This window comes from Falco rusticolus, chromosome 2 (genome assembly GCF_015220075.1).
Source record: "Falco rusticolus isolate bFalRus1 chromosome 2, bFalRus1.pri, whole genome shotgun sequence".
Taxonomy (NCBI): Eukaryota; Metazoa; Chordata; class Aves; order Falconiformes; family Falconidae; genus Falco; species Falco rusticolus.
Genome location: NC_051188.1, coordinates 54263895 through 55282194, shown reverse-complemented (window position 1 = coordinate 55282194; position 1018300 = coordinate 54263895). Strand labels below are relative to the sequence as shown.

Below are 1018300 nucleotides of genomic sequence, written 5' to 3'. Positions count from 1 at the left end.
TTTCCCCACTCCATCCCCCAACCCCCACCCCACCCCCCAAAAAAATAGCCAACTACAGCTAAACCTCTGAGTTGCTGAAGCGTTGGTAAGACACACAGCCTGGCACGCAGCCCCCCCGCCCCGCCCCCCAGCAGCCCCGGGGAGGGCACCGGGGGGCAGGCGCAGAGCAGCCCCTCTCCAGCTCCCTCCTCCCGCCGGGCGCCGGCCGGAGCCGGGGAGGCCCGTCGGGTGGCGAGGCCGGGCCCAGGCCGTCGGGGGCCCCCGCTGTTCCCCGGGGAGGGCGGGTGGCCGTGCGGCGGGGGCAGCCGGCCCGGGAGGGGGCCGCTTCCCCGCCGGGAGCAGCGGTTCCCACCTGCTCGCAGGAGCGTGGGGCGCCCGCGATAACGAGATGAAAGGGAGGGAGCCCGGTGGCTGCCGCTGGTGGGGCAGAACGGCAGCAGCCTGCTAGGGACCCTCAAACGGCTCGGGGAGGGTGACACAACAACCCCCCCACCCGCACACTCCTGTCGATGGTATCCATGCGGAGGCAGCAGCGGAGGGGGGGGGGGGGGAAGACTATTAACGCAGGAAAATGACCCCTGGAAGAGAAGAATATGTGCTGGGATTGTTCAACTTTTAATAAGTTTTAGGACTAATTCCAAAACCAGCAATGATTCCTGATCAAATTATTCCCCTGGAAATGCTTCTACACGTTCTTTTTATTAAGTTTTCTTTGGCTGCCAGAAATGAAATATGAGACGTACCAGATAGAAAGTAAAGGAAGGCCAGAGCAAATTCTTATAAGCTTTTTTTTTTTTTTTTTTTTTTTTTTTTTTTGAGGGGAAGGAGGCGGGAGCGGAGGCTGGAGCCAGGGAAATGACAAGTTACCTAACCCAGCTCTCATTCAGGTTCCCTAACATGAATTCATCCTACTGGCCTTAACAGCGAGGCAGCTTTCTAGCACATCCCAGACTTTGACTCGAGGAATTTGACTCGCCCTCTTTCGCTCAGGGGCTGAAGCCGGGCTCGGTGCACTTGTTGGGAGCTATTTTCTCGTCGGCGGAGCCAGAGCCCAAATTAGTCACCGCTCCTTTGTTTAGATGCTACAGTCCTTCTTTCTTCCGTGCGACGCTGAAGGGGGACATCCCTGGGCTCTGTGGGACAAGCCACCACCACTTCCCTATTTGTAGGGGATTTCTGACACGCGTGGGCAGTAACTGCTGATCCCTACTGCGGGAGAGCTTCGTAAAGGCTGCTTATTTATTTCGGACTGAAGAAGAGCTTACCTCTCCGGGAAGGAAGGGTGTCTATTAACTGTTTATTAATGCGTCTTAATAACCCAAATTATCTCTATAGCATAGAGCTCGGGAGTAAGAACCATTAAATCTGTTCATGTTTTAAGACGGATCAGCCTGAACAGAAATCAATTAGCACCGCAGACAAAACCAAGCCCTTCTTAAGACAAGTGACACTGCATTTTCAACATACTTCGGGAGTTAATCGTTAGCGCCGATCCTGTTTCTTCTTACGTTCATACATTTCAGCATGACAAGGCGCAGGCACCCGCCAGCCGGCTCGCGTTAGCTAAACCCCCACCACCGGGAAGGAGTCATCACTCCTTGGCCTCCCGTTTCACACCTGCCGGGGAAATGCCACGCAATCCCACGCCACAGGTTGGGGCGGGCGGCAGAGCTGGGCTGGGGTAGGTACCCCCCTCCCCCCCCAACCCCTGCTGCCTGGGGCGGGCGGCCCGGGGGAGGCGGGCCCAGGCGCGGCTGCCGGCTGCCCCCCCCGTCGGGGCTGGGCTCGGGGACCGACCCGTCGCTCCTCGCCGCGGTTCCCGGCACCGTCTGCTCGGCAGCAGGTGAAACAGCCCCGCAGCACGGCGGGGCCGGGCGCATCCCCCCTGCCCTCCCCCGGGCCGGCCCGGCGGGGCGGCTGCGGGCCGGTCGCCCGCCGGGACAGGGCTGGCAGCAGGACCCCCTCCCCCCCCCCCGCCCCCAGCCTTCCCCGGCTCTGGCAGAGCGGCTGCCCGGGCGGGGGCAGTCCGAGCGCGTATCCCCCGCTGCTGCTGCCCTCGCACGACCCCCCGGCCTCCTGCAGCGGCTGCGGGCGCACAGACGGCAGTGCCGCCGGCCGTGCATCCCCCCGGTGCTGTGCCGGCGCCTCTCTGCCCCCCGCCAGCCCCGGGCCGCGGAGGCCACCCCGGGGACAGACCGTGCGGACCCGGGAATTCGGGGGACTGCTGGGGGAAGCCGAGGACAGAGCTTCGTGGGTCTTTGCCTCGCTCCACCCGCTGTGGGGACTGCTGGGGTCTCGGCGGCGCATTCAGCATCGCGGGGTCTCGCCTTCGCGGCTCCATGCCGGGGTGCTGAGCCCCCCCCTCCCCCCGGGGGTGCCGCGCTGCTTCTAGCTGCAGCCGACGAGCCCGCTTTCCTTCGGGGGCCGCCACCGGGATGGGCTTAATTTATTTTCTCAGACAAAAAAACCCTCCAAACCAGCCCTGGCAGGAGGACACACACCTGTGTGTTCGCTCCCCCTCGGGACCTGTTGACGGTTTGCACAGGTAGAGTCAAGGCGGCCGCCTGAAACCGGGGGGGCGGGTCAGGAGAACCCCGCTAGGGCAGCCTGGCTCCTCGGACCTGCTGGGTTCCCCCCAGACCTGCTCCCCACACCGCCAGCCCCTAGCCTGCCTATAGGGACCCCAAGTCAGGCAGCCCTGAGGTTGCCCGTAGCCCGTGCGCCCCCCGTTCTTGCTGTCGCCTGGCAGGGTCCCTTGCTGGAGACCCAGCTCCTGGCCGTGCCTCGACTAGGGAGGATTTCCACCTCCTGCTGACCGACCCGGCCATGGAGCATGGAGGTGAGGGCTCTGCTCTCGCCGGGGCACTTTGTGGGCTGGAGGGGGAGATCATTAGAGACAGAAGGTGGAAGAGCTTAGGGATAATCAGGCATTCCTGCTGCAGGGGTTGGAAGGGTGTCCTGGGATTCTGCTCCGTGGGTGCTCGACTTACACATCTCACACTAAGATACTTACGGGGCAAAATGTATCTTTTGGCCGTTGTTCAGCCTGCAGAACTCCAGCGCAAACCTCAGATCTGGGAGGAAGAGGTGAGTTCGGGCTCTGATGCTCAGCTTCAAAAAGATGCCTAGCTACGACTTAGGGACAACTACAGGAGATGGACATTAGATACACCTCTTGGGAGCCTCCTTTGCAAATCCCACAGTGGTTTCTGCAGGTGCACGGACAGCCCCGTGGGGCTCCATCGCCAGCTTTGGCCCCTGGGTTTCGTTTACTGCTCAGCCAGTTTCTCGAATGCGTCTTCCCGGGTGTCACTGGGCAATGACATTTCGTTAAAACCTGCTGTAATTGCCCAAGTCCGGCAGGTGGCTGAGCTGTGGGCATTTCTTGACCAGCCTTTCTTGACCTCGTTACTGTAATTACTGAAGAATAAAGGTATGTTTGAAATTTGTTTTTATGGCCTGAATATTCTGCATACAGGATAAATAATACTTGCCTTTGCATCTCATCAGCTAAATTAGCAATTAACAAGCCAGCATTCAAATAATCCATGGCATCGCTGGCCACCATTTACCAAAACATTTTGTATAAACAACATCCATTCATACATATCTGCACACATCAAATCATATTGTCACATCCAGATTATTTTATTACAAATAAGCAATATTAATATTTATATTCTACTGGTTTTTTTACATAATCTCAGCAATTCAAATAGAAAAAGTCCCAAATGTGAAAGTGATTGGAAAGCAACTGCATCAGGTTTATATTGGTCACAGATAAAAGACACTGGGGAAAATCCAGACTGCACTAAGGAGAATGACATCTCTACTACGGATTTCACTGGGACCAGGCTTTTATCCAACCTTTTTTTTTTTTTTTTTTTTTTTTTCTTAATGCTTTGCAATAAATTAATTAGTTTCTGCGCTCCAAACTCTTCAGAGGGTCATAAATCCTGATGAAAACATGCTCCTTCTTGAAGTTGCACCTGGATTACTTGTAGAAACATTTTTTTAAATGCATGTAAAAGTTCCTTTCTGCTTAATAAAGTGAAAAGTTGAAGAGGATAGCGGATTACATGAAAATTTAGTCTTTCATTTACATCTCATAAGTATTCTTGAAAATGCTCTTTTCTGACATGGACTAATGATAAACTTAGCTCCTGGATGACTGACCAGGGCACGTTATTTGAAGATTACTAATCAAAACAATTGCTGACAACATATTTACAGGTTTTTTTCTGATTTATTTGCTCTGGAATCCTCAATAGCAATTTTTACTGTATCAAATCAGATGTACCCAAGGCAAGTTCCCTCTAAACAAGCAAAGTATTTTACCTGTAGCTTGTAAGGAAGAAAAAGATCTCTCGCCTTTGAAGGATCTGGGGATAAGTTTGCAAGGTTTTAGGGACAGGGTACTCTTCATGAGGCACTAGTTTTGTGGGTATTGCTTCCATATGACTGACAAAGTTTTTGTCAGGCTCCAAAACCCACACTTAAAAGAAAATATTAATTCTCTCTTGTGCTGCCTTTCTGTAAATTGAAAGGAGGGGAATTAAGTCACCTACTAAAATATTTATTTATGATCAGCTGTGGAGAAGTAATGATAACCTCAGAGCAAGACTGCCTTTGCCAGGTATTATAATACTTCTGACAAATACACCCGCCACCTGGGAGCACATCACAAAGCTCCAATAGAGCTAAACATCTAGTAGCAAACTAATACTAGTTGCAGCTGTGAGATGAGCCAATATCCCACCTCGCTAAACAGCTCCTATTGATGGCAGAAGATATTCCAATCAACCTCCTCTCTTGGACATGCCACCTGTGCTTGCTCTCTCAAGGCTTTCCATCCAGCTCTTTGAAGTTCTAGCCCATGGTTTGCCCTCATCCTCTTCAAACTCTCAGCTGCCTCTGACACCTGCAGCCATGCTCTTCAATGTTGATTTCTGTTGGGCTTTTTTTGAGGCCATCTTTTCCAGATCTATTTCTTCTAGCTCAGGGATGCCACAACTCCCTCATGCTGCTCACACTGTCTTTTAACTACATCCCAGCCTCGTTCACCCTCACTTTCCCATATCTCTCCCTTCCCTGGTGACTCTAGAGAATAAGATGGCTTCATTTATCACCTTCACTGTGACAGCACAGAATATCCCTCTTTGCGCAGGTTCTGTCTTTGTAGTTGTTTCCAAAATGTCTTATCTTCATGGTTTTTAACATAGCAGGATTAATTCACCACAGCTCAGAGTGAGACACTAGTTTCTTAGGCTTCAACTATTTTCTTCCGTTCTCTTCCCTTGCTTAATATTCCTACCAACAGCTCTGAGCCTTGACCTTCCCTTACTGTCCTTCAAACCAAGCCCCGGTCAAGTCTTACATAATTTAGATTAATGTAAATTCCTTTGACAAATATAATTTGTCCATCTTCCCTCTACCCTTTTACAAGTGTGCGTGGGTCTCCCTCACCCACAGAACTGCCTCCTGCTGTGCTTTCCTCCCCCTGTGTCTCTTCTCTCCCACAGCTTTCAATGGTTTCAACACAACTGTTGTGGTAGAATTGACAACTGCCTGCCTTACCCCGTCTTATTCCTTGATGACAGTGTTGCTACATGTGCTTCTGCCTTTCTTGTGCTTTTGATATCATCTTCGTGGTCCATTGGTTCAGTTTACCCCTCAAGCACCTCCAGCTTTGCCCAGTTCTGTGTGTAAGGAGCTTCCCGAGAGGTTAGTCGTACAGTGTACTCCTAATTTCTCCTTAAAGCTGACCTTTCCAATTGCACAAGCAAAACACTCAATAAAATCAAAGCAGTTGGTGGGCTGGGTGGCTGCTTATTCTGATATGAGTGATGATTCTACCCTTTCCTCATGCAAACAGCATGTTGGATTATCTGTTGTCTTGTATCACACCCTGGGCTTGCTCACTCCCCCGTCGCAGGAATGTATCTCAGGCTGCGTACCCAGCAGAGTTGACTGAAGAGCATAGCTTCCATTTGTCAAGACTTAAACATACACTCACACATGCACACAATTTATTTTATATAAATTTATATATAGCTTTCATTTCAGTAAAAAATGCTTTTCCACAGCCTGGACATTTTTAGAGAAATACATTCCTATTAGAACATCAAAATGTAACATTTCCAAATAAAATACACACCTTGCATCTTGCAATTGATGAGGTAACCACTGTTCTTTCCGGGTCTTCTTCAAGGCACTGTCACCAACCATCTGTGGAAGCTCCCAGAACATGTGGCTGTAAGACATTTCCAGCACCCAAACTGGTCCAGGACTATGGACCTCAAAACATCACCCTGAAGCTCGGGCTCTGAATCCCAGCCCTGTCAGCAGGCTGTGGGGAAGCTCATGAATTCATATTTATATACAAATAAACTCATTTATAGGGAGCTTGGGTTCAGGTAAGTGTTTTCAGGGATGAATTCCTGGGAAGGTCTACCAGAGATATCTTCCAGGATTTCACACTGGGGAAAAGTCTTCTCCAAGACACCACATAAGCCCTGTGGGGCAAACATTTGTCTTCTATATGAAGATACAGTATGAAACATGCTTGTAGCATATTTGGAGAATTGGACCACAAATGAGATTCTGAGATGGAGTGTTGGCCACAGATCATGAAAGGTCCATTCCTATTTCCAAAGGTAACAGGTCCTTCCCAATTTAAGATTATTTTGAGTGGTTTCAAGAAATTCTGACTATGGACCTGAAGCTCCAGCTCAAGTCCAAGATTATTTTGCATCCAGCTGCTTGGATATAAATGCTGGGATCAAGCACGGGCTTTAGGCAAACTCAAGAAAGCAGTGGGACAGAAGGCTGTGGATGTGTGACGTTCTTCTGATTGACAAATACACAAGAGAAGCAGAGCCAGCTCTGATCTGAATGGGAGGCCACGTAGCCACACAGCTGTGCTCCTGTCACGTAGTTTGGGAGTATGTACGGTGTTGATGGATGCTGTAGGGGCAGGGAAGATAAAGCTCCCTCCAGGCCTTTAAGAAATCCACACTTACATAAGCAAATATTCCATCACTTTGACACTGTCATTTTACTTGCTCCCTCTGGTCTATCACAACGTACAACTTGATGGTTCTGGAGGATATACCCATTTTCTACCTGTAGATTTTTAACAAATCCAAACAAAGACTCTCTTGATAGTAAAGGTCACAGCAGTGAGCTCTCATCATTAGGTTGTTACGCGAAGGAGCAACATTCCTACAGAAGGAAGAGACCTCCGAGTAAACACACACGCACCATATATGAAAACTGGACATATATATGTACATAGTTACATATCTAAATTATTTTCATTAATATGTTGGTGTAAATAGCAATATCCAACTAATCTCATGGATTATTTCTAGGGTATTTTGTTTGCATGTAACAGCAATGCAAAACAAAATACAAAAGCACTGACATTACCAACGTATCATTCCTGGAGACTGAGCAAATTGTGTTACTTTACTTTGTGTTCTTTACTCCTACACATTTATTTGGCATTACTTCTATCCCCTTTATTTGCACTGCTGTAATTTGTAGCAATCACAATCATCATTGACGTCAACAGGAGTGAGAAAAGGTATAAGCACTTGAAACGGGCAGTGCTCCTCTTGGGACCCCATATAGGTGGCAATTCCCATGTGCTAGTAGCTCCCCAAGCAGCTCCAAGCGAAGCAAGCCTACTTTTGCATGGAGTTGTGGATTACAGCTGGAAATAGGCCTGATTTTTGGAATTATGTTCAATATCTGTCAGAAACTTTTCCTTGGGTTGGGATGCTTATCACCTCTGTGTCTGATTTATAGGATCGAACTTGTGTTGGAGTCTTTCCCTCTGGAACCACCAGACTGGGTTTTCCTCCTATGCCCAGCTGCCCATTTCCATAATAAAAGGCTGCCAGACCATCTTCCCTCGGCCAGATTTGCCTGAATTTGGCCAAGGAGATAAGCACTTTTCAGGAGGGGACCACCAGAGCGCCCTACATCAGCACACTGCCTGGTGGTGCAACCTTTTCCCCATTAGGAAACCAGCCCGAAAATCACCGTGCGTGTCCACAGGGGGGAAAATCTGCCAGGGATGGAAGAAGAATCACTCCGGCTATCAGCAGTGATTTGGTTGAGCGTGAACTTTTTTTTTTTTTTTTTTTTTTACCGGATGGTTTTAAATCTGGATCATTTTGACAGGACTAGGCTGGGGATGGGGGCTTCCCACGAGGAAATGCGTGGGGTGGTGTCCCTGCGGGCTGTCTGGCAGCAGCTGGGCAGAGAGGGGCCAGGCCCTGCAGCAGCCCCGCGGCTGGGGGACCCGGTCTCACCGCTCAGCCCCGGGCTCGGGGACCCCCTCCAGCCCCGCGGCCGGGGAGCCCGGCGGAGCAGGGCCCGGCCAGGAGCGCCCCCGACGGCCGCTGCCCGTGGGCGGCGAGTCCCGCTCGGGCTGACCCCGTCCGCGCGTGTCCGTGACGGGCAGGAGGGGACGGCGGGGGCTCTCGGCCGCCGGGTGGGAGGCAGCCCGGCCCGGGTGTACCCCTGAAGGTTGCAGCGGCCCCGCTGCCGGGCAAAACACCGAGAGGTGCGTTTCGGTGCGGCTGGGGACGCGGTCTGAAAAGATGACCCGCGTGTGCGGACACGTGTGGCTGGGACGAGGTCGTTCTTTTTGTGTCCCCCCGGAGAACTGGAGCAGATCCGCCGAAGGGCTCGCTGATACAGCGCCCCCCCCGCCCCCCCGCCTTCGGCTCCCCCCCTCCCCCCCGCCTTCGTGCGCGGCTGCTGCGCTGACACGTCTGCGCCTGGGCCGGGGCTGCTGCAACCAGCCCTGCCAGGGAGGGACTCCACGGGCAGAGAGGTTTGCAGCGTAATGAAGAGCCTTATCGTCGCTGGTATCTTTACAACTGCTTAGATGGCTTTTTAATTGTGGCTTAATGCATTTAATTATGACAACTCTTCCCCATTTTCAAGTATGATGTATTAATATTACAGATCATTAACATTGCTAAATTACTGTAATGACACAGAGTCCTCAGTGTCCCAGTTAGACGGAAAAAAGACCCGCTCTTCTCATTTGGCTCTTTTGTTATTTGCCTTATAGGAAATTCATGCACGATTCTCGAGTCTTTAAAGCATGCAGGAGAGGCTGCGGCTGCTGCCGCTGCACCCTCCTTATTAAATTATTGATAGAGAAAATCCCCCATGTAAAAACTTCCAGAGCCCGAGCCGGCACAGGAGCTAATATTGTCTTTCTAATATCCACTTCATCAATGTAAAAGTTAGAAAGCCTCGGCTCTTGAGCGGGTGCCCCCCTCCCCTCGTTCATAATTAGAGCAGACCGTATTTAACATCTGCAAAATAGTCATGCTTATAAGGAATGAGAAATGCGAGATGTTCCATTCTGTTTGCAATGGTTAGACCGTTTTAATCTCTTAACTTCAATATATGTCCTCTAGCAGGCTATACTTCTTGGATTTCATTTTTAGATCCTTAAGGCTGCATATATCTGTCAAACAGACATAATGAATTTAAAGTGCTAATGCCTAGAAGACCAGAAAAAACATTGAAATATATCCTCGGTTGATTAAATTACCACCTCTAGCTACTTTACCTCCTTATGTCCAAACAGATTTCCCTTTTTACTTACCAAGTACCGGATCTGGGAGATGTGGAAGATGTAATTTCATGGTAAAAAAAAGCAACCACCAAACAACAAACCAAACAAAAAACAACCAACCCCCCCAACCACATGCACGGGTCTTTGGACAAGTACATTTTTTTTTCTTTAAACGTCTTTTCAGATATGTGCCTATACGACGGGACTTGCCACTGACTGGAGGTATTTTTCAGTTACACCCAACCTCCAGGGTAACCCCCGGGGTGGGGTGGGAGCCGGTGACTTTGCTGCGCTCCCCTCGACACCTAATGACCGGGGGAACCGGAGGGGGGGACAAGGATGCGGGACGGGATGAGGGCGCGTCCGACGGCGGGATGGAGGGTAGCCCCGACCGGCACCCCCCGCCCCGGGGGATCCCCCTGCTCCCCGCCGCCGCAGCGGAGCGGGGCGGCCCCGGCGGGGGGGCCCGGGGGGTGACCCCGTCCCCGAGGGTGCCGCGCATCTGCGAGGGACCGGCGAGCCCGGGGAGAGCGGGGACGGAGGGAAGGCGAGCAGATTTGTCGCGCTTTGAAATGAAACGTTATAATCCCTCCAACAATCCTGTTGACTGTGAGCTCCAGCGACGGGAGTACAACACGGGGGGAAGGAGAAAAAAAAAAGAAAAAAGATACATTGTTGGATAAACAGCTCCTTATAGGTAAAAACTGAATGGGCCAAATAGATGAATAAGGCGACACAATGGGAGGGGTGGTGGTGAAAGGAAACGAGTCGGTGGCAGTGGAAGAAAAAGGTAAAAGTGAACAGAGGAGAGAAAAGGAGAGAAAAGAAAAAAATGTAGATGAGTGAGACAAAAAAGCAAAGAGAAAAAGAAAAGAGAACAAGAGGGGGAAAGAAGTAATATTTTCCTTGATAAAAATGCACAAAAGGGAAGATGAACTTTGTTCTTTTTCTCTTTCTACTCTCCTCTCTCTTTCTGCTTTTCGCCTCGCAGCACGCCAGCCTAAGCTGAGAGCTGTAATGTCATTAAATTGCAAATGCTTTTTCATTTCCGACACACACTGTTTACTTATCTGGCAAAAACATATGTTGGAAGGAATCCGTTAAATTCTGCCCATTGCCTTGGGTAAAAGTGCAATGGAAACGGACCCACTGAGCTTCTTCTTTCTTCTTCTTTTAGCACTTCCCTTATCTACAAGACTGCTTCGCAGAAAACTGGCTAGTTCAATGAAAAATGAAGATACAGCAGGAGATTAGAGAAGAACACTGAGCAAAAAATTCCTGGAGAGAGGGTCACTCCATTGCAAATGATTTCACTCCTCTAGATCTGCATAAATTACTATTTTTAAGGCATCTCCAAAGTCTGTATATTTTTCTCACTCTGTCAAACATTTAATTTCACGCCCCGTGTTCTGAATATGCTAAAATGCATATCTCTGATGCACCTTTAAGCCAGAAAAACGAATGCAAAATTGAAGATAAAATGATGTGATTTGCACTACAAGCCTATTACTTGAGGTATTTACATATAGTTTACCTCTGCAGTTCTGAGAATGATTTATTAAAAAAAAATCTGGATTAAGCTCGTATAAATATGTATAAATCTTTGTTTAGAAAATAGATTTTGCAGCTGTTGTGTCAAAAAGTTCTTTAAGATTCTGTGAAGAATTTTCCTTTTAGCCTGCTTTTAAAAAGAGAGGAAAAGGACAGTATTTGACATCCTGCTTTGGCAGGAAGGAAAACACATACATGCACACGTTCAGACATTCACGATTTTTCTAAAGACTCGTGTTTTGTTGGGCTTTTTTTTATTTTTTACACTTTTCTTCCTAAACTTCTTCGGCTCCCTTCCTCTCCCTCGCCTCACTCGCTGCGACTCGGTATCAGCCGCGCTCTGGGTTTTCCCGAGCGTGTGAAATAGCGGGTCAGGTGTATTAAAACAATTGTAGCATGGGAAAAAAAAAACCAAAACCAACCAAAAAAAAATCAATCCAAAACCCCAAAGCAAAGGAAAAGGAGCCCGAGGCGGCTTGCTCGCCCAGCCCGGCGGTGCCCGGGTCCCGCCGCACGCCGCCGGCGATGCTGAGCCCGGCCGGGCAGCGGAGCCGCGGCCCTTCGGGCGGTGTCTCCCCGCCGGGAGCTCGGCCACGCCGCGGCTTCGGCCCCTCTGCGCTCCGGCCGGCGGAGGGAGCCGCCCCCCGCCGCCCCCGCCGCCGGCAGGTTGGTAAGGGGGGCCGGGAGTCAGCGGGACGCGGGCTCTGCCGAGGGGCCGGGATCGCTACCCGCTTGCCCTGCCTGGCCGCGCCGGGACCGACCGCTTGGGCAGGCGGGGGCCGGGCAGAGGCGCGACTTCTGAGGTGACTTCGTGGCTCCGCGGGCCGTGCCGTGCCGCGCCGTGCCGGCACCTCGCTGGCCGGGCTGCGGGCCCACCGGAGCGCGGCCCCTCCGGAGCGCGGCCCCTCGCCGGGCGGCCGCCGGGGCTGGGGCGGCCGGAGCCCTTCTCCCGGGGCGGTGCGGCGCGGCCCGCGGGCCCCCCCTGGCGGCGCCGGCCCGGCCCGCCCCGCCCGCGCTCAGCAGCCCCACCGCGCCCCGGTCCCGCGCGGCCTCCCCGCCCCGGGCAGCTGCAGCAGCCGCGGCCCCGGGTGTCCCGGCGGGGCTGCTCCCCCCGAGCCGCCGGCCCCAGCGGGGACAGTTCCGCCGCGGGAGGGGCAGCGCTGCCGCGGCGCGGTGCGGTGCGGTGCCTGCGGCCTGCGGCCCCCGGGCTGCGGCTGTCGGCCCGAGCGCTGAGGGGCGGCGCGGGGCCCCACCAGCCCCGCTTGGTGGCTTTAGGCTGAACGAACTTGTGCAGCCCCTCCTGGGCCGCTGCTCCCGTCCCCTGCCCCAGCCCCGCCAACAGCCGTGCGGGGAGAGCTGCGTGAGGGCGCTTGCTTGGGATAACCACGGAGGCGACAGGGAAGAAGAGACTTTTCAGATAACTTCAAGGTTCATTTAAGACTTTGATGCAAAATCTAGACTTTGAATAATACACGAATTGCAACGGTTCTGCCGGGACCGGTGCCCAGGAAGTGATTTCTCCCCACCACGGTCCTATCGGCCCGTTTTCATCTCCAGAGCAGAAGCCCGGGATCTGCTGCTTCCCCCGACAAGGACACGTGCTGTCGCGTGACACGGCAAAGTCACTGACAACGCGCCACCTGTACGCACACGCCACTGCACGGTTTGGTCTCTGGTAACAGACCTCAGAGATAAGAAATTGAAACTCAGTCTGCACATCACAAACTCAGTGGTAGAAAACACTGTCTCGTTTTCTCTCTTTTTTTTTTTCTTCCTTTGAAGGTGGTCAACTCTTCTGGTAAGCGCACGGCAGTTGCCCCCTTGCAGAAATACGTCGGGCTGATGGCAGCTCTCAGCTCCTCTCCTGCTGTTGCGAAAGGGCTTTGTGCTTTGTCCATCCATCAGTCCTGGGGTGGCTCAGGCCACTGACAGGGTGCCAACGCAAGTTGCTGCCTCAGAGGGATGGAGGCCGGGGTCTGAGCTCATCCCGTGTCCCCACAAAGGTAGGAAGGAGGGGAAAATCAAACCTATTGATTTCCTCTTGAGGAGATACAGCAACGATCCTCATACACTGATGTCATCAGTGACATCAGCATGACAGTGGAGACGGAAGGCCATCACTTTGCATTTACACAGGCAAGAAGTGAAGATATGAGGGAAATTAAGAAGCTGTTGAGAAGAGCTTTATTTTGGACAGCAAAGCTTTATCTCACAGGCTTGTCAGAAACAGGGCTGCCAAATATTGGGTACGTAGCAGGCAAACCCGGTTACTTCTAAGTAGAGGCAGAAAGATGAAACCAAGATGTATAGAGGGTAACCAAGTCTCATGTGCCACATAACTCTTCAGTTTGAGGTGGATAGAAGTAGGGTCTCGCTGCTGTAACAGCAGAACGCTTGGCCCTCTGCAACAGGCATTGTGTGAGGAACATCTAAGCAGTGAGCCCTCCTCAGACAGGGTGGGTTTGCTGAAGCTCCGCAGGCTCAACAGTCAAGTGAAATCCTGTAGTCAATCACCTCCATTCCATGCCACTATTTCAAAAGGCATTTATTAATTTCTAACAACTCCCTGGCATATTCTGCTCTTCATGCGTCAGGACTTTGGGTCTACACCATCATTACTACACCAAAATTAGTTTTCCGAGAGTCTTAATCCCCACTAAAACCAACTGGAAGAGCTACAGCTTGTCAGGGCAGGGACGGCACTAAGTAAAGTTTCTGTTTTGAACTTTGAACTTGCTGTTGTTTTGGTCAAAATCACCACCAATCAAGCTGGTTTTACACCGGAGGAACAGGTGCAGATCGTGGCACTTTGCACTGAAGGGACAGCCGCACACACACATGTGGAAGGACTTTCAAGAAGCAAAGCAGCTCTATAGAGAAGGACAGATGATTGACCAGATCACAGCACCGAATGTACACTTGCAAAACTGTTGCATTTATCAGAGACCTGAAAGGCACAAATACAGCCCCAGGCACTCCAAGGGGACGCATCAATGACGGAAGGACAGATGCCCCCTCTCCTCCTCCTACTTTGCTTATGGAAAGAGCATGATGGAAATAACAGATGACCCCAATGATTCTCAGTTTAAGGCATAGTACTACTCCATCCCTGACCACGGGAAAGATCAATGCTAAGCTACTCCAGGGAGTTTGTCACCACTTGCTTGGTCTTCCAGAAGTCAACAAAGGCTTCCTCCCCTTGGCATAAAGGCTAGAGATGAGCAGCTACCAGGGAAGTGCCAGAGACATGACTACACGGGAATCAAAGGTAATGAGGAAGGCACAGAGAAGGTCAAATATCCATAGCTCTAAATGATGAAATATTTTTAAAGTATCTGTTGATACTGCTTCCCTTCCTATCTCACGCAATATAGATCTCATATCAATTACATCCCTTCCCCAAACTCCTCCTAACTTCCTGGCCCAGCACTAGCTCCAAGCAATTGTAGTTCCTTTCTATGAAAAAGGAGCAATGCAGCCCTGTCACTGTGAACTTCCCATGTTCTACACACCAAACTCATCGCCCTGCATTGTTTTGATACATTATTATCTGAATGTATACATTAAAGTCCCTGACCTGACTGGATTCTGTGTAGTCTCTCGCAGGACTACGTATCTGAGCTCTCTGGGTAGCATTGCCATATGCAGTGTAGGGAACCTTCCATATGGTTTCTGAAAAGTGGTTACAGCACACGTGCACCAGGCACTTTTCAAAGTAAAACAGATCTGTTCATTTTTATTTTCAAAATACCAAAGCAGTAAAATCATGTAATTGAGTAATCACTTGCCAAATTTCCTTTTTTAATCTAATCTATTTTGAGTTACATCAGAGCCAAAATGCAAATTAAACTGGTAAGGTTCCAAGATTTTTTTTTTCCCTTTTAGAAAACACAATTTAAGGTACTCATAAGTAAGGAAATTTTAAAAACCATTTGTTTTGTATGCTGTAAACTTTGGAAAACAAGTTTCAGCCTGAAGTAAATTTTCATAGGTAATAGGTTAAATAGAAGTCTTATGTAAATTTTGATCCCTTCTTAACAACTCCAATGTTCGTTTTATAAAATCTGATTTGAAAATAATGCTGTTGTTTTAAGAGAGGCTCGAAGGGTCAGAAACTCGACAAAAAAAGTAGCCACTCTAACAAGGCATACTTATGCTCTTTCAGCTCTAATTACTCTATCAAGAGAGGAGAGATTCCTGGGATTGCTCATTTGCAGTCTCCATGAATCAATTTTTTTAGGGGTTGTTGTTGCAGCACCTTTAAAAGCCAAACTCACTCGCCAGCCTGGGCAAACTCATCAGCACTTGACCACAAGGCGAGACAGATCCTCACCATCCTACCACAGCCCTCACAAAGTCGCACTTCCAAGCAGATTAACAATCCGATAGGTGTAAGTAGCCTTCCAGAGTACTGGCTGCTGGAAACCTTTGCTCCTTGGGTGCAGTTGTTCAGGTTAAGTCTCTCCCTACCCGCAGGCAGCCTTTGTGAAGAGCCGTGTGACCTCCTCGGTTGCCTCCTACCACAGTGCTGCCGTCTGTTGAAAAACCTGGCACCTGCTCAAGTCACGGCTGTTTTCATGGCACTTGTCTTTTCTCCCCTCAAAACTCCTTCCTCCAGCTGGGGGCTGCTCGTGATGCTTCCCAGTCCCTTTTGTAAGGCTGCAAAGGTGCAACTGGCCCTGTTCATTTTAAAATACTTTACAGCAGCCAGTTTCCCATTTACTGGAAAATAAACCCTGATGCTGCTATTGGAAAAGAGCTGTTAAGGGAAAAGACATGCCAATCCTTAGCATGCAAAATGCAGCAGAAGACATACAGAAGCGAGAGATGGAGGAGTGACAAGGCTGACAGCTTGCAGAAGACTGACTGACCTTGCAGCTGCCCTTCTAAAGGGGATCTTGCCTCTCTTCAATGTGTCTTTTCTACCCCATCCCCAGCAGTGCCATCGGTACTCATCGCATCCTGGTGACCTGGTTCGGTAAGCTAAATCCACTGAGAACTAATTTGTTTTTTCTTCTGCTGCTGCTACTAAAGGCCGAGTTTTCTACCAGTTTAACTCCGCAACTCCACTTCACTTAAACTGCTAGGTGACAGCCAGTCCAAGGGAAGCGAGGGCAGTGGGTGCCCAGGGGAACAGGGACATTTTTTTGGGCAGCTAACAGCCCAAATTAGCTGCGTTGTCAAACCACACCCTCAGGTCTCTCATGGCTATGGAGACTAAAGACATGGTAAAGAGGGCAAAGGAGAGACAGGAAAAGTGTGAAATCAAAACAGACCAAGGATAAAGAGAATACGCATACTAGATGCAAAGTAGGGGCTGGACTGTGAGTGTTGATCGTGGGAACAGATGGAGAGATAGAGAAATGACACCCATTACACTCAAAATCTCATGTATGAGGGAGGGGGAGAGAAGGCAGAGACACAGCGTAGTGGGAGTGAGGGGATTCACAAGATGGGGAAAAGATTTGCAGAAAATAATGGTTTATGAAAAACTGGAATCGGAACCTACTGTTCACTGGAAAATCACAGTCTAGTTGTATCAGTGCGGTTAGAGAAGAACGATCCTTTGAAAAACAGCTTAATACTGTCTCTTTTTCGTGTTTGACAATTGCAAGGAGCACCTGCTCTTTGTGCACTGCATAGTCACACACAAGGAATTAAAAGGTACAGTGTAACATCAGCTTTGGCCAGCCCAATAAACATTTATTGTACCAACTAGAGGCATAACATTGCACAGAATAAACCAGAGCCAAATCAAATAAAATATTCTTCCAGTTTTGTAGAGGACCAAGATGCAAACAAAAAGATTTTGATACTCCATGGCTCTCCATTGGCACAGGAAATAGAAAGGAATATTCATTAGATCCGACTATAAATGTTCATCTTGTGTGGGAGGCCTTAGCACAGTAATATGTATTAAAAACTTGATATTTTTCCAATCAAGCCTTTCCACTTCCATTTACATATATTTAATTGTAAATATTCATTTTCCTACCTGAAGCACTTTAAATGCATGTACAATAAACACATTCTACACAGAAGGGGAGCAAATAGTTTTGGAGACTCGTGATGAGCCCTAGAACTGCTCCAGCCCCCGCATCGCTGGTTGGGAGCAATGCAAGATGATCCCTCCTCGCAGCTTGCGGGGGTCTCATAGACTGAGCTGGTGATCTCACCTTCATTTCTCCTGAACCAGGATCCTCCCCCCAAAACCAGTAAATTATGATTGATGCAAACTGGCATCTGTGCCAGTGGAAAAGGTGACAGTTGGCAAGGAGATGCTGTCTTGCACGTTAGATGTGGATTTCTTCAGAGCAGAACCAGCTTCAGTTTGCTACAACTTGTCAATACACACTTACCTTTTCCAAGCACCAAAATGAAGGCAGGCGACAGAATTAGTATAGGCTGTAACTGCAACTGGATTTAAACCAGAACTGCGTAATACACAGAAACTCGCAAGTGAGATGTCATCACTTGACTTCGACTATGCGGTGCTGTTCACCAGGGGCAGCAGCGGCAGCGCTGCCTTCAGGGGGAACGTGCTTCAGCCCCTCGCAGTGCTGAGGCGGCAGGGAGCCTGCAGCTGCGACAGCTCTCCCAGAGAATTCTCCCAGAGAATTCCCGGGGTATGCAGCAGCTTTCAGCAGGCACAAACGTGCACCACGTACACACCGGGGCTGCAGGCATCACTGAAGGAGTGCTCTTCTCTGCTGCTGTCACCTAATGCATAGCTGGCATAGGGTACATTGTGAGTTCCTCAGATGTATGCAAGACCCTCTGTTTGTGACAGAATTTTTTTTCATTCTGTGTGTGAGACAGAAAGCATATTTTAGAGAACGAGAAGGAAAAAGTTTTCCAGTCAGGATGCGCTGATTGAAGACAAGTGAAAGAAGGCTGGAAGCTATTCTTTCAACATGAGGTTATGAAACCAAATTGATAAAATGGGTAACTGTGTGAATAAGCATGAAAAAAGCAAGATCTTATCAGCGGGTCTCACAGAAAATGTACGTTAGGAAGAAGAGAGAGAGGCTTTCACATACTTAAACCACTATTCAGGCATGATCCTGAGGCAGCAAGCTTCAGGCTAGTGTGCAGGTGAAGCTTTGTAAATTAGTCATACTTGAGGACTCCCCCCAAAGATAACCTGTACCGAATCAGCCGACATCTTGAATATTATTGCAGTCATACTGACCTACTGCTACAGTACGCATTTATGATTTAATAACATAAAATTGGTGAGTGTTGGTTAGGAAAGAATGCTAACAGACCTGGGCAGAAACGCGTGTCCTCTGTACCGCTTACCATGAGACAGTGATACTTAATTGCTACAGTTACGTTAATAGCAAAATTAAAATTTTATTTTCAAATCGCTGGATTCTATGCCAAACTAAGAGGATAATGATACCTGTTGACTTATGGGGCAATCTGGAAAAGATCAAGAGACAACATCTTATGCTTCATATTTACGCTCTGATTAACTATGAATTCATTTTATGAATTGTTGCAGGGTGTATTTATAAGGTGAAATTAAGATACCATTTACCTTAATACTGACCGATTGAAGTCAGAAGGACTACAGGAAGTAAGAAAATACTTCTGGAGAATAGAACAAATTGTGCTTCTTCTGAAAGTCACATACAGATTTTTCTGCATAGATTAAAACTTTTATCATCATGGATCATAAACTGTAAAGCAGCTCTTGTGTCTATCGCAAAATTCTATTTTATGTGTGAATTTCATGTCTTATACATGAGGACAGATAGAAGTCTTCTACTGCATTATTGGAGACTTATCAAAAACAGGATGCTTTTTTCTTGAGAAGATGAAAAGTACAGAGATAAGCAGGGAAATAAAGACTGAAGTTTTAACCAATAATATTTTTGTGTGGTTATCAGAGGAATGTAATAATTAATCTTTTAATCATTCTGAAGATTGTGTGAAATCATAGTATCTCATCTTTTCTAGCCTCAACCTGCCATTCTTGATCTGAATTACAGACAATAAGAAAGGAGATGATTTAATGAGCAACTTTGTCATGTTGCCATTTTGCCTTAGTCAAAGGCAAATGTCTAGTTTTGCCTCTAAACTAAAATGGAATAGACTTATGTTTCAACTATGCTCACAACTGAGGCAAGCACGAATACTAAAGTTAGGGCTATTTTAAAGCTAGAACCTTGGTGTCTTCATGTTTTCATAGAGACATAATTAAATACACACTTTTAAGAAGAAACAAACATTCATTTACTAGAAAATAAAATCCATTTTGTGAAGAAACATACATGAATGAAAAGAAGTCTAAAATTTGACAAATACTAAACTAAATTCAAAAAGAAAGATTTCAGTCACAATGGCAATATGTACATTCTTATGAAGGGAAAAAAAAGTCAGCATGATTTAATCATACTCAATAAATAGGCACTTCAATAAAGTATATATTTACACTGGCTTTCTGAATGCTAGGGCATCACAAAGTAGTATGGCTTTATTACAATGGATGGAAGATGGCAACTACTTAGAACCCAGTGCCAACATGGATTATAACAAATCCAGTGAGTATTTTGTTTTTCAATTATTCATAGAAAATTTAATCCTGATTAAGTATCCTTGGGCAGGAATTCATGGGTAGTTGATGACTGAAACCAACATTTATTTGAAATGCTTCTGTTAATTTAATCTGTGTATATGGCTTAATTATGATTGAATCCTCAATGTAACAGAAATGAATTATATCAGGATTAAAATTCTAGTACCACATCACCCATTCCATTTTCTCTGCCTTTTTTTTCTTTAGAAGATGCAAGCCTGCTGTTTTAATTACCTTTATGTTGCTATGTCTTCTAAGCCTCAAATACTGTTTAGACCTTCATTACTAGATGAAATTTTTAGTTACATTTTTTTTTAAAGGCAAATATAAACCCTACCTTCGTTTTCATTACAATTGTAACCAGTATGAACATTAGTTGCAAAAAAGGCTTTGCTTTTACACCAATAATAAAGGAAAGTTTCTCACAGCCAGTTGTGATCATTTTTCATGTGTTTTCTGGAGGACTCTACCTCTTTTGTTTCCCCTTCTTTTATACTTAGACATAAAATGCATTTTCTCTAAAGCATGAAAATAAAAGAACTTGTACTCATCATTATGCATCACACCAATTTCACAACTGGCCTATTTTGGACTTGTTTGAGCTTGTAGATGTTTTAAGAACTGCATTTTATAAGACCTTCAAACCTAGTATTGATATAAAGTAAGGATGTGTTTTTGTGTCTGTGAATGGGACAGAAAAGATTCATTGCACTTTTCTGTGATACAGCTCAGCACCACATGGTACACAAACAATATTTATAAAATTATTCAAATTATAAATTTTTCCACTGCACAATAATTTTAACAGATTAATCTAGGGACCTTGTCAGACCAAAGGTCTGTGAAGTGCTCTGATATTATCACTCAATTTTCCAGTGAAACCAATGTATCACACACCTGCGACAAAAATACCTGTATATTTAAGTCATTATTGCACATGTATTACATAATGTATTCTTCCTAAACATCTCAGAAGTGATGTCGATTTTTATGTCCAGAGGATACTGTTAGTGGCAATGTCACTGATGACAGTGAAGATACTTCCCAATATAGACTATGAGACAGGAAAAGTCTGTAGAGGATTACCATGGAGATGCACTGACAGAGGATAACACCTATGGTAATAATCTAGAGGGGGGGGGGGGGGGGGGGGGGGGGGGAAAAAAGAGAGAAAAAGTAAGTGGAAAAAAACCAACCCCACCAAACAACCCACAAGAAATTTCTATCAGCATGCTGTGTAAGTGCTTGAGGTTTAACTTTAAACCCTTTAATACTGCTGCAGTTAGAAAAGATTTGAACATGAATCTCAAGTCCAGGATTCAGACTCTCACACCTGTGTGTTTTTAAATCAGTAGATAGCCCTGGGCAAGTCACATAACCCTTCTGGCAGTCTCTGTTCTGGGGAATTTCAGACTTGCAATTCACCACCCATGCAGTTTCACAAGCAGAGGTGATGTTTAGATATTCTATTCTTACAACAAACAGAGTGGAAAAAAAATACATATCTGGAAACACTTTGCACTAGCACAACCATGGAGCTGTAAGGATAGTGATTTATCAGGCTCACTTAGCCAGACCTCTTTTCAGTGCAAGTCTCAATCTGTAAAAGATGTGTAAGGCAGTATTTATCAAAGGCATGAAGGTAACCACTGGTTCTGAGAGAGCAAGAGTCTAAGTTTATGTACAGAGAGTATTTTAAAATACATGTTTTTCTTAAATATTGTATTTATTGATCATGTATTTCTTTATTGTAATGAAGTGCATTTAAAGAAGGAAACACAGATAAATTATCGTAATGTAAGAACCGCAGCCACACACCATGGTTCAAACTTGCTTGAAAGCAAGAACAGAGCAACTGTAGTTGCTTACCTTACCCTTCAGTGAGCTCAGAATCTTGAAATATTGCAAGAATTTCCTTTACTGATACTACATCTAGAGATTGTCCTCCTGCTCTGATATTTCATAAAGCAACAACAAAAAGTCTCTTCATGAGTAGCTCTAGAGTTGTCTGTTTTTCTCCCCAGATTTTTCTTCGTTTTTTTATTAAATCAAACGTAGTATTTAATTTACTATACATTTTTAGTGGAACCTTTTTCTTTCCTTTACATATCCCCTATACCTCTAAAAGCTCGATTTCCAAATATATTTGCATACAAATGCACAGATGGTTATAACCATAAAGAAAAGAAGCAAACTCTACCCTGGAATGAGGTAGTCAGTCATCTGGAATAGTAGTGCACTTTATCTGAACATGGCAGGCTCCACACACTAGTTCTCCAGTTCCCAGTATGTTTAAGCAACTGAGAAACCCAGTGAGTCCACCTTTGTTTTTAACTGTTTGGAGTTTACAAACCAAACTATGTATTTGGACAGATTTCTTAACCTAAAGAATACAGTTCAGCTACAGGTTCTCTGACCTATTTAGCCACATAAAGCTTTTAAAGGATGAAGACTGAAAAGCAAACAACAAAAAAAATCCACTGATTTATCTTTCTGCTAGCTTTGTTAAAAGAATCCCCAAGGTGTTTTTAATTAAAAAACAAACAAGCAAACAATAAAACAAAACACCCCCTCCACATTTTCCTTTGACTTAACAATCTCCCCCTCTCCCTCCCTTAACCTAGAAATGATTACCCTTAGATGATTCAAACCCTGTATGCCTTTGTAAAATATGACTCACATTAGCATCAATGAAAGCTGTGTGACTAAGACTTTTCAAGTTGCTTTGGGGTCATAAGATTAACAGCCTAAGAGCATGAGTTTGCTAACAAACACTGAACATGAAGAACTACTATTCAAATTCCATTTCTTTTATCTTGCCTGTACATACCTTTTCTCTTTGATATTCTCTGAATATTACAGCAATGGTTGCAAGACATGGGTGGCACAAAAACCAGAGAATGCAGGCCTGAAAGAGAAGATGAGTTTAAGTTATAAAATAACTACATGCCAGCTTACAAGAAAGAGATGACAGTTAAGAGGAAACTGCATTTACATTTCTGTCTATTTTATGAACTCATTGTTTAATTTTCAATCAACAGAATGAAAACCACACAATGAAAGGTGGGATTTCTGTTTAAAAACACTCTATACTCCTTGTCAAATTAAAATGACTACCCTGAGTATGATGACAGGGTGCAATTTAATCAAATCAGACACTTAAACATTAACTTTCTTATGCAGGAAAAGAGTTTAGTGCTTCAGTCAATTGCATGCCACAATTTTATTTACAACAGAAGGGATCAGTTTCCTTGATGTAACCCATACTTTGGCAAAGGTGATATAGAACTCCCGTTTCAGTGTGCTTCTCTCCACTGTGATGATCTGGTAAAGACCAGTAGCCAGCGACAAAGCCAGGCAAACTCTGAGGCCAATGAGCAGTCCGCTTGCTAAGCCATGGTGTGAATGGTAGCTGTGATGATTTGTATCTTCAAACTGCTCCCAAATTAATAAAAAGCTCTGGAAAAGAACAGCAGCAAAGTACATTTAGAGCAAACAAGGTTACACTAAACCTCAGTTAATCTTCCCATCACTGATTTAAGTTATCTGGTTGGTCATGCTCCACTCTGCTTGGTGGAGACTGCCATGTTACACCTCCCCCCCGCCCCCCCCCCCCCTCCCCCCCCCAGCTTGAACTGCTTTTTGACACTACCTACTACTCCAAGTGCAACTGGCAGGAACAAAGCCTCACTTCTTGCCTTCTGTAACTTTCAGAAAGTTTGACAAGTTAAAAGTTTCCTCTAATTTGGATAGAAGGAATGTAGCACCTTAGCATAAGATCCAAAATACTCATCTAGTTAAACAGTTGGCCTGCTCAGCAGGAAGCCCACCACTGAAATGATTCCATAGAGCTACAGGGAGGTGTCTCCTTCCACTTGGGATTTGCAACCTGTAAAGCTTGTTTCAAAGGCAGGCGACTACACCTTTTCTTTCAAAATCCTAACAGGATTCACCTTTCTTTTCAAAGATGGGGAAGTAAGAGGGTGGTGCTGCTGCCCCTTTTATACAATAGCCTAAAGGCTCGAGCATTCACCCAGGTTGAACTTGGATCTCCCACAATTCCCTTCTTTGCCTAAAGGATATCCAGCTCACATCTCCCACCTCCTTGGAGAGTGCCGCAACTGCCAGGCTATAGGCTGTTCTTGGGTGGGCCACTCTCCACCCCTTCTATTGAAGCTGTGCCATTGTGGAGAAAAGAATTCAACATCAGCTAGGTCAGAAACTGTGAGCGAGCCTGACTCTGCAAGCAACCAGCTCAGAAACCTCCTAGGGTCTAGGAAAGGGAGGGTCACATGTTCCAAATGCCATTCCAACATCTGGACAAACATGCTAGCCAACAGATAACTAACACAAAAGATAGCAATCCTCCTTAATTCTCAGCACTGTATCCATTTGCTGCAGAATCCAAGTTTGTAGGAGCACTAGAGAATCTATCAATATTCTTTCTCACAAAGAAAAACAGGCTAAGAAGTGCCTGGTTTCTGCATCTTAGTTGGGTAGAAGGCAGGCACCTACTTGTTGCATGAAAAATGGGTCTTGCTGAAGAATACCTTTTTAAGGCTTTGGGAATGTTAACGTTATAAATTAGAATACCCATAAAATTTAGACTCTCCCAGCATCATGTAGCAGCTGAACGGCATTTTAAGACTTGAATATACGCTGGAATCCAGTCCACCTACTGCACACATCTAACTTGCACTTAGGTTTCAGGTGCCTAATGAAGCAGGCTTTCTGAAGAAAGGTAGGCAAATTTGATTTATGAGTGAGGTAGCTCTGAAGACCTTCAGAAGTAGACACTGTATGTCTCAACTTAGAGATCTAAATTAGTCAGATTCCTTTCTGAACGCATTCAAAGGCTCTCTCATTAAATTAACTACATAAAGACAAAAAGGTTACTGATATTATCTCTTTTTTTTCCTAAACATGTAATCCACCTGTGCCTTCCAAAGGTGGGTGTCCTTGAGTGTCATCAGTCAAGATCAGATCATTTCTGCTTAGAACATCCTCAGAGAGTACTCTCATGCTTCTCCCCTCTTACCTAGGCTGTGACACAGCAAGCATGACTGCTGTCGTTTCACTCACTCCTCAGCTGCCTGGATGGAAAACGGAAGGATGGCAGAGGGACAGATGTTCCCACGGTAACACTCTATTTCTGAGTGACTCCAAGCAAACATCTTCAAATAATCAAATTACCTGACTGTCAAGGAGTAACTTAAACCTGAAACCCTGATACAGCACAGTGTTTGGTAAAGTTGAGTCTACAGCACTAGTTCTGGCATGAAATTGATGAATTCTTATCACAGAAGTTATTTCAGTCCAGGTAGAACATGCTCAGGCAACAAACAAGGGTTCTACCAGTTACAGAATCACTGCAGTCTTGTACAGAGCATTTTCCATTTTTATATTTACACTTGGGAATAGCCAAACTATTTAACTTCCCTGGACTGGACATACACTGCCTGAGAAAAAAACCCAAAACCAAACGACCTCCTACGTATAGAACCTTCCTGACTAAAGCATGCTTCAGGGGGGAAGAAATACAGGCCGATGGAGATGGAGTTGTGATACTGCTTTAAGAAGGAACTTTAGATAGACCCCAGGGATAGCTTAACCTTAAAGAACAGAGCTTACAAGGGTTTCAATTTTCCTTAACCTACACCAACAGTATCAGCAATGAAGGAAGCCACTTTCATGAGAAGATGACAAAGAGCTGGGGTAAAAGAATCATGAGAACAAAGTCCAAATCCTCATGGGAAAATAAGTGTCTGACAGCAGGGTATGCTCTGGACTAGCCCTTTAAAGGGTGTAAACAACACAGGAATCAGTTGATCAAAGCCTGTGTATAGTCACAGCAATGTAAGATCACAGAAGTCCAGCTTCTTTCAGTTTCATTAGAATATTCCAAAATAAGCAGAAGGCAGAGGCATTAGAGGCAGAGACGGAACTGCCAGTGCAACACACTGGAAACTTGGACAAGGTGAACATGTACTATTGCTCTTATTATGAGCTGGGACTGTTCTCACTCACCAGAGAAAAGCAGGATCTTATAAAAAAAGATCTTTTCTATTCTGTGCTATGGAGTGTTTCTAAGTTAAAATGGATTAGGCAATCTGTTCTCAGTGAAGGAAGAGCTTGCATAGACAAGCATCATCTTGAAGTCAAAAATCTCTTTGGCTGGCTATGCCTGAGAAATTAAGGTCAATAAGCCCTGAATTCCCTTACCTTGACCACAGAGAGGCATGTATCAGCTCACTTAGCTGCAAGTATCAGGAACAAGCTGACAAAACACCCAGACACCAACCTGCTAAAGTGGATACCAGAGACATTTTTTTGTTGGTAGTGAGCAGAACTATGTTTGAACTCTGAGAAGAAATTGGGGGCAGGGGGTGGGGATTCTAATTGTATTCCAGAAGAACAACTCTCCTTAGGCTGCAGACAAAAGAACTGGATGAACTAGGCAGCTGAAGAGCTGACTAGTACTAGCTATGTCCTACACTAGAGTCATAACTGCTTTTCATCAAGTAAAGGAGAATGACCACCTTCTTGTTTACATAACACACTGTTCAAAATGCCTGACTTCACCTGTACACGCTCCAGACCTGCCTTGGTTCACAGTGGACACCAACCACTGTCCAGTGCTGGCCTTCCTCTTAAAATGCTAGAAGAATGTTTGCCGTGGACATCATCCTGATGTTCCAGATTCACAAGCCGAACCTCCACATCCATACAATGAAGAACCAGACACTCTTCCTTTTTTTCATGAGGAAACAATTATGGTAGAAGTCCTCCTCCCCTTTGCTATGCCTACACTGACTTTAAGGTAAACCAAGATAACATATCAATCTCCAGTAAAGGCAAGTTCTCATGGTACAGATCACCTCTGAGAGGCAAGGGGAAGGGGGAAACATAAGGGAAGTTAAAAGCAGCAGCAAGGCAAAGTGGATTAACTAGCTGCTTCTAACCATATGTAGCACTTGGGGATCTGATGATGTGCAATGCCAGTACAGTAAAAATCGGTTTAGATCTAAGGCCAGAGGTGGAGCTCATTCTAAGCACAACTTTGGGTTGTACCTAAGAACCCCTGTGAAGCGTGACATCTAATGCAGTAAGATTCTGTGTAATTTTGGTCTGGTTCAAAGTGATCAGCTATCTTTTTAGAATCACTGCCTCCACTCCGATCAGCCCTGAAAGCTGAAACTGCTCAGGTCTATGTGATGGGAAAGGCCTGTCAATAAAGTTTTGAACATGGTTTGTGTCTCAGCAGCAGGGTGGAATCTTTAATGAACAGAGAGTGGCCTGGGAATCTTTTGTTCCGAGGCTGAAATAAAGAACAAGTTAAGGCAAAGGGAGGTACTGAATGGCTGACGTGTCCTTCCTTTGAGATGCTACCTCTCTGCAGCCGCAAAGACCACAAGAGATTTGCTGACTAGGAGGCTGTGTCCACCCTGTGCTGATGGTAACGTGTAAATACAGCTTGGTGTTTCTGAAAGAACAAGAAATATCCATAGCATCAGTACAAAGAAGAGAAAAAACTCTGAAAAAACACTGAGTAACTTGAACTAGTAGCAGACAGAGTCCGACAGTTTGCCAGTAAAAACTTCAGTTAAGTTGAAGAATAACATGTTTTCCTAGACTGCCCAATTGTTTGACTTCCCTGGAGAGAAGATGACAACACATACTGTAGAATGTTAATAAACGTAACATGCTTCAATCTCTATCTGCTGTGTTAGGGTAATACACGTGGTTTCCAGCACCATCCACAGCAAGTCCTCAGAACGTCTCTGATAATCCATGCAAGTCTGTCCAACCTCTGGCATGGGAGGAAGCTGGCTCTCCCATTAAGAACCTCTGGGAAAGGGGAGGACAGAAAAGAGGTTACTCTAGATTTTTAGTTATTAAAAGCGCTCATTGATTGCCCTGTTACAGCAGGTCCAACGCCCACATCAATCTAGACAGACGAGTGAACAACAGACTAATCCAATGAATGAAGTCTTGGGCTCACCACCTTTGATGGAGCCAATGCGGGCTGGATCCTGCTCCCCTGAGCTCAACAGCCGCATTCTGTATTAAGGAGAAGAAATATGGCAGAAGGTATATTCCCTATGTACTGAATTATGAGCTGGAAAACATTTTCTCTAGAAGGGACAATGATACTCTTGTGTCAGGGAACTTTTGATAGAGACAGCAGACACTGAGATGGGGGTGCAAAACCATCCAAGCAATGACATACTCTGATATCCATACTCTATTCCCATGAGATTCCTGCCAAACTTGACATTCCCAATGGTACCAGAAGGAGAGATGTGGTAGAGCTGTGCCTTCATGGTGAAAAATAACACAGCCAACTTTGTGCCAAAGCTTCAGTGGTGCTCAAAGAGCCAACACAAATGTGCAACGGACCAGTACTGGGGGAAGCAGGCTACACATGATAACTGCCCCAGTTTTTACCACAAGCAAAAAAAGGTCAAGCTGATGATACCGAGTGTCGTTTCTATGTATACTGAAAAGGAAAGAACAACAAAAAAGCTTTCCAGTCTCAAGTGACAGAGTACTAACACACCCATATGTTTGTACAAGTGGAGAGGCATGAATAGAATTAAATACTTCAGAAGTCTTCTTTACTACCAGCATGTAAAATTCCTTGTGCTAGATGGGTGTCAAAGTAAGGCAGAATGAACCCATCTTTAAATTTCAACAAACCCATTGACCTTAATAACCTTTGGTTTATATTCTTAATTAGCAAGAAATGTCAGCTCCCAGCTACTTTTAATGTCTTAGCAGTCCACTTATTTTGTTTGGAAGCAACGCTAATTACAGATACTACTCAAATAGCACAAAATCTTCAGTATAATGTCTTCCTCATTACTGTCTCCAGTTTCTCCCTGCTTTTCTCAATGGCTTTCAGATTCTCTTGTCTTTATGCTGTGATTTAAAAAAATTTGTTTACAAAAGGCACCACCAGGGTTGGATGATCTCCATCACAATTTACTTTTAAGTTACTGGTTTACTTGACTTTCTAATTTATACTAATGGCAAACATTTGAATGAAATTATGTGTCAGAGCATTTGTGTATTTGCAAGACCAATCCTGCACATGAACCTTTCAAGAATTGCCTTATATTGATTGAAAAGACTATTAGACACCTTATTTGAGTGGTTCTAAGAGGAGGACGCTGTGGATTTTGATTTTTTTTGTGTGACATAATTTCTTGTCTCAAGCTTTTCTTGTCTTTCCTCTCATTCTGCCTGTTGTCACACACCCCCCCCCCCCAATGTACTTCACAAACCCTCAGTTGTACTGATTACAACTATTTACAGGACCACATTATAACTTAGGATCAGTAAAATGACTGTGCTAATTTTTTTTTTTTTCAATCTAGATCATTCTACTGATCTGGCTTGCAGTATAATGCTATGAACAATTGGCACAGCCAGGAGTTTGGAAAACTGTGGGAACTTCTTAAGTGGTTTTATGCTGAACAAAAACATTCTGTGGAGCTACACCTTAAATTGTTAAAGCAAAGAGAAGGTGTTGTTACCTATTAGACATACTGGGTGCACATTATGCTGTGGGTTTTTTTCCAGTCTTGATACTCCCTCCCTCATAAATTATTGAAATTAGTTGGTTCATGGCTCTGTCATACTTAATAGCAGCTGTATATTTCAGTATAAGAATGAATATAAAATACAAACCTGTGTAACAACAACTACTACAGCAATGCCAGTAGATGTTGGTGTGGAATCCCACTGAAGCGGTCTGCCATGAGATTTCTTCATTCTGCCTATTGTCCAACCCATACACAGGCTCAACAATAAATACAGCATTTGTATCTGTGAGACGATATCACACACTGTTGAAAACAAAAAAAATAGTCACAACGTGGATAACTGGCTAGCTGAAAAGGGTCACATAGACATAGTCCAGCTGGCTGAACAAAAATGCACATCGCTCTCAGCCTATCTGAAGTAAAGCAAAATACACTGTCTTTGGCTGTCCTTGTTACACAATAACAGGAAGATTTTGGTGGGAAAAGAATGTTGCAGGTGGGAACAGAAAACTACAGAAGAGAAACAAGGGGCGGGCTTGGTATTTAGGCAACTAACCAATAATGAGCTTAACTTTTGTAATATGTATGAGCTAATTATAACAAGGCATAAAAGGTGACTGTAAGGTACAATAAACGAAGTCTGCTGATCACTCATATTGAGTGACTGTGTCTTCCCTCCGTCGCGACATCACAACAAAAAAAAAGTTTTTTCTAAAGCAAAGAGAAATGTTCTATATACCCCCAAATGAAGGACGAACATTTATGCCTCTGTCATCTTCAGTCATAATTTTGATCACAGTTTGACTAGCTGAGGTTGCTTTGCCACAAAACATGGAGATTTTGAGTAGTTTCCAGTGACCAAAGAGATCACTATCAGTTTTCCTCTAATTATGCTGCAGTTCTGCAACAACACGGGCACAGCACCACATCCTTCCAAATCCCACTCTTGTGTCAAAAACATCTGGGATCAGGAGTCCATCTGCATAAATAGACTTACAAATGCTAAAGAACTAAAATCATATGTATGTTAATCACACTGCAAATATGAAATCTTATGAAATGAACTCCTTTCTTTGCTCTGAAAAACTTCCCTTCAAGAATCAGATAGTTGCATTGTACTTTAAATTAACTGCACTTTGTCTCGCAACAGAAAGGGCAAATATTTAGGACAAATTCCACTCTGAGATACTTAAAGAGGAAAATATAATGAATAACCCTAACACAAACTTAATTTGGAACAACAACTTGCCTGTATTTAATTTTATTAAATGCAAACTACCTTTGCCTTATTTTGCTATGTCCGTTTTTATTTCTGTGTGGGAACAATTAACACATACTCCATAAAGTTACATTCTTAATCAGTGTCCCAAACCTGCGTCTGAAGCTGTATCTGAATAAAGAAAACTTCAAGCTAGAATATATTAAAGTCTTTCCTTGTTAGCCTCACTGAAGCACTACTGACAGTAGAAAGAACTGAAGATTTCTTTTTGGGCGATTGTTAGCTTTAGACATGGTAAGTTTTGAATGAAACTTATCAAACCATTTTTAAGTTGGTGTTCAGATTTGAGAGTAAACTGGCTCATTGTACTGGCATTGCAGAGACGTACAAGAAAAACTGATTCTTATATATGTAAATTGCAAATTTGGTTCAGAAACTAGAGACTGGGTGCTACACACAACAATGCTTTCTTTTTCACTTGATTAGTATTTTGGTTCAATTAAATTTGTCCCTTATTTGTAATTTTCACTTATGCCATCAGGTACAAGAAAAATATTTTTGTATCACAAAAGCAAATTTCTGTTTTTATGTAAATGGACTTTATTATAAAAGTTAAATGTACTTCCACATCTACTAAAAATATTGGCACAGAAAATGTTGCCATTGTAGAGATTAATATGCACAGAAGGGAAGTGTGCCAAACGAAGGTCAGCTATAGTATTTCCCTAAAACTCATCAGTACTAGCAAAATATGGATATAAACCAGACTTCAACATGTTATTGCTGGGATATATATGGTATTCTCACAGTTTATATACTTAAATGCCAACATGTTATTTCTGGGATATATTTGGTATTCTCACAGTTTGTATGCTTAAATGCTTCTTAATTTATTCAGACACCTTTGCTGTTCAAGAAATGTCAAGTGCTTTAGTAAATACACACTTGCTTATTTTTTAACAAAATGAACTGGCACTGATTTTGGGCAAAATGATCTTGAAATTATTTTACAATGCTCTGCTTCACTGTGGGAACAATTCAAGGGGATTCTCAGACTGGTATAAACCAAAAATTCAGTACCAGCTTCAATCTTTGACATCTCTTACATCTTGCCAGCAAATAAGGACTTTGAGAGAAATTTCTAAAATTACAATAATCCCATGATACCCAGGGTCAACGTAATATTATTTGACTTTTCAGATTTTGATCTTACCAAAAGTTAAAAGATCACTATTTGTGATGCTTTTGAGTGCCAGCATTATCTGTGTTATTTATGTGATTAACTTAAGCGACAAATTAGATTGAGGGCATTTAACACATGGTAAAGAGTAAATGATGGTAGGAAAAGAATAATTGCTTGGGATAGTATCTGAACAGATTTCTAGAAAGAAATTCTGGTCCCACTGCAGTCAACAGAAATTTTGCAATTTACTTTTAACTCAGATTTCTGTTCTGATACAGGAAAAATGGCAGCACCTTCCATCTTCAAACTATACTAGTTGCTCTCAGCCATTCTTCAGAACTGTAATTCACCCTGAAGCTTTCCACATTTCTATTACTTCTGCTCTTTTACTGTTTTGGGAACCACGAATCTTAAAAACTGTAGGAAAGGAAAACTTAGCTGATTCAAAAATACTACTTATTCTTAATAACCTTTGCTTTAATCACATAAAAGTGGGCTCTTCAATACATACACAGAAAATCTAACATGCAGCTACTCTCTCCGAAGTTCCAGCTGAGAAGTTAATACTGGGTTTCTCAGTGGGGAGGAGTTATGATGAGAGGGAAAGTTTAATAATAAGTTGCTGGAGAGGCTGCAAGGAGCTGCTAACTCAAATGGTTAAAACAAGAAAGAGCCAATTACTGTGGTGCCAAGTGCCATCAAGAGGCTGTTAATTCCAACTGCAAGCTTCTAAATGAATTCTAGGAAGGGAAATATTTTTCTGTATAGGCTCTCTCAAAACTATCTCACTACCACAGTACTACTTTTTGGGGTACATCAAGCCAATCAAAAGCCAGTATCTTTGCTTAGAGAGAACCCCACAATGCTTGAAACACAAACTACAGTAAGAAAACCCCAACAACAATGTTTAACCCTGAAGAATCCAGCATGAGTAAATGAGTGCATTTTGGGAAGGGGTATTATAGGATTTTATTTCTCATGAGAACTCGGAATATCTATACAGAGTGGATAAAAATGCTTTTTTAACATCGATGCTTTACGTAAGTGTTTTTTGCATCACTGTAACCATATCACTTGTGCTGTGAACTACTTACTTTTTCTTTATAATCAATGTTAAATTTGCTGGTGAAATGAGACACGCCATAAAATGCAATTAATTTTCCTAAAAAGTTTTGTTACTCTAGATCATGCACTCTGTAAAACCCTTCAATGTACTGAAAAATTTACTCATGTGTTAGGCACATATTTAAGCATCTGTAGGAAGAAAACTTCAGACAAGAAAATCCTTAAAAAAATCATAAACAAGATTAAAATCTGTAACTTTAAATAGTAGTTACAAAGATCCAGAAAAAAACCTGTTTTTCAGAAAAGCAACTTCAAGTATTTGATATTAAAAATCTGGTGATATGGTCCAAGATCATAATACAGTCCAACAACAGCATTTGCTAATCTATTATACAGATTAACACATAGGAACATGTAGTAAACAGACAAGGATACTCACATTCTGCCACACTTCCCATAAAAGGTGCTCCTATTCCATCTTTAGAGTAACTGATAAAAGAATAAAAAGGTGGTATTTTTTAAGCGAGTGAGTTTTAGATGCGTGTTTTCTCTTAAAAGTATATTTAGGCAATGATGTAGTTCTAAAAAGTTATTAGTCACAATCACCACAGGAAAGATCACGTACTGATCTTTACAACGCAATGGTCTTCAAGTTTTAAGACTGAGAGAAAAAATAAGCAAAGATACCTTGAGAAATGCAGGTAGTTGGCAAAAGCTGAACCAGCCTGCAACAATAATGCAACTGTCAACACCTTTAGTACAGTATGCATAGGTCCGCGCTTCTTAATTGTTTGCCATAGGGACTGGGCATATATGCAAGCAGTTATGAAGTATGCTAGGACAAGCAGGAAAAAGAATTCATGTAATCCTGTGGAAAAAAAACCACAACTTAGTTTTTATAAAGAAATGTTGCTATTAGCAGTAAATAACTAAAACAAAATATGTTTTTTATATAATCACTGGGAAATACTTAGTAACTGTCACCCCAAAGTGGTAGTACAGATAAAATGAGTAAATCCTAGACTTTTTTATCCAAGAAAGTCAGTGAAATTTTTCAGAGCACTGATTATTATTCGATCTGACAAAGTATTCTTTATTCAACACCTGTTCTGAGTGTAGGAGAAATTCTGTTCAAACACAAACAGGTTTGTAGCAATTACTGAAATAGTATAAAGTGGCATACAGTTTCTTGATAAACAGAAAATGATTGTAGCCTATTTGATCAGTCAGAAACATATTTATCAAAGGACTCATTTTTAGCTTGCTTCAATTTTTAAAGGGACAATCTGAGATGAGAGAAACCCAGAACAAGCTTCTGTTGAACCTCTTTAACCACTGGGTGTCACCCTTCCTCCACATAAAGTACCTCGTCGAAGAAGCACCGCTGACCAAGACCCAAAACTTCCAGACAAAGAAAAAGGGAAAAGAAAACCAGCACAGAGAACAATAGTAAGTTCATGGCATGGGCTTTTTTGCACCAATCTGAAAAAACGCCCAAAGTTTTTGATACTATTTACAAAACAGAAGTCATCTAACTTTCAGTCTGGCAGTAGTCTGGTAAAATGCTTCCCTGAAGACCTGAATTCTGGAAATCTTTTCTACTGTGTGTAAGCTTTGGAACCCATCACATGAGCTCCAAAAGGATCAAAGCCAGCGAACTGTAAGCAAAAACGGGTAAACAAATTTCCCACAGAAAACTTAAGTTTTCCTTCTCCAACCCTCCTTGAAACCAAGTGACGCATACAGAACCAGATTCTGAACAATGTTCTTCCTCCAGCAGCAAAGTAACTCTGCTAAAAACCTCCAACCAGCTTCACCCAGAGATTAGAAACAGAGCAACTGTACATATTTCAGTACCTAGAGTTGAAAAACATTGGAACTGGAGGGGTTGAGTCCTGAATAGTTGCTAGTACTACAAATCCCATGGCTGAAATTAATGATTTTGGATATGCATACAGTGAAAAGGGAGAGACAGAGCATAAAGTAATAAAGATGCTTAAAACAAAAAATTCAGGGCCACTCTGCTTCTCTTGTATACCTACACAAAAGCATGATTTATGAACGACAAATACATGCATTTTAGATGAAATCTCTTATTCTTTCACACTTTTATCTTTCTGCTTCAAAGACCCCTGAAGTTGGCAAGGATTCTGTAGAGAAGTTATTTCTCACCATAATGAGTGAGTAGACATGGAAAACTCTTGAGGAAAACCAACTAGCTTTTACTAAATACTAAACATTTAGGGCAGAAAGCTCTTTCCAATCGATGACAGATTATGGATGATTGCTTTGAGACCAAAAGTTGCCCTGAAATACAACTATATATATATAAAAAAAAATAATCAGAAGGGTAATTTTCAACCTGTCTTGTAAGTTTCCTGAATTTCAAGTAACCTAGAGTCGACAGAGAAAATAAAACATATGCAACTTAATCTGAAATACCTAACTTCAAAGAACTTCAAAATGCTGTCTACTTGATCAGCTGCCCTTAGAAATCCTAGATTCCACTGGTAACATGTCTTACGTAAGAAAGCCCTACCATATAAAATGATAAAAGATTACTTGCCAGTGATCAGAAAGCTGGCCTCCTCTCTCAGGGCAAACATCTTAATCACAGAGTTACAGTCCCAAGTTCTTTCCTATACTTTCCTTATAGTCCATTAAATTTTGAGATCTCCTGTGTCAGGCTTTAGTAACTAAAGTGAAGGATGACCTAACTAGAACCATCTGTTAACTATGCAGTTTTTAGTCACATGAATGAAAGAACCAAGAAATGAAGCTCTGATACCCTAATGTTCTAAGCTACACACGTCTATGGGAAAATGACAAACATTATTCCCCAAAGATGCCTTAAAAAACAAGGGAGAGAGATATTTAATCCTCCTCAGTTTTGTTAAAGTAGACACAGGCATGTAACTTCAGGATCTGTGGCAGCAACGCAGGTTTTAATTCTGAATATACAGAGGTGTTCTTCTGCAACCGTGGAAGACATAGCATGTACAGCTCACCAGGTTTCCTACTTGTTTGGTCAAAATATGTGCACCCAACACATTTACATGCCTCCCTACTCAGCGTGCAAGCTGTTCAGAGTTCTGCTTCCAAGTGCTTAAAGTCTTCCTACAAAATTAATACAGAGCTGAGATCCCACTCTAGGAAGTCTGTACTGCACTTCTAAGGGCTATACAATGTCTATTTAGCAAAAGAATGCTACTACTCGTTTTTGAGAGTAAGTAACCTAGAATTCACTTCTAGATACAAATTTCACCAAATAAAAACTGCCAACTAAGTTTGTAGATTAAGAAGCATCATTAAGAAGTTGACAGGTAAGTCAATTTATAAGCCTTGAAAAACAGATGATTAACGGTGCTACTTGCTTATAGACTCTGCTTAATGTTTCAGTGGGCATTTTCTTCCCTTCAAAAAGGCAGCTGCCCTCTATTTACCCTTGAGACCAAGTAGAGCATATGATTCTGAGCACAGTGCTGGGTACGTAGGTCTAATGAATATGAAGCCAGACTAAGCCTATGGGGCTCACCCCTTACAACAGACCTAAGTTGGAGACATGGTGATGAAGCCTCCCAGAGCAGTGAAGCTAAGCACTGCAATGAAGCATAAATTAGGTTGGTTTCAATTTCCAAAGCATACAATTTTATGTAGGCATTTCTTTAGGCATACTGTCTTGAATCACTTCTAGAAGTTTTTCTTTGCACGACTAAAGACTTCAAATTGCATTTCTTAAATCAAATCAAATCAGGACTACCACAAATACCTATCTGCGGCCTGTGACTAAGATGCTTAGAAAGGCCTAAGCATCACACTAAAATTGTACTGGCAAAATATTTTAGTGTGCAGGTACTCATGCCGCACAGAATAAAATTTTACACAGCTAAGGAATTTAATCAATTAATTCAAATCAGTAAGTAAATTCACATTCCAGTGGAGGCTTACCATTTCAACATAGGAAAAATGCCTATTAGCAAAGATGTTAACATTAACTTCCCTTGTGCACCTAAACTTCCAGTCAGGCAAGTTTTGGAAAGTCAGTCTAGAGAAAGGGAAGGATTTATCTGTAACGCCAGAAAATGAATTAAAGCTTACTCTCCATGAGAAAGCAGAATACGAAATGTTAAGAGACTCTGCTAGCCATTTCCCATACTTTCCCAAGCATATTAAGTACTGATTTGTTTGGGTGATCAGATCCTTAACTTACAAATCTAATTTTAAGAAAAAAAATCTTACCAGATTCCCCTGCGCTAAAGTGATCTAATGGATTCCCTTCTGCATCTGGGTTTAGTAAGACCATTTCAAACTGAATATCCTCGGATTCAGAATAATTCTCCTCGCAGGTAAACTTGTCTACATAAAACACATACCATGTTTCCGGATAAGGAATCTGGGACACTGTCAGATTTTGCTCTGTGTGGTTCACATTCACTTTGGAAGAAAACAAACAAACAAAAACAGAAGTAAATATTCAATGAGTTTGTTTTTAGAAAACGTATCTTTGAATGAAGATGAAATTTAAATCCACAACATCATACACAGGTTATAAACTACACAGAGGACAAAACAGTCTGTGTTTTCAAAACCAGCCCTAGCACCGGAGACCAGATTTCCAACTTCATCTTTTGTTTCAAATAGGTGCAGGCAAGGGTTGGTGAGGTTATGTACCATATTCCACCTCTTGGCTTTTGGGTTCACTTGGACGGCTCCTTTCTGCCAGAAACCAGTAACTGCAAACTGTCTCCTATGCTTAGCACATTTCTGTCCTCTAGTACAGTACTGATAGAACTAGCTATTCTGTATTAGCTAGCAGATACTTCTGCAGTATGAAAAATACCTTTGTGAAATTTATTCTACTTTGTTTTCAAAGATATTTAGAGCACCAAACAGGAACAGCCACATGTGAACTCGTTAAGCAAGTGTGCACGCTTTAAAGGTGCGACTTAGCCGATTTTACAGCATCTTCCCCAAACTGTAACAGGCTGAATTTCAATTGACAGCTAAGGGTTGAAACCATCATCTAATAAAATTACATATTTCAAATCAGATTACATTTAAAACCAACTATGAAAAAGACTAACATTTTACCTGCTCATTGATCTTACTACTATTTTTCCTAAAAGCAACTCTTAACCAAGCACAATCTCTCAAAAATAAACATATGTTGCAAATGAAATCTGTGGCTCTGTATGTTTGGGTGAAACTGCAAGAATCTTAAGTACTGTTACATTGATTACTGAACTCGAGTGCTAACCAGCTCAAGCATAAATGAAAGCCATCTCTGCAGAAGAAATAACAATATAATTACTGGACTGTATATTAATTCACCTTAATAGTTTAAGATGACAATGGCTGAGGATGAGGAAAGAAAACTTTCATTAAAAAAATCTACAAAAGAAGCTATTTCTGGTTTTTATGCAAAGCCCTTTCTAAATGAAAAACTGCAAGCAAACGTACATACCAACCCTTAATATACTCATTATCCCTAAAGATTTTGTACACAAAATTTAGAACTAATTTCTGATTTGAATCCTACATGTGAAAAACATGTATGTAATTTAAATAAACTTGTTTCAACTTTAGGAAGCTATTTTCTGTTCTCTGAAGGCATGAACTGATCAGCATTAGGATCCAGGAAGAAACGTACAGGGTTTCTTTGCAGCAACTGTCATGAAGTACAAATGTGTACAACAAATGAACCACAAAACCCCCCCAGTGTTCCAACACTGGCAGTTTGTCTTGTGTAGGTAATAGCAAGTATGCATTCCACTCTGGAGCTATGAACCTTATCAATCAAATATACAAAGTAAAACAGCTCCCTTAACCACAGATTTAGGATTTCATATGATGCCTAATCCAAATAAAAGGCAAACTGTAGCCTGACTCTCAGCTGAGTTCTGACACAGTGTTATTTGTATGAAGACTAAGGATCACACAGAGCCTATTTAATCAGTTTTCCATCAAATCTGCAAGCTAACTCACAGGAAATGATGTAAGATAGAATAAAAATGTAATTGATTATGCCAAAGATCAGCAAACAGATCCAACTCACCCTGTGGCCATGTGATTCCTAAACACAGTAGCAAACAGCGAGTACACTGCTGGGACAGACAGGAGTGACGGACCAACTGCTAGTCATTTCAGCAGCACTTCATGTTCGCCTCAGATCAAGTGTTAAGGGAACTACATCCTTAGAAGTGACATCTGGGTAAGGTTTCATTGTGACAATATTCCAGGAGACCTATTTGTTACTCTAGGGATTCTGGCCGCACAAGGGCAATGTATTTAAAAAAAGAAGCTATATTCACTTAAGATATATTTGAAAGAAGTTTCTAATAATGTAATTTCTTAAAGGAAAGTTTATGCTTTAAGTAGGTTTTGTAGTATTACGATCAATAAATGGTGCAAAAATCATTATTTCAGTCTGTCTGTTTTCCAGTTATACAACTGAATGCTTCAGTGTTTTACTATTCTTTTACATTTAAATGGATACTCAAGCTTTATCCTGATCAGCTCATCTCTGATACTGTATTAAATATTTTCTAACATGTTTTGTACATCGAAGTGTGACAGGGCTGTGCTATCATAAAAATATAATTTTATTTTTGTTTTCTCATCTTCGAAAAATGCCATTTCCATGGAATTGGAAAACACGAGCCTCCTGACAAATTAAAAATGTTCCTTCATAACCTACATATTCTGTACTAGTATCATTCTCAACTTAAATATTAAAAACATCTGAATGTGAGACTCAGTGATGAATACCAAATTATTAAATCACTAAATTAAAGGGTGAAAGCACATTTAATGATAACACAAGCAAGTTATGAAGTAAAGCAGCAAAATGCAGATTAATTTTTGCAGATTGCCTTACAGACAGAAAAAAAAAAAAAGAAAAACTAGTAATCATAAGGTTGTGACAGAAAAGCTTTGCAGGTACAAATTTACTCTTTTGCTGTGTATTTTGGGCTACACACTCCCAACCTTACAAGCACTCACTTCAGAAATGTAGAGGTAACTGCAGCAGGCTCCATCAATTTGCCTCTAATTTTTTTCATTCCACTGCAATAAGAGTCACAATTCAAAGGTACATTTGACTGTCCCAAAGATTTATATTCTCAAGGTTTTCAGTTTCATATGACAATGGTATTCTTTGTAAATTCTTTCAAATACTCAATCTTTTGTATGGAAAAGTCTGAGATTAAAAAACCAGAGACTTTTACTCCAAAACAGAATTAAAGAAAATCTCTGTACTGAATGGGTAGCCAAAGTGTACCCTTTCCGAGTTGTGTACCAGTGAGAGCATGAGACTAGAACTGGTCATAAAGTTTGGCTGCTTGCATTGAAGTAATTATCTGTCAAGCATTGTTAATTTTCCAGCAGCATACTAAATCGTAATTTGCAAGCAAAGTCTTCTGAAGTGATGCAAACAAAGCAATTGTATCTCCTTGTAATAATTTTTAATTACAGAAGGCCAAAGTCCTGCTTTTACTTAAGTTGGTGCAAAGTCCAAACTGACTGAAACAAATAATCTAAACACACAAATAACTTAATTTGTAAGGGGAAAAAGTAGCAACTCACTTGTCAGCTGAGCTTTAGAGAACTTCTCTGTACAGCTGTGATCTTGGACACTGTTCTGCAGCTTCTGCCATTCCTGTGCCTGAAACAGGTGAAGTCTAGCTGCTTTTGTCACAGCTACTGCTACATTCTTGACTCTGACACACAGAACAGCATGGTCACCTTGATATTCAAAAGATAAAATCAACTATTCTGCCTTGATGTCAGTTACAAACAATCAGCTAGCATGGCATAGATTTTTTTGTAAGTAGCAGCACTAAAGCTTCACTTTATTCCTTCAACTTTTACCACTTCTTCCCGTAAGTCTTTACACTCTTTCGGAAACAATTTCTATACATCTCATTAACACAACACCACATGCATGATTCTCTCTGATGACACTTACCATAACCCAAATGTCATTAACATTTTTTTATTTTTAAACAGACTTCCAGATAACATTTTTTTTCCTCCTTCCTCCCACCCCAAATTTTATTTTCTCAAGTTCAAGGAAAGACAGTACCTCAATCAGTCTCAATAACTAGTTCAAAGTCTAGTATTTTATGACCTTCGTAACATGATTCTGAGCATCACAGGGTAGCTCTCAAGTCTAGTATCAGAACAACTTATGTAAATGGATCTCCATGTTATGGACTGATTTGAGCTAAAATACTTAATTATAGATGACAGATGTCACCTTGGTACAAAGAAAATCAAACTTCAAAGGTGTTCTACAATGTGTTAGTCTACCTTTAGGCTGCATCTTGACATACAGAAACATTTTAGCCATTTTAGAACTAGCTCATTTGACACAATCTATCTTGTCTGGGTAATTCTACAATCCTCCAATTTACTTTGACAAATTCTTTCATTATATATTGTCATACACTTCTTTAATGTAACAGTATCCTAAATTAATAGATTGATTTTTCTTCTCCATTAAAACCTATCAGTACTGCAAGAGAACGAACTCATTCAAATTTAAGCAAGCTTTGTATGTTTTTTAAACTGTCAGAGCAAACTTGTTTCCGACCTAACCTAGGCATCAGCTGGATGTTGGTCTATAGACTACTACCAGCTTCAAATAAGGCTTTGTCAGTAAGGTTTGCCTGTTCAGAGCCAGCGGCAAGACAGCAGTCCTGAAATAAAACCTCAAAAAAGGTGATCTCCTGGGATCTGTAAAATGTTACATGGACTACAGTTTACCTAAGCTGCTAATCCAAGATTTTTAAAAATTAACAGCTAGTTCTGAAAAAAGCCCATATGGCTTCACTAAGACCCAAGTATGTATAGCTGTGGATATTCATGTAGAAAAAGGAATATTTCTAAGGAAATATGCAACACCAACTTGTAGAATAAATTATATCTGAACACCTAAACCACTCATCTTGGATCTTAACATTCTTTTCAAAGACTTAAACTGCATTTTTTTTCTTTAGGTCTATTTTAGAGTGCTACTACAATTATCTTTTAGGACAGCAATAATTAACTGCTTTCAAGTCCCTCCACAAGCTATCCCCACCCTATCTACCATCTCTCATTCAGTGCTGGAAGGTCACATTCCAAGGCTTCTTGGCTCATGTCACATTTTTCCTTCAACCCATTAGATTTTTTTTTCCCTTGTGAACATTTTTGTTTTCCTCTCACACTACTCCTCCAGTCTGAGAGGAAGCCTGTGTAAGCATTATCTTCATGGTTGCCTTTTGAAGCATTCTGCAAAACTCTTCTACCATGAAGCTGTGGAAGACAATAGTCTAAGCTACCAAAACGCTGAGCACACAGGAAAAGCATGCTGACCACCACAGCCTCGCTGTATATGGCACTCACCATGCTTGCACAGGTGTCTTTCTGCAACTAAAAAGTTACGTAGCAAGCAGAGTAATTTCCAGCCTGTATTTCTGCAGTGGCCACTCTAGCCCACTGCTAGGCCTCTTAACTAACCGTCAGGAACTATTACAAACAAGGAGTTAATATCACAGGAAAGAAAAGCCATTGGGAATAATAAAGTGAGAATTTACACTGTGATGCACAGTGACACTTAAAAACACCCAGCGATTGTGAAAGAGACACGTGCAATGTCAAGCATTGCTCTCACTTGGTGCAGTTCCAGGAGGGAAGGAGAAATGCGTGTGAAAGTTAAAACGTCCCTGCCCTCCCGCCACGTCAGGCTGCGGGACACGGCGGGAGGCGCCACGCCGGGCACGCACGGCGGGGCTTCTTCGTTCCCTGACCAACAGGGACGCTGTCCAGGCAGCACGACGGGCTGCCACCAACTCCTCTCCCCATTGCCCGGGCGAGCCCTGCCTCGGCCCGGCGGGGTCCCGCTTCTGGCCGAGAGCCCCATCACCATCACCCCTCCGGCGCTGCCCCGGCTCCTCGCCGCCCGCAGAGCGGGCCAGGGCTGCGGCAGGGCCCGGTGGAGGGAGCGCTGCCGCGCTGCCCCGCTGCCCCCTGCGCCGCTCCCGCCCCCCGCCCCCTCAGGCCGCCGCCCTAACGGCGCCCCCCGACCCCTGACCCCCCTCCGGCCCCGCTTCAGGAGGGCGGCCGGGCCGCGGGGGGCCCAGCCTCTCGCTGCCCCCTACCGTTTTCCCCTCCCTCGGGCACTCACCGTAGAACTGGAACCGCGCCACGGGCCGCCACGGCTCCAGCCGGGCGGCGGCGCTGGCGAAGCCGCCCCGCAGCGTCTTGCCCCCGGCGCCCCACCAGCCGGCGGCGCACAGGAGCCACAAGAGCCGCCACCTCATCCTCGGGCCCCGCCGCCGGCGGTCGCCGCCCCGCCCCCCCCGGCCAGCTCGCGCCGCCGTGTCACGTGACCACCTCCCCCCCCGCCTCCGGGCGTCGAGCGGGAGCGGGACAGGCGAGCGGGCGGGCAGAAGCGGGAAGAGACCCAATGGGAGCCGCCCGCGAAAGAGCGCGCCCACGCTGCTGGGCGGGGACAGGGCAGCCGGCCCCTTCCCCGCCACAACGTGTCCGTTGCTGGGTTCGGTCGTAGGTTGCGACGCAGCGTCGTAAAAAGCGAGGTCGCGGTCAGAGGCGGTCGGATAAAGTCTTGGTCTCTTGCCCGCTCCGCCGCTTTCGGAGGCGATGAGCCGCGGTGTTCGGGCACACGGCGCGACGGGAAAGTGTCTTTCCGCGCGGGCTGTCGCCGTCGCAGCTCTGCCCGTGAAGCCCCCGGGAGCGCTGCGGCTTCGGCCCCATGTTGCGGGTGGCGCGAGGCGGCAGGCCCGTGCGGGCAGCCGCCGTAAAGCGCGGGCCATGTCGGGGCAGCTGGTAACCGCGGAGCCGCCGGTCTTCGAGAAGCGGCTGCTCGTGACGGGCGGCGCGGGGTTCATGTGAGTGGCGGCTGCGGTGCCCTGAGTGCGGCCTCGCCTCCCCGCTGGGCCGGGTGGGTGCCGCCGGCCTCCTCTCCGGGGGCGCGGGCGGGGGGAGCAGGCCGCGGCGGCGGGGTCCCGTAGTGCCGCTTCCCCCGGGCCGTTCCGTGGAGCCGCTGGCTCGGACCGCGTTCACTCAGGCGCAGGTTGCGGTGGGTGCAGCCGTTTCTGCAGAGCCGGGCTCGTCTGGCAGGCGGCCCGCGGCTCTCCCAGGACTGCAGGCTCTGAGGTGGTGGTGGGCGCCGGGGGCGAGCGGCGCCGCTGCCCACCTGTCTTGCGCCGCGGCCGGCCAGAAGGTGCTCGGCGGCGGGGGGGGGGGTCCCAGCGCTGGTGGTGGGAGTCGGCGCCCAGCCTCAAGCGGGGTGTGCCTAGGGGGGGGTGGCAGCGCTTTGAGCCAGCTGCTGCTTCTCGTATCCACTCCCTAGCGCTGTGGGCTCTGCTCGAGGCAGAGGAGGTTCAGGTCCGTCCCAGGCTGGAGCCCGGCAGCGTGCTCGGTGTCTGAAGCTGCGGGAGGACAGAGATTTTTATGTCACCCCTCATCTTGGGGGGCTGGAGATGTGAATAAGCCCTGATAAACCTGTATCCTCAGGCTGAGCTGCCTCTCACCCAGTGGGACTGTCAAGGTTGAGCGTTGAGAGTAAGTTATTGTGTGTTAGAAGAGTTGGCTGTTTAGTTCTCCTTAATATCTAATGTATAAAATTAAAAGAGTGTAAAAATATTTTAGAATGGCAATTGAATGTAGCATATAACAATTTGGTTCTGGGTTTATTTTTGTTAGGTGGCTGTGAGAAGTGCTGCTTTCTTTTGTTATAGCATGAGGTTTTAACAGACTTCGAGTTCTAACTGTACAGTTATGGGTGTTATCAACAGAATAATGTTGTATCTTAAAATAATCTGTGAATTCCTCTTTTGTCTGGAGTACAGTCCCCTCTTCTCCCAAAGCCTTTTGATATTCCTAAACTTACTTGTATTTTGTCATCTATTTGTTACCTTAATACTACATAATTGTAAAATATGGTTTTTTTTTCTATCCTGCAGTGCTTCACATGTAGTTGTCTCTCTTGTGAAAAAGTATCCGAACTATCTGATCATAAATCTAGATAAGGTAATAGCTTGTTTTCTTTCTTGATATGGAATACTGTCTTAAATAATTTTTAATGCAATCTATACCTTGTTGAAATTTATATGGGTTATTGTTAAGGTGCTGTTCATGTGCCCAACACAAAAAAAAAAAGAAGCCTTCAGATTATAAACTTGTTGAATTTTTACAGTTAGGATATCTTTCAGAGTTTTGCGTTTTTAAAGCTTTAACGTGTCTGCTTGCAAAATAGCTTTTCTTTTGAAATAAGTCTGCTATGTTCAAACTTTCTAGTAATTAGGTCAGATCAGAGTTAGCTTATTTACTTTCATGAAGGCCACATAATGATATCGTGTGGGTATCTCTCTTCAGCTCGACTACTGTGCAAGCCTGAAGAATCTTGAAACTGTCTCTGAGAAGGAAAACTACAAGTTTATCCAGGTGATAAAGCCTTCTTTTCTAGGAAACTTGACTTTTAACTTGAATTTTATGCCTTCATATCAAGGTAATGTAGTCTGCAGAGCTCCCCAAACTAGAAGTCACTGCTTTAATTTATGGTGAAGTTGTAATTACTTCTGCTAAATTATTGTCAAAAATGAGTCAGGGTATGTAATATGCCAATGTACGTGACAATCAGATGGACATAACAGCGTTTACTTAATCTGTTTACCTTTATTAATAACTTCATAATTCACCCACAGAAATCTGTGACAATATGTGGTATGTTCTGTTTCTTACATGAAGTAGTCTTTTGAAAGCTGATGTATTCTGCTGTATAATAAAGATACAGAATTAGTAAAAGCCTGATTATGGAGATGAATGGTTTTAGGGATGGTTCTTTCGCTTTTGATAGGTGGCATGGACTCAGTTTCAGCTCTTCTGTGCTTCTCTGATGCTGTCATAGATTTTGCACCACTTTCTTCTTCTGTTGATCCTAGACACAGGCTACATTTTTGGTTTTACTGCTGTTGATCCTGTGTAGTTCATAGTTGTTTTGGAACAGGATCTCATGGGAATATTCAAGGTATACCTTTTTTTTTTTAATTTTGCCAATTAAATTAGTTTACCGTTTCTACAGTTTTACTTTCAGACAGGAGATGGATTTTGATTTATTGTTCAGATAAACATTCTGACTGCTGGGTTTGTATGCTGAGGTCCTTCCCCTCTATGAAGTTCAGTACTGATGCTGATCTCTCTGTCTAGCTGAGCTGCCTGAGCTTGCAGGACATCAGAGAAATGCATATAGTTTAATTTGCTGAAATAGCAACTTTGTCAGAGATAGTAGATGTAAGTCAAACATATCTCTTAGATTCAAGTGGGGTTGGGAGTTTAACTTGTCCTCACCCGTTTGGTGACCCCCATGGCTATTTATATTTTTGTGAACCTACCTCTTTATTTCAGTAAGTAATTATCTCTGAGCTATTGGGATAAAAGTTGTGTGAGGGGAAAGGGAATGTGTACTAAGCGAGTGTACACAGTTCAGCGTGCCCAAACTGGGGTTTGGGTTATTTTCCTAATGTTTTTGATGGTTTCCAGTATGTGATATGAAATGTATGAATACTGTAGAAAAGCTTTGTTACCTGGATATATATTAATATTTAATTGCTGGGGATGGCATGGAGAAGTCATCCTGTAAAAAGTCAGACACCCATATGAAGTAGGGGAATAGTAAAAAGGAATGATGTAGCTATACTGCTTCTGAACTAGAGTAGGAATGTGTTCTGGCAAAACGTACACCAGTGTAATTCAAACTTTTTGGGGTTTATTTGATTTTTTTTTTTTTAAGGAAGATTGATCATAGCTTAACATGCAGCTGATATGCAGGCAGACAGTTTACACTGATAGGAAGAAATGCAGTGGAAGAATATTCTGTGATGGACAAGCCCTGTGATTGGAACTGTAACACTATTATGGGGCTTAGGAGAGAGCAGGAAAGGTAAATGATCTAGTGGTGTTGTAGAAGAGGGGCCTGTTTTGGAAAACAGAGAAGTGAAAGTTTAGAAAACTTGTGTAAGAAGCTGTATGAAAGATATTTTTATCAGAGTTTCTGTTGTTGCTAAGCACACATGTATTGAGTTTGAATTTAGTTTTTTAAAGTAAAAATTGTAACCACTTAGTTCAAAATAATCTACAAGCCCTAAGTGTATTTACAGTAGCGTTTCACTTCTGCTTAAGGATGAGAAATAGAGAAATGGGATCATCTTCCCATTTCTGACATACAGTACTTCTTTGAGGCTGTTGTTCAGAATTGTTGCTTGAGAACTTCTTAAAACACAGATGCATTTGAACTATTTGTACTTAAGTGCCTTGTTATTGAAAATACAGAAGTCTTTCTTCCCAAGACACCTGTTCTTGGGTACTATCTTGTTTAAGTTGAGCCAACAGCTAAATATCAAAAGCTGTTTCTCAGCTTGCATTTGCCTTTAAAAGCTATGTTGCTTCTGTGTCAAACTAAAGAATGGCTTATATGTTGGTGCCTTGCTCTTTTCTAAATATATCAGTTAAAAAAAATAATTATGAGAACAAACAACAAAACCCCAAATCATCACAAGATAGATACCCACCCATCTATTTTAACAAAGGTGGAAATTCACTTCACCTTTGGTAATGCCGCTGGGTGTCACTGTTAGCCAGACTCCAGTAACTCTTGCTGTGGGAACTTGGCATTTCAACCTCAGCATTCAGGCTACACACTGTACTTCTGTTGTGTATGTTTCGGGAGTGATGCTGTTTCTAATGTTAAATAGTAATATAAATCCTGAAATAAGTTTCATTGAGCCTGTTGCTCAAAATGCGTGAAATGTATATCTGGTCTTACTTTACACATGGCATTGATAAATTGCCCAAAACTGAGTGAGTAGTGCTATTTGTATCCTGTGCTTCCTTTGTAATGATATATGATGCTTGGTACAAATGAAATCTTACTGTCTTCTATTAAATATAATTTGTTCATGATTTTTTTCCTGTTCAGGGAGATATTTGTGAACCTGATTTTATAAAACAGCTCTTTGAAACTGAGAAAATAGATATAGTCCTTCATTTTGCAGCCCAAACCCATGTAGGTGAGCATTGTTGCATGTTTTGTTATTATTTTCCATGAGTATATTTATTTGAAATACATACTGATATTTTATTGTTTCTTCCCTTCGTGTAAAACAAGGATACAGTTTGTCTCTACAAATTACACGATTCAGTGTCTGGTGGCCTTTTTAACTTACAGGGGTTAAAGGCCTGAATTATAAAGTACTTCATCTGATTCTTGTCTATTTTTATTGCACATAAATGGTGATGCTCCCTTTTTTCATTACATTCTTGAATTCCATCTAGACACACAAATAGCTGACAGTGTACTGGTGGAGTCATGAAGACAGTGGAAAAAGTGTACATGGTCTTAAGTTTCTGCTCGATTGGCTCCAGCCTTTCAGGAGATAACACACTGTGGAAGCTGAAGGCTTTATCTCCCTTCAGAATCTTGCCTGGATTCTAAAAAGAGAGAATGAATTACACCTAAAAGTACCTGTTTCATATTACCACAGTTACTCTTACTGTACTCCTTAAGTCATGAGAAGGAATCCTTGAAGAATTCTCAAGGAAAATGCTTCTCAAAATTGACAGATTTGATTATGCACAAAGTCATATCAAATTGTCAGCGGGACAGTTCTAAGAATTAAAACAGGTGTTAGTTAACTAACAGTCATGGGTATATATTCTGCATCTTACAGCTGTCTTTAAATGGTGTTTTTTTTTTACTGAGTTTGGCCCTTCCTAGAGGAGAGGGAAAGTAGTTATGCTGCCCCTTAAAGTTAAATAATGCTATTTCAAATGGAACCATCCATGGCGAACTAGCTTTTGCTCTTGATTCCAATTTCCTGTTGACAGCAAGGATTTTGTCTTCAAGTTAAGTGTAGAAAATGTCTTCATTTAATAATGACCTTGCTATCTGACAATCAAAGAACTAGTGATAAAGTCCCAGCCTATATTGCCGCATCTAATATTATGGTTCAATAGGAAGCCATGTCTTGCCTAAATTTAATCAGAATTTTCTGAATTTTTTAACGTAGATCTTTCATTTTGGCATGCCCTGGAATTCACGTATGTAAATGTTTATGGCACTAATGTGCTGGTTGCAGCTGCGCATGAAGCCAATGTGGAGAAGTTTGTCTATGTTAGTACAGATGAAGTGTATGGAGGTAGCACTGATAAGGTGAGTTTAAAAGTGCAGGAGGGTTTTTATTGCTTTATTTGCTTTTTGTAGTGAAGGCAAAATTAACTTTCCTTGGCCTCTGTAAATGTATGACTTTTGAGCTATTACTGACGCTACTGGAGCTTGTAAACAAGCACTGGTTGTTTCTAGAAAGCTAAGTATCAAAATTGTCCAGAATTTTTATGTGGCGTGCTTTATATTGAATGTGTATTACCTAAAACAGTGAGGCTCAGATCACTAATGACACATGAATACTCCTTAGGGATAGTACCAAAGGAATGTAGTATACAAATTTTGCCTTGAGGCATTCATGAGAATTCAGTAATATGCACAGTATGTAGTTCTTTATTATTAATTTATTGTAAAACTTTTTTCCCCTGCTCTGCCTTGACTCTGAACTTGGCAGGAAGGGAACTGGTTTTATACTCTAGCTAAAGTACGAACAGAACTGTAGGTAGTGAGAATTTGAACAGGAAACAGTTCCTGTACTGGAAAAAATATGTGGATGTTTCTTGCTGTTCTGTGGAAATCTTTTTGATTTTTGCCAATTTATACCTGACATTAATTCAGGAAATGTAATTTAGCTCAGTAAAAAGACAAATTGTGTGTGCTTGTCTTTCAAGAGGCATAAACAATGGCAAAGGAGTCTTGTGCCGTAGTCCATGAAAATACTAGTGTATTTCAGAAAAGTCCTGTGCACTTCTGTACTGTTACAATGTCTTTATCGGTTCCTTCAACACAGCTTCAATACCTAGACTTTTATGATACCCAAGGATGTTGTTTTCCTGCATGTAGACCAGTGGCTGGCTGAGATAACTTCAAGTGAACTTTTTCTGCCTCTTGCCCTTGAAAAGAGCACTTTCATTTAGTCTGGTTTTTGCTTTTTGTGAATCACATTAGAGGTTATTGTAGAGTTTTTTTGGGAAGAAGGAAGGTCAAAAAGTAAATTTGAGCCAATTTCAGAGCCAAAAGTCAGACAAGAAAATGAGGGGGTTTTTTATTGTAAGTTAAGGTGATTGTTACAAATTGCACCTCTGGCAGTGTAGAATCCCTCCTTTTGGTTTGCTGTATCTGTGGTGTTTTTTGTTTTGTGTTTTTTTTTATTATTTTATTTTTCCCTCTCCCCAAGTGAGACATTCATAGAAGTGGAAGGATAGCCATGAAGCTACCTGTTCTGGAATAGGTCAGAGTTGTTGAAGTCTTGCTTTGGAGGGCTTTGGGTTGCAATTCTATTTTTCTTATAGTAATAAAGTTTATGGAAAAGGGAGAATGGACCTCTTTTATATTTAGGACTGAAAGGTCCATTTGCTAGCAGTGGTGCAATGGGACTCTGAGGCAACATGAGCCTGAAAAGGTTGAACCTCCCTGTGGCAATAGTGATGATTTTACAAGATAAAAATCTAAGGAGCTGCCACTGTGAGGTACTCTCCTAGAAGTATAAAAATATTACTGCTGGTATTCTGGTTACTTCCTGTGTTTGATAAATCGACTGTTTTTTTGTTATTGGTCTTCTGCGGTAAGTGGGAGGGTGACTTTCTCAGACCGGTGTGCTTGGATATTGAGGGGTTATTTCAGTTGCAGCTGCAGCTTTTTGTAACTTCACTTGGGCAAAAGAATTTGAGTAATACAAATTTTTCTTTACATTTTAGGAGTTTGATGAATCTTCACCAAAACGTCCAACAAATCCCTATGCCTCCTCTAAAGCAGCTGCAGAGTGTTTTGTTCAGTCTTACTGGGAAAGGTACCAAGTAAGTTGATGCAAACTTCAAAAACTGAAGCCCATACTGGAGTGTCTGTGTATACAGGAATATAAAAGAAAAATCACTTACCAGTCTGCACAGTGCCACCTCTTTCCTGATTGCTAGTCTTGCAGTTTGGATGTGTTGGAGTATGTCCACCACTTGCTGGTGGAGATGCACTGCAAGACAATGGGAAGAGGCCAAATGTTTTAAAATTATTTTGAAAGTGTTAACTGTAATGTCTGAAAATGTTATTTGATAAAATGGTCAAAGAGGACATGACAAATCTTGAATGTTAAGCTTGAAGGAAGTATGTTTATACAGAAGTAGAATATGCAAAATTCAAATTGTATTAAGACTACATAGTGAAAGTGGAAAAAATGAAGAAACGCCTCCTATTATTCAGATTTGTTTAAACAAAAATATTTAAAATTTTGAATACTTTATAGACTTTTGTTCTTGGTATGTCCTTCTATGAAGTTGTTGGCACCAAGTTGACTTGAGTAAGATGTTAATGACTAAAACATTTTCTTGGGATAAGTAGTAGTAAGCCAGTCTTCAGTCAACCAGATACATGTATGTAATGTCCTATGATGGTTTCACAGCAAGACTTGAGAGGTTACAGACATTTGTCACTTGTGGTGCTCCTAACAGACTGAGAAGGCTGGAGGCCTTTGCCTGTTTGACAGAAGTGTGGATAGCTTAATTTATTAATGTTTGTAAGGGCTTGCAGATTTTTTCAATAAGCATTGTGGGAGTGTCGGGTTTTTTATTGATCAGCGAGAAGCCTACAGACTTTTACTGATATATATTTTCTTCCATAACACATGCATGTTTCATGTTCTTAAGTTCCCAGTTGTTATCACACGGAGCAGTAATGTTTATGGACCACACCAATATCCAGAAAAAGTAAGTTAAACCTGTGCTTTACTCTGAGCTTCAGTATGTCATAATTTGTGGTTGAAATGATATTTCTTTTTTCTTGTAAGATTGGACTGGCTTTTGAAAAAAAGCACTGTCTTACAAGTATATTTATTCATGCTTACCTGTGATTATATGTTTTGATTTCACACCAGTGTGACATGCCATCAACACAATGAACACGTGTTTTTTTTGGTTGTCAGTAAACCATCAAGTAGACTTAACATGAATTTTCTTGAAATGACTTTGTTTTGCAATTGTCCTATTTTTCAAAGGATATTTAACTGGCCTGTGTCTGACAGGTTTCCCCTACAAATTATGTTAACTCAATGTCATGTGCTGTAATTAGGAATGTTTAATAACTAAGGTAAACATTTTAAAAAGTAAATTGTGAGAGAGCAATATATCTGGTGTAGAAAGACATGTTCCAACCTGTACAGAAAATGGATAAGATAAAGCTATAGCAATCAGATACAAGGACAAGAGTAGTGCAAATCGACTTGCTCTTTGCGTGTCCAAAAATACGTTGTGGGGTAACTATTTAAAATGGTTATTAGTGAGAGGGCGCTGCCTTTGTAGGCAATGCCAAGATGTGCTATGCTAGTGAATGGAAATACGCTGGTGGAATGATGGGGGGAATCATACGTACTCTTCGGAGCTTGTGTGAAATGTAGCTATATTTTGGAGTTCCAGTGAGGTATTTTTTAATTTGGATTGCTTTTTATGTGTTGGGTTTGGTTTTCTTTGCAAATTTGTTCATCCACCTGCAGTAATATAGGGAAAAATAATAGCTTTTACAATATGTTTTTTGCTGATCTGTGGCTTGGGAGATGCCTGGCTACAGGTTGCGTGATGTTGGGACTACATTCCGGGGATGTATCGCTATTTACTTGCTTTCAGCTTATATATATTCTTCCTCAAGTAATCCACTTTTAGTTACCACCAGGAACCCAGTATTAGGCTAGATGGTTCTTCAGTTTTACTCGGTATGTCTTTTTTTATGTTTGGAGTATAAGTTATTCAAGCTCTTTTAATTTTATTAGCTTTCTAATGGCTTCAGTTTAAAAACTTTAATAGCAGGGCTAACTATGCTGAAGTTTCTGGGACATTATGAATGGATCTAAGCTTTTAGCTGAGCATAATACTATAAATCTTTATGCTGCAAGCTAGTGGCTGTCACCTTGCTCTGTGTTTACTTATCTTGAAATTCTGTATTGTTTCTCTTGAAACAATTATTTTAATGACTCTTTTGGCTATAGATTTACTGCAACTTGCTGAGTGTTTAAACTGTGTTCTAAACTGTTTGCAGTAGTCTATCCCTAGTTAGACTCTGGCACGCTTCTGGGTGTGAAAGGTAATAGAGCTATTTTCTTTTGTAAAAATGTTATGTTTGTAACTACTGGCTTGTAATGGTTGACCAGAAAGATAAGATTTACAATACAATAGAGGCATCTAATCTTAAAACAAATCAACCCAACAGCTTCTAGGCTAATCTAGTCTAATCAAAAAGCATTCTTTCATTAGACTTAAGAAAATGTAAAGTTATTTAAAGGGTCTTATTAAAATATTTAATGATACTTACTGGTGAAGCCCCATACACTATTTTAGAAGCTGTTACTCCATAAAGAGAAGTAATGTGTGGGTTTTTTTTTGTTCAATTCCTCAGGTTATTCCAAAGTTTATATCTTTGTTGCAGCAGAACAGAAAATGGTATGTAATTTGCTTTTTTGTTTGGTGGATTTGTGCTGTAAAACTGTAATTACAGCTATAAACGCATGGTGTAGCCAGTTATGAAATTACCATTTTACAAAGTTATGAATTGCTTATTTTAATAATAAGATTTCCTTAAAGGTTTGTTTGCATGTCAGCTGCTTAAGGTACCATCAGGTAGTGACTCACAGCAAAACTGCTTAAAACAGTCTTGAATGCTTGTACTTATGGATTAACAAAAATTTCCTGCTTTTTCCTTCTTTTAAGCTGTATTCATGGTTCTGGACTTCAAAGAAGGAATTTCCTGTATGCAACTGATGTGGTAGAAGCATTCCTTACTGTCCTGAAGGAGGGGAAGCCAGGTGAAATTTACAACATTGGAACTAACTTTGAGATGTCCATTGCCCAGCTTGCTAAGGAGTTAATCCATTTAGTGAGTAAACATTTTCGATGCTTTTCTTTACCAGTCATTGCACATATGAACAGTTCTACTATAAACCTTTAGGTGCTCTTGGAAGATCTTATAGGCTTGCGGTGGGTCTTAGAAGATAATTTTAGCAGAATGATGTGCTACCCTTTCTGTAGCAGCTGTACACGGTACAGGCTATCAACTGCTGCATCAGCTATGCTGACTGGAACATAACTAGCATAATGGTTAAATACCATTTGGTAGGGTTTTGTCATACTCGCTGCTTTACTTTTGATCTGAAAATGTGGCACTGTTAAAATCTTAACAATTTGATTATGAATGGTTAGGCAGTACTTGGGTGAAGGAGAAGTGTTGGAATTGTTCTAGGTAGTTTTGATAACTTCAGTAGTTTGAAAAGTCAGTTTAGTCAAAAAGACCACTTCTGTTTCTGGCTTGTTTTTTTAACAGACTTAAATCTTGTTTAAAAAATCATTTTTTTAAATGTATGTTAAGACAGTGCCACATGTGCGGGGGTGATTTTTTTGTTTCTCTTTTTGACAGATAAAAAAGACCAGTTCGGAATCTGAAATGGAGCACTGGATGGATTATGTCAAAGACAGGTAAGAAAATAGCAAAGCACTTTCAGTATAGATTTATCCTGAAGGTGTCTGGGGCTCTTGGCAAATAATTTTTTTGAGAAATTGTTTTTGCTGTACAGGAGGAAAAACTTTTGAGGGAGTAAGAGCTGTTTTGCTTTTGTAATTTTTTTTTTGCTAGTGGATTTGACATGTATGGTCTGTACAGAACACTGTATAGAAAAACAGGATTTCTGTTTATTATTTGGATCTTTAGTTCGGAGAATATGTATTGAAGGGGAATGTGTAATGCTAATCTGTCTGTCTTTACACTTCTCACTACTGAAGTCTGCTCTGGAAGCACATAGTGGCTAATTTTTTTTCTTAAGGTAGTTTAGACTGTTTATTCAGTACTTTGTATTTGCTATTACTTGAGTGAGATGAATCCCATCATCTCATTTAGCTTTAGTATTTTGACATTAATGTGATTAGTTCAGACTTAAATGTGATTTATAGGTAAGACCCACTCTCCACAGGCAGAAATATGCACCTGCAGAGTGTAGTTAACTTTAGATTCCTATCTTAACCTGAAACCGGTATCTCAAAACTAGATGTAAAACTCTGAGATGTCAAAGTTAGGGTGGCAGCGAAAATGGATAGCTTCTATAAATATGCTTTTGCTCTGTGTTCTGTCCTTAATTTCAGGCTTGGTTTGGCTCTGTTCTTTTTATCTCCATTTCTTTTCTGCAGCAACAGTGAGTCTCTGCTCTACTTTAGATATTACTCTTTCCAGAGTGATTAGAAATGGCGTATCTGCCAATAGCAGTTAGGTATTATTAGAATTCTCACTTTCTGTTCATATTTGGATTGTTATCATGGCAGCTGAAGTGTCTTCAAATGTACTAGTTCTTGGTTTTAAAAGGCTTTTTCTTCAGAATCCTGTCTGAGTGTATTGCAGGCCTTTGAAAAAATTGCCTTTGGCTTGCATGATGTGAATGTTCAGTAGGTCTCAGTGTAATTCAGATTGAGGTATTTCTTCTTGTGTATTGGGCCCTGTCCACTAATGCTTAAGCATAAATGGGCTTGGGAAAACTAATCACATAGGAATACATGTTTCAAAGAATGTTGAGGTCTTATAAAAGATTCTTAAGATACCTAGCTAATGATTACTTAATTCTTTAATGGGTGACTTAAAGGTCATGGGGGTTACTTGTCATGGAAAAATTAGTTCTGCTTCAGCTTGATATTAGCATGTTTTAATAATGGTGATAAGTAGTTGGTTTCTTCTGCGCATGCAGCTTAACTATTCAGTATGCTAGTGCCAGTAATGCAGGAATGCTAGATTAGACTAACTGCCACATAGTGGATGTGAAAATTTGTGCCATGCTTAAATGTAGGGAATTTATTTCTGTGTTGAATCTTGCAGCCTGGGTTTCTATGTATTGGGTATTACTAAGTTTGTGTAGCTAATGAGGCACTGTAATGACAGTGCTTTGGAAGCCTATGTATTTCAGATAAGGAGTGTGTGAAAATTTGTGGGCTTTCAGAATGAAAAAAGTGAATGCTGATACTAGAAGACACTGGTTTGCATGGTGACTGTCTTAAGAGTTGCAAATACACGAATTTGCACAACTGCATTGGCAGTGACTTGAATTCTGCATTCATTTTTGTGCCAATAAGATAACTAATTCTTATTTATTCTGGTCATTTCTGAGTAGTTGACTGTACAAACTGAATTGCATTGTTGTAGCTGCACTCAGCTGCCACGTGTTTTTTGAAAGGGCTATAATCTGTTCACGTTGGTGGGAATTTTCAAAATTGAAGCATACCCAATGTTGGTTTGAAGACAATGGAAGTTACTGCATCTCTTAAGTAATGAAAAAGTCTAATCAAATTGTTTTCCTTGTGCATCTTATACTTCATCAGACCTACCAATGACCTGAGATATCCAATGAATTCGGAAAAAATGCACAGCTTAGGATGGACACCTAAAGTGCCTTGGAAAGAAGGAATAAGGAAAACAAGTAGGACTGATAGCTTTTACACTAATTGATTTAGAAGTGATGGGAGCATGGAAAGGGAGGAGAATGGGTATATGGCTTAGTTAATGAGAAGCTGAAGAGAATGAATTTAAAACATTAATTTTAAATAAATTAGCTGTCTTAAGTAGTGAATTTACCTGATTTAAAAAAACCGTTAATCACAGTAGCTTCAGCTACTAGAATTAATTACTTTTTAATGCTAGAATAAGTCTTGCATAAAGAATTTATAAAATCTAAACTAGATTTCTTAATATTATAGGTTAAAATTTTGCATAATGAACTATTAGCATGTTGTTAATCTTGTATCTGTGGAATATTTTAATTTCCCTGTTATCTCTGGTCAGCTTGACTCATCAGCATTTTCTTCCTACTAGTTGAATGGTACAAAGAAAACTTTCACAACTGGAAAAACTCAGAGAAAGCTTTGGAGCCCTTTCCTGTGACTGAGCCATTTGCACAGCTCAGTGGTCCATAGGATGGCAGAGAACCTGAAGGAATTTGTTCTACCTCAATTGCCTTTTCTTCGAAGCCTGCAATCAAGTAGCCACAGTGAACTCTTAATGTAATAAAGATATGTGAAACATGATGAATACAGTATGAAATGCAGATGAAAACTGCAGTATGGCAGAACTTTAGAAGGGTTTCAGCACTTTATAAGTTGAACATGTTAATTTCAGCTTCTGGTGCAATACTAAATTCTCACCAGGTATTGATTTTAAAGAACTGTACAGGGTGAAGAATATTTATAATGCTATAAATTAGTGTAACAAGTAAAATCCGCCTTATTAAGAATAATTATGATTACAGTTTTGGGGACTTTAAATAAAATTTGTTTTAGTTCTGGAATCATTCATCTGTATTTGTTTTTTACAGTGCAATGTATTATTTTGTCACTTTAAAGAGTTGCATTTTATTTTTAATGAAGGGGAAAAATGTGCCATTTTCTGGACAATGTAAATGAGTTGATAGAAGCTAGATATGGCACCCATGTGGCTCAGTGCTTTTCCTGTCGGTTTAGTATTACCTTCTGTAAATAACAGTTTAATCAGTTATCTGTTCTCTAACTTGACATGACCTTTTTTTAAGGGGGGCTGGGGTGTAATGTGTCAAACAGTAGCAGGTGGTCTCACTGAAATTTCCAGAAGCATTTTCTTAAACTTTTGCTCTGTTTTAGTCATCTTTGTACTGTATTAGTCTTTTATGTGTTAATTTCCTTTTTTAACTGCATTTGTTACAAACTTGAAATTCTGTAATAGTTAACATTCCAGTGATGTTATTTCGTGTGATATGAAGGCTGTTTATGGAGAAAAATTTTAAATGCTTTTCCTGTGAATTGTGGCCTGGCAGACAATGCAGTATTTCACTTTTTTTTTGACAAACATTTTAAAGATGAAATTATACTTGGGTTTTAATATAAAGTTTGGAAGGAAACTTCATTTCTAGGAATATGTCCATCTTTTTCAGAGTTGATTTAGTAATAAGTTATATTGTAACTCATTTCTCTTAAGTAAACACATGGAAAAAGTAGATGATGGGGTTTTGTTAATTTTATTTTGTCCTGTATCCTGAAAAAATTATCATTGCTTTTTTTTGGATTTGAGGTGGCAGAGAGAAGGGATGGCTGTTTTTTAGCTTCTGTACTTGGCCATTCCACACCCTTTTTTTGCTTCTGGCTTTGCAGGAGCATAGGACTAGGATGCTACAGTGCACTCAGAAATTGCTGTGGCTTCTGAAGTCTCCCAGAAACTGGGAGTTAACTCTGAAAGTGGAAGTATGTGCAGAAGTCTTTTCCTTACCACCTGAAGTGCAGGAGAAGAATGGAGCGTAGGGTTTTTGCCCTAGCTGTGCCCCTGCTAGATAAAACTTTAATAGTATTGACCTAGATAACTTACAGGTAATACTGCCTTTGGACCTACAGTGCTCCCAACTTCATTACACCTCTTGTGTGTTGTATGGTGCTGTTGATAAAATTCCACTTTTGACTGATAAGAGTAATTTTAAAAGAAGGCTAAACAGTAAGCTTATAGGCTTACCTTGGCACCAAGCGTGTGTTCTAAAGTCTAGGAGTGTGTTACTGAATATGAGTTTTCTGTGAGAAAGTGGGATAATATTACACTAGAATTGTGTTGCACTTGTTTTTTGGGTTTCTAATACTTGGTTTGATAGTAAAAACCTCCATTTGGGAAGGGCAGAGGTTACAGGACTTGGTGTGTACTGGTCTTAGAATACCTGGTTTACCAGCTACTTAAAAACCATAAGCTTCTACTCATGATTCACTTCAATTTCACTGTCACATACACTTAAGTTCTTTAAATAACCATAAAATGCTAATATGTTTCAACTGTCAGTAAGAGGAACCTTCATACAAAAAGTACAAATTTTGTTAGAGAAAAAAGTGGCTGTTTTATTAAATGTACTATACATGAGACTGTCCTTCTCTCTTGTTTTTGCATCATTTGGTTTTGTGTTACTGTTAATTTTTATTCCCATTTCACCTGGCAAAACAAAGGTTTCTGAAAATAATAAAAAGTTAGGATAGCCTGTTGACCCATAGTAGCTCTGATTTTTGTGGTAATGTATGAAAACTCTAAAGTTGGTAGTGTATTGACTTCTATGCATGCCATCACACATTTGGAGTTTATCTGTACCAAACATCACAAGATTGTTAGCTGCATCGGTAGGAGACATGCTCATTAGGTGATTACATTAATCATTTCTCAGTAAAACAATTGTTGCCAGTGGCAATGGAAAATCATGAGAATATAAGATTTTGTATCAGTATGTTATTACACCTTTTTGGTACAATGGTATGTTTGTTGTTTTTTTTTTTTAACTTCCCTCTAACTAGGATTTACTCCCTCGTTCTTTAACAAAAGAGCTTTTGTTTTCAGTCACTAAACTGCTGGCCCAGTCCTCAGCATTTTGACTTCTAAAAATATGTATTTGATTTCTGAAAATACATCAGCTCCTGAAGAACAGTGGTTGCTCACTTTCCAAAAGTGGGACAACTTGAGGAATAGTATACTGTGAAGGTAAAAGGAAATATGGGGGTGGGTCACCAAATATTCACCAGGCTAGTTTCAGAAAAGTTTATGCTTCTTCCACACTCAGAAGAGGCGGGATCTGTTAAACTTCATTGCTGTGGAAGGGAGGGTTTGGTTTGGTGCTTTTTTTTTTTTTTTTTTTTTTTTTTGACTGACAGGAAGGGGAAGCAGTGGACAATCTTGCAAAGCAGCGTTTCTCTCCGCACAGCATGTAGGGAGCGTGAACAGGGGATGCTCTCACAGGCAGCTTTTTCTAGAGCCATGAGCTGTGCAAATAAAGTACAAACTTGTGACGTGAGTGTCCAACACCAGTGCTGCATGTGCTAAAGTGTGCACCCAGGTGTATGCTCTGCTTTTGACCTGTAGCCACAGGGGTGTGGTAACAGTTGCCCGTTGAAATGAATGCCTAACCCACAATGTAAGAATAAACTGTTTTGTTCTTGTAACTGCTTAGTCAGGATTTGCGGTTTATGGAGACACACAGGGCTTCTCTTGTGGAATGTGCATCACTGAGCAAGACCATGGGAAAATGAGGATGGAGGTGCCCTTTTCTATTCATGTCTGTTTGTGGTACATTAGCTTTGTGTAGAATTTGTCAGACTTCAAAATGAAGTCCCTGAAAACTGAAGCAAAAATACCGCCAATTTAGTGCTCTTGAATCCCACAGAATATTCTAGTTCCCATTACTCCCCCAAATAATCCAGGGAGTCACAGTGCAAACACCTATATCCTGATACTAAATGCATGTAGGTTATGTATTGTGCATAGACGTATACATAGAGTTTTGTTTTATTGCAACTTTGCCTTTGCCTTTAGGCATAGTTTTATTTGCAAAGACCCGTCATCAATGCGCTTGTGGTATTGACGGTACCCGGCAGCGCCGGACGGGCCACAGCTGTATTCAATTTAATGACGACCGAGAGGGGAGGAGGAGAACAGCTTAGGGGTACCCCTTGGTGGGGCGTACACCAGCGGCCGAAATAGCTCAGTTGGGAGAGCGTTAGACTGAAGATCTAAAGGTCCCTGGTTCGATCCCGGGTTTCGGCAGAAGTTTTCTTCCCTTTTTCTCTCACTGCCCGGCAGGCGGTGGGCGGCTGCGGCCCGCGGGCTCTGAGCGCCGCTGCTCGGCACGGCCGGGCCCCGCGGTGTGCGTGGCCCCTGGCTGCCCCCGGGCGCCGCGGTCTCGAGCTGATAGCGACCGTGTGGCCGACGACACATCGCATGGGAACATGCATGTCACCACATATGTCACCCCTGCGGTGCTAGTGGCAGTGCGCAGTGCCGGTGGCGCCGCCAGGGCTTTCGGCTGCTGGGCTCAAGCTGCCTGTTGCGTTCCGCAGTTGGGTCGTTTTTTGTTTTTTTTTTTCCCTTAAAAAAAAATCAAGCGGTGAGAGCATTTCCCGTAGCGAGATTGCGGGAAGCGACGCCTTTTTACCTCAGTTACAAGTGTGTGCGTGGGTGCTTGCCGGGCGATGGCCTGACTGCTGCGGTACTGCCCAGCACAGCCCCCCCGGCAAACAGCCCCGCGTAGCCTCTGCCCAGCCCACATGGCCAGGGCATGGAAGAACTGCGCCGCGGCGATTTGCGAAGGACCCGGTGCGGGGAGGCGGCAGCGAGCCCCCCAGCCCCTCTCCCCGTGCCGCTGCGGCAGAATGGCGGAGCCGGAGCCGTGAGGTGGGTGAAGGCCGGGCAGCTCGCTCCCTGGCCAGCCTGCCGCCTCGTGTGCTGGCCGGCCCCCCGGGAACTGGAAGCGCAAGCTTGCCATCCGGTCTCTCATTTTAGCTCTTTTAAAGTTAAGCTTTTTATTTAGGATGGAAGGGCTGAAAGCAAAAAAGCTTCACTCCCAGTCCCTTCCCTGCCTCCCACCACAGGTGAAGGGAGGGACACCAGGCCAGGCAGGAGGCCGCGCCAAGGAGTGCCGGGCAGCGTGAGGGGGTCTCACGGGCTTTCGGGAGGGATGGGGACAGAGGCAGAAGGATTAGAGATTGCTTCTCACCAAGATCTGGGGTGGAGGTCAAAATTCCTAGACCTCGCTAGTAGCTGAAACTACTTCTGGTTCACAGAAAGCCTAAGGAATAGCTTTAAGGCCAGAAACCCTGGTAACGTCATCTGACCTTCACCAGTCATGTATCTCCCCCTAAACCTTTCCTTACTTTTAAATTGGGAAAAATCACTTGGATTTTTCCAAAAGCATAGTTTTAAGGAGGGCATGTGTTTCTGGTTTAAAGTGACGAGGCAGAAAATTCATTAGTTGTCTTGGTAATTTGTTGCAACTGTTTCAAATATAGTCCTTTAATTTGGATCTGCCCATTGTTAAATTCTAGCTATTATTTCTGTTAAGCTTTTCTCTGTTAGATCAAAGATCTTCTCAATACCTGGCATTTGGGCATCATGCAGCAGTGAAGTCACCATCCAGCTTTGTTTTGATAAACCAAAGAAACCAAACTCTTTGACGCTCTAATTTTAAGATATCTTCTCCTGCTTCCAGGTTGTTTTTGGTAACCTTTTTAATATACTGTCAACCAGAACAATCCACAAGAAAAGGTTTTTCAGTATTGGCGTCACCAATGCGAAACAGCAGTAAATCAGCTCCTTACCTCTATTCAGCATCTTTCAGCTATTCATGAAAAGATATCACTGGTCCTTTTTTAATCACAGCACCACATCAGGCATTGCTGCTACTGCTTGTCTGATACAAGAAGCACTCACTGCTGATGAATATCCTATTAGTACAAACAGAAGTGTTACTTAAACCCCTACTAATAAGACAGGTAAGGGAGAGTATAACTGCTTACATTACTATTTTTCCTAAAGATTTTTTTAAGCTTTCAAAAGAATATTAAGCCTGCACACTTGAGTACTCGGGGACAAAAGGAAATGTTAAAATGAAGATTACTTGTGACTTCTCAGCTGTACTTTTGTGCATGTGATATCAGAAATAAATACTTTTTTTTTAAAAAAAAACTTTTAATTATTCATCAAAGACTTTAACAGTGCTTTGGGAATGAATTAGGAGGTTATTAATTTCCTGCAGATGTGTAACTGAAGAGGTGAAAGAGAGAACGACTGCTTGCTTTTTGGCCTTTTCCATACTGCTGAATAAAAGAGGGCCACCGAGCAAGCTTTGACGTTGGAGCTCTGTCTGCTTGGCTTGTGTGCTAGCACCCTGATAGCCAGCTTTTCACAGGGCACATTTGCTATGGAGGGACGAGCTTCATGCAAGGCAGACACCAGCCAACCAGTGCCACTCAGGATGTGGCCCCGAGACTGCTTTTGAGCAGTGGTCTGGTTGTATCCCCCCAGTGCTGCATTGCAGGTTGGGTCCCCTCTGCCAACAAGTTCCCCGAGGGCCAGGAAAGGTGTGAGTCATTCTTGCCCTCTCAAAGTGTCTTGATTTTCAGTAGGAGTACCCAGGCACATGGATGTATAACAGTTAGGTGCTGTGGCGGTGTCTGAAATAGCTGTTTTTAAGCTAAGGATAATATTACCTGTAATAGCAATTCCCTTCTCACACATTTTGTGACATTAAACAGAAGTTCTGGAGCACTGAAATGCCAAGGGTGATAGCCATAGGACATGGAAAAGAAAATCTCATTTTTGTTTGGTATGGGATTTAGATAGTATGCACTGAATAAGGCCTCGGGCCTTATGTGGAAGAAGAGGATAAAATAAAAAGATAACCTTAATTCTGGTATTTTTAAAACTTTGTCTGCCTGATTTTTCAGGCTTGATGCAGGTTTCTAATGTGATTTGGCAGGTTCTGGGTGAATAACCCTGAGTGTTGGTGCTTTATTGCTTTCATGTCACAGAATATTCAGGCATTTTTCATTTAGCGTTATTTCTACACTATCCTTTTGTTAGCATTGCTGCTTTCTAGGTTTCTTCTTGGCAGCAAACATCTCTATTTTAATTTATTTTTCATTTAGCTTGTTCTCTCAAGGTGATCCTCCTGTAGGAAGCAAATCCAAGCTACTTTCATGTCTGTCTAAGCCTTTATGTTTTAGTCAACAAGGTTCCTTCTCTGCAACTGGGAAACTTTCTGCCACTACAGGGTTACTTAGGTTTTTTTTGAATGACCATCAAATACTGAAGTTGATACCTCACAGGGATTCAGAGGAAAAATCACAGTTTACAATGTTGTTCCAGCCTTACTCAAATAATCAAAATCTGGTGGATTTGGTTCATGTGCTTTTTCCAGGACCATCCTTGGCTACTTTTTTTAAGTGAATGAAAACAAGGAGAAGGAGCAGCTCAGCAAGTGGTGTACCCCACATGCTAGCTCTGCTGCAAGTTGCAACAACTTGCAACCACACAACATAACAAATAATGGAGAAGCTTAAAGCTTTGCTTTGAAATACCTCTATTCGGTATTTCTTACTCACTTGGGACTACCTTACTATGCCTGGGATTTTCCATAGGCTCTCTGAGGGTTTTAACAAGTTTAGGTGTTCCTTGGACAAGATGCCTCTCCTCTTCCTTCATGTTCTCGGACTTGCATATCTACCCGATTTAAACATTCCCCTCCTTGTCCCTGCAGGCAATTTCCATACCTGATAATTGTGACTGTCTAGTTTGCCTGTCAGTAGTGAATAAATGCTACTCACTCTTACATGTAATAAAATTTCCTTCTCCTTGGATTGAAAATTGAGTTTGTTTGATAGAAAAGGTTTGTTTCTGTCTCTTGACTAAGAGATTTCTGACTTTGTCTCCTGCACTGGTTACAGACATCTGGTAAATCTCATTTAGTTATGCAGTATGATCAATGGAAGGGATTTAGAAAACATGAGTTGGGGCTCAGATTTATTTTTTATGATTTTTGTATATTTTTGATAAAAAAACTTAGTTATTGCCTATTTGGTTTCTGGTCCTGTAGAAGAACTAGAACTGTGGTTCTCAGCTTTCTGGGAAATAAATGCATTTAAAAAGAAAACCAAAGTTTTTAGTTGATGATGCATTTCTAGAATCTAGCACCCTACATTCAAGCATTGGTTTTTTTTCCCCTGTGAGTGAGCAGTTTAGGAGAGCTTTATCCTGTTTGAATTTAGCTCAGGAACCCCATGTAAGGAGGCTTTTTCTCATCCACTTACTTGGGAGTTTTAGGGTTTTTGGTGTTTATTTGTGTCGTGTCCCTCCCTCCACCTGCAGGATATTCCAGGGTTCCAGCTTTGTGCTTTTGTAGAAATATAGAGCTCAAATTCCATAGTAATGTAGAAATATAGAATTTATGGTATAGTTAACAAGACAGATTTCAGGCAGTTAAGTGAAAACTTAACCTTTTGTCCTGCTATGGTTATCAATGCTGTCTTTCCCTCAGGGGAAACAATGTATTTTTCTTTGGATGTACACACATTTACTTGCTTAAAGCAAGGGAGCATTCATTACTTTGCGCAACAACGTTCTTGGGATTTAGCCCACATGACATTAAGAATGAATATCTTTTGTTCCATCTTCTATTTTCTGTTGGGATAAGTAGTCACATTAGTGTTTTGAATAAAAATTATGAGAGAAGAGTATCTTCTGGAACTGGCTTTAGAAAGATAAGTCAAGGCTTTAGAGATTTCTTGATATTATTTCAAATACTGTGTTTGTACTATCATTCAGATTTTTTTTTATATGGTACAGAGTCAGATCTAGATTTCCTTCTTTGTATTTCTTTCCCTGTCATCAGGACAATTTGTTGCATTGCTGAATTGTCAAGATGAGAGCCTCTGTCCTATCCTTCCATGCTGCACATGAGGTCTTAGGCTCATGCCTTTCTGACTGTCCCCTGAATGACAAGCCACAAAGGCAGCCTGTGTGCTAGCCAGGCTGTAGGCTCCTTACAGGCTTTGCCCATCATCTGTAAAGCTCCACGTGCACCAAACCTAGGATATTAAACCAGCTTACGCTGTACTTCACTTTTTCGTCAACCAGCATAAATCTACTCTATGTAAATCGGGTCCTCTCCTATCACAGCCATTTAGAGTGACATTTATCTCACTTCACTTTAGACATTTAAAAGTTCAGGGTCTGTCTAAGTTCAAACTAGTCACCGTTGCCTCCTTTGAAGGACAAGGCAGAGAAATTAGGACAGAGAGGGGTCATCTGACCTTGCCAAGATACCTGTCTGAGAATGGGATGAGTTGTCCCTTGGAGGTGCTGCTTTCCCTTCATAGGCTATGGAGGAACCACAGGGTAACTGAGATTTAGCCTCTTACCCTCCAGATGCCCATGTTCCTTAAGTGAATCATACTTTATATTCTATGACTGCATTCATAGTTAGCCCAGGCTAGAAGCTGATGAAAAAACTCTGGAGATGGAGTTGGCTTTGGACAGCTTTTGGGCAGGTGGTCATCACAGCAGCAGTGCAGGTGCAGATACAAGGTCTCAAGTGGTAGATCTCTTTGACATTATTTACACATCCTTTGCCAGCTGAAGATGCTGAGAAAAGTGGTGTTGCTTACTCAGGATGGTTTAATCCGCCAGTCAGCATTGTGTTTATCTAAACTATAAATAGCTTAAACTTTCATCCATGTTCTTGCATATTATGGACAATGGAAAAACTATGCATGTTTGCGTGGAAAGTGACATGGTGCTGAGTCTCCTTAGCCAAATGATGACACTGCTTCATGATCTCTGAAGAGGTTTCTCAGACATGTTAAATGAGGAAACAGGATGGAAGATCTTAAAAAGGAAAGGGAAGTGTTCATTCATTATCTCTGACAGAAATAAGTAAAACTACAGTAAGGCAATAGCTGACTTAAAAGTGTAAAACTGTGTTAGCAATTTTTAAATAATGGGTATTTAAAGCTGTAAAAAGATCTAGCAGAACTGACACAGGCATCCTCTGTACTAAAGCAACCTATAATTTTAGGACCTTTCTAAGCAAGTTGTATGTAGTATATGCTTCAGCTAGCACACGTTCTTGGAGAGGAGCCAAGTGCCATCAAATTTGCAGGTTTGGAAGCGGGTATCTCTAAGTAATGAGGATTTCCCATTGCAGTCAGCTCCAGACTTGTGAGAGGTAAGCTCAACCAGACTGCAAGGCCCAGTGAGGGATCAGTGAGGAATCCAGGTCAAATTCACCTGTCTTAAATGTAGACCTGTCACGCATACTGAGTATCTACCACTGAACCCCAGTCTCCCCTGACATTAAATGCAGAAGGCCTTTGTGTGATGCAGTCAATCCTGTCCCAACATGGGTACAGACAACAAGCCAAGTGAATTGCATCCTAAACCCATCTATTTCTTTCCATTAAGAGAGGATCCTATAAAGGAAACCCTGCATGACCAGTTAAGTGTAGATATCTGTAATCAATAGGTGTTTAACATCAGATGAGATGAATTCATCCTGTCACAAGGAAGCCCACAAGTAAAGCCATGAAAAGATTGACAAGTGGATGTCTTGGTTTCAGCTGGGATAGAGTTGGTTTTTCTTCTTAGCAGCAGGTGCAGTGCTGTGTTTTTGATTTTGTATGAGAGCAAGGGTGATAGGGCACTGATGGTTTTAGCTGTGGCTAGGTGATGTTTATACTAAATCAAGGACTTTTTAGTTTCTTGGGCCCTGCCAGCGAGAGAGCTGGAAGGGTACAGGGAACTGGGAGGGGACACAGCCAGGACAGCTGACCCAAACTAGTCAAGAGGTATTCCATACCATGGGACATCATGCTGAGTATATAAATTAGGGGAAGAAGAAGGAAGGTGGGGGACATCCAGCATTATAGCATTTGTCTTCCCAAGTAAACATTATATGTGGGGGAGCCCAGCTTACCTGGGGATGGCTGAACACCTGCCTGTCCATGGGAAGTAGGGAATGAGTTTCTTGTTTTGCTTTGCTTGCATGCATGGCTTTTGCTTTACCTATTAAATTGTTCTTATCTCAACCCTCAAGTTTTACATTCCTTTCCAATTCTCCTCCCCATCCCTCTGGGCGAGGGGGAGTGAGGGAGCAGCTGTGTGGTGCTTGGTAGCTGGCCGAGTTAAACCATGATAGTGGAATTTGCAACACAAGGAAAGGTGAGTAATCCAGCATCCAAATTGATGGGGTAAGAGCACAGCAGCCTTGCTGTTGTTGAGGAAAGGAAACTTGCATAATGTTGCAGCCATCTCAAAACTAGCCAGCCTCAACAAGGTTTTTTACCATCACATACCAAGTTAACTTCAATAAGTAGTTGGCAAGCCTTACCCTGGCACAGCCACCAATCCCTCACAAGGTCTCAAAGGTCCATCTACTGTTTGCACCATTTCTTCATACTCTTCTAGGCACTCCCTCTGCTTCTCCATACTTTTCTGGCAAGCCCCTCTGTTGCCTTCTCCTTGCCTCTACTCATCCAGAGCACTTCCTCCTCCCTTTCCAAAACCCCCCTTCATTAGTTGCTCTCCTTAGAGCTATTTAACCACTTAGCAGAAACCAGCCACAGCTGCACCTTATCTACATTGGCCAACCTGCCGCCCCTGCAGCCAGCCCACAGCTGTATATTATCAATGTTAGTTAACCTGCCTTCATTCCTCTACAACTTAATACTGTGAAACTGTCTTTAACTCAGGTTGAATTCCTGGCTGGAGTCTTGTTTGTTTTCTGTGAGGCCTGACCAGATCACTCTTCTCTGGGTTGCCCTTCTGTTCTAACAATATGTGAATATGTTGTAGCATACAAATTGGTTTCCAGGAAAAAAGTCTACAAATTAGAAAGGGACTGGATGAATAATGTAAATATAAGAAGGCAGTAGCTAATGAGGCTGTTCATATCAAGATGGGTTTTGTGCAGGGGCAGGATCATGAAATCTCCAGAGCTGCTCTGCATGCCCAGCTTTGTCCTTATTCACCTGGCTATGTATGGGACATGGAGGCAAAGTGTAAGGGGGTGAAAGGGCAGTGGTCTGTGCTGGAGGAAGGAAGAGAGAAGACATGAATGAATAAGAGTCTGTGTAAGAAGGAAAAAGCAGAATGGGGTGGGACGAGAAAAAAATCAGGGAGAAAAGACTCGAGGGCATCTAATTTTCAGGAGGGTGGGAGAGAACAGAGATGAGCAGTTAAATAGCAAAATAAAAAGGAAAAACATTTCCAGTGCAGAGATAGGAATCTAAAGGCCTAGGTACAAGGGTAGGAAAGGCTGAAGAATTATCATCAAACTTGCTAGAAATGAAAGATAATCTTGCAAGCATAAGGAAACCTACATGGGTAGTGGCAGAGCATAGGAGGGGGTGGCAGTTACTCCTCTTCCTAGGTCATCCCTTATTGCAGTTTTGAGGGATTTGAAAATTTTGAAATATTGGAGAAGCTGTTTTTCTGAGTTGTACTGCTTTGAGATGTAAGGCTAAGAGAACAAAGTTTGTTTCTGCAAGTGTTGAGTTGTTTCTGTTAAGATCTAATGGCTTGTGAGATTTTGTGTAAATCTGGTTGCACTTGGGTAACTCAGAGAATCTAAAACAAAGATCAGGAGATGTAGGGAAGCTTTTCTTCCTATGGATTTCTGTTTGGTGTCTGTTTTTAGTTGTTAGGAGGAGCTTTTTTCCAGGTGTAAGCTTTTTCTTTTGTCAGGTCACTTAGAATGGCTGGCTGACTTGTGGAGTCTCTGGTGTCTGATGCTGCACTCTCACAGTGAAGTCTTTACCTCTGCTGGGGCACTTAACAGCTCTTTCTTCTACTTGCCCTCTAGTGTTCTAGGTTTCTTGAACCTCCTAGGAAATTTATGTTTTTGAGATCTCTCTGTTCTGGGTGAATTACTCTTTAGGCTCCATTGACTATAATGATTAAAATGTCTATTGGCTATAATGGGAACATAGACATGTAGCTCCTAGATAAATGCATACATGGTAGATGCATAATGAAGGCATCTTAGTCTTGAATTGATTTTCATCTTGTACGTTAGCTTTTCTGCACACATTTTCCAGTGAGAAACCTTTGTAAGTATTCAAGTAATGCATTCCTGGTGGCACTGCTGGAAAAACCTGCCTTAGATCACACTTCTTACTCTATGAACTCTGGAAGGCATAAATTCACAACAGTTAAAATCAGCAGCCAACATATTTGTCTGTCACTTAAGATACAAACAAAAAGGTGGACTTGATGTAAGCTTTGCGTAAAGATTAGCATGGTTCCATTTTCATTCAAAACATTCTGATTGTGGCAAGTTTCATGTCACGTGTAAGTTATAGTATGTTACATGATCTTTGGAACAATGAAAAATGTACTAAGGTATTAAAATTTGTGTTTCTTGCCAAGTCCTTTTTCTCCAGACTTGAAATATTGCTCCACAGAATTAGAATCTGTTCTTTCTCAGGTGAAGTTTATGACAGTGTAAATACCCCTAAACTAATGGAAAGGTGGTTTGGCAGAACAAAGAATCAAAAGTGTAATACTTTCTTCAAAGAAAAAAAATAATATTCACAATGGTGAATATTTCCAGAAATGCTAATCACTTTTGGGTGCTGAGCTTGCGATACTATGGATTCACGTGACTTGGTGAATTTGCTTCTTATCATACAGTATCTTTCCTTTTTTTTTTCTTCCCATTTGAAAATCCTTTTGTCTGTGGAGCACTTACTTGGGTGCTGCTTCTCATGTGTCTTTTCTTTCCACTTGGATCTTGATCCTTTGCTTGTCTGCAATTTTCCTTATAGAGTTGTCTTTCTTGTTATCTCCAGAGTCGTCACCTGTCATTATGAAATATCACATGGTTTATTCTTTTTGTTGATATATTGATTTCCACATAAATTTAGATCTAGAGTGTTTTATTTTGGCCAAAATTCTTTCCAAAATTCCAAAGGCTAAATACTTTTCTGGCTTGATGCTAATCTGTGCTTGAGTACAGTAGAAGGAATCTAAGAAACAATACTGTCATTGAGAAAAAAAATGTGAACCCACTGCCTACTTACTGCTCAGGAATTCTGTATTACTTCAGTGAGTTGTGCTTAGTGATTTCTTTGCCTGTACCTTTGAGTATTCTTTTTCTATATTCCCTCTCTTGCCAAAAAGCTATGTATTAATCCCCAAAATGCATTGGCATCTGTATGGATATATTTCTTCGCCACCCTTTGATGACAGGCTGAGAAGTTTGCTATTGGAGGTGAACCTGGGCATGAATTCAAACTACAAGGTAGCTGAAATACTCTTTTCCTGGACTTTTAGCATAAAGCTAGAATATTTTAACTGATAAATTTAACACAGTTTCAGGTGTGGTAGGCTGACCTGGTAGCTCAGAAGTGTGGACAAAGCAGCGCGGTCACACTTTGGATCACCGGGGCTTTGGCCACTGCTCATGGGCTTGGACTCACCTCCTGAAAAGTCCTTTGATAGCTGCAGGCAAGCAGTTCTAGGCAGTAGTGCCAACACACAGCACTACTCATTTTTCAAGAGATAGTAAAACCCTGTAGTAAATAAAAAGTCATTCGGCGTGCTGTTTTGTAAAGTGGTATAGTGCTGATATTGTGCAGCCCTCATAATGGTGCCTTTATTTAAGCGCAATAGCCGCTGGGAGGCTGTGGGAACTTCTCAACAGCAAGGCACTAAGCAATGGACAGTGCCTGCTGTTTTCCCAATGGCTAATTGAAAGACAACTGTCTTCTTGTAGTTACACTCTGGGTCTTCCTCATGGCGTGTCATGCAGCGGTGTGCGGCTGCCGGTGGCGGCAGGCCTGCAAGGGGCAGCGACACGGTGACACCAGGATGTGAGAGCTGTCTGTCCTTTTTCTGTCCATCCAGGTGCCCCCCCCCCCCCCTCCCCCCAGCCAGGGAGGGCACTCTAAAAGTGTTGATGCATTACTGAGGACCAGAGGCTGGCACTTCCTCTATACTAGTACTGCATCCTATAGTGTGATCCCAGTTTTGTAAAATTAGTTGTGATGGAGGGAAGTAATCGTAATAAAAGGTAGGTACGTGCCGCTCTTCTACTTAGTTTTCTTTCCCTTCTTAAGTAATCTCCCTGTTATTATCAATCTGCTATTCCTTTTCTCCACACTCTAACTTCTCTAAAAACTTTATTAGTACTTTATTAGAATTTATTAGAAACATGTACTTTATTAGAAGCACTCTTCCTTGCCTTACCTTGCCTTGCCTGCCTCAGTACCTTGCTGTGCTTACTCTTGCTGTCTCATACAGGATCTCAAATGACAGTAGGCACCTTCCCATGGGTGTGTGAACGAATCCAGCTTTGATTGTAATGGCTGCTTGGACACATATTTTACATACAGACACTTCAGTTCAGGGCTTTAATCAGCTAGCTGAATCCTATCCATATTTTTGATGTTTTTTTGGTGATGCTGATGATTGTGTGTTCACTTTATTTGCTTTCAGATGGTATGTTGGTCACTTTGGTTCAAGATGTGGTCTAACCTAGGTTCAAAGACTGATCTTTCCCACACCAGAGAGTGTACATAAGTGCTGAGTAGTATGGGGAGGTGTATTGTTCAGAGTGTTTTTGAGTCAGTGTGTCCTTTTATAACTCCTAAGCTTCTTCAACATATTTTTCCAGCAACTAGTTGTACTTTCTTTTTGTTGTGTGGAGAGCAGCAGGCAAAAGCCAGTTCCAGGTACATTGAATCCTAAGAGACATGAGTTGAAACCCATTTCAGACTATGTGGTATTGCTAATTGGCTTTGTGCTTCTATAAATGAAGTAGAATAATAATTTAGTTTGTCTGGCAAATGATAAATCTTTGATATAAAGATCTGAGAACCTGAATTTGCTGATGACGGTGTCTGCAGTGTGGACGAACTCTTTAGCTGCATGATGGCAATAGGTTTGCTGCATAGATAATAGACTTTTGCCATAATGGTGTGGTTGAACATCCATGGAAATACTGAGTAGAACAGACACAACCACAGCTGTTTTCATTATACGTTCTTACAGAAATGGCTTAACCACAGAGGTGTGGAGTTGGGAGGTAGAGAAAGCTTTCAGTGAAGCAGAGGGAGTTGTCAGTTTTTATGGTGGAGCTGAACTAATAGCTATTGCTTCAGACTCCTCTCACGACTTATCACTACTTTATTTTGATTTATTAATTTTATTCTTCTAGAACATAGGAGTTGCATTGTGGGCAAGAACTGCTGCATACTAGGAGCTTTTTAAAGTAATTTTTGTTGATGTCTTCGACAAAACCACTTGTCTGCATGTCTGGTGTGTGTATTGATCTTATGGTCTGTCTCCTGCCAGGTAGGTAATAAATGCTCAGCTGTGACGGCTCTGAAAGTCTAGCAGTCAGACCAGCCCCAAAACAACCTCTGGTGTAATGATGGGGAAAGGGTTAGAGAGCAAACAAGGACCGCTCACCCTTTTAAAAAAAAAACACCAAAACTCTTTTGCATGCAAAAAGCCTATTAAGAAGGGAATCCTTCTCCACTTTCCTCTCAAATGTTTACAGTACAAGCACTGGAGTTCTGCAGTCAGCAGAACAAGTCTCCATCCCAAACTGTTACTACCAGGTTTATGAATTTTTGTTAATGATGCACCTATATCCTCTGTGCTTCCAGTTAATTTTCTACTGCTACTGCTTTAGTGGAAAGTATTATCTTGCAGTGAATGAACTGAAAAGAGAAGGGATTTCCTCTTCTATTTATCATCTGTTTACAGGGTTTTGATTAAAAGAATAAACCTGCTTTTCCAGCCACCTCAGCTAAAACAAGACCATCAATTTCTGAAAGCTCATGAAAGACTTGGAGAAAAAATCTGAGGTATTCACTCTCCTGACAAGCTGCCAAAGCCTGCAGAACTTGCTCTCACGCTGGCACTTTTTTCTGCCCTTGATGTCATGTGCAAAACACGAGGATTTGTGCCCTGCTAATCCCTCTAATGAGGGCTTCTCCCAACCTCTATATAAACGCTGCTCAAAGCCGTGGCTGCTGGGCAGGCACCGCAGAGCCAAAGTGCCTGTCTTTTGAACCGCATTCAAGGCAATTAGAGACTGTGATTAAACAAACACCCAACACTGGCACCCTCAGCAGCGAGAGGGATTATCCCAGCTGGCTGGGGCATGGAGCTACGGCGAGGCCAGGTTGTCCCACAGCAGAGATCTCCCTGCTCCGCTCACTCAGGTCCAGCTGAGAGGCAGAGACTGCACCCAGCTGTAATGGGCGCCCTGAGGTGGCTTTTCTGGGCTGGTCTGGTCTATCTGAGCTGCTGCTGTCCCCCCCGGGCACAGGCACAGTTCCCCCGTGCCTGCATGACGGTGGATGCCCTTCGCTTGAAACGCTGCTGCCCGGCCTTGGGGACAGAGCCAGGCAATGTCTGCGGGTCCCTGCAGGGCAGGGGACGGTGTCAGGGTGTGCGAGCAGACACTCAGCCCTGGAGTGGCCCCTACACCCTTCGAAATGTGGATGACCGGGAACGGTGGCCCCTCAAGTTCTTCAACCAGAGCTGTTGGTGCACAGGTGAGAGGGGTGCTGGGGTGAGGAGACTGGGATAGATGGGTCTGTTAACCTTGCTCTGAAGGCCAGGAACATCCCTGGTGGCATAAGGCATCAAGATGGCTTCAAGTATTACCAGTTTCCAAAAAAATACTGTCCTGTTCATGATACTATCAGCACATCTTCAGAGCAACAGGGTTGAAAATGTGTTTTCTCTCATGCACGTTTGGGTTTTGCTCTTTGCCCCTGGAATTGTCCCTGTAGCCACTCATCACCCTTCTCCTCAGGGTTTTGGATGTTTCAGTACTGCATTCATCATCATGGTGCAGTGAACCTGGATCGGTGTCTTAGTCAGAGATTTATTGCTCTTGGAGCAGTACTTTGCAGCATGATATACCCCTGCGCACGGCGTGGATGTCTGACCAGGGTGTTCCCTACCCTAAGGTTGTTAACTAAATCTGTAACTTGCATTGATCCAAAATGAGTCTGTACAACCACCAAAGAGGCTATCCTGTCCTTTTCCTCCCCATCTCCAGCTGCTCCTTTCCACCTGTCACTTTACATGGGCTTCAGCCTTCATGTGCTGGAGACGAAGCAGATCAGGGATGAAATGTGCTTGAAGGCTAACCTGGCTAAAAGGATCAGGTTTTAGTAAGACCAGTTCACCAGTGCTGGCAGGAGAGAGGGGGTAGAAAGGTGAGGTCAGGGCAGGATGAGGTGACAGGACCCTTTCTCAGCAGCAGCCCTGGCTGAAGAAGGGTTAAAATGAGTAGGAACTGCAGCCTCAGCCCCAACTGCTTTGCAGGGCTGGCAGGAGATGGTACCAGGAGACAGGCAAAAAGGCACATCTCAAGCACTGAAAGCCACTTGCTAGGCAGATGTCAAATGCAGCCTGGGATTTCTTGTTGGAAACAAAAAGTTGTTTGAATTTTCTAATACGAGAAAAATAGCCTGCTTTCCTTCAACCTGGTTCTTAGAACTAGCTGAACTGTTTTGTTAAGATACACCTTGGCTCTCACTATCAAAAAAGTCTAGTGAGAAGGAAGCACTGCAGAAAATTTCAACCAACAAGGTTAAGTTTTGCCATGTTCTATCAACTGAAAGCACAGAGGTAGTGGCATGTGGCTTAAATGGATACATGGTGTTACTGAAGCTCCTCAAAATAATAACAGGCTTTAGCATGTAATTTGGTTTTTATCTTTGCCTTTTATTAGATTTCAAATGCTTGTGTGGAAGTACTTTTCCATACTTCTTACCAGAAAAATTGGATGTAGGTTTTCTTTCATTTTAAAGGTTCTTTTATACCTCCAAAACTGAAGTCAGGTATGACAGACCATCACAGACCCCGAGTCAGAAAAGCACCAAAGCACATAAGCATACACCAATATTTATGCAGGCTAAGTAATTAGGGCATCAAAACTTAGGAGTAAATTGAAGAGCAGTGCAGACAGACATGATCTGCATAGGCAGACATTAATTTGCTTCCAAGTAGAGGTGAGCACCAGCATTTGATATTTGCAGGGCTAGGTCCCAAGTTTTGTGAGGAGAACGTAGTGTCCTTTCATTCAGCCTTTGGCTGAGCTGTCTGCTCTCCTTGACTCTTCAAATCTGGTTTCTCCTGCTGTGTTTTTATTTCACTTACATTCCTCTTTCTCACTGAAGTCTTTATTATCTAAATGTACCAGCGATAAACTGCTGAGGTGGAAGACATCCTTAAGGATTATTTTCAGAAAGTTTTCCTGTGCTCTACTCTGCTTGATGTTGCATGCAAAGGCATTTCTGGGAGAACGCTAAGTTCACAGCTATGTGGGATTTCAGTTAGATTTGATGCTTTCACAATGCTGGTGATCGTGTATCTGTGTCTATTACTATTTTGTTGCCTTTTTTTTACTCTCTTTTGTACACTTGTTGGCTGTCTATGCACCAGAGGTTCAAGCGCTATGACAGGTCATCTTTATTGGGCATCTAGGGCTACAGTACCTATGGTAGGTAATATAAGTTAAATATGCTCATTCAAAGGGACCTAGAAGAGTGCACATCTCTACTATTAAGGTATCTTATTTTCCAAATAAATGTGATATGTAAACCACCTGTTTGAAATGGTTCCTGGCTTGTGCAAACTCCAACCCATGCCGAGGCTCTTTCTAGCATTTTAGCAGCAATATAAACAGTTGTGTTCCAGTGCCATCTTGGTACTGTGTAATTTATAGTTTAGAGATGGTGTATATGTTAAGTTGTGGGAACACATATTTGGTTAGATAGTGCCATTTAAATGTGTCATGTAGCTGATGGCTGTGTGGCAGGAAACCTGGAGAAGCTGTGAGGAACAGGGGCCAGGATTTTTCATTGGGAGGGATTCTGGAGTTCTTGCAATAAATTAATCCATTCGAGCTTTCTGCTAAAAAATTAGTAGGTAAGGATAAAAGAAACTCTGAAAATTTTGCCATTTGTTTTAGCTGTTCACTGAGGAAAAAATGTCTTAAAATCATATCCATCTAAAGAAAAAAAAAGGGAAAAAAAAGGGAAAAAAAAAGGAAAAAAAAGGAAGAAAATCCTAAACACAAACAAATATCGATGAGTAGTTATTGTGCGGTCAGATTATTTTATTTTTTTTTTCTCAAATTAATGTAAATTTTCTAAGGAATTTTTTTTTTAAAAACACATTTTTTTCCCCCATTTCTAGGCTTTAGCAGATAATATGCATTAGTCTTTCTTTAACTGGGGACAAATATAACAGAATAAGATTAGTACCACAGAAAGATCCAGCTTTACTTCCCACTTTTTGTAAAAAGAGCCATGGTCAAAAAGTCAATTGTAAGTCTGTTGTCAGGCTGCTGCTTGCTGCACATTTCACTGTGTGTTGGTGGCAGCAAAAATATCATCTCTAGGAAAAGGACATGGTTATGGCATGAATGTAGCTGGGAGGTAGCAGAGTTTTTATTTAATTCCTGTCTGATTTCAGTTTTGAATACATGGTATGTGTTCTACAGTTGGTTTTGGTGCACCTAATATTAATTCAATTTATATAATTTTTTAAACTAAAATGACCTGATGACAGTTCCTGACAGTGTGCAGTACTATGTGAGGGGGAATACGGTGATTTGTTTTTCAGTAGGGTGTATGTGTTGAATGAGACACAAGGTTGGATACACCAGTCTAACCCTGAGAATTACACAACAAAGCAGTACTTCAGTGGGATAGCTAAATTTAGAAGAATACGAAGACTTACAAACTAAATGTTATTTTGAGTTCTAAAGGATAAAATTGTACTAATGGGATACAGATCTGGTATAGCATTATAAAAACTCAGCACAGAAGATTACTGTGAAAAAAAACCACTGCAGTCATGTGGTTGCTAGTACAAGATTGTGACAGTGATTAAACAATGACGTAGTTTGAGTTCACTGAGGAGTAATTATCATTCCCATAATGAGGGAATAATTATCATTCATCTTTTTTCCTGCCACTTTCTAAGGCTGACATGTGGACATGTGCTGAACTTCTTTTTTTTCATATAAGTTTTCTGAGAGAAAAAAAAAATTAAATCTTTTCACATTCCTGTGCAGGAATCAATCTGGGGCAGGAAGGTTTAAATTCTATTGTTTAGCTGTAAGCAAATTGCCAGTTAAACCATATAGCTGATATGATGGCCCTCCCATTAGGTAAAAATGAGCTTTTGAAGTAGTTATAAAATATATTTCATTTACTTATTGTAGGGCAATGTGGCTGTGGGATAATGCTAAATTATAATCATACCTTGATGACCCTGTTAAAGCCCGTGCTAGGTACAGATCTTCCACACCATACAGCCTAACCTTATGCCAAATGAAGAGTTAGAAAAGACAGAAGAGCTAACCATTTATCTCACATGGTAGCAATCCTAATCCTACCCTTGGGATACTGCAGTATGAGGGTGTTTCAAATCTAATATAACTCCTGTTTTAATGCAATGGCTAAAGAGGTCTGAAAAGCAGTCCTTTCTCCCCATCCAATAAATGATACGTATTAAGCTAGTCTCTGTGGAAGGAGGAGGCACGGCAGCTGCTCAGACTTCATCTTGGTGCAATAAAACAAGGAAGAAGATGGTGAGTTTTGGATGGGTTTCTTTTTCCTGAAGAAAAGACAGTTGATGGAGTTATTGATTTGTGTTATGCTCGCTGTCTGAAGACCAACCACAGGCTATGACTGCCTAGAGGTAGAAAAATCCCTGTCTGTGAGTTCAGGCAATCACTGGGCTTAAGAAGCAGCTACAGCGGTGTGATAACTGGTGTTAGCATGCACCGGTGATGTATGAACATATATGAAGTGTTGAGTCATAAGAAGTGTCTTTTTCTCAGTGTTTAGGGACATCTGCCCATCCAAGAACACTTCATAAGCCACTTCCCCATCTCCATGTTAGCCCGAAGCCTGTCCTGGGTCTAGGGGCATGTGGGGAGCAGTGAGATTTTGTGGCATATTGGAAAACGATTGGCATGGGTTGTTGTGGAGTGACTGTATACAGGAGGCTGGAGGGAGGGTGGGTTTAGGGAGTCTCAGTGCAGATTCTGGAGAACAGAGTGGAGATCCTGGAGGACCCCTGGTTGCCCCTGTGCTCCCTCCTTCCTCTGGCAGCAAAGCCCACCGTCCTACACCACTATGCCTGTGTGCAGGCAGGAGGCATATGTCCACTGCAGGAACGGTAGGCTGCCCCCATCTCCCCTGGCAAAGGCAAAGCAAGCTGCAGCAGGGCCTTTCTGCTGCTGCTGGCGGTCTGCCACAGTGGGCAAGAGGCCATGCTTAAAGCAAGCGCTGCTTTCCTGGGCTCTTCCACCACGTTACAGGGTCTGAGCTAATGCCCAGAGTGGACCCGATTACTTGACTTGGGAATGATGCCAGCGGGGGATGCTGGTATTGCAGTGTTTCTCAGGCTCTTATCACAGCACCATTTAAAAGTGCTTAAAGCGTGACCTTCGGCACCCCTGATGCTTGTCCTGGATTGTGCTGGGTACCAGATACACCATTAACAGGTGTTAGTTTTCCCAAGTTTTGTCCTTAAGAGAACTGTTTTGTTTGGGGATTTTTTTTCTGTGCTTAAGGATCCATGTGAACTCACCATTTCTTGGGTTTGATCCTGGAAGTCTGGCAGTACTTGAGAGCCAGTTGAGCACAGCACTTCATCATGTGCTTAACCTGCTCAGGCCCCTGTTTGGTGACACTCCTCATGTGTCTGTGGGCTTTGCAGAGCTCCAGGCACGTTGGGGCGTCAAGCCCATCACCCAGAGCTTCACCTCTGCAGCTGGCTGAGTATGATTCTTGGTCCTGCCGTGGCTCTGGGAAGCGAGCTATCCTTCTGCTTAGGCAATTAGCAAAGCTGCTAGCCTGCTCAGCTGCTGTCCCTTCCAGGAACTGGCAACGCTGGGGGAAAAAGAGCACTAATTCTTAATTCTTCTGCATTTCACTGTTAGTTTTCCTTGATTCATAATGTCACAGCTGCTCTTTCCCTCTTGATTCAGGAAACTTTGCTGGCTATAACTGTGGTGACTGCAAGTTTGGCTGGACTGGCCCTGAATGCAACGTGAGGAAGCCAGCGGTGGTCAGGAAGGATGTCCACTCCCTGACAGCAGAGGAGAGAGAGCAGTTCTTTGATGCTCTAGACCGTGCAAAGACAACTGTTCACCCAGACTATGTAATTGCAACTCAGCACTGGATAAGTCTGCTTGGTCCCACCGGAGAGGAACCACAAATTGCCAACTGTAGTATTTATAACTACTTTGTTTGGCTTCATTACTACTCAGTCAGAGACACGCTATTAGGTTAGTGCTTTTCTTATCCAACGGGCTCTGCGCGTAAAGGGTGGAAAGTATTGCTGAACAAAGGTAAGTATGCTTAAACTCAGCTGTGCTACTTCATCAAGCAGTGAGTCCTGGTGGGAGCAGATCTATAGAGTGAAACAGTTGGTGGTGAGAAACTGGTGACCATCCGCAGTTGAGGGAGGTGTGCTCAGACCTGCTGCAGCCCGGTCCCTGTACCCTGTGGCGACTGGAGCACACCAGGCACACCCCTGGTGCATCTTCCATCTGACAGGGAAGCAGTTCACAATCTCCACTACTGGGTGAACTGAAGTGTGGTCAGGCAGTGACTGACTTCAAAACAGATGTTTCTAGTCCACAGGACAAGGTATATTTGGTAGCAGCGGGAAAGGGGATCTGCACTGGTGAAGGCAGAGATGTTGGGGACCAGAGCGCTGCTGCTTTCTGTGGCCTCCAGCCAGTCACTGAGGGTGGGGTTTGCCTGACCATCCACAGCCAGCTCTGAAACCAAACCAGGTTAGAGGTTTAGGTATCTAACCCCATGCTTTCTCCCAAATCCAGATTCCTAGTCCTCATTGCTCTTCTGGATAGACGCACCTACGCCATCCCCATTTCACAAAGCTCATCTCTTGCAGGAGGACGCACCAGTATGGCTTTTCTACCTGGCAAACTGAACCCAAATCTACCTCCTTGCTAGGGGGTATTTGCTACCCTGGAGTGGATTTCCTTCAGTGTGCCCTTCTGATGATGTTCCATTTTGCAGGGCTGAAGGAAGCAGTCTCTGGCCTAGCAAGAGCGGAGGTCCTTCAGGGGACAGGACAGTCACATGGAAAGGGAAAGGGGCAACTTCTAGTGCTGCTGCAGTGATAAATAAATTCGTGCATGGGCTGCATGAAGCTTGCTGCAGTAATAAACAAATCCATATGCGGTTTGAAGCCTCTAGCTTTTGAGTGTCTTAGTTCTCATGTGTAATAACAAGAGCACAATACAAGAAATAACAAGCACAATTTGAAGAAAATTGGCAAAGGTTGTTGAATTACTGTTGCCAGGTTATGGAAAATGCCAAGGTTCTCATGACAGATACACACTGTAAGTCCTGCGGCTGAGCAAGAAAATGAGCTAATGTGGTACATGTTAGCAAGGATCTAAGGTTTTAGACAATAAGACTGTGTCTTAAAACCAAAATCCACTAAAGTGATAAGAAATCTTCACAATATTCTACTGGGGGAATGTGAAGTTTTGAGAAGCACTGAAGTCAATATCCACAGAGGAGTTTGTTTCACTTGTCCCATGTAAATGTTGTAGCTTCTGATGTGTGTGCTCTTTCCAAAGGCGCAGAGCTGTAGGCTTTTGTTTAACTCCACTCCAGGCAACAGAAGAAAGTGCTGCCTTTCTCTTGAGCCTCCTTTGGTGCTAAGTGCTTATTTTATCTTCCTTTTGTAGGACCTGGCCTCCCCTTCACAGGTATTGATTTCTCCCATCAAGGACCCGCCTTTGTTACTTGGCATAGGTACCATTTGCTGTTGCTGGAGAGAGACCTGCAGGTTAGCTGAACAGCCTTTCCCTTTCTTCATGCAGCTTCTCTCTTTTGCTATGTGACTCTCGAGCCAGCGAAGGGTAAGCTGTTTCCTAGGATAGATTCTTACCAAAATTCCCAGGAGTGTTTGTTCACTGATCCTTTTTTGTTTAAATTGAAATTAGTCCTCAGTATCTTGAAAGATACTGAGGATTGAACAGTTTCTTACTGTGAACAGTGATGTGAGGGTTATAATGCAGATTTTTTTTCTTCATCTCCACAACGGAGGACAGATTATGTGAATTAACACTATCTATTAATAAAATCAGAGCAACATCTACACGTAAAACTTGGTAACATATAGTGTCTGCTGATACTGAAGATACCACAAAAGCAACTCTAAATATTACCCCTTTTAAATGTGCTTATGTTATACATTTAATACATACATACATTTAGTAATACATCTTTTACAGAAATATATGTTAACGTGCCCAACAGTCAGTTGCCAAAGCATTGACTCATTTCCATTTGCATTATTTCTACATTGGAAATGTTACTGTATTTCAGCCTTGCAGATCTCTAATGAAAATGGTTGGTATCAAAATAGCTGCAGGATCTTGCTTGCATGAAATCGTGTCTAACAAGCAAGGACAAGCAAATGCACTGTATTCCTCTCTTAATGGAAGTTCAGATTCTTCCCCAGGGCTAGCCTTTCTGGAGCGAAAGCAAACCACATGCTCAATTTTACCCATTACCCACTTACATAACTCAGAAAGCCTCTTAGTTGCTTAAGGCTCAATTCACCTCTGCTGCTGCCCTCCTGCCCAATCTCTTGAGTTGGCAGAAAGCCTAACATGGACAAAAGCAGCGCAGTCCAACATTAAAGGAACCAGTGACAATGTCTTTGCTTGGACTGACTTAACGCCCCAATCTTTTGAAAGGAGTTGGAGCAGTGCTGTGAAATTTGTGTAGCTGAAATGCAGAATGAAAAGCAGAATGTCCAGTGAAAAATCTAGTGAACACCCAGTGAAACAACTTTCAGGAGTCCCTTTCTTTCTCTTTCCTTTGAAGGTGATTCCCTGGTAATGCATTTTTGTCCATTGCAGCGGCTGATAGGCAACGACTCCTTTGCGCTGCCCTACTGGAACTTTGCCACAGGTAGAAATGAATGCGACATCTGCACGGACCAGCTCTTTGGAGCATCACGGCCGGATGACCCGGGGCTGATCAGCCTGAGCTCCAGGTTCTCCCAGTGGCAAGTAGTTTGTAACAGGTACGAGAATATCTTGGGCAAGATTGCATACCGACCAAACCTTGTTGCTGTTCAGTATTTACAGCGTGGGCTGCTCTCTGTGTGAGTGAATGGTGGGAAAAGAGCCAAGGCATCTTTTTTAAAGCTGGAAATTATGGTTGGTTTGTGTGTAGATGGTGCTGTGTAAACTTTTCCCCCTGGTATTACGGAAGTCTATTTTTTAAAAATGATTCTTTTGGTACAGGATTTTAGTCAATTCAGCCAATTTGAGGCTGCCAAAAGTCTGAAGAGTGTGCACATTGGCAAATACCTTTTAAAAGAAGAAATGCCTGCATGTCAGTTCTCTGTAACAAATACCCAACTGATTTTGGCAGTGGAAACAGAAAACTGTTTTGGCATATAGGAAGCCAGAGACAGGCTGAAAGATCTGTTCCCTTGTATTGGGTGAGACCTTAACCTTGATCTATTTAGTGCAGTTTAGGGATTGACTTCGAAGTGGCTGAGATTTCACATGGAAAACAACACAGACACAGCCAGGAGCTTGCTGCCAGCTCTCTTTAGGCATATACCATTTGGGTGAGAGCAGGGCTTTGACGGGTGATTCACATGCAGGATCAGGGTGCCACGACATAATATGCTGCCAGTTACAATACCCATATAACATTCTTCTGTCAGCTCAGGGGCAGCATGCAGTCAGTCAGACGGAGGTACCGAGAGCTCAGGGCTTTTCAAAAGAGTCTGTCTCTGGGTACCTAAAGAGCTATTTGAAATTCTAGCTTTAGGCACCAGTTGGCTTTAAATCTTGCCCCTACTTTTTCTCCAAGATAAATAGGGCTTTGTTTTTTCTTGAAAACTGAAGTGACTAAACTTTTGCCTTGCCAAGGTTAAACAGAGAATGGCTGTTGTTTACTTCAGGAGTTTCTGAAAATGCCATTTCATTTCGTAATGAATAGCATAGAATTTTTTCAGAAATGTTACACTGTTTTTCTCCTCCTCCTTCCCTCTTTACCTCTCTGATATAAAGGACTTGCTTTCCATTAGCTGCTGGGCAACTCCTGCAACCGCAGTTTGTCCTCCAGGCCCCGAGAAAGAGGATGTAATGCATTGCAGTTGCTTTTCTTTGAAAGGGTATGAGGGATGGAAAGGAAAATCCTGTTTTCTGTCATTCCTTGCATTTTCTCAGCCCATCCCACAGTGGGACTTTGCTGGGTTTTTTATCCTCTTTGTTAAGAGTAAAAAACTCAGTCCTTACTCAGGACTGAAAGTTCATCAATTCAGAATTCAAAAGGCTGTTTTAGATTGTCTGGCAAAACCTGTTCTTCCAAAGCCCTTGGGAGGGGAGAATGTGTTCTAAAGCATCCTCTCTCTGTGGACAACGAAGCTGGTAACTCTTGGTCCAAATGACTGACGATCCACAGAGGACGGTGAGCCACAGCAAGACACGGCACAGTGGCAGTCTTGAAATAAATTCAGCTTCCAGGCCACAGGAGGTGAACTGAGATTCCCCAAGTGGTGTCAGTGCCTAACCCCTGCTCGCTCACACATATAGCCGAGGCCTCTTCTGTACTACAGGAGTAAAAGGCAACAACAAATCATCACCTGCTGACTTGTGCCTCTTTCTGTTTCATGCTCAGCTTGGATGACTACAACCGCCTGGTCACGCTGTGCAACGGCAGTGATGAAGGGCCGCTGCAGCGGAGGCTGCCCGGGGGGTCCAGCGAGCAGCTGCCCACTGTGGAGGATGTCAGGAGGTGCCTTTCCCTGCAGGAGTTTGACAGTCCCCCCTTTTTCCGCAATTCCAGTTTCAGTTTCAGGTTTGTCCTTCAGCTGCTCCAGAGCCAGCTGGGTCATGGGTTTTCTTTATGTGCGGAGCTGTCAGCAAAATATGGTTACTTGATGCTGCCTTTATCCACCCCCAGGAATGCGCTGGAGGGCTTCGATAAACCAGGTGAAGCCCTTAACTCGCCGATGCTGAGCCTTCATAATTTGGCTCACTCTTTCTTGAACGGGACCAGTGTTCTCCCTCATGCAGCTGCCAACGATCCCATCTTCGTGGTATGTCTTTTTCCCCCAGCGTGAGCGGCAGTGGTTGTAGTTCAAAGGCACCTATTTCACCAGGGTTTTGCTGAACAGAAGTGAATTCCCTAAAAATAACTTCTTTAAATAGAAAAGGAGACATCTTTTCTCTTTTCTTGAACACTGTCACACCTGCATAATGGTCAAATAAAGAGGGAAGAAATCTCAGGATGATTTGTAAAATATGAATAAATTTCTGGGGAGAAGAGCTGCTATTCCAACTCATGTTACCCTGAATCCTTTCATTAGGCGGTATCTAAATTTAATGGCTTATACCAGACAATTTTACAGCAACAAGATAAACTGAACGTGGGGCTAGTTATTTTTGAGCAGTAGAGAATGAGTAGTTTGTTTCTTCATTTCACAATTCACAGGCTAAAAGGAAGTGCATCTCATTTCAGGGTCTCTTGGGAAGTAGAAATAATGTGATTTCACTGGTGCATTGATACAGTGCTGCACTGCAATGAGCAGCACAAATAGCAATGGGCAAATAAAAAACCAACAGTTGACTGCTTACACTTCTTTCTCTCCTAATAAATTCATGCCATTTTCTTTTCCTCTTTGTTAGATTAAACCACACTGATTATACAGATAAATTCTAATACAATTAATTTCTTTCCTACCTTTATTTTAAGTTTGCAACTTTGTGTTGGAGAAATTAATTCAAGTACTTGTGTAGTGGTTCTCCAGCTCATTTTCTTAATAATTCTTGTATTCATGCATGATTTTTTTTCTTGTACAATAAAGTCTTCATTTCACTGTGCTGTAATTTTATATGCAAGATTATTTTCTGTAGGATATTTTCTAATTTTTTTCCAGCTTTGTAATTAAGAAACATATGTACAGCAGAAATTAATTTGAATTAGCCCAGACATTTGTAATAGCCATCTGAAACAACTTTCCTGTGTTAGTGCTTTATAGACCTATAAACTGACTGGGCAAGACCTGGTAGAATTCATGGGTACCTGGAGCTTTGGAGCTGGTGGCACCCTCTAAAATGAGCATGAAGTGATCAAATTTCCTGCAGTATTTTATACCTGTTCGGAGATGAGAGGTATTAAAATAGATTTGAGAGGTGCATTCACCTGGATGAGCTCAGTGGGCCCTCATTTGAGAGGCAGAGGACCTGCCCATTCAATGACAGCTGATATTAAACTGTCTGGAGAAAGCTTATTATGAACAAGCAGCAACAAAGACATATACAGTAAAATGTCCCATGCAGAAGATTAATTTACTCCCATCTCGTGAGCTTTCCTTGTTTCCTGTAGAGGAATGGAGGCAGTGGGTTGATCAGCATTGCTGACACGCAGCTGTGGCCTTGCCTCAGAGGGGTGGGTTGATTGACATGGACGATGTGCAGCTGTAGCTCATCCCGCTAAGTGGTTAAATAGCCCTGAGGATGGTGGGAGAGGGGTTGGACTTGGATGGAGGAGCAGTGGTGTGGTCTGACCTTGGGAGGAAGGGGATACAGCCCAGACAGCAGAATCTGACCGATGGTAAAAGCCTTGTTGTAGCCTACTGGTTTGTTTGTGCTGCAACAATTGGTGCCCCGTGTGAGGCTGACTGAGTTGGACTCTGACTACAACAGTTTCCCATTCTGTAAATCCCATGTAAATTAAATTAACCTCTTCTCTTTCAAAAGCTGCTGCCACCTTAGGTGAGAGTGTCTTAAAAGCCTTTGAGTTCTGAAAGAGATTAATGAATGTGTGTGCCCATGCCTGGATTTGCAGGTTCTTCACTCCTTTACTGATGCCATCTTTGATGAGTGGATGAAGCGGTTTAACCCCCCTGACAATGCCTGGCCTGAGGAGCTGGCCCCCATCGGTCACAACAGACTATATAACATGGTCCCTTTTTTCCCTCCTGTGACCAACAATGAGCTTTTCCAAACCGCCGAGCAGCTTGGCTACACCTATGCCATTGACCTGCCAGGTATGTCTCAGAGATGCGGAGGCTGTTCCAGGCTAGGCAGTGAGACAGCTCACATTTTCAATGACACAGGCATATGGAGAATAAGGCACCTTTCACAAAACACATGGGTCTGTTCACTTACTCGCTAGCAAACTCATGGTGGCACACAGAGGTAGTTACAACTCGCTATGTAAGTCGTGGTAACTGCTAGTCTGCACATACTTCATTTGCTCTGCTGCAAAATGCATCAACTTGTACTAGTCCAGTGTTGATGACAGTGCTCCTTTGGGGATGAGGAGTCTTTGATTTTGGCTGCTGCTTCCAGCACTGTTTATGTCTGTTACAGGATCCTTTAACCTGTCAGAGGTCAGGCACCCTGCCAGGGAGCTCATCTGGCTAATGCTGGTCATTAGAAAATACTTGTTTTGCACAGGGCCCTGGATAAAAGAGGTGTGAGTCTCATTAGAGATGAACTCCATTAATCTTTGGATGCCCTGGAGAGATGTACCTGGGTGTTATGTGTTATAAAACCCCAATTTTAAAGATTTTCCATGCCCATCGGTGTGATGTACCTTAAGGTTTGTCTATTTGTTTGAAATTATTTTTGACACAAATCAGATAAAGACAAAAAGCAAGAAAGCAAAGTATATATATGCACAAAATCAAAAATTTGCAACACGAGTTACAAATATTTGTAAAAGGCATAAGGGTAAGAAATGTATGAAAACCATGCTTCAGCAGCTTTACTGAAGATTAAATGTGAGCATTTTCTTTCTGCACCTTGGTATTCCTTTGAGAGGCAGTAGGTGCTTATCTAAACAGTGTGGCCAGGAATTTCTCCTAAATGCTTATCATATATCTGTGGTTTTAATCTGTGGAGACTGTTTAAAGGTCTGTAGGTCTATAGACTGCAAAAGATTGAAACCCTTGTCCTCAGGCTGCATTCATGCAGGGGAGCCCTGACTTGTGGTGACATGCTACCTGCTTCTGCAGTGCTTTTCTTGGGGGTATCCCCAGAATTTCCCCATAAAACTTAAACTTCCCCTTTTATAGAGTAAGTTTTCCTCCGCTGGGACTAGTGTCCCCCCTCCTGCTTTGGAAATGCTACTGCCCCTTGGGCATGAGGTACCCAGAAAGGAACAAAGGCAGCTTGTGATTCTGCCACTTCAGCTCTCTGTGAAGCAGTGTTATCTATCCCTGTCTGCATGGTCTGTGTTCAGACAATAAAACTTTTACATCCAAACCCTTCTCTTTTATCTAAGTATATAACTTGCTAATTCTACTTCATGTAACCACATTAGAAATCAACACACGTTAATACATTGCTGGCTCTTACTTGAAAGATGGTAAAGTGCCAAACAATTCTTTTTGGGACCTTACTGAATTTAGGTGTGCTTGCCCTCAGCTCTTTTGTTGACAGAGACTGCAGATTGGGGAACCGAACCTTTAGGTGCTTTCATAGTCTTTGTGACATCTCCCTGGGCCATCTGTCTCCTTAATCCTGTATGTCTAACTAACTTCTAAATATCTTAAGTCCTTTTGAGAGCTTTTGTGAAAATTTAGTCAAATGTAATGATTGCCATCTCAGTATATGTGGCATTTTTCAGAACAGCAGAGCAGCCAATTTTTTCTTCTGAAAGCATAAATGAAACCAAATTCATCCAAGTGGAGCAGTGTTATTAGAAGAATGGGCAATATTATCTTAGAAGACAGTGGTTCCCCAGAAGTGGTTCAAAATCAGAGGATGCAATCTGGAGCTGGCTGGCAGAACCACACTAAACTAGTGTTCTCAGTTAAAAGGTTAACAATGGGCTGCTTTGTGGTCTACAGAAAAATTTGAGGGTTTTCTGTTGACCAAAATAGCTTAGAAACCGCTATGCTGAAATGTCATTATAGAAAGAATTGCTAAGTCATTCATAATTTTGGCCAAATTAGATAAGAGAATGATCTTTTTGTCTTGTCACTGTTAACCTTTCCCATTCTCAACACTTTAATTTGTATGAAAGGTTGAAGTTTAAATTCAGCTGTAGCATTCTCTGGCAGGAAACATCTTTGGCTCTGGTATATATGTTGGTTACATGGTGCATTACCAGCTTCCCCTGTGGCCAGTGGATTGCTAAGCTACACAAGTAATGATAATTACCAGGCTGTGGGACATATTCTTTCTTCTGTGTAATTTGAAAAATGAAATTATGGGCTGTTCTCACTTCAGATGTTTCATATTTCTAGGTTCCCTTGAAGAAACCCAAGCCTGGGCTGTCATGGTTGGATCCACAATTGGAGGAGCACTTACAGCTCTGGCTGTGCTTGTTTTGCTGCTTGTACTTTTCCAGCACCGAAGGCAGAGAAGAGGTTTTGAGCCACTGATGAACGTGAGCTTTAGCCCCAAAAAGTACATGGAAGAGGCTTAGTGCCCTTGCTTTGTTTCTTTGCGTATTCCTGTAGGAAGTGACCTTGATAGCCTTATTGAGATCTTAGCTGAGAGTTTATCACACACTCCTTTGGCAGCTGACTACATTGTTCTCATTCAGGTTTTCCTGTTACCTGTGAATTGTAATATATGCAGTATCTGGGTACATATGTGCAAGGCCCAAGACAGGTCAGATTTTTCTCATTACCAAATATTATCCGGAGTGTGTGACCCTTGTAGGTCATCCTCTATAGATTTAGATCAAGACACCTAAGAATCTAAACAGAAGAAATCCAACTTGAATAACCAAGATAATGTTTCACCTCAATGTGTTTTTGATTTCATATAGCAGCTCTAAGATGTGCTGAAAGTTATTAACTCTACATATACATTTGAATAACATATTATCTTACAGTTATCAATAAATATTCTTAATAACATAGTCTTTTTTTAAGGTTCAAAGTGTTTCATACTGTTTGATAAAATACTATAGGAACTCCCTGGTTACAGTTTATTTCAGAAGCACGATCAATTCCATATGTTATTTCCAGTCAAGCTGATGTTTAGCATTAGGTAAACTTCCAAACTCAAATTCTCCTAAAATTTAAGACCAGGAGTTCCCTGACAGCTGGATGCACACTTGTGCTTTATCTCTGTGTTAGGAACCTGTGACACAAGTTTAAAATGGTGTTTTGCTTTCTCCATTTTGGCCCTGCTGCACTGTTTCATGAATCTAGACTTATATTTCCAAAGTTGGGGACCTGGGACCCATGACCCAAGGTAACAAGACTTAGATACCTTGCATTACCCAGGTCTGTAGGTGGGGGATCAGGTTTGGATGTGGCACTCCCTAGACCCTGTCTTAAACATTCCTTTCATAGAAGCATAGAATCATAGAATGTTTTGGTTTGGAAGTGACCTTCAAGATCATCTAGGTCCAACCCCCCTGCCATGGGCAGGGACACCTTCCATTAGATCAGGTTGCTCAAAGCTCCATATAACCTGGCCTTGAATGCTTCCAGGGATGGGGCATCCACAGCTTCTCTGGGCAATTTAAGCCAGTGCCTCACCACCCTCACACTGAGAAATTTCTTCCTTAGGTCTAATCTAAATCTACCCTCTTTCAGTTTGAAGCAATTAACCCTTGTCCTGTCACTACATGCCCGTGTAAAAAGTCCCTCTCCTGCTTTCCTGTAGGCCCCCTTTAGGTACTGGAAGGTGCTATAAGGTCTCCCTGGAGTCTTCTCTTCTCCAGGCTGAACAATCTCAACTGTCTCAGCCTGTCTTCATAGGAGAGGTGCTCCAGTCCTCTGATCATCTTTGTGGACTTCCTCTGGACTTGCTCCAATAGGTCCATGCCCTTCTTATGTTTGAAGCCGCAGAGCTGAACTGAATCAGTACTCCAGGTGGAGTCTTACAAGAATGGAGTAGAGGTGGAGAATCACCTCCTTTGACCTGCTGGCCATGCTTCTTTTGATGCAGCCCAGGGTTTGGTTGGCTTTCTGGGCTGCAAGTGCACAATGCTGTGCCATGTCGAGCTTCTTGTCCACCAACACCCCCAAGACTTTCTCCTCAGAGCTGCTCTCAATCCATTCTCTGCTCTCCCTGCATTTGTGCTTGGAATTGCCCCAACCCATCTGCAGGACCTTGTACTTGGCCTTGTTGAACTTCATGAGGTTTGCACAGGTTCAGCTTTCAAGCCTGTCAAGGCCCTCTGATGGCATCCCTTCCCTCCAGTGTGTTGACCGCACCACACAGCTTGGTGTCATTGGCAAGCTTGCTGAGGGTGTGCTCAATCCCACTGTCTGTGTCATCAGCAAAGATGTTAAGCAGCGCTGGTACCAATACTGATTCCTGAGGAATGCCACTCGTCACTCGTCTTCGCTTGGACATTGAGCTGTTGACCACAACTCTCTGAGTGCGATGATCCAGCCAACTCCTTATCCACTGAGTGGTCTGTCCATCAAACCTGTGTCTGTCCAGTTTAGAGTCAAGGATGTTGTGTGGGACGGTGTCAAACGCTTTGCACAAGTCCAGATAGATGATGTCAGTTGCTTTTCCTTGGGCCATCAAAACTGTAACCCCATCATAGAAGGCCACCAAATTTGTCAGGCATGATTTGCCCTTAGTGAAGCCATGTTGGCTGTCACCAGTCACCTCCTTATTTTCCATGTGCCTTACCATATTTTCCAGGAGGATCTGCTCCATGATCTTGCCAGGTACAGAGGTGAGACTGACTGGCTTGTGGTTTCCTGGGTCTTCCTTATTTCCCTTTACAAGTTCCCTATGTAGACATAGATTTGGACCACCTTTGGGTGGTTCTTCTATGTTATCTTGAGACAGGGTTTTTACACAGGAAACGAAGTCCTGAATAGATTGTGTCAGCTTTGGTTCTGAATACATTACATTAATGGACTGCTCAGATTTTGCATTTTTTGAGGTTCTGAGTCTTAGAAAAACTATGCTTTTGTAGCCTTGATTAAAAAATTCCAGTTAATAATGATTTATTATATTTGATTTAGGCCTGCTCAATACTAGCTGTGTGGACTAGAAAGAAGATCTTAGTAGGTCTTCACATACACTTAGCTTTGAACTGGGATAACTCACAAAACTTACCTCTGAAATGGGGACATTTTTGGGCAAAGAAAAGTTACGATTTGTTCACCATATGCTCAGATAGCCCTTGCTGCATCAGGTGGACAATGATCTGCTGCCATTTCTGCTGTTTTGTGGTGCCTTTGGGGCATCCCAGCACACTTGTTCCTGGTTCATGCCCAAGATGCCAATGGTTGGAGCACTTTTTGTACAGTCACTCGGCCCAGTACCACAGCTCCCAATTCAGGTTGCCTTTTGGGGGGGTTTACCATGTAGGGACCAGTGTGACTTGGTGCTGGGGACATCAGATGAGGTCTCCAGAGACCTGGCTTGGGCCGCGTATCACATCAGTTGGACCCTGATCAGTGTCAGTTTGCAGCCAGGTCTGAGGTTTCCATGTGCCCTTCTCAAGGAGGAGATGTCAGCTACTTTCCAGCAGGACGAGACTATGAGTGTTCACACAGAATCATAGAATAGTTTGGGTTGGAAGGGACCTTTAAAGGTCCTCTAGTCCAACCCTGCACTGCAGTGAGCAGGGAGATCTTCAACTAGATCAGGTTGCTCAGAGCCCTGTCCGGCCTGGCCTTGACTGTTTCCAGGGATGGGGTGTCTGCTACCTCTCCGGGCAACCTGTTCCAGCGTTTCACCACCTGCAGTGTAAGAAATTTCTTCCTTATATCTAAATATATATCCTGACAGTCTAAATCTACCCTCTTTTAGTTTACAACCATTATCCCTTGTCCTGTCGCAATAGGCCCTGCTAAAAAGTTTGTCCCCATCTTTCTTATAAGCTCCCTTTCAAGTATTAAAAGGCCATGGTAAGGTGTCCCCTGAGCCTTTACTTTTCCAGGCTGAACAACCCACAACAGGCACCAGTTCATGTTAAATACTGATTTAGAGATGCTGTTGGATGGAGATCGACACCTTTTTGTCCTTCATGTGATGTGGATGCCAAAGTTTAGGAGCCGGGTTAGGCTGCTGTTTTCAAGGGTGAATGGGATTCTTCCTTGGGGTGACAGGGCATGGTGTGTGCCTGACTAGCTTCACCACCTTGGAGGTTTGGATACTGCTGTCCCAAGTGGTGGCTTTGCCAGCTGCCCTGGTTATGGGCAAGTGACAGTGGTAGCGGCATAGAGGAAGGAGAGAGAGAAGGGAGAAATGTAGAAAGTGTGGCTTAGCAGCTAACTTGTTAGAACTCCTTTTTCCCTAAGAGCTCTTGGGTAAAACAAGGGAGAGTTGCTCTGTTCTTACTTGTAAATTGAATGGAAAGGTATTTTCTGCTCCAGAAGAAAAGCAATGAAGGCATTAGATGGATACTATGCACATTAGAAATACCAGGGTCAAAGATCCGTGCGTTACTCTTTCCACTCGCAGGCCCTTAGTTTAATAATTAGGGCTTTAAAACTGTTAACAGTTTTAAACACAGTTAAAATTCTTTTAACACTCGCTTGTGAAAACCTCGTTGCAGCAAGCTGTATCGAGAGCACAACCTGCCCTCTCGCGGCTTACTGAAAAATTACCTGGGGACACCAGAAAGCTGGTTTTCTCCCTTTTTACGTTGTACAGCCCTGGTCTAGCAACCAGGGAGGGTTGTGTCCTTGGTGACAGGAAAAAGTGCGGATAAATTTTATATGAAACGCTTAAAGCGAAAGGAAGTGAGCATAGGCACATTAAAAAACAGAGGGAGGAAATCCTGTAGCAAGTCTGATTGTAAAGGTTAGTTTCACATGTTTTATTGTTCCATTCATCCCAAACTACAGAAAAGGCATTTTTTGTTGCTGGTTTATGCAGGTGCAACAGCCTCTTGTTGCATAAGTTGTACTGAAGCTATTACTGCTGGGGCGGGATGAAGAGGGGCTCTCAAAGGCTCCCCTAGACTGCTGAGCTGAGGGAAACAGGGCTGAAAACACACCATCCCCAGTCTCCACCGTGCCCAGAACACCCTGGGATTTTGGTTCTACAAATCAGTGCAAAGCATGACCTCAGCTGGTGCCCATGGACCACTGCCTCTCACTTTTTTCTCTCACATTCACAACGGAGCAGTCACCCAGCCCAGCCCAGGCAGGAAGGATGAGGGACCAACGCATCCATCTTTGTGGCTGCTTTTTACTCAAGACACTTTGCTGGCAGATGGGAGGTATGCTCTTGAATGACTCCAAACTGAGATGGGTGTAATCATCACCATCCCCCCACTTTTCAAATAAATCCTGCTGAATTGTTCCTTTCTTCTGACAAAAGGCTCTAATTCAAACAGGAGCATGTAACATGCAGCTGCAAATGGGATGTTTAAGCCCCGGGGAGGGACAAGTGCTCAAAAACATCCCTTTCTCAGCCTTTGTGTTAGCTAGACCCATGCAGCTTCCAGCTTTGTGTGTAAGACTTTTGTGTGGATTAGCTTTCTGAGGAGTTTAATTCTCTCTAGTTACCAGTTAATTGCTCTCTCAATTGGCTGTACTGGATCCACGGGCAGCTAATGCCTCTTTCTGAGTCACCCAGCGGGTCAGATGCCTAATTTTTTGACTCTGTAGTAAGCTGGTGGCAGCCACATCATCTCTGTCAGTCATGGCCTGTGTCTTTGTGCAAACGATTATCATGAAAATTCTCTGAAGGAATTAGTGAGAACCTGTTTTCTGAGTTAAATTAAATCTCCTTGCTGGCCGTTTAGCTAAATGTTTGAAAAGGAATCTGTTCCAATTCTGCCTGTGACTGAGGAAAGCAGCAATGTAAAGCAACCCCATCTCATGGCTGCTATTGTAAAATTGGAAGTTGCAATGCCACTACTGACTTTCTTTTGGGAGAGGCGTGTGTCTGTGCTTGTGGTGGGAGAAAAGAGGGACAAGCAGATTTAAAGACCATCAGCTAAACGTGGTAGTGAAGGTACACACTTACAGAACGAGGCACGTAGGCTGATGGCAACCGCGAAGAAAACGAAAAGGGCCAGCTTTGTCCCTTCATGCTATATATGCAGCCAGTTAAGTGCCCTGCACACAGCTGCCTGGAGAAAGTCAGGTTACCAACAAGACTGCATCTATCTCCTGCTGTGCTTCAGTGCTCCCGAAGCTGAGGCACAGCAGATACTCACTCTCCAGTGCTGTTTGCTGAAACTAGGCTTTCCAAGACCTGGGCGGCCAGAAGAAATGGTACCAGTGCTGGCTATATTTTTCTCATACCAGCTCTCTCCTTGTGAGAGGGCATCCAACTCCTCTCCTAAAGGCTGGAAGACCATGGGCATAAAAAATTACCTCTACACTGGGTTTCACATTAAGCCAATGTATAAGCCATTGCATTGTATAGATCTAAAATCATGCTCCAATGTTGGCAGGGCACCCTCCAAGGATAAAATATGAGAACTCTCCAGGTATCCATCTGACTGCAGAATCTGTAGGTCTGGTTCATTTTGCCTGTCCTGATCTTCACCAATCCTATCTGCACTCTTGATGATGTTACCATTGTCATGTGTTCCCCCTTCAGAAGGTCCTGAGGCCACTCTCGTGCCAGGACAGATGGGATCTGCAGACAGCAACCAAGCTGGTAAATGTGACTATGAGAGTGAGAAACCTGAACACACCAAGCTATTCAGTAGAGAGGGAATAAGCAGTCAGGTCTCTTCCACAGCAGAAGATCCCTCCCCATTCCTCTCTCCTCCCTTCACTGCCTTGTTGTCTCTGGCCTGTCAACAAACCCGTGAACCTTGGAGTAACTTCAACAGGCAGGATGGAAAGAAAGTATGGGCTGATTCCAGCCATTGCTCTTGGCAGCACTTCCAAGTGCCTGAATAAAGAAGGCAGTCACTTGATCTTAGCTCAGATGAGGTCCTTTCAGCCCTTATCTCTGCCCTCAGGCTTTCTTACAGACTAGATTCAACAGCTGCTTTTTTCAGCACTGTGGTTCTGCCTGTGGTGGGTCTGTCTCCTGCGGTTCCTGATTCTCTGCAGTCATGTAGCAGAAGAGGTCAGCTGTCTGTTTTGGCTATCGTGAATTCTATTATGTGGATCGATGCCTGGGAGACAGGTGCTTAACTGTTCAGTGGTGGGGCCACACAGACCCCTCCTGCAGCTTCCTTCACCTGGTGATTTCATTGCTGCATCCCAGGCTGCTTCCAGGCCTGTTTCGCTGCCATCCATCTCTGAGGGTTGAGTCAATTCTGCCTCTTGGCAGATTCTTTTCATTTCTGACTTACAGGAAGGTCTCCTGAATTTCAATGTCTTTTTTTTTTTTTTTTTTTTTTTTTTGGGTGCCTTTTGCTTGAAAATACCTTTCATCAACTTCATTTTTATGTGGAGGTATTATTGCTCAAATATCTGTAACGGTTTCACAGCTGACTCCTCTACTTGGGTTAACTGAAAAGCTACTAAACACATTAAATACTCAGAAGCTGTTATTTTCAGGAATAAGGCTGGCGTTTTTTGGGATAGAGCCTGAAGTGCTTATTAAACCTTCTTCCTTGGGTTTCTTTTTCACTTTTACCAGGGACTTTCAGACTCCAGCCTGGCTTTTATCAACAAATTCTTCCACTTTCTTTCATGCTGCTGTGTCCTGCCAGCCCATGGTCAGCGGCTGCTCAGGGTGGGGAGACCTTGCCAAAGAGCTGCTGCTTTTTGTGTTGCTCCAATTGGCTGTGCACGGTGAGAGCATGGCTAGGAGAGCCGCTGTGCTCAGCTTTTCCAGATGCACATCAAATTTACTTAAGTCCTTAGGACCTATGTTAACAACTGGCTTCGTGATTAGCAGGTGCACTCTTGCTTGGCATGCTATGCTCTCGCTGGTCCCCTTGGCCTAGCTGTCTGGCAGAGTGTGAACAAATGGTTTCATTTAGAGCAGCTCTAAGATTCGTGTCACATCCCAAGGGGGCTGCATCTCCTCCCCAAGCCTGGAGATGGAAGCTTTGATGAGATGTAGAAATCCCGTCTTCTGCGGAAGTGTACACCTGGTGTGCCAGACCTTACGGATTTAGAATTCAGCTCAGAGCTTTGAAAAATACTGCTTGTGAAGGCAAAGTACAATCCTTTCCAAGAAAAGAAAAAGCTGGATTTTTAACGGAAGGAAGAACCACCCTTTTATGGAGGCCAAGCACTTTTTCCTACCTCCTTTTCTTTCCCTCCAACACTTTCCATGTGTAATCTTAGGATCATGATTTTGCAAAAAACAATGCAAACATTTGTTTTTAATATCAAATTTGTTGTTGTTTTAAAATGCAGCCTCCCAACTGAAAATACTTGATCAGGGATGTGACACAGGGAGAGACATGACAGAGCTCAGTGCTCGTTTACACTATGTCTGTCTGCTGGTAAGAAAGAAGTGTACACTGGTGGCTGCGCTAGGACAGACAAAGATAAAAGGTATATTTCTACGTAAAACTGAAAAGGGAGAAAAAAAGCGATACTTCTCATTTCAGTCTTGGCTGTATCTAAATATTTTAGCTTGGGCTGGGGATCACTAGTCACGTTTTCCTGATGTACACTTAATTGTGTTATTCAGACAGATGAATTTATGTCAGCTCATCACAACAGCCTGTCTCATGCTCATTTTTGCCTTAGTTGCTGTCAGTCATTCAATAACAGTATGGTTTTTACCTGGAAAGCACACCTCTAGTAGCATTGCACAAAATTGCTCTCTACTTTTCTCTAATGTTCCACCATTTATTTTGTTCAGAAGCAAGGTAAGGGCAGGTTTTACACAGAAAAGTGAATGGGAATTTATTGAACGACAAAATGATTACTTGCAATATTGCCTTTGCCTGACAACTTCCAGTAAATTCATTTTGCAGCCAGGGAATATCAGACTTTTTTCCTTCCACATTTCATGGAGTATGTAGTGGAGTAACTTGCTCTAAAATAGCAAATCCTTTGTTTTCAGTTGTGGCTGTGGCATGGTTAAGTACCTTTGAAATTGTTTTAGAGAGGGGTCCCCCCAGATATTTCAATATTTCAGGGCGCTGTAACTACATGTACAGTGAGAATTACTGAACTGGGAAACAAAGTTTTGCAAGCTTCACAGCAGCTGGGAAAAGAAAAAAACCCAAACCTATCTGAATTTCTAGTGTGTTTGCATTACAGCGCAGGATTGTCCCAGCTGTATGGTTTCTGCTGGGAGGTTCCCAGAGATTTCACCTCAGATGGTTCCTTTGGAGACTTCTCCGGTCTCCCTCCTCTCTTCTACATTGCTTGCCCTGTCCTTTTCGCTCTTTCTGCCTTGCTTTACAAATATATCTATTTCACTCTGTAACTAATCTATTAATATTCGTAGCAGTGGGAGAAGGTAGAATGAAGCTTAAACCTAGCCGTATTATGAAAAAGCTTTATAAAATGTGTAGCACAAATAGTTCTCCCATGTATAATAATTTGTATTGTATGTACTCTAAGCTGTTTTAAGTATAGTCAAGGTTACAATTAAGAGATGGAAACTTTTAACATGTGATTAAGAGGTTGTGAAGAATTCTGTATTTATAATAGTTTTATTGATTGTGTTGTATTAATTAATGTCTGTGCCAAAACTGACTAAATGCATAATTGAAGAAAATCATTAATCAGAAAAAAAACCAAGAAAGAGAAACTTCATCCCAAAAAATAAAATCAGGAGCCAAAATTGGCATTCGTATCTATTTCACTTTAAAGATACTTTTACTGATACTCAGCTCAATTTTTTCCTTTTAATTCTATTATTCTGTGGCTCTTGGATTACTTCTGTTTTCCTCCCCTCTCTCCCATACTCACCATCTCATCAAATAATCTATTTGCAGTAATTACAAGAATCAAAGCTGGCTTGTTGCAGTAGGTGAGTCCCTTCTCCAAGCCCGTCCTATTTTTAATGCTCTCTCATTGCCCAGTCCCCAGAGCCCCAGCTGTGTGGGCTGCCCAGCCCTGCACTCCCTCCCGTGGGTTGGCCTTAGTCAGGTGAAGCTGATCTCAGTAGTGAGTGCCATCCATCATGTCGAGATGCACAAAAGTGGGCCATCGACTCTCTGCTCATAAGACAATATCATTCCTCATGCAGATCTGAATTCCAGGGGAGTTTTTTCTTGCATTTGCATCATACTGCAAATACTTGACACCTGCACATTCTGTCTATTAGCTTTGCATCTGTATTTGATGGCTCTCTGGTATGTCTGAGCTTAGCAATGCATCAGAAAACATTTCCTTAGGCCACAGTTTTTCCTGGATTAGTGACAACAGTTGAATCGATTTGTTAATGTTTACCATCTATACTACCGAAACATTCAAGTGAATGGATATGCATTTCACAGATGCAAATATGAGATTACGTTCAATAGTGTATTAAAACAAGAGTGTACTAATAAATTTAGCAAAGTCTCAGAATTTAATATATCAATATCATTTAATTGCTAAAGCTGATTTTCAAATATCATCTTTAGAATGGGAAAGAACAGACCAGAACCTTTACTTGCCATTCAAATAAAAGCAACTGTTATTTTCAAACAGTTAGCTAGTTATATTTTCACTTCTTTTAATACTTTCTCACATTGCATTCTTCTTGAATTTTATTTGCATTCTGATGGGACAAAAAACCATAATAGACTTGCAGTGCTTCATACAGTAATGAAACAAATATCAGAAAACTGACAGAGAAAATGGTCATCATAGTATTTCTAGACTAAAAGGATTCAATAGTGTTTGAATAGGCAGCCAGATTTCGGACACTTATCTGAATCAAATCTCTAGCAATTCACATTTTCTTTCTGTTCCAGCAGGATTTAAAGCAAGGCACCATTAATTAATAGAACCTTGTGGTAGGTGCCTGAGAAAAGAATAATAATTAAAGGAGTTACTAATTGACAGATTTTCCATGATTCACAGAAGACTCTATGCATTGTTGCAGATAATATCTCTTCAGGCAGGTAGCAGAATTTTAAACTGATGCTTCCACTAAGCTCTTCTATGATTAGCAATTGTTTTTTCTTCCTTGTAGAGCACAAAACATGCACAGCAAGGTTTGCCTTGTATTAAGAAAGTAAAGAATACTGCAAAATTATTAGAACCTGGAAATAATTTTCAGAGGCTGAAAACTGCAAAATACTACTTTTTGTTTGAAAATTCAGTGTTTTGGTCTGGGATGGGGAGCACAGCAGCCTGCTCTGAACAAGTGAGTACATTCCCAGCCTTGCACAAACAATTTGTTCACAAATACTGAGAGCTGCTGGTCTCTCTGTTCAATGACAGACACCCTCCAGAAGGTAGCAGGCTCCATCTATCTTAGACACCTAATGTGGGTACCCAGAGGCAGGTAGTATAGTGCCATTGGAGATGCCCAGCGGTGCCGTGCAGTGGCTCCAGCATGGGTTTCTTGCTGCTCTGCACATTTGCCAGCTACACACAGATACCTTGGATGCAATAGAAGCCATGACTCAATGAGCCCCACCGAAGTGTCCAGTGCCATTTTAGATGTCCTAGAAAATCCAAGGCATGATGACTGGGACTACAAGATGTAGACAGAGGTTATTCAACAGATCCAGCGGGCAGCTGAACCGAACCCTGCAGTACCCAGAATGGCAGTAGTGCTCCTATTTAGGCAACAACCCACTTCCTCGGGTGAGATTCACTTCACCCAGATCCAGGTTTGTACCAGGTTAAGGTGGGATTCATCTCATCCAGATTCATGAAATTGATTCTTTTGTCTAAACTTAGACCTTTAGTTTAATTTAAGGTTCTTGAGACTACCCTAGCTGGGCTTCCAGCTGCCAATCCGGAAGGGTGAAAGGCCTCTGCAGGTCCTGTGTCATGTCTCTGGCTCTGGGCAGATGTCTTGGCTAGCTTAAGTTGTTTCAAGTGACACCAGACAGCAATATGTAGGCAGCTGAACAAAACTCTTAAACTTAGAACCAAATCAACAGAAGAATTTTAAGGAGGCTGTATTAACAGTTTAAATGCCTAGTAGACTCCACTGCAGGAATTAGAAGTCGTCAAATTAAAATGGAGAAACAGACCCCTCTAATTTGCCAGATCCCACATTTCTTAAAGAACAAGACTGATTTACATTTTAAGATTCCTGTGTCATGGGCAGTCTTATTTTTTTTTTTTAAAAAAAAGCTGTTCAACAATTGCAATAAAATGCTACCCTTAAATTAGCTCCCAATTTGATTGACTTGTCACTGAAATTGGGAATAAGAAAACTCCTTAACACCAGTGTACCATTAGGAAGCAGGCATTCCTTTATTGCAGTGCTGAATGCATGTGGGATCATTCCACCTAACGTGCATACCATATGTTACATTCAGGCAAGATTATATAGACCATACATAAGCTTATGCACATATGAGTCATACACATTCATTCATTTCCCAATAATAGGTGGTACTATGTTAATTAAGCATCATGCATGCTCCTTACAGGTATTTAAGAAAACTTCTGGGGGGTCTCAAACAATAGTTGACCCTCTAGTTACAGTTACAGTTACAGTTGACTTTGCAAGAAGATCTTTTGTTTTAGTTCCTTCTTGGAATTATTGATTAACCTTCCCTTAATGATATAATGTTGCACAACTACTGTTTGATGGTAATAATCCATAATAGTTACACTGAAACAGTCCATAGTAATTATACTGAAATGAACAGTACATGGTGGCAGACTCAGAACTAAAAAGTCAAATTAACAGTTAAGTATCATTTTAAAAACTATCTTACTGTCCTGGTTTTGGCTGGGATAGAGTTAATTTTCTTCCTAGTAGCTGGTACAGAGCTGTGTTTTGGGTGTAGTATCAGACTAATGTTGATAGCACACTGATGTTTTCAGTTTTGCTAAGTAGTGCTTACCCAAAGTCAAGGATTTTTCAGCTTCCCATGCCCTGCTAGTGGTGAGGGGCACAAGAAGCCAGGAGGGAGCAGAGCCAGGACAGCTGGCCTGAACTAGTCAAGGGGATATTCCAAACCATAGAATGGCATGGTCAGTATATACATGGGGCAGGGAGTTGGCTGAGGACCACTGATCGCTGCTGGGGGACTGGCTGGGCATCGGTCAGCGGGTGGTGAGCAGTTGTGGTGTGCATCATGTGTTTTCCTTGGGTGTTATTCCTCTTTTTGTTATCTCCCTTTTCATTAGCATTCTACTATAACAACAATAATAATGATAATAATTATAATAATAATGTTTTACTTTATTTAAATTAGTAAACTGTTCTTATCTCAACCCATGGGTTTTACCTTCTTCCAGTTCTCCTCCCCATCCCACTGGGGGTTGCGGGGTAGGGGGCAAGCAAGTGAGCAGCTGTGTGGTACTTGGTTGCCGGTTGGGGTTAAACCACAGCACTTAAATATAGTCACAGAAAGCTCTCACCTTTTGCAAGAGAATAAATATATAACTTCTGCCTGAAATGTCATCCCTAGATGTCATGACTTTTGACACTTCCACAATGTTCTTCATTTCTCTGACAGATTTTTAGGGGAACATGCCTGGCACATAAATATAACTGGAAAAAGAATACTGTAGAATGAACTCCTCATAAATTATTTTAAAGATTCATTTTACTTCATGATTCTCCCGTAGCTGACAGTCATGCGATTAACATTGCTGGCCTGTAGAGAGCACTTTTTGTTTTGCAGCCAAGAAACCACAAGACACGAGGCAGGTACTTACTTCAGATATTTATTGTAGTCCATCAGAGAATGTCAAATCCCTGTTTTCAAACCACCAATATACATTGCCTTCATGGTGTGAGTGAGGGGTGATGAGAACGAGAAGAACTGATGAACGTGATTTAGATTTGTTTAACACATCTTGGATAAAAATGAATTGGACAATTTCAAGTCAGAGCAGTTATAGTTTTATTCTTTATATGGTAAAGCAATCTAACAAAAACAATACCATAGAAATAACTAGAATGAATAAGGCATGTCAAAGTCTTCACTGAGGTGTCAAGTATATATATACATACAGTACTGAATATTAAGCAACAGTGTAAAAGATCGCCCCACACTTTATTACTGTTGTAATTATGAACTAATAAAGTAAATGTCATCAGTGTTGTTTGAGAGAGAGACACCGAGAATATAAGCGCAGATTTAAATGTTTAGCATCAAACTTGTTAGATATGTCTCTCCTGGTACTGGAGCCGACGGCAAACTCTCACTAGCTTCAGTGAAAGGAGGACCAGAGAAGCTGGGGAAGGCGTTTCTGATCCTCCATTGCATAGTCCTCACACAGCATAAATTGCATTGTCCAGATTGCTGTAACACTAGAACTTTGGACTGAAAGAAGTTACACTGGGGAGTCCCTATCCGTGCACGTTGGGAATAGTTACCTCACCAAAAATGACAATTTCTGATCACCTGTCTTTAATACTTGGGTTAATGGGTTGTGCGCAAACCACCTACCATGGCCTTGTGCATGTCTATAATGGTTTCTAAACCAAAGATGGTCATGAATCATTCACACGGCTTATTAGCATGATGCCAGACCAAGGATCCTCTGTACTGTCAAGGGAGAGAAGTAGGAACAACATGTAATATATGCACCTACAGCTGGTGGAAAGAATGTGTTTCCCTATTTCTGTCTGTTGATAGTATAGACATTCGAGATCTCACGGCACCGGCTGGCAGATAGTTTGACTCCCTCATTGCTTTCTTGACGTTGCATGCCACAGTGGTTGCTGCAACTGGATAGCTATAGTCACTGGTCTGCATGTGACTTTGTGTGTTGTAGTTGAAAGTAAGACTTTCCTGACAAGCAATCTGATCTTTTTAGAGTGAGATATGGTGCTCTCTGCACAGTTACTTAATTGTGAATTCTGTATTCTAATGCTTTACCAGTCCAATTATGGCAAGATTAATATAAAAGTCAATATATCTTCTTGTTTAATTGAGAAAAGTCTCTTTATTTCTCATTATAATGACTGGATAAACTGTGTTTTCTAACATTTTTAACACAGTGTTTTTGTGGAGACGCACTGATCAAGAGTTTGCTGTGATTTTGAAAAGAATATCCTTAAGATCTAATAATCAGAATTAAAACTTTTATGTAATGATCAGAATTTTATGTAATGGTGTCTTAACAATAGCAAAACTTCGTCTTTAATCAGTGACAATCAATTAGACTTTCCAACAAGCCACTGCAAATTTAAAATATGCACATGAATAAACAGTAGAATAACAGTATGAGAGAAATAACTTGCCTTACACTGTTGTCAATGAAAATACGTATTCATTAATATATGCATACTATGAAGCAGGGAAACTAACAAGGTACAATTTGTCTGAAAAACATTATGTGGGTAATGTTTGCAGAGCAAAAGGCAGAGCAAATAAAATCAATCTTTAAGAATGCTAGTTATTGTCTCAGTCTGTTACTGAATATTACAATCCTATCCTAACTCTCAAATGTGTTGTAAGCACTAAAAAAGGATTTTTCAGTAGACAGCAAAATAAAGTATTGATTTAGAAAATAAAATATGTGGCCTTTTTCAAATGCCTTTGTCTAGTAGCATAATATTACACCAGGAAAAGTTGCCTTGGCTGAGCAGCAAGGTCTTCTAATACCTATGTTTCAGGAAGATGCATTTAATAGGAGGTCATTCATTATCTGGTAGTAATTTTAAGGTATGTGAAAGAAGCAGGTGCAGCACTACAAATATATATATATATGTGTGTGTGTATATATATATATGTATGTAAATGACTGTAAGTACAACCCTTCCAACAAAATATCCCTGCAGTCAAACTTTTCTTACTAATGGACAGGAACACAGCAGTTTATGCTTTAATTGTTCTGTGATTTCCAAATACCATCTTTAACATCCTTGACATGACAAACTGTGAAAGAAACAAGCTTAAGAAACACATAATTCATTCTAAGTCTTGAGGGAAGAAATGGTATTTACATTATTGATCACTGCTTTGTGAAAACCACATTAACTATTGTGCACTGGACTTGAATAAAAACTCAAGGGAACTGGAAAAGCAATGGGCCGAACAGTACCATCTAAGATTGTCTTGAAAATGTCAAACACTTCCCTTCTTTTTAGCCACAGGGAAACCTGAATGCATATCTACTAAACAAAACTTTCTGGAGGAAAGTGTGTAGAAAGGAAAGATGTGATGAAAAAGAGCCAGTGGCTGTGGGGGTAATCCATGGGGTATAGTTGTGTCTTGTCATTCTTGGGTGATGGGCAGTGGCAGTATGATTATAAAGCTGCAATTCAATTAAGGGTGATCAGATGGTACTGTTAGAAGTAAAAGCCACTTTTCATGGATTATGAATTTATTTTTTTTAAAAACCAGCAAATAGGATGACAGTTTTGATCATCAGTATCTTACCCAATTGATTTTTGAAGAACATATTCTCATAAATATAGAAAAGTCATAACTTAACAATTATTGTAGCCTGAAAGGAAGGAGGTAGAGGTTCTGAAAAGCTTGGTGAGGTTTTACAAGTGGTTTTTGAGTTCAAATAGAAACCAAGAAATAATGAAATTCATATTAGTAAAGCCCCAAAATACTGTGAATGAGATACTATTTAGGTTGCAGTTCTAATTTGGATAGTTGACTTTTTTTTTAACATTTTCCTTACTACTGCCAGCAGATGTTGCCAAATAATTTCTGCAGACTCACTCTTTTCCACAATTATTTCAAAAAATTGCAACAACACTTACAGAGACACAAGCTATAATCATCTCTGAAGCACAAGTCCCTGCCTGGGACTCTCCTCATTAGGTCTGTGTCAAGTATTGTTGTAAATACTTGACAATACTTCCAATACTCTCATAGCCTATGCACTCAAAATTTAATGGCTTGTGGCTATATTTATGGATATATATGTGTGTATATGTGTAAATAAATGTCTGTACAGGGAGAGAAATGCACACTCACATGTACTATGTGAGCGTGCTGTTCTCAGAAATGCAAAAAGCAAAACAAAGTGGAAGAGCAGGAGACCTCGGAAATCGGACACTGAATGGGTGCTCTACAGCTAGGGCTTTTGGTTTCTGCCGCATTTCAAGTACCAACCCCCAGAAAGTAGGCTGTAGAAAGAAAAAGGATTTTCTCATTATGGAGATGGTGGGGGATACAGAGGAAACTGCACTTAATTATTTTCAGCTTTAAAAAGTTATTTTCTGTCATAACAATAAGCTATTTTGCAAGAGGTATGTTAGTGGCTTGTCAGCATTAACCTGTGTATATTAACCTTGCTTTCTCTACAGACCTCTTAGAAGATGTGTGTTTTCCTTTCATTGACGTAGTATGGGCCTGAGACTGACAAACGACTAAGTGCATTAATGATTAAACCCGAAGGGTATCCTTTATTGCAGTTCTTACTCTTGAGGCACTGTATTAATCTGCCTTCTGCCCTTCGGTGAGGTGCACCTTACCCCTTGCTAACTCTTGGAGCTGGCTTGAGCCCTGTGCTCCGCTCTCACCAGCCTTGGAAAGGCACCTGCGATTTCAGGAGAGACCTGCTTAAGCTCCATCCCTTGTGCATATGCTCACTGAAGGCAGTTGCCTTTGTTTTGCAGCTTGGGTAGTTGACAGGTTCAAATGTGTTACAAGGAAGAATATAAACGTAACAGCATTGGGCAGCGTTCAGAGCAACGAATGCATGTTAGTTGTATGACTCGTTACATCAGGGTTTGTTTGGCCCAGAAACAAAATAATATGACTTCCCCGGGTGGCATCCCTCTCCAGGCTGCTCACTCCAGCACTGGCATGAAGAAGAGGCACCGTTATGCTGAGAAGGAGGACAGGAAAGAGTCTGGGTGAAGCCTGGATCCCCCATCTCACCAGTGGCATCTACCTCCAGGCACTTAAGTGAGGTGCCTACATGACAAGCCTTGTCATTCCAGGCTGCCTGTGCAGGGAAGAGAGGTAAGCCTCTTCCCAGATATGGAGGTGCCTGTCTTTCCTGACTGACTGTAAGGTTCTAGAAAAACAATCGAGCAACGTGGTCCCTGAAGCGCCTAATGCTAGGTGGCATGACCTGAGGCCCTAAGACACAGCTGGCTTTCATGAAGACAGATGGGGTGAGAGGAAAAGGGGAAAAGGAGTTGGTGGGAAAGGATTTTGAGCCTGAGAAAAAGTAGAGGTTGCCCATCAGGAATGTCTTGGTGCTCTTGGCACTGTCGCCTCTTCTTGCTTCCAAGGCCTAAGTCTACAAGTGGACCAAAAGTGCATGTACAGCTAATAAAGTTGAGCTTTCATTGTCTCTCTATTGTAGTTAGTGATCATAAGGCTGTATATGATTGTAGTGGAAAGAAAAGTCTAGTGTTGCATCCGAAGTCATTGTTATAAAAGGCTATATACAGAAACAAATTCAATTGCATTAGCCCTACAGAAAGTGATTTAAGGCATTTTGCACAAAAAATATTGGGCTCTGTGAAACCTATTTTACAAATGTATCAAAACATTTGTATATATTTTTCTATTTCTTTCCATGGTACATTACTCCTTTAAAGTTACAAAGCCATAAAGGATCTTTTCCTTGAAAGTTCAAACTCTGCCTTGCTACACTGCTATATATATACACACACACTGCCATGTGCTGCTAAATACTCGATCTTTGTAAGTAGTGCTTGGAGATGGGAGAACTTGAGATTTTTCTTTAGCTTTCATTTTGATTGAAACTTTCCCAAAACTGAAACTGTACCATTTAGTTTCAGGTATGATCTATAAACAGGATCAGTAGTTTTGGGTTTTTTTCCCCCTTCTGTGTCAAGTTAGGCTGAAATGCTAAAATCAGACCAGTAGAAAAGCAGGTTTAATGTTTAATGGGATTTTTTCAACACAACCCTATTTCTGTCTAAAAAAAATATTATTCTAGACTTGACTTGCATTCAAATATCACCTCTATCAATTCAAATTTAACTATTTTAAATACTAATGTAGAAATACAGCATCAAAATTGGAGCTTACAATTTGCATGCTTTCAAGCAATATTCGTATGCCTGGAGTCATAAAAATTGAACAAGCAAGTATAAATGTCTATTGATATCACAATCAGGACATCAGACGTACTTAAACAACACCCTTTCTTTGAATTTTATAAATGTAACAAAATTGCTAGTGGAAATTAAATGATATTGCTCGCCAACAAACAAAGTAACCTGGGAGGAGTCCATCAATTTATGTAGTTTGACATCCCTGAACATCTGAATGCAAATTCTTCATTTGTAAATTTGTGTTCAGATTAAGTAAAAGTTGAAAAGAACCTTCAGAATATTTTGGAGATGCAAATGCTTTTTTTCTCCTCACTTAAGTACACACACGTATTCATAGATTACTTACAAAGTATTCTTGCAGCCTCAAACTCAACTAATAGCACAGAGCTGAAATGCGAACTCCTCCGACTTGTCTTTGGGTAGATTTTTAAGAATGATCATCACTCTGTAGCTCTTACAAGCAGGCTAAGATTGACCGGCTACTTAAAATTAGTCTGTTTTATCTAACGATTTAAACAGTTAATCTGCAGTTATGTTACATAATATACACAGAGCCAATGTGAAAGTAAATCAAATGAAGCCCAGAATGTTACAATAAAATAAAAGGGGGAAAAAAATCCAACCCCAAACCTCAAAACAATCAGTTATAGAACCGATATGAATTGTTTCCTGATGTTGTTACCTGTTCAGTTAATCTTGCTACAGAAAACCCACAAATTCTTTGTGATTGGCCTTGCTGGCTCATCAGCATGGCAGACAATAGTAAAAGAGAAACTGTGTGCTATAGTTACGAGGAAGAAACAGAACGTTGCCACAACAGAACGAATGAGCCAAAATGTAGTCTATAAGCTCTAATTATACACTAGATTGAAAAAAGAGTCATCAGGATTTATGTCAGATGATTAAGAATATACACTCAGCAGAACATGATTACAATAAAGAATAAAAGCTAAAAGTGGGGTCTGATAAAGCCTGAAAAAATCCCAAAATAAGTCGACCAAATCTCTTTGTTGCTACAGCCTTTGTCTGAAAAGAGAAGCATTAAGTGCTGCAAAAGACAAGAGAGATCTATGGAAGGGAGACAGAAAATCCAGTGAGCTACAAATGATGGAAAAGACAGTTCAGCCTGGAGAAGAAAATGGTCATAGGGACACTGGTGACTCAAAGACAGATGGGACATGTGGCATACAGGAGGAGAGCCAGACAGAGAGCTTTAGTTAGAAATGTTTATCAGCAGGAAACATGGATTTGCCAAAAAGGTTTTTTTTTTTTTTTCCTGGAACACACTAGCTTTGATGAAACTTTCATTCTGAAAGATTTTTGAGGCCTAGGATGATACTGTGAGGTGAGGAGTGAGAAAAGAAGGGAGGAGAAAGAGCACAGCCCGCTTGTAACTGGGTATTTTGGGTATTTAGTGGGATGTGGGAGACCTCTAAGAAACCTTGGCTGAATGACGAGTTTGGGCTTTCTCCAAAGCCCCTGTGAGTTACTTCTTCAGACTTGAGAAGAAAATTCACAGATGCATAAGTGGAATTAAGTCATTTTTGTGAGAGATGTGAAGGACCTTTCTGCCTAAATAATGTGTATTTTTAGGAAAAAAGGACTACTGACACAGAAACCTGTTTTGGGTAGTAAGCTCTTTCTCACACACTGAAAGACACAGAATTAGCCAGTGTACCTGGAAACTAACAAGGGAGAGAGAAACCTTGCAGCAGACTGCAGAAACGCCACTGACCTATGAAGCAATATTTGGGCCTTTGCTATGTCCACCAGTGGGCGATTATAATGAGATTACGAAGAAAATTCACTGACAGTAGGTTGAGAGGAAAAGCTGGGCAGCTGTGAGGAGCACCAGCTGGCCCTCGTGATTTTGTAGTTAATCCCCCCCAGTCATGTATCTGCTGGGTCTCACTATGAAGTCACTGCTCCCCTACTCATTTCTCAATTGTCTCTCCAACCACCTTGGAAGAACAAATTTCACCATCAGCAGGGATGACTTGCATGCCCAGGAGGCTCCTTGCTTCAGGTGATCTGTGTGGGAGCTCAGCAGAGCCCTGGAGAGGTATAAAAGCAGCTCCAGGAGATGAGAGCAGCAGAACTGACTAAGTGCTGGCTTTTTACTCTGAAGAAGGTGAATTTCTTTCCAACTTCCCCTACATTTGGAACTGAAAGCCATGTGCTTTGTATTTTTCTCAAAGAAGAAAAATCATACTGATTTCTGGTTTAGAGGAAGTAGATTTGTCTTCCCTGGAAATATGGCTTTAGAGATACTGACAGACTTGTAGACTATGTAGTCAGTTTAGCAGAAAAAGTAGAAAGTACTGTAGATCAACACATCGTGTTATGTTGGCAAATTATCCTTAAGTGATTGTTTGGTTATACTGGTTAGCAGAAGCAGATTTGGATCGGATAGACTGTTGGAAAATGTTCTGACTGAACTAATTTGAGACACCTCTGTTGTCTGTTACTAGAATTTTACTTTAAAAATCAGTTTCAAAGTTCTTGGTTCTCTATTAAGTCTCCTATGCTGTTTACCAGATAAGAAAATGGTTACTATCATATTGTTTATCTTTCATGTACCCTATTACTGCAGTACTCTGATCTTTATTTTATCAAAAAAGGGTCACAATTACACATGTTAATATGATCCTCACAGTCCATGTGAGTAGCTGTAATGGAAACATTGCCCCATTCAGTGCATCACCTGCCCTAATTTTCTTGGAAGTAGGCATTGTTGTGTCTTTGACAACGTATTCGCGGCCCCACAGGTAAGACTTAGCCTTTGACTGTTCAATTTCCCTTTGAAATGATGGGTTTTGCAATTCCATGTAGTATTCCATTGTCATTAACTCTACTCATTCTCATCCAGCAGGTTTGAACATTCACAGGTTAATACAGTAAATATAGTTTTGATGTCTTTGAAATGCGGATTTGTTATTAATATCTAAAACCTGTCCAGACATTTGTTTCCATAATGAAATCTGTAGAAACCTAATTTTCCCAACAGAATAACGCTAAAATTTTCTGTATTCAGTTTTAATGGATTATCTTCGGTAGTAAATTAAAAACAAAAAACCACAACTTGCATCAGTGCTGTAATTTATTTTTCATGTTGAAGTAATAAAAGTCTCTGTGAATAAGTATAGTTACATTTGATAATGATTCAGTTGGTTAGTAAACTGAAGGCAACTGCTGTATGCTGAGATGCTGCACATGCAGTCCACCTCCCAAGAACAGCTCTAGCTCACAGCCATTTTGCATGAAAGCAGCTCAAACTGGTTCACACATCTGTGGGAATTGTCCTTCTTAAAAATCCTGCAAAAGTGGGATGATTTGTATGGTTGAGGCTCAGATTTTTGGAGCTTTCCATGGACAGAGCTCTGCAATGCCTCTTAGGGAATCGGGATAGATCAGCCCTTACCAGAACCCCAAGGCACAGGTTCTTCTGCTCTTCCTCTTTAGCAGGAAATATCTACCCTCTTTTTTCAATTCTTTCTGATTGTCTTTTTTGAAATGCTTAAGTGTAGCCAGAGCTCTGGTAGTTTGCACTGCAGTTACAGTAGTGTGTAATGAATCATCAGCTGGAAAATCTGCAGTACACTAAAAATTTGGACAATGCAAAAGCAATTTAATTAATACTTAAATGGAAAACCTCGCAGGGGTCTATAGCACTTTTATGTTATTAATTCCATCTGATTTTTTTTTTTAATAGCCTCCACTTTAAAAGAACATAAAATGTCAAAAACTTCTGGATCACACATCATAAAGAGTTTACACAATTAAAGGACTTTTCCTGAGGACTTGTGTCCTCTTTCTTGAACAGGTAGTTGTCATCTTTATAATTTCTTACTTTACCAGCTGCTAACAGAAGAGAAATATTTAAATTATGGAGTACCAAAAAATTACCTCGGAAGGAGAGTTATTTGATGTAAAGCATGTGCAAATAGAAACATTGGAAATTATGTAGATTCTCACATTTATGAATACGAATACTCCTTTTCTTTCCTTCATTCCCAATTTCATTTGCTTTGTAGATTTAATAACTCTCTTAATCTCAGGGAAAAAAAGCATTGTATGAAGAAAGTATTCAATCTTTAGGGACTATTAAAGAAATATATGCCTAATACCTCACACAAAGGCATCTCCATCTCCTGACAAGACATCACCATGCATAGTAGGAAAATAAGAGGAGAAATAATATGGAAGACATAAATTTCTGGCACAACTCCCACAAGATGATCACATTTCAGCATAGATTAATCTGGTTTGTTGTTGCACTGGCAGCTTTTAAGATCCAGTCCAAGCACAGCAGGGCGCCTCCTGTGACCTCCCTGAGTGAGAACAGCCTTCAGCAAACCCCCTTGTTCTTAGGGATCCCTCTTACTCCTTGCCCATGAGTTTATGGAGGTCTACAAATAGCTAAGAGCACCCTGGACACCCAGTTTGTCTGCATCAGCTGAAAACAGTCATCAGATCACCTAAATGTGGGCTGAGGCTAAGCTCCCTAACCAGCAGTGTGGAGCAGATACAACAGAAGACTTGCCTCAGACAGCTTGGACTTTGTTACCTGTCAGTAAGCTTCCAGGCCCAGAATAATCAGATGGAAATAGTATTAGTTACCACTGAATAAACACACAATGGGTTAAATCAAAATGATGCTCAAATGGTCCTGAAACAAAGTTGCTGAGGAGGAGCAGTGTGGAAAAATTGCACATACGGATAGAAAGAGATGGACTGTGAGGGAGCTTTAAAGGGGACTCCTTGTAGAAAGCTGCATGTGCAAGTTCAGGAAAAAAATTAAAAGACAAGATCCTCTGCTTGGTACCTGCTGTACCAGGGCCAACATAAAAGCCTGTGAGAATTGGTTTAAACTCTGCTGTTTAACTTCCTGAAGATGTGAATACTGAATCAAAAGACCTGTTCTAGAGGAAACCACCAGAGCAGCAGGAAGCACTGGTATGGCTGGTGTAAGACGTGTGATCTGAACACCTAGCCAGCGACTCCTGCATACTAGGCTGTGCCCAGAACAGCTCGTTATACTTTGAAGTAAACAAACAAATGGGAGAAAAAAGAATGGAATACAAATGGCTCAAAACAATGCTTTTTGATATCAGACATACTATATAGATAGCTTCTAAATACTTTTTGGTAAGAGTGCTTAAGTATACTTTATCCTAACGTGCTGTGTGTTTTCTGTTTTAATTTCATGCCTAGATCAATAACTAATTATAATTTGACAAGAAAAAGAGATTGCAATGGATATGATCTACCTGCTCTGCTGTTAAATTGTAATGTGGTTGGCTAGCTTTACAGTGTTACCACAATTTGTCTATACCATTTCCAGAGTCACCGTAAGAATCAGGAAATAAGTTTCTGGTGGATCATTTCAACACCACACAGAACTGTCCCAGAAGCCCTTTGTCTGTTGCTGATGGAAAAGGGAAGGTTTTGATGTCTAATTGCTGACACTCATTTGTCCAGGATTCAAAGAGCTTCCATCTTGGGTCTTACCACCAGATGCAAATTAGGGAAACTCTATCCAGGACCATAGTCATTTAGGCAATGATTATTGAAGCAATGTATCCTTGGAGAATCTGAGAGTACAATTGCCATCACAAATAACATCCGTGTCCTTCTTTAGGCCTATCACACAAACTCACTTGCTCCCCGCAAATACACACAGGTGAGAGAGGTTTTCTCCCCTGCCCTGCAAACTTGTTAAGAAATGGACAACTGGATATGTAAAAAATTCTCTTCTTTGATGTTCGTGCTCACCAGTCATTAAAGGGTTACTTTTCAGAGCAGCACAAAGAAAGAAGAGCTGGTTGACCAAACATTTTTTTCTTACAAAGAAGTGTCAACCCTGAGCTTGTAATTAAGAAGTTAAAATCTGTGATTTATATATATATTTATATATATAAAAATAGATGATCGTACTAAGACTAAAAAAGTGAAAGAAATCTCCATGTCAGTACTATATATTTGTTTGTTCTGAAATTTTGTAGAAGAAATCCTTGTGACATTGAAATTAACTGATATGAAAGATGTAGTTAGGTGTGAAACACACTATTGATCTGGTCGCTGTTAGTCCATTAGAGAATTGCTGTCTTGGTAGGATAATGAACATAGTAGCAGGAAGTCCTAATCGATGTCAGAACAGTGACAAAAGGAAAGAGATTATATCACAAGAGATTATTTTCTGTCCAAACCCTTGAGGGGAGATTTGTCAGGAGTGTTGTTTAGCATTACCACCACGGCTGATGGTGAGCTAAGTGGAAAACTGTGCCAATTGTATAACATGGATAAATCCTAAAAGAAGCTAGGTGAAATCATGCTACTACTCAATTTTTTACTGGGCATTAAGATTTAAATCCTAAGCAACTGTAACATGATACTCTGAAGCTAGTGGAGTTACTATCATACTAAAAGATAAACTTATTTTTCAGCTTCTCTACCTTCATACCAATCTGATGTGGTTGGCAGATGGAGTGCAAGACATTCACCATTGAGACATATTTTTGTGTTGGAAAAAATAATCCAGACTTCCTCTCTATAGCAATGATCATTCTGATGACCTGAATCATCCTACAGAAGTTCCTAAAGGAAACCTGGCTGTCAGTGAAGAACGGTTGCATTTTTTTTGTTCCTTTCTTGTCTTTTTTTTTGTTTCGTTGATATTCTGTTGAAATGCAGCAGCCTTGAGTCAGGCCTGATTCAGAAAGAAAACCGTTTTCTTGGTTTCTTCCCCCCTCCTTTTTCTTGTTAGGGAAAAACACACACTGTAAGATCCTTTTTTACTTTTGCAGCATAAAAGGAAATGAAGCTCAGAAAGTCTCCTGTAATAAAAGTTTGAGAAAGAATTCTCTTAAGAGTGGATATCATCTTCAGAGTTATCTGAAAAAAGCAGGAAGCAGTTCAGTCTGGCACCCGGTACTCTTTGGGAAAACAAAAAAGGGAAGCAGGTTGCAGTACTGCTCTCTTCTTGTAGAAAACTGCAAGTGTTTGTGGCATGGTCCATTGTCCAAGAGTATAAGAAAAGAATAAAGTTGGCTGTTTCTGCAGCTAAAACACAGTTTCTCCAACCAGATCCAGGATTATCTCCACTGTCTCTGTAGTATGAGACTGACAAAGACGATGAGCAATGTCTGCAGTGACGAGCCAAGCTCTGTGGCTGAAGCCTCCACCTCCCTCCTGTCGGAGTCAACCGGTGGTGCTTCGGTGGTGACAAAATCAAACTCAGTGGGACAGATGTCATCTGTACAGCCGCTTCCACTGCCCGAGCCACTGGTTTCATCACCTGGCACAAAGAAGTGAGGGAAACAACATGAAGGCCATGGGTTACAGCGTTTGTTCCTTTTCTTCATCCCCATTCCACCCAGCACCCCAATGCAGATGAACACCTTAGGAATGGCAAAATGTTGGTGGTGCTTTCATTCAGTAAAGCATCCAAATGAAAGCCACTGTAACTTAATTAGGTGATTAAATGCTCTTTTGAAAAAGGAGTGGACTTCTGGTATTATGGAAACCCCTCAGTGTCTTTATGCATTTGACATGAAGATAATCAAGAGAAGGAAAAGAAACAAATATATAACCGGAATTTCATGGGACGGAAAAAGATTTTGTTGTTGTCAGTAGCACAGAGCACAAAGACCAAAGAAAGCCATTGCAATGGAACTGATTATAAATGTGTTCCAAAAATGCACTTATTTAATGGTTCTTACTTGTATCCTGGAAGTTGACATCATTTCCATTATATGCATTCTTCAATTTGTTAGTCATGACACGTAAGGCCATGATTTGTTGTCGAATGAAGGTGTCTGGCCTTGTGATGTCCACATCTACTTCTGGATTGTTGATCTGGTTGGTTAAGCCATCGTTCATAACCTCAGGCAAGTATCTATGTAGCAGGATGAATGATTAGTTTAAAATGCAATAAGGTTCAGAAATAAGCCAGTGTACAGTAAATGTTGTGCTAAGCAATTTGACACTGATAATGATTACACATTCTTAAACAGCTCCAGTGAAACCATTTTAAAAATGTGGTTTTTAATTTTACAGACTTTAAAGGATCTTTTTTAGTTGCTCAGCTGTATGGAGAACAGAAAGGATTAAAGCTCTCTGCATAGTCCCCATCAGGTGCACTGGCTCTGTGAACTATGGAAGAGGCTCAGCAGACAGCAGTAAGTCACTGCGTCTTCAGATTCTCTACTGATCTGAATGATTGCACACTAAGTTAAGCATCTAACAATGCATTCTTCTGGTCTTATATGAACTCCTTTGTTATGTATAGCATATTTGCTGTTCTGAGATAGTTTAGAAGGCTATCTTGAGGCATTAGGGCTCTCTTTGTTTAAAGGAAGCACCTAATTAATTTTCTTCTCCAGTTCTTCCTTGCATCCCTTTTTTGACTACAATGAACAACATCTCCAGCTTATCTGATATCCAGGCCCATAAAGAGCGTTGTGAGTTTACCAAACTCCAGTATTCTCTTTGATTTGGTCCTTATTCCTTACAAACAGTCTGTATTTGCATCTCCCATGTGCTTTGTGCACAACATATTTAAGGTATGGTTTTTCCTATCTATCCACACATCTGAATTTTTTATTCAGGCTCTTAGCTTATCGTTTCCTGACTACTGCAGCATTCCCTTCTCTGACCTTGGCAAATCCAGTCTTAGGCTGCTCACAGGCAGCAAGTGTGCTTTTGCAGGTCTCTCTCCCCTGCAAAAATCATCCCATGCCTCCAATCATCCTACAGTAAAAGTCTTCATCATCTTTTGTTAAATACGCACACTTTGTCTCCTGCTGCTCTTTGTCCTCAGGAAACTCTCCTTATAGGCACCTGCAAACCTACCTTTTTCCTGCTTTGAATCTCTGTTAAAAATTAGCTGTGCATTTCACAGCTGCTAGGCTGATAAAGGGCTGACATTATTTCGCTGTGCTGGCATGGTATCCTGAGAAAATAGCCTGCTTCCCTGTTCTTTCTCGTCTGTTTTTACTTACTATCTTTGTCTTACTTTTAGACTGCAAAGGATTTGGATTTACCCTTTGTTCATGTCCTTTATCAGAATATGATCTATTTTGTAATAGTTTGCATACCAGGCTATCCTACTGATGTTTGTGGGACTCCTCATGTGGGTATGTGCTCAGCCAGTAATGTTAGCACAGTCTAGCCTACCAACAGCAGACTTTCATGATGCCTGGTACTGACTATTTCACTTCACTCTCACTTGTGCCAGACCAATTCTAAATCAGTGTTCAAATCTGGCATTGGTGTCGGTGTTATGTTTGTATTGGTCTGGAAAATAAACATATCCCTTAAAAATAAATGTGAAAGTATGGGACAAGAAAGGATTTTCTCCGCTGAAGTCATGGTTGAGGGAAAATAAGTTCTGTATTGCTTCTGGACGTTCACAAAACGATGACTGCTTTGCTGCACCAGTGAAGGGCTTAGTCTCATCGTAATAGGTCTTTGCTCTGCAAGATGAGACTAATTTGTCATCAGTGGCCTTTGAAAGCTTACATGAGGATAATCCCGGGAGAGTGTGAACATATGAGAACAAAACATGACTGCCACTAATACCCAGCCTCAAACTGCATGTCCTGTTGTACCACTAGTACCATAACAAGAAATAACAATGCTGTAGGGATCCCATCCAGACTCTTGTGGTACGGGCTTTACGGTAAGAAGAAAGAGTCACCTCCCCTAGTACAGAGGACTGCAGACCACAGTGTTATGAATCACCAAAGATAAAAATTGGAAGTAATTCTGCAGAGCTGCTTGGATGCAGCAGGACAGAGACCTTGGCATGCAGGGAAGTTCTGGGCTGCAAAGGAACTGCACCTCCATCTGCCACGCACCTCTAAAATGAAATGGCTGCTGTAGACAAATTACTCAGCCCAGAAGTTAATCAGTGGTTTCAAGGTGCAGTTGATTAAAAGAAGTAAGAATGTAAAAATTGTCCTACTGGCTCAGAGAGGATGTCCATCTTGCCCAGTACCTTGTCCATGACAATGCCCATAGCTGTTAGCAGCTAGAATTGAAGTTGTTGAGCGTTCATGCAGATTACTTTAGGAAGGGTTAGTTGCTCTTTATTGCATGCCATCCATGAGAAGCTATGGCTTTCTCTGAATGGCAGTTCACAGGCTGTCTTTGACTGATTTATGTTTGATTTCATCTTCTTCTCATCATCATCAATAATAAAAGAAGAATTTACTGACTTCTTAGTAAGCTTTTTATATGAAGACAATATGAATTAGTCTGGAGCTTTAAAGCAGTTAGAGAGTGCTCTGGTGTGTGCTTTTTATTGAAGTTCATATTCTGCACTGTGATCAATGTCGATCTGATGTCCTTCTAAAGACCATCTAACTTTAAATGGGCCACCCCATTCATCAGTAGGAAGTGATTCAGTCAGACTGTCACACACCCTGCAGTATCTGCCTCAGGATCTGTTGATCTCCAAAGCATCCTTGGCATGGAAGGGCTTAACCTCTCAGGAGAACCACCCAGTGCACCTCACTTAGATGTGTAAGGGAGCCATATTGGATGTGGATCACAAGAAATCCATTACCTTATGATTGCCTAAAGGTTAGGTGGATACTTAAATTCCCAGGTGAACAAGCCTCTTGGCATTTTAGGGCATAAGCACAAAAGAATTAGGGAGGCTGAAGATTAATCTTTAGGTTTATACAGACACTAAAACTTGTATGTCTAAATGCAGGTGTTTGCATATGAGCAGAGTCCCACTCTTGCCAGATCTAGTCAGCACAAGATCTAGTCAAAACTAGTCAGGAGTTTATTAACCAGTGGAGCACAGACAGCTGCTGGAGTCCCACGTGCCTTTGGCAAATGACTAGTTCATTAGATTTCATCTGCTGGGATTAGTTGCACATAGACATCTGGCACCACTTGAACGCTCTTGGTGACTCCCCCACTTCTCTGAAACATGTGGCTCTGCATCATATCTACAGGCTTGAGGGGGAGGTCTTGGACGTCTGGGGCATATAAGATTGTATTAGGTGTCTTTCTTTAGGCAGCTGAATTGAGTCTTGAGTGCCACTGTAGCCACCAAGGTGTATGCTGCTTGGTGTCCTGTTGCTGCTCCTGTAGGTTCTGGGTATTCTGTAGGTCCGGTGTCTTACTTGCCAGCTCTGTGATGGTGTCCTGACTGTTTAGGCCATCTCACATAACAGTAGGTAAGTGTGTTTAGGCAGTGGAAAAATCCCTCGTTGAATACACTGACAGGATATTGGGACTCTCTTCAGGCACCTTAACACCATTGATTTTTAAAACGCTCAAGCAGTTCTAGCCGAGCCTCTGGTCCAGATGGCAGGTAGTGTCCTGTGTCATACTCAATCTCAGACATACCAGAGAGTCTCAAATGGCACTACTCTTGCTTGGGCAGCACAAATGACTCCTTGTTGTCTCACCCATATTTAAGTGCATGAATTTACATGTCTGAATGTGAAGCAGAATTCTGCCCTCATTACTGAACGAGTTCACCTGTTTCCCCTGGAGGAGAAAATAAAATGCAGAAAAGCTTATATTGAATGTAAATATCTCTGAATTGTTTTCCTTTCTTTAAAGGACTGGTACAAGGATGGGAACACACAGCTCAAGGTGTTTTGCAAGTGACAGCCTCTGAGAGGCAGCCCGGCACATTTTCTGACAAGAGCGTTTTGATGTGTGTGGGGTAGGGTTAAGCGACACCAAATTGGAAGCCATGTCTTGGGACCACTTTTTGACAGAAGATTTGTTGCTGGCTAGGCAAAGTTGTTGAACACAGCTGCTTTTGCTGCAGCTCTGTAAGTAGAGACACCCCTGTGAATTTTAAGCTTCGCTGCTGTTTCTGCTCTCATTAATGATCTCTTTGTAGGCCTGGCCATTACAAGAACTGTATGCCCATTATAAACAAAAAGAAGAGAAATGCCAACCTGAATCAGTGTCTGCTCTTTGCATCCTCCTAGCAAAAAAAGATATCAGCTTTCTTAGCCCTCTGAGTATAGAGAAGCTGAACAATATTGTTTGTTTTCTGCTGTTTGCTCCTTGCTCAGCTGTGTCAGGATTTTAGTGTAATTTACATTGTTTTCTAAAATATTAATGCTTTCTGTTCCTCTTAGCCTTTCCACAGTTCTAGCTTGTCTCAGCAGACACAACAAAGATGTCTTTTGGCACATCATAGAGAAGTACCACAAAGCCTATTTAAAACTACATTTTTCTTTTCTTTAAATATCCAGTTAACGTTCCAGGGTGTCTGCTTCCTTTTCAAGTCTAAAAATGATGAATCTCTCAGGTCATTTATACAAAGGCTGTAGCTATGAACCACCCTTCCCCCCAAATAAAGGAGAAACCTGTTTTTTTGAAGACATCTACCTTAAAGGGCAGCATTTTACATATTTTGCTGCCATAGCAGCTGCTTACAGTACAACTGGAGCATCACGCCTAGGCAGTACTGGAGTTTTTCCAGATGGACAGAATTGTAGGCAATAGAGCACAGGCTTACTGAGGTTGGGCTGGGGGTAGGCAGTCACATCTGGTCCAGAAAGATAAGTGCAGTAGAAAATTGGCTTTTTTGGCTAGCTGGATCACCTCATCTGATTCTGTTTGCTCAGGAGGTAATCCCTACAGGATATTTTCCATTGTTTCCGCCCCCCCCCCCCCTCCATCCTGGAGAAAAGCTTGAGGAGACAGAAGGAGAGGCAGAAAATGCTTATCTGCCATTTTGTTGAAAGGTGCAAAAATAAACTAAAGCCATCACTTAAGAACAGCCAGTTTTCACACTTGCCAAGAAGTGTTTTATTACCACTTTCACTAGTGGTGCTAAATGGTTATCTTTGCCTACCTCCAGGTAAAGGACATCCAACGCATTCTCATTGCAAGCCTTGCTGGTCAGCAATGAGCAACTTTCCTAGGGCAGGCACTGATGTGGTGAGTCTTTCTTCCCACCTGAATTCCACCAGCAATTAAAGGCTTTCTGCTGGGGAAGTAGGCACTCCATACATGTGGCAGGAGAAGAAGAAAATTTCAGGCTAGCTCAGACTTTATCTTGTGTTTGCTTTGGTGAAATACCTTGTAGTTTTGAGCTAGATGTTGAAAACAAGGTTAATTTTTCCTTTTGTTCCTTACCTTTCTCTATTCCCCCCGACCCCCCCCCCCCCCCCCCCCCCCCGTTTATAATTACTGTCTGTCTCAATTTTATTCCTTCTATTCCTTCTTCACTGTGCTCAGAGGAGTGATAGCTTCTTCAAGGAAAGGAATGCAGGTTTCATCTCTTCCACAGATTGCAGTCTTCCAGAGCTAAGGCATATTAAGAAGTCTATAGTCCTGTTGAGCATGAGCACCAGGATGATAGTGCATGAGCACAATCTCTCACGTGGTTTCGTTGAAATGAGTTGGCTGTAGCAATTCAACGTTTATCTCCTGACCACCAGAGTGGTTGCAGATTTGGTTACTACTCTCACTTCAGTAAAAGTCACTTAATCAAGGGCTAATACCTTGGATTTGGTTTAAGTCCTAAAGCCTGAATTCCATCATTCTTGGGAAAATTCCTTAATTTCTGGAGAACGTCTATTAGTGAAGAGGTTGCCAGCTGTTGTTAAGAATTTATCTGCATGTAGGGGAGGAGCTAAACTTATAAAGTTTGGTCTTAATGATGTTTTTTAGATCCTAAATATCTTTAAAAAAATCTGTCTCTGTACATCTGGAAGAATAGCTTAATTCTTTAAACACAGAATTATGTTCAAGTTCTTTTGTGAATACTGATATGATGGGGAAGTCCTATTGGGCATCTCTCTAAAAGGCACTTTGTCTGAAGTAGCTATTATTTTTTTTTTTAATACAGATTTTTCAAAAAAAGAGATTAATCCACCTAATAAATGTTTCCCCATTTTCACAGCACTTGGTTTCTACCTGATATGACTGGATTAAAACCATTCTTCATACAGGATCAGTAATGAGCCAAGTGCACCCTTCCAGAACACCAAATAGATGACTGTTACCCCATGATTATTCACAAATTGGCAACCTTCATTTGGCGACCTGGTGTCACTGTAAATTAATCATGGTAGCAAAGTAGTATCTGGGGAGTGTAATAACCACAAGTGACCTTGGTATAATGCCTCTCTCAGGAGAAAGCCTAGCTTTCATTTTCTGTGATCTCAGGTTTGTAACTTTTCCCCTGTAAAAGCATCATCAAAAGGTGATGTGTAAAATGAAACATGGGGCATAATGTCTATCTGGCAATTCAAAGTTTCTAACTCTATACCACCACAGGATCTGATCAAAAAACAGCAGCAATTTCCTTTCTCAACAGTAGCTAACACCATGCTGTCGTCTTACTTGTAGTATTGATGTCTAGGAAAACAGGAGGTGGCTAAATTTCCTTTTTTTCTATCATGGGCTTTTGTCATATTCTCTGGAGTTCAAAATGTAGCTCCTCATATAGCACAGGCAGGCTTATGACGTGACACAGTGAACACTAAAAGTTGCATGCATATTGGCTAGATTTTGCCACCCTTGTTCCTGTGAACTAGCATTTCATATCAGATATTAATCAGTATGATCAAGAAAACTTTTATGTTTTTTCTTTATGCTGCAGTAAATGTCCTTGTTCACCAGCCAAGAGGTGATTTTGCATCTAAAGCTAGTTATCTTCAATAATATTTTCATTATGATTTTGTATACAGGCCAAGGCATTCTGTGGTAGCTCTCTGATTTATTATTATTCTCTCCACCTGAAGCATTTATTGACTACTGTTAATAGACTATGACTATACATTTTCTCTGTGAATGGGTATGAAATAGAAACTGGACAGGGGAGCAGTGGCTGGCCCTGCTAAAACTGTATTTTCAGGTGATGCTTTGTAGCTGTGATTCCACATCCAGTGAAATATCTGTGTTAAATTAATCAAGGAGATTATCAGCAGAGAATAGTTTTTCTCAGCGGCTCCAGAACATTAATCTCAGAAGGGGTCATGAAAATAACCAGACTTCTCGTACAATAAATACTGCAAAAGGAAGGTGAAAAACTACATGCATAAAATGCACCTCCGTAACTCCCAACAAATGTGGAAGTTGTGCCAGATCCTTCAGTGCAGGAGCATAAGATGGCTGCAAAGTGTTGGCCAGACATGCTACAAACATTAGTGTTGGTCATGGAAACCAGGAGGGATATTAGCAGGTTTGACTGCTCTTTTGTAGAAGGAGTAGCGTGTATCTCTTATTAATGCATGTATCCTGATGTGACTCATGGCATCCAGCTGGAAGGCCTAGAAACTCCGCCTAGAAACTCCATTTAACTTCTGCAGCACACTGGCCTGGGGTCATATTTTACAAAGCCCACTGACAAGAAGATATATAATAGAGGAAGATAAAAAAAAGTTTTTATTCTCTCTTCATGCTGTTCCTTTGTGATGAGTCCTGTAATAGCCAGATGCTCCTCCTAGCTGTCTTTCTTAGAGTCCCCATTTCTCTGGATCTGGGACTTAGGAACTAGGGGATTTCTCTGGATCTGGGACTTAGGAACGGAGCAGTGACTTGTGCTTTTGGACAGATTTGTTCACATGTGTCTCGAAGTGGGTTCAATGGGCTAGCAGCATCCCAAACAGCCCTCTGCTCTTGTCTGCAGAACAAATTCTTTTGGGCATTATGTAGTAAGGCTAGGAAGAAGGGCATGTGTTCAGTGCAAAACCTCCCCCTGTAAAGCGTACTCTTTATAAAAATGATTAGATTATGGGGTTGGTGCAATCTATGTATCTGCCCCATCCACCCATCCACGCAAAATGGCATTTAACAGGTTTGTGAGTTTTTTCCTATGTTGTCTTATTTTTCCTGAGTTTTTATACTTTATGTTCTTGTCTTACTTTTTTTTTCTTTTGGTTGTTGCTATTGGCTCATTTTTGTATTCTGGCTTCATATGTGTCATCAGGTAAAAGGAAAATAAAGATTCCAGTCCCCGAGTATCACTGCTCTCCAGATTGAGCAGTCATCAGACACTCAAACCTCTCTACTCCTCCTGTATTCCCAAGAACACAGGCTACTGCTGCAGACCTGAAACCTGACTGCCCGTGACGTGGTCCTTGAGCCAATTTCTCTCTCTCTCAGCAGGGATAATCAGATCCTCTTCTCTGTCAGCTGATGAATCCACACTGGGACCTTTGGAGACACCTGCTCATCTGCCAGCTCCAGCCTTGCCACAGCCAGAGCCAAGCAAACTTCAAAATTAAAACTCACAAAAAATTAATCACAAACAATGGCAGATGACCACAGTATCTCTGATGAAGTAACATAAGGTCAAGCCTTCTACACAAGATAAGTAGGAGTTACATTTTTCTCTGCTAGCTATTTTTCAAGTTGTTTCTTTTTTCCCCCCTCAGCAAATAGCCCTAAGCTTTGCCAGCCAATAGCAAATAGAGCTGAAATTCCAATTTCTGTTTCATCCCAGTATGATATCCCGAGAGTGCAATTGCTTCACAAGCTGTCAGTCCCAACACAGGGATGCTAAATGGAGCTAAAGAGCTCTTTGAAATCTCAGTATAAATTATCCTTCTGGAGCTGAACCAATGAACATTTTCTGTGTTCACATGCTGACATGCTGTGCACATTTACCCTGACTCACACTCTGGCTTTAATGGCATCTTGACAATAAGTAATCTCGGCTACAAGCTGTGTGTGGACAATTACTTGTTCTCCCCATTTCCATTGCACTCTTATAAGGAGTTTTGTGAAATACCCTCAGTTTCACGATTGCTTCAGGCCAAATAGGGATTTGGACCGGTGTGGTGGAGAGGGGTCCACCTCACCTTGCCTTGGTGTGGCCGTTCCAGCAGTCTTCCTCGATTGATGGACCCGCTGTCACTCGCTCATCCTTGCAGATTGTGTAGGGTAATGTTGACCAGAACTTTTTAGAGAGCTTTAGCTTTTCTTTAATGTCTGTTACCTGATTAAGAGACAATGAGAGGGAAAACAGGTTAACAACATCAGCCATGCTAACTGTCACATTAAATAATAGGTTGTTTAATTCCATGATGGTGATGATGGTGAAGGTTAAAAGGGCTGAAGGTGCTAAAATTTAAATCCTTGTATTTACAAGCAAGGCACTCAGCATTTAGGTCCAGAGAGTACAAATAATCAAAGTCACCTTTTTCCACAGGCAAGACATTAATAAAAGCGTGTTACATCGTGCTCTTTCTAGTCTCCATTTGTCTAAGGTTTTCTAAATATACATCTTTCTAAGAATTAATATGCCTCACAGTCTGCTGAATGTAAATTCAGTTAAACAGTGTACATCAGATAAAATATCTCGCCCACCAACTTGGTCATGTCTTAGATAAATATTATATTTAGAGCTACATGCAAAGGTTCTGAAAAAAAGGTGCAGTGCTGAGCTGATGTTGAACTGATTTAAGATATGCAGGCTGAATACACTGCAGTACATTTGGATCTCAGCAACAGGAAGAAGTATGTGTATATACATGCCTGCAGAGACTATATCCATCTTTGCTTAGGTGTAAATATCTATAGCTGGATACAGACTTCAGGTTCAAGAAATGTTGGGGCAGTATCAAAACAGTTTCTTTACGTTATAAAGTCCTTGAACAATAATTTAATCTGGCATGATTCAGGCAGCAAGTAGGAACAAACCGAATTTCCAGCATCAACTTAATAAATAAATGCTGTGGCTAAAATGTTATCAGTTCTTGTTTTGCGTCTGGTGTACTAGAGTGGAAAAATATACAAGAATAGATAGAAAACACAACAAAGAACTGACTACAAAGGATGAATGGTGCCACTGTTGTTCTTATGGAAACAGATGCATTTCACATTAAGTTGTAATAGGATTTAGGGGAGCTTGTTGAATAGCCTTTAAAGGAAATCACCGAGCTTTATTCTTTAAAAAAACAAGAAATAAAAGCTCTCCATTCTTCCATTCAGTTTTGAGATTGGCTTTTAGGTTGTTGAGGTACAATACTGTACTCGGCTATTTATCTCTTTTATCTTTTGTTCTGAAGGCATGATAGCTCTCTGAGCAAATGGCCCACGCTGCTTTGCCATGCTTAAACTCTGTGGAATGTCACTCTATAAACCAGGAGACAGAAACAGCCAAGGATGTTATTTCAGAAGCACTGTCTGCATTTTCATCTGCAAGAAATAAGTAGGACAGTATTTGGCTGCATGGGTTGTTGACAGCGTTTCTTGCCATGATAGACACCTTATAAATCTCCTCCGCACCCCTTGCCAAGCCCCCTAGTTGCTTTGTTTTCATATGAGATACTAGCAACATTTGCAAGCCTTTAAAGTCTCAACAGGGCCCTGTCAAGCCAAAAATTCAATTCCAGTTTGCAAACTGTGGGCAAGCCTTCAGCAGAAGTGGAGACGGTCTTGGCATACCTGCCCTTTCTGATGTCTTTGGTCCGTAGGGCCAGGGTCTTTGGGCAGTCAACAGCCCTCTTCTTCCCCACAGAGGATAAAACACCCAAGGTCCCTACTGGTGCAACTAACCAGCATGAGCAACTCAGTTAAACGGCCCAGTATTCATGGAGAGGTATGTAAACTCCCGTTAGGCCACAATGCAGTAAATCAGATAAAGAAATCCTATAGAAAATATAGGGAGAAACATTTATAGGAAGGAGGATCCGTCCAGATGAGCTTGGGGAGCACAAGAGTCAAAGGGACAGATTTTCTTATTTATTGCTTGTGCCAGGGTAACTATTTACACAAGCAATCTTACTGCTATCAGTGCTGAGTAATTAGTTTTCAGAGCTTTGTTGCTAGCTGGAAGTTATTTTAAGCTATTTAAAACTCAGATGTTTAGAGTTATATTCAGATTTCTACCATAATCAAATTAAAGCTGGTGCTCTAGGACTTGGAGACTTCTGTTTTGAACCACAAGTGAGTCAACACCCATTGGAAAGTTAGTTCCTCCTGTGGCCCTTGAGAGGGCTGTAATTTGGAGTAGAAACTTTGTATTTTCATAGAAGTCAGCAAAAGAACAGAGAGAGGTTCTCACAGGTCACATGTTGCACACACTCTCCAGATACCTCCTGAAAATCCAATGAGGGCTCCTGTTCCCCAGTCACTTCTGAAGATATTAAATGATGTTTACATACTTTGTATCTGTAGTGCATATAGACAACAAGTCATTAAATTTCCTAATGATATTTTTTTTATTGGTGTTACAGAAGTACACCTGGTGAAGTAAGATGGTATTACTTTACCCAGGGTTGTTGGTAAATGACAGCTAATTAAATCCCACAGACATCCTCCTGAGGCGTCATTCCCATTTTAGAGCCGGGGGGGTGGGGGGAAAGAGACATTTACATGACTCACAAAAAGCAGCAACAGCAAATACCACTACAGTTTAGGGAAAGGTTACCATTTGCAGCCCTCTCTAGATGCCTCCAATTCAGGTGCATTTTGACCCTTTTTATCCCCCTCAGATATTTCCCTTCATAGCTATCCCTGCCTCCCCACTGCATTATTTCACCATCCAGTTTTAAACAAGCTGTGGACTCAGCCTACAAAGTCTTGCTCTTTCCCACTGTGTGACTGGACCTCTGTTAACCCTCTCAGCTTTTGGCAACGTAGTTTACACATCTACCTCAACAGCTCCTTGAACCTCACCCTGAAACTGGTTTTCTGGAAGTGCAGTGTGGTTTCTGATGGCCTTGAAGAGGAATTATGAGCACTGGTTGATTCACCTCCTCTTTCAGGGAGTAGCCTGATGGCTGCGTTCACTTCTGCATGATGAACGTTCAGGCAGGCAAGGACTTTGGAGTACTTTTATTGTAACTGTAAATGCAGGATAGAATTAGGTGATGTAATGCCCGCCATGACATGTAAAACTTTTGCCTGTGGGTTTCAGTGACTTCACTTCTGGGATCTCCTCAAGCATGACCACAGAAAGCCTCTTATCAGTCCCCACGGTTACGCATGTTCCTCCATACATCGTTTTGATCACCACCAGCATTTAAAAAACATGTAACAGATACACAGTCCCTTGAAAACAAGATCAAAGCCACTAAGGATTCAGTTAACATTGCTTGCTTGTGATTTAGGAAGTTAGACTACTATATGCCCCTAGTGACCTGTGGCCTTGTAAATGATTCCTTGGTATTTCCTATTCTTTGAATTAAAGATTAACTTTCAAGCTCAGTTAGTCTTCTGTGGAAACATTTGAACATGAGGCATACGCAATTTTGATATTTTACGTATTTCCTTTCTCTTTCTCTAGCAGAGATTTATTCGGATGAAGACAGTTGGATCTCTTTCACTGTAGTTAGCCTGACTTTCCCTAGCTATCTTCCTGATGTTGCCCTGATATTATATTGAGCTGCTTTTTTTTAGCTGCTTTGAAGCTACTAAATTTGTTTTGAATTGCAATACTTTCTCATAAGAAAAAAGAAATAGCACAAGCCATACAAAGAAGTTACATTTTTGATTTATTGGGGGATATATAGAAATGGATATTAAAATAGCCTGGCCTTGATCTATAATTGCTAACAGAAGAAAGGCATTACTGTGTAGGTGAGAAAAAGTTAAACATTTGCATCATTGCCAAAGAGAAATTCATACCCGTATAGTTATGTACCCTATATTGAGAAATACAGTTAATTTCTTATTACTGCCACTGACTTCTTATGTGACTGAGTCAGTCATGTATGTTATTTAAATCCTCAGCAGAACTTGGAACAGCACCCATGAGCTCAGTTCCAGTCCTGCCAGCATGAGCTCGGTTATAAGCAGGTAAATAAAGCTAACCAATGTTTCTGTCTTCTTTTCTTACCTTCCTCTTCAAAGTAATGATGCAAGCTAAAAAGCAAGCCCATTGTTTTAACAGGGATCAGACTTTAGCATTCCTTATATTAATTCAGGACATCTGGATAAATTGAAAGACTCACCAGAATAATTTAAAAAAAACATTGAAAATTCCATGCAAAACTAAAACTGAGATGCCTACATTCTATAATGCATGGAAGATCCCAGAAAGACACTTGCTTGTGAAGTTGGTAGCCACCTGTCCATGGAATCCACTTTGGTTTAATTTCTGATGGAAATGTGCTTCTTTGGAAGTGGTATAATGTGCACTCAGAAGCAGTGGGGGCCAAAAAGCAAATTTTAAAGGTAAGTGCCCTAAAATAATTTTAAAAAAGTAAATTCTCTTTTTTTCATCCTCCTTCTCTGCCAAGTCTACCTCATAGTCCTTCCAGATTGATCCCCACAAATATAATCCCTACTCTCACAAATAGAGGAATATTGGAAGATGCTAAAATAGTGTCAAGAGTTGGCGGAATGCATACAAAACTGACCCAGGTTCCATGCAATAAATGAAATAAAATAATATGGAGTCTTGATTGTGTTAAGAAGAAACGGCTATCATTAACCTCCTTCCTGATGTTTTCAAATTGCATTTTTTCTTGTTTATTCTGCAGTTTGGGAGGATTTTCCTTTTGAAATGCAAGCAGAATATTCAGCTTTCCTTTCCATTAATACCTTCTCCCTGGGGATGCTCAGAAACGCCTCAGTGCAAAGTCCCATTGCCATTTAAGCCTTTATGCCCTGGAAAAACGTGCAAATGTTTCTGGCTGCTGACCGGACATTGCTTCTCTGGTATACCAGGGTGCCGTGCTGGATGGCGTACTGTAGATCTGTATGTGGCAGTGCAGCCCCTTGGAAGATGTTTCAAGTGGATGTTTGCGATGAGGTGTAATTTCAGGGACTTCAGGCCAGGTATGTAAAGTGTATCAGTGTGTTGCACCTACAGAACAGCTACAGACAGTGAGTAGGAAGAGGCCTGGGATTTTGCCTTAGAGAACAGATGTGAAAGTAGCTATCACAAGCCATGTTTGTGTCTGTGTAGTTTCTTTAGACACATACTCCTTTACCCTTTTATTCACAAGCAATATTTAACTGATGTCATTCCTTCATGCTATGTTACTTCCATGTGAAAAAAACAAGTTTTCTACTGTCTGCTGCTTGCTTTCCCCTAGATGTGCCTAACATACCCAGCCACACATTTGGCACCTCTGCAGTTTTTGTTAAGAATGATGTAGACCTTGTATAGCAAGCAGCTTGATAACAGATCTATGGATATGGTGCTTGACTACCTGAGCCCCGTGTGGGATTGTGAAAAGCATGCCCTTCATCACGGGCACGGCCAGGCGGGAAGAAAAAACAGACCATCATGGTCTGATTTCTGTTATGGCATACCAGCAGAAAACCGCGCCAGACTTTCATACATCCATCAGTATTTATGCCCATTAGGAATTCAATCTGAAAGCATTCTAAGACAAATGGCCAACGATTTGTTTAAAAGGACTAGGTCAGCAAACACATATTATATAGTGTTTCTAACTGGTTGTTATGTTAATGTCTCTGCTACATGTGGGTGTCACAGTCAAGGCATGAATCGTGTCACAAGCAGGTTAGTATAGGACAGCTGGGTATTTGACACACAGTTTTCCTTGTAAACTGAGCTTAATGAAAAGCAATTAACTTGGACCCCTAAGTTTTAGGGGCTGCCTCTTGAGAAAGACGTGTCTCCTGTATGTCCTTTGCTACACCTGCCATCTTCATATAGATGTCTCAGAGGCACTAGGCACATACGTGTAAGGATCTGGACTGGGCTTCCTCTACCTAGCCAGGTGTTTGAGTTTAGCTAAAGAGGATCTCTCTCTCAGAGGCTTTTTAAAGGCATTTTCATTTCTCCACTGACATAGGGAGTTTAGGCGCATACTTTTGTTTAGAACAGCTCATTAGGTGCCCAAATTTTCAATGCACATTAGGTACCCCAGAGAGGGCGACCTGCTTTGATTCGGAACAAGTGAAGCAGAACTTTATTTGCTCTACATGGAGATTATTTTTTCATACATTATACATTTCCACACTTTCTCACAAAATAAATTTAAATGCCAAGCTGCTTCCAAACCACCACGTGCTTGATCGTGGGTTATTTTTCAGCCTTTTAAAAAGCGAAGGGCACAGATTCAGCAGGATTTGAGCATCGCATCACATTGGCTCAGCTGCGGGGAGCACCCTGGATCTGGGGGTTCCTCGAGATGGCAGTGTTGCTCAGCCTTTGCGCTGCTGCCAGCCCCGCGTTGCACACCCGCAGTTTCCCAGAGAATAAGACCGTAGATTGTTCCGCTGAATATAAAACTGACAACCCTGTTATTTTAAACTCGAAAGTGACAGGCTGTTATTTTAATGAGGTCTGCCAGTGCCAAGGTTAACCAAAGCTTTATTTTTCCTACAAAACGTTAAGGCTGCGGTTTTAAAAAGGGGGCTGTGAAATTTTACGGTTATTGATACTTTCTCAGCACAGATAAGTTCTGAGAATTTCACCCAGGCCTTCTTGCACAACAAATGCTTTTTGGTTTTCTGCCCTTCTCTCTCTCTCTCTTTTTTTTTAAATTTGACTTTGTGACTTTAAATGGTCCGGAGCTCTACCAATAACTGCCTGCTCATGATTCATGTTTCTCCACAGAAAAGCAGATGACAGCTCTTCTAATCAAGAACTAACGCTGAATCCCAGTTATAAAGCACAAATGGGCGCTTGGGTAATTTGTGAAATAAAACAAATGAGCTAGGCGACTTTCCAAAGCAAGACTCTTCTCACCAGAGTATTTTAAAGCGAAATGAAAGGATTTTTTGCTGTCATTGTCTCTAAGGCCTATGCACATCTTTGACAAGAAAAAAGTTAAGGCCTTTAATAACAGTAAAGCATGACTATTAGCCCTACTGAATTCTCAGACTAACTGATATAGAACTTTAGAGAGTTAGGTTAGATTCAGCTCCCATATAATACTCCTACACTTATGTATCTACATTCACAGTACAGACCATAGTAACCCAGCACTGACTCACTTAAGTTTCTAGTGCCACTGGAGATGCCTGCAAGCGTCCTGGGCAAGTCTCCTATAGGTTGTGAGTTTTATGTGTGACGGCCCAGTGTGCTGTCCTGGATGACCTAGTTGCATTTTGTTTCATTCAGCTCTGATCTGAAATAGGCATTTTAAAGCAATCCAGGTTGTCTACTGCATGTTTTTTTAAGGAAAATGATTTACAGGTCTGTATGAATGCTGACATGTACTTGCAGAAGTCTCCTTGCCATCCATGGCCTGGCAATGCTTGTGCCATATCGCATGTTAGCTGGCTCCAGGGGCAATCAAATGCCAATCAAATGAAGACTTTTTTTTTTTTTAAATAAAACCACTGACATTATTGCTTACAGGCAGGTAGAACCCGACACCAAACTCTTCCCACATTCAACATTCATTTTGGCTGGGGAGAGAGGAAAGGGAGGAGTCTGTCAAATGGTGGAGCAACCTGGGCTAAACTTCTTTCCGTAAATGTGCCCATTTACCCTCACAGTTGCTCTTGGCTTGATTTGCACAACCAGTCTGCCTCCTTAAGTAGGTGTGTCAGGCCAAGTTCATTGCACTTGGCTCCTCAGTAAATAAAAATATTGCTTTTGGAAAGTGGAAGCTACTGGAAATATCAGCACCCTGAAATGGAAATCTGAAGGAACTTGAAGCAGCTTTCCCCTTTCCTGTAATACCTGGAAGCAGTGCTAAAAAGCTGGTCTATAAATCTGATTCAAGTAAATTCAAAGCACTTGGAGGAATCAGCTTTTTATTGCAGATAAGTATAAAAGTAGCACCAGAAATATGCTGGAATCTAAAAGATAAAATGCCAGAGGCTTTTCTGTGGCAAGACTTAGCTATTAAGTGGTGATTCTTTGTGAACAGTCCTTCATCCTTCTAAGCAAAAATGCTAATCGTTAATGTAAACAGTTACTGATAGAGTATTTCAAGCTTATACAGACTTTCTTTTGTCCTGGAAATGTTCATCTGGTACCAGTAGTGAAGTGGCTGTTTCTTCTCTTAAAACTCAAGGGTTTACAGGGAACTGCATGTGTTATAACTGAGAAGTAGTTCGAGCCTCCCAACAGCTGTGAGAAGTGTATGATTTCTAAGGGCAGCAAGAGGTGGGATACGTCCTTTCATAACAGAGCAAGAAGGATAATTGTACTTCATATGCGAAGCAGCCTTATATTTAAGATCATTTCTTCTAGTGGTTACTCCTTGACATAGCTCCATTGCCTTCCAAACTGAAGAAGCTCTCAGTGGACTCTCGACACCTTGAAATAACTCAAGATTCAGCAATAAGCTGATGGCTACCTTGGCAGCAACTGCTGGGCTTCAGGCCTTCTTCTCCATCAACCATGTGTGGCACATCCAGCTGCTTCCCCAGAGCAGGCAGGGCCATGGAGAAAAGGCCACGCCAAGGTGGCCAAAACCACACAAAGCCAAGAAATACCTGAAGCCAGAGCATGCAAAGGAGAGTTTTGATGAAGGATCCACCTTATGATTTTGAAATTCCTGTACACTGTCATAAAATACTTGAGATGTCTTCCACACAACATCAAAAACCAGCACAGTTGTCCCTATGGACTTCAGGGATCTTTTGTCCATTTTTCAGAGCCCAACAGCCTCTTGAGGGAATTTGTGTGTAAAGGCACCTGCTTCCATGACTGGCGTTCTAGGCTGCAGGGTGATTAATTAGGTAGTTAGTCAGACTACAGTGCCTTTCTCGGGCCGTTAAACCCTAATTTTGAGATTACTGGAAACCCGTCCCCTCCTTTTCCGTGCGCGCCGCCCCACGCGCGGAAGGCGGGCAGGGCCCTTCCCGCCGCAGCCCCGGGCCGCCGCCGGCCCCTCGGCGGGCTGGCTGGGCTGGGCCCACGGAGGCGCTCCTCGGGGGCCGGGCAGGCACCGAGCCGTCCCGCCCCGCTCCCCGAGCGGTTCTGAGGGCTCGTCGGCAGGTGTCGGCCTCCGCTCCGCCTTCACAAGGGAAGGGAAAGGGGCGAAAGGCGGCCATGAGCTAAGGCCGGGCGGGAGGCAGGGTGGCGGGGCAGCTGGCAGCGGGCGCCATGGCGGCGCTCAGGCCCCCCCATCCCAGGGGCACGTCGGGCCCCGCAGCCTCAGCCCCAGGGAGGGCGGCAGCGAAGAGGAAGAAGTGCGTCTCATGGCATTATAACCCCAAACTTGCAGCCACACGGGCGGGCTCCTGTGCCCTCCAGAGTTAATGCTTGGTGGGTTTTCGCCTCCTCTGGTGCTTCTGGTTGCCAGTCATTCACTTAACTGAAACTAGAGCTTGATTTCAATGGCCTGGATATTTGCATTCTGGATTATTTTAATCCAAATATACAAATCTCCACTATTACAAGATATCTACATCGGGAAAGAATGAAAAGTCAGTGTAGAGGCTTTGTGGAATTGCATGTGCTGACTGTGGTGATGTGGGTTTCTGTATTTATTTTTTGCCAAATGTGCTTTCCAGACCCCCCAAGGAAGATGTACAATTCCAGAGTTGCTTCAGAGGTGAGAGAGGATTCAACGCACTGATATTATTATGCACAAATATAATTTGTTAAAACATTTAAGTCCAAACTGAAAGTCACAAACGATTTAGAATGAAAACAATAATATTTTCACAGTCAGAAAGGTTTATCAAAGGACATTTCTGGCAAGGCAAGCAGGCTTGGCAGGAAAAGCGCTGATCAGGAAAACAGTCAGAGCCAGAGAGAGCCTTGTACTGTAAATCTACTGTGTCAATATAGTAATGACTTTCATTGCCTTCCTGCTGAGGAGAGGGTGGGTTATCCTTTGCTGATGTGGAGTGCACTCTCATGTCCTTCCATGATAGGGTTAAATACTCCATTTATTGAATCCTAACAGAACAACTGCACAAAGCTTCCTCAGGGACTCTGGCAGACTTAGGCAGGAGACACAGAAATTGGGTATGGGTCCAGCTACTGCTAGTGCTTAAGGATCACTCCAAAAGAGGGAGACAATTTAAATCCAGTTTGAGGTACAGCAAAGTAAAGAGGTTTTCTTGTAAGTTTTTTCTCCTAAAGCAGCAAAAGTCTAATGACTGGGTGGAAATTAATGAACTTAGATATTCTTGCAAGATTGGTGTTCGGTCTAATCCTTGGTCAGGAAATGGACACCTAGTTTTCAGTTCACTTTGAAGCTAAAAGTGCTAGCATATGCATGCATCTGGACTCTGGAGTCTGAGCCTCATGTCTCATTGAGCAGCATGATTTCAAGGTGCACTGCTCACCTCTGCCATAAATTCAATACACTCTGCAAGACCATTTGTGGAATCTAATCTGGACAATTTAAAGAGCAAACACTGATGGAGAAATTTTGTATAGATAACAATGTGCACAGCAGCAAGTACTTGAGGCATACTGTGTGAATTCGAATGAGAAAGTACCTGTCCCAAAGAGTTTTCATTCCAGATAGAAAAGGGGAGAGCAGAAAGGGATACCCCTGTATTATATATATCTCTGAGGTAAGTAATTATATGTAAAGAAGAATACTTGAAATCAAATAGGGAGTCAGTGGGTAAGCCAAACATTACTCCTAAATCTCTACCACCTTCTTTATAATGAAAAGTCTGTTTTCCCTCCTTGGCTGTTGCTTTAGGTAATAAGCTTCCCCACTCCTCCAAGAATGTCTGCCTAATAGTCATGACAATATAGCACAGTTAAGCTATATTTAAGTCAAGCAGGTAAACACAACATACAACTAGACTTGGTGTTGCTGCTTGAGTGTTTATTGTGGCTGTTGGGCAGGCTTTGTAGGTTGCTATCCATCTCCCTTCCACTGCAAGCATGCTTCTAGCATGTGGGCACTCTGTGTCATCACACTGCTGAGGGGGGACCCACTGCTTTCTGGATGCTGCCAAGTGTAGAGGCCCGAGTTAGGCAGCTCTGTGTGTAAAGTTGATTTTGTCTCTCAAGAATGATGGCAAGCACCAGCCAAGGGTCAGATGGGAGGACAAGCAAGACAAATCTGGTATTAGCTGGAGGAGAAGCTGTGGCTGCTCCTCCTGATGGTCTGGGAAAGGGAAGGCAGCTCTGGCTGCTGCCCCGCATGTACTGGGCAGTGACAGCAGCGACTTCAAGCTTGCCTTCTGCAACAGGCACAGGTGACAACAGGCACGGAACATCTAGCTGTGCTTGCCCCTTCCCCTTACCTTTAGTGCTAATGCAAGAGGCCCCTGAATCACAAGGGCTATAGAGGGAGCGTAAGCTGCATAGCTCTGCGGTGACGAGGATGCTGTCACCGGGATATGTGTGGCCCAGATGGGGTGTGGGAAGAAGGTGCTCTGCATCTTCTGCTGCAGGCCGTGAGGGCAGGGTTGGGTGGTGAAAGCAGAGCTACAGGACTTGAGGCAGTCAAGCTGCAATAGATAGCTAGGGAGTCACTTCACATAGAACAGTAAGATATTCTCATCTCATTCTTTTCTCAAAGCCCAGGCAATCCCCTGCCTGCTCTTCACAGCTGTCTGTGAGCACAAACAGGTATAACTGAGTGTTACCTGCTGCAGAGCTGCCTATAGCTGGCAGGCAGCATCCTGCCAGTTACCCCTCTTGATGGAAGCGAGTAGCTGGACAGAAGGTTGATGCTTGCTTCTTGTGCATAGGTGGCTTAAAAGCAACCTAGCCTCTGTGCCAGCACCCTCAGGATTGAGGCGGCCACACTATTTGTCTCTTTTTCGAAGTGCCTTCCCCACCTTAGCCTGCTGCTGCATTTCAGCAAGGATTCATGCAAGGCCACGCCAGGCGTTCAGTGAGAACAAGCTGTGGTCCTGTGGTCGTGTCTGTCATAAAGATAATGACATTGTAAAAGTAACAAGTGCTGCAGTTTATTTGCCTCCAAAATCTAGAAGCATTAGAATTCATGTTTTGGGGGATTTAGTAATAGCCACAAAAGGCTGGAAAAATTTTATTTGTTTTACCATAATAGTGAAGACTGTAGATTTTAAGAAAAGCAGTTTCACAAGACATGGGGTGAAAAATCTAGAAAATTTACATTGTTGTCTATAAAAACTAAACCCAGACTTCTTTACAGTGTAGAAAAATCTCAAAATAGAAAAAATACAGCCTCACGAAGGGTAGTGTCACAAATAAGCTAAAGATAATAATAGAAGAATTCACATTTTCTGTCTATTTTTGCTATAAAAACAGTGATATTTTCCAGTCAGGAGCTCTTCACGAGACAGAAGAGATTACCCTCACAGAGTCAAAGCTACCATTGATGCTGAATGCATAAAATATAGGCCACTGCCTGAAGTATATTTTCAGCAGCATCCCATAAGGATCTTGAACTTCACAGATCTTTCATTTTTCATCCTTTTAATTGGAGTGTTTCAAGAATGTAATTTGAAAAGCCTGGGATTTGGTGACATGGCATATAAAAGAACCAGGAATGTAACAGCACAGAGTGGAAGGGTCCTACACTCCTCACCCCCACCTCCCCCCTCCAGGAGTCGATATGGGTATGTGAAGAAATACCAAAACCTGCCATCTCTGAATTACCTGTGAGAGGAAAGGCACAATGCTGACAGAAAAGAAATACCATTTTTGGCAAGGGAGTGGGAAAATATCCCTCCTAAAGTCTTTTCCTCCGAAGGGCTCAGCGCAATTTGAGAAGTTAAACTAAAAAGGAAAATTATGAGGACTCACCTGAAGTATAAACTCACTTAATTGTTCTAGCCATCAAATTCTTCAGCAGCAGTAATTATGCTATAATTTATAACATATTTTTTAGTCACTGCAAATTTACTTCAGTACTTCCCTGAAAATTCCCTGACAGTAATTTATGCAGGCCAAAGTCATACTCTGCCAAATGTGTCTCAGGCTATCTTACTTCATCTGTCCATCAAAGCCAATAACAGTAGACACAGGGAATTTTTTGGAAAAAAAAAAGTTAAAAAAAAAAGAGTTGAACACGAGTCTTTTACAATGAGTGGGATAATGCTTGGGATAGAAAAAAAAAAGATGAGAATGGGTTTCAGACAGACTGTTCTGCTGCTGTTCACTGCTCTTACATCTTTGCGCTCAAGAACAGCAGGTTCCTAGAGGCGACCTGGTGTTTGTGGAGGAAAGACAGCCAATATACAGTTGCTCTTAAATGTACAAGTGCTCAGAGAGGGGTGGCTTGAAAAAAATTAAAAGTCCTGTGGAAACAGCCCAGCACTATTTTTTGTTTATTTAATTCCTACATGAAATGGAAGAAGGAACATGAAACAAATACAGTGTGGAAGGGGAAAAAAAAAAAAGGATAATTATAGTGATTAGCTTGCCTTTTATTCTGCACTGTTAACTTCTTGGTGTTGTGTAAAAAGATTGCTACAAGGAGGAGCAAGAAGCTGGAGCAGTATAGAATCCTAAGCAAAACACTGTGATGATTGCTCATTCATTTGGCATTCCTCTTCTCCCTTAGTCAGCATTCTGAATGGCAACAGTGTCCTGTGATGATATTTGTGAGTAACAGCCTGACCTACTGATCATTTGCCAGTAGAACCAACAGTTGTTATCTGCTCTGCCCTAAATGCCAAGCAAGTAGTTACATTCACCCTAGTTCACATCTTCAGCCACAAATGGGCACAAAAGAGGAGCGGTCATGCACATTGATCATATGAATTCAGCAGCTATGGGGAGGGGTGATGAAGTTCCGTTTTTTTTTTTTTGTTGCAGCAGTAATAACTTGCCATGAAATACAATGCAAAATTAATTACTTCTCATTTCATTGGGTTCTTTTCTTCTTTTCTTTTTTTTTTTTTTTTTTTTTTTTTTTTTAAGAAAAATAAAATCTCTCTTCCCTTTTCTTCTTCCTTTGTGCAGAACAGAATCTCCCTCTTCAGCTGTCTCAGAATTGGCTCTGTCTATCCTGCATGGTTAGGGTATGTTGAGGTTGTGGTCCAGCATGCTAACCATTTCCCCTGGTAATGGTAGCTCTAGCTTTGGTCTGCAAACAGTTGCAGGGGAGCTCACGCTGCTGGGTGAGACAGAATAGCCTCCCATGCTCTGTGAGTCTGGAGGACAGTCTCCTGCACCATGGCCAAGCACAAGAGATGGGGAACAAGTACAGATTCCACCACTGCTCTTCAGCCAGTGGGTGCTGTCTGTTACTTGTACCCAGCCAGCTGTGTGTGCTCCCCCTGTCCCCGTGAGATGTTAAAGGTTAGCTCAATACCTGACTCTCAGTGAGCTCATTAAGCCACACAAGTTGGGAGGCGATTTAAGAGACTCTTCCTTAGCACCTCCAAGCTATGAGCGGGCCAATGTAACCACAGCTGTGGGGCAGGAGATTAGTTGGGTCAAAACTCAGAGTGCATATAGGGCTAAGCCAAGCATGCAATGTAGATGTGGGCTTAGGTCATTCTATATATGTACATAGATATATATCCCCCTACACTTAACTGCTGCTGTGTGCCATGGTGTATCCTGCAACCCCATGTCATCTAAATCAGGTACTACTGGAGTCTTTATAACCAGATTTCCTTTCCCAGAAACCAGGGCTTACACACGTTTTGGATGGTGTAAACTTGAGTCTTGACAGTTCTGGAGCTGTGATGCCAGCCAGAGGAGTTATTCCAGCCTGAGCATCCAGAGCAGCTAGAAGTTGTCATCTAGTCTTTGCCGGTGAAGACTAAGTCGAGCAACTAACTCACTTTTAGATATATCAAGTCAGCATGTAAGAGGTTAAACATACTAAAAGAAGTTTCAAGCAACTTTCCCTAGAAACTAATGTTGCCTGTAGTCATAGAGCAGATGCACTTCTTTGGAGCAGCTATAAATCCTAGGAGTACCCTAATAAATACACTACACATTCATTGGAACAATGTGCCCCATGGATTTTAACTGCATCTTATCACTTTTCCCTGAAAATAATTATCACACCTATTAGAGGCTATATTTGGGATTTTTAGTCTTATGCATACATCTGCTTTCCTCTCTCTAGACAGATATTCTGCCATGAAGGACATGTGCATTGGCAGCCTGATTTTCTCCCCAAAGAACAGAAATAAGCCTGTGACTATGCACTGGGGCACTGGTTACAGCCTAAATCAAGGTGCCCTTGAATACAGCTTGCAGATACAGGCACTGAAATTCCTACTTTTAAACAGTTTGAGAGGTAGCACAATCCTTTGTGCACAAAATAATTTTTTTAAGTGTCTCTTCTCATATCAGTCCATTGGATGATCATGCTGTATTAATAAAAAAGCAGTGGAACAAGAATTTCAGAGCAGTGTAATCTTGGTGGTATTTCTGTTAACTGGTTTTCCAAAACACCACAGTTGTCACAGTTGCTGCTTTGGAATAACTTTCTGAAAAATACCTTCACTACAAAACAAAGCCAAATGAAACCTCTATAATTGAATGTTTTTTAAAGGCCCGACAGGTTAGATTCAGTGATGCTGCCTAAGCTGGATTCAGATTCTAGTGACAGTTTGTAGGTGATTTAATTTTTCCTTCAAAATCAGACAACAGGCAGGTATCCGTGCTAGGATCTTGTTCTCTGAAATTCAAAAGGAATTCAGTAGGTAAAAAGCACCAAAAAAATCCCAGAAAACCAGGCTGAATAACCCCCCCTAAGGAAGCACAGATTTATGAAAAATCTACAGAGTATTCTTACCAGAAAGTGAAACAAGAGTTTATAATAATGGGGAGGTGGCAAAAAATGCACAGGGACAGGTCAAGTGAGCCCAACTGGCAAACTGAAAATAAATTCAGTTACAGAAAGACATGCCTGATAGGAATAGAATTAAAGTTTCCTTATAACAAATGTACAATGGATACATGCAGTCCTATACAATGAATAACAAAATTCTTTTGTGCAGACTAAGTTCACAGCATGCTGAAGTGACTCCTCACATTCCAAACACCAAGAGCTGGTCTTGCTCAAACATGGTGAGAGGTAACCTGCATTACAGCTCTGACCAACCTTTTTTTCAAATTCAAACAGAATTTTGCCAATACTTGGAGCAGATAGCTCTGGTTATCATCCTTAGGGACAGCAAGCTGACCTACTTTCTCTTAGCAGATGAATGATTTCTAGGTGTTTACCTCAGCAAAGAAAAAGTACTACTGAAAAAAATAATCATCCATACTTGGGGACTAAAGCATCTAGAAAATCCAGGAGATATTACCTCATAGCTTGTGTAAAAACTCACAATGCAGACTGAAGTCCTGCAGACATCTGTGGATGAGCTGCTTCACATGCAAAAGTAATGATATTGTGAAAGCCACAAATACTCAGGTTTGCCGACGGGAGCTTGCAGTACAGTACTCACAAAATGATCTGTGTATCCACTTGCAAAAAGAAAACGTGTTTATGAATAGCAAAGCCATATGAAAGCACGGCTCCTCTACCAACAGCAATATTCATGAAGTGTATTTGAGCTGATATGGAAATACATCATATATAAATTAACTATGATTTTCAATGTTTTAAATTTTAAAAATAACAGCAAATGTAAGGCATATTCCCTCCTCCTGCCCGAAGAGGTCAAAACAAAAGTGCTAATGTCTTTCTAAGGAGCTTTGTTTTGTTTATCTAGAATCTAGATAAACAGCAGACACAGCTGAGAGTCAGCATAACTTTGGTGCAAGAAACTTAAATCAGAACTGATATTAAATCAATGTCCTGATAATTTCCTTCCCCAGAGCCCCTTCACTCCCTACAACCGGAAAGCCACTGAAACTTGAAGTAGTAGTGCATTGCAGTACTGACGTGGATTAGCTTTATTGTAACCAGGACCAGATTTTAGCCAGTATTAAGTGCTTAATTCTTACTGAGTCTCGTTTTTGGGGGCATGCATTATCCAGAGACCATCTGCTCTGTGTGGGATGTAGGTTATGTCGATGAATATACTGATCTTGTATGTCTTAGGCACATTGAACATGATGCTTTGTATGGTGTGCTAAGGGAGCTGCATGTGAAGTTCCAGGAAGACTGAGCAGAATGTCTCATCCAAGTCCTTTTGTCTAAGCTGGACACAGTCATTTCATTCTAGCACAAAATAATATCAAATTTTCAAGCGCACTCACATTTATATTTCTCCTATATTTGAAAAGTTATAAATATATTTGTAAATGCATAAATTTTTAACCCTAGCATCAATAATACTAGCTACTAGACACTGAAGGTAGATCTGCATTGCTAAATAAAAGCAGGAGAAGGCTCACAGCAGGCAATGCACACGAGACCACATGTTTGTGATACCCTCTGCCCTTTGCAGGTCTCTAATGCTGCCCTGGCAGGCTTTGCCTTCTCTTGCAGAACCATATACCTGCTTGACATGTTCCAGGGCACATGATGTATATGCTCAGTTTCATGCTACCGCATTGATGGACTGCGGCACAGCTCTCATATTATTTCAGATTGAACTGGAAATGCACACACACAAAGTATTTTCTAAGACTGCAGCAACTCAATGTGAGACCCATAGGAGATCCAAGACGAAGTGGTGTGGTCTGTGGATGGAGGCAGTTTGCTTCTGTGGCAACTAGTCCTCAGCAATGCGAACAAGGCACAGTTTACATCATATAGCCTTAAGATGCCAGGATCATATCCTAGCCATCTTCCTGTTTAGTGGTATCAATGTACCTGTATAGGCCAGTTGGCATTTCCAATACATACAGACTCCTTTGCCTAACTTGATGGATATGGTCCACTTGCCCAGATGTAGGCTGCCATTGATGTTGGAGATGCCCTGGAGAACCCTACCTGGCTCTCAGATGTTTCAGAAGGATGCATGCCTGCTATCATGCTGAAGCACTGCTGTGACATGTGTCTTGTGTTGCATGTGATAATTCTGTGCAGATGCCTCACATAATCTACATAATTTCAAATGGCAGTAGGTACCATATCTAGGCAAACGCATTGAGCTCTGACAGGTAAAAAATTAGGTGCATATAAAATGCTAGAACAACCCCTTGTAATTCAAAGAAGAATTGAACCTATGTATCTCATGCTTATCTTACATTGATGAACAGCATCTGGGAGGTGCTTCTCTTCCAGTAACTTAGACAAGATGGTTGGCTGGGTACAGACCACAGATGGGCATACTTAGGAGAGCTGTATCAGTGGGCAGCCATGAAGTTCAGAGAGTTAGAAATTGTAAATGGTGCAAAAATCATGCTTACTTAAGGCAAAATTGGATGAAAATTTAATTGCTGGTATATTTTAAATTGAAAGGGCTAGTGGTAGGAAAAAAAATATCTGTGAACTGAATGTATTTATTATTTTTCTTTGTGCTTTGGGGGTTCACACTTAGACCAGAACTAGTTCAAAGCTGTGACTTCATCTTCTGAGTGCCTACTGAATCTTCCTTGTGACTCTCACCCAAGACTTAACAAAATGAATAGAAATTTTCCTATTGACTTCACTGGACTTTAATATTAGGCTTTAGATTTTCTTTTCTATATACAGTTTGATTTGTGAACATTATACCCAGGTTTGTTTTAAGAGGGTATCTGAGTTAGTCTGTTATGTCCACACTTACACTCTTTGAAGGAATGAGCAGATGCTTCCTGCAAAATCACTGGAACAGTCTGGGTGCTCAGACCTGCTGAAAAACAAGGCCACTTGCTGGAAAAGATCAGTATGGTGTTATTAGCCTAATTGTGGGCTCTAGTAAAGGAACATTGTGTACTTATTCTGTACTTTGTGTTTACCTGGGACAAGAGGTTTTTAGTTTGTGCACTGTGATTCCAAACTCAGCTAACATCACTCAGAAAAGACAGTCCAATCTAGCTGAAAAGGTTTCAAGTATACAGACAAAAAAAAGATGCTTGCTATATCTTATCATGGCTGTAGTTTCATCGTCTTCAGTGAAACTACTGTTCCAAGCAACATAGCAATCGGAGAAGTTACTGCGTCATTAGAGGCAGCCATGAAAGAGACCACACATCTGGTGTCACTGCTATGAAACAGCAGGCTGTCCTTATTACAGAAAGCCATTTATAGTTCAAAGCTCCTCACGGAGGGTTAAATGCTTTAAATACTTATGAGTGATACATAATAGCAGAATCAATAATAATCTAAATGACCTCGTCTTAGTGTTCCTCAAAACTGAAGGCATTCCAAAATAACACGTACCATAAAATTACAGTTTGTCAAAAATGGATGATATAATTTTTATGCTACACGTCTGTATCTTTTCTACCTATCATTAGTTCTAATGGAATAAGCAACACTGATGATGCATTCACAATTTAGTAACATACTTCAGCTTCCCTCCAAGCCCAAACAAATAAGAAACTTTATAGGCAAGATTTAGTATCCTTTAATTACAACACTGAAACAATCGGTGTTCTACTGATAAAAAGTAAGACTGCTGTTGACAGTCAAAGGAGGACTTGCCATGTGAGACTGAAAGTTTGTTTACCCAGGGATGTGAAAGAAAAAGACCTTCAGTGGAGAAGAAAAATTGCCTGAATCCCCTGAGGTGAGACTCACCAGGAAAGAGGCACTGGTTCAAAGACAGGAACAATCTCTGTTTCAGGGTTCATGTTGCCTCTGAAAGTCTCCATTGAAACTCAGCATTCAGATTTGTCTCTCTTGCTGTACTGTATTTTTCCATACTCCATCTGAAAGGGGAGGTATTAATGTATGTGTAATCTACTTCCAAGGATTGCCTATGTGCTCAAACCATCAGTTCTTACATCAAATGCAAACAAAGCTGTTGGCACAGAGACCAACAATCAATGTACAGTGGTAAACTGAAATGAGGGGAAGTCACCTCAGTGACCCACTAACTACCTGGGAGGGTTATGAGATTTCTGATCACTGCACTTCACAGCCAGAGTCGGTCATGCTCCCACACTTTGCCCTAAGACATTTTGATGTTTTTCCTGCATGGTACCGTATTCAGCCAGGAGGATGTTCTTGTGCTGGGATGGACAGCAGGTGATGGATAAGGCCCTTTCTAGGAAGGTGGGAGGTTGGAGTCTCTTCAGCCAGAGAAAGTAGCTAAACCCAGACTTTCCATGTGCTGATGAATGCTGTGACAATGAGCTGTGTCACACTTGATGTTCATTTTGGAAGGCAACCTCTGCGCAGAGGCTCAAGGTGTTAGCTGTGCTGAACATACATACATATATAATTCAGTCTATATGTGGACATGCTTCCTGGTACTGATGAGAAAAGTACTGAACATGTCAAGAAAGTAAAGTTCTAAAATGCTAGCCTGACCTAAGCAGTGACTGGTGATCTCTAGGTTAGTGGCTCCTAAACCCTTTTGGCCAACAAAGCACTGCTAACTTTTGAATTTTCCCTGGAGTAGCTTTGCTTCCTTAGAAACACTTTACTGAAAACACTATAAATAGCACTGTTTTATATGTTTCCAAGACCAAGTCAGCAGACTGTTGGTTAAGTTCTGGCATTTGTTTTGCATCTTACAATGAGGCACAAAACTGTCCCCAGATATGATAGAAGTAGCACTAATGCCTGACTCAAAGATTTGGGTTCAGCTCTGGGCTCATTCAATGCATCCATTCTCTTTGCATCTAGCCTTAAAAGACCCGATCCAAAATTCATGGACTGCAGTGGGATGATTGCTGTTAACACTGAGCCATGTCCTGATGAAGAGAGACACATAGCCCAAAATGTCATGCAAATTTGTATCACTTGTGTTTCCACTGAACAGTATAAATGAGTCAAAATACAAAAAGGATAAACATTTACTTTTCATAATAAAAGATGTCAATACCTTATTGTTTGAGAGGACATAACTTCAGTAAAGGAGGAGTTTCAGCCAAGGAACAAATAAGTGATTTGTTTTTAAAATCTCTACAAGCCATTGGAGCAAAGCTTAATCCTTGGACACTCTGCATATATTAACCTCTACAAAGACTTTGATCAAATCCCTAAATGTCGCCAGCCTCTTTGCTGTTTCTTCTAGGTCATATAACATCACACACAACACGAGAATTGACCTTTACTGTTTGCAGGCATGCCTGAGGATATTTACATCATCTAGACACAGCCCAGAGATGCCAGTCTCTGTTCCGTAAAAAGATCCAAATAACTCACAGCAGATGGAAAGCAGAACTGCATACTCATAGACTAATTAAGATTAGAAGGAACTTCTGAAGGTCACCTTGTCCACCCTTCACCTCCCCTTCATATCCCCATTTGGTTCAAAGCAGGGACAACTTCAAAGACGGGTCTATCTTCAAGTTAGACCAGGGATGCTCAGGGCCAAGGCCTCAGTCAAGTTTTGAGTATCTCTCAAGATGGAGAGACCAAAACTGTCTCAACAGTCTGTTCTGACATTCAGCCACATGCATCGTGCCAAAAAGCTTTCCTAACATCCAACTGGATATTTTGCATATTGCTGATTGTGTCCACTGTCTCTCATTCTTAGGCTGTGGGCCTTCAAGAAGAGTCTGGCTCCATCTTCTTGGTAACCTCCCACTAGGTAGTTGCAGGCAGCAAGAAGTTCCCCTTTGTTTCCTCTTCTTCAACCTGAACAACACAGCTCTCCTTTTGTCCTACGTCGTGTCCTCCAACCCCCTGACTATCTTGCAGTTAGAATTAGTTAGAGCTTTGCATAGGAACTCCCTTCTTAGTTCCCATGCCAGTGAAAACAGCAGCCAGTGAGTGGGTTGCTGCTACAAGGACATAGAACCCATTTGGTTGGGCATGTGCGAGAATTGCTGTTTGTATTTGCCCTCTTTTCAGTGAAAAGGAAAGGCGTCACTGTGAAGGCTTTTTTTTGGGGTGTGTGTGAAGGAAGACTTGGGTAACAACATACACTGAGGAATGGCTTAATTTTAAACAAAACCATCTTCAAATTGTGTTCTCTGTCTTTCCATAAAAGTAGCCATCAGATTATGCTGGATACAAGTTGGTTTGAGAAACAGCACTTTTTTTGATAACAGCAGAGGAGGAAAACCTATGCCAATCACAACCTTGCTGGAAACTGTATAGTAAACCCCAAATACTGAAAAGATGCAATACATATATTTAAAAACCTGGGTTTAAGTCTTTTTATTGCGTCAGCAAAATCTGTATGGGTCCCACACATTAAAAATCAGTGCAATCATCCATATGTAGACACATCTTTTTCATATACAGACTATTCTTTGAAAGCCTTAAAAATAGTTTTTGGCTGTTCAGACAGTACCTCCCCCCCACCAAACCCAACCCTAAAGTTAGAAGCTGATGAAGATGTGATGGTGACAAAGACAGTAATAGTTTTTTGAGTATTTTGTGCCTGATGTTTGTCTCCTTTTGTGAGAAAGCAAGAGGCTGAGAAAATAGCTCCTCTGCCACCTTTTGTGTCAGTATGAAAAGTGATATAACTGAAATGATAGCTAATGGTCAGAATCCGTTAAATGGCTCTGTCAGGCGTGCTTGAGCTATCTGGCTGATTTTTATTTTGGCTTTTTGACTCATTTGTCCTTAATGGTTTGCTTTTGCATCCAGGAGGAATGTGACGCTCAATTAGGACTCAATCATGCGGTGTGCTAAGAGGAAAGTTACTTACCTGTTCAGTAATTGGAGGTCTTTGACATGCGTTACCTCTGTATGTATTTTGCTCTGCAAGTTGGAGTGTGCAAGTACTTACTCACTGGAGACTTCTTACCGGTGCCTGCTTCTCAGGGAAGAGCAACAGCAGTAGTGGTGTATGAACAGCAGTGAGTGAAATGGGTTTCACGGTCCTCGTGTTTTGAGCAGAAAACAATTGGTTTGAAGGGGAGTTGGCTTCCCTACATATCCATTCAGAAGTAGAGAAGGCATATTTTGGGACCCCACAGGACCCACTGAGGGGTCAGGCACTTCGTGGGCAAGGTGGTTTTGAGTTCCACACTGGAGGAACGAGTTGTTCTGTCCCATTTGGTTTTCCTCAGAGCTCTCAGCAATGCGGAAACCACTGGGGATGCAGACATTAATTGACCTGACAGTGCATTAGAAAGGCCGCCTGGCTCTGATGCCCTTTAAGCAAGATTTGACACATCTTGCTTGTGCTGCCTGCTGAAGGATTCCTGGCTAGACACTCCCACTTCTGAAAAATTAACAGAATAATCAAACTTCGGAGCTCCCATTCATGACCTGTGGAGAAAATGCTTGTGGAGATTTCCAGCTGGTATTCTGTGTGGGCAGCACGTGCACCACTGACAGTGCTCTTACAGTGCATACACTGTTATCAAAGCATTAGCTTTGGTGTGAAACTAAGGGGACTGTCTTTTGCTTTTGCTTTTGACTATGAATAGGCTATTTCCATGCTGTCCAGTGTTAAGATAAGGGCTGATTTTGATGGATGAGGTGGGTAAGCTGCTTGTACTAGGTACTGAAATGCTGCTGTGGGACAGTGACTCTTGGGGAATTCTTACTGTCTTTGCATGTCAAACCAAATGGGTTCTCTATTGTCATGGTTTATCCCCAGCTGGCAACTGCTCAACACAGAGCTGCTCACTCACTCCCTGCCTGGTGGGATGGGGGAGAGAACTGAAAGAGTAAAAGTGAGAAAACTCACAGCTTGAGATAAAGACAGTTTAATAGGTAAAGGAAAAGCCATGCAAGCAAGCAAAGCAAAACAAAAGAATTGTACACCACTTCCCATGGGCAGGCAGGTGTTCAGCCATCTCCAGACAAGCAGGGCTCCATCACACATAGCTGTTACTCAGGAGGACAAACACCATAACTTTGGACGTCCCCCCTTTCCTTCTTCTTCCTTCAGCTTTATATGCTGAGCATGATGCCATATGGTATGGGATGTCCCTTTGGTCAGTTGGGGTCAGCTGTCCCGGCTGTGCCCTGTCCCAGCTTCTTGTGCCCCCCCCGCCTGCTCGCTGGTGGGGTGTGGTCAGGAGCAGAAAGAGGCTTGATGCTGTGTAAGCACTGCTCAGCAGTTCTGTGTTATCAACACTTTTTCTAGCACAATCCCAAAGCATAGCCCCATACTAGCTACTGTGAGGAAAATTAACTACCCCAAATTAACTACTATCCAAAACTGGCACATCTGTCCTCATAGCAACCCACTCACTGGCTGCTGTTTTCACTGGCATGGGAACTAAGAAGGGAGTTCCTATGCAAAGCTCTAACTAATTCTAACTGCAAGATAGTCAGGGGGTTGGAGGACATGACGTAGGACAAAAGGAGAGCTGTGTTGTTCAGGTTGAAGAAGAGGAAACAAAGGGGAACTTCTTGCTGCCTGCAACTACCTAGTGGGAGGTTACCAAGAAGATGGAGCCAGACTCTTCTTGAAGGCCCACAGCCTAAGAATGAGAGACAGTGGACACAATCAGCAATATGCAAAATATCCAGTTGGATGTTAGGAAAGCTTTTTGGCACGATGCATGTGGCTGAATGTCAGAACAGACTGTTGAGACAGTTTTGGTCTCTCCATCTTGAGAGATACTCAAAACTTGACTGAGGCCTTGGCCCTGAGCATCCCTGGTCTAACTTGAAGATAGACCCGTCTTTGAAGTTGTCCCTGCTTTGAACCAAATGGGGATATGAAGGGGAGGTGCAGGGTGGACGAGGTGACCTTCAGAAGTTCCTTCTAATCTTAATTAGTCTATGAGTATGCAGTTCTGCTTTCCATCTGCTGTGAGTTATTTGGATCTTTTTACGGAACAGAGACTGGCATCTCTGGGCTGTGTCTAGATGATGTAAATATCCTCAGGCATGCCTGCAAACAGTAAAGGTCAATTCTCGTGTTGTGTGTGATGTTATATGACCTAGAAGAAACAGCAAAGAGGCTGGCGACATTTAGGGATTTGATCAAAGTCTTTGTAGAGGTTAATATATGCAGAGTGTCCAAGGATTAAGCTTTGCTCCAATGGCTTGTAGAGTTTTCCGCACTCTTCATTTACCATAAGGGAGGGTTTGAAAGAGTCTATTTATTGATTGCTAGTGCTCCTTATATGGACCCTTGTATATGCTAAAAGAATTCCAAGTCTTGTGAAATACAGGTGGGCCACAAGTACCAACAGATAGAAGTGCAGACATATATACAAATCATACCAAAAGCATTTATACCGCTCTGAAAAGGTGCATCTTTGCGGACAAGAGCTCCAGTCTAAACTCCCTGACCTAGCAAAAGAATTACTTATGGATCAATCTGAATTCTCAAACAGTGAACAAAAGTACTTAGTGTCTGAAATTTAAAGTGGCCTCCACTCTTCTTTCTTCTGAGGAGAAGGAAATTGGACAGGATGGGTAATGGGGACAGATAAGAAGGCTATAGTTCATTTATATCCTTTTAGAGAAAGGACCACACTCCCCATGTGAGAAACCTAAATAGAATTTAGGAAAATTAAAGGAATAGATATTACTTGATATTTCTTGCTAAAATTTGATGCAAGCATACTTACAAGGGAGTGAAAATGCAGGGAATGAAAGCTGTATCTCAGAATTTTTTTGACAAATTTTTCTGACAAAATTCTGGAGGGATTCTGTCAAAAAAGAGGTCCAGTACATGAGTTTGCAATGCCAGAAGAGCTGGATAACCATTAAAGACCTCGGTCCCTTGCATTTCCTGACATTGTCATGCTTCTTAATGCATGAGAACCAAAGGGAAATCACAAGGTAAAGAGTTTTCTGTCACTAGCATGATCATATGCTACATGAATTAATTTTTCTTACAGACATAGACACAGAATCCTAAAAATGAAGCGCAGTTTTCAACATACAGTAAGACCTATCTGACTTCTCTCTGAAAAGATTTGCTGTTGGCAGGGGTGTCTCTTCGTTGTCGTGTACACATCTGATGATGTCTGAATACTGTAGTCAGGAAGATATTGTCACTGGTATGTAGTCTACGTAGGTGACAAATTAGTGATGAAGACATTCAAAGCTGTTTGGCATGAAGATCTCACCAACAGCTTTCTATGTGATTGTGATGATTTTTTTCACTGATCTAAGGCTGCTTATCACTGAACTCTGTTTATTTGTCATACTTAGTGAATTTACAATTGGCCATGAGCAATTGGTAATTTGAAGTAGAAACCTGAAAATGCACTAACAAGTCATACTTGTTTTGAAAACAGTCCAGTTACTTGATTTCCTTCTAGAAGATTGTTTGAGTGGTACTTATACATCCTATATCTCTATGTAGCCATTGTGATGATAAAACATATGGTATGGAAGGAGAGCATACAGGCTTTATGTGCTTGCATGGAATTATACCATGTCTTAGTTTTCTCTGATGTGGGAATAATGGGACTATAATAATCATCATATTGTCTTTTGTCACTCTAGAAATTAAATCTGGAAAGGAAAAAAAGTCTAACTTATTCTATTTTAGCTAGATCCATGAAATAAATTAATTTAATGTGTATGGGTAATGCCTTCTGGAGAATTATACCACCCAGGTGCTTTATAAACTTGAAAAGTTGCCAATTTTCTATTCCCTGTGTGATCTATTTTTTGGAAGTCTTGGAAGAGTGAAGAGGCTGGGTGGCAGCACTTCTTGCAGGGATGGGAGAGAGCTCCCTGAGAGCTGTTCGTGGGTCCGTAGGCTTCTGACTAGGCTAGACAAGGTGTGTTAATACATTAGTGGAAATTGAGGTACTTAGGGGCAGAAACAGAGCTGCAGCCCATGCATTTACAAACATATTGGCAGTCAAATGCACCTTAGTATCTGCCATATCCTGCATTAATCAGTTGGATGAGACTGTCAATGTTAGAAGGGTTCAGAGTTTGTAGCTATTTTATTTTTGTTAAGAAGGGCAAAGGAAACGTCTGTTTTGTTGTGAAGCTTATATGAGAGTCCTGTTGCTAGTAATGCTGTTCCAAAAGAACTGAAGCCCAGTGGAGGAGTTGCTGGGTAGAGAGCTCAGCAGGGCGGTGGTTGTGGCCAGCGGATTGTACAGCAAACACAGCTGGTGGCAGCAACTATAAAAAATAAATCCAGCCCAAATCTGCAATATTTATTCTTCTGTGATGTATCTGAGATTGTCTGGATGTGTAAGAAGAGTGTTGGGACAAGGTAGGAGCTAAAGAACTGGAAAAAAGTCTTGCCTGGTAGAAGTCGTCCGTGCCCACACAGAAGCCTTGATGCCATGGGTCCTGAGGAGCAGCTGAGGCAGAGGCTTCCAGAAACCCTCCACTCTCTCTGCATGGGGGCAGTTGGACCATAGCTGGATAGGAGTTTTCCCGCCTCTTGTAAAACATGCTGCCGTCTGGACCGTGAAGGAGTAGCTTTGCCCTAGTTACCCTCGCATGTTACCAACATGATGGATCTTCATATGTTGCTTGGTGTTTTTCACAATATAGTCATTAAGCATTGTGTTTGGTTCTGATGATAAATCCTCGAAAAGAGGAGCAGAGAGTTTCTCTCAGGTTTACAAAGATAAAGACCCCTAAGCCATTCCCTTTCTCTTAAAGCACTAATAGTGCACCTTTTTTGTCAGCTGGTGACAAATTTATTTTTAAAAAGCAGTGGGGCTCATTACTGCTGGGACCAGCCCAAATACCTGTCAGCAGCAAACATGGCGTAAGTGTCAGTGGTTGCCATCACTACCTTAAATGTTCAGGTATAGACCTTACTAAATGTTGTCCTACTACTTGCAGAAAAAAAATCTTAATTACACTCCTTTAGCCCTCATTTTCTTTTCAGAGGGTAGAGTTATGACGACCTTCTCTTCTTGGATGGCTGCTATATAAACCCCAAGTCTTCATTCATATTTAGCTGAAAGGATTTTCATCTAGTACTGTGCAACAAATCAAAAACCTGCAGCAACCTGCGGATATTTTATAGTCAATCTAGCAAGACTCTGCAGTTTTCATACTGAGTAGTAATATATGACCTAGACAAGACCCAGACAAGGGCTTGTGAGAAAGACTGTGCAGCTTTGAAATGATTGCTTTGAATGTAGGAAAGAAATATAGGTAATCACTGGCATTCTCTGACCCAGGGTAGTCTTCTGAGAGATAAGTATACAGCAGGAGACAAAGAACATCTGGGAGTTGGCAGGTTTTGCAGCTAGGTCATACCACTTGAAGCTGAGATTTAAGCTGATGTATTATAAATAAAACTTTTGAACATTGCCCTGAGTGGAGATGAGGGGGATGACTCATTCTCCCTCCTGGGACAAGGGATTTTAAGTGTTGCCAGAAGAGAAGTATCTGGAGACAGTGGCTACCTTTCAGGATCCAAATAACCAGAACAGCTTTTAAAGTAAAGCTCTTAAAAGAAAGCTTTGCATGGTTCTGAGCATGCTGTCCCTGGGAGAAATTTACCTAATTTCCCAGAGGTTCTCTGCTCTCTGTTTTAGACCTTACACAGAGGGAAGTTGACTCTGTGTGGGGTATGTGTGACAGGAGGCTACTGATAGCCAACGTAAGCTGTGAGATATGGTACAACTGCCCTGCAGAGCTGTATGTCCTGCACTTAAAACTCTTCTGCTGCTAATGGATGAATGGAAAGTGGGTCCTGGGCCTGGAGTTGGGGTGTGAGGGAGAATAATCTTCAGCAAGATATTAATCTCTCTTCTGTTGTTTAGTACCGCTATTCAGAAATAGTTCAAGGCCTGCTTAAAAAGAGGCATAGTCACCATAGAAGAAACTTTTACAGGCACCTGGATGAGAACCAGTGTGGCTGCACTGCTGTTTCCAGTGTAGCATTACCAACTTTGCCTGGCCCCAAAAGATGAGTGGGAGAGCTGGGCTGAGGTGCCGTGATTGTAGTACACAAATCAGCAAAGTCAGGTGTGGCTCAAGGACTACCCTGAAGTCCTGCCCGTGGAAGGTGGAGCAACCTGAACCTGGCCAGCTAGAAATGTGGGCATGGTGGGGATGTCCCCCACTCTGCAAGGCAGTGCTTGAACCATTGTTAGTGTATTTGGTATATTATATACTGAGGTGTGTGATTGCTATGGCATGGCGGCAGTTGTACTTGGAGCAGAAACAGTGAGCCCTAACGTATATTTCTGCCCTCAGAAGGCAATTTGGCTACAAAAACAAGGCAGGCTTGGATGTACTCCAGTGCTTAAATTTTCTGTTACCTGTCAATGCACTTTCACCACCTACTCAGCACACATATTTTAAGTCATACTTCCGAGCTTCTTTGGCTTCCTATGCCACTCCATTTGCCTCAGTTTTTTGGACTCAACACTGGGATCCAGCTGCTTGAAAGTTTGGTGTTGTGCAACATAACTTGCAAGTACCTGAGTCCTCTATTGGAACCAGCCCATGGTGATCACACAGCAAATGAGTTTTTTCAGATGGCATCTGATTTCCCTGCACTTAGTTGGTATTGCTGTATGCCCACAACACTGCAGGTGGTTTGTATAAAATTAGGTCATAAATAAAGCCTGAAAAATATCTCTTAAACAGTGACATCATAAAGTTCTGTGATTATTGCTTCTCAGTGGTTTCAAAATCAAATTTGCTTTCTATATAAATAAAATGGTGTGAGATTTTTACCTAATTAGCAGCCCTCCCTTGAAATATGAAAATCAAGCACTTTATTTCTATCTTGGGGATTATTTCCAGCTCTGAATGAATTGCATTACAGGCACAATAAAGAAACAACTGAGCTAGCTCAAAATGGAACTGGGGGAGTCAGTGAATGGCATGGGGAGGCCCACACACAGCACGTTGGTGAAACTTCATATATCTGTCCCATTGGTTCCAGCTGGTGCAATGAGCCAACTAATGGAGTAGCCCCATGAGCGAGACAGCTGGAAGATGATTAGCTGTCTGTAGATGTATTACAGATCACCTGAGACAGCTTGGGTGAACTGGGAAGAGCAGGTGTGAATGCTATCAAATATTATAAGAGCATCAAAACTGAAAGAGTGTGGCTGCACTGTGGGAGGTGGCAGGTGGCCATTCAGATGTGCTACAAGGTCTTAGGAGTCTCCTGTATGCCTAGCTTGCAATTATAGCCCCAATTAATATTTCCATCTATGCCTGAAAAGGCAAATGCAACCGCTTCAATAAAACCTTGCCACATACTTTTGTCAACTCAAGACTGGATTACTGTGATGCACTCTTATCTGGAGTGACCTATTGAATTCACTTGGAAAAATGGAAAAGCACCAAATATAGTCACTGCTTCACTGCTCACTAAGCTGTATACTGTGCCAAGAACACATTACACATTGCTTTGGGATCTGCTGTACTAATATATAAGCAGTGAACCTTTTATCAAGATCTATTTCAAGTTTCATCCATTCTGCTGGAAAGAATATTCTCAGTTAACTCTTTATTTTCTGAATTAACAGCCCTGGATTTGTTGATGTTATAGACAGACAGAACACAGTATTAACCTCTTGCAAAAGGACTTTCACCCATTGCCCCTGAATTTTACTAAAGATGGAAAATGACCAGAAAATGGCAGATGGAGAACTCACTATTCCCTGCTAGAGTCTGCTCATGTGTTTAGACATCCTCACTGTTAAACCAAATGCCTTATTTCAAAGGTATGTTTTTCTAACTTCACCATCCAGCTATAGGCATTTAGTATTCTTGGTTAGATGAAATTTTTTAGTGCTTGGATTTTTTTCCATTTGTAGGCACATACACACAGCCAGGAAGTCACTTCCTGATCTTTTCTGATAACCTAAGAGGAGAAGTTTGAAGTCTTTCACTGTAAGGCATTTTCCTAGCCCTTTACATATGGCTCACATTGTTCTGAGTTTTCACCATCCTTGTTAAAAGTCTGCATTTAAAAAATGCATACTCTCAAGAGTTTGGCCCCGATGCCAAGTGGCACATGCCCTGCATCTGTTCTACACAGCACTTGGCCTAGGGTTTCCCATGACCCATGTGTTACATATGCTGAGGTGTGCCAGGTACCTGGGCAAAATATTCTGAGGGTGATATTAGGACAGCAGACGCTAAGGTAGTGTTGGATGAATGTGCTAGATTAAGAGGTCAAAAGTGGGTTGACTTTGTGCCCTGACTACTGGCTTTTAGGAATGGTTCCTGATATCCTTCAAACTGTGTCCATGTCTTGGAGGGTATTTATTGGTGCAGGCCAAAACTGTGATGGGGAATGAATTAACATGTAAGTGGTGTGAGTGGTAAATGCTCCAGCCCTTGATCACATCCCAGTCCTTTTTGTTTAGTGATATAGGTAGACGCATCGGTTTGTGTTCAAAGACATAAATCCTTAGCTACTCCTCACCATTGCATGTGTGATGGCTAACTTTTTTTGCTGCAGCAGCTGGAAGTTTCTACCTTGCCTTTTACTGCTGTCTCCTCAGTTCTCTTAAGAATTTCCTTTGCAAGATAGTCTCACATTTTTTAGGTCTGGCAGGTCGTCATTGTTTCCAGATACATGACCTTGTATCTGGCTCTATCAACACATGTTTTATCTAAATGGACTAAAATCATAAGTGGCTTAGATCACTCTCTTGGGCTGTTCTATTCTATAAAATATTTATGTGACCAGTCTGTGCTACCTGCAAAACTCATACTGAGTTCTACCAATAAAAACACTGAATGCTGCAAGACATCACTGGTGTGTGCACAGACTCCCACAGGAAGATAAGGTTATATAGAGGACCACAGTTGTGTGGAAACATGCTGTTTTGATGGTGAATCCCTCTATGACCTCTATGAGGTCAGTCAGCCAGCTAGGAAGGCCAGATACTTATTTTTGAAATTAAAGAACAAGAAGTGCCTACATAGCTTTAAAAATCTGTCTCCATTCTTAAAGTTTTTAATATAGGTTTTCTCAGTGTTGTATAGAAAAAGATTTTAAAGCAGGATGCTGAGTGTTGTCACTTCAAATAACAGGGATGTGTTGCTAAGCTGTATTACAAAACTGACTGATTATCTCTTTGAAAACTACCAGGCAGAGGTGTTCTGTATTGTCATCTGTGAACTGTTGCCTTCACAGTATCATTCTTGTGGGTTTTTTTGTAGTGACCTGTACACCGTTTTTACATTTTCTACAAGATTGTCCTTGAACCGTAAGTTCTGTATGGGGATTCTGGCTATTTAAGTAATTGTGTTGCTTAAATGGCATCACACTGCAATTTTTTTAAAGTGAATTCTAGTGGTGAAGTAATTTCTAGTATGTATTTTAATGTCAAATCAGACTCTGTTAATAACCACTTTGGGTTGCTTAATTTCATATGCTTAATATTGTAATTTTAGTTTCTTGTTCATGTCAGTGCTCTTTTGATTTACATAATTGAGCCATATATTCAGAAATAATTGCATTTTATTTTTTATTTTAGCAGTCAAAACTCTTAGTTGTCTACCTTAGCTTGGGAGAATATTCTGTAGTGTTTTCACAAGCTCCCAGTACATTTACTTTCCTCACTCTTTATCTGATGACCTATTAAATGCTCTCCAGTACTTTGATATAACTGGGCTAAATCTGTTTTTTCAAAATCACCAGATATCTGTCCCTCTGCAGTTTTATTTTTCTAGTGAATCCTACACTATTCACACTAGGGAGATCATTGCTGCTCTCTCCCCATTTCTCTGCATCTGTGGACTAAGATCCCTGCATACAGTTTTCATCTACGGATGGTTGTTTTGCTGGGGTTTTTTGCTGACTTGTTTGGTTCTTTTGTTAAAGAAGAAACACAGGACAGAAAAAGCATCACTGAAGCATGTGGGATCTAACAGCACACTTCACTGCACCTATGTTCTGTGGCCTAGCCTATTAGGTTTTTCTTCAATAAGTTATGAGTACCAGGAACACTCCTGGACCCACTGGAGATTGATTATCCATACAGCTAAACTGGGAGATCGGTCCCAGGAACAGTTTTGGCATGGGCCAGTGCCCCAGACCAATTTTCTGGCATGGTTCAGGAATTATTATAGGCAAGGCACCATGCCCCAAAACAGTTTTCATGAGGCCACCAAGCTTGGGAAGGTAAGAGATTTAGCACCACAGTTTCTCCACGTTCTCAGCTCATTACATTTCAACAGGGCTCTTCCAAGCCTGGAGCTCTGTAATCGTATCTCAGACTATGGAAAGAGCCAGCCTGTTGGTGATACCCATGCTGTAGCAAGTGGAGGCATCTGGCCACAGCACCAGCGAAAAGTCCCCACCATGATTAAGACAGCAACATAGCCGCAGCCATACTACCTCTAAAGGCACTGTTGAGAGCTAAGGCATTTAAAGAACTGATACTTGTTGTTGTATGTTATTGCTATTCAGTACAAGCAGCATTCATTTCACCTAAGTCTAGTCACTGGAAAAGTAAAACATTCAGGCTAGCTTGCCTGGATTGCCACTGTAGTCATTTCTAGAGGCCAGTTCCACCTATCCTGAGAAAGTACATGGACTGGATGGCCATGGGATTGCCTTTGCTGACATTACAGGGAGCCTAGATGCCCAGCTTGGGCTCATCTTTATGCTTTAGTCTGCTGAAGTTGTGTGAGTTCATTTGTAGTTTACACATCAAACTGGACACATCAAAACCAGGCCCGGGACAATACAGATTTGGGTGCAGAACTGCCTGCTAACAGGCAACCTCAACAGCATGAAATATGTCCCTCTAGGAGACATAAAAGCTATAAATGAGAAAGAATTGACACAGAAACCCCTATGCTATTTTGAGAGAAATGAATGGGGAAGAGGATGAACAAGGGGCACAGCTACGTCATGGCACTCAGAGGTCCTTGAGATAACCCCAGCCAAGCTTGTTGCTGAACTGGGGGCTGAATGGCAGTGCCATGCCAATTGAACCGGTAAGTCCTGTGGAGAGGCAGGTCAAGAGGTGCAGAATGGTGCTAAAATATCTTTATTGCCTCTAGGACCCAAGCTGGCAGCTTCCTGTGGTGCAGCACAGTGCTGGTTGGCAGAGGTACACTAGCTCAGAGCTGGCTGCTGACTTTTTATTCTGTTACTGCAGAGCACAGAGCTGACCCATGACACATTTTTAATTGTAAAGTTCAAAACTGGAGGGAAAAGAGCAGTGATATCTCCTTGAGCGATCAGAAACCATTAAAGACTTTGCATAAGGAGAGGGGGGAAAAAACCAGAGACCTGAAAGAGATGGCAACTTGCCACTAGGTTACTCATGGGCAGTAATAACAAGTAGACCCACAGGGATAAAACAGCGGCTGCAGGATGAAGTCTTGTCCTAGAAAGACTCGGCTTTCCTCAGATGAAAGCCTCAGGGGTCTGCCTCTCTTCTACACTGTGCAGCTTTTAGGCATATTTTCATTTCAATAAGGTATCATGGAAATGAACTGGAAATTAGCCAGACTCACTCTTTCTCAGCTCTCCCTGTTCTACAGTACAATGCACTGTGCAAATTCCTGAGGCAGACAACTCTTCTGCTTGTTGGTTTTTTTTTTGTTTTTTGTTTCCCGCCCCCCCCCCCAGCAGTTATAAACCTCTTGATTAGCCAATGGCCACAGGTGCACCATGGTTCCTGGAGGGCAGCTCCCCCAGCCACCATTTGGGAACATGCACCCTGAAGGATGATGCCTGCCTTGCCTTCAGAAATCAGGGTCATCCTGGTGTGTCAAGACAAAAGCTTCTGATGCAATTTTTATGAGTGACTATGAATCCTGGGATTCAGGCTCAGAGCCTGCAAGTACAGGGTGGTATGGCTGAATACTGACAATGAGATGATGCACAGCTTTGGCCTTAAGTGAGATTTATGGCTAGGGCTGTTCATGATGCAAAGAGTTTATCACTGTCAAAACAAAGAGAGAAAACATTCTCTGTCCATTTTAAACAGTTAATTGTAGAGGTTGTTCTCTGTTGAATGGAGGTACAGACATGGGATGTTCAAAGTTTTCTTTCCGGGGTGCTCAAAACATCTCTGTTTAGACTGCGAAATTTTCAGTCTGCAAATCCAAAAACCTCAGATATATGTATATGTGATATACCTATATGTTATAAATTTACAAATAAATCTACACTTTCATCACATGAAAACATTCAGATAAAGGCATCCCAGATGCTCCAAATGCTTTTGGTTTAGCATAACGTCTTGCATAAAAATAATGCTCCAGCATAGTTGTGTTGCATGACAAATGAAGAGCTTCTGTTAATCCCTCAACAGTGATCTCCCAGACAAGATATTTCAGTTTTTATTAATATAGGTCAACATCAACTTAATTTTGCAAGAGGAGACACATTAAATATGTTTTTTCTTTGGCAAAAAGTCCAAGAGATAAGAGACTGCGATGAGTGTTATTTACCCACACCAGTTCACTTTTTTCTCATTTCAAGTATAATTTAATGGGAAAATTCCTCAATTTTTAGATAATGGTTTTGAATGAAAATGCATTTGAGGCAGTTTGAATGTCAATATTTTTTGTGTGAGAAAATGTACATGTAGGGTAAAATGAAGTACTCGCAGCTTTCCTTTCTGTAGAGGAATGAGTACAGATGGATTTAATCTTAGTAATAGTCCTTGCACTTTGACACATCACTTATGCCATCTTTATAACAACAGCCCTAACCCTAACAACAGCCAGGAAATCTAGGTAAGGTCCTACTAACAAGGAAACACTGGCTTTACCTTTTATACATCCCATGGCAAGTGGCACAGAAAAGAAATGGTTTTGTTTTAAGTATGGTTTTTACCAGTTTGCTTTCACACAAATCAGCTAAGGTCTGTAAGCGAGCAACAACCTGGATTTTATTTTAACCAGAATGATAATCCACGAATAAAACACTGCCTTGTAACAGCGTAAGAAATCAATCTAATTCTGTGTCAACCTGCTGCTCGTACACAGAGAGCTCCCTGTGCAAACACACCCCAGTGAAGCTGAAGGCTACTCACAGTGTGAAAACTGAAATGACTGGCAGCTGAGCACCCTTGTGCTTCAGAGAAACAATAACAAGAAAATGTTGTTGAATTTCTTGGGGTGTGTGGTGAATAACAGCATACAGTGCTTCATTTCTTGGGGGAATATGACAGGATTCAGAGTTGCCTTGCCCCAGCAGAGAGATAATTGCTATAATTCATTGGAGAGGCTAATTTCCATTTTTCATTACTGGAGCAAAACTTTGTAAACTGTATTGAAGGGAATGGGAGCTTTTATTTCCTGAGGCTGCATATGTAATCATATTAATTTAAACAACTAGTTGAACCAGCGTATACTGGTCATCACATTTCCTGTCTTCTTTCTGTCATTTTGTAGTTTAATTTCTTCATCCATTTGTATTTGGTTTTACATGCTTTTTCAATTTCTGTGTTTTAAGACATACAGCAAGTAAACTCATTGATGGTGATCAGTTAGCGCAATTTCTACAGGCTCCTTTGTAGAACAGCATAGCCAACATCTAACGTTGATCCTACACTGCTTATGTTTCAGCTGTGCAAAGAGAACACTTTTAAACTATGTCATATTTTAAGATAAGCCTATTCATTTTCCGCTTGCCCTTGCCACATATGCTGATCAAAGGCACTTACATCTAAACAAGTTTTGTTTCTTACAGATGCTTTGCCCGTCTTTTTTTATTCTACAGTACAACTGCTTGTGAAGCTGAATTTATAACTCGGCTACCGTACGCATAGCTACAGCCTGTGATGGAAAAAGCAAAGGATTAGAACTCCACTGCAGGTTCAAGAGGAAAGCAAAGCTGTGTCAAAAGACTTACAAAAACAAAAAAAAACCAACCAAACCAAACCAAGAAAAGTTACAAGTTATGCCATTAAAATGCAGGAGAACTTTACCATTGTGACTACAACTTCTTTAAGATTTGGCTTACGATATGTAAGCAGACAAGCCAAAAGCTGTTATTCAAACAGCAGAAAAAGAAGAAAGAAAAAGAACTGGAAAGATGCAAAGCATCACAGCAATCAGTAGACTGCTCTCATAGCAACCCTTCTGCAAGTTTTTCTGTAACTGGGAGTGACATTCTCCAGGACTCTTGCCTGGACTATATGGGCCTACAGTTGTGTTCCAGCTTCTGCAGTGTTACACATCAAAGCAAGGAGATACTGAGCTTTGATTTTTTTTTTTTTAAGGCTGCACTTCTGAATGCAGTTCAGAACCACCCCAAAACTGTAGTACTTAATTTTTCTGAACCTTTGAAATCTGTAAAATACAGCTGCAGTTCTGCTTCAACCTGAGATAGCAGACTGGGTCAGAAGCTTACTGTATTTCATTTATTTGCTTATTTCTGTTTCTAGTTCTGACAAAACCAGATAAAGAAGAAACATACAAGAATGATCTGCATTATTGATATCTCCTGCCTGCTTTTCAAAGGCAATATGGTTTGATGGCAAAGGGCTTGGGTGATCAGGATCTGAATTAATTTTTGACTCAAGTGTTTGGTGCAAAAGCTATGTGTTTGCACAGTTCTTAGATTAATAGATCCTTTCTCTTGTCAGGAACCCTAAAAAGGATTGTATCCATAAAAATAAAGAAGAAAAAAGTCCCATGATTTTTTCAATGCACAAAATATTTGAATGTAATCAGGTGTGGGAGAAGAGGTAGACTGACTTTATATTATCTGAACTGGCTTACCCTTCCTCCTTTTATGTTAACGTGCTTCTTGGGTTCAATTATTTTCAGAAGATGTAACTTGCCTCATATTATCCCACAGATGGCTTCCAATGCTTTGAGAAATGTACTATGCAAGCCAAATCTCTGTGATGTTTACACTTCCTTTCAAGGTGGTTTTAGCAATTTTATCTCATTTTATTTTCCTACTTAGGAAAACCTGGCAAAATACCAAAAGAAAAATGTGCAGATGAGTGCTCTTCATGGCAACTAGATGGATGCTTAGTACCTTCCCAAGCCAGGCTAACCTTGGGCTTTCTGATTAGCTTGTTGACATTCAAATTCATCTGATGCCCGTGGATCTTCTCAGGATTAGTATCTCTTCTAGTGAAGAGCAAAGTTAGCTCGAGCTGTCTTGTATGATGCACCCCAAAGGCTAAAAGCTGGTGACTGTGTTGGTGAAAAGCACCTCTTGGCTTTCCTTATATATTCATAAGTGAGCTACCCGAGGCTGGTGATTCTGGCCTCCCTGCCCTGAGTTTGCAGTGCAGAGTGGCAGCTTGCTGCCATGGTGGCAGCCAGCGTGGTGTGCTCCATGCTCTGAGCTGTAGGATATCTTTACCGGGCTGTAGTGCTGTGCTGCTGTCCCTTACCATGTAGGCCAGTAGGTGTAGGGTGCTATGCACCTTCTTGCACTGGCTGTGTCGTCATGGCCTTACACACCCAAAGCCTGTACAGGTAAATTCAAAACTGTACATACAGGAAAAAGAAAAACTTTACTGCTTGCCCTCTTTGGCTACTGGAGATAGAAGGAGGCAAGAACACACTTTGTGCTCCCAAGCAAAGGCCTCAAGAGTTTTGACATTCCCTGAACCTGCATATAAGCATACAGCCAATTCCCACAACTGAAATTTCTGGCCACCTTGAACCTTCCTGCCTGTATATTCACATTATGGGGAAACCTGTTCAGGCCTCTCCGTACTGTTCCACTCTTCCCTGTGCTCCAGGGTGCCCTCAATGGAAAATCCAGCACCTTGCTCTGCATCTCTTTCGTGGAAGCTGTCATACTCCACGTAACAAGTTTTTTTTGCTAGCCTAGCATGGATCCTCACATTAGCCCATGAAAGTCATGTTGCCTTTCTCCTTCCCAAATCACCATGCAGCCATAGTTAGGAGCTGTAAAAGAAAGTGAGCATAGGTTCCTGCAGGTTGTAAAAAATGGTGTATGAAAGAGAATTGTGACAATTTGATTTTCCTATGCTGGGCTGACCCCCATAAGGCTGAGCAAAGAAGAAAAATTGCTTTGACTAATCAAATATGATATGGTAGCCACATAAGGAATGGAGCAAACCATATGGACTATCAGAATTTTATTTATATAAACATACTTTCTAAACCAGGAAAACATCTAAATATTAGTAATAAACATTTAAAACACTCCTTGCTCTGCCTCATCCCCCCATTTTCCTCTGTAATTCCTTTATACCAACGTATTATGCCTATGATTTCTGTCTCACAGACCCTTTCCCTATTTACCTCTAGCACAACTTCAATCTGACTTTTAACAGCTGCCTAAAGATCTGTAGTTGGGATTCTTTGCTCCGTCTGGTTTCTGATAACAGGCAAAGCTCTATTAACTTATCCTGATAAGTTACTATGGCAACTTCCACCAGTGCAGCAAGAATGAAGCATTCACAGCTATGTCCTTATCAGTGCACATTTCCCCTGACTATGCAATTTAATCCATTAAAATTAAATGGTGAATTGTGCAAATGAAGGCTGAGCCTTGGACTTCTTGCTGGAAGTTTGTCATTAGCCTAGATTATAGCATGGGTATTGCTTTCTTTGTTAGAAAACACTTCAGTAAGCCAACAGCTAGTGGAGTAAGGTCTCAAAACCAGATAAAATTGCATTCAGAAATGCAATAAATCTTAAAGAGAACCTTAGTGTTGTTAATCCTGTTATTTGTCACTATTGATAGTGAAAAAATACCAAAACATTCCTGGCTGGTTTAGCACATGGCTACCTGAACAAATGCAAAACAAATTTGGACTTCCTAAGCACTAGACACTCTAGTGCTTCAGATGGGGAAAAAATAAGTAGGTGTGGGTCTAAACTCAGCCATGTGGTCAACATGCAGCAGCTGAGCCCTTCCTGAAAGTCCCAATAAGTTCACTTGCGTTTGCGGGAGAGCTTCCAGAGTGTGTGCAGGCACCTCTTGGGGTGCAAAGTTCAGCAGCTTGCTGGTGTCCTTAGCATCCACTGAGTACTAGCAGAGTATGGCTCATATCCCAGGGTGAGCGCACAGTCTTGGTTGTTTGGTCCAGGAGGCCTTAACTGGTTGTAAGACAGAAATATCTTGATCATATCTCTTCCTTACAATGATGCCCTTCTAATCTCGGTTTTCTCTCTGACAAAGCAAATTGCTAAGAAAGGCAAGAGAGTGTTCTAGCGTTGGGGATGAGTGGCCTTGAAGTGATTGTGGTGCCTTTGCCATGGGGAGACATTAAGGAACAAATGACATTGAAGAATATGTCCCTATATATCATTAACTGTTGTCCAGATTTCTGAAGGAGTATTTGCCAGCCGTGTTATTTCACATTTTAGCACAGAAATAAATCAGCATTACAACCTGTGGGAAATAAGATTTTGTAGAAGTACTTGCACAACTAGTTTGAGAATTCCAGGGATTTGTCCCAGGACATTGCTATGTCAATTTGCAGCTGGTCACATTCCTGAATGAGCTGCCGCATATTTCACAGGCAGTGTTTTTTCTCTAGTCAATCCCTCTCCTATCTGTCTGTATCCAGCTGATTTAATGATAAAAGAGATTTTTAAGGGACTCAGTTTTGCCACACTGATTTTTATCAAGGAAATGGTGATTTGATAAAAAGTGTGATGAAGCTAGGCCATCTCTGCAGGCAGAGTGGAGCTGAATTTACTGTTTTCCATCTAACAACAAAGGTTTGTACCTGGATGAACTCCACTTGGCCTGGGAGCAAGTGGGGTTGATACAGGAGCTGTTCTGTTTTCTTTCCCAACAGTTCGGGCTTTATAATCTGGGAGAGATGGGTTGCAGTTAAAAACAGCCATGGTTTTCCAATCCCATCACTACTTGTGAAAGTCTTCTGCAGCTCACAAAGAGGAAGGTATTCACAGTCTCCAGGAGTCCTGTACCCTGGACAGCATTGCTTCTCCACTACTCTGCACTTGGAGGTGTAATCTGAACTGAATTGCCCAGGCATAAGTGATAAGGGGAAGGATATGTAAACTTTCTCCTCTTTCCCTTGTGAGGCAAACAGGTTGCCAATTCAGACTTTGTTAACTTGGATGTTATGAAGATCATGCTTTACAGAAACAGCTGATTATTTTTTCCGGATAACTCCATTCCCATAGTGCAAGTGGACATACAGAGACAATCAGTAATGACTGGGAGCCCTGCCTCTTCTACTTCAGAAGAAAAGAACACCTGAAAGAAACATCTCATTAAGATGTTCAAGACAGGAACATGTTTTTAATACATGTTCAATGCCTGGTGCAGGGTGACCCCTTGTTGCCAAAACAAATGGAGTAGAAATACCGTCAAGGTATGTGATAGTAATTTCACAGTCTATCCACATTTGTAGACCATGAGCTTCATGGGACAGAGTCTAAGAATGAAATTAATCTCACAGGATGTCATCATCCATGTCTGAGCTATGAACTCTTCTTCTGCAGTCAATGGTGAGAAACAGGAACTGAAGGGTGCAAGTGTATCTTAATCCAATAGAGATTTTTAAAGTAGCTCAGATCAACTGTGCCCTGAAAGCACCTATTTTTCTCAGCTGACAGCAAAGGATACATTATTTGGCTAGCTGTAGGGTTAGATACCTCCATGTGGTCAACTGGATTTCATCTAAACAAATGAGTAGCAGTTGAAAGGAATTGTATGTAGATATTATTTCTAAGATTATAAATGTTCTATGATTTTTAAGCCCATTAACATTCATTATGTTATTGTGGAAGTTTCTTTCAGGTTCATTTATTATGCAGTGAATTTTTTATAGGTGATTGCTGCTTTTTTTTTCAGCAGAAAAATGCATTTCTCAAATTCCTGTTATTTCTGCACATATATCACACTGCTAACATATGAGCACATAGGTACGTTATATTAAAAAAGGCAATGCACTTCAGGCAATCAGCTTTTGACTTTAGTCACTGTAGCGGTTACTTAGGTAACACAGTTATTATGTACTGGAAATTTTTATGGGCTTAAATGTTTAAGGAGAAAACCAACTTTTATTCCAGTCTGTTTTCATTTGAGTTCCTAGATAGAATTTGTGCTGTCCAAATATATAATAGGAAAGCAAAGTTCCCAGCACTTTAAAGCAAAGGCAATTGTCCTAGGGAAGGTTAAGAGCTGGTTGTGTATCAGCAATGTGGCTTGCTCCCATACAAATGAATAGTAATGTCAGTTGTCCATCAGGCTCTGGCAGCGAGTTAGTCTTGCCTGAATTTATAAGCTTTCAGTGTGGCTGTTGGCCTGTGAGCTGTGTGTCAAAGAACCCCACCACAGATGGTGGAGACCTGGAGTGGGATTCAGTTGCCTGCACACAGACATCCACTGCCTTTGGAGGCATTCTCTTTCTTCCACATGCCAGTACAGGTCTCCAGTAGGTCTTCCACCATCCCCGAGACCCTCACGTGAAGGCCCTAGATGACTCTCTGGAAACTCTGTGTCCTCTTAGTCAGTGGAGTCTAGGGAGTTATTCAGGTGGCAGCTGCCTCACTTTGGTCTAATTTAGGATCTTATGAGTAGCTCCTAGATCCCTCATTCAGTACAGACATAAATGAATCTAATGCTGTTTTGGAGTCCTCTGGAGCATCCAGGAGACTGAAGAACTTCTGCAAGGCCCTTATCGCATCTGTTAGATATTTGCAGATGCATAGATAATTCAGGGCATCTCACTTAGCATGAGGCACTTTTGTCTCAGCAAGCGAATTCTGCCTGTTATTGACCACCTTGACTAGCACTTCATTGCTACCATGGGAGAGTAACAAACCGAACTCCACAGAGCACCCGTATTATAGACATGGAATAAGACACATTTCGTATGTACCAGAAATGACACATACACAACATACATTCAGTGCAGAAGCAGGAAAACCCAAGAAAACCAACAAAGACATGTACACAATGGTCATTTATGATTGCTGCCACCAGATCGCAAAGCCATCAGAACATGGTGAACTTGTGAGCATGGACTCGGTCTCCAGTGAGTACACCTAAGTCCTAAATTCCAATAGCCTCAGTCATGTTCACTTCAATAGGGCTATTCATGGAGAAGTCATGTATTGGTTGCTCAGCAAGGGTTAATCTAACTCAGCTTTAGCCCTCTGTAAGCTAAGTATCTTGCCAAGCCTAAGTTCTTTATAGTTGACATCGAAAAATTGGCACTTCCAGGGAGCTATTCATGCGGTCTCTGACAGATGTCTACATTAGACTGGGAATTATGCTCCAAAAATGCCTGTTTTCTTAACCAGATGTGGAGGGAGTCCATACTACTAAGTCCTAATCCTGTAGCTGGAGTTTGCTGTTACCGTGTACTTCAGTACACACCAGTGCCCAGAGTAGGATCTGCCGAAGCATCTTGCAGGTATTGTCCTATTTTCCATGGTGACTAAGTATCTGGAGTGATAATATGGGAGCAATGCATCTTGCCCTGATGTGGAGTTGTGATGATGCTGGGTTTACACCCAGACTTAGGATCCAAAAAGTGCTGCTGGGTCAGCTAACAGATGCACAACCTTTAATTGATGATGGATAAAATTAGATATGATGAATCCTTTCCTTCCTCCTTCCCCAGTATTATCAAACATCTTGGCCTTCCCATCAATGGCTGTCTGTAACTAGCCACTCAAGCTTTGCTGTTTACAGGCAGCTGTTATATTTTTTTTAATATTATAGAAGTATTATTTATTATATTATTTATTATTATATTATATTTTAAGATATTATTTCATATTATATCTATATAAATAATATATATATAATTTTATATTATAGAAGTATTGCTATCCCAACAACCTCAGCTGGTACTTAGGTATGATTGGGGTATGGGAGATAAAACCAGGAGGAAAATACAGGAAATCTTTCCTAATGTAAAATATTTGTTTTTGACTAAAGAAAGTTCACAAAAGGGTCACTATTTGTATGAAGGTAAACCTTTTTAGTCCCTGTATTTTACCTCCCCTCTCACCATTAGTAATACACATGAAAGTCGATAAAGTGTCAATTTCTGTCTATTACAACCAAAGCAAAATGTAGGAGATGTTTGGCTTGGGAAATGAGCTTTCAGTCTGCTGTAACCTACTGTTTGTTATAAGTGGAGTCCGACATTGCACACTCCTGCTCTGGCAGTGTCCTGTGCTGCAGTCTAGCAAAAAAAAAAACAAAACAAAAAAACGCTGCAAAAGGGTGGAGAAAACTAATTGCCAGTAAAGTATGACACATATTTCTCTTTGGAGAGTGAGAATCACTATGTGCAATTAATTCAGAAATTACCAAAGCTTTAATCTTTCTGTTGGTATCCACACTTGTGCACAGCTCACTTTGATTCTGAAAAGGCATTTTAAGGTCTGTAGTAATTTTCACAAAAGGTCCCTCTAATTCTCTAGTGGTAAATGAACTGGTGGTATATTACACATCATTTTTTAATGGAAACTTAGAACTTGTTGATTGTACTCACATTAACAATGCAAGAATTCATCACAGTTTACCACCTTCCAGGCAGGTAGTCAGTCATCATTACTGTCATGTTACTTGGAATCATCTAAATGAGCATAGTTTATGCACAGCAAGTGGGCACACAAGCCCTGCTACCAATTTTTAAACCATATTTTTTCTTTTAATTTCATGTCAAGATGCTAAAGTGCAAGGGCTGCTTATACAGTCACTATCTTTCTTTAGCATTAACAAGAACATTAAGAATTCACTTTTCCTTCTGCGCAGATTTGTGCACAGACATATGAAATGAAATGTGATCTATCTTTCAGCTGAAAGAGCAGTGTTGATGTATTTCCTGCTTGGATTCATCTTCCAGAAGCTGATAATACAAACTTTCTGTATATTGGAAAAAAAACCCCTAGTCTTTATTGAGCAGAGGCTAAAACATCAAATGAAAGAAAGTGGATTTTAATCCAGATGTACAAGGGGGAATTGCCATCAAATAAAACTTGTGCAGCTTCTGAATGAACTATTTTTGTTGGAGATTAGCCACCCTTCTAAGTACCTGATGATACCTCAATGATGAGTATGATTAGAAGTATGATTGGAACTATCTGTCAATATATTTTATAGACCAAAATCACCTTTGTGCGGATTTGATTCCTAGAGCCTAACTCCAAAGGCTAGCATTACGGTTACATTTAGACATCTACAATTTGGATGTTTGAGGTAATCATCCAGATTCTCTTCATACTCAGTGGAGAGAAATGGGTAATTCAGAGGGTAATTCAGATTTGTGTAATCTCCAAATGGGTATCTTAAGCAAGGTCAGGAGGTGCCTAATTCTCTCCATAAATTAGCAGAGAAATGAGGTGATAGCTCAGACCCTAATACCCAAGCTCATATCACACATGTGATCACATATGTGGAATCACATAATTTCTCAACGTACAGCAACTGAAGACCCATGACTATGCCATTTCTTTGCCTTAATGTGTGCAGACAAGCCTAGTAATCAGGAGTGCATTCTGCCTACAGCTTTTGTAATCCCCAGCTCTGTAACAGGGATACATAATACCAGCCATACCCCTAAGACTTTCCTGGAAATGGGATGATGACTCTCAGTGGGTCTTCACACACATCAGGTAAAGGAAGTTCAACTAGTACTAACAGGTACATTTTTAGAAGATGTTCAAGCAGTCACCGTGTTCATTAAGACAGGCAACACCTCACTCTTCAGGTAAGGCAGACACTGCATGGTAATCAAGATTGTGCATTTTTTTGCATACCTAATTAAGGTAGAGATCTGCCCTTCCTGTTACTCTTGGAAAATGGTCTTTCCTTGCTTATACTAAGCAGGATCTGAACAGCAGGCAGACCCATTCCACCTGAAGACAGAGGTAACCGCTGTAATAAAACTCTTTCTAAATAACCACCTCACACACATTAGGAATGCAATGCATCAGATACAGCAGCACGCAGAACCATTCACTTGGTGGATGGAATAATATTGCTGTTTTTAAAAACTGGACTCTGGCAGGTCTCCCAGGAGGGTTCTGACAGCCACCATCATTCATCCACTTTTGCCATCTGAAACTGATATTGACCACAAGGGAAAAAGCGATCACACAGACTTAAACTTACTTAGATATTGCTGTGACACAGGAACAGAGAATAAAACTTGACACTAAGCAAACACCTATTTTTCGAGTACCAAGCAAATCCTAAATCTGACACCAAATGACCACGACAAATGTTGTAAAACATATTTATTCATTGTGTGTATTGTATCCAGGCAGCTAATAAGAAACAGGACTGTTTAAACACACAAAACCTAAAATGGGAGGAGCTGTACACCTTACATTTTACAGGAGTTACCTGCTGATGAACATCACACAGGGTGAAATGGCATGTCCAAGAGCACAGCATCTAAGTGTTGCAGGGGGGAGTAGCCTGGGGGAAGTCAGTGGGCTTCTAAAACACCTGCATGAGCCTGTCATCTTCACTCCTAAGAGTGTGACCAAAACCTCCTGAGCCATGAAGTCTTTTACAGCTCATTGTTTATATCTTTCCCTATGACCTCCGTATGTAGAAAGTGTTTGAAAAATTAATCTCGGTATTTAAAACCCTGTAGGATTTATACCTACTGGATTTTATTCTAGGACCTCTTGAGAAATAATATGTTGAGAATAAGCAACCTATCTCAGGAAAATTGTGCTACCACTGCATATATTTAACATTTCTAGACTCCGGACTAAATGGATTCTAACAAAACTGAAACATAACTCCACTTTCGGGAGTGTCCCAGAGGATTGCCTGGGCAATTCAGATCTTTGTCCATAGTATACTGTCCTGTTAATTTTAGTCTTTTATAGCTAAAATGCAAAGCAGATTAAATTTTTATTTTAATCATATTTTCTACTTTATGTAGTTTTGGAGCACTGGGAAGGAAGTGTTCACAACAGATTTCTTAGGTCACTATTGCATTTTTTTATTGTAACAAAAATCATTACACAATGTAATAAAAAAATTATTAAAAGTATGACTGAATGGACACTTAAAATACATCCCGCTTTATTCCTAAAAAAATGTTTCAGGGTCTTTTCCTCATGGAAATTGAGACTTTATTTACTTTTATTTTAAGGAGAGCAGGAGGGAAGGTAAAAGAACATTTTCCTACAAAATGTGACACAATATATTCCCCTCCACACGGTAAAGAGCACGAGAGGTTTTCTTTTTCAGACTGGGTGCACGCTCATCCACTTATCTATGCAGCTGCTATACTGTACTGGAATGTAAATCATTTGCAAAACGCCATGGCCAATTTCTCAGTCGCCTATCTCCATAGTAGGCATGTGCATTATGTATTATATGGTTAATAGTGCATCAGCTCCCTTGTGGAAAATCATGAAAGCTTCCGTGTCCTTCTGAAAGAAAATGTGGAATTATTTTATACACGTCCAGCCAGGTCAGGCTGCAGTATGTTCTTGGGAGACATTCCAGCTGATTTAAGGCAGCACTGTGCCGTACAGTGATGTGGTGGATACAGAGGTACTTGAGGCAGCTCAAACGCAGGAGGTAGTATGGCTTTATCAGCATGGTGCTCCCTGTAGACTAATTAGTTCTGTTAAGAAGCAGTCCCAGCTAAATGCTTTGAGGTACTTCACAAGTGAGATGATACATATCTGTGTGGTGCTGCGTTCCTGCCTTCCCCATGGGCTGTGCTGAGCCCTGCCGAGGAGGCCTTCTGTCTGAAACCAGGGACCTCTAACATCCGCAAAAACTTACGAAGCTGGAAAGCGTAAGGGAATGTACTTCATCAAGCTCCCACAGAGAAGCTCAGTGGTTTCCCTAAGATCAGACAGCAAGACAGGGACAATTCTAGGCAGTGAGCCCAGGAAGGCCTGGGAGCTTGTTTCCATCACTCCAGTGCTGTCTCAGGGCACAAGACCCAGAGCTAAATGCCACCACCGTGTCTGCACTGCTGCACATGCATATGCTGGGTCTGAGACCACGAGGATTCTTAATGCCAGCTCTTAGTTCTCTGAGGGAATTCATATGCTCCTTTCTGGGGGTGAGGCATTGTCCTTCAGGTGGGAGAAAAATATTGGAAGGAACAGCAGCAAGGGCTGGGCAGAATTAAATCAGCCAGAATGCAAAATTACAGGAAGAACTGCTAGCATTTTAGCCTACAAGACACACACAAAGTAAAGATGGTGAAGATGAAACTTAAGTGTTTTGCCCAGCATTGTACAAAGACAAATGGGAATGAAGGTGAAGAATAAGAATACCAAAGCTTACACCATGTTGCATTGTCCTCCAGATAGTCCTCTGGGAAGCAAGAGGGAAACAGATTCAGAGAACAGAAAAACAAACAAAACAAAACAAAATAAACCACAGGTTATACCAAACAGGCAACCACAGAGAAGATAACGAGTCTTTATAAGCAGTTGATTTTAAATGAGAAATTTTAGATCATGCTCCACAAAAGCAGCTGAGCTCAGTTCGTTAAAATTATTTAATTTCTGACAATATTTATCTTACTGAACTTTAGATGTAATTGCTAGATGCCTAGACTAAGGTTGTCACTTTTTGGCACTTTGTAGTACAGGGACATGGAATGATTTCTCTGAGCTGTTTAAACATACTTTAGGATGAGATGAGTCATGCTTTAGAAATATTTGATCTCAATTCAATTGCCTAAACCTATGTTTAGACAACTGAATGAAGACCTTTACTTCTCTCTGTTAACAATAAAAACTACAGTCATCTAGATTTCAAATCTAGACAACTGGTTATAGGTATCTATATGGATCAGAAAAGTCCTCATTTTTTGCTTCTGTTACAGTCAGTAGAGAAATAGGGTGGAATCCAGTCACCTAAATATAGGCATAGCAAGTGAATTTAATTGCTCTGAGGTATTCCATCTTACTTCCAGCTAGGTCTCCTGTAACTTCTTTTTCACATTTGGGCATCTTGAAGACCCTAGGCATCTCAAATAGGTGACTATGTTTACGTAGCTGAATTCCACTTAGAGAGACCTGCAGAGGATAGCTGGGGCTCAGTTCTGTTCTCCCACTTGGATGCCACATAGTAGGCATCCTCTAAGGTCTTCTACCCTGCCTTCAACTGCTAGTCCAGGAGGGCATGAGCATCCCAAATTACTGTCCTATCTGCCAGCTCAATTAGCTGTTTTAGATACTCTGAGGCATCTCAGTGTTGCATATCTACATGTAGTTATCTCAGTGAGCCTTTCATTTCGTAATCTGTGACAGATGGGGTGAATCACTCTCCAAAGATGTATGTCTCTGTCCATTGACTTCAGAAAGAGCCTGACTTAGGCCCTGTACTGTGAAGATGTGATTGAATTCTATCTTTAATTGCTTAAGCTGCTGCAGCATGTTCTACTCAGCTCCCCACAACTGCTCCAGAAGTATATTGGTCTCCTCTAGTCCTGTACCATTATCTGCTGCTCCCATGTGTCAGATATTCTGTGATGTCTTAGATGGTGCTTTACACCCACACTTGGACAACTCTCTCAAGCTCTGTGTAACTTCTTAAATACATCTGATGCATTTTAAACCAGTTATACCATTGCTTTCAGGGGATATTTTTTCACATTTATCACAATCTATTTTGATCTATCTCTTATTTATTGAGTGTTACTGGTTACAGCTATAACAATAACACAGGGAAACCATTTCCTCTCCTCTTGGAATGGAATAGCTAGATTAATCACATAAATTCAGGCAAGGATGAAGGAACACTTTCTTAGATGGGTTCAGTACCTGGTGATTTCAGTGTAGGCTTCTTATGAGGGCTGCTTTGTGCAACACATCTGCTAAAATATGCTCAACTGATTTAAGCTTATAAATAGGGGTATAAGCAGGAGTAAAGAAAAACTGGTACAGATATACTACATGTTTGTGAAAGACTGAAATGCAGAAGAAATATTTTCTAAACTTTGTCTCTTCTGAGGACATGCTGTCAAAGACAGATGGAAGCAGAACTGTTTGTCACTTCTTTGGAGGTTTACATAACTGCATGTTTGTACTGTGTGATGACAGTTTAAAGTTAAGTGGTCTGACAGTGTTTTATGAATACAGACTCCAGAATAGACTTCTAAAAGCATTAATGTAACACTGAACAGTCAGCTGACTCATAAGGAAAGATTTGTTATATCTATAATAATCAAAAGGGGCTTTAACAGTTTGACACTACTATCAAAATGCTAATATTACTGTACGTTTGTATTAAGCAAGCAATAGAAAATGGTCGGTGTGCAGACTGGAAAACTGCTGTGAGTGGGATCTCCTTACGTCCTGTTAACAATGCAATGGTTAGGAGGATCTGAATGAAGCTGGTCCTCCAGGCTCTGTCTATAGTTAATGAAGAGAGATGTGTGATTCAGGGAATGATTCAGCACATTAAATGCCAAGGATCTAATGCAGGCAGGTTGAAAGGTGTTCCTGTGAGGCAGGAGTGCAGCATTTATATCCTTCTGGAGAAAATTACCCAAGCTAGTGTGAGATGCAGGCAGTGACCTTTCCCAAGTGCTGCTAAGGGATTACAGCTCTGAAACAAGGCCTTCTGCTCTAATCCACATAAACAGCCTTTCCTCACTCCAGCTGAGGTCAGTGGCCATCTCTCACTTGAGGGACTGCTGGTCTTAGCCCAAAAGGAGATAACGCATGCATCACTGACATTTGGAGATAGATTTGATACCAATGCTCATCGCTAACAAATCATAAATAGTTATTATTTTAAATATCACCAGCAAGAAAAACAAACAGGTATTTGGCTTGAATACTTTGTAAAGTAACAGCAGCAATGCTGAGTTCCCTATTTTTTCTGAAATAATGCACAAACATACCTAGTTAAAGTCAAAGACAAGTTCCACTTTGAAAGTCTACAAGTAATAGGGGTTATGAAGGATTATCTGCATTGGCAATTTTCATTAGTTACAGCCTTTAAAGTCTGGAAGCATATGACACATCTCTGCTTTATTCAGGATGCTTCTCAGTATTTTGGAAGCTTGTAGTTTAAAAAGGATATTGATGTGTTTAGAAGTATTGTCCTTATGTCAATACGGAACGTCTCTTAAATCTGTCTTTTTCATTGCAAAAATCCTTCAGCTGTTCTTATAACAGGAGAGTAATCCAAGCTGAACTGTACTACCAGCCTTCCTTTTGATGTTCTTCCTTCCACTTCCTCTGTTTGCAACTTTTAGCTTTGACAGAACGTGTTTGAAACCTGCAGGCTTTGGTGACCTTCCATTTCACTTGGCTAATTCTAGATTAAGATCCAGGCCTCTGCACTGAGCAATACACAAGGGCTGGTTCTCTGCATCTAAAATGAAAGGGTAAAATTAAGATCCCGTCAAATAGGGATTGAATATTGCCAGCCAGATTTTTAGCCTGTGATGCTACACTGGGTTATGAACCTGCTGTGGTAGAAAGACCTAAGTATACAATGGAGGTAAACATCTTCTTTTCTGCTTCTCCTTGTAGGATAATGAGGCTATACAATTTCTAGATGAGCAGAAAATTAACAAACGTTAGTTTGCTACAGGGTAATCCCATTTCTTGACTAGAAATGCCATGTTATTTTCCAGTTGAATTGCCGTGAAGATTGACAGAATACAATAGATGGATAGAGTACAGCACAGATAGAGGCAATTGGGAAGACTGGCACTGTGCAAGACTGCTGTGATCGTCAAATGAATTTGCTGAACGATGGTGCCAAGAAGATACCCAGGTTCTTATCTGAATTAGTACATTTAGGTTCTCGCTCAGTGATTTAAGCTGTGTGTCGGAGAAACCTCTAGGTATTTTAGGCTTGTGATCAGAACCATAGCAAAACATTTTGGTGCCCCAGCACGGCCAGCAGCTGCCTGGCACCCAGCGGGAGTGCAGCTCATGAAAACATCATTCCCCCAACTAACGGTGGCTGTTTCCAGCTGTGACTCCTCTCCCCTTGCTCTTGCTACAGCCCTGAGCACGACTTTCTTTAGTAAGACAGAGCGATGGACTGATGCTGTGCAAGTGTTCGGCAATAAGCTCGGCAAGTGGCAGGTGTGTGATCCAATCTGTTTTGATTTAGATGCTTTACAGCTCTTTAATTTTGCTCATTGGCTTTACCTCAAGATGATTGCTGAGACAGTATTAACAGCTATAATAATTAGCCCACTATAAGTCTATAGAGGTATAAATAGCAGGAACATCGAAGTCTGAAATGTGAATCCAATGAGTGGTAGTAAAGAAAATAATCTTATGTTGAAGTCTTGTTTTCAAAATGATTGACTAAATAAAGCAAGATTAATGATCACTGTAAGTTTTAACTGATAAAAGTCAATTTTTTGAGATGGATGGAAGTAAAGCAGTGGTAATTTTATAATTAAGTAAAGTGGAATGAATCAATATGCTTTTACAAGCTTATGTGTTAAAGAACTAGCTTCTAAAAATTGCTTTAATACATTAAAAACATTTTAAATAAAAGAAAAAATTAAGAAATATTGCTGTAAAACACTTTTCAAAGAGAATGTATACTGCAAAGTACCTGCCATGCCTCAAATGTTTTTTGGCCTCTAGGGAAGAGCTTATTCTCTTCTAAAATTTCTAATACATAAAACCTGAGTCATATTGTTCTCCTACAATGCAATTCTGTACCATTTCCAATGGAGAAAACAAAGAATTGAATGCTGGAACAGCTGGCATAGAAACTATATAGAGTGATTATGAAATTACTAAAAAAACTGTCAGATTACTACTCCTCTACTATATTACCAAGTAATTTCTACTGATTAAAAAATGGAATATATTTTGCCTTACCAGCCTATCCAAACTTGTGCCAGCAGCAGTTGTAGGTCGCTCCTCTGGGTTATATGGTCTAAACCTGGTATTGAAGTTTTCAGGGACAGAACGGGAAGATCTCAGGGCAGGTGCTGGTTTAGGCTGGCCACATCCTTGAAAAACCTGAAAAAGACATTGTAGGTTATATGAAAATTATTAAAAAAGGGAAGCAGGTATTTTGTAGCCTCTTTATTCTCTCTTTCATATATGTGAAGACAGCTTTGATTGACATTTCGGTACTAGTGAATTCAGCACTTGCCCTGCATTAAAACTCAGGTTAATAATTAATCATTATTAATTAATTGGTGATGGTATAAAAACATATAGGGACCTTAAAACCTCCTTAATTTAGGAAGGTGATTATTGTAAGAAGTTCACATCTGAAAGCATTTTAATTGCTGTCTTTCCAGGAAGAGAATGAGCAAAAGGAAGTCCTTTGTGGCAGGACTTAGTTGATAATTGTTTTAGTTTTTGTTAAAATGTGGTATTTACCCCGAATCACAGCTCATTCATAATCCCTACCCACAACTCTTCCTACCTTGTAATTTTGTTTGTAGTCTCAGAGAAAATGTCAACGATAGAATAGTTTTATACTGGATAACTTTCTTATTCCCTACCAGTCTCTCCCTAGAAGAGGAGTGAGGCATATTGAGTGGGCAGTAGTGAGAATTATTTTCTGCTAGTGTGTTTGTTTTCTACATGTAAAAAATAATGTTCAGGGTTATGAAATTTTTCATATACTTCTATTTAGAAAAAAGTTTTAGTAGCATGTATCTGGTGGATACTAAAGGACACAGAGGGCACTTGACTACTGGATATCAAGTATATATCCCAGAGGAACTGTCATAGAAGTTACTCGGCTGAAAAGAGGTAGAACATTCAAGAGTTGAAGTTTTAAGTGCTGTCATGACATAGGGTCCTAGTTTGTCTTCATACCAACTTTTTCAGTTCTGGAATATTTTTTATTTTTTGTGACCATTGTATTTCGGCTGTTTCAACATTTTGCCTCCATTCAAAAGAAAAAAAATTAAATATCAGAATTTCTTGTAAGATATATTTTACAAAACCCTTATGCCAGACAAAAACTAGCTGTCTGAATGAGCTTTGTGGAGCTGAAAAATCCTGTGCAGGTGCTGTGTCTTGTTTATAGGGCCAGATTACTTTTGTTGTGGCCAATAAGACAACAAGCTCACAAGCTATGTTGTGAGCCAGTGACCAAAAAGACTCATGTTTCACTTTTAGACCTTTAGATTTTCTGCTTTGAGTGGTTCTGTCTTGAAGTAGCCATGGATGGCGTGACCTTTATTGCTTTCAGGCTATATTACAATTGGCTCTTAGTTAGGTTTCCCAATGCTAATTTAGAGGTCCCAAACAATCCAGAATTTGCTGAAAGAAACTGATTCATACTAAATTTATGTCCAATCATCATGTCTGTTTTGGCTCAAAGTCTAGCTGTTGTATGACCATTGGGATTTTTAATTTATGAGTGGGATAGTGCTTGGTCTGGTTTGAGAATATCTGAAAGATTTTTTTAAGAGTTTCTACCCTCCCTAGTCATGAGGAGTACTGAACAATATATTCATTTAATCAACCCAGAGAGATGATTTTAGATTGTAAAGTTCCAAATTTTTCAGTAGGAATGGATCTTATTTTTCCTCTGTGAAGAAAATTCAGCTAAGATTAATATTCAGGATTTATACATGATTGTGTATGATACTATACATTTTAAAGGACCAAATATATATGTTGGAGTCATCAGTTATATTTACAAAAGTTTACTCATATTTCTGACTGAAGTTATGTGCAGAAATATAGCCGTTTGCTTAGATATGTATGACATCCCATTTAGTCAATTAAGCAATTGGGTATTTGCTTACAAAGACAAGTGACAATTATCTGAAACATGCAACTTGACTCTCAGGGGAAAGGGAAGTGAGGGTGCTGCATCTTCTCCTTAAATTTCACAGTGTGTGACTGTTAGGCTACTTGCATGGCCATGTGAAGTAACTGGGAACCTACACAACTTATATTTCATCCTTCTTATGACATACTGGAAAAAAATAGACTTTGTGGCATTTATCTTCATACAAATAGTTGTAGCAAGTAGTTTTATATGAACAAATTTACATACAGCCAGACAATAATAGAGATGGAAATTAGATTGCAATTTTTACATCACAGAAGAAATAATTTACTTAAGTGACCTGGCAGAAATGCAGTAAGGGTACAATATCCAGTAACTGAATTCTGAGTACAAAAGAGATGTTTTCTAATTTGCATCCAGGTATTAACTGACAGAACAGAAAATGTAAGGCTGATACCTAACATTAACAAATGCTTCTTAAGAAGCAGCACATGAAATACTTTCTTCACAATGCTACTCAAAGATACTGAGCAATTTCTGGAAAAATATTCAGGTATTTCATGATGTATGCTGTGAATTGGCAGCATAAATCCACTCTCTTTAAAAAATTGCATTTTATGTATAATTGGTGCAGTCAATTTAATCTGAAATTAGAGAAGGGATTCCATTTGAAATTAGGAAACCTAAATTTAGGTGTGTACATGTAAGTGTCTATATTTAAGCTAAACATCTAACCTTTATTTTTAGACAGCAGAGATCAAAAGTTCCCTTCAGTTGCTCACACATCAGCATCTATAATAGTTGTGATGTCCTGGAATATCTGAGACATCTGTTAAGACTGTCTTACAGAAGACGATTCCCCACTGAACTGCAGCTAAAGCTCAAATGGGATATCCTAGGGTGTCACAAAGAGCACCAGACCTTTATGGTCAGGGACATAAACCAAGACATAAGATCAAGTCAACAGAGCCTGTGAAGAATTACATCTATCAAGCTGACTAAATGGAGGTATCTACTTCCGGACTAGGACATAGATACTGTAAAAAAAAAAAAAAAAAGAAAAAAAAGAATCCTTTTCCCAGGAGAACTCAAAGTTTTGAATCCCAGCAGAAAGAGTTTGTTTTCTGTGAAGCCTTGAGTCATACTGTTATTTAGACATGTGCTAGTGCTCAGTGTTTCCTATTGAGTGTCTCTGTATGACTCTGCTCCATTGACTCTCTCTCATCTTCAGATAGAATAACATTGATTTTTTCCTAAAATGCCATTATATTTTTCCTGCACAGAGCTCTGGAAAGAACACAGATAAATGAAGAGGTTTTGTTAATATGAAACTCAGCGGCTATTTTAAGAAGAACCTTGGATGTAGTTTTATGAAGATTTCCTCCTTATAAATAATGCATAGGTAGTCTGCTATGTCATGGAGCTCATTCATCCTTTTAGCTGAAGTAATTGCCAAAAAGGAACATATATCTATAGGTTAAAATGGCACATCCATCAGCTCAGATAAAAGTAGATTTAAAACTTACTAATGGGACACTTAAGTTATGGGATAGCCTTTATGAAAGTGGAAAAATCTTGGCATGACAGCCAAATGACACTTACAGCAGCCAAACATATCTGTATAGAACCAGACTCTTTAAAATGCAGAAAATAGTCCAGTATGTTGTGTTTTGAGTGTCAATGAAGACACAATTATGCAGATGCCACCAGATTAGGAGTTTTCTCCATTTTGAAGAAAAATGGATGTTATAACATCTTTTCTGCTGTTTTTTGTTTTCCTCCATGTCTTGTGAATGAGCAATCTATGCAGATGTCAACTAGTAAACATTCAGATTGTTAAAATGGAACTGATGTAGGATTTACTCTCTGACTTGAAGCAGGAATCAAAGGTAATGGTACTGACAGCCTTATGGGAAGATTGTGAGGGCCCCCAAAATGTGTTTGCTTTGGCAAAGACTGAAACGAGCATTTATATGTTACGACTCTCTGAATATGACTCCCTGAATTAGCTCACGGAGGATGAAAATAAGAATAAGGTAAACATATGCTATGACTAAGTCTTAGATATGAACTAAGCCATGGGAAACAATATACAGAATATGAAACTTTTACCTGAGAAATTATCAAGCTGTTGGTGAGCACTGAGTTTGGCACTATAATGTTCAAATACCAAAGAAGTGTCACTGGCAAACAGCAAAGAGATTTCAGTAGCGAAGATAATGTGTCTCAGACATTATCAGGAGAAACCCAAGGTAAATCTATTGAAACCTTTCTACCAGAGGCAATCTTCAGGGAACACCACTGAAGTCTGGGTAGACCTGGATTGTAAAGCCTACTCTTACAAAGTGCCGATGTCTTGGGAGGCACCTCAGGCAGCCCAGACCGATTGTGTTTGCACTCTGTGTGATCTGGTTTGCAGAAGGTATTCTGTCAGAACGGCTGCAGGTGTTAGATGATGAAGCTATGGAAACTGGTTTTGTTGATCTTCAGTCCTTGCCATTTCTGGAGAAGGGAAACTTGGGTCTGATTCAGAACACATAGATACCTCTGGCAGAAAGGCCTGGAGGTCTGTCTTTCTAGACCACTGGTCCTTTTTGAAAAGCATCCCCAGATATTGCAGCTGTCAGGAACAGGACTTTCCCTGAGGCACGATAAGGACCTCGTGTGGCTGTCATTCAGGGACATGACAGCCACACGAGGTAAGCAGCTTGTGAAGCCTAGAGATTTGTGGTCAGACTTTCTAGACAGCCAGTGCTGAATATAAACTGCAGAGAAATATTAAGAAAACAGAGAAAGATTCCAGCCTCAGGATGGAGTATCTTAACGTTATACTAGTACCTGGTTAATGTGAACTCTACTAAAAGAATCAACCGCAATCAGTACACAAAGAAGAAAAGTTAATGGCCTAGGAACAGAGATGTTGCATTTTGTGCAGTGACAGGTACTGGGATGTGGCTGAGTCTGTATGTCCTTGGTCAGAAATACAAAGATAGAGGAGGCACAGGTGGCACCTCTATAATTCTCTGTCTCAGTATTGATGTACAGCCATCAAGAGTGGTAGACGGAGGGTTTGTGTCTTCTAAGGAAAGGAAAGAGAAGGCGTGAACTCGAGCAATAAGCCCTGACTCCCTGCACTGATTAATTGTTAACTCATTGGCTTTTTTATGGACTGCTTCAACTTGCTTTTGGCAGAATGAAAGCTCCAGAGAAGGTAGCTCTCAGCAGTGTAGAAATGAATCAGGCTGTGACACTTTGGCCTCAAGATCAGACAGTGGTCCTTGTCCCCCTTTTATTTATTAGTGTAACTGTAACCATGAAGACTATTTCTCAGAAGAATAGTGCTGAATAGGGGTGCATATTTATAGGAAAAAGATGTTGGGCAAAAGCTTCAGTACTACATCAAGTGAAGAATGGAGGGACATACCATAAAACCAGAGACCTAGGAAAGTCCATGATATATCTTTCGTCTGATGTCTAAAATGGAAAACTTCATTATTCAGATAAAAGCATGCATTCTTACTTATTTTTATACACTTACTATGTTGGAAGGTGTATATTGTTGCTCACTTAATTTTGCCTCCATATGCACAGTAATGTACAGTCAATGTGTTATATCAAATATACTTTGTTTTTTTTCAGATAAACTTCAATATATAATTGCAGCTGGTATAATACAAAACATCGTTTTGTGATACAAAGATAAATTGATAGTGCAATTTAATGTGAATGACTTTTGGAATAAGGCAATTTTATATAAATATTTGAAAGAGGAAAGGGATGGATTTTGGATTAAATGAACTCTGGGTCTTCTGCCTGCGAAGAGGGTGAGATAGTGAGGGGTCCTTGAGGAAGAATCTGTTTTCATTTGTTCCATTCCGTTTAAAAGCGAAAAAAAAATATACAAAATGGCCCCAAATTGTACTGAATACAGCATATAGCTTCCTCTCAGACATCAACCCATTTTTTAGGTAGAAAAAGCTGCATGTCAGTGGTGAAAAATAATCTGTGTATGTGAGTATTGCAGGCATAACATTATTAGTGTATCGTCATTTTCCCATTGTAAAAATGCACAGACTGACTAGTGGGAAAATAGATGTGATTCCTAGTCACCACATTTTCAGTGGGTACAGTCAAATGCAAGATACAAAATTGTTTGAAGAAAGTAGCGTGATTTCGACACCTTGCCTGAAGCTTTCTGAGCAGCATCTCAGAATAATTGACAAGCATGGCTTTTCTCCTACATTAGGTCTGCAATTGCATTCCATGCACCCCATTACATCTGGCAAAGTATCTGTCATTTTCACTGAAGCTCTAAGTGGTCAGTATGTATAAGGGGGGAAAAAATTAGACAACAGATGACTAGTTTGAAGTCTGCTCATATATCATCTCTACAGATCTGACATGACATAGGAGAATACAGCACTAAACCTACACTCTTTGCCTTCTTATACTTTTCTTTAAGAAAAAAACATTTCAATGTTTTAGGATCTGAAAAGAAGTTAGATATAACCTGGGAAAACAAAGAAATCACATTTCAGGAGAATAATGGTCTACACAGAAGTATACAAAGGCCCCTCAAGTATAGACATCTCTGTTATCTATGAAAAAATAGTAAATTAAATTCCACTGATATAATTTGATTTTTGTTTCTCAAGATTTTAAAAAATATTGGCTAAAGTTTCTCTTAGAGGAAAACCTTTACATTGCAAATGGAATTGCTGTGATTTATTAATCTTTACAGCAAATAAAATACTTCTGAGGGACAGGAGAAACAGTCTGCTCTGCTACAAACGAGTAGTGAGATGAGCTTGTGCCAAGATGTCATTGGACTCTGGCAGAGGATGCAGCCTCTCAACTAATGGAAAAACTGAGAGTCGAGCAAGTAAAAAGGAAAATGAAATACACCTGTGCCTTGGGTGAGTTTTCAGTGCAAATATTTTTTTGTTTCTTTTTTTGAGGTAAGAGCTGAGTTTGCTGAAGTTAGCTTTTAATTCCCAAAACATTTGACAGAATTTGCCTGTCAAATGCCTTGATCATTGCTGCCAGAACAAAGTCTCTTTGTGTAGAATGGACTGCTTTTAAAATCCTAGTAACTTCAAGTAGGTTGAAAGTAAAAAGCATCTTGAAGGAAATCATGAGCCACCTGCAGCACTGGGGCCATAAAAAGCATCTAATTTTGGGTTGGCAGGAAGAATATTAACCTCAGCCTCCTGCCTTTTGTCCCCACATTTTTTCCCAGCGACAGCAGCTTCCTTTCAAGCAGTGGAAATCCACTGGCTCAGATGGCCGTCTAGCCAGCACCTCACTACTGAGAGATCAATGCGAAGAAGAAACTACTAATGCAGAGAACCTGGCAAACTGCTGACTTTAGATTTTGAGCCTCAGTGCACTGATGACTATTAAGGAAGAGCCATTAATTGTTGGCTATTAGCTCAGGAACACCTGCTGCTGAATTCGAAGGATCTTATTAACATGAGGTTCAGAGGTGGTGGTGATCTGTGTATACAGACACACACTAAAAATGGAAAGGAGGAAGCTGGTATCATTACCTCTGTTTATCTTCATGTCAGAATCCAGACGAAACTCTATCAAACTGAGGTCTTGTAATCACAGACTGTCCAATGTAATGATATTTCCCTTGAGTGGCTATTGAAGGAGGTTAAATGGAACATTTTGTGTATTCACCTCAAACACATTGTACTTCTCCCTGACCTAGACAGATCAAAGTGTGTTTGGAAGTTAATATGGAGAATCACAGATGAGACATGAGCAGAAGTTACCAAGCATACTCTGCAGGATATTGCTTACAGAGTTACCGCTAATTTTCAGCACTCGGTTTTTCTTAAATATCTTACATCTATTAATTTGGAGTTTACTACATGGTACCTTTCTCCCTGCCACTCCCTTTTGAAAACTTTGTGCTTGTTTAACTAGATGAAGGATTCAAAGGCAGTCTGGTAAGCTGTCAAATGAGCAAAAGCAATTTCCTGTAGTCTGGACAAGCTTTCTTAAAGTCTAGACTGAAAAATGATGGAGGTGTTTTTCCCCCTGCTTGTGACATTCAGCAACAGAGAAGGTGCAACTCACACAGTACCTTTGCCGACACCTGCATGCTGTTTTCTTGCATGTTCATGATGGCTTCAGAAATCTTGACATCAATAGGATCCATGACTGATTCAATGTTGAATGGTCCCTCTAATCTCTCCGCTACCAGAAGCATAGCATCTGTTAAAACACAAAGTAGCCATTCCCTTAAAGAAGGGATACCTTTGGGTGCCTTGGGCAGACCAGTGTTGCCAGCCGGAGGTGTGGGTACCGAGCACTCCTGAGCAGGAGCCCATGGGGATGTGTGGTTGCAGGACCATCAAGCCTGCAGGGCAGCTTACCAGCTGTCAAAAATGTCTTCCCCTACTGCTGCCACCACAGAAGGAGGAACAAAGGGTGTAAAAGTTAGATTAATAATAGTTGCCTTAGTATTATTGAGCTTAGGCTAAAATTATTTTACACAGCATCACACACCACTCGAAGCAGCCAGTGCTCGGGAGTGTACTTGTGTAGTCTCCTTCCCGAGAAAAAGCAGGATGATAGAAATGAATCCCTGGGGTATGTTCTTAAGAGTTTGTGCGAGATGATGAAAACTTTGATATGATATCTCAGGGTGTTATAATTAAAGCAGCTGTTCTTTCTGACCTTAATGATCTCATTTTCTTGCAATGTGAACAGCAGATGACTATTGGATTTCTGCCATAGTATATAGGTATAAACCACATTTGCTTTGCTACATTTTCAAAACATGGTGGGAAGTTGTATGCAGAAACATATATACTTTGTATGTTTTGGATTTTAAAAACAATTGTTTGCTTAATTTACATTAGAGCTCCTCTCCAAAATAATTTTATATTTTTGTGTTCATTAACAAGTAAAAAACAAGCAACTGAACAGAAATTAATAACAGTAAAAAAAGTTTTGCCATGCATCACATGTTTGTCTATGCACAGATACAGATTCATCACAATTTCTGTGACAGTAGCCATGCTGTAAACTGGTTTTATACTATACCTTTGAACATCATATTTGATTTATTGTCTCATATGTTAGCATTTAAAGTTTTCAGTATCTAAATATCTTTAAACAGATGCCACTTGCAATTTTTACATGATAAACAAAATTCTTTGCATGTTCTCTTCTTTATCTCTCAGACTTAGGGTCCAAGAGGTACTAATCATACTTCTTCCCAAAACAGATCCCACATGTGCTTTGCTGTTGTTAAGCACCGGTCCCATGGCAGCTATGTGGAGAAGGCATGGAACACCATGTAGCCCTGATGGCAGTGTTTGTTAGCTCTGCACTTGGCTGCAGAGCCCCAGGGCTTCTTTTCAGCCTGCATGACCATCTCCTCCCTCCCCAAAGAAGCACATGTGCGTGCATGTATGGCAAGAAGAGGCTGGCATCTCACCCTAGCAGCTGAGACACAGACTTCCATGCACATCCTGACCTGAGGGCTACAGTATGTTGTTTATATGCAGTCACTGCATGCCTAAAAATCCCACTGAAACTGAAGTTACTTGGCATGTAGCACCTAAGCACTTTTGCAAATTTGAGTCAAATATTTCGCAATACTTTTAGACTGGAAAGAGTGTAATGCCAGTTGTTTGGGGTGGGGTGTATAGCAGTTGGTGTTGACAGAAATTATGAGATGATAGGATTTTGGTTTCAAAACCAGAGGTATTATTTTGGCTGTACATTAGTTTAACATTCTTTAGTTTAAACCCTTCACAGTGGGAAACTTGGTAAAAACAGCACCTAGCTCTGACAGAGGAAACAAAACAATTTTCATACACTCAAATATACGTGCACACATATACACATGCACTTGCATATACTTAGAGATTCCTGCAATAAGTTAGCAGTTTTTCCACATGCAAAGAGAATTTGTAAGTGTGGACTAGTGTAAAGGATTTTCTTGTTCATGTTTGGAATAACTTGTACGAAATGTTTACACCTTAGCACCTTGTGAGCAATGTGATCAACCTAAATCCTAGCTGCCATAACCAGTACTAGGCATTGTTAGGGCACAGGTCTTGGTGGTTTAGTTCAGGATTAGGGTTAAGATTAGGGTTAATGCATAAAACTGTCACAATTTTTTTTTTTTTTTGAGGAGTAGCCCACAGCTTAAGTTAAGGCCAGGTGCCTCTTTGTATGAGCACTCTTTAGTTTGGGAACAGACAGGTTGGACAAGTCTAGTGCTAAACAGGTAATTGCTGGAGACCCTTCATGAGTATAGGTGGTGACTTGAGTCTACTTGCTGTTTCTTCTGATGGCATGGGACACTAGTTCTGAATAAAATCTTGAAGTGGAATCTCAGCTATGTGGCAGAAAAGTGCATCATCCTTAACTGAACAAGAACCACAGCTTTATTTGTAAGAATAACTTTTTCTCAAGCAAGGTGCCTTCAAAATTAATAGTTCTGGGAGATGCAAACTAAAGATCTGTTCCTGGTTTAGATGATTTACATCTTTAGAAAAAACAACCTTTAGTTCATTAACTTCTATTTTCTGAACCTTAACCCTATCCATAGACTGAGTCTTTGTATTGGAAGTGGGCAGAGGCTGAAAAATATGGGTAATTCCTGCCTGCCAAATGTCTTTGTTTTGACTATGTTGAACTTCCTTGTTTGGTATAGTATGGAATAAGTCTGGTGGTGGGTTTAAGAACTTTGATTCATGTTAAGGTTAGTCAAGTTTATGTTTCAATCACATGGGTTATAGCTTTATGTTAAAAAAAAAAAAAGGGAAAAAAGAGAAAAGGAAAAAAAAAAGAAAAAAGAAAGAAAAAGAAAAAAGAAAAAAGAAAAAAGAAAAGGAAAATAAAAGAAAGGAAAAGAAAGGAAAAGAAAAAAAAGAGAAGAAAAAAGAAAAATAGAAAGCAAAATCAAGCAGTAGATCTCAGTTTGTCCATATTCTTTATGTGTTATCTCCTTCTCTGTCTTGAAATGACTGGACCACTCCAGGCAGCTATTCACAGCACAAATCTGTGGAGGAGCTAGCGTGAAGCCGTGAGGCTGTGAGCCAACAGTATCACTTGACATTGGAGCCCTGCAATCTTTTATTTAGTTAGCACTGTAGGGATATGGCCAGGGACCTGTGAGTTAAGGGAAAAGTTTAATCAGAAATAGTCACACCTTCACTGATGACAAGTACATCTTTATATCAGCAGTCTATATATTTTTTGGAGCTAGAAGGTGGGACAGTACTAGTGTTAAACTAGAGGCCTGTACACAGACATATTTGAAGAGGCAGAGTGTGAGAAAGGGATTAAATGCTGGGATAAGAGATGCTTGAAAGGGCTAAGGTAAAACAAGTTCCTCCTGCAACATCATTTCTGAGGCTGACAAAAGTTGTGTTTCTAGTTAAGGCCCATTCTAGGGCTCAAGTCAGACTAGAAATCTTAGGCATTTGCACAGTTCAGATACGCTCTTGCACAAATGGAAAACCAGTTGCTTGAGAAATCATTTTATCGTCTTCAGTATCAGCAGGTGTGTGGGGCCATGGCTGATTTAGCAGTGACTGGACTGCTGCATTACTCCTGGCTGCTTGTAGGAGTGCTACAAGCTCAGCTGAGCAAAAAAGGATGAGCAAGAACCACTTCTATAAACTCCAAAGTTATTTTCTTAGCCTCTCTCTGACTAAGCTCTTCTTTCTACTTTTTCTTTAACCATCCTTGTTGTTCCTAATATTAAATCCAACCTACCCATACAGAATCATAGAATCCTTTAGGTTGGAAATGACCTTCAAGATCATCAAGATCAAGATCACCCTGGCACTGCCAAGTTCACCACTTAACCATGTCCTTAAGTGCCATGTCTACATGTCTTTTAAATACCCACAGGGGTGGTGACTCAGCCACATATCTGACAGCCCTATATTGAGAGAAGCCTTAAAGAGCAAGGCAGTCATATTATTGCAGGTGTGCAGGCCACATAATCACTACTGTAGTTAACTAGCTTCCATCTACTCATTTTTTGAGTTAGCGCTCAGATTAAAATTCAGACTGAATTTCCTACCATTAACATTGATCTAGAGAAAAAAGAAATCCTAGTGTGTTGTCTTAAAGTGAATTCCTCCCTTGGAAAAGATTTTCTGGTATCATTGGGTTCCATCCTCTTGTTTGCCAACCCATACCCTCACTCCAGTGTTAAACCTTATTTAACGTTTGCACAATTCTATATGAACACACACAACATGTAGACACAAGGTGTCCTGTGCAATTGAATGAAATAGAAGCTGTTAGGTTGGATATAGTGAAAATCAGATGAAACTTCATGATCTGAGATTTATGACAGACAGGACAGTCAAAATGATGCAATGGTCCTTTCCAGACTGTAGCTCCTCAAATCTATAATCATGCAATAACAAACACAACACTGTTGTCCCAAGTCTCTGTTTTTCTCCTAAAAATGTTATGAATATTATTACAGGAGAAGGCGGAAAGTTTTCAAAATGAAGTTAAGAAAATCTGTATGCTTCAGTGTTGAAAACTTGATTCTCAGGAACAGAACCCACAACTCAAAGAAATACTAATTCTGGTCAGTGGGAACTTGGTGGATTTAATGATTTCGCAGTATCAGCTGAAGTAGTAGATATTAGGAGCTTAATTATTGTTTGTGATATTAAAATCTGAAACCTGATTGATTAATTGACTACCTCTTTTTTATGTTAATACTCTTACCCATATTGTTCAATTACATATGATTTTATTTTTACCTCTTTTACATTTTTCAAAATCTGCTTTGCTTAGGCTAAGTACCTGTCTTCCCTTTCCGTAGACTACAGCACCTGGCAAAAAGCTGGCACCTAGCTGCTGCGTGAGCGGATCAGGAACTCATTCTAGGTAAGTCATTCTTGCATCGTGGGTTTGTTAGTGACTCAGAAACAACAAACATGACTAATTGCTCACTTGGGGACATGGGCTTGCAAAACAGTCCCGAGAAAGTGCAGAGCATATGGCACACTAGATTCCCTGTCAGTGCCACTGCTCTCGATCTCCTGCTAGATGTGTGTTGCTCAAAACAGGAGTGGGGACCTTCCTGATGGAGAAAAAAACCTAATTCTATTGGAGTCCCAGGGTGTAGCCCCAAAATGTCTCTGCTGGCTAAGCACAGCAGCTCTGTTTAACCGCTTTGTATTCACTTGTCCACACCAAGAAATGCCACAGGTATTTGACAGTGGTTCTTAGAAAGACATTGTTTCATTTTAAGCAATATATAAGAAAGACATCCTGCAGACATTTTTGGTTTACCTCACAGGTTTTTTTCTTTTTTTTTTTTTTTCTTTTAAGTTTTACAGGTACCATTTTAATGAGAAGCTCAGGACAAAACTGATCACCATGCTAAGTGATTCATTCTGCAATTTAAAAATTCAGAACACCATGTGTGAATCTCAAGGTGTCATGATGTTTTCTGAACCCTGAGCATCCCCAGCCAAAATAATGGATAGACTAATAATATGAATAGACAAGAATCTGTGTCTATTTCCTAGGAACTGCATCAAGACTCTGTTGTTTTGACTTGTCTTGATACTAAAAGTGATGTCTTCCTGTTTATGTTACATTTCCTTCAGGGCAGGTTTCCAGAAAACTTCCTAGTAAATCCCAGATTGAAACAAAAGGAGCAGGGACAAGGACACTGATTTATGAGACATCTGACGTGAAATCGAAAACTACACTGAAATATGAAGATCCCATAAAAACAATCAGTGCCTCCTTTTTCTTGCAAACTTTCTGTCATCAAGAAAGTGAGGAGAGTCTGAGAGGGAAGACTCAGAGCTGATAGGGAAGGCTCAGGGAGCTGATAATGGAGGACATTTTTTGGGCCTGTGTTAGTCTGGCTGTGACATCAGTTGTGATATCACTTTTTTCTTTCATACACACCTGTTTCTTCTTCTACTTTGAAATTATCAGTGAGATTCCAAAAGTGGCTGAGTTTCCCCAGGGAAATCCAGAAAAGCAACTATGAATGAAGTCTCTAAAACTGTTGTTTTTTTCAGGGAGAAAAAGAATGGTAAAATACTAAGTTGCATGTCCTTCATAAAATCTTAAGGTATATTTTGTTTGGGGAAAAAAGGGAGGAACATCTTAAATTTTCTATAAGGAGGTTTCTCTTTATTTGTAGTCCCATATATGTGCTTGTTCACATAGTTGTGTGTGAAAGAATGTAAGGATAAATTTTTATTTGGGAAACTTCAAAGGATATGTCTATGGACAAGTCTATGGATTGCAGAAGAAGAGATGAATCATTTGCAAACAGACTAAGCAGTTGCCTACTGCAGTTGACTATGACCTTGAGAGTGAAGAGATGAATCATTTGCAAACAGACTAAGCAGTTGCCTACTGCAGTTGACTATGACCTTGAGAGTGGCAATGACTGTTTTGGAAAAGGATATAACTGTTAATTTGCTGGGCTGCAAAGCAGTGCTCATTTGGTAGATTCCCAACCTTCCGACCAAGGGCAAGGGGAGGCAGGAGTCTGGGCTGTATTTACTACGTCATGTAGGCAAAACTGAGTGAGTTTTCCATCATGACACTAAATATAAATAGTGGTCATAAAATCTTTAGAGCGTTAGATGGTAAATTAATGAAACAAAATAAAAAATAAAAATTGGAAAGTGAAATATGGGTACATATTGACTTTTTAGAAATATAATAACAGTGGAAATACATCCCTGTAATACTCTGCCAAAACTTTTACTGCTAGATTGTGATTTACTAAAAAAATTCAAGAAGAAGAAAGTGAAACTCCACCTCACATTTAATGAGGTGCTAAGGTTTCTTTTCTCAGGAAATCAGAGTAAGGCATAGCAGTGATGTGAAAACTGCTGTTTTTCTTAGGGCTCACAGCTCCCTTTTTTCACATTATTATTCCATATAAGAACCCTGTACAGTTCTGTTCTGATGAGGCTAAATTGACAGATTTCCTCTCTGACTATCATCAAGCTCCACATATGTATTGGCATAACAACATTATAATTCTCTACAACCTGCTCTTTTTTTGTGAGCAAGGTACTTTTTTTAAAACTCATGTTTGCACCTGTGTAAAGGGGATCTCAGTACTCCTATTTGTATATTCACTTATCACTATCCAGTTAGGCTTATCTATTAAGGTATGCAGGCAAATGGCTAGCCCTTGCCTGAGGTTTAGGTGAGACATGAGAAACATGAGAAACCCCTGGACATGGCCTGAGATTTTTCTGTAACAAGTAACAGAGTAGGCAGCTGAACAAAAGTCACAGTTAGTGCCATGAAGAATGGCAGGATTTCACAGATGGTTGGCAAAATGGGGAGCAATGGGGAAAAAGTGCCGGGGGTGGGTTGTTGACATGGAAGAAAACAAGGGCAAAAAAAGAGCTGGATTAAGGTGAGCTGGGGAACAAACACGGGGAAATGGGGAGAACAGAGCGTGTGAAAAAGGCCATCCATGTGGAAACACTGCTAGTCAGCAAACTTGCTGGCTGCCTGATCACTGCAGTCTGCTCTATGTTCTTACTAAACTCTATTCCTAACCATTTTCTGGTGGAGAATAGTAGTGTGGGTGTGCATGTGTTCTCTGTGTGTGAGTATAATGTCCTGCTGGCAAGCTTCAAGCTGGACTACCTGGCAAGTAGGAGGAGACCAGCAGCTGGAAAAACCCAAGCTGAACACTTGTAAAGGTGTCTATGTCTGCATGCAGAGTCTGGAGGGTCTTGTGGTCCAGGCTATGGTTCAAGTGAGCTGGTTCAAGGGGTGTGTGTGTGTGAATAAAGGAGTTTGCATGCATTCCCCTAGTGAACTGCCACAGCAGCCCGAATCCCATCCTGAGCTGCAGGGCAGAGCTGTTTTTTGAGAAAACATTGGCAGTGTGCAAGGAAAAGTCGGACCCTATACAAACTTCAGGTCAGTCTTAAATGCTTTTGAAAGCATAGTAACACTTCAGGGCAGTCTCTCACCCTCTCAGCTGTTCTGAGCCTGTCAGTTCTGTAGCTCTTCCTACAGCATGGAGTTTTTCAAAAGAATAGCAAAAGAGAATGCAGTCCTGAAGGTGCCTACATTTACACAGTACAACCAAGATGTAGAAGACTCAATTTAAATTTTTTTGCCTGTTGCGAGGAGGATCAAAATTTTACCTGCTGGAAAAACACCCAGAGCACCTCTGCTGTTCTTATGTGCCTGATAGCTCTGCTTTCAAAGCTGTTTCTGTGGAATACTTAGCTATTCACCTGGATGGAAAGATTGGTCTCTGTCTTAGCATTTAAGGCACTTAGTTGTGAAGGTGTGAAACCAGTTTTCTGGCTTATGCTTGTAAGGCTGATGTCCAAAGGCTGATGTAATGACAAGTATCTCATAAGCTCTTGTAGGAGGGACTAGAACCCAGAATTCTCCCTGCCAGGTTAATTACCAATTAGTTAAAAAGGCAAACTTCAAAAATGTGTGATGATAATCAGATCTAGTTACTTATTATCTATGTTTAATTTTAGTCATAAGAATTTGGAGATTTTAAAAATTTTTTTTTGATATTTCTGACCAGCTACGTAACCTTGTTTATTGATGACAATATCACTTACTCTTCCCTCAAAAAAGGTAAAAAAGAATTGTCAACAATATAAGTGAAAGTTTTCCAGATTGAATTCTGTAATAATGGAAATTTTTGTATCGCTTCTGCTATGTTTGTCTGTAACTGTCTCTTTTATGTAGAGAAGCTCAATAAATGAGTTTAGTATGATGTAAAATATATGTATGAAGAAGTTATTGACATGCAGTTGTCATTGCCATTGATAGCAACAAAATGAGTTTTGTAGAGTAAACTGCAGGTTCACTTGATTTTTTTGAGCATTTCATGTATCGTAAATTTTTCTTCCATGTGTTGAAAAAAATGACCAAATTAAAATAATTTTCCTTCTTTGTCTTTCTGTAACTTTGAGCAATTCTAAATAATTTAGTGTACTGTTACTAGATAATACCTTATTTTTGCTCATGTATGCAAAACGAAAGTAGCAAAGACTAGGCAAGATGTCTACTATTATTATCTACTATTATTATTCTTCTACTCCCCTATGGGAGCTGAATGCAAGATGTTCTTCTGAACTGGACTTTTAGCAAATTTTATTGCCAAATGTTGTTTAGGATCCTGTCTGAATGTTTGGCACCAATCAATTAATAATATGCAATATATTTATAAAATCTTTGTCTCGTTGCTTTTTCCATATGCCAAAAGATGTTTAAGTAGTTTCATCATCAGTCACATAATATGTTGTTAGTAAATAAAATAACCCGCATTGATGCATGCCTATGTATGATCTGCTATATAGTCTCTCTTTGAAATTTGTATTAACATAGACTAGTATGCATAATTCTTTCAAGATATGTGGGGTTTGGAACAGTAAAAAAAATCCATCTTTCTGATTCTTCTTTGGTGCGATATACCCAAATGACTGAAGAAAGCAAATCATAGCCCTGAAATTCTGTGTTTAATGTACTTTTCCTTCAGTAAAAATCTCTTAGGTGTATAGCTCACATTACATTGGTACAGTCACAAATGTTAGACTCCTAAGGGTATTTTCAGCCATTCTACTGCCCATGCAGAGTTACCACTCACAGTATCCATTCCCTAGAAATCTGTCCAGCCCAGTTTTAAAATAGCTTAGTTATGTTCTTCCCACTTCTTTTAAGAAAGCTATTTCATTATCTACTGTACATCACTATTAGAATATTCATCCAGTTATGTGTTGTATTTTTTCTGCTGCTTAATTTCACTCAACTGTTTCTAATAAGCTACCTCATATCATCATAAACAGTCCTTTTCTTGGGATTTACATCCCTCAGATATTTGCAGGCATCTATCATACCCTCCTTTGGTTTGTGCTTAGTCATGCTTTCCATGCTAATTTTTTAACTCTGTTTTCATAAGTGATTTTCTCAGATCTTTTGCTGTTTCCTTCATTTCCTGTAAAAGAGTTCTCTGGTATTGTGGTGTCTAGAACTAATTTTAAAGTTGAACTAAACTAATGTTTAAAGTTGAACCTCATTAGTGTTTAGTAGAAACCCTTTTTGGCCCATATGCCTGACTCAGGAAACTGTCCCCATTCACTTGATGCATCTGATTTCCTTATCCTTTTCATCACAACTGATTTATAATTCATATTTCCCATGTCAGTCCTGACATATTTTTTCAAGTGTTGCCTCATATTCAGAATTTACAGTGATTTTATTTTCTGCACTGGTTTTTATTTCTATTCCTTACTTATATTTCTGAATTTTGTGCAGTAGAGCTTTTTCTAATCTTGACAGATTTTATGGTACACTTTTGAAAATATAATTAATGAGCTGTCCATTATCTCTTCTTGAGAAGTGATACATCCTTTACTTCTATAAGCAGTTTGTTTCAAGAAACTGCTTGGCTATTTCAAGAATAGCTTCACCCTTCAGCAGCATCTAATCTACACATAATCTTTCTACTAATAACTGTAGTGGCATCTATGACTTCAGTGTATTCTTCTGTAAAATCCCAGTTTAAACCTAACAGACCTGCCATTCTTATTGGCAGTTTAATGAGAATTACATATGGAAGGATACTGGTCCTTGTTTCATTGTTTCTTTTCCTTGAATATGTTTTTCTGTTCCGTAACTGCTGGATGTAGTGCATCTTCAGTGTTGCACTAAGATTACCAATGAATTTTTAGACATTCTTTGTGTCAGAAAGGTCCAGTGGATGGCCACCTAGATGATGAGAGGGTTGGAGAACTTGACAAATAGAGAAAGGCTGAATAAGCTGGATTTGTTCAGTTTACAAAGAACAGACTCAGGGGAGATCTCATTAGTCTTCAGTGCCTAAAGGGTAGGTACAGAGAAGATGGGGAAACTGTCCTCACATTGATGTGGAGCAGCAGGACAAGACACAAAAGTCACAAGTTTCTGTTTGGCTATAAGAAAAAAAACCCATCACCATGTGAACAATTAAACACTGGAATAGGTCAGCCACAGATGTGGTAGAATCTCTGTGGCTGAAAATACTCAGACTTGGCTTGGCAGTCCTGAAAAACCTAATCTAAGGCCCTGCCTTCAGCTGAGGGTTGGACCCTAGAGGCTCTCCACAGGTCCATCCCTAACCCAGACATTTCCTGTGATTCTGTGGCTGGGCTTTGACTCATTTCACCTATTTAAAAGTTAGGCTTATACTCTGAGTTAGTTGTAGAAAGTTTAGTTTGGGATAACTTTTGCTCCAAAGACACTTTTAACAGACTCAACAGGACTCTATGCTTAAGACTTTGCTGTTGTGATCTTTTCATAAATGGTCTGGGAATGGGGGTAAACAGTGAGGTGGAAAAGCACATTGGTGTTACTGTTCAGGATACTGTCCTGAGGAGGACTGTCCCAGAAAATCTGAGAATGAGCAGCAAAATGGACTCAAGTGATAAGTATAAGAAAAAAGAAATAAATTCTAACATTTTTTAGGCAATGAAGGGTTCTGAGATGACTATTGCCATTCAAACCCAGGCTTTTTAATTCATACATCAGTTTAGCAATCATCAACACCCCCCACACCCCCCACCCCCACCCCCCACCCCACCCCCAATTAATAATTAATATTGGGAATAACTAGGGAAGGAACAGAGCACCAAAGAAGGCATGCTTATATTTATGAATGAATCTGCAGTGAAACATCTTGGATACTGCGTTGCAGAAGTTGTAACTGTAAGCTTTCAAATAACACAAGTCATAATTTAACATTCTACAGTCTTGAATTAGAAGAATTACGGGAGGATAAATAGAGGCCAGTCAAACTGCAGGTGACATGGGGCTGTGTTAAGGTTTATTGTCTATTCCAGTACAGGAAGGGGGATGCAGGATTTGAAACTAGAGTACCACATTTTATTAATTTCTTAATGTTGCGATAATGAAACCTTGCTAATCCCAAGACTATGTGGCAAATTCCTTAGTGTTGCCATGACTATCAGAGAGCATCTGGATGCTCCTCAGTTTCTTTGGTAAATTCAGCCTTTTTTCTTCTGAATCAAAGAAAATTTTTGCCTCTCTTTTATGTGGGAAACCACAATTGCTATTAAGATCTGAAGTGCATATTTCCCAGGTACCAATGCCAGATTTTTTAATAGACATCCTATGAGTAACATCTTTCCTGCTATTTTGTCACTGAGCTGACTTTATGCCTTTCCTTGCCATAAATAAACAATCAACCTATGGCCAGCTTAGCTGGCATGAATCCATCCCAATGGTACTGCTCTTAGGGAGGTGTCACACACAGTTGCACAGACAAAATTGATTTTTGCCTTTCATCTTATTGATTAATATGGAAATTAACTGCAGATATCTCATTGCATTTAAAAGCCTGCCACTGTGTAGAGAATTTTGAGATGCCTAACAGCATTTTCTCCCAGTGAGCCCCAGTGCAGCAAATAAAAATGTTTTTTTTTTCCCCAGATAAATGTTTGAATCCCAAATGATTGTGTACATCAAGGTTGTCACAAATCAATACAGCTGGTATGACTCATTTATTTATTGTTTTGACATTCCTTTTGAAAGGAAAGAGCAATTTCTGTATGTTTGCCTAGCTGCAATAACTATATTATGGAGATGAAACAGAACTAATCAATAGGATAGGGGCAAAGGTGTAAAATCCTAAACTTGAGCTCCTTAATTCTTCTAAATTATCTGTGTCCTGATCTTTTAAATGATTGGGAGATCAACAGTAAAAAAGTTCGTCCAGTCTAGAGAAGGTCAAAGTAATATAAAAAGCTAATGTTCATCACACAAGGCCACTTCTAATGTTGTAATCTTCATAAATATTAATAACAACACACAGATGCTGTTGGCCAGAAAATAAAAGATCTGTTCCCACTAGAACTTTGCAGCAGGAAAAATACAGTTTTAAGTGGGGGTGAAAAACTTAGAAACGGAACATTTTTCACAGGATTGCTGCCTGGCTGCACACTGGTGAGGCTTCCAGTCCAGTGTCCAGACAACCATTGTATTAACGCTCCCTCAGAAAGTTTTGATTTTCTAAAATGAACATTTTTCCAAGAGAAAAAAAATCATCCAATCAGCTCCAGTTTCATCCAAGAGATGTTTATAAATATGAATTAGCGATATTTCCCCATAAGACTGTCATAATGTCATATATGTCATAAAAACAGACCAGGGTATCTAGGGAGGTGTGGGGATGTTTTGGGCTCAGTTCTCCGTAACTTTGAGCTTTAACCTGTTTCTACAGTTATAAGCACTTCATGGGACAGTCCTTGATTCCCTGTGCACTAAATGAGGAGAGGCAGGCAGCTCTGGAGACCTCCAGGGGGAGATCCCATTCACCCGGTTTATTTAGGGATTAAGTTCATTGTGAGTTTATTCACATTGGATCCCTCTGTATCGGCTGCCCCAAGCGCATCAAGTTCATGCCTCTGCACTCAAGCCCCTGCACAGCTCTGTCCCGCCGTCCTTACCCACCCGAGCTCCTCCTCTGCCACCGACCAGTGCTGGAGGTCAGTTTTCATGCAGTTCCTAAACTTTATGCACATGTTCTGCTATCACTAACCTGGCTGTAGCTCTGGGATACTAACACTGGTTTCATTGCAGACCTTCCAGTTCCATACAGGCACAAGCAAGAACAGGGTGCAGACCCATCAGCACAGCAAGGAAGAAGAAACATTAGGCTCTGTCCTATGCTGCTGGACCCACAGCTTATTGCTATCAAAAATAACACCGATTTCAGATTTTCTGAGTGCAAAAGTGTAAAAACAAAGATATAATTTTAAAACATTATACCTTTTAATGAAGACATTAAGGTTATTATTAATACTTATATCTGCCAAGCAAATAAGATGTGATCCAAGGCCTACTGGAGTCACAAAGCATCTGTTCAACAGTTCAGTTTGGAGGAGGCTGTTCATTCCGATTCTCAGCTTTTGCAGAAAAGATCCAATTTTGTTTCCCCTTGGCTGTGCATGGCAGCAAATAAATAACTATCATTCTCAATGCTGTACTGATAAACTGAGGACAGTGCTATACAGAAACAAACATATTTTGGCATGACAGGACTAGGTGGTAATTAAGTTTATATTTTTGTTCCTATTAAACAAAATATGCCATGTCAATTTTGGCTCCACTCACAGCATGGGGGAGAAAAATCAATGTTTTGTCAAATGGAATAGGACAGGATCTATGGAGCAAATTTGTTTTCACATCTTCAAAAGAGAGCAAAAGTGAGGAGGCAGAAAAAGAAAAGTAAACACTATTCTAAAAATTGATACAGCAAGGCCAGCTTTCTTAAAATGCTGCTTACAATTGTCATATATTTTTTCAAGGAATAAAATAGGAGAAGTGACATCACCTGACACTGATGTGCTGCACTGGGTACTGGATCCTATCTGCTAGGAGGGCAAAACTTTTCACAGGCACTTAATGTTACTGACATTCAATAACTAAAAAAGGCCTCCAAAGACATGTCAACTGGGTTCCATTTCAGTAAAAGGAAAATCTAAAACAGACATGTTTTTAGTCCTCACTGTTTCCCACAGGCTCTATACAGAAAGGTAACAGTTAATAACACAAAGAGTGATGATTAACTCGGTAACATTATGTTCCTCTCCCAACCAGAAAAGAAAACCAAAAGGCTTTTATAACCCTTATATCAGCCTAGCAACATACTTTCCCCTAAAGCATTTAGATACCATCTATATTTTCTTTTAGAAAAGGAAGTTAGACAACCTGCTCTTTCAAAGGTGAGTTACACAAATGGAACTGAAACAAGCCTGTCCTTTTGGTGATGTTCACTCAAACCATGGAATAGAAATATTTATTTTGAGTATTTAAAACATTTTTTTTCTCTTTCTTTATATGGAAACATAACAGCCATTAAATCTGTTTCACCCCTTGCACTGACTGTATTGCTTAACTTGGTTTATTTTTCTGCAAATATTTGTGTGCTTGTTGTTAGTTTACACAAATGTCTGTGAAGGAGTTTTTATTCACAAGCAAATTATTGTATCTGAGTTTGTTCAGCCTTGTCACACATCCCAGCCCACATACAAGACAGAAAATTTTCACTAAAGCTTCAGTTACTTAGATGTAAAAGACAACATGTGAAAAGACAGTTCTTATTTTTCTCTTTCCGTTGATAAGAAGAAATCTTACTAATTTAAAATGAAAGCTGCTTTGGCAAGGGGAGAATATGAAATATTTCCATACCTTGATTATGCCTCTTACTACAAAGCATACTTTTCCTTCCTTCTTTCCTATGGGAAGGCTAGAATACCTAATCAAGGACTGGAAATTCATTTGCTGTGAACTGAGTGGCCAGTTACAAAAAAATGCATGCCAGACTGGCTGTAATTCATACTTGTGGCTCCCTTTAGTACCAATGGTTCAGTAGAACTGAAAATCCACTTATGTTTATAAAATCTGTTCTTTGAAAAGTAGTGAATAATGATTGCAGTCATGGCATGATTGCATGCCTCTGGAGAGCTGCCTGAAGGAACAATGAGGGACACAGCAGTGTTCATGTGTCTCTTCAGGCAATTTTTCCTGTCCTTCAGTCCTGGATGCATGATACAGCCTAGAAATCTACGTGGAGTAGTAAAAAAGAGGATTTTGATGCTATGCATGGGGGAAATAACTTCCAAGAGACAGTCTAGAAATGAGAAAGCAGTGGCAGAAGACTGGCCAGCTGTGCCTGCCCAGCTTGAGGTGAAGTCATACAACCTGTTTAAGCCAACTGAAAAAGAGACTTCTTCTCCCCATGCCACTGAGGACAAAATTTCATCCTGCTGCCAGCATGGGCGCTCAGGGATTACAGACAGCTGCAGGGAGGGATGGAGCTGGCTGGAAACATAATCTCTTTTTCAAGTGGGTTCATTTTCAGCAGGGTGTGATCTACTGCAGAACAGCTGAAAAAGTGATGGGGATGGGAAGGAGGTTGCCTTCCAAAAGGCAGCTTGCCTTGGGGTGGCTTTTACAGGTACTCAAGCAGTTGCTGCCATCTGCTTCATGATCTCAAGCAGTGCCCACCATCCAAGGTGTTTTCAGGAAGAGGTGACTGCAGGGCTAGATGATGGGTGTACCCGAGGTGTGCTATGTGACTGGGAAGGTTGTGACCATGGAGAGGAGGTACCAGACCTGGGCAGCTCCAGAAGAGGTTGTGCACACTGCAGGGAAAAATATTTCCAGAAGAATGAAGTGGGAACAACATATCAGAGAGAGGCTGCTTGCTGAAGTTTAAATAGGGAGCTGCGGTGGTGCTGGAAACTGTAGCCAAAGCCAAAACAGTTGCAGTGATGGGAATCAGCAGCAAAAGATGGGCCACAGCAAAGGGTTGGCTGAACAGCACCAGGGCACTGTGAAAACAGTGCCAAGCACAAAGTTCTGCCCAACTTCTGCTTCTCAGCTGGGCTTATTTCCTGCATCTGCTGTTCTTAGACCTTTGTTATTCTACAGTAACCACCATGTGCTTGGAAACTGCTTAGGAAGTTTTGAATGCCTCCACAGAATAAATTAAAAAGAAAACATCATCAGTAAAATGACATCTTGATATGCCAAGACACATATGCCTTTCAGTGAATGCCTGATACAAAAATTAACTATTCCTAAAACAAAAAGGTGTCCATAAATCAATCTTATTTTAAACAGTAAATGGTTTTTAGTCCTTTGTATTTTGTAGAGAAACAGGCAGGTGTAACAACAAATGCTGATCAGGAAGGATGTAACAAGTTATATACCAGCTTGCATTCATTCCATCTCCTTGACTTTGTGTGCCTGAGAAAACGATGAGCAGGTTGATAGCAGACTAATAGGTTCTTCTGGCTGATTAGGAAAAAAAAGTCTGCAGTGCAGGGGAAGAATGAGGTAATCTCAATCCTTTCCACACCGAAGAACAAAACAATTATTCATGGGGACAGAGGCCACTAAAGACATACTTATCCTGAACTGATTTTTGTTCGGATGAAGGTGGATTTTAATTTTTGTTGTCATTTACAATACATCTAAGGGTTTCTGAAATGTGGTTGCTTTGTAGAGCCTCTTGTTGTTTGAAAGAAGCTAATTTCTCAGATAAATACTGTCATTATGTAGTTATTTCTCCTTTTACCATTAAGGCATTGTCTTTGATTAGTAGTTTTACGGATTTGCTTACAAGAGATTGCCCCGTGTTGTGCACGTTCTTGACAATCAGATAAAATACCCTTGTTCACATTTGGCTTAGTTGTTTCACACTTAATTAGCCTGTTTATATAAATCACTTGCTCACATTCTCTCTGAACTCTTAGATGAATCATTAGTAAAAAAACCATGGGTTTCTGCTTGATCTGCATTTATTTCCTTTATCTCAAAAGTGGACAGTATTGTGTATGGATATCTCCAATCCCATGTGACCCAAACCCACTGCTTGATGGGATGGGAAATAAGGGAATGACAGCCTAATCTGAAATGTACAGCACCTTTTTGGTTCCTACTGAATTTCTGCAGTAAGCAGCAGGTCATGCAGGCATAGTTTAGGGGAAAGGAAAAAGTCTCTGATGGTAATTGCATTTTTTCCTCTTGGATCACACATTGAAAAAATTCCCAGATATCACTGGAAGGTTTACAATGCATTCAATTTTCTTAGAAAATTAACAGTAATTTCCTTCATGTCCCATTTTCCCACAAATATCATGCACAAATTGGATGCAGTCACTAGAAAGACATTGTATTTACTAAGAGTTTAACTGAGTTTGAAGAGAAAGAGTAGACACTTCTTTAATTCCAGATACTGGAGAAGTATAAGAGATGACATATCCAAAGCTACTGAATTTCTGGGTTAATGTGTTCATACCAAATTGTCAGAAGAGACAGGGGTCTTCCATCCCTTAAGCTTTCTATAAAAGGCCTCTCTGCGGTGCACTCCATGGCATGTGGATGACAGATCTTTCTCTGTTGCAGCTAAATCAGGAGAAAAGTACATCCAAGAGAGGGAAGAGCACCTGAAGTGCCTCACATCGGCTTCATCTCCCAGAAGAGAGTCATTCCACTGTTGATAGTATTGCCAGCAGAGGAGTCAGGACTCTGCTGGAAAATGGAGCAGACCGCATATATCAGACTAGGAATGAGAACACAGAGTAGGGCTATGTTGTGGGGATAAATGTCTTGCAGCTGTTAAGGCAGGCATCTCTCTAGCCAGAGCTGATGAATCCTGCAGCACAGAGCTGCAGAGTAGAGGGTTTCACCCAAGTAATGATCCATCTGTCTTCTTGTAACAGTTTTGAAAAACTTAACACCTTTGTTTGAATGCTTTTCTTATTTTGTGTTTCATGCTGTCCCTAACGCACTATTAATGGCACATCATGAGATCCTTCCTCCAGCTGTCATCACTTGTTTTAAAGAAAAAGAGAAAAAAAATTGTAATTGCAATGTCTGCTTTGATCATCTATTACTTAATGTTAAAATGTGCAGTGAAGAGTGATAAAATAGTTCCTTCTTTATATTGTCTTTGGTGAGACCTATTTTTACTATTTAGATTATTGAGGATTTGGCTATTTGTACTAACTGCTTCTATAGAGAAGATTGGAGTTTTACCCATTTGGATGAAGGTGCACCTGTATTTTGTAGGGCTGTGCTTTACGTGTGCATGACTGTATACATACACGTGTGCACATGCACACTTATATCTGCCAGCGTGCATGCGAATTTCATAATTGACAGTGCAAGTAAATAAACTGTTTAAACTCACAGATGCATTTTGGCTGCGACCACCAGCATCTGTTCGCTAGTTGCTACTACTCAGTTATGGCAAATAAACTCAAAAGATGCAGTACTTTTATGATTCTTAGCAGAAACTTCCAACCCTGTAAAAGGTCCCAAAAGTCACTTGGTGATTTTCTGTTGCTCACAGTTTGGCTTAGATCTATTTAACAAAGGAAATCTGATGAAATTTATTCTTCCATTCTTTTGATAAGTATGTCATAGATACTGGATGGCTTCAGGGATGAAGGACAGGACAAGACAGTTTTATCCACATGAAATGTGATTGGCATTTTCTGTGCATTTGCAGGGCCTGATTATTTATGCTGCTTAAAACTGACCAGCACATGAGTCCAGCAAAGAAGCTGGGCAGAGAGCTGGGCAAAAGACAGTGTTTCTATCCCTGGAAAAATCAAGCATTTTGCAATACATTTTTGGCTTGTACATTATTATGATTTACAACTACTACCCACAGAAAAGGGAAAACACTACAGAAAATAATGACATAAATTATTTAATGGTTTCAGCTTCATAATTTGTAAAATAGAGCAATTATTTGCTCCAGTTCCTGGGGACTCCATGCTATAGGATGGGGCAGAGGGAAATCTCTCCAGCTAGGTGGCAGAATATCCCCTGCCTCGAGATGGAGGAATCTTAATATCTCATCAACCACCTGCATAGAGCTGGGAGATCCTGAGGTGGCTGGTCCTGAGTACAGAGCAGGAGCTGCAGGAATGTGGGGATCTTCATGTGGGCAGTCTGCATGGCAGGGCTGAGCCAGATAAGCTTTATGAGATTTATGTGCAGGCTGGCAAATGTGCGTGCGTATATGTGTGCCTCTATGTATGTGTGTATCAACACAGTCCTGCACACGTAAGGAAGAGCCCACACAATGGAATACATGTGCATCTACATCCAAGTGGGTATGATTTGAAAATGGAGATTAAATGATGTGAAACATCTGATCAAATGTTGGTTTTGGTTGGGTTTTTTTTTTTTTTTTTGACAAACTAGTGTTTTCCTTAGAAGACCTTTTTGTCAGCACTTTTGTGACTCAGTCTAGTTGGGAGCTGATCAGCGCTGTGCTGCCCAGTGCATAGCTCTCTAAAAACCATGTCCAAGTGTGCATAAAAATTAAGCCACCCGTTTAGTCCTTGTGGATGTTACTCAGTGGGCACACTGGCAGGGAAGTGAGAAGTCCTCACCTAACTTCTGCTCACACAGGTTTTCACAGTGCAGGGTTCTGCATTTTTTTCTGCTTCAGTAGGTTTTCAATGAAAAGAATACTGTAATGTGGATGGTGAGCTGAGCAATGATAGTGCTTGCAGCTGAGCTGTGATGCATGCCAGTGTGTGCAGAACCTTGGATGGATGGGTACGTGTTTGTCTCCAACTGAGGCTGCAGAGGGAATGCAGTGGTTTTATGGGATTGCAAAATATCGGAACTCTAGGTCTACGATACGGCCTTGATTCAAAACTAGTTACGTCTGGTATATTGGAATAATTCCAGAAATGACTCCATAATTTTTTAGAAAAGCTGGGGAAAAAATGTCAATGTGTCAATTCTGCCTATGATAAACAATTTAGGGCCCTGAAAAGGGCTCATACAGAATAGCTTTGAGCACTGATGGATTGCTTATGCATGATCCCTACTGATTACTGAACACTGTATCTGGATAAGTACTGTTAATCTGATTGAAGGTGCAAGGTGCAGACTTTGATCAAAATGAATTAAATGACCACTCTGCAACACTTCTCCAACTGCAGGCAGAAGGCAATGTGAGCAGGAGCTGAAACTGTGACTCACACACAGTAGGAAGAAAGAACTGGACTTGATGATCTCAAGGATCTTTTCCAACATAAATGATTCTATGATTCTGTGATTCTATGGAGTAAAAAGGAGATCAGTATCACCAACACAAATGTCAAACTAACTCATCAGTAATATGGGTTTTCTTCTATTTGCATTTTAAAGTCACTAATATTAAATAAATATGTATTTTCTTCCAATGTTGTGATGATGTAGGCACAGAATAAGTAGATTTGTTCAGTAGTGAAATGAGAATTAGTATCACGGGCCAGTACAAGCTGCTGCTGGATGTTTCTCTTTGATGCACCACCAGTTCTAGAGGGCCATCCAAAAGCCAGGAGCCCTGGCCATTAGCTATGTCTGACTAATGCTTCCCACTGACCTGAAAAGCAAGTGACTTCCTGCTGCCAGTGGGAAATGTGCATAATGTTGGGCATTTCTTCATGCCCTCCTCTCCCTCACTGGCCTTCCCACATGCATTGGGGCTGTGAGTGGTGCCTGGCTGCTGCAGCTTTCCGGGAAGGCTTGGGCACAGGGGGACCCCGGCCCTTCCCTGGTAGATGCACAGGAACCACTAGGCATTCCTCACACTCAGGTCATGACCCTCCTGGCTCCAGCAGCTCAAGCTCACCTCCGCATGCCACTGGAGCTGCTCTTCCCCATGCGAGGCTATGGCTCGGAGCTCGGCAGCGCTAAGGCTTTGCAGTGGCAATTGCCATGGAGGGGTCCTCTACTGAAAGCCGACATGTGGTGCCTCCCCACAAGCCCCTGCTGAGCCCAAACCCCTCACACATCTTCCTTCTCCTCCCTGTCTCATCTCTGGCTTTCTGTTCTGCTTTGATTTATCCTGCTTAAACTCAGGCACTGAACTGAAGCACCCGGGTTTGAAGCTGGAATGAATCAGCGTGTGCATTAGAAAATCACTGACACCAATGACTGCATGGAGCAATTTGCCTTTTATTTTAGTGGTCATCGTTGAACACTCATGCCTGACTGTACAAATAAACCAAGCACTATTTGAGCTAAGTTAGCTAGAGAGAAGTGCAGCAAGAGTGCTGTGAGAACGGGCTGCTCAGCAAAGGCAGTGGCAAGCAGAAAGTCAGCTGCCTTCTTGATTTTTCCTGTTAAATCACTTCTTTACTGATAGCCTAATCTGTTCTGCAAATGGTCAAATGAGACACCAGTTTGAAAAAAGTATGTGCCCTCCTCCTTTCAACATGTTAGTTCCCTCTTAAAAAAAAATATCTTTTTCAGAAATAGCTTTTTCTGTCATAAAGCTGTACGTCTGGGTTTCTGAAAATTTCAGATCTAACTCTCTCTTTCATTTTTCTCTCCTTCTATGACCTGTGAATTAAACAGAGGCTAGGTAGAAAATAAATAAAGAAAAAGTGTTGCAAATAAATTTGTCACGTACCACCTCACCTTTCTGCTGTAGCTTTAGCTGCCTCCTGAAACTCCTTGAAAGAGATAAAGCTTATGGGTTTTTTGGTGTTGTCCCCAGCAAGAGGACAAACATCATATATGATTATCTTTAAAACAGTGAAACTGGCCCTTCTTGGACATGTTATTAGAATGATTGTTTCTGAAGGAGGATGTAAGGAGCAGAGGCTTTGCCTAGAAGAAATGGAGGGAATGTAAGGACAATATACCACAAAGATGTTTCCTTTCAAAATGGGCATACAGAAAAATGTAGGAGATACAGATAATTTGTAAAAAAACCCATAAAACCACTCACTAGACCTCTGAAGAGATTTTGTTAAATGTACGCCACATCGAAATATAGAGGAGAGCGATAGTTGGGGCTGTAAGGGCTTTATCCAAGGTACCCAAGAACAAAGCTCTAGAATGTGCATCTGCACAACAGCAAGCTTTGTTACTCATTTGAGTTGCTGTGAAATGGGCATGGAAATTGCTCTGTTGCTGACTGAAGGTAATTTTGTTTGATCAGACACTACAGGCAATTTTGATATTCCTTTCCTTAGACAATGAAATAAAGGCATCTGAAAAATGATATAAACCCACAGACAATTAAATTCTAGGAAAAAACCCCACAATTAAAGAGGATAAGGCCAACCTCTGTGGATCTTTTGAAGATTTGAAATTTCAACCTCAGCAAGTTTTGTTTTGAACACAGAAATGAAATGCTGTCCTAAGTTTGGTATCTGGCTCACACGGAAAGTTTAGCTGTCCAGCGAAACAGTTCAGCTACAGTGGGTGCATTTGTATTAGCATTTTAGTTCAGATCAAGATTACTCTTTTAAAGTGCATTCCTTGCCTGTCCTCGCTTAGTGTTTCATTTTGCATCATGGGCCCGGGGCACACTGAGTAGATCTCTTTAAGTGGAAGCTTCATGGGAAGATGCACTTCAGGATCACACCCATCGCATTCCCAGCATCACCAAGCAGGGTATTGGTGCTCAGGACCAGGGGAGAGCTCTCAAATGCATATGCTGTGGATGTCGGGTCCTCAGCACCAGCTGGTTTGCCTTGCAAGTCTTTCCCTATAGGTCCACACTTGTGGCTAACGTACACATAATTCCTTCTTTAGTCAATGGGGAGAAGTGGCAGTGGAGGCCTCCAGAAGGAGTTCTCTGTCTACCTAAGTAGAGGCAGTGTAACCAGGCTGGCAAGTTGTCTCCTGGGAGGTTTTCAGAGCCACTTTCTTCACCGTCTAGATCAGGAATACAATTGTTTACACCAAGAGTGAAATCAATACCTAAAGTTTGGGTGCAAGTTGTAATGAAGTAGAGTTCAGCTTCCTTACTGCCTGAGTACTGGCAGCCCTGTTTTTGAACTCTTTTATCAGTTATTTTGAGATTACATGTAGATTGATCATTTTCTTTAAAATATTAGTATCTTGATTTTCCCCCTAACTTGTATGTGTACAACAGATCAATGTTGCTACCGAGATTCTTCTCCTTTCTAAAGGAAAAAGCCATAAACTAGAAGTTCCTTTAGCATGTATTGATGCTCACAAAACCCTTTTCAAAGGGTTTCAGATCTGACTTTTGATTTATACTTATGTTTTATCCGAAAAGTTTTAAATATGTTGCATTTTCAAAGTTGTCCTCAAATACTCTCTTTCTATTTCTGTAGTGTCCTACTTCTCTCTCTAGGTCTTTCTCTTTTTTATATGTACATATAAATATTTTATAGAAAACAGATGGTCTGGTAAAGTCACTATCCACTAAAAAGGCAGAAGATAAAACAGAATGGATCATATTATTCCCTAACTTATGCTCATAAAACAGTTCTGTTAACATCAAAGTGGGCATTCAAAGCTGTAGGACTTACCTCTGTGTACTGAAGTGAGTTACCTACATGCAGCCCAAAACATAATTATTGTTCTAGGATGATAACTGTATTTAACCAGGGAAGCCTTGCAAGAAGAAAACAGTGTGCAGCCAAATGGTGTTTATACATGATTAAAGAGAATAAATATCCATTGCAAGGGACGTTATCTTTCTCTTCCTCAGCCTGTTTATCAAGAGATGGTGACCTTTCATTCTGCATATTAATAAGTCTTTCATGCTGGTGAGTCTTAGGAGTGCAGTTCTGTGTTGCTCCTGCTTCTATCAGGGAATGATGGGGGCTTGCAAGCCAACTTCTAAGCTCCTGGCATTTCAATAAAAAATGGTTTAAGGTAATAAATGATCAAACACCTGTTTCTTTTCTTTATAAACAGCAAGTGTATTTCTTCATTGGTTGTAATCTGAGGAGCTACCCTGAGGGTAATTCAGTCTCTCTTTTCCCTGTGCAATACCAGCTGGTTCCCCTAAAGACCTGGAGAAGTTTGAGAATTCACTGTCAGAGAGGTGCCTCTGAAAGTAGGGCACATAAGAAGAAAACATCACTGTAATATCTTAAGTCAGTATTTATTCCATGGTCAACTCAAATGTCACTTAAATTTGAATTTTCTATCAACTGGCTCTGCAGAAGTCCATCAGAAACATGAGCTGATTCAGGGAAAGGATGAACATAGTTCTTTTAAACAAAAAAGCTTCTCACCATGTCCTTACTTCAGCACAGAGACAAATAGAAACAGCCTTTTCAAATGGAGTATTTTAAGTATTTTAGTAAACATTAGAACCTGAACAAAGTCCTTTTTAAACCTTTTAAACTTTTGGGTGAAACAAGTTTTTTAACTCGTATGGGCTTTTTATACTGAAAGGTGGTTTTCTTTTTTAATGGGGAAATATATATAGGATGCCACTATTGTAACTCCTCCTAAAATCAGGGAACTAACGTTATGTATATGTTTTCTGACCTCTCTATTGATATAAAGAGTATTGCCAATAGTCTTTGATTGTTTATTCAGTATGTATCAAGACCCAGTTCAGATTTTGAAATATATCTGTAGTATGTAAGATAGCTATTTCAGATTTTGATTCAGAAATGCTGTTGACAATTTACAACACTACTGACCATACACATGTTAAAAAGCTGAGAGCACAGTTAAATCTGGCTGCAAGTCATCTTTTACAGTCTCAGACAGAAGCATTTTTCTAACTTAAGACTCTAACCTTTAAAATAGGTGGTTAAATGTTATGTTCATATATTATTTCATAATTAAAACAAAGTCTTTCTGGTAAAAAGTAACCTGCAAACACTTTAAATTTGCTTTTTAAATGAAAAAAAAATTAATGTGTAGTGCTTGCAATGTTTTGAATCTGTGATTCATTTCATGCTGATTATTTGAATGCATTACACTAGTATTCCTCAGACTTTTACAAGCTAGGAGTGCATAAAACTTTTAAAGACAGGGCAATTTCTCTGCAAAATATGGATTTTTGTGTCATTAAAAATGCTTTACAAGCTCTCTTAGGCCACTACTGCTGGAAAAAAGTCCTGTTGTTAATCTTAGTGTCAATGCCAACATATTTAGAGACTCACAACATTGACTTCTGGGAGGGAGACTGTAAATGCTGATATATATTGGATGATGTGATGGGAATTGGTGACATGTGTGTGCATGTACAACACCAAGGTTGGAAATTTAGTTAGAATGCAAGAAAATAAATATGGAGAAATTCTGCTGTTTCCTGTTATAATTTAAATTAAGGTCTAAACTAAACATTGTCTTATGAAAGAGATTTTTGAAGGGTGAACGGGGTAGTCAGTCCTCTATAAAAAAGAGGTTAATTTGAAAAAAGCTGGTCTACCCAACCAAAGGAATCTGCCTGCACTAGAGATATTTTTCTGTCTTTAAAATGATGCTGTTTGACGCTTTTCTGCACGTGCTCATTTGAACTGCTTGGCTCTACTTCCTCTCTGTGTACTCACTCATAAGCAAAAACAGTAATTTGTATAAGCATGCAATCATGTTTTTTTTACTGAAATATTTGCATCCAAATGGTTTTAACTGTTTCATTTTGAAAAACACTTTAAAAATTCCTTTTTAATGAAAAGGAGCTATTTAAGGACTTCTTATTAGAACCAGCATTTTATGAATAGGAGAGGCCAGCTTTACTTGAAGAAGTCATGGTTAATGATAATAAATAGAGTCACTTTGGCACAGAGGATTTCTTATAAAGTGTCAAAATGACAAGCAGCATAATGGGAGAACACCAAGAACACAGGACAAGAGACAAGTTCTGAACTACTATCAGAAACAAGCTCTAAAGGAGGTGAAGCAAAGGGCTGTTCTGCTTGGCTGGAGAGGAAAAGGAGAAAGTCCTTGTAACAGTTCTGGGAAGATTGTATGAAAAGAGGTTATTAATGTTGGGTACGCAGTTAAGGTAGCTTGGATGGGATTTGCTAAAGTCTGCAAACAAGGAAAACAATTCTGAGGAGAGATTTGGTGGGAGTTACTTTTGACTGTAAGAAGCAGTAAAGCAAGAAAAGAAAAGCAGTTTTCAGGGGTGAGTGCTCTAACCTGCTGTACATTTACATCACAAAACAGCAGCTGCAACCACAGATATACTCCCAGAATGAAATCTGCCTCTGCTGAAACAAATAGCTAAACTCCTGTTGGTTTCAAGACAGCCAAGGTTTCAATTCTGGGTAACATACTTGTGGAAAAAGAGTAAGAGATTGTTGTCTGTATTAACCACACAGAATTATTTTTATTTATTTTGTGATCCTGGCTTGTATGCCAGATGATCTAAGATAACTTATTAAAAAAAGAAAAAAAATACACACACATATATATTAAAAAAGAGTAAACCAGAATGTTCTTTATCCTGTAGCCCCTGCTTGTTTTATGAGATTAAAAAATAGTAATTAAAATAATGAAATATGTTGTTTATCTTGCGGTTTAGTTATCTCAAGCCATTTAAAAATCCTTTCACTACAAATGTTAAGTAACATAACAGTATGCATTTTATAGAGGTAAGATAAGCAAAACTGAAAGATAAATAATGACACTGAGTACAGCTTTTTAATTACCAAATGTCTTTTGAGCTGTCCTTTGTTCCTTTTAATGGCAAGTTCATAATAAAAACAAATCAAAAAGATTAAAAAATATATTACACCTAATACATTTAAAATGTATTGCTACTATTGTTGCCTTCCACAGTATTTTTTCTGTGATCTACAAAAAACTCCAACAAACATTTTAGGAGAAAGTATGAATTCTATAGACTCATATATATAAAAATAATAATACTTTCATATATTGCTTTCCAGAAGTGGGTTTAAAAGATTTTTGAAAATATTCTTTTTAATGGCAAAAAATGAAACAAAGAATTTCTACTTTACTACTTTCAAAAATTGTTTTTTGAAAATCTTAAATTATCAAGTAAAACACACATTTTGAAAGTCTTAATCTATCTACTCAATTAATGTTGAATCTACCTGCCTAAATGATTAGCTACTTTATATATGACTGGAAGGTAACTGTTACATTCAGAGGAGACCGATGCTAATTATAGGAGAAGACAAGACAACAAATATGATTTTAATAGTATCGAGGTTATTGAAAGTTAGATGTTCAATAAATGTCATAGATATACAGGCTAAACCAAACTTTTATGTAAGGTAAAGGCATATTTTCCTTAAGGAAATAACTCACATTCTCATGTTAGGGTGCTTGGCTATCTCAGATGCCTCCTCCCCCAATTTTTCCTTGCAGATGTCATGTTAAATGACAGATGAAATATGAGCATCTTAAAAAATATTCTCAGATTCTTTCCATGTTACACATCTTGCTTTCCTACAGGAACACTTGAGGTAATTTGGACCCACAAACTCCTCATGAAGTTTTCTTTCTATGTAAGTGTTTTAACTTTATTGTAAAGCTATCTTTTCGACCTTGGCAAGTCTTTAAAAACAATACATTGACTTCACTTGGGGAAAAGACAAAAGCACTACTCCTTTTCAATTGACTGTAAATCAGATGTTTTTTGTTAGAGCATTTTACTTCTGTAAAAAAAATAAAAATAAAATAAAAAATGTTGTCAGTATTAGAAAGAAAACCAAGCTCTTTAGATATATAGTAAAAATGATGAACTAAAATAACAATATCTGCAAAAGGAACTGACATATGAATTTCATAATGTGAGATTTATAACTCTCTATTTAGTGTCTTTTCTCACTTCTCACCCCAGATCTTGTCTAATGTGTTTAAGTTTATACTGATAGTCATGGCGTGGTCTTTACATGTGTATAAAGACATTGCCAAATAAGCAAAAATCCCCCCAAAACAACCACCACCCCTTGTTTAACTTACATAGGAATATGAAAAAATAAAGTCTTTCATTCTTGGTGCCTATGAAAGTGAAAGCTTAGAGGGACATCTAGGGCACCCTCACAGGTCTGCTCAGCTAAAACATTTCACAAGTTGTTGTCTAGTGAGTGCTCCCTCATTTGAGGTGTGTGCTTGAGCCTCCTGGCTCTTTCCTAGACATACCTACCATTTGAAAAATACCTCTAATTTTTATGATTGAAAAGTAAGCCTGGCCTGAAATCAAAATGTTTCTTAGGTTTTGTGTCTTGCTTCTGTAATTTTGGGACTGTATCCAATGGCTGTACACCACGACAAACCTCGGACTTGCATTTGGCCCTCCTCTATTCCCTGGTTTACACAGAAAAAGTATAAAAGATGTGGTCAAATGAGAGCCATGGTGCATTCCCACAGGTCCCCAGTCTGGCTGACAAAAGATCCAAGACATCTGCTTGCACTGGTGTGGTATGGATTTGTTCAAGGGCTGATCCATGACATGAAGCTCTTGTGCAGCTGCACAGTGTGTCTGTGTGCCACTGAAGCTGCCAAGGATGTCCTTAAGAGAGAACAGCTATTTTACAAAGGTATTTCAGCCAAATACCTGTATCACAGGATGTGGGGGTCTAATTTATTTCAGTAGTTGCTAACAGAACTACTATGTTGTAATATTAACGTGGCTGTCCATTTCATGGCACAAAGTCCAGCAAGAAATAAGAAACAAAGGTATACGACGTTCTGTATTGCGTACTTCTTTTGGTAATTCTCTAATATACTAACAGGGGATGCTGATGAAGTTGGCTGTGTTTCATCTCCTTTTTGTCACTTTGAGAAGCTCTCAGTTTTCAAACCTATTTGAGAACAACTGTTAGAATAGAGAGTTTAAAATCTCTCCTGGGTGCACTGCACTCTTGACATGCAGGACTTCGCTCTTGCCTTCACGCTCTTCACTTCTACACTTGTGTAGTAGTTTTATGATCCACACTAACATTCACTAGGGCACAGGTTGACACAGCTAAGTCACGTCTGCACAGAACAATTGGAATTTGAACCCATGTTTCTAGAAGTGAAGAATTAAAGCACATTCCACAGCTCCATTTGTGACTTCCCCTACCCTCTCCTTCTGCCATAATTTTGAAAAACTAGATAACACTAAGTGAAACCATTAATGCTGAATTCCAGCCAGACTAAATCAATCTGTAATTAATATTTTATAGGTTTACTTCACAGTTTAGTAATGCCATATTGTTCTTCACAATAATAGGCTGTGGGTCCTGTCCTGTACGGGTACATAAGGATTTACATCGTTGTTTCCCATTATTATTAATGGAAGCAGCTACATCTATTCAAAGAAAACAGGATGGGATGTAATGGAAGAGAGGTACCAAGTTTCACAGAGGTGAAAGCTGATACAGAAGTGTTGTTTATTACTATCTACAACACATACAATTGATATGCTCATTTATGTAGCATTAAATAACTAAGTAGGTGGTGTAAGTTTTGTGGATACCTAAGGTAGTTTTAGGAGCTGTAAATGGCTGCATCAGGTCAGACCAAGGTTTACATAATTCACTAATCTCTTACCGTAGCTAGTAGCAGATGCCTAGGAAACATGGAAAAGCAGGTCAGGCACATACTGAAACACCCCCGAAGCACTGTACTGCCAGAGAAGCATCTTTGTATTTGAAAGCCTTTACCTGATTTTTCTTTAATGTGTTTGCTTAACTGCTTTTATAAACCCATGTAAACTTCTCTAGCAATGACACCACTACCTGGCACTAAGATCTGAGGCTCAAACATGCCATGTGTGGAAAAGCACTTCCTTCTACTGGTTTGCAATCTGCTACCTGTTGATTTAACCAGCTATTTCTCACCTCTTATACGAGAGACAGAAAATAGACAGAAAATAAATTCTCTGTGCATGTTCCACTTGTTTCTCCTGGTTTTATAGGTCAGTGCAATGTCTCCCTGGAGACGTCTCTATTCTAAGCTGAAGAGCATTGGTCCACAGGGTCCTTCCTAGTGTGGAAGAATTTCTATGTCTTTCTTCATCCTCTTTGCTCTGTTCTGTATCATATTTAGTTTTACTCCAGCTTTTTCAAGATGGAGAAGCCAAACCTTTACAGAGTATTTAACATCAGCCAATATTACAGTTTAGACATAGAGCTGAGTGACGGCACACAGGCTTCTGGCCAAGGACCTGCTTTAGCACAGAGTGCGTAGAAACACAGTGTTACTTTTTTTTGTATTTTAGTAGCATTATAGACCTTAGGGCCAATTTATGCAAGTAGCTGCAGTTTGCATCTAAAGCTTTTTGCTGCCTGTGTGGCAAATTATAGGTTTCATAAAACACATCGCAGTTTAAGTGTGGTTCCATATTTTATACTGTTGATGACATATTATCCAAAAGATTGTCTCCTGTGCATAAGAACTCTTAACACTGGCTGTTTATACTCTGAAAAGATGTTCTATTATCCAGGTTCATGAGAGGGAGATGATAGATTATTTCAGGAAACGTATGGCCATTACTCAGATATTTTCAGATCTCTCATGTGACACTGGAAAACACAAATCTCATTTTGTTGGGTCATCCTTGAACATGAAAGGGTAATAAGCGTGATAAAAACACAACTGTATTTGATTCTGTGTGATGTTTAAATCTAGGGACAGTTAGCCTGAATGCTCTAAAGGATCTCAGTGATTGTACTACTACAGAGACAGCAAAAATACAGACAATTTGAATTAATAACTTCTCATGGCATATGACAGCCCTATTTTCTCCAATGGGATGCTGAGGGATTGTTTTTGCAAGGGTGTGCTACTTTGTGTTTCACCTTAAGCTTTCTTTTATCCAGAGAGCTTGTCTCATCTCACCTGCAACACCTCAACTTGAGACTGCATGGAGAGGAACAGACCACAAAATTATCTGGGTCTCATAACAGCATATGCAGGTTCCCTTTTTCCACGTAAATTTAAATAATCCTCTGTTCTACAGGGGTGATATTCACCAGGTGTGAATTACACCACTTGCAGCAGTTACAGGAGCTTTTTTGACTTATCTATGTTTCGGTACTGTCAACACCTTGTATGCCCTCTGCCTCCTTGGGAGTAGTGTGGCCATGAGAACAGCGAGACCATTTAGGCTGAAGGACGATCGATTTAAGCACCAGGGAGTGGTATCAGTGACGAGGATGTGTCCCTAGTTCTTTCAGCTGATCTGAGGGTACCAGAGAGTGCAGAAATGATTAAAGCACGGAAGAGGGTCAGCTTGTTTGCACGGGGAGAAGGAACCGGGAGGGTGCATGCCACAGCTGTGGTGACTGATGTCCCAGGCCTCAAAAATACTGACTGAAGAAGCAAGTAGCAACTATTTTTATTAACATTCCTATAACTAGTGCTAGACTAACTGCAGCAATGATGAATAGGTTTGATATTCATACCTGTTAAAAAAAAGACAAAAGTGGGGTTCTGGTTTAGAGGTTCTACTCCAAAATTGTCATATATATTAAAAAAAAAGCATTGAATTTTTAAAGTAAAATTGTTTCAATAGGCATATGCATCTTACTATCATATTTATTATTCATATAAAATGAACCTAAAAGTACCATTAAATGATGCTCAGTGGTATCAGACACAATTATGATTAACTGAGACTGATTTACCACCCATGTTCCTCAGATTCAAATGCTTCACATTACCATATTTATTTACTGAAATTGAGCATTTATCTACTTGTTCTTAACACAGAGCTACAGAAAAGTCAGAATAGAAATTCATGTTCCTGTAGTTCATCTACCAGTATAATTTAACTGTCATAATAGTTGTTTCTCACTCTTTTAAAGAACTAGTCATTACTTTTATATATGATGTTCCACCCTCCAAGCAGAGGCCATTGTGAAGTGCAATATTCAGATGCCGGTCTCAGTTGGACTGTGTTCAGAGTACTTGAAACCTAGGGATTGATTCAAGTTTATCTGCAAATTATCAGGTTACTCTCCTGAAACCGAGATTTCTGCCACCATGACAGGATGCTTTGTCATTCTGATGATATTTACGAGGTTAATTTTACCAATACATTTCTTTGCATGGATGCACTTATTTCTGAGCAGTATCTGAATTTCTCCCGCTTGGTGAGTTATGCTCATCCTACAATGGCAGTATAATTAGGCTTCTACATTTCACCATAGAAGCAAATGCTAAGCTTCATTACCAGTCTGCAATAAGTAAGTGATGTTGTTTTTTCCATGAATTTCTAAGAGGCAGTGAGACACATCTGTATTTATTTAAGAAAAAAGAAAGAACAGTAAAACTTTTCAGGCTTGGCTCTTTCATGTAATATAGCCCTGTACTGTAGTAGAAGATAATGTTATTATCCCTGTCCCTCCAAAGGCCCTATGTTAAATGGAAAGTCCTTATCAAGTCAGTGAGAAAGAATTTTTCTCTGTTCTATGCCTGCAGAAGTCACACAGAACTTGTGAAATATTTAGGAGTCTTAAATAGCTCTGAATTGAGCTTGGGCTAGAAGTGCAACTAAGAAGGTTCAAGGGTGGTCCTAGCACAGGTCCCACGTCTGCTCTGGCTCCTTGAAAAAGAAGGAATGGTAAATCTGGCTGACCATACATTATGTTTTGCAGTTTTTCAGGATTTTGCATAGATGAAAGTAACACTTAGGACCTAAATGCTACCAAAGTAATTTCAGCAGATCCCTACTGGGATGTCTGAATTCGAATTCAGCATTCAACATCTCCGTGTGATGAACAGTCTAACTAAGGAGACTGAAGGATACCTGATAACCTTACTGTCAGTGAAGCTCTGCAGATTGATTGAGGACTGGCACACTCACACCTGGTAAGGTGCATGGACTCATGCTGGGATGCAATTAGTACGTATATTCTCATTTATTATTGTCTTTAATCCCCTTATATTTTTTTAATGAAGTATTAGGTGACTTTCTCAAAGATGAACATTTTATGTTTATTTCCCTACAGATGAAAATAAACCCCCAGCAGTAACCTGTGTTTAAATCCAGGAGAAATACAGCATTTCTAAAACACAAATAAGCTCTCCATGGTATTCTGTATCCTGGAAACAGTGTCAGTACATAAGCAAAAGAAGTGAAAACATTCATATTATTCAAGAAGTGTCTACCTTCTCCACCAGCTGAGCCTTTACAGATTTGAAGAGGCATGAAAGCACCGCATGTTCAGCACGACTTAGGTATTGTTTGTTTATCCCTTCTGCCATTTGAGGGGATTCCCATGCTTATTATAAATGTTCACTCTAGAGCACCCTGGCAAAAATCTTACTTTGATTTCTTCTGATATCTATGCATATATATATAAGCACACACATATATAAAATCAACAGATTTTTTTCATTACATATATTTGATGTTTTTTATGTTTCTTTGAATGAGATCCAAACACATTCACAGAAGATGGTGAAGAAAGATTATATTTACTCAAGGGACAGCTTTTTCATGATTCTTACTGAAGCATATCTAATGGTTAGTATTTTGGGACAATATCTGTATTTGAAAAGTCTAATCTAAATGCTTCTATAACAAAAATTGAACCAACATATCACAATTCTGATGGTTCCATTTTCTGAAAGAACATGTCTGGGACACTGGTGTCACTGTAGAATTTATTGCCTGTATTGGAACTGTGCTCACGAATCTTATCATAAATGTTTTAGGGTTTTTTATTTGGCTGGTTTTGTCTGATTGTGGTTTTTTTTTTTTTTTAAGAGACTTGAGAATTTTTATTGTAAAGATAATCTTGAAATATGAACTGAATTTATATTAGGGGTTATAGGCTCAGAGGAAGCTTTCTTAATCATCTCATCAGATATTTCTGTATTTGTGTAGTTGTAGAAAATTTCTGAAATAATTCAGAATCTATAAGGTCCATGCAAGCAACTAACCAAAATTCCTCTTGTCTTGCTTGCCTTACACTCACCTACACATGTATTTTTATCTTTGCTTTCTCCTGTAGACCCATTTTTAAATATGGGAGCCAAATCTCAGGCTATGAGAATTTAAACTCTCCTGAATTCTCACTTAGACATACAGTACACAAAGGAAAGTTTTACCACCCACCCAGCCCTCGCTGATTTCACTTGTAGTGCTGAGCTGTTTGAAGCATGCTGTGAAAACAGGGCTGATAGGGACAAACACTGACAATAATTTCTTGCATTGTATAATTTATCTTAGAATACCAGTCTTGAGCAGAATCAGCACAGAGCAAGGATACAACAGCCTGGCTTTACCAAAAAAAGCACAAGAAAAATGTAAAATTAAAATTTTTATGAGAATTCATATTGTTATTTCTGTAACAACACATGTTTTAACTCCAAACAGAATATACTTTGGTCACAAGGAAATGGATCTCCCTTTAACTGAAGTTATATAGAATCATAGAATCATTCGGTTGGAGAAGACCTTTAAGATCATTGAGTCCAACCATTAACCCAGCACTGCCAAGTCCACCACTAAACCATGTCCCCAAGTGCCACATTACACATCTTTTAAATACCTCCAGGGATGGTGATTCAACCACTTCCCTGGGCAGCCTGTTCCAATGCTTGGTAACCCTTTTGGTGAAGAATTTTTTCCTAATATCCAATCTAAACTTCCCCTGGTTCAACTTGAGGCTGTTTCCTCTCATCTTGCTACTTGGGAAAAGACACAGCAACCCACCTCAGTACAGCGTCCTGTCAGGTAGCTGTAGAGAGCAACAAAGTCTCCCCTGAGCCTCCTTTTGTCCAACCCCAGTTCCCTCAGCAGCCCCTCAAAGGACTTGTTCTCTCGACCCTTCACCAGCTCCGTTGCCCGTCTCTGGACACGCTCCAGCACCTCAGTGTCCCTCTTGCAGTGAGGGGCCCAAACCTGAACACAGGATTCGAGGTGCGGCCCCACCAGTGCTGAGTGCAGGGGGACAATCACTGCCCTGGCCCTGCTGGCCACACTGTTTCTAACACAAGCCAGGATGCTGCTGGCCTTCTTGGCCACCTGGGCACACTGCTGGCTCATGTTCAGCTGGCCATCAGCCAGCACCACCAGGTCTTCCCACCACGCAGCTTTCCAGCCGCTCTGCCCCCAGCCTGTAGTGCTGTGTGGGGTTGGTGTGACTCAAGTGCAGGACCCAGCACTCAATCTTTTTGGACCTTGTATACTTGGCCTCAGCCCATTGATCCAGCCTGTCCAGATCCCTCTGCAGAGCCATTCTGCCCTCAAGCAGATCAACACTCCCCCACAGCTTGGTGTCATTTGCAGAGTTACTGAGGGTGCACTCAATCCCCTTGTCCAGATCATCAATAAAGATACTAAACAGAACTGGCCCCAATACTGAGCCCTGGGGAACACCACTTGTGACCGTCCACCAGCTGGATGTAAGTCCACTCACCACCACCCTTTGGGCTTGGGCATCCAGCCAGGTTTTAACCCCACAGAGTATGCCCATCCAAGCCATGAGTAGCCAGTTTCTCCAGGGGAATGCTGTGGGAGATGGTGTCAAAGGCTTTACTAAAGCCTAGGTAGACAACATCCACAGGCTTTCTCTTATCCACTAGGCTGGTCATCTTGTTCTAGAAGGAGACCAGGCTTATCAAGTAGGACCTGCCTTTCATAACCCCATGCTGGCTGGGTCTGATCACCTGGTTGTCCTGTATGTGCCACGTGATGGCACTGAGCATGATCTGCTCCATGACCTTCCCCAGCACTGGTTATGTTATGGTTATAATTTGCTATGGTTAAATTATAAAGAATGGGTGCTAAATAGGCAGAATTATTTCTATTAGCAAAGTAATAATCCTGAACGGAATATAGCAAGCCATGCTTTTTTCCTATGAGCTGTTAGCAATTTTCCTTGCTTATTCACATTTGTTCACACAGAACATATAGCAACTACCTTACTGAAGCTAAATCAAAATCGGCACAAGATCAAAACACATCTGACTTTTATTTAGCAGCCTGGTAGAACATGAGGAAATCACCTTTTCTGATTTTTTTGATGCCCACCCTCCACAGAACACACGTACCCTTTGTTAAATGTAAAGCAATATAGAATGAATGCAGCAGTCATGCTGTTCATCTTTCAACTTTCCAAAAGTGATGCCTTATCGCCTAAATGATATCATTGCCCAAGTGTTTCAAGAAGTTTAATTAAATGTATCACTTCCAATAAATTCCTTGGGCAAACAGACTACCATAGGGGCACATAAAGAATGTGAACATTAATTGCATTTGAGATTAGCCTCGTTGAATTGAATTCTCACACACTGATACCCTTTGTACTTAAGCCATAAATATCAGGCATTTATACATCCAGCTATTGGCAGGTTTACTGTAAAGTAATATTCCCACTAGACCGCAAGCCTACACAGGAAAAAGTTCCTACTAACAGAAGTACCTGCTTACAAATGACCAGTGAGACAGACAGAACCTCTCTTTTGATATTCCTTATAAATGAGGTATTTCTGTTCAATATCATTCCATTAACAACCTCTGCATTAGAGAATTGTAGATGAAAAAACCCTATAGTTATATAAACCATCAAAAAATATGGAAAAAAGAAACCAAACCACACCAAACCCAAAGCAAGGACACCTAATGAAAAATCCAATTTGCTGATAAATTAATTAAATTCCCTACTGACCCAACCCTGACTGAACATACCCCATGTGAGAGAGACTGAAAGACGAATTTGCTAATTAATGTTAATGCAGAGATTGGAACAATTAGAAGAATAGGCTTACAGCAGAGCATCCCTCTTACTCTGAATACAAGCATGGTAACTAAATCTTTACATGTGCAAGAGCTATTGTGAATTAAACAGTTCTATTACACACAACACAAGTAATAATATTGCAGTCCCCTTGTGAAATGTAAACCAAATGAGGAATAGCTCTTCTTTCTGGGTTTACATTTAGTCACGTCCCAATATCTTGAGTACCATGTGAAAATCGTGAGGGATTAGTACTACTGTGGCACTTTGAATAGTCTAAAAGATTATCATGCCTGAACATCTTTTTTAGGCGTATTCTAATAGAGACTTTTAACTATTTGTAATTAATGGATTATTATAATTGTATTTCAGTGAATACAGTTGTAAAATAGAAAAGTGGATAAACTCACCTGAATGGTATAGACTAATGAGAGATGGGAAAGCTCCAGATGGCTCAAATTAGAAGTGGCTGAATTCCCTCTACCTTGCTTACTTTCACCACTGATAAAGTTATTTTTTATATTGAGTAAATGAAGACTGCATACATGGCCATGACTTGCCTGACTCCTTCCTAGTTTTAATAGCTCTGCTTTAAAAATTAATTCTGGATGAAGTAAGCTTCCCAGCCTACACAAGGGAATCTCATAATATCAGTTATAATTTTATTGAGCTTATTGGTTTCTACATGAAAGCAAAAATAGTGCAAAACACATTTGACAGTTCCTGATGTTTTTACCATTTCTATAAATTACTTTAAGGTTGTTTATGATGTATTTCCATTTTGCCACCATGCTAAGTCTTAATTACTGATCAATATGACTCTAAATATAGATCTACTCAAATGGTAGACTATAAGGAGCCATAATGGACTATTGGGTAACTAATGTCTGTTTTAACAAGTCCATAACCATGTATTTGCTATAGGAGATACTTTACTATGGCTCCAAAGGAGCTATTACAAGCTATTGACTCTGAGCACATTCCTACCCATCTAATTATGTATTAATGTTACTGCTGTTACTGTCACAACAGAGAGAAAATTGAAGTGAGACAAAAAGTTAAGTGAAGTAAATGCAAATTTATTTAAGCATTGAAAACCATAAATGAAATGTTTCTTTTCTGCTGTTTACATGTTTCTTGGTAAGAACGTAGACCTGGTGAGCAGTTGAAAGGAAGAGGGGTGACTATCAGAGCTTTCTAACACTCAGTGGATTCAGTTTCCAGTAAGTTAGACAGTTGTTTTGTTTCATTCTTCATTCCTGAACAGAGGCATCCCACAAATTTCTCTTTTGCTACTGAGCTGAGTGAAAGGAACCAGTTTGGTTTCCTTACACACCTGTACCATTGCTCTTCACATGATTTTCAAACTAAATCCTAACTGAGAAGGGATATTAATTCCTTTTCAATTTTCAGTTACATAAGGAAATGTGAAGCATGGAAAACTTCATTTATTTCTTCATTTTACAATGGAGAATTTGCACAGCTTCAGTTCTGGCAGCATGGAAAGAGCAAAGAAATAGAAGAGGGACATAATGACATCTTCTAAAAGGGAAGCAAAGATAAAATGAACAAACAATTCTCTGCAGATGCACTAAGTATTTTTCCCACCTCCCCAAAAGACAGCAAGATCTTCAGCCACACTCTCAGCTTTCTTGCATTCAGGGGTTTGACTGTATTCACATTTACAGAAATAACTATCTAAGGCTGAGAGTGGAGAAGACAGTGGATGTTTATTGATCGTACCATCAAAGACAAGCCAGGGGCAGTATAATTCTGGAATACAGCAAGTTTCTAAGCCTTTCTCTGCCACATTAAGATTGTCTAAGGACTCTCACAACTATGTGCATGATGCCCAGGCAATCCATATCTGGACATCTTGGTTTTCCAACAGATAGTAGACATAAGCAATAAAGTGGGTCAAATGCAGAGTCCTTTCCTACATTCCTGCTGAAAAGCTTCACCAGAAGCCTGGAACACAGAGTGCAGAATATTTTTCTTTAAAAAAAAATTAAAAATATTCTATATTCTTCAGTAGTGTGTTCAGTCTTCAGCATATCAAAATCAAGACCTTTTCCTAAAAGATGCAACAGCCCTTATGCCCCAGAGAAGAGAATGGAAAATAGAGTTTTTCAGCAAAACTGCTCCTGGACATGATTTTCTATGGCCTGAACTGAGAATGAATCACCCTGGCAGTTACAGAAAACTAAGCAACAGAGGCTTAGAAACTTTCACAGAATGCATATAATCCCAAGCCACGTGATGCTAAACATTATTCAATTAGATGGAATCCACCTCACCTAACTTGAGGTCGTATAGATGTTTAGAGCCAAGACAACCAAATAATACAACTTCTGTTGCCACTTGACAGAAACAGGCACTTTGAAAGCATAATTATATGACTTATCTTACCATCTCTAGCAGAGTAAGGTGATCAATATTGTAATACAAATATTAAAAATAAGCTTAACACGCCCAACTTAGGTAGAAATCCATATTTAGTTTGATTAATGTCCTTCCTTAAAACAAAGTTTAAGAAGTACGAACCCCCACAAGTTACATACCCAAAGGAACTACACAAAGGAACAGGTAATATCAAGATCTTGTCAAGCCTCTTTCAACAGCATCTCAACATTAATTGTGCTAAAAGTTACAGTCCACAACTAAAAACAAAAACCCAGAACAGACCCAGCCACAGTATGTCTAACAATCAGCCTGAACAGCCTGATTTTTCCTCAAACTGAAGAGTTCTAGTAAACCAACACTCCAAAGGAAATAGTTTAAAGCACAAGCTACATATATAGGTTTAAGACTATCACCTGTTAGTGCTAACAATAATTAGATTTGAAGGGAAATCTGGAGGCCTTAGGGCTAACCTTGAGGTTGGATTCAACTTCAAAGGTAGCTTAGGTTGCTTAGGGCCAAGCCCAACTGAGGAATGAATATCTCCACGAACAGAGAATCCACAGCCTCTTTGGGCCACCTGTACCAGTGTGACCATCTTCTTTGTGATTTTTTTCCCCCCAAAATGTAAAAAATCCCTTGCAGCTGCAGACATTACATAATATGATGAAAAATCAATAATATTGTTGATAGTAACAATATTCTGCAGTCCCTTTAGTATATAGCGTTCAACACAGGAAAGGAGAGGAAGCAGGTATGTACGCTACCTAGAGAGAAACCCAACAATCTGTTAATTATTTCCGTGGCACAGTTCAGTAAACTACTTCGTTTCATTCAAGGTGATAATATATGTAGTTTCTGCAGTTCTACTCTTTAAAGAAGAAGGAGACAAAAAGAGAATTCTTTAATCTGAGGACAAGAGAGGCTACAGTCCTTTTTTGATGATTTTGCTAAAATAGTCTACTGAGCAATGGGTGTTATGGGTGCTTAGTTATGCCTAATTGATAATCAGTAGATAGAGATAGCTAAATGCTCAGGTTATAGACAGATACAGAATCATAAAATGGTTTGGGTTGGAAGGGTCCTTAAAGATCATCTTGTTTCAACCCCACTGCCAGAGGCAGGAACACCTTCCACTAAAGCAGGTTGCTCCAATCCCCATCCAACCTGGCCTTCAACACTTCCAGGGATGGGGCATCCACAGCTTCTCTGGGCAACCTGTTCCAGTGCCTCACCACCCTCACAGCGAAGAATTTTTTCTTTTTTAGATCTAATCTAAACCTGCACTTTTTCAGTCCTATCACTACATTCCCTTGTAAAAAGTCCCTCTCCATATGTTCTCTGTTCCTGATGTCCCCAGCTCAGTTTTAAACCACCCTGACTACTATAGCTATATTTGATCTCTATTTCAGAGAAGATGGCTGCATTGCAAGTGAAAGAACAGGAAAGAATAAGGAACCGTGGCTTAGTTGCATATCTAGAACAGCTTCAAAGAAATTACAGATGTTGTAAGCACAAAATCACTGACTGAATTAATTAACTAATGAAATGTCACTTCTCAGTTCCCCTCTTCTGCACTGTAATACTGTGTCACCTTGAACTGCTGCCTGTACACAGTCACAAGTCTTTATTGTTGGGAAAAAATGAATGAGACACACGAACATGTACTTTCTATTATATATGTTATGGACAATTCCAAATTATGCCAAATAGTCAGAGTAGGGTTGCAAAAATGCTGCAAAAGCAACATTGAAATATATATAATTCAGGAGCAGGAAACATTTTTGCAGTATCATCAAAACTATAGCCAAGCTAGTGGGCATAGATATAGTCATATCATTATTCTGTACGGTAGAATGGTTCATTGCAGCTCTTGCTTTAAACTATATATTCTGAAGTAAAAATTAGGGCAGTTAGGCATGGGTTTACTAGGGCAGGTAATATCACCAGCAAACAAATCAAACCAAAAGGATTTGGCCTTCATTAAGACAACTGAACCTTCTAACTGCCCCTTTCAGAAGAGTAAAATAAAGACACCAAGTAGTGGCAAATGTCTGTGTGCATCATTTCCCCTCTCCTTTTAACTCCTAAGGAGCAGTTTGAACAGTCACAGCTTCAAGGTAATTAGATGTAGGCAGAGCAGATGAGTCCTGTGCTAGAGCCAGTGACCCCCATTAGATAGCAATGTGCACGTTGTGAAGATTACTAAAAATGTCCTGGTTGCACAGGACTGCTAGTTCATCTATTTTAGATACCAGTTGTAGGAGGCTATGATGCATCACCCCCCTGAAGTGTATATGACTCTTCCATGAATATGAAGGCAGCACATGGAAATTGTGCTGCTGTCTGCGGAGGAGATATAGGAGATGGAACAAACCTTGGCTAGCGAATGAAGGAACCTGCTTGAGAACCAGTGTTTCTGGGGCTGGAAAGTGTGTATTTCCAGTGACAGGGTCATGAACAGAGCCTGCAGGTGGCAGTTACCAGCGACTGTCGAGGAGCTGGCAGCTCTTGGATTGGGGAGCAACCTTGCCTCACTTGGTGGCAAGTCTACAGTGCAGTGCTGGGGAGCGTGGGAGCTGGGTTTGGAGTACAGGGAGGGAACAGGGATAGAAGCAGAGGGGAAAAAAGAAGGTTGGTTTCTTGTCTGGGGAAGGTGAGGAAAAATGAAGGAAGTGTGTGAATGTGGGGTTCTGGGTTGAGGTTCTGAGAAGCACAAAGACCGTGGAGCTGTCAGGTTGAAGATGGATTTTGAGCAAACTGTCATGATGGTGGGGATGTGCTTAAAAAAGGTGGGACCCCTCTAAACTTTCCTCTCATCTCCACATTATTTTAGACCATATGTAAGAATATTTTGTTTTTTCTATAGGATGTGGGACCGGGCCTCCATCCTGCTGTGAGCTGGAGTAATCAACTGATCCTGAGATGACAACACTGTAGAAAGGCTGAGAGATATATTCCTGAATAATGGTTGTGAAGTACAGGCAGAAAAGAAAAAGAAAAAGAAAAAGAAAAAGAAAAAGAAAAAGAAAAAGAAAAAGAAAAAGAAAAAGAAAAAGAAAAAGAAGAAAAAGAAAAAGAAAAAGAAAAAGAAAAAGAAAAAGAAAAAGAAAAAGAAAAAGAAAAAGAAAAAGAAAAAGAAAAAGAAAAAGAAAAAAGAGAGATTAAAATTAAACTGAAACAAGCTAACTTATAGAGAATGAGAGGATGGTTTAGAATCAAGGAAGAAAGTACATCCCCTGTGTGTGTCCTGTCCCCTGTTCCCCACACACTGTTTCTACTGCCTTCTATTATAGTTTCTGTCCAATTTATGCCAGTATCAGGAATTCACAGAAGATTAAATTAAATCACTTCCTTTAGAAAATAAATTACAAAGAATGACCTATTAAAAGCAGTGTCTTTAGAAATGGATAGTAAATGGCAAAAGTAATACCTAGTCTGAACGAAGAATAATTCAGGTTTCTGTTTGAAGCAGTAGGAATTCAAGAGCCCAAAGGAATTTGGAAAAAATAACAGCAACTGAACTGAATAAGGGTTTAGGAAAACTATTCAAGAAGTAGGTAGAAGTTTTTACAAATCAAATATTAAGGCTGCAACTACACCTTTCTTTTTCAAATCTTTTTTCCTAAGGGTAAACCAAAGAGCTCTTTAAGACACTTGCCTTACTTCATATGCCTCCTTTCAAGCCCTGACATTTGTTCTGATCAAGTGAAAATCCACACTGGCAAGGAAGTGTCATAAGTTAGTAAAGCAACTCATCAGAACTGAATTTATAGCAATTCAGGGTTGCATGGTGTTACGTTCTTCCAGATCACCAGGTTATCAGTAACAGTATTGCCAGTGAGTGAAAAAGTACTGACAGCTATACATAAACTATACATTTCCCAGAGCTCATATGAAAGTCGTGACACCTTTGCTAGAGGAACTGCTAGGTTAAAAAACCGTCCTTTCCTGGTTGTCATATTCAAATGAAAAAATAATTATCCAATGAGCTAAAATGGCTTTTTACTATTATCTCTTCATCTAATGTTTTTTTGTGTTTACAGAATTGTTCCCAGCCAGTAGCAGCATTGCCTAAAAACAAAGCTGCATCATGCTGCTGTCTTGTACACAGGTTTTGCTTTTAGTGTCAGCATGCATGAGAAAGGATTTTCACAGTTGCTTTGAGCTGTATTTCTAAGAGATCTGGCTTTGCTTGTTCACTGTAGCTTTAAAATAACTACATATTTTGTACATTATTACTGAATATGAAAGTGTACCTTAGGCTAGGGTTTCACTCATTTTTTTTTACCCCTTCCTGCACTGAAATGCTGAACAGTGCTTCATATGCCAAAAAACAGATGCTTCTTCCTGCTCCTCCTGTAGCCAAATGTTTGATGCGGATGGGGTTTTGCATCTGTTATACCTGTTATGGGAATTGCAGGAACTCATTAGCACTCAAACCCTATGTCAGCAGACTTCCTTCGGGAAAGAGAGGAAAATGAGTGCCCCACAAATAATCCACAGCAGGAGGTTTCATCCCTTCAAACGTATCTCTAATTCTGTAGCTGTTTCTACAGGCATTTCTAAAATACCTACTTTTTCTCTATAAATATGCTTACATTATCTGCTGCCATTGAACAAGTCTGACCATTGACTTCACTGGGAATAGAAATACTGGAACAAAAATCAGTAATTTATTTTTAGGTGACCTCTTATAGATTGGATTTACTTTTCAGTAATTTATTTTTAGGTGACCTCTTATGGATTGGATTTACTTCAGCATAAAGCAAACTGTGTCCTGCAGATACCTCAAAATTAAATTTTGGAGGTTGCCTTTCAAAGTTATACCATATCTACTAGCAAAGCTCTACCTAGATTTTTTTTTTTCCTTTTTTTTTTGGTGCCTGCACAGGGCACCACCTTGCTGGCATAAGAATACACCCAACTCCTCTCTCCCCTGATAAAAGTGGCTTGTTAAAATGGATACTGTCCAGGAATTCAATGCAATTGAATGCTTGTTGCAACTTTATCACTTCTTTTCAGGACAGACATTTTTAAGTAGCATAGCAAAATGATAAAAGGAATGTATTTGTTTTCTTTAGCTTTCTCCAGATTTTCTTTAGGGCACAAAGGTGCTGCCATTTGGATGCTTTAAAGTATAAATAACATATTTGCTCTCTTTTATGCTGAATAAACAGACCAAGCCCCTATGAAATGTCAGATATATTCTTAGCAACTGAGCTATTTCTCATATAGGATCAGCAAACCTAAGCATTTTTTTCTTATTTATAATTAGCAGCTTTGTCTTTCCAGTCAATCCTGTTCTACATCTCAACATCCCAGAAGTTCTCTTCTGTTCCCTTTGAGGTTTGTTGCCTGACACATATAAGATAATGTTTTTATTTCAGTGCCATATCCCCATGGAAACAGGAATTACACTGGCATTTATTGAGTGTTTTTAAGAACAGTTGCCCAACCACCACCTCTTAAAAATCGGTTGGCTAGTTGTGCCACACCATGTAGGGCTTGCCAGTGGGTACTAATGAAAGGTATGTATGTTCCCTTTTCTAAGATGAAAGACATTGAAAGCGCTTCTATACACTGTTGAGAATGAATAATAAGACCACTGAAGGCTGAATGGTTATTTTCATATACATGACATAACTGAGTAATTGTGTAAAGCAGCTCTGTTAAGCACAGAAGGTTGTTCAACAATAAATTCGAGAACTATTTTGGGAACTTCTGTTGTTAAATGAGTGGCAACATTTGGCCAGATTATTTTTGGTTTGACAGTTGTGATAAGGAACCTACTTTGTCCTAGTCCTTGTAGTAAGTTTCTTCCACTTATCCCGACCAAAGAAGCCACACAGAAAATGACCGGATATAATTCATACCACAGCCCGAGAACAGAGGCTTTTTTAATTTCCAAAACCATCCTGCTTCATGTATTATTCCTGCAATTTAATGTAATGACTTTCTTAATGTTTCACTTGGATTCACTTCAGTAAAATGTCCTTTACTTTCCCTCCCTCCCCCGAGTTTCCTGCTTAGAAATTGCAGATTAATGAGAATTTACATGGATGAAATGAATTCTACCCCATCAGCTCTCAATTATTTGTGGGCGGTTTACAAGTTGTGGGTTAGTTGAACTGCAGATGCCAGGACACTGAGCTGGCTCTTTGCAGAGCCAGGTCTGGTCTGGCAAGGCTTGTATGCTAATGTACAGTGCTGTGGGAAGGTGACTTTATAGTTTCCAGGGTTAAGTTTGCCCAGAAGTGGTTCAGACACTTTACAGAGCCTAAACTAATACCACTTGGTCTCTCTGCACCATGTAGAGTCAACCAAATGCCTCTGTATGGAGCTAGTCCAAGTCTAGCACTTGCTTGCAGAGGAAGTAAAGAGTTTGATGTGATAGCTCATAGAGCTTGCTCTCTCCATGTCTCTGCGCTGTTTTCCAGAAGCACTCCTGGTCCAAGGGATTATTGCTAAGAGACAGAAAGGAACTAATGTATGGAGCCAGCGTGGGTCTGGTGCTGTGCCTGAGCTGATAAACAGCCAGAGCAGGAGTCTAGGACAGAGACAACTGAATGGCTCTGCTAAAATCAGATGGGACCTACCTGCCTTCTTGGCTCTTCTAACCACGCTGGTCATCGACTGTCTTTGTCTCATGCCAGTTCAATTCTTTCAGATATCTCAGATATCCCAGTCCTCCTTACCTGTGGCCAGATGACGTTAAATTCCTTCCTGAAACAAGGCTGGGTTTTGGGGATACTTATTGACTTATGTTTGGGAAAAAAATGTTTTTTTTCTCAGTGAAAAACCTAATTTCTGGTTAAAATATGTATATTTTCTCAATGGAAGTATTTTTTCTGCTATAAGAATAACAAGAACATTTAGTTTTTCTTAAAATTAATCACGTTGCAAATTTCCGTTCTCTCTGATGTAGACTACACTACACTAGACTAGACTAGTTCAGTTGGAAGGGACCTACAATGACCATCTAGTCCAACTGCCTGACTGCTTCAGGGCTGACAAAAAGTTTAAGCATATTATTAAGTGCATTGTCCAAATGCCACTGACAGGCATGTCACACAGGAATGTTTTAGTCCTTCTTCTGATTTCAGTTGGGAAATTTCCTAAAGAAACATTTTGAAAAAGAAATTTTTGTGGAGACACTTTGACTTCCTTCTAAGTGAATTAGAGTCTTGCTGGCAGGCACTGCTCAGACGTATGCGTGTCCATCTGAAGCTGGGTACTGCAGCAGTCATATCCACGGGAGATGCTTGCCTTGAGGATTAAGGAGGCTGGTACCTCCAGCTAGCACTTCTGAATGTGTAGCAGGTATTTGCCTGGAAGCATCTAAGTGTCTGATTTTCCCCAAACTCACGGACTCCTGACTTAATATGTGGGAGACGGGAGGTACTGAGTATGCCAGATCCCTGCTAAGGGTTGAGCTGTCAGGATGCTGAAACAGGATCTACATGTAACTGGGCAGTGGGACCAGCCAGCACGGTACGGGCTGCACCACAGCTTTCTTTTGTGGTTGCATCTGAATTGGGAAAAGTTTCTGGAGCTTATCAGTGAAGTCATGCCAGGGAATTCAGTGGGAGAGTGCTGGTTGGCACAGACCAAAGGGATCCAGGCTTACTGCTATAGACTGTGATGTTTCTTGCCTGGGAATATTTGCCTAGCATCAGGGTAACCTGAGGAGAGTTACATAAAATATCTGGCTTCCAGTGGAGCTAGTCTGGAGTCTCTGCAAAGGCGGCCTCCTGATCCCCAGCTCCATAGCAGGCTGTCTGCATTCCTCCATCCCAAATATGCTGTACAGCAAGGCTGCTCAAGGAGATGTTAAAACATCTCTAAATTATACTGTTCTTTTTTGACGATGAGCTTAAAATAGTTTTGAAGAGGAGCATATGACAGGAGGTCTTTACTTTGTACTGTTTCTGAAGATGAAAGGGTTGTAGCAGAGCAGACCAAGAGAAAGCAGAACATAACCTGGTGCTCTCTGACTACCAATGAGCATTACTGCCTGTTTAGGAATACAGGAACCAAAGACAAACTAAATCATTTACTGCACATACTTGAAAAGAATCTTAAAGTTTATATCTTATTGTACAAACCCCTTTTATAAAACTCCACATCAACAGCCATGAGTATGATAATTCTGAATTTGATGCAGTATTGAATTGGGCCAGGGATCTGGCTTAGCTCCTGAGTGGACCTTTTGAGCTTTTGTGTTGGGAAACTTGTTCTTGTGCCTCATTTCTTCTAACGTTGTCTGTTTTCTGATGAATTCTTCTGGGTACTGAAATGTTGAGAGAGCATTAAAAACCCACACTGTATTCAAAACTAAGTTTCCAAATGTGCAATCAGTGAATGACAGGTCCTATGTAAGTTGTTGAGAAAGCTAAATGACATGCTTGAAGTGAAAAGTTTACAGGAAACAAAGCCTACTCTGAATTTAAATGTTTTTTTACTGTAATAGAAGCTGGAGTATCTATCACATGCATATCCAGGGGAACACAAAGTGCTGGGAGTCTGATCTTATAATGATGATTTTTAGGTATTTCTGTATGCAACACTGATCTCCCCACAGATTTCTTGAGAGATCTGACATCTAAAATGTGCTGTATGATATTGTTTCTCTTTGTACCACATATATGTGACCTTAGAATATATCTTTCTTTAAGAGGCTGTCATATTTTCCATTTTTTTGGAGGAGTTTCTAGTGCATTCATTCTTGATATGTATATGATATGTATAGCAGGCTTTTTCCTTTGTTGTGGGTATATCAGCTCTTTGGAGTAAAACTTATACTCCTTGAAACTGATCCATTGTAGTGCAAAAAAAAAAAAAAAAAAAGACTTCTAGAAGCATTATCCACTCCTGATGATTTCAGGTTTTTGGAATTATGTTTTTGAGAAAAGGAGATGCAGGGGAAAAAATTAAGAAATGCCTTTGTAACTGATTTTTCAGGCTTGTTCTTCCAGCTGCCAACAAAGGAAAGAGTGATCCTCTCTTAACATGCAATCCTCATGCTGATTTTGAAGAAGTAACAAAATCAAAGGGAACATCTGCTCAAGGTACTCTGAATGAAGAGAAGTATTGATTGATTCTTTTGCCTGATGCTTCAAACAGTCTTTGTGCTCTGCAATGGGGGGCATCAACATCTCTGCAAGTGTGCCAGCATGCAAATTTCAGAATCTCTTATTCCTTCCAGCACAGGTTTTCCAAAGCTGTGAAGATATGTAGCACCTCAGAACAGAAACAAGTGTTAATCCAGGGAAAGCTACACTAGGATAATCTAACTCAGAGGGATTTTATGCAGCTTTTTTAAACAAATATTTCTTGAGAGTGCTTACCAGGCAGAAGAGAATCCAAGAGCAAAGACTATTGCATTCAGTTTCAATCAGAGTGGTGACCTTACTGTCCTGTTTTTGAATATGGTAGGAACATATTTTCTCTTGGTATTAGAATGTCCTTTTCTAAAGAAGCAGGAGTAAGCTTTATCTGAGGCATGTTCACGAAGCCCAGTGACAGAAGCCAGAATTCATAGAAATTGCCCACCTCACTTGAATTCAGCTCTCAAAAACAAGGGGAATGAAGATCTATACAGCCTTTTTTAACTTTGCAAAGTATTTTTTAAAATTTTGATTTCTAAAAATATAGAAAAAATGAAAAATATGGAAAACCTCCTCCCATCTATAGAGTTCAGTTTGGCTGCCAGGTTTTGCTCACAAAACAGCTCTAACATTTCTCTTTTTCCAAATGTCCCCTTAACAAGTGTGATACTCCATTCGAACAGCTTATAAATGATATATTTCACCATTTCCCTTTGAAAAGATGGAGAGGAGTCACTGACGAGTGAGAACACTGTCAGAGAGCTTAAGGAGTCATTTAGAGGTGTCTGTGTCTGCAGTGAGGAGTAGGTATTTCCATCTTCTACAGAAGAGACTCTAAATAGGCTTCAGCCTATTGCGATGACTGTAACTAGACAGAGTGCTTAGAATGAAGTTGTCTAGAACTACTGGAGACAAATTGCACACTTCAGAAGATAAAAAAAGCTGGTTTCCATCCCTGCTTTAGCTGGGAATCAATGAGGAGGTGTGACTGGGCAGGCTATCTCAAGGAGCATCTTTGCTCCACGGTATTTATCCTCCAGCTGCCTGGGAGCGGACTTTGCTCGCACACTAGCTGAGAAGTTCCTTTGCTCTTTTGCCTTTAGATGATATCTGACTGGCAGTCATTGCAGATACACCTAAACGTATTTTAAATTACCGGCAGACTGCAATAGCAGGGAGCCCAGCACATGCTAACTGATGGAATATTTCACTTTTCTTGAGGGGTGGTTTTTCCTACCGGTCTGAGCTGTGCTACCTCAGCTAAATGGCTACCAGTATCTGAGAGAACATATATAAAGTATCTTAGTTAATTCCAACTTACCTGCAGTCACTGTGCTTCAGATTTACTGTTTGTTTGTCATTCTTGAAAAGGGAGTAAATGCAATTTTTTTATGTTAATGTATTTCTTCTTAAACTTCTCCAAATAAAAAACAACTGGAAGAGATGTGGGTCACTGAGATTTGGTATTTCAAGACTCTTAGGATATAATGCTTTTCGTAAAACTATCAGGCTGCACCCTAAAAGCAATTAATTTTGTCAGATCTACTTGAATGAAAAGGAATTCCAGAATCTCACTGCTCTAATTTTGCAAAGCCTTTCTTTAACTCCCAGAAAAAAATACTGTGCTATCATCCTTCACCTTGAATTTCTCTTTTCTTTCCTTATTGCTTGTTTCTCAGAGACTTAAACGATGTTGGTAACACAGCAGTGTTTTGGCTGTTGCTGATCAGTGCTCTCGCAGCAGCCAGGCTTGCTGTTTTTCTTGCAGCCTCCCCAGCAAGCAGGCTGGGAGTGGGCAAGAGGCTGGGAGGGGACACAGCCAGGACAGCTGACCCCAACTGACCACGGGGATATTCCAGACCATGTAATGTAATGCTCAGCCATGAAAGCTCAAGGAAAGGAGGAGCAAGAGAGTGATGTTCATGGTTGTGGCGTTTGTCTTCACAAGTAACCACTGCATGTACTGAGGCACTGCTTTCATGGAAACAGCAAACCATCTGCCTACTGATGGGAAGCAGTGATTGAATACCTTATTTTGCTTTGCTCCGCACACAGCTTTGCTTCGCCTATTAAACTGTTTTTATCTCCACCCCCAGGTTTCCAGCTTTTCTTCCAATTACCTCCCCGACCCTGCTGGGAGAGAGTGAGTGAGTGACTGGGTGGGCGCTTTGCTGCTGGCCAGGGTCAGCCCACCACCGGTACAGACAATCATGTTTTCTTACACATTTTTTTAAAACACCATACAGCAAGGTCAGGATTCAAATCTCTGAAGCATCAGTGGTACTTTAGGGAAAGTATGAAGTCTTAAACTGTGGGCTTTAGATTTTCAGCTATGTCAAATTTTGTGAAAAATATCAAGGTTAGAGTGTTAGAGTTAGGAATACAAATCTTACAATAAAGGGAAAAGCGCCATGTGGCTATTATGGATAACAAGATGAAACATTGCCTAGTCAGTGGATCTGAATACTTGCCTTGTCCAGAATAAATTGGCTTGGGTACTTTGTCTCACAAAAATTTACAGTTCAGATACCTCTGACAAAATCCAGATTTATTTTGTCATAATTTTCCCGTTTAGTCCATAGAGACAGGTACTGCTAAGGCAGAGTTCATCTCACCCTAATGTAAACATATCAAATAGCAAGGTAAAGCTATTTCTGGGCAGATTAAAGTTATCTCCTTTTTTGTATTGTTAGGGATACAGGGGTGGTTACTTCAGATCCAAGATACAACTGTGATTCAGCTAAAAATTTGTAGATGTTTACACCACAGTTATCTAAATCATGTTGTCTGATTGTGGAGCTGAATTCTGCTATTAATGTTAGGTGATATGAGTACTTCTTTTGGATTATTTTGCTATTTGGGAAGGGTTTCCTAAATACTTTCAATTTCCACCTTATTTTTACTAAGTTTTGTTAGATAATTTTATAAGCTTAATTCAGTTTATTTTGAGTGCTGAAAAGTGATTTTTTGGACATATTTACATGAAATGGCAAAAAAATGGGCAAAAAGGATCAGATTCAAAATGAAAACAAAAATTCATTCCCTCTCCTTCTTCCTCCAGCTAAAGAGATTTCTGAATGCTTGCTTCCTGGCACATGAAGTTTTCTTGCCCTGTATTTTAGCTTTTTAATTACATTTTATCAAGGATGAACAGAGTTTCTGTCAAGCCAAGATATATTCTTACTTTGTTTAAAAAAAAAAAGACGATGGTCATATACTTGGAAGAATTACAGAAAGACAGTTTATAGGCTGTAGCAAGTAAGAACTACTGGTGTAAAATGATTATCAATTACTCATTTTCAACCAGCTATCTCACTGGATCCATTCTCCCTTCTATATTGTAGTTCATTTATCAACTTAATTCAGGCAGTTAGTCATTTGATTTTCTCTTTTCATTATTATGTATAGAGAGCAATTGTTTTTGTAATTATGGTAATAAACTATATTTAGACCTGATTTACCCTCCCACAACTTTAGGCATCACACATTACACATTACACATTAGATAGCTGTGTAAGTTGTAATCCTTTTCAGTAGTCCCGGTACAGATGCTCCCCTTAAATTTGGTGGAAGAAGAAATGGGGCTGTTCAGAAAATTTAGATCTTAAGTGGCCTCAGTAAAAAACTTGAAGCAGGCAGGCTGTGTTTTGGCCATGGTCATTACCACATAGAGAGGTAATTGATTCACAGTTTCGAACTCCAGTACGGTTCTGGCAAATCTGGCACTATTTTCCTTTAACACACTTGCTTGAAATTTAGTTTAAATTTTTCTAAACTCTTTCTCCATCTGCTAGCTTGAAATTTTGGAAGACTTTGAGGTTTCACAACTTCTCCTGTTAGTTAGAGTTAAGTACAGAGCATATTTGAGTGTAATTTTCCATAGTTATTTTTCTAAAGAGGTGTTGGATCCAAAGCCAGGATAGAAATCAGTGATAACAGCAGGTCAATCTCCTAATAAATGTACCTGCTACCTATAAAAGTGCTCATAAATTGGCTGTTTAAATGGCTGAATTTAAAACAGGCAGTTAGAACTAATTTTAGGATTTTCATATAGTCCTTTGCAGTATGCTAACAAAGTGTTGTAAAAAGGAAATACTAGAACTGCAGTCCTCCAGCACAACAGTTTCTGCTCTGAATCCAAAATACTTTTGACAGTATTTGTTACTTCTTTCAGCACCTTACAGTAAATATCCCACTCCCTATAATCACTTCGGTCTCTGTCTTCTTCTGATTCCTTCTAAATCCAAGAGATATTTTATTTTCTGCCTTAAGAATATTTTTTCATGGAAAATGGATTCTTGCTATTTGTTAAGTGTACTACTAACTTCATCTTTGACCTTTTGTTTTTCAGCTGTATTCATTTTACATAGTCCCTTGGATATAGCTAGAGTGCATATTTTCAGGTTTGTGCTTCTTTGTTCATCAACATTAGCTGTCTTTATTTCTGGTGTATTTTTAGCTAGATTACATGCATAACCCTTGGGCATACATTAATTTATCTTTGAATGTTTTCCATTTCCCTCTGTGTCCTTTATCTCTATTGATTTATCCTACTTGATTTCATCCTGTGCTTTTACATTCTTCTAAAACTCACTCTTTGAAATTTAACATCCTTTTTTTTTTTTCCTTTTGTGGTTTTACCTGTGTCCTAATTACCACCCTAATTAGGTTATGAACACAATTGCAAAAAGCCCTACTCACTTCTGCAATCCCGGTGTATTTACCACACACAGACATAGCCAAAGATTGATTCTTTTCCTATAAATTCTGCCTTTTTCCCTACTGGATATACAGTTTAATGCTGTGCCTTAACCACAGAACTAGTATATCTCTTGATTTATTTATCTTATGCAATGAGCCTACATTTACTAATTCAGAACAGTTGGGTTTAGATTTCTCTTCTCATACAATTTTCTGTTTACAACTGCTATATGTTGCTGTATGTTTTTTTCAGCTGGAGGCTATCAATTTGTTTATTTTTCCTTTTTTCCTTTGCTCTATTCTCATTTCAAAACATGATAAATGACCTCTACAGTCACATTTTCAAATATAATCTTTGTTTACAGTTTTCTTAAGAAAAAGGTTACAATCCAATTTCCTTTTAAAGTGTTTGTTTTGGTTTGTTTGGGTTTTTTTGTGTCTGAAATTGTTATTGAAAATTTGCACTTTGTTTCCAATGGCACCTGTGAGAAATGTTTTCTCCTGTCCTCCTCTGATTTTCTAATTTATCTCTGATTTTTGCATCAATCCTTTGCAGACTTTCACAGAATTCATCTGATCAGTCTTGAAGTAATTGTACCATAAACCATTTTTATTTGTATGTTCCCAACAGTCTTTGCCATAGTGACAATGTCATTGTAACTGCCATGTACAGGACAAATCAGGATTATTCAGGAATGTACTAGGGTATTGTACAGCTTTAGAGTAATGAATATTTAGGTTGCAGTCAATTGTATACTAGGAGTACGTAGATCCAAATACTTGATGCTTCTATGAGAATGTATGCGTGGCTACAGCAAAAAAACCCAACCCTACATGGTTTCATCTTCATATTTGCTTCTGCCTCCTCATTTAAGCAACTTTCTCTTGCTTACATTAGATGGTTTCCACAAGTGTACTGTCCTTCTTACTGTTCAGCTCCTTCCTACTGTTATTTCTGGCTAATATATTTAACCTACTCAGCTGTCAGTTCTTCCATCAGTAATATTTTTGAGGACTGGAAAACATTTAAAGAGACTCAAGATTTTATGATGTCATATCTCCGCCATATTTATGACTGTATGTGCAGAAAATTACTGTTTCTTAGAAAATTATCTTATTGCATTTTTCCACAAATTGCTTTCTAGCCACCAGGACCCCTAGATCCCGAGATAAATGGCCAGATTGCCTTCATCCCACGGACATCCGCTTTAACCTTACAGGTAATGATGTAGTAACTTCAAAACCGTTCACCTGAAACTTCATTGCAAATTTGCTTTTCAACAACATCGTACTAAGTTCAGAAAATGCTGGGAATAATTTGAAATCTTGTAGTTTCTTGATTTGAAAACCCAATCCAGTCCTGCAGTGTAAAATATTAATATTTTTTATGTTCAGTGACAGCCCTGTTGTCTTTATTTCCCTTTAGTAACTGCTGTAATATCACCGGAGTGTCTGAGTGTGTGACTATGGCTACTTGTGCAGTGACCTCTTACAGGCAGGTGGGGTAACTCTGGGAGGTGAAGGGGGAAGAAGGCAGTATGATGCATGTGTGACTTCCTCCTTGAAATCCTGCTCCCCAAATTGGGATATATCATCTGCCCACACCACATCATGTGGCAGCTCCCCCCATTCACGTTCCCAGTGCCTCAGTGCAGCTGTTTCTGCACCATGTTCTAAAACGTTTAAGTCTGTTACGATTGCATGTGAGTTAGACTAAAAACCACCCACCTCGCATGCATTTTTTGCATGACTTCATGATCCACATAATGTTTCTTCTGATATTCACTTGTGGTTGTTTCTAGAAGGCTTTAATTCTTTACCTCTTCGGGTTTCTCTCCCCAAGGAGCTCCTCTTCCACCACCAAATTGACAGGTGGTTGAAGGTTTCTGTGTGTGGCTTGGCATTTATTATGCTCTCTCCTCAGCATCTTCCCTGTTATTCTCTTGCTCTGTCCTCTCTTACTAGCTCTAAACCCAGGTGTTCTTGATCTAATTCTTGTGCACATCTTTTCCAGATATCCCTGCAATGAAATACTTGTTCTAAATACCAGGCAATGTGGTAACTCAGTTCATGAGCTCAAAAAAATAAACTGCTGTCAGATACTTCGGCTGATGTTGTAGATATCATATGTATCCGCATTTCCCCTTAACTGTCTTCCTTCAGAAATCGTCATACCCTGCCCTAGTTGCAAACTTTATGTTTTACTAAGTCTTAAGATACACAGTCTGTCACACTGTACAACCCACCAGATTGAAGTAAAAGAGGATGAACACAATATGAAGCAATCAAGGACCTGTGAAGAGGGCCCTCGTCACACCCAGTCAGACCCCCGGTGTAATCTAATTAAATTGAACAGTTCTCAGGAAAACCCAGAGGATTAAACACACTTACCCAAGCAAACCCACTTCCTACCACTTGAGGGGTATAGCTCTGAAAACATGCATCTCATTAAGTCGTGCTAGACTTCCTGAAATGGCAATTAAGGCTAAAATGTTAGGGAAAGATAATAAAATATTACAGGGAATCGGCAAACTCAGTCTCCCTACACCTCCCTCTTCCCCCCAGTCAGTGCCAGCTATTTTCTAATTAACCCAATAGTAGGAAGGTGTTCACAAGAGGATATCTTCTGATCAGCTAGAGAACTCTCATTTGCTCAATGCTATTAGGTCTGTGCCTCTGTTTCACGAAAGTCTTCAGATATTGTTAAAGTTATGTCTGTGCAATATGCAACTACTGCAGCTGTATAGAAGCAAAGCCACAGAAACGCAGCTAAAGCGATCAGCTCACTCTGTTAGTAGTTAGGCACCTGAGACCAAGGCGATGCAGAGAAATTATCATTATTCTCATTTCCACCTTTTTCTCAGCTTGTATTCTCTCTTCTTACCTCCAAAAAGTCTTTTTTAGTTCCTTTTCCAACACTGGAGTGTCAGTCAGATTCTGTCCTTAGGGAACAGCGTGCCACTGCAGCCCCAGGGTGTCTGGGCACAGCTAGAAGCACCTCAGCAGGCTGCCATCACCTGATCTCCATCCTGGCCAGGATGTGTTACTGGGAAATCACTTGTAGATAAAAAATTTCAAAGATGCAAGCATTTGTCTGTGTTTCCATCGATTTTGGTAGGCTGGGGTTTAGACCTGGATTCATTTAGCAGGGTAGTCAATGGAGGTAACATGAGTTCTTAGTGCAGAGAAACAGGTACTCCAGAAGACAAGCCAAGGTCTGGACTGCCCATTGGAAGCACCTGCAGTACACCTTGAGTCGTTAGGCTCTCCATTTAGGGGTCTAAACTCAGGTGGGAGAAATAGTTTTCAGAATATAGGCATTAGAGCTGATGTCTTTTAATTAGCATGCCTTTAAAGACGTAGGTAAATTACAATAATCTTTTATGTGAAAGGAAGAGAAACTGAATTGCCTAGCCTTGGTATGTTAAGAAACATACTGGTAAGTCTAGCAATAAGATTAATTCTTCCTCTCTTAATACTCTTTTTCTTCCTGTATGTTTCAGGTCCTAAAAGATAATTTGCTTATGCTTTAGTAGAAGAGAACATAATCTACAAAAAATTCTTCTATCTAAGCATATGTTGAGACTTTTGTCAAGCTGACATTGAGAAATGATCTTTCCTCTACAGTTTAAATAGCTGATTTGAAAGAGCTTTTCTGCACCCTGTCTGTAGTCCTATCTTCTGAGATACCTTCTGAAAGCCTACCCTACTTTCTCACACCTTTCAGCCACAGAATCACAGGCTATCATTTTACAAATAGTAATAGAGCTACTTTTCTATTATAAGTAGATTTGATTTTGTGCATTCCATTGTAACATGCCCTGAAATTTCATATGCCAATTCTCAAGCAACACTTTTTTCTTCCTCAGAAGTGCTACCTGATGTTTTTTTCAAAACATGTAATGTCAAGGTTGATGCATGTCAGTTATCTGGGGATGACAGTGATAGAGAAGTCATTTTATGAAATGCTGAATCTTACTCCTGTTATGAAACTTTCATTCACTTGATGGTGTTTAGGTGGCTGGATAGTACTGTATCTTCTGTTATTTCAGTATACCCACAGGCAGCTCTAAAGCTGAAAGGTTTATGTTGCTGTACACCAGATGTTTTAAGTCTGGATTTTGTAACGTTAAAATTGAATACCAAAACAGCAGAGCAATCACTATACTGGTTTAAGTGTAAAATTAACTTGGATGTAAGAGATAAAGGTTTTCTTTTTTCCTTCTTAATGATATTAATTATCTACTATGCTAGGATAATTTGTTATTTACACACCAGTCAGAACTGAAAGCAGTGGTTTGTTCTATTTTCAGTACGAGAATCAAGCTCGTAGTACTACTAATGATAACTGTAAATTAAAGATAGATGGGAGTACATATCGCTATTTATTTTTCTTTTTAAATCTTCATGCAGTGTATTAATCTCCAGATTTAAAATGCAGGTATTCCAAGACAAAAGTTCAGTTATGATCTCTGTCCAAGAAGGGAAAGGACAGCACATCATAAATTAGATTACAAAGTTGGAGATAATTTACTTGAAAAGTTGCAGCTTTTTAGAGATAAAAGACTTGATGCCAAAGGTAAGTCCAGATCTTTCTTTCAAAACTGTGCTTTGCTCATAATGCATAGGTTTTGTTGCACTAGTAAGAGCCCACATAATTCAGCTTCCTCAGGTGCAAAAAAATTATTCAGGGCACACCTAATATAATTTTTCAAGTATTTTCTGTCTGGTATAGTTTTTCAGAGCAGTTACTATTTTAAAAAGAGAAATTGCTTGTGTACATTTATTTAAAGATCACAATCAATCTGAATAGTTGTAAAATTTTGCTTTTCCAACTTCTAATTAGAAGTCTTCACAATTAACATTTAATAATCATAATGTTATAATTTTTTGCCTAATTTTATAGATTTTTAAATGAAAATTTTATTAAGAAATTAAAAACATTTAAACTAGGAATGTAAAATAAATAAAGCTATAAAAGAGGATAATAAAAGAAGAGGGAAAGAACTACGGAAGCAATTCAGTAATTGACACTATTAAATTTAAGCAGTTTTTAAGTAAGAAAAAATATATGAAGAAAGGTAGTTTGAGAAGTATTTCAGGCAAAACAATGGTTTGGGTGCTACAGACCTTGTAAGAAAAAAGATGGAACTGTAGTTGTTCAGTTAGTGCAAGTTTACGGAGATCAAATTTACATAGTTTCTTTATGAGTCATAAGATCAGTGAAGATGGTGAAAGTGTTGAATTAAACTTAGAGGAGGCATTTTACTTGATGTTACATAACACTTTAATTAACAAATTAAACCTATTTTAAAGCTCTGCAAGGGATATTTTAAAACGATTAAAGATGGCTAACTGATAGGTCTCAAAAAGTCATTGTAAATTGAAATCGTTCTTGCTCATCATCAAATCCTTCCAGTGAACTCCCTCAGGAACTGGTTCTTGGCACTTGGATACATCATGTATTTATTCAAGATCTGTAAGAAGCAGTTAAATTATCACTGGTATTGTGTGAAGAAGACCCAGGGACAGGATAAGCAATAAAAAGGGAAGAGGCTAACTTCCAGATGCAGCAATCTGGGACTTGTCACACACACAAGAGGAGCTGCAGGGCAGGATGTGCTTTGGCACTCCTCGCAGTCTTGACCTCCCAACTTGCTCTGTTGCCTGAAGAACCTTTTCTTTCACTCCTCGCAGTCTTGACCTCCCAACCTGCTCTGTTGCCTGAAGAACCTTTTCTTTCACTGAAAGCCAAGCAGCAAAAAGGAAAATTGATTTTTCCTCCTTACCTGCATGACTAGGGTGTAAACCTACAGCTAGAAACAGGGAAAAATTCCCCAAAGCCCTGGTTACAATGAAATGTATTTGGGTTTCACAAGTCTCACTTAGAAAATCCTATACACGATCAGGACTGGAGGTATCAGCGACACTGGACCCAAAGCCAAAAAAGTTGGCATCTGCAAAACGGATCCGCTCTCCAGCCCATGGGACACTTATATGAAGAGAATACTGAAGTGTATAGAAGTCATTCACCTCCACATTTGTTATTGGCATGTATGGTATTGACGTCAATTTTTTTTGGTCTGCAATTTAGTAAGAAGGATAAAATGGAAATGTTTGAATGTGGAAAAAATTTGAATTACAGTGAAAATCTCAAGCACTGTTCATTGAAGAGCAATTTGTTTTAGCTCAAAGACAGTACTCTGAGCTTTCATTTAGGTTCTGAATCACATCAGCTCTGTCTCCATCTGTTGTACATCCTCCAGGTCACCTGCTTGTCTTCCTTGTTTGTTAGAAACACGAGGCTGTATACATCTTAATCTGTCCATTTTGCCTGTGAATTTTGCTTGTGACAAAAACGTTGTTGTCACCACTTTGCAGAGAAGAAACAGACTCTGAGAAGTTTGATTCCTGGAAAGATACTGGTGTACTTCTCTACATTTCTTTGGAGGCTGGAATGTTTTTTTTTCCCTTTCATGACTTCTGTCCCCTAAAGAAGAGTAGCGTGTGCACCTTGTTCATGCAGTGCTGACCTAAAAAAGAAGGGCTAGGATGTATAGCTTTTCTCTATGGGAGCAGCCTACTCAGTTTTCAATGTAGATATTTTCTAAAGAGTGTAATGGAAAAATAAAGGTTTATGGCAGAAGGCAGAACATTACCTCTGTGTTTCTTGATTTTCTGATATTTGCAATTGTGCGATTAACATACAAATAAGGACTATGACTTTAAATCACAAAGCTCAATTTATGTGAATATCAGCACTTAAGACTAGTGTTAAGCATGTAGTAGTTTGTTTTCTCAGTTTTATGCGTAGCTCCTCAGAAAACCCCCACAACATCCTCAATAAGAAAGCATTATGGAATGCCATTTTTTTTCAGATTCCTGTGTTTGCCAATTTTTCTTTAATTTCAACACAACCAATAATGTTCTATATCTCATAATATTTTAACTACTATTTTAAACTAAGTCAATATATTATGGGAAGCTAGAGACCAAAAGGAGGCTTGATAGAAATTGCAGTTGGAAGTATTTTTGAGTGTTCAAAGCCAAAGAGATATCAATTAATCTGTATGTTGTTCTTTTCTTTTCAAATTGCTACTGTCATTATTTCCTTTTCAGTGTTTAGGAACTTGTCAGGAAACATGCTCACCAATAAAAAATATTTTGTCAGGGATGCCGTAAGAAAGACAGTTGTGGCTGAAAACACAGCAGAGAACCACTATCGGAAACATGACACTTATTGTAAACACTTTGGTTCAACTTTCCAAGATAATAAAAGATGTGTTGAACATCATAGTCTATGGGGGCAAAGAAAGATTTTGACCTCTGGAAAGCCAGACTGGGTGGCCCGGCTCAGACATGTGCCTCCATGGCAGGAAGCTCCACAGGGATCAGATGCCCTGGGAGCAGCGATGCTCGCTTTGACACCACTGTGATTTTGGGCACTGTCGCTGCTGCTGGGACACTTGTCCTCTCAGAGCCAGGCTGGGGAGCACATGCTGCCAGCTCGTGTGTGTGGTACATCTGCCTTGTGGAACAGGCACGTTTTCAGTTTCAGCAAAAACAGACCACAAAGCTCATGCTACTAACAAACTGATATAATCTGCCTGTGTGTCAGGCCAGAGGCTTGCATGAAATCAGTGTAACTGAGAGAAAGGTATTAACTAATTAATATATGGCCCACATCTTTCTTCTCTTATTACCAGAGCCTCATGGAACATTTCAGGTCAACTCTGAAAAGAGCTGGTTTCTTTTTCTTTCATCACTTGGAGACTGATCTTTCCCTTTTTCTGCAGAAAACAGCTCTTGGGTGATATTTCAGATGTTCTCAGGACTTAGCACAGCACTGCTGCAGTGAAAACTTTACAATTGCCAACAACGAGAGCATGGTCAGGTTAAAGCCTGAAAATTATGCCTGCAGTAAAGCTGTACTGTTTGCAAGGAGTTAGCAATTTTATTCTCAGGATTTAAAAAACAAACAAAAAAAATCAAAAAGCCAACTATCAATTTTCTCTTTAAGACAGACATACGCATGCTTTGCTAGAGTGACAGATATAAGTGTGAAATTAATCAAGCAAAATCCTGCAGTCACATACATATGAAACATTAGCTCTGGTTTAAGCTCAATATTTATTTAGAAGCCTGCTTAACATCTTTAACTTTGGTGTTTTAATTTATAACTGTGTTACAGCAGCCTTCCAAACATTACTTAAAATATATTGATGCATTTGTGTCAGATATAGCTAGATTATAAATAGCTTTCAAAAATATTTAAAATCTTCCCTTTGGATGCTAGACCCTTTTGGTCTAAGAAATTTAATGTGTCATGTCTTTGAGGGGCTTAGGATATGTATTGCACTAACATGAATTATGACTGAAGTCACCATGTACCTTATTCTTCTTTATAAAAAATTATTACACAATAGATTGCTGCAAAGGCTCTGCAAAGCTTATTAGCTCCCTTTAAATTTGTTTTCTTAGATTAAAAATGAATTTTTAAAAATCTGGTCTACAAAACAATATCAGAATTAGTTTCTTTCAGTAGGCAAAATGAAAATCTATACTATATTAAAGGTATTTTGCAATTTAGACACTTTGATCTTGTAAGTGCTTGATCAAGTGAAAAAGCTTGCTTCTGACTTCTATGAGTAGCATTACTGAGTGCTGCTGACAGTTTTAATATGAACAGAATTACTTGTATGCTAAAAAAATCTTAGGATTAGGTCTATCTTCTGTGAAATGGAGACGAAACAGAGACTGCTATGTGAAGACATGTTTCAGCTACAGTTTTGTTTTTTACTTTTTTTTTTTTTCTAAATTGCTGCTTTTCTTTATAGGAAGGAACTCCCAAAGCTCTAAGAAACACCATTAAGGATCGATGCTTTAAGGCCTATTTAGATGGTAAATGAACACAGGTTCTTTCTACTCTGAAATCAGAGATTATTTGAGATGCATTAACCAAGGGATTATTTTCTATCTTTAGCAGCTGGATATATTTTAAAGTTAGATTTATCTGTTATTAAGTGTATATTCACATAGTTCAGGATCAGGATACAGAAGATAATAACAAAGTACTGCTTTAACAGACAAGCCATAGAAATACTAGTATCAACAGACAGGTGTCACATCTGCATGCATTTCTCATACCCTGCTTGGATATCAAATGGGTAGCTGCCAAGTAGAAGAAATTTGCTTTCTTTTTTATCTAAGACCTCCTTCTTGTTGGTACATAATATATTTTCATCAGGAAAGCATGAATATGTAAAACCCCTGAACAATATAAAACGCATAGTTGTATAATCACTCACAGCCAGGTCATATGACTGCAATAAATTATACTGTTTGGTGTAATCGTGAGAATAAAATGAAGATAATAATAAGCACAGAGAATATCATTATTTCTGTTCTCACTGTTCTGGCACCATGACCATATTATTCTCATTTCAGTCATATTTTTGTCAAGGCAGATGTTGTAAAAATCATAAACCTGATGATGCATCTTGCATTTTAGAATGAACTCCAGAGAAAAACAAGACCCATGCATGGGTTACTAAAAACAACAGATGACCACTCTCTTTCCACTTTGAGTGGACCATTGCTAACAACCTGACTCGGTCTCAAGTACCTTAGTGTTTAAGTGTTACTGTAGTGACTAGAGCGGTACCTCCCAATGCCACGGAAGGACCGAGGACACTCCATATTCATAGATGTCTGCATCAATCCTGAAACCTTATATGCTTCCTTCTTTTGGATCTTTGATTGGGGTACTTCAACATTTTTCCAGGTTGTGTTAAAGACAACTTTGTGTTTACTCTAATTTTTATTACTTGTTACTCTAACTATTTATAAAAAATCCCACCAAACTGCTAACCAAAAAGAGTGGTAGCATGATGGTTAGTAATTAACAGACATGAGAAACACAGAAAAGCCTAGGTTCATCCCACACTGACATTATACACCTGAACTGGTGTTTGAGTGAGAGGAAGACAGAGACATTCAAGAGCAGAGTCATGACTCCTAGACTTCGCCAAAGACCCATTCGTACAGCTATTCTTGCTGGGTTTGCTTTAGCGAGAACCAAAGGCAATTATGGTCTTGACTCAGGACCCTCTAATTAGGTAAAACACTTCTGGCCTTCAGTGTGTTTGGGAAAAATACACTCTGAGCCTCTAACTTTTCAGCCATCTAATTTGGTGAAAATATTTTATATGGTAATTTCGAAGACTGAAGAAATCGCTGTAATTTTTAAGATACTGTGTTTCTGAAAACTTCATAATTTTAACCTTAGTGATTCTAATCCAGCTATGGATTAGCATAAATTTAGTAAAATATAATCTTATAAGAATGTTCCAGTTTGCAGATTGCCTGATTTCCTAACCGGGGGAGAGGCAAGTATCTCCAGAGATACTGGTCCAAAGTCTGGTCCAACCAAGCATATGGTGAAGAACATGAATGCAGCCAATTGTGAGAAATAAATGTCAAAGCCAGAAGTGTGGATCAACCTCTGAAAATTTAAGTGAACAGTACATATTTGACTATCTGCATAAATTATTCCTGATGTTACAGTTGTAGATACTGGTTCAACTTGAGACTGGAACATCGCTTTGCTAAGTGACTTATGGTGGTACAAAACCTTTGTCATAAGAACCTAAAAATCTAAATAAAATCTATATATCTCTGCAGTGTTTACAATAGAAACATCCAAACTTCCTACACCGAGAACCCACACATCCTACTGAACTAGTTTTAGATGGGAGGAGCTGTGAGTATGTACCTATGAAAAATCATTTCAGAAATTTGTTATGCAGATAATAATGTGCCCAAAAGGCAATTTCAAGGTATTTACCAAGCACACAAAAGCTCATACCCTTCTACTTGCTACATGACTGGAATATAAATCTTATAGTTATTGAGGCAGGGATTGTGTCTTTATCCTCTCAATCTGCATATCAAATTGCATCAGTAGATGTTATATGGTCTGACTGCAAATATGGTTGCTTTAACACCTCACAGGCAGGGGAACCAAAAAGGGGGGAAATACAATAATCGCTAAACATCCAAAATTTATCCTAAATCTTATCTTGTAAACTGATAGCATCATGAGATAACTTCTGACTGCTGTTGGTATCTATCCTCAGGCATAATTCCATCACTAATTATTTTTCTTATTATCAATACTTGCAATTAAAATTTTTGTAATTAGGTGACCATGTTTTTAGAAAATAATTTGCATTTAGTTAATTTCTCATTATTTTATTTATTATCTTTTCTTTCACTCCCTTCCATGAATCATAGTGTGATGGTCTCAGAATATGTTTTCTGAAAAGATCAACCGGTCTTCATTTGAAACCAGTTAAGAACCATTAGCCTACAAACCATTCAGAACATCTTGGGCATGCCTCTATGTGAATATAAGATCAGTGAAAACATACCAAACTCAATCTCCAACACTGTGAACCCCCATCGCTTTTCTTTTTGACAGGATATGACAAAAATTAGCTTTCACAAATGAAAAAGCAACTATTACATTTAGAGTTAAGGATAACTGTAGATAAACCAGAACAAATTAAGATCTTGCCAAGAAGTGAAGAGGAATTGCATGGAAAAAAAAAATACAGCTAGGAATACTGACATACTATTTGCAGGAAGCTGCAAAAAGACAAGGGAACAGCTTGTGGAGGTCATCTTAAGCTGTAGACCTGGCTCTGGATCCAAATTTCTGAAAGGACAGGGACATTTGCCCTTAAAGGTTTAGATCAAATAAAGAAGGAATGTATACAGAACTCATTTCTGAAGGTTATTCAGCTGCTGCTGAATTGCCATGACATGTGCTGGCTATTAATATGGTGGCACGACCCCCAGTACCTATCTCTAGAAACCTTCCTGTGATGCTCTGGAGTACACAAGGACACTGCGAATTTTCTTGCATCCTGTTGATGCCATCTGTTGAGTCCAGAGGTCCACTGCATTGTAGCTGCCTGAGCCATCTGCTTTGCACTCCTAACCTGCTTCATGTGACGTGTTGGGCGGGTGGATAGCAGGCTGGCACGCTGCACTGCACTGCACGAGTATTTCTTTGCTTTCTCATTCAATATGTGTTCTGGTTTCAGCTGGGAAAGAGTTAATTTTCTTCTTAGTAGCTGGTGCAGTGCTGTGGCTTGGATTTGGTGTGAGAACAATGTGGGTAACACACTGATGATTTTGGTTGTTGCTGCGTAATGTTTATACCAAGTCAAAGACTTTTTCAGTTTCTCAGGCCCTGCCAGCGAGAGGGCTGGAGGGGCACGGGGAATTGGGAGGGGACACAGCCAGGACAGCTGACCCAAACTAGCCAAAGGGATATTCCATACCATGGGATGTCATGTTCAGTATATAAACTGGGGGGAGCTGGCTGGGGCTGCCGATCGCTGCTTGGGGACTGGCTGGGCATTGGTCAGCGGGTGGTGAGCGGTTGTGGCGTGCATCACTTGGTTTCTTTCCTCCCTTCCCTTTGGATTTCATTCCTCTCCTCTTCTCCCTGCTTTTCATTATAACTTATTATTATTGTTTTTTTGTTTTATTTCAATTATTATTTTTTTCTTATCTCATCCCTTGAGTTTCACATTCCTTTCTGATTCTCCTCCCCATCCCTCTGGGCTGGGGAGGCAGTGAGCAAGTGTCTGGGTGGCACTTGTTACCAGCCGAGTTTAAACCACAGCAATATGCTTTCCCATCTCAGTGATATGAATTGCCTCAGATGGCTGCAGTCAGCTGGTGAATGCCGGCAGTGACTACCAAGCAATTTAGAGCAACTGTTTTAGGACAAGCCATCACTCCTGGGACTTACTATGTATTGAATTGGTGTTAACTATTGAAATTGGTGTATTTGAGAGAGGACACCACATACTGACTTAGATATTGTGCATTTCATGAGGTGTTAGGGAGTGACCTTACTTTGGTTTTGATATGCTGGGCTTGCAGTGGCTTAACGGGAAGCAATTCTTTGCAAAATGTCAGAATACATGTAGATTTTATCTTCTGTGCCCAGTTGGCATCTAAACTCCACTCAGATTTTGCTAAAACTTTTTTATGCCTCCTGGCTCATGTTGTGTATTTATTCCACTTGGGTTCATAGAAGCCCATCAAGTGTCCCTGTTTTTCATGCATCTCAGCTGGATGCCACTCCTTGAAGTCCCACTCCTTCACAGACTGTATACACTTTCAGTACCAGCTGAACTTTTTTCCAGTACCCTGTTACAGCAAAGTAGTTGCTCTTCACAGTTTTTTTTATTCCAGCAGTTCTCTCATTTGATGATAACAATTTATCCTCCACATATATTGTCAGTTTTATTACATTTAGCAATAATGTACCATCTGATGACTTTAAGCAACAACCTACCAGATTTCTGACAGTGAAATGCACTGGGTTTTTGGTCATCCAGAAACTTAAAACAAGTAGTGTCTATCTGCACCAAAAGTAACTCCATGTTCTGTGTGCAGCAAATCAAATACAACCTGGACACGTTGAATTCTGTGCAGGTACGACACCAACCCACATGAAGATTAACCGCGTTTGGAACTTAGGCAAGATCTGATCCACCCACGTACAGAATAGACCAGACTGGCAGCACACGTACATATGGTTTTATGGACACTTTGGATTCCTACCATTTTCTTCATTAGAATATTGGCCGGTATGTGCTTCTTATTACAGGGAAATACAGAACATACTGTCACATAAACCTCCCCTGGCTTGAACTGCAAAGGATATTGGGAAAGATATTTTAGGGCAATTGCTTATACTGCAATACTAAAAAAGAATCTTGGTTATAACAACTGCCTGTTTGGTGCTGTGCATATTAACTGCTTACTCTTTCTGTATTAACTTTTTGTATTAATAATATTAAAGATTAACTTTAATTTTCTAAAATTTGTGTCTACTATAAAAACATCATTTAAACTTTCTCTCTGCAGACAATGAAGAAGCAGAGGAGCAAGCACTTCCAGAGGATAATTCATCTCACCGGTTGTATGCACCGATCTATTTCCATTTATTATGAAGGCATCCCAGGTGGCCACCTTAGGCTAGATATTCAGGTTTTACTTGGTTGAAGAAGTTTAAGGAGGTGAATTCCACTCTAGGTCGTGCTAGCCTTTGTTCAGGTCTGAGGCAAAGGATGAAGAACTAGAATCTGCCATTCAAACAGTGGGTGAGATAAAGGGCAGGGCTCCTCCTCTTGGGGTATGTATTGTCTCAATGCCTGGTCTGGAGCAGAAGTCAGGCAACTGGGTGGCTATGCAGTCGCTGTTAAAAGGTGCTGTGCACCACCTCAGGGTTAAGGTTCTCTTTCATAAACACCGCACGCAGTGCTCGTGCCTGTGTGCTTTTCCACAGAATTAGTCTGAGCCCCTTCTCATGAGATATCTGGGAAATATACTGTGACTGACCTGTGACATTAATCAACTTTGCCTGTGATACCTGAAAACTACCATTTTAGGTATTAAATTTGTTCTGCAGAGGGAACTACATTAGACATTTTCCTCACTCGTTTGTTTGATTAAAAAACATCCTGCTATGAATTGTAAACTAATACTTGCTGACCATAATGAAATAACTTTCACTTCAGGTTTTGCAGTCATTCTCCACTACAATAGCAAGTATACCTTTTTATCAGCTAATAATTAAGTAGACAACTTTGTGCATTTATTTCTGAAACTTCTACAAAAGCCTTATGCCATATTTTCTTGAAGAAAAACCCCATGGGAAAGTTTAAACGTTCTGTGTGGAGTAAACAAACAGAAGAGACGTGGATAAGTGTTATTTTTCTCCTTCAGACATTTCAGTGGCAGTAGAAATGCCTTAATTTTGATCAAACTTTTACTTGTCATCCAAGGGCTTTTGACTGAACAAGTCAAGAACCTGTTGAGAAAAAATTAATTTCAGGCTTATTATAGAATCCCCCAACTTCAAATGAAAAGGCTTTCCTTAGCACATGACAGAAGCACCACACACCCCTCACCCAAACAACCAGCCCTCTAAACTAGTGGAAAAAATATGCCATTTCCACAGCTAACCCAAGAAGACTGATGGCTGACAGTGTTTCAGAGGTCATATGCCAGGTTATATTAGAGATTTTTTTAGGTGGGGGCTAAGAGATGCTACCTTTCAAAGGATTCATTCTTTTTGCATTAACTTATTGTTCTGGTTTTGCTGAACTGGGGAATCTGAAGAGACTCACTGCACTTCTTTCCCAGGGTCTTATTTAGGAGGCTGTAACTCCAAACTCCACCATCCAGAACCTGCCTGTGCCACCTCCTTGGTGTTAGGTACAAGTCACTGATCTCTGCAGTAGGCAGTGGCAGTATGAAATGGGAGAAAATGTCAGTCTTTCCATTTAGAGTTGCTCTTTTTGAATCCAATTCATTGGGATGCATCACTCACTCAGATGTGAATAGATGAGCACATTTACAGCCAGATGCCAGACATCTGTGCCTGTGCAATCCACCTGCCTCTGCTGCAGAAACAAGGATAAACGGGAAAAACTACCAGGCTAGAAGCTTTTGCATTGGAAATATGACCTCTGACAAAAAGTACTAATTGAGCTGACTTTTTCTCTGGCTTCAGCAGGTCTACTGGTGCACTAAAAGATCTTACATAGTTCAGTCATGAGAAAGTAAGGTTGCAAGAGCTTGCAAGGAAGAGAAGCACTCACTATTGCTCTCTGCGGTGCTTGCAGGAGAGAACCTGCAAGTTTTGCTAAAGCAGGTTGAGGAAATGAAAGGTTTAGAGAGCAAAGATCCAGTTCTAGTCTCCTGCTATTGTAAACTGGGAAAGGGCATAATCAGATTTGTAAATCTATTTGCAAATAATGACCCAAAGGGTAGCAACTGGTTGAATATGAATCTTGTAAATCATGCTATTAACTTGCAAAGATGTAGTGGTGTCTTACTTAGTAGGAAGGGAATTATGCAGGCATCAGTGCAGGCTGTCTGCAGCTCAGACAGTAGCACGAGGGAATCAGGTTGAAAAGATGCTAGTTCCTGCCAGAAACTAGGTTATCCTTATTTCACAGAAGTAACTCACCTTTTTGTCCCTTTTTTTTTTCCTTTCCCTGGTCAAGAAGGGCAACTCAGGGATGTGGTTTGGGCCAAATGAATAATGAGAGCTGGGCAGGGAGAGAAGTGAAGTCAGAAGCACCTTCTGTGATAATCCCCTCAGGGAACAAAATGACACTGAAGGGATGGTAAACAGCTTATAGTAGTGGAGTTATCCTGTGATGGGATACAAATTGAGTGATTTCTCACAGCAGAGAGCTGGTGAGGTGGAACTGCACCCTGGGCCAAATGCCCTACCATTACACTGCAGGAACAGTGCAGTGATATGCTGTGCTTCTCCCCTCGGCTGAACAAATGTCCCTTTACTGTCAGACCTGAGTGAGAAAATGCTCGCAAATCAGGAAGCACAGAGGCGAATGAGCTGAGATATGAGATAGTTTCTATGTTCAATTCCTATCAATAAGAAAGGAGAGAGGAAAAAAAAAAAAAGAGAAATGCTGCCTGGACATCTCCTGAGGGAGAGCGCAGCAGCTCTGTCTGTCGTGGAGGGAGACGAGCTGGAGCAGAAACAGGAAAGATGGTACAAGCTGGAAATTTTTTACCATTTTGTGAAACTCAGAGTGAGGCAAAAGTAATCAAAACAGTTATTCTGCCAGATCCACAGCCACTGGGAGGGTGCATCTCTTTGCAACCACCTGTAATGAAAGAGCAAATGAAACCAGCAGTATCTCTGTGTGTTGCTGTTAATAGGCGATACTCAAAAACTAAGTCCACCTGCAATTATGGGCCTCCCAGAACTGGCACTAATCTTAGTATTTTAGCTCCATTCAACCCCAAGACACAAGCACTCATTGCTTTTCTATTTCTCAAGTACCTAAAAAACCACAGACAAGCCAAAGCAATCATTTAGTTTATTATATGGCAAAGGTACACTAGTCACTTGGGCTCTCTCTAAGCACCAGCCTTGGCAGTATTTATCTCATTTTTGAGAAAGAAAAGATTGGATGCAAGCTATCAAAAAATGTAGCACCATTCCCCAAAGATCTTTGGGGAAAACAGATGTAGGAAGCCTTAATCTTCCTAAGTGCTCAGCTAAACAACCACAGATAATAGAGAAGGTGCAGCCGGTAAACATTTTCCTTGGTCAGGGGTGACAGTCTTACCTTTCACACTGACCTTAGCAACTGTTCCTGCCTTTTTACATCCTTTCACCCGCCATAGTTCATCAAATGTGTACCCACTCCTCTGTACAGACTCTTTTCCTTCAGGCAGTACTCTCAGCCATCCTTCATCCTCAGTGGGAAAACTTGATGTGCAAGGCCAGGCTCCAGGATAAGGGAATTTGACTACTGATCAAAATCAAAACCACAAACTGCTGCTGTACTGGCTTAGCGTATATGTATATATCTATCCATCTAGTACATGTATGCTAATTGTATAAAAATGCACACCTTCTTATATTTCTTCCTTAATCCATAACATATTTCTAACACCTATTTCATTTTAAAAAAGCAAATTCTCAGCTGAAGTGTATTTGAGAGACAGAAATACAGTTGATCTATTATACACTTATACGGGAGCCCTATAAAGCCCTCATCAATCTGGTATAACCTCACAGCTGGCCACGCTTTGGGCAGGAGGCTGAACTAGACCTTCTGAGTTCCCTCCCAGTCTGGGTGGTCCTGTGAACCCAGATAGAAGGCAGTAGAGTCATTCATATCCTTCAATACCTCATTTATTTGGCAAGGCTATTTTATAATTTCTGGTTTTCCAGTTTAGCATGTATTGTCATTACCTCTCTTTGAATCTTCACAAAGCTGGCATAACAGCATCTCTAGAGAAAATTAATCAAACCTCAATCAGCCAGTCAAGTATGTCAGCATTCTTGTCCCAAACAGCTAGGATTAACCTGGGTGAATAGTTTTGTAAGTAATTTCAATTTTCATCCAGAATAAGTTTACTTAAGGAGCCTTTTGTTACAATTACAAGTATCTCAGCCTGTTCATTGCTACGAGGAAGGTGATCAGCTCCCCATGAACACAGTTCTCGGATGGAGGTGTCTGAAGCTTTCAGAGCTTGGCTGTGGACCCACCTAACGCAGAGGGCAAAACTGACTGGGGCTGCCTGCACATCAAAGGGAGCGGGAAGCAGCTCAGACCCTGAGGTAGTAATAGGGCTGTATTTCTATCCTGACAAATGGAGAGTGCTGTCAGAATCACCAGTGTATATGCTTACCATAAATCTGACCTGTAGGTGGGTATTTTTTAATGTAACACAAGTAAGAGTAAGTAAATTTTCTCCTGAGCCACTCAAGTAAATTTAGAAACAAATTGCAAGTACATCATAAAATAACACTGAATTAGTATGTTCATTTCACGGACAGTTAACCTTTATGTCTCTTTGATAATTGATTGCTTTAATACTTTGTTAATATTATTAGTTTCATTAGTTTATGATCTTTTCTCTTACCTTTGGCCTTTTATTACATTTAGACTATAAATTTTCATAGAGTTGATTAGTTACAAGAAAGAAGTTGTTATGGTCTAATACCGTTTTGCCTTTCATGGAAGGGAAACACTTCTAATTTTGTGACATATCTCTCTTCAAAAGGATAATTGAAATACAGTGATTACTAATTAAATTAGTATAGCTATGTTAGCTCTGCCAAAATGCTATGATCTATAGTTCTGGTCCAAAAAAGTGAATAAAAGGAAGCTATTTTTATAGTTATGTTATTCATTTATAAAGCTGTATTTTAATCTTTCGAGTAATGTGTCATGACCTCTAGGAATCTCAAATTATGTTACATAGTCATGCAGGAATAAAGACAACTTGCTGCCATATAACATATAATATTCTGGACAAGAAATGAGCAAAATAGAATCAGAATCATTTAGGTTGGAAAAGACCTTTAAGATTATTGAGTTCAACCATTAATGCAGCACTGCCGAGTCCACCACTAAACCGTGTCCTCAAGTGTCACATTTACACATCCTTTAAATACCTCCAGGGATGGTGACTCACTTTCCTGGGCAGCTGTTCCAGTGCTTGACAACCCTTTTGAAGAAATTTTTCCCCATACTGAATCTAGACCTCCCCTAGTTCAACTTGAGGCTGTTTCCTCTCATCCTGTCACTTGTTACTTGGGAGAAGAGACCGACCCTGCAGAGAGCGATAAGGTTCCTCCTGAGCCTCCTTTTCTCCAGGGTAAACAACCCCTATTCCCTCAGCTGCTCCTCATAGGACTTGAGTCAGGTCATAAAAAAAGAGTCAGGTCAAGCATTTCATACTATACATTGCATCAGTACTGAATAGTGAATGAAGCCCTGAAATGTCCCTGTAGGAGGCATTAGCTAGTCCATTTAGTTTCCCAAATAAAGTGTAAATTTACAAGTATTTTGAAATATGAATGAAATAAAAATTTCACATGAAAATAGAGGCACACTGAGATCAGTAATCAGATCTATGCTTGAATGGCTTTTTTACTTGTTTATTGTTGAATTTTTTCCTATCATCCCAGAGGCCTGACTGGCTTAGTTAAAATTTGTTAACTGCCTTGACTGATTTAACATTGTTACTGTCTAACATTGCTCCCAAATTGCAAATGAGCTTGATCCAACACCCACTAAATTGAATGGAAATGTTCCCAGTGGCTCTGACTGATACTGGAACAGTTCCACTGTTTGTATCATTTATTAGGGCATTTTGTTTGGCATGATTTGAGAAGGCCTTTGGTAAGACTCACACCTTTTTATCTGCATTAAATTTGCTTTCCAAAATTCTGTCATTACTAGAAAGCTTTATTGAAGACCTATAGAAACTTAGTGTTACTTGAAAACTAATAATGCAGCAGTCTTTAGAAGATACTTGCACTGCAGATATAAATCTAGAACAATCTGGTAAAAAATCAGATTTCAGAGCACACCCTTTCTTACTGACCTCTTCAGCTTCAGTGGAAAATTTTCAAATTATCTTACATTTACAGAGTAATCACTCAACATGCTGCAACAATTGGGTTCAGACTGGAATTGTGATTCATCTGCACATTACTAGTCTATTGTTTTATTGGTCATCACAGTTATATTAACTAAATCTCATTTCTTTTATATGAAGTAACATTTTGATGCTGATTTTCATACCCTAAATAACCTAGTAAACAAGATGTTTCTTGTAATGGGTTTTCCTGGCAAAAAATGTATTATGTAAATGTACCCTGTCCAAGGTAATTTGTGCTAATGGCCAGTAACCATATTTGAAATATGACTGGTTTAATTGCCAAAATTAAGCCAATTTCTTCCATATGTCAGTAAAATCAGCTACTCCAAGAAAGTCAGATTCTATGTATATACAGTTTAGACCCTGGTCCATAGAAGTTAATGTAGAGTAAATTCTATACTATTACAAGGTAAAAATCCTTAAATGTAAATATTAAGATGTTTGCACGGTGGCCAATATAGCACACGGTAGCTGTCAATATATGCCATGGTTAAGGAAAACACTTTCAAGTTCGTGCTTGTAGAATAATATGTTTCACTCGGGAAACTTAAGCAGCAAGTCAACACAGATGAGCTAAACTGCTTTATATAAAGTTTTACTTCTTCATTCAGATTCAAGAAGCCATTAAATATTTCTGGATGTTATTCATGGGAAGCTTCCTTTTCTTAAATTTCAAGTTTTATCTCATGGAGATTACTGATGCAGTTTAGCATGAACTGATTCTAAAGTGAACCTGGAGAACTGGCGAGCAAAACTAAACTGATTTCATCTGCACTATCTTTCCTTTTGTGACATTTCACTGACTTCAGTACACTCACTTCTTGCTCCTAAAAATGGGATCAAAATCAGACCCACAAATATATTATATATTTCATTTGTTAATATTCAGGGGATAGGTTCACAAACTATTGAACTCATTTACATAATAGGAAAACTATAAATATCCAGTCTTAGATGTCTGGATTTCCTTTTTTTCTGATCTCTATAAACATATGGAATAGGGATGTATTGTTTTTAACAAATGTCATAAATGTTCCGGTTTATCCATGCTATACCTTCTAGGATGAATGCTTATACTTAGTGTTTGCTGAAAGAACAGGTAAGAAAATGAAAACAATGTCATTCTTTCTTGAAGAAACAATGTAAAGTTTTTGCTGTTAACTGAGAAAAATCTGTATTTATTTCCATCTGGTTAAAAATGGTTCACTTTTAGGAGCAATTAGGAGATGCTAAACCTAAACTGTCTACAGTGACTTGGGAACAAGGCAATTGCTGTCACTGGGAGCTGATTGGCAAGGATAGACAAAATGAGAAGATGCTGGAGGAAGCTGGGTTCTCTGCATTAGTGATACATCTATTGCGGTTGCTGATGGGGGAAAGGACACTGTTATGTGTATGCAAAAATTCCCTTTCAAACTCACGTACTGCTTTGTTTGAAGATGTGGTTTTCAGTCACTGTTTTAATTAGCTGTTGATCCCTAGGGGAAAGGGCTTATAAGTGTCTGCACAGTTGGGCCATTTAACACAGATGGTGACTGGGATGGAAGCCTAGCCAAAAGTGTTGGGACTGCCCAGTCAAATACGCAGGCTTGTAGGGAATCAAACTTCCCCATAACTTTTGGTTCAAAAACCATTAACTCTATTAGGTGCTGCCATGAACACAAAGAGATTGCAAACAGAGCCCTAATATGAGCAAAGTCTTTAACAATACAGTTATGTTCATGTTCTTAGCTTTTTCTGAAAAAAACCCAAATACATCCCCCCCCCCCCCAAAAAAAAAAAAAAAAATCAAACTGGAAAAAAAACCAGAATAAAAATAGATTTAACTCATGACTATTTTAGATTTAACTCATGACTATTTCTAAACTTTTCTTGTCATTGCTTACAACTTAAATTACCTCAGCATTTTAAAATAGCATGCACTACATTCCCTGTCCACAAGCATACATCAGCATGCTCTGTAACTTCATCTTTAGATCAGGATGTATGGCTCATGTTACTGATTAAATTTTCCTGGAAGATCATGCACACACGTGGAAGATCACAATACAGGCTCTTAATGAGATGGATGCAGTTCCCATTTTGAACTCGTGTTTTTTAAGGCATTTTCTGTTTCTCTTAATGTTACAGATATCTCAGTATAGAAGTCAGTTTTAGTTACTAAGTGAAAGGTCAGCTGAATATTTCTTACCTTTTACAGATCAAAATGCTGGATTATATGTACTAGCTACAGCACCTGTTGCTTAGTATTGTATAAAATACTGGTAGACTGACCTTCCATCATGTTGCAAAGCATTGCTGGTGTCCCAGTTATTTGTAACTGGGGAAGAACCAAAACAGCGATAGATGTATTTTTGCTGGTTTGGTGTTCTACTCAATGCTACCGCTGCTTTTGGCATTTTAGTGTATCATGATATGATGAGATGTAAATGAAGTGTGCCTAAAAAGTACAGACAGCTGTCCTTTTAGGAGTGTCTGTGATGATTTCCTAGTGTGCCTAAATGTCGTGAGGCTAATGAGTCTTAAAGTTTTTAGTAGAAATTATAAATCTAAAAAAATGGGCTTTTTGGTAAATATTAAGGTACATGCATAAAACCAAAATAAAACATTGAAACTTTGTATCAAAGGCTTTCTAAAGAAGACACTTAATTTAATGTTTGAGCTAGTTTTGGCTGGGATAGAGTTAATTTTCTTCACAGTAGCTATTGCAGAGCTATGTTTTGGATTTGTGATGAGAACAGTGTTGGTAACACAGGGATGTTTTCGTTACTGCTGAGCGGTGCTGACACAGCGTCAAGGCCTTTTCTGCTCCTCACCGCACCCCACCAGTGAGCAGGCTGGGGGGCACAAGAAGCTGGGAGGGGGCACAGGCGGGACAGCTGGCCCCAACTGACCAAAGGGACATCCCATACCATATGGCATCATGCTCAGCGTATACAGCTGGGGGAAGAAGAAGGAAAGGGGGGACGTGTGTGGGTGCTGGAGCCCTGCTTTCCTGGGGATGGCTGAACACCTGCCTGCCGGTGGGAAGTGGTGAATGAATTCCTTGTTTTGCTTTGCTTGCTTGCATGGCTTTTCCTTTACCTATTAAACTGTCTTTATCTCAAGCTGTGAGTTTTCTCACTTTTACTCTTTCGATTCTCTCCCTCATCCCATCAGGCAGGGAGTGAGTGAGCGGCTCTGTGTTGCTGGCTGGGGTTAAACCATGAAATCAGAAAGGTCAAAGGATATTCTGTAATGACATTTTAAGTCTTCACTGGTAATTTGTGGCATATTGTACAAATCTTCTCTGCTGTGCTGTGCATATACACATATGTTCTGTAACATCTGGAATGAAGCAGCTTTTGCTAGGAATGTATCAGCCTGGGAATTTCTGAGAGATCATAGTTCTGTATCTGACTAAGTGAATAATTTCTGCTTTCCAAAGGCAAAAACTAGGAATGGTATTTAGTGTTCACCAATCATTGAGTCAGGTGGTCCATTACTGGAACAACTGAGATAATTATCAAAGCTGGTAGAATACAGTTTTTTTATTGGAAATGCTATTTGTACCAATTTATGTAAGGATATTATTTCATGATTCTGTGTTCTTGTGATTCCATCCGTAGAAGGTCAGAAGCTCTGTGCTGATACAGAGACATTTGACTGATTTAAGACATCTTTCTACCTTGAGTGATAGGACCTTCCCTAAGAAAACCTCTTTGAGAGTGGCATCACGATGTTAAAGCGGAAGAAAAACTCTAACAAGTCTTACGTTATTCTGTACACTGAAATATTTATTATCCTAAGGGACATTACTGGTCACAGTAATGTTTTCTTTGTCACAGCAGGTTTTCCTGATAATAAAGAATAGATTTTTCCATTATATCACTCTATAACAAGCACTGAAGAGCAGCTAAACTGTGGTTACTTAAATCGAGATCCCTGTTGTCCTGGCTGTTTTAGTGCTCATGATAGGCAGTTATCTGATAAGAGGTGTGTTGGGCTGGAAAGGCATTTCTCAGGCCACTGAATCCTTTCCTGTCATCCTGTGCCCCCCAGCCCTGATTAAGACAACACTGTAATATAACATCAACTCCATTTACCTTCCAAACCACAACTTCACAACCCTTCCAAACACCCTATTATAAATCTGTAAATCTATACAGCAGGAGAGAGCAGAAGCCACAAGCTATAATGAGCCATAGGGGAACTCAAGGTCATCACCCATGTCTGAGAGGCCTTCAGTATGAGAGACTTTGTTAGCTGACAGAAGTGGGTTTGGGGGAATTGAATCCCCTAGAGAAAGTAAGAAAGGAGGTGAGCTCTTATTGTCTGATATAATCTTCTTTCCTCAGTCTGTTAACCTCAAAATTGGAAATAAGGTAAGGTGGCTTCAGAACTGGCCAGCTGTGAAAGGACACAGGGCAGTGGGCTGTGAGCAAGCAGCTGAGCTCCACCAGCTGGAAGCCAGTCAGAAAGGAACGTCACTGGAAAATTTATTGCTTGATGGACTGCAAATTAATTAAATAGTCATGTTGTGATTCAATTAAACCTTGCATTCTGTGTAGGCACCCACATGCCTGGGACAACAAATTCAAGAAAACCAGAAGAGCTGATTGTCTTAGAAGAAATAAAAAAAAAAAGTATAAATAGAAAAGATGTCAGCACTACATTTCAACTGAAAAAGGAGTAGAAAAAGAGTATGAAGCCAGTTTTACATAATGGCTTCTCAAAGGAGCAGTACTAGGAGCCATAAAAGCAGCTGCTGCAGCAGACTCTACCTGGTGTGACTGTCCAAACACTTCAGCCTGTTTTTGAAAGCAGATGGACAGCTCCAGTTTGCAAAATTCCTTTTTCATATTTTTATGCTAATGCATTCATATTTTCCTTCAGGATTTTTTTTTTTTGTTCATTATAATGCCAGCCTAAAGTTTTAAGAACTTTCTTTTGCTTGAAAAAAAGATGCTTGTGTGTTGTGATTTAACCCAGTAGGCAGCTAAACACCACACAGCTGCTTGCTTACTACCCCCTGCTGTGGAATGGGGAAGAGAATTGGGAAAAAGAGTAAAACACATGGGTTGAGATTAAGACAGTTTAATAGGACGGAAACAGAAGGGAAAATAATAATAACCATAATAATAATGATAAAAGAGTTAGCATATACAAAACAAGTGATGCACAGTAAGATTGCTCATCACCTGCTGACCAATGCCAAGCCGGTTCCTGCCCCCAGCCAGCTTTCCCTTAGTTTATATGCTGAGCATGACACCATATGGTGTGGGATGTCCCTTTGGTCAGTTGGGGTCAGCTGTCCCGGCTGTGCCCCCTCCCAGCTTCTTGTGCCCCGCCCCCCCCCCCCCCCCCAGCCTGCTCGCCGGTGGGGTGCGGTGAGTCAGAAAAGGCCTTGGCGCTGTGCAAGCACTGCTCAGCAACAACTAAAACATCAGTGTGTTATCAACATTATCCTCATCCTAAAGCCACCACACAGCACTATACCAGATACTGTGAAGAAAATTAACCCTATCCCAGCTGAAACCAGGATGTTGTGTTGGCTCAGGCAAGGGGGGATGTGACTTTCAGGAATATACACTTCAGGCTAGCTTTCAGCTGCTTTCTGCTGCTTTATCTTTACACCATCTACTCTGGAATGTTAACACACACAAAAAAGCCTCTTGGAGGAGATATTCTGACTTTGTAATGAAATGCCACTAAAACAGCAGGCAATCAACACTGGTGGAAAAAGGGATCCTCAGTGCAGAAAACGAGAGTGATGTTTCAAAGACTGACAGCACACCTAAATCTGGATGCCAAAAAGCAAAGGCCAAGTCCCACTGAAGCCAACAGCAAACCTTCTCTTAATTGCAGTGGGGAAGGAATGTGGAAGTTTATCTGAGCTTTCATTTTATCTCTGGGGAAGAAGAGTGCAGAGGGGTGGAATAGGTAGCCAACAAGTAAAGTCTACGATTTAGATCCTGGAAAACAATAGCAGAAACTTTACAGAGCATGTTAAATTAGGGTTCCTGGGAGCTCCTTCGAATTTTACCACTTATTTTGGGGAATGAGTCACTTCGGACCTGATTTTGGAAGTATCATCTCCAGCTGAAGACCTTGATTAACGCAGGAGTTATATAAATGAATAGAAATACAAGTCTGCGAATATCTGCCTTAATGGACATCTTAATCCACTGAAGTGACAGCGATTTAACATGACTTAAGATCAAGACTCTGTTTTCACAACAGTTAAACAGTTATACCTACTCTGATTCACAAAGGATTGAGAATGAAGATTACTTCTACTTTTTTCAACACTCTGTGATTTTCTTTATATAAAATAGTACTTGTTCATCAAAAAACTAACATATGTCTCTGTACTTTGCATTTATTGTAGAGGCTGGGAGGCACAAGCACTCTAAAAAAATCATTTCATTGAAGTCATCCAGTCTTTTAGGTGCTAGCAGAATTTCTTATGTGTGACAGAATAAAGTAAGGGGGAAAATAAAATAATAATAAAAAAAAAGACCAAGGCAAATGTTGGAACTCAAGTACAATTAAAAAGTTTTGCAAATCCAGAGCATCACAATTGTGTAGTTAGTGGTTCCAACAAAATCAGCAAAAAAACATTGCTCACAAGAAGGAATTAGATAGTTGAGTTGAAGAAGGGACAAAACAGCTATAGTCAAAGATGCATTAAGTGAGTGTTTTACCCTAAGGGCATAAAGATTTCTAGTCTCCTAAATATCCCACTACATATTCTGATTTTGATGGGGTACTATTAAACACTATGGCAGGTGAAGACTTCCATCAATACATGTGTTAATCTGGCCCTTGGGATGTCTGAGGAATTCCTGTGGCAAGAACTACAGAAATGCTCAAAGAGAAAAATGATGAAGTATTAAACTGGATGTTAAAGATTTCTGAGGTTGTCTGATAGCACATAATAAAGTTGAAACAGAGAATTTAAATAACACTTTGGCAGAATACTGTCTTTCCTAATCATAGGCTCTGGGGGAAAGTTCCCAGCTGGATGCTGAACTGAATTTCAAAGATGCTAAAAAGTGGAGGAGACAGCCTGTTCCATGGGTGGACAGTGATGTGTTTTTATCTTATTCATTAGTAATGACAAAATAATTCACTCTTAGATTATAAAGTTATTTAACTTACAGAAGAAAGAACCCCTTGCTGTCTGCACAACAATTAAAGTATTTTTTTCCCAAATATTAAGGCGTGTCCATAAATACATATCTAATCTGCATGTGTCTGTGTTCACTAACTGTACATGCATGATATAGCATATAGTATAGGCATAATACTTTCAATTATCATGAGCTGATTCATGGTGCACAGTTCCTAAGGGGGAATTCAGGAACACATTGTAAACTCAGCTCAAACAAGTAAGTATAAAAGTGTCTTGCCATATCAATTCATCACATATTCTTTGTCAAGGCAATACTCTACAGAAGAAACCTCAATATTTTAGAGACACTTCATGTTATATCAGAAATATCTTTTCTTTCTTTTCAATCAGAAGCAAGAGTGCTGTTTTCAGTCTAGCAGCATACGGATCAAAGGCAGAAAAAATACATTATTTAAAAATCTGTCTCTTATCAATACAAATGAAAGCGGTACTTTTCTGTAAGTGAAAATATAGCAAATCTAGAATCTAATAAGTTTATAATTCCCAAATACTGCATATTCTTATTTTGCAATGATCAGAATATTTCTTGAATTGTTACAAACTGAACAGGTAAGAGCAAGGCAGTATGGAATCCAGGCTGGTAACCACAGTAGATATCTCAAAATACTTAATTTCACTGAAACAATTCTAGCATTGAAGAAATCTTTCCTTACATTATTAGTCTGTACAGTTGAGGCACACTCTTGGATGCCTTAGGCAGAATTTATATATACATACAGGTCTACAATCTAGATGTGTAGATGTAAATGACTGTGACTAAACTGCTGCCTTCAGCAGAGATCTCAGGTGGGATTCAGCTCTTCTTCCGTCTAGATCCATAAGCTGTGTATTAGGTGTGAGTTACACAACTTGGATTTCTTTCATGATTGATGACAGAAAGAAATAAATGCTTCCTAAAAGGGACTCACCTGACCTATCTCAGGCCTCTATCTCAAGAAGATTTTAACAGCCCTCTGAAGCTATCTGTTTGTTTCCATTGACAGGAAACAAAAACTACTACTTTGAACACAATGATCTGCCTTCGAGACCAATAGGTTATAAAGGTTGATTCCTTTCTGTTATAACAATCAGTTGGTACTGAAGATCTCTAGCAGTGCCTGCAGGGCTTCCTTCCATTCTTTGGGACTGGTTTCCAAAATATCCACAAATACAAACCGCAGTGAAGTAGCTAATTAACAATACAGGCATCTGACAACAACACTACACTTCAATATCCAGTATTTTGTACAGGATACCCAGAGAAAGAGCATTGCTCTGACTGACACTCACAATAATTCCCCCCCCGGCTCCCCCTGCCCCCCCCCCCCCCCCCATCTGTTAAAGTAATGGTGTACCTACATTTTGAATACCAAGCGGTGTTGGGTTTGCACAGTATAGTTTACTTTTCTGAGTCCCATTCTTTTACAGAGAGGCTTCTATAACTTCATGGCTGAGGGAGCATGTTACACTGAACAGTCAAGTAAGCATGGCAAATGCTGATGGAACCTGGTCAAGGACACTCTTTGGGATGCAGCTGCCTGCCTGCCCGTAAGCGTTATGAGATGGACAGCTTGCAGACTGTGTTGGGGACTCTCTCCCTGCATTGATGGAAATTCTCCATACAGTCACGGTCTTCCTAAATCTACATAGATAAATGACTTTTCTCTCTGGCAGTAGCTGTCTTTCTCTGGAGTACAAATGCCTGCAGGTAATGTAATTCCTGTGGAAATGTTTATTGACCTCCTACTTCTGCACGGAATTACCAGAAGAAAGAGAATCACAGCAGATTCTCACACAAAGGCCCAGGTGGTTAGCAGAACACACTTTTAGAAATTGCAGATTGCCAGTGCCTTGTATTATTTCTCTGTTGATTTCAGACAAGAATATAAAGTCCCATACTGTACATGAGTAAACACCTTACCATAAGTTCCCTTCCTTAAAATAACATCAATGATCATCCTAGAACAGGATTCACTACTTGGAATTTGGCATTGCACTGAAGCGCAAATGCAGCTTATTAAACTTGTCAGCAATAGCTAGTTTTGGATTCTCTGTAGCGAACGCTTTAATGTAAAGTTAAATTACAACTCACAGCCATAGAAGGAAACTCTTTAGTATTTGAATTTTTAAAGCCTTACTATAAATTGCTAGAGGTGAATTGTACACTAACACTATAAAAATAAAAAGGAAAACCTCTAAAGTGCTGCAATCCAGAAAATATATGCACTTTTATCACAGATCAGAATGCAACTACAGATAATTTTAAACATATGGTAAGCTTCTCCTTAAGTACTTATATTTTAGGGAGCATAACTGTGCTCTAAATCTTACTGTAGTCACAGAATTATTTTGCTTTGAACATTTGTGTACGTAAACCTAGTGCTGCTTATAATGATATTTATTGAAGCTGGATTGGTTTACAATTTGCAACTCATTAATTTAGTATATAATTCCAAATAAACAAGGAGTTTCATGTGTAGCTATTTAACTCAACAGCAATACATTACTGTAAAATATTAGCTATCAACTGTTGTTTCATGAGTAGCAGAACTAATGAGGTCCAGTGTGTCCATCAGTTTCTGGAATTTCTCTGTGCACCAGTGCATCTTGCTGCTGTGTTCCACATCCTCAGTCTCTGTCTCTCTTTTCCCATCACCACCTGTCTGCTGAATTTAGTTGAAATTGGTCAGTGGATTTTCCATCCAAGTACTGCTGAGGTCTGACTCTGATCTGATAATACCACAGTAAGGACCCTCAAGGGAATAAAGCATCATTAAGCCAAGCCAATGTTTGTGCTTTTTTAGTTTTAATTATACAAGGAAAAAATAATGCAGAAAGTAAGAATCAAATCGTAGAATGACAGAACCATAGAACAGCCCAGGTTGAAAGGGACCTTGAAAGATCATCTGGTCCAACCTTTCATGGGAAAGGGAGCCTAGATGAAGTTATCTAACACCATCTCCAAATGCATCTTTAAAACCTGCAGTGATGGGGACTCTACCACATCCCTGGTGAGGTTGTTCCAGTGATTGATTGTTCTCAGTGTAAAAAAAATCTTTCTTATATCAAGATAAAACCTCTCCCAGTGCAACTTGTACCCACTGCTCTTTGTCTTCCCCATGTGGCTGCTTGTGAGGAGAGAGCCTCCATCCTCACTGAGGTGAAGATTTTGGTTTAGTTTTCTTTTTTTTAATGTTTTAAGTTATTATTAATTACTGTTAATTTATTGCATAGCTTTTAATTTCTTTGCAACTTGAAGGAAAGGCTCCCCTTGGATCAAATTTCTGACAAACACTTATCCAAAGGAGTGAGTGAGCTACAGATGCTATATCACAATTTTCTGTTGTTTCTTTGAGACCTGAGTAAAATGCATGTGCTCACTGAAACACAAGAGCCCTATAATTCCTTATGGGATGAATCTGTTTTTTCCATGCCTGTTACCTCTTGTCTTACACAGATGTTGATGACATATTAGTTCCTCATTTTAATATATCTTTTATTTTGAAGATTGATTTTCTTAGGCCACCTCATAATTTTCAAGATATCATAGGATCACAGAATCATAGAATGGTTTGGGTTTGAAGGCACCTTAAAGTTCATCTAGTTCCAACCCCCTGCCATGGGCAGGGACACCTTCCACTAGACCAGGTTGCTCAAAGCTCCATCCAACCTGGCCTTGAACACTTCCAGGGATGGGGCATACATGATTTAACCAGGCAACCTGCTCCAGTGCCTCACCACCCTCACAGTAAGGAATTTCTTCCTAATATCTAATCTAAATTTACCTTATTTCAGGTTAAAGGCTTTAACACCTGTCCTATCATTATATGCCCTTGTAAAAAGTCCCTTGTAAAAGTAACCCCAAATATTTCTTAATTTAACCTTTTTATGAAGTCAGTAGGCCTCTTCTATTTATGTTAAGTGACACAGGGGTATGAATGGGTCCTGCCAGCTTTGAACCTGTTGAAGTATGAGTCTTCCGTCCTTACACAAACATAATTTGATTTGCAAACTGAATCAGAGAAACCAAAACCACAGCTGAATGGAAAGGGAAGGAAAAATTTGGGAACTATGAGTAATAAGACGAAAGGAAAAATAATTAAACTCTAATGAAAAACTTAAAATGTTTTTTATTGTTAATATTAATATTATCATGGCAGTCATTTGAACACCAGTTGGCTTCAATACTATGCTATGCAAAGAAAACATCGAAAAAAGGTAGTCCAGGCTTCTTGGCTTCTAGTCTCTAAAGAGGTTTGATAACAAAAGTGTTGGTGAAGGCAGAAAGGGATAAAACATACAGTCCAACAGAAGAATGTAGTATTTTAAAAGGAAAAATGATATTATTTTTTTTAAAAAATAGTATTGAGTAAGGAGAGTATAGACAAGTGGATTTCAGATGCAGAGAGCGTGTGAATAATAAAATAAAAGGTAAGAGTTCAATGAGCAGAGTCGGAGGGAGAGTTGAAGAGAAATTGAGATAAACACATAGTGTAGGAGGCTGATTAGAAAATGCCTCTCAGCAGAAAACACCCAAGGACACATTCATATATCCTGAGTGCCACTTTTCTATGTCTAGTACATGAAATAGGTCTCCTTTACTGTCACTGGTGATGGGTGCAGCAACACAGCTCTGAGACCAGGCTTCCCTGGTGCAGATTTGCAACATAGCCAGGGCAGATGTACAAGAGGCAAACGAGAAAACATTGCCTGAATATGCTTCCCTGGGTTCAGTGCTCAATCCATGGATAGTCTCATCTTTGCTCCAGTAAGTCTTCACTGGAGAGGCAACCAGTTACCTACCACTGGGGAGTCAACCCATTGCTTACTGACACAGTTGAACTAATAAGACATGTCAAGGTTGGTGGCAGCCTGGGCTGCAGTGATCGTGCCCTGATGGAATTCATAATCTTGAGGGATATAGACCAGGTGAAAAGTAGAGTCAGGACCCCGATTTTTAAACTTTCAGTTGTTTAAGGCATTAGTGGATGGCCTCCCCCAGGAATCTGCTCTCAGGAACAACAGAGCTGAACGTGGGTGCCAGCTCCTTAAGGACATATTTCTTAGAGCAGAAGAGCTTTTGATTCTCTCATGTGGGAAATCAGAAAAGGCAGGAGACCCGCATGGCTGTGCAAGGACCTTCTGACCAAACTAAAGTGCAAGAAGGAAATGCATAGGCAGTGGAATGAGGAACATGTCTCCTAGGAAGAATATAGGATATGTAGGGATGAGATCAGGAAAGGTAAGGCACAGAAAGACCTGAATTTGGCAAGGGATGTGAATAATAATAAGGTACATTGGGCTTCTACAGGTACATTGGGCAAAAAAGGAAGATCAAACAAAATGTAACCCCTCCAATAAATAAGAACTAGTGACAGCTGATGTGAAGGCTGAGACAACGAATATTTTTTGTGTCTCATTTTTCAGTGGTAATCTCTCCTCCCACATCTCTCAGGTCCCTGAACCTCAAGGCAGGAACTGGGGAAATGAAGATCAGGTTTGAAGATATCTGAAGCACCTGAAGATACAAAAGTCTATGGGACCCGATGAGACACACCCCAGGATCTTGAGGGAACTGGTTCATGTAGTTGCCAGGCCACTCCCCATCATATCTGAAAAGTCATGCCAATCAGGTGAAGTCCCCAGTGACTGGAAAAAGGGAGACATCATGGTCATTTTTAAAGAAAGGGTAAAAAGGAGGACCTTGGGAACTGGAGACCAGTCAGCCTCATCTCTGTGCCAAGTAAGAGCATACAGCAGATCCTCCTGGAAGGTACATCAAAACACAGAAGACAGAGAAGTGAGTAGAGACAGCAAACATGGCTTTACCAAGGACAAATTGTGCCTGTCTAATCTAGTGACCTTCTATAATGGAGTGGCTGCATCAGCGGACAAAGAAAAAGCCACGGATGTCATCTATCTAGAATTCTGTAGAGCCTTTGATACAGTTCCCCACTACATTCCTTCCTTTAAATTGGAGACAGATGTGTTTGATGGATGGACTGTTAAATGGCTAAGGAATTGACTGGATGATCGTGTCCAGAGAGTTACAGTCAATGGCTCAGTGTCCAAGTGGAAACCAGAAATGAGTGTGATGTCCCTCAAAGGTCTGTACTGGGTCATTGATGACATAGCCAGCAGGACTGAGTGCCCCTTCAGCAAGTTTGCAGATGGCACCAAGCTGAGTGGTGCAGCTGATATGCTAGATGGAAGAGATGCCATCCAGAGTGACCTTGGCAGGTTTGAGGAGTGGGATCATATACCTCATGAAGCTCAACAAGGGCAAGTACAAGGTCCTGCACCTGGGTTGGGGCAATTTCAAATATTAATACAGACTGGAATATGAATGTATTGAGAACAGGTCTGCAGAGAAGGACTTGGGGATACTGGTGGATGAAAAATAGGTCAGGTGAATCCCTGTTAGCTGTTTTTTTTTTTCTTTCATCAATCGTGAAAGAAACCCAAGTTGTGTAACTCACACCTGATACACAATGCTTACAGATCTAGAAGGAAGAAGAGCTGAATGCCACTTGAGATCTCTGCTGAAGGCAGCAAGAGTTCAGTCACAGTCACTAATTCACATTAACACATCTACTGACATGAACCAGCCATGTGTACTTGCAGCTGGGCTGCATGCAGTGTGGCTAGCAGGTTGAGGAAAGTGATTCTCCTCCTCTGCTCTGGTCTTGTGAGACTCCATGTGGACTACTGCATCCAGTTCTGGGGTCTTTAGTATAAGAAAGACATGTATGTGTTAGAGCAGGTCCAGAGGAGGGCCATGAAAATGATCAGAGTTTGAGAACACCTCACCTATTAAGAAAGGCTGAAAGAACGGGGTTTGTTTGGCCTGGAGAAGAGAAGGCTCCAGGGAGAACTTTCAATATATAAAGGAAGCTTATAAGGAGGATGGAGAAAGACTTTTTACCAAGGCCTGCAGGGCCAGGGCAAGCAGCAATCATTTTCAACTGAAAAAGGGTAGGTTTAGATTGGACATAAGAAAGAAATTTTTTACAACCAGGCTGGTGAGACACTGGCACAGGTTGCCCAGAGAAGCGGCAGATGCCCCATCCCTGGAAGTGTTCAAGGTCAGGTTGGATGTGGCTTTGAGCAACCTGGTCTAGTGGAAGGTGCCCCTGCCCATGGCAGGAGGGTTGGAACTAGATGGTCTTTGAAGGTCCCCTCCAAATCCCAAAACATTCTATGGTTCTGTGATTCCATTATTATTCAGCCAAGACAAATTGGTACAATGTATGTGATCTGGAGATGGCAAACGTGATGTGGGGGTCACAACAGTGTATTTTTCCTGCACTATTGTCAGTCACCCACTCTCTTCACACTGTCATGCTCTTTAGTCCTCTTCTACTGTTGGGAAGCCTCCTAACTGTTCTTCCAGCTTTTGTGATAATGATCACTGCAGTGGATAAACTAAACTGACATGGCCACGTTTAGCAAAACTACTGTGTATCTATGAAATAACAGTAATTTTTGATCCTTATTAATCTGAACTGAATATTGTTTGATGACTAGTTAGTCTACAGCAAATCTTCAGTCATTTAAAATGACATCACAAATCAAATTTTTTTTTTTTTTTTTTTTTTTTTTACTGTTCTACCTCATCAGAAAATGTGGCTCTGCCAAAAAACGATTTCTGGGAAGAATCAGTTTGAGCAAATTCATCCAAGTGATTTCTTAGGTCAAATTCATCTAAGTGATTTCTTAGGTCAAGGGCAACTTTTTTTGTTTTTGTCCTCCAATGCCAGAGGAAAAGACAGCTTATGTGCTCGTCATTATAGTGCTCTGTCAGGCCCCAGTAGGTGCAGGTTTAACTCCCTGACCTACCTGGTTATTTTGGGTTCTGCCCTCCTCTCTGTGTCACAGCTGCTTATATTCCTTAATACATCACCTGTGGTGTAAAAAATGCTGAAATTTATTTCAGTGTAAAATGGGAAGCAATTTAGAACATTTTAGAGTGGTTTTTAGGACTTTTGAGACTATTTAATTGCATATGAGAAACATTGTCCACCTAATTCTAATATTGAATGTAAAGGAATGAATCATAAAAAGTCTGAATAGACATGACTTTTTGTGTTACAAAATACTAATCTCTTTAGTTGTACTGACATATCTGGCATTAAAAAAAAGTATAAATATAGATTCAATGGGTTTCTATTCGAGGTTAGAAAGGTAACTATGAACCATAACATTAAACTACAATGCTTAATGCCATGCTGTGAAGCAATGAAAAGTCAATAGAGCTTTTGGATGTGTTGTTTTCCAAGCAAATAAAATAGCAGTGCTGTTGCTTTGTGCCTTTTTTATTTCAAATGCCTTTTCCTAAACTGTATCTCATGGATATCACAGCAAAGGCTAGTGGTAGAAAACTATGCAAAAAAGTTTTATACAAAGAAAGTGCAATAGCTCACATGCCAAGAAAGGAAACTGTGGGGCATGGGAAATAAAGGCATAAAATTATACAATTAACATAAGGAATAAGTTGTAGGTCCTCATTAACAAAGACTTTGGAATGTTCTTGAGTGAAGGTCATTATTTACTGTCAAATATTCAATCCAATTTCACATGGTGCTAACAAAACCTGAGGTCACAGCTGCCTGACAAGAGAATCATTATTGTCTTTGTAGTTTAATTAAAGGAACGAATTATAAGGTTGTTAAATCATAAGTGAGCAATCTGAATTTTCTTTTGGAATCTAATGCAACTGGTAGAATGGAAATCTAGTTTGAGAAGGGGTAATATGCAAATTAAAAAACATAAATCATGAGTCATATTTGAGTAACTGGCTATAAATAAATTAGTTATTTCATGAACATTTTAATGGCAGAGATAAATAAAAAAGACAATATAATTTGAATTAATAAATTAAATGCAGGATAAAACAAAGTATGCATTTGAAGTTCAGAGAAGGCTAGGATTAAGTTAAAACAAAAATGACATGCTTTTGTAAGTTTCTGTCTGACAAGTCACTTTTTTTAGATGAATTTTTACATTGTAATGGAACTTTCCCCGAAATATGTTGCTTCAGTTTACATAATGTCCAAGTAAAAACAACGGTGCAGAACAGAAGTGCCAGTTCTGCCAGTTTCAGATATATGAGTCTGATTTAAGAAAACTACCCTGAATTATAATAAAGGTATCTCTACAGATATGGAGGAGAAGAAATGGAGTATAAATCACAACAGGAGTCAGTCTCCAGTTTTTTAAATTTTGAAGTGACTTTCTGAAGCTCAGACACTAGCTAGGATTTGTAAATGTAATTCAAGACAAGGTCCCAAATACATTGCAACTAAATTTATGGATTTATGGAGTGATTTGTAGCCGTTCTGTAGGAATCTACTGACTTTAGGAACAGGGTTGCCTTCTGTATTTAGCCTAGAAACACTTCTACCTCTAAAGGTGACTCACGTTTCAAAAAGACTCCTGGCTCCCAATTCAAGAGCCTCAACAAATGCTGAATTCTGCATAAATAAATTGGGATCTTTGAGATTTTGTCCCATTGCTGCTGGACAGCTTTAGAAATGCAGATATGTGGGGCACAACAAGGGTTTGTGGTGCATTTGTTAATCAAAAGTACAAAACTGCAAGGTAAGGTAGAACGTTTTAAGATTGATTATCCTCTATTTTTGGCTTACTGAGGACGCCTCTGATTAATTGCTATATTTGTTATTCAGCATAATTTGTCCAAATTCAAATGCCAGATCACTGCAACGGTCTACTTATAGTGAGTAAAAATGAAATGTATGAAACATAATTTCTGAGTATAGAGATGGTTAAGCTTCTCCAACTGGATATACGAGCTGGTAGGAAAACAGCCCTTGAAAACCAAAAGGCAATTGAGCACAGTATATTGGGGCAGGGGATAGGGAGCTCTTTAAAGGAAGATTGAGAACAGTGATTAATTTTATATGTAGCTTCACTATTATTTATACTAAAATAAGATTATAGTACTCTTTTAAAAGTATGTATCCCCTGATGCTGGGGTGTATGGGGAGAAGCCATTGCCTGTTAACTTTGAGTTATTTCTAGGCAGAATTGTTTTTGCTTTGATTAGTCAACATTAATCACAACCCCCCAGGTTTTCTGTATTCAGTAATGATATTCAGAATCCACAGACCAAACTGAGATATGATGAATTATATGAAAATTAAACTGATTTGACATACTGTATAAAAATAGTGTATCTTTTAACTTTCCTTTTACAAAAATGCATCTTTTATATGAAAGTATCCTAGGCAAAAGAGGTACTGTTTTTGTTTTATGGTACCTTGAGACCTATTGTCAAACAGCATTCTGTATTTAGACCTGCATAATCAAATACATACAGAAATCAGAGTACTAGAAGCCAGGTTTTTTTAACACTGTCCCTCCAAACCTACGAAAGAAAACCCCAAACAAAACAAGAAAATAGCCTAAAAAACACTGTTGTGAACTTAAAGTCTAGTATTCCATTGACACTTTCTATGATGTCATTGCTATTTATTTCATATTCTTCCTTGGAAAAATATTCAATGCCTCATTTTTTAAGGATTTAAATAGTTGTGGCTCTCTGTGAGTAAAAAGTCTACCCAATGGGAGCACCTGGGCTGCAGTCTTGGCTGAGCTGAAGTCAATAGGAAAAAATTCTTTGATTCAGTGGTGCTAGGATTTTATTCATTATTTGTAGGCAAAATGATGTTCAGATTATTTCATGACACTACCAAATATTCATGAATACTGCTTTTTTATGTTCTGTTATATGTGATTCTGCTGTGGTGTACAAAGAGCAGCAGGGCAGCATTTTCTGTGCAGCAAGAAGCAAGGGATAAATCATGAAGAAGGTAGGTGTGGGAAAGGCGAATAAAGAAGGCTCACGTTGTTGGCAAACGAATGAGAGGACCCAACAGCAAAGGTCAAAAAAATGGCCTGGAAAGTCAGGAAGAGGTTGCAAAGAGGGTGGATTAAATGCTTCTCCTTTCTCGGTTTGTTTATTATATAAATGATTTGCCACAAGCCAACTATTTGTAAATAATAATCAGTTCTCAGAACTAACATTGGATCCTTTGTCTTACTACACGTATCTTTGTAAACAATGGCATGAACTGGAAAAGAGGGTCATACTCCAACCCTCACACATACCTGGAACAGCACTGAAATGTTTATTGCTAAAGCAATTTCCATGTTTGTGTTGGGCTTGCATGGCCAGATTTGGGTAGTGGAGGGGCTACAGGGGTGACTTCTGTGAGAAGCTGCTAGAAGCTTCCCCTGTGTCTGATAGAGCCAATGCCAGCTGGCTCCAAGATGGATCTGCCACTCACTGAGGTCAGATAGCCACCTGCGGCTCATGGAGGACCTCATGCTGAAGCAGGTGGATACCCAAAGGATTCCTGAAGGAAACCCATGCTGGAGCAGACTCCTGGCAGGAGCTGTGGACCCATGGAGGGAGGAGCCCGTGCTGAAACAGGTTTTCTGGCAGAACTTGTGACCCCGAAGGGGACCCGTGCTGGAGCAGTTTGTAAGAACTGTAGCTCCTGGGAAGGATTCATGTTGGAGAAGTTTGCAGAGGACTGTCTCCTGTGGGATGGACCCCACACTGGAGCAGGGGAAGAGGTGAGGACCCTCCCCCTGAGGATGAAGGAGCAGCAGAGACAATGTGTGATGAATTGACCACGATCCGCATTCCCCATCCCTGTTGAGAAGTTTTCAGTACGTAATTCTGGAAGGATTGCTTTTCATGGGTCTCAAGAGGCCCTGTTCTACAAACTCATACCCCAGCGCAATGCCTCTGACTCACAGATAGCTCTGCTGGTAGTGGCATGACAGCTTGCATGAGCAAAGGTTTCAGTGTCCCATTACTGAGATGTCTATCAGGGAATGGGTAAATCTATAAGCAATATTCAAAAAACTCTCAAGCACTTCCCACACATATAGCTGAGACACAGGAAAAATTATTTAACAGACTTGAGAATCTGAAAGTTTTGTGGGTTTTTTTTTTTTTGTTAGAAAAAGTTGTGATAGCAATTTAAATTTAAACAACTGTCATATTAGTATTTTGCTGTATCCCGCTGTGCCATTTATCTCTCTAAGAAGCAGTCTCTTAAAGATTTCATCATTACCTGCTTGCTGTACCAAAAATGTGTTTGCTTTTTACAACTTGAAAAATGTATGTGTAGAACATCTACACAAGTAGTGCTTCTCTTCTGGGGCAGAGATTTGGAGTAGAGAGAAGGAAACAGAGTATCTCATCTTGCTCCTTTCTTCCTAGAATGAAATATTTACAGATCGGTTCTGTGAAGAGCAACAGCCTTTCTCTGGGAAACAGCAGGTCGGTGCTTCCTTGGACCTGGTCTGCAGGTCTTGCTCTTTAGTTCAAACCACTCCACTTGCAGCACCTGCGACATGTGTCTGTGTACCCACCACTTTGCTTTCCTTGTTGCTACATGCTTATTTTCTTCATTGATCAAAGCCTGTCTATAACACAGTAGAGCATGGAGCCTGGCTGCCCTCCTGCAGAGGACCTGTGTTTGAAGTGGTCCATGCTCCCCAGTACACCAAATCGGAGGATCGCTCCGGTGGGCAGGCACCCCTGGAGATCCCCTTGTCCAGCACCCTGCTCAGAGCAGGGTCAGCTGCAGCCAGCTGACCAGCATCTTGCCCAGTTAGGTTTTGAATATAAACTCCAAGGATGGAGACTGCCTCTTTGGGCAACCTGTACCAGCGTTTGACCATCGGCACAGTAAATCAGTTTTTTTTTTTTTTTTAATTCTTAAATGACCTTCCTCTATTTGGGTTTGTGCCTATTTCCTCTCACTGTCTCAGTGTGCACCAGTGAGAAGAGCCTGGCTCTGTCTTCTTTAATGCCCCCATACCAGGTATTTACATGCATTGATGAGTTCTCTCCGGAGACTTCCTTTCTCCAAGCTGAACAATCCCAGCTCTCTCAGCCTCTCCTTGCATGAGATGCTCCAGTCCCTTAGCCATCTTAGTGGCCCCGTGCTGGAGTCACTCCAGTATGTCCACATCTCTCCCGTACTCTGCATTGCATTGCCAGCGCACAGACCCACCATGAGCTGCCTTACTCACCGCCCCCTGGGGAGAGGTGTTAGACTGATCCCTCCTACCGACTGACTTCCCCAGAGCAGCAGCTGGGGCAAGGATCCCCCACACTATGCCTCTGATGAGTGTAGGCAATCGATGTGACTGTCTTGCAGTGCCTGCAGTTATCTCTCATGAGATTTTTTTTAAGTACAAATGGCAGCTCTTTTATTCCAAAGAGCAAAGGATCTGAACTTTCGAAGCTGCCAAATTCCAAGCAGAATCCTAACTACTTATCTTCAGACATAGCTCGCCAAGGACTATTTTTTATTTGTTTGACCTGGATCACTGGCACATAATCTTATTTTCAAGTCAAAGACAGTAAAATCTTTTTCATACGTTGAAGGCTCATCCTGACCTAAGTAACTCAAATCATGACAATTAATCCATGACAAATTTAGATTGAGTTTTACTGGACATTTCTTAAGACTATACATCTTTGGCTAGTCTGAGATACATTTACACTCTCAGAAGATATAGTAATTTGCCCTTCTGCTTAGGCATTCTTGCTGCAGATGTTGTGAGACTGACAAGTGCTTCTCAGTATATTCCCTTAAGACCCTGTAAGTTTAAACTGAATCTCAAAAATAATTTTCATTCACCTACTTCATATATGCTGAGTTCAAGTTCACTGTACATAATTATATTCAGTGCCCTGTCACAAAAGGGAATCAGTCTAGCCATACTCTGTCAACTCCACCATTTCATGCTCGGCACCCAAAAAACATTTCATGGAATTTTACAGACACGACATCTGGAAATGGCATCAGGAAACCCTGGAAATGGCTAGTGACCCAAAATCTCCCGGAGAACTGAAGTGCAGAAAGCACCGGCATCCTTTTATCTCAGAGAAATACTTTCAGATTTCTTTGCTTTGATGATCTGGGATTCTGCCAATGTACAATTTATGAGATTTAGTCGATTGTGTAAAACTGTTTTGTAAAGTCTGTGTTTTTTTATTTCAATCTATGCATGGGGAATTTTGTCATTTTCTGAAAAGCTCTGTACCGCTCACCAGATTAAGCACAATGAAGAGTCATTAACCTTAATGACCACCCTGTCTACACAGGAGGTGTGCTCAGGAGGCCAGTTAAAAGCAGAAGAGCAATTTTTCCCCTCTTCTATCTCTATAAAAGGGAGCAGAAGGTAAAAATGCAAACTTTCCATTTGGAGCAGCAAGATAAAGCGACCAAGCAGGGAACTAAAAATGATTCACAGAAGAAATAAAAAGTGCCATAAGGAGGCTTCTGGCAAAAAGGGAGCATGTGTGGCTCGTCTACCAGCCACAGCCATGGAAATCTTCTGGCATGGGGAGGCTCTAGGAGAGATGCTCTGAGGCAGCACTGGGGGTAACAGACCTGAGCCCAGCCAGCAAACACAAGTGTGGTTCCTTACTTGATCCAAGCTCTTTTATCGTGCTGTCATGTGAAGAACAGGTCTGAATGTCCACTGATCTATGCGTGGGCAGCTGTATAAAGCCGGTGTGAAAGATGGTAAAGTGATGCACATTGGCTTTCAGCCTGCTTTGGCTGTGTGCCTAGTGTCAGCCCGAGAAGCGAGGCAGAAAACTGGGCTCTACATGCTCTTAAAAGTGCAGTCATAAGGACAGTTACTGCCCCTTTTCAGTTCAGCCTCCAAGTCAAGTAAGACAGCTTCATCCATGGGTGAAAAGCTGAATATCCCACCCAGTTAAGCAATCATTACCCCAGACAACATGCAATCTGAAAGGCCGGAAACAAAAGGCAGCATCAGACTTTGACAGTGCAAACATATTTGAAGAACTCCTTAGTGCTCCCCACTGCTTCACATAGTCTCCTGCTGTTTTCGTACAGACTTTATTAAAATGGACACAATTTCATATGGCAGACACTAGAATAATTTCCAAAGATTATATTTCCTTACTATTTCAGCCTTTTTATTTTATGAGGGAACATTATACTTGATACCATTTAAACTAATACCTTTTCTATTTAATTTCCAGCTCTTGTGGAATTATTCATGTTAAAACAGTTATTAATTAAAAACATGTGTGAAACTGAAGAAAATGTGAAACTTTACCTTAAATTTGTTTTTTCAAATGTAGAACTGACAATTTTTTGTAAATATTAAGCCCTCAGGATTAAGGTGGAGAATATGTGGAAAAAGGAAAAAGTAAAACAACCTAAGAGAGTGTGATTTAATATGATATGACAGGAAAACAAAACCAAACCAAACCACCAGAACAAATGGGGGCTCCAAAACCAAATGTTAGTTTGATACTAAGATCAAAGACAAACCACAGAGGCAAATACTTTTCCTACTGCCATCACTTTAAATCTAGAAAAACATGCAGTATGAAACTCTTGCACTTAGGCCTAAATCCAAAAATGATACCGAGGTGCCTGTATCCAATTGAAATGAATGGTCTGTTTAAATCAAAGGGAGGAGGAATGTCAAATCTGATGCAGTGTTGGGGCTTGAAGCACTATCCATAAAGAGAGGAATCTTTCTCGAGTAATTCAGACACCTAGCTAATGACATGCTGGCTGATGAGCAGTACATTTCACTGTGTCTTTTTCTATATACTCTGTATATGTAGTGGCACCCTGGGAGCCAGACACCTAAAAATCAGATATAATGACACTCCCTGCATTTAAGTTTTGTGTGCATCTTAAATTCCCTATGCTCAAGAGTATCTTAACTTATTGTTGCCTGTGTGCTTTGGTGGGACTCACTGTTAGGTTCACAAAATATGGTGAATATGGTCTTCTATTATGCAACTTCTGTGAATGGGAAGACCGTTACCAAGAACTGCAGGAATATGGCAATCTTGATGATGAAAACTAATAAAAAATGAATTAGAAAAGAAATTATCTCAAATGTGCTACTTTCCTGACTGAACACCAAGTTTGTGTCAACCCTTCCAGGCACAGACATAAGGAGCTCTGGAAAAAGAGAAAAAAAAAAAAAAAAAAAAAGGAAAAAGACAAGAAGCATAATAGACTGTTAAAATTGGAGCATTTCTTCCATACCCATGAGATTGCTTTTTCTTTAAAGTATTTCAATTATCCTGACAATAAAAGAAAGAACAGCTACATTAGTATCATATTATTTCTGTAACACTTATCTTCAGTCACTTCTGACAAAATTTCTACATATATTGCACCTAATAAGCTTGTTTTGTTTTTTCCCAACCCCCTTGATGAAGTGTAAATCACACCACAATTGTTTCACTGGAGGCTTGCTGTGTGCCCCATTCTACAGAGCCTGTGGCTATGACAGAGCACGTGGTAAGGCTTCACCGTGGCAACAACTACCAGCCCATGGTATGTTCAAATCCTCAACTCCTCAGTGTTAGAGATTGTTGTGTCCTAAATAGGGATTCTATAATCTGAACAGACAGACATTCCCTGCTCTTTCTGGTAGTCGTGCAATATCAGCAAATAGCTCCTAAGTCCCAGAATGTATCCCAGAAGGTGAGAAGAACAGCTGCTTTGGCTTATTAATGGCCACTGGCTTTGTATCATTATGTTTGCAAATTGTTCTAATTCCCCTCCAAGAGACAGAAGAATATATGAAGTTCATCAAGAAAGTTTAGTCATCTTCATGAGTGCTCCTGAGGAGGTTTTTTTTAAGCTCATCAAACCTTACCAGGAGTTTTCTGCAAGGAGTCTTCCCAAAGCCATGGGTTGCGCTCACAGAAAGCTGGTTTTATGAATATTCATCCAGTCAGCATTGTATATGTCACACTGTAAGGACTCCTGTGTGCATCTCCTAAAACAGATGATTCCCGAAAGAATGACAACCAGTGTTTGTATGGAGGCAATGTGTCAGAAGACTCTATTATTAATGAGGTAAAACTGATGTTGTGTAACAATAAATACACACAGTTAGTCTGCGCAGGCTTGTAACTGTTACAAATTCAATTATTTCAGCAAATGTAAATACAAGAGATATTTATATGCTAAACAGTTCAAAATTCTTTGATGAAAGCTAAAACTAATTTGTGTGCTATAATATGCAGTCCTGTTGAATGTGATCTCATGAACTGTAGCAATCTTGACCAGAGTTTAAAGGTATCCAGTCACTGAAATGTTCATTAAGCATTATCTCAAGAGGCAGTTCTGTTTGCTAGAATGATCTTTTTTAATTAGTGAATTACAGAACCACATAAAAAACCTTCAGCTGTCATCGCCTTCTGCTTATACAACATCTTTCTACTGCCTAAGAACAAAATTGCTCTGTAATTGTATCTTCCGCTGCAAATAAGCAAAAAATGTACTCCAGGAAAGGTCTAGCAGTTCCTAAGATGGGTCAGAATAAAGGTGAAGAATCAAACACCTTACAGGTTAGCATGACCAAGTTTTCTTTTGTGTCTTTCAGAATCGTTTAATGGTAACTATTTTGTTAAGTAAAATGACATGATTGCTGAAAACCATACAATCTGCATGAAATTGAGGTGGCCTTTGCCAAACAAAAATATCACCCACATACAGCTATGGTTAAAAATAACGCAAAAATCCCAGCTGATGGAAGATGGAGAAACAGTCATTCTGCCAGAAACTGTGCAATTCCACCTGATCAAGCACTGAACATAGACCTGCCCTAATACTCTCACAACAAAAGCAACATATTCCAGCCAGGTTTTTACATGTCTTGCCTGTGGTTAACTCTTCTTTTGACTTGATTAATCATAGCTCAGTGTCAGAATGATTGTTTCTTGTATTCCTGTTGTTGGATTAGGGAGACAAACTGGGGATATTATACAGATAATTGTCCATTCATCCAATTACTTCTGTCCATTTAGAAAATGGTACAAAATTGACTAATAGCAGATCCTAGAAGAATATTATTCCCATCTGTTGGCCATGAAAGAGACTGATCTAAACCTGTGTGTATTTGAAAATTCTAGCTGTAACAAGGGATTGCAAATAGGCATCATGTGTAAGGATCATGAAAGGTTGCGTGACATTTATAGGATGAGGTTAGGAATACCAGTTAAATATGTGAAATAGTTATTCTGTCAGTCAGTGAGTGTGCAGTAAACAAGGGAGCACAAAAATTCCAATATAGCCTTTAGGGTAAACAAGTCAGCACTTCTGAAGTACTGTTAGCCTGCAGATAAGTAATAGGTGCTTAGCTCAATAGGTTATCTGAAGGCAAAAATCCAGCCTGTAATCTTGCCTGCACTACTGACTGTACAAGGCTTGAGCAGAGCTGTGAATAGATCAGTACACAGATGCCTGTTGCATCAGAAAAGAACCAACCAACCAACCACCACCACAACTCAGATAACAGTCATTTTCCCCCATTATTATCAGTATACACATGCCTTAACTGAGAAGAGAGTGAAGGAAAATTGGTCACACCAAATAGTTTTCTGCATTATTTCAGAATAAATGCACACTGACTCCAGAAAAAAAGCAACACCAAACCCCACCACAAAACAATAGCACTGGTGAAGTCAAATAAGAAGCTGTTAAAAATGTACACGATCCATAAAACATCCTGAGAAAAAGGTTGAGGGAAGAGGGAAGCAGAGCTCTAGCAGTGTAAAGGAGCATGAAGCTGGGGACCACACACAATTTTATTGTCAAAGTTTTTACTTCCTGAGGCTGAGTGACAACTTGCAGTGAGAAGTAAGCCTGAGTATGCCCCACAAGGAGAGCAGTGCAGAGGTAATACTGCCCTGAGCAAGTGGCATTTTTCGTTGCAATTTTGAGCATTCTTCTTGCCAAAGGCAGTTTTAAAAGGAATTGTGTTTTGTTTCTCCTCTTAGATATTCAGTGACTCCTTGCAGAAGCAGTCAGCATTGGGATTGGGAGGAAAGGGCCTCAGTTCACTTCAGCTGGTCAATACCTAGATCAGAAACACATGCACACAGGCAGCTTTTCCTTCTGATCATCATCTTTGCTTTCATATTTTAATGAGTAATGACCACATGAAATTTTGAGGATGAAATGTAAATGCTATTCTAATAAAAACCATGTCAAAGGTCAATAGCTTCATGGATGTGGGAAAAAAAAAAACACATCAATTGCTTGACTACTAATGTTTGGTTTGAACTAAATGAGGGTACTTTTGAGGTCAGTTGAAATGCTGCTGCATCTTCACCTTACACATTCTTCTAATTCAAGCTAGCTACAGCACAAGTATTTTACAAGCAGATTTTTTTGCCAGTCTCAAATACTGTACTGTTATGCAGGGTTATGTAAAGGAAAGTAATCTTCCATACAAGACAAAATTTTCAACTTTTTTGGCCTTCTTATCTGTTACCAGCTGCTGAAGATAATTTAGTGCAAAACATAGCTTTGTGGTGCAAGTTCTTATCCACTAGTGCCCATTCCTCTAATTTTAAGGCCTTTGGAAAAAAAGAAGAATGGAAAAATCAGTATCTTTTCTGAATTAAAGGTTAAATGTGAAGATATTTTGGATAAACACAGTCTTAACAAAGTTAATGTGTGTTTACTGTAACAACAGAATTTCTAATATTTTCCCCATTTGCCCCAAGCACAGTCATGGTATTGCAAAGGATTTTTTTAAAGCTGCTTGAATGCTGTGAAGACTGTAATAAATTAAAAAAAAATATAAATCAGAGGAAAGGATTGCACTAGTGACTGGATTTCAAAAAACATTCTCTTCCTCTCCTCCTGTACTGCAGCAGCCATAGTATTTCTGGCATAGCTACATACAGCTCTTCATTTACTAAGAGTTTAATAACTCTTTTGTGAAGAACAACATGCACAGCAATGACATCTGAACCTTTTGATCACCTATACTGCTTAACTGATAGTTTACTTTCTTGTCTATGATCTGGATTATTCCAGCAAGCTGTCCCCTAAGACACTTCTGGAGCACTGCTGGAAGGACGTTTTGTTATGCTATCCTTTCTGAAAGCCAATACTTTTTGAGACAAAACTGCATCAGGTTTGATTTCCTCCATTCAGCACTCCTCCAGCAAGCTTTATGCCCTAAATATCCCCACATGCCAGCTGATAGGCAAAGCAATAATTTTTCATGCTAGAAATATTACAATGTTTGTATAGAGTCCTCAAATCATAGCAGACACTTTGAACTGAGACACACACACACAAATAACAAATTCTTAAGGTCAGAGGAGCATCAAATGGAGTCTAGAGCCTAATAGTATGTTCTGCAGGCAAGCAGGCAAGGCATGTCTTCTGTGAATACAGCTGCCCTTGAGCAGGGGAAATGCAAGCCAATCCATGCTGCTTGGCCTTCTTTCCTTTGGCATTGATGCTAGGGCCTGAGAAAACTCTGCCCCTGTTTTAATAGTTTAAGGTTGCTTAATGAGCAGCAGGACAGCCCCAGTCAAAACCGCAAGTTAAAGCTGATCAACACAACCTCTCCCGTTTTCATTTTTAAAGGAGTACTTTGTGGGTGCTTCTCTTTGAAGCAGCAGACCTATCACCTACAGCCAGGAGAGGTCTAGTATCAGTTGTTTACTCATGCAGCTGTCCTCTTCTGGGGGTTTCCTGATGTGGAGGTCAGATACAGATTTACCTGATTCAGAGGAGGGGGAAAAAAGGAAGGGACTTGCTGTTATTCCTGCTTTTTCCATCATTCTCAGGATTGGATCTTATCAGTGAACCAATTAGATCAAGAAAACAGTTACCTGGTGAATCAAGCAACATGATACCTAGTAAAGGATGTTTAAACACAGATATCTGTACAGAAAGACTGTCATATTCCCTGGGTATTTTTCAGATTCTTTCTGCAAATACCCTTATAGTAACTTTCTAACATGGACTTAGTTGCCATTTCCTCAAATAACCTAAATTTTACTAATTACATTATATGTGATTGGAAAAAAATAGACTCCTGGGATAAAACTTGAATTTTCTTGAGTGCAACGGAAGGTCCTTCTAAAAGAATCAAGGAGATTTAAACAGCAGGCACAGAGGCAATAGCCTCAGTCCCTACCAATTTAGCAGTATATCCCATCCAATAAATTGCATTTAAACTCAACCCAGACCTAATAAAAAAGGTAAATAGTAGTTTAGTTCAGATATTTTAATGGAGCTCTACAGTGATTAAACTTTAAAGGAGTGATTATTTTTGTTTTTATAGTAACAGGAATTGCATTTCTTATTTTGTTACAGTAAGTAAAAAAATTAGGAGACAAAGACATTACTTCCAACAGCTAGAATCCTGTGTCTGGAGAGAATCAGCATCCCATTAAGGTAATTACTGTTCTCATTTGGGATCCTGTTTAGCTCTTAAATAGTCTGTCATTAAGATATATACAGCACATCTCTTTAATAAGATCTCTTGATTTGATGAAACCCTTATTAATACCATCAAAGGCCCCAGAAGAACACCTCCATTTTTTGTGAGTGTTCTATTCAAAATTACTCTGGTGTAATCGACAATGATTTTTGTATCACTAGGCTTGCATGTGGAGTCTTCTTGAATTTTCAAGACAGTTTAACAACAGTGTGTATGTACCAATATGATGCATCTCCCTCAACAGAAGCAGCTGTTAGTATTAAAATAATGTATTTGTTTTTGATGCTATTTTTAAGAACAAATTAGTACAGATTCATCTATGATTATCCAAAGACAATTTGTATCAAGTGATTTTAGAGTAAAACCATGCCACACTTTAAAAAGCTCTGTTCAGAAATAACTTCTTTCCAACAGGCATGTCCTTTTGTTCCTCCTGTTATACTGTGTATCCACTGTTACACAGTGATTGTGTTGCACTGATACTTTGTAATGGGAAGAACAAAACACACTAATACTCATTACCAGACTGGGGTCTGGATTAAGAGCAGGTGGATACCTCCTTTGCTGTCTAGAGAAAAAGAATCTGTTACATTAAGTACCAAATCCCAGACACAGCCCTATTAGCCCAAATTAAAAATGATTGCTTGATTTGGAGGGGGGAGGAAAAAGTAAAAGCTTGAATAGATAAACATATGCCACTTACAGATGTTAAAAGAGAAGGATGTCTCTGACTTACTGCCACAGCTGCGATGCACAGAAGTGGAAAGCTCTCTGAAAGCTGTCAGATGGACCTGACAGAGGCCATGAACCTTGGTCTTTCTTGAGAATCAGGCTGCTGATGCAGGTATTGGAAGCATGTCTTGGTAGCTCAGTGGGCACCAAAATCTGCCCACCCCTCCCATCCACATGAACTTGTCAACTTTAGAATTGCTATAATTTCAATTCACATGTCCAGCACTCAGCAAATCCTGAGGAGAGTATTAGAAATTGCGTGCAGGGTATTGTTGAAGATCTGGTCACTTATTTGTATACTTCAACAACAGGACTGTTCTAAACACCTCTTTGTATTCACTTTGTGACTCAAACTGTTGTGTTATATAAACCTTAAAATGTCATTGGAAACAGGGAGAACGTGAGAATTTACAATACCCACAGGTTGCTTGATGATGAAATCTCTCTGGGGAAATACCAGGGAAAAAGTGTTCATTTTAGGATAGTTTGCATGGTCCAAGAAGTTTTTGTAGTGACTATGATTTGAAAATGAATTAAAAGTTACAATGTATTCAATACAATTTTAGACACCATTAGCCCTGACAATATTTGTGGAGTTCTGCATGGAAAGGTCTTATTCCCTCATTGCCTGTCATTCAGAGGTACTTTTGTGTGCACTGAAAAATTTCCTTATCCTTTCCTATCACTTTTTTTTTTTTTTTTTTACCTACAAAGAAGTTTGCCACCAAGAAGAAAAATGTGGATGTGTCCAATGTTCTATCAATATACTTAAGATTTTTCTTTGTTTCTCATTAGAAAAAAAATTAGAAAAAATTAGAACACTTCTAATTTGAGGTGTTCCCGGTGTTTATTCTGTTCATATGCATAAATTCCGAAGGTTTAAGACTCCTGCAGAAATGGGTAGATAATTCCAAATGTGGAGGCAAAAAAGCATCTGCCAATCTGACACAAGTAAAACCTGGGAGAACTGTGTAGCAAGGTCACAGTAAACACGTCTGTCCATCATTTTTGTAGCCAAGCAAACACATTTCATGGGCTGAGCAGGAATATCCCCATTCCCATCAAGAGATCTTCCAGGGTTCGTTGCAAATGGATGTAGTGGAGGTTTGCTTTAACTGCAAAGCAGGACCAATGGCAAACACCACAGTATTGTTGAAACCATTATGAAGGATGGATTTAGATGATGAGTGCCTTAGCGTGTTTTCTCAGCACTCTAGGGCCCTTTCAAACAAAGAAAAAATCTGTTCAAAGGCTTTGGCTGGCAAATAATCAGGGTAGCTTATTTCCGTGAACTAGTTCAACTTTTCTACTATTCAGTGCTATTTGTCCTCTTGATTTCTTTACTATTGCTAAGAATATTGACACGATTTAGAAGAAAAAATGAAAAAGAGGCAAATGATCACAACTAGTAATAGAAACAATCTTCATGATGGAACTCTGTCTCCAGTGATTCATCTGCAGTACCGTATGCTAAATCATGATGGGATTACTCAGTTGTTTCAAAAAACCTCATGTGCTTTCATGTTGCTGGGCTTAGTCTGAGCATTCGCTCTTTTCTTATTGTACTTCTGGGTTCTCTTTTTACTGCCACCAGCCTAACCAAAACACCACCAGGCATTAAAAAGTTGCATTTTTAAACGAGTGCTCCAGTGTACCTTTTCATCCTCAATTAATGGAAACCATATGAAAGTGTAAATAGTGCATGTGACAGAAAAAAGCCACTTCCAAATATTTTGCTGTCTCATTTCTTTAAAACATTGTATGATTTTACAAATTTGTTTAAGATCTGTCTTTTACATCTGTGACTAATGCATGGACCTGAAATAGTATCCAATCACTGCATGGATATAACATTTACATTGTGGCATACAGATTTCTTCTCCTTTGCTGAGGCTGTAGATTGAACTGCAGGTATACTGTTCTGACTGCTTAAGCAAATTAGTAAATTAATCTGGTACCAATTTGTCTCAGAACAGGATAGCTTTCAACAGGAAAAAAAAAAGTAAATCCAGGAGTGAAAGTGCCCAAAGACCATCAGGAAACGGTAATAAATATAGAATCATTGAATCATTTAGTTTGGAAAAGAACCTTAAGATCATCAAGTCACACTGTTAAACTAGCACAGCAAGTCCACCACTAAACCATGTCCCTAAGCACCACATCCACACATTTTTTAAACACCTCCAAGGGTGGTGATTCCACCGCCTCCTTGGGCAGCCTGTCCCGATGCTTGACCACCCTTTCTGTGAAGACATTTTTCCTAATATCCAACCTAAACTTCCCCTGGTGCAACTTGAGGCTGTTTCCTCTCATCCTGTCACTTGTTACTTGGGAGAAGAGATCGACCCCCACCTGCCTACAGCCCCTGTCGGGCAGCTGCAGAGAGCGATAAGGTCCCCTCAGACTCCTTTTCTCCAGGCTAAACAACCCCAGTTCCCTCAGCTGCTCCTCACAGGACTTGTGCCACAGACCCTTCACCAGCTCTGTTGCCCGTCTCTGGACACGCTCCAGCACCTCAGTGTCCCTCTTGCAGTGAGGGGCCCAAACCTGAACACAGGATTCGAGGTGCGGCCCCACCAGTGCTGAGTGCAGGGGGACAATCACTGCCCTGGCCCTGCTGGCCACACTGTTTCTGACACAAGCCAGGATGCTGCTGGCCTTCTTGGCCACCTGGGCACACTGTGGGCTCATGTTCAGCCGGCTGTCGACCAGCACCCCAAGGTCCTTTTGTGCTGGGCAGCTTTCCAGCCGCTCTGCCCCCAGCCTGTAGTGCTGCATGGGGTTGGTGTGACCCAAGTGCAGGACCCAGCACTGCTCCTTGTTGAACTTCATACACTTGGCCTCAGCCCATCAATCCAGCCTGTCCAGATCCCTCTGTAGAGCCTTTCTACCCCCAAGCAGATCAACACTCCCCCCCCAACTTAGTGTCATCTGCAGAGTTACTGAGGGTGCACTTGATCCCCTCGTCCAGATCACTGATGAAGATACTAAACAGAACTGGCCCCAATACTGAGCCCTGGGGAACACCACTTGTGACCGTCCACCAGCTGGATGTAAGTCCACTCACCACCACTCTGTGGACTTGGCCATCCAGCCAGGTTTTTACCCAGCATAAATTACACCTGTCCAAGATACGAGCAGCCAGTTTCTCCAGGGGAATGCTGTGGGAGATGGTGTCAAAGGCTTTACTAAAGCCTAGGTAGACAACATCCACAGGCTTTCTCTTATCCACTAGGCTGGTCATCTTGTTCTAGAAGGAGACCAGGCTTGTCAAGTAGGACCTGCCTTTCACAACCCATGCTGGCTGGGTCTGATCGCCTGGTTGTCCTGTATGTGCCACGTGATGGCACTGAGTATGATCCATGATCTGCTCCATAACCTTCACCAGCACCGAGGTCAGACAGACAGGTGGCTTCCCAGACCCTCCTTCCTGCCCTTCTTGTAGATGGGTGTCACATTGGCTAACCTCCAGCTGCCTTATTTATTTAAACAGGTAATTGTACTGGGTCTGGCTGGGATGGAGCTAACTTTCTTTGTAGCAGCCTGCACGATGCTGCATTTTGGATTTGAGACTAAACCCGTGCTGATAAGACACCAGTGTTCTGGCTATTGCTAAACTGTGCCTGCACAATGTCGAGGCTTTCCCCACTGCTCAGTCAGCCTCTCAGCAACACAGGCTGGGGGTGTGCTAGAAGTTAGGAGGGGACACAGCCAGGACAGCCGATCTGAACTGACCAAAGTGATATCCTGTAGTGTGTGATGCTGTGCTCATCAATAAAACTGAGGGTTTTGTCTTCCTAGGTGCCCATTGCCAGGAGGCTGGCTAGCCCCAGTCTGCCTGTGGGAGGTGGTGAGTGATTGCCGTTGCAACAGTTGTGGCTTTTCCCCACTCTTTCCTCCACTGTTCTAATGTGATGTCAACATTTTCTTGCTTTTGCTGTTCTGATTCTTTCCCTGTCCCACTGCGGGGGCAGTGAATGAGCTGCTGTATGGGTGCTTAGCTGCTGGCTGAGGTCAACCCATAACAAGAATTACACTAGGGATCCAATAAGTGAAAATCACATTTTTTAATGGAATCACAGAATTTCTTAAGGGATAGCTCTTTTTGCAAACACACTTGACCTATACATTTTAGGACTCTAGAAGTAAAATAACTACAGTTGAAACTCCTGCACCTTGAGAATAGTAAAGGAAATTAAAAGTACAGTTTCAGTTTGACAAACCATTCACAATTTCCAATACTGGGTCTGTGAACCCACTTCTTTTTAATTAAAACGGGCATTTCAACATTAAATAAAAGCTCTACTGGGAAGAGTTCATGGAGTGCTGACAGTGTACCTTTTAAAAGGATTAATTTACAGGCCAGAGGATAAATATGTATTAGAAATAAGGAAAGTGAGTCAGGGATGGAAAGAGGAGTGTTGCCAAAGTTATACTGTGCTGCAATTACAGTAACCTAACAGCTCAATTCCCTTCAGTCCAACTCTCTGTGCTAGAGTTAGTTTATTCCTATTGGAAAAATAAGTATTACAGTTTCTACTGTAATAATGTGGTGTCACGTTACTAGGAACTTTATAAACATTGCAGCACTTTATTTCATTTTGGACTGTGCTTTTAAATAAACTTCTCCATGTTGACTGGAGGTTTCTAGCAAGTATGAGTTGACAGTCATGACGTACCAGATGTTACCAGAGCTTTGATTTTCATTTCAGCAGTTTTTCAATATACACTTTTGATGTTGCCAGTACTCCTGCTTTTTCCAGCAATTCAAAAACCTTTATGACTACTGGCCTTGAAAATAATGTGCATAGTCACAGTGACAATTTGGTTTGAGGAAAGTACTTGTTGGCATATGGCCACTTTTCTAAGTTAAGAAACGCTGTTTGCTGTTAGAACACCTAGAAGCGTTAGGCCTCCCTACCCAAAGACTAAAACCTTGTTTCCAATTTGTAGTGAAGTTGATTAATGCATGTTAAATGGCTCTGAAGCCATTATACAGATGGTTGCATCTGAAAGAAGTCTTCTTTGGACCCTCCTTGATTAAGATACAGAGTCTATCCCAAAGATTGTCTTGAAGCAATTCTACATTAAAATCCTATCCCAAGTTTGTCACCTAGAGTCTGTGAATGTTTTACAGCCAGAGAAAGGATAGGAGGAATTTTCCACCAAAAAGCTTTTCTTTCTTCAGTTTTTCCATGCCAAGACAGTCCAAGAACTTTAGCTTGGACAGTACTCTTAATTTCTGTGACTATGAAAGGAAATACGAACTATGTTTGCCAGTGATGGTAGGAGAGTGGTTCCATAACTCAGCAGTCCCTTCCAGAAATGCATCCAAAATTAATTTTATTTGTTTTACAGAGGTGAAAGGGGCAAGTGGAGACACTTGTAGAACATCTTCAAGGAAAGTGAAAAATAAAAAAAAAAGAAAAGAGAGAAAGTGACCATTCTGAAAAAGATAGCAAATAGAGAACTAGTTGTGATACAAAGGAGGTATGCAGCACCAGCAGTACTAGAGAGTGGAGTTTATAACTTCCCAAAGGAACGAAGACAAATGAGCTGGAGAGGCTTCATTCCAAGAAAAGAGCAGGCTGATCTAACAAACCATTTGCTTAGTTTTAAAACATACGGGCCGCTTGTGACCTTGCTGGAAGGATACTTAACGTTTACTGCTCGGGTCTCTGCTGGACCTAAGAAAGTGGTAGCATGTGAAGGATCCAGCCCCTCTCAAGCTGCATCAAAGAGCAGCACAGCCCCAAGTAACAAAATTATTTTGCTTCTCTCTTTCTGAGCCCTTCCACCCACATTTGTGTCTCTCTCACTTCTCAGTCCCTTTATGATTAGCACTCCTCCTTCCCACTTTACTGTCATTTATTGGTAGCACCAGAGAAAACAGCCAGGTGTTAGTTCTGCTTATTATACCATCATTTAATTTTACTTTTTGTTACTTATTCTAGAGGTAGTATCAAGCATCTGCAGGATATAAGATATATTTGTAACTTTCACACAAATGGCTTAAAAGGATAAATGAAAATATTCCATTAACTCAAGTTGCGATGTACTGACCTGCACTACCATGCCTGAAAAAAAAGTTTCTCCTCCCTGTAGAATATTCACATTTATGTGTGTTGATTTTAAAATCTCTCTGTGGCTCTCCAAAGGCATGGTTCTGTGTGTTTATTTTCTGCTTAAGCAGAACTTTATTATAAAGTATTAAAGCTGCAAAGGTAAGAACTTAAAAATCTAGACATTTCATAATTTAGGTTACACGTAAAAATTTAAATCTACTGCTGCCCCCCATGCACACGTGGTATGACCACTTCTAATACCATGCCCACACATTATTTTTCCCAAAGGAGGCCTGTTTCGTCTAATGTGCACAACGGATAATGCTCAAGATTTTCCCTCAGGAAGTGGTTTAATATTTTTTTTGTGAAATTATAATTCAGTGTTTTACAAGCTTTTCAGTCCATAACTCAAGAACCTGGAAGCCTATGACCAATCGTTTAATATCGAATTTTATTATGTATTTTACAGCTGGAGAACCAGAGGTAAAGTGTTTCGAGGGCAACATATAGGCTCAGTAGTAAACGAAAGCTTATAATTTAGGATCACTTGACTGCCAGGCATGTATCCTTACATTATACATTTCTTTCAAATAAAATGAACATAAGGATATTCAAGCCAGGTCAGACTATAAGCTAGCATCTTGTCTCTGACCTTGGAGAGACAACAGGGAAGTCCGTGAGGATAGGACAAACCTGTTGTGATATAAATTAAACATATTTTTAAGTATTGTAATATTTTCTGGATAATCTTTCAGCCTCAAGTGACATGTGACTCTGGGACTTGCTGATCTATAAGTGGTGGGTATTTTTACTTAATAGCCATCAATTTTCTTCTATGAATTGATCTTGATGTTTTTTGATAATGTACAATATCTTAGGTTCTAGTAAGGTGAGCTGAATTTGTCCATGCTCTTTATTTCTGTTGTAAAATCTTGGAAGATATCAAAATAAGTACCTGGGATCTGAGGACACAATGTGGCAACCTGTAAAGATGCTGGTTTAGATTATTTCTGGACAGGATGATAGGGAAATTGTCACCTGCAGATAAATGACAATTTCCAGTGGGTGTCCAGAGCTGACTGGAAAAACAAACCGTGGTGAACCTGAGATCAAAATCTGTGTTAACCATAGAAACATGTGTGCTAAATGTTTTTTAAATTATGAACTTGATCCAATGATCTGGCACCTTGCAGAGGGAACATCCAGCTGAAGTTACTGGGATAGAAGCAAAAACTTAAAGAGGGACCAACTTAGAACCTAGACTTATTTTTTTTTCCCTTTTTTTTTTTCCCTTTTTTTTTTTCCCCTCCCCCCTGTTACTGCTTTCTGTCGTTTGGTGCCTCTTTATCTAGGACCATGAAATCAGTTTGGGTCTGGACATTAGATATCAACATTAATGCAGCATCAAGCCATGCTTTTGGTTGGGGATTATTAGCCCAGACTTAGCTTTATGGTATGCAAATTACTGCCACCACATGAATGCACAGTTAATGCATTTGAACTTAGCTTAAATCCTCTCAGAACAATGATGTATCAAAACATTTGAATTAGTGCAACTATTGCAACACTAATACATTTAGCACACCTACTCAAAGAGTTTCTTTCCTCTAAATTACTCACAAAGTTTTGTATTGAACCTTTTTCAACTGCTAAAGCAAATGAAGCAGGGCTGCTACAGACCATCCGTGGTCATATTGGCTCCCAGAATCTAATTTTTTCCCGGAGCACAACCTGTTCTCTGAATGGCAAAAGTTGCTCCTTTGGAAAAAATATGTGATGAGAAAAGGTGGGAAAATTCAGGTGGTATGAACAACTTGCATTCTGAGAACTGTTGCCTGACACTTCTCATTTTGCAACTTGCAAGGTGTCTTTTGTGTTTTCTGTATTTAGTTGCTTCTTTTTCAAATAAGAAGAACAAATGTGAATGCGGACTCTTTTACATTCAACCACAACAGCATTCATCATGTACCATGGACTGTAAACCATGGACCTGTCAGTACTGTACTTTCAGTACTGCAATGACCCCCTCATCTTGTTTACCAATTTCCTTTTGTGGGAAACTGAAAAATGCAACAAAATGTTTTTGTTTTCATGCAATGCTTATTTTGCACTGCTGAAAAAATAAGCAATGGAATAGGAGATGATGTGCCAAGCACTTATAATGCTTCCTGCCACGGGTTTTCAAACAAATGTGTTAATCCATACTAATCTGAAACTGGTTCAGCGCTTTGAGAACTATTATATGTTTTTTACAGCCCACTTGCCATCCCTGCTAGTATTACAAATGTCCTCCATTGCATACATGCTTTTATTTTATTGCACCTGTAGGCAAATTTAAAACAAATAAAAAGATATAATTATGTTTGATTAAGGTAGCTCAGTGGTATAATTGTGTCATCCAGTTCAGTGGCTATAATTTTTTTTTTCCAGTTTCATTGAAGTATGTACAGGGGACAAATAGATCTCAGAAGGTGCTGTGTGCTCTACTTTGGAGATCTACTTTGTTCAGTTTAATAGAAACGACTGCAGTGTTACAGAAAAGTGGGAAAGGCGTGGACACCTCCAGTGGGTGATTCCCTAAGACTTGAATTACCACTCAGAGATGCCCACCTGTCTCCATCGATTATACAGACCATTTAGGAAGACTACAAGCTAAAATAGACTCATCAGCTTTGTACCTATATTGAGTGCAGGTGTTCAAGGTGGTGGTGGTGGTGGGATGGCAGGGGTGGCCTCTGTGGGAAGTGACCAGGGGCTGCCCCGTGCCAAACACAGCTGTCTCCAACTGATCCACTGCTGGACACAGCTGAACCACCTCAGCCACTATGGTGGCACCCTGGGGAAAGTGTATTTAAGAAGGTAAAAGTGCCAGACAGGCAGAGTAGGAGGGAAAAACAGAGTAAGAATCAGCCCTGCAGACCCTGAGGCCAGAGAATGAGGATGGGGAGGAGGTGCTCCAAGCACTGGAGCAGGGAGTCCCCTGCAGCCTATGTGGGACCCACGCTGGAGCAGGCTTTTTCTTGAAGGACTGCAGCCCATGGGGAGCCCACACCAGAGCGGGGAAAACACGTGAGAGGGAAGCAGGGACAGAGAGAAATTATTTTACATGGACTATACCCACTCCTCAGCCCCTTGTGTTGCTCAGGGTGTGAATAAAGAAGTCTGGAGTCTGGAGTGAAGCTGAACATAGTCAACAGGGAAAGAAATGTATTGTTTCAATGTTTGTCTGTTTCTCCCTATTCAAATCTATCTTGATTGTCAATCAACTAAATTATTTTTCCACAGGTTGAGTTTGTTTTGGCCATGATGGTAACTGGTAATTGATTTCCCTGTCTTTATCTCGACTCATAAGCTTTCTTATCCTGTTTCCTCCCCTGTCCTGCTGAGGAGTGAGGGAGTGGCTGTGTGGGGGTCTGGCTGCTGGCCAAGGTTAACCCACCACAGTACCTAAACTTAAAAGGAATGATATCAAGTTGGAAATGGGGAAGAGGAGGCATGCCAGCATCCAATTTATGAAAAGTATTTGTGTTATTCGTCTGAAAAGAAAAACTCTGTGCCTAAGACTAAGGCATGCACTGCATCGTTTTACTATTATTTCTGATTCAGCTACAATTAAGAAATAAGGAAATCTTAACTGCTAATAAGACATCTATATTTTTGATTAAATCCCTTCTTGTGACATCCTACTGAACATCAGATATACCATAGACCAAAGCTGCAATACAGGTTTGCATGAAATCATAAAGCTAGAAGATTGACTTTGTCAGTTCCTTAATGTTTGAATTTTCTTGAAAAACATGATTCTGACTACTAGTACATAAACATTAGTTATACTGTATTAGCAGAAGAAGCAAAAAATGAGTTTGTGGTATGGTTGGGCACATTCTACTTAGAATACATGCTGGCCTTGAAATTTTGCAGTCTAAATAACTAATCCTGAACCAGCAGGACAGCAAAGATCACTAATGTAACCACAGACTTAAATCAAGAAGGCTGGAAAACCAAACCAAGACCCTAGCTGTAGTCTAGGTCACTGTTGCTCTCCAGATTTCCAAATTAGCTGTTTTCCTGTTAGTAATGATATATGCTCTTCTACCAATATTTGTACAGGAGAAAAGGCATTGGGTCTTTGGAACTGTGATTAACACATGCACAATTAACCTAGTCATGTTTCCTTTCCCTAACTTTTCTTAATAACCTATACAAAACATATTGTTGCTGCTACATTCCTCCAGTTGTCTGTCTCACTAAGTACATCGTGAATAACAAGTGACAGCACAGTGCTACCTAAGACATGCCTTGTGATGTAAACATGAGCATTGAAACAGGCCATTTTAAGTGTTCCAGAAACAGTTATTTCCTTCATGTATTTACTTTTAATTAAAGATGCATTTGCTTATAAGGACATTTATCAACATGATCATCATGCTACTGGCAAGGAAATCCCTCACTGTACCCTCACTAATCGGTTCCTCTTGGGAAAACTCGAAGACAGATTACTAGAAATAGATCAAACATTAATTCCCTATCATATATGAATTTTAATAATTTTAAAAATTTTGTCACTCCATATTGGGATCATCCTGAAACTTCAGGTCACTTTTCACCAACAAAGAACAAAACAGCTGTGTTATTAAGTGCCTCCTACAAATGATGGACTTCAGTCCCCCACATCTAAAATGAGTGCCTTTATCAGAACAAATGCTGGTACAGTTTCATGGAAGTTTGCATCTTCCCACAAAAGATTTCAGTTGTGGTGAACTAACTCACCTTGATTATAGAAAAAAAAGCAACAAAACCCCCAAAACAACTGCTGTTTGAATTTTACACCTAATTGCCAACTCTGTATAGTGATAAATGAGGCTGTGGGGTGCCATGATGGATGAGACAGGCTTGCATGTGTTCTGCCCCACTACAGATTCATTTCTGAGGAAGGCGAGTTTTCTTCCCATAGTCCCTTCTGTGGTAAGGATGGAGAATTAAAGAACCTTGCTCCTCAGTATTTCCACAAGCCTAACTTTAGGTCAGCACTTCTAATGCCTGATCTTCCTGGTATCAGTTTTGCCATGAGAATAGAAACAGGATTGCTAATGTTTGAAATCTTTTATTTTAAAATAATTAATATATTTGCAATGGCATAAGGCTTTGTAAGAAAAGTGAGCGCAAATAAAATGTTTCTCAAGACAGTCTGCCTAAATCTTTTGTTCCGTGCAAGGGCCAGACTGATCTTAGGTATTTGTTCTCAGCCAGTTTTCCAGCTGGCTTTATACTGTTAAACTAAAGTTTACAGATTTTATGTTGGTGAAGTTTGTTGCTATTGTTAAGTTAAATTGACATTTGTCTTATTAAGCAGTAGGTACAGCTTGTGCTTTATGATATACATAAGTGTATGTATCAACATACGGTTAGAATCAGTAATTGTGTAGAGTGCTATAAAGGTTTTATTGCCAGTACACCACTTGTGAGTTATGCAGGTCATCCCAAACAAGTGGCAAAACAACTTTTACAGCAACATGAGCTATTATATTTCAGTCATGCCACAGAGTATATCACAGCAACAGCATTAAAGAAAAAAGAATTAGCAAGTGTTTACAATAAAATGTTGTTATTGAAACTACTTTTATGTGACCCTCCACCTGCAAAGTGAGTTGCCTCGGTTGCCCATAAATCCCAAAGAGTTAAGGAACTCTTTGCCTTGGTTACACTATACACATATTAGCGCACATATTTAGTGAAACTATAATGCTGTTGACTTCTTTTTATGTTCACTACCTTATCTTTGTTGCACAGTTTAGCTTTTAAGGTGTGTAATTATTTATCCATATTCTTAATGAGCGAAAATTCCACTTTGATTCCTCACAAATCAAAACTACTTTTTCTGCCACACTGTTATTTGTAGTTAGGCTTTAAATTTCACTTGCTGCCTTGAGCTAAAATATGTGAGAGGAGGTGCAAGGTCATCTACACAGGATATTAACATTTATACAAACCAGGAACCAAGTCTATCCATATCATACGATGCTTCTAGTCCTATGGTATTAATAAAACCTGCATACACACTATAGTTATTTCAAAACCTATTAAAATGCCAGGGATCACTTATTCAAACAGGAATTTTATGGTTAATCAGGAAATTTAACATTGATTATACTGCATCTGCTTTTAAATAAAGTAAATGAAATTTGCCCACTTAAGAGTCATGATCAATCCCTTTGGGACATTGAGGGGAATTAACATATTTAATTAACATGTGATGAATTCTTTTTTCACTTGCTTAATATTTAAGACAAATCATATTACTGCAAAAGGTGACCACCTGCTTTACAATCTGCACAAGAATCTTGGTGTTCCTGTGAGGAGGGGATTATTATTTTGCACTGCTATGGGATGATGAATATTTTCTTCTGTCTGTACAAAAATATTCAATACCTAGATTATGCACTTCAAGTGGGAGCATTGTCACTAGTAGGCAATGAGGTGCAGAGCTGATTAAGAAATAGATGCACTCCTAAGAACCCAGTTCCAGGCTTCCAATTTTATCCCCTCTCCCCAAATCCAACCCCCATTTGGATTTTTGGTAAAGCTGCACTGTTGCAGCAATGCCCCTCTGTCTGTACCTATGGAGGTGTACAGAAGAAAACCCAAGACCAGGACAAATTTCAAATTCGCCTCCTCTCCACATTATGTGCTGTGGGAGTGTCTTCAGGGCTGTCTTTGGGACAACTGGGATAGTTTTGGTGAAAGAGTTTACATATCGCCTAAAAATCACACTCAGTAAATATGGGGGTGATCCCAGAGCACTGAGCAGTGTCTGTCTATTGGATTTTGCAGTGATCTTATGTGACCGATGCTGGGCAGAACAGATGGTCAACAGCCCTTCCTGTAAAGGCAGATGTATCATTTTAGGAAGATAATCTCTGAGAATCTCCAACAGTCTGCACATTGGGAGTAGGGTTTCATCCATCCCAGGAATCAGCAGCTCAGCTGCACCATAGATATGGAGGTAATTCATGGCGCCACAGCCCTGAGATGTGTGAGTATGCCAGTTCAGCCCATGGCCCTGCTCCCTCTGGATCTCACGGCAGACCCTGCTTGTCCAGAGAGCTTTCTGTGTTGAGCCCTTGGTCACAGCTTCTGGTCCTGCTGTTCGTTTTTTTCCCCCCATGCCGATTCAAAACGAGGGAAACTACCTTTTCGCTTTTATGAACTTTTCTGTTACGTGAATACCTGATCTATGCTCTGTATAGAACTTCTTAAAGAAGGAAAAGGAATTGGAATTTTTTGTTCGTGATTATTTCTGGATTATTAATTACCTTTAATTACTATATAACACCACGATTAAAATGCATTCTAAAACTTGACACTTCAACCTTATTAGCTTACAACAAGAGTACGGTAGTTTCTAACAATACTATTTATCAAAGGTAAACCACTTATTAAGACCTAATTATTAAGGTAGTGTAATCAATCTTCAGTAAAATTCCATTAGAGAGATATAAGCCCTTGAGAAAACTGCTTGTGACTCTTATGAACTTGACCAATTCTGTAATGGATAAGAAATCTCTTTTCTCCCACTGTGGGTTAGTTACCTGTATTGAAATTTGCTACCTTGACTCTTCGGAAAGAAAGGCATGTGTTTGGTTGTTGATAGTCCACTGGAGTGTTTTAATCACCTTGTAAATGCTGATGTAATTATTCATTTTTTGTAACAATTTTATTCCACAAGCAGATAATTCGATGACAGGGAAGATAATTCATAAATCCATTAGAGGGCACAATCTTTTCCCCAATATATATAAATAGTTTAGAAATACTATTCTCCCTCTAATTTGCCTCTTTACTGCATCACCTGGGTGTCATCCTCCTCATACTACTTATTCTGCTCCTGTTTTCGGTACTTAGATGGACTTTGTATTTCTTAGGTCACCCACACTTTCTGTATAAGCCTTGATTTCACCTGCATTTTGACATTTTCTTGTCTTACCCTGTATGCTCAGTTTGGCTATGTCTATATTGTTGAGCTGGAAATGCTTTCCATCTTCAGGTGTGTGACTTAGTTGCTAATACCGTGGTGGGACACAACCTGGGCTCACAGCACTGTCCCCTCCTCACCCTCAGCCATGTGCTCTGACCTGCCCCCAGGCTGCTTGGAGACCCCTGGCTGTGGGACATGGGTGTATCCACCCTCCCGCAGCATAGACATAAACCTGGATCACTTAGCTCACCTTCTCTCTTCTTTACCCACGTACCAAAGGGACATGAGCATTGCTCATCTAAGATGCACAAAGATTACGCAAAGATTATCACTGTCACCAAATGGTGATCCCACCTTTGAAGGTGTTTCAAGCTGAAGGCAAGGCTGCTCTTTATGAACTTGCTCTGCTTTGCCTAGTTGAGTCTCTCAGGGCTATATGGCAGCCCAAGACAATAGAGATACACAAAGGTAGAAAGACACCCCACCAGGCTTCGTGGTTGATGTATTATTGCTTGTCTGTGTCACAGAGAGAAGGGAAGCTCATTTGGTAGTCTTTTCTATGTGAAAAGAAAGTAGCAGACTTTTTGCTCTTAAAAAATTCTGTCTGGGAGAAAAAGAAGTAACCTGTCCTGCCTACAAAAGATGGAAATAAGCAGAGTTAATTCCAAACAAAGCAGTGAGTTCCTTTATCCCAGACGAACTGTGACCTTCAGAATCACAGCTACTCTTTTAAAGATTTGTTCAGCATGGTGACAGGCTATTCAACACTAAGCTAAAATGCTTGCTTTCAGCTTCTGTTGTTTTTCTCCCATGATACAAACCAGACCGTATTCCTCTCACTTTACACCAGCATTCAGTGTCCTCATCTATACCCACTAGTATTTACCACAGCATTCTGAATTTCTCCATCTCATCAACTTCATAACTTTCTAAACTTCATCAGAATTTTTCCCCTTCATATATGCCTCCTAATATCCTGACGACTACCATTCCTTACAATTTATCCTACGAATCAATGCTTGTTTACTCACCCCAAACTAACTCTGCAACAACTTTCTGCAATTTTTGGTACTTTTCTGCACTGTTAAGAAAAAAAAATGTTTTTGATAACGTTGAATTTAAAATGATGCAAAGGCATATTACTCGCTCTTTGCAGTTTTTACAACAAATTAAACATGAAAATTATTTTTCATTTAATAGTTCTTTTTATAAGGTTTTACAGAATGAGTTTCCTGCTCAGAGAAGAAATAGAAAATTGAAATAGTACATTTTCTAATTCTCCACTGCAAGAACCTGTGTCTTATCTTTCAGTTGACTTAAAATAATCAGGATTTTATGCAAGAACATAGTTTTCAAAAGCAACACATAGCAATCCTTTTTATTTGCTTTCATCACATAAATCTGCTAGTAAAATCCATGGTCAACATTAGGCTTCCAAAAACAAGATTGTTTTTAAGGTTCCTCAAATGGAGGTTTCCTCAAATTTTAACGTTCCTCAAATTCCTCACATTCAAGCTCTATTTTATTATGGATACCTTTGTTCTGTTGAGCCCTAGACGTGGAAAAAGTTCAGTGGTTTTTTCATAGTACTTGGGGAGCGTATTCTGAAAAGAATAATAAAATCTTGGGATATGAAAGGAGATTTGTTTAGGCTTTCGTGTTTTTTTGAAAGCATAAGATCATTTCTAATATAGAGTTGTGCTTATCTTTCTGGTGCATATTTTTATTTGGGTTACATTTTGTTTAATTAGAAGACTGCTATTGTAAGAGAGTAGTTTTTATTTAAATGAAGTTACTTTAAAGCAAATGATCTAAAGAAGGCAAATATACATTAAAGTCAATGCAAGAATTTCTATTCTGGAACAATCATAAATGATTTGAGCCATCTTATATATTTTAAACCCTCATTTATACCTTCCCCAATATAAAATTTAATTTAGATACTTAAAGCCAGCAACATTATATTGCATGTTTCATTAAGTAGGATCTTGCAGTACTGTACACAAGTATCTGCTAGATTTCTGCAGAGCCCTGGTGCTTCCACATCAACTCAGTTCTTCTGACTACAGAAAGATGCAATTAAGAAATCAGATGTTTTTTTATCAGATGAATTGTTAGTAAGGTATAAATAGGTATACTTTTTACTTTTTTCCCTTTTGCTCAGCTTCACTGATTTTAAAAGCATGCATTATAAACAAGATTGAAAAATTCTGGACAAGCTACAAAATAAAAGACCAAGGGTTATGTTTTTTCAGCCCTTTGCATACTGTTTCTTCATTTTATGAGCCCCCACTGGTACCTGTGTTCTTTCCCACTGACAAAGTAATGTATTTCCCTAGCATCCAGACCTCTTCAGCTTTGTCATTCATGTAAGTAAGATTTTCTTATAAGCCATTTGCTGTGGAGTTAACGCAACAAAGCCTTAAAGGTGGAATACAAGAGCTTTTTAAAATGTTTCAGGGTACCTTCCTTCATACAGTCAAGAGTAACTGCAGCCCATTTATGTCAAATGCTTCATATAAAAAGAAGCATTTACAGCAGCAGGGTTGTTTTTAAAGTAGTTTATTTTCTATAATGGTTTTGGCCCGGCCCTTTAGTTTTCAATAGCATTTAAGTCATAGGCAGAAATCTTAATTTTCTTCCTGCAAAGCCCAAGTGACAGTTTCTTATGTAACAGCCCTCAAAGCTTGAATGACTGTAAGTAGTTATTCAGGCCTTGTTATTTCCTTCTAACTTGCTTGCAATGGCTTGGTATTGTGATAACGCAATTAAATGCTGTGACTTACTACAAAGCAGTGGAACATACAGTTGCCATGTGGTTTACTTTGACTGCGGAATATGGCCAGTATGTGTAATGGATGCTATTAGTCAGAGACAAATGTGAATGCAAAATTGCAATGTGCAGGTAATAGGCAACTAATAATCAGACCATTCATTTTGAGACATCAGATCGAAGAAAGATTATTATCATTATCCAATCAATTACATTAGATTTTGAGCTGCTGTGGCTTGACAGGTAAGCAAGATTTAAATGCTGCCATTCTCACTGCAAGTAAACCATTTGAACTTTGTTTAAACATGAAATACTGGCTTGTCCCTCAGCCCCTCGGGGTGCATCCAGACTATGTCCCATCTGCATCTGGGATGAAATTGAGGTATAAAGCTCTCCTCCCTAAATTTTGCCTTTCATAGGAAGGACAGAGGCAGAGATATACAGTGCCCTTTGGTCAGGAGGGCAGGATGCTGGCGTGTGCTGCAGAGCACAGCTACCCGCAGCATGGACCTAGCTTTTGCCACTGCAAAAATGGGCCTGATTTGATAAAAATCTTAGCTAGAACATTGTTTTCATTCTGCTATTTATATGTTCTTTAAAATTTGTGTGCTGCATGTGGCGAAGATGCAAACCTCTTTAGAATTTTCATACGGGATACATGGACTTGCTTTCTTTAATCCCTTTTCGTGGAGTCTTCAGAAGCAGCTAACAAAGCCCAGCTGTTCTATTGACCAAGCTTTGAAAACTTAAGGTTGAACATTCTTGGGTGAGAACATAACTATTTACATGTAGTTTTGGCTTCTGAGCCATGGAAATGTAGTGTAAGGCTGCATCTGCATTTTGGGAGAAGCATTTGGATCAAATTCCTGTCTCGATAACTGTTTTTTATTGTATGCTTTGGCATTAACCTATTAATTTCCTTTTAAATAAATGATTGTTTTACCTATTTCAAAATGTAAAGGCTTAGTTTTTCCTCCTTTTCCACAAAGACATGTAAATTCAGCTGTATTTATTTGTTTCTTTAGTAAGCCCTGGGTATATACCAGATGGAAATGACGGATCTGCATATCTCTCTATAATTCTGACATCTTTAAGTCTTTTTATAAAAACACAAACTTACATTTATAAGGGCTTCCAAAATGAAAATACATGTGCTTTAAGCAAAACATTTATAGTTTGCTTATCCATATAACAACCATTTCACAGATCCCAAAATATTTATTTTCAATATTGAACTTCTTTTTATGGTTGATCCACTCTCTTTCAAAGCTGTTCAGTTTATACAACCAGTAAATTACTTTTCCATAATTGCTGTAATTACAGTCCTCCTCATGTGCTCACTCTTATCTCAGAACTGTGCTACTGTTGAACATTCTGGTAACAGAAAACCTCATGTTTATTTAGAAGATAACACAGAACACTCTTAACTAAAATATCTATTTGGGAAGCTTTCTGTAATTAACATAATACGATATTACTGTGATTTAAAAGGCTGTAGCAACATATCAGCAATACAAAAATATTTTAAAGACAATGTATAGCTCAATGAAAACTTGAAATGTTAAAAAAATTCCTATTAAAAATCAGGCTGAAACCATGGCTTTATTATGTAAATAAAAATATGCTAATACAGAAAAAAAGTATGATAGCAATGTAGTCTCCGTCATTCCTACAGAACATGGGAAATCCCCATTTTCTGCTTAATGATCTCTGAAGAAAGAGTTATTTTAATGACTCAGGAGTGTGCACTGTGTACTTTGTCAAGAAATTGTATTTTACCCTTCTTGGATAAATTTCATCAAAAGTGATATTTCCTCATGTGCACAAACTCTTCTCATTGGGTTCTAGCTCTCCCTGGTATCTATACAAACAGCAACCCAGTTATTTAAAGCACACCTATGAGGAAATAACATTTCATTACCTGAAATAGTCATAATCCAGAAGACGGAGAAGACTTCTTTGTCTTAAATTATAACTTTTTGTGTGAATTTAATCATAGTTTTCATCTTCAGCTTCTTTAGCAATGCCTTCCCTCAGTTTTACTCTTGGTGCTGATTACCCAAACCTGCTATTGCAGTTTGAATTTCCTCACTAAAACACCTCAAAAACACAAGGAAAGAAGAGGATTGCCAACACAATTGGCTGGAGAAGTATTTCCCAGGGGTTTCTGTACTGTTGGCCTGTATTCACAATTACTTTGCTATTTTCTTATGGATACAATGAAACACAAATATATTAAATATGACATTAATTTCAGAATCCATATTAAAGCTGACCTCTCGTAATACTCTGACACATTTACTGCAAGGTACCACCCAGACTTTGCCAGTGCTTCATATTTCATAACTCCTGTCTAATACCATTATCTTTGTTGTTCTTCCATTTTGCTACTATTATTTATGCAGGACCCTTCTTAAACAGAGATTTTTCCATTTCTGTCAGCTTTTCTATGTATTGCTGCTTAGCAGGAGTGTGCTGTTATGTGATTATAAATCACATAATAATTTTTTTTAATCATTTCCCACTATTTTAATTGCTCTTTTTCTCACCTATTTCTTTATTATTTCCAGTTCATAAACAGATTCAAGACTCTAAAACATTTTGGCCCATTGCATATAGGAGAATACAGTATACATCACAATTGCATCCATCACTATGGTACTGTGAGATTTCTTTTATAAGATTACTTGAAAATTAAAATATTAAAAATAAAAACCATTAAAATAATTTCTTCATATTAGAGCATGAAACAGTACAAATGGCACAAACACAAAAGTAGAAAGTTATACATAACTATTTTCTCCTTTTTAAAAGGAACTTGTGAACTAGGAGTTATGTAACAAAACCCTAGAATAATAAACTGGCGTATATGGCAGGCATATAAAATAATTGACAGTTTATTTTCTTTAAGGAGATGCATGTTTTTTCAGCACTGTGTGGCATATAACTCAAACAAAGAACTGAAAGCAGATCCTTAAGGCAGAGCGACAGCTAAGAGCTTTTAACAGCCTTAAAAGAATGGAGGGAGATCCCACTCATCCCACACCTCATCTGTGCACCTGGCTATAAGCACCTACAGCTTATTTTGCAGTGGCTGTTGCACGCATTGGATGATGATCCAATGGGACAACAAGTCATGACAATTTAGTATTCACCCAGAGAACTAAACCAGTTTAAAAAAAAAAAAAAAAAAAGGAAAAGATTGGCTGGAGAGATTATTTCTTGCCTGGGCTATGGTCCTGTTCACAAAAAATATCTTGTCAGCGTCAAAGTGAGTGCAAGGGAATTAGTGTAAATATATGAGGTCACAGGGATGGAGAAGAAATAAGTGACGAGACACCTTTTCAACAATGGTGACCTCAGCCATCTCATGTAAAGTTTTGATTTGCATTTCTACCTGAGATGGCTACTCCTTGAGTTGATGCTGCTCACTGATCTGGCTGAGAATTTCAGGCAATTTTCCCCCTCACGGCTCTTTTTTCTACCAGGTTAGTCTGGTGAAAGCTTGAAAAGATGGTCAGGAGAAGGGAAGGAGAACGAGCACGTGGCTGGGAATGGGTTCTCTGCTTTGGGTAGCTTCCAGCTCTTAGAATGGCTCAGCCTTGTCAGAATGCTTCACTTGAGGGATGTTATTATCAAGCGCACCTAAACATCTACTGATGAAGATGAAATCAGCATTCCACCTCTTGTCCTGAACTAATTCCTTCTGCCATAAGGTGACATTGTGGTGTATGAGTTAATAAAGGTAAGCTGAGACAGCAGAGAGCCTATCTCAGTTTTGTGGCTGGGTTATCTTCCTGCTGATTCTGGTTGCAGTCAGCTCTCCACAGGCTGAGCACTCCACTGCTGCTGGAAAAATACACAGTAGAAACACATGGTGAGGACAGAAATGTGACTGACCTGTTCATGGCAGTCGCCCATAGCTTCATCTCTCTGTAACATCAAACTAATCTCTTAAATCACCACCTGGCTGGTATTTCTACTGACATCACTGGCCTAGGGAGCTCTTTTTCTCTCCCCACTCCTCTCCCACTGGCTCATTGGCACCGTGCTGCCCATTCCTGCTCTGTGTCAGCAGTACTGTTTGTCTGTGTGGAGGATCACAAGACCAGGGGACCGCTGATGATGCAGTGGTACAAACGCACAGCTGGCCACCGTGTGAGGACTGCCTTAACTGGTTAAGCAGGACAGATGCCAGATGTGAAATCAGGGCCAGACAGCGATTCCCAAATGTAGCTTGCCCAGATGCTGCCTTCATAGGACTACAAGTGTTTTCTGTCACAGCTTCCCATTCTGTGCCAGACCAGGCCTTGCAGAAAACATGGCACTGGCCCCAATCCCCCCTCCCATAGGACAGAGTAGTAACGGCAGTGGCAGATCCTTGTTCCTTCACACAGGAGGACCCACAGGAGGAGGCTTCCAGGCTGTCCTTGTCTCCTCTGAGGAAGAGGAGGGAGATCAGTTGTTAGTTTTCATGTGTTGTGTTAACTCTGAATGCCAAAAGGTGACTGGGCTATGAGCACATCTCATCCTCATGAATCCCTGAGGAGGATCTGGCTGTACCCTTTGCTGTTTGAGGAAAAAGGGTTTAAAAGTTTTAAACTAAAAATCTAGGGTGTTTTTTTTTTTGGTTATAAACTAGGATAACTAATGCAAAGAAATTAGAACACAGAGCATTTTAGGATGCTGCTTCATTGTTTATTAAGGTCTCCTAGCTCACCACATGTCTCCTCCCTTGTCACAGTGCCAGAACTCACTGGGTCACAGGGACCGCCAAATCAGAGAACAAACTTAGCTAAACACACTCATTGGAAAAAAAGGAAAAGAAAAGAAAGAAAAAGTGGTTTTCATAGAGGTCAGCTCTCTGCTCCCCAGTGCTGCAACTGGAACACAGGAAAGCACAAGGATGTGTTACTTTGGCATTGCTCTTTTCTGAAGCAGCATCAGCTTAGATCCACTTAGGTCAGCTAATAATGAAGCTGCACCTTTAGGCAACATTCAGAATTCTGCATAAAAAGCACGTAAAATGCACATCTACTCTGATGCCTGGATGCAGTCTACATTGGTCAGCAGCTGCTCAGAGCCCATGAGATCTGTATTGTTTGCTTCCTGTGCTCTTACGGATCATTGCTACATATATTATATACACAGTGAGTCTCTGCAGAGAAACAAATAATTTCAGCTGTCTTAGGTTAGAGCTTCCTAAAGGCACAATTCTGCACGTTTATGTGAAATTTCAGATAGTCATGATAACTTATCTGAATGTACATTGAAATCTAAAAATTATGGCCTTAAAAACTGGGAATTGAATAAGCCTTTTCAGATTGAAAGTCAGTGATGTAAAGACAGAATCTGAATCATTCTGGGAATTTTGAGATGCCTTAGTAGTAGTTTATGAGTACATAAGCCCTAAACTGTGATAATTAATCTCTTTTCAGGTTTATACCTGCAGGAATTGTACATATTGGAAATCAAAGAGATTAAGACTGTTATTCAACATCTCTTCTTGCCTGTGCATTTCTTTCCTTAAAAAAGGCAATTAACCCATTCCTTCAGTTTCTGTAGCAAGAGGAAGGATGGTATTCTATTTGAGAATATCCACTGTAGCTTCACAGGTACCAGTAGGTGTGGCTGAGCCATCACCAAGCTCAACAGAGGTTACAAGACTCAGTTGGGAGCGCAGGGAAAGAGACAGCAAGCCTAGGCCCAATTCTGTGCTTCCATTTTATATTGTAATTGGTATGTAAACCAGATATTAGTACCTAAACTAAACAAAGCTCAGGTTGCACCTTAACTGCAGCAAAAGCACATGGCACAGCATCATATTCATATCTATGTTTTACTGCTCATTTAGTTAACAATGTTGTTTTGATGTGATCTGAATTTACAACCCATACAATCCCCCCTACCCCAGCAATCTCTTGTGGGAATAGACATGAGTTGATAAAAAAAGGTCCTGCTCCCACTAGGCAAACAAACTTTCATTTAATGATGATACTTAAGGTTAATTGTTCAAACAGTGGGATGTGTCGGTCATCACGGTGCTCCTAGGTGCCCAAATGACAGCAATTCACCCTACAATTTACTGCAATAATTAAAAAATAGTTTGTGTTAATCCAGGTGCTCCATCTGGGTTACTGATTATCCACATGACCCTATGAAAGCCTCTTCATATTAGGAAAACGGGATGAAACCTGTTGTTCTGCTGGCCTATGGTCAAGTAAAGAAAAAGCTGTGATTCCCAAAGGCCTGCTTTTTATATCTCTGTGTTTCTTTAATTCACAGAAAGGTGACACATACATTTGAAGAGTGTTGAATCATTATTTATTTCAAATAGTAGTATTGTAAAAAGATGTTTTGGTTGGGATGGTGCCTATTCATATTCTTGGCACTTCTCTGAAGCCTATGAAGGCATTTGCTCCATTTCCCCAAAATAAATGAAGAACAGCTGCTATTCTTCAAGTAGCAGCTTGTTGCCTCTGTTTAAATACAGCTTTTTTAATGTAAGATTATTTTAAATTCTTAAATGTTGTTTATTAAAAAGTCTTGTAACATACTCCTGGGAACTGACTCAGCTCCAATAGCCTTTCATTTGCTAAATAAGAACAATATATAAAATGCATCTGTGTATATAATGTGGAATAGTAAAACTGTACACTTTTTGTCTTGCCTTTCACATACATTACCTAGCTTCTCCAATTTTGCTCTCTAATGAGGTCATCTACAATAGTTTGGATTTGGTGAGCTTGTTCTATATGCTTCACAAAAATATCCACTAATCAAATAGAAATCAATCAAAAGGAATTTTCTATCTTATCTGTATCTGTTTAAATTAAAGGAATCTGATAGATAACCAAAGCTCTTTACAGATGAATAGCTATGGAATTCAGAAATGAAGGAAATTCAATAGCTACTCAGTTTCCATTGAAAATGATGCTATTTCATAACTAACCCATCTGCCTTGAATTCTAACTCTTCTGCAAGGAATTCTATGGCAATATAATAGCTATTTATTCGATTAATTTCAATAGAATTTCAGTAAAATGTAATGAAAAGCAGAGAGTGCAAATCCAGTAACTACTAATTCAATACCATTTTTATTTCTTATTTTAAAGAATATATTTTTACAAGTACTGAAAAGCAATTTGGTCTACAGGAAAAGTGAATTACTTTTTTCATGTTCACATTAGGGATTTTCAATGCTTGGAATAATACTTTTATGCCTGAAGGTCTTGCAGTCTACTCTGAGTCTTCAGTCTCCTCTGAACTGGAAAGAAAAAATTCGGAAAATCTACCTTCCTCCCCTCAAAACTGAAACACAGTAAATCAGTGATCTGAGTGCCTTTCAACTCTTTTACAAGAGCTTAGCACATACGTGTAGGATATATTGAAAGGCAGATTTTCCAAGAAAAAGATATTACGGCAACATCTGCAAATAAACTGAGCTGGAGCACTATAACATCACATGAGACAAATGAGGACTGATTTTAGGCAGAACTATTTACTTTGTATGGTATTCCCGGATCTCTCAAACTTTGTGTAGGTTTATGGACAAGCATTCAAAAATTTCAACAAAGAAGACTTCTGATAACACATAGATTTTGTGTCCAAGTTAAAAATAAAATAAGATTATCTTTCCTTGTAACTGCTTATTATTTCCATCCATAGCAAATGCAATATTCTTCAGTTTAAACATTTGCTTCAGAAGTGCACAGAGGTGAAAGCTGCAACAAAATAGAAAGCTTTTAGAAAAATAAGTGAAGAATTATGGTGAGTAGAAACACATTTCCTACAGCACTGATTAAGCAGTAGTACAAGACTCCTGTGCCCAACATACTTTGCATATTTATATGGAACATCAAAAATTAAGAGGTGAGAAGAACTGGGAAACCCCCTACAAACAACAACAATGAAACTAAGTATACTGGCATCAGCTGAGAAGGACTGCATTCTTGTCATTTAAAGAGTACTATAAAGTCACAAAGCTACACAATTTGGACCTATATCACCATCTGCGCATAAAATGAATAGAAAATGATGAGTATAAAATGAAGATTAAGTGAAAATACAGTGTCGTACTTTGGAAAAAGCTATTTTTAGCCTGTTGTTTCCCTCTGAGACCATTTATTCTTCAAAAAGTGCAAGTAAAGTTTACTTGATTGTTTCTTTCCCTGTAAAGAGTAGCTGTCTAGAGGTTGTGTTTTGTAACCTGTTCTGCTCGGATGATAGCAACAAGGCATGTTGAAACAGAAGTATCCTAATGCAAACTCTATCGGATTACATTTGGGTTTAATATTGCCAGATTTCAAGCAAACCTGAATCCAACTTGAAACATTATACAAGGCTACCCGTACTCTACCCATCAGACTTACGCAGCAGCTCTGCTTTTGACTTCATGGCCTAAATAACTAGACACTCAAACTATCAAATTCCTTTTTGTAAGGGGAGACAAATTTTAGAATCAAGCAGCTGTTCTCTTCCTGAACTGAATGGGGGCCAGGGACCTTGAGGTGCTTCCACAGAAAGAAAAAGAAAGACTTGCTTCTTTCATCTATCAGTAACAAATCATTTAACAAAGTAATTTCCTTTTGAAATTATTTTTTTAGAGAGACATTCAATATCAGTGGAATTAGATCTTCATGTATTGATCACTGCCATATTTCCATCAGTAAACTATTTGTATCAGCTAAAGTTCTGCCATGCTGTCCCTTCTGATTTCAGTCTGAGTAATTTATTATACTTTTATGAAACGTTTATAAAGAAGTTTGATCACAAATGAAATGTCAGAGGCTTCTTAAAAAGGTGCTAACATTATTACCATAGTTCTGCTTCTGTGTATTTTTTTATATATTAATTTATGTATAAACTCTTCAAAACACACATCAGTCAAACAAGTAGGTTCTATATGTATTTTTCTGGCACCTGCATTTGAACATATGAATATAATATGCACTTATATCAATAAAAGATTCAGAGATATTGTAAGAATGTATTAATCATATATGGAGTAGTCAGTCAAACTAAATATTATGAAAGGACTCAAAGCTGTCTAATAATTTAGAAGTGATTTATCTGAGTGCAGTCAATGTGCTAAAATGAGAATGTCAGTCATTAATATCTGGAATAGAAGATTTCTGTATCACTAAAAGGTGTTTTTACCCATCAGCATAGCTTGGAGCATCTACCTCTCATGCCTCCCACAGAAAGGTGCTCCTGACAGAAAATCTCCCAGGATAAACTAGAAAGGAAACACAACCATTTCATTTTCTAATTGGTATGAAAAGCTAATCAAAGAACAATTGCAGTACAAAAAGGAGAACCTGATTTAGAGTATGTTTCCAGCACTGTGGATGTCAGCAGTTTCAACTAACAAAATATTACTGGATTCATTTTTAGTTTGTCATAAGAAGTACATAAACCCCTTATTTTGAGTGTATAAATGAGACACGAATCACAAACTGTAGCTATGCATGCCAGAACTGTCACTCTTATGTTCCTATTGTAGACACAGTCTACATCCTATCAGCTTCCTTTAACCAATGTATTAAAATAAGGATGCTGAAGTGTAACTAAATGCCAGTGGGTATGATCCTACATGTTTTATTAGAAGAGTGAAATCTACTGGAAGAGTTTCTGTATCATTTCATCTTTGAAATTCAAGTTAGCAACTTGTGAGTGCTCTATGTTTTATTGGCTCATGCTCAGAACGACTTCTTGCCTTTTTGGCACTGCCCATTTACTACAGTACATCATTCAGTTTAGTGATGTTTTTCATCTCATCCTACATTTGGGCTAAGTGAAAGATGCTGTTGTAACCTGCACACTGAAAGTGAAGACTGACCTTCATCTCATTTCACAACATTACACTGGAACGCAAAGCTTGGTTGAAAAATTTGATTCTCTTTCAAGGTCAGCAACAAATATCCAGTGGAACCAAAAATTTCATTCTTTATTTTTAAAGCTGCTATTTTCTCCTACATAGTTACCTGTATTTTAAGAGTTAACAAGACAGATAGAAAGGCTTTTTACTGGTCCTGCAAATTGAAGTGTGATATTATGCCTGTGAGTTCCTACTGACATGGAAAGTTCAGCATATGATTCTGGTGGCTAAGTGAAAAATACATGTTATGGGAGTTTAAACTCCCATAGGTTAACTTGCAATATAAATGACATTAAAGGATGTTGAATGTTATATTACAGGGCATGTGACACTGAGTAACATAGAGAAATAAGAAACAGCAGACCTGAGCTTTTCATATTACTTCACATTACCTTCTAAACACATCAGAATCTCCCAAATGCATCAGAACATGTTCAGATTACACTGTTACAAAAATGCTCAATGAATTTTGGCCTTACCAGCTCTGTCATAGCACTCTGGGGCAAACTAGTTCTCATGAGTATAGAAATGGTATGACTTTCTGTTAGTAAGGCAGAGAGAAAGGAGAAAAAAATATCTATGATTTTCCCAATAGTTCTTGCATCTGAAAAAAATTCTTTAGAATAAGAAATGGAAAGTTGACATATTGCAAGAAGGGAGTCCCTAGGAACCTTACCAGAAAGAAATAATTATTTCCTGAATCTTTTGTTTCACTAAAATTCTGATCTCTCTAATGATTTTAAGTTTTTTCTCCAATAAATCTAGCACTGATACAGAGTGTTGTGTAGGGATCTTTATCATAGCCTCTTTCCCAAATCATGAGGAATTTATAGCTCAGTCAACCACACTTACCCTTTTCTATCAGCTTATCCTTAAAAAGTGTCTCTTAAATGAGAACCCTGACTGAGTGTAATGTGTGCCCTTGTATTTCTATGTGGCTTCATTAGGAAAAAAAAAAAGAACATTTTTTTTTACATTAAGGAACATATGTACTTAATCAATATATATATACAAAATTATACATTTGAATAGATTTTGCCATATTACTAATAAGGTTTGGAGATTTTGTTGATATGTATGGCTCAAAAAAGACCTGCATAAGCAGTTAAAAAGTAAAGAAAATTTAGCAATTTATACTGAGTTTGTCTACACATTTGATTTCTTTTACTGAGTTTTTATTCTTCAGGAAACATCAAATTGAAACTTGCTCTGAAATACAAGGACTAAAAAAGCATAAGGAAATGATACTATGAAATCCCCAAATGTCTCATTAACGGAATCTGGCAGATTATTTACAACCCAAAAATCTCTTTTTTTGGTGTATTATTCATGTAGAGCATTAGAATTTATTTGTGAAGAGAAATTAAGGCTGTTTTCCAACACTGCTTTGTTTCTGTATTTCAAAAAGAAATATGTGGGGTTTTGCAGAATCACAGAATCACAGAATTGTCAGGGTCAGAAGGGCCCTCGAGAGATCATCTAGTCCAACCCCTGCTAAAGCAGGGTCACCTAGAGCAGGTTGCACAGAGTTGTGTCCAGGTGGGTTTTGAATGTCTCCAGAGAAGGAGACTCCACAGCCTCCCTGGGCAGCCGGTTCCAGTGCTCTGCCACCCTCAGGATAAAGTTCTTCCTTGTGTTCAGGTGGAATTTCCTGCAGTTTGTGCCCATTTCCCCTTGCCCTGGTGCTGGGCGCCACTGAAAAGAGCCTGGCACCATCCTCCTGACACTTGCCCTTAAGGTATTTGTAGACATTGGTAAGATCCCCTCTCAGTCTTCTCCAGGCTAAACAGGCCCAGCTCTCTCAGCCTTTCCTCATAAGGGAGATGCTCCAGTCCCCTCATCATCTTTGTAGCCTTCCACTGGACCCTCTCCATTAGGTCCCCATCTCTCTTGAACAGGGGTCCAGAAAGGGACACAGCACTCCAGATGCCACCAGGGCACACTGCTGGCTCATGGGCAACGTGCTGTCCACCTGAACTCCCAGGTCCTTCTCCATAGAGCTGCCATCCAGCAGGTCAGCCCCAACCTGTATGGTGCATGGGGTTGCTCCTCCCCAGGTGCAGGACCTTACACTTTTGCCCATGTTGAACATTAGGTTCCCCTTTGCCCAGCTCTCTGGCCTGTCCAGGTCTCACTGAATGGCAGCGCAGCCTTCTGGTGTGTCAGCCACTGCTCCCAGCTTTGTATCATCAGCAGACTTTCTTTTATGGTCATAGGACATGATTAAGTTAATATACTACCAAAGACATTATCATAAGCACATTAGCCTTCATCAGGCAATGGCTCAAAATTATAATACAAAGCAAATCAATGTCAATTTTGCTTTGACAGAATTGCAGTAAGGGATTTGCACCTATCACCTTTTATTGATATTGTATAATAACTTCAGCAAAGTATTTCCAGGTATAACCAAGTGTTTTGATGGTTGTAAGGTATGGAAGTGTCTTGTTCTAGAGCAAATTTGCTCTGTTACATGCATCTCTCCACTACATTTACCTGAATAATGGAGAAAATAATTTAACATTTGTTTCTAATATGAAGTTTAGAGAATCTGAGATAGTAAATCAACCTACCAGAAAAAAACAGATAATTTAAAATATTGCATAGTTTCAAGCTCTATTTTTAGTGTATGAAAACAAATTCTTATTTATGCAGCTTTCTAAAATAGATATGGATTCTAAGACAAAATATTTTAAAAGTATGAAATGATGCCACAGCGCAACAAAACACTTCTCTCAGATATATTTTCTTAAGTACATCTGGATAAAAGCAGAAATAAAATGCAGAAAAATGAACAAAGAGACAAAAGTTGAAATATAAACTTCAGTATTCCTCTGGGCAAGATTCAAATTATTGTATCATTATGTTTTCCCTTAAAAATAAAAATGTCTGCAAAACATAACATTCAGATCATCTGAAGTTTATCAATACTGACCAAGCCAAATGATGATGTAACTGAAGATATGTTTATAGATGTGACACAATTTTCACGCTTCCTAGTGTAATACAGCAATTAAGTACAGCCAAAGTAGCAAGCTCAAACCAATTACACTGATATTTAACCCATCCTGCTCACAACATTTGAAAGAAGTCTCTTTGCATTGTTCAAAATAATGCACATTAGGGGTTTACCAAGCTTAAAGCAGACTTATTTTTATTTCTGCTTGAGAAAAATGAAAAAAGTCACACGTTCTTCATTTGGATTTGTACTCCTTGGAAAAACAACTGCATCGAAGTAGCTCTTTCAGATAACTGAACTGTAAGAGCATGGCCGAGTTCTGGATTCTGGGCGTGTGCTCCATTCACAGCCTTATTTCATATGCCAGAGAGACTGGGTGCCCCAAGCACCCCAAACCAGAAGCGAAACCAGACCAGGTAGGAGGCACAATGTTTTCCAGCTGGTGCTTTGCCTGTGAAACAGGGAGGTCAGCACAGTGAAATGCTTGAGGGATGCCCCTACAGGTAAACAGATGCAGCCCTACATAAGCATAAATAATTGAGAGATCAACTCCTCCGCTGAAAACTATTTTGAGGTGTTAATATACCTGGTAACCTAGGACAGAAAGAGCAGTATTGTTTACTGCACTCCTGGAAGTGAGAAGTCCCTTGAGAGAGCATAGCTATGGACTTGGAGAAGTACGAAATAACTCTTGATTCACACAGTATTCAAACAATAAATAACATATTCTCCTGTTTCTAGAGATGTTTCATGTAACATCCCTATGATCATTCATGGCATTTTGAAGGGCAGTGTAAAATGGCTTCCCCAGCTCTTCTCCTGGACGTACACACAGAGGAATTTGCTGTTCTATGCAACTTCCAAACTGCACTCACGTGTGCTAGCCAGTCATTTCGCTTTGATGGAAAATGATGTGAAGGACTTGGTGGTGAGGAATGGAAATGGAACTAAAAAGTCATCATGTGGGTCCAGTGGTTTCATTACAAAATCTTTTAAGCTTTTTTTGACAATGCTGATCAGCCTTGTTATTTTCAAAAGATGCTTTAGCATCTAAATACTGCAGTCAGCTTAGGGCTCTGTTGTGCCTGGTGAAAATGCTAAGTGTGTGGCTCTCATACCAGTTCAAATTTTTAGAAGCTTTTTCCTGCAAATGCAGAAATCATACAATTGAAGAGTATTCTGTACAGAGCACAAAGGCAGAAAATTCTAGAATTGCTGAATTCGACCCTGTATTTGTAACTGTCATGTGACATGATGGTGGGGGGTGTGTTTCACATGCACTAATATCTTTCTATCCTTAACAAAAATGGCATAGTTAATCACCGTACTTCATTTCCACAAGTCGTGTCAAAGCTTAGAAGCCCAAGAAGTTTGCTGCCATCACTCCGCTAAGCATCTGAATCTTCAAAACCCCACAGCTCCTCTTTAGGAGCTGCAGTTTTCAAGAATCACTCTGAGTGAAGCCATTAGCATCCTTCCAGGGTGCATCCTTCTAGTAATGAGCTGCCCACGGTGTCAGGAACACAGCAAGATCAGGCCAGGTGAGTCCCAGGTCTTTCGAGCCAGTAACTGGAGCAGAAGATCCCCATAGTCCCACAGAAGGGAACCTCCTTCTTCATGACACATTCTAAAGCAAATTTACAGGGCAATGGATGCTGTGAACTGCCTGCAAGAAACTGTATCGCCCCAAGGGGAGGCACAGAGGTTTAGCAGTGTAAGTAGAGTTTAAGCAGCAGGCAGGTGCTGGTGTTATTTGCATGCTGCTGGTAGTCCCACAACTTCAGAGAGCTTCTCTCGGGCTGAATTCATTACCATCTGAAGAATTACATGCCCAGGTAGTGTATCCTTTATACTTCTGAGGGAAGAGAATCAGTAGGGAAAGAACAAATACAGTTCCCCTCTTCTACACGTTATTCACCTCACCGAATGGTGATGTTCCCTTTATTTCAGGGGTGCTCCTAATACTCTATCATATTTAAATTGTAGGGAGTGATTCTATAATTTCTGGAAAACAAGGGGAAAACATGGGATAATGGAAGCAACAGCTTATCAGAGAAGTTTAAAATTATAATACTGTAATCTTTTATTTCACTATTATCAAGTTGAGATCACTTTTCATTTGTGCAACTACATATTTTTATCCTGAACTGACTTAATAGTTTTATGATGTTAAGTCTGTTTTTTTTACTAGCACTGCAGATTCCTTTGCGTAGACTACCTGTGCATTGTGGAGACTAGTGGGCCTGAGGCATGCTAAAGGTTTTTTTCATAAACAACATTAGATTGACACCTGTAAATCTTGTTGCCAACTTTTGAGCAACTGAATTTGCAGTTGTATCACACAACAGAATGCTCTACTGATTTTCCCTTGCTTTTGGGAAACAGTGAAAGTGGGAAAAAAACAATTCTAAACTACAGATTCCATTTTTTCATATATAATCAGGATGGGGCTCCACAACCCTTAGAGCCATCCACCAAACCCTGGCATTTCAACCAAGGGAATAGACATTGGTGTGTAATAATGGCTACTATAGTCTGTACAGACAAGAGACTTAAAGAAAATATTACTTCTCCAAAGTCTGGAGGCACTAAGTTTTCTTTAAGAAATGGGTAGAAAAGATGAAAGGAATTAAGTTAAGATGTTTCCTATTCTCATTCTGGTGGGTGGCAAAGATGGTTTCACTAGAAGTGTCATAATGCATTTCATTCAGGAATAAAGTAAGAAATGATGATTTTAGCCTAAACAATCAAATGTTTGCTAACACACTAACTGAAAATAAGGCTTTATATACAGGTTTTGATTTTTAGGTTGCATTAACTATGAATGCTATCATTTTTCATATCAGCACAAGATGCACATTATGAAATTTGTGTTTGCATTCAAGTACCTATTTTATACTCAACAAACCAAAATTCATGAATTTCTACCAGAAACTCTGAGTTTGGAGTAGTGGCACCCCAGGACGGCAGGAACCTTCTGCAGTGCCTCTCCATGGAGGAATAGTATATTTTTTTTTTCTCCCAGAGTCCTAATGAGAGGCTAACGTAAATATCACAGCATACTTTCATATAATGATAAAGGAGTGTGGCAGAGGGAAGAAATTGAAGTGCCACGTAATTGAAGCTGCTAAAATCTCTGGTTTTAGTGCTCACTTACCATGATCAAGCAGGACCAAGTTTTTGCCAACTGAGAATTAAAACAGATTGTCAGTCTTCAGTCTGTACCGTGTAAGAATAAATAGAAGTGACAGATGCTGTATGCTTCAGAGAAAGAAGGGGCAAACCCCCCAATGTATGTTGAATGCCATCTCGATACACTTCAGAGGTTCCCTATTTTCATGAACCTAATACGTAGTGGCCTACACAGCTATGGATGTATTTATTTACAGTAGCTGTACGTACAGGAACAAGAAAATTGTAAAGGATTACTGTTACAGTTATAGACTGATTTTTCCATGAACCAAAGTGAGTCTTGAAGAACACAGTTGTTATTGTAATAAGCCATTAAAAAAAGAAAAATCTAGATGGTGTCTTGAAGCATTAAAAGGAAAATGTTTATCCTTATGCTTGCACACGGAACAGAGAAAACACACAGTCCTGAAAGCTTTTGTAAGCAGTAAATAAAAGTGATTGCAGATTTTCATTACTCTAAAGCTTTCATTAGGAGTAAGCAGTTAAGGTTTTGATGGGAGTTTTGCTTAAAATGATTGAGTTGCTATAAGACTGCGTGGTATGCTCTGCATCAAGAGGTCTCCTAAGGTAAGTGTCTGAGTCATACTGATGGGATGAAAAAAGGGATTCTTAAAGCACAGTAACGGGAAAGTTTATTAGTAGTGCAGAGCTGCTGTGATGACAGTGAGTAAAATAACTTCAAGACTGGAAGGGAAAACTTTTGCTGAAACCTTGCATATATGATTTTCTCCTGTGGCTGAAGTCTAGCGGGGCGGTGGCAGTAAGAGGTGTCTCAGCCTGGATGCCAGCTTTGCTGGCCTTGAATACCATTGTATAAACACACCGCATGCTGCTCTGCCTTGCCACACTACAGAGCTTGTCAAGTACTGAATGCACTGCTAGGAAAGTGACTTGCTTTCCAGCCTGAGCAGGAGGATGGCTGTGGACGTGAGCTAGTGCAGGAGCCCTTTGGCTCCTTTTCACAGCCAGGTATGTGGCCCTGAGCCCCCAGAATCAGTGCCATTTGCACGTCTCAGTTACTCCACAACTTCTGAAGTGTTTTCTGCAATCTCCCACCTATTAAAACATGGGAGTAAGGTCAAGGTGTGTCTGATTTACTGCTGAATAATTCCTAGGGAAAAAACCCAACTACATTACTTGTAATTTCTGCTAGTATAAATAGCCATGCAGTGGCACATCCCCATGGATTGCTTTGCTGCAATCCATGGACTACACTACTACGCAATTACTACACTAGTGTACACTTTGTCGCTAAACACAGTAACAAAGCATTTAGGATTTATTGTAGATGTCCACAATAAAAGCCCAGGTACAGTCATTGCTGTCATTAAAGCAACTACCTGGATTTTTACTCCTCTGTTGTTCTGAATTATTGAAGAACTATTATATTTGGTTCACAATCTTGCTTGATGTTCAGATTTAGCATCATCTATGTTTTTGCTATCTTAACCTCACTGCTAATTTTGAAAGAAATCCTGCAAAACCCATATTGGTTATGGCCACTCTGCCATCCTGAACTTGTGGATAAGGCTGTGGTCAGAATGAGGTGCACTTGCTTTCAGGAAATCATCTTTTTGCAGGTGTTGATTCTGAAGCTGAATGAGGGTGCCAAGAGAAAGTGTGGTGCCCACTAAGGGGAGCTCATTGCTCAACTGACATCCCTGCTTGAGAGAAAGAGCGGTTAAAAGGAAATAAATGATCAATTTTAGGGAAAGCTAATGTTAGAGAAAGTCAAAGGATCTCAGGACAGAAACAGGTATTGAAATACAGGGTAGCTAGAGAAAGAGGAGTAACAGTATTGCTAAAAAATTGAATGTAATTCCCTAAGATAGATGGAGTTTGAATCTTTGTAAGTGGGAATCACTGTCTCTGTCTCTTCTGTGTTTCTGTGACAGAATGAACAGTGAGATCCCTGATCCTTATTGCTGTTAATTGGTAGAGCTCCATGGAGAGAAGCATAATTTTGGCTGTATCTGTTGGGCCATGAGTCAGAGAAAATCCCATTTTCCCCATTCCACAGAATCAGTCAGCTCCTTCCCTGAGGCAATCTCCTTCCTCAGCAGTACAATTCCTCTACTCATTCTTTTTATCCTGCGTTTGCTTACTTTACTTGATATTGGTGCAAAGGAGATTATGAGAGGTAACAGGCAAAGCATCAGAAGCAAGCTTTGTCAAAATACACATTTTCAGAGTCAGTGTGGCTGGTTTACTTTTAAACACCTATTCAATATTTTATATAGATACCTGGGAAAAGCATTTATTCATTATAGTTTCATAAATATAATATAGTTATTAAAGACTGTCTTCCTTTCTCAGGCAAAATTCTGGGTTTCAGAGGAATTCTGCTGGAATGAGACATGCTACATTTGCCTTCTATTGTGCAATAATGAAGGCAACAAAATTCAAAAACCCTATAATAAAACATTACACAGAGAGGACACAGACCTTAAGGTGACACAAACAGGAAAAATATAATAAACCATGTGTCATGTTGCTGCAGCTGTTTCACCTCTTACCAATTTTCACAGTCTATAAAATCTTGGAAAGCACCAGATGTTTAGGGGAAGCTGTCCCACTCTCCCTAGCTTTGAAAGTAGATGCAAGATTTATTAGTGCTATATAAATGTGATTTCAGTCCTGACTTTTATATTTATAAACTAGGTGGAACATGCAACACATCCTGTTGTCAGAATGCCCGTTTACATTCCTCTGCTCCTCCTCACTTGTAGATACTGGGTGTCACTGGACAATTACAGTAACTCCAGAACAATACAGAACATGCAGTCCAGACTACAGTATTTGCTTAGTTACTGACAAACACATCTGAGAGTTTTCTCCTAGTACCAACTTTTGCCAAAATGACCTTGCAATACACAGATTATGAGCTAAGCAAAACTATCTTGTTCTGCATGAATATGCACTAACATTTGGGATTCCTGCCTATGCAGAGACTGTTAGTGCACAAAATTATTATTTTTTTTTCCTAGTGCATGGTTCCTAGTATCGGAGGAGGGATGAAAACTGCTCATGCATAATTTCCAATCTTTCATAGCTCAGCGGTGCTGTAAAGTACTGTTGTTCGTTTTAATTCACTAAGTAGAAGTTTTGTTGTGTTTAGTACTAAGGGAATTGCATGTGTTATTAGAAAGCCTCTGACACCTGTCAGAGACTGAGACAACTTGCCACATTTCAATCTTTCATAAAGGAAGGACTGAGGACCCTCATCTTCAGCAAACCTGTCAGAGGCCTCAAAAATGGGATAAAACAGAATACCTTTTCTAAACACAGGAAAATCTCCGTCTCTCCTTCTCTATTCCCTTCCCCATCAAGCTGTAGAGGGGAAGTTGTACAGGTAGAAGAAAGGAAATATGTCCTGATGTATTTGTACTTTATATTGCCTTGTCATCACTGACCTGAAGGGGTAATTGCATAGCAGACTGCTTTCCTTTAGAGAGGCACAAGTGTATTAAATAGTCTTTAATAACTTAGCACTATGTTTTAACATAATGTACAAGCTTTCATCTAGTTTTTCTTTTCTGAGAGCAGGAACAATCAAAATCCGAAAGATATTGATGAAGACAAGGGCTTTGCATCAAAGACTCTGAAAGTCTGAATCTGTAAGCATTTCCACACTTTCCAACACACACCTCACCCTGCCCAGCACTCTTACTGAATCTTAAGCACCAGAAAATGAGATCTTAAGACCTGAAATCTTACCTTTCAGCTTTCAATTTGAACAGGTGCTTGCCTTAATAAAAATCATGTTATTTTATTTAAAATACTTTTCTTTTTTTCTAAAAGCCTACATTATTTCCCTTGACCAGAATTAGTGACAGTTCAGGTTTTGTTTACTCTTTGATGACAAAGGGAAAGCAGCTTATGCAATGCCTTTAACAGGTCAGCATTGTTTTCCCATCAGCTCCTACTTAGCTTTCTGATGATGAACTGACTCTTCACACCACTAATCCCAGCGGTATCCATCCATCCAGCGCTGCTTCCGATGTCAGCTCCTCTAACCAGTACAAGGGGCTGAGAAGGCATGTTAATTTGCATCATTTGTCTATTATTATTGTTTAGATTTTTGTCTTACGCTATTTTTATAGCACACTCAATGCTGTTTTTCACTTCTCATACTCTGATTCATTTTTCATCCTGTTTTCTTTTCCCTATCCATCTTGCACCACCTCTGTGCTGAGTAAAGTGGAAGTCCATGAATGCGTCAGAGTCAAATTTTCAGTCACATTGGTTAGTGGGGTTTGAAATTAAACAAAATGAGTTTGTTCCTACTCTGTCTTTCCAAAAGTAGAAAATAAAATTTCCTTTCTTTCATTGCAATAAAGAGCTTTATCCTGTATTTTCCAGCTGCTTTCATTTTCTTGAAATCCAGTTTAAGCTAGGATGCTCATTAGTGACTGGTGTAACTAGCTTTTTTTCTGTTCTTTCTGTATTATCATTATCCTGGTCTAATTCCTTATCCTATCCTGTGTATCATCAAAAGCAACTTGAAGCTCATCTCTTGTTAAATGCTACTCTTCTGGGAAGTGGTTTTTTGTCTGTTTGGGTTTTTTTTTCCCTTCAGTTATCCCTTACAGGATAACTGGATGGCTCTTTAAAGGAGATATTGTTCCTGTTTCTTCTTAGTTTACTTGAGTGAAGAATTATGTGAATAAAACTGTCCATTCTAACATTTGATTGCAGGTTTGGTACTTTCCATTCAGCACACTGAAAGGGAGACATTAAGCTATTTTAATCAATACTTCTCATGTACGTAACTTTTTAAGTTTTTTTGCCTATATACCACCAGAATTAAGAACAGCAGCTGTTGTGATTTATGTTGACTGGATGTTATACAATGTTATCTTCTCAGCGTGCAAGAGCCTAGTTTTCAGTTGTAATACATACTATTTCTGCCATGTTAAGCTTGTTATTAAATTTTCAACCAAAGGTTTCTCAGCATTCACGTACCATGTAATAATTCAGCTCAGAAGCCATAATACCACACCACTCCTTTGGAAATATGAAATACAAAATGTGACTGGCTTGGGGCAGGGCAGAGTCATTTCTTTCTGCAAGCCAGGAAGGTCAATTAGAAAGTGAGGTGCATCTGCACTTGCTTCATTGCAAATATTGACCAACAACATCTTCTAACCTCACAAAACTCTGCAGATGTTACCACCATTTCCTTCCACTAATATTTAAACTCTTCTTACCTATGAACAGATTCCACTCAGTATCCAAATCAGCCTGATTTGCTAGGCAGCCCTTCATTACATTGAGGCAATAGTTGTTGCAAGGTTTCACAGTGGGAAGTCCTCTGCAGTAAGGGCAGTACAACATCTTCATTAAGGCCCGGATGCACCCTGGGGTGGGACTGACCTGCAGAGTTTAAGGGGGGGAAAGAAAAAGAAAAAGGAGGAAATCAATCTCCTGGTCTGTGAATTTCGGGATTGCTGAGATTATGCCTCTCAAGCAGTAGAGTGCAGAAGGGGCAATTTGTGAAAAGAGCTCAACCCTTAATAACATGCTCCTACGAGACTAATCGATTCCTACCAGTTATCTTCAATTACCACAGCCAGCAGCCATTTTCAGGAATGTAAAAATCAACACTCCCCTACTGATGGCAGTGCTTGCCTGCCCAGCCTGCCCCCCCTCCCAAAAAAAAAAAAAAAAAAAAAAAAAAGTCTACTGGAAAGCAAAGCAAAGAGATGATCCTAACACGGAGGCTCCTAAGGAGACCCCACACTCTTCCTACTGAAGCTAGAACTGTCCGTCACTCTGTCTCTGGATCAGATTCTCCTCTTTATTAAAGCACAGTAAATCCAGGATAATCTTGACGTTTTCTATAAAATTACTCAGGACTGCACCATGACAAAGGGTTATAATTCCACTTCCAGATAAAAACACCCTTCTGTCTTCAGGCAATTTCAAAAAGAGATCAGACAGGGGTTTTTTTGTATGCTTTCAACATCTTGAGTGACAAAATGCATTATAGACAACAGTCTAACACATTTAAATGTACATAACAGCATGGCACAACAGGGCTGCACATGTTGAACTTAAAACTGCCACCAGAGTCAATGGTAAGATACCCAATTAGTTTTGGATTTCCAGTCAAAGTCATTAACACTGGGCATGGCTGACAGAAGGAAGTAGTGCGTAGATAAAACTTTTTAGTGATATGTCTTACAGTTTGCATTAGAAGGGTATGGGTTTCCTGGAGAGGGAGCATGGAGGTTAGGGAAAGGTTTTTGCATTTGCATATTTCTAATGATCCCTTACCTCATCTTTTTTAGTCATCAAAATGCTGGGTATCTACCTAGCAATGTGCCTTCCATGTTAAATGGAGAGAAATATGCCCTTTTTGGGTCATTTCTTTATCCAGCCTTTTGAAGGGCAGGATATATCATCTTCTGGAGGACATCTACTAAATTCTCCATGTCTAAACATATAACTGCACAAATTGGTCACATTTGACAACCATGTGAAACTCCTTGGGCAAATACTATTTCCCTCACCCTCTCATTTAAAATTTACTTGTTTCATCTCAGACTTTTAAAATCATGTGCACTACTAACGTGCATTTTCAGGCCAGAAATTCTGTCTTGGATTAAAAGTGTGTGTTAGCTACTGCTTGCAATAGCACCTTGTCATGGCACAGTGGAGCACAAGTCTCTCATGCTGGAATGACAATCCAGAGCAACGACAAAGGGCTACAGGTTCCTCAGTGATTTCAAAATTCTTGGACAAGACAATGCAAAGCAATGGCATTCCTTTCACTCATTCTGCCAGTGTATGAATAAATGTAACACTTCTAATATGAATTTGAAGGGATTAAACTGGTTTTTTATATTCATGGTAGCTTGTGCTGAAAGCATGAATCTGACTTTGCACTGTAATAGTACATGTTAAACTGACATGGTTGGTATTACTAGGATTGTACTAAAATGGCACTTCTCAGGCATTTCTTTCTCCTTTTTGATGTTAAATCACTGATTTTTAGAGAACTATGCAGAACATACTCTTTAAACTGGACATTTTTACATGACAATGGCTCTGATAAGAGTTATAGCAGATGCCTCTGAGTATGCTCAGAAGTGATTTTTGCCTTGGTTTCATAGGGAAATGCACTTCACTAGCACAACACTCAGATGGTGTGTGTGAAGGTATATTTATCCATCCTTTTCCAATAGCTTTTGAACTGTCAGCCAATTTCAATCAGATCTGACTGAGAGCTTCGGGTCTCAGTACATTAAGATCCTACAAGTTTTTTGAAAAGAGGCAGCTGGGAGAAGAAAAAGAGAGGCTCTGTTACTGCCTTTATTGAGGAAAAGGCTGAAGCATGAGGTCAGTTCCTCACAGATAAAGAATCCATGTGGAGGAATGATGCTATGAATGACCCATGGGTTAAAAAAGCACCAGGGGCAACTTTCACCTTATTAAAAGCAGAAAATCCAAATACAAGGAAAGCTGGACTTCATTATTTCCACTGCTCAGAATTACTTTATTTAGAGTCACGTATCCATCTGTTTGGTCTTTACACCTCCAAACCTCGAACAGGTCCATTTTTACAAAATGATCAGCGGCAAAAGCAGGGCGTAAGCAGAGTGCATATACTTCTAGTCAACAATGAAATCTTCAAAATTACTTTGCAATTGCTGCTTAAATCTGGAGATACTTTTATCTGTGGGCACTAAGATTTTTACCAGCAAAGTTCCTTTCATGCTTAAAATTATGTTTCTTGCCAGGCCCAGAAGTCTTGTCAATACCAAGGTTTTAGCACCTGTTTGACCCCTGGGTTCAGCTAGAATCCACATGTTCTCCCATCGACACCTTCCAAAGCCCACTTTGGTACTTTGCTGACAGCACATGTAGCTATAGGATCTTGACCTTGCACAAAAACTTCCTGCAATTTCATTCTTGAAAAGCATAGCTAGAGAAGACAGTCCCTGTCTTTATATTATATTTATATAAATCAAATATCATAAATATTTATGTGAGCCTTATTTTAGCAGAAGTGTAGCCTGAGAGGTAACTAGTTACCATGTCTTTTCTGCCAGAGGTCCAGGTCATATCCCTGAATTGCTAGGACAGGACCCTAAAGGCCAGTTAGGATATCTATTTACGCTGGCCGAATGAATCTTGAATTCTCGTTGCATTACAGAGCAGCTGTAACCAGAGTACTCCCAGACATAGCCCACTGCGAAGTCATCAGGATAAAATCTTACCACTTAAAAAGAATGAGCGGGACCCAGGTGTCTCATATCTTCTCCGAATGCTTTAATATCTCCCATACAAAATGGTGGCATCATTAACAGCATTTTACAAGAAAGGAAGGTGCCCTGCTTTTGTTTAGGGAGAAGTAACACACTTGTTAAGGTAAGAGGCCAAGCTGTGACTCCAAGCAGAAAGCAGATGGAGAAAGTTTCTATGGAAGCCTCTGACATATCTGTATCAGCCTCTGACAGAGACCAACACAAGCAGCTCCTTGCTGATCTAGCTGGATACTGCAGACCTCTGTTTCAGAAGATGTTATGCTGGTGAAACAAAACATAGGCACAGATCAACTGCTGTCTCTGAGGCCAAGTGGTGGGGACTGGCTTACATTCACATTGCTTACTGCTAGCACCTTCTGCTCCAAGCTGGCCACATCCCATATTGGTACATAGTATTTGGCACTATACTGGGTCCCACCTGGTGCTTGAGTGACTAAAATATGTAATAATTATTTTCTGTGGCTATTTTTCAGCTCTGAGTGTTTGGAATAATAGGAAGCAGTACTACAGGCAATGGGACTAAAAGAAAGCTAAGTATAACACTGCATGTTTATAATAGGCAGTTATAATGTCTAAACTGCATGTTTATAAAGACAGGAGGTTATGTTGGATAGTGCTTAGACTGCATGTGGGTTAGGCTTGGAGAGAAGGGAGGGGACCAAAACAAGACAGGTATCTTCCTGTGGCTTTCTGGAGGCAGTCTGTGTCCTCCAAACAGCCCATGGAGAGAGCCAGTTGGAGAGGTCCAAAACACATCCAGGAGGTTAAATTGTGACCTAAGCACACCATGAGTTCCATTCTCAAGCTTGCTCCATATTCCCCTGTCACTTAGCAGTACAGATGAACCTTTAGGTGACCAACTCTTCTCATTTCTGGCACAGGGAAGCATTAAAGTAACTCAGCTCCTTCGGAAGTCTGAAGGCTAAAAGTAACTGCTGTGTTACAGCAGTTAAGTGCCTTTGTGCACCTAGCCTTCACTAAGCAGCCACGTTTCAGTTCTCAGCTACAGCTGCTTTTTCTTTAGCTTTATTTTCAGAGAATACAGTCATGTCTTGCTCCTCCCTCAACAACAGCTGACCTGTCTTTCATGCAAAAGATGATTGAACTTTGCTCTAACAGTCTGCAATATTGGTAAAAAAACAAACATGAAAAATATTCAGCTTAGACTGTGAGTATTTCAGAAAGCTATGAACACATGAAATCTGGAGATTATCATGGAAAGTTGATTTTCAACCACGTATAATTGGCTTGCTACTTCTTGCTGCTGGCAAATTCTATGAAATGTACTTTCAAAGCCCATTTCTCATTCCCATCTTAAAAAAAATAAATCAGTGTCTCTCACGTGATAACACTTTTCTGCAGACCAGTCAAAAGGCAGATATTTATTTCATTCAGAAGTATTCAAAACCTTGCTGAGGAGAGCTGTTCCTCAGCTCAGGAGTTTCAGTAGTTTTTCCTGTAACCAATTTTTGTGGATGGAAACAGCTTGGTATTTTTTTCTTGGTTTTTTTTTTTTTTTTCTCTTTGAAAATACGTGGCAATTGGCTTTGTGTTAATAGCAGCAGAGAAATTTGCATAGACTTCAAAGTTTAGAAATTACTAGTCCTTATCTAAATCATATATTATAAATCAATCAGATCACACTGAATGACATAACTAGGGAAACTGCTATAGAGGAGTCATTAATTATATCATGCTGTCTCCCTGATTGACTAGGACATCTTCATTTTAGTGTAAGCATATGTGGAATGCAGCACATGAGAAAAGTGCCTTTATGAGCCTTGATTGAGCCCAGTAGCGCTATGTTATATTACTACTGCATTTTGTAACATTTTCTGACAGGTTCAGTTTTATCTAAATGTATCTTTTTGCATACATGCAAGCCCCCCCCCCCCCAAAAAAAAAAAAAAAAAAGCTAGATGCTTAAGGGCTTCATTACGGAATGCTTGGTTTTTCCCTTTCAGAAATCTAGGAGGAATATTATTTCATCTAGAACACAGATTTTGCAATGGTGAGCTTGCAAATATAAATAATTGAGGAGCGAACTTCTTTGGGCAAAAGCCATGAAATTGTACTCTCTTGTAACACCACATTTGCAAAGACTGCTTTGTTACGTATTTGACCTGTTTTTATAATCATAAACCCTGGCTTTGTCAGGTATACAAGCATAAATCTTATTTCTGATATAAAAAATCAGACAAACTGGTTAAACAACTGGTCACCTTTAGAAGGATTAAACATACTGACATACGCTTTCTCTACGTATATTTATAGGAGATTTCTTACCAAAGTAGCTGGTATATGTTGTCTGGTAATAAAGTAGGGGTGTTTTTCCAAAGTCATACTGAATGTACCCAAACTCACAGCATAAAGCCATACTTAGGTCCAGATCCTGTCATTTCTTTGCATTTGATAACATCTGTCAAATACGAGCAAAACAAATCAAAACTGAGTGCCACCCCAGAGACTGTAATGGGGGAAAAACCTCCTTCTTCCATTTCCTGTGCACCTAAAGGAACTGATCCCAATTGGAATCACATAGTTACTCCTTAGCATGAAGACTTTGGGGGGAAACTGCTGGAAGGAACCAGCTGATTTCTAGCCAACGGGCCCAGGAAGTAGATACTCTTTTAAAATGCCTCTACACTAGAACAACCCATAGTCTGGGAAGGATAACAGGATTCCATTTTTTTTTTTCTCACAAGCTTTACAAATGCATTAACAATGAGACTGCTGGATAAAAAGTGGAAACTTCTTCCTCCCCATTTGGTGTTCAAGATGAGGTACCAATTGCTTTTCTTTATACAAGAGGGTGAAGTTTATTCCCACAATTCTATGTAAATGGTCTATAATAGGAGGGAGTTTTGAAATTAATCTCTGCCTTTAGCACTTGTGTGTTGCTTAAATCATCCACCTCTTCATTCAGCAAGCTGATGTTACGTGTCCTGCACAGGCATGATGCACTGTCTGAGAATCTGAGGCACTGACGTCCTTAAGTCATTTTTTGGACATCTGTGTGGTGCTTCTACAACTTAATGATGGAAAAATGATCTAAGTTTCCCAAGCATAATTTTCTTTGTTTCAAATAGGACTAGGGCAATAATAATAAAATGCTCAAGTATGTGACCAGGTCAGAGTTTGACCCTGAATACATTGGCATGTTTCAACCAACTCCAAGACGTATGCAAACTCCACTAAGAGTAGCAGTCCCCCCACATTCTTCCACCAAAAAGTTAATGTATCTGTGGACAGCTCCATAGTCCAGTTCTAGCCCTTCCTGTCCAAAACCTCCTTTACAGTATAATTCTAGTATTTCTATCCAAGATTATATTTAAAATCAAATGGGAAGTAAGGATTAGAAGCTTGTGATTTCAGAAGAGAAGGAAGAAGAAAAACCTTTAATTAAGAATTGTTGATCATTGCATTCAACTTGCTAGACTTGAGGAAACTTTTCCTAAGCACAAAACCAACGTTTCTGATCACTCATTGTCACAGTGATGTAACTGGGATCAGACTGAGTTGTATCATGAAGTACAATTTATAGGGTACATAGGATTGCTGCAAACCTTTGGATCAGCCATCCTAAGAGCTACAAGTCCTTTTCTCTTTCCTGTCATCTTTAATTAACTACAATGCAATCACTCACTACTTTTTGTCACGCATCTTTGACACAAACTTCTCAATGTTGCAACTAATTCCCATTGATTGTTGTTTGTTTTTAATACTGGAGAAAGAGGGGAAAGCTTAGCTGGCAATGATGCTTTTCTTCCTTTTGCACTTTCTCTTCCTCAAACAAGATTTGCTCACTGTTGGACCCAAGTGATAAATTTTTCTCCCTGTCCATATTTTGTCTATTTTAATGAGCGCTGTGTTACTGCTGATTTCATTTAATAATCTAGATATCAAGAAAGTTCTTTTCAGCAGATTTCAGCTGAAAATATGTCTGTGTGTACCTAATTAAAACTACACAGAAATCTTCATAAGATATTTGAATGCTTTACTGAAGTACTTCTTATTGTTGCAGTCTGGCTTTTAGATGCTAAGATCTCAGTTCACTGCTTTTATAGCACAATCTGATATAAAAATGGAAATACTACATCAGCCATACTCAATTGAAAATTTATGTTGTAGAAGGTCAATTTGAAAACACTCGCTTATATCAACCAAAAGTCTAGTCTAATACTAACGTCCTAATGACAGAAATAGCTATCTTTCTAACAATTCATAGCATCCCAGATGACTGAAAGGCAGAAGACCTGGTTTGAGGGCTACAACTTTGTCCTAGTGTCTTTGACTTTGTGCTTGAATTATACCAAACTAAAATGAAACACTACAGCCACTTAAAAAGCTGCAAGATTCCCACAGTTCTGGGATAGTCTATCTCAAGAATATGATGACATAAAACATGGCAAATATAAATCTAATATTTTCATATCCAATAAAATATTTCTATAGAAAACATAGAATTTCTAGTTCAATATACTTATGAAACTATTAGAAAAAAAATTAGGGCAATATAGTTGAACCTAGAAATATTTTACAATGCAGAAAAGAATTTACACATTTACTATCTGATACAAACTGTACAGCGTTAAGCACTTACTCCACTGCAGCTCAGGAATGACCTTATTTTTTTTCTAAAAGAGGAGGAATATTTAGGCATTGTTCTTGCCCAACTGAGATGTCCTTTTCCATTATCTGTGATTTTGAAATCACAAGAAATATAGCAACTGGACTTCTTTCCAACACCTATTAAAATTTGAGGCATTTTTCATACTTATTTGGTCATCTGAGTATGTCTATAGTTGTGTTCTGATATGTGTATAGCTCTGGAAGGTGGAAAAATATTGTTAATCCATTTTGGAGATATAAAAATGAAACATCACAAGCAATTTTTAAAGGTATTTAGATAGGTAAAAGTCTAGAAGTTAGCGCCAGAATTTTTCAACACTGCTCATTAGCACCGCTCTCATCATTTTTAAAGGTATTTAGATAGGTAAAAGTCTAGAAGTTAGCGCCAGAATTTTTCAACACTGCTCATTAGCACCGCTCTCATCTGTGATTTGCCTAAGTTATCACGACATGTAATACTGAAACCAGCTATAGGAAAATAAGGACTGCAAGTCTCTAAATGATTACATCAGGAGGTTGTACATCAAATAATAAATCATTGTTGGTGAGATAAATTGTGGAATGTCACAATTTCCCTACAGAGGTCAAGGGCAAAAAGCCACAAGGACAAAGTGTTCACATGTTTACTTGGACTGAACCTCTTCTTACAGAGGGAAAGAAAAGCTTCTCCTATTTTTAGGAAACTAAGAAAATTACTTATCAGATTATCTGAATACAGAAAATCCAAATTTAGAAAACCACTTGAAAAGCTGCAGTCACGAGGATATTTTGTGTGAAGCTATTTTTTAATCTCTTGAATCACTTCTGAATGATGCTTTAAAGCATTTTTTTTTTTTTTTTTACAATTTAAGTATGAAATAAAATGTTTGAATGCTTGGATGTAAATATTAAAATGTTCTTCTTAAATCCCACTTTACCTGTCAGAGGCATAAGCAATTTCAAGCAAACTGGGTGGAAAAATGTTGTTTCATTATAAATATGATTAAACCAAGAACTTCTTAGACTAAAAATAGTGCAAGCTGAGAAAATACTCCAGGATATGGGGGTTTACATCCCATGAGATAATAATGAGTTGAAAAATCTGCCCTGCAAATTTTCTAGAAAAATATTTATGTTTCTCATCTGTTGTTAGAGTAAGCCCACATTAAACAGAATTTGAGGTATGGATTCCATTTTTTCCTTCCAGGAGGTGAGATGTTTTCTTTTACACAGAAATAAGGAAGGAATCTCACAGCTGTTAGGCTTTTCAAGTCCCACCATCTCTTCTGGAACATAAACTTTAAGTCACTTTCTTAATAAAACATAGTTCCTCAGCTTTCTTCCCAGAGAGAAAAACCCACTGCATCTCACTTGAAAGGGAGTGTGCTCATTTCCTCCAGCCTTGTCTAGAAATGTCTATGGCCTCTACCAGATAAGAGGGCCTTGGTTTAAGAGGAAAGCATGTGCTAAATTTTTCGGGGCTGAAAACAGGACATGACTGCAAGCAACAGAATCAGACCCCCCCCCGCCCCGAAACTGGCTACTTCAAATAATCTGGGGAGCAAAAAGAAAATCCATGAAGTCCAGCATTATAGAAGAGGTCCTTAGTATGATATGCTCATCTAGACACAGATATCAAAATCTGACCTGTGCTGCCTCACAAAACAGATTCACTTCAACCTAAAACCAGGCATCTAAAATAGGTGCATATTATTCTCTCTTGTGGTGCTATAATGACTAATCCATGTGCAAATATCTTCATGTGTATGTTTAAAGTTAAAAAAGAAGAATCCACTTTTTTTTTTTTTTTTCCAACTAGAAAAGTAGGAGGATGTTACTGAGTTGAAAGAGGCCTTAAGAAAGAATGGTGAGGAAAGAAATGCCAGATTAGGCTCAGTATAATCAAGGAAAAGTGGCTTTGTGCTCACTGGGAGGAAAAAAAAGTGTTGCAGAGACGTGGGGTTAAGTATCGTCCAGGTACAAATCAGAAATAGAATGGAAGGTCCTTGATAATCTGGAAATCAAACCCCCAGATAAGCAGAAGGAAAACTCTGAGAAAGGGTTGAGATAGAAAAAGAGAAGTGCCGCAGCAGGAGATAATAATCAAATCAAGCAGTCAGACATGTTGTGCAGCACTATCTGGATAAGAAAATGATGTGAAGAATGGTCAAAGTCAGTCCTACTTACAACACCCAAGAAGTCTGAAATGCAAATACCTGAGAGCAGTCTTGCTGACTGCCTATCCGTGTTCCACAGCGCAAAACATAAAAGCACCTGAGAAGAAAATCAGTTGTCTCAAACAGAGAGACAGAGCAGCAAAACTGTTCTGATCACTTGTAAGCGCTCACAAGTCCTCACAAGTGAGTCTTGTTCACTGTTCGCTGACCTGTGATTTGTTTTACTAACTTAAAAAGGGCATGAAGCTCAGAGTGGTGCACAGGGCTGTGGGTCTTAGTTGCGTGGTGTCAGCAAGAACACGCTAGCCCTGATGAGAAGGAAATAAATGCATACATAATATTGGCAGTCTTAGCGAATGATAAGTTATGCAATAATTTGAGGTGACAAGTGACAACAGATTGACCTAACATGTTCCAGCTTTTTCCTGCTCTAGGAAACATGGATGGAGTCATGATGCAAAAGTCACTTTAAAGTTTATAGTAAGGTGATCACTACCTGAATTTGTTGACAATGGCAATCTCCTAGACACAGCAAGTCAGGATATGCAGATTCCTTACAGGTGCCTGCCCACATGACTGATGAATTGTCTGGGCTGCATATTGGCAGTGACTAAAGGGTAGGGACTGGGTGGACCAGTCCTAAAAGGAGGGTATTCTACTAGAGAGAGAAATAAAATTGTAGGGATAGCAAAGCAGGCAACTCCAAGGTTGATATCTTTGTCTTCATTGTATTCCTACAATGAACATTTTTCAAATTAGTTCAAAGGGTAAAATTGTGTAAACAGCCCCGAGCTATTTGGAAAAAAAGCAAAGGAATCTCCATAGAAACAAACCATGATTTTTTAAGTTGCTCATATTCTTGGTCATTCCCCATGAAATTCAAAAGGCCAGATAACAAAGAGTGCTGGGTTTTTAAATGAAACGTTAAATCCAACTATTAGCAATAGGCTGATAACACCTTGTCAGAGACAAGATGGGTACGAAAATACAGTCATCGCTTCAGCAGGGAATGCAAAGCCTGCTTTAAATACTATTTTCTGAAGACCCTCTAGCCTAGTAGAAAGCAAGATGATGGTTATCTGGGACAAAATAGAATATAATGCTTCGCTTATGCTCCTGTTTTATTTCATGATGTGAATGAAGCACAAGATGGAGCACAATAGACAGGACATTAAACCAAGTCTATGTGGCTCATTTATAAGTACAGAGATTGAAAGGGAACATTTTAAACCGTTTTCCTGACTTCTAAAGTGAAGAAGGGTGTCAAATCTTTAAGGTAACCCAGCAAGTATCTAGTCAGATACATTGCTGGGTTATAATGATCAACCACAGGCTCCTCAATACAATACACAATCTCTTGGTAATATATTCAGGGTAGCATGGAAGAAGAAGGATGCTTTATAAATAGCTCGTCATCTATTTATAGGATCCATAAATTCCCACTGCATTATGTGGGCCCAAATCACGTGAGATCACCTTATAACTCCATGTTAACATTTCCTCTTTTATGGTCTTTCAAGTGCTCTTGTTAGATTTTTGCAAAGCTACTTGTAAATATAAATACCATATATAAAATATTTAACAGATGCTCAAGTGCACCTTGGGATGATGACTATGGTCTGGAATGACCTGTTTATGAGATGTGTGCCCACGTTTCTGCTGAGTATTGCACTTGCAGCTTTTGGAACTGCACAGTAGAAAGTAAATGTGCATTGTCGTACCATCATTTAAATGTTATTTTCTTTTCTTTATTTTCTTTTAAATCGCTTCCTGATAACTCCTTCCCTATAGACACAAAATGTGACAACAGAGGGGTCCTCACTAGTGTCTGCATGTCCCACTTCTAAGTCATTGTAAAAGAAACATAAAAAGGTGATTAAATCAAGGCTAGTTAGGGAAATTAATGTCTCTACAGTAAGACCAGGGAGTCTTCTTGGTGTTTTGTGTCTGAGTTGTGTGCTAAAGAAAAACATGGTCGAAAGAACTAGCACTGGGACTACATGATATGAAGTCAATTTCCCTGAGAACACTTTATTTGATCATACTAAAACAACCTAGTCCTGTGTAAAAGATCCAACTTTCTTCCTCCTTCACATTCATGCCCACATAAGCATACAAAACCTAAAATCATGTACATATATAGTAAAATTAGATACTTTGTCTTGTTCCCTGATAGCTAAAAGAAGGGTGATCTGCAGGAGCAAAATGCCTTTATTATATCTAGTATTATCAAATTATAGCGTAGGTACTATAATTTTCAGAAAATATTCTAATGGAAAATAAGAACATTGTCACATTGGTTTGAAAAAAGCAAGAACCCAATGAAAGAAAATTTGTGAGTTTAAACTGGTTATTTGTTCACACTTGCAGGAAGCAGATCAAAACTTACACTGTAAAAATATACCTGACAATTTGATTTGCTTTTTTCCTTTTATGTAGAGATAGACAAAATGTGACATTTACTATTAAATCTTCATTTAATCTACTGTGAATTTCAGGTTGATGTGCAAAACAGAAGTAAAGTCCACAAGCATATGAAAACGTTCCTTTTAATATTTTGTTCCTCATAAATTCTCAGTAGGTAAGATGTGGTTTAAATTTTTTTTCTTTATCTGAGACTGAGGAAGAAAATGCATTCTGTGTTGGAGTGACAAGGACCTAAAAGGCAGCAGATCTATAAATGTGAAAATTAGAAGCAGATATTAAACTGGGAAAAAATATAGCCTAAGATTATTTTCTTTTGCTCAGACATTTTGCCATAGTAATTTAAAAGCCGACAGTCTCAATTATCACTAAAACCTGCTGTAATTGGTTTGATTTACAGTTACCACTTTTTAAAATGCAGAAATCACTCATTTACACATTATGGTTTAACTCTGTCAACAGCCCTTGAAAAGGGTTATGTCATGATATCCCATACCATCCAGAGTGGGATGGAATTGCTCTGCAGTGCACGCTGAAGCCCGTGTCCCATATGCACGCTTCCCAGCCACTGACTAAGATCAAGCTCATCATCTTTTCTTATCACTTTAATATCAGATACCTCCTCAGCTTGAAGACTTTCTATTAAATGGATTTGGAGGGCATGGGAAGAGTAACCACTTCATCCATTCCCTGCACCAACCTGAAACTGCAGTGCTTCCAGGCACTGTGGCTGCGTTGTGAGTGCGTGTCAGGATGTGATATCTGTGCATGAAGCCACCTTGTGTGGTTTGGCCTTTTTTTATCAGGTGGAATCTGGATTTGTGGTGCATCTTCTGGTGATGCCATCAATAGCCACCACACTACCCACACTGCTGAGCCACTGCAGTTAGGCTCTGCACAGAGGACTCCTGAAATCCTGGGTCAGAGACACAGTGTATATGGGAAAGGCTTGTAACTGTGACCACCCTTGTCCCTGCTTGTGTCACTCTTCCCAACAGACTTTCACAGACTTTCCAAAATAAGTTAGAACAGACTTAACTGTGCTGTGGACTGAACTGGTCCTGAAGACACCTGCAGCCAGAACAGGGCAAGGATTTTTGCATTTCTCCCCTAATATGCCAAGTTCTCCTTTAACAAAGCAAAAAATGTTCTATAGCTGCTTAAATAAGACGTCAGTCCTTGCTAGATGGCAAAACCCCCATTCAGGTTGAACCTGAAATGACCACACAGATTGGACTGAATGCCAATTTGACCCGTGTCTCTAAGTGACAAATGAATGAATTTGCTGCCAGCTACGTCAGAAAATCCAGTAAAAGTAAAATACAGCACTGTATAATGGCTACCTGGCAGTGAATTTGTATTTAAGCTATTTCACTGCCATTTGTCTTTATCTGATTAAGCCACCTGATTTATAAAACATGCTGGAATACAATTTATATACAGCAATACAATCCACCTAGTGGTCTGGTTTCCAGAACCACAAGGATAAACACACTCAAACCATAAAGGCACTCTGAATGCCAGATATCCATTTATAATGCCTGCTGAAAGATGTCTCATCATTACCATCTCCGGTATGGATGAACTGTCAGCTACACTACCACAACCCCTTTCCAAACCTTTTAAAAGTATGGAAGTCTCAGTCATGTCCAAAACACAAAGGTATTTCACAAGATGGGAGAGATTTCCTCATCACTGCAGTGATATCATCTCCTTCAGTGAAGAAGATGACAGGGATATCACTGTGAAGTTAGCACTGCTGTAAACCTTTGACAGAGAGGCCAAATTTTCCAGTGGATATGAGAAGTGACACAAACTTGACAGCATCCTGTGTATCTAAAGGTGGATATTGGAACAGTTTCTGAACCTGACAACTTTGGTCCAGGTACCACAAACCATTGCAAAAAAGTACAACTTCACCGTGCCTGCCCATTCAGCAAAGAACACATTGTTTCTGACAGTGCCTCTAGAAATACATGTTCTAAGTAGAATAGTAGTTCTTAAAGATCTATCTCTCATAGGCTGCTGAAACATTTTGAATGAAAAATTAGATGGCAGAGGATAGCTGGTTTTCTTTCTTAAACAGCAGCGGAGTGAATGGAATAGATGCTGCACCAACAACTACCAAGGTTCGAATTTTATTTAAATTGGCAAGTTCAGTGAGGTTCAAAGCTGTGCAAGGTCTCCTGGAAATCCCATCCACTGCCTGGATTTAAGGGATTGCTTCCAGAGCAAGAGAAAGAGTGAATTTGTTTATGCTTACTTGAATTTTAGAATTCTTAAATAAGAAACTTTAAACATAACAGCTAATTAAAGGCAACAGTAGCTGGATTCTGCAGCATGAATATCTCTGGCCCAAGAAGCAAACTGGGAGCAACGGCTGATTCCCCATGTCAGTAAAATGCCATTTGGTGGATGGCTTCAAAATTAATTATTGGGGTCAGTTTCAACTGGGTACACGCAGTTTGTTTCTCTCTCATCAAAAGACAGTTTTCCAATTCACAGAGAAAAACTGTGATATAAATGTAGTCCTTTTTTGCTGTCATTGCTTATTTTACGTCTAATTTTGCCGTCATTGCTTATTTTACGTCTAATTTTGCCACCATCGCTCTGCACCGCAATACACAGTCCCACAGACCTATACCATGAACAGCTGAAAGACAAATAATCTGATAAAATAAACTGAGATTTGTCAAAAGATTTGTTTGGTGGACACTGTTCTATCATCTCAATGGACCTTAAATAAGTGAGATTAAAAAAAGAAAAAAACCGAAACAGGCTAAAGGAGAAAAGATGTGAACTTCAACAGTTTTTAGATCTTATAAACCAATACTTCTAATGTGATTTTTTCCATGCTAGTAAACCTTCCAGAATAAAAAGCATAGGTAAGGAAAGGTTGCTATCTGTTGAAAAGCTAAACTTTCTTTCTGACTTGGTCTAGAAAGAGTAAAATTGGTTTCTAGTTGCAACTAGTCACAGAATCATAGAATCATTTAGGTTGGAAAAGACCCTTGAGATCATTGAGACCAGCTCCTAACCTAACACTGCCAAGACCACCAATAAACCATGTCCCTAAGCACCATGTCTACATATTTTTTAAATACCTCCAGGGATGATGAATTAACTACTTCCCTGGGCAGCCTGTTCCAATGCTTGAGAACCCTTCTAGTGAAGAATTTTTTCCTAATATCCAATCTAAACCTCCCCTGGTGCAACTTGAGACCATTTCCTCTCATTCTTCTACTTGTTACTTGGAAGAAGAGAAGGATGGGGCTTTGAGCAACCTGGTCTAGTGGAAGGTGTCCCTACACAAGTCAGGGGGAGTGGAACTAGATGATTGTTAATGTCCCTTCCAGCCCAAACCACTCTATGATTCTACGACTCCATGACACCTTACTACAACCCCCTTTCAGGTAGTTGTAGGGAGTCATACAGTCTCCCCTTAGTCCATAGGAAATTTTTCCCTCATTCCAACGATTGATTTATTGCAGCATCCCTCCCTGTCTTGCTGAGTGTCTCTCATCTCTCTGTTCCCCCAGTGCCAGAAGTCTTTTGCCCTGAGCATTCTTAGATGCTTTTGTGCAACCAAAACAGCCAGAATGGAGGAAAACAACATACAATGCCAAGGAAAAAGTCAAAAGAAAAAGACACTGTGTCATTGGCCACAGAACTTTACATGTGCTTATCATGTGGCCTGGTCCTTAGATCACAAAAATAACCTAAAAACATTCAGCACTTGAAGTACTCTTCATAAGTGGGATGGTCTGAACAGTGGTTATATTGGGCGATGCCCCAGAATGCTTTGTTCACTGTAGACATGGTCCTCTGGTTCACAGCAGGTGAATGGACTGTTCCTACCATCCATTTTGAACTAGACAGGTGTGGAGTTAATCTCACCTGAGTGTATAAACTTACAGTTTAGGCCTCAACACCTGATGTAGTTATTTGGATCCCTTTTAGACATAACGAAAAGAAACAAACTCAGGGCTTAGTCAATCTCAGATTTAAGTAGGTATATGTCTCAGATTTTAGTTAGAACAATCATGAATTTATTATAAAACACACAAATGAAAAAAACTGGAGTTGTTTTAATGTTGACACCAAACACTATATATATTTGCCTTCACTTTTTCTGTATTATTCTTTGCTGTCTTGGTCAGTGGTTTTGTTGACTATCCTCCAACCTCAGAAACACATTTCATCCGGACTTTGTTCCTTTTGTCCTGGTGTAGGAGAACATCTGGGCTATCAAGAGGAATATAAAATGGAGCTGTGAGGGTGGTCAATTTTTTTCTTTATACAGAAAGGTCCATTTTTAGTAACAAGATCAGGGTATGTCAGGTGGCCCTGACCTGCCCTTTGCTCTGTGCCAAAACACCAGGGTTGACCCTGCTGACCATCTGTCCATTGGCTACAAGTCCATGGATAAAACTCAAAGAAAGCATTGGCAAATAACTTTGTTTTTTACCAATAAGTACAAATAAGTACAATAAGTACAAATAAGCCAAAGTACAGAATAATGCTGCAAAAATACTTCCTTGTAGAAAATGAGTCCTAGAAGTGGGTTCCTACTTATAATCAGCCCTTCACAGCCTTCTGACTGGCTGAATGAACACACAAAATGGTGAGATCAGTGAGACTGCTGTTGCTAGAGACTGGATAAAAAGAACTTCTGGCCACCTATTATAATGAGGAAAAGTTAAATAAATAAATAAATAAAAAAGACTTGACAATAAGAAACATGTTGTGCCAAGACTGAAATCCTGAAGCACAGAAAGCAGCTTCTCTTTCTTTCTTCCCCCTCTGCCTCCAATTGCCGAGGGCACTGAAAGACAACTTGCCTGAAGCAGAAGTTATTTCGCTATAGCTGGATTTCTTCATTCAGAAGAAAAGTATTAACGAAATATTTTATATATTATATCTCCGATTTAGATGTATATATTCCCTCTGTAGTAGTTGAAAATAGGTTTGAAAATTTTAACACTATTACATATGAGCATAGGTGCACAAGAGAGAAAAGAAATTTCATTAATCTTCTGGTTTTTAACATAATGATCTTGTTATATTATCTTTTAATGGCTTATCATGATACTGAACTAGTAAGAACACCTCTTACGTTCTGCATTTGATTTGTTTATTTTTTGAATACCTGATTAGTAAGTGGCAACTAGAGGTGGTTATTACAGGAAACTATTGTGTTACTTATCTAATAAGCTGACTCTTTATGTCTCTCTCTCTCTTAAGAAAAGTATTAAAATGAGAATAACATTTGCAGGAGAAAAGTCCACACCATGGACTAATTAACATTTGTCTATCCCACTAATAGTACAGTACACCATCTTGCAGAAGGCTGTGTTTGTTTCATGCATTACATTCATTATCTTTTATGTTATGTGAATTATATGGTTTTATTTTTCTTTTATTTTAAAATAATGTAAAAGTACAGTATACAAGACAAAAAAGAGGCCATGGAGAGGAAGCTTTCATAAATATGGTGGGATATACTGAGGACCAGATTCCATTCTGCAGATTGGTTTTACTTACTACTCTGATCCCAAACCAAAGGTTTAATTGTACTCCCCCTTTATTTGATTAATTGGAATCTAAATATCTCATCAAATTTTTATGAAACTTGAATTCCACTGAGTTGTGATTTTTCCCTCAATACAATTACTATTCAAGATTTTTGTCCTGAGCAAGGCTGTGATTGCACTGTAATATGTATTATACAAGCACAGAATTAGATGCTGCCATGTTTTAAAATGACAAACATAATCCTGCATTTAAAATTGAATTCTGTCCATTTTTACATATTATTTTTCAGACAATAACATTATAATGGCAACCAGTCACATTTTCTTAATTGTTGAGTCTTCAAATTTATGTAATTTGACAAAATGCAGTGCTTGGTCCACATGACAAATTAAAACTGTGTTAATAACTTTTTATGTTACAAATTTGCCAAATAGAGCTGATTCAGAATCAAAAGAATCAAGGATACAATATGGAAATGATGTAATTTTGATTGTTTGGTGAATGTTGGTGTCATTTCATAGATGCTTGAGCTTTTGCAATAGATTTCTATAGCAAAGACCTTGCTGTTGTACCTTAAGTCTCAATAAAGTACTTACTAACTTCTAGTAGGTCCCAATTAAGTTACTTGCTTTAGTATGAGCAGTAACTTTAGAATCTGCTTCTAGAGATAGTGAAACTAAGTTTTTTAAACCACTCCAGAACAGCAGGACAACCATTCGAGCACTAATTTGTTTGAATGAAATTCAGAGAAATTTTGATCTGAAAATCTTCAGAGGTTTCAAGACATGTTTCCTACACTCAGATTTATTTGATATCACAGACTATCACAGGATAGTGATATCATTCCTAACACAGGAAGAATGAAAACATTTGCTTGTTTTCTTTTTATGGGAAAATGACAGCACATGAAGTATATTAAATTAAAATTTTCTTGAGTGCTTATTCCCATTCCCTACTCACTTACGAACACAAAAGAAAAGTGAAGATGGAGCTGCAGACATCAAAATCGAGTGCAGTCTATTCTGGGAACCATTTACAGTGTAAGTAGAAGTGTAATTAAATAATGACTTCATTTCAGCAAGATCCCATGATAAGAATCAATAGTCAGGCCACTGATCTTGCATTAATTTGCCCTCACATCATCAGTAAATCTTGTCACAGTCACACTTTCATGACACCCTGAATTAACCTTGACTATAACCTTGGCTTTAAAATAGAAGCATCTTTTCTTTCCCTTCCCCTCTCCAAGGCTTCAATGGATGCTTTTGGGGATTAATCATATTCAGCAGAATTCACATATACAAAACATGATCTTCAATTCTAAAAGGTGTAACAGGTGTAACAATCCTTTCCCCCCAAAGTCTTCCACAACATAATTAAACCTGCTACATGTTTAACTTATCTGAGCCTTGCTGAAAAAAAAATTCCTTTTACTTTAAGCCTTGCATATTCCTTGGAAGTAAATACTGCATTTTAATCTTAGTCATAAATAAAAAAATGTGTTAGAAAAAACAACATACAAAGATACAAAGAAAACCAACTGACCATGACTAAAATGTTGCAATATTATTTTTAACTTTTTGGGCCTACTGTTGATGTGTGTCTTTTTTTTTTTTTTTCTCATGTGCAAAGAACCTTCTGATCTTCTGCAAGTTGGAGATCAGCACCTGCAATACATTTTCATTTTGCCTGGATTGTATTTGCTGGCTGAGACTTTGTGCTCCTGCAAATACAGAAGGCTTCCTGCTCCTTACATCTCTTTACAGATTTACTAAAAAAAGAATTGCTTCAGAAAATTTTGTGGATACTATTTTACAGCTTTAAGACCGTATGAATGCAGACATAAAGCAGCACTCTGCCCAGACTGATAGACTGGGATTTATAGTGAAACAGCATTTTCACTTCAGGGTTTGTTAAGAAATGAGAAGCTGCAATGAATTTACTGTGCTGGAAATATAAAACGTGCTCTTTCAATCCTGTCTAAAGATTTCATATTATGTAATTTCTTCCCTGGTGATACTTCATTAAGTTACAAAGAAAACTCATTACCCTCCCTCTCTGAAAAAAAGTTAATACAATAACTGGATCTTTTTATTAAAAGAATCAGTTTCAGATTCTTTGCTTTCCAGGAGGCTTATAAGCACCCTGGCTTTTGGACCTCAGTGTGCCCTTACTGTCTTCTTGGTCTGACGTCCATGGAGGACCCTCTCCTACATATTACAGTCCACCTTCATCCTGGTGCCAGACCTGGCCAGGTTGCTTTCAGCAGCATACTGGATTGTTTTCTGCCTTTGACTAGGAAATGGGATAGCCAGCTGTTTACCTGAAAGGTGCCTTAGTTTTCAGCATTGTAGTCAGCATTGTTCCCTGAGCCTCAGTGTTCAGACTGTAAAGACGGCACCCACAGAGAAGAGAGAAAGGGGGATTGAAGAGAATGGTATCGTTTGCTGGTTTATATTCCTGTATCTATGTGTTGTGAAACATGGAAGCACAAAATGTGTTGACATAATTTTTCACATCACAATCTCCACAGCAAGGGACTCAGTTATGAGGAGTGAAAGTTTACTATCCTGTGCATTTAGGCTTCCTATGAGTTTTTTTCATAGCAGTTTTATCTTGCAATATATTGTGCTACTGTTTCAGGCAGTTTTGAAATATAAATACTAGTATAAATAAATGAAGGAACAGCACTTATTAAGATACTCTGGAACTATATGGCACTCAGGTGTTGGTAGCCATGACCACTCCAGGGTGCACTGCCTGGTCAACATCCAGCACCCACAGTATCACACACAAGCTAACGTCATACTAACTACAATACTCCAGAACGTTTTATTTTGCAGAGTTTCCCAATACTCATCATTCATTTAATTTTCTAAATACAAGCTTACAAAACTAATCAAATACGAACTCAGCTGGCCAGGATCTACTGAATGCTCCAAATGACACAGAGTCCTAAGGTCATATGGGCAAGTTTTTGAAAGGCTATGTTTCATCCAGCATAATTTACACTTTTAATACAATCTTCTAATTAGTAGTACTATATTCCTTGTTAATAATTTGTTTTGCTTTCCTGTACTCAAGGACACTCAGACACAAGAGGAGGCAACAGCTCCACAAGAAACTGGTACAACATACACAACGTTCTTCTAAATGTGTTTTTAAAAAAATCGCTGCCATACAGATCTGCACTTATTTCTGTCTTAATCTTCATGCATATGGATTAATGCCTGGTCTTGTATGATCAAAGAAAAGGTTTATCCTTGTTACTTAACCAGACAATGCTTCTATAAAATTAAGTTTTAGAGTTTTAATAAAAACATGATAGTGAATAGTAAAGCTTAATCTACCCTACAGTACTATTTAACATCCATATACAAAACTGAGAGCTATTGAGTTTGAGCTGAAAAGTCAGCATTACACGTGCTTTGTCCATTTTCTTATTGCCAAACATCCAAACATAAAAGGACCATTTTCCAGCACTCTCAGTACTTAGCTGACATGAGCTTCTTGTATTAGCCCAGAGAGGGCAACTAAACAGAGCAAAAGCAAGTAATGTTGACATGATGTTGATAAGCTAGTGCCTGCCACTTCATCTTCACAGAAGTCGGGGTATCAAAAATAATCATGCAAGGACAAAAATAGATTTAGTGCTGCAAATGATTGACTGCAAGAATGTTCCAAAAGATGCATTGAACTCCATTTTCTTTTTGGTTTTGACATTATTATATGGTAGAGAAAATACAGACAGGGGGGCCTACTTGTACACAGGATGAGCTGAGAGTTAAAGAGAAAAACATTCCATGTTCCATACTGGCAAACTAACTACATTTTTTTCCCCTGGAAGCTAATGAGACAAAGCTAATATCTGCTTGTCCTTCATCCCATAATACATTTATTACAAAACTGCTATCCAAATTACAGTCACATCTTATTAGACAACAGATGGTCTTATCTAAATTGGTTGGTTAATTCAGGTTCACTATTTCTTATTAATAAAGTCACAACAATGAGTCAAGCCCTCCTAGAACTCTTCATGAAGCCAGCCATGTCTTGCAGTTAATGACTGCTATTCAGCAAGAAGCAACAAACTTAAGGAAAGGCCATTTGTATAAAATGTGTTACTGCAGTTCCTCATGAATTTTCATTATTTTCTCCTGTAAGTGCATTTCTTCTACCACTGATAGGTGCCAGAACCTATTTTCCCATTATGATGTATTCACTAGCTCCACGAAAAGTAAATGAAAATAATCATAATGAAAAATCTATGAAACTGACATGACATTCAACTTTAATTTTATAGAAAAAAAATATTCTTGCAAATGAGATTTCATGTCAAACAAGCTTTTCTAAACATATAATAATTCTTCTGCTATAAACTTTCAGCTAGTAAAATATTTTTAAAAAGATGAACAGCAGAAACATGACTACAAAATCTTTCTGATTATCATATATGGAAATATAAATCCTATATTTGCTACATGCTTTTATTTTTCATCTAAGCATCTCTGTGGAACTGAGCACTATAGCTTCTGCCTCAGAAACTCTAGAATAAAATTCACGTTGTTATCTCTATTATCCTAATTCTGCAGATACAAAACTGAACTGCTTAGTGAAGACAATAGAGTGCAAGTTCATCCTTTCTTAGGTAACGTTAAGGGAGGGCTTAATTTCCAGTCACAGAAAGAAGAAAAGCTCTTCTTTCTGCAATGCCTTTTTATGTGCATCCTGAAAATCAAGTTCACTGAAAGAAATGTACCACTTTCTACACAGGGCTTACGTACTGCTGGGTTCCCTCACAAGAGTTGGAGCTCTCCCGCAAGCTAACATGCAGTTACAATGCCTGGAAGCTATTTGATGTGAGGTTTCCCTCTGAGGAAGTGGTGGCTGTGTAAGCAGGCACACCCCATGACAACAGCAGATTTTAAAGAGCTGCAAGTCTGTGACAGAAAACCCAGGGCAAACTGTGCCAGACATTGACATGCCTCAAACACACAGCTGGATCACTTTGCACACAGCTGCCAGTGTCTGATCTGCTCTACATTTATCACATGAATTTGATGCCCATGCTTAAACAAGAAGATTAGCAATAAAACTGGACTTTTCATGTCTGTCCTTAGAAATGAAGCTAGTTCTTGATATAAGTCAATACTTTATTTGTGCTTAGGGAGATCACTGAGACTGAACCAGCTGTGCTCAGAGCAATCTGCCCTAGGTCAATCATTCAAGGTCTACCTGTGACACAGTCACCAGTCTGCTTGGGAGGCAATGGACCACTGTTCTGAGTGAGCCCTTTTTCTAGGATTGGCACTAACTATTCCCGAAAGCTTGAGGTTCAGCATAGATAGAAGTCAACGCCAAGAATGACCATGCAACAGTAGTCTTCATTGGGTCTGGAAGCTAAAAGAAATGTGACTGAAATCACAGCTTCAACATCCAGTAATATTTCTTGATTCACAGATAATTAACCTGGAAGCAACCGCAAAAATAATTGAGAAATCCTCAGAGAAGAATTAAAAAAACACCCAACAATTGATCCACCTAGCCCTTTTATGGGTTAGAAGTATTAGATTCCCAAGTGACAATACCTTCCAAGCCATTAAACTAACAGCTATACCATACACATCAATGCTCACATCTCAGAAGCATCCCATGTAGAAAGAAAACAGTTGTAACAAGAGGACACAGGTTTTGAAAGATAACCACAACCTTGCTAGTAGTATTTGCATGATACAGGCGCAACATGAAGTCCTCATACTCACAGAAGATGAAAACCACCAGAAGCAACAGACAGCTTCTAGGAATGAAATCCTGACCCATGTGAAATTGATGGGAAGACATCACCTGGCCTCAACGGCCAGACTGCCACTTCCATTTGGAAATTCACCTAAGCTGTTGAAAAAGAACTCTGGAAGTAAATAATAAAAGCAGAAGTCCCTCCTGAGTCAAAGGGGAACAGGTTCTCAGTATTAGACACAGAAGTCCTGTTATTTCTTAAAGTCATGAAGATGCCTTTTCTCATACACATTCTAACCGCGTACCCCACTCCCCCTCTTTTTTTTTTTTTTTTTTTGTGGTTCTGAATGATGTTTTTTGTTGATATAATGATTTATTTGCATTAGATTTCAGAAGCGAAGACATCATATGCAGGAAAGGAAAAGGAATTTTGAACCCATGATAAAATCTTTCATTTACATTAGACAATGCATGACACCTCATAAAGATAAAAAGGCACATCTCTGATGAAGTGAAATACACTTATATTTCAAAGAAGAGAAAAAGGATTTGCAAATTTTGAGCTTTGTCTGGAGACTGCTACTATAAATATTTAGTACATCTCACGTAACAGAACCAATTTCTTTGAATTCTCTGGCATGATAACAGATTCCCTCTAGTGTTATTTAATTGAAATTTTATTTTCTTTATATTTGATGCCAAGTTTTGTGCTTTTTTGATTATAATTTATAAATTATGAGCACAAGGTGGGCGTTAAGAGAAATAGATGATAAATTACAAGATATCCATAACATTACAGCTCTTAATTTATGTGAAAAATTCAGCTAGGTATGTAGTCCAAGGTTTCAAAAAAAACCCAACTAAGAACCTGTAACAAAGTTGAGGTTTTGGGTAATTTTAAAATAATGAAGCATCTAACAAATCCTATTAGCTTGCATGGAACAGACTGTCTGCTCAGCTCTGCTGAAAACTAGGTGATTAAACCTAAGAATTTAAATATGAGGTTAAGACTTTATCATCAGGCTCCTATAACAAAAGAAAGAAAGAGAGAAAAAACCAACCACATTTTCCAGCAAGTAATTTGTATCCATTGAAAAAGAAACCTAATGCTTTATAGATTTTCAAAATAGGACTGTTATTTAAAGGAGCAAGAAAATCACAAGGAACAACACATAGCAACTCCTCTAGAAAACTGAGAAAACATTCAATAGGAGTATCACGTAAAGTTAGAGAAAGACTATTTCAGTCTAAACACTTATCTGCTTCCTTATCCTGTAAGTATGCAATGTCCGGTGCAATAGGCAAATGCAACCTTAACAGAGTCAACTGCCTTGAAAGCTTTTATGCTTTTAGAGTGCAATGAACTATAATATAATAGAGGCTACTATAATGCACAGAGGCAAAGAGGTTTTGAGAGTGATATAACCATTTGTGATACCACAGATTTCATAAAAATTCTCTGAAAAAGGAGAGAAATAAAGCAGTAGAAGTGATTGCATATATAGGAGGTAAATGATCAATTACAATAGTATGGGAATGCAACAAGAAGTAAAAAAATAGCTTGCAGAGAAGTGAAACTGTTATGTAGTTGTAGGGGTGAATAGCTTGGCTGCAATGTGTGCAGACTTACACAGTTGGATGTTTTTGTCTAGAACCACTTTCATCTGTCTTTGTCCAAATTAAGGAACTGCAGCCTTCTTGCCTGTGCCAGTCTCTGAAGCCTAGAGGATCTCTTTTGAAAATGGGTCTTCCCAAGCCTGGTAGCAGAACCGAAACTTCTGAATGCACTTTTGACAACTCTTTCCTTGCTGTTTTCATGCATCTTCTACATACATAAGGAGGTTTTGGGGTGTGGGATGGGGAAGTTAGTGCTTATCACGTTTTAAGGTAGCATTAGGCCTGTTAAGCACCAGGAACTGGGCTAGGGAGCAATTAAACTTATGGAATTTGCTTTGAACTACAAGCATTTGTAGACATATTTTCAAACAGCTCAAACAACTGTACAAAAATGTTTTCCTGAGCACAAAGAAATTAGACCCAAATGACGAAATTACTGCAAACAGCAGTCCATCTTCTGGTGCCACAATATCTTCTACTCTTACCTGTGTTCACCTTGTACCTTCACTTTTGTTACATGTTTGTTCCTACCCTTTGTAGGATTTCCTCATTCCTGCCAACGTAAACTCATGCAAAAAATCCCACTTAATCAGCTTTCTTAACTTCAAGGGATTCAATTTTTTAACAGGTAATTCTGTTATGTTAATGTAGTTTTCATAAACCTGAAACTTCATTTCATAATTCAATACTGGGAGGATCTATGATAACTCATTCAGCACACACTCTGATGTTATTAATAGTTTGAGAATGGAATCAGGATGACTGATCCATAACATCAATTTTTTCCTCTCAAAAATTTGGCAGTTTAGTGTCTTTACAAGGCTACTGGCTGAAAGACAGTTACTCTTCAAATACATGTTTTGTTACTTTGTATATGTCATGCAGTAATCAAAATAATATTGCAACATAAAACAAAAAGCCTCTGCAACCATTTCTTTTCTTCTGTCTTGAAGTTCTATAACAGTATGGCCCGGCCCCTAAAAGGGGAGATTTTTAAATAAAAGATGAAGTAATTCCATGAAATGGGGGTTATTGAATAAATTAAAAATAAGACAGCAATGTGAAAATATTGTGGAATGAACTGTCTCTTTACCTTTTTTAAGAGTTACAAAAGACAGGTACTTCTTAGTCAACAAAAAAATAGGAATATCACCTTGACAAAATTCCCCAAACATTGACCATTTAAAAAACTAATCAAGTGATCAACTTCTTTTTTCCTCAGTCTTGTATGATTCACAAGAAAAAACCAAAATCTTCCCACATATAGCCCTGACATCTGAGGCTTGGATAAAAAAATAAATACTACTTCATTTTCAGTCTCCAATCTGAAGGCAGACTGATGACTATATTATGGCCCTGCAATATTGCAATATTGTGGCCCTGCAATAGTGAGTCCTGCAAAGTATTCTTTCCATGTAGAGATCACTGCAGGATCCTGGCTTCTTTTTATACCATCTGATGGCTTTGGTGGCCAGCATGAGATGAGGGGATAAGCTGGTGATCTCCGTCCATTACACCACCACCACCATGTTTTGCATTAAGTGGTGTTCTTGCTGGCAAACTGAAAAGCTATATTGTGGGTGCTGAATCAGTCCGTTACCCATGCCAAACCCCAGAAAAGGATAAAAACTTTCACTGTTGCCTTCATTCTTTGGCTAAACAGATCATTTAATTCTCTGTGATATTAATATGACACTATTTGTATGTACGTAGTTCTCTAAAAACTCATTAAAGCTTTGTTAAAATTATACTGGTTGTTCTCGGCCATAAATGGAAACAAACACAAGGTATATTCCATTCCCAGGAAAGAGTTATGTTGCACTGCGAAGAAAATATAACTGACACTAAGTAATTCTGAAGGGTTTTGCCTTTCTGTCCAGAAGACAGACTGATGAGCTCTCTTTCACAGTGGGAATGTAAGTCTGAATTGCACTGCATGAAATTACACTTGCCTAAGCTTATCAGAGAAACCACCTGAAAATGACTTACAACTCAATTTGTTGAGAAAAAAAATAGCAAGGGATTCTGGGATGGTGAAATGAATCTTTCCTGCTTTGAAGTTTCTGGATAGGTTTTTACAATAACTGTAAAGTAAAATAAAAGAAACTGCAGATTAACCTTCTCTGTAAAGTAGAAATTTATTGATAGATGGTTGCTTTCTACTATTTCCAAATTATAACTTACTGAATATATATTTAGGGCATTTTATTGAAAATATATTTGTGCATGAAAACTGCTAAAGCTAAAGACAAAAGAACTTTGGCCATCCAGTGAATATTCTTGAGACTAGACTTTTCTTCTCAGTGCAAATCCCCTCTGCCCCTGTCCTGCAGGAAGAAATTATTTCCCCATGATATTTGGAAGGCTAGTGCAAAACTAGATATGGAATTTTAGTTAATGTGTGAAGCAAGGTTTCCTTTTCTGAATCGTATTTTTCTACCTAGCTTTTATACCTTTTTGACAATTACTAAATGTCTCCTCTTTCTGCTTGAAATTTAGCTCGGCATATTAAACATTTCTGTCTAACATTGAGAGCAAACTCATGCTCGTTTAGCGGCTTATTTTTTCTTTAATAAATATTACTTTATATCTTTCTCTTGTTCATTAAATAACTCTAATCTCAACATTTCTGCCTGGTAATTTGATTTCTTTGGGTCTGTGATTGTTCATTTTCCTTATGAACCCCTAAAAAAAGGACTTTTTGCCCATGCTTTCCACCTCTTTCTATTCCTGCTAATTATTTCTGTTTCTCCCAGGCTATGACACCTACAGATTTCACTAACACAGTGTTAAATCTGTCTCTGAGATAGTTTAGAAAAATACTTTTGTAATAGAACTGACTTTGTTATCATAATGGTGCCTTCTGGTCCATTCCTTCTTCACCTCCAGTCTATGAACGAATCACAAATAAGATATCTATGAGCTAATATATAAAATCTTTTAATCTTCAATAATATATTAGACTTGGATGTTTTTAGTGTAATTTAGTAGCTATAACCCATATTCAAAACAGAGCCAGTCTTCTGTGCTTCTCTCTACCTATTTACAATATAAGATACTGATCTGAAGCATTATTGATTGTTCATGGATTTGCTGCTCCCTTTCCCTGTGCTCGTTCAGGAGAATACTACTTTATACTGGTGGTTTTCAGGTCCCTTGAACTCTTAGCCACTGATTATTTATATTTCCCCCTAACAAAATTTCTTGGTAGTATCATTTTAGGTGCTCAGACATGAGGAAGTTTCCAGAATAATCCCTATAGGCAAATTCTTCCTTTCCTGCTACAGTGAAAGAGGTGAAGCAAATTTGACTGTTTTACCAAGTAGACTTGGGCATTTTGGGACATTGTTTTTTTGCTGTTATGGTTAGGGCAAGTTGTGTGTGTTTTGTCTGTAGAGAAAAGCACCTTCCTGAGTGTTACTCACTGTGCAGGAAAAAAAGACAAAGTGAATCCCCAAAAGGCATTGGATATTTCCAAGGCAAAGGCTGTTGGACTGTGCTCCAGTGGATCACATCACTTTGATTAGGTGAAAAGAGTAGAATAAATCCAAATTGTTAGTTTCAGGTGAATTGTTCACTTTCACCAAGTCTAGCGAAGTTGATGAAAATGTGGAACACTGCATCCACCAGGGTGTCTGCAACATGGCTGAGGTGGCAACTCTGGTTTATTGGGAAAGGTCTGTTTGGTGTTCATGACTGCCCAGCTGAGCCACAGCCACCAGCGCATACAGGGAAACAGTTCTGTGATGTCTCAATGGCATATCATGTCAAATAACTAGATAATAACAATCTCCATCTTTTCCACAAAAAAGAAATCAGTGTTTTCCTGGAAATCTTATTCAAACATATTGCATCAGAATAGGGCACTTGCTATACAATTAAGGTAACTTGTTTTATCTGTCAAAGTCTTTGTCACGTTTACTCAAACTGACACATCTTGAAAAGTTTAAATAAGAGAGAGAGGAAAAAATAATGAGCTGGTGCCCCCTGCACAATCAAATATATACACTTGGATTAAAAAATGTTTCTTCTCTACAGTGCAAAGATAGAAATGAGAAAGTCAAATTGAATTGCAGAAAGTAAAAGCTTCCTTACAAAAAGCACTAACTAAAATAAGCTTAAATAACAAATACTTAAGACTGGGGGGGGGGGGGGAAGGAAGCTTTATTTTTACCACGTTATAGCATGTGTTGCACCAGCTTGGGCTTTCTTTTTCTGACACCAGAGCCAAGACCTTTTGTCTGTGCATGCAATGCTTTTGCAGGCTGGTAAATCATCACTGCCCCATATGAATGCTTCCCTGATACAAACATGACCTTGTGCCCCAAAGCTGCCATCTCCTGAAAGCAAAGCATTCACTGCTTCCTTAAGGATCATCATGAACTGTGCAAATCAAATGAGATGTAAAAAAGATGTGCATATTTCATTTCTTTAAACCAGCATGTGTTGTGCCACCTGAAAATGTGAGTTGCTATGCTTGTATCACAAGGCCAAGGGAACCTACACATTATTGTTTGATAAAGCAAATGAGACTGAGAAAAAAAAAAGCAAAGCAGCTATGCATAACAACATAATCTGCTTTTTTTCCTAATCACAGTAGAATTGCCAATTAAAACAATGCAAGTAACGTGTAGATGTTAATCCTAATTAGTGGCAGAACAATTGAAAAGTAACCTCTTGTTATAAAGGTCGGTGGTGTCCATGTTTTGTTCTCTTCTTTGAAGTGTCAGAAGCTCCTTGAAGTATTGCAGCATGGGGAATATTATACACTGTTTTTAAGAAAACAATTTCTCATCCTGTTTTTGCTGTTTTAACCAGAGAACCAGTGAAATTCACTACTGTGCTACTTCTGGAAGACTGAAGTTCTGTTCATTTAATAACAGGAGCCTCGATGCTGTAGAACATCAATGTTGGTCATGCTTTATGACCTTGAGATTTACTTTTTAAAAATTTGTTTACTTACACTAATCAGGGTCATCCTTCCAAAACACAAGCAGATTATTAGAAATTTGAAGAAGTATTAAACTGCAGGCACTTAAGGGCAAATTTATAGAAATATGAACACTTTGAAAGGGGTGGGGAGAGAGATAATAGTTTCTAATTTATGTACCTATATAAAGAACAAATATTTCTATGGTTATTCTGACTTTGAGAGATCTGACTCATCTTCCAGACCATTCCAAATTAGAATGCAATCCGATTGTACTTCTGTTGATCAAACAAAATGAATTACCTGCTTACACAACTCAGCTGCAAGTCTTCCGTGGAAAGGAGTAAAAAGAATGATTTTCTGTACTTAATGAAGTTTAAATGGCTATGAAGAAAAAGCTGAATAGGTTTCAATCAGGAGCAGTAATCCTAAGAGGGCTACCTGACAATTACATTTAATATGCTAATGCTATTACAATACACGAAATTTTCTATTCTGCCCATAAAGGTCTTGTTAACAGTAATTAAATGTTAAGACATTCAACCCTGTGAAGAAAAGAGATATAGTGAAATTATTATCACTAGAATCAGTGGAAGACTTTTTTTAATTAGTATTTGAATAGCAACAGATTGAATTTTCACTACCCAGGGACAACAAGCCTGATCAGGTCTCTGTTAAATTATATGCAATCATATCTTCTTCATTAGAATTGCAAACTTTTGTGTAAACCACTGGTTTTGCTGCTCAACAGATGACAGGAGTTGATATTAATCCTCACCCCTTCCTACTCTCAGTGTGTTTTACACTCAAGAGCAGTGACCTGTGCTGTTATTTTGGAGATCTGTGCTTCAGCCCCTAGTGCTGGCCACCAGGCAGTCTCCTGAGTGGGAGATCACCCGGAGATCTCAAGTGCTGAGAAAACACTGCTTGAGCAGCCAAAGAGACATCCCACTGGAGAGTGTGCGCTGCTACCGTGGGTTGGTTTGCATTGGATTCAAGGCATGACTGTCCTCAGTGTTATGACTCTGGCTCTTCTTTTCAAACCGTAACAGTTTATGGTTTTCAGTCCTGAAGGTCCCTGGCATTTTGTCAAAATGACAGGCATCATGTTCATGCAGACAGTTCTCCAGTTCTGTAAAGATTATTTTGATAACCTCTTAAATATATTTTCTTTTTTGCAGTTGTGAAGCAGATTCTTTACCAAAAGCAAGCACTGGAATTACACAGCATGGCTTCCAATAAAGAATAATTGGATTCAGTCTCTAAAACTAATTAAGATTGCCACAGCCTCTTTGGGATCCTAATGCTGCTTTTAATACTTGCTCATAGGATTTCACAAAACATCCATTTGCAATGGAATTTATTTGCATAGATAAATGTATATCAGCTAATTTAAACACATAAAGAAAAATGAGGTCCACTTATTACTTAAACTAGGTAGAAACTTAAAAGCAAATTCATTCAGATTAATATTTAATGAGGTCCTAAATCAAAACTGATGTGATGAGAATATAACGAGGCATAATCACCCACGTAGCATGTCAGTGATCGTTGTTCCATAACATCTTGGCCCCAGTTCTGTAGCATCTACCATTGTACAGAAATACTTGCCAAATACTTGAAGCAAAACAGCAAGAACTTAAGAGCACAAAGTGCTAAATAAATACTGTAAATCTTTAAGTCTGCAGCATATCAGCTCAAAAGCCCAGTATTTCCAATTCTGGAGGTGCCAGATAATTTCATTAAGCAATGGATAGCGATGTGGTTTCAAATGTAAAAAAAGGAAGGATATACCATGGGAAAACTGCTGAACATTAACTATAGTTTATTTTTTTTAATGTATATATTTTACTGTTCTAATGCTTGGGCATAGTAACATGGAGTTTCTTTGTATTCTGTGTACGTAGATGGACAACAGGAAGATTTGGTCCACTGTTAAAAATGGGTCTGTTGCTTGCTTGCCCACCTTCCAACATGGTGATAGAGTGGTTTACTTGGGAGCAGAGAAAAATGAACATACAGTGGTAAAGCGTTTGTGGATCAGTAGGTAATAGCATTTGTGCAATAATGGGAGAAACACCCTTTCCCCTCTTCCTTCCCACCCCATTTTATCTTGGACAAAAAACTATGGTTGCTGTAACTACTGCATGGCTTGCAACCAGAAAAGAAAATGAGACAAAATGCTTGCCAAGTTTCTAGAACATATGTTCCTTCCAGTCAACATTCCTTTAATAATTCCTATACTCAGTTTGCTCAGCTGTTTGCCAAGAAGACTCTAATGTCCCCCATCTGCAGTTATGCCAGGTATCAGAGCCACCTCATGTAGATAAGCAGGAATTTGGCTAAATCTTGAATGAGAGAAGGTGCATTATGTCCTATGCTAATGTCTTCAAATTTAGTTTGCACAGCAGCTGAACATAAGTCTCCTATAATTCATTTCAATCAATAATTTTTTTTATTTTAAGTTGGTAGAGATTTTATGAGAAAAGATTAAGGACTAAAACAGGCCTTTCAGGTTACTTGACCAAGAATTACAGAGCAAACTGTGAAAGCTGTCTCTTTTTACAGTTGGAGTTAGAATATGACCATTTATAGCAAAAATTAATAATGATTAATAATGAAAAGCCCACAGAAACTGATATAACATTAAGTACCTTCTTTTCTGCCCTTACCGAGTATTTTGTGGTACTAGTCCCACCTATGGAAAACTGAAAGGATTTTAATCACCTTCATTCTTAGCATTTCTACCACTGCAGAACTTGCTTCTGGAAAAAAAAAAACCCTATGAAAATAGGAAATGAGATTCTGTACAAATTCTGGACAGTACTTTTCCAAGAGTTACTTTAAGAATCCCTAAGCAGAATCCATGGAAACAAAAGGATTCACCAGGACTGCAAAAGAAAACCTTGTCTTGTGCTCTACATCTTCCCATTTGCCTTGGGCAATCAGGACTGCTCACTCTTCTATCCACGAAAAACCCAAGAAAAACAATTATTTTCTAAAAGCAAGGAGCCTGAAAAAGGAAAGAGTACAAATTACAGTGTTGATTTATGAAAACTTTATGGTCTCCATATATGACATAACAAATTTTGCTCTACGCAGATTTAGCAATTGGTAAAGCTTGCGCCATTTGACATGACTAGTCTCTCTCTGACTGTTGTCATAATGCTACTGACGAGGTGGATGGGGGGAAAACCTGCAAGTGATGGATTATTTCTCAGCCTCCAAGTCCGGGTGGAAATGTAAAAATGTACATTTTATACAAAACACAATAATTGAGAGGCTGTTAAACTTGTTTTAAAAGAAATATTTTCCTCTGGCTCAAGTCACATACTTGCCAACACAGAGATCTAGCATTCCTGTTTGCTTCTGGATCCGGTATTTTGACTATGCTCCAGTTCCAATACTAACACAACTTTCTTTTAAGTGAAGATGAATGGGGCTAGAAGAGAAGGGGAACTGCAATTTCCCTTTTTAAGCATATCCAGGCTGCCATACATCTTGGAACAACACTGACTTAGTTCTCTCTTGCCCCTGTGATCTTCCATTCTGTCTGAGCATTTGCTTTAGACCGAACTGATCTACAACATGAGAAATACTGTCTATATAGTGATACACTCAGTGGCAGCAAAAAAATTATGCTTTTTTTGTTTCATCATTTGTCTCACAATCTCCAAGCAAATGAATGAGACTAATTCCTGTCTCCTCCTCATTTTTAATATTATGTTTAAATAACAAACTTCTGACCCACATCTGACCCACAAAAAACTGACCTGTGATTATAACCCATCAGCTACCCAGAAGTGCTATGGTGGTCTCCACAAATAATGGTACTTCTGTAATTTAAAAATTCTAGTCTTGTTTCCTTTTTTTTTTTTTTTTTTTTTTTTTTTTTCCCAAAACCCAGGGGAACAGGAAATGCAGAGGAAGTGTTCAGTCAGAATGATCAACATTTTGATGTCCTTAGAAAACCCAGCTGATGTTTGAAAATGAATTTTAAAACCCCTGAAGCTACTGTAGTCAATAACTTAAAATTTATACAGAAGTACTTCAAACATCTGAGAGATTTCTTAAACAGGTTTTGTTAAAAATAAATGAGTAGTTTAAAATAAACACCAAGAAATGTGAAAAATCCTCAAACTCAGAAATTTGACTAGTGTAAATAGTGTGTGCTCAGAGAAAGATCTACCTTTCACATTTGTCGTAAGACAGAATTTATCACAAACTACACAGTATAACATGCTTGAAGATTTTCATTGTTTGAAGAGCTAACATAACTTCTGTTCAGTTAAATCACTGTCATGGTTTAACCACAGCTGGCTACTAAGTACCACGCAGCCACTCGCTAACACCATTCCCCACCAGCGGGATGGAGAGGAGAATTGGGAAAAGGTACAACCCATGGGTTGAGATAAGAACAGTTTCATAACTGAAATAAAGTGCAACAACAACAGTAATAACAATAATGCTAGGAGGAGGAACAGCAGTAATAATGGAGGGAAATAACAAAAAGAGAGAGAGGAATAAACCCCAAGCTAAACAAGTGCTGTACACCACAGTTGCTCACCACCCACTGACCAATGCCCAGCCAGTCCCCCAGCAATGACTGGCCTCTTCCCAGTGAACTTCCCCCAGTTCTATACTAAGCATGTTCTATGGAATGAATATCCTTTTAGCTAGTTCGGGTCAGCTGTCCTGGCCATGGTCTTATACACCTGCTCACTGACATAGGAAACTTGAAAGGTCCTTGACTTAAGGTAAATGCTACTTAGCAACCAAAACATCAGTGTATTGTCAAATTATTCTCATACTAAATATAAAACACAGCATTGTACCAGCTACTAGGAGGAAAATTAACTCTATCTCAGCTGAAACCAGGACAATCATTCAAACCCCAAGCCTCCTTCAGGCTAAATTACACTTAAGTTTTATGTCCAGTTTTTTCTTGAAAGGTGGGCCTAGAGACAGCAGATAATGAACAACCATGAGGTCTTGTCTACAACTGAGTTATTTGATATCAGAGATAAAGAATTTGGGTGTGCAGTTTCTGTTGCTAACAATAACATACATGGCTGAAGTTTTTATATTTAAATATTTCACTTTATATTGGTAAGAAATTACTAATTTTTCATATAACGGTCATCAATCTAAGGTTATGTGGAGAAGTCATTTACAGTGCTGGGGAGTCTCTGTTTTACCATTGCACTTGGTTTTATTTTAAAAAATAGCCTTAAGATTTATATCACCTTTCCCCTTTTGTTTTAATGTACATGGGTGCATTTAGTTACTGATACATGAAATTGATCTCAATTTATTGTACTGTACATTGATCTGAACAACATCTAGAAGAAATTTTTCTTTGATGCAATCTTTGACCACTAATATCATAAATGTCTGCTGTTATTTGACACCTCTATCACTGATTCCTGGAGCACTTCCAGTTTCTAAAGAAATCCAGGCATGGTGGTAGAAAGGGGATCTGGATGCCTGGGAGATGAGGTCTCCTGAGCACATTACCCTGGCACATTCCAAGGAGGTCTCCAGTGGTGTCACAGCCTGTACACTGAGCCTGGCACAAGTGTCAATTTGCCCAACTGTTAACACAGTTGCTGTGTGGCAAATGTAACTATGGCTTGTATTGCCTGGGGCTTTATCAGGCATTACCTATTCTGCATAAAATATTTATACCTATACAAAAGGCACGTTTACAAAGGCAAGCCCACTTTGGGGTGGAAAAGAGTTTAGCCCTTATGGAATGAGCTATACAATTCCACCGCCCTCCATGGGCTACAGAATAATTGCTAAACCTGTTCCCTGGTATATGTGTAGTCTATCCTGCATCTGTTGACCATCTCAGGAGACCTGACAATAAATTAATATGAAAAGCAAGTGATTTAACTATTGAGTGAAAAAGAAAAAAAAAAATATCATCATATATGGTCTGATAGGGAAATGGCATTGGTTTTACAGATGAATCTTTATAACAGACAGTCAAATGACCTCCTGTTGAGGTTACCCAACCCTTGACATCGTAAACATATTTCTGGCTTTTAAAAATCCTCAAAGCACTCTTTAGCAGACTTCCATCATTTGTGGATAGTATCTCAAATTTGGAAGGAATTAGAAAAACATCTATGGCTATGCTTGGGAGAATCTGTTTGGATTTGACTAACTATGAACAGGGCAATATTATCATTTGTAATATCCTCAGCAGAGCTTGCTAAACTGGCTGGGGATAGAAATTGTGAAAATGCTGTCTGAATGAGATGTGTTCAGCGCTATTGGGACTTCTGTTGCCATACATACATAGGATACATATAACATATAAACTTTATTACAGCAAGAGCCTGCATGTCTTAACTGAAATTCTCTACTGTATCTTAATAAAGATTAATGTGTACCATCATTTCGTTGCATATCGAAACCCTAAGAAAATGCAACAGATGTATTTGAAAATTACTTGAAAATTTAGTCACAAATCACATTCTGTTACTTTGGGAAAAATAGTTGGATATGTGGTAATCCTTACAGATATCAGAGTCTATCAGTTTATCTTTGTTTTCAAGGAAAAGGGAGAACTTACTTCTAATATGTAGGTAATGAAATTCCCTTATATTAACATTGAATAAGTGATTTCTTGACTTGCTGATGTGTATTGGTGCTCGCCCAATAGTGTATGTTTTAGATCATACTGCATTCCTTCCAAACGAACAATATCACTTACACATGTCATTACTGGAGAGTGATGAAGCCATCATACACATATTTTTCAGGACTTTGAAAAGCTCCAGATTTTTTTGGTATTCAGGTGAGTTTGAGACAAAAAGTACAATCAATCATTTTTGACAGTATCAGTTCTGAGCCAGATTCTGTTAGCCTGCATTCACATGGAAAGATGCCTTTTTTAGCAAGGGGTGCAATTGATTTCAATGGTGTTAGTTGCCAAATAAGAAACTGTTCAGACTGAATAGGATATCAGAAGTCGCCTTCCAGATATGAAAAGAAAAAAAATATGATTACTAGGCATTTCATATATGCTGAAATACAAAATGGAGTGGTTTTCTTAAAAAAGGTAAATGCTCTTGTGTAAAGACAAATTGATTTTTTTTAAAAGGAGCATTTTAGTCATTTATTGCTTTTTTCTTCTGAGTACTTCAACAAACATGTATGAAATAACTTCAAAAAGCTACAACAGGGGAAAAGAAAAAAAAATCCCACAATTTACAAGTCAGGCTGCACTCAAAATGTACTTCATATGAATTAGTATGTTTTTAAAAAAAGACCATTGTTATTGCCTGGGAAAGTCCTAATTTTTTGCTTTAATTCCTTACAAAGGAATTGCTATCAATGTTCTTATTACCAAAAATAACATCACTTTAAGCTGGCATCAGAGTGTGAACCAATTAGCACTATGAGATGCTGTGGAAGTTAAAAAACAAATGTGGCAATAACCATCTGGGTAGACAAAATATTCTTTTTACCTGCGGGCCCTTGAACACAGCAATAAACATATGGCAGAGAGAGCTGGGCTTGTTCAGTGCCTTTCTAATAAAAATCTAGGTGACACAAATATGCCATGATAGGTGTCATAGAAACTAGTGTAATGACCTTTCACATCTGGATGCCTCATTTCTAATTAGGAATGAATAAGACATAACAAGGTCAGGTGACACTGTCTAACAGAGCATATTACTTGTGTATGGATGAGACATTTTGATGAAAAACTTCCAAAGCATTTTTACCAATTATCTTACCTAACTCAGTGTGACACCAGACTGTGCCCCTTAAAAGAGCTTCCAGATGTGAAAGGTCAGAATTTTTATCTTGGAGTATGCAGTTTATTCTTTTTCCAGCTCTTTCTTATCCTTATATTAATGTCAAGTGAAAACCAGGTTTGTTCCCTCCACGTCATACCCCTTTTGAATTGTCATTTTCAAAATACACGATTTACACAAGCTGCTTACACCCTTCCAACAGCATGCACACATTTCATCAGTCATAAAAACAGATGGCCAGATCCTGGCTCCCGTGCTCTACCTCTACTTGTGCAGTCAGTCTCAATGAAATCATATTTTCCCATCATCAACTAGTCTGCTTCCTCAGTTTATAATCTCCCCAAAATACGATGAGGAAAAGAGGGCATTTCTAGACCTTTGCAAATCACTTGAACAGTGTAACCCCCAGTAAGAGAAACAAAATCTGCAGCACTGCACACTTAAATGGTGGAGTTTGGCTCTACCTCCTGGACCAGCTCAATCATGAGAAGGGAAACAGCTGCTTCTTTGCACAACTTGGCACCCAGGAGTCCAGCACTGGCCATAGAGAACTGGCCCGTAGCAGCTCCTGGTAGCCAGTGAGCATCCCCTGAAGTGACCCTCATGCAGTTAGAAGGGGAAGAGGGATGGATGTGACAGCTCTTGACTCCAGGTGCCAGCAGGTGATTGCCAGTGGTGTTTGGTTTTACATGTCACATACTGTTTCCATGATTTTGGGGGCATATCATGTTCTGCTTGGTGTCTGTCCTTAAGTGGAACTGTAGGTGCTAGCCAGGGAGTGCTATGTGAGCTATTTCTTCTGGTTTGGTGTCATCTGAAGGTGTCCTGATTTTATAGATCTGTTGCACTGGGAGGTCTGCGAACACCTTTTAGTCACTTTTTTTTTTTTAATTGACATTTCACCGGAAAAAAAAATGGGGGGGGGGGGGGGGGGAAGAGAAGAGACAGAGATGGAAATGGTGATCTGAATAACCCATCGGTTTGTCTTACAGGTTACTCAAACAAGGTCATTATTGACTGAAAAGGATCATTCTTGCTCTTTCCAGGCACACATAGAATCAAAGAAATCATAATATTGGCATGGTTAACTCTACCTTATTTCCCAGTATTTTCTTATTTTCTACCTTATTTCTCACATGCTTTTAAATTACTGCTTCCTTCTTTGTATGCAAGATAAATGATTAAGAATTTTTTTAATCACATTTTAAGATCAAACACAAGCCACCTTAAAACAGAGCTGAAAAGTAAACGAAAATTGGTGGCGAAAATAGTAGAAGAGGAGAGAGGCGATGTAATATATGATGAAGTTCATAGCATGTTCAGGACAACATGCAGACCGTTGTAAAAGTTCATGATGTTTAGTGAAATCAGTCTAGGGAGATATATCAGGAATTGTTCACTTGATCTTTACTGGACCTAAAACTTGTAACTGGCTATAACCAAGCTAAGCTTTCTCATGGAGAGTAGAATTTAGTGTTTGGTTTTAAAGCAATTTAATTTTAGTACTTTCTGGTTAGATCTTTATGAATAGTGTACTCCAAAGGGCTGTATTTTCTCTTATGATTTGGCAATCTACTGAAGTTGCAATTCTACTTTTGCTAACATATGCTGATTGCTTATGTATATGCTTGAAGTAAATAGAAGAGCATAGCATAGCATAGAGACTCTTGAGCTGGAAGATAATTGAACTTTGGAACGGGTAGCAGTGTAGTGCCATCGTTTAAGCTAAATAGCCTTCTGAAAGATATTGTGCACTCATAACATGGTCAAGGATATCCCTGCATCTCAGTTACACACGTTTACAATATAAGCAGTAGAGAACTGGGATACTTCTGTTTTTAGATCTTTATTTTTCTGAGTGGGCTTACACAGGAGTCACTAAAAGGCAGCTATTCTTAAATCAGTCCTGTTTTTTTTTAGGACTTTTACTATGAAATTAAGGCTTTGGAAATAATACAGACTGATGCATCCTTTCTTTTACATTCCTTACTGTTCTGCTGCAGCCTACCCATCTCTGCTCCATTCCTTCCATCTTTTCATTGAATATTAGCTGACTTTTTAAAAAAAGTTTTGCAGGACCAGGTATTATGAATTATCATGAGGAGAGTAAGGTGCCTAGCATATCATGTGCACTGTAAAAATAACTGCAATAACTAGCATTCTGTGTTGAAATCCTGCTTCATTTCAAGCTCTTAGTGAGTCCAAAGCTCCATTTAATATATTTGCTTTTAACATATCTCAGTCTGTATTTCCTTAAAATTTTCTGATTTGAGATGGAAGGTTACTAATCACACAGTGCTGCTGGCACAGTTTTCCTGCAAAGGAGCCTGTGTGCCTCAAAAGATTTGCCTGCACCGACTACATAAATACAGATTAGTAAAGAACTAGAGAAGGCAGGTTCGTTCACTGCCCCTGGCTTTGGCAAATATGTCCCTTTAGTATGTCTATTAAGGCAAATGTTATCTTTGCAGACCAACCTTGTGTTTTAGGTATACGACAAAAGGCAGAACTACTCAAGGTCAGACTTGAGTCCTGCCCATGGTGGGGCCCAAAGGTCAATCAGGAGTCAGTTAAAGGTTCCCCCCTCGATGTCATCAGTGCTCTGACCTATTTCACTTTGTTCTGAGCAATCATAATCACTTCAAGGATTAGTCAACAAGGGAAGACTTCTAATTTCACACAGTCAGCACCCCGAGGAGGAGAGGTCATGATCCAGTCACTTTCCTCCTCCCTCTTCCCAGCTCTACCATGTAAAGAAAAAGCATCCTCAGGTGGTCTCAGACCATCATCTCCATTACGAAGATTTTCTTTCTGACAGAAATTAATTTCAAGAGACCATGCATGATGTTTGCCTTAGCTCTCAGTTTAAACATTATCTTCTGCCATATTGCATCACCTTGCAATTAAATGATCATAATCATAAGTAAGATACAAGACAGAGTTAAAAAAGAAACAAACACATTCAAAAAGCCCTACATAGACAGCAACTGCTCTTTTCTAAAGAAAAAACTGATACATGAAGCCTGATGGTTTCCAGCAGATCTTTAAAGAATACTGTTTAAATTAAATTATTTATTTTTTCCTAAAGGAATAACAACACAGATTTTTCCTCTGTGCTTCATGAGACCAGAATAGCAGGTTCTGTGAATCAGAGTGATTCACACAAGTCTTTCTTTTTAAGAATGATTAAAGCTTTCAAAATGCCACAATCCACTGCATTTGACCACTGTGTCAGCTACACTGGAGAACAATGAAAGGCATGCTATGGATTTCAACCCTACAAATATCTGAATTCTTATACTAACAATTCCAAGCCAGAATGCACCTATCACATAAAATGCTAGACTATTTGTCGCAGCACTCTCCAAACTAGCTGGCTGCAACATGGTCTTTTACCACATCATACTAGCACACTCTTCATGCCAGTCCCTCTGCTGCCTTCTCCTGGTCTCTCCTCATCCAGGACTTGCTCTCTCTTCTCTTGCTTCTTCCTCGGCTGCTCTGTCTTCATTGGCTCTCAACCACTTAACTTAACCAGCCACAGCTGCACCTTATCTACATCATCCAACCTGCCCCCCTCAAGCCAACCCACAGTTGTATATTATCAATGCTAATTAACCTGCCTTCATTCCTCTACACTTCCCCCCCCTTTTTTTAACATTTCATACTTTATGTTTTTAACAATCATTACAACCTTTTTACAAATAAATTTTTCATACAGTCCTCTATAACTCCTCTACAACTATTTGTTTTTATAAGTTTCTTTCATATAAATTACCATAAAACTACATATAGTACATATAGTGCAAATCACTGTTACACTATGTAATTGGGAGATCCTCTGCAAATTACTGGATTTTGGAAATGGTTTGTGAAAAGGTCATTTGAAAACAGAGAAGGAAATTAATCCTCGTTCTGTACTGCACAAATATACTTAGCTCCTGAGATGCCTCATAACAGAAGAAACCCCCCACTATTTCCAATTACTTGTAATCAGATAATCTGTAGTTAAAGGAAAATCTCTCCTCTTCTGCAATGAAGGAAAGGTCTAGGGATCTAAAGAGTGATAATCTGCACCAGGAGAGGAAGGAGCGGGGGAAGGAATCCAGTTCTAACACATTTCAAATTCAGAAGTAAAAAAAAGACTTTATCCTGCTGGGAGGAAGTGCCTTTCACTCTACATATCTTTATTTTCCACTAAAGAATATAAAAACTGTTGCTCCCAAGACAAAGTTTTTTGTTTTATAAACCCTATAACACTCTATAGGCTATACACACGTAATTCTTTTAATGCATCAGTATTCTCAGCAGATCAGAATGAAAAAAATATTTCTTTGAAAGGCTGAGGTTCTAGTCCTTGAACTTCTGCAAAGGTGCACCCTTACTGCAAATGCTATTAAGTTGCTGTTAATGGCATGTCTGTGATCTCTCCATCTACATGGACAACAGGGGTTGATGAACAAGAAAATAAAAAGGAGAAAGTGTTCAGAAGTGTCCAATGAGAAAATCTACAAAACTATTCAGGAGCTTAACTGTTCTGGCTCAAAGTCATTTAGAAGCCGAAAGCCCACTGAATTTTGATAGATTAAGCTTCAAGTCATTGGAACACTTTTGGAAGTTTTAGTCAAGGCCCAGACTACATTTGGGCATCTTCACCAGCACCAGGTTATTTCTAGATTGTCCATAAAGCTGTGGCTAAAAGACAGCACAAACAGCAGGAGGCTCCAGTGCTGGGCTTGCTTTTCAGCTTTTAGATGCACTTGGAGACAGGCTTAAGGTAATAATGCTATACACAGTGTCACCTGTGGCTGTGGTAAAAACCTAATTGATTTCAGTATCTAATTTTAACCCAAACTTGTTCTTCCTTTTTTTTTTTTAAAAAAAATAAAAGAATATTTAATTTATAAATATTTGAATCAGTGTATCTGATATGTTTCAAATTACATTTTGAAATTAATACTGAAGAAGGAGGGAAGGGGGCTGAATATGTAAAGAGTTAAAATTCTTATTTTGGATCAGGACAATTATTTCAGAAGACTAATTTTTCCTCATTTAATCCTTTTCTTTCCCCCTCAATTTTAACTGCATTTGGTCAGAAGATTTGTACAAAAAAATGGTACACTGTTATGACATTTAAAGGTGCCAGACCACTGAAAATATTTTTGACATTACCCAGTGCACTGTAGAAAGGCAAGTATCAGATCTGTTTTAAATCTTCATTAGTATTTTATATACAAAACAGTTACTTTACAAAGAAATAAATTTTCACCTGTGATGACTAGCTCTTTTTTTACAGAAAGTATGCCACATATTAAACAATTTCACACTCCTTTTCACTCCTGATGTGGATGATCAATTTCTTTACCTGCTTACTCTTTGTTTTTCTTTTTGTCACACTCCCTTCTTACACCGTCTGAGTGCAGAACACTGACATAAAAATTCACATTACATTTTCCATAGGATGCTTTGTTGCCTCATTCAGATTTGTCAACATTACTTTCTGTTTTCTCTGAAATTTTGCATTCAGTTTTCACTGCTGCAAAATGGTGAATCAGTCAAAACAACCCGAAAATCAGGCTACTGCTATGGTTGTGAGATAGGAATGACTATTTACCCCTTAACCTTTCTGCAGAGAGTGACAACAAATGTACCAATTAGTGTCATTTCTGATCTTGATGTTTATGCACCGAGACCTGGACTGACAGCAGAATAGTTATAGCCCTCCAGAATGAATTCATATAAATACTTACTGAGTTTACTAAACTGCAAAATGCTGTTGTAAATGCAGTGGTCTCTTTCAAAAAGTAAATTACATTGGGCGAAGGATCCAGACAACACATCAGGCTTCCTCCTGGTGTTTGGATTATTTTACACACAAATAATAAATTTCACACCAAAATCTTAAAACAACATGCACAGAGACAAAAGTGAAAAGAATTAAAAATCTGATCTCTTTCCGATGTAAGGATCAAGCTTCATACTTTGAAACATCTTATTGATTCATTAACAGTACTACGTGGGGTGTTTTAGTTGATTTATATCCTTAGTATTTTGAACATGCTATCTGTTGTGAACTTGCACATTCACACAGTGCATTTATGACTCTTGAACTCACACTGATGATGATATAGAGAATTCAGCAGTTGTACAACACAAACACGGGGTAACTGGGCCTGTAAAAAAATGAAGAGCTCCCCAAGGGGCAGAGAAACAGGGCCTGGAAGGTAAGGTTCAAATCCCTCTCCTGCATGACCACCAATTTTATCAAGTAAAGGGGTTTTTTTTGCCTCTGCCTAGTGACTGTTTAATCTCTCAAATAAAACAGAACAGCTACAAAGCTGTGAAGTAGACTATATGAGCAGTGGATCCATTGCAAATCTCTTATTCGGGCAGCAGGCAGCGAGATTTTGGTGTTCCTGTGTTCAGATTCAGATACAGCAGGGATCTTTATACTTATTCAAAGCCATTCATCCTTTTGTTTTCTCTCTCTTCACTCATGTAATTTCAGCAAAACATTTGTCAAAATCAGTTCTATTCAGGAAAGAGAGGAAAAAGATTCATTAAAAAATTCTCATCATGGACCCACAAGAATATTTTTACATAGGAATGCTTGGTGGAGTGAGCAAAATAGCTTCTCCCACAAAGCATATTTACCATATTTCATTAGAAGACATAGCCAGACTACATTCCCAAAGATCTCTGGCATTTTTCAAGTGCAGGTGTTGGGTATTTTTGGTTTTGCTATTCCCAGTTTTACTTTGGCAAACAGCACGAAACAGGAAAATTATCTGCTAAAGCTTAGTTTTCTTCATATCTTGACCTCAGATTTTAAGTTCCTATGTGTATGATTTCCTTATTTTTTCTTGCCAGTTGAGGATGAAGGAACACTGGTTTACTTTTGGTAATATTTATATGTAAAAAATAACAGAGAGAATAGCATACACCAAGAAAAAGCAAGGCATGGGGAAGGACAAAGAGTTGATAATGTGCCATCTAAAATGATCAAGTTGTCAAGGATGACACTGATATAAATTCCCTTGCTGTTGCAGATGAACCAGTATAACACCAGGGGACTGAACATGAGCCAGATTTGATTTGTCAACTTGTTGCTATTATTTTGACAACATTTCAGCAAAATTGTCACATCTGTCGAAATTCTGTTAGAAAATTAGATGTAGCAAAGAACACCAAACAGCCTTATTTTCTTCTACTGAGTGTGCTGGGATTTTCCTTCGGTGAGTCATCAGCCGGCAGCAACAACGAAGTGTCACAACAATCACAAAGATACCATCTGTTTAAGGGAGATGATCCAAAAGCAAACATGTATCTTTCTAAACACAAAATTCATGGGCACAAAAAGCTACATGCACACACACACATACACAAGTGTGTAGGTTTGCATACGTATGTATCATTTCTCTAATTCCTGACGTATATCAAAACACCCAGAGAGCAGCAATTACAAAATTTCCTGTATGTATTTCTTTTATCAGCTAAAGCCACAGATGATATTACTTGAACTTTTTATCATGGGAGCTCATGACATTTGGAAATATGGAATATATTTTTCATCACATGGTGCCTCACACCTGGTGCTTGCAGAAATTAGGCTTTAATGATTAGAGTGCTTCCATTTCTTTCAAAGTATTTTTAACAACTACAGGCACAACGCGTAGCTCTGCATTGCCAAGAACACCACCAGCAAACTTAATAGGCTACAGGATGACTACAGCAATAGTACTCATCTAAATGACTTTTTTTCATATGCATGTGGAAGTCCATGTTCCATTTGACAGAAAACTGTTTAAAAAACCTAGTTCTCCTTGCCAATCCTGGAAGCAATAGTAAATCTCCACAAATGTAAAATTTTGATTAGTATAGATCTTGTGTGATAGAAAAGCCTCTCAGATATATTTTCTACAGTAAACACAACAATGAATAAATTGGGGGGAAAAGAGTCAATAATATTTTCCAAACATGCTAAATAAAGCTCAAAGAAATATTTGCATTGCAATTCATGAAAATATTGTCAATGGAAAGATTATTATTAAAGAGGCAAAAAAGGGCAAACTGACTGCCTATATTGCTTCCTCACTCTTGTTTAAGACAGTTAATTGATACAATAAATGAACAGCAATACAAACTAGTGTTCAGATAGAAGCTTAAACTTATTTTTCTTTCATTTATACCATTTAGACCTTTTAAAACAAAAAATAATGAAAAGTGATGGTCATTAGGTGACAAAAAGGTTGCTTTGTTTCTTACACGTACTCAGTCTACTACGCATTATAGATGGACCTCATAATGGACCTCATAATATAGTGGACCTCATAATGTAATTCCAGTAGCACGCAGGCAGCTACCTTCTTTGCTTGACTAATGTTTAGCTCATGTATTCAATCTTTTGCCTTCCTTTAGAAGGTAAAATGTAGTGTGACTTAGGTAAACATACCCATAGAGCCAAAAGAAGTTCATCCAACAGCCAAAATTCCAAAAGGAGTGGTCTCATGATGATACAATAATCATCAATATCTTATTTAATCCCCGTGCTTATATTTAAACAACAGGCTTAACTATGAGCAAGACTAGGGGTGACAAAGTTTTGCTTAAACCTTCACTGTGTTTTCCTGATAACGTTCCCATACATTATCATAATAACATATCAAAATATCAATATAAAAATAAATGCTACTGTTTTCTGCTTGTTGCCTAAAACATCTTTGTTTTTCTGTCTGTCTTTCTTCTAGAATTCAAGTGATCTGTGGCACAGGAGTGGAAAAATTATACTTGCCTTCACTTGAATGTAAAGTGAAATATAAGCCTACATGCCCACATGAGATTATAGCAGAAAGCGCAAATCTATTGAAAAAAACCCAGCAATGAAGCCCAACTTGTTGCAAAGCAACCTTCCCACTGTGTCATTCTCCACCCTTAATATTGTAATTTGGTCAACTTCTGTGTTATCCACTTCTGATGAAACATTTTAATTTTTTCCTAGGTGTACACCCTACCTGATATGATAACATTATGCTATACTGTGAATTGCTAATATAATGTAATGCCACAAACCAGTCATTTTACATTTAGTATAATGATTTTCACTAATACAGAGATTGATTACTATTGACTGATACTAATGCAATCTAAATTTTGAGAATATACTCGATGATTTTGTAATGACTGATTTCATTTTGTATATCCCTATGTGTCCTGGTTTCAGCTGGGACAGAGTTAATTTTCTTAATAGCTGGTGCAGTGCTGTGTTTTGGATTTGATGTGAGAGCAATGCTGATAGCACACTGATGGTTTTTAGTTGTTGCTATGTCAAGGACTTTTCAGTTCCTTGGGCCCTGCCGGCAAGAAGGCTGGAGGGGCACAGGAAACTGGGAGGGGACACAGCCAGGACGGGTGGCCCAAATTGGCCAAAGGGATATTCCATAGCATAGAACATCATGTTAAGTATATAAACTGGGGGAAGAAGAAGGAAGGGAGGGGATGTTTGGTGTTACGGCATTTGTCTTCCCCAGCAACTGTTACACATGATGAAGGCCTACTCTCCTGGGATGGCTGAACACCTGCCTGCCGATGGGAAGTGGTGAATGAATTCCTTGTTTTGCTTTGCTTGTGTGCATGGCTTTTACTTTATCTATGAAACTGTCTTCATCTTGACCCACAGGTTTCTCTGTTTTACTCTTCCGGTCCTCTCCCCCATCCCACTGTGGGGGGCTGAGCGAGCAGCTGCGTGATGCTTAGTCACCAGCCTGGGTTAAACCACGACACTAAGTTAATAAATGAAAAAGATAAAACAATTGGTTTGAATGTGATTCTGTGAATGTTTCTAAATTGTATCAAAGTCTTATTTGTTCTTGCTGAATTCTCTGTAAAGGTTCCTATGAACAATAATGGTGTTAGTGATGATAGTGTCAGAAAAGAACAAGATCTTCACTGATGAGAAATCTAGTTGGAATAGTTAACTTATAATCAGTCAGGTGTAGTGCATAGGAGGTCAGGCTTCTATCTCTTGCTCTCTGTCACACGCACACGCACACGCACACACACACACAGTTACACAGGCATGTTCCACTCTGAAAATTCAACCCTAAAGACTGTAGGTATAAAAAAGAAATAGCCATAGGTATGATGAAATATATAACGGTTCCTTCATATATACAGCAATGACTTCAACAATAGGCAATAATGTTAACAATTCACTTGACGTAAATAGACAAACATCAAAGCCCAAAAGCCATGAATATGTAGTCTGTAAGTAAGCACACCAGAAATGATACACATTTAGAAAAAACATATTTTAAAATGGAACTCAATCATATTTCCAAATGTGTTTCATCACTTGAGCTAGAAGGTGCATAACTGATGACAAAACTTAGTTTTCTGCATTCAGTCAACAGAACTATTGCATTATGTGTACTTCTTCATTGGGAGTGAAGATGAGTGTGGAATGAAAACAAAGTGACAGATCAAAATGAAAGAGAAGTGATATCACATAGATAAACTTGTCTTGGACATGTCAGTACTCGCTATTTTATTTCTCTGATATGAAGGATGGATGAAGTAAAACCAATTTTGGTTGTCAAGGGCTGCCACAAAATGGAGAGAAACAACACGAACAACAAAAAGATGTCAAGAATGGGTCTATCAATAACACTAACTTATTTTACACATACACAGTAAAACCCTATCCAGCTTCCAAGTTCACATAAATAAAATACCATTCCATTTCTAGTGGTTACCATAGTTGCTGAAGACATCTACTGCTTTACTCACCTTCTCAAACTACGAAAATCACGTATCTGGTTATCTTAACATGCAGATACTATGTCTGTACAGTCTTGACATTTAAAATAAGTCGTACTGAAACGCTTCTTCAACTAGGACTATATTGATATATTTTTTGAAGATCCTGAACAAAGCTCCTGTGAAGGCATTAGAAACTGGCTGCTTAACATCTTGGAAAATCTGTTCATATATTTTTATCCCTTCAGTATCCATTTAAACATAAGCCCTGCCAAAAGTAAGAAGACTGTCCAGAATAGAATTTACATAATTAGAATCAAACTGTTCAGAGTTTGGAAATTTATAGAAAATACATTTTAATTTAACACACAATAAGAAATATAGCTATAAATACTGAACTCGTCCCTGAGCTGAGCCTTAAGAATGAGTAAAGTTACGATAGAAGAAAAATTAAAGAGCCTGTAACAGAAAAAATGGGAAGGTACGGAAACAAAGAAAACCCTTACTGTGTGGAAAATCTGCTGAAACACTATGTTTTCTGCAGAAATTGTAGTGTCATAAAATACTGTCCTTGTATCTTCACAGTAAATCTTATTTTGGAAGAAGATATAAGCAAGTTGTTACTGTATAAGCAATGATTCTCTTCATTCTGGTTTCATTGATAATTGATTAACTAATACTGAATTGATTCTTGTATTAAATATATCTGGAATAGGTCCCTATTATCAATAAAAGACCCTAAAAGTTACAACACAGAACACAATCAAAAACTGAAGTAACAAGAAGTGTGGAATTAAGCATGTGATTTAAACTGCATTACAATAAAAGGAATTGAAACTGCAGAGATAGCCACATGTGATCAGACCTTCTATCTCCCTATACTATGTAATCAGACTGAATTTCCCAGCAAAAGTAGTATCAACAGCTCCGTTCAGTACCCGCCAAAGTGATTCTACTAAGGACTGAATGCTTGCCCACAATGGTTTGATCCAGTAGAATTGATAAGGAGTGATAGGTGGCCTGGCATTTTCCTTCTATGACATGCTGCAGAAAACTAAGAAACTTTTTCAGGGGCTTTGCTTCTCTGGCTTGATAAGATGTATTCTTCAGAAATAAAAGTAGTTTATTAAATCAAATGCTCTCAGAAGAGATAGAATGAATGACTGTATATCAAAAGCAAATGCATGTGTAATAAAGGAGCTCAACTTAAAACCAGCTATGATTTCTAAAAAATCACCATTCTTATACAGAAATAGGTGTCCTTTCAACAAAGTAATGTAATATAAGAGATGTATCTAAAGGAATAAGCCTTCATGTTGTCCTTGAGGATCAGGAAGTGATGTTGGCTGAAAATCTAACTATTACAAGACTGATAAATTACTTGATTAAGAAGAATATGCTTAATCACCGGTGCCGTTTTCTCTTTCTAAGTTACGACTGTATCCATCCCATGCTACACAGAGCATTTAAATGAAGATATTTTCCTTTCCATTTGAGTGAGCAAGCAGAGTATTTTCTCTTTCTTTTATACAAGGAGAATGACTGCCAGACTAGAGACCCAATAAAGTAGTGCTTTCGGAAAAATGTCCAATAAATACAATGTATTGAACTGGTAGCTGCCTCATCTTTCACTAGGTCATGCAAGGAAATTTAAAAGGACACAAGTGCAGCTCCTTCAGATTTGAAGCCATAAGAAAAGGAGACAAGTACAGCTCCTTCAGATTTGAAGCCATAAGAACTCACTATGACAGAACATTTGGAAGGTGTTTAGAAGCTTAGGGTAACACAAAAAGCTATTAAGAACATCTTGTTGAACCTTTTTTGCCCATTTTCTGGAAATAAGGTTGTCTAATAGCTGTCAATACTCCACCTAACTTGCAGGATCAAATATGAATCTTTAACATGTGACTAGGCACAATGGTCTTGGATTTTTTTCTGCTTTCTTATAAGCTATAATCTTATTTTCATTTCCTTCCACCTTTTTGTTTAGGCAAATGGACCAAATATAATGACAGATGAAAACTAATGACATTCTTCAAGAAACACAATTTGGAATGGAATTGGTAAATAAGACAACACCTACTTTAATGTGAATCTCAGTTAATCTTCTCTGTCCTTGCATGTCTCCCTTTTCCTAGATGCTACCCCTTTCACTCTTTGAATCTGTTCATTTTCAGCTAATATATTCTCAAAGCCAAATGTTTTAGGCACACTACATCAATGTTTCTCTTTGTCAACAAAGTTTCACAGAATAATCAAGAATAATTTAAAAGCAATTTCTGATGAAAAATTGGTTCAAGGAAATACAATGACTTCTATTTGAAAAGCAGTTTGGAGGAGATGTTGAAATAGATAATAGATATTTCAGAGCAGACAAAGATGGAAATGAAGCTATTCCACAGGAGAACACAGTGGAAGTGATTTGAATGTCACTTTGCAAAAACAATGTGCTGATTCTGGAGCAGAATTCAAATGTGCTTAGTACTTGAGACCCTCTAAATGGGGGAGACAGAGATGTCCAAGTTTGTCATATCAGTGGGATGCTAGGATGTCTAAACCAACTGAAACTCTCGGAGAAGAATCTTCTCTGGGCTAAGCACTATTTCAGATTCGCAGTATATTTGGCTCTATGATATAGGACTCAAAAGTGTTTGAAAACTTATCCTGACTCTTACTGTTGCATTAGTATATTTCATTACCCTAATGATAAAAATCTAGCCTAGGAAGCAAGGCACCATGACTCACAGCTCTCCCATCTCAGTGGCATCACACTATTTTCGAAAATAGTTTAAAAAGGAACGGCACTTATAAAACATCTTAGATACTGAAGTTCTTACCTTCTACTGAATTTCAATGGGACTAAGACATTACCAAGTTTTTTTTTCCAGAACATTTGGACATCTTATTCAAAATCCAGAGGGAGGCAAAGCAAACAGCACAATTTCATTATACCCAGGTAGGGGGAAAAAAAAGGAAGAAGAAGAAGAAGAAGAGGCAAATGTTACAAGAAAGGATATCAGGGGTTTCTCTTGTATGAAAAGTAGGATTTGAAGGTGCCATAGAAAGGTTCTCTGTGATTCAAATATCTAAACAACCAAAGTTGTGTCTTTCAGCAAATGCACAGAGTGAACACACAGTGCACAGGGCTCTTGTGAAAGGCAAATGAAACACAGAGAATGTCCCAGTTGAAAGGAAGAGAAGGTGGATCCACAGATCCACGTATGAACCTATTCGTAAGGAAGAAAAAAGACCCGATGTTAAATGAAGGAGGACTAGAGTCCTGCTCTGTTCTGGTATTGATGCTACATTACTTACATATTCTGTGTGTTTCCCTTTCATCTCCATTTACAAGAGTGTAACTCTACTGGCTTCCAAACCTCTAAGCACAGCCCAAAGAACAGCTATAAATTTGATCTTTCCTGGATCTGAATGTTACTGTAAGTCCATCATTTTTAATTCCAGATTAGGTGCTGTGGCACATTAACTCTTCTTACATAGCTCCAAATCACTTACTTGAAAATGCTGTTTCCAACTTAATTTCTACCTCTAGCTCTTATTTCTTATTCATAATATGTTCCCCTTGTAACCCCCCAGGCCTTTTTGGGCATGAGATCTTTTTTTTTCTTTTTGTTTTCTTTAAAAAATATTATCTTTTGTAATAATATAAGAACATGCTGATCATACTGAGTTTGCAGAACATTGAGTTATATAGTCAAGAATATAGCAACAAATAACAAAAGGATAGGAAATAATCAAAATACCCTGGCAAGATGACCAATCTACACATTTAAATATATTTCTTCTAAAGTCCTATGGTTTCATATTTTCCTCATTTTTTCCTTAGTTTTCATGTCCAATTATTGAGAATGCAACACTATGAGAAACATCCTGAAGGACATAATTTAGTAGCATAGTCTACAGATTCTGGAAACCTAGATTCTAGGGAATGATGATTTTCAATCTAGGTGAACTCAATTGAGCAATTTTTTCACTTCAAAGTAAATAAAATAAGTTACACACACTTTATATGGTTTCCTTGGAAAGAAATCAAGGTTTGTTCTCGTGTACATGAAATTTTTTAGAACAGATGTATTAGGATACAGCTGATTGGGAACTTGGGAATTTTTTCAGTAAACCAGGTTTTTCATTGGGAAACGATGAATTATTAAAATTGAGATGTCTTACTGATTATACTGGGTCTGGCTGGGATGAATTAACATTCTTCACAGTGGCCCGTGTTGTGCTGTGTTTTGGATTTTGAGACCAAAGCAGTGCTGATAGAACAGCAGTTTCAGCTATGGCTGAGCAGTGTCTGCACAACATTGAGACCTTCTCATGCTGCTTCCCAGTAAGTAAGGCTGGAGGTGAGCAAGAGACTGGGAGGGGACATAGCCAGGACAGCTAACCTCAGAGGTATTTGGAAACTGGCTGGGCATCAGTCTGCTGGTGGATGTGGCAAGTGATTGCCTTCTCAACCTTTGTGTTTTTTTCTCTTTCTTTCACTTACTAAATTGTCTTTATCTTGGCCCAAAAGTTTTATTGCTTTTGTTTTTCAAACTCTCTCCCCTATCCTGGTGGAGGACAAGTGGGTGAGCAACTGGGTGAGTGGTTAGTTGCTGGCTAGCAACCCACCACACTGATAAACTATAAAAGTTATAGTAAGTTATAGTATAAAAGTTATAGTAAGAACATTTTGAAGTCAAAGATTAGGTTTTATATCAAAATAAGAGCAAAAGAAGGGAGCAAGGGATTCCTCCTTTTCCAATCAGTTCCGATAATCTCTCTCTTGCTGTTTTTTTCCCCTAGTTAATATGTACAGCTAAACACTCAATAGCGCAGAGAAAGCATGAGATAGGCCAGTTCTAATTTTCAGCAGCTACAGGTTTGTCCTGGGCTACTAGTGGAAGAAAATGCTCAAGTGCCTTTTTGAGGGAAGGGTTCATTATTTATCCAGGGTGGAATAGTTCCAACAGGAGAGGCTGCAAATTCCTTTCCTTTTCTCTCAGTTGTAAATAAACAGTTGGTTATGAATTTTGTCTGGGATGAAGAAGACATAGGCTAAAGTACACATAACATGAATCAAAGAGTCTCATTCATACGAGTTCACTGGTCACTAACCTAATGAGAGGGAAAACCTGGAAAAACAGTTTTTAAATCCTGAAACTTTGACTTTATAAAAAATTATTTGCTCTCCATCTATACTTTAGTATCCTTCAGCAAAATATCTCTTGGTTCCTTCACAGGGATATTGAAGTTTCATAGGATCCTTTCGAATGAAAAGTATTATAAAACAATATAAGTACATGATTATATGAGCATAAAATATTCTTATCCAATTCTTATTAATTTGAACTCTAAAAAGTGCAAAAGATAGAAATGTGGATGTCCTTGGACCTCGATGGTCCTTGCATTGAAATGCTAATTTTCTTTGAAAGTCTCTTTTCCCTCAGTCTCCCACTATTCAGAGTTATTTAAGGCATACCCAGGTGAAATGCAATGGAACAAGTACTATCTTTAATGGTGTCTTCAGAAGTTGTGAAATGCTGCATAAGCCCTCAGCAGTCTTCAGCAGATCTATTTTACTGTGTTCCTTGTAAGATTTATTATGTTTCACTTTGGCTAAATAGGTAGCTCAAAAGCTGAAACATGCATACATGTAAGAGCTCAAAACTTTTTCTCCTCTTGGAATCAAAATTTTGGATGCTAATAATTCAGGCAAGTATGGGGAGTTTGCTTCACATACCTAAGTAAACAATTCAGACTAAAAATAAACCAACAAAAGCAAGAAAAAATTTATTGGCCAGCAGTTTTGTAGTGATTAAATAGTATTTCGATCTACATAAACAGACAGCTGACAGTCAGCTTTTGGATAGAGATTTAGTAGTCAGGGGTTTCTGCATTTCACAGCTTTGTAAAGCATGCTTAGTGTACCTAGGTTCTCCCTTGGTTTTTCACGCGTATCCTTCGCTGCAAGAAAAGTATTCAGATTCAAATTTTTTTCTGGTTATCCAAACTCCAGATTGTTCTACTTTGTTTTTTCTTTTCTCAGACATTTTGCCTTACCAGAAGAGAAAAGAAATACCACAAATCATATCAGATATTAGTATTGAAATTATCATCAGTAAATTGAAATATTTTGGTTTAGGTATATAGGGTATATATCGTACAACACAAGTAAAATGCTTTTGGGAAGAACATTGAATTACATTCAAAAGGCTTGAGAACAATGCTTGTAATAATGGGGAATTCTCATTGCCAAACAGCCTAATGTAGAGCTGTAATTTCTTCATTAAAAGATACCATTTGCATACAAATATCAACTGGTTTGAAATAAAACTAAAGACATGCCTTAAGAAATAATACTGATAAAGTTTAGATTTTATGGTGTAATAAAATTTATGATACTTTCCTTAGTATTATTTTTCTCAACACCTTTGGTGACCCACAATCACCTTTGTATAACTACACAGGAAAGCTAAACACTGCTCTCTTAATTTAACACCAAAACACTGTAGAGTGACTACCTGTGTTTCTGACTGTATTTCATGTTATCCATTTGGTATAAAAAATATCATACTGTCGACTTTCTAAATAGAGCCCTTGGCTGGAAAAAGATATCCAAGGGTGTGGTGTGAAGGTAACTGAGTGAAGCAACAGCTTTTGGGGCTCCTGATGAGTGAATAGCATGTGTTCCATGGCACCAACTTCAAGATGCAAGGCATATTTTATTCATACAGCTAGACAGAAACACAAAACAGCATCTGCTGTCTTGGTTTTGTCCTTCCCTTCTTCTTTCTGGTCCTGAGGAAACCAGCAGGCTGCAGCTCCTGGGCTAGCTGGCAGAAGTCTGCTGGGCTTACTTTGTTTCTACAAGGGAGAAAAGGAAGGGAAAAGGCTTCTTTTTCCCACATCACTTCATTTGTGGATAAGGGAGAAGCAGAGCTAGGTCACATTTAGTGCTGTCTTTCATCATGCAGTACAGACGAGATGCTTGCTTGCATCTTTTTTTAAAGGGCTCTGTTGAATATAGTGGTGAGTTCACCAATGTGTATGATGAGACACCAGCAGGAGGCTTTTGCCACCATCAGTGCTGATCTGTACACAGTAATATTGCACACACAGATAATGCCCTAGCATTGCTATTCCAGACAGCAATGTTGATACAAACCTGAGATGTTTCTGAAGGCTAATAAAAACATAAAATGAAATAATGCAGCAGACTTCTGGTGATGTCTCTGTCCTGTGCAATTTACCACAGGAAATAAATCACTGAGACAGGAAACATATGCAGTGGCGAAACATGGGACTTGTGGCATCAGTTCAGCATCAATCTGTATCTGGCTAGCTAATTCAGATATATATTCACCTTTCCTCACTGAAAAATCTTTCTGACCAAGAAATTTTATTGACTTTTCAGAAGCCATAAATAGCTTTATATTTTGAATAACAAAATTGGTAGACATCTTATTTATCTAGTAACATGAAAATATCTTATGGTTTCTTAAACATTTAAAATATCGGAATGCTTCAGGCTATAAACTTACCTATAAGATTATACACATGAGTTTTTAAGTGTACTCTGTTGTCTGGAGCATGGAGATACTACCGAGTCAGTGCTGGTGAATCATTCAAGTGAAAATTTGTTTCAGACTTCTATTGACTGTGAACACTCTTAGGCAGTACATTCTCCCTGATGGCTTTTTCATGATTTCCCCACTGAATTTTTGTTTTTAATACATTGGGATAAGTAATAAGCCATTTCATTTTTATTTTCCCTTCCGTGAAATGCTTCCCAAGTAACTTGATTAATGTTTCACAAACCAATATTTGAGCAGCCACATAATGTAATTAAAATTTCATAAAATAGCTATAATCATCCTAGCTTGGTAATAAGCAGCCTTATTTATCACACAAATGATTTCTTTGGATTTTCAACAAGCACTTTATTTAGCTAACTAAATAATCCTTTTTTCTGCAGGAGGCTTGTGTTTTAAAACAGACAATTGAAGTCTCAGCCATAATGCCTTGCCATACACAGCCAGTATTTAATCACAGGAGGTTTCAGCTACGTGTGCATTGAAGATAGCCTGATTTATCCAGGAAAATGTGCTTGATTGAGTTCCATTTTCAACTTGTCTGCCCCAACTCCTTTTTTTTAATCTTGAAGTGATACTAAGTGCACAATGAGCCAGTTTAAAGGTAGATCTAATGTTAGGTGAATAGGAAATTTTTTTTGAGTAATTTACAATACTGTGTTGGTATCTTTAACACCATATGGGCCTTTGCTGTCAATAACAATAACTGTGAAACCTGCCAGTTGCCAGAGAACCTTAAAGCTGAAGAGAAAGACATTTTATTTTTTTCTACTGCTCTTCACATCATCTTGATCTCCATACTGTCCCTACAGTCCAATTCTATTTGAGACTGAATGACTTGAAGTTCAGTCCTACTTTAAAAGTGCTTTTGAAAAAAAATGGTGGCATAAAATTCCATATTTGTTATATCCCAATGATTTCCAGACCAAATTTTCTTAGCTTGCTGACTGAAAGGTCATTTTTATCTCTGCATCTGTTCTACAAACCTTCCTGGCATCTGGAAATTAAACTATGCTGTTTCTTCCATGCACAATATCATCTGAAAACCACTCCGTTAGGCAAATGCTTCCTTCGGGTACAACTGGGAAAGACAAAGCATTGCTTTCAAATCCTGCCCTCATTTGCCTCCCTCCATGTAGCCTAGGGCCCATAATGGGGCTGGAAAGGTGCATCTTAGTACTTACTGGTTTGAAGACAGAACAGAGAGGGTTCTGTGTATTTAACTGTTCATAGTTATGCTGATCATGTAAACAGTAGAAAAATACCCTGCTTTCTATTGCTGAACACAGTCAATTCTGTAGGGATGACAGAATTGGGAAGGAAAAAGGAAAAAAAAAAAAGTTCATTTTCCAGATGTATAAGCAGAAAAGCTATTTGCTGAATGAAATGGTCACTGTATACTATCAGTTTTTAGGGAAGAAGCAGAGTTAAATTTTATTCCAAGGTTCAGTACTACCACCAGGAAGCTTTTCCTCTGTGAAAATACTAGTCGCAGCAGCTGATGATTTGTGACATTCTATTGTAATCCAGGAGGAACCTGGAATATGACCAAAGGGTGTTACTAATATTCTGCATGACTAATTACTGAACCTTCCTGTGGGTTCAAACATCCCAGTGCTTGCACAGATGATGCTTTTGTTCATCCATCATTTAAAATGTCTTCTAGCTGGAAAGCTAACAACATTCATAAAAGTCCATTCATAAACCCCTCTGGTAGGGTGGGAGGTGGGGTGACAGTTTGCATTTTTCTGGTCTTTTAACTTCTTTGCTGCTGACCATGATTACAAATGCTATGTAGCCATGGCCTCTGGGAAGGTGATTTGCCATATTTTTTAGATAGAAAAACTGAAATATATTACATTAAGGCAACAGTCAACAGACAAACCTGGTTCTGCTAAGCAAACCTTTTAGTTCTGTGTTCCTGACAAGGTGGAACTTGTTGGATCACACTGCTGCTTTCACCAGGTTTTTAGAAATGGAAATTGGAAAAGTAGGAAATGGAGGGAGGAGTGAAGCATGTCCAGAATTTACCTTGATATGATGCCAGGATGCAGACCAGGTGTACAGAGTCGGAAGCTGTTAGGCTCTGTACTCTAGATATATTTTCATTGATTATCATACTACCAAGGAAAAATTCACATATGGAGGAACCTCTAGAAATCATCTGAAATAATGCCCTGCACTAAGCAGCTAGGTGAGACTGATCAGCCTCTGTGCATCACAAAGTTTAAATTCTACAGCAGCCTGACTCCATGACCAAATCCTGTTGATCTTAGTGGACCCTTCTCACACTGACCTCTGTGAATCGCCTACATCTTCCAGTATTAAACAAGAATTCCCAGTATTTTCCAGGTCTTATGCAAAGCTCCTGGGAAAAGGAGATTACATTTAAGCATTGGCCTTAAATCTCATAAAAGCATTCATTATTCCAATAGTTATAGTAGTCACTGTATTTTGAGTATTGTCACTACTACAAAACCTAGATAGGAAAAAATGTGTCAAAAATGTCAGTATGTATATTCATAGACTTTGCTTTGATGAGAATCTTGGACATCAAGCTCAAAGCTTCAAAAAGCATATTCCTCTTTAGAAAAAGAGGAGGCACTAAATATCCTGTCTCCTTTCACAGAGACCCTCTTCTACACTCAATTTCCTTTCCTTTATCAGGAGCATTCTGATTAGAATTTCTCTGCAGAAAATCAATGCTTATCTAATAAGAATGAAGCTGACACTGAATTTGAAATGGAAATTGAATCTACCAACCATTCTGACTTGCAAACATTTGATTCCTCACATATTAATCTGTTAAATGGACCCCAAAAACCATGTTTATTCCCCTATTTTAGAGAATGGATGTACACAAAAGCATAGAGGAAAATTACTGGAGAAGTCACATACTTGCAAAATAGATGAGAATTCTCCATGAGCAAGCTCTGGGAAGGCCTGATGCTGTGTTTAATAGTAACAAATTTTTGAGAGACATCCCTGTTGATGTTCTTTTCTGTTTCATATTTGAATGACAAAAATTTGCATGTGGTGTGCATAGCGTATGTCAAGCGCATGTATGCATGCATGCGTAAGTGCACAGGTGTCTGCAACCTGTCAGATGGGGAGTCTTTGACTTCTGTGTTGAAATTCTATTTCTGAAAAGAGAAAAAAATAGCCTGCTAAAAATAAAATGCCGCTCAATGAAAGCCAGTCACACAAGTTGTTGATAGCTGTGTAGCTATCTCAAAATGTTTGCTGATTTTGAAAATGCAGGCACTGACTGCAAGGGCTGAATGCATGATTTCCACTGACTTCAGAAAAATGGATTTTAAGATTTAACTCTATCACCTGAAGATTAAACACATTCAACGGTGCACAGTGCTTGCTCCTGCATACAACCTCACTGATGAAAGGTTACTTACATGTCAAGGGGAAATGCCCCAGCCCTTGTTTATGAAATTTGTAGTAACAGGATATTGTGAAGGAGAAATTACAGGGGAGTGAAGTGCTTCATTAAAAGAACAGAAGCAACATAGCCCCTCTCTGTATTGACTATATGATTACAAAGTGTGGTTTTAAGCTTTTTCTTTCATAACATTTTTTTTCTTGGAAATGCAAGTATGAGCTGATCTCTTGACATATGATGAATTAGTCTTCAGCACAGTACAAAGGGGTTTCTTCATATGAAAAAAGCATAAGTGAAGCAAGGTGATAAGCCTAAAGAGAAGTATCTATTAAGAGCCTGAAGAGAAGTATCTATTAGAATCAAACATTTTTAGCCTCTAGAGTGCCAGTAAAGCTGATTTTCCCATTTGGAGAGGGTCAGGGGAAGCACTGATGAGGCTAAGGTGATGGTTCCATGCACATTAATACTAAGACCAAGCATTGCTGAATTACTAGTGCATTATAAAATAGGTCTGGACCAGGCAGGAACCAACCAATCAATCACATTTTTGCCTAATCATTCTGAAAATCCCCAGTTGCCCTCTGTGCCTTAGAGACTGTCAAAGTCAGTTCCAACTGATTGATGTAGAAATCCCTTGCATCCTGATGTCCACCAAATCCAATAGCCTCTAAAAGCTGGCAAACCACACCACTTATTAGCAGTTGCCTTAATGTGGGAACTTATCCAGAAAGGTAATCTCTGGGTAACTATCCACCTAGAGAGACAGCGTAGTCATTCCATAGGGCACTGGAGAGCACCATAAACCTCTTCCTGATGACAGTCTTAGCTGATCTGGCAGAGAACAGAATGCCTTTGTTTTATACAAATCTTTCCTGATCAGAGAAATATGAGCAGCTCCTGATCCAGAACCCATTATGACAAACTGACTAGAGTTGTGTCATCCTGAATTTAGCATTTGGCCTATCTGATGTTATCCTCATGGAACTGTGGTCTAGGTCTCTCTTAGTTTAAAAGCAATGAAGAACACCGGTAGTTTTTTTCTACTTGGAGCCTGAGTATTTTACATATTTCACTGTCAATAACAGCAGGAAGGATATTGCCAAATGGACCAGTAGAATCATAGAATTACATAGGTTAGAAAAGACCCTTAAGATCATCTAGTCAAACTGTAAAACTAACATTGCCAATTCCACCACTAAACCTTGTCCCTATGTGCCATGTGTACACGTCTTTTAAATGCCTCTGGGAATAGTGACTCCACCATTTCTCTAGGAAGCCTGTTCCAGTGCTTGATAATCCTTCCAGTGAAAACCAGTGAAAAACAACCCAAGTTCCCTCAGCTGCTCCTCACAAAATATTCTCTAGACCCTTCACCAGCTTCATTACCCTTCTTTGGACATGCTCCAGCACCTCAGTGTCCCTCTTGCAGTGAGGGGACCAAAGCTGAACATAGGATTTGAGGTGCAGCCCCACCAGTGCTGAGTGCAGGGGGACAATCACTGCTCTGGTCCTGCTGGCCACACTGTTTCCGACACGAGCCAGGATGCTGTTGGCCTTCTTGGCCACCGGGGCACACTGCTGGCTCATGTTCAGCCAGCTGTTAACCAAAACCTGCAAGTCCTTTCCCACCAGGCAGCTTTCCAGCCACTCTTCCCCAAGCCTGTAGCTCTGCGTGGGGTTGGTGTGACCCAAGTGCAGGACCCAGCACTGAGTCTTCTTGAACTTCATACAATTGGCCTCAGTCCATCGATCCAGCCTGTCCAGATATCTCTGCAGAGCCTTCCTACCCACAAGCAGATCAACACTCCCTCCTCCAACTTGGTGTCATTGTGCACTCAATCCCCTCATCCAGATCACTGATGAAGATACTAAACAGAACTGGCCCCAGTACTGAGCCCTGGGGAACACCACTTGTGAGCGGCCACCAGCTGGATGTAAGTCCACTCACCACCACTCTGTGGACTTGGCCATGCAGCCAGGTTTTTACCCAGAATAAAGTATACTCATCCAAGCCATGAGCAGCCGGTTTCTCTCAGAGAACACTGTGGGAGGCAGGGTCAAGTGCTTTATATTACAGCCTAGGCAGACAACATCCACAGGTTTTCCCTCATCCATTAGGTGTGTCATCTTGTCATAGAAGAAGATCAGGTTAAACAAATATAAACCCATGCTCACTGGGCCTGATCCCCCAGTTGTGCACATGCCATGTGATGGTGCTCAGGATGACCTGCTCCATAACCTTCCCCAGCACCGAAGTCAGAGGGACAAGGCTGTAGTTTCCCAGATCCTCCTTCCTGCCCTTCTTGTAGATTGGCAGCACATTTGCTTACCTCCAGTCAACTAGGACTTCCCAGGTTAGCCAGGACTGTTGATAAATGATTGAAAGTGGCTTGGTGAGCACTTCCACCAGCTGCCTCAGTACCCTCAGGTGGATCCCATCTGGCCCCATAGATTTGTTTGTTTCTAAGTGATGTAGAAGCTCACAGACTTTTTTCCCTTGGATTATGGGGCCTTCATTCTGCTCCCCATCCCTGTCTTTCAGCTCAATGCATGGAAATGGGACCTGGAGGCAGAAGTCCTGGAAAAGGCTGAGGTAGTGAAGTCCACCTTTGCCTTGATTTTTACGGTAAGAGCAGCCTTCAGGAATCCCAGGCCTTCGAGACCAGTGGGAAAGCCTGTAGCAAGCAAGAACTTAATCTCAGTAGAGGAGGGTTAAGCTGGAGTACATTTAAACAAACTTGGCAAGTCCATGGGACCTGATAGGTTGCACCCATGGGTACTGAAGGAGCTGGCCGATGTCTTTGTGAGACTACTCTTGATTTTCTTTGAAAGGCCAGATTAGTCGTACAGACTAGATAAATGGACAGTGAGGTGGATTAAAACTGGCTGAACTGCTGGGCTCAAATGGTTGCAACTGGTGGCACAAAGTTGAGGTGAAGTTGATAGTGGTGTAACCCATAGTTGATACCGGGGCCAGTACAGTTAACCTCTTCATTAATGTCCTGAATGATGGGACAGAGTGCACCCTCTGCATATTTGCAGGTGATAGAAAACTGGGAGTAGTGGTTGATACATCAGTTGTTTGTGTTGCCATTCAGAGGGACCTCAATAGGCTGGAGAAATGGGCTGCCAGGAACATTATGAAGTTCAACAAAGGGAAATGAAATGGAATGGAATGGAGTGGAACAGACTAGTTCAGTTGGAAGGGATGATCATCTAGTCCAGCTGCCTGACCACCTTGGGGCTGACCAAAAGTTAAAGCACATTATTAAAGGCATTGTCAAATACCTCTGTAACACCGACAGGCATGGGCCTTGACCACCTTTTGAGGAAGCCTGTTCCAGTGTTTGACCACCCTCTCAGTAAATGCAAAGTCCTGACTGTGAGAAGGAATAACTTCTTGCATCAGGACACCATGAGGACTGACAGGTGGGGGGTAGCTTTGCAAAAAAGGCCATGGGAATCCTGTTGGACACAAAATTAGACAAGACACAGTAATGTGCACAGTAAATGCTTTCATTAGGAAGATCATTCCCAGCAGGACAAGGGAGGTGATCCTTCCCCCCTATTCCTAGCCTTCCCCTCTACCTCTGATTTGATGAAAAGGAAAAAATGAGTCAAGAGGGAAGTAAATTTTGACAATTACACTTTCTCTTTCAATTTTGAGCACAAACTAGGTTTTTTCTGTGCCTTCCTCTTAACTGTTTTTTCTACTTGACTGAAATATTAGGCATTTCCATTATTTCCAGCACCTTTGCTAAACGAGAACAATTCAAATTATAATCAGTGAATTACCTCCTTCACCTTCCTCATATCTGTATAAACATTCATTGGTTTCTCAAACACCACTCCCACACTGTCCATTTTGGTTCTATTAAAACTGCTTTCTTCTGTGCTAAACATACAGCTGATAGTACCTAAGAAATAAGCAAATAAAAAACCTGGTAGATGACTGTATGGTTGTCTTTTGCAAATGACAAAATCATGAACCTTGCTATGTCACTAGTGATACAATCATTGGTCTTTTGATAATTCAAATACAGAAATCTCTGTGTTCACTTGTGCCCAAGTAACAAACGCATGCTCTGGTCTATGCAATTTGACAGTGTCTGACCTGCAGACAGAAAATCCTGTGTATGAACTAATAAATATGATTATTAAAAAGAAAAAAAGGTGAAGCAAAGCTGGGATTTTATAATTTCGTTGAATCAGATCATTAAAGTTGAGTTATAGCCTGTAACAAACCAAAAGTATGAAATTATAAAATGCTGGTTTTCCCCCAAAAATTAAAGCACTACAGGTTTATTTTTATCTCAGAAAGTCAATGTTCGTTCACTTAGCTTTCCTAGGTGCAATGAGAATTTAAATGGAAAGCTCTAGGCAGTATTATTAAATGATTTCCTCACTCTTTGATAGAAAAACATGCAGAACACAGATACCTTAATGCAGAATATGTATAGATAATGGACCCACATAACCTCAGTGGGATAGAAATGGGCTGAAATGACGAGAAAGTGATACAGAAAGCTGCCTGTTGCAAGAAAGTTGCCTGTTTCTTTCTGCCATTCTCCTTTTTGAAAGACAACAGAGAAAACTATATGTAATTCTTGCTTTTAGTTTCTGTTTCTTGAAAACAGACTAAAACCTGTTACTTCTATTCCACGTTTTCAGTGGAACTTCTCTAGTGAGACTTTCATCTTTAAAACCTGCAAAGTACCACAGTATCTTCAAACATATATGAGAAAATACACATGATCAGACATGGAAAGGAGTATTTTTTCTTCTTGATGAATCCTACAGACTCCTGTGAGGCAGAGTTTTGGTTCACTGGCACATGGGACACCGCAGATGGGAGAGCAGGTAGGAAACTATGGAAACTTGACCTTGCAGTAGGTGTTTTTAGTATCCCCCAAGCCTTACTTTGTGAGTATAGAAATTTCTTGCACATGGACTTTTGGCTGCAGTGTTATCTAGCAAGATGATGACTTAGAAGAAGTACTTCCAGGAATGTTCTTCTTCAGACAAGGCAAATAACAGTGAACATGGGCCCCAAATCCTCTTCACTCTAAAGGGAACCAGTAAAGTAGTCAACCTCATGGCACTTAGCAGTGGAAAGATTGCACCATACAGCTTATATTTAACCAGTTCTCAAAATGAGGAAGGAAATTGTACCCCAACATCAATCATTAGGTCCTAAGTCCCAAGTCCATGTACCCAAGCTCGAAAACTGGAAAGCTTAGGGGTTTTCCATATTAACAAGAGAACGTAAATAATGAACTGTGAACTACTTGTGCAGTTCATGGGAATGGGTTACACTAGCAATGCCTATTTTGTCAGGGTTTTTTACTAAAGTACCTTATAATGTCTTATAAATTAGTGACTCAGAACATTTGAAACTGGAGAGGTGAGGCAAGGCGAGGAGAGGCGGGTGGAGGGGAGGAGAAAGGAGAGGGAGAGGGAGAAGAGAGGATAATCTTTCTCCACCTATACAAGTATTTTTTGTTCGCAGTTCATGTGTGGATTGTAGTTTAATACTGTGCATGTCCCAGTAAGATAAGCAATGGATAGATATTGGCTCAGGGTGCATTTTTTAAAATGCTTACTTGTATGTCAAAGATTCATAGGAACTGCACAGAGCACATGTACTTTACTCCTTAATGCATCGGGCAACACAATTTAGAGGTAAAACACTACCACTGAGAGGACTCAAAAATATTTTAGAAAATCTCACATGCTTGTACGAAGCAGAAATTCGATTCCCTTGTTCAAAACTGAGGGTTTTATTTCCACATATAAGTTTTTTCTTCAGTCTTTTACATTCTGGAAAATAAATATCCCCTATTAGAGAAATAAAAGTAAATCTATCAAAACAAGGGCAGAAAAGGCAAAGAAGATATTTTCCTTCTTTAATTGACAAGTCTCTTAACACAGTCATTTTCTGCTTCATTTATCTGTGGCTGAAATAAAACATGTGAAAGGGTTTTCAGTGACCTGTGAGAACAGGATTGTAGAGTTTAATAGTCACAGTATTTCAGGATCATGTAATGTTCTGTCTCTCAGCAAAACAATGTCAGAAATGGACAGTTGTCCTTATTCTTATGGAACATATAGCAGCTGTGATAATTCCTCCTTAAAATGGTTTCAATTCCCATGATTGCTTAATCCCTGGGCAAGATAGCTGGTAGAAACATTACATCCTATTTATACCCTTATACAAAATTCAGAAAACTACTTTTTCATTAGGAGGTAAGTCTGTGAATAATTTTCAGTAGGTTCATAATTTCCATGCATGCAATTTAATAAATAATACCAATAGTCCAAGTACAATATGGAAAGATTTTAGAAAATTCTAAATTTTGGCGTTCCCTTATGCATCTTACATAGGGTTGTTTGTGGGTTTGTGGTTTTGGTTTTTTTGGTTAGAAACTAATTTTAAATTAACGGAAAAAAAAGAGAAACCTTTTAGATTTAAAAGATTTTCATAAAAGAAGAAAAATTGTAACTCTAAAAGGGATTCAGTAAAAGAATCAGTTTCAATTAAGAATGGGTGTTGGTTCTTTTCATTCAGTTACTATATTTTTTCTCTATAATATTTGTTCTATAAAATATTAACAATCTAAGCTTGAAAATACCCAACCTAGTCCTCAAAGCAGAGGAAGGTCCTTGAATATTCAGTGTTGTATAGCAATGGTTAGTTGTTATGGTAAGGATTTCAGAACTCAAGTATGGACAGTTCAATTTTAAACACCTCTCTCATTGGGAAAGGAAAAGATAGAGCACATATGTTCTTTAGAATTATTTTTTCACTGCTTTTGCTGGTTTGTGGTTTAACATTTCCATGCATCTTTAAAAACCCCAGGCATAACCCTCAGGCTGACTAAACACACAAAACACCAAGTCGATGTTTTGTGCTTTCCTGCCTGCTTTCAGGGTATTGGAATTAAATTTGAAGCTTCTCTAAAGCAAACACGCTACTCCAAATGTATGATGTCTATTTTTATATTTGCTTGGAATATTCCTCCCAACACATCTGCTTGTTACTATTTGCAGTGGGCTAATGTGTCAGTGAGGGGACAGTTCATATTCTTGGTGTTTCACTGATCCACAGCAGCAGAAAAATACAGACTATATATGTGAAGCCTCTTAAATTGTTTATGCACTAACAGGGTAAAACTGCTGTCCCTGCAGTTCTCAATACTTCATCTGCTCTCCCTATTTCCACCTTATGCCATGACATGCTTACTGAAAATGTTCCATGCCACTGCAAAGCTGATCAGCTGTGCTACAATACCAGAAGGGCAGACACCTGAGTTCTCTGATTTGTGAAATAAGAAGGCTAGGGATTGATCTCCCACAATACCAGTGGCTCCAGCTATCTTCCCAACTCCCTGATAAGGACTTCTCTCAGGAGGACCATCTTTTGCAGCCTAGTTTGCAGCTGAGGAGGCTGGGGGCATGGAGCTAGGGGAGGCAGGAAAGAAACAGGCATGGTGGAATAGGTTGTCGGCAAGAAAATAGCCTTTATTGCACTTGCTGTTTCCTTGTATTTTGTTGCTAGTTCATTATGAACATTTAGATGGATGAGTAACTGCAATTGCTATAAAATGCTTTTAATGTAAGATACATTAGAAACTGGTAATCTAGAATCATACATTGGGCATACACTATCAATGAGGACTTTTAATTTTTAGCACATGAATTTTAAATTGACACCTTTCCCCTAGAGAATGCAGCTGCATGTGCTTGGGTTTTTTTTTAAAGAATCCTCAGATATCAGAGAAGAGTAATGTGCAAAGAAATCTTCAGATGGGTAAGCAAAATGACTGTGGCAGAGAATTTAGCTGTAGTTACCAAACCGTGTAGTATAGAGATTACAAGAGTTATTTCATTGGCATCTTTTTTTGTAATATATTGAATGAGATACTGCAATATTCTGACTGTGAGATATAACTTCATTTAAACAAGCCTATAGCATAAATAGACTATTTATAAATATTTATAATAATATATTATAGCATAAATAGATTATTTATAAATAGAATAAAAAGAGACTTATTAAAACAAATACTTAAAATTGTTTGTGAAATTTTGTTTAGAGCATGTCTAAATCACTTTTTTTCCTAAATTTGGAGAATTGCCAGCCTTCATAGTCCATTAGATTTTTCAGTTTACATTTTCTAGAATTAGTGTTCACAGGCAGTTTGTAAAACAAATGAATTAGCTTGGTTTGCCTTCTTTCAAGGCCATCTGAATTCTGTTATTTGACAGCCTGACCCCAATGGAAGGTGGCTTTTCATGGGTATTAAAAATGCCTGTGGAAAAAAAAAAGTAGCAGGAAAGAAGGGATTCTAATCAAAAGATAACAGATCAAGGAGATGTCATTTGTAGAAGTTTACTTTTTTCAAACTAGAGAAAAAAAGAATTGGAAGTTCAATTATGCTTCTAAATCGGATGCAGAGAAAAACAGTTTGTCCATTCCAAGAAACGATCAAACTATGATCTGGGTACCTAAGTCCCACTGGCTTGTATGCCAAAACTTGAAATTAGTTTGACAGCTTCCTGGACAGATTTTGAGGGGTGAAAAAAAACCTCCCTAATCTGATGGAGTAGTAGGCCATTGCTTTAAAGCAGCTTACATTTTGCAATCCTTCCCTGTGCTTCACAAAACATAAGATTCTTGGATTTACACCTTCACTTTCTACAAATGTTTTGAAATTAGTCAGCACTGTTACCCTGAAGAAATAAAACATGTAGTTAGTAAGACCAAATTGTTATGAAAATCCCTTTATAAGCACAATATAATAGAGATTGTATAGCTTGCACTGATTTTCACATCTGAGCAATTCAAATCTTGAGAAACATATTTCTTTTCTATATGGACTATTGGTTTTATGCTTTCTTTTCTAAAGTTTTGATTTAATAAGCATGGTTTCTGAATTGTTATTGGAAAATGGTAATTCAGAAATAACTTTTCTTTACTGAAGGAGTTCTTGATGCAGTATATATTAATGCACACAGAAATCTCCTATAAGCTTAAAGTTACTAATAATGTAACACAATACAGCTGAGCTATATGGAATAAATTCGTGAGTCCCCTGTTAGCCAGCCTGAGTGGATACTGCCCCTTCAGGAGCTATGAGGGATGTGATAAACCTGTGACCTTCATCAAAATACTATGTTCAAAGGAACATATGATCACTTCTAATCTTGTGTGCTCATTTTCAAGATTTTGGATCTACAAGCACTCATTTTTGCATTATTTTATTCTTCCTGGCAGCAAAATTTTTCAACAGATTTTTGCATTGAGAAAAATGAAACTACAGTATTGCAATACCATTTAAGCATTCCTTAGCCATCAAAAGTACATCATGGTAAGTTGTGTAAAATCAATAAAAAATAGATTCTATTACTGCAAAAAGTCCCACCCTGTCTACATTTTATCAATTTATATTACATCAGGTCCTGCAGTTGTCCCTTATTTTCCTTTATTTTAATTACTACTGCTACCATGGTCTCTAGCCATAAGCCAAGACCTGTGGTAAGATAAACAAGACAAAAGAAAGCATATTGACTGAGCAAAATAGGGGAATAGAGAGAAGCTGTTCACAAGGAGTGAACCAAAAAATGATAATCATAATAGACAATAGAAATATGTAGCACATGAATAGCACAGATGATGCCAAGTGAGGACATAACTTCAGCAGATTTGAAAGAGGTTTAGTCCAGGATACTCCTAATAAGAATCAGTGGGAAACCAATAGTGGAGGCTGGTTGTGAGCCAGTTGTATGTTTGAAGTGACCTGATGAGAGGAGGGGATAAGCTGTGACAGTAACAAAAAGTTTATGTTTAATAAAAAATAGGATCCAATAGAGGACTGCAAAGACAAATTAAAACAAACAAACAAAAAAACCCAAAACAAACAAATCACCACACAACAAACCAACTGTTTGGAAGAAAAATCTTTACAGAATTCTGGAAATTTTAGCAAGATTGTCGAAAAAAAGCAAGAGTGCTTTCATCAAGGCCAAAAAAAGATGACATACGTTGTTCATCATTTATCAACAGTCCTGGCTAACCTGGGAAGTCCTAGTTGACTGGAGGTAAGCAAATGTGCTGCCAATCTACAAGAAGGGCAGGAAGGAGGATCTGGGAAACTACAGCCTTGTCCCTCTGACTTCGGTGCTGGGGAAGGTTATGGAGCAGGTCATCCTGAGCACCATCACATGGCATGTGCACAACAACTGGGGGATCAGGCCCAGTGAGCATGGGTTTATATTTGTTTAACCTGATCTTCTTCTATGACAAGATGACACACCTAATGGATGAGGGAAAACCTGTGGATGTTGTCTGCCTAGGCTGTAATATAAAGCACTTGACCCTGCCTCCCACAGTGTTCTCTGAGAGAAACCGGCTGCTCATGGCTTGGATGAGTATACTTTATTCTGGGTAAAAACCTGGCTGCATGGCCAAGTCCACAGAGTGGTGGTGAGTGGACTTACATCCAGCTGGTGGCCGCTCACAAGTGGTGTTCCCCAGGGCTCAGTACTGGGGCCAGTTCTGTTTAGTATCTTCATCAGTGATCTGGATGAGGGGATTGAGTGCACAATGACACCAAGTTGGAGGAGGGAGTGTTGATCTGCTTGTGGGTAGGAAGGCTCTGCAGAGATATCTGGACAGGCTGGATCGATGGACTGAGGCCAATTGTATGAAGTTCAAGAAGACTCAGTGCTGGGTCCTGCACTTGGGTCACACCAACCCCACGCAGAGCTACAGGCTTGGGGAAGAGTGGCTGGAAAGCTGCCTGGTGGGAAAGGACTTGCAGGTTTTGGTTAACAGCTGGCTGAACATGAGCCAGCAGTGTGCCCCGGTGGCCAAGAAGGCCAGCAGCATCCTGGCTTGTGTCAGAAACAGTGTGGCCAGCAGGACCAGGGCAGTGATTGCCCCCTTGCACTCAGCACTGGTGGGGCTGCACCTCGAATCCTGTGTTCAGGTTTGGGCCCCTCAGTGCAAGAGGGACACTGAGGTGCTGGAGTGTGTCCAGAGAAGGGCAGCAGAGCTGGTGAAGGGTCTAGAGAATGTTCTATGAGGAGCAGCTGAGGGAATGGGGGTTGTTTACCCTGGGGAAAATGAGGCTGAGGGGGACCTTATCACTCTCTACAACTACCTGAAAGGAGGCTGTAGGCCGGTGGTGGTGGTGTGTTGGTCTCTTCTCTCAGATAACAAGTGATAGGACAAGAGGAAACAGCCTCAGGTTGTGCCAGAGAAAGTTTAAGTTGTATATTAGGAAAAAATTCTTCACTGAAAGAGTGGTGAAAAATCAGAACAGGCTGCCCAGGGAAGTGGTGGAATCGCCGTCCCTGGGGATGTTTAAAAAATTTGTATATGCAGTGCTTAGAGACATGGTTTAGTGTTGGACTTGGAAGTGATGGGTTAATGGTTGGACTTGATTATCTCAAAGGTCTTTTCCCACCTAAATTAATCTATGACTGTATGATTCTATGATGCTGAGAGCCTGGCTAAAAGCAAGTCAACACAGGAAAAAGGTGTATATTTGATGTAACGTGCAATTAATCTACAATACTTGGGTGCAACCTGGAGGAAATTCCAAATGGAAACTAATATCTGCAGTTCATACAAGACCTTCTGATAAGAAACATGGTACTGTTTTTCAAAATGCTGCAGAGAAATCTAATAGAGAGACTTTGTGGGGAACTTCAAGTACAGTTAACCTGGAGTTATCAGAGAAGCAAGGGTTTAGCTTGAGCAGAAGGAAACAGGATTGGTATTGATAGTAAATTACATACCTTCCCAGTAGAAAAAATAGTAAATTAGATTGCTATTAGATGAGATTACCCTGAGGTATGGCATACTGGAAGGAGGGAATGGACCAGGACAGGCCCTAGAGGGAGTTCAGCTAAAACTAGTATGTTGGAAGGGAAATAAAGAAGCAGAGAATCAGAAAAGAACAGAGGCCTGGGAGCAGAGATTGAAAAGATTTCAAGAAGATAGAGCTGCTGTAAGTGAGGGAAACTAAGTGAGGGAAAGGTAAAAGAAAGTAAAAATAGAGTCCTTATAGTGTAATTCAGCTCTGATAAATCATTCTCAAGAGGGCTGTTTCATTAGAGTGGGATTAGATGTTACAGGAAAAAAACTGGCAAATAGCTCAGCATGGCAATTACAAAGCACGAACTCTGTGATCTTACTTCACTGGCAGCATAAAGTGAGGTTCAGCTGCTCAAAATTTAGATATCTAAGTGTGAGTGGATTACCTTAGGCTCTCTTTCTGGCTAATTTATCTGATCCATCTTAAGAGATGATGAATCAAGCTCTGGAAGGAGCTTCAATTGACTTGAAGAGGGAAATAGACACAGAGCAATTATATGCACAAATTAAGGCAGAAATACTATCACAAAGGTCTGTGTAAATCTGGCTTTAGGTCACTGTTATCTCCTCTTATGCTTTCTGTAAGTTGGCTTTGACTATGCTATCTATGGGAAGAGAATCAAGGACTCTTAATTTATTTTCAGTGTTAGAAATATTTTTTTTCCACCATAGCTACATTATTTGCTTACATACCCTTGGTCCATTTCTCCACAAACATTTCCTAATATTTTTTACCTGCCTCTCCTCTTCATATAATGATATTGCATCTAAGACTATAGGGCAGAGGGATTAAACATCTGTTATGCACAAGAAAAAAGTTTAAATTTTAAAAAAAAAAAGTAAAAAAGAATTCATAACAACATCTATGTTAAGCTAATATTCTTCTTACCTTTTATTTAAAAAACTATCTGGTTGTGTATTGCTACAGAATGCACCCAAGTCTGCTCTGGGTGCACTGATCTGATCTGTTTTGTACACCCAAAGCACTCTTACTATGCACAGCAAACTGAACAGTAGTTGTAGTGACTGCAAATTTCATATGCACTTACAGTCTTTCACACACCTTTTTTCATTATATACCATTTTTGTACAGGTGCAATGATTTTACTAGCATAGCAGTGGTTTTACTGGCACAACACAAGTCTGACACCCGATTACCACCAAATCAGCATCTGTCCACTGTGCATAGCCTCACTTTTATTCTTAACTGAAACTGTCATATCTGTTCTGCTTTTATCTCTGCCTGATACACAAAATGCACGTGTACTTAAAAAAAAACTAAGGCATGGCCATTTCCCCTGTTGCAAACAAAAGGCTAAACTTCAGTGTTTCTATTCTTGGTTCTGCTAAAAGGTTGGTCCACATGAATGAGAAGTTGTTCAAAGATTTGCAGCTTTTTAAAGAGTAGGTTGGGTTTCTTTTTAAGTAGTATGTTTCTATTCTAAAAATTTTTGTTTGTTATGGTATAAAACATTCCTATCATTTTGTTCACAGCACCAGATCTTCATCCAACCAAGCCTTTCTCTTTGCTTGGTTTAGTCAATATAGAATTTTCAAAATTAAATTAAACAAAAAATTAAGTTACTTATGGATATGACAGTTTCCATACATGCTTGGAACTATGACTCCAATGAACAAGAAACCATTGCCCTTGTATTTTTCCAAAAATCATCAAGTTTAGTCAGAAAGTGAATCATGTCAATCTATAAAAATTTAACAGCAGTGCTAGGTTACATTGATGTAACTACTCATTCATATCACTTTATCTTATCAAGTATTTGAAACAACCTTGCTTCTAAGGATGTTTTCAGAGCATCAGTACTTTGAAATATGAAGGCTATCAAAATGTAGCTGAGATATACCTGCAAACCTCTGACTGAACTATGCAGTCCTTAAAGTTTAGAGTTTCTTTCTTGTTCTGACTGTACCTTTTGGTAAAGATCTGGAGAATCTAAATTTTTGGATCTTAAACTCCATATATGGTACTTTATCCTAGTGTTCTCAGGTAGTTTTTGTGATTTCTTCCGTAATCCACATTTGCCTGAAACAAAGAATAATTTGCAGGACTATTTCAGGACTTCTGGGAAAAAAACCCTACTTCTAAATTATGACATTTGATTTTTCACTGTTTCTAGCTTCTCAGAGTTCAGATATCTAATTCTACTTCTAAGCTCAGTTTAGTTTATTTTTGCAGCAATATAATCCAAGTTGGAGATTTTGTCTTCTGTCTACAAATATACTTTCTATGTACTCCAGCCCTTTTAATCTTTTATTAACAGTAAAGTAACTGATGGATATTTATTATCCTTTAATACTTCTTAAAGACAAAGCAAAATTTGTGGAAGTGTTTGGGTACACTAAAAACACAAAGCCATTTGAAACTTATTTGTAAAATTAAACAGGTAAAAAGTACATAGGTAAAAATTAAATACATAAATCCTGTTTGTTCCTTTATTCAGATTCAGCATACTTTTCATTTGTGGCAGCGGGTAGTATTTTATCCATTAGTAGAATAAAAGCAAGAGAAGCTTCACCCCAATTCTGTCTCTATATATATGCTCTATGTATTTCTGCTTGAGTGAGAATTTTTTATATAAATATGGCACAAAGGATACAGCAGAACTGTTTCTGGAGGGCATAGTTGGAAGAACCATTACTAAGAACTGCAGTAGACTGGGCATCTACACTTTGGCAAGTTATTTTTCTCAGGTAAGAGGTACAGTATAAAAACATATTTCATATGGGTTTATGTTGTATTTGTAAGATTGATATGCAGCATTGTGAATGAAGAACTATCACATTTTCTGCAGCTGATATATAATTGAAAACAGAAATGCTTTCTAAAATATTGTAATGGCCTAGGTTTTACTGACAGGGAAAGGGAACCAACCATGTGAACCAAATGACAGAGGAAAGGAAATATTTTCCTTCTATGCCTTTGATTTCTACAACTTTTTATCTAACTAATCTCAGCCTCACTGTACTGTATATACAATGTGTACATACACACAAACCTTTCTGGGTGAAAAGCATTCAAGAACAGCTTCATGTAGAAAGATTTTTTTTTTGAGATACTGAGAGCACATCATATGTGAAGATCAAACCTGTAACAGAAAACTTGACCACAGGCTTACTACCAGTGCTTTCAGAAAACTAGGGGAACGTAGTAGGTAAGCAATAAAAGAGGTGCTGAACATACTCAATGCCTATCTGGTTACATAGGTACCTAAAGTGACTGCTGTCCTGCAAGATTAAGTAGTAAGAACATACCACGTTATTTTAAAACAATCTTAAGGTGGTAATTTTTTTGTCCATATATGCTTGGGCATTGCTAATGTGAAACAGTAAGAGGCACTGGCTAGGAGTTACCTCACCTCTACTTTCTAAAACCCTGTAAGATTTAACCAAAACACTAAGCAGAAGACAGGTTTCTTTCACAGTAATCTCAGTGGTGTCAAAGTCTCACATCTCTTGAGAAGACACCTTTAAGCCACCACATAAAGGTGACTTCAGCTGTGTTTTCCCACCAAAACATGAAACACTTTGGGGAATACAGGTGGTTATCCATCCAGGCAGCAAGGTTGATGACAAAGTTGATTCAAATGTTGAGTCAGCTTCATATGCATTTCCACATCCCACCCACATGTTCAGGAGGATAAAAAACTCCCATGGAAAGATTCCTAGGGATATTTTATTTTTTTCTAATGGTGAGAAATGTGCATTTTGAACTCTGAAGTCCCAGTGAGTCACGTGTATGAGCACAGCACCACAGCAAATTGACAGTGCCCATTTGACACTACCCTGAGGGACAATCAGCTCTACAGAAAAAGAATCCTCATTTAGGAAATACCAAGCCATCCATTCTTGTGAGTTGCAGATTGAAAAGAGACAGCGAAAGTGATGCAGTTGAGTTCTACTGATAAGATTTGCAAAGGTAGAAATATTTTTAACTTGCCTTGGCCTGTTTGTTGTTTTCTACTGTTGCTGAATAGCATATTTGCCACAACACATTGTTTCTTCTCATGTTTTATCCTGGGACAAACCCCTCCTGTCTGACTTACTTTCTACCCTCACATCATCTGGAGAATAGGCCAGTGTTTTCCGGTTTTACACATTTCACATTTGGTTTGCTGCTGTTATTTATGCAGCATTTTCTCCATTAAAATGTTGCCCTCAATTACATAAAAGACCCATATTTCACCTGTCAGATGCCAGCCCCTCAGCAGATGCCATCTTGCCCCATCACTAATGATGATTATACCAGAGGTCATTGTCAGAGGCTTACTGTCCTTTCATTGACACAGTAGAAAATGCTCATAAAAGCTCTTCATTTATGCATTATGATTTTCCTCCTAATCTCACCAGTAATTTCACTGTACATTTATAAAAGGAAAACATCAGTATATTTGTTGACTACAAAGCTAATTTCTCACCATCAGCAGGGATTTCAGCCTGCGTATACTCTAGTGACAGTGCATTTTTGCAGAATGTGATATTTCACCTCTGCAATTCAGCATGTAGCCTCATTTTTGTTCTAATCATACAGTATCAGTAACTGTTCAAATTTATCCTGAATCATATCTATTCAGGTTATTGTCCTTATCTGACCTTGATAAACTGATTGCATTTGTGAAGCTTACAATTTGCTCTTTAGACTCTTTTTCAGATGAGTTATTGGTCGAGCAGTTGGATATACTTGGTTAATCTTCCTGTGCCTTTGGGCAAGAAATCATCTCTGCTGAAAGCTGCTGTGATGAAACTTAGAAAATGTTCTGCTTTACTGGGGGAGGGAGAAAAGGCGGGGGCTGGGGGGATCTTTCAATGTCCTACTATTCATTTTTATTTTGTGGCATTGTTATATCTTCCAAAGAATTTAGAGCGTATTGTTCCCTTCTGAATAGGAGCTTATAGGAATACATATGGTAGGTTCTTTACAAGATTTTTCTGTCCCCAGGGGAAAGACTGCAACTTGCTGCTCATAATATTTATTCAAGTTACTGTGAAAAAGTTGTCTGAGTTGCAACACTAAGTGGTAAAAAAAAAAAATCGACTATGCTAACAACTAACTTGCACACTTATAATAAATTGCTGTTTCTTATTTGTTTAAATTTAGATTTCTCTCATTAAATCTACAGAAAATTTTGCACTAGATTTTCACTGAACATTACCATAAATATTTTTGATAAATCTGAGAAGAATAGGAAGAGGGATGAAGATGCCAAACTTTGTGGCATCTTCCCACCAAAATGGTAATAGATGCCTATGATAAATGGGCACAGGACAAAATCCAAACATCCTGGGAATCCCTATCGTGACCAGACTGTACCTCCACTTGGACACTCCTACATTTTGGATCTCTCCTACATTTTGGCAATGCTTGTTTAGCTTGCCAATAAAAAGTATTGTCAGATGGTAAATGAATCAAACTCTTTTATGTGTTTTGTCACTTAGGAGCTAAGACTCATGGATGAGGTGTTGAGTGTCTCTATAAAAACCCTCAGATGGAGTTTAAGGACTATCGACATCTTTGGACATCACCCGGGACATGGACAGCTCTCACTGTGGTGCTACAAAGGTTGGTCTGTAAATTCCTGGTTGACCAGACAACGTGGGTTTGTTACTGTGAATTCACTGGGCATCTGGGAAAAAAGAAAACAAATAATTTGTATTCACATCATAGAGTACTGCAGGAAAAAAGCCTGCATCACCACCAACTAAAACAACAATGAAAAAGAACCACTCTAACAAACAGTTCTTTCAGCAGTCTCCTTCAGAATTAATGTGGAAATAAGATTTCTAACAGTAGAGCAGAGGAGGTCCTCTTAGCCTGCAATCCCTTCTTCAGCTAAAGGAAGTATCTTCACTTTCTGTTGCTAGTTAAAAAAAAAAAAAAAAAAAAAAAAAAGGGTAGTCTAAAGTACTTAGATACAAAGATCTGTGACACAGAGGGTATCATTTGCTAGCAGAGAGCCAGAGCTGACTAATGTATCAAGGAAGGCAGGATTACCTTCAAAATAGTCTCTTTCAAATATTGAAAGAAAAAAGCTGAAAAGACAAAGAAATAGATAATTAGCAACCAGAGGGCTGTTGCCATGCTGCAAGGCTTGGTCTGCTATGCTATGTTAAAAATGTAGTAAGGAGGTGGGATTTGAGATAAATGAGTGATTCCTGCCATCCACATGGAAAAATGCTTCAGGGAAGAAACCCCACCTCTGCCAGTATCACCAGTGTCTTATTATAACTAATTATTTTTGTGTAAATATTACATACTCATAATGTTAATTATATATACACATTCATTATGATTAATACTGCGTTAAGAAGAAAAGCCCTACACTGCAACTCAAAAATGCAAGAATTCCAACCGCAAGTTTATCTTCAGGCTGTTGCCTGATGCCTCCTCCCCTTCAGGGAAACTCTCGGTTTCAGGCACTGTGGTTATAGCACTATTTCAGAAGCACAGCACTACTATTTACAAGCAACGCGCGATCTTGGCCTCCATTGTGTTAGGCATTGCATTACTAGTGTTTGACTCTCACCAGTGATTACCCTAGAGAAGGCTGCCACGGCCGGGCTCACAGGGCTACCAGAAAATGGAGGAAGATGCAGAAAGCAAACAGAGTGGTAACTGAAGAGGGAAGAAGGGCCAGGTTTCAAGAGGAAACAACCATTCCACAGGCTAGCTTTGTGAGAGCCAACACGTTACATTGGTTTGTTGCTCAAGACTATCTGATTTGTAGCAAATCAAGTGTTTATATGCATTAATATTTATTATACTTTCCCCTGGATTGTTATGTTAAAAACAAAACAAATATCCCTGTGCTTTTTTTTTTTGTTTAACAGAATATACATGCTTTTCCCTCTGAACTTCAAAACATGTCCCCTCATTGGGACATAGCTGATTTCCCTGAAAACACTTTCAAAAAAGTTTTTGATCAGTATTTAGTTGATGATTCTTCTAATTATTTTAGATGAATGTATGAATACCTGCAAATATTGTAAGTCAATAAACTTGAAGACTGCTTTAAGACTACTGGTTACCTGCTCATACACGAGTGGTAGTACATCCTTTCATTGGGTGTAACTGTGACCTTGCTAACAAATATATTTGATAACATGCTGATTGCCAGTGTAAACCAGCAGGATAACAGCAAAACAGATCATCAGCTTTGTCATTTGGGAAAATATACTGAACATTTTCCAATCTTACGTTTAAAGTTAAAATAAAAAAAGAACCTACACATTTTGATTCTAAGCTTTCCAGTAAAATACTAGAAAAATACCCGAAGTACCTTGGCTATCCATACAGCCAGCTTTTCCTTCATCAGCTTTACTCTGCTGCTCTACAACTTTACAGCTAAGCACAGTAAAGAAATGTCAAGGAAAAGCATGGAGATCTCAGTTAGCATGAAAGCAAGATGAAAAAAGAAGCATTAGAAGAGCCAAAATAGATAACGAGAAGATCTGTTGAATGTCTGGCTTTCTGCTTGCCAAAAGAAGTGGAAGCTTTAATTATGATTCATGGAGTCATTAATTCTTTTTAGGCATGGAAGTTAATGGAATAATGATTTTTAATTGCTGTGGGATGATTCCTGATGTGCCTAAACAAAAATAGTACTGATGATGTATAATGCATAAAGAACATTTCAAGAAAAGGAGTCTCACTGAAATGGAAGGATACTTAAGGACTAAACATTCACACAGTGCCTCTTACAGTTTCACAGGCACGGAGGAGCCCACGCTCCCAGATCCACAACCAAAGTGCAGCTGAAAGTGAAGGGCCACTTTAGCTTCTGCCTGCTTTACAGGAAAATAACAATTTTGCACTGATTCTTGCTGCCTGAAATGTGGTGTTTATTGCAGGGCTTTCTGTGGTGGAGGTGAAAACCTTGGCATTAGGGGCAGCCTCTGTCAAGCTGCAGACGGCCTTTGGATTAAAGCATGCCAGTGGCAATGTACTGTCCAAGTTTGGCTAGATTGATTCATTTCAGCAGTCATCTTGTGTTCTTTCTGTTCTCATTCAATTACAGTCAGTGTAGCTAATTAAAAAAAATGTTGGTTTTATTTGGATGCAAGACAGCATTTTCCAAAATGAGATGTGATTAAAACCTATGAGACAGCTATGAAAGTTTGTACAGAACAGCTCTACAGCCTTCTTGTTTTTGTTTGCATTGTAAAATATAAATCTGAGCTCTTCTAGCTTATTTTTTATTCTTGTCTATGTGTGTGGCCTGTGGAGCTTGTGATATGTATCACTTCTTACTGTTTGCTCCTGTAGTTTTAATTCCATTCCTCCCCTACCTCTGTCCTTTCCCTCCAACACCTTTTTGGTTTGCTTTATGGAGTAAAACAGGCAGCTTGAGACAGTAATATTTGACTGCTGTTTCTAGAGTTGATTAGGCATTTATCTGTTTATTTCCCTCGAGTGCCAGACCATTGCTCCTCATTTCTGCTGTCTCCAAGTGCAGATGCCTGTTTCTGGACTAGTCAATGCAAAGTCCAAGGCACTTCTGTGACATTGTATCTTTTCCTGTTTGAATCGCCCACTTCAGGACGAGACACATGGCATAGGGCAAGAGGAAGACAGATTTGAAAAGCTTCATTACAGACCTGCCTTGCACTCAGTACTGGTTCAGAACCAGTGCAAGCTGCACAGGGGCAAATGTAACACACTGGGAGCAGCTCACGCCAAGGCTTGGCCAGCGCAGGCAGAGTTGGCTGTCTCAGAGATAGTCCTCAGCAAAGTGTTCGAGACCAGGGTACTATTGATATAGAAAAAACCTCCTTGGTTACTTCAGGTACAGTTTTAAAATAGGCAGCAGAGACACAAAAAAATGATGCAGTTCTTAAACTCAGGTCACTTTCGCACGAAGAGTCTTTCATGTATCAAGTTATGAGGACTCCTTAAAACTGCCACTACAGTTCTAGAGAAATCCCACTAACAGTGTCTGCCTTGTATTGCACCAGGTCTTCTGTCACTGATGTGCAAACATGCTCAGCATGCTCAATGACTCCTGATTTTGCTGGCAACCTACAGACCCTCCCCTGTTTGGTAAACAAAGTACTTAAAGTTTAAAGGAGGTAACTCGTAAAAAGTATGACTTAATCACAATGTACTGTTTCTGTATTTACAGTGGCCTGAAGATGATCACTGAGCAGCAATTGGTGAACTATTTAATTTCCAGAGCTCCTCTAAATAAAGCCAAAGTTAGCTCAGTTCTACCTCCCTTCCAACTAATATGATGATAATTTTAAAATCCAACTACTTTAGCTATCTCATGTAGACCAAACTGTGCCAAAAATATAGCTGACCTGACAGCTATAAAATATTGCCCAGGGAACTGAAGATACAGCAGTTATATCACTAAGGGTATTATTACTCAATTGAGATCACTTTTTCAGTTTTTATTTTATTTTGAATATTTCTAAGGATGGAGATTCCACAGCCTCTCAAAGCAGCCTGTTCTGGTGCCTGACCTCTCCCACAAGAAAGAAATAATAATCCTAACATCTAATTAAAATTTCCAATGTTGCAACTGGGGTTTGTTGCCTCTTGTCCTACCATGCACCTTTAAGAAGAGTTTGTCTCCCTCCTGCAACAACCCATTGGGTATTTGTAGACAGCAACAGGATCCCTGCAAAGCCCTCTCTTCTCAAAATTGAACAAACACCATTCTCTCAGCCTCTCCTTCTACACCACATCAACAAACATAGCTGGGTGAAATAGACAAATAAAAAAGCGAATGAAATATTTATATATTGTTATGCAGTCATGGATTATAAAGTGATCAACTGGAAAACTACTTTCCCTTGTATGCCAAATACAAGGAATATATGACTATGAGCATTTTCAGAATCAGATTTGTCTCCTAAGTGAAATATATTTCAATTTTTAGTGGTGAAGAAGAAGAAAAACTTCAAAAATAAGTTGAAATTCTTTGCTGTCTACTAATCTTGTAGACCCAATACTGATTGTAGCTCCAGTCACTTTATTCCTATTCATAGGTTTTGCTTTATTTGAGGATAAATTGCAGTAAGAATAAAAGAAACCAAACCAATTATCTATTATTTTTTAAAAAATTGGCACTCTTGAAATATTTGTGGGCAGTTTAAAGACACTGTAACTAGTTTATTTTTATCTCCTTGGTCTAGCCACTGATCATATCAGTGCTGGCCTGAAAACAGAGAAACAAAAGGTCTTTCTTTTCTTTTTTTTTTCTTCTTTTTTTCTTTCTTTTTTTCTTTCTTTTTTTTTCTTTTTTTTTTTTTTTTTTCCCAGACGGAGCAATCTGTCAGGTAGTATGTTACCTTTACTGGACACATATAAGTCAGCACTGACATGATCAAGGGGTTCAAAAGATGGATCAATGATCACTTAGAAGCTTCCAGTATGAGCACCGTACACAGGCTAGGAGTAATACTGGCAAGTATTCTGGCATCCCTCCATGTGCTTTTTCAAGAAGGAAAGAAGGCATTTGTGCTTCTCTTGGGTTTCTGTCAGAGATGGCTAGGGAGTTAAATGATCTGGCTTTTACACCTCTAGCAAAAGTAGCATCCCCTCAGTAGATGTATGTCATCAAAAGAAGGGAAATAACTGTTCATCCAAACTAAACTGTAGTGCAAATATTTCCTTTTGGGAGTGAACAATAACAAAGAAAAATAAAATACCGAGATTATAGAAAACACTATTAAGAGAGAAGTATAAATAAATATATGGACTGGGGAGCACATAGACAGAGGTGAACACAGGGAAAACATGAATCCAGAACAGAAAAAAAATTTTGTTCAGGAAATTTAAATGGAAAATTCTCAACTAAAAATTTAAAGACCTGTTAGGTATTACATACTTTATTTTGTTATCCATGAGTTAAGGTCTGCAAATGAAAGGATGCAAATAACAGCAGCCATTGAGGAAGACTCCTCAGTCTCCACTCATACAGCAGTACTTTCATTATTTAATCTTTGTATTGTTTTGCTATTTATGCATTGCCACTTATTCACTATCACACAAGCTTGTGCAAACATTCATAAGAATAAATTGTTTCATAAGCAGATTCTTACAAAAGTAATGTTATAGTTTGCTGGCAGCAGTTATAGAAGGCTTCCTGATAGATTTCTTTTAAATTTGTTTCTCACTTCCATAGACTGGATTTATCAACTCTTCACTTCCCACTGAAATCAGTGTACCACTTGTTAACTTGTGATTCGAGAGTGAAGTTACTTTTTAGTACAGAGACTCCTACTGGTTTTGAATTATAAGATAATTTTTTCTTTGATGAGGAAGTGTTAAGGATAATTCCTACATTTTATTGGTTTTCCAAAGCAGACTAGTATCCTCTACATTTTTTCAGTGTATTTATCTTCCAGGTCATGAAGAGAAAGCTTGTCTGTCCATAGGCATTTGTGAAGGAAATGATCCATATCTTTATCCCCTCTCTCCCTGCCCTTATTGTGGCTCCCTGACCATCTGAGATGCATTGAAAGCAAGGAAAAGATCAATCTTATTAACATCAACAGAGGCAAATGGAATAGAAAAGCTTTCCCAAACCTTTTATTGAAGCTATAATATAGAGAATACAATGGACAATCAACTCCAGCCCTTGTGGAGCTGCATATATAAGCACCAACAAAGTAGTGCCTGCCTAAGAAAAAAAAATTATACTCTTTCAATATTTTATATGTATAGAAAATGATGTATATATAAGACACTGGAACAAAAAGGACCAGCACTGTTTCCATAATCGATGCTATCCCTTCCTTTCAAACAAGCTCTCCTTTCCACTAATTGTGTCAGAGTGGGACACAGCTACATCTGTGCTGCTCCTGGCTCTGGAGGTAACTACGATGAGTCCAACTTGAGGGTCTCTGCTCCAGGATGCATCATGCAATGTAGACTTAACACCATCATTTAGCCTTTCCTGCCTCACCCAAAGAGCCAATGCAGACAATTTACAAGGGAGTCACAATCCGAGAGTGCATTTACAATATATGAGAAAAGATGTTTTGACTTTGACATGAGAAAAATAATCACAATTTACTTATCTGGGAATGTGATGGACTCTCCAAGCAGGCACAATAGAACGGTTAAACTATTTAAGCATCTATTAGGTGACACTACCACATCTGTGATGGAAAAACAAGACAGTGACTAGAGTGATTCCAGATTCCCTCTCCTCTCATATTTCCCAAGCTTGGTTTAATAAAAAGGGCATAGCTCCAGAATTTGGCAGCTCTGTGCACTGCAGAGATTCTCTGCTGACTGATGTCTTTGTTCAAGGCAATAGAATGGAGAAAAGCTGCCAATGATGATATTTGATTCTCATTTATGTTCTATATATCTTGGTATCTATCACCTCTTGACCCGACTGATCCATGTCTGTTAAGAAAATACTACAGTCAGTAATGAGGACAGCCAATTCCTTTTTCTGAAAGGTCAAGCTCAGAAACAAATCCAACTCCTAATTTTCTGAAGTGCTAGGAAAAAACATTCCCTTCACTCTCCTATGACCCCAGGGCACATCTGATCTGGAGAGAATAACTGCGAGTTAGGACTGGTGCAAGAGATTTCCGGCATTCATGATCTGCGGGGTCTACAGATAGCCCCAGATAGGAATACTCTTGTCTGAGTATTTAAAATTATTTGTAGAATTACTAGTTCAGTGATATGACCAGGTATGAATTTAAATGCTGCAGTTTAAAGCTGAACTTGCATCTGAATGCTACCTTTTTTGATGGGTTTCTTCCTTTGTTGGTGGGATAGTGTTAATTGATATCTTCTGAAAACAGAATACATGTTTTGCCTGCGATGGATATATATTTTAATGCCCTCAGGTACAGAGATTCAGGAAGCAAATCTGTGAATTAGCCTGCCCTGAGGTCTATGGTACATCCTTTTGGAGTAAGGGTAGAGAGAAAAATCTTGGCAGCAAGCAGTGTTAATGCAGGGGCCAAAGTCTGCAAAGGCTGTATTCTCACTTCTTCCCTGGCACAGCTAGCGCCTATCATCTCATCCAGGGCAGGTTTTAGCCTCAAGTTAGGCTACAGGTGTTTTGCAATCTAACACTTCCAGCATTCTTGAAGATGTTGGGTCAGCTTTGTTTGCAGTCATGGTCTGACTTTCATTTTATTAGTAAACTAGGAGCAAAAGGCAACATATTCCGAGGCAAAATATTTTTCAAAATCTGGAGATAAAAGGTGTCAGAAAGAGAAATTTGATTCCCTTCAAGCATCTCATTTCAGCTGAGATAGACAAGGACAGAATACAGGATTACTGGTTTATTTTGTGACAAAAAACACAGTTATATCCATTAGAACAATTTAAGATTTGTTTTCCCTTAAGAAATGAATATAACCTTTGAACTTTTAGAGTCTGCATACAGACAGTCTTACCTATAGCATTGTGTGAAACTTCACATATTGGCAAACGAGCATGCTATTTTAGGCAAGGCAACAATGTCAGGTTAAATCTAAAACTAGGCATCTGAGAACGGTCTTTGCTCTGTGTCTGGAAGTCTAATCTTCTAGTGTGTGACTATGTCAAAATTACTCAATTTTATTGGTTTGCCAGCTCTATATTGATCTTTTAAATAAGGATATGTGAAAGTAGAGCAAATCCTTATCTGTACTGGTAATTCTCAATACAAGAGCAAAACTGATGTTGACTGAGACTAGAAACCAGTTGGAAAGCTTGTTTAAAAGCATCCTTGTGGGACTCAGGCCAAATTTCCACTGGCCCTAGGGTGCCATACATATACTGTACACATACAAGCTATTGCTTATATCCCCAGGTATGTGTTTTCTGAACATCATTTCTTCATAACTGAAAACCACTGCAACACAAAAAGTTAAATTTCAGCATTTAACTTCTGTATGCTTTCTGAATTCATTTAGTAGGAAGGAGGTTGCACAGTTGCATCCACTTCCCTGAACGGAGTGCAATACTGAATAGTAAAAGTTTCTGGGTTTATACCAACAGTCCTGTTTTTCTGTGGTCCTTTTCCTCACTGAGGAATTAGAACTCCTTTAGAGGGAAATACAAAGTAAATGGGTGAAACTTGAATAATTAATGACTTGAAACAGAAGGAGTCAGTGTTTTTACAAACCACCTGGCACTAATTTTAAATAAAAGGAATGGTAATACTTGGGGGGGGGGGGGTAGGGGGGGAGTGTTTCTAAAGTCCTCTAAGTGTTTCAAGCCAATGACTTGAACATCTGGCTAGGAAAGCTCATGTTTGAGCATGGGAGGATTAGGTTAAACAAACCTGTCTCTGGGGTAAGGAGCACTTGAACAGAGTCAGCATACTGCACACCTGAGCCACAACATGTCTTAGGAAAGAAATTGCCAGAGAAGTTCATATGCTAATACATATAAGTAAAGCTGAAAATAAAATATAAAACTTATGAAAAAACTTCTGTTTCCAGAACAGAAATGAGTGGTCCATAGGCAGCCAGGGGAATTGGGGGATTCAGCCCCCACTGAGAGGGGATCCAGCCAGTGATGTTCAGCCTAGTGAAGACAACTGAGAGCAAACCCCATGTGACAGTAAAACTACCAGAGAAACTGTAAAGCAGTAAGGAAAAAAAAAAATCTCCAGAAAGAAAACCTCACACTGATGAATACTGCAGTATTTATCTACCTCCACAGTTTTTACTTAGATTCCTTTCCACCTTTTTCTCAACCTCCTAATTTTTTTTCTTTTTCCTTTACAGGAAAGTAAGTTGTCTACAAAAGTCTACAAAACATATCCTTATGGTAAAGTTTGCCTCCCTACCCTTCTCTTTTTCCCCAAATGTCTGAAAAAATCCATGTTTACAACTAAGTGGTGTGCTCACAAAAAGTTTATACTTTTTGGATATACTGATTATAGGTTTTGAAGGGATTACTCTTCTGTATGCAGGGGCAAATATTGTTTCTTTTCACTGTTGTGAACCTTCCTCTATTGTCTTCTGTGTTCCACACCAAATTGAACTAACAGATATTGAATAACAACAAAAAATCCAAGCAGAAGAGCAATTATTCTGAAATACTTTCATTAAAAATATGAAAACCAAATGCCAAATCAACAGCAACAAGAAAACATCTTTACCTTCCCAAATCCATTTACAATTACTCCCTGTAGAGGTACCATGAGAATCCAAAGAGAAAAAAGACAGGGCCCATCCAAGCTTTACATGTAATTATTCTGTAGGGCAAAATAAATCATAACTACTACTTCATGCATTGAAAAGAATCCAAATCAATCCTGTGGAATAAGGCCTTTAGGTTACAGATGTAAATTGTTTGCAATAAACCTAATACATCTCTCCCAGCCTTTTTATTGTAGGTATTGCTGATTGATTTGCTGTATTAAAGTGCAGCAGAGATTGTTGTGATGTGAATTAATATTAATCTGTTAGTCACCAGACTAACACGTACATAAACGTGTCACAACCCATTCAAATACTTATCCCTTCCCCCTTAGATCTGGAGATCTCCAAACATATTATTTTAAATGAGAAAGTGATAAGAAATGTACAAAATGAATATCCTAATTTATTCTATGTCATTTTAATGGATTCAATTTACTTTTTTCCTTAAACAAATGTCAAGTCCAGTTGAAGATGATAAGTCTTTGCTATTGTTGTAAGTACATCTTTTGTGCTCAAAGTCACTAACAAAATGTTAATCAGTCTTATTTCCTGCCCAGTGCTATTAGCTATCACTTCAAAGCACAGCTCCTAAGATTTAAAGACAGTTTTTGAACAGTCAAGACCTCCCTGTGGCATTAGAAATTAAACTCACTTTTTCTTCTTCCTTTCCTCAGATTGCTTATTCCATCAGGAGTAATTTACTCTAATTAGAGGCTGTGTGTTCTGAAACTGTAACTGTTTCTCCAAGACAAGTTAAATAATATTGTGTTGTTAGTTGCTATGCCCCTATCAACTTCATAAGCAAACTTTAAACCTGAATGAATTAAACTGAGAAACACAGCATCTGTCAGACTGGATCAGATAACTGGTCTGTCGCACTGCCCTGCCTGCCACTGGCAATGATCAAACACTTCATGCTCTCAAGCAAGACAAAATATGCTGAGTGTACCCATGGCAATATTCTTTGTAGGGGAGAGAAATTCCTTCCTGACCTCCATAGGTGACGGATTATCTCCCTGAATCTTAAGATTTTGTTATGACTTTGCTTTCGCTTCTTTAACTAGAGAGGTAATGGATATCAAATCAGGATTACTCATATGTAAAACCAGATGCATGCTCTTTATTCAACGTCACCCTTCTTTCCCACTGTGGAAACAAGTGTTACAAAGTGGCTCATGCATAAATTCTTGATTTCACAGCAATCAAAACTGCTCATATCAGCGAGTGCAGGATCTGAGGACAGTCTGCAGCAAACTGTCATTGTGTCGTCTTCTGTAGCCTTCAGTGGGTCCTAGTTTCCCAGCCAAATTTCCCAAAGGGCTTCTTGTCCTTTCAGTAGTATAACACCCCCACCTCCCACTCAATAATATAAATTAACTATAAATTAACTACAATTAACTACCCCCCCCCCCCCCCAGTTTCCATAGCTCTGACTGCTTTTATTATGTGAGGTTTCTTTAGGTTGGTTGGTTTCTGATTTTGGTTTGGACCTTTTTCCCCAGCTATATAATAGCTCCTCATTAGACTAGGACATTCTGGGTGATGCTATTTATTTTATATACATCTTTGTGAGACAGCTGTTTCAGCGGTGGCAACATTTGCCTGAAAGTCATAGGATCAAAGATATAAGACATAATGAAGCAAAGGAGTAACATTATTTGGTTCACAATGTCATCATTATGACTTTATCACTTTCTGGCTTTTTTATTTTCTTATTTGAGAAGATCCTCTGTGGGTTATTTTTTAGCTAAACTGTCACAAACAGTGCAAATAATGTCAAACAGAAAACTCCCACAAGAAAACTTTTTCTTAAGAAGAGCCATTCTCTCCACCATCCTCTCACAACTTCTCATCTTTCAGATTAAAAAAAAAAACCAACCAAAAAGCTGTTATTTCAGTTGTGCTCACTCATGAGCATTATATTGAGCTTGGCTGAATTTCATAGGCATCATGCTGCTCAGGGACAGAGGTGTTTACATCTGTATAGCTTTGTTTTTTAATTGTCCAGTCACGTTAATTAAGTAAAACAGCTTAAAGCATTGTTATTAATAAATATCCAACTCATTGCCTACTTTCTCACCCAGATATACATTACTTGATACTGACCTCAGCTACATCTTTGATCTTTCTCCAAGATGAAGACTCAAAATGGCCTTGTTCCCTTCTCTTTCAGTAAAATAGTCTCCTGTCTTCAAAACCAATTTATCACCTTTTTCTTTCTTACCCCCCTGTCCCCCCACCAACGGTGGTTTAACACAGGCTTTATATAGTCTTATTAAAGAAAAAGAAAATATATTTTTGAGCTCACCTTTATTTTTTCTTTGAAGTAGAAGACAGGACATCCATGACCTCTTTAACCAATTTAAAAGATATTTTTTCCTACATAAACTTAGCATAGTATTACACTATATCTCTAAAATATTAGTTTGTTTCCAACGATCAAAAGAGAAGCAATGTATTTTGTTCTTCAGTTTTTCCTTGTTTCCTGAGCTTCTTAAATGCTGAGTTTAATTTCAGAGTTTATGTTTCTGGTCTTTCTTCTGGTGAAGCTGCTTCACCCAGAACTCTGGAAAAGAACTCTGCTTTTTAAAATAAGAGTTGTCACTTCCCTATTTTTTCTCAAATAATGCACGTAAAAGCAGGTTTAAATATTTGGTTAAGAAAATGAGAAACAGTTTTTAAAGATGAAAGCATCTCAATAATAGTTGTAATCCTTCCATAAAAGAGAGGTGTAATTACGTCTGGTCCAGAAATGAGGGTGGCAGAGAAAGGCCATCAATGGTGTATTTATAAAGAAAGAAGTACTATTTCAGAATGAAAAAGTGCTACACTGAAACAGCTGCAATGCTCCATAAAATCACTGGAATCGAGCAACACATTAAGAATGCCATGTATCTCATTTTCTTACGACAAAAAAATACAGCTAACTTACTTTGCAGGATAATGGCATCTTTATGATACATCCTTGGTGCATAGTTCCATCCCCTTCAAAAGGGCACAAATTCACTTTCAAAAGTTTTTGCAGTATCCAGGGCCTTAAAAAACTGGTAACACATTCAGTGCAGCTGTTGTTATTCTGAGAGGGGCAAGCAAATTTGTAGCATTAGTGGATGAGGCTAGAACCATCTGAACTCATTATGGAGCATGTTTGAATGTAATTAAGCTCACTTGGTATATCCGGTTATTAGTTTGATAGAAAGCTGATGTATGTTAGCATCTAAGCTAACATTTTGGTAGTTGATGCTGTAGCACTGAACCAGGGAGGACATTAATTCACATGGTGACTTTTGGAGCCAGACTATAATAACTCATAAATATTATATATTCCTTTATTTGCTTCTTATAAAGGGGATTACCATATGAAAACCCAAATATTGGCTGCATGTAGGAAAAATGAATCAGAGTATGCAAAAGAAACCAGTTTGTAAATTTGGGAGACTAAGGAAGGAAGATCAAATAGAGGTGACATTTTGTGATTTGCTGAAGACAATTCACAGCCACACAGAGAGCAACAGCTTTGCCTTGGTGGCCAGTTTCCGCCATTTCCATTGTGCTGGCATCATAGTTAACGTGACTGCATGACCACAGATCTACCCTGTCTTAAAAGCAATCATGCATAAAAGCTAAGAAAAGCTGGGTTTTCAGGTGGGTCTGCTTCCCACTTTGGCCTCACAAGTGCCAACACCTCTGCAGCAGCGTCTGAGTGGGGGGCTGCTGGCTTCAAGCAGCCAGCCTCCAGGGAGTGGGAGAAGGGCAGCCCGAGGCACGTGGTGAGGACTGGTTCTCACTGAGGAAGCATGCCAGTGTTCGTGGGGAGAGGGGTGTAGATGAAGGATGGCAATGCATGCATACAGGAGTCCCTTCTGTAGCTTTGTTATTGATTTAGGCACTACTTGCCTCTAACAACTTTTATACCTGCCTGAATGTTTAATGCTTGCAGTTGCACACAGCATAATCATCCCTCTTTCTTTCCTTTCTTTCAGAATTCATATCTTCCAGTAAATAAATTGTCATTAAACTAGTGAGATTCTGTAAAAGTTGAATAAATCAACCTGCAAGTTACCTTTCTGTTTGGAGCATCTCTCTAAATGTTATACAATCACTTAACTATTAATTCAGGAGTGAACTCAACCTTATGCTTTCAGTCTCCAATAATATACTTCAGGATAACTGCAGGCAAGGTGTGTACATATCTACCTCTGTCTACATTTATAAAATACCTCATGTTTCTATTGTTTTTCTGTTATTCTCAAATCTAAGAAATAAGCAACAGAACATGAGTTATTTTAAAATAGAATAAATCAGTCTCATCATTCATTTGGTCCAAATTCTACCAGTGATTTCCAGAAATATTCATTTAAGGAATTTCTTTTTGGCATTTTTATTTAAGCATATTTCTTTTCCTTACCATTTCAAGCATCACTGAGCTCTTTGGTTGTCCTTTCCTGAGCTGTATAGAGAGCATCATTATCCTCCTCTATGACAATTCCCTGCTTAGCTGCCTGTATCACCTTCAAAACTTTATTTTAGAACTTACCTAATTAGCCTTTGATCTACTAATTGGCTATTATCTGCAGACCTCTTTGTTCTTTCTTGCACATAAGATTTTGTTCCTCTCATTATGGGAACTTAGAAATTGTCATACTGGGACACAACAAGGGGTCACCTAGGCTCACATCCTTCTCTTATGGGGGCCAAAGGCAAGACATCTCAAACGGATGTGTAGCACCCTGAGCCTGCTCCTGTCATCCTCTCTTGCTGAAGGCTTCCACTGGAATAAAAGGCACGTAACATTTTCCCTTTGGTTGCAGGTGTGCACTGAAAAGACGTTTTTATTGAACTGTCCACAGTGACATTTAAATCTTTTTGGTTTTTTCCCTGAGAGATTACAGCTAATCCAGAACTTAATCACATATACAAATAGCGTAGATGTCATTTCCAAACAGCTTTTATGTACTGATTTGGGTACTGTTCCCCTTAATGCTGCTAATTACAGGTTAGTTATCCAGGGATAACTATCTTGGGAAAGAAGCAAATCTAAGTTCTAAACTTTTTCCCAGCTGAGATGTGTTTTTCAATTTCAATGCAAAATGTATTTGCACCTTTTAGGCTTAAAAGAAAGCAAGTATAATTATTTGTCATAACAGTCTGATTAATTTTGCTTTATTTGGAAAGGAAAAATCTATCTTATCTTTTTAAAGATAGACATTAAGAAATGAAGAATCATCCTCTTTAAAACATTTCAAAAGCTTGATTCCCAGTGCTGCCAACCTTGTCCATTTAAGCTTTGTGAACTAGGCTCCAGAGACTCGTAACTCTCATGAAAAAAAAGCAAGACCCTTAACAAGACTTCAACAGACTGCTGAAGTAGTGAGTGGATGGCCTTACTTGTTATCCACCTTCAGATGCCTTGAAAGTTCAAGTTTTCTTTTCTTTTTTTCTTTACTTTTTTTTTGGGGGTGGGGTTGTGGGAGGGATGGAGAGGGGAAGGAGACTAAGAAAAGCACCAGAAAAAACTAAAGAATGGTTATTTTGCAAATAAAATAACATGAAGGGAAAGGGAAAGAGGAAAGAGGAGTTCATCTGGAGCATTGTGTCCTGTTCTGGTTCCCACAATTCAAGGCGGACAAACTGGATAAGGTCTAAAGGAGGGCCATGAAGATGATCAAAGGGCTGGAGAGCCTGCCGTTGAAGGACTGAAGGAGTTAGGTCTTTTCTCCATGGAGAAGAGAAGGTTCAGTCAGCACCCCATCGCAGTATTCCAGTGCTTAAAGGGCAGCTACAAAGAGGACAGAGGCTCTTTCTTCACAAGGAGCCACATGGAGAAGACAAGGGGCAACAGGTACAAGTTGCATGGGGAGAGGTTTCATCTCAATGTAAGAAAGAAAGGTTTTACAGTGAGAAAAATCATTCACTGGAAAAAGCTCCCCAGTGACGTGGTGGAGCCCCCATCACTTGAGGTTTTCAAGGTGCAATTGGACAGGGTGCTAGATAAACTCATCTAGTCTCCCTTTCCCAAAGTTTGGACCAGATGATCTGTTGGGGTTTCTTTCAACATGGGCTGTTGTGTGATTGATTCTACGATTCTAGGGAAGAGGAAAGAAGGAAAACAGAAAGAGAAAAAAATGATAAAAAGGGAGGAAAATAGAGCAATGCTATTTCCCAACACCACAATGTCGAGCATTGCAATGGACTCTGCTCAGAAAAACAAAGTTGTCCACAGTGCTTGCTCCATACAAAGGATGTGATGACTGCTAGCAGTGCTTATGCTTAACTTGAACTCTAAGTAAAACAAAATCTGAACACATTCTGGTTGCCAGGGCTGAATAATTCCAGAGACCTTGCCGTAGTTTCTGTAGGTCATTATACTAATTTAAATTCACAATGCTTTCATCTTTGCTTTGAATGTAAAGTATCTCACGCTCATCTGCGCTGCATTTCCTTTTCTATGTTTTTAATAGCTAGTTTCAGTTATTTTGCTCTCAAGTGCCTCAGATTTCATTCTTTCCTTGACTACCATTTTGTTCTCAAATGAATGCTGAGCTATCCTAATCTAAGATTATAAATAAAGAAGCTGCAGGGATAAATTTAGTTACCAAAGTAACTAAATGGGTATCTTTTGACTTAAACTGAATTTATTTCCATCTATGACAAGGCAAAAGTTGAACTTAATGCAAAAAAATTAGCTTTTAAAATGAGGAAAATGAGACTGCTGTTTCAGCTGAGTCACTGTCACTCCGTGCGCATATGTGTGTATACTCTTGATCCCTAGCAAATACAAAGCTATATGACTTGGTTTGACTAAAGGTCAGTTCATCTCAGTTGAACTGCCAAGTTGGCAAGAAGTATCTTAAACTGATGAAACTGCCCAAAATATAAAGCTTTTGGAATGTGGTCTTCACTTCTCATGAAGATGTTCGAGTGTAGCTCTCATGATCTCGTTATGCCAACCAAGCGTGGCTGTGTGAACTTGTTGACACCTGTGGGAGGACATGAGGCAGTGAGGGCTTCTGATGGTGGTATTATGGGTTGGTCATCCCAGGACCCAAGAAACCCCTGCTGAGCCTTCAGCTCCTGTTGCAGTGTCATGGTATGATGACACCAGAATCACTGTCCTCTCTGACTTAGAAATGCTTCTGGAGCTCTCTTTTCCCTGCCTAACTGCCTCATGCAGGCTGTGCCCATATCTTTAACTATGTCTGAACCAGAAGGCAAGCTTCAGCTTTTTCAGTGTGTTGCTTCCAGAGAAGGAAGGCTGACATTCTTACCTAAGTCCTCTCCAAAATTAAAGACGGCCAGTAGGACTGGAAAGACCATAACCTTAAACTAGCCTGAACACAAAACATGATGCCGTACTGGCAATAACAGAAACTTAGGTCTCAGAAAACATCCAGAGTGAAAGTATGTTGGAAACAGGGTAGAAGACTAGGCATGGGAACAATTAGGTTTGGTTGTCAGACCTTCTAAGAAACCACCCTTTGATTAGTAGAATCCTTAAAAAACAAGTGAAGAAATACCCTCAGGAGCCACATCTTTTCTTCAGAAAAGAAATGACAAAGTGAAGAAAATGGAATAAGAAAAATAGAGAGAAGCATCTCTGAGCTATTTCAACAGCCAAGAAAGAGAACTGGCAAAAAGAAAGACCATTGAAAAAAGCATTAAAGCCAAATCAAGACTACAAATGACCGTTGCTGAAGTGAAAACTTGAAATAGCTTGAAATCACTTGAAAAACTTTCTTTTCTTTTACTTTTACTTTACTTTCTTTTACTTTCACTCTTCCATCTTTTTATAAATTTCTTCTCACTCTTCTTTTTTACTTTTATTTTTGCTCCAAATTCCCTTCTCACACCTTTGCATTTCATAACAGCATGTGTTATTTTCAGATATGTATCCCTTGATTACACTACTCACTGGTTCCCACACTCTATTCCCAGTGAACAGGGAGATATTTCTCTACTAAGCCTAAAGAGAAAACTAAAATGTAAAATGACATAATGTTATGCTGCCTGTAGCCTCTTATGCCACTGAATATGGACAGGCTAAGCATATGAACTATTTACTTAGGACACCCTTTCAATAAAATGTTCATCTATCTGTCCTCTTTGAACTAGGGTTTTCTATTTAGAATAACTTCTCAGAGTACATGTAGCAGTCATAAATATACAGAAAACAAATGAGCTTTGAAAATAGCCCCCGATACAATTTCCCACAAGCATTGTTTGGATTCACAAAACTCTCCCTATGAATTGTTTTGAATATTTCACTGCTGTGGACTGACAATAAATTCCATTGGTTTTAACTAGACAGATAAAAGGTGCCTAGTTTTCCCACCACCAAAAACATAACTTTGTCATCAAGATCTCCTCACTTTGTGAAATGCTCTGAATAAGTAGATGTGTTTTTCATTACTTCATTTTTAAAATATTGCAATTGAACAAATTCCTTTAAACATTTTCATAACCATTTTTTCAATTCCTGAAAGAAAGCAAGCTATAATTTCATTCCTCTTTTCTCAAGTGATCTTCATAGTAACATATACAACAATAATTCTCATTGTGAGTAGTTTTATTTTCAATATACCAAACTTCAGTTGATTTGTTAAAATATAGAGGTTAACACAAATGGAACATTTTCACTCAACTGAACTTCAGCACTATTTAACTCTCTCATATGGAAACAAGATTAACCTTTAATTTTTCAGTTTTGCACTGTACGTTTTTCTGTATGCACTCTTGTTTTTCATTTCTACTTACATGTGCAAGTTTTGAGCAGAGTTGTTTCAAAACCTACCATAAATTCTTGAGGGAATGCAAAAGGTTTTAAGATGGCTGCCAGCTGTTTCATACCAAACACTAACCGTGTTTAGATGTTCCATTTCTAAAGCCACAAAATAACACTGCAACACTATCTGTATATGTGTATATTCCTAGAAACTAAAACACCTTGCAGTTTCTGATACTAGAATATAGGAAAACAATTTTGCTTAGGAAAATATGATTTCATTCAGTTCCAGAAAGCATTTTTGTAATCTTCAGAAGACTACATTCCCTCCTAGAGTTTTATTGTAGTCTTGCAGGTAAACTGTCCCAAAACTGAAATAATAAATTTCTTGATTTACTTCTATTGCCTGAAAAAACTGCAACTTTTATGCTCCTAAAGGAAGGAGGAAGAAGGTGTGTGAGTCCTGCAACTGCTGCACAAACAAGGTAGAGTAGTAAATTGTCAGAAACATGATAAAGCACAAAGACTACCTTGTCGGTCAGCTATGAAGCTAAATTTCATTTTAACAGAGGTAACTCAGAGCTATGACATCATTTGAAAGGGATGTTGGAGAAAGTAATTGTGAAGCCAGACATCTTAATAAAACTCTCCTTGTGTTTCTAAAATTTGGTTCCTAATTTGAGAAATATAAAAACACCACCAAAAACCAAAGATATCTGCTACAGACTCTGAAATGTGCTCTAATTGTATTACATTCACATCAATGCTCAGCTGTTTTTAAGGCCATATTTCAACTGAATGAAAGCTTGAGAATCAATTAAGGCAATTAATACATAGCAGTACTATGATGTTTAAGATGCATCCATTCCTCCTCTGTATGGGAAAAAACACTTCCCAGAGAGTTATGAGGGGCTGTGCCCTCCTGTCTGCTATTTGGGGTCTTCTGGTCCACCTTGCATAATGTCCCAGTGCCAGTATTGCTCAAAATTGATATGCAGTGAAGATGAAAGGAAATTTGTCTGCATAAACCCAGGAGATTATTGCATTTTTCATATGTTAGTTACTGAAAACAGAAGTTCTTTACCTTATTCACCCTCAGCTGTCCCTGTTGTTCTAAACTCATGCACAAATAAGGTGAAAAGCACTTCACTGAAGTATTTCATGTTGGAGCTTATTTGCATGTAAAACACCCTGTACTGAATAAGGTGCAGAAAACATCACTCAATACAAAAATATGCTATGGGAATTATGGTGTCATCTTCAGAATCTGACAAATTGTCCAGGGTATGAAATGTTTAGACACTGCTGGCTTGCTTGGGATACATATGAGTGGCAATAAAATCACAGGGTCTCCAAGACAAAGTTTGCATTTTGATTTGATTGCAGAGAAATTCTGGCAGGACCCTTTAAAAGCTGCAGTCGATGAGCTAGAATTTGGCACATAAACAAAGACAAGATTTTGCCATTTATTTCATTTCATATTTTTTGATTTCTGTGCCATCTCCCTGACAATAACTTTTTTTTTCTTCACTTACAAGCTGTTTATTTCTGCAACAGTATCTGGGATGGATGGCAAACAAACAACACAAATGCAAGTGCGAGAAGGAAAACAAACCCACAAAGCCTGTTGCAATGTAAAGGTGCACAGTGTTTCTTGTATCTTAGTGTCTTTAAGGAGAACTCACCCCCCCAACTATAATTTTTACTCCAGAATGGTTAATTTTCTTTCTTCTTTGGAGTAAAGACTACAAAATCAGCCAGTCAGTTGCTGTGGTTTTAAGTGCTGAATTTTCTTCCTCTTATAGCTGTAAAGTACAGTGAATTTGAAGCTGATCAGTGTGAAGTGTGCAGAGTTTCCATGCACCTCCCTCACATGAACACTCAAACATATCTGGGATGCTTACTTCTTCTACACTGTCCTGTAACAATCTCAGAGCCATCTTTTGAACATGTATGGGAGGCAAGGTGCCGGTAAATATATCCTGCTCAAGAGTTCCTCAGTCTCCATTTCGACACAAAGTAACAAATTACTTAGCATTGTATTAAACCTGTCCATTTAAAGAGCTTGCTTAATCCCACAAATGGGAATAAGAGTATGCATAAAATATTCTCTTGCAATAAGCCTGGAGCTGGACACCATCAAAAAATCAAACCCTTCTGTCCCTAGTGGTGCTAAAGGATGACTTTCTCTGTTTTTAAATAAAAATTAAATTTTAAGAGGAACCTGGTCTCAGTTTTGTGAGTGTAAACTGAGAGAGACTCTGCCTAAGGATCCATATTCTTTCTCATGTGTTTATGGCAGCTGAATTAAACCAAGAATCTGGTTCTCAGGCTGTCTCCACCCTCCTTTTTAAATTATTTTTCTCACATTTCATGGATTTAGTCAGCTACTTCACAGGAGGACATGGTGGGTTTTCATAGGGCAGAGGGCTTAGCTTTTAGTTCAGAGGTAAAAGCACCAAGATCATCCTCCTGTACCTTTTGAATGAAACCTGGAAATTTAATTTGAGGTGTGGTAGCTTTGATCTTTTTTCTTTCTTAGAAAACATCTTAGGCAAAACAAAATGTTTGCAAAGGCATCTAGAAATGTTCTTCAGTCCCCAGAGATGTACACAAAAAAGTATGGAGAATGTATCCCAGTCCAATCTATGTGCCAAATGCAGCAATACAATCTAGTCTCAATCCAAAACCCAATGAATCTTTGCATTCCTTACTGCAATCAGTAAGACAATGTTGGCTTTTACTCTTAGACTCCTATTAAAATTTTTTTGGATCAGGGCCATTAAGACTTTCTTCAATATGCATGCTTATGCCAACCAATCACAAAAACCTGTCAGCATCATTGCAAGCACTGCAACATCCACTGAGCAGTGAGTGCCTTTAGTTCATTTAAACTGAAGAATATTCACAAAATACTCACTCAAAATAACAGAGTTGCAAACCCCCAAAATGTTACCAAACAAAACATCAGACAGGTAAATAACTTCAGCACAGTCACCCATAAAACAAGCTCTGCCAGTCTGAGATATGTAAAGAAGGCTTCTTTTCAGTCAGACACTGAGATGTCCAAATGATGGTCAGAAATGTTCTGCTAGATTCCAAGGACAGAAGTATTGTGGAGCATGAGATAAAAATCTGAGTGTTACAGGCAGCTACGGGTTTCCCATGAATTGATAAAACATAGATTTTACGCTACAGTTTTATCACATTTTCCTATGCCTTTGGGATTCTGTAATGTTAGCGTGATTTTATAAAGGACCTATTGGGATGTCCTGTTCTTTCCATTTCACTGGGGGACCACAGTGCTGGGAAGAGAGAATGTAATTACTGCGATTTTATACCTTTGTTCCTGCTGAATCTTTGCCTTAATGTGATTTTGAATTAATATCTTTTGGGGAATGCAGACAGGAAAGACAGTCTCTTTCTGGATTAAAAGAATAGATATGAAAGATAAAATGAAAAAGAGTGAATTGGGAGGTAGGTTGGGAATACGCTAACAATCATGCTGTCCTTTTCACATTCTTCTTTTAGAAAGGTTACAAACAGGACAACATGAAAAATATTGGGTCTGCTGAAGGAGATTGATAAATAACCTTGTGACTTATCCCTTTCACAATGTTAGTTCTCTCATGATATTTGTGAGCAAGGCTTGTTTGAGGGCATACATAAAATGAGTTGATGGTCTCAGTTCAATGGATCAGCTTCTTCTGTTTCACACAAAAAAAATGCAGGTACAGGTTACTGCACATTTAAAGCTGAATGACCAGCAGGTTATGGGTCATGAGATTGAAAAACTCCATTCACTTTAGGCATCGTGTTTTCCAAGTGTTAAAAAACAAAACAAAACCATGACTAGATGTATGTGTTAGCAAACATGTTGTGGCACTGATTCCGCAGAACCTGTTTTGTGGATAAGCAAATGGCATCAGCTTCTACTGCTGTCAGTCCAATACCCTTTCAGAAGCAGTACATTTCACTCAAGGAATGCTGGCAGAAAGCTGGTTCAACCTGTAACCCTAAATGAGGCCACTCAGTTCTAGTGAGTGAGAAAAAAAGTGTTCTTGAATGATTTTGATAAACACAACTGATTTTGAAAAGCAAACATAATCCAGATTTTGACCCTACCTAACATGTAGGTAGTGCTGCCCTCCAGACCTGACACCAGTAGGTACTAACCTGAATTCCTAACACGCCAGCCCGTGTGCTGTCTGTCAGCACAGCAAGTTCTTCACAGTGGCTGACAGAGGGTGAAAGAAGCGTTTTTCAACCTGCATCCTTCCAGACTTCCTGAATTATAGCAATGTCAGACATGTTTTAGCTGTTTAGATGCATTTAGAAATGCACGAGTCCCACCTGGTTCGCATGAGCTCTTTCACAGACCATGAAGCGCACATTTTCTGGCACCTATTCCAGGTGACATTGTCAAACAGGGACCCTGTTATTTCATGTACAGCAAGCCACTGTGTCACAAGGTACATGGCAACACATGCACTGTACTTAGCTTCCAAAATGGTGTAAGACCACTCAGTTATAAAGCTTCTTCCCATGAGATTATATTTCAGCCAGAGCACCACGACCTAGGCATCATGTTATTTAAAACTGTAATTCTCTACGGTTGACAAACATACAGGTATTAACCTTAATGAGGATTGATCACATGGTTAATTATCAGTTGCAACTGTGCTATGTCATGTATTACAGTAACAGCAACACCAGCCATTTTGTGTTGTGATTCTCTTCCCAAATGTTTAATGCTGTAAGTTAATGATTTGATAAAGTTCAGATTGCTGGTATAATCAGATCACAGCTGCTCTGGTAATGAGTGCTATAGAGATGTCTATAAGTAGGTTATCTAATTAAGTATTAACATATCCATTGCAATATCCATCACTATGGTCTAATGCTGTCCTTCCCAAACACCCATTCTGGGAATCCTTATTAGTATAATTTGCTCAGGGGCTCACCTGCAAAATGAAATACATTGACACTTACCTAGCAGGAATCCCAGTGGAGCATTTGCAGGTTCTGCTGCTACCACTGCATGGGGAAAAGCTGGCAGGAGGCTAACTCCACAGCAGGGGCTCCACTGCAGGTGCTCCTACTGCTGGCTCACCAGCCAGGAGCCTTCAGCAATCATGAGTCAGTTTCTACAAAATCAGACTCCTTTTTCTTCAACAGCTTTTTAAATTTCACATGTGGGTAACACACTGATGGCTTTGGGGTCTTTCTCTTTGGGTTTTGGAATCTCTGGGGCCTAGGTGGGTCACAATTTGTGGTTTGGGGTTGCTTCCTCCCCCCTCCCACCACTAACTCTGAAGGTTAAAAATACATTATTTTTAGGCAAGAGCTAACATTCCGGCACATGGATCAAAAAGCACTGGATTTTTAGAAAACACCCTAAGGTTAGGAAAGGGCACACAGAGAAATAAAATACAGTTCAGAACACTATAGGAACCAGAACATGAACAAATAATGGTGGCACAAGCTGAGGCACAAAAGAACGTGGTTACATGAGTGGCATGGCATTCTGCCCTGGGGTTTTCTGAAGACAGAGGAACATGACAGCCTCAGCCAGACCATCTCATGTGGAAAGAGTTTTCAAGTGGAAAGCATTTTAGGTTTTATTGTGACTTCATAAAGAAATATCTTGGAGGTTTGGTTCTTGAGTGGATACAAAATGTCATACCAGTGCTCAGGACAGGAGCTACCATGGGCATCTCAACCTATCATGAAGCTTTAGAAGACTGAAGTCCTTAAAGGAGTGTTACACCCTAACTGAAACACGAAGAGTGGGTATTAAAGCTGTAAGTGGGCATAGCCCATCCATAACCAATGGCACAGGATTTAGACAAAACCCCCAGTTTTTATAAAAAGGGTAACTGGACAGTGTCATTACTGTAGGCATTTAGGCAATATGTGAGGTATGGATCCTGGGTTCTGCCATACACAAGTGACACAAACCACAGAAGACATTGTACTTCCCTTTTTCAACAGTAAACTTCACTGCATTAGAGAAAGCATTACTATTGTTTTAATTCTTTTTCCTTTTCTATGGTTTTCCTGCCTTCATCAGCTTTACCAGATTGGATGCTACCAAGGGTGTAAAGAACAGTACAGAAAGGCTCATAAACAGAATCTGTTGGCAAAGTACACCGGGCAGCATTATGCCACAGAACAAGATGACAGCTGTCATTGATATGTATGGGTAATGTATAAGCAGAGACTGAGAGATCTACAGAGGTGTTTAGTATCTTGGAAATGGAGAGTAAGGAAGCTTGGAAAATAGGGAGGTGGTCCTTCAGCCTAAAGGTTGGGACAGAGCCACGGCTACCTTCCAAATGAGGAAGATGAGCAGGTGAGCATGCAACAGATGCAAAGCATTTTTTAAAACAGAGATTTGTTCTTTTCAGTGTTTCTGAAAATTTGTTGGTAGTGCATAATAAGATTTGATATGAAAAGACATTCCTTGGCTAATTCATGTTCTCTGCCTTCTGATCTACCACCCAAATGGCCTGGTTTATCTGCATTTTTGTTGGATGTTAAATAATGAATACAGTAAGTGTTTAGCAATACAAAATAGCACTGAAACCCTGGAGATCGGTGAATAATACATTAAGAAATGTAATTTCATTAATACTATGTTTCCTTTTTATTATATAACATGCTCAATAGCTGGACGAAGAATAGAAGAGTGCATGACTTAGCTTTTTACTAATAAAGTCAGTAGAATGATGAGAAAAGCTCAAATAAAATAAATTAGTTTCTACAATTACAATATTCTTCTTGCATCAGAAGAATATCTTAACAGTGAGTGTGCTTACCCACAGCTATACCCAGAAAGCAACTCAAAGCCATCAAGTTAAGCAAAACTGTACCTTTGTAGAACATCTGTAAGAATTCACTGAGACAACTACGCTGGGAGAATTTAAAAAAGGATTCTGTATTTATGAGAACAGCAGTAACATCTAAAGCCATTATACCTATGTCACAAAGTTACAGAAATGAATATAGAAACATGAATGCCATCATGGACTGCATAGATGGTCTGAGGAAGAAATTATTTTGTCAGAAGTAAGTTCCACAATTGGATAGGTGCATTAGGCAACATTTTCTTTGGAAGCATTAGATGTAAACAACAAGTGAAGCAGAACAGCAGTTTAGAAGCTTCACTTATCCTTATAGGCAAGAAGTCAGTTCTTAGTCACACTCCAAATCTATTCTCTTAGAACACTTTCGTGTTTCAAAAAGCATAATACATGTAATTAAGCATACCCAGAAAAGTATTTTTCATCATCCCATTTATTGTTAAATTCATCTACTTCAACATTTCATTGAGCATCTGCCATTGTAGCATCTTAGAGCTATTCTGGCCCAACATGCCCAGTGTGCAATCACCTCAGCCTGCTGACAAAGAACACTTTCCAGCTGAAAAAACAAGAAATCATATTTAATGCTAAACCTTAGAGGAATGAAAAAGAAAATGTGGATCTCAAGAGATTAATTGCACTGGTTCCTTTAAATATTTTATAAAGAGGGGACACATTTTAAGAATTCTCCTTTGCAGAATTTTCACTGAAATACATCTTACAAAAAGTCTCATATTTCATTTTCATTTCAAGGTCTGGCATGCTTCAAACATTGCATATGATCTGTTTTTATTGTTGTTTTGGGGTATCTTTCCATTCTCCAAGGAAATCTTGGCTGGAGCAGACATTAGGTACAAAAATGAGTGACTCTAGCAGAAGAAAATCTTTTCCCACCATGGTCAAGCAGCTTCTAACAAAATTCTTTTAAAAGCTAAGCTAGAGTTAGGGTGACGTACTGCAGATGCTGTGATGTTAGGCACTGAATCTGTAAGGGAACTACAAAAGTGGCATTCAGCTTTGGGTTTCAGACACTCAGTCTAAGATGTCTTACAGCCTAAGCATCTGTAAGTGAGGTCAATGTCCAAGCTCCCATGACAGCTAGAGGAGGACCTGGTCAATGCAGCTCATGGAGGGTGCAGAGATACTCAGCTCACACTAAAATAGACACCAACACCTGCCCAGCTGAATGGTTTCCCCATTCCTTGGGCCACATTGACTAGAATGGGACAGGAGCTGATGTGCTGTTTGTTATCTCAGCCATACCTGTCATCGCAACACCTTTTCCTCTGAGTTTTTTCACTTCATGAGAAATTGGTACATTCAAGGAAGCTTTTAAGTTTTATTTTCCACTTAATGGCAATCAGTATGTTCACTGTTTATGTCATAAGACATTTACATGACTTATATCTGTATCTCTGTATTTATATCAGGACCAGAGTGTCTCCCTGTACTAATCTTCCAATATAAACTTCATCAGACAAAGTTTTTCAAGGGTTAAAGTTGCAAAGGATGAAAACTACTATGCAAATTATGTTTTCTGAGGGGAAAACAAGGGCCAGAAACTCTACCATCCAGTAACTGTCACTGCATAGAATATACAGATGTTTCCATCTGCTTTGTTACCTCTAGCTAAATTTGTATTATTTAGGCTATTACAAGTCCAGCATGGATATGATTTGTAATAACAAGACACAGGTGTTCCCTTTAATTCCCTCTTTCACTATTTGCTTGACAACACATTTTATTTCAGCTGTTGGGTGTTATTGCTTTAGGCAACCTAATGCTATAAAGCAAACATAACATATAAATTATATTTTGGATCCACTGAAGCAAACAGCCTTTTAAGATGTGCCATTTAAATAACAAATTAATAAAGTATGTATTTCCTGTTTTCTCTTTTTTTTATTATCTAAGTTGATCCTGTGACAGTAAGTTCACATCTTGTCTAACAGTACTTTGACTGCTATGTAACTAATAAAACAGTGCACATTATTGTTATTATTTTGAAGCCAAACTGAAACCAAGAAGCAATTCAAGCTCTTCCTAACTATCCTGAACTCTGGGAATTTGTAAATTATTTAAGTAATGGAGATAGAGACATTAACTAAAGCCAAGATAGCAAATGGTCTCTGAGACCTGAACCACATTGAAAAAAAAAAAGAAGAAAAAAAAAGAAAAGGAAATAAACCGTACAGGAAGTGGCAAACAGGCTGCTTTGCTCTTTTTTCTGAACAGATTAACAGAAGCCTTTCTGTTCACAATGAAGTAATTCGTAGTCCATTCCCATTACAGCCATCGCTCTTTCCACGCAGCTCATTCACTCCATGGTCATTCCTCCCACAATCTTACTGAACAAATTGCTTGCAACTAATTGGTTGACAAACTGCAATTGCTCCATTTACAAGTAATGGCGTAATATTCCATCATTTGGGGAAGACTTTGCTTAAAGTGAGCCAAAAATCCAATAAGAGAGGAAAAATAAAAGAAATTCTATCTTTTATTTCCTTGACCTGCCAATTTTAAATATGGCTAGAAAGTGCCGGCAGTCTTTTTTTAAAGGGCAATTTAAAATAAGAAAGAAGATAAAAAATAAAAAGAGATGTTGCTGAAAAACTGAGTGTGGGAAGTTGATGGTAAAACTGCCAGTTCTGAAAGTATAATAAAGGTTCTGTTGTGAAGGTACAGTGCAGAGCCAAATCTCACACTGTTTCAAGAAAAAATAAACTTCAGTCCATTTCCTTCTCAGAATCACTTGCCTCCTTTCCTCTACATATTTTAATCATTACCACGCTCAAACCAGATCTCAAACACAGCTGTAAGGAGACAGCTCTGCTTATAAAAAGCAATCCATCCTGGGAGCACCAAAGTCTCAGTTTCTTTCTAGTGTAAACCAAAGGTCATCTATAGCAAATGCAAGCACTTCCTGAGGCTTGCTTTTAGTTCATCATGATGGATAAAATGTAAATATGCCCTTCTGTCACATAAAAAGGATCAGAAGATATCATAATCGTAGAACAGCGCTCATTTTCAGCTGTAAAAATGGAAGAAATGTAAGCTGCATTGTTACATTTGTAATGATAGCACTATTTCCTTCTGCAATATCTCCACATATTTGAAAAATAATGCAACATTTTTTCAAATTTCAAAGATATTATTCAAGGGACTACTGCATATATGAAGGTAATAATAAATTCTCAGGTATCCATAATATCTGGCACGAGGTCTGCAATATCCATTTAATACCTTACATGAAACTGGTTCCTGGCAAAGAAGGGAATATTCCTATTAACCAGCACTGACTGTCCAATAAGCACCATTAAAGGGAGATTATAAAATTAAAATCGAATCAGTTTCATGAGATGAGTTAAAAGTAGTTTCAAGGACTACATCTGCCCATTAATTACCCTGGCAGTGGGCCTGATCTAGTGGAGGACTTTACAGAAACGTTATTTTGTTAAAGCACACAAATAATATAATTTTCATCAGCTTTTTTCATGCTTACATTTAAAGCTCTGTTTAAAAATATTCCTGGGTTTGTGACAGGTAGTAAAGAGGGAAAGGCAGAAAAACGTTCCCCTTGAGAACGATTTTTGTCTTTGTTTTCAACAAGATCTCTACAACTAAAGGTGACACTGAGCAGCTGGGGAAACCCACTGTATGAGAAATGCTGTCAAACACGCTAAATAAACAGAAGAACAGGTTAAATATTTCAACCTCTATTACCTTACAGTTATCATAACTTTACGTATGCCTTGCAACAGCAAAAGTACTTTCAGATGCAAGTGAGATTTCAAGTTGATAGTGTCCCTTTATAAACCCAAACTTTAAATCTATTAATCTATCAAGCAGTCGTGTCAGTAATACACTACTCCCACCTGTTTAACATAACACTAAAACTTTTGGCAACCATACAAACAACCTTAATGGACACATGTGTACATCTCATATATAATACATGTGTACATGCGCACTCATGCACATATGTGTAAGGAAATGCCTGCAGTAAAGTCCATTAGGATTAGGTTAAGAACAGCTACCACATTTGAATCTCTTCTCAAATGCTGCAGGTGTGTCCTGGCTTTTGCAGGTGCCCAGAACAATGTGAGCCAGCACACTGGTGCAGCTGTGGTTACACACCTCATCCCTTCCCCAGGAAACCGTGCTCTGAGTCACCCCTGGCATTCCTCAGGAAAACCTCCCCTGAGACTGTTTCCCCAAGCTTGTGTTTTCAGCTGGAGCTCCTTCCTCTATTTCTGTCAGTCACTGACTCCTCTGTGTAATCTTTGATACCCTACTGTGGTTTTTCTTTATTTATGTTATTCCATGAAGTGTGAAGAATTCATTGTTTTCCAAGAGATGATGTTCCGACCCAGCTGTGTTTTTATTTTCATTAAAACTGAGAGAGAGTCTCCAGCTGCAGGGGAAGCTGAAAAGTAAATCAAGAAATAATATTCCAATAGAAATCTATCTTGGAGGTACAATTCCACCTATGCAGTGGCCACAGCATTGTAACTTCATAAACTGTGGCAGCTTTTAATTATTATGTCCCGGTACTCTCTGCTAGAAATAATGTTTTAGGCTTATTTCATGGGTTCAGTGTTGCTTTTGCTTTATCCCAGCTCTTTTGCTTGTAAAGTTTAATGGATTTGAAATTAGTAGTCTTGTGCAGAAGCATCTCAAGAGAAGATCTAAACCACTTCAATTTGCCACATCAAGTTTCCTGGCTTTATGTGATACCACAGCAGACCAAAATCTCAGCTGGTGTCAATCTTATCAGATCCTTTAAAATCAATGGAGCTGGGCTGATTTGCATCTGCACCCAGATTTCTACTGATACAGGAAAATGGTGATTTTATAAATATGCAAAATATGTAAATGAGTAAGCTTGCTTTGCTTAATTTTTACGTCACATGAACACTGGTTCCAAAGACAGCTGGAGCTAGTGTTCCAGATGATTCAGGATCCAATCAACACATTATTTCAGATAAAATTTGCAAAAAATTCTTTAGAAGTTGGTCAGTGGGGTCCCCCTCCAGATTGCAGAAGGTTGATATTCAGTAAGTAGAAACGTGAGTGAGTGATAATACCCATATGTTAAAAGAAACTATCTCTAGAGTTGTTTAACGTCCATTGTGGACATTGAAATTGTGGACTCAATAATTGTTTTGCCTGTCTTCACCAGCCCATGCTCTAGCCATGCCACCCAATTTACAGAGTCCAAAGGTAGGGACTGGGAGAATGACATGCTGCCAACTGTAGGAGAAGATCAGGTTTGAGAACATCTAAGGAACCTGAAGGTGCACAAGTCCATTGGACCTGATGAAATACACCTGAGAATCCCAAGGGGACTGGCAGATGAAATTACTAAGCTACTATCCATCGTATTTGACTAGTTGTGGCAGCACTGTGAAGTTCGCACTTACTGGAAAAGGGGAAACGTAATGCCCATTTTTAAAAAAAGGAAAAAGGAAGACCCATGCAAATACAGGCCAGTCAGTCTCACTGCTGTGCCTGGCAAGATCATGGAGCAGATCTCCCTGGATACTATGTTCAGGCACACGGAAAACAGAGATGCTTGGTGACATGACACAGAGCAAATCGTGCCTGACAAATCTAGTGACTTTCTGCGACAGTGTTACAGCATTGGTGGATAAGGGAAGAGCGACTGCCATCATCTACCTGGACTTGTACAGATCATTAGATGCTTGTCCCACACAACATTCTTGTCCCTGAAATGGAGAGACATCTGTTTCACAGATGGGCCATTTGGTGGATAAGGAATTGACTGGATGGCTGCACTCAAAGAGTCATAGTCAACAGCTCGATGTCTGGATGGAGACCAGTGTGACAAGCGGTGTCCATCAGGGGTTGTATTGGGCCCAATATTATTTAACGTCTTTGTCAGGGGCATGGACAGTGGGATTGAATGTACACTCAGCAAGTTTGTGGATGACACCAAGCTGAGTGGTGTGGTTCACTCGAGAGGAAAGGGATGCCATCCAGAGGGACCTTGACAAGCTTGAGAGGTGGGCCTGTCCAAACCTCATGAAGATCAACAATGCCAAGTGCAAGGTCCTGCACCTGGGTTGGGGAAATCCCAAACACGAATACAGGCTGGGATTGAGTGAATTGAGAGCAGCTCTGCATGGATGGAAAATCGAATATGAGCCAGCAACGCGCACTTGCAGCCCAGAAAGCCAACTGTATCCTGGGCTGTATCAGAAGCGTGGCCAGCAGGCTGAGGGAGGTGATTCTTCCCCTCTACTCTGCTCTTGTTGAGACCCCACTTGGAGTATTGTATTCAGCTCTGGGCCCCCCAACATGACAAAGACATGGACCTCCTTGAGCAGGTCCAGAAAAGGGTCATGGAGATGATCAGAGGGCTGGGGCACCTCCCATATGAAGACAGTCTGAGAGCATTGGGATTATTTAGCCTAGAGAAGAGAAAACTCTGGTGAGACCTTATAGTTGCCTTCCAGTACTTAAAGGGGGCCTACAGGAAAGATGAGGAGGGACTTTATGTGGGAATGCAGTAATAGGACAAGGAGTAATGGTTTTAGACTGAATGATTTAGCCTTCTAGAAACACACTGAGTTCAAGATCCTGCTCTGCCATTCCCAGGGTCAGAACCCCAATATGTGCAAGTTAGTTTTCTAAGGAGGGGGAATGGTACAGTCAAAAATGCATAAAAACAAATAGGAAACTTTAATGGGATTCTGCAAGAGTCACTCTTTGACTCCACCATTTGCTTAGATGGAGAAAGAGAGATCAAATTTGTACTTCTATTCCTAAATAAGTATGTCCCGCTTTTCAAAAATGGTCAGTCCTGCCAGTTTCTATGATCATTAGGTGACAACTTTCCAATTTCTCTGAAAACCAAGTCACATTTACTTTATAAGACTTTTCCTCCTAACTTTAGACAACAAAGTTGGAAAAGTGGTGCCTTACCTGTTACTTGTAGTTTAGTTACATTATTTTTCACAGGTATTTTCTTACTTCCCTAACCTTACTGTGTATCTGCTTTTGAAGGTATAATTCACCAACACAGAATATGAAATAAAAATCATTAAATTTAGGAAAAATAATAAGGAAAAATTCTTATGTTAATGGACTGTGATAATTTTACATAAACATCTAATTAGAAGACTAAAGTATGAATTAAATGACTTATATGTGCTTAACATACCTTATAATCTGTAGGTTATAAGAAAGTGTTTATTTTGTGAGGATCTCTTCAGTGCCATCTGATACCAATATTTCAATACTTTTGTTAATAAAACATAGAAGGTAGACTTTCAAATCTAAATATCCACTCCAAATAGAGGAGGAGACAATTTTTTTTTTTTTGTCTCCTTACCCTTTAATGAACAGGAAAATATGTTTGTTTTCATATTTAGGTGACTTAGAAAATTTGAAGAGTGGCTAATATTCATAATTTCTAGCAAGATAGGGGTTTATATGTTTGGAAATGTGAGAAAATTACTGGTTTGGGTTCTATTTTTATATCATAGAATCACAGAACAGTTTGGGATGGAAGGGACCTTTAAAGATCATCTAGTCTAACCCCCCATGCAACGAGCAGGGAGGTCTTCAACTAGAATGGGTTGGTTGCTCAGAGCCCTGTCCAACCTGGCCTTGAACACTTCCAGGGATGGGTCATCTACCACCTCTCTGGGCAACCTGTTCCAGAGTTTCACCACCCTCATTGTGAAAAATGTCTTCCTTATATCTAGTCTAAATCTACCTTCTTTTATTTTAAAACCATTACCTCTTGTCCTATCACAACATGCCCTACTAAAAAGCCTGTCCGCATCTTTCTTATAAGCTTCTTTAAATACTGAAAGGCCTCAATAAGGTCTCCCTGGAGCCTTCTCTTCCTTCTCCAGGATGAATAACTGACTCTGTCAGCCTTTCCTCATAGGAAAGGTGTTCCATGCCCCTGATCATTTGTCTGAGTAAGCTCCTTTCATGATTTTATTGTGTATCTATTACTACTTATGAGAAAGTTTGTTTTAACGGAGTCTTGGTGACCATGATGTATACCCCATTCTGCAGATGACATTTCACATTCTGCCATTCCTATTCAGGCAGTCTGCTTTGCAAGCAGCACTAATAATTTAGCTATGAGTGGAAGAATTTAGCTATAATAATTTACTGTTCTTCATCAAAAAGACAGATTGGGGGCGGGCAGGAAAAGTCAAGGAGACTCAGTTTGCTCCTGAGTTTCTTCCCTTCTGAGAAGTGGGATTTTGAACTTCATGAGGGTAGTGGAAAAAGACATTATCTAACAATCCGGCAGTCCTATTGACCTTCAAGTGGAGGAAAGAAAGCATGCTATAACTTCAAGTGCAACCCACTCACTAGCCTAATAGAGAAAGAGACTATATACACAGCAGCTCCCCAGGACACATAATTTCCTCCCGCTACGTTAATTGAGATAAAGTGGGACAATGTTAACTGCCATCTACAGTAGAAATAGGTGTTTCATAGGAGGAAGGAATAACAGGATGGCAATACTACGTTACTTGCCTTTTCCCCTGGCAAAGGAAGGCAGAAAATGATAAAGTGAGACCAAAAGTGTTTCATACTGATATTGTAAGAGTATTTTTATCTTGAAGTTAAGAAAAATTATCTTCACTATAAATCTGACTGAAATGGAGCAGGTCCAGTTTTGTTAACCTTAAAACAAGTACTACACAGGAACCTGTAAATAGCACAGTGGTTTTCAACACAGGACAACTGCAAAGAACAGCCCCTCTTAAAACACTGGTACAAAATGATCAGTGAGGACAGTAGGACTACTTTTCTGGAAAGAGAATCTATTGCGCATTTGACCAGATGAAATTAAAGAAGAGAAGTCCATAATATATCTATGGATAATAGCAATTGCTTCCAATTTCTTTACCGACAGCTTGACAATCGATACAGCAGGAAGAGAATGCATCTGGAGCTCCGAAAAAGTGATACTGATTTGAACTCTGAAGTGATTTCTGATGTTTGAAACTAAGAGAAGAATCTAGCACTTGAGAGTAAGATAATTCTTGAGAAGTCCACAAGAAAGGAATTTAAATACTCATATTTTTCAAAGTGAAAGTATATATAGACAATAGGAAAATAATAATATTCATAGCTTGCAAATTGAACGGGGAAACATTGATTTAAGGGTGATGGCAATGGTATAGGCAGTGGAAAAACAGAAATCAGAATCTGTTACTGACTTTAGGATGTCCTACTTGTCACACAGGCCACACATTTATTTGGACAAATGCAATAATGATCAATTACTGAATGGAAAGAAACAAATAGGATAAAGGGCATAAAATCTTAATTAAAGAGGGATCATAGCAGAAAGGAACCAGAGGAGTGGGCAAAAAAGCAGTTCAGGAATATAAAATAATCTCAGTGTGAAAGAACACTATGTTGGAAAAATAATTTTCATAAAAAAGTTTATTCATAGTGTGAAAGCTCCTATCCAAAATAGTCTTCAGTTGCAATCAGAGGGTTTGCAGTCAAGTTCAAGAGAGAAGAATACAGTGGCTGAGAAAATAACAGATGAGCAAAACTTAAATAACACTGGAGATAAGGCTCAAGGTGTAGTTAATAAAGTGGGTAAGGGAAAAGGAATAATTAGAGGATTCAATGTCCGATAAAACACATAAGTGGAAGAAAGCATGCAAGGGATTGGGGCGGGGGGGGAGCAGGGAAAAAAGAAAATGTTAGAAGGGACAAAAGCTCTGGCTGAGAACTAAAGGCTAAATGACTGTTGCAGTGTTATTTAGATAACTATTGATGTGTACAGTTTTATAATATTTGCTACAGTATAATATATTTGCAGTGGGCCACAGTTTGGGTTTAAATCTTAATTTGTGTGCACACCGTTTGATTGCTAAACTCTTAAGCTCCTGTTCTGAAATCTCTGGAGTCAAGGCAAACCTGCCATCCATGTCAAGCTCTGACATACATGGTGGATGGAAAATCTCAGCTCTCATCTGTCCTTTCCCAACATAGAAGAGGACATGGCTACATGAAGCACTTTCCATCCTTTCTATTCATGGGAGACAATTGCTAATTGCCTTTTCTCTAATCTGAGACCATTGATGAAACCGAAAGGCTTGCAGGAACAGAGCAGAGGAAGAGGACAAGTATCATCAGGCTCCTATCCCAGCTGGGAACTAATTGTGCAGCATCCAGGCTGACACCCGAGCCCCGCCATGCAAAGGCATTCCCACACTGCTCCTGAGAACTGACCAACCCCAGCAATCAAGAATAAGGGCTAAATGCAAGTGCTTAAAAGAAGCCATCTGGAACCAGAAAACTATGCAGCTCTGAGCCGAAAAGTGACAGTTACTAATGGTTGCCACAACCTGGAGGATCTGCCGCCACCTGCCTCCCTGCTGAACGTGGATGTATTTCCACCTGGTAAGGCCAAGCCCACAGCTGAACCTTTGCTCAAAAGCAGGATGTAAACAGAGCCACATATTAGGATAATGAAACAAAATTAGTGCACCTGTCCAGAGACAGCTTGTGAGTGAAGGGTCCAAAGGACGTATGTTCGGTCTGCACCTTGCTAAGGACCTGTGCAATCACATCTTGCAGTATTAAAAGTTATGTGATATAGTTTCCTTTTCCTGTGGTGGACAAGATGACAGCACATAATAACTCTGCCCTTTAAGGTGCTAGTGTTGACCATGAGCCTCCATAGCTTGCAAATAGCACAGACCCTGCAAATAGCACAGGTCAAAATTGTAAGCTTTATTGCAAAAAGCTGGATGCTCAGGGGGTTTTACATCAAATCAGCCAGTGCCTCTTCCCTGAGATATGTACCCTACATTAGTATTTATTTCAGTAGCAGTATATTTGAAACTTACAAATGCATAAGAAAATAAATAAGTTATGGATGTTTCTGAAATTACATTGATTACTTAAAAATAGTTACCTATTTGCCTTTTTTTCTCCTCTTGTTTTTCTTTGAATTACTTAAAGGCCCTGTAAGGAACAGCTGAACTTTTACTTTGCTGATATTGAATGAAATTTCAAACATTTGCCTTTAAAATGCATTGAATTTTAACTGTTATGAAGCCAACTGCATATTTATCAGTAATTTCAACCTTTTTTTCCCTTTTATAATGGGCAGAGGACTGAAAATGCTGTTTTGTGTTGCACCTAGAACATCAACAAAAGCTTTGTAGAAGCCTGCACACAAGTGATTACTAAGTATTTCCAAATATATGATAATTGAGTGTCTACAGTCTCCCACAGAACCTTGTCTCTGTCTTGCTTTTGCTTTCAACATAAAAAAATACTGCTCCTTCTCAGCAAACAGAGTACAATCATCATTTGTTACAATATAACTTTTGTGGTAAAAAGGATGAGCTAAGACAAAGTTTTAGATGTTTCCCACCTAGAGGCAAATGCAACAGTATGTTCAACATGACACATTACTGTATGGATTACCTTGCTATAATAAACTAGATGATCTTTAAGGTCCCTTCCAACTGAGATCATTCTATGATGCTATGATTCTATGTATTTCCAAATGCAATTTACATAAGTAATATTAATATCCTATGCAAGGTTTTAAATAACAAATGACTCTTTCAAATCTCCTATATCATTACTTGTGCTGAAATAAGTGACCTGATTATTTGAAGTACTGAGGATGATGTAATTTATTTAAATGCTCATAACAACTTTTGGGCATACATTTAGGTTGGTGCTTGTTTAAACCTTAAAGTCATAAATGATATTCAAATTACTTATGTAATCTGACATTCATAAATAAGAATTTGTTCCTCTCATTCAAATATCCATGTTTGCCCAGTCACCAATGGTAAATGGTAATGCCTTCTTTGTGAATACAGAGGCATACCTTACATGCCTTACATTTTGGATGGTACACTTTGCCAAATCCTATTTCCAAATTTGTGTATGCTTCAGAACTCCCAACAGTGCATTTTGTTGCTTTAATTTAGGTTGAACTCTGTGGTACAGCTCTACAGCTCCTGTCTGGTAAACTGGAAGGCCCTGCATCTTACCACCAGGCATACCCCAGAGATGAGGTCCTGGAGATCATGCCTTCCATGATCTAAAGATCTAATTTACCTTATAAAATTAAAAGCAGTAGGAAGGGATTTTCCCTGTCACAGGCCCTAGACACAGCTGACAAAATCCACTTAGCCTGGATGGGAAACAATCTCCCTTAATTAGAAACAATATGAGGCACAGGCTTTACTTTGCAGAGATTTGGTTTGTCCTGGTATAGTATGTGGGCAAAGCAAGATGGAGATTTGTCCCTTCATGCAGAGAGTCTGTGAAAGGAAAACCTGCATTCATATAGCATCCAGCACATGGAGTCAACAGTGTAGGACTAAGGGCTTATATATTATAAACTTAGATTTTTATTATTGTTAATTCTTAAAAATAATCATTCATAATAATATCAGACAGCCCACGTAGGTCACATAGCTGCTATTAATTTACAGCACATTAACTTATTCTGAGGGTCTTTCAGTTCCTTTGAGCATAGGACTGAAATATGACAAAAACTAATTCAAGACAAGTACCCCTCAATGAACCTATTCTGTGCCATCTTATCTGGGTGCTCAAAGTGTGGCCATAATGTTTAGTAAATGAATGTGATCAGGCTAAGTTTTCACATAGGCTTATTAAAATAGTTCTGTTAATTTCTTTCCCTTTTTATTGACAGCACTTTAAACCCTGAAAGGGCCATTGCAGTCATCTGTTTTAAAGACTAGCAAAACAGCCAAAAGTCTTCTTGCAATGAATTCCTTCAAGTCAAATAACTGGGTTAAAAATGCAGCAGAGCTTTTTGAAAAAGCTATTTCAAAAAATACCCAATTTAATATTCAAAATTTCAAGTGCTAGGCAGGCCATCGTAACCTTTGAATAGCTGTTTCTATGGATAATTACCCTCGCAATCACAAATGTGTGTAGTGAATAGAGCCCAAATTTGCGTAGTTTCAGCTTCCAGCCAAAGGATCTTCATGTATCTTAGTCAATTAAAAGCAAGCCTCTTCGATCATCAGGCTGCTGTTCCCCACATGTGTATAAAATCTATGAATAAATCACCTTTTACACTGTTTTTTTCTTAAAGAAATAGACTTAACTCCTTCAGTATCTTCCCACACAGTATATTTTAATTGCTTCTAAATATTATTCTAAGATTCCTTTGAGTCTTCATCGCTGTTCCATTCTTAGACTGTTGCCGCATGGACACTGGGAACATGTTTTAAATTCAAAGTAGTCTGTGGCCAGATCAGTTTCAGACTGAACTAAACACAACCCAGTTACAACCACTTGAATCTGAGCAATTATGTAGTTTCATTTTATGATCAATTCACATCTATTTATCAATACTCAATCCCTTTTCATCTAGTGCAACCTTTTTGAGTCTGGAAGTTGCTATCTGCTATTCTTTAGAAATAAAATACTTATTTCTGCATTTTTCATATATTTCAAAGAAGTCCCCTATGCTCTTTCTTTATTTCCCCCTGTATTTTACAGATAACCATTCGAAAAGGCATGTTTCTAGTACTATATGTGTGGTGTCATAAACTTTCTATTGTACAGATATTCTTCTATATTCTGTTCTTATAAGGCCACTAGCCCAATTTTTACAGATAGGACAATTCATAATTAATAATAATTCAATGTTTTCGGCTTGGCTTGATGTAGGAGAAACAAAACAATGAACAAGCAAGAAAGGGAAAATCAGTAGAAACAAGCTTTATTCTAAGATTTTCCCCTCTAATCACCAAGCTGCTGGTTCGCAAGACACTCCAATCTGGTGCTCATGCTACCAAACTGCTCTGGGGAAAAAAAAATATGCTGTGAAACTAAGTGTAAACACACAAATACTTTCAAAATAAGGAGAAAAAGAACTTCCCAAAACTATCAGGTCAGCTTATAAAGCCTAGTGAAACAAATATAGATCAGAAGTCTAGGCATGCCCATGCTCTAGATAGCCTGGAGTTTCCTTAAGTATAGTTTATATATTCTAGAAAAAACCCACCTCTGGCTCAAGATAGTAATTTTAAGCTATTTCTGAGGTGTCTAATTACTATTAAACATTAAGCTAAGATTATGAAAACTAAGTAGAGGATCCAGATGCCCAGACAATGAGCATTTCAGAGTCCAAATTTTTTAGGAACTGCTGAGTAGTTTCAGAATTCAGGAAATACTACTTCTGTGGTGTCTCAGACTATACTGCACAAATCTCTAGCTGCTTTTAAAACTCTTAGCTTTAATGGAATCTATGTAATATGCAAAAATGAATCCTAATTTAGTGATTGCAATGAGGGAGTAACAACTTGCATTAAAGAGATTCAGGCTTTTCTCAAAAATTAGAAAAATTTCACTTTTAGCAAAACATCAGTCTACATAGTTTTTTCAATCAGTTTATTGTAAATACCATATTAGCCCCCATTCTTGAGCATACTAGCCTCAAAAAGAACCATTGTTGTTATTTAAAATAGGAAAAATTTAGACTTCACAATCTTTTTCTTTTAAAAAAATGGAATGAAATACATTTTATGTTTAATCCCTACTAATGCTGCCATAACAATGAGCATGACAGTACTCTCTGGGCAGTAATTATTTAACATTAATTTTGATAAGGATGTCATCTTGCACTGGTCTGCTAAAAGCCTTGAATCACTGGTTGTAGAAAAAATACATATCTTCTCTATGAGTCTTCTGCTGAATAGTAGCTAAACACTCCGAAACAACTGTGTGAAAGCATCAACAAAACTCACTTTAAAAAGAGAAAAAGATATTTCTGCAAATTAAATATAAATATTACATTTTACTTGTGGAGGCCATGGCTCTGATTTAGAAAAGTATTTGTGATTATCCTAGTTTTGAATTAGCACCTCAGATTTAAAGCCGAGTATGCTTTTAGGCCTTTGCCAGGTCAGAACTAATGCACAGTCAGCATACTGAGATATGTTACAAACAGTACAAGAACAGCTATTACAAAAAATGTGGAATGCTCACTGGATAGAACACTGAAACATTCTTTTGAATTTCATATTCAGAGAAAAAAGTTTATTAAGAGGTTTTTCTGTTTCTTTTAAGCTGTAAGAGGGTCTCAGACATCCACCTGAGATTCACAATACTGTTTTGCATTGATTGGCATGCCTATCTGCATGTACTATATTGGTTCCTCCTATGAATCATAACATCATCAAGATCTCTTGTATACAAGTCCAATTTGCCAGGGGAAAAAAATCCCAACCTTATAAAAAGAAAATTTACATAGCCACTGCATACAAATAGGAATTAGTGTACAGTTAACAAGAACTGCATTCAAGAGGAGTCAACACATTTGCAAGATGTTTAGCAGCCAGCACATGAAGTAATTCTGAGATGCAGCTGCATCTGGATCATTTTATAGTTTCTTTATTCTTAACAGGATGCTCTCATATTACTATTTTATGTGTAGTTATTCAGCCTTAGAGGTCTTGTAAACTCATGGTAACAGCATTCCAATCTATGCAATGGATCAAGAAATGTATATAAAATATAATCTCTCTCTTTAAAAGATAAAATAATTGACATCTACAATCCTTTCCACACTGTCATCACACAGAAAACACCATAAAGCCAAACTCTAAATTGCTTTAAAATGTTGCTGGAATTATTCATAAACATGGTACCTCTCTTGGAGGAGCAGCTCAGTGGCCCAGATAGACATGGATTTATCATGATGGGAGCGAAACCTTTCCATTAGCATGTGGAATAGGTACCTGCAAACAATGTCACTCCCACATTCTCTGGTGCATGGCCCCCTCCTTGTGATCAGCACCATTCCATTCCCTGAAATAAAGGCCTGGAAAACTTGGCAAACAGTGAATGCTAATTCTCACAGCAAGTTCACCTTGTTGACTTAGTAATATGGGCTGACTTTACAGGCAGAAACTTGGACACCTCCACCTACTGACATTCTAGTTATTTTTCAAAAAATGCCAGTTATACATTTAAGGATGAATTCTCATAACCTTGCAATGGGCTGTGAGCAAAGTGCTGACAGCATAACCTTTCCCATTTGTAAATGTGTTGCTTGCTGGAATGCCCAAAGATTTCATACAGTTTGCACTGTGTTTGTAAGAAACCTGCAGCTGCAGAGACTGTGCTCCAGAGACCCTCAGAGTGGCTGGATGAGCACTGTGTTTCTGATGCCTCCTTCCACATGGGGTTCTTGTGTATTTGCCCACCCTGCTGTGAGTTCTCAGCCCTGTCTGCAGCCAGTTTATGTACCACTGCTTTGCTGGCAATTACAACACAAAGCCCAGCTGAAATTTGACATGATGATCATGATAACACACTTTTTTGTGGAAGGAGGAAGAGGTGCTAAAACCTAGCACATAACAGCCCTTCCCACCCACCCCCACGCCAGATTCAAGCTTACTCATGCCTGCTAGAAAAAAGAAATTTAGTTTGTGCATGAATGTGGAAGGCACTGTTCACTCTACATAGTGACAGAGGCATGCAAATGTGAACCAATTTGCACCACTTAACTTTGAAGCCAAGGTTTCCCCTATCGCTTTTGTTTTAACCATGTAGCTGGGGCTGACTGGCTGAAAGTATGTGGGAAAAGTGAGGCAATTAAAAAGAGGCAATTAAAATGTTCCAACAATATTGGAACAAATGTTGAGGGGGGCAGTTCATTAGCTTGCTTAACAAGGTTAAGACTGACCCAAATTTTTCATAATGTAACTAAATGCGGGAAGCCAGTAATTTAAAACAAACCTTGACTTTCATATTTTCTAACAAATACAATCACAGGGAAAAGAGACTTTGTCAGCTGCCCGGGAGGTAGTATTTAGAAAAGGTCAATTAAAATTGCCCTAAAACCTGTGTGATAAATCAAAATTCATTTCCAGTCTGAGACTACAGTATGCAAAAATGTCATCATGTTATTAACATTCCAGCCAGCTACATACATCCTGCACAAAACTGCAGAAAATACTGAGAGAATTAACTCAATTTCGTTCTTGCTTCTAGGTCTCCACAACTGCTCAGTGCAGCATCCTGCTCCTCATTACAAATCACCCATCCAGCTGGAGACAAAACCAAGCTATGTAGGGACCCTGGCTCAGTGAGTCTTCATAAGAGCCAAACTGAGGCTATTTTAACATTCAGGTTTACTAATTCAAAGTTACTTCTATTTTTAAGAAGTCTGTTGAAATGGACTAAACATGATAAATACATCTGTGAAGAAAAATTAATTCAAAATGGCTGATTAAGAAGATTTAATTCCTGATTAAGATATGGTCTGCAGCCATGACTATGGGCAAGACTCAGATAATTCATTTCTTTCCTATCTTTTGTTCTAAAAAGACAAGAGTAGGAAACATTCATTTATTAACCCTGATAATGGTCTAATTCACTGACCACAGACTACTTCTCAGAAGCATAGGTAAGATAAGATATTAAAGTCAAACATGTTTAACATTTTCTGATTTTTTCAATTAAAAATATTCCCCTTAAATGCATATCTCCATCTATTCATGAAAGAGCACAGATATCTGTGCTGTAAACATTGTATGGAGAACTATTCTTCAATCTAGAGTTATTGATGCAAAAGACAGCAGGCTGTGTGCAATAGAGACTTCTGCATTTAGCAATAAAGAGAATAAAGACTTCATGCTTCTAGCCAACCCCAATGACTTGGAATCAGCTCTCGAACATTAACAGCTGATATTCATTTGTGATCATTTTGCTGCCGAGGTCTATGGATGGCAATATGCCCCTTGCAAGGTAATATGCCAGTTTTCCAGAACACAGCTGCCAGTCAACTGTGGGTTGAGGTGGAGAGAGTATATTGCACTGCCAAGACCATCCCATCTGCACGAAGAGCATTGTTTTTTGAGAGAATGGTAAACCAGTGCCAAATGCCCAAGCCAAAATTACATACATGAACAGCAGAAGAGAGGATGACGTTGTGGTTTCAGGCACTTGACTCTGCCAGAGAGGTTTAACTGCGGTGGAACTCATGAAAAGCATAGCTGTCTGGCATGCATACACATACATTTATAGGAGAAAACTGTCTCAAGCACTGAAAAGCTAAAGTAATAGAGCCCAGGATTCACATATTACATTTGCTTTGAGAAAACTGAGTTCATCCAAGCACATGCTGTGACTGATTATGGGCTACTAGGTATCAGAAAAGCAACTTCAATAGGTACTTCATCACCCCTTGGTCGTGTTTCCAGATCCTGATGGCCGTGACTTTTTCTGCCAACCAAAGTTATGTATCCTTTTATATACTTACATAACTTTTTATATTACTCTTTAAAGTTGTGTTTTAAAAACCTTTCCAGCAATATAAATTCTTAAGCTGTACAGACACGAACTGTATTCCCAGGATATTTAACATTCATGCTAATGTTATGCTTTTAATGTAAGTGCTACAGAGAACTCCCTGCTAATTGCAGAACATTAACCATGAACAAACCAAAACACACAAGTAAAAAGATGAATAAAAACTAAGCACTCCCAATGTGATCAACAAGTGGGGTGCTGCAGTAGCCCTGCATAAACCCATGTCTTGAGCTTGATTAATGACTTTCCTGTAGCCATTGATCCAACATTGGTACAAGTGATTTATGTCTATACTGCTGATTGGAAGTAACTGATCTCTAGTCAGTAAAGCCATAAAAAAAAGGCTTAATTAATGTTTGAGTTATCTGAAGTGTGGGGGAGCAACAAGGAGAATGTGAGATACAAACCATAATAAAAACAAAAAATACATGACTCAAGTTTCATGGCTAGAACCACATAGGCACTTTATGTCATAACCCTAATCAGTACATCTGATGAAATATCATTGCAAGTTGTACAGGTTGTAAGATTCAGGATTTTCTTCTAATGCTGATAAAGTTCTATTTCTGTTGATATCTTCATTATTCAATAGTATTTGCCCACCAGAATTTAAGAAATTATGTTTACCATTGACTCATTTACAAACTGTGCATTTTAATTGGATACTTGTATGCCTGACTACATAGCCTTGTGTTTAGATCCTTTATTGAAAAACAAAATTCTTCAACTGCTGACCAACAGCAGGTTCCTCACATAAATGCAGTGATTAATTTACAGTTTACAAACCTAAGCATTTAAAACATTTTCAGAACTTCTTCTAATTAAAATTGATCTACTTTTACTCAAGCATATTCAACAAGATTTTTTATTACTCAGTCAACTCTGCTAATACATGGCAACACTGAACTGCCTTAAAACTGTATGTTGCCTTTAAACCAGCCAATCTCTACAGAAAATCGTTATCTTAGTCTGTTCCCCTTTCAGAAATAATTTCCACAATGACTAACTAAAAAATACTGAACAAAATGTCATTAACAATTGCATTTAAGTTATTTAATTAAGAGGGAGTAGCTAAATGTAAGAATCCATGATGAAATCCTAACAATCTCTAACGTAATAGTTACAAAATACTATATTACTTACTAATATTGACAAACTTTTTTCCCCCCCACATAATATCATGCACATAACCAAAGAATCTAAAGGAAGAAAATATTACTTCTAAGAGTTATTTTCTCCTCTACAGTTGGTAAAGAAAGGGAGCAACATCCTGAGGTCAATTTGTGTGACTGGAGATGGGACCTGCTTTCTGGAGATACTTATCTCTTCACTGCTTATTGAAGAAGCCTATGGCAAATACACTCCAAACCCACACACCTCAGTTAAACTAAAGTTAGGATCATATGAAATTCTGTTCAGGAAAGTAACACTCTTTTGCTTAATGAACCAGACTAGCTGAGCTAACCCAAGGGGCCTCTATGTTCGGAGAAATGTGATTCTGAATAAATCTCTACAAAAATAAATCAGTAAAGGTCAGCTTTCATCTACAATTCTTAACTTCTTAGTTTAGCAAGGCTTCTGAAATATTTTTGCCCTGATGAGGACTTTACACTAATTTTAGTGTATATAGTATAGAACTTGTTTAAGAGAAACAAGAATGCATTTTTTTCCCTGTCATGGAAACAGAGGTAAGAAATCTTTCAATTTGTATAATTAAGAGTAGGTGGTTGAAACAAAAAAATGATTCTGATATAATATGTAAGTGCTCTTAAGTCCACCACATTGAAGTACGGTGGCTGATAAGGGTGCAGAGAAGAGACTCCATGATCAAACAGCCCTTTCCCCCTTGCAGTATGGCCATGTTAATATAGGCTGCTACTTCCAGCTACAGCTCCTTTTGAACCTTGTGAAAAGGGGGCTAATATTATGCAGTCTACCATCTCCACAGCTTCCTGAGGCAGAAGAGATTTCTCTCACAGTAGATCAGTTTATACCTTTCTGAATACACCAGAATACAATTTATGGAACAGTCTGAAGTCAATTCTCTCATTAGCTAAGCCACATGCTTTGAGATGAGACCCATTAAAATGCTCAAGCACATCCCAAAAATGGCTGTTCATATTTACTGAGGCAGTAGCTCCTTTTCTAGGTTCATTTCATGCTTTGTAACAAAAATGAAAACCCAGCAATCTATCAACTCTTAAAAGAAGAAAAGAAAAAATCTAATAAAACTTACACTCCCAGGGTAAAAAAAACCAACACTCCCCTTCTCCAAATGAATAATACTCAAAAGCAAAGCTACCTGGCTAAATGGAACATAAGTATTTGGGAACTACAAAATACCAAGGCAGAACTACACTTATATTCAAGTAACACATTTATCTGCACATTTTTGTTTCATGGGGATACTTGCTTTAAATAATCTGACACTCAAAAAAACCTCTTTTACAAATAGCTCAGCTTTATTCTCCTGAAATTACGTCTGTTTTCAGATCCTACTAGCAGCAAAGCCTACCATTTGAATATTGACATGAGCAGTTCTTGGGTGCTTTATGGCTGATACATACCAATGTCTATTTCCGACCCACTTCACTTCCTCCTCCCCTTTTATTCCTCTCTGACCACCATTTCATTTGAAGCAACTGCTCAAAAATCCTCATCCTCACCTTTACCTTGAGAAAAAAAAAAGAAAAAAAATCGGGAAATACCTTTGACAGCAATCAGAACAAAATTAGTTGTGTTGGGATATAGATCCCTATCTTGGGAAAAGATTAAGTCAATATTATGAATGCTGACAAAAATTTAAGCAGGCAGACTGAAATTTCTAAAATCAGACATTTCTTGTCTCAGAAGGTACTAACCAACAGCTGTAAGTTTCTTACCTATTACACTTATAGTTATGTTGTAATGTTACTGAAAGGTTTTTTCCCCTCCCAATGATTGCTAAGAAAATCAACTGCATTTCTGTTATGTATAGCAGCTGAACTCTATAAACCATAGACTTCTCTCCTCTTTTTTCATATCACCTGTTCTTTAATTCAGAAGGTCTCCTCATTCTAATAATGAATAATCTACATACACCTGAAGCAACAGATTAAAGAGGGCATTTTCCATTTCAGTTCAACAGCAGTCCCACTTTTTGTAGTCTGAATTCAGAAAAAATAATTATGAAGTACCACATTTTACATCTAAAGGAAATTAAGGTTGATTCTGTCTTATTTTAATCCTTATCCATCACCTCACCTGCAATATTAGCTTCATATCTCAGTGATCAATATACTGGGATGAATACAGGTTAAACAAGAAGAAACTATAATTGTGAGTTTAGTCAGATTTCTTTTGTTAGGAAATAACTACTACTATATGGGAGGCAAAAATCAACTTTCTGGGCTTCTAAGAGAAATAAATAATAGTGATGATGCAATTCTGATTAAATCCTAACATGATAAATAAATATCAATGTAAAGAGTCATGTAAAAGTGTGAACTAGAAATTCATTTAAAAATATATTCAGAGCAAAATGGACAGGTGTGTGTTCTGCAGTTGAGCAAAAAGGGTAGGAAAGAATGTAAGACACTTGTTACAAATGTTGCCAAGAACACAGTAGGTAATTCCCATCTTTGGATGTAGAAGAAGTTTCATTGAGTTCTTGGGATGTCCACATTACCAGGCAGTTTTACCCTGGTCCATGTACTGAATGGCCACTAGTGGTTCTTTCTATTCCCTCTCTTTCCCTAGATAGAGACCTCAGCTCTAAACCATGCTCCAACCTGCACAACATGTGCAACTACCCCTAGAGGTGCCTATTTTTCTCCAGGGATTAGAGAAACAGCATCAGGTCACTATTTTTAACTTAGTTATCTCAGATGAGTGCCTATCCTAGGCAATATAAGTTTTTTGTTATTATATAGCTTGATCTTAGCTTCTAAGAACACCTTTCCTCTACTTTTTCCACATCAAGCATTCTGCTTCTTAGCAACTTCTCAACTGATTTAATATTCTTTGCACTGCAAGCCCTTAACTTTTCTTGCTAATATACACATTTCTAAGCATTTCATTTGCCAAAACTTCCATTCTTCTTCTCGCTCCTGTCCATTTGTCACTTTCACATTAAACATAACTTTACATTTGAGGATCTTAGACCATTTAGGAAACATTTTGCTTCTGAACCTTTTTGGATCATGCTGCAAATACATGTAGATAAAAGCATAATAGTGAAAAAATGGCTCCATTAGAATGCATTTATTTATTCTCAGTGTTTTTAAGGAATGTCAGCTTGACAGTATAGCAGACTTGAGTTCTTACTCATTGATAAAAATAAGCAAGAAAATGACTCTCAGCATTGCTTCAGATTTCACCCAAAAAACCAAAACTAAAGCTATAAAAGTTAAATCTACATACTACAGAAAACCTACATTAATTTTCTGCACTTCTTGAATGAATGTTTTCCTCTGTATTAAGACTGCCTTCAAAGATACTGGACCAAAGAGTGCTTTCTGTGATTTATGTACATACTTATCAACATTTAATGTACCACAACAAATATCCATCAGATGGTAAAAACATAGTCATTTCAAACTCAAATAGCAAAAAACCCCACCACCTGCAGTTAGATTGTGTGCCTACATGCACATACACACTCTTGTCCTCCCTTTCCATTTGTATGTTGAAACATATTTGAGCACAAAACCAGGGGAGTGGACCTCAACTACTATTAAATTGAGCAAAGTAAGACAGTCCAATTCACCTCTCATACCACATGATGAGTTCTCCCACTACTGCATACAAATACATGGATTTGAAGACAGGACAAGAGAAGAAAGTGTTGAAATGGATCATCACTGGATTAAGTAGTAATCTCATTAATTTTATGGAAATGTAGTCTTCTCTTGAGAGGTACTTACTCCTCCTACTAAGGAGCAATACACAGTCACCAGGAAAAGAACTTTCATCACAAAAAAAGAGAAAATAATCCAATACATTTAGTTAACACATTTCTTTCTTCCACCAAGTGACAATCCATTTTATGTCCTGTCTTAGCCAGCAGTAAGAATAACTTTGTGTTACACACCCCACTGCGTAGGTCCTAACTCACTACATCAGCACTATTAATGCAATATATCTGCCACAGCTTATTAATTTTTTTGATGTATATAGAATCATAGAAACATTCAGGTTGGAAAAGACCCTTTGTTGCAACTTGAGTCCAAATCAGTTTGTCCTCACATCAGGCACCAATTGTCACAGCACTGGCAAAATAAGCAAGCTACAGCAAATGCTTTACCATGGGTCAGATTCTACTGGGCACACTGCTTCCTCCATCCTCCCAAGGCCAGACCACACTGCTCCTTAGCTCTGCTACATCCAGATTCATCCAAGCTCCCTCTCCATCCAGCTCCTCAGAGCTATTTAACCACTTTGTGGAAACAAGCTACAGCTGCACATCATCCATGTCAATCAACCCACTGCCTTTGAAGCAAGGCAACAGCTGCATATTACCAATGTTAATCAACCCTCTGCCTTCATTCCTCTACAACCCTTAAAATCATTGAGTCTAACTGTTAACCTAACACTACCAAGTTCACCACTAACCATGTCCCTCAGTATCACATATACACTGTCATTTAAATACCTCCAGGGATGGTGACTCAATCACTTATCTGAGCAGCCTTTTCCAATGCTTGATAATCCTTTTGGTGAAGAATTTTTCCAAATAACCAAACTAAACCTCTGTTGGCACAACTTGAGGCTGTTTCCTCCCATCCTGTCACTTGTTACTTGGGAGAAGAGACCGACCCCCACCTGCCTACAGCCCCTGTCACGTAGCTGCACAGAGCGATAAGGTCCCCCTCAGTCTCCTTATCTTCAGGGTAAACAATCCCAGTTACCTCAGCTGCTCCTCACAAGACTTGTTCTCCAGACCCTTCATCAGCTTCACAGCCCTTCTCTGGACACGCTCCAGAACTTCAGTGTCTTCTTTCAAGCAAGGGCCCCAAAACTAAATGCAATATTTGAGGTGTGGCCTCACCAGTGCCGAATACAGGGCGACAATCACTGCCCTGGCCCTGCTGGCCACACTGTTTCTGATACAAGCCAGGATGCTGCTGGCCTTCTTGGCCACCTGGGCATACTGCTGGCTCATGTTCAGCCAGCTATGGACCAGTCTTGGCTCATAAACCTCCACACCGCATTGATATTGCCTAAGGGCATGTCCTTGTTGCACTAAATCTCTGAAGATGTTATGGTACAAGAAAAATGTTCAAAACTTACAAAAGTTGAGTCTCTAGCAGAACTTTCATTTCCAACACCTCCTCTGAATAGTGTTTTGTGTTTTCACTCTATAGCTATAGTTTAAAAAATGGCTTACAGAACATTTTAACTCATAGAGAAAAAACTTTCTTACAAATAAATAATTGATGGTTAAAAAGCAGATGATGGATCTCAATCCATTTTCATATATATACCCTTGTCAGTGCTTTGTATATATGTTGTGCCTGTACCAATCCTTAGGTGGCAAACAAACCCTGGCAGCCAGTTCACTCACTAGAGTGTGAAAGAATTTACCAAGTCAGCTGTAGAAGTGAATTTTGTTCATGTTCTTTTTCATGTATGTACTCTCTTCTGCTTTTCTATTTGTAATTAACTGCCACAGGGCACAGGAATTGCCCTTAGGGACTGCAAATACTGTGCTCCCCAGTTTGGAACAGATCTCTGGTCACAGGTGATGCTATACACTTCAGGAACCTATTAAACTTGTACCGTGTGTTTAAACTAAATCACATGGATGAAATTTCACTGATGATGATTTTATGTGAATTTAACTACATGTACTGATAGTCTATAAACATTTTACCTAAGTTAACTCGTAGTGCTGTTCTTAGGCCTTTAAATGGCCATTTCTTGACTGAAAATCTGTTATTCCACCCAAATTTCCTCAGCCATGTTTCCAGAAGTAAATTCTTCAGCTTCTCCGTAAAGGCCTTTGCCTTAACAAACTTTGTTTTCTACCTGATTTTATACAGATCTGTACAATCAGACCCTAATCAAGTTCAGATTGAAGCCAATGGCTAAGGTACTTTTTACTGATTCAGGAGGGAAAGTGGGAGGAGGGAGAGGGAGGCACAGCCTGAATCTTAAATAGAGAATCGACCTTTACATATAAAAATATGCACTGTACTGATATATTTACATTCACAGTGCTTCAGTACTAGGCTAAGTCTGGAAGACATTTCTCTCAGAAGCTGAATCAGACTGAAAATCAGATATGGCCATAGGATGCTTTCTTTGGAGTCAGTGTAAAAATAAGACAGCCAAGTCATTTCAGGTTTAACATTTACCTCAACTGCTACCCACTCCCCCCCTCCACTTCCCCCCCCCCCACCCCCCCCCCCGCCCCCCGCTTCATTTCAGGTTTAACATTTACCTCTACTGCTACCCACCCCCCCCCCCCCACTCCCCTTTATTTCGGGTTTAACATTTACCTCTAATGCTACCTCCCCCCCTCCTTTTTTTTTTTCACATTCTTGACAGGTTTTATTTTATATTCCTGTAACTATATATACGTAAGACTGTAAAATAAAATGAAAAAAAAAAATATGTATAGTAGTAGAGACTGGCATCCAGCTTCCTGCGTTAGCTTTGAAAACTTCAGAGCATAAATTTATCTGCAAACATTCTTCACCCAGAATTTTAACTATGGTTTAAGTGGAAACCTCAATTGCATTCATTTCCAGTTGGTACATTCTGTCTTACTTTTAAATGTTGAGTGCTATATGCAATGAATTATGTAATGACTAAAAAGCTGTATTGCATTAAGAGATTTCTTTAACCTCATACTTATGGCCAGGAAACATCCTGAGGGCTCCCAGACGAACTTCAGTTTTGAGGATCAGTATGGAAGTTTCTGACAGCAGTTTGTCTTGTGGTTTGGTTTCTATGTGTTTTTCTTGAAAAGCAGATGTGCACTGTTCTTTACAAACAGATGTGTGATGATGAAAGATACACAGGTGCTTATCTGTCCTACAAAATTACATCTAGACAGGTTGCCAGGAGCTTTCTGGGCATCCTTCAGTTCTGTCTTCCTATAGTCTATGTCAGGGGTCCTCAAACTTTTTAACCAGGGGGCTGGCACGTGGATGAAGTGGCAGGCAGTCATCTGCAGCTGCTTGATTTCTCCCCCCAGCCCCCGGTGGGAGGGGGGCGGGGGGTTCTGTAAATACCAGGGGCCGGATTGAGGACCCTGGGGGCCCGTATCCGCCCTGTGGGCCATAGTTTGAGGACCCCTGGTCTATGTGGTAGCAGGTTACTCCCTTGAAGTTTACCTTAAGATCTCCAGGACTAAAGGCCACAGTGTGCCTTGAGCTGTCTCTGTGCTGGATTTCAAACTGTTAAAATTGTCAAGCCTTATCCAAAGCAAATCTCAGTGTAAATTAAAAAATAACGCTTAGATTGCAAGAAAACTGATTTTTTTTTTTTTTTCATTCAGGCTATCCTTTGCACAGTAGTATACAAAATTAAATTGTTGTTTCAAATAAACAATGAATTGACTGACATTCTAACAGTATAATCAGGTAAAGCCAACAACAACAAAATAAGAGATATATCCTGAAGAAATGAGATGTATAAATGCCTCTAACAATTCCTTCTTCCACTGGGAAATAGGATAGGCAGGTATGAAAGGCGTTGTGGTCAGAACCAAAAAGAACACAGCAGTCTGATAGGGAAAATTACAAACATGACAAGAGGCTACCAGTTTTGGGTGTGGAATTCACAAGGAGGAGTTTGTCATCCAACCAACAGGTTTGGTTCCCACTGTAGTGGAAGGGGAGAGTTAGGCATTAATGGCCACATCTATATGGGTGACAATTAAGTCAGACTTGCTCCAGCCTAATTCCCTGTTCTGTCAACACTGAAGACCATAGAGCTCAAAGAAGATGGTGCTTGAGCTGAGAAGATTTTCTTTATATGTTTCCATGTCTCTGAGTTCAGCCAGCTTAGATGCCACAGACCAAGTGGGTCAATTACTGCATTCCCCAGACAGAGAAGACCAAGTGCTTAGATCCATATGCATTCTCTCTTTTGGGTCATGTCTGAAAAACAGGGTTCGTAACAGTTGCCACAGTGTGCCGTAACATCACAGTGAGTGGTGGCACTGTTAAGCCAGCAAACTGCTGAGGAGAAGAATGCAGTTTATAATCACTTTCTTGTACTTAAACACTGAAGGCCACTTTTGTGAAATTCAGATCCATACCTTTAGCAGCTCAGGCTTCCCTCTAACAACTGGATGCATAAAACCTCCATGTGAAATAGAACAATTAGATCAGTGTCTTCTGTTGGGGACAGCACGACTGATGCTTCCGCATAACAACTCAGCATGTAGAGCACTTACTCAGGAAACACGAATTAAGTATACTAGTTTTGTTAGCTTGCCAGATATTGCCTTATACACACTTGCTTTTGGATCCACAGATAATACCAATGTATGGGCGTGAATGAAAGAACCATGGGATGAGAAGTACAAAGGACCACTGTAGATGCAATTCTGTTGCTTGGTGATACTGAAATCACATAAGCAGGGTGAAGTGGGGAGTCCGTAAATGCTTCCTGAATAAATCCAGTAATTTCTCCAGTGGTGCTTTCATGCAAAATTGATAAACCTTCTGAAATCAAAGACTGAAAGCCAGACTTGCACAGTAACAGGACTGAACATCAAAATATCTCCAGAAGTTTTAAAAGCAAAATCATTTTCAGGAACGGAAAAGTTGTTCACAGACTAAAACTGTGCTGAGGTGTTGGGGAAAGGCAAAAACTTGTATGCCAGTTGCCAAAGGATGGCAAACTGTTGTAAGAGACAAGCAGACATCTCTTGTACTAAAATTGTCTCTCTCTACACTTAGTTTCTGCTCTTGACAATGTAATGGTGACAGATGTGTACAGCTAAGGTCAACTAAATCCTCCTGATCTTATACAAAGCTCTACTTTTCCACCTTTTTGTCTGGTACATTTAGTTTTTACTCAAGAAATGAATTCTTCCTAAGGGCTTAAAAAAATTAAATTAAATAAATAAAGGAGAAGGAGGAAAGGAGAAGAGCACGCAAAGATAAGCTTAGAGATGTGGACTGAACAAAAGTGACATTTTTTCTTCTAAAAAGATTATGGAAAAAACTTGGCAAGCTTGTGGCATAAAAAATTCCTATAAGAAGCAGACACTGGAGGGTGAGGATAAATTTAAAGTTTTACAAATGACTAGAACTGTTATTTTCCTGACAATTAAATGCTTTATTTTGTATTCCTATGTTCAAATCATCTTTCTTTTCTTTGAGATATATTTTGAGATGCAAGACTTAAGCAGACTATGAAGCCAACTGTTATTGACCTCTGAATAACTGAGAATTGAACTTAGATCCGCATTGCTGTTTTCAGACTTCATTATTTTAAAGTCTCAAAGGAATTTGACTTTTTTTGAATGTGTTGCTGATGACTCTGTTGACTATAACACTTAAGCAGATATGCATTTAAATTCCAGTTAGTATTCCTGACAAGTTTTAGGTAAATCAGATATTTTCTTGACTAATATTTTCTGTAGAAACCTGAAGGCAGAAGAGAACCTATTAGTTTTTGTGCTGCCGGTTCACATGAGAAATAAAATGAATTGCTTTTATCAAATCATGATTGGAAAACAGTACTTCCATAGGCTGCCTTCGAAAGGATGAAGACAATCTGTAAAAAGAGTCATTCTAAAAAGTCAGCGTATTGCAAGGTGATATAGATCTCCTTGCATTGCTTAACCTTCAGACTTTTTAATCTTCCTATTTCCATTTGATTCCTCTGAATTTTCTTTTACTCTCCTGTGCTAAAACAGCAAAAATGTAAAACCTGCTGTAAGATTAATTACAAAGAAGGTCTAAATCTAGCAGGGTCAGCAAGCTCCTAGGTGAGCTTTGCTTCACCATTATTTTTATCATGACTTCGCTGTGTATCATGACATGCATTAGGATGCATCCTTTGCTCTAGGAACTCCTCTGGAAAAGTTTCACATTTTGTCTTTACATAGCTTCTGCAAGTGCTGTATCAACATCTTTTATAGGTGGGAAATAAAAAAGTTATGAAAACTTTGAAGGATTGTGTGTAAAATGAGCTTTTCAGTAATCCTAAAGAAAATCTTGATCTGAATAATATTTTTTTTGATGTGTCATGACAGTGTCTAACGACATTGTTAAACTAAAATACTTTCATTTTGGTTCTTAATATATAGGTAGAAGTTTCATGTAAAGCTGAACTAAAGGGTATTTTATGTGCCATAGGCATTTAAAAGAAAGCACAAAGTGAGCAAAAGTACTGTAATCAGAAGATCTTTGCTTACAAATGATAAAAATAATTCAGGAAGAAAGGAGTACTGCAGATTTTGAGATGTGAAGTGGTACACAGTCAGAATAAATCAGGATGGTAGACCTACTTAAGGGATACTGAGCAAGACAATGTCTTGAAGTACAACTCAATTAAACTTGGGTTATTAAGGTCAATATAGAGCTAGCTAAATGAAATTTAAGGACCTAAGAAATGGATAGACCAGACTGGATAACATCTGACAGTGCTAATAGATAGGACACGGACCACAGCTTTTGCAGACCTCCTACCTCTGGTCTCCTTTTGTTGGAGACACTGTTTCAGTTTAGGCCTTTTCTCTTGAGCTGCTCTTCTGGGACATCTGATGTTCCAGTGCACACAAAGTGGAAAACAGATGAGTGCACCTGCAGTAAGTCTGTGATATCTGGAAGGCATCTGGTTTATTTTCCCATGAAATGTGTGCAAATTAATTAGATTGGTTTATGTCCCTTTTTTTTTATGAAAAAGGAGGAAAGTTTTCCTGCATAGCTGGAGAACCTCAATTCAAAGGATACCTCACACAAAGCACTCCAGCGTAGATACCATTCCCTCTTGCTTCTATGCCACAGACATCTCTGAGCCCAGAAACTCCCCTGGCTGGTTAATCTCTGGACTCCCTGCCTGAGGCACACCAAGTGAAAGGAAGTGGAAAAAAGAATGAGGCCCATTCATGGCCTGGTATGATCTAGTTCTTCAAAAGATGTATAAATCCAATTAAAAATCAAAGAATGAATGACTGAAAAAAACCCTTAAAACAATAGACATGGAAGCAATCATAAAAGCTATGCTTGCTCAGCTGGGTTGTTCCTAAACTAAGAATTTGAACTAAGGATTAAAGTTTAGTGAAAACCACAGTCCTTTTTAGATCACTTTTCCCTCTGTGACTTTAACAAGCAAAATGTCTTCAGCCAATGAAGTTAAAATATACAGTACACGTAGCTCTTTATCTGTCACACACTGCAAATCAAATTTTCCAGCATTAAAGTACTATTCGTTTTGGCTTTTAATTACCTGACTTATCAGCATGTCATATTTCTCCCACCCTCCCTTCAATAATTACATTCTGAATCAGTGTGACATTCAATATTGACCTTTATTTATGTCTCTCACAAACTGTTGAATGTTTATTTATAAACCATGAAAAGCAGAGTTTGCAAGAATATTGATTCAGCGTATCAGGAAAGCAGTGGCCTGGCATTCTGTGAGTGGAAGTAATCACAGGCAATTACTATAGACTGCTTTTCACTACTAATCTTGGGTTTAACCTTATAATTGTATTACCGAATTTGTTTCACTTTGCCAATATATCACCGGGTTCCTAATAAGAAGCCTGATATTAACATAATTTAATAATATTCAGGGGAAGAATGATTTTAATTGGTTTAAAAAGAGGGAGACATATAGCCTATGCCACACAATGAGAACAGTATTGTAACAGCCTATTTTATTTTGCAATAAATGATAATTAATATTTAAATGCATTAATGAAATAAGTTCTTAGTGGCTGGATCACAAATCTCTGATGTCTATGCCACTAACAAAATCACTAACTGCTCCTAATGATGCCTCTGGGCCAAGCTTCACTTTACTCCTGGTATAAAAACTACTTTTGTTGCCTGTAGCATGAATTTGCAAGTGACAAAAAGCAAAGGAATTATTCTTGTTATTATCCCAGTACATAACGGAAGGAAAGTGGTCAAATTCAGGAAAAAAACAAACAACAAAAACCCAAACCACAAAACGTTTGCTGTTTTTAGCTAGCTAACTAGTTAACTAGTGAAGAATAACTAAACTCCCAGATCTATGTAGATAAAAGCACTCTGCTGTCATTGTCACTTGCTGTCCCTACTGAGCCAGATTCAGTGCAAGAGCCAATGAAGATGTAACTGTCTGCCTGGGATTAAATTAGAGCTCTGAACAGTGGTGGGGTACTGACAGCTGGCTAACGACTGTGCTTTTGGACAGGCCTGACCAGTCATACTTCATTAGTTGTTTTTTTCTACTAACTCACATGTTCTCAGTGAGAATTTACCCAGGTTAAAACAGAAAATCAGCACAAGTCAGGCTCAAGAAGTTACGCTCATGAAACATAAAAAAAAAGTGCCTTTTTTTTTTTTTTTCCCCTCCTGTTTTCTGTAACTTTCAATGAATAGTATATGAAGATAAAACGTTTCCAGGAAAAATTCTCTTTGAGTGGAATTCTATCCTGATGGAATAACACACTGTTAGGGAAACAATACTGCCTGTACCAACCAGTACAGTATTTCTGGCAAATTTGCATCCAGTTAGTGACTTAGACTATCTTTTGAAATACCCTTAGCTTCAGTCTTTTATCTTGGGTACTAGTTCTATTTGCTACATCCTGTATTTGGTCCAAAACGCTTGCTTATTTAATGACAAAAATTCTTCAGTACAACAAGCTTTATAATTTTAATTCAGTATTTCAGAAATCGTAAGCTCCTGGAAAGTCATGAAGGCCCTCCCTTTTTTAAATTTTAATTGCTTTATCCTCCCCATTTGTTTTTCTGCTTACATTTTCCAGCACTTAGTGACAGTTCAAAGAATACTGTTATCACTGAGAATGTTTTGTTTGGAGTCAGAGAGAATAACTTACCATTACTTTCTTGTAAAGTATCCAGAGCTCTGACATAGTAAAAGATGAACATGAAAAATATGCATACGTCTTTTCTATGACATTATTGGAAATCACAGCTGGCAGCAACTTCAGAAATATTTTCAGTAGTTTCTTCAGTTTAACATTAAACACTAAATCAGAGCTGGTCAGGAAGGTTTGGGGAATTTTTGTCATTTTTCTCCAGGAAAAAGTCGAGAAAAACAGAATACATTTGCGAACATTGACATCTGAATATGCTGCATTTTTATGTGGGAAAAGAAAAGGATAGCACATTTTTTCCCCCACCAAATGGTACCAAAGCCTATTGTACAGGTTATTAGGATCTGACAAATTAGTAGAAAAAACAGGAGGTAGAAAACTTTACCAATTATTTCTGAGCCTGTAGCTCAGAAATCCCATAATCTTCTACTAGCTATACTTTAAGAAAGTATACTAGGTGAGCAGCTCTGCTTCTGTACTGACCTTTAAATGACTGAGCACTGAGGTAAAAATCAACTAAACTGACCTTTGGTGTGCCCAAATTGACAGTTCTTCTGTTGTATATTGAATATTACATATTGAAGCTGCATCAGAAGTTCAGATTGGTTGTTAGGAAAAGGTTCTGCACTGAGACGGTGGTCAGTCCCTGTAACAGGCTCCCCAGGGAAGTGATCATGGCACCGAGCCTGTCAGAGTTCCAGGAGCAATTGGAAGATACTTTTAGTCATACGGTTTAGTTTTAGGTAGACCTGTGATGGGCAGGGAGTTGGACTCAGTGATCCTTATGGGTCCCTTCCAACTTGAGATATTCTATGATTCTTCCATATTAATGAATAAATAGGCTTCATTTTTCTGACTTTAAGTAATACTGTAATTACTTTTTGCTCAGATGCATATGCAGCATATATAGAATTTGGTGACCTGAAGTCTACTCAAGCCAGTGGAAATATACTGCAATGAGTGGAGATTTAACAGGCCCTTAGCAACACAGACTGAGAAATTTTTAATGCATCAGCATGAGGGAAAAAAAAAGAATTTATTATCTCTTAAAATTAAAAAGTGCAATTGGACTTTGAGATCATGAAAATACTGTTCAACTATAATCGCACAACTTCAGATAGATTGAACACAATCATGTTTACTTAACAATTGAAATGTTAGAAAAAAATTACACAAAAAAGACATCCTAACCAGCCTCTCTCCTCATGTATCTAAATGTGATTTATCTAAATTATAATCTCATTGATATAAGAAAATTGCAAAATACTATTGTAAAAGGAAAATGTTTGCAATATATGTTGCCTATTTTGAGTGTGTTTGGGTGCACACTTCATTGGAAAAAGAGGAGAGTACAGCTCTGTTGCACGGAATATACTGACTGCATCATTTTCAGTGTAGTACCAACATTACATCCTCTCAGAAGAGAAATCTTCAGAAAGGATGTGTTCCTGACATTAGATTGGGAACTAATCCTTCTGAGTGTGTGACCCACCAACTCATTTACAGAAATGGACCAGAAGAAGCTGAGAAAGTAAAGTAAGGGCCCAAAGCAGATGTTGTTGCCAACTTTCTCTGTCTCACAGTGTTTAAGGTGTAGGCTCAGTGTTTTTCTGTGTGAGTGGCCTTTGACAGTGGCCATTCAGTGAGATAATAGCTCCACAAATAGAAAGCAAAAAATCTCTTTAGCTTGTGATGTTGCAGCTAGGAGATCCCCCCCTGCTCCCAGTCAGTGCAGACAATGAACAAAGGTTTCTGTAGAAGAACTGCAACAGTTTTTCTTTCAGTTTTCTCTTTTTCCCACTTTTCCTGACTTACTTAGTTGTGACATTCTTATCACAGAATCACTCAATATTAGAATACAAAGAAAATGAAATCCATTCAGAACCTGGTTGACTTCCAAAACAGTGACCAAAAAGTATTTACCTGCCTCTTTTTTGGTTGCAAAGTTATGTGCTTACTATAAGGACAGTTCCAGTCTATTAAAACAATGTTTAAACAAAAGGATTTGTCATTTCCTACAGTACATGGACTAAAGTAAATATCCACAGTTATGACATGATCACAAAAGCTTGGATCTCAGAGTTATCACAACCTTTCCACAAGATATTTATTAATTTTGGCTTTTGATGCCACTTGGAGCTCTGCAACTGCTTCACCAGGCCACACATGAAACATGAGTTGAGGTTATTCAGCATGGAGAAGACAAGGTTCCAGGGAGACCTTATTAAAGCCTTTCAGTACTTACAGAGAGCTTATAAGAAAGATGGGGACAAACTTTTTAGCAGGGCCTGCAGCAATAAGACAAGGGGTGATGGTTTTAAATAAAAGAGGTAAGATTTAGACTAGATATAAGGAAAAAATGTTTTACAAGAGGGTGGTAGAATATTGGAACAGGTGGCCCAGAGAGGTGGCAAATGCCCCATCCCTGGAAACATTCAAAGACAGGTTGGACAAGGCTCTGAGCAACCTAATCTAGTTGAAGATCTCCCTGACCATTGCAGTAGGGGGTTGGGTCTAGATAACTTTAAAGGTCCCTTCCAATCCAAATTGGATTCTATGATAATTCGAGTTGGAAGGGCACTCAGGAGATCTTCAGCCCAAGCTGCTTCTTAAAGTAAGGTCAGCTGTGTACCCAGACCAGCATGACTTGGTCAACTCCAAAGGGCTTTGTACAATCAGGACCTCCATGGATGGAACCTGCACAGGCTCTCTGGGCAACTAATCCACTGCTTGATCATCCTCATGTTGAAGCTTCTCCTTATATCCAGTCTGAACTAGGCCTTGTTTCAACTCATGCCTATCATATCTCACTGTGAAGAGTTTTGCTGCATCTCCTTGATGACCCCCCTGCAGGCACCAGGAGCTGCTGCTAGGTGCCCTTGAAGTCACCTCTTCTCCAGGCTGAACAAAGCCCAGTCCCAGAGATTTTCCTCACAGGGCAAGTAATCCAGCCCTGATTATGCTTGGTGGCCTCCACTGAACTTGCTTCAGTTCATCAATATATTTCTTGTATGGGAAGGGCCCCAAACTGAACACGGTGTTCTAGATGCTGTCTAACAGAGTATCACTATTTATGTATATATAAAGCAAAGAATCTGTACTGTATCTTGCACTAACCACCAAGAACTTTTAAGGATTTTGAAGTGTTGCTTTCATGTTAAAAGAAAAAAAACCCAGAAGCATTACTGAGTAATTGTTATCATCCTCAAGTAACACTACAAAAAGGCTCACTTTCTGATTACAGAGCTAACAGTTCTCATTATAGGATCATGGGATCATTTAGCGAACTTGTGATAAACCCTGTTCTTGAAAGAGCTTATGTGCGCAAAATTGAGCAGGGAAGATGGAAATGTTTCCTGGTATGTGAAAAAGGAGACATCTGTACATTCTGTACAGCCAGGTACACACACAGGGAAAGCGACATCTCAGGAGACAACTCGTACCTTTATCTGTTTGGGAGCCACAAATTGCACTTCTATTACAGGAATTATTTAGCTTACTCCCTACAGCAAGGGAGCAGAAGACCTAATGCCTACTGACAACAGTGACATGACAGCTCAGCACTTTGACTTAAAACCTGACTCATAGGGACATCACTGCTCTTCAGAGGAAATCTGGGGCTGCAGATGTATGTGTTCTGCATACTTGGAGGCTCAACAGCTGTGCCTGCCCCCAGCAAGACCAGGCAGGCCGGGATTTCACGTTGATGCCCTGTCACTGTTCAGAAAGGACTGCAAGAACTGGCAGTAGCAGAAAAAAAGGGAAGGTAACCATATAGCCCTTGAAGGCACTTGGGAGGAAGAGACCTTGGTTCTAGCTGAGCAACCAGGATCATGTGTTTAATTCACTGACTTTTAAATGCAAAATTACCCTTTCCTCCCATGCAATTTCCTAGGCATAAAATCAGGCTCTCAGCTGATGACTGCCTTTCTGGCTTCATTGTTTCTGAGTTTGTAATTGCAAAATATCATATCATACAGGATAAGAAAGGTTCAGAAGCCTTATCTTGTTGAGTACTTGAAATACAGTCTACTGTACAATATATTGGCTCCACCTCTACCTCACCTTCTGGCTGTGATTTAAATGAAGCAAGTAAGCCAGTCCTCTTGAAGATGAGGAATGGCTTAGATGGCTTAGGCTTGTAAATGCAGGAAAGTATTGCATGAAGCAAGCATCAAAATCATTCATGCAGTTATTGTTCAGAAGTGATATCTGCGCATTTCATAGTGGATCTCACTAGAGCATTTCAGAATTCAGAATATAGTTAAGGTCCAAATACACTATGAGGACTATGAAACAGCCAGATCACAGAACAAGTATCTAGTTGGAACAGCAATTCAGAAAAATATACCTGAGTTTGAATAAGAGTTTGTATAAGAGAAAGTCATTCAGGCACATTTCTGGTACCCAGATGGCTTATTTTTGTGCATGTTTTTTTCCATAGCTTTAATTATGAGAAGCTCTCAAGGATTATAATCGTCATAAATATTTGCATAGATAAATAATTAAAACTAAAATAAATGTGAGTCAAACTGTCCTTTGGGAAAGCTCAGGCTCCAGAGGTGTCACTATTTGTCTATTTTCTCATCAAAAACATGACTAGACATTTCTAACAAAATTCATCACTCAGTTGTGTGATGAATGAATGCTGTGAGGGCTGCACTGCCCTAATGAACAACAGCATAAATTTGCTTAAAACATTTAACTTCCAAACATTATCATCATCTTTTATAGAAGTAGCTGGTTTTGAATTACTAATGACAATCACTACCATCCTATAACATTGATGTATATTGGTATTTCATTGTGTCCTAAGCACAGAGAAATGCTTTCCAGTCAGTGTTGCCTTAATAACTCCAGAAGGAATTAAAAACAACTGTTGCCCCTATTTATAAACTTAGGATGGGTATATCAGCAGACCTATAAAACAGCTAAGCAAACAACCTCTCCCTCAGTATTAAAAAAAAAGAAAAAAGTGCACAATCAGATTTCAGTTGCCTGGGAAGTTTGAAACAGATTCAAGCTTAACCTCCCCCCTGAGTTTAGATTACCTTGGATACTCTGTTTGCAACCTCTCTGCCTACTGTCAGCCCCTGAACAAAGGTCCGTGCAGCAATGAACGCTCTAGTCACTTGAACCTTCAGCTTCCTGGGTACATCTCCAAACGGCTTCAGCTGGTCTGTGTACTTGCTTACACACTCCAAGTAGTCCTCAGTGAAATGGTACTGGGGGTTTATGAGCTGGAACATCCGCTCCAGCAGCCGAGCCCAGAAATCATTCAGCATTTCCTCCAAGTTCACGTTGCCTCCTGTGTAATAACGCTTCAGCTCTGTGAAGAGGTCCTGGAACACCTCCGAGTTCTGCATGTACAGCATGCCATATGTCCGGACAAACATATCATTTAAGGATCTTTCCGTGTTCTCCAGAAGTTCTCGGAAAAATTCTGCAGGGAGAACAAGCAGGTGTTAATGGATATACTAGTAAGGTACAAAAGGTTTTCTGATTGCATTCCTATGTTACCATTATTAAAGTTTGTTTTAATATGTTGTTACTACAGTGCTTTACTAGTGAGATACATCTATTTGGATAGGAAATAGCTTTATTTAGAGATAAGGAAAAATAGAGTATAACATGAATTCCCCAAGAAGGTAGAAAGATGTAGAACCTACAACACTGAACATGAAAAACCCATTTAAAAGCATTTCAGTGAGGGTAATTCCACTTCTTCATGTACTATTTGAACATAGCAATCCCTGTCCCTTGCAATACCCTCCACAGCCAGTATACTAAATCTTTTAAACTAAAAGTCAAGTCATTCATACGATGATTTAAATGAAAACGTAATGATTTTAGAATAGCTAGATAATGATCAATTCAATTTTTCTGTTTTTTTACAATGCAGAATACCACCATGGAAATAAATCTGAAAACTTATCTGCAAATACTCTTGAAGAGAATGTGAAAGACACCTGATTGGAAATGAGCAGAATCCCTCTTAAAAGTATTATATGTCCTGGTAATACTAAGAAAATATTAGTATTTTCAATCATTGCCTACTCTACTGAAGTACTAGAATCCTCCACCAGACATGTCACAGCCATCCTACTAATTCCAGTTTGTGCTAGCTTTTGGTTTTAGAACAGAAGACCTTGTGGTTTTTTAAAAGGATTGCAGACTTTACTGCTTCTGTGCCTTTTAACTACTTAGGCCCAAACCATACCCTATTTCTAAATCTGGGCTTATGGAATTTATTCTTACTGGAAGCTAAGCCCATGGCATACAGTGGAAATATGCAGTCATCTGTTCTGTTAAGATCCTTTAACTGCCATATGGCAGTTAGGTTTTCCCAAGAAATTCACTGAGCATGTACAGTAGTTCTTTAAACACATCTGAAAAGAGCAGGCTGGTTTTCAGAAGGTTTGGTTTTTAGAGGACCCCATCTTCCTACAGGGGTCACTTGTCAACTTTCTTAAACTTCCTATGGAAAAGAGTTCACTGACAGCTGTGGCCTGTAAGTGGGGCATTGCAGGCAGCAAGGCAGAGATGGCCATACCTTCACCAAAACACATGTATTTGCTGTGATTAAGTGATTTGCACTGATGCAGGAGTCATCATGCAGCCAACCATGGGATACCAGATTCTAATTTTGTGGTCATTGTCCATAGACACATCTACGTGTGCTAACCGCAGGGATGTGCTGATTTCTTACAGTCTTGGCTAAGCTGTAATGTGAATACTCTTTTTAACAAAGGTTTCTGCTGTGGCTACAGTGACTGATAAAAATGAAGAACCACTGCAATGCTAAAGACAGGATGGCAATTAAGACTATGTAAAAAAAAAAATCTACACTTAATTTCCAGACTTGCAACTGTGATCAGCTGAAGGCAGAATCCACCGAACACCGTGGACCAGTCTACAATGACTCAGTAAGAAAAGAGTCTCTTCTTTTTGGCAGAAATTGTGCAGAGCTGCTGTCTTTGATCTCCCAGGTAACTGCAAAGGGGTTACCATGAGAATGTGTACACAGAACATTGATAACATACTGCATCAAAGAATTTATTAAACGGAAAATATATTCTAATAAATATACCAATGTCTAAACTGTCATTAAAACTGCAACTCTTCATATGGAAAAAAATGCAACTAGAAAAGAGTATGCTTTTGTCAAATACTTTATGTAGGGAAAAGCAAAAAAACACCCCAAACCAACAAAATCACAAAATCCAGAAAAAGAAATTCTTGTGATTCTTTGTTGCCAGAATAACCTGAGGTCCACAACATACAGTCTTTGTTGTTTTTCCAAATTATCCACTAATTCTGACAAAGCTGTTTGAGACAAAAGCAAAACGAAGCTGTTTTTCACTGCTAGCCCTGACCTGGTGGTATCCTTGATGTCTGAATCATCCTAATTGCTATTTTATACACTCAGCATTTCTTCTAAGAAATAATGCACACTAGCTGGGCTGCTGAATACATCTGGCTCTCTAGTCACAGACTCTGGAAGGCTAAAAGATGGCAGAGAACTTGGGGCTGAAATTAAAATATGTTTTAAGGTTGAAGCCAGGCTTTCAGACTAGTGCAACTGAACAACTGGGAAAGACAATCAAGAAAGCAATGTATCCAGGCCCCTTGCCTCCTCCTCCATAAGGCTCTGTATGCTGGGGGGACTGCTGTAAGCAATTCACATGCTGGCTCCTCCCAGTCTGTAGCTACACTGGAAATGACACTATTTATCTTAAAAAGATCAGACCATTGCATAAGTCAGTCACAGCAAAGCATAACCAAGTTTCGTGACAGCTCCTCTTCTCTGAGGTTGTTAGCCTACTAATTTTTTTTTTTTTTTTTTTTTTTTTGGAGGGGAGTATTATTTAACAATCTCACAGTCAGTTTGCTGGAAGCCAACCAAACTTTTCAGGCAGGGCTGGACTTTTATTCTGTGCTTGTACAGCATTGGCACAATGTGGTCCATGCTGGTCACAATCTTTATTTATACAGTGGTACAAACAACAGTAACACCACAAGCTTAAATTTCACGCTAGTCCAGACATGACACCATACACACACATTCTGTAGGAAAGCTAAAGTCCTCTAAATAGCAGATTTGTTTAATTTTTAGTCTTTTCATAGGTCTCCAGTCTTTGAGAGCTATTGCCTAGAGTAAGTTGTTATGTCATTAAAAAGTTAGACCGTTAGTCTTCTGTATGCTTTGATACAAAAGACAATTAGTTAAAGAGAGTTATTTGCATCAGTAAGCCTATGCAGGACCAGGATAATAAAGCAGCACCAACTACAAAATTGGATACCTTTTTAGTTCCAGAGAGAAAGAGATCTCCTTTGTTGTACTAATTAGAAAAATTCTCAGTGAACTGCTGTCCAGCAAAATGAATGCTTCTGTGAAGGATTACTTGCTTTTTTAGTCCACAAATCTTCCATACATCAAGAAAGTAGTCTGCTTTGTGATACATATGTACAGAAACTGTTCTGGCGTAACTGGGTACTTGCCCACTTACGTCAGGAGAAACTGTGCTTGCTTCTGCAAAGGTTGGATATTTCCATGGTCTTCACAGTAATTTAAAGATTTTATGTTCATTGCAAAGATGACTTTTCATCAAGTTGCAGGTAGCTTTTGAAAAATAATGTAATATTTCAGCTCAAAGAAAAAGAATGAAGATGAGACAGACATTAGTCATGTTGCTTAATGTGCTTCTGGAAGGCACTCAAGTACTAGGGTGGGAGAGGAGAATATATATAAGACAGAGCTGCACAGTGTTTTAAAATATATATCTTGTGAATTTTTTTGCTGCCAAAATAGGCTGTCATGAGCAGTGTTAATACTGGAAATATTTTTTCTTAATTTTAAGTGGTGATTCATTGATATGACAGAATATGTCCTGGGTATGTCTTATGTTGCAAACATGGCTTTATACAGCTTTCATTTATTAGCTGGAGGATCTCAGGAAGGTTCTGGTTATGAGGCAGTTGGAAAGGACGAGGTCTAAGGCACACTGAGCTACTGAAAAGAGGGAGAAAAGATTGCTATTTCAAACCATTACATACCCTATACAGGCTTAAATGGTGAGTTTGCAGTCAATGGATAACACTTAAGCTAGTTTTCATTTTTAAACATAATTTGTAAGTTCAGGATGCTTGATATATAATAATTGTCTCTAGTGAAAGGACAAAATGCATTACTACTCTCTTATTGAATGGTAGGTACTGCTCTCAGACTAAAAACTGGGTCTTGTTAACTCTCACACTACCTTGTCAACTGAGAGCTGCCTTTCTCACTCTAACATAGGCAATCTAGTGTCATACTGCAATTCAACCTGGGACCTAGCTTAATTCCAAAGTGATGACTAGTTGTCATCATAAGTCAGTGCATCAGGATTGGGGATAATACTGCAGCATGACGTGATGTAATAATTGCCTTCAACAAAATATAATCCCAGCCATCTAGAGGCAATTATTAGATAAACAAAAGTTTATTATGTTGGAGCTGATGTTCTATAATCATTCCCAGCCTGATAAATTCCCATATATTTTGTTTTCCATCTGTAACGTAAGCAAAACTAATATTTAACTATAGCACAAGATACAAAGCTAAAAGCATTGTCCAGTTCCCAAAACCCAAAAGATATGTATGAGCTTTAAGACCAAAAAGACCAAAAGGAAATTTCATTTAATTACCATATATTCTGCTCACCTTTCCTTTTTAGCAGAACTTAAGATCTGAATGCTATACCATGGTGCATCTGATACCCGAGAAAAAAACAACTCAGCTGCACAGAGCTCTTAAGAGATTCTGGACAGGGATATAAGTCTGATTTTGTATCAGCCTTTATGGACAGCATTGCTCAGGGTGGCATACTGATTTCATCCATCATTGACTAACACCACCCAAAACATACAGGCAGTTCCCCATTATAGCCTTGTTCTCCTGCTTGTGGGCATTGATTTTCAAAGAGCTCTGAGGACTGAGACATAGAAATTCTAGTGATCTACCATTTACTGTGAAGATGTGTGTGCATCTACACCCTATGTGGACTTTAATTATCTAACTTCATCCCACATCTTTGAACTTCTCAGTCCTGGTAAAGCTCATGGAAATAAGGATATTAGAATTCATGTAAGCTGACTACCTTTTTGGACAGAAAGGTTCTTTGGTGGTTCTTTAAGTACAGATACTTACATTCATGACATACATCAATGGCAGCCTTTTCTTTTTCTACCCTCCCCCGCTCTCTCCCCACCCTATTTCTGTCTCTCGTTGTTCACGAAATCATTCTGGAAAAAAAAAAAAAATTGGTGAACTCTTCATCTTTTTGTAGGATTCTTGCAAAGGGGGTTTTTTTGTGGTTTTTTTTTTGTTTGTTTTTTTTAAAAATATTTTTAAAAATACTTCACTATGGTATCAATTAGTGAAAGTTGTGAGTTGTGATTTCTCTCAAGGAAATTCAAGTGACATTAACCTTTGTGGTTTCTATGCTTTTTAATTTTCCAACTTTTTTTTTTTTCAGGTTTCCAGAGACTTTCTTCTAATAATAACTAACCTTACAGAACAAAAAATAACTCAATCTACCTTCCTGATTGAGCAGAAATTGCTGTAAGGAGAATACTTAGAGCAGATTTCCACACACCCCCCCACCCCCCCACCCCCGTTTTTGACATTACATTTGTATTTATATTCAAGAGTGAACAAATCATATGCATCAGGCTACCAGTGCATAGGTATTACTTTTTAGTGAGCCTAAATAACTAATTTAAAAATTCTGTTATAGCTTTGACTTTTCAACTGGGAAACAAATTTCATATCCCATTAGGAACAACAAAAGCTGCAGTGTGATGAGGTCTGTTGAAAATTGCTCTCCTTTTATAACTAATTTTGAATATATATACATTGCATTTAAAGCTAAGAAATACAAGTCAATAATTAAATGTGTGCTATAATTACACATTTTTAGAATAGATGATTTACATCCTCTACTTAGGTCTTGGGTAATATAACTTATGGGTGAAGTGATTTAGCTGTTAATGGATATCGATACCTTTCTAGAATGTCCTATATCTGTAAATATCATGACATTATGAAATCTTTTTGATGCTACTAAATTTTTTAGAAGCCAGTGCAGCCTCAAAGGTTGTGAGTAAAGATGTGGGTCTCTCTCCCCTCTTTAATCCCTCTATTTCTCAGACTACTGCAGGACTTGATAACAGAATATAATTCACTGTGATCTTCTTCTCTGCCTCCTGTCCAGAGTCTATGACTTATTCTCCCTTATGGGTCAGGCTGTTGCAAGGAAAGAAGGAAAGCCAGGGGAAGCAGACCATTGAGGCTCCATCCTTAGCTGCTCCTCACTGTGAAGCACAGAGATAATGCAGACAGCACTGTCCTGTGCTAAATAAGGGACAGGAAGATGGGGAAGAAACACAAACACATCTATCATGGGCTCAGCTGGACAGGTTAGATCAGGTGCAGGCAAATGGAAAAAAAGCTAGGCTGATATGTAAACATCAAATGCCATTATCACAATAGAAACCTAACCTGGCAAAGAACTTAGGGCATTATTTAATGCCAATTTACAAAAAATTTATTGTACAAATGAACATCAATATAGAGTTAAAGGATCTGTCATCTACTCAAAGCTGATTACATGCAGTGATAAAGGTCTATAAGACTTTATTCTGCAATACTGAAATCAATAAAAACATCATCAACAACTTCAGGGGATGCAGGTGCAACCTTTAAATGCTGAACTTACTTCTTCACTGCAAAAGGTCATTTACTAACACTTGAGTATCTCTAAAAGGGAGACTTGATCCTGCCACTGATGCTATATAGACTATCCTGTAACTAGGTGAAACACATCACTTTCACATGAGAACTATTAAATTAGATATTAACACATACTCTTTGAAATCTTTATTGCTCTCTAGAATGTCAGTTCATATTCTGTTGCATCTGGTACTTTATACTGATGAGGTATCCTTGATTATAAATACAAAACCTGAAATTCCCAAGATCCCCTCAAAGAATTCATTGAACTTATGGCAATAACCAAGAAAGAAAATGCTAGGAATAAAAACAAAGCAATGAGATAACTTTACCCATAATTTATATATACAGCAATAATTGTCCCTGAAGGTTCTACTTTCATTATCAAGTGGAAAATGCCCAAATGAAGTACCCATAAAACGTAAGCAAAATGTTACATGGCATCAGAAGGCAACATTCTAGAATATTTATGAATGGGCATTTAAATGCTTACAGCAGTAGTACTGTCATGAATATCCATGACCAAAGAGAGGCATGTAGCATTTTGTGGGTATCTGTGAATTTTAGAATGATGAATTTTACATCATATGTTCATAAAAATGCATAACACCTCCTGAAACATTCATGAGTCACCACAGTTTATTCTGAAAAACATTTAAAGCTTTCATGAAAATGATATTAACAATATATAAACTAAGGGGCTCAGTGCAACAATAGTTTTAAAATATAGAGATTGTTCTGTTCTTCCCAACGTACCACTAGAGGTTATTAAACATCCAGTTCAATAGTTAAGGAGATTTACCATTTTACATTTTGTATGAAAATTCTTTGTCACGCCTATAATCTACAACAATCTCTTAAACACATTAAAAGTTTGTTGACTTTTAATACAGGGAAGTGTAAGGTGGACCAGAGGACACAGGGGGAAATTAACAACAAATTGCCTTGCTACAAACCAGATAAAACCAATTTAAGCCAGAATAATTCACACATTCTGTCCAAAGAAGAAGAAGAAAAAAAAAGCAGGCAATTTTTTGGCAAGCAGCTCCCAAAACAGAGGCAGCATTTGCTATCTCTATACTCAGTCCTGCGGTCTTCAGAGGTCAGGTGTTGTGCTGGGGAGGAATGTGGCACTGAAGTCACTACATGCCTTCATGCCTGTTCTCAGGGCAGACAGCTTGAACTGACAAAGGGCAGGAGTCATTTGTCTGGAAGGAGGCTCTGGCTGGCCAGAGGAAAAAAATCTTCACTGACTTTTATTTACAATGTGGCAATTAAGCACAACCTGACAGAAGCAACACTTTGGAACTGGCCTTTGGAGGCAGAAATCTCAACCTGGACTTAGGCATGTATAGTACTGAGGAGGCCTGCTTTGCCTCTTTTAGAATAGTGTCTTTTTTTGTTTCTTCCTCCCATTTTAAACAAAATAAGACTACTGTGAAGAGCTGTCATTGAGAAGTTTGAAAGCCAGTCCTTGGGCATTATTCAGCTTCAAGAAGAGAGGTGTTTTTTTTTTTAAGTATCTACTGGATGGCATCCATTTGGCGAAGTATCCAGTAGGAAGTGCAGCTCCTGAATCCCAGTGTGGAAAGACAGGTATCAAACAGATCAGGCTGGGTGCATCATGATATGTTTCAAATTAGAACTGTAGCTACTTGCATGTCACACTTGCAACTGCAGAGAGCTAAGGCGTATTTACACAATCGTACTTATTTAATGTAACTGCTGTAAACCCATTACTGTTTTCCTTTCCATCTCATCTCACCTTTCTCCCTCTTTGAAACAAGCTCATTTTAGTTTTTCTAAAGAAAACAGTACATGACATCAAAAAAACCCTCTAAGATGTGAGACGTGAGACAGACACTAGTGCAATAACTGCAAAGATTTCTATGTGAGCTAACTGGCAGAAGCCTGCTGTAAGAACAGTTTGAAGTTTGACTTCCTATTGAAATGATTATATATATAAAATCAACTTTGTATATAAGTCTGCAATTTAAGAGGTAATGAAGTCATGTTGATGGTTTTTGCGGACACCCCTGAATGCAGCTAATAACTTCTGTTATGGTTTAACACCACTAACAAAAAAGATAAAAATACCTCCAAGATAACTAACTTACTTTCAAGCTTATCCAGTTTCCCTACATCCACACTCAAAGGAACTCCATGCACCATTGAGGCCAAGCAGTACGAAATCCAGGCTGTTATCCCAGCTGTTTTTTTGACTATTTGGACACTCCGCACAGTACTATTTTTTTACTGTAATAATACAGAGGTATGTCTGAATTGCTTGCTTGTAAGTTGAGCTACATGGTCAAACTTCACTGAAGGAACGACCTTTATTTTTCCTTTGTGACATCAAACTAAGCCCATTTACATGTCAGGAAGTCAACTTACATGTCCTCAGTTTGTTAGAGGGATAAATTATTTTCCCCTAAGTTAATAGTAGGAGAGTTAAGGAGCAGCAACGGTCCTAGAGATCAGATTTGGGCAATCAGTGACTTAAGGGAATGCATAAAATCATAGATTAAGGATAAAGTTAAGGATTAAGGTTAAGGATAAAAGCGTTGGTGTCTGAGAAGCTACACATGAAAGAAAAGATCTGTTACTTTTGAAGAAAACAGTCTTTCTGTTTCTGGATCTGTGTTCATGAGCTGGTAGAAAGACCTTGGGTCCCCTACAGGGATTTGTGAAGTCAATAAACTTTCCGACCTGGATGTTTCAAAGATCAGGATTAAAAAAACAAAGTTTGTATTTGAATAGCTTTAAAGTCAACACAAATCTTCATCTGCAGACATTAGTTCACTGGATTAGGATGCTGCATGATTGATTTTTGTCTGACCTACCTTCTCAACAGAAACCTTTTTCCCTCCTAAGAGTGAGTCTACTTGGAAAGGTTTCTAGTCAGAAGGAAACTTAGATGTAAGATATGGTACAATGAACTGAAAAACTATCTTTGCAAGACTGATATATATTTAGGGTTACATTAGATTTCAAACAGTAAAGTCTACTTTTTCTTTGATTGAACTACACAGGAGTAGCCTTAAAACTTCTAGGACAAGTTTATTTGGGGAATTGGTCCCATTTATTAGCTGCTGTATTGCATATGGTGTTTCCATCTAAATGGATTTGGCAGGTAGTGGTACCAAAGTTTTGTGCTTCTATGCTGATGTACTGATGAGTTGCTGAATCTATTGAACAAATTGATAAGAATATTTCAATGGACCCAGAAGTTGTTGACTTTTTAAGCAAACAATAGCTTTGATTCCTTCCTATGCTCCCGCGATGAAACAATGTGGCTCAGTAGGAGCCAGGAGCTCTGCAATCTATTTCCGGATTTCCAGGCCTTCTGCCATTTAATGCTTCTTCCATCTTCTCTGCAGCCTTCAGACCCAGGTGTCTGTCATCCCTACTATACAAATTTTATCCCTCTCTCTCAGACAGATGTAATTCCTCATGATTTTTACATGGTTTTTATCTGACAGTTTGACTGGGGAGTGCAGGCACAGACCATATTTTCCTCATTGGTGTCCAATGCTTCCTCCTGAGCCGAATGGAGGGAAGATTCTGGGTCATTTTTGGTAGCACAGTCTTCCCACTTGATGCCTAGAATTAGTGCTAGACACTATTTCCTTGTGTAATATTCTGGTATTTCTCCAGCTTTTTTGGCCATAACATTAATGCTGTGCCATGTTTGAGCTGAAACTTCCACTAACTGTTTTGTCATGGTTTAACCCCAGCCAGAAACTAAGCACCACGCAGCTGCTTGCTCACTCCTCCATCCAAATGGGGAGAAACATTCAGACATATGACGTGGTAAGGGGCAGATAAATCAGTAGAGCTAGAAAAATAGGGATTTCTTTGAAAAGGAGGCAAAAGAGAACACATCTTCTGTCTTTTGAGACAACATACTTCCTTGAATGAAGACCTAAATAATTGTGAGAAGACATTCAAACTCATTCTAAAACAGTGATAACTTCTGAAAAATGGAAACATTAGGTATGCTGTATATGAGGTGACGCTAATTACACTGCTCCTTTTCCATAATAAGAAACTTCATAAGTACATTATAATTTTATGTAGCCTAGATGGCCTTATACTTTAAGTGCTTCCACATTTACAAACCATATAATTAGAAATGTCTTTCCAATAGGTGACTTTTATATTAGGGTTCAGCATTAAATTATATTGCTTTTTCAACCCATTATCTAGAAAATATTCTCCACTTTCACTGAAGAAGCATTATTTTATTAGTCGCATATTCCTCTCTTGTAAAGACCACATGTTCACTCAGACTTGCTGATAAAATGTGCATGTATAATACATTTCAACTGATTTTTTTATGTTTAATCTCACAACAATTGCAGTAGGTGCCATACAGCCTACCTAATATGTATTTAGTCATTAAGCACTTTAATTAGTGTTACACACCCATGTATAGTTTATAGGGTTAGTCCCTTAATACAGTAAAAGTTAGTTAATGTGGCTGGAAATGTAACCGTAGTGGGTACTGAAAAATCATTTTTTCTTGATTGCACAGAAACAGCAGCTTTTGTCTCTGGAAACCAGAGCTATACAGAAATATTTCAGGACACCATAAATACCCTGGACTTTGTTGTTGTTATTACATGTTTTTCGTTTAAAATTAGCCTCTTCTAAACATTTTTACTTATTCTGAGGAGCCTCAAAGTTTGTACATTCTGTCACAGGGTCTGATTTAATCTGATTTAGCTGAAAGTCATGATTCCTTATACTCTGAGCATCAGCATAATCTACTACAAATAGAAATTTATTTTGGCATTGTTTTACTTTGGTTGGTTTTGGTTGTTGTTTTTTTTTTTTTAAAAAAAAGAAAAATTGTGACTACACTATGGTTATGACCTAAGAATTAAACAGCTTCCTACTTTGCATACAACTGCTTCTCTGTCTCTGGAAAATCTCAGAGCAACCCTCTATTTCTTTTTCCTTTGTGATGTTATGAATTTTGACAGCAAATAAAAAATTCAGTCTCATGTTATTTTGCTGCTGGCTGACACATTGGCATCAGGTCCGAAGGGCCTCTCGTTATCCTTCAAAGCTAAATGTGAGACCATAAATATATGGTCTGCTCTGGATGGATAGAAAAGCCAGAGGCACAAATCCAGACCCACCAGGAGCAACTAAAGGATTAGAAAACTACACATTTTAATCCTTTGGATTACTTCTATATTCTTGAAGCAATCATATGGCTGGAGCTGACATTGCCACAGAACAGAACTTAATCACATTTCTGTTTTTAAAACAAGAAGTAAGGTCACCACTGTTATTAACTTAATCATATATATAATTCAGAGCATAATATAAAATTTAGAAGGTTCAGGCAAACAAGGACATGGAAAAACAATGCCTTCTCATTAAAGCTTTTTCAAAATGTCAGGTAAGCTTTAAAAAGACATAACACTTGAGAAATGATTTTTACCTGAGGTAGGAGAAGGAGAACTTCTGAATTAGTAAAAATATAACATTATTTTTTAACATCTCATGGAATCTGCATTCTTTGCTTCTGTCTATCCATATCAGGTGGACATTAACGTGGTCATGAGTCCTGAACTTTTTTCTTTTACTATTTTCTTATTTATTCCTTCTGTCTTAGATTTTTCTTGATAGATATGCCAAGGAAGTGATTAACATTTCAGCCTAGTAGGCAGCAGCCATTTGGGTCTGCTAATCTGTGACACGAAAGAAAAGGATGGGAATAAGGTAACATTGCTTTGCTTGGATTATTGTTAAAAGGTTTAAATTTTCACTGACATTCTGCCCCTTTGATTCCTGCTATCCTGACCTGGAATATATTTGGTCTATATTGTGAACATGTTTCCCTGAGCATCTGTTTACCCAGTCTTTCTTTGAACTGCTGATGGTAATGAATCTCCTTCCTCCAGCCCCAACTGCTGCCTTCAGTTATCATCAAGCACAGGCATCAGCTAGAGCTCTAATCTTGCTCTGATGGATGGAATACTAACCTCTCACAAGATTAGAGACACAAGGTGCTCTAGAGATAATAAAATTCAAATAGGTTTATTTCAAAGGGCAACTCAATCTCGATTTTGTTCATGGGTCACTTGACAGATCATTTGCCAATGTAGTTTTTGTGTCCTTCTGTGTCTGGCCTCTGTGCAGTGCTCCAACTATTTCAAATTAAGCGGGCCCCAATAGGCAGAGTTCGGCAAGGGTCTAGCTCAGCAAAAATAGCAAGGTACTCATTCAGCACGGAGCTGGCAACTTTGCTATAAGTACGTCTTAGGTGGGTGATGGAAAAGTTTTTCTTAGCATTTTCAGGACGGCATAGAAATGACAGCAATGATAAGCATTTTGAATGTTTTGAATTTTAAACTCTTGTTTGATCGTGGAGCAAAAATCTTGCTAGCATCATGACAGCCAGCTGTGCAATATATGCAGTAGCTGCAAGTTAGGAGATTTGTAGCTCATGAGCGACTATTTTTAATGTGCTTGTCGAGCACAACTATGCAGAAGTGTTTACAAATCAAATATTTACGTCATGTATCTACAGGAATTAAGACAAGGTTCTTACAGGTGCTGAAAGAAGATTCCTCTAGATGACAGTTGCAGTCTTTGATGTTACATACATCGGTTAGGACCCTATGTGGATAAAATGGGTAAAATCTCCAGCAACCTCTAAGGCTGTAGCTTGCACCTATTCAAAAATACCAATTGACCTAGCTCTGGGGTTTAATAAAGCAAAACTGGTTATACCTACTTAAAGAAAAAAATATTGAAGTCAGTGAGTATAATGTCTGGCCTTCATTTAGGAGTAGGATTAAAGGAATTAAAAGGCCCATATAAACCAGACAGCTAAAGCTACAGGCATGTATAGTGCATGCAAACTACAGCATTTTTCCATGAATAAGCCAGGAGGCTGGAGGCTGGCTTGTGTGTGTAGATGTTAGCAGTTGGACTCCTCTCCAGAGGAGAGAGGGAAAGAGGGGTCAAAAAGCAAATGAAGCACTTTAGAAGTACACATAAAAGGAGCCATGAGACCTCAGAGAAAGTCAGACGGATGTTGTGTGCTCAGATCCAGGGCAGCACTGAAAAAGGTATACTGTAGAAGGTTGTTTTTTTTTTTTAAATTTGCTCAGAAATATTAAACCCTGTATTTCTTCTACATAACTTGTTTCTTGAATATTTATAGGGATGAGAGTTTAGAATAACAAATCCTTTGGAGGTAAGATTGCTTTCTTTTAGTTTCCCAAAACAAGGAAAACTAAATCATATTTAAAATTCAGTGGTTGATGGGTTTGCATGATAACTAAGTAGGACAGATTTGATGGCATATGCATCTAAAATGTGTACTGGACTAGGTCTGAAATCTGGAAACTGGGAAATAAAGATTTTTTCACTGTTTTTAAAGCCTTAAAACTACATGAAAAATGTATTCTCATTTTGAATATTTCAGCTGTGACAGCTCACAAACTAGTCTATTCCTAGAACTGCAATCATGTCTCTGGAGCCCATTTACATTGTTTAAATTTCATAATTGAGTGACTCCTTAATATTTCAAAAACTGTTTCTGTTTTCATGAAGTTTTAATATAGACAGTTCACTTGTCATTATTCTCCTTTATAGTAAGAAGCTCTTGAAACTAATTTTATGGTATGTGTTTTTAAAAATGCCAAGAAATAACTCACTACATATGAATCCTGCGATCTTGTGACCTTGTGAACTTATGTGTTTCTTTGTCTAGTTTCAGTACTAAGCATCGGACATTAATTTTCTGTAAATATATGTGAAGTAATCTTTAGGCATACAAGGTGGGAGGATATGCTTAACTGAGGAGTTAAGTCTTTTTCTTAGAGGATGTGAATTTTTCAGATAATCATCTGTCTTTGCCACTTCACTGCCAACTCTATCAAGCTATGTCTAATTGTCTATCCATGATAGATGCAAAATGGGCTATGAAATTGCCACAGGATCATACAGGCCAGAGAACAGAAAATTAAGGTCTGTGTTACCTAAATTGTTCACACAGAAGGGGACTGCCTCAAATCAAGACTTTTCAGGAATATCAAAGCTCCCAATCAGCTGCTGTAGAGAAGGGTACAACTAACAACCTGGGCTGCAGGCAGATGCTATAACTCTGCAAGAGTCAAGGGCTAGGGTGGAGGAAGGAGAGACAGGGAAGCAGTCACCGTGACCAGCCTGACAGACTATTCACAGACTAATCTCCAGAACACAGCGTGTGTTAAAACTTGAAAGATTCTAGTTTCTAGAAAAGCACTCCTTCATATAAACGTGAGTGCCTCTTGATCCAAATTATACAAGTAAAAAAGTAACATTTTACTTCAAGTCAAAACGCCAGTGCTAGTCTTGTAGGCTTTCAGGAAATACACTTGCAAATAAAAGAATTACTGAGGAGCTCATCCTCTGGTTTAAAGCCAGGACTAGGTACGTGGAATCATGAAATCTAGCATCAGACCTAGCTCCAGATATAACTGCTGAGCTGAGTGCTCAGTAATCTGTTTTATAAAGCCTGATCTGCAAGCACACACAAAGAAAAGTCAAAGGACTTAATTTGATTTAAATGCAGCTGGCCTAATCACACACAGAAACAACCACAATAGTCAGACTAAGCTCTTTTCCAAAGAGGGACACTTAGCCTAAAACACGTAACATCAGGCTCTCCGCCATTAACTTTGAACATTTGTGGGATTAAATCAGACCCTTAACATTATGTTAATCTAGCTTTTTGTGGTTTATTTACAAGGTTTCCTCTAAATCTTGTAATTGTAATTTTTATTATGTATATAATAATTATTAGTCAGCTAGTTCTTAACTTCCACAACAGGCACTGTCAACTGTTATCATCTGCACTGCTAACCCGCCATAATGTCAGCAGAACTAAACCCCAAACAATTACACCACAAAAACTATGCACAAGTAGTGTCTGTAGCTTAAACAAATGAAATAAAAAATCTCAGACTCTGTCCTGAAATTCTTTGTTCATTCCATTTTACATGAACAACACACAACTAAAATTATTTAAATTAATACCATACAGTAGGGATACCCTAGCAATAGACAGTCTGACATGAGTTGTGGATAGAAAGTCATCTAAAAAGGCAGAATTCAAAGCTGATGCTATTTCAGGATTTATCGCTTTCTTCCATGATATCCAGATGTTAATTCTCCGGTTTATTTTTAGGTTAGACTTATTTGCAAAGCCCTGCTGATTATATTTGGCAGAAAAAATCATTAACGGATGCAGATAGTAATTGATGTGATAGACTAAAATAATGCGTTTTAAATACATGAATGTGAAATTCAATAAATGCTTTAATAAAACATATGAAGACAGGATGTTGGAAATTAAAAGCAAAGGAAGAAACAAAAAGTCACTGAGGGCATTTAGCATTTAAAAATATTAAAGACTCAATCCTATCAGCACTGAAACATTCCCAGGTTACAATTATCTCCTTGTTGTGAACTGGATAAAAAAATGGATTGTATTTCCAAGTAGCTGGACTGCAATGAGAAATGAGAAGTTAAATTCTGCTGTTGTTATTACTTTTCTTCTTCCAGAGAACAGTTTTCTCTAGGGTGTGTTCAACTCTCAGAAGTCACCACATAAAAAATGGCAGTTTGAGTCAACAGATTTGTTCAATGACAAAATATGTTCTTAGCACTCTTTAGTCCTGTTAGCCCTGAGGCACTAACATTGACGTGTGTGTATGGGGGCGGTGGCGGTTGGGGGGGATGCATGCAGAGAGGGTCATAGTAACTTTTGTTAGGCATGAATACTCTCTCTCACACACACAAAAAAGAAAATAGTTGTTTGTAAGACAGAGCTGGAGAACTTGGAAATAATTGGGGATTTCCAGAAACTGCTTCTCAATCCTAGGTATAGCTATGGCTATCAATGAGTATTAGAGCACATGTGCAAGCAGGTTTATAGAGTCTTTAATTCTTTTAGAGCAGTTATGGTATTTATCAGTCATTATGTTGCATTTTCTTAATGATGTATAACTACGTTTCAGCTGTTCATTTAAAAAAAATGTTTGGAACATTAGCAGGTACCTGTAACAGATGGACCATAACACCTGTTGTAATACTTCAAAATAGCAATCTAGTTAACCAATCTAGTTAAACTTTCTCGAACATTAACTCTGATATTATGGATTTAAACTCTAGCTAGAGCCTTTCTGTGATTTTGGACTCTTTATATCAGTTTTTCAGAGGTATCCCATCCACTCTCTGATGCACAACTCACAAAGAAAGATAAATCTCACATTCCAACAGCAGCTATGACTTCACTCATTAGTAACAAACACCTGTAGCAGCAGGACCCACATACACTTTAACCGTTTTATTTTGCACCTCTAAATTGCTTGCCATCATAAAGAAATGACAGCAGTTCAATAAGATAAGAGTAATGCAGCAAGGAGACTGGAGCCCGTTTTCAATGTTTAATTGTCATAAAAAAGGCTAGCAAGTGATTAAAAAGATAAATCAAAAGTTTGCAGAAAGACTAAAGCGCCCAGTCAGTTTTATGGTTTCATTTGAGCTACAAAGACGTTATTATACATCCATTTACAAAACAATGAGCTCTTACTGTTTATGAAAGTTTAATCTCTTGGTTTATTGCTTTAATATATCTTACATTGGTAAGGTTTGCTTTAAAATGAAATCTCTGACTATATGATGTGGATGTTATTTTTTACATTCAGTCTGCAAACAGAATGAGTAACATAATAATTGTATTCATCTATGAAACAATTAAAGTAGGGGTAATTGCTTCTTCTCTCATATCTGCATATAGAGTAAAGGAATTAATATTTTATCATTTGGCAATGCTTCTTGTTAGCACAATATTCTGACATCAATTTTTTGTTTGGCCACAGGCATTTAAGCAAAGGCTGGAAAAAGTTCTGCAGAACCTACATGCTCATTGCTGGTACACTGGTGCTTAAGGAACATGGCACCTTAGGCTCACATGACTGGTAAAACCTTGCTGCTCAAGTAACGTCAGTAACAATAAAAACTAAATACAGATGTCTTAAACTACTAAACCCATAATTTAAGTGAATAAACAAACAAATGAACAAACATGGATTTGATGAAATGTTGCACCCCAAATTATATGTCTATCCTAGACTGAACTACAAAATGACAAAAAATCATTATGATACCAGGTAGTTGTAGCACTTGTTAATAAAGAGCATTTTAAAAACAGGTTTTAAAAGCTTGGAAGATAAACTCTTGTGTGTGCTTTCACTGCTGTAAACTGTTATATTGTTTCTGAACAAAGCCAAAAAGTGTCCAGAAAATTGTTTCCTTTTCTTTCCTATCTTGTCCAAGAAGGTATCGACCTTGGCAGTTGAATTGATTTTTATTTTATTTTTTATCCACTATTTAAGGAAACTGCTAATGACATGCTTTTAAACTCCTGAGGTAAGTCTTAATGATATGATGTAGGAAACCGTCTCTCATGCCTCTTGAGGATTAGTTTGGAAAGGACAGAGAGGCTCTGAAGGATCAGAGAAGGAAAAAAGGAAGCTGCTGGTACTCTGAAGTGCCAGAAATGTTTCCTACCTTTCAAAGTTATTAGGTCTTTTACTTATTTGCTGTCTCATTCTGCTTCTTATTTGCACACCAAGTCCTGCAGCCTGAGTTTGGTTATCTTTAACACACATGCTACAGAATGCAATCCAAATCCTCAGTGGTCTCTTCACTTTGCCATGTGGGCACAAAGCAACTATTATAGACCTCTGCCAAGGGTTATCCTACATATACCTACCAAGGCAGTTTCAGTTCCCCATGCTTCTTCACCAGAAATGACAGAATGACTATATGGGTTTTTCAGTCTAAGGGCTACAACCAGTGTAGTAACTCACATACACATACAGTATTCACTATATAGATCCTTTCTGCACACATAAAAGAAACCCACAAAACCCCAAACGAACAAACAAACAAAAGAACAGGAGCTAAGGAACAGGTCCAAATCAACCTGAATTGTGCAGTGAATCATAGTTATCAAAGCAGTTGATTCTTTCTCATTTCCCTCTCAGCATGACTTCTGACATGATTTACACCATTAAAGAAACCAATGGTATAGGATTATGTGGCTGTAAAACTTTGGGGAAAAGAGATAATAAGCTACTGATCAACCAAACATTATTATATACCACCCATGTTATGCTGTCTCTTACGTGTTTATGCATGTGCTAGAGATGTAATTTTTAAAGCCAGTATTATACATTTTTACACACACTAATGTACTTAGCCACAGGAATCTTTAGTAAGTGTACATAGAGAACTCTGCATCAGAATATTTCTAGATTTTTCTCATAAAACCTCAGAAAGTAATAAATCTGTGACTGTTAAAAATAGACATGATTACCGATTCATTGCCATCTTTTAAGACTACCATTACTTAGATCAACACTTGTAAACTTTAAGTGCAAATCTATTCATGCCGCAATAAAAATGATGGTAAAAATCTTGACTTAAACTCACTGCCCCGCAATAACATGCCTTGTAGGCCTCTTCTGTGTAGACCAAAAAAATGCACTGCTTTCCATAGAAGTGCCTAGTTGGAAAGAAAATGTTTATTTCTACAAATATATAGTCAGAATTTCTGACTGATCCTTTATTTCTAGATAGCCATTTTTCTTCATTCATCATCATCAATAGTTCTTTAAATATTTATAGTCAGTGACTGAATGTTAAATTTTTATTGAGTTCTTAACCTCTTAAGACTCTCTTTTCCTTTTTTGTTCTAAATGTTTATTTCCCTAATACAGCGCTTCTAAATTGTCTCTGGAGAAATACCTAATGAGTGAGATGATAGAGAGGAGCATTTCCCTGAGCTGCTATCTATTATAGTTACAAAGCATTCAGATTACAATGACCAGCTTGTAAAAAAAGAAAAAAAACCCACCCTGATAAAACTACTAGGGGTAAAAACTAGCAAACCCCCATTTTTTTACCTGATAAAAGTAGTAAAAAAGCCCACAAACTTTTTTTCTTCCTTTCATAGTAGAATTTACCTATGGTCAGACATGTTCAGCCAACGTAAACTGTGCTGTTCAGGAGAGAAGTGCACCCCTTCACTGACAGGACATAAAGGTGCATGAACCTTGTGCTAAATCTGCACAGCTCATTGAAGACATGGATGCTCTCTGATTAGTCTGGAAATGCTGTATTGTGTCAGAATACATGAGACAAGCACAGGTAGTTTGGTATTCACTTTCATAAATCTACGTTTATACTGCAAGGTAAAGAGTGAGTTTGGGAAAAGGTTTGATTTGTGACTTAATTATTTAAAAGTTTGGATTCATGTCACCCAACTTGGGATGCTGTCAGTACTGATATCCCTGTCCAAATTGTTCACAGTAGGGTCTCTTTCTAGTTGGTGAATAGGATTAATGCTTCTTAGAATACAGATGTGGAGTACACATTAAGGACATATAAACAGTACCATGAAGTGCTTATTTCTCTTAATTGACTATAAAAATACCAAGAGTGACCAGTGCAGATGAAGATGTCTACAATGTACATGGCCGTGTGAATTGTACACAGAGTATTTGCTCTTCCTATTTGAAAAGATAAGCTTGTGACTATTTGCTAGTTAGATTTGTCAGCTCTTTTAATTACTTGATCTATCCAGATTGCTCAGATAAAACTTGGGCTGATTTAAGGGACCAAGTGTTCCCGAATCTTCCCCTCCAAGAGGGTTCATTTCATTTATATAAATTAGAACAGAAAAGGAAGATTGGGCTACTAAAACGGTATTTTTTTTCCATACATTGTCATTTCTTATTGTCTACATCACTCCCATAGTATCTGTAAGATATTTAGTCTGCATATTGTCCTGAAATTCTTCTTCTGCCTCCTAAATAAGCGTGATATCATGCATGATTCTGGCTCAAAAAAAGCAACTAGTACTTTTCATTTACTGTTCTTCATCCAAAGACCTTAAAGCACTTTATAAGCTCTTTTCAACTATGGGAGCTTCTGAGGCATTTCTATAAAGGAAAAAAACCCCACAACCCCACACATCAAACTGAACCAAAATGGTAGTTCTGGCAGTTCTGTATGTTGATTATATGCCATTACTTTGGAGTTTGTGATTCTGGCAATCACATTCCTGGCAAATATTTCTAAAGATGCCAATCAGATTCCTTGTAAATATGTCTAAAGATGACAGGACACTTTGCAGACCCTGGGAGATGAGAAAGGCAAGCAAGCATGTGCTAATTGGTTTGACTGATCAGCAAGTCTGCTTATGTTACTTGAGCCATTCCCGCCAGGGAACAGAAACATTACTTCTAACTTCAAGCTAACTACTAGATTTGGGATTTTCCATGGAACAGACCTTGTTGACCTGTAGCTGGAAAAGCACAGTAGGTGATAGCAATTTGGGAAGCAAACTGTCAAGCAAGTGTTGTGCTGGGACTGGCTTAAAATAAGGTGGAACTTAGTGTATTGGAGTTATGTTTGTGTGAACTGCTCTAGTAGTTGCTGATTTGATGGCTGCTAGAGTGAAGAGTCCCAGTGGGCAGCAACAAGCTGGTGAATCACAGCTGCCTCCTGATGTTCATTTGATTATAGCCACAGCTCATGAACGTCATAATTGTGTTTAGGGGCTATTTGCTAGTTAGGGAATCTGGTTTTCTATTAAAATAAGGACAGACAGAAAGGACTATTGGAAGGAATGTGCAATGAATGGATTTCATTTATTTATGGTTGTCTTCTCAGCACTTTGAATAGAAACATAATAACAAAATAAACATATCAACAAGGGATGAGTCCCTTGGTTGGTCATTTTAATGTGACCATTAGGATAATCAAAAGAACAGAGAACCCATCATACTTCAGGACACTAAAAGAGTGTGTCATGCTTAACCTAACATTATGAATGTTGGATCAGGGCCAGATGTGATTACTCTCTAGCACATATGAGTGTTAAACACCTGGGAGAAAAGAACGCTATTTAAGATGATGGGTAAAATAGATATAAGAACAAAAGGCCATTAATACTTCTTAATGAGGAATTAGATGGTTTCTATTAAGCAGAACAGAGAGTTTCTGCAACAAATTCCCAATAAAAATAACTGGGCAATAAAGCAGAGGAAGGCTTTTAAGAAGAGAGGTCCATGCTGTAGACATGGAGGACCTGTGCTCTTTTGATTTACATGGAAAACTGATGAATACTATTCGTACAAAATATTCCATTAAAAATTACTAAAGAAAAGTATCCTCACCCAATCATATAGCAATGATTTGAAAATAGTGGCAACACTAAAAATGTATACATGCAAAAGAATTTTGCATTCTAGTTACCTTTCCTTGAGTTAGTAGAAGACAGTGATCCCTTAGCATACAAAAACATATAGTAGATGAGATTTATTTAACGCATTAAAATGTAATGGATAATATTAAAATGGTTTTTTTTCTATTTCTGTAAATATATATAACATTTTTTAAAAAATGAATTATTTGCCCCATGACAGCAAGAAATAGTGATATGGAATAAAATGGAGACAGTTTTTTTATTTGTCACATGATGTTAATACAGATTTTATTTACACTGATAATTGTCCTTATTTTACAAAACATATTTCACATACTTGGTTCACAGATAAAATAATTTACAAGAAAAAGCTCCACATTTTGTAGGTATAAGTAGGGAAAATATATTTTAGAAAATTTATCATTTCATAAAATATTCCGTATAAGTACCAATTATATTTTCAATAAGGTAGCATCACCATCTTTTCCCCATCTCTTTTGTAGGTGAATTCCCTCTTTTTCTGCCCTACAGTATTTACTTTACTCACTCACTTTTCCATCCATCCCAAACCATCATCACTTTAGGAGTTAATACTTGTGATAGGTTAGCAGATTACACAAGGAAGAAGTTTGTGTTTGTCTGGGGACACTATGCTTTAAATTTCAGGGGAGAATCTACATTAGATGTTTTAGTTTGGATCAGGCATGCACTTGTGGCACACTTAACCATGCTTTCTTTCACATGGCAGGATGGTCTTGGACTCTGAGACTAGATTCCTTTGAAATGAAACCAAACCAGAAGATACTCTCTGTGTGCATAGCTAACGTGCTCCAACTGGTAATGGGACCTCAGCCAAGAAAACAGCCTTTTACATTTTCTTAGCTATGCAACTAAATTTGTGTATTTCAAGTATACTTTTGCTGGAAGATGTTAAATTGCCACAGTATGTAAGAAAGAAAGAAAGATACAAAGAAATTGTGGTAGGGAAAATCATCGTTTAGCTTCAGGAACTGTGAAAAAAGTGTAGTTAGGATTTTACAAGTGTGACACCCTATGAGAAATCAACAGCAATTGTGATGCAACATCTGGTTCTTCCAAGGACATACATCACAATACAAAAGCTACTGAGACCCAAAACAGAATGGCAATGAATAAGAAGGAAAAGAAACATGGATTAGTTCCTGAATTCTACTTCTTTTTTTGAGGTTTGTTTTTTTCTTTTAGAGCACAAAGTCCAAGCTTAGCCCAAGAAATGTCTGTCTAACACTATAAAAATTTTCTTTCTCTTTTAGTGACTTTTAAGCTTTGTGAGACATGTTACAGATACCTATTTATCATTACTAAGTGTCTCTGACGTACTATCATGAGAAGCCAAAAAGCCCGGATCTCTGACTGTGTGGTAACAACCACAAGCACTTAGGCAGCCCATGTAAGCAATGATGGTTTAAAATTTAAGGAAATGGTGATAAGTAGTGATTTTGCCTGAGGAATAAGCTATAACTTTGGAAAGGCCTTTTATGCTGGAATTCCATATGTTATTTGAGTTACCACTTGCTACTGTACATAAAAAGCATGAGTGAAATCACAGTAACCAGATAGGAAAACGATGTTTCTGAATACTTCCAGAGCATGTATTGACCATGAAAAGTCACAACTCATCCCTTCCACACATGCAGGTATAGGAATCCCATTATATGCAGTATTTCATGTTGCTGCCCCGCAGTACTAAACACCAATTGCTACTACAGAACGTGCAGTAAGGAGTCAGAAACTCTGTCTCATTTTAAGCAACACTGGAAAAAAAAACCATGTCAGGTATTCGTGTAGCCTCAAATGTAGGTGTTCAAGGCTGAAATCCTAGCTCTTACTCTGATTTTCTTTGCAGTTGTGCACACAACCTCTTGCAAGCAGAGTGAAGCAATGTCTGTCTGCATTCTGGTTTGGAAGATGCTGAAGTACATTAACTTTTCCTAAAGATCCTACTGAGGAGGCTACCTGTAGGTCCAGCAGAGTGTCTTCTTGCAAAAGATCTAGACATTATGCTTTAGTTCCTTATCAGAAAAATGGGGTTACTCAGAGGCTGCATGCTCAGAGAGGATGTACCTTCACACTGTAGTGACAGAAGTCATAAAATATACTTCAGGAAGCTAAATGTCAAGCACTATACAAACATTTAATTTAGCCAAGCTTTAATATTTTTAATATAGCTTGGGGAAGGAACAGCAAACAAATTCGGACCTTGGAGTAAAATGCAGCACAAGATTTATATTGCTTATGTGTGTTTTCTGATGTAAAATCTAACAGAATTGGATTAAACATTATCACTTGCTGTTTAATCTTGGTTTTACAAGGTGTTGGTTGCTTGACCTGATTTAAAAGGATTTAAAACTCAAACCTCTTATTCTTAACAGTGATTCTAAACTTCATAGCTTTGATGGAGGGAGAGGAAATAAGATCCACTGCATAGTCACTGAGATTAGCAGTCTCAGTAAGTATTCATTCCTGTCATGTTCAGAAAGACCCGTATGGCTACACACTGGGAAACATTACATGCTATTTGTGCAATTGAAAACTGAGAAATGAACAGATAATTAGGAACTTAAGCTGTCTGCTTGGAATTAGATGAGTACAACAATAATAACAGACAGTTCTCAAGGTTCAGGTTAGGTAACCGAGACAGAAAATAGAATACTTAGCCCAATATTTTCTGAAATGCTAGCTGAAATTAGTGTGTGGAAATAACAATCCTGTCTCACCAGGAATCTTTTTTTTTTTTTTTTTTTCATTTTACTCCTATTCAGAAGTTAGAAGCTGAAAGCAGTTATTTAGGTTTTTTGTTTGTAATAAGAGGGGTTAACAGGTACTCAGAGGTGGGGGGAATTGTTTGCATTAGCAAAAGAAAGACATAATGACTACTGCTTCTTTCAAGAGTCCTGCTTATTTATCAAAAATGCTGGAGCTTCTGCAAGCACCACAGGGCTCAAAAAGCACAGAAAATCACTTTGTTACAGAGCTAGGTGTCTTTATCCTGTCAGTATCTCCACCTGAAAACCTTTCTAATTTTTTTCTTTAGACCATGTTAAATATGCTTCTCTGCAAGTCTTAGTACTATCTTTCCTGAGGAAATCTGTTTTAAAAAAGGTCGGTTTTCCAAGTTACCATCACTGTCCTGTAAGGATTTTCCAGTCCTTCTGAAAAGCACTGTGTTGCAAGCAGCTCATGGTTGGTATAAAATGGGCATTCTTACTTCCACTTCAACATTTGAATTGGTAACTAATCCCAGGCACGTTCCCTGTTAAGCACAAGTCCAACGGTAACTCTTAGCCCTTAAAGATGCAGAATATTAATCCTCCCTTTTGATTTATGAATATAAATACTGGATAAGGTCCTGTCCCAGGTTTTCAGTTATAAATTTTTACAATGTCACTGTGAGGTTGAGTGAAACCGTAACGTTTTAAGGGGGGAGCTAGGGAGTCTAACTGCAGATGCATCACAAGGAGCACCTAAACTGAGTTATTATCAATCCTTAGCAAGAATTGCATTGCTTCCAGTGAAAGACCAGATTAGTCTTGGAAAAGATAAGTGTTTCTCTGGGACTTTCTAGCCAGAAATTGATTTGAAGAACCAAAACCTGGGCTAGCAGCAGCAGAGGATGGTATGCCATTTCTGTGGGCAGGGGGGTGGTGGTAGAAGGCAGCAGGAGCTGGCTTCTCACACTATTACCTGGAAAAACTACCACGATTCCCATTTCAGTAGCTGACTTTGGCTGCTTGTTCATGTTCTCTAGTTACTAGGCAAAGGCATCACGACTTTCCCATGAAGGCTTCATATGAAGCACAGAAAAAGAAAGGAGGGAGAAAAGGACACAGTGGGAGAGAAGACAGGAGAGAACTGGAACGGTGATATGTACGTAGGAAAAAAGGCTGACAAAAAGAAGCAAGAATTACAGGAAATTTAAAACCTAGAAACAAAGGCCAGCAAAATATGAAAAATAATTACTCTGAAATATGGATTAACGCCCTGACTGGCATTGGATATTTTGGGACTTTCTCAGTCCTTTGACCTGAAGAGGAAATAGTGTGGACAAAGCAGCTTTGCTGGTGCATTTTGCTCGAGATGCCTGCAATGGCAAATCTCCAAGCCTGCTGCAGTGAGCTTGCAAGACTGCTCCTTGCTTGCTGGAGCTGGGTTGTGCTTTCCTCCCTTGCAGAAGAGAAAATCATCCAGGGAAGACATCATTTGTTCTCAGTGATCATCAAGCAGCAAAATTTGCTCATTGCCCATTTAAAGGCGCTTAACACTTCATTGAGAACTGAACTTCTGGCCAAGCCAAAAAGTGATACAGCATTCACTAAATCCTTAATTACTGCCTTTTTGAAACAAGATGATTGCTCCAAGGAGAGACAGAGGAGAGGAAAAAAGGCTTTTCCTAGTGGTTAAGCCTGAGAAATGTTAGCTTGCAGTGAGGGATCTTTTTTTAAAAAAGAAAAAAAAATTAGTTTTACAAACTTTTTTAGCTCTTTTAAACATAGCAAATTACAGCATGGTACAGGAAGAGGCAACATGTTTTGGCACATGTTCTCAAAGTGAGATGAGCGAAAGATTACGTCCTTCAGTAAGGAAAAAAGAGCATTGCTAGTCTGTTGGATATTGTGTCTTTATTTCTTAAGGAATAGAGGACTGGTGCTGGGATACCAGTTTTTCTGTACCATACCCTATGAACCATCTTCTGTGCTTTCAAAGACGTTTTTGTACAGAGACACGATCAACATTGCTAAATATAGAAATGTTTTGGAAGATGTCAATAAAAAATGAGTTAGAGAGCTTTGTTTGTGAGTTGGCATCATACCCAGAACACATGTATTAAGCATTATAGTATATTATAAAAAGAAGGAATGATCCTAAAACTTCACAGAAAACAAAATGCTATTCACAGAAAATTTCACTAGTATTAAAATATCTTCCTCCCAGTTCCTGAAAACTCACAGGCAAGAAAGCTTCTGAACTTTGTCAGAGTTCTGAAACTTGAGGTCCATTGTTTTAACAACTAATTTCTGTGTCTTTTATGGAAACATGTTTTTCCAAATGTCTTAGTTCTTTCATAATTTAATTTTTTGTAATGTAATTTTCCAGCTTGTTCAGCAGTCAATAACATATAATTTGCATTATGCCTCTTCCCTCAAATTCCTGAAAACTAACCTTTTCCTTTAAAAAAATCAATTTATATGTAAATCATCATGTCTTTCCATAGCCTTAAATATTTTTCCATGCAAATCTTTTCACAGAACAGATCCTCAGCATACCTGAACCCACTCAGCATGCATTGTTTTTGATAATTCCAGGTTTCTTCCTTTCACCAATTTCAAGACTTCCTGAGTGAGGGAAACCAGTGAAGTTACCAAGGCAAAATAAATCAATAAACAAAAAATTGCAACATTTTTCTTTAATGTAAATACTGCTGAAATGCATGTACATAAAGAAGTGAAATGGACACTAAGCCCTCCTAGCTATTGATAAAAGAATCCTATGAAATAGGCACCACAAAAGGATCCCCAGTCGCAGATTATATCCCATATCAAACATTGAATGACAGTCAAACTTGATAGCATACTAATCTAATCAAGTTACCCTGAAATGAGCTCCTGTGACAGTGTATTCAGAGATGCTCTCTTATTTTACTATAAATAAAAATGTTCATTTCTTTGATTGGAACTGATCAGACTCTGGTTTCTAAAGGATTTTAAAATTTGCAGGGACAGAGTGTTGAGTTGTGGTAAATCACTAAAAGTCCACCTCAAGATAAGCTATAAGGTTAGAATTATATGTTTTCTTAAAGACATAACCTGCAATAAGTACAACATTTACAAAAATATAAAATAACAAAGCACATTGCAAGAAACTTAATAAATAAATTTTCTTTAGTTCTGCTACACTTCAAAAAGCTCTTGATGCTGACTAACTTTCATTCCACGTGTTTTGTTATGTCATCTTTTGCAAAACTTGGGAAGCATGTGTTGCTTCTATTGCTCTGCTGTAGACACGGTGACCCATAGAAAATCTCTACTTCGATCAGGAATAATTTCATTTTTTCCTATTCCGATTTTAAGAATGTTTGACTGCAGCTGAACCACATAGTATCTCAGATCATCTACTCACTACTGTAATTCTGGACATGAATTATAGGTCACAGCTACTGTGCTATAGGTAGCTCTATCTATTCTGTCACATCTGCCAGTCTTGTGGGTACCCTAAGGCTCCTCAAAAGGGCATAAATGGCTAAGAAGGCCAACTAAATCAAGGCCCAGGTCTCTCCTGACTAAAATGGGGCCATAGATACAACATTGCATATAGACACCAACTTTTAGATACCTAAATGCAGAGAACTACAGTCTGGAATTGAAGACTGTCACAAGAACACACTGAAACTCTCTCAAATTGCTCTAGCCTGTGGAAGGTCCTTTGTATCTCATGTAAAGTCTGTGCTACAGCTTAAGCAGCAGATGATGGTCTGAGTTGTGATGTCCATTAAGACCCTGAAGTGGCCCTTAGTATTTTTATATAATTAATGTAATCAATTAAGCCAAATTAATCCTTTCCATCAGTTATACCTTAGGTATTTGAAACATCTCTGTAAACCTGTGCTACACGTCAAGCAAAATACAAAGCTATTGTTATTACATTAAAAAAAAAAATACAGTGAAGACATGTATTATAAAATGTGTATATGAACGGAGCTCCTTTCCTTTCTTTTCCCAAATGCAGGCCCAGCCTGTGTTTCCCTTAGTCATGTTGATTGCAGAGCAAAAGTCATAGACAGCATTACCATTAATTTTAAAGGGATTTTGTAGGGAATATGGTATTATTTTTCAAGTGCTCTGTGGTCCTCTGTTACTAAAGACACTATAGTATTTTTATTTTAAAAAAATCTATATTCTATGGATTTCTTACTTGAGGATTTCCTACTTGGAAACTGACCCTATTTGCATTGTTCTTCAAATGATCTCCATTTTTATATAGGCCTCCAAAATGCATCAACCCTAGGTCCTCTCTCTTCTTTTAGACAAATTATTAGACAAATTAGAAAGTTTGGACCAGCGGTGATAATACTGCAAAAATTATGAAGCCTTGCTGCTAGTGGAGTGGCAAGTTATCTGAAATGTACGTAAGCTGCATGGTCAGGACTTGAGAAAAACTCCCCTTTGCACAGACCCAGATGTACATTCCCTGCCTCAGGAGTGTCCTGGGTGACAAGAACCTCAGAAGAGGAGGACTCTCTCTTGGTTTCTGGTGGACAGAAGGGAGGTCAATGAAAAAAAAAAAATTAGGATGTGGTCATTTTTTATGCTCCCTTTACAGAGTTAGAAAAACACGTTTGTTAAAAGGGAGATGAGACATATATTGTTGCTTTTGTCTTGTGAAAAGGTGACTACCATGAAGGAAGAAAATTTGCAGTAACCAGCACATGGTCTTCATCAGCTGGGTGTGAGTGGTCAACCTACTCTAAGATAGCAGTTTTGAGCACTGGAGTGCAAAGTTTAGAGAGAAATAGGAGTGAGACAGAAGTTGATAAAGTTGTTCCTCTAACCTCAGAAACTGTCTGATTTTCCACACTACATACACTCCTGAAAGAGCTGTTGTAACAGCAAGTGTTAGCCCAGCTGCCAGGGTTTTCTGGTGCAGGTAGAAGAGCAAGAGAAGCAGAGCAAGGCACAGTGAGCACAGCAAGGAAAGGAGTACAGGGCAGCATAAGGCAAACAGGGACAACTTGTGGAAGGATGAGTAGTGCAAGGCACAGCAAGTAGAAGCCACCAATGAAGATACAGTATCGTAGAATCATAGAAGCATTTAGGTTGGAAAAGACCTTTAAGGTCATCAAGTCTAACTGTTAATCCAGAACTGCCAAGTCCACCACTAAGCAACACATCTACATATTTTTTGAACACTTACAGGTATGGTGATTCCATCATCTCCCTGGGTAGCCTGTTCCAATGCTTGAAATGGTAAGGGCTAGCAAAACCAGATCATGTCAATAGGTTAATTCAGCTTAAACTGTGCTTTGCATACAAGCAAAACTGAAAATCCTTAAACTGTGAGTGCAGGTTGCAATGAGGAAGGGAACAGAGTCATCTACCTCAGAGGGAAGCACTGAACAACTGTCACAGTTCTGCTTTAAAAGCTAATTCTCATTACCCTTTCTCTCACTCTCATTAGAATGTACTTCTTTAATGAAAATACCTTCTGTTAAGCTATTTCATTGATATTTCTGAGTGGGCAAAAGTATTTCATTTGTCACCAAGAAAAGTTCATGGCTGCAAGCTGATGTTTTAAGGAGATACTCATAAATTTGAATGTTTCCCTCACCTCTCTGAATCAAGTCTCAGCAGAGTTCGTAGATGCAAGATGCTTTGTACAGACAGGAACTGAAATGTGCTGCAAAAGCAGCATCCATTTCTATGATATTAATGTTAATGTTATGTGATATCACATTATAAGTACATTAATTTAACGGGTTTGGTCTTGGCTGTCATTGTGTTTGTCTGCCCTAGAGTATTCCATTAACTTCAATATTACTTCTTGATATATGCTTGGCAACATTAGAAAACATTTATAGTGTCAAAACGTAAAGACATAGAACAATATTTCTTCTTTTCCAGGTTCAAACAAACTGGTCTAAAAGAGAGCATGAAACACAACATAACAGAAAGTGCTTGACAGTGGCCTTTTTCAGGTCACATCTTCATTTCATATTCACCTCCTTAAAAATGCATTTAATGGGGTGGGAAGAACAAGGAAATTAACTTTGAAGAGATAACCTACTTAAAAACAAAAGGAAGTTGTTTTACCTAGAAGCATTTCCTTATACTGTCTTCCCTATAAGTGGTTCTTCACTGTCAACATACAAAAAATTTTAGCATGAAAGCTACTTTGATCTACATCCACAAGTAACACTGAGTGTCCTCTACCTTGAAAATTCTAAGCAATCAGCAGAATGTCTCCAAGCCAACAAAGATGTTCATATTCTGATCAGTAACGTGGACAAGAAAGGAAGAAATTAATTTTGGTAACATATTTTCATAAATATATGATGTAAAACCACAACAGACTGAGATATTCAGGAATAATATCCAAATTAAAGAATACTTATGTATGTTTTTCATGGCAAAGCATTTTTGAAAGATAAGAAAGGCTGCCAAGTATTACTTTTGGTTACAGTGCGGTCAGGTTCCTCTTAACACAAATCAAGTTTATTTCTAGTGTTTTATTTGAAAAGGGATGACAATTATTCAGGCTCAAATGTAATTAGATTTAAAATATACTCATAAAGTATGAGGAACTACCCTTTCTCATAAAAAACTCAACCCAAAACAGCCCTTAAAAAATCCCAAATGTAGGCAGATTGATAATAATGGGCAGTTCTGTTCTTTAGGCCTACAGAATATAGACTGAACTGAATAGAGCCTTTGCAGGCCCAAGGGCTCGTTCTGGGAAGGTTTGTAGAGAGATCCAGGATCCAGCTACCTACAGTGAGAGAACTGACACCTCTGGAAAATGATATTCAAAACACATCTCCACAATAACCTTACTCATTATCAGATTAGACAATGGCAAATCCAATGGGCAGTATTCATCTGTCATTTGAGATATCTCAGCCAAATCCAGCAGATAGAGAACAAGAATTCTGGAATCCAAGTGGGATATCTGACAGCATTAAATATTACATCATTAAATATTACATGAGGAGCCTATAGTTAGGCAAATGTTTCCCACTGTAGAAAATGTTGATGGCTGAAGGGAGACTGAAATTTCAGTCCTTTCTTTGGCTTAGGGTCCCCTATACATAGGTTCCCTCTCTGATTGCTCTATGCCAGGGGTCCTCAAACTATGGCCTGCGGGTCAGATACGGCCCCCCAGGGTCTACGGCCCCCCAGGGTCCTCAATCCGGCCCCCGGTATTTACAGAACATCCCCCCCCGCCCCCCCGCCGGGGGTTGGGGGGGGAAACTAAGCAGCTGCAGATGACTGCCTGCCACTTCATCCGCGCGCTGGCCCCCTGTTTAAAAAGTTTGAGGACCCCTTCTCTATGCAGTCACTAGCTTCAAGAGGAGAAGCATCAACACCCTGGTACTGAAACACCCACCTCCCCAGGACCTGAGCAATACAGATCTGTACCTATGTAAAACAAAGTAGATACAGGAGACAGGTTTTTCTAGAAGAGCGCTTCAGCTACAAACATCTACACCAAGAGCACTGTGATGCTGACTACCGCTGCTTCTGCCTTCTGTATCATGAAAGAAAACAGAAATCACCATTGCACTTTGTGGGGAATCCCATCCTACAGGTTGTGTGAGGGATGATGTTCCACAAATTACTTAGCTGCAGCTTCTGGTGATTTGGAGGAGTACCTACATTTTGTGATTCTGACTTGGTCTATGCTAACCCCGGGTGGTGCAGAAGTGTAAAAGTTTAAGGTCAGAAAGTAAGGTGCATGCGATAGGAGCTCCATTTATCCAAGTACAGGGCAGGAAAATCATGCAAAACTTCAGTATTATAATTTTGCAAGCACATGCTTAAATACTGTCCAAATTCTACTTAGGTCTTTTATTGGATTTTGCTTTAAAAAAAGCAGCTTGCAATTAACAACATCAAGACTTCACATCTGGGGGCTGTGATCATTCGTATCTTTTATAAGTAGGTATAGGACCATGGTCTAATACACTTTCCCCAGTGGGTTGGTGTCTTAAAAAGAAAATCACTTTGGTTTGCTCTCCTTATTTTACATGACAACATCAGTTTAAAGAAGGACTAGTGCAAAACAATACGAAAATATTCAAAAGGCATAGCTGTTCTTCATAAGTGTAATAATTTTTACCAAACTTATGGAGCTTTGAGATCCTCTTGACCTTTAGTAGAGTTAGTGGAGATTTCAGCACAGGGATTAAGTACAGTTTTGTATTTCAAAAGTCTGCTGCCAAATTCCAGCGTCTTCTTTGTTCTCTTTTGGCATAGCTTTAATGGACATATTTTGTCTGCTCATCTGTATTGCAGAAACATCACTTTCAGCATAAGAGTTGAGATCATTTTAAATGAAAAAATTAAACTCTAGTGACTTTTACATTTAACAATATACTCTGTAGGATTTCTTTCCTCTATTAACAGGGCTGTCCAGATGTTTGCACTCTCTCCCACATCACCATACCTATCCAGAGATTGAAATGAGTTGTTATTTACAAATCTGAAAGCACCTTCAGTATTTCCTAACAATGTGCCACAGCAGGAAGTTGATTTGCTGAATTGAAAATATTTTGCCTGAACTTAGTCCAAATGGCTCAGAAGCATATCAGCACCTGAGAAGATACACATTTCAGAAGCTAACCAGAATGAAAGTAATACCTTTCTGCACAGTAGGTAGTTTTGAATTGCCACCCATGAACACCAAGTACAGGTAAGATTCCCTTCTGCATAATCTGTTTCACCATCTAACTATTAACTGCTAGCTGCAGACTAATTCCTAACTGTAAATCATATGTTAACATGCAAATACTGCACAGGTTTAAAATCCCTGATTTCTAAAATGTAAAAATAGTTCGATACCTTGAAATATTTTGTGTGGTTTTGTGCTTTACATTACACATAAGTACAATATATATACACATATATACGTATGCAAAAAGTAACATATTTACAGCTTTATAAGTTTATAACTTTTCAGAGAGGAATGGCAAAGAACTATTTAAGCTTAAGTTCTATATTGGTGCAAAACCACGTGAGTATCAACTGGACATAAACTGATCTGGAACCAAACCCACAGTTCATAGAATATGCAAGCAAGGAGCAAGGCTCTGCAAGAGCCTTCTGTCAGAACTAGCAGTGGTAAAGGGAAGGGGACATCCTGCAAGCAGCTGCTGAAATTGCTGTTTGCTGAAGGCTGGAGACTACATTTCAGGTCCCAGGCCTCAAGCTTTTGGTTGTCTTAGAATGTGGCCATGGGAAGACAATACGAATTCTTTCAGTAAATTAGAATAGAATAGAATAGAATAGAATAGAATAGAACAGAACAGAACAGAACAGAACAGAACAGAACAGAACAGAACAGAACAGAACAGAACAGAACAGAATAGAACAGAAGAGAAGAGAAGAGAAGAGAAGAGAAGAGAAGAGAAGAGAAGAGAAGAGAAGAGAAGAGAAGAGAAGAGAAGAGAAGAGAAGAGAAGAGAAGAGAAGAGAAGAGAAGAGAAGAGAAGAGTATTTCGGTTGGAAGGGACCTATAATGATCACCTAGTCAAAATGCAATGTTTGTATAGCTGCAAAAAATATTTTTCTTTTTAATTCAGTGGAAAATTTTACTCAGACAGTGGAAAATATTATGAAGTATTATCCAAAACTTGAAAATCTTTGCTATCAGCATCAGTGTAGGCTCAGCCTGACTAAAGCAACACTAAAATTTCCATTGTGGTCTAGCCCTGTCTTTTAGAAAAAAGAAGGGTGTTTTTTTCCCCTCCCTTACCATATACTACTCACATACCTTTCCTCAGTAACTGATTTTGAAATTGTATTAGAGCTACTGTTCTTTTTAATTACTAGGCATTTAGAGCTCTGACTTAATTTAGTTCTGAATAAAATAACACTGGCTTGTCTTTATCTCAATATTTTACTTTGCATCTGATATGTGATAGTTACCCCATGATATCAATGTACCTTTTGGCAGTGAAGTCCTAAATTACATTTACAAACTTCTGCTAGAGAGAATGTGATTACTAGACTAGCCTTAAATGTCTTCGCCTACCAAATCAGAGTGTACATACATGGAAAATGTGCTGTAAGTCTCAATAGTCACTACTTTTTTTCAGAACAGGAGAGTTTTCTCATGGAGATAAGGTATTCAGTGCTCAATTTTAGTTCTGTTTTTTCCTTCTCTCACTTTCCTCAGAAATTCCTGAAGTAGATTCCTACAATGAAAAGTGAAGACTGGAAAATACTGAAAACATGTAATTTTGTCAACACTCTCATCTTAAGTCAGTGACACAAAGAGCAGGCTATTTTCCCAAAAGTTAAACAGACTTAGAAACAGATCTGGATCTGAGCAGCTAGATTTAAATTGGTTATTTGCAATATGAAGACCAAACACAACGCTTCCTATCTTCCTATCAGCTTTAATGGAATGGAATCCCTTTAAAATCACACTAGTCACATTATTTCCTCCATTCCCTAAAAAAAAATAAATAATTAAAATAACCACAAAAAAACTACTGCTATCTTGGAAGGAATGTAACTGCCTCTATTGAAAAATTAAGCATTCATACAAAAATTTTGCTTTCTGTCTTGATAGCCATTACCCCCCTTTATTTCTATCTTCTTTATGTTCCAGCCAAAACCTTTATGTACAGAACCCTTGTGTCAATGATGAAGAGACTAGGTAAGCATATTAACTGGAGGGATCCGGACTTCTCAGTGAGAAGTTTGCATTTTTAATTCCTTCTTCAACCGTCACCCAAGGAATTAAAAAAACCCAAGAAATTACTGATTTTCTGAACAATTTTGATTTTAATGCTATATTTTCACCATGTTAGCTACAAGGTCAAATAGTAAAAGTTTCCTGAAAATAATGCAATTTTGCAATATTTGAAGATCTGCTTTAACTGTCCCTTCCAAGTTCAAAGGTCACCTCCAAAAGATGTCTCTGAAAGGAGATTCTGAAAGCTTCCTCTCAATTATTTCAAACTGAAATCTGAGAAGTGGAAAACAAAAGACACTGTGGGTAGCCTCAATGTGAAAAATGTACTGTGTATGCAGGTCAGAAAATCGATGTAGCCCACAATTTACTGCTCTGAGCTTTTACTCTTTTAACTGTTTTGTGTTGAGATTGGACATTCATTAGGGACGTTTCACTGCATTATAAAGATTCCTGAACACCAATGGAAAACAAATCTATTCTTTCAGCAACTTTCATTCTTACCAGTTGTTTATGTAGAAACATATTCATTTAGAGGTGAAATGTAGTCAGATATTATTGATGTTCTAATGACACATTTAATTTCTCCTTAGAGTTTCATCTTACCTCATCCTGAAGGGAACTGAAACATTTATTGCTTACAGTTTCAGGACCAGACTTTAAATTTGTTCCTTAGCCTGTAAACTATAATGATGTCATAACCAAAAATCTGCACTTATTTCCCATATGAATCCTACAAAGCGTCTTAGAACTCCACCAGTATATACAGTCTTAAAAAGGGAATAATTTACACACCAACATCATCAGATTTTCTGTGAAAGTCTCTGCTGGCCTCCGTATTGCTGGAATCCTAAGTAGGGTGAGAACAACTGAAACGTTTCCCCTGACCTACCACATCAAGCCACATACTTCTGTGAATATATGCAGCGGCTCTCCTTTCACTCCTTTCTATCACCCCACTCTACGGATTACACAAGAAGCTTTTAACACTATGTATTGCCCAGGGAAAAAGCACTGTGGGTTTTTTTGACTCATCCAGCATCAGCGTTCTTACTCAACGTTCTGCTGATACTTGCTGTATCTCCTGTGTTAGAAGTCTCTCTGCTAGCACTACTCTTACACACATCCTTATGTCAATGTGCCAGCCTGATTCTCTCACCAAGCCCAGTGCTGTGCTATTGCAACTTTTCTCTAGTAACTAAGTAAAGCCAGGAAAAAAACACAGACCCATAGCTTTCTTCTACAGAATGGCAATTTATGGTGTTGGGGATATTCAGCCACAGGGATACAAAATCCAAGGTTTTAAGTTCTTTTTGTTAATGTTTTTATTTTTCTGAGCCTGTGCTTCCATTAAAAATGCTGCAGACCAGCAAAACTTCTAGCCTGTTTAGCTGTGAAGGTGGTCAGTGCAGTTACTGCAGAGATCACAGCTCATTAAAACAATGAATACAGTTTCCAGTGTATATTTTCTTCATTTAGATTCGTAATAATACAGGTAAAAAAACAAAGGGAGACAACAACCAAAAACCTTGCGCAACTTCTGAGCTTATCTTTACCCACAGCTGTATCATGCTTCCATGAAGGCTGTGGTTTAGGTTAAAAACTTGCTTCAAATTCTAATGTCTGAAAGAGAAGGATTTTAATCCTCCTTTCCATGAAAATGTAACCTTAGCTCCAGAGTTGTGGCCTAACTTCTATAAAGCTTTGGCTTTATATACTTCGACTTCTCTAAAAAAAATAAAAATATTCCCCTTCAGCAGAAAAAAAAATAATAAATGAGAGAAGTCCCTCAAGATGGAATGTAAGAAAGTGAGAAGAAATTAGAATCATAGAATCATTTAGGTGGGAAAAGACCTTTGAGATCATCAGGTCCAACTGTTAACACAAGATGGCCAAGTCCACCACTAAACCATGTCTCTAAGCACCACATCTACACATTTTTTAAACACTTCCAGGGATGGTGGAATGGTGATTCCACCACCTCCCTGGGCAGCCTGTTCCAAAGCTTGACCACCCTTTCTGTGAAGACATTTTCCTTAATATCCAATGAAAACCTTCCTTGGCACAACCTGAGACCGTTTCCTCCCATCCTGTCACTTGTTACTTGGGAGAAGAGACTGACCCCCACCTGCCTATAGCCCCTGTCAGGCAGCTGCAGAGAGCGAAAAGGTTCCCCATGAGCCTCCTTTACTCCAGGCTAAATGATCCTAGTTCCTTCAGATGCTCCTCTTAGGACTTGTGCCACAGACCCTTCACCAGCTCCGTTGCCCATCTCTGGACACGCTCCAGCACCTCAGTGTCCCTCTTGCAGTGAGGGGCCCAAACCTGAACACAGGATTCGAGGTGCGGCCCCACCAGTGCTGAGTGCAGGGGGACAATCACTGCCCTGGTCCTGCTGGCCACACTGTTTCTGACACAAGCCAGGATGCTGCTGGCCTTCTTGGCCACCTGGGCACACTGTGGGCTCATGTTCAGCCAGCTGTCGACCAGCACCCCAAGGTCCTTTTGTGCTGGGCAGCTTTCCAGCCGCTCTGCCCCCAGCCTGTAGTGCTGCATGGGGTTGGTGTGACCCAGGTGCAGGACCCAGCACTGCTCCTTGTTGAACTTCATACACTTGGCCTCAGCCCATTGATCCAGCCTGTCCAGATCCCTCTGTAGAGCCTTCCTGCCCTCAAGCAGATCAACACTCCCCCCAACTTTGTGTCATCTGCAGAGTTACTGAGGGTGCACTCGATCCCCTCATCCAGATCGTTGATAAGGATACTAAACAGAACTGGTCCCAGTATTGAGCCCTGGGGAACACCACTTGTGACCTGGTGCCAGCTGGATGTTAGTCCACTCACCACCACTCTGTGGGCTCAGCCATCCAGCCAGGATTTTACCCACCATATCATACACCTGTCCAAGCCATGAGTGGCCAGTTTCTCCAGGAGAATGATGTGTTGGATAGATCTTGAAGAAAATGTTGAGTTATTGGAAAATGAAAAAAAACCCAAACTTTTAATGTTTTAACGAATATCAAACTAAAAAATGCTAAACAAGAGACAAAATGCAGTATAGGTATAAAATTAAGCTAGTCTTCAGTGACTGATTCTTCACCGTGACTAGTGCCTGATCATGTTTCTGTGTTGCCTGAGTACCTCTGTTGCTACTATTTATTTAGAAAGCAATTAAGAATGCACTTACATGATTAGGTAACTTGGCTGTCTATCCTGAACTCATTCACAATATGCCAGTTACTATGCCAAATTGGCATGGATGCCCTCCCACTCTATTACAGTCAAATACCACTTTCTTGATGGGAGATGCTTTCTGAAGCATTTCTTGATTATAGCTGGTGTGTGATATATTCCAGTCCCCTTCACAAAGGCAAACAGCTTATTTTAAATGTTACTCAGTTGAAACCTTCTAACTATTGGAAATGGCTAGGATCAGCTTCCTAAATCTTCAGTTATCACTCAAAATAACAAGTTTCACTTAGCACCAAATGGGGATCAAAGCACTCATAAGTCACTTACTATAGATGGGAATTATCTCATCTACCCGTAGATCTCTATAGACACCTGCAACATACTTCATCTTCTAGAGCTCCTTTTTCAGCAGTAGTGAGAAGTAGGAACTTTTAGAGAGCAATTAAAGCAGTCTGTATCACATCTCTACCTAAGAAATGAGGGAAACACCACTCTAGAAATGCCTATTCTTTTTCTATAAAGGAAGCTTGAATGACCACTTCAGACACTGCCAACACATTACAGATGTCTGCACAGATGAGAGGCCTCCTTCCACAGATTTCTGCTGAAAGAAGAGAGGGCTTTAGAAGTGTCCTCCCACTCTTTCCTGAGTAAATGAGTATTTACAGTACCTTTCACAGCACAGTCAAGCATGTTAATTTGAACAACTGCTTTCGGAAGCTGCTGTCACTTCACTAGCACTTCACTACCAGCTCTCGTCAGCTGACATCGGGGACTGGAAAACTCAAACTCACTGAGTCTCTGGAAATGACTTCTCATTTGCTACCTTTACCCTTCATGCACTTACCTTCAGCCTGTTACACCAGTGCACGCAAAAAATCTTAGTGCATCTCGGTATCATCCATAACTGTCTGGATACACACCTCCTAAGCCTTTTTTAATTGCAAGAAAATGTATAGAACCAAATAAAAATGTATCTATTCTCCTATATCACTACACTCCCTTTTTTTCTACTACAGCATCACTTCTACTTGTTAAATTAGGCCTGAATAAAGGCTCAACCTCACTGTAAAATAAATATGACATAGGAGAATATGATTATTCTCATAGATTATTTTTTTTTTTTAGTAATTTCTGTTTAAATATCTGGTTCTGGCTCTGCATTTGTGTCTAGACTTGTACTAAATATGCACAGACAGAATGTATTTTAAAATTACATGCAAGCAGCCAGTTCGTTCCACCTATATTGGCAACTTGGGAATCAAAGGGAGCCTACGGCAATGATCATTTAGCATTGTTTTTCTTTTAGAAACTCATCTCTTGATTCAACAAGGAAAAACAGACAAAGTGTGATGAATCTCTAGGTTAGTTTTATTTGGCTTATTTATTTTTTTATGCAGCCTTCAAGTTGATTTATAGCATTACATTAAAATAACTTGGTGGTGGCAGTCTTTGTTGCAAAACAAATGGATCAAATTAAACACCCTGTGTACTACAATTCTGGACAACAGAGTGCCAAACAGTACATGGGTGGGTTCAGCACTTTTCAAATGCTCTGTATATACCTTAATGCATACTCCATCCATTGACTGAATAGACTACAGTTATCATGTAAAAGGATCAGCCCCATTACAAAGAAAAAGAAAAAAAAAAAAAAACCAACCAGCTATCAAGTACTTGGACCTCTATTAATATCACCCGAGAAACACTCAGTATAAATGAGAGTCTGAAATGAGGGACAAAGGTGAACTTTTTCAATGCTAGTAATTAATTCTTGCTTTGCATAGGGTAATTGAGGGCAATCGTAGAATATTGCATGTCATTTCATTACCGGGCCATCAGATGGACTTCTGCTTGCATCCCCTGGTAAATGTGTTAACCCATGAGTACCTTGGCTGCTGGACCCATGTTGAAGATAAAAGCCTCCTTAACCTTTCCATCAGTCCCATCTCCCTTTTAAATGTTTTAATTTCCTTTTCACTAACCGTGTTTTATGCAGACTAAAGAAACAAACAAATAAACAAAAAGCAGAATCCCATGATTTGCTTTATGATGAAAAAGAGTAGGAATAAGTAAAATAAAAACAGCACTAAATATGATCAAACACTGTAATGAAATTCCCTGCCTGGGATTTTCATGCTGTCGTGGTCACTGCTGTCATAACCCTTAGCTTACTTTCCTACATCTGTGGAAATCCCTTACCCAGCTGCCCAGCCCTCAGAAGCAGGCTGTGAAGAAAGCCAAAGCCAGCTGCCAGTGTAACAGACACCAACTAGAAAAAAATAGCAGGTCTGTGATGGAAATCAGCAACCAGGCTCCTCATTTCTTCATGAATTCCATGAACCTCCCTACAACATAAAGTACAACTTCATTGACAGTTTAATCCACTTGTTCAGCAAAATTGGACACACACTTTTTTTTCACAGACCTTTCTGTTAGTGATTCACTCACTAGCAATACTTTCAAGTCCACCATACAGTTTGACTCAGCACACATATAAATTAGTAAGAAAATTTAATTTTCTTTCTGCAGGATAATTTGTGGGGCATGGAAATATGCCTGCTTCTTCAGAATTTTGACACAAATCTCATGTTCAGTGTGATTAAGAATTTCTTTGCTTAATTCCTACAAATTATTTCTGTTATTACAAGTAATACAAGTACTAGTCTTCAAAATAGATCAATGTACAGTGGTACCAGATTCACACATCTTTCCTTTAGGAGTTTAAATGAAGAACATAACTTCTGTAGACTTCTTGTACAACATGGTTCTGTAATCTGTTGAAATTTAAGATCTGAATTCTGGAAGTCCATCTCTTTCTCCTCATTGACTTTGTGGGACTCTAGGGAAAATGTTTTCTGAGTTAGAGATTTTGGTCAGATGCCTAAATTACATGGAATAAACCTGGGCTTCAGTGCATCAATGAAGAGGATAAGGATTCCTATTAGTAAAGTCCTTCGAAAATAAATATGGCCTAAGTCAAGTGCTTTGAAAAGTTTCCGTACTGTCTGTAATATCTTGCAATGCTGCTTTACTTTATCACTGTGCCAGACACCAAATGGTAGTGGGATCAGTGCCTCAGAGCTGATATACATAATGAACAGGAAAATGTAATCAAGTCTGTCCTTACTTACCATCATGACACAGGAATTTGTGTCATAATATTTTCAAATAAAATAATATTCCAGTGCATGCTTGCTTTGTGCTACACAGGCACTAGGCACAGCCTTGGTCACCCGAGATGTGTACATTTGTCAAAGCAGCAGGTAAATTCTCACTTAGGAAAGAATTAAAACTTCTGTACCCATGACAGAGCCATAATCATAAAACTATACTGTAAACTATACCAGCCTTCCGCCACTAGCTCCTGACAGCAGTGACCTTTCTGCTTCTGCAGCAACACACAACAGCCTTTGCACTAGGCAGCAGTCCTCACCAAGGCTGAGCGGCTGATGCCTTAGTTTGGTCAAGAGTGGGCAAAAGCAAATTTAATCAAAACCAGTCACAAGATATGGCCAAGAAGAGATGGGTATTTCTGCGTACATTGCTTCTTTGCTGAAAATGTATCACTTTTTTCTGTTGAAAATGTCAGCTCAACAGATCACATTAAATTTATCTCTATTTGCAATGGTTTTAGATGTCTGCTTTGCATATTGCATTCTGATTTCATTTTGTAAATACAGCTGCGTACTTACCTGCTGTTTGTGTGATATCGTGCATTGTGCTACATGTAATATAGGTAGTTTGACATGTATTAGCAAAACAGCAGGACCAGATACTAATACATACATCCTGATACCAGATGACAAAAAAATCCCCCAAACCAACAAACAATCAAACCAACCACAAACTAGCTTATGCCTGTATTCTTTTCATGTCCCACAGGTCAGTTTGTCAATAAAAAAACAACCAACAAACAAACCAAAACCAACAACCAAAAAATGTGCTCATTTTTAAAAATATTATAAGCAGCACACTTGATTGACGTTCAGTTAAACTGGTGTCCATTTTTTTCATATAACGTTACAGAGTTTTTTGTTTTGTCATGATTTAACTTCATGCAAATAATTTCATTATTCAATACAAAATTAATAATTAAATAAATATATTTCAGCAAATTTCCCAAGGGGGAATTCTTTTTACCAAAGTATTAACATATCTTACAGTTTGATGATTTCAGTTGTAAGAAAGGGAAATGAATTAGTTTCATTTTCACCACAAATCTTTCCTATTTGCTTAAAAAAATCTTCACAGTTTTATAAGATGTCAGGGAAGATTAACTCACTATTAAAACAGTCATTTATCACAATTAACAGAGAGGAACATTTTCTTGCTATAACTGACTCATTATTTTTTCCCATGTACCAAGGGCTGTTATCCTTAGGCCTCATTAAACCTTCCAAATTGTTTGTCCAATGCTTCCAAAAAGAAGGTATTATCCAAAATGATGTTTTTCTGGGCAAAAATCCTGGATTCTCCCCTACAATTTTTATAATCCTTCATTACCATCAGGTGAACTTCCATGCCCTCCAACCATGCACTGTGATATACTACAATATACTTTTTATAATAATGCCATTGATTTCAATGGAAACTGCACTTTTTAAAAAATAAAACTGAATTTAAGACTACATGTTTTTCCAGGAAAAGCAAAAATTACTGTTTCTAAAACATGATCATAATGTGTATTTATTTTGTCAAATGGTATTAAGTACTTCCTTAATTATGCTGACCAAAAAGGACTTTTGTTTGAATGGATAACAAAGCAAAACATGCCTTCATGTCCCAGCCCTGGAGACTGAGGCCTTGTAAAACCAAAATACATGCAGTAACAAGGGACCAGTACATTATGCTGCTGGGACAGACTCTTGTTAATACACTGCTGAAAGATTCTATTTATTTATTTATTTATTTATCAACTGAATTTAAATCCATCATCAATGAAAGACAGAGGAAACAAAATAAGACTTCCTAAGCAGGAGTAAGACATTTGATTCAAATAAACTTTATACCATGGAGCTTCTTCTGATGGTGGTGGGGTGGTGGTGTGTCTGCAAGAGTTGCAAACAACTTCCAAAGCATCATCATATCTGGTATGTCTCTCTTTTGTAAATTACACAAAAAAATCGATACCTAAAGCTGTCGAAACCGCCTAATACTAACATAATGAGTGACTCTAAATTAATCACAGATTATTGAACATCCTATCACGAGAACAGCATTGGTGGGGAATAACCAACTAGTTCAGTTTGCCATCAGTTCTGAAAAATGAAAAACTGGAAAACACACCTACCAAATGGACCTTGAATATAAATCCTTCCTGAGGACCTGCACATTATTCGCAGCCTGACAAGCCCACCTTGGCTGAAGGATTTATATAGTGTTTGCTTGCAGCAGAGGCAACGGACCATAATTACCTGGACTGAGTGTTGCTCTAAAGTAGCACAACGGGAGTATAACATTTATGAATCACAATTAGTATGACTGTTTCCACACAGGTGGATCATGGACCTGCTGTTCATCACTGCCCCAAATTAAAGTAATAGAATGATCTACAGGGCATTGCAGGCCCTCTTCCCAGTCTGAGAGAAATAACAATAAATTAACACAATTTTACTTGAAACCCACCTCTAAATTACAGCATTAATTAAACGGCAGTATTAATCATATGTTACTGTTGATAGTTATTTAAAAATGGTTTAGGAGAAAAGAGACAGTGCCTATTACAATACATTTATTTCCCTGATACCAGTGCAGCTTCTCATAAATATAAACACACACACACATATAGAATCATAGAATCATTTATGTTGGAAAAGACCTTTGAGATCATCAAGTCCAACTGTTAACCCAGGACTTCCAAGTCCAGCACTAAACCATGTCCCTAAACACCAGATCTACGTATTTTTTTAACACTTACAGGGATGGTGATTCTACCACTTCCCTGAGCAGCAGCCTGTTCCAATGCTTGATCACCCTTTCAGTAAAGAAATTTTTCCTAATATCCAGTCTAACACCCCCTGGCACAACTTGAGGTCGTTTCTTTTTGTCCTGTTGCTTCTTATCTGGGAGAAAAGACCGACACCCACCTGTCTAAAACCTTCTTCCAGCTGGTTGTAGATGTATATGTGTGTGCACATATATGTATATATGCACAGATACGTATGTATAAGCAACATTTAGTAATTCAGTCATTATAAATGGAATTTAGAATCTATTCAAGGGTTGTTTTATAGAGTTCCTTGAGATCATATGGGAGAAAGATACCAGATATTTCGTTGTTGTTTTGTTTCCTTGCATAGGAAGCAGTGAAAAAAATAGCCCGGAGGGAAATAAATGTGTCCCTCCACAACAGCCAGAGGAAAGATGGTACTGGCAGCAAATCAGTCCTTCATTTGTGGAGGCGTGGTTTCTCTCTCAGATAATAAGTAATGATATTACTGCAAAGATTGCATATACTTATTCATCTGTGAGAGTCAAAAGAGCTGCCTATCCCTGACTCCACAGAAATGATCTAGGCAAAAGCTTTTTCCCTCTTCTTTTTTGTTCCCCGTAAGTGGTAATTTATTATGTAGAGGCAAGGGGTGTCACAGAAAAGAGATAATTTTCAGGAAAAAAGATTACTAGAAATTGGATGACAGGGCACAGATGAACAGATACACAAACAGTCTAATAAACTGATTACATAACTTCTATCAGCTAACTTACCCTAAAATACCAGTGTTTGAAAAGAAAAACAAAAAAACCCAAGCTCTTGCTCATGACTCTTGTGTCCACAACACTTAGGGTTGTCAGGGACAGCTAGTTAGAGAGGTCCAAAACAGATCAAAAGACTACCCTAAAAAATAAATGGTGGGATGAACAGGGGTTGAATGCTCAGGCTGATTTCCTGGGTCTCTTTTATTTAGCAAAGAGATACCTTTCAATCATGACAGGTATGTCTACCAGCATTCTTCAACTGTATGCAGTACCGTGGAACAGAAATATTAAATAATATTTCCCATTTATATAAAGTTAGGTATTTCCCAAACGAACAAAAAAATAGCTGTATTTTAGTCCAAATTTGATCAGACAATTAGCATTAGTCATGGACAAAAAATATGTACAATAAACTTAAAATATTTTAAAATAAATAATTTCATTAATCCTTTTTATTAAACAGCATTGCTTTTCATTTGCATAGAGAGAAAATAATCAATCCAATGTAATATAAATTAAGAAATTTTTTTTTTACTTGAAAAATGTTTTTCATTTGATATTTCTCAAAGTTGAGAGAAAGAGAGGACTTGTTCTTATAAGAAGAATATGAAACTATTTGAATACTGTTGCATCGTCAGTGTGGTGTTTTAAATGGCCAAAGCTCTCAAAAATACAAATTAAATCTCCCAAAACAATCTGTGATGCTCTAGGACTTCCTCCTACCATTACCTTTCTGTAGCAGTGTAGCTTAGAAACCCATAAAGCGCTCATTTTGAAGGTAGCAGTAGTAGCTTTAGGTCTCAGTATTAGCTGTTGTTCCTCATCACCCCCATATTGAGCTACATTTAGAAGTCACTGTTTGGGTTAGCCTGAGCTGTCTTAGGGTGACTTAAATTAATACAGCTGGTTTGCACTGACACAGAGTGGGAGGACTCCCAAAAGTTGTTATTTGGCCTCATCTGTGGGGTCTGTAGATTACCTAAAGAAACAGCAATAGACAGCTTTGAAAAGTAAATTCAAACTGTTCTAGCTAGATCTTGTCTCTGCACTAACCTAATCAGATCATTCTAAGCACAAGCAAGTTCTTAGAATTTCATTCATCCAAAGACTGAGGAGGCTGGTGTGACCTTTCTGAGCTTATAAACCACAACAAGATCACAGTCTATTGCTTCAGAGGAAAAATAGCAAAAGATTAGTTTTATGATGAAGTTTTAATAGTTTTGACATGGCCATAGGGCATATCCTGTTTCTAACTTTCACCTTCCAGCACATTCTTTTCTTTACCTTAATAGTGTGCAGCTATAAAACTCAAATTTTCACTTTTTAAAGTAAGGGAAGACATGAAGTTGCAACAGCAACAAGTTGCTGGAAGTCCATGGAGAAGATTTTGGAAAGAACTATATATTCTTTAATTCATACCCTTGAGAAATCCCAAACACAAAGTTTCAAAACCTTATTTGTTAAATGCATGGGGAAACAATAAACCTCAGCAGTGATGAAGGAGAAAGTTGTGAAACTTTAACAAGATCTCCAAGGAAGCTTAGACAAAAAGGTGAAGAAATGATGTTGCTAAAACTTAAGAAAAAACTAGTTGAGGTAAAGTTTTATTTTCATGAGCTTCATCTCTGGCCAAATTCTGAGTTCTCAACAACACATCTTTAGTTAGTTGAAGGGCAGCCTTAAAATATCTAACATTTTTTAGAAGATCTATTAATCAGAAAAGCAGAACAGAAGATGCTATAAATTGAAATAAAAGAATTCTGTATATCACTGTATTTTCTTTTATTACAACTTTAGTTGATTTTACTTGTTCTGCTATCTTATGATTATCTATTACTTTATGAAGACTGTAAAGCTTTCACACAGAAAATACATCAATCCACTATGCAGCTACCCCATATGTGATTCATACTTGCCTAGTTAAAGAGTTAATCCGGAAGGTGTAACCATTTAATCATTCCACTAAAAATAATTTCTTAATTGTTTAAAACAAACAAACAAAAAAAGTAAATGTATAAGTGTCTAAGGTCTGAGATTCACACCTTACCTCCTTCCCCCCACCCTCCCTGACGCAGCCCAAACCTATTGGTGCCTGGTAATTTGTTATCTTTAGTACAGCTAGCAAGATCATGCAATTTGAATGAGGGAAACAAGAGAAAAAAATACCTATTCCTTTTAACAGTATTTTACATGCACTTAAGCTGTTGGAGCTACATGCCTGGAAATATAAAGATTAATACATTCAAGAAGCAAATTTATGAAAAAGTAAAAAATCACATTATACTATTTCTGTATGATGCAGTAAACATTTTGTGACTGGAGCTTGGCAAAGCAATAGTTTTGTGCTTTGCTGGCAAATCAAGAGAAAAAATGAAAAATCAATACGGACTGAATATTTTATTAATTTTTAATCAAGTAAAAAAAAGATACTTCATGTTGAAAGCAAGATCTTATTTGAGATAAAACACTAACTTTTCAGTTAATATAAATACATGTTTAATAAAAATAATCTGAAAAAGAAAATTGAAAACAATTCAAAACGAAAATTCACGGTTTAGGACCAGCCCCAGCTTCTAAGTCCAACTAATGGTTTATTCTTTACAAAGAAGAGAACTAAATTAATTCCTTTTCTGCCATGTATGCTTAAGCTGAATGATAATTACTTTTATTTTATTGGTTATGGTGCTTGTCCTGAAACTCTGTGTATGGAAAATCCTATTTACTTAGACAGGAGGGCTAGTTTAGAAAACATTTCACTAAGTTTCTGTCCAAATTCCCATAGGCACAAGAAGGACTTCTGGATTCACTGAAATTCTGGAAGAGAAGAAGGTAGTTAACACTTCCCTGACTTGACTTCCTCCATTTTCCCTCTTACATTTAAATCCATATGGAAGTCCTGCTGGCTTATGAGGAGGTAAACAGAATCGTAACATAAGACAGTTAGTACAGTGTGTCCTGATCCACTCAGGATAAAGGAGAGGGGCTCTGATTTCCAAAATCTCCCAAAGATTTTCAGACAGCGCAGAAAAACTGCCACTCACTGTGAGCACTCTTGAAGGGATAGGTAGACTCATCCTTGGCATACAGCAATAGCAAAACATAAAAAAAACCCACCCCCCCACCCCCCCTTTTTTTTTCTCTTCTTAGTCACCTCTGGCTGCTTACAGCATTTGGGGAGTTGTAACAGGGGCCAAAAGCAGTAATTTCCATACCCACAAATGGCTTTCCCCATGTAGGACTGAGACATGGGGAACAGAAGAAAGAACACTTGAGAGATTTTTCCTCCTGTACTTGCTTTTTGTGAAGAATTGGCTGAATCAATATTGCTTACTGCACTGTCAAAATGTGTATCCTCATGCACATTAGGCTTTCTCAGAATACTGGATTTCTTGATTTATATACCATTTAAAAGACTTGAAATGATGGAATTTAAATGCAGAGAGAAGCAACAGCAAGAAAATACATTACTGGAGCTGTAACAGGTTTTGTATATTTGTCTTTAAAAATCATCTTACAGGGAACCTATTTTTAGGTAACTATGTTATCAATTTTAAGGCAGGAAAATCATGTTTTTCCTTTCAGTATTAGGTATCTGCCTTCTAAACACAGCAAATACTATTTTTTCTGAATTGTAGATCTTAATCAATCCAAGATTTTAGATTGTTATTTAGAAAACACTTTGTTCAGCTACTCTGTAAGGAAAGCAAAAGAATATGCCATTTTCCTTCCCTCCATGTCTTGCATTCATGACTGTAGAAGACCTCCGTTCTTTCTCATCCCGCCTCTCCCCATGCCAATTTTTTGGTGACTCAGAACAATTCTAGCTGATCTCTCTAACCTCCATCTACCCAGTCAATACCCTGAGTGGGTGAAAGATTAATTATTCCCACTGAGATCAACTATGTCAGGACAGCAAAAGCCAATTACAGACAAAAGCTGTCACGGAGCGGTCACTTCCAAACTCCTGCCAACACCAATTCTAAGAGCAAAGGAAAACAGTTTCCTACTGAACTGAAAAGGCACTAGTTTAAGTACATCTTATGTAGTCAGCACGCTGGTGTCAGTTTTATTCGTTTTACACCACTGAAGGATCCGCTTTGCTGAGCTACGTGACTCATCTTGCAAGCAGCAGCAGCCACGTATGGTGCCCAAAGCAGTGGCAACACCAGGCAGGAGGGCAACAAACGGCATGTCAGACATGCTTCTGGTACACGAGGGGAACAGGCTGTCGAGTGATTGTGACTTCAAAAAACTCTTGCATGCTGCCCATTGACAGCTGTTACTATGACATCTAATCCATGGCCAGTATTCAGGGAAGCAGTTCAGCCAGGATCCTGCAGTCATTCTGCTAAACCCACTTGGTGGATTACTTCGAGGTAGTAGTTCCCAGAAATGCATGTTATCTTCTATTTGGTTGCATGGGAGCAGAGTAAAAATCTTAATCAATGAGTGGCAGAAAAAATCCCCAAAATGTTGAGAAAGGAAGGAAGAGAAATAAAATTGGGGGCATAATATGTGCCAGCAATCCTCAGCTGAGGAGTGATTGCTGAAGGCTAGCAGGGTAGAGCCTAGGGATCCTTACTGTACTAAATGGACTAATTTTGAACAGTGTCATATTGGCTTGCATTTAACTTTTGTTATCTCAGGTGTCACACAGTATTATCTTAACACAAGTTAACTCTCCTGCTTCGATCACTGCTTCGATGACTGGAGGATGTGCCATGTCCAACTTGCCACAGGCTCGGAATCATACCAGTGTTTGCTGTTGGCTCCGGCTGGCTGATGTCCATTTTTGTTTCCCATTCATGGATGCTCCATTTGATCAAGTTACTGGATTTGGATGTTATTTGTTATGTCTGCCCCTTTTTAAAGAACTTTCGCCTTGGATAAAATTATTAAGGGTAAATTCAGTAGGCAGGGGAGTTACTTGGGGCATTGCTGACACCGATTCATCAATTAATACATAATTAGTCACACAAAGTGGAACAGCTCCATCAGGAAAACCTGAAAAAAGACTAATCCAGCATAATGAATAACCTGTTCATTGTGGCACTCTCTCCTCATGCTGGAGACCACAACCCTGCACATTAAATCCAGTTTCCCTCTCGCTGCTGGTTTGGACCAGGAACTCCATTAGAGATCTGAGAAGCCTTTGCCAGCAGAAGTTGTCTTATACTGGCACAAACCAACAATTAGCTTCTGTTTCAATTAATTGGATTTTCCAGCTAAAATAAACAAAATATTGTCAGGAAGTTCTTGGCCACTTCTAATATGCACAAAACAATTCCTGGACCACTTCCATATCTAACATTAAGACCAGTTACAAGTTAATGTATTACAGTTTGCTGAATTGATTTGAGCATTAAGTCACAAACTTCAGTACTATGTTTGACAGGTACACTGCTCAGTCATGCTGTAACATCATCCCAATAACTGTGCCACTGCAAGTTATGTATCAAGCCAGTAACTGTCACAGTCCATGATGGGGTTGGGAATAACCTATCTTTATATTCTGGGTCCCGAGAAGTGAGAAAAAAATAATCTAAAAATCCTTTTCAAAATTGTTCAAGACTTAGAATGAAAAAAACTACTTGATTAAGGATTCTTCAGCAGTGTGAGTCAGGCTATTCACTGAATATCAATTAGCTAAAGAAAACTTCGTTTCAGTACAGATTAACCTTAAGATACAATTGCTAGAATGAAGTTTCAAGATGCAAACACTGTATGTTAGCAGTTGGTCTCCTCAAAAAAACCCCAACAACCCAACAAAAAAAAACCCACCTCAGAAGATCTTGCATGGCTACAGGCTGTCTCTTTTGTGACTAATACGGGGTTTGTTCAACATGAAATCTGTGACCTTACAGCCTTGACTTTCTCAAAGAGTGCCCAAGTGAGATTTTTAATATATGTCTAATGGAATGTAAGATGACCACAGGGTAAATGAACGTTAATCAACTCCTTATGCTTATCATAATGTGTGATAATTTACAGAAGATCTGAATCACATAAGATTTACACTCAAGCTCTGTAGGAGAGCCTGTAAACAAGGAACCCATTCACTCACAAGTATTTACAAAAATCAGGATGATGAGACCAGGTAAACAAGTAAAAAGCAAACAGAATTCTGTCTTTCAGCAACTGGAATGCTGTATTGTAAGGAGTACATATATGATATGGTTTAGGGAACAAACATCTGATTGGAACTAATTACTAGAAATAGCACCTCCGTTTTACAGTGTAAGTACGGTGAATTTCTATTAGCTGTATAATGGAAACCCAAGCCTCTTGTCAATTCAGAGAATAATTAGACAAGCTCCCTATTGATAGTCACAGCAGTGACTCAAACACAAGTTAGAGAACAGAATTACTGTTATTCCTCTACAAGAACAAACATCAAGCCTGATGTTACGGGTACCCTCATGTATACCATCTTAACTTTGAGCATTACAATTTTATTCACTGCATGCAGTGCTAGAAAGTCACATCATATGGTAAAATTTAATTTCAGGGAGTGTAAATACTTTAAACTTATGTAAATATCACTTTATTTTATGTGAAATACACAAAATGGCAAGAGGCCTGTAAATAAAGTCGTCATTTCAGGGGTATATCTTGGTAGGAACTGGGGAAAACAAATTGGCAACAAAATGACAAATATTTGGATATGTAATTCAATCCAAACAGTGGTTTGATCCAGCAAGCACTTCAGCCAATGCAGAATTTGTATGTGTGGGTAGCTGAGCTGAATTCAATTACATGTTTTTGGGCATTAGAGATTACACATATTAGATAATATCCGAAGAATGGATGTCACCATTTGCTATATAATACTTCTATTTTAAGGTAGCTTTTAAAATCCAGCACAATTTGTAATGCTTAATATTTTATTCAATTAGTGAAACAATATGGATAGATTCTATTGGGAGTCAGTTTCCATTAATACACATTTATTTGCCTTGGTTTATCTCAGTGACAAAATGTGTGTAAATTTTAATGCCTCAAAACATTTTTAAGAAGGTAATACCAGTCTAGATGTTAAAATGAAGCAGAATAACACAGTTCTGATTATTTTAACTCCCAGCTGAGAATAATTTCTTATTCACAAATATATGAATGTTCATAAATTACTGACACATAATAAACAAATTACAAAATGCAATTAAAAATGTGTGCTTGGAAAGATGTTTTCTAAAAAATGTGGTACACATAAGTGACAATAAAAGACAATACTCTTATATTGGACTTTTTTACATTACTTTCACCTGAGACATTGTTGTGGTATTCATGATATGAAGTTAACACAAAGATACTACCCTTAAAAAAAAACACAACCAAAACCAAAAAGCAGCAAAGAGCCGTAATCTTAGCTATGAGTAGCTTTGCATTTATGCAGCTAACTATGCTTTTATACTGAACTGTATGGAAAGATACTGCTTTAAAGCAATCATGCACAATACAATTGTTTCCAGGAAATAATAGAAATATTAAAAATGTTGATATTCATTTTCCATCTGTTTATGATACTGAACAAGCATCCAGTATAAGTCTTTGACACCTTTGTAAAGTGTTTAAGATTGACAATAAAAAGTACATTATGCATTATGGTTGTTATCATTTTGTCCAAATTGTGAGATGTTTATAAATGTAAACATATAGCCCTTAACACGACAGAAGGCACAAGTTGAGACTAGTATGCTAAGCTAAAGCTATGAAAAACATAGTCTGAATAACGTTTATTTTGCTTTATTATAATTCTGAGTGTTAATCATTCACAGCAGGGGGTGGTTTAGAGGTCTGATGGTTTGTTCTGATCAAGACTCTCACAGAAAGAGATGACCTCTTAAAAGCAAAAACAGCAAATTAATTACATTCAGTAGTAGACACAAAATTGACAGCTTTTCCACTCTAGAAATAAGAATAAGCTATTACAGATTTTTAACTTTTCCCCCAAATTCTGCTTTTGTATGTTTACTGGGGTAATAAAACTTGTGAGGCAGGGATTCAATTATTTCATTAATTTCTCAGAAACCAGAAAATTTGGATTTGTTATTTACTTTAATGCTAAACCTTTTTATCTATGATCTGACTTCTGCTATGTTAATTTTCAACTTTGGGGATTCTCAATTTTATTTTTTAAATAAAGATAATTTTATCTCTCAAAATCCCATCAATTAATTTTATTTTAACAGTTAGAAATCCCTATTTATCTTTGTTAGCAGAATTTCTTGGACTTAGCTATAAAGAAATCTCTGCTTATAGATCTCACATCTTTATTCATAGATCCTATACGTCTTCAGAAAACAGGAGTAGTCAGATACCTTAATGACAAGGCACTTCAAGTTGAGATTTAAGGCAGTGATGCACAGGAAAACAAGACAGAGTGCTTCAGTGGTGTGAAACTTGGATGATACAACTTTGCATGCTTCCTTTATCACTACTGTTTACAAAGAGAATGTAATACAGTTTGCAGTTGGAGATGTATTTTCAAGGAGAGCAGAAAGATCAAGTATATTCCTAAGCAAGTCTCAGGCTTGCTTAGAGAGGAATTTCATCAACTGGGGTTTGAAACAGAACAGGCCTAGGGTGTCTTTGAGGAAGAGGTAAAAGCCACATTTAAACCCAGAGCTTCTTAGTCTTAAGAGGTTCTCAAACAGGTCATGAAACATCCTGTCCAGAAATAATTGATTTTTTCTTTTCTTTTTTTTTTAATATTAAATGTTCTAACATAATGACTAGGAGCATAATATATATCCAATACCCACTTCATAAAACGTTTACAAGTAATAAAACCATGAATTTAAAATGCCATAATAATTAAAAAAAATAAATTTAGCATGTTGATGCTCAGTTTCAGTCTCTCTCATTGCCCATTAGTTGGAGGGGAATAGCAATTAACCTGATTCTTCTACACTACAATTACAATTCTCCATCTGATAGTTTCTTTATAACTCTTCCAGGTTTCTATTAGCTCGTTTTCTTATCTGGAAATAGTACCGTATCCTTTCTTTACATTTTAGCAAGTCCTTGGTTTGGACTTGGTTGCAAACAACAACTCTAGGGTCCCATGAGGTATATCATATGAAGTAACTAAAGACTTTCTCATCAGTCTGCCTCTGTCCCCAGCTGACATGGAGTCTTATCTCTTGGAGAAGAATTCCCCTCTCTCTTCAGTAGTGCAATTATAATGGCAACAATTTTTCCTGGACTTTTCACCTGTCAAGACAACAAGACCTCCTGCAGGACTTGATGGCTAGGTGCCTTGGAGTACGATCAGGATATTCTTCTAGGTGTCTTCTCCCCTTTCTTTCAGCTTTATCAAACATTCTTCTCCACCTTTAATTCAATACCTGGGGGCTCCTGTTATGCTGATTTTATGTCATTTTTTCATTAAGCTAATTAATGCTAAACTTGAGTTTATTTTTTTGTTCAGTAGTTATATCTTGGATTTGACTGGATTCTTTCCCAGTCTTTCAGAGAGACTAGAGAGGCAATGGTGTCTAATTTCGTTTTATTCCAATGAAGCTATAAAGAAATTCACAGCAGAGAACTAATAGAGTCTGCATTGTTGTGAAACTATTGTTTTAGTTGTCCAAGGTAACAAAAAAAATCTGACTCATCTACTTGCATAAAGTGATTTATAAAGTCAGTTAGCAATTGCAATATGAAAACAGAACATTTCAAAGCTAAATTTCTATCACCTAATAACTATGGAACATATGTACTATGGATCAGAAGTTATTTAAAGTGATATAAAATATGGGACTTAACTAGTGAATAGGATAAAAAGGAGGAGGGAGTGTACCAGTCATCAGGATTCATGGTCTGGCAGTAATAGAATGAGAATTACCCACAGACCTTGCCACCTCCTGCAGTTTCTTCTCTTCTCTTTCCTCCCGCTCAACCTAACACCACGCTTCCTCATCCCGACCCTTAGAAATTACCTGACCAGACCAAAACTGAAAAGGCATGTAGAGATATCATCACTTTCCCTGGCCTCAGTCCGATCTCCAGTTTTATTTGCAATGTGATGCCTGTTCCTAACATAACTTCTTTCCTGTATCCTTTTCATATTCACTTCATATTTCTTCTCTTCAAACTTTTCCAGTTGCAGAGCCACATCAACAATCCTGAACACGTTTTCTATCAAAATGAAAAACACCACAGTGGAAAACAGACCTAAAATTAAGTGCAAGTGAAACAGGAAGGCAGCAAGAGATGGCCAGAACTGTATTTGTACAATTGTGTCCACCAACTCAGTGACTTGTGTTATGAATTCTATGAAGTAGGGACCTACTTCATAGACTTGGGGCTAGAAACACCCAACATATTCGGTTTGGGTTCTTGCTAATGGCTGAAATACCTCTTTTTCAGCTACCACAGCTATACGATAAATGGTCACACTTTGTTAATGGGGAATGTCAAAACAGATGTGTTTGGCAGATTATGACTTCTAATCCATTTCATTGCAAGTCCGCTAGCCTTAGCTGTTCAAAAGGTTCTATTTTTGTTCGATTGCAATAAGCGTATCACTAGAAAGGCAGCTAATGACAGTATCTCAAATAGCTTGACACTGCCACAAGTTTGCTGAATGTCAGACTAGCTGACTAGATTGTATGTAATACCTGCCTTTTTTTCAAAAGTAATGATGCACAATTCAGCCATTGTCACTGATGCTGTATTTTCAGCTATGGGTATTTCTGTTCCTCTCACTTCTGCATGTGTTTGATTTATTTTGCCTTCAAGGAAACGAGACAGAACTGGAGTAGTGAAGTAGTGAAAGTTGCAGTCCTTCTCAGCTAACCTTTTCAAGTAATGACTGTCAGCACTACTACCTAAAAACTCTGGAGTAAAAAGGATATTTTTTTTCCAGAAAGTCTTGAGGTCATTAGAATTGCCAGACTTATTCAATATTGTGCATTTTCAGCCACTTGATTTTTTTTCTTTCCTTTTTTTTGCATGTTTGCATGTGGTTTCCATGGCGGCACCTTATTGCACAGACTCAAGTCTCAGTATTTGAATCTGAAGTGCATGTAGCAGTTCAGTTGTGTGGGCACAGCTGTGTAAAGGAAGTTTGATGCTGACTGCATCCCTGCTATCAGAAAGTATACAGCCTCTTTGCTTGTACTGGGGACTTCTGCTCTGTGTGTAATGACAAGTGTGCTGCCTCTAATGCTATTCAGTGTCCTGCAATATATTAGCATGATGAGGGCTGTAAATGCCTTAGGAAAATCCCCACTGGCTACACTGGGCTTAGTCTTCTTATGCTAAGGCCTTGCAGCCTTTCACAGACTAATTTCTGCCTGGAGTCCACAGTTAAGTTACGCTCCTGTATTTGTGGTGGCTCAGGCAGTGCACTGAAAGGGAAAGCAAACCTTGCCTGGCAAACACAGGTTCCAAATAAGTGTTTTGAAAGATTTGCACAGTGTTATGTAGCTATTTCATTATATAAATCAGCTAATATGCTCAACTTTCTCCATCAAGTATGGATGTGGAGAGAGAAAGTCGTCGCTTAACTAGGAAAAAATATTTTACAAGACTGGTTTCAAAGCCAAACCAGATGAAGCAAACCAATAAAATTATGATACAGAGATATTCAGAAAATACTTGAAGGCTGGAATGCTTTGTGTACAATGTACCAACACAGACAGATCTTTCACAGCAATTAAGAAATAAAACATTTTAGTCTGACATATGCTATTGTTTTCTGCTGTCACGGCACTCCTCAGATGAGAACGCCAAGGGTAGACATGTAGGAGGTAGGATCCAGGCTCCACTTATGATCTGATTATAAGAAATGCAGCAATGAAAATATTTATACTTACATAAAATCCTACTGTACCTACTAGAACTAATGGCAATCTGTGCCCAGCTTTTGCAGCTCATGCTTCTACATGTGGTTTGAATTTCCATATTTAATTTCAAAACAGAAAATGTAAGATATTTTGCTTGCTGGGTTTGGGGATTCTAAAAACATTTTAGGAGGGAAATTAAGATGAGGGAACTACCAGCTGCAGGTGAGAATGGACTGTGTGACCACTTCTGTTGGGCAGTGGGTTGAAAACAGTATCTGAAGTTTTTAGCATACATGAATGTTAACAGTGTATCAGCTGACAGACAGCAACTATTCTTCAAACCTATGTCAAAAGGCAAGCAATTCAGTGTCCTGTTTTTGGTATCACTGAGAGTAAAAGGCATTCATCCTTGAAGAGCTAACTCATGTATTAACAGCGAGACATTGGTCCTGACTGCTTCTTAGTAATTTTATAAGCTTTGATATGGAATATGCCAAATAATTCTAATGCTTTCTCTCCCTTTGTTTGATGTTCCTCCAGATTGTGGCTGTGTGAGCTGAAAGCTAAAAATTGCCAGATAAGCAGCAAGGTCTAAGGAATGGAATTTTTCAGTCTCATTTTTCTTCAAGGTTTGCCTTGCTACTGGGGCACGTCCAGTGCACATTTTAATAGCTTCTTCCTGCAAACACTTACGCACATGATTAACCTTTTATGTGAGAATAATCTGCAGTATCTTACTGGCAATAAGTATCAGGTCCTATGGATATGATGATATTCTAAAAAGATATGCAGGTAACTTTAACAGCTAATGGTCACAAATTTCCTCTTATGGAGGAAATGACAAGGAAAATGTGAAGAAATGTCATTACTTTCTTTTGTCATTTTGCCCTGCACTTCATCAAACCATAAAAATATTCCATAGTTGTATTGGATTAGGACAAATTTCAGCTAAAATATCAAAGTCATAACTGGTGGATTTTTTTCCAACTATATCTCATAAATGGTATAGCAATTCATTGCTTAAATAAAATTGTATTTAATTTTAATTATCAAAGATATGGTTTAATCTACCATACACTAAAATGGTGCAGTTGGTCTGTAATTGTTTGGAGATTTTCATATATATGGAAGACTGCATTTTATCTTAATAAATACATTTCCTAGATTAATATAGCCATAGGGTCAGACTTTCTTCTACTTTAATGCATGTGGGCTGGAAAACATGAATGTCGTGTTCTCCCTGTTTTCGTATTTTTACCTTACCCATTTCTTGCTGACATTCAACCTAGCTCCTAAATTCAGCATATCACTCTGCATGCTTAAATGTACTGCTCTTTGTTTTCTGCTGAGAGTCAAGAAATATGATCAGATGACTCTTATCTCAAAGGATCTGCACTGTATTCTGTCTCCGATGCACAACATCCCACTGGAGTATTGGATTGTTTATCTACTTGCACTCAGGCTTATCTTTCGCATCTCATAATGTAGTACATTAAGACAAGGCTGTTGCACCATTTGTTTGCTTACTGCTTTACCACTGGCAGTCTTCTTGTTTTATGTTGCACAATTGTTGCACTGTATTATCTTAAGCATACACCTTCTATAATTATAATGAGTAATTATGCTAATTCTTGTGGTACTTAAAGAAAGACCTACAGAGTAAGGACCCAAATTGTTCTATACACTATACAAATGGTGACAGTTGAAATATTAGTAGAAGAAATGTTGAAGGCCAGGTTGGATGGGACTTTGAGCACCCTGGTCTAGTGGAAGGTTCCCTGCCCACGGCAGCGGGGGTGGAACTAGATGATCTTTAAGGTCCTTTTGAAACCAAACTATTCTATAATTCGTAGAATCACAGAATCATAGAATTGTTTAGGTTGGAAAAGACCCTTAAGATCATCGAGTCCAACTGTTAAGCTAGCCCTGCCAAGTCCACCACTAAACTATGTCCTTAAACGCCACATCTATGTGTCTTTCAAATACTCCAAGGATGATGACTCAAATACTTCCCTGGCCAGCCTGTTCCAATGCTTGACAACCCTTTTGGTGAAGAAAGTTTTCATAATATCCAATCTAAACCTCCCCTCCCAACTTGAGGCCAGTAGTTGAGAAAAAAATTGTCATAAGGTCATTGTCATAATTTGAATTCTTTGAGAGGGAGCCCTGTATCTTAACTGTAAGACTTAAACTACACTCTTATGTTCTCTAAATAATACCATTTTAGAGATATACTACAAATCTTTGAAGTGTATTACAAGTTTTTTAGCTTTATTTTTTTTTAATATAAATACATGTATCCTTCTATGCAGTGTATTGTTCTGTCCTTTACTTGTTGGCACTCAGATGGATTTTTAACTTTCCAAGGCAGAATCGTTACTGTGTGCCTATATAGCCTCTCACATATTTTGAAGGCATTATACAAATATACAAATATTAATGCTAAAATGTAAATTACGGAAGACTTTGAGGACTAAATTATACTAAACACTGATGTCTTTTTGGTAGTGGCTAATACATGCCCCCCTGTCAAAACCAGGCAACGTATTTCTATTGTTTAACAGCACTCCCAGAAAACCTGTTTTCTCAAATCCTATTCTGCAGAAATTTTCTCCTTCAAAATTATGATCTAGGATATGAGTGTCTCCCTACAGGCTTTACTGAACAAGGAATAACAAGGATGAACTCTAATTCTTTCCCGATTAAGCACTTTTATGACAAAAATAAGTCTCAAACACACTCCTTCGCCTTTTTCATCATCAGTAATCTCATACAAGCTCCTGGAAGATAATTTAAACAGGTTTTTTTAGAAGGTCATATTTTTGTGCAGTCACCTAATTCTGTATGACAATAATAGGACTGGTGTGCTTGGCATTTCATTAAGGTAGCTACGCTGGATTACAGCACTTCTGAAAAGTGAATGAGTGACCCATTCTCCATGTTTGCACATCATATTTAAATCCCAAAGTGCAGTTAGGAAAAGACAAAGCTGCTAAGCAGTGCCAAACCGTGTTGGCTATCTCGGAGCTTGGTGAGACGTGTGATATTCTATGGGGTACAGGAAGGATGCAGCCCATACCAGAAAGCTGAAAGCTGTAGTGAACAGCTTGCAGCTACAAGTTAGTGTGGTCTCATATCCTTCCTTTGTCATCAATCCCAAGCTTTTTGACCTATGGGACTCAATATAAAATAAGTGAAAGAAAGTGGCTAGCAGATGCAGTTTATGTGCAAACATGGTTTAAATTTCAATAACAAGTTTAGAAATTTCTTTGGTGGTGGGAAGTATTTTGTTTCTGTGATGTGGCCATTCATAGAGCACGCTAACTGGTATGTTTAGGTGTGTGCAGCTACTTACATAGTACAAGGCATACGTTGCATCAGTTGGAGGTTAGAACTGGGAACACCAGTTACGGGGCGAGTGAGCAGTGATGACACCAACATATGAGAATTGCTCTGCTCTGAGTTGAGAAATAAGTAACAAGCTCACCAAAGCAACAGCATTTTGTTACAGGAGTTGCATAACCAAAACTGTAGGTGTGCTCTAGAGTCATCGAGGGCCCACCTGCAGCATTGCCAGGGCTTCCCTTCCCCAGGGAATGCATGGTCCCTCTCAGCAGCACAGTTGTCTGTTCTCAATAAATTAAGAATTTTTTTCCTGGAGTCAAAATTCAGCTGTGGTCATGATATACAACTACAAATATCAGAACAGTTAGATCCAAGTCCTGACTCAATCCGGTCTCAAAACTGAACAAAATTCATTAAAACCTTACATAAGAGCCAGTGAAGAAATCTTTACAAATCTCCGTTTACATGAGGTACAGACATGTTTCCTTTATCAGGCACAGCACTGCAGGGTTCAAATGCCAGAAAACATATGCTTAATTATTTGCAGCTCTCTGTTACGCATACACCATCTCCAGAAAATATATTAACATCAAGGGGTAAAAATGCTTTGCTGACAGCCAGGTGTGAATTGCGGTTGTTTTTCACTCATGCTAGAATGACTGCTATTTCATCCACAGCATGCATGCTTTTACACTCCAGAACTGTGAATCTCAGAAGTCCAACCCTGACTCATGACTCTGCTCGCTGCTGCAGAGCTTTCCTCCTGCCCTTACTCCTCCTTCTCCTTTTGGAGGCACCAGTAAAGCACACTGGCAAATTTCTTAGTGGAGAACCACTGCTTGGGCACGGCTTCTACCTTACTGACTCCTTTTTGCAGTGAGACTAATCTTTTCCTAAACAGAGCCACAGGTATTTGTGTGGAAGGAAGGATCGTATGGCACTTGCCCATTCTGTACACTGTAGGTTATGACTAGTTTATGCTTTAAGATATTATTAGGAAAAAGAAATATCAGACAGCGAATGACAGATTGCTGGCTTGTTAATATTCCCATTGTGTAGTCTCCTGTCTGACAATGATTTCCTTACACTTGTTTTAACAAGCTGCATAAAAATCTCCCCTATGCAAATTGCCCTGGCAGTAGACAGCAGTAAATTGTGACTGGACTGACCCACATGCAATACAACTTCTCAAAAGCACTTCTGTGTACAAGAGCACTCATCTGCTCTGTGCTGTAAAGGCTATCGCTTCCATCTTTCTCCCAGTGGATTGCATCACTCATGAGAGGTGAATCAAAGTAGAGGTCAGAGATTGAGTCCTTATGCAAGTTAATTCTCTTAATCCATTTCTGGCAGTGTCATTTTCTAAGGCCCATTTATACCATTCAGGGATAAAGTGTAGTAATGTCATGGAAGGGCATTAATTCTATTGAATTTGCTAGAACTCTTGGCAGATACCAGGTATGCAAAAAGAAGAGTTGTTTTTTTTTGAAAACTCATCTTTAGTATTTTTATGTTGCTCTGCCCACAACAAAATGTAATCAAAAATAACCTGTTACTAGTGTTAAACAATTTCAAAATTTAATTTCAAAAATTTAATTTCAAACTCTAACTTTTTTTTGAGGATTGCACTTTTTTTCCCTTTATTTTAAAAAGACCACTTAGAAAGTCTGAAATAGACCTGTCAGAATTTTACATTTAAAGACATTGGAAATAAGGACATTAGTATATATGTATGTTCACACCTTGCTTGAGTCAATGTAAAGACTGAGAACCTCTGATCTCCACATGGCATAAGAACACCTTGTCTTTGGAGTTCTTGCCTACTTCCCTGCTCATTCAGACATTCGTTGTTTGACTGACCCAATCTTGTCACTGAGACAGAGCCTTGATTTCAAAGCATCAACTTTGTTGGCAAAGAAACAAACAAACCACAATGAAATGTTCTCTTTTGGGGTGGCAGAATATCAGTGGTACTGAGGCTCTGTTTGTGCCCTTCCTGGTAAAACTGCATGGAGCTAGATAACCACTGGGAAAGCAAGGGGGAAAAGAGAAAAGGAGCGCAGCAGATACACTTCAAGCAACGTATGCAGCAGAAGAGTCACATGGAACATAAGCAGCCCTCACAAAGAAGAAAAACCTTCCAGGTTCCTAACTCTTATTAAATAGGAATTATTAATTCCCATTAAAAATAGGAAAAAAATATTTAATAGGAATAAAATTACTGTTACTTTTAGCAATGCAGTGTTATATGAGCAAGGTGCACTCCAAGCACTTTCCAAAGTAAAGCCTCTCTCCTCTCTGGAAGCCTATTCTTATAGTTGCAGCAAACTTACTGAAAAAGGTAAAAGTTTAAAGCAAGTTTAATGAGAAAAGTCAAGAGAGGATGACAACTTTATATGAGAGACATACAGAGCTTTTCTGGGCAGCAAGGAGGTCTGGAAAAAGACTTCTCTACATATATTGTCTTCCTTTTTTTCCTTCACTCTTCATTTGAACCATGTACGATTTAGCAAAGAGGCTGGTTAGAGCAGGTGTAACATGTTACAGGACATTGTCACAACATTTGGTAAAAATTCGTGATAGTGACAGGACACCTTCAGAGTGGGAAGTATACTCAGGGAACAGATGCAAGGACAGCATTGCAGCAGACCTTCAGGTAAGTATATCTGCTTTTTAATTCTTATAGCCTCGACAACTTCCAGGTGAACACTAGACTTCTTTAAGACTGGGACATTTGCTGCAAAGCAAGCATACAGCATAGGTAGGAAAAAACCCCAACCAAAAACCCACAAAAAATTTCTAACAAATATTTTTTTTCATGTAAAAATGTAAACCTTTTAATTTGAGAAATGGTGAAATTAAGGAGATGCAGTTAGTTTTGTTCGGCTTTGTTGTTTTTCTGTGGCCTCATGACAAATTGCTACTACATATTTGCACAAAATATAATGAAGATCATTCGGCAGATAAATAACATTAAGGAGTGGTGTTTCATAAACAGATATACAAAATGTATTTATTAGCAAGCTCTTATCACATTCCTTTAGCCTACCTTCTAGCATATACATCTGTACACTGAGGTATACCTTGTTATCCATCTACTAAAATTATAACAACTGGTTTGATTGCCTCAACATTGGGGACATAATGACTAAATTAGACTGTTGGCAATAACAGAGTCATCTTTCTAAATCATGTCAATTAGCATTATAGTGTCTTTCCTCCGGTGTCCCAGGGGTCCATTTTGGTTGCCTTTTTTGCTTGAGATAAACAAAATCATTGTATTTACGTATACCTTCTGATAATTACCTCTTTTTTTTTCTTTTTTTTTTTTTTTTATATCCTGTTTTTGTTATTGTTCTCTTAATGAGCTGGAGTTGTTGATAGCACTGTCAGCTGTGAACAGTCTTGGAAGGGAGACCCTTATCCCAGTTCCTAAGCCTGTAAAGTACTGCTACCCTTCCTCCTGACCTCAATTTAAAACAGCATACAGCTATGCTATTTAATAAAGTGTTCTGGAGTGTGTTAAAACACTGTGCTGTACTTTCTTATTTGATATTAAAAGTTGACAGTAAAAATTATTAATAGTAAAGTTCCTGAGACATAAATTTGATGTATAGTCTGGCTTGGTCACTGCTCATCTATCCACACATTGCAGGCAGCTCTTTATGTGAGTGTTTTTTTGCAATGGGAGGCAGAGATTGTTTTCTAAACAACTGATGCTTCACTCAGCATGGCAAATCAAAGTAGCTCAGAAACAACGTATTAGTGTATGCTAGAAATAACACATCAGAGTGCATGTCGTTTTAGCAAAGATAAGGAAGCATTAGAAGACAGACAGGTGATTCAGTTAACTGTGGGTTATTAAAAACTGAAACCAATGTTAATGAAACCAGTGTTACAGAAACTGTGCTACAACACTAAATATTAATAGATACAGCGATTGAAAATATGTGATGTATGGGTTTCAGATGGGGATAGGAAATGACATCATGTCACCTGTATTCCCCCACCCACCTGAGATCAGGTGATCTGCTGAGATCAGATGACATGCTGACTTCAGCTATGCCAGCTGATATGGGAATTTTCACCAGTATAATGCACTCCTTCCGTGCTGAAAAATTATTCCCTATTTTTTACCTATACCCCCAAAAACCACTAAGTGCAAAGGACTCCTTTGAATTTACAGGATCATAATGAGAACTTGGAAGGGATAGGATCTGATCCACTGTTCTATATACCACAATTTATATGAACTTTGAAATACATCCAAGAAGAAAAGGTATAAATGGAAACATTAAGTAGTTTAGTACTTCCAATACAGATTACCTAAGCTTCTGCCTTTTCAATTACCTATTCAAGTGGGATATCCAGCAATAAAGAAAGATCCTGCTGAAGATAAATCCTGAGAATGAAAATTTTCCCATCCTATAGAAAAGAAAAAACACCTCCCCCCTGCCCCCAGTTCTTTTTCTCCATTGTGCTGAAACCAATGGTCTTCAAAAGTTTCTAGATGGACAGATCCATATCATTAGGGAAATTTTATGATAAGCAGGAGGTCCAAAGGCTATAAAGTTGGTACTTTAAGAAATATTTCATAAGTAATACAGATATTTCTGACAGAGGAATGAGAGAGTATTTTATAAGAATGTCCATAAAATCAGGGGTATAACCAGGATATAGGGAAATATAAATGCAAACTCCCAATAGCCAAAAACTTAAGAGATTTGAATTTGGGTCACCCACCATCTCAGTAAATGTTGGACTTTGGTTATTTCTTGTTTTCTCTTTCTCCAGAAATCCCTTTTTGCAGAAACACACACACAATTTTCCTGCTAAACCTTTCCTATCAGCTTTGTTTGATGCAGCAGAAAGTCCAAAAGTATTGTATATGAGGGATCGCTTAGCCCATATGTAGTCTGACCTCAAGTTAAATCCCAACAGAGAACAGAAAAGCACCCACCAAGTCCAACAGCCTGCAAAGAATAGCATGCTTCTGGCATGCTGTTTTTCTGCAGGAACTCAGTGGTGTCCTGTTAAATCGATAGCATACCAGTTAAAAAGACTGAAAGAACCCAAATGAAGATTCTTTTGATCTAACTGCATGATACTAATATTCTCTACCTCACTTTCAGTAAGTTTTTTTTTTTAAGATAAAAAAATGACAAAGGAAAGTGCTAAAAGCTGCTCTACAGATTTTAAGCCTGGTTATTTTAAGCCTCTGTAGCTAATTGAAATTTATTGATCTGTATTGAGAGTGCTAGCTGCTACAGAAAGAAAGCGAGACAGAATCACGCACCAGCATAGAATCCCTGTGTGTGGCTTGCAAAGCCTTTGAATCAGATCTGTGAAGGAACTTTTAAAGTCATGGCTATCCTGACAAAATCCTCTAATCCCCAAGACTGAGGTGGTGATCAAATACCTTGCATGAAGGGAGTATGAGGGCTGGAGATTTCTGCAGCCTGTTGCTCCCTCTTGGTCTGCTCTCTGAATTCCTAGCAAACGACTAGGACTCCGGAGGCTGCTCAGGCTGCATATTCCAACACCAAAGAGCTCCCAGTTATCACTCAGAGGAAAGAAAACCCTACTATATGATTTGTTTCAAGGATGCCACTTCTGAAGCAAGTAGGAATTAGGGAACAGGCAGGCTGACCCAACTCGCTATGCATGCTCCCCATGCACAGGGGAAAGCATAAGAGGTAAACCGGGGAAAGCAGAACACAGTGGCCAGAGCTGCACCTGGGAGCTGGGGAAGAGTAGTGGTGGCAGGACAGGAGGTTTTTTGGGCTGTTGCAGCTGTGTCAGGAGAAACTTGAAAGAGAATCTATGCTGCAGATTAATTTGGTCATTCACCTCCTGTTACCTCACTCTTCCTTGAGGAAAAAACAACAAACCAACCAAAACCAAATTGCTAAGTCTCGCTGTGTAGCAAACCTCTTCAAGATCATGTTTATGGACCATTTCTTTCAAATTGGCCTTCCTTGCTGATTCTGGTTGTGGTCCACTGATGTTATCAGTGCTGGAAGACAATGTCCGAGCCCAGCTCTCTTGCTAGCTTCTGCCATGGTTTTAAGTTAATTGAACCTGGTCTTGAAAATCTACTAAGTGTTGAACATGTTCTTTGCAGGACTGATATCCATATTGTCCAAGTGTACTCAGAGAATACCTAAGGAACAGGACAGGATACCCAAGCCAGGCAGTCAACATATTGCAAGAGCACTGTGTCCCTTCTGTCACAGAGCATGCTTTGATCAGGGGAGCTACAGCAGCCAAATATCTCCCTTTAGGAAAAAAGAAGTTTCCAGTTGGCCATAGCTCTATGGCCATGATCTGGTCTGTGCTTATCCACTGCATTTACAATCTTGCCAGTATTACGGTGATCAAATATACATAATAAATGCAATAAATAGAGCACTTCAGACATTTTTCTGTATGCAGAATTGTCCCACAACAGCTCCAATTAAGTAACCAGATAACAGACGGAAGGTCAGGTTTCGGATTGCTACTGTGATCCATTCACAAGATGACAAGTATTAAGATGCAGGCTTTCAACATAAGTATTAAGTTGCATGCTTTCAACATGAGTGGAAAACACATACTGAATGCAAGCGATGAATATTTCATGTAAGTAAAATCAAAGGAGACAATTGCTTTCTATTCTGTTATTTTTTACTTTTTCCAAATATATTGTCTTTGGTGGAAACAAAATGAGATCGTGCTCTTTGGTTTTACTTGGACAACTGAGGACAGGTGATAAAATTCAGATATATCTGTCAGACTAATTTTTCCCTTAATACCTTCTTAGGTGCTGTGCTTTGCAGTCATTCACTGAAGAAGAGATCCTGACACTTCCTATAGGCAGTCACCACTAAATCGGTTTGACTTCTGGATCAAGTTTTACAGGTAACATGCTACAGCAGCTGGCAACGAATGGTGGTACAACATTTTTGTTTCTGTAACTTTTCCTTTATTAGTACTTTCTGGAGTAAGTTACTTTTCTGGCAGTGTCTTTGTACTGATTTCTGTAGCCACCTTCACTGGCAGAATTTTCCCACCAGATTGACATGCTGCAGTTTTTGCACTGTGAACTGCACATTCAAATGGGGGCATTAGGTCTTCTTTGTCTTCCTGTCTATGGAAAGACCATGCAAAGGAGCCTCCATCTAGTTATTCACCCTCAGACAGTCAATTTTTAAGATAGCTTGCCTACACAGGCAGGTGAAATAATCCTTCAAATACAAAGGGCAGCATTCTTGTCTGCCAGAGCTCCACAGAGCGTCACAACAGTTTCTTCTCAGTTCCCTATTGACACAGTTCAAGGCAGGCTGAGACATGGAGAGCACAGCCCTAATTTCAGGGGTTCCCGAGATTTCCCTAAGTGTGGATTTGATCTGCCTTAAGCTTGAAGAGTCTAGAAAATAATCAACAATTAACACAAAAAAATTCCAGGAATTAAATGAAAAAAAAAACTGTTAGGGATGCTTTGTAATATTTTAATGTGTGCATTCACCCACAGAGACCATCATGAACTTCATTAAATAAACAAGCTTATGTACACTATGTGCCAATTAATGCATTAATCTGCAGAAAGGATTTGGTATTTAGGCTGAGGTCCCTAGGCTTCTAGGGTTTGGATGATGCAAGCTGGTGATAAACTTATACTCAATGTAAACTCATTTATACTCATTGTATAAATGTTATGCATAACTTCTTGTAACTTCACAGAAAAAATATATTTTACAATTATTATGGAAGCAATAGATGAATCATAATTTGATTTCAGGTTTTTAATATCTTTTAAATCAACTTGAAAATATGCACTACAGGTAACCAGAACAGTTTCTGAGCCATTTACCTTTTACATCCTCTAGTTCCAGCTTCCATGACTATTACCTGTTTCTATTAGGAAGCATTTTAGTTATACTAAGTAATTTGCTTATTTAATGCAGGAGAGGTTCTACAAGATGCCATCATTCCTTCAATGCTAAGAAGTTCTAGGGTTATGGTATTATATTACAACAAATAGAGTACATTCTCCATTAATCTTATTTTGGATATTCAGTTCCTACACACAACAATATGCTAATGACACATTCATCTAATTGTCATGGGAATGCAGTTTCTAGAAGTAAACAGCAGAAAAACATTGGTACATGGGAAAATTCAGGAAGTCTCTAGTCCAATCTCCCACTCAAAGCAGGGGCAGCCATGAGGTCAGATGAGGTTCTGGGCTCTGGGCTTCATCTAGTCCAGTTTTTTAAAATCTCCACAGATGGAGATGCTACCTAGATTTATTCAACCCCATCTTGAAATACATTTGAATTTGCAGGGATGATTGGAAAAGCAGAAAGCAAACATTCTCACACTGAAAATATGCCACTGTTATATCTTCTTATGACGGGAGTGAACAGTGCTATACAGAAGCCTTTGTTCAAATTTGGGTCTATAAATTATTATGTCTCAAAATATTATGCCCTTTGGAGAAAACTATCAATCCTCTGTGCACCTGAATCTCTTCCATCTATAATGCAGAACAGAGTTACCTAATTATATTGCAGGGATGTTGGGATTCCTACTTCATTAGCATCTTCAAGGCATTTTGTCACCTTCAGGAGGAAAGCACTGATACTGGCAACAGCAGCAGCACCATCTCAATATATGAGGTCACAGTATAAGGAAGGATTATGGCCTAGTTTTACTTATGCAAATGATAGTAAATATACCTTAATGAGAGTTGGCAGATGCTGCACTGCAGGTTAAGAATGGCCCCAAAAGCTGATTTAGAACACAAAATGTTCTAAATTATTTTAAACGTTAAAAGAAAAGTTGAAACTTGAGACATTGACCCCATTTCCAAGCTAGTGCAAGCAGAAAGTAGAGCATCTTCTGCACAGCCTCTGTGCCAGTGAGTAATTTCTGTCACTCCTAACACAGATCTGCTCACATTCAGCAGAAATTACAGGGTTTTGAAAAATTACATTTCTTGTACATACAGCAGATGCTTAGATTTTGAATCCTAAATTCCCAGAAGATTTTATCTATAATGGCATGGTACAATGCAGAGTCCCTCAGGACTTCTCCAGTTGAAGTTCAGGGTTGCTACGGGTAGGTCAGGTTCACTTTAGAGCTCTCCTCTGTCTAATGTTCTCAAATGTGCAGTAACATGCTCAGTAAGGTTTGTCCCTTTCTGTCTTACAATATTGATTAAATGTGCGTGCACACCATTTTTCACGGAACCCACAAAGCAGAAAGGATAAGCTAGGAGAATGAAAAGGTCCCATGGAGAACTGCCATGCTATTATGATCTGCATTGCAAGCATCCCTTATTCTTTCCTCTGAAGGTTCACAGACCGAAAGACAACTTTGGGACTTGCACACAGTGCTACCAAGCCAGGGTTCCTGAGCATCACAGCCCCAAATACCTTACATTTCTGGCAATACAAAGACCCAACTTCAAGAATTTAGCCCAGACCTGGGAAAAAAAAAAAAAATTAAATCCCCATAGAATAAGCAGATCAGAGAACCCATGTCTGCTACTTTTTGGTAAATATCCTAAATGCTGGGTTGTTGGACTCACAGACCTTAAGGGTCTTTTCCAACCGAAATGATTCTGTGATAAAGGACAGCAGGCGTCTCCTCTGATATGATAGCTTTTTGAAAGAAAAGAGTGAAGCAGTCATTTTGAAAGGCAAAGATTATGTCAAATTAATTTTTTTCAAGAAGGAGATATCTGTAGTCAGCTTGTATTTACATCAAACAAAATGAGATCCTACATTTTGATTCAGTGCTAGCTTGGTTAACATTTAGTAATTATTATCTAACAATGACTTCATTAAAAAAATTCAAGACAAACAAAAACTATGTTTCACAAAAACTGAGGAAAGTTAACTTAAATTCTTGGACTGCCTGCACTTGAACAACAAAACATGAATTTTCAAGAAACAGCTAAATCAAGCATTATAATTAAAAGGACAAAGTATTACCTTTCTGTGAATTTCAGTCTTATATTGAGGTTTTCTTTTATTTCTTTCTTTATTTATTATGTCTGGACAGGTAGTAAAATTATTCACAAGGTCTTGGAAAAAAAAAATTAAATCCTTGAGATCCTGCTGCAGTGTTCGCTATTAATATTATTTTTTTTTACCACCATATTCAAACCTTGTGCGTCCTGTGCGATTTGCAATATATGCAGAATATACAAACTTGGTGCCTCCACTGGTAACCAACTATCTTCTTGACTGTCTCCTCTCCTTTTCTGAGATCAGTTATAGATTGGAGATGCAATGACCCTGCTTTCAACGCCCTCTCTCAAAGCTACTCATGAGGGATAATTTTTTCCATAGGCTAGTAAGCCTGGATGTCAACCATGGTTTTCTAACCTTTTTTTAATCCCAAATACACTATGAGAAGGAAACATACAATATAGGGCATGTAATGAGCAAAAATACGCTCAAGACACAAGAGGCCCCCTTCTAAGCACCAAGTTGAGCAAACAGTGAGAGCAACTGTAAGAAGTGAGACGAGGCTGTAAGGAGCAGGGGAAGGGAGCTGAGGAGAGCCAGAAGTGTCTTTACAGATGGATGTGTTACTTGCTACAGAAAACACTTCCTACAAAATCTTATCTCCATGTTTCTCTGCTTCAGCCAAAACTTAATGCACACAATTTCTTTCACAGACTTGAAACCATGTGTCCAAATCAATGCATTCTAAAACAGAAGTTTGTGAGAAACATACAGGAACGTTTCAAAGATGGAAAAAAAGAATTAACATATCAGGAAATTCAAGTCAGTCTCCATGAAGAAATAAGAAAAATAAGAGCCTAATAGAAACATTCGGTTTTGAAGAAAACACAGGTTCAGTTTTCACCTGTTTACCCTTCTTGAAAATGTCTAGTCTGTCACTTAGAAGTTCAAAGTAGTTATTTTATATTAAAACCCCCAAGGCTTTCCAGTGAATAAATGTCCCCACTGTGAAGTAAATGTGCAAATATTCTAAAGTTGTACTTGAGATACAGTGATTGTCATTAAACTGCTGATAAGTTAATATTATGTATAATTAAATGCAATTGTTTCCATCATACAGCTGATCGCTATTCCCCCTGTTGCAAACAGGAAATGACTTCATGGAATCAATTGGTGACTGCTGACAACTTAATGGAGATAACTATAATGTAATTCTGTCTCTACACAGCACAACTGTTCCCTGAAGTATATTTCCTATTGATATTTTGTAAAAACGCCTTCCATCCAGTATATTTCAGGATCTGCAAAGTGTGCTTTTCCACCCTGACAGCTTCATGATGAAGTTGTACAGTGTCTTACATAGTATTTCTTAACATTTAGGAGGGCACACATGAAAACAGAAAAATGAAACATAATCTTTTAATAAATGTCTCTTGCCAGCATGCCACTATCCCCAACAGCAGCACCTGCTGTTTTCATTTCTTGTAGCTTCATTTATTACAGGCCCTTCATTATCTCAATACTTCTTATGCAATCTACTTAGAAATCAATACAGATTTGGCTAAAGGATATAAATATGAAGACAACCAATAAGAAGTCTGACTCTAGAGAGAATTGCATTACCTATGCAAGAATACTAAGTAACAACACTTGCTGAATAGGGAGTCTCATTTAGTGATGTTTTATATATTTTTATATATATATATAAGTAATTAATTACAGAATTGGGAACCAAAAGATTATAAAAGCATTGTGGTCAATCAAATCCTCTTTGGTTGATTTAAAGAGGATACAGAGTGCAAAAACTGTTAATTATACTAACAGAATGTGGGGGCTGGGAAACAATTATGAATGGAGAAAAATGCTTTGACACTGTCATTTAAAAAGAAGCAAAGGCAAAAGCACCTAAGGATTTCTCCTGAGGATACATCAAACCAATCAGTTGCTTGGATTCACCTGGAAAAAAATTGTCTCCATCCATGACTAGTACTTTCATTAACTAGGAACAGCACAGCAAAAAGGTCAGTGAGCCAGTTTCCAAGTGGTTCAGGATAAATTCCACATCATTGTCACAGAAAACTTACAACAGATTTCAGTTGCTGCTTTGCTAAAAATAATAGTAATAAAAAGATCCCTGGTATTTTATTCAAAGCTGAAAGCTAATGTACTGTGAAAAAAGACTTCAGTACAGTATTATATAGAGGACATTTGCCATTTCAATCTTCATTTTACAGGCTGTTTAATATATTGTTAAATGAAAACTGACCCTGGGAAAAAAACCCAACATGTCCTATACTAAATTAAGATGGATGTAACATAGCATACAACCCTGTTCTTGTTCTCTGAAGTTACCATGGAAATAATAAATAAAGTACAAATTAGTCTCATGGGAAATTGCTAAAGAACATCTTTTGAGCACTTCTAAAAGCATTTAAAGAGACTGAAAATACAAACTTCTTTTCTAAAATGAGCCATAAGTGAAACAAAGAGTGATGAGGTGATAACTGCTTAATTGATTGAATGGGTTCTCTGTCTGTCAAGAATTCCTGCAAGCCATCACAACAATTGCTGTGTAGAAGAGAATGGAACTGTAAATCAAATTTAGAAGATGGAGGTAATCACTTCTTCACCCTCTGGACTTCTCCCTAGCAGTTCTGATTCAGCAAAACACCTGGGGAATTTTTAACATTAAGATCCAAACCCTTTCAAAGGAAAGCTTCTAATTTGGAATATATTTTGCCTCCAGCCTATACGTAATCCCATAGAGTCAAATGGTGCTCACATTCTTAATTTTATTCCTGGATTAAGTGCCTTGTAGAACTGGGGCTACGGTGAAGAATAAGAAGCAGCTGAGCTGGGTATTAGAAGCAGGTTTCGTGCCAGGCAGATAAGAACATTTCAATGAGAAGGGGTATATGTATGTATATTTTACTTAAGCAGCAATATATCCAGGTGGTGATGAAAGACATCATGTGAACCATTACCAGACTGCACTTGCCCATCTGTGCAAAGCTACAGTTTTCTTTAGTTAATTTTATGCTCGTTACATATAGTGATAGATGACAAGAATTAAGTTTTCTGAAATTCTGTTATTTATGGGTAAAATTAAAGAACAATAAAAGATAAATGGTGTAGCTGTGGCCTAAATGACAACCATATGGATAATAAGATTTAGCACATGATAAGGAAAATTTTCAGTGGTGTGAAATGTAGTCTGATGTCTATTAACAAGCCATATTTTTGTCACTCTCTAATTTCCAAAGCAAAACATGGAAGCTTAAATGAAATTCACTCACAGTGTGGGCTGATCTCCAGCTGCTAAGCTCTGTGGGGCATATGTGGGGCTAAACTGTCTTCTAATTACTTTTGTTCTATTCTACCTTTTTTTGTGGTAACTTGCTACCCATGGTTTGTAAGTAACTTAATGAGGTTTTGTAAATGATATAGCAAACATGTTTCTTGGCTTGAGGGCATGACGTGTATTTTTGATTTGCTTCTGACCTGATTTCTGAGCTGTTTACCTCAAATGGGACCAACTATTCAAAGAACCACGAAGTTTTGCTGCGTTAACTGCTGCTGTTCTATTTACAATTTATCTTTATCTGTTTTCTTACTGAAAAATTTCTAGCAGCTAGAAAGTACTGTGTTTTCATAATTTTTAAAAACATACACCATCTTCAAAAAAGTATTTGTATTAGGATTCAGGTTTCTCCTGTAATTACTCAGTGCAATATATGTAAGAGCTCAGATCCGGACCAAGAATCTATTCTAGTTCTGAGGATTGTAGATTCTCAAAACCCTACTCTACAGGACATCCTGTAGACAGTTGTTTTGTTCTTTCATTTCTCTGTGTTAAATCACCATTAAAAATGTATTAAATGCAATTTCCATACTACTTTTGCATATAACCATTAGCTTTCATTTTCATATGGTTCATATGCAATCATAAATATGATAAAATAACTACAGGTGCATGGGCACATTCTTTGTAGGAAAAGCTAGCCTGCATGAACAGGTTTAAAAATCATTCACTATTTAATTAATTTTATCAATTGAATTATTGGTAATATGATATTGATAAGCCAAGTATAAAAATACCTTAGAGACCTAGAGATTTTTTTAAGATCTTTCAGTAGAAGTCAGGCCTAGTAACAACGTTACACAATGTTTTGGTGGACTTGGCAGTTCTAGTTTTACAGTTGGACTCCGTGATCTTAAAGGTCTTTTCCAACCTAAGTAATTCTATGATTCCTTTTATTTCACAGGCTACTTATGGCTCATCAGGTATTGTTTTCCTTCAGTGCCATTCCTGTCCATCATTGCCAGCTACTGTGCCTGCAAAAGCTATTTTAAATGCAAAATGCAAGAACAAGCCCTATAACTTGACCCATCTACTGAGCCTTGGATCAAAGAACATCAGTTTTGGTTTTGGTCTGAATTAGGTATCTGACTGGTCCCAAATCGGAGAATCTTTGTGAATGTAGAACTCTACCATTATTTTTTTTTCTGCAGCACTCATTCTGTTGCAGATGTAAAAGCTGAAGCTGTACATCACCATCGGTTTTTTTAAAAAAGCATTGTGCTTAATTAAGTGCATACTTTTTTCAATTTTGACATATCGTAAAAGAAAGCTTACAAATAATTAATGACATTTCATCACTATCAAGGCTAAGAGTAGAGCCGCAGAGCTAGCTATCTTAAGAAAGTATGCTGTCATGTATATCCATTTAGCAAGTAGATACAGTACTCCTGAATTTATGTGAGCTGGACTAAAACGTGCAACATGTGTTTCTCATTACATCAGGAGGTCTAAAACTAGTAAAAGGGATGGAAGAAAGCAGGGAAAGGGAAAGCATGTCTCAGGCCCAACTGGTTAATTTTATGGCTAGTAGATATTGTCTTAATCTAATTCTAGTCATTAATGACTAGAACTTTATTTTATTATCAAGTACGTACAGGCAACTTTCATGAAAATATACAATTTATTTATTACTTTTTATATTATCACTTATTATTTATTATTATTTGCTGATTATTACATTGGAAAAATTATTGAGAAGACAAAGCTTAGCATGCAAAGGCTAATTAAGAAATATGGTTAAAGGTACATTCAAAGAAGCTCCCTAGTCAGAGGGTAACAATGCATGTGCATTTTCCCTTTTAAAGACCAATACCAATTGAACAGACAGTTGGGGAAAACTTTGAATTATACTTATTTAAGAGTTCTGGTCTAGTAATGTTAAATTATGATTGAATTATAGAATAAAGATGAGCTAGAAGAAATTTCTTAAAAGGCATGAGTAAGACAGCAGAAGAGATTTATATCCTGAACAATTTCAGTAAGAAAATGCAGTTTCAGAAAACTGCAGATGCCAATTTCTCAAAGTTATCAGAAATGTGATAGCAACAAAGGGCAATCTTCAGTGAGTTTGCATAGAGATTCAGATTATTTTATTTTTCTTTTTACAATTGTGTTCCAAACTTCGCAGTTAAATACTTAGATATTTGTTGTATAGTCAAGTTTGTTTTGACTTTAGTAGACTTACCCAGTGAGCACACAAGGCGATCTGAAGACACAAGGCAATCTGTTTTCTCAAATTCCAAAAAAAAGCCATGTTGCAGCCACACTTCTTGGGTTTCTGGAACTCAGAATGAGCTTGGGAGGCCTTGGAACTGGGTCTTGTTTCCCATTAAACTCAAAGAATTAGTGTGAGGTCTTGTCCACCAAAGATGGACACTTTTTAGGAAGGGACAGTCAGAAGGTGACACAAGGTGAACCCTTTCATCAGAGAACAACTTGTGTCTTGGCTAAGTTAAGGAAAAATATTTAATGCCCATTCCTTTTTTTTAGGCAATGTAAGAAAAGTTTGTTGTAGCTACATTTCAATTCTATCACTATTAGGAAAATAAGCAATATGGAGATACACTATCAAACAATTTCAGTGAAAACTGCAATTTCATTTGCTATTGCTGGAAGAAACTCTGTTTTCTAATTGTGAAGATACAGTATTTTTTCTATTTCTAGTCAGACTTTGTTTTCCATATGGTGTAAATAGGATTAAAGAAACTGGAAAGATCACCTTGCTATTCTGTTTTTATGATTAATTTTATTGGACCCATGGGGAAAAAAAAACTTATATGAATAATATTAAAGTAGTTTACAGCTGATTATCTGTCTGATTACAAAAGGGACTACAACACTGCAGAGTAATTTAACTGCAAAGAATTCTGTAAATAAAAATTGTATTAACAATATTTTTGTTATCAGAAAAGTAAACAGGTGTGTTTTCTTGGAGCAGAGCTGTCTTAGCAAACACATGATATTTCCAGTCACACAAAGACCATCTGTTCATTCTTTTAAATTCCAATTAGTGCTATTGAGTGATTTATTTCATTAATCTCTTCTACAAGTGTTTCTTCTAAGCTTTGCCTGCATGAGTGTTCTCCTTTGATAGAACGAACCTGGAGGATATATGGCTGCTATCCTGAAGAAGCTAACTGCTCTTCCTGCTCAGGTGTCCTTTTCAGCATCCCAAGGCATACAATATTAAGGTACTGTTCTGAAACTTGTCTGCTCCTTCTGCAAGTATTTTGTAGCTGTTCTTAAGCATTCTTAAAAGGTGCATCAATAAAATGGATTGTTTGTTCCAGTGCACAGCTAAGCACTATAAATAAATAATTTATGAGATTAAGGAGTCATACACTTCTTCAGGGAGGAAGAAACTGTACTTCTAGTTTAAAGCCTTTCTCTATACCCCCATGCCCTCTTTCTTATGGGACTGAATTAAATTAACAAAAGCTCCCAGGAAAAGATCATGTTATCATGGAAAGAATGGTATGCGTACTGTGAGTAATACGCCAAGGAAAGATGCAGGGAAAAAAGTTAGCTTTAGAATTACCTTTCTTTTAAAGCTGGTCAGCTTGATCCACGGTTTAGGAAACTTAGACTGCTCATTCGTAAAAAAGATTACATAAATGAATGGAAAATGTCCTCATCGTTGAGAAGAATCTATTCCATTCTCAGTAGATGATGACCTTACACCATCTGATTGCTCTGAAATTACTTCTCCGCTGTACAACAGCCACACAAATTAACCAGACAGGAAGCCTCCGTCACTAGAGCAGATCCATCAAGAATAAAGAAGTGGTAGGTCATGTCTCCAGCACAGTCATTTACTCAAGAACAATAAAACAGATCTATCTTTCTCATTTCTTCTACAAAATAAAGTTTAAAGCCTCAGTTCCTGACTTCAGAGTACCAAATGATCTGGACAATTGTAATTAAATCACTTCAAACTCTTAGAAGTCTGTAGTCAAACTTTGATTCCTCTAGAACTGTCAGAGATAAGCATAAGGATAATCTGGTCAGCTAAGAAGGCTTTCTCAAGGATTAGTCATGGTATGAAATGAAATGCCAGAGGATCTACGGATTATTACACATACCCCTAGAGAAAATAATTGATAGTTATGAACAATAATTAGATAAATTTGGAGTTTGCAAACACAACCAGGACAAAAGCTGTGATACGAATCAACATGTATGTAGTTCTTTTAGTTTTCATCCTATTTCATCTTGGTACATCAAGGTTTACTGTATGTGGTTTTTTAATTAAAAATAGAATACAATTCATTACATAAAATATCAGGTGATAGTGATTAACATTTTGAATTCCTGAAATGAGAGTCTACAGGGCAAGAAAAGGAAATAATTCAGATTTAGCAAAAAAGTTTTTCCATTCCTGCCTTTCCCAATTTCTTCAATGTTCTGCTTAATGGAAACTCTAATTATTGAGGATTCTTTTATCTTCTAGTGGCCATTAACTAGAAATCTATATACATTGATAGAGAATAATATTTACAGTTTTTCTTGTGAAAAATCCTTATTAAAGCAGCTGACTTCATTAAGAAAGCATTCAGGATTTTCCAGTTGGGTGCAGGAAGTTTGTATTTACAATTTTGTATGATGATGGAATTTTACAAAAGAATTCTGGCTTTTTTTTTTTAATTTAAGGGAAGGATTAATAGGTTTCTTTTTTCGTTATACATAAATTATTTAACACTGCCTATTCTACCTAATGCATTTTCTGTCTGTGTTTTCTGTCTATTCACAGTGACTCTGGTGTTAAAAAAAGCAACTGTATTCACACAGACAATCCCCGTTCTTACACATACATGCATAAATACACATCCTTACACCCAAAGCTTTGTCCTTTTTTGATTCTTGCAAAAAGAAAAAATAAAAACTCTGCTCTGAAATGGTGATTGTTTGCAAACAAAGAGAAAAGATGTTGCTACTGTTCTTATTCCACTGGGAGGAGAAAGAATTTAACTTGATGGAATTATGAAGAAAATTCTGATAAACAAAGTATAAATCTGTACTGGGGTTATTCTAATTTTACTTACTTTGTGTTGATTACTTGTGTTAAATATCATTTACAGAGAAGCTGCTTCAATATATCTTTTAACTTATTTACATTCATGAAGTATTCAAGTGCTTTGGAAACAGATACTTGCTATAAATTTCACACTGAAAATCAGAATAGTAAAAGTCAACTACTAGCAAATATTTTCTTATTTCCACAACTGCAGTGTGACACATTCTCAGAATGAACAATGTGGTGAGATTACCTATAGAACTTACCTAAATATGTCGAACTTTACGAAACATCCATCCTTATACAACACCAATACAAACGGTAAAGAGAACATACATGTAAAAAGACAGAACATCAGGATATTGAAGTTACCTGACCTTTTTTTTTTATTATTATTTTTTAATTCTGTCTTTTTGTGTGGAATTATAGCCTTAAATAACTCTGACTTACAGTATTTATGTCTGTGTTGCTGTGATAGTTCCAAAGCCATGGTACTTTTCAAAGCATAGCTTGCTGCCCTAAGAGTGATGCTGGCATCACTTACAGATTCAGAAACAGGGCTGCTACAGTTAATTCACTTGCATCCTTGTTCTGATGATACAATCATCAGAACAAATTAATTAATGTCTCTGCTTAAAAGCCTGATCATTTAGGTCAAAATACACTTTGCAAGAGTGAACACCTGAGGCTGATCATGAATTGAAATACGACAGCATAATCTCTTGTTTATGCTTCTGTCTTTATTGACTTCAGTATTGTCACCTTGATTTACATCAAATAAGGACCAGTTTCACTATGTTTTCCAGGTCTGAGCACTGAGATTTTAAGACAATTTCTGGGGACACAAATCTTAAACAGAGTTTTGAACCTTAAAATTAACTTTATCTTGCTTTCTAGACGTTGGGGGTTCTCACTCTGCAAAAGAAGTGCACAGTTTGCAAATGAAAATGCAGCATACTACCTGGTTACATATATTCCCATAAGATTTGAGAACCAAACCTGATATTTTTCATCCCATCCATCTATCCAGTAGTATATTCGTTTACATGATGCCTAACTTATAGCTAAGGAAAACCTGTCTTCAGCATATGTCCCTGCTGAAACTTGTGCAATTGCTCTGCTGTCTTCTGGCAACAGGTATGTCACAGAAAGACAGTTCACCTTGATGACCAGAGTCTGGACTTATTCTGCAGCAATGACAATTACAAAACCACCTCTTTTTTTTTTATGCAAAAGACCAATTTTTCTAGAAAAACATAAGACATTAGGATTGCTGAACCCACTCATGCTGCTTTTGCAAATTGCTTTTCAACCTGTGTCCAGTCTTTACACAACTGAAGATATGGTTGCTCTGCAGTGATTTATACTGTCATTTCTCCAGGCCACAAGAATGACTTGCTTCAGTAGACATTACATTTTTTTCACGTAATTCCCTTTAGCCAAGCATATTTTAAAGAGAGATTTAATAGTCAAAAGAATGCTATTGAAGAATTGAAGTTAGAAATATTTGCTACAGTGTAGCTATGTTTTCTGTAATAACATACACCATAACATTATCTTAAAAGCTTTTAAATAACTTGTCTTTTACCTGCTGCAATAGCGTTGCTCTGGGTTTATATACCACCACTGACATAGCAGAAATATTAGGAAACCTTCTCCCTTTACAACAGATTCAGTATTTAAACTTTTCAATTTTAAATCAATGAATTATTTAAATTACATTACCTGAGTGTTAATTTAATTCATACTTTGAACTTATACCAGTATTTAACTGTATTACATTTTCAATACTAGAGGGAAAATGCCTTTTTTCTTTGGTTGGAAATGTAGTCCTTGCAATGAATCATTTCTAATGAAGCTGTACATTTTTCAGTATTTATTTGGACTAAGAAAAAAATACAAGATATTTTAATTACGAAGTAAAATGCAGTCAATTTTTAACAATTTGTTTAAAGGATATTTGCTACATAGAGCTTTCTTTAAAATAATTTCTCAAAAGATGCTTTTACTTTCCAGTGCTAGATCCAATCGTTAATCATCCCTGTGTGAGCCATTGCAACCCAGCGTCCCTTCAGACTGCAAAACTGTTCAAACTATGTTAAAAATAAGGTGGACATTAGCATATCTCTCAGGAGCACCGTTTAACCTTAATAACTAAGCTGTTTATTGAACCTGAGACCACACTGTAGGGGTTTATCTGTACATTTGTTCCAATAAGATAAGATTCAACACCTGTGACAGTGCAATTTGAAATTTGTTTTTTGAATTTCCCATCCTCTAGCAAGGGCAAACTCTATTCTGCTGCACAAACACAGAAGTAACCAGAAGACTCCCAGTATATAATGCACTTTCTGAAGAAACATTCCTGAACTAGCACAATTCTCCCAATATGGGAATTGTAGCTACCTGTTGTAAGAGACTCTTTGTCAAAGCCCCACAGAAATCCTACCTCCCACCAAACCAAAAAGCACACAAAAGAGTGTATAGCAACAGAACTGGAGCACCTGGGGTGGGATTGATCTCACCTAAATGTGATAGCTTCTCCTACAGCAGAATGCAGCAAATCCAGATTAGACTTTTACAGCTAAATAAGACTAATTCCACTTAAGGAGTCCTTGTTTTTCCCCACTGAGTGTAACGAGACAACACCTGCACTGCTGAATAAAACGGAGGTCACGGAGAGTACTCTGGCCTTCAGGCCAAGTGGCACAGGTTGGTGCACTGCATGGTCCTACTTACCGCTTCCTTTGAATCCCCTTGTTAATCTCACGGGTCCTTTTAAATTATTACTATTTGTAGGGTGTGGGTTTTATTTTTTTTCATTTCAAACTATATGCCATAGTACTGAAGTGCAACTCACTAGAGCGACACCTTAACAACATGAAATGGGATTTGTTTTGCAAGTGCTAGAAGGCAGCATGAGGGCAGAAGGGACACTACTGGCATCACCAAGGAGCTCAGGAACTGTGTATGCCACAGAGAGCAAAGCCTGGTGCAGTCCTTTTCATACCCTGTATTGGGAATGGCCCCTCAGATGTCCTCCACAAACAACTCCTTAGCACCATCCTGCAAAGAAAGGACTAGGTGGCATGGGCCAAAACCATGCCAGGAATGTGTGGTAAGGATGAGCAGCACTACAGTTCTCAAACCCATCCTATGGCCAAGCTTTATTAAGCTGTACAGACATAGACAGTGACCGTGTTAAAAGTAGATACTTGGCTACATCTGATGAGTCAATGAAAAAGAGAAGCAGGAAGAAGATAGAACTTCCCTAAGAAAGAAGTAGATATGGGATGCATGAAGACAAAGAGTGAAATAAAAAGGCAGAGATATTTAGGAAAACATATGCAAAGCCAATAAATCAACTCATGACATTACTCAGACTCTCCAAATCAATTTATCTCTTCTATGAGAGTCTCCCATATGGAATACATAATAAAGATGGGTGCAGCTAAGCCATTTACTTGAAAATGACACAAGGTCCGCATGTGTACCAGCACTAGCATTTGTAATGATTTGAAATGCAGACAATGGTTTGGATCAGACATTATTATTTTTTATACATACTGTGGTTGTGCTATCCTCAGTCTTTATTGTTTGAAGATGCTAGTTAAGTGTCTGATGTCAATGATTTCCTACGCTACATCCTGAAAATTTTGGAAATGGATATGAGATTATAGACTGCTGTCTCTTTTTGGTTAAGTGGAAATCTTAGTAGATAGAACACTTCTTTAAAATTTTGATCTATTTTTGAATTCTTTTTATTTTTTCTGGTTCACATGATAGCGAGAATCTTGCAAGTGGAACACAACTGATTGTATATTTTCAAATATGAAGAACCAAGACAGAAGCCAAAATATGTGAAGAAATAAAAAATTATGGAATATTTTTATTTTCAGCTTTCTTAGCAGTACCCTTCTCTATTACCATCATAGTCCAGTGCACATCAGGCTTACAGCCTCCTTTGCATGTAAACCCCAATTAAAATTATATCATGCAAATTATCAAGAGAAAAGCACCTTAAAAACTTGTGGTTTTTAACAGGAAATACTGATGCTTCTACAGTCTCCATGCAGTTAATTTCTTCAAAAGATCCTGACACATAGAGAGGATGTGAGTGCTGTGCACAAACTGCTACAATGAAATACACAAATGGACACCTAGTAGACTTCCTGGGCTTGCATGTGTATGCATTTGTATTCACGTCTCTACCTATCTGTCTGTCATCTACTCATCCCCAGAATCTCTAAACAAATTATATGGTCAACTCTCTCCAATCATACCTTAAATTTTGTTTTATATTTATTAGTTTTATAGTGCTGGTACTATGCCAGGTAGATCAATGTTTAGAAGACTGTAAAGACACTTCAGAGAGGTGAAATACTTTCTATTAGCTGTTAGCAATCACCTTTTATGATGTCCTCATACTTTAAGTCTTGATTGCTAGTCTCAAAACAATGTACAGTTAAATTCAAAACAAGGTTGAAATAACAAAGCAGAAATGGATCTAGAAGCTTCCCAAATACCTCTTCATATTGACTCAGCAGAAAAGGGGTAACCTGTCTGATGTGTACAATCACAGGCAGTGGACATGATATCAGCTATATAAAATGTTACATTTTGATCATGTCATCTTGATAAGCATATCTTTCAACTTTCAAAAATTTGTTTATTTAGTAACCTTCAAAGCTGGTCTAAGAAAAATATCTTTTCTTTGATTTAACTGAGAATTACTTGTTCTTTCATCTGAATAAAAAAAAATAATTCATGGCTGTCAGGACAGGCTACTCATTTGGGAGTATAATTGGGAGTACTCGTTTGGGAGAAATATTTACAGGTATAAAAATTTATGAAAGTCAAATGACCTTCCAGAATTCATAAGCTGGTAACTCATTTTTTGTAGGATTACCTAATTGAACATGAAGCATTTGGCAAGTGTCACTACTGGAAAGGGAAACGGAACAAGTTTCATCAAGGAAAAAAATAAGTGCTCCTGAAATCATGATATGGCCTGTGATGGCATAATGTGGTTTGGAACTGAGTTTAGTGCTACCCTGTTGAAAGTCAAATCTGAGAGCTTCACATCTTTTGGAAAGCTGTTTCATTTTCATGCATGGTTTCACTCCTTAAAAACAGCGATAAAATAAATTCAGTTAATTTATGTGTATACCGCCATAGACCATGGTGTGTATATGGATAGAAGTCCCTGGTTTAGACATGACAGCTCATACATCCTATTTGGGAAAGAACTTCATTGTATATTTGAGTGTAAAGCAGAGGTGTACATTTCCCTAAAATAGAGAAGAATTTACTGACATGCTTCCAGTTAAATTACTTCTAATTGAACTTCAGAGTCAGCTTTACTTTCAGCACCTTTGCGTATGCTTCCTTCAGTGGAAATATTTTACTTAATTTGTATATTTATAAATACTGAGTCTCAAGCTTGTATGTTAAATGGTCATATGGCAATATAAACTTCTAACTTGCTAAATTGTGTCCTTTCTACAAAGTTATTCCAGGTTGCTAATAAACATATTCTGCAAGTTAAGTTGAATGTAAAATAAGAGTTTATGACTTTGCCATCTTGTCCATTAATCCCTTATTGCTCAAAGTTTTCCCAGCCTCAGTGACAGAAACATTTATGTCTCTGGGAAATAATGATTTCTGTCCTTTCAAGTACACTCACCATATACAAGAGGTTACAAGAGTTATACAGCTGCATTAAACAACCTATGGTTAAGAATGAATAATTTTCCTGGATTATATTCTCATTACAGGATGTTCAGAAACTCTTTTACCTTAAGCCTAGCAGCAAACTGCGGCATGCTTTTGAATATATTTTCACAGAAAAGAAATACCTCAGCCTCAGCTATTAGAATATTAACAGCATAAGATTAACATTTTTGAATATACATTTTAATAGGAAACTTGTTTTTGTAAACTTGCTTTATTTCAGTAGCTAACAAAACACTAATACCTACAGCATAAAGAAAAATAATTGTATAATGAACCTAAAAAGAATTTTAGTTGTTTTGTACTGTGCATTCAGTAGATGTACCCAGTAAATTAATATTTATCTAACAAATAAACTCTTGAAAAACAGGTATTTGGTTTTTTAATTGTTGATGAGATGCAATGCTGGTAGCGCCGCTCGCAAAGAAGTCTGTATCACATTTAAAGTCTGGAAAATATAGTAGGAATGAAAATATTTTATTGTTAATAAGATTTTTAGACGCTGAGCCATTCAGAATATTTAAAGGAAACACTAAAAAGAAATAGAAGTTCTTAGGTATAGATGACCTGTCTTTTCTTTTCTTTTTTTTTTTTTTAAGACAAAACTTCCAGTTTTGAAAACAAACACTATAGACAATAATGAAAGCTCATTGTCACACACTCAGTGAACCACCCTGATTATACTTAACTTTTCTGATATCTAAAGAGGAGGTAAACACTGAAGAATTTTTTTCTGGTGCTATGTGAGAAATTATTCTGTTAATTTAACATTTACCTGTAAATGTGCCACATCTAATGACAAAACCCCCTGCTATTTTGAGTTAAGATGTCTCACAAGTTTGGTTCAGATAAACCCATGGTAAGAAAAGAAGTTTTATGGCAGCGTAACTATCAATTCTCAATTGTATTAGATTTTTTTCCTTAAACTTTTCTCTCTCCATAAAAACTTATGCTGCTTATGTGGATCTGGCCTTTGACACCTCTAAGTTTTTGATGTTTGTAGTTATCTATCACTTTCTTCTGACTTTTTCTCCACTGTGCCTTGCAGTGAAGAGAAGGCCTGCAGAGTGTGAGTTAGGTAAATTTACAGAATATGAAACAATGAGCCATGAAATCTTCTGTTACTTCTACAAAACAAACTTATGGATCAATACTTTTAAATCTTCAGTTGACATCAATTTTCATTCCCCCTGTCTATCAAGTCTTATTTTAAACAAATCCAGTCCTCATAAAATTAAACACATCTTCTATTAAAACTTATAGAATGCAAATGTCCTTCAGACTTTTCTGGAGAAAAAAACCCCAACAAACAACAAACCCCAGAAAACAAACAACCCCACCTTAGTTTGTATCCAGGTTTACAGATCCTAAACCACAATGAAACAACGTGAAATTAACATTCCTAAAAAAAACTTCAGCTGGACAGATGTTACAATACCAGAAAATCATAATTTTTAAGAAAAATTACTACCTCTGTATGTAAAATATATTTCTTTTGTATATCCCTTCATATTACGAGAGTATCAATCAAAAATTCCCAGCACAGTAATGGACACCGTGCATATGTATGTAAAAGTACATATATACACATTACATATCATAAACATCATAATTCTGCTGGTAGATTATTATCAGACATTACGCTACAGTTCATAGCTGGAGTTCACTCCCAAAATGGCATTTTTAGGGGTAACAGAGAAGGCACAGAAAGGGTTCCTTTCTGTTAAAAATTTCCCTTGTGTCTACAGTTAGTCTATAGCCTTGCAGTGCTTGCTTCCACACAAAACTGATTTCTTCGTGTTTTCCCTGCTGGTGGAAATCCAGGCTGAGGCCCCACAAGATGCAGAGTGCCCTGGCAGTTGGCTCTGTACCCCTGCTTGGTGTTGGCCAAGGTGCAGCCAAGGCTGCAAATGCTGCTTCAAGTGAAGACATGTGTGTATGGTCCGGGGGCTACTAGGGCAAACTTAATCCCAGACCTTCCCTTCAGGGTCCAGTTGTTTAACAGAAAAGAAAATTTGTGCTTCCAAATGAAGAATAAACCGCAGAAAGGTTATTTCTTTGTGAGTACTTTCTCATAGTCCATCCTGATTCAAGAGGAAGACAACATTAAGACTGAGTGCATCATAGCAGCAGTTTTCATGTTTATGTGTGAAAGAAAAGGGGGCTAATATCTTAAAATACAGCGTGATGAAGACATTTACAGCTATAAACATTTTTGTGTTCACAGACAAAATAAACCTACTTTATCCTAACTCCATATTTAAACTTTTAAAAACAAGGTCTTTTACCCTTAACCACTTGCAACATCTTCCTAAAACAGAAACAATAAACCAATTCAACTCAGGCATAAATGAAGTAGGGGGTAAAAAGCAAAGCTGGGGAAGCTTGGGATTCAGCTACTTATTTTTCTTCCTTACTATTATTAAAGTCCCCGTGGAAAATTAAAAATAAATTAATGAGTATAAACAGATACACAGATTTACTGCAAACTCCTTTTTTATCATTTTAGATATTTATACGTCTTTTTGTGCTCTTGCACATACTTGAAGATTTCCTTTTAAGTGATACAAAAGGCCAAGAATTATTCAAAGAACCAACAACCATCACTTGGTACTTTTTTTCTTGAGAGTTACTAAAATAAGGATGGAAAATATCTCCACATTCCACATTTACTGATGGTGTGCCCAAGCCCCTCTTCCTGTGTGAACATGGGAAGAAAGAAACAGAAGAAAGGGCAAATAATATGGTAAATCTACAGAGATACAAACCATAATTGTGAAGCAGGAAATTTTATCAATTTCCCACTCATATAAAAACATTTTTGGTTAATGTGCAATTTCAGTGAATACACACTAGGAAAGTTATTTACCGTTAAGGCATACTTCTCATTTTAAATAACCAAGTTATTTAATACATGTAACTTCTCTTTCATTTTGTATTTATCTGCAAATAAAGTTCATCTTCTTAAGCTGACATATGTCTATGTATCATGTTCTTGGACATTCACGGAAAAAAAAAAAATCTTTGCCTACTAGATTCTGAACTTTTCTCTGTGGCGTGCAACAAAAATCTGCTGTTCTTTCTACTTGTTTGGTCATGAGCATCACAGAGATTGCCACAGCTCCCAGCCTGGTTAGCAAAAGAGACATGGAGAAGAATTAGGTAAACCACTTCTGGTGCGATGATTTCTGCAGGTATTTGCACACACTTTTTGCAGTGTGCATTCACCTCCCTTGGGAGAACTTGAAAGAAAACATATACCTTTATAACTTATAGGTGATATATTTATTACTTTATAATTACTTTATCTTTTACTAAATGTTATGTTGTCCTTGCAACTTCTGAAGTATAGGACAGATCAGTGTACCTTATCCGCAGTGTTGGATCAACTTTCTGTAGTCTACCTGCCTTTATCACTTTCTCCCCTGCCATTTGCAGGTTTTAATCCTTTCGTCCTTTCATTTGTATGTTTGATGAGAAGCCCTACTTTTTTTTCTTTTTTTTTGGTAACCTTTATCAGCTCTTGCCCGTTCCATTATCTCTCTGATTTCTTCACAGAAGTTATAAGTCCTTTTGGTCTCTTTCTCCTGAATCTATGCAATTAAGTTGAGCGGTTTAAACACCTCGCATACTCTTTAAATAGATTTCCTAGCATTTCTCAACAGCAAACTTATCTGAAACCATGATCCCATTTTCTTAATCTGTCTAGCTTTCTTTGAGGTTTACCCATTTCTTTTTTTTCTTGAATGACCCTGAATAAGTCTGTATTACCTTCAAATATGGAATTTTTTCTTCTAATTACTAGTTAAACATCACTGAGCTTACTTCTGAATCCTGTCCTTGACACCCTACTGCTAGCAGCCACTTCTGAAGCACTCATTGGAGTCTCTTTCAAAGTGAAAATGGATTATGTTGTCAAGTTTCTCTTCATCCACTACTTTAATCTATTAAAAGTTTTTAAACAAGAAATGAGAGAATGTTTGGTTCTGTTTTCCTCCAGACACTACTGATGGCACTCTGTAGTATGTTAATCTTTTTCATAATTTCACTCTCCAGTAGCATTTCAACTATTAGACTGGTGCTTAATTAAGATTCACTAATTTGTTCCCAGAAAAAAACCACATAAGGTCCATATATAAGATTTTATGAAACACATCTTTTGTGACATAGAAAAGACCTACATACACATAAAACCAGAAAAAAAAAAAAAAAAAAAAGAATATAATGTGTTATGGTTAGTCAGCTCAGGTATATGTTTATCTTGTGAGCTCATGCTTTGTCTAGTGAAATTTAAAGAATAGCAATAAATAATGTTAGTCAGGGCACTAAGCTAGGCATACGCAGTAATGGTAAGGCTATAAAGCAAAAGAGTGACACCTGAAAATAATATTGTCTCAGTAAGCAGAGCTAGGCAGCTACAGTCCTAGGCACGTTTTAAGGAAAGTCTATGCAGCCTTTCCCTCATTGTCTTCCTCCTAATTAAAAAAAAAAAAAAAAAATCTATACAGTGTTTTTTAATTGTTAGTACTGAATGTTAAAACAGTTTTGTGTTATTCCAAAGTGATATATAGCGCTGTTGCTTAACACTGTGGTTTACAAAGCAATATTAACAGTTTGCTAAGACTCACTGGAGCTCTCATGTTGGCTTTATGTAGTTAAGAAGTGATTTTTACATTTTTAAGCTTTAGCCAAACCTCCACCATTCTGCCCTGAGTGATGAGCCCAGTGTTCTCATTCCCAGAGAGACTGTTTTCTCTCTAGATGCCTGGGTCTGGTTCTAGTCCAGCGTATGTAGATTAAGCCATCATAAATTAAGTTCATTAATCTGGTATAATTTCTACTGTTACCTTCGATAAGCAAATGAACACTGTTAACAGCAAAATCACAAGTGAAGGGGAAAATATCTAAAAGTTCTCTAAGACATTAATTCACATTTACATTATTATGATTTTTATAGATGTCCGTAAAACTGACACCTCAGTCCTGCTGAAACAAAAAGAATCACTGACCTCCTCACGCCCGCCACTAGGCCACATTTTCATGTTTTCAAAACCAAACTGCCTTTCTGTCTATATGCACATACAATGTACAAATATATAGATGTATGTACACATTTGGGTTATGTGGTCTTCACAATATGCTTCAGGGAGTGACCCTTCCTTTAAGCAAATGAGTCCTGAACAGTTCCAGCCCATCCTGCTTGCTCTTTCTGGGTGCATCGTCAGACTACATATACTTTGGATGTAATAGATATTTCACAAGCCTTTTCAACATACTCAGCGCACCATACATAGCACTTCTGTCGCTGTGTGACACCAGCTGTCATCAAAGGCTTAATAGAGGTCACTTTAATTTTAGGGCATGAAAATTTGTAGCAGTATTTTTACAATTCTTTAGCAATTAATGTTTCTATATGAAATGAATAAGCTAAATGGCTTCCTTGGTGCCTGTCAAGTTTTTGATTCGATGGCAGGAAGCTGGAAGCATGTGCTGTGTGCCGGAAGGCATGGCAACCTTCCCGCCTGCCTCTTGGAGCAATCCTTGGACGTCTGCACAGAGCCCCTCCTGACTCTTATCTGTAGACAGACACAGTCAGGCCACTCCAAAAGGGATTCCAGGAGTGATTCTGCATGCATGAAGCGCAAACAATCAGGAAGAACAGGTTTCTGGACTGAAAAATTGAATGATTCAGACTGACAGAGTAGGTGTAGCCTCTGTGAGAGGAGCATAAATCCATAGCGCTGGCATAACAGAATCCATTCATCACATTACACATCACTCCTGTGCAAGCTTGAAGTAAGGCTGTAATGTGTGACTCCAGTCAGATTTAAAATGGTGTAAAGTTCTCCTCAAGACTTCATTAGAATATGCCTTATAAGTATATATTTAGCTATCATCATCTTACTATTTGTAATAATTACAAGATCTGTGGAATCTGTAGTGGTAGATATCTGAAAATTAGCTAAGCCTCTTTTCAAGTACGGTGTTGTAAATATAGTTACAACAATACTTGACATTTATAAATCTTATAAATGAGGGTTAATATTTAATTTCTAACAAAGTTTTATTCTTTCAGTTATGGTTATTCAAGGTACATCAATGTCCACAGCACTCTCAGCATTTTACACCTTTCTAAATGCTTCCCTCTCAGAAGCAGGATAATGATGAACTGTAACTGTGGAGTAGCTGAAAAGGAAAGAGGAATTCAGGCATCTGCTGCAGAAATACATAACAACCACTCTGAGCAGCTGAGCAGTGCACATTAAGTAAGACAGGCAACTAAAATATTTTCAAAATTTTTGAAACGTTGAAGTGTTTACATTGCCTGTGTGTAAACTATTGATACTGCACAGTGAAATGTGTCTTAAGAAACAAAACACAAGCTTAATTAAATTGTCCTGACAGCTTCTTTAGCTTAGAAGCAGATAGAGATTAGAAAGAGATGCTTAGGTCTCCAACAGCTTTATAAACATGCACAAATTTTTGCACATCAAATTAAAGGTAGCATTTAAAAATCACCAGGGAGGGAGAAAAAAAGTTTACTCGGGCAAAGAGGTGAAAATATGTTCTAAAATTATTTAACAAAAAATCAACGCAATTAACTGCACTTCTGAATATGTAAGTATCAAAAGTAAATATGAGAAAATAGAGCACACAAAAATAGTCTGCAAATCACTGAAACATACAAAGATTATAAATGTATGGGAAAGTGAAACATCCTAAAATCTGCAAAGTAGGCTTATCATGAAACTCTGGGACTACAAGAATACAGTTATTTAACAAAACTTTGAAAACCAAGAAATAAATATTGTATTGCTTTGACACAACTGAGACGTAGCTTGCTTTGTTTCTATACTCATCTCATGGATTAGAAAAGACAGACTTTTAAAGACTTAAGAAGAATTGCTAAACGAACAAAGAGAAATAAATCCTGCCAAAGGAGACGGCCTGAAACACCACATCTCTGGAATGAAATAACAGAACTATCATTCAAAACAATTTAAGAAAGATTTAAAAGAATTTTAAAATGTTTTCCTGTGATTAAAGTTTAAATTAACTTTCCAACGTGTTGGCAATAGAGATTATGGGCCCTTTTCATGTTAATTTGGCAAACATGATTCATCTAAGCACTAAATGTCACTATTTCGTACAGCAACTGGATATCTAATGTTGTCCCAATGTGGAGAAATTGGAATTGTTCCATTTTGTTTCAAAAGAGCACAAACATGGATCCTTACCCATTGACCTTGAATACCGTCTAAATCTTTATGTTAGTATCTTCACTATCTCTACTGATTTTACTTTAGGGGATGGCATTATATATATATATGCAATAATAACTTACAACAACAGAAACAATAGCTCAGATGGGTGGGTGGGTGGGATTACAGAAAAGCTAATGGATTCTGGAAGATGTTTAACTTGATTTGGGGGAATCAAGAAGAATATGTGTCTGGTGGGGTCACGAAATTGAAATCAGATCATTTGTCCTGCTCTGTGCAGCAAAACAAGGCTGCTAGGTACAGATACAGAAGGCAATGCTGTCATACTGACTGAGCACCTGGATGGCCTGGGAGAACTGACATCTTCACACAGGTACCATATTTTGAAGATTTTATCTTCTGTATTTACTGTTGCTTACCTGACTGAACGGAAGTCTTGGTAACAGGGAGTATTCTCCCCCAGGCAGTACCACTAGATAGCTCTCGCATCTGCCATCAAAGCATGGATTATAGAGCCTGTCTGAGTAGGTACAATACATTCATAACTGACTCCCTCAGAAGACAGGTGAGCAGTAGGAGGTAAATTCTGTTGTAGTTCTGAGTGTGTGTGTGTTGGAAAGACATTATTTTTGAGTTAAAGATCAGATTCTGAAAAACTAAATGTTTGTAGTGATTTCAGCCTCAGTGAATGTGACAGAGCCCAGAAATATTGCTTCTACTAGAATGTGTTGTCCAGTCTGTGTAATGGAAACCATTTTCTATTCCTCTTTGATTATTAGCTGTGATCTCACTTGCATGTATTTGTGAGTCACATTGCTTTAAGCAGTTCCAAAGTTCACAGTAAATATAAGGACACGAACTATTTTGTAAATGTAATATCTCCCAGTGGACCTTAAGAAAACATGGATGAGTAGTATTCAGGAAGCCCTGTAGGCTCCATCAAGGATCTCACTCCTGTTCAAGCAGGGGTGAAAAGCCACCTAGGAATCCCATGGTAGTATCTGCTTATTATTTTTATTTTGCAATCAGCCTGGAAATTCAGTGATTCATCTTTCATGGTCCTTAGGTTCTCCAAAACAAAGACTGAGTGTCTTTCGTTCCTAAGGTATGTCAAAACCAGGATGTAGAGAAAGTCTGGATGGTTACAGGCAAAGGTCCCCGATTGGTGTTAGATGGTCAGGCCAATGGTGGTCACATCAATAAATGTTTCTCTTTCTGACTTGGATCCTATTATGACTTCAGAGCACCTAAAGCATATCTTCAAAGCAAAGGCAGATATTGAAAAGCAGGCTGCCATTGCCCCTTTTCTTTCTAACTTTTTCTCCCATATTTCTCATATCTGCTTCTACTGCATGTCTTCATGACAGTTGGAGAGCCCAGTTCCTGGCGTGTCAGAGCTTCTTTGCTACTAAACATAATCACTTTCAGCTGAGCATGGTCCTACCTGGGCTATAGCTGTTTGTGAATATCATAGATATGAAAACTTTAGAGTGATAAAAAAGTGGCATTATTTTTAGAAATATGTTCCAGTTGGTTTTCTGACATGAAGACATTACAAAAAGTAATACGAGAATTGATGGTCAACTTTTTTCTTCCAAACTTACAACACGGCAAAACAGCTTGTTGTGCCTGTCTCTCCTATTTCACATGTACACATATGACCTTGTAGTTGTAGCAATTTAGATAGTTAACATGACTATTTCAAGACAGAAATACTATATTGCATTGATTTGTCTGACACATGGCACATTTAGTTTTCAGACTTAATCCATTTCCATTTTGATGTATGATAGTAAAATAATGTAGGGCTGCTAAAAGTATCTGAAATTTTCGCTCCCGTACCTAATGGGCATCAGGAAAAATTGTGGTGTCTTCCTAAATCTGCTTCAGCAGCTGTCTGCTCAGCAGGAGGAACAAGCTTCCACATTCCAGTAACTGCTAATTACCACCAATGTGCAGCCCTTCCCTATCGTACCGCCACCTCATTTCAAGAAAATTTGGGAATGGCTGTGGATAGTACCCAAATGGGTGTTGTCTCTGTCTTCCGGTGAGCATTGCATGTCCACTGAATCTCAGCTGGGGACATATCTTTTGCTGAAATTCAGGAGCTTTACCTAGCATGGATAACAAGGTTCGCCTTATATTTCTACTTGGTATTTTATGAATGTGTCATCCGATCCCCTCAAGGCTTTATAGTTCTTTTTAACATAAATGTGTTTTTTCACTCCTCTAAGCCCTAGAGCAGGGCTTCATGTTTAATACTTTACATTTAATATATTTACTAGTGGCCACATTCTTTGGTAGAAAGCCTTCTTTTGCAATCTGGAGTGACACGCCATCAGTATGTAAAAGTCCATCCTGCACTGTCTTTCTTTTCTAACAGATCCAACATGAAGCTATCAAAAGTTATTTAGCGATTGACATTGACATAACTTTGCCACAAGCAACCGAAGCAATTACAAGACCTGGGCTGGGTGCAGCTGAAACACCTTGATAAGAAACCAATGAAAAATGACACATCACACAAACAGAATGGTTTCATCATTGCAACACTAAATCAACATGTATGTTTCTGGCACTCCCCATTCTTTCAATAATAGAATAATCAAACAGAGAGGAGGACTGATATCCCCAATTTTTCCTGACAGACTGGAAATGAACTAAAATAAAGCATGCCTGTGCACTGTCATTTGACTGTATTTTAACCAAGACAGTTTCAATTTAGTGCTCCATAAACCACTTCATATTTTAGTCTGGCTTGCCTGTGGTTGGTATAAGCAGATAATCTGTTCGATTTCTCCTTCATTCCCTAAAAAAAATCAGTATTTACTATGGCCATTGAAATCAGGCAAGATATCACACCATCACCACCAAAAGAACAAATAAAATTTGGAAAATACATTACCCGTTGTTCTGTGCCTTGTGCAGGCAGTATGTCTGAACAGTGGTAAGAGTTAATGAGAAGAACACAATACCCTGGCCACTTAGCCATAAAAGGCATCTCTATACCACAGAATTAGCTGTTTCCCCCTTCCTATTAAAAGAATGACATCTATCCACAAGAAAGTATTTTTGGGACATTTCAGTATACAGAATAATTTCATATTTGTTAATTTATTTCTCTTTCCAAGGTTAACCACAAGCATCATTAGATGAGTAAGCTGATTTATATTTCTCAGAAGAAATTCAGCATTTCTAGTATTTCACTGTAATTTTCCCTTCCTTTTCACTTACAATGTCAGCAAAGTCCCTTTGATAACAGATCCAGGTGAAATGTCTTCTTATCCCTCAAACACTACCAAGTATGACAATTACAGGACTTCTTACAGTGAAGCTGTAAGGTATTTTATTCCAACACAAAAGACAAGCCTTACTTCTTTCAATATTTCCATCTCTTCCCAGGCAAAAAGATCTTCCTATTTATGCATTTCTATTACTGTATCATTATGCAGTGATATATCAGCTGCAATAAATAATGAAAACCCTGTATTAGAGGAGGCAGTTTCTAAAGCTTTGCATGGTAGAAGCAATGCAGCATGGCCCTTGCAAAGTCACCCCTTCAAACTGCAAGGATAGAGCCTGATAAATGGAGGAAAATCTGAATAAGTCTATAGAATCTATATCCTGAAGATAAGCATTTAAAGAAAGAGTTCAGGAGAGGGCAAAGTATAGTAAGTGGTTTTAGTAAAAAAAAAAGGGAACATTTGCCTTTTAATTCAATGTCTTAATGATGCTACTACACAAATATTCATGACAGAGTCCAAAAAATATGGGAAAATATTCTGACACCACAAATTTCTTTATAACAATATTTTTACTTTTTTTTCTTCTGAAATTAAGTGTGCAAGTCTTCTAGATCTTGCAGTAGGAAAGTGCATACTAAACACTGCATGTATTTTGAAAGCTATCTCTAACAAGGTATTTTCCTCGAATTATTGAATTATGCTGCTATGTAAAATGAGAAAACCTCCAGCCTTCTTATAAGGAAAGCAATACTTCAAATTCAAGAATGTAAGGCTTAGAAAGTGCCACAAATAAAGCTGAATAAAACTTTTTAAATACTAATATCTCCCTTTAGCAAAACCCAAATTTTGGTTGATGTCTCACACCTACTTAACCTACTGAAAACACTGTAATAGGAAGCTTTAGCATCAGTGTCAGCTCTGTCTACAATAAAAGCAGCCAGCAACCATATAATTCCTAATACTGAGTTTATTTATATGAAACTTCTTTATATTTACCTCCGTATACATAAGCAGCTACTGATTTCTGCTGAAGATTCACTGAATTGGCATGCCCATTGCTTGGGCACTAAGCAATATAAATATTATGTCTTGAGATTGGACAAGAGTAGGAGACTATCTCTGCCACTGTTTATTATGTTATCAGGTCCAATGAAAGGGGATTTTTATTTTTAAAAATGCTCTTTCCTCACTGCACCAATCTGGTGTACAGGATTTATGAAAAAGAGTGTTAGAAAGGAGGTTTGAGAGAATGCTTAACATCAGAGATTAAGATAATTTCAGCTATCATTTATTCCAGAGGCTTCTTTTATCATCATTACCAATATCTTCCCCTTTTATGCAATGATTATGATAACATGTCATAGTTTTAATTCAGCTCATGAGATTTACATTCACCATAAAACAGCTTGTTTGTATCTTCAGTGTTAATGATTTCACCAGTATGTTGAGTACTGTTGAAAACTGCATTTTATTCTTTTATCTACCAAAAATTTCTCATGACAGACAGTGATATGAGAAATCAAGATACTTAAATTCAAGAGTACAAAATCACTACTGGACTGTATATTGAATAGGACTGTAGTTTTCCCTCTTGGAAATTATGACAAATATACTTTGCACAACAAAAGAAAAGCAGCTCACAGCATGATGTAGGTAGATAATTCTAAGTTGAAAAGGGCACAGAACAGGAGAAAGCGAGAAAAAGGCCTCCATCCAACGATGGAGTAGCAGAAGCATAGCAACAATAGCTTTAAGGGGTAGCCAATGCCCTGTTCTAGCTAATTTATAACCCTGACTGTTATAGGTCTGATCACTTTGCTTTTGGCATAATTTTTGCAGCAGCCCAACTAAATTTTGGAGAGGAAAGTGGTAATACATCCGAAAATTAGTCTGGACCTGACTTCTACTTAGAGTGCTTTTTAGGCACACAAATTGGGCATGCTATTTCCAACATATGAGGACATGTAAGCTAACCACTTAAAACTGAACTACTAACCTAAACTCTCCTTGTAGTCTCTGAAGTGAAATAGATTGAGCTAAAAGGCAAGTAATTTATCCTAAAATAAGGGTTCAAAAGGTAGAAGGCTTTTAGAGATGCCTACCTTTAAAACTTGGAGTCATTAGGTGAAGTTCAGACTTCAAAATTCTAGGCATTTGTCAGGGTTGGGGACTGCTATCATTAGTTCTAAGCGATACCCTTCAGGCAGCCACTCTATGGCTCTACCACCCTTACGCAGCACATTTTTTTATAGGACAGTTTTTCTTTATTTATACTTATACGTTCATGTATACTTATATATTTATATATACTGTCCTACAATATTTAGGATCAGAAACAGGGTTTTGGCATTGAGATTGTAGAGCTCAGGGTTTTTTTTTTCCAAAACCTCATTCTCCCACAATTTTGGAACAATACATTCAAGTCAGGTAATTCTGCATACTGGAAGAACAATCAGTACATTCATAAGCACTATTAAGTAATTTGGGGAAAGTCTTTCGTGGCCTCTTCTGATTAAAATGCATTGTTATTCATGAAGATGGTCCCCTGAATCAAGTACTTCAACACTAGAACGGTATGTGAGAGATAAAAAATTGGAAAACATAATAGGAAATGGCCTACTTCTTGGTTGCTTTAGCATAGCCAGAAACATCTCTTTGCTAAGAGAGAAGCCATCCTTTGGTTCAGATGCTTTGTAGATAAATAGAAAAATTGCACATTCCATTACCACATATTAATATAAGAATTTCTCTAATTTTATTACCTATTATTACTTTTTTATATTAATATTAATGTTATCATTGTTGGCACTCAGATTCATCCAAACTGACCCACTGGAATTGTTTCAAAGTAATACCACGTTGACACAATGTGGTACAGCCATTTTGCTTTGAAACTGCTTAATACAATTTGAAGAAAACCTACCATATATTTTAATAAAATGTTAAAAGTATTTATCAGTTTCATAAGCACTATGACAAACATACAGTAGGGATGTTATCATTATAGAGTTGGATATTTTAATGCCTACACTGATTATTCATTTTTATGTTATTTCCATGGAAATGCAAATCCTTGCAATATGTGTTAAGAGAGAATTTATTTTGGTCATTTAGCATGCAATTTCTGACCTAAGATATCTGCAACATAATTTATTTCTGTACTATTCACTGTAGGATCCTTATATAGTTATCGTAATACTACAGTCAGATTTAGAAGTCTATTTTAGGATGCAGTGAATCACACTGTAAAAGTTCTGTTGTTCTCCACTGATTGTAAGTGGAAGTAAGTATGATTAGCATGGGTTAAGACATCTATATTTTTGATATCTGTGTTCAGTTACATGAATTCACTCACAAATTGTGCACATACACATTTACACATCTGGATATTATTCTAGAGAACTGCATAAATCAGCCAAAAACATTTCATGTCTTTATGAATTTAATGAACAGACAGAGCCCTTGTTACTTCTCTTAAAGCAGTATTTCATCATGGATTGATATCCTAATCTATGACAAACATATTTGTGAGCGCCTAATTCATACAGTTTTCTTTAGCATATGTGTATTTTTCAATGGACTGTGGCACAGAAGTATGAAAAAAACCCTAAAGCAGACAGATTATATAAAACTGGAGTAGCACCAGATCAAAAAAACCCAAACACCTGAGGTCCCTGAAGAAGTCTAAATTTATTAGTGTGGTCCTAATTAACTTAGCTGCCTAGAAGGAGTTGTGATGAGTTCAGATTCAGTTCTGTACCAGCATGACTATATTGCTTCCACATGTGGAATGAGTTAAGTCAGTGCTACTTTGCAGTTCCCTGCTCCACACTTAATTGTATGCCGGAAGGAAGCTTAGTGACAAGCATAGCAAAACAGACACTGCAGCAAAACCTAGCAACAGATGAATATTTCAGATGAGACAGTCCATGTTCATCAAACCTTTCTGTGGTCTAAACTAAAAACCTTGCACATTGTAGTTCTATACTTTTATTTCTCCCATATTTATTTCATCTTGGAAATGACTGAGAGAACACATTTTCAACTGGAGGTTCTTCAGCTAGAAAATTCATATTGTTGCGAATCAAGATCTGCCTGAAGAAAGTTAACTGAAAGGAAGCAAAAATGATTCCTCTGTTATTATGAAGCCATCAATTGGTATAATTCTGATATAGCTCTAGAAAGCTTAGCTGTGGATAGATGGGAGGACAGAGGGTAGATAGGATGGTGCCATAGAAGGGGGAAAGGGCATGTCATGAGTAAGGGGGAAGGGAGTAGCTATTCTGCTTTGATCTTCACTTCATTATTATAAAGGTATGTATGCACTTTGCGTCTATACAGATACAACATGCACAAGCCAGCTATTACTATGCCAAGCCTGATCTATCATGCAGATAATCACTTTTTCTCACTAGGACACATACTCATGCTCATGTCTATCACAACTCAAAAGCGTGGGAGGAACGAAACAATGAGACTCCCCTCTCAGTAAAATAAAAACTAAACTCTGTAAATAGCAATAAAATGAAAGGTGTTGTTATAATGAGATCTTTCAAAAGGAATGGCTTCAGTTCAAACTGCTGATACAGACTTACATAGTATTCTTTGTCTTTTCAGAGAAAATTTTCATGATTTACAGTAGGTCTGTATCTACCTTGCATCTGTTTTATCGTATTTTGACAAAACCACTCAAGTGTTCTCTATATTACACAATTCCAAATTGAATTTTAACTGAGCAATCTGTATAAGCAGATTCATAGAGTTGTGCTCTTAAAACCTGGTTTATACATCAAAGCAATTAGAAAGACTATTTTCTCAGAATAAATAACATGAAAAAATTTTGACAAGTAGAAATGAACTGAAATTCATAAAGTCATGCTTTTGTATTTTATTAAAAGAAATTTATTCCAAATGTCATTACATTAAAAAAAAAAAAATATTGTAGTATTTAGCCTGGAAATATTCACAGAAGGATTGTATAATTAAGGCCTGCATGAACTTCATTATAAGACTGTTTAAAGGCTTCAATTAATTCTAGTATATTTTCTGGTCTCTTGAAAATTGTATTAAATTTCTTCAGATATTTCAAGAGGAAGTCTGTTTTCCTATACTTAAATTATCGAATACACAGTCACTTGACAGACCACTTACGCACAGTGACTTCGTATTTCATCTCAAAAGAAAAAGAAGCCCAGAAGAATTCCAGAAGACTGTTTTGGAAAAATAGCTTGAATGCTAAAATGGCATGTTTTATCAGATAAAGTAACACGTTTATTTGTAGAAGGGCCAGGGAAAACCTTCCCTCTGTTCTTCCTTCTGAGAACTCTTAGATCAGAAAAAGGGAAAGTCACAGCTCAGAAGAGTGATAAAAAGTACACTTCTCTCTGTGATCATTTAGTTCATGTTCACAGTAGTTAAATGTCTTATGATCGGTGTTACAACTTCAGATTTTCATTTGACTTTTTTTTTTCTTATTGGAATTTCACAACAGTGCATCATGACTGAAATATTTATTTGTCTGTATTGGGGTTACAATGAAAGACACAAAAATGAAAGCAGGTAAAAAGTGAAAGTGAGTTGCATAAGCATTTATTTTAATCAAAGGAATTTGATAATGATTAAAAAATCATTTTATATAAGAATTTCACTTGATGAGAACTCAATTATTTCAAGAATCATAAGTTTTCTATAACACAAGATGGAAAACAAATAATTAGGTCAGTGGCATGTTGTCTACGGTTATGAAAATATTCGAGGCAGAGAAAAAAGCTAAAGGGAGAGACTATACCTCAGATTTTATTTGTCTAGAACGTAGGCCCGTGTCTAGGTTTGTCATGTATGTTACATCTCTTGCCATTCATTTTAGAAGTATTTCCAGGAATCATTTCTCCCATTATCAAGTAGATGAGTCACTCTTGATTACAAAGGCGACAAACAGGCTTCCAATGCCATATAAGAAGTCCTGCCATACCCAGAATAGTCCCATGGCACTAGCTGATATGATGCAAGATCTATAAAAACTTTGCAGAGAGATACCTGGTGTGAGAGCGGGTATCAAAGGACAGATCATGTAGCATTGGATCTTATAGTTAGGTAACTGAATTGATTCTAGATTTTCATTAACTATGACATAATTTAGACAATTTAAATGTTTACATTTACCTTTGGACACCTCCATCCAGTCCAGGTTTGTGATCCATTGCAGGACTGCGGAAAAAGCAGGCTGCGTGGTCATAGAGGTACAGGCATAGCTGACCTCTAGAGCACCAGAGCTCTACCAGCATGTTTTGCCTCTAAAAGGTAGTTTTCTTGCTTGCATTATGTATCAATATCATGGTGATACAACTCACAGAACATATAACAAGGCTGACTGGACCTTTCCTGTTTATCAAGACAGATTTGAATGATCCTTGAATAAGAAAAAATAATCCCAAAATGTACTTACATACAACATGCTCTTATATGCATTTTGAGGTAAGGTGAGTTTGCTGGAAAACATGTCTTTTGGATTATTTTTATGTTGTGTTTCAATAAAACTGAAAGCTTTCATTTGCAGACACAGAAACTAATTTCCAAGGCATGGATTTTCTGCTTGGTCTGTGAACAATCCGGTATTGTGATATCAAATTTCTAATGAATGGCTTCATTCAGCATTGGTATGCAGCATTTATGTTAAACAATATATTTCATATATGTTTAAATTTAGTCTTGTGAATGCAGGGTGGGCTGTGATTTAATGTGAACAAATGATCGTATTCAAGACTAACAATGAAGTTATTCACAAAATAGGATTTGATCTGTATTAGCAAAGCACATAATGACAACATTTACAGCTTCTATAATTTTTCAATCTACAGTGTAACTGCAGTGTAACTGCGTATAACAGGAAAGGTCAAATACCTAGTAATTTACTGTCCTTAACAAAAATGATATAGTAGCTGCAAGGTCTCATCAGCCTAAATGCCCATGAAATTTCCATTTGAGTCCTGGCAGTATAAAGACAAATTCTGATTAAATTAAAAGCCTACTGTTATTTAGAGCACATGCCTTTAATCTGAATAAAGAGGTCATACAGACCTGTCCCAAAACATACTTAGTGATATATTAATCATATATACATCATCATCTCCTTATCACAGTAAACATCTGTCTCTTGTATTTCCCTCCTTGTAATCTGAAAACCCACACACCTATTTCTTCCTCCAAAAAAAAAGAAGACACCTCCTCCTCCTCCTGCAAGACAACTTCACAAAGAGCTGCAGGATGCTCCTTGTATATTACATGTACGATTTCAAACAGGTTCACAAAGTGCACAGTTCTGTGTGGGATGGTTTTATGTAATCAGATTTGAGGACCTTATACCACACACCTTAATAAAAATGAATCCTACAGTGCCTATTTTAAATATTTATTCCCTGTTTTAAAGAATAAGTCACAGATTATTGAAAATATAATATCAGAACACAAAATCTGATTTTCACTTTTTTTAAAAGATTCAAAACTCAATGTAAACCTGATTTTCATAGGGTAGATACTTTTTCTGTAGCTATAAAACATTTTATTTTCAAACTTATCTCTTTAATTTAATTATAAACCCTTCTGTATAATGTTCCATGTTGATACTCTATGATATTCATGAGTTGTAGCCGACCCCCACAGATCATCATTTATGGACTGATGGAAAAATTTGTCTTTATAACAGATCTTATAATTCCTTAACATTCTGTATTATTTTTCATAATTGGAGAAAAAGTCTGAGCTGCTGAATGACACCGCCTCACATTTCAACTGGCTTAATTAGCAAAAACATCCCAAAAGAATGAATTTATACCCAACAGGGAATGTCTTATTTCAATCAAAAAGTATTCAAGGGGCTGAAATCAGAAATATTTTTCTTAATACTATTAAAAGTTATTTCCTTTTTAGAATCTATTCAGAAACAAATCTTTAAACTTAGACTGTGTGCTCACTTCCTACATTGGCTGAAAGCAAAACAGCAATAAATATTTTAAGACTTTAATAATTTCCAGACCCCTTAAAGTACCAATTAGCATATTAATGCAATGGTTCATTGGTCTTATTCAAGAAGCTAAACTTCTAAATGACTAAATAAAAAGCTTTTATTACATGACTATCCGAAGACTGATACTACTTGCAAAGGAACAGGGAGAGGAGAGGAAAAATACAAATACAACATTTGATAAATTGTTCAGTTAAATAATTTCAAAGGTCTCTTGTCTTTCTGTAATTAGTCTAGCAATTAAAACTTGATTATATACATAAAATTATAGTTGACTTCATAATTATATTTTAATCTGTTAGTATCCTATTCAGAAAGATCATGTAATTAATTTCTACATATACTCATGTGTGTCTAAAAACATCCAGTATATTTTCACTGAGTTTTCTCAGGAAAAAAAAAACCAACCAAACAACTGTATTTGTTCAGATTTGGTGGGTGAGAGGTTTTACTAGGACATGAGCTCAGTCCTGGAAAATAAAATAGGTGGGAGTAAGAGAACTGTTGGAAGTTTCTTGATTTACTGGCCAACACAAATTGGCTAAATTACCCGTAAAAGAAATACAAAGTGTTCCTTATACTCTAAAGTTGCAGAAATCCTCATGAAACTCAAGACTCTTTAGATGAAGACTCTGAAATCTGGCTGTCTTGGGTGCCTATATATATATGTGTGTGTGTATATATATATATATATGCTTTATATGTCACCACTACCCCATAGGCAGGAAGAGTGCTGGTCAGTTTTCTGAGTGCACGGCTCTGATAACCCTAAAAAGGTGTACCTTGGCCAGATCTAGTGGCTTTTGGGGTCATTCAGGGCTACAAAGCTGTGCATAAGAGAGGCTCTAAACCCTGCAGATTAATCAACTGCACCAATAACTTTTGTGTCCCAGGTTACAGAGGAGGGAACAGGAACAGCGATGTTACATGCAAAAAAATTTCCTGCTGCAACACACTTTTTCCAAGTACTGTACATTCACTGCTATGATGAGTACATGTTAGCCACACAGAAGAGTAAAGAGGGACATCAGTGTCTAAAGCTGAAGAGCTAACGTCTTGTAGCAAAGGAAGAGATGTCATAGAACAAGGATTTTTTCTTTACATGCATGTAGTGGCAGGTAATAAAATAAGGCTAGTGCTGCTACTGAAGTTGTAGAAGGTCCTTTTGCAGAAAGACCTACATAATATGATTTCTTCCAGATGGAAATACTTGATGCTGCCCTGACCCTTTATTATAATATTTTTGTGACTGATGATTGAGAAACTTCCGTGAGTCAAAGCAGGGTGCTCATACAGATCCCCATTCTCAACAAAGGAGAACATAAACTTGTCGCTGCAGAAAATGGTAAAGATTTCACTTTGCCTTTTAATAATAAGATTTCTTCTATCTTTTTCTTGAACAAAACTAGCAGGTCTGCTTCACTGGTTCATTTTTTCATTGAGTGGTCTCCATATTCTCATGCCAAGTTACTATGTCTTATATAAGTACAGCTTTGGAAATTGGAGAGCTAATATTTCTGAATTGTTCAATAACAGCAGAATGGATACTATCTGCTCTACAGACTGTTTTAACATGTATGAGTCTACTGAAAAAAACAAACATTATCTACCAGGACCTGTAACTACAAACTCAGAGATGGGAAAGGCTTAATAGGTTACCAAATCCAGTTAGTTTTTCTAATCCAATGAAGTTTCCTCTAGGTTTTATAAAGAGGTCTGACTTATTAGTCATTAAGACATCATAGCCACAAAACGTGCACATAAGATGTAAATGAACACAAGCAAATGCATGTGTAATAAGCACACAAGGTGAAATACATGATCTAATACATGCATCTAACACATGCATCAGAAACTGAAGTTGCATATGGTATGGAATCAAGCCATTGTGGTAGGAGCAACCAAACTTCATCTGTTGAAAGTTGGTCAAGTACTTGAGCACTGTGGAGTGATGTGACTGGCAAAGAGACTGGTTAGGAGGAAAAGAGTTCTGGGTAGGCCTGGGAAGATGAGCCAGCTGTGGCTGCTGATGTAGACATCAATGGCCCTCTGAGGCTAGGTTTAAGGGCATAAAGAAAGGGTTAAGCAAGTCATATCACCAGATTGTCTTCTTGTTGTTAGTCTACTTTCTGATTCCATTTTGAACTGTATCAAACAGATTTTCTCAACAGAAGAATGAAGCAGGAGGTAGTGAAGTCATAGGCAGTATAGCTGTGAAGCAGGCCATGTCATTGGCTTTCCAGGACAAGAAGGGGTCCCCTTTGATTTAGCAGCATTGGCCTGTCTGAAGGCCCAACCTAGCTCTTCTCCAGGACAGGGTGATACAGGACGGCCCCATACCTCTTATTTCTCACTAGTGCACGACCCGTCATGCTCTGGGTCTGAGGCAGGTTATGATCACAAACCTGATGAAGAAGGGCTCTCAGTGTTATTTTGACCGAATGTTGACCAGCTTCTCATTTGGATTTCATTTTAAAGCTTAAAGAAGACATCAGTGCAGGATTACTTATGCTTCCAAACAGCTTGTGAGGGAACACATGGTTCACTGTTGGAAATCAATGAATAAAGCTGCTGGAATTGCTCTTCCTCTTACTCTCCTTTGTTACTAGCAGCAATGAAGCTCAGAGTTCTTTGTACAATTATTCTCTGCAATAAGAAACCTATTGGCTCTGTCTTCATACTTTCCTAAAGATGAACACATTTTTTTTGTCTAAATGACCACTCTTCTTTTAAGTCAATCTCCCACACACAACTCTTTGGCCAGCATAACCTGTTTTAAGGTTTCTCTAGTTGAGTGTGAAGGATCCTTATGCTAGCGGGAGAGCTGCGTTAGACAAGAAGAAAAAATACCCACTCAGATATAGAAGTATATTGCCTCTATGACAGCTTAGTTTGCCATAGAAGTTCAGCTCCTTGGAAGTCTGTGACTGTAATAAAATGAACAGTTAGCAGATAAATAAATTAGCCAAATAGTTATGTAAAGAGTAATAGTTATGTGTTGAATGGATACAACTCATTAGAAAAGGAACCTATCACAGGGACTAATTAACACGAAAACATGTTAACATGAAATTGCTAAAGAGTAGAAACTTCCAATATCTCTGTGGAGTTAAGAAATCTTTCAATTGTTAGGGATCTTTGTTTTAAGTTCTTTCTGTAACAGAGCTCAAATAAGACAAAAATTAAATCTTCCTTTTTTTCTTTTTTAATTTCCAAGCACTTCGTCCCCCTCAAAACAATGAACATAAATCCAGGTTCATTTTTCAAATGCTGCTTACATAAACAGAGTCCTGGGGGAGCTAACCAGTTTTCTGTTAGTACCTGATCCTACTTTTTAATGGGCATTCAATCAGATCCTTGAAGAATAAAGACTAATCATAGAATCACCGAATGGTCAGGGTTAGAAGGGACCTCTAGAGATCATCTAGTCCAACCCCTGCTAAAGCAGGGTCACCTAGAGCAGGTTGCACAGAGTTGTGTCCAGGTGGGTTTTGAATGTCTCCAGAGAAGGAGACTCCACATCCTCCCTGGGCAGCCGGTTCCAGTGCTGTCACCCTCAAGGTAAAGAAGTTTTTCTTTGTATTCAGGTGGAATTTCCCCTTGCCCTGGTGCTGGGCACCACTGAAAAGAGCCTGGTGCCATCCTCCTGACACTCGTCCTTAAGGTATTTGTAGACATTGATAAGATCCCCTCTCAGTCTTCTCCACACTAAACAGGCCCAGCTCTCTCAGCCTTTCCTTGTAAGAAAGGTGCTCCAGTCACCTCATCAGCTTCATAGCCCTCCGCTGGACGCCCTGTCTCTCTTGAACTTTGAACAAGGCAGCCCAGAACTAGACACAGCCCACCAGATGTGTCCTCACCAGGGCAGAGCAGAGGGGGAGGACAACCTCCCTCCACCTGCTGGTCACAGTCCTCCTAATGCCCCCCAGGATCGCAGTGGCCTTCATGGCCACCAGGGCACACTGCTGGCTCATGGTCAACTTGCTGTCCATCAACTCCCAAGTCCTTCTCTGCAGAGCTGCCTTCCAGCAGGTCAGCCCCGAGCCTGTACTGGTGCGTGGGGTTGTTTCTCCCCAGGGAGAAACACTGGCCTTTGTGAAACTCCATTGGGTTCCTCTCTGCCCAGCTCTCCGGCCTGTCCAGGTCTCACTGAATGGCAGTGCAGCCTGCTGATGTGTCAGCCACTGCTCCCACTTTTGTGCCATCAGCAAATTTGCTGAAGGTATGCTAATCCAATACAGTCACCAAAATAAACAATTTTAAAGTAACAAATTATAAAATAATACAGGATTATATGCTTAAAATAAATATATGCCAAATACATACAGGTCATACCTGATTAGTCAGCATGAACTTATTATCTGTTTCAAATAAATACCCTTTCAATGTTTAACTACATAAAATTTTAAATGTATTTTTCCAGCCCCTACCTGTGTTTCTAAATGTTAAATGTAAGCAGAGTATGGAGGATACTTAAAAAAGCCCCGCAGCATTTCTGTGCCAATTTAACCTATTGCAGAAACTGCTCAGCACAACACTGTATCACAGACAAATATGTTGGAACATGAGATGATTTGTTCCTGTATGCTAATATTCTTCAGACTCATCATGTTACTTCTGTCAGTATAAAATTTGCTTGATGTATAATTTCAACAACAAGTGCCGTAAAAGTTTCAGGAACATTTAGTAATCAAATGTATTCCATGTGGAGATTATATCTAAGATTTCACAGTCTTTTCGTGGTTTCAAAGGAGTTTGGCATTTGGTGTTTGAAGGTACCTATAATGTAGAAACATCTGTAGCACTCTATTTCAAGAGCAACATTATTTTTTATCTTCCTTGAATACCCTGCTAGAGCTCAATGTGCTTGCTAGACAAACAGAACTCAGATGGCCAAAAGTCTGAGCTCTCTACTATTCTTGGTTGCCTAGTATTTCAGGAATACAGTATAAAACAGCAGCAAAGAACAATGCAAAGACAGAAGCAAGATCTCTGTAAATGGTACTGGCTGTCACAAATCTTGACAACATCCACTGACCTGGAGCATTAACATACTAGCTTTTCACTTTTTAAGACCTGAAGTCTAAAGAGCAGTTTCCAAACTCCATTTTGCAGAATGACAGCTCTAGTCAGCCCACAGGGGGGAAAATGACAGTTAACCAAAATGAAGGTCAGTGCTTAACTCTGTAGTTTTGCATGCACGCAGTTCAGCTACTGAAGACTTGCCTATTCCTGATTTCTTCTCATTATAGTCAAAGCACATGAATAAAACCTAGCGCATACATGTGATTTTGTCATCTGGCAGCTATGCTTTCAAACTGACTGATTCATTGCACCGATGTAATACACAACTGCACTGTGTCAAAACTGGTATTCTTCATCTACCTGTGATATTTCCCAATACACATCTTCAGGCTTTATTCTTCTCTTCAAATATCTGATCAACTATGGGGACCAGATGATGCAGGAAATCTCCATTGCCTGACATTTTTTACTAATAATATTAATACCAGCTAGACTTCAGCCAGATCAACCAATCTGAACCTTCAAAACACAACTGGATTTCAGAGGTACTTCTGGGATACCGTATGTAGCCACAAAAGACTTGCTCTCCCCGTTTCTGTGCCACCAGAAAGATTCCAGCTACTGCCTACTATATATAAGGCATATGGTGTAGTGGGGTTAACACAGAAAATATGTAGGTTTTTTCCCCAGCTTCTTTCAAAAAGACTGTTATCACCCGGATGGTATGCACCAGCACACTTCATGCTGTCAGTCTGCTAATGCTGTTCTTGGCCAGCAGGTAAAAATATAGGCTCACACTTGCATCAGACTAAAGAGAACATGAAAATAAACGTGAAAAACACTTAGGATGCTGGTGTGTGTTGGACTAAGGGCAAAGGAGCAGGAACCAGAAGAAGGGACTGCTTTAAGTCACTTGATTTTTAAATTCATAAGACCAAATAGCACAGATGCACAAAACCCCTGTGGTTCCTCATGTGAGTAAGGCTCACTCAGCATAACTTTCTCGGTATACCAACCCATTGCCTTTAATTTCAGACTTTCAGAGGAGGGAAAAAAATGTTGCACAAGTTTGTGATTTCTCATAAAGAACTGTTTAATATGTCAAAGACCTCTGGTCGAAGCTATCCTTCATTTCATGTTGTCTAGGCATATGCATGTCCCCATTTTCCACTAGGTGATATATTTTCAAGGAAAATTGCCTGTTGCTATGTAAATTTACTACATCTGTTTTGATCTCTGTTCAAGGTCATGTTGATTCTTTCTGGCTCAGGGGACTATTGTTACAAAAGGAGTGAGTACAGGAAGAGAGAGATGCATTCAAAGGGGAAAGTTAAAATAGAAGAAAAAAATTTGTAAGAATGATTTCAATTTATCTGGCCTCATCTGCAATAAAAAAATGGAACTAAAAAACTTTATAGCTGTCAATGTCATTTCAAGATATCTTACAAAACAAATCAACATGAATGTTTGGTCCTTCATTAATTTTCAGCACTAATTTGATTGAACAAGGTCTTCTAGTTCTGTGCTTTCTGTCTGACTGTGCATTGCACATATGCGCACGTCTATACAGACAGCACAAAAGTGTGGGCATCCTCCTAGGAGAAACAGCACGTGAACTGAGAACATTAGCATTTTAATTTGCCTTTATAGACTAAAAAGGGAATCCATTTGCCATCAATATTTAGCATCACTAAATGTCCTCAGAATGAGTAAAAAGTACGGAGGCTGAAACCAAAGGCAAACATTTCCCAGTGATAGAATTTTGAAGAGACTGGATGATGAAGTAAAGCCCTATGCCATTTTGGAGGGAAACAAAATGTCTTGACATTGTCAAAACATAAAAACTTCCTGAAAAGAAAGTGTAGGGCATGTTATTACATCCTCACAAAAGAAAATAAGACCTTCAGAAGGGGGGGTGGTAGAAAAAAGTTGTTAATGATTTTGAATATGCCTTTTTAGCAGAGCAGAATTTACTAAGGGTTGGTAAGAACATGTGGGTTTGAGCATCACTAAAGGATCTGCCATGGAAAGTAAGACTTCAGTGTACTTTTTGCACCTAACATCTAAATCTGCTGATAGTGATAACAGTGTGATCACACTTGGCCTCATGCATTACCAAGTATGAGACTACTCGAGTATGAGATTTTGTTAACTGCTGAAGATCAGCTGTGATCTAGAGAGAGTGCATGTCATTAATAGCCAGAATAAGCCAGAAGGGCTTCTGAAACACAGTACATAGCCCAGGCCTCCAGCCAGCCATCACTACCTTCTTTTTCCTCTTTCTTATTATTTCATTCTTTTCTACAAGGCAGAAATCTTATTAATGAGGAGGTGGCAACTAAAATGCTATGTGCTTTTTGATATAACTTTACAGCAACTTACTTTTGGACTTTTCCAGTCTGTTAAATATCAGTCATTGTTTTCTTACCACTTTTGGCTTCCATATTTTGTTTGATTGAGTTTTGTTTTATTGTTGGGTGGGTTTTTTTTCTTATTTGGAATGAAGAAGATAAGGGTATGTCCTTTTTTAAAACTAGATTATCACCATACAATCAGAGATATTGATTTCACTGTGAATTTCACATGTGTTCCATAGGCATGAAGAAAATCAAAGGATACTGTCATCTTTCTGCCGATGTTTTAAAAACTGCTGCTAATGGATAGTGCAGTGAAATTACATTTTGTCCCTCTTTGTTTAAGTACTATTAACAGGTGCTGGATTTCTTCAGTAGGGAGAAAAAAGGCCATTATGATGACCGCATTAATTTTTTATCATCTGATTTTCTTCTTCTTGTAAAGCTATGGTTTTGGCAATGTTAAAAACATTCCTAGCAGCAGAGCACAGCTAGGGAGCTTTGGTATTCCTTGGTAAATAAAGCTGAGTATCACAAGAATTTAGATGTGTTTGCTATATGCAAACATACATAGACATCACATATTTTCCTTATGTTTATATAAATTAGTGACGCTTTTTAAAGACATTATGTGTAAATATATTGTATGAATATGAAATACATTAGTCCGAGAACACAGTCCTTTATCTCCTTGCCTGTTCTGGAGATAAACACCCATATCACTGAGAGAATTACAATGATCTGAAAGCAGCACAACAAAGGACTATTATATTTAAGTTCCTAAGGTCCTAAAATCTCACCTATTAGTTCTTTTAAACTCCGATCTGATTATTGGCGAAATGCAAACTAAACCTTAAGTTCAGATTAGTCTGTAGTCCATTTATACCACTGCACAAACACAGCCTCTTGGTATCAAAAGGGAACTCACAAATCACATAGAAAATAGGAATTTTAATTGCTACTTTTCACAGCTGAGAAAAATGTATATTGGGTAAAGTTACAGGAAATTTGCTGTATCAATTACTTTCTGTGGTTTTTACCATATCTCCATTGATTCCAGCATAAAGTTGGTATTTCAAAAAGTCGTGAGAGGCTGTATAGCAGACTGCTTAAAAATTATTCATATGTCAAATTTCTGATTTACTGTAATGCAAATGCTAGTTTTCAAAGGTGATAGATGAGTGAATCTCTACATGCTCATACATCAGAGAACCACTCTTTCTACCACTATTAATGACCTAGAGTACTACATAGCTTGTTGAAAACAGTACACTGCTGCATACACTGCTCCCTCCTGATTGACAAGAGAACATTTCAGAAACCCTGTAAAAGCTGTTAGTCCACAGATACTTGGTAGAAAACCTTGCATATCCTGAAACCAGCTAGCAAATGTTTCCAAGGGAGCCAATCGCACCCATGGGAAAAGAACTGGTGTTACACCACCACTGACCTCATTCATCACTTCTTGACAGTGGCCTAGATAAAGTTTGCAGTTTTTCCTGTAAATGCTGCTTTGCAAAGTGTTAATGCACCAGGTGCAGTGACTCAGTTTCAGACTAATACATTCTTTCAAACCAACATGTGAAGTATATAGTTTTCACTAATTGCATGCAGTGCATATGAACATATAAAAAGTCACATGAAGAAAGCTATGATTTATATATGTGATGGTAATTACTTTGTTTTGGATCCATACTGTATGATTATATGCTTTCATTATACATTTTACCCATAACATGTCCTAGACATGTGCCCTAAGAGCTTCTTCTGTTTAATGAGAATGCTCCTGGCGTGCTCTGATTTTCTCAGATGATGACACTATTGAATCAGCTGGATATCACCAACAAACGCAATATAAAGACTGAGTAATTACTTATTTACAAATGGCAATGAGAACAAAGTGTGTGACTTTGCCCAGTTCCTTAGAACAACTACAGTCCTGAATGACAGAAACAGAGTTTTTCCTCTTTTCTCTTACCTCCTTATCACCCCAGAAATTGCTAGCAAGTTATTCCATAGTTCCTTATATAAGTGAAATGGAGTCCTGCCTACACTGATGCATCTTAACAGCAATTAAATTCATATTCTTACAATAACACCCATCATGATGATATCTGAGTATTCTCCAAAGATTCAGTGACGTATGACAAGAAGTATAATTTCCACTTTTCTATCTCCTTTGCTGCTGAAATATTTTTAACTTCTTGTCTCTTCTCTTTGTGCCTTTTTACTTCTATTTTTTTACACATTTATATTTAGCATGTTTTAAAGGAATAAAAATAGAAGAGAGTTGGTATCCATTTTATAGGGATGTCTTTGTACATAAATGTTCTCCATGCATAACTAAAAACACTTAAAGGGTAGAAAAAATGTGACTGCAAAGGATGTGAAGGCAGTTTGCTGAACAGAATGTATTCAGTCAGAGGTGAGCTTATGCATGTGTTATAATTTTAGCTTGTGTAACCACTAATTGGTGATAAAGGTGGATATGAAGATAAAAACTTCTTTCTTCTGCTGAAGAAATGTGAAGACAGAGCTTTGCGTATGAAACGAGTTCAGACTTCCTTCTTGCATCCTTTCGTGTCTCCTTATAAACTATCTTGAAATACAGAATCATATCCAGCACAAATTATATACATCTCCTCCCATGCTATCTCCTAAGTTCCAGACAGTAGTCTCAGAGTGAAAGATAAAGTAAAATACTAGGCATGTTTTCTTCAGGATTTTGCCGTACAGGAAAATGAAGGTGGAAAAGGTAGCTTGACCGTACAGTCTCTCCTTCTGTGGAAAATACAAAAAGTGTGATCCTAATCACTGCATTTCTATGCAGCTTTGACCACATCCCTTCCACTACACAGTGCAAACATTTCTGACAGCTGAATCATCACTGTGGCAGGACTGCTGCTCCTGAAAAACCTATTCTGTAAATCAGCATAAACCAAGCATACACGAGCTATATTCTGAAAACAGTAAAAGAACACTTCTCTGAGGGTGAATGGCTTTTTCTGATAATCTCCAGCATATGTTTTACTGTATTCTAGTTTGAATTGAGCATTCCCCTGAAACTTCAGTATGATGCCACTGGGTTCATTTATTTTTGCTGCATTACAGGATTACTGAACGGTGTTGTGATTTTGTTTCCAAACTGATTCTGGGGTATGTTCTTTTTACAGGTTTTTTGCTGCTGTTTCTCAGTTGTTTTCAAGTCAGTTTATATTCACTTTAATTTGAATATGTGGCAATAACAAGAAACCAAAATAGAAAAATCTTTTCTTAATTTCATTTTGCAAAATATTTTTTCCAATAAGTTTATCTATAAAGGCATCACTTTTGCCCACCTACTCATGATTCATCTGATATTTTTCATATGAAACTATTTTTGTTTTGGTTACCCTTAGCCTTGTTAATCAGCCTGATTTCACAGCTCTTTGTCATCTGTTTCTGAACTGGTAACATAGAACACTACCTACCTAGCCCTTTGTAGATTCACCTTGTGTATAGCAGGTTGGAACTTAAATTTTTGTGTTTTTCAAATATTCAGGAAGTCACATAGCTATTAAACTCATCATGTAATAGTAAAATATTTTTCTTGTTCTCGTTCTTTTGCAAGATGTAAAACCTCACAATGCTTAAACAATAGTAGAAGGCTACTTCTTCAATATACATCATGATTCTAAACCATTATGTCCAAACTAAATGTGTAGCTCTATGAAAGAAAAAAAAAATCCCAAGAAAAAATTCTCTAAATGAATCTCAGTGAAACTCAAATACGAACGCCATCATAAATCATAAAATAAAAATAAATCTTCTCTATAATTAAAATACCCTTAAAAAACAGAGCTGTAAAATATTCTAATAATATCTTAACTAAAGATCTCATATATGGATATGTTTATAACGCTATGAATCACTCCTTTCAAAGCTTAATTTTTATATCAGATTCAAGTTTCAAAGGAAACACATTGTTGCATATTGTTTAACACCACAGGTTTGGATTAATCTTTGCTAATTATACTTGTCCTGTAACTGGCAGCAGTCACCCCAAAGTGATCATCTAGGCTCCATTTTCAGTTGACAGAGAAAGACTGACACCTCTGGAGTGCTTTCGTTATCAAACATATTCAGTACTTTTTTTACACTAGATTACACTTGATTAGAAGACAAGTCAGTAAAAATACAAATTGTAATGTATATGGATAAAAAAATATGATGAGAAAATATAATAAAACTATGGTATGAAACATATAAAAATGCTATTGGCTAAAGCATGATTATGGTGGAATAAGCATAAGTTGGGTGACAGGAGAACCATGGTTCCCTGTAACAGCACCCCACCTGCTGTACAATTTACACTACTAGTAGCATTAGAGAATCCACTTTGGAGCAACAGAAAGGCTTCAACAATATTTAGTGTTTATTTTTAAGACGGTGGGATTGGAAGAATTCCCTGACATGTCAGATCAAAATCTTTTCTTGATCTTTCCCCACTGACTTATTTGATTAAATGTCTATGACAATCTGATGCTGAAATGTTTCTCATATAAAACATAATCTGCAAAATTGCTGGTAAGTATCCCCCTAGTCACTTTTCTATACAAGAAAGGTTTACAAAAGCTAACAAGTCTTAAAAGCATGCAATACATCAGACTCTAATTATACTCAGCCATACTAAGCATGATACACTGTTGGGTTAAACATTCCTTCTTACCCCTTTCTCTCACTTACCTTAGCAGGTACTGCAATGAAGAGAAATTAATTTCAAACATTATGCATCACATGTTTTGTTGCTTCTGTGTTATAACTATTTTGCAACTAAACAGTAGACTTCATTTTTTAAGACTCAAGGTCTCAGGAGCAGCAAGTTCACCAAAACATGTAAAGAGGGGGAAATACACAGTAACTGAATTCACTGTGAATTTAACTTCTGATGTACCTACAACTGCATGCTGACCTCCAGTTTTTTGTTTCAATAATGGTTGCTAAATTCAGTTGGAGAATAGATATGAACACATAGGATTCAGAAAAAAAAAAAGATAAACATAATGATTCCTTACTTCTATTAGATCTTAAAATGTGGTCTGCAAATATTTTATGTAAGAGTTGAAGAAATACAGTTGTTAAAAACTGCCTTCTGTTCAGACAGTCAAGGTACAGAACACACAACCTGAACTTTGTTCACTTCTCAATTGCTTTTTACCAGTGATACACAAGTTGTGTCAGTTAGCAACTTTGCATCATAAACAGTAAAATATGCCAAGAGAAATAACATTTACATGGAAGCCTTTTGCCTGCAGACAGACTCTCTTCTCACAACAGCTATGATTTCCAATCTTTTCAGTAATTTCCAACCTATGCTAATAACTAGATCCTTCATAAGCACTGATGGTAGCAATGGAAATGCATGTCCAGTACAAAATGATTATTATACTGCTGTTAGGTTATTTGAAATGCTAGCTTGTAAGTATTGTGCAACAACTTCAAAAACAATAAAAGTGTGGATTAAAAAGAAAAAAAACCCTGTTCTAAGTCCCAAACTTCTCAGCTAAGCCAGAGAGAGACATATATTAAAAAAATAACTCTGCTTCCATCTAGAGATGCTCATAAACAGTATCATATGCTAAACCATTGGAGGTCATGGTCAAATGCCAGAAAAAGCAGTATTAGAACTTGATGTCATTCTCTATGCTTCTCTTGGTGTTTTTGATATTACAATGTAATTCATCCTTATTATTTCAGTGAGATGGATCTTGCTTTTCTTATTTAAATGTAATAAAAAGGAATATAATAATTAGCTGCATTTGAACAATTTGAAGCTTCTGACAGTGGTATTGCAACAACAGTTTTTTAGAACTGGAGTATAACACCATTTTAGCAACAGGTTTCCTCTGAGTTAAATAAACACTCGACTTTCATAGCCAGTAATTTTTATACTCTACAAGCTGTCAATAACATTTTTTCTTGTTTTGCTGAATATGAATACTACAGTTTATTTACACCTGCTGGCTCAGTGAAGGAGCTGTGAAGCACAAAGTAACTGCATGGAGAAAGAATGCAGTATCGTTTATTTTCTGAGTACTGAGAACAATTCCTCCACTACTTCATATTCTGTATTGACTTCCTTTTCAAAACCAAGGTTGTAAGATTATTATCAGAACAGTAAGTAGGGTAGCTGTTAATGTCTTCTTCAAAACTGTCTCCTCTGTTAGGGTGGTCAAAGAAGATTCTGTGATCATTAAAACCAATGTAGTTGCACTAATTCATAAATGCTTCTTTACTTTTGGAGAATGTTGTGGGTGTTAAAAAAAATACACTGGATAAGGCTTTGCTTACTAGTACTCCATTAACTCAAAGGCAGATTGTCTCTTTAAAGCTAGAAAGCAAACTCAGAATAAATTCAGTCTAATCGAGTTATCTTTACACCTTCAAAAGTCAATATCACACCTTCAGCTCACTGGGAAGAAATATTTCACTTTACTATCATGTCATCATCAACTGACAGTTCATGGAAGGTAAGCAATTCCTGGGGGTTGTTTCACTGCTTTTAATCTCTGGATACTGTGGCAGCCTTATCTGTGAATTTTCTTACATTGCCTAGTTCCTTAAAACCTTTAATATGATTTTAGCATAGATATTGATTGATATTTTAATTTCCTTTATTAAAATATAATATTTAAAAAGAAAGGAATCTTTCAAGCTCCCAACTGACAATGAAATAGTACTTACATTGTCACAGGGAGCTAACTTCCTATTAATACAATTGAATTTGACAGTTCAATTAAAAATCTTCCACTAGTGTTATATGATGTCTGTGACAGCTCACTGTGGGTTCTATGGTTACATACTGATTTTAGATTACCACTTTACTGCATTTTTTAAAACATTTAAGAAGTCCAGTTTAGAAAAACATTAATTTGATTTTGTTGTAAAAGGATAGTAAGAAGATATTTACTGAGTCCAATTAAACTTTTGCATAATAAGTGTATGTGATGCTCTTAATTTAAAGAAATTTAAAAAACCTCTTCCCTAAGGGAGAACTGAAATTAAGCTCTGGAAGTAGTATAAAACACTTTGCTAATTTTATGTCAGTTAAATGTAGACTTTTGGACAATGTAAATGAACACCTCTCAAGAGACACTACGAAACACAGGAAACCAGACATAAATGAAAAAGGAATATGCAAGGAAAGGCACTAGACTGACCAGACAAAATCCCAGAACCAGCTCAGTTTAGCTTGAATTCTGAAGAATATGACCTCTGCCATGTTCACATCGTTAAGACACTTCTAAAGACACACAGCAGCACAGAAAACCCAATCTTCAGACTTTCAAAATCATTAGACCTTTACACATGTGTATAACAATATAAATGTGACTTGGTAGCAACATATGATTTCTAGCACTACCTTATAATGCAATTCAGACAACAATTTAAAGAGTGTTAACAGTAACATCACAAGGTCAGGTAGGTATCTCAATAGCAAAAATTAGTTTTCATAGAGTATCATTTATACACAAATTATTTATTCAGGTACATGATATATTCTGTCTGGGAGCTTGACCTCTGCATTGCCATCTGCTGATTGCAAATTTTGTGAAAAACACTGCGCCAACCTCAGATTTTTGCTTGTTCAGAAGATTATCCTTTCTACATTATTTAACTACCTGTTATTTGACCTTGTCTTGAAAATCATTGTATGCTTCTCATGTCACTGCATTCACTGTTGACAGCTGGTGTTTATCACCAGAAGCTGTGGGGGGAAAATTACTCAGTCTACAGCCTAGCCCACTTACAAAAGCAGATCGAATAAAAAAATAAATAGAAATGAGGAGTCCCTAAATACCAACAGCTAGCACTTCAACAAATAGGGGGAATGCGCAATGGTTATATCAGGTTTCATCATACAGCTGCTGTCAGCATTCCTACTGCTCAAGAAAAAAGCTGAAGTGATACCTGTGGTTTCTAATATCAGAAAGTGCTAGCTTTAAAATTTGTCAAAATGCAGCACGTTAGTCTGCAGTACTGCTATTTTCTATGGTAGGCTGAAACCTAAACAAGATAGTGACTGATCACTGTTTGCCCTGCTCTTATAATCATCCATTACTGGCAACTGTCAGAGACAAATTCTGGGCTAGACAGAGCTCTACACTCAGCCGGTATGGCTGCTCCTCTGTTTTGATAAAACACCTGTCAGATGCAGAAAGCTGAATCAGGATGGCAATGCGGGGGACATCATATTTCAGGTGTGAAATACAATCCCAGTCCTGGCCAAGCTTGGTTAGTAAAACTATGCTACATGTTTTCATTTAAAGGCATCAACCCTGGTATCATAGACAAATACAAGAATTTACTCTTTGGTAACTGCAAAACCACTTGGTTGCAGCTCAGTGTGTTAATCCAACTGAGCTCCTGCCAGTCCTTTTGTACTGATGACATGAGCTGCTGGAAGAGCCACATCTCAGTAAAGTTGCAATGGACAATTATATATTCAGTTTGCATCTGTAGTTCTTACATTTTATGTTTAGTTCATTTGGAAAGCTCATTAGTGTTTCACAGAAAAGAAGGGCAACACATACAAAGCACTGTTAAATTTTTTTTCCTAAATTCTGCTTCCTGCACTTGGGAGGTCCCTCTCCTTCATTTGCACTAATTAATGTTCACTAGCTCCTTTAAAAACTATTTCCCTCATTTTACCTTTCTGTCATCTGAAAACTGTGACTGGCATACGCACAGGGCCAAAAAGGACCCGATTGTTGGAAATGAAAATCCATCAAGCGACTTAATGTAAAGACAATACCCCTGGCGCATGAAGAACCTGATTATGGATCACAGGATTATTGGAAAGCAACGTGAAGTGTTGCAAAAACTTGCTCTAAAAGAGTTTAAGACTACTGACACTCTTCCCTGAACATCCAATTGACCACTGCTAGGTAATCTTTGTTTTGACACACCAAAGCTTCTGTCACATGAAAAAGAACACTCAATTATATTCTCCAACAAGCTTTAGTTCCGCTTTCTTGGCTCATCTTTTTGTTTATATTACACCTTTATGATTTAGACTTGCAAACCATTTATGACAGTGAAGCCTGCCTTGCCTGTAAAGAGATACGTGCACTGTGTCTACAGGACAACAAAAGACTAATTCTATATGCAACCATAAAATTAATTAGGCTTTATGAAAATATCTTGGATTATCACACAAACAATTAAACTGGGATGGACACACATTACTTTGAACATGCAAAGCTGCAAAACTTTAAACAGAAGGGTTTGCATTTCACAGCTTTCACATATCACTATTAACTTTAAAGGGCCTGGCCACTGAAACGGGTAATCCTATGCATAATACTACTCATGCAGCACTCCTAGTTGATGAGTAAAACTAGAACAACAAAGGGATAGAGAAATGACTGATGGCTATTCTTGTACATTAAAGACTAGTGGGCTCACTCACATGTGACTCTCAATAGATTTTTCAGTCTTGTGGATTGTGGGCTTGTGGATAGTGAACAAGTGGCACAGAACATAATTCCTGTTGTAGGAAACAAGTAATAGTTTTAATTGTTCTTTTTAAAGTGTGGCCATCCAAATAGGATGATCTTTAAGATAGTCCTGTGTATTTGGTTCTGTCCCTAAATATGCTAAAAGTGTTCCATAAAAGAGAAAATAGCTACTCAGTAACGGGATTTTTAAAAGATCATTGACAAAAATGTCCCACTGTTTTTTCGTTTTCTCACAGCAAAGAATTTTGGAAACCTGCGTCACTAAAGAGAAATTTGCATTTCATACAATGCTTCAAACATACTTTTAAAACAGAAAATAACACTTGTATGTTTCCTTGAAATTAATTTAAATATTCTTAAATAACATTTTGATTAATTGCATGTAAATAAATTCTAAAAAGTCTTTAAAGGGATTTCTTCAGTTGTCAAGGTAATTTTTAATTAACATAAAATGGGACTCTCTTTCTTGGTTTCCATCAGTATTTATGATGCTACTGGAAGAGCTATAGCTCATTTTCATAAGGCCTACTTAATGCTTTAAGTACTTATGTAGCTTAGTGATATATATAAATTAGCAAACTAAATACTACAGCACTTGTCTGTTTTTACATATGATCTAGTACTATCAGTTCACAGCATCTAACTTCAGCTTGGATGAATCATAAACAACATAATTCTTAACCATTTAATTACTGCTTCTAGACAAACCATGGCTAGACACGGTAGCAAAACCATCTGTGCGAGTCTGACCAGACAGCTACAGCTTCCTGACAGCACCTTCAAACATCCCAGCCCATCTTCCTATGAAATTTTCAACGTGAAATAATTTAATTCAACTTAACAAAACAGATCTAACAGCTGATAATTCTGGTTATGGTATTTTCTTACAAGTATGAATCCAGTATTTTTTCTAATGAACACAAGTAATAAATGCAGTTCTAGAGACTGATTTAATTAGATGACAAAATTACATACTGCTGTGCTCTGACAATCAGCAAAAATCCGTCTTTGAATGTATTTGGACGGTAACTTAAAAGCTTAGGCATGTAGGATGAAATTAGTGAATACAAGGGAATGTTCATCTTCTCCAGTGGACCAATATTTCACTCACTTTGTTTCATGGAGTTTAGATTCCAGTGTCAGCTCGAATTTCAGTGAGCTCTTTTTTCAGTGCCCTCTTCACAGAGGTTTAGATTTAAAGGCCAGAAGGAACTCTTACAGCCATCTGGTCTTTTCATAACACAGGCTATAAAAAAGCCATGCAATAATTCAGGAATTAAGTCCTTCATTTCTTTTAGGGTTATCATATGTGTCTGAGAGAAATGGGGTGGCTTGAATTTAAAGTCACCGAGCAACTGCGGTATCACTGAACACGTTTTCCCAATGACTACATATGAAAGTATAGTGCCCTGATCTAGACTGATCTTTTATCTAGTTTCAGTTTCCATGTACAGGTTTTTACTTCTGCTCTAATTATAAAGCTGTTTATTGCCAGAAATCATTTATTCATCTGGAGCCTTAGAATGAGCCACCCTTTGCTTTCTACTTTTAAACTCCAGAACTACTTTAATATCATAATATGAGATATAAATCTGAATTTAACCATTCTTTTAATCCTCTAGTAATTCATCTCCACCAGCAGCTTTTAAAGCATCATTACCAGAACATAGTACTTCAGTAACAGTATCACTGATGCTGCACACTAAGCAATACTTCTTCCCTAGTCCCATTTATTGTCCTGGTTTCTGTAAACCACCCCTGGTAGTTACGGCTTACTTATTCTCTGTAGCCCTGCACAGATAACTCATGTTCAACCCTGACATCAAGATCCTTTTCAGTGTCATTGAACTTGAGGATACATATAGCAGATATAACAATCAGTGTTAATATCAAGAAATATTTTTTTTTATATTTAACTGTACTACAGCAGATACTCTTCAAATGAAACTAGTTTTGCGTGATTGAACTGACTATTCCATGGTTATTTTTTCTCCCTTTTTAATGTTTTTTCTCTTTTTCATTTCTTTCAGGTTAGTAAAAGATACTAAATAATGTAGAATCACGCGTCTCATTTTATAATACATCACTATTGTAACCTCTCAGTCATCCAACTTTTAACAAACAATCTATTAATACAGAAAATTGAGGATGCTTTTTAAAATAAACTGCCTTTTTAGGAATGCTACAGCCCTTCCACTTGTCTACTTTATTTGGCAGTAATTTGACAGGACCCACCATCCATGTTCTTCCTTTGTCAAAGCAGTCCTCACACTGAAACCCCTGCTGCTACTGCAACTTTCTCCTCCTACGGAGGAAGTCACGAGCCACAGTGACCTCAGTCCCCCACAAACAGGGGAAAGGCACTGCAACATCGAAAAGCACTTGAAGCCTTCTTCATCCTCACTGATACCACATATGAAACCTATCAGAGCAAGCCAAGTTTAGAAGCACAACCTCCACCCTCAAGTTCAGGGAAAGATGGTATTTTTCCTACCTGGTGGATTGAGACTATTTGAGAGACTAGACACAGATGACAATCAGATTCAAAACGAATGTAAATAGTTAAGTATATTGGTCTGCAATTAATCTGGTTGAAATACCAGTAGTTTCTTCTTATGGGAACTAAGTCTATGCCCCATAGACAGTCTCTCTGACTTCTGCTTTTTAATGAACCGGGCAAAATTTTAGGCTCTTTATAGCTATTCTTTTTCTTTTCTTTTTTTTTTTTTTTTTTTTTTCTATTGGTCATTTTTGACGGCACTAAGATCTATTTTGTTACATTTGATCACTTTGTCTAATTAAAGGGAACCTTGTTTCTTTAAAAAATATGTTGACACCTTTAGAATGGTACCATGCCAAATCACTGCACAGCAGCCTCTGTAGAGGGGGGCCTATGTAGCCATGAAAATCTGACTGCAGGATTACAGTCCAATTCCAGTATATCTTTCTTTTTTCTTGTATTTTCTTGATTTCTTTTGTAAACCTCTGATCTCCAGATTTTTGGAGACCCTTCCACAAAGGGAAATTAAAGAAATAATCCTTTTGTCTGTAGGCATAACTTTTTGGACATGTGGCCTGCTCTAGGCAATGTTAGGTATCACACAAGGATGGCAGTCTAGCAGAAGATTTTGGTATACGTATTATATATTATATTATATATAATATAAGCTGTCTTACTACTATATTATTGATAATATAATACTATGTATGATAATGTATTATTATATTATATATATTAACTGTCTTATTTCCAAAGGAGAATTTCAGGAGCATTAATCATTGTTACTAGAGTATTAGGAGCCAAGGAGATGCAAACCAACAAGCATGCTGAAGCTCACCCTAAGCCAGCCTGCAGGAAACACTGTACAGTGGGCATCTCTTCAACTCTTTCTCATCCTTCCCTGTACGAGATTCAGGTACCATGCTCTGGGCTTTGGGCAAAACTCTTTCCTCCTTTGCTACCACCACTCTTCAAATATATCTTTGGAAAATCTTTGAGAAAATTTATTTTTCTTTTAAATAAATCAGAAAACGCTATTCCTTTTCATGTTTTCTCCTGTGACTGTTTTTCATAAAGTACAAAATTAAGCCTTGCATCAGGCACCAATAAGGGTCCCTTCTTATAGATGCATTCCTTAATAACTGGGTCACAGGTCCATGTTTCCTTTTATAGTCTTTTTTTAGCTTAACAACACTTGAAGAAATTTATTAAGCAATGGAAGTACTTTATGAGAAGGAGTGGAATGTTTCCATGCCAAGCCTACACCCCAGTCAGCTTTTGTTCACTCCTGAGTACTGCGCACCCTCTGACACCCTCATCTCTGGGTCAGCTTCATTATGTCATATAAAAGGTGCTGCCACCCATTAAAAGTCATACCTATCTGTGTTTGGAACATATCCTGAGTATTTCTAAGGGCAGAAGGAGTATAAAATCTCTGGAAAACTTTTTGTTTATCCATCACATATAGAGGTGGACAGTATTTATGGAGCAGATTTAGGTAGAAATGGAGGAGATCTCTGCCTATAAAGTTCTGCCTCTACACAGGCTGTAAGAAACTTATGGAGATTAAACAGGTTCAGTCTAGGGAGGCAGCTGAAAGAGGGCTTTCTGCTTACTGACACTGAGTTTCCTTTAACTTTCTGCATTTGGTCAGTAGCTCTCCCGTGTGTTTATGATACCAAAACCATCAGAACCTCTCAGGAAGGTAGATCTCTGACTGGATCTCAGACAGCTGACTGGAGAAAAACGTCTCTTTTCATTGATGTAGTTAATGTATTAAGAAATAGAGAAAACTGAACATAAATAAAAAATATTTTATTGAACGTTGTTTCAAATACTAGAATATCTGTATGCTACAGTCCATAAGAGCAGCAGTTCATTTCAGAACCTAACTTCAAATACAACATTATATGATGCAGTTGGGAAAGCTAGGTAAAGGGTTCTATACATAAAAGGAGAGAAAATAAAATCTTCAATAAATGGACTGGTAACGCTTATTCTTTTAAATAGAAGCTGTTTACAGATAGGGAGGATGCAGATACTGACCAACATACATCCCTAAAAATAATATTCAGGATCCTTATCTTTGAGTCAAGGTGGCACTTACCTGTAAAATACAATACACAGAGCTACATCTAATAAGTAATGTTGTTTTTCTGAAAGGAATGGTGAGAGCTTCCAAAGATTATATTATATTTGGGAAAAGAAATGAGATGTCGATCACAGAAAATTGTGAGGTATTTTTCTGCAAAAAACTTTTTTCTTTTCTTCTTTTTTGTTCTTCCCTTCCCTTGTGGTCTCTATAAGAAAACAGGTATTTCACTGCCCTCACAAGGACAAAAACCCATTAGGCAAAAAATCCTCTGAAGAATCAAACTACATATGATGCCTAGGAAAATGCAATAGTTTAACAGACAATGATGTCTGCTGAGGTTTGGAAATCAAAATTATGACCTCCAAAAATCAGTGTTAAGATGAAAAGATAGTAAAATAAAAGAGAGAAAAACAAATTTTTAAAAAATTAAAAGCCCCCAGAGCAGTCCTCATATACTCACATACATAATTTAAAGCAAAAAAAAATGGTAATCCAGTTCAGTCAAACCTGTGGAAATAAAAACGGCCTTGTACTACTCCAGCTCTCGAAATTAAGTTGTGAAAGCTGTTATGTTCAATGTTATTTAACCAACTAAAGAAAAATGTATTATATATCACCCCTGGTTTTTTTTCTGAGCTGTCATGAACACAATCTGTCTTACTAGAGTGTAGCGATGCATTATTTTTAATCCATTTTTTAAATGTAAAGACTTTTAAGGTCATTGTTAATTAGAGAAAGGTCAAAACTCTTCCTAACCTGAGGCTTTGGATGCATCATTGTGGTTAAGCAAATTTACCTGTTTGAAATAATATAAATAGTTGAGAATTAGACTAGCTTATTCTACTCGGTTTCCATCATTTAACTAACGCTTATTTCTGAGCAGGAATCGAGATAAAACTTCTTTCATCCAAATAATAGCAGTATTGCCAATAAAAAACATAATACTGAATGAAACTAAGAGTGGGAATCTGTTAATCTGTTAACTTCTCACAGAATTACAAAACTGCTGAAGAAAGTAAAATAATTGTCAAAGACGGAATGTCAAAAGTAGCATTATAAGGACAGAATCAAGGAGAAAGAAAATGTCAAGGGAATGTTGTACCTAATATACTCCTTGTAATATTGCTTCACATCTAAAAATTTGGCAATTCAACAATAGTCTTAAATTATTCACAAGAAACCTGGGGGCGTTTTGCTCTTCATAAGCTACACACTAGATATACATTCAGCAAAATTTACAGAGTACCGTTCTGATTTAGCTTACTGAATAATATCTACAAGATTGCAGACAAGCAACTGTCACCTAGACATTGCCTTTCCACCCTGCAAAGTCACAGAATTCTGTGGAGGCTGTCCTTCCTTTGATGAACTCCATTTGGTTTGTGATAACAAGTTTTATTCCCCAGTGTCACGATTCTCTTTGTAAATTGCACACCCATTTAGAGTGGTCAGTGCTGCCCTGCCATGGACAGGGATTGTGCCTGAGTATTGCTCTCAGTCCTACAGTGAAAATAGATCTGTATCTTAAGTAATATTTTCCTGTGCAGTCTCATTTTCAATGCTCAGTGGCAAGATTCACTTCAAAATATAAATCAAAACTCACGTTGGCCGTCATGGGTTAATGGTTGGACTTGATGATCTTAGAGGTCTTTTCCAACCTAAATGATTCCATGATTCTATGATTCTTTATTGGCTTTGTTTGGTTCCAAAGCTTTTCTTGCAAATATTCACTGACCTGAGCATATAACTCTGAATGAATTTCCCATTAGTCCTTGTCATTGCTACTGGTTGAGAAACAGAAATATCAATGATCAAATAAAAGATGTGGGCTTATGCAATGGAAGAAATACAGCAAGGCTAACCATGCACCTCTAGCTGTTGTGCCCCAAATGGAAGATCCAATGGCCCTCTCAGCCTCATTCCTTAGAGGTCTTGAGCCAATATACATTTAACAGCAGAACTTAAAATACAAGAAACACAAGCAAATGACAGCTGGAAGTCTGAAGTGCAAAATTCTGAGGGAGAAGGAAAATTAATATAAAATTCTACCCCAGATATTTCTCATGGATGATAGAACTATATATTCTTCTCCTGTGAATGATTGCACACTTTTGCTTTGACATTATTACACTTTTGAAAACACAGTTCTACAGTTCCTCTTGGTTTAATGAGGCATATATGGAAACTGGATTTTATCTGACTACACTAAAACTTGCATTAATTTGCAGAGATGTCAGCTAGATTTTCCTCTCCAAGCCATTCCATGAATCAAACAATTTGGATTAACTTCAATAGAAGACTGATGAGTGAATTTCCTTCCACGGTATTATGCATAAATTAAAAGCAAATGCTTTGTGTTGAAGAAATAAACAAGGAATATTGAAAGAATATAGTGTAGATCTTTTTTCTGAAACTTCAGAAAGATTCTTTAAATATTCACTGAAGAATATCTTTCTTCAATGGAAAGAATATCTTTTTTCTTCTCTATGGTCTACTTTTTACCACAGTAGTCATACTACTGACCAAGCTGATCGCTACAGCCTGTAACTTGAAATAGCATGAAGGAAGTGACCAGGTTAGTTATTAATTTTTTTACATTAATGTTATATAATTACTTGCAAAGAGTAGGAATCCATAGAGAAAAGTAACATCTAAAATGTCCCTTACTGCTCCATAGTGTTTCAAGATGCACTGCTGGTTTCTTCACATACCAGTAAAAGCCAAGACAATAGGTAAAATGATTATGCTTCAGCAACTAGATTTTTATAGTTTTTTTCAGGTGTATGTTCAGCTTCTCAGTAGTGTTATTTGTCATACAGCATTAAAATGCTACATTTTTCTTAACTCATGAACAATAAAATAAAATGGACAGTTCTCATTTAAATAAAAACTACCTTGAAAGGAGACATGCTAAGAATGAAATGCCTTTAAAATAAAGTACTCTCTTAAAGCATTTTTTATGAACACCTAGAGACCAAGAAGCCATAAACCACAGTTCCCACAGTCAATCTGAGTTTGTTTTTATGATACATTGTTCAGCAAAAGTAGAAATCTGCAAGAACTTTTAAGTCCATTATGTTTATTCCCATTATGCTGTATAGTTTGCTTTCATATCTTACTATTATTTTCCCCAAAGAATAAAAAATATTTTTTGATGAGGAAAATTTCTGAATCAGATATATTGGCTTTTCATCTATCAAAAATTTTGCTTTAATCTGTCTGACGTGTTCAGGCACCATTTAAAGTCATGAAATAATGAAAAATCAAAAATATTTTTTTTCTGGTTTACTAGTATTTTTTAAGTGAACAACAGTTGACAAAGTTCGGTTAGTGAAAGTACAAGGACAGAAGTCTATTTTGTGTTGAAGGATGTTTAAGCAAAATAAGAGTGTTAGCTATACTAGGAAAAGAATGAATGCTAAAACATTAGGCCATTTTTATTTTAAAATCCAGGAAATTTACTAATAGTATTCTAAACTGGCTCAGGCAGTCAAGGCCTAGTTTAGCCGCACTGATTCATCTTAAATTCCAAAGGCAAAGCTAAGACTTTGAGTTCTCATGTCCTATAGAAAGATGGAGTATTTTACAAGTGATATCCTTTCCTTGCTTACTTGCAACATTTAAAACAAACAAACAAAATTAAAAAAACATTAATACCACCTCTTCCAAACACAAAAAAATCCTATTGCCTTACATCTAGGGTTTCAAAGCAATGTCACTAGCAGCACCACTGGAACAACAGCAGGTTCTGTATTATGAATGTGTTGTGGAATGTGCACTGAAGCAATGCTAGGCTTGCCAAAATTAATATAGAGGCATATGGCTGCCCAGCCCCCTGGCATTGCCAGAATACACAAAGTAGGAGGCGCTGAATTAGTCCCAGACATTGCCAAAAGTCCAGAGGAGCCAACATACACTAGCACATTTACACCTGGATTCAGAGACCGTAGCAGTAAATGTCAGGGGTTTGGAAACCTTCCTGAAACCTCCTCAGACATACCCAACTTTACTGTTCTGAAATGAAATGAAAACATGAAAGGTTCATAAAGGTACCAAAGAGCTGTGTTAAATTACATTTGCAACCTTCTTTTTTTAATTCTCCACCACACACGTTTCCTGAACAGTTACTTTCAAATTTGGAGCAGCGATCCCTTCATTTTTAAAATTCCCTCTCTTACAGAGCAACTATGGTCCCCAACACAACTAATTTCACCCATTGGAACATAATGGTGCACTCAAATGAGCGCAGCATGGATGGTCAGGAACAGGCATGCAGATTTAATGCATGTCTGCAAATTACATTCCAGTACAATGTCTAGGAACATCTTGCTACCACCTACTCCTTGTGCTAGATACACAGAGGGAATCATAAGGCTGCCTCAGATTCTTTTGGGAAATACTGGGTGGCTGTTACCAGCAATTGCCAAAAGAATAGTTTTTCAATACAGTATCGCAGGCTTACCATAACTAGGATGCATGACACTTCTTATAAATGCCTTCAAAAATGAACAACATACTGATTATCAATTTGGGGTCTGGAAGGAATTTCTTCCCCTCTTTAGGCAAAGAAGTAGGATTTTTTGAAAAAAAAATTTTTCCTTCCACTTTTATTCCACAAGGCAAGATTTGGCACTCAGATCTTGAACATCTCATCTAAACAATCTTCTGTTGCTGCACACTTGATTGCACACTGTTTTCTTCCTCTGGCACGCTGCCTAGTCTCCTGAAGGTTCTAGTGGTTTTATCTAACTCATGTCTTGCATAGGTCTTATATTGTCACGTACAGATTTATAGGTAAGTATCTGCACTGCATTTGAGGTCTTGAGACTTACCCAAGGCTCAGATATTGCCAAGACAAAGACCTAAAGGTCAGACCAGACTCGATATTTTACTGTGTTGTTTGAGCTTTAAGCTCTGTGATACTTCAGCAGATGAACTGTGTGGTAACTAGTAATAGTTACCACCTCTCTTTTTACTCAAATTTACGCACCTGGTGTTAGCAGCACACCTCTACTCCATACTAGAGACAACTCTCTTCCCTCACAGTTGCGGCGACTTTGGGGATTTTTGGCACTTTGCTAAGCTGACAGAAACAGACCTATTGAAGCAGTCAGTTAAGCAGCCCTTAAATAATGTTCATGTGTTCCCTTGTTAATGAAAGACAAAACAGTGGATTTAAAAGTGGATCTGTAACATAATAGTTACTATCTTTTTTCTTTTTATGTGATGTTTCCTCCAGGTATCTTAGTCCTGTTGGTTACTTTGGTTCATAATATTCCTTGAATTTTTGTTGGTTCATAATATTCCTTGAATCAAGAGTGTATCACTGCAGAAGATGTTAACTCAAATATGACAAAGATTCGAAAATTACTTTAGGCAACTTGATATATTTGATATATATTTGATATATATGATCAGGCAACTCTGAATTAAATTCTGCCTCTGTTTCATTGTATTGTGACTTACATTTCAACATATCAAGATACAGCTGAGCAGATAGAGGAAAAAAATGCATTAACAAATTTCCTGCTTACATATAGTAAAACAAATACAAATTGTATTTAAAGGGAGTGAGAAGAGACTTAATGGAGTATAACTTCCTCCTCCCATAAAACAACCCAAACAAAACGCTTATGAATCTATATTTATCTCTTGCATTAAGGGAAGAGATAGAGGTGGCTTCTATGATTATAAATTGGAAAAAAAAATTCCCAGAATGATTGTATAGACCAAATGTTATGTAAAATAAAATGTGCAGTGTTCAAAGACGTATAAATATTAACAGAAACATTTTCATATATCCCATAATTAGGTGTCAAAGATAAGGGCTTCAGACTGAGAATTTAGACTATCAGGTGTTTGAGCAGGGTTAACACAATGAAGTATCTGACTGTTGTTGAACAAGAGGTAAGAAATACATGGGGACAACACAACCTGTACTAATACTAGTAGTTTAAAAATTACTTAATTTATAATAGTGCTTTGAGTACTTCTAATCTATTTCTTTAAAAGGTGAATATGAAAGAATGAAAAATAAAGGATGATTTCTGAATAATGCATCACCTTTCAACTGTTTCTTTTAAGAGCATCGCATCAAGGGAGAGGCACAATGTTTTTATTCTACATGTTTTAATGGACCATATATTGGCAGTGAGCCAGTCTTTATGTTGGTATTCTGCTGTATCTGAGAACTGATATTTGGAATAATGACAAAACTATGATAAAAAAGTATGGTGCTTCAGAGATCAAAACTGCATTCTAATTCAATGTATCTTCATTAGCTGCCCAAGATGAATGGACTTTAATTGTGAAGGTGATAAAACAATACTGCCATATATGATGACTGGGCAGCCACATGGCGTTAGAGTCTTAGGAATACTTTTATACCCTGTCCCAGATGCATACTATTATTGTTACCAAAGCAGGATGACACTGCCATGATGACATGGAATTCAAAACATAGATCTCACCCCGTGTTTTAATCTTCTCTCTCTGCATTTTCTTATATGCATTACTCAACCACCACATTGCTAAGCTTAAGGTAACAGCATAGTCATGAAAATGTTGACATTGTTATTATCTCTTCATCTCAAAATTTGTGATTACAGGAAGATATTAAATTCCATTTTTTTTCTCTTCTGCACCACCTTACTTCCTGTGTCTACTAGGATGGAGCGTGGCAACCTTACAACCCTGTTTTCCATAATGATTAGTCACACAAAATACACAAAGTATATATGGTATAACCCCAGAATGCACATAAGTTATCAGATGAGAACTACTTATCCTTGACCTTATGTGCTCTGATTTTTCTCAATCCACAGATTTACATAGTATTAAGTGATAATATTAGGAAAGTTTCAGTAGCAAGCTTCACATATCATATATATCATCAGCCTTCACAACATGTTAGAATGCAGCTTGTGATTTAACAGACAGATCCTCTATTTCAAAGTAAAATAAAAGAATATATAGATTTAAGCAGCATACATAGTAGCTTCTACTCAACATAATTTATAATAATCTGACAGTTTGAATCATACCTGTTCATTTCCTTGTTGGGGGTGTTTATGACACCTCAGAGGTCCAATATTTATAGCTAGTCTGCCCCATTACTGATATGCTAATTCATTAGATGTTATTTTAATTAAATGTGAAGACTGGATTTTTATTTATTTAGAAAGAGGCTTTCGATTACCATTTAGTACATTCTCATTTTTAAGAAACAAGACAGATAATTACAATACTGAACTTCAAAAGAATTTGTCTTGCTCAGTGATCTGCGCAAGGGCTCAGGACAGATGGTTCATCTTATAGGACAACATCCTCAGAGCACAAGAGTGGTCCATTCCAATGTGCAGAAAGTCAAGCAAGCAAGGGAGAAGGCCAGCATGGATGGAGAGGGAACACCTCAATAAGTTCAGAAGCAAAAACAACGGTGTAAGTGGGGATCAGCTACCCAGGAAGAATACAAAGGTACTGCCCAAGCATGAAAGGATGCTGTTAAGAAAGAGACCTCAGCTGGAGCTGAAACAAACTAAGGAAGTGAAGGGCAATAAGAAGAATTTCTGTACGTATATTGGCATCTAAGGGAAGAGGAGGTCCACAGCTCAATAAAGCAGGAACACTAGTGACAAAAGACGTGGAAAAGGTCAAGTTACTCAATGACTTATTTCTCTCAGTTTCCATTGGCCAGGCTTGCTCTCAGGTGTCCCAATCTGTGGGAGTGAAGCAGTACCTACAGGGCAGAAAGTGCCACATGTAGCTTCCAAAACAGCGATGAGGATCAGAGAAACTATAAGCTGGCCAGCGTTATTCAGTATTTAGGAAAGTTATAGATCAAATTCTGAAAATCAAGTACATGAAGGACAAGAAGGGTCTCGGAGCAGCCAGCTCAGGATCACCAAGAGTGAGCTGTGTCTGACCAGCCTGAGTGTATTCCACGATGAGATGACTGGCTATGGCTAGAAACTCAGCTATTAATCTAAAATTATTATAACTCCTTAGCATAAATGCAAACTGAGAGTAGAGGCAATTGTGTGAATACTCTGCAGAAGCATGAGAAATAGTTGTAAGAGAAAAAAAGATATGTGTATATATAGAAATAGAGGATCTGATTAGCCAGTGTTATATGGGCAGAAGTGCCCCTAATCATTAAGGTACATTTCCTTAAAGAAATTGTAACTGAACTTCAAAGGTTCTTAATATTTTTATACTTTGGATTCCTTATGTCACATTATCACATAGCAGCTGGTGCACAGATGACATATAGTCTACTACTGCTACTTGTTACTCCACTGCCTGAAGCTGAAGCAGTTTGTGGCACTGATTGGAAAAATGCTGATGATCCTAATTCATTACCAACACAGTTATAGCTGGTCAGATGGCAGACTGTTTTCTAAGAGGGTAGAAATATGAAGAATTCTATTAATCTGGACTATGCACACCCCTTTGTGAGCAGGAATGCATGGTTACATATTCAAGCACTCAAAATTTGTCAGAAAAATTGCCTATGCATGTGCAACTTTATAGCCTCTTTGACACATCCATCATAATATTTTAGTTACATGACTCATTATATTTCTTCCTCAAAGGTTCTAGTTGTGTTTATTGTTATTCAAGGTGGTAATTTTCTTGTTTTCCTTATGCAGTGTTTGATCCCATACCTTATTTAGCACACATTATTCAAACCTTGTATTGAAAGTAAAATTATTGTCTTCATCACCATTTCCAACAAATACAAAATCCTAGGATACAATTTATTACAGACATTTTTAAGTTTTAAAATTAATCACAGTTGTACTAAGGTGCCCCCTAGTTATGGGTAAGCAGTTTTGATCACTTGAGACCTGACATCTTCATACACTAATTCATAACATTGTTCTCATTCAGAGCAGTCTTAATTGATTTTATTTACAATCAGAAACATAACAGTTCTGCAAATCTGACCCTATGTTTTTCATGGTGTATCCAGAAAGTAAGAAACATAGTTACAAGAGTATTTAATGCAGTAGATGAAAAATATATTTCTGAAATTCAGCTGTAGGTTTCAGGAATTTCCTTTCCCTTCCCTCCAGACTCTGCCATGCTTTACAGCTGTGTCTCTCTCTCTTTTCTCTAGAAGATGACTAGTTTCTCACCTCTCACTTTCTCCTCTTGTGGCTCTCTGCTCCATAGGCTACCGTTTCCTACCAGAGATGGCCTAACTGATAGGTATCTAAGCAATTGTTCTCAACAGGGGTATTCAACTTTAAAATCTGCTGCTTCAATTTATAAATGGAAACAGGGCATAGGTTCCTGAAAGCTTGTCGCATTTTTCCATTTATAAAGATACTACTTTTAACATGGCTGCATTAATGATGGTATCATCCTGTTTCACAGCCATCAATTCCATCTCTGGTGTTACACATCTTCAGCCCAGAAACAAATTAATCAGGCATCCTACAGACAGCATTTTCTTTCAATGCAGCCTGAAAGAACAAGGTATTGGGTTAAGGCTTCTGTTAAAAATGTATGTGATCATAAAAGCAAAGACTAGATTATCATTCATGTGTGCAGACCTGAATTTTAGCATTCCCTAATGCTAGGTATTCTAAGTCCTAATTCCAAGTAAAAATTCAGTAATGTCCCCTACTATAGTTGGGGTTTTTTTAAGTATTTGCATATTTACAAGTAAAACATATATATACATATATATATGTCACAAAGTATATATACACACCTCTACTCTCACTTATATATTTATATTGGCTAACTATGAACATAAGCAAATCTCACTAAATCATCTGAAAGTATATTTTAAAAGATATTTAAGCAGTGTCATTCGCATTGGTTAGTATGAAGCACATTGTCTGTTGAATGAATATTAGTATATAAATAGCAAATGGATGAAGCTAGAAAGAAAGTCAAAATACTCTGGTAGAAACAGGGTATTGCAGGGAACTTCCTACTTGCACATGTATTCCTGCTAAATACGAACCAACTAGACCAGCTAACAGCCAGCCTTCTAACTCTCAACTGAATTTATATGTTATTTGCTGCTGCACCCCTGCTTTTCCCCACATGCTTACAATTCCACTGTATATGTAACTGCTTGGACTTCTTATAATTCTGAAGGTGCACAGGCCTGTGTACCTTCTATACTTCTTGTTTAGTCATATGTGGATCCTTGTTTCTTCTCCATAACCATACATATACTTTTCCAACCAGCTGGTGGGAAGGATGAACTGCTGCCCAAGCTGAGAGCCTTCTACTCCCAACTGCCGTGGGAAATCCTCCCTCCCACCGCAGCCCAGGTTGGTAATGTGGCTGCTGATTGACTGATGAAATTCTTATTTTATGTCAGAATAAACAGCCCAGAACTTGCGTAAAACAGCAACACGAAAAAACAATAACTAATACTGATATGGCAAAGGTTGAAGAGGAGGAGATTTGCTTTGTTAAATGTTTCCCTCTTGTGTCCTGCAGTAGTCTCATAAATATCATCTGCAGAGCTCAAGTTTGGCAGAAATCTGAGCCCTGATGAACCCCATGACTCCAAGTGTGTTTAGTTGCTGGTATTTATCAAGTGGGATAGCATCCATGGGTGAAAGGGCTGTAAACACTGCTGTATTACTTTGTATACATGTGATAGAGAGAAGGCTGGCAAAGATTAAGCTGCTCTGTGAAAGGTGAGCAAGCCAGAGGAGGAGGAGGCTAAACAAGAGCACATAAATCCCGGTTATGCAAAGCAAGCGTGTATAGCTCATGGTTTGCATAGATGTCTGCAAGCAGCTTGTGTCCCTTAGGTATTCTGGTCTGAGGAGTCAGAAGCTGACTGAAAGTAGTTTGATTGGAAAAAAAAGGTTGTTGCCATACTTGCAGACCAGTATGAGAACATGACAAACAAATAGAAGAAAAAAAAAAAAAAAAAAAGATAATCTTCAGGCATAGGAAGCCTGTCAACTGTCAAATTGAGAAATACTTCCAGATGTATTGCAACTGTTGTATATTTTAAGTTACCCTTTATTTTGAGACAATGATACTAGATGACCAGTCAATCTTTTGAATTTCCCTCATCCCAGAAACCAGGCAAAGTCAGTGATTTACTGAAACTGAACATATTTTAACAATCAACCTAAATCATAGCATGTGATTTCCACTGGTGAATGCTAACTATTACATCATAAATTGAATCCTAAATGTCCTCAGTACTAAAATCACAGACATCAAGGACTTGTGTGTGTGTGTAGACAGTGTGCTTGACAGGATAAAACACATTAAAAATCTCCAGCATACCTGTGTTCCTTAAATGTGGACTTGAAAGACAGGATGATGTCAGTTTGCTGAATTTGGATCATAGGATAACTCTACAGTCAGAGCTACAGCTGCTAAAGACTACATCCAGCTGATAATGAGGATGTTTCAAATAACAGTCTGATGCATACGTGCCTAGATGGAGAGCTAGCAACATGATAAAAGGTGATCAGAGAGCCAAAGCATACCGAACCACTATTGTGGAAGTATTTGTAAGGGGGGGGGGGGGGGGGGAAGCCACTTCTAAGTCTAAGAAATTTTATAGAAAGCTAGTAAAGAGATTTTTTGAACAGGTGTAATGTAATAAGACAGACTGGAATCAGACAGGATTTAAGCTGTTGCATGTGGTATTAACTTAGTCTCAATATGGCAGTATTTTGAATGTGTAAAATGAAGCTTGAGATACAGCAAGCACCAGATTCTCAAAAATAGATTGGAAACCATAGCATTCAGAGGAACGTTGTCAGACCTAATACATGGAAATGGTGTTTTGAGAGGATATTGAAAGTTATCGGCTGGGAGGGAACAAAGTTACTGCATGTGAAATGAACAAAAAGCTGTTCGAAGTAGAGCAACGACTTGAAACACTTATTTCATGACTGGAACCAAACCAAAGGTAGGAAAGACAACCAACTAGAATGAAACAGGTTCTTAGTAGCTGGAATAGAATAATTCTCTGTATTCATAATTTACAATCAGAAACCCCAGCTCACTTGCATAGGAGACAAATTTTGTCATAGCTCAGCACCACAGACTGACAAATAGAAGGTTGAGAGTTCACCCATCCACTTTGTGCAGAGGTGTGTGTTCCAATACAGATTTTGGAATTCAGATTGGCACATGATGACAAAAGCCTCTGCGACAGATGAGCTAAAGCTGGCCTTAATATCAGCTCAGCTTCACGTCAGCTTTAGCTGAAGTTGCTGGATTCAGCCACTGAGTGAAATGTGACATATAGAAATTCAGACTAAATGGTCTAACAGAGCCTTCTGCTTTAATTGATGGGACAGATTAGTTAGCCCTAGCTTAGACATCTCCAGATTGGGCATTTAAGTCTCAACTTCAGTCTCTAGGCTTCCTTTACAAACCACGGAAGGAAATTAATCTCATGCTAAGAAAGGCATCTAAAAAGAGTAAGATTAATTACTCTGTGGAATGCTTATCTCTGCTGACTTTAAAAGAAGCCTGGAGAACCGGCTGAGATTTACACATCTATGCTTTGGATGTGTCAAGGCTGGGCAGATTAATCTCTCTTTTCAAGTTTGGTTTGGTTTTTTCCCCCCTGAGTTTGTGTTGAAAAACATAAAGAAGTGTTCCCATTTTTGCTACTGAATCCTACCTATCCTTAGAGAAGTCAAAAATAAGTAAAAAACCCATTCATGTTTCTTGTTATTTATACGCTGTTTTCTTTATTCTAAATACGCTGTTTGCTGTATCTTTCTTTCCATCATTACAATATAAATAAATTGTAAATATATTATAAATTCCAGTAGCCGAGAGAGGAGAGTACTATTTTCACACATAAACATGACAAAAGGATAAAGCACAACAACAAAAAGTTAAGAGCTTAATATAAATAATTCAAAAAAGAAGAGGGTTTGAGAGAGAAACCTTCTTTGACAGCTGTCTCTTAATGAGCCTGGAATTCTTCATGGGAAGGTAGAATCATTTCTGGTTTACATGGTGTCAGCAATACCCAAATCAGAAGCTTCATACTGAGGGAAATCTCCAGATACCTCCACAGAGTTTGAAATGGTTGATTTTTCTTCTCCTGTTTTTGTTGTTTTTGATTATAAGTTAATTCTTTTTAAGATATGCTTGATACTCTTGCACTAACTCACAGAGATGGATTTAACTGGGATGTCTTTCATCCAGAAAACCACCAAACAGCCTGCAAATGCATACATATTACATATTAACAAGCAATATGCCTCTGCCTACATTAAAATGTAAACAATTCCAAGGAATAAAGATTTTCTTGTTTGGCCCAGTTTTTTGCAAATCTAACAACAGAACAGAATCACAAAGGAGGACTGCCCCAGCAACAGCTTGATTACACAAAACCTCTCTGCTCAGTGCTGTCACTCATCTGTCAGTCAACAGGCTCCATTGCTCAATGGATGAGTTTAACATGGGTTTCAGTGTGCCTTGTCATGTTCTGTACCCTTGCACACTTCTGGTATGGAGTACCTATAAGTATGTTTTGCTTTTCAACAGAGATATGGCACATTTTAAAGTTCTCTTGCTGTTTCTGTGACCATCAAACCCAAAACTCCTTCTTTTTACAAGAGATGATAATCACTGGACATTGACACAACACTGATATAATTACCTAAAGATTATGTTACAGTAAGAATAGTAATAATGTAAGTATATCATAACTGTGCATGAACATGTAACAGGGGACTACAGAATTACTGGATAAATAACCAAAACCAAGTTTTAAACACAAGATCTCAGCAATCATGCAGAAGTGCTATGGGGTGCTATGGGTAATGAGTACAAAGAAGGTATCTGTTCAGATAAAGAATGGGTACACACCACTCTTTAAGCCTAGACAGACCGTAGTCAATTTTTCCATGGTAACCAACTAATGTAACATTAATAGTTCTAACATATGGAGGATCATTAACTTGTCAAAAATAGGGACCCTAAATTAAAGTTAGTCTCATAATCAAAACTGATTACAAAAAAATCTTTCTAAGTAAGTAAATCAAGTTGGCAAAACATAAATTAAGAGAGCAGATGCAAAAGGTGATAATTTGGAAGAGGTACCCCTTCAGCTACATCCTGTCTCATCTCCTGAGGTTTCCCTGGAAGCCAATTGTGTAAGTAGCATAGATTGTGTTTGTCTGGGCTGCTTTTCTATTATTTGTTACTTTATGATTATGATTTTAAATCTTACACAGTCCTTGAAGTAATGTTACATTACACAAACAGAACCTAGTCTGAAGACCAAAAGTCTTCATTTGTTCTTTAAACAAAATCTTAGCCTTAGCCTACCTGAAATTATTTTTTCTGCCTCTGCAATCCTAATCAGGTAGGGTGCATCCCCCTTATTTAATGATCTCTAAAAAGAAGCAAACTAACCTATTGCAGTGAGTTTCTTTAAAAAATATGGCAGTTTCAGCCTGTAACCAGATCAACTTGCATAACTCCTTATTCATACACCCAAATCATTTATTATTAATGGACTTTGTGGAAAAACATCTTCATAAATGGAACAAAATTACTCAATTGCAGAAAAAATTCTCTGATATTTTTATATCACTTGAGATGACTTGCTTGTTTGTCCAAAGAATTATTAGTACATGCAAAAAATCAGATTATTACTGAATATGTTCTGAAATGTTACGTAGTAATCCACACTTTGGACTCATTTTTATTACAAAATAGGAAATACATCATACAAAATTCTAACAACGCATATCAAAAGCTTCTCAGTTGTAGAAGTCTTTTTATCCTGTGTATTAATGACATAAGCTCAGTAATATTTAACATCTCAGTTTAAATATTTTAAAGACTCAGAATCGTTTTCAGTATGCCCACATCCTATATACTAAGTTAATTTTTTTACTGTACAAATAAAATACTCCGTTTGTGTGACTACTACACAGGACTTGCAGGAGCTAAAAGTCAGCACTTTAAAGTTTGTGGTATTATTTCACAGGGACTTAATATATTAGTGTGTGGGTGACTGTCAGACTTTATGGCATTTCATTACATCCAAGTTAGAGGAGAGAAAGAGAGATTCTGAAATGTAAATTTGACAACTCATTGGAAATTACCACTGCTGCTTTGATTTTTCAAAGTATGTGTCTTGTTGCAAATGTAAAACCTTCAAGAAAATTTGAAGAAAAACACTAAAGAGAAAGCTGTATGCTTTTGACATTCATGTTCTCCACAGTTCTAGTCTAAAGATACTACCCTATGCCTTATTGTTGTCTGTTTAAATCTTTCATAAAAGACTAACTTGCAGTGTCAAGGCCACTGGCTAACATCCATTTCGACACTGATGAAATTACCTGGAGTGATGCAGAGTCTCCTGAGGCACACTCTGTCACAAGTAATGAAATATGAAGAGACCAAAAAAAAATTTCTGGCTCTGCATAACAGAGCAGAGGAAGAAAAAGGTAAAACAAAGAAGAAAAAAAAAAAGGAGGAAAAAAAGAAAAATAAAAAGAAAAAAAAGAAAAATAAGACACTTTGAAAAGTATGAGTGAAGCATATTTGCCTCCACAGTAATCTTCAGATTCCACAGAAGCAAGACAAGCAAGACAGATTTGCTAACAGTCATGGTCTGGAGCAGTATGCAAACAGCGTTTCAGCATTACGGACATGGTATAATATTCTAGAAAGGCAGAGCAATAGATGATGAATTATTCTTGCTAGGTTAAAAAAAGGAAAAGAAGAACGTTCAAGACCACTTCTTGCCAATACCTGAGTAAGTCCATCTGGCTTTCTCAAATGTCTCCACCAAAGTCTTCCCTTGAAATGAAGCTCAGTACGCCAACAATCATTACACTTGCAAAAATGATAGATAACTGATTGTTCTAATTTTGTTACACAGGTGCTCATAATTGCATATGAGTCAGATGGAAATTGCACTGAAGCCAGGGGGCTTCCAGTAACTCCAGAGGACTCATGATCAAGTATGAGCTAGCATCCTCGGGAGTCCTGAAGCCACAATCTCAGGAGTGCCTCTTATTAAGTAACTTAAAGGACTTTCCCATCAAACTTATAAAACAAGATACGGATATAAACTGTTACAGTGATATCAGCATAATCTCAATGCTACAGACAACTCTATTCCAGTATAAGAATCTCTCTCTCTCTCTCTCTCTCTCTCTTCCCCCCCAGTTCATGAGGCAAGAATGCAATGTTAAACCCACCCTTGTACTAGAATATACAAGGAAGAAAGGAAGATGTGATACATGCCCAATTAACTAAGCTTTTCTAGGACAAGAATGACTAAATCGGTGCTGTTGACCTTCAGTTCAACTGCTAAAAATTTTACTCAGCCATCACAGCTACATAATGGAGTGAACAAACTCAAAAATGCAAGGTACTTTTTTATGCAGTCCTGCCTTTTCCCTAGCCATTTATCTATCACATTTAAAGGATTATTTTCATTATTACTTCAAAGGCCTGTATCAGGTCTTTATCACCACTTTAATTATTTACAGAGATCCAGTGTAAAGTATCCTGGTTGCTAGTTACTGAGTGCGCATCTCCCCGTAACCTCTGAGATCTCACCTTGAGGTCCTCATACATTTGGTTAGTTTTGAACATCGCATTGGCTCTATTCATCTCCAGCACCTTCACCATAGTAATTTGTTGCATTGAAATATTAATTTTGGTCATTTTAATGTTCAAATGCATGGTGGATTTGTTATTTTTTTTAATAATTAAACTACTTTTCATGCTTTTGGTACTAATAGATTCCTTCCTTCCCTTAAATCCTTTAAAACAACTGTGGCCAATGGGAAACATGACAGCAAGTATGAAGCAGATCAAGTCCTCAGTGTCAGAAACATATTAAGTACAGTGTGAGACTACTTAAAAATCAGTTTCACTCTTTTTATTTATCATCCTTACAGGAAACAGATTTTATGCGATCACTTCAAGAAACAGAACTAATCAACAATATTCAGAGGGATTAATATTACAGGCTTACAAGCAAACTTTTGTCTGTATTCCTAATTGGAAATACTATTCCTAGCATAAAAAATATGAATCAGGATTAAATACATGAAATAATAAGACACAACCTATGTATTTATGCCTAACAATAACAGATTTTGGATACTACTAATGAATCACTGAAATTTTTAAAAAGTAAGTATCTTATAAGCCCCCTCCCATCCTAATATTTCTTTCTCTGTACCACTTAGGCAAAATCTAGGCAGAAAATTGAAGATAATTTCTGGGTCCTTTATATCTATTGGGCTATATGGATATAGGCATTGCATTACTGGTGCTTCAAAGAGCTCTGCTTATTCCAGTGGTTAATCAAAATACTCAGTGATTTGATTTACAGTACTATCCACAAAGTATGATCTTGCTCAGAGCTGCCAGCATCATTATCAGAGATGTATCAGTACATCAGAATATATTTTTTTGTCTTGTTTAAAAACTTTCAGTATTTCCACAATGTGTATTTGATTTTTTAAAGTAAGTGATACAGATTTATACCAAAGAATAAAATATAAGGAAATTTAGAACATGAAAGAAGAATTTCACGCTGCATTTCTATATATTAATTTCTAAAGAAACTTTGGTAAAATAATGATGACCAAGACATTATGTTTCAAAGAGGACTGATAATTTTAGATGCCTTCATTTCAAAGTGCTGCAAGTATGTGTCATGAGGTCTTTCCTCAGCATTAGTAGGATGTTTGAAAGTTTCTTAAATTCAGTGCCCAGTGGAATGCCTGTAAAATTCTCTTGGAGTATTATGCATGTATAGCAGCACCAGCAACCACCCAGACAAAATAAATAAAAAAAAAAGCAGCATACAATTCGTTTCTCAAACATAAGAGCATTTGATCTGAGAACACTACCTTAATGACTGAAAGATGACCTCCACTCAATACTCCTCAGGCAAAACAGGATTGTATCTTAGAGCAGACCTGAATTATAAATGTATTCTATGTATCCTTATTACACTACTGACCCCTGCCATGGAAAAGACCTTCCAATCTTGCTTAACTGACCATTTTTAGTGTTACATATTATTCTACTCTGAAATATATATTTTTTTAAAAAAAAGTAATTAACCTGTTGCAATCTATACAGAAAAGACATCTATCAGAAGAAAATTTCCTGGAACTCTGCTTTTTCCTAGCCTAGAAACCATCTAACTTCACCTAACACTATTAGAGGAAAAAATTCCTCAAAATTAACAAACATCAGTGACATGACGCCACTACAGAGTAAAACTTTTCAATTTATCTCCTAATCTACCATGGTTAATTAGTTGGACAACTGAGTCATCAAAAGATACATGATCTATAGCTGTTCATCCCAGACTGTAAAATGTCACTGCACAGAATGTCCTTGCAGAAGCCATGTGGTTGAAACCAAACGAGCACTGCATCCCCAAAAGAAAAGCCAATTGGCAGAGTGCAAAAACCTCCACTCACTGGAGAAAACCATTTTTCACAGAAAAGTCCATCACTGTTCTCTCTGTCCCAAGCCTCAAGTGAGACCTATAAAATACCTTCGACATATAAACCTGGAAACTAAAACCCTTTATTATGCCGGACAGTAGAAGTTATGGACTGAATAAAGATATCACACATTCCATTTTTCCCAGTGACCCCCTACCAATTACACCTGAATGTTTCATAGGCATTCACCACCTGCTGCTGTCAGCTCCATGCAGAATAATCATCTTCCCACCTCTGCTTTATTAACATCGTCTTCTTTCACCAACTGGCAAACACCTTTTTGTGGCAGATTGCTCGACTGATTAGCAAGATGAAACTAAATACAACTGTTTCTAACCAATACCTTATTTTTCACTTCTCTCATACTGGTCCATCTAAACAATGTGTTTCGGTGCCCCGCTTCTCTTCAGGTCAGTCAGTCAACCTAACAAAAGACACTAATTTTTTTTTTCTCTGATTTGTAAATTGTGATGACACATGGACACACAGCCCGACAGAATCTTCCTGGATTGATTTGATAATATAAGGCAATTCCTAGCATAAAAGATATGAATCAGGATTAAATACATGAAGTATTGTGTTCATTACTGCAATCAGGATTACTGCAGTTAGCTCTGTTTCAAGTAAAAGGTAAATGAGAATTTAAGACATGACATGAAGTACCATGCAGGAAGTACAGAACTATCAAATGTTCAGTACTTTTATATAAGAAAAATCATCTCCATTGCAAAATATATAGGCATTGTGCCTAATTATGTTTATATTGATTAGCCTAGATTCAGGTGCAAATAAAGAAATATACTTGAAACAAAATGCTTCCATTTTAGTTTTTTGATTGAGGGCCTCAACTCAAAAAAAATAATAAATGCTGAAATCACTGGGAGTTGTGGATACATGGCAACTCTGAGAATCAAGTCCTTCTTTATTAGTTACAGTTGGTAGTCATCTTCAGAGCCATTTAACTATGTTTTGAAAGTGCCTGAATCCCCATTATAAAAAAAAATAAGAAAAAAGGTTCTAGCACCAGCTGTCTTCAGACGAAGTCAGATACAAAGTAATAACTTTCTCTTTGCAGCACCTGTATTCAATTTCTAAGGTACATCTGTCATTATATTTTAACAAAGTCTAATAAGATCAGTTCACAGCCATCTGTGTCTTTCTACTTTACAAGCAATTCAGGTTGCATTGCTTTACAAAAAATAAATAAATAAAAAAAGGCAACGCAAGACAAAACAAAGCAAAACAATTGCAAAAGGTTAGAGATGACGTTTTAGACTTCCTTACAGCTTACAATAGATATCCTTATGCACTTATAATTGCAAGACCTGTGCATTCAAGTGTAGGTGAGTTATGACACAATACAGAACTTGCAGATGACCACCAGTTCCTCTTCAGCAGCAGCAGTATTGTGCTACCACAGAGATAAACCTACTGGAAGGGGTTACAAGTTTTTGACAGTCCTCACATGCTCCTTTCTTTAGTCATTCCCTACTATGAAAGACATTGAGAGGGTTAGTTAAGTAAGTATAATCAATGCTTATACTTCCTAAGAATCTATGTAACGGAAAGTTAGCATACAGAGGAATCAGTCTTTCCATAGCAATGTAGCAGAAGTCTCCAAACAATGAGACTACAGCCATAGTTAACTGGGATATGGGTTGTTCCTAAGCAGTATAGGTAATGAAAAAAAAGAAAATGTACATCCACAGAGTTGCTTAGGCTTGGTTTTCTAAATTCCCCGTTAAGAATAAAGGGTCTCAAAGATTGTGTATCGAAGTATAATTATTTAACTAAAAATAAAACAAGAAGAATAAGTGTCTTGAGTCTTACTGGATATAGTCTCCCTGATTTGTATAAATAAAAAGCCAACTTTGATCCAAGTCCTTCACACATGACATCAAATCCCATTGCTCAGAACACCAGCAGTTTGGAAATACAATAATGTGTGGCTTTAGAAGCAGAATTTCTGATGCAGAAATTAGGACCAAGGGAGAGGCAGCACATTAATTCAGTATTAAATGGAGCCAGTTTAGGGGAATGCAAAGAAAACAAAATGAAAAACCCAGAAAACTATCAGATCAGAGCCAAACACTGTGGATTTATTTTAGTCCCTCCGTAGTCAAAGTATTTATTTTTCCTCATTTAAAGAACTAAAACTTTGCTATTAGCGAAGAATATGAGTTTTGTCTAAAGACAGAAGTACAGTTTGTAAACCAGGCAATTATCTGTTCCAGTTTATGGTTGATTATGAATGTCAGTCAGAGCCTAAAGTCACCTACAGATAAGCTGCTATGTGTAACTGCACGCCACCTATATAATGGAGAAAGGCGCAGTTAGGAACCAAGCTTTTGCACCAAGGTAAGTGCTGAGTGCCAGAAACCTCAGGACAGACCGTAAAGATAACAACTCCAAATTGTTACTACAGAGTCAGTCCATAAGAACATGGGAGACTGAAAGAAACAAAACCTACAGGGACAAGGGATTATGGAAAACAGCAAATCAAAGCCAACAAATATGGCAAAGGCAAGAGACTTGCAAAGCTATAGGCACTTAGTGCCAGGTTAATTGCAGTGACATAGGCAGCAATTTGAAATGATGAGTAATGGACAGGTTATAAAAGCATTCCACTAGCTCTACACTGGAATGGAATGAAAGCATACACTCTTCCAAGCAGTAGCAACAACTACAGAGGCAGGACTTGACTGTCTGTCTTACTGGGGTAATAGAGCAGGCTCAAGCACTTCGCAAAGCAAAAAAGGAACAGAGCGACTGAAGTCAGAATTCGTGCTTCCAGAGACTTGACGTCTTTGCAGTTCGTGGCAGCAAGTTTTTGTGAAGTAAAGGACGTAGACCTCTGAACCATAACAAAGGAATGTTCTTATATGCTAATCTACTTTTATGCATAAAATCTGGGGTTTTTTTCTCCTTTCATAAGGGGTTTATCTACACTTAACTTTAAAATCCAAAAACATCTCTTTGCCTGCTTGTTTACGCTTTCTGACCAGCAAAGAAGAGCTATTCTTGTCTAGTTTACACCATACCACTGAAAATGTTACTAGAAAGGCCACGCTGTATCACAGGAGACATATTAAGAATCAGCATGTGCGTGGGTCTCAACCTGCACTACAAACATAAATTCCTTTCTTTTCTCTGTAAAACTTTCTAGTATCAATGGTCTTTATTTTCAATACCTAGAAATTCACAGTTCATTTCTCATATGCTCCCAGAGCATATTCAAGTCTTTGCTTAAGTACTTTGATGGAGAATTCTACAGCTAATACAGCCAAGAACGAAGCTGCAGCACTGGACATCTCTGTGGGAAAACAATGAGCTGTCCTTCCACTCATCACCTTGAGCTGAGAAGTACCCTCTTTAAGTATTCTAGATTATCACTCAACTTTTAAAATATTAATATTTCTGTGAGGAATAGCACTTTCTTTCCTTTTGGATCCTTTGTGTTACTTGTTTCCCAGATCACAAAAAGTCTTGGGTTGTTTACATAGTAAACAACTACATGTACTGCACATATATTACATAGTATGCCTATTTTCACAGTAAAAATCTTAGTAGATCTTACTTAGGGGATACCTGACTTATATAATTTACTGGAAGGATAACACTTTAAAAAACTGTAATTATTATTTTAATGTACAGATACATAAGATTGATTTTATTTTTTCCCCTACCTGTTTCCAAATGCTCTGAAGTCTTAACAAACTTATTTACACTTACTAATTACTTGCCATTTCAAGGGTCAATTCACGGTCACTTTCGGATTCTGAAGCTCTTGAAGTCTTTATCATTTCAGTTGCCTAACCTAAAGTGCCTAGGGCCCTTCAACATGCCTTACTTTATCTGAGACATTGGCATGATCCTGGTCACAGTGACGTCAGGTCTATGAGAGATTCATGCCCTTCTGGGCTTGTGGCTAGAGGACAAGCAGAATACCACAGGCATCTCAAACGGCACAGACAACTACATTAGGGGGAAAAAAACCCAACAGACAAGGAAGGATAAGATTAAACTCTCAGGTAAAGATACCTACATTTATTTACATGCCCCAGCTCCCACTGTCAGCAGCAGGGATGAAAATTGTAATTAATTTCCCTGAACATAAGTATCTAGCCCCACTTGAAATCCTCTAGGGTATTCTGCCTGCCCTTCAGCTGGTACTCCAGAAGTGGCATAAGTGCTGTCTCATATCTGCCAGCCCTGGAAAAACATCCAGAAAGCTCACAGTGCCTTTAACTGGTATTATAGGCTCAGTTTATTAGAATACAAGAAACAGAGCCTCAAAAATTAGCATTTATTATGAATTAATTGACCTTCAATCATTGGTTATCCATTCTGAATGAAATGTTAAGACCTCAGTGTAGACATTTATTGAGATTAAATCTGCAACTGGATGAGCTGTCTCCAACTATAACCCTTCCCATTTCCTACCTTGTAACATTGCACACAGACGCATTTTGTTCAGACACTCTAAAATTGCTTCTTTCAGAAAACATGGGTTAATTAATTTTCTTGCATGCTCTAGATGAGCTGCAGTGGTACGCCTAGTAGGCAAGGAACCCATTGAAAGTTCTGTTGAAAGTTCTGTAAAACAATCTATAAGCACTATTTTTGAATTGCCTTAAAGAATTAAAGCAAAGAAGCACTTAAAATAGCAAAGAACTTTGCTAGTAATAAAAGTTAATCTATTTAAAAAAAACCCACAAAACCAACAAAACCCCACCAGCAAAGACTAAACTGCAGTAAAGTTTTCAATACACTCACTTCATATCTCCATAACCTTTTACTGATAGAATACTTTCTCCCTTGGCCATGCATTTCACTGGCTCCCAACATTATAACCTTCTAAGAAGTTAAAGGGTCTGCATAATGGGCACTTCTTGATTTCTTATTCTGTTTCACCCCATTTTGAAGACAAATCACCCAACCAAGAGTGTCAAATGTGGCAGAAGCACTAGCTCCCTCCATTCCCCAGAGGCTTCAAGAACTTTCTCAATTTCATGCTTCCTTGCACAACTTTATTTACACTAAAACCATTCTGCTATGGGCTTCAGAGCAAATACTTGGTCTTGATCACCCAGCAAATCTTGGCTATATTATCTGAATACTCTGTGAAGCCTTGAGTCTTTACTATAGACCTGGCTGACATATCAGGTGAAATACAAGTGAACTGCATAATGGAAGTTAATGTCCCGTCAAAATGGGGTTAACAGGATACAATCAAATGTGTATATCATCTACTCACAGTGTGCAAGGCTTTTCTTCAAAATAGTATTCAGATTTCAAATGGATGCTGTAACACAGGTATTTGTTATACGTACATGGGGTGCTGCTAATTATCTTATTGAAATTCAGCTTGGTGCCTCAGAGAGATTCTGTCAACAACTGTTCAGATTATTAATAATTAATTTTAAAATCTGTAATAGTTGTGGTTTCTCAGTAACATTTCCACGAATAAACACAACTATAAATATAACCCCAAATACTACTAAGGCTGCACATGACAAACTTAATTATACAGGCTTTTTAAAAAAATACTTTTATACTGTTTGATTGTCTCTGTAAATTATCAACTCAAACTTGAGCATTTAGCATAGGGTCTCCATGAAAAATCATCATGCATGTATGTGAAGAAATAGATTTTCTTCTTGAAAGATATTCTTTAACACTCAAAGCTTTAAAAAAAATCAGTAAACACTACTGATTACCTATCTTTTATGTAGAATATAAAGACTCTTCAAAGCTCTTATTTAAATATGTTAACTACTTAGACACTTTTCCAATGCAAATTGGCACGAATTGAAAGACACACTGAAAAGCATTTTTGCTTCATGCCATTCAAAGTTAAATGTACCTGTTCTGCACTTCTGTAGAAGTACATCTATTTCTTACTTCCCTGGAAATTTTCTCACAGGAATTTAAATTATAAGATGAAAGAGAATATTTGTATTTCACAGTGTGATAGAAGGGACCAGGTTCATTTTCTGACTTTGCTTGTTCTGACCCAGTAACAGCTATTTCATTCAAATTAAACAGAGAAAAATCTCAGCTTTATAGAAAACAACAGTTCAAAATGTATTACGGAATAGTGCTAAGCAATTATCATTGCTATCCATACAACTGCATTTTCCTAAGTTGCTTGTCTAAAGTGAAAACGCTGACGAAACTCAAACTCATTGTTCTAAGTACTGAAAGATTATTAGATGATTGCACACTCCCATCCACGTAGACCTATACTTGGAAATTCTGATCTCTTACAACAACATTTTTTATTACTTGCACAACCACAGAACACTTCTGTAAACAAGTGGCACAAAATTTTACTTGTGGAGAAAGTAGTATTTTACATTTAAAGTTATCTCATAAAATACCTTCCAGTTCCTTGTCAGGATATGGGAATTTTATTCTAAATTAGGTGTCTACAGTTGGCAAAGACCTCTTACAAAGCCTTTTGAAAACTCTTCAGAATTTTTCCTGCTTTTTTTCCTTAAATGACATAAGAGGCTGCTTCAGCAATGTCAGACATTTTTTAGCATAGATGTATTAGACTTTTATTAGCATAGATGTATTAGAAAACAAGTAACACATTTACTTATTTTACATTATTTACAATAATGATATCACAAAAGCATCACAAAGTATTTAAATTGAACTTACTTTCATACTTAATGTTCTGTGATTACAAGAGTGCTTTATTTGTGGGAGAGAGGGGTTCCCCTTTATATAGCAATTTTGGTTCATTACTATTTTGGTATGCAACTTAGAAGCTTTACTCTCCCCAAATTAAGAAACAATAGCAGAGATAGCACTAGTTAAAATCAACAGATGCTCTGCAGTTCGCTGTAAAAACCTGGTTGATAGTAAATACTGACTTACCTAGGACACTCCATTATTCTTCAATTCTTAGTTGCCCAAATCACCAACACTAAAGCACCATCAACGTTATTGAATCTCATTTTTTTTCACAAGATCAGAGAATGACTGAGGTTGGAAGGGACCTCTGAAGGTCAGTTGGTCTACCCCCCCTGCTCAAACAAGGCCACGTAGAGCTGGTTGCCCAGGACTGTGTTCAGACAGCTTTTGACTTGTCTCCAATGATGGAGACTCTACAACCTCTCTGGGCAACTTCTGTCGGCACTCAGTTACTCTCACAGTCAAAAAAGTGTTTTCTGATGCTCTGAGGGAACCTCCTGTGTTTCAATTTGTGCCCATTGCCTCTGGTCCTGCCCCTGAGAAGAGCCTGACTCCATCCTCTTTGCACCCTCCATCAGGTACTTGTACCTGCGCCCAGCCCTTTTTTCACAAGGCCAAACAGTCTCAGCTCTCTCAGTTTCTCCCCATATGCCCAGTGCTTCACTGCTTTAATCATCTTAGTGACTCTTCACTGGACTTGCTCCAGTATGTCCATGTGCTTTTCTTAAAGCTGCTTTCCAGCCAGTTGGCCCCCAGCCTGTACCGGTGCCTGGGGTTGTTGCTCCCCAGGCACAGGACTTTGCACTTCCATCTGTTGAACTACATAAGGTTCCTGGTTTTCTTTATTCTTCTTAAAAGAAATGCCATTTGGATAACACTCAGGAGGAATACAACCAAACGGTCAAAACCATCAGAAAGTTTAAACTTCAGGAAGTTTAAATTATTATGGCCCTTTGAAAGAGCTTAATGGATTTTACTTTGTAAACTTTGTATGTTTGTTAAATTTCTTTCTTCAATATTAAATCCATGCCGTCCTCCTACTCGTATCCAATAGTACGCCTGTTTAAATATGAGTCTAAATAATGAAAAACTTAAGTAATGAGAAAAAAAACCAAAATCCCATATCTGAAATAGCACAAACCTTTGCTTTTTTCATTTTGTCTTAAATAATTTTTTTCAAGAAAAAAAAATTCTCTACAAGTCCGTGTGATATTTTGAAAAGCCTCTCCATACATTTTCATTTTGTTTTCCTTACCTTGAAATTTTCGAATTTCTTTTATACTTTCTGTATGAAGCCATGTGACTACCACGTTGTTCTCACACATGCACAGTGCTGCATGACAGCAAGACACAAAGGCATATTTTTCATGTAACAGACTTGTGTTCCATTATATGAAGGAGAAAGAAGCCATACCACAAAATCTTCAGTATTTATCTAAGATAAATTGTAGGCAAAATTGTCATATTCTTTCAAATCTTCCTTAAAACAATCTAACTCCATGATTTGACTTCACCACCTTGATCTACAGACCTCTCTGTATCTCTGAAAGCATTTTTTCCAACATCTGCTCTTAGATCTCTCTTGAGCATCTGTTATTTGACTTTTGTTAATGCAGTCTTTTCTTTTTTTTTTTTTTCTCCTTGTCTGCACTGACAGTAAAAATACAAAATTAAGATAAATTCTTCTTCAGAGGAGTCAAAGACGGAAAACAATCTGTCAATGCATTTACCTGGAAGCCAGGAATTAGATTACAATTACGACTTAAGTTTCTTCATTGTTGCAAAGTGATTGTACTGTGTATTCCATTTGATGTGGGAATGCTGTTCTGACCTGGACCTTGTTTTCATTGCTCTCTAATGGCAGTGGTCTAACAACCAGGTTGCTATAACTTAACGTGTTCCAGCTTTAGCTCTGTGCAATTCTGTGGTGGCACAGAAATAGTTATAGTAATTTTGATCTTTACAAACACACACACACGCACATGCAATTAAAGGATAGTAACAGCAAGCAGTAATTCTGTATTGAAAGAATGTTATCCATGGCTTTAAAACAAAACTGGCACAGAATGAAGTATCTCTGGCTCTAGGATACAAATGTCATGCAGAGCAGTGCAAGCAGAGGATGGTAGCATAGACTGTACAGGTGCTTATGTAAGTAGATAAGAGAGGCCCCAGCGCTACAAATAAATCACCAAAAGTCAATTCCTGGTCACTACAGGGATGCAGTCTCAGAAGATTTGGTTCAAGGGCAACAAAGAGCAAAGATCAAGCATACCTATGTAAAACCTCACATACAGCTTTGCCTTGCAAACTGATGAAGGAAGAATAAGCAAGCAGACTTGACAGAAGATTTAGGAAAATTTGCAAGCAAATCCTCCTAAGCAAACCCAGGAGCAACCAGGAAGAACTGCCCAGCATCAGTCGTAGTCTTCTGCTAGTACAGAGCTGGGATGCTGAACCTCTGTACCACCTCCTTCTTGAGGAAGGTGAGTGCTGATGGCCATAAGAACCAGAGGAGAAGACAAAGCGTGAGCAAAACCCCAGGGAAAAGAGGCACAGTTACACATGTACCCATACTGGAAGTGTAACATTATAAACTGCACTACTACTGGGATTTTTTTCTATTATTGTGTTCTGTAATTAGACCTGGACTATCAATAATTATTTGGTTAGAGTGGTAAGACTTGTACTAAACTCACAACATATTGTTGGCTCTGTATAAAAGGTGTGTTCCTTTTTTGACCATAACAAAAATGTGCACACAACACTCCATGAGTTTAAATGTAATAACAGCCCATAGCTGCCATTTTGTGAAAGGCTGTAAATTCACTTTTAAAGAATAATTTTGTTCACGTAGGCTTTGGGGTAGACAGGGTATCCTTCCATATGTTTTTTTTCAAACTCCCACTTATTCTCTTGCTTTAAACCTCCTTCCGCTATCATCTTCTGCACCAACTTGTTCTGGTGCTCATCTGCCTTCGATTTCAACTTCTGGGAATATTTTACTTTCAATGAAAACACTAATTTTAACTTTTTTTTTTTTTTTGTAGTGAAACTCCAAATTTCCTTCACAATGTCTTACTGTCCAAATATCTGGAAAATTGAGTTTGGGATTCAACACCTGAGATATTTGAAACATTGACCCATACAAATCAGCAAACTAGTTCAGCATGCACTTGACATCCCTCTCTAAAGGTAGCAACATGGAAGCATTGGATTCAGCTTTCTTTTGTAAAAAAAAAAAAAACCACAACAGGGTTCACATAAACCAAAACATTTTATGATTTCAGGCAATGTAACTGAGTTGATGCAGAAAGAAAAAAATCAAATACAGAGGGAATTTTTTTAACTTGACATTATTTTGTGTTTTGTTATTTCTCTAAAATGCTACTAGAAACATTTTAAAATGCCAAAATTCTCCACAAAATGTTTAATTAAAATTTTCATTCTAAAGCTATCAATTCTCAGATTCCTTAAAAATATGCAGAAAATATACTGTGTTTCCAACTGATACATCCTCTCCTCATCTATTCTGATTTGTCTAGTCAACTTTCAAATAATATAAAGCTATAAACTTGATTAGGCTAGGACAGGATAAGAATGGTATCTTTCATCTTTAAGGAATGCATGCAAGCAATACTTTAATTTAATTACTTTTTTATATCCCACTGCTTCCACTGAGATAAAACTGCATGCTTATGAGACAAACAGATGCATTTTGTCCTAGATCTTTTTGTCTGTGTGCAAACTGAAACATCTTTAAGCATCCTCATTTTCCCAACTCTGAAAGCTATCTAGATGTCTATATAAAATATTCTACACCTCCGGATTAAAAAAAAAAAAGATATATCATAATACAATCACCATCATTATGATAATATTAAAATTAATTTGCACTGTAGTAAAATGTGAAGTTTTTATTGATTTTCATTCCATTTTTCATGGAGTGGAAGAATGTCCTTTCCCACTGATGAAAGAAAAAAAAAAAGGCCATCAAAGTATTAAAAGAAGTAGACCAGAAAATTATTTTAATAAATGCTTCCATCAGATTCTGAAATAATTTTCTAGTTTTCTGTACAAAAGTTATTTAATATACTTATTTATCATAATTTCATAGCCAGTGGGTTAATGGTGAGATAACTTTTAATTCGGCAATATTTTAATCTGCATATAAGCAGGTAATACACAGGGAAATTTATAAAAAATGAAAAGATAATATATTAGATCTTGCTATTGCTAGCAAGAAGGTAACTGTTTGCTGGCATTTGGTGCAATTTTCCCAGCCCTTCCTTCCAACAGACAAAGCAGAGTCCTCCCCTGTCTAGAAAAAAATGTCTTGAGATATTTCATGGATAGTTAGAGAAATGTGGGCTATGTGAAACATGAGTTACATGTTGAAAGTAGTGTTTCCAACACATTCTCCTGTCTGTGCATTTGTGTGCCACAGAAATAATTCCATTTTATTCTTTGTCACTGTTTCTCACTGTGATGAGTCTTAGTTTTAAAACACACATAGTGTTCTTCAGAAAAAAAGAAAATAAGAATAACTTATTTTATTCATTCTTGCAACTATTTTCACTAAGCACAACTGCACAATTGATTTACCAATGCCTTTTAACATTAGGATTTCAAGACACAATTTGCCAGAGTTTCAGTTTTGGGCTGGGTAAAATTCTAGTGACATCACTAGGGCTGCACTTCCTAATCAAGGACTGTGCTAGCACATGGAGAAATACTAAGCTGCAGAGGACTTAGTTGCCCAAACTGAGCATTATTTCAGGCAGTGTGTATTATTCCAGACCTTCAGCTATCTTCCCAGAAGAATGCATGTCTTCTGGAGACCTTGTGCTCAGTTCTGTAACCCTCAGCCAAGGCAGTCTGCCCTCTGTGAGCCAAGCCTGGTTTGGATCAGCTTGATGGAGAAAATTGTTACGAAGGTGTGAGGAAGTCCATTAGCTAAAGCATGCAATATAAGGAAAGCAAAAACAGATACAATTGCTTAGCAACTGATTAGCAGATCAAGGATTCAAAAAGAACACTGATATAGGAAGGTATAAAACCCAAAGGAAAAAAGCAGAATTGGAAACCCAGCAATGTTGAGCATCAACCTGTTCCTCACCTGACTGCTGAGCTGTCACCCAGCTGAGTTGTTTTGGGATCATATTAATGCTTTAGCCCAGTAGCTCACTAGTCCCACTCATCTGTTGTGTGTATTAGTCAGCAAATAATTGCTTTGCACTTATAAATTGCCGAGTCTTTTTGTGCACAACAGAACTTGCACAGACAAGAAGAAATGATGCTTGGACATAGTGCCACCAGCACACTCAGATGTTTCAAAATACTACACCTTGCTTCCAGCTACCATGCCAGAATGCTGTGAATCTCCAGCCTATCTGCAGTTTATCTGCCAGTCCTATGATGATGTGGCAGATAATCTAGGGGATTTCAAATTGCCCAAATGGACAACTGATTCTGCCTATCCTAGCTGTAGTTTACCTGCATAACATGGAGGGGAAAACATCTATTTAATGCTCCTATGCTGAAATTCCCGTTGGAAGATCCTACTTTCCTCAACAACTATGTTGAATTTTAGGGAACATCAAGTCCTACAAAGTTCCCAGGTTAGGTCACCAAATGCATCCCTGGGTGCCCACGGCAAGCATTAGCTTCAGACAGGAATAATCTGAATGTAGATGCCTCCACAGCACATGCCTAATATAGTGTCTAATTCAAAACATCCCAACATATCCAACACATCTTTTGGGAAGGAGAAAACCTTCTTTTATATTGACCCAAGTTCTAGGAAGCTGATGGGTCTCAATTTAGTTGCTAAAACTAGCTGCTAAAAAACAATGCCATTGAGATAACTGAGGATGTATCTTGGATCATACAAGACATTTCACACAGAATTTGAGACAAGCAGCTAGATAATTGTCTATTGTTTTTATGTGTGTTTAGATAACTATGTTCAGGCAAATGAATCAGTGGATTTGGAGAGCAACTCAGTTTATCCTACTGGATACCTGAAGAAATGCCAGCATCCACTGATGATTTTGGCTAGATTGCAAGCACTCAGTTCAACTTCTATATCACAGGCATCTAGTGATAATCTCTCTGGCCTCAAAATGTCAAACCAGAAGAATGTAGGTCTCCAAAATGTCCTGTGTCATATCTTTCCATTGCAATTAATGGACAAATTCCTGTTGATTGCAACAAGCCTGGATCAGAGTTCTCATGAAAAAGACCAACATAAAACAAAGCAGACTCATCAATGTCTCTAACAAGTCCTGTGTCATACCTGCTACTCTAATAGATACATTTTGGGTATTCTGGGTTTTCTCCAATGAAACTAGACACTAATGGTCACATGACTGATTTGTGCCTCCTTTGACTTTAATAGAAGTTCAGATAGCTAAACACTGGTGTGTTGTTGAATAAGATTTTTTAAAAAACTAACATGCTAGTCTCAAACTGTGTGATAAAAGGTGTTGGGGGGGGGGGGGGGTGAGCCCAAAAAGCTCCACCAAACCCTAACTTACCATATATATCTTGGCTGTCCCAACTGAACAGCAAACAAACATTGCACATTCCTAGATGTACTGTCTTTTGCATATTTTCCAGAAGAATGTTGCCACCACTTCTTTGTAAATTAGTCTAAAAAAAGTCTAGCCTACACGTTGACTCATGGAAAAGAAAACCTCTGAGAGCAGGGAGGAGCTCAGTACATTCTGTATTTGAGCTTCCAATCACAACAACAACAATTGGAAAAAAGAGATTCCCTCACGCTCTAAAGAGAACCAAGACTTGTAAGGCTGTGTTATAAAACTGGAAAATTTTGTTTTACATGAATTTTTTTGCTCTGTCTCCCCTAATTCCCATAGCCTTGTACACATTTCTACTGCACTTCTGCAGTAGAAACCACCTACATAAAATTAATCTTGATGACATCATGTGGAGCTAGTTAGTCAGAACATTTAAGGAGGATAAAGCACTTTAGCCTTAAGGACTCTTAAAATGAGAATCATTTATTCTCTGTTGTCTTCCGTGAAATGGATTCTTGCTGTTACTAATGTAAAAACCTGCTGCTAAATGTTTTGACTGTACATATTAGCCAGCTGGTGGTTCAGTTCTTACTATTGAGTTGCCCAAAACTGAGATAATTAATTTAGCTAAGAAAAGTATATTGTGTTGTACCTTTTGGATTTGTGACTGTAATCTGTAATCACCAGGGAGTTTATTTGGATTTGCAATAATACTGGAATTGGTAATTTATAACAGAACAGGAGCTCACTAAGTAGAGCTTATGAAGTTTGGAGTTTCTTCAAGAATAAGTTGCAGAACTTTTTATAATAAAGATGCTGTTAGCAGCTTAATTTGGCTAAAATTTTAATCTGTGTAATCCTAATAACCTGAAAGCAAAACCTGTGAATTCAAAAGGTCTCTTCCTAAGCACAGGTATTCTTAATATTGTCTCTTCATAATTTTACAGCAAGAAATAAAGCAAAGCTCACTGCAGTCTGTGGGAAGGCTCCTGTTGACTGTAAAAAGATTGGACTTGAGTTCTCAACAATAAGAATACTTAAACCCAAAGAGATCCATTAATGCCAATTTGTATGCTTTTTTACTGCATATTTGTTATTTCTATTTACTTCTGCTGACTCCTTGTGTTACGATATGCTTCTAAGAAATGGAGTATGTCAAGACTACCTGATACTTGAAAACTGTAGTCAGGCAAATATTGCTATTCAAATATACTAATTTGTTATTTGATCCAAATATTGGTTTGGGTTATTAAAAGGAAGAAAAGGAAAGGGGTGGGGGTGGGGGCAGGGAAGAAAAAAACACATGGTGCTGCAGTTCTCCAGGAGATTGCTAGTAAGAGGATGAATATTTGTCATACAGTATTCATCATGTCAGGCATTGTGCTTGTTTACCTTTATTTTCTTCATTTTGTAAAAACCTCCTTCATGGGCCAATGAGACATTTATTTATCTTTCTTGCATAAGGGCTCCCTAGAGAATAGACATTCTCAGATATCTAATAAAGCCAGATGCTCATCTTCCTACCCTTGAACAATACAGGAGAACCAGAGGATACTCTCAGACTCTAAGGCTTTCAAAGCCATCCATTGAAGGCTCTGTTTCCTAAATAAAATTTGTGTCTTCTTGTAGGAAAGGGTGGGTGACCTGGTGACTTTTTGACTTTACATTAAAAGGATTTGCGTTAGTCAGGTTTTGTATATGATATATTCCAGTATTGCAGACAAAGGAAGGGTTAAACGGAGTAGACCATCATATGTCACTCCAAAATAGAGAAAGTGAGAAAGCTGTAATGGCATCAGCACTAATTCCTCTGAAAGGCTGCTGGTTTTTATTATTCTTATTTTACAACAGTGATGAGTTTTAAAATTATGTATTGCTACAGTTTGTGTTTTACTGACACTGTTCTATTTTATTTAATTCAATGCTAGTCTGTTAATGTACAATTATTCACAGATGTTTGATTACTGTTTACAGATGTCAAACATCACATTTTAGCAACTCAGTTCTCAGTAGTGACCAAAAAGTGTGGGTTTTGAATTGCTAAAGCTAGAAAAAAGGTAATGGTAATATTCTGCAGTCTCTTTCAGACCAGGTGTGTCATGAGCTTAATAAAGTTACTAAATATTACCCTGATTTAAAAGTGGCAAATATGAAATGCCAGGTATGACTGTGAACGTCACACTGAATGTGTATCATAACTAATAGAATCATAGAATCAATTAGGTTGGAAAAGACCTATCATTGAGTCCAATTTTAAATCTAAAAATGCCGAGTCCACCACTAAACCATGTCCCTTACCATCATATCTACACATCTTTTAAATACCTCCAGGGATGGTGATTCCACCACTTCCCTGGGCAGCCTGTTCCAATGCTTGACAACCCTTTCAGTGGAGACATTTTTCCTAATATCCAATCTAAACCTCCCCTGGTGCAACTTGAGGCTGTTTCCTCTCATCCTATCATTTGTTACTTGGGAAAAGACAGTGACATCCACCTTGCTACAATCTCCTTTCAGGTAGTTGTACAGAGTGATAAGGTGCCCCCTGAGTCTATTTTTCTCCAGTCTAAACAACCCCAGTTCCCTCAGCTGCTCCTCAGAAGACTTGTACTCTCGACCCTTCACCAGCTTTGCTGCCCTGCTTTGTATGTAAGAAGAGTGCTGAAAACAGCACCTTACTATAATTTCAATATACCAGAAACTATTATTAAATCAGCATTTTTATGGCAAAAGGGTATTAAGAAAGAGCATGGAGCACTACCATTTTATTGGTTTTGGGTGAATCCTCTTCTGGATTCAACAAGCCAGAGCAGGTCTTTCTTCGAAAAAAAAGTAAGAAAAACAATCCACCACCAACAAAAAGATTTCCCTAGCACAATGCATTGTCTCTAATAGCAAGTATACAATTGCAGATGTCTAGAACAGGGTAAATATGTGGTAATAGTTAATTGGAGGGAAACTGGGATTAAGACAAGCATAATCCTTGCACCATATTTGCAATTGTAATTTCCTTGACAAATATCTTATGTGAGAAGGACGCTGAAAGTTCTTGTGTTTTTTTTTTCTCAAACACAAACCAGAAGGAAACTGAAGAGTTACAGACTTATGTCCTAGCTGTCAGAAATCACTTTTTATTAATAAAGATGTGTTGAGAAGCATTGCTTTTGAGACATTAAAAAAAATAGATTAAAGATACATAAAGAGAAGTTGAAGTATAGTTTGTTCATTTTACCCAATAACAGCATTTTGATGCTGAATGAACTTAGAGATACCTTTGCATTCATTTTTCAAAATTTACATTTAAATAAATGCAGTATTAAGTAGTGTATATAATAATATCATCCTTGGACATGAAAATGAAATTTTCCTGTGATGGTGTTGAAGGATTTCCATTTATATGCAGATTCTGGCTTTTACCTCAGTGAAAACGCATCTTTTGAAATAAGAGCAGGAAAATAAACATTGCTTAAAAAAACCCAAAACACCATCATACCACCTCATGAAGAAAAAATGTCAGGTCTAATCGAGCATGAATTAGGTTCCTACTGATCAGCAACCCCACATTCCCAAGAAGACTTCTTTTATTGCCATTTTTTTTATTGACAGACAAAAAAGTCTCAAAACATCCAAATTATCTTTTCTGCCTTGTCACTATTGCTTATTGTTCTAAGATTTATATCTCCTGACCTCTAAGGCTTGTGACTTTGAGGTGATACTGTATGTTTATAAGTGCTATCTAATTTTCCTCTTTCCATCCTCCACAATACAGCAGAAGGCAAAATGTCCCTGGCTGTTCCAGCTCTTGACCACAGCCTAAACAATTCCATCTTCTATTCACGGTAACACCCTCATTATGGGACTCCTTGGTATTCATATAATTATTCTGCAGACATCAGCTGAAACTATTACAGTTTTCATGCTCACCAATTAAAAATATAAATGTCAACCAACTTCAACTATGCTGTGTCTCCCACGTCCTGGTAATCTGACACACCTGACTGCTCCACAGACAACTCATAAAATCTTTCCACTGTGTTTTGAGCTGCTGTGTCTTTTCTTTCATCATTTGACCACAGATATAGTGCCTTTTCCATCTCTCTCAAAGACAACCATTGTTCCTAGGTTTCCAGTCCATATCTCCTTGCCTTAGACTTATTCTGCACTTGAAAAAGCTGATGGCTCACTTCAGTTTTCCATGTAGAGGAGTCTGGTGCCCTCTGAAGCTCTGAAGCATTTAGGTACTTCTCAAGATGTCCTCACAGAGGCAGCAAGGCTGGCACAGGATCTCTGGGTCAACCATGCCCTTATGAAGGGGTAGCTGAAGGCCAGGCAGGATAACTGGGGGCATTTCCTGGGGTACTAGGTTTATTTAAAGAAGATGTTTCTCATAAATAGACATTCAGTATGTGAATCAGCTGCTGAGATATAAGGATATGGTATTATTTTGAACACTAGGAGATGGGTCCCTCTGGCATCCAGCTGCCCCTCCAAGTGTCCCACACATACTATATCATATTTGCCAAACTTCTGCATGTGTCTCAGGAACCCTGAAACATCTCAATGGCAAATGTCTGGTTTCAGGAGAGAGAAACCCCCTGCCTTGTAATTTAGTGTGTGCAATCTGGAGGTGAAATACCACTCTGAGAGTCTGAAAGCCAACAACAGGCACATTTTTCTCAACAACGTAGTTTAAACATATCTGATTAACTTTGATAACCATTTAGAATAACAAAAAGCACAAGATAATACAATGTAATTACAATATATTGTTTCAAAATCCGTATTTTTATTAAAACAGGCCACGAATTTTGGTTTAAGGACTAATAACGTAAAATTCCAATGTATTCATAAAAGAATTTAGAAACAAGAGAAGGATTTTTAGGCTTAAATGAGTAGCATACTCTTGTTTTCAATTTTATTATGACAAAATATGACCTGCCATGTTAATTTTGGAGAAGAGAGGTAATCAAGAAACTTCTCTAAACTCATAATCACAAAGGAATAAATGGTTAATATAATCATAGGTAAGCATATTATCTCTGCCCTTAGAGCAAATTTTACGTCCTTATAATTTAATTTACTGTTCATTGGCATAGCATTCTTCTCGAAGCAGAACAATCACATGTGATGCCATAATGAGCCACGTAAAGCAGCCTAAGACTGACCATAGTGAGACGCTACTGAGATCTGTCCACAACAAAGTCTAATCTAACTAATAGCAGGTGTTTGGCATGCAAGTACGTAGCTTTGAAAAGACCAAACTCTTTCTTTACTCATGGTGAATATGTTGGAAAGGCATTTTGGCTTGGTAGTGATTTGTTTTTAATTACATTTTTATTTATTGAAAAAAAAAATCTTGACGAAGGTCAAGAAAGTTCTCATTCTGCCTTTCAAGCGGAAAGAGTCAAAAGTAACATTTTCAAAAAAATTCTAAAGCCCCCGCTTGTGCATGCTGCAAAGGAGCACCTGAGTGTGGTTAAGCAATAACTTCTAGTAAAACTGCCTACAACAGTATGTAATAGTCAGAAGGGAAGAGGAAACGGGCTTCAAACTGGCGTGTTAGCCATATAAAGCACCCCAGCTATTTAAGAAATGGTAAGAAAACAGCATCTCAAGTTCTATCTTTGTTATACTGACCATCACTTTGCCTATTATAAAATACTTACTTTCCACTTTGTCTATTATAGCGTGAACTTCAAAATATTCAGTGTCTATTCTGGAGCGCAAAGCTTGTACAGCACTGTCCGGCCATATCACAATGCAAACCACCCTTACGATGGCTGAGGAAGCCCACCTAGACAGAACGGGCTGGAGAAACCACAATGATAATGTTTAAACTCTGCAACACTTGACACCACCGCTGCTTGGGGGCATCATATTTGAGTGAAAGCAGAAAAGTTAAAATACCATAGAATAGACTTATTCTGTGGCTTTTACAGAACCAGTTGTACAAGAAAAAAAACACAAATATCAGAAATTTATTAATGTGGGCAACACTACCATGCAGAAGAGAGATGGACATGGATTCATGTATGTATGCTGCAGACAGGGACTCACTGAAGATGGATTTTTCCCTGCAGTGAAAATCAAAGACAGGATGAATGTAGACACTTTCTGAGTATCCAAACACATAAGATGGGGCTAACCCAAATATATGACTGCATCTTTGCTCCTGAGAAAAATACAGATCAATTATCTCCAGTATGGTTCATCCAGTGTTGCACTAGAGCAACATTACAGCATTACCTTCATTCTACTGTTACACTCAGTAACGAAATGCAAAAGAGGGGGGCTTCTGGCAGGATGAGTAACATCAGACACTTTAGTCCTAATATCTCAGTAAGATAACAGGAATGGGACATCGAAAATAGAGTCATCTCAGAGGTAAATTTATTACCATTTACTAAAAAAGATGAGAAATTCTCCTTTTCGGGAGATTGTATTTTTTGTGGCTTGCAATTGTCTCTGACTGTGCTGTTCAAATGAAATTCATGAAAGGTAGAAAAACCCTGCTTTTATCAGGCTGTTCTGTAAAATGGAAGTATGAAGAGAGCTAAAAGTTGCTCCTTCACATTTAACTTCACATTTAACTTTGTTTACACTCTCACTGAAAGTGACTTACATTTCAGTGATCTAAAACATAACGACAACTCGCAAGCCAAGAATCGCTCCAAGTTCACCTTTTCAATTCTATACTTTACAATGCAAGTAATGCTCATCTTGTAAGAGTCACCAGAGATTTCATGAATATCTGAAAATAAAAAATTTGGAGGTTTGCTGCTATGTCTATAAAATTAGCCTAATATTGATTTTCTGGTGCATTAAAATCTGAAGCAAGCCAAGTTTAAATCTCAGGAGACTGAAAATAGTGCTACAGCATTGGCTACTTTGTTGTAAATCAAAATAGTCTCATTATATTTCCCACGTATTTGAATTCCTCAATGTCATCAGTCACATATAAGGAGAATGTGTCTGAAGTCTTGACACATTTATTACTGTAGTCCAGCTGTGATAAAGAGCCATTAAAATCTCATTGGCCGTATATTGTTCTACTTAAAACACAGCAGAAGCATTTGTACCAGCCAGTAACATTATAATATTTCTCAGATTAGGGACCATCGATGGTATTCAACATAACAGAAGACAGTAAGTTAACTGGAATGTAAAAGAAAACAAAAGGCATTTAATCTATTCTGCTTCATTTGGGTGACATCTGCATCTACAAGTCCAACAGTAAGGTACCCAGTACTGTGATCCTTTGATTGTTTTTGTGAGTGTGAAAAGCAGTTTCAGTGCCTGAAACCTTCTGATACATGCACACCAGATGCTGCACAAAAAAAAAAGGAGGGAAGTAATGTCTCCATACACTTTATCTGTAAATAAAAAGCTTAAAAATATGGTGAAACACAAAACCCAGCACAGAAACATAGGTAGAGGAATCTGAACATGGAAGGATTGACAAGTCCTTAAAACATGAAGAAGGAATAGCTCCTATTATTGTGGGATACTGGCAGCATCATTCTTTCTGGCTGTGATCACTCTGATTTATTGTGATATCACCTTACCTAACTTTAGATACCTGTGGCATGCATCTGAGAGGCTTAATCTTCATTTCTCACACAGTCAATAGAGAAAAGGAGCCACATATAAGATGTATTCATCTAACCTATTCTAAAGTAGGAAATATGTTGTGCCCTGAGAGTTCCTATTTCTTTCCACTGACTATCAAGGGAATTGAGACAATTTGCTCAGATGAAGCCATCCATGCACTGGTTGACATCCCCATTCAAAAGAGAGAGGTAGAGAGAAAAAGAGGGAGAGAGGCGGCGGCGGAGAGGTACCAAAGGTGCAGACCACAAGGAACTAAGCTAAATGGAAAGAGCCTAGTATAGGAGGGTGACTAACCTTTAATATTTAAGTCCTCTGTAAAGAAGAAGGAGAATCATCAGGAACTGGGAACAACACCAGCCGATATAGATATCTTAATTAACAGAAAGTGAGAGGCCAGTATTTGAAAATACTAGTGGGAAAAGTACAGACAAATTGACATTGGGACATAATTCACAACCAAACAAAGTGATGAATAGATTTAACTGCCAAAGGCAGAGGTGAAAACTCCTGAATAACTATATTACCAAGCCTGAGGAAAGCACGAAAAGAAGTATAAATATGCACAGAGCACTGAACCTATAACACAACAGGAAGGCGAACTTCCCCATATTTCTACACAAGGCTAACTCTTCTGGGCCCACACTGCTCTGCTACATATTTGGTTAAGAATATTCCATTTCCTTATTAATTTATATACCATTTGCTTGTTGCTCCTATTTAAGATTTTTAAATCTTTAAATAATTTGAAGTTTTTGTGGTTCTGGCTACTGCAGTTATTGCCGCCAGAGAATCTCAGAAATGCTGGTTGGAAGGGACATCTAGAGGTTATTTAACCTAACCTCCCACTCAAACCATGGCCAGCTGGGGCCTTGACTAGCCAGACCAGGAAAACTTCCATAGATAGAGATCCCACAGCCTCTCTGGGCAACCTGCACCAAGGCTGTGCTACCTCCTAGACAATTAATATTTTTTTTACCTGAAGCTTTAAAGCTGCATTTTGTTGTCATTGCCCTTTGTTATATCATCTGACACTTCTGAAAAGTGCCTGGACTGGTGCAAAGCCTCTGACACTGTCCCACATGACATCCTTGTCTCTAAATTGTAGAAACATGGATTTGATGGATGGACTGCTTGGAATATAAGGAATTGGATGGGTGGTTGCACTCAAAGACTTACGATCAATAGCTCAATGTCTAAGTGGAGACCAGTGACAAGTGGCATTCCTCAGGGGTCAGTACTGGGTCCACTGCTGTTTTACATCTTTGTTGGTGGTGTGGACACTGGGATTCAGTGCACCCTCAGCAAGTTTCCTGACAACACCAAGCTGTGTGGTGCGGTCGACATGCTGGAGGGAAGGGATGCCATCAGAGGGACATTAACAGGTTTGAGAGGTGGGCCTCGGAGAACTTCATGAAGTTCAACAAGGCCAAGTGCAAGGTCCTGCATATGAGCCAGAGAAATCCCAAGCACAAAGGACTTGAGAGTGTTGGTTGACAAGAAGCTCAACATGAACCGTCAATGTGTGTTTGCAGCCCAGAAAGCCAGACACATCCTGGGCTTCATCAAAAGCAGCATGACCAGCAAGTCAAGGGAGGTGATTCTCCCCCTCTCTTGTGAGACCCAACCTGTAGCACTGCGTTCAGCTCTGGAGCCCCCAATATAAGAAGGAAGACATGGACCTGTTGGAGTTAGTCCAGAGGAGGGCCATGAAGATGACCAGAGGGCTGGAGCACCTCTCCTATGAAGACAGGCTGAGAGGGTTGTTGAGCCTGGAGAAGAGAAGGCTCTGGGGAGATCCTGTAGCAGCCTTCCAGTGTGTAAAGAGGGCCTACAAGAAAGCTGGAGAGGGACTTTTTACAAGGGCATACAGTGATAGGACAAGGGGGAATGGCTTTAAACTGAAAGAGGGTAGATTTAGATTAGATCTGAGGAAGAAATTCTTCACTGTGAGGGTGGTGAGGCACTGGAACAGATTGCCCAGAGAAGCTGTGGATGCCCCATCCCTGGAAGTGTTCAAGGTCAGGTTGGATGAGGCTTTGAGCAACCTGGTCTAGTGGAAGATGTCCCTGCCCATGGCAGGGAGGTTGGAATTAGATGATCTTTAAGATCCCTTCCAACCCAATCCATTCTGTGATTCTGTGAAAAGGGTTTGGTTTTATTATGGCACTAGATATCCTTTAAGAAATTATAAGCAGCTATTTCAGCTCTCCTTTTCCTCCTCTTTGTCAGACCAAATAAAACCAAATTCTCTCTCTGATTTTCTTCGTATAACATGTAGTATAGGTCCCTGACCATTCTGTAACCCTCTGCTGGATGCTTTCCTTTTCCTCCACACCTCTTTTGAAGAGGGAGTCTAAAAAGGATGGAGCATTCTAAGTGTGGCTACAGCAGCACCAAGTAAAGGAGGGTTACACTTTCTACCCACTGGCTATACTACTTCTTGTATATCCCAGTACATGCGTTTGTCACAATAAGGCAAACAGCAAACTGTCTGTATTCAGCCTGGGAGCCACATCGACCCCCAGGTCCCTTCAGTAAGGCTAATTCGCAGGCAATTGCTTTCCAGCCTGCACATGGCTTGTCATTCATAGGTGCAGATCTTTTGCCTTTTGTCATTGAACTTCATGAGGTTCCTGTTGACTCAGCCCTCAGGTTAATTCAGGTTTGCCTTGATAAGCCTTCGGTCCAAAGTTCACATTCCTCACATCAACCATTTACCCTAACTTTGTGCCATGTAAAAAGTTTGTTCTGTGTCACCACTGAGGTCGCAGATGCTGCTGCTAAACTCTATGGGACCCAACACTCATCCCCCAGCATGCTGGGTACCCTCTCTTCAGCAGCTGCCTGCTGAGCATCTAGGCACTGATCGCTGCCCTTTGAGCCTGACAGCCTGGACAATTTTCTACCCACATAGCAGTCAGATTAGGCAGCCAGGGTCTCCTCAGCTACCAAATGAGAACACTGTAGGAGACAGTGTCAAAAGCCTTACCAAAGTCAAGGTATATTACCTCCACGGCTCTTCTCTCATCTGCAGAGCCAGTCATTTTGTCAGAGAGGCAATCAGGTTGTTCAAGCATGATTTGCCCTTGAATGCCTGCCGTGAACACTCACAGTGCCTGAATGCAGCTGGCCTCACAGTCTTTTCAGTTTAACACCTGCAAACTGACAATCTCAGTCCTGCAAGGCTGTTGAACCCCAAACTGATGTTGAATGACACAGCCAGCACCTGCTGCACTTCAGGACATCATAGATTTGTATTCATTTTTTCAGAGCACTATTTCTAGGGATGGCAATAGACTCTCTAATATCATTCTTGCAAAATAACAAGCAATACTGAAAATATTAAATTCCTAAATACCTCCACATCTCATTCTTTAGGGGTGTCTTTTATTTCCCAAAACAAGCCCTAAAACTAAATCAAATTACCTTGAAACTACTAATAAACAGAGAAAGTGTTTTCAGAGTCATTCAGATGTTCTAAGCGCTACTTATGAGACATTCAATTAAAAGCATTCCTTACTGAAATCCTCTGTGAATAAATGATAACATCTATTAATGTTTACAAGTGTATATGCACAATGCATATACACCTTAGACAAGTTTCCAGGTCACATAAAGGTATATTCACAGTAATTACTGTTACTATCTTTGTCAATACCATCATCTCTATTAAGATACTGCACATGCAGCATTTTAAAATGCCAGGTTTCATTGTTTCCCTTTAAAATAGTGTGTTCTGAAATGGTGGCAGGGGTACCTTGTCAGACACACATTTCTGTCTTTCAGAGGCAAAGACAAACAGATGATTACTGAACAGTAAAGGTCAAAGCATGAATCAATCATTTCACTAATAAGCTATCTTCAAGCAACAGCTGTATAAGGAATAGAAGAACATTTAGCTGGGTATTCTCTGCACAGATATTTCAAGAGAAAAAGCTCAAGATGACATCCTGATTCCCACCAGTCCTCTGAGAACAGAGTTTGAAGATGCTGGATGGCTCAGAGCTAAGTGCTCTAAGAGGCAGGTGCTAAGCCAGCCAGCAAACTAATTACACGTATTGTAGGCTGTCAGTTGAAGGAACGGACATTTAAGTGTACTTGTAGAATTTGCAAACAAATTTCCTATCATTTTCATCTGTCGAAAACAGAAAACACATCTCTTTTTCCTTCTTTCTGGTTGTTTATATTTCTTCTTCCTAAATATTTCTGGCCATAGGACTATGCTACGTATACCTGTGCTTTTGCCTCTGGACTCGCTTCTGCTCCTGAGGAGATGCATTGGTTCGTTTCTCCTTTTCTATTTTTTTTTACCTGTACATATCTTTGTTTGCTTGTTTGTCTGTTTGTTTAATACAGGTAGGCTGACATTCTGGGTGTGCAGTCACTATTTATATCTCATCAAGTAAACACTGATTGTAATAGTTCTATCAGAGCGTATCCTTATGATTCAAACACCATTGTCCAGCAACAGCTGCCACTTTCCAGTACCTGTGATATCAGAACACATTCCTGGAGGACGAATAATGTGTCCTCCACACAAGCCAGAGACAAGGAAGAAAGAGTAAAAGCAATAAGCTGACACAAAATGAATTTGTGTTTTACTAAGTGCATGTGTGGTTGGGCAATAGCTTTCTTCCTCTTCTGAAACTTAGGAGCAAAGCTGGATCTTGGAAATCATGCCACATGCCAAAAGAAAGCAGCATAAAATCTCTCTCCAGCCTAAAATGCAGTATTGCCTTGCCTTTATGAAGAAGACATAATCTTAAGAGGAGGAATAACTAGGTATCACTGAGCTGAACTGTTGTTCACTGTTGTTAGGTATAACATGAATTGGTTTTCCAGTTCTGCATAGAAATACAGCAAATATAAAGTATTTGGCAACTGAAATAAAAGTTCTGATAGAGAAACTGTATTTGAAGTCCTTCCCTACAGAACCTATTGGCAGAAGTTCTGCTTAACAGCTAAGAAGTGCTGCAAAATATGCTGAATTTTTATATACACTATTTATAGTTAGCTCACTACAGAATGGTGCCTTGGACAGAATTTACCAGCTAAAATCAAAATCCAACTAGGCCTAGTGAAATAATACATTTATTTTTTCATTTTGGAGAAAATTGGAGGAAATCAAAGATGAGTAGTAGTTTACTGTTTTAGAGATATGCTAGGCACCTTAATAACCAGCGAGACACAGAAAATGGAGTGGTCAATGCAGTAATGGTACTCATGGAAACAATTTCAGTGCTAGCCAACATTAAATGTTTTTACAAACACTGAATCTAAGGTGGCTACAAGTCTACTGCAATTTGCTAAAAGATCTGAAGAAAGAGACTTGCTTTGCTTGATAAATAACTGGGGTTCAGTGATGCACTTTGGCTGTGGGAAGCTCACGTGAAGTTGCACAGCAGAAATTTGATAGAATGGGAGCACTGTTGTTTTAAAAGATCAGTGATGAGAGGAGGTTATGGCAGTATTTCAGCAGTCTAATTAGTTAGCAGTATATCCCAAAGGGCTTGTGTCAGGTAAAGAATGGGTGTTTTTTTCAAATGAATCATATATTAATCACCTGGATGAAGTAGTAAACAGCACATTAATTAAATTTGTAGATGATTCCAAAATGTGAGGTGCTGCAACAAGTTACACAGAGGTATGAGAAAAAGTCTGTGGTGATTGAAAATAAAAAATTGGCAGGCAGTATTGAAGCAGGTTCTATCCAGAAAAATACAAGTGGATGCGTTTAAGACAAATAAGAAAAAATTCAACAGGAAAACCTGTGGGAAAATGACCTGAAGGTAATAAATGTAATGTGAATGTGTAATGCAGAGTTGCAGCAAGGAAGAAAATCAGTGACATTTCATAAAGCACAGGACATTTTAAACCAGAACACCCTTCTATGGCAATGTTGTGCACTCACTTAGTATTTTGTGTAGGTCTGGACAATTCTAAACCAAAACCCTGAACTGAAAGGAACTTACAAAAAGGAATAAAAAGTGACTGTAAGAGAAAATTAAACTCAGGGGACAAAATAAAAAAGAATTATTGTTTTACAGAAAAAGCTTGGATCAAGGAAAAGCAAGAGAAACAGTGACTTTCTCTAAAAAGTTTATGGCATTAACATCAAGAAAGCTGAGGTTATATCTAAAGGTCTGAGACAATGCAGATGAAAAGCTGCCCTTGTTCCATTTGCAGTTTGGTTGCTACCAAATCGTGTGACCTCAGGAAAATCTGATTGCCTTTATGTACCTCAGTTTCTTCATCATCTTTACAGATACATGGATATTATAAGAATATTTTCTTAATTCACAGAGAAGTTGCAAGACTTTAATTAACCAATCTGGATTTAAATTATTGAAAAAATAAGAAAAATATATGAATATTAGAATGAAAATACATGGAGTGAAAAACAAAATATGTGTGAGAATCTTTCGAAAACAAAATAACTGTCAAGATGTGGATATGTTAAACTGCTTCAAAGAATGAGTTAGTATCCTTGTGGTTCAAAGGTTTAGAGATACGTGATTTATATTCTCATTTAACACCTATGATTTCCATCTCTGTCATTCTGGGAGAACTATCTTTTGCATATCTATCCCCCTGTGAATAGTATGTGTGAAGTCTTTCTATGTGGCTAGAGATAATTATTTGGTTAAAATATGACAATGCAGGACATCTCTGCAAAGTCTGACTACAAATTTTCTTCTCAGCAAAGTGTCTTGAGTCTAATTTCAGGAATGACTGAAGCAGATACAGATTTGAAAACAAGCACTGTGATTCAGAGAATGAATATGCAATTCATAATTGTCTTTTTTGGTAGTGGATGGCATAGGGGATAATATTTTTTCAGACCACATTAATTTATCTACTGAATTCTAAATTGCTAGATCTGTTTTAAGCCTTTTGTCACATCTTACCTAAGAAGAGATTTTATTAACAGGAAAGACTGACAATCCATAAGCATGTTCTATGTTCAACAGTTAAAATATGACAGATAGATTGACACCAGCAACAGAAAAAGCCCTATTAATTATCTGTACGACTAATCTCAGAATCATGCTTTCACAAGGAATGTGGCTTTAGAAGTGTTATACTCTCTAGGCCTTTCTAAACCCAAAATTCCTTCTCAAACGGCAGTGAACTCTTCGGAAACAAACCCAGATTACTTTCTTTCTCCTCGTCATCCAAACTGGCATCATTACTGTAAACTTTGAGCTGCCCTGGTTTATTCAATAATTCAGTAGTCAAACACAGAGAACTGGGTCTTATTTGGAAGATAACTTCCCTCCAAGAAGGAACAGCATAGTAATGTATAGATGGTAAAGATTCAGGGATAGAAAAGTTGTCATCCACCTTTATTATTTAATGAACAACTAACACCATTGTCTTACTAGAAAATGTGGGCTGTTTCCATTGTAAAGCGCAGTACAGCTAGGTAAAACCTAGATCTATTTCCTGAAAAGACTTCAGGTCAATGCCCCAGCACTATGTAAAAGTGATACTCCATTAACTCACACATGTTTTGCAAACAGAAGCTGAGAAGAAACCTTTTAGCTGTTGCAGAACTCTCTGCACTTGTTCATAGATGGTCTATTAGCAAATTTGATAGTGTGCTGTTTTGCTGGGTAGTCTAATAAAGTCTTAAATAGACTAAGTGGCAAGGCACTGGTGCAACAGGGTCTGGCCCTTTCCTAGGAGTCTGAAATCTGCTTTGGCTCTTTGATGTTTTTATGTCACAGCTGAACATACGCACTCAAGCACTAAGTTATGGAGCTCCTCCTCAAACTTTCCACCTCCTAATTTTGTCACTCTCTTGACAGTATTTTGTTCTTATCCCCAAGATTTACTTGCCATACCACATGGCCAAACAATTGCATTTTCACCTCTCTCTCCCCTCCTCCCCTTTCTTTTATCTGAAGAAACCACAGCACATTTTTGCTGATTTAGCAAGGTAAACCAGTTTAGTTGGTTACAGTTGGCTGATGGTATGCATGACCATCACAGTAAGGTCACCTTGTGGTTGATTCTAAACTTTGACATCTAAAATTCTGGTACAATATGAGTTTAACTATAACCAGTTTAAATATGTTCATCACATTAATGAAGGCAATTTCAAGTGGGAAGGATATGTAAGGTCTGAGTAGCAAAAGGAGATTTTCAAAAAGACGGAAGGAAACAAACCACACCTAGGAACACTGATGTCCTGTATACAAATAGTATGTAAGGTCACTCATTCAAACAAGTAACTTCAGACAGTATCTTTTAAACCTTTACAAGCTTTACTTTTTCATTGGCAATTTATTCTTTTAGATGGTTTATAATATTTTGATCTAAAAATGTACTTGTTATGAAGATGCCCTGTTTTGCCCTTTTATATGTGCATCGTATAACCATCAGAAAATTGTCTTGTTACCAGTATGTCTAGTAATGGCGCAACACATAGAATACAAGATCGATACTAATCTCCTTATATAAAATTAACTAACTAACTAACTAACTAACTAACTTTTCTGTAACCCACAAGCAAAAATACGGAGCAAGCAACAAACAAGAAATAACACCTGGCCACAGTATTAACTTCTTAATTTTTCCTGAGCATGAACAGCACTGCACAAACTCACAAGCAATATGATCACCAGAGTCTCAGTTTGAGACCTGCCATTAGAATGTCCAGGGACATCTTTTCTTGTACACCTATAGCACTGCATTATGGATACACAAATCAACCCTGTAAATGGTCACCAGGTCTGTGTTCTCTCCCCTAACGTTGTATTTGGGTTTATTCCAAAAAATACATAAAATGCCTCTCACATCACTGCTAGTCCTAACTTAAATATGGATTACAGATTTCCTGGGTATGCTTGAAGTAGTAAAAATAAGTAAATACAATACAGATTATCGATAAGGGCATTGCCAGTCTGCATAGTAACACGTTTTCTATTTAGGGAATTTTTAAGAAGCAGCATTAGAGAAGCAAATTAAAGAGATTAAGACATTTTGAAATTTTAGTCATACCAGGAAACTATTGTTCTTCTGCTGTGCTAAGATTGTTTCCTTTCAAGCTGTGCATTTGAAGGCCTAATTACAGATACTCCTTTGCATTCTGAAGTCTCTTTCGAGTTGAAGAGGAAAAGCAGGTGCCAGGAGGATGGTGGATTTACATACTACATAATACTCAACAACGACAAAAACTTCCTGATGGTAAACAATCCTTAGGTAACAGCTGCCTTCTCCTGCTCACACCTTTGGAAGATTTACCTGAACTTTTGACAAATAAATCCATTGACTGGCCATGAAGCCTGCTGATTGCCCAGTCAGAGACCACTGGTGACATGGCCTTCCTCGGGCCACCAGGTTTCAATGCTTATCTATCCATCCTTTCATGGGACTAAGGCCACCATAAACAGTCAGTTCTCATCCATCCTTCTCTCACCTCTAATCTTCCCTTCCTCTTCTGCACCTCTTTAAAAACAGATGGACAGAACCATCTAGTTTCCTCCTAGGCACACTGCTACTACAGTGATACAGATTTAGCGAGCAACCTACTGATGCCTAAGTAGAAAACCAGATCACACTAGAGAAACACATCTCTCAGCAATGTAACTACATAAATCACGAGCATAGCCCAGGTGAAGGTGAGGATAAGGAGTTTTATTTCAAAGTGCATTTTTAAAAGTGGTGGGAACAACACTGCTTTTGCTTGCTGCATTTTATTCTATGTATTAGCTGAAAATGCAACTGAACCCCATGCAAAGGCCTGGCATTAAGCCTGCGTACTTTAGGTCCAGCACAGACTTATCCCTGGGCTAAGAACTTAACAGGTTTTTTTATAGTTTTTTATACTTTTATGGATTTCAGTGCATGCAATAGAAAGCAGTTCAAAAAACCAGTCACATTAAGGAAAAGAATGTAGGAATGCAAGATGCCAGAAAGTCCAAACAAATCTCTCTGCTTTTAGGCTCTCCTCTGAACAGTTAAGCATGATATTATCCTGGCATGAATAGTCTTGTTTCTCTGGCTCTGTTGTTAAAACTGCTCAGTTATTACTTTGAACTAATATTTTTTTCCTTTTCAAGAACTATGTAAAATCAGAGAAAACCAGAATTCAGGTACACTCAGGTTCCTCAGACTAACAGTACCTTCCTTCCACAACGAGCATTATTGGAGGGACATTCGAAAACTTCTTCCTGCTTCTCTTTTCAGTTTCAAAAGTCTCTCCTATTTTTATGAGATTTTGTTTTGGCATTAAAAGAAGTACTTATACAAGGGTATGCAGATTTAATAATGTAGGTCTTGATCCAATGATCACATCTATACAGAGATTGAATGACATTGAAACTGCTAAAAATACGGAAGATATTCCCATAGTCATTTAACTAGTCTGATAACATGACTATGAAATGGGGGGCAGAGGAGAGAAAAGTCTGTTGTAGGGTAATTTCCAGTGTAAGAGCTGTGTAAATTCTTAATTTAAATTTCCTTAATGATCACTTGATATTTAACATCTCATTTGTATTAAACAGTGAAGCTTTCACATAGGGATCCCTATTCTGAAAGGCATTTTACTTTACCCCTATCTTTAATTGTGTCACCATACAACTTGCTTGAGAAGCTAGTCTCTGGCAGTGGACTGCTGTAAAAAGTATAACACACTAAAATAACTTCAGCTTGGACACAAGCTTCCACAGAGTACTAATTTTATTTGTTTCAGTCCACTTACTGGCATTTGGAGCTGTATCTGTGCCCAGTGTAAAGAGTGTGACAGAGACATAGATTGGTTGATATTTAAATAGAACAACTATGTATCTGTTAAATAATATCCTTAAGTCACTAGAATGAACAGAATGAAACCGAATCTTTACAATGTCTTAATAACTGGTATTGATAAAATGATGGCTGTGCCAAAATGTTAGAAGAGTGGATCAGGACAAATGCATTGGAGGACTTCATTTATTAATGACATTCCATTTATTAATGACATTTCAAGAATGGAAATCCCAGGAAGCATCTTAGAGACAGTAATGTGTGATAGAGGGTATTCTTCATTAGCCTATTGGGGAAATTGTTACCAGCACCACTCAGCTCTCCATTTCTTCTCCAGTATTTACAAACTGTTCTCATGCCACTGTGACTTTTCAGACATGACACGTCAAACTCCACATTGGCACAGAAAAACGCTGTGTTTGGTATAGCGTGCACTATACAGCTGGGGAGTAGTTAAGAAAGTTGGTTGATTTAGCAGCATCTTGCCTCTGTCTGAAATGCCAGGATTCCCATTGACTGCATTGCTAGAAAAAGAGACTAAAGAAGTAATGATCAGACTCTGGGTTGATGTGGCAAAACTGGTCCAATTAGGATGTGGCAATGTAATGAGATTCACTAAACGTGGAATTTTTCTTGGTTCATTTCCAGCTAACAGAAACAAACAAATCTCCCCTACTGATACATAATTAGGTTAGAATGATCAAGCCTGTACACCCTTACTTAGACTTAAAATCCAGTGCGTGAACAAACTTACAGAAGCTGAATACCAACATGCTTACAAGTGCACAGTGGCCTTTAAAAATATCAGATCATGTGTGTTTTGCTGCCAAAATAGGAAGCTGCATCTCAACTACAGACTGCATATAGGAAGAAGATGGCTTCTGGGCATCACACTAAAAAGGAGACTAATGTCACAGCTGTAGCTCTCCTCTAGCTGTAGCTCTCTTTACAAGGCAGCAGATACCAACTAGTTGCATTTGGGCAGAGTCCAAACACCATCCTGAAATGTCTGGTACTCTGGGATCCGCTCCTCATAGCCTGGAAACATCTTCAGCTCATGGCCAGCACTGAAATTTCATTAGGATCCAGAGAAGGTGCGACAGGTTCCCCCTACCAGTTATTTAGTAAGAGCTTATATTAATATGTTATTTACTTGTAGGAGTGCCAGGAAAGTCATGGAGATATATACAGCAGTAGACGCTGAAAAATCACTGCTTTCCTGGAAGAGTTTGCTATTTGCTAGTAAAGCTGATCAAAGTGTTAGCATCAGAAACTTGTAAAAATTAAAAATGCAGTGCTGATGCTTTTTGCAAATTTATAGAACTTCACTGTACCATAAAATGTACTATTGGAAAAAAGTTTATAGTAATTTGTTTCCTCGTTTTTAAATGCAAATGTTGGACTTTTCATTGAAAATAACCTTTACAATTCATTTAAAATCTTTAAAAATACCTGCATTTACTGAAATTCAAAACTACATTTGTATAACATTTTGTTGACAAGAAATACATATTTCAACTTCAAATCTTGCTTCTTGCTTTGTGTAGTTATTGAAACAAGATGTTTTCTTCAAGCACTTGTTTCCAGCTTTTGAAATTAAAAAAGCAGTTATTACTTGCTTAGTCTTAATTGTGCTGAGAAAATAGTAAATTTCCTGGTCTGCATGCCTGCACATGCATTCACTTCTTATTATGCTATGAAAGCTTGTTGGGTTTTTCCCATCTAGAGAACTAATTTCCCCTTCAAGAACTAGTTCACATAAAGCGGAGATCACCTCAATCTTCCTGCGGTAACTCCATGGTGCTACCAAACTTTGATTCAACTGTTATACAACAAATATGTATAAACTGATGCCTTCCTTAAGTTGCATGCCCTTGTGAAAATGCTTCAATGTCAGAATAAGGAAAAAGCAGATAACAACAGAATGTATTTCCTCAGCACAGTTTTAGTACCTGTGTAGTCAAGTTCCTCCTATTGGAGTAAAAATTAAATCTCATATGTCTTACCCACTCACTGAAGTTAGTACTCCACAACTACCTCCTGTTGCCCTTTTTTGGCCATGATCTGGCTGAGATTTCATTGACTGAAAATGTCCTACATTACTGAAATGAGCTGTTTTCACCTCCTTCCTGTTTCACATATGTCTAATGTTTGCACTATGAGTGTAGCTCGCCAAGAGCAAGGACAGACTTTTAGCTGTGTGTTGATGAATTTCCTAACTCAGAAATAGTGAATGGCTTCTAGATGTTCCCATAATACCACAGAGAAGTATCAATTCACAGTAAAAAATGTCACCAAAGAATGTTAAATTAATAACTTGCCATATATTAAAGAAGATATATTTTCGCCCTTAAGGGTTGTTGTTCATTTTATTAAAATTCTTGGTATAGATTCAAAGCACGCTTCAAGTAGCAATGGTGTCCACCATCTGTCTCTCCACTAATATGAAGGCTGTCTTCCACAAAACCTGCACCATTACCCATCAAAGATTGCTCCTGTAAGCTATATGCTGTCCTTTACATTATTATAGTCATAATAGACAACTCATGACATAGAATTTTTGGTCCTACCTCTCTCTTTTTCTCCCCCTCTCTTCCAGCTAATCTCCTGCTATATGCTTTGCCCTTACAATATCACTGCTCTTAATGATAGGTAACTAACCTACACATTGTGGAAACATGCATCTGACATTTCAAAGATACACCATTCTGAATGCATAAAGCACACAGGTTAAAACTAGAAGAAAATGAAAGAGTTTATTTCTGATAAAGCTTGTAAATGAATCTACACTTACTCCAGAGTAAACTGAGCATGTGATGCATGTACAATAAGGACTTTAAGCAAAACCATTTCAGTACAACTTAGAAAAGAGGAAAGTTGAAAATAAAGATCCAAATTTATGTAAATATCCCAAGAAGTGAATGAGCGGGAACTGTATCAGTACTATTCAGAAAAACAATCCATAAAAACATTATGGAGAATCAGTGAATTTTAATGTTCTAATATATTTAGGAAAATATTAATATTTCAATAATACAAGTGCCTCTATCTATTAAGCCATGCATTTGAGTCCCATGATTTCAGAAATGACACCTGAGTGTTCATGCACAGTACCAAGAAGCAAGAAATACTGCAGTATGGAGAATCTAGTAGGGTTTGTATCTTGGTGTTCTGCTTTTATTTTGTCTGTAGCAGTTTGGCCAGCAGCAGCTGTGCTAGTTATGGTGGTGTCACAACATTTGTGCAACAAGCATGGTGTTACTCTAACCAGCTTGTCAGCCCTCACCAGCACCAAGCGGGGCTGCCCACACAGAGACAGGCTGCTGCTTTCTACCAGCCCTACACAGGCAAGCAGCTAGATTGCATTATGGGAGGGTAGGCAGCATATGTTTACTTTCACCTCTCAGCTATCAGTATAGAATGAGAGCTAATGTATAGCAAGCAGGGAAGACTTCAGATGCAATAACCCTGCACCACGTCTTTCCTACCTTTTTCCTAAAGATCGGGTAGCTCTGATTGATATATGCAACTTTCACAGTTGCCACTAAGTATAGCACAATAGGACCTCAATATGCCTGTTTTTAAACTAGAAGTACTCTTATGGAACATTGGAATATAGATCCCTTCACTCCCTAAGGGATCTATCTTACTGCTAAAAGTGACATTTCTAAGATATTCCTCCCAGAAAAAGCCATTTCCATATTTTTCTGGTAAACCACATAGCAGAGGTAAAAGGAAGAAAGAAAACTTTAATTTAAAATAAACTCTAAAAAGTCTTTTAGATAAGCAGAGATACAGGGACAGTGATTCACTGAATATTTTCTCAAATATTACAGGATCCTTTGTATTATATACTATTTCAAGTTTGCTTTTAATTTCCCAGTTATTTGGACAGTCGGGCAAAAGTATTAATAAAAGAAGGGCAGCAAAAAGACAACAATGCCTGTGTATTACAGTCAAGAGATTCATCTAAAAAATAGCATTTCTGCATTTAATGAGGGTTGAGGACAACAAATGAGAAGGCTACAGTTCCCATTATCCTGGGTACCAACACTATGTATGAATACCCTTGTTTTGTAGCTTGTTTTTTGTATACAGTCCTTATTTTTGATTCTTACAGCATGGTTTTGTCCTTTCTGTGTGCCAGCTGAGCACCTACCTGCACATTAAGAATCAGGTATGAGTAACAGAGCCTCTGATGGCTGATTGTCAGAAGACTGATGTCTTGCATCACTGTTATGGACTTGAGGCCAAGTCCTTTATTACTCTTCTTCTCAATATACATATGAAGCATTTTTAATTGTAGGCTTTTAGTATTTGTAAATCAGTAATTTTACTTACGCAATAGTATTTTTAAGGCTTGGACACTAAGTTCATAGTTTGGAAAACAATTTCCATCATAAAATATTAAAAATGTATGCTATTCAGAGCTTCAGCAAAGATTAAATGTCATTTGAAGTCAACAGGATAGCATTTTTTTCCAGCAGCATAATACCTGACCACCATAGTGCTTACTTGCCTCAATATTTTTAAAGCCTTTTCCCCCACAAATATTACAGAGAAAAACAGAGGATGACTTTTGTAAAAGAGGTAAATAAAGCACAAATTGATCCTCAAAAGTGTTTTAGATGTTTCACTCCATTATTCCATTCCTTGGGGTGGAATTTGTCTGAACAAATGTATAAGTAAGTCCACAGTATAAGCATCTGTGTCTCAACTAAATGCCCTCTCTAATCAATACAGAGAAATAAGCACTTCAGGGAGAGGTATCTGAGGTGTAACCTTTAGACCAGCATGACTTGCACCTGTCATTCCCTATTGACTACCAAGGGAATCCACAGGAATACCCTACACCATGGATGTCTAACATTCAGCAAGGCAAATTCTGCTTTCTGTTTCACAGGAAAACCGCTGGATCCCTGCCCTCTCAAAGCCTGAGAGTTTGGATTTGGCTGTACCTGGACAACATGCTTTCTAATGAGATTCATTTAAGAGTGGGTCATGTCCACCTACTCCAGCACAGGGTAGCGGCTTGTCCTTGTTTGGCAGCTTCATAAAGCTGATGCAGCTCCTTAGAAGACTGCATGCTCCACTGACCAGCCACACTTAGCAAACCAAGCCGCAGAAGAGCGGAGAGCCCAGGCCACCCCAGTGCACATGATGCATTTCCAGCCTCAGGGCGCATGCAGAAGGCACCAGTTCCTGCAGCGCTGCCCTTCACCATGGGACTTGACCAGGTTACAGGAATTGGCACCCCTGGCTGGAAACTCTTCTCACTACCACGCCAATCCTTCCTTCCCAAGTTTTGCAGGTTTGCCAGCTCTCCTCTTCTGGTTAATTATTAAAACACAATTTATTTTGATCTAATTTAATTCACAAATTTTGACATAGTATGTGGAACTAATAAACAGTAATCTCGGCACAAATCTTAGAGGATTAGACCTTAAAATCATCTGTAGACAATAAATACACCTCTTAGGCTATTATTAACTGTGACAGAACTTGGATCAGGTGTGGAATATTTTATTTTCAAATTGGTGATTCCTGTCAAATAAAAGGTAAGGGTTCTTCTATCAAGAATCTCTGTAAACTTTAGAAACTTGCACCAGATGTCTAATGAAGGTTTGCAAGCAGCTACATACTACAAGCCAGAAGATGTTACATTTTTTAAGGCTTCTGACTGTTCTACGGCCTGTATTTTGACAAGTGCAGTGTGTTATAGCAGTAGATGAATGTACATGGAAACTGTGGCCCTGCTAGCTACGTTACAGTCAAACAGTTGTGGGGTTTTAAAAATCTACCTGTTCTGCTGTGGGTTTTGTATTTGATAGGAAACACATTGCACAGTGACACTGAAATCTTGTAACAGATGCAAAGAAACCAAAACAAAATATCATCACCTTGGCCAGAAGTAAAACCCCAAATATCTGGTGTCTCAGCTTTTGTATGGTGGTGCCTATGTTCTGGTGCAGACACGGCAGCGCTAGAATAATACAAGTAGTTGCATAAAGTACTTAGATTATGCTATATATATATTTGACTTTTCCACACTCCTTAGAAACTTCCTGCCTCCCAAACAGGTCTGTGGAAAAGACAGACCTCTCTGTTCCCCTGCTTCCAAAAAACAAAGAAACAAAATAAAAATCTTCCTGTGACAACCATGCCCTTTCACCTTCAAAATAAGCAAAGCATGAAAAAAAATATCCTGCTGAAAGTCCATCCTTTACCCACCGACCATGCCAGCACCGATGTGCAAGTGGGCTCCTGTGCTGCCACAGTCCCCTTCCCTGTCGAAGTCTGTGGAGGTCAGTGTGGCTTCAAGCAGGAGCTGGGGCTCAGGTGGGGCTGGCAGGCTGGCATGGGAGGAAGGGGGAGCAGAGGGCAGAAGACTTACATTGGCCGTGCAACTGAACCTCAGTGTATTCTGACTTCCAGCATCACCCTGAGTTTACTTTCTATGCTTTCTTTGCCAAGTTTAATGAGATAGTTTTACCTGGCCACAAGAGTTTGTCTCATGTAAGACTTCTTACTTTGTTGGAAAGCAGCTTCACAAAACACACTTTTGTCAGCTCTAGTATCAAGGAAAGATTAAAAACCACTATTTTTCTCCAAACTCTTTCATAAATTGTGCAAGAAAAGAAAAGAGAATACAGGGTGTCTGCGATGCTAGATGTTCTTGCAGGTATTGTCTAGGGGGATTATCTCTGAAACTTTCTTTCCTGCCCTGTAATTTACACTGCTACTGCTGGTAATGACTGTAAGAAGTATAAGCAGCACTAATGGGTATGGATCACTGTTCTCCTAGACTGTAAAAAAATAGGAGCATGGGGAATGATGGCATCCCTGTAAGACAGATCAATGCAGCTGCAGATTGGTATTTACACTATTCAGGTTATTTTCCTTAAATGGCATCATGCCTCACACATTCAGCTGAAGGGTATCCATATCCATTCAAGTTCATGACAGCTATTCTTAGACATTCTTTCATTTTTAACACCATTACCAAGACTACTACTCTACTTTTTTTAATGAGGATGAGCAGAAACCTGTTTTATCAGGTTTCGATCTATTTAGGTAAATTAAAATATTTTGCTATAATTTTCCTATAGTTATTCAAAGGATTAGTGGGAAAATGTCACTGAACAGCTACTTGCCTCCTCATTAGCATTCATGACCAAACCTTCCGGTAGGGCTGGTTTTGGCTGCTGATGGAGCAATACTTAAAAGAAATTGGCTTCTCTGTGAAACAGCTGCTCAGCAATACCACTATGCAAGGGAATCGGTGATAATAAGATGATACTATTACAGCTACACTGGGAGCATAATATATTTTAAGCTGCTTTGAGGTATACAGTGGGGGTCCAAGAATTGGAGCATGATTGCTTGTCTATTGCTAGGAACAAGGAACAGCTGAACATTACATGTCTGCTTATTTGGATTAGTCCTATCCTAAGATTTGAGGTAAAAGAAAAATCCACATCTGCTGGAACTCTTCGCTTCTTCTGTGTTTCCTGTCTGCTGGAAAGGTTTTTTGTTCCTTTTCCTAGTTTTTGGAAAGGTTTGTGAGTCCCATTGCTGAAACAGGTATTGCGTTCTTTGCTAGAAACACTGAGGACCTACTGTTTCAAAGGAATTTTTCTCATTTTGAGGCTTGCCTTCTCAGGCAAGATTATCAGGAGAAGATTATCTGGATCCTTATGCACCCATTAGTGAAACTGCAGATACTGGTTTTTTTGGAAAATTACCATAGAGTATGGCAATGCAATAGCAAATAAAAAGATGTGGGCAATACAGATGTAAATATCTGCACATAAGGCTCAGCCAAGAAACAATGGCAGCTGGTATGCTGTGTAGTGACTCATGCTAATTCACACCAATTTTCTAGAATATGAAAACGAAGTGAAAAATACTTTTGTCAGACCTTTGGCTCTGAGACATCTTTGAACCTCACATACTATGAGAAACACTTCTGAAAAAATTAATCTAGAAGAATGGAGCAGTTAAAAGTCCCAACACAGTGACAGCACCTTAGAAATGTGGAAGACAAAGGAATGAATAAGATTGTACAGAGCTTCAGGATGCAAGAACTGATTGCCAGTTAAAAGAAAGGCATAATTTCTTCTGATCATAGCCAGTTCCAAAACGCTTAATAATTTCTCAAGTCCTCTATTATGAATTTCATATTTAGCTTCTCCTGCTTATAGTTATTACAGTAATTAGTGCTTGCAGATATTTGGAAAGTACTGCACTTCAGGTAAAATGAAATACAAAACTGACATAGAAATGATGTAGGAACACTGCCAGCAGGCTGAAGGAGGTGAACCTTCCTCTCAGCTCAGCACTAGCAAGGCCACAAAGTCTGCGCTTCCCAGTATGCACTAAACGAGAGATATGGACATACTGGTGCAAGTCCAGCAAAGGGCAGTAAGATGATGAAAGGACTGGATCATTGTTCCTATGTGCACAGGCTGACGGGGCTGGGACTCGGCTCGGCATGGAGAAGGAGCAGGTGGATCTCATCAATGTATATAGGTGTCTGGTGGGGGAACTAAAGAAGATGGAGCCAGGCTCTTTACAACAGAGCTGAGTGACAGGACAAGAAGCAATGACCACAAATTCAAAAACCAGGAAATTCCATCTAAACACAAGAAAAGACTTTCTGTGAGCATGACCAAACATTGGCACAGGTTACCCAAAGAAGCTGTGGAGTCTCCATCCATGGAGATATTAAAAATGCAGCTGCACATGGTCCTGGGTAGCCTGTGGCAGCTGACCCTGCTTTGAGCAGGGGGGCTTGACTAGGCCATCTCCAGAGGAGCCTTCACATCACAGCCATGCTCTGATTCCGCGACTCTGTGTAGGAATGTGTGTCTTACCAGAGGCTAAAGAGACAGTGTTTAAGTTACAGCAGATTGAGATTCTTTGTAGATAAAATCATGAATAGGAATCTGGGGCAAAATCCTGAAAAGGAAAACAGACCTCAAGTTACCTATCAAAACAGAAATCATAAAAGCATTCCATCTATGCTTATGTGTATGGTTGTGGGAAGAAGGCAAATAAGATGAGAAAGGCAAGGCATATGAAGGTCAGATCATAATTCAAGAAAGGATTCACATACCTCTAGAATATGTCTATGTTGCAAAGGTTAGTATTACCCTAAGACGTGCATGGTACAGCAGAAATCAAATTGCAAAAATCTATAAGATCTTTCATGTCCCTTTCAAGAGTGTGCAAAATTATACAAACGTCTACATGAGCAAATAGGATGGAAGCAACACTAGCTTAAATTAACTCCCCATGGCAACAATGATAATATACTCTCTATCTCAACATTACTTAAATGTTCAAATATTCTGTTATTGCTTAGAGATGCTGCTCTTGATAAACACAGGTCCTGTACAAAACTTCCATAAAAATCTCACAATTGGCTATATTTATTTTGTTATTTGTGGTGTACTAGCATCAAATGGCAGAATCATGTCCCAGAACTCCCTTGTACAATCAAAGCACCAAATTGAAACAAAGAAAAAAAGATTCTTGAAGCATTACAACAACTGACGTGATCTAACAATCCAATATTTGCTTTATACCAAAAAGCATCATCCCATTTTGAACTGCAACAAATCTAGCTCATTTTATACCAAAAGACAGCTTATTAGATTAATATATTTTTCCATTAATGTATTTGCCCTTATAGAAAGACTAAGAAGTTTTTCAATATAAGTGAACAACTTCTAAATAGTTTTAAAGTAGCATTAAAATACTGAAGGTCTACACAAAGTTCAAATGCTCTTTGGTAAGATTTCACATTGCAAATTCTCTTTAGAACATTAATGATAAACCAGAAGAAAGCATTTAGTTCTTTAATCCAATTTTCTACAGAGCAGATCCATAAGAATCCCAAAACATGATATTTACAACATGTAAGTAACTTCCAGCTATATACTTTATTGTCAGTATTAAGATACAGAATTTCAGGTTATTGAAAAAGCCATAACGTGCTTAAGTTCACTGCAGTATAAAAAGGCCTCAAGTTGCCAAAGACTTAGTAAGGTGCCATCTCAGCTTTGTGCTCAATGAGCCCAGCGCTTTCAGTAAACTGCACTGCTCACTGAACACCAGCAATCACCCTGGCTTCCCTCTAGAAAAAGAGAAAAGCCCTGTATGTGCCATAGATGGTTTGAAATGTCTGTTCTGCTGGCCTACTCATATTGTAACAATGCACTCAACTTCTGGATTTTTTTTAGGTCCTCTGAAGCCAAGTAAAATTTTGAAAATCCACTACAAAACAGCTCCAGCTTCACATTCAAAAGGGAAGCCATCACAATGCAGAGCACTGCACAGTCACCCACACCACAGTCTTTCAAAGGACTAAGGATACTTTCTGAATTATATTAGCATCTGATCTCCTGCTGAGGACTTTTCTCCAGCTCATCCTTATATTACACATTTCCTGTTTCCTCCTTTTATAATTCATCTTGCTTTCTGTGTCATAATTTCACTGAGAATCAATACCATAAAATGAAAAAACCCATTATTTGGATAAAAAAAATGACACAGAATTACGCCAAAGAGTTAAGAGACATCTTCACTTTTTTATGAATGCAACTTCAGAGTTCTGAAGCTTCCAACTTCAGGGATAACCTTTCTACCACCCTCCTACATGTGTGCCCATGCCCTATTACCTGGGTTACACCAGCTTTACTGCACCTTTCTACCTGCATGCAAAGATGCAGCTTTGCAATCCTCTTTGAAATGCTGCTTAGTGCCAGACCCTTTCCAACTTACACATATGCAGAAATGCTCAGGGGGGCACTTTGAACACAAATACAGATTTCATATTTAGATAAAGCCATGACTGAATATTCTGAAGCTCTTTTACTCTTTGATAATCTGCAATTATGAGAAATTTATGAGAAAAGCTCAATACAGTGTGATTTGTAAATACAGACACAACCATAAAAACTGCTTAATGTTGATTATTAAAGAGATGAGTTTAGCAAATTGCAACACTGAACCTTTGATCTTACAAAGGTTGAGGACCAGAAGAGATTGGAGTACTGATTAGAAACAAATAAACCCTCCAAACTGTTCTTGTTAATTCTTTCTAGCTATAAAAGATGTGTTCGATACTGCTTAAGTGGTTTGCATGAAAATCCCTGTCAAATGCAACTGAGCCCTTAGTGTTTGGAAGCCAGAAGCCCTCTAGGAGTCTCTTTACATCACAAGAAAATCATGCAGGAAAAAGCTACAGCCTTAAGGCTACAAAAAGGCAGACTACAAAAGAACTGTCTTGCAATAACAAAAATCATGGGAGAACCACAGTTCATCTTGCAACAGGGAACATAATTGCAAACCTAAATTTTGCATTTTAAACTAGCACACAAAAATTATAAACCTCTCTATGAATATCTAATCTCTTTTTTCAACATTAGAAAAGCCTGCAGGCACTTAACAGTTTGATTCTTGATGTCATTGTAATCAAAGGCAATACTCACAAGGCTGATAAGCATACCAGCTGTAAGTTAACCCTTATCTTAGCAAAAATGGGAACTTCAAATGTGGTATCTAATTGTAAAGAAAAGAACATTAGAATCTATTATGGATAACTGACTTTTAAATCCCATAACCTTGAAAATACGTAAATTATATTCAGCCTACCATCAAACTTCTTGTGCCGGGATACAAAAGTGGTGCGTACAAAGTGACTTGTCTCCTCCACTAAGTTTTCAAACTCCAGTTTGCTCTGTTGGCTTAACTTGTCCTCCATTTCTGAGGTGCAACATGTATATTCCTGAGGGCAGATTCTCAGATGTTCCCCTGGAATCACAAGAAAAAATGGATTAGTAATATTTAATATTGATAGAAATGTGTCAGAACCAAAAACACAGCATGTCTCTTCAGTTAAGGAAGGTGGGCTATCCAAGGGTTCTTTAAGGTTTGACTGCTTGATTTGGAACACTTTGCATCTGTATCAACAGCTTTGCAATAGCTGGGCATTCCTCAGGCAAGAGGGAAGACACTCTTCCCAGAGCTGTTTTGACTTCAAAAGGTAGAACTGTCTCATGCCAAAAGCGATTCCTCACGCTGAAGAAGCCTTCTGCGTAAACAAATGTATACTTAAAAATTCAAAGATAATTGCTTGCTTTCTGTTTGTATTCAAAATGCCTAGAGAAATACCTAGCAAGATGACCTGTTACAAGTCATCAGAGCTGTCTTGCTGTCAAAACCTGAACAACAGGAATTATGTATTTCTGTATATAGGTCCCACTTGCCCAAACACACCGAAACATTCTCCTCTTCTACCCCTCCTTCCATTCTGCTTGAGTAAGTGTATTTTAATGACTGTATTTGGGTGCCACACATTTTCTTGGGCAGCATTTCTTGTTAGACTGAGCAAGTGCTCTGCTGAATAGGAGAAAGCAATGAAGAGTTTAATTAATGCTTATGTTATACGGAAATGCAATGTAAAAGGTAATGAAAGCCTCTTATTTAATTCAATAGATTTATCTCTTGAAGCACTGTGCCAGTTCTTCTGACGATATTGCTTTCTTTGGTACAATTTGCAAGTGGAAACCAATTCTTTAGCTCATGAAATTAAAATGGTCTGTTATTACATGAAATGTGAATTTCCAATTGACACCATACTATGGGTGTCAGAAACATTTAGCTCAGTTTGTACAAAGGCAGGAAATTCTACCATTCCCTCTTGAGAAACAGCAAGAATGATCTGCCTCTATGATTAAAGTTACTTGTAAGGCAATGAAAACATTTAGCTTTCTGTACACCAAATCCTGATTAAAAATCCCTCTGCAAATCTCTTAAAGGTGCAAATAAAATGATATACAAAGCCCAAGGGTTAAATAAATACTGAGGACCTGATTCTCATTTATATCGAGCCTCCTTTCTACCACTGCTGAGCCGTAAAGAAGATTTAAATGCAATTTATACCTACTTTAAGGCTACTTTTCACCATTCCTATTATGTAGTGACGAGAATCAGGCCCTAAGGTTTATGCTTCCCCGGTGTATAATACATTTAGCTGCTGCATCATTTTAAAGACAGCATCAAAAAGAGGTTTGCACATGTTTAGAATAAACATTGTCTTGAGTGAGTTTGCCTTCACCTTATTCCAATTTTTGTTTCAGTTTTTGAGTGAAATCTTTTTAATTTGAAATTCAGTCATTCCTCAACCCTGACCCATCACCCCCAGCTTAATCTTTTTTTTTCCTGCAAGAGTTCATAATATATGAACTATAATGCCCTGAGATTCCTTCTAGCAGTCTCAAGACTTTTTAAAAGCTCACAGCTACACTCCTTCAGGAAGAATAATTTCATTACTATCAGTTACTGTCCGGCAGTACCACATACAAGTCCCAGTCATGTCCAAAAGCACCGTGATATAAAGCACTGTTATAAACCTGGAAAAAGAGATATCCCATGACCATCAAAATATTGTAAGGATTGTTTGCTATGTCTACTACACCCTCCCAACACAATAAATTAATTCTTCTCCATTCTCAAATTGGGCATCTAAGGCATAAGCCACACATACAGGGACTGGTGAGCCAGCTGCCGTTGAACATAAATGACAGCGGCAAAACAACGGTTGCCTCACCCTCTACCTCTCACGTTAAAGTGAAGCTATTCAACAGGTAACATGTGACTGCAGAAGTACCATAAGAAGACACAGTAAGAATTATATTAGTAACAGTAACGTTCTGAGTTTATATTAGATGTCAGAAAGGCAAGGAAAGCTGAAATATTGTGTCATTAGAAGTAGTGCTTCTAATTTAATGATTAAATAAAAAAAACCCTACCCAATCCATAATGTCTATATCCCCCTTCCTCAATAAACCCAGACGTTTTTGCTCATTGGAAAGCACTGGGCAGATCTACTATTCCAGTTCAAGCCACAGTGGTAGTTTATACCAGGGGTCCTCAAACTACAGCCCCCCAGGATCCTCAATCCGGCCCCCGGTATTTACAGAACACCCCCGCCCCCCCCTCCCCCCCCCCACCGGGGGTTGGGGGGGAAACCAAGCAGCTGCAGATGACTGCCTGCCACTTCATCTGCGAGCCATGCCCCTGGTTAAAAAGTTTGAGGACCCCTGGTTTATATTTTCCATACTGATAATGTCCTCTAGTGCTGCTGAAGTCAAGAATTTTTATAAAATTCAGTTTTATTTCTTATTTTCAAGTTTTTGTTTTTCTTTTCTATCTGGTTCTGTTTGTTTTTCATAATTGTCAGACTATCAACTCAACTAATGCTAATCATCAAAGCACTGTGCTTAGTGAGTAACAGCCATGGGTCTAGATTTTTAAGACATTATGTTATGCTCAGTATTATGACAAATTAAAGCATATTGAACTCAGTATAGCAGTCATTTTTGTAGCAATATTAATTTTTCTTTTGCTTATTTATTTACAGTCTTACTTTCTCTTTGCTACAAAAATGACTTCCCACCTTGGTTGCTACAAACTAATTCAGATTTCCACTGCACTTATTTTTTACACATGGATTTTCTTTAAGTTTCTTCTTTTTAGTTCACTGGATCCTCACTCAGCCATGTGGTTCTTGACTGCTGAAATATGAAACCCACATTCATCAGAAATGCTCATAACTTCTGCGCTACCCCATTGTTTTCTTCTCCTAACAATGTATCTTCCTAAATCATCTATACTAATCACCAGCCTTCATCACAACTTTGCTAAACTATAATCAGCTTTTTTAGAACAATGCTTCTAGTTTTTCTCTCCTCCCCTGCCATATACTTCCTGCATTTTGTTAGAAATAAATAAAAATACAAATATTGTTCTACTCTTCATACTTTGCTTCAAGATATTTTTTCCTCCTCTTTCCTGCACCGAAGGCTCAGTCAGGTTTATAATCTATAGTATATATCTATATAGTATATATCTATAATCAGGTCAGATTATAGATAAAGCAAAAGCATTTTCCATTGCTCCACACCAATGGAGTGTTTGTAGGCCTAGGAGGTTGCAGTATGCTTTGCAAAGTCGAAGTCTTCAGAAATTGCAGCTTATAAGCCCTAGCATGTTTGTACTGATGATGACTGACTGCAGTCTGCAAAGACTCACAACTTGGACAAAAACTTTAGCCCTTTCCTGGGAATGGTGACTGGAGATTTTCTGACCAACAGTCATTTCTATATGTTTACTCTTAGTTTCCTTTTTAAAAGCTGTAATTACAATTTTGTGTTTGTTTTTATTAAACCTCCAGCTCCTTGGACAAAACCAAGCAGACACGATTTTCTCAAAACAAAATTTTGTTTGTTTGTTTGTTTGTTTGTTTGTTTGTTTTAATTAAGGTGTGTGTGTGCTTTATTTTGGATTTTTTCGCTTCTTTTGTGCAAATCTGTGATATAAGAGACTGCTTGGATTGGACATAACTCTGCAGGCTATATTTGATTGTGCCTCCTGTAGGATCCTTCACCATTTGCATTTTGTAATACATTGTACTGTTACTCTAAAAGGAGCTTAATCACTGATTTGTGTATTTATACACCTTAAATATTTTGCAGGCTGAAAATGTGCTTACAGCTAATGTACCCTTTTTTGCCCTGGGGAATTCCATATGGTCTGTGTTCTTATACTAATTTTAGCAAAGATTTTTATGGCACAAGTGGTTTGGATATAACTGACTAGTTTTTCCTTGTTGCAAATGGTGTCCCCCCAGACAAGTCTGACAGAATGTAGTTGGGCTGCACCAGCATTTTGCCAGACTAGTATTAACTCAGCAGTTCCCAGCTACCCACCACAACTCTCCTAACCACTATTTCTAACTGAAGATGCTGACCTACATATCTCTCCTCATGTGGCTTATGTTATATAAATCAAATCAATTGCCTACTACAAATTCAGCTACCAGTATTCAATTTCAGTTTTATTACAGCTGTAATCTCACACCTGCCTTCACATGATCCAAATTGGCAAGTTTTGCAGTTGAATTTGGCAATCCTGCTAGCATGTTGCTTTGAAGTGTGATAAAACAATTTATAAAGCACTTGTTTCATATTCAGATATATTGCAGTTTGGTGTCCCCATAACATGCTACAAACCTCACAAGAGTCTTTTAAAAATTGCAACGTACAACTCTCAAGCTGAATAAATGCTTCTGCTGTGTATCAAAACGCCAGAACTGATTCGAGTGTGGTAACTCCTTGCAGAGGGTACAATCTGAAGGAGCAGTAAACCCCATGGAATACAACATTACCCTTAAAAATTTCATTGCCAGATTTCCTCAATATCTGATGCAAGCATTGGTTACATTGTTAGAACTGGAAGTATGATCATGTAAAATATTTTACAATAGTCAGAATTTTTCATGGGTCATGTTGCAAATTTAACAATTTCAGAAACAATTCTTTCTGAGGCAGTCAGTATTTTACAGTTTCTATCCTATCCATAAATTAAAAAAATGGTACTGTTCTGTTGATAGAGTGATAGGACTAACTGTATGACTGGTGAGAACAGAAACATACACTGCTTCATAAATCCAGCAAAGAATAAATATTGATAAATAAAAGGAGTAAATCCAAGGTGTGCTTTCAAAATTGGTCACCCTGTATGCATCGACAGAGCCTAAAGGGAGAGAAGATAGCTCTGCATCCTTCATCCTGCAGATTAAATTAATTTGATATGGCTTTCATTAATCATGTTCTTTAAAATTAGAAATACCTGCTTCAGACCTGTCCATATTCAGCCATTTGTGGAGAAAGCAGTGTAATTTCTTAACAGTATGAAGTTCAACAAAGACAAATGCAAAGTCCTACACCTGGAACAGAATGTCCACAGAGCCCAGTACAGGCTGGGATCTGCATGGCCAGGGAACGGCCTTGCTGAAAAGGACCCAGGCTCCTGGTGGGCAACAAGCTGAACATGAGTCAGCAGTGCACCACAGCAGCAGCAAAGCAAATCAGATGCTGGGCTGCATCTGCAAGGCTGTTACTAGCAAAGATAGAGATATGATCATCCTGCTTTACTCAGTGCTTGTCAGGCTGCCCCTGGAGTTCTGTGTCCTGTTCTGGTCCCCACAATTCAAGGAAGATGTGGACAGACTGGAGAGGGTCTAAAGGAGGGCCATGAGGATGATCAAAGGGGTGGAGAGCCTGACCTTGAAGAAGGACTGAAGGAATTAGGTCTTTTCTCCATGGAAAAGAGAAGGTTCAGTCAGGACCTCATCATAGTAATCCAGCACTTAAAGGGCAGCTACAAAGAGGACAGAGAATCTCAATTCACAAAGAGTTACATGGAGGAAGACAAAGGGCAACAGGTAGAAGCTGCACCAGGAGAGATTTCATTTTGGCATAAGAAATCAATTTTTTCACAGTGAGAACAATCAATCACTGGAACAATTTCCCCAGGGATGTGGTGGAGTCCCCACTGCTGGAGGTTTTCAAGACATGATTGGAAAGGGTGCTAGTTAGTCCCATCTCGGCTCCCTTTTCCACAGCACCTTGGACCAGAAGATCTGTCAGCATCCCTTCCGACCGGGGCTAGTCCGCGGTTCTGCGATTAGGCACTTCAGAGCTTCCTACCTCTCAGAATTATAAAGGACTGTAACAGCTGAAGTTTTGTTTCTAAATTATCATTTTCCACCTCATTTTCTGTATTTTAAAAAATATTTATTTTAAAAGTATGATGAATAGAGTTAAAACAAAAACTTTATTCAGCTTTAACCCCTGCCCACTCTTTTGAGATTTGGATATTGGCGATGACATTTCTGAGCACCTGCTTTTCAAAGTTTTCAATTAAAGTGCTCTACTCATGAAATCAGGAGCATGGGAGAACTCTTCATGATCACCTTATTAATTTTCTATAATAGATAACTATTCTCCTCCAATACACTCACAGCATTCTGTCACTCATATATGCAAAGGAAAAACAGTGCTGTAGAAGAATTTGACTCACAACTATCTTTAATCTGAAAAAAAAAAAACAAACCCAACCCAAACGGCAGTATCATGTTTTCTGCATTAACTTATTTAGCAGTTAAAACTAAATTAGAAACACGACTTCCATCATTTCAGCCAATATTCAAATAGTGAAAATTAAAATATCATTTTGTTGGACAAAACTTGTTCCCTAACCAAAAAGTCCTAAGGCTCCTTCTGACTTTGTAATTATCTTCTCTGTGGGGTATAACAGCCCTGCAAGCAGCCTCTGTAAAATTGCACCTGACATTCAAGTCACAGAATTGAACTTTCCTACTCAAACTAAAAGGAAACAGATTATGTTTTAAATTAATTCCATTGTAATATTGGCCTGACAAGTTATGATGGGAGCAATGTTTGCACAGAAAATGACAGCTGAAGGAAGGGAGGGAAAGCTGTCTAACATACAGATCATGTTGTCTGACAGAACTCTCCTAATTTTAATCAACAAAATATTGAACTTTAAAAACTTTTATGTCTAGCGGACTCCAATAGACCCATGTCATTACCCCATGAAAGAAAACGACTCATTTGTTTGCCTTGGACCCAAATCATCTTTGCTCAGGTTCCTTTTGTTCCTTGAGTGCTTTGAGGTCAATTAAAAAATGAATGCCTTCCAAACAGACTGATAATTAGTTAACAGTCTCTTCATTACCAGTCCCATGGGGAACATTCATTTACAAGAAGCCCTGACCCTGTTGTCCTTGGGAAGCCCTCAGTAATAAGTTACAGAAGCAGAGGCCAAGGCAAACCTGTTCAGACTAAGACTATACAGATGCTAAAGAAAGTGCTGAAGCCCCTAGAGTCTTCCTAACTAAACTACTAGAAACAATACCACTACTCCAACACTCTGGTTCATTTTATTTTCCAAGCATACAGAGTCAGACAATTGGTTTTTGATAGCACAGTTTGTGAGAAGAATCTTTAGTTACCTCTTGGGGTGTGTATTAGTGGTGTTCTGCTCAGTGCCTTGTGGAAAGCAAACGGTAAGGCTGTGATTCAGCGCTGCATAGTTTCATCATTTCACTGGCTACATGGCTGCAATTTTCTGATTTCAAAACATGTTTCCACCTGGGAACAGCAGCAAACTTTTCCTTTCCCCCCAGATGATTTTTGCTGTTTATTATGTCCCCTACTGTAATAGCAGAAATGTTTTATATAGCATTATAGCGAGAAGCAGAATACAAGCAGCACATGGCTTTACCATGCCCGTAAAACACGGTGCAAGCAGGTTCCATATTTCAGCTGTTCTCAGAACAATTTTATTATTAAGATAACAGGATGAGGTTGTACACATTCCGGCATTTATAAAGATTTTAATCAACGTTTGTGACATAAAACTGAAATCCAAAGATGTGATTGCAGCACATGATGTATGAGAGACAGATTTACACCACTTAATTCATGTAATCACAGAAACACAATCATAGTAGGACAGAGTGGAGTTAGTTGCCTGAGGCTTACAGAGTGTGCTGTGCTGACAAAATAAGTCCTTAAGATAGTTACAGCATTACTAATATACATGCAGGAAAAGTTAAAGCTGCATGAGCTACAGTCATGTCATTTGACTGCACTGTCAAGTATATTTTAAAGCCATGCACATCCCTTGTTGATCACTGTGTTTTCATGTATAAAATCCATCTTCCTAAAATACTACACTAAGCAACAACCGTTTAAAAGTCCTTAATCACAGTGCTCTTCTTTTATTCATATGGCTTCAGTCAGTCCAAAGAAACCTTTTCATGGTACCGTTAAACAGATGAATCCTGTCTTCTGATTGATAATGACATGCTTTCCTGCAATGCCACTCATAGAAACGCTTCACAAACACAATATATGTTGTGTTGGTCTTAAGTCAGAGACTGTAATAGGTATGTCAGTGGTAAGATTTTGGTGCTTTTGCCATAAGCTTTTTATTGAGATACTCCTCATCCTAATCTCTTTCTCACTTGCTTATAGGAAAAGACAGTACAAAAATGGAGGCTACAATTTATAAAGAACTGAGATTCATGTTATTGTACTGATCCAAGGTCTACTCATGAAATTTCAGGGCCAGGAATGCTGGCATTTGTCCTTCCAGTTCTATTTGCTACCAACCACTGTAAAGAGCAAAATGCCTCTACCAGCTCCTAAGTATTAACCTCACTGTGACACAAGTCATAAGGTAAAAAGCAAAGCACTTTCTCCAAGTTTGTGTGTCTTTGACTTTACAGGGGGGGAAAAACCCCTTTTTTTTCCCAGAGAAGCATGCTAAGAATATAGCCACAATTGAAATGCACAGAGAAATCACACAATGCAAGAGAGTTCTAAACATGCAAAAAATAATATCCTTTTATGCATGTGCAGGAGCTCTGTGGTCTGTGAGCCAAGTTTGGTGCATGCTTGCATGTTCTTGGCTCGGTTTTACAGATCCAATTGCTGTCACAGTGTGAGAAAGTCCATGTGAAAGTCAAGTAAGGTACTGGAAGCAAAACCACAGACAGGATTGTGGGAGTTTAAGTATTCAAGAGGAAAACTACTGCCATGGGAAGATGTAAAATCCCATTAAAAGAAAAATGATGAATTGAAGGGTGGCAACCAAGCAACAAGGAAGATCAGACCATTCCTGACCTGATGACTGCAGGGCCACCTGAGAATTATCAGGTGTCTTATTATTGACGGCAAGCATACTCTTGCTTAGCCTCATAGCTCATTAGTCCTAGTTATCTATCATGTGTAGTAACCAGAAGATTATTGCTTTGTACTCTTCTACCTATTCTGCAGTTGAACATGTTCTGCAGTGACTCAGAGAGTGCTGACTCCCAGGTATTAGGGGAAGAACTTCCCCAGCTGCTCCTCCTGATGGGTCAAGTGGGAGAAGATACCACAGTACGGGGTGCCTTTATTCTGCAAGTTGCTCATTGCCAGGGGCATCTTCTTCAGGTGAGAGGGCCTCAGAACTACAGAAATAAGTATTTAGTTCTTTTCTAAAGGTGCACAAGATAATGTTCTGTGACTTACCACAGAAAATCTTTTGTGGTTAAGGAACACAGACCTTTTTCTACCCGTTCTTACCAGAATTCATACAGCTGAAATGACTCTCCTTCAGTGGCAGGGGACAGCATCTGACACAGGAGGGAAAAGTACGGGTACAGATTTCCACTGAGAATGTGCTAGTGGAAAGTTCTCTTACGCAAGATTTTTTTTCCGTTGACTATTTTCAGATTGTCTTGATTCACTTACATGACAAATATAACTTCACTGAACTGAAAAAAAACTCCATGCATTAAAGTATGAATAAAAATATTCTGAATTACAAGGCTGCTAATTATCAAAATGCCTCTAAAGCTTCTCTGTGGATATTGTCAACTATAGCATGAGACTAGACATTCTGTTATTAACACCATGGATAGTCAAACTTTGGACGATTAAGCAGGAAATTCTGAAACGTTTTCAATAAATGGTATTTCCCTAGGAATCTCCATGTTCAGCAATGTGGACTAAGATTCCTGAAATCCTTTGATCGTTGCTGCTATCAGATTCTCAGTTTCAGGAGCCAGCTGTCAAATCTCCTAGAGCCTGGGCTGGGGTGCCCAGGTCCTCCCATCATTCAGGCAAGCTGGACTCATGGGCATCCCTCTGAAAATGAAGGCAGCTGGTACGTGCCCCTGGAAGCCTGGAGGTCTTTGGACTGAAGGTGGTTCAGACAGCAGTGCTGTCACTCTTCAGCAGAATTTGGGAAGTCCTGAAGTCTTCCTGCATCTGGACTATGTGGTTTCTTTCCTGTTACAGTCCCAAGGCTTTCTCAGAGCTTGCCAGTTTTGAAAACATCTGAAGTTTCCATGTTTTCTATGACAGGAGATAGATATCCTCTCAGCTTCTGGTTCAGGTAACATTGTCAGGTTTCTGAACACTTCCATGCACATCTGAAGACTACAGCTATTAACTGTAGACAAAAAAGGGCCAGCAACTGATCCATGCGGTCAGAGGAGCAAAGTAAAAAGAGTCAGTCAAAAAGAGCTAGGGTGGGACCTAATGATACTAGGTCCAGTGCCTGAGCTAATTTTTTAGCCCTTTTTCAAACAAAGATCCTGACAGGAGGGACCGTTGATCTGCTTGAGGGTAGAAAGGCTCTGCAGAGAGATCTGGACAGGCTGGATCAATGGGCTGAGGCCCGGTCCTGTGCTTGGGTCACACCAGCCCCACGCAGCACTACAGACTTGGGGAAGAGCAGCTGGAAAGCTGCCTGGTGGAAAAAGACCTGGGGGTGCTGGTCAACAGCCGGCTGAACATGAGCCAGCAGTGTGCCCAGGTGGCCAAGAAGGCCAGCAGCATCCTGGCTTGTGTCAGAAACAGTGTGGCCAGCAGGGCCAGGGCAGTGATTGTCCCCCTGCACTCAGCACTGGTGGGGCCGCACCTCGAATCCTGTGTTCAGGTTTGGGCCCCTCACTGCAAGAGGGACACTGAGGTGCTGGAGCGTGTCCAGAGAAGGGCAACGGAGCTGGTGAAGGGTCTGGGGCACAAGTCCTGTGAGAAGCGGCTGAGGGAACTGGGGTTGTTTACCCTGGAGAAGAGGAGGCTGAGGGGGGGACCTTACTGCTCTCTGCAACTACCTGAAAGGAGCTTGTACTGAGGTGGGTTTCTGTCTCTACTTGGCAGTGCCAGCTTAATGATTGGACTAAATGATCTTAAGGGTCTTTTCCAACCTAAACGATTCTATGATTCTAACAATCACTTAGAGGAGGGTCCTTCAGAGGTCAAAGGACTCTGGATTCAGAGAGCCTGGCAGAGCAGGCATGACATTGTCCTTTACTTTAAGAGGTCTCCTGGCTTGATGGAGGATACAGGGCAGGTGTGCCCTGCACTGCTGATGCTGCAAGCTTGGGAATGTAGGCAGTCTTGCAGCCCAACAGAAAAAAACTGCTTACAGTATCATGATATTTCTTTAAGTCAATATTTTCTAACAGAACACTGTTTGCTCTGAAAACTTTTAGCTTACTCTAATTAACAGAAACTATGCTTCCATAATATCAACCAGCCGCAGTAATTGCTGCCAAAAGGAAAAGGAAAGCTTTTTAGAGAAAAGGATAGTAGCTTAGCTGCAGCAATTGCAGATTTCCACTATTCACAAGAGTGCCTGAGATCTGAATCTATTGCTAGTCCTACTGTTCCAGTTTCAGATGGGATAGAGTTAATTTTCTTCTGTAGCTGGTACAGTGCTGTGGTCTTGCACTTAGTATGAGAATAACATTGATTACACACTGATGTTTTTAGTTGCTGTTAAGTAGTGCTTACTTTAAATTGGGGACTTACCAGTTTCCCATGCTCTGCCAGTGAGCAGGTGCACAAGAAGCCGGGAGGGAGCAGAGCCAGGACAGCTGGCCTGAGCTAGCCAAAGGGATATTCCGTACCATAGAATGTCACACTCAATATAGCAACTGGGGGGAGTTGGCCAGAAGGGTTCAATTGCTGCTCTGGGACTGGCTGGGCATCGGTCAGCAGGCAGTAAGCAATTGTGTTGTGCATCATTTGTTTTGTCTTGAGCTTTATTCCCCTCTCTCTCTCTTTTTTGTTATTTCCCTTTTCATTACTATATTATTATTATTAACATTATTTACATTATTAAACCATTCTTATCTCAACCCATGGATTCTACCTTTTTCTGATTCTCCTCCCCATCTCACCAGTGGCCAGCTGGTGTTAGCCATGACACCTACACAGTGAGGTTTTTGTTTGTGTGTGGTTTTTTCCTTTTTTTTTCTTTTTTGTATTGCAAAAAAGACTGAACAAGTTTTTTAGCTCTTTTTATTACTGTACTTTTGACAGTGCCCTCTATGGCCTGTGATAGTTGGCAAGGGTCAGGGTCTTCAAAATCAATAACAGAATGTACCAGAGTTTCTTGCCTTTCAGGTTTTTTAATGTTAAAGGTTTGACCTTTTATGATTAAAGATCAGCTTGAAAGGAAATCCCTATCTATGTCTGAAGTCTTCTCTTATGTAACTGTATTCTTGAATGGACATTTTTGAATGCAAAAATCAAAGGCTTCTGTGCACTTTTATAGACTTAATCAAAGCATTTCAATATAGCACTGTAATAAGCTAGAGAGGTTCTATCAGTGCCTCAGAGAATTACTGTTACCTTGTTAACATGTTTTTTTGGCACATTTGTCCAGTACAATCACAGCTTTTGACTGGCTGCTTAAACAAGTGACCTCTGGTTAACTTGTGGTTACGTTGCAGCCCAGACTTTGGAAAAAAACCCTGAAACAACAACCAAGCTTTTATTTACTTATTTATTTGTTTGTTTGTTTGTTTATTTATTTCTTGAAAGAACATGATATGCTGGGTCTGATAGGCATTGTATTTTCTTTGAAGCTTGATATTTTTTCTTCATTATGGCTAAATGGGCTATTTCCTATAAAGGAGACAAGGCACATTTTAGTACTATTTACTCTGTGCACTTCAGCTGACATAATATGGATAGATATCATCCAAAGAGAATGCTTGTCGAGGGGGAAACTGCAGATCTGTAGCAGATGGAGCTGGGAAGAAAGCAGGCAAAGAGTATGTCATAATTGTTTGTGCTTATTCTCTTTAGTATGAGGAAGACCCTAAGGCATCTGTCTAAATTCAGAGGCCTTGAATGCATGTACCTCTTGGTTGCTTCTCTCAGAAATGACTCAGACATTCCCTGGCCTCTGCTGCATGGATGGAGCCACAGTAAGATGGATCAAATTAATGACAAGTGAAAATTTAAAGAAATCTCTGCCATGTCTGTACAAACTTCACCTCAGAAACTGTAAAAACTCAACTGTAAAACTCATAAAAATGTACACATCTGCACTGCTGATGCAGCTGTAATGCTTCCAGGTCTTACTATTATCTCTAAAGGTCTACATCTAAGGATTTCTCATTCCCTGTGGAAATGCCTGTTGCCTTCCCTAGGTGCCTTGGGTTAAACAGGTTGAATTTGCCTTGCTTTCTTGCCCTCCCTCTCCTCCTGCAAGGCAGTCCTTGGGAGCCCTGTGGCCCTTCACTACCAAGGGGGGACTGTGCGGTGTGCTGCTGTCCCTGTGCCAAAGCAGAAGTGATTTCTGAGCTGAAGTGGTTGTCATTTACATCCATAACAGGGAATGACTATGGTCACCTATAGAAATCTCTGCAAACAGCAAGAATAAATTTGTAAAGTAAGAGCCAGGCCAACATGCACATAATTCTAATATGAATCATTTATATTTAGGAAAGAGTAATATTTTGGGTTGGTTTTTTTTTCTGGATGAATTATATAGTTCAACTCTGGGCCCAACAGCAGCAGTAGTAAATATATTACAGTATTTCCTGGTACTGTGCTGGACAAATGCATGCCTAAAATCTTTTGCCTGGAATATTCTTCTTTTGTCACCTTGGCAAAAAACTTGAAAAGAGGAAAAAATAGTGCTAGGCAATAGCCCTGATTTTATTCTTTAAATACAAGTTACTAGTAATTGCTAAATTCTAGTAATGTTGATATTTTCAATCAACAGTATTGACTTTTACTGTCATTACAATTATTTCTAATAGAAAATGTTCTAACAAAACTCACATTATGCTCCTCCTTATTAGTGTTTTTATAGATTGTCGAAAGGCAATCATATATATTTTGTTTTCCTTGCACATCAGCAAATACAGTTATAAAAGATGACTGACAAGCTTCAATTAAGCAATACATCTAGTAAACTATACATGTAAACAACATTAAATTGTCTTTTCCAGTCTTTCCAGAGTATTTGTCTCCTTGGCAAGTGAAGGTGATGTCTGTAATTACAGAGTGGCCAGCGGGTGGGGGTGGGGGTAGAGGGGGGGTGTGTGTGTGAAGAGAAAAAAGAAGGCTACGTTATCTGGTAAAGTATTTAAAGTACCTAAAGGAAGGTCTCTGCTGACTGTCACAGGAACAGCCCTTCTATTTCTATATGCCTTTAAGTTACTGCACAACTGTGTCACATTTCTTGAATGTCGGCCTGTGTCATCTCTCTTTCCTGGTTTGATTTATGGGCAATAAGGACATATCAGGAGATGGAACTTTGCTCTAGGGTAGAGGTTTAAACAATGTAAATGTGGTGCTCAGGGAAACGGTTTAGTGGTGGACTTGGCAGTCCTCAGTTAACAGTTGGACTTGATGATCTTAAAGAGTCTTTTTCAACCTCAATGATTCTATGATTCTATGAACATTTGCACAAAACCACATATATAATGAAATGCATGGCATGAAAAAATATACTTTCTTGTGAAACTGTTGAAAGCCAGTCTCAGAAAAAATAGAGTGGTTTGGCTGCTTCTGTGATGAAAAATATCAAGATTGGTCTGCTTTTAGTGGGTATATGAGAGAATGCAACAAATCATGTTCTGTGAAAGCTAAGACGCAGTCATCAACAAAACAAATCAGAATGGTTTATGAAAAAGACATATACAAAACATACACATCTGCCAGTAAATAACCTTTTCACTGAGTTGGCACTTTTCTAAATTACAAATTAGGGATTCATGATCCTAATAAATACAATGTACTATTAGTTAATAGGTCTCCCAGCATTTTATGGTTTTGAAAGAGATTTATAGGTTTATAATGAGGAACAATATAGTGCAGTTGCTATTAACTTCATCGAAAGCTATGTGTAAAAAAGGCAAGCAAATCTCACACATGTTAATTAAGTATAAAATACAAAAGCATTTTGTTAAAGTTTTTCCTCACATACTGTTTTCTAAGAAAATAAATATTTCAAGGTGACTTCAAAGCATTGTAATTGATTTGGTGGAGTTCACAGATTGCTTAATGAGTACTGGGTTTAATGACTATTCTCTGATACTTTATGGCTATTTTCTACATCCATTCAGCACAACAGCAGTTTTTAGCACTTGTTGCAGGTGTTTCCAACCATTTTCTGCCAAATGCAAATTTGCTTCCTGAGTGATTGAATTATCAATGCCAAGTTTAGCTGATACTTCTGTTACAAGATTAATGTCCTAAAGGGAGAATCAGATTACTACTTGTGTTCTTTTAACATCACTTCAGGAATGCTCTCAATCCCCTTCCACTGGGACAGCATGCTTTTTAAAAACAGCATAGCATGGTTGAGTAAGTTTAATATGGTTACAAAGTTGCTAAAGCTAAAATTGTATCTTAAACTAGTTATCATCCAAAATTAATACTGCATAGTCTCATGACAAAGTTCTAATACTTTAGATAAAAACTATTAAAAACAAGTCATAAACCAGCCATCTAGGCTACTGCTTCCTGTCATTTAATAATCCACTATTATATGACAACTCATAAAGTAACTATCTCAGGATAACATTGCTTCGTAAAATATGGAAAGCTACCCACAACATTCAAAATAAACTCTGAAATAATGATGATGATGATAATAATAATTCTTCAACTGTTTTTGCACCTAAAAGTTCCACTAAGCTCTATGGGATTTGCACACCTGAAATTATTCATCCACAATACTGCCAGAAATAAAAAAGCAGCACAAGCTGCTGGAGTACATAACTTTAATCGATCTCTGGAGTTTAAATTTCTAATTGAATTATTATTGAACATTTATTGATTATTAAAGTATTGATCCCCCTTTTTTATAGCTGTCTAAAATACAGGAAGCTCTGGGGATGACCATGAGCTCCACGTGAGAATCTGAGACTCTGTTCTCCTTAGGTTTGGCCGAACATGATCTAAAATGAATCAAACCTACTGGCTTTTAGGTAAAGTTTTATATGGGATACAATTTACTAGCATGATTAATAAATAGTTATCACATTATCAAAGTCCTTACTTCAGCCTTTTCTTATTATAACCTATAAATGAGTGGTCACATGTATAAATGACTGCTCACACATAACCTGGTGATAAAATCGACTGAGACAGCCTTAATGTATTGATATCTAAGATATCTAAAAGAACATCAAATTAAGCACCTTTACTGTCCTCTTTTTTCAAGTGTTACTTAAGGCAAGCTGCCGGTGCAAGAAATTGGAAATACTGTGCAAGAAACTGGAAATACTGTGCAATAACTATTATTACTATTACTATTACTACTAATATAGAATTATGTTAAAATATTAAAAAAATTGGTAATCATATAAGAATAACAACACTTAGGCTCATGTGCTAGTGACAGAATCATATAAGGTCCCACAGTAATAATTCCAGAGTTGATTTGCAGTTTACTATCGCTATGAAGATGAAATAAGTAATTACAAAAAGAGATTCAAAGCTTTAGCCAAACTGTCTCCTTCCGGAATGAATTCTAGAGTAAAGATATGAACTGAGCTCCCTGCATTTTTAAAAGCCAACCGCATACTTCATATGAAGCTGCAGATGTGTGAGTATAGACTTTGAAAAGAGAACCAGCAAGCAGTGATTTAATGCTAATTTGATGCATCGTTCAGAGTCAAGACACCATCTAAGACTTGTTTGACAAGACACATTCAAAGTACAAAATGATCAAACTGAAATGGTGTCAGTTATTTTATCATTTCTGCACTTTAATTTTGCTGCTCAGAACGGAACAAAGTTCACCTATTTAGTTTCATGGAGGTGAGCTAATATTATCTTCAGTTTTGATCTGCCTAAGTTGCCCTTTTCTGAGTCTGAATGAACCCACAAACCTAAAAAAAAAATAAATTCAAAGTTGTCATATTTTCCTTACTTAGCCGCTTACTCAATGCATAAGTTTGCATAACTATGAGGCTCAACTGTGACCCAGGATTGGACCACAACCCTTAGACAGTCTCAGTTTGATTTTAGACAGTGTAATTAAATTCTCAAACAAAGGCCTAATGCTTATGAAATATGAGAGGGAGAGCGGGACTGAAAGAAAGGGAAACAGAGAGAGAGAGATGGGCAAAGAACATTAATAATGGAGGGTATAAATAATGTAACATTTGTCCAGAAAGAACCATGTCATTGTTATTTTAATTTTCATAAGCTTTCAACTAAAGTAGAATATAAACGCAAAGCACACTGATTCTTTAGGCAGAACAAAACCTCACATTATTTCAGGTACTTTGAACTGAATAAATGCACCAATAATGCCACCTGAATAAATGCAGTAATAATGGCACAGCATTACCCTATTATGGGACCACAGCAGAATCAAGGGTAAGGAATATGAAGTGTGGGATCAGGTAGGAAGCTTCTTCTCCAGAAGAGGTAATGTGGGTATGAGCTTGACTATGCCGAATACTTTGTATGATTTGTAGCCCCTTTTCTTAGCAATTTTCTGGTTAGACCAGGCTTGCAAGCAGAAGTCATCTCCAGGTCTTCGACATTTTCCTAATTCAGACACGGTTCCTAAGCAAGCAAGATCCAATGTCAGACTGAATGGTTTGGATCTACAGGAAGTGTTACAGTTGCTGATCTCTGGGAAGTAGCAGCCATCCTTCCCAAAGGTCCACTCCACAACACACACGCTGCCACGGGTATTTCTGTTCTGCTTTCAAGATTTTGCCCCATGTCATATAGCTTTGCTGTGAGTGCAATACCTTGATATTTTTTTCACAGAACCCTTGTTTCCACAGTAACATTGAGGAGGTTATGTTGATTAGCATATTTTTCCATGGCAAAACCCATCCAAAAGAGGATAACAGCAAGGAGCTCATATAACTGCGTATGGGTGACAAATCAAGCATATGGAGTGTGAAAAAGTAGAGTGAAATCATTTAAGAAGAGCTAGCAGATAACTCGTCATATGAATTTTAGCCTTTTTTTGCAACACTGAAAAGTATGAAATGCGGTGCTATTTTTCTAGATAGAACCTGTAGCATTCCAGATTTCTGGAATTTGTTTAAACAATTTCATTCAGATCTTTTTACTTTACCGACTGATGTTTCTGCCTTAAAGTTGTACTTACAACTATATTGCTATTTGTCAGTGCACCACAGTAATAAAACCAAACAACTTCAGATATATGATACATAGAAGGTCTTCATATATACAGTCTTCCTTATTTATATGGTCCTACATATATATGCCTTCAGTCTTCAGAATTGACTCTTTGGTCTCACTGTAGTCTACTACATGGGCTAGGTTCAAGGAAAATCAATCTTTTAAAATTATAAATTAGCTAAGAACAGCAGGCTGAACCTTGAAAAATACAAATCAAAGCTCAGTTTCAGACATCAACTTGAAAAAAACCCACCCAAACAACTCAGACGCTAAACTACAGCTAAGGCAACCGGGGCTTTGCAAAAGCTGTGGGCAAAACCACTGCAGTTCATCATACAGTATTTTAAAATAATACACTTTAATACAGCTGCAAGCTAAAAATGTTTTTCCATTATCACAATCTTATGCCTCTAAGAAATTAAAATGAAGACAAGAGTTTTCATTGTAAACCCATGGTAAGGATAGTGTCCTATCAAGATGCAAAGATTTACATGCTGAGTGTATTATGTTGTTGTAGATGCCTTCAGGGGACAAATTCACCTAGGATGCTGCACTGACAAAATAAATCAAGATGCTTTTCAATTTCATCAAGTATTGATAAGAGAAAATAAAAAGATATTTTTCTTCTCAGTACACTGACTTTTTTACTGAGTAATATTTAATACAAACAGAAAGAAAATAGAGTTTTCTGGTCTCTATCTTCTGTTCAATTCAATCCTGTAGAACAGACTGCAGATATAATGACTGGCATGATTCACCAGACTGAAAATCTTTTTCTCTTACTGGTTTTCAAGATCTATAACTTTATGAAATATCTTCTGCACAACTATTTTCTGTATGCATTTTTCTTTTTACGACACTTTGGAAAAGCTGCCTTTCTGTCTCCTAGTGCTCTCTGTTGCCCTTTTTCTTTCAGAAAACAGCCAACAGTTTGTATATTCGCTCAGGATCAGTCTTTAATTCAGTCTAAGTAATACATTTAAATAACAGGAAGATCTGATCATTTTCAATTATTTTTCAACTTTTTTACATCTGACTAAATTGAGCTATTTATGAAAGTTATAGCCTACTGAGTTCACCTCTCCCCATGTTGCATCTCTCATAAATATTCAGAAACTTCTTTTGATGTTGATTTTTTTTGTGTGTGTTATCTCACTGTCCTTGAAAACAAAAAAAAGAAGGCATAGTACTTGGAAAGAATTTTTCACGTATTATCTACATAAAGTATTACATTTACTACACAGTAGAAGTTCTGTATAAATTCAATTTATTGGACAGATAATTCTCACAGGAGTATAGACAAAAGATTAGTAATTTTTTGGAATCAGGGTTTAAAACTGTAAACTTACACCTGTGAGAGCTTACACCTCTGCAAGAGCAAAGTCCAAAGTTTCATATCAAAGCATTTATGTCAAGGACAGAAATGCAAGAAAATACAGGCTAATACTGATCAAAACTTAATTTTCAAATAAATTTAAAAGGTCTATGGTACTTCCACTTCAGAGTATACAAAATTAGTATTTCAATGATCTTTTCTTTGTAAATAAAAAACTTACAAAATTTTTCAATATAATTTCCTTCAGACACCGAAATGCTTTATAATAAAGGTTATTTACTGCATATTTACTGCAAATTCCTTTATTGGCAGGAGGAGTTAGATAAATAAGCAGGAAGGAAGGAATGGTAGGAAAAAAATACTTCTAAAAATATTGAAATTCCAATTAAAGAATGCAAAACATCAACAAGGAAGCTAATGGGTGAGTACCCATTCTAATTCACTTTAAACACATTTCAAAAGAAACATATACTTCCCAGCTTGAACATACACACTGTAGAAGGATATGAATTAATTTCACTATGGTTTGGGAGCCTTTGCAACTCGGAACATGCTTGATTATAGTTTTTCTCTATGAATACTCTCAACATATATTCAAACAGATGCAACCTCTGCTAGTTACAAGAAGAGCAAGAACATCTCCCGAAGTATGACTCCACAAATACTTTTGTGAACCCCCTACAGTTTAGGAAGCTCCTAAAGCATCCTTAACATTCTCTTCCTGGTTTGGGAATCCTGCTAGATCATCAGTTACTGACTAACCACTAAATTTTGTCTCAGTGACTACAGAAATAAAATACATTTGTGTTGTCATTTTGACAACCAGTTCCATAACAAATCTCAAAGTTAGGAAACATTTTTCTTTTGAATTGTTTCTCCCTGCAATTTAAATGTGTTAATCTTGATATAAAGCTTAGTAGAAAAGCAGAGACTTGCAGTTAGAGTTACACAGAACTAAGAAAATTTGTTTTCTGAGATGTTGTTCTTTTTCAGAAATTAGGAGATTCATGTATTATTTATATTTGCATTGTAAGAATACAGCATTACCAATGTCAAAATTCAATGTGAGTAAATTTGCAATACAAATTTGCATTGTAAAGAATTGGCAGTTGGGAGAAACCTACATATGCTCTTCTTTCAGTTCGTAACTGTTTAAATGCAAACCTGGATATTCTCAGAACAGAAAGTTCTGTCAATGGTAAACTGTTGATACTTCCTAGGCACAGTGGTGCATAGCTGGCTCACCATCTGAGAGGACAGAAAGAAACAGTGAAGGCCAAAGATCTATTTATTCATTTATTCAGTAAATGATAAAAAAGAAAGGAGACAACACCATAAAGCAAATACATTTGTGGCAACAAATAGCACTCTACTGACATGTTTATATTTTGGTCCTGAAGGAGGTACTCTCTGTTTTGACAATATAGAATATATTGTATAAATGAAAACGCTGAAAGGAAATTAAACATATGGGAAAAATGCTAAAAAATCATTCCTCCCAAAGAAATAATTTTAAGGCAGATGCCAGTTACTGTGAGCTAATCCAATGGAAATGTAAACAAGTCTTCTGGAGACTTGTGTGAAACTATAGATAGACATTAAAAAAATCAAGAATATTTTACCTTCACACATCTGCTATAAACTTCACTATAAATAATTTAATCTATATATTATAAATAATATTTTTTATTTTGTTAAGTTAGTTAAGCTAGTTAAATAAGTTAAAGACAGTTAAAATCAGTATTAAACAGTACTTCATCCATTTATTCTGTAGTATGTCTACATATGTAGCTGTATCTGGTTTACCCCTTATTAGGAAGCAGAAGGAAAAGCTATGATGGTATACTGGACCTTCATTCACTGCTCTAATACATATGTTTAATTACAGACTACAATACTACTGTTTGAGAGATGTACCACAATACTCTCAGATCAGAAACTGGAGTCTACCACACTATGTATCTGCAATAATAACTACAATACTAAGTTACAGATAGTGCCAAATTGTGGAATAGTTAATGCCCATTGACACCATCCTTTTTAAATATGTTGTGTAATCACTCATAAAGAATGTACGGTTCAAAATACTTTTTACAGTTTTCAATATTAATCTAACCCTTAACAATTCAGATTGCATGAAGGTAAAAAAAAAACAAACCAAAAACTACTTCTTACCATGCATCTATAGGAGAGCAGTACTATCATCTGCCACAGCTGTTTTTTAAAGTAACCTATTAAAACTGGACCTACAAATTACAATTTTGTCTTTGTCTGAAAGTTGCAGCAATTCTCTTTATCTTCTGAACATATTCCATCCCCTGGTTTCACAGTGACTCCAAAGGCAATCTCTTACTTATATTGTTTAATTTATTCTAATTAACATTTCCTTTACAAATGTGAAGCCAAGATTGCTTCTGTTAAAGTCAATTGTACTTTGACACTGGATCCAACATGAATATTTAAATTTACAATCTAACTTAAAGCAACTGTCAAGAAGAATTTGAAACTTTTTATATTTTGAAATTTCTAGGTACATGGTCATCATTTGCCCCATGACATGTCTTATTTATTTTTTAAGATTAACAACTTCATCTTCCTTTATGTAAAAACTTTTAACTTATAAATGTGTGCTCACAGTATTATACAGAGGAAAGGAAGCCCCATGTAAAGTTTTTTTCCTAAGCTCTGGCTTAAAATAGTATGCATGATGATATGTCAAAATTTTAACTCACAGCTTGTTAGTACGTGTCATTGTCAATATTATCTAAATACATAAATAAAACTGTATTGCCATACATAAATAAGACTTCTATATGCTAGATCAGTGCAGAGCAGTGTACTCAGTACTTTAATGAAAATTGAATATTCTTATCTACAGATTTGTCCTGTCCTAACATAAACCAACAGATCCCTGGTGTTACAGATTAGGACTTTGATTTGAATATTGATGATAGATCTTCATAGCCACTTTCTGCAAAATGCTGGAGGAAATTTTTTTTGATGGAATGTTTTGAAAATTTATGACTAATTGTATAATTGACTTCTGAATATCTAGAGGACTTGTTTTCAAAAATTTTGTGAAATATCAAGGTTCCTGCAACAATATTTTAAAATTAAAAAAATATACACATTCTGAAACTATTTTTATATAGCTATCAGTTACCTTCTAAATACTCCTTCTCTGCTGCCTGCCAAGAAATAACATAGCATCCATGTTAGCCACGTTAGCCAAAGGTATCATGTAGGTAGCAGTGTTGTTTCTGATTATTATAGTTATAAAACAATTATGAAATGCAATATATGATAAAATACTTTAAAAAAAAAAAAAGTTGAGAGATACAAAAACAGCAGCAGAAGAAAAAAGACACCTATATGTGTCTGTGCCAAATAAATAATAAAACTAATTCTCCGTTGGGTGAGGAAAAGAAGTACTTTAGACAATGTAACAAACTGGGATTTTACACCTTTTACTACATATGTCAGGTGGCACTGGTTATCACCTTGGGGAACAGACTATTTCTCTCATCCCAGAAAGAGTCTCTGGGACCTGCATATTTAATAGTCTTTGCTATATGGCATTTCCTATTTATGAAGTATGCATCTATACTGTCTTTAAAAAGTTAACTAAGAAAAAGAAGTGTCTTTCTATGTGGCATAAATATAGAAAGCATGTTTTTACATCTGTCAGGTTTGTGCTTTGATTTTTCAGGTAGAAGAGAATGTTGTACATGCTTAGGAATTAAACCCTCTATTTCTCATTTGCCCAAATTCTTATTGTAAATAGAACTCACCAGTAAACACTGCCATTAGTTTCATATAAAGGCATTACAAAAAAGAAAATACTTGCAAAATACTTTTTTATTTTCTTGTGCAGCTTTAAGTACATGTAGAAAAAGAACAAATTTAAAATTCCCTTTGAAGAACTACACCTGAACAATGCTTTCCTCCACAGTTTGTGATAAGGGTGCAGAATATCTATGTATGATTATCACCTACACTTTAACAGATTCTTCAGATTATTTTCTATTTCATTGTGACTCATTAAATATATTTTATATATTAAATATATGGGCTTTCCCTCAGAACATCAAAATTGCCATAGCAGCTGAGAATAGTGCATCAAAGTGCTCAGTTTTTATCAAGACACACTTTAATAACCTCCCTAACCTCAAGAGAAAGCTAATCCTGCAAATAACAGGTATGAAATTTCCCTTTCTTGTTTTCATTATATCGAAGGACTAAAGTTATCAACTCAAAGAAATTTTTTTAATCACACAGGGCACAGTAATAGTTACAAATGAAGAAAGCAAGCATAGCCTTTTATCAACGGCAGGAAGCAGCTAACAGCCGTTGAAACAGAGCAGCAGTACCACTCTCACAAATATCACGATCTGTGCTGCTGTCCTCAAAATGGTGTTGCAGAATCAGTGTCCATTTTTAAAAGAAATCGTTTCCTATTTATTAGTTGGACCTGTGAACTGCCAATACTTCTCCAATATGCTTTGTCCTTGCTTTCAGCATTTCTCCAGGAACAGAACAACTGAAGTTTAGTTGCAAGCCCTTTAACACTCATCTCTGCTGTTCAAAAATCCATGAAGTTGCAAATGTTTGCGTTTGCTGTTAGTTTTTAAAACACACATCACTTGTGGGCTGGAGAGGTCAAGGAGCCACAAGAAGCCTGTAGGCAGGCTCAAATGCATTTTTACATGGGTTGTTCACTACCTCTGATGTGTATATTCTCCACTGACACAAATTCAGTGCACTTCAACTTTATGTATTGTCTTGATTTATAGCCAGGAAATTCTCATCTAGTTTTCAACCTGAGCTTCACACTTACTATGGCCTGGTCTACAAATGGAGCTTGCACAGTGTTAATAATAATACTTTTCTGTGTAATTTATTTCCCACTGCAAAAAAACCCAGTCCTTACTTAAAGGAATACCGTTATTTGTCACACCAATATTCACAAGCAGAGGAGGAACCTTAAGTTTTGGGGGAATTTAGCAGAGGCTGAGCTCACATTGTTCAAACTTTATGGAATCTTTGAGCTATGTAGTAAATCTCAGTTCTAATCATATGGATGTCATGGATTTAAGATATTGTGAGGTAAATGTTTTGCTTTTTCTAACTTTCCATTACAGTTTTCCTACATGCATCTTGCTGCTTTTAGGATGCTATACTAAAAACAATACATTGGCACAGACATTTAACTCTTCCCATCATTAAGAAGTGCTCTTCCAAGGAATGGGAATTTTGCTTCCATCAATATCCAAACCAGTTTGTATACTACAAGCACTATTTCCTTTGCAACCTGTCTTCTATTTTAATCTTCAGCTGATGGCAATATAATGGACGTAACCTAAATTCTTCATATTTTTCTCTTTGATCATGGACATATATGTGCAATGAGGGGTGTGTGGGTGTATACATATGCCTGTGTGAGCACCTGTGTGTATGTATGTCTGTATACATGTGCATGTGTATGTTCTAATTAAACTAGGATTTCATACATAAGTCAGACTAAGTGATACCTAAGTTTCATCCTACTGAAATAGGGCTTACCTTTCAAAAGATTGATTAAAGCCTGTGGGTTGTTTCTCCAGTAAGATTCAATTTAGATGTAAAAAGGACTTCAACAAAAATAGAACAAAAGAGTTGTTTGCTAATTAAAAGACTAGGTCTTTCATTTTCAGCTTTTTTACAGAAGAAATTATTCCCCAAGATACCAGAAGGATCTTTCACTATTTCAATGTTGTGTTTTCTCCAAATAAAGTATTTTTCCAGCAGTGGAAACCAATTAGTGCATATGATTGGTTTGTTTTATAGTTCTTGATTGATAGCTCCAACAAACAGCTCGGAACACTTTTGTTAAGGCACTTTTTTTTTATTTATTTCATTTAAAGGATTTACTTTCACTTTTTCTCTCCTTCCCAGTTCTTTGAACTTGCATTGTGAGACTATTGAAAGAGATTTTCCCACAAGAATAAAACACATCATGCAAAACGTTAAAGGCCAAACTATCCATTCTCCCCTTCTCATTAGCAGTAAGTTAACCAGAAAACTACAGGGCAGGTTCCCAACTAGACTTTATTATATTTTAAAAGTTGCTGAGAGTTTACCATTAGTATTTTATTGGTAGAGTGTCTAAAGAATATCGGCTATATCAAAGATCATGCTCTAATGTAGCCAAATGAGAAAAATAGTAATTTTCCTTCCTGCCTTCATTTTATCGCTCTGATTTCTGCTCCCCCCTCCCCGCCCCCAGCATAAATGATTCACTTTCAATGCAGTAAATGTTTGAGCAACAATAATTATAGTCACAACCATCATTTAGGTATTGGACAGATTGTTATCCAGCCTAAGTTTCAGTGGGCTCCCTTTGGCACTTGTGAGCCCTTCGTTTGTCATTCTTTGCCACAGAAAACAGGAAATACAGATGTCCTGTCAAATTAATATTGTGATCGTTTTTAGGTATCTCATTCATATGAGAATGCATTAAAAAAAATGATAATTCATTCATTTCCAGTGATTGACAATTCATCACTGACTCTTCTCCGGTATCTGTAAATGATAAGGTTTTTCACTCAGGTCCCATATGAGAAATTTGTATTGGTATACAGAGAAGTAGGAATATGGTGATTTGGCTTATTTTCCTTAATGAGGGGATTTATCTCATCGCACAGTATGTCAAGCAAGTTAACTCCCTCTGAAGGAGTCAAAGAATGAGACTATTCCCTGAGGTTTGTACTGAAATGCTCTTAAAATGATACCTGAAGGCTACTCTTCTGAAAATTGCCATCAATAAAGAAACCAGAAAAAATAAAACTGAGATTTTCATCACAGGTAAATTACAGTGATAATTAAAAGTATTACTAATTACTGCTAGTTTTTTGCCAATTGGATTATAGTTTGAGAAATCCTTTTACTTATTGCTTAGATCTTAGATTTTTGAGACACCAATTATCATCAAGCTTTCAACTTCCCGCTGCTCCCACATTTAGAACAAAGCTACAACCCTGCATGTTTCAAATCTCACATGTATTATAAAATGGAGATTTCAATCCAAATCATGATTTCCTTTCCAATCTTTAATTAAAAAGTTTGCTTGAATCACCACAATGGAGATATAATAAGGCTGTGCAGGAAAGTATTAGGAATGAGAAACATTCATCAACACTAATTACTTGCTGTAAATTTTTGTCAACTGTGAGCATGGTATGAAATATAGTAGTTTGTAGGAACAGAACAAGATGTTACATCAGGGATTTGAGGCTTGTCTGCTGATCAAGTCAACCAGCCCATCTGCTAGTGGACTGGTTTGGAACTGCTCTTTGAAGCTGCTGTGAAGCATCACTGGTTACAACTACTCTGCATTGCATTGCTACACTTCCAAAGCAGGGGTGAACAACCAGATAGGTATCACTCCACTTTGTCCTGCAGCTCGGTGCAGCTTGTTTTCTAAATAAAATGCTATAATAACAGTAAACTATTTACTGATTTTGAGTGCTGGCAATGCTTCAAGATTTGCTGCAAACTTGACCCTCCTGAAAGAAATGTTTTAAGTGATTATATAAACGTGAAAGTTTAAAAAGACAAAAAACCTGAACCTGTGTCAAGGTCTTTCTGCTTACAGAATCTGTAGGAAATCGAAACGAAACTCATCTGTACGGTTCACAGTCAGCATTTTGTATTTCTAAGGCAATGAAAACTATAGATAATTATTCTTGATATTTTTAAATTATGAAATACTGAACTTCAAAATAATTTTTGCTTATGCACACACCATGTAGTTTTACTGAGGATGAATATGTAATTGTTCAACACAGTAACTTTGTAGTTACTTCATAATTAAAAGGTCTCCTCCTCTGATTACTTGCATTTAAACTTAGCACCTAATCAGATGTAATACAATGGATGATATAAAATATCAGAAACTGAAAAAAAAGACTAATGTTGAAAAGTGGATAAAACAAAAATTAAAATACATATCTGAAAGCATACTGCTTTTTGAAAAAAATATTTCAGTGGCTACTCTAATATTTACATAGGTTGTATGCTGAAGCACTTCTTTAATGTTTTTTTTGTACGGTGAGGTAATTCCTTTGTCATAGAATGAACTTTTCTTCTTTGGATCAGATGAAGTCAGGCTATCCCTTCACTGACCCCCTTCTCTTTTACCCTACTCTAGCTCTCAAAGTACTTCAGCTATCCATCTAAAATTGTAGCCTATTACAATTAGATTTTTCCTGTTACAAGAGTAGGGATCAACAGGAGCTGTTGCACAGGCCCCCACGAAATATGGATTTCAAAGGCAGACAAAGACCTAGTCTCCACATCACACTGTTATGTGGACATTTATGCACTGCAACAGCAAATACTGCTCTGCTACAGGCCACTTTTGGACAGTGTAAGAAACTGCGTCGGTAAGAACCACCATCGTCAAAGCAGATGTTTGTCTCAACATTGCGATGGCTGGAAACTCACACTATCACCACAGCAAATGTTTACCTATGGCAGGAAGCCAACACCATCACCACAGCAAATGTTTGTCTCAATACCATTAAGGTAGGAAGCCACCACCACTGCCACCGTAGAGGTTTATCTCAATATTGTTAAAGCAGGAAACCCACCAACTGACACCATGGAGCAACAGGGGGAACTAATCCTGAGAAACTTCACCAAACCCCTGTGCATGCGTCATGACCCGGGGGCAGGGGAATCGAGGGACCTGGAGACCTCTGAGGACCACCTGACAGTATTGGGCACACACACCGCCGCTGGGTACGTGTGGTTAAGCAGTACAGCTTGTGACAACCCTATAAAAGAATGGAGCCAACCAACATCGGACGAAACAATCCCCCGTGGGACTTGGAAATGAATTGGACTGTCGGGACGCCACAGCTCCAGGGTGATAACTGTGGCTGTGAACTCTTTCATTCTTTCCTTCTTTTCTCTCTTTCTCTCTCACTCTCTCCTTTGCATTTGCAAACCTGTTGTCCAGCAAATAAAGTTCCTTGGCTCCTTGACTCCATTTTGAGTCTTAGTTCTGTTCCCAAGAATACAAGCAGAACCTTAATCCAGTCTTGGACCAGCATGTGACAGACAGTGAGCATGTGTCCGTTAAGGAAGGGGTCTGTCCCTAATGGTGGGTTATTCTATATCCTAAAGTGGTGACAGTTGTGGATGTCTCTGTGGCAGCGGGACAGCTACTGCGTCTGTAGATCTTCTCCAAGACACCTATCTACTCCCACTGCTCCCTCAAATCTAAATTTTCTCCCTCCCTACCATGTACATTTTTTTACAAATGATTCATAGATTCTTTTCTGAAAACAAATTAGGCCTACCTCCTCAGCTCTGGGGCACCGCTCTCTTCTGGAATTCTATTTGGGCCTAACCTGGCATCATGATTTTCTGTTTTGGGGAGGTATGCCAGTCTCATATGATAGCAGTCCTTCACTTAATTCTACCAGAGAACTACTGAATCTTTGTAACATAAATACAGGTGATTCTGTCCACAGTATAATAGTACATGACTTGTTTTATTGGCATTGGTTGTTCATTACTGATTTTGAGAGTATGAAAAAAAGCAATGCACACCAAAATATGATGTAGTTTGGATGGTACACATCATCTGTATCAGGGCCTGCTGGTAAACTTTTGCTTATACAGCTGTTGTGAAGATGAAGATGTTGATTTAGAGTTGTATGTAGTACAGAATTGCTTGAGGTAATAATAAATTCCTATTCAAGCAGCAGTGTAGTCCCTGGTAAGAGGAAGACTATCCACGCTGGGAACATGAAATTTTGGGATCATGAACGGACAGGCTTGGAAAACACTAGGAGTAAGCCACCCACAAAAGGTATATTTTGTTCCTTTTTGACTCACTTTTTGCACAAACAAGGAAGCAGCGATCTGGTAGATTTGCTTCAAGTGACAAGAAGACAAAGAGAGGTTCTTCTGTTGTCTTAGCACGGGCAGATGGCTGTACTTGGTGTTTCATCGGGAACAAAATCAGTGCATTGCAGAGGCATGCAAAGAGAGGACAAAGTGAAAGAAAAGCTGCTGGGCTTTAGAACTGTCGTCCCTGATCAAACTGAGGTGACATGGCTTGAGATTTGTGATTATGTGAAAGCCAAACTGGCAGAAGAATGTGAAAAACAGAGGTACGTACATAATAAAAAAAGCATGTGCTTTAACAAAGCAGGCTTCAGTGGCAATTTCATGTTATAGAAGATTTTAATCAGATTTTTTTGCAACAAATAAAGAAATATTATTAACAAAAATAAGAGAGTAGTTCAAGAAAATTTGTGTAATGCTTTACATACCAAGTATTTCTTATTAGAGATAACTTCTTCTAGCATCTTGTTACAATACAATCTGACACTCAGATTATGTATTGTTTTACCAAGTGATGTAACATATATTTTTCTATGAATCTGATTTCCTTTCAACATGGATTGCTGAACTTATTACATAGTGGATTGAAAGGGGAAGAAATCCCCAAAACCAAAATATTCTTTTTAATGATTATAGCTGAACATTCACAACGACAGGGCAATTAAGGTTGTTGTATCTTCAAAAGAAACCTGATATTTTAGCATAAGTGTATTTACCACAATGTTACCTTTAAGTTACATTCTAATGAAAAGAATTCAGTTTATATGTCATCAAAAAATCATCATGGTTATACCATCTCCAAACCCTCCTTTGAAGACGAGAACAGGAGAACAGTTTGAGCAGAAGTAACTATAATGCAAACCAGAACAAAACAAAGGAGTCAGTTTACTAAGGCAAATTAAAATGGGATAGCAGACATTTTCCTGGATATTTGAAAGAGTTTCCTCCACACAAAAAGTATTTAGATATTTTTTATTTGTCTTAAAAAGGTATTCAGAATAATTTGATTAATATTTCTGTTCCATAACTATGTAAATAGATAAAACCTACACAAAAGGAGATTTATGTAAACATCTTTTTAGAAGTGTCTCTGAAAAAGCACATTATCTTTCTGTACGATTTAAAAATTCTCATTAAAAGACTTTTCATAGCCTTACATTGTATTTTACTACCCCAAAATGAAACAATAGAGCCAAATAAGTACTTAGTTAAATTTGGGTGCGTATATTTTCAATTTGTGTCCACTACCGTACAGTCAGTCACAGAAACATTAGAGCAAATTGCAAATTAAAGACAACAGAAGAATTGCAAGCCAATGCATTTCACTCACTTAGCCATGTTTAATCCCACTGCTAGGCCACATTAAGAGAAATTCCACATTATGTCTGTAAACAGAGATTGGAAACCTGACATGATGATACTAGCAGTTCAGAATATATTAGTGCTGGAAAAGAACATCAAGACATGAGAAAGAATCTGAGAACATCAGACCTGTGTCCCTTTCTCTCTTCTCTTCCTCTTGTCCCAGCTAGAATATGAAATTAGGCAAATTCATCTGAAAGGCAGATCACATTTTTAAGCGTGGACACAATGGACAAAGTTTGGGAGTCCCTCTGAAAGGTGTGTTTTTATTGAAGCAGAGGCTCAGCATGGGAAGTGCCAGTGGAGTTTGTGTCCAGTGCTGCAAAACAGCAAAACCATGACAAGCAGTAACGTGCTCCCAGGTTAGCGCACCACTCCATTTGCAGAGCAGACACAATCACAGCAGGACAGCCAGTACAGCCTGGTTTCTATTTAGAAAAAATCCCAGTCCTGCAATACTTTGGCTATAATTCAAAAATGCTCTGATTGCAATTTGGTAGAGATTACCAGTGACTAAGATGGTAAAACACACAGATCTATATGTATCTGTCTATACCACAATATATGCACACATCCCTCACAGCAGATTTGTGCTGAAAGTGCTAGATAACTAAGAGAAAGGAAAGCCATTCAAATTATATACTGCATTTTTCTTAAAGCTATGTAGAACCTGAAATTTAATAGCATTTTCAACTTAATGTACATTGTACTGCTCTAACTGACTTGACTTGCAGTTGTGACCACTGGGCACCTCTACAACCGCAATGACACTTCTTAACATTTGAGCATGTGTCTTTCCAGCCTTTCCAGACCCTGTTTATAGGGGTCTATCGTGCTTTTAAAAGCCACCTTTTTTTTTTTGCTGTGTATAAACAAAGGAAAGTAAATGTCACAAATGCTTTGTGAAACCATAATGAGCTCTGTACTAAATGTTAGATGCACTGGGCGTTCAAGCTAATTACCAGTTAGTTTTGCATGTTATGTATATGTTAGCAAGTAATTTGGAGCAACAGAAGAGGATCAGTAGATCAAAACAGATGGCACTGAAGTCCCTGCAGTGATGTATCTGGTAAAGGAGCTTCACCTCAGGTGAGATTTAATCTAGTCCCCTGGACTGACCGTTCCCACTGGGCATGGGGGAACTGATTGATCCAGAGGATTGGTCATTGATAAAGACTCTTAACTCACCAAGAAGGGTTGGAGTGCATTTTGCTTGTAGCTGGAATGGACCTTCTCTTGGAGGAGGTATGTTCTATAGCTTTCACTGGCTTCCTCTGATAATGCAAACAGCTCTGTGGCCTAGCTCTCTGATGTACAGCAAGTGGTGATGACCTGGGGGCTCTGCCCAGAACTTCAGTTCTGCCGCAAAGCAAACCATGAACGTAGACACAACCTAATGGAACCAGTTGTTCAAGCAGGATGCTATTTTGCCAGTCTATTTGACAGCTATTTGCAGAGGAATACAAATTTCCTTTTCTTCCTAATTCTGAAGGAAATGTGTGACTTTAGACCTCCCTGTTCTGTCTTTCCCCATTTCCCTTATCTTTATTTCAGCCTAATTTCCCCTTGCCAGTTTTTTTCTTCCTTTCTTCCTGCAACTTGCCTATTTCCCGGCTGCATCCTTTCACTTCTCCTCCATTTTGTCCCTGTATTTGAATGAGGGTTCTCCTCCTCAGTGACCATGTGCCAACCTGAGGAACAAGAACGTGATAACCCTTCAGTTGCAGGGACTGACTGGGGGTCCCATGAGTGGGGCAGAGCAATTTCCTCATTTGTCCCTGCTATAGCACAGTCAGAGAGGTTTCTTAGAAGTGAAGGGTTTGAATTTTGCAGTTCAGTTCCCAAGAAGATAATGAATTTAAGAAAGCAACATGGATGATAAAAAGTATGGAATACATTCATACAACGAGGAAACAGATAAACCAGGGCTCTTCAGCTAGGAAAAGAGATTACTGAGGTAATGTGAAGGACACTGTAAAATGATGAATACCAGAGAGAAGAGTAGGGAACTCTTACTAGCAGTGTGAATCCACATCGTTGCTTTGTTTTGATCTGGAAAACACTTGAAGCAAATATCCACTTTGGTTCATACTATAAAGCAGCCTCAGTGCAGATGAAATAGATTTCTTTAAAACAAAAATAAACTGAAAGATGCACTCCAAATACTCACCTACAATGATCCAGCCACTAACAGTTTTTGTGGAACCAGGCTACAGTTACCTTGAAATAAAACCCCTTCAAATGCATATTGTAGGGTATCAGGTCATCAGCACCATTCGTTCTGCATAATCACTTCCACTGCACTGCATTACTTGCTAAGGTAGGCATATCCTATGTCGCAAAAACTAGAAGGCATCAAATCAAGCAGTGACTTTAAAAAGTAGATATTTGGTATTTGACTCATTGCTACATATTCTGTTTTGGTGGTATAATTCTAAATGACTTCAGGAGTTATTGGAGAAATAAGGTATCTACAGAATAAATTAACACAGATGCAATTTCCTGCTCAGAAAGTACCCAGACCGCAGAGTATCAGAAAATCAAACTGGTAGACAGGTCATTCCATGCTTGTCACTTTATTGTACCTTTTTTTGTCAAGCACAACACAAAGTCATTTTCTATTTCAAGCTGAGTACCCTAAATTCAGTTTCAGAAGATCTTGGAGATTCAGAGTTCCCTAGATGCTTAGTTTGCTTAATTGCTGTACCTTGCAGGATGGCTTTCTAGTGGTGCCTAGCAAACATCCACTAGTATTCTCAAGGCAGAGCAAAATACCATCCACCAAATACCAAGTTAAACAAGTTTCTTAGTGCTGTCCTGTGCTTCTACAGACAGATGAATAGTGCCTTGAACACACGTTGGACATTTTGGAGTTGCTACTGTTTGATCAAAAATCATGGGACATTTTTTCTTCTAAAAAACCCCCACATTTTTCCCCAGGTACTTTTTCTGTCATAGCAGTCTTGTGTGCATTTAATCCTTGGCTGTACTACTTTAGCATTTTGGTTTGGATCAGGAATGAGATTTTTGAAGGGAATCTTGCAGTGCCTGCACCCGCAGTGCTTTGGTTCACATCACATCTCAGACAGCAGGCACAAACTGCATTCCCTTCTAATTAAACTGCAGCAAGTAAAAAGATGTACTCCAGGACTTTACCTAAAGCATTACGGTACCTAACACAAATACAGTTCACAGAACCATTACAGCCAGAATGAAAGAAATGCCCTGAAATACACATAATATAGACATCAGGTCCTCAGCGGCAGCTATTTCACTCTACAGACCCACTCTTACTGAACCAGTAGCACTATTGCAAACACAGCCATAACCTTTATTTCCTAAACACTGATGAGCTGGTTTGTTTCAGTTTGACTTTGATAAAATTAAATGAAAAAAAAAGAGAAACTAACAGAAGGCTCAAAATGAAAGCAGTGATAAGAAAGTTAATGATAATTGTTGTCTTGGCAATGCTAGAAGTCACAAATTTAAAAGGCACCGTTGACTACCAGGGCCAGCAATTACAAATTAAAGACACCCTACCAGATCCCAAGGGAGCAATTAAAGTATGTGTGAACAAGCTGGCTGCAACAACCAAACATTTCTTAAGCTTGAAATACTGTCTGGAGGAGAACTTAGAAAATATTTTATTACATCTGTACCAATTCAATTTAATTCAATTTAATATGGGTTAAGGTTTGACCTAATAATTTCATGTTGTTGTACCAGGAAGTGAGAAACCAACATCTACTACAGACTCAGGATTTTACACTTTTCCGATCAAAATGAGTTCAGATTATTACTTCTCTGTAAATGTTCCACAGCCAAAACATGCTCCTAATAAAAGTATGGCAATATTAATTGACTGACAATGCAGTCAATAGGCTGAAATTTGTTCTACATTTTAACTTTACTCAATTGAAGCAGATTTCATGAAGTAAATCTCTTAAAACTTGTGTTTTTCCATGTCACCATTAGAGATGTTTTTATGGTGCTGCTACAAAGCTTGAGGAAGGGAGATGGGTCCCAATTGCTTCATGAATATTAGAAATTTTGCACTGCCTGTAGGGATTGGTAGGAATGCTGATGTTCATTCCTCGTAAATAAATCTACAAAACTTGTCATTTATCCTGGAACCTGGAGAGATATTTTAAGCCAATTTGGGCTTAAGGGTGCCAATTTGCAGCGATTAGGTGCTGCTACACAAACTGTTGCAGGTAGAGTCTAGAAATCCAGCCTGGTACTTGCGATGTGGCCAGCAACAAGGGAGGGAGTCTAGCATGGCTTAAACATTGCTATGATTTTGGGAAGTTTGTCTTTAGTGCCTTGTCCAGAATATGAATTCGCACAGATGAAACACAGATGGTTCACAACAGCCCCTTTTCTTCCACACTTTCAGATTCAGTCTCTTCTTCCTGCCTGCACGTTTTCTTTTTTCTTTGTATTCTTGGATCCCTGGGACTCATTCTTTGTGCATGTCTGCAAAACACCTCCTGCAGCTGTAGCTGTACTGACATAGAAGCAGGAGACAGTAACAGCACTACAGAGGAGCAAAGATACTGACAACTGAAAGGAACAAAGAAACGGGAACAAGTTAACCTGACTGCAATGTAAATTCCTCTGTGTTAAGAACACACTCCTTTTGCTGTTCAGTGGAGTGCTGAATATAGCTCTCTCTCAAATAACAAAGGTAATCTTACTGTACAGAGGATGCAGTATCTTTAAAGCTATATTCCACCTATGACACAAGATACATTAATTACAGTTGATCAGGCAGTTCGGCTAAGCATTGAAGATTGTTACTGCCAGCTTTAATTCTCTAACATTTGTTTGCTAAGCACATCTGATCAAACAGAACCTCAGACTTCATCTGCTCTTGACTCACCCATTTAGCCAAAGTAATGCAGAGAACATCAACATGATTTACTTTTTAAGTACAAATAAATCATATGCACTTAGGAGTCTTGATCTCAGGCTTCACAATTAGGGTGTACACCTACTACAGAAACTATTAGCAATGCTTTCAAGTATCTGATAGTGAAATTTACTTTAGCAGCTTTGTCTCCTCTTACTGTTTCAGCTCAGTCGCTGCTTTTCATGCATCAGAATCATTAGTGGTCACACAGAGATACTTGTCTCTAGGTTAAAATGTCTGCAAGCTGTCAAAATGTTTTAGTGTAAACCTCTGTCACTGAATGTTTAGTGGTGCTCTCAGCATACAAGGGATAGGCTTGCCAATATTATTTACATATGATGACAAATGGGCACCATTACTCACTTTACCCTAAAGTAAGCAGTGCTTTTGGGATGCTATTTAAGAAATCTTTTTCTCTATTGCAGTTTTCTATTAAAGTGATCTAGTTTTACTTAGTTTCAGCTTTTTTTGACAGATTAATTTTAGACTATCATACATGAAAAAAACCATATGCTTTCAAAAAAAACCAAACCAAACCAAACCAAAACAACAACAACAACAACAACAACAAAAAAAACCCCAAACAAAACAAAACCCCTAATTCACAGGGTACAGGGGTGTGTGTACATGCATATATATAAGAGAAAAATACTTTTGGATGTTTTAATCTGCAGCAAGAAAGGCAGGAATAATGCATGCCAGCAGCAACTGTAGCTCATGGATTTTTTTCTGCCACTTCAGAATATATATTAGAAACACTTTTGTTCACTGTATTATATATTTTTTCTGTTTTCTTTTTTATTCTCTTATTAAATATATTTACATAGAAATATGGGGAAAAAAAAGAATTTTGATGATGGCTGAAAAAATAGTCATACATCTTGGCGTACTTTGGAAAGAATAATTCTGTTTAGAAACAATTTCGCTTTAATACTGTATTCCTTACCAAGGATATTAATGTCAAAGCAGAATCTTTACTTCTAAGAATCTGTTTGTTTCTCCATCTATTTCTCTACCTGAACTCTTAATCAGGTTTGGTAACAGCGCAATTATTTCCACAGCAACCAGTTTTGGTGTCAAAAATAGAGGATTATGGCTTCAGTATACAAAAGAGCAGCAAGAAGATTAACTCTTAGAAACAGCCTGAGGGAGGGGTATTTTTATTTAATTTCCCTAGTACTAAATAATACAGGAAAAGAATCAAACATATACAAGCATGAAATGTTTCTGCAGAAAAGGACATGCAAGCACTTCTCATAAGAAGCAGGGTTATTTCCAACCAGTAATAATCCTATTATTCTGAAATCTGGAGTAGGATTTAAGTTGTAAGACAGCCACCTAATTCACAGGGTACAGGGGTGTGTGTACATACATATATATATAAAATGATGGGGAATCAGTTGCCTAAACATAGGTGCCAAGCTTCAAGACATTCTGGCATACCTGGGATAGGTCTATGAGCTATCAGATAAGATAGAAGATATATGGGAGATGTGTGACCCTCTGAATTTGCAGCTGAAGGTCAAGCAGGATGTTGTAGGATGGTCCAGACATCTGAAGTTGACATATCAAGACTGCGTTATGCCAGTCGCATGTTTTAAGGATGTTTGGGATATTGTAGCACATACCAGAAAGACCTGAGAATTCATGTTTTGGCAGGTGTATTGAGCCCCTGCAATGAGGTGTCTGAATCACAGTCTGAATCCTACCTTTAAGGACAATTTAGAGACACAGGTTTTATTTCTGTTATGGAATTTCAGTAAAAAAAAGAAGGCAAAAAAGAAACAAAGCAAAACCAACCCCCTGCGCCACTTCATATTCCGAAGTTTCTGCCTGCCTTTAGAAAGTTCTGTGATGGCTACCTGAAGAGAGATTAGTTCAGTCTGAGCATGAAAAGTATCTGTAAGCAGAGGTTCAAATTTGGTTTAAGAAGATACAAGAACATTGAAGAGCAGTCTGTAATGATTTCCTAAACTTACTAATACTGAGAAATCCCAGGGCAGTTACTGCATTTACTAGGTAGGTATCAGGCAGCTAACATTTTTAACAGAGAGGCAAGAAGTCAGGTGAGAACACAGAAAGAACTAAGGAGGGAGTATCTGGCTTAATTAGATGTTGTCGAATCAACTGAGTCTTGGCAAATTTGCCTTACAGTACATGAAACACTGACTACAACAATGTCAGAAGTATTTGTGGTTATCTTTCAGAATGTGGAGAGGACGATGACATTTCAGAAGATATAAAAAGGTCAAACACAACCTTTATCTCTAGAAAGTGGGGAAAGGAAGACACAAGGAATTATAAACTACTCAAGTTTATGTTCTGTTCCTGAAACAATACTGGAAGAAATTAGGAATTTTAGAAACTTGAAAGGTAACACAAAGATGAATAGCAGCCAGCATATATTTGTGAAGAACAAATCCAATTCAATTTCCTTCTAAGAATAAGGTCTTGTGAAAAACAGAGTAGCAGAAGATATACTAACTTAAAAAATACTTTTGACATTGCCTCACAAGATATTTTATAAGCAAGCAATGTTACAGACAAAACTATTCTAAGACACATGCAATACTGGTCTAAGAGCTGCACTCGGGATGTAGTTACCAAAAGTTCATTGTAAGACTGGAAAGACATGTGACAATTAACAGATGTAGATCCAGTAATATATCAATAGTCTTCACACTTCATTGACATCTTGGGTGACAGAATAGAGAATATATCTATGAATTTATAGACACAAAAACCCCCACCCAAAAAAAACCCAAATACAACAACAAAAAAAAAAGAAACAAACCCGGTTTAGGAACCAGAACCAACAGACAAAGCGGTCTGAAAGAAACAGGATGGGATTCATCATGGAGAAAAAACCCGAAACCCACAATGTTCTTCAGTGAGGCAGAATAATCAGCTGCAAAAATACTAGGCTGGAAACAAATGGCAGGGTGGCTGCTGTAAAGGGAAAAGTCTAAGGCATATATTGAATTCTCAGCTGATAGTAAGCTGTCAATGCCAGGTGACTGAAAAAAAGGCTATCATACTGAGATGTATAAAGAGAATTATTTTTTGCAAGCCACATGGAATAATTCTTTGGGATTGGCAAAGCCTTCTCTGTCTAGTGAGTCTAGGCTTGGGCCTTGCATTTCAAAGAAAAATTGGCCAATTAGAGAGATCCTACAGGGGAGCAACCAGATGTCTAATAATTATAACCTACAAAAACAGACAGATTTACTGTTCAATGAAGAAGAATGACCAAATCTGGAATATAAGAATGGTCTCCAACGTTAAGAAGCAGCTGTAAAGAGAAAGGAAATAAGTTATTTTCCATGCCCTTAGTATATAAGAAAAGAAAAACTGGTAGTACATTACAGCAAGGAAAATTTATTTAAGAAATATGAACATTCTCTAAAAGTAAAGCTAATTGAGTACAGGAATTCATTGTCTGTGGAAATTGTGAAATAGTAAACTTCAGTAAAAGGTTAGATCCGCAGTGTTGTACATATAGGACTTTATCTTGGATCAAAATGGGGAACATGAACCTTTGAAGTTCCTTCTAGGAACTGGGGGTGGGTGGGTTTATTCTTTTGATCTTTATCATTTCAGCCCAATAGCTGTAAAATAAGGACCTGCACTTTCATAATGTTGATTCCTTACTTTACATTTTGAAATTATTTTTCTTTCTACTATAAATCCTTTCTGGTAGTTTAGTTTATTATTATTTTCTTTCCTGCTTATAGCATCTCTTTGGTACAGTCATAAGGCTGCAAGTATGGCCTTAGAAGAATGTTTAGTGCATTACCAGCAGCCTGCATGGGATAAAAGGCCACTTAGAAGCAAAGCAGCTGATACTTTCTGAAATATCTTATGGGACAGAGAAAGAGATGAACAGAACTTGATGGAACTCATATCATTCACTGAAAATGGGAAGGACACATGAGAATAAACACTGCAGTCCTACTGACAGTTTGAGAAATTTCTATGACAACACCATGTTCTTATGGCAGGAATCCTACCATACTTTCACCTCACATACTTACATTCTAAAACTTTGTTGCATACTTAAAATCCATCCTGGCACTGGTTTGAAGTCCAGTCCCCAAATGCACTTATATTTTATTTAAATTCCTGCCATAATTGTGCTTTCCAAGAACTTCCTCTTTCTAGAACATACAAGTGGCTAAATATCTTTATGTTTTGTATCTCGGATCTCTTTTGAAAACCAATTCTAAAATATTTTCACCTCTATTTACTAGATCACAGTTTTACAAATTTAGTTTCGATTAGTTATTGTACTATTACAGTTATCAGGCATAGTGTTACCTTTCTTGTTACTTCGGTACCATTTTACTTTACTGATTTCACATTACCCAGTTTGATGTTATAATACACATGCTTTTTCAAGTGTTTATTTGTTGCTTCCCATTTACTCTTTCCTCTAGAAGAAAAGATGGAAAAACAAGGGACTAGCTGTATTTTATTTGAATGTCTGTGCATTTGTCAAGCTTTGAGCAGAATGACTCAGCCCATAAATATCCAAAAAGTTTGAAAATTATCGGACATGTAATGCAGCAGCTATTTATGAAATTGTAAAGGGAGTTTTCCTTGGGGCAAGTAAGAACTCCACCCAGTGCTTCTGCAAATACTTAGTCTAGGAGCTGAAGTGTAATAGTTACACACAATACACTGCCAAAGCAGTTCTCTGCTCCATTTCAGTATCATCAGCTGTTTAATGATCTGAGAGAGAAGATAATGGCATTAAATATTGACATCTGAACTGCTCCACTAGATATTAGTTTTCTGAATGCTATTTGGTTCTTTATCATTCACCCTCCCATACATACTTTTTTATTATTATTGGCTACTAGGGTCTAGGACTAAAGAAAATGTAGCCAAGGAAAATAGTCCTTGGCTTGGCAACAGAGACCAAAACTAATGTCAGAGATCAGAATCAGCTGGAGAATTGCTGTCTTTCTGAATACTCAGTATGAAAAAATTTAAGGGGAGAAGAAAACGTATGGATCATTAATGGGGTTGTTATGACATTCTGTAAATCTGAGGATACAGAATCTATCTTATGACTTCCCAGACTCCCTTCTCCAAAACCATCACTGAGGACTAAAGAATAAGAGACGCAATAGTGCTAAGCTGATGTGTTCCTATTTTCAGGTGACTAATTCTAACACACCATCCAAAATCAGCTTCCTAGATGTCCTGTACTATGCAGAGACACTTATATACCTCAGAGCATAAAGTACACAAAAGTATACAGTATATGAAGTATAGTAAGATAATTTCAGTGACTAAAACAATAATTGTTTTTAGTGGCCAAAGTAAAGAGCTGTCCCGTTGTGTTTTTCTAAGAACATACTTAGATATACTCATATTGTCTGGATATACGACCTTAAAAAAAAAGGAAAAAAACCAGCAGCCCTTTTTCTGAGGCAGTAAAGCACATAGTTACTTATGATCAACCTTTGTGAATGCAATAAGGTACAGCAAGAATTCCCCCAAAATAAACCAGAAATAATACGCAAAACAAAGACTCTGTATTCCCACTTGACTTGGGAAAGAGCTAGAACAGATTTATTTCATTTACACTAAATTCCCAAATGGGATATAAGCATTCAGTTGCCATTTTCAGGTGCCTAAATTTAAAACTAAGCTCCTCAAAACCCACACAGCACTGCTGGCCAACACTGGCATTACATGACTTCCTCAGGTACTACACGTTCTCCCTTTTTGAGCACACTCAGCCTGAATGCGTACTGACCAAAGTTAAGCAGGCAGTTTTCTGGCACACATTAACTACTGTTGGGCTCACAAACCGAGTATCCTCCACTGACTTTCCTTAAATCACCGAGATGAGTAGGTGCTTTGAGACATCGGAGTTTACATGGCACAGAGACAATTTGGAAGCGCAAGAGCTGTGATGCCTGGCATGTATTCATATATCATACTCCTCTGTCAGTATTTCACTGAATAGAGACTACTTCAGATGAAAGAGAACCAAGTTCAGTTCTCTAGCTCTGCTGGAGGGAACCTGATCCAAATTCTTCTGGTACTCATACTATCCATTCTGGATACATCTCACCTATATTTACCTGTATAAATGCCATTGGTTGTCAGTGCCAGTACCTACATACAACAGCAATCTATTCTTGATGACCATTTTAGAATGGAGTCCTTTAACTTATGGCTATTTCTATTTTTTTCTCATGACCTAACTCTTCCTATTAACTAAATTCCTGCTTTAGAATAAAATTTTTAACAGCTTTTTTATTGCCTGAAGTTTTGTGACATTAATTCTAGGCAGGGTATTTAATGCCAAAGGTTGATTCCCTCTCAGTTTCTATTCCTAAAACTATTCAATTTTCTGTGGAATAGCTTGACATAAGTAAGATGTAAGATATGTTAAATATCTCATGTAAGATGGATACAGACAGCATGATTCTATAGTTTAAAGGATCAGTATGCAAAGATTTGTGCTGCATCAGTAACTGTGCATCCATAATATACAAACAATCCTATATGGAAAAGGCTACTGATTTGAAAATATTTAGAGAATTTTAGAAAATTAAGAGTTTTTGTTTAAGTAAGTGTTTATGGGTAATATTTAGCATTTTCTCTCATGCTGAAAGTATTGTTTTATTTCTTCTACAGGCACATACAAAAACCTGCTGTGAAATTAATTTTTACCTTATAGTGTAAATGAAATAATGTAGAATACCTTCTACACATAACTATTTTTGCAGGCTATTATTCTGCTTACTGAATAATATCCTTTAAAGTAACTTAAAAGAAAAAGAAACATCAGCAATTAAGCCATGTAACTCATTTTGATACTGCTTTTAGATAAAATGGGGAAAAAGGGTTGTTAAACCCTGTTCTTTTTCGCTGTTGTTCCAGTAGCATAATATACACAGCTCATCTGAAGTGGTAGTAAAAAAGTTCAAAATTTAACTATGTTTATACAATCTCTTACAATCAATTACTTCATTAGTGGCTTACTTAGGAAAAGAATGAAAGATGAACTTGTAGAAGAGCTGATTTCAACAGAAAGATTATAGCAGGGGTCCTCAAACTACGGCCCGCGGGCTGGATAAGGCCCCCCAGGGTCCTCAATCCGGCCCCCGGTATTTACAGAACCCCGCTGGCTGGGGGTTGGGGGGGGAAACCAAGCAGCCGCAGATGACTGCCTGCCACTTCATCCACCCGCTGGCCCCCTGGTTAAAAAGTTTGAGGACCCCTGGGTTATAGCATACTTATGATATAAATCAGAACAACTAAGTACATTTATCCCTTAAGACCTTTACTTAAGATCTGGATTAACAGCTTTTTGATACTTCTCCCAAAACGAAGCACAGTTCAAGTCTTCTTAGTCTTTGTAAGCCATATGAGACATAAGACAAAAATAAACATGAGGACAACGTGCCTAAAAAATATTTCAATCTTTCAGGATATTTAACTAGAAAACACACAGTATTCTTTTAGCGAGGGCAGAGGGACAAGATCCTGCGGTAATTCCCTTCTTTCACAACAGATCTTCACAGAAGTCAGTGCCTGACTTGAAAATTTCCAGGTACTTGCTCAGTCTTTTTGTTTGGTTACTTATGGAAAAAAAACAAGAAGTCCAGTGCCTCCACTATTCATAAAAGAGAAATGTAAGTTTCTCCATTATATACCACATGTATGACACAGCTGCGTGTTAGCTTACCCCTGTGCTTGTGCAGACTTACATGGGAGAGTGAGACCAAAGGGACAGTGTTTAGACTTGGGTAAGATGGATATTAAGTTGCAGAAAGAATGAATTGATGATATACTTTACTTTGAAAATTATTATCATAAAAACAAAATGAACCCACAAGAACTTACTCAAAAAAGGAAGTCTGCGCACATATATTTTTGCTGTATCTATGGATGTCAATTTAAATGAACAGAAGACAAGTTCTAAAATCAAAACTCAATTATTATATTTAAAAACATCACTAGTAATTCACAGTACTGTGAATCTTTCAACTCTAAAGACCAACTGATGACAGATTTGCCTATTTATTTCTATTTCTGTGTGACAACTATGGATACATGATCACTTTCAATGACAAGGAAAACTGCACCTTCATGCTGAAGAGAAATTATAGACGCTGTGAAATTTTCAATGCTACCTGCTTCTTTTTTTTTCCTCTCTTCAAAATGAGAAATTCTGTCATAGCCTTGTAACATATTAGGTTATAAGATACAATGTAGCTTTGGGTTTTAAGGAGGTAGCAGGGTGCTAGGGGGCATATGCAGAACTCAGATTTTTCTGGGTCTCTGACAAGACAACTATTGGTAGTAGATTGAAGGACTGTTACGACTTTGCTATGGAAGAAAAATTATATGTTTTTAAGATAAATGACTACATACTGAATGTCTAAAAAATCATATCTTAAAAAATGCATAGTTTTTCTATGGTGGGAGAAATCTTTTGGATCAAACCAGTAAAATAATATACTTCTAAAATCTCATTAAACTGTTTTTGGAGAGAAATGGGCAATGGATTAGGGGAGTATGTTAGTTGACAGAAAGGTATGAAAGTTAACATGTTTGGCAGGTTCTTCACCTTTTCAATATGAGGATCGGTTTAGACTTGAGACCCTTAGATTTCTTCTGTATGCTGCTAATAGGCATATGAATAATCATAGACATACAAGATATACGCTATTTAAAAAGACTAACATGTAAGAATCAAAATTAGCCTTGATGCCAAAGTTAATTAACACCTAACACTATCTAGGAGACAAATTAAAAGCCATGTCAAATATCTCTTAAAAGGAAATAAATATTCTAATATTATCCATACCTTAATTATCACTCTTTCTAATAACAGCAGGTTTTCGATCTTACCTTTGCTATTTACATATTATAAGAGCACTTACTGCTACTACAGCAAGATTTTCATCAGCATGAGCACAGATTTCTGTTCCAACAGCTCTTCATATGTGTTTGAACTTGAGAATGTGGTTACTTTAGAGAAAAAAAGAAATAATCCCCAGTGTATGCCTGAGGAGTTATATTTGCTGCTTATTACAAAAGTACTTACAATCTTGAATTAAAGTTGCAAACAACTTGAGGAAGAAAAGGATGAAGGGGCAGTAATCTACATTTACACTTAGACTATTTGAATCAATTGTCCTTTATAAAAATTTCATATAAACAAACTACACAATAAAATGAATCAGTAACAAACTGAAAATCTGGATCTTGTGAACACTGCACAGACTACTCAAGGATAGACACATTCTTAAGGTAATATATCTTCCAGTTACATCTTGCAAAGCCCATGTAGACCTAACTTAATATCAAACAGTATTTTTATAAAAACATTTCTATGTAACTTATTTGGTTACTTACAAAAATTCAATTTTTGATTGGACAGTAAGTGAATGTCAAAACTTCAAGCTTCTGTCTCACTAGTAATCTGATAAATACACCACTGATTTCTACTTTCATCCACAAGGACTTGAAAGTCTCTTCCATGCTTAATTTAAAATCCTGGGTTTAGCTGCTTTGGGTGGCTTGCTGTGATTACCTATCCTACTGACTACCAGCCCATCTTTCTGAAATGCATTTTCCTTTTGGCTCTCTGCCCAAATGCTGTTAAGAAGCATTAGTTCCTAAGGCAGGCCTCATCCTTTTCCAGTTAAATAGAGTAAGATGTGCTGATTCTATTATTTTACTTATACCCTCACTATATTATTCTTTATTTTACGGCTTGTCTCTGAATGCTCCCTGACCTAAGGACTTGCTGTTCATAAAGTGACGTGATTGCTCCTTTCACACAATTATAAAAAAACCCCACAACCCTGTTACTTTTACTTCCACTTCACTGATCCAAACACTGTTTGAATGTAAATGTTATAAGCTAGCATTTTGTCTGAAAGCAAGATAACATTCTTCCAGCCACAAGGAAACGTTTTGATTTTATTTCTATGTTTCTTTACAAGTGAAAATTAATAAAGACACCTGGGAAGGGTAGTCAAGGCAATTCTTTCATACATTTTCTTTTTATTATCATCTCTTATTAATTTTTGATTAATAATTCCAGAAAATGAAAGTGTTAATACCTGAATGCCAGGTGAGTTTTTCAAAATCACACCATGCTTTAGCTGCTGAATTCAATGCTACAACCCAAACTGATTTAATGAAGGACAAAATGCTATTGCTAGCATAGCTGCACCTGCACCATGTTTTTTGCTATTATAGCCATGTTACACATGGGATATCAAATAATGTAGTAAGTTTGGCTAGGTCAAGATCCTGTTAATCTGCAGTTGTTGAGCCTGAGCGAGATATCCCAGGCATCCCTACAGACCACAGATTTGCAGTACAGCACCTCTCCTCTCCCCTCTGATTCTACCTGCCCCATGGGGGCAGTTGTACCTGCAATGTCATTGTGCTGGGTACAGTCACAGTTTGTACCCTGCAGCTGTGGAGCCACAACAACAACACACTGTTGTGCTGCATTTGAAGGCATCAATGGGAATATCTGGACTCTCCTTCATGCTCTCTTCTTCCCATAAATCTCTTTTGGGATCTGGTAAATAGGTGCATCCATCACACAGATTCAAAGAAGGTAGGATAGTTCCCAGCCTTTCAAGGCAAGTGAAAACAAGCCAAGTATCCTCAACATATCTGACATATCTATTGACTGGGAGCACACTTGTCTCCTTTTGTTGATGCTACCTGGGACAAGCTGCCCCACTGATTTCTTCCTGTCCAATCATATTTTTCAGTGGAAGATACTTTGTAATTCTCTGTCTAGGTTTCCGTGATGCTCTCACTTGGCTAGCAAGAAACATCAGCATCTTGCACAGGGTTCATATGACTAGACATTAGCAAATGTAAGACCTATGAGAAAGAGAAAACTAGACTTACCAAAATGTACGTTCCTTTAGGATGGATGTTAAAAAATGATGTGTTTTAGAGTAATTTTTGAAAGAATGAATATTTTAAAAGAACTTTAGTAAGGGAAAAAAATTATATAAAAGCATGCGCTAAGGACAGGTGCCAGACTGGCTTTATATCTAGAAAATAGATTATTTAGTAAACATGAAATATCACAGATATATTTTTTTCAGATTTCACTAAACATTAGATATGGTAACACTTGAAAAGTTTTTAGTTTATATTAAATTGTTTAATATTTATTACTACAATAATTGAGGTGTAGACAAAACTAGTTCAAGGGTAAAAATGTAGTTCCTTAAGAATTTTTCATTAGTGATTTTGACACAATGAGCAGGAGTACATTAATGAACTTTGTTCAAGACACAAGACAGGAGGATCACCATATAGGGATATGTAGATATTCAGGAATAACAGAACTCAAAAAAAGGCCACACAGTTAGGAACTAATGCTACTAAGTGGAGAGGGAGTGGCAAAAATGTATGACAGAACTAGGTTTACTTGTTGAAGAGAAGAAAACTGAAAGATACCAGCATCAAGAAGGCTACAACATGCATATGTTATGTATCATACAATGTATTTGCAGAACTGAAGGTAAATAGTACTGCAACTTTGTAAGGAAGAATATTCTTATCTAGAATACTCTGTGCAACATCCATCATTTAGCAAAAGCAGCAAATGCAAACTGGAATAGGTCTGAAGCAGTGTTATCGGGATGAAACAAATTTTAGAAAAGAACTTTTACTTGGTTTATATTTCACTTTGTTTAACTGGAAAATATGAAAGCCTTGAGAAGCTTATGGAGCAAGTCCCCATGGATCTGTTTCCAAGCACATTACGGAAAAGAAGCAACTGTGAACAGCCATCACAGATTTACCAAGGACAAACTGCACTTGACCAACCTGACTGCTTTCTATGAGGACTTAAAAGCCTCTGTGGATGACAGTGGTGGTGGGGAGGAAGCACTGGAAGACATTTATTTCTATTTCCTTAGAGCTTTTGACAAAGACTCCTTGTAGACAAACTGGGGAAAAGATAGACTGGATGTGTGAATTATAGGGGGGATGAAAAACAGGCTGTGCAAATTAGAATCAAGCTGATTCTGAGGTTAATGAGTCAAGTTTATGAGTCAATATATCTCTGTCAGTGATGTGAATGACGGTTCAGAAAAGACCTCCAGTAAGTTACAAGTGACATGTGAGGGAACATCTAACACGATTGAGGTCAGAGCTACTATTCGGAAATGACTTTGAGAGGTGGAGAAATGGGCCATCATAAACCTCATGAAACTCAGCAAAGACAAATACCAAGTCCTGCATCTGGGATGGAACAACAGCATGCAACTGCAGTAGCTCTGAAGATGGCTTCAGAGTCCTGGTAGATGCCACGTCAACGTATGACAATGTCTGTTCTATACTGAGTATCCTGAAAGTGGATGCAATATTCCAGTTGTGGCCTCATGGTTCCTGAGTATAGTGAATAATCAGTTCCTCATACCTGCTGCCATGGAACCCATACCCTCCAACAGTACACCAGAAGAGCCTGTTCTGGTAGGCTGCAACACATTCTTCTTGTTATTTCTGGCACACTCAGTAAAAACCCACATGCACGCATTCACACGCACACACACAAAATAAGAATTGTGTGCTAGGGCCAGAGGAGCACCACATGGGCTGGGTGGTGCTCAGCACAACACTGAGAGGCTCAGTATTATGTACCCAGATTCAGCCAGCCTGCTCTGGAAGGGCTAATGCAACAACAGATGGGAGCCAGTCCATGAGCTACTTAACCTCCAGACCCTAAAGGCCCCCAACCTCTTTCATGCAGCATCACAGATATAACAATTAATGTAAATAGCAGATACCTAGAGAACAAGTGTAAGAACAGGGGAATAGTACAGTAATACTTTTCCTCAACACGTTTCCAACTGCCATCAGTCTGTGGTTTAAGGATAATATGACCCCCTCTATATAACTGCATTTAACAGCTTCACTACAGTTTTAACAGACTTTGTGCTGATAACTTATGCAATTGCTCTTTGAATGCTTTTATACATCTGGCCACAGAAACATCTTGTAAGTTCCACACTTTCTCCACAGTTGTGGCTCATGTGAGAAAAGTGCTTACTTAATGTTTCTCTTAAACTTATTGCCTAACCATTTAATTGAATGACAATAAGTTTTCCTTGTATAATAAAACATGGTGACCCATCATGATCTGGCCATTTTTTCCATATGTTATGGAGATCTCCAGCATCTCCTTTGACCTCAATCAATCATCTCCTTTCAATATTAAAAACTCTTAGTCTATTTCATAATCTTTCCTATGGTTCTATGGAAGTCTGCATTTCTGATGAACTTTTCCTGATTGCCTTTGCACATTTTCAAGCTCTTCTAATCTTTTTTATTAGAGGTGAGCAGAATTGAATGCAATGTTCATGATGAGGGCAAAAAATTTCTTTGTGCATTATATGTTGATGCTTCTTTTTCATTGCCCATTCTTAAAAATTGCTGAAGTTTTATTTGCTTTTTTTTTACAGTTTTTGAGAAGTGGGATTTAGTAACTGTCCTCTAAGAACTCTTTCCTGAAAAGTAATATTTAATCTATAGATCATCATTGTGCACCCACATACTTATTATTACATGCTGATCAAACTATAATATAGATTAGTTGGGTTTATTTGAATTTCATCACCATTAATAATTTGATAGGATCAACAACTTAAATCACTTCAGTTTTATCTCCCCTTTGCTACCTTTTTTTTTTCTTTAGGTCTTTCATAAAGAGGTTAAAGAGTACAAGTTTCATCTCACGCTTGAGCAGAACTTTTCTATTTTGGAGATTTATTCCTAACTTTACTCCCCTGTCCTTTAAACAGTTATTAATCCCCTAGAAAACCCAAGCAGGAGTGATTAAAGTTTGTTCTTGAAAATCAAGTATATTTAGTACCTTTATAAATCCCTTTTCTGGGATTTCTTCTGTAAATACAAGATGGATAATTCTCTGTCATAATTATACATATGTTTACAATTTCTTCTCCAGTAGAGAAGTCAAACTAACAAGTCTATATTCCCCTCAATCTTTTAATGACACCTTTAAACAGTCATTTTGCAGATGTCATCCCCCATGACTCTAAAACTGATGAAACTTAACCATCAGGGTATACAATTATTATTACTTTTTAACAGTGCTTTTTGTGGGCACGTAAATTTGAGGTGGTTCCTTCCAACTCCATCCCCAGAAAGAGAACAGTAAAATTAAATAAAATGGAGAGTCATTTAGTCTTGTGCTGGTCTTCTGCCACCACTCAACTGCAGTCCAAGCTCTTACACTTTTGGTTGCATTTCCCTCTGGAGCGGTTTTCAAAACTGTAGAGAAATACTCCAAAGCAGAAACTAAACAGAAAGTAGTAAAAGCATAATATACCCAATTCCAAATGTAAAGCTTATTTACTTTTTATTTCTTGTTTCCTTCCTCTTTTTCATCTATTTGGCCTCTATTTGAAGCTGCTACCACCTGCTAATCAGTCAGCAGAGCTAAACGAAAACTTACTGCCCATCAAAGAGTTTCACCATACCCACAGATGAGACAGGAGTGTTGTGTTCTTGCAGTCCTATACTATTAGCAAAATTATTTTCCTATTCTTAGCCTGGAAGTCTGATTTATTTGCAAAAGGACTTTATTATAGAGTCAGCTGCATCTCATCTTACTGATGATGGCCATGCCATCTCTCCTTGATCCCAGCAGAGCACTCTGTTCCACTACATCAACTCCCAGGGACACAGGAGGATAAAGTTGAATATCTGTTTTCCTACCATAGTCCTCATTCTTTCTAAACAACTGCTCATAGTTATAGATCAGGTCACCTAATATCCTGCTGTCCCCTGAATACAGCTTCCCAGTCTCAAGGTGATAGAGCTGCATTAACTGTACTGCAACTGTTTTCTTGTGATGTTCATATCATCACTGTCTTCAGCTCCTTTTGTTGAAATATTGTCTTCGTAATACTTTCGTTTAGTTAAACAAGCTTCAAACAAAAATGAAAAATACCCTAGTGAAGAGAAAAAATTCATTTCAAAGCATAAATATTCTTCTAATAACACATTTTTAGTGCTGAAAACCCAAATACTGTTAGTAGATGTAGCATTTAAATCAAATCTCCACTTCAACACACAGTGACATTTCAACAGACTCCTTTTAAAGAAGTAAGACTTACGAACATACAAAGTAAGTTAATCAGCTCTCTATAGCAACGTGTAGAATTCATCATTTTCAAATGGATAAACACAGGAATTATTAACATTGACAGAACTCCAAAATCAGGTTTCAGGTTACAGAGAACAAATTAAAGTATGGAATATTAATAACACTTCCCATCACATACGTCCCCATCCCTCTACCCCTTAGAAAATGATGCAGTTTGGTTACTACATTATCCAAGTCACTTATTTTCTGGATTAAAAGTGTACATCAATTAACTGCCACAAAACTGTGTTTGTTGGAAAAAAGATTTTTCAAACAGCCTTTAGTCTAAAGGGATGGAATTCCTGGTGAGGCACATTTTGAACAGTGAGATTGGTGGGCTTGAGCTTGACAAGTTTGCTTTATTTTTGCTTGCAATTATGTCTTGATCCATAATTATATCCCTAAAATTGCACTATGCCTACAGCCCTTTAATTTCAACACATCTCATATGGAAATACAGTTATAGTAGATATAATTTGTATTTAGGATTTGGCTCTGTATATGTCATTTTCAGACCAAGTTTTTGACAGAAATGTATATGCAAATTCACATACAAGTTTATAGTTCTTTTTTCATTCCACATAGCTGCAATGTTTTAGCAGAGGGTGAGTAAATTCGTTTCCTACACTACTCGAAACTGAAAGACGTGCAAAAGGATCAGGAATTAAGCAAAACTGCATTCACCTTTTGGCTTCTTTGTCCCCAAAGTAACAAGTATTTCTTTAGAATACAATCACAGGTATCTTTTTAAAGTCAAAGTCACAGTAAAATGTCACTTGCCATTTACAGTGACCGAAAAAACAGCTGACAGTCACAGAGATTTTGCATCAAGTGCCTTCTACCAGGCAGTCAAGGATGTTGCTACCAAACTTCTGACTCACTTTACCAATCAATGGCTCGTCTTGTAAGTGTAATTTAACTTCAGAGACAAAGATGGTGGAATTTATTTACTCCAGCTATGTATCTCTCTGCATTGTAGGTGTCTACATTTAGACTAGCCATATTTACACCTAAGCTATGGTACTTTAAAAGTCAGAGGGGATAGTAAGTGCCATTAGGGGTGGAATTCATGTGACCTAGACAAGTCTACACCAGGTGAAATGAGTATGATCATGACATTAGTGAAAGAAATGTTGTCAGTCTTCCAAGACACATGTGATCACATCTTCTGTTTGTCTTCTACCAGATGTACATGTATGTGCATTCACCACTATCATTTCTCTGTAGTTAATGGAGTTAATTTAGCTGCCTCCTAGAAATCCTTGACTTGTCTCTCCTATCTACAAATACATCCTAGCTGACAACTTAGACAAAATGCCTAATTTAAGTGGCTTAGAAATTATATGAGATAAATTGTAGTGCTCACTTCTAGCTAAGCTGAGAAAAAAAATGTTTATTTGAACATGTGCTAGTGTATGTTTCAATCATTCACAACAGCTTCAGTCACAAACTCAATACTGTGACAAGCAGTAAGGACCGCTGCTGATCCCACTGATATCTGAACCAATGATTTTTGCTGTGTAAAATCACATAATAATTTTGGATTCAACTGCTGTGTGGAAGTTGTTCCTATGTTTATCACAACTTCAATATTGCTCTGAATTTTCACCAATCATTTCTGTAGTGACTTAGACTGGGAAAAATCTATTATGAGGAGTGCAAGAGCCTATTTCTAAGAACAAGATAGCAAGATCAGGGTCTTAAATTGTTGTTTCCATTGAACCTCCTAATGCTGACTCCATCAATTCAGAATATCAAATTCAAATATTAATGCACTTGTGGATTAAGTTTGGCCTGAACAGTAAAAAGAGACCATTACTCTCCATGATGTCACTATAGATGGGCAATCATTTTTAATGAATAATTTATTTGATGAATTTTGTCCTTTACTCTGGTCGTGAAGATTTCATAGTCTTCTCAAAGGTAACAGTCAAGACTGAGTAATAGAAGATTCATGATACATTTTTCTTTGGACTCTGAAAAAATTGTGAATTATTTGATATTTTAGTATTTCTAGTTTCAAGTATTTTTTACTAGAATTTTACACTATGTTTTATAAGTGAAGGGAATCATTTGTGAAAAATTAAATTTGCAGTTTCATTTTTTGCAAATATGTAACATTTGTACACAATCCACAATTTACATTAAGCTGCTTTCCACTTCAGTTGCAGGAATAGTCCAATATGAAAAATAACTAGCTAGAGAAAATGTTTCTTGATTTCTTTAAAAAACCCCGAATAAATATTATAAATACTACTGTATATACATTTCATTATTAACATAAAGCAGAAATAAAGCTGATAATAGTAAGCAGTCATCTCATTCCTAAGTTATAACAAAAAATGAGCTGTTTCCTCCCATTCCTTCTAAAGAATCAGGAGAGTTTTGTTTGTAAACCTAATCAGAAGAGATAGTACAAAGTCACAGAAGTTCATAATCAGGTTTCTGAAAATTATTTCATCATGAAAATGAAACAACAAATGGTACTTAACAATGAATACTACTCAATGGCTATTCCTGTAACAACTCTTATTTTACCCTATGCCATTGTCTTACAGAGAAATGAACAGAGGATTAAAGTTCATGTAGAATATTCACAGCAATCCCCCATGTTGGTTTCTAATCTTTTGCAATCTTTGAGAACTAGACTGCATACCAAAATATGCCAGTGCCATCAGTATCAATGTTCAGCAAGTGCTGATTCTCAGTAGGAACTTACTAACACATTTTTGGACACTTAAAAAAAATCATAGTGTTAATAAAAAAAGGAGGCTCAATGAGAAAATGCCATGATCACAATGTACAGGAATTTCTAGCAACTGTATAGCTCTATATGAAAAAAAAATAATCCCACAAATGTGAATGATGGCTAGCAAAGATTTATGCTACATCATAAAATGGCAAATATTTTGACAAAATTTTAACAGATTGCTTTATTTTGTGAATGAACATATTCAGAATTTCTCACTTTTTACAAAATAAGAAAACCCATAGACTGAAAATATTTAATATATCTGCCTGAATTGCAACAGAAAAAACCTATTCTCTAATTTCTCTGCTTTTGATTACAGCTATTGAAACAGTATTCCTCTCACCTCTCTGTAAATTGCTATTTACTGGTGATATTAGATTGTAATCAATGGGACTGATACCACCAACACTCTAATATACATTGCTCCACAGTGCAAACTGACATTCATATGCAGACACAAATTTTCTATGTTGTGTTTCATGAGTATGGTATGTAATGTATAAGGTGTTGACTAATCAATTGTTGAGCTTCCAGATTACAAATTGAATTACACCTATTTAAATTTAAAATTAATTCCATGTATTGCTCCCTCCATGACACCTAATTTTCAAGAACAGGGAGGTCACATTTCAAGGGCAAGGAGTGCTTACTCCTTGCTACACCAGCAACTTGGCAGGAAGTCAAATGCTCAGTTCTTCTATCTGCACTAATTTTTAGCATTTCTTTTCTTTTAGGCCCCTGAAATCTGTGACATAATCAGAATAGGATTGGATTTCCTTACAGTCTGAGTGGTCAATAGTATTTACCAACATAAACATTTACAGGCACATATGTGTATACACACTAATACACATAAATAAATACACACCCACATGTACACTAACATATTTTGATTATTTTTTTTTCCCCAAAAAATTTAGCTGGTTTCAAATTAAAGGCATGTTTGGCTGGGAAAGCCAAAGTCCACTTGAAGCTGAATCTTGGCAACGGCCAGGAAAGGCAACAAGGAGGACTGCTGCAGGTGCATCGACAGCAAAGGGAAAACCAGGGAAAGTGTGGGTCTGCTGCTGGATGGGAATAGGGACCTGGTGACACAGGACATGGAAAAGACTGAGGTGCTCAACACGTTCTCACCTTGATCTTTATCGGCAACACCAACCTTCAGCAATCCCTGCCCTGAGATCGGTGAGACAGCCTGGAGCAATGAAGACTTAACCTTGGTGGAGGAGGATCAGGTTAGGGGACACTTAAATGGACATACACAATCTGGATCTGGATGGGATGTGCCCATGGGTGCTGAGAGATCTGGCTGCCATTATTACACCACCACTTTCACATATCTTTGAAATGTCATAGTAAGCCATGGATGCTTCTGAGGCCTGGAAGAAAGCAAATGTCACTTCTATCTTCAAGAAATGCAAGGAGGACCCAGGGAACTACTGGTCTGTCAGCCTCACCTCAGTCCCTAGGAAGATGATACAGCAAATAATCCTGAAAGCAATTTCTTAACAAATGAAAGACAAGAAGGTGATTGGGTGTAGTCAACTTGAATTTATGGAGGGGAAAGCATAAGTGACCAAACCAATGGTTTTCTACAGTGAAATTACTAGTTTGGTGGATGGGGGAAGAACAGTGGATGCATTTTATCTCAACTTTGGTAAGAACATGACCTGGATGATGGGAAAGAGTGCACCCTCAGCAAATTATCAAATTATATAAAGCAGAGAGGAGTGGCTGATACACCAGAGGGTTGTCCTGCCATTCAGAGGGACATCAACAGGATGGAGAAATGGACTAACAGGAACCTGATGAAGTTCAGAAAAGAGAAATGGGAAGTGCTGCATCTGTGGAGGAATAACCCCAGTTATTCCAGTATATATAACACCAGTACAGACTGGGGGCTGACTGGCCAGAAAGCAGCTTTGCAGAGAAAGTCCTGGTAGACAAGAAACTGAATATGAACCAGCAACGTGCCATTGCAGCAAAAAACGCCCAACAGCTTCCTGGGCTGAATTAGGAGTGTTGCCAGCAGGTCAAGGCAGGTGATCCTTTCCCTCTGCTCAGCACTGGTGAGGCCATACCTGCAGTGCTGGATCCAGCTCTGCACTACCCAGTACAAGAGACACATGGAAGTACCAGAGAGAGTGCAGCAAAAGGCCACAAAGATGATTAAGGGACTGCAGCACCTCTCATATGAGAAGAGGCAGAGAGAGCCAGGACTATTTAATCGGAGAAGAGAAGGCTCAGGGTGATCTCAGTCTGTACTTGGTGGTAGTAAAAAAAGACTGGGCTCGACACTTTTCAGTGCTGTCCAGTGGCAAGACAAGAGGCAATGGACACAAACTGATACACAGAAAAATCTATTTAAACACAAGAAAAAAAAATTACTGTAAGGGTGATTGGAAACTGGCAGACATTGCCCAGAGAGGTTGTGGAGACTCCAACCTTGGAGTTACTCAAAACCTAGCCAGACTGCATCATTGGCAACTTGCTCTCACTGACTCTGCTTTGAGCAGAGTGGCTGCGCTAGATGGTCTTCCGAGACTCCTTCCAACCTCAATCATTCTGCAATTCTGTCATATATTGTAGTAATCAGTAATTTAATTCAGGGAATTGCTGCTTCCACCAGTGGTATAGTTTCCCTGTCTTGACTACTTTGCTATATTACGCGCATCAGCAAGAAAAGAATCTTGCATCCCTAAGAATAGTCCCTAGTACATGCATACAAACATACATATGAACATGTTTGTTTTTTTTTCTGTATGTTAACATGAGTAATGATCTGAATAAAACCTGACAACATTCCTTGTACAAAACTTTTTTTGTTTTTCCTGACTTAGGACTATCAGGACTTGAAGACTTGGTTAATAAATGACATATATCACAAAATAAATTCACAACAGAAATCATTCACAATTACATTATGAAAGGGGTTTTAACAATTTTCTGTATCTCTGAATTGTTGCAATTTTCTCAAAGCTCTCACAATAACAATTTTCTATTTTATTATAACTCAAGGCTATTTTTCCCACTTGTTAAGCAAATATCCCCTGATCCAAAGCAGCAATACTAACTGGCATTTTCAAACATAATGGTATTATTTTAATGGGCTTGGATATATAGATGCTTCAGTAATTTAGCATAATTCTCTTAGGCTTGGTTAGGAATCAAGAAAAGAAAAGGAAACAAAGCTTACTCTTAAATTTTGTTATGCTGCCCCAAGAAGAAACAATAAAAAGCAATCAAACTTTTGTATAGTCTTGTTACAACTGAATATGTTAATTACTTTTTATGAAAACAATTTGATGTTACTAGGAAACAGGGCGACAAAGGCCACAGGTGGTAATGAAAGAAGGATGCCTTATCAGAAGTGACTAATAATGCTCGAGTTGCCAAAGTAAACAGATTGTCACCTATAAATGCGTGCTCTGACATTCAGTTATCAATGCTACTGAAATGCAACTCTTATCATGTCCACATAGCAAATTTCATTTCCGTTTAAGTAACGAATACGCAGATTCTTCCATTATTTGAATGTCTCATTTATTTATTTTTCATGCATACAGGAAAAGAAATTATTCCCTGAAAGGGACAAACTGTGGCTTCATTACTTGGTCTTTCTTACAGTTTTGCTTTTGGGTCTTGGGTGATTACACATAGTTTCACTTTGGATTAAGGGGTAATAGTTTCTCTTTCCTTTACCAAATTCTTTTTGTTATGTTGCAATACATCACATTGCCTCTTTTAGCCACACAGTGCTGCTTACATATGACAACATCCTAGAGAATCAAAGAATTTTGTTCCAGATTCGCTTTATCTGTATTGTAAAACCTCAGAAAATTGATTTGATCTGAGTCTTATACCTTTAGTTGCCATTTTCATCTCTGCAGTAAAGACAAATGTACATGTTCCTTAGCTTTCTCCAATACTATTATATAAAACTTCTGATTACATGTTCTATATGTTATCACAACAGCTACATGACTGCATACAGGGCTTAAAAAAGGGAAAATGCCTTCCTATGGGACCTGTGAAGCAAGATCAGGCTACAAGAAATGTCCTGGCAGCAGTACGGCTGGCACTGTGATATTTTATTTATTTATTGACTTCATATTGTATACACAGCTGGTTAGCAGATCCCAGATCAGGTGGTGCACACTTCTTGTGCAGGGATTCATGGAGTGGGAGAGAGACTATGGCACTGTACAGCAAATATACAGGTGTAGTAGTAAAGAAACATGAGACAAGAATCAAAAGAGGAGAAGGGCAGAAATCTCACATTCAGTATATGCCATTTGACAGATCTGAATTACATAAAGCCAGCTATTTTGACTTCCTCAAGTTTTGTTCTTGGCACACATGTACATGATTACCAATTGAAAGACAGTACAAAATCAAATCCTACTTCATTTGTTGATATGAAACCAAAGTGTAACTTTCTCACCTGTGGAAACTGGCCATGAAAAATGCCTGTATAATTTTCACCAACACAGGCATACAGTATCATCTTGGGAATAAGTGACTTCAGATAATTCAGAGCAGGACATCAAAATGATTTTAGGCTGTTTATCAGAATACTGAAGGCTTCTCTCAGTACAAGGTATGTCGCAATTACAAACACATCTCATTGGAAATTCAACCAATGAATTATGAAATTTATCGAGAACAACTTTTGAAATCGCAGGTAACACTCTTCTGTTAAATATTTTTCTATGTGCAGTAATGAATAATGCAGTCTAATGGGATAAGATTTATCTCCTCTAATTCCAGACATCTAAAAATTAAATGTCTAAATCTGAGTATTGGGATACATACCACGACGCAGAAAGACTTCACTACATGGGAATTTGCTTGATACATGTAGATACCTATTTCAGGATGAGATTCATTGCTCTCTGGAAACACTTCTTCCTTGACTGTAAAGGGAATCTGGGAGTTCAGGCCTGGACACTGAACAGTTACTTAAATTATGGTGTAAAGCTATCCATGGTGACTGTAAGGTATGAATGACTGTTCAAACAACTGACACTTGATGTGAATGTAAAAGTACCAAGTCAAAACAGTCTATAGTGCATGGCTATCACAGAAAGTAAACATTAATCTTCAGAAATGTAACTAAGAAATCCTTCTGAAAAAGAAAAATCTATTAAAATGTTTGAGAACAATTTAAATTATAAATGGCTGAAAATTTTTGTGAGCCTTTTCTACAAAAAGCTCTTATCAGTAGCATCCAAATCTTAAAAGCAGTATCAAAATGTTATATATTTCCCTCTAAGAAATCTGCCAGTTTTTGAAGTCTACTCTGAGTATGATCTGCAAGGCACATTACTTCATTACCGTGTGGATATAGTCTTATTGAATGCAATATATGCAATATGTGTCAATGGGCCTATTTAGAAAGCACACTACTCAGTGTGGCAAAATCTAGCTTTCCTCAGTCAATGCTTTTTTTCATTGAATTAAAAAAAAGTTAGTCTAAGTCTGGAATTAAACTTGCAGGTCAGCTCCTATCTTCATCATGAGAAATTGTAAGTAGACTGAAGGCTGCAATAGAAACTAGGACAGGATTTTAGATCTCCAGGTGCTGATGTATTAGGAGTAGTAAATATTCAATCAAGTGTTATTAAAGATCTCAGGCTTTCCATTCATCATCATCCCATGTATCGATATTACTAGTTTTTAGATCAAAACACATGAAAACAGACTGAATAATTTCAAAGCAGGTACTGAAAGTTACAATTTATTCTTTTGGAGTTCCCCCCCCCGTCCCCCTTAAATGCTACATGCTATAAAAGCATAAAGGATTTATTTACATTTTTTACTATAGTTCAGATCCAATTAGATCTTTCTTCTTTAAAAGGTTAATAAAGTCTTGTAAGTTTTAATTGTCTTCTTCAATAGTTCATGCTAATGCTTTCCAGTAAAGTTACTGGTCAAGAAAGCACCAGAATCCAGAATATTTTTGATTCCCATGCAGTTTTAAGTGTTGTCAAATCTGAAAATCCTGGCTGTGACTCACAATAGGCTCCAAAGTGCATCACTTAAATCAGCAAAACTGATTAGTTTGGAGACATTAGTCTACTGAAATAATTCAGAAAAGCTATTCTACCTGACACTGAGGGAACTCTGCTACCCAAAGATTACCTCAGGGGACCTAATCCCTTTCACAAGCAGCCAAAAATTTCACTTACAGTGCTTGCAAATAATACATTACTGGAAAGTTTACATTTATTATGAATTGTAGACTTTAAAATTAGCAGGTTATAAAATTAGCACAGCAACACTTCTGACTCAGAACAAAAATGCGTGCAAGATGTAAATATACACCTGTATGGTCTGGGGATAATATATCTACCTGCTTCAAGCTATCACACAATGTCCGACATTAATATTTATAGCATTAAGTGCATCTCTTAATTAAAGTACTTATTGAAAAAGAATTTTGTAATACTAGAAGAGATGAAAGACAACAGGATTGGGATTATGCAAGGAATATATGCAGACTACTAGAGTTACTATCACAAAAATTTTTTACTCAGATCCTTTTATTGTTGTTGCTGTGAATAACACAGTAAGTGAAGAATATTCATAATTTAAAGAGAATAAGCAGCAAAGCAGATTCTGGCTGAATAGTACTAATCTCTCACTGCAAGGCCTCACATGTCTTACCAGAATAGATGTATGCTCTGCATATGAGCCTTACCTACAACCTTTTCTTTTCTGTCTTACATGGTTGTAATTATTAAATAATAATAGTTCCCTAAAGCACCCAGTGGAACAAGGGTGGCCATGTTGTTCAACACATTAAGAGGCATGCATCGCACTCCCTTCCAAAGAATTAGCTTACATAAGGCAAGTGGGGCCAAGGGTAAAGGAAAAGGCAAAATGGTTTGCTCAGTCAGTGGCAAGTCAAGGGCAAAAACTGAATCCAGATCATTCCAGTCTGATGCCCCTTCCTCTCAAGTCATTTAGCGCCACGTTATCATATGACGTATTTGAAGCCTCTCACCTTTCCATAACAGTGACCATTTATCATTTAACCTTGAATGAAAATGTTATTGTACTTGCTCTTAAGCCATAGCATTGCAGGCTATCACCAAGACAAACCAAACCAACCAACCAAACCCCAGACTTTCACATATAGCCTTAAGCACACAGTAACAAACGCATTATTCCCATCTGATTCACATCCATATTGATTCACATCCATATTTCAGACCATATTTGTTCTGAAAATTTTCCAATGCCTTGGGTATTGGCTTAAAAGAAATACTCACATAGATAAAACATGTGTTAGTCTGTCCATTTGAATACAAATTCAAAGTCACACCCCAGAAGCCCCCATAGCTACACTACTTAGTTCTTACCAGCACATAACTTCTACCATGAAAAAATCATAGTGAATTTTAAATATCACTGATTTATAAGGTCAAAGGTTTCGGTGCTCTAATCAATCCCAAGACCATCCTGAAGTGAGACGGTGATATACTGTCTTCTGCAGGATGAAAAATGGTATCTGGGCTGGACAAGAGCTGCTCTTTGTGTTGAGGAAATCTCTCCCAAAGCAAATACACAGCTGTTGTCTGTCTCCCACCTCTCAATGTCTGCTGTCTAAATTTAAAGAATTTTGTCTAATCTGCTCTTGAATTCTCATTTCAGTGCTTCAATGGCCTTAGTGTTAGAAAGTTTATGATGTTGAATGACTATTTCCATTTTTTTCCCCATAAATCTGGAGAAATTAGAATTTGACATTTTTTTAATAGTTACTTTTTTCATGTTTCAAGACTTTTTCTTAACTGAAAACCTTCAGCCTCCTCCACCTTATCTCAGAGGTTACATTGTCTCATAATTCTTATTAATCTGGCTGGACAATCTGCAATTGCTGTTTCTCAGTTGTGTCCAAACCTGGAAAAAACACCCCTGCATCACAGCACAGAGTATATTTATGTATATTCCCAAAAATGATTCTGCTCATCCATTCTGCTATATACTTTGGGGGGGGGGGTGTGGTGGTGGTGTTGGCAATGTTGTGCCATTTTTGACTTCTGCTCAGTTTGCAATGCCTTGTGGCCATAGAAATCTTTTTCTATAAAATGTTGCATAATCAACCATTCCCTAGCCTGTACTTAAATTGTTATTTCTCCCAGATATTTTTTTTTCATTTAAATTCACCCTATTTTCTTCTCAATCTCTTCTCCAACATTTCAGAATCTTTTCCTTTAATGTTGCAGGTTCAACCATGAACAGGTTAGTGTCAGTGGAAAATTGAATAAGCATTGTTCCTATTGTCTCATTCAAATCAATACTGCGAATATTAAATTACACCAGACACAGAACAGACCTGCAGAACCCTTCCCACACATTCCTCTAAACCAACACCAAAGCATTGATAATTACTCTTTGAGAATGACTTCCTAATCAAGGTTATGTATAGCTTGCTAACAGAATTGATAACCAGTAAATATACAAAAGTAGGATAAAACCCCAGAATGGACCTTATGTGACTCAGAATGTATTGCAAATTTATAACTGCATGCAGCTTGACAGCACTTTTATATATGTGTTAAGAGAACATGAACAGATTCAAAACACTAGTCACTCTTACAGCGTGAAAAATTATTTTCCAAGACTGTCTTATTAGCAACATCATGCATTATACAACAGCACTGCTTGTTCAAACCCTTTTTCTGATAAGAAACACTGCATTTTAAAAAGCAACCTCTATTTTAATATTTAATACCTCAGCATATCTAGATCTCCAAAAGTAGCAAGCTATTTAGGCAAGTAGTGCACTTCGTGTAATGTTAAAAGCATTTCTGGCATTTTATGTTATCTGCTTTTTAATGACTGTATTTTCCTAACATTAAAAATGAATTAATATCTTTCCTTAAGTAGTCTGCTGAATGCTGAAAGAGTAAATCTGACAGGGTTACTCATACCTTGCCTATACTGTAGAGACCTACACATCAGTTTGTTTTTCATACTTTTGAAAAGAAATGGGTTTGCTTCAAGACTCAGTATCTCCAAAGCTCATCATAGTTATATCTGGGCACCAAGGAGAAAAACATGCACTTGTTACCATTAAATTTCTTTAAACTATACTGTCAAATGCTAAGTCACCACTGCTCTTACTGGCATTTAAACACAGTAATGAGGAAGCCATATCAATTCTTCAAAAATGCGTATGGTCTAAAATTTCCATTAAAAAAATCCTCAGAGTTGCGTGGTAAAGTCTTATTCAACAACACTAATTTAAAGAACAACCCTTTCTTTATTTTATCCTCATCTGTAACGTAAATTACTTCACTTAGGTATGCATGCTGAGACAAGTAACTTTTTGCTGAAGTTTTTGTCTGCTCCTAGTACGGATAGAAAATGTTTTATTGATTATAACACAGAAGCAAAAATGACCATTCATAGCATTGCTAAGGTAAAACAGGAATTCTGGGATTATACTCAAATACTGTGTACTGTATTTCTGTGTTTTCCCATTTTTCTTGCATTTTTCTTCTCAGGTTATGTATTGCATTCTAAAAAGCAGCCCTGCATTCCAACTTGTGAATGGCCTTGTAACTTATCAGCCTTTTTCTGTTTACACCCTTCAATAATAAGTAAAAGAGACAGAAGCACCTCTCAAAGGCCCGATTTTGTGACACTTCGTTAAACAAAAGCAAGTCAAAACTTCTCCAACCATCGATAACAATTGGAAAGGTTAAGTCAGAGAACTTGTTCTAAGAAATAGCTACTAAAGTCAAAAGGTGTAATAATAATAATAATAAAAAGTATGATTCTACCAGAACCAAACCAACATTAAGAAAGGAATTCCCTGACACTTTTTGCAAATTGGGAAGATCATGCTGTTTTCCCACAAATTTTTGCTGATTTCCTAAATTTCTTAGAGATAAGGGTGGAGTTTTGATACAAAAGATGTTACAAAGATCCATACGAACTAATTCCATTACAAACCATGCGCATTAACTCACACACCCTGTGGACACCATAGCTGTAGAACTACAATGAACGGTAGTCGATGTTAGAAAACCACATACCAGTATTTTCTTCATTAACTTTACACTCTGTACTGCAAATTTTGGCAGTGTTTAATGGGAAACAAATGCTTCACTGACAGCACTATATTAAGCTATTCCCTAAACTAAAACTAAAACAGACTACATGCAGTGGCAATAAGAAACATGCAAAATAATTTCAGAATTCAGCGTCAGAGATGCTAATCAATACCTAAGAATTCAAATGCAGACCTGCTTGCTTCTTCCTCCTCTGAGACCACATAAATGTATGTCTTCACTCAGGGAAAAAAAGAGAAATTTTTCCCTGACCTTGGTATACAACAGGCTAATAGCTACAGAGCAGTTAAGGCCCAAGCCAAAAGCCTGATTGTCCTAATATTCTGTGATCCGTATAATTCAGGTTTCTCCAACATGCTTATTACCCTAGATCTAGAGATTCTGTTATTCCGCTCCCTTCTTACAAAATATGCACGACAGTAAAATTATTGACTATTTTTGTACAGCTACAAAAAAACTTCCACTTTCCTTTGTTATCTACAGTTACAGCTGCCTGTGTAAATCCAAAAATGTAAGGGACAAACAGGTATTATGATGCATGAATAGCAAGATCAGTTATAGCACCTATTCTAGGAGTGCTAAGTGAATGTTCCTTGCAGGCATATTGCAGGCTCTTTGAATATGTTGTCCTCCATTATACTGAATAGAGGCTTGATATTAGCGGTTATTATATATTGATTTCCTTTTAGAAGCAATGGTTCCTTCACCCACACAATATGTTATTCTCATGTATGCTGACATTTCTAATGTAGTATCTTAAATAAAGTACAGTAGCCTATTTGTCCTGCTCACTGGAATTACGCTCTGGAAGCAATGGCAAGTATTTCACAGAATCTCACAAATTTCACCAAAATCAACTACATCAACTTCTAAGAAAAGCAACTGTTATTTGCAGTTTTCCGGACTGCCAAACAGTGCTTCATTATCTTGACCTAGTAGTCTAAAGAAACTTTTCCATAAGGGAAAGCCACTATTTTTCATACTAGTAGCACCATTATAATTAGCCCCCTACTGAGCTGTCCTTAGCCCAGGGCTCAGTGAAGAAATTATATCTGGAAAACAGCATTTGATTCGGATAAACTCATAAATTCATTATGCAGGTCTCCTAGTTATCATTTCATGTGGATAATTCAAACTCCCTTTCATGAGTTATTTAATGAAACAATAAGTATCCATGGGGTAGGATATTTGAAGTTCCTAGTAATATATTTGCACCATTACATGTCATATATATGCCTTGGCTCTGTGTTCAAAAAAGGTGTTTAAAGAAAGACTAAGAATTAAAGGCCACTGGAGAGTGTGAGTTTCTATGTCACTGTTTCAACAAAGTTAATTTAAGTCATGGCCGATACCTCAGTGATTCACATAAAAATCAAATGAAAATCAGTAAGATTTGATTCCAAGTATAATCTTTCCTTCCTTAAAAAACAAAAATAAAAAGGGAGACTTTCTGCTTGACATATTTGTTACCAACCCCCTCAGGAAGATTTAAATTAGTATTAATAAGCAAATCTGAAGTGATTCAGAACACTGTTAGGGCTTAGTTCTGCATCTCAGAAACTGTGAATAATACTGTGAAGCATACCCTGTTGGAGCAGTTTCTGAGGCACCATACACAGGCCTGTATTGATTCATCTCTCACAAAAGGCCAAGACTGCCTCACTATCATCTTGGATAGCTCATCTTGGTTATTCAGGGAGTAGGTGTGGAGAGAAAATGATTTTTTGTCTTCCTTATCAACGTTGGATATCCTCCTTATCAAGACCTTCCACTCTGCAGCAGACATCTCTGTTTTTTATGTACTCGTTCCTTGTTTCCATCCCCTAGTCATGACTTGGAGATGGGAACTAGGAAGACAGATCTCTCTAGGGGTGCAGAAGTGGGGGCTGCCGTGCCGACCCGGTATTTGGCACAGCCCTGCCTCTCTGAGAGCAGGGGATTCCCTGCCGGCATAGCCAGGAGTACCACAGCAGTCTGGGAGGACCTATACTGTTTGGCTTCTCCTCGCCAGTGATAATTCTCGCCGCCTCTGTGCTCCTCTAGGAATGGCATTTGCCAGTCTGAACCCTTGGATAAACTAGAAGGGGGTGTTTTTCGATGCGGTGGGTGGTGTTCATTCCTGGAAGTTTGGCTTCAACTTGTTGCACTGTAGCGGCCCCTCTGTGAGACAGGAGAGCATCTCAAGCAGGTTTGGCAGCTCTGTTTCAAGTACTTGTGTTGTTCCTACCACTCAGTGATAACAGCGCAAGCAGATGGGAGGCCCTACATTGGTGTGTTCATGCAAATTTATGCAAATCAATACCTAAAAATATAGCTTGAGGGTTAGGAAGGTCTTGCTGCCAGGAAAACAAAGCTCCTGCCAGGAAGAATGAAGCTTCATAGAAAGTATGAGGCACTTGAAGAAATAATAAAACAGGTAAAAACATTATAAAAAAAAACCAAACAAACCCTGAAGGAGGGTAATTATGGACCATTTTCCTTACTGCAGTGGTAAGTATGGAAAAAATGGAGTTAGGAGTGGCAGCCACGGTGCCCATGGGCATGTTACATGCAGCAACACAGGGAGGCAAAGAGAGCTGAATAGACAGGTCTGCTGGACCCCCCTGGAGGACAGCTCTGTACAGGTCTAATTTGCCACGGCTTGTGTGGCCAGAATCATCCAGCAGATTTGAAGTAATTTCTGTTCAAACATAATCCTTTCTTTTGTCTCAGATGGCAAATGGATGATGGAATTAATTTTTTCATTTTCATGTAATCCTGACTGAGATTTCCTCCAACCTGGAAACATGGCAAAGAGCAAATCAAGGAGTTATTTAGACACTTTCCCTCCTCACAAAAGGAGCAGAAAACTTCAGTGGCAACAGTAACAACATCAAGGGAGTGATAAAACTCCCTGGCCAAGTGTCAGACCAAGTCTGTCTTCCCCTTACTGGTCTTCACTTGATTCCTTGTGCTCCAAGAAGCCCTGGTGAAAATGCATTTACATGGCTTCTCTGTCTGTCACTACTGGATCACCTTCCTCATGGTCTTCACATGGTTATCAAGAAAGTGTGCAAGGCTTGCATGGTGCCTTTTGCCTCCTCCCACCATAACCCAGTGGAGCACTAATGCGACTGTCCCCATCCTGCTTGCAATGGCTCTGCTCTAACTCCAGCTTGGAGACAGTGAGATGTTTTACATATGTAGATGATTTATTTCCTGCTTATGTGATATATTATTGTTATTCAGGAAACAACCAAGGACACTGAATCTGAAAGTAACTATAATTCTACCATTCAAGCACCATAACTTTATACTGTGAAGCTACCTTTAAAAATATGATTGGAGTATTATGTTTCTGTGTTATTTTCTTACTGGAACACAATAAATTCTTGTCAAACCTGCTAAAATTGGAGGATTTTATTCAGCTAAAGCTTAAATCAGTCTGACTTATGCAAAATTTAAGAGGGATAAGAAAGGTGCCCTTTGCCATATCTCACTGGTGCCTCGTATACCTTGAGATCAATGTGCCTTTCAATATTCATCGTGACCGGCTTTATTCTAAATGCCCACAGGTGTAGCAGTGGGAGTGAGAGCAGGCACAGTATTGTTCCATGCACCTTCAGCTTGGAAAATGAAGCTAGAGAAGATTTGTCCATTACCACTTTAAGCACAGTTGGGGCTATTTTTGGTTCTAAGCATTCCTGTGCTCAGGCAATCGCCTTCCCTTTGCCATTAGCCTTTACTTTGCTTATCAGGCACCCTGCCATTTGGTACCTTCCTGTCACTTTCTTGGCCTCACAAGTTTTGATGGACTTGTACGGGTGGAAATGTCTCTCATGCCTTCAAAATGTAAAATCCACAGCTGCTAACTATGGAGAGAGGGAGCTCCAGATAAAATGGATAGCTCTAATTGCATGGAGAAGCTTTACGCCTCCAAATCATGACCGAATGACCCTATGATGTCTAGTGTGCACAGTCTGCACCTGAAATTTTAATTAACTGGGTAAGGAACAACCTGTCATTAACACATATGATGAAATGGTGTCACGTAAAAACATGGATTGCAAGTAAAAAATAAGGTTCACTTTTATCATGAGTATTTCTTTTATTTAATCTGGAAACCCTGCTTACTGCCTTTTTTTAAAAAAAACATAAAATCAAGGAAAAAAATGAGGCTTTGGCTGCTTTCTGTATGCTTTACAATTTCTGAAGGATTTTTCCAAGGATGATGAGGGACAAGATCCTTGTTAAAGAACACTTTGAATCTCATCCAACAAAGATGACAATAAATCTTCAAACCATTTCTGACCATATGTCACAACTCCTCAAGGCAAATGAAGGCTTTTACAGCTTTTAAATAATCGTTGGCAATGACAGCTGTTAAGACACTTCTCCTCCTCCCCACCCTTTCTCACAAATGGGAAGGAAAGGTTGTGCTTTCATTCTCCCTGCTTCCAGTGTCACACATCATGACCTGGGTTACTGTAAACTAAACATTAAAAACGACACGAAAGGTCTAGTTAATGTCTGCAAATTAAGAAAACTGTTATCCACAAATCTCACATACTTTTCAAAATAGAGAAACTGCCTTACATTCCTAAACTATACTACTGTTCAAGGGTAAACTGTATTTACTTTGGGGTTTCTCATGCTAAATCAGCTCCACACACAGAGAAATAATTCTATTAACTTCCGTATGGAAAGCTTGGCAGGGCTGAATTCTATAACTCACTACATTTACCACACTTAATAGTATGATTTTTGCAATACAAAATTTGTCTTCTTACAGAGAATCTTGCAAATTATGCAGATCAGTCTAGCAAACCTGGAAGAGGGCTACACTGAAAGAGAATGCATTTATCCATAGGCACAGGGTTTTTTAAATTATAGGTTTCAAGACAAAGGCAAAAAGTATGCACTACATTTTAAAATATATGCTGTTGAAAACAATATATACAAGTTTCCCCAACAAGACTGGTGAGTCTTTATTTCTGGAAATCAATGATTTCCAGAAGCTGAAGATTTCAGCGGTAATGAAATGCTTTTTTTTAGTTGATTTTACTTATCTAGAAACTATATAAGGAATTGAAATACAAAGCATATCCTGTATTTGACCTTACTTAGTTTTCTTATTTCTTGCAGAATTCTTAGCCTACAAATCAGCTCATAAATTTCATACACATACACACGCATGTGAGTGCACACACACACATTTCCTCAATATGGGGAACAATACATGCCACAGCCAGGCATAAGGAATCCAATTATAATGTTCTAAATACTTTTTGTCGTATTTATCTGTCTCAAAAGTCAACTTTTAAAAATCAAGCAAACAAACAGCATTTGCTGTATTTTGAAAACTTTTCTTGACACCCAGGCTTATTTTTATTACAATCTAACAACTAACTATGATTTACTGTGATGAATGGATGCACAAGTCAATGTGTTTCAATGCCCCCTGTGTATTTAGGAGTCCAAGTTCCACAGGCATGAAAAGGTGGAGTTTTAAATCCTCAGCTGTGCAAAGCCTGATATTTAAAATACTCTTTGGCACATACATACCTTTAAAAGTCTAGCTCTTGATTTTTGAAAGTTTTACTTTCACAGGTTTGATGCCAAGTTGGTTCAGAGCATGGGCAGTGTGAGCATGTAGCTATCTATTCCCATCTGGGCACTTGGCTTGGTGGGGAAAAGAGAGTGTCTAGGAATAAAGCATCTGTTGACTGTTTCATTATGCTAAGCTAAGAAAAAAACAACAAAAGTAGAAGAGGGATGGGATCTGGAATCTATTTGGGGATTTATGAACAACCTGGAATCTCCTCAATGACATAGAAATGATTTTACACACACATTCGAGATAATCAGTTGATTTCTTGATTTTTTTTCAAGAAACAGATGCAGAAAAGCAGCTGAAGAATGCCATGGTGGTTCTCACCTTAGAGTCTACCCTTTAAATGGAAGATCTGGGTTCAAAATTCTCCTCAGCCAGGAGAATATACCTAAACCTTTTACTTTCCAAGAACATGCCCTCATCCCTTCTGTATTTTAGAGTGAAGATTCCTGATCCTGTTGTAAAACATTGTCTATAGTAAGTAAATGAATAGGAATATGTAGCTTTCTGAGGTCTACCCCAGTACTACTAAGTTAAAATAATGATTCAGACCTAAAAAATATTATAAATATATCCACTAACAAATTTATAAATCAATTTTATACATCTGTGCAGATATCTTCCTGCAAATTACACTTACAACTCATATGTTTGACAAAACAGGTGTCTTTCAAATCCAGCAAAGTTTCTCTAAACTGTGCTTTATACTTCCCATTAATTATATTAATTGGAGAAATGGGAATAATAAAGGAGAAATGGGAAGATCTGGAACTGAAGCAGTTTTTATGGATAGAGACAAATAAATAACTGAACACTGCATTGCTTCAGATACTTCCACATTCTTTTGCCCTAAGATACCTCTTTCAAGCTTCAGGGCATTAATAAATTAGATCACTGATCCATTTATTACACTTGCTTTGGGGGGCCACAAAAAAGGAAAAAAATGAAAGTGGAAACATTTAATCTTATAATTTATTGTCCTTTACTATTGCTTAACATCTTCCCAAGTGAAAAAAAAAAACCAGTGAAAACTCTGTTTAAAAACCTAGATTTAAAAGACTGTTTGAAAATCTGGATTTAAAAGCAGGTATTTATTTATTTATTGATGTAGTGGATTACATGAAAATACAAAACATCTGCTTCCAAATGTTCACAGAAAACACTTTATATCCATAGGTAATTTGTCTTAAACACACATATGTGTTTTAGATAATAATTTTTGATCTAAGATATGATATTTTTGATGAGTTATGATAAATCACAAAAATTATAGGAAGAAACAATATGAGAAATTATGAGGCTATATTCTTGAATTTACTCCATAAGAAGCGACAGTTCAATCTAAATCTAGTCAAAATTCATGGACTGTGTTATTTCTAAACTGAGCTTGCAGTTGGAGAGGATGCATACGCCTCTGGCTATGCAGTCCCTGTTTCCCATTAAAAACAGAGCTGGACAAGCAGGTGCTAATGCCTTAACTTTTATCCAGTCCTTCAGAAGTTCAAGCTCCCTCTCAAAGGCTGGGAGATTTAATTTCCTTCTCTTCAAGGTGGAGGCAGGTTAAGGATCAGAAGATGGGACTGTCTTGTAATTGTAGCATTAATTTATCTTAGATGAACACACTAATTCAGCAGAAGAGAGTCACTAGATGAGAAATTAGAATCCCAAAACTGTCCCTCCCCTTCTCTTTACAATCTTCACAGCCAACAGGTGTCTTCTTGAGTGTTTTCTTCAAACTTACATGCTGAAAATTCATGCCCATGGTTTCAAAAATACTTTGGAATATATATTCCTGTAAAAATGTTTAGGCTGCTTTTGCACTGCCCTGATTTTTTTCTCCCTAGCCAAGAAAACACAGTGTATCCAGGAAAATACTGTGAAGGAGCTGCTATTATCTCTTCCCTCTCTCATGATAAAAACCACCAAGAATCCCCCTTAAATGGCACAGTGCAATACAGAGGAAGATTTAAACATGATCATTTAGCTTTCAAATTACCTAGTTCCAGATTTAGCTGGTTTCTTTCTGCTGATGTAATTTAATTATAAATGCTGAAGCTTTAAGCAGCCCAGAATCAGATATGTTTGGTTATGAATGATTAAGTGTGCATGAAGTTTTTACCAGCACATTAATCATCTGGTATAGAAAGAAGCATGACAGTGGTTAAAAATTCACTGCTTTACTGCCCATGAAAAGTGTAAAATTTTAGCAAACTGTCAGAGATTCCTTACCTTTATGACAGGCCAAGCACTGAGTATGATTTGTTGAATTTGTATTCCCCTAAACAGCACTTTCATCTGGTTAGTGAGAATAATTGTCTTTTGATGGTATGAATGGCAGTAGCAGGAACAAATGCAATGGCAAAATCAGATTAGGATTTTTAATTATGCTTCATTGAATGCCTGCACCTGGAACCTAAACCAGACGCTGAAGAACAAACTAGTTCAGGGGAACACAGGTATCTCCGTACATCCTTGTATTTGCCTGCCTAGCTCTGCCCAAATTGCCCACTTTTACTTTTGTGGGATCCAGCAGAAATGCTTCTGTACAGCAGAACAGCAGCACACAGAGATTCTGGATAAAGTGTGGCCCCACTGTGGTAAGTCTTGAAAATACACTTAGTGAAGGGCTGTCTTTCTATTTTCACCTACAACTGTAAGCACCTTTGGCCTTGGGACAATCATGTGAAATTTCTGTTGCTTTCACACTGAAGTGCCTTCCTAAATGTCACCTACCCCTGAGTGGGAAAGTCCATTTCCTGGCTTCTGTGATGCTAACTTTCAGACTGGGCCAATCTATGTCTATGTGTCAAGCCTGAAAATAACTTGTAGCAAAGCTAGGTGATTATAGAAGTGTCTCCAGCAGTCCAGGTTTTGTATTCAAGCATTCTTTCTCCCCTATATAGGTGAGAAGCAATGTGATGTTCCTCAACATCTCCTTTAACTCAGGGTAGAATAAAAAGCCCTTTGAAGCAAATGTAAAACAGAAAACAGTTGCAAGCACTTATAATAACCTATACTTAAACTAGATGTGTGAACATCAAATCTAGAAGATTTCTCTATATATTTATCTCTCAGAGACACCCTCAGGAATCCTGCTGTCCTGCATTCCTGTTGCACATCCTTAATGAGCATCTGTTCCTACTGAAACATACTGGGTTTTATAGACTGTTTCTCTGGGTGCTCTCCAGGAGTTACAACACACATTCAATTCTTCCCACTTCCCAAAAATATTTACTTATTTGACTTACTAGGGAGATGATTTAGACATCACTCCCATCCAAAGGAACGTTGTCCTGCTGCTGCTGTAAAGATGCAAGCACTGGTACAGCAGAACAGTTTTGCTTCCTGCACTGGCCTGACAAACTACATTCTCTTTGATTTATGAATAATACCTTTCCCAGCCTGTATAAAAATGTCAGAGCAGAAATTTCAGTGACTCCATTTACATTTATAAGACCAGATGCATTTTTTATGGTAACTTGGAGGTTATCAAATATACTTGATAAAAATATGAAAAATATGATAAATGTGCTTAGCTCATTACATGATCTCATAGATAAATACCAAACACTTGCATTAACCCTCCTGAAATGGCAGCTGTTTTGGAGTGACTAAACCTATCTAAACTGAAACCTATCTTTAGTAAGTATTGCAGCAACTTTAAACTGGAAAATCTAGTAGTGCCACCATGTAGTTAGGCAAGAAGCACTGTAATAACCCCAATACAGCAGGCAGAATTTGAAAACTGTAGAAATCCAGACTAGGATTTTGCAAGGTGCAAGCCCCAAATGCAGTGGGAAGCATATCTTAACACTGAATATTCTGAAAAAAGAATGTGTGTATAAGAAACCACGCAGATTTTAAGTCTGTTTCTTTGCAACTGTATTTGTAACTTGGACACTGCAGACACAGAAACTACAGCTCTAGAGGCATTTCTTTTTCGTGTGGTATATCTAAATAGGGGAGTACAAAAATGACTAGCCATGGCTATGACCTGCACCCAGCTCTTTTTTTTGATAGGCTTCCTATTAGTTCATCATGTTTGAATTTCTTTATAAAACAGCAGATGAAGTCTGCACAATAGCGTTCCAGAAAAATATTAACAAAACCCATGGAAACTCAAGTAAACAACACCACAAACTGACTGCAGACTTACAAGAAATCATTCATATACTGTATTAAACATTCTTAATGCTATTCCTGATTATTAATCTTCAATGGACTTGCAACGGTGCTTGAGGGATCGTTATTACTTTGCTTATTTGGATAAAGACACCTTTTTCTGCAAGAAAATATGCGAAAGCATGACTATTATGCAATTGCAGTACAAATAACTTTCATGTTCTACCCAAGTAATCATCTGCTGAACAATATAATCTAAGAAAGTTTACAATAACACAAAATAAATATGGTATATGTAATGATGTTGCAAATTAAGGTGACCCAGCAGAAACTGTTTACTTTTTTCTAACATTAGCATAAAAAGCATAAAAATAAAACCCAACTGAGATTTCTTTCAGCCTCTCCCTGCAGGACCAGCTATACCTCCTTTAAAGTGAACTTTCAGGATAATAAAGCAATGGCATGATGAATATTCTAAAAGGTCAGTACTAATTAACTGCATTAATGTATTTTACATAGACACAGCTGTTTGAGGACACATTGATATTTTTCGTATGTGTGCCAGCAAAAGTTCCTTCAGCAAGATTTCAGTGAGAAACAACTTAAAGTAGTTAAGAGTATGGGGCTTTATGAACATGACAGCACATTTGGTGTCCATGTGTATATTGTTTGTGTGTGTGTGTGTGTATGTGTATACACATAAACATGTTACAGTAAGTTTGCTCAGATCATCACTTTAACAGTGTCAACATTTGCAAGGAAAACAAATCACATCCCCATACATACAGCACTAGCATTGAATGAAATCAGACATCTGCCCGGATGCTGTGAAGTTGGCTCCTGTGCTGGCTGAACTCTAACTTGCAAACTGCATCTAAACACTTTGTGTGGGTGGGCTCAGGTACAAAGAAGGTGTTACCACAAATGATCCATCATGTTGTCAACCACTCTCTTGAAAACATGGGGCTTTCCACCTCAAAATGGTCTATCAGCCTGTGTACAACAAAGTTCCTGGGCTTGTATCTGTGCATTGTGGGTTATCTTCACCTTAGCAAGCAGGTCACCACAACACGGAGTTTTATAGAACAAAGCACTTTCTGTTGAGTTTGGGGGAGTTTCTACTACAGACTCATCAGACTTATTCTAGTTCATTTTTTCTGGTGCACATGAGATTTGCAGAAAAAACATCTGGTTAAGTTTAATCCAAAAATCCTTCACTTTCTACCCTCCATCACTGTTTTCATGATAGTAATGAAAACATCTAAAGGTCAGAACATCTCCTTCAAAATAATAATTTGCATCCTAAATGAAATGCTCATATGGATGCACCTGTTACCAAGACATTACATGAAACCATTCTTCACACTGACCTGTTTCAAGGCCCTTAAAAGATGCAAATAACTATGAACTTTTCTCTTAATATGTTTTACACATCTCCATCTATGCAACCTTCACAACTTATTCCAAAATTCAGTATCACTCAAAAAGAAATGAAGAAATAGTCTGCAATAGCTTCAAAGGCACCAAGTCTGGGCCCCATCTTCTCTTGTAGCTAATCAGATGAGTTAATAATTTTTGCTTTGCCTTGTCCCAGCTACAAAAGATTCCAGGACCATTTTCCCCCCATCATTCTTCTGGCCTTCCAAGTGACAAGACACTGGTTAACAGCACCCGAAGTCAATCCATGCATTGAAACTTAATAAAGATAGCATTTGGTTCCTTAAGAAGTGTTCATAATTTGCCTTAATCCTCTATAGTAAATTTTATAGAGTGGCTTTGACTATTATTTGTACACACAACCTTGAAAAAACCAGCAGTTTGAAAGCTGAGAGGCCAGAAAAGGGCTACAAAAATGATGACGGGACCAAAGCATCTTCCATGTAAGGAAAGGCTGAGATAGCTGGGACTGTTCAGCCTGGAGAAGGCAAGGACAAGGAGGGATCTCATCAGTGGGCACATATCTTTGAAAGGAGGGTGCAAAGAAGACAGAGTCAGGCTCTTTTCAGTGGTGTCCACTGACAGGACCAGAGGCAATGGGCATAAACTCAAGCATGGGAAGTTCCTTCTGAACATCAGGAAAGATTTGTTCTCTGTGGGGATGACCGAGCAATTGCACACGATGTCTGGAGGTTGTTGCGGAGTCTCAAGAGATATTCAAAACCCAACTGGACGTGGACATGAGCAACCTGCTGGAGCTGACCCTCATTTGAGAAGTGGGGTTGGACCAGATGATCTTGAGAGGCACCTTCCAACCTCAAACGTTCTGTAATTTCCTAGAGAAACCTCTGTGATTCCGTTCCTGTTCTCTACAAATGAACGTGAATTTTCCCTCTTCAGCAGAGTAAGAAATGTTCTGGTTCAGGACATGATTTGATTGATAATCCTTACTTGCAGCAATGTAACTTGGGCTTCACAATCTCAGCTGTAGGGTAGCCACTGCTCTGGGGTTTTCAGTTTATAGCATCTAATATTTCTTTTAGACCCACTGACACTTACAGTCAGATCATTACACAATCCACACATATACAAAACTTGATAATATGCATTTTAAATGCCTAAAAAGGAAAAAAATCTCTTAATGGTCCAACTTTTACAAAATCTTCTTAGTTGCCTGGTATTCTGATTCTGGAGACAGAAGCCAAGTGCCCAGTTTCACCAACACTGGAACAGTGCAGCTGTTAAGTCCTCTAGTGAGACCTTCAAAGACTTCAAAATATATTCTCCTGCACATAAGGAGAACCTAACTTCCATCTGCAAATAAAATTATTTACAGTAGCCTTTAGCCTTTTAGCATGAGTTCTATCTCCTTAGCTGGAAAATCTTTTCCTCACTTTGCTGTCCTAAGGGCATCTACAGTTGTTACAACTCTAGAAATATGGTAGTTCAAGGGTTAGAACCAGCTCAGCATATTGGGCATTTGGAGGTTCCTTAGCACTTGCAACTAACTAGCCAGCTTAAGGGGTGTTTTTAGAGAAGGGAAACAACATGAAAACAGTCAATATTAGCTTTTGCTATACCATAAGGATATATACTAAGGAAGAATGGATTTCTCTTCTGCAACCCAATGTTTATTACAGATTAGTGGAGGAAGGGTCATCTAAGAAACTGCTTAGAAAATGGAAGGAGTGAACTATTATTTCAATCAAAGTAATAAATGTTTTTCATAAAATATTGCTTTTTCTACCCCAATATGAAATTTTTGTACTTCGGTTTGCTTCTGGCACTAAATGCAAACAAAACCAAGAAGTAATACTGCTATAGTTTCTTCAGAGACTAAATGAGCTTTCTCTTTAGATGATCACAACGGGGAGTTTCATGTTTTTCAGACATCTAGTTGGCAAAATAACAATCAACTTATTTAGCTCATATATAATATTTACCACTGTATTTTAGGCTGACTAGTCAATAAAGCCTCCATTCCATAAAAACTGAAGGAACCATTAAAATGATATAAAGAGGGTAGACATGACATAAAAAAGGCCTTTTTTTTTTTTTTTTTTTCCCCTGAATGGAGTATATGCCTCTGCATTCTTTAAGCAGACAGAACATGAATCACTTTCTAGAAAGCTTCTCTTTATCGGATAAAGTATAAATAATGCCAGTGCCAAATCTTAAGGCAAAAGGAAAGTAAGATTCACATTCTTCTTCAGAAATAGTACTTTTGTCCTAATGATAGCTATTGAATGTAACAGCTAAATGTCAAAGAACAGAGAAAGAAGAAGAGGAAGAAGATCTAGCATTAATATCTACAGACAAAAAGGACATTTTCATCACTCATTTGAGAAAAGTTCCTTTACTGTTTTCTTAAACTCTGGCTTTGCTAGAAAAGAGTATGTTTATTTATATACCACTATACTGGTCAATACAGTAGAAAAAGGAGACTATAGTAGAAAATGGAGCAAAAATCAACTGTTCAGTGCCATGGCAAGTATTATTCCCATGGTTCTTTTCCATGCAAGGAAGACAGAATAAATAGCAACCCAAAATATTGCTGAGTGATTTGGTTCAACAGATGGGTTGGAGACTACTGGCTAAAAAAATTAATGACTTCAGAGTGTAAATAGTTAAGTCTAGCTCATTTCTGTGAACGGATAGTGTCCTGAATAATTTTCCTCTTGTATATATTGACCAGCTTCTCTCAGTTGACATCTCTTCATCCGTATGTAAATGTACAGGATTTGGTGTGAATTATTTTTTTTCTCTCCTCCAACTAAAATTGTAACTCTTAAGAACATTTTGATATCTCTAACTGTCCTGTGAGGACACTTGTATGCATAGTATGTATATGTAGTTCTTCTTACAACTCCTCCTACCCATCCTTCAGCACAGGAAACCAGTTTGGTCATTTACTTCTGTGGCTGAGTAAAAAACAGTATAAACCCTTAAATTCCAAGTCAGGACCCAGACATTAGGAAGCAAAGTCTCCATGATCAAATGGTCTCTTGCCATTGTAACTGAGACCTGAAGAGTGAGAATACTGGATTCACCAGATTAAACCCTAAGGAGAAAGGGGAAAGTGCTCTATGTTTCAAGTTTCACAGACCATAAGCTACCACTCCCCTAACCAGTCTTTACTCAACGCAGCTCAGAACAGTAGCAATAGGAACACTGGCAAAGCTGATGGGGAGGTCTGTAAGGATCATTTCAAGGCTGTGCAACTCATTAATCTCTCAAATTCAGGTGTTACTTTCAATTACAATATAAAAAATAAAACTAGAAAATACCATGTTTCCTGACAGCATGTATTCAACCTCATACATTTCCCTCTTACTATGAAGCCAAGACTACAAAAATCTTAAAGCTGCAATCCTTTTGTTCATGTTTTAAGCTATATTCCTACATGAAACCAAACTGAGATTGATGAACCATTAAAGTACAGTATCAACTCTAAAAAAATAGAATTAAATTAGCGTTGTTTAAGGCTGAGTTGGTTCTTACCCACATTATATCAGAAGACATTTTCTTAAATCTATCTGTTAAACAATCTTTCCTTCTGGTTTTCAGAACCTTTCTGCTATAGTGAGTCCAGTGTTAGTATTTCTGACACGCCACAGATTTTCTACGAATATTATTACAAAACAATTAATTTGCTCTGGCTCCCATTCTATCTGAACAGCATTAATAACAGTTGCTTTTAAGTGCTGAACACAACAAACACACTAATCATGATCTTTGGCCTGAATATAAACCCTGAAATCTTGAAAATATGCTGAATACATTCAGATAAAAGACTGAAAAGTAAGCAAAAAAAAATTCCTCTAAGATAAAAAAAGAGCTCCATACTTCATTACCTAGTGTGATAAAGCTGAGGAAATGTAAACTTTGCTTGGTTTATATCTCTGGTGCATTCAACAGGGTTCAAGTTTTGCTGCCGACAATAAATAACATTTTATACTATCTAGTAGTGCTCCATGAATTACTTCAGAATCTGCCCTTATGTCCTGATAGAAAGGAAGATTCAGTGACGTGATGCAAATTCTAGGTACACTGCAATCACAGACAATTTTGTGTTTGCCAGGACCTCAACCTTGTTCTCTAGCAATTACATTAATTTTCAAAAAGTAAAGGTACAAGTCATTTAAGTAACAATTTGGAGAAATGGAGAAAGAAAAACATTTAATGAATGGTATCAGTTTACAGGCCATATAATCTCTATTTTTGTCAGAGGACACAGCAAATCTGTAAATTTATAAGTTTAAATCTAGCACGCCCAGCAAACGGAAAAACAGAAAATACTGTACCATCCTTAAGCATGCTACAGGCATTTTACCACTTGTTATCTCACCTTGAATTTTTATAAAGAAACCTGTATTTCTGAGGTATAGAGGATGAGATTTGCTGCTTATTATTACTAGGTCATATTTATGTGCCCTCCAGACACGGCATGTTTACCTATTCCCTGCATTTATAGGTCATCTCAATTGAAATCAAGAACGAAGCTGCATTTGTCCAGCTACTCCTCTGGCAAAATGAGGATGTCTTGAGAGACAGTAGTCATTTATGACACTACTTACATATTTCATGTCTAGGAGCTATCTAATCATGCCTTCAGAGTAGAGCCTCATGAGTGACAGGTTTGAGAACTTCTCCAGGCTCAGGTGAGTAGACAAATAGTCTCAATAAGATGCTAGCAAAAGACATTCATAATGCCTCTCCCAGTTAAAACATGAAATCCAAATGTCTTCTCAGTTCATTTGGAACATTCAGGATAGTCTGTAAAGGCCTGACATATATAATGAAAGACATTTTTACTGCTGACAGCCAGGAGACTGACAAGACTGTGTATCCAACAGCTTCCTGTGCCCTTACACTTTCCTTTGGCAGCAAGTGTTGTGTCTACATGTGGTCTACTCTTGTCAGTAACTATGCTTATAGTACTCTTCCAGGATAGTTAAATAATGGCTATCTACAGGCACCCATAGCATTTTCTGAAGCTTCAAGAAACAAAGTAAAAAAAGATAGCATGAGGTGATCCTTTCAGATCTTGTGAGTTACATTTGACAACACTTCAGGCATCTTAGAACTGTTCTTCAATGAAAAATATCAGGTGAAAAAATAAAAACAAATGTATGGACACACAACATTTTTGCATACCAACTACATGCAATGTTCATACCTTGCAGCCTCATCCTATCATTCTGCATATTCTTACTTCACTATTAATATTATTCAGAACAATTCTGTGAAATTTTTCCTCACGTTACATTCCTCTAATGGTCATAGCTTAGTGTTAGTGTATTTACTATAAAATCAGTCTATATTAAGTATAAACAAAAGTTCTGAGACTTCATCGTTATGTAAAGACTTCACATATATGAATAAACATAAGTTAAGGGGATTGCTGGAGCCATTATTCATATTTTGCTCACTGAAATAAGAAGAAATAAAATCTTTTTTGTCAATAGAAACTCTTTTTTTTTCTTTAACCATGTCCATCAATACAACAATATGAATGATGATGAGTGTCACATTTTGATGTACACTGTGTAATTTTAGACTGCTTAAAGAATTGTGCTGTTTCATCTGTTTTTCATGATATATAGAGTATCTGTAATTAGAGTATGTTCTAAAATGACCTCAAATGGACCATAAATTCCTGACATTCTGTAATATCTGTAAACAGTTACAGTAATTATTATCCAGTTCTCTTTTTTATACCCTTTGAATTTGCTATGAAGTTTTCCGTATGTAGGTTCACAAATGGTTTAAATTTGAAGAAGTTGAACTTCAGCTTTGATAGATTCCTTTCTTTTTTTTTCATTTTTTTTCTTTTTTTTTTCTGGTTCTCTTTCATAAACTGTCATGAAAGGAAAAAGTGGCAAGGACATTTGGAGAAGATTAAAGACGTGAGAATGTTTTGGTTTGAGAGAAAACTCTAAAATGTTACTATTTGATTATATGTTCTTTTTAGCTGCTGTTCCTGGGACATGTTTTCAATTACTGTTGTGAAGACAAACTAATTTCATGGTTAAAAGGGTATTGATAAATATTGGTATCCATGAAGCACTCAGTCATGAATTTGGAGGTTTCCATTATCCCAGATTTGATTGACAGGAAAGGCTGAGCAAGCATATCTCGTTGACCCGTGCACAGTGGTTTTGTAGAACTTACTGAAGGCTGGCATTTACACATGCAAAACCCTAACCAATTAGTGAAGGAAACTGCTGTACAGAAGGCTAATTGAGGAACAGCTCATAGTACACAAAACTTTTCTCATAACAGAGTTAATGCTTTCTGTCAAATTTTAACTCATAATGGATATGAACTTGCACACAGTTCCAGATGGTTGAAAATGAAATTGAATGGAGTAGTAATGTAACCGTATGGTTTGCAGTCCAAGTTGTAGCTCACATTTGTATTCAAATCTAGCCATGATGACACAAGATTATGCACGGTGCATTACAAAGAGTCTACCTACTTCTTAAGTCAAGTTTTGCAATCTGTGCTAAGCTTTTCATTGGTAAGAACAAGATTAAAATGACCCAACAGTTTTTAAACAGTTCATGATGCATCATCTTCTTTAACATTAACCTAAACTTCTGCTTCTAATAGAAAATTTAATACTAAAATGCACAGGAATAAAAAATAAATTTTTAATCTAAAGATGAGGTGCACAGAATTATCATCTAGCATGACAGATTTTTTTTAAAAAATAACTTTTTTTTTATTACAGTCTAGACTAAACTGAACTAAAACAAACAAAAAGGCATACCACCTTGGAAAGCTGAAATTGAGAATCTCTGTTTATGTAACTTTCAAGGAAACATGAATAAATAAATATCCTCTAGCAGATTTGAAGAAACATTAGTATAAAATCAGTTTGTCTAATACTATGCAGAGTACACAGCTGCTATGGACCCACATGTTTTATTACACTTCTATAGTGACTCCAACATGTCACTAGCCTAGAGGTGCTAGACTACATAAGTGAGCAGCTGACATCTCACATAAATGAGATGAGAAAAAAATAAAGCAGCAATAAACATTAGTTCATTGGATTAACACTGTGGCCTGAAGGCATCAGGGACAAACATGCACATGATGAAGTTCTGAAGCAGCTCTCTACATTTAAGAATTTTTATAAGAGTTATGACATTTATTCTAAGGAAAAAATCAGAAAATTTAATAATTTACATTCACATAATAATTCACATAACTGAAATATTACTTCTATCTCTTTTCCTTACTGATATATCTTTGGATTTTTTTCTGTATGACCTTAGCTGGCCCATTTTTTGGTACTCAGGAGAAATTAATTACTATGTAAAGGTGCCTGATTTCCCTGAATAGACAAAAAAAAGAGACAGCAACTGGATATTCTGGATCAGTTTTCAGTGTCCTTTGGGGTCCCTTGATATTTCCGTTAAATGACTGGTGGAATCAAAATTCCTCCAAAATCATGATGTCAGGGATAAACATCTCCATCTCTCAGATGCTGCAATTAGTAGAAAAATAGAAACAGTATCACTGTTCATGTTTAAAACTGAAGCGCATCAGGATGAAATAATCTAAACCAGTTAGAATTACTATAGGCCTAAAGTAGGCAACCTGAACGAATCCAGCTGTGGCCAGTAACAAGTTTTTCAGTCTTTTTCAAAGCAGTTGTGTCTATTCAGTATTTCTGTAGTTTAGCTGCCTTACAATTTTCTCATTAGTTTTTGTATTCCCTTTCCCTATCTGCCTAAGGTCTTACACCACGCATATCACTGTGGGAAAAGTCATGTTATATAAAAACTAATACAAACAATACAAAAAACCTTAAAATAAAATTGTATCTCTGACTGAGGCAGAACACCTGACCACAGATCTGCTCCTCGTAAAGACTAATGCAATGTGTGTCAAATTAATGCCATCTTGGGGGCAGTTCAGCTCCAGCTTACAAACCCTAGTGCTTGACTCATCTGCTTAAATATAGGCATGTAGCGCCATTTGAGGCACCCTAGAGTACCTAAGCCAGCCACAGATAGGACAGATGTGTAACATGAGTACCAAGGTTTTCTGTACTGGCACCTGGAGCCCAGCTGTGATGCTCTGGGAAATCAGAATGGCATGAGACTACTGTCTGCGTAGTTGAGTGACTGACCAGCATGCTCAGAGGAGACTGGAGACCTACTAGACTCACCCAAAAGTAGACAACTCTACACAGGTAGCTGTGATCTGCCTCTGAATCTCATTTCTAATACAGGAAAATAACACACTTGAAGAGAAAACTAGAATTCTTTGTGGGTGTTACATTTTTTCTGCTTTGATATGAACACACAATGCTGCTCAGTGGTACATATTTTATCAATACAGCATGCAGAAATAATATTTTGGAACAGCTTATGAAGGTAATTCTATGTATCTGCTAAAGTTTAGATATGTACATGACATATTATAGATACATACAAAGGACGGTTATAACAGTAGTAGATCTATGATGGTAGTTCGAACTGAATGTTGTTTTCAACTAATAATAATAGTGTGGCCTGGAAAGACAGGTATGTTAAGACTGATATAGGCCTGTGAATTAATATTCTTATACCTGAGACTCATGTCTCCATTGATGTACCCAGAAAACATCAGAAAACATTTTTTCATACTCATCTCTATTGCTGATATCTATTACTATTAAAATATTTGGAAATTAATAAGCAACTCAAGCTTTGAAACCATGAGATCAACACTTCTAACACATTAACCTGAAAAAGAAAAAGACATACAATTTTCTAATGTTATCAAAAAAACCTTGCGTTATCATCAAAGTGAGGGCAACGAGACCTTAATGATACACACTTACTTTTGTAGTGACTTATGTCACATTTAATTTATATACTGCATTGGGTTTTCCCTGGGATTGAGTTAAGTTTTCCTCATAGTAGTTGTATCTGGCTTTGTTTTGCATTTGTGCTGGGAACAGTGCTGCTAATAGGGATGTTTTTGTTACTGCTGAGCAGCGCTTGCACAGGGGCCTTTCTGCTCCTCACCGCACCCCACCAGCGAGCAGGCTGGGGGGTACTAGAAACTGGGAGGTGGGAACAGCTGGGACAGTTGACCCCCACTGACCAAAGGGACATACCATACCATATGATGTTTGCTCAGCAATAAAAGCTAGAGGAAGAAGAAGAAAGGGGAGGACATTCAGACAGATGGTGTTACTTGTCTTCCTGAGTATGTTATGCATCATGGAGCCTGGCTTTCCTGGGGATGGCTGAACATCTGCCTGACAATGGAAAGTAATGAATGAATTCCTTGCTTCTTTTGGTGGTGTGCACAGCTTTTGCTTTCCCTGTTAAACTATCTTTACGTCAACCCACGAGCTTTTGCACCTTTATGCTTCCAATTCTCTCCACCATTCCACTAGAGGGGAGCGAGCAAGTGATCCCATGGGGCTCAGTTGACTAGTAGGGTCAAAACACAGTAACATATCCATCTTTCTAGTGAGAGGATTAAACTGGGAACAAATTTTGTGTTGGTTTTGTTAATTAATTGTGTCAGAAGTAAATTTAATTCTAAATATTTCAGCAAATCTAAAAAACCAGAATTTTAAAAAGAGGTGTGTAACAAAACAGGTTTGTTTCCTGTATGTCAAGTAAAAAGTACCTAGTTCTTGACTACCATTTATTTTCATTTAGAACTGGGACTATCTAACCAACAGACCTCTGGGATAATATTTTGGCTCTAACAAAGACAAGGCAGAAACATCTATCAGTTTCCAGTGTGCACATGTTTTACTTATGAGATTTCCTCTTGAAAAACAAAACCCAGACACTTCTAACTCTGCCACGCTGTGAGATATTTACCACTATATTCAAACTATCTTACACACACACAATACTTACATATGTATATTTTATGCTTATGTATATGTATAAATTTTACACATATTAAAATATGTACATGTATTTTACACATATATATTTTTAACTTGCCCTTCCATTTCTATATGTTAAATAAGCTTGAATTATTAGTTTGAACAGAATAAGGAAAGCAAAAATTTTAGTATTTGAAAAGAAATATTATGAGTTATTGTCATAAAAAGTTCTACGAACAAAATATTTGCATGTGTATGTAATTTCATTTGATGTGAATCACTGAGGCATACAAAATACTGAAGGAAGGTATCTTCAAAGAGCATCCTTCATCAGCAGTTCTGTAATGACACTACAAGGCAGTGGTCTTCTTCATAAAGTAATATTAATAGCTGAGGTGTCATTTTTGTGTCAAGAAATGTTAATGAAATTATGTTTGCATAGCTGCTGTGATGTCTGTGAAACCAGGCTGTATAGGTTAGAATACTTCCGAATGTCTTTTGATTTCATGCATATATTTTCTCTGATCAGTCAATTATGATCACAAAACATGTCACCTTCCATATAATAAGTCTTACTTTTTAATTTAGGTAAGCATGTGTGTGTTCATATATATGTAGCATGTAATAAATATTTATGTAATATAGAGATATTATATATGTGTGTATATATAATGTATAAGAAATATATATGTATAATTCTATCAGTGAGATAAAATGTGTATAAAGATTGAATTCTAATATCATATTGCTTTTTTTCTTTCTGATGAACAATGTGTACTTTCAGATGGTGATCCACCAATCTGTCACAATATGAAAGGAAACCTAGGCTTTTCACAACAGTTTTATTCAAGGATTTGCTTGCTGTATATACAGTTACACTATCATTTTATGTCTTAGAAAATAAATCAGATAATCAGTATTACATATTTAGTGATCTCAAATATGTAGCACGTTTATCATGTAGCTGGATTCCAGCTGCTGATACAGCTAGTTAGAATTTGTCATGAACCTGGTCAAAACCTATCAAAAGTCTTTTCTTTTTGCCAGGCTTTTTGCTAAACTACCAAATTTAGGCAATGCTGATAATACTCCACAGGGATAGACAATATATTTCACTTTTGTCCTCCAAAAGAAAACACAAGCCTGCTTATGTTAGCAATAAAAATATAAAGATGTTGAACATCTGGATTTGGGTACTGACCATTAGCTTACTGCAAAAAGGAAATGGTGGCTCAGAATCTGGTTCTGCATCAGAATTATTCTAAGTCCCAAAACCTCGTATGAGGTCATCAGCTGAATCATTTGTCTTACCTAGGTCATTGTACCTAGGCGAAAGTTACACAATGTGTTACTCCTATTTAAAGTAGTAGGAAGGAAGGAAGGAAAAATACCCCAGGTTTTTGGAAACCACTACAAGGCATAATGAAGCTACAAAACAAATTTATTGAACAGTTAAGCTCTGATAATACGAAGTTACAAATCACCTCAGGTCTTTTGAACTCTCTTGGTTATATGTAATGATAATTATTTTGTGATCTACTTGGATATTCACAGACATGGTTTTCATTAAGTAAGTAAACAACACTGAGTTTATAGAACAGAAAGACTTCTGTTATCATTAATACATTTAGCCTTTCCACTTTGAAGTCAGTTACTTACAGAGCTACTATTTGCCACTAAGCCACTCCTTCCTTTAAGAAATTTTTTGGCCTTCTATTACACATTTTATGACTAAAAGAAGTTAGAAAAGAATGCAAAACAATCTGCAGAATATAAACTTTGAGGCCTTTTAAAATTCCTCTTTGTCTTAGAATTACCAAAACTTCTTAAATACAACATATCATTAGCAGAACAGTATATTATACAATTATTCTGATTTAATGTCCGTCTTTCTGGAAATAGTCTTCAAGATCATGTTTGTCTTTTTCACCTTACAAGCATCAGCAGAGACTGTCTGAAAAGCTTTTATCATAACCCCCTTTCCACTCCATTATGTGTGATAGTGTGCTTTTTTCCAAAAACAATCACTATTATTCAAGTAGATGACCCCTAATTTCATTATCTTGCAATTTATGTATTAAACAGACTATGTAATTTTCCATAATTATAGCAAATTTGTTTTTAGTTGATGAGGTGTGTTCATCTGTTTTTCTTATAATTCCATTTTCAGATTAATGGTTTGGTGTTATACAATTCTCTGATGCTTTCCTAATTAAAACCTTTTCAGGTAAAATACACTTCATTACACTTACAGCAAACATGTTAATCCATCAGGATTACCTGATAGTCCAATGATCCTGGACAAGCGATAATTTTTTTAGAGCATTTTTAAACTGTTAATGTGGCACATTAAAACTAAGGTTAACACAGAATGTTTAAAAATATAACATGCAGTAATCTAATTGGTACAGTATGAGCTGAAACAATTTTTAGGGGTTACTCCTATAGTTCTTTTGACCAAAAAAAAGACTGCAGCTGGGCAGTTGATGTATGCTAATCACTGACAAAAAGTATGCCAGCTGAGCTGGCCAAACTGACAACAAAAGGTTTATTTTAATCACAGCTTCTACTGATTCCCTTTTTCCGAGAAAGGAGTACTATTGCTGCTGGTAAAACATGGCTCTACTTCCCAGTTACTTATGATAGTGATGCAAGTTTCTCTCTTTAAGTAGTATGCAGCCTAAGGAGGCAGAAAAGAGTTGGGTGGCTCCCTGGCCCCAGGGGAGCTCAAAGCTTTCCTAATTGGCATGACGACCATCCTTCAGGGAAAACATTTTTTTTCTGGGGATTACTGAAGAACCAAATACTTGCCCACATGCTGCAGTTAATAACAGGAATCAGCAAGTGAAAAAAAAGGAGATTTGGGGCCTGGTTGCACATCCTGGGGACTCCTCCATAATGCCCAACTCCCTCCAATGTCCCTGTGGGACCACGAGGCACCGCCAGGGCTCTGGGGGTCCTGCCAGGACAGCACAGGCATCAACGTGTGGAGACAGTCTGGCATGCCGGCTGCCGTAGCATGTGTTTGTAAGCTTATCCAGCAAACATGACTTAGAAGATACTACTATCAGAAAACCAATCTGTAACTTTTCTTCTGAGGCAGAGAAAAAGCTGGCAACTAAATGATAAAAAGCTCTTCACCGAGTGAAGCTTATGGGGCAAGCAGCACTGAATGCAAGCTAAAGGCACATCATCCACCACATCACATATTCAGGAATGTAATTTTTAACGTATATCCCATTTTTCCCTTTACAATTTTTCTAACATTTACCACTATTTAAAAATTCATGGGTGAATTTAATGCCATTTATAGTTTAAGCCTGAGAGGCAATTAATATTTTCCTGTCACAGGTAATCTGCTTTGGTTATTACTGACCTCCCTACTGGCACCAGCTAGCACATGCAGTTGGTCACGAAAGCACGTCACGTAACCTAACAACTGCCTGGAATAGGTAGAGATGTCCACTGAACAGTTGAAACCTCATTTATTCCAGAAACGAAAGATACGCAAGCAGCGGGCTATTTTTCCTCCCATTGAAATACATACTGCTCTCACAGTGTGAATAATAATTTATCATTTTCTTTGTATTTTGGATTTGTTAATAACAAATTTAAAGGAGTATAATGGAGATAAATATCTTTAATTTTCTACTTCATTTTGCCTTCAGAATAGTTGGGCAACCTGCACCTTTCTTCTTTTTAATACCAATTCCTGCCATGTGGTAAATTAAATACGAAACTTGAGCAAGGGAACCATTTAAACAATTAGAAAGACCACAGGAACTGAGAAAGCAGAAATTTTAGAACATTGCATATGCACAATCTCTGAACAGTAAAACTGTATCCAGATTCACTGGCCTAACGCTCAGCCTCACCCAAATCCAATCAACTGCACTTCCAGATTAGAAATAAACTTTTCATCTGAAATCACTGCCTAATCCCAGAGTGCGCCGAAACCACTGCCAGCAATATGTACTTCCATTGGCTAATTCATTCCTTGTCTTCTGCAACTGAAATTTGTCCATCTGGTAGTACTTATCTCCTGCATATTTTGAGGACCTTATTTTTCCATCTGTGTTTTTATAGCACCAATTAAAATTGGATCATGATGCTCAGTTCATGCTATTAAACACTATGAAAATACAGATTACAATTTACTGTATTAAATAGTCTTAGAGAACAAGGTCAAGTTTCCCAAAAGGTTTTCAGGAAGGAAAAAAGGTTTCTTGGACTTTTGTGAGTAAGTTTGCAGAAAACAACAATTAACATTTGTACAAACACTTGCCGAATGAGCTGAATGAGCAAAAATGAATGAGTAGCAATTTCACTTAAAATAAACAAACTTCCAAGATTTATGAACAGAGATGATTGCTCCAAAGCAAAGGTGGAAGGGAAAAAGTAAAGCTTATGCGGTAATGTATTGGCACCATGAGATCTTTTGCATCCCAACAGAGACCTTCCTTCAGAGTCTTCATAAGGCAGAGGTTTGAACCTCCAGGTTTGGGAAGACACCAACGGAGGATTTAATATGATGTAAGAACAAGTGGGTGTTTCATATACACTAACTTATATATATATTTCAGGCAGGACTCTCCAAACCTGTCTGCATTGCATTACTGGAAGGAAGACACAAAACCAGAGTCTGAATATGAGGGATTTTATTGGACCTTACTAAAGCTGGTAATTTATGGTATCAGTCTCTGCTATATGAAATTATTACCTAGTCTTTCCTCCTCTGATGTCAGAAAAAAACTATCTGGATGGATTTTAAATTGTATTACTCAAAATAAAGGAAAATGGAAACATGAAAACAACTTTAGATAAATTGCTTCAATGGCAAGCTGAACTTGAACAGGAAATAGTGTACAGCCAGTTTTGGTTCTCTGTCCCACTGCCTCAGAGCATCTTTCTTGCACACTCTATTTTCGAATTTTCAAATGTAAATTTTTTATATTTATAGAAAAACAATATTAAAAATAAAAAAAAACCCCACAGCTTCCCCTAGAAAAGAGTTAAAGACTGGAACTGGATTAGAAGGATTGCCAGGGTTGATTGCAAATATTCTACCTGACTTATATGTGCAGTTGTATTCTCAGAGCCAGTTTTGGGGGTTTTTTTAATGTTTTCTTGTAAATAGTATGTGCTATTATATTTGAATTATACAATAATCTGTTGTCCTTTATACATCTATGTTTTCCTTTTAAATACCCAAATAAATGGCTACTTTAAAAGCACAATAATCTATCATTTTGATACAGCTTCAACATAATGATATTAATTTATCTGAACATCTACATTACCTGAAGTGAGCTATAACTACATTGTCTTAATATCAGAAGCAAAGCAGCAGCTAATTTTGTGGGGCAGTAGATTAAAGTTAGTTCTAGTCCTTTGCAGTCCACTTTTTTCAGAGCATGTTCTCCCCCGGACAGTATACTCAATATTTACTGTTATGCTCTGCAAACTGCACATAACACCTTTGCTTTATGTTCTCCCAAATTGATGGCTAATTGTATCTATTCATCTTGGTGTCTCTTGCCATCATCTTCTACCTTCTAGTTTCTAGTAATGCAGCCTTCTCAGGAATCTTCATTGCATGAAACATTATGATATGAAAGTTTTTTTCTCTTTTTCCTTCGTATTTTCACAGCTCCCATGACTACCATGTTTGAACAGGCCTTCCAAAAGCAAGACCATATATTTTCACTGTGGACACATGAAATGTCAATTGTTACCACAATTGTTTGTGATCACAAAACGTTTGTACTGTGACCACATGGATTACTTTACACTTACGTTGTGATTTCTTTAACTCTCAAGAGTACTTTGAAGTACTTTATGTTGGGACACTGTTATTATTTTATTGGTGCTGTAACGGCCAATTGCAGCTCTAAAAATGTATCTAGATGCCTAACTAGTACAGAAAACTTGGAACAAAATTGTTCCACCAATCTTCCTGAAGTGAGATCTGTCACATTAAAAAAACAATTTAAAAAAATTAGCTGTACCTCTCCCCTGCTGATAAAATCCCAAATAATTATGTCTTCAATAAGACACTTGATTTTCAGGTGTGCTGTGCTCTCATAATATTCCTGGAATGTTACGGAAAATAATAATTACTCAGGATATTTGAGAATTCATGGATATAAGGTAATTTCCCTCACTTTTATATATCTCAACTTTCTTTTTGGATGGCTTAAAAAAACACCTTCAAAAATTCCTTCCAATGGTCTATTGTGGCAAACTTGCATTATTTAATTTTTACATTTTGATCAATACTAATCATTATGTAAAACTACAACTACTATTTAAATCTACTGCTACCACAATGAATGTATATAAAATATAAATTTCTTAGCAAATATTTTCAGTTAAAGGATATCCTGTACATCTCACATTCTAATTTAAACACTTTATTTAAAACAAAAGACATATAGACACAACTTCTCTTGAAATTCAATAGCAAGAGTAAGATTGCTGCTCGTTCCATGTTCTGTTAAATCCCTGTTCCTTTTAACTCTCTTCTCCTCAACACTTGCTTTCTGTTTCACATGAAAGCAGACTTTCACTAATGCTGCCCCCATGGCTTATGAGTTGTTACTGACCAATTGTTGCTTTCACAGCTTCTGCTCTTCAAGTCCCCACAGAGACATGTTTTCACTAATTTAAACACCTTCCATTCTTAGTGTAAATAGAGAAAGAAGAGTTTCAGGCAGGATTCTGCAGCCTTTTCAGTACAGCCATCAGGCTTACCCTTGTTCCTAAATAATAACTGTGGTATCCCCATCTTGATGATGTTGAGAAGGAATTTCCTCCTAAGGCCAGCAAAAAATGAACACAGGTAACACAGGGCACTTCCACCTGGAGAACCGAAAGACGCAAGAGGAAACCTTGGCTCTGTTAAGCACAACATAAACCACTCTATTTAGCCCTATAACCCATTTCCACTAATAACTAAAATCAACGTATATGAATAAGAAAAGCATATAGGGAGACACTTGTAATGTTCAGCCAGTCCTTGTGTTTTTACAGCATACAGATTTCCTGATTCAGGGATGGCACCTCTGCATTTAGGAACTCTCATTTATTTCATTAACTTTTGGGATTGCCCCTTGCACTCCTGTACAGTTTTGGTATCCACAACGGCCTATGGCAAACACTTTTACAGGTTACAAAGTAATCCGCAAGGAGCAACTTATCTTTTTTTATCTTTTATTTGTTTTTTTTCGTTTGGGTGTTTTTTTTAAAAAATCTTTAAAGTTCCACTGAGGCCCCTGTGGCCAGTGAAGGCAATGGGATCTCCTTTCCCCCAGTCTTGGAGGATGGATGATGGGGATGTAAGTACAGATGCAGATCCCTTGCACTTTGATACTACATCATCAGACCTTCAACCACTGCCCTTCTCAGGCCACATCCCAAGACAGGCAAGGCAACAGCAACCATCCTGCTAAGAAAACATCACTTTTGCTGGGCTGCAATTCAGCCCTTGCTTTATTTCAAGGACTCTGAGAAACACCCATGCAACAGGCAACGTGCCTAGGGACACAGGTCCCAGTGCACGGTTCCTCTTTCTGCAGCAGTAACACAACCTTCCTGGTCACGCTTGGTACACACACAAAGGCTCTCTGTATCCCTTGGCTAGAGAAGAGAGATTCTTCCCGGGTCAGACACCTATAGAAATTGAGAGGTGGCTATAGGGGAACTCACCAAAAATATAAACAAGCTAATAAGGGCTTTCCCTCATACCTACCACGTTGAATTCCCATGCCCTGTCTCAAAATTCTACAGATATATTTGGACAGGTAACCCCAATAACTTCTAGCTTTGATTGACATGCAATCACTAAAACAATGCATTGACTTTTTTGCTTTTAATACTTTTATTCACATTAAGCCTTCTGAAATTACATCATACAGATGCAACTTTTTGCATTAAAAGATTAAATTCCTTTGTTGTAATTGTTTTTCAAACCAATGACCTTCTTGTAATTTAAACACCTTCGAACAAAATGCGTAAATACACGCAAAGATGGTCTTGTGAGATTTAGCAGCTTGGAAGCAGACCCAAATACTTTTTGAAAAGGTCATGCTGCTGCTTCTGGCAAATGTACAGCTGATTATTAGTCTTTTCCACCAAACACATAAGTTACATGACACAAACTATCCCCCAGTGTATTTACATGGCTTCTTCTTACAATCATCCTGGGATTCATTACTGTCCAACCACTTTAAAAGAAAATAGGAGCTACTTCCAGCTATTGTAAAAATTACCATGTAAAACACGTTCATTTTGTTTTGTTTTGTTTTTACCTCCTTATTTGTGTTAGGGTCAATAGTGTGAAGCACAAAATACTTTTTGCTTTAGTATATGAAAATCTTCTCAGTGATCATTTGTACTTTTTTGCATGAATGAGCCCATAATCTGCATTCACTTTAAAGAGTTTATCTTCAATCCACACTCACATTCCCCTCTCATTCAGCATTTACTTGGCTTTTACGGATTATAAACCACAGAGATCAAATGACTCTAAAGGAAATGCTGTCCCTTCACCATGCAGGGTGTACCAATTGTCCTATGCATCATGATGACATTAGAGATTGTGCCTCTAGATCTGGTTTTGCTTCATGATGCCTACGTATTGACCCACATGCCTCCAAATTAATTTAGTTCAAGTAGAAAAAAAAATCAAAATACTATTTCAATATTATTTCAGTGAATTACTTACTATGCATCACTTTCAGAACTCTTGGTTTTAATACTTTGTATTAAAAGATGTCAGCATTGACTGAGTCTTGATAATAATACAATATATGAAATAGCAATGTAACGGGACAATTTTTTCTGCCACTTTTTCAGTATACAAATATGCAAGTACTTCTCCAGCTATATGTACCTGATGATACAACATGATTGACCAGTCAGCCTTGCTCTCTTTTCTTCCCATTCGTGTATGTCTGCTTTATCAGAGCTAACAACATCACATGCACCATTGCTAATTTTTTAATCAGTCTGAAATTATTTCTTTTGGTTTAGATTATTGTATCTTTCTGCTAGGGCCAGTCTGATCCGTGCTATTTAAAAGGAAAGTTTTTTCAGTAAAACTGTTAAAAACAAACATTATTTGTTCAATGTGCGTGGTTCACTTAAATAACATGACAAAATAGGCTCTCATTATAAATTGTGATACAAATGTGCAGTCTTCTAACCTCACTTAAAATGACAGAGAGGCGTTATGCTATTTTTATCTTCATAAAGCACTTCCATTGATAAATTACATGACTGAGCTTAAGCCACATAGACGTTTTCTTTTTTTGAAGTATCTGCCACCATGAAAGCATTGATTATCCTTTTGAGGTCAGTCAGTTGAGTGGGTGGGAATACGAAAAAGCAGTTCTTCCAAAGAATAAAAGGTGAAATTTTCAATACTGATATTTCAAGATCAAATTAAATCTAAGTTTGTGAGCAACAAAAAAAAGACTTAGAAAGTCTATTAAACTCATAATACCAGAGAAAAAAAACCTAAGAATGCTCTAACAGTAATGTAATTGCAGGACTGATTAAAACTGTTCTATTAGCCTGACTGTGAAAATCAATCATCGGCATCATGTACAAACTAAGCTGAATGAATTTCATTTAGTATTCACTTTAATGACAGTTCTACACCAGGTCTTCAGGCTATGAGCTCCCTAATATATAACTACCTCTTTCACCAATAATGCTTCCTTTATGAATAGCACAATAGGTATATCTCCAGTAATCGACAGACGCACAGGCACTTTGTCATCATTTTCTTACCTCTCCAGCACATTAAATAACATGAGCTAGCTATCAGAACAATTGCAGATATATTTGTGTATGAAGGCTGTTTCAACCACGCCACAGTTTTTATTGCATATAAAACTCACTGTGAAACAAAGACATTCGTTTTCTTGCTCATTTCTTCATTAGCCTTTTTATCTTGGAGGAAATGTATTTCTGTCCTTACTATTGATTTCAACTGCTAGTCACCTATGGAAGACCTGCAGATTTTAACCCATACATTATTTTGAAAAAGGCTTTCAGTCAACTGCCCAGAGAAGCTGTTAAAATTGGCAGATGATAACAAAAATAGTATTTGAGCATAGTGTTCTGGTGCTCCCACAATCAATGACGTGGTCAGAAACCTATTGATCTTCTTGAATTGCCCACTCCTGAATTAACTTCTGCCAACTGCATTCTTCAATGGGACTGCTCTATGCCCATCATATAGTTAACACTCCAATGATATTCTCTATATAAAAATTAAAGTCAGGTGCCAGGTGTACCTCTATGATAGGTCTGAAAAAGAGCAACAGAAGAGCAACATGCTGTTTGCAGGCACCAGGAATTAAATAGTATTTGTCCTTTTGTGCCTCACCACAGTAAGCTTCACCTCCTTCCCTGTGACCGCTGGCAAGGAAGAACATTGGTGCGGTGATGTTACTGCCTAATACTACAGTGTGAAATTACACTGCCAAACTGAATTCTCTTGAATATTGCATGAAGAAAACAAATTTTGATTTCTCTCCTATTCTCTACCACCGATTTCCCCACCACATTTGTGAATTTGCCTGTGAAATTTCTACCGTCCTTTAAGCTCAGGTGGAAATTAGCCAGTGGGCTCCAGACACAAGTGGGAAAATGGTGACTGCATAAACCTCCTTTCAGAGTTCTCTAAAATCAGGTTATCTAAGAATAAAACCACTACAACTTCACTACAAAGAAGGAACTAACACATCACCAAGTTAGGGTTTTCGAAGCTGGCTATCTGAGGCTTCTAACATACACAAAAAATACTGTTGGTACTAACATCCCAAGAATACTGTGGAAGAATCTCTGTGTAGATACTGATTTGCAGGTTTTTTGTTATTTCTAGTGAAACAAAGGAACAAATCAGCAAACTGAAGTGTAACTACATCAGACAGTTATCCTGAAGAGCTAAATAGTGCACTGTGGGTATTACTCAAAGATGTGGGTCAGAAAAAAACTTTAAGAATAAATGTAAGTTAGCCTTTGAGTGGCCTAAAAGAGAAAGAAACAGTAAGTGTAAGCTGGAAGTTTCCCATTACCTTAGTCTTCACACACTACCAAAGTCCAGAATACGGAAACAGAGGAAATTATTTGATTATTTTGTTCCTTATATGACAGTTGGATGAAAGATCTCTAGAAACAACATTCAGAAGCAGAAATGTGGTTTGTTTACCCAAACTATTATCCCAGTAGAACACAATTTACAAGTTTCTTTAACCCTGCAGCAGTATTTCGTATGTTACACTCTTGCAGTCAACTTGCTCTCTTGCCTTTGCCAACATGGTGTGCTGCCAGTCCACACAGTCAAGCAGAGTGCCTATATTAGTGATAAGATAAACGACAGCTTTTATTTACAAGCATCAAGTGTAATTGGTAAATAGGATGAATAATAAGTACGGAAAATAAACAGTGCAGTATCTCCAGCAGAGAAGAACTGAGAATGTTCAGCAGTGCATCACAAGCAGTCACTTTACACATGTAACTTATGATAAATGCCTTAAAGAGTAGATGGCTGGTCACAGATCTTCTGATGTACATGCCTTTGCCTGAAGACACTGATAAAATAGGTTTTAAAAAGACAAAGCTTTCTGTGTTTTTTTTTTTTTTTGCTTCTCGGAGTTCTGACAAAAAACTTTGCATGAAACTTGTCACAGGAAGAAATTTCCCTCAGGAGGTAGACCTAATGCCTCATTAGACATTCCCTTGATTTCTTTTGTGTTTTCAGATTTTTAATACTTGATTATTTTCAAAGGTCTTGGGTGGAATGAATATAATTGCAATTAAACCCTCTCTAGATGCTCTGAGATCTGCTAATTGAACATTCGGGGTAAGAGCTCAATATTATTAAGTATTGTGATTCTAAAACTAGGAAAAAAATAAATAAGCTTTGTTTAATTTTTATTGCATCATGGTGACAGCTTTTTCATCAGCTTCATGGATAAAATTCTTTCCCACCTATTTCATTTCCAATCAACATCTGGTGCAATTGATTTCCCTAAACTTTGTGTACAGATTTCTCAGTGAAAAAAACTAGCTAGTTAGTGGCTTAAAATATTTTGATATGGAAATTCAAAGTTTCTTTAGAAAATGAGAATTTTTTAGATTTTATTTTATGATTTTGTTTATGTCTTGAGGAAAACTGATCACCAGTTTTGGCCCAAATTCATGAATGTCTTTACTGAACTCAAAATCGTATATTGCAAAAAAAGTTATTTAACCATCCCAAAAAGTTTGACTTGCTTACAGATATTATAAATATCTACCTTTACTAAAATAGTTTTGTATTACAATATATTTTTATCATACAAAACCCAGAAGCACAAGAAAACAGGTTTATATAAACAATTAAATATTTCACATTAAAAAAAAGACATATCCTTATCACTAATGTAATGAGAAAGCTTACTTGATTAGAATAAAACCAAAAATATGCTAAAAACAAGTGTCTGATAAATAATAAGGTATCAATAAGAATGGTCAACATTTGCTAGAATGAGGATGTTACTTTCCAAAGTTTTTTGAGACTATTCAAACAGGAGCGTCTTCTGTAAATGTATCTGTCTTAACACCATTGCATGAATTTTTCCAGACTAGTAAATAAAACAAAATTATACAAGGATCATATCACGTTCTTATCTTAAACTTTTACTGCACAGTAGTAAAGCTGTATGATTCTGGATAGGCAGTTCTGACACCATTATGAAAATACAAATTCTTAAAACATTCCCTTTAAAATTTTTCACTAAAAAGGAATATTCAGCTTTAAATTATTTGAAAGCTGAGAATGTAAATAGTCTAATTAAATAACTTTTAATTTTTTCTCTCAAGTTATGAGAAAGTTTTCATCAAAGTCTATAATCTCAAATATAACAACCAATGGTTTAAAGCTTATTTTTTTCTTCAAATTCCCCTATGCAAATAATCAACACCTAATCACAGATCTCCATAACACTGGTTTAAAATTTGTTTTTAATGGTAATGACAATTATTTATTTCATAACCCATCATTCCCGAGTGATGAGAAGGAATCTCTGAAGATAGTAATCATGGCATTAAAATGACCACAGCTCAACTTCTCAGCCTCCTGACACCTTTGCATGGCAGTCCCTACACAGCCCCTTCAGTGCGTGTCTTGGCTGAATCACTGACATCAGAAATGACCAGGAGTGTGAAATACCTCTATTCTGTAAATACTTAAGTATGCATTCTTTATTTCTGCTGACTTTTTACTGCCTTCCTGCACAATCAACTACTCCATGTAACAATTTTTACAGTTGCAGCATTCTTGCTGCTTTTATTGGCTCAATTATTTGTAGTGACATAAGGTAAAATTTTCTACAGAAATAAGTTTGCACTTTAGCCACAGGTCAATTACAGTCATTATAAAATTCAGGGGTGTGTTTTTGAAAATATCAATCTTCTATTGACCAAGTTATTGCTCAGCTAAAAAGAAATGAACAGAAGGATGCCATTCATTAAGTGATGATTAATTATCCCAGTGTATTTGACTGCTCATATTGGCTGTTTTTTCACGATAGGAATACAGTCCAATTCAGTTCATTGTGGTTTCATTCCAAGTAGTTTCTCAGCTGTATGACCGTAATCTTCCTCTAGACACTTAAAAGAAATTGAGTTAGCAAGCTGCTTATCTGAGATAACTTTCTGTAGCAGTGGGAGGAAACTGCAATGGCTGACCAGCAGGTCTTGCTTGTGTTTTCTGTGGTACCTGAGTGGACTTTCCAACAGTGACAGGAAGGACTGTAACATGTAATTCTAATCTCCGCAGAAAACCAGAAAGCTTTTGTTTCAGATTCCCAGCAGAGGGGAAACGAGTGATGCAGAATCCATGCATAATCTCAGTTTTACCAATTTCACTTATACATAAACATAAGTACTAAAATAAGACAGTCAGGCTGAAGGACAGCCTCCTCTAGGAATCTGAACTCAACACTAAAACCCAAATCTCAGGAGTTATCTCCACCCTAGAGATATTTTGTAATCAGAAAGCAGTGCAAAAGCAAAATTGAGCTTCTTTTCATAGGATCCCCTGGTAATTCAGTTTGGAAAAAGACATCAGAGGTCTCCAGTCCAACCTCCTGCCCTAAGCAGCGTCAGCACAAGGTGAGCACTCCTAAGCCTCAAGGGTCTTTCTTCTTCTTCAATATTAATCAAGTGTTCAATTTACTTGCTTGTGAGTATGTACCTGATGCCATCCAACATGTCCCAGGGAACCAACTCCTCATGGCATCCAGCTGCTAATTCCTGAAAAGCTGGATCACTAAATGTCACCAGCCACTTTCCTAAATGCCCAGTCGGATCTGCAGGACTACGAAGTGTTGCTCATGGAGTCCAGCACCTCTGGGTTGGACAAGCTGGAACCAGCTGGTGTGCGAGACCTGTGTGGGAAGGGCGTGCACAGAACACCATGACCCTGCATGGGGAGCCAGAGCTCAGCCAGCATGTACAAGAGAAGCGACACCTGTCTCCCTCCTTTGAAAGGGTAATAAACAGCCGAATGAATAAAATTAAATAACTGAAATATTCTAAGTAGAAGATTGATTTCTAATTGGCCAGAACAACTCAGTTTCTTCTGAGAAACACATCATATACCATACTAATCAATACCTGGATGCCTAAATATTAGAAGAGGATACTTCTACTAATTATTGTCATCACTTGCTCCATTCTTTATTCCTTATTCCTCATGCATACCATTTTAACTCTTATATCTATTACTTACTAGATCCAAAGCTTGCTTCAGTATCGCAAGTCAATACTTCCTATATTGATAATAACTGCCTTCCTCACACAAAGGAGCAAATATGCTTACTTAGGTTCAATTCAATAAAGTGTTTATTAACAATTAACTACTGTCTCAGCTCAGCAAATTTGTATTTTTCTGCTTTCAGGATAGAACCACTGCATTTATGATATAAATGCAGTCTTTCCAGGTAAGTATTACTTTTATCTTCTAATACACTGATGTTAGCAGCATCTACAACATTGGAAGTAGACTCAATACATAAACTGCAGTAGAAATAGCAACAGAAGAAAAATCTGTATATGTCTTCAATCTAACTTGCCATTCAACCAATGTTGCAATGTGCAAGCCCTCTCTATGCGCTACCACAGACTCCATAAACAGAGGTGTTTTTTTCTGAATATGGATATTTTTGGGTGAATATAATTTTGTAATTCTCAGGCATCTCTTCAGTGTGTAAATGAGTCTGCATGCGTATTTGGAAAGAGCTTTGAAGTGTCAAGGAGAGACCAGAGGAATTTTATAAACAACTGGATGCCTCAAACAAATAAATATGTCAGCAGGAAAAACAGTGGGAGGGCAGAAGCAGGCTGTGATAGCAGATGAATAGTCCCTTTGTCTAAACACAGTCTCTACAGATCTTTGTCCCCAACTCACATAAACAGTTTGTCTGCAGCATGGCCAAATTCTGAGGCAGAAGGATCAGTCCTCTTGACACAGAGTTACACTGATTTTTCTTAGAGGGGACCTGATGGGGGAAAAGGCTGGCTACCCTGGCACTATCACTAGGGAGAACCTGGGAAAGACTATTAGTAAAACAGCTGGTTCTGAATTCTGCAGGGAAATGGTTTTCTTTTCCAAATAGTCAGCTAATAAAATTAAAATCAGATGTTTTACCCCAAAGCATAAAAAAATCTGAAAACTCTGACAAATTTTGAAAATGTTCTTAAAAATTCTGAGAAACCTGTTTGCAAAATGTTTGTGATTCTTGATTAGAAAAACAGCTGCTACAGGAAATAAGAACATGCGCCTATATTTCATAATTATTTAATAATATAATTTCATATTTTTACATTTTAAAAACGGTAATGTTTTAAAAGTGAAAGACAAGATTTTAGTTTTCCAAAACACAAGAGAATGACCAATTTATTTTTTATACCTCCCGATTTTCTCTTGCAGGTAATTTACCAATAATGTCATTTTTAAAAAAAATTAAAATGTGGAATTTCTAATCATCTCTGGTTAACTTTAGGCAATGATTAGTGGCACTATGTAGAGAAGGAACACTGACAGTTATATTTTTCTCTGAGAATATCTTATTTAAACAAGTTGTAATCTATTACTATTCCCCATTTTTTAAATCCTTTTTTATAGTATCGTTATTCAATTGGTAGAAAGTCACTTCCAATGTTTGATGTTTGAAACATTTATACTCAGTGAGTCAAACAAAAATGCATGGTGCACTGCATTTTTCCTAAAACGATAACAATAAAAACTGATTAGGAAAATTCACCAGTATTTGTGCATGTCTAGAAGAGAGAAGTATTTAATTTCTCACAGTATAATAAAGCTAACATTTTCAATTTGATTTGATTTAAAGTAAATTATAGTTCAGCAGTCTAATGTCATTGTTTTACTTAATGGCCTTAATTCAGGCCTGATGTTCAGATTAGTAGTTTCGATCATTCTGTTTATATCAGCAACTGCTTCAATTTACGTACAAAAGACTCCAGAGCTCAGGGAAATAAAGTCCGTGATTCACTAGACTTATCACATTAGATTATTATAGATAGGGAAATGATGTCATTAGCATCAAAGCAAATGAACACATACTTAAATAGAAGATGCAAAAGATAAAGGCTGCAGTCCAAAAATAATTTGTTTTGGAATACCTTTTTAAAAGAAAAATAACTTTAGAAGGTTTCTAGTTTCTTGCTTTGTGTTCCATAAAGCTTTATGACCTTAAGAGTTGAAGCACCCTTTTTTAAAAGTTTTTCTGTTGACTGTAACATCAAAATAAGAAAACTAACTTAAACATGTTCTAGAAAATATTTTTCTGTTTCGTTTTTGCCTAGTAGGAACTTTTATTTCCATGCATCAACACCCCCACACTTCTGTTCATTGCCTTCATTCTTGATAGCTGCTTTACACCAAAGCTTCAGGACTTAGCTTGATAAACACAACTAAAAAGTCCCAGACATCATTATTGATTACTGGAAGAGAACTAAAAATGCATATGCCCTCAGTGGCTCTAAAATGCCACACTAAACAAGCCTCACCATCGACAGAAAAGCTGTTTCAAGACGCTGCTTTAGCAAAAGACAACTCACAATTTTCAGAAAAAATACAGCAGACCAGCTTGTAGCCCACTGCTTGCTGGTACATCACTAAAGAAAACAAGGTGTTTCACAAATCATTAACTTGTATTATAATTAACATCATAACTAAAAATATTAATAATACCTGCAGAAAAGCACTAGCAGAACTCAAGAGTTCATGGTCATTCTGAAGACCAACCTTTAACTCCCTGGGTACTGCTACTAATTCTCTGATCCTATTTTAAGCAGCAGTGCAAAGTCAGTGGCTTTTTTCTCCTTGGAGTTGTAACCAAAAGCTGGTCCATTTCTCACCAGTGTTTGGAGGTTATCAGACTACCATGTTCCGGTAACAATCAGTCATTCCAGTGCTCTAGATAATATTCCAGCAACTGCAAATCAGATTCAGGGATATATATATACAAATGAATTGGTACCACCAACTTGAATATTCAACTGGGATAAATCATTCAAGGACTAGTAGGTTCTTTTGAAAATTGTATTCATTTGCTTCCAAGAGAAGGTTGAAAGGATGTTAGGTTTATTGCCATGGGATTATAAAATCATTTAGCAAATGGTATTACCCAGAACCTATAGCAGAATCTATACTGTGCAAGTCAAGAGAGAATTTTCTTGACTGGTAAATATAGCCTAGAAAACCAAAAGTGAACCTGTCTTTTGAAATGTCCACCAGAAAGGTCTGGATGGTTTACAATGGAATTCAGTCAAATCTTTCTGTGGAAATGAGGGGTTAGCTTTATAATAAATAGGATACATTAGAGCTGTCTTAGTGGGTGATGCAGTACTTCTGATAGGAAACAAAAGCTGAGGCTACGAGGCTGAAATGCATGTATTATGAATACAAAGAAACAAAAAACCCACAAAGATATTGATCATTAATATGATTTTCTGTTTTCTTTGCCCTTGTCTGCTTTTACTGTGTTGCTGTATGGTAAAACACGTTCTGCAAACACTTATTTGAAGATGGACTGCCCCCTAACTGTAAAAAAAAGTCTAAAGGAAGCTAGCCAATGTCTATAGGGCACATCTGAAGCAGAAAGTCTTCCAGCCTCCCCAAAGTACAAAAGAAGATATAAAGGTAGACCTAGGGCTCATCTCCTTTGTAAGGTGAGTCAAAAGTGAACAGAGTAGTGGCTTCTCCCAGTGGTGTTTTCTCAAGAGCAAAGAAACAGAACATAAACAGGAAAAGATTACAGTCATAGGAGGAGGTGTTACCTGGCAGAGGTAAAGGGCAACAGGAGAAAAACATTAAAACCAAATGAGACCCTTGTATTTCTAAAATTCAGGTAGAACTCACTGAAGCATATACAAAATGACAGGTTTAATATATCTGTTAGTTGTTAGACTAATAGAGCTGAATTTGAAAAATTGTGTATGTATATATTTTGCAAAAGGTATTGCACTATTGATGTAGCAGGAGCAGAAGGACAGTAACCTTCATTAAAACTAGGTTATGTGGTCATCTGCACAGCTCTTGGCTGCAATGCAATGTGTATTTTCTGCAAAAAAGATTTCTGAGAGAGCACGACCTTTCTGAAGAATAGACTGGTATCCTGCAGAGCCAGGATCTGCGGTCAAGAATCAATATAGCCTTCTGGAGGTGTCTTGTTTGGTTTAATGGAGAGTGAGCGAAACAGCACGGTGTGCGGTATAAATCCATAACGCTATTCAAATGTCATTTGAGGTGCCTTCAAGGTTAACAATCGCTGCTATCAAATAAGCTGTCAGAATGGCAGGAAGCTTTCATTCACTGAGAGGTCTAAGGTCTAATGCGGTAATTAAACCCAGAATACAAAATAAACTGTTCTCATGCAGTGTACCAGTATGCCAGAGAATCGTAATGAATAGTTAGCATTGCTGCTGCTAATGGTAATGAAACCTTTACTTCTGCTCAGGCAGCTTCTTGTAAGCATCTGGTGTATTAAGTGCTTTCTCATGTTTCTAGGACCATTTCTTTGCAGCTTTCAAAGATGAATTCTCTAAAAGGAAAATAAAAAATAAATTTTTACCACTTATCACAACCTGTGTCTGGATGAAGCACATTCACTTTTCAGCCAGCTCACAATGCTTCAGAGGCTGTATCACCGACACAGAAACAGCTGTTACAGAACAAAGGCTCTTAGATGTGTTGTAGTATCTTTTGGGTCTGAGTTTACACTGTGACTCTTCCAAGACTGCACAACCTCGAAAACATTCAAGTGCCTTCTCTACCCTGGAAATCATGTTGGTCACTTATGAAAAGGCTATGGAATAGCTTAAAAGCTGTTCTTCCCCTGCCAAAACTTTCCGGGGGGGGGGGGGGGGGGGGGGGGGGAGGGAACCACAAGACAATAAAGAAGTATCTGCTATATAGATGGCTGCACAGGCGAATGAGAAGATTATGAATAGGAATATTTGGAGCATTCCCAAATTTAAAGCTGCTGGTCGTAAAGGCAGCTATCTTCTGTAAAGGCAAGCCCTCTCCTTGAAGGAAGCCAAACGTTGCTGGCTTCCCCACAGGCTTCTATAAAAGCATAGGCTGACAGGAGTCACCTCTGCCCAAAATCTCAACGTCACACTCACTGAAGGGCCAGAAACAGAAGGATATGGGATATTTTGAAATGTCTAATGTTTCAAGGACAAATTCCCAGTTAGTAGGCCCTTGCTGAGCCTTGATTTACTGCCTATCATCTTCAAATGGATAAATCAGATTGGATTTCCAGAGTGCCCGAAGCCGTGCTGCAACCCCTAGGAGTACCAAGAGGCATCAGACATTATTCTTCAGAGCTGAGACAGTGCTATCCAACAATAGTTATAAAGGGCCTCTGAAAGGATTTCTGAACCTGAGATTTGGCCTCAAAGACCTAAAAACACAGGCAGTATACAGATACAATTAGCTTAAAAGCTTCTGTGATGGAATAATTGACTATATCCATACTGCAAACTAAAAGAGGGCAAGGAGAAAACTCAAGCTTGGGATCTCTCATCACCTGTTTAATTGCCTAATTGTTAGTTTATTCCTGGCTCTGGTCATATACAGGAGACTTGATACTGTAATGAGTTTTAGTCACAAGACTGGTGGATATGAGGCCACAGTCTAACAAATATGCTGGAAATGCAGAATCCAAGAGAAAAAAAAGAGCTTTCATGTTTCTGGTCTTTGGCCTAATAAACTGTATTTGCCTTAGGTCCTAAACCAACTGCAGCATTATTAATAATCTAGTTCTTCAAGGATTTATTAAAAAACAACAAGAAAAAAATTTAAATTATGCTGGACTAGACATATTTCCTTGAAGAAAGCAAAGTCTCAAAGTTAGAGAATGTTAAACTTTTAGAGTAAATGATTTAATAGTCTCTTAACTGTGGAATATACAGAGCAATAATTCTGACAAAAGGTGACTTATCTTTCTGGGACAGCTATCAAATTGCTTGTGCAGATTAAATACGTGCTCCAAACTGTATGCATACAGGTACTAAAATCACAAAGTACTGCTGAAAATGTCCAAAATCATCCCTTGTGTAATTCTATTGAAGCCAGGGGAATTACGCCTGGGAGAAATCTGTCACATTTATAGGCAGATTTCAATCTCTGTGACAGCAGAACAAAGGCCCCCGGCAGCAGGAACTCTGCCAAAAGTTCTCACAGAGTGAGAGCGCAAGGTGCAGGCACTTGAGCCCCATGACTGACTAGTTCAAGCCCAAAAGAGACTGAACCAGAGTTGGTAGAAAAGGTTGGACCTGCTGCCTCTTCCTTACATGAGATCCTGTGTAATCCCAGGCAGGCTTTAAGGCTGCTCTCCCGGTGGGCCTCAGAACCATTAGTGCAACATACAGTATTTCCATCAACTCAATAAATGGAAATGCCGTGTCTCAGATCAGATCACCAATGTACTGGGGTGAGGTAGAGAAAGAAGCAACTGCTCAAGACATTAAACTGTCCAATAGTTTTCATTCAGTTCCCCTTCTTCGTCTACCCCAGCTGGGACACATTACACTGACACTGAAAACGCAAACTAAAAAATGGAGGGGTGAGTAAAATAAAGCACACATAAATATGTTTCATAACATATATCCAATGGACTGGTAATTTCCATCTAAAGATTTCTGATGATGCCTGGTTTCCAGTGACCATTAGGAAATTAATAATAACAAAATGCATACACATTCAGTGAAGAGATGGTATTGTTCCAATACGAGGAAATTATTTCCCAAATGAATCGATACCTTAAAAAACAGAGGGAAGTATGACAACAGCAGCTACTGCACTTGCTTTTGCCTTACTCTGCTCTTTCCTTAAAAACAAGATTGCTGCTAAGCACTGCAGCAACTGGCCCCTCTTCCCAGACATAACAGCTTCACCAAGAACCATGGAGATAACAGAAAATGGACATCACACATTACTGTACTTAATAAGACAAACAATAAAAGGAAAAAAAATGGCAAAATAAGTTGTATTCACCTAGGAAAATATGGTAAATGTAATTCAAAGGGAGAAATACTAACTAAAAAGAGATGGTGAACAAGCACAGTGGCTAATTTTCTTTTCTCCTGTCAGTCTTAAATAGGGAGAGAGAAGTTGCTGTGCTCTCCTAAAGACATTTTTCAGGAACAGATCCCTAGAAACTGAAATCTCTAGGGAGAATCCTAAGTGCAGCAAATCACTGAGTGCACATCAGATACTTGGATAGCTCTGTAAAAAGGTTATTCACTATAGATTCGGTTATGCCATGAAGCCACAAATCACGGAAGGAATATAACAGCAACATAACTATAAAGGACATTGCCTATAGCTCCTGAGACAGGACACTGGGCCAAATTTGAGCAGTCTTTCCACTTACAGCTGCAAAAATAACCAAACCAAACCAAACCCGCATTTCTTGACTTGTGCAAATACCATCCGTTAATGGCCCTATTGCACTGAAAATCTTTTTTGTCTATACATTCAGCACTAGTAAAAAATCCTTTTTTCCATAGCAGTCAGTATAGAGTGCTGTAGACTACACAGTCTATAGTAGAGTGTATGTTTCTTTTTAGAAAAGGATGCTAAGAAAATACAACCTAGCATGAAAAGGAATATCAAAACCCACAATCCTGTGAGTCACTATTTAAATAAATAAATAAACAAACAGATAAATTAAACTCTTGTTGTATGTTAACTCAAGACACTACAAAAGACTGCTCTTCTGAATGAGAGACAGTTAACATCAATACGCTAAGTAGATCTATACATTATTCTGCTCGAAGAGGAAGTTGAATAAATAGTTGAAGCCTGGAGGTGATCATTTCAGTTAAGTATGGAAGACTGTAACTTCACACAGATTTGTACAAGTTAGGAGACTGAGAAACACCAATTTTTGGTAAAATAAATGTTCATTTGTATCAGGAACAAAATGCCTGCAACTTCTAGTTTGAAACAGGACATTTATCAAGACTACATTAAGCTTATTAGTAAACAATACGTGTAAGTTTAAAAGAAAAGGGTATTTTGTGGAATTAAGTAGTAGCGGTATATAATATGATTATTTGTTATACAAAACTCTTCAGTATAATTTTAGATTTCAACATTTTTTCAATAACACAGTAAAGAATCTGAAAGATCCAAATTTCATACTGATTTGTCTTCCAGTTTTTAACTAACAAGCCTTTCACATTGCTTTCAATAGGATTTTATTGCAATGACATTTGCATGCTCACCAAGGCCTTTTTCTCTGTAGCTTGTTTTGGTTCTTACTTATGTAAACAGTATATGTTTAAGATATGTTAAGACAGGTCAAGTGGGGCTGGACTCAAACCCTTGTATTTTCTGCACTTTATTAGGAAAATCACATTTCTTTCTAAGTCCTTTCAAAAAGTTTTTTTCAAACATTCATACTGGGTTAACTTGAAGCGCAGCATGTCCCATAAGGACACACACCAGTCATATGGAAGCTATCAGCTCTGCAACAAAAAGCAGATCTTTGTCACTATCTCTAGTCTGCTGGATCCCACAGTATTGAGAAACTACATTTCTTTGGAAAAGCAACAGGTAACTACGTAGAAAATCAGTACAAGAAAAGATAGTTTCAGGTAGAAAGAAATAATATGGGCTGAATGGCCCACTTATTAGGAGGTCAAGCTGTCACATGCAGAACAGCTAAAATCTGGGATGTTTAAAACCATAGAGATTACTAGCAGGTATAAACGTTTTATTCTTTAAAAAATTACATAAAGGACAATTGTTCATTAAGGATGTGGGAAGCTGGAAATAAACACCAATATTGCAAATGTAAGTTCCAAACATCTGGTGTATACAATGATACTGAAGCCCCTACTGCTGCCATACATCTATAAAAAGAACGGATAAGAACATTACATATATAGGTATATGTGAGTTTAGGTATTTAATTACGATTAGTATGTTCTGTTATCTCAGCAAATGTAAAGAACCTACATTGTTAAAGCAGCTATTCATATATAATAAGTTATTTTACTAATAATTGGAGGGATCTAGCTGAGTCAGAAGACTCTTATTTCTGTATCTTTGAGAATTCAAACACAAAGATGATGAATGCAGCACAGCAAGTCTTAGCATTAGAGTCTCTGGGGCACACATTTTAATAGATTCTTACTCTAAACCCATTCTTATTCTTTCTCTGAATTAATAAAGAAAATGTAAGATCTAATGTTTACATTTAAGCACGAAGATCTGTCTGTTAGAAATGCCTGTCTCCCTCAGCTATAACTGAGGAAGCCTAGGGCAAATAATTTGCTAGTTTAGGAACATCAAGAATATTCCTAAAGCTAGGTATGATGAAAATTGCTACTAAGACAATAGAGTAGAAAGGTAAGTAAAGCAAACCACATATTTTCAACGCTTACCACTAGGTATTCTGTACTCCAATACCACTCAAAATCTACAGTCTCCCACATCATTTCATCTTCGTGGGTGATCCTGCATTTACAGGTAGCGATCCAAGGACGTGGAACCTGTTGCCTAGTAGTCCCATCATGACATGCATTACAAACATTTAGCAGTATAGAAAAGTAGAAACTGTATCATAAAGTGGGATCTAGAAACTATCAGAAACAATTGAGCACTCAATAACAGGGGAAGGAAATTAGGGTGCTAGAATATTCTTTCCGCAAACCAGTGTTCAGACAAAATTAACACTGAGTTCTTACATTGACTGCTACAGCAACCAGTATTTTAGACTGAACAGGAATATATCCATCTCTTCCTGGTTTTACTGTCAAGTACTCAAAGCTGTTTCCTTTCTTAACTAAATGGGTGCATATAGATGCATGGGTGCATATAGATGCATGCCAGGACAGACTAAATTGTGCCATCAGTCTAGCCTGCACGGAGGGAAACAATCCCAGACAGGTTGTTCACATCATACCTTGCCATCAATATCACCTGACCTTCAATCTATACATTCCTGGAGCCTGCTAGTGCTACTCATGGCATGACTAAAACCTCTTGCTCTCAAGCCCATCCACTGAATGCAGCGAGAGCATGGTCATAATCCTTCCAGTGGGCTTTCACAGGAACTACAGAAAATAACCCCTTAGGTGAAGGTCACACATGGGTGGGTGGTGATGAGTAGAAGCACCTTTACTGCTAAAGTGGCTTACGCCAAAGGGAGCTCAGCTGGGACACTAGAGCTGAGGCAGGTTCGGCAGAGATGTCAGGTCTGGAAGAGCACCATTGCTTCACTGTCCAGCTAAGCCAGTTATAGCTGAAAAATCCAAGAGATGCATTAAATTTGGAGGTCTACAGTGCCAGTTTTGCAAAGTCACTGGCGAGGTCAAAATCATACTTTCAATAATCTTGACTGTGCTCTGTTCTTTATGTCATTACTATGCAGGTTCTTTTCTACCCTGGTGAATTATCACTCTTTTCTTTCTATAATCTGGGATGCGTCAAGGAGAGCTGGAACCTCACTGTCTCCCTAATGTATCACTGTATGGATAAAACATTAAGAAAGAAAACAGTGGGATTCAGGAGCGGGGGAGGCTATCCAACTGATTTCATAGACTCAAAAGGTTAATCTTCGGCTACATCTTGTTCATTAGTCTAAATATACATTTAAAACATCAATGTGCTTAAAAGTACTTTGTCAGTACCCATTAAGAATGTGCACTGCATATTTCAGACATGTCTTGATAGTAATAGGCACTGAAAAGCAAGCACTGTTCATCTTTTTAATGAGTGGTTTTCCCTCTGAGTGCATATGAAGCTATGATGCAACATAAAGTGACACTGGTATGCCCTGTGGACATGCAAGAGCAACCCATTCTGTGAAAATCAGGCAATTAAAAGGCATAATGTGTGAGCATGATTTCAAAGTAGCTATTCTTTCAGGTCTTGATTGCAAGTCCTACTTCTTCACGCTGATGAAAGTGAGGTGAGGAGGTCTAAGAAGACTTTCTTATACTGGCCACCTACACGGGAATGTGGACAGCTGAAAAAAAGGAGCCACTCTAAGGTTATTATTCCACCTCTGATAGATTATACACTTTTTCACATCATTCTGCTAACGTAGCTACATTGTGCAAGCAAATATCCTGCAGCAGATAGATTAATTGCCTCTGCCAGTTAAGGACAAAACTATGTCTATACTGCTAATCATCCCTGGGCCCCAGGCCATGCAGTGAGTAACATCCTTCTTGGTTGGACTGGCAGTACAGTGGCCCACAGTCCAGTCCGACTCCCTCATGCAGTGTCTTTGTGGCCGTTAGACGTAATTCTTTGATTTTTTAAAAAAGTTGTTTCAGTTCAAATACCTGAAATAACAGGAAGGCTATCATGCAATCTGTCAGTGCAGAGCGGTGTGTGTACACAGCATGCTGCTAAGGTAACAAAGGGTATGGCATCAGAACATATGGTGTGTTTGAAAGTACATGGCTCACTGGGATAGTGTAGAGGATTGTGTAGGGCAGAAGAAACCAAACCTGGCATGGTCCTGGCTGAGGAACGATTTGTCCTCAGAATGAAGCAACTCCTGAACTGCAGCTGGGTTCACCTTGGAGGGAGGAGACGCTTTGATTTCCTTCACCAGAGAGCCTAGGAAATAAGTAATGCACCTAGCACTTCACAAAGAAGCAGCTGATTTATTTGACATTGTCAACACATCCAAAGCGACCTTTTCCACTGAGCTACAGCAACCAGTTGGGTAAGTATACATCTGGTGTGCCAGCAGTTTTGTAAAATGTGAGGGTAGGAGTAGAGGGTTGCACAGCTAAGGACAGGACCAGCAGCAGGGGAATGGTGCCATGGCACCTGAGATTGTGGCTGCTGCTAATGATGGAAATGAGTTTCACCTGGCAGCTCTAACACTGCTCACACTGTTACTGTGGAAGTGCCACCTCCTGCTGCCCTTAACCACACCAGATGGGAGTGAATGACAGGATGTAAAGTACTGCTCCCCTTGGGGTAGCAGCCTAACTGGGAAGTATAAGCATGAGCAAAAGTAGTGAAGGTCCAGTACTGTTTATTTAAAAACATAAAGACAACTCTGTGCCTCTAACAGGAATATCCATACTCCCAGCTCTTGCACAATGGGCAGTAACACATAAGCAACTGGATTCTTCTTGCAACATGGGGAACAAGAGGATTGCTAGGCTTTGAACATGCTACACCTTCTGTATCATGCTATAAAAATACCAGAATGCAAAATAATACTTCTAACTGAAAAGAGCTTTTGCCTCACCACCACCACCCACATGCACACGTTCGTACACACATCAGTAAGATCCATCTGTCAGGGTCACATGGGCACTACATGGGGCTCTGAGGACCCCCCACAACCAAGCACTGTGTCACACAACAAAACTGCTCCCCTTCAGTGGAGGCCAGCTGTGACCAGCGTGGGCCAGACCACCCTGCATCATTCCACTGAGGAGCCTGGGAAGGCTTTGGGAACTGATGCATTTAGCCTTGTGGATGTAGCCTACAAATGACAACAGCTAAATAAATGAGTATGTGAAAGGCAAACCCAGATTCGTGATGACCTGGGAGTGTCAGATAATGCTTGTTCACATGTTTAGTGGTTTCACTTTTCTTCTCCCGTTACTGATTTTATCAGTTACCACTAGGCGAACACATTGCTCGCTGAGGAATTGCTGTTCACCGGAACTAAACACAAAGGGTTATGGCTACATAGCTACATTTTCACAGCTGTTTGCTAGAAAGAATTTCAGATAGATTTAAAAAACCCCCAACTTTTCCACCAATAACTAATGGTAGGCGAATGACTGTTGCTTGTCCTTCAGAAAATCATGTAATCTCAATTTTAAGATATTTATCATCTTCAGCTTGTTCCAACCTCTTTTTTACCTCAGGCTGTACCTACTACTGTAACTCCACAAGCTGCCCTTTAGGCTTCAATAACAACACAAGAAACCTCTGCTACTGCCTCTAGACATTGTTTAAAACCCTGCAAATGAAAGAAGGAAGGTAAAAGCAGAAGAAAAACAGAATGGAAATGTATGGCTTGAAAGCCAGTGGTTGAAAGAGATGCTTTAAATAATGTCTAGGTGTTTATAAAAGAATCAGTCCATGCCATGTGGAACTACCTAATTGAAAAGTTCATATTCTTTTTTTTTTTTTTTTAATAACACAACTAAGGGGCAAAAATAATTAGATTAGTGCCAGACTCTTTGTAATTGATTGGATGCAGCTGATCAGTTAATAAAGTACTTGGGACTGTGTTCTTCAGTCTGGACTAGAGAATCTGGTATATCAATGTTATTAAGAGTTTGTTTTATAATTATGGAGTATTGCTGGGTAGGAAATGTATCTATGAACAGGAACTATTTTGTGTATCTGCAAACATTTTGTTGTTTCAGATGAATGACAGTGAAGACATAGCTTTGCTACCATTTTTAGAGAATTTAGATTTGTTCAGCAGTATTTCAACAATTCCCTGCATTTCTCAGGAAACAAAATAAGCATGATAATAGTGAATGCACAGACATCCATTTAAAAATCCTCATTTTGATAAAGTATTAAGGGGAATGGGTAAATTAGTCAGTATCAATCCACACAGACACACAACAACTGTCAATTTTTATTTACTTGAATAAATGGTATCAATGCCACAATAATATCCCATAAATTTTGAATACGGAGTGGTAATCAAAGCAACATTAACTGGGGAAGAGATGTACACAGGACCCAAACTTAGCCCCAGGTGACCATGACCTTAAGGCCTTTGAAGTCACTGACTGACTGTATCTGAAAAAGGTTTTTTTCAGGCACTTCATATTCATTTATGTTTTTTAATTTTCTTCCTCTGAGACATTTGCAAGAGGAGGTCTGATAGGGAAAGTGCATACTTATAAAGCAGCTCAAAACCCAAGGACTGATTTAATTTAGAATAAATAGAATACATTCCTCAAACATTCCTGTATCACAGCAGATCCACAGGGTATGTGAATTACATACAGTACTGGTGACATGAGCTTCGGAAATTCTATTTTTACTTACAGATATCTTTCACATGTAATATACAGTGTCTGTAAAAAAAGGATCTCCCTCTCTCCCATCCTTACCCTCAAAAAAACAGTCAGAGCAAAACTGTTGGTTCCACTTCTTGAGGAGCACCAGTTCTTCCAGGAGAAATGTCCCCCATGTTTGCAACTGGATGAACTCATTGCTGTCACTCTCTTCTCTAAATTAACATACCTTCTTCTGCCTTATAAGTTCATATAATGCATTATATAAAGCAAGGACCAGATTTTTCTCTTGTGTTCAAGACATCTATTACACTGCAGGAAACACAAAAGCAACAGCTGCTTTAACAGTAAGTCAGACGTTTACGTTGTTAAACTAGGATGTAACAACTTAACCGACTTAAATTGCTTTTACAAACTTCAGTGAGCTCTGGAGTTAAAACACTGTAAGAAAGAGTCTATTTTACCACAACTACCTGTATTTTACAGCAGCGAAGAATAAAAATGTCACACCTTTAGCTTCTGAAGAGGTGTGGATTTTACTGTTTTGTGCAAGCTTCCAGTAAGACACACTGTGGGCTGCTAGCGTAGTCACTACACAAAATAAGATTGGTTCTCCTGGGTCACACTTCTATAAATTTTATTCCTGACAAGAGCAGGAAAGGCAACAAAGAACAGTCTAGGGAGACATACTAGGAAACAATAAACATAGTATTGAAAAGCTTGCAAAAGGAGAATTATCCACTTTGAAGCAACACAGCCTCTGCTGTACTGCTTCCACCTTCCATTCAACGGCAAATAAATTCTCCATGACAGCTCCTAATGGCCTCCACAGTTGTTCACTGAACTTGCCCTCAAATTACAGGGTAATAAAGGAATAACAATCCTTGACTGGCTAAATGAGGAGGTGGGTCCTCCCAGTAAAAGCATGCCTTTCATTACTTGCCCCTTTTTTTTTGCACGTCCAGTGAAGTAGTATCTCACAATTACAACTAAATTCCTAACAATTAACAGACTAATATATCTTTATTCCACTTAAATCATTCCATGGAGCATCACTGTAGTAATGCTCCAGGGGTGGATTATAGATTGTTTAAAAGTTAGCAATGCAATAATAACAACAACCATTACTTCAAGTAAGCAAACCAAGGCACTTGGTAGTACTATCTCTACAACACCATGCTATCAGGTTTCTTTTTCCAGATTATTAAAGTTTCTGCACAACACATAATTGCATTTTTGTTGAATGCCACTTTTCCTATACATCTGTTATTAGCTTGTTAAATTTTGATCTCCCTTATAGGAGGCCACCTATGTATATCTTGAAAACTTGAAGATTACATCTGTGAATACATCTGTCATGACCTGCTTTCACTTGACATCCCCACAAAGAGAAATATAATCTAAATTTAGTTGATACAAACAGACAAGAATTTGCCTGGATAACCATGTTGCTAAAGTAAATTTCTGCCAAAAGTAACTATTAAATTCAGATGAAAGCCTGTCTTATTCTGTCCTATTTTCACACATGCAAGCTTCTTTAAAGGACTTTGTGTGCAATGAAGCTAACAGCCTGATCCTCCTAAATTCTGAAGTCAAGAGATTATGTGAGCAGTTTTTAAAGGTACTGATGTCCACTGCACTTCAACATGGCTTCGAAAAGGCTCTCACTGCACTGAGCACCAGACAAAAAACCAAGAGTTATTCAAGACAATCGCACAGCCTCCAATCTCGCTGGACACAACAATATTCTTACCTCAGCTGTCTTAAACCAGTTTTCCAAAAGTGGTGCAACTCTTGTTTAAAATGGTTATTATACAACTTTATGTTGTTATTGTCTTACAGTGAATAGGAGTTGACTTTAAACCAAAGACAAGCCAGCCTTAAGCTAAAGTCCGTAATAAGTGAGGTAGAATAAACAGAGGTTTAAAATGGTTACAGATTCCTCATATGAAGAAAGGAACCTTCTTATGCACAGTCCTCCTTGACACAGGAAAATGATGGAGATGCCCACCTCCTCTCCAGGTATCCAGGTAGCTAGGATCTTTCTATTTTATACAGTTAACAGCTTGACAGGAATTTTAGAAAAGGAAAGATTAAGTAGCATGATTTCTAAAACAGAAAACCACCCGAGAAATCAAAGTGATTTCCAAAACTATTTCACTAAGCAGCACTGGTGTTGATTTTGTTTTCATGTTGATGAAGTTGATGTGTTGATGTTGATTTCATTTACCCACGCAGATCATTGATTTTACCACATCCTCTGCATATAAATGGGAATGAGATAAATTAAAAGGTAAATATATATTCTATCTAATAACTTTTGTGAGTTTTTCTAATTAGTTAGGATGTGAATAAAGATGATTTCTACGCTTTCTACAACTGATGTTCTGAAAGTAAACTAAAGCTGTTCAGTTTGTGATAGGAGTATTTTCACACATACATGCTTCCTTCCACCTAGACACCTCAACTCAAGGAATTTACAAAGTTAGCTCATTGAACTGGCACATCAACTGTGATCCATTTATTCTATCTTCATGTGGTGGTTTGACTCTGGCTAAAACTCATGTGCCCCTTGAAGCCGCTCTACCACTCCCCTCATCAACCGGACGGGAGAGAAAATACAACAAAAGGCTCCTGGGTTAAGATAAGGACAGGGAGATCACTCAGCAATTACTGCCATGGGCAAGACAGACTTGACTTGGGGAAATCAGTTTAATTTATTACCATTGAAATCAGAGTAGGATAACAAGAACTAAAAAACAAATCTTAAAAACACCTTCCCCTCACCCCTCTCTCCTTCCTGGGCTCCACTTCCGATTTCTCTGCCTCCTCCCCCCGAGCAGCGCAGGGGGACGGGGAACGGGGGCTGCGGTCAGTCCATCACACGTTGTCTCTGCCACTTCTTCCTCTTCATGCTCTTCCCCTGCTCCAGCATGGGGTCCCTCCCACAGGAGACAGTCCTCCATGAACTTCTCCAACATGAGTCCTTCCCACAGGCTGCAGTTCGTCATGAACTGCTCCAGCGTGGGTCCCTCCCATGGGGTGCATGCAGCCCTTCAGGAACAGGCTGCTCCAGCACAGGCTTCCCATAGGTGACAGCCTCCTTCCAGCATCCACCTGCTGTGGTGTGGGGTCCTCCATGGACTGCAGGTGGGTATCTGCTCCACCGTGGACCTCCATGGGCTGCAGGGGCACAGCCTGCCCCACCAGGGTCTTCACCATGGACTGCAGGGGAACCTCTGCCCTGGTGCCTGGAGCACTGACCTTGGTGCTGGCAGAGTTGCTGCTCTCACATATTCTCACTCCTCTCTCCAGCTGCAATTTCTGTGCTTTTTTCTTCCCCCTCCTAAATATGCTATCCCAGAGGCGCTACCACCATTGCTGATGGGCTCAGACTCAACCAGAAGCAGGTCTGTCTTGGAGCCATCTGGCATTTGCTCTGTTGGACATGGGAGAAGCTTCTAGCAGCTTCTGACAGAAGCCACCACTGCAACCCCACCCCCACCCCCCATGAAAACCTTGCGATGCAAACCCACTACACTTCATCAACTGTTTCATGTATGTTGTAAAAATAATTCTATGAGAGCAAGGTCATTCAATTTCCTTTTTCACTTCTGATTTTTTTTGAGTTTACGGTCCTCTTCTTTGGAACTACTAGTGACTCCTTTTTGCAAAACAGCAACAGGGGTTGTTTTACCTACATTCTGAGGAAATTCAAATTTTTTGTAAAGTAATTTTTTTTCATTGGTAGATGTTGCTCAGCTTCATCACTGGAGTGGGGATGTATTGTTTGTCAGTCAGTTGTAAAACAGAGTCTCTGAGACATTTCATAGCCAGGATATTGTGGTTGGACATTGCTTTCTAATTTGGAGGGGGCGCGGATGGAGGCTGCTGAATTTCTAACTGTTTATAATACACGAATGTTTTTAAAACTCCTTGCAATTAAAGTACCATTTCCATCCTACTTTCTATCACATGAAATCACATGAACAAAGATAAAAATATTGCCCTACATTTTCCACATACTTCTCTTGCAAAAATGGTGTTAAGGAATATAGACTGGATGATATGTACTGGATGATCTTGTTTTACTGACTGTAGAACGGAGTGTTGTAAAATGTACATATGTTGCTTATTAAGGTATTGTGACAAGTTCTAGGTACATAGCAAATTTTTTAAAAAATAGAACAGAAAATATGGCTATGAATCATTAGATAGCATTTTTGAGTCAGTACTGAGCAAATGCCCAGACTGATGCTCTGTGTTGCTGGAGGCAGTCTTTCATGTCAGATATGGAACTGTGGTCCTGATTGTTCATAATTAGTGGGTCCCATGACACTTTTTTTGAGGAATTCAGGGAAATAAGGTCCAGCGTTCTGGCAAGATTCCAGTGCTGGTAATTACATGATATCCCTCCTTTTTTCCCTTAAATTGCAGCTGGGGAAATGAGTTCATATCCTTTTTAACAGTTATAAGGAGAAAAACGCAAGCCCCACTGTTCTCATGTAGCTGATGGTAAGGGATGTAGAGCTTCTGATTCAAAAAAGACTGTGCGATATGCCTGCACTTTGGGGCAGTGCAGGACAAATGTGAGGTTTTGTTTTTAATAAAAAAAAAGAAAAAGAAAACCTGTTTTTTCTATAACTCAGTTATATTACTAATTTTCTTTCCAAAAAAAGCATGTATTTATCATAGCAACCCAAAGCAGCAGAAATAAACATGATTTTGCAGATTCTTCACAAAAATAATTTACCCCTTCAAGTCTGGTGACTCCCCCAGAACATATTCTATTTTATTATATTGGTCAGGCTATTTGTGCCAGCTATTATAAAAAGTATAATCCTGGGGTTCAGACTATGCAGTCTTCACTGATGTTAATTAGTTAGAATGCTGTGGATGGTCACCTTAAGAGAGCAGACAAAACTAAATTTAAGTAGCAGATGGAAACCCTCCTTAGTTCAGTTCCTTTTACAGCTACCATATCTAGTGGCTGTTTTTCTGTATGACTCGTGACATGTCAACACTTCTGCTGAAGCACCTTGTGCTTTCCACCAGCCTGGATTTCTGATACAGTTCTCCAGAAATTAGGGAGACCAAAGAAGTGAGTGCAATTACAGCTGCACAGCAGCAGTTGTGTCAAGCAGATGACACAACTTTTTTAGATAAAAAATTTGGGCATTTTTCCTTGAGGAATATAATGAAAAAGGAAAAGTGAATTGGAAGGTAGAGAGCTACACTACAGCTTGGGAATCAGGGTCAAAGGACCTGCCCTGGCCTGAACGGGACCTTAATGTTGCTCAAGGAATGATCCACACTGTCCACACTAATGAAGGATCCTGGTCAGTTTTCACCCTGAATGACTGTGGTACCTTTTATCGTGCCAGATGGTATGACCCAAATCCCAGAATTACAGAGATTGAGTGTCCCTCCTTTTTATAAGTGTTAGCAATGACACACCTGAAAGTGTCTTTGCATCCTCTGGGTGTGGAAGTGTAGGGGTAGCAGGCAGAGCTCTACCTTGCTGCAAGAAATGCTGCTACTAGAATCAGCAGAAAATCACTGCAAAATACAAAAGTCCACAGACAAAGACTTACTTTGTCACCTCTAGTTAGCTATTTCTGTCCTGAATTATTTTCTTATGGGTACAACTCCCACCTTTTTGCTTTTTGTGTATGTCTCAGTATTATCTGAGGGCTATAAAGATATAAAAATCATCTAGGTAATGTCCAGCACTCAAGAAGGTAACAAATGCATTTTTAAAGCAGAACAATTGGAAACTTGTTATTCCAGATGCAAATTATTAACCTTTTCACTGTCTAATGGTCCCTGGACCTGAAGAAAAAAATAGGATGTGGATCACAGTTCCTTTTATTTTTTCCCTTTATTCCTTAGAGATTCAATTCACCTCAGGTTAAATTGCAGTTATTTCTTTGCCATTAAGTTTTCCAAAAATAGAGCCTAAGGCTTAAATATCATTTACATCACAGTCAAAAGAATAATCACATAAATAAGAATTTATGAATAATTAATCACAACTGCTATTACATTAGCACAATACTATTTTTAATTTATGGGGACCACAATGGCATCTTTACCAATCTGGCAAGCGGCAAGTAGCAATTAAATTAGCACACTGATTAACTGATGAGTCATTGTATAGGCATACAGAGATTGATTCATTGATAAATCTTTTTGCTGTGATCATGCCACAGTGTACCTGAACAACAAGGAAAATCTTGTGTTACAAAGTGTCCTCAACCACAAAAAGATTATAGAAGTCCCGCAAATACAGAGAAGTAATGTTAATGCTATTTTCACTGACAGGGAATTATTTTGCTCTCAACAAAGGAAGGGTTGAAAACTAAACCCTGTTGCAGCTGCCATTATCTGCTGAATGCTTACAATTCAACAGGGAGAAAAGACTGCTGAAGTGCTCCAGTAATGATACTTCTGCCTGAAGAGTAACTGAAACTTTCAAAACACTCAAAATGTGCACATTTTTACATTCCTGATAATGAAAGAAAAAAGTGTTTTTCTTCTGAATATGTCAGATAAGATACGCACTCTAGTTTTGTGTCTTTTTTTTTTTTTTCTTGTTTCCCGACCCAGATGTCTACTAAGTCAAACACCTCCATGGAAACAGAATAACTGACTAAAAACATAGTGAAAGACTGAGGAGCAGTTACAAGGGGGAATTTGAAGAAGCAGCTTTTGGGTTTGTGTTTCTTTCAGGTAGTAACATGTGAAACGTATTTTAAATATATTTAAAAGCAACAAAAGAGAAAAGCATGGATCTCCATTTTTCTATTATAAATTAGGCTGGTAGTTCAAAGGAAAATATTGCAGATAAAGTTGGAATTTTTGAACAAACGTAATTTCTCATTTGGCTTGTAGAACTGAAGCTTTCCAGAGAAACAAAGTGCTGAGTGCATACACACCTAAATCCAATAGGCAGGTGGTCACAAAGCTCATATGTGATGTTTGGGAGACAGGTGGACATTGCTGCTCTCCCTGATTCAGACATGTAACTTCATATTATACTCTTGTTTTCATTCCAAAAGATACTGGGGTTACTCCAGTACAGTACCAGGAAAAGCTGTGAAATACCAGAGGTGTCTTATAAGTGAAAAAATTGTTTCCTTTCTTGCTTTGCTTTCAAGACCTACATATTGCCTACAGATAGAGAAAAATTTATACGATTTACAAACTTCTTTCTATTCCCAAACTATTCAGGTAGGTGTATTATGAAATAGAAATTCATGCTATGAGTGTTCACCCTGTCTATAGAAATTTGCTCTAAATTCTCTGTTAGAGATAGAACATATCTTTATTCTACAGAGTTTAGCTTTTACTAATTGCCTTTTATTTTGTTCCAAAACTCAAACTGATTAAGACCATTTCTTAATACCAAGAGATGCGTAGAAAACCCCAAAAGAAAACAAATGCTCTAGCAGAAAAATATCAGTTTTGAAGGAGGGGATGGTGATGTGTTTGTTTAGTCATCAGATCAAACAGGAAGATGAATTAATACAGATAGCTTCTAGGTCCTTCATTCCAGACTGTAACTGGAATCCTTCAAACACGTGACTTTTAAAATCAGATGTCCCTTCAAATGCATGCAAACAATGCTACTACCTACGTCTATACCTGAAGATCAAGGGAGAATCACACAATCTAAGCAAAGTGTTAACAGATAGCTGGGACACTTCCACTGTAGTCAACAGGGAGGAAGGCAATGTTTTGAAGATAGCAATTAGATCTTCAGTGGGATACTGTCTGGAGATGTGATTCTAGTTCCCCTTTTTATGTGGATACCTGAGGGCCACCATGTTTCTCATCTGGGAATTTCTGTAGAGAGTTTGTTCACAATCACAGAATCAGTCACAGATTGCTTGAGGTTGGAAGGGACCTCTGCAAGTCATCTTGCCCAACCCCAACTGTCGTTTATACATAGTTTCTCAGAGAGGTTACGCTTTGGTTAAATGACTTGGAAACAGGGGGCTGTTGCCAATGCTCTGTTTCCCAGATGGTTGGGACAGCCCCTCAGCAGTTCTGGGGAAGGAGACTGCTGAAACAGGAGTTTCCGGACAGAAAAAACCCAGGCCACTTCCTTGCCCAAAGGCAGGCATCAGGCCGATGCATGTGGGCACGTTGTTTCCACAGCTTCACTGGACTGTACAAAGGCCTGCCTGTCTCTGAGGTAGGATGATTAAAAAAATGCAGAGAAAAGCAGAGGCAGCAGGCAACAAAGAAGGCAGGTGGAAGAACTCTATCGGCGAATAAAAGCACACCCTCTTTCACACTGTGCGTCAGGAACAGTACTTTGACACAACCCTATTTATTTCACAAAGGAAGTACAAAGAGGGATTCAACCTCATTGTCATTTTCTCCCCTAACACAAAAGATCCTCAGGACTCTAATTACTAGCTAACTTCTCACATCAAGAAAGGGAAATGCTGGTAAGAGACACAGAATTTGTTTCTAAGAAGATAAAATTGTGAGCAGGTTTTTCTGATGAACCACAAAGGAGCAGATGCGAGCGTGTTTAAAAAACTCCAAAACAGACACAGTTATTTTAAATAAGACTAAAAGACAAGAGGTGCAAAAGGGGATCAAAGCAGCATCTGCTGGTTTCCGAAAAATTGAGAAGCTGATTTTAAAAACAATGTTAAAGCTTTGTTGGATTAGCAGTTATCAAAGGCTTCAGTAGAAAAGCATCAGAGGAACTGATGAAGTGACCAGCAGCCTGCCTGTCATAATTTAAAAAGTTTTCCACTAAATAATCAGTTAGTCAAACTTTTGTTCTAGATTTGCTAATGGAAGCAACCTATAACCTGAACTTAAAAGCACAGAAAACATGTTTCACAAATACCATGTAAAGCCAGTCATTTGGATACAAAATTGAGCTTGCCATAATTCTTGAACAGATTTTATATTCATAAGGCATCTATTCATAATATACTGATACTCAAAGGAAGAGACATGAGGCTGTTCCAACTCAAAAATTCTTTTTTTCTTTTGCTAGAGGAAAAGCTTTCTTTGAATTACAGTCAGAATGAGCAGTTGTAGGGAACAGGAATGGGGTTCCTAGCAGTCACTCCAAATCAGCTCAACATGTTAGACCTCTGAGGCACAAGGCTTTCTCCAAAAACTTGCCAATACCATACAGATCTGGCATAATCCTTGTAATACATGCTTTGGTGTAAGAGGTTAATTTGAGTTGGCCGAAGGCCAAGCAAGAGAATGAAGCTGCTGTCAGGCAAGACAAATGAATGCAAAGGCTGTATTGATAAATTCAGCATGGTATACCTACTACCAGCCTATGTGCATTTAAAAAATTAAACAAAGAATTGCTGGGTGACTTTCTACTTTTAGCCTGTTTATTACACCTAGATATAGCTAATGTACACTAGCTATACTAGAAGCAACATATTTAAAAATAGCTTAAGACTACTGTCTTCAAACAGAACGGAAATAAACCTGATTTGCTTCAAAGCAGTAATTCACATTGACTTTACACTTACAAAATTAACACTTGGGTGATACAAAATTACTAGATCCAGTGGATTCTTTGCAGAAATTAAGAGCTTTATATGATTCTAATCTTATTAGTGTATATTTGGGTTTGCCGTACTTACATCAATTTCTGCACTGAGTGAGAAACCACTTCTGTTATCAGCAGAGAAAATTCATTCCTGAAGAGAATTCTTGCAGGTGCTTCTGTTTTAGCATTTCTGCTTTTGAGACCTTTCTAGAGTTGAACAAATTTACTAGATAAGACAGCACGAGAATGAAAAAAAAAAAAAAAAAAAAAAAGCATAAGAAGGCAATGGTTCTTAACAATAAAAAAATGGATTTGAGGGTGGTTTTTTTTTTCCTTTTTTGGAGAGGAAAGCCCAACACAAGATGATGGTAATGCTTAAGTTACTAAACTGCTTTCAGTGTTATCTATGTTGGAAGAGGCTTGGGGCCAGAATGAGCTTTATTCCCTTTAAAGAACTCTCTTCAGTCATGAATCTCCCAAGGAACTTAACAGATGGTTTGAAATTTTGCAGTGTTGCAGTAATGTAACAGGCTTGAGTTCAAGTGGGGTAATGCTAAAGCCTTAACCCTTCAATACTTCCCTCACTGGACAACCGTAAATGCTGCCCTAAATAGAAGAACAAATAAAACATTATTAAAAAATAAAAAAATGAAAGGAACATTTGTGCTCCAGAAGACAGGGCTACTTATCTCAACAACCACAGAACAGAAAATTCTTCCAAAGCAAATCCAAGTTTGCTGCAAAGTAGGTATGAAACAAACAAAAAAACCAAACCCAACATAAACAGAACTCTTAATAGACTTGTTAGTGAATGACTGAAAAAAACACTTGCAAAACACAATCACTCTGAAATCTACCATGAGTAACACCATCAAACATTTCCAACTGTGACAGTATAGTAGGGATATCTACATGAACTGCTTATTCCGCTCTCAGACTCCCTGAAGTGTCATGCTTGCATTGCTGTAAAAGGTCTCTATCTGACTTTGTTACAGAGATCAGTTTTCTGGCTTTCCAGAAATATAGAGCAAACACTCAAGATCATTCCTGGCATATCATGCTGAAGACTCATTTTCTCAAAGATCTTTTCTTTTTAAATGCTATGGATAGATATATTTGCCTCTCTCCTACTTTTACAATATCACCAAGGCTCATCAGCAAGTTCTTGTGGAAAGAGGAAAGTGAATTGTTAACAACATAATATTGTCTGTCTTCTCTAAGGGCTTAACATGATAAATTGTAAGATTTGGATGCAAATTTGTGATACTTCATCACATATCAAGAGAAAGCTTAAAATAAAGCAGATCTGAACATACAGAACTGTTAACTAAGAGTAGGCGAGAGGAAGCTCTGTTTATGGGTATGGGTACTGCCTGAATGCAGTGAAAAAGTGTATGTGAACAAAGTAAGCTATGAACTTGTATTACGATTTTAAAATTTCTGGCGACTCAGTCCTTCCAAAAGCCATATCCGAGCTTTAGAATAAACATGTTTTTCTGTTGAGTGAAATGCTAACAGAAAACAGATTATGAAGGCATGGACTGTAATCTTTAAAGGGTTTTGTTGTATTTAAGGGTAAGGTTATCAAACACTAATTTACACAACAAGCTTTCAGACACCTTCATCTAGCCGGTCATCCCTATGCTCCCTTATAATCAATAAAGAGAAATTAGCTCCTCCAGAAGGTTATTAATTTTATTCTCTCTGCAAAATGTGAGATGACTAGCTGTTTAAGACAGAACTGATGCAAGAAGAGTGATCTAGATCTTTCCACAAAATGGCTCACAATAAAATAAGCGTGAGCAAAATTGCTACATTTGTAGAGCGACTGAGAAAGGCAGGCATTTTACAGAGGCTATTGAAGGCCTTCTGTGCTTCCAAAATTATGTCATGTCCTGGGGTTTCAGGTCCCGGCTTAGAGCCTGATTCTTAGGGGTGCAAGGCACTCGCTAGGCATTCAGATTCAAAGCAGGATTTTGCAAAAGGAATGAGTTAGACTTCATGTCGTAAGAACAAAATGACAGATCCTCAGTCTATTGATGATCCTTGGCAGAGATCAGGTCTTTCTTTATATGCACATATCAGATTAAGGTGTTTAATCAAACCCACCCATCGTTGAGTTAAAGCAACCTACCCAGCAAGCTCATAACAGATAGCCAGGCACTTAACTGGTGTAGTTAAAGTCACAAAGAATTTCAGGGAAATCCTCCATGTTGAAAAAATATTAAATTTAACAGCAGGATGCATTTCTCTTTCCTGTATAAAGGACATTAAAGACCTACTTCTGACTTAGATCCTTACTAGTGTTTAACCACAATGTCAGTCTCTACTGTGAAACTGTTACACCTCAATGAGAAGCTCTGGAAGAAATTGATATTTCATTGAAGTGGTACATCAGTGTATGTGGTTCATTACAAAGTGAAATGTGCTCCTTTGCATTTAAATGGGCAAGGAGATGGAAACATTAAATTGTGGTTCATTACAAATAAACATAAGACTGTCCATTCATTATACTCTCTCCCCCTGACTCAGCTGGTGAGCAACCAAATCACGAATACAAGCTGGGTATATGTGAAAATCTGGTATTTTGATACCATTTGATAGGTTTGTGCCTTTACTACAGTTACCAAAAGATGTTGATTTGCATCCTGCAGAGTAACTAATATTCTGTAGCTAATTGTGTGCACTGCCATGACGGAACATCTAAAGAAGGCCATTGCCACATATGTCTCACAGGGAATAGGAAGATACTTCATTTATAGCCACCCATCTGTCTAGTCACGGCAGAATTACATACAAGCACAATGCACAAATTGGTATGTCCTTCAGGAAACGCTCTCCCAGCACAACAGCCTGGCTCTCTGCACAACTCGATTCACATACCAGTTTGTTGTGTTACAAGATTCATTACACTTTTTGCTTGATGACAGACACAAGACATTTGAATTAGAGAATCAGAGGGGAGAAGACAAATGTGAAGCTTAATATCAACATGAACAGCAGCAATTATGTTTCTTTTTTTTTTTCCAGTACAGTATTTATGTTGCTGATGTCTCCCAGTGGGACATCGTTCTGTAAGTTAAGAAAAATACTGCAGTTTTCAGCTTCAAGAGGTCCTGCCCAAATGTAGCTGGCGGAAGATGAATGTCCTGTTGGAGCACAGAAAATTAGCTTCTTTGCAGATTTAGATGACTCCGAGAGTTTTAACGGCAATTAAATATTGAGAATATCAATAATTTATAATTAATCATAAACATGAAAGTCAAAGGAAGTCATTATCACACAGACTTCTCTGTGGCACACTTGATAAACACATCTTTTTTAAAGAGTCAGAGAAAGCACTCTTATTTGTAAGCAAGGGACTCCACAGGGCATCCTTCCACCACACTGCAGAACACTGAGATACTGAAGCTAATGCTGACCAAGCTCCTGTGTCTGCATGAGGCAGCTCAGCATGATGCACATGTTCTAACAAAAATGCAACATTACACTGAAGGCAGAACATTTCTCAGCAGGAATACAGTTTGGATCATACAAATGTAGTTGCACTGCTTTTAAATTACTTAATTTTAACTTATATTCCATGATTACAGAGTCGGTGTGAGATGCTGCCTGCTTCAGCATTTTGCAGTGGCTACCATTATGCAGTATAGTTGTACAGTGCTGTCAATGCAAGATTACATTAGCTTTGGAAAAATGTCTTGATTGCACTTTCAGATAATCTGTATTCTGAGCAACTGCCCTTCCACCAATTAAAAAAAAAACAACCAAAAAACCAAAAAAAGTTTGTTCAGTACTATATGCTGACATATTTGCTTTGGTGTATTTGCAAGTATGGATATGCGAGTGGGATATATTTTAATGTTTATGTTTCTGGCAATAAGTGTCTTACCAATTTCTATCACCCTATATGGATTTCTGCTTCATGGAGTTTTAATCTACTCTGTCTCTTCTGGTTGTTCAATCCAGACCAGACTTCCTCCATTTCTTTATGAAAAACAACTGCAATTTCATTCAAATATTATTACTCACATGACATTAGTCAGGGAAAACAACTTAATTAAAATATGCATAGCTGGAAAATAAAGACCTCAATTTTGCACATATTTCTAATATTTCCATGACTTTTAAGAAGTTACTGTATAGATAAATCAGTTCTATCTGACATTATGTAACTATAATGTGAGTCAAAGACTTTTTGCTTGAAGAAAAAAGTTTCGTTCAGTAAGGAAAACCATGTCTTAGCTAAGACTAGAAGTAAGGCACTAACAAAGACTTCCCAGTGGACAAAAAGGAGGAAGAGTGACAGAAAAGAAGGAGCTGTCTGAAGAAAACCCTTTTTACTTTCATTGAATGAACACTGAAAGACCATCCTGCATGGCCACCATTACTAAGGATGTGGGGAATGGGAGATTTCCAGATGTCCTAGGTAAGGGAGACTCAGGAATCTGTGCCAGGGAAGGTTGCCATCATGAGGCACACTGGAGTTTTCGGATATAACAATATCCAAAAGAACCCTGAAAAGAGTTGGGAGGGTGAAAATCGAAGGGAAGTAGTTTAAATAGCACTGTGGGGATGGATGCATATGGAGTTGCTTGCCTTGCTTGGTAAAGGAACAACCACCACCAATGCAGGAGAGAAAACGAGATGTTAGCTGCACTTCTGCAGGATAAAACTGGTGAGTCAGAAGGATGGCACGTGAGGGCCCCAATGATATGGAGTGGAGGAGGAGGAGCGCAGCAAATGAATGCAAGGAATTTTGGCCGCAGGCAGTGAGCTTGAACCTGCTTATGAAAAGATAGGAGCCAAGTTATGAAAAGTAGGACACTGTAGAAACATTTTGTATAAAATGTTTTGTAACCAGGCCACCACAATTTAGTAGGTCTGCACACGTCATTAGAAGTACATATCCAAAAATCAACAATGGAAAAAGCCCTACAGACCACTGAATATATTTTGCACCAATTCAAAACATTTTGCCAATTAAAGGTTTGTACAAGTTTAAAAACATGTAAGAGAGTATGTCCTCAGCAATAGTGAAGCATATATGAGAGGTCCTTGTTTCAAGTACAGAATGTTTTGCTTTTAGATCATGCTACTTCAGCAACTCAGAAAAAAAAGAAAAAAAAAAACAAAACCAAAAAAAATTACTGGCAAAGCAGCAAGACTGGAATCATCCATATAAAAAAAAAAAAAAAAAAAAAAAGAGAGAGAGAGTGGTCAGACAAAACAACACAAAGCAAAACAAAAAATACTAATCTATAAAGGCCTTTGGACCAGAAACTGAGAGACATAGTTAATTGGTTAAATATATCACAGACATACTCTTAATATAGGCAAACACGCGTGGTAGTTCATATCAATTTATATTCGTATTCATTGGCAGTCTTTGTGTTCTTTCTCTGGCATACAAGCTACAGCATTTCCCAGGCATATCTGCCAATTAGCAAAGGGTCAACTTTCCAGGTTACGTTAAACTTAAATTTTGCTCAGATCAAAAAAAAAAAGACTTACTGTGTCAACTGAAATTGTTGACAGCAAGGCATGCACTTAACTAGTATTCACGTTTGAGGATAATTCAGCGGGGGCATGTTACTAGCTGTTTCTGAATCTCAGTGTGGTAAACAGCAGCTAACGTTCCCAGAGGGGTAGAAGGTTTGCATAATATTTTTTTAAGATACCAAATATTCCACTAGTGGCATCTTGTCACCAATCTAACAGTTAAAGAACTGTCATTTTAAGTAGCATCCTCAAGGACATGGGAATTCAGAGGTTTTCATGAAACCCTAGATAAAATGGGGTTCAAATTTCAGTAGGGAGAAAATTGTCTGGAAGAATGTATTTCAAAGTGCACCAACTCCGCAGTAAGTTTAAAGGAGCGACACTGATATTTTGTGCATTACTGAAAGACTGGCAGACAAGGACAAAATAATGTGTAATACTCTGATAAATTTGAAATTTTGTATTTTTTTATAATTATATTTGCATATAGTGGTATTGCTGAAGTATTATAATGACAACGTGAGTGTCAACCTATCTGGACTAGTAAAAGTCAAAGAAAAAAAAAAGCAGAGCTCTCTGAAACAGTGCTGATTCTATACTTTCATATTTTAAAATCATGACATTAGCAAACTGAATGGTATATTTTTAAAATATTTATTCAGATGGGACAACACTTCATTTTAGATGTCAAGCTGTCAGTCCAGGCAGATGATTCAAAACAAAGCTTCATTTGATGGTTAAAAATATCCTCACTAAACGCAAGAAGACACGGAAGAGTAGGTCTAACTGTTGCAGGGCTCTTTGGGGGTATTTTAAATTTATGAAAGCAAATCAGACTGGTGTTGACGCAAGAATTGTGTCGCTGTCAGCTCTCTCTAGTAAGAGAGATATACTATGAGTTTTTCTGAGTGATGTTGTGTGGATATTTTAATCCAGATTTTATTTTAAAGAAACCAGGAGGCATGCTCTTAATGACATGATAGCAGTAAAAGACTTCACTGCTGTTTCTCATATTCAGTTTACTGTACCCTCTAGACCCAGCCCTATTACGATAACTGGCAAAACTCACATAATTTAGCAAAATTAATTGCTGGCCGTTATCTAATTAATCCCCTTAAAACTGAAGATAGACCTGAAGATATTTGTCAGTGCAAATATTATTACAAATCCAGAATTCCTCCTTATGCCACAGGGTCCTAAAGCAAGAATTTGGTGGGATATTGAGACTTTTTACAGCCCCTAAGAATAGAAACACGGTCATATCAGTAAATGGAAGAAGGCAAAATATTTTCAGTTTGTGGGTGGAGCAGCAATTTGGTTGCAGATATTAAGTAAAAGTTTGCAGGAGGTAACAGAGGTTGGGGGAGCTGGAAATCCCGTGACTATCCTCCTTCCATGTCCCTTCCAGCTGAGGCACCTCCCCTGTTCTTCTGTGGCATGGGCTGTGGAAAGTAAACTCAAAGTATGAAGCTCCAGTTGGTCCACAGTCACAACCATGGTGCAGCTGGATATCATGGCTGTGCCGTGTGCACACCCAGTAAGGAATTCCCTGAGTGGCCCAGGACTTCCCAGGACAGTCTGCTGCACAGATAAGCTAACAAGCTGGCTGGAAACAAAGGACTGACTTGAAGCGAAGGGACTGACTGGACTTTGAGCCCCTTTCCATCATGATTAATTACTTCACTGAGGAACTACAGTTACAGGAGCTCTCCAGGTGGGAATTTCAGAGGGTTTTACAGATTCGCCCAGGCAGCTGCTGCTGTGCCTTGTTCAATTTGTGAGCTTAAATGCCTTGACTGATGTCCCAAGTAGAGTGCCCCAGTCAGCTCCTACTGGGGAATTGATCAAATCATATGTAGGTAAGCCACTTGAGAACAGCCTGTAGAAGATTGCCACCGATGCAGAAATGTTAATGTAGGACAGTCTTTCACACTTTCTTTTAAGATGGTTAGAAGATGTTTTCGATGTCATTTCTATGTCATGCTCCTGAAAATAGACCATGCACGCACCGGAGTGGTCATTTAGTACAACAGGTCAGCAGAAGAGCAGTTTGGGGAGTCATGCCCAATCTAACAATACCATTGCAAAGACCTTACAATGGAGACTCCCATTTCCATCCAGACAGCAATCGACTGCTTTAGTGATTTCATTCCCAGCACAAGTACTACCTTATACCAAGGTCCATAGTAGCTGGTTTTCTTTAAACAAGTATTTTGTCCATAATTGTTCATGCAACAATTACTTAGCATCAAAGAAGCATCATTCAGAGAAGATGTGGATCTGGCTAAGCTCTCCAAAATGCTGGGGGAGGGTGCTAATGCTATTTCTTCCCCTGCACACTCAAGAAAGACATGTTGTGGTAAGGAATCACAGCAAGATGGGAACTGCAGAATGCTTAACTCTGTTTCTCACCTTCCCATAGTTTGGGTTTCCACAGAATCAATAAACTGTAAGATTATATATAGAAAGAGTTGGCAACAATGTATTCCAAATCCAGCTCAAAATTGCAAACTGAGAGCTAAGTAGTATTTGTTGAACAAGACTCAGCACAAAGCTAGAACTTGGAAAACGGCAAATCCTGTGTGAAATCTGTGAACTAATGTAAATCTTCCTAATTCTGCTTTACTTTATCTTGTAAAAAAAATCCCAAACCTTAAAAGTCAAGAAAGTTAATTTTTTTTCACTCCTTCTAGTCTCATTGTTAATTTCCATCTACATTTCCATCTACAAACTCAGACAAAAGTTTCCAAAAATTAGGTCTGAACAACTGAATTAAGTAATAAAGCCCATCAGTAACATCATGTTTGGAAACATCACTGTTAATAGCATACCATGTCAGTTAATAAGCTTCAAAGTACGTAAGGCGATCTTGCCCTATCTGGCTATGTGCATGTCAAAAAGCACAGTTAAGGAACTATGATTTTTTTGAATTTTAATTACCACAAAGATCACATTTAAATCATTTAGATTTGCTACTTACTATCGGACCTGTATTTCTAGGAAGAATTATAAAGGATAGACTTAAAGATGTATACACTTCCTAAATGAGCAAAATCAGATAATGCTTGCGAGAAAGTCCAGAGAGACCTCTTTCAATTCACCTGCTTAAAATGCACAGTTTTGCCTTTTTGGATTATTAAAATACACCTAAGATATTAGGCTTCTTTACAGGTTTTTTTGTACCTGAACTACAAAACAGTCAATGATGCTTCAGCCTGGATGAGGGATAAATAGAGGAGAGAGATATAACAGACATCTATTAAATTATTAGCGGTCTGAAGACGATGCATATAGATTGCCTACCATTACGGCTCAGGAAGTCCTGGGAAAATTTCTGTGCAATGTTGCTTTCAGCTTAAGCTCTTCCCTAGGCTCTCAATGCAGTATTAATAATTTGTCAAGATACAAATTGGCTGAACATTTGGTTTAATCTGATAATGTTCCTACATATATTCTTATGTCAATGTCTTGTGCCCTGAAACCTCCAAGCATTGTAAAACAACATCTATCTTCTGGATTTTGCTAATCATTAACCGTTATCTTTGCTTAATATTTACAGAAATCAAAATAAAAATATGAACTATTTCTATTCCAGAACTCAAACATGGAAATCCCAGATAGCTAATGGGTATGTCCTATAGCTAAAAAGATCCCCTGTATTAAAACAAAAAAAAAAACCAACAAAAACAAACAAACAAACAACCCCAAAAAACACAACAACAACAAAAAACATAGAAAATCAGTCTCAAGCATTACATGTTATCTTTAGATATGTGTATCTTCAGCAGCTATTGCAGCACTATCAGCTTCCCTCGTTTGTGGCCACTGAATAAGGAACCTTTCCTGAGAAATACTTTGCTGAAAAATATAGGAAGATATTAACATGCAAATAACAGCAGGATTATTTTGAAGTCCTCCCCTGCAGCTCAGGTAGGCACTGTTAAATTCCTACATGCTTCTGGCTACTCCAGTAACAGCAAAGACGACACATACCAATCAGTAAACCTGAAGATCTTAATTTGGTGTCAGGAAAACCTATATTTTGTATTTCTAGCAGTGGACTCACCAATCTGCTACTTTCTCCTTCCTACATATGATACACCTGCCTTCTTATCACTGATATTACATGTTTCCTTATGCCTTTTTTTTCCCTTTCCTCTGTATTTCCATTTGGATTATTTTCTCATTTCTACTTGATTACTTCTCTTCTATATTAAAACCAGCCTTTTAATGAACCATCAGCTTACCCTTATAACCCTGCAATATTGCATTCAGTACAGCACCTGCAAGTGTATTTCACAAACATTCTGACATTTTTATAGGATTAATAAAAGAATATACTTTGAAGAATGTTACATTCAAAGTAGCTACGTCTAAGAAGGAGGAAAAAAGACTCATGTATACTCATTAGACTGCTTCATTGAGATGTATTTAAAAAAAAAAGACAACAGTAATGTTTTCAAGTTAATGGATTAACAACACACACAAATAGATGAATGATAATAATTTTAAACCACTAGCAATTATTTCTACTTATTTATGGAAGTAGTGTGGATAGAGAGCAGGGACCTGCAGAGAGACACATTAAACACCACAGACTTGCAAAATCTGCACAGGAAGAGCATTTGTGGGGAGCCAGACTGTGAAAGAATGTTTCAGTAGGAAATGATGTTACGCATTTACTCCCATTTGTTAACATGCACCAACCATAACAGGGCAATCACGCTTTATTGTTGCCTTTATGTATTTACTATGGTGCTGAAGGCAAAGTATTTACAAAAGCATTTCCATACACACTGCACAAAAAAAAAAAGTGTGAAAACTTGTATCTGGTATTGCCACTCCAATTCACCACATCAAATGAGAGACTGTGGTACAGCCTGAAGATGCTGAGCCTGTGCACAACTTCTCATCTGTGAACTTCAGTCCACGTAATCAAGAGCTACACAATTCACTCCTGCACCTGTAACCATCCCTGTGGCTCCTCCAAGAAGTCAATTCCATGTACTGGTCTCAACACGATCATTTTATTGACATTTTTCAGCTGAAAGACTTTTGCAAATACCATCCAATTTTCCAGCTCTTTCTAAAAGATCAAAAGATGCACCTTGCATAGTAGACAGGAATTTACACTGAGTGCCTATTGTCTTGAATACAAATGCTGCTCACGGTGTTTGCCCAAAGCTAAATGTGTATGTCTCTGTAATAACTAACTGCAGTTAGACAACGACAGTATACTTGTATTGGAGATAAAATATGTTTGCGCTGGAGAATACCTTTTGCTTGAACAACCCCCAGGCTAAGATCTTCAAGGCCTCCTAATTAGGGAAGATAGCACTGAGCTTGAAACCTGCCATTCCAAATAAAACAGCTGGAAAGGACATGTTATTTCTGCTTGGAAATGATAACAGCTATGTTAGGGTTGTTGCTGCAGGTAGCAGGTCCTGCAGGTTGAGATCTGCTTCTGGCAGATCTGTAGGTAGCAACCCTGGTCCCTGGGTTCATTCATGCAGCAGGAGGCAACCTAATGGGCTTCAAAAACAGAGGACAACGGCCAAGGAACTAACCTACGTTTTCTAAGACTTTTTTTCAAGTACAGAAGTAAGTTCATATTTAGTCAAACCTCCTGGAGACTGTTACCTTCCCAAATTACTCTATTTCATAGCTTTTACTACTTCAGCTACACACATTAGACAGATTGTTGCTCTTTCTGCTAAAAGTCATATACTGAGGGGTTAGCAACAAAGTGCACTTTATCATATTACTCACTTGAACAATGTGTTTCAAAGGTCTGAAATTAATTTATAGCATTTTTTTGAAAACACTGCTAGGGAATAAGGCATTTTCAAGTATCTCAAAATCTCGTATTTTTGATGATCAAAAGGATGACATTAATTTTAAAACTAGTAAAAAAAAAGTTGGAGTTCAACTATCACATGCTCAGTAAATCATTAATTATATGCAGAAAAAAATCATAAAAGTTACTTTGAAAAAGTAAAAAAAAAATCATATTATAATCTCTGTGCTGCATAACACATATGGTTGAGGGGATTAATTTTATCCCATTGGACACTTACACCAAGAACAAAAGGGTTCAAAAAGATTTCAACAGTATATGACTAGCAAACAAGATACTTAATTCTTTCTAGTGGTGATGCAAAGCATACCCTTCATGAATACTTACTGAAGATACCATCTGCTTCACAGCAAATGCACAATAGTATGAAATGTAGTCTAAAGTAGATGTGTATCTTCATAGTGCTTTTAAGATTGTGTTTTACACTTCAGATCAGAAAGCAACATTACTAGAAATAAAATTTAAGCACATGTCTAACGATGTCCCTAAAGTAATCCTAAGAGCATCACAAACATGAAAATAAATTGTAGGCACTGTAATGTTTTGAGGCCATGTTAGTGACTTGCTTATTGTCATCTCTGATACAAATATTTTTACACCAATACTTTGCACTTTGAAACATCTCCTTGTACTGAACTAAACTTTATAGCAAATCCAATGAATATATAGTTTTAAAATATTCAGAAACTCTGAATATATGCAGATATTGTAAACCTGAACATTTACTTCAGCAAGCTAGTGGAATAAAGTAAGTTATTTTTTCTATTCCTGTTATTAAACCATACAATCCAATGCAGAAATATATAACTTTTCATTCTAAGTTCTGATTAATTCAATGTAAAAGATATCAATCCAGAAAAAAGAAATTAAATCTAAAAAATTGTACAAGAAGGTATGCATATAATGCTTTTGAAATGGGTATTGTTTCATGGCACTGGGAACAAAATGTGTTAACATATTTACCTACTCCTGAATATGTAGAAATGTAATAACCATTCAGTTTTCTTAAATGAAATCATAACACAAGTAAGTTACCTCAGAAGACAATTTCAGTGCCTTGTCTCCTGCCCCAAAACTATACTTCTCCATTTTTTTGCAGATCATTTCCTTTAATAGCACTCAATATTTTTTACTATGAAGACAAATGCAAGATGAATTAATTCGGCTTGTCTAGATCCCTACTGAAAGATTTTTGGTGCTTTAAATGCTTCACCTTTGTTATGGCTACATATTTATGGCACATCTTATAATTTCAGAAACAGTTAGATGGCAGACAATTTTCTCAAAGCATATCCTCTGTTTTGAGACGGAGATACAGGAATACAAGTAATTTCTAACACTTCAATTTTTCTGTGACTTTAATAATGTGATTTTACACTTTTCAAAACATCTGCAGAAGCAACTCAGCACTTAGAAATTTTTTTTGTACTTTAAAAGCTAAATGTCATTAATAAGTTGAAAGAAACAGAGCAGTCCTTACGATATCCATGGTTATGGTAGCACGTAATCAAAAAAGTTTGTAGTTAAGTACTTTTACTTGAGAGAGAGAATTGTGGTGAGTTTTCCAGGAATTCCAGAAAATTGAGAACTGGTATCTTAGAAGTTCTCATTATAGTAGTCTGAACATATGGTACAGAAGGAGATTACACCTAGTCCTATGTGTTACGTTTTGGTTTATTATCAGCACAGTCTTCATTCAGTCTGTCTGACTGCTCCAGTTCCTAGAGAGTCACCAGGAAGACCTCCTAAGCTAACAGCAGGTATGGGTGGAGGGGAGTCTCCTCTTACTGCACACCTAAGTGCTCTTTCCTGCCTGCCCTGGCTTCTGCAGAGCCATGAAACACAGCAGCAAAACAAAGGAATTAGCTCCAATGTTTAATATTTGTCATGATACAGTATACAAAATGTTGTTGATCTTATTTTTAGAAGATTAATTACAGGGGGGGAAATTCCTGAAGTCAGGACATTTTTCTGTATGTATCATTTTATGCATATAGTGCTTTTAATATATATATGTATTTTTGTGGTTTATATATGTTTATCTATTTAAGCATATGAAATGTCACATATATAGTTGTGTTTGTATAAAATATATGTATACATATGTATTAAAATGTTTATTGAGAAACACTAAGTAAGAGGGAAGAAAATGACTCATTCACCAACACTGTTCCCTGTCTCTCATGAGAGAAGAGCGAGGGAGGAAGGAAGGGAGGAAGGCTGGGAGGGAGGAAGGCTGGGAGGGAGGAAGGAAGGGAGGGAGGGAGGAAGGGAGGGAGGAAAGGAATAAGGAAATGCTTATATTTAGGAATAGATAGATCTAGTCACTAGAGCATCCACTCTGAGCAGCTCAAGTACAATTGTTAGCACCAGAAACAGATGAAATGCCTCTTGAAAACTATCAAGCCAGGGGCTCTGAGGCAGAAAGCACAGTGTTATTAAACCTGTTACCTGCCAGGACACTGAAATAACTAAGGAAAGACTTTATTGTTATGTCTTTTCGATGTAGTTTGAGTTTTTGTGTTTTGGTTTTTTTAAAATCTTGAATAGTTCCTCCAAAAGTATTTTTAAATAAACACATTTTCCCTAAAAGCTGTTAATGAAAGAAAAGAAAAAAAAGAAATAAAAAAGATGAAAAAATAATTTCTGGCGACTGAACAACATGATAGACAACAAGACTTCACCCTTACAGATTTGCCAACTTTTAAAACCAACTCTCAGGTATGCAGTAGGTGATAGGGTACATGTCTTCTACTCTACTAGTATACTCATGTAATATATAAAGCAAAGCAATTTTAGAAATTATTGCTAATAACTATCAGCTGAGACTCAGGTTCTGAAATTATCAAATAAGTGATCATTTGAATGTATGTACTGTGAAATGGTGAGGGTGGCTGTCACGGTTTCACCTGTACCTCCTGGCACTCTTCCAACCACTGCCCTGGGAGCACCCATGATGGTGAAGCTGGGCTGTGATGCTCTGGACATGGTCTTCCTCCCAGCGGCCTCAGGGTCACTGAATGACCCTCAACATACATTTACTAGAGTAGTGAAGAGCCTGAGACTTCAGCATCCTTTAAAACCATAGAAGTCTTTTGGGGAGTTAAAAACTAGGATTCAGGCTTCATAGTGGATGCTTGCAAATGGGACACGTGGAAACTGCTGAAGCAATGACCATCCTGGCTGTACACTCTTCTTTGTGCTGGAAGTTGCACATGGAACAGCAGAAAGGGAAACCTTCCCATGCCACTGCTGTTCACAGCCCCGTGCATGTTCTACAGTGAAAACAACAGCACTGTATTAGTAAAACCGAATGTTAGGCATGGCAGCAAAGGAGAAACTAAAGATCATTTTTGGTCATCCTGCAAAATGTCTGCAAACATGAGCCAGGGGCCTCCTACAGTCCACCATTTTGGCTTCCACAGGTCATAAAATAATGCAAAAGGGACATGAGCAAACATGAAATCACAATTACAGTTTCAGATAATTTTCACCCCACTGGAAAGCTGCCTGCCTTGAGGAAACAATTTCCACATATGGTTAGATGCTTCACTGGCTTTGGAAGGTTCTCTGATGCCTGTAAGAAGTTTCTTAGTGATTTCAGGGTTTCATCAAATTTTAGATTAATAGTTCTATAGATTCTGTACACAGTACAGCAAAAGAATTGTTTTGTATAACTCAAAGCCAATTATCATAAATACAGGCTACATCTGCTATGGTGTTCATAACAGAGCTATTTATAAACCAAACATATTCTGTAAATAAAATACAACCCAATATTATCAACTTGCATAAAATAATTGACGGTTATGTCTGGCAGCTAACACAAAAATGCCCTAAAACAGGCTGAACACAGTGAAACTACAGAACGATTGAGTATCACCAAAGAATGAACTTAAGATATATAGAAATACATGGGCCCAAATTCCACTTTTCTGGTAAGTGCAAACATTTACTAGAGGCACTTCAAATAACTTATGCACATGTTAAAAATTATCCTTCCTTTGTTTGTGACAGGTTCAAGAATTATTTTGCAATGACTGGGTACGTTAGATTCAAGCACCGATTTTTAATTCTCCTATTGGTAATGTATTTTTCCAGCTACATCGCCTATTTTGCATTCTAGCAAGTGCAAAATTTGGGAGTTACATTTTCCATGTTCAATTCAACAATGTCACATTAGTCAAACAGTAATCCTTAGTCCCTAGGATTCTGCATGCCCCACTATATTTGCTTTCTCCTTACTTCTACTATTAAGAATTATTTGTTTCAGAAATAAAGATTCTTAAACTGAAGTTACAGGAAGAAAGTTTTGGGGTTTTTATGGAAGAATGAACACCAGGGCATTTTAAGATTTCCTGCCTTCATACTACTTGTGTCTCTTATTCTGATTCCCTGTTCCACATTACAGCTGGCAATTTGAGCCCTGGCAGGTTGAAAGGTGTATTTTTCAAACAGATGTACTGTTCAACATGGTGTTTCTCTGTGTCAGCTGTTAGGCCAAATAGCATATCTATGGATATAACTCAACTAAAGTCAGCCCTCTTATTCCATGACTGAATGAGTATTTACGGGAGTTAAAACCAAACCAAACCAAAGCAATTTTCTTCTGACTGCGTAAACCATATTGCTTCTTTGAAGTAGTGGAAACCAAGTCCAAATTGCAAGCGTATGGCTTCAAAAACATTCCATAATCAACATGACTAGGTTTATCAAAATCAAAATGAATGTCTGAACTTCACTCAAGTACAGGCATATCTGCTATCAATGACATGGATTAGTGCTGTTTGTGTCACATCTTGCTCAAAAGGGATTGAGCAGTTTTTATGGACTTGCCTTTTTTTAATTTAGCCCTCTGCAACCTTCACTGACAAAATGCAGAAAATCCTAAGCAATCCTTCAGATACGAAGTTGGACTGCCAGTAAATCTTGATTTTGGGGGCAACACACACGTATTTGTTGTGATTAAGCAAAGATGACACAGCAGACTTCTGAAAGCATGCATTACTCTTCATCTCCCTAGTCTTTACCATATAATACTTTCAATGAACTACATTAAATTACCCTGTTAAATAAAAAATAAAAATATATCAACTGCACCAAAATAATATAGAAGGGAGAATTTGCTGTTACTAAATATTCAAGAGCCATGTGCTCAGAAGGCACATTAGATGCATTATATAGTAGATTATTATATAGAAGAATAGTAATTCCTGGAAAGCCAGTTAGTTGAAGAAAAATATAATGGGTTTGCTTTTCAAAAAGACACTCAGAAAGTCACTTATGAGAAATGCCGCAGTTTAAGTTTTAACAGATTTTTCAAAACCAAAACTAACTAAAACTAAAAAAAGTTAAAAAGACACACTGAAAATCCCAAAATCCTTTAAAAAAAAAAAACCATAGCATTTCAAGACAGGAGCAATAAGATATGCCTTATGTCATGTAACTGTTTAGGGGTTTTATTCTAAGTCCTGAGATTTGAAGAATAAGTTTCAAAGTCCAACACTAAAATATTGATTCTCAGACCAAATCCTTGAAATCTGAGAGATATTTAGCTGTGTATCCAAACAGTTACTAAAGTTCAAGGCTATAAAGATATATAAAAAAAAGAACACAGTGACAGAATCTTTTCCAAAAATACTACTTTCTCACCTTTCACGAAACAAAGGCACAAAATCCTAATCTTTTGTCACCCTTTGAAATTTTGTCATCTCTCCTGCCTTTTTTGATGATGGTAAATCATAGTAACTAAAAAAGAACAGTACTTTATACAAGGAAATCATGCAAAGAGAAATAGACTATGTCAAGGATCTGTAAGGAAAGTTCCCTGCTGCAACTAGAGGTTAGGTAGGATTACAACTGAGGCAGATGTCAGCTTCTACCTGTACCTATCTTTTCCATACAGAAATGATGGAAAGGATTGTATCAGGCTATGTCCTATCATCAAATCTACTGTAATGTGAAATGTAATGTTGCCAAAATCACAGAAAAAAAAATAAATTAAGGACTATGAAGAAAAAAAGACACAAGACCTATAAATTGCTGGAGTAAGGGCACGTAGTCAGGGACATCATTGTATGCTCCCTTAATTTCTTACTCTTCTTCATACTCTACTGGATAGTGGTGGCTTTCAGATGTTGAATATCTGAATATACTACATGTCTCTTTGTACTGATCCAGCACTATTACTCTTACGGTCTTAGAGCAGATAACGTTTTATATATATATATATATATATATGTATATATATATCTTTTTAAAATCTTAAGTTTATTTAATAGTGCATGGAGGTGCAATGTTAATATGATGAAAATTAAGACTTGGTATGTAGAAATTAGACAGAAGACAGATAGGATAATTTCTTTAGGCAAGGAATATCTGTTTAAACCCTCAGTTATTTGTTTTATAAAAAACATAACAGAATTAAGTCATAATCAACAACCTATATTCCCTAACACCAGCATCTTAAATATTCTGTTACAGTTATCTCTGAGTTCATATTTTTCTCTAATTATACTTTGTGTCTGGAGCTCCCCTGCTTCAGCATAACTTCCATTCGTGCACTGCGCGGACACAACTTTCCCAGAAAGATTCCTTATGCTTTTTCTTAGCCAAAAGCAGAATGAAGGCAATATTTTCACCCTTCTGTTTTTCAAATACTTCTAACACAAGATTTTTCTTGAAATAATCATCTTTCAGCTTCTGAGATCACTAATTTCTGCTTTTAATTCTACTTCTCAAATTTTGCTTTAAGATCATGCTCTGATATGTTTCAAGAAGTTCTTAACTATTGGTTTAAGATAATAAAGGCTCAAAGAGAACCCTTAGTTTTACTGTTCAGACTGAGAGTTCTTTACTCTTTCTTTTCTGTATGTCTATGAATAACTCGATCCTCCTCAGATACAAAACCTAAGACTTATCTCAAGTGGTAGCTCTGAGGTTACTTATATTCAGAATATATCTCCACCTTGCAGACTCTGTCAGCACACCTTGTAAAAGACACAGCCTTTCATACCCAAACACACAGCTTGTGTATTCCTGACATTCTGAACCTATGTTTTCACCCGTGTAACATCTTTTCCTCCATCCTTTATAAATGCTTTTTCACCTGCGTATTCACTTCTCTATAACGTAATACTCTTCTCTATAATAAGCAAAAGGATATTAAAATAATTGTATGCACTTTACAGTAGGGAAGGAACAGTCCTTTTTTACATATTTCAAATGTTCTTTTTACTGAAGTCTATATATTATTTTGACAGAAGAGCAAGAAGCAGCAAAAATGGTCCTGACAAATGATTTTTTTTTTTAAATTTTTTTTTTTAAGCTTTAGCAATCAATCCATAAAATCCTAAAATCTCAGGGAAAGGGTCCCTGAGAAAACTCTGTGAAAAGATGTACAACATAAAATCTATCACTCCCGTTACAGGCAATCAGAATGTTTATAATCTTTCTTTAAGTACAGCTTCATTCCTCTACTTAGAGCATAAAGTGAAAAGTACAGATTGAAAGCGCTGCTGGAATATGATCAACTGGCTTCTTAAGCTATGCAATTTAAGTACTTGGGCACCTGATGGCATCCATGAGAATTCAAACTAACTTTAAGAATTTAGTGAACTTTCTCCCCCTCAGATCACCAGAAGTGTCCTTCCTCGCTCTTTTCACGTATAAATTTGAAGTAATCACATTTCCAACTAGTTCTGGCATAGCTCAAGCATTTTCCAGCTTCCCAGGTCATGCAGGCACAGCAAAAGACATAGAGCATCTTCTCAAATTAGTAGTCAGATAGGGTCTTTGGCTGCAGTCCCCGTATGTAACAACCAAATTGTCCTCAGAAAATCCAAATTAAATTCACTTGGACATGGGTACATGATAACATTTCTTGAAAAAACTGTAGTTTCATTTATAAACTAACTTTTCAAAGGATAGATATCCTTTTAAAAAATCTATACACGTATAGCTCCTGTGCTTCTGTAAGCCTTTTCCATTCTCCAGATGACTGGGGAAGCCTCATCTTTCTTCAGTCACCTTGCTGACATACCACCTCTTTTTCAATGTCATTGCAGCTTCAGTCCTAGGCATTCTTTGGTCATTTGAGTCCTTAGAAATACTATTATGTTTCTTTGGCATCTGGAAAATGATGCTGCTTAGCTGCTTGGGAGTGTATTTTTACAGAACTGTGTTACCACACTTATTTTACCAACTGAGCCATTTTAAATTGAGGCATTAGATTGATCCAAAAATTCAATCTAATTATTGTCACTAGACTCTTAACCTTTCTATTAATTGAAATTATAGTTTTGTCTTCTTATGATATAGCATTTCTGTATTTGCCATTCAACACCTTTGAAGCCACCTACCTTCCTTACATGAACACACATTCTTATACTATGTCTTGTACGTGGAACAATAATGAAAGAAAATGACACATACCTCAGCATACTTATTGGAAGTCTGGAGAAAATAACAACAATGATAATAATAATAACAAAACAAACAAACAAAAATATATACACACACATACAAAAACCACTATGGAAATAATACTGGATCAAACACACCATTTACAGAAGAATTAATTCTAGGAACATAGTTCAGATGTAACTTTTAAAAAGCTTTTTATCACAGGATCCCAAGGTACAGATCCATCATACACAGAAACAATGACAATGAGTTTAAAGTAAACTTTGATCCCCAAAACTTTATCTCTGATGTATTTAAATAGTGTAATGTAAGATATTTGACTTACTACCAGACATAAGCATCTGTTACCATCTGCTCGTTACAAAGACTTTAGAATCATATATAAAGTCATTAATTAAAGTCTCTTGACCAACAGATTTTTTTAAAGGATAGAAACCAGATGGAAAATTTGAGAGAATTTCATCCCTAATAAGGGTCATCTTCTCAAAAACCCTACTTAAAAGTTGTCTTCGTTATCAGAGTCCGAGGGCACACAGGATCTCATTTACACACAATCATAGAATCACAGAATGGTTTGAGTTGGAAGAGACCTTAATGATCATCTAGGTCCAACCATCCCTGCCATGGGCAGGGACACCTTCCACTAGACCAAGTTGTTCGTGGCCCATCCAACCTGGCCTTGAACACTTCCAGGGATGGGGCACCCACAGCTTCTCTGGGCAACCTCTTCCAGTGAGTCACCACCCTCACAGCGAAGAATTTCTTCCTAATACATAGTATCTAACTAAATTTAACCTCTTTCAGTTTAAAGCCATTCCCCCTTGTCCTGTCACTACGTGCCCTTGTAAAAAGTCCCTCTCCAGCTTTCTTGTAGGCCTCCTTTAGGTACTGGAAGGTGCTATAAGGTCTCCTTGGAGCCTTCTCTTCTCCAGGCTGAACAACTCCAACTCTCTCAGCCTGTCCTCACAGGAGAGGTGCTCCAGCTCTCTCCATGGTCCTCCTCTGGACTCACTCCAAAAAGTCCATGTCCTCCTTCTGTTGGGGGCCCCAGAGCTGAATGCAGTGCTCCAGGTGGGGTCTCACAGGAGCAGAGGGGCAGAATCACCTCCCTCGACCTGCTGGCCATGCTTCTTTTGATGCAGCCCAGGATTCAGTTGGCTTTCTGGGCTGCAAGTGCACATTGCCAGCTCAAGTTTGCTTTTTATCAACCAGTACCCCCAAAACTTTCTCCTCAATCCTCAATCTCCTGCTCTCAATCCATTCTCTGCCCTCCCTGCATTTGTGCTTGGGATTGCCCCAACCCATCTGCAGGACCTTGCACTTTGCTTTGTTGAACTTCATGAGGTTGACCCAGGCCCACCTCTCACGCCTGTCAAGATCCCTCTGGATGGCATCCCTTCCCTCCAGCGTGTTGACCACACCATTCAGCTTGGTTTAACTGGCAAACTTGCTGAGGTTTTCTTTTGGGTTTTTTGGGGAGTTTTGGTTGGTTGGTTGGTTGGGGTTTTTTTCCTTGGTAAAACTTTTATCTAACTGAAAATAGTATTAATATGAGGGTAATTCTGTCAACACAAACAGTAAAGTTATTAATTAGAATGTTATGCCTTACTGGCTGGAATGCAGCGTTTCTCACATAACAGATCATGAAAGAATAACGGCAGGTTTCAGAATTTTCCCAGCTACAGAACTGACTGGCAGGGGGCACTGGGTGGGAAATACAGGGCTGGGCAGTGCACTGCATGGGTACTCCCATTTTACCCTGGGGGGAGAGAAAAAGGCAAAAAGGAAAGATGGGGCAGTAGAAACAGAAGATGCTGTAATCTCTTTCTCTCTGCAGCTGAACCTGACTGTATTTAGTGCTGTCATTCAGCATTACTCTACCTCATCAATCTTGAGACCTTTTTTCATGCTCTTACTGCTTAAGTGAAACTGTGGCTTTATTTTATGCCTAAACATTTGTGACACCTTTAGAGTGAATTATAGTTACTCACATTAGAAGTATGGAAAACACCATATGTTGTGCTCACCCACACCTCAGCGTTATGAACCTTACAGCTTTTTTGTAGGTTTTAGATTCATTACTAGCTTATGGGGTTCAAAAGTGGTGTATTTAGAAAAAAATATGGTGGCGATTGACAAGAAGATATATTAGTACATAGGCTGATACAAGATGTAAGTGAACATTGGATGGAGACGCTTCTCAGCAGGTCATCAGTTAGGAGGGCAGCGTGACACACCACCTCATTCACTCAAGCGGTGACCGTCAAATGCAGGAATTTAAACCTGACCCATCAAAGTTATGTTTGCTCCCTTAAGGAAATGTCTATTTCAGTTGGAGGAACAGTAAAACTAAGCCCTAACAAAAGTAGAAGTTAATAAGGCAGAAAGGACTAAAGGAGAACAAGTAAATCTATCCAAAGTCCTACTGACATTCAAGAAAGGAGATTAGTTATAAAGCAAACACTCCTGCCAAGAAGCAGTTCTTTCCCAAAATGAACCTGAATGGCATGTAGGAAATGTTATTCTCTATGTAATACCTACAGACATACAAACACCTTTCAGTTTTAATCTTGAGATCAGGAAATACAGCATTTTTTTCTTTCATTTATTGATCAGTTCTTAGAAATAAAACATGCAAAATAGTCAGCATGGCAACAATATTTTTTTTCGTATTTCTAATTTCAACAGATTTGAGTGAGGGGTGATTGCCAGGATTTTTCATCCAGGTCTGTTTATATAAGTGGGTATTTTGACATGCTAACAAGTGCTTTATCTCCTCAAAACAACTTCCAGAATATCCAAAGCACAACAAACCATTCTCTCCTTAGAAAATACCAGCTTCAGAGCTTGCAATGATAGGGCTGAGGGATGAAGACATGTCTTTCAGTGACTATAAAACACAGCTTTGCACTGGGGAATCCAAAGCATTACCAAGGAGATGGGTTTAGATCTCCTTTCTTGACAGGTAAAGATCCGCTCACTGCATTTCTATGATCATGGGTTTAATGAACATACCTAGTAGTTCTGACTGGTTAATTCTCCTGACACTATCTACATTTAAGAAACATAGTGAATCATGCTAGGGATTCAACACACCGAGTTGTAGTACAGATGTAGCACACCCATCAGAACAAAAGTGACCTACCTGGAAAATACCAGAAAACAGACAATTCCAGGAAAGTGCATGAGTAAAAGGAAAGTGGATGGCAGGCAGAAGAGGTGTGGAGAATATCTTGTTATATTATGCAGTACGTGAATCAATTATGGTAGGTATGGAGTGCCTAGAAAGCAGAAGGTTTAGGGAGGAAAGCTGAAAATGTGTGAAGCAAAAGTTTGTTTTGTTTGGAGTCAATAAAATGACTCCCATTGAGTTTAATAGGCTTTGGACTAACCCATTTTTCAAGACAAAAGACCACTTACTTTTGGTGCTTGAAATAAGATTATTTGTTGGTATGTTTAGCAAATGATCTGATAGTATTGTGAATTCATTTCCACAAATCCCTAGAAAAAAGGATGACTCCTGCAAGACAAAATACCACATTTTCATATTTCATAAATGAAACACGATTTAAGCCTCAGTTAACATATTTGAAAGCAGCTCCCTATGTGATCACTGAATTTTTATGTGAAATTGTTTACTTGTGCAAGAAGTCTGCAGAAATTGATGTTTCCTAGCAGCAGCACCAAAAGCAAGCCAATAATTTAGCAATGACTGTCAATAACACTTAATCGCCATTTATATACTATTACTGAAATATTTCATCGACACAAAATGCTTTGCCTGCTTCAGATGTCTGACCTTGAAGATACTAGATGTGAATTTTTGGTTTTAGGCAGCAAATTCAGAAGGCCAGTAGTCACACAGTTCCACCAAGGATTTTCAGCATGACCACTGCTCAAAATCATACTGATTAATTATACTTCTACGATAATAGCTAAAGTGCAGACTATATGAAGGGCAAAAATCTACTTGAGAACCAAAAGCTACAGATTTTGAGATAGCAATGAAACACAATCCTTACATGAAAATGAACAGAAAAGCAGCAGAGCGTTTGTGGCTTATTGGTGCAACCCCATTTCTAGATGCAACGCAGTGAGATAGCATACTCCTTAACAGCACTCCAAACTCAAACTGTCAGCACAAGTGTGGCCCTTAAACTTCTCCCTGCAACCTGTTTGAAAGCCTGGGCATTTACCTAGGAGTAACATGGGCTTCTGCTTCCATTCAGTATTTCCAGATGAAGAGGCAGGATCAGAATTTTTGTTGGTCCAAGCAAGATTTGCATCGAGTAGCAAGAATTCAGAGGGTTTTAAAAAGAAACTGCATTTATAAAGCTTAAAAAGTGTCAAGCATTTGATAACACAAGCCCTATTAGAATAAGCTACTGCATTTTTCTGGTGTGTCATGAGAGACTATACAGTTCAGAGGCCCTAATTCAACTCCCCACAGTAAAAGCTTCCCTCAAAATCGGATTCAAAGCCTGAAAATTAATGTCAGCATTTTTGAGAGATTCAGCTCTCACATCAGCAGATCAGTGAAACTGTTATTCAAAACAGGAAACCAAATTCCAGACACAGTCCTGAGATATCAATTAGGCCAAATTTTTATAAACAAATTCAAAAATAAATCTTCTTCCTTCCCAGTAGACCTCAGCATTACCTTGGTTATCATTACATTATGCATCCATTTTCTTGTAATCACACTGTAAAATTAATTCTCCAAAAGAGACTGAATAACTGAAGCAGGAAAACAAATGTATATTGTAGATGTCAGTTATCCACTTCCAAACCATAGGACTGTTGGCATATCTCTCTCTTCAGCCAACTGTACTGCTTATAGTTGAATGTATAAAACAGCACAAACCACAGACTGACCACAGAGAACTTAAAACTTCAAGGGTGGTGGGTTTTGGGTTTTTTTTGTTTGGTTGTCTTTTTTTAAAATGAAGTTTCACTTGCATGCAGCCAAAGGCAATTTAAGAAGGATTTCTTAGGCAATTAGAATGGCAGCCTTGAATAGACAGATTCAGTCCAGCTCTCAGAAGACAGAGCTCCTATGTTTGTCCCTGTTTCCCACCCTTTTGAGATTGTTATATGATTTGGACTCCCTAGCATTACTCTTTTGCTAAGGCCACCCTGAAATTTCCAGCAAATCCTTTCCTTTTGTGGCCAGCAAGCTGTCTGATTTTACTTCTGCAGCTACTCAGAAAGATCATGTGAGATCTACTTGAAGAAAAGGAATCTGATGGTAATTTTATGCACACAATGCAAGCACTAAGAAAGCATCCTTGCTGTTCTGGAAAGGCTTTAGTGTATCGGTGCAGAAAGACAAGGTGAGAAATGTTCCAGAAGCTTTGTGCAAACTTCCAAAAAACCAGAAAAAAAGCCCCCATGTGCAAATATCTTCACTGATATTAACAACCATTTGCTGCATTTGCTGTTCCTTTACAGCAGATGCAATCTTCAATGAAAATGCTTCTGTTTAGCAGTGAGAATCTTCTCCAAAAATTAAAATCTGTTCAAAGTAAGTGTAAATGTTTATAAGTTCAATTCAGAACTTAGAACAAACTAGACTCCAAAACCTTCTGAGTGTGGATAAACATACTTTGGAACAAAACTACAATTATGTGATTATGAAGAAAAAGATTTCTGCTTCCAAACTGGTTTATGGTACACTGTATATAAATGCTTTTTTTTTTTAGTCCTGGGGACGAGATGACAAAAACATTGCTCTCATCCCCAGTGGCATGCAAACTTATTACAGTATACTAACATTTTACATTCTATCCACACCCACACACACTCTCACCACCCCCCACCATGCCCCCACCAACCCCCCCATAGACACTATTTTTGATCATTTAGTTTGGGCCATTTTTCATTTACCCATTCAAAATGAGGTATCAACAGTAAATCTCAGGTAAAAGGTTATAAATGAAACTAACAAGAATGTATTTTATTTTAAAAAAATGAATCAGTTTGGCATTTTAGAAAGTGTCTTTCAAGTACTGCTTAGGAAGAACTAGAAATTAAATGATGTGTCCCCAAATTTCTCTCACAAGCTGCACAGTGTAGCTAGTTAAAACTTCTGGTGTCTCTATGATACCAGAAGCATAGCTACTGGAAATTACAGGGTTTTGCATAAAATTGTCAGGGAAATTTTCTCATAGCTCAGGGAAACAGGAAACTCTTGGCCCATCATATAAGGAACATTTTATGCAGAAGAGCATAATTATTATGCAGCAACAGCACTCAGCTTAACTTGGTACCCCGACCTAGAGGGCTGTATGTACAACCATCACTGGCATTTCATAGACATGGAAAGGCGAAATGGAGATCAGATTCCTGAAAAAACTGAATCTTACTTCGCTGTATGTAATTATAATGCATGAAATTTCAGAGTTGTCTCAAACATTATTTCAGAAACTTAGTAATCTGGAAGTGTTTTAAATGAAGTGGGAGTTTCCTGTATCTTTCCCTTTTGATTGCTCACTCCCCTTCTCTTCCCCATGTCTCAACTAATACAGTGCTTGTATTGACGCTTGCTGTAGCGCCAGCCTGATTTTGATGCACAAGCCTCCTTCCCCAGGATAGAGAGGAGGACTGTTTCTCAAGGGGGATGTATAGCACTGCTCTATCCTCCTTTGGATTCCATGTGATTTTTCAAATATGAAAGGAAGACAATTCCCCCCTTTGTAAGATTCTATATCTCTTTATGTTTTAGGGTGGGTTCTTTTTTCTTTTTTTCCTCTGAATCTTTATTTCTAGGTCTGGGTATCTTGAGGAAAGAAGCAAGAAATATGGATTTGAACCCACAGCTAGCATAAGAAAGGTATTTAATTAGCTCTTTTTCCTCCTTTTTAATCACTGCAGTATTCCAGCCATTCCTTAAAGCATAATGAAAAACAATTCTCTTTAAAGAGTTACTTTCCCCCACGCTAACCACGCTGCAGAAAGGCTACAACTTAAGTTTATGTTAGAAAGGGGAATGAAAACTGAACTCTCAGTGAAGGATCTTAATTTACTTCAGGGGGCTTTTTGGTCACTTCTGGACTGCATGAAAATAGAAGATTCTGTCTAAAGAGCTTGATAACTGTTTGTTCCAGCTCAAATCAAGAGACACTATTAATTTGATAATTATTTCCTGAAAACCAGTTGAAATTAGAGGGTCCAGATTTAACAACTGCATCTTCTTTCCCCTTCACATCCACCTCCACTTTACAGTCTAGGAAATCTGGTGAAGCTACAGGCTTCTGGTGAGGTGCAGAAAATAAAATGAGTATGTCACGTATAAGATAAAAACTATGGCTTCCTTTTATCTGACTTACTGAAAAGTAAAATCCTAACTGTAAAGCTTACAAGCAAAACCAGTACTAGTTCTACAATACTCAAAAAATAATACGTATCATCCACCAGCTCTACCTGAAGTGCGCTCAGCAAAGTCGGCAGCTGGGTAAGTATGATACTACAGCATAGCTTTGTGCCATGAGGGATGAAGGGGGGTTACCTTGTGATAAATTACGGAATTGAGGTTGCAATAAAATAAAGCAGGAACTAAGCTACCTACAGCAGCGCACACCAGCCTACCTCCCCTTTCAGCGCATCCTCTTGCTGATTCCTGTCTCTAACTGCTGGTGAAAGCTTTACAAAAATGGAGGGAAGATGGTCAAAGCCAGCTTGACCATTTGTGTAATTTGAAAGTTGTTGCAGGACAAATAATGCATCTTTGTCGTACACCCAACTGCTGAAATCATAAAAGCCTCCATGTTTTGTTATTCTCCTTTTACCAAATTTGGACAGTTTTAGGTTTCATCTTTTGCTTCCCAGGACACAGAGCAATGGAATATTCTTCCCTTGAATTTCTTTACACAAAACCTCCATAAACATTGTGTACCTTCATTTGTCCTATTTTATGCATACTACTATCAGTATGCATCATATGCAGCTGCAAGTACATATATGACTATAAATGCTAGTAGAATGTCAGCACATCTGGCCTTTATGAGACATCTGTCATTCCATCACATTTGATATATGTGGGTTGTCGCAATTACAGCACTGTCTTGTGTATTGCATAGGAATAACAACTGACTACTGAGCAAAAGGTTGGGCTACACAATACATCCCTTAATGTCTGCATCTGCTTCACATTTTAACATACCTGAAATCATGACTAAATTAACTGTCAGCATACAGGCTCTGACTCTACCACCTGCAAACTGGTATATGGCTATTGTTATTTAGAGACTTTCTGTACTCTGAACTAACGAATGGACTGATTGGTTTGTTAGATAAAATATTCAACATATATTTTGACAGAATTCAAACTAATGTTAACACACTAAACACAGCAAAAAAAATAATCTTTGCAAGGAAAGAGTGTTGACAACATTTGTCAGTTTAAACACTTTCTGGCAATAGCTCAGCTTGTTAACAGGCAATGAAAGACTGCTCTATTAAGCTCAGGGTGATGCTAAAATAGTTTCAGACAAGATGATAGCAATTTTCCTTACCACCAAGTGAGGTTGCCTGTTGAGAAAGGCCGTGGCACGCTGCAGGTCTTTGCTATTCATAGGTATTGACTGTAATGAGGAAGACATTTTATTGCTATCCAGCGTTATACTGAGTTACACAAACAGCTATGTTTTTATTAAGAGCTAGGAGTCATATAAAAATGACTTAGACTACTGCTTAGTTTAATAGCATTTCCTTTTAATTTTAACTGAAGCGATGTTCCATACAAATAATAAAATAGATTACATAAACCTTTGTTTTTAATTTAAAACCAGCCTTTGAAAAGGAGAGGGTTTAATAAAGGCTACCTTTTAAAATTTATCCAACTATCACTTCCACTAATAAAGTGTTTTTCTTGATCAGAACTAGATTAATTTTTTGTGCTAAGTGGAATTCTGAGCTTTTGGCAGTCACCCAAGTGTGTGGGAACCTGGCCTCAGTAAATATTGCAAGAAAACCTTAATGAAACATAAAAGAATAAAAAAGAACAACAGAATAGAGTGCCCACCAACAGAGATGGAAATGTAAAGCTGGTTAGTGTCCAGAGAAGATACAGTTTTGGCTCTTTGAACTCATTGTGCAGTCTGCAGACTCCAGACAACATGCTGCACAGTAGTATTTTTTTATTTGGGTATCACTGTTGCCAGTCTAACATTAATCTCTATTGGAGGGATGTTTTAAACTCCCAAGTTTAAATATCCTGCTAGCCAAAACCTGGTAAATGCAGGACACGGGAATGAGTTTTATTCTATTTCATACAACAGTTATATTTCAGTGTCTAGGTAATTTCCCCTGCTAGAGGTGGGAGATCTCTGATGAAAGCAAGCCTCTGAAACAAGTTCCTGGTAGAACTTCTTCGTAATCAGCCTGCTGAAAGACTTCGAATGCTAGCTGTCGGCATGGCTGCAGCTTTGCCTTCTCCCATACCTAGAATATCTGAAAGAGATCTCTGCTTTAACATCACATTGTCCCCATAATTTTGTACTTCCAGATATTACAAAGTAGACACGCAAAGAATTCTGGGCTAGGCTATTTGTCACTGGCACCACACACATTTCCGAGAACTTGTCAGGAGTGCTTTCATCCTTTCCATCCAATATCCTCCTTCCATAGCAGTGCAGATTTTGGGCTTATAGGAAGGACTCTATTAAGTCCAAGAAAGCCCTTTCCAGAGAAAGCTACAACCACTGCAGGTGCAGACAATTATGCTGAAAAGTAAGTTATTGTTGGTTACTAAACGATGATGCCTGTTTATTTGCATGTTTAGTACAAAGTGATCTGTTTTAATAAGTACCCTTGTATGATTTCAATGGGCTGTGTTAGATCATACCTGTGCTGCTGCAGTTTCACTGCAGTCAAATTCCATGTGATTAAACAGAATCAGACCATTGTAAGGTTGTTGTAAGGCAAACGTGAAAGGGGACCCAGCAACCTACATAGACTAACAAGTTTCACAGTCAATCTCAGTCTTTAGATGACTGGATGTACATGCTGCAGTTTCCATTCATATGGGAGCGAGGTGACACTGCACTCAAAACTCTTGCATATTTTTCAATAAGTCATCACTGTGTATAAATATATATAGTCTTGAGATCAGTAAACAAGATTTCACATATATACCTCTTGTATTCTCTCTTTCTTGTTCCTTGCATCTTGTCATGAAAGAAAACTTAGAAGAGGTAGAGAAGAAGGCTAAGAGAGAGAAGTCAGAGAAGACTAAGTTTCAATACAGGGCCACAGAGTCCAGTGCCCCAAATGTGGCTACAATTCCAACATTTATCTGAGATATCTAATTTTGAAGCTTGATGCCCTAAAGTTCCCTCTAGAGACAATGAAGAATGTACACACACTTCCTCGGAGCAACTGAAGTCTTAACACTCTCCTCTAATTGTAAAGCGCTTGTAGCCAACTACCCTTCTAGCTCCAGTGCTTCAAACAGGTGCCTAAAAAAAGTTAAGGAGGAGAATAGCCCATGTTGCCAATAATCAAGAGCTCATGTTTCTTTATGCATGTAGGTTTACTAAAAAAATTATATTTTAAATATTAATTCATAAACAGCATTTTCCCATGGTTGAAGAACACGATAACAAGCTGTAATTCCCGATAGATAGATAGACATCAATTTACTATTAATTATGGGTCGTCTTTTTTTTTTCCCCTTGCTGAAAAAATAATTTATTTCCAGCCTTTATCAATGAGGATCTATGTAAATTTAACCATGTGGCCTCTTAGACAGGATCATGGTTTTCAGTTTCAAAAGCCATGCATCTATTACTCCAGGAGGGCAGCTCCTGCTCCATTGCTGCCTGGAGCAGAGTTGGGATAAATGGCAATTTCTTTAAAAGTCCCTTTTTCTTAATGCACAGAATCCTCTGGTGAAAAGACTTTTCAAATATCCCTAGTGATACAAAAGAAGTTCTTCCAAGTTAGTGTATACCATAGCCCACAGTACTAAACACCTCAGTGGCATCTACACCTTCAACATTATTAGCACTATAGAATTGCTTATACACAGCAGCTTTTCTTCCTGCGGTATTACTTCTATTGTATAAACCATGCTTGTACAATTGCTTTGATTTGAATCTATGGAAATACATGCTGCATAGCAGAGGGCAGATCAACCTTTGTTTTTTAATAAATGATCACACTGACAATTAAAATTCCTGGTGACAGGCGAATTACTGTTAAAATCTATGATTGATTTCTAGCAGAAAAATCTGGAGCAGCAGGGAGTAAAGCAGCTAGCAGAAAACCTTATTAAAAATCAAGGTAATAAACCTTTTGCAAATATCAATTTTAATTATTTTTTAAATTACCTTTTCCTCTTCCATCTCTTTCATATGGCCCAATCATGTGAAAAGTTAATCATATTTTATAATAAAAAACATTTACTGTTCTTTTTTTTCATCATCTTTAGTAGAGTTTTTCAACACTATGAGCCATTACACTAAAATGGGAATTTCTTCAGCCATCAGAGCACACAGCTGTTTTGTAGTTAAACTGTTTCACATCAGTAGAGGTTTTTTTACAAAAGTATTGCAGCTTCTGGGGAACGATTTTGCTACAAAGTTTTTACTTCTAAAATCCTTTATTTAATTTTTAATAATATCTGTACAATGACTGGGCAATCTCTTTGCTCTGATAGTCTTCTTTACTAAGTATTTTTGATCTGCAGACAATAAAAAGTAGTAAATCAGCTTCAAAGTCCTTATAGTTAAAGCAGAGAAGTTTCTAAAACATGCATAAAGAAGTTGTGGAAATGAAGTGCACAGCAAAAAAAGACAGCTGAGAAGGAAGACTTCCTTCAAAGCTGCAGGAAATTTTGAGAAGTGATTTGTTTAATGGAAGAAAAAGTGCCACAAGGGCCACTAAAAAGTGGCACACAGCACGGGAACATAAAAACCTCAGGGTGCTTACCATTTTAAGTTTCAGTCGTCCCTCTTTGTTTCCAGAAGTGCTTTTTACTTACACTGTAATGATCTTTAAATGGCTGGTAATGAAGAATAATGAACTCTGTGATGACTGGAATTGGTCAGCTCTAACTTGAGACTTGAACAGAGTGTATATTAAACAGTATATCACAGTCAGGTATTTAATTCCAGATCCACCTATTTATTTATTTGCCTAGAGTATGTCCTGATTTTCTTCAAGTTTTACTACCACCAGTATGACCACTGTAGTCTAACTCCAGAAGAGACTGACCTGCTCAGAGGCAGATAAAGGAATAACTCCAATCAATTTCTTTAAAATTGCTCTGACCTTTGCAGGGACTTCGAGAAACCATTGAACAGTCTGATATTTTATACCATTTCTTTTCTTTTTTTCAGATGGCACGTGAAAAGGGTGTATCTTTAATACCTATTAAATACATGTGTGTGTGTGACCACAAAGATGTAGACCAGTTTCTTGTGAAGAAAGACCACTTAATTTACCAAAATATCCAGATAGTGACTTAGCATTCCCCAGCTTGTGCATTTTAAATCCTTACTTTCAGTTCAGCTGGTTTGACTTTCAGAGCCACGTATCTTCTTAGCAGCGGCTGAGAACCGTGGGTTATGGCCCCTTTCCTGACACATGACCAAGGCTGCCCAGACCTGCAGTACGGGAGCTTTTGGCACTGATGCCTATACTGTGTGCTACCCACAGCTTATACAGGCTACTAAGGGGCCCATATGTAAGAGGGCATCCAGCGGGGTGCCACAGTCGGCACGATTCAGCTGGACCACAGCGTCCTCCCTCCCCACCTCAGGCAGCTCTCAGGAACTGGATGTGACTGTTTTGATGGACTAAATGAAATATCTTTGCAGACCTCAAAAACTGATGAACTTGGGCTCACAGTCCTGTGCTACACACTCAAAGAGTGCAGAGAAAAACAACTTGAGGTTGCATGAGGGACAAAACTTGCTATTTACAGAACGAGTTTATCAGAACTGATTTTTTTTTCTAGTAAGAGCTGTTGTACATATGAGCTCAATTTGATGCTGCATTGTTTAGTGGCAGACAGAGATAATACAAAACATAATGCAATTTAACGCTTCATTTCTTCATAAAGTCTACCCAGAAACGTTTACTGCTCCATGTTACAGTAGAGGAGTTTAGCAAAATGACTGAAGTAGGGAGTCTGCAAAACTATGAATCATGCTTTCTGCTTTCCTAAATAATATTTCACACTCCAGTGATGTAAGATAAGAAAATTTCTTTTTCATACCATATCTGACCTGAATTATTTGTCTTAAAATTTCTAAACTTGAGTTAGTCACCTTGGGCTAGATCTGTATTTATTGTTTAAACGGACAACTCAGTCTGCTCTGCCTGTGGACTTTGACAACTGAGAAGAACTCGAGCAAGTGGGATATTCATTTTTGCAAGCACTAAATTTTGCTTGTTTCTTCTCAGTTTTCAATCACAAAGGATATGATTAAAACCAAGAGGCTTTAAGACAAACCAATGATAATGCTTTATGGTTTTAGTCTGCTTTCCAACTTTTTCACTTACAAAAGCAAGATGCTGTTACTTCAGCCCCAAAACATAGAATACCGAACATACTCTCGCTCACACACAAACTGCAGACCTCCTTTCAGATACTGGAGGAGATAAAACATAACCTTTCTGGCTTCTGGGCAACACGGTTGATAACCTCTTCTGTTTGCTTCTCTAGCACCCTCCAGCAATCCCCTAATCACTTGCCAGGAATGAATTTTGGGGTTTAACTTTTTTTTTGTTTGTTTTCCATTTTTTCTCCCTTTCCAACATCAGCTCAGGAAAAGTCATTTCTCTTTCAATACCTCTGTTAGAAAGGGTAGCTGGTTTAACTGTTTACAGTTAATATGCATTTTGGGACACCAGCTAGTGTCTCTGTAGAGTACTGCACTGTGACACATGGTAGCTGCAAATCCAACTAAGGTTAGCAACCTCTGTTCTGTTTTCTGGTGCACAGTGCAGCTCTACCTTTAGCTATTCTTACAAAAATGGACTGCATTCATACAAAAGCATACATTTCCTAATTCAGTAGAGACTGTAAAAGACAGAAGATGAATGATAACCTCAGAGTCAAAGGTGCCACTTTACAGGAAGACCTCAAATTTCACTGAATATTTTCCAAAACAGAAACTGAAAACATATTTTCAAGGAGACCTAAATTGGGGCAGTCCAAACGGTGATTGTTTCAGAAAGATATAAGAATGAGATAATAAAAACAAGGATGTAGATAGGAAACTAGTTTACAACCATAAAGATAACCACTTGTAGCTACTACCACCATTTTTCCTTTTGATTTCGGGTGATTTGAATCTACTGCCCGTTGACAGGTGCTCAGTATGAGAGTGGTCCTGAATCAAAAGCACAATTTTAAGGGTTCAAAAATCTATACTGACGTTATGCAGCTTAGTTTCGAAATAAAGTTACTAAAAACAAAGCAACATTCAAAAGCCAGTGGTTGATAATTTACCCAAAATTTAGGCAATTTATCTGTAAATGCTTCATTCCTGCTTCATACCATCTTTTTATGCATAGGTACTCCCTGACTTAAATAGATCTACATAACTCGATTCAGCAACTCCAGTGAAGTTCAAAAGCAAATGACAAAATATGCTCCATGCAGTTTTCAGTTTGTGCCATAAGGATACAGAACCATCCCCAGACCCAAATCATATGCTTATACAAACACACTTCTGAAGCTCTGCAGCTACCTTAGAATAAAAGTCTTCTTCAGTGTGTGATGCTCCCAAGTTCAAAATTAATGTAGGAACATTTAAAAATAATGGTCAGTTAACACTGAAATCCTTTAAATACTTCATCCACATTAATCCCGGATGAGTACCTCATGATTAATCTTATTAAAACAAACTCCAAAGGAATCAGTAATGATTGTTACTGTAGAGGATTACTATTACTTCTATGTATTTGTGTGGGTTTTGTCTGCTTCCTATGCTGTATCTTTGAAACCTCATCTCAGATTGACCTGAAAGTCACATTATTTTGTATGCAATATGATGTAGTGAAATAAATAATCTGCAATACAAAGTATGCAATACAAAATATAAGATCACTGCTGCCTGAAGAGTTGCTGTATTAAGAACAGGATCTTAGCTAGGTGAAGTAGCTGAGGTCCAGTGCTTTAAGTAATTCCCAGTCACAGTGACCCAGCCTAACTTAAATGAGGTGTGATACCCAGATGTGTAAAATTAGTTCAGGTAAATCCAGGCTCCAGAGTCTAACCTGAATGAACTAATATGGCAAAATTCTTCTTTACTTCAGCAGTGATCTGCTTGTTTCCCTTCCTGGTCCTCTGCATATCCCGCTCAAAGCTTTAAAAATGTCACACTATCAGTGCATATACATGTTCTGGAATAGAAAAGGAAGATGTGAGTGTCTTCATTCAGCTTGTTTTTTTCCGCCCTCAGGCTTCGATTCTGGAGCACAAATGCTTTGACTGAAATAAAGCATTTTGGAACTTCCCTGCCTTTGTTCTCTTGAAGAACACAGTGGTATTTAACTAACCAATGTGAACTGGGGATAATGCCTCTTTCCTAAGTTTATCATTAGGTCCTTTATATTTTGAGCAGACATTACAGAATTCTTAGTTCCAAAGTTTTCTTACTTTAGTCATCTTAGAGTAAGGTTAGCTTAGCTTCAATAAAATTTAAGTGCACCAATGAATTTTATCAGTATTTGGTGCACCTTTTTCAGTCTAGATGAACTTAATATATAATTTTTATTCTGCCTTTTGTATTTTATGCAAGATATCTCTTGGAAATACACTTTGTTAATGTATGGTAAAGATGGCTATAGTATGAATTAGAAAAAAAAAATGCAAAAAAATTATCTGTGTAGAAAAGGAAAAATTGAGGCAATGTTAATAAAAATATAAACAATAAAGAGTCTACAATAACCACACCAATAAAGGGCAAATCGAGGTTATAGAAGGTTCAGTTCTAAACATGTTTCTCCTTGTATTTGTATCGGGATTTTTTTTTCACCTAAAATAAGAATTTGCCTTTGTCATCACAGAACTGCGTTTGGTGGTTTTTTAACTAACCTATTTTTGAATTTTCATCCTGCATGCTGATTCAACTTGTCCTCCCCTACCACCCATTTTGGTGCAATTTTAACTAGACTAGTCTTTATTCCATTGTCCATGTCATTACTAAAAACATGCAATAGTACAAGATTGAGGACAGATTCCTACAGAACACACATCAGCTTGACAGGGAACGATACACTTTGCATAGTCTCCCTACTAATTACACACTCACATAACAGTAGTATAATCTCTTGTTTTTTTAATGCTTTCTTATGAAAATGTCATGTGAGATAATGTAAGAAGATCTATTTGTCAAGACAGATGACATCTGGTTCATCCTCTTCTCAAGAACAGTTCTTCTGTCACAAAAGGACTGGTATTATACAATTTCTCCTTGATAAATTAATTTTGGCTGTTACTCATCTCCCCACTATTCTGCAGGTGCTTACAGTTCATTTGATTTGATTATTTGTTCCAGTATTATTATCTTTTTTATGAAATTTAAATCATGCTGATGGGTCTATAATTCCCCAGCTCTTCCTTCCTCTCTTTTATAAAGGCAGGCACTGAATCAGCTCTTTTTGAGTTTTCTGAAACTTATCTATTCTCCACAACCAAGAACTGCTAATGGATCTTGAGAATGCTTCATCTAGTTACTTAAATACTATACAATAAGCTTCATTAAACCCAGCTCATTTAAAAATATCTAATTTCTCTATGTGCTCTTTCAGAAGCTCTTTTATCATTCCAATTTGACATCTTAGCCCTTTCTTCGGCTTACTAGTTGTGTTAACTGAACATAGTAGCTCCAGTGAAGGAAAACTGAAATTTTTCAATTTCTTTCCTTCCCTGTTTGATAGCGTAACAACTTTTTTTTTCCTTGCTCTTATTATTAAAGTGTTTATAAAATTACTTGTTTCATTTTATGTCCTTTTTTTATGCCATGCATAATTCTGTATCTTGGACTTCCCAGTTTTGTCACCCTTCATATTCGTGCTACTTCATTTACACTAATTTTGTAATTTGACATAGTTTCCACTTTCTGACGGATTTTTTTTCCAGGGTCTTAGGCCACTGAAGTAAAAGCTTACTTAAAGGAACTACTTCCTAGGTCTCACAAGTATTGAGATGGTTTGTGCTTCTCCATCAAATACCATTTCTAGGGGGAACTGACAATGCTTATAAATGTTTTTCTTTTAGATTTATTTGCAATAAGATCTGACTCATAAGCCTTAACAGTTTGTTCTTTTATAATTTATTGATTTTACTATAATCTGCACTTTCTGTTCCTTGATGTAATAAATCTTTTTCTGTCCTCACTAGATAGGTTAAAGAAAGTGAGAGTAAATCCCCTTTGTATTTTCAACTACAATTTTTCTAGGGGCTTCCTGCTAGCTGCCTTCAAAGAATCACAGAGTAGCTGAGGTTGGGAGGGACCTCTGGAAGTGAATAGTCCACGCTTCTGCTCAAGGCTATCAGCAAAACTGGATCAGATTGCTCAGGGCTTCAAGTCAGCAGACCTTTGAAAATCTCCAAGGAAGACACTGAAGTTGATTTTACCACCTCTCTTGGCAGCTTTTTCTTATGATAAACCACTTTTGCTTTAATTATTGTTATTCCTTGTACTCAACTGAAATAGTTTGTACTGCAGTTTGTGCAAGGCACTTGTTGTCCTTCCATTATGTACTTTTGAAAGACTCTAACTTAATTTTCCCTCTAATGTCCTACAGGTAGTGGCAAACTGCAGTTAGACCGCCCTCGGCAATTTTTCATCCAGGCTGAACAAACCATTTCTCTCTGCTCCTCCTTGCAGACCATCCTCCAGCCTCCCATCAGTCTCGATGGCCCCCCAGTGGACAGTGTCCAGTCTGCCAGCACTCCTTACCATAGGGCCCAAACTGGATTTGTTTCCCAGATGCCGTGTGACTGGCGTCAAGCTGAGGGATCAGCCCGTCCCTGGTCCCTGTCACCAGCAGGCTATCCACCTCCTACTGGAGCCCAGCAGGAGCTTGCAAAGGCCCACTGCAGATTTACTTGCAGGTTGTTATCAGCCTGGACCCCAGGTCCTTCTTCTGCTGAACTGCAATGCAGTGGTTGGTCCTGCGTGTATTACTGCACAGGGTTACGCTGATTCAGTTGCACAACTCTGTGTTTTACTGCATGAGATCCCTGTGGATCCATGCCCATGGCCTGCTGCAACCCCGCCAAACGGTGCCCTGCCCTCCAGCATGCCAGCTGCCTTCCTCTGCAGATGCTGTCCCCGAGATAAGTCTTGCCAGCACAGATCCAGCACAAGTAAGGAACTGAATACCCCAGTCTCTTCCCTGCCCTACATCGCCATGTTGCCTAACTCATTTTCCTGCAAGCCCTTCCACATCTTGCTGTGTTCCTCTCTTAGCTGGTGGCTGGAGTTTGTCATTAGCTGAAAATTGTTGCTTTGGATAATCCAGATAATAGCTGTTCACAAAACATCCTCACCCCATGGGCAAGGAGGTCACATTCAGCAACCTGTAATTTTCAATGTACAGGTAATGGTATTAAAATTGTAAACGTAATGAAATTTTTGACACTATCATTTGCAACTCACTGCACAAAACAGTTTCAGACTAATGGAGTTTGTATTATGAGAAGATCACTCTATTCTTCTTGGGTTTCCTCTCTGTTCCAAACACTTCAACAAAGTTCCTAGTTGTCTGTCTGAATTTTTTGCTTAACTCGTTTTATGTAACCTCATTTGCTTTAGAGGTAAACTAGCATATATTCCTGTGCATAATGACCGAACACTGTACATTTCTGAGTCAGTCTTCAAAGGGAAACTGGGATACTGCAAACCATCTACTCATAACACTGCACTTTAAAAAGCTTTTAAAATTTCCTCCAAGCAACTACATTACCTGCCAGAGGCTAGTATGTTAAAGATTTATCACAATATGTTCCTGTTATGGCAAAGAGAAGCTTAATTTTCTAACTTTCATCTGAAACCTAAACCAATAGCAAAACACCAGAAAGAAGACTACTATTGAAATATCTTTGTTAAAACATAATCTCTATGGCATAATCTCACATGAAGGATGTATAGCTGAGGTATCCATACCTAAAATGCATAATGACTTTTGCTATAAAAAGATGTTTTATTTTCTTTGTAAAACTGAACATTCACTTCAGCACTAGAACCAGAGTGAAGAGTCTGTAAGGGCATGATATAGTGGGTTTTTTTAGGATGCATCACATGAAGTTACTTTTTTCCTCACCCATACACAGCTTCATATACTTTGCAAGGGTTTTGCCAACTACTGGAAATAAACGAATAAATAACACAAGTCAATGGCAGGGGGTGAGAGTGGACCCAGCAACTTGAAGACAGCTTGTGAGGCTGCTTAGTTCTCAGTCAGGACAAGATGCATCCCAGAGGCTCTCTACCCTGCCACCAACAGCAGCTATCTGGCTACACTCCAGTATCTCCACAAAAAAAAATGATTGTTGGACACCTTGGGGTACAGCTGCATTAAACCATTTTCATTAGTCATAAATCACACTCTTCCACTGCAGCTCACAGAGTTCAAATCAGGACTGGAGCCTGCCAAGGCAGCTAGAAGTTGGCCTTTGAACTACATCTGGTCTCCCTCTTTTTTTCATAAAGGCTTCCCTGGCACATTGTGGAGTCCTCAGAACTTGCTAATTTACAATAATCTAATGTGTTTGTTTGCGTGTGTTTTACAGGGCCTTTAAAATATTTTAACCTTTTATTTTCAGCAGAAATAATAAAGATACTGCACACAAAATTCAGCCTGCTTAAAATGTACTGAAGAACAAACAAGCTTCTTCCTTTTTTTTTTTTTTTCATATTTACATGGAGGTTTAACTCTTGAATGTAAAATAAAACAGCTTGGGAAGATAAAATTTTCTTTATGCAGATGCCAAATCCTAGTGTTTGACAAATATTTCTCAGGTTCAATAATAGGAGTTCACTTAAATGTTTAAAAGAATCCATACCCAACTTCTGAGTCTCAGCAGTATCTATTCAATCTATAGCTAGTTCATTTAATCCCAAACATAATTTAGAAACACTGCTAAGTGAGAGGGAAGTAATTTAACCAATGGTTTCCATTATATAAAAAAAAAAAAAAGATGTAGCAGGCAAAGTATTTTTTGTCTTTTTTGAACTTTGTTTTCTCTAGCTTTATTCTGCTGCATAAGGCCAACGCCAATAATAAAGACTAATTTCCTGTGGAAATCATCTTCAAAGAGAACTAAAATGAATGCATATATTCTGCAGCCATACTGATAAAAAAGGTTCAAACAAGCCCCATTATTTCAAATAATGTTGAAAAATTATACCCAAGAAGGGTTTTTAACTTATTTCTAGCTATCAATTTTGGATTAACATAAAACATGCTACTTTCAAGTGTTACTATCCTTGTGCAATGTATTTATATCAATATGATTACTATCTTCAGTGAAAGGTTTAATATCAACATACATGTCATTACTGGAAATGTTTCAATTTATATTAAAAAATGAAACTGTAAGATCAGCAACAACTCCCTCAACTAAACCACCTGATTCTTCCCGCAAGCCAGATATAAATGTTCTCATTTATTGAAGTTACACATCTCTTTCATAGCAAAAACTGAGCCACTCAGCTTCATTTCTAAAATTATCCTTATCAACTCTGCTGACTGTCTTTACACAGGGTTTGTGTGTAGTTTGACAGGATGTCTTCTGAGAGCACTTGATCCTTTGTATAGGTAAGAAAAAAGAATTGGAAAAATACAAATTTATATATCAGTGATTCCAATCTTTTACTTATGTATGACATGCCCGTACCTGTTGACATTGCAGTCTAACAATATGCCATTTAGGTTACTGTCATGTTTTGGAAACAATGATTTTCCTTTACTTAGCTAAGGAGATAAAAAAGTATATTTCTAATTGCTAGACCAAATCATTTTTATTTTTAATTAATGTGATCTAACAAATTAATGGAATAATATCTTTGGAAGATCTTTACTTGTTGCAGCACAAACAAACCAGTAAGCTGCAACAGTGCTTTACCATCAGTCAGATTCTGCTGTCCAAGCTGTATCTCCTTCCTCCAGAATTCAAACCACACTGCTCCTCCTCCATCTGACCCCCTCTCCCACCATCCTCAGGGCTATTTAACCACTTAGCGGGACGAGCTACAGCTGCACATTGTCCATGTCAATCAACCCACCGCCTCTGAGGCAAGGCCACAGCTGCGTGTTAGCAATGCTGATCAACCCACTGCCTCCATTCCTCTACACTTACTGATGGATCTTAATAAAAGGCATAAGAAAATAAACCTTGAGCAGAGGATTCTTTCTCTGTCCACTTCTAAGGGAAATAAGAAAAGATGCTAAATCTCCTAAAGTCAACATGAAAGACTACAGCTAGGTCTGAAGAAATGCAGTAAAAAGAGCCTGCAGGAAAGTTTTACATATTTATGTATATTTTGCCACTGTGAGAAATCAGAAGTGTGGTCATACCGAAGATTTGGTTTTGAAATAGGTTCAGAGGCAAAAGGAAGAATAAGGCAATACTGTACGGTAACATCTGAAAAGCCATGGGGAATGAGAGAGGTATCCAGGCACATGTGATCTCCTGACACAAGGCTCATGGATAAGACACAGGCCTTTTGAGAGCACCACACCCTGCTAGAACATGAGACCTAACCGCTGGAAGCCAGGCAGAAACACAGGGCATCTCAAACAGACCTAACATCTACATGTGGCATGAGTTGAGCCCCAGATGATGCAAAAACTGTTGAAAAACAACACACAAGATGCTGCTGATGTTTCTTTAATGACTTGTGGGACAACGGGGAACCGTAACCCTACACAAGATGGTCCTGGATCCAGCATCCAGCATCTACAGAGCAGTACAGAAGAGACTGTGCTTACAGCACTCACAGGGCATGGCATGACTCTGGGGAAGCCTCTAAATAATTGTGCAGGTGACGAGAATACCATGTGAACCTGGCAAGGCAAAGAGATCTACTGACATAGTCCTATGCATAATACTTAAAAACAAGGGGTCAAATGTAATAACAAAATGACAACAGCCTGGAAACTCAGCAGTATGATAGAGTCTGGGGGTTCGTAATGGATCCCTAAATCTATGTAAGTCATCACTAAGTGTACATGACACTGCTGCAGAAAAAAAGCAGTACCAGTTTGGATTTGTTGACAAACAAATATTTTATATGAGACACTGGGACTATTTACTTTCTTCTACTTAGCACTAGTGGACCTTTTCCAGAGAAATGTCAGTGTTTTGGGGCAAGTTAGTCTAGACAAATTGGAGACCCCAAATGAAAATAAGATGATCCAAAAAGACCAAACCATGCAATTTTAATGAAAGAAAGCTGAAAGGACCCCACGAGGTGCAGCTGAGAGGAAGTGGCAGCAGCAACGGGAGAGGCATTTAAATAGAGCAGGCAGATACTGGCATAGAAAATAGGACGATCAATTGTTCCTTGTGGCCATGACAGATAAGAAGAGATTATCTTAGTTTGCAGCAAAAAAAAAAAAGATTTATGCCTGATCTCAAGAAAAGCTTTCTCACTTTAAGAACAGAAGATACACCAGCATCTGTCACATATGGATGTACTTGATCCTGCTTTCAGTATAGGTGATGAATTAGATGATCTCTTCAAGTCAATTCAAGCTTTACATTTCCATGATTTAATGACCTCAGCTGTCTGAGAAACTTAGGAGTTATGATAGGAATATTTGCTTACACAAAATAGCTTTGACTGCAAATTATTCCAACACCAAATTCTAGGATACCGATTAATAGGTAATTATAATGCAATGCTGCTGAATCAGGAATGCAAAGCTTACTGTTCTTTATCCCATCTCTAATCCAGTGAGCCATTCAGCCTTATGTCTGGCTGGATGTATCAAAGCAGGATTTCTGTTGACAAACATTGTCAGTACTGTCATCACAACTGCTCAATCCATAATTTAAAAAAGTAACACCACTATCAAGTTTATTATGCAAGGCTAATAAATGATGGTTATCCCATCACTGGAGCTGCACATAATTTCTGATGTGCTTTATCTCAACTTCATTACTGTTACATGGGTTTTTTTCAATGCAGAGTTTCTGTGGAAGTAGCTTAAAACAGCAGAACTGTATCAAATATTGTACTATCATTGTAACATCAAACACAGGTATTTTCCTATCCGAAATGCATTCCTCCAAGAAAAAAGATGGGGGGTTTACACCAATGCAATTTCTTGAATTATATAGGAGCAGCAGCTAAGGTTAGTGGCTTGAGGACTCCTGATGGAGGGAAGTTTTTTAGGAGTTACTGGCGTAAATTAGGGGCATTCTGTTTTTGTCAAACCAGGGTGGAGTAGCTTCAGAAAAAGGCATAAAAGCTTTTGAAGGCCAAGACTTACACAGTGTAGGCTAACTCAATATTAAGGTAAGTGAATGGGTTTTCGTAAGTGTCACTGAACTAGAGACCTGTATAATACCAGAGGCTGGATCCAGATGCACCAACAGATTTGCTCTCTGTCTTCAAAGTCCATTTTCTAGTCCCTTCATAGATTAGTGTCAACGAAATGGACTCTATTCTTCTTTCTCTTTGGGGTCGAGTATGTTTTAGCTCTTCTCACGTGTGATGACAGACGAGAAATAATAATTAAAAAAACCACCTACATTCTAAGCATGTGCTCTCCCCCTTTCTCTCCCCACTCCTCTCTTCTTTAAAGGGAATAAATACTGTTTCTGTGTTGTCTCGACCACCCTTTTCCTCCTGGCCAGTGTTTCTGTGCTTCCCAGATGTTGCTGCTGGCCACCACAGCAGCACCTGCCAGGACTGGTGCCAGCACTACCACTGCCCTGGCTCTCCTGAGAGGCAGGCGGTCATTGGTACCGATGACACTCTTCTGCTGGTGGATGAGCGCATTTCCTCTGCAATAAGCTAAATTTCATTCTGAAATTGATTCCCATATGGAAAGGGGAGTATGTAATAGCCATTTTACTGCCCACTGCCAGCAGCTAATTGCACAAATATACATGCAAAGCACATATACGGACCAGTAAAATCTCTTAAAAGATGTATGGTTTATTGCTATGTCGCAAAACATTTGGAAAATTAGAGTAATAAGTGTAAAACAAATTATATATTTTCATCTTATCGGGCAAAATTAAGCTCTGCCTTCTAACATATTTGTCATCTTCTTTCAGGAGTAAAGCCTATTCATTTCAGCAAAATGGCCCAAGAATTAAGGCAGCATTCATCCGAAGCAGCTGAAGTACTCAGCTGTTAATAAAACTAACAAGCTTTTACCAATGAGATCAGATACCCCTTTCCTTCCTTAAATCAATTTATTGTCAGGCCATATAGAAACAAGATCCATGCTAGAAACCTTCAAACCAACCAAGTGAGAAAGTGCATAGCTACACGCAATTATTATCAGGAAGCACATCTGACTGAAAATCACACGAACTCTATAAAAACGTTAGGTGTTTTATTGGTGTTGAGGGAGGGGGTGAGTATGATCCCTAAGCATGTACATTTTTCATTCAATAGCCTAGACTGCATAAAAAAAAATATTTTTTATATTCTCTTAATTAATGATAAAAACATTAAAGTAAACCTATATTTAATGTTACAGAAACTTATTCTCAGTCAGAGAGTACCAGCTTTTAATTTCTGTTCCCATACAGTTTTGTTGCAGAATATTTTTAATTATACTAAGGATTTAGGGATCTTTCTGTTTAGCAGACATAACTGTTTCACAATGATTCCTATGTAAAAAATACTGATAAAACCTGATATTTTTCATAATCAACAATAATTGTTCAATCTGCAACTTAAGGCACTAAATGCACCTTTCTTATTCATATTTTAGTCACTACAAAAAAGTTTTACATTTTTTGGTTATTATTCTGTAATCCATTTTTCAGAAATATTTTGGTTGTATAATGATACACTATACTCTCAAAAGTGAAGAAATTTATTCTTACGCAATCTAGAACATCACACAAGTAAGATTTGTAAGAAAGAGGACTTGAATAACATCTGAAAGCTACTTTCACAAAATATTTTTTTGCATGTTACATATTCTATGCAAATATTCCCCAAAACAATGTACAGCACATAGTATAGTTATTACAGACAACAGAATGTCACATTAATCATATGAAACCACAGAATTAGAGACCATTATTTACCCTATAGACTTTCTCTTGCTGTATCATAATCCTGCACTTTTATTGCAAACATAAGCCGAATAATCAGTTTCCTCCTGTACAGCTTTCTGATTGTGGCTATTATTTTATTGCCTATTTCAAAGGTCACATGTTGTAAAGGAATACTTAGCTACAATTTATATCTACTTTAAAATATATATATACTGTAAGGGATTTCAAATCTGTTAGTTTTTCTCTGGTCTTTCACTTGGGCAGAAAACTTACCTGTGATGCGTAGTGACTGTTTCCTAGGTTAACTGGATCCTAGATGTAGGTTTGTCAAAGACCTACAGTGTCATGTCACCTTGGACAACGCACTTTCTGTACTTCTGCTCAGTGTATTTAAAGTCAACATAAAATCAGACAGTAATATTTCTATCCACTAGTGCTGTTTATAGGAAGTTATAACATGTTAAAGCAATTGTTAATGAAAATAATAGTGGTTAGAAGGTGGTATCTACCAGCAGTAAAGGCAACATGCAAAATAAAATAAATAAATAAATAGATAGGTGCTTGAGGATAGCTCAGACGAGGGGACCTGTAAATGTTGTAGGCATACATTAGCTAAAGTATGCTAAAACTGCCACAGTAGTTACACACAAGGTCCAGAGCCATAAGTAGCATGGTTTTATTACCACAGTGCTAGAACAGCAACAGTCTGCGTGGTGAGACTGATGATGAAAAAACAATGCTTATCAGCTGGGGCACAAAACTGACCCCATGAAGGACTTAGATTCAAGGCAGTATGGCTACACGCTGCTACACGATCTTGTATGATGCTGCCAACTTGCGCTGGATCAGTGTGGGTACCACAGGATTCAGAGGGCCATGCTTCCTCATTCTGATGGGGAAAATCACCGTTCTATGATTCTGTTACTCTCTGAAAGGATCCTCGATGCTGCTGTAGAAAGCAGTCTGTCTTTTCGACAAGTGGTAGGAAAATACAGTCAGAAGCAGTGTTTTTTGGTAAGGGTCAGTATTGCAGGTCTACAGAGATCGAGTGGTGCAATCTGGGATTCTACTAAAAACGCTGGACCAGATGGCCTTTTGAAGTACCTTCAAACCTGGGCTGTTGTATGATTCTGTGACTCAAAAAAGCCAAAATCAAACATGAACCACCAGTGTCAGGTTTGACTTATATACCTACGCTTCTTCCCAACCCAGAACCTAGTCAGCTGCTAACCAGAAGGCCAAGGAAGGTCCAAAGGAAGTAGAGAAAGAAGGCTCCACATTCATCCATTACCTCCTTTTTCCAAAAACAGACACATGCCACAGCCTGACAACAAAACCAATGCTTGTGTCAACACTACAACCATCTTGCTTGGCTTGGAAATAGCTCCTGAAAAATGAGTAGCTCAGTGTGATGTGGATAGCAGAGCAGGCCCTGCCACAGAAGTAATGCTGCTGCTTTCTTTTCTTCATCACACAGGAAGGCCTTTTGCCACTGAACAAACCTTAACTAAAATCCACAGCTAATTCAGATCAATCAAGGGGCAGCAAGCCAAATCCAAGGAGCTGAGGTACAGCGGAATCCTTCTGATAACCTCCATGGCCTTTGGTTCATACCCTGTTTATCCTGGACAGCCAGCAAGGTCTGGGAGACGTTACGTACTTTTTTTCCTGCAGTAGGGGTTCTGATTATTCTTGATTATAAATAGCATTTAATCGTTGCTACATATGAGCCTTTACCATAACTTCATACTTACCCTGAAGAAATTTTGAAAATTGCTGTTCTTGGAAATTGACTCAGAACCAAAATTAAACTCAACAATTTGTTGAAGAAATTGCAGATTGCTGGACACAACTATTAAACTAAACTTGCTTTAAAAACACTACCTCTTGGGCATCTATTATCTACACATGAATGGCACTACTAATCAGAGTACTAGCTTTCCTAAAACATGTTTCCATTCATAGTCCCTGTTTGCAAAGTACTATTGCTACCCTCTGTAATATCAGATAGTATCATGGAATTTGATTTGTTATATTTGATTCAAACATTCTAATTTAAAATCATTACATATAAAAAGTATTCCTTTCTCTTAGAAAGGTATTGAAAAAGCTAAATGATTTTTAAAAAATCACAATCTGCTGACATGTATTTTCCAATTCAAAGTTAATTACATCATTTTCTTGGCATATACTTGACACAAGGCTTTAAGTTTTCAGAAGATGCAAGTCACACAAACTTTGCTGATTTGTTTACACTCATACTGCATTTAACTCAATATATAAATGTTTGAAAATGAGGAGCTTATAATATTTTACATATCTGGAAAAACAGCTTGGATCTTGGTTCAGCCAGTCACTTAGTAACTAGTACTTCTGTGTCACTAAAACATTTCTAAACCTACTTGGTAAAATGGTATGAAATACATTGGAATTAAAATATTACAACTTTACATTATTTTGTCATTAAATGCAGAATCTGTTCAACTCTATCAAACCTCCCATAAACAACCTGAAAACTGATTTTCAGAAGCACTCATCTTTAAGTAGAATTTCTAGTTAGAAGAAAAAAAAATATCCTTAAATGATATTTTACGTAGGTTCTGTATGTATATTTGCCTCTATTTATGTGAAATATCAGCTGGCATTAACAAAGTGTTGTTTTCATCATTGTAAAATGACAGGTGTTCTGAATGGGAATTTATCTGTCCCAATGTTTATATAATAGACATTAACTCTAAGGAAGTTATCCTAGGCATTTTTCTAGTCATTGGAGAGAAGTAGGCACCTCATCCTAATGCTGACCAGATTAAGAGTGTTTCAGAAGCGTTTATTTCTTTCCATTAAATGGCATTTACAGTTACTGCCCTGTTCATCTAAGATGTGGACAGTATAAGGTGTGGACATCTGAGATGATAGGACATGTAAAGTCAGGTAAGAGGAGCTCTTTTTGTGTCCCTGCTACTTTGTCACCATTACTCCTCAGCCAACACAAGGTCAGCTTCTGAAAAGCCTGTATAAACTAATACATTGGGAATGTTTTCAATGATAGAATTTAAAATTTCACCCAGTTCTCAAGCTACAAGAAGAAAAATCAAGGCTTTGGCTGACTATTAGTCCCCAGTGTATTTTTATCCCTGCTAAAAATCTTGGTATTACCCAATGACTTCAGACCTTTTGTTGCAAGATCCACAATGTAGACTAGACTGTAACAAGGGTATTCACCAATCAACAGTTAATGGACCTAGTGTTTTCAGGAGCAAAAGAAAAAAAATTTAAAAAAAACCAAACACCAACCCAAAAAGTGCATCACCAATGCACAAAAATCAAACCCAACACAATAGTTCTTCTTTGTGGACAAGGAGGCATAGGAATTACCCTCATAGGACACAATTCAGATGGACCAGCAAACAGATTAAGCAATAGTTTCACTGATCCTCTTCTTTGTATAGGGTCAGTAAACAGGGAAAAGTGCAAGATGCATTCTTACTGTCCTATGACCCCCCCTTGCATCAAAGGAGCTCCCAGTACTGTGCCCTTGGGAAGTCCAGGGGTTGTCTGCAGTGGTTGTTTTTTTCTTGGTTGGGTTTTTGTTTTTTTTTTTTTAAATCAAAAAGACTAAACCATAGCAATAATTAATTTCAAAATACTGTCTTTGGAGAGCTTCCTGTGAAATGTATACAGTACACTGGAGGAAATGTAGTGAATAAATGGGATGAAATGGTAGTTAACAAGTACACTTCTCTCTCATTGGTGCTTATAAAACATAATTAAACCCATCTTATCTTACAAAACATCATCATTGATAATGCTTCCAATTTCAGTTCTGGCAGGAGTTGTCTGACTATAGGCTTTTAGTATACGACAATGACCACATCACTAGATTTTATTACCCTACTTAAAACCTCTGTAACAAAAGATGAAGACAATCCTTACAAGAACATTCAACATTAGCGTTAAGAGCAAAATTATGTTCAAGAAGTGAGGAAGGATTATAAACAGATAACCTTGTAAAGCTACTGATGGGAAAATCCTGCCTGCGTGAAAAGTAAATGACTGAAGTTCCCTGTATTATCTCTGACAGAATGGCGAAAATGCCAGCTATCAGCCGAGACCATAGGTGGTCTTACGCTGGTATAACTAACTAATAACTGATGCTGAAATATTCCAATGAAAGACGTAATCAAAAATACAAATTTTAAGGTGCAACATCAAAAATGCAATTGCTATACTCGTGTTGGTTTTTTTGCTCTAGATTAAAATTGAAGTTTTTTATTCCTTTTCTCACATGTCTGTAAATATACTGTTGTTCTCAGCAAGATAACTTAATGCAGTAAAGATAACTGAGCATGCAAACTATTCTAATACTCAGTCTTGCATACACATTCAAGTATCTGAAATTCCAAATTTTAAACAGCTGGTTTAAAAAAATCCAGATATATCTTACGATTTTTTTTTCTCATCATTTTCTCATAAAATTCCACTGCCAAACTGCATAAATATAGGAATATTTTTAAAGAAACACACCTAAATTACACACCATAAATAGAGAAAATATTTTTTTTTTTTTTGGTGGGTGGGGGGCAATAATTTTAATCTACTTCACTATAATTTATTTTAGGCATGTTTTCCTAGGGATTTATGACAGTGAAATATCAGAAATCATCCCAGCAGTTCCTGGGTGAGATCACATGTTTGCTAGTTAAAAAAAAGACACAAAACGTTTGTAGATAATCCAGAGTTGTTGGACACAAAGCAATGAAGAAATATGTCAACTATAGAGAAAACCTGGATTCCTAAGTTATGTGGAATATCTAGAGCAATGTGAATTTCAGAGGTTTAAATTCAAGGTTGCATCTCAAAACAGATAATGCAGAATATATTCACACAACAGAAGAATTTCAATTAAATTCAGTGAAGTTGAGGACTTAAAATTAAGTGTAAATGAGCAAGTAAACGTGTACTTCAAGCATGATGCTGCAGCTAAGTCAGCAAATACTACTTCTGCATGTATTAAGACATTTACAGCATTACTGAAATGTTACATTGATTTTGGTGCTCACATTTTTCAAAGAAGGTTGAATTTTGTTTGGTTTGTGTTTGGGGTTTTTTTTGTTGTTTTTTTTTTTCTAATTCAAAAGATTGAAGGTCAAGATTTTAAGTTCAAAAGATTAAAGCACTTTCAGAATAGATCATTAATAATAATTTTCCACTGCCACATGGGTAACAAAACTGACAGAGTAACATCATACTTCTCTGTCAATACGGACCTGGCTTCAGACTCCCCCCAATGCATTAGGGATATTCCTTGTTATGTTTTTGAGAATTCATTATGGTTATTACAGCTTTAATTAGGAAGTTGATTTTCAAAAATACTGGGGGGGTTTTATGACCCATCAATGAATAAAGGTCTGAAATGGCCTTTGCTTTCTGGGAATTCTGGCAGAGGAGAGCTACAGGTATTAAGAAAGAGATGAGAGACTTTTGTTTAATCCATTAACAAACTCCTTTACAAATACTCTTTTTCCATAATTCCTTTTTTATTTCAGGTCCATGTCAGTATCTCATGGGAGGATCCTTTCTTGCTCTATGATTAAAGAACCCAAAATTTCCCTTTCTCCTCCTAATTGCTAGTGAATATCCCTTCTAGGGATAAGGGTACTGCCAGTATGATGCAGGAAACTATAGAGAAGACAGTACGTCTGCATATGTGGGATGTATGTGTCACAATGATCTCCTTTTGCCTTCCATTCACCACTGACCTCACTCAGTCTCTCTAATTTTCCTGCCTCTTTTGTTTAGCACATTTAACCCTGCTTATGCATACCACTTCCTCACCTCAAAAAAGAAAGGTCAAACACCAAGTAGAGATAAAAGGTAGGAAAAGGGTTAATTCTGGCCAGCAGAACAATCTTCAAACAACTTCAGGCAGTGGAAGGGAAGAATGGATATTTCCTTCATTGGCATAAAAAGGAAATTACTGTTTCTGACTGCATCGGGCATAGGTGGCAAGGTTTTGGCACACATGGGGGACTGCAGGGATGGCCTCTGTGGCAAGAGGCCAAGGTGGGTGTCTGGCTTCTGGCCAAAGTTAACCCACCAACTCATGCATAGTCAGGGTCATCCGCTAGTGTCACAAGCCAAACTAAAATATCCCCAAGTCTCTAAAATATCAAAGAAAGAAGATTTAACAATGTTAACCTCATTCCTCTTTAATAATGGGGTCAGAACATTTACACTACAGATGTTACAGAACCGTACAGAAGAATCATGTGAAAATAAACCATTACATGAAAGCAAGATGAGTGCATTAGGCACATGCTAAAAAAAAAAAAACCACACTTGAGGTATGGTTTCCGCTTTATCAAACAGCCCTTGCAAACTTCATCACTTCTCCTTTGTATAGGAATATTTTTTCTAAACTGCCTTTATTTACATTTTGTTATAGAATTAATCTCTCACCAATATTACTATCTTGCTATCCATCATAAAGTCAAAATGCCACCCTATTTTTCTCAGTGATGCAGAATCTTAGTACTGAAACTGAGATATGCTCAGTTCTTCTTTGATAGACATTTAGGAGTCTAAATATGAACAAGTTCCCACCATTGTAAACAGAGTCATGCACAGAATTGCTTACTTCAATACAGGCATCTAGTGTCATTTGAGAAGCTGTGAGATTCCCATAACACATGCATGGAGGTGACACAACACACAGTCTATGGAAGACCTGTAAGCTTCATTAGTATTTACTGGCTTCCTATCAGTGGGATGCAGAAAGCCACTTCAACTGGTACTCAGGAAACAAACTGCCCCTGATATTCTAGAAGATACGGGGGAGAAGCTGGCTCCAGTGCTCCAATTTCCATCTCTGCCTAGGTCACATTCACTAGCCCTACGTGCCTGCCTCAGATATGCCAGGTCATTTCAAATACCTTTAGATACCTAATTTGAAGTAACCGAGTCAAATTTCACCCTTACTCACAAAGTTCACTTGCAGACACCTGTATTTAGGTGACAACAACTGGAAGCCTCAGGCTTCCACTATGGTCTTAATACATAATTCGTGACAGCCCTTTGACTAACCCCCTGCTATTCAGTACATTTGCACTTAATATTGTGAATGGAAGATGGAGCACCAACAAGGCAAATGCTGCAACTCAAATACTTGGCATACAACACCAGTAATTCCATTGCTACTTAGGTGTACTATTGTACAATTATTACCGTTTCCAGTAACTACTGGCTGATTCAGGCAGGCACTGTTAGAATATTTTGTGGCATACCTGCAAGTGTTTTTCATAATTTGGAGTCAGCATTACTTTAATTCATCATTTCCTGGTGTTCTAAAATGCACTACTATATTGTATGAGAATTTAAAGTAACTCAAGTCAATAGCTGCAAGTGCTCTTGGCAACCTAAACTGGTGTAGACTTTTGGACAGCTCATGTACGCTTGCTAAGAATTGCAAATCAACACTACCACTGGACTACAGAAGTGCAACTTTTTCAAAAGGTAAAGCCATGCAGAGACTAGGACAAACTGTTCCTGCTTCTCTGCTTTCTTTTTCCCGTTGCTGCCTGCACACAGTCCTAAATAACATCTCAGCTGACAATTACACAGCTCACCAGCTTCAAACCCAGAACGTGCTTGTACAAGGAGAAACAGAACCTCAGAAACTATTTATTTTCATAACATCTTAATACTTTCACAAGGTGGTTTTCCAAATCATCCAGTCATCTGGCATCACTCACAATTTTACATAAATTCTGGTCATCCTCTTGCCGGTCATCTGATGGTTTAGTTTTTAGTTAGGGTTTTGGTCAACAGTTAGAACTGTCTGTGCCAAAACAATTTAACCCTTGATAATTATGCATAGCACAAAATGGTACATATAAGACAAACTATGCAACAAGCAATCAGGAAAATGAGGTTTCAGGAAAGAAACTGCAGACAGAAGAGATGAAGTGGAATGATATGGGAGAAATAAAAGGCATGGCAGGAATGGAGACGAATGGACAAGAAAGAAAGAACCGTGAAGGAATTCTAGGATGGCAGAAATTACAAAGTTGGGCAGAAAGGTGTATTTCACCAGTGAAACAGAATAAATGCAGCTTCCCTACTGGCAAAACACGTAGCAACTGGGCAACTGAAAAACTGGCAACACCGAGAATGGCAGGTGAAAACCAGCTGAGAACCAGCAAACCTAACACATCTGAGATTCTTGAAGACTGATGACAACAGCATGCAAAAAACGCTAGTGGAAGTACTGGGTGTATGAAAATTAAATCAATACAAGTAAACTTGACAGAAAATTTGCAAATGGAAAGAAATTTGTTGATCATATCATTGCCTATGCATTACATTTGCAACTCCACTTGTAACAGAAACATTCAGAGAGAAATCTACTGCAGTACCAAAGGGAGATGGAAAGATGAATCCTTCCTACAGAAAGATGTAGATCCTTTTTATTATAGGCATATGTATTTATTATTTCTCTCCTCCATACTTTTCAAGGTATACTACGCTGCTACAGATTTATTGACTTTAGCTTGCACAGGCACTGTGCAATAGAAATAATGACCCCAGTACACATTTTGAGAGTTATTTGCCCTTTGTAAGCTTGCTACTTGAAGTTACTACTGTCAAAGGTATATTCTTCAGGAGTCAGTATATTTAAGTTCAGTGTTACTGTTGACATTTAATTAACTATGAATTATATCAATTTGACTAATATCCTCAGTTTTGTTACTTTTCAAAACTTTAACAGCTTATTAGAAACATAGATATATTATTTAATTGTGTTGTAACTGTTCGTACATTTAATTTAGACCCTGATGTATGAATTCAGGTTATCAATGTTAATTTTCTATCATTTACATTATCTTAATGTATCCCCACAAGAAACAAACAAACAAACAAACAAACTTTTAAAATATTTCTACAGGTGATACATGAATTTTGTCAGAAAAATGAAGGAAACAAAAGGAAAATACTTTCCTACTGTTAGAAAGCAGAGGTGAATTAGTCACTGACAATGTCGAAAAGGCAGAGGTTCCCAATATTTTCTTTCCTTCTGCCTTTACAAGCATGGTTGCGCCCCAGGCCTTGAGGACAAAAATCCAGGTTGATGCCAACACAGACCCACTGCTAGTGAAGGAAGCAGTTGGTGTGTGAACTGTTACAGAAGCTTGAACCCTACAAATCGATGGGCCCTGATGTTATCCACCCGAGAGTGTTAAGAGAGCTGGCTGATGTCATTGCAAGGCCACTCTCCATAATCTTTAAGAAGTCATGAAGATCGGGGGACATCCCAGAAGACGGGAAGGAGGCCAACATCACTCCCATTTACACAAAGGGCTTAAAGGAGGATCCAGGAAGTTACAGGACTGTCAGTCTGACTTCAGCCGGTGGGAGAATTATGGAACAAATCCTCCTAGGGGCTATCACAAGTCAAATAAAGCACAAGATCAGGAAAAGCCAGCATGGATTCACCAAGGGCAAATTGTGCTTGACAAACCCGATTGCCTTCTGTGACAAAGCAACCTGCTTAGTTATGTGGGGCGACTGGTCAACGCTGTCTACCTGGACTTCTCCAAGGCTTTCAATATGGTTTCCCACAGCCTCCTCCCAGAGAAACTGATGTGTTACACTCTAGGCAAGTGGTCTGTGTGGTGGATGGGGAATTGGCTGACAGACTGCATGCAAAGCTGGTGGTAAACTGCTCCTTTTCAAACCGGCAATCTGTCACATGTGGGGTCCCCCAGGGACCGATACTGGGCCTAATGCTCTTTAATATCCTCATAAGTGATCTAGATTATGAGATCAAGTATACCCTGATAAAGTTTGCCAATGATACCAAACTGAGTAGGGAAGTGAACACTTCAGAAGAGAGCCACCCTGCAGGAAGACCTGGATAGGCTGGAAGAGTGGGCTAACAAGAGCCTTATGAAGTTCAGCAAGGACAAGTGTAAGGTCTTGCACCTAGGCAAAAGTAATCCAGGAGTGCAGCACAGGCTGGGATCTACCCAGCCAGGAGAAGCTCTGTGGAAGGAGACCTTGGGGTTCTGGTGGTCAACAAGCTCAATATGAGTGAACAGCATGCTGCTGCTGGGCAAAGCAAGCCAGCAGGATGCTGGGTTGCATCAGCAAGGGCATCACCAGCAGAGACAAAGAAGTCATTATCCCACTCAGTGCTTGTCAGGCCGCACCTGGAATACTCTGATCTGTTTTGGTCCCCACTGTGCCAAAAAGATGTGGACAGGCTGGAGAGAGTCCAGAGAAAGGCCACAAAGATTATCAAAGGACTGGGAATCCTAGCATATGAGGAAAGGCTGACAGAACTGTGTTTGTTGAGCCTTGAGAAAAGAACACTTAGGGGAGGCCTTATCACCATGTTCCAGTGTTCAAAAGGTGACTACAAAGATGGAGGCTCCCTTTTTACAGGGAGTCACATGGAAAAGACATGGGGTAATGGGTACAAGTTAATTCTGCGGAGGTTTTGATGGGACACAAGAGGACAAATTTTCACAGTGAGAAAATCAGCCATTGGAATAACCTCCCCAGGGAATTTATGGATTCCCCAACATTGGACACTTCTAAGATTTGGCTGCACAGGGTGCTGGGACATCTTGTCTAGACTGTGTTTTTGCCAATAAAGGTTGGACAAGGTGATCCTTGAGGTCTCTTCCAACCTGTATGCTGTATGAAAATGTAAAATTAAAAAAAAAAAACAAAAAACCAAAACAACATAGGGAAAGCAAATTATTCCATCTAAAAAAACCCCTTATTTTAACACATTTCTCAATAAAATTGTTTCTTTAGGCTAAGTACTATAACCTTAACACTTTTATCCTCTTTTTTCTTAATACAGTGGAAGGCATGGAGACTACCATGTCAAAAAACCACATTTCACTGCTAACATTCTGAAAGACAAAGAGAACTCAGGATGTCAGGACTGAAGTGCCAGCCCACAAAGCACCTCAACACCTGCCCAAGTTTAACCCCTTGCTTCGGCTGCTCCTGTTCCAAACATAGGCATGCTTATATGCATTGTTGCAAAGAACTGGACCAAAGCACACAGTTAAAAATTAATATGTTAATCATAGATTATAAAGTCATAAAGATCTCCCTGATCCTCTAATCTGACCTGCTGCATAATAAAGGACAGAGGATTATCATGAGTTCATTCTAGTTTGAGCTATGTGTGTCCAAATGCTTTTCAGGACTTTAAAAATCCTTTCCTTCCTCAAGTGGAAATTGTTGAGAAGATATTTAAGAAGACAGCTAAGTACAGAACAGCACCTGGAAAAAAAAACCTTAAAAAATGAGACTAGTATCAATAGTATCAGTCAGAACAAACTAATGATGGCTCATTGTGTCTTATTTTTATATCTGTACTGTAGTATCTTTCCATATGAGATGCGATATATAGCAAGGTTTAGATGCTTATCAATAATTACAGTTTTTCCAAACATTCATATTTAATTTTTCAGATAGAAGCAGGATTATTGATGCCCTTGACTTATGGTAATACTGGTTTTAAAATGTTATATAAAGGATATATCAGGCTTTCCTGGTTACAAAAGCAGCTCACTTTTTGTCAAGAGAGTCAAACTGTGCTGATACACAACATGAGGGTACTAAGATACTGTCAGTCCTGATGAGCCCACTGCGCTTTTATGGATAGTCATCATGAATGAAATAGGAATTCTTCAAAGAACTGCTAATATTCATCCTGGTCCTGTGGAGAAGACAGCCCAGCACACGTGGGATAAGGAGCACAAGTCCTCTCACAGTACGAGCAGTACTTTTGGTTTGATAACACACAAAGACTGAATTATACCAAACATACTTATAAATTATAGCTTTTATAAATAAATGTTTAAGTTTATAAATAAAATTTAATATCATTTATTCTCTGTGGAAAGCAATAGGGGGGGCAGAAATCACCTATTAGAAATGGCTTTGGCTTTAGTTAAAAGATCTGTATGTATACTGAGATAGATATTCTGCTAATCATAATGGTCCAGAAATTTGTAACTTACCCCAGATGAGAGTTACTCAGCTGACCAAAGGTGATTAATTTAGCTGCCTGCACAGGAGCCTTGTGCCCTCTGAAGTTTTACAGCACATCCAAACCACTCCAATGGGCTGGCAGATAGGACACCTGTAACCTTCTGAAGTAGCACCTGTAAACCAGCAGGGTACCTCAGCTGGGACCATTACAGCCAACTGATTCATATTCAATATGTTAACTTTAATGTGAGCTGAATAGAGCTCCTGGCCATGTTGACTGGTTTACCTAAAGTGATGTTGTGTATATGGGGACCCTAGACCTCTAGTCCATACCTAGATGCTTAGATGTTCAGTTTGAAGGTGCATTCCATCTTTACTGAATTTTCAATCATGTGCTAGGAGGCAGAGTAGAAAACTGAACTGCTCCTTGCAAATAAAAATGCACATATGCACACGTATGTGCAGCATGTGGTTCTCAGGGAGCACCGTTTGTACAATGTTACTACAGAGTCTTGGTGCATATACAAAACTACTGGAATTTGTATACTACAGTAATCCTTAAAACAATTTGAGGACTTTCTACTTATACTCACTACACTTATATTGAAGATATAGCTAGCAGGTGCTTTCCAGGCCCACTGTCAGGTCCTGCAGGAAAGAATAGGCAGTACAGAAAAACTCAGCAACCTCACTTTGTGAGCCCTCTAGTGGGCTTCAGTACCTTTTATACACCAAAGCCATCCGAACCATATCAGACCAGACATCAAGACATTACCTTGGCCCTGTGTTTTGCTGCACCGTTTTGCTCAGCGTGATGGCTTGAAATCCTGTGCACAAAGTCCAATGCCCATATGAAAAAGTGTGTTACTTTGCAGTTGGGAAAAAGGAAATGCTGCAACAATTTTCAGCAATTCAAGAAAATCAATGTTTTAATTTATTTTTGTATATAGCCAATCCAAACAAGGGGGTTTTTAGAGGTTAAATTCCTCCTGTAGAGTTCACAGTGATTGAAATTATGAAACGGAAGGTTTTAATTTCCCTCCACTTACTTGTAGTAAGACTGAGAGCACAACTGTTACATCAAACCAACAGGGAGGGACATCGGCAGCTCACTGTCAACTGCCTAAGAGCATTAACCGTAACCAATAACTACTGTTATAGTACAGAATGAAAGTAATTGAACTTGCAGTTATAGGCTTTTTTGTTGTTCTTGTTAGGGTTTGGTTTGGGGTTTTTTTCTGTGTGTGTGTGGGTTGTCTTGTGTTTGGTTTTTTTTTTGGAAACTGTAAGACACAAATCATGAAGCAGTGAAAGCTAATGGGAGAAAAAAAGGAAAAATAAATCAGAAGTGTGTTTGTTTACCTTGCTACTACTCCAGGTAATATGAACCTCCCCCAATGTCATTGCCTCTTAACCTTGTTATAAAATCTGTTTTGTGTTGTTCAGGTCAAATCGAGTATTAGGTAAAAATAAGTAGAAGGGTCAGCAAGGGACAGATCAGTGCAATGGCTTGATAATTTTAGAGTAATTGGTTCTTGAAGAATGCAGTCTAAATTTATGGAAAATCAGTACCATCTCCTACAAAAGTTTGTTTTAATATAATTGAATAGAAAGTATCAGAAAAATATATAGGGCATCAGTGTTGACACTAGATTTCCTGCGTTTTATTCTTCACTTTTCATGGATAACATTAGTTAAAGCACTAACACCTATACAATACCAGGTTTGAAATCTTTTGAAAGAATATTTTTTCAGAGTTGTAGTTTATGCTTTAAAAAAATAGATCTGTACATATTTACCAGAGGATATGGAATCATTTAGGCTTTTTCCTTAAATGACACACATTAATACTGTTTATTTACATGTTTAAAGTACCTAGTCAGTTTGAGTAAATGCAGTAAATCAAATGTAAAAGAAGAAAGTTGAATTTTATGGTAATAAAGTAATACAATTTCTATAAACACTATTATTTTTGGAGAAAAAAACCAAAATCTAGCCTAGCGTATCATTAGAGTACATTTTTAGCAAGCATGCTGTGCCTATGTAAATATACTCACAGTAATGTGTTAAAACTAAATTGATGATGGTATGCCACAAAATTTAAAATCTGATCTTGGCTTCTTCTCTTTATAATATCAAAAATGAATTCATTTATTTATTACTGTAAAAGTACACATATGGAACACAAAGGAGCCTTTAAGAAAACACTGTCTTTTAGTGCCAACAGATCTTTAACCCTTCCTTTAACAATCAAAATGTCTACTTTTTCCACTGTGCTTTATATACCATAAATGTCATTACTCCTCAAAGAATAAAAATGAAAAGAGAAAGCATTCCAGCATTTGAGGGCCAAAACAAATAAACAGCATTTTAAGCCAGTCAGGAAACCTGCTCTGGAGCCAATGGTCTAACTGAGGAAGTGCAATCTTTCCTTTTTTCATTGTTCAGATGACTGAATATCTTGACATTATCTGAATTCTCATGAATATCCAATTATCTGAATTCTCATGAATATTAAAAAAAAAAAATAATCTTGACTAAGAGAACAGTCTTGTCTCCAAACATTAAATTTCCACTCATATCTGTTGGTTTTATTCTGTTGCAGAAATACTGCAAATTCACAGAGTGCAAATGTAAAATATATTCCAAACAGATCATGAAATATCATTAGTGGTTTAAGCTTACACCGTGTCATCAGAAGTCTTACATTATTTAGTGTTTACCTTAGATACCCACTTAAGCATAATTATTCAAGACTCAACTTTCATCTGAAAAAAGAATCACTCTTATTATAAAGAAAAAAACAACCCAAAATTTTAAGAAACAAGTATCAAAAAAGACCTACTATGAACATTAAGGCTGGTTACTAAAATGCATAATGAGGGGATTTTGATTTATAACTTCTGACTGACTGTACTACTTGATCCCAAATCCTACCATCTAAGAAAACACAAAAATGTAAAAAGAAGAAATCAGAAAAAAGAAACCATGGAAGGATTTTATGAATCTTGTAATAAATTTGAAGACAATAGTTTCAAGTGCAAAGTATGCACCACAGTGTAAAGGAAGAGAATTTTTTCTCCCTCTTAGATACTGTACTGAAAAACGGAAGAACATGAAGAAAGAATACTACTTTTGCATAAAGATAAGTACAGATAACAATACAGATAAGCAGTGGAAATATAAGATCATCATTATTGTTCAAGTTGGCCAAGATTAAACCCAGCTCAGGTATGATGTAAAACCTACTATAGGGCATAACATTAAGATTGAGAAACACCAAATTTATGTCTCAGGTCTGCTAGGATTTGCTTCAACAAGGAGCTTCTCCTCCATGAACTGAAGAAGGGAACTCAGTAACCTTCCCCATGACACACATATGCAGGTACAATAAGGGCAGAAAACCTCTGCCCTTAGACCTCTGTGACCTCTTTCATCAATCTCTTCTTCAGCTGTACTGGAAGCCATTGCCTTTTTTGCTTATGGGACCAAAAAACCCAGCTATACTTGTACCTTGCTAAAATCTGAAACCACAGCTGGCCAGTACATTGACATATGAAGACAGAAGAGAACACTCCTTGGACTTGTATCTCCAGCACCCTGTACATGCATTTCACATTTCAAATCACAGTAACTATATTACCAGAAGTAACTGCAAAATTTGAAACAAAGACTATTTCCAAATACTCCTTGCCAAGAGGACAATTAAGCTACTTGTATTCTAGTCCTGCATTGCTCATGCAAAGCTTGGTATGATGAAAGCCCTATATATGTATCAGTTTATTTCTGCCCACAGTAGTGAAAGACATCTCCTCGTTTTTACATTGCTTAATTTACATCACTCAGTTGGCCCTGGAAGAGTTCCTAGTGAATTCCATGGGCCTGCCTGCAAGTGATACAAGATGCATTGTGAGACTCCTCTTTCTTCATTAGAGAATTTCAAAAACTTGTCTAATATTAACCCATCATTAAGACCTATCTGAAGTGCAGGTACAGAAGAACTAATGTACAGCAAAGACAGAGATGGCAAAGATAAGCAAAGGTGTGGAGCAGCTTCTGTTTGAGAGATTAGTGTGGTGGGTTGACCCTGGCTGGATGCCAGATGCCCACCAAACCACTATCACTCCCCTCCTCAGCAGCACAGGGTGGGAGCGAAAATAAGATGAAGGAAAAAAAAAATGTGTCACATTTAATAAAGCAAAAGCAAAGGCACTACGCAGAAGCAAAGGAAAAGTTGTTATTCTCTACTTCCTATCAGCAGGCAATGTCCAGCCACTTTCTGGGAAGTAGGGCTTCAGGACATGTAGTGGTTGCTCTGGAAGACAAACATCCTAAGAATGAATACCCCTGCTCCACCACCCTCCTTTCTCTTAACTTTTATTGCTGAGCAGACGTCACATGGTATGGAATACCCCTTTGGTCAGTTTGAGTCAGTTGTCCTGGCTGTGTCCCCTCCCAAGGTCTTGCCCACCCCCAGCCTACACATCTGATGCTGTGTGAGCACTGCTAGAAGCAGCCAAAACAGTGTGTTACCACTTTTCTAGCTACCAGTACAAAGGACAGCACCACGAGGGCTGCCATGGGGAAAGTTAACTCCACCTCAGCCAGAACCAATACAATTAGATAAATCCAGACATTGAAGTGGAAAAGAAAAATTTTAAATCAATACCATTACGGAGATGGGGAATAGGAAATGCTGTACCTGAACAACTATGCACCATAATACAAGTAGTAAGGGAATAGCAAATGGAATTATCACATCATTCACTCAAAACATGAGAAAAGGTATTTCTCACAGCATCTGGACAATGTTGAACTTTTTTGGCATCTGTAATTTCCTGTTACAATAGTGTTAAGTTCAAAAACCATTGAGATTAAGAAAGCCCAACAGTAGTATTCAAAAAAGAGAGAGATAAAACCTCCTTTTTAGAAAATCTCCAAGCCACAGATTGCAGGCAATAGAGTATATGGGAGTGGAAGCATTACTGTGCACTGGTTCAAACCTTAAACCTTTTTCTAAGCATTCCCTGCTGGGCTTCGTTTGATACAAGAGACTGGGGCAGGTGAACACTGGGTCTAATCTGGTACCCAAGTGTTATCACACTTTTTAAAAGCATGGAAAACAAGCAGCTAGATGAGGCTGTAAGATTGTGTGAGCAGGAATACTGGGCCAGCAGAAAGAACCTTCAAGGTATCCTTTGTTTTTAACAGTATAATGAATATAACCATCATTACAAGTTTACTAAATGCAGGACAATCCCACAGTAAGAATTCCACAACATCTGCTCCTAGTTCCCAGGAATGTGTGACTTCAGAACTTTGTAAACTTTGCATCTTAGTGTCTGACAATCCCTGTGGGAATCTACCATGAATTCAGTCGCTCTTTGTTTCTCTGTGTATTTTTGGACTCCAAAAACTTCCTGTGGAAATGAAATCCATCAATTAATTATGCTCTGTATGAAAAATACTGCCTCTTCCTCATTTTATACCTGCAACCTGATAATCTGATTCAATGATCCATGATACTTATGAGAAAAAGTGAATAATCATTTTTCTAATCAACCCCAGCATGACTTTATCCATCTTTAGTTACTTCTTCTCACTGTAGCCTTCTTCTAGTTAGATTTCCTTGCCCAGACACTGCTCCATACCTATCATCAAGCCTGACATCCCTCTCCAATGTTTTATAGAGCTATCAAGCTTGAAAATGCATTTTCACTGTTTTATCAGCTACTTTAGACAGAATTCCTATCTATTAATAGGTAAAATTGTTTTTCCCTGGCATGCCTTTCTTTGGATTTATAGTTACTGATTTTCATCCGCTGTTTTATCACCTACCTACTCAGTATCTTATAACCAGAGTCCACTTCTGACTATACTACCCTAACGGTTCAGTATCACTAGAAGCTTTACCACCTCCCTATATGGTGATAAATAGCTGTAGAATTCCACTACCCTACTATTATAAATATTGACCATTTTTATTCTTTACTTTCATTATTTTTCTTTCCTTCCTATCCTTAAACACAGAACTATGGTCCATATGCTCCCTTACTTCTTTCAGAAGACTTTCAGCAGACATCTTCCTTCCTTCCACAAAAGCCATTCAAATGGTCTCCCGTATTCTGTATTTCCTTATGTGTCCCTCAGTTCCATATCACACTTGCCAGTAATTTCCCTGCTCATCCACTGGTAGCAAAGCACCAACAGGTACTATATGCATTTATACCAATATCTGAGTCCAGAACTTTCCTTTACAGTTTTGTTCCTGTATTTTTCTGTATCAGTACAGCATTCATCTTTATCTTTGTTAGTTTAAAAACTGTCTCAAACAGGTCTCCTGGGAACACTCTCACATCACCTGGACAGCCACTCCAGATGATCCGAAACCCGCAACACTGGTCTTTTAAGCAAAAAAAATTTGTGGTTCTATGCACACGGTTATATTTACATTTTTCTCTCTCAAAAAGCAGAAATCCCAACAGAACCTAAATATTCTTATTTCTAGAAAGATATGCAACATATCTTTATAGCAGTTCTAGCTTAACCCAAGGGATCAAATGGATTAAGGGGGGGGGGAGGAAAAAAAAAAGCAGAGTCACATAAATCAAGTTCTTTTACTGTGTGTAACACAAGCGATGACAGAGTAGCTGATTATTCAAAGTACAAGTGCTCTCACATTTCTGTGAAACAGCAATATTGAATAATAGATGCTTAGGACATGGTCTGAAATGAGAATAACAATAAAAAAGGATCACTGGTACAAAAAACAGTTCTTTTTTCTAAACATAAAAGGAAATAGGACTTTGAAAAGAAATTTAAAAAGAAAATAATTTTTTAAAAAAGCAAAAAAACCCCAGAGACAGCTTTTTAATTACACATGGCAAAGGGCAGTTACAACAGAAAAAATCCTAAACTTGCATAAAAGTTAAATAAATCATTTCTAATGCAGAAACTGGAGAACAATTTACAACCACATCCTATGAATACCAACTATCCATGTTGTAATATAATTCTCCCCACCACAGTACTATGAAAGACAAGCTGATGACCCACAACCTGGAACAGAGCATTTGTGCACAGCGTACACATCTGTACTTACAATCAGGACAGGAGTGCTCACATTAGCTTTAATCCAGGTGACCCTGTAGCAACAGCAGTGAAGAAAAGGTAACCATGAGATCAGCACTGGCAGAAAAGCCCAGCAGGGAGAGATCCCTCCGGCCTCACACAGCACACACTGAAACTCATGCCATCACTTTTTACCTATGCTAGTAAGACTAAGGTTTGCATGACTCTTTTCACTGTTTATTTCAGTGAACAGCAAAAGACACCACGCTAAAGAAGTCTGGCAGGAGAAGCTGGCACCTGCAAACTGTTGGGAAGTCAGAAGAAATTTATTTACTCAGGTATCAAACTTAAAAGCTAAAATTGACACCATGTACTCCAAGAGGATTTAAGCAAACACTTGGCTCATCAAAAAATTTACCATGTTTTATGACCGTCAGGATGTCTGCAGCACATCAGCCTTCTTCTGCCCCAGTTTCTACTGATGTTGTTCACCTAACAGGCGCTTCCTGACAGAAGTCACTAGGGCCCTATAATAAGCATCATCCACCCAGTTACAAAGGTTGAGTGCCCCTGGTATAAACTGCTGTATTTTACTTCACAGGTGCAGATGGCTATGATACCAGAGTCATCATCACTTCCCATAGCTCACTTGACAGAAAATAGTCATGAAGCTTTTGTGTCTTGATCTCCTGCCATTATCTGAGCATAACAGATTCAAGAAACACAGCTAAGATTTCTTTAAACTGTGTGATTGTCTTCAAGTATTTGCAAACCTGCAGACATTTAGAATAGTATAGATAAGAGACTGTTTTAATCTGGGAATAACAGCATTTCCCAGATTAAAGGGAAATACCAGCAAGTAATTATCTCTTGTTACTACGAGATAAATAGGACTTTTTTGGTTGCTATGCAAGAAATAAGATGAGCCTGGTAAGTAGTAAAACTGATTAAAAAATACAATTACAAGAAAACCAGCTAAAAATTAGAATTCTACTGATTTAGTTTCTAAAGTTACCTTATCACGAGCTTCTCTAAGGCTAACTGATATTTAAGATGTATTTGTTTGTATGCGTACGACTTTTAGGTAACCTGTACATCATATCACTCAAAAGAATGGTATTCTATATTCAAATCTTACATTACTTACAGTTTTTATCTGTAATAATACATCCCACAACACAAAAGTAGGCAGTGACTTAGCTATGGCCTCTGTAATTCCTGTTGGTGTGTATCAGAAAGTCTGTGAAGTCTTCACACCTTAAATATTACTAAAAATGTTTATGGTTGGGTGTTATTCAACGGTAAATTCTTGCTACATCTAATGAAAGTTTCAAACATTAAGCTAAAAACTCTTACTTCCCTCCAAATTCTAAAATATTCCAGCTTTTAACAGCAATGCTTTATAATGCCATCATCAGGTACAATGAAAGGTGTTTCATGTATAAAAACTGTAAGGTCATTTCACATTACAGCTGATTATCAGTGTAGTATCAGCATTTAACTATAAAATGCTGACTTTAATTGGGAAGTTAGTTAATCACCTGGCAATGTTTAAGCAAGCTGCCAGGCTCATAAAGACAAGACTAAACTCTCCAAGAATAAAAAAAGTCAGTAACTTATTTGATAGTTAAGGATGTTAAAACTTCATTGTAAACACTCTAACAGTTATTGAAGTTTTAAAGACTATGCTTGAGGCTGGCAATAACATATAAAACATTAGGAAAAATTAAGTTGACTTCATCAATATTTTTGCAGCATGAGGTATCACTAAGACTGAAATATTTTAAAACCTGTGAAAAACATTGGAGAGTTCTAGATGTAGAGTCTCCTTAATAGATTCAGTTATTCAGAATGTGCCTACCAAGAAGAGTTCTAACTATGCTTTCTGCTTTACTAATATTACTTCTTTCTGATTATTTCTTCACAGCTCTCATAGTAAGAAGTTTGCTATCATTTTGCTGAAATACCAGTATTCGATCCTCCCATGTAGCTCTTCACAGGCTGTCATTTTAGGTTAAATCCCCCAGTTTATCCCAAGACTAATTTTGGAGGGAAACTCTATAGACAGAATTGGTTTTATTAGAGCAGCAGTGTGCTATTTCAAAATCTGACAGTAATCGTGTTTTCAGTGGACTGGACACTTAATTCCAGCGTAGCTGGTGTCAAATGGCCTTGTGAAAAGGGAAGAGAGATGCAAGAAAAAAGGCAATGATTCTCTGGCTCTCCCCTAGCATTTTCCTTAGCAGCATACTTCACACAAGTTTATCTATTGCCTTCTTGCACAAAGGAACTCTCTTTGTTACCAGGAGAAGCAAGAATAAGTCTTTGTGTGTTAAGTGATCACAGACTATCACATTTAACTTACCCAGTTCAGACATGTAAAAGATGTCTAGTCTAAGCCAGTCGTTGAGGATTTCTCTGTGGTTAGCAGAGAGTATCTTTAGCTCATGATTCATACTGAACTAAAACCAGTATCTTAGGTGGGATGAACCACACACACTCAATGCCTGCCTTTTTCTCTCCACTTCAACAACTATTTTAGGCTAGATGCTCACCTTTTAGGCGACTCAGATTAAACATTATTAAATTCAACCCAGAAGATTATGAGGTAGCAACAACACTATGAAGCCACAAAAAAAAAAAAAAAGAAGAAGTACAGTACTATTCTAGGGGTATATGAAGCAGAAATCCAGAAAATAAAGAGAGAAGAGCCTGTGATATTTTGTAACACATCCTGTCTGGAATACTTTTGCCTGATATCCATGACAGATGAAGTGAAAATGGAACAGTACATGGGTGGATGGGGTAAGCAAGAAGGATAAAACCCCTAAGTGGGGAAAACATGCACATTATTTTAAAAATATGACTGAGTATATTTACAAAATGGACTGCAAGATGTTCTGAGGTAGATAATGGACATGATTATTCAGGAGGCATAATCTAGCAATACAGTGTTCTTAGCGAATGATAAAATTCCCTTTGCTCCCCCTATGCATTCCCCGTGTTCCTCTGAATTGCAATAAACTATTAACAAAAACTCTGAAGGACTGTATTTTCATTTAAAAGTGTTTCTGTATGATAAACATGGTAACTTCTCACTAAAGAATTACCATTTTATTATGCTTTTTCATATGAAGTATATTGGTAAAGATGTCTCTATGTAAAAATTAATATATTGTACAGTATATTTTTTCTACGAGGCTGTTAAAATTTATGCTGGGTTTTTGGACTTCCCTTGAAAAACACAGGAATCTGAAGACAAACTGGTAGAGATACATGGTAACTGAAGATACACTGGTCTCTAAAGAACTCAGGGGATTGTGAATACCTGAATTAAAATTCCACAAGAAAACATCTGAGGAAAGGACATAAAAAGCATTTCCATGTGTATTAAACAGCATCTACTCTGTATTATGCTGAATACATTAAAAATTATATCCCAGATCTATGCCAGAGTGTATGTGACTATCAAACACAAACCGCAATATTAGAGCCACCTGTCCGTCCAGCTGTCTGTCTGTCTTTCTCATTCCCTCCATCTCCCCATCACTTAGAAAACAGGAAAGATTCTTCTAGTGACAATTTATCTGCATATCCACGTTGAAAGTAAATTCAAAGAAGCTGTAAGGTGGACTATGTATTAACAGTAGCCTTGTAATAGTCTTGTTACACCTTGTACATAGTGTTACTAAGAGGGATTTAGCATACAGTAATTTTACAAATGTCTTTAAAATGTAGCTAGAAAAGATTTTTTTTCTTGGTCTACTACTCTGACATTATTATAAGCATATGAATGGTATCAAGTAACAGCAGTCTGCATAAAGGAAGAGCATTTTTTTTTGTTTCACTTCTCCCTGTTAAGTCCTGGTAAAGCTGCAAAATATCTGTCACAGAAAGCAACTAACTACCATGGTAAACCTTTGTAAAATTTAAGAACTCTAAACCTACAATAATCCTAATCTGAACAGCTAATTACGGTGTGAAGCTATTACCATCTGTATCCAATTACAATCAGCATTATGATAATGGCACTGTCATTAATCTTCTGCATTCTAGAGATACCACTAAAAAGCAAAACTTTGCAACTATTTACAGGAGACGGAAAGTTTCAGCACTTGTATTGCTAAAATTTTCTGTGACATTCCCTACTTTAAAGAATTTCCAATTTTGCCAATAATTTTTTGACAAAAACAAAATCTCTCACCTGTTTTCTGGTTGAGGTTTGTTATTTAAGTATGCAAAAATTGTACAGATACTCCATACCAGACTGAAATTAGACAGGGAAAGGCAGGAAAAGCTTTGCTTTGCCAAAGCTTTACAAATGCCTTCTTCAATCTCATCAGATAACTTGTCACTTCACACTCTGGAGCAGCAAACTGAAATATGTAAACAAAGCTGCTTTTTGTGGTTCCCAGAAAAAAAGTACTGACTGAAATGTGGAAATTAATTTGGTGACTAGATGCTCCAAGAAACCCCTCAATGCCTGAATGTGCCCTGATTCAAGGCTTACCACAGTTAACCAGGGCGTTAGTAGGCCTGTTGTAAAAAGAAAGGGGTAATGGTTTTAAACTAAAAGAGGGTAGATTCAGACTAGATATAAGGAAAAATTTTTTTATTATGAGGGTGGTGAAACACTGGAACACATTGCCCAAAGAGGTGGTAGGTGCCCCATCTCTGAAAACATTCAAGGTCAGGCTGGACAGGGCTCTGAGCAACCTGATCTAGTTGCAAGTGTCCCTGGTCATTGCAGGGAGGTTGGACTAGATGACCTCTAATAGTCCCTTCCAAGCCAAACCATTCTATGACTCTGTGATGCCCTGGGGTACCCCTTCTCACCACTCAGCCCCTCAGAAGTGTAAGCGATGCCTGACACTGTAACAGCCCAGATATCCGCCACTGAGCCCAGCTTTCAGTTTGGAATGAAACGTATGTCAGGGAGGAAAGTCTACAGGAAACCTGACATGGACCTAGTAAACTGCAGAGAGGTGCAGGAGGGAGGAAAGGTCTGTGGGGCCAATACAGATAGCTTATTAATGGAAACCACAGCAAAGAAAAAGGTGGGGAAAAAAAGAGTGGGAAGACTGGGTAAGAGAAAAGTCACATACAGATGGATTTACATACATATGGATTTGGTTTGTGAGCACACTTGTCTCTTAACAGATAAAAACAAGTAAGTGCCTATGATTTTACAGTAAACTTTGAAAAACAATTAAAAATTACATAAGAACACTGATAAATCAGCCAAGATAAAACATGCGCTTGATAGCATTGTAGAGTTTCCATGGCTTTGCTCCCCTTGTACTGGAAGGCTTCTGCTCTCAGTTGTCCTTCTAGGAGTATTTCCCACCTCTTCAGTCACATCTTAAATTAGACTGCAATTCTAATCAGCATCTCTCTCCTGACCTGCATTGCCACAGGTCTCACACAGTGGACACCTGACCATACACAGTGTAACCTGTGGGCAGCAACAAGCTCCATAAATGTGTTTCAGGGCACATACCTTCCTCAGGTGACAACAGCAAATATTTTTTGGCTGCAAGCCAACAGGGCACTGCAGCCTCAAGTTGCTACACTGCAACTCTTTAATCAACCACAGATTTCTATTATGTTATTAGAATGATTAACAAATTCAAGACATATCACTATGATCTTCCTATTTTATGTACTTCTTTCAGATGTGTCACTTTTCTGTATTTTTCCTACTGCACAGTATGTGTCTATACTACAGGACACGAAAAAAGCTTGCATATCACACAGCTCATTAGAGGCTTAAATGAACCCATTTTAGAGGTATGATTTTGACCTCATTACTGTTCTCAATCAATGAAATAAAAATGGTGGTTGTCATAACATCGTATCTTGGATACATTACTCTGTAAATCTGTAATCAGAGCCTGCTCCTCAGACGGTAAAACTGCTATTCAATATATATGCTAGTACTAAGCCTGATTAAATAATAATAGAGAAAAAAGGATTTTTAGAACTCAGTCAGCCAATCAAATTATCTCTGAGCAAACTGGAAGGAAAGATATATTCTACCTGCATCTTGTCATAACCTTGGTCCATTTGCGAAATGCTGTAGAAATAAAAATTCCTCACCTGGTACAGCTCCTATGCCACTGCCTAAACACATCTTAACATGCTTGTATGTCATGTGCTCCAAATGTCACAACAAAAATCAACATGTGTCTGAAGTGGTGCTTTAAAGGTGAAAGACATGCTTTAAGGTCAATGGCCATTTTTGTAAACACTCATCTTCAGAATGAGAATAACTTTTTTCTTCATTTTTTCTCTGTTTTCATGCCAGTCATACACGTAGCGTTGGGTGAGCCACTCTCTGGAGATGCCCCTTTCTCTCCACTGACCATAGAGGGAACTGACTGAAGTAACTAGTAACTAACTTAAGGCTTGATTCTTAACCCTTAACTTACTGCATGCTGTATAGTCTAATAGAAATTGGATGGATTATCTACAGCTGCATTCAATTTGAGACAGTTTTCAACTACACGTACTAGGTCATTTCCAGAACTTTACACTTCTGAATATATTACTATACAAGCAATCATTTGGATTTCCAAAAATATACAGATGCTTTCTATTGACTAAGCCTTTCATTTGCATGTATTTGTGAAGGCAGTAAGCTGGTCTATGTATAACTTGTCTGTTAGATGTACTGGACATAACAATACATGTTGTTTTTGAGAAACCTGAGTGACCAGTACTTACCCCAAAGGCTCAATAATTCATGAATAGTCCAGAGCTGACCATTTTCCTTTGTCATGTGTTAAATATTTTAGCATCCAGAACAAATTAGCAAACACTTAGTCAAGTTTCTGACAAGTCTGCCAAGCCAAATTCTTCAAATTTTGCACTGTTCAAGGTATTCTTATTTATTGTTTTAGTTGTACTTGGTGAATAGACTCTGACTGCTTTATAACCCATTTTAATTTTATCACTGAAACAGCAGTGTTTGTTTTTTCCTGCATTTTAACATTTTCTGCAATGTATTAAGTCATGTTATTAAATGATTCAATAGTGTTTTGTATATGATATTTTCTTTAGGTGAGACTAGTCTTAAAAGTTCCTGTTTTCTGAACCATGTACCTCTACAGGATGCTGGGTTTTGATAGTTCTTTTATGATTTAGCCAAATATTCTTTCACTTTGTCATGTATCAGTTAAATTCTACAAGCAAGGTTTGTTCTTGTTGCAATATACAACTGGAAGGTCATACCTCCAATTCCTTTCATAATGTACTTCCAGTTAGCTTTATAGTGTTCCCTGCACACCTCTGGAGAAATGAAGCTTTGAACAGAGGCGAGTGCAGGCAGAGGAATATAGTTATCTAGATCTTCAACAGAAGGTAGGAAAGAAACATTTTACCTTTCTGTAGTCCTCCTGTCCCTTTCCTCATCTACTTTCTCTCTTCACAGATGCATGCACAAGATATCAACCCTCATCCATAGAGAACAGCATAGGAAGGATGGGACAGGGAGGACTCTCCATGATTGAATGACTGCTACCCTACAGCTGCCTAGGTGAAAAGCTTCCTTTTAACAGAAGGTATCTGGCATTGCCACAGGTGTGCTTAAGCATACTATCTTCCTTAAAAATAATTGCTTCAGATTATCCTCAGCTATGTTATAGGTCTATAGCATACAATTGGGAGGGGATTTCTTAATTTTATTTTTTTTTTGGCAGAAGATAAAGAATACTTTTATCAGGCTGTTTTTAGACTGGTTTCCTATGGAAACAAGGCTGTACAACTATGTAATACAGTCTGCGTGTCCTCTCCTTGTAATTTTTGAAGTAAGTAGCCCAATTTCAACCAAATGTGACTGAGAAGATAGAAATCTCAAAGACAGTCACAGTCTTAAAATTTTGAAAGCAGAGCTGCAGGAGAGAAGAGGGACAAGGATCCTCACATTAACATTCAGGGTGCTAACAATCTTATCAGCCCATTTCTGCTGTCAAGTGTGGCAGCCTGCATACCATTACCAGAACATATGCATATTCTGAGATAAAAGAAGACCTCTATAATTCAATTATTAACCAAAAGACATAAATCCATAAGAAACTGGTCCTCTTCAGTTCTGTTTCTTTTAGCACTTCTCTCCTAACTAGACAGCTGAGACACCAGGCTGATGAGGGAAAAAATAAAGCAACAAGGAGGAACAGTTCAAATGAAAACCAAAATTATACAAAATCCATGCGGTAACAAAAGAGAAGACTAAATAGGTGGAATAAGGAGTTTATCAGCGACTATAGTACAAGGATGGACAGCTTTTAAGATTATGTACTAAACTACATTTAAATCCCTTTCCAATTTTACCAGGTTCAGAAGTCCTACACACAAACAAACACACATACAGGAGATTGTGAGCATCACTTTTTAGCTGTAACCAACTAAACATGTTGAATGACCCAACTTTTTCATGCAGATACATGATGTAAAGCTGAAAATCTTTTTCTTTTCATTTACTATATTCCACAGCCAAGCATCAACAAAATGATTAAAGAACAGGGGTTCCCACCAAACCAATTTTTACAGCTCTTTGGTGATTAGTTTGAGATTGTCTACCATAATTATCTATGCCATATTTCTACTTGCCTGCTTCCAAAATCCTTTAAAAATACCACCAAGTAGTCACTGATTCATTGTTGAAATGCATGCATTGACTAGGGGAAATGGTATGACAAGTTATTTGCTAGGCAAAGTAGCATAATTCTTCATTATCTGTCCAATATTCTGCCAGTATTTACTATAAATAAGACTGCTCTGTTCCAAGATTCCTGAAGACAGAAGATAAAAATTCCAAGCTCTCAGCCAAAACATTTCAAAATCTAGAAAGTATTTCTCAGCTAGCAGTTCCTGAAATATAACTGTTTGATCCCTCCCTGTTAATTCTCAAGAAAGAAAGAAAAAAAGGTAAAATGATGTGCTTTGCTTCTGCTAATTTTTGCAGCAATGTCTCTTTTTTTCTTTTTTTGTCCATAGTGTCAGATTATCTTTTCCCTTGCATCCCCTCTGCTCATGCTGGGAATCAGGTGTGTGCTGCCATTAGGACTTGTTAATTGAAGGAGCTGCTGCTGTCCAATTAAACTCAGTGTCAGATCACAGCCAGCCAGACGCTAAGGTAGCTATTCTCCTTCCCAGTTCAGCAGTAAATGCAATGCCATTAGCAGCATAACCTGGGTATTAACTCACTCATTTGTAGGCACACTATAAGGTTAATCTATGTTTGTCCAAATGGGGAAAAAAAAACCCAACAAAAAAACCCCAAAAAACCAAAAAAAGTAAAGAAGGAAACCAGGCACTTAAAGTAGGCTTAGTAAAAACAGAGATGCCTGTATTCAAGAATGTTATTCTGAAGACCTGAACTCAGGTGAAAGTTTACTCAAGGTATCTACTTTGAGTATTTGAGAAGTTCCTAAGTAGCTAAAATTTTCCTTAAGCACATACACAGATTTTCTTCAGGTGTGGAAATACTGAGAAGTCAATGTTTAGCTAAATCCAAACATAAAAATGAGGTCGATAATCTCCTGCCTACTGTCCTTGAAGAACTGAATTCATTAAATACTCTTATGACACACCACCACGATCAAGCCCCTCCACAGTACAGTGTTAACCAACACTTTTAAAGTCTAACAAAAAGTGCAAGCATTCCATGTTTTTCAACAGCCTAACGTAGCTTAACCTGTTTTCAGTTTGTTGTCTGCAGGCACTGAACAGGAACAGACTACCTGAGTGCAATGCATAAAATATAACTAAGAAGAGTGCACCTATCATCAATAGACTTAAGTTTGCTACAGTTACACAACTTGGCCAGAACAGTATTAAAAAATACAAATAAGAATAATTTTAGGGTTCTGATTCAGCAGGTCAAGGATACACTCAGAATTTTTCAGTAGATGACAGTTCAGCCCCTTTCTTCATCTACTGCAATTCAAGCCCCTGTATCCCAACTACCCTGCAGGTTATGCAAAGCATCAGGCTATGCAGCTTGGGCAAGAAATCTGGTATGAGCAGCACAGCTCCTTACATGATACAGTATTATCACAGAAGTAGATACTCAATCCAGGGTGATGGAAGATCCAATTAACCTCCGAGAACAGTGCTGAAGCTGGCCTGAAAGTAGCCAGCAATTAGCAAAGCAGACCCATATATACCTTAAGTGCTATTGTTCTCCAGAGATACACAAGGCAAATATCTTGCCTAAGAAGAAGAATCCCCTTCTTTCAAAAATGTACTTTGCATCACTCTTCCTTCAGGCAGCATCAGTAAAAATCCATCTGATGGTTCTGGTTCCCCTACATACACTTGTCTAATGGATTTGGTGCTTCTTTGAGGTAGGAGAGCTGAAGCTTTACCCCCAACATCCAACTTCCCTGGAAAGCGTCTTCACAAGTGGGTTGTACATTATACTGGCTGGGAAAAGAGCCTCCTCCAGCCTTTTCCTTAGTCAGGAGGAGAAAGAAAAAGCAAAGAACATGATTGTGTAGCTTCAAGGGCAGAGCAGCCAGGTGAGGGAGAAGCATGCTCCAGTTCCTTCTGTGATAACTGTTTATGAAATTTATTCAGCAATTGCTTAATGTAAAGAACTAGGCCACTCTGGAGGCAGGTTTGAAACCCTCAACTCCCTGTTTGCCCCCCAGGAGTTAATGCTGTCTCGCACCCAGTTCTCACCCTTGCAGCCTAAACTAATCTTATACATGAGATGAAGAGCTGTAATGCCTAACATAATTTTTAATCTTGGCATTTAAAGATCCATCAGTGTCTATGCTCAGCATTCAGTAGCTAAATCTTTTATTACTGGTTTGTTGTTTGTGTTTGGTTTTGGGTTTTTTTAATTCTTCTCACGACTGCAAAGGCAACTTTATTTTCAACCTCCTTAAAAAGGCCATCCAAAGAAACAGATGACATAACAACATTGTAAAAGAGACAAAATTAGCAGTCATGAAAATACAGAAGGCTTGGAATGAAATATACACTTGCAGGGATGGTAAGGATATAAAAGCGGTGACATTGACAATGCCATCTGAAAGAGGAATCCACAGGCAGAGTTTTTACAGATGCTGAGGTCTGTAAGGTACCATACCTAACCCACTGCATGCTCCAGTTGACCTTACTTAGAAAGGAAGGATAGGTGAGAGGTGGGTGCTGGCGGGCAGTCCACAGCCAGTACACTTTCCCCATGGTTAAGTAACAGGGAACCTCCTCTGCATTTTGTGGGCCCCGTTTGAGCACTGGAATCCGTGTGCCTAATCCTAAGAGTCAGACTGTCCTCAGATCTAGAAAGAACAAGCAATACACATCAACTAGCAGAAACAGCAGGAACAATATTAACCATAAAGCTTGTCTTTTTATAAAATATTTAAATACTTATTAATATAGAGTTTTAAACCCAACGTATGACACAGTAGATAAAAGACTTCAGGTAGTGTGAGAAAGAATTAAAAGATAAGCAGGAAGCATAGTCTACCAATGAAATGAAGGAGCCAATTCTCACAAAAAGTGATGCCGTACCTATGAAAATCTGTGCAAGTTACTGATTGCTCTTTTCACAATGCAATAAGTTTTATTATCTGTATCTTGATAAATCCTAGTGTTACTAATCAGAGCATGAGGCTTCACCAGGCTGGGAAAAACAGCAACACATTCAGTGTAGCTTTTATGATGCGTTTAGAAAATGAGAGACATCAGTTGGATCCAGCAGTCAGACAAACAGAATTTAAGCACTGACTTAAGAGTTACTGCACTCTTATAAGTATGTCTCTCTTGATAGTATTTTAATCAATTGCTCTTGAACTTGGGCAATACATCTGCTGTATTTCCCAAGCTATTATATACAATGTGTTTCAAACTGTTACAATTTATGAATGGACCTCACACTGTCCTCCCAGTTATTATTAAATCCAGCCACAAGTGACCATTCCACTACATACTCTACTGTCTCTATAGCTTTCAAACTTCAAGTTTGAAAAAGGATACTGAGAAGTTTAAACCAGAAAAAATAAAAATAAAAAGTATCTCGTAAATGCAAGAGTATCTCATAAATACAGTTTAGGACTGCCCAGGAGATGAGGCTGAGGAAGCAGGAAAGACAGTTTGCAATATTTTGAGTAGGCACAGTGAGCTTTGTGTGAAGACACTAATAATAAATCCCAATTTAGAAAAGACCACAATTTCAACTTTTGCTTGGGGCTCTTTGGAACGTCTGCATGCCCCTGAATGCCTAATTCAGCAGTGTTTTTATCTTATACTGGAACCTATCTAGCACCATTCAATTAAAGGAATTACAGTGGAAATACATTCTCATGAAAGAATAACATGTTTTATTGTCAGACACAAACAGACAACTGAACTGAACAAAATAAAACTGAGTTGATTCCACGTGAATTCCATTGGTAGGTTTTAATTTTATGACAGTCCTTGGATGCCATGGCAACTCCCATTTCTGCACTGCCTGCAGAAAAAAAGAAATGCCCCCATTGCAGAGTAAGGGCATATCAGTAGTGGTCACAGGGACTTTTCTTGGGGACAGGACAGCCCAATTCACATTCTTATGTAGCACCTGGAGAGCCCACATTTAGAGCAGATTTTCAAAACAGCACAGAATTATCTTTGGTTGCTCCCATGAGGTTTATGGAGGTCCTCAATAAGAGCTTTTGAAAACTCCATCCTGAAAGTACAGCTTTTAGGTCACCAGTAATGGTACATCAACCATTTCTTTCTAAGCCTCTCAGCAGCTGAAAACTTTTACATGAAACCACTTTATATAGAGCCATTGCTTTCTTTGGGAATTGCACATGTATATGAAAGGACAGAGTTTGTTCCCATTTAGAAGAGGGAATGCAGTCTACTCACAACAAGCAATAGCAGAAACGACTATCGAAATTACGTATATTCTCTAGTGGGTTTGAAAGGGATCTAAACACACCTCTAGGGTATGTTTTATCCCGTCTTGTTGTAAAAACTACCATTAGATCATCATTCCCATTTTGTGAGAAATCTATGTTCCTAGATGGTTTTTGTTGGTGGAGAAGGAAGTTTGTTCTGTTTTGTCTTCTTTTAATATTGCTTGTCTGGTAATGCTCCAATTTAGATATCCACTGGCTGAAATCAAAACCTTTACAGCAGCCATGCAATTCTTGTGAATCTAGTGCGATAAGCTGAACTGTACCAGCATCTGCTTGACCTATTTGAATACACAGGGGCTGCTAGGTGGGCTTCCTAAAGGGCTTATTATGACATGAATTAAGTTGGTAGGATCAATGACCAGAGACTCCCTCATGTATTCCTTTGATTATAGACTTGCTATTTCTGAAGAGTTGCTAGTCAAAAATGGATGAATTTTTACCACCTCATTTACTGAATCTCTCCCAAGCACTATGCAGGAACAAAACAGTGGCCGAAGGTGAGAGTTCCCAATTGCAAACATGATATATCAATATTCAGAAAGAAGATATGGAAAACAGCAGTTACAACACCTGGATGACTGACAGTTTATGAAGATTAGAAATTGTTTCTGCATTTATGTGCATTGAACAAATCTTTACACCTTTTGTGCCTCAGACTATTTTATGTTAAATTATGCTGGGGTTTTCTTCCAGTCTGAGATTTTGCATTTGCTTTAATGTTTTGTTGTCTAAGATACAATAAAAGCTAAAGCCATATATTCTGACTTTCCTAAAAAAACAAACAAAAAAAATAATCATGTAGTACGTCCAAAGCTTGAAACACCTGTTGAGTCATTATATTTCTAATAGAAGAGAAAAGGCAAAAAAATCACTTTTCTGTAAATGAGAGGCATATTATAAAGTCCGTTGATCCCAGACAAATCCTTGTAAGTCTTCTTAGGAATGGTTCTCATATGAATTAAGCACACATGTCTCCATCAGGCACTGCTCTGTTCACTGCTTTGAAGTAAGCAGCCACTGAAGCATTGCTCTGAGAACCTTGGGGTGGAAGTAAAGTAATCCCTTCACCTCTTCCTCAGTGCCAGGGGTAGTCATCACCAGGAGTGCTCAGCAAAGAGGAAAAAAGAAAGAGCTTTTCTTGCACAACACGTAAACCGACAGGAACATTCTAGCTTGGGGATGGCAGAGGAGAAAAGCACTAGCTTTTACTTGGAAACATTTTCTTCAACGTAAGCAAACTAAAAAGGGTCTGCAGATAAGCTTCAATTAATAGCAGGAGAGTCTGCCTTGATGGAAAAGTGAGATGAAACCTTTCAGAGAGGCTGGAGCAGCCAAGGAAGATTGCTCTTATTAAGCACAGTCTTAATTCTGCTGTTGTATCGTCCTATATTTAGGTCCCATTACTGCAAATTTATATTTTAAAGACATGCTCTTTAGTTCTTAAATGGGGACCCAACAATCAAGATGACATTCCTGATGAAAGTACATAGCAAATCTTTAAACACAGATACTGAAACACTTAAAAGTGCCCAGCCCCCCACCAGACTACTTCTAGGGCACCCAGGGAATAACAAATATATTTCTTTGGAATGAGATATTTTAAGAATCCACACAACAAAGAAATGGAAAGGAAAAAGCATTTTCTAATGGTTTCCTGGCAATAGCGAGGGAAAAGTCTCTGGCACACTGCACAGCATTAGAAAGCATACTTGAAAACTAAGCTAGTGTATGACAGAAGGATTGAAACAAAACAAATAGAATTCTGAGTTGTGCCCAGGTCTGGGTTTTTTCCCCACCCAAGAATTTTAAATCCTGTCCAGCCCTTTAGCAAGCAACATAATAATGTCTTGTCTCACTAGATTTAACTTTTCTAACCTCAGCCCCATTACTGGACCTCAAACATCTAACGCCTTTCTGTAGCCACGAGCTGTAACATCCATTCTGCTTCGCTGTATGAAATAGTTACACTGAGAGCACAACACACCAGCTATACTCGCTCTGCCTGCACAGTCCCTATCACATGTATGCGTTATGCTGCTCTCAAAAATACTGCAACTTAAAACCAACTCTCTCAAGGAATTTATATACTTGAAAACTGGTAATTTCATTACTGAGGAAGACCAAATCTTCACCATTAACTTGCTGTCAGTAATGGTCAGTGCAGCAGTGCACATGCATCCCTCAAAGAAGTTTGGGAAGCAGACAGCTTTGATCCTACAGCAAACCGTTTGCCGGTTTTGGGAATCAGTGAGGATCTGTGACTGCCTGCTGAAGGAGCTGCAAGGGACCTGCATCACAGAAAGAGGCAGACTACCCCACTATGTAAGAAAGTTTAGTTAGGGAAAAGAGGTTCCAGGAAAGAATGAGGAATTTCCTAGGTGTTTTCCCTACCTTTAAAAGTTTCTCAGCCTGGTGAGGAGGACCTTCCTAATCCACTTGATCTGTGGCAAGAAGCATCCCAGGTGCAAACATCATCCTTTGATGAAGTATAGATCTACATTATATGTACATATTATATATTGGGGCGGTGGGGGAGAGAGGGAAAGTGAGCAAGCTATGTCTATCTATTCACATGCAAACACATATATACCTATGCCTAAGCCTCAGAGACTGGTTGGGAGCATCTTAACCATAGAGTTATGAGGTCCCGTTGGCTAGGACTAGGGCATTTTGGTTCAAGACAAGTGTTTATACAAGGGCTGGCTTGTGGTCCCAAGACCCTACAATTTGGGAGGGAGTGTGTTTTCACCCACTAGTCTAGCCCAAGACCTAGTCACCCCAAGACCCCATTTACCATTACAATATGGGGGAAATGAGGGTAACTCTTCCACAGCGCCTGGAGAGTGATTTTAGACTGATTGTAGACTACAAACAAGGCACATCAAGCTGTTGTCAGAAGCTGATGTTAAAGAATTATCTAAGGACTAAGCTGAGAGAAGACTCTTTGGAAATGAGCTGGTTGGAGGCTGATGAAGGTTATTTCCCAGAAGGCAGAAAAGAAGCCTGAGAAAGAAGACCCTGCAAGGGAGGAGTTAGTATTGATATAGGAAAAAAAAAGAGAGACTGGTGTATCCTCCCTGAGGATGGAGCGTTCAGCTGGCTGTCACACAGGTAAAGTGGGAGCATTATCACAGTGTTGAGCAAGGAGGGTATTTTTCCATGCTGGCACTTTGGGAAAGGACAAGAGGGCCACTAAATCATCTAGCAGTGTTCTCCGAACATTTAGAGAGAGAGAGAGAGAGAGAGAGAGAGAGAGAGAGAGAGAGAGAGAGAGAGTGTGTGTGTGTGTGTGTGTGTGAGTGTGTGTGTGTGTGTGTGAGTGTGTGTGTGTGTGTGAGTGTGTGTGTGTGAGTGTGTGTGTGTGAGTGTGAGTGAGTGTGAGTGAGTGAGTGAGTGAGTGAGTGAGTGAGGTGGGGATGGAGGTCTGTGTAAGAAGATCAAGCACCAATTCTACAGTGCTTAATTACCATCTTGCTCCCAAACTATTTTAAACTGACTTTAACTAGACTCCTCCAAGAGAAATCTTACTTACCCATCCGCAACTATTGTACTAGGATACAGACAAGGCACAGCTATTGCTTTTCAGTAATCTCTGGTAAGCATGGTAGTTTTTCAACTGGTTTGTGCTACAAAGCTCCCAAGGAAGGTTCATCTAGAGCCCAGATCACCATGTTAATTGTTCTACTACCTACAGAGATAAGATCTGGTTTTACTCTTTTCTTATAACACATATAGGTATTTAAAAAACCCTGGTAGGTGATGACCAGGTGAAAAGATTTCATCTGTCCCATCTGTCAGAATTACTTTTGGAAAACACCCTTTCAAAATACTGGGGTTTATGGTACATAATGATAGTGTCCTTGATTCAAATAATATTGTCGTTAAAAGACTAGGAGGTAGAGGATTGAATTTTGCATCTTTTATGTCCTCATCTTGTGGGACTCATAACTTTTTATTTCCACTTCAAATGTGGTCACAAAAAACACACTGAAAGCAGGCTACCATTAACGTTAGCTAACAAAACCCACAGCTTAACATACTGTATTATAGGGGGAGGATGGAAGGTGAAAGTCCAGGGAAAAAAATACCACATATGCCAAATATACCATAAAAACTTCAACAACACAAGTTTCATACATTTAAGAGTTTCATATGTCTTCTAGTGCCAACATTTCAGCCACTTAAAAAAAACCAAAAGCCACCAGAATATTCTAGGGCTATTTAACGGGCCTCATATATAACTGAGGGTGGTTTTTTTTTAGTTTGGATTAAAGTATATTTATTATATGGATTAATATATGGATTAAAGTACAAAAATCCCCATCCTCGTGACCTTAAGTCACAGTAAAATGTTGAAATTTCCCTTTCTTACAAAGACCACAAGTCTGTTAAGACTGGCACAGACTTGTCCCTGCAACAAAAGGGCAAAATCAAACAAACAAAATGAAACAAAAAACCAAGAAAAACATCTCATTCCCTGAAGTTTCAATCTCTTATCAGCAAACTTTCACAACCAAGTTAATTCAATGTTACATTGCTAAGTAACAGATTGTTTCAAATAAATGAACTGGGGAAAAAGGAAAAAGTTGTTTTCTAGTACTGCAAAGCATAAGAACTCACCACAATGACATAAATCTCAATAATTCTATGCAGCATTTCTAGAATATTCTGATCTAAGGACTTTTATTGCTGAAGAAAGGAAACCTCCATGTGAGCACAGTTACACTTTTCTACCTTCCATCAAACTAAGGTCCATGAATCAACTACTGTGCAATTTTTCACAGTTATGAGCTTGGAAAGATCTATCTTGTTTGGAAAGCAAGACCACATTCTAAATATGGAAATTCAAAACAAATCTTATATATTATACATAATTTCTATTTTCCTCTACTTTGTATGACCAATAGGAGAAATGGTAAATTTATGTACTGATAGCCATGCATTCAGTCTCATAGATCTCACAACAGAAGTCATGACTTCTCTGCCTCAGATTGATAGTGCCATTATAAAAGCTCTGAAGCTTACCTGAAAGGAAGAATGCTATTTGGATTTATTTTGAAAATGAATGCAATGTGAGTTATAACAAGTACTCGTCTGAATTAATAATGTGATCCCATATCTTACTGGTAAGTGCTTCTAGCTTCAAAAAAGATGTCTGCTTGAAGACTGTGGTTATACTTCTCTAGTCCAACATACCTCCTGACAGTGGTATCTCTGGAAAGCTCGCTCTTTCTCTGATCTTCATAGTCTGTACGAATAAAGTTCCAAGTTCTTAACTTTTCTGGTCTGAAATAAAAGAAGTAACCTAAGAAAGAACTTAATATTGGCATTTCTAGGAAAGAGGCTTTTCTTTGAATATGCTGATAGTACATGAGATAACAACTTCCAACTTCACTTACTACTCATGTAACCACAAGTCCTTCTTACTGCTCTTCTAAAAATTGTGTTTCTGTTTATTTATCATGGCAATTACTGCACAGTTCTAGGTTTTCTATAAGAGTTGTGTTGCTTATGCCTTTCTAGGACTCCTGACTAGGATGTGTTCACTTTCCTCTTTGAACTAAGACAGCTCTGAATGAAGAATTTCTCTTTGCAGAATGAGACCTCTGGTAATGCTCAGTTAGTCCACAAAACAGTGGTTTCATAATTCTTCAGGCATCCCTGGTTGTCCCTTTGCTATAACTTGCATTGCACTCCAAACTAGTCTAGAAGACGGGAAAGCATGTTAACGCCCAGTTCTGTCAGTTAAACCAAGCTCTCTGCCAGAGGAAGGTCACAGGTGTAACAGAGGGGAGGTTTTTTATCTCTCTCGGGATTGAAGAAACACACAGTGAAGAATCCCAACCTCTATACCAGGTGTATCAACAGTCTGCCTGATGAATGAACTGAACAGAAAATTGTTGAATGAATTATAACAAGGAAAGTCATGTCTTACAAATTATTAGTTCCCTGAAAGAATAAACAAAGTGTGTATAAGATGCAACTGATTTACAAAAAGCAGCTGGATTTCCAAGTGCCTTCTTTTTGATAACGTCCTTCACAGGGCCTCAGACATGACTATCATGGGAGGAGAGGGAAGAGTCTCTTCTGGCTCAGTAACTGGTTAGCAGACAGAAGTCATGTTAGAAATAAAAGGTCAGTATTCACAACAGAGAAGGAAGAGCTCCCAGCAACCTCCCTCAGGTTCTCATGTCACTGAATTTCCTTTTCTGGCATTTGAGAAAAGAGGATGATGAGTGAAGAGAAAGTCTTGATGATAAAAAATTAACCAGAACAGGAAGAATTAAAGCTGCCTTTGAAGAGCTGTACAAAGATCTCATAACACTGAATCACTTGGCAAAAAAAAATGACAGATTAAATTCAAAGTAGTTACTTGCAAAGTACTGCATATGCAAGGCAAGAAGGGACAGCTCTAACTGCAGTTAAACCATCACGGACTCTTGTAGTATTAATAGTCAATTTAAACGCTTTTATTATTGTTCTTCATGCCCAGTAGCAGTTAAAAACAAAATGCAATTTTAGGAATTATTAAGTAACAGGAAACAAGACCAAAACAGAAAATACTATGTAACCTTATGATGTATAACATCTGCACAGCAATTTCAACAGGATGGAATACTTAGAAAAGGTATAGAGAAGGAAGACCACAATGAATCAACATAAGGAAAAGCTTCTGTACATAATCTCTGAAAAGATTAAATGGATTAAGAAACCTGAATTTGGAAAAAAAAAATATCCAGATAGATTTAGATTTTATTTTAGGAACACTGTCTGCTGTATGTGTGTCTTAGAGCAGACCACCTAGTTCTGCCTGATTTAGTCCTGCCTTTTCAGGACGATGATGCAGACTCTGCCTATATTCAGTTATATGTGATTATAGGGATTTAGGATGGAAGTTAAATAGGAGAAAAACATATTAGGGTGGGTTTTTATTTCGTTTTGCTTTGGTTTTTTGTTTGAGTTTTTGCCTTTAGTATGATCCTTGAAATCTACTGGGGAACCAACTACTACAATTATGTCAGAAGACAGGAGAGGGGGGAAAGTGAAGATGAAATTTTTCAGCAAGCAGGGAAAGCACAAATGGAATTAGATGTGGGCAGCACACACATTTTAGAATTAGAATTTAAAATTAAGCCTGAAATTAAGCCTTCAACATGGAAAATCTGCTTCTGGGAAATCAATCCGAGCTGTCAGTTGCTGTGGAGACAGGTAAAATTATGGAGAAGGAGGAGCATTTGTTGCAAATGAGTGACATCTCTAACACCACACTGCTGGCTGGTACAAGGTCATGGAGCTGCAGGTAGAAGCTGCATTACATGCTGCAAACTTCAGCATAATGAAAAATGTTCCCGAGACCTAGGAAAACAAAACCTTCACAAGGCTGGAATAACAAGAGAAAATAAACTTCTCAAGGCAGATACGTGAAATGGGAAAAGTGGCAATATGGTAACAGAGAAGAGGCCTGTACCAAGTAAAACACACCAGCTGAGGGGTACCACAATACCGTGTGTTTCCTAAACCCTGCCACTTGCTCATCTCATATAATTAAATTATAGCTGTAACCAGAGAGGAAGAGAGGAGGAGACTAACCGGGCTTCTCTCTCTTGTGGACTTTTCAGGGAGGTTCTGAACTTTGTGGCACAACATCTGAAGTAATTCTCAAAAGGAAACAGAAACAATAATAAACCACTCAATAGTAAACGAAGGGTCTAGTCTACTAAAAGTCAACCATTTTAAGAGAAGCATTTGAAATAAATGATTGCTTTAGCTTTCAGCTTTGAAGAATTGTTCTCAGTTTTGTGGAGTGTTTAAAATAAGCCTGTGTCCCATGTGAACCTGGTGCTTCAATACACTTAACTGCAGTACTGTAGCAGCTGCCACTTGATCGAACAAACCGTGTTTTCCCCTCTCTGAAAGAGCTCAGGAATAACCCAAACATTCGTTCTTCAGCTGTGCCCTCCCCAGTCTTTCTGCTGACAAGTCCGCTTCACTTGCAAAATCTGTTTTCTCATTAGTTGTCCCTTGGTCCCCCAGTGACAAACAGCCTTGGAGCAGAATATACTTCACAACGAAGAGGACCTGTAAGTCAAATCCCAAACCACCCTCTTTATGCATGTATGGACCTGAATCCCACTCAGATGCTCAAAAGAATCAAATTGTGCACCATCTGTTTATTCTCACCACCACCCCCAAATGTCCTTCTAAGGTTCCTCGTAACCTTGCTAAGGCAGGAGTGCCACAGCACATTCAGTGGTGCTGGTTCAGGTATCATTTGAAGCAAATCTCCTTATCAAATGGTCAAAATCACAGGATACTTTAGCGTGCAGCTGATCTCACATTTTTCAATGGATATTTTTATATTCCCTGTCCATTTTAATACAATTCTCGCTAAGCTACTGCTATATGAATATCAGGGAAATTGATCACAATACAAAGGGTCCATAAAGGCATTTTCTTTCAATGAACCACAATGTGATTTGGGCAGAACAAAGACCACAGGGAGACAGATGTGGAGTGAATTTTACACAGAAAGATTACAGAGCAATAAGGAAGTCTAAATTCAGGCACCTTCACTGTAAGTTCTATACACATCTGAGGAGTCCTGTTTAAAGATCACTAGGAAAGTGAGGAAATGCAACATTCAAATGATAAAATGGTACCTTCTGTCCTGCATGCATATGCATCACATAGTGAACGGTATAGGACTAAAATGATTTTAGAATTAGCAAGATTAGGTATTCCGTCTATAGTACAAAAGTCTTTTTTTTTTTATTTTATTTATTAAAGAACTAGGAGAGTGTTTAGTGAATGGAGATGGAAGTTACAGATAGAGAAAGGATAATCTCATGAGTATGATGGCAAGAGAATTTCCATGGAGAACTGCATTGTATGATTCTTCTTCTGTAGTTTCCTGCATCTCAGCCAAACTTTCACAAATGATTCTCTATTTGCATTAATCACTTTCTGGTGTCCAAAACCAGACACAATGGAGCCTGATATTCAGAAGACCTACTTAAGAGACTGAAGCTGAAACCAGTGTTAGCGATGTTCTGAAAATATGAAATGCTAAGTACTCTTACAACACAAGCTGAGCAACTGAAACCTCAAAAATACGTTTTTTTCTCATCTGTAAAAGGAAAATAATATCTCAGAAAGTTTTGTAAAATAAAGGGGTTTAATTTAGTTTCCAGATATGGTAGTTATAAGAGAAAAGGCTATAAGAATATCTATTACATAGTCTTGTCTTCAGAACAAAATTTGAATAAAAACTAGTATAAGAAAATAATTACTTTTATAAGTACCATTTATCATGTATGAGGATTTGTGCATGATTATGCTGTAAGAACTATCTTTACTCACCAAGGAGCTAAACAGAAGCTCCTGCAACAGTCTTAATTACCTAAGTTTTTAATGCTTGATGTTACAATCCTAAATTTCAAATAATACGCTAGTATATTGTCTTTTTTTTGTCCTACAGATGAGCCTACAGATGAGCTGATGTAGTATTTTTAAGTGTTTTAAGTAGAAACATATGCTACAAATGTTATTAGAATCACTAAGTTATAGAAAAGTACATCACTAAAGCCTGAACCATTTTATACTTGATTTGTTACAGCCTTGACATGAGAAAGGTGTACTGGTAAACTATTCTTTGAATTAATTGAGATGTCTGTGTTTTCTGCGAGGGAGGAACAATAACTAAATTGACAGTGAAACAAGATTTACAAACAGCTTTGGAGAGAACAAGCTAGGAAACAGGAGTTAACACTAGTAACAATTTACATGGTCTAATTAATACTCCTAGTACAAGATCAAACTATTTGTTTTGTGCTGGCCAAGTGATTATGAACAGCTGAATTCAAGTGTGGAGAAGGGTGTGACTCAAAAAAAAGGGGGGTGGGGTGAGGGGTGTTTGTCTTGCCTACTTTCTATTGGTTCATATTTTTTGTATATATCATGTCTCTAAAACAACAGTCAAGATGCTGCATTAGGACAGACAGGGTGCACTCCTCATCACATTCTCCCCCAAGCAGAATAACCAAAGGGGCCTGAAGTAAGAAGTGATACACAGCTGCTGCCTGCACCGCCTTGCTCTATTTTATAGGAACACTATGAACTGCATTTATATCACCTACTTTTAGACAGCTAATGTGAATGTTTCAGTGCCTCAGACTTAGGCACCTCACTGCTGCAGAGCGATTCAGACCGCCTGTGCTGAGGACACAGAGTCACCCTGCAGCTAAAAGAGAGAAAGCTTTGAAGAAATCTGTGCTTGTATCTACATCAACAAGCAGCGCAGTGCAATAGGAGCAAATCCTTAGGGTAAAGCACTGGTGAGGAGAATCTGACATCCACACTGTACATATTAAAGGCTTTTGAACTATCCTGTTCTGGGCCTGTGGATTTGAATGTATTTTAATGGTTGGAGCGCAACTTCTGGTCATTAAAAAAAAAAAAAAAAAAAGGAAAAAAAAAGTCCATCTTGTGTCCTCCAAGGCCACGCTTGATGTGAATCCAAGCAAAAAAAGCAGAGAAAATGGGGACCTTTACTTCAAAAGCACGTTCCTAATTCATACCAAAATGCTAATGCAGGTACATTCTCTTTAACGCTTACAGGGAATGATGCAGAACATCTTAATTAGAAGTCTCCCCTTCTCCATTGACTACAAATAATTACAATGGAAAAAAAGGACATATATTTTATGTTTTCTTTTCATGTACTATAAAGAGAAAAAAGAAAACTTACAGAGCATAGAAACCTATATACTTCCAAGGGAAACTGCAAGGTATCCATATGCCAGAACACCAGGCACAGGAGTGCTCATAAACCTGATTAAGCAGATGCCTAAATCCATTTGGGATTCAAAGTGCTGAGCCCTTCTTTTTGGGTGATAAACATATACACGAGAAGAGCACTGTGTCTCAATAGCCTAATGGCTCGCATGGTGAAGTTCCTGGCTCAAAACCAGACAATGCAATTGTTTGGGGTGGGGGATGTTTATGTTTTTACAGCTGTCATGGGGCTCTTGACAAGAAGCTGCCTCAACTGGTCTCTAAGATTTTATTAACTAAATTCTGCATAAAGTCCTTTTAAGTTCTAACGTAGGAGGTCTGCACATGCATAGGTCCAGCATAAAACACTTGTAACACAGCCTTCACTCCAGCCTTCATTTCCAGGTGGAACAACACCTTTTATTTTGCTTGCTTTTCTGTTTGCTAGTATCACACATCATTTCAAAGCTGAGACTCTCTGATATCACAGGCACAGCAAAAAAATGTTTTCTCAAAAATGCCAGCAAATAAACAGCTTTGCTTTAACCACCTATAGAGAGCTATACATATGTGTGTGTATATATATGCACCTCACAAATATGGTATAGGATTCCATCTTTAATAAATCAATTCCAGTATTTTGCATGTATTTGGAAACACTGGCATCTTAACACATTGCCCTGGTTTCAGCTGGGATAGAGTTAATTTCTTCTTAGTAGCTGGTGCAATGCTGTGTTTTGGCTCTGATGCGAGAACAATGTTGATAGCACACTGATGGTTTTAGTTGTTGCCGGGTGATGTTTATGCTAATTCAAGGACTTTTCGGTTCCTTGGGCCCTGCCAGCCAGAGGGCTGGAGGGGCATGGGACATTGGGAAGGGACACAGCCAGGACAGGTGACCCAAACTAGCCAAAGGGGACATCCATAGCATGGGACATCATACAGAGTATATGAACTGAAGGGAAGAAGAAGGAAGTGGGGGACATCTGGCATTATGGCGTTTGTCTTCCCGAGTAACTACTACACATGATGGAGCCCGGCTTTCCTGGGGATGGCTGAACACCTGCCTGCTGATGCGAAGTGGTGAATGAATTCCTTGTTTTGCTTTGCTTGTGTGCGTGGTTTTTGCTTTACCTATTAAACTGTCTTTATCTTAACCCGTGAGTTTTCTCCCTTCTACTCTTCCGATCCTCTCCCCCATCCCACTGTGGGGGGAGTGAGAGAGCGGCTGTGTGATGCTTGGTCACTGGATGGGGTTAAACCACAACACACATTAAGAATGTATTAAAACCCCTAACCTATCCTTAAATTGAGAGTATCCTGGAACACAGCTCTGTTCTTTTTCAGGTAGTCACGGTGTCTTCTTAGCAGGAACATATATTAAGAATCAAAACGTTTAAAATTGTATTTTCTATATGTGATCACAAACAATTTATATTTAACAATTTCAGTCTTTGAAAAAAGTACTTGACTGAGTGAGGGTGATTAATTATGAGAATCAAAGCAACTGCATGGAAAATTTGTTGAAGGAACTAATCACAACTAAGAAGTTCAGGGGCTAGGAATACCATCAGAAATACTCCAACAAGCACTTGTGCCTGATGAGATTTTGAAAGCAAATACAATTCTACAGAATTCATGTGCAAAACATGTAAAAACAAATTAAAGCCTCACATCTGAAGGGAAGGTACCACATGCCACTTCCTCCACCTCCACTTCCCTCTGTGTGCTGCTGTATGTTTTGTGGAGTGCCTTTTCTCCAGCCCCATCCTCTTTATCTCCCATTAGCTTTCCTTTTGATCCTATCGCCAATGGACTTCCAAATATATTTCTCTTTGGATCTACCTCTTTTATTTGTCCCTAGCATCATACAGAAATATAAATACAACCATCATCTAAGTCCAATTCACAGACTTCTCCCTCCTGTTGTTGGTGGTTTATTTTTTTTCCCATGCTCTGTTTCTGTTTGGAGTAAAGCTTTTTCTATCAGTATCTGTTCACAAATTGTAGTGTAAGAAATAGTTTTAAACAACAGCGATCATAGTGCCTGGTTCGGTATGCACATTTGTGTTATTTGTGCCCAAAATCTGCATCAGTAATAGCTACCAATTTTCTGCAAGGAATGAGCAAGTGGATTTTTCATTTTTAAATAATTTGTCTTCTTGCTCTACAGATATATAGCATCATGCCAAAAAGCAGAACTCCACGCTGCTCTGCCTACCTCAGTTAGTAAAATAGCTGTACCTTGATCGTGTGTTTCTTACATCATGATATAAAGGCAAATCAGTCACAGGTAAACAAGGTGGTGTGGAATACCACCACTATTTAATGTTAACCCCAGAATATAATGTAAGAATAATTTTGCTGATGCAATGCTTTTCACATCACATGGGTTCTGGTTATAAATACTGATATATATATAAAAATATGCTACCATGCTAATTATATTTTTTCCCACACAATCTAAAAAAAAAAAAAAAAACAAACCTGTTTTGGTGTTTCTCTCCTAAAATTTGAATTTGATCACTGTTACTAAAACCACAAAAGAATGTCAGCAAAGTTCATGCCTGTTGGCCATCTGCAAGCCAGGAGGGGAGATTAAAGTAGCAGTAAGCAGATCAGTTAGCCCTCTGGTGCCACCGACTATGTGCTCGCACAGTCCTGATCTACACTGAGGTTGCACCTGCCTTTAGTGTTCCACACTTTTAGGTAGCAACAGCTTACTTCATGCATTATTCTGAAACTGTCTCCTTTGGGTCAGAAGTTCCACGTTTTCTGTTTGGTAATAAAAAAAGAGAATTTACACTTTTTTATTTTTTTAAATGAAGCTTTTTTCAAAGCTTATGTCTGTTTAAGACAAAACAGTTAAAGCTTTGGCAACTTCATATTGATTTTACGTTTTGATTTCATTTTGCTGATTACTCTTCAGTGTTATTCAACAGGATGAAAAAAGATACTGGCAATACTAGAAGTCTTTGTTCTAAGCATGGTGGTGTAATTATGAAATAATGGCATTAAAAATTGTCATGCTGATAAAAAAATTAATTTTCCACTCCCCAAATACAGTATCACACTTTGTATCTTAAAAGCCAACATCATGGTAAGTGATAGATGAACAGTGTTGTGCTTGGAGCTAGCTTATTTTCACAGCAATTATGTCAGACTTCAGTCTAGCAGACTGTCAGTTTTTATTCCTGCATTCTGAAGTGGATTTTGACTTTTCTGATTACAGCAGAATGGGAAAGACAGTGCCAGTTCAACATATCCCGCCACTTCTGTCTTGCTACTGCTTTTCTCTTGTTTTCTCCTTCCTCTGCATTCTTCCCAAAGTGTTGATGATTGAGAAATAAAAATACATCTGTACTGCTGTTTGCTATTAATACTTCTCCCTCCTTCAAATACAAGGGGAAAAAAATGTAATAAACCTCTCATTCCTAACATCTTCATCTGATGTCATGTCCTATCCGAATTCAGACCGATTCTAACAGCCTCTTCTACTCCGCACAGCATTATTCTGCACACACAATCAAACTACCGCATAAGGCGAGAGGTGCTGTTAGTCAATATAAGTAAAATATATTCTGCACAGGAGTGGTTAAAAGCATTTTTAAGGTTAAATTCCTGACATTCTATGATGTTCAGAAACACACCCATGTATGCATGGCAGGTTGGCCAGCCTAGGGCTCCTGAGCTGCAGTTCAGTTGGGACATCCCTACATGAGCCGTGCCACATCATTTGCAAGCGGGCTGCAGGGCACTGGTGCCTGGAGTAGAGACACCCAGACATGAGGAACCAGGGAAGCCTGTTACAGCCAGGGTTTATCCTACCTGTATCTCCTACATTGTCATCTCCTACCTGTATTCCTCATAGAGCTGCCACTTCTGCTGGCTCACAAAGGCTGCCTCTGCAGCTTTTGTGGGTACATGAGGATTCCAGCACGTAACTCCTAGGACCTCTGCTGTGAAAGGAATGTGGAGAGACGGCTAGTAGTTTTCATATCCCTTTTGAAAAAAGATGGGAACTCCCTGGATTTAAGTGTCACGGTCTAAGAATAGAAAAGGAACTAATTACAGATGTAATATCAGAGCTTGTGAACAAGATTCTGGTACTGTCAGAAGTTAAGCAAAACTGCTCTAGTAATACACATGCACTAAAATTACAAAACATTACTTTAGTTATTGCTTCTTTTGTTCCAGTAAATATTGCTGGACTTCGATTCCTCTACTTTCACATAGCTCCGCGAAAGCAAATTTGTGTGCCTCATGTTCTTGCTCCTCAAAGCTTTGTTTCTCTACAGACTGAAGGGACTCCTCTCTGTATCCCCAAGAATAAAAAGTTTCTTACATATTGGTTTATCTATTGAGCAAATAATTAAAATCTCCAAAAATAAATAGTTCAGGAAAGAAAATTCTGAACAAAGAAAGAAGTCCTGGCCATACAAAAATCTAAAAGACTTTTTGTTGACAGGCTTTGGTAAAAACCAGTAGCATACCCACCAGTCAGGAGGAGCTGCAATGACAGACCGTATCCCCATGATGTCTGAAACACAGATGAAACCAGGCGTGTGTCTGACAAGGTAAGAAAGTACTCCCAAAAGATGCTGACAGAAAATGCACTGTAAGGAGGCTAAATCACGAATGTAAGAAGACCACATTTAATGATACCTCTTTTGAGTAACTGGCAGATAAAACTACAGTTTGGAGTTGCAGAAGCAAAATATTAAGATAATTTGAAAAAGGGGAGCAGGGGGGCCAAAACCCAACAAACCATTAGTAGACTAAGTTACCGGGAACAAAGTGACATGGAGAAAAATGCTGAATATTTGCTGTCAGGTTATCTTTATAATAAAGGCAACACAAATCAAATGCTAACTCCTGAGAAGAACCAAGGAAACAACATAGGTGGAGGAATTCTAGTAACTAACCTAGTTGGTGAAACCCAGAGGACACAGTCAGCTACTCCTGACTGCCCGAGGAGAATGACTTCTTGATGAGATTGTTCTATCTAGTATGAAACCAAAAATAAGTCAAAGAAAGAAACTCCTTCCCCAGAATGCTGTGCATATGAAACAGGGTATTGTCTAGAGAAGTAAAATATTCCTTATAGGTTTGCTGCAGAGGGAAGAGCATTTTCAGACTCTTCCAAAATTTTTGAGATGTGCTAAGTGGGCTGTGGAGATGTTGAAAACTTATGGGATGTTTAGGGAAGGACCAAAAGAAGAGAAAGGGAAGAGATTAAGGAGAGGAACTTTCAGAAAGACATCACACAGGACTGATGCAGTTGTTAGTTACTCAGGAACACATTATCACATATCTTTGACTGAAGTGTCATGTTCATTTTTGAGTTTAGTATTAACCAAGCTCCTATCAAATGACTACATAATTCTCAGTAAGGGAGGTTTGATTCCAGTTGTATTTTTGGGATTGATAGCAATAAGGAGAGAATTCATATTTAAAGTAAAAGCAAAAAAAAAAAAAAACAAACCAACCAAAACCAGCCAAACAAAAAAAAACCCTAGACAATCTCAGAAAGCCTTGTAAGCCCACCCATCAGCATCTGACCAAATATCTACCTCCTCAGTCATGGCTGTATCATGTAACTGCATGAGAAATGCTGCTTTAGTTTCTACATCTGCCTCCATCCCAGTTCTGCAGCACGCTGAATGTAGATGTATCCCAGGCCTCCCAGCTCACCCTGCAACCTGTTTTCTCTGAACATCAAATGTATTATTAGTTCTATGTCTTTCATTGCTTTTCTCATTTTATTTTTACAAAGCACCTCTGAAAATTGCTGTATAAATCCTGAATGAATATGATGTCTGAATGAATAATATAACAGTGTTAATCACAAAGCAAAGCTGTTCTCACTGATTTTAACTATTCCCTGAAATAATTCTGCCAAAATGTTTCTGGTCTTGCTGAAGTTTCATTTTAAGTACTTCAGTTCATATTTATATACTGCTTAAATTGATATTTGTGTTAGTTTTCACAAGAGAAGACACTGGAAGATGCAAGAATATTCACTAGTGAAGGTCAACAGTGTACAATTGATAGATTCATCATGTCAGGTATATAAAATTAATCAGAAATTAATTTCCTTAAACTTTGTGATATTTGGAACACCTCTTGCATTTTGATGAGCAGCCCCTGGATTCGTTGAAAAGCAGCCCAATTAAAAAATAATGAACCTATTTTTTTTATGAAACTGAGTCATTATCCTGGTGGTTTCCAACAGCGAATTAAAACTCAGTTTTATATCAAATTATTTCATGCCTGTTGGCCAGCAATACCTTTGCAACCTTCTGTGGTGCTTCTGAAGTCAAGCAATTTCCCTAGTAGAAAATTTTAAAGCTGCTGTTATTCCCACTGCCGAGTTTGTATCTAGGCTCAGAAGACAAATAAAACTTCTAGTGGAAACAGACAGAACCCACAGGATGTTAAGACCCTCTTTCTTCTACCTTAACCTTAGTGGAACACCTTAGAAGGGGAACAGCTTCATCTTCAGCAAATGACACTAAGATTTCTGCTGATGACTCTCCATGAAATATTTTTTGTTTGTTTATATAGTATAATTCTTAAAACAGCCTTTTTATAGGATGCAAAACATTAAACCCTTTGGAGGGGTCTATGAGGAACCACTCATCACCACCACCCACTCCCACTAACAGGAAAATAAGAACATTTACCAAGAATGCTGTCTGGTTTTTGCACGTTTGAGGAAGAATCAACCCATTTCTAGAACTATAACCCACCCAAAAAAATCATCTTTAATATTAATCATGTGAACTTCCAATAGTTACACCTACTGATTTTTCACAAAAGACTCTCTCTTGCAGTGTGTTCTCTGTGTGGAAATATTTCTGTGTAGGCTGTCACGCTAACTCAGCATCACTTTCTGAGGCTCCTGCCCAGTGGGAACAGGCAATACAGAACTTCCCAGCCCCTACTCTTGCTTGGAGCAAAACTGATATATTGAAACTGTGCCCAGTTCTGGGTTCCCCAGTTCATGGGAGGGAGGGAACTATTGGAGAGGATCCAGTGGTAGGCTATCGAAGATGATTAGGAGGGGAATGGAGCATGTCTCGTATGAAGAAAGGCTGGGAGAGCTGGGTCAGTTTGCCTGGAGAAGGCTGAGAGGGGATCTTACCAACACATACAAATATCTTAAGGGTGACTGTCAGGAGGATGGGGCCAGGCTCTTTTCGGTGGTGCCCAGCACCAGGACAAGGGGCAACAGGCACAAACTGAAACACAAGGAATCCCTTCTGAATATGAGGAAACTCTTTTCTCTGAGGGTAACAGAGCACTGGAACAGGCTGCCCAGAGAGGTTGTGGAGTCTCCTTCTCTGGAGACATTCGAAACTTGCCTGGACGTGCAACCTGCTCTAGGTGACCCTGCTCTAGCAGGGGGTTGGACAAGATTATCTCCAGAGGGCCCTTCCAACTCCGACCATTCTGCGATTCTGTGATTCTGTGAAAAGGGACTGGGTCTTACCTGGGTATCCACGAGCCAAAGCACCAGCAGCCACCTACACTGGGAACCATGTTAATCCAAACTGGTCCCTACAGAACCTCACACTTCAAGGCGTAGATGCTTGTTTCCACTGTGTTTTGTTCTTTCACAGTACTTAAAAAATAAAAAATAAAAAAAATAAAAAGGGGAAAAAAAAGGCTTACCACCACTACTGACAAATCAATACGAGGTGACAGGAACACGTAATTCATTCTACTTTGTCTAATTTAGGATCTAACAGCCCAAGCAATGAGTTTCACATCAAATTCCTTGGAAAATTATGCCATAAACCAAAGCGTTTGTCAAACATCTTCTGGATTATTGCTGACTGCTTGCAATCCAGTATTTGATTAGTAATAATTTAAATAACATTATCAGCACAGGAATAAAATCATTTTTAAAAAAAAAATATTCCTCAAGAGGGAAAAAAAGGAAAAAAAATCCTTCTATGCTGACCAATTTTAAAGTTGGTTAAGCTTTTTTATTAAGAAAAGCTTCAAGACTGAATATCAATGCCAGTCTACTTCGAAGCTATGTTATGTTTAAATAGGTTTATCATAGACAGGGTTGTCCTTGGCAAAGAAAAATAATCTTAGCAACCTGTCTCCATCTTTTCTATTACCATACTTCTGCTTTGCATGCAATAATTATTTCTTGGGGAGAACCACAGTGAAGAAACTACCTAGCTGAGTGACGCCTGCCCTCGAGGACCTCACAGAGGGACTACAGATCCAGGATGCTGGTGTCAAGTCTGTTTTCCAGTAGCCACCTTACACAAAAATATTTATGCATTCCTTGGACTGGAGCTGGACAGAAGTTCAGCTCTTTCAAAACAGTGTCCTCCAATGTGCTAACACACAGACACAACAACAAACACCCTCTCTGGCGTAGTATTAAGCCATGCTAGTATTTATGCACAGTGGAATTGCTTCTAAAGGGAAGATCGCATGCATCCCTCCAAAAAGGGCCTTGAAGATGTTCTCCCAAAAGGCAAGGAATGAGGACTCAATTCCCTCACTCATCAGCATCACTCACAGGATTTTTCTCCCAGGTTAGATTCACTGTGACTAACTCTTCTTGTGCATTGTATCCTGTAGCCTTAGGCACCTATATGAAAACTTTATCCTGCAAGGCAGGAAGCTGTCTAAAAACAACGGGCTGTATCAATAAATACAGTGATGGCCTAACTCTGTTTGAAAGCAGTAAGTATTCCAGCATGCACAATATTAAAAGATGAATTATCTGTTATTTTTTGCTCTTTTGAAATGTGGAGGAGGTACGTATGTGTCTGTGTAGCATAAACATCAAATATTCTGGGCAGAACAGAAACGAATGATTTAGAAATAAAAGGAAGATTAGTTCTCCATAAGTAACCGAGAAAATATTCTGAATATTGCTTGCCTTTGCAAATTAAGTCCTTGCTGTTGAAAGGCCTGCATGAAGCTCTCTTGTAAAATTAACCTACCAAGATGGTTCTTCAACAAAAATTTGTTTGAATACTAAGTTCCTGCTACATCTAAACACTTCACAAGTAGCTTTCCTCCAAGGGGGTCCAAATGTTTAGCACTTGCAGATCACAGCAGGGTGAAATAAAAATGAGACAAATATTTGTGGAATAAATATTAGTAATTTTTACAGTTTTGCCTTTCATATGAGAAGGTTGAAAATACAAATATCTATTTAGTCAGAAAATGTGGCTGCTGTTATTATCATTTTCCCAAGATGCTTATTGTTGAAAATTGTAAATAGCTCATCTCATACTTGCTGATTTAAACTAATTAAGATTGTATCTCTATACTGAATTAACACAAAGATACAGAAACTCTAAGTACCACTTTGAGAAGTTTTATTCTTCTACATCAGTCCTTTCCACATGACTCATCTGAGCAGTCACTGCATGCAACAGTTTGATCAGCTCCCAACATCAGGCAAGCCACAGAATGGAACAAAAAAATTAGCACTTATGTATCAACCATTAAAATGATGATGAACCTAATTTGCCAACTCCATTAGTCTTTCTAGAAAGGTTTATTGTCTGTGCTGTACAATAACTGTAATAATGATGTTGAAAGGACTACAAAAAATAACCTAAAAGTATATAAATCAATAGCAAAGTTACATGTATGATTCTTCAGCCCAGCTGAAGTTTATGGATCCGCATCACATTTGTTCAGCATTACAGACTAAAATCTAGATGAACCTGCTACTGAATATAGAATTTTCTTCATCCTGAGTTTGACTTTTGCTGGTGTTTGAGCTAAAAAGGACTGGGAAATTATGCAGTTTCCTCTTCTGATAAAGTAGATTTAGCTTGAGAGGTCCATTAGGCATCAAGATAACAGCAATAAACATCCTGTCACCAGAATAATAGAAATTACTATAGAATACTCAAAGAAGCAAAAACTAACAATGGAAGGAAGAACTATGCAAATAGAAATAGTAAAATTGGACCTCACTTACAATCTAAAAATTATTCACAGTGTTATAATATACCTTGAAAAAAATCTGTCCAGGGTATGACACAATTTCAGCAGACTTCTTAAATGTATGGGGCTGTTCAGGTTCGTAGGTATATAAATGTATGTACATATGTCCACACACTGTGGACATAATACCTCTGTGCATTCTTCTCAGTTGAAGAGAAGTCATTAGTCTCTTGGGCAAATCATGAAAGAAAAGCAATTTAAATCCATTCATCAGATCTGGAAAAGCTCCACTTGCGCGATGATCTGTATTAATGTGTTCAAGTATTCACCAGCAACCAGATTTTGGTATACTAGGTGCAAAGAGTTTGTGGCTTGGCCAGGTTCTGTACCGAGTATAGACTGTGCTCTAGACAATGATTTACAGTGTCCAGCTGGAGCTGCTTTAAAAAGCAAACTCAGATCTAAATTACTAATTAACAAGGTACAAAGATGCTTCCACAAAGGATCCATCAATTATTGTAGTAATCTCAGCAGGATATGAAGCTGGTGTCCTTTAAAAGGACAATTAAAAAATTAAGCCGCGTATTTACATTTGTTGTTTACTTAATAGAAAAAGGTTTAAACAATATGTATGTAACTGTGACATCACGATTGTGTAAGCCTCGTGAAGAAATGCTACCATAAATATAAAATGGCTGCTCTTTGCAGACAGGACTGTCTCTTCTTCGTACTTCTTCAGTGCTTCACACAATTAAACTGTAATTTTGATTGTTTACAGCTTTACTTACTTTTGTAAAAAAAAATGTAATTAATGCTCAATCAAATCCTGCCATCAGCTGCATTCAATAGAGATAGGCAGAAATCAGGTTTGAGGGTCTTTAACTCAAAAAATGAGAAACAGACGTGTACACGTGCCCTACAGCCAATCTGATTGCAGTCAATTCATATATGGCTTTTAGTATGCTGTCTCAGTAATTAAAGAAGAAAGAGGCTTTGGAGTTTTCATTCAAAGAACAGTACAGGCCTTCTGAAGATCAGCTTTAAGAACAAGCTAATCACTATTTCAGCATTCAATTTCAGGAAGCTGTTTCTGGGAGTCCTTTCACTTCATCAGCCATGCTACATTGCAAAGACAGGTGTTTGTATTTAATCAATGCATTTTAGTTACGTTCCAGGTATTCAATTAACAGTGCTCATTGCCAGCCCATAGCCAGCATGGCAGACCACCTTGGAACAGCAGCGGCCAAGGAATATTGCTCCTGGCTTTTCACCAATTCAATAAATAAACTTCCCCTGCACCATCCTTTTAAATACCTTCATTTTTAAATTAGATTTTGATTTTCTGCTCATAAACACCTAAACCTCTGTTGAGCCACCAAAACCTATTTTGTAATTTTGATTAGCATGATGTGTCTTCCCTGCATGTTTTTTGCAGCTGGACTGCTAGCAGAGGATAGACTACTTCACAAAATAAGAGAGAAGATTTTATTAAGAAAGTTTTTACTTTGGCATCCTCTTTTACATGTTTGAAACAGCTTTAAATACATGCATGCTACAGAAAGTTTGGACCAGATAAGAATACTGTAAATTTGTTAAACTGTAATGGTTAAAGAGAATATGATCCGAGTCAGAAACAGATCGAGAGGGATTTTTCGTATTTCTCTACCACACAGATAATGCTGACAGACAAAATGATATATAGCTATTTTCATCCCAGGAATCTAAATTGCTTTTATGCAGTATTATCTTATATGTTAAAGTTGTAAAGCCAAAAGCTAATATCAGAGAAATAAATATTTATATTATGTGCTTTTACTGTGAATCAATTTTGTGTAACTAAATGAGATGCAGTCACTGTTTGCACTCACAGCTCCTTTCTCTGTGGAATACTGTCAGTTTAAGAGAAAAGATCAAAACCACATCAGGTTTAGCCACCGGACATTGCGTGCTCATACACTCTTGCCTTTGATTTGTCACTGCATTGTTTAAGCTTCTTAGGGATGAGCTCACATTGAAAAATGAGGGTACTCAGAAATTATTACATTAAAAAATTCTGCAACTGCTTCTAAAGTTTGCTGACTGACAACTGGGTACTTACAAGATGCAAAGAAGCATCCTGCCACTGCTTTTAACGATTTGTATTTCAGCACTTCAAGTACAATTTTAGTTTATATGTCAAAGCTGTATCCCTATGTATCATATAGTTGGGAATGGGTACACTCAGGTGCAGAAAAGATTTAAAACATGAAAACAACAATAAATAGCAGTATATAAACCTGTGGTCTAATAATCCGATCCATTTGCCTCATAAACCCCAAATTTCAATGTGCCATAAAATCAGCAGACACCCACTAAACTGACCACACTAGCTATCACACATCAACATGGTAACACGCAGAGAGCTTCCCTAAGGTAGCGGAGCACTCCGGATGATGCCTCAACCCAGGCAGATGTTCAGCTCCTCCAGTTTTGGAGAACAGATGACTTTGCTAGTATGATTTGTCAGATTTTGGTGATGCAGTTAGAAAGTCAAATGCAAAAGTGAGGATAATAGCCAAGAATGCTCAGCTGCTTGTAGCTTCTTCTCAATTATACTGTAAAAGTACTGTACTACTGCTGCATTGCATTTTACTGTCATATGAAGAAGAGGGACAGTCTTCCACTTGCACTTTCATGATAATTTAACCCGTGTCCCTGAAAGCCACCATCAAATGGTGAGCCCCACTTTCTCATCATGACTTCAAGCACATACTGAAGAGAGTATGTGGGAGCAAGTTGAAGACCTTTTTTGGTGGGTTAGCTATCAGATCAGCTTGCTAGTTGAGTCAGCATGTCAGACAGCTGCACCTGATGCAAGGGAAGCAGTCAGAGGCAGGAACAGGGAACACACAGCTTTGCTGACATCCAACTGCCATGCAATGGGGTGAGGTGCAAATGAAAACATACTTCAGTAGTCTGGAGCCAACCCTTTTACAACTTTTTTTAGGTTTTACAGAAGTATAACCCAGAAAGTCATAGTCCAATTCCTCAGGTTATGCAGCACAGTTATGTAAAGTTAAGATGAGAGACAGAACCAGCTGCATTGTTCCCTCTGGAATGAGACAATTAGATACTGAGCTTGAATTATTGAGAACTGCCCACTTAGCAGAGCAACAAGCTCTGAAGGAACCATTCAACAATAGAAATGCCAATACATCTTGATTAGAACTTTTTCCATTTCAGAGCGTGATCGGTCAGGTTACCACAATCTGTTTGAGATGAGATGTTTAACCACTTCGACAGTGAGGAAAAGGAGAAATCTACAGACTGTACAGACTAAGACCAAGTGGGGCACTAAAAAAAACCAACAAACACACACCAAACAAACAAAATAAAGAAATGGAGCACCTCTGCTCCCTCCCTCCTTTGCATCCTATTCATCCAAATCCTTGTATGAAAGGATGAAAGCACTCTCCCACTCTTTTTCCATTCTCACAGGGCTTTAACTAAGTGAAAGATCTTAATACCTAACACAATGAATGCCAAGTGACTCAAGCAATGATAGAAGTACTCCATTCATGCTTCATGCATCTTCCAGTAACAGTCCCTTCTCCAACAATTCATCCTACTCTGTTCTCTCTCTGGTTCTTTGGGTCAGGTTTTTGCTAGCCTCACTACTTCTACCTAGAGCTGCGTATTTGGACTCTAAAGCCACACACTGCTGCCTTCACAAAAGACTAACGAAAACCAAAACACAAATCAATGTAGCGTCTACTGTGCAAGAGAAATGGTTGTTCTGGGTTCAAATGCTGCTACCACAAATATCAACACTTCATCCAAAATGTTACCTCTGTACTTGATATCACCAGAAAAATGAAATTTACATAAGAGTAGCTCAAAAAGAAACATTTCCTGAAAACAGGAAACAATGTTGAACTAAAAAGAACCTACAAGAAATGTACACAGGACCTGACAGGAGCCACCCTGGCTGTGCCCATCAGTTAGCATTGTCAGACTTCTGGTAGGATGACTGCACGGAAAGATCCTTTCCCTAATGTTATGCTCCGCTTCTTAAAAAAGAATTCTGTTTAAGAAAGCCATTTTAGTTTTCTGTATTAATTACTGCTTATAGATAGGCTCCTGAAGCAAAACTCCAAAGTCATAAGGGATACCATAACTCAAAAACGAATCACAGACATATGACGTAAGAACTGTAACGAGGCATTCACAGATGGTATTTTGCCAGATCTGGAGCACTTCTACATACGTCCATATTGTCACAACCACAGCAGTATCCATGTACGTCCTCACACTATACCATATTACAGTCTGATACCCAAATGTGCAAAAGCCTCATCCCGTGTGTTGACTTCCCTCCAAGACAAACTCAGACAAAAGTCAGGTGTGTGTCCCTGTAGTCTCCAGTATGTTAGAACCTCAACACACAAGTCAGAGGGATGTGGCAAAAGAATACCAGAGAAACATGTGGCTACCACCACAGACATGGCCAGAGCTACAGCTACAGAGACAGACAAAGAATCTGTTTCTGGCAACAGAGAGGTCTAGCTTTTGACTTAGAGGGCAGGTTATATTACCTACTGCTTAGTCAAGCATCAGGCTTGAACTAATTGGACTCCCCAAACAGTAGGATTAGTGTGCCTGACTTAGCTTTTGATCTTCCTGACATATATGAACTGAGCCCTGCGTAGTTTTTTATTGTGCATATGTTTGCATTCATGTGTGTTTGCACATGTGTTTTTCAGATGGGGCCCATAAAACAAAGTTTCAGCCTGGTTTGCAAATACCCATCGCAGTAATGTGCAGCTTCCCTAGCTCTTTCAGTGCTTAAATGTGACTTTGAATTCGCTCTACGTAAAAGCCACAATTTTACCCCTGCACGCACATACATGCACACGCACAGATACGACTGTGTTACTCTGTAAGCATGCCTCGTTTAATTAACAGCCCTACAAGGCACCTGTTAAAAGCAGTCAAGACTTCCACCTGTTTCAGGAGATTTGCCCTGCTATTTTAAACCCAACAGGTCAGTGAGCAGGTCCGAGGCTCCATTGTTAGTCAAGCACCTGTAGAAATGCTTCTTTTGGGATGAGGGAAAAAAAAAAAAACAAAAAACCACAACAACCCAGCTCGAGATGCCTGTACCCTTTACATCTGCTGCTCAGCTGGAGATGCAGTTAAAAGGCCATTAGAAGTGCAAGGTGACAGACCTCACAGGCTAGACGAGCGGGAGAGCAATTTGTTGTTTGCATGAGAAGCATCAGCCCTTGCTGCTTCTTTGTAACGGAGGGAAAGCAGTCCCTGTCCTGAGCCCTGAAAACCAAGGCCAGGCCAGGCAGCCGGTGGGTCTCCATCACCGGGCTGGCGCTGTGCTGTAGAGCCTCCTCCTGGGCACCCAGCTTTCTACAGCGGGCTGGCGGGACACGGACCCTTCCAGCGTGATTAATAACCCCTGACTGCTCGGCGGAGACTCGCTCCGCCAGGCGTGGCGGCAGGGCCCGAATCGCAGCCGCCCTTGCATTCCACGGGAGCGCCGCCGCCTCTGCCGCAGCACCTGCTTCAAACGCTGCGCGTCCGCTGTGCTTTGCAATCGCTCCACAGAATAAACTGCCACTGCTTCACTTTGCGGGAAGGAAAAGGTCACGTTAACCGAAAGGAGCTCATCAGAGAGAGCTAGTGGTCTTTGTGTCAGCCTCCTGTATTGAGAGCTAAAAAAATTTCTTAATAGGGAAGATTATTTTTTTGGAAGCGCGCAGGGGCTCCGGAGCAATCAACAGTGATGAAAGCAAACCTTAGTTTCAGTAGGTTTCAGACAGTTTTTACATACAGAGGAATAAAGTGATAAGAATTTTACCAGGCATATGTTTTCCTGCCATCTGCAGCACATTTTAAATTCCTTTTGCATCTTGTAATGTATTCTCTCTCTTTAGCAAAAGAACTAGTCTGTCTTTAAACACCAAGCTTTATACGCTGTTCTTAGAAATTTGTAGAGAAGTGTTAATTCTTTTATACATATTTAAGCTGCTAAAATAATTACGCCTGCTAGTATGAACAGTTGAAGCCATGGGGATGAAGGTTCCCTTCCCAGGGAGGCAGCACCCATTAACCAGGTACGAAGGGGAGCATACAGTCATAGTTCACTGAAAATGTAATTTCATTTTGCTAGTAATGGGAGTGCTGATACTTTGATACCGTAATGGAGTTTTAAGCACCAAGCTTGTTATTTCAACTAGAAACTTTAATGTAATTATGCATTTTTACTTTACTAAGCAGAAAGGAAGATTAGTATGCATAGTTTTCTTACATGTATTGTGGGGAATAACATGAAGATCTCTGAGTGATACTGCAAGATGCTCAAGTCATTCAAAAGAAATGGCAGGTGGTAATTTTAAAGACAAATTACCCAGAAAAGCTTTTATTGTTGATCACTTGTTACAAGATTTGCCATTTGCAAGTAATTGTACATTCAGCTGAAACTGACCTTTTATGAGAGCCAAGTGGTAATATAAATGAAATGAATATATTCTTTATTGCAGTAATATAAAAAGAATGGCCTGAGCTTTTAACATAGTGCTTGACCTCTCTGGTGTCTGAACACCACCTAATCTCAGGAGAATTTCACAATAGCATATGATGAAATAACAAGTTTAACACATTAGCACTTAGGAATATAGAAAACCTTATAGCTTTAGGTTTGTTTTTTTGATTACAAATCAGACTGACAACAGAAAGAAAAAGATTATTTGAGTGCAATACACTGAAATTCATCATTACACTAATTATTAAAGCATATTGCCTTTTCTATTTTGAAGTCCCTCTTTCCAAGATACTCTACCATCAGGAAGTCACACTGGAAAACTCCAGATGCTGAGATTTAAAACTCTCAGTCAAAAATTACTCATTTATAAGTGTTAAAAACATGCTATTTCTTCTCTAAAGGCCCTCATCTTACAAAGAGCACCTTTAGGTTTAGATGTACGTACCCTAAGTTGTGTTCCCTCTAATGGCATCAGTCACATACAAACCAGTAAGTATGTACAAGTGACAGCAAAGCCAGGTCTCAGGAAAGCTGTACTTCCTCCTAGCTAAATGCACATACTGGTTTATTAGCACACACCATTCACTCACAACAGGAAAACAAGGGAGGCCATAAGGGGAGGTGACCAGAGAGCCTCCTGAAGCTGCAGTTACTGAAATCACACACAGAGGTGAGAAGCAGTCATACACAATGTGGATGATACCACTACAACAGCGCTAAAACAAGAAAAGTACAAAGTTTACATGAAATTCCATGTCCATCTTCATTGTTGTCACTGAGGTCAGGAGTGAATTAATCTCTAATGACCCAACTCAGATTTCACAAATTTGAGTTGATTATATTACTGATTGCAGTAAGGCTATTCCTTTTTTTACACTCCAAAGACAAAGACAAAAAGTGCCTGTGAATCCCCATTTGCCTCCTGGTCTACAGCCACTATCTTCACACAACTCTCTGTGACAGCCACAGAGAAACAGTAGAAGATGGCATTAATTAGCAACTGCTTTGATACAACTCCTCGGTTAGGAGGATTTTCTGCTGTTCTCCTGTCAACCTATCATTACATTTTAGAGCTACTTACAGGAAAGCAAAACATTCCAAAAGGGCACCTTGGGAACATCTGACATGGCCTAATAGCTCAATTGCATGAGTGACTGCTGAGTTTATTTTTATTATTATTATTACCACTTTAGAGCTACAAGCAACTGTGTTATGTTTGCTAGCTTTCTTCAGTCAACGCCTCTGTATTATGGCAGTATGAAGCCCATTCATCAAAGCACAATTTCAAGTGACTCCTGACCTTCAAAATGAAGGGTTTGCTTCTGCTTTCATTTCAGTTACTTTCACTATGGTGTCTCTGTGTTGCCAGAATCTCACCCCATTTATCATCTGCTCAGGAGAACAAAGCTCACTAACTTCTTACGCAGTATTTAAAATTAAAAATCTTTACAGTTGGATGCTTTACCAGGACACTTCTAGTCTTTCTCTAAATACACTATTATTCAGTATCTAGCAAAAAAATAAAAAAATAAAAAAGCAACAAACCCAAACAAAACCACAACCCATAAAAAATGCACACCCTTCACCTTTCAAAATCTCTAGATCACCTGGAAGTGGAAAGGCACAAATCAAACACACCCATTATTTTTAAACAGCCAGACATTCAGTTTCACTCAGAAAACTGAGACAAGGACATGTTCCACCTTTAGCTTTGATGTTTCATTTTCATGGCTTCCCCTATGATGCTGTAAGTTTTTGAAATCATGGTTGGAGTTACACAAGTATTGCTAACAGATATGTGCTGTGATTTTTCTCTTTTGTATTGACTTTCAGGTGACAGATTTTCCTACAGCAAAACATTTCCTAGAAAGTCCTCAGAAGCTCCACTCGGTGCTTGTGAATGCTGGGTCACAGCGGCGTGAGTCTGACAGCTCAACTCCTCCTCACGTGCAGGACACACCACAGCAGCTCTGTGAGAGGGCAGATTTTGCACGGATAGCCCAGCTACACCACAAGCTACTGCTACCCACCCTGCATGTGACTGATGCACAGAATCAAGCCCATAGCAGCATATTATGTATACTTCAAATTTTCTTCCTCCTTTCATTCCCAGGCAAAGTTCCCTCACTGAGGGCTTACTCTGACAACCTGTGTTGGAAATCAGCTTTATATACTTACTCCAATGTAGGCCACAGCACCACAATTTGGTGGTCAGACAAGATATCAGACACAGCAGGCTGATTACAAATAACATCTATAAAATCACATTGAACAATTCAGCATTGTTGTAAAAGCATAGCAGACAACCGTAATCACCTTATCACCAACTTCAACACATTTCACGTGCCACAAAATACCGTAGGAAAAGCTTGCCTTACTGTGCAAAAACTACAGCTTTTTAAACCTCTAACATCTACCTTCTCCATTCAAAAATGAGTGCCAGTACAAATAATTTTACAGAAGTTATCTAAAAAGCTCCATTCAGCAGAGGGGTATCTCTGTGTCTATAGCCTCTCTAAAGGGATTCTTCAGCTCTTTGCATCAGCACAGACATGCTTTGCATCAGTACATACACACTGACTCTTCAGTTTATCAAGTTTCAAGAGTCCTAGCTAGAAAGTAGCTTTTAAACTAATGACAAATGAAAACATATGACTACTGTTAAATCAGAATACATAAACCATACTGTGTGTTACTATTTTCCATCATATTATCAAGCCACTGATGCACAATCTTTTGAAAACACAATATTTGTTCAGAAATACAACTGTAATTAAAGTTGTTTGAACTCTTTAAAACATAAGGCATTTGACAGACTAGACTTCTTTCACAAAAGTAACAAATTGCTTCCTTAACCAAGTCAGTATGGTGGAAAAAGACTGAGGAAAAAAAAAATGCTGTGAAACGTGTACACTGATTGCTTTAGTTAAACTTCCAACATTGCACCGGGTTGCAAATACACAGCTTTCACTTTAACAAGAGCACATGCTGCATGAACAGTTACTACACGACCTCTCAGCACTGTACAAGAGCAGCATACTCCGAAAAATACCTTAAAGCAATTCTAGTCTTCCAACAACAGAGTAACTTGAATAGCTACACACAGAACTGCTCAAAAGTTGATACACCAACTAGCAACAAGACATATAAACCACACAAAAAAACCCCCACAACTTTTAATAGAAGCTCAGAAAAAATAACACATACGTGCATAAACCATATACTTCTTAACCATAAAAGTAGATTATATTATACTTTAAAAGCTTAGCAGGAAACTGAAGAGTAATTTTGGACTGAACTACTGTTAAATATTTAACTACTAGGAGTCCTTCTGTGCTGATACATGTTAGCAGAAACTTGCAAATGCTGGGATTACCTACAAATTGCACCGGCAACTTTGCACTGTACATCCAGAAAACAAATGAGACAACATAACTTCTCTGTGAGCTGAAAGCAACAAGTGTTTATCAAAAGTTACTAGAAGTCTGAAATTCACAGGATTTTTATTTTTTTTAAATGGGACAGGGCATATCCCACCACTCTGTCTCAGAGATGGAGTAACAGTGGGCAAAGGGAAAGCATGACTGCATATTCAAAGGATCTGTGGCTCATAGGAGAGATTCCACGATTTGATATAACTGCTGAGCAACCTGAAGATCTTTTTTTTTTAAAAAAAAAAAAAAAAAAAAAAAAAAAAAAGAGCACTGAAAGACCAGAGAATCAGTGAGCCTGAGGGACAATGGTGCCTGTGGAGGAACAGTTACACCCACAGGTCCTTTACTCTTCTGCCACAGGCGAGACCTGTGTCAGAAGGAACCAAGGTGGCTATGCAGAGGTCTGGTCTGCTCTGCACTGGCAACGTGGAAGAACCTTCCCCGTATTTTTGTGAACAGCATCCTCGCTGTCCTGACATTTTCCACATTTATCATTCCTCTTGTAAAGTGCTAAATACTGCACAGTGAAAAACTGTTGCTTTATTTCACCTCAAGGAAGATAAATCTACTGCTTCCAACTTTAAAAAGGAAGCAAGCAAACCTAATTCACTCTACAAACTGCAGCACCTAACAGCAAAGTGCCAATGGCAAAGCAGAAATCTTCCTTGAGGGCTCAAGCAGCCCAATTTAAGCAGCCCGAGCTCATGCCTTCCCCTTCATTTCTCTCTTTCTGTCGTGCTCTCCGACTGCTAAAGGATTATCTGCCCCGGACATATTTTTATTCAGTCAGTCCCAAAGATGCAACAGGGATAACATTGAAGGGAAAAGCAGGAAAATATAACTACAACAAAAAACAACCCCAACACCTTCCTAGGCAGATGAGATATAACCTGTTGTAGGCATGTTTCAGCAGAAGGAAGAGCTAAGTCACAGGCTGCTGGGGTCTCGAGCGGCGGAGGTGTTGGGGCGGCGGGGGGGGGGGTCTCTCCCCAGCAGCCGATGCCTCTGCTCGACTCGGGCTGCAGCGCAGCCGCCCGGCTGCGCCCACAAGGGGCGAGCTGCCCGGCCGGGGGTGCGCGGCTGCGCTGGCCCCTTCCCAGGGGCGCGTCGCTCCCGGGGCCACGGCGGTGGCGGCGTCCGGGAGGGCAGCCGGGCTGCCTTCCTCCTCCTCCTCCTCCGCCTCCCTTACGCCCCGTCCCCGCTGGCAGAGGGCAAAGTTATCTCCCCCGCACCCGGCGGCAGCGGGGGCGGCAGCGGGGGCGGCAGCCACTGCGGAACCGCTTGCTGCCTCTCGCAGCCCGGTTGCAACTCTCAAGAAGTTTCTGCCGGCGAACACAGCCGCGGCTGAGCCTCGCCCGCGCCCCCCTCTTTTTCCCCGTTACTCCCCCCCCCCCCTTAATCCCCCCTTTAGTTTTTACGTTTATTTATCATTTATGCGCCCACGCGCGCCCCGCCGGGAAGCCACCGGGTGCCACCGGGGCCGGCAGAGCCGCTCCGCGCCGCGCAGACAACGCGGCGATTCACGGCCCCGCTTCCGCGGGGAGTGCGCGCTGCCGCCCCCCGCCCCGCGCCGCCGCCCCCCCCCCGCGCCGCCCGGCCCCTACCTGCGATCTCCTGGTAGGGTACGCTGGCCAGGCTGAAGCCCTTGGCGCTGTACGCCTGCCGCACCTCGCCGCAGCTCCGCGCCTTGCCCTCAGCCCCCGCGGCCTCGGACGCCAGCAGCAGCAGGAGCAGCGGCAGCAGCAGCCCCGGCAGGGCGCAGCGCCGCGCAGCCCCCTGCGCCGCCGGCATGGCGCGGCGCGCAAGTCCCGCGCCGCCGCCGCGCCGCCGCGCCGCCGCGCCCCCCGGCTGCGGGGGCGGCGGCACGGGAGCCCCCCGGCCGCCGAGGCAAACTTTTGAGAGGCGGGGGGGAGATGGGCGCGCACACACACACATGCGCGCACGGCGGGGGCAGGAGAGCGGCAGCCTTGGCCCCCCAGCTCCTCCAAATGCAAAGCGCTCTCGCCGCCCCGCCAAAAAAAAAAAAAAAAAAAAAAAAAAAAAAGAGGAGGGGGGGAGTGGAAAGGGAAAGGGAAAAGAAAATAAAAAGGAAAAAAGAGATAAAAATCTAGCTGTAGGTTGTGAAGACTGAAACCGCGGGCGCGTTGCTGCGAGCGGAGTCCCGGGCCAGCGGCAGCGCGATGAGCTGTGCCTGCCGCCTCTGCGAGGCTGGAGGTGGTGGGAAAAGCAGCCGGCGTGGGGATGGACTGGACAGCGGCTCTGTGCGTGGCTGTGTGCCTGTGTGTGTGTCTGCGTGTGCATGCGTGTGGTGCACTGGATGCGTGTGCCTGTATTTACGGGATCCGGGGAAACCTCTGCTCCGCGCAGCGCTGGAGCAGCCTCCTGAGCCAGGCAGGGAGAAATTCTGGAGACAGACACAGCGAGGGAGAGAGACACACGCGCGCGCACACACACACACACACACTCACAGAAACGTGCTACACGTTGCATCGCCGAAATACGGGAGCAGAAAGCAAATCCTGGCGTGGATCGCTGTTTGCTGGCAGAAGGAAGGAAAAGCACCCACAGCCCCCTAAAAGTTCCCCCTCACCACGGATCCAGCCGCTCCGAGCCCCGAAATCACAAATTGCCTGGTAGTGGGAAGTCAGAGAAGGTACTCTTTGGCGGGCGGTATTGCTCTTTGTAATGCCATGATTGGGGTGGGCCCCATAAATACCTTTTATAATTAATTGTTGTTTGTTGCACACGTAAATACCCAAGCTGAAGAGCTGGAACCAGGATGAGTCCATCTTCTAAAGGAGAGAGAAGGAAGGATGATTCTGTGCATCAGACAAAGAATGAGGAGGAAACAAGGAACGCTCGTCCTTGACCCAGGTAATTTGTGCCACCCTAAGAGAGGAGAGCAGGGGACAACCCCATAAATTCTCTCTTGCAAATGAGTACTTGCAAAGAACTGAATGGGGGAAGTTGAGAAAATTCCTGCAAGGTGAATTCAGCCTCTGTTTAGAGAGAGAGAGAGGAAAATATTCTATTTTTCAGTATATGATAGTAAAACCCAAAGTTTCTTTTTAGAGGATTTATTGCAGTGCTTTATATTACTATAGAGAAGTGTGATGTTTTGTTCAATAGTATAAGACAGAGGTGTCAGGCCCAGGATGAGGTGAAGGCGGCCAACAGAAGAGATAAAAGACCATCAGCTGGGAGAGTCACTTATCAGTGAGGAGCCATAGAGCAGTATCATGACACTGTCCTCATTCAAGATGCATTCAAATTAGACCGAAATTATTAGGTGCCAATACTGGTGCAGTGTTACATTAACTGCTGTGTTAGTTTTGGGTCTGGGCCAGTGTACGCAGCCTGGTCCCACCTGACGTTGTGTGTTCCCTTAGCCTTCCTTACCATTTTCCCTCTTCCATCTTCTCACTTCTTCTCTCCCCTTTTCCTTGCCAACTCAGTGATGATACCCTGACACTGCTCGCGTACACGGCAGAGAAACAGCAATTGTATGTGCAGCCTTTGCCCTCCCCCTTCCTAGCAAAATTCCTCCATGTGCAGGAATGTGCATGAATGTGCAGGGGGTGGGATGGGGGGGGGGGGGGGGGGCGGGCAGGAAGGGGTTAGCGAGTCGTGGATCTTATTAGACTGCTGCAGTCTGCTCAAAAAGATGGGGTTAGCACCTGTCCCTCCAACCTCCCCCTAAGGTGTGATGTCTCTAGGGGACAGGTGCCAGGTCCCAGTGAGATCACTTTTTAAGGCAAAGGTATGGGAGGGAGGTAAACTAAAAGGAGACATTTCCGTCCTTTCCCCTAGTCCACCAGCCATTTAAATCTCCATAGACTTGCTACCTCGCAAGATTTAATTATATACCATAATCCTTGCTAGCACTAGTTTTGGGGAAGTTGGGAGCTCGTGGGTAGGTATTGTAACAGCATCAGGCACTGTCACCCAGCCTCATCTCCTGGAGGGCAGGGTGGAAGTCTCTGAGGATAGCAACCCACAAATAGAGAACTCCTACAAATAATAAGCCTTCAGTATGTGTTAGTGACCCCATATTAATGGAAAGTTAAGCAAGGTCTGTATGTTTACTGTGTGGAAAAGTTTGGCAGATCTGTCTGTAAGATCTCACTGTATGAAAGGTACATATAGTTCACCCGAAGATAGGATCAGGAGTGTTACAAATGTTACACATACCTCATTTTTTCTGGATTGCTCCAGCTTTCCTCTACATTGTGGTCAAAGCAGAGAATTAGCTTACCGTGTACCAAGCATGACAGACTCCCCCACAATCCAATCTTCTTCAACACTTCTCCAACCCACAGGAAAGTTATTTGACACAAATTCAAAGATGCAAATGAGAAAATCAGCAAACTGATTTGAAGTGCAGATATCATCATAAAATAGCAAAAGAGATTCTGTGATTAAGTCAGGAGCACATTTAGGTAGTAATGTTTTAAGAAAATTGTAAACGATACAAAATGTGGGGCTTATTCACCCTGCGTTTTTTTGCAAATACCGGTTGAATTCATACCATTGGTATATGATAGCACTTTTACTTAAGGTGATGACAGCATGATATGACCTTTATATAACATGGGCAACCTGCTATGGGAAAATCAGGTTTATTTCCATCCTTGAACCCTGCCTCAGACAAAAATGGCCCGGTAGCTGGTTGCATTGTAGTCCTGTGTGTTGAAGGAACACCTTACTTTCCCAAGAGCTCATGTTTAAACACAGGTATTTCTACCGCTCCAACAAATCTCCTACTCATCACATGGGAGAATCATTGTGTGTTCTCAGTACATATGTAATTAATTTTGTACAAAGTGGAAAAGCTCCAAAGAAAGCCCAGGTCAGAACACACTCAAAGTCAGTGGCTTTAGCAATCCCTCAGAAACATAACACCTTCTGCCAGGGAACTCATAGGCACAAGCTAAAAGCTCTCCTATTTCAGGACCCACACTATTAAGCTATTTGAGGTGGACACACCATAGTCATCCTTTTTTCAGCTGTACCTTAAAACCTGTAAGCAGTATGTTTCACAGCTCATGAAAATACCTCTTTAATTTGTTCTTTCAGGAGGAGGCACAAGTGACCACTGGTTGCTGAACTAGAAACAATTTAATGTATATAAGATGGTGAATAAAGTCCTCCTTCCCTGTCATGGCATGGTGATTAGTCTCTTCCAGGTTCAAGTGTTCTCTGGCAGAGACGGACTTGATTCTGAGTTGCCACATATCATTCAATGCTCAAAGCTCTAAGTTGTTGGGTAAAAGGCTGGCTTTTCCTACATTAATTTTGTGAAGTAACACATTCAATTTATTTGCATAAGCACCAAAATGAAAAATTTTATTTTAGTGGAACATTTTAATCACCAGAGAATGTTTTTTCTTCTTTTGCATTTCTGTGGAAAGAAATAATAGCACTTAAAAAAAATATTTTTAATAATTTTGCTTGCTTGGCAGTCAGACTGAAAATCAGTCATTTACCCTCTTGGAGAGCTCCCTCCACTGAACACATTCAATGTACTAACATGAGATGATTGCTTAGAATGAAGATTTTGCAATACATCTACTGGCCAAGTTTACCACAAGTGGGCCTTTTATTTCCAAGTTATTCCAAATAAAAGGTGTTCATTCGTATCAAGTTCTACTGATTGATTTTTTTTGCAAACTTTTTCCTAAACTTGTGCCAGAAGTGTGGAAGACAAATAATTTTTAACCTTTGTTTCCAAATACTTCTATAAAAAATGGATTACAAGTAATCATTCACACCCCATCATAATAAAAACGTCAAAGCAAAGTGGAGCAGCAGCCAACGTTAATTCCTTCAACCACTGGAACACTCTGCCCCCATGGCTGAGACAGTTTTATGGTGTGCAGTAAAGGAGCTATGGAATCTCTAAACAATATGGACAAAAATAAATATTAAATTGCTACGTCATTTGCCAAGCAGCCATCATCTTGAGCTCAGAATGATTCAAGGACATGGTGGAAAAACACATGGTTATGGATTTTAAACAGTATAACGTGTAGTACATAGGCATGAGATTGAAATTCTACAGGGAAGTGTTGCTCATTTGTTTTCATGTTTTTGCATTATTTCCCTTTAGAAACAGGATAAATGATGTTACGTTGAAAGATAGACTGATTTATTATCAGGTGTTATCAAAAAACTCATTGATGTCATGGGTATTAAGGGGACTGCATAGACAAAAACATCTTTCACGTGGCTTGACAATAAAGCTTTGGCAAATGTCAAAATGCTCTATAACTCCACAAAAAAAAAAAAAAAAAAAAAAAAAAAGCTGACTTCTAGATTCGTTGTTAATCTATGTGTGCTGTAGATTTGCAGCTTTCACATAATGGATTTCTAGCAAGAAGGTTTCATGGGTTGAGGCAATAATCGGCGAGATTCTCGGATGTCCAATAGAATTATTGCTAGTGAAGTGACTCTGATGTTTCAGTTATTTCTGCAGGTGAAGGACTGCTTCTGTGCATTTAGCCCCTGTCTGCACCACCAGGCCCTGGAGCACTGCAGAAGCTGTAGCTCTCGGGGAGGGAGGGCTGGTAGGATCCTGCCTTCATCTTCAGGGGAGGTCCACCCCCGTACAGGTTTCCAGTGCATTTTTTTAGAGTACAGAAGACATTCTTGATATTGAGGACCAAGTTGCCCCCACTCCAAGCTGTACGCTCCAAAAGAGAAGTCTGAACACGCTCCTTTTTTTCGTAAAACTTTGTGAACAAATGTGAAGAAATTAAATGAAGAAAATGTTCTTATTCTAGATCTACAGTGTCTTCTCCAGGTGGGTGTGATTCTTTAAAAGCCCAGAAATCATTAATTGTATGGTGATGAGGTAACGCTCTGAATGAAACTGGGCTGTGAGTTTGTCCCAGTAAAACTTCCCAAAGACCAGTTCAAGGAAGGCATACGTTGCAGTATCAATAGGTCCCTTTTAACTGTTTTTTCACCTTGCGTCCATAGCCTTCATAGAAAAACTTTCTCCACACAGCACAAACTGTTCTTCCTTATCACTCTATGTTAGAAGGGAGGACATTTGTTTTTTTCTTTGCACTTACGGTATTTGCTGCAAAATTAATGCATAGCCCAGTTCTTTCCGAAAAGTAAGCTCTAGAGGCACAGGTGTGAAGAACTCATCTTGCTCTTGAAGTTGTGCTCAAAATAGAATTGTCAACACAGCTGCTAGATAAGTCCTCTTAGAAAAGGTTTTCAGACTCATGGCCAAGAAAACAGACCTGCTAAATATACAGAATAATGAAATACAACTAGCTTTCTTTCCTCTGAAAATGCTCAGAGACAGAAGGTAAAAAAATGATCTAAGATTCCATATGCTCACTTACGCATAATATAGGAGGATTAGGCTCCCATAAAAAAGGTTTATAAGTGGTAATCAGTGATATCATATTAATTATAAGCAGTAGTGGTTGCTCTTGAAATCTGCAGGCTATGCTATTTTGGTCAAATAGCGGCATTTTATTTTAGCTGTTCATTTTATGAAACCTTTTGTGAAGAAATGCTAGAAGTTTATGCATAGCAACTGAATGGGTAAGTCGAAATGCCTGGGCTTTGCAGCAACAGTATGTGAAGGCTGGACAGAACCGTTGTTCCTTTTAGGTGAGGATTACAGCAAACAATCCAGGGCTGTTGTTCATAATAATAATATTTTTTAAATATATTTTTCTATTTATTTAAGGTAGTGTCATTTAACCTGCTTTTAATAAAAACAATGGACCACACTGGCACTGTCTCTTAAATAAAAAGCCTACAGAAAGTATTTTTAAGACCATAACTTTTCATTTCAATAAGCAATGAATCCATCAGACTGAAGTGCACATATATAGACAAATTCTGTTCTTATGCTCAATTTCACTGAAGTCCAAAACATTTTTAAAGCTTGAATAAATGTTGGCAAAGTTCCAAAATCCAACTATTTCTATATTGGTGTCAATCTTACACTGACCAAGAAATACCATTTTAAATATTATGTACTGCCTCTTTTGTGCTGTTATGATGCTTTCCTTCTAAGTGACTGTTCTCCAGCTCAGGCAGGATTTTAACATTATATTAGATCTTTCCAGAAAAAATGCCATTTTTCATAAGAACAGATATATACAAGATCAGGTTCATTTTCAAACATATACTTTTATGAATCTGTTCCTCTCCAGTTAATCCATGGATATGATGCAACATCTGTTCTGATTCAAGAAGATTACATTAAAGATTCCTAGAAATGGCTAAGCATCTTTTTATCTTTGTTTTTGTACCATCTTACTATCATTAGAAAGTAACAAGTAAAACCAAAAAATGACTTGATATATAAAGTCAAAGAAAAACATTAATTTCCAAACAGCATTTAGACTGTACATTTATATTTTTGACAAGCATTACTACTTTTAAACATGCATATATAAAATGCCAAACTACAGATTATATTGTAACAATATTGCAGAGTTGAAAATACTTAATATGCAATAGATTGTCACTAGAAAATCTAGCTCTATTTAGATCATAGGCCTGAGTAATACAAATGTCAACAGGTGTCCATTGGTGACAATTTTCATTCATTATCAATTTGCAGTATCTTTTTTATTTATTTATTTATTATTCTGTTCAGCTGAAAGTTGAGGCAGTGTTATGCAATAGACAACATTATTTTTGGTAGAAAAGTACAGTCTAATATATGCATTAAAGCTTTGAATGTAAGGTTTATTGTTTTTAAATTATAATTTCCAAGCAATGTGTTTAAAAGTATATGATATGTTCTCTGACAAAGATCAAAGGGCTTAATATATTTTGTAAATTACAGCTATAATGATTCCATTTGCAAAAGATGTAATTTACTGGTCTGTTTTCATAATGAATGGGAGCCTAACGAATCACACAAGCTTATACATTCAGCAAAAATACAGGACATCTTAGACTTGACTTGGAATGTGCGCTATGATAATAGCTAAGATTTTATTGGAGACTAAATTTTCTTTTCATTTCTTGGCATGCTTGCCTTGTCAGCTTTCTTGGGTGATTTAGTTCTCTAAAACAAAGTATCTTTTAAGGAATATCAGCGAATGAAATGTACAAGGAGGTTGCAATGGTGCACTCGTTCCTGTGAGCATGCAAGTGTACTGGAAGGCTGTGAGAAAGGAAATGCCAGGTGTAGAGGAATGGAGGCAGTGGGTTGATTAGCATTGCTAACAGTGGGTTGATCGACATGGATGATGTGCAGCTGTAGCTTGCCCGCTATGTGATTAAATAGCCCTGAGGAGTGTGGGAGAGGGGGTCAGATGGAGGAGGAGCAGTGTGGTCTGACCTCTGGAGGAAGGAGATACAGCCCAGACAGCAGAATCTGACTGATGGTAAAAGCCTTGTTGTAGCCTACTGGTTTGTTTGTGCTGCAACAATTGGTGCCCTGTGTGAGGCTGAGTTGGACTCTGACTACAGCAGCTGAGCTCTTAGGTAAAGATGGGCAAGAAAACTCGTGTAAGGATTAAAGGAAAATATACCTCATGCATAATTATATAATTCATTTTTTTCTTGGCTTTTTTAATAGAATGACATCATCACCTTTATGTCATGGGGTGGGCATGGTATGCCTCATAATCAAAATAGTGTTGTATAGAATTGATACTTTGCTTTCTTTTCTATGGATGTTTTAATAGAGATTTGCATGGGTTCATAGAGAAACTAGACAGGCCGATGCTAAAGGAGTTAGCTGACAATTGCTAAATACGCAGAATTGACCTGGCTCGGGAATAACATGAGCAACCAGTTGCTCAAGATGACAGATTATATATTTGTCCTATTCTGTGCTTTCTGTTAGCATGTGCTTTGGGCCACTGGCAGAGAAGGAGCAGCCTGCTAGGTCTACCCTTCAGTCAAAGCCATTACAGCCATTCATATGTTACATTCTTAATTTGGTTTTAATCTTATGTACCTAGAACAAAAAATAACCTAAATATAAAGTAAATGTTTATCTCTTTGGGTCTGGAAAAACATATCAGTTTCTGAAGCGTATTTGGTGAATTCAGATCTCTAGCAGTAAGCAGGGCAGGCCCCCCATAAACGTGCATGCCTTGTAAATACCTCCTAAACCTCCAGTTTACCAACCACACACTGCAAGTTTTGCAAAGATTGTAAAAAAAAATTTTGGTTTTACACTTCCCACAATCAGGACAGCAGGAATTACCATATTCTGCAAGATCACTGGCTGGACAAACACAGTATTGTCCTTTTAAGAATATGTTCTGCTTCACAGGGAAGCACAGCCCCTCCCTCGCTGCCTCCCTCCCACCTTTCCCTCCCAGTAAGCCCCCCTGACTTGCTACTGAGTGATATTCCATGGGAGGGAAATTTTTTTCAGTCCCAGCAGTATTTTCTAGTTTGATTCAACACGGCTCATGTCCATTTGACCTTTAAATGGCAAAACTGATAAAATTTTATTAATATCAGTGTACAAGTCTTTGGGTATTTTTATCTTCAGGAGACTAAATTCCACACATTTAATTGAGTAAAAGGATCACTCCTCCTAGGGACAGGAAAGATCACAGAACCCCTCTTCTATATTTGCCCACCTACTGTTCAGAAAAATACCTGTCTGCTACAGCCTTAAGTTCATGTTCAGCAAGCTACAAATCCAAGCTTAGGGGGGAAAAAACCCTCTGTTTTTTCATGAGACATTTACCCCACTTCCTTCAGGAGACTTCTTTGCAGTTATTACAAAAGAAAGGGCTGTATTCTTTTAACAATACTCATGTTCAGGGAGTTCTGTTGATTTACTATTTTGATAGAGGAAAAATCAGCTATGGGTATTGATCTGTTCTTATTCAGTTCTTTGTTGGTTAATTTTGTGGCAACTAGCTTTTCCTGTACTCCTTTACTACTGCTTTGTAGTTCCCAGCATTACCTTTAACTCTTCTGTTAGGTATCATATTCGGCCTCCCTCCAATCTTCAGACAGTAGCTGGCTTTAATTATAAAATGTGTATTTGTTAAGTAACTCAGATGCTTTATTTTCATTTCCAGGCTCACAGGGTTTAGGAGAATGCCTCTTTCTCTGGAGATTATTTTCATTACCCCACCATGAACCCTTCATCAAGATGCTTCAGTGTATCTTCCTTTGATACTTTTTACCTCTGTCAGCAAAATTATCATTAGTATAATCATATCACCACCTTTATTTATTTTCCCCCAAAAGCTCAGAGTTTTAATCTTAAGATTTCTAAGAAGTGCTAGGAGTGGGAAGGGAAGAAGATTATTTGCAAAAAAGCAAGAAAAAAAACAAGTGGGACACTTTCTTTTCCCACTACAAGTACTTCTTTGCAGTTTCTTCTGCAGCAACTACAAGATTGTGATTCTTAAAAAAAAAAAATAAAAAAAAAAATCAGTTCCAAAGCAGGTAAAACACAGTGGAGTGACTGTGGGGACCCAGCAGACAAAGGTGTGCATGTTTGTGGAGGATCCAGCAGCCCACCTGCTCCTCGTGCATGGCTTGATCTCCAGTGATACCTAAGAAGCATATGACCCTGTGGGCATGGGCAGTGTTGCACGTGGCCAGCTGCATCCAGGCAGCCTTTGAAAGACCATTTGCCTAATCTGACAAGCTGCAGATAACTGGCTAGCACATTTCCATTATCTGATAGTCTTAGGGTGGTGTCTTTGTGAAGACAGCAGGCTTGTGCCCTGCCTTCTCTAGAAGAGCTGAGGTAAGAGAGAGCCTGGAAGTCGGTGGCTGGGGAGTCACGCTCAGCCTCACAACTTTGAAGATAAGTTTTTCTGCAGAATCCAAATATCAAGTCGGATATCAATTCCTTTAGAATAAACAGGAGAAATGTAAAAGACATTTTTCTGTGTTATCTGAAATTCCAGTGGGAGCTTTGAATATGAAGATTGCTGAATATGCAGAAGGTCACTTATGAGCCTATTTGGACTTTTCTGTGTGATTGCTAGAAAAAAGCTGGAATTCTTACACTTTAGTATTGCTATTTTCAGTAGTGGTGGGACCAGATGACTTTCTGAGGTCCCTTCTAACAAATTCTTGTATGACTCTGTGACCTCAATGCATTATGCTGATTTTTGGATGAGAAATAAAGTTAAACAAAGAAAGAAGAGAAAGATTTCTGAAAATGACTTGGCGCCAAGCTCCATCTTTCTTTGTGGTTCAGATCTCAGCTATAGGAGTCATGAGCATGGCTATTGGCAACAATGACTCTTGGCCTCTTCAGGAACCTGCTTGGAGGGATCCCATGGGTTAAGGCTCTAGAAGGTAGGGTGGTTTGAGAGAGCTGGCTAAGATTCAAGCATTGCTTCCTCCAAGCTCAAGACAGCTGCATCCTCGGGAGTAAGAAATCAAAGCACAGAGGGCAGGAGGCCCGCATGGATAAGCGAGAAGATTCTGTCAAACCTCCAACAGAAGAAGCAATTTTTCTAGATGTGGAAAAAGGGACAGGCCACTTGGGAGGAGTATCGGGAAGTTGTCAGAACATGCAGGGATGTGACCAGGAAGGCTAAGGTCTGGTTGGAATTAAATCTGGTGAGGGATGTCAAGGACAAAAAGAAGAGCTTCAAGTACATCAGTAGCAAAAGGATGACTAGGGAAAACATGGGCCTGCTGCTGAATGAGGTGAGTGCCCTGATGACAAAGGACACAAAGAAAGCGGTTTTACTGAATGCCATCTTTGCTTCAGTCTTTACTGTCAAGGCCAGCCCTCCAGTTTCCCAGACCCTGGAGGCAAGATGGGAAGTCTGGAGAAAGGAAGACTCCCCTGGTTGAAGAGGGTCACTTGGAGGTCACTTAAGCAAACCTGACACCCAGAAATCCATGGGCCCTGATTGGGTGCACCCCTGAGTGCTGAGGGAGGTGACAGATGTTATTGCCAAGCCATTCTCCATCATCTTTAAAAGATTGTGGAGGTTAGGGGAGGTGTCTGAGGACTGGAGGAAGCCAGTGTCACTCCAGTCTTCAAAAAGGGCAACAAGGAGGACCCAGAAACTACAGGCCAGTCAGCCTCACCTCCATCTCTGGGGAGGTGATGGAACAGCTCATCCTGGAGCTCATCTAGAAGCATGTGGAGGAAAAGAAGGTTATGAGGAGTAGTCAACATGGATTCACCAAGGGGAAATCATGCCTGACCAACCTGATAGCCTTCTGCAATGGAAAGACTGACTGCGTAGACAAGGGAAGAGTGGTGGATGTCATCTACGTTGACCTCAGAAAGGCTTCTGATGTTGTCTGCCACAACACCCTCATAGGCAAGCTCAGGCAGTGTGGGTGTTGTGAGCAGACAGTGAGGTGGGTTGGGAACAGGCTGAATGGCAGAGCTCAGAGGGTTGTGTCCAGTGGCACAGAGTCTGGCTGTAGGCTGTGGCCAGGGGTGTTCCCCAGGGGTCACTGCTGGGTCCAGTCCTGTTCAACTTACTCATCAGTGACCTGGATGAAGGGACAGAGGGTGTCCTCAGCAAGTTTGCTGATGACACAAAACTGGGAGCAGTGGCTGACACACCAGCAGGCTGCACTGCCATTCAGTGACACCTGGACAGGCTGGAGAGTTGGGCAGAGAGGAACCCAATGAAGTTCCACAAAGGCAAGTGTAAGGTCCTGCCCCTGGGGAGGAACATCCCCATGCACCAGTGCAGGCTTGGGGCTGACCTGTTGGAAGGCAGCTCTGTGGAGTGAGACCTGGGAGTTCTGGTGGACAGCAAGTTGCACATAGGCCAGCAGTGTGCCCTGGTGGCCAAGAAGGCCACCGGGATCCTGGGGTGCATCAGGAGGAGTGTGACCAGCAGGTAGAGGGAGGTGATCCTCCCTCTCTGCTGTGCCCTGGTGAGGACACATCTGGACTGCTGTGTCCAGTTCTAGGCTCCCCTGCTCAAGAGAGACAGGGAACTACTGGAGGGCGTCCAGCAGTGGGCTACAAAAGATGGTTAGGGAGTGGAACATCTCCCTTATGAGAAAAGTCTGAGAGAGCTGGGCCTGTTTAGCCTGGAGATGAGAAGACTGAGAGAGGATCTCATCAATGTATACAAATATCTTAAGGGTGAGTGTCAGGGGGATGGGTCCAGGCTCTTTTCAGTGATGCCCAGCGCCAGGACAAGGGACAATGGGAACAAACTGCAACACAGGTAGTTCCACGTGAATATAAAGAAGAACTTCTTTACCTTGAGGGTGACAGAGCACTGGCATGGGCTGCCCAGGGAGGCTGTGGAGTCTCCTTCTCTGGAGACATTCAAAACCAGCCTGGAAGCGATTCTGTGCAACCTGCCGTGGTCTCCAGAGGTCCCTTCTGACCCTGACTGTTCTGTGATTCTGTGACTCCTTTCTTGCTGATCGTCAAAATGAAATGATGAAGCTGGCTTGGTAGGACTGAAAGTAAAACATACTTCTTTGAGGCTGAGCAGAACAGCAGCTCTGTGATGTCTGTGCTGAGAATGCAATCTTCTGTATTCTTTTCTCCCTGAACATTTTAATTGACTCCTGTAGTCTTCTCAAGCATGTGTAGCTACTGGACTCATCTCTGCTCAAAAAGAAGCATTAGCTCATACACTTTCTTGTTTCTTTCATAAGTCTGTTCTTCTTTTTAGCTAAAATGGCTTCCTGCTGCTAGTTTTCAAGCTAAAACATGTATAAATCCTAACACAATAAATATTTAGAAAACATACATCTGACAAAACTCGCAATTCTTAGGGTGTCTTTGGGCACCTTCTTAAAAATACAGGTATTATAGTGTGAATTCAGGTGAGCCTTAGTATTTTGCACATACACTATGCAGATCCTTTTGTAAATCTGGTTTCCCTGTTTTCCATGGAATAGCCACAAAACAGTCTTTTGATGCTTCTCTTACATCATGTACTTGTTTTTAAATGCAAAGCTCAATAAACTAAGCAAAGCTCTTCCAGAACCCATGAGTTTAAAAAAAAAAGTATTACATTACAGTAGAACTATTGCAATTGATTTCTTCACACGTACTGTCCCTGCTTGTAGCTTAATGGATGTATGCAGATTGCATATGTTTAAATGGCTCTGCTAACTAAACACTGTATAGTTAGTCTAGCCATGTGCAGTAGACTGCATTTAAACATGCATAGTCTATCCACATGCAGAGTCCTTTTGTCTGGAATTCAAGTTAGATTTACTGGAGTCACACGACTAGCTGCTGAAAAATTCCAGATCAATAGCCAGAAAAGCAACTCAGGTAACTGATAATGTGCAAAAACATATTGCCAAACAAGTAGAACAATTGACAGGTACAGAATGGACTAATTCACCTTAGATATCTAACAAGACCCTATAATACAATATGTGAAGAGAACAAGTGAAGGAAAACACAAAAAGATTCCTTGCTGTAGCTAGAATTTGCACATTCCTCTTACTAGTAAGTCTGTGCACTCTTTCACGTTATTTAAAATTAGTGTTGCAAACTAGTCCAGAAGGCAGCCCTTGCTTCTGGTAAGGAAGAAGACTCATGCCTCAAGTACTCAGTTTTACAGCCCAAGCATTTCAAGGAGCCTCTGAAGTTCTGTTTGTCCGTGTCCTAGTGATTACTGTCTGTGCATCTATCCAAGGTCTTAAACTGCATGCAAGCTAATAACTTCATGCAATCTTGTCAGAGAAGTTTGGGGCAGACCTTTGCTGCATCCTATCTGTAATCTAAAAGTCTGAACTTCACTTGAATAGTAAACCCCACACACTTTGCAAAAATGCAAGGATTAAGCAAGAGACTCAATGATTTAAGTCTTAATGCAGGGGATATGTAAGGCACATGCAAATATTTAACTGAAGAGCACATTTCCATACCCCTTATGCAATCTGTGAATCACATGATCTTCTCATTTTTGTCAGTTTTTAATAAAGTTACACTGGCATTTTGAAATACAGCGTGATTACTGGAGTGAAAGAGAGCAGGATGAATACTGTGCAGTGTACATTTTCTGCTACGGTGGGTAAGAAAGATTTCACTCACTAACTCCATTGTCATCTTGAATTCAGCCCTGAAATACCTTTGCAAAGCTTCTAGAAATATGTTTATGTGCTCTCATAAAAGTGGCAGTTCATCTGAATTTGAAAACCATAAATTATTTCATAATTTTCAACATATATGTGGAAGGAAGCACTCATAACAGTTTGCACTTGCAGAGATAGGGTCAGGTTTTTGAACATTAAAATAGAATATTGTTTTAAAGATAATTAGTGACAAGGTGTTGAATACTGCAAATAAGCATAGAAGTATCTTTATAGGAGCTATGCTCATACCCAAGAAGTTTATGCCAAAGTTGCTAGCTTAAATTTATGAATGATAAATTGTTTTTAGAAGAATGACAGTTTATCTTGAATTTATGGGATAGTTGACATGTTTATCATACTTTTATCCTATTTGATAAAAAAATCAAGAAAATGCTGGATCTGTTCCCTGACCATCAAAAGCAATGGTGCCATTCCTTGTTTTGAAAGGAGATTTGATGATAAACTTACTTGTTTAAAATGATGGTTTAGGTTTAATTTTCAAACATGTATTCTATATAAGATACACATACACTTTGTATTATGACTTGAACTTAGGCATTTGTTACATAGAGAGATTTATTACTGAATTTATGGCTGATAAAGAAGTCAAACACGACAAGTATCCTTTTTCTTTCCCTGGAAATCCTTGAGAATTGCATGCAACTTCTACAAGAAAAAAACAAAAGAGTTGTAACTCAAAGTCTTATTTATCACATTTCATACTTGGGAGTTTTGTTTGATTATCTTGCTGTTGTTTGGGTTTGGGCTTTTTTTCCACCAAGGTTTATGAAAAATGAGAGGAAAAAGAAAATTTAGGCTTAAGAACTTTACACAAGGGAATTAGATTGTGCTTTCATAAAAAGGTGGGGTACTGTAACATTCAGAACAACAGTAATTTTATCTATTAATTGGAAAGCGAAACAAATGTGATCCTTTTGCTAAATGAAAATACTTAATCACATTCTAGAAGTGCTTTAAGTTATGTGGTTACCTGAAAGGTTAAGTTACAATAAAATTATACTGAGGAATGATGCAAACTTCAAATTAGTGTGCATAAATTATTTGTCTACCAAATAATCACATAGTAAGGGACGTAAGAAATACTTAAAGAAAAAAATACACCAAGGAAATAAAAGTAAGGTTTAAGAAACATGCCTGAGAGGAACTTCAGTGTTTTTTTTCTTAGTAGTGTTTATTAATAATTGGCCACTCAGTTCTGCTGGGTTGTGTTACAGGTAAAGATAACAGGCTAAAGTCTTGATGGGAAATAATCACCAGATTTTATCAATAGACTTTTAGTCCCCATCTATATTTCTTCATTGTATCTGCAATTTTATTGATTACATTTCTCTGTTTATTGTAGAGCCTGTGATTAAAGATAGAGCTAGCAAAGGTGGCTAGTGTTAATCAGACCTCACCTCTCCTGACAGTGATCACTGCAAAAATTCTCTGTGTAAAATAACCATCAGCCCTGTACCAGGGGCATATTTATGGAGGTATTAATTTAGCAGTAGGCGAGATGTTCTGCACCTAGGAAATCTTGGCCGAGGTATTACAACCTGAGAATTTTACAAGACAGTTGCTTTCCAAAGGAACTAGAATATTTAAGCTCAACAGAGGAGGATGTTGTTTACCAAGTCTCTAAATAGAAAGATGGTGACCTCAGCTTAAACGATTGTTAACAAAACATTAGTGACCTATTCAGTGACCCCATATATTTCCGCTTTACCTTATCTGTTTAGCCACTAAATACATCTTAATCTCCAAAAGGGCAAATCCAGAATGTTACTGATTGTAGCTGATGAGTGAAGCCAGATATTTGCAGCTAAAAATCCAACAAAATATAAACCTGAAAACATTCAACCTATGAAGCCCCTGGTATCTGCTATCCCATCTGCTACTCTGAGAGGGAAAAGACTGAACACAATATACATGGAACTAATATTTCTTCCGGGGGCCACCCCTCATCACGTTACTGTTTTCACCTTTCTGGTTTCCCTATGTATGGTATTCTGTGGGTGCCACAAACCGTAAGGCAGAGTACACCTGTACAAATTTCATCCACATCAACTTAAAGAAAACAAAGCTAGCTGCTCTTTTTAGGAAGAAAAAACCCTTATAAACCTGACTGGTTTGAATTCACCCAAGACATTGTTTCTCAATAAGGAGTAAGCTGATGGAATGAAATGCTGACAAAGTAATAACAACATTCATTTTAATATTACAATTGAAAACATATAGAATGAATATTCACAGCACGTGACCAAAACCTTGAATAACAGGAGAAAAATGGGAAAAAGAATATTTATTCCACAACAATAATACTATACAGGATGAGTAAATTCTTTTCTTTACAGATCTTTACAGAAAACAAGGAAGGAAGTAATCTTCTTTGAAAAAAGTGCTTAAAGTAGATGTTCTTTTGATTCAACTTTTAGCATCCTTGCAATAGAAATGTTCCTGTAACACATTCACTGCTAGAATATGTTTTCATCATCTCAATCTCTGTGAACTCTGAGCAAAAGCATTCTGCAGATAGTGCAGTAATGCCATTTGAGTCACAGCATAATTCTCCAGATGCTGGAAAAGGACAGAGTTTTACTGACAAATATTTACCTGTTTAAAGAAGCCAACAAAAGTACATAGTGTTTAATCATCTCAATTTTATTACTTATTTGAGGTGGTTTAATGTGCTGAATCCCAGCTTACAAAACATTTAGAATTCCAATGCAGGAACAAGTCTCAAAGATTACATCCCATCCCTGTGATACAGGAAGTACAGTATGTAAATTTTACAGTGGCATTACTCTTCCTGCTTTTACCATTATTCAAACGTCTTCTAAGTGATCCCTAAAAAACGCAGAGAACAGGAAAAGAAGATTCTAAAAGCATAAATTAACATTCCTATTTTCAGGAAAATCATTCATTATCTTTCATTTGAACAAAAAACACACTTGGTACACTATGCCTGCTCTCCTGTACCTACTTACTTTTATTGGATTGATGAAACCCAAACCCTAAGACGTTGTATATAAAGGAAATGGAAATATATACAAAGTATGTTAACACAAGTTCTAGAGCCCCTTTTCATAAAATGAATAGGCTTTAGTAGAACTGCAAGACTGCAGTTTTCAAACATCGGTAACAACTTCCCTGTTTTCTAACCGTACAGGGTTATTTATTACAATACTTCATCCAGTCATTTACAAACATATCTTATGCAATGAAGCTGTTATTGGGAATAAATGACTCTGGAACACCATCTGTAATTCTGGTATTCACCCATCGGGATACCTATGGAATCATTAAAGGATTGGGGAGGGGACGTGAGAGTTTTTTTAAGGGAAAGTTAAGAGAATGTTGGATTACAGTCTACCTATAACCATATAGGAAAAGATTTTAGATTGGCTGCTCAAAGAGACAAAAGCATTGCAAGGTGCAATGATGGGGTACGGAAGCTGGACAAATCTAAAACAGAGGGCATAGATTTTTCTTTTATGATGAGGTTATTTAATCCTCAGAAGTTTACAGTGGGAGGTGGTCATTCCTTGTCACTTGAAAACATTTAATCAGTTGTATATGTTTAAAAATATGATGGAAATTATAGACTGGATTCAGAGTTTATTAGGTGGGATTTTATGCAGTTATGAGATTACGCTGGTGTCAGGGTGCTGATATTTAAATATGCATCCTATTTTTTAAGCATTCGTTTGCATATAACTGAGCTGGGGCAGAAACTGTCAGTGAACCTAACAGTCCTCTCTACGTGCAGAAAACAATTTGTCATATACATGTGATTTATCAGATTGAATGTAAACCCATTCTTTTTCCCTGATGCATCTACCGCCTGACAGTGAGGTCTTCTGATGTGCTCACAGTGAGCAGGAGGGAGCATCAGTGACAGGAAACATGTCACCAGCAGCAGAAAGAAAGCTCCTGACACTGTTTTACAACCTGTTTAATCCAGCTTGATACAAAGTGATTGTTATGCAAAATAGTGCAATGCCCTTCCTCATACTTTTGCCTGGGAGACCTGAGCATAGTTTATTCTGGGAGTTGTCCCACTTTTTATTGTCTTTCAGAAGCAGCAGCTTTTATTTTCATCGTATTGTGTATACTTTAGAGAACCTGGGCAAATTCTGCTAGATAGGGCTTTTTAGATATCTAAATCTTTCTGCAGTGTCTCTTTTTCATCCTTCCCAAGGATGTAATCATATAGCTCTATCTACCTCAAGGTGAAGATCAACAGAGGGAGTTTTTATTACTTCCATCCCATTTGCTTTCATGCTCTTTCCACTCTGTAGGTCACCAACACAACTTGCACTCTCCACTGATGTCCTTCACCAGTTCCATAATATCACAAACTAAATGTAAAATGACCCAAACATTGACCATGCTTTGGGGGAAGAAGTGGTGGCAACCCAACAATGTAGGAGCAAGGAAAAGGGTTATTAAGATAGCAGAGGGTGGGACGGCAACCCATTTTTCTATCCAGGAAACTGGATGAAAATATGGGGGTATGCAGACACCCCACTGCACTGGATACTTTGTAATTTATGTAGGCTGTATTTTCACGCATAGACAGCAAGCTACGCTGGCTCCTCTTTTGTCACCAAATGCCAATCAGAAGGAAAATGTGATAGACAGTAGCCATTATAATGAGAGTGGTGATAAATCCTTTTCCCATTCAAAGCTCTGTAGCACGCTTTACCCTCTCCTGCCCTGGGTGGTCTGGTGAAGTGAGTGTGCTTTGGACATGGGTGTCCTACCTCCCTAAGCTGTTTCCCACAAGGCAGCATCTGTCCTTGCTGTAACCTCAGTGGCTGCAGCTTGCCTTATCAGATTGCATTAATGTGTCACATATTAATGTACTAACCTTTACAGAGTTAAAGATAGTAGGTTAGAAGAGCAAGTACTTATGCTTTACAAAACAGATGTTATCAGATTAATCAGTTCATGGAATATAGCTTTATGAAAAGATCCAGTAGCTGAACAGAAGTGTGATAACCAATGTGTTAAAAATTTGTAGGAAAGATTCTTTGGAGTGACCAATAATCCCAAATCAGAAAACTCAACATACGTCCTTCCACACGTACTCCTTGTTATCCTGAATAGTACTGCTTCCCTTTTGTCTGCAGAGAAGAGCCAGATTCAAACCACCCAGTCAGCCTCAGATTCTTTGCTTTTCAAGACCACACTTTTTTCAGACTATATACCATACTCTGAGACTGGGGGTTCTTTATCCTTTTCTTACCACTTCAGGTTCAAATATGTGGCCAGTACAGCAGAAACAACAAAGAGACTATTCACTCACCTGATGCAGTCTGACATGATAAAATTTTAACTCAGCCCTTGCTATATTTCAGTCAGTAATAAAAAGATAACAGAAAACAACTCACTGGGCAGTACGTAATGTAAAAATACATCAATAGCATAAGACAACGTACAGAAGCAAACCCTTGAGAGAAACAGCAGTAACTCATTCTTGCCATAACAGAACGATATTTCAAATCAATTTACTTTATATCCATGCAACTTGTTATCCTTGACTGTATTGTGAGGCTGTAAAGCCTGTCACTTGTTGACATAAAATACATTGTGGATTCAGTTAAACACACTAGGGGGATTTAAAAGATATAACCAGAATACTTTGAAATACTTCCTTTTACTAACAGTTCAGAGTTGATTTAGTAAATGGGGAGATAGAATATTAATCAACGGTGAAAAATAAGAGCTGACCTTAATAAAAATCACTAGGTAAAGTTATAAATTAGTTTAATTAACAGAAATTTAATATTAGCTGATTCAGATAATTTACATGCTGACCATTCAAGCTTATTTCACTAATGGAGAGGGAATATAAAAAAAAGGATGCAGCACAGTAGTTTAGTGTAATTTCATAATTTTCTCCAAACGCCTTTAGCAAATTGCATATGTTCAAAAGAAATTCCATTTTGTGTTCACACAACACCATTCAAATGGCATGGAAACTTTGAGGTTGTCGGTGACCTACTTGCATAATGCAAATTCTGTAAAAATACACAGCATCTGTAGTAAGTAAAACCAAGGACTTTATTTTTCACTGGGACAGGTAGGAAACCTGGGAACAAAAAGCTATGGTTTTCATGCTTATAATTGCAAAACTACATTATTAAATCATTATTAAATCATCTCATTATACCAAGTAAAGTCTCTCAAACTTTGTAATTCAAACACCCCAGCGATTTTCTCAAAAGCTTAATGTTCACTCTGGCTGCCAAACTTGCAGCCACCTCAGTGTATATACCAAGTCGTAAAAAATATCTTGTCAACAACAGTTGACAACATGGTTTCTGCCTAATTTCCAAGCAAATGTATGTCTACAAGTCACACATTGCATGCATGAAATTATCATACTGAAATCAGTAAATGAGGCACTAATGGGTGCCTCATGCTTTTAAGACTAGAAGACTATTTATATAATAATCAGTATCTCTTTTGTCTTTTTCTCTTAAAAGAGTACTTAACAGGCACATTTGAAAAACATAGCTATGCCTTATTTCTCATGGTCCAAATACCCTTCAAATATTGTATAAGTCATTTGAATCTGAAATTTTCAGACCTTTTCTTGCCTTTTTTTTTTCTCTTAAATAAATAAAATGATAATTAAGGCAGTATAAAACATAAAATTAACATTCTCTCTCTTGCTTTGTTAGTTTTGATGATTCCTCTAATTCAGGAGCCATAAGCATTTTTTCTGGCTTTCAGACCACATATTTCCTGCTTCATGCCTGGGAACTTAAGTATTTCAAAGCCTTCTAGTTATTCTTCTTGCAGCTGATGCTCAGGGTACAGTCATGACTGTACTGTCCACATTTAGAAGCAGAGTGCTATTTGCTAGCGTAATGTATATGCATTCTTGAGAACATTTGCAGCCCAATTGACACGGATAATGGCAACTTCCCGGGAATGTCTGACAACATCAGGATTGTCAGGGAGAATTTTAGAGAAGAGATTGAAGCTCTGGCCTGCCTTGGGTATTGTGCTGCTCTCTACTCTCCTGCAGCAACCATTAGGGTCAGAACAAGATATAACTCTGAAAGCGTTATAATGTAGCATTAAAAAATACCCCAGAATCCATGACTATGACATTTGTAGTTCCTCCAAGGAGCCATGGAGCTGTAGTGGTTTGTGTTTTATTTTGAGTTTTTTGTTTGTTTGTTTTTTCAAATAATGCCACCTAAAAATCATGATAAATGTAGAGTTCTTTCTTTTGGCTGTTTCATTCTAACATACAATGTAGACAAGGACCAAAAATTAAAAACTCTAATCAATTAAAGCATGACTAAAATTATGGTTGAAAAGAACACGAGAAAATGAATCTTACTGAAGCTGAATCTTACTCTGCCCTGTTGGTATTTAACAATATATTATTCATCTTCATATTTTATAAAATTTTGACTTCAATGCTTTGGTTTTTTCAAGTTGTGAAACTTCAGAGGCATTTAAAACAGGAAATAAAATGGCAGACCAATAAGTAAGCTCAGAAAACATTTTCGAGACAAGTCTTTGTACAGCACATGAATGTTAAAATATATCTGCTACATGAAAAGGCATTGCTTATAAATAAAGGCAGTCTTAAAACATCTCAAAATCCTTGCTGCACTTTTATTCTAATAAAATAATCCATATTTATTCTAAAGCAAATTAATTTTAGCTGTTTTCATTCAATGTTAAACTAAAGGAAAAAATAATCAGTATTTTTACTGAGAAGACAAGAGAATACTTTATTGACAAACATGGAGCTACTCCACAATGCCATATGGAAAAATTATTAACTAAAGAAATAGTTTATTTGCAACATAATTGTCAAAACCCAATCATTCTTTCATCATCTCCTACCTCTTTGTGCATTAGTCCCTCAGAAGCAGTGCGGTATGCCTATTTATTCAGGGACCTGTTCCCACTGAAAACTAGTTTCCTCATCTTCCTTCTGAAAAAGTGCCAGCAAAAGGGAGGGCTCTGAGGAGGTTTGGGGCAGGGTCGGGGGGGAACAGGCAGAAGAGTGCAGCATCTCTGAAGGACTGAGACTGAAATGCCATATTACGGCATGTGGTATTGAAGAGAGTCCATGGAAAGTTCAGGAAAACAGCAGGAATTACAAGCTGCTGCTTTGAAGAGAGCCATACAAGAAAACGCATTTGATGTATTTAAAGGCAAAGACAAAGACTGAGGATATTCACACTTAATTACCCAGAAAGTCACAGGAACTAGCCTGAGCTAACAAGAACACAGTCTAAAGAAATAAGTTCACCTTTAAGGAAAGATAAGATAGCCATGCACTTTGATATTTTAAGCTTTTTCCTTCTTTTCACATCCTCAGGAAACCTTGTTTCTACTGGCATTAGGAAAGTCGCTTCATCAGTTTGCTTCATTCAGCGTGCTTGCAGAATCCCAGGTGCCAGACCCAGACCATCACAGTAACTGTGGCGATGTACAATGCAAGAGACTGTACACAAGGTCTGACCCAAAAGTAAGGGAACTGGGAGGTTTTGGTAGGCAAAAGCAGGAAACCTGACGCCAAGGGAAGCGTAGCTGGTGCCACTGCAAATGGCGTTGCATGCAGCTAGCCATGTGCAACTGTTCCACATTGATGTCATGATAAATCACGATGATTGCTTCATATCAATGAGACACGGTAATAGATCAGGAAAATGTACTTATTCAGCCATAGTGATTCTATTATATCAGGAAAATGATGAGAGATCCCATAAACCCACAAGACAATGTGACCTGTATACCACATGGAAAAAGTTATACCACAGATAAGAATTGAGTTTTACGAATTTATGCTCACATTTATAACTCAAGCAGCTACTCACAGCTCATCTTTGGAAATTCAGTCCTTGAAAACCTCCCTTCAATTTGGATGCCAGTAAGAGAGTACAGCAAAGTATGCTGTATTCCCTTTTGTGTTATTTTATTGACACATCATACCCTCCCCCAAAAAATTTTGTTTTAATGTTTAATAGTTGTAAATTATTTATGTACTCCTTTTTTTCATCTGTGTCGCCTAAGGATAAAACTCAGGGTTATTATTACTGGTACTGGGAGAAGCAATCCTTTGGGTATGATCTTTGTTTTCACTCTCTCTGAAACCCTTTAGCTCACTGACTACAATGATGCTGAATGCGAAGCATGTACCTGTCAATCACCTAGGGATTTAAATCTGTCTAACCCTCCTAGCCACTCAGCTAAGCAAATGCTTTTTCACTCACACAAATTTTAATATAGCCTTGCACCTCCTTTTTGAGAAGAAAACATGCATATAGAGATATCCAGAAGCACAAAGGTAAAAAAAAGAGGAATTCAGTGTTCAAAGGGAAACACAGCAGTGGCGTTAACCTGTTCAACAAATTCTTAATTTATGAGCATGCATGTGAGAATATAAGACTAAAAAGGAGGCTATTTATAGTGCTGAGAGTGCTCAGGACTCTAAGATTTCATTTTCAGCTGAATGGGTGCACGGTATCAGTTAATATCCAGGGAATATAATCACAGAATAATCCATTTTGAGGGAACTGAGCCCTATCTTTGAAAAATTCAAAAAATATTTATAGGAACACAGTTTTATAAGGGTACAGTATGAATCTAAAAAAATAAAAGGCATTTTTCATTTTACTATGGTAAAAAAAGGCTAAAAAAGGAAAAAAAATAATAGAAAATTAGCTCAGGTAACTATCTTTATCCTTATGTAAATGAGATTAATTAGTATTTTTGTAATCTTTTGGGAAAAGTTGATAATAGTGGCTGCATTGTTTATGCAAATAGTATCCAAATATGCAAAATGGACATAACCAGATTATAAATTAAACCTCAATAAATTATTAGTTTGAGTCTATCTCTAGAAAGCAGAAAACCTCATTTAAAACATTGACTCTATATGAAAAAAAAGGAGAAAACTTTCTAATTTTCTTTTGCAATGCGCAGGAACAGTATATGAAGAAAACTAATCTTATAGTCACCTTAAAACTTCATTTTCCTGCCGTTTGGAATTGATATTGAATCAATGAAAATTCTTTGACAAAACCCATCCTCTGAAGGGAGGAACACAGTTTACTTTTTAAATAAAATAAATCTGATCTTTACAACAGCTAGAACTCATCAGAATTCTGAGTTCAGTATGTAACAATATCCTCCTTCCTGAAGAAAAAGATGAAAAAATAGCTATATTGAGTTAATTCCCTGGCTTAACAACCATATTATCAAGGAATATTCACAGAAGTTTGTCAGGCTTGTTTTACTCATGCATTCATTGCCTTTAGTTGCAAGTGCAGAAAAACTAGGAGATAATGTATTTAACTCAAAGATGACTTTTTATGCATATGTGTTAAATTTTGTAAAGAGTAACAATTTTGATTGCTGAATCTTGAGCTTTCTAAAAGCAGACAGTGCTTCAGAAAGTACAAAATCAGTGTTTTGAAAGTGTCATTCCTTTGAAAATTTGGATTAAAACCTCAAAATCAAGATACATTATTGAAACTTGAAATGACCATTAGATTGACCTTTAAAATCAAACTTTCTGTCCTGCTCTCTTATATCTATTATTTTAGCTTTATAAATTCCCCATTTATCAAAAAAAAAAAAAAAAAAAAAAAAAAAAAAGAGATATACAGGAGTAAATACAGCACATTATGATTTAAAAGACCTGGAAAAAAATCGGCATGAAAAAGGATGTGTAATGCAGTAAGCAATCAATGTGCTTGCATCAGCAGTGTGCCACAACGTTGCAAAATTCAGTTTGAGTTCCAGTATCAGTTCTATGGGTTTTTTTGGAAAAACTGTTGATCCCAGCTCTAGGAACTGCCAAAACCCCTAAATAAGAGAAGTACAACATGCAGCTTAATCCTCTTCATCTCAGACACATAGTCTCAAAGATGTGCCCTAGGAATTTTGTATCAGGAAACAGAATGAGTTTTTCACTTACCTATAAATAGAAGGAAGGATAAACCAGTATATCAACAATGAAGCTGTTCCTTCCAATGTCTGCCAGCTTTAAATTTCCAAATACATACCTAGTTCCAGTGGATGCCACTTTCTTGTCCAAAAAGCTACTTCAAAAAGTGTGGATAAAAAAACAGCCTGCCATAATAATTCTGTGAGCTTCTGAGGTCAGCAGGTTTAAAATAGAGTGGAAGAGTTGTATATCCCCATAAAAGAAAAGTAAAAAAAAATTAAAAACGAGTTTGTGTCTATGATAAGCTACCCCTTATTTCACTTTTCCATTTTCTTCAGCTCTGGAAAAGAAATTAGTTCTGAGCTTCTGGGGTTTTGCTACTCACAGTTCTGCATTGATTTTAGCCCTAACTAATACATAAACAATTTTAGCTTGAGAGTGACTTATTTTTGGTTTGTTAAGCTAACAAGAATTGAAATCATGTTTTTCTTCCATTTTTGTGAAGTCTGCATATGTACATTCTTTTTTTAGAATGAGAGTGTTTTATTTAGACATCTATGAAATGTTGATATTTCAGATATTTTTTTGTCATCTTGAACTGGGAAAAAATCCCAGACTACCTGCCTCCAAATCAGATCAGGGGCTGGCAGAAATCTTTTCCTATCTAAACATGTTTCTTAGAATTATTATAGGATTTAAGGATTTGGAACAGAGGATCAATATGACTGCCATTATATTTACATATGTCTTTGGAAAATGTGGCTGCTTTGAAGGACATGACAAGGCAAAAAGACAGTAAAGAAGAGAATCAGATTTAAATACGTTTCTTTGAGTGATTATGGGATGTAAGCATTAGGAACCTCTGTTCAATGCTGCTAACCATTTCACTACTGTCTACCAATAAAATGACAGAATAGGTGTTAAAAAGACAATGTGGAAAGTAACGATACTTCAGCAATTATGCTTGTCAGCTGTAAGAATATGCAAGGGTTTCTCAGCATAAATACAAATTGTATTTTCTGATTTACAGCTGGATGACTTGGGATGGGTCTATTTGCTTTTGCATAACTCGAGTACTATGTGGTTGTATTGTCCAACGCACATAGCATATACAAGTATAAACAACGAAAGGATATTAAACTGCAAAAATCAGCTTCCACCCTGGAAAGATGGCTGAGCCAAATATTCTGCAGTTTATAATAAGATCGTGTTTATCCATAATAAGGAAAACCAGCAAGGGTCAATAGCTACATTATACTAAGACTGACAGGCAAGGAAAGAAATAGCAGATCCAGAGTCCACTGGCAGCTTTCTGAAGTTCACAGTGTCAAAGTCTCCAAGCATTAGTCCAGCTGTATCTAGCATTACTAACTTCAGTTATGTTCCAGGAAAATAAACAATGTACAAGTGTCTACTAATAACTCCCTCATGACACAGCTTCTGGCCTCTTCAGGCAACATTTCAGATCTGCATCTTTCTATCTTACTTCCCAGCCTAGTATCCTTTATGACTTTTGTAGTGGGCTTGTTAGCTAGACTGGAGGCTTAGCTGCCCTGCCTGCCTGCCGGATTTGGTAATGAGGCTCAGTAAGCGTGTACCAGCTGTGGAGAGACTGATAAAATCTAACAACACATATGAGGTGTTAAAAAGCTCCTGTCAAGTCCCTAGCGTCAGTCACAAATCTATACAATTGTATCTGAGGATTCCATCTAGGCTGAAAAAGGAGAGCTTTCCTTTGTGTTGAAGATGGCCCGATTGATTTGGCAAACCTGCAAGACCTCACACATCACTCACCAGAACGATAGAACCAGCCTCCGGTTCTTCAGGAGAACATCGGCACGTACAAATACAGGATATCTAAACACTGTGGGCAGCTTTTAGCATTTTGGAGACTCCTCCAGGTAGGCTTGTGAGGAGCAATTCACAAGTGACGTACAGGATGTCTCAGCCTATCTGTAGGATAGGTAGCTTGTACTCAGGGGTTTTGTATTTACATACCGCATTGTATACATTCTCAGGGTATAGGGGCTTATATTTTGGATTTTTTTTTTTAATCGGTGTTTTGTAAAGGTGCTAACTAGGCTCACTGTTGGCAGATTTTGTCCCTGTATCAGGAGGGTGAGACAGGTGCCCTCTCTGAGCATGTTACAGTTTTGATCCTTTTGTCTAGATCAGGGGACTCACCTGAATGCAGTGCAACTCTTCATGTAAAAAACCCCCGAGGCTTTGGAGAAGAGAAATGGCATGCGCATCTGAGATGAACTCAGGGTGTAGCTGGGGTGGAAGAGGTTCCAAATGTTACAGACTGGGACAGATGTGCATGCAGAGACCCGCTGATTTTAGCACGTATATTGATTACAGAGGCAGGTTAAAGGGAAGTTTCCTTTCATTCAGAAAGACTGTTAGTCATATTTTCAGTTACTGTATTACCACTAAATAGTCCTTGAATTCTTTATTCCCAGAGATGAAGGCCAAACCCCATGAAGACCTGTTCCAACCTCTGCTGCTGGAGAAGAACTCAGAAAGGAAATCCAAATACAGCCAAGAGCAGCAAGTCCAAGAAAGAAAAAAGAAAAAAAAAAAGAATTAAAAATTAAATGTTTAATGCAGTGTCAGGCCTAAAAAGGCAGCCAATGGCTACCCATAACTGAAAACTCAATTCTTTTAGAATTACTAGTTTCTTAGGAAACTAAGAGAAAAAAACACAAGCATCTTCATCACTTAGGATCCAGGTCCTGGAAATCATATATGTGACAATGCACTGGAAGACTCAAGTGAGCTGAGGGATCAGGAGAACATGGCAGTGACATACTTTCCGTTCTTCAGGACTGGTTTACAAAATTAGTAAAATATTCAACCACAAAATAAAACGCCTGGATTCTATTCCCTGCTTAGCTACAATGAAATTGGAGCATCATCTCCCAGTGGACACATTGAATAACTTGTTTTCTTGCCCCTGGAACTTTATATTCTTCAACACACATTGCCACAGCCTCATCCCATAGAAAGGAAACTAGTTTCTGTCTTGATGCTCCAATAGCAGTCTTAAGATGTAGATCGATGGCTTCTTAGTCTGAGGAGGGACAGGAATCTAGATCACCTACATCTATTTGATAAGATAGTGGGCATTTTCAACCTCTGTTTTTTAAAAAGAAGACAATTTCCCTTTAATAAGGACTGTGCCCTAGATGTGTTTAAAGCACACTTACTTTATCAGGCAGGGATCTAAAGTGCTGCTGCTGCAAAGCAAACTTGATGGTGAAACTGTTTGACATAGACAAAGAAATGCCCAGCTGTAAATGCTTGTAGAGATGGCCATCTGTTAGTTTTGCACCTGGGGATTCAAAATTTGCCTTATACTGACATAAGAAGCATGAGTGTTTCTTGTAGCTGGTCCAGATTTGTCTTTTTACCCAACTGTTTCTAATCTAGGACCTCAGATTTTTGTCAAAGACAAATACAGATTGAACTAACAGGTCAATGCTTTGTTTGACCATCAGAAGATCATTTTGCACTACCCCAGTTTTCCCAATGGAGCAGTAAAAAGGCAGATTTTCTGGGCTATGTAAATTCTAAATTAAAGGCTTGCAGGAATTGTGTATAAAATCCAATGAGAATTGTTTCAATTATGCAGAAATAAACAGAGGTAAAATGCTTTAGAAAACTCTACTGGCTTTTGGGGAATAATCTGCATAGAAAGAAGGAATTAAAATTTGAAAAAAATAATTCATCATGGAATTACTAGCCGATTAAGTCAGACTAGAGGCAGTGGTGAGTAGTTGGTAGTCATTTACTGATAATACTTTATTTTTCTCAGTTTCATGACAAGTAAGACATCTAATGAAAAGGAAAATATTCTCAGGTTTTGAACATTCAGATTCTGATGGAGGGAAGTTTTTATTTAAAAAGTAACTGCAGAAGCATCTATCAATAGGATAAGGAATCATACACATGAAGAAGAGTTGAAGACATAATGAAGGGAATTTCTACTGAATAGTAAAAAATTCTACTACAAATGTATCTCCAGCATTGCTTAAAGTTGACACCACAGTCTGAATTAAGAACTTGTACCTTCCAGTGTCTTCTTCCTTCTGAAATAATTAGCTAACAGGCATCAGGGAGAGTGTCTTTGGTGATCTAGTACATATTCTGCCACTGACAAGCTAGCTGTCTTCTGAGCCCTTAGCCACCTGAAAAAGTTAACTTTCACAGGGAAGTTGCATGACTACATGCAATTCATAAGTACTGTAAGGTTCTTGCTTAATAAAACTCGGTAAATGCAAAAATTATTTCATTTTTTAATGGAAACCTCTTTCCTACTTTACCTTTGCCCAAAAGAGAGAAAATTGAAGGATCTTCCCATAGATCTAATTTTACCAGGCTTCCTCAAGGCCATCTTGTTTTTGCTAGCTGAAGATTTCAGTGGTCTCAGTGTCAGGTCTAGAGTTTCTAGCATGTAAAAGAGAACCAAGTGATTATTATACTATTATAATAAGTTATTATAATTAAAGAGGACCTCAAAGCCAAGTGACACAGACTGTCTTGCCTCCAGAGTGCTTGGTTTTGTCTCTACAACAGTTTTGCCTTGGAAACAGCTAGCTGGAGCAGTCCATAACAGACACGAAGCAGTAAGTTAAAATATAAGCACTGTGGATGGTCAAGGGTTCAGGTCCTGAGTTCTGTCTTGACAGTGTTTGTTACCAGTGCCCAGAGTTTCAACCAGTGTGACATTCATTGTGATATCACACTTCAAAGTGCCGACCTTGTAGCAAAATTCAGACTCTAGAGTATGGTAGGGCCTAAACCCAACAAAAGGCCTAGTGTTAGATAATTTAACACATGATTTTCAATTATCTGGCATCTTCAGTAGAATCCACATCTTTCTATATGAGCAGCTTTTCACAGGATAATAAAATCAGGACTATGATAGGGCATGGTAATGTGGACAATAATGGTCAGCTACCCAGAAATTAAAAATTCTGGTTTGTCCTACTGGGCCTCTAATGAAGAAGCGTGGCTGGTTTTCTGCCTGACATCAGCCACGTGTTGCATCTGTAGGCAGCATGAGAAATATAGAAATAGAGTGCTTCTACAGCCATTAACCAGGTGCCTGTACATCCTCGTTAGGTCCTTGATGCACTGTCCTAAGGGGGTTTTGGAGCTTAAACTCCCCTGTCTCCCACACACACGTTTTGAAGCTTGCTCAAAGCCTGAATATGAAACAAATTTAAGTTTGAACACAGGAGGCTAAAAAGTGGAGTAGTTATAGAGACAGAATATGAGAAGAATTAAACTGTGGCAGGTTAAGGCCACACAAATCATGTTGGATGCTATCTTCCTACCTCTTTTTTTGAGCCCTTATGCTTGTGTGGCCAGGCAACGAATTACTTCAGGGAGCTGGTTTGGCTTAAAACGTCTGTTTTTGCCAGGTTAGCTTTTGACCGGCCATTCGCAAATTCAGCTGGCAAGAATCCAAAGGATGCACTTTTTTTCTACTGTGATGACTAACAGAAGAGTATAACAACTCTCTAAGGTGCACTCAGTCTCTGGACAGAAAGATCTTTTTATTGCATTGAACTTTTTTGAAAGCTAATTTTGAGGTAACAGACCTAGGAAAATGAAAGGACCAGTTTTGACATCTGAAGGTAAATTGTTAAAATACCAATATATGCAACACGCTGCAGCTAATTAACTTTTACAGCCAATATATAGCCAATTAACTTTTTCACATTTACCATATGTTTATATTCCTGCAGGGAGTATTTCCAGGAGGAAATCATAATGGAAAATAGTTCTGCCTTTTATATATATCTGTTGATGATAGCTACAAATTCTTACATAGCTCATGGTAGCTTCAAAAGAGGGTGCTGTTGAAATCTGAGAAGCGAAATGTAGGAATACAGCAATTAATTTCATGGTTTCACTATGTTCGTTTCCATAACTGGTTAACTATAAGGGTCCTTTGTCCTTTTCCTGACAACAACCCAAAGCAGTCAGTATCAGCAGTACTCAGAAAAGAACAGGACGTCAATTCAGACAAGACATTAGCTGAATAAATTATTGTAACACAGTGGTACAGTGTGTCTCCAAGCTCCCTGACTGCTCGTCTTGGGACTAACCATATATTACTGTCTATAATACAGTAAATATACAGTCCCAGGTCAAGTCTCAGCCTGTGTTGTTGCAGTGAAAGTCTTTGCTCAAGTTTTTATGTGAGGACTTGTCCCCTAAAGTCTTGGTAAACACCTGCTCTTGTAAACAAATTGTGGTAAGTTTTTTTAGTTCTGGATGATAGTGGTAGATAGAACTGGCTGGTTCTCCCACAGCCTTCCTCTCTTCACTGTCACCAGAGAGAAACATTGCAGTCATCTTGCAAACATCTGAAACTATTAAATGCGGACAATCTTGGCTGGAATTTCAAAATGCTGGCTTGAAGTTGTAAAACTAAAATACATAAATGAATGCACTGACCAACTCCAAAGTCTGCAATTGCTTTTGAGCTCTTTGGTAGTGTAGCTGCCCAGTTAATTTTGCAGTCCCAGCCTCTCTCCAAAAGACCTAGATAGATAGAGCACACCGAAGTCTCTTTTTTGCACCTGTGGTTACAAAAGATGGTCCTCCAATGGCAATCATAAGGACCAGAGACTGTGAACACATGTAACTCTTGCCCAGGCATTCAACTGGAAGATGCTGGATTCCTGGGTCTCACAGTGGGATTGCAGCCTACATGGCTGGGTCACTGGCGTGACTGTGCTTAGGTGGAGAAAAAGCACTGTTATCATTTGTCAGCCAAAACAGCCCTCGTAACAGTGGAAGGAGAGATAGTTGCTTGGGTGCTCAGGCAGTGAAGTTCTCCGGTCAGAGGAAATGGAATGAAAGGAACAGATGAGGAGGAATTAACTACTGCTGTGGTGAATTGGTTGTTGTTTATCACAGTCCAGAGTTGAATAGTCAGTCCATGGTTAAATAAGACTAATCAGAAAAGGTGCAGCAATGTTTGCACACTGGGCAGATTTTATTGTATTTTTTCTATTTATTCCAATACAATTGCTTATACATTAACATGTATTGTTAATTATTAAAAATTAATTTTAACAATGACATTTATCCTGAAGTAGCAGAGGTAGAATATTTATTGGGTGAGCTGAGAAGAAGAATATGAGGACTATTTTAGTTTATGTCTGGCTTAACTTTGATCCTAGAATTGAACTGTATTATTTAAAAAATTACTTAAAGTATCTGACACAAGTGTATAAATAAGTACTAAAAGACTAATTTTACAATTATAAGTATTTTAAAAATATTGAAGTAAATATTCTGATTGATTTCAGCACTATGATCTGACAATGAAAGCAGAATATCTAACATGATTAAGATAAGAAAAAAAATAATACTAAATATTTCCCCCAAATAGCTGTGATAAATACACTCCTTGTTGGTCAAAGTACCACACCTTCTTTTTCTTTTTGAAACGTGAAAACTCTGCTGATCTGACTAATGTCAAACACTTCCTTTTTGTCATATGAAAATATTAGTTTCATTTTCAAGCTATTGAGCCCTTTCTGGCTTTAATGAAGATAAATATCCAAAAGAAATAATATATTAAAAACTTTAATTTAAAAATATCAAAGAGAAATGGTTTTTCATTTTGGAGACAGAACAACTCATTCTCAGAATATACCTTTTAATATTTTTATTTAAACTTTTCACTAAATTTGCAAGTTATTTTGATTACTCCAAAATGTCACTTCTTGCTGAATTAAGTATTTTTTGAAAAAATGTCATTGAGCACTTACAATGATTGTACATCAACACAATAAGCCATTAGTTCAGCAAAATAAAATTCTTTCTGATTCATTTCAACCTCTGCTATTGAGAATCTTCTTTGAATATCTCATTTTGGAAAAAAAAGTCTCAATTCCTAAGTGTTTAAATGTGAATGCCTTGAAACACTTGATGATAGAAGAGAATATATCTTTATCCCCTAGGAGGTACTCCAAGCAGACTATTGGGTAAGATAGAAATTCAAAATTGTCTTCGTAAACTGGTTGAACAAACTGGGAAAAGACCCTCTGCAAATACACAACAAATTTCTGTACTATTTCAGAAAGATCAGAATGATAGCCTTGGTAGCATTTTGCAAAAAAGGATGAGGTTCAGTGCCAAACAACACTGATTGATGTAATGCAATTGAAAAAAAAGATGTCTATCATTATTATCAGGATATACAAATAGGAACACTGTCTCAAAGGCACCTTTCTGCTTTGTTTGGTGGAATTCCTTCTTGCATGGTCTTGGCTGAAGTGCTTTTACCTGCAATGTAGGGTAGATGAACACCAGGTAGAGAGTGTCCAGAAGGTTGCAGTTGTAATGCTCCTGTAATGAAATGTTCCCGGAATGCAATGAAAACATGGTAAGGTAGAATTTTAGATGTGAAGAAAAACATTCTCTGTGCTTGTTGTACACAGGCTATCTGCGGTTTAATTTCAAAAAGGGAAGATTTATTTTACGTATTATGAAAAGATGCCAATTTACATGTTGAGGAGACTAAAGAATCTCAATTCTAAAGGTTTCAAAGGTCATACATTGGTCAGGAATTATAGGTAGACTTTATAAAAACTATCACTTCTTTTAATAAAAATCAGGAACAAAACCTGAAATACGTCTTGTTATTTGTAACCAAATTTATTGTCACACTTTTCTTCTGTGAATATCTTTTCAAAGGTGGCACATCAATCACATTAACAAAAAGCAGGCATTTAAAACTGCCTTGAGACATACTGAGAATAATTTTTGACATTTAAGTATGTGCTTACCCATTTGTTCCATAACATTTACAATAAACTTATGATTTTGTACTCAGGTTTTGTACCTATAGTCACATAAAAGCCAATGTATTTATTAATTATGCATTTGTTATATGTGCTTGTTAATTAATCTTCAAAATAAAATGGTAACGAAACTGAGGGTCTGCAATAAGGATGTTTGCAAATTAGAATTGGAACCATCGGAGAACAACTGTCTATGTGACAGTCAAAAGCATTCTTTTATGCAATTTTCCAAGTTGATTTTAATGTCTGTGTTAGAATAAAACCTATTCAACTGTCAGAAGTGCTTGTAAGAGAACTGAATTGGTCTTTTGTCCTGTATTTTCTGAAATGAACTGAACGACCACTCAGCAGTCATGGATGTTAAGGCCCAGACAGCAACTACAATGCTTGAGTTCCAAGGTCAGGAGTTGACTACTGTTCACTTGTCAAATAACTTGGTGGAAATCTTTCTTTAATTCTTCGCATGCTTTTTCATGAAGGGATTAAATTCTCTTGCAGTTCTCTGTCGTGGAAACGTGTTTGGCTCAGAGGTTCTTCATCTATGTTGTCCTGAATAGCAATGCAAGACTTTGCATTAATCAAGCAAAATCATTAAAAAAATTAATTATACTTTTCTACTTGTGTTTTAGGTGAAATAATATGTTACAAGCTAGGAATATAGCTGCAGATGACCAGTCAATTTATTCTGACTGATGTAATCTTCAATCTTTCAGCAGTCATCTGCTCCATAGAATGTGCAAAAGTGAAGATTCAATTATGTATTTAGCAAATGTTCACATACATGCTGTCAAAGTGTTGTTAATGAACACTTGGTTTCCTGAAATAATTCTTCCAATTCACTTTTAGGTGATGTCCAACCCTGAGCATTCAGTTTCATCAACAGCTTCAGTTCTGAAAGCCTTATTCTTGCATGTGTTTACTTTAAACCAGCTAATGATGAACTACTTTGATCATTAGGCAGTCTTTCTTACTATGTCACTTTAGTAACAATTGCAGAAAACTGATCACTGAGTGTTTATTATTGATAAAACTCAAACACACCTGTAAAGTGCATCTTTGTTTTCTGTTGTGTGGAAGATACACACAATACAGGTAAAGCTTTAATTAGGAAAGCAAATGGCTAACTTGACTTTAGAATTAAGTTAAGTAGAATCCCCAAAGGTCATAGCACACGCTAAACCACAGAATAATCCTGCTTCTAAATTTCTTTCTTGATACTTGAAGCTGAAGTACGCATCTAACATGGTTTGAATTTTTCTCATTAGCACTTGGCTTGATAAAACTAAGAGATTTTAAGTGTTGTTCTACATCCTGTTTTCTTCAACCCCCAACTTTTTAAGCTTTGAAGATTCTGAGTACTGCCATTCTTCTTTACAATTATTTCTCAAATTCTTCCATCAACATGTCACAGTTCATATGACTTCTGCTTACAACACTATTCAAAAACTAATACCTTGCTTTTATATTACCTTCTGTGGCTCATTCATCACAACGATGCTGCAGATTAGCTGGGACAGTAGGGAGGAGCTCCTGAAAAAACGTAGAGGTAAAAACTTTTTGCACCTAGATTTTGCTGGCTATTTTTTGTTTTACTTGGGGAAATTATTACTTTAAATCCATGCATATTATATTTATCAATTTATATTAAAACCTAATGAGCCTAGATGTAATATATCTAATCATTTTTAATCTTGATTTCCTCTCTTTTAAATTCTAACATACTTCATTCTTATTTATGAGCTTGGTCATTATTTCTGTTCTATGATTTCATAGCAGTTCACTAGTTAGAGACTTTATAAATCAGAATTATTTTTTCATCTTTAATTTATTTTGGTGTATTTTCAGTGTGGTTTTTTATAGTTGTGTATTACAAAAAATGTGGTATTAGTGCAAATAATTTTATACCAAAGATTGTACAGTATTCCATTTTTTTTGTGTGTAAAAACAGCATGTCAGTGTTGTTTGTTTCTACAGTAGGTGGTGCACCACAGGAACTAAAATCTTTGGATTTGACTTTTCATCAGCTCTATTGTCTTGTAAACTGTCCTTTACCCAGTTTTAATTTATTTTTGTTATTAATTTTAACTGGTCATATTTCAACAATAATTAACTGTTGTAAGCAGTTTGAAAGCTCAATGGTGTTAAGAAACAAACAGGAGTCTCTTAAAAAGTTTAGTTTGAGTTGCCCAGATATATTAATGGGTAGATATTAAAGAAAGCGCAAGATGTAGTTGAGTGTACACATGGAACTCTTTTAAAGACAAATAGCTTATAGTTAAGAATGGGCAGTCAGATAAGGGACTTGGAGAAACAGGCAATATGATGAAGCTGAACACAAGGAGAGTAATCTTTGTAAGAGCATTTTGAATGGATATTTTTGGCCAATATTGCAATTTTCAAGGCAAAGTAAGATCATTAATCAAAGTGAGAGGTGAAAAAAAATCAAGTTGTTTACTTGTTTTCTTTTGCAGGTGGATAGGCTTTGACAGAGAAACATTATGCATAAGAAATCTGTAAGTCATAAAGGCAGTCATATGTTCATTAGCTATAACTGACATTATATCACTTCTCTTGCAAAAGATGTGTCTTATTTCTGGTGATACAATTGTATTGCTTTCTTCTGCTGCCTTCTTCTACGTTTAGACTTCATGATTTTTAGCTGCCTTAAAATATTCACTTTTGATCTTTTTATTGACCAGGTGACCTTCAAAGCTTCATGGAACTGGCTGAGGCAGCTGGGCTGAAGTGGGAGCTGAAGATGAAATGCAGGCAGGGATGGACCTTGGAGGCATGACTGGAGCCTTAATGGGCCGGTGCCAGGCTGCATGATGCTGGCTGCATGACAATTGCCAGGGAACGGTGCAGAATGCGTATTCTCAAAATTTTCCTCGAGGTGAACCAGGGAAGTCATTTAAAAGCAGCCCGGGAAGAGATATGGCTTAGAGTAGAAATGAAGCCTAACTCTGGTCCGGGGTGTGGATTAATGTGAGGTGAAATGCATTGCTTCAAGGCTGACTGGACTGTCCCAGGGATCAAACGCCAGTCAGGGCTGTAGTTAGGCAGCTGAAGCTACATCTACAATGCTCAAGAGAGAGATTAAAGATAAGTAAAGTCTGATTTATGGTTTCAGTTAGGGACATGGTTATTTATAATACAACATTCTTGTTTGATGTTCCTGTCCACATTTAATTTTATTTCTGATAGTGATATCTCTTGTTGCTGTTATTCTTCCAAGACCTGCTCATTTTTCCTTTCCTAGTCATATATAATATATTTCTGTGAGGTCCTGCTTACGCATAAATATTTTCATTTGGTTGGTGTCTGTTATACTTAAAGGAATAGCTGCAGAAATATTTGACAGAGGTAACACTGAAACACTGTTATCTTTAAGAAATAGTTCCTGATATCATAAGAGGAAGCAGTTAAAATAATACATTTTGAAAATATAGTTAACTTAGTGCTAAATGCCGTCTTAATAGTTTAGCTATGATGGGAAAATTCCAGACTTCTTTGGGTAGTTGATAGAAGCCAGTTTAAGAATATTGCAGAGAATGCCCTATTCAAATAGGATATGAACACAGAATGTATTTCAACTGAGGGATGCTAAAAGGAGGGTACTATATACTGAAAACTGTTTCAGATGTAATAGTGTGGTAGGAAAAAAAAAGATTGCATTTATGGGGCAAGAAAGAGAAGCTATAGAAATCAGTCTAAAAGGTAACTTGTTGACTTGGCTTAATAGGTGATGAAAACATGAGCTATTTAAAGTACTAGGAGCATATACATTACAGAATGCCTATGAAAGGGAGTTGTTCTTACCTGGTTGCATATTACCCTCAGCAGTATTAAATTAATCAGTTCAGTAAGGCTGAATAATTCTAAAGGGAACATTTGCCTCTTTCACTGTTTAGATGTCTGAAAGTTAGATGTCTAAGCTGGAAGTAGTCAGCCTAAATTCTTTTTGGTGATGATGGAAAAAACCAAGCACCTTCAGATTAAGCTGCCCTGTCTTGGGTATCTATGTTAAAGTGAGCTAAATGGATCTTTGGAGCTCTTTTTCTTGCTGTCATCAATAAAAATTGCTGTTAACAAACTTAACATTTTGGATGTCTATAGACAGGTGAGATTAATACCCCTCCCTCCAACTCCCACACATATTCATAAAATAAAGAACTGTATGCACAACCATCTCATTCTTCAAAGTGGGATATTTTCCCTCAGCAAAAACATTTCTGCTTTCAACCCTTCCAAAGCTGGTTGCACCATGAAGCACAGAGGAGCAGATCTGTGAATAAAGAGCTTTAACAGGACTCAGAAGAGGCATTTTCTAGTTCTTCCATGAACCAGATAAAAGGAATAGAACTTGGAAAAATAGTTAAGTCATCTGTGAAAATGGGATAAGCTGAGCAGAAAATAATTGTTCTTTTGAGGGAATATAAAAAAAATAGAAATATTTATAAAATATTTAATACAACTAAAACTACAAGTATTGGGTTCATTTGGAAAAAGTAGTGTCGTGTGTTGTTGTGTGTCATTTCCCTCCCTCCCCCCCCCCCCCCCCCCCCGGGCTAAGAATATTTTAAATGTAATTATTTTGTTTAACTGATTATTAATGTTTTTAGTTATCTTTTACAAAACACTATGAAGGGATCAGAAGGAAAGGGTTCTCGACAGATCAGTCAGCTATAAAATGATTAAGAGCTGATATGTCCTTGAAGACAGCTTCATAAGGTGAAAGAGTTTTAACAATGTTAGAGAACACTGCTCTTACTAAGTTATCTCTTGGTTTGGTAAAATATATATAATGTATGCATCTGGACTTTTTTCACTTTATTTTGGATGTTTCACTTTGTCATAAGGCTTGATTATGTTCTTCACATACAAAGGAAATTGCGTGATCCCCTGAAGTCTTCTTTCCGTCAGTGCAGGTTAAAATGACGTGCACATTTTCAAATCTGGATAGGCTTTTGCACCAGTCTGGATGTGATGTTTCAATGTTGTGCATTAGTCTGAAAGTTAGACGTCAGCCAGAAAGCTTAAATACATGAAAATATTCCCACAGGGTAAGAAGTTAATGAAAGAAGGCTAAGCTAGCTCATATTACTTTACCACAAGCTAAGAGCCTGCATACAGGCAGCTGCCACAAATCAGCTGAGGTGTGTGGAGCTGGTGCACCACAATGACTTGTTTGTTTGTATAAGCCCTTGACTGCACTTTGAAATTTACTGTATTTTGATATAGTAAGCATCATAGGTTGCAAAAGCATAGTTAACAGACTATTTCTCTGCTTAAATTTTGCTGTTCAGTTTCCTCTGGCTGAAGTGCATTAAACTACTGCATTTTTCTTTAAAAAAACCCACACACTCATGACGGAATTATGTTGATTTCACTTAAAGTTCTTAACTGATTTATATTACTGATTTTGTTTAGTATTAGATTACTAATGTGTATGTAGAATGATATATAGTAGTGATATATCATTCATTATTAATAATGAGTCAGGTTAGAAGTAGTTAATTTAATACTCTTTAGATCACACACAACCCATATTTTCAATTTATTATTTCTTTAGCACACAGCCTGGTAACATTCCTTGGACAAGTTGTACAGAGCAGGTCACTAGCGGTAGAGTGAATTATTCCTTAAGTCCAAACTTACTGCCTGAACAAAGTTTAGATATTTAGGATGTGCTTTCCCCACACTACTCTGACCCTGTTTACTCAGTGACTGGCAGTCATTTGTGCCTTTTGTGCTGCCTGGCTGTTAGACTTCGTGTGAACATGTTTGTGCCTGCAAGTTTTACCCTACCAGAGGCTAAAGAGTACTTTAGGCTTCTCCACTTCTGCCACTGAACTGCAACATAGCTCAAGCATGCCCATTTTCCTGAAGTGCAGCATGATGTTCAATTGTTTTAAATGCTCTGGACATGGTTGGTGTTATGAAAGTGAAGACGACTGGACTGTCTTGTCAGGTATGGACCTATAGTCTATACATGCAGTCTACACATACAGTCTGCACTACCTGCTTCTGTTTCCATTAGGAATGTCTGAAATAATATACGGCTGTGATACAGCTCACCAGAATGCTGTCTGTGTGTGAAACTAAGCGTGTTAGTTGCACGTCTTGGGGAAGGGATAAGGGTCTTCAGGTATGTTTGAGAATGCAAGATATCCTTAGATCGTGCTGGAGGATGTGGAGAGTAGAGGAAAGTAATCCCAATATAATCTTACGCTTTGGGGAATTGACTATATCCCTCATCCAGCTCAGATTTAATCTTGGAAAAAGCTAGTGGGGACAGTTGAATAGTGAGCTAGTTGAGGAGTTACAATTATGTGGCGTGGTAATCAGGAGCCAATGCTTGAGTGTGGTCCCTCTTTTGCTTTGCAATGTAGACAACATTCAGTTCTTCTTTAGGACTTGGGAGAATCTAGGTGGCCTGACTCATGCTATTAACCTACTACCCATTTGTAAAAAGGTCTGCAACCCTTTTAGGCCAACATAGTGATTCCTTGACAGCTTTCACATACACTTTCACACTACCACAGGGATTATCATTCATCCCTCTGAGAGCATAAATGAGACTTGATGCACAGGGAACACTCAGCAGATTCAGTTTAGCAAACTGCTACTGTCATGAACAAAAAAAAATAACCTATCCCAAGTAACAGTTGCCAGTTTCTTTATTATTTGGAAAAACTCTCTAATACTTAGGTAAATGTCCTTCAAGAAGCTCAGGATCTTACTTTCCTGCCAGGGTTCGTCATTAAACCACAAAGCCTGTCTCTTCCTCTTCCTCCTTATTCTTTCTCTCTCATTCTCTTTGCCTTCATGAGGTCTCTGGAAGATATTATTAACAACTCAGTTACTTTGTCGAACACCAAGAGACTTCCTCCAAACTGCTACACTTGCAAAGAAGCTGGAGGAATCTGTTGTGTCTAGCTGCAGCCAGAATAGGTTATCATTACAATTTGGCTGGCATTGTCCTTGTCCAGTAAATACAGCACTGACAGCCTGTGGTGCATTACACTGTGTGCTCCCTTCTTCCCCTGTGAAACAGATGGCTTTTAAGCACCAAACAATCACATAGCCTTTCAAAGGCAGATTCCCTTTGCAACAGTGTAGGCTGCCCTCATTACCCTCTTGGATATCACTTCACTGACATACATATATGTAAATTGCAGTAAAAAATTATTTCTAAATTTTAGTTATGAGCCATAGGTTATACCAATAAATTTAGCAAACTTGGAATGCTCAGGAGAGACTGGGGTCAGCCGTAGTGCACAGCATTAGGAAGGATGAATCACTACTATCCTCCCATTTATCAAGGCTGATATCCATGACAGGCTAAAGGAGAACCAACGGTTGTAAATGAATACTTAGCCCCTGAATTAAGAGTGCATTTTGCTATCAATGCCTAAGCCTACCCAAAATTGCCTTTCGCCTGCTCTGTCTTTTGTCCAATACTGATGAAGCACCAACTCATGTCTGTAGCACCAGTCCAGGTTTGTTTTCATGTAATACCAGCATTACAAACATGCTTTCTGTTTAGATGTTTGAGACTTCTTCATTTAATTTCAGAATTACATCTGAATGGTGTCTGTAAGTCTTGAACTTCATAAGTGAGGAAGACTGGAGCTTAAACACCATAATGAAAGAAACTTTGGTTGGTCCTATCCTTTGCAAATAGAACAAGTGATCAAATTCTTAAATGCAGTTATGTTTGATCTGTGCTGTTCATTGAATTCAGTCTGAAATCTCTGTAAGCGTTCAATTTCTGGGCAAGGGAATACCTTGTACCATTAAAACTATAGAGTCATGCTATATATGAACCTTAAAAAAGTTTTTACAGAGCAGGGAATACATTTCAGATTTCAATTCCTAGATCTTGTTGAAAGGCTGTGTTTAATATTGTACAGCTGCAGGTGAATAAGGCAACAGTTAAATCATTAACAAATTTTTTTTGTTTCTTTTGACTTCAGCTTTCCCAAAGCAGATTAGAGGAAGTTTCTTCTGGGGAAACAGGTCAAGGGTTATCAGATGAAAAAAAATACTCTAGGCAAACATGGCATAATTATTATGTTACTAGTCACAGGGTAACCCTCCCTCAAAAGAGAATACATTGCAGTATTCATTTACAAGATCTTTTAACAGTCTTGTGTGATAAATGTAATTTTGATTTGGTCTGGTATCCTGTTTTGTTTTGAGATGATACTTCTTTGCAGTTTAATTTTATTAATGTAGCAAGTTAGAGAATGATGTTCTGGATCCACACAGTGAATTATTCATTGCATTTCGAATACTAAATGGCCATCAAATGCTTTCTGATCTGTATTACATAAAGTCATGCTGAATCTTGAATGTCTGGACTGCCTGTGTAATGAAGAACCTCTCAGACAGTGTTCAATCAAAATACACTTGAGAGAAAGCAGACACAGTATTTTGATAATCAACATGAGTACCCCATAGTTTTGTTTTGGTTTTTTGTTTCCTAAGTAGGAAGAATGCAGAGATCACCATGTCTCTTCTTCTTAGAAGTGCCTGCTCAAGCACAGCAGTTTTAATTTTAAAGCTATTATAATTACATCTTTTAGTGAGTTTCTAGAGCTGCTGTAACTGATAAAGCAGTTAAAATAATGTCTCCCGTATTTTTCATTTCTGAGACAAAGACCTTACTTTCACCATTCTGTGTAAGAAATACGTGCTGTGTTCAAAAATCAAAACATCTCTGTAACATGGCCTTAGATCACAGGCAGAAAGAGGTGCTCTCTTCCACTGTCTGTGTTCTCTTAGAAAATAAAAAAAAATAAACCTCCAGAACTTATGTGAATAAAACCACGACTTTTAAAAATCTGAAAATATAAGGAGATAGATAAGAAAGTTAAGCAAAATGTTTAAGAAGTCTAAGTCAGAAGAAGGGAATGTTCATTATTTTTATACATTAACTGGGTTTATTGTTTGATCATTTAGCAAATATATTGTCTTACAATTTGATTTTTTTATTTTAAGGTCTGAATGACCTGATCTGTGGTTTAGTATTTCAGTTTCAGGGGCACAAATAATGGAAGACAAAATCTGGATCATTCAGATACATCTGATTTTTTTGTTGTTGTTGTTGTTTTGCTGCTTTGTCTTTGCAGGTCTGTGGCAGAAGCTGTGCTCAGAAGCAAGGCTGCGCTTCGCGCTCTACCTTTAGCTGTCTCCTCGGCCAGTTTTACGTCCTTAAGCATTCAAAACCAAGACTGTCCTCGTGATACGCTGTGATTCCCAGTCGGTTTTAACAGCTTTTAAACTGTGATTCAGTGTTAAGTCACTAGGTGGCATGTGGCAATGAAGGAGAAAGTTAATGTTGGGAAGTTCTGGTGAGCGCAGCTGGCACTGGGCGCCTTGGAACAAACACGTTCGAGTTAATGTATTGCCATCTGCCTCTATTTTATTCAGTTGTTGGACAACAGACCATAGCTGTCTATTGCTCAACATGCTTTTACCCATAAATGATACTGAAATGTGTTCAAATATTTCCTTTTGTTAACTTTATGAAAAAATGTGTTGTGTGCCTGGTTGTTGTAGAGATTGAGTCTTTTCCATCTCACCCATCCTCTGCCCACTAAAAGAAGACAAGGTCTAATTCTTGGTAACAACATAACTAAATTATACAGAAATAAAGGTATAAATTAAGGAGATGTAGGGGGTGGGGTGGAAGGAGAAGAAGGAAATGCCAGTATTGTGTAGTACATATATGGCCACATTATTCTGTGACTCTGGTATGATTCAAATAAGATATTGTTATTTTCAGCATTAAACTAACAAAGGAAACGTTTCTGCCCCAGCTGTACATGAGTTTGGAAGGAAATGGGTCCACCATTCAACACAGCTCTGTATCATGGAAATATGTGTAAAGGTGGTAGTTCTGAAGGTAGAAGCATAGATAGGATACATGTCCCTATAGACATAAGATATAGGAACAGCAGCCAGGTATAAAAAGCTGTTTCTTTTCCACCTCTCACCCTTTAAAAACTTCTACCCATGTTCTAGGATATCATTGATTATGCAAAAGTCAGAGACAAAAAGGTGGCTTTTTTGTAACTTTACCTTAGTCATTTAAAAGTGCCAGAGGCTGTTGCAATCTATGCCAAAATATGTGGGAAGTTGTGGACTAGAACTTTTGGTCATGTATGCCATCTCTGTCTTTAGAAAAAATGTCTTCTTATTTCTAAATTGTATGTAATACCTGTCTGCAGGTAGCCAATGGTAGTCAGTTGTTTAGTTTTTTTGGCATCCTTCCCTGTGAGCTGTGTTCTCTTCTCCTGTTACTCCTGAACACTCTCTCTTTGAAAAGGTTTACAGGCATGAGAATATCAGATGGTGTCTGGGTGGCTCTACAGAGATACCTCTCCTGATTTTTGTTTCTTCATTTGCTGCCATATTTAATTGCAGGTGTAGAAGCTGCAAGGCTTTGGGGTACACAGGAGATGAGAATTTGGGGAATGAAATTTGGCAGTACTGAATGCAGAGTAATGTTGAATTAAAAAAAAAAATCAGAGAAAGTGCTTGTGATACAGGTATATAATGCTTTAACTCAACCAAAATGCCAAAACAATGGTAAAAGACTAATCTCTTTTATGTCTTTTTCTGTTCTTTTGAAAATCACAAGTCCTACGGAACAGCAGCCAAATCATGTGCCATCAGACGATTCTGGTGGACCTCAGCACTGATACAATCCATATCATGTTCTATATCTTCTGTCCCTGTCAATAGTTCTTCTAGTTACATGACAGTGAAATGCACACATTCTGACTTTATTGCACACAAAGAAAATGAGCATCAACACATTGAGGTGCATGTAAGTGCTCTGAACACGCAGCAAGAAAGGCCACAAAGGTGCATTCATTAAAAAAGACTCTTACTGTGAGCTAAATCACTAAGGCATCCCAACAATGTAGACCAAGAAGAACACATGGGAAGTACAGCATTTTTTCATCTACATTCACTTGAATACTCAATCCTGTGCATAAGTGTCATCATTAATCCCAGAAAATTGGAGAGGTGATGCTTTTACTCTCCACCTGTGAACCCCATCTCTCCTTTAGGATTCTCTTTGATTGGAGTCAACAAGGGGCTCCACAGTTGGCAAAGCTGGCTTCCTGATTTGCCTTCCTTTCTGCTTGCAAATGTGGGTGAACCATTCTTGTGCCCTGGGGGAACCTGTCCTTGAAGACTGACCAATCCGCCAGAGTTCCTTCACCCTTTGAGATATCCTCCAGTTGCTACCACTGCCTGTCAGTTAACTGAAGAAGTCAATTCACTCACTCAAAGTCTAGTTTTTTAGTCAGCTACTTGGTTTCCTTACTCTTCATTGTCTTAAACTCCTCCATTTCATAGTGACCACAGCCAAAGCTTCCAGTGACTACCACACACCCAGACAACTCTTCATCATTTCTGAGAACTAGGGCCTGTGAGGGAACACTTTATCTGCTGGTTTAAGATGATGTTATCCACCTTTTCTTCTTGATTTGCTCAGACTATGTCAGATGCCCACCCCAGCTTCTTGCTTTTTGGCTCTGCAGTGGGTTAACCTTGGCTGGCTGCCAGGTGCGCACCAAGCCACTCCATCACTGCCCCTCCTCAGCAGGACAGGGAGAGAAAACAAGATTAAAAACTCATGGGCTGAGATAAAGACAATTTAATAAAGAAAACCAAAAGCCATATAGTGAAGCAAAGAAAGCAAAAAGATTTATTCTCTACTTCCTATCAGCAGGTGATGTTCAGCCACTTCCTGGGAAGCAATGCCTCAGTGCATGTAGTGGTTGCTCTGGAAGACAAAATGCCTTAATAATGAATTTCCCCTTGCCTCCCTTCCTCTTAGCTTTTGTTGCTGAGCACAGCTTCATATAGTATGGAATATCCCTTTGGTCATTTTGGGTCAGCTGTCCTGGCTGTGTCCCCTCCCAAGATCTTTCCCATCCCCAGACTACTGGCCTTTGGGGTGGGGCTGTTGGAGAGGCAGCACTGATGCTGTGCAGCACTGCTCAACAGTAACCAGAACTCTGGTGTGTTATAAACACTGTTCTAGCTACAAATACAAAGCACAGCACTGTGAGGGCTATTATGGGGAAAATTAACTCCTTCCCATCCAGACCAAATACAGGCTTTTCTCTGAATCTGAACCATAGGCTGCTCCAGAGCAGAGGGCCGTGCTCTATATTTGGTCCTTTGTGGCTGGAGCAGTCCACACTGTATCTTTTCCACCTATGTTAATGTAAGAGCTTGTCCATGTTCGTTTACTGCTGCACTCCGGGTGACGACGCTATTCTGCTACATCTGTCTCATCCCAGTGGTATCAGAGCTCAGAAGCTGTGGAGGGCTTCTAATTTCTTCTGTTTACATCTAGGTTACTGGCACTTCAGATGACTTCACAGCCACCTTGCCCTCTCCAGGGAAGTGTGAGACCCTTTTCCATCATGCTGTGCAAAGTGGGCTTCCTCTCATCCCTGTTCCCTCATTTCTTTGGGGGTTTTTTTGCCTCCATTGCCACTGAACCTAGTTTAAAGTTCTTCACACTAGGTCAGCAATCCTGATGGTAAAGATAATGATAATCTTGCCTCCTACCTTCATTTTGTGGATCTGCTAGAGGTCAGGAAGGCTTTACAGAGGGGGATGGACAGGCTGGATTGATGGGCTGATGCCATTCATATGAAGTTCAACAAGGAGAAGTGCCAGGTTCTGCACTTGGGTCACACCAGCCCCACGCAGTGCTACAGGCTTGGGGAAGAGCAGCTGGAAAGCTGCCTGGTGGGAAAGGACCTGGGGGTGCTGGTCGACAGCCAGCTAAACGTGAGCCAGCAGTGTTCCCAGGTGGCCAAGAAGGCCAGCAGCATCCTGGCTTGTGTCAGAAACAGTGCGGCCAGCAGGGCCAGGGCAGTGATTGTCCCCCTGCACTGGGCACTGGTGGGGCCGCACCTCGAATCCTGTGTTCAGGTCTGGGCCCCTCACTGCAAGAGGGACACTGAGGTGCTGGAGCGTGTCCAGAGACGGGCAATGGAGCTGGTGAAGGGTCTGGGGCACACGTCTTGTGAGGAGCAGTTGAGGGAACTGGGGTTGTTTAGCCTGGAGAAAAGGAGGCTGAGGGGGGACCTTATCACTGTCTACAACTACCTGAAAGGAGGTTGTAATGAGTGGGTGTCAGTCATTTCTCCCAAATGATAAGTGATAGGACAAGAGGAAATGGCCTCAAGTTGTAGCAGGGGAGGTTTAGGTTGGATATTAGGAAAAATTTATTCACCGAAAGGGTTATCAAGCACTGGAACAGGCTGCCCAAAGGAGTGGTTGAGTCACCGCCCCGGAGGTAGTTAAAAGATGTGTAATATGGTACTGAGGGACATGGTTTAGTGTTGGACTTGGCAGTGCTTGGTGAATGGTTGGACTCAATGATCTTAACGGTCTTTTACAAATTTCCAAACTAAATGATTCTATGATTCTATGATCTTGTTTCTTCTCTCTGCACAAGTTCTCATCCTTTGAAGAGGGCTCAATGGTCAAAGAGATGAAGACCTGCCAGTGACCCCCACTTGAGCAGCTGGGAGTTGATTTCTTGGCACATCCTCTTTGATCCACCATTCCTTTCTTTTTGACTATGGGATTAAGTAGGATACTGTGTGGACACCTATACCTTTCACATTAGCTCTAGCTAGAGCCACCTTTTAGCTGCTAAGGTCTCTCTTGGTGGTATTATTAGTGCCATGAAGGATCACGCACAAAGAAAATTTCAGGCTTTTTCCAGTTCATGGTGCACCAATTCTTACCCATCATTTCAGGTTTGCTTTTTAAATACAGATTGGAGTTTATTAGAAAGTTTTCTTCTGGAGCCACATGTACGTCAGAGGTGGCAAAACATTCCATCAGTTTGGTATCATTAAAGAAATAGATCAGATGATATATGAAGTTATAAAAAAGGAAGAAAAGTGGAGCCTCCATTAGTCAGAAAGGGAGAAAATACTTAGAATTTAAGCAGACAACTGAAGTAACAGGTTATTTCTCAGTACAGGCCTTATCATTAACATAGCCCCAAAAAATCTCTCTTAGAACGAAGTAAACATTTCCTCTTTCTGGATAATTTAAATGCAGAGTCAGGAGGTCATTTAAAGTTAAGCAATAGATTCATAAAACATAGTACTGCTCTGCCTATGTTGAAACATAAATTACCCCCGTGTCTGTGATTTTTACTTTTCCTTGGATGTTTGTGTGTAGCTATTTCTGCTCTTGCTTGATCTGATACATTTCTTTCTGAACCTGACCTTGATGAACTGCCCTGAGTTTTTATTCTATGCTCTGTCCCAGTTTTTAGAGATGGCTAAAATTAAATTTCTCTTTAATAAGGTGATCTGTCTTACCAGACATTGATTATCTACTTAAACTAGTATTTAATCACTTGTAATAGGACTGGAAAGTATCTTCATAATATAGCGAGGAATAAGAATTGAGAGGGGAGGGAAAAGGGAAAAAGAGAGATGTCTTTGGTTGCCACCGAAAACATTGTATCTACAATTAGCAATGTATTTTAGGATTCAAATAAGTGAATTAGGATGTCTACATTTGATTAGTTGTCCAGACTGTCTTTGTAGACAATGAGTCTAATTCAAGATGCCTATTTATCTCTATTAACTCTAAAGGGAGCATTGCAAACTAGTTTGATTGTAGCTGTCTAAAGTTAAGTGAGATGTATCCTACCAATGGGGACAAAATGTTTCACTACTGAAGAAATCTTCCTTGTTGGTAGAGACTCAGCAACTGGAACTGCCTAAACAGAACATGTTTCAAAATCACATAGGATGAAAAATATCTTTACTAACTTTGGATGTCTAAGCCCAAGCTGCACACTTTTAGAATGAATCTATTTTACTGGGTTTTGACATTTGTGTTAGGATGAGTTGAATCATGGCATGGAGATTCATGATGTTATTGTCTTCCCTTATAAGAACATTGTTGCCTGATGTGTATGTGAATGGTTGCTTGCAAATGGTTTATCTTCACATCAGCAATAGTCATGATTATTTTGACTCTGGTTGTATGAGAATTGGTACCCTACAGTAATCCCAAAGGCAGTATTTCCACCATTATCAAGGGTAGTGCAGTAGAGACTGATAGAAGACTGAAGTACTTCTTGTGTGTATTTCCAAGTGTTCCCAGCATGCAAGCACTTGAATTTGTACTTAGTTCAATGTTTGTTTTATTAGCTTAACTTTTACTTACCTCCACTGAGATATACTCAGGTTTTATTATCTTTGGGGTTTTTTGTGCTCATAAATTCTTAAAAAGTGTCTTGTGGCTGCTGTGAAAAGAAAATAGTCCAGAAAGAGCTTTTACATATAGTCATTTTAAAATTTGTTAAAGATATTACTATACAACATTTGATATTTAGACATAAAGTGATTGTCTTTATTACAAATCTTAACATCCAAATTTACAAATGGAACAGACTGCTACTTTTAATATGGTCATTGTTACAGCTTTTGTTTTGGCTTAGGGATATATTTAATAAAATAGCCAAGAATCAAATACCATTTTATATTCCTCCTATCTACATGTATTATTTCTAACCTTATTGTCTTATTTTTTCCCAGTTACACTCATACAAACATACAGAAGATATTAATTGAAATCTGGATATCAGGGAAATGGGAATTTAGACCATTATTTTCCAATTATTTCCTTTATTCAAATGTTATTTAATTACTTAAGAACTGAATTGTCATTAGGTATTTGAAGTAGATAAACAAATCAATGTCCATGAATAAACTCAGCAAATGTCATTTTACTACATTTCAATGAATTTATCTTGGTTAATCAGTTAATAATAAACATTATCTCTTTAGAGGAGGACTTGTTTGGTATGTAATGCTTCCCAGTTTTATCCATGGTTACATGCTTGAATTAACTGATCCACTCCTGTCAAATTGACTCATTATCAGGGAAAATTCACAATACTGCTGTAAGTATAAGCATTACTCATAACTGGAATTTTCACTTGAGATTCGTTGTAGGAGTATGTTTATTGTTGGGCTAAACAGCACGTACACCATTTAAAGAACAGGTTTGGAACAGAAAAATATCTGGTTTTGAGCTTCAGCCACAACTTTCCTTTTTTTTTTCCTGCTGGTGAAGGTGCAAGCATATTAGGGATGTATTGAGAAACATAGAGAACTACATAAAATAAGAAGTCCTACACTAATGAAATAATTGTAATTAAGTTTTAGCAGCGTTATATCCTTTACACATTTTGAGGCTCAAGTGTGGTTTACTTGGTCTTGTGTCAGATAATTAGTATCAGAAGTATGTAAATCATCATTTTGCAGTGTATATACATCTCATGTACAATTACAAGTTTAAATACATATACATGTGTTCTAAACAGCTGTGAATGCAACTTATGTTGTGAGAGTTTATTCTCTTGGCACAAAGTTACTTTGCTAATAGAGCTGAGCAGAAAAGAGCAATAGGAGCACTTCAGGATGTCAGAATGCAACCCTGTTTCAAAGCAGAAGGAGAAGCTCACTTCTGGGCAGGGGGCAGTCCCAGCTGATGCAGAACCACAAGTCTAAAACAGGATCCTCAGGTGCTGCAGGTTTGACATTTTGCTTGTGCTTCCCACAGCAGGTGGCTAGAAGCCATAGCCTGATACAGTGGGACACCCAACTACAACCTGGCTGGTTTTGTTATGTCTTTGGCAAGGAAAACTGTTGCAGCACTAGCAGAACTAGCCAGCTGCAAGAAGGCTTTTACCATGCCATGCCACATTAACTTTGATAAGGAGCTCCCATGCCTTGCCCCGGCATAGCCACTGATCCCCCATAAGGTTTCAAAGGTTCATCTACTGTCTGTGCTGATTCTTCATCCTCTGGTGGCCAGACCACTCTGCTTCTTGCCTCCACTGCATCTGGATTCTTTCTTCTCCTAACTCCTCTTCCAGCCAGCCTCTTCTCATCTGGGCCCCCTTCTTCTCTCAGCTTCTCCCAGGTCTCTCTTCATCCAGTACCCCACTTCTATATCCCTTAGAGCTATTTAGCTACTTAGCAGGAACCAGCCACAGCTGCACCTTATCCACATCAGCCAACCCATCGCCCCTGAAGCCAGCCCACAGCTCTATATTATCAATGATAATTAACCTGCTTTCATTCTTCTATAATTCCTCTACACAAAACTTTCTAAATTTTGCCAGTAATTGTACAATTCCACAAGACATTTTGGTTGGTGAATCATGGATGCAATGATCCAGTGAAATTGTTTTGCTTTAAAGCTTGCTACAGTAGCATTGATTAACCAAATATGGACAATTCTATGTAAGTGACCTTGCCATTAGTGAAATGCTTATTTTCTGAAAGTAAGTCATCAGTGCCTTGACAGAATATGCTAACAGAAGAAAAATATGTATAAAAATTTGGTATCTATCTCAGAGACACAGATGATTAATAAGGAGACTGGTTATGGACATTAAGCATTTACCTTTGTATTTTCGCATGCAGAATTGAGTGCTTCTGGTAAAAAATTGCTTCCATCTGAAAGCAGTTTTCACCCTTCTATGCAGTGTAGTGTATGTTCAGTTCATTTCCAAATATCTGTATCACTGACTAGAAATGCATCTGATTCTGGCTGTCTCAGAAGAAAACAACCTCCAAAACAGAGCTTTTTAAACTATCCAAACATGTAGGAAAACAAACCCTACCTCCATACAGCTCCAAGTTCATAAAATCTTATTGAATATAAATTTAAAATTATCAGCTATCTTGAAAATACTGGCCATAAGCCTATGCAATTATTTTGTAGTTGATTGGATCCACTGGAAATAGAAATTGTGTATTTATTCAGTACAATACTGATTATTTAGAAAAATATGCTCATATTCCTACTTCTCTCTACACATCTGGAATAAAAGTGCAGAAAGACTTGACAATCTGGACAAAGAAGATTCCCATGTTTCTAAATGAGCCCTGTGTTCCAAAGAACTCTGTTGTTCTCCTCACTCTGAAATATCCTGGGTTTTTCCTTTGCTTTCTATCCATGATACAGCTTGCTAACTGTTCTCTTTACCCCCTGTCTTTGCAGCTCTGTTGTCAGAGCCAGCTACCACACAGGGCTGCCTGCATTAAGGAACCACTGAAGAACCATCCTGCAACATGACGTCATCTAGAGGCATGATTCAATTAAGTGAAAGGTCTTCTTAAGGATTAATTTGTGCTTGGACTGATCTGTGTTTCTTCTTTAATAGTCAATAGAGAGAGACAAAGGCTTCTCCGCTGCTAATTTAGTCTATAAAGTTAGGTTCTTCCAGAGGATGATTCAAAGCAGGATCCTGCTTTTCCTCAATCAATTATAAAAGGGACTGGACTTTGTTAGCACTGTTGAGATACTCCCTGAAGACTTGCCTTTTATCAAAAGTGGACAACAGTAAAATACATTAGAGGCTTGTCCAAAACCTTCCCCTGATTCCAGTCTTTATGCATACTTCAGGCTTTTCTTTTTTCACCTTTTATTCTGTGAGCTATTACCTCCATGTAGACAGTAACAGTCACTTGTATCATCACTGTACATATTCATCCTTTCAGTACAAAAAGGTGCCTATTTTTCATCAGAGAGTATCATTTAAAGTGATGGAAATCAAGGGGAAAAAAGCCCAAAACATTTAAGAGAAAAATGGGATCAGTGTACACTGGGAAATTTCAGTCAGACGCCAGAGCCCTCACAAACCTTTCTGATGTTGGCAAAAGGATTTTCATACAATAAGATCTGCTAATCATATAAGCAAGCTTATATTGCTAAACCATCTTAGTCTCATCTCCTTGTCTTTCTTCATTTGCTTGCGGGTTTTTTTTTTCTTTTCTTTTTTTTCCCTATATCTAAAAGTTAACTGAGGGAAGATTTTTATCTTTTTACTGGTTCCATACTTCATGGAAATGCAAATATAGAACTTATGTTGTCAAGGCAGGTACACAGAATTTAGAAGTTAGGTGATGTGGAAATACAAACACTAAACCACTATGTAAATACGGAGGGTTTAGATAGAGTTTCTCTTTAGAAATTAGTAGGGAGTCAAATCCTATAGTTTTAGTTTAAACCAGATGTCACTTTACTAACCTGTAAGTACCTTACCACTGTTCTTTTTTTCTAGTCTTCCCTATAAACAGAGAAATACCATGTTGTTACAAAAGGTCAGAAGTTTATAACATGCTTCCTCTACAATTGATAAAAATACCTAACTCTTCTTAATCTAAAAATGAATGTTGCTTTTAAAAGGTCAAATTATATTAGACTATTTGTATTTTTCAGCCTGCCAGTAGCATCTAATGCACTTAGAATAGTAGAGGTCACAGTATACATGCACATTTAAAAATCAAAAAAATGGAGAGCTAAAAGTTTTAATTTCAAGGAAGCACATTAGGCTCTTCATAATAAGGCACAGATTTTCAGAAGTGATGAACATTATTTTAAATATCCATAACAATTTTTAGAAATCAAGCCTATTCATTATGACTCAATGTCAATGAAACAGTCACTTCTGAAAACGGGGTTTCTTTCACAGCGGTCAGTCTGTGCACCTCTTGTTACTACCAGTGTTACGAACAGCATGAAAAAACTGACAGTTTTTTATTATTCTATTGTTTAACTCTTGTTAAGACAGCAAGGTGACAAGTTCAAAGGTGTCTTAAGTGAGCAACTAATTGCACATCAGCTGTTCTCTGTGCCAGCAAAGACTGTGTAAATGCAGCTCAAAGGAAAAATAGATGATCTAAAGTTCCAGAGGAAAAGTTCATTAAATAATTTGCCATCAGAAAGAAAGAAGCATACTTAACAACAATATCACCTAGCTGGCATATCATACCAAATATAGTTTTTAAACAAGCACCTTATGAATATTATTATGTTTAATTAAATTAATAGATTTTTTTGCCTAAAGAAAAAATAATTTCCATCAAAATTGTCAGAACTGTGTGATTAAATAATTTATTGTGCATTGAAAATAGAGCAAACTCCAGGACTTTGAATTAACCTTTTAAAAAACTGCTATCTAAAACCCTAAGGTTGATCACTATATTAAAAAGTAAAGAATTAAGTATCCTACTTCTGAAGACGTCACCACCCAAAGGAAGTAATCTCTTTGAAGGCTCTAGTACAGTCCTGTCACAATCACTGAGTGTCAGAAGCTTTAAAAGGAAAATGGGTTAGATAATTTAATGGAAAAAATAGTAACATGGAAGTGAATGTTAAAAGGACATGATTTTAGGATTATGATAAGGATTGAAGATTTAAAATTTGAAGGTAAAGAGGAAATCTAGCAGGTTACATGTAGTAATGTCATCATTCCCATACATTTGCTCAGATAAAATGGTTCATGTCTCTGTTCATGAAAGAAAAACCTTTCAGTTTCCCATGAGTGTATTTGCAGGTTAAGAAAATAATGTTGGCCTTTTTGTTTTGGGTTTATTTAGGTTTTGGTTTAGTGCCTCTTCACAGTTTGAAATTTCTGTTTAACAGATAAGGAGTAACAGGTTAAATTGAAAATTACCTTTTATAAATGGCATAATTTGGCTCTTAATTTTCTTTGAAAGAAAGAAATTAAGATACATTGTTTTAAGCATCTGGAAAAATGTTAATGAAAATGTAAAGGGAAAGCTGAAAAATTTTACAAATATCAAATTAATCAGTAAAGATGCAATCCATATAATCAGTTTTGATTCCCTGAAAATAATGCATTTATTTTAAGCTATATGTGAAGGCTTACCTTCATAAGTGATGCAAATAGTGAGGTCATCCAGAATGATGTATCCCATCTATAGGATCTGAAAATCACTGAATACTTCATGAGGCTTTTCACTTATGTTATGAATAGGATTTGATCTGCTTTTAATAAATGTGAAGGACAAAACAATTACAGATGTGATGGGTTCACCTGACCGGATGCCAGGTGCCCACCAAAGCTCTTCTACCACTCTCATTCTCGAATGGACAGGAGAGAGAAAATATAAAGACTCATGGGTCAGGATAAGGACAGGGATAGAGCACTCACCAATTACCATCATGAGCAAAACAGACTCAACTTGGAGAAATCAGTTTAATTTATTGCTACTCAAATCAGAGTAGGATAATGAGAAAGAAACCCAAATCTTAAAACAACTTCTCCCCACCCCTTCCTTCTTCCCAGGCTTAATTTTATTTCCAGTTTTCTCTACTGGCACAGGGGGACAGGGAATGGAGGTTGTGGTCAGTTCATTACATTGTCTTTGACGTTCTGTCCTCCTCAGGGGAAGGACTCCTCACACCCTTCCCCTACTCCAGTGTGGGGTCCCTCCCATGGGAGACAGTCCTCCATGAACTTCTCCAACATAAGTCCTTCTCATGGGCTACAGTTCGTCATGAGCTGCTCCAGCACGTGTCCCTTCCACAGCGAGCAGTCCTTCAGGTACAGATGGGGTCAAAAGTCCTCCCAGAAAACATTCTCCAGCCTGGGCTTCTTTCTGCATGGGTCCGCAGGTCCTGTCAGGAGCCTGCTCCATTGCAGGCTTCCCACGGGCTCACAGCCTCCTTTGGACATCTGCCTGCTCGAGTGTGTGGTCTTTCCATGGGCTGCAGGTGGCTATTTGCTCTACTGTTGACCTTCATGGGCTGCAGGGGCACAGCCTGCCTCACTCACCATGGTCTTCACCACAGGCTGCAGGGGAGTCTCTGCTTTGGTACCTGAAGCCCCTCCTGCCTCCTCCTGCGCCGACCTGCGTGTCTGCAGGGCTGTTGCTCTCACACAGTCTCACTCCTCTCTCTGGCTGCAGTTGCACAAGTAACATTTTTTCCACTCTCAAATATGTTATCAATGCCTCTGCCTTATCTCAAGTTTCTCATGCCCCTGTTTGGGTGCCAAAAAGGAACTGTTGGGGTTTGAGTTTGGCTTGATGCCATGTGCCCACCAAGCTGCTTATCGCTCACCTCCTCAACAGGCCTGGGTCTGAGAGAAAATAGGATGGAAAAAAAAATCATGAGTGAAGATAAAGGGAGTTTAATAAGGAAAACAAAATATTTATTCTTTTCTTCCCATCAGCAGCCACTTCCCAGGAAGCAGGGCTTCAGTATGCATAGTGGTTGCTCAGGAAGACAAACACCATAATAACAAATACCACCCATTCCCACCCCACCCCTCCTTTTCTTAGCTTTCATTGTTGAGCAAATGTGTGGTATGGAATATCCCTTTGGTCACTTTGGGTCAGCTGTCCTGGCTGTGTCCCCTCCCGAGGTCTTGGCTGCCCCCACCCTACGGGTGAGAGGGGAGTGCTGGAGAGACAGCACAGTTGCTGTCTGTGCAAGCGCTGCTCAGCAATAGCCAAAACACCTTTCTAACTGCCAGTTCAAAACACAACACTATGAGGACTGCTATGGGGAAAGTTGACTCTATCTCACCCAGACACAATGCAAGAGGTAAAAGATAAAAAAAATAAATAAATAAAAATGATATTCTACTATTCTACTAAAAAATTAATTTTAGTGCATTTGTTGTCTAACATAAGGAGGTTTAGACAACTCAAAAGAAGTGGATAGTTTAGTTTGGTTTTAGGGCCTAAACATCCACTGTATTCACAGACATTCTCTTTTCTAAAATATATTTTCAACCTTATAAAGCATCAGGTGCCTTGTTGAGGTTATTGGCTGGAATGAATCTTATCTCAGTGCAATAAATTTGCACTAGTTTCTGTCTTCCAGCCAGATGTCTCCACCAGACTATGGAATCCTTAAATATTTTCTCTTATAGCCGACTTCAAAGCTTGAGGTAATTGCTTTATCACAGCAGGTTAGAAAATCTATGTCTGACACAAAGGCTGAGTCCTGAAAATAGTACAGGCTTATGTTTTATGCATCTTTTGAGGAAAATTAGCTTGTTTCAGGAATTTTGAGCTTGAAAGATTTACCTCTGGAAAATATATATGTTCCTTTATTGCCCATTCCAATGAATGCTTCTGTTAAATATTTCCTTTCCTTTTAGTAGAAGCCCTTTTGTAGGAATCCTGCTTGCCATAGAAACATCAGCACAAAGAAGATGTAGATAGTGGGCAATCTTCTGGGGAGAAACCACAAAAAAAAATAATGAAAGAGATTTTACTGGATTCATTTGGGAGTCTTCTCTTGTCCCTTGATTCAGATCTAGGTATGATGATCAACGTGAAAATAATGCAGACAACAGTCATTTTAATACTCTTTTTGTCTGTCACAATAGCAGTAAAAACTCTCCAGAACTTAGACATTTGGGAGGTCCCACCCCAAAACGAGCCTTTGCAACTGGTTTCAGATGTGCCAGGTCTCCAGAACCCCCCTTTCTCACACAAGCCTGCAATCACACAAAGAAATGAACTAGAAAAACCTCTTGAGCAGCTCATCAATCCTTTACTGGAGAATGGATCCACTGTTTACCCAGCCACCATTCTTCATTTGCCCATTTATTGCCAGGTCTCCCCACAATTGCTCTCTGATAGGGAGTAAAACTAAAACATATCATTATGCTAAGGAAAACATTACAAAAGAAACCCTAGGGCAAGAAAATACAAATGCAGATCTCCTTAAAGTAGTTCCTGAAATACCTCAGTGTCTCTTAAGTAGTTTAGGAAGCTGTCTGTCTGTCTTTTTCTTTCTAACATATTTAAGCTAAAGTCTTCTACTTGCTGTTGTACAAGTTTGATTCCTAGTTCTCTGTGATTGGGCTTTTGGATAATCGTACTCAGTTTCTTCATTTTTTTAGGCTGGGTCTCCTAGTTTTATTCACCAGCATTTCCTGATTTACATTTTCCTCTGTAGTTTTTAATTTGTTTACAAACTTCTTAAAGGTTTTAGGCTGTTTTCCCACTCCTATCTTTCTGAAGACACATTTATGAAACAGTATAGCTGATGTATCAAGAAACGGTAATCTTTAATCGCCATAGAAAACTTCAATATTAATTTTGCTGTAAGCATTGTATGAAGTTCAATAATCATTCAACAGATGGTGAATTGGGGATGGTATCATTACAGAAGTATTTAACTTCGTAAATACAGTGTTGAAGAGCAAATGCAACTAATAATGGCATTAGTGCTGAAAAGCCTTGGCTATTCAGATTTTTGACAGCTGGTAGATTTCTTTGCTAAGTCATTATAAATCAACAAGAAGTGGCGCTAGGTTTATATTGATCTGGATATCCTTGTAGGGATTTTATGGAAAATAACCTTAAATCATTCAATTTAAATTATTACAGAAAAAAACAAAACAAAACAAAACAAAAACCAACCAAAAAAAAGGAGTTCAGCAACAAATGTTTTTTTGCTTTGAAGTGGTCAGATTTCAATGAATTTAGGGAATTTGTGATGCTGCACAGAGGAGGTAGGGCTATTGTTTCACAGAAATTCCAGGACTCCTTCACAATCAAAAGAATGATCAGCATCCTGGAAAAATCTTGTGGAAAGGTATCGTGGCCTTTCCTGACTGCAAAATAAACTGTGAGGTTATCAGGAGTAAACTTGGAGCGAGGAAGAAAGAGAATACTAGTTAGGAAAGAAAAGTCATAAATGCAGGTATAAATTTCCCAAAGTAAGTCCGAGTTAGACTGTTGCAAGTGAAATAAGAACAAAACCCATAAGCCATTTTAGCTTTATAAATATCTGTGCATCAAGAAAAAATACAGCTTGAAAGAGCTACCTCATACACCAGAAGCAGTCCAACTGCATTAGCACTGCACTCTGCCAAAGCCAACACACTGTCCTCCTCCATTTGCTCTCAGGAAGATTCTATAAAACACGTGGGGAGCAGCATACGGAAATGTGAGCATGCCCATATGTAAAGGCTAAGTAAAACTCAAAGATTCAATGTCTGCAGCCAGAAACACTTGATCATTTCTGTCACAGGAGCCTAGAAATCCCAGACCTGGAAAGAGATACCTTACACTGACCTACGGAGTTAGGAGAGAAATTCCTGGAAAAAAAAAATCAAAAATCTGGGGGAAAAAAGAAAAAATACCACCCCAAAACCCCATCAAGTGAAGAAATATTCAACTGACTTAAGTAGCATGGCAAGTAATAGAGCAGTACGAATATATTTATCCAGATGATGATTATTTGCAACAATGACCATTGTTGCATCTGATGTATGTTTTGGTCTCTGTTGCTACTTATTTAACTGTTTACCCATCTCTTTTATATAAAAGGGGGATTTTTAAGGCAAAGTGGAAAGACACTGAAATTATATAGTTATATCTGAATTTAGACATGAAGATTTTGGAAAGATACATTTTCGCTGTTAACTTGTGGAAATGGGACAGATGCTTCTTATTTTATTGTATCCAACCTGCAGTCAGAATAATTTTCAAAGATTTTTGTCATGATCAGTATATTTAAGTAGCATCCTGGATACAGTCCAAACTCAGATTAATCAGAGATTAATGGTTTTAATTTGTGTCTACTGTCATCAGATGATTTGTAAGGAAGTAAATCATTAAAGATTTCCAGGTAGAATAAGAGATTAAATTACCCCTAAACTATTTATTGTGTCAAAGCAACCTCTCTGGTAAGAAAAATAAATTTAAGAGATCAAAGAAATCTATGAGTATTGGTCAAACACTTTAAGTTTTTTAGAAGTCACAGGACCAGAAACTTTCTGGTTCATATTTAGATAAGATTTACATTCATTAGGAGTCTTACCATTGGCTTTACTTGTATTAAGGAAAAGGGCTCAAGCATTAATCATATGAAATAAATATTCCATTGCTTTCTCAATTGTACTTCCACGTTGACATTACATTGCTTTTAGGTAATTTCTAGAGAAAAAGAAATAAATATTAATATACACTATAAAACAGTCCTATAGAAAATGGAAAAGTCTCCTGTAAAGAAACCCCAAAGCATTTAATGAGTATCTCTGATATTCAGCTATTTCAGATCATTCAACACAAAAAAAACCCCAAACCCAAAACAACCTCCCACAGACTGCAAACAAAAAAAAAACCATAAAGATTAAAAAAAACCCAAAACCCAAAGAAACAAACAAGAAAGCAACTTAAACAGATGTAAGGTTTTGCTGGAATACCTTTTGCATCTCAGAAAAAGTTACATAAGCAGTGATCTAGGAGGCTCACATTTCTCTTAAGACAAACGGACAAGCAAAACAAAACAAAAGAAAAACCAAACCAAATACCCCAGTCAGGAAATTCCTCAATCTGAATAGTGTGTAGAAATTTGGTATTGCCTGGAGAGGGTTGCAGTGATAAAAAATCATGGAAAGAATACTTGGCAATCTATTTTAAATCATGACACATTGCTTCATCTTTACAATATGCACAGATGAATATGTAAGGCTTTACTTTTGTGGATTACAGTTACTGACTTTTTTTTTTGTTTGTTTTGTTTTGTTTTGTCTTCTGCATGTATTTATGCCCTTTCAGTGGTGAATTGCAATAATAGGTCCTTTGGGACTTTCTATATGGCATCGATTTCTAGTATTCAATAGCATATAAGCAGATACAGCCTTGACCTTAATGCAGGAGTGAGAAAATGGGAGAACGCTCATGCAGCCCCAGGCCACAAGGGCACTGCAGAGAGTGGTTGCACCAGTGGATCATAATGGGAAGGTTCTCTGTTCCCCTCTTAGTCCAGTCCCTGCTCAGTGTGGACTTGGTGTGGACCTCGAGTTCCTTGTGTGCCTTGAACATTTAATCTAAAAGCAGTCAAACTCAAAGCAGTCCAGAATGCTGGACTGCTGTTAGTGGTAAAAACAAAACATGAGTGAGCAAAGTTGCTGCTGCTTTCTAGATGTTGTGGGGGATGTGTTGTTTTCCCTATTATTTTCCTAGTTCTTCATGATCAGATAAAAGTTTAACTTTTTATTTGTTCATAAAAAACGCAATTAGGAAAACAGAAACCTATGTGTTGTGTATGTACCTTTATTATAAAAAACAAAATAGAGGGGTGAATGCTTTGTTCAGTATGACATGTTCATAATGGATAATAATTGTGTTCACAAAGTCAAGTAATTATATCTATAGTGTTTGTCTGAGTTTTAAAACCATTTTATGTTTTCTTTTTATACTGCTCCAGGGAGATAAAACTGATAGATTGTACGCTCAAAGAGAAGTAATGGGAGCTATTTAACATCTCATTTCTTTGTGTATCTCTCCTTCCTTACAGAAGGACATTTTAAAGGAAACTTTTTTTGTAAAAACTGCCAGTTTTACACTCCTTTCCATGACATTTGTATTGGCTGGCAGAGCTCATGTATGAGGTGAGATTGGAACCAAAAATAGGTTCCTTTGTGCCAACATCATCAGCTGGTCTACATGAATATGGCCTACTCAACTGATTTGGCTTACAGCTGAATTACAGAAGCATAAGGAATCATTTGCAATACCAACAGTTGTGCAAGCTGAATGCCAGTGCGTAAGAGAGCCAAGTAGTTCAAAAGAAAATTTTGAAAGGTTTCTCAGGTTTTCATTCATAACGTTAACAACATGACATAGAAGAGATGGGGAAGCATTGTGTAACGGTGAGTAAAGGATTTTTCCAAACTCACTATACCAACAACCTTGGTTCAGATGACAGTCCATGAAACCATTGCTCAGAGTCACTAGATTTCACACAATCAATAATTTTCTTTTCATATATCCTAGCTTCTGTAATGCGAGCTTTTAATTAGGAAGAGGTAAACAATCACGAAATTATAAAATTATCAGATAGAAAAGCCTGAACACATTAATCAAGAAGACTGAAGGCAAAGGGAGAGCTAACAGAGCTGGTTTTAAACTTACCTTGTGATTCAGAATATTTTTTGAGTGCCAGTAGATGACAACCCTGTACCAACAGTAATACCTGATTCTTTCATCCTGAGCTGAGAAAACAAGCACAGATCTTCAGTAAAGGTTTAAAAGAAAAAGTAGTAGATCTGGTAAATCATTATGGACAGAAAAGGTGCTCCCCGGTTCAAGGTAGTGAACCGGGTACCTACCAGTTAGCCCATCAGGGACTCCCTATTCCTCTGCTCAGGATCTGCAATTAAGCCTTTGCCCTCACTCTTCATCCATGCAGTTGTGCCTGCCCTCAGCCTTCAGCTGAGGAGCCCCTTTGCTCCAGGAGAGGAGCCCTGGTCCAGCTTATGCTGCTGTGCCTGAGGAAACCAGCAGCAGTGGTGGGTCCCTCTGAATGTCACTGTCTCCGCTTCCCCTACGTGGTGCTGAGGGCAACAATGTGGTGGACAGAGAGACTCTTGCTGGGAAGGGCACCACCCGGCACCATGTGAGCAAGAAGAGCAGAGCAGGACACGGGATGGTCACCATGGTCAGCCAAGAGTCCTGCAATCACTGGGCAAGTGTGCAGTAACCCGTCAAGCCTGAGGTGGAGCCAAGAAGTCAAGTCAGCAGGTCAGGCATGGTCATACCTACAGCATAGCTCACTCAGACAAGGGCCAGGGCTGTGGGTCTGAGCAGCAGTGAAGTTTTGGAGCGATAGGACCATGAGGTCCTTCTGCCACCCAAGCTGTTTTCCTAGTGGTTTGTTGCAAGGTTAGGTGGCTGTGCCACATCAACACTGGCTTTGAGCACAGGCAGCCTGACCCCCAGGAGAGAGGGGGACTGTAGACCTCCCGTGTGAATTGAGGCCCATGGCACTACCCTTAGCCTTTCTCCAATAACAACACTAATGAAACTATGGGGCATATTCCTGTAAGAGGCAATGGACTCAGGGTAGCATTAAAGCTTAACACCAGTGAGTGGCTAGTAGGTACCTTCTGCTGTCATTCTATGAAACCTCCAAAAAAACCCAAGAAAAAAAATCAGGAGAAATCTGTAGATTAGAAATGCTATGATTTTATAAAAAATCCTGACAAAATGAACTTTATAATAGAAATCAGATATGTCAAGTCAGAGACTGAACTCTCTGATACTTTCATTATACCTACAATTATACCAACAGGTTGGTTCAAAATTATTATAAATCCCATTTGACTATTAAGACTTGTAAGAACCATTCAATAATTATCCTCTGTATTAGCAAATAAAACAGGTGAGATAATGCTATCAAATCAGATGGCAAATTCAAACTGATGCTCACCTCTGTATTGAAATTTTTAGGTTGGAAGTGTTTATCTAGCTACCTAAGACAAGCTAGACAAAGTTCACCTTTGCTGTTAGGAACATAAAAATACTGTGATGTTTTTACAGTAGGTTCTCAAACAGGTGCTAAACTTTACTGATCCTCACATTGCAAACCTATTAATTTACAAACCCATTGATTTACAATTGTTTCCATATTTTTATTTTAGTGTTGGTTAGTAACTCTTTTTGCTGTAATGAAGAGTGTTAATTACTCTCCTGAACCTTTCTGTAAGGCACATAACAGAGACTGAGGAATAGTTTACTTACAGACTATTGTTGCAGGTATAAATGGTGTTCATTCCAGAAGTGCTAAGTGATCCACAAGTGTAATTCAGTGCAGTAATGGGCCAGCAAGATTAAATACTGAATTTATTGTGGCAAAGATTTTTTTTCTTGTTGGAGCTGAGAGCTGTACTGTTACCCCAGCTTTTTTGTTTGTTTGTTTGTTTGGTTTGTTTTTTTATTATTATTTTTGTTCTTTTGGGTTTTGTTCTGGAGGTTTCTTTTTAACTGATGGAAAAAATTAATTATAATTGTTCAGTCCATAATGTATCTCATCACTTCATCACCTTCCAATTAATATTCAGAGGAACGACTTTATTCTCAGTTGTCCCTGTACAAGTGCAGTTGCACAGACCTAAATAGCTACTAAGCCTGATTCATTATTTTTATCTCTAATTTTCAAAGGGGCCTTACTTCTGATATGTAATTTTTTTCTGTAGAAATAGTCTGTGCATATTTTTCAATGAAGTGTTTAACACATATGCTTACACAAGACTCTACTACATGTTGCCCTGTATATTTGAATAAGATCTGTAGGAAAAATAAGTGTTAAGTGCATAAAAAACACACTTTTTTTTAATGCTAATGCTTTTTAATGTAAAAGATTGTGAGAGATTTAAACTTTTAAGTCTTGTTTTGAAACTACTGTTATTCAAATATTTTCCATGCATGACAAAACTTCAAGCAGGGATTGTTTCAGGTGCTTAAAGATGGGTGCCTGGAGTAATTTTTATGATTCTAGAGCATGCTACCCAGCTTGTTGTTGCCTCTCCAGAGAGGCACACGTCTGCTATATACCCTCTACCTTCCCATCCTTCTATCTGTCAACTCTGTGCAAATGTTTCACCTAGTCTCAAATAGTAGTAGTTGTTGATGTTTGGACATATTGAAAGAGATTCAGCTTCCTGAAAACCAGTAATTTAAAAAAGTTACTGCATGGCATTTGAATAAACAATTGGGTAATTTTTATAACGATTTTAGTAGCTGCTAAGCTATTTATTGTCTGAAATTATGCATACAAAAATCTGTTTCATGATCATCGGTATCACATTCCTAGATTATATGTAGAAATTCCAGCTGCTATGTTTCCAATGCTAGTTGAAAAAGAACAATAGTCGATCAGAGTGAAAATACATAAAAAACCACAGATAAATCTAGAAAGTTAATATTACATTTGTTTAAGTAATTGTTATAAGAAATCAGGCCTGAAAGAGAGTATTGGAAGGGAACTATCTGAAATTTTATTGTTGCAATTCAAGACAATACTGACTGTCTCATGTACAGAGATGGTAACAGGGATAACATCCAGAAAACTGTGATTAGAAGAAACAAGTCAAAATGCTTTTGCAATGCTGAGATTGTAAATAGCCAAAACATATAGATAAGTGAGTCTAATAAAGTTATAAAATTTAAGAAATAGAAAAGACGTTGACAGAATGAACATCTCAGAGCTGCAGGCACACAATAAAGAGGAGGCAATCTGCATATTTTCAAGAAATTACTGAAATGCATTAAAAAATGTGTCTGATCTTAGTCACAGGGAAGCTATTAGCTGAGAGTTTTTTTCAGATCCTTGTTGCACAGTCTGGAAACCACACTTGCCGTGGCAGTCCTTGATTTTGAAGATTCATCTTTATGTGGCACATGCTCCTTTGGGAACCAAAGAGCAATGTCCATCCACAGAGCTGCCATTTCTGCTTTCTAGGAAGAAACTACATTCAGCAATACCTTAACCACTATAGCATAACATTGTCATTGTAGCCAATAGAGGCATCAAGTATCTCAGATGAATTGATTTCAGTCCAAGCTTTTAGGGCTTTAAAGACACGCTTACATAAAGTAATACCACAGTCTGTTAGAAACACCTCAGCTAGCTCTAAATGATGCAATGTGGCTGCACAGTGCAGTATCACACTACAATTCCAGATTTATGCTCCATTAGACCTTGGAAGCAACATAAGCACACTAACATAATCACTTGCAGGTACAGGCACAGCATGAGCGTGCCGTCGGTTTCAGAACTAGCTGGGGCACAGCCTCTGCCTGGCATTGTACAATGCTGTGCTGTCCAAATACAAATTACAAATTAGGATTTTGTGTGGGGAGCTCTTCAGGAAGACCCTCCTGTTCAGCTCTGTTTAGGGGATAAGTAACATATATTACATGCCCTTTGTGCTCATGTGCTTAAAAGCTGTAGCAGCAGCATCCACAGCCTTCAAACACCAGAGGCCCCTGATCTAAGGACAGCCCTTAGCTATTCTTTCTGTCCCCAGGTTCTGAAAAGACTAATTCAGCCCTTCTTTTCATGTAACTTCAAAACTGGACCTGGAACACAGGCCACAGAAACTTAATGTTAGTCTTGGTGCACTTGAGATTTTATTGATGTTAAAATTGTTGGTAAACCTAATAAAAAAGAAAGCATCTATATATCCCTGAAGAAGATCTGAGCTGTGCAACATTTCATTAAAATAATTATATATTAATAATAAAAGCAGTATTATCTAAACTGCTACACTAATTAATTGTAGATGAGAACAAAAAGAATAATGTCTTTTAATTTAGGAATACAACACACACCAAAAAAATAAGGAGACTTATAGATTGAAAAGCTGCTATAGTAAAACAAATATTTTACTCAGGACTTCTAGGAATTGTATTCAACACCATACATTTTTCCCGAAAGGCAATAATTTCTTGACAACTATATATTAATTTAACTGGATGAATACTACAGTTAAGTTTCATTATACGACACTATGTAGTGTATTCTATCAGCCCAAGGTGACGTTCATTTATGTAACCAGGCACAGGCACACAGAACATGTCACAAGGTGATGATTCAGACCTCTGAAGTTTGGTATTCAGGGTCTCATGTAGAGACCAGCAAGAGACCAGGGAGCCTCTCTCGGAGGATGCTGGAATTCCTCCAGCTGAGAAGGGACCTCCCACACCCAACAAAAAGGGCTTGTCCCAGATTCAGTATTTGAAGTCAGAGATGTCTGCTAAGCACCATTCATGCTCTGGAGATTTAGGTCTGCCCATAAGAGTAAGCATCTGAAATAACTCTCACAAAGCATGTAAGTCCCCACCTTTTGAATAACAGCTTTCCCTAGAGAAGTTGCAGTCTCTTCTTTCACCTTTTAAGGCAGTACCCAAAGTATTAGAGTATTTTGGAGAAAGAACTTTCATTTTCCACTTTTGAAAACGTGTGTTTCCCTCTGTAATCAGCAATACAAGAGACATTGATCCAGAGGGATAGACAGCAAGGACAGAAGATCTGCTTATATGGTCTGACCAGGTTATTCAAACAGAATAGTAAAAATTACTTCTATACAACTAGGCACTGTCTGAAGTGGCTTAAAGTAGATTTGAAGAGGGAAAGGGACAAAACCAGGGTCTCTAGAGATAAGCCTGGGGTCAGAATAACAATGTTTGAGGGAAGTGTGTTACTGAGGTCCTTCGGTCTGCTGTCTCAGTGGAGGTAGGGGATGGAGATCCATGTGGCAGCAAAGATGCAAGGGTTATTGATGTCTGAGAAACCACAGAAGCACTTGAGAATGTTCATGTAGGAATTAAGGTTTCTCTCTCTCAAAGGTGGCAGGATCAATAACCCAACTGAAATGCATCTGCACCAATGAATGCAGCATGCGCAGCAAACGGGAGGAGCTGGAAGCCATTGCACAGCAGGAAAGCTATGATATAGTTGTCGTCACAGAAACATGGTGAGATGACTCGCACAACTGGAGTGCTGCAATGGATGGCTATAAACTCTTCAGAAGTGATAGGCAAGGAAGGAGAGGTGGTGGGGTAGCCTTGCATATTAGATAGTGTTTTGACCGTCTAGAGCTTAATGATGGTGACAATAGGGTTTAGTGTTTATGGCTAAGAATCAGGGAAGGCCAACAAGGCAGATATCATGGTGGGAGTCTGTTACAGACTACCCAACTAGGATGAAGAGATAGAAAAAAATATTCTATAAGCAGCTGGGAGAAGTCTCACTATCACTAGCCCTTGTTCTCATGGGGGACTTGAACTTACCATCTGTCTGCTGGAAACACAGTACAGTGGAGAGGAAACAGTCTAGGGGGTTCCTGGAGTGTGTAGGAGATAAATTCCTGACACAGCTGGTGAGTGAGCCAGTGAGGGAAGGCACCCCACTGGACGTGTTGTTTGTGAACAGAGAAGGACTTGTGGGTGATGTGGTGGTTGGAGGCCATCTTGGGCATAGCGGTCAAAAAATGACATTTTCAATTTTGAGAGAGGTAGTGAAGGGGGTTCAGCAGAAGTGCTCCCTTAGACTTTTGGAGGGCAGACTTTAGCCTGTTTAGGAGACTGGTTGACAGAGTCCCTTGAGAGGCAGTCCTGAAAGGGAAAGGAGTCCAAGAAGACTGGACATTCTTCAAGAAAGAACTCTTAAAGGCACAGGAGCAGGTCATCCCCATGTGCCAAAACACAAGCTGGTGAGAAAGAAGACTGGCCTGGCTGAACAGAGAGCTATGGCTGGAACTCAGGAAAAAAAAAGGAGAGTTCATGACCTTTGGAAGAAGGATCAGGCAACTCAGGAGGACTGCAATGGTGTTATGCAGGGAGAAAATAAGAAAGGACAAAGCCCAACTAGAACTTAATCTGTCTACTCTGCTAAAAAACAATTAAAAATGTTTCTATAAATACATTAGTAACAAAAGGAGGGTAAGGAGAATCTCCATCCTCTATTGGATGCAGGGGTAAACACAGTGACAAAGGCTGAGGAAGAGGCTGAGGTACTTAATGCCTTTGCCTCAATCTTTAATAGTAAGGACAGTTGTTCTCTGGGTACCCAGCCCCCTGAGCTGGAAGACAGGGACAGGGAGCAGAATGAAGCCCCCATAATCCAAGGGGAAATGGTCAGTGACCTGCTATACCACTTAGACACATACAAGTCTGTGGGGCCAGATGAAATCCACCCAAGGGTACTGAGGGAGCTGGCAGAAGTACTCACTGAGACACTACTTTCCCTCACTTATCAGCAGTTCTGGCTAACTTGGGAAATCCTATGTGACTGAAGGTTAGCAAATGTGCTAAGAATCTACAAGAAGGGCTGTAAGGAGGATCTAGTGAACTACAGGCTTGTCAGTCTGACCTTGGTGCCTGGGAAGGTTATAGAGCAGATCATCTTGAGTGCCACCACACAGCACATACAGGACAAATAGCTGATCAGGCCCAGTCATTATGTTTAACTAACCTGATCTCCTATGACCCACCTAGTGGATGAGGGAAAGTCTGTGGATGTTGTTTACCTAGATTTTAGTAAACCCTTTGACACTGTTTCACACAGCATCCTCCTGGAGAAACTGGCTGCTCATGGCTTTGATGGGTGTAGTGTTAACTGGGTAAAAAAATGGCTGGATGGCAGAACCCAAAGACTGGTGATGAATGGAGTTAACTCCAGCTGGTGATCGGTCGCAACTGGTGTTCCTCAGGGCTCAGTATTGGGGCTAGTTCTGTTTAATATCTTTACCAATAATTTGGACAAGGGGATTGGGTGCTCCCTCAGTAAGTCTGCAGATGACACCAAGTTTGGGGAGACTGTTGATCTGCTAGAGGTCAGGAAGGCTCTACAGAGGGGGATGGACAGGCTGGATCGACGGGCTGACGCCATTCATATGAAGTTCAACAAGGAGAAGTGCCGGGTTCTGCACTTGGGTCACACCAGCCCCACGCAGCGCTGCAGGCTTGGGGAAGAGTGGCTGGAAAGCTGCCTGGTGGGAAAGGACTTGCAGGTTTTGGTTAACAGCTGGCTGAACATGAGCCAGCAGTGTGCCCCGGTGGCCAAGAAGGCCAACAGCATCCTGGCTTGTGTCAGAAATAGTGTGGCCAGCAGGGCCAGGGCAGTGATTGTCCCCCTGCACTGGGCACTGGTGGGGCCGCACCTCGAATCCTGTGTTCAGGTTTGGGCCCCTCACTGCAAGAGGGACACTGAGGTGCTGGAGCGTGTCCAGAGAAGGGCAACGGAGCTGGTGAAGGGTCTGGGGCACAAGTCTTGTGAGGAGCAGTTGAGGGAACTGGGGTTGTTTAGCCTGGAGAAAAGGAGGCTGAGGGGGGACCTTATCACTGTCTACAACTACCTGAAAGGAGGTTGTAATGAGTGGGTGTCAGTCATTTCTCCCAAATGATAAGTGATAGGACAAGAGGAAATGGCCTCAAGTTGTAGCAGGGGAGGTTTAGGTTGGATATTAGGAAAAATTTATTCACTGAAAGGGTTATCAAGCACTGGAACAGGCTGCCCAAGGGAGTGGTTGAGTCACCGCCCCGGAGGTATTTAAAAGATGTGTAATGTGGTACTGAGGGACATGGTTTAGTGTTGGACTTGGCAGTGGTAGGTTAACGGTGGGACTTGATGATCTTAAGGGTCTTTTCCAAACTAAATCGTTCTATGATTCTATGATTCTAAGTGAGGAGTGCTAGTGAACAGGCATCAGAGGTCAGATCTGCATGTGAGTGAACTTTTGCCAGTAGTGCCAGCAGGCTCTTCAGAGAATAGTAATGAAGATAACAACTACTCAGGCAATAAATATGCAGTCCAGAAGAAAACATTCAAAGAAAAAAACATTTAAACCAGGAAATCTGTTAGTTACTGCCCACATTCGTAAATTCAGTTACCTAGTTGCAGTAATAAAGTATGTAAGAATTACACATAAAACAGACATGCCAAATTAAATAAATGCAAATAGTTAATAGAAGGCACCTGAAGTCAAAAGCAAATGCTGAAGAGAATTGAAATTTAGAATGAATGCTATGAGTAAAGAAATGTCTTAAAATAGTACCATTAATTATGAACTATTATTGCAAACAATAAGGGCAAAATGCTTGAACTTTGCTAGAATTATTCCAAAGATATTTCATATGTTTAAAATTTAATGTAAGAGTTAGATAAGAAGAAGCTACCTGAACTTAGAACTTGTCTTCATAAAGAAATTATGCTATCCTGAATATACTGGTAGAAGGCTGTATATCTGTGTATAATGGTATAATGGTAATGATGATTTCACTAACTGACATGCACAAATTTTGTGAATAAGACCTCAGAATATCTCTAATGGCATCATAATCTCTTATTGGAGAGAGTGGAATATCAGGGCTTTTCCAGGAAAACTGCATTTTATGCTTCATTATATAAGTTTAGACAATCAGCTAAAACTTAGCATCTGAAGGCATGGATTAGATACAACATGAATATATATATATATATGTATATGTTTACATATGCTATAGCTAATACAGTGGTATATACTACAGGTATGTATGTACCTGTATGCATGGTATAATGCACGGTCTATAAGGCACATTATTTGCCTATTTTGTTAGTTATCCATTGTAGCACAGTTCTGGTAACTGAGAAGGGAAAAGCATGAAATATAATTTCTGACATTATTCATAATAAATTCAGTTTATGTTGCAGAACACTGTCACTGACACTGAACTAAGAGCAAAGCAGCATCCTTTAGAAAGCAAAGGAAAATAGCCTCCATTATATGGACTATTTCCTAGAAACAACTTTCCAGTATACCACTGTACAGAAAGTGGCGTCTTGATAACCACATCACAGATTAACATCACTATAGTCCTCAAACATTACTTAGTTCTCCCCAAACTCCTTGACATCATCTTTGAATGAGGGTGACATGAACACTTAACTTTACAACCCCACATCAAGCTCATCCTGATGTTATCCTTCTGTGGCTCACAAATCCTGCTCCTGCCATCTCAGCTTTTCCTCCACACAGACACAAAGGAGAGACGGTTCTTAGAGATTTTAATGTTCATTTCTTAGTCTTGCAGTCTCAGTCTAAATTACACTCAAATTTTTTATCAGTAAACTTTTCATAACTGAGGGTGTGAAAAAAATCTCACCCCTTACTGACATTGTTATTTCACAAAAATACCTTATGCCGAGGAATTTATGCTGATAGAGGAGAGTCTTTGTCATATTTCGTTTATGTCATTCAGAGGATTAGTGAGATTGATGGCAGAAAAGCACTTTCTGCGGCCATGCTCTGCATATACACTAGGGGCTCTGCCGACAAAGCACTTGATGTAACAAAGCCAGTGATGAAGACATCAGCTCAGCTTTGTTCTTTGTTGTCTGCTCACGTTTGATGTACTGCCACCCCTCATTTTTACCCTGCTGTGGGTGCTGAGCTGTCTCACACAGGTGAGGTGATACACAGAAACCTACAGCGTGTAAAAATTGATACAAGAGAAGTAAGGCATAGTCCTGGACTAGCATGTTGAAACAACTGTTGTAACAAACTGTTCCATTTGAATACTTCACATTTGACTTGTAAGCATCTGATCATCTGCACCTTTCCCTAAAAGACACAATTGAAATGCCTATTAAGGTAAAGAGACTTTTCCTTTCTCCCACACTTTCATGTGTCTTCTTCCATAGTCATTTGTCCCCAGACAATCCTCCATGGTTATTCTTTTTTGATGGGAAACTTCGATAAAATGAGAAGAATATACATATATGACATATATAAGATTACACATATACATATGTAGATATGTTTATTTATTTATTCATTTGATGACCTACAGAACTCCACATCACTGTAAGTCTACATTTATGAAATTAATTTGAGGACAGCAATTCTTCTGAACATTCAGTTCACATTTGTGTCAAAAAGTCTTTCATAGGGATTATTTAACTGACCGAAATGAGTTCCTTTCTAACAAAGTATCGACTGTACATTTCAACACCTTAAATAGCTAACTCATCTCAAAACAAAGTTAGATGATGAACTTTGAAGAAAAAGCACACAAAAGATCCCATATAAGAAAAGCACGTTTTGATTCTGAACCTATCAGTATGTCCTGTTACTCCTAAATTCATTCATGCTAGCATATAGAGGCTTCACGGAGTTCCCTCTGGAGACCCATCAGGAAGAAAAGCATCTATTGAACTATCTTGCAGGTCATAGCCCAAGTGGCAACTGAGCAGAACAACCCATTGTTCCTGGAATTTTTTAGAAAATCAACAGCTCAGGTTGTGGCTGTGATGGAAATTTGCTGATGACTGAGGGCATTCATCTCACAGCCTTATAAACAGCGGCCCTAAAGTAAGACCCTTTTGACCTCTCCTGGACCACAGTGGGCTGCTGCCAGCATCTCCCTCTGAGCGGGACACAAACTACTAAAGTCTGCAATACCAGGGGTGTTATTCCAAATCAGGGTTCTTCACCCAGTGTGCAAGAGCCCATCCACACACAGAGCCGAGATATTTGCTTATTGCACATCTGTGCAGTGTTGGGTGCAAGGTGGTAATCCACAAAGCTAGTACACTCTCAACACAACAAAACTTTTAACACACTTTGAACAATTGTTTACAATTACTTTTAGTCACACTCAGTTCTCATTGGTTCTTACACGACTCATCTTCATTTAAAGGTACAGTGTTGTTGTTTTTTTTTCACGGAGCATATTCTGTAGGGGGAGGAGCCTTTGTTGGTAGGGGGCTCTCTTTGCTCAAGAGTGGATCTTTTAGTATGCTAACTATGGGTAGTTCACACATAGTTCCAGTAATTTTCCATTTAATCTCATTAACCATTGGGTTCTCCTTGAGTTTATCTTGTGCTCCAGGCTGACATATTTATGGGGACTGTTCCTTCTCCCAAGGCCATGTTTTGCTAACTGTATGTAAGGATTTAACTAGCATCCCCTGTTTTTCAAATTTTCTTATTTTTCATTATAGATATTAACTTCTTTTCCTGTCTTTTTCTTTTTTAAATTAAATAACTTACATTGGGGAAACTGGTGCAGAAAGTTGACAATGGGGCCTGGGCTGATACAAATATTGTTTTTGCAGAGAGTTATTAACACACTTCTTTTTGAGGCTCTGGGATATGTTGCTTAGAAGAGATGAGAGGAGGATTTGGATCACATGCTAGTCCTAAAAAATGGTTGTTATTGCTAGATAGCAAAGGTAAACACCTGTGAGCCAGCTCAGCGCACAGACTACATATGAATTTCTCTGTTATGATGGGTCTCAAAGGGGATCTATTAAAGCTCAATTAAGAAACAGCTTGATGTAGATTTTCTTCTTCCATTTACTTGTTTATGTTTTCCACATATGCTGCATAGGAGAAAAAGAGGTATCTATGAATTTTAGAAGCAATCACAGTCTCCCTTTGACCATTTGATTTTTATAGAGCTTTATGTTTATTTTTCTCTTGCACATTTTGCTTACAAGGGTGTACTTTGGCTGCTAGGTCTTTCTGGGAGTTTGTTAAAAAAGTAAAAAAGCAAACCAACCAAATCATTCCTAACCTCAGACCTTGTGAGTATTACACATTGAGCAAAAGTAAATGACATGGAAACTTCCTGGAATGCCTAACAACAAAAGAATAGAAATTAAATGCATTTTCTGGGGTCTAAACAATGTTAATTGTGCACAACAAGCAATATTTGAGGATAAAGAAAAGAATTCTCAAAGTGAAGTGTTACTTGGTTGTTTTAGGATCTCCTTTTTGCTCATTTATCTTGTGTGACCTCTTAAGAAAGCAGCAGCTCAGTGCCTTCAAGGCAGAGTGGTGAAAACTCACTGTAATTACTGGTGACAAGTGTTATTTGCTTTACCTTGTCCTGAAGTATTTGAACTGTAGCTTGCAATTAAAGGTACTGAATAGTAATTAACTTGTATTTTGACTGTTGGTGTTAAACCCTATGTCAATATACTTCACAAAACAGTTTAATAAGCCAACAAAAACCTCTGTTTCTTATTACCAAAGCCATATTCACTCTGAAAAAAACCCAACAAATCAGGTCTGCAGGACTTCTATAAAATAGCAAACTGTCAACAGACATAGTTGTTTCTTTTAAACTTTGTAAATTGAGTCTTTGTTTGCAGAGTTAATTTATATGCACATCAGGTGGGATATTATACAAAGTAAACCCAAGAACACTGAGTTTTGAAGAGAATCTACACATGTGAGATTAAGGAAAATGATTGAGGCATGCTTTTGTATTGGACACAGAATGAGCACCACCTTTTTCTTTTTAGCAACAAGACTTGGTCTGACACCGCTGATTTGTCATAGTTACAGAATGGGCAAGTATTCTAACTGGAAATTCTGAGTTTTATGTGCAAACATAATGGCAACAGTCCCTGTAATTAGCAGAAAATTAATCTTATCAAACAAAGCAGAAAAACCCTTAAACCAAATATGCCACAAATACGCAATCTAAATGGAGGGTTGATGCATAGATGTACTGTAAAGTGAGTGCAGGAGACCAACAGAGAGGAAGCAGACCAGCAACAGCGATGTCTCCTGGGCATTCAATTAATCCTGCCTGCTTCATCATTTTCCAGTTCGTGTTTAAGCTGCCATAAAAAGCTGAACTTTCCATTAGTGTTGTGGAAGACAGTAGTAATAGAAAGAGATTTATATCCTCAATTTAATATGCTATATTACTTTCTATATTCTGTTCATTATTAGAGTCTAGGTAGGTCATCCAATCAGTTATCACTCAAGCACCCATAACAATTTCAGAGAAGCATGTTCAAATAACAGTATGTTCCTGCAGAATGAAATTATTTAGTGTACTCTTAACTAGACAGTGATGGGGAGATACAATGCAAGCAGATCAATATGGTTTAGTGCTGTTGTGGAAGATAGAAGACTATGTTACGTTAGAACAGCATAACTACAATAGGTAGTTTAGAGAAAAAAAAATCTATTGCTTTTATCACGTTTTGAAATTCCAAAGGCAGATTAAAACTTAAGCTCAGGCCTTACCTTCTGGGTCTGAAGGATTTTTGAACTGTTTACCTTTGATTAAAGAAGGCAAAAGAAAGGTATGAAGAAAAGGGAAATTCTGCCTTTACCGTGCTCAGTTTCTAACCCACACAACAGTAAGGACAGCTCAAACCTAAACCTGTACCAAGGACAGACAATGCAGTGATGTCTACCAGGGTACATGTTTGGAAGCAGTAGTCTTCTGTTTGAGTGGATTTAGCAGTGAGGTAAGAAGCTTGACAGCTCTCTGTAGTTCTGTCACAAGATGTTGCACTGAAGTCTGCCCTTCAGCTATGTGTAAGCTTTGAATTAAGTAGGGGACAGTTATTGGCATAGTTTCACAGTTGGACAAATTACTCTTGTAGCTTGGTCTCTTTGTAATCATTCCTCCTGATCTGGCTGTGAGGACCACTGCATGATACAGTAGAATGATAGTTTGTTTTGTTTTGCTTTGATCCTTACTCCCTCTCCAGGATGGGTTGTTGTGATCTGTCTTCAATTAAGCCACCAACTCCTTGAAAGATAAAATAGGCTTTAGAATCACAGATTCACAGAATTAGTTTCTTGGAAGGGACCTCTGGAGATCATGTCTAAAACCGCACTCAAAGCAGGGCCAAGTTTTCCCAAGTGATAGTACGACAACTGTCTTTTAAAGTAGTTCTTCCCAAATTATATTACAGCAGCTTTCATTAAGGGAGCCCTGATCTTGATTTCTCTGTTAGGTCAGCTGCTGGTTGGGAGGGGGAAAGAATAATTCAATTCTCCAAACAAACTTAAAAATTACTATAAAAGATGCTGTTGAAACTAAAGAGATACAGTTAAGATACCTTGGGTTCCAGCTATCAAGATATTGTTCTATTTAGCAATCTGCGTGGGAAAATTGATATTAAAGCAAGAACTTCACCAGATATTTTATTTAGTATGGTTTATAGATCTTATGACTTCATCTCTTCTACAATTGTCTTCCACTTTTAGTTCTGTGCTTATCAAACCCTCTACTTCTGTATGCTACAGACTAGAATAAAACAGTTGCAGAATTTTCATTTGGAGATGCTGCCATCATTGCCCTTTCTCATGATGCTTGCGCCATCTTAGACTGCATTAGAACAAGTTGTAAAGTATAAATGAGAAAGGGAAAATACTATTTGCAAGAGTGGCAAAAACAAGCCTAAGGCTGCCTTATGGATCTGCCAATCAACCTGAAAAGTATGAGTGGTTTCTAAGACAGATAATTCTCAATTTATCCCAGAATGAATTATTCTAGAATCAAGTGGACAGCTGATTAACTAAGCTCTTATTAACAGAAACTATAAGTTAATCAGAGATCCATGAAGAATTCACTAGTATGTCCCCTTGGGATATAGTGACTTTGCTCTTATGAAGGTCCTAAAATTTACAGAGGCAGAACGTAGCTTTTTAGAAGCAGTTGTCTCCTTGTACTTGATATGACTCCTGGATGAAAAGGCTCCAGCAGTTCCTTCTTCAGTGCAGTGCAGAAACTGGTGACCTTCAACAAAGCTTTGGAAATTCAAAGTGCCAGACCTGAGCAGTTTTCTCAATGAAAAGCCTACTAATCCTGTGTAAATAACAGTAAAGGAACTTCAATGAAAAGGTATATCTCCATAGCTTTAGCATAAAAAAAATCAGGGTTGTTATGAAGTTAGAAATAATAAATACAGTCTAATAGAGGGGTTATTTATTGTCCAGGTAAAGACTCTTAATGACTTGCATATGTGTGTGTACATATAGACACTTTAATAGGAGTTGTGCATCAAACTTCTTGGGGGGGGTGATGGTGGGGGGAAGCAGTTATGAGGACAATACTGTTCTGATCAACTTAATGTTATTGATGATTAGCAGTGGACTACAGACTGTAGTTTAAGAAACCTGTAGAGCAACCCCTCATAATCTCTGGTTCCATCTCCCCTTCTGAGAGGAATGGGCTAGAAGTTGCCTAAGGTAGCTTGGACTAATTTGTCTCACTTTCTGGCAGTTTAGATCAAGTAGATAATTTTTAAGTTTGTAGTGTGCTTGGAAAAATATCACCTCATTATTACCTTCCTGTTTCCCAGACCTTCTCTAAACAAGATTGAAATGTTTGTAAATTTTCTGAAGCTCTGAAATGAAGTCTTAAGATTATCACCATAAGTTTCCTTCAGAGGACAGAATGTCTGCAGCAGATACATACGGTGCTAATCCAAAAAACATCAAGCAGGAGTCTTGAAAAATACCAAACCCGAAAAATCTTAACCAAGTTGAGGAAATAGTATGATAAAGCTATATGGCAGTTATAAGGCAAATGGAGAGAAAAGACAAATTATATCTTCTGAAATGATCAGTAGATTTTTGGTTGGGTTTTGGTGTTTGTGTGGTTTTTTGTTTTTTTTTTTTTTAATTGGGCCATTGAATCAAGTGCTATGCACTCAACAGCAGTAAAAAATACAATCAGATGCTGACTATAGCCATCTGCTACAAAACAGCTGCAGGTACTTACTATACTTAAGCTTTGTGGTGCATATAAATAGGTGACTAGCATAATGAATAAAATAATTCAAACTCCTATCTACTTTGAATTACACAACAAATTTAAAATATTAGTCAATGTATTTTATATTTTAACTATTTAAAATAAAAAAGGAAGCAAGAATTTTTGTTAAGCACAAATGCCATGAACTACAAATAGGGACTTCAAGGCAAAGTAATTGAGAAGATCTCTGTGTTTAATGCTTCTTGTCACCTTGGATCTGTAATCAACAATATCTCAATTTGGATTGCACTACACAGAAGTTTTCTTCTGCAAAAAAGATACTTTTATTAACAGTTTTGATTATCTTTTGGGTTTTGATGCTACTATAATTTTTGTCCTTTAGATAATTTCATGCAATGTCAGCTTACAGCTGATGCTCTGTTTTCAATTCATAGGGTCTTGCTAGCCAGTGACTACACAAAAGTAACACAAACACCATGCGCTGTAGGGAAGTTAAATGTAGTATCCTCAATTTTAAAACAGCTATTCTGTGTGCTCTCCTTTATAGTGAAAGCAAGACAATTGCCAATGTGGAAAAGTTGCAAAGCAGATTTAGAGATGTACATTTAAGTGTCCATTTGTAAGCTAGTATCCAAGGTGCCACTGTATTTGTGGAAGATTTTAGACTTGGTTCAGGTGCCCGCTCAAAGGCTTTTTGTGTCTTTTGAGATGTCGGATCTTACACAAGATCTACAGAAGTCCCATGTACTTCTGGGAGAGTATGGGCTAAATAAAATAACATATGATGCCAGTCATCAATGTCTTTTCAACTGCTTTGTAGCAAATAAAGTGTACAGAATGGTCCAACTGATGAAATGACACCAGCTCTCATTTGACTGTAATGGGAAAGTAGGCACTTAGGTGTCTGACGACCTTGGAGTAAGATTTGAGTGTCTGTACATGGGTGCCAAGTACCATTTTGGAACCCATGGACATTTCAGCTATCTGCACAGGGCTAGCTGATACGAGATCTATGGATAGCCCATGTGCTTTTAAAGAAGTGTCTGTAGACCAGAAGTAATATTCCAAAGCAGCTCAAATGGCACTACAGATCTGTGTTTGGTCAACTGGTTCTGACCCTAAGAGTTTGCATTTTGCACTTACATAAAATCTTTCAATACCTGGATATAGGACAAGAGTTAATACTCTACTACAATGTATTAAACAGAATACATTCTTAGTATGTTAGTATGAATGGATCTTATTTATCATGGGTTCCCTTAGTGTTTATAGGAAATCAATTTTGATAGGAAATAAAAAGGAAAAAGTAGACTTAGCTATGACTAAACATATTAAAATCTTCATTCATAACCAGGTAACTGTAATACAATATAATAAATACAATTTTATATGCTATGAATGAATCATTTAAAATTAAGCAAAATATTCCCATAGATGATTTGAAAGAGAAATCTGCATAAGAAGAAAACCCATCATTTGAGTCAAAACATTTTTTTACTTTTTTTCATGTTGATTAAATGCTTGTGTGTGTATATATATACAAATATATATATATATATATATATAAATATTCACCATCACATTAGCTTGAGAAATTATTATACTAACAACAGCAACACAGTATGTGGACTGGTTGAACCTACAAAATTTGACACCGATTTAGAAGGTGGCAGATGATGGCTATGTTTGTCTTCTGAAGATTGTATAGATGCATTATAAGATTGATTTTCATTTCACCTACATTGCTGCAATTCAGGAATCTATGTAAAGTCATTATAAGGTTTTGAGGGAAGGGAATGGGGCAGGAAGATTCTTTCATTCATAAACCATTTCACTTTGCTGAATAATACCTCACTATTCCACAAGAATGAAAACAGTATGTTTGTAGCCTACCAAAATCCATCTCTTATGGAGTTGACAGGTATCTTCAAAATAAGCTCAGCTACACTGCCTAGATGCTCACTTCTTTCAGAAGAAACAAAGTGAATTACACAAATCTGATTTCACTCTTCTTTGTCCTTACAATTAACTGAAAGTGAAATAAAAGGATTTTTATTCTCTGGTCCATTAACATGTCAAACACAGATGGTAACATTTTTAATCACAGAATAGTTGAGGTTGGAAGGCCTCTGCAGGTCATCTGGTCCAACCTGTGTGCTCAAGTAGGGTCATCTGGAGCCAGTTGCCCAAGACTTTGTAACCAAAGTTACAAACAGAGAAAAAGTTTATAAATACGTCACCCTTAACACCTGGGAGTTAGATCTGTGCTTGGAAAATTCTGTAGGACCTTTATTTTCTGTTTCTCATCTTTTCCCTCATGTTTTGACATTGTGGCTGTGATAAAGATCATATTTTGTAGAATTATCCAATAAAAGTTTTGCTGAAGAGGAACAAGAAAATCCATTTCCCCAAAAAAACATTAGTTCAACTCGTTGAGTTCTATTATGCTTCTCTCAGCCTTTCAGCTGTTTTCTGAATCCTCTCTGGCACCACAAATAAATTTTCAATGATGGCCAAGTAACAAAAATGTCAAAATGCAATGAAACAAGAGCATATTTTAAAAAGGCCTAAAACATAAGGCCAAAACCTGTGATACTCACATTTGTTTTCAGTCTAATTTTTCATTATTTTTTTTCAGTTTTGTAATCAGTTCATCTTTATAATGAGTTCCATGGGGATTTTAGCAGTGAATATTTCCCTCATACCATTTCTTTCATACTAGTTAAAACAGTACAAAACCCCATCTCATAATATATTGAGTATTGAATGAAATAATTATTAGTTTCTAGTCATCTACAAATGCATATGAATATCAGTCTTTCGGCTAACCCTGTTTACTTTGATATAAAGGTACAGTTCAGTTTCCGATTAAGTCAGCAGGAAAAATCACAGCTTTCATGGCTGCAGAAATACATTTCAAGACACAGGATCAGGTGCTATATGATACAAAAGTGTTTTACAACTTTTAAGTCTTTAACATTTTCAGAGAGACCATTAATGTCTTTGCATTGAGCCACAAAGACTATCTTTTTAACTAACCAACTTCCCTCAGACCTCAAGAGAAAACATTGTAAAATATGTGCATATGTGCCTGTGTATTTGTGTGTGTGTGTGAAGATGGACAGTATACATTAACGATGTAACAGAACACTGTTCTTGGTCCCTTGCTTTATCAGACAGCTTCTAGCAAGAAACAGATGAAGTCCTAAAGACTTAGAGCAGCTAGAGTTACTCCTGGCATTTCATCCAAGTAGAAAGACTTATCAAAGAAGCTTTTGGAGCAGCCAGATCTAAGGCTGTTTTCCAGCTCTTGATCTCTGGATTATCAGTGATCTGTAGGATCTGAGCAAGTGGTTCATGAAAATGATACATGTCCACATACAGCCAAGGAAACAATCAAAGTGGGAAAATAAAATATAAACCAACCAAACAAACTGAGCATTCCATGCTTAGTTTAGTTTTTAATAGGATACAGATAAAAACAGTTCTGCCAATGTTGCACAAGATAACCTTTGCATTTTTAGAAGAGTAGGTTGCTTTATGATTTAAAAGGCTGAGGCAGTGGCCTAACAATTGTAGTGTAGTGTTTCTGTAGTGCCGTCTTTTAATCTCTTATTACCTTTCTGTTAACAGAATTGAATCCTGGAATTTTTATATTGTGAATGCCTAAATGTATAGCTTTTGTAGGAAAGATCTTGCATTTCTACACCATTTTTATGTATTTAGTTTCCTAGAGGTTCAGATTTGTTTCATAACCTCTGCTCAGATGACAACAACTCCTCAACAGTTTCATGACTCTCTCCCACACTCCCTTACCTACCCTAATTTGTTTACATGAGTATAAGGAGCAGAATGAATTATTCAGAAAAGTACAACCTAACATATGAACAAGCTAAATGAATGCCGAATGTGCATAACATTATTCATTACCTGAGAAACAACAGGTGAAAATATGTTGCATACTGTGAAATGACTTTCCTACCATTCTATCTGTCACAAAGAGAGAAAAAAAAATCCAGCAGAATACATATCTTGAAGGAGTAGAAAAGAAAAATATAACTAGTATTCTTTATGTGATATCCTCTTCCTCATCCCTATATGCCCTTGTGAATCAAAGTCCTGCAGAATATTGACTGAAATTACTGTATAAAAGTTATAATCATGAGTGCTGAGCTAAGGGGAAAATGAACTGAATTGGGTGAGGATAAGAAAGATTATGACTATCATAAATTATTATCTCTGTAGGACTGAGTTATGTAGGATCCAGGTTTAAAACTTAAAGAATCTATATTGCTATTTAACAACAGTCCCAGAATACCTCATTGCCCCTCTGAAGAGCCAAAGGCCTAAAGGGTTATTAACTAACCTAGTGGCTAGGAAACCCAGATGGGAATCAGTCCTTTGTACTACTATGGCTGTTTTAAAAGCAATGACTTTTAAATATAGAACACAAAACAGGGAGCATAATCCAGGACTCCACAGCCTGATGGAGTGCTTTAAGCACTAGACTGTGAAGTCAAGATCACTTTTATCTTGTAAATCTCTTCTGCTTAGTAGTCGAATGCTGAGTTTTCAACAGGAAACTCTTCTGTATGCTGCTCTTTCCTGTCCTACATAACCTTCCAAATGGAGACTGGGATAGAGGAAAAAGGAACTTGTTTGGGAGGATTGGGTTTGGCGCTATCACAAGAACAGAAGAAGTGCCCCCCCCCCCCCCCCCCATTTCAAACCAGTGGTTCATCTTGCCCATTGTTTTTCTCCAAGAGCAGTAGAAGTAGAAATTGCCGTTTAGGAAGACCATACAAACCAACCTGTTTTGTGCAAACAGTGGACTCCCTTATACTCCTCTGGGATCCCAGTGTTATATTAAAGGTGCTGGAGGACACATCCTTGCCTAAATGTTCCAAAGAGTAGCAACTGTTGGTGAATGCCACTTCGTTTAGGAATTCTAGTAACATTCTGGCATTACTTACTAAAGACGGCATGAATGTTGTCTCAGATATGGTCTAGCAGATGCCTTAGTGACAGATCCTTTTTCAAGAATGAAAAACTTCTTAACAGCCATGTAGAATATTCAGATAAAACATTAGGGTCACTAGAACTGTATGATGGACCCCTAATTCCTTTATTTTACATTATTTTCTCAGTTCCTCTCTGTTGTTACCTGTTATGTATATCGTAGATAGTGCCTGTGGGTTCCGATGAATCTATAGATTATTCAAACCAGCACGGACAAGATAAGGAGGGCACACACTGGAAGAAATCTTTCCCTAATGACTCACAACAAGGGGTTAAAAAATCCGAATGCTGTAAGGAAGAGGGCAAGGAGAATAGTAAATTCAGACATGTTTGCATAAATTAAACAGAAGTAAAATAGTTCCTTCCACAGCCATTTAAAGTGATTTGCAAGTACTTCAGAAACAATTATAATATAATAAAGCCAGATGAAATAGTGAGAGCTGTGCCTTTATTTTGTAACTTGTTCAAAAGTGGGCAGATATGTTGTGGCATTGTCATGCATCTTGGCTTTTGTTTCATTTTCAGCATTAATTTCATTAACTGATACCCTCCAGTGTAGTTGTCCACTCATAATGTGACATGAAGTCAGGGCAGTGTCTCTAACAAAATGTGACAATTCTGCAGGCTGCTCAGCAGAACTTGCTCTGTGAAGACACTTACCAGTATCCAGTTTTAATAGAGTGTGTCATATCCCTGACAAATCCGGAATGCATTGTGTTGGATAGGAAGTGTCTTTGAGTCAGTTCTGGAGGCAAATGCTTCATATGACAGGGCAGCTCTGTGACTCAACGTAACTTCTTCCATTTACCAAAGTCCCCTGAATTGACCTTCAATTCCTTCAACAAGCTCGTTCAGTTACAGTGCACTTGTAGGAACACTTGTTTGTCATTACAGGCATTGCATATTGTCAAGCATTTACCCTTTTATTGTTCACAGTCAAGATTTTCATTATTTTCATTAATATATAAAACCTGTCATAAATGCTAGTAGGGTTGAAACCATGTTCTGACTAGAAAAGGGGCTATATTTACAAAAAGGTTTGTTTGTTTAGAAAATACATGGGATTTTTTTTTGTTGTTAGTTCAAAACTAGTGGAGATCTCTGAACGTATCGCTATTGTAAAGTTTGCAAAGGGAGTTAGACATGCAAAACTGTGCTGTGCCCTCAGTTGTCCAAAGCTGGTAAGGGCTGAGATACAGAACTGTGGGTTGGACCATGACAGAAATTAGGAACTACGTTGCCAAGTTGTAACTCTATATAAAATAAAAGTCAATATATATATTATGGTCTGGGATTTTGGTACAAAGCAATCATTAATTTGAATGAAACAAATCTGGAGGAAGCACTTTATTTTAGTGCATCATTCACTAGATGTCCCCAAACTATTTAGGAAAAAAATGAATAAATGTTCAAAAAATTAGTATTTTTTTTCCAAAGACTGAGAAGAATAAAAAAATAACATTTTTTTCATATTTTATCCATGGTTTTCATGCTTTCTCTAGCTCTAAGGCACTATAATGTTAGTCTCTGCAACTACATTATTCTCCTGAGTGATCCAGGTACTCTGGGAATACTGTTGTAACTCTTTCTAATCGCACTGCTGTAAATGTTTTACTGAGGCAGTATATGTCTATCCATGTCTATCTCTGAGACACATATATATCCAAAAAGAAAGAAAGGATACATTTAGAATTTGGTTTAGAGAAAACCTTAAAAAGATAAGCTACTAGAAACAAAGTTGATTTAAGGATAAAATGAAAACAAGTTTCTACAATTTATGTTGTATTTGGGTTATGTTCTACTTTGCTATGGCTGAAATATGAGTTTTGACCTCAGGCAATCTTGATTTGTAGCAAGCATGAATGTAAGCATAACATAATTCTTTCTGTAAAATGTCCTGATTTTAGTTTCAGATACTCATAAGGAAAATAAGGTTTATGAACCAAGGATCAGAACAGTAACCACTAAATACAAAAATGCCAGTTGTTTTGGGTTTTTTACTTGATTTAATGGAAATACTTGTACTGTTTTTTCTCCCTATAAACACCTAAGAAATGTTCAATACCTGATTTCCTTGTGCATTCAAATTCTAGTATTTAACGATATCAAATTATGCATAGATATGAAATGTAAAATCAGAGCAACACTCTGGAAGTGTTTAGCTTCTTTTTTCTCCTTAATTACTATTTATACTCTTAATTTATAAAGAACAATACTTCAAGATGTTAAAGTTTCCATTTGCAAGTTTTACCCATCAAAGCCTGAGATCAATAAAATGTACTTATTAAAACCAAACAAACAGCTGAAACATTTTTGTAACTTATAAGTTCAGAGTAGAAGCAGGTAATCTTTTTTGCAAATTCCCTTGTTCATTTTGCATTAGGCTTAAGAAGAGTGGTTTTTTTTCACTTGGTTTCTGTCAAGAAGCAAATAAAAATCAAAAAAAGTGGCATAGTTGAATGTGAAGATGTGTCTACATATGTTCACCAAGTAATTTTGGCTTTCAGGGTCACAAAAAGCAGGATTCAGTTGCCTAAATGTAGACATGCAGAGCTCTTTGAGGTACCCATTTGCTGTCCCTCACCTGTCATGATCCTTGATCAGACATGCTAACTACATGCAACTATCTGAAAAAACATGAGAGCATCTATAATGGCATCAGTTACCCATTTTTAGGCAAAGAAATTGCTTCTTTCTGAGTTGCAAAGAAACACTGAGTATATGAGAAATGTATCTTAATGAAAGTGCAAGGAAGAAAAGCATCTGTAAAGGTTAATCAAAACATTCTGCTGCAGTGATTTCTAAAACATTTCATCTCAGTATTGGCTTTTATTTTTCACTTTATAAATGTATTTGTGTTTTAATATTAAAAGTCTTTCTCTTCTGAAGAACAGAAATAGATTTTAAAAAGCTATAAAAGCTTTGACAGTTATAAATTTATTTTTACCCAGAAAATTCAATGCCATTCTCTTACTAACAGATTGTTTCAATAAATCATGAATTTTATATTGAAAAATTCCACATGAAAATGTGTCACTGTTTCCATTTATGATATTTTTTTCAGATGTCACAATATAGAGTGCTTCTATGAGATGCAAAGAAGGAACTTTAATGTCGTTGAGTTGGCATATGTTATATCAACTTGGACGCCAGCTGAGTCTTATAAATCTCAGTGTAGTATGTGTGAAATATACACTGCTAACATTATATTTTTTCTAATGGCATAACTATTGCTACTTAATTTAATTATTTCATTATTCAAAGAAAATGGGTTTTGTCTTAAAAACAGTTGCTGGCTTCCTGGCTCCCTGGCTCCCTATTGTGCTTTTCTAACTGCTATGGGCAGAGAAACTCCCTGATAGGCTACTTTGCAAGGCATTTAGTTGTATTTGTCTTCTGTAGTTCTCTATAACAAGTTGTTTGATCTTTCTTGACAGGAAATAATTTTTTCAGCATGTCAGAAAGTGAGTAATTTAAACAAGTCTGTGTATTCACAATGCATATCGTAATTGTCATCATTCCTTTGAAAGTTTTGGTGTCTCAAGGTTGTAGTTTAAAGCAAGATTATATTGTCTCCTATCCTTTCTTTTCTAGCTGGGGAAAAAAAATAAATTGTGGAGCCCAGCTTTAGTATGGCTGTCACTTTCTCTGAAAGATATCTTGAAGCTGAGCCATTTGATTACTTACTACATATAAAAGGGAGTTTTAAGTTCCTGAAGAGCACATCATAAGTTCTGGGTTTTGGGAGGGCTTCCTTGTTCCAAATCCTTTGACATTGCCAGTAGAAACGTATATATATATACACCAACTGTATATTGACATAACAATGGAGAAAGTGCATTGTCCCATGCTGTTCTTCAGACGGAAAACAAACACGCAGACAGAGAATGAAACATGGGACATTTTATCACTTAAGTGCAAAAGACCTAAATAGCCTTTACAACCTAGATAAAAAACACTTCACCATTAGAAATGTTTTCTACTTTTCTTGCAATAGTGGCGTGATTTAGAATTATAGAATGGGTTGGGTTGGAAGGGACTTTAAAGATCACCTAGGTACAACCCCCCTGCCATGGGCAGGGACACCTTCCACCAGACCAGGTTGCTCAAAGCCCCATCCAACCTGGCCTTCAACACTTCCAGGGATAGGGTATCCACAGCTTCTCTGGGCAACCTCTTCCAGTGTGTCACTACCCTCACAGCAAAAAATTTCTTCCTAATCTAATTTAAATCTACCGTCTTTCAGTTTAAAGCCATTCCCCCTTGTCCTGTGACTACATGCCCTTGTAAAAAGTCCCTCTCCAGCCTCCTTGTAGGCTTCCTTTAGATACTGGAAAGCTGCTACAAGGACTCCCTGGACCCTTCTCTTTTCCAGGCTGCACAACCCCAACTCTCTCAGCCTGTCTTCAGAGGAGAGGTGCTCCACCCTCTGATCATCTTTGTGGCCCTCCTATGGGCTGGCTCCAAAAGGTCCATGTCCTTCTTATGTTGGGCGCTCCAGAGCTGAATGCAGTACTGCAGGTGGGGTGTCACAAGAGCAGAGTAGAGGGGGAGAATCACCTCCTTCAACCTGCTGGCCAGGCTTCTTTTGGTGCAGCCCAGGGTTTGGTTGGCTTTCTGGGCTGCAAGCTCATGTTACTGGTCCATGTTGAACTTTTTGGCCACCAGCACCTCTAAGTCCCTCTCCTCAAGTCTACTCTTAATCCATTCTCTGCCCAGCCTGGATTGATACTGGGGATTGCCCTGGTCTACATGCAGGACCATGCACTTGGCCTTGTTGAACTTCATGAGATTCGCATGGGCCTACCTCTCAAGCCTGTCAAGGTCCCTCTGGATGGCATCCCTTCCTTCCAGCTGGTTGACCACACCACACAGCTCTATGTTGTTGGAAAACTGGCTGAGGTGGGACTCGATCCCACTGTCCATGTTGCTGACAAAGATGTTATATAGTGCTGGTCTCAATACCAACCCCTGAGGAACACCACTCATCACTGGTCTCCACTTGGACATTGAGCCGTTGACCACAATTCTTTCAGTTCAAACATCTAACCAGTTCCTTATCCACCAAGAGGTCCATCTATCAAACCCATGTATCTCCAGTTTAGAGACAAGGATGCTGTGTGGGACAGTGTCAAATGCTTTGCACCACTCCAAGCAGATGATGTTGATTGCTCTTCCCTTATCCATCAGTTCTGTAACCCCGTCACAGAAGGCCACCAAATCAATCACGCACAATTGCACTTAGTGAAGCCATGTTGGCTGTCACAAATCACCTCCTCATTTTCTATGTGCCTTAGCACAGTTTCCAGGAGGATGTGCTCCATGATCTTGCCAGGCACTGAGGTGAGACTGACTGGCCTGGAGTTTCCCAGGTCTTTTTTTCCCTTTTTAAAAATGGAGGTTATGTTTCCCTTTTTCCAGTCCATGGGAACTTCACAGTTCTGTCATGACTTTTCAAATATAATGAGTAGTGGCTTAGCAACTTCATCTGCCATTCACCTCAGGGCCCATGGATACATGTCATCAGGTCCCATGGACTTGTGCACCTTCAGGTTCCTTAGATGGTCTTGTACTTGATCTTCTCCTACAGTGGGCAGCTCTTCATTCTCCCAGTCCCTGCCTTTGCCTTCTGCAACTTGAGTGGTGTGTCCAGTGCTCTTACTGGTGAAGACTGAGGAAAAATACAGGAAGTACCTCAGCTTTCTCCATATCCTGGGTAGCCACATCTCCCATTTCCTTCTGGAGAGGGTCCACATTTTCCTAATCTTCCTTTTATCACTGACGTATCTATAGAAGTCTTTTTTGGTGCCTTTAATGTCCCTGGCTAGATGTAAAGCTGTCAGGGCTTTAGCTTTCCTAACATAATCCCTGGCTGCTTGGAAAATTTCCCTGTTTTCCGCTCAGGGTATCTGTCCTTGCTTTCAGTCTCTGTAGGCTTCCTTTTTGTGTTTGAGTTTGTCAAGGAGCTTCTTGTTCATCCATGCTGGTCTCTTGGAGGTTTTCCCTGATTTTCTCTTTGTTGGGAAGCATCACTCCTGAGCTTGGAGGAGGTGATCCTTGAATCTTAACCAGCTTTCTGAGTATTTGTCAGATATTATGCATTTTTTCCAGCCTTTAAGATAGGGCAATATTACTGTTCCCATTTTTCATACGGAGGACAGGGGCAAGGGGAGGTAGATGGCTCCTCCAAGACAGTTGTACCAGCTGTGACAACCTCCTCTGTCAGCTTCATTATGTGTCACTGGGAACCATCTTCATTCCCTGAGTCATTTGCTTCAGAGTACCTTGCTTCAACTCTTTTCCTTTTAGGCCTTTTTTAAAATGAGCTAGCCATTTCTTCATGGGAATGGCTCCTAGCTCATTGCTAAAGCACTGGCCTTTGCTGACCTTCCTGCTCCCCAGACTACCAAGCATGTTGGTCACATGTTGAGTGTCCCATGCTTCAAATGTGCCCAAATAATCTTACAGTTTGTAGTATTCTGACTGCTACTTGGAGTGTGTTAGGTTGATATATCACCACAGCCACTAAGGCCTGGTGAGGAGCAGAGGAACAATGACCAGCTGAGGACCCCAGTATGAATGAGTGCAAGAAGATTGCTTGTTCCAGGGCTGCCCTAGAAGAACACTGAGCCCAGTGTCGGGGTGTTCACCCCCCAAGATAAGTCATGGAAAGAAATTTCCTCCCCACATGCCTTGTGGATTGAATGGGGGTGTTGCTGAAGAGGGGTATAGGATTAATTATGGGATGCAGGGACAAAACATTTTAGGACTGTCTAAAACTTACTGTGGAATATATTCAGAAGACTGTGAGAATGTGCAAGGCTTGTTGTATAATCTTTATTGGAAGGGCCAAAGGCAGGGGAAGGGGTGGAACAAACGTAGGAAAACAGCAAGAAATGGTGATTAAAGGTAGAAGTGTAAACAGGTCACCTGCACCCTGCATTTCATCACCACAGTCTAGCCCATATTCTCATTGAACTGTAATTTTAACTATGTTTGTGTGGGCATGCTCTCTATCCTGATTGCATGCATGCAAACACTAGCCAACTTCAAGACGGATTAATTAACAAGCATGTAAGAGGTGAGACAAAAAACGTGGGGGCTCATAGGCTCAAGTGTCAGAAACTGGGAAAAGCAGGGAATCCAAGGGCTACCCACTGGGGTGACTGAGTGTCTAAGGCCAGCTGCTGTGCTGATCCATGTGGTTTTTTGTATATGTATTATGTATATGTGTGTGTGTCTGTGTGTGAAGTCCACTACTGGACTTCAGTCCAAATCAGCTGGGGAAGTGGCATAGGCTTTCCATGCTATTTGTATTTGTTTGAGTTTATGTGCATGCTGGTGAAGGCACTTCCACCCAAGTTAGCATGGAGTGACTGGCTGTGTGTGTGTGAATTTTTTGTGCGATTGTGCATGGCCATCCAGGCATACCTGTTGAGAACTGATGCTCAGCCTGACTAGTGGCTGGACCTGGGGACAAGGAGCTGCAGCAGCCAAGTCTATCAGGTGACGAAGTCAGCAAGCCTGAATAGTCAAGTTCAAACTACTCACCATGTGGCAGCTACTCTGCTGCATTCCTGCAGGTGGCTGAGGAATCCCCTCACTTGCAGTAACTTCAGTTTCGGGTTTTTCAGTGAATAATATTTCTTTATGAGATGACCAAGAAAATGAGAACTATGTTTCACATCACTCTTTGCTTCAGTTTTTGTAGTCTGATACTGAATGTGTGTGCTGCCTCCAGAAGTACCCCATATGGAGAGGTATGAACATACAAGACCCGCTGGAATCAGTTAGGTATTTGTATTTAGATGAATGAATCACATTTTCAATGTCAAACCCTCTAGCTGAACTCAGCCTTCTTCTCTGACCCAGCTGCAGCTGCTACCACAACTCTTGTGGTTGATGTGAAAGATGGAAGGTCAAAATCTCAAGCTGTTGATAAATCTCTGAACCAAAAAGTGGCTGCAACATACTTTCATGGAATTGAGTTTTTTCAATTTCCTTTGGTTTTGTATTTTTTCGGTTCAGAAACAAATTATTTTTAAACAGAAAAATTAGGTTTTATCAGAAAATTAAATGTGTCATAGAAAATGTCAAAAGTAAAACAGGTGATTTCAGAACTCTGATGCTTTCAAAAGGGAGACACCTTTAAGAGCTGAAACTTTAATTTTTTTTTTTTTAATAAATGGAAAATTTTGGACCAAAAATATTAGAAAATTCTGAAACAGAGCTGAATTTCTTTTTCTGTAAAGGGCAAAAAAGTGAAGAATTAGAAGTAAAAATACATATGAAAACACATAATATTTATAGTAAGATTAAACACTCTTCCCATTTCCTTCTTTAGTGTTTGTTTGGGTTTTTTTTAACAGCTTGATATGTAAACAATGTAGACTGATAAAACAAAGAGGTGGAATTCAAATCAACAGCCTTTGATTTAAGAAGATAAATAGTTTAGAAACACAATAACTTCTATATCATGGCACAATGATGTATTTCAGGGTTTAACGGGGTTTATCCACAGTACTTGTCAAATACAACAAATGATTCACGCTTTCAAATGCATTACCTTTTAGTGGGCAACAGTCAAATTTTAGAGTGTTCTTCATTTTAGACCCTGAACTGGGCAATTGTTCTTCAGTACTCTACATTTCTGGTATCCTGTAGAAAGCATATAAAGAAATTAAGAATTGGATGAGAATTTTTTTCCATTGGCTTCCACATTTATACTTATTTGAGGTTTTATTTATTTTTAAGGAAACAAGGCAGAAATGATTTATGGTGTACTGTGTATCCATGCTCTACATTTTTCAAAATTTAAACTCCTTGGGGATGAGACAATTAGAAATCTTACAGAAAATTTTCAGTGAGTTGCTTCCAGTTGTGTCAGGCAAGAAAAATAGTCATCAGTCTTTATTAATCAAAATACCTTTACATCTAATCTAGGACTGACACTGTCTCTCTACTGCTTTTTCAGTTCATCTGCTACCATAGTATGTATATACTGAATATTGTAATTAGTACTGGCTTCATAATGCCATTTCCAAAATGTGGCTGCAGACAAGGTCAGTAAGGTGAAATTGCAGCTAAATTTCAGAATTGAAATTTCTACATTCAATCATAAATGCTTAACACTGAGAATAATGGATACGGTGGAAAGTCTACTTAATGCTGATGCAGCTGCTTGTATTAGTAGTCAATAAGATAAACAATAAATATGGTTTGGGATTTTTCAGTTTCCTCTTGCATCATCGTTATATTTGTTTTTTCTGTGCTCTCAGTTTTCATCTGTAGTCAGTGTCTTTTAAGAAAAAGAAAAGACTCAAATGTCTATTCTTCTTTGTTTTCTTCTTTGCTTCTCTTCCCTGTTCCTTTTCTTCTAATCTTCATTACCCACATTTTCTTCTTCTGCTATCACAGTTTATAAATGAAATTAAATAAGGTAAAGAAAAAAGAAACCAAGCAATATTAGATTAGTCTGTAGCCAAAAATAATACTTTCTAGATGATCTCCTTTCCAGGCAGCTCAAACTTCTATTTTACTCTTTTTTGCAAATGGGCATCTATAAATACAGCTAGCTTCTGATCAGTAAAAGTACTTATTGATATTTTGTGACTGGGATAACACTCATCTTTTTGCAAAAATGCATTTTAAGGAAAAAATAATAATTGGAAAACTTAAATTAAAAAAAACTTTAGAACTGGATTTGATGAATATTTTCATTTATGCATGTAATTCAAGAGTTTGCTGAATCAAGCCTTTTGGAAGAATGACTGGACAATAACACCCCATCCTGATAGATGAGTGAGTAAATGCAGGCTTATCTCTGAAGGAGATAAGAATGCTAATAGTTCTCATAAGAGTGTGCTGTTGATGCAGAACTACCTCAAGAAGTGTCAGAGGAGGATGTGTCAGATGTAAAGAGGACTGTGCACAGAAAAGAGCCTGGAGGCAGGAAACATCCCATAGAAAAGTGAGACACACAAAACCTTTAGATAGTAACTTGTCCAGTTTGAGATGTTCTGTCTGCCTGAAGTAAATCAGCTTTATTTTCCAACCTAACAAATGTGCAGAATGAAAAACTTACCAGTGGAGTTACCATGAGATAACTTTTCGATATCTGAAATACACTGAGATATGCAATCAAGCTAAATATTCCTGGCACTTAGATGAATAAATGTTTTAAAAAATCAAGTATATGCTAAAAGACGGAGTATGAATGTAATGCCACTTTCTTAAAAGTTAGATGTATGAGCGTATCACTGAGTTATATATGATTTAAAAGCATTGTTTTCTTTAACACATTATGCAGATTCCATATAAAATTAACAAGTTATTACATAAGTACATACATTTTAGCACAGCTCCTTAAAAAGTAAAAAAGTAGACTAGAGAGTTCTCGACTGCATCATTCTGGAGGTGAGGAGGTCCTTGAAATGAGTTGAGGTACTGATGCATCTGACAGATGTCCAGATTTTTACTGATGCTTTTATTCCTAAAATCCATTACAAAAATAACTTGTAGGACAAGAATATTTTTCTTTACCAATACTTCCTTTTTTTTTTTTTTCATATCATTAGATTTAAAATTTGATTTCATTTTTGTGTTGTTGTTTTTTTGAATTAGCCAAGGCATACTATGGACAGAATTTAATTGTGTTGTGTTCTGTTCATGTGTTCCTAAGTTACCAGAAAGGGCTCATTCACAGAACAAAGTAGGACTTTCTGAAACACTGGTTTTGCTTTTGCAGTAGCTCTGAGGATCAGAAAAAATGTGTCAGAAATTCCTGTGGTATTGAAACCTATAGACCACAGGGTCTGAAACCATGAATTTAATAATATCCATTGCTAAGAATTGTCTCCATTTTTAATTCTAGTTCAAACCGATGTTTGATCTTGAAAGATGAGGAAAAGGACTTCTTTTGCACTTTTCTGCAAAATGTTTCTGCCTAAAAGGGTTTCACTGAGACTAGCATACTGTAGGAGACTTTGTAACGTCAGGCAGACAGAAGAGAGGCTTTGCTTTCACCTTTACTACCCACTGCAGGAAAAAAGAGAGGGAAATTAAGCTTTTATATTTTATTATGTTTTAGCATGGAAATGTTTTTTGATAGGCGTTTATACCTGCAGAATCTGAAATGGCTTCTGAGCTTTTGGGAGGTGTTAATAAAGGAGAACTTTATAACATCACAGTAGTGATCAATGCAAGGCATTGGGGGCTTCCAGTACACATTCCCAGGTGGCTCAAATGTGACTTCTGTGGTTACTAGGTCTTGTAAACCAGAAATATAAGCTTGCAAATCAAGTTTCTATTTTCTATTTTTTACTTCAGTATAAGGTCTTTGAATGACTGGACTGCTTACTCAGAACTACTAGTTGTCCTTATTCTGCCTTTTATATTCACAGGCTTCCTACCTGCCAGTTACAGATTCTTTAACTAGAATTGCAAACCCCAAATTTTCTGGAGATTTGATAGCTCTCATCTTTTAACAGGCATTGCTGCAGAAGACAGCATAAATCACACAAAACAATGTTTTGTCTTGTCCTAGCTAGGGTGTTACCAGATTTTTTTAAAGCATGTTTGCCCACAGTGGAAGGTGATCCAGTTAGGGACCATTACAGCAAAGCAGTGGACTGGAGGGAATGGACCTGAGGGTGCTGAGGGACCTGACTGCGATCACAAAATGACTCTCATGATCTTCAAGTGTAACTAGTAACCGGGGGAGGTCTCTGGTGACTGCAACAAGTCAGACATCACACACTCCTTTTTAAGATGGGCCAGAAGGCAGCCACCAGCCTCACCTCAATCCCTGGGAAGGTTATAGGCTAAATTCTCTGGGAAACCTTGCCTAGGCACATGAAGGATAAGAAGATATCAGGAAAAGCCTATAAGGCTTTACCAAGGGCAAACCATGCCTACGCAGATGTTTGGCAGGTCCAGGACTGGTTACAACCCTGTACCCCCAACCACTTCCCCATAAGGGAGCTGGAAATGGCCACGTGAGAGCTTTCCGCGGGGTGGGCACTGAGCAGCTGCGGTGACAGCCAGATGCCAGGCACTGCGGGGCCCTGAGCCCATCACAACCAGGTACCCTCTGTCCTGCCTGCAGTGCTGAGGCACCAGCTTTTGTCTATCTGATTATAAATCTGGCAAAAGATGTTCAGCACTCTGGCACAGCAGGCACAGCCTCTTCACGCAAACAGTGGTTCCTCTGAAACTGTTTGGGGAAAAAAGTCTCATGAGTGAAAACATATTTCCTTTCCCTAGAACTAATTAAAGAAAATTGATCAAAGCACAGACTAAAAGGTTTTATTTTAAAAAAATTGTATATAAACCTCCTTTGCTCAAATAACATTTATAATGCTATAAATGGTTATAATATTTATAATTATACAAACTAGATGATGATAGAATAAAATTTATTGAACAGAAATAAAACATTCTGTATAAAGGTATTTAGTAACTTTTGTTAACCTCTGCAAATAGATTTTGTAATTTTTTGAAGCTCATTGTTTTTAATCTTGGATATTAATATCAGTTTTGCTTCCCAACTGAAGACTTCTGCAATGACTATTAAATTTGTTTCTTACCTGGGGACCTGGATAGTTGTACGTCTTCTTTAGAAAATGGAATTGCAAATTAGGGGGCAATTTAAAATCCATCCTACTTCTAAAACTGCTTTAAGTTACTCTGTTATGTTTTTTGGGGGTTTTGTAATTTCCTTGCTACTCTAGCCAATTATCAGAGTTATTTGACATACTTTGTCTCTGCTCTTCACCTGGATGATCCCATACAGCAATGTTAATAATGTAAAAATGTGTGACATGCTACTTAAAAAACCACAGATTGTTCCTGCTATTGAATGCTTTAGATTTTTAAAGCTTTGCTCTTTTATCATCAATACATCAGTGTCTTAGACAGCTCTTGCGTGAAACTGCAAGTCCCTTACTATAGATGCAGTAACAATACCTTGTAAGAAGAGTAATCGGAGTTATGATTAAAAGTTCAGATCACTCATTGAAACAAACACTGTTTGTAATAATTGAGGAGCTGCCAATAGCCGAGGACAGAAACATACAAGAAGAAGAAAGGTAACTATAACAATAATGTTTTTAAATATTGGATTGAATGATGAGTTTTCTTAGATGCTTACAGTACAAAAGATGGGAAATTGCATGAGGAACACATAGTGCATATATTCATTTTTTTAATAATTTAATCAAATTATTTGTTCTGTATTGACCTCTTGTCTCCTTATCAGCTGCCTCCCAGCCATCTTCATATGTGTGGCTTGGAAACTGCTGTAGGTAGGAAGATGTTATGGAAGACAACTTTTGAATTAAACTTGTAACTGAATTTATAAGTAAAAAAAGTTGTTGCTGCATATGTTTCCTTGTACTTAAGTCATATGCTGTAAATAGTACAAGTTGGACTCAATATGACTGATCTCAGCACGTGCAGTTGTACATATTCATAAAAGTGAGATTGGTTGGGTCTTACAATGGATGAAAGGAAGCAACAGTATATGAATTACTTGAGTTCATTTGAAGGGGAAAATAAAATCTCTTAGTGACTCTTCCCTGTCAAAACCTAGTTAGCAAGGCTCAAATTCTTAAAAAGGCCTGTTCAAATGGAATCTACAGACTAATACCTATTTACATGAATTAGCCTAGAAGTAATTTGAATTACTTTAATTTGAAATCATGAACTTTCAGTTGATACTATGTTGTTACACAGGCATTTATTTTGCAAGTTTTCAATATCCAAGTAGGAAACACTTATTTGCTTAAGGAGGCTCACACAGATCCTGATAATGGTAAGTTGCTATGTTTATATGATACTTAAGGAAGTTGCTGCCTTCTTGTTCCTCCCACAAAACTGATTTTAACCAGTGTTATTTGCAGTCTACAGTAAGTCCCATAATAGTCAGCTTATACATATACAATTTCAGTCCTGTATGATTACTTCACTGCAGGACTGAGCAAAATAAGAGCAAGCAGGTAATATAGTGAGATAGAATGCTCTGAAAAAGACAGATATTTCTAGAAACAGAAACGGGAATAAAACCCAAATGGCTACTTCATTTGTCTAATAACTTTACAAATTTCCGTCTTAGTGCTAATCTATCTTTACTTTCTGCAAAAATAAAAAAATGACATAATATTGTATTAAATAAATTGACATAATTATAATAAAATCAAATTAACATTCCATAAAATACTAGTAATCTTAAATGCTTTTCTTTATTTTTTATTTTTATATCTCAAAATACATGTCAATAAACCAAAAAGCATTGAAATTCCATGAAATCTCTGAAATAGATCTATGGAGAAAATGGCACAAATAGCTTATTCATAGATACAAAAGTCTGTTTAATTTAATTTTTTCCCATCCTTTATCAGTACTTAGATATATAAATGATAGTTTCAGTATAGATATGAATTTTTTAAGCTGCTTCATTACAACAGTTATCATAGTTTTAATAATTACAATATATAGCGCACAATATTTACTTAATTAAATAAACATTCTCAAACATGACTCAGTAACCTAATATTTAGCTATATCAAGCATTCAGCTTCTTCACTGGCTTCAATTAACTAAGGTCTTCAAAGATTAAATACTGAGCTTTAGTAGTGTGCAACTAGCTTTAGGTATTTCTCCGGTGGGAGTAGCTGCAATATATTCTCTGTGGCATAGCTGCAGTACAATGTCTTCCTTCTGTACTAAATGACCTGTCCTTTCCAAAGCCAAAGTGAAGAAACAGGTGGTGAAAAGAATGATGTTTGCTTCTCTCAGAGAGATTTCTGAGTCATGTCTGAACATTACTGCTTTGAAACTGCTGTGTATCCAAAATATTTCATTATTTTTATCACGTGTTCTTTCATTTCTTGGTCTCATGAAATACTGAGTCTGTCTTTGAATTAGAGATTTTTCATTTGGACCTGAAGATCAAGTAGGACATTTGAAGATGCATGCTTTTATTATAAGACCTATACTTTTGAAAATTTTTTTTAAAGAAAAGTTGGGTTGAGATGTTCTTTGATATCCAAGACAATCAAGCTCTTGTGCCAGGTCCCTAAACTTCTATTACATTTAATTTTGCTTTTCATATTGTTTTTCTTAATTAGTTTCCTAGAAACTGAAGTCTTTTGAGCTCTCCTGGCCAAGTCTTGTCTATAGATCATACTCTTGTGGGTTTAGTCTTCCGGGCTTCACCTCTCTGTCCAGATCACTGAAGAAGAGCCAAAGGTAGTTAACATTTTCTGCTAGTGTCAGATTTGTGCTTCTTTCATGTATAGTCATGAAAAGAATCATCATCAACAAAAGAGGGAGCACCTTGATTATCTGCCCAAAATTAGATGGGATGTATACCAGCCTAACCATCTGGAGTGACTGGATAGATACTTCATTTGCATAAAATGATTGAGTTATCATTTGGCAATGGTTCAAGTTTCTGTACAGTGAATAAATTAACATAGAAAAAAGTGCTGTTGCCATTATAGATTACGTGAAGCTTGACCAAATAGGAAGATACAACATTTTTCATAAAAATTAAAACCTTTTAAACAATGTTTTCAGCATTGTTAATTTTTTTTTTTATTATTTCATTTTGCTGATGAATCGTTTGTGTTGCCTATTACTGAGGAGTAAAACCTTATACCTGCCCACAACTAGTATGAAGACTGAAATCAAACTTTCGGATTTTCTTCTGTAGTCTGAACTCTTTGAAGATCTTCTGTTATGACAGATGACACAGTATTATGAATACAATATTTAATTAATAGTCAATACTTAGAGGTTTACATTATAACCTGTGATCAAACTGGAGTATTGTCTGAGATACAGAACTTCAACCAAAGTCTCATGGGATGATGATACTACTTCATTGACTGATACAGTGTCTAATGCATTGAAAGAAAGATAAAAGATTTTAACAAAATGCTTCTTTTTTTTCTTTTTTAATTTCATGCAGATAACAATTACAGAAGTAGTCAGTTAATAAAAAGACAAAACCAACCAGACATGCAAATTCAGAACAAATTTTAATCATCAGTTCTGAGACAGTAACAGACTGATCAAAACAGAGGGTAGACAAAATCTTCAACAGCAACTGTACAGTAGAAGTAGAATAAAGTATTATTAATATGAGGGTCTACAGTCTAGATATGTTTAAAAAAAGCCGCAATAAATATGTTTTATAAAACCTCAATTTTCTGCTGCATTTTACTGGAGTAATGGAAAACTATGATATTGTTCTTAGGAAAGTTATACAAATTCTACAGGAGGACAGGAGTAATTGTTTGTGTGTGTGTGTAAGTGTATGGCTCACAAATTCTCAGAATAAAAACATCACAGAATCATAGAACTTTTTTTTTTCCCTCTCATTTCCTATCAAATCATTTTATTGTTCAAATAAACATATTGAAATACAGTAAATTTGAGCATAGTCTCCTGACCTTGATGCAAATTTTGTCTTTCCATTAAATATCTGCCATTTAAATCATAAGAGCATTTTAGGCATACTCCCTTTTTTGATACTCGGAATCACAGTCCCACAAATGTGTTATTAACTGTGTTGGTGAAACATTTTTGTTGAACACCTTTTCCTATGAGCTTTCTCCCTTTGCATAACATCCAGCTGCTCTCTTGCAACATAACATGTATGTTTATAATCAGGTAAGGAATGCAGGAAACCAGCATGGCTGAGAAAGGAACTTCTGGTGAAACTAAAGCATAAGAATGCAATGCACAGGCGCTGGAACCAGGGATGTGTATCCCGGAATAATATAGAGATGCGGTCCAGATATATAGGGATGGGATCAGGAAAGGTAAGGTACAATAGGAAGTCTCCACAGAGGGATCTGGACAAGCTGGATCAATGAGCTGAGGCCATTTGTATGAAGTTCAACAAGGAGAAATGTCAGGTCCTGCACTTGGGTCACACCAACCCCAAACAGCACTACAGGCTTGGGGAAGAGTGGCTGGAAAGCTGCCTGGTGGGAAAGGACCTGGAGGTGTTGGTCAAGAGGCCAGCAGTCTAACCAGGTGGCCAATGAAGCCAATAGCATCCTGGCTTGTATCAGAAATGGTGTCACTATGGAAGGGATCATGCCCTTCTACTCAGTAATGATGATGCCACACCTTGAATCCTATGTTCAGGTTTGGGCCCCTCACTTCAAGAAAGACACTGATGTGCTGGAGCAAGTCCAAAGAAAAGCAGCAAAGCTGGTGAAGGGTCTGGAGCACAAGTCTTATGAGGAGTGGCTGAGGGAACTGGGGTTGTTTACCCTGGAGAAAAAGAGGTTGAAGGGGACCTTATCACTCTCTGCAACTACCTGAAAGGAGGTGGTAGCGAGGTAGGTATTGGACTCTTCTCCCAAGTGACAAGTGATAGGACAAGAGGAAATGGCCTCAAGTTGTACCAAGGGAGGTTTAGGGTTGATATTAGGAAAAATGTATTCACCAGAGTATTTGTCAAGCATTGGAACAGGCTGCCCAGGGAAGTGATTGAGTCACCATCTCTGGAGGTATTTAAAAGACAGTGTAGATGTGGCACTGAGGGACATGGTTTAGTGAACTTGGCAGTGTTAGGTTGACAGTTGGACTAAATGATCTTAAGGGTCTTTTTCAACCTAAATGATTCCATTATTCTAACATGAGTTCCGAAACCACCCAAGGAATCTGAATGTACACAGCTCCATGGGAGCCAAGAAGATGGATCCCAGGGTTCTGAGGAAATTGCCTGATGTAGATAGCATGCAACTCTCTGTCTTAATTCCAAAGTCATGGCAGTCACAAGTTCCAGTAACTGGAGAAAAAGCAAATATTGCACCCATTTGTTTAAAGGGAAAAAAAGACAACTCTGGGAACTACTGACCACTCAGACTCACCACTGTGCCAAGTAACATCATGGAGCAGAGTCCCCAGAAGACATATGGAAGACAGGGAGGTGATTAGAGACAGCCAGCGCTGTCTAACTAATCTGGTGGCCTTCTACAATGGAGTGAGTGCACCAATGGACAAAGAAAGAGCTAAAGAGGTCACTTACCTGCACTCTGTAAAGCCTCTGATACTGTCTCACATAACAGTTTTTGCTGCTAAATCGGAGACATTTGGATGGAACTGTTAGATGGACAAAGAACTGGCTGTCTGGCCATGTCCAGAGAGTTACAGTCAATAGCTCAATGTCCAAGTGGAAACCAGGCAGAAATGGTGCCCCTGAGGGGTCCATACTGGGACCAATACTATTTCATAACTCCATCAATGGCATAGATAATGGGACTGGGTAAACCCACCACAAGGTGACACCAAGCTGAGTGTTCCAGCTGATATGCTTGAGGGAAGGGATGCCATCCAGAGGGACCTTTGCAGAGTGGGTGTGTTCAAACTTCATGAAGTTCAACAAGGCTGAGTACAAGGTCCTGCACCTGGGTCTAGGCAATCCCCAATATCAGTAGAGACTGGGAGATTAATTGATTGAGAACAGCCCTGCAGAGAGGACTTGTGATAAGGGTGTAAAAAAAAGTGGATATTAGCCAGCAACGAGAACTTGCAGCCCAGAAAACCAATCATATCCCAGGCTACATCAAAAGAAGCATGGCCAGTGGGTGAGTCTTCCCCTCTACTTCTCTCTTGTGAAAGCCCACCTGGAGTACTGCACCCAGCTCTGGGGACCCCAGTACAAAAAAGACATTGCCCTGTTAGAGCTGGCCCAGAGGAGGGCCACAAAAATGATCATAAGGTTGGAACACCTCTGCTACGAGGAAATCCTGAGAGAGCTGGGGATGTGCAGCTTGGAGAAAAAAAAGGTCCCAAAAGATCTTATTGCAACCTTTTGTAAGGGCTCTTTCTGAAATCTGTGCAGGCTTTTCCTGCTTGCTCCCAAGCCCTGGATGTGGAGATAAAGAAAAAGCTTTGTTCATTGTCTAGGTGCCAGGCCGCAGAGTGATTATGCCTTAAAATGTAGTGAGGAAGCAACTAGCACAAAATCTGGCCCTCTGAGCTCACCTGCAATTAAATTCTGTGCACACCTGTCTGCAATGAAGGGCTACCCAAAGCCTCCCACAGCTTAAATCCTGATCTAGGAACAAGAGCTCTCCTTATATGATTATGGAGGAAAAAACCAGCTTGGTGGAGTGTGAACTGGCTGCAAAGGTGCTTTGCTGCATGAAGGCATGTTCCAGGGCAGAACCTGGGTAGATAAGGGATTGTATATAACCAGCACTTATGTATGCAATAATGGATTTCACTTGGGGTCTGTGCCTTCATATGCTATGGCCTTTCAATACGTAAACAGGGTTTATAAGAAAGACAGAGAGAGTCTTTTTACCAGGATCTGTAGTGACAGGACAAGGGGCAATGGTTTTAAACTGAAAGACGGCAGATTTAAATTGGATCTAAGGAAGAAATTTTTCACTGTGAGGGTGGTGAGGCACTGGAACAGGTTGCCCAGAGAAGCTGTGGATGCCCCATCCCTGGAAGCGTTGAAGGACAGGTTGGATGGGGCTTTGAACAACCTGGTCTGGTGGAAGGTGTCCCTGCCCATGGAAGGGGGGTTGGAACTAGATGATCTTTAAGGTCCCTTCCAACTCACGTTATTCTGTGATTGTATGATTCCATTCTGTAATTTATGAAGTCTCATACCTCATTAAACGTGCCAAGCATTCACAATATGGAAATCTTACAAAATGGGAACAGAGTATTGATTTAAAGAAATGTGGTAATTAAAATAAATTCTGACTTGTAAAAAGGAGCCTTTTTTAGTTGTTTTCTGTTTTGCATTCTGACTAGATTGGTACAAATAATTGTTTTTGTAAGAGTTAAGATATATTTTAAAAAAATAATCCCCATTGCTTCAGTGTTTAGTTTAATGCAAGAGCTAAATTTAGAAGTAATGAACAAAGTAGTCTAGGCTATAGCCCTTCATTAAACTTTGGCTCCAAGAAGTCTGAGCTATTCTAGCTTACTTGCATGGGAAATAAAGGAAAATGTAAATTAAAGCTGTCCATGTAGTATATATGTAGGGAATAATATATTCTGCTCTCTATACCTAGCAACTGGAGGACTAAAAGTACACAGTGTTGAGAGAAGTAAGTAATTCTTCAACATTTGTTCGAAGTACCTTGTGAGGTGGTTGTGCTAAGACTTTTCTGTAACTTTTGTTGATTGTATAATAATAAAGCATGTGTTCTGTTAGAGGGACTGATGAGCAGAGTATCTTTGTGGTAAACAATCCAGGAAGCAAATTAAAAGAACAAATATTTTTTTCTGCTTGAATTAAGAAAATTGCTGCAGATGCATACATAGAATGGGCCAAAGGTACATACCAGCTTCTGTTTGTAAACCTGGAATAAAGACATTTAGGAGTGAGATCAGCAGGGGGATACCAAGATCATTAAGGTTGCTAATCCTCATACTCTTTGAGGAAATGTTGAAAGAATAAGGCTTGTTTAGCCTGGAGAAAAGTCTAAGGGGGATCCTGTTGTTACCTACAAGCAACTAATGTGAGAAATTAGCAAAGACAGAGCCAAACTTCTGAGTTGTGGAGAGCTAGAGGTAATAAACACTAATTAGAACACAGGATAAGGAAATGAAATAAAATCCTTCTATATAAGAAAAAAATGCCACAAAGGTGGTCAAGCACTGTAACAGACTGCCCAGAGAGGCTGTGGAACATCCATCTTTAGAGATATTTAAAAATCAATTGGACATGGTCTTGAGCAATCTGCTGGTTGTCCTCTGAGTATGAGATTGGACTAGATGACCTCTGGAGGTCTTTTCTGACCTATATGAGCCTGTGATTCCGTCTTCAGTATAAGGAGAATCCTTCAGAGACATGTGAGATTTTCATTTTATTTCCTTTCCTGTTGCACTGGGTGAATAAAAAACACAATGCATTGTAGAAATATGGGGCCAAAACAAGACATCAAGTACTCTTTTGCCCATCCTTCCAGTTCTTTTTTAAAGATAAACAATACAAATCAGATTCCCTGTAAATTTCTGGAGATCTTAAAAAAGATTTAGAGCATCTCCAGTTCATTCAGAAGAATTCTGAACTGTCAATTGCTTCAGCATCAAACGGATTAATTCCAGTAGGTTAGATTCAGGCAAATTAATTCTGACTGCATTGAGGTCAGAGGTAGAAGGTTCAGCCCTAGGTAACAACACACACTGCCTCCTCTTTGGACACAGCCTGGTCTGCTTTAAAATTCTCTTGTTGCTGCAAGCATTTTAAGAAGTGCGCAAGTCACCTGTAGTGTAAGTTTTCTCAGGTGATAAAATGACTAGCATTGGATTAACTAACATTCTCACATTAGTCTAATGTTATAATAACTTTATAACACTACTTAATAACATCATAACACTTACATTCTAGATGACTAGCAGTCTGTAAAGCAACAGAATCAAGAGATTATTCCTTACAGGCCATGCATTGAAGCTGCGCATATATATAATTTATACACATATCAAAATAAAAAACTTGCAGCATCAGGAAGAGAGCAAGATGCAGTCCTTGGTGAAGGACTAACATGTCCCTCACTGATGTTTAAACTACTAAGTAACATGAAAGAATCTCTTTCCCAATGATAAAGAAGTGAGCAAACCATTTTTACCAAAATGGTTTATGTCAGTTTGAGATTTTAGCAACTTTTATGATTTCTGAGTTTTAATTTCTTAGAGGTGTTTACCCAGGTCATTCCATTTGAACAATCTAACTTAGGTGCTTAAGTTCCCAAAACAATCAACCATCAAAGCTATTTTTTCTGCATATTGACTCTACAGGGAATCTGGGCAGCAGAGTTAGATTGTCAGAATCACCATGGCTCTACTAACATCTACTTTTCAAATATGGCAGTACCTAACTTATGAACACAAAATGGGCTGCATTAAGTTTTCTTCACCTTGGCCCATTCTTATAAGCAGAAAGAAGAGCTTTTAATTATTATTTTTATTTTTACCAATGACCCGCACTAAAAACTACAGCAGCCAGAGTGCTAAATGTATAGCCCAAACTAATGAATAGGAAATATTGATGAGAAAAATTTGTCTTAAACCCTTTTCTTTTCAGGACTGAATGCTCTGTGAACTATTATCTGAGTAGATCACAAACATGTGGTGGAGGACAAGACAAACTGCACAGAAAGGGGGAAAATGCAGTTCAGTTGCAAACCATGGGATTTAACCTTGATTTTGAGGTGGAAAACAAAATTTGGCTCAGGTAATCTTGTGTGAAACCTGAATCAGATCACTGTACATACCTTCCATAGTTGACAGACAAATTTAAGCACTTTCAGAAGATAGTGCTCCCTGCTTGTCTTAGGGTTTGGTTTTATAACTAGCTTATGCTGAACTAGGACAGTGCTCCTATGGAGAGAAGTGATTCAGCCTTCTTTTCTGCCTCTAGACACATTTCCTCTGTCTGCTAGCTATACTTATTGTAATGTTTTGCAAGGCATGGGAACAGTACACCCACTGAATCCAATTGCTTTCAGAAAAAAGAAAAAGCATTTTTGTAGTGATTTTGAGCAAGCTCAGCTGCTTTTGAATTTACTCACTAAAACATGTCTCTCAGAATATAATAACTTCAGTCCCATTAAAGCTTTTCAACAGACAAATATAAATAAGACTGGTAGCATGATTAACACTATGGTCTCAAGTATACTTTGATGTTTATTTCTGTATTTCTGAAGTTGCTGTTCAGTTTCAGATTACCCAGAAGTTTGTGTCCAGGCCAAACTTCTGCAGCAGGTTTATATAAGAATGGCAGTTTTGGCTCTTCTGTTTGTAAATTATTTCCTCATTGCTAACAAACCTTTTCTTTCTCTTTTTCTTCTGCGTTCATGAGCAACATCTGGAGAAAACAAGTCTGGATGACTTGTAAATTCTTATTTTTCCATATGCTTGCCATACTTTCTTCTTTATAGCACAAGTAAATGCAAACAAAAGCAGGCAAAAATTGTTATGTTGGGTCAGATTCTCAGGTACTGTAAATTACAAAATTGCTGAAAGACTTTCTCTTGTCTCTTTTGCTTTAGTCATATTGGCCTTTCAAATGGAACAGTTTCTCATTACTGTCCAACATTTCAGTATTTTGAATGACTTCTTTTTTTTTTTTCCCCTGGGAGATGAAATTTAATATAAAAATAACATTCCTGAAGAACAGCAAAGTACACAGTACACAATAAATTAATTTTATTTTTCAGGAACATGGACTGATTTACACAAATTAACAGTTTGGACTATTGTAGTTACATCTTGAAATTCTTTCCAGTAAAAAAGTTTGAAACTCCTCTTTCAGCATCTTGAAACTGTACATATGAGTGTTTGATAAAGACAAGTCTGGAAGAGATAAGCAGAGAAAAAGTAATTTTGATGTAAAACAGCAGTTTGGATGTCACTTACATTATTTACCATTAATATATTCAGCTCACTTGCTATCTTGCTTATTTCATTCTTCAGTGTATTTCTGAGATACACATACCTTGTCATGTTTCCCTTCTCTACTGTAACTTCCATTGTCATTTACCTTTAGTGATGTCTGTATCTTCCACATGACAACCTGTATTTTCAGTAATATATGTATTTTATTACTTCTTACTAAAAAAGACGTGAATTTAAACATAATTTGTCACCATCTTTACCTTGCCTATCAGGACGTGCAACGATTCATAACACATGATTCAGAATCCTGCATTCATGCACACCCCCTGCATTGTATAGATAACTACTCAGAAATAAATGTGCAAATAAAGGCTTCAGGTTCAACTTTTTTCTGTCCCTTTAAAATTGTAACTTAACTTTCCATTTGACTATAGTATCTGCAGTTTTAATTATATTGCTTAAATGGTATTCCACCCATGTTATGCTGTATAGTGTCTGCCACAGTTTTCTTCAACCTTGTAATTCACCATACAGCTGTCTAATTCATGATTTTTCCTCTCTAATGAGGTCAGTGTGTCTTGTATAGTCTCAAATAGAACATGAAATGACTTCATTAGATGCATCTTGTCGTGTGCAGAATTCAACCAAGTAGAATTAGAAAGCAATATATGTTCTCACTTTAAAAAGGCTTCCTTCCCCAGCCTCGTCCCATCCTTTCCCCTTCCCCAGCCTTGTCCCGTCCTTTCTTCTTCCCCGGCCTCGTCCCATCTCACCTCTTTTTCTGTAGTCATATAGCCCTTTCAGCTCACACATTTTTTCATTACCTGTCCATCATTTCAGTATTTTGAATGACATTTATTTATGGGAGTTGAAATTTAATATAGAAGCAACATTCCTGAAGAACAGCAAAGTACACAGCTTTTTGCCCTGCTGCCTCTTTTCTTCTGTCTGCCTCTGGCCCTTGCACTATCTCTTTTTATTGTTTTGATATGCATGAGCCTTCTTAAAGGTAAGGCAAGTTGTTCTACAAATTATTGGTTTCATCAATTTTAGCCTCAGGTTTGAAATGTCTGCACAGAATGTGATGGGCAGATGAGATCAGAAATTGATTTGAATTTAATTTAAACTGCATGACAAGGAGTGAAGGATGTTTTAAATCAAATCATCCAACTGGTTTGCTCTTTTCTATTCTATCAAACTTCTCCAAAGAAAAAGTTCAGATTTTATCTTCATCAGAGGTTGTTTTCTGGATTATTTGGGTGTGGGGTGATTACGCTCAAGCTATTGTGCCAAAATATTTGGGTATAGACAACCTGTGATTTTTTCTCCTTTTCAGTTCTGGAGGACTTTATTCTCTGTAATTAAGCCTGGATTTTGTAATTCAGTTGCTAGTAAAAATAACACAAATTGTGTGATGCACTTCAGTTTGCAACAGCATTAGAGGTGATCAGCATAAAGCAAACTGTACTTGAGAAGATTAAATGAGCATTTTCTTCTACCTGATAGAATAATGGACGTTACTCTTGAAATGACTCATTTAGGTGCAAGAAAAACTTAAAGGTTAAAAAGAAGATTTTTAAAAGGATCATTGCCAAACAGTGTGCATTTTACCTAAAACAAAGTGTATTATTTATTGTAGGTGATTCATTGATAAATGCTCCATAAATGGTAATGTAACCTGAAATGTGGGACTATGTTCTGACTACCCTACAAGCCCCAAAACCACAAAGGTGGAAAGACCAGCAGCAAGAAAACCTGACTTGCAGGTTATTTCCCATGACAAGTAACCTGCTACAGACCTGTGAAAGAATGGCTGCACATTTAATATCTTGCTACCTTCCTCAGCCGTTACATATCTGTGATTTTGAAGTTGTGGGATTTCTGGGTACTGCTGTACTTACCAGATGTTTTTGCTGTCATTTCATGACTCCCTCTTGGAGTTGTCATGTTTATTAGCTGACACTCATCATCCCGCACTGCATGTTCTTGAAGCCAGAGAACATAAACAGCACTGGAAAGCAATTTCCAATATTATTTTAGACACCTAGCTCTGCTACTTTCAGATTTCATCCTTTCTAAACTGTTTCCCTAATATACTGCTCCTGCAAAGACAAATTGTCTGTCTGTTTCTTTTCAAATAACCTTCATATTCCAGGGTAAGGAAACCAGTAAACTACTGAAGCAGAAAGACTATGAGACTGGAAAGATTTTCCAAGTAATGAGACATTGTTAATTGCAGCTTTGCAATGGCAGCTTTTAAGCAGTAGACAACACCACTCTGTGTTGTGGTTCTGTCTGCAAATCTTTAATATTTGCATAGAAGAAATCTTGGGTTCATAAAAGGCCATTTGAACTATATTTCCTGTTAATAAAACAAATGTAAATGGAAAAGGGTCTTTCAAAGAGTAAAATCTCTGGAACTCTTAGTAAGGAAACAGGAAAGTCTCTTGCATCGTTTTTATAAAATACAAAATCTAAGCTTCAAACTCCTTGGTTATATGCTTTTCTTAGTTGACTATGAGATGAGTTATCTATCTATTTTTTATGTGCTGATCATGAAACAACATTCCCAGATTTGGATGACTTCCCAGAATTGTATTATACTGAGCGTAGCTCAGTTTACGTATAGTTGTGTGGGCCAAAAAATGGGTTTATGTGCTGGAAAGCAAAAACTTATAAACTGACATATTTAGGTTGCTGGGTAAAAATTTTATTATTATTTCAACAAAAGCCAAGAATGAAAAAGTCAGCTTCGTTAATTTTGGCTGAAAAATTCTCATCAGGATTATCTAAATACTTCTACATATGTTAATGACATGAAAGAAACCCCTTAGATCGGGGGTCCTCTAACTACGGCCCGCGGGCTGGATATGGCCCCCCAGGGTCCTCAATCCGGCCCCCGGTATTTACAGAATACCCCGCCGCCCCCCCCCTCTCCCCGGGGGTTGGGGGGGAAACCAAGCAGCCGCAGATGACTGCCTGCCACTTCATCTGCGCACCGGCCCCCTGTTTAAAAAGTTTGAGGACCCCTGCCTTAGATTATCTTTGTACAGAAGCGAAAAGAGTGTTTATTCATAGCAGAAAATAAGACTATATGTTTTATTGGTGAGATGCTCCTTATAAAAGCCTGATATTATGGTCATTTGAAAAATAAATTAATGTTATAATGTTTTTTGTACCATTTCATTAAGATTCTTTCAAACATCTTGTCAAAGAGTTATTGACATAAATTTTAAAATGGTTTCAACAGTTTTAAAATAGTTAGTCACTTCTCCCTTTTACATTTTTTCATTACCTATTTGGTTTTTTCAAACAAGATATAAGCTTTGTGTTATGTTTACAACCTTTTTAAATGTCATTTTCAAAGACCAGGCTCAATTAGAAGTGATTTATCACTTTTTTCCATCTTCCTCTTTGACCTGTCCAAACATCGCAATGCAGCACCAAAACAGACAATAGCTCTTTGGAAACAACTATGTGGACTGCAGCAGAGCAATACTACATGTTCTTGTCAACATTTCCTCTAACCAGGTTCGAAGAGGGACCAAGAAGTTAGTAGGTTGTATATTGTCTGAAATGCTTAGCTCCTGGTAGACTGTAGCAACAGTCCCTAAGCACAGTGTAGGCTGCAAAAGTTGTATCCTGCTAATGCAGCATTGTAATGGTCGCCACCGAAGAGTGAGGGCTTATCATTAACTATTATATAGTGGTGTACTTGTGTTGCTTGATACGTTTGGCTAGAGTTAATTTTCTTTATAGTAGCTCATATGGTGCTATGGTTTGGATTTGTGATGAAAACAATGTTCATAAAACACTGATATTTTAGCTATTGCTTAGCAGTGCTTACACAGCGTCAAGGGCTTTTCTGTTTCCCACTCAGCCCTGCCAGTGAGCAGGTTGCAGGTACACAAGAAGTTGGGAGGGGACACAGCTGGGACAGCTAACCTCAATTGACCAAAGGGATGTCCCATCTGTATGACATCATGCTTAGCAATAAAATCTGGAAGAAAAACGAAGGGGGGACATCTGTACTTATGGCATTTGTCTTCCCAAGTAATCATTATGTGTTGGAGCCCTGCTTTCCTGGGGATGGCTGAACACTTGCCTGCCGATGCAAAATGGTGAATGAATTCCTTGTTTTGCTTTGCTTGTGTGTGCAGCTTTTGTTTTACCTATTAAACTGTTTTTATCTCAAGCCATGAGTTTTCTCACTTTTACCCTTCAGATTTGCTCCTCCATCCTGCTGTTGGTCAGTGGCTCTGTGGGGCTTAGCTGCCTACCAGAGTTAAACCACAAGTGGTGGTTGGAATACTATAATTATTTTTAAGGATAAAAATGCAGTCTATCCTGAGACTAATTGTCTCAAATATTGCAGAACATATTTATTTATATAACATCTAAAATAAGTTAGGCACAAGCAGGAAGGGAATTACAATATTTTCTATATAAATACTATAAAATCCAAAAAAATATGAGCACAAAAAAGTAACAGCAGTGTTTTGGCAGCTGTTGGTTAAACAGCTGATAAATATTAAGTTAAGGGGTAACTATTGTACTTAATTGTATAGGACAAATTTGGACTGGGACACAATTATTTTTCAGCTAACCACATAATGGCAAAAGTAGTGATATAGGTACGACATTCATACAGTGAGTCCTCTTTGAAATGGTTTCTTACTTGATAAAATGCATCTGAATATTTTCCACTTTCATGCATCTGGGAGACCTTAACTAGAGAAATCTGCACTGCAGAAATACTTAACACAGGTCTCTCTAAATTATCAGTTGATTAACTAGCTAACCCTTGGTCCACAGCTGTTGACTTTTGCTCTTTGTCACCCTATATCCATTCCTCGTTTATTTTCAGACTGAAAGTAATTGAATGTGGAGTTCTGAAGAGCTCCTGCTGCCTTACAACAGACTCAAAGTCTATGTAGTAATCCTGGAAAAAAAAAGAAAGCTTTGTGATTTTCAGCATTGGTGCCGTAGATTTCTATGGTTGTCACTAGCCTCACTGTTGATACACTCCTTGGTCTCATATACTAGACATCCAGACCTGTTCTCATTTAACAAAGGTGGTGGCTCCCATGCTCCAAAGATCCACCCTTGTGTAACTGGGAGCACAGGAAAGGACTATTACATACTGATAACTTGTCCTAACGTGTGGCTGGGATGTGGCTTGAGCATTCACCAAGACATAGGAACCACAGAAATGCTGTCTTGTACAGCAGTGTAGACATAGCTTTTGTTTGACATAGTGGAATTTGTTGATGAAATACATAACAAATTTGCAGTTTAAGGCCTTTATCAGTATAACACAAGCAGAGGTAATTACAATACAAATAACAAGGGACACTTGCCAAATGATCTCAAACTTGAATCAGAGAAGCAAACTTTCCAAATTATCCCATCATTCTGTCCAGCTTTTAGCTTTTCTTTTGTGATTGCCATTAACAGTGTTAATTGTGATTGTTACTTTATAACATATATTCTTTCTGGGTTTTGTAGAACATAATTATAGATCACAGTTCCATTAACTCACAACTTGTTTCTTTAGAATTTTCCCTGTGGAATACCTGCTATAGTCTTCTGCTATGTTTCGGTAGGACTAACTTGTGTGCATCCCACTCAAGGATTCTTTATTTTCAGCACATTCTCTAGGACGCTGACCAATTTTTTTTAAGCAAACTGCCTAAAGGATTTAACAAATGAAAGAAAAAAATAATTTTCGGACACATATGGCATCGAACAGCAGACACTGATTCTGCATATAAAACCCTGTCAAATTTCTGTGGAGCAAAGCTAGCATAAATAGAAAAAATGAAGATGTACCTATCCAGCAGCAAAATCCCAGGTGAATAGTGTAGTGTGAAATCGTCCTTCATATTATCTTTTTTTTTTTTTGAACTGGATAATTTATTTTAGAAAAAATAGAATATTGGTCATGGGAAGTTATTGAAAAAAAGCCATACTGGATGAAGTTGCACCAGCATTTCCAATAAATAAATAAATACATACATACGTATGCATTTGTCCTTCATACTAAGACTAAGAAAAATGTCTTCTCACCTTTCTGTCCCTAAATGCAGTGTTTCATAGGTCATTTTGACCTCTATCATCCTAGATATAACCAATTTTCAAGGTGATTTACAGAGATCACAAGTATTTCTCAAATCCTCTTTACTGTGCAATATGAATTATTAACATGCCAAAGGCTCGTTATGATGGCTGTTTCTTTCAGAATAAATAGGTGACAACGTGCTTATGCTTATAGAGAGCATGCTGACAGAAATGGGAACAAAAGGATAAGGACAGTGATAGTGTGGTGATAAATATCAAAACAGAAAACAGAATAAAGACTGTCAGGCATGGTAAGGCAAAAATAAAAATAAATAAATAATAATAAAAAAGGATGTTGCAAACCAAAAGTTAAATGGATTAAAAAAAAAGTTCCAATTTATGAAAAATAGAAGCAAAAATATTTTGAAATTTTCAACTTTAAATAGTTCCAGTGTGAATTCTGAAATATCAGTGGCTTATCTATCCTATTTTTTCTCATGACATCCTGATATCTTATGACATTCTCTCTCCTGACATCCATTATTGTTCTCTAGAGAGGTTATAGAAACTCTTGTAGTCCATAGCAGAATATAGCTTATCGCTGTGTCCTTTCCCCTCACCATCTGCATAATTTTACATTTAAGAGTTTAGTTCAATTTTTTGTGATTGTATAGAGTATCTCCATGCTCTTAAATGCCACTTTGGATGGGTAAGAGTCTCCTGTATGTCTTTTGACATAACTGTTAGACTCATACAGAAGTCCCAGATACCCTTAGGGCAAAAGGTGGTATGTTTCTTTTCAGGCAAATCTATTTCCTGTGAAGTCTTTGGTTTAATTTTTAAGTTTGTGTTGTGTTGTTTTCCTGGGGTAAGTTTCTTTTAGAGCAGCTCTTCAAAATGGTGTCTTTGAGGTGCTACATTTCTCAGACATGGAAGCTAGTGAAGAGGATCTCTTTCAGGTTTGTGTCCTGAAAGGTTACTGGGTACCAGGCAAAACCCAGTCTGTAGGTATGAAGCCTTGTAAGACTTTTAAGAGTTTTCCTTTGTTTTCTGCTGTGGTCACATATAATGACCAAGTTATGTGCCATTCACTTCAGCTGGTGTACCACCATTCCCTCTGATACTAAACTGGGCTATTATAATTACTTCTTTTAATGAAATAGGTGATCCCTTCTCCCTTTCCTGTCGATACTCCCTAAAATGGGAATTTTACTGATTCAGCAACAAAAAAACCATAAAAACCCACTATAACCATCTTACTTCATAAGGAACATGTTTGAGTGTTCTAATTTTACATCTTATATCTGTTTTGGAGATTGTTTCCCTTCCAGTGATTGCCCAGCACAGCAGATGTTTAAAATGCACATTGCTATTTTCGATTTCAATTACATGCCAAAAGAGCTAGTGTGTCTTTCATGAAACAATGCACAAAAAAATACAAAGCTTTATTTGGCAAATAGTATGTCATCATAATTCAGTTCCTTAGACATTTCTCAGTGCTGCTCATTAAGTTTATTATCACAAATGAATTTTGTAAAATCCTCATTTTGAATGCTGTGTTGACTCACATATAATAGACTAAGAAATGTCTAATAGTAATGTAATCCCACAGGAGGCATCTTTTTACTTTTGAAGTAATGCAAATAATATTCTGTGTTGCATTAAATTAGCATGAGGCTGATAAAGGGTAAAACTTATCAGCTGTATCGTTCTCAATTTTGATGTTCACTGGTAGTTCTAGCAGTTGCAGCAGCAAGTTCAGAATGATAAACCTCATGAAAAAGTCCTGTAACAGAAGCTTTATATCTAACAGTAGTCATGTCATGCCAGAAAACCAAGAAAATGTAAATAATCCAAGAAGTCATTTATATATTCCTCTTGATTATATGAAATGTTAAATGTGAAAAGACTATCAAGTTTTAAAGAATATCTGTTATAAACCATATCTCTTTGGCTGGCTTTTGTAGAACTACTTATTTGGGGGTATTTTTGCATAGGTTATATAAACTTGCTTTTGTGTTGTTTTGCGGGTTTTGATTGTTTTTTCCATTTTAATATAAGTTTTAGGGGATGAGGTATATTGTAGGATATTAATTTTGCGTATGGATCATAACCAGCTGTCGATGCTGGGAGAAGGTAACATCTATATCGCAAACGTTGTGATTAATGGCAGGCAGCTGAATACCACACAGCCATTCGCTCACTGCACCCCCTCAAGTAAGATGGGGAAGAGAATTTAAAAAATATTTTAAATTCATGGGTTGAGATAAAAACAGTTTAATAGGTCAGAAAAGGAAGGGAAAATAACAATAATAATATAAAAAAGTTATGCACAATGCAATTGCTCACCGCTCCCTGACCAATGCTCAACTAGTTCCTGAGCATCAGGTCCCAGTCAGCTTTTCCCCGAGTTTAAATACTGAATATGACATCAAATGGTATGGAATATCCTTTTGGCCATCTGGGGTCAGCTGTCCTGGCTGTGTCTCTTCCCAGCTTCTTGTGTCCCCTGCCTACTCACTGGCAAAGCAGTAGGAGAAGCTGAAGAGTTCTTGGTCGCTGCTTAGCCACAACTAAAAACATCAATGTGTTATTGACACTTTTCTCATTTTAAGTCCAACACACAGCATTATACCAGTTACTGGGAAGAAAATTGACTCTATCCCAGCTGAAACCAAGACACACAACTAAATAAAACCAGCCACCCAGTTACTGTTGACCAATCACAAACTAATTGTTCAAGTAGGACTTTTGTTTATAGATTTTATCTTTACTCTCTGTCTGGAATGAAGTACTGTGCACTGTTCTTCCCAGTTTTCCCACATTTCAGTTAAGAATAAATGAGGTTATCCTTTCCTGGACTGATTAACTTTCTTTAAACATTACACCAGCTACACTTCCTAGCATTTATAAGGTTTTTTTCTGGCCCCTTCCCATTCTGTTCCTGTAAACCCACATCATCTTCCTTACAGTGGAAACAGAAGAACTCTTTTTTTTCAACATTCCAGGCCAAGCAGGGGAGCATAAATAACCCCTTCTTTCCTTAAATATCCTTAAGAAAGTGTAAGATTCTTACATGTTTTTATAAATTTAAGTTACCTATGACTTCTATCACATATCTCCTAGGCATTTTCACTTTAAGCCCTCTTACAAGGTCTAAATCCTTTCCTTCTTTTCACTCTTCTCAATGTTTGCTATATCTCTCTGCTTCACTGAGTACACTTTCCTTAATCTTTGTGAAGGAATAATCTATTTAGGAAGTTTCCTTTTGAACTACCTTGCTAGCAAATTGCCTGCAATAACAGGGGACTGGAATATCCCTGCCTTATATTCCTATCTAATGAGAGAATTGATAATAGGATGGATGGATAAAAGACACCTATCTATTATTTATAAAATGGGATTATCAAATAAATCCTTCTTGGATTTGGTTCCTGTAATGATTTATTATTATTATTATTTTATTTACCAGTCAAAAATACATACATTAAATATTTACATGTTTATGTTAAAAGCATGATGAAGTTATATATAAAACCAAGAACTCAAGAAAATACAAATGATTGGAATCAAAGCTGCCTGTGGGTCATCATTCGGTCCACTACACTGAGGTATATAACTGCTGGTTCGTACAGGGAGTTTTCTATTATTCAGAAAATTTACCACTCACAAAGATGCTTGAAGTGAAGTATAGGAATTTAAAAGTGGAATGGAATGCCTAAATTCCAATCCAAAAATCCACTAAAAATTACCAAATCCTCGTGTTCAGGTAGTAGATCTTAAAAGTATTTGGAGAAATGTGTGCTTATGGGCTTGAATATGCATGGCAGGCAGAGGTTTGGTCCTTGCTTCTGAGGTGTAACAGTATTGTATTCAGTGACCGTTCACTATAGAATATGTAGAAACCCTGGGAGCAGGACCAAGATAATTGGTAAAAATGAGTTGCTTTCTGGATCTGTATTTTATTCTGTGCTCATAAATCTTGCACTCCCAACTTCCCCAACACTTTACTTCAGTATTAGAGATGGAAGATGGTGTAGAATAAAACTGAAGTTTAGGAGAAAAAATAATCTCCTCAAACTTTTTGAATGACTTCTTCAATCTTATAAAGTTCATTGCTATCCCTTAATCTTTTATTGGTCATTTTTTGGGGGGAAAATTAATGAGTTAGGCTAGGAAATCCATTTGTACAAAAGCGTTTTTATGCCAGCACTGTGGATAAGTACCTAGAAAGGTTTCACTGTGCTTGGCACATCCTCTCAACCGTTACAGTCATATTAATATTGTATAACTGCCACAGAAACAAACCTTCCACAGAACTCTAATGACGATTTGATAATTTATCTTATTCTTACTGTTCTTTAGGGTGTGCCCTATACCACATTTACTACTTAAGTAAGTTCAGAAGCTTGTTCTGAAAACAGGATAATTACTTTCTGGTAGAATTTATTTCTGTGGCTGTTTCATTATTAGTCTGCCAGTTGGGATATTATAATATCTGTCTCAAGATGCAAAACTAAAAAACACTGGCTGAGGATCAGCATTGTATATTTATGTGGAATATCCATGAAGAACCCTAAAGAGGTGCAAGAAGTGAGGTTGTGTTCCTGTTCCCTGTACTGTGTAGCAATATCAACAAAATGGAGAAAAGCAAAAGCTGCATAATCTGATAAAATGGTTCAAATACTGTTCTTTCCATAAGTGATTGGAAGTCTGGGATCAAATCTCATATTGATCTATAGAGATGTTCCCTTTCTTCAGAAATTGGCTCTGGTCATGATCTGGTTTAGCTTATTGATTGTGAGCTTCTTAAAGCATGAATTGTGCTCTTTCACACAGAGCTAAGGACAGAGTCAATATATAAAAAACTATAATGTTTTATTTGCATTCTACCCTTTTAATTTAAAACTAGAGTTCTAAACAGTTCAGAAAATGCTTGTGCAGGTGCCACACAGGTGACGTTTTCTCACTGGCATCATCACATTTCAATCTTGTTTGAAATAATATCAATGAAAATAAGACTTTGTTGTGAATTATGAAAGGTAGAGCATTCTAGTAATTTTCTTGACAATGAATCTAAAGAACATAAGAAAAACAAATTTGTATAAACATTTTTAAGTTCAACTGTGTCTTGTTTCAGCATTCCAGGAGCTCAAAAATTTCCTCTTCATATCCAAACCCAAATCACATGACATGTTAAGCCTCTTGACAGTTGTCTAATAAAATAATGGAATGACTTAAAGCTCTTTACAAATAGCCCAAGCGGAATATTTCTCACCTAGTCAGTCTGACAATATAAAAATATTCCATCTGCTTCCAAAACTGAGTGAACAGTTTGGCAGAAGGTATATCTAATTTTTCTGATACCAACAGTATTTGAAATAAAATCAAATGAAATGTGTCCTTCCTTCCATGTAACTTGCAAGATTTAAAAATTGTCTTTCTTTTTATTATTGCATTCTCCTGTGCTCATATAGCCTGACAATCATTGAGTTATTTATCATCCACTTACTACTTCTCAGTTGCTGGAACCAGTCTACTTTTTGTAACAAAATGGAAAAATGTATTAGATTGGTTTAGATTAGATAGATGGCATGCACCTGACTGTGTACAGAATAATTTGGTTGTGGCTTTACTTGATCTAAATGAAGTGAATACTTTCCTTGATCAATCAGATTGAATAATAATGATGCACTTTACAGTGACTAAAATCACTTTTCCCAGGACACTACCATGTGATTTCATCCTCCAAACCAGACGAGCAAAATGTTCCACTGCTCTCACACCTGACAATTTTATTTTCACATGTTCAATTTTGCAAAGCTCAAAAGGAATTCTGGAAGTTGTCTGTCTCATAAAGTGTTAACTAGATCTCTCTCAGGAAAACTGTTCCACTATAATTTTCCAAAAGCATGGAAAATAAAACAGACAAGGAAAACATGGGGATTTGGATAAACAATCTTATTCACTAGAGATTGTTTGTAGGCACAGATGATACAAGAAATTTCACTTTACACTCAATTTAAATAAATGATTGATATTGAAAATGAGGAAGAAACTGTCTTACGGTATTGACCTAATGCTTAAGCCTGATTTTAAGTTCTTCTGAAGTTAAGTATAATTTACTTTGGGGCTTATTTTAAATTGCATTCCAATAAAACATCAAATAAAATCACTTATTATAGTAATTTCTAGTAATATAAAGTAGATATCTAGTAATTAATTATTTCAAGCAAGGAAGATTTACTAGGTGCCAGTCCAAGCCTTTTTAAAATGTGTGTATGAAAACAAAACAAGCAAAACCATAACATAAAATATATCTTTCCTAAAAACACACTTAAAAGGATTTATATCTATTAAAAAATATGGGCATATGTTAGCAATGGATATCAGACACAACTCCTCTGTGTTTTGTAGACAATTCTGATGTAAGCAAAAATTGTTATAGCTAAAATAATGATGATTGCATCACTCATTTAAGTAATTATTTATTTATTGAATATTTCTTAAGGTTTTCACTAAATAACTATTTTTCCCTTCCTGTTTTTTAATTCTTTCACTATTCTTCTGATGAAAAATTGTGGAATGTTACAAATAGTAGCACTTACAGTGATACCATCAGTACCAACACTTAAAATGATAACAACATTTCAATGAGCTGCTGAAAATACCCAGTGGTACCAAGCTAGTACATCAAGAAGATGCTTAACTTTTACAGAAACTGTTCTTTTCTACAGTGGCTGCTGCTAACTTGTCTGATATTAAATGTTATCATCAATCGTTCTTACTAACTAAGCAGCACTTTTTCATATTCTAAGATATTACAAACCTCCTGCAAGTTCAGCCATTTCTTTAACACGGTTTAGTTGAAAATGTGGAATCACTCCCTTTCCTTCTCTTCTATCGAGATGACCTGCCCCTTTTACATTGGTGACATGCCCAGTGTTTAACAGCACATTGAGTGCAAATGGTCATACACAGAAGACAAAGCTGCTGTTTATGAAAACCCAACCTAATTCAAAGCCCATTGAAGCACTGAAATTCTGGAGATAAAAATGAACAAACAAAAACCAAGCAACTGATTTCAGTAACCACAGAGAAAGCCAAGAAATGCAAAGTGTGATCATTACAGTACTGCTTTATATAACATTGAGGTACATTCATGGCAATGAATGCAAGTAATGGACAATGGAAACCCATAACAATGTACTGAGCAGGGAGAGCAGTTCTCACAGTTTAAGTGGGGTTGAGGGAGCAATTTGACATAGAAGAAGGTCATATAACAGGTGATTATCAGGTTGTTCTTGCAACACAGAGAGTTATTCAGTAGAAAGTGCATGGTGGGTTATGTCAGGAAGATTCTCCTGTTTAACAGAAAGAAACAAAATGAGAGATAGCAGAGAAGGTGGACCTATAGAGTGCTTTAAAGAGGGTGAATGAAATTAAATTAGGGGAGTCAGCAACCAGATTGCAGAAAGGTAGAAAAAAATTCCAAATCATAAACCAGAAGATAATCTTAATGGCAGCGTGTCGGACCTCAAAAGATAGACACCGATGAAAAGATCACAGTTCTTAAGACAGAAAATAACTACAGCTTCACTGAGAGCTGCTTTAGCTGTAATGCGTTTTCCTCCCTCAGGTTTTGAAGAAAATTTTATCACATTCTAGTAAAGGACTTATATAAAGAATAATAAATGTAACAAGTCAAAGATAACACCAGGTTCTTGCGCCAGGAAACAAAATATTCAATTAAGGATTTAAAAGTTCTCTCTAAGACCTGACATTTAAGACTGCAGGTTTTGCTGAGTAGCTGATTTCCCTGTTCAATATATATGAAGACCTCAGATCCCACATATTGTGCAGGGAACTGCCTGGCAGGAATGATGTGGGTATAGATATATCAGAAATCCCTCTGTCCTGTAGGGCTGTAAGCATACATGTCTGTGTGTATGTGCTGTATATGAAGACTTTTATGTCTTCATGAGCCACAGATGATAGGTGCATTCTGGACACCACCTGGCTAAACAACTTGTGGTGATGGCAGACCTGTTCACCCTTATGTGACAGTGAAGTGATTGAAATGATTGATCAGTGAAGGATCCCTGCCTCTACAGGCTAAGACGGTTCAATTCCACTTCTTTTAAGATCCAGGAGAATCCTCATCACCCTAATTTTCAAGCTACAGCCACTTCTAAGATCTTAATACTGTGCACTTCTTGACCTGAAAAGGTGCTCCTGCAAGCAGTTGCTGCTAGAGCAAGTCGTGCTGAGACTGAAAACAAATTTTGATGTTTTGCTGGATAAATTTCCAGTGAGATCGACAGATTGATCTGCCTCACTGCATCGTTGGCTGAAATGCAGCAGGCAGTGGGAATATGCAGTTACACACATGGGGGGAGATTGGCACTCTCAGCATACCCCTGTCCCACATGGGCTTGAGTCACTCAGGAACCCTCATTGCCACTGGGGACAGGGAGATAGCAGATCATGTTTTATCATGTTTAATAAGTAGGGAAAGGAAAATAGAAAAGAACGATTGAGGTAAATAGTAAAACAGAAATAAACCAACAAAGAAAATCCTAGAAGTTTGTGTATTTTGAACAGCATATTTAACAAAAGTATTTTGTGTTATGCTTTATTGAAGAGCAACAGAATTGCATGAGGGAGCACATGTGGGATGGGTGGATAGTTACCAGGAGCAACTGCTATGGCTGCAAATAGAGGTAAGCACAAAAGATAGTGTCACACAACTTGAAATCTTTCAGTAAGCAAGACCTACAGAGAAAAAGGAACAAAACCAAAAACCAAACCAAAACAAAAACCAAAAAACAAACCACTAAAAAACCCCAAGAGGTTTTATATGTTTGTGTGTCAGAAATTGAGAATATCTGCAGAAATACATACTTTGCTGTATTCTTGATAGGTGAATAAAAGTCAAAGAACAGATTTCCTTTCATGGTGTAAGAGAGACACCCAATACCAGAGTGTAGGGAAGTCTATGAATATGAAGATACACAAGTATGTAGCAGCATTTGTAAAAGACCCATGAGCTCTTACTACCTGAGGCCCTTGTGTTGCGTTATTGTTTGTAAATCATTTTTATTTGGTTTATGGTGCTTGATTTGTGGCTTCTATTAAACAATAAAATCACATAGTATTCATTTTGCATATTGTATTGATAAAATTTATTTTTTAAACCCCAAAGAAATAAAGGTTTACTTGTAGCAAAAAAGGTGTTGAGCTATAGTTTCCTCATGTAAGATGGACATCATATGACTGCTTAGAGGATATTTAGTTTTTATGAAACAGATGCATGCACATCTTTTGAGTATATGACAAATTGGAATTCATATAAAAAAATATTTTTCAGACACTGTATGAAAGGGCCACTGTCCTGGAAATGTTAAATATGATACCTGTTTATTTTTGATGGAACACTTAGTGTATATCCTGTCTAATATTCTTTTGCTTTTTAGTTTGTCACTTGCTTTGAAGTTCTAGCTTTATAATTAGAATGCAAATTTTCCTTCTGAATAACACTAGAATAAGAAAAAAAAATTAAAACAAGAAAGGAAGAAAAGCAAACAAATGTTACATACCTTCTCTGCTTGCCAATACCACATTTTATTTTACGTTTCATTTTTTCAGAATCTCATAGAGGGATATGTATCAGCAGAAAAATATACTTCCCAGTACTGAAAGTCAATGATGCAGATAATAGAGATTCAGAATCTCTTTGCAAAATGTACACTGTCCTCATTGTCAGACCCAGATGTTTGCAAAACCAGGAAACTGTATTATAAAACAAACAAACAAACAAACAAACAAACAGCTTGAAGGAAAGGTCTCCTTAGCTAGATTTATTAGCAAGATCTTTAATATGCCATATGGTGGCTGCGCTCTTCCAAGAAGTACAGATCTGTAGATGAATATACTGAAGTGTGCTGACCAGCACTAGTGGAAAAATTGATGCCACCCAGGAGAAAGAAATGCTTTTAGCAGTATTTTTCACTAGTGTCACTTGTGATGCATTTCCAGGTAGTCTGTTTTGGCCCCGTATGCTTTCAATCAAATCAGTGATCTCCATTTAGCCTGCTGTTTGGAGGAATCTCTAGACATCTTGGTTACAAGAAATGGAGGACATTTGTAAGATTCATCATGTTACCTATCACAGCTTGCTTGTATCAGAATATTCTGTGCAGGAAATCCAAACAGAAGGATTTACAAAGGTTTTAAAAGCCATTATTCAAGTAAATGGAAAATAGTTAAAACACACGTTGTTTAAAGTGTTGAGCAAATGAACAGAAATTTTTATTTTACCTGAAAATAAGTTTTTTGCCTGTTATCCAGGGATAAATGATTTTATTGCAGTGATTTCTGGCAGAGTTTTGTGCTTCTCTTTCATTAGGGAGCTATAGGACTTTATGGTTGCTTTTTACAGGAGTTTGGAATCTGAACCGTAATACACATGGTAAATTCATCATCAAAAATATTAAATATAGTCTTCCCTTCTCTCTAAAAACTGCTAGACTTTATTTTGTATTATTGCAATACTTTTATTATGAATTTTTCTCTCAGTGCCATGTTACTTGGCATTTTGCAACATTAGCCAGCCAGTGAAGATATAAAAAGGAAATACTTAAAAGATGCCAGCACATGTTCATTAAGAGGCCTATCCTGCCTGTGAAGGCAGCAGTAAAAGGAAAATGGAGGTTTAACTCCTTTCTATGGCAGTGTAAAAATGTAAAGAAAAGAAAAATTACTGTTGCCTATACAATGTCATTAGTTTTAAAGTCAAGGAAATAATTATTTTAATCAAATGCACTATCAACCACTGGAATTTATTGTCCATAATACCACCAAGGTAAAATCTTAGCAAAATCCAGAGAGTAGGACGTTTATACAAACAGCTCTGTTCAGTGTTTGGAAATAGATGGTCAAGAGAAAAGAAATTTTTGTCTGTCCTTCCTCCCTTCCTTCTTTCCTTTTTTTCTTCCTTCCTCCTTTTTATTTTTTCTTTCTCTTTCTCTTCCCTTCTCTTCTCTTCTCTCTTCTCCTTTTTCTATCCTATTTTCCTCTTTTCACTCCTCCCTTCCCTCTGTCCACCCCTCCCTTTCCTTCTTTCCTTCTCTGCCCCATCCTATCTCTCAATCTTCCTCTCTTTCCTTTTGCCTCCCTCTGTTTCTTTCCTTCCAGCCCCTCCTCCTGCCTGTGTGCCCCCCCCCCCCTTCATTTTTCAACAGCTGTTAAGAAAAATTCCCTAGAGATACAGTAACTTTTATGGTAATGAAGAAAACACATTGTAAAGTGTACTTTTTGGCAGAAATGTTTCTCTAAATTTAGACATAAAACAAGCTGTTTTGATGAAAAAATCTATACCTGACTAGGTATCATTAAATTCACATCATGTTTGTTATCTACGTTTATCTTGACTGTTTTCAGAGAAAAAATTTTGGAGATAAAACACAAGCTAATGCAAATAACTACAAGGCTCCCTTTGCTCCCTTCTACTCTGTCACCGTAAAAAGTCAATTGTTCGATATAGTCAAAACTTCCAGCAATTAAATTTTATATTCTTTTTTAAAAGGGCTTCTCCATCAATAAAGATAATAATAGTTGACAAAAGCACATTCCATGGAAATAAATATTTTATTTACCCTTTGAGCATTATTAGAGGATTTTTACACAGCAGCATTTTCAGAAAAAACAGTTATGTTTACAGGTTGGCATGCCATTAGCTCTTTTTCCTCTCAAGCAACTAAATTTGGAATCACTTGAAGATGTAACAAGTCTTGGATTGTTTATTGCCATCTAGCCTTCTTTACTTTTGATTTCTAAATCCAATCAACAGATTTCCTTGACTCGATATTTCAGAAAAGTTTAACTTTCATATTTTCAGTGATATATGTGAAATGCAAATATTAATAATCCTGTCACAAAAGCACTTAGAATTATGACATATTTACATACCTTTTTAATAGGAATTGATATTTCCCCAGAAGCAACACTGTTGGAATTTATGAGCTACTGAATGAAGAAAAATATCCATCAAATTAGTGGTGATATAGGCTTACTGTTAGCTTTGCGACTGGCAAATAGTGTTTTCAGTACTGGCGACAGGCTCATTAGCTTTTGTATAAGGCATCTGTGATACTGAGTCATATCCCGAGGCAACATTACTCCGCTGTCTTGCCTTCAAGCAGAACTTTACCAACAAAATCCTTTTCTTATTGCTGTTTTGATGTTTGGTGGTGGTGGTGATGGTGGTGGACTTCGTGCTTTTTATATTGCATTTTAGTAAAGAAAATCTGAGATGTTGAGATCTTCAGATTGCTAGCCAGTCTTACTTGTAATTTTTAAATACCAGCTGAAACCAGCAAGGAACTCATCAATCCTTTGGAAATGGACTGCTAATGTAATATTTAATCCATTAGATTATGGCTTTGTTCATTAATTTCATTAGCAAAGATCTAAAATGCACAAACCTTTCCTTCCAGGTCCAGACCACCTCCATTAATATCCCTTGGAAATGACTGGGGTTTTTGATGTTTACAGCTAGTAGCAGAAAGCTGAATTTATGTGTGCTCCTGTCAAATTGAGTTTGTAACAATGCTAATTGTTAGCTGGAAGGCCAGATTGTGATACTTTCTGCTCTCTAAAAAATATTTTTCTTTGCCTGATCTAATCATGGCCCTATGAGTGTAATCAAACCAAAGTCCTATTGCCAGTTCATTCCTGCCACAAGGCTGATATAGCTGCAGTGTTGTTGGTTGAAATCAACGCTTTGGAAAAATAACTGTATTGATGCACACAATTAAGCCTGTGCTTTTTATTTAGTCTCTAGACCTTGGAAAGACCATAATTTTTAATCTGTGTATTTAACATCAATTTAATTGCCTTGCATAATAATAATATTCATCAACCTTCTAATAAAGATTTTCAAAATCATAACTGTATTTAGAATTCCTTTTGTTGAATGAAAGAGTTTATTAAGATAGCGTTACTTCTCTCACTCCTGCTGGACACCTGAGGTGGTGATGAGTCCTGTAATTCACTATCTAAAATTTTAGGTACCTTATGTTATTTAGTCATCTGAGCTCTTTTTACAGAGAGTTCAGGAAGACATGCATCTCTAAAGGGCAATTCGTTCTTCCTGTCATAGAAGCTTATACTAAAATGAGATGTACTGTGAATATCTCACAGATGACTAAGAGAACAAGTTTGGACCAAACACTGTTCTTTTCTAAGACTGATCTTAGGTGAGGTGACTTCTATCTCTTCTGCCTACAAGTTCAACTTATTTTATATTCCCATCAAGGTCCTTGACTAGGTATTCATTCAAAAACTTCAAAATATAAGGTTTATAGAGGTAGTTTTCTGTGAACTGTATGCTTCCTTTGAGCATACATGTATCCTAACAAAAAAAATCCAAACCACCTTTTTTGATATGACTTCTCCTTTCAGAATTGATTTCTCGATTTTTTTTTTTCAATAGCTCAAAGTTTTTGTCCAGTGAAAGGTACTTGTTTTCCAAGCTACTAATAGATTTCAATATACTACTTAGGTTTTTGATGAAAACCTCATAGAACTTTAGTAAATTTTGTTTTCTTGCCAATGTTTTTTGACAAAACAGATTATAAATGCTTGAATCTTTACACTAGAAGTTCCCTGCAGGGGAAGCAGGGACTGCTGCTACTTCTGCAATCAATGGCAACATACATAATCTGATCTCAAATGGTGATGCTTGTTCTGTATAGTCTTGGGGAAAAGTGTTAGTATAAATCCTTATTTCTTTCTGTGGGAACTTACAGCTGTCAGCACTTGTGGAAGTTCAACAGGTGAGTCCTTAAGGTTACAGTAGAATACCGGTATCTGTTTTGTGTCTTACATTTATTAGATCATTCCTTCAGTATTATGATTGTATCTTTTAAATTAAGATTTAACAACTGGAGAAAACACATCAGAAAAATGCCTAGATCTATGTTTACCTCTTCTGGTATAGTCTTAGGTATTTGCTTGTGAATGTGACACGCTCCCGTTCATAGAGTTCAAGTCTCCTACTGCATGGAGCTGGAGATAAAAAGACTTACTTTCATTCATGGCCATGTTAATTATTGTTTTTACTATGAAGATTAGCCAGAAGAATTAAACCCTTTTACCTAATACCCCCTTCCTCACCATTTTTGAGCTTATTATCATAGAATGAGACATTTCTTTAGTGCTAGAAGCTATTCCCCACTCCCCCCCGCCCCCACCACCCCCCTTTGTTACTCAAAATTAACAGTCTTCTTAACTTCACTATTAGTTGTTACTGTTACTGTCTCTTTGAGAAAAAAAGAAAAGACAGAAAAAAACCAACCCTAATTTAAGGTGACATTTCTTATTTGTGACTGTGGATCTTTTCACTCATTCATTTTTTTGGGGAGTGCCAGTGGAAACATATATGCCTTTCACAGTATACACTGCTGATAGAGGAGTCAAAAGGTTCAGAGTGAGCTGGGCTGCATGTTGTGCATTGGTGCAAATCTGGATTTAAGAATATCTAGAAAGATTGAGAGTAGTATGATCTAGTTCACATAGACCTGGGAGCTAGAAACCTTTTACATTGATCCTGTTATTGTAAGTTATTTATAAAGTTATTTTCAAAGGAAGTAGTAGATAAAGGTTTTAAAAAAATATTTTTTTTTTTTCCAAAAAACTTCTAGTTGTAGCTCGGAGGAGGGGAATATTCTGATATTCTAAAATGGGCATTCATTCACAATGCCCTGACATAAATGTAAATTAACATGCAAAGGTAGAGAGAAGCCTTAGCATACTTTCAAAATTTTAATTAAAAAGTGAAACATAAAACAGATTAGGAGGTATGGTACAAATCCTGAGTATGGACTACACTCACACAGTGTTATGGATTAAATATGATCTCCACCACAGCGACACATAATACGTTTTCAATCTTTCTATGGGAGGAACCACCAAGTGTTACATACTTCGGTCAAAAGACTTAATCAGTTAAGTAAAATTCCATATCCTAAACATAACATTTTAGTAACTTCACGCTTTCTGAAATTAATAGGTCCTTATACAAGGCATTACAAGTTATTGGTACAACCATTTTCAATCTGTGGAAAAAAAAAATCTGCTATAGCATTCATGATTGACTAGGGTAACTTCCTAAATAAGTCCAAACCTGGGTCATGTACCTGTATGGCATCTCTTGGAGGGGGTAAGATGGAGTCTTTTAAGTATTTTTATCTGCTGGAAGTTCTGTGCACAAGAAACTGGCCATTGCTTACACTGTGCTATGAATTTTCTATTTTGAGTTTTTTGATCCTTGCTATGAAAGAGAAAATATAAGATCTCAAAATGTACTTACACTGTCATAAAGGGTAGGTCAACATTTAAATGGGATATTTGAATCTGGCAAATCCAGTTTCATCTAGAGACTCACTGTTTTGAAGTTTTTTGAATAAATGAGATACAGCCTGAAGGGTAGGGAAATATAGGGCAGAGCTAGGTCGGCAAGAAAGAGTTTTGTTTTTAACCTCACAGTCTGAGAGACTCTCCATGCACATACATTGTACAGAAAAGGTTTAATTTGGTGAAAAAACAGTGTCAGGCTTTGATGTAAAGCTATTTCAGTATAATGCCTTGTAGATCACAAATCCTCAGGAACATTTTATTTAAACCAGCTAGCAATGTTTGAGAAATAATGATTACTAACCTTCATGAAATGTAGATTTAATTTTACCATAACATTTGATAGCTTTATGAGTCTTTTCTACAAGCCATTTGTGTGTCTCTGAAATGTGTCAGAGGGATAGTGCGAGGATCTGATGTCTTTTATCTAGACACCGAATGAACACCACCTGCAACAGCACTGCAGGCTTCCTGACATTGGCTTGTCAAAGCATTGTCTTCAGCTCCATTTTGGCAGAATCAGTGATAGAGTTTGGTGCAGTTCAGTTTCTGCTTGCTCAAACCTCAGCCTCGTTGCTGAAACTGCCAATCAAATGCACTAGTTGCAAGGTTGATGGTTGGACTTGATGATCTTAAAAGTCTTTTCCAACCCAAATGATTCTATGATTCTATGCCTACCACTGCAGTGTTAGCAAAAAGCTAGCAAGCAGAAGAAATGGAGTTGCTGCTAATTTGCCTGAAATTGTACAACTAGTCTAAAACTGAAACATCTTAAAAGCACCTCATCAGTTCCTTGGCTTATCCATCTCCTGTGATAACTGGGCTAAATTCCCTAGAAAAGCCTGGTATATTGTAGAAGTTAATTTGTCCTGCTGGATGGTAAGGTCTCTGGTAATATAGGTCTTATCACCCTGATAAATCAAAGCAGAGTGAAAGCGGAAAAGATGAATGTGATGTAGAATATAGATAGTGTATATAAACAAAAATGCCAAACATTACTGCCAACAAAAATATGTATGATGGATATATGGAAACTGTAACCTATCTAGTCACGTAGCAGTGGATGAATAAATGTTATTTTCCTTCTGAGACTGAAAAGTGTCTGAACTAATTGGAATTCCTCAGCCTTACTTGATCTGCTTTCCAGGGTTCAATGCCTATTTTAATTATGGGGGGGTTTAGCATTTATGAGTAATAAATGATCTTGTGACAGTCATTGTAGGAGAATCAGAAATTGCAGAATTTCTGCTAATACCACATCATGGAGTGAAAAGCAGTTGTGAACACAGGACTGGGAGGGACCTCTTGATTCGTGACGTGCAGTTACCCATTGTCTCAGGTAATACAAGTCACATAACTGCTTTCCTAAACATACCCAGATCTATCTGAAAAGCCCAAAATCTGGGGTTTGTGTTTTGTTGTTTTCCCCACTTGCCTCATTAAGAAACCTGCTGAAGAAATTAACAGTCCTATGAATTTAGAAGATTCTTCTAATTTCTGGTCTGAAGTCTGTTAAAAATACTAACAGATGCCAAATGAAAAGTATGTGTCTCCAAACAAAGACTGAACTTTGCATACCAGCAATAACATCCTGTACCTTATGTCTTGATTGACTTTCCCTCATATTCATAATATTCTAAGCATAAATTTTTGAAGTAGGCTCTAGAGACCTGAATAACAGTGGGATTCCCCTTCAGCAGGCCTGACTAAACCTACAAAGAAACAGATCTGCTCTGCAAATCAACAGCAGATTAGGAATAAAATGAGAAAACTGACAAATATACAGAATACTAAATACAATTAACAAAAGGAGTGGTAGGGTATAATGTGAGAGAGACAAGAAAATTGTTTTGCAGTTGTGGGGGTGGACTATATCCATACTAGTCAGTGATTATACACCTGTGCTTTTATCTGTATTGCCAGAGAACTAGACAGAGTTTATAGCTTGTTTAGGGTAATATTGTTTTGCATGTTAATTACTACTTTGCCCTAGTGTGATTTAAGTTTAACTGGAAAAATATGAACAGTGGATATTAATGACATTAGATCTTTTTGGAGTCAAATTATAGTCTTTGAAACAGAACATCTTAGTGCACAGATAACCAATATTCCTGATTGAAGATTGGTACATGGGCACCTGACAGAGATAGCTCTGAAGTATGCTTATTCCTGTAGAGATGAAAATGCAAAAGTAAATGTTTATGTTGTCTTTCTTTCCTGAGCATTCAGTCAGTTGTACGTGCCTTTTTTGATGCTTTTGCAAAATCCTCCTACAACTCAAAGGAAAAGAAACCACATCTCTCAAAAAAATTAATAAAAGTGTTGGTGATCCTTAGCTGATCTATTAAAACATCCCTGTTTATGTAAAGATGCATGTTTATATTTATGAATATAAGCCAGCACACAGTTAGCTGAAAGTGGTACTTGCTTAAGAGCTTCAGCACTCAGAATTCTGACTCCCATTAGCAGTTTCGACAAGGACTAGGAAAACTATTACTGGTCTTGGCTCTTCTCGCCTGGAGATTGCTGCCTTTTCAGCAGTGATATGAGTGTTTGTCCTTGGCACAACAATTTAGACCCTAATGGGTTTCTGCAGATTGTTAGGCTGTAAGCTGTGGCAACTCGGGAGCAGACACAATAACATCTAGGGGAACAACAACATCTTTTAGAGGCACAGAACAAAGAAACTTCTCCACTATCAGAACTCGCAGACAGTGAGGTTTACTCACAGACAGTCTGAAATCTTACTGTCTTCTCTCTGGATTGTGTCAGTACTTTATCTGGGAAGAATTACATTTAATATGCATAAACCACTTAGGGAGTAGGAATGAGATTTCTCAGGACTTCCATCACAGATTTCTAAATGTTGGACTAATGTAATATTATCCCTTTTTTTCATTTTTTTCCTTCTTTTGTTGTTGTAGATTTTTGTTTTGGCTTCAATTTTATTGACCGACAACCAGTGAATTTGCCTTCAAGCTTTTATATTAAATTAACAGGAAACTAAAGAGAAAATCTCAGTAGGCACAAGCAAATTCATCTGCATTTCCTTGGTAAGGCACAGATTTTGACATGGTCTATTTTCTTTGTTATTACACTATCTAAGTTTGAAAGAGGTATAATCATTGCTCAGGTTAGCAAGTATGTTTATAGGATTATAAACTCAAATAATCTGATTTGAAATTCCAGTAATTTTTGAGAAACATAGAAGTAGATGTTTTTTGTATAATTTACAGCATTGTCACAAATGCCTTGTACAATTTTGTTACTGGAGAAGCCTTGTTTTCTCACTCAAATTTTCTCAAAAATTGAAAAGACTTTGTAGAGCTAAAACACAGTTTGCTCTGTACAGTATGTTTATTTCCCAAACTTTTCTAATCTTCATCTTAATTTTAAAATTTGGAATGAAAAGAGAATAATCTGGAATCCTTTCTCCTGCTCTTTATTGATAGGGTGGTTAGCCTTTGTGCCTCCTGCTGTCATGTGTGTGGTACCTGAAAAGCTTCATTCTTAATGCAGTAAATCCCTGGGATTAGATGTGTTTCATCTCTGTATGTGTGGCACCCATCATTGCTGCAAGGAAAAATAGACATCTAAGAAAAACACATCAGAAAGCATTTGTGTGAGTACTGATCTGCAATTTGTACGCCAAAAGCTGTAATTTTGGGGGTTTCGTGAGCAAAAAAAATACAAACATGGTCATCCAAATGCAAAACTAGCTGAGGAGAATACTTAGGAAATGAGGGTGAGGATGAAATTTGTGGTCTAATAGGAGGAAATTATTTTAGCACTCATGTTTTTTTACAGCAATATTAACCTGGCAGAAACAAGATTCCAAGGAAAAAGGTCCAGATTCAATTTATAGTACTCTTCGTTAAACTCATAGGCAAGTGTGGCTAAAACCCCATCCAGGATAATGGAAAACTGATTTGCACTGTTTGTGTGCCCACTGAACAACGTTTGCCTGCTACAGGGCAATAAAGTCACATAAAAGTTTACTTAAGTAGGACTAACAAGGTCAGGGTAGAAACAAAGCATAAATAAAACTTTGCAGTTTGGAAAACCTCAGAAATCATTGAAAGACAGAGTTACTGTTCTTCAGAGATTGCTTGCAAAGTCATGCATGGTGGGTGAGGAAGGCAGTCACTACTATCAATCCATTTCTGTCTTATTCATAGTTTATTGACTGACGTAGTGCTCCAAGTGTTCCTCTTAGCAAAGTTCCCTCCATGAATCACAGGAGTCCAACTGCTGCTGGCAAAAGAGGTGGTTTAAAGGGCTCTCCCACCATTCACAGCTCCAACAGTGCCCACCTTCCCAATGAGCAGAGAAGTCTCATGGGTGGTAACAGCCTGAACTGCTTGCAACTTCTTTTGCTGGCACGCTTAGTGTTAACTGCTCATTAGATGTGAGTTATTGTCAGTAAGCAAATTCTGAAAGCAGACTTTCCACCTGACTAAGGCAGTTCCCCTCTGGCCCAGGGCTCTCCAAGGCCACGTTTGGCTGGACAGGCCCGTGCTGCCTTCACCTCTGTTTGCTCCCACAGCAACTTCTCTACTTGTCTCTTTCAGATCTGCTCAGCCCTCTCAGGGCTGTGCATGCTGAGTTCTTCTTTCAGAAAGGGTTAATTGATGAACAGGCTTTATTCACCAAGAATGGTGTCTCTCCCTGGCTTTCTCCCCAAAGTTAAAAAGAAATCAACACTCCCTTAACTACTTTTACTCAGCTTTAAGACTACAGGTTACACAGTTTTAGTGAAGAGGCCCTTCATATCATGCCTGTTGTGTGCTACTGAAGACCAGGCAGTAGAACCAGTTGGTGCCTGAGTATTGGGTGGTGTTGAAGACCAGCCGCGCTAGGGCAAGTATCCAAATCCCCTCTGCAGTGAAGAGAGGTAACACTTCAAAAGTTTTTTTTATTCTAGAAGAAGAAGCTGAAAGGAATTAGCTGGATTGAATCCCATGCTAAAGGTGAAATTTATCTCTTGTAACTTCACATATTAAATACTAAATATCCTTGAACTAATCTCTTCATCACCAGAAGAGACCTATGTGACCTGGAACACCTTTCTCAGGATGAGAGAAGTCACTCTTTCAAGGTACTCCGTTGATCCTGAGGGCTCAGTTCAGCTGGCCATATAGAGGCTGGTGTTGAGATGGCTGAAGGCACCTGTGAGGGGCTGGCAGAAACAACTCAGGACATGGCTGAGAAGGCCACTGACTCTCTGCAGTGACAGAAAGGAGCAGGCGTCTCAGACAGATCTGGTGTAACTGCGTAGCCTTGTAACATGGCATTGCCATGGCTAGCAACTGACCATCAGATTTGTACTTTTTCAAGTCCTCTGGACTGACTCTTGTCAGATTTGCCATCTGTATTTTTCTTTACTTGACTGCAGCTTTGTTTTGCTGTGCAAACATGTTTTTTACTAACTGGCCTGGGGTTGTTTGGGTCTTTTTTTGCTTAACTTTTATGTATCTTTGCATTAGACAACCGTCATTTTATACAGTTAGCAGTAACAAGCAGTTATTCTATGTAGAATGAGGCACTTATGATTTTAACACAACAGTGTAATGTAGAGAAATACAGGCTTAGTGTAATAGCAGTGGTCTTGAGAAATGCAGGCACAGGATGTGGTGTAGAGGAGCACAGGTATAGGATGGTAAAGAACAGGGCACAGGGTTGCTACTGGGGACTCCATGGCTATGAACAACAGATCCATGGTCAGTTAAAGAAATGCAGACCTGGAGCAGGACAAAAGCTGGTTTAAAGGCTAACAAAGAGAACCAAGAGGTAGTATGTAACATACGTAAATAACACCAAATATAGTAAATTCAGATGTAATTTGGAGCAACAGATAAAGGAAGAACAATGGTATAAAAGTGTGTTAGCAAATGTATAAAAATTGCATAAAGTCAATCCTGAGGTGAGGAAGAATAAACCATTGACACCATATTCCTCCCTTTGAAGGACCCCAGATGTTGATGACCCAACATAATCCCCTTTCTGTAGTCTGAAAGTATCAGTTTTAAGGCTCAGACACGCAATGGAAAACCAAGCATAAAACTATGAAAAAAGAGATAGAAACTATCTAGCTCATGTCTTACAATTTGTTTGTATTAGTAGTCTTATTGAGAGTTATTCTGTGGAGAAATATTCTAACCAGGTAACTATGCTTTCTTTCCTTTTTTGTAATAATTAGATCTAGACTAATAATAATTCTTAAATTTGCTTGTTAAGATTTTCACTATACTAACAGTAAATTCTTGGCTTTATACATATGGTGCTTTTCCTTTCTGTCCATAAACAAAACTTTAAGTGTAAAACTAGCCCCCTATGCTTCAGCAACTGGACTAGTCCAGAGTGCAGAAAAGGATCATTTAGTGAGAGTATAAGTTCTAGATGCATGAGTTTAGACTACTTTTCCCCTTTACCTAAAAAACCAGATAGGTCTAAAGGAATTTTACTATATGTTGTTTATTTTAATAAGCAGGTTTGTGGTGTTTCCTAGGATTTGAAATTGCATAGATACTTACAGTCTTCCATAAAGCTGATATTTTGTCTGGTTTTGTTCATAGGACACTAACTAACATGATACAGTTTAGAAACCTTTTTGCCTGTCAAGAGTTTTACCTCAACATTTCTCATAGAAATTCCATTGTCAACAGCTCTCCTCAGTCTTAGTTTTCTGAAGTATTACAAACAGCATTTTCAGGGCAAAAGACTGAAGCCAAAGAAATTAAGACAGTATTTCAAAATACTTGTTTTAATCAAGTATTAGTGCAAGTCTACTTACATGTTTAAGCACAAGTAGTTTTGTCTTATCCTTGCTGTTTAGATTACTAAAACGGTAAAAATTTTATCATCAAGTCACACATTTCATAGGAAAATACATGATATTTTTCCCTTAGAGTCATATAGATAATTGTTCACAATATACATTTTTATTTGCTAAATTATTTTTTATTTATCATTGTATACACATAACCAGTATAGAGCAAAGAAATACAAAGTGCTATTACCTGTAATGTTCTGATGCCTTTTTGAAAACAATCTTATTGTATTAAATATATCAGTTCGGTTTTGCATGTAGATAATAAAAAGCTAAGCTATGTTTGCAGTTATATCTATGGAATTCAGTAGTATCACAAATTTCTAAAAGAAGAACCTGGCCCATGCACTAATTTCCAGACCTATCAATGCTCTGAAATTATAAATGCAATATTTTTGTTAGCATAGTAAAGAATACATGACATTTATTCTTCAGGATCATGTTGCTTTTTACCTTTTTGAAGGCCTGGTATCCCCTATTTTGTTTTACTTGACAAACCTCTGTTCTTTTTAAAAATAAAAAGGGTGAAAGTTAAGGATTTCACAAACATTCCTGTCTGCCAAAAAGTAGGAATGTGAACAGACATGAAAAATATTTTTAACAGCCAGCACAAAGGTGTTAGCTATATTTATCAATAAATTAAACACAAGAAACAGGAAAGCACATTCTCCTACTATAAAAAACCCCAATCCCCTACAGGCACAGCTATAGGGAACAAAGAAAGGGAAATGGGTCAGGGTAAGGTATACTGATGTATGTCTTGGGCAGTATGTTTTTGCCCGTTGTCAACAGAGATCTGTCACAGTCTTTCATGTGTGGTATATGTATGAAAAAAATCATACTTTGCTATTATTTTTTTAATGGTCATATCCTGCTTCAGATACTGAAGTATGCATCCCTGCACAAGGTGTAACTATGATTTTTTTTTTTTTTTTTTTTTTTTGCATTATGTGCTTATGTTGTTAAATGTTTTGTTGTACCTAGCATTGTGTCCACTTGCTATAAATGTGTGACTAAACTGCCAT

At 38.5% G+C, this 1018300-nt stretch overlaps 4 protein-coding genes and 2 non-coding genes across 9 annotated transcripts; 4 read left to right on the top strand and 2 right to left on the bottom strand.

Moving 5' to 3' along the window:
- Positions 1 to 16835: 16835 nt before the first annotated feature.
- On the bottom strand, positions 16836 to 43090 carry GPR180 (G protein-coupled receptor 180). 2 transcript variants are annotated; one of them, XM_037377172.1, is made up of 9 exons: positions 42926 to 43090; positions 40342 to 40500; positions 36997 to 37191; positions 33445 to 33625; positions 33197 to 33246; positions 29436 to 29593; positions 23010 to 23201; positions 22573 to 22650; positions 16836 to 17962 (listed from the first exon to the last, which is right to left on the bottom strand). In XM_037377172.1, the coding sequence occupies exons 1-9, from the start codon at positions 43059 to 43061 to the stop codon at positions 17879 to 17881; spliced, it is 1233 nt and encodes a 410-aa protein (XP_037233069.1). In that variant the 5' UTR covers positions 43062 to 43090; the 3' UTR covers positions 16836 to 17878. The 2 variants fall into 2 exon arrangements, with proteins under 2 accessions (XP_037233069.1, XP_037233068.1); XM_037377171.1 differs by lacking the exon at positions 16836 to 17962 and adding an exon at positions 19376 to 20870.
- Positions 43091 to 43304: 214 nt separating this feature from the next.
- On the top strand, positions 43305 to 58794 carry TGDS (TDP-glucose 4,6-dehydratase). 3 transcript variants are annotated; one of them, XM_037377318.1, is made up of 12 exons: positions 43307 to 43649; positions 44727 to 44793; positions 45139 to 45207; positions 47738 to 47828; positions 48828 to 48970; positions 50620 to 50718; positions 51559 to 51618; positions 53297 to 53340; positions 53608 to 53773; positions 54311 to 54369; positions 56251 to 56348; positions 56741 to 58794. In XM_037377318.1, the coding sequence occupies exons 1-12, from the start codon at positions 43402 to 43404 to the stop codon at positions 56839 to 56841; spliced, it is 1245 nt and encodes a 414-aa protein (XP_037233215.1). In that variant the 5' UTR covers positions 43307 to 43401; the 3' UTR covers positions 56842 to 58794. The 3 variants fall into 3 exon arrangements, with proteins under 3 accessions (XP_037233216.1, XP_037233217.1, XP_037233215.1); XM_037377319.1 differs by lacking the exon at positions 56251 to 56348 and having other exon boundaries at positions 43305 to 43649; positions 56741 to 56851; XM_037377320.1 differs by lacking the exons at positions 47738 to 47828; positions 48828 to 48970 and having other exon boundaries at positions 43306 to 43649.
- A 1590-nt stretch (positions 58795 to 60384) lies between these two features.
- TRNAF-GAA lies at positions 60385 to 60457 on the top strand. Its single transcript has one exon. It is a non-coding gene; the product is annotated as a tRNA-Phe (tRNA).
- Positions 60458 to 73260: 12803 nt separating this feature from the next.
- On the top strand, positions 73261 to 89126 carry DCT (dopachrome tautomerase). Its single transcript, XM_037378566.1, has 8 exons — positions 73261 to 73755; positions 79224 to 79523; positions 80964 to 81064; positions 82146 to 82312; positions 83926 to 84105; positions 84211 to 84346; positions 86098 to 86299; positions 88508 to 89126. Exons 1-8 carry the CDS (start codon positions 73359 to 73361, stop codon positions 88687 to 88689), a joined length of 1665 nt encoding a protein of 554 aa, XP_037234463.1. The 5' UTR covers positions 73261 to 73358; the 3' UTR covers positions 88690 to 89126.
- Positions 89127 to 108419: 19293 nt separating this feature from the next.
- Positions 108420 to 882905, bottom strand: GPC6 (glypican 6). The gene is made up of 9 exons (XM_037377910.1): positions 882719 to 882905; positions 650586 to 650744; positions 464329 to 464720; positions 324721 to 324886; positions 184375 to 184505; positions 176396 to 176539; positions 123959 to 124095; positions 114881 to 115056; positions 108420 to 114456 (listed from the first exon to the last, which is right to left on the bottom strand). Exons 1-9 carry the CDS (start codon positions 882903 to 882905, stop codon positions 114254 to 114256), a joined length of 1695 nt encoding a protein of 564 aa, XP_037233807.1. The 3' UTR covers positions 108420 to 114253.
- Positions 337549 to 337732, top strand: LOC119143926. Its single transcript, XR_005102892.1, has one exon. It is a non-coding gene; the product is annotated as a U2 spliceosomal RNA (small nuclear RNA).
- Positions 882906 to 1018300: the final 135395 nt, after the last annotated feature.

Bases quoted from the DNA above. Each gene is read 5' to 3' on its own strand.
- GPR180 (XM_037377171.1), bottom strand. From the start codon at position 43,061: ATGAGGTGGCGGCTCTTGTGGCTCCTGTGCGCCGCCGGCTGGTGGGGC. The intron at 37,192-40,341 runs GTGAGTTGCTAC...TTTCTTCCAAAG, and splicing joins CTCTAAAGCTCAGCTGACAA to TGAATGTGAACCACACAGAG. The intron at 23,202-29,435 runs GTTTGTATTTTA...GTTCTTTTCCAG, and splicing joins TAGTAGTTGTTGTTACACAG to AGCTTTTTATTAATTTGGGA.
- TGDS (XM_037377318.1), top strand. From the start codon at position 43,402: ATGAGCCGCGGTGTTCGGGCACACGGCGCGACGGGAAAGTGTCTTTCC. The intron at 47,829-48,827 runs GTGAGCATTGTT...TTTTTAACGTAG, and splicing joins TGCAGCCCAAACCCATGTAG to ATCTTTCATTTTGGCATGCC. The intron at 48,971-50,619 runs GTGAGTTTAAAA...TTTACATTTTAG, and splicing joins ATGGAGGTAGCACTGATAAG to GAGTTTGATGAATCTTCACC.
- DCT (XM_037378566.1), top strand. From the start codon at position 73,359: ATGGAGCTACGGCGAGGCCAGGTTGTCCCACAGCAGAGATCTCCCTGC. The intron at 73,756-79,223 runs GTGAGAGGGGTG...CTCTTGATTCAG, and splicing joins CCAGAGCTGTTGGTGCACAG to GAAACTTTGCTGGCTATAAC. The intron at 79,524-80,963 runs GTTAGTGCTTTT...TTCCTTTTGTAG, and splicing joins AGTCAGAGACACGCTATTAG to GACCTGGCCTCCCCTTCACA.
- GPC6 (XM_037377910.1), bottom strand. From the start codon at position 882,905: ATGCCGGCGGCGCAGGGGGCTGCGCGGCGCTGCGCCCTGCCGGGGCTG. The intron at 124,096-176,395 runs GTAAGGCAAAAT...TCTCTTAATCAG, and splicing joins GCACAAGTTTGGATAGGCTG to GTAACAGACATTAAAGAAAA. The intron at 114,457-114,880 runs GTAAGAACCATT...TCTTTGTGCCAG, and splicing joins TGTCAACTTCCAGGATACAA to GTGATGAAACCAGTGGCTCG.